This window comes from Ranitomeya imitator, chromosome 2 (genome assembly GCF_032444005.1).
Source record: "Ranitomeya imitator isolate aRanImi1 chromosome 2, aRanImi1.pri, whole genome shotgun sequence".
Lineage (NCBI taxonomy): Eukaryota > Metazoa > Chordata > Amphibia > Anura > Dendrobatidae > Ranitomeya > Ranitomeya imitator.
The window spans coordinates 74,111,247-75,264,679 of NC_091283.1; the positions used below are offsets into that span (position 1 = coordinate 74,111,247).

At 43.6% G+C, this 1,153,433-nt stretch overlaps 2 protein-coding genes across 3 annotated transcripts; both read right to left on the reverse strand.

The window, feature by feature from the left end:
• Positions 1-31,810: 31,810 nt before the first annotated feature.
• GPC3 (glypican 3) lies at positions 31,811-845,188 on the reverse strand. Of its 2 annotated transcripts, none has more exons than XM_069746956.1 (8): positions 844,803-845,175; positions 739,589-739,750; positions 565,376-566,067; positions 447,227-447,357; positions 442,896-443,021; positions 415,763-415,883; positions 325,895-326,051; positions 31,811-34,077 (listed from the first exon to the last, which is right to left on the reverse strand). In XM_069746956.1, exons 1-8 carry the CDS (start codon positions 844,948-844,950, stop codon positions 33,896-33,898), a joined length of 1,719 nt encoding a protein of 572 aa, XP_069603057.1. In that variant the 5' UTR covers positions 844,951-845,175; the 3' UTR covers positions 31,811-33,895. The 2 variants fall into 2 exon arrangements, with proteins under 2 accessions (XP_069603057.1, XP_069603056.1); XM_069746955.1 differs by lacking the exon at positions 31,811-34,077 and adding an exon at positions 61,441-63,460 and having other exon boundaries at positions 844,803-845,188.
• On the reverse strand, positions 708,687-709,953 carry LOC138661940 (uncharacterized). Its single transcript, XM_069746958.1, has one exon. The coding sequence runs from the start codon at positions 709,929-709,931 to the stop codon at positions 708,750-708,752; it is 1,182 nt and encodes a 393-aa protein (XP_069603059.1). The 5' UTR covers positions 709,932-709,953; the 3' UTR covers positions 708,687-708,749.
• Positions 845,189-1,153,433: the final 308,245 nt, after the last annotated feature.

Sequence of the window (1,153,433 nt, forward strand, 5' to 3'; positions counted from 1 at the left end):
TCCCTCTTACCAAACTCTCCCTGCTCCAATCTGTCCTGAATGCTGCTGCCAGGATCATATTCCTCACCAACCGTTACACCGATGCCTCTACCTTGTGCCAGTCATTACACTGGCTACCCATCCACTCAAGAATCCAGTACAAAACTACTACCCTCATCCACAAAGCTCTCCATGGCTCAGCACCACCCTACATCTCCTCTTTGGTCTCAGTCTACCACCTTACCCGTGCCCTCCTCTCCGCTAATGACCTCAGCTTAGCATCCTTAATAATCAGAACCTCCCACTCCCGTCTCCAAGACGTAACACGTGCTGCGCCGATTCTTTGGAATGCACTACCCAGGTTAATACGATTAATCCCCAATCCCCACAGTTTTAAGCGTGCCCTAAAAACTCATTTGTTCAGATTGGCCTACCGCCTCAATGCATTAACCTAACTATCCTTGTGTGGCCCAATAAAAAAAAAAGCAACAAAAAAAACTTAAACCATAATCAGGTTCCTCGCATCATGTTCTCATTCACTTTATACACTTAATAGCCCTCTGTGTCTGTACTGCAACATACTTAGGCAGTGAACTGGTTCATGCAGCTTTACATGAACACCCGAGCTTTACACTATGGCTGGTCCGAATAACTAAAGCAATTGTTACCATCCACCTCTCGTGTCTTCTCTTTTACTCATAGTTTGTAAGCTTGCGAGCAGGGCCCTTATTCCTCTTGGCATGTATTTTGAACTGTGATTTCTGTTATGCTGTAATGTCTATTGTCTGTACAAGTCCCCTCTATAATTTGTAAAGCGCTGCGGAATATGTTGGTGCTATATAAATAAAATTATTATTATTATATTATTAAGTCTTAAGGTATGTGATATATTCACCTTTTTGCCATATCTTTGCGTTTGTTTTGGATTATGCTTTTTTATGCAGTCTCCCATGACAGCATCACAAGAGAGGTGATCCACCCTTCAGGGACAGGAAACCTACAGATACAAAAGGGCGGCACCTCTCCCATGCATCAGTTGGTGTCCTGTCCCTGACGGGGACCTGGTTCCTACAGATACCTGATTTGTCAGATCCCAGGCCCAGCAGGCCGGTTCTGGTAGCGGGGATCCCCTGCCTCGGCCGGTTTGGGGTCCCTGGAAGCGCCATGGTGGGTCCAGGGAAGATTCCACGGCAGTGTGCTGGCGGGTGGAATGGAGACCCAAGGATTACTGTCTCTGGAGGGCCAGCGCCAGAAGGTAAGTATTCCCCTTGGATCTGGGTGACTCCCGGCGTGCTGCTGGAGTTCTGGGTTTCTGGGTCCGGCAGTGTTTGGGGGCGGGCTGGGGCTCAGCCGGTGACGCGTCCTGGGCGTTCTTCTGACGCGTGGCGTCCTCACTGAGGTTGCCATGCAGGGCATCAGGGGGTGGGGCCTGGGGAGTGTCCCGGGTGCTGGCCGGCTCTGGATGATGGTGCCGCAGTCACGCGCGATGGGTACAGGAACTGTAGTCGGGGTCGGGGGCACCGGGGTCTTTGTTCCGGCATCCGCTGGGGGCATGCAGTTCCTGGGGAGGGAGGTTCCCAGGCCATGATCTGCTGACCCGGATTTCATGGGGGAAGGAGTGTATTTAAGGTGGCATGCACATGCATGTAGTGCTTCTGTGGCAATGGAGAGTGGTGAGCAGCAGCAGCAGATGATGCAGCAGGAGGGTCCTGCGCAGCAACATACTACACAGAAGCCTCGTACTGCCTGGCGAAAGACCCATGTTGAGATGGGTGATGGCCAGGCAGGTGGACGATCCAGCTGCAGGAGCTCCTCCAGAGTGGATGAGTCAGCATCGTCGGCTGAGAGATGCCCCCTTCGTGATCCGGTACCTACCCACTGCTACACTGGTGAGGGATCTTCGTGAATGTTCACTCGGTGATGCAGTCTTCCCCTTATTTTCCTATCCTGCTAGAGGAAGAAATGTACTGGTAAGTCAAGAAACAGGGAATGTGCCCTCTGCAAATGCCCCCTGCCGAACTCTTGTCCAAAGCAATTATGTCAGCCCTGTGTTCAGCAGATGGTGAGGCTTCTCCAGGGAGGGGAGTATCAGCCGGCATGGTAGGATACAAGGCCTCATGGTTGACCCCTCCACAGGTAGTGGAGCGAACGCCCAACTTCACTGCAAGCCTGAAGGAGATCATTAGAACTGAAATGAGGGAATTCATGAAGTCCCTATCTCAGGCACAAAGTTCCAAAAAGGAGAATGGAAGTTGAACAAGCTTTTCAGATTCAGACTCCTCTATTAACTGCGTGAGGAATGAGGATTCCTTGGTCTCCTCCCCTTCATCTTCTTCGGTGGAAGATACTGGCCAGTTCTGCTTTCCGTTAGACCGCGTGGACAGATTAGTGAAAGTGGTCAGAGGAACTATGGGGGTGACAGAATCTAGACCGGAACGTTCAGTGCAGGATGTCATGTTTGGGGGATTGGATCAGAGAAAACGCAGATCTTTTCCACTAAATGAGAAAATTCAGGACTTGGTTCGCCAAGAATGGAAGAGGCTGGAAAAAAAGTACCCTATGCCTCCGGCATTTAAGCATAGGTACCCTTTTGAGGACACCACTGTAAATAATTGAGATAAAGCCCTGAAACTTGATGCAGCAGTGGTCAAGGCATCAAAAAGTCCTCTTTGCCCTTTGAGGACCTAGGGACTTTGAAGTACCCTCTGGATAGGAAGGCTGATACTTTCCTTAAAGGGGCATGGGAGATGTCGGCTGGATCCCTAAGGCCGGCAGTAGCATCCACTTTTACAGCCAGGTCAATGATGATCTGGCTGGATCAACTAGAGACTCGGTTGAAAGAAGGAGCCCCTCATGATGCTATTCTGAACGCCTTATCGGTGATTCATTGTGGTGCAGCTTTTCTGTCTGCTGCCTTAGCAGATTCAGTCAGGATGGTGGCCACTAGGGCAGCAGGACTTTCTAATGCTGCTCGGAGGGCATTATGGTTAAAATGCTGGCCAGGGGACATTCAGGCCAGGTCCAGACTTTGTTCCATCCCATGTGAGGATGAGTACCTTTTTGGTCCAGTCCTGGACGAGCTTTTAGAGAAAGCGGGGGATAAGAAGTTTCCTAGCCTGTCAACCCCTTCCTACCGGCATCCCTTCTGCAGGAGAAGGTTCAGTCGTAGGAGACCTTCCAGAGACCGAGCAAAGTGGGATGAGAGGAAGAAAAGATGTACAGGATTTATGTTTGGAGGCTCATCGCGAGATCCTAAGAAGCCTTCCCAATGACCTGTTCCAGTCCGGGTAGATTATCCACCTTCTACCCTGCCTGGTCACGAATCACCAGTAGTGACTGGGATCAGAGTCTGAAATTATCGGGGCTCAGATTAGAGTATTTGTCCATTCCACAAGACAAATTCAAGGTAACCCCCCTCTGGTGCTCTCCCTTGGAGCAGGCTACCCTAGAGGCGGAGGTCTGTGAACTGTGTCAGAAGGAGGTCCTGATTCAGGTTCTGGAATCAGAGAAAGGTAGAGGATTCTACTCCCCCTATTTTTTATTCAGAAACCAGATGGTTCTTTCAAGACTATTGTTAATCTTAAAGCCCTGAATAAATTCCTGAATATATGCCCCTTCAAGATGGAATCAGTTGGCATGGCAATAAAGCTGATTTTTTAAAACTGTTATATGGCGGTATTCAATCTGAAAGATGCATACTACCCCCTTGGGTATTTACTAAAGTAGTCGCCGAAGTCATGGCCCACTTGTGCGACATTCTCATCATTCCCTACCTGGATGATTTCCTCATTGTAGGCAGGTCAGCGGACCATTGTCTGGTTCAGGTAGATAGGACAATGTCTACTCTGGAACGTTTGGGGTGGTTGTTGAATATTAAAAAGTCCCGGCTACAACCCTTAAGGGTTCAACAGTTTTTGGGCCTCATTTTGGATTCTGAAAGACAGGAGTGTTGTCTACCGTCTGACAAGTTGGTTCACCTTCATCAGCAGGTTTTGAGGGCATCCAACAATCCTACCATGTCCCTTAGGCAGGTTATGCACCTATTGGGTTCTTTAACTTCATGCATCCCGGCAGTCCAGTGGGTAGAATGTCATACAAGGACCCTTCAAAGAGATGTCTTAAATAATGATAAAGCCCTCGGGGGTTTCCTGCAAGGTCGACTGACTTTGTCCTGGGCTTCTGTAAAATCCCTTAGATGGTGGCTAGACCAGAGTAATCTGTCCAGAGGGCTTCCCTGGGAGAATTATATAACCCAAGTAGTCACCACGGATGTGAGCCCTTCTGATTGGTGAGCACATATGAGTGAGATCATGGTTCAGGGCCTATGGGATCACCAGGATTTAGAAAGGTTTTCTAATTTGAAGGGGCTACAGTAACAGCAGTAGAGCTGGCAGTTAAAAGACTGCTTATATATCTGCAGTGTCATCACGTACGGGTCCTATCGGACAATCAGGTGTCAGTGGCCTATGTCAACCACCAAGGTGGGACGCGATCCAGACCCCTTATGGAAGTAACAGAGCGCCTGTTTCAGTTGGCAGAAAAGCATTTTCTAACCTCGACTGCACTACACATCAAAGGAAAGGACAATTCCAGGGCAGACTTTTTGAGATGCAACCTACTAAAGCAGGGAGAATGTTCGCTGAAAAGTGCCATCTTCGACCAGATTGTGCGGATGTAGAGTCGCCCAGACGTGGACCTCTTCGCCACCAGGAAGAACAGGAAAGTGAAGCAATTCAGTTCCCTGAATCCAAGAGAGCGTCCCCTAGCAGTGGATGCCTTCCTGATAAAATGGGACTTCAACCTGGCCTATGTCTTTCCCCCTTGTCCCTGTTGCCTCGGGTGGTGAGGAAGGTCAGGGAAGACAGGGCAAGAATTATACTGATCTCTCCTTTTTGGCCCAGAAGGTCTTGGTTCTCATGGCTGAGGACCATGTCAGTGTGCGACCCTTGGGTGTTACCGGAACATCCGGATCTCCTTTCCCAGGGCCTAGTCTGCCATCCACAAGCAACGGGACTCCACCTGACAGCGTAGAGTTTGAAAGGGCATTACTGAGAGATAAAGTATTTTCCCCCAATTTATTAGCCACCCTTCTAAAAAGTAGGAAGGTAATTACAACCAGGATCTATGCTATAACCTGGAGGAAGTTCCTAGCTTCCACAGAGTTTAGAGCCAGGGAAGGGGTGTCGGTAGGACAAGTTATTTCAGGGGGGTCTAGATATGGGTCTTTCCACCAGTACCCATAAGGTACAAGTATCATCCCTGGGAGCCTTATTTTGTTGTGACAGCGCTAATAACTACTAGGTCTCCAGGTTTATTAAAGCAACAGGCAGGTCCAGACCCATACATAGAGTGAAGTTTATGCCCTGGGATTTGAACTTAGTACTATCGGCCATGACAGAACCCCCCTTTGAACACATTTCTTCGGCCTCAGCGAAAGTCCTTTCCCTCAAGGTAGCCTTTTTAGTCACCTTAACATCAGCACGGAGGATGAGTGATATACAGGCTCTGTCTAGACTCCCTCCGTATACACAGTTCTTGGATGATAGGGTAGTGCTTCGGCCGGAATCAGCTTACTTACCCAAGGTGGCCTCTAAGTTTCACAGGTCACAAGAAATAGTTCTCTCTTCTTTCCTTCCCAATCCTACTAATCAGAAAGAAAGGAAGCTCCACACTTTAGATGTAAGGAGATGCTTACTAGAGTACCTGTCAGTCTCTGATTCTTAGAGGAAGGACAATGCCTTGTTTGTTTCCTTTCAAGGCACAAGGAAAGGTCTTAGAGTATCAAAAAGCACTTTAGCCAGGTGGATTAAGGAGGCTATTTCTCTAGAGTATACATCGAGTGGCAGGCTGGCGCCGGGAAAGTTGAGGGCACATTCCTACTCGATCCATGGCAGCCTCATGGACAGAGAGGATGAAAGTCTCCACCGATCAGATATGTAAGGCTGCTACTTGGTCTTCTCCTTCCACCTTTTATAATCATTATAGATTGGATATGGGTGCTTCCACAGATCTCAACTTCGGCATAAGGGAGCTGCAGGCTGTAGTCCCTCCCTAAGGCAGTTATTACCTCTGTAATTCTCTCATGGTGCTGTCATGGGAGCCCAAATAAAGTCATAGTTACTTAACGGTAACGGTATTTTTCGGAGCCCATGACAGCACCCTTAGATACCCTCACTTCACGTGTGGGTGTGCACATCTTCCTCTTAATAGTTTCACGTGTGTGGATTGATTAGCCATTAGAATGATGTACAGATTTTTTTGCCACTAACCATGGTGGTTCTCTCGAGCTGTGTAATCCAACTGATGCGCGAGAGAGGTGTCGCCTTTTTGTATCTGTAGGTTTCCTGTCCCTGAAGGGCGGATCCCCTCTCTCGTGTTGCTGTCATGGGCTCCCAAAAATACTGTTACCAGTAAGTAACTATGACTTTTCTTGTTTTCCCATTTATTAGAATAGATAAAAATCGCTGAATGAATTGACTTTCTGGAGATATGAAACTACATTAAATCTGCAAGGAAAAAATAAGCAACATGTGTATGAGATTTCAGAAAAATGCTGCGTTTTTGACTGGACAAACGTTGCAAAAACGCTACTTATGAGCAAAACCTTATTCTTCATCCAGATTTTGAATCCTCTCAGAGACGATGTCCTGCAGAATTAGAAAAACATAGCTGCTTTTTTTCCAAACCCTTTTCTAATTTTGAACAACCTCTCTAATTTGAAAAATTATATATTTTGTATTTTTCTAAATTAATATTATTCAAATTTTAATATGTTAAAATATGAATCTATTCTCTCTAATTTCTAAATAATTTACTGCACATATTCTGTAAGTTAAAATAAATCTTTTTTTGTATATATTTCCTGTTTTGCTACTTGTCTTTATCCCATGAAGAATACTCTTTAAACATTAAAATGTTTAGATTTTATTCTTCTGTCTTAGAATTACAAGACACAGTTGCACGGTCAAGGTCTTTACTTCTATTTTCATGGAGTATTTTTTTCCATTACATTATTTGCTTTTAGCAGAGTTTATTTATTTCTACATTTCACTCTTCAATGAACTGAAGTTCAAGGGAAATATTTTTGAAGATTAACCAAACCTCTTCTCCTTAGTCGTGTTTTGTTTCTTCGCTTAAGAAATCGCATGTAACAAAATCTGGATCTTTTGTTCTGCTGAAAAGACTAAGGCTTTATGGTATGGATTATTTTTCGATGAAGACCTATGTACTTTGGTACTATTTATTTAAAGCGGAAAACACTAGGATATTAAGCTTCTGAAATCCCAAGCAGGTCAGTTCCAATAAATACTCAAAATCCATCAGTTTTGGAGGACATATTATGTTTGGTCTATAGTCACTAACATGCTACGAACGTAACTAGATTGGATGAAGGCGAACATATACAGTTGCATGGAAAGCTTGGTTGTCAACTTTCCATTGATTTGGTCAATCAAAGACCTAGGTGAGAAGTAGAGAAGCTTTGTGATTTTTCTACGGGGCCTTTTTTTCTTGTTTCTGTACTGTCCTGAAATTCTCGTTAACAATGTGAGCATTGCCCTCTGTTACCATAGGATAAATAGTCTTCTCTAGCTAGAATAATTATTTGAAAGAAATGTTCAATTTGCTCTTTGACCAAAACAAGCTGTACTTGAAGACTACCCTAGACTCCTCATATTGTTGATAGTGTATTGTATTCATTTAACTTTATTTCTCCTGTTAGCATGTGGGTTGCAGTCACACGGGTGGCACCGACATGGGTTCAGTCACCACTCTATGTATAGAGAGTGGCAAATGTAACCACACCCGGGGTCAGCTGTCAGTCACGTGGGCGCCGGTGCCGTGCCTGTAACTGTACCCCAAATGCTACTGGGAGGTATAAAGTTAATTTAGTCCCAGCAGCGGAGGCCTAAATGTGAGCATTGGGCAGGTTCAGAATGCTAATAACCCGCAGACTTACCCCATATCTGCAGGTTAATATTGTTTTTTCACTTGACAGGTTCCCTTTAAAAGTATGGTTCACACATTTTTAAGGTCAAGCCTCCTGTGGAATTGTGTAGCACTTTTGGAATCTTTTCTGAAGTTGTATCCATTGAAAATAATACTTTTAATTACATTTTTATTTTTGCTAGCAATTAATTAACAAGTAGTTAAATCATGGTAGTCAAACACATCAGATAAGTTTTAGTCGAATGCTACTGTATATCTCCTAACCTTTCCATGTAGAAAAGAAAAAGAAAGACAAGGGCAATAAATAATGAGTTTTAAAAGTGAAATGGGGGAGAGGAGTGAGGAGGTTGCCTAACTGAATGGGTTGTGTATGTCAGAACTTCAATAAATGCCGGTAGATTTTTCAGCTGAAGAGAAAAGAGGATCTTCTTCTGCATGTAGATTGAGAAGTATGAGATAGACATTTTGTTAGAGCCCACTGCTGTGAAAAGGAGTAGTTCCAAGTGTGGTAACACTTCAAGTAGCTTTTATTAACATATTTGAGGTTCGTACTGAACCTTTTCCCAAAAGTGAGCTACGTATTCACTTTTGAGAAAGGGCTCGGTGTTGACTTGAAATGTGTTAATAAAAGCTACTTCAAGTATTCCCACATGTGGAACTACTCCTTTTTCACAGCAGTGCGGTCTACCAGAACGTCTATCTCCTACTACTCCTCCTCAATCTATCCACATATGTATAGTGAGGCCGAGTGTGCTTATTATTTTACAGAGCAAAATGAGACAAGTTAGAACTAGACACTTTGGACAGTAGGTCATCTCCCAGAAGAGAGGACAGTCGACAAGCCTACTTGCACATTGCTTGAATAATACTTAAGCCTCCTCCAAATTACTTCAGATCTCTAATTTTCATTCAGCAGTCTATGTAGGCTCATTTATACTGATGAGCGAGTATACTCGTTACTCGAGATTTCCTGAGCATACTCGGGAAATCTCGAGTAACGAGTATACTTGCTCATCACTACTCATTTATACTTCTACTGTTAAGTTGACCTTCAGTAGTTGTTGACCAACTTTTATTCCACCCATGCTCACGAATGCTTGGTTTGGCTAAACATGAAGGTGTTTTACATATGGAGAGAAGAGAAGGCTGTTGCTAGACACCTCTGGCCGCGACTGATGTTTCTTATGAACAAAAGGATTGGGCATTAAAAACACCAACTTGCCAATATCACCTATCAAGGAACAGTCATGATGCCCTCATGCGCATTAGTTGGTCAGCTGGTTCTGCCCAAAGTACTGATTTGGTTGACTTTACTTTAATGTCTATGAGGATCTTGACTTTCAAGACTTGTGAATGCACTTCCTTAATAGTACAGGAAAGTATACCTAAAAATGTGCTTTAACCAACCGGTTCATAGCTTTCTCATTTTGTTGTGCACCAATACACAAAAGGCTTATAGTATCAAAAATATACCGTATATTAATATGGTTATCGCTAAGTTTCAGAGCAATGAATATATTTCAATTCAGCTTGCTTTTTTCCATTATCATGATCAAGTGAAGACCTTGGTCAGTTGTCCATAGAGAACTAATGTTTTGTAAAAACAGTTAATAAAAATATGACAGTCCATGTACAGCTTACTGACCCTTTCTGAATCTAGAATATATATATTTGTGTTAACATAAATGTAGTGGATCTATCATATTGGATTTAGACTTTCCTCTTTTTTCTCCTACAGTTTTAGTTAAAAGCTAGGAATTTTGGCTAGTAAGTTAACTATAAAGGAATGATACTTTAAAAACAGAAAAAAAGGGTGTGTGCCAATAATGTAAAGGAGGAACAACAAGAGACTGGAAAACGTGGGATAGGCAGTGAAAGAAAGAATTCCTTTATGTCAGCACTGTGAATAGGAAAATATGTGTGATATCTGCTGTTATAAATCATTCTTAACATTTAATAATATACAGATATAAACTAATATTATCATCCACGCACGCCTATTATAATAATGGCACCTGGAAAGGAATAACCCTTCCCCAGTACTGACTTTTATTAGCATTCAGCAGTTGGATTTTGGAAGCATTTTTAAGAATTTTTTGTATATGAGGTCACCTTGTGCACCTCCAACTTGTCTGTTTTTTATATTTTTCATTCTTTTTTTTATTGCCACTTTTAGAATAAAACAAGTGTTACGTTTTCTCTTTTCCACTGCAAGGTAATCTATTTTTTGGCTATTTATTAATAAGATAGTTATTTGCATGGTAACTAGAGATAAGTGACTCTTTTCAAAGTCAGATTTGTCAGTTTTGCAGAATTTCTTCTAAAAATTGAATTCATAGAAAATTGCAAATATCGCAAAGCCTCCAATCGCCATGAAAAGATGCGTGTAAAGCCCCCGTCACACACAGCGAGATCGCTAGCGAGATCGCTGCTGAGTCACAAGTTTTGTGACGCAACAGCGATCTCAGTAGCGATCTCGCTATGTGTGACACGTAGCAGTGACCAGGCCCCTGCTGTGAGATCGCTGGTCGTGTCGGAATGGCCTGGACCATTTTTTAATCGTTGAGGTCCCGCTGGGTAGCACACATCGCTGTGTTTGACACCTTACCAACGACCTCGCTGACAGGACGTCCCATTGAATCATCATGAAATAGCATCATTCTACAGGTCGCTACAGGTCGCTACAGTTCGCCGCATCGCTGCTGCGTCGTTGGGGAGATCGCACTGTGTGACATCTCACCAGCGACCACATAGCGACGCTTGAGCGATCCCTGACAGGTCGTATCGTTGTCGGAATCGCTCAAGCGTCGCTATGTGTGACGGGGCCTTAAGACTCTGAGGTCTCCTAGGACTGTATTCAACCCCTTTCAAGCTCTTTAATGCAAACAGTCTTAGGAATTTCAAAGTGACTGTTAGTAACCAACAGCCTGTTTAAAGGACACCTGTCAGTGGGATCAGCCTTCCTAGGCCTTGTCCTCTCTTCTGGGAGATGAACTACTGTCCAAAGTATCTAGTTCTAACGTGTCTCCTTTACTCTGTAAAATAATGGGCATGCAGATCATATGAAACTAATCAGTAGTAAACAATAGCTAATTAATAACACAGCATAGTGGCAGACCATTCTTCTTTATTACAAAATGGTCCAAAAATGATCCATCTTAGTCATTTATGATGAATGATGGGCCATAAATTCCATTACACACTCCCCTTATTACCACAAAAACTCTTGCTAAAGCCTAAGAAGGCCAATTGTGACCAATGTTTGGTAGTACTACTGTCCAAACTGCTGGCATTAGTGGTGGTGGCATCTCTACTGCTGCTAGTAGCTCAAGTATTCATAGCCATGGAATGTTTTTGTTTTCTTTCACACTAACCATTACCACTTTATCTTTTACCATACAATTTTTTATAACACTTTAATAAACTTTTGACATTCTTTTCAATCCCAATTATTCAACTTTTGCAAAAAAGAATGCAACATAGGTGTGGCTTGTATTGTTGTCAAATTGGACTAGTAAAACAGATGTGCAAAAACAGACATGCTCAGATAAATGTCTATAATTTGTTTTCAATTTTTGTTTATAAGAAAATTCACCCTCATTCCTCTTTCAAAAAAAATAAATTCTTGATATGAAATGCTAGATAGGTGTGAAAAGCCAGCACCGGCAATATGGTATTGTTGTTGTTAGGAATTGTGGCTCTGTGTGCCCACCTGGGAATGGTTCGGGTCTGGTGCTACGCTGCTTGTCCTGACCGTGGAGGTGAAGCTACAACTGTTCCAATCTCTTGTAGCGTTGCATTCTGGAGTAGTTGGATGTGCGTGGATGTGGGATGCTGTATCGCCCATGGATTTCTCTGCCCGCAGAACATGGGACTCTGTGTTCCCCAGTTGCCAGGCAACGCAGGATGCTGCTGTGTCTGGTACTAGGCAGTGGTGGAATTGGGTCCATTCAGCTGTGCAAGTTAGCAGGGAGTGGTTATCTGGGGGAGATTGGGAGGTAGTCAATACCTGATCAGTTCCTTCATCATCAGGTGGGCTATTTACCCCTTCTCCCTGCTCAGATCTTTGCTGTTTATTGCAGTTCTTATGTGCTTTGGAGGTGAGTGGTGCTGGCAATATTAGTAGCTATCTTTTCAGGGTTTTCCTTAGGATTTTTTTCCTTGTCTCTTTGTGTAACACTCCCTGAGGCTCTTGCAGAGGTGCCCACCTGGTTCTTGACTAGGCATCGGCAGCATCAACAGACACCAGCTGCCAGGTGACAATGAGCCTGGGAAGGACTTTGCCAAAGTTCCCTTTCCATCTTTTGTATCTGGGTGAAGAATATTCCCGGCCCTCAAGGACCTGTCTTGCTAAGCAGCTTGCGCCAAGTGTATCTGTGGCTGTGTCTTTGCTGGTTTTTGTGCCAGTCTTGTTGGGTCTCTCTGCATAGCGCATAACAGTTGTACTGTTTTGGCTTCTACTTATGTAAAGTTTGACTAGTAAAATGGATGGGCATGAAATAATTGTTTGCAACTTGCACTCTTTGTGAAGTAGATAGTCACAGGTAGATAGCTGGATTTTGTGGCATTTTCTTTTGTACAAGACGATTTGCCAAAGCTCACTAAAGTCACTTGTGACTAGCAATCATATCATCTTTGGCTGACACTAATTTCTGATTTATTTTTTTGTTGAAAGGGAAAAAAGTATTGTGCTGCATTGCTGCTGGTTTCTAGTGCTTTAAAGGGGACCTGACAGTAGAATCAACCCACTTAAGCTCTTTATATGTGCACTCAAGTCATAGAAATTAGAAAAAAAAAATATTCCAACTAAGCTAGGACCTAACTTCTTCACTTTTGAGTGACTAAAGTTCAATGATAATGAACCACAGAATGGCACTGAGAATGGTTGACACATTTCTACCCACTCAGCTTTTTGACAATTATTTTTGAAATGGAGAACAATCTTTACTAGGCAGCTTTCATTTCCACTGCATTATTTACATCCTACTTACGTTATATGAAAATGAATATGAAAATCAGATCTAGGAGAAAAGGCTTTTATGTATTACATGTCTCGGAAAGCAACAAAAGTCTGTTTTATCCTAGTGACTTTCTGCAAACATTACAGCCCCAATTGCCAAATTTCCATTGTTACCACATTAACTGATATAATCAAAACTGTAAAATTGCTTAAATAGCCATACTATTTCTTATCACTTTAAGTAGATCCTACATAGAAGGGTCTAATAACTACCGCACATGCCTCATCGAACAAGATTAATGCAGTGAGAAAACATGAGCAAATAAGATCCAGCTGCTCAGCACTGTAAAATGACGAAAAGACACAAATATAATTACTTTATCAAGATTTGGGCAAGAGTTATATTTTTTGACATTTTTGTCAAAATGTACGCTTCGTTCTATGTAATGCAAAACCAGATATGTGTATGGTAGTAATGTAAGCACACAGAGTAACAAATAGATAGATTTATAGATAGATAGATACAGGTGCTTCTCACAAAATTCGAATATCATCAAAAAGTTAATTTATTTCGGTTCTGTTATTACAAACAGAGTGATCTATTTGAAGTGTTTATTTCTGTTAATGCTGATGATTATGGCCACTGACTGACAGCCAGATAAGCACAGAGCCGGCTTTGGTGACTGATGCCATGCTGGCCGCACTTCTATGACTGAAAGTCAGTCAGAGACTTAGGCTATATTCACACTTAGCGGTTTTTACCGCGGAACCGCCGCGATTTTGATGCTGCGGGTCCGCAGCAGTTTCCATAGCGTTTACAGTAACATGTAAACCCTATGGAAACCGCAAACCGCTGTGCACATGCTGCGGGAAAAACCGCGCGGGAACGCAGCGGTTTACAACCCGCAGCATGTCACTTCTTTGTGCAGAATCGCTGCGATTCTGCACCCATAGGAATACATTGAACCGCTTACTTCCCGCATGGGGCTGTGCCCACGTTGCGGGAAGTAAGCGGATAATGTGCGGGTGGTACCCGGGGTGGAGGAGAGGAGACTCTCCTCCAGGCCCTGGGAACCATATTTGGGGTTAAAAAATAAAAAATCTGGTTATACTCACCCTCTGATGTCCGGAGCTCCTGGGCGCTGCACGCGGCCGTCCGGTCAGAGTTGCTGTGCGACCAGGACCTGCGGTGACGTCGCGGTCACATGACCGTGACGTCACGAAGGGTCCTTCTCCCACAGCATCTTAGGAACCGGACCGCCGGGTGCAGCGCCCAGGAGATCCGGACATCAGAGGGTGAGTATAACCAATTTTTATTATTTTTAACATTACTATTGATGCTGCATATTGCTGCATATGCAGCATCAATAGTATAGGCGGAAACCCGCAGCGGAAAACGCGGAACAAACCGCGATAAATCTGCAGGGAGAACCGCAGTTGTTTTGCCCTGCAGATTTATCAAATCCGCTGCGGGAGAACCCGCAGGGACCCGACGCAAGGTGTGAACATAGCCTTAGAGGAAGGATAAAGTTAATTTCCTCCCAGTATCTGGGCTTTCAGTGTTGTAGCCATACAGCTTTAGAACACTTTTAACCTGCAGACTAACCACATATCAGGTTAATAGAATTTTGGGACATAACAGGTTCCTTTTAAGGGCCTTAAACATTGAGTAATGATCACTTACGTGTTTGTTCTTGCAAAATATTTATTTGTGATTATTGCCAAGCGTAAGAAGGCTCAGTGACCAAACAACAAATGATAATTTGTTTGTTTTTTGTTGATTGGTTGATTGCATCACTTGATCGTTGGTACAAAATCCCCTTGATAAATAATATTAAGCTGTACCTCCACTTTCAAAAGAAAAATTATTCCATTATACTTGGTAGTATAATCATTTTTCTAAACCACTTCCCTACATATTTTTATTTAAAATCCACAGCACAAACCGACCAAAGTCTGCTGCTGGCCGCAGTACACTAGGCATCATCCTGTTCCTGATGCAGGCTACTATATTCAGTGTGGAAGCGTGTGTCGTAGGTCTTAGAAACTAGGGCAGCACCGTGGCTCAGTGGTTAGCACTGCAGCCTTGCAGCTCTAGGGTCCGGGGTCCAAGGACAACATCTGCAAGGAGTTTGTACTCCCCGTGTTTGCGTGGGTTTCTTCCAGGTTCTCTGGTTTCCTCTCCCACTCCAAAGATATACTGATAGGGAATTTAGATTGTGAGCCCGATTGGGGACAGTGATGATACATGAAGAGTGCTGCAGAATATGATAGCGCTATATAAGCAAAGCATAATAATAAATATTCCAGCACTCACTCCTGCATAGAAGACAGTAGGTAAGAATGCAGAACAGGACACTTCCTTAGCTTAGCCGGCAGCACAGAATTCGGGAGGTCCGCGCTGCATGATAACAGCAAAAACCTCTAATAGAGTGCTTTAGAAAAATGATTATATTGCAAAGACCTACATCATTGTTTTTCTTTTCATGAATCAACTTGTTGTAACTTCAATCTGGGCTCGAAATAGAACAGGATGGATCTGAATATTCTGTAAAAAACAGCTTTTGTTGCCCATAGCAAGCAATCACAGCACAGCTTTCATTTCGTATTCTGGTCTTGAACAATGACAGCTGTGTTGTGATTGGTTCCTTTGGACAGGAAAGACATTTTGTTTCAGATAGTTTCATAAATCTTCCCCGAAACGTTTGTGCAATAGGCAAAAAGATACTAAAAAAGTCAGGAATGAAGATGTAATTCTTTTCGCATTCTTCTCTTGATGGGATATTAAAGATGATTTACACGTTTTCACAAGGGACCATTCCATTGTCATAATTATTAATCAGTGTCATGTCAGACAAATAATTCCTCCTCCTCTTGAAACAGCAGCAGGATTTATTGCACAGGTCCAATGAAGTCCAACCTGTGTGGTGAATTGGAAAGAATGCTTAACTTTAACTATGCATCATTTAATTTGTAAATGGAGCTTATAAAAATGCAGCATGTCACGCACTCCCTTTATATGTATTCACAAAGGAGGCCCCAAGTGAGCTCTACAAGAAGATGCTTCCAAATTTCCGTGGCGGGAAGTCAGTGAACCCTTTTTTATTCTAAAATTACAAATTTGGATTGAATACAGCATTCTCGGGAAAATCAATGTTGAAGATGTCTTTTATAGAGTTTATAGAGAGATAATGGTCTAAATATGGGGGAAAGCATGGATGTGTTTTCGGTTGTAAAAGTGGAGTAAGCTGCACCTAGACATCTCTGGCAGTAGAGTATCTCCTAGAAGAACAAAAGGATAGGTCGTTGAAGTCAACAAGGTTCATCCTCTATTGTAGCATCATCTGTCAAGAGAGATTCAGGAGGCCTCTGTACAGATTAAATGGTTGGCCTTACCTTCCAAAATCAGGTAGATATGGGAGTTGAAAAGTAAGCATCCAGACTTGTGTCCTACTGTCTGGAAGAACTATAAGTCTCTCTGCCATTTAGTCACATACAATATGATAATACATGGGTGAATTTTTAAATGATCTTGTATTCAGCCACAGATTTTGATAGAGATCTGTCACTTAATTAATTTCATAGATTTTATTAATAAGAGGAGGAATATCCCTGATATTGTTTGGCGTAAGGTCCACACTTCTAAGATAACTGTCAGCTGACAATTATCTCTCCTGACACCAGCAGATGCATGGCCAAGCCTGAATGTGTTTTCAATTGAGAAAGTGGAGTAAGCTGCTGTCAGACATCACTGGCAGTGAAGTATCGCCTCGGAGAACAAAAGGATGGACCATTGGAAGTCAACAAAGTTTATCCTTCATTTTTCCAACATCATCCATCAAGGGAGATTCAGGAGGCCTCTTATACAGATTAGATGGTTGACCTTTCCTTCCAAAATCACATAGAGTAGACCATCGAGAGTATATGGAATAAAAAGATCTCTTTATTACCATATGAGCTGGATGGTTTGAGTTATATAGTTTGTTTCAAGCAGGAGAAAAGATTAGATTTCAAAGTATGAACATGCCTGTAATAAAGAAACATAAATTGTGACAAAACACCAGTCAGCCTACCTACTGTACACCTACCCACAGTCTACATGGTGGGGAAACAGAAATATAAAGAAATACTTTTTTTATTTAGTAGCTGTAGGGCAAGCCTTTTCTGTTTTTGTTTAAAGTCTTGACTGGTTCATTGCTGTCATTAAATACAGATTTGATTCCTAAGGACGGATCGCCCTGTGCCCAAAGAAATATACCCGGTTAGCACAGATTACATGCCATTTTCTTTGTCCAGACATTTACTGTGTGCTACTGATCATTATTCTATCTTCCATTAGACAGAAATATTGGTAACATTATTTTTCTTAAGTGTTTTTGAGGTCTGATAGATGAGAAATATTCAAGTCATACTTAAAGATAAGAGACTCATTGCCTTGTGACACATTGTCATGCTCTAGTCCCAAACAACTTGGATCTGATATTCTGTAACCTCTGTTCTAAACTCATGGAGACATGAAAAAGAGAAGTAGCAAAATCAAAAATACCTAAAAATGTATAGTGACTACATAGAGAGGGGTCGAGTAAGTACAACCAAAATGGGGCCCATCTGCTGTAGCTGGTTCATTCTATCACATGTAACCACTTTGTGTTGCCATTCCTCCAACCATTTCCAATGGTGACATAATTCTTTTAGCTATTTCCACCTCACTTGTTTGCTAAAGTTACTGTGATTTTAAATGACATAGCTTATGTACAAGTTCATATAATTTAGAGTAGAAGTTGGTAAGGACAATCCTGGATTTGACCCCCTCCTCTCTCTCGAGCCATACAATTTATATAGTAAATACACCATAGTATAGTAAGTACACCATTGATGGGTCCCATATTTTTAACCAAGTCAATATAGAACTCAACCATTTCAATGAATAAAACGTATATTTGAAAAATCAGAATTAACAAAAATAAAATAGCCTACCTCACATAAACTCAAATAATAGGTGTGTTTCTCATTAAAAAGACCCATCTGGGTTAGATAACACTTAGATCATGCTGCCCATGGACGGCATTCACTGATTTTAATAGATGCGCTATAATGTTTTGTTTCCAACTACATGTTTTTGAATGGTTTGCTATTCGAGATAAGCGAATCAGGGAAAATTCATATTAACTAGTGATGAGCGAGTATACTTGTTGCTCGGGTTTTCCCGAGCACGCTCAGGTGACCGCCGAGTATTTATGACTGCTCGGAGAATTAGTTTTCATTGCAGCAGCTGAATGATTTGCAGCTACTAGCCAGGCTGAGTACATGTGGGGGTTGCCTGGTTTCTAGGGAATAACCACATGTAATCAAGCAGGCTAATAGCTGTAAATCATTCAGCTGCCGCTATGAAAACGAAATCTCCGAGCAGTCATAAATACTCAGAGGTCACCCGACCGTGCTCCGGGGAAAACCCGAGCAATGAGTACACTCGCTCATCACTAATATTTACCTGTTTGCTTTGATTTTCCTGGAAAATTTAATTTGCAGAGAATTTATTATCTAAAGGGTAATAGGTTGTATTCCATATTCAGACCCCTGGGGTACATTGTTCCCATCGTCTAATCCACATAATTTCTTTTAATTTCAAAAGTTTAATTCTATCCTCACCTCCCTTTGGGTGTGGTACACTGTCTATAATCTGAAATCTAAGTTGACTGGCACCATGTTTGTGCTCACAAAATTGCTTAGGGATAGAAAGCTGAATTTTCTTAGTTCTAATCTTGGACTTCTGTTGGCCAATACATTGTCTCACTGTCTATGTGGTCTCTCCAACATATTTAGCTGAGACTTCTGGCTCTAATGAGGCCTGGGGTGGATCTGCACAAGAGTGTAAACGTTCAAGACTAGTGATGAGCGAGTATACTCGCTACTCGGGTTTCTCCGAGCATGATCGGGTGGTCTCCGATCATTTCGGTGTGCGCGGAGATTTAATTTTCGTCGCCGCAGCTGCATGATTTGGAACTGCTAGACAGCTTGAATACATGTGGGGGTTGCCTGTTTGTTAGGGAATTCCCACATGTGTTCAGCCTGTCTAGCAGTCGCAAATCATGCAGCTGCGGTGACGAAAACTAAATGTCCGAGCACATCCAAATACTCGGACACCACCGAGAATGCTCGGGGAAACCCGAGTAGCAAGTATACTCGCTCTTTACTAGTCAAGACATCATGATGTCAAAACTTCAGTGACCTTACACGTACAAGCGCAGTACCATCCCGTGTTTTATCAGAGCCAGAAGTGCCAACTCAATGTGACAAGCCCTCTGGTACATGTATGGCAGCGCTCACGACACGGATCAGAAGATGTTACAAGGACCAGATGAGTGACAGTGAGGAGCGGAGGTAACGGAGAGGCAAGTGTTAAGGTAAGTATAACAATTTTATTTGAGTTTTCAACATTTTAATGTCCCTTTACGATTCAGAAAAATGTAGCTGAAGTAGTGCTGAAGCAAATTTTAAAAATTCGCATTTTGACGCCAAAAAATTTGAGTAGAAATCAATTACACTCAAATTTGTTGGCTAATCTCTATTTACTATTTTTGAACATATTTGTAACTTTAATGTTTCTGCATGTGTGAGTAGTAAAGCCTATATGCCAGTAGGATAGATTGGCCCGTCAGTGATAAAGTTGCATTCTTGACCATGTACAGTATTAAACCTTCCATACTTGAGCTGCTTCATTAATCAAACTTAAATAGTTCTGAGAAATGTCAGTGATGCTATGATAGTTCCTGCGGTCCTGTTTTTACAGTTTTCCACACACAATCATTTGTCATTTTACACAAATACTCTGAAAAGAAAAGCCCATCACGGTCAGTCCTTATATTTTACAATTAAAATAACATTGCAAATTCCTTGGCTAAGAGCTGCAACTCCTGAATATCAGAAAATATCATAGAAACGGCTTATAACCAACTATAACTTGCGAAGTCTTCATTGTAACATTAGAGACAGAGACATTTGATTAGTCACCAACTAAATTATCTGGAAATGCAGATGGCAAGGCAGCTGTTGTGAGTCCCCTAAAAGTCAATTTTCACATACAATTGCTTAACTGACATTTGTAAATGTCAAATATTGGAAAATTCAAAAAGTTAATTTATTATTATTATTATTATTATTATACATTTTTATAGCGTCATTTATTCCATGGCGCTTTACATGTGAATACGGGGCAAATATAGACAAATACATTAAACATGAGCAGATAACAAGGCACACGAGTACATAAGGAGGGAGGACCCTGCCCGCGAGGGCTCACAGTCTGCAGGGGGTGGGTAAGGATACACTAGGAGAGGGAAGAGCTGGCTATGGTAATATAGATGCCTTAAAGGGTACCTATCACATGAAATAAGGTTAGTAACATGCAGACATCAGTTTACTCTGCAGATTAAAAGCATTCTGACATTGTACAGCACCTGCTCTGAGAGGCCCACTGCCAGGAGGAAATTAATTTTATTCCCCCCGTGGCCGCATTCGGCTTACAGTCATGGGGGTGGCGCCAGTGCATGTTCAGTTATTGCTCTGTGTGTAGTGAGTGGTGGCTGTAACCGCACCTCCAGAATTGACTGAAAGCTCGCTCATCATTAGGGCAGGCTCTCAGTCAGTGTTCTGTGTGTAGAGAGTGGTGGCTGTAACCGCGCCTCCAGAATTGACTGAAAGCTCGCTCATCATTAGGGCAGGCTCTCAGTCATTGCTCTGTGTGTAGTGAGTGGTGGCTGTAACAGTGCCTCCAGAATTGACTGAAAGCTCGCTCATCATTAGGGCAGGCTCTCAGTCAGTGCTCTGTACGAGGTTACAGCCACCGCTCATTATACACAGAGCAGTGATTGAAACCATGTTGGTGCAATCCCAATGACTGAAAGAGAGAGCCTGCCGGGGAATAAACTTAATTTCCTCCCAGCAGTGGGGCTCTCAGTACATGCACCAAGCAGCATCAGAACATTATTAACTTGCAGATTAACCCTATTTCTGCAGGTTAATAGCATTATTTGACACGCCAGGTTTACCAATCCTGTCTACTTGGATAAGACCCTTTTTTCGCTTTATGTTCCTTTGTAGAGTCATGGAACACAAAATGACATAGCAACAAAGAAACCTAGTCAGGTGTATAAAGTCTAGATGCTTTGAAAAGGGAGGTACAAGGGGACCGCTCTGGAGTATTATATGTAAATGATCCATGAAGAGACATAAATAAAAGGTAGGTGGGAATCGGTAACACATTTCACATTGGGACCTGGGAGCTTCAAGGTATGCCACTCATGGTGGACATTTTTAGGATGTCATCACGGACAGTGTTTTGACCACTTCTGGCCAAGTCTGGCTCTTCACAACCTCGTAATAGCAGTGGAATAGTAACAAAGATCATTTTGTTTATCAGACTTTAATAAATTAATATAGTAATACTACACCAATTTCATCTCAATCCAGAGCTACAAATGATGTGAACAAATTACAGAACTATATTGCTATTTATCACATAAATCAAATGAGAGAGAATTGTGTATAGCAGCTTTTGGGGAAATCAGTTTGTGTGATTCTATCACAATTCTATTTGGCAGCCAGTTAAGTCAAGTACCTTTCTGATAAATATGTTCTGTGCGTTGTATTACATATGTGTGATGATAACAGAGTGGAGGTGGATTTCTTCATTGTCAGGCAGGTCTATGCTTGTTGTATGTATAAATGCAAAAATAAACAAAATGAATCCACCAGAGGAACTGATTCATTACATTTCCGCATAAGAATGGCATTTGTATACATTCCACAGAGAACTGGATTACAGACCTGACCTTTAACTTGGTGTGAAAGCCATACTTTGGGCTTTCCAGTAAGCACTTTACGACCCTTAAGTGACCCAATGTTTATGCTTCAAACAGAGGCAGGCTTCCATCCACTTCAGTTCTTCTAACTAAAATATTGTCATATGTTTTATTTTAGTGTGAGCATCTGGGCCCTGTTTTGCAGATTTACATTAAAAGTGTCATTGTTTTTGTTTGTTGGTTCCCAGCACTTAATGGTGTTATTTAATTAGATGTACAACATCTGGAGGTGACACAATATTGTGTGAACTTCTGGTAGATAAGAGGAGCTTGGACTTTGCAGCTTTTCTTGATGGTTTGTCCTGTTTACAAAAGGACTTACATGAGTGCATGAGTCATTTTTGGATAGATTTTTTTACAAGGAATTTTTGACATGTTTTACAAAACACTTTTTTAGGGTATGTGCACATGTATTCTGGGTCCACTGCGAATTTTTATGCAGCGGATTTCAGCAGATTTGATAAATCAGCAGTGGAAAACCGCTGCGGATTTATCGCGGATCTACCGCGGTTTTTCTGCGGTTTTACATTGCGGATTTCTATTGGAGCAGTTGTAAAACCGCTGCGGAATCCGCAGAAAGAAGTGACATGCTGCGGAATGTAAACCGCTGCGTTTCCGCGCGTTTTTTTTCCACAGCGTTTTTGGTTTCCCATAAGTTTACATTGTACTGTAAACTCATGGGAAACTGCTGTGGACTCGCAGCTGTGGACACGCTGCGGATCCTCAGCAAAATCCGCATCGTGTGCACAGAGCCTTATACTTCTCAGTAAAATTAATTTCAAATTGAATAGGGATCTAAATGTTCAGGGTACTGTAGTGGGAACGATATTCGTGCCTGAATTCGATATAATGAAAAATTATTTATTATGCATGTTTTCTATTTCCTACATAGTTAATAGGTATATATGTATATGTGTGCATATATATATATATATATATATATATATATGTGTGTGTGTGTGTGTATGTATGCATATGTATGAATGAATGTGTGCGTATATATATGTATATATATATATATATACTCGATTGTGGCCCGATTCTAACGCATCGGGTATTCTAGAATATGCATGTCCCCGTAGTATATGGACAATGATGATTCCAGAATTCGCGGCAGACTGTGCCCGTCACTGATTGGTCAAGGCAACCTTTATGACATCATCGTCGCCATAGCAACCATTATGACATCTACGTCGATACTGTGCCCGTCGCTGATTGGTCGAGGCGAATTCGCGGCAGACTGTGCCCGTCGCTGATTGGTCAAGGCAACATTTATGAAATCATCATCACCATGCTGTGCCAATCAGAGACGCAGGATTTTCAGGACAGACAGACAGAAAAACCCTTAGACAATTATATATAGTAGATATATATATATATATATATATATATATATATATATATATATATATATATATATATATATTACTTTTTACCTTGTGGGATATTTATTATCTTACAGCTCTCCCTGAACAACCTATACTGACCTTTCTCTCCCCATACATTTCGGTAAGGGCCACTACAGGTTCAGGAGAAACCAGCTGCATGTCAGAGGGAACAGATATCGAAGGCCCCAGCAGGAAGCAGAGAGCTATGGGGAGCCGTCATAAAACTAGATACCTGACTGTGAAAATGCAATCACTGTGATTTAAAATTCTGGAATTCTTTAGCCAGATCCTGTATCATCTGGCCAGATTTGCCACCTGATCACAAAGCATGTAAACTGGGTCCATACAGGCGCAAAAGAAAAAATGTAAGGGCCAGTTGGAATGTGATGCTGAGTCACTTCTAACGGGCATGAGGTGGTGAATTCAGGGAATCCAAGGTCAAATGGTAGGAGGGTACATTATAGACAAAAGGATCATAAAAAGAGATAGCCAAAGCTAAATTCAAGGTCCAGAAACAAAGATCAGAATATCAAGCACAGAGCAAATACACCACTGGGCTAAAATCTACAATTGGCAAAGTCTGATACTAGCCAGCCAGCTAAATAGAACGGGTGACATCTGAAAGTCCCTGCAGGCCCAGCCAGATTGGGCAGCTGGGCTGTCACTCACAAGACTGACAGCTCAGCACACCCTTATACTATAGAGCAGCTGACCTTGGTAGACATAGGCATACAGGACCAATATAAGGATGTAACTATAGTGGGTATAGGTGTTGCAGCCTAAGGCCGGGATCACACACAGCGAGACACGGCCGAGTCTCGCAGGTTAAAAACAAGCTCTGGCACCAGCACTCCGGAGCAGAGCGTGCGGCCGCACAGCAATACATGGAGCTGCACCCTCCGCTCCGGAGTGCCGGTGCCAGAGCTTGTTTTTAACCAGCGAGACTCGGCCGTATCTCTCTGTAGTGTGACTCCCGCCTTACCCACACTCTGAAGTTTTGGGGGGGGCTAAATGGTCCTTTTGGCTCATAGGAAAAGATCACTATTATGAAAAACCCATGATAGTTTGGGCTCACAAGCTCCAAGTTATGCCACTGACCATGACTTCAGCAATAGAACATAAAAATAAATGAGGTTAAAATGTTTTCCATGGGGTATGGTATAATAATGAGATGATATGCTCTATAGGTAGAGGAGTAATGGGATCTGAGTAAGGAGACTGCACCTCAATAGCGTTAAAAACTTGACCCTTTTTTGTTTTTTGAAGACCAATTTCTCATATTGTATGACAGAATTTTCTTGAGCTTTTCAACAGCCTAAGGTGACCTTGTGATTTATTATTCTTATTCCCATGGATTTCATTGCAGAAAGCGGGTCACTGGAAAAAAAAAGGTCTAACATTTTGGAACTCATCCTTATTAGATAGTAAAATAGGTATGTTAATGAGGTACAGTGGATAGACCATGACAGGTTTCTCTGTTCATGTCAATATCTCTGAAACTCATTTCATTTCCAAGTTTTAAGCTGCACAATGAAATCTTGGATATGATGTTGATAGTATTTTCCATGTTATGCAGTCAAACTAGAGTGATATAATATGATATGCTTTGCAAGGCTGAGATGATGTTTTGTTGGAAACTATAGAGGTGAAATTCCTCAAAATCAGAAAGTTTTGAATTGGTTCTTCAGAAATAAAAAATGATGTCTTATTTATTAGGAGTAAAGAAAAATTTGGCCAGAATTAGATTAATTAAATCTTTTGAATATCTGAGAACAATGTACACCTACTAAAATTAATATAACCAATAACCCAGCCTAGATTGCTGGCACTTCCAATTAATGAAATCCTGCAAAGCAACGGAAGCACTTGCCAAAATTCAGAAAAACTTACAACATATTTTATTAGACATATATATTACAATACACTTAAAATGAAGGGGATACAGACACAAAAGAGCTGCACGCAAAGAGTATTGCGCTCTAAACAAAAAAATCCTTTAAAGTAAAATTATATATCACAAAATCCAAAATTTGTACTCAGGGTATTTCTAGGGAAATATATTAGCTATTAGCCATTTATCAAAATGATCAAACACATAGAAGACCTTAGACTAATTTTTAAGCCAACCTGTTAATAATCATATTGTTCATATAGTAGCACTGAAACTGCTCTATTTAGCTGATTGGTGCATAGTGCCAAAGTGCATGAAATAAGTTAAATATCCCATTTAAAAGAAATTAATGCTGCCAAGTGCAAATATATTCTTGTATTTTTTTATTTTATTTTTCTTTTCTTTTTTTTTCTTTTTTTCATTTATTTAATTTTTTTTACTTTTTATTTTTATTGTTATTTTATTTATTTTTAAAAACATTTTATTTTTTCATTTTTTCATTTTTTATTTTTTTAAATTATTTAATTTTTAATTTTTATTTTTGTATTATTTTTATTCATTTATTTTTTATTTAAATGGAGCTAAATGGAGCAGTTTCTGTGCTACTATTTGAACAATATGATTATTAACAGGTTGGCTTAAAAATTAGTCCAGGGTCTTCTATGGGTTTGATCATTTTGATAAATGGCTATTAGCTAATATATTTCCCTAGGAATACCCTGAGTACAAATTATTCATTTTGTGACATATAATTTTACTTGTATATGAATTTTTTTTATTATAATGCAATACTCTGTGCGTGCAGCTATTTTTATCTGTATACCCTTCATTTTAAGTATAATGTAATACGTATATATGTCTAATAAAATATACTGACGTTTTTCTGAATTTTGGAATATGTATACCTATTAAAATTACTTAATTCTTTTCTTGGAGCTGGATTTGGAAGATAAGTTGCATTTGTAGGAAGCCTGAGGATACTACATTTATTTGAAATCATTTCAAATTATTTCTAAGGACAAAGGATTATGGATGAGTGAATAAATTCGAATGACCCTGGACCAGTGGTGATGTCAGTATTCTGTGGCTGCTGAGTGGAAACCCTGCGAACCTCCGACTACCTCCAGAATTAGCTGGCCTTGTGCAACATCATCATTGTGACGTGACATGGATGTCAGCATGTAGGAGGAGATTCGCAGTGCTCCCAAGGAATACTGATGTGACCACTGAACCAGAGTCCTGCTAATCAATTAGTTCATCTTTACAAAGAATAGCCCAACCTTATAGAAGACGGCCCATATGGACTACTTCAACATTTTATGCATCTGTCATAGGGATGCCATGACAGAGAGGGGTCAGAAGATCATGGTGTCTGGCTACATATGCACCTGCACTGGTTGTATCTGCTTTGCCTTCCAATTATCTGTGCAAGGGTTTAACAGTTCTGTTTGTCTCCTGGAGCTTTGCATCCTGAGTTTTCTCAGCTGTTCTGATTTCACCACTCCCCTCTGGTGTAAAGACTCACCTCTTTGCTTCAGTAGTTGCCATAGACAACTTGCTATAACCTGGTTTGGTGCTGGAGGTGTGAGCTGTGTGAAAATAAGTCATCTTGGAGTTGTCTCTAGAGATATCTGTTTGTAAGTTAGTTTAAGTGCCTTCCTAAGACTTATCTCCTATTTGGTTAGCCTCACCTTGTCCTTCCCTTTTCTGTAGTCTGGCAACGCATTCAGTGACTGCTGTTTTTTTTATCCTTGTCTGTTTCCCTTTGTGTCTTTATGTTAGAGCAGGACAAGTGTTCCTGCTTCCATACACTAGTCAGGGTCGTTTTTGGGGTAAGAAAGGGATAAGAACGTGATCACCGCATGGAGTGGAAGAAGCCATCAAGGGAAGCTAGGTAGCTTAGGATTGCGCAGAACAAGTGTCAGGGATGCCTCCCTTTAATCTTTCCCTCATGGCAGAGTTCCCCTTCCTCCCGTTTTGCCGTGCACTGTCTTGCTTCTGGCAAAAGTGACAGCATCAGCAAAATCTTATGGAATATGCCCACAAAGATGCCCAATGGTAAGTCAATGGGCAATAAAGATGTGTGAACCCCAAACAGAGATGAGCGAATTTGCTCGGGTTCCCTCTTATTTGGCAAGCTGCAGAGGGAACCCAGCTTCCTGGATCGCGCTGGCCGATCAGCTGATCAAGGCCACAGTTGCATGTGTCGCGGCTGTGTGACAGGCATGACACATGCATGGAGAGCCTGTTTGTTGGGCTCTCCATGCATGTGGCATGCCTGTCACACAGCCGCGACACATGCAGCTGGGCGCCGATCAACTGATTGGCCGGAACAATCCAGAAAGCCGGGTTCCCTCTGCAGCTTATTCGGCAAGGGCTGTAGCTTGCCCCTTAGTGGGGCTCAAAATTTGATTAACCTCTCTTAGGGTATGTGCACACGTTGCGGATTTGGCCCTGCGGATCCGCAGCAGTTTTCCATGCGGTATACAGTACCATGTAAACCTATGGAAAACCAAATCCGCAGTGCACATGCAGCGGAAAATTCCGAGCGGAAACGCTGCGGTTTATTCCGCAGCATGTCAATTCTTTGTGCAGATTCCGCAGCGTTTTACACCTCTTCCTTAATAGGAATCCGCTAGTGTCAAAACGCAGGCGAAATCCGCACAAAAACTGCACAAAATCCACAGGGAATCCGCAGGTAAAACGCAGGGCGTTTTGACAATGTTTTAACACATCACAACCTTTTTTTAAAAAAAAAATGTATAATTTTGTGATTTTCTTAGTGACTACTTGGATTTTTTAAAACTTATTGGTGCCCAATTCCTCATTGCATTTTTGACATTGTTTTTGCTGTGAATACTGAATACCTCTTGATTAGTGACTTTTTGATTTGCATCAAATTCACCAAACCATTTGACTCTTTTTTCAAGTTGTCTTTGGTGAATTATTTAGTTGCATAACTTTTACATCAGTATGGCTTTACCAGATGTTTTAGATTGGTTCATAAAATGACTTTTTTGCAAATTTGGCACAACGCTACTCCAGTCCCCTCTGAAGTGATTTTATGCACGTCAGTTAAAAAGACATATTTTTTTTAAAACATTTTGGAAAACTTGAAATTTTTTTTGTGAAAAAGATGCAAAAACAGTTGAAGGCAGAAAAACAGAAAATATTGAGCTTTGGGCAAAAATCATCAATCTCATGTGCTATTTTGGCGCAAAAAAAAGTTAAAAAGTAAAAAGAAGAAAAGTGTCTTAAAAAATAATGCAAATATTGAATGGGGTCCATATTTTCTGCCCTTTTAGCAGGAGTTTTTTGCAAGGCTTCTCATCATTAGAGGGGGGCTAAAATAACGATTAATAACTGCTAATGATACAGGACACACCATTTATACTAGGTACTGTCACAGCTGACCCTGCACCCCTCCCTTTGAAAATGACTTTTGCACAGGCTCATTAGATGCTTCAATATAAAAGATAGAATCGGGATCTGACCATTGTGGCTCTGTACATGTGTTGTTTCCTGAAACACGAAGTATAAAGTATGAGTCTAAAAGAGCCCCTTTTATCAGGTTGCAAATTTCAGGATTTCTATAAAGATGACATCATTTTCTGATGACAGCTTCTTCCCTTTAAACACATTTACCATGTAGGTTCAATTTCATAGGAAGCTAATTAAAATATGAATGTTTTTGAAGTGTGGTAGGAAATCGGAGATCTCAAAAGAAACCTACGCAAATAAGGGGAGAACATGCAGATGTTGCTCTTGGTTACATTTGAACGCCATTCCACGGAGCTGCAAAGTAACAGTACTTGTCTTTGAGCAACACTGCTGCCTGTAAGAAATTATGACATGCCATTAATATATTAAGGATTGTAAATACAATAATTACTATTATTATTAACCCCTTTCTGACCTCGGACGGGATAGTACGTCCGAGGTCAGAAGCCCCGCTTTGATGTGGGCTCCGGCGGTGAGCCCACATCAAAGCCGGGACATGTCAGCTGTTTTGAAGAGCTGACATGTGCCCGTAATAGGCGCGGGCAGAATCTCGATCTGCCCGTACCTATTAACTAGTTAATGTCGCTGTCAAATGCAGACAGCGGCATTTAACTACCGCATCCGGCCGGGCGGCCGGAAATGACGGCATCGCCGACCCCGTCACATGATCGGAGGTCGGCGATGCTTGTGCCTTGTAACCATAGAGGTCCTTGAGACCTCTATGGTTACAAATCGCCGGTAGCTGTGAGCGCCACCCTGTGGTCGGCGCTCACAGCACACCTGATTTTCTGCTACATAGCAGCGAACAGCAGATCGCTGCTATGTAGCAGAGCAGATTGTGCTGTGCCTGCTTCTAGCTATTGAAGCATGGCAAAAGTGAAGAAAAAAAGTGAAAAAAATAAAAAAAATATAAAAGTTTAAATCACCCCCCTTTTGTCCCAATCAAAATAAATCAATAAAAAAAAAATCAAATCTACACATATTTGGTATCTCCGCATTCAGAATCGCCCAATCTATCAATTAAAAAAAAGCATTAACCTGATCACTAAACGGCGTAGTGAGAAAAAAATTCAAAATGCCAGAATTACGTTTTTTTGGTTGCCGCGACATTGCATTAAAATGCAATAACGGGTGATCAAAAGAACGTATCTGCACCAAAATGCTACCATTAAAAACGTCATCTCGGCACGCAAAAAAATAAGCCCTCAACCGACCCCAGATCATGAAAAATGGAGACGCTAAGAGTATCGGAAAATGGCAAAAAAATTTTTTTGCAAAGTTTGGATTTTTTTTTCACCACTTAGTTAAAAAATAACCTAGTCATGTTAGGTGTCTATGAACTCGTACTGACCTGGAGAATCATAATGGCAGGTCAGTTTTAGCATTTAGTGAACCTAGCAAAAAAGCCAAACAAAAAACAAGTGTGGGACTGCACTTTTTTTGCAATTTCACAGCACTTGGAATTTTTTTCCCATTTTCTAGTATATGACATACTAAAAGCAATGATGTCATTGAAAAGTACAACTCGTCCCGCAAAAAATAAGCCTCCACGTGGCCAAATTGACAGAAAAATAAAAAAGTTATAGCTCTGGGAAGGAGGGGAGTGAAAAACGAACACGGAAAAACAAAAAATCCCAAGGTCATGAAGGGGTTAATAATAATTGATATCAATAGTAGTAGTAATAGTAGTAAATTCATCAGCGCAGTGCTACCTTAAGACACTCATTTTTTACCTTTCCTAGTGAATCCATCTCCATGTGGTTGTATGATAACATGGTCCTGGACCGATGAGCTTGAAAAAATGTCACTACTGCCAAAATCTAATTAAAATTCTTATGTAGTATTTTCCAGTAATGCAACAGTAACACGGTTCTGCCATGAATGCAGGGTGGCATGGCCCCACATTGAGAAGGAATTTTCACTTCCCCAGTGAGCCATAAACATTAGATTCAGAGCTGACCTCATTGCAATGCAGTGTCATAAGATTGCTGGAAGTAACAGAAATACAGATATTTTCTCATATGGCACAGTTTAGAGAAATGATTGTTTGTAGAGAGGATACCCTGTGGGGGATATTTGGAACATAGATGATAATAGCAGCAGGGATCCTCTCTTCTGTTATCTTCCAAAGAACAAATATACAAACTTTAATTGAGATGTTACTAAATGAGCAATAGCAGGGTTGTATCCAGTAATTGAGGAGCCCACAGTAATTCTTGAAGTAGTGTCTCACCCTCCACAACATGTGAGAGTAGGAAGAACTAGGATCAATAATGCTTGAAGTACCTGGTGCCAGAGATCTGCACTGGGTGGTAGTGGCGGTCCTTTCCTCCTCTCCGCCAATGCCCCTTGGTGCAACAAGCACGCTCATAGGCTATGAGGGCTAATTATAAATGTATTACATATATAGTTCCTAGTCTAAAGGTACCCTCACACATAATGATATCGTTAACGATATCGTTGCAACGTCACGCTTTTTGTGACGTAGCAACGATCCCGCTAACGATCTTGTTATGTGTGACAGCGACCAACAATCAGGCCCCTGCTGGGAGATCGTTGGTCGTTGGGGAATGATCAGGACCTTTTTTTGGTCGCTGATCACCCGCTGTCATCGCTGGATCGGCGTGTGTGACGCCGATCCAGCAACGTGTTCACTTGTAACCAGGGTAAACATCGGGTTACTAAGCGCAGGGCCGCGCTTAGTAACCCAATATTTACCATGGTTACCATTGTAAAAGTAAAAAAAAAACACTTCATACACACATTCTGAGGTCTGTCACATCCCCCGCCGTCAGCTTCCCTGCACTGACTGTGTCAGCGCCGGCCGTAAAGCAGAGCACAGCGGTGACGTCATCGCTGTGCTCTGCTTTATGGCCGGCGCTGACACAGAAAGTGCAAGGAAGCTGACGGCGGGGACGTGACAGACATCGGAATGTGAGTATGTAGTGTTTTTTTTAACTTTTACAATGGTAACCAGGGTAAATATCGGGTTACTAAGCGCGGCCCTGCACTTAGTAACCCGATGTTTACCCTGGTTACTCGGGTGCTGCAGGGGAGTTCGGCATCGTTGAAGACAGTTTCCCCTGATCGTTGGTCGCTGGAGAGAGCTGTCTGTGTGACAGCTCTCCAGCGACCACACAACGACTTACCAACGATCACGGCCAGGTCGTATCGCTGGTCGTGATCGTTGGTAAGTCGCTTAGTGTAACGGTACCTTAAGTATAGGTCACATACAAAGCATCATAGATAAGCTACCAAAGAAAGCATGACTGCGACCATGCAATAATGCAAAAAATGACAAACTTTATTGAAAAATAGATAAAAACATGTTAAAATGCAATACAAAGAAACCATTCAATGTAGAGACAAAAAGAAGAGAAAGGGCAAGACAGCTGGAAGCCCCAAAGGACAGTACAACACAGATGGTTACATAGAGAGATGTATGAATGGAATTAAACACAAAAAAAGAAATAGAAAGAAATATAGAAAGAAAAATCTGGAAAAAAAATAGATCAATGAATGACACCAGTGTAAGATGTAATATCTCATAGTGCGAAGTGCAATAAGTAAGCAAAAAAACTGTAATAATAACATGAAAAAGCATCAATCTGCTGATAGGTAACGGGCATATACTGATAGCTGATGTCATTCAGCACAGAAAGATGCTCCAAAAAGTCATACATTTACTTTTTTGTATCGTAAACAAATGCCTGGTAGCAACCAAAGTAAGGGGGATCCAGATGCCCAGCCAGCCCCATGCCTGTTTCACACTGTGTGCTTCATCAGGGGTGGAATCGAATTATAAATATTTAGCAAGATGACTTTTCTGTAACACCTACCTTCTCGTTGTTTATTGTGTCTGCTGCTCCTTCCATTAGCTTGTTCACACTGTTTCAACAGGTTATGGCAAGAGGCAAGGGCATACAGAGGCAGACTGTGTAATTATAATGTGGGACTCCTGGAGAGAGGGTGCCTACACTAATCTGGTGACATTTTATTTTGATGGGTGGTGACTTAACCAGAGGATCAGGGAAGGAGAAAGGCTAGTTTAGTAGTTCTTCTAGTCTTAAAGAAGCATTCCGGAGAAATGTTTTATTCCATAAACCTGTATTGATATGTATGTGATATAGTTGTAAGTGAGATAATATACTCCCCAATCACCATCTTCTCTAGTTTTAAGCACCGCTCCGGTCATCTTCTTACTCATGTGATGGCTATTTAGACTTTCCAGAACACACTTGGGTCTATGTGCTAGCCGGATGTCGTTTTTAGAGTGTAAGCCTATGGAGTGTCAGAACGAGGCTACACATAAACCCTAGAGGGGTTAACATTCACGTTGTCGATATGGAATGTCTTCAAACCTCCTGACACGGTTTACATTAATTAGACAGTGTATGGGCTTATGCAGAAGACAGTATTTTTGGTCATAGTGTGATCCCATAACATTGGTTTGAGTGCAATCCAGTGTTTTTATGGGCCGTGCACAAGTCAGATTTTTTTCCTTGGACAGACCGGTCTGGGGAAAAAAAATGCAGCATGCCCAAGTTTGATCTGATATTTGGATCGCATTCAACCATTGATTTCAAGGAGTCTGTGGAAAACATTGGACTGCATTTTGATGACATCTGAGTAAAGTCCGATTTCCATGGACTGCTAATGAAGGCAACTATCTGCTAGTTCTACCTGACGCCGGCTCAGAGCGGTCACCAACCGTTCCTACTGGCGAATCAACTGCTCCACGTCATCAGAACAGCCATTCCTCTTCTGGGCTGCTCTGTCGATGGAGAATGACTATCGACTTCATGTTGATTGACAGCTCGCTCTCTGCAGTTAGGCAGCAGAGAGCCGGCTGTCTATCAGCATGACATCAGCAGTCACACCCCGTCAACAGATCAGAGAACAGAAGCCGCTGCTCTGTCTATGCGACATCAATGAAAGCCGCTCAATCACCAGAAGGAGCAGGCAGAGATCGGCATCGGGAACAACAGGCAGGTAGTTACCAACTACCTGCCTGTTAGTTCTTAGACCGGTAGTAAAAAATGATATTGTCTGCCTTTCAAAAAAGCCTTTAATGGAGTTATCCAGGACTATAAGTATTTGTATTCCCTTTCGGTCTATGGACATTCCATAAACTTATATATTAAGGAGCAATATGTTCATAGACCGACTCTAAAACACACCACCAAACAATTGTAAATAAAATCTGTGAACAAAGAAAATGTTCTTTATTAATACATTAATAATATTATTATATAAAATTATTTTCTCCAAGATGACTTTACAATGGTCTGGGAAATGTTATAAATTGTAAAATTCAGCTAGGATCGTTATGTGGCTACCAGAACAGTAAAGGGTTAAGACTGGAGGATCAGTTCACTGAGACAAGCCCTAACAAGGTAATTGTGAGGGGAAGAAGTGGTTTGGCCGACACAGTCTTTATGCTGTCGCTTCCAGGCTGGAGGTGGGTTATTTCTCTGCCATTCTGATCCTGCTGGTTTCTCATCTGTTTATTAAATGGAACGTCGCCGATATCCAAATCATAGTCCAAATCTAAAAACAAGAAAACAATAATTAATTATACTGCAAGCCTAATGAATGCCCCTGAAGGTTTACAAAACTTATTTTTGGTTAAATTTAACCATTCATTAAGGATTAAAAAAATATTCAATTGGCAAAAGTGAAATAAAAAACCAAGAGTGTAAATACTGAGGACTAAATTTTCCAGTGGGATATGAATTTTTGATCATTTACATCGTGGTCCCCTATCAATAATAGCAGACTATGGAAGCTCGAGTAAGCAGGACTGAAAATGCATATCTCATTTATGATCTCCCTGCCTGATGTCCTCTACCTCTCATTCCCTTAGGACTGCCAACTGTCCAAAAATTCCAGGACACACCATAAAAATAGGGCACTTTTTTACCCTGTCCATAAAAAATTTGAGGTGTCCATTATTTTTTGGGTGCTGAAGAAACTTATACAGATAATTTTTACTGTAATTATCATAATTTTACAGTTCACAGTGAATGCAGCTGATGTACTCATATCAGAAGAAAGGGCTATAGACATGGATCCTTTATAATCATGTTATTATGGCTTTCCAATGTGTTCGTAAAAACTATTATTTGTCTGTGATTTTTTGGTAATCTGTGCAGAAAAAAAAAGAGGTCAACATGGCAACTCTGTGCTGCGTCAGCCACTGAGATCAGCAATCCAGTCTTTCTGCATCCATGATGGCAGCACCATTGGCTTGGGCAGAGCAGTGGTAAGCCTCAACCATGCCTTCCTAGCCTTTCCTGTGCCACTGTGGCCGCCAGCCTTCCTGGCTGCAAGAAGACCGGCATGTTGGCATCAGTGGATGACTTAGTAACAAATGTATGCTCAATTTTCAATGCCAGGGTAAAGAGTTTAATAGTTTGAAACCTTCAATATGTAAAGGGGTTTTCCAAACCAGATCACCCCTTTTGGCAGATCTATAGACACATAAATGTGGAAATATTTCAGGAAAGTAATGAAAGCATACACGCTACCAAAATGAGGACTGCAATGATGTTTTCAACAAAGTTAAATAGGATTCAAATCAACTCTTAAAGGGGTTGTCCAGGAATACAATAGTGTTACCTTATCCTTAGAAGAGTTCAATCATTTCAGATGCATGGTTTTCCAATAGGAGCAACGTCCACCAATTAGATATTAGCAATTCCCATGGTTTGCAGCAATCCACAGTGTATCAGTCCAGAACAGTACAGTTCCATACTCTATGCAGTGACCATCCTCAGATTCTGCAGATCAGCTTCTATTGAAGTGAATGAGAACTTGGCTACGGTACACGAGAATGATCACTGCACAATATTTGGAGCTGTTGCATTCTGGCACTAACTGCGTAAAGGTATCGGCAATTGGATCTTCTAACAGCTAATTAGTGTTGCTGGTTGGCAGTCATTGCTCTTTACAGGAGGCATTATTCCAATCTTGTACAACAAAATTTGCTTTTAGATGCCCTGGACAGGGACGGACATATCATTGGTGTAAGCTGTGCAGATGCACAAGAGCCCAGTAGTTAAGGAGGCCATTTCCACCTCTAAAGCAGGTGGCATTATGAATTATGGTGAACTATTTGGCTGCTAAGGGCCCATATACTATTCTTGCACAGGGGCCCTTTTCTGTCTGTGTGCGCCAGTGATGCTGTAGCTGGGCAATAGAAAAGTTTGAGGAAGCTCTGCTTTACAGGACATTTTGAGAGACTTGTGCAGATACTAAAGGTACCGTCACACATAGCGACGCTGCAGCGATACCGACAACGATCCGGATCGCTGCAGCGTCGCTGTTTGGTCGCTGGAGAGCTGTCACACAGACAGCTCTCCAGCGACCAACGATCCCGAGGTCCCCGGTAACCAGGGTAAACATCGGGTAACTAAGCGCAGGGCCGCGCTTAGTAACCCGATGTTTACCCTGGTTACCATCCTAAAAAGTAAAAAAACAAACGCTACATACTTACCTTCTGCTGTCTGTCCTCGGCGCTCTGCTTCTCTGGTCTGGCTGTGAGCGCCGGGCAGCCAGAAAGCAGAGCGGTGACGTCACCGCTCTGCTTTCCGGCTGACCGACGCTCACAGCCAGTGCAGGAGGAGTGCAGAGCACAGCGCTGGAGGACAGACAGCTGTAGGTAAGTATGTAGTGTTTGTTTTTTTACTTTTAGGATGGTAACCAGGGTAAACATCGGGTTACTAAGCGCGGCCCTGCACTTAGTTACCCGATGTTTACCCTGGTTACCAGCAAAGACATCGCTGAATCGGTGTCACACACGCCGATTCAGCGATGTCTACGGGGAGTCCAGCGACGAAATAAAATTCTGGACTTTCTTCCCCGACCAGCGATCTCCCAGCAGGGGCCTGATCGCTGCTGCCTGTCACACTGGACGATATCGCTAGCGAGGACGCTGCAACGTCACGGATCGCTAGCGATATCGTCTAGTGTGTCAGTACCTTAAGGGGTTTGCCAATTCCTCTAGGGTCCTGGAGGTCTCTTGTATTTCTGGAAGCTGTTTCAATGGAGTTTTGCATTGACACTCAAGTGATTAAACATTTATTAATAAGCCATCAATTCTAAATTTCTTGTAAAATGGTTCATCAACTGAGTTCATCAGACCCAAAGATTTGATCAGAGAAGCTCCTGGGCAAAAATTTCCACCATCACTTTCCATGAGATAGACCTCGGGCAGTTTAATTTGAGCACTACAACATGAGGTTAAAAAAGGAATTGTTGAATTTGCAAGATCTGTTATTTTTGTATTCTTAATGTGGCATACAGTGAGTCTCTGCACTGTCACTACTCAATACAACCCAATCATATCACTTATCTCCCAGTTCAAGAGCTTGCATGCAAAGTTTAGATAACCATGATAAATGACTCATTGATTGTATAAATAATTGCATTAATTTAATCTCTCCAGGCAGAGGAATGCCTGGTTAGAAGAAACTTGATAAATTCCATTTAGTGACATAAAAGAGATGATTTTGCAAGATTTACTTTAGTCTAGAAACTTGTGGAGGTCAATTAAGTCAGACTAATCTAGTTAGAATAGAAACTTCTAAATTCCAGAGACTATCCTGTGACCCTAAAAGGATCTAGTTCAGACAAGTCCTGTATCACTAGTTGTGCAGATCAGTCTAACTAGAAGGTCATCTACTATATTCCAATAAACAATAAGGGGGCATGGGGAATTCAGGGGTCTGACCAGAGCTCTGCTACTCTAACTTTGAGAATTAAAAAAAAAAAAAAAACGCTGAACTCTCCGTTGCATAATAAAATGTGATACTATACAATAACTCCATAGTCTTTGGGGTTGTCAACGATTGTGGACATTTTTGCTTACTTATCAGTATGTATTTTGAGATGCAAATTATTTATGTAATTATTATTATTATTTATATAGCACCATTAATTCCATGGTGCTGTGCATGAGAAAGGAGTTACATAAAAATACAAATATAGCGTACAGTTAACAAACTAGCAATGACAGACTGGTACAGAGGGAAGAGGACCCTGCCCTTGCAGGCTTACATTCTACGGGATGGGTGTTACTAAAAAAATTTCACCATTTGCCTTGCACAGTCTTCATGTTGCACAATCTATTGCTTGTTGCAAAATGATTTATCTGAGAATCTACCAGTGAACTTATTCCGATGATCCAATAAGGAGTTTTTAACTCTTTTTCATCTGTCTTTACTTTAGACTAGATGGTGGCCCGATTCTAACGCATCGGGTATTCTAGAATATGCATGTCCACGTAGTATATTGCCCAGCCACGTAGTATATTGCCCAGCCACGTAGTATATTGCACAGCGACGGAGTATACAGCACAGAGCCATGTAGTATGCAGACTTAAAATAAAAAATAAACATATACTCACCCTCCGTTGAAGTCCTGGCAGCTACCGGTCCCAAGGTTGGTATGGGCGCAGGACCTGTGATGACGTCGTGGTCACATGACCATGATGTCATGGCAGGTCCTTGTCGTATACCATCCTTGCCACCGGAACCTGCCGCTTGCATGAAGCGGTCACCGGAGCGTCGCGAGGAGCGGGAAAGGCACCGGAAGGTGAGTATATGATGATTTTTTTTATTTTTTTTAATTATTTTTTACATTAGATCTTTTTACTATTGAGCACTGCCATTAACCCTGCGTGAGCGCTGACTGGAGGGGAGTATGGAGCGGGCACTGACTGCGGGGGAGGAAGGAGCGGCCATGTTGCCGCCAGACTGCCTGTCGCTGATTGGTCGTGGCAATGGTCATGGGCGTTTTGCCACGACCAATCAGCAACTTGGATTCCATGACAGACAGAGGCCGCGACCAATGAATATCCATGATAGACACACAGAAGGACAGACAGAAGGACAGACAGAAAGACGGAAGTGACCCTTAGACAATTATATAGTAGATGCTCTAAACTGATTTATGATGACAGATCACATCAAAGATAAATGTGGGGAGAAACAAGACTTCTAGAGTGTTATCAGAGCCAGAAGTCCCAGCCTAGCATGAGAGGTCCAGTGATTTCAGCTCAAGCAGTGGGGATGAGAAGATGAAGTGTAGACTGGACAGGTGATGGTGAAGAGCGGATGAAGTGAAGAGGTTTATAGTAAGCCTCTCATGAGGTTTATTTTTTTCTTTTTTGCACCTTATATATTTATTTTGCTCTTGGGTCTGAAGAGACCTCAGAGCATAGTAAGGAACATTAACTTCTCTGCCAATCGAATTTCCTAGAAAAGCCGTGCCAACAGGCAAATTTTAATTTTGCCTGACCCCTGCTCATTTCTACTTGGGGATAAGAACACTTCCTCTGGCAAGTAGATGAACTTCTTTCATGAAGTCGTTTTTATCACGAAAGCCATTTCAATGTATCTAAATAAAAAACAATGAACCTATATCAAAGACCATAGTTTGTCTACACTTTTGAGCATCTCCTTACTGGAAGTCATTATTGTTTCCTATTCTCAATCTTATTAGAACAATGAGGACTTAATTCAGAATTTGCATATTTCATCCACATCGAAAAGTAATTATAAATCGCTCGCATTTAGAACATGGAGGAATCTATATATTTTATTTCCCCTGTAGACTGCAGGAAAATTGCTTCTAGGGTGCCCCAAGGAAAACAGCTGATTGATGGGCACACAGCAGCAATTGGCTCTATAGAAAGCTTTTTGGAGGTAAACCCTGTTAACAAAAGATTATTTCCAAGGTATATAAGTTTTTAAATTTTTTTTACTGCATTTTACCAATGTATTAATATTAACAACTTGCAAATGACTTGGTAAACACCCTCATGAGTATGTGATTATGATTTCTGTTTATCTAGCCTGTATTAACTCATTTTATTTCCAAACTCTACATCTATTCTACTGCCAGTGCCGGCGGTGCATCCATCTTAGTATTGATACAGGTTTACATTAGCTGAAGGGGAGTTTTATCTGAAAGGGTTTTTCAATTATATTTTTAAAGTTTCAGACCAGTTAAAAATACACAATGTTCATCCTCACCGATTTCTCGCAGTACTTACAGTACCCAATTCCAGGTTTGCTAATTGCCTGGATGGGCAGAACCCAGAAGTGCACACCTGATGAGCCTCGGTAAGCACTGACACAGGACCGACAAGGTGAGTCTAGTTTTCTTTTATTATTTTTATCTGGTCTGAGCTCTGAAAATAATTTTGATGGGGTCAAGCGTAAGGCCCCTTTAATCTAAAACAATTGGTAGAATATTATTGTAATCCAAATAAATTTACAAAATATTAAGTTGACATAATTTGTGGGAACATTTGGGGTGTCAAGACTGTGGTTATCCAATTGTCTCCTACACAAAATATGAGGCTTGCTTGACCTCTATCTGGCTTTAATCTAAAGGTACTTTCACACTGAGCAACTTTACAACGAGAACGACAACGATCCGTGACGTTGCAGCGTCCTGGATAGCGATCTCGTTGTGTTTGACACGCAGCAGCGATCTGGATCCCGCTGTGCCATCGCTGGTCGGAGCTAGAAGTCCAGAACTTTATTTGGTCGTCAGGTCGGCGTGTATCGTCATGTTTGACAGCAAAAGCAACGATGCCAGCAATGTTTTTACATGGAGCTAACAACCAGCGAGAACGATAAGTGAGTCGCCGTTACGTCACTGGATCGCTCCTGCATCGTTCTGGTGTTGCTGTGCTTGACGTCTCTACAGCGACCTAAATAGAGAAAAATTACCGCACACAATACTGGTATGATGCAAAAAAGGTATATGCCAGGTTTTATTTAAACAAAGAACTTCAAAGTTGCCACAGATTTTTGTAGACAGAGATATATACAGACAGAGGCCCAACGTTTCGACCCTCCTGGGTCTTATTCATGGGGTTATACTGGGGAGACAAGGAGACAACATAAGTGGCTGTTTGTCATATAACATAATAACAATAAAAGAAAAAAAACCACACTGGATAAATAACTAATAAGTATTACCTAGAAAGAAGAAAGAAAACAAACCAACAAACATGCAATGGAACAATATATACAGTGGTACATCAAATTTTAAAAGCCGCCAATAATAATGGAGGGCTGGCGGTAAGGAGCAGCGTCCGCTACTATGATTACATAAGGTAAGCAATGGCAAGGAGAACATAAGTATTTTACCTCTGATCCTATGGTACAAATAGATAAGTGTGGCAATAGTAGAAGGTAGGCGACCAATTCCTCTAAAGCATAACCTGTCGTCATGATAAAACATAAAATGTATAGGTAACTGGACAGTATATAGTGAGGAGTAATACTACACTCGTATATGGGAGAAGGGTGTCCGGAGATCCCAAACAAGTAACTTCTAATCCAGGGGATAAATATGAATAAGGTGGTATCTATAAATCTAATGGTAGAGTCCCCATACTAATGAACGGAGGGAGACAAGAGAAGGTCCCAGAGCGGCATCGTAATTGCTAAACAAGAGGGCCATGGTTGTAGGGGAAAGAACCCCCTAATATATTAAGTACGGTGGGGATGAAAAAGTGCTTGTAGGATACCTTGTAGTGGGGCCAGTATAAGGCCTATGTGTCCTGGGTGGAGGAAGGCTGGTAAAAGGAGCCGTCACATTAAAGGATGGCCTGTAATGTAAAGGAACCCATGGGTCAGTGTGCGGTAATGTCAGGGAGGGAGATGCGGTGATAAGCGCCGTAATACCTGTAAGTCCTGTGTGATCAGCGGCGCTCCCGCGCCCTGCTGCAGCGATGAACAGGAGAGGAAGTGAGGGTAGACAGCGGTGTCTCCCTGAAATACCGCCGGACCGGTTTTCTTTTTTCTTTCTAGGTAATACTTATTAGTTATTTATCCAGTGTGGTTTTTTTTCTTTTATTGTTATTATGTTATATGACAAACAGCCACTTATGTTGTCTCCTTGTCTCCCCAGTATAACCCCATGAATAAGACCCAGGAGGGTCGAAACGTTGGGTCTCTGTCTGTATATATCTCTGTCTACAAAAATCTGTGGCAACTTTGAAGTTCTTTGTTTAAATAAAACCTGGCATATACCTTTTTTGCATCATACCAGTATTGTGTGAGGTAATTTTTCTCTATTTGGATTGACTGGACCACACAGTCCGTTTTACCAGCACCTACTTGTCCCTGACCTGAGTGCACACCATTATCCCTACATCTACAGCGACCTAAACAGCGACGCTCCAGCGATCGGCTCGTTGTCTATATCGCTGCAGCATCTCTGAGTGTGACGGTACCTTAAGGCAGAATTATGGATAGATCTGTGTCGCTCAGCTGTAAACAGTGAGATCACTATACCTTCACATGGGATGGTTGTGTTGGAGACATGGCTTCTCAAGAACATTACACAATTGCATTAGCACCAGCTTTGGACTCTTGCTGATAAGATTATGTCCCATGTTACACAGTAACACCTTTTCTAAAAGCAAGGAAAACAAAGATATCCTGTTTAAATGTCCTTGTGATTTCTCAATTAAAGGAACACTGGGGCTCGAATATTCTGCTGTGAACAAAGCAACAGGAACCAAAGTTTCTTCACACCTCATTAAGGGCCTTTATTGTATTAATTAGTTTTGTAGTCATTATGCATTTGCACATTTTAAGTAGTAAATGCAACCCACCCTCCACTCCTATTTTGTTTTTTTGTTTTTAACAAAGTCACAGATCAATGCAACAAGCTACCAACTTTTCCACATATGTTAACGCATGAATCAGCAGAAAGCATATAGCAATACAAGGACTGTAATGGGGGTCCGCAGTTTGTGGGCCCTCATGAACTTCCATGAGAAGCTATATTTTCCAACTGCTTGTGAAATCTCATTAAGACTACCAATGTGATTTTTCCTGTGCATAAAAACGTATTGATTTTCAACACTTTTTTGGATTAGATCTTCATCAGTGTTTTGTCAGTGTGTCCACTTTTACCATCAGCATTTCATCTGTGGTTTTCTCATGTGCCAAAAAAAAAATAGTATAACATCTACTACCTATTATATTGTTAAAAATGGACGGCACACAAATTGCACATGGATGACAATGAGTGCTGATATCGATTTTTCACGGACCACTAGACATGTATGGGTAATTGTGACCTGTCACTCAGCTCAAAGACCATCATGTCGCCACAATTTTTTTATATGCAAGGTCTACAAAAACATTCAGATGTGTGAACATCCTCATAGGCTTTAATGGGTACATTTAATATACGTGAAAAACAATTGTAGAACACATACGTGAAAAACGGACGTCTGAATGAGGGCTACATGGTAGCATTGGTACTATGAGGCTGCATGTAAAAGTCAGACGCATGCAAAGATACAATAGAATAGAATATTATGGCATATTTGGGATGAAAGTTGTCCAGATTGCATAAATAGGTGTGTGGTGATCCCATAATTCTATAATCATAAGTGTAAAAACATGGGATCAACTTGTGGAAACAAGAATCCTTTTAACTTGTCAGTAGTCCAATTGTGATATACATTTGGCTGATCTGTACCTGTATGGAGGTGAAATATTGGCTGTCAGGCACAGCCAGACTCCACCTACAGACATCAGTTACAGGGAAAGACAATGTAAATAATGTAAAAATAAAAATAAAAAAAAGGGCCATAATCAAAATGTTACAAAGGTCTGTTATGTGGCCCAATATAAATAAAAGGTGTTACTGGAATAACAAGACGCACAAAATAGGGTCTTATCTGGTAACAAGGGGGTATGGACAGAAAAATGGTATGCTCACCTGATAGGGTTGTGACATTCACAACATCTATGGAAAGCATGTCAAGGCTGCTGTAGGATCAACAAAAATAAAAATAAGTAAAAAAAAAAAATCAGAAAACGTACATAAAAACTGTCTTTTTAATACAACATTCTGCTGATAAAATATTCAAAAATTTACAAAATTAAATCTTCATGAATCGAGTATAAATGTTTTCCAGGGAATAAAAAAATGCCAATATTTGAATAATTAAAAAAAGGTTATAACTATGAAACCCACATGTACCAAAATAAGCCCAGTAGTATCAAAATATTAATAAAGGAAAATATCCTGGTTCTGAAAAGGTTAATATTTTTTCTTTTTCACAATAGGTATATTTGTCCTATGGAAAGACTATGAAGAATCACTATATGCTGACAACAGTACGTTTATGTTCCTTAGATATAATCAGTCCCAGATTATGGAAATTTGTTCCATTGGTCATAGTAACAGATTGAGGATTTATTTTAAATTCTTCTCAGTTCTTGTCAACCGCTACGATCTCTTACAAGAAAATATATGCGCGGAAGCTAGATTTACAGCAATGGGAATGATATTCCATAAAAATAAAAAGTTTCCATCATTATAGATATAGTCTTGTGCGGATTACATAAGTTTTTAGTGTGCTCCCACAGCATAAACACACTAAAAATGTATGTGCGTTTTTTACACATCTAATGCAAATCTATAGGGAAGATCCAGACATAAAACTCAGCGTACCCGCAAGAGAAATTGACAGGTTGCGGATTTCAAACATGCACCACAGGTCAGTTTACGCTGCATATAAAACAAGTCTAGTGGGTATGAGATTTCTACAAATCCCATCCTCTTTGCTAGAATGTAAGACGCTGTGTATTTGACGCAGCAAAATTATGCAGTGTCAAAAATTCATCAAAAACTCATCATTGAATCTTAACTATACATGAGCTTATTTGGCAAGCTATAGAGCTTACCGAATAAGTGGCCGCGGGAACCCAGGTACATGGAGCGCGCCGGCTGATCAGCTGTTCACCACAGCTGCATGTGTCCCGGCTGTGTGACAGTCACAACACATGATGGAGAGCCTGTGTGTTGGGGTCTCCATGCATGTGCTGTTACTGTCACACAGCCGCGACGCATTCAGCTGCAGTGCCGGACAGCTGATCAGCAGGAGCTATCCAGGTTTCCTCTGCAGCTTATTTGATAAGTGCTATAGCTTGCCGAATAAGCAGGAACCCGATCAAATTTGCTCATCTCTAATCTTAGCCTAAAGCTGACCATAGATATAACATCAAACATGGCCAATAGATGGAAATCCAACTTCACCAATTCTACCACAAATATACATTATCAGATTCAGCAGGCTGCAGAATAACAAAAAAATAAATAAAACAAAAAAAAACTTTTTATGCATAATTGGTTGAACAATGTACCAAATAGTGGAAAACTAAGGAAATAATTGTAAAAAGACATTTGGGGTTGTCCAGGTTTGGAAAAAGTGTCTACTGTCTACCGACTAGTGACATTAAACGTCCGCTGATTGGTAAATATTAACGATCGATTAATATTTAATTGGCTGTTTATATTTACACAGGAAAACCACAGTAAACTAAACAATCTGTAACAGATCATTCAGCGCTTGTAGGCTGCCATAGTTCTCAAAAGCGCGAGTCCTGTTTACACAGGACAATGTGTCGTTGAGAATTGTGATAGTCTGCGCAAACTAAAAGATCATTTTGCCGATTCTTCATGCATAGTCAGACGGCCATATAAATCGGAATGAGATCAGACCGCAATGTATGGACTGGCCGGCGGCTCCCCCCACCAGATCGTGATAGATTCATGCATTTCTGTGCAGCTGTCAAGCTTTGTTCGGGAGAGCCGCCGGCGAGTCTGTGCACTGTGCCCCGATCTCAATCAAATTTATATGGCCATCTGACTGCGCCCTTCAGAACGCTCGTTCACGATAAACTTATTATGTAAATTTGCCTTTAGATACAGTGACATTCCTCTCTGTACGCTATGGCTGATGTTACAGCTCCACTTGAATAAGAGGATAAGCTGCAATTCTAGACAGGAGAGCTGCTCTTTTTAATCTTGGGCAACTCTGCAAATCTCAATAATGGTTGGATGGAGGACAAATTGGCCAGAACAGACCATGAATCACCTCGGGGTAGTAATGCTGCATTTGGTTTTGTTATCCCAGTGGTGATAACAGAGCAGAGAAGGATAAACACATCCCCTGTAGTGCTCTGCACAGTTCTACCAGGAGCTTCCAGAGAAGGCTGGTTTCAGCTTTACTGTACAATTGCACTCAACACCCTGGTGTGTACTCTCTGCCTTAGGGTACCGTCACACAGTGGCATTTTGATCGCTACGACGGCACGATTTGTGACGTTCGAGCGATATATCCGTGACGTTCCAGCGATCTCGCTGTGTCTGACACGCTCCTGCGATCAGGGACCCCGCTGAGAATCGTACGTCGTAGCAGATCGTTTGAAACTTTCTTTCGTCGTCTAGTGTCCTGCTGTGGCGGCATGATCGCATGGTGTAACAAAGGTGTGCACGATATTGTATACGATGTGCGCATAGTAACCAACGGCTTCTACATCGCACATACGTCATGAAATTATCGCTCCAGCGTTGTACATTGCAAAGTGTGACTGCAGTCTACGACGCTGGAGCGATATTATTACGACGCTGGAGCGTCACGGATCGTGCTGTCGTAGCGATCAAAATGTCACTGTGTGACGGTACCCTTATGGCTGTTAAAGACATGTTATCACCTTATCACAAGCTATGCTAATTACATCAGGAATGGTTAGTGTTTCTTCAAAGCCTGGGATTATGCATATCAGCACAAACAGCCATTCACTCCTAAACACTATTTCCCTCTAATGTAAAAATACCACAAGTAAATGTAAAGGTACCGTCACACTAAGCGACGCTGCAGCGATACCGACAACGATCCGGATCGCTGCAGCGTCGCTGTTTGGTCGCTGGAGAGCTGTCACACAGACCGCTCTCCAGCGACCAACGATGCCGGTAACCAGGGTAAACATCGGGTTACTAAGCGCAGGGCCGCGCTTAGTAACCCGATGTTTACCCTGGTTACCATCGTTAAAGTAAAAAAACAACCACTACATACTTACCTACCGCTGTCTGTCCTCGGCGCTCTGCTTCTCTGCTCTGGCTGTGAGCACAGCGGCCGGAAAGCAGAGCGGTGACGTCACCGCTCTGCTTTCCGGCTGCCCGGCGCTCACAGCCAGAGCAGAGAAGCAGAGCGCCGAGGACAGACAGCGGTAGGTAAGTATGAAGCGTTTGTTTTTTTAACTTTTAGGATGGCATCCAGGGTAAACATCGGGTTACTAAGCGCGGCCCTGCTCTTAGTAACCCGATATTTACCCTGGTTACCAGCGAAGACATCGCTGAATCGGCGTCACACACGCCGATTCAGCGATGTCAGCAGGAGAGCCAGCGACGAAATAAAGTGCTGGCCTTTCTTCCCCGACCAGCGATATCACAGCAGGGGCCTGATCGCTGCTGCCTGTCACACTGGACGATATTGCTAGCCAGGACGCTGCAACGTCACGGATCGCTAGCGATATCGTCTAGTGTGACGGTACCTTTAGTCTTTGGGTTGTTTCCGTCGGCTAAGTTGTTAAAATTTTAATGAGCTTTTACTTAAAGGTACCTTCACACATAACGATTTCGTTAACGATATCGTTGCAACGTCACGCTTTTTGTAACGTAGCAACGATCCCACTAACGATCTCGTTATGTGTGACAATGACAAACTGTGTCAGCGCCGGCCGTAAAGCAGAGCACAGCGATGACGTCACCGCTGTGCTCTGCTTTACGGCCGGCGCTGACACAGTCAGTGCGGGAAGCTGACGGCGGGGGACGTGACAGACATCGGAATGTGAGTATGTACTGTTTTTTTGTTTTTTTTTTACTTTTACAATGGTAACCAGGATAAATATCGGGTTAATAAGCGCGACCCTGCACTTAGTAACCCGATGTTTACCCTGGTTACCCGGGGACTTCGGCATCGTTGAAGACAGTTTCAAAGATGCCAAAGTCTTTCCCCTGATTGTTCGTCGCTTGAGAGAGCTGTCTGTGTGACAGCTCCCCAGCGACCACACAACGACTTGCCAACAATCACGGCCAGGTCGTATCGCTGGTCATGATCGTTGGTAAGTCGTTTATTGTAACGGTACTTTAAGAGACTTTCATGAAAATTATGGGAAAAAAATGTAACATGGAGCAAAAATTTGCATCCTTTTGCCAGATATTGCACAGTGAGAAATTGCTTGCTTTTGTTTGATCAAATTGCTACATGGTCTATTGGCACTAGTATTACAAATGTATTTACAGTATATCTTTGGGATGACCATTTATAACAATTGTTTTTGAAAAAGTTGGGTGGCAACCACCATGGCTTTTCGTCTTTGCTTCCAACTACTGATACCAAGACTGGTCATGCAAGAAGCATAGCTGGAAATTATTATTATTATTTATTGTTATAGCGCCATTTATTCCATGGTGCTTTACATGTGAGGAGGGGTATACATAATAAAAACAAGTACAATAATCTTAAACAATACAAGTCATAACTGGTACAGGAGGAGATAGGACCCTGCCCGCGAAGGCTCACAATCTACAAGGGATGGGTGAGAATACAGTAGGCGAGGGTAGAGCTGGTCATGCAGCGGTTTGGTCGATCGGTGGTTACTGCAGGTAGTAGGCTTGTCGGAAGAGGTGGGTCTTCAGGCTCTTTTTGAAGGTTTCGATGGTAGGTGAGAGTCTGATATGTTGTGGTAGAGAGTTCCAGAGTAGGGGTGATGCGCGAGAGAAATCTTGTATGCGATTGTGGGAAGAGGAGATAAGAGGGGAATAGAGAAGGAGATCTTGTGAGGATCGGAGGTTGCGTGCAGGAAAGTACCGGGAGACGAGGTCACAGATGTATGGAGGAGACAGGTTGTGGATGGCTTTGTATGTCATGGTTAGGGTTTTGTACTGGAGTCTCTGGGCAATGGGGAGCCAGTGAAGGGATTGACAGAGGGGAGAAGCTGGGGAATAGCGGGGGGACAGGTGGATTAGTCGGGCAGCAGAGTTTAGAATAGATTGGAGGGGTGCAAGAGTGTTCGAGGGGAGGCCACAGAGCAGGAGGTTGCAGTAGTCAAGGCGAGAGATGATGAGGGCATGGCCTAGGGTTTTTGCAGATTCTTGGCTGAGGAATGAACGGATTCGTGAAATATTTTTGAGTTGAAGTTGGCAGGAAGTGGAAAGGGCTTGGATATGTGGTTTGAAGCAGAGATCATCGTCAAGGATTACCCCGAGGCAGCGAGCTTGTGGGACTGGGGAGAGTGGGCAGCCATTTACTGTAATGGATAGGTTCGTTGGGGGGGTCACGTGAGATGGGGGAAAGATGATGAATTCTGTTTTGTCCATATTAAGTTTCAGAAATCTAGCGGAGAAGAAGGATGAAATAGTGGACAGACATTGAGGGATTCTGGTTAGTAGGGAAGTGATATCTGGTCCAGAGATGTAGATCTGTGTGTCATCAGCATAGAGATGAGCTGTCCCAGGCCAAAGGTGTAAATGGAAAGAGCAGGGGCCCTAGGACTGAACCTTGTGGGACTCTGACAGATAGGGGGCGAGGTGAGTGGGAGACGCTGAATGTCCGGTCTGTTAGGTATGATGAGATCCAGGATAGGGCCAAGTCTGTGATGCCAAGGGATGAGAGGGTCTGTAATGATAGGGAATGGTCCACTGTGTCAAAGGCAGCCGACAGGTCCAGGAGGAGGAGGACAGAGTAGTGTCGCTTGCTCTTGGCGGTTAAGAGGTCATTAGTGACCTTAGTTAGGGCAGTTTCAGTGGAGTGGTGTGACCGGAAGCCAGATTGTAAGCGGTCAAAGAGGGAGCAAGAAGAGAGATGGGAGGACAGTTCAAGGTAGACGTGTTGTTCCAGTAGCTTGGAGGCATAGGGGAGAAGTGATATAGGGCGATAGCTAGATACAGAGGATGGGTCAAGAGAGGGCTTTTTGAGGATAGGTGTGATGGAGGCATGTTTAAAGCTTGAGGGGAAAACACCAGTTGTTAGTGATAGGTTGAAGAGATGGGTTAGGGTTTGGGATGAAGACTGTGGTGAGGTTTGGGATGAAGTGGGATGGGATTGGTTCAAGTGCACAGGTGGTGAGATGTGATCTTCAGAGTAGAGTGGAGAGTCGATCTTCTGTAATGGTGGAGAAGTTGGTTTTGGAGGTGGTGAGCTGGGAAGTCGGGAGGAAGGGCTCTGGGGGTTGTTGACCAAAACTGTCTCTGATGTTATCAATCTTCTGCTTGGAAAATGAGGCAAAGTCTTCAGCTGAGATGAGTGGGGAGGGAGGAGGTGCTGGGGGACGGAGGAGAGAATTGAAGGTGTTGAATAACTGTTTAGGGTTCTCAGACAGGGAGGATATGAGAGATGAGAAGTAGGTTTGTTTAGCTGTGGCGAGTGTGGTCTTGAAAGTAGTGAGGAACTGTTTGAATGCGATGAAGTGCTCGTTGGAGTGGGATCTTTTCCATCTGCGCTCAGCAGCCCTGGAAGTTCGCCTCAGTTCTTTGGTCAGGCTGGTGTGCCCGGGCTGTCTGTTGATTTTGCGAGCTTTGGTATGTGTAAGTGAGGCAGCAGATTCCAAAGCTGCAGCTATTGTGGTGTTATATAGAGCGGCAGCGTCATCCGCATTGTGTAAGGAACTTATATCTGTGAGAGGGAGGAGGGATTCAGAGAATGAGTGTAGGTCAAGGTGTTTAAGATTTCGGCAAGGGTGTGAAAGTTTGTGGGGTGGGGATTGTAGACATGGAGTGGAGAGGGAAGAGAATGTGAGAAGGTTGTGGCCAGAGAGAGGAAGAGGCAAGTTAGAGAGGTTAGATAGGGAGCAGAGGCGGGTGAAGATGAGGTCCAGTGTGTGACCATCTTTGTGAGTGGCTGTAGAAGACCATTGAGTGAGGCCGAAGGAGGAAGTGGGAGATAGAAGTTTAGTGGCAGCTGAGAGGGAAGTGTCAATAGGGATGTTGAAGTCACCCATGATGATAGTAGGGATGTCTGCGGAAAGGAAATGAAGTAGCCAGGTGGTAAAGTGGTCAAAGAAGGTGGTGGCTGGCCCTGGGGGGCAGTATATGACAGCCGGTTGGAGGGGGAGTAGATGCGCACAGAGTGCACCTCAAAGGAAGGGAGGGTAACAGAGGTTGGCAGTGGGAAATGTATATGTTCTCAGTCTTGGGATCAGAGGGTGCAACAAAAAGTCGCTTTGTATTGGCCACAGTACACAGATACAAAGCCCAGCCTTAAACATGAGATAATTCATCGTTCGTACCAATTTTCATTTGCACAACAGAACCATACACTTGTCCAACTATATTTTCCAAATATCTTTTAGCTTAAGCCATATGTTTCCAATGAATAGCGAACAAAAACGTTCAATAATCAGTGGGTTGGATCGAATGAAAAAAAGTTTTCATAACTAACAGTACATACACATTATGCCTTGCACAATAGTCATATAAAAATATTTGACATGCCCGATCAGTCTTTTGGACAACTACAATTCTTCATTCTCCAAAAGTCGATGACTTACCACCTAAAAGCTATACAACGAAAGATTGATTTGCTCGAAATCATATTTAGTACAATCCAACATAAAGGTAAGTGAAGCATTCACCAGTTTGGAGAATATAAAACAGTCTTTATTCACATCGGTGCCTTAGACAGAAAAGCGGACATGAGGACTTACAGAGGTATGCAGGGGAGGAAAGAAACGGACGATGGCTGTTTCGCGATTGCGCGCTTCACCTGAACCCGTAGAAGCAAGCAATTGTTGTACTTTCCTTTCCTCCCCCGCATAACTCTGTAAATCCTAATTTCTGTCTAAGGCACCGATGTGAATAAAGACTGTTGGATATGCTCCAAGCTGGTGAGTGCTGCACTTATCTTTCCTTCACGTTGGATTGGATTTCATTTCCTTTTTTTCGTGCTAAGCACCAACCAATACTAGCAGGATTTTGCCGCTAGGTTCAGCTTCTGTGGATCTAAAGTCTGAGCTAAGTAGTGATTTGTGACCTTAGTTGCCATTTGTTTTTCACCTTATTATTATTATTTATTATTATAGCACCATTTATTCCATGGCGCTTTACATGTGAGGAGGGGGTATACATAATAAAAATAAGTACAATAATCTTGAACAATACAGATCACAACTGGTACAGGAGGAGAGAGGACCCTGCCTGCGAGGGCTCACAATCTACAAGGGATGGGTGAGGATACAGTAGGTGAGGATAGAGCTGGTAGTGCAGTGGTTTGGTCGATCGGTGGTTACTACAGGTTGTAGACTTGTCGGAAGAGGTGGGTCTTTAGGTTCCTTTTGAAGGTTTCGATGGTAGGTGAGAGTCTGATATGTTATGGTAGAGAGTTCCAGAGTAGGGGTGAAGTGCGAGAGAATTCTTGTATGCGATTGTGGGAAGAGGAGATAAGAGTGGAGTAGAGAAGGAGATCTTGTGAGGATCGAAGGTTGCGTGCAGGAAAGTACCAGGAGACGAGGTCACAGATGTATGGAGGAGACAGGTTGTGGATGGCTTTGTATGTCATGGTTAGGGTTTTGTACTGGAGTCTCTGGGTAATGGGGAGCCAGTGAAGGGATTGACAGAGGGGAGAGTTGGGGAATAGCGGGGGGACAGGTGGATTAGTCGGGCAGCTGAGTTTAAAATAGATTGGAGGGGTGCGAGAGTGTTAGAGGGGAGGCCACAGAGCAGGAGGTTACAGTAGTCAAGGCGAGAGATGATGAGGACATGGACTGGGGTTTTTATAGATTCTTGGTTTAGGAATGTATGGATCCGTGAAATATTTTTGAGTTGAAGGCGGCAGAAAGTGGAAAGGGCTTGGATATGTGGTTTGAAAAAGAGATCAGTGTCAAGGATTACCCGAGACAGCGAGCCTGTGGGATTGGGGAGAGTGGGCAGCCGTTTACTGTAATGGATAGGTTCGTTGGGGGGTCGCGTGAGATGGGGGAAAGACGATGAATTCTGTTTGTCCATGTTAAGTTTTAGAAATCTAGCGGAGAAGAAGGATGAAATAGCGGATAGACACTGATGGATTCTGGTTAATAGGGTGGTGATATCGGGTCCAGAGATGTAGATCTGTGTGTTTATATATACACTGCTCAAAAAACTAAAGGGAACACTTAAACAACAGAATATAACTCCAGGAAAATCAAACTTCTGTGAAATCAAACTGTCCACTTAGGAAGCAACACTGCTTGACAATCAAATTCACATGCTATTGTGCAAATGGATTAGACAACAGATGGAAATTATTGGCAATTATCAAGACACACTCAATAAAGGAGTGGTTCTGCAGGTGGGGACTATAGACCACATCTCAGTACCAATACTTTCTGGCTGATGTTTTGATCACTTTTGAATGTTGGCTGTGCTATCATACTTGTGGTAGCATGAGACAGACTCTACAACCCACACAAGTGACTCAGGTAGTGCAGCTCATCCAGGATGGCCCATCAATGCGAGCTGTGGCAAGGTTTGCTGTGTCTGTCAGCGTAGTGTCCAGAGGCTGGAGGTGCTATCAGGAGACAGGCCAGTACACCAGGAGACTTGGAGGGGGCAGTAAGAGGGCAACAACCCAGCAGCAGGACCGCTACCTCAGCCTTTGTGCAAGGAGGAACAGGAGGAGCACTGTGAGCCCGCAAAATGACCTCCAGCGAGCCACAAATGTGCATGTGTCTGCACAAACAGTTAGAAACCGACTCCATGGGGATGGTCTGAGTGCCCGACGTCCACAGATGGGGGTTGTGCTCATAGCCCAACACCGTGCAGGATGCTTGGCATTTGCCACAGAACACCATGGTTTGCAAATTCGCCACTGGTGCCCTGTGCACTTCACAGATGAAAGCAGGTTCAAACTGAGCACATGTGTCAGACCTGAGAGAGTCTGGAGATGCCGTGGAGAGTGATCTCCAGCCTGCAACATCCTTCAGCATGACCAGTTTGGCAGTGGGTGAGTAATGGTGTGGGGTGGCATTTCTTTGGAGGGCCACACAGCCCTCCATGTGCTTGCCAGAGGTAGCCTGACTGCCATTAGGTACCGAGATGAGATCCTCAGACCCCTTGTGAGACCATATGCTGTGTGGTTGGCCCTGGTTCCTCCTAATGCAGAACAATGCCAGACCTCATGTGGCTGGAGTGTGTCAGCAGTTCCTGCAAGATGAAGGCATTGAAGCTATGGACTGGTCCGCCCGTTCCCCTGACCAAAGTCCGATTGAACACATCTGGGACATCATGTCTCGCACCATCCACCAACGTCACATTGCACCACAGACTGTCCAGGAGTTGGCGGATGCTTTAGTCCAGGTCTGGGAGGAGATTCCTCAGGAGACCATCCGCCGCCTCATCAGGAGCATGCCCAGGCATTGTATGGAGGTCATACAGGCACATGGAGGCCACACACACACACACACTACTGAGCATCATTTCCTTGTCTTGAGACATTTCCACTGAAGTTGGATCAGCCTGTAACTTCATTTTCCACTTTGATTTTGAGCATCATTTCAACTCCATAACTCCGTGGGATATTAGTTGTGATTTACATTGATAATTTTTATTGTTCTCAACACATTTCACTATGTAATGAATAAAGATTTACAACTGGAATATTTAATTCAGTGATATCTAATATGTGCGATTTTAGTGTTCCCTTTATTTTTTTTAGCAGTATATTTAGTACAACTTTGCTCTAACATGTATGAGGACCTTAAGGGGGTTGTCCACTACTAGGACAACTCCTTCTCATACCCCATGCTTGATCCCAATAAAATGAAAAACTTTATACTCCCTTCCAATGCCGATGCCCTTCCCGCTGTGTCGGCACTCACTCTCTCTGGGTCTCTCGTGCAGTGTTGTGATATGTGACCCCGGCGCCCAATCAGCCTTGTTGTCACTGTCTACGCCTTTGTACAAATTCAACATGAAGAGGAAGTCAGAGCTGCAGATGCTAGTATCCAACAAATGTGTTAGACCGCACCCAATACTGACACCGTCTCCATGGCACTCGTCCACACCAGGGGGTCCATCCCAGCAAAAGAGTCCACAATCGAAATATAGAAAGGACAGTGCCACACCAGGAAGTGACAAACAGTAACTTTCTTTATTCTGCCTCCTGCGGCGACGTTTCGGTCCGTGGACCTTTTTCGTGCTTGAAAAAGGTCCACGGACCGAAACGTCGCCGCATGAGGCAGAATAAAGAAAGTTACTGTTTGTCACTTCCTGGTGTGGCGCTGTCCTTTCTATATTTCGATTGTGGACTCTAGAGCTGCAGATGCTGTCTGACTTCCTTTTCGAAGTCATTTCGTACAAAGGCTGGGAAAAGGATGCCAGTGCTGGGGTCACGTGTTACAACACTGCACGAGAGACCCAGGGAGAGCGAGTGCTGACACCATGTGAACTGCGCCAGCACTGAAAGTGAGTATAGGCTGTATTATTTTATTGAGGCCAAGCATGGGGGATGAGAAGGACTTGTCCAAGTAGTGGACAACTTTAAGGCAAAAAATCTGAAGGAAAACCTAGATGTACCTTTGCAGGACTCTGTAAAAGGTACAGGGCTGTGAAGCCAATGGGTAATGTTGATTGCCACCAATCTTTTCTAGAAAAGGATAATACTAAAGGAATATTGAATTAATTTTTAACATCTTGACAAAAGAAGACTGTTCTGCCCATTCTAGCGAAGGTCAGGGCTTTGTATCTAGCTTTAAAAAGGTTTAATACCATAGTTTGGTTTTGCTGTGTTATAGCACCACCCAGTGGTGGTTAAATTTATTACCTGTGTTTTTCAGTAATTATTAGAGTGTTGCATTCTGGGATTCACCAAGGTATCATGGGAAGGGGAAACTCCATTTTCTCTCTGTGTATTTCCCTGGACACACGTGTTAATCTGCTGTGTTGAACTACCTCACTTACTTGCCATTCCGGTTAAAATTATCCGGTAAGACCATTATCCCTGTTCTTGCTATGTAATGTTGTACAGAGTGTGATTAACTGTATAGCAGCCAGTACACATGAAATGTGATTTCAGTTACCTGCTGTATGTAGTTATTATAGAAGTTGCATCATCCTGTATGCTTTCCCTGTTAGTTGCAGTCATGTTATTATTTGCCCAATACTTACTCAAATCATTTGTATTCTTATAGTTTTACCACGCTCATGTTTACCAATAAACAAGTTAGACTACAGAGAACAGTCTGCTTATTTGGGAGACAGAAGTGGTTTATGCCGTATGTCGGATCACACACCGTATCAACGTGTATGAAGACAGAACAGTAAAACGGATACTTGACGCCAGCTTGGCCAGTAAAACGGATTCTAGATACCAGCGGAGGCCAGTAAAACGCAGGCTAGATACCAGCAAGCAGTAAAACAGAAGCTAAATACCAGCAGAGGCTAGCAAAACCAGGCTAGACGCCAGCAATAACAAGACCACTTACACAGCCGCTTGTACCACACCACACAGCCTGCAGATACCGCAGCGGCCGCCATATTGCCCGCCAAGCGCTACACGTCTCAGTCTACGCTGAAGTCATTCCTACCCGCTCTGAGACGTCCTACAGCCTGCAAACGGACACACAATGTCTGCAAGTCGAGCATCCTCACTCAGGACGAGGTCCCATACAAGCTGCTCTAGCAAGTCTTCCTCGAAAAGGTCTGTCACCCTCGCCCGAGCAGAAGCCGAGGCGGCGAAGGTAAGATCCTCCTTCGCTGCACAAGAGATGCAGTTAAAGTTAAGACAAGCAGAGCAAGAAGCAGAAAGAGCCCGCCTGCAAGCAGATAGAGAAGCAGAAAGAGCCTGCCAAGAAGCAGAAAGAGCCCGCCTGCAAGCCGATAGAGACGCAGATACAGCACGCCTGCGAGCGACCTTAGAAAGGCTTTCCTCTAAAAAAGAAGCAGCAGCCGCAATAGCCAAAGCTGAGTTCTTAGAAGCCGTGGAGTTTCCCGAATCTGAGCGTGACAGCGACGTACGTGGACCAAACTGTCGGGATCACACTCAGTCGGAGCAGCCTTTGGAAGTGGTGGATCACCAGAAATAATACACAAGACACGTCTTGTATAGTGTATCACTGGGAAGTCTCTGAAGCACGCCTGCCTTCAAAGTGCTATCCCTTCTTTATATAGTGGTTTCAGTAGGTTTAGTGGTTATACAAGTTTTGCATGTTTAACCCCTTAGCGACCGCCGATACGCCTTTTAACGGCGGCCGCTAAGGGTACTTAAACCACAGCGCCGTTACTTAACGGCGCTGTGGAAAAAGTCCATAGCGCCCCCCAGAGGCCGATTTTCTCCGGGGTCTCGGCTGCCGAGGGTAGCCGAGACCCCAGAGAACATGACTCGGGGGGTTTTTAACCCACCCCGCATTTGCGATCGCCGGTAATTAACCGTTTACCGGCGATCGCAAAAAAAAAAATAAATAAATAAAAAGCGATCTCTTTTTAATTTCTCTGTCCTCCGATGTGATCGCACATCGGAGGACAGAGAAAAGGGGTCCCAGGTGGCCCCCCAATACTCACCTAGCTCCCCCGATGCTCCTCGTGTCTCCCGGTGGGCGCCGCCATCTTCAAAATGGCGGGCGCATGCGCAGTGCGCCCGCCGGCCGGCACCGGGAGAATCTTTGGGGTCTCGGCTGCCGGGGGTAGCCGAGACCCCAAAGAGCACGATCGGGGTCGGTATTACCGACCCCTGTTTTGCGATCGCCGGTAATTAACTGTTTACCGGCGACCGCAAAAAAAAAAAAAAAGTAAAGTGTAATTCTCTGTCCTCTGATGTGATCGCACATCAGAGGACAGAGAAATAGGGGGATTCGGGGACCCTAGCATACTCACCTAGGTCCCTGGATCCTCTTGCTGCTCCTCCTGGCCGCCGGCAGCAGAACATGGCGGACGCATGCCCAGTGCGCCCGCCATCTGTCTCCATCTGCCGGCCGGCAGGAGAACAGCAGTTGGGGCTAAAATTAGGGGTAGGGTTAGGGGTAGGGTTAGGGGTAGGGTTAGGGGTAGGGGTAGGGTTAGGGGTAGGGTTAGGGGTAGGGTTAGGTTAGGGTTAGGGTTAGGTTAGGGTTAGGGGTAGGGTTAGGGGTAGGGTTAGGGGTAGGGTTAGGTTAGGGGTAGGGTTAGGGGTAGGGTTAGGGGTAGGGGTAGGGTTAGGGGTAGGGTTAGGGGTAGGGTTAGGTTAGGGGTAGGGTTAGGGGTAGGGTTAGGGTTAGGTTAGGGGTAGGGTTAGGGGTAGGGTTAGGTTAGGGGTAGGGTTAGGTTAGGGGTAGGGTTAGGGGTAGGGTTAGGTTAGGGGTAGGGGTAGGGTTAGGTTAGGGGTAGGGTTAGGGGTAGGGTTAGGTTAGGGGTAGGGTTAGGTTAGGGGTAGGGCTAGGGTTGGGGCTAAATTTAGGGTTAGGGTTGGGGCTAAATTTAGGGTTAGGGTTGGGGCTAAACTTAGGGTTAGGCTTCTTTCACACTTACGTCGGTACGGGGCCGTCGCAATGCGTCGGCCCGACATACCGACGCACGTTGTGAAAATTGTGCACAACGTGGGCAGCAGCTGTAGTTTTTCAACACATCCGCTGCCCAATCTATGTCCTGGGGAGGAGGGGGCGGAGTTACGGCCACGCATGCGCGGTCAGAAATGGCGGATGCGACGTACAAAAAAACGTTTCATTGAACGTTTTTTGTGCCGACGCTCCGCCAAAACACAACTGATCCAGTGCACGACGGACGCGACGTGTGGCCATCCGTCACGATCCGTCGGCAATACAAGTCTATGGGCAAAAAACGCATCCTGCGGGCACATTTGCAGGATCCGTTTCTTGTCCAAAACGACGGATTGCGACGGAATGCCAAACGACGCAAGTGTGAAAGTAGCCCTAGGGCTAGGGTTAGGGTTGGGGCTAAAGTTAGGGCTAGGGTTGGGGCTAAAGTTAGGGTTAGAGCTGGGATTAGGGTTAGGGTTTGGATTAGGGTTCGTATTAGGGTTAGGGTTGGCATTAGGGTTACGCTTGGGATTAGGGTTAGGTTTGGGATTAGGGTTAAGGTTAGGGTTGTGATTAGGGGTGTATTGGGATTAGGGTTAGGTTTGAGGTTAGGGTTGAGATTAGGATTAGGGGTGTGTTGGATTTAGGGTTTTGATTAGGGTTATGGTTAGGGTTGACTTGGGGTAAGGGTTGTGATTATGGTTAGGGTTAGTGATTAGGATTATGGATGAGGTTGGGATTAGGGTTAGGGGTGTGTTGGGGTTAGGGTTGGAGCTAGAATTGGGGGGTTTCCACTGTTTAGGTACATCAGGGGGTCTCCAAACACGACAGCCAATTTTGCGCTCAAAAAGTCAAATGGTGCTCCCTCCCTTCTGAGCTCTGCCGTGCGCCCAAACAGTGGGTTACCCCCACATATGGGGCATCAGCGTACTCGGGATATATTGGACAACAACTTCTGGGGTCCAATTTTTCTTGTTACCCTTGTGAAAATAAAAACTTGGGGGCTACAAAATCTTTTTTGTGAAAAAAAAATATCTTTTATTTTCACGACTCTGCATTCTAAATTTCTGTGAAGCACTTGGGCATTCAAAGTTCTCACCACACATCTAGATAAGTTCCTTGGGGGGTCTAGTTTCCAAAATGGGGTCACTTGTGGGGGGTTACTACAGTTTAGGTACATCAGGGGCTCTGCAATCGCAACATAATGCCCACAGACCATTCTATCAAAGTCTGCATTCCAAAAAGGCGCTCCTTCCCTTCCGAGCTCTGCCGTGCGCCCAAACAGTGGTTTACCGCCACATATGGCTCATCAGCGTACTCGGGATAAATTGGACAACAACTATTGCAGTCCAATTTCTCCTGTTACCCTTGTGAAAATAAAAACTTGGGGGCTACAATATCTTTTTTGTGGAAAAAAAAAATTTTTTATTTTCACGACTCTGCATTCTAAACTTCTGTGAAGCACTTGGGCATTCAAAGTTCTCACCACACATCTAGATAAGTTCCTTGGGGGGTCTAGTTTCCAAAATGGGGTCACTTGTGGAGGGTTTCTACTGGTTAGGTACATCAGGGGCTCTGCAAATGCAACATAATACCCGCAGACCATTCTATCAAAGTCTGCATTCCAAAACGGCGCTCCTTCCTTCCGAACTCTGCCGTGCGCCCAAAGCGTGGTTTACCCCCACATATGGGGTACCAGCATACTCAGGACAAATTGGACAACAACTTTTGGGGTCCAGTTTCTCTTGTTACCCTTGTGAAAATAAAAATTTGGTGGCTAAAAAATCTTTTTTGTGGAAAAAAAAATATTTTTTATTTTCACGGCTCTGCATTATAAACTTCTGTGAAGCACTTGGGCATTCAAGGTTCTCACCACACATCTAGATAAGTTCCATGGGGGGTCTAGTTTCCAAAATGGGGTCACTTGTGGGGGATTTCTACTGTTTAGGCACATCAGGGGCTCTCCAAACGCGACATGGCGTCCGATCTCAATTCCAGCCAATTCTACATTGAAAAAGTAAAACGGCACTCTTTCTCTTCCAAGCTCTGCGGTGCGCCCAAACAGTGGTTTACCCCCACATATTGGGTATCGACGTACTCAGGAGAAATTGCACAACAACTTTTGTGGTCTAATTTCTCCTGTTACCCTTGTGAAAATAAAAATTTGTGGGCAAAAAGATCATTTTTGTAGAAAAAATGCAATTTTTTTTTTTCACGGCTCTACGTTATAAACTTCTGTGAAGCACATGGGGGTTCAAAGTGCTCGCCACACATCTAGATAAGTTCCTTAAGGGGTCTAGTTTCCAAAATGGTGTCACTTGTGGGGGGTTTCCACTGTTTAGGCACATCAGGGGCTCTCAAAACGCGACATGGCGTCCAATCTCAATTCCAGCCAATTCTACATTGAAAAAGTAAAACGGCACTCCTTCTCTTCCAAGCTCTGCAGTGCGCCCTAACAGTTGTTTACCCCCACATATTGGGTATCAGCATACTCAGGAGAAATTGCACAACAACTTTTGTGGTCTAATTTCTCCTGTTACCCTTGTGAAAATAAGAATTTGTGGGCAAAAAGATCATTTTTGTGTAAACAAAAGCGATTTTTTATTTTCACGGCTCTACGTTATAAACTTCTGTGAAGCACTTGGGGGTTCAAAGTGCTCACCACACATCTAGATAAGTTCCTTAAGGGGTCTAGTTTCCAAAATGGTGTCACTTGTGGGGAGTTTCCACTGTTTAGGCACATCAGGGGCTCTCTAAACGTGACATGGCGTCCGATCTCAATTCCAGCCAATTCTGCATTGAAAAAGTCAAACAGCGCTCCTTCACTTCTAAGTTCTGCGGTGCGCCCTAACAGTGGTTTACCCCCACATATGGGGTATTGGCGTATTCAGGAGAAATTGCATAACAAAATTTATGGTTACATTTCTGTTTTTACACTTGTGAAAATAAAAAAAATGGTTCTGAATTAAGATGTTTGCAAAAAAAAGTTAAATGTTCATTTTTTCCTTCCACATTGTTTCAGTTCCTGTGAAGCACGTAAAGGGTTAATAAACTTCTTGAATGTGGTTTTGAGAACCTTGATGGGTGTAGTTTTTAGAATGGTGTCACACTTCATTATTTTCTATCATATAGACCCCTCAAAATGACTTCAAATGTGATGTGGTCCCTAAAAAAAAATGGTGTTGTAAAAATGAGAAATTGCTGGTCAACTTTTAACCCTTATAACTCCCTAACAAAAAAAAATTTTGTTTCCAAAATTGTGCTGATGTAAAGTAGACATGTGGGAAATGTTATTTATTAACTATTTTTTATGACATATCTCTCTGATTTAAGGGCATAAAAATACAAAGTTTGAAAACTGCAAAATTTTAAAAATTTTCGCCATATTTCCGTTTTTTTCATAAATAATCGCAAGTAATATCGAAGAAATGTTACCACTAACATGAAGTACAATATGTCACGAAAAAACAATCTCAGAATCAGCGGGATCCGTTGAAGCGTTCCAGAGTTATAACCTCATAAAGTGACAGTGGTCAGAATTGCAAAAATTGGCCTGGTCATTAAGTACCAAATTGGCTCTGTCACTAAGGGGTTAAACAAAGAGACAAAACAGGAAAGAAAGAAAAGAAAAGAAAACAGTTTCGTGGGCGGCAGTTTCACAACAAACAGTACAAAGGCAATTCCACAGACAAGAAAAACAGGATTTCATACTATAGCTAAAATGTCCTTGAATGGACAGGTCAATATTTATCACAAATTCTTTTTTTTTATTTTTGTTCATTGAGGTAATCATTTTTGTTCTGCTCTTCACAATCCCCCCTTTGACATATTCCATTCAAAACCTTGTCGATCATTTTAGTCATTCTTTTTGTGATATTACAAAAAAAAAACTTTATATTCTCGCATCCATTACACAAAATTTATTTGTGCATACCGAGATACCCTTGAGTACAACCTTGAATAATACATATATAATTACAATAACCATAACTGTATGTATTAGGCTTTGCATAATCCCGGTAACCCACCCACCGATCCCTCTGAACCAATTGGCCGTGTTAAGAAAAGGAAAGGTATCTGACCACCAGCTATCCTTATTTTGGTCATTGTCTTTGTCATACTGATCCCTGAGTCGTTGTACGTCTTTTAATTTAAATCTCATACTCATAGTACTATTCGGGTCTATATAATGACAGCAGGTGGGTCCGATGATTTGACACATACCCCCTTGTGAGGCAGTTAGGTAATCCAATACCAGGGTATGTTGGTTAGTGACTATTATAAGCTGATTCTGTACAGCTATACTAGTATTTAATATGTCCAATATATCCCAAATCTGATCATCTAGATAATCCGTGGCTCTAACTAATTTATCCCACATTTGTGTTAACATAGGATAAATAAAAATGGTACTAGCAATTTTGTTGGGAATTCCCATTTGTACTATATGCGGCCTCCCCGAGGGATGTGGTGAGTTATCTGCAGCTCTTTTATACAGTGTGTGCTTGGGCACGGCTTGCATATTCACTTGTTTATTTGAAATTATGAAAGTAGCCGGGGTTAGGCGTCCTAATGTACAAGTACCCTTTATACCTACGGGAAGCCATTTATATGCTCCTTCTCCGCATATCCAAAATGTACCCTCAGGCAGATCCCACAAAGCTGAGTGCTGCAATACCAATCTGTGAGCCAAATCCACAAAACTAGATACATTCTGAAGCATACACCAAGAGGGTTTTTGTCCCAAGGGGCTACAGTACCCGGCTGCGGGATTCCCACATACATGCATTCCGTTGACATACTCATTGGATTCATTACAAACCAGGTTCCCCGGCTTACTTGTACAACTGTTTGCATCACCTTGGGGGAACAACTCAGAATGTTCCCATTTTCTATTATGTATGTATCTTTCCAATACTGTAGGTTTGAAAGCATCAGAGGAATGGGTGGTTGTACTGAAACTGAGCTGTAGATTTTCAGTGGGGACCTGTCCTAAATCAGTTAATCCAGTCTTATTCCTAGGTACCCATTTTCCTCCCTTGAATGCTAAATATTGTAAGTTGTCTATTTTTCCTGTAAGATTGCCCTGCCACCAAGGAAATTCTACCCATCCCACAATTGGTATGGCGATTGTAGTATTCCATAGTCTAGTATTGCCAGGTTGGTTGTTGGCCAGGTTGTCTGAACAATTAGGCCAAGCGAATATTTCTTCAGCTGACACGGGAACTGCTAGAAAAGGTATACTTGTGGCTGATACTGGTGAATGGGTACAGATCCAACAATCTGCCAGGGGTTACGTATTATTTAACAAGTCATGCACTAATTTTCTATGATGTTGTACGAATCTATTGTTCAAAGGGGCTAGAGAATTCAGTCTTTCCCATGCCTCCGTTGAGGTTAACATTATTAACATCAATATCATGAGTCTTATACTGCTTTTTTGCAATGGCTTGCATGTATCCATGATGCCTTTCCTTCAAGCTTGACTGCTGTTGGAGTTGTTAACAGGACTTGGAAAGGTCCGTCAAATCTCGGTTCCAGAGTCTTTCTGGTGTGTCTTTTCACGTAGACTTGATCACCAGGTTCCAACTTGTGGCCTCCTTCGAGATTTTCTGGATCTGGAAGGGAAGCAAAAACTTGCGAATGCACTTTAGTTAAACGTTTTTGTAATTCTTGTACATAAGCAGTTAAAGTCTCAGTATTCAACATCAGTTGTTGTGGAAAATAACAACCCAAATTTGCTGCTCTACCAAAAAGAATCTCATGTGGTGACAGCTTAGCCTTCCCCCTTGGGGTGTTTCGGATGGAATACAGGGCAAGTGGTAGACACTCGGTCCAAGGCTTTCCTGTTTCTGCCATGGCCTTCTGGATTTTTAATTTTATTGTCCCATTTAATCTTTCCACTTTACCTGAACTCTGTGGATGATATGGAGTGTGAAACTGGTTTTCTACTCCCAACATTTTCATAACATTCTGGAATATTTCCCCAGTAAAATGGGTACCCCTATCTGACTCGATCACCTCAGGCATGCCGTAACGGGGTATCAGTTCATGTGCTATTTTAATGGCAGTAGTTTTTGCTGAGGCTTTACGAACTGGATAAGCCTCTGGCCACCCTGAGAACATGTCCACACACACAAGCACATATTCGTATCCATTGTACCTAGGAAGTTGGATGTAGTCGATCTGGAGTCTTTGAAAGGGATACAGTGGTCTTACATGATGCTTGGTTGGGGTTTAATGGCCTGACCTGGATTGTGTGCCAGGCATATAGCGCATGCAGCACACATGTTCCGAGCAAAATTACCAAAGCCTGGAGCCAACCACCTTTCTTTTACCTTGAGCGTCATACCATTTGCCGACACATGCGTGGGTAGGTGGAGGTCACTTGCCACTGCGGGGTACCAGGCTCTGGGTAAACACAACAAAGTTCCTTTTTTCCATAATCCTTGCTGATCTTCTGCCCCTTTTTTCTGCCACTGCCCTCGTTCTTCGTCGTCTACCTGTTTCTGAGCTTCCTTCAATCTTTCCTCATCATCTTCAGAGCTATCTAGTGTGTGGGCATGATGTAAGGGTTTACGTGCTGCCTGTTTTGCTGCCTTATCGGCTTTATCGTTACCCCTGGCTTCCTCGGTGTCGAGTCTCACATGTGCAGCTACCTTTATCACCGCTATTTCTTTAGTTTCTTGTGCTGCCTCCAGAATCTGTCTAATGAGGGAGGCATGTTTAACAGGTTGGCCTGAAGCAGTCATATAACCTCTGGCTCTCCATATTACGCCAAAATCGAAAATAATGCCATGTGCATATCTAGAATCAGTGTATATGTTTGCTGTCTGATCTTTGGCTATTTTTAGAGCTTCAACTAATGCCGTAAGTTCTGCTTCTTGTGCAGACTGATTAGCAGGGAGAGGTTCTGCTTTCAGCACTTCATGCTGAGTTACTACCGCATAACCTGTATGAAATTGTCCATTCATATCTGCATATCTACTGCCATCTATGAAAAGTTCAAATGTAGCATTACAGAGTGGCTTGTCACGTACATTACATAAGCCCTGAGTCTCTTGTTCCATTAATTGTACACAATCATGCATTGACTTTGATGGGTCAAAGGAGTTGGAGAGTGCAGTTTCAAAGGAGTTGGAGAGTGCAGTTTCCTCAGGTATGGTACCCCCCTCAGACTCTAAAGGGAGCAAAGACGCGAGATTAGGAGTCTGAATCCTGGCAAAGGAAATGTTGGGCGGCAGTAGTAGGGAAAATTGGAGACGGAGGTGTCTGGCCATTGAAATATGTTTAGGTTGGACCTGGTTAAGAATGCCATGTACATCATGAGTGGTCTGAACTAGAAGTGGGTGATCAAGAACAATCTCAGAAGCTTTATCTAATAACAGTGAAATTGCGGCTACTACTCTTACACAAGAAGGTGCGGCTCTAGCTACAGGGTCCAGATGAGCTGATATGTATGCCACAGGTCTCTGTTTGTTTCCATGTTTTTGTGTGAGCACCCCTGTAGCATGTGAGTATATCTCAGCTGCCATCAATTGAAAAGGTTTAGTGTAGTCTGGGAGTCCAAAAGCCGGAGCTGATACCAGTGCTGTTTTCAAAGAGGAAAATGACTGTTTAGCCTCTTCACTGAGTGAATATGGTGTGTTGGCAATACAGTCATATAAAGGCTGCATGAGTTGACTTGCATGTATGATCCACTGTCTACAGTGTGAAACAATACCTAGGAAAGCACGCAGCTGTTTGTGATTCCTGGGTTCAAGCATGTTACGTATGGCTTCCGTACGTTGAGGTGTGAGGTGTCTGATGCCCTGTGATATGCAGTGACCTAAAAACACGACTGTTTGTTGACAAGCCTGGAGTTTCTGTCTATTTACTTTACAGCCTTCTTGCGCTAGGAAAATTAAGAAATTAACAGTTGAGGTAACTGCTGTCTGCTCATCAGGGCAACAAATAAGTAAGTCATCTACATACTGTAGAATGACTACTCCTGGTTCTGGGATGAAATTTTTTAGCACGGTCTGCATTGCTTCAGAGTACAAAGTTGGTGAGTGTACCATACCTTGTGGCAATCTTGGCCATGCTAATTGTTTACCCTTGAATGTAAAGGCAAACAAATGCCAACAGTTCTTATGTAGTGGCACAGAAAAAAATGCGTTTGATAAGTCAATTACCGTAAAATATGCAGCAGTGCTGGGAATTTGAGACAGTAAGGTATGAGGATCCGGTACCACAGGGGTGACCGGTGCCAAAACCTTATTGATTTCCCGTAAGTCGTGCACCATGCGATATTTCACCATAGTTTCTTTGGAGGACACTTTCTTTTTAACAGGATATAAGGGTGTATTGGCGGGTGACCTGATTTCTACCAAAACACCTTGTAACACATAATCCTGAATTTGTTGAGAAATCGCCTGTTCTTGCTGGGCGCTGATGGGGTATTGCCTAAGCTGAGGTAATATGGTTCCCGGGGCAGTTTCTAACAGTATAGGAGCTACTGATAAAAATCCTACATCAGTGTCTCCTTTTGCCCATAGGCTGTCAGGAACCCGAGACAAGTCAATTTTTGCTTGTTGAGTGTAAATTTCGGGAAAATCCTCCATTGCCTGTATTCTAACATATGGTTCCAGAGTTTCTGCATCTTCAGGGATGGTCAGCATAACTGTGCCATCTTCTCTAAAATGGATGTTTACATGCATTTTACTTAAGACATCATTACCCAACAAGCAGGTAGGTGCACCTTTAGCAAATAAAAATTTGGATACAAAAGTTTTAGGGCCAAAGCTCACATTTAAAGGTTTTGTAAAGGGCAACGCCTGAATTTTACCATCATACCCTTCTGCAGATGTAACCTTTGAGGATATATTGTCAGGATATGGTAAAAAGTCCTGATTTAAAATGGAGGATGTTGCTCCCGTATCTATCAGAAAAGGTACATTTTTACCCTCAACTTCAACTTGTATTATTGGTCTTCTAGAAGGAAGAGAGACCTGCATAACTTTCAGTCATTCTGAGCTGTCTGTTTGATCAGGCACTGGGTTATTTATCCTATTTTTGGGTACAAAGGTTCCTGAATCTATATCTGCTTTTCTCTTCCTACATTCCCTTTGGAAATGTCCTGGCTTCTTACAGTAATGACAAGTAAACTTTTGATTAGCAGAGCCAGTATTAGCCTGTGCAATTCTTACTGGCTTAGAATTTTCTCTTAAGTCCATTTCTATCCCTACAGCTTTCTGTCTAGCCAGGTGTGGGTCTTCCAAGGTTCTCCAATCAGGGGTTGCGGCCTTAAGCTTTTCCTTCACTTTTGGAGACAATCCATCTATAAAGGTTTTTGTAACCAACCTCATCATTCCTGGAGCGGTTAGATCCATGCCTTCATCTCTGAAATTATTTTCTACACTTAGATAATATTCGTCTACTGATTGTCCAGATTTCTGAGCCACCACTCCCGTTGTTCCTCTCGGCCTCTGTCTCTCCCTCATGAAAACCATTAAGTGATCTACAAATTGTGTACCTGATTCTATCGTTTGTAAGGCACCATCTCCTGCTTGGGGCCTATGTACCTGTAGATTTGCTAATAGCTCCTGGAAGAGTCCAGGAGTCATTTTCATTCTACATAATTCTTCTCCATCTGCCCAAACTCCAGCGTGAGTCTGCATAATTTGCTGTGTATATTGTGCAAATCTAACTGGACACTGGGTGGGATCTGATGCGTTATGCAAGAGAGACATGCCTTCAGCGGGGGACCAAGGGAAATATTGTCGAGTTTGGTGATATCTAGTTCCCATTACTCCGTCAGCACCAGGTTCCCTAAAGGGTCTTGGTACTACCCTAACAGGGGCAAGTACAGCGCCATGTCTAGGTGTACCACAGGCTAGGCAATCATTTCTCCAGTCTGGATTTTGTTGTCCACAGTGCGGACATACCCATCCTCCTGGTCCGGCTAAACTTTGAGGTGGTGTTTGGAGAAAAGATGGGGCATGTGGGTTAAGGTATGGGGGTGGGGTATTTTTAGATTCCACGTTTTGTTTTTCTCCACAGCCTGTGGGTCTAATACACCACTTTTTACTCTGTTGATTATATGTCCATCCCTCATTTTCTGCTACCCTAGAGACATCAATCAATGCTTGGATCTGATCTATCCATTTCTTGTCTCTGATTATGCCTTTTTTCCTTTCCTGAATTCCTTCCCATAGTTTTCTACTAAAAGCTTCTGCCCTAGTAACTCCAAACTTACTAAAAATCTTTTTCAGCCCCTTAGTGGCATCTTCACCACTTCTCTCCTTTATGATAGTATAGATATCTAATTCTTCTGGTTCCGACTTTGTTTGCTTATTCCCCATTTTCTTATCCTGAGCTTTCTTGCCCTAGGTGGCGTTTGGGTATGAGAATACCTCGTTACCTTCTTCCTAAGGAGCTAGGATGTCTTTTTCTTGCCCTAGGTGGCGTTTGGGTATGAGAATACCTCGTTACCTTCTTCCTAAGGAGCTAGGATGTTTAAACTGTGTTGATGTAAGAAAATCCTGATTCCTACACCTATAGCAAACAACACAAATGCAACCAGACAGAAAAAGAAAAAGAACATACAACGTATCTTGTCCCAGGCTAATTTATCTGTCCTGGGCTTATACTATCACATACAACGTATTCTTGTCCCAGGCTAATTTATCTGTCCTGGGCTCATACTATCATACACTTATCCGTCACCAGGTTTTTGTCAAAGACAGGATCAGATATTGAACATAGGCGCGGAGGTCTCCCCGAAAGGACGCAACCACGTTGCCCAGTGGGACAGTCACTTCTTCTGTTTCAACCCCCTGGGCGGCTTATAGGGCTATTCCCAACTTCCACACACCTTCTATTCACATTCACTCTCATTCAATGCCGTACTCCGTGAGGTGATCAATTCCTAAATAGTTCAAGAACCCGAGCTATAGGTATCCTCCTCTACTAGAACTACCCGCTAAAGAACACGACACAGAAAATCTTACGGACAGTGCAGGGCAGATATAAGAGATCTAACAGTGTCTCTTACCTGGCCAGGTTTTTGTTCATCTGCCATCCATTATCCCAGATTCTCTTTTCGTTCGTATTCTGCCGGTGTTCTTGAAGGAATACACAGACTTCGGGTCCCTGTTCAGGCGCCAGGAAATGTCGGGATCACACTCAGTCGGAGCAGCCTTTGGAAGTGGTGAATCACCAGAAATAATACACAAGACACGTCTTGTATAGTGTATCACTGGGAAGTCTCTGAAGCACGCCTGCCTTCAAAGTGCTATCCCTTCTTTATATAGTGGTTTCAGTAGGTTTAGTGGTTATACAAGTTTTGCATGTTTAAACAAAGAGACAAAACAGGAAAGAAAGAAAAGAAAAGAAAACAGTTTCGTGGGCGGCAGTTTCACAACAAACAGTACAAAGGCAATTCCACAGACAAGAAAAACAGGATTTCATACTATAGCTAAAATGTCCTTGAATGGACAGGTCAATATTTATCACAAATTCTTTTTTTTTATTTTTGTTCATTGAGGTAATCATTTTTGTTCTGCTCTTCACAAAACCTTGATCGTCCGGACCCTGCTCAACGCGTTTCAGAATATGTCCACCAACATCCCGGAATAGAAGACAACTCTGATCCATTACACCAACCAGCCTCTACAGATTACCAGAGATCCTTCCTCCAAACACCATACTGGAAGCAGGAAGGTATACTGCGAAACGACGTCGACCACCACTACCGTCTTACAGAACAGAAGGTATGGCCTCCTCCCAGACTGACAGGGACACCCTTCGCTTCAGAACGGTTTTATACAGACTTTCCTAAGCAAGAAGCTCCTACCAGGTATGAGGATGCACCACACACACTGCATGACAACAGCACACCAGCTCATGTTGACACTGACTCAGCCACTATGAACTTTGCAAGGTTCTTTACCCGCCGGGAGCTGGTGACCAAGGGACTTGTAAAGTTCACCGATCGAGCTGAAAGCTACAGAGCTTGGCGAGCCTCCTTCCAGAACGCCATCAGAGACTTGCATCTTTCCAGTAGTGAAGAGTTAGATCTACTGGTTAAGTGACTTGGGAGTGAGTCAGCTGAACACGCCAAAAGAATCAGGAACATTAACATAAAGTACCCACACACAGGACTTCGCATGGTGTGGGAGAGACTCGAAGAATGTTATGGGTCAATAGAAGCTATAGAAAACGCTTTGTATAAAAGAATTGATGATTTCCCCAAGATAGCAAATAAGGGTTATCACAAGCTCAGAGAACTGAGCGACTTGTTAATGGAGGTGCATGCTGCTCAGGCAGAAGGTGACCTACCAGGGTTGGCATTCCTGGACACTGCCAGAGGTGTCAACCCAATCGTCCAAAAGCTCCCTTACAACTTACAAGAAAAGTGGGTCAGTCACGGGTCCCGTTACAAACAGGCTCATAAGGTGCCATTTCCTCCTTTCAGGGTGTTTGTAGACTTTGTTGCTCAGCAGGCTAAAGTTAGAAATGACCCCAGTTTCGATTTCACTATGTCATGTACCACTGCCTCCGGTGTAAAACCCAGTAAAACACCAGTGGCAGTACACAAAACTAATGTTACCTCCACAGGTTTTCCTTACAGGGCAAGTAAAGGTACCGTCACACTAGACGATATCGCTAGCGATCCGTGACGTTGCAGCATCCTGGCTAGCGATATCGTCCAGTGTGACAGGCAGCAGCGATCAGGCCCCTGCTGTGATGTCGCTGGTCGGGGAAGAAAGTCCAGAACTTTGTTTCGTCGCTGGATCTCCCGCTGACATCGCTGAATCGGCGTGTGTGACGCCGATTCAGCGATGTCTTCCCTGGTAACCAGGGTAAACATCGGGTTACTAAGCGCAGGGCCGCGCTTAGTAACCCGATGTTTACCCTGGTTACCATCGTTAAAGTAAAAAAAACAACCACTACATACTTACCTACCGCTGTCTGTCCCCGGCGCTGTGCTTCTCTGCTCTGGCTGTGAGCACAGCGGCCGGAAAGCAGAGCGGTGACGTCACCGCTCTGCTTTCCGGCTGCCCGGCGCTCACAGCCAGAGCAGAGAAGCACAGCGCCGGGGACAGACAGCGGGAGGTACGTATGTAGTGGTTGTTTTTTTTACTTTAAGAGCTTCCTAAAGGAAAACAAGATATGCTTCAGACGCTGCGCGACTAACTCACACTTCGCCAAGAACTTTGAAGCCAGTGTGAAATGCGCAGAATGCAGTAGTGTGGAGCACAACACGGCTTTACACCCTGGACCACCCTCAGGGGTATCGTCACGAGTAGAAGAGTCTGCCGAAAAACAGACGGACACTGACATTGACACCCCAGTGGTCACTTCTCAGTGTACAGAGATCTGCAAGGAATTTGTAGCAGGGAGATCCTGCTCGAAGATCTGTCTTGTCAGAGTATTCCCAGCGAGCCAACGTGATAAGGCAATCAAGGTATATGCAATAATGGACGATCAGAGCAACAGGTCTCTAGCTAAGCCCTTTTTCTTCAACACCTTCAACATTGCTGGTCCCGGCTCTCCGTACTCCTTGAAGACATGTGCAGGTACTGTCGAGACGGCGGGGAGAAAAGCGACCGGATTCAAAGTAGAGTCTATGGACGGCCAAACCTGCTTATCCTTACCATCAATACTAGAGTGCAATCAAATTCCGGACAACAGGTCTGAGATACCTACACCGGAGGTAGCAGCTCATCACACCCACTTGAGACGTATAGCTCACCTGATACCGGAGCTTGACCAAGGAGCCCCTATCGTCTTACTCCTCGGAAGAGACATTCTACGGGTCCACAAGGCTAGAGGACAGATCAACGGCCCACAAAATGCCCCATATGCTCAGAGACTTGACCCAGGATGGGTCATTGTGGGAGACTTCTGTTTGGGTGGAGCACACAGGCCGACATCAGTCAACAGCATGCTCACCAATACCCTCGAGAATGGACGCCCGTCTCTCTTCCAGCCATGCGAGAGCAGTTTCCTGATTAAAGAATTGCCACACAACACCCCTCCATCTTGTCCGTTAGCTGATCCCTCCTGTGAAGACCATGCATGCGACGGTGAGCAAGATCATATAGGGTGCACAGTTTTCCACAGGACAAGAGAAGACAACCAGGTAGCAACGTCCATAGAGGACAGACTGTTCTTGGACATCTTGGAGCGAGAGATAGTAAGAGATGAATCAAAGAGTTGGGTCACACCTTTACCATTCAAACCACAGAGGCAACGCTTACCCAACAACAGAGAACTTGTGTACAGTCGATTTGTCTCCCTTACACGCAAACTGCAGAAGTCACCAGAGACAAAAGAACACTTCTTTACCTTCATGGAGAGAATATTCCAGAGTGGCCACGCGGAAATTGCACCTGTACTTCAAGATTCCGAGGAATGTTGGTACTTACCTATTTTCGGCGTGTATCATCCGAAGAAACCTGGTCAGATAAGAGTGGTATTTGACTTAAGTGCCAGATACGAAGGTGTTTCTTTAAACGACGTCTTTCTATCTTGTCCAGACCTCAACAACAGACTTCTGGGAGTACTCCTTCGTTTCCGCAAAGATGCAGTAGCATTTACGGCCGACATACAACAGATGTTTCACTGCTTCCTTGTTAAAGAAGAACACAGAAACTACTTGAGGTTTTTCTGGTACCGCGATAATGACCCCTACAAGGACATCGTGGAATATCGTATGAAGGTACACATCTTCGGGAACAGCCCTTCCCCTGCTGTCGCTATATATGGGCTTAGACATTCAGCCAGAGAGGGTGAAGCAAAGTATGGATCGAATGTAAGATCTTTTGTGGAAAAGGATTTCTACGTAGATGACTGCCTGAAATCCACACCCACAGATGAGTCGGCAGTCAGTCTCCTGAAAAGGGCACAAGAAATGCTCGCTTCATCCAATTTGAGGTTGCACAAAATTGCTTCCAACAGCCAAAAACTAATGGCAGCCTTTCCCTCTCAAGATTACTCAACCGATTTAAAAGACTTGGATTTAAGCACGGACTCCCTTCCTATGCTGCGGAGCCTGGGTTTACTTTGGGATTTGAAAAAGGATGCATTCACCTTCCAGATCAGCGAAGAAGAGAAACCTTTCACGCGTAGAGGCGTCCTGTCCGTTGTGAACAGCTTGTACGATCCTCTGGGATTTGTAACTCCTGTAACTATCCAAGGTAAAATGATGTTGAGAGACTTCACCCAAGAGACGTCCGATTGGGATGATCCGCTTCCCAGTGAGAAAAGAGACTTGTGGGTAAGATGGAAGAACTCTTTAGAAGCCCTGTCAAGTCTCTACGTTGCACGACCATATGCTTCTGTGCCATCAACAGAAATCAAGATGCAAAGGCTTTGCATCTTCTGCGATGCCTCAACCAAAGCAATTGCAGCAGTGGCGTATTTGAAAACTACTGACATCAATGAACAATGCCACGTGAGGCTTGTTATGAGCCGGACAAAATTGGCCCCACTCCGTGAACACACAGTACCCAGACTGGAACTCTGTGCAGCTGTGTTAGCAGTAGAGATAGCTGAGCTTATCTCGACAGAAATGGACCTGGAGGTCAAAGAAATCGAGTTCTACACCAACAGAAAGGTAGTGTTGGGGTACATTTGCAATGAAACTCGTCGTTTCTATGACTTTGTTAGCAATCGGGTGCTAAGGATCAGGAGATCCACCGGCCCTAAACAGTGGCACTATGTGTCCACACACCACAATCCTGCGGACCACGCAACCAGATCCGTTGAAGCTAGACCATTGACTTCACTTTCTAGTGACTCTGAGGATCCGACCATTCTCACCCCTGCCATGTTACTTACTCAGAAAGCCAGCGTTCTCAGCGCTCCACCTGGAGAATTTAGCAACAAAGACCTCTACAGACGACAATGGAGACAAGTCCAAAGTCTCTCCAATACCTTCTGGGACAGATGGAGGAAGCAGTACCTCTCCACCTTACAACCCAGGAAGAAGTGGCAGACCGACAAACCAAACATCAAAACCGGCGATGTCGTTCTCATGAAAGACAGCCAGTCTCACCGTAATGAGTGGCCACTAGGCCTCATCACTAAAATATTCCCAAGCAAAGATGGGAAAGTGCGTAAGGTTGAGGTCAAAGTAGGCAAGTCCGGGGAGAATAAACTATTCCTCAGACCAGTTGCGGAACTTGTCTTATTGCTTTCGCCAAAAGAACCTATAGGTGGCATCGGTTGATGCCAAGCGGGGAGTGTTCTGCCCATTCTAGCGAAGGTCAGGGCTTCGTATCTAGCTTTAAAAAGGTTTAATACCATAGTTTGGTTTTGCTGTGTTATAGCACCACCCAGTGGTGGTTAAATTTATTACCTGTGTTTTTCAGTAATTATTAGAGTGTTGCATTCTGGGATTCACCAAGGTATCATGGGAAGGGGAAACTCCATTTTCTCTCTGTGTATTTCCCTGGAAACACGTGTTAATCTGCTGTGTTGAACTACCTCACTTACTTGCCATTCCGGTTAAGATTATCCGGTAAGACCATTATCCCTGTTCTTGCTATGTAATGTTGTACAGAGTGTGATTAACTGTATAGCAGCCAGTACACAGGAAATGTGATTTCAGTTACCTGCTGTATGTAGTTATTATAGAAGTTGCATCATCCTGTATGCTTTCCCTGTTAGTTGCAGTCATGTTATTATTTGCCCAATACTTACTCAAATCATTTGTATTCTTATAGTTTTACCGCGCTCATGTTTACCAATAAACAAGTTAGACTACAGAGAACAGTCTGCTTATTTGGGAGACAGAAGTGGTTTATGCCGTATGTCGGATCACACATCGTATCAACGTGTATGAAGACAGAACAAAGACAACATAAATTATGGATATATGATGAGTTCTGCACTGAAACACAAGATTATAATGTCACTTGAACACGTAATGGTAGTCGTGAGCCTGAGAATTGTCCTCACAATGTATTTTCTGTATGTAGACCATGCAAGGGATATTGAAGTGACGAAACAAAGAAATGTGCTGTACAGATGTGATGAGATAATGGAGCATGAGTCAATTTCTTGCAGTTTTTTTTTTACATTGTATTGTTCATGAAGTCAGCATTCACTGCATGGTATGAACGCAATTGTAAAAAGACCTAAAGATTATATACAAAATGACGAAAAAGTGTTCTGCAGTATTTTTACAAGGTCCATTGTTTACTTCCGGGCCTTCTAAATTATATATGCTGTATTTATTTTTTTTAAATTCTAATCTATTGTAAATTCTGCTACCTACTGTAAATCAGAAAAAAAACAAAGAAGCTTCTAAGAAATTCCATAATGGTACACAATGGTTAAAGGGGTAGTACAAAGTCTACCTTAATTTTCATCCTAAATCCCAATCTATTTAATCTGAAAAGCTAAACTCTTTTGTAATATCCTTGAATTACACATTCCCTAACTACTTTTCCTTTATGATAGAAGCATAGATTCATAGAATTTTAAGAGTTTGAAGGGAACTCCACGGTCATCGTGTCCAAACCCCTGCTCAATGCAGGATTCACTAAACCATCTCAGATAGATATCTGTCCAGCCTGTTTGAAGACTTCCATTGAAGGAGAACTCACCTCCTCTCGTGGCAGCCTGTTCCACTCATTGATCATCCTCACTGTCAAAAAGTTTTTTTAATATCTAATCTGCATCTTCTCACCTTCAGTTTTATTCCACTGATTCTCATGTTTCCATGTGCAATTGAGAATAATGATGTTCCCTCTACACTGTGACAGCCCTTCAGATATTTGTACACAGCTATTCAGTCTTCTCTTAGGCTTCCCTTTTGCAAGCTAAACAGTCCCAGATCCTTTAACTGTTCCTAGTTGGACATAGTTTGCTGTCCGCTAACCATTCTAGTAGCTCTTAGAAAAAGTGGAGCAAGTTTAGCTATGTCTTTTTTTAAAAATGTGATGCCCAGAACTGAACACAGTATTCCAGATGAGGTCTGACCAAGGAGGCGTAGAGGGGAATAATTACTTTACATGATCTAGACTCTATACTTCTCCCAGAATTGTGTTTGCCTTTTTTGCTGCTGCGTCACCCTGTTGACTCATGTGCAATCTGTGTTCTATTAGTATACTGTAAGACTCATGCTGGTGTGGTAGATGGAGGCAGGTATATCTCGCCCAGGTGTTTGTCCTATGTGAATTAGGCCACTCAGTATCTTCAGGGTGCTAATGGGTTAATGATTGCAGGAATAAAAGATGACCAGCTGGGTGTTTCCAGTGTCTGACTGGGGCACACAGATTGCCTGCCTGTGTGAGACAAACGTGAGTGAAGAGCTCTGCTCAAGATCTGTGTGATGTTAGCTGGGTGGGAGAAGCCCCCCCAGTTGTTGAGATAGCAACGTATTTGTTTAGTTAGTGCCGGACAGGCTAGGATTTATTTTTATGTTTTGTTTTTTGTGTTGCTTTCACGTTAATAAATCTGACCTGAGGTCAGCCTGCTCAGAAACCTGCTGTACGCCTCAGATTCAATGCACAAACCACGTGTCCTTTGACCCCAGCAAAGGCGATCCCAGAGTGTTTTGTCACATTGTGGTGGAGAACGCGGGCATACCGTGGCACATGCGACAGCATGGAAGACGTGGTGAAAGCCTTAGTACAGTCCACTGCCGTACAGCAGCATGCCACTGCCGCACAGCACGAAGCTAATCGCTTGATGGCCGCACAGCTGAAGGAGTTACTGGACATGACGGTTGCAGACCGCCAACTTCTCCAACAGGTGGCGCAGCGCCTGGTGAGCATGCCTGACGCTGACCCGGAAGCAGAGTCCAGAAGGATCCATGTGAGTCTATACTGGCAAAAGCTGACTGCAGAAGATGACGTCGAGGCATACCTGACAACGTTTGAGCGGACGGCGTTGAGAGAGAAGTGGCCGAAGGCACGATGGGCCGACTTGATTGCCCCGTTTCTCTCCGGCGAGGCCCAAAAAGCTTACCATGATTTGGACCCGGAGGTCGCTCAGGACTTTGAGAAACTGAAAGCTGAGATCCTGGCCCGGCTGGGTGTGACGACGGCTGTCCGGGCACAGAGGGTACATCAGTGGACATACCAGCAAGATAAACCGGCGCGGTCTCAGATGTTCGACCTGATCTACTTAACAAAGAAATGGCTGCAACCCGAGGTACTGACAATATCCGAAATAATCCAGCGGGTTGTCCTGGACAAGTACCTGAGAGTACTACCCCCAGCGCTGAAAAGGTGGGTAAGCCAAGGAAATCCCACGACAGCGGATCAACTTGTGGAGTTGGTCGAGCGTTATTCCGTGGCAGAAGGACTTCCCGACGACACCGCCAACCCCCGGTCTGTGCCTCCTCCTCGTGGAACCGGTAAGACTGTTCCAGGGACCACGGGTGAAGGAAAATCGCTTAAAACTGTGGGGGAGGAGTCCGGGACTGCTCGCACTCCGAGACCAAGAGTATTGGACGGCGGTCTCAGTAGGGGACCTGTTAGGTGTTTCCGCTGCCATGAGAAGGGTCATGTTTCTGCGAACTGTCCTGTTACCGCTGAACCCATGCAGTGCGATGTTATAGACTCTAGAAAACGCATGTCTTTGGTTACACAGCTAGTGAGTGTGAATGCGGGTCAAAATGATACAGTGAAACACCTGTGTGAATTATCTGTTGATGGGAAAAATGTTGTGGCATTACTAGACTCTGGAAGTGTGGTGACTCTGGTGAAAGCTAGTCTGGTGGCACTTCCGTCTGGTCCGTCTGACAAGTTTTCTGTGACGTGTGTGCATGGTGACACCCGCTCGTACTTAACAGCGGTCATATGGATTTCTACTCCCTATGGGTCAGTGCAGCACAAAGTGGGACTCGTTCCCGCATTGTTACAGGATGTAATCCTGGGAAGGGATTTTCCCTATTTCTGGCAGTTGTGGGAGAATCAGTTGCTCCTTCACGGTAGCTGTACCCGTGAATCTTCTCCCATGCCATCTGGAGGTCCCGAGTCCCTAGAGGAGACCCCACAGGAAGATGTTGCTGGGGAGGTTAGTGAATCTAACCTTCAGTACCCCTTCTCCGTCATGGCGGGGGAAACAGAGGAAACTGAGGAACCTCAGCGAGAGGCGGAGGCAGACAGCCATCCGGCACCCTGCCTGCCAGATTTGGGAGTCCAGGTAGATGACTTCCACAGCGAGCAAATGAAAGATCCTACCCTGACTCCGGCTAGGAAAAATGTAAAAATGATAGATGGGGTACCCGTAGAACCTGACACTAGGCTAGCGTACCCGTATATGGTTCTTGAAAATGATTTGCTCTACCAGGTAGAAAAAAAAGGGGAAGACACAGTGCAACGGTTAGTGGTACCCAAACCTTATCGGCGGAAGGTACTGGATTTGGCCCACGGACATATAATGGGGGGACATCTGGGGGTACAGAAAACCACAGAAAGGATATTGCATTGTTTTGTGTGGCCTGGAATACATTGTGATGTGCGTAACTATTGTGAGTCCTGTCCAGAGTGCCAAATCGCGGCCCCTAAATCTCAGTTCCGTAGCCCTTTGGTACCCCTTCCTATCATCGGGGTCCCTTTTGAGAGAATTGGGATGGATTTTGTTGGGCCCCTTCCCCGATCCGCACGTGGGCACCAACATATCCTCGTCATCGTGGACTATGCCACTCGTTACCCGGAAGCCGTCCCTTTGCGTAACACAGCTACCAAGACGATCGCCAAGGAATTGGTACAAGTGTTTAGTAGGGTGGGAATTCCAAAACAGATACTCACCGACCAGGGGACTCCCTTTATGTCGAGGGTAATGAAGGAGCTCTGCAGGCTCTTACAAATAGACCCGTTGCGTACGTCTGTCTATCACCCTCAAACAGATGGCCTGGTTGAGCGCTTCAACAAAACCTTAAAACAGATGCTCCGGAAGGCGATAGACAAAGATGGGAAGAACTGGGATTACTTGTTACCCTATTTGCTGTTTGCCATTAGGGAAGTTCCCCAGTCTTCCACAGGGTTTTCGCCTTTCGAACTGTTGTATGCCCGTCGTCCCCGGGGACTGCTGGACGTCGCAAAAGAAACCTGGGAAGGTCAAGTCACTCCCTTTAAAACGGTGATCGACCATGTAACACAAATGCAGGATCGTATTGCCGCTGTCATGCCCATTGTTAGGGACCATATGTTACAGGCCCAGGGAGCCCAGAGGCAAAGTTATGATAGAGGCGCTAAGGTCCGTACATTTGCACCCGGCGATAGGGTGTTGGTCCTAATCCCTACGGTGGATAGTAAATTCCTGGCGAAATGGCAGGGCCCATTTGAGGTCCGAGAAAGAGTTGGTGAAGTGAACTATAAAGTGTACCAGCCGGGTAAGAGAAAACCGGAACAGATTTATCATGTGAATCTGATAAAATCCTGGAAAGACCGCTCTGCCCTAACGGCGGATCTGCCCCGTCCGGTTTGTTCACCTACTGTACCAGAGGTGCAGGTTGCTGAGACTCTCTCAGAACGACAAAAATCTGAGGTTAAGCAATTTTTGTTACAGAACCGACAGTTTTTCTCCGAAAAACCTGGCCGGACTAAGTTGGTGAAACATGAGATTGTCACAGAGCCTGGCGTCACTGTTCATGTGAAGCCCTACCGGATTCCGGAAGCCCACCGTGAAGCCGTCTCCCGGGAAGTGATGGCAATGTTGGACTTAGGAGTCATTGAGGAGTCACACAGCGCCTGGTCCAGTCCAATTGTGTTGATACCTAAACCGGATGGCTCCATCCGGTTTTGTAATGACTTTAGGAAACTGAATGCAGTTTCTAAATTTGATGCGTACCCTATGCCCCGGGTCGATGAGTTGATCGACTGGCTTGGTAAAGCCCGATACATTACGACCCTGGATTTAACAAAGGGGTACTGGCAGATTCCTCTGGCCGAGGCGGCCAGAGAGAAGACGGCATTTGCTACACCGGAAGGTCTGTTCCAGTATGTCTATATGCCGTTTGGACTTCACGGAGCTCCCGCAACGTTCCAGAGATTGATGGATCGAGTCTTGAGGCCTCACAGACAGTACGCTTCTGCCTACCTGGATGACATCGTAATTTACAGCATGGACTGGGAAACTCATCTCCAGAAGGTACAAGCGGTGATTGATGACCTGCGAGATGCAGGTTTAACGGCAAACCCCAAGAAATGCCACATCGGGCTTGAAGAAGCCCGATACTTGGGCTACGTGATTGGCCGAGGAGTGGTTAAACCCCAGATCGACAAAATACAGGCAATTCAGGGCTGGCCACAACCAGTGAACAAGAAACAAGTGCAGGCTTTCCTGGGGATTGCCGGCTATTATCGCCGGTTCATACCCAATTTTGCAGCCATGGCTACTCCCTTGACGGATCTTACCAAGGGGAAGGGTTCCGTCATGGTAAAATGGACCTCAGCTGCTGAAGAGGCCTTCCACAGCCTGAAACGGGCTTTGTGCTCTCAGCCCGTACTAGTGACTCCTGATTTCAGCAGCGAGTTTGTGGTACAAACTGATGCCTCTGATACTGGTGTCGGAGCTGTACTTTCCCAGGTGAGGGACGGAGTCGAACACCCGGTCCTCTATCTCAGTCGGAAACTGAATGTACATGAGCAGAGGTATGCGGTGGTTGAAAAAGAGTGCCTAGCCATTAAATGGGCTCTCGACTCCCTCAAGTATTACCTGGCTGGTAGGAAGTTTAGGCTGGTCACAGACCATGCCCCTCTCAAGTGGATGCACCTCCACAAGGACCGTAATAGTCGGGTAACCCGGTGGTTCCTTGCCCTGCAGGCTTACTCTTTTACGGTGGAGCACCGACCTGGGGTGCAGATGGGGAACGCCGATGCCCTATCCCGAGTGCACTGTTTCAAAAGTGTTCTTGCTCGACCGGAGTGGTCTGAGCAAGGGGGGGGATATGTAAGACTCATGCTGGTGTGGTAGATGGAGGCAGGTATATCTCGCCCAGGTGTTTGTCCTATGTGAATTAGGCCACTCAGTATCTTCAGGGTGCTAATGGGTTAATGATTGCAGGAATAAAAGATGACCAGCTGGGTGTTTCCAGTGTCTGACTGGGGCACACAGATTGCCTGCCTGTGTGAGACAAACGTGAGTGAAGAGCTCTGCTCAAGATCTGTGTGATGTTAGCTGGGTGGGAGAAGCCCCCCCAGTTGTTGAGATAGCAACGTATTTGTTTAGTTAGTGCCGGACAGGCTAGGATTTATTTTTATGTTTTGTTTTTTGTGTTGCTTTCACGTTAATAAATCTGACCTGAGGTCAGCCTGCTCAGAAACCTGCTGTACGCCTCAGATTCAATGCACAAACCACGTGTCCTTTGACCCCAGCAAAGGCGATCCCAGAGTGTTTTGTCACAATACCTAAGTCTTTTTCACACGTGCTCTTGCTTATTTTTCTTCCTCCCATTCTGTAAATATTATTTTTGTTTTTTCCCCCAGATATAGAATTTTGCATTTCTCCATGTTAAATAATTTTCTATTAATCACTGCCAATTTTCAAGCATATCTAGATCCTTATGAATCCTTTCACTGTCTTCACTATTGTTAGCTGTCCCTCCTAGCTTTGCATCATCTGCAAATTTCATTAGTTTACCTTCAGTTCTCTTATGTAGATCATTTATAAAAATGTTGAATAACACTGGGGCCAAAACAGGGTCTTGAAACACTCTTCCAATTGGATGTGCAACCATTCATTACCACTCTTCGAGTACGATCACTGAGCCAGTTATGAATTCACCTAACTGTAGCCTTGTCAATCCCATACTTGGCCATTTTTTCAATAAGGATAGTATGAGATACTTTATCTACCGCATTTTGCTGATCCACCTAGTCAGTGATTCCATCATAGAAGGAAATTAGATTAGTCTGGCAGGACTTAATTGCTACAAGCCCATGCTGGCTCTGGTTAATTACTGTGTTGTTATCCAAGGACTTGCATACATGCTGTTAAATAATTTGTTCAAAGATCTTTCGTGCTATACAAGTAAGGCTCACTGGCCTGTAATTTCCTGGCTCCATCTTCTTTCTTTTTTTGAAGACAGGGACATTTGCCCTTCTCCAATCTTCTGGGACCTCTCCTGTTCTCTAGGATTTTTCAAATATTCTGGCTAGTGGTTCTGAAATATCCTCTGCTATCTCTTTCAGTATCCTAGAATGTAATTCATCTGGATCATGAAATTTAAATTAATTATTATTAGCTAAGTGTTCCCTCACCATCTCTTTGTTTATAGATAGTATGGATTCTTTTATTCCTTCGATAGCACAGTGAAGATCAGTTGATGCTACATTTGCTTTTTCAGAGAGCACAGATGCAAAATAGGAATTAAAGCGTCATTAGGGGGCAGAGACTGAGGTCACAGCCACAACCTCTGCCCCGTCTGAAATGAAGAGTCAATGATTCTTGTTTCAGAGGCTTTGCTAGTCCCTGCTGTGTTCCTGTGTGATGTGCACAATGACAGTACACATTCTGTACCATTCTGTTCAGATTGGCAGTAACGATTTAGTGACCAATGACATGAGTTGCAAAGGGGCCAATAGTCTATGCCTGCTGAGTATTTTGACAACATTGTACTGTACTTTCTGTATTTTTTTGTTTTCAGCAAACTGCAGCTGGGGGACAGGGATTTTCTTAAAAACCTTTAAAGTGAACCTAACATCAGGTTTTACCAATAAGAAGTATTGCCACCATCTTTACCATCTGTTTTAACTTGTGGTCAATCATCAAGAGACGGGTGGACAAACAAAAACCAACAAATTCTGGCAAAATGCAAGCATTGATTATGCAAGAATGGACTGCTATCAGTCAGGATTTGGTCCAGAAGTTGATTGAGAGCATGCCAGGGAGAATTGCAGAGGTCTTGAAGAAGAAGGGTCAACACTGCAAATATTGACTTGCTGCATTAACTCATTCTAACTGTCAATATAACCTGTTGGTACTCATAATATGATTGCAATTATATTTCTGTATGTGATATAAACATCAGACAAACACTAATAAAAACCAGAGGGCAGCAGAATCATGTGAAAAAATAATTTTGGTGTCATTCTCAAAACTTTTGGCCATGACTGTACATCATCCACACAGTGCCCCTAATCTCGCTCATTCACAGGTGCACTTTGCTCTGTCCTGCTGAGGGCAGAGCAAAGTGCTGTAATAAGCAGCATTAGCTTTACTTCTGGGTCATCGGGGCTCTTTGGCCTCAACCAGCGCATGTGAAATACAGTACTTTGCTCTGACCTGCTGACGCCAGAGAAAAGTGCACATGTGCAGTAGCGTAATTGGGGACACTGTGTGGATGACGCAGGACCCGTCATCCAAGTGAAGAATAAAAGGAGTACGGCATTTGTGACCAGACAGGACGTGTTAGATCAAGACCAACAGGCGGTAAAGGTGGTGGCAATACTCTGTATTGGGAAAACCGGATGACTGGTTCCCTTTAAAGTCAGATGTATCTAGTGATTTTGGCGGAACTGGCCGACCATCTATTGTGTATGTGGGCCTCCCAACTATTTCTTGACATATTATATCAGGGTAAAAAGGGATCAGGCATGTTGAAAAATATATTTCTTTACAGTAAGAGAAGTTGCTGCCAGACCCCCTTCTCCGTAGTGAAAACACATAGCACGTGATCAGCCAAGCATTCAGCTGGCACCTCTCTGAGATGTATAGCGCAATGTCTATGGGCAGCAAATGGTGAACAGAATGTGATTAGATTTAGGGTTTCATAAAATATTGTGGCCGGTAGTGGACTAATAGCCACACGATTGAGAAACAAGATCAGGAAGCAATGGGTGGACTGTTGGCCACATGCAGCCAGTTGCTGTGTGGTCACATCCTAACAAAGGAACTACATGATTTGTATAAATTACTGATAAAATATTGATAAACAACAGCACATTCCGGTGTTGATCCATGAGATCATTTAATAGTACAAAAAATATTGTGTAATGTTTTGGATACATATTAATACACTCAGAGATTATCTGCTAACATCTGGATAAACTTCCCCAGAAAGCATCCACCCATTCAGGAATTTATCAGACTGATCACCACTATAAGTTAATGGCCTTCTGCTGATAAAGACTTTTTATAGATGTGGACACTGTCAAACTGGAATTAAGTTATAAAATGTTTTTTGGGAGGCTTAGTCATTGCCAGGGGAATTTAGTGAACAAAGTTTTGAGATATTAGTTAATGATCAACACAGCTAATCAAAAGTCGTAGAAAGAAGGATAAATTGAGGTGTCACTGCTATATATTGACAGCTTGGATACAATTCTGAAAAATAAAGGATTTGTTCCATTGAAAGAAAAAAGAAAACTGTTTCACAAAATGTTATATGTTTTGACTGTGAAAAACAATTGATCAAAACTGATCATTTAATACATGTGGCTTGCTGGACCATTATGTGCTAACAAACAGTTATGAAGATCAGGTCTCAAGATTTGGACTTTTGTCGGTAAACCAACAAGGGAAAGCAGATCTGGATGCATATACTGGCCTAGGGGTTGGAGAGACACACATGATAAGCTGGAGGCAGGATGATATTGCAAGTAGGAAGGCTTCCTGAAGCTGGATGCGATGGTGTGGTGGCAGTGCCTGATGTGAGAATACCAAAAGGGGTTAAGGTGGGAATCACTGGATGTAAGTTTACTGTCTCGGTGTAACTATAGGGAAAATTCAGCTGTCATGCTGGTATTGAGGACTCTGGGTGTCACTACTGTGGGGAGGAAGGAGACGGATGTCACTGCTCGGGGAGTTCCGGATGTGGCATGCAACCCTCTCTGAGTTGAATGTGGCTCTCAAGGTAAGAAAGGTTGGGGACCGCTGATCTCATTACTAATGGTGGCCATACATATTTTATAAAAGAAGTTGGCTGGTTGAACAACCATTGAATAAATGACCATCTGGTGAACAATCATTACCAGATGTCTATGACCAGATGCAATAATGTAGAATTCAGCACACCATTATTAGGCGTAGATGATGTTTTTTCATTATTGCAATCCAAAAACAGAACAAATGTGAAGTTGTTGTCCACAATGAACTCCATCAGAACAAACAGATTGCAGAGTTAGACAGGGATAGAAAGGAAGTGAAAGAAAAGTGATAAAGGAGGAGCAAACCACCATTAAGGATTGGCACTGTTTTTAGATTGCAAGAATAGCAGGCATCACCTACTTCTAATATTGGAGATCTTTATTACTGATTTATATACAGAGTGGAGTCCTATTTGGGCACCAGTGAATGAGGAATGCAGAATATCTGAATCCATGACCAGATACAGTCATACACATTTTAGTCCTTATTGGATGTTACAGTTGTTCAACCTGGCAATACATGTTCAATGACCGCAGGCAACGACCCAACAAGCTTTCTGAGAATGTTCTTACAATGGGACATCACTCGTGGATGAAAGAGCTTTCATCTGACTTTCGGACAAAAAAAAAATAAAAATATATACAGTGGGGCAAAAAAGTATTTAGTCAGTCAGCAATAGTGCAAGTTCCACCACTTAAAAAGATGAGAGGCGTCTGTAATTTACATCAAAAGTAGACCTCAACTATGGGAGACAAACTGAGAAAAAAAAATCCAGAAAATCACATTGTCTGTTTTTTTAACATTTTATTTGCATATTATGGTGGAAAATAAGTATTTGGTCAGAAACAAACAATCAAGATTTCTGGCTCTCACAGACCTGTAACTTCTTCTTTAAGAGTCTCCTCTTTCCTCCACTCATTACCTGTAGTAATGGCACCTGTTTAAACTTGTTATCAGTATAAAAAGACACCTGTGCACACCCTCAAACAGTCTGACTCCAAACTCCACTATGGTGAAGACCAAAGAGCTGTCAAAGGACACCAGAAACAAAATTGTAGCCCTGTACCAGGCTGGGAAGACTGAATCTGCAATAGCCAACCAGCTTGGAGTGAAGAAATCAACAGTGGGAGCAATAATTAGAAAATGGAAGACATACAAGACCACTGATAATCTCACTCGATCTGGGACTCCACGCAAAATCCCACCCCGTGGGGTCAGAATGATCACAAGAACGGTGAGCAAAAATCCCAGAACCAAGCGGGGGGACCTAGTGAATGAACTACAGAGAGCTGGGACCAATGTAACAAGGCCTACCATAAGTAACACACTACGCCACCATGGACTCAGATCCTGCAGTGCCAGACGTGTCCCACTGCTTAAGCCAGTACATGTCCGGGCCCGTCTGAAGTTTGCTAGAGAGCATTTGGATGATCCAGAGGAGTTTTGGGAGAATGTCCTATGGTCTGATGAAACCAAACTGGAACTGTTTGGTAGAAACGCAACTTGTCGTGTTTGGAGGAAAAAGAATACTGAGTTGCATCCATCAAACACCATACCTACTGTAAAGCATGGTGGTGGAAACATCATGCTTTGGGGCTGTTTCTCTGCAAAGGGGCCAGGACGACTGATCCAGGTACATGAAAGAATGAATGGGGCCATGTATCGTGAGATTTTGAGTGCAAACCTCCTTCCATCAGCAAGGGCATTGAAGATGAAACGTGGCTGGGTCTTTCAACATGACAATGATCCAAAGCACACCGCCAGGGCAACGAAGGAGTGGCTTCGTAAGAAGCATTTCAAGGTCCTGGAGTGGCCTAGCCAGTCTCCAGATCTCAACCCTATAGAAAACCTTTGGAGGGGGTTGAAAGTCCATGTTGCCAAGCGAAAAGCCAAAAACATCACTGCTCTAGAGGAGATCTGCATGGAGGAATGGGCCAACATACCAACAACAGTGTGTGGCAACCTTGTGAAGACTTACAGAAAACGTTTGACCTCTGTCATTGCCAACAAAGGATATATTACAAAGTATTGAGATGAAATTTTGTTTCTGACCAAATACTTATTTTCCACCATAATATGCAAATAAAATGTTAAAAAAACAGACAATGTGATTTTCTGGATTTTTTTTCCTCAGTTTGTCTCCCATAGTTGAGGTCTACCTATGATGTAAATTACAGACGCCTCTCATCTTTTTAAGTGGTGGAACTTGCACTATTGCTGACTGACTAAATACTTTTTTGCCCCACTGTATGTAGAATGGTGGCCCTATTCTAACGCATTGGGTATTCTAGAATGCACAGCCACGTAGTATGTAACACAGCCCATGTAGTATATAGCACAGCCACGTAGTATATAACACAGCCTACGTAGTATATAGCATAGCCACGTAGTATATTGCACAGCCACGTAGTATATAACACAGCCCACGTAGTATATAACACAGCCCCCATAGTATATAGCATAGCCACGTAGTATATTGCACAGCCACGTAGTATATAACACACCCCATGCAGTATATAACACAGCCCACATAGTATGTAGCACAGGCACGTAGTATATAGCACAGCCCACGCAGTATATAACACAGGCACGTAGTATATTGCACAGGCACATAGTATATAGCACAGCCCATGTACTATATAACACAGCCCACACAGTATATAACACAGGCCACATAGTATATAGCAATGTGGGCACCATATCCCTGTGGCGTGGCAACGTTTTGGATAAAACAAATCCTCTCTCAAGATAGATAGATATATATGTATGTCTATATAACCCCTAACAAAGATTTTGGAATCACCGGCCTTGGAGGATGTTCATTCAGTTGTTTAATTTTGTAGAAAAAAGCAGATCACAGGCATGGCACAAAACTAAAGTAATTTCAAATGGCAACTTTCTGGCTTTAAGAAACACTAAAAGAAATCATGAACAAAAAATGTGGTAGTCAGTAATGGTTACTTTTTTTAACCAAGCATAGGGGAAAAATGATGGAGTCACTCAATTCTGAGGAAAAAAGTATGGAATCATAAAAAAACAAACAAAAAAAAACCACTCCAACACATCACTAGTATTTTGTTGCACCACCTCTGGTTTTTATAACAGCTTGCAGTCTCTGAGGCATGGACTTAATGAGTGTCAAACAGTGCTCTTCATCAATCTGGCTCCAACTTTCTCTGATTGCTGTTGCCAGATCAGTTTTGCAGGTTGGAGCCTTGTCATGGACCATTTTCTTCAACTTCCACCAAAGATTTTCAATTGGATTGAGATCTGGACTATTTGCAGGCCATGACATTGTCCTTGTGTCTTTTTTCAAGGAATGTTTTCACAGTTTTTGCTCTATGGCAGGATGCATTATCATCTTGAAAAATGATTTCATCATCCCCAAACATCCTTTCAATTGATGGGATAAGAAAAGTGTCCAAAATAGCAACATAAACTTGTGCATTTATTGAAGATGCAATGACAGCCATCTCCCCAGTGCCTTTTACCTGACATGTGTGGCGCCCCAGGGTCCTGGTCGCCACCGTAATGTCACTTTCCTCACGGGGAGAGTGATGTTATGTTTGTAGGCAAGGAAGGATAACTGTCGCCTGGTACCACAAGCATGCAACACATTGATACACCAGGCCACCAGGGTGAGCTTTTGATCCTATTTACTAGGTGACTTCCTATGTATGTAAATATATATATATATATATATATATATATATATATATATAACTGGTAGTCTGCAGGGAAAGTCAGAAAGTTCCAGACAGCAGTCTGAGGAGGATAGAGGGTTCACGAAGCTGTGCATGCCCTAAGAGCTGCAGCTCCCAGAAAGAGACACATAAGAAGCCGAATACTTTGCAGTGAGCATGCAGGAAAGCAAAACACATGAGAGGATACCAGAAGGGGACCAGCCCCGAGCAGGCTGCCTCCTTCTGAGGTGCAGAGAGCCGGTAGCCGGAACACTGAGGTAGTAAGGACCTCTATGCCTTACTTCAGAAACCGGCAGGACAGCTAATTGCACATTACCTGTTCGCATCTACACCCATGAGGCACGGTGACACCCCACAGAGCCGGGTTATCTAAGAGACCCTATAAACAGGCTCAAGTCACTAGTCATACGGGTTTTGTCCTATCCTATACGGGGGATAGAGAGAGGAAGAGAAACAACATCTGTGTGGACCTTACGAGAAGCTTAGCAGTAAAGGACTACACCACTACAGCACAAGGGAAGGCTATTGATTTCCACCTGAACAAGGGGACTCTGGATTTGCCTCCAAACCGGCCGGACCCTACCTGCCCTGTGATCTGGTGCCCTGGACTGTGGCTGCTGAAACCAACAGTAAACAAGGTAAAGAGACTGCAATCCTGTGTTCTCGTTCTTCACTGCATCTCTCACCATTCTACTATCTACATACTGGGAAGCCCTGGGGATATACTTCACCTGTGGGAAGGTATACCATCTAGTTGCCATAACATCACCCCAGCGGACCCCTTAAAGCAGCGTCGGTCACCCTGACCGAATACCACAGGTGGTGTCACGAACATAAACTTTATTCCCTTTAAAGATGTTTCCCCTTCCACATGGGTGCCCTGGGCCATGGACCGGGTCGCAGCCACCGTGACATCCCCCTGTGAACACCGGTCCCGAGTACCCCAGGGCCCTGGCGGGGCGACTCACATGCAGCCCCATATCATCAATGACTGTGGAAATTTGCATGTTCTCTTCAGGAAGACATCTTTATAGATCTCATTGGAACGGCACCAAACAAAAGTTCCAGCATCATCACCTTGCCCAATGCAGATTCGCGATTCATCACTGAATATGACTTTCATCCAGTCATCCACAGTCCAAGATTGATTTTCCTTAGCACATTGTAACCTTGTTTTTTCTGTTTAGGTGTTAATGATGGCTTTTTTTTTAGCTTTTCTGTATGTAAATCCCATTTCCTTTAGGCAGCTTCTTACAGTTCGGTTACAGACGTTGATTCCAGTTTCCACCCAATCGTTCCTCATTTGTTTTGTTGTGCATTTCCTGTTTTGGAGACATAATGCTTCAAGCTTCCAGTCTTAACGCTTTGATGTCTTCCTTGGTCTACCAGTATGTTTGCCTTTAACAACCTTCCCATGTTTTTTGTATTTGGTCCAGATTTTAGACACAGCTGACTGTGAACAACCAACATCTTTTGCAACATTGCGTGATGATTTAGCCTCTTCTAAGAGTTTGATAATCCTCCCCTTTGTTTCAATTGACATCTCTCGTGTTGGAGCCATGATTCATGTCAATCTACTTGGTGCAACAGCTCTCCACGGTGTGATCACTCCATTTTAGATGCAGACTAACGAGCAGATCTAATTTGATGCAGGTGTTATTTTTGAGTATGAAAATTTACAGGGTGACTCCATAATTTTTTCCTCAGAATTGAGTAATTCCATAATTTTTTCCCTATGCTTGGTTAAAAAAGTAACCATACTGAGTACCACATGTTTTGTTCTTGATTTCTATTAGTGTTTCTGAAAGCCAGAAAGTTGCCATTTGAAATGACTTTAGTTTTGTGCCATGTCTGTGATCTGCTTTTTTTCTACAAAATTAAACAACTGAATGAACATCCCCCCAAGGCCGGTGATTCCATAATTTTTGCCAGGGGTTTTATATATCGCCAACTTAATTTCAGATGATCTGCTAAATTATGGGTCATTCTTAAGTTTTACCGGATGAGCGTTAACTTTTTTTCATGACTCAACTTCATCAATTAAAGTCTAATGCCTGTGAGCACCGTAACAGCCAAACTATTTATGCACCTCTGGATACCTTATTAGTGTTATACATTATCTACAGGAAATTTCCTTAAACGGGAGTCTGTCACCCCAAAACTTCAAATAGTACAGCCATAAAGGGAACCTGGACTTTACAGAAATCATGCCCATATCTTAAATGTTACTGTTTTTGCTGTCTAAAAAAACAAACAAAACATTTTATTTAATATATCAATTATGGTCCCTCGGTGCACTGTTGGCATGACCATGGGCTCCATGCACCATTCTGCCCCCTCAATTACCATGATGCGTACTTGATTAACATTGCTTACTTGCCCAGAGTAAACGCTGCCTTAACTTGAATCGTGTGTGCGGGATGTCTATACTGGCAGTTTAATTGGACTTTTCGGGGGCGTCAAACTCCTTTTAACCCCTTCCCGACCTTTGACGCCACGTAGGCGTCATGAAAGTCGGTGCCAATCCGACCCATCACGCCTATGCGGCGTCATGGAAAGATCGCGTCCCTGCAGACCGGGTGAAAGGGTTAACTCCCATTTCACCCGATCTGCAGGGACAGGGGGAGTGGTAGTTTAGCCCAGGGGGGGTGGCTTCACCCCCTCGTGGCTACGATCGCTCTGATTGGCTGTTGAAAGTGAAACTGCCAATCAGAGCGATTTGTAATATTTCACCCATTATAACGGGTGAAATATTACAATCCAGCCATGGCCGATGCTGAAATATCATCGGCCATGGCTGGAAATACTAGTTTTTTTTTTTCCACTAATGTTAGAATAGGGTTAGGGTTAGGGGTAGGGTTAGGGTTAGGGGTAGGGTTAGGGTTAGGGGTAGGGCTAGGGTTAGGGGTAGGGTTAGGGGTAGGGTTAGGGCTAGGGGTAGGGGTAGGGGTAGGGTTAGGGTTAGGGCTAGGGTTAGGGTTAGGGTTAGGAATGTGCACACGTATTCTGGTCCTCTGCGGATTTTTCCGCTGCGGATTTGATAAATCCGCAGTGCTAAACCGCTGCGGATTTATGGCGGATTTACCGCGTTTTTTTCTGCGCATTTCACTGCGGTTTTACAATTGCGATTTTCTATTGGAACAGTTGTAAAACCGCTGCGGAATCCGCACAAAGAAGTGACATGCTGCGGAATGTAAACCACTGCGTTTCCGTGCAGTTTTTCCGCAGCATGTGTACAGCGATTTTTGTTTCCCATAGGTTTACATTGAACTGTACACTCATGGGAAACTGCTGCGGATCCGCAGCGTTTTCCGCAGCGTGTGCACATACCTTTAGAATTAGGCTATGTGCACACGGTGCGGATTTGGCTGCGGATTCGCAGCAGTGTTCCATCAGGTTTACAGTACCATGTAAACATATGAAAAACCAAATCCGCTGTGCCCATGGTGCGGAAAATACCGCGCGGGAACGCTGCGTTGTATTTTCCGCAGCATGTCAATTCTTTGTGCGGATTCCGCAGCGTTTTACACCTGTTCCTCAATAGGAATCCGCAGGTGAAATCCGCATAAAAAACACTGGAAATCCGCGGAAAATCCGCAGGTAAAACACAGTGCCTTTTACCCGCAGATTTTTCAAAAATGGTGCGGAAATATCTCACACGAATCCGCAACGTGGGCACATAGCCTTAGGGTTAGGGTTGGAATTAGGGTTGTGGTTAGGGTTAGGGGTGTGTTGGGGTTAGTGTTGTGGTTAGGGGTGTGTTGGGGTTAGGGTTGTGATTAGGATTATGGCTACAGTTGGGATTAGGGTTAGGGGTGTGTTGGGGTTAGTGTTGGAGTTAGAATTGAGGGGTTACCACTGTTTAGGCACATCAGGGGTCTCCAAACGCAACATGGCGCCACCATTGATTCCAGCCAATCTCGTATTCAAAAAGTCAAATGGTGCTCCCTCACTTCCGAGCCCTGACGTGTGCCCAAACAGTGGTTTACCCCCACATATGGGGTACCAGCATACTCAGGACAAACTGCGCAACAATTACTGGGGTCCAATTTCTCCTGTTACCCTTGTGAATCTAAAAAAATGCTTGCTAAAACATAATTTTTGAGGAAAGAAAAATGATTTTTTATTTTCACGGCTCTGCGTTGTAAACGTCTGTGAAGCACTTGGGGGTTCAAAGTGCTCACCACATATCTAGATAAGTTCCTTGGGGGGTCTAGTTTCTAAAATGGGGTCACTTGTGGGGGGTTTCTACTGTTTAGGCACACCAGGGGCTCTGCAAACGCAACGTGACACCCGCAGACCATTCCATCAAAGTCTGCATTTCAAAAGTCACTACTTCCCTTCTGAGCCCCGACGTGTGCCCAAACAGTGGTTTACCCCCACATATGGGGTATCAGCGTACTCAGGAGAAACTGGACAACAACTTTTGGGGTCCAATTTCTCCTGTAACCCTTGGGAAAATAAAAAATTCTGGGCTAAATAATTATTTTTGAGGAAAGAAAACGTATTTATTATTTTCACGGCTCTGCATTATAAACTTCTATGAAGCACTTGGGGGTTCAAAGTGCTCACCACACATCTAGATAAGTTCCTTTGGGGGTCTAGTTTCCAAAATGGGGTCACTTGTGGGGGGTTTCTACTGTTAAGCCACATCAGGGGCTCTGCAAACGCAACGTGACGCCCACAGAGCATTCCATCAAAGTCTGCATTTCAAAACGTCACTACTTCACTTCCGAGCCCCGGCATGTGCCCAAACAGTGATTTACCCCCACATATGGGGTATCAGCGTACTCAGGAGAAACTGGACAACAACTTTTGGGGTCAAATTTCTCCTGTTACCCTTGGGAAAATAAAAAATTGCAGGCTAAAAGATCATTTTTGAGAAAATAATTTTTTTTTTTATTTTCATGGCTCTGCGTTATAAACTTCTGTGAAGCACTTGGGGGTTCAAAGTCCTCACCACACATCTAGATTAGTTCCTTTGGGGGTCTAGTTTCTAAAATGGTGTCATTTCTGGGGGATCTCCAACGTTTAGGCACACAGGGGCTCTCCAAACGTGACATGGTGTCCGCTAATGATTGGAGCTAATTTTCCATTTAAAAAGCCAAATGGCGTGCCATCCCTTCCGAGCCCTGCCGTGCGCCCAAACAGTGGTTTACCCCCACATATGGGGTATCAGCGTACTCAGGACAAACTGGACAACAATATTTGGGGTCCAATTTCTCCTATTATCCTTGGCAAAATAGGAAATTCCAGGCTAAAAAATCATTTTTGAGGAAAGAAAAATTATTTTTTATTTTCATGGCTCTGCGTTATAAACTTCTGTGAAGCACCTGGGGGTTTAAAGTGCTCAATATGCATCTAGATAAGTTCCTTGGGGGGTCTAGTTTCCAAAATGGGGTCACTTGTGCGGGAGCTCCAATGTTTAGGCACACAGGGGCTCTCCAAACGCGACATGGTGTCCGCTAACAATTGGAGCTAATTTTCCATTCAAAAAGTCAAATGGCGCGCCTTCTCTTCCGAGCCCTGCCGAGTGCCCAAACAGTGGTTTACCCCCACATATGAGGTATCGGCGTACTCGGGAGAAATTGCCCAACAAATTTTATGATCCATTTTATCCTACTGCCCATGTGAAAATGAAAAAATTGAGGCGAAAAGAATTTTTTTGTGAAAAAAAATTACTTTTTCATTTTTACAGATCAATTTGTGAAGCACCTGAGGGTTTAAAGTGCTCACTAGGCATCTAAATTAGTTCCTTGGGGGGTCTAGTTTCCAAAATGGGGTCACTTGTGGGGGAGCGCCAATGTTTAGGCACACAGGAGCTATCCAAACGCGACATGGTGTCCGCTAACGATGGAAATAATTTTTCATTCAAAAAGTCAAATGGCGCTCCTTCCCTTCCGAGCCTTACCATGTGCCCAAACAGTGGTTTACCTCCACATGTGAGGTATTGGTGTACTCAGGAGAAATTGCCCAACACATTTTAGGATCCATTTTATCCTGTTGCCCATGTGAAAATGAAAAAATTGAGGCTAAAAGAATTTTTTTGTGAAAAAAAAGTACTTTTTCATTTTTACGGATCAATTTGTGAAGCACCTGGGGGTTCAAAGTGTTCACTATGCATCTAGATAAGTTCCTTGGGGCGTCTAGTTTCCAAAATGGGGTCACTTGTGGGGGAGCTCCAATTTTTAGGCACACGGGGGCTCTCCAAACGTGACATGGTGTCCGCTAAAGAGTGGAGCCAATTTTTGATTCAAAAAGTCAAATGGCGCTCCTTCCCTTCCAAGCCCTGCCGTGCGCCAAAACAGTGGTTTACCCCCACATATGAGGTATCAGCGTACTCAGGACAAATTGGACAACAACTTTCGTGGTTCAGTTTCTCCTTTTACCATTGGGAAAATAAAAAAATTGTTGCTAAAAGATAATTTTTGTGACTAAAAAGTTAAATGTTCATTTTTTCCTTCCATGTTGCTTCTGCTGCTGTGAAGCACCTGAAGGGTTAATAAACTTCTTGAATGTGGTTTTGAGTACCTTGAGGGGTGCAGTTTTTAGAATGGTGTCACTTTTGGGTATTTTCAGCCATATAGACCCCTCAAACTGACTTCAAATGTGAGGTGGTCCCTAAAAAAAATGGTTTTGTAAATTTCGTTGTAAAAATGACAAATCGCTGGTTGAATTTTAACCCTTATAACTTCCTAACAAAAAAAAATTTTGTTTCCAAAATTGTGCTGATGTAAAGTAAACATGTGGGAAATGTTATTTATTAACTATTTTGTGTCACATAACTCTCTGGTTTAACAGAATAAAAATTCAAAATGTGAAAATTGCGAAATTTTCAAAATTTTCGCCAAATTTCCGTGTTTATCACAAATAAATGCAGAATTTATTGACCTAAATTTACCACTAACATGAAGCCCAATATGTCACGAAAAAACAATCTCAGAACCGCTAGGATCCGTTGAAGCGTTCCTGAGTTATTACCTCATAAAGGGACACTGGTCAGAATTGCAAAAAACGGCAAGGTCTTTAAGGTCAAAATAGGCTGGGTCTTGAAGGGGTTAATCTAACAGCTGACAGTCAGAATCTTTAAAAATCTAAAACAATCAAGAATATAAAGAATATCAATATTAAGCAAACAAAATAAATCATGAAATTTTGCAGAATTTGTATCTCCCATTACTGGGAAAGTGAAACAACATTTTAGCAGTGGGTGGATGTTAACACCACCATGATGTTAGTGTTTTTCTAGACGGGTCTTTAGCCTTTCAAGAAAGTTTTAGACATGTTCTGTTCAATGAGGTATCATCAGATGATTTAGATGAGTCATTTGCTAGGAGTATGGGGAACATAACCTTAATTAAGTATTTGACTTGTCTTGGCTGCCTTGCGAATTACTCAATAAAGATATTAGAAATATGCAGTCAATTACCTACTGCTTCTGCTAGACAAAAGTAATAAGAGAATATTTATCTTTAGTTTATGTAAGTCTAAACTTGTTATAGGCGGAGACCCCACCTAAACCATATGAGTATGCAGCTCTCATGTAAGTGAGGCATCAAAGCAAACATTTCCCATAATTTTCCTCAGTGTTTTGAGTCACATCGTGATGGAAAGATAAAAACAGATGATTCTTCTGAGCTTGTTTGCACCGGCCTCCGAGTTGTGTGGGTGATTTATTGAGGATAAAACAGGAATCATTAATCATATGTTTATTATTAGGTCACCAGCACTTACATTTACCCTTTTTATTATCATAATTCTTAATGTCTATGGCCTTTTATGGGATTTAAGACAGCAATGTTACAGACTATTATCATGAGGCATATGGAAAAAACACAAAACAATTTTGTAAGAAGTAGTGATGAGCGAGTGTACTCATTGCTCGGGTTTTCCCGAGCACGCTCGGGTGACCTCCGAGTATTTATGACCGCTCGAAGATTTAGTTTTCATCCTGGCAGCTGAATGATTTACAGCGATTAGCCAGGCTGAGTACATGTGGGGGTTGCCTGGTTGCTAGGGAATCCCCACATGTAATCAAGCTGGCAACTAGCTGTAAATCACTCAGTTGCCGTGATGAAAACTAAATCTCCGAGCAGTCATAAATACTCAGAGGCCACCCGAGCGTGCTCTGAAAAACCCGAGCAACAAGTACACTCGCTCATCACTACTAAGAAGTCAAAAACAGGTGAAAACTTTTATAACATTGCACTCTGAATGACTGACAATGCTCAGGAAGAGCGGCGTCTGCTCCACAATACTTGATATGTTTTCTTTTTTTTCCCATTCTATTTTTCTTTTTTTAATTATCTTTTGAGAAGGTAAATTTACAGCATTTTTTTTTTAAATGGAGACCTCACCATACCATATTAAGTCCATATACAATACAATTAGTATAATGCTGGAGTCAAATTAGCGTATAGCATCTGAAGCAGCAAGAGAAAATATTCGCAGATGTGAGATGCCCCATAGAATAACACTGGTACCAGTGCTATGTGATGTTTTATAGCATAGCAATCGGCCATATAATACACTCATGTGAGCTAGTCCTAAGGGTATGTTCTCACATAGCATTCTTGCAGAGTATTTTCTGCAACCAAAACCAGAGTGGTGGCAGGAAAAATCCTGCATAAAATATGCACGTTGTTGACAATTTATGTGCTTTTTTGTGGCGCTTTAACTTGAATTTTTTCCATTAATTTGAATAGGTGAAAAATGCTGCAAAAATTTGACATGCTATGGAACGGCAACTGATAAAAAGTAACGAAAAAAAATCAAACGTGTGCATAAGATTTTTTTAAATCTCGTACATTTTGCTGGCACTGTAAAATTTAGTATTTTTGCTGCAGAAAAAAAACCTAGCTTCTCCGCTCAGCCAAGCCGTTCACTGGCTTACTATTGTCCAGAGGCTCCAGTTCAAAACCCTAACTGACATACAAAGCCATCCACAACCTGTCTCCTCCATACATCTGTGACATGGTCTCCCAGTACTAAGGCTAGGTTGAGATTGCGTTAGTGCAATCCGTTTAGCGCCTAGCGCTAACGCAATGTGTTGTAAAGGGGTCGCGTTAAACGTCCCCGCTCTCGCAGATCTCCGATCTAAAAGAGAGCGGGGAACGGACCGCGGCCGCGCCTCGGACCCTGCAAGCAGCGTCCGCGGTGCGCCACAAAACACCGGCACATCACTAGCGCGTGCCGAAAATGGCCGCGCTAGTGATGCGCGTCCCCATTGCTGTTAATGGGCGCGCTAACAGACGCGTTGCACGGCGTTAATTTCGTCATGCAACGCTGTCCGTTAGCGCTGTCCCATTAACGCAATGGGAACTTAGCCTTACCCACACACAACCTTTGATCCTCACAAGATGTCCTTCTCTATTCTCCTCTTATCTCTTCTTCCCACAACTGCATACAAGACTTCTCCCATGCTTCTCTCCCATACTCTGGACCTCTCTACCCCAACACATCAGACTCTCGCCTACCATCGAAACCTTCAAAAAGAACCTGAGGACCCACCTCTTCCAACAAGTCTACAAAACGCAGTGATCCTTAGTCTGCTGAACCGCTGCACAACCAGCTCTACCCTCTCCTAGTGTATCCTTACCCACCCCCTGTAGACTGTGAGCCCTCGCAGGCAGGGTCCGCTCTCCTTCTGTACCTGTTAGTGATGAGCGAGTGTACTTATTACGCCGGTTTTCCAGAGCATGCTCGGGTGGTCTCCGAGTATTTATGACTGCTCGGAGATTTAGTTTTCATCCTGGCAACTGAATGATTTACAGCTATTAGCCAGCCTGAGTACATGTGGGGGTTGCCTGGTTGCTAGGGAATGCCCACATGTAATCAAGCTGGCTACTAGCTGTAAATCATTCAGCTGCCGCGATGAAAACTATATCTTCGAGCAGTCATAAATACTCGGAGGTCACCCGAGTGTGCTCAGGAAAACATGAAAACCCGAGCAACGAGTACACTCGCTCATCACTAGTACCTGTTAGTGCCTTGTTTTGCTCATGTTCATTGTGCTTCTCTATACTTGACCCTTTCACACGTAAAGTGCCAATAAATAAATGTCGCTATAAAAATGTATAATAATAGAACAGTATAAAAAATATATACAGTGGGGCAAAAAAGTATTTAGTCAGTCAGCAATAGTGCAAGTTCCACCACTTAAAAAGATGAGAGGCGTCTGTAATTTACATCATAGGTAGACCTCAACTATGGGAGACAAACTGAGAAAAAAAAATCCAGAAAATCACATTGTCTGTTTTTTTAACATTTTATTTGCACATTATGGTGGAAAATAAGTATTTGGTCAGAAACAAACAATCAAGATTTCTGGCTCTCACAGACCTGTAACTTCTTCTTTAAGAGTCTCCTCTTTCCTTCACTCATTACCTGTAGTAATGGCACCTGTTTAAACTTGTTATCAGTATAAAAAGACACCTGTGCACACCCTCAAACAGTCTGACTCCAAACTCCACTATGGTGAAGACCAAAGAGCTGTCAAAGGACACCAGAAACAAAATTGTAGCCCTGCACCAGGCTGGGAAGACTGAATCTGCAATAGCCAACCAGCTTGGAGTGAAGAAATCAACAGTGGGAGCAATAATTAGAAAATGGAAGACATACAAGACCACTGATAATCTCCATCGATCTGGGACTCCACGCAAAATCCCACCCCGTGGGGTCAGAATGATCACAAGAACGGTGAGCAAAAATCCCAGAACCACGCGGGGGGACCTAGTGAATGAACTGCAGAGAGCTGGGACCAATGTAACAAGGCCTACCATAAGTAACACACTACGCCACCATGGACTCAGATCCTGCAGTGCCAGACGTGTCCCACTGCTTAAGCCAGTACATGTCTGGGCCCGTCTGAAGTTTGCTAGAGAGCATTTGGATTATCCAGAGGAGTTTTGGGAGAATGTCCTATGGTCTGATGAAACCAAACTGGAACTGTTTGGTAGAAACGCAACTTGTCGTGTTTGGAGGAAAAAGAATACTGAGTTGCATCCATCAAACACCATACCTACTGTAAAGCATGGTGGTGGAAACATCATGCTTTGGGGCTGTTTCTCTGCAAAGGGGCCAGGACGACTGATCCAGGTACATGAAAGAATGAATGGGGCCATGTATCGTGAGATTTTGAGTGCAAACCTCCTTCCATCAGCAAGGGCATTGAAGATGAAACGTGGCTGGGTCTTTCAACATGACAATGATCCAAAGCACACCGCCAGGGCAACGAAGGAGTGGCTTCGTAAGAAGCATTTCAAGGTCCTGGAGTGGCCTAGCCAGTCTCCAGATCTCAACCCTATAGAAAACCTTTGGAGGGAGTTGAAAGTCCATGTTGCCAAGCGAAAAGCCAAAAACATCACTGCTCTGGAGGAGATCTGCATGGAGGAATGGGCCAACATACCAACAACAGTGTGTGGCAACCTTGTGAAGACTTACAGAAAACGTTTGACCTCTGTCATTGCCAACAAAGGATATATTACAAAGTATTGAGATGAAATTTTGTTTCTGACCAAATACTTATTTTCCACCATAATATGCAAATAAAATGTTAAAAAAACAGACAATGTGATTTTCTGGATTTTTTTTCTCAGTTTGTCTCCCATAGTTGAGGTCTACCTATGATGTAAATTACAGACGCCTCTCATCTTTTTAAGTGGTGGAACTTGCACTATTGCTGACTGACTAAATACTTTTTTGCCCCACTGTATCTACTATATAATTGTTTAACCCCTTCATGACCCAGCCTATTTTGACCTTAATGACCTGGCCGTTTTTTGCAATTCTGACCAGTGTCCCTTTATGAGGTAATAACTCAGGAACACTTCAACGGATCCTTGAGAGCAGCACGGTGGCTCAGTGGTTAGCACTGCAGCCTTGCAGCGCTGGAGTCCTGGGTTTAAACCCCGCCAAGGACAACATCTGCAAAGAGTTTGTATGTTCTCTCCGTGTTTGCGTGGGTTTCCTCCGGGCACTCCGGTTTCCTCCCACATTCCAAAGACATACTGATAGGGAATTTAGATTGTGAGCCCCATCGGGGACAGTGATGATAATGTGTGCAAAATGTAAAGCGCTGCGGAATATGTTAGCGCTATATAAAAATAAAGATTATTATTATTATTATTATCCTAGCGGTTCTGAGATTGTTTTTTCGTGACATATTGGGCTTCATGTTAGTGGTAAATTTAGGTCAATAAATTCTGCATTTATTTGTGATAAAAATGGAAATTTCGCGAAAATTTTGAAAATTTCGCAATTTTTACATTTTGAATTTTTATTCTGTTAAACCAGAGAGTTATGTGACACAAAATAGTTAATAAATAACATTTCCCACACGTCTACTTTACATCAGCACAATTTTGGAAACAAAATTTTTTTTTGCTAGGAAGTTATAAGGGTTAAAATTTGACCAGCGAATTCTCATTTTTACAACGAAATTTACAAAACCATTTTTTTTAGGGAGCAAAAAAGGGGGGAGAAGCCAGCGCAGCCTAAGGTTAAGACGCAATACATAAAGTGCAAATGCACATATTAATTTCTAACTGTATTTTCAAAATGAGACATTTAGCAAACAATTGATCAATTCTTTGAGCCACCCCGCCTATTCACGGCAATCTCATATTGGGGCAGTCCTACACTACGTTTTTTATATTCGCTGTGCCATAAAGGCCTCCTAAATGAACTAAAAGCAAGACCACATTAAAAGCATGCTGTACCTGGAGCATTACTGAGTCACCCCCATGGCGCCAGAGTAGGTAAGCGAGGATAAAGGTTGACCAGGTCCAGACAGACATTTCGGATCCAACCTCCACACTGCCCATCCAGAACCACAGATGAAGAGTGATACAGGCTGAGGCACAGGTGCATAATTAAACAAAGCCTGAGGCAGGGCAGGGCTGCTGTGTGTGTGTACAGCAGCCTATCAATCACTGAGACACAGAAAGAATGGCGCACATAACCAGGCGCGGCGCACAGCAACAGTGGTGGTCAGCCACTTACCAATAACAGAGCAAAAAAGGGGGGAGAAGCCAGCGCAGCCTAAGGTTAAGACGCAATACATAAAGTGCAAATGCACATATTAACTTCTAACTGTATTTTCAAAATGAGACATTTAGCAAACAATTGATCAATTCTTTGAGCAACCCCGCCTCTTCACGGCAATCTCATATTGGGGCAGTCCTACACTACGTTTTTTATATTCGCTGTGCCATAAAGGCCTCCTAAATGAACTAAAAGCAAGACCACATTAAAAGCATGCTGTACCTGGAGCATTACTGAGTCACCCCCATGGCGCCAGAGTAGGCAAGCGAGGATAAAGGTTGACCAGGTCCAGACAGACATTTTGACATTTTGAAAAATCCGCGGGTAAAAGGCACTGCATTTTACCTGCAGATTTACCGTGGATTTCCAGTGTTTTTTTTGCGGATTTCACCTGCGGATTCCTGTTGAGGAACAGGTGTAAAACTCTGTTGAATCCGCACAAAGAATTGACATGCTGCGGAAAATACAACGCAGCATTTCAGCGCGGTATTTTCCGCACCATGGGCACAGCAGATTTGGTTTTCCATATGTTTACATGGTACTGTAAACCTGATGGATCACTGCTGCGAATCCGCAGCGGCCAATCCGCTGCTGATCCGCAGCCAAATCCGCACCATGTGCACATAGCCTAATTCTAAAGGTATGTGCACACGCTGCGGAAAACGCTGTGGATCCGCAGCAGTTTCCCATGAGTTTACATTTCAATGTAAACCTATGGGAAACAAAAATCGCTGTACACATGCTGCAGAAAAACTGCACGGAAATGCAGCGGTTTACATTCCGCAGCATGTCACTTCTTTCTGCGGATTCCGCAGCGGTTTTACAACTGTTCCAATAGAAAATCGCAGTTGTAAAACCGCAGTGAAATGCGCAGAAAAAACGCGGTAAATCCGCAATAAATCCACAGCGGTTTAGCACTGCGGATTTATCAAATCCGCTGCGGAAAAATCCGCAGAGGACCAGAATACGTGTGCACATACCGAAACCCTAACCCTAACCCTAGTTCTAACCCCAATCTTAGTGGAAAAAAAAAATTCTTTATTTTATTATTGTCCCTACCTATGGGGGTGACAAAGGAGGGGGTCATTTACATTTTTTTTTTATTTTGATCACTGTGATAGGTTTTATCACAGTGATCAAAATGCACATTGGAACTAATCTGCCTGCCGGTAGATTCGGCGGGCGCACTGCGTATGCGCCCGCCATTTTGGAAGATGGCGGCGCCCATTTAGAAGACGGACGGACCCCGGGAGGCTCGGTAAGTATGATGGGGTGTGGGGGGGAGTGTTATGGACCTGGTGGTTAGGAGCACCCGGAACGACCTGATGGTTAAACTCACACAGGACAAGCTCTGGGAAGTGGGAGCTCTGCTGACCGCAACCCCTAATTCTATCACACAACTAGAAATAGCCGTGGAGCGTACCTAACACTGCCTAGACGCCTCTTCACAGCCTAAGAGCTAACTAGCCCTAGAGATAGAAAATAAAGCCTACCTTGCCTCAGAGAAATTCCCCAAAGGAAAAGGCAGCCCCCCACATATATTGACTGTGAGTTAAGATGAAAGTCACAAACACAGAAATGAAACAGGTTTCAGCAAAGGGAGGCCAGACTTACTAAACAGACCGAGGATAGGAAAGGTATCTTTGCGGTCAGCACAAAAAACTACAAAAAGACCACACAGAGTGTGCAAAAAGACCTCCGCACCGACTCACGGTGCGGAGGTGCCACTCTGCATCCAAGAGCTTCCTGCTAGCAAGGCAAAATCATGATAGCAAGCTGGACAAGGAAACAAAGAACAAATAATTAACTAGCAGGGACTTAGCTTCTGCTGGAGTAGACAGGTCACCAGAAAGATCCAAGAGCGAACTGAACCAGTACAAGAACATTGACAGCTGGCATGGAGTAACGATCTGAGTGGAGTTAAATAGAGCAGCCAGCCAAAGAATAAACTACGTCACCTGTGGAAGGAACCTCAGAAGCAGCAGCTCCACTCACAGCCACCAGAGGGAGTCCATGGACAGAACTCGCCGAAGTACCATTCATGACCACAGGATGGAGTTCGATAACAGAATTCACAACAGTACCCCCCCTTGAGGAGGGGTCACCGAACCCTCACCAGAGCCCCCAGGCCGATCAGGACGAGCCAAATGAAAGGCACGAACTAGATCGGCAGCATGAACATCAGAGGCAAAAACCCAGGAATTATCCTCCTGACCATAACCCTTCCACTTGACCAGGTACTGGAGTTTCCGTCTCGAAATACGAGAATCCAAAGTCTTCTCCACCACATACTCCAACTCCCCCTTGACCAACACCGGGGTAGGAGGATCAACGGAGGGAACCATAGGTGCCACGTATCTCCGCAATAACGACCTATGGAACACATTATGGATGGCAAAATAAGCTGGAAGGGCCAAACGAAAAGACACAGGATTGAGAACTTCAGAAATTTTATACGGACCAATGAAACGAGGCTTAAACTTAGGAGAGGAAACCTTCATAGGAACATAACGAGACGACAACCAAACCAAATCCCCAACACGAAGTCGGGGACCAACACAGCGCCGGCAGTTAGCGAAACGTTGAGCCTTCTCCTGGGACAATGTCAAGTTGTCCACCACATAAGTCCAAATCTGCTGCAACCTGTCCACCACCGTATCCACACCAGGACAGTCCGAAGGCTCAACCTGCCCTGAAGAGAAACAAGGATGGAAACCAGAATTACAGAAAAAAGGCGAAACCAAAGTAGCCGAGCTGGCCCGATTATTAAGGGCGAACTCAGCCATAGGCAAGAAGGACACCCAATCATCCTGATCAGCAGAAACAAAGCATCTCAGATATGTTTCCAAAGTCTGATTAGTTTGTTCGGTTTGGCCATTTGTCTGAGGATGGAAAGCCGAAGAAAAAGACAAATCAATGCCCATCTTAGCACAAAAGGACCGCCAAAACCTCGAAACAAACTGGGAACCTCTGTCCGAGACGATGTTATCCGGAATGCCATGCAAACGAACCACATGCTGGAAAAACAATGGCACCAAATCAGAGGAGGAAGGCAATTTAGACAAGGGTACCAAATGGACCATCTTAGGGAAGCGATCACAAACCACCCAAATGACCGACATCCTTTGAGAGACAGGGAGATCTGAAATAAAATCCATGGAAATATGCGCCCAGGGCCTCTTCGGGACCGGCAAGGGCAAAAGCAACCCACTGGCACGAGAACAGCAGGGCTTAGCCTGAGCACAAGTCCCACAGGACTGCACAAAAGAACGCACATCCCGTGACAACGAAGGCCACCAAAAGGATCTAGCCACCAAATCTCTGGTACCAAAGATTCCAGGATGACCAGCCAACACCGAACAATGAACCTCAGAGATAACTCTACTAGTCCATCTAGCAGGGACAAACAGTTTCTCCGCTGGACAACGGTCAGGTCTATCAGCCTGAAACTTCTGCAGCACCCGCCGCAAATCAGGGGAGATGGCAGACAAAATTACCCCTCTTTGAGAATATCTGCCGGCTCAGGAACACCTGGAGAGTCAGGCACAAAACTCCTTGACAGGGCATCAGCCTTCACATTCTTAGAGCCCGGAAGGTACGAAACCACAAAATCAAAACGGGAGAAAAACAGCGACCATCGAGCCTGTCTAGAATTCAACCGTTTGGCATACTCGAGATAAGTCAAATTCTTGTGATCCGTCAAGACCACCACGCGATGCTTGGCTCCTTCAAGTCAATGTCGCCACTCCTCGAATGCCCACTTCATGGCCAACAACTCTCGATTGCCAACATCATAATTGCGCTCAGCAGGCGAGAATTTTCTAGAAAAGAAGGCACATGGTTTCATCACCGAGCCATCAGAACTTCTTTGCGACAAAACAGCCCCTGGGCCAATCTCAGAAGCATCAACCTCGACCTGAAACGGGAGCGAAACATCTGGCTGGCACAACACAGGGGCAGAAAAAAAACGACGCTTCAACTCCTGAAAAGCCTCTACAGCCGCAGAGGACCAATTGACCACATCAGCACCTTTCTTGGTCAAATCAGTCAACGGTTTAGCAACACTAGAAAAATTAGCGATGAAGCGACGGTAAAAATTAGCAAAGCCCAGGAACTTCTGCAGGCTCTTCACAGATGTCGGCTGAGTCCAATCATAAATGGCCTGAACTTTAACAGGGTCCATCTCGATAGTAGAAGGGGGAAAAATGAAACCCAAAAATGAAACCTTCTGAACTCCAAAGAGACACTTTGACCCCTTCACAAACAAGGAATTCGCACGAAGGACCTGAAACACCATTCTGACCTGCTTCACATGAGACTCCCAATCATCCGAAAAGACCAAAATATCATCCAAATATACAATCATGAATCTATCCAGGTACTTTCGGAAGATGTCATGCATAAAGGACTGAAACACAGATGGAGCATTAGAAAGCCCGAATGGCATAACCAGGTACTCAAAATGGCCCTCGGGCGTATTAAATGCTGTTTTCCATTCATCGCCCTGTTTAATTCGCACAAGATTATACGCCCCTCGAAGATCTATCTTGGTGAACCAACTAGCCCCCTTAATCCGAGCAAACAAATCAGACAGCAGCGGCAAAGGGTACTGAAATTTGACTGTGATCTTATTAAGAAGGCGGTAATCAATACAAGGTCTCAAAGAACCATCCTTCTTGGCCACAAAAAAGAACCCTGCTCCCAACGGTGATGACGACGGGCAAATATGACCTTTCTCCAAGGATTCCTTTATATGTGGTGCCAATATTCAAAAACGGCTCTAAAAGTGAATCTGGAAATTATAGGCCAGTAAGTCTAACCTCTATTGTTGGTAAAATATTTGAAGGGTTTCTGAGGGATGCTATTCTGGATTATCTCAATGAGAATAACTGTTTAACTCCATATCAGCATGGGTTTATGAGAAATCGCTCCTGTCAAACCAATCTAATCAGTTTTTATGAAGAGGTAAGCCATAGGCTGGACCACGGTGAGTCATTGGACGTGGTATATCTCGATTTTTCCAAAGCGTTTGATACCGTGCCGCACAAGAGGTTGGTAGACAAAATGAGAATGCTTGGTCTGGGGGAAAATGTGTGTAAATGGGTTAGTAACTGGCTTAGTGATAGAAAGCAGAGGGTGGTTATAAATGGTATAGTCTCTAACTGGGTCGCTGTGACCAGTGGGGTACCGCAGGGGTCAGTATTGGGACCTGTTCTCTTCAACATATTCATTAATGATCTGGTAGAAGGTTTACACAGTAAAATATTGATATTTGCAGATGATACAAAACTATTTAAACAGTTAATACAAGAGAAGATAGTATTCTGCTACAGATGGATCTGGATAAGTTGGAAACTTGGGCTGAAAGGTGGCAGATGAGGTTTAACAATGATAAATGTAAGGTTATACACATGGGAAGAAGGAATCAATATCACCATTACACACTGAACGGGAAACCACTGGGTAAATCTGACAGGGAGAAGGACTTGGGGATCCTAGTTAATGATAAACTTACCTGGAGCAGCCAGTGCCTGGCAGCAGCTGCCAAGGCAAACAGGATCATGGGGTGCATTAAAAGAGGTCTGGATACACATGATGAGAGCATTATACTGCCTCTGTACAAATCCCTAGTTAGACTGCACATGGAGTACTGTGTCCAGTTTTGGGCACCGGTGCTCAGGAAGGATATAATGGAACTAGAGAGAGTACAAAGGAGGGCAACAAAATTAATAAAGGGGATGGGAGAACTACAATACCCAGATAGATTAGCGAAATTAGGATGATTTAGTCTAGAAAAAAGACGACTGAGGGGCGATCTAATAACCATGTACAAGTATAAGTATATAAGGGGACAATACAAATATCTCGCTGAGGATCTGTTTATACCAAGGAAGGTGACAGGCACAAGGGGGAATTCTTTGCATCTGGAGGAGAGAAGGTTTTTCCACCAACATAGAAGAGATATCTTTACTGTTAGGGCAGTGAGAATCTGGAATTGCTTGCCTGAGGAGGTGGTGATGGCGAACTCAGTCGAGGGGTTCAAGAGAGGCCTGGATGTCTTCCTGGAGCAGAACAATATTGTATCATACAATTATTAGGTTCTGTAGAAGGACGTAGATCTGGGGATTTATTATGATGGAATATAGGCTGAACTGGATGGACAAATGTCTTTTTTCGGCCTTACTACTAACTAACTAACTCCGCATAGCGGCATGCTCTGGCACAGATAAATTAAACAGTCGGCCCTTAGGAAACTTACTACCAGGAATCAAATCAATAGCACAATTGCAATCCCTATGAGGAGGTAGGGCACCGGATTTGGGCTCATCAAATACATCCCGGTAATCTGACAAAAACTCAGGGACTTCAGAAGGAGTGGAAGGCGAAACTGACAACAATGGAACATCACCATGTACCCCCTGACAACCCCAGCCGGACACAGACATAGATTTCCAATCCAATACTGGATTATGGACCTGTAGCCATGGCAACCCCAAAACGACCACATCATGCAGATTATGCAACACCAAAAAGCGAATATCCTCCTGATGTGCAGGAGCCATGCACATGGTCAATTGAGTCCAGTACTGAGGCTTATTCTTGGCCAAAGGCGTAGCATCAATTCCTCTCAATGGAATAGGATACTGCAAGGGCTCCAAGAAAAAACCACAGCGCCTGGCAAACTCCAAGTCCATCAAATTCAGGGCAGCGCCTGAATCCACAAATGCCATAACAGAATAGGACGACAAAGAGCAAATCAGAGTAACGGACAAAAGAAATTTAGACTGTACCGTACCAATGGTGGCAGACCTAGCGAACCGCTTAGTGCGCTTAGGACAATCGGAGATAGCATGAGTGGAATCACCACAGTAAAAACACAGCCCATTCCGACGTCTGTGTTCTTGCCATTCAGCTCTGGTCAAAGTCCTATCACATTGCATAGGCTCGGGCCTATGCTCAGAGAATACCGCCAAATGGTGCACAGTTTTGTGCTCACGCAAGCGCCGATCGATCTGAATGGCCAACGACATAGACTCATTCAGACCAGCAGGCGTGGGAAATCCCACCATGACATCCTTAAGGGCTTCAGAAAGACCCTTTCTGAAAATTGCCGCCAGGGCACTCTCATTCCACTGAGTAAGCACAGACCACTTTCTAAACTTCTGACAATACACCTCCGCTTCATTGTGACCCAGACACAAAGCCAGCAAGATTTTCTCTGCCTGATCCACTGAATTTGGTTCATCATAAAGCAATCCAAGCGCCAGAAAAAACGCATCTACATCACGCAATGCAGGATCTCCAGGCGCAAGGGAAAATGCCCAGTCTTGAGGGTCACCACGCAACAAAGAAATAATGATTTTTACTTGTTGAACGGGGTCACCAGAGGAGCGGGGTTTCAAAGCTAGAAACAGTTTACAATTATTTTTGAAATTCAGGAACTTAGATCTATCCCCAGAAAACAAATCAGGAATTGGAATTCTAGGCTCTAACATCGGATTCTGAACCACAAAATCTTGAATGCTTTGTACCCTTGCAGTGAGATGATCCACACAAGAGGACAGACCTTGAATGTCCATATCTACACCTGTGTCCTGAACCACCCAGAGGTTAAGGGGAAAAGAAAGACAAAACACACTGCAGAGAAAAAAAAAATGGTCTCAGAACTTCTCTTATCCCTCTATTGAGATGCATTAATACTTCGGGCCAGCTGTACTGTTATGGACCTGGTGGTTAGGAGCACTCGGAACGACCTGATGGTTAAACTCACACAGGACAAGATCTGGGAAGTGGGAGCTCTGCTGACCGCAACCCCTAATCCTATCACACAACTAGAAATAGCCGTGGAGCGTACCTAACACTGCCTAGACGCCTCTTCACAGCCTAAGAGCTAACTAGCCCTAGAGATAGAAAATAAAGCCTACCTTGCCTCAGAGAAATTCCCCAAAGGAAAAGGCAGCCCCCCACATATATTGACTGTGAGTTAAGATGAAAGTCACAAACACAGAAATGAAACAGGTTTCAGCAAAGGGAGGCCAGACTTACTAAACAGACCGAGGATAGGAAAGGTATCTTTGCGGTCAGCACAAAAAACTACAAAAAGACCACGCAGAGTGTGCAAAAAGACCTCCGCACCGACTCACGGTGCGGAGGTGCCACTCTGCATCTCAGAGCTTCCAGCTAGCAAGGCAAAATCATGATAGCAAGCTGGATAAGGAAACAAAGAACAAATAATTAACTAGCAGGGACTTAGCTACTGCTGGAGTAGACAGGTCACCAGAAAGATCCAAGAGCGAACTGAACCAGTACAAGAACATTGACAGCTGGCATGGAGTAACGATCTGAGTGGAGATAAATAGAGCAGCCAGCCAAAGAATAAACTACGTCACCTGTGGAAGGAATCTCAGAAGCAGCAGCTCCACTCACAGCCACCAGAGGGAGTCCATGGACAGAACTCGCCGAAGTACCATTCATGACCACAGGAGGGAGTTCGATAACAGAATTCACAACAGGGGAGCATGGGGGGTGGATCGGAGCACGGGGGGTGGATCGGAGCACGGGGGTGGATCGGAGCATGGGGAGGTGGATCGGAGTGCAGGGGGGTTGGATTGGAGCATGGGGTGGGATTGGAGCACAGGGGGGAGCGGACAAGAGCACGGGGGAGCAGACAGGAGGACGGAGGGGAGCGGAGCAGTGTACAGGACTGATCGAAGGACTGGGGGGGATCGGTGGTGGTGGGGGGGCAGACCAGTGTTTCCAGCCATGGCTTATGATATTGCAGCATCGGCCATGGCTGGATTGTAATATTTCACCAGTTTTAATAGGTGAAATATTACAAATCGCTCTGATTGGCTTTTGAAAGTGAAACTGCCAATCAGAGCGATCGTAGCCGCGGGGGGGTGAAACCCTAACCCTAACCCTAGTTCTAACCCCAACCTTAGTGGAAAAAAAAATTTCTTTATTTTATTATTGTCCCTACCTATGGGGGTGACAAAGGGGGGGGGTCATTTACTATTTTTTTTTATTTTGATCACTGTGATAGGTTTTATCACAGTGATCAAAATGCACATTGGAACGAATCTGCCTGCTGGTAAATTCGGCGGGCGCACTGCGTATGCGCCCACCATTTTGGAAGATGGCGGCGCCCATGGAGAAGACGGACGGACCCGGGGAGGCTCGGTAAGTATGATGGGGTGGGGGGAGCATGAGGGGGTGGATCGGAACACAGGGGGGTGGATCGGAGCACGGGGGGTGGATCAGAGCACGGGGGGTGGATCGGAGCACGGTGGGTGGATTGGAGCACGGGGAGGTGGATCGGAGTGCAGGGGGGTTGGATTGGAGCATGTGGTGGGATTGGAGCACAAGGGGGAGCGGACAAGAGCACGGGGGGAGCGGACAGGAGGATGGAGGGGAGTGGAGCAGTGTACAGGACTGATCGGAGGACTGGGGGGATCGGTGGTGGTGGGGGGGCAGACCAGTGTTTCCAGCCATGGCTGATGATATTGCAGCATCGGCCATGGCTGGATTGTAATATTTCACCAGTTTTAATAGGTGAAATATTACAAATCGCTCTGATTGGCAGTTTCACTTTCAACAGCCAATCAGAGCGATCGTAGCCACGGGGGGGGGGGGTGAAGCCACCCCCCTTGGGCTATACTACCACTCCCTCTGTCCCTGCAGATTGGGTGAAATTGGAGTTAACCCTTTCACCCGATCTGCAGGGACGCGATCATTCTGTGACACAGCATATGCATCACAGGTTGGATTGGCACAGAGTTTCATGATGCATACGCTGTGTCACAGGTCGGGAAGGGGTTAAGGGTCACTTCCGTCTGTCCTTCTGTCTGTCACAGATATTCATTGGTCGCAGCCTCTGTCTGTCATGGAATCCAAGTCGCTGATTGGTCGTGGCAAAACACCCACGACCATTGCCACGACCAATCAGCAACGGGCGCAGTCCGGTGGCCACATGGCCGCTCCTTCCTCCCCGCAGTCAGTGTCCGATCCATACTCCCTACAGTCACTGCTCACACAGGGTTAATGCCAGCGGTAACGGACCGCGTTATGCCGCGGGTAACTCACTCTGTTACCGCCGCTACTAACCCTGTGTGACCAAGTTTTTACTATTGATGCTGCCTATGCAGCGTCAATAGTAAAAGGATCTAATGTTAAAAATAATTAAAAAAATAAAAAATCATTATATACTCACCTTCTGCCGCCTTTCCCGCTCCTCACAACACTCCGGTAACCGCTCTATGCAAGCGTCAGGTTCCGCGCTGACGATCTGGCCAATTACTTCAAGGAAAAAATGACCACATTCGACAGGAAATCATCTCCCAGTCTCTTCATACCATGCACTGTCCTCCCTCCCCCACTGCATCCAGTTCACTCTCTGGCTTTGAACCAGTTACCGAAGAAGTAATCAGGCTCCTTGCATCTTCTCGCCCAATCACTTGCACCAGTGACCCCATTCCGTCACATCTCCTCCAATCCCTTTCCCTGGCTGTCACCTCTAACCTAACAAAAATATTCAACCTTTCTCTCACTTCCAGTATTTTTCCATCCTCATTTAAGCATGCCATCATACATCCATTACTTAAAAAACCATCCCTCGATCAAAACTGGGCCGCTAATTATAGACCTGTCTCTAATCTTCTCTTCATCTCTAAACTCCTCGAACGCCTGGTTCACTCCCGTCTTACCCACTATCTCTCAGATAACTCTCTTCTCGACCATCTTCAAACTGGTTTCCGCTCTTTACACTGTACTGAAACTGCCCTCACTAAAGTCTCTAATGACCTACTTACATCTAAATCTAATGGTCACTACTAGGGTTGAGCGACCTTTACTTTTATAGGATCGGGTCGGGTTTCACGAAACCCGACTTTTTCAAAAGTCGGGTCGAGTGAAATCGGCCGATCCTATAAAAAAGTCGGGGTCGGGGTCGGCCGAAACTCGAAACCCAATGCAGTGCATTGGGTTTCCAATGGTTCCCAGGGTCTGAAGGAGCGGAAACTCTCCTTCAGGCCTTGGGATCCATATTTAAGTGTAAAATAAAGAATTAAAATAAAAATATCGCCATACTTACCCTCTGACGCGCCCTGGTACTAACCGGGAACCTTCCTTCCTTAGAATCAGCCTTCCAGGACCTTGCGGTGACGTCGCGGTGACGTCGCGGCTTGTGATTGGTCGCGCGGCCGCCCATGTGACCGCTCGCGCGACCAATCACAAGCCGCGACGTCACCGCGACGTCACCGAAGGTCCTGGAAAGGCTGATTCTTAGGAAGGAAGGCTGCCGGAAAGAAGCAGGGCGCGTCCAAGGGTGAGTATGCATTGGGTTTCCAATGGTTCCCAGGGTCTGAAGGAGCGGAAACTCCTATATTAGGTATATTATACCTAATATACTCACCCTCGGACGCGCCCTGCTTCTTTCCGGCAGCCTTCCTTCCTAAGAATCAGCCCTTCCAGGACCTTCGGTGACGTCGCGGCTTGTGATTGGTCGCGCGAGCGGTCACATGGGCGGCCGCGCGACCAATCACAAGCCGCGACGTCACCGCGACGTCACCGCAAGGTCCTGGAAGGCTGATTCTAAGGAAGGAAGGTTCCCGGTTAGTACCAGGGCGCGTCAGAGGGTAAGTATGGCGATATTTTTTATTTTAATTCTTTATTTTACACTTAAGTCTGAATTCCAATACCAATTCCCGATATCTTAAACATATCGGGAATCGGTATCGGAATTCCGATTCCAGATTCAGAAGATCGCTGACTTCATGGCCGACCCCACACAGGAGTCGGGTCAGGTTTCATGAAACCCGACTTTGCCAAAAGTCGGCGACTTCTGAAAATTGCCGACCCGTTTCGCTCAACCCTAGTCACTACTCCATGCTAATTCTCTTGGATCTCTCCGCAGCATTCGACACTGTGGATCATCAGCTCCTCCTCACTATGCTCCGCTCCATCGGCCTCAAGGACACCGTTCTCTCCTGGTTCTCCTCCTATCTGACCGATCATTGACTGTATCTTTTGCTGGTTCCTCCTCCTCTCACCTTCCCCTTACTGTTGGGGTTCCTCAAGGATCAGTCCTAGGCCCCCTCCTCTTCTCTTTGTATACTGTCCCTATTGGACAAACAATCAGTAGATTTGGTTTCCAGTACCATCTCTATGCTGACAACACCCAATTATATACTTCTTCTCCTGTGTTTCACGCCAACCTTTTTAGTAAACACCAGTGATTGTCTTACCGCTGTCTCTAACATCATGTCCTCCCTCTATCTGAAACTGAACCTGTCAAAAACTGAACTCCTCGTGTTTTCTCCCTCTATTAACCTACCTTGGCCTGACATTGCCATCTCCGTTTGCGGTTCCACCATTACTCCAAAGCAACAGGTCCGCTGCCTTGGGGTCATACTTGATTCCGAGCTTTCATTCACCCCCCACATCCGATCACTGGCTCGCTCTTCTTATCTGCATCTCAAAAACATTTCTAGAATTCGCCCTTTTCTTACTTTTAACTCTGCAAAAACTCTTAATGTTTCACTTATTCATTCTCGTTTGTACTATTAAAACTCTCTACTAATCGGCCTCCCTCTTACCAAACTCTGCCCGCTCCAATCTGTCCTGAATGCTGCAGCCAGGATCATATTCCTCACCAACCGTTACACCGATGCCTCTACCTTGTGCCAGTCATTACACTGGTTACCCATCCACTCAAGAATCCAGTACAAAACTACTACCCTCATCCACAAAGCACTCCATAGCTCAGCACCACCCTACATCTCCTCTCTGGTCTCAGTCTACCACCCTTGACGCTTCTGAGATTGGGACAGGGGCCGTTTTGTCTCAGAGGGATCCTGTTGGTTCCTTAATGAAACCGTGTGCCTTCTTTTCCCGTAAGTTTTCGCCTGCTGAACGCAATTATGATGTCGGCAATCGGGAGTTGTTGGCTATGAAGTGGGCGTTTGAGGAGTGGCGACATTGGCTTGAGGGAGCTAAGCACCATATTGTGGTCTTGACCGATCATAAGAATTTGATTTACCTCAAGTCTGCCAAACGGCTGAATCCTAGACAGGCTCGATGGTCCTTGTTTTTTTCCCATCTTGATTTCGTGGTCTCGTACCTTCCAGGTTCTAAGAACATTAAGGCAGATGCCCTCTCTAGGAGTTTTTCGCCTGATTCTCCTAAGGTCTTAGAACCGGTCGGTATTCTGAAAGAAGGGGTGGTCCTTTCTGCCATTTCCCCTGATTTACGACGGGTTCTTCAGGAATTTCAGGCTGACAAACCTGACCGCTGTCCTGTGGGGAAACTGTTTGTTCCTGACAGATGGACTAGTAGAGTGATTTCTGAGGTTCACTGTTCCATGTTGGCTGGTCATATTGGCATTTTTGGTACCAGAGACTTGGTTGGTAGGTCCTTTTGGTGGCCTTCTTTGTCGCGTGATGTGCGTTCTTTTGTGCAGTCCTGTGGGACTTGTGTGCAGGCCAAGCCTTGTTGTTCCCGTGCTAGCGGGTTGCTTTTGCCATTGCCGGTCCCTGAGAGGCCCTGGACGCATATTTCTATGGATTTTATTTCCGAGGATGTCGGTTATCTGGGTTGTTTGTGACTGATTCTCTCAGATGGTTCATTTGGTGCCTTTGCCTAAATTGCCTTCCTCTTCAGATTTGGTTCCGTTGTTTTTTCAGCATGTGGTCCGTTTGCATGGTATTCCGGAGAATATCGTGTCCGACAGAGGTTCCCAGTTTGTTTCTAGATTTTGGTGGGCCTTTTGTGCTAGGCTGGGCATTGATTTGTCTTTTTCTTCTGCGTTTCATCCTCAGACAAATGGTCAGACCAAGCGAACTAATCAGACTTTGGAGACTTATTTGAGATGCTTTGTGTCTGCTGATCAGGATGATTGGGTGGCTTTCTTGCCATTGGCCGAGTTTGCCCTTAATAATTGGGCTAGTTCGGCTACTTTGGTTTCGCCTTTCTTTTGTAATTTTGGTTTTCATCCTCGTTTTTCTTCTGGGCAGGTTGAGCCTTCTGACTGTCCTGGTGTGGATTCTGTGGTTGACAGGTTGCAGCAGATTTGGGCTCATGTGGTGGACAATTTGGTATTGTCTCAGGAGGAGGCTCAACGTTTTGCTAACGGTGTGTTGGTTCCCGGCTTCGGGTTGGGGATCTGGTCTGGTTGTCTTCCCATCATGTTCCTATGAAGGTTTCTTCTAAGTTTAAGCCTCGGTTTATTGGTCCTTATAGGTTTTCTGAGAATATTAATCCGGTGTCTTTTCGACTGGCGCTTCCGGCCTCTTTTGCTATCCATAATGTCTTCCATAGATCTTTATTGCGGAAATATGTGGAGCCCGTTGTTCCCTCTGTTGATCCTCCGGCCCCTGTGTTGGTTGATGGGGAGTTGGAATATGTTGTGGAGAAGATTTTGGATTCCCGTTTTTCGAGGCTGAAGCTTCAATACCTTGTCAAATGGAAGGGTTATGGCCAGGAGGATAATTCTTGGGTTTTTGCCTCTGATGTCCATGCCGCTGATTTGGTTTGTGCCTTTCATCTGGCTCATCCTGATCGGCCTGGGGGCTCTGGTGAGGGTTCGGTGACCCCTCCTCAAGGGGGGGGTACTGTTGTGAATTCTGCTTTTGGGCTCCCTCCGGTGGTTGTAGGTGGTAATGCAGTTGTCTCTGGGCTGCAGTCCTGGACAGGTGTATCTGCTGATTGCAATTCTGACTGAGGTATTCAGGTTTGCAGGACTTATTAGTCCTTGTCAGTTGTCAATGTTTCTTGGGAAGTGTTGGATCTCTGTCTGGCTTCTCCTGCTTAGCTGCCAATTCAGCAAAGATAAGTGTCTGTTTCTTTTTCTATGGCACACAAGCTGTGTGCTTGTTTTTTGATTGTATATCTGCTCTGAGTTTAGTAGTCTCTGGAGTTGCAGATATACGTTCCACGTCTTTAGTTAGATGGAGGAATTTTTTGTATAATCTGCTGTGGATATTTTTGGAAGGGTTTTTATACTGACCGCACAGAACTCTGTCCTATCCTTTCCTATTTTAGCTAGATTGGCCTCTTGTGCTAAATCCTGTTTTCTGACTGTGTGTGTCTTTCCTCTCCTACTCACAGCCAATATTTGTGGGGGGCTGCCTATCCTATCCAAGGTCACCGGATCATAACACTCCTGCTAATGTTCTTTTCCCTTTCATTCCCTCTTGGACCAGCATTCCTCCCATTTGGCACAGGTGATTTTAATTAGCAGGAGACTGCACAGTAAGGGGTCTAGCCCATTTTTCATGCTCTTTTTTTTTCCTTGGTGTAATACCTAGACTATGCTGCATTATGAGAAAAAAAATCATAACCCATGCTGCATTTTAGAAAAAAAAATCACACCTAGACCATACTGTGGTTTGAAAAAAAAACACTACCTAGACAATGCTGTGTTTTGGAAAAAATGTCATATTTAGACCATGCTGCATTTGGGAAAAAAAATCCATACCTAAACCATGCAGCATTTTGGAGAAACATCCATACCTGGATCATGCTGCGATTTGGAAAAAAAATTATACCTAGATCATGCTGTGCTTTGTAAAAAAAAATCCTACTTAGACAAGGCTGCGTTTTGGGAAAAAAACATACCTAGACCTTGGAAAAATTGCAATTGTTTAAAAAAAATTACAAAGTACCTTTATCTTCAATAGGTGGCAGTAACGAGATAGCCTTTTTTCTCCTGGGAGAGAGCTCATTTTCTTACATTATCACTGTAATGTTGTTTTGACCTCTTACCTTACCACCTATTCAGCTGATGATATTTGTTGAATGACAGATACCTTCTAATACACCTGTAACAAATTTCTTCACAATGCTTAATCTCTCCAGGAGCAAAGGGTTTCATGTACAAATTTCTTACACTGTAGCTATAACTAATGACAATTTTCCAACCTTTAACACAAACCATGTCTGAACTGCTCTCTCTGCAATATGTGCTGCCCACTAAACATTTCTTAAAGTGAATTCAAACTGAGAACCTTTTGGCCCTGGGAAACTGTTAATAATTGCTCCAAAAATCTGTTCCTTGTTAAAATAAGCCCGTGTCTGGGGGGTAGACCAAGCAATACACGTTAATTATGCAGTTCTATTTGCTTCCCTGCCATTTTAATCCTTTGCATAGCAGATAACAGATTTTATGGATTACATCTGATCTGACTAATACTACGTAAGCAGAGAGTTTTAGGAGCCATAGGAGTCACTATCATCATATGTCCACAAGAAGTAATGGCCATAAGATTCAGTTAAAAAATGAAATATCACTTTATTGAAAGTTCCATTAAATGGTCTTGGTCAAAAACGCATCAACAGATATGTGTTGCCAATTTTCCTTTCCGACTAATTAATGGACCCTTCATTAAAATGATATTTCCATTTTTTAACTGGATCTTCTGGCCATTTCTTCTTGTGGACATTGTTTGCCTGGATAAGCCGAAGAGTCAGCAAAGAGGCTATTAGTCAAAGGATCTTTCGGCCGAAAGCCATCTGTGCATGGCTGACCTAACCCTAAATTTTGTTACACAAAATGAGTGCGCTCAGGCCCTAATATTGGGTGATAAAACTCTGATTGCAGCCTGCAATCCAATTTTATCACCACTGCTCTTTTCACCATTCCTATCAACACATCACCATACTGCTCACCATAAAAATCAAATCTATTAGGTCATAAAAAATGATTGTGCCAACTTTTTGCTGAAATTACCAAATATGACTCTTTTAGATGTCAATGTGTCCGGTAGCTGTGATGATAGTTTTTACACCACGTACTGGAGACACTTACACACGTAGACCCATTGAATAAATGGGTCTGTGCACATGTCAGTGTGTTTCCACAGACCTTTTGTCCATGTGCAAAATACATTGACATGTCTGGGATGTCATCCGTGACACGTACCGGCTCCTGAGAAGCAGCAGCACAGTAAGCGCTGTTTCTGGTGCCGGGTGCTGAAGACTGCTGTCATCATTCTCCCCTGCTCTGTCGATCAGAGCGAGCTGGGCAGACGGATGAGAGTTATATTCAAGTAATAACAGTGAGAGCAGGCGGCGGCTGCTGGAACCATGGGAGAATTCATCAGTCACCGCCTGCGCTATAAATAAATAAAAAAAAACAGCATGAGTTCCCCTGTATTTTTGATAACCAGCCAGGCAAAAGGGACAACTGTGGGCTGCAACTCTCTGCTGTCAGCTTCAGCAATGCTGGTTATCAAGAATAGAAGGGTTCCCACTTTGTTTTTTTAATTAAATAATTTAAAAAAAACGGCATTGGGTCCCCCCCATTTTTTACATCCAACCTTGCTAAAGCTGACAACTGGGGGCTGGAATTCTCAGGCTGCTAAGGGGCCGTGGATATTGACCCCCCCAGCATAAAAATAGCAGCCCGCAGACGCCCAGAAAAGGCACATCTATTAAATGCGCCATTTCTGGCACTTTGCCCAGCTCTTCCTACTCGCCCTGTAGCGGCAGCAAGTGGGGTAATATTTGTGGGGTTGATGTCACCTTTGTATTGTCTAGTGAGTGACAGTAAGCCTAAGGGTAACTAATGGAAAGGCATCTATAAAACACCTATCCATTACTAATCTTATAGTTATATGGTAAATAAAGACACAGCAAGTATAAAGTCCTTTACTTGAAGTAAAACAAAACACACTTTTCCATTTTTCTTTTAAAAATAACAAATACAGTTCTATTCACCTAACACCCATTCCATTAAATCCCTCGTCTCCTATAATAAAACAAAAATAAAAAAGCAACAATATCCCTCATATGCCCGTTGTTTTGTCTCATGCTGTAATCCATGTTTGGGGGATAAATAGCTTTCAACCTGGACGGAGCCAAGATGCAACTGTCCAGGCTGACAACCACTGATGAATAAGAATCAGTGACTGGCGGTGACATCATCGAGGTTACTGCTGGTCACTGAGGCTGTGTTCCCAGCTGGGATGAACTACAGTGACCTCAGCACAGTGGGAAAAAGTCACTGAGTTCACCGCAGTTTAGCTCAATGAGTTCACTGCAGATCACCGTGATGATGGTGATCTGCGACGACCACACTGAGCTGAACTGTGGTGAACTTGGTAACTTTTTTGCACAGTGCTGAGGTCACTGCAGCTCAGTGACTGGCGGTAACCTCAATGAAGTCACTGCCAGTCACTGATGCTGCACTCACAGCAGCTCATTCATCAGTGGTTCTCAGCCTGGACAGTCGCATCTTGGCTCAAATCAGCCACCGCTGGCTCTCACTGTTATTAGCGGCAGCAAGTGTAGGCTGATGGGATTAATAGTCCCATCAGCCACTGCCTGCTTTCACTGTTATCACTTGAATATAAAGGTACCGTCACACTTAGCGACGCTGCAGCGATACCGACAACGATCCGGATCGCTGCAGCGTCGCTGTTTGGTCGCTGGAGAGCTGTCACACAGACAGCTCTCCAGCGACCAACGATCCCGAGGTCCCCGGTAACCAGGGTAAACATCGGGTAACTAAGCGCAGGGCCGCGCTTAGTAACCCGATGTTTACCCTGGTTACCAGCATAAAAAAACAAACAGTACATACTTACATTCAGCTGTCTGTCCCTTGCCGTCTGGTTCCTGCACTGACTGCTGGCCGCAAAGTGAAAGTGAAAGCACAGCACAGCGGTGAGTCACACAGCGGTGACTCACCGCTGTGGCTGTGCTCTGCTTTCACTTTATGGCCAGCAGTCAAGGCAGGAACCAGACGGCAAGGGACAGACAGCTGAATGTAAGTATGTACTGTTTGTTTTTTTACGCTGGTAACCAGGGTAAACAGCGGGTTACTAAGCGCGGCCCTGCGCTTAGTTACCCGATGTTTACCCTGGTTACCAGTGAAGACATCGCTGAATCGGTGTCACACACGCCGATTCAGCGATGTCTGCGGGGAGTCCAGCGACGAAATAAAGTTCTGGACTTTCTTCCCCGACCAGCGATCTCCCAGCAGGGGCCTGATCGCTGCTGCCTGTCACACTGGACGATATCGCTAGCGAGGACGCTGCAACGTCACGGATCGCTAGCGATATCGTCTAGTGTGACAGTACCTTAACTCTCATCAATCTCCCCTTCTTGCGCTGATCGTCGTCAGAAGAGGGGAGAATGATGCAAGCGGTCTTTAGCTCCCAGCAGTGGGGAACAGTGCTAGCTATACCGCTGCTTCCCTAGTGCCGGTGTGTGGCAGTAATGTGGCATACGGTTTCCACATGTGTGCCACAAGTATTACACACACAGACACGGATATCTCAAACACCGATTTTTCCGATACCGCAAATATAAGGACATGTGAAACGGGCCTTAGAGTGAATGTCCACATGGTTTAGGCCATGCTGTCTCACCTTTATGGCAAATATCTATGATCAGATGTCTTAGATTTGATGAAATATCGAACAACTGGTAAATGTACTAATAGACTAAAGTTCTTTAGTCTACTAGAACTGCTAATCAACCAAACACATGGCCAGAATCTCTACAGTTCCTAGGATTGTTTTTTTTCTTATACAGCAAGGGTGAATGGTGCTGAGTAGGGATGAGCGGACCCATGGATGTTCGGGTTCATCGGATTAGACCAAACTTTTGTCCAAAGTTAATTTCGGGTACCAGAACTCTACCCGAAGTTGAATCCAAATCCCACAGTGTCTCTCACTCTCTCTCTCTCACAAAGTTCATGGTCGTTGTTGTAGTGCTGAGCCCAAACAAATTGATGGTCCATGATCGCCTTCTAATGCCAACCTGCCCTGCCAACATTTCCAACACGCCCTTTACCTTCTTACTAGTTATACCCATAAAATATGCCCGGTGTCGTCCAAACACCTGTTCTCAACAAATGGGTTCAGGGCTCAAGATTTAAGAGTTAGGATACATCAATATGGTTGTAGTGGAAATGATCCACTTCTTCAGGGATGTAGATTTGGGTATTCTACAAAAAAAAGTGCACATTTATGCACCTAAACACACACATCTTTGTATATGGCTCTTTTCTCACCTCATTGTATGGGACAGTCCAGCAATATATTGAACTTTATAAAAAGCCATACTAACTTCAAGATTTGGAATTACCAATTTTTATTCGCATGCTGAAGTTCTGCAAATATGAATGGGGCCTTTAAATTTATATTTACTTATTTTACTCATTTATATAGCACCAATATGTTTCACTGCAATTTACAGACACTGTTATCACTGTCCCCATTGTGGTTCACAATATACATTCCCCATCAGTATGTATTTGGAGTGTGGGAGGAAACCCACTCAAACATGGGGAGATCATACAAACTCCTTGCAGATGTTGTCTTTGGTGGGATTTGAACCCACCGTGCTGCCCAATGTTCACTTTTCACGATATACAAATGTTACACGTAAACTCATCTTGCTGAAAGTACAGCTAGGACAAGTTTTCAAGAATGTATTAACTTTCAGGAATATCAGTGCACGAACAACCAATTTTTCTATTAGGTCTTATAGAAAATGGAATGATTTTTCCCATATCTGTATTGGCAGGACTTTATCTCACGTATGTACTAGCAGAATAAGCTATGTAGACAGGGTGGAAAAAACTATGAAGATAATAGATAAAAATCTTTAAATGATCAGCAAAACATATACTAAGAACAAAAAACAATCAGTCTTAAAATAGTTTCAACCACTGTCAGTTTCCTGGTTCCTCTTTTAGAAGCTTATAAAAGTCAGTTATCGTGACTATCTGTTCTGTATAGCCTCAACAGCAGAAGACCACATAGCGAGTTTTTTCTTTAATGTATGTGGGTTTGAATTACAAGCAGCTGAGAAAGCATAAAAACAGCTTTTTAACATTGATTTATTTTGGAGATACACTGACTTTGCATGCGTGTGTATTTTGTGCCACCCATGTGAAAGCTGCCCACCAGAATGCCAATAATAGCCTACAAGAGTAGTCAGCTCAGTAGCACTAATTTGTACACTGGTACTTGCGGAGCTCCAGGGGCAAGAAAGGTCAACAGCTGTAGTCGCTGTAGGGTTTTTTTCCCTCTGTATTCAGTCTGTTGTCTATTTTTAGACATTCTCCTCTCTTGTATGACCATTGGGGCCAAGAGACAAAATAAAGAGGGTTTCACTAACTAGTAACCTGAAGCAAAGTATAAAAGGTCTCAAGCTGAAAATATCCCCCCTCACCTCAAACTCCGCACAGCTGACCATTGACCAGCTGACCCGAGTTCCAGACTGCCCTACAGCATGCTCTTCACCACGCCGCGGGTCCCTCAAGTGAGTGTGGTCTTTGTATTTCGGGAAACAGTATTGATTGTACCTGTCAACCCCTGTCCTCTTGGCAATGTTGATGAATGGCTTATTGCTCGACATTGATTTTCAGCTCATTACAATTCTGAGACTCGATGCTAAATTTCCCAATTCTGATACCAGCTGTAAGCAGTAACATCTGACGGTGCAGACATTTCTTAATCCCTTCATTTGCAACACCCTTATAACATTCTGCTTTAGACACAAAGGAATTATGCAAGCAAGGAGTCATTTTAGCCAAAGGTGAATTCTTCCATGGCTGGCATCTAACTTCCAGCTGGCACAAATCAGATGAAGAGTTTGTAGGCTTTATTAAAGCTGGCATGTACATTCCAGTGGAAAGCATTTTTACCCTGTTGTACCATGAAAGGACAATGTAACCCTGGGAATGCAAGAGGGAAAAAATTCCACGCCATCTAAAGGGGTGGGAAAAAAAAACATCAAAGAGTTCTCATCATAGGATGGGGCTATTCAGAAAGAAGGAAAGAGGCCAAAAAGATCAATGTGATAACGCTTGGGAATGTCATTCCACAGCCAGACATTTGGACTTTCAAGATGCCAAGCTTGTATCACCAGATGATCCAACGCGCAACCAAATTTAGTAACAGTCAAAGTGCAGCTAACCCTATCAGATCTGAGTCTTGATATCAAACAGAATGTCTGAAGTGAACTTAAGGGAGTATTCCCATCTCCTGTCCCAGTGTGTAGTAGGTGTAATAATAAAAAATATTAGCAAATACTCCCAACTTAAATGTAGCATGGTTCTTCTGGTTTGCTATGTCGATTACCCCGTGTGCAGGGCATTGCAGTAGCTTAGGCATCCATGGTTACGACAACTCACATAGGAACAGTTGGATGGTTGTTAGTGGTTGTAACCACGGATATCTAAGCTACTACAATGCCCTGCACATGTGGTAAGGGACCTAGCGAATCAGAATTACTATATTACATTTCTAATTGGAGGTATTTGCTAATATTAATACACCTACTATACATTGGGATAGGATCTTGGAGATGGGAATACCCCTTTAAGCTTGCCGCAAAATAGCCTAAATAGACTTTTTCACTTTGACTAAATTCCAAAGTTGTTCAATTAAATGTACAAAAATTAAAATGTAAAATACGTCACATAATGTAGCCCATTATAGCTGCACAGAAGTAAATAAGGAGCCTAATTTAAGAAAGGTTGATGGGGATATTAAGGGCTATTGAAACTGTCAAGGAGGATGCATCAAGCCGGTAAATTTATATGTCATTATCTGCCAGCAAGACCCCAGAAACCATCAACAGAAACTGAATCCCAGGCAATCCATTCAGCCGACAGCTTCAGCACAGTGCCGTATTATCTATTCACACAATTTATAGTTATTTTCACCGTAAATCTGCATGGTTAGGATGTCAGTTCAGCTTCTATTGGGTTTTATGTTCCCTGGAGATATTTAAGTAACATCTTCCTTTTAATGTAAAAAAGGAAACTCAAAGAAACAATTTTCATTACTTTGAGAATATTGAAAAGGAAAAGGAATTGTTGAGTGTTTAAGGCAACACTAAATATGTTGATTTTATCGGTACCGTTAAAAGCATCTAAAAAGCGTGAATATATTAACCCGCGGGAGCATTATTTAGGAGGAGGCAATGAAGATTCCTCTGTAATGCACAGCTGTAAAAATACCAGTTTTCTTCTACCCTATTAGTTATAACTAACAATTGTTGATGAGCTCAGCACCCATGTTACTCCTAGACACAGAATAGTCATTTCTACTGAAATTATTTGTACCTTTACTTTTCTTTTTCATACTAATTTCCATATCTATACATTCAGTGATTTTGGCTAATATTGCAGTTCAATTCGATTTGCCTAGTTATTATTATTAAGCCCCGTTCACATCCCATTTTTCCCCATAGTCAGCATGTAAACTGCCAGCACAATGCTAATCATATCCAAAGAACGTCCATCCGGCCATTATTTTGTATACCAGTATATTGCAAAAAATGAAGTATGCAATATAATAATAATCTTTATATAGCGCTAACATATTCCACAGCGCAGTTTTGCACACATTATCATCACCGTCCCCAATGGGGCTCACAATCTACATTCCCTATCAGTATGTCTTTGGAATGTGGGAGGAAATCGGAGTGCCCGGAGGAAACCCACGCAAATACGGGGAGAACATACAAACTCCTTGCAGATGTTGTCCAAGGTGGGATTAGAACCCAGGGCTCCAGCACTGCAAGGCTGCTGTGCTAACCACTGAGCCACCGTGCTGCCAATATAGAATAGATGGCTCTATTCTATACCTAGGAATGGATACTGTAAAAACTGTATCTGTGGAACGAGCATTATAATAGTCTATGGTGAAGGGATGCCATGGGATGATATCCATCGCCTGTATCTGTTTATCGGATATGTTATGAGCTGTTCTGTAGCGATTCATGAAGTTTCTTGTTAAATAGATGCCAAAATAACCTATAGATGACAAATGTGTGTGATCGATGGCATAAAGTAGGATCTGGCATTCAAAGATTATTTCATCCATTCGATGTCTACACCAAGAACCAATATCACATTAATTTGCATCTGACAAAAGACACCATCTGCATAGGGTTTTTGTATATTTCTATAGGGATTTCAATTTCCCCCCACAAACCCCTAACTAAGGAGACCAGTCCCATTAGTAATGCTCGAAGGTACAAATGTGCATGCTCCTTTTTGCTTGTGCCACCTAACAGAGGTATCTACCCTTTTATGTAAACATCAGGCCCTTTAACAAACCATGCATGTTTTCTTTTCCGATAGAGCAATGCAAATAAGTCCCCATACAAAGCTAAAATTTTTAAGGAGAGCAAGGACCTCCCAAGCCTGCGTCAAGGATATCTCATTCAGCAGACCAAGCTTGCTCTGCACCGATGAGGAGCAAACTCCCTTAAACAGCTGTGGACTTTCAAGATGCAGAACCCTTAGTGGATGTCCATTCTTGTGGTCTCGGGTATGTGTTGCAAATTGGTTTGGCTCATTTTCTCCCATTTGGGGGAGAGGCAGACCCAGACTTGGAATCTGAGTTGGGAGCAAGATGGGCTCTCCCTAATCTTCTGTAAAAGTAAGCCAGCCACCTATCCCTGATACTTGCAGTACTCTTCTGGTCCCAAAGAATTTGGAAAGGTTTGCTGGAGGCAATTTTCCTTTGGGAGTGAGCTTCCAATAAAACGCCTCCTTGTGCACCTTCTGTGTGGCATACTGCACTTTTTTTTGGACCTGGGAGCAGAAAGTCACATTCGTAAAAAATATTTGCCTGTAGATTGCAGTCTAATATCGTTAGCCTTGTTATAAGGCTTGTTATAAGGTTGGACATTGACTTACACTGTAGCTACCACAACTAAGTGGCATTAGCGGGAGCTTACTTTCCTCCCATACTCCTAAAACATGTGGAAAGTTTAAATTACTTGCCATTAAATTGTCCCTAGTTCATGCATCTGAGATATGGAAATCAGATTGTCAGCCTCTTTTTTGCATATTCCATCAGATGCTATGCAGTGGCAAATAGACTACAAGAAGTATATGCCCCGTACTAGAGACTTTGCAGTAGGCATGAGGCAGCAGCTTAACACTGGAGCCTTGCAGCGCTGGGGTCCTGGGTTCCAATCCCACCAGGGACAACATCTACAAGGAGTTTGTATTTTCTCCCCATGTTTGTGTGGATTTCATCCAGGGTCTCCGGTTTTCTCCAGCACTCCAAAGACATACTAGTGGGGAATCTAGGTTGTGAGTTCCAAATGAGGACAGTGCTGATAACGTCTGTATAGTGCTGAGGAATTAATGGCGCTATATAAGCAAATAAAATAAATAAGGTTGAAAATTTACCAAAATGTTGGTTAAAATCATATTTTTACCAATTTGTATAATCAGTGATGTTTTGCAATTTTATGGAGGAGTTTTTTAATAGATGCAAAACGTAGAGGAAAAATAAGCAGGCCAGGAACAGTGGGAGTTTGTTCCTTCTGCAAGATGAATATCTCGACTATCATACACAACTGAAATATGATCGTGTTAGACCCGGATCAATTTTTAAAATGAGCATAACATTCCATATATATATTTATAGAAATGTGAGCACCCAGCAACAAAGACATGATTCTTAACATGAGACATGCTAATGATACGTAATGAGGTTGAAGGGTGTAGGAGGACACAGCTGATGGATGTCTCTGTTCATTCTCTCTGCCCCTAGACAGCCCTTCTTGGACATTCGAAGAAGGATGTTGGAGTTACAAGAAGTGGAAAAGAATCTTAAGCAGACACATGAGCTCTCTCTGGACAGACTTGCGAAACGTACAGTTTGGAGCCTAACAATGCAGCTCAAGCAGCAAGATAAAGCATTACTTTCATACACACAGGACATGCATCATGACAGAAGTGATGTATGTAGTATCAAAGGATTATGCTTCCTGGCCACAGGACAGGTATTTGAGTTTTAAGGTTCGCAATGTCCAAAAGAAACAAAGAAACGCTGGCTCTGATTCCCAAAATATCTTCCTGAGGTTTGGTTACAGCAGATGGCTTTATTTATATTTGTGGTTTCTAATAAACTATTTAGGTTTCTATTAGATTATGCAGCTTTTATTCAACAGCTCGCTTTCACAACACGGATATAGCTGTGATCAGCAATAAAGAAAACACTAATAGGGACTAAATAAAAAAACGTTTTCAACTGTGATCAACAGCAGATCCCAGTTGATGTTTTTATGCAAAAAAACAAAATATTATTTATTTATTATGCTTTGCTTATATAATGCCATTAAATCTACAGTGCTTTTCAGACATTATGACAGTCCCCATTGGGGCTCACAATCTAGATTCCCTATCAATATGTCTTTGTAGTGTGTGAGGAAACTGGAGGAAAACCCACGCAAACACTGGGAGTACATACAAACTCCTTGCAGATGTTGTCCTTTGCGGGATTTGAACCCAGGACTCCAGAGTTGCAAAGCAACAGTGCTAACCACTGTGCCACCGCACTGCCCAAAATATTACTCAGTTATACTACCCCGATACATTCTGAAGATTCATATTTAAAGAGATTTTCTTATCTCATAAAAGATGGTGTATTGCAGGGATATGCCATTATCTAATGATCATTTGGGCTCCAACCTTTAGGACCCTTACATCTTGAGAATGTAGGGAGAGCACCATTGTATCCCCTTCTAAATTTTCCTTGCACTCCAGTCCAGTTCCCTTCATAGCCAATGATAAGAAGATGTTGTGAAGGGCAAAAAAGCAACAACGGTAATGCAATTCTCAAAAAAAAAGCTGAATGTCATTCATTGCTGGGGATCATAAATCATAAAGTAATTAAATATCCTAGTGATACGTTGACATTGTCTGAGAAGGATTTAGGCAATTTGGTGGTGAGAGCCATTAAGTGGCTGAGAGCCCTGGGCTTATATATAATGAAAATTAATTGTCCCAACTAATGAATAAACCTTAGTAAAAGCAGGGTCTTATTTTAGAATGGCCAAAAAGGGCAATAGCTTGGGGGGTTTCCACCACCCTCTGATTTAATCTAGATGCTTCCAGTAATAAAATATATGTCAACATTGAATATATAAAATGTAAACTGCATCACTGCCATACAGAATAATGCTTCCAAAATGGAGGTACCAAATGCACAAATTTGTGAGAGCCCACAAGCCAAGACAAGGTGACTATTCCTGTTGCAAAAACACTGAAAGAATTGACATGCTGAATCTCAGCAAAAGCAAAGCTCAAAATATGTGCAGACATAAAGCCCAGTGTATGAATGAGATTTTAGAAATCTCATCTATTATGCTGGCTCTGTAAAACACTGCGTATGCAGCAAAAATGCAAAATGCCACATTTAATCAAACCTTAGCGCCCCATCAAAGGCTTATCCCATCACCTCACTAATCTAACTCTTCTCCATTTTCCATTCCTAAATTTCCTCAAAATCTGGCCTATGTTCCCTCACCTTCCATGCACTCAGAAGCCTTTTGTGTCTCCCCTATCTTCCCTATAGATTGTAAGCTCTTGCAAGCTGATCCCTCTTGTTTAAATTGTTAAATTATGTGTCACTCAATAGGTCCTATTGTCATCAGAAGGATCTGCCTGAAGATTTCCAATAGTTATAACTCTGCTAATGGGGAGGGGTCCTCAGCCAATTATTTCTTCTACCTAGGGGAATCCACCAAGTATGACTCATATCTCATGATGAATTTTTCAATTTTTTTTTACTAGGGTTATAAAGGTAGGAACCTCAAAACAGTAGACCAGAATAAATCCTAAATGTATTATTGTAAATACTAGTTGGCCCGTGCAAAATGTTCACACATTGGTTGTCGGGGGCGCAGGCAATTTCAGGAAAATCAAACTGGTCAAATGTTAATGTATTTAATGAGATGATGAACACAGGTATTTATATATGTAGATTGGTAATACAATAAATTGGTTTGATAAGTAGAGGCTAAAAAAATGTCTGTGTGGTTATTGTTTTTTTTTCTGCAGGTTTTTGAAAATGAATGCTTAAACTGTATTTATTGATCAAATCATGAATATGTGGTTTGTTTGTGTCTTTTCTTGCTGAAGGGGGCAAGTTTACCTTTCAAATGGCATATTATTTGTGTGTGGGGGCGAAGTAATCACTGAAAAAGCAGTGCACGTTTACAAATGTGTTTGCATATGTGACTCACCTGCAGTGAAGAGTGCAATCCTCCAATGTGCCTGAAATCGGCTGGGCAAGGAGTTCGGTAAGTTTGAAAGCCCCCAAGGCAAATGTTAGGATTTGTTTGTGATGTCTGTAAGCAGTTTTGTGGTAGTGTGCTTTGGGGTAGTGTGGTGCCACCTGCAGGTCATTTTTCCTTACTGCAGGTTTATGAAAATTAATATTTAAACTGTATTTTGTGATCACATCGTGGATGTGTGATTAGTTTGGCTATTTTCTTGCTGAAGGGGGCAAGTTTACCTTTCAAATGGTGTATCATTTGTGTGTGTGTGTGTTCAGTATGAACAGAGATACAAAGTAATCACCGAAAAAGTGTGTTTAGAAATAATATAGAAGGATTAACATATTGAAAGAAAGACATAATACAGTAATAAAATAAAAAATGAAGAATTTTTAGATTTTTCCAAATGAATTAATACATTACTTCAAAGGTTCTATTTCACTGAAAAAAAAAAAAAAGTTTATACAATGACAACTTCAAATGATGACCCTATGTACAGACCAAGACGGTTGTGATGATGAGAAGGAGTAATGACCTTCAGAGCAAGGAAGAATCACACTGAGATCACGCACCAGCCTGGGGAGGATGTGAGGATTGACTCATCTCCATCTGCTTTTGCAGGAGGAGGTAAGAGGTTATATATCCCTACATGTCAATTTTTAACAGAGAGAGTGGTCGGATTTGATTTGCTCTTTCCATTGCTCCTTTGAGGTTACATGATATGTCAGTAGAATCTGCCCTCAGTGGTCATTTGAGAAGTTGAAATTTTCACCAATTTCAGATATAAAATGACAGCACAAACCCTTGTCTAAAACTGCAGATAGCTAAAGCATTATCAGAAAATGACCTATCCCTTAAATCTCTCTTTTGTGTTACATGTATTAAAATAAAAAAATTTTCACTTTTCTTTACAACGATTTGTATTGGAAAAAATATATATAGTGATTTTACAATTTTCACACTGACCACTGGGGCTATGTTAGACTCCCACTTCATGTCCTTTCTGGAAGAGTTTTCAGCAGGCTCCTTATCATCAGAGGCAAGATCATTGCTACATACACAGCTGATAATACAGGATCCATAAATCACAATAGATGATGCCACGGTTGACTCTGCTCCCCCTCCCATCACATGGACTTTTACAGAGTGATACTACATGCTTCCATATAAAAGATAGGGTATTACAGCTATGTACATATGTTGTTTCCTGAAACAAAAGGAGCTATGAATTGAAAAAAGTATTTCTATGAGATTTCTATGTTTTTTTATACAGATTGTGATATGTAAAAAAAAATTACCCAAAATTTTTAAAATATACATTTAACACAAAAAAAACTGATTTTAAATCAACTGATAATTTTCTGATGCTAGCTTTCCTTTAAGTCTCAAATACACAAACTTCTCTGGTGGAAACATAGCTCAGCAGAACATTTTTATTTTTGGTAAGATGTAAAGTCAGGTTTTCTTGCAAAAAAAAAGTTTAAAAAAAAAAATTTTTTTTGAATCCCAATATAAAGTTTTAAGATTTTTTTTAGGAAATCTGCATGTATCAAATATGTGATCTAAAACATTAGAGCTTCCCAAAACATTATTGATATTGGATTGGTATACTTGGAGCAATATCCCATGATGTGGGTTTTCAATATATGCCTGATCCTCACTAGTGAAGTTGTTGGTCAAGATATGTAAGAAAGCTTTAAGAGACATGTACCTTCTCTACCATCCTAAAACCTCATATGAAGTCAGCAATAGAGTTTGCAGTGACATGGATAACTGTCCTATAGGCCAAGTAATGGCTGCAATCACAGCTGGCCATACAAATAATATACATAATTTTGCCGATTATGTTGGTCGGAGAGTAGCTAGCTGTACAGTGGTGGACCCGGCACATCATGCATCACACAAACAGTTCACACGGTCCTATAGCCACAGTGTAATACTTAGTTTTGCCTGTAGTGGTTTAAAAGTTCTGTAAACCATAGGGCTATACCATCGGTGCACGTAAAGCTGGCCATACACTTTACATGGCTGTCAACTGAGGAATCGTTTGTCCAACAGACATCTCAGCTGACTCTTTCATACACAGGAGTGCTCGTTCAGACGAGTGCCCTTGTGTTCTTTGTGAGAAATCTGCTGACTGATACGTCAGACGACAACTTATCTCCGGGAGCACAATGTGATCAGCAGCCCATAATCAGACATGAGCGATCGACATCTCTCTCTACCATCAATTGGCCAGCATCCTGTCAATATAAGTGGGTTTGGCTGACATTAGTGTAAAGTGTAAGGGGGACTCTAAGGGTATGTGCACACGTCCGGATTTCTTGCAGAAATTTCCTGAAGAAAACCGGAAATTTTCAGCAAGAAATCCGCATTTTTTTTGCGTTTTTTTTTTCAGTTTTTTTCGCTTTTTTTTAGCATTCTGCAAGCGTAATTAGCTTGCAGAATGCTAAAGTTTTCCAAGCGATCTGTAGCATCACTTGGAAAACTGACTGACAGGTTGGTCACAGTTGTCAAACATAGTGTTTGACAAGTGTGACCAACTTTTTACTATAGATGCTGCCTATGCAGCATCAATAGTAAAAGATAGAATGTTTAAAAATAATAAAAAAATAAAAAAAATGGTTATACTTACCTGCAGACAGCCGATCTCGTCGGCGGCGTCCGTTCCTATAGATGGTTTGTGTGTGAAGGACCTTCGATGACGTCGCGGCTTGTGATTGGTCGCGTGAGCGGTCACATGAGCAGTCACGCGACCAATCACAAGACCGCGACGTCATCGCAGGTCCTTCACGCAGGCCATCTAAAGGAACGGAACCGGCAGCATGCACCGGAGAGGCGGGAACACTCCTGGGGGCATCAGAGGGTGAGTATATCACTATTTTTTATTTTAATTCTTTTTTTTTACTAATTATATGGTGCCCAGTCCGTGGAGCAGAGTCTCCTCTCCTCCACCCTGGGTACCAACCGCACATAATCTGCTTACTTCCCTCATGGTGTGCATAGGCCCATGCGGAAAGTAAGCAGATCAATGCACTCCTAGGTTTGCGGAATCCCCGCAATGCCGCATATTTAATGAACATGTTTCTTTTTTTCCGCGATGCGATTTTTTCGCCGAAAAAAAATGCAACATTTGCACAAAAAATGCGGAATACCCTGCAAATAATAGGAGGCATATGTTAGCGTTTTTTTCACGTTTTTATAGCGAAAAAACATGAAAAAAACACGAAAAATCCTGAACGTGTGCACATGGCCTAAGTCTTGTGCTGTCGCCTATCTGCAGCAGTGTCTGTTAACAGGCTTTTACAATCTCTATGGTATAAAGTTGGTCATACACATTAGATGGCCAAATGCTCAACTCACTCATCACTTGGCCAGTAGCCAACAGCCATCTCAGTTTTCTCTTCAATACAAAGGAGCACTCACTCGGCTAAGTGCTCCTGTGTTCAACTAGGGAAAAGCCAACAGACATGTCGGCCAGTGGCTTATCTCTGGGAGAACAAAGCAATCAGTAGTCCAAAATCGGACTTGCCTGATCCTCGACAATCAGTTGGCCGACAGTTCCAAACACATTAGACCTTTAGCCGAACTTGTCGATGTGGCGAGTTTGGCCAACGTTGGTTTAGCGTGCATAGGGGGGTCTTAAGGCACGTGATGCAGTCTTGCCCCTTATATCTGTTTTTTTTATTGTGCTTGGCATTAAAAAAACAAACTTGTCTATTGTCGGATAATGTCACAAGTATATACATATTTAACTGTTTAAATGATAAGTGTCATGAGAATGTGAATGAAAATCATTGCAGCAATACTGAACCATGGTAAGAAGAAATGTGTTACCCTGTGTAACTGTTTAGTATATAATCGGCACCATTCACTCTGCACTACAGTATCTGAAGTAGACAAAGGATGGGTGGAGGGGAGGCCGCAGGAAGGGATCCTGGGCAAGGTCACATAACCACAGGGAGTCATCAGTCAAACAGTCAGCTGCTGTGGATTTAGCTCTGTCCTTGTTCCTTGTGTCTTTAAGCAAAAGCCAATACTGTAGTTAATAGAAGCAGTGGCAGGACGCTCCGCTCTCATCATTGTCTCAGACATTCCACAATTAATAAAGAGGCGAATGAAGAATTCGGGGATTTAGTGGACCTCATTAAAAAGATTCTTAGGAAAAGATTTTGATGCAGAATGAAGTTACTTGGTTTCACTTCACTGCCTGTACCTTTAAATTAGCTCCTGGGGGGTAAAAAAAATCCGAAAATATTCTTCGGACCTTTATATGTCACATGGATTAATGCTGGATTATTTTCCATAAATTCTATACAAACCGTGTGAAATGGCTAACTTGCCTGGCACCATAGGAGCATTTAACACCTTTTCCAGACACTTGAAAGCTATTCGTACAAACGTAAAAAGTTTATGTTTAAAAAAATTCGGCTCCTGTCCACGTGCTTTACTTTTTGGTGTTAAAATGGGACAGCTGATCACAAGTTGGGCCATTGCCTACACCAGTAATCAGCCATAATCAGTGGGGAACCCTGGCAGAAATCATTTAATTGCAACTCCACTACAGGATAAATATCAGAGTGTGATCCGCTTCTCTTGGATGTGGAGAAGATGGAGAACAAAATGTCTTTATCTTCTTCATTCTGTCAGTAGGCATACACCAGATTGTACTCAGATGTCATTCAAGTGCAGTCCGATGTTTCCAACACAGTCATTGACTTGCATGGCCGAGTGCGATTTGAATATTGGATCAATCTCAGGCACGCAGCGATTTTTTTTCCGAGAATCGGCTCTGTCCGAGGAAAAAATTGGACATAGACCATCATTGGTCCGAGTATCATCTGATGACAGAAAATACGGCCATGTGCAAGAGCCTTAAGAGACAGTCATCTCTCATTAATAGATGAGTGTTCAACAAGGGATGTCCCTGTGTTAAAGAGGTTATCTCATCAGAAAAACTGTGTATTGGGTGTATAGTCATCCATGTAGAAGAATGATGGCTGGAGCCCATAGTTCGGAAAAGACGGGGGCTCCCTGTTCCAGCTCACAGAGGAGGCACTGAACAAGGATATGGATATTGATGGTCTTTGAAAGCCAATCCCTTTAAGTATGAAAATGGTTTTCCCTCTAAGGCGTAATGCACAGGACTCAGTCTTGGTCTCTACTATGGAACCATAGGACCTTACCATGCTATTTTATAATGTTCCGTTGGTTGTCTTATGTATGGTATTCCTTCAGGGGAGGATCCTAACATTTTTTCTTTCTGCCATATCAATATGGAGTCAGATAGAAAATACTTCTGCATGCATCCATATGAAATCAGCATAGGCAATAAAACTGGGTGCATTTACTTCCCTGCATATAATCACTGTTGTTTGAGTACATTGATGTACTGTGATGTGCCATTTTGAAAAATAGGCCACAGCTAGAGGTACTCATGCAACCTGTGCAGCCGATTCAGCAGTACAGGGGCCTATGTGGCTATTTTTTTTTACTATTTATTTATTTATTTTTTTACATATCACAATTTGTATTAAAAATAAAACATAGAAATCTTTAAATTTTTAAACTGTCCACTGGAAAATTTTTAGACTTTAACTTCCTATTACTTAAGGAAACAACACATGTACATAGTCACAAAGGTCAGACCAGCAACCATATCTTTTATATAGGACACTGTGAAGGTAGGGTGAGAGCAGGGTGAGATGTGACATCACCTGCTGTGATTGATGGATCGTGTGTTATCAGCTGCCTCTGATGATAAGGAGCCTGAAGAAAACTCTACATTAAAGGACAGGAAGTATGGGCCTAAAAAACACCAGTGGTCAATGTGAAAATGTCTCTTTTTTTAAATGAAGATTGTTATATGACAAAAATAAATTGCCATTTTTTTGGTTTTAATACATGTAACACTAAATCCTGATTTAAGCAATAAATCATTTTCAGAATATAGCTTTCACTTAACTCCATAGCAATCACAGTATATGTGTATTTTATGACACAGGACAATTCTCGCTCATTCCTCCTGTTAATATTCTCCTTTGACATCACAGGGACAGGAGCCCTCCCATCCCCATTATTCCAACCGTGCTAACTCGATGATTTTATTTTTTTTTCCTCAAATTTAGGACTGAAGAGTCAAGACATAAACTGCGCCTTTTTAAAGAATAATGTGTATACATGTGTAATGTTTATATATGTGTGTATATGTGAATATGTATGTGTATTTATGTCATGTATGTGTATGTCCATGCATACACATTAATGTGGCATGACGGCGGGGCATTCCACGTGTTGCACAGGGACTATTGACTGTCAGTGTCTGAATTATCCCATATACGGTACCTTTTTTTTATAAGGCCCCATTTTTTACAGTTAAATGCACGCCATCAGCTCTAAGACATTAACTGTAAACTGACTACACATTTTAAGCAGTGAGAAAAACACCCATAAACTGAACATATGCACCATTATTAAATATCGAATCACCTGCACCCCTAGAAGAAAATATAGGATTGAGTATTTAAGAAAGTAATTGGCGAATCCATTCCTGTTACTATGACCACATGGGGATAATGTAAAGTTACAAAAGACAGTCAGCATTCAGAGCGAGGGTAAACTTCAGCGCCAGACACACACGGGAGGCCCCTCGGTGAGAGGATTAGTGGGTGAGTGAGGCACACAGGTCTCGAACACATTCCTCTTAATAAATGGCTTCAGCTGGCTTATACTACAGGCAAATGGATCACAAAAAACTACTCCGCTTTTTTTTCCTACAAAGCCGCTCAGCTTAAAAGGTGAACATAGTTAAAAAGCTCCTATAAAAGGAGGAATTGAAAGATTTTTATTGCATTAGTTATAAAACATTATTCTACGAAGAGTAATGGCACCGAGGCAGAACGCAGGAGCCGCGAGAACAGTGTGCACTTGTGTACGGGAGGAAATCCTTCACAATACAAACATTACTCAATAGATTCTCCCATAAGTGGGAACTGAAATCTGTTCACAATCTTCAGCAGAGTCTACTACATAAAAGGCCAGCACTGGGACTATAGAGAGTAAAAATACTAGAGCTGGAAATACACAAGATAACTGGTGGATCAACATTCGTTTGGCAGACCGCTATCTCTCCCGAAGCTCCCAAACGATGTGTTTTCCACTGTGAGAGAAGAAAGCTGCCATCAGACACCTCCGTCTTATCTCCACTAAGAGCAAACGGATCGGTTAGTGAAATTTTAATACTTCGATCCTTCTCACCCCTAACATCACCTGTCTGGGAAGATTTGGCTAGGAAGCCCCCAAGCACATCAGATGGTGATCACCAGGTTCAGCAAATTTTCATCTGATGTGAAAGTGGCCTTAAATGATTCTTGTAGATTTCAAAGATGGCCATGCACATTAGATGGCTGTTGGACAAAAGATTGTTCGGTCGACAGCCATCTCTGCTGACTCGTTTGATTGAGCACTCCTGTGTTCTCTATGAGAGAGCCGTCAACTAACACGTCGTTCGGCGGCTTATCTCTGGGAGAACAATATGATCATCAGTCTGAAATCGGACATACCTGAATGACATCTCTTCTGACAATCAATTGGCCAGCAACCCCATACACATTAGACCATTGGCTGAACTCGTGGATATCGGTCATCAAGAAGTATCTGATTGGATCGGCCGATATCCCAAAAATATCGGATATCGCCGATACCGATACTCGATACCAATGCAAGTCAATGGGACACAAATATCGGAATGTAAATAAGCCCTTTCTGTCCTTCTACATCCTGTTCCGGAGGGGGGAAGAGTGTGGGCGGTGCGTGGGCAGACACTGTGCGTGTCTGTGTGTGCGGGCAGGGTCTGTGCGGGCCTGCAGGGGATCTGTACAGCATCTCGGGGGTCTGTGCGGGCTGCCAGGGCTCTGTGCATGCCTGCCGGGGCTCTTTGTGGGCTTGCCGGGGCTCTGTGTGGGCTTCCTGGGGCTCTGTGTGGGCTTGCCGGGGCTCTGTGTGGGCTTGCCGGGGCTCTGTGCGGCTTGCCGGGGCTCTGTGCGGGCTTGCCGGGGCTCTGTGTGGGCTTGCTGGGGCTCTGTGTGGGCTTGTGGGGCTCTGTGCGGCCTGCCAGGCTCTGTGCAGGCTTGCTGGGGCTCTGTGTGGCCTGCTGGGACTTTGTGCAGGCTTGCCGGGGTTCTGTGTGGGCTGCCGGGCTCTGTGCGGGCTTGCCGTGGCTCTGTGTGGCCTGCCGGGGCTCTGTGCGGCCTGCCGGGGCTCTGTGCGGGCTGCCGGGGGTCTGTACAGGCATTGTCCAATGGGACTACAAGTCCCATCGGACGATGCCTGCAACAGTGACAGTGATTGACACATTAGCCAATGATGGGACAGTAGTAATCCCATCATCCGGCTAATGTGTTGAATGTTAAAAAAAAAAAGACATACATACAACATACATACTACATACAATACATTCATACATTACATACAATACATACATACAGTACATATAACATAGAGTACATACTCACCATTACTTGTCATTTTGATCCCTGAAGCCAGTGTCACCTGTAAAAAATATTAAAATAACAAACAACCAATATACTCCCTGTCCGCAGAAATCCACGAGTGTCCCACGACGATCTCCCGTGGAGAACAGCAGCATCAGCTGATGCGACCGCTCTGCAGGGGCTCCAGGAACACAATGACGGGAGGAAGGTATCCTTCCGCACTGTATTCCTCCACCGCTGTAAAAAAATAGTCCCTAGTCTCACTTTTGGCATTGCTGTGTGAGAAATTTTCCCACACAGCAATTGCCATAAAGTTAGACTTTGTCCTAAGGTAACCTCTCAGTGATGCACTGCAGGAGCCATTGTCTCCTGTCAGTTTGTCACTGAAGGTCCTATAGAGCAGTGACATCACCCGGTGTCACTGTTCTATAGGGGAGATCGTCGTGGGACACTCATTATTGATTGGACTACGGCGGACAGGTAGTATACGGTTTATTATTTTACGTTTTTTGCAGGCGCTGAAGTATGGTTAAATGAAGAATATTAAAATACTTTTTTCCTAATGTGTGCGTGTTTTATTAACCCTTTATTACTGTTGGATTAATAATGGATAGGCGTCTTATTGACGCCTCTCCGTTATTAACCCGGCTTAATGTCACCTTACAATAGCAAAGTGACATTAACCCCTTATTACCTCATATCCCACCGCTACACGGGAGTGGGAAGAGAGGGGCTAAGTGCCGGAATTGGCGCATCTTACAGATGCACCATTTCTGGGGCGGCTGCGGACTGGTATTTGTAGCCGGGGGGGGGGGGGGGGAATGTCCATGGCCCCTCTCTAGGCTATGAATATCAAACCGCAGCTGTCTGCGTAGCCTTTCTGGCTATAAAATATAGGGGGACCCCACACGCCATTTTTTGGGGGTCCCCCTATTTTAATAGCCAGTAAAGGCTACGCCGACAGCTGCGGGCTGATATTCATAGCAGGCTACAAATATTGGCCCCCGGCCGTCAGCTTTCCCCCTCTGGCGCAGAAAATTGCGCGGGAGCCCACGCTGTTTTTTTCAGTTTTTTTTTTAAATTCAACGCTCATTAAGGAATCTTTCACACTTGCGTCGGTACGGGTCCGTCGCTATGCGTCGGGCCGACTTACCGACGCACGTTGTGAAATTTGTGCATGACGTGGGCAGCGGATGCAGTTTTTCAATGCATTTGCTGCCCAATCTGAAGTCCGGGGAGGAAGGGGCGGAGTTTCGGCCACGCATGCGCGGTAGAAAATAGCGGACGCGGCGGACAAAAAAAATTCAATTGAACATTTTTTCGTGCTGAAGGTCCGCCAAAACACGACGGATCCATTGCACGACGGACGTGATGTGTGGCCATCCGTCGCTAATACAAGTCTATGGGTAAAAAACGCATCCTGCGAGCACATTTGCAGGATCCGTTTTTTTCCCAAAATGCCGGATTGCGACAGATTGCTAAAAACGCAAGTGTAAAAGAAGCCTTAGAAACATCAGCCTTTCTATTATATATCTATGGATATATCTATCTATAGATATATTTATAGATAGATATATCTATAGATAGATAGATGTATCTATCCATATATCTGGCTGCTTTCACACATCAGGTTTTTGTCATCAGGCACAATCCGGTGAGTTTTGAAAAAAACGGATCTGGCGGAAAAAATGGATCCTGCGGAAAAGAAACGGATCCGGTGGAAAAAACAGATCCTGCAAAAAAAAGGGATCCGGCGGAAAAAATCGGATCCGGTGGAAAAAACGGATCAGAGCCATGGCAGGCCGCACAGAGCCCCGGCAGGAACGCACAGAGCCCCGGCAGGCCGCACAGAACCCCGGCAGGCCGCACAGAGCTCCGGCAGGCACGCACAGAGCCCTGGCAGGCACGCACAGAGCCCTGGCAGGCCGCACAGAGCCCCGGCAGGCATGAACAGAGCCCCGGCAGGCCGCACAGAGCCTCCACGGTCACGCAGACCCCACCTGCACACACACACATGCAGTCTCCGCCCACGCACCGCCCACTCTCCATTATAGTGCATCATTGCACTATGGAAACTTCCGATTCCGGTATCGCAAAAATATCGGAACTCAGTATTAGAATTCCGATACAGCGAATATCGGCCGATACCCGATATTTACAGTATCGGAATGCTCAACACTATTAATAAGTGATTAACACAATATTGCACCTTATTTCAAATTGCAATATCACATTAAAGCAAAATATACAGTTGAAACCAGAAGTTTACATACACTATATAAAAATACACATCTGCATGTTTTTTCTCAATATCTCTCATGAAATCAGAATAAACCTTTCCCGTTTTAGATCAATTAGGGTTACCATAATTATTAATATTTGCCAAATGCCAGAATAATGAGAGATAGAGAATGTTTTAAAGTATTTTTATTACTTACTGCAAAGTCAAATGTTTACATACATTTTATTAGTATTTGGTAACATTGCCCTTAAACTGAATGACTTGGGTCAGACGATTGGGATCTCCTTCCACAAGCTTCTAACAATAGTTGGTCAGAATTTGGGCTCATTCCTCCTTACAAAACTGTTGTAACTTATCCAGGGTTGTAGGTCATCTTGCTCGGACATGTCTCAAAAATTTTCAGTTGGTGGTCAGGCTGTCGCCTTCATTCCCAGACAATCTTACACAGTCTCCCAAAGGCAAGTCAACTGCATTGAGGATGTGGTCCTTCACCGTAATGCTTGGGTGCTGGTATGGTTTTGTTGGAGCAGATTGGTACTATAACTTTGGTCTTTCTAGTATTCATAAAGAGACTGAAGTTGCCACAAGCTTTTGAAAAACAGTCCATTTCATGCTGCATCTGCTGCTCTGTACTGGTGTGGAGTGCGCAGTCATCAGCAAACAAGAAGTAACGGATAACAGTCTCATGCACCTTTGTAAACGCCTTCAGGTGTCTGGGGCTGAATAGCCTGCAGCCAGTCCTGTACCTGATATTTTTTTCCATCTTTGCTTTTTTCCATCTTTGCAGTTGCTAACATCTCTCAACATGGCAGAAAATAAACATATTGAACAGGGTCTAGACAAGTGCATAGTAGGGTTGAGCGACTTTTACTTTTTTAAGATCGAGTCGGGTTTCGCAAAACCCGACTTTCTCAAAAGTCGAGTCGAGTGAAATTGGCCAATTATCGCGAAAAGTCGGGGATCGACCGAAACACGAAACCCAATGCAAGTCAATAGTAAAAATCTCTCTCTCTCTCTCCCCTCCCCTCCGTCCCTGCACCGAAAAGCTGGTGTTGCACATTGCAAATCGCTACAGCACACAAGCGATAAGATGGCGATAGGCATGCACGCCCCTAAGACCTATGTCATCACTCTGCCCACGCTCCTTCACTGGCTGTAAAAATGGCGCTAAACGCGTCATACGAAACGCAACTTTGGCGCGAAGATCGCCGACCGCATGGCCGATCCCACACTAGGATCGGGTCGGGTTTCATGAAACCCGACTTTGCCGAAAGTCGGCGACTTTTGAATTTGTCCGATCCGTTTCGCTCAAGCCTAGTGCATAGTCTTGTTTTAACTGGGAAGGCTTCCAATTCGTCTCCATCATTCAGGACCTTCACCATCATACCTTCAGACCATTGTGATGACCTCGCCCGTGCAGCCAAACTTTGCCACGATTTTCCACAGGCCGTCTCTGCTGACTGTGTCGAAAGCCTTGGTCAAATTGACAAATGTCAAAGGTCGCTGCGTTGCTCCTGGCACTTTTCCTGAAGTTGATGTGCCGTGATGACCATATCTGCGGTCACACATTCAGCATGGAAGGCCCACTGGCTTTTGGGTAGTCGACCTTGCCCAAGGTGCTGGATGAGGCGGTTAAGCAAAAGGTGAGCCAGAATCTTCCCAGCAGTGGACAGAAGAAGGAAGATGCCTCGATGGTTGTCAAAAGATTGGTAATTTTTTGGCCTTTTCTCTTGTAGATGTGGATTATGCTGGCATCTTTCAGCTGTTGTGGAACTTGTTCCTTTTTTCACATGGACTGAATAGTTTGGTCATCATTTGCATAAGGACAGGGCCGCCTGCTTTGTATACCTCAGTAGATAGCAGAGTACAAATCATACTCTGTAGATTAATGATAAGTCGCTATGATTTGGATTCCATATGGCTTGGGTTTGCTACTGTATGGAAAAACAGGGCTTCTGCAGATAAAAGCAGGAAATGGCTGCTTTTTTATTATATTAATTAATGGTCATGATGTGTTAACCTACGTGTAACATATCATTACATTAAAGACACTAATTGACAGCATCCAGTGGCTGGAAAATAAAGTTATTATGGAACTTTTGCTTTTTTTTTTTAGACAACAGAAGGGAAAAAAAGCAGTGGAAGAGGTGCAGCATCGTCCTCTAGTGGTGAAGGGACAGTATAACACCTACATTTGTCACAATCGCATGCACTTATTATGTATGCGCAGTTACTATAAATTTTAAAGGAAGCTTCTTTACATTGTGTAGAAGTGGGAGAAATGTTAATGCAATAATACATTAATTTTCCCTTTCGTGTTGAAATGAATGAAATGTTTCCAGCCTTTCCATCCATCTTTTTGGAGTCTGAAAGTACTTCATAGTGACAAAAATAACAAGAACGAGAACAAATGGTGGAATTAAGTTAATGTTTCTTTTCTTTTGCTGAAAGTGATCGATAATGCAGTTAAGCAATAGAGAAAACACTGTAGATTATGATGACTGATTCAACAAAGCATATATTCTTCTCTTAGGCAAACTCGAACTTTGGCTCAGACGCATCCTGTTTCTGCCATGTGAAATGACATGGACACTGATTAGTTTAAATGAACTCTGAGTTTGACACTGAAGTCAGTCCCACCCAACCATCAGCTCTAGCTTAGCAGCTCAGTTTCCAGCAATGCTACGCAGATGCACGGGACAGAACACATGTGCCACAAAGCTAGGATGATCATGAAATACGGAGACAGAGTATTTCTTTAGCAGTGTTTTTAACTTATAAAAAAAAAATCTAATTTTTTTTTTAAAGATTACAGCAGTATAATTTTTACAAGCATTTTTAAGGACTGTTTTTCTAAAGATATTTGTAACATTTTTTTCTAGAATTATTCAAATCCTATAGAGAAGCCTATGTAAAAAAAACAAGTAAAAAGAGTTTAGCAAAGAAAAATCCAACAACTTTACTACATACTGCCAATACATTGGTCCAAAAAAGAAAACCGTATACAGTGAGTTCCAGAGTACCCCCTAGTGGTGGCAGAATTTCATTATTTTACTCTTTGTCTTTACATAGAGCTCTAACGCGTTACTAAATGTGTACTAGTTCACTAATAACTATTGATGAGCGAATATACTCGTTACTCGAGATTTCACGAGCACGCTCGGGTGTCCTCCGAGTATTTTTTAGTGCTCGGAGATTTAGTTTTCATCGCCGCAGCTGAATGATTTACATCTGTTAGTTAGGCTAAGTGCATGTGGGGGTTGCCTGATTGCTAGGGAATCCCCACATGTTCAAGCTGGCTAAGAGATGTAAATCATTCAGCTGCAGCAAAGGAAACTAAATCTTCGAGCACTAAAAAATACTCGGAGGACACCCGAGCGTGCTCGGGAAATCTCGAGTAACGAGTATATTCTCTCATAACTCATCACACTATACAGAAAATGTATTTCTATTTAGCATAAATAGGGAGACTGTCATGATTCCACTACTCAGTATGTCTGGGATGCAGTTACTGACTGTTTAGACATCCAATCTGGTACAGTGGTGTGCTGAAGCTGTCAGTACTTTGATTGACAGACAAGTGTCTAGTTTGGTGCAGAGGCATGCTGGGCTGTGGGCAGTTTTGATTGACAGCTTGGCTGTCCAATCTGAGACCAGGAGGTGCTACCTGAATACACACTTTTGACCTCGGATTCCTTGACTATCCTGACTTAAGGATTGCCCATGTGAGTGACTCAGCATCACATTACATCAAATTCCACTAAGATCTTTCCAAAACTCTTAAGGATACTCCGTTTCTTGATAACATCCCTTGTTCTCTGGCGGAGTTCATGACCCAGGCCATACGAATGGATCACCGAATCCGTGAGAGACATGGTGAACAGTAGGGTGCCTGTTATACTTCCCCGGAACAGGTCCATTTACCGGAGGTAGAGCCATTGGAGGTTAGAGTTGCCATTCTTCATGTTGTGGAGTAAAAACATAGATAAGATCTTGGACTCTGTATTGTGGTCTCTCTGGACATATTCTCAAGAATTGCCCAACTCGTCCTCAGGCAAGCTAAATATCTGGAGAACATCTGAGTCTGGGTGATGGCTGAGGAGGTCATCCAGACTTCCAGGCACCTTTTTCTTCCTCTGATAAATTACTAACAAATACAGTGTAATCCTTCAAGAACCAGGAGTTATCAATATTGACATTCAATGACTATGGGGTCTGCTGCTAAATTTATTGATTCAGGACTAGTTTTGAAGTTGGGATTAAGGGCAGTTTGGAAAGACCCATTCAAATTTTCACCATTGACAAGACATCATTAACACGGAATTTGGTCAAGAGAGTAATGGTAGATTTCATGCTCCAAGTGGGAGCACTCCACTCTGAATCCATCTCCAGTTTTGTTTAAGATAAGTTACCTGCTGGGTTGGTACTGGGGCTTCCATGGTTGAAGATTTCACAATCATGTTATTGATTGGTGTCTGAAAAAGATAGTTACATGGAGCCCCAATTGTTACAAGAAATGTCTAAAATCTGTACAAATATGCTCCGTTAGTTTGAAGGGTCTGCAGGGGTACCTGAAGGACTTCGGAGATGTGTTCTCGGAAGGAGGCGCAGATACTACCATTTGTGCTATTAATCTGGCCCTTAATGTCAAATTACCTAAAGCTTGCCTTTACAATTTGTCTGGGCCTGAACGGACCGCTTTGAAAGATTGTTATCAAAAGTTACAGACGGGTCATATCTGTTCTTTCTTTCCTTTCTGTTCAGGAAATGACATTCTTGGGGTTTATCTTGTCAGCAGAAGGGTTTAAGATGGACCTTGGGAAGGTGCAGACCATAATTGATTGGGTTCAACCTTATGATCTTAAAGCTTTGCAACGTTTTCTGGGATTCACCCACCATTATAGGAAATTTATCAAGGCTTTTTTTCAGATTGCTAAATTTCTTACTGGCCTTGCACAGAAGGGGGCAAATCTCAAGGTTTGGCCACCGGAGTTTCAGGGCTTTCGAAAACTTAAGAGTATTTCATGTCTGCTTTCATTCTAATCCAAACTGATCTCCAAGAACCATTCATTGTGGAGGTGTATGCTTTGGACGTCAGAGTAGTGACAGTTTTATTGCAGGGGCCCAAAACTCTGACTGACCTGCATCCATATGGTTTTTTTCTAAATAATTCTCATCTGCGGAAAGAAATTATGATGCTGGGAATCGTGAGTTACTTGCTGTTAAACTGGCATTTGAGGAACAGAGCAGTTACTGTGGTCACTGATCACAAGAATCTATCTTACATTCAATAAGCTAAACGACTAACTGCTAGACAGGCCTGATGGTCCTTATTTTTCTCTAGGTTTAATTTTTCTATTACATTCAGGCCAGGGTCTAAGAACTTGTGTAAGCTTACACATTATCTCAATTCAGTTTCTCCTCCAGAATCTCCATCCTTTATTATTGCTCAGGGTATTGTGATTTCTATGGTAGAGTTGGAAGAGGAGATCCATAAAGTCCAGTCATTGGCTCATTCTGGTACTCCAGAGTCCAAATTATTTGTGCTTGTATACATAAGATTACAGCTGTTACAGGAGTTTCATTATTCCGTCTTGAGTGGTCATCCTGCTACATGGAAAACCATTGCTAGACTTTTTAATGGCCTTCTTTGCATAATGATATTAAAGATTTTGTATCCGCTTGTGAAGTCTGCCACATGCCACGTTTGCCAATTCCAGAAAGACCATGGACTGATTTGTCTATGGATTTCATCACGGATTTGCCTCTGGTGGGAAAACTACTATCTGGGTGGTAGTTGACCGATTCAGCAAACAAGCTCATTTTGTTCCTTTGTCAGGATTACCTAATGCAGAGACATTCTCCAGGTTGTTTATTTCTCATATTGTTAGGTTACATGTGATACCTCTTAACATTGTGTCTGATAGGGGAGTACAATTTGTCTGTAAATTCTAGACAGCTTTTTGTTGTAAACTCGGAACTGACTTGTCATTTTCATCTGCTTACCACACTGAAACCAATGGTCAGACAGAAAGGGCAAATCAATCTTTGAAACAAATTTTAAGGTGCTTTGTCGCAGCTCAGCAAGAAGACTGTTTTATGTTTTCCTTCTCGCCAAGTTTGCCATTAACAGTCGAATAAATCAGTCTAATGGAACCTCACTGTTTTCTGTAATTATAGTTTTTCATCCCCATTTCTTGGGGTGGAGGTCGCCATACAGAGACTTGGGGATGTCTGGAAGGAGTTTCAAAACAATATTGGGACCACTCTGATTCATAAAAATGGAAGGTCAATAGAAGATGTTCAGTACGTCCAGTAATTAAGATTGGGGAAAAGATTTGGTAGTCATCTAGGAATATTAAACTTGAAGCGTCGGCGGAGCAGTTGGGTCCAAAGTTTATTGGTCCATATGAGATCCTGAAGGTGGCATTCAGATTAAAGCTTCCTCCAAGCCTTCACATCCCTAACGTGTTACATAAATCCCTACTAAAGAAATTTGTCCCTTTGGCAGTGTCTCCCTTATCCCTGCCTCCTTTGATTTCTGTCAATGGTGGCTTGGAGTATGAAATTCAGAGGGTTGCATATTCTTGTAGGGTCCGAAATTCCCTCCTATACCTCATCCACTGAAGGGGATATGGACCAGAGGAGAGATCCTGGGTCCCAGCTTGAGATGTGAAGGCCAAGTGGTTAGCGAGGGCATGCCATCTAAAATTTCCTGGGAAATCTGGGGGTCTGCAGGTCATGATTGTCATGATTCCACCCATCAGTGTGTCTGGAATGCATTAATTGATGGCTCAGCTGTCCAATCTGGTACAGAGGCGTGCTGAAGCTGTCAGTACTTTGGCAGCTCAGTGTCCAGTCTGGTGCAGGGGAGTGCTGGGTTGTTGGTGTTTTGACAGCTCGGTCATCCAATCTGAGACTGGGAGGTTCTGACTGTCTCAAGGTGTTCATTGTGCCAGGTGATTGCCCTGCTACTTAACATGGCTGTCATTCCAAGATCTCTGCCATATGTAGCTTCAGCTACGTGTGATTGGCTTTCTCTGTGCCTAGTGTTTTGCTTGATGATCTTTTGTTGACTGACCTTGGACATCAATCTGACAATCCATCTGTTTAACCCCTTTGCTCTGATCCACTATATTCCTGCTATTTTGACCTCAGACTGTTACCTGACTAAGCCTTTGTCTATTCTCTGTTTATGATGTACCCTCCTGGCTTTTGACCTCAGACTCCTTGACTATCCCGACTCACAGCTTGTTTATGTCAGTGACTGACTCAGCTTCACAGAGACTATATAGATCATTGGAGAAGATGGTTCTTCTGAGTAAAGGATATCTGTAAGCAGAAATGTAAATTCAAGCTCTTCGGTGCTAATACAGTGTTTTCATTAGAAGCAAATTCCCCAAATCAATAGACACTCTAAACTATCGGTAGCTTTTCTGTTGAAGTCCGGTGCTCTGAGCCGTCAAGGGCTCATCCAGATCCTTCCTGAACACTGCAAGCTCAGGTCATTTTTCATAGCTTTGACTGTTGTCCTGCAGGATGATAAAAGCCCTGATCAAGGATGACTAGATTGCTCTAGAATTTGAAGTGATTTTCCCAAACCATTATCCAATTTTCAGGGAATAGAATCCATGGTACTCACCAAATATCCATTCAGTTTCCTTTATTTATTGAGACCAAGTACATGAAAGTATAGCATTCTAAAGTGATCTATGGCCATTTCCAGTGAAAATACTCTTTCTTAAAGCTCTTAGTGTGAAAATGTATTTTCAATTTTCATGTCTCAATATTTTAAACTTTTGTGAAGCATCTGTGGGTAAAATATGGTCATCATGCCCATAGATGAATTTTAGACATTTAGTTTCCTAAACATAGTCACTTGTTGGTGGTTCCTTCTGTTTTGGCACTTCCAAGACTCTGCATATGTAACTTGGAATAAAATTTTAGACAAATTTGCCCTCCAAAAGTCGAATAGAACACCTTCCCTTCCAGTTCATGCTGTGTGCTTTAAAAATAGTCATGATTACGGGAGCTTAGTCTCCAGAAACGCGTTGAGATTCTTACCCATATGGTTCGTGCTGAAGTCTGTATCCTCTATGTTTAAAGTTTGTGAATAAAGAAAACTCTTTTTTACGGATTCGGTGAAGCTGGACATTCTCTTCTTTTTTGTGCTTTAAAAATACACTGCTCAAAAAAATAAAGGGAACACTAAAATCCTCACATCCTAGATATCACTGAATGAAATATTCCAGTTGTAAATCTTTATTCATTACATAGTGGAATGTGTTGAGAACAACAAAACCTAAAAATGATCAAAGTAAATCACAACTAATATCCCACGGAGGTCTGGAGTTGGATTGATGCTCAAAATCAAAGTGGAAAATGAACTTACAGGCTGATCCAACTTCAGTGGAAATGCCTCAAGACAAGGAAATGATGCTCAGTAGTGTGTATGGCCTCCACGTGCCTGTATGATCTCCCTACATCGCCTGGGCATGCTCCTGATGAGGCGGTGGATGGTCTCCTGAGGGATCTCCTCCCAGACCTGTACTAAAGCATCCGCCAACTCCTGGACAGTCTGTGGTGCAACGTGACGGTGGTGGAAGGTGTGAGACATGATGTCAGATGTTCAATCAGATTCAGGTCTGGGGAACGGGCGGGCCAGTCCATAGCTTCAATGACTTCATCTTGCAGGAACTGCTGACACACTCCAGCCACATGTGGTGTGGCATTGTCTTGCATTAGGAGGAACCCAGGGCCAATCGCACCAGCATATGGTCTCACAAGGGGTCTGAGGATCTCATCTCGGTACCTAATGGCAGTCAGGCTACCTCTGGCGAGCACATGGAGGGCTGTGCGGCCCTCTAAAGAAATGCCACCTCACACCATTACTGACCCACTGCAAACCGGTCATGCTGAAGGATGTTGCAGGCAGCAGATTGCTCTCCATAGCATCTCCAGACTTTGTCACATCTGTCGCATGTGCTCAGTGTGAACCTGCTTTCATCTGGGAAGAGCACAGGGCTCCAGTGGTGAATTTGCCAATTCTGTTGTTCTGTGGCAAATGCCAAGCATCCTGCATGGTGTTGGGCTGTGAGCACAACCCCCATCTGTGGACGTCGGGCACTCAGACCACCCTCATGGAGTCGGTTTGTAACCGTTTGTGCAGACTCATGCACATTTGTGGCCTACTGGAGGTCATTTTGCAGGGCTCTGGCAGTGCTCCTCCTGTTCCTCCTTGCACAAAGGCTGAGGTAGTGGTCCTGCTGCTGGGTTGTTGCCTTCCTATGGCCCCCACCACATCTCCTGGTGTACTGGCCTGTCTCCTGGTAGCACCTCCAGCCTCTGGACACTATGCTGACAGACACAGCAAACCTTCTTGCCACAGCTCGCATTGATGTGCCATCCTTGATGAGCTGCACTACCTGAGCCACTTGTGTGGGTTGTAAAATATATCTCATGCTACCACAAGTGTGAAAGCACAACCAACATTCAAAAGTGACCAAAACATCAGCCAGAAAGCATTGGTACTGAGATGTGGTCTGTGGTCCCCACCTGCAGAACCACTCCTTTATTGAGTGTGTCTTGATAATTGCCTATAATTTCCATCTGTTGTCTAATCCATTTGCACAACAATATGTGAAATTGATTGTCAAACAGTGTTGCTTTCTAAGTGGACATATTTGTTCAGAGCGGCCTATCACGTTCCCTAATAAAAGTCATTTTAGGTTTGTGTGTGTATGTGTGTAGACTATTCACTACTTCCATCTATCCCCCATCCCCTGCAGATGCCTGGACCATCATTGTAAAGACATAATTGTAAATACACACCTGTACTTTGTATCTCCCCCACCTCATTGTAGATCGAACGCTCTCACGAGCAGGGTCGTCTTATTTTGCTTTAGTTATTTTAATGTTAACGTTGGTACTTATGACTTGCGTTTGAAACTGTTAAACTGTAAAGCGCTGCAGAATATGTTGGCACTATATAAATGAAGATTATTATTATTAAGTGGACAGTTTGATTTCACAGAAGTTTGATTTACTTGGAGTTAAATTCTGTTGTTTAAGTGTTCCCTTTATTTTTTTGAACAGTGTAGATTCTAATGACATTTGGGATATTTCAACATTCAGGAAAACTCTCCTTCTCCTGTAGAGTGGAAGTACCTTGTGATCAGCAGGGTCCTCTCTGTCCTGTAGAGTGTAAGCTCTTATGGTCGGCAGGGTCCTCTCTCCTGTAGAGTGTAGGCTCTTATAGTCAGCAGGGTCCTTTCTCCTGTAGAGTGCAAGCTCTTATGGTCAGCAGGGTCCTCTTTCTCCTGTAGAGTGTAAGCTCTTATGGTCAGCAGGGTCCTCTCTCTCCTATAGAGTGTAGGCTCTCATGGTCAGCAGGGTCTTCTCTCTCCTGTAGAGTGTAAGCTCTCATGGTCAGCAGGGTCCTTTCTCTCTTCCGTAGAGTGTAAGCTCTTATAGTCAGCAGGCTCCTCTCCTCTAGAGTGTAGGCTCCATGGTCAGCAGGGTCCTCTCTCTTCCGCAGAGTGTAAGCTCTTATGGTCAGCAGGGTTCTCTCTCCTGTAGAGTGTAAGCTCTTATGGTCAGCAGGGTCATCTCTCTCCTGTAGAGTGTAAGCTCTTATGGTCAGCAGGGTCCTCGCTCCTGTAGAGTATAAGCTCTTATGGTCAGCAGGGTCCTCTCTCTCCTGTAGAGTGCAAGCTCTTGTGGTCCACAGGGTTCTTTTTCTCCTGTAGAGTGTAAGAAGCTCTTATGGTCAACAGGCCCTCTCTCCCTCTCCTGTAAAGTGTAAGCTCTTATGATCACCAGAGTCTTTTTTTCTCCTGTAGAGTGTAAGCTCTTATGGTCAAACAGGGTCCCCTCTCTCCTCTACCACACATGAATTTTCTGAGTAATTACAAGCAAGCTTTCCAGTATTGAGATTCAAGCAAATGTATTCCCCACAAATCAAATTTTGGGGGTATACCTCATCTACGTTGGCGAATTCAAATCTCAAATGATCCGCTACTCTAATGATGCTCCATTAAATAAAGAACATTTTAAAACAAACCATTGCCCAAAAAAACATTGCTTACTGGCATTAACAACATATACTCTGAGCTACTAAAGAAAAGGTTTGTTAAGTCCCTACAGAATGGGTGAAGCAGAAAATATGTAACCAGAAAATGCAATAATTAGTTGGGTGCGCAACAACATACTGTAAACTTTCCTGGGTGTCTTTTTGCGTCCAGCCCAATTACAATATGGGAACGTTCCTCTAATGCCTTTATGAGGTCACTGCTAGTCATGATCACATTACAAATAGGAATCCCACTGCTCGCAGACCATGGAAAATAAACAAATTAACATTTTTAAATCCATTCCAAATGTCCTTTTCAACTGAAATCCCCATCAGTCTTTTCTTTCCACACTCTCCCTTTTTTCTAGTCTGGAAAATAATCTCCTCAATTTTCTCCCCGAGCATCTGTCTCCCAAATATTTAACACTGTCCGTCTAATGAGTCAAAGTGAGTTTTGGAGTCACAGGCTGTTTGCAGCTGTGTTATATAAGTTGTATCTGATCAGCGCTACAAAGTTACATAGGTTGATAAAAAGACATAACTCCATGAAGATCAACATTTCTTGACCGGATCCCCAGATTATTTAGGACCCACAGTGTCATTTGTTGCATCCAGACCTTTTTTAAATGCTGATATCGTCTCTGCCATTATTACCTCTAGGGCATGACACAGTGAAGCTGCTCTAACTGTAAAGAATCCTTTTCTAATCAGCTGCTGGGATCGCCTTTCCTCCACATGTAATGAATGTCTCCTAATCATTAGGAAGCAATAAATCATGTGTCAGTTCTTTGCATTGACCATACATGTAGATGTGATGGCCTAAGCTAAACAAGCCCAATTTATAGAAAAAAACATCCACTACATGAAAATCTTATACTCGCATTTAGTTGAAAAAGTGTAATTTCAAGTCTTCGTACTACTACGTGTTCTTGGTAAAATTAAGATAAAAAATTATTGAGTATTATTATTTTTTGAAAACACACAAAAAATGGTATTATTGGGGCTGTCTCATAAATTTAGGATGGCAAAAAAATCTGCTGCTCACTATAAGTTCAGCTCTAGGAACCTTGGGGAAGAAGCGTCTGACCACACATTTTCTCTACAGCAACACCTGCTGGTGGGACATAGTATCACACGTCCATAGTATCAACGCATTGACCATATCTACTATATAATTGTCTAAGGGTCACTTCCGTCTTTCTTTCTGTCTGTAACGGAAATCCCAAGTCACTGATTGGTCGCGGCAAAACAGCCACGACCAATCAGCGACGGGCACAGTCCGGCGGCAAAATGGCTGCTCCTTACTCCCCGCAGTCAGTGCCCGCAGTCCATACTCCCCCCCAGTCAGCGCTCACACAGGGTTAATGGCAGCATTAATGGACCGCGTTATGCCATGGTGTAACGTACTCCGTTAACGCTGCTATTAACCCTGTGTGACCAACTTTTTACTATTGATGCTGACTATGCAGCATCAATAGTAAAAAGATCTAATGTTAAAAATAATAAAAAAAATAAAAAATAGTTATATACTCACCGTCCGTCGGCCCCTCGGATCCAGAAAAGACCTTTCCCGCTCCTCACGACGCCCCAGTGACCGCTACATGCATTGCGATCTCGCGAGATGATGACGTAGCAGTCTTGCGAGACCGCTACGTCATCATCTCGCGAGTCCGCAATGCACTCTTGGGACCGGAGCGCACGAGGAGCATCGGTAAACGCTTCACCTGGATCCGGGGGCCAACGGGAGGTGAGTATATAACTATTTTTTATTTTCATTCTTTTTTTTTTAACAGGGATATGATGTCCACATTGCTATATACTACGTGGGTTGTGCAATATACTACGTCGGCTGTGCAATATACTACATGGGCTGTGCTATATACTACGTGGGCTGTGCAATATACTATGTGGGGAGTGCAATATACTATGTGGTGTGTGATTTATATACTACGTGGGCTGTGCAATATACTACATGGGCTGTGCAATATACTACGTGGGTTGTGCAATATACGTGGGCTGAGCAATATACTACGTGGGCTGTGTTATATACTACGTGGGCTGTGCAATATAGTACGTGGGCTGTGCAATATACTACGTGGGCTGTGCAATATACTACATGGGCTGTGCAATATACTACGTGGGCTGTGCAATATACTACATGGCTGTGCAATATACTACGTGGCTGTGCAATATACTACGTGGCTGTGCTATATACTACGTGGGCTGTGCTATATACTACGTGGGCTGTGCTATATACTAAGTGGGTTGTGTTATATACTACATGGGCTGTTATATACTACGTGGCCTGTGTTATACACTATGTGGGCTGTGTTATACACTACGTGGACTGTGTTATACACTACGTGGGCTGTTATATACTGCGTGCGTGGGCTGTTATATACTACGTGAGCTGTGTTACATGCTACGTCGGATGGTATAAACTACGCGGCTGTGTTATATGCTACATGGGCTGTTATACACTCTGTGGGCTGTGCTATATACTACGTGGCTGTGCTATATACTCCTTGGGCTGTGTTATATACTACACGGCTTTGCTATATACTCCGTGGGCTGTGCTATATACTCCGTGGGCTGTGCTATATACTACGTGGCTGTGCTATATACTACGTGGCTATGCAATATACTACGTGGCTGTGCAATGTACTACGTGGCTGTGCTATTTACTACGTGGGCTGTTATATACTACGTGGCTGTGCTATATACTACGTGACTGAATATAAAAATCTCTGCACACGTTCAAAAGGAAGTTATGCTTTCAAGTGAAGGTTTATTTATAGTGAATTCAAGGTAAAGCGACTGGTATGTGTTGACGTTTCTGCTAATACATAGCCTTGGTCACAACGTCGCCAAAATGTAGAGTCTGTCTCAGTTCAAGGTAATACAGGTGCAGTCCTGGTGAAGGTTACGTCCTAGCCTGTTGGTTACGTAGGAGCCTATACGTTCCGGGCTGAGTAGTGTCTCTCTGGAAAAGGTAAAAACCCAGGTCCTGTGCCAGAGGCCTGAGGGTGAGTTTAGCAGCAAAAAATATTTCTATGTGGTAGGTCAAGAGTAGGCGTGTTTAATTAACGCTCCATAGGGTAGGGTGCCCATGTGTGCAGTACTAGGTCCATGAGTTGTGTGGTGGTGTGAAGCTGACACGGCTGCGTCAGGGCATGATCTGGTACTGGTGCTCCTAGGGGTTAGACCGGTGTGGCTGTCCCCCTATGTAGAATATGTCCAGCGCTGTGCGGAACTGGGCGGTACAACTGACACAACCGTGTCTTAGTTGGTGACTCTCCCACAACGCCGGTTACAGCTGAGACACGGGAGTGTCAGCACCGGTCTCTTCCTTGGAGCCCCAGCGCTTACACCAGCACCAACTAAGACACGGTTGTGTCAGTTGTACCGCCCAGTTCCGCACAGCGCTGGACATATTCTACATAGGGGGACAGCCACACCGGTCTAACCCCTAGGAGCACCAGTACCAGCTCATGCCCTGACGCAGCCGTGTCAGCTTCACACCACCACACAACTCATGGACCTAGTACTGCACACATGGGCACCCTACCCTATGGAGCGTTAATTAAACACGCCTACTCTTGACCTACCACATAGAAATATTTTTTGCTGCTAAACTCACCCTCAGGCCTCTGGCACAGGACCTGGGTTTTTACCTTTTCCAGAGAGACACTACTCAGCCCGGAACGTATAGGCTCCTACGTAACCAACAGGCTAGGACGTAACCTTCACCAGGACTGCACCTGTATTACCTTGAACTGAGACAGACTCTACATTTTGGCGACGTTGTGACCAAGGCTATGTATTAGCCGAAACGTCAACACATACCAGTCGCTTTACCTTGAATTCACTATAAATAAACCTTCACTTGAAAGCATAACTTCCTTTTGAACGTGTGCAGTGATCTTTATATTCAGTGACTTCGGAACTTCCAGTTCCTTTCACTAGCACCGTCACCTCTACCTCAGTCGAGTGCTAGCCATCACAGCCTGAACTGACTATATACTATGTGGCCGGCCGCAAACAATCAGTGACAGGCGCAGTCCGGCCGTGAATTGCCGCGGGATTTGAACCACACTTCGCTAATTGGTCGCGCCCAGCCGAATCCTGTGTATTCAATGTATTATTCTAAAATCTTCATAAATAAACTACATACATATTCTAGAATACCCGATGCGTTAGAATCGGGCTACCATCTAGTCTAAGGTCCATGTCCGTCTGTTTGTAACGGAAAACCTGCATCGCTGATTGTTCGCGCCTGGCCGGCCGCGTCCAATCAGAGACAGGCTTTACTATTGATGCTGCCTATACAGCATCAATAAAAAGATATAATGTTAAAAATAATAATAAAAAAAATCGTGCTATTCTCACCTTCTGGCGGCCCCCAAAGCCTTCCCCTTCCTCGCGATGCTCTCCGCAGCTCTGTTCCCAGTAATGCTTTGTGAAATGACCCCAGATGACGTAAGATCATGCGAGACCGCTACGTCATCACGGGTTATTGCCGCAAAGCATCACTGGGAACGGACCTGGCGAGAGCATCGTTAACTCCTGGGCTGGATCCGGGGGCCACCGGAAGGTGAGTATATGACTATTTTTTATTTTCATTATTTTTTTAACAGAGATATGGTGGCCACACTGCTATATACTACTTGGGCTGTGCTATATACTACGTGGGCTGTATTATATACTACGTGGCTGTGCTAAATACTACATGGCTGCTATATACTATGTGGCTGTGCTATACACTACATGGGCTGTGCCTGTGCTATATACTACTTGGCTGTGCTATATACTATGTGGCTATGCTATATACTACGTGCATTGTGCTATATACTATGTAGATTGTGCTATATACTACGTGGACTGTACTATATACTATGTGGGCTGTGTTATATACTATGTGGACTGTACTATATACTACGTGGACTGTGCTATATACTACGTGGCTGTGTTATATACTACATGGACTGTACTATATACTACGTGGATTGGGCTATATACTACGTGGACTGTACTATATACTACGTGGGCTGTGTTATATGCTACATGGGCTGTGTTAGTACTACATGGCTGTGCTATATGCTACGTGGCTATGCTATATACTACGTGGGCTGTTATATGCTACGTGGCTGTGCTATATGCTACATGGCTGTGCTATATACTACGTGGGCTGTTATATGCTATGTGGGCTGTGTTATATACTACGTGGCTGTGCTATATGCTATGTGGCTTTGCTATATACTACGTGGCTGTGCTATATACTACGTGGCTGTGCTATACACTATGTGGCTGTGTTATATACTACGCGGCTGTGTTATATGCTATGTGGCTGTGCTATATACTACGTGGCTGTGCTATATACTATGTGGCTGTACTATATACTATGTGGCTGTGTTATATACCATGTGGCTGTGCTATATACTATGTGGGCTGTTATATGCTATGTCGCTGTTCTATATGCTATGTCGTTGTGTTATATGCTACGTGGCTGTGCTATATACTATGTGGCTGTGTTATATACTATGTGGCTGTGCTATATGCTATGTGTGCTGTGTTATATGCTATGTGGCTGTGCTATATACTACGTGGCTGTGCTATATACTACATGGGCTGTTATATGCTACGTGGCTGTGCTATATGCTATGTAGCTGTGTTATATACTAAGTGGCTGTGCTATATGCTACGTGGGCTGTGTTATATGCTATGTGGCTGTGCTATATGCTACATGGCCTGTTATATAACACCAATAATATACCCTATGGTGGTTAGCCGCACATCATATACCTATAGAAAAAGGCACCACACATTGATAATATGAAAAACCACTTTATTAGTATCAAAGAAAAACCATAAATGGTCATAAAAGAGCCTAAATAGGCAGCAGGTGAGAGACGACAAACACAGAAAAAAAGGTAGACACCTGGCAAAAGGTCACAGAGATGTATACATAAATATACTGGTAAATCCAGAAAGCTCACATTGCATACAAATTACATGAAACATTTCAAGAAATGGTTAAATATAGCGTGGCAGTCTAACAAAAAGACCTAATGAAGTATTATATAAGGATTCAGTATGTGGTCTCAGTATAAGGGGCTAATATGCCATGTAAATCCACATATAAACAAAGTGTCCAAAAGACTATAGTTAGCTATACAGACATTCATCTAGCATATTATATAGCACACCAACACATATTTACCAGACAATGGAGGAGTAGCAGGAGTCCACCACACCCGACGCGCGTTTCGCAATGAAATGCTTCGTCCAGGGGTGATTTCATTGCGAAACGCGCGTCGGGTGTGGTGGACTCCTGGCTACTCCTCCATTGTCTGGTAAATATGTGTTGGTGTGCTATATAATATGCTAGATGAATGTCTGTATAGCTAACTATAGTCTTTTGGACACTTTGTTTATATGTGGATTTACATGGCATATTAGCCCCTTATACTGAGACCACATACTGAATCCTTATATAATACTTCATTAGGTCTTTTTGTTAGACTGCCACGCTATATTTAACCATTTCTTGAAATGTTTCATGTAATTTGTATGCAATGTGAGCTTTCTGGATTTACCAGTATATTTATGTATACATAATAATAATAATAATAATAATAATAATTTTTATTTATATAGCGCCAACATATTCCGCAGCGCTTTACAAATTATAGAGGGGACTTGCACAGACAATAGACATTACAGCATAACAGAAATACAGTTCAAAACAGATACCAGGAGGAATGAGGGCCCTGCTCGCAAGCTTACAAACTATGAGGAAAAGGGGAGACACGAGAGGTGGATGGTAACAAATGCTATAGTTATTCGGACCAGCCATAGTGTAAGGCTCGGGTGTTCCTGTAAAGCTGCATGAACCAGTTAACTGCCTAAGTATGTAACAGTACAGACACAGAGGGCTATTAACTGCATAAAGTGAATGAGAACATTCTTTTTTTTTTTTTTTTTAAATAGGCCACACAGGGATCGTTACGTTAATGCATTGAGGCGGTAGGCCAGTCTGAACAAATGAGTTTTTATGGCACGCTTAAAACTGTGGGGATTGGGGATTAATCGTATTAACCTAGGTAGTGCATTCCAAAGAATCGGCGCAGCACGTGTAAAGTCTTGGAGACGGGAGTGGGAGGTTCTGATTATTGAGGATGCTAATCTGAGGTCATTAGCGGAGCGGAGGGCACGGGTAGGGTGGTAGACTGAGACCAGAGAGGAGATGTAGGGTGGTGCTGAGCCATGGAGTGCTTTGTGGATGAGGGTAGTAGTTTTGTACTGGATAGTCCAGACGAGAATGAATAAGTGAAACAGTAAGAGTTTTTGCAGAGTCGAAAGTAAGAAAAGGGCGAATTCTAGAAATGTTTTTGAGATGCAGATAAGAAGAGCGAGCCAGTGATTGGATGTGGGGAGTGAATGAAAGGTCAGAATCACGGATGACCCCAAGGCAGCGGGCATGTTGCTTTGGAGTAATGGTGGAACCGCACACGGAGATGGCAATGTCAGGCAAAGGTAGGTTAGTAGAGGGAGAGAACACGAAGAGTTCAGTTACATCTCTGTGACCTTTTGCCAGGTGTCTACCTTTTTTTCTGTGTTTGTCGTCTCTCACCTGCTGCCTATTTAGGCTCTTTTATGACCATTTATGGTTTTTCTTTGATACTAATAAAGTGGTTTTTCATATTATCAATGTGTGGTGCCTTTTTCTATAGGTATATATATGGCCTGTTATATGCTACGTTTACTGAACAAGTTCTGTCATACATATTCTAGAATACCCGATGCGTTAGAATCGGGCCACCATCTAGTAATACATAAATAGCCAGACAAATAAGAGCGAGAGCAGTTCTTTGTTAGTAGCTCTCTGTTTTGGCTAATTGAGGGATTATTCAGTAACAATGTACCATAAACAAAACCTTAAAGGAATCCTGTCACCTGAATTTGGCGGGACAGGTTTGCGGTTATATGGGCGGGGTTTTCGGGTGTTTGATTCACCCTTTCCTTACCCGCTGGCTGCATGCTGGCTGCAATATTGGATTGAAGTTCATTCTCTGTCCTCCGTAGTACACGCCTGCGCAAGGCAAGATTGCCTTGCGCAGGTGTGTACTACTGAGGACACAGCACAGTGTCATATAGAGATATACAGGTTCCGCCTTCGAGGAGCAGGGGTGCCATCTGTCACTGACCTTTAGGGTGCCAACCTCTGTGGTCAGGTAGATACAACAAAATAGGATAACAATTTTTGGGTGGAATAGTATCGCCTTCAGTTATCAGGATACTTAGCTAGCCCTTATGAGATTTACAGTTGTGTGAAAAGGTGTTTGCCCCCTTCCTTATTTCTTCCTGATTCTTTTGCATGTTTGTCACAGATAAATGTTTCAGATCACCAAACATATTTAAATATTAGACAAAGATAACACAAGTAATCACAAAACGCAATTTTTAATTGAAGGTCTTTATTGTTAAGGGAAAAATAAATCCAAAGGAGCCCTGTGTGAAAAAGTGATTTACCCTCTCCCCATAAAGCAAATTAATTGTGGTTTATCACATCTTTGGGGAGCGGAGTTCAAATTCCCTAACCACACCCAGACCTGATTACTGCCACACCTGTTCTCAATCAAGAAAGCAATTAAATGTGACCTGCCTGACAAAGTGAAGTAGACCAAAAGAACCTCAAAAGCTAGACATCATCTTGCGATCCAAAGAAATTCTGGAACAAATGAGAAACAAAATAATTGAGATTTATCAGTCGGAGAAAAGGTTATAAAGCCATTTCTAAAGGTTTGGGACTCCAGTAAACCACAGCGAGAGTCATTATCTACAAATGGTGAAAACATGGAACACTGGTGAACCTTCCCAGGAGTTGACAGCCGACCAAAATTACCACAATAGCGCAACGACGACTCATCAAAGAGGTCACAAAAGACCCAACAACAACATCCAAATACAGTGCCTTGCGAAAGTATTCGGCTCCCTGGAACTTTTCAACCTTTTCCCACATATCATGCTTCAAACATAAAGATACCAAATGTAAATTTTTTGTGAAGAATCAACAACAAGTGGAACACAATTGTGAAGTTGAACAAAATTTATTGGTTATTTAAAATTTTTGTGGAAATTCAAAAACTGAAAGTGGGGCATGCAATATTATTCGGCCCCTGTTAGGGCTAGCGGAACGCACCAAATAATAAGAAAGATAGAATAAGGTGTGTTTGCAGCCCGGGGTCCACCGTGCAGAGATGGAACCTGCTGCCAAGTAATGACAGACTATATGGCAGTACAATGTGAATACACACACGGGTTAACTTCACCCTGTGTGAAGGAAGCGAACCCTGTTAAGTCACAGGGCCGCGGTACCGCACACCAGAGCGCAAGCAAGGAGTCACCGAGCTCAGTCCCAAGACTTGGGATCCGAGTCCGTCTAGACTTCTTGCGCTCAACACTGCTAATGGGGTATCAGCGTTACCAAAATAATAATTAAAGCTGCACGAGAGTGCGTGCGGTGCCGCACTGGCGGACGCCACTAACCACCCAAGCTTGGGTCAGGAAAGCGCTGTGAAAGCGCACGGCGCTGCACTGGCGGTCACAGCAATTAGACGCTGTATGGTGTGTTACGTGCGGAGGGTGAAATGGAACCATGAGAAGAACAGGGACCATCTAGCCTGATGAGAATTTAGCCGCTGGGCTGTCTGTAAATACACCAAGTTCTTGTGGTCTGTGAACAACTGGAAGGGAAAGCGAGCTCCCTCCAGAAGATGTCTCCACTCTGAGAAAGCCAACATCATAGCTAGCAACTCCCTGTCCCCAATGGAATAATTCCTCTCTGCTGGTGAAAAGATCTTAGAGAAGAAGAAGCAAGGATGCTTCCGACCTTGAGCATCCTTTTGGAAGAGGACCTCTCCAGCACCAATGGATGAGGCATCCACCTCCATAATAAATGGCCTATCTATATCGGGTGATGCAGGATGGGAGCGCTAGCGAAGTGTGACTTAATCAAGAGAAAGGCCTTGGAGACCTCCTCCGACCACAACTTGGGATTTGCCCCCTTCTTGGTGAGGGCAACCAAGGGAGCTACCAAAGTTGAGAAGTGGGGAATGAACAGGCGATAGTAATTAATGAACCCCATAAAGAGCTGCACCGCTTTAAGAGAATGGGGTTCCTGCCAGTCCATCACAGCCTGTAGCTTGGCAGGATCCATAGCCAATCCCTGGGCAGAGATGATATAGCCAAGGAAAGGCAAGGACTCCTGCTCAAACACACACTTCTCCAACTTGGCATAGAGGGAGTTAGCCCGTAGGAGGTCGAAGACCTTGCAAACATCTCTCTGGTGGGAGTCTATATCTGGAGAGTAGATGAGAATATCATCCAGATAAACTACTACCGAGATGGAAAGCATATCCCGGAAGATGTCGTTTACAAAGTCTTGGAAAATGGCTGGGGCATTACAGAGCCCAAAGGGCATCACCAAATATTCATAGTGTCCATCCCTGGTGTTAAAAGCTATCTTCCATTCGTCCCCCTCACGGATGCGAATCAGGTTGTAAGCACCCCGCAGATCTAATTTAGTAAATACCCTTGCTCCCCTTAGCCTATCAAAAAGCTCAGATATCAGGGGTAAAGGATACTTATTCTTAACGGTGATGGCATTAAGACCCCTATAATCTATGCATGGACGTAGTTCCCCATTCTTCTTCTGCACGAAAAAGAACCCTGCCCCAGCAGGTGACACTGACTTCCTGATGAACATTCTTGCCAGATTCTCTTGAATGTACTGAGACATTCCCTTCGTCTCCGAGAGAGATAACGGATAGACTCGACCCCGGGGAGGCTCAGCACCAGGCTAGAGATCAATAGGACAGTCATAGGGGCGATGGGGTGGAAGGGTCTCCGCCGCCTTTTTGGAGAACACTTCCGCATAGGACCAATATTGCTTGGGGAGAGAGGATAGATCTGTGGGTACCTCTGTAGTAGCAACCTGAATGCACTCCCTCTGACACCTACCCTCACAAGATTCACCCCATACCAGAATTCTGCCTGAGGACCACTCGATACGAGGAGAGTGGTACCGTAGCCAAGGTATCCCCAACAGGACCTCATCAATTCCCTCAGGAATGACGAGCAGAGATATAATCTCCTGATGGGATGGCGACATTGACAGAGTAAAAGGGATGGTCTGGTATGTTATCAGTGAGGGCAGTGTCGACCCATTCACCACTCGTACCATTACTGGTTGAGCTAGCATAGCCAGGGGTATTGCGTGACGTTGGGCGAAAGCAGAGGACATAAAATTGCCCTCCGCCCCAGAATCCACGCAGAGCTCTACCGAGTGAGTGAATGAGCATATTGTTATTGTCCCCTTAAAGGACAATTTGGAGGCAAACGTCACCATGTCTAGTGTACCTCCACCTACTACCACTAGACACTGACGCTTCCTCGACCGCTGGGGACATCTGGTGGCAAGATGTCCTGACTGCTGGCAAACATGACAAACCTGGAGTGCACGAGCGGTGCGGGACTTAGATCCCGCACGTGACACTTCCATGGCCTCATGTGACTCAGGGGCCTGGACTGGAGATTCCAAAGGTTTGGCGAAGGTGGGAGCCAGCCAAAACCTTTGCTTATACTGGGCTCGCTCTAACCTCTGCTCGTGAAAACGGAGTTCAATACGAGTGGACACTGCTATTAACTCCTCCAATGTGGCGGGAATCTCCCTAGTGGCCAGGGCGTACTTCACGTGGTCAGCCAGCCCCCTCCAAAATATCAGAATTAGGGCTTTATCCGACCACTCCAGCTCAGAGGCTAGGGTGCGGAAGTGGACGGCAAAATGGCTGATCAAGGACGAGCCCTGAGTCAATGCCAACAGTTGGGTGACACAAGGTCCTAAAAAGACCTGTTTCAGAGTGCTCAGGAACAACGAAGCACTCTGCACCACATGATCGCCACACTCCCACAGCGGCATAGCCCACTCTAATGCCCTGTCTGACAGGAGAGACACAATAAACCCCACCTTGGCCCGCTCTGTAGGGAAACGAGAGGCCAGAAGCTCGAGATGTATAGAGCACTGACTCACGAAACCCCTACAAGACTTACTATCACCAGAAAATTTTTCTGGCAGCGGGAGGCGAGATAGAGTCGGTACAGGGGTGGCAGTGGACAAGGTGGCTGCAGCCACGCTAGCAGCCTGAACAGCAACTGCGGTTACATCCACAGCTGAGGTTGTGCGCTCGAGAGCCGCCAACCTACCCTCCAGCTGCTGGATGTACCGCAAGGATTGCTGTTTGTCCGTCATTACTAGCTAGACCCTGGCACTAGTGTAAAGTTAGGGCTACTGGAACGCACCAAATAATAAGAAAGATAGAATAAGGTGCGTTCGCAGCCCGGGGTCCACCGTGCAGAGATGGAACCTGCTGCCAAGTAATGACGGACTATATGGCGGTACAATGTGAATACACACACGGGTTAACTTCACCCTGTGTGAAGGAAGCGAACCCTGTTAAGTCGAGGGGCCGTGGTACCGCACACCAGAGCGCAAGCAAGGAGTCACCGAGCTCAGTCCCAAGACTTGGGATCCGAGTCCTTCTAGACTTCTTGCGCTCAACACTGCTAATGGGGTGTCAGTGTAACCAAAATAATAATTAAAGCTGCACGAGAGTGCATGTGGTGCCGCACTGGCGGACGCCACTAACCACCCAAGCTTGGGTCAGAAAAGCGCTGTGAAAGCGCACGGCGCCGCACTGGCGGTCACAGCAATTAGACGCTGTATGGTGTGTTACGTGCTGATGGCTTAGTCGGGCGCTAGATAGCAATCATCCACCTTCCGTGAGCAGTCATCCAATAGGGAGGGGATTTTAAAGAACGACTTTCACTCACAACACACACACGTTTACAAATGTACACTAGCGCATGGCCGTGCGGTCATGCGAACCTTATATAGCTGCAGCATGTACATGACCTTCCCAGAAGGACCAATGGGAGGCTGCCAGAGAAGTTGAGCACCTTCAGGACCTTCCTGGAGGACCAATGGGATCTGCTGCAGTATCTGAGCATGTGACCCTCGATCTCCAACAGGAGATCTTGTCCTAGGCATGCTCCGAAGGGGAAAAGCAGGACTTAGTCCCGAAAGCATCTGCTCGCCGCTGCCCAGCACTGGCTTCAATGGCAGAATCTGGAAAAGCAGCAGTAACCCTATGCACAGAGTGAGACTGAGCAAGACACTGGGACCGACATCTCCGCTGCGCAGACTCCACTGCGGCTGGAGAAGAATGGGAGACCGCAGCAGAGATGGTTCGAGATTCCCCCTGTGCAGAGGCGGGAACTCGACACCTAACAGCCCCTTTACTTTCAGTGCAGCAAACTCACTTCAGAAGTTCATTTTGGATCTCTGAATGATCCAATGTTGTCCTAAATGCCTAATGATGAATCAAGTCTCCGTATAATTGCACCTGCTCTGTGATAGTCTCAGGGCTCTGTTTGAAGCACAGAGAGCATCATGAAGACCAAGGAACACAACAGGCAGGTCCATTATACTGTTGTGGAGAAGTTTAAAGCCGGATTTGGATGTAAAATGATTTCCAAAACTTTGCACATCCCAAGGAGCACTGTGCAAGTGATCATATTGAAATGGAAGGAGTATCAAACCTCTACCAATCTACCAAGACCCGGCCATCCCATTAAACTTTCATCTCAAACAAGGAGAAGACCGATCAGAGATGCAGCCAAGAGGCCCATGATCACTCTGGAATAACTGCAGAGATCTACAGCTGAGGTGGGACAGTCTGTCCATAGGATAACAATCAGTCGCACATTGCACAAATCTGGCCTTTATGGAAGAGTGGCAAGAAAGACATTTCTCAAAGATATCCATAAAAAGTGTCATTTAAAGTTTGCAACAAGCCACATGGGAGACACACAAAACATGTGGAAGAAGGTGCTCTGGTCAGTTGATACCAAAACTGAACTTTTTGGCAACAATGCCAAAAGATATGTTTGGTATAAAGGCAACACAGCTCATCACCCTGAACACACCATCCCCACTGTCAAACATGGTGGTGGCAGCAACATGGTTTGGGCCTGCTTTTCTTCAGCAGGAATGGTTCACAAATAAACGTATCCAGGTGTTAGAATAGCTAAGTCAAAAGTCCAGAACTCAATCCAATCGAGAATCTGTGGAAAGAGCTGAAAACTGCTGTTCACAAACTATCTCCATCAAACCTCACTGAGCTCGAGCTGTTTGCCAAGGAAGAATGGGCAAGAATTTCAGTCTCTCGATGTACAAAACTGATAGAGACATACCCCAAGTGACTTGCAGCTGTAATCACAGCAAAAGGTGGCGCAACAAAGTTATAAGTTAAAGGGGCCGAATAATATTGCACGTCCCACTTTTCAGTTTTTGAATTTCCACAAAAATTTAAAATAACCAATAAATTTTGTTCAACTTCACAATTGTGTTCCACTTGTTGTTGATTCTTTACCAAAAATTTACATTTGGTGTCTTTATGTTTGAAGCATGATATGTGGGAAAAGGTTGAAAAGTTCCAGGGAGCTGAATACTTTCGCAAGGCACTGTATCTGCAGGCTTTTGTTGGCTCAGTTATGGTCAGAATTCATGACTCCACCATAAGAAAGAGACTGGGCAAAAATGGCCTGTATGGCAGAGTACCAAGATCAAAACCACTGCTGAGCAATAAGAACATAAAGGCTTGTCTCAGTTTTGCCAGAAAACATATTGATGATCCCCATTTATCCCTTTCTGGAAGGTGTATGTCCCATTACATCTGGCTTAAGAGTAACACATAATTTTTTTTAAAAAAGGGACCTCATACCAACAGAAAAAATATGGTGGTGGTAATGTGATGGTCTAGGGCTGTTTTGCTGCTTCAGGAACTGGAAGACTTGCTGTGGTAAATAGAACCATGAATTCTGCTGTCTATCAAAAAATCGTGAAGGAGAATCTCCGGCCATCTGTTCATGACCTCAAGCTGAAGCGCACTTGGGTTATGAAGCAGGACAATTATTCAAAACACACCAGCAAGTCCACCTCCTTACGTTAAACAAAAATTACGACTTTGGAGTGGCCTAGTTAAAGTTCTGACCTTAATATGATTGAGATGCTGTGACATGACCTTAAAAAGACGATTCACGCTTGGAAATGAGACTGAAATACAACAATTCTGCAAAGATGAGTGGCCAAAATTCCTCCACAGCATTGTAAAAGACGCATTGAAAGTTATGACAAACACTTGACTGAAGTTGTTGCTGCTAAGGGTTCAGGGGCAATTACTTTTTCATACAGGGCCCTATAGGTTTGGATTTCTTCTTCCCTTAATAATAAAGAACTACGTTTAAAAACTGCATTTTGTATTTACTTGTATTATCTTTGTCTAATATTTAAATTTGTTTAGTGATCGGAAACATTTAAGTGTGACAAGCATGCAAAGAATAGGAACTCAGGAAGGGAGCAAACACTTTCACATAACTGTAAGTTTTTTTGCTTTCCATCTTTTAATGCATATCTATTAAATTTGATGTTTTAAGGTATTTTATGATATATAACTTTTGATGGCCTTAGGATTTATATATACGCTAAATGGTTGGGCTCCTCAGTAATGTATAATTGGGCATGTGAAAAGAGACATTAAGACAACCCCTTTAAAGGGGTTGTCCAAACTTAGACTACAAGTCTACAGTCACTCTATGTGACATCAGACTTATGAATCCTCACATCGCGAGCACTGCTCACTGTGAAGGTTCTCAGCTGCCGGCACCAGTATGAAATATGCATACTCCCTGCCACATGCCAACTAAGGGCTCATTTCCACTTGCGAGAAAAATGGACGAGTGCAATCCGATAAAAAATCGGATTGCACTCGGACCAATGTTATTCAATGGGTGACAACTCATCTGCGATTTTTTTCTCAGCTGAAATCGGACTGAGAAAAAAATCTCGGACGAGACTCGCCAATGTACACTTATATGAAAAAGTTTGGGCACCCCTATTAATCTTAAGCTTAATGTTTTAGAATAATTGTTTATTTTTTGCAACAGCTATTTCAGTTTCATATATCTAATAACTGTTGGACACAGTAATGTTTCTGCCTTGAAATGAGGTTTATTGTACTAACAGAAAATGTGCAATCTGCATTCCAACAAAATTTGACAGGTGCATAAGTATGGGCACCCTTATCATTTTCTTGTTTTAAATACTCCTGCCTACTTTTTACTGACTTACTAAAGCACTTTTTTTGGTTTTCTAACCTCTAAAGTGGCCACTTGCAAGTTGTTCTCCTGTTTGAATCTCCTGTGAAGAGTGGCATCATGGGCTCCTCAAAACAACTGTCTAATGATCTGAAAATAAAGATTATTCAACATAGTTGTTCAGGGGAAGGATACAAAAAGCTGTCTCAGAGATTTAACCTGTCACTGATTTTTCCGCACCATCTGCACGGCTATTATTTTATCCCATTGATTTACATTGTACTGTACATCACAGTGTGGACCTGCAGCGTTTCTGCGCAGAAAAATCCGCTGCGGATCCGCAGCAAATCTGCATCGTGTGCACACAGCCTAGTACGGCAACCTGAATGCCAGAGCCAGCTCTTGAGCACTTTTGATGTTGGTCAAGGTCGCTCGTAATGCAACTAAGGTGGGATAGATGCTCCAAAAAAGTATTTTGAACCTGCAAGGAACTTGTGGTCTGTTTAGTGCTTGCTAAATGCCGTAAAAGAAATATACTCTTAAGAGGTGTTGATTAGATTCCGTTTAAACAAAAAAAGTTCCTTTTTTTCGGCTAAGATTAAGCAAACCTGCTAATTTAACCCTTTGTGTCACCGACTTATGTGAAAGATGAAAAGCTCATTGAAATTGTAATTGTGGGAAGACCTCATCTGGTAGATTTTCAAAGTCATTTATCGGTCTGAATTACTAAAATTAGCAAGGCTAATTTACTGTCCCTATTGAAAATTGGGCAGATTTGGAATTTCTTAATGGTCTCGGAAAGCGGACCTTTGTACCCAATCCAGCGCGTTCTCTCTTTTCTCCTTTCTGAGTCCTGCTCCATTTTTTTTTCTTTCTTTTCTTTGGTGAAAGCAGTGTTTTGTAGCCAACACAAACTCTGTGCAGAAAAATAATGTAAGAAATGAGGAATGAAGGGAGATTAGCTGTTCACCACGCCTGTTATTTTAAAGCAGAAATAACTTTGCCTTCTGCAGACTCATAGACAAAGAAAGTTTGAAATGCAAAGCATGTCCAAGTCCCTCTCTTGGTTCAGCATGAAAGGCTCTTAAAATATGCCAGAATGCTGGTAATGGACTTATTAAAAGGATAAGGGGGGAACTTAAAACAGAATTCCTAGATGTTTGGATGAGACACAGCAAAGACTCCTATTCTATGTACATTTCTCTCATGTTTTCTTTTTTACTTTTTACAAAAAAAGGCATAAAAGGCAATTGGTACAATACAATACAAGTCTTTGTGCTTTACAAAAGAAGAACTTACAAAGCCGTCCCAGTACCTTGCGATGGCTGAAAATAGAGCAATTTAAGGAGCAAACGATTTCTAATATTGTTAAATGTGCATGAAACATGAAAATTAGTATTGCGAGAATAACAAAGCAAAACAGTTACAGTCTTCATTCTGCTGCCGACCGGGCAGATGGTATTATAGATTAATGGAGGATAAGGTCACGGAGTTCCTACTACATAATTCAAAAGCCATCTTCGTATGCATGGCTAAAAGGCAAATCTATGGTTCCCTAATCTTTGTCTGGTCTCATGTATGAAGAATAAGGCTGGGGTCACACTAGACCGTAATACGGCCGAGTGCAATGCGATAAAAAATCGCATTGCACTCAGACCAATGTTAACATATGGGGCAGCTCCCACCAGCCGACTTTTTGTCAGCCGTTTTCCTCGGTCCGAGACAATCGCAGCATGCTGCAATTGTCTCGGACCGAGGAAAACTCTCGGCTCACTCGCACCCATATAAACCTATAGGTGCGAGTGAGACAGCGCACACCACTCGGATATCATCCGAGTGATGTGCGCTATAAGCGGACCCCAACAATGGAGGAGATGGAGAAATTAATTTCTCCGCCTCCTCCGCAGCTGTGCTCCGATCCTCCCAGTGCGAGAGAATCGGAGCACAGACGCATGACACTCGGCTCCCGCTCTTCTGCAAGCAGGAGCCAAGTGTCATTAGCATATCGCATCCGATGTTCTCACATCGGATGCAATACTCCAGTGTGACCCCGGCCTAAGGCAGATTTCAGGTGGTATGAGTCTCGGGGTTCCTCCTGAAAGCAGCTATGACATGTCTCCTTGGATGGCAAAAAGGAAATTATCATGATGTGTGGGCTGCATTCACGGAAGGATGAGATACAGAGAGTATAAGCAAGGTTTTTTATTCACAACAATGCGTTTCCACACCTTTCTCAAAGGGTAAAATCAAGTGACAAAGCACCGAAATGCAGTAGTGTGAATAAAAACCTTGCTTATACTCACCGGATCTCATCCTTCTGAAAGCTCAGCCTACACATTGTGATAATCTCCGCTTTGCCAAACTGTTATGTGGATGATATTCTCCTCCAGTACATCAGGTTTTTACAAGTGCTGTGTACAACCCTTACAAGTGAGAGCCACTATCACCCTCACCCCCATTTTGCTCCTTACGGTAATGTCCTATCTGTGTGCCTTTGTCTCATCCAAATCTTCTTAAGTAATGGATATTTTACTGCCATAGATGTGGCATAATGATGATATCACTCATCCCTTAGTACCTAATATAATGCACTAGCCTGTTTGTTATATCACATGCACTCTCCATACATAGTGGTTGTACATTTTACTCTCTGTCACCTAAATATGCACATTATTATTATTATTATTAACGGCCTTCAACTCGATCATGAGCCATGGCGACGTGATGGATGAACCCTCTGTAGGAAGATAGATCTTGTGCAAGCTTAGATGGGTCCACCAGGGTCTTCTCTGCCGTTATCTTGATTGTATCAAGCCATCGAGTTACTGGTCTTACTCTTTGCCTTGTTCCTTCTATTCTTTCGAAAAATGATGTCCTTCTCCAGTGATTGCTCTCTTCTTAAGATGTCTCTAAAGTAGGCAAGTCATAGCTCGGTCATCCGTGCTTTGAGTGAGCCTCCCTCTTTTCTGAGCCCCACAGTGTGCCTAAGCCACATTTAGCGTCCACATATTTGGCATTTCTGTAGCAATCAGAGCCCACTTAACTTAGGGGTTCATGTATCCAGAAGCACAAGCTGGACATAATGTAAGAGCACTACAATATACTGGGCACAACAATGTACTGGGCACTGCAATGTATGGGTACTACAATGTACTGGGCACTACAATGGCAGATTTGCAATTTTTACTCAGCAACATCCACTGTTGCTTGTTTCGGGAACACACCAATGGAGTCAAATCATCACTACACCTCTAGATAAATTCCTAAAGGGTTATGATTTTCAAAATGGGGTTACTTGAGGGGGGATTCTGCTCTTCTAGCACGTAGGGTCTCTGTATATGGGGTCCAAAAACTATTCTAGGAAAATCTGTGCTCCCGCAGTCAAATAGCGCTCCGTCCTTCCCGAGTCTCATCATGTGGCTAGGTAGTACTTGTACAGCCACACATGGGGTGTTTCTACATTTAGCCGAAACTGTGTAACAAATTTTGCTGCCATTTTTACCCAATTCCACCTGTGAAAATGTAAAATCTGGGGCTAAAACAACATTTTTCAGTTAAAAATTTAATTAATTTTTCTTCACTGCCCAATGGTATAAAATGTTGTTACATACGTGGTGTCAATATGATCACTGTACCCTTAGATTAATTCATTGAGAGGTATAGTTTGTAAAATGGGGTTACTTATGGGGGGTTCTGTGGTCCTGGCACTTCAGGGGCTCTTCCAGTGGGTCATGGCACACACAAACCATGACCGCAAAATTTGCACTATAATATGGTGTTCCTTCCCTTCTGATCTTTACACTATGCTCACTCTCCATTACATGTAGGGTATTGGTACACTCAGGAGAAATTGCATAACAAGCTATGATGTGGAGTTTTATCCTATTAACCTGCATAAAAATTAAAAATTTGGGGCTAAAAGAACATTTTAGTGGTAAAAATGTAATTATTCTTTCTTCACCGCCCAATGATGTAAAATTCTGTGTCACATGTGGTGTCAATATGATCACTACACCCCAGATGAATTAATTTGGGAGGGTGTAGTTTGTCAAATGGGTTCATTTATCAGGGTTCATGCTATTCTGGCACCTCAGGGGCTCTGCTAGTGTTTCATAGTATCCCCAAACCATTCCAGCAACATCTGAACTCCAATATGGCGCTTCTTTCTTTCTGTGCTTTGCACTGTGCCTTAAAAGTACATATGGGGTATTGGCATACTCTGGAGAAATTCTGTAAAAAATTGTACCTATGAATTTCTCCTATTATCCCTTGTGAAAATGAAAAACATGGGGCTAGTGCAACATTTAATTGGAAAAATGATAATTTTCCATTGACTCGGCCCAATTTTATACCACTTTCTGAGTCACCTGAGGCTATCTACACCCCTACATGAATTCCTTAAGAGGTGTAGTTTCCAAAATGTGGTCACTTGTGGGGGTTTCTACTGTCTTGGCATGTCAGGGGCTCTTCAAATGTGACATGTCATCAGCAATCTATTACATCCAAAATTTTCCTGCAGAATTCGATTGGCGTTCCTTCTCTTCTGAGCCCTGCCATGCACTCAAACAGCAATTTTCACCATATATGGGGTACTGGTGTACTCAGGAGAAATTGCACAAGAAATTGTATTGTTCATTTTCTTCTGTTACCCTTGTGAAAATCAAAAATTTGAGGCTAAAACAACATTTTTGCAGGAAAAATGTATTTATCATTTTCACAGCTCAATGTTTTAAAATAAAGTGAAACCCTTGTTTAAGGTACTCACCACAACTCTAGATCAGGGGTCCCCAACTCCAGTCCTCAAGGCCCACCAGCAGGTCATGTTTTCAGGATTTCCTTTGCATTGCACAGGTGATGCAATTATTACCTGGGCAAGACTAAGGAAATCCTGAAAACATGACATGTTGGTGGGCCTTGAGGACTGGAGTTGGGGACCCCTGCTCTAGATAGACTACTTGAGAGGTGAAGTTTCCGAAATGGAGTCACTTGTAGGGGGGTTTCTGAGTCCCGCCATGCACTCAAACAGTAGTTTTCCACCACATAGGGGTATCAGTGTAGTCAGGAGAAAATTTTGGGGAAAACCAACATTTTTGTGGTAAAAACGTGTTTTTTCACTTTCACTGCTTAATGTTGTAAAATTCTATGAAGCACCTGTTGGTTAAAGTGCTCAACACAGCGAAAAGAAACTCCTTAAGGGGTAAAGATTTCAAAATGGGGCCACTTGGTGGGGGTTTCCACTGTTTAGGCACATCAGGAGCTCTCCAAATGCAACATGGAGCCCACTCTCGATTCCAGCCAACTTTGCATTCAAAAAGTCAAATAGTGCTCCTTCCATTCAGAGCCCTGCAATGCACCCAAGCAGAAATTTTCCACCACTTATGAGGTAACAAACTGTACAGTCTTTTCTCCGGTTATAATTGTGAAAATCCCAAATTTGGGGCCATAACATTTTTATGGCAAAAAGTAACATTTTCATTTTTTTCTTCCCATTGCTTTAATTTCTGTGAAGCTCCTCAAAAATTAGTAAATGTATTGAATGTGGGTTTTGATCATTTTGAGGGGTGCAGTCTCTAAAATTGTGTTACTTTTGGGTATTTTCTGTCATATAGGCCCCTCAAAGTCACTTCAAATGTGATGTAGTCCCTAAAAAAATTGGTGTTGTAAAGTGAGAAATTGCTTCTTAACAAGCTAAAATTATGCTTCAAATACGACGCTGATATATTAAAGGCTATTTATTAACTATTTTTTGTGATATAGCCAAATAGGTTTAACCCCTTCACCCCCTTCAGTTTTGCGTTTTAGTTTTTCGCTCCCCTCCTTCCCAGAGCCTTAACGTTTTTATTTTTCCGTCAATATGGCCATGTGAGGGCTTGGTTTTTGTAGGACGAATTGTACTTTTGAAGGACACCATTGTTTTTTGACATGACATGTACTAGAAAATGCAGTGCAGTGAAACTGCAAAAAAAGTGCAATCCCACACTTGTTTTTTTGTTTGGCTTTTTTGTTAGGTTCACTAAATACTAAAACTGACCTGCCGTTATGATTCTCCAGGTCATTACGAGTTCATAGACACCAAACATGTCTAGCGTCTTTTTTATCTAAGTGGTGGAAAAACATTCCAAAAAAAAGAAAAGAATATTGTGCAATTTTCCGAGAGCTGTAGCGTCTCAATTTTTTGAGATCTCAGGTTGGGCAAGGGCTTATTTTTTGCGCACCTAGCTGACATTTTTAATGATACAATTTTGGTGCAGATACATTCTTTTATTTGCCCGTTATTGTATTTTAATGCAATGTCACGCCAACAAAAAAAAAGTAATTCTGGCGTTTTTAATTTTTTTCTAGCTACACCATTTAGCAATCAAGTTAATTCTTTTTTTTGTTGACAGATCGGGCAATTCTGAACACGGCGATACCAAATATATGTATGTTTGATTTTTTTCTATTGTTTTATTTTGAATGGGGTGAAAGGGGGGTGATTTAAACTTTTATATTTTTTTCAACATTTTTTTTTACTTTTGCCATGCTTCAAAAGCCTCCATGGGAGGCTAGAAGCTGGCATAGCCTGATCGGATCTGCTACATAGGAGCGATGCTCAGATTGCTCCTATGTGGAAGATTTACTACATTGCTATGAGTGCCGACCAGGAACTTGCGTTTAGGAACTGCCTCTGAACCTTTGGGTGCAATAGAGATATAAGAGCGCCCTATAGCGTCACCGGAACCGGAAATGGACGCCAGCGCTCCCGATGACGCGTTGCGCCAGGAGACTGATCACCGCCGGTGTGCGGCTGGGTAAACAGCTGCAGGCGCAGACCCTCTGGAGAGGGGTGCGCCGAAGATGGGAGCACACAGCTCGACCCGCGCTGAGGGACCTCCCTCGGTGTCAGCGCACTCTGCGCAGTCCTCTAGAGAGGGATGAAGCTTCCCAGGAGCCCAGCTCAACCGGCTATCCTAGAATCTTCGGCACGGTAAGCCGCACCAAAACTCCTCTGCATCTGTCCCTGATAGGGACAGGAAAAACACTGAAGGGTGGAGGCGGGGAGGGGCTATTTAACCTCTTCTGTGTTCCTGTCCCTATCAAGGATAAGAACGACAACCTCCTGGTGGTGCTGTCAGGAGGGACGTCCTGGAAATCTGATATAAAATAATAGGTCACTTTCCGATGACACATTCCTTTTAAAGTTTCCTTGGATCCTGCTCAGTCATTGAATCAACTCTCCCTAAATGTGTAAATATATTTTTTCCACTGTAAATATTTCGCTATTACAACCTTTAACTAGATTTTGCCTACTTTTTAAATGTTCTTTAGCTATATACAGTGTATATATACAGTATATATATATATATGTATATATATATATATATATATATATAAAATTCACAGGTCAACTCTTAATATTTACTGGTATACACACGTATTTGCCTTAATGGTGACATTTGTTAAATATAAATATATAGCTCATAAAAATAACTACTGCACATAGTGATAATAACTAATAAATAGCAATTAGTTTAAATAGTACTTCTTTTTGAAGTGTTGGAATCGACACAGTCTCATAATTCCTTCCAGAACTCTGGAGGGGTGAACATGATGTCACCTGGGCTGGGCGAATACACACGGAGCAGAGCTGCGCCTGCACTTAACAAAATATACTCAGGAAAGTGAGGAACTTTTATCATGCATAGTAAAAATAAACTAAGCCGATCTAGGTTTATAACCATGGTTAATAGAGCGCCATGTTATATTTCAAGCATTGATGCCATCTTAAATACAGCACAGAAGCCTGGGAGACTGGGCGATTCATTGATTTGCAGGTACAGGTGGCTGGCACTGAATCTCCTGGTGAAAATCTCTTTTGTTAGCAATGCTGCGTATATAATGTACACATTGTGATATAATCGTTATGTAGAAAAATGTTGTCAAATTCCTCCTTGCACCTGTGTCCTATTAAATAAGAATGAAAATGCCAAAATGATATTCCCACAATTCACTCAGCTTACATCCTCCATTTAGGTCACATAAAAAAGGTAGTTTGTGAATATAAAATATTACTACCTTACTTAAATTTGTCAACAACACCTAGTACTGTGCAAAAGTTTTAGGCAGGTGTAGAAACAATGCTGCAAAGAACGCTTTCAAAAATAGAAGTGTTAAAAGTTCATCTTATCAATTAACAAAATTAAAAGTGAATGAAAGAAATAGATATTTAAATCACATTGATATTTGGTGTGACTGCCATTTGCCTTCAAAACAGCATCAATTTCTCTTTATACACTTGTACACAGATTTTTAAGGAACTCTGTAGGGAGGATTTTCCAAACATTTTAGAGAACTAACCACAGATCTTCTGTGGAGGTCGCTTGCGCAAATCTTTTTGATTCTTCATGTCATCCCAGACAGACTCAATGATGTTGAGATAAGGCTCTGTGGAGCAATATCATCAGTTCCAGGACTCCTTGTTTTAACACTGAAGATGACATTGGTTGTATGTTTGGGGTTGTTGTTCTGCTGCAGAAATAACTTGTACCAATCGGACGCTTTCCTGATGGTACTGCACGATGGATAAGTATCGGCTTTTATTTCTCAGCATTGAGAACACCATTAAGGCTACGTTCACATTTGCGTTGTGCGGTGCTGCGTCGGCGTACAACGCACAACGCAAACAAAAACGCATGCAAAACGCATTGTTTTGTGACGCATGCGTCCTTTTTTGGCATGATTTTGGACGCAAAAAAATGCAACTTGCTGCGTCCTCTGCGCCCTGACGCTTGCGCCAAAAAAGATGCATGCGTCACAAAACGCAAGACAACGCATGTCCATACACCCCCATGTTAAATATAGGGGCGATTGACGCATGCGTCACCGTGGCTGCGCCCGACGCAGCCCCGCAAAATGCTAATGTGAACGTAGCCTTATTGTGACCAAATCTCCAACTCCATTTGCCGAAATTTAGCCCTAAACTTGCCAGAACCCTCCACCTTGCTTCACTGTTGCCTGCAGACACTCATTATTGTAATGCTCTCCAGCCTTTCAGCAAACAAACTGCCTTCTGGTACAGACAAATATTTCACGTTTTGACTATCAGTTTAGAGCACCTCCTGACATTTTCTACACCCCAGATGCTACGTTTTTGTGCATAGTTGAGTCCCTTGTTTCTATGTTGAAGCTACTGCTGTTTGGCTGCAATTCTTCCATGAAGATCACTTATTGACAGACTTATCTGAGAAATAAAAGGGAGTAGCTGGATCCCACTGGTTGTTGCCAGTTATAATTTTATGGCACTGATGGACATCTTTCGATTTTAAAGGGAAGCAAATATGATGTGTCTGTCATCTGCTATAGTATGGTTTCTTTGGCTGACCACTGCGTCTACGGTCTGTAGCATTGCACATTTCTTAGTGTTTCTTCAAAAGAGCTTGAACAGCACATTTTGAAACTCTAGTTGGCTTGTAAAGTTTTGCCTCTGAGAGACCTTGCTGATACAGTATGACTACTAGTGTTGAGTGAACATGCTCGGATAAGGTGTTATCCGAGCACGCTCTTGTGCTAACAGAGTATCTTCGGTGTGCTGAAATACTATGTTCGAGTTGCCGTGCAGGAATTGACTAAGAAACAGGCACATGGAAACAAATAAAGGTTTATTAGAGCTTTTCCCTAAATATGGCACAATTTGGAGGTCTTTAATGTGAACTGTCACACTTGTTTAGCATTGTCAGGAAATGGGCGCAGAAGCTTAGTGCACACCATCAGCAGTGTATCCCAGATGGAACATACAGCCATCTGTTTAAGCCTTTAGATGCTGTCATCTATACTGACAGTCACATTTAAAGAATATTGACAGAGAACCCACACAATGTGATCATTGGCTGCTGATTTGGTGCTGTGGAAGCCTGAGGTCGGGCTTACAGTGATGCTTCACAGTTTGTGAACCCTTTAGAATTTTCATATTTCTGCATAAATGTGACTTACAACTACCTTCAATTTTCACAAAAGCAAGAAAAGTAGATAAAGAGAACCAAATCAAACAAATAAGACTGTCACTTTTAATTGATGAATATGAGCCAATATCATAAAAACATTAGACTGTCACTTTTCATTGATGGATATGAGCCAATATCATAAAAACATTAGACTGTCACTTTTAATTGATGGATATGAGCCAATATCATAAAAATATTAGACTGTCACTTTTCATTGATGGATATGAGCCAATATCATAAAAACATTAGACTGTCACTTTTAATTGATGGATATGAGCCAATATCATAAGTCTGCGAGTGGCAAACGTATGTGCACCTTTGCTTGCAGAAACTATTGTGACTTCTTCCCCTGGTTTTCAGCAATAATTACATCTAAACATTTCTGGAAATAGTTAGTTAGTCCTGCACAATGACTTGATGAATGTTATCCTATTCCTCCATACAAAACAGCTTCAATTATAAAATTAAGGTCAAGACTTTAACATTATTCTTCTTTAACCCCTTCATGACCCAGCCTATTTTGACCTTAAAGACCTTGCCGTTTTTTGCAATTCTGACCAGTGTCCCTTCATGAGGTAATAACTCAGGAACGCTTCAATGGATCCTAGCGGTTCTGAGATTGTTTTTTCGTGACATATTGGGCTTCATGTTAGTGGTAAATTTAGGTCAATAAATTCTGTGTTTATTTGTGATAAAAACGGAAATTTGGCGAAAATTTTGAAAATTTCGCAATTTTCACATTTTGAATTTTTATTCTGTTAAACCAGAGAGTTATGTGACACAAAATAGTTAATAAATAACATTTCCCACACGTCTACTTTACATCAGCACAATTTTGGAAACAAAATTTTTTTTTGCTAGGAAGTTATAAGGGTTAAAATTTGACCAGCGATTTCTCATTTTTACAACGAAATTTACAAAACCATTTTTTTTAGGGACCACCTCACATTTGAAGTCAGTTTGAGGGGTCTATATGGCTGAAAATACCCAAAAGTGACACCATTCTAAAAACTGCACCCCTCAAGGTGCACAAAACCACATTCAAGAAGTTTATTAACCCTTCAGGTGCTTCACAGCAGCAGAAGCAACATGGAAGGAAAAAATGAACATTTAACTTTTTAGTCACAAAAATGATTTTTCAGCAACAATTTTTTTATTTTCCCAATGGTAAAAGGAGAAACTGAACCACGTACGTTGTTGTCCAATTTGTCCTGAGTACGCTGATACCTCATATGTGGGGGTAAACCACTGTTTGGGCGCACGGCAGGGCTTGGAAGGGAAGGAGCGCCATTTGACTTTTTGAATGAAAAATTGGCTGCACTCTTTAGCGGACACCATGTCACATTTGGAGAGCCCCCGTGTGCCTAAAAATTGGAGCTCCCCCACAAGTGACCCCATTTTGGAAACTAGACGCCCCAAGGAACTTATCTAGATGCATAGTGAGCCCTTTAAACCCCCAGGTGCTTCACAAATTGATCCGTAAAAATGAAAAAGTACTTTTTTTTCACAAAAAATTTCTTTTAGCTTCAATTTTTTCATTTTCACATGGACAACAGGATAAAATGGATCCTAAAATTTGTTTGGCAATTTCTCCTGAGTACACCGATACTTCACATGTGGGGGTAAACCACTGTTTGGGCACATGGTAAGGCTCGGAAGGGAAGGAGCGCCATTTGACTTTTTGAATGAAAAATTATCTCCATCGTTAGCGGACACCATGTCGCGTTTGGAGAGACCCTGTGTGCTTAAACATTGGAGCTCCCCCACAAGTGACCCCATTTTGGAAACTGGACACCCCAAAGGAACTTATCTAGATGCCTAGTGAGCACTTTAAACCCTCAGGTGCTTCACAAATTGATCCGTAAAAATGAAAAAGTACTTTTTTTTCACAAAAAATTTATTTTCGCCTCAATTTTTTCATTTTCACATGGGCAATAGGATAAAATGGATCCTAAAATTTGTTGAGCAATTTCTCCCGAGTACGCCGATACCTCATATGTGGGGGTAAACCACTGTTTGGGCACACGGCAGGGCTCGGAAGGGAAGGTGCGCCTTTTAACTTTTTGAATGGAAAATTAGCTCCAATTGTTAGCGGACACCATGTCGCATTTGGAGAGCCCCTGTGTGCCTATGCAATGGAGCTCCCCCACAAGTGACCCCATTTTGGAAACTAGACCCCCCAAGGAACTTATCTAGATGCATACTGAGCACTTTAAACCCCCAGGTGCTTCACAGAAGTTTATAATGCAGAGCCATGAAAATAAAAAATAATTTTTCTTTTCTCAAAAATGATTTTTTAGCCTGGAATTTCCTATTTTGCCAATGGTAATAGGAGAAATTGGACCACAAAAGTTGTTGTCCAGTTTGTCCTGAGTATGCAGATACCCCATATGTGGGGGTAAACCACTGTTTGGGCGCACGGCAGGGCTCAGAAGGGAAGGCACGCCATTTGGCTTTTTAAATGGAAAATTATCTCCAATCATTAGCGGACACCATGTCGCGTTTGGAGAGCCCCTGTGTGCCTAAACATTGGAGATCCCCCACAAATTACCCCATTTTGGAAACTAGACCCCCAAAGGAACTAATCTAGATGTGTAGTGAGCACTTTGAACCCTCAAGTGCTTCACAGAAGTTTATAACGCAGAGCCATGAAAATAAAAAAAAAAAATTATTTTCTCAAAAATGAATTTTAGCCCGCAATTTTTTATTTTCCCAAGGGTAACAGGAGAAATTTGACCCCAAAAGTTGTTGTCCAGTTTCTCTTGAGTACGCTGATACCCCATATGTGGGGGTAAACCACTGTTTAGGCACATGCTGGGGCTCGGAAGTGAAGTAGTGACGTTTTGAAATGCAGACTTTGATGGAATGCTCTGTGGGCGTCACGTTGCGTTTGCAGAGCCCCTGATGTGGCTAAACAGTAGAAACTCCCCACAAGTGACCCCATTTTGGAAACTAGACCCCGAAAGGAACTTATCTAGATGTGAGATGAGCACTTTGAACCCCCAAGTGCTTCACAGAAGTTCATAACACAGAGCAGTGAAAATAATAAATACGTTTTCTTTCCTCAAAAATAATTTTTTAGCCCAGAATTTTTTATTTTCCCAAGGGTTACAGGAGAAATTGGACCACAAAAGTTGTTGTCCAGTTTCTCCTGAGTACGCCGATACCCCATGTGTGGGGGTAAACCACTGTTTGGGCACACGTGGGGGCTCAGAAGGGAAGTAGTGACTTTTGAAATGCAGACTTTGATGGAATGGTCTGCGGGCGTCACATTGCGTTTGCAGAGCCCCTGGTGTGCCTAAACAGTAGAAACCCCCCACAAGTGACCCCATTTTGGAAACTAGACCCCCAAAGGAACTTATCTAGATGTGTGGTGAGCACTTTCAACCCCCAAGTGCTTTACAGAAGTTTATAACGCAGAGCCGTGAAAATAATAAATACGTTTTCTTTCCTCAAAAATAATTTTTTAGCCCAGAATTTTTTATTTTCCCAAGGGTTACAGGAGAAATTGGACCACAAAAGTTGTTGTCCAGTTTCTCCTGAGTACGCTGATGCCCCATGTGTGGGGGTAAACCACTGTTTGGGCACACGTGGGGGCTCAGAAGGGAAGTAGTGACTTTTGAAATGCAGACTTTGATGGAATGGTCTGCGGGCGTCACGTTGCGTTTGCAGAGCCCCTGGTGTGCCTAAACAGTAGAAACCCCCCACAAGTGACCCCATTTTGGAAACTAGACCCCCCAAGGAACTTATCTAGATATGTGGTGAGCACTTTGAACCCCCAAGTGCTTCACAGACGTTTACAACGCAGAGCCGTGAAAATAAAAAATCATTTTTCTTTCCTCAAAAATGATGTTTTAGCAAGCAATTTTTTATTTTCTCAAGGGTAACAGGTGAAATTGGACCCCAGTAATTGTTGCGCAGTTTGTCCTGAGTATGCTGGTACCCCATATGTGGGGGTAAACCACTGTTTGGGCACACGTCGGGGTTCGGAAGTGAGGGAGCAGCATTTGAATTTTTGAATACAAGATTGGCTGGAATCAATGGTGGCGCCATGTTGCGTTTGGAGACCCCCTGAAGTGCCTAAACAGTGGAAACCCCTCAATTCTACCTCCAACACACCCCTAACCCTTATCCCAACTGTAGCCGTAACCCTAATCACAACCCTAACCCCAACACACCCCTAACCACAACCCTAACCCCAACACACCCCTAACCCTAACCACAACCCTAATTCCAACCCAACTCTAAGGCTATGTGCCAACGTTGCGGATTCGTATGAGATTTTTCAGCATCATTTTTGAAAAATCCGCGGGTAAAAGGCACTGCGTTTTACCTGTGGATTTACCGTGGATTTCCAGTGTTTTTTGTGCGGATTTCACCTGTGGATTCCTATTGAGGAACAGGTGTAAAACGCTGCGGAATCCGCACAAAGAATTGGCATGCTGCGGAAAATACAACGCAGCGTTCCCGCGCGGTATTTTCTGCACCATGGGCACAGCGGATTTGGTTTTCCATATGTTTACATGGTACTGTAAACCTGATGGAACACTGCTGCGGATCCGCAGCGGCCAATCCGCACCGTGTGCACATAGCCTAATTCTAAAGGTATGTGCACACGCTGCGGAAAACGCTGCGGATCCGCAGCAGTTTCCCATGAGTTTACAGTTCAATGTGAACCTATGGGAAACAAAAATCGCTGTACACATGCTGCGGAAAAACTGCACGGAAACGCAGCGGTTTACATTCCGCAGCATGTCACTTCTTTGTGCGGATTCCGCAGCGGTTTTACAACTGCTCCAATAGAAAATCGCAGTTGTAAAACCGCAGTGAAATGCGCAGAAAAACCGCGGTAAATCCACGATAAATCGGCAGCGGTTTAGCACTGTGGATTTTTCAAATCCGCTGCGGAAAAATCCGCATAGGACCAGAATACGTGTGCACATACCGAAACCCTAACCCTAGCCCTAACCCTACCCCTAACCCTACCCCTAACCCTAACCCTACCCCTAACCCTACCCCTAACCCTAACCCTACCCCTAACCCTACCCCTAACCCTAACCCTAGTTCTTACCCCAACCTTAGTGAAAAAAAAAAATTCTTTATTTTTTTTATTGTCCCTATCTATGGGGGTGACAAAGGGGGGGGTCATTTACTATTTTTTTATTTTGATCACTGAGATAGGTTATATCTCAGTGATCAAAATTCACTCTGGAACGAATCTGCCGGCCGGCAGATTCGGCGGGCGCACTGCACATGCGCCCGCCATTTTGGAAGATGGCGGCGCCCAGGAAAGAAGACGGACGGACCTCGGGCGGCCAGGTAAGTATAAGGGGGGGGAGATCAGGGCACGGGGGGGGCGTCGGAGCACGGGGGGGTGGATCGGATCATGGGGGGGGTGGATCGGAACACGGGAGGGAGGATTGGAGCACGGGGAAGGATTGGAGCACGGGGTGAGGGATCGCTGTGCGGGGGGGGTGGATCGGAGCACGGGGGGGTCGCTGTGTGCGGGGGGGGGGAATCGGAGTGCGGGGGGGTTTGATTGGAGCGCGGGGGGTGTGATTGGTGCACGGGGAAGCGGACAGGAGGACGGGGGAGCGGAGCACAGGACGGAGGGGAGCGGACCACAGATCGGGGGGCTGGGGGGGCGATCGGAGGAGTGGGGTGGGGGCACATTAGTATTTCCAGCCATGGCCGATGATATTGCAGCATCGGCCATGGCTGGATTGTAATATTTCACCAGTTTTTTAGGTGAAATATTACAAATCGCTCTGATTGGCAGTTTCACTTTCAACAGCCAATCAGAGCGATCGTAGCCACGAGGGGGTGAAGCCACCCCCCCTGGGCTAAACTACCACTCCCCCTGTCCCTGCAGATCGGGTGAAATGGGAGTTAACCCTTTCACCCGGCCTGCAGGGACGCGATCTTTCCATGACGCATATGCTGCGTCATGGGTCGGAATGGCACCGACTTTCATGACGCAGCGTATGCGTCAAAGGTCGGGAAGGGGTTAACCATACTTTTGTAGAATGACTTGTGTGTCTTGGTTTATTTTCTTGCTGCATGATCCATGTTTTCTAATGCAGTGTTTCTCTGTCTCCAAACATAAAGCTTCTCATTTAAAACAAAAAACTCTATTTTGGTCTCATTCGTCCACAAAACATTGTTCCTATAACCTCTTCTGTCCAGGTGAATTTTAACGAATTGCAGATGGGCAGCAATGTCCTTTTTGAAGAACAATGGCTTTCTCTTGCAATTTTGTAAAGCACATCATTGTTGTTCAGTGTTCTCCTGATGGCAGGCTCATGAACATTAGGCAATGTGAGGGAGACCTTTACTTGCTTAGATTTTACTTTGGCTTCTTAGAAACCTTGCAGACTATTATACAACTTGCACTTGAAGTAATCTTTATTGGTCGACGTCGCCAGGTGAGGTTAATAAGTGTGTTGCATTTCCTCCATTTGCACAAAATCTGTCTAACGAGGGATTGATGGAGTCAATTTTGTTATATTTCTCAGCCTGATGAGAATGAACAACTCATCTTCCGAGGTCTTCAGAAATCTCCTTTATTTATGTCATGATACATTTTCGCAAACATGTGATGTGAAGGAGACTTTGATAGACCCATGTTCTTTAAATAAAACCGCTCGCTCACTAAAACCTGATTGTCATTCCATTGACTGAAAACACTGGACTCTAATTTCACCTTCAAATTATTTACTAATCCTAAAGATTTAAATAATTTTGCCATTTTGTGATATTTTACTCAAAATTACAAAGCCTAAAATTTTAAGGCTCTGATTAATCAAGAAGGCATGTGCAGAGATTTTCAGTTGGACTGAGATAAGGACTAATTTGTGGCTAGTTCAAAAAGTCAATTTTTTCCGTTCTTACCCATTGTTGGGTACTTGGATGTGTGTTTTGGGTTAATCCTGATGTAAGACCCTTTACTTTTGAATTAAACCTAGCACATTTTGGCAGCACATTTCACTAGAATGCTTTGATAATCTTTTGATCTTACTTTTTTCGTTCCAGGTCTCCCAGAGGCAGAATATCATCCCCTCAACATTATGGATACTCCACCTTGCTTCATTGTAGGTGTTGGTATTTATCTCTGTAGAGCTCTAGTTTAGTTTCATATGTCCATAGAACATGTTCCCAGAAGGATTGTGGTTTGTCTATGTAACGTTTGGCAAAATTCAGTCACTTTTTACGCTTTTTTTTTAAGACGTGGAATTATTATTAGCCTTTATGGCATATGGCTGAAACCATTACTCCAAATTTCTCCAGTTCAGGCGGCGGATCTTTGGATATTCTTCGTCTTTTTTTTTACATCTTGCTTTAGTAGAGTTCTTTTATTAGTTTTCCCCTATCCACCACATCCAGGAAGGTTCTTGACTGTTACATAAGTAGCAAACTATTTGATAAGTTTCTAAACTATTGAAACCAAGATGCCAAGGTCATTGTAGATGGTCTTATACCCTTTAAACTGCTTGTGCTCGGTGATAATAGCATTTCTCGCCTATTTAGACAGCCTTATGAGGGACAGGGAATAAAACTGGCATATTAAGCATAAAAAACACCATTCATAAACTAATCATGTAAGTATTAAAAAGGCATAGCCATATTGTCAAATTGTGAATTAATTGTAGGTTAATCTTACTGTGTCCTTTTAAACTGAAGAAAATTGCCATAAAATGCTAAAACTTTTAAAACATGAATGTCATAAAAAATATTGAAAAAAATAAAATAAAAGGCGAAAAATAGCTGCAGTGAGAACGAGTTGAAACAATATTTAGATATTTTTGCATTGTATCTGATACCTGCGTACAGCACTGTAAATCTCTAGAGCCTCCACATGCAAAAGTACAGTCGCAGAATAAAGTCAGCACACATGATGTATACTTATGAATAGCGATGGAACTTATGATATGGATTAGGATATGTTTTGCATTTATCTGCCTTTAAATTAACTTTGAATTAATTATAACATCCCCTGCAAGTTTCCCTCTCACTTTATCGGTACCACAGTAAGCATACATCGGGTTTCATAAGCCAGGACGCATAGAGCATTTCTGAAATAACAACCTTTAAATGGTTTCTTTTTAATTTTGTGGTGGTTTGGTTTACTTTGCTATCCATTTCCTTTCATAAGGTCCCTGGAGCTATTAGCCCAGCACAAGTCTGCATAGCACTCTCTGCCTCAATAGGCACCTTGTTTAAAGCGACTAACACCTTTTTGTTTCCATCCAAAACGTACTGACACATAAGCCACTTCTGTGTGCCGTGCACATACTCAATAGATATAAACACAAGCATATTTTCATGATATTAAAAAATACAAGACGAAAAGAAGAAAAAAAAAGAACCTAACACAAACCAGGCAACCGATTTTTACCCGTTAACTCCCGGAAAAGACGGAGACACGCTTAGCAAAATAGTGAAGCCAATTCAAGGCTGCCCTAGAAATATGACGTAGCTCGGCCATTTACAGAGCTTGGCTAAATATTTGGCTTCAATATGATGGGAAGCAGGTGCAAAAACAAAGTCATTTGCCTATAGTAGCTCTTTTGATATTCAACATTTTATATACATTTACATATACTCGTTAGTCACCATAGAAATAAATAGTATTACACCTGGTTTCTTTTCACCTGGTGGAAGTATTTGAAATGTCTATTTTTCCTCCATAAAAAATATATGTCACCATTCAAACTTCGTAGGGAAAAAGCCAACTCTACAAAGTGATACACGTTCATGACACTTTCGTCTAGCCATAAGTCTGATTTAGGTAAACGTGTTGGGATCCCAGTACTATTCTTGACCTGTACAGCTCAGACTTGACAACGTTACTCTTTTATGCAGTATTATTGAAGTAAAGTACTTGGAGATTTATTTTGGATGGCTCAAGTTTCGCAACAATATGTAGTCTAGTCATTATTAAAACAGTACAAGATCAGGAGTTCTCTCAACTCCAAAATTCCAAAAGTTGTCCAACCTCTAGTATATTCTAAGGCACTTTATGGATGCAAAATAGCACTTCTCCAGAAGGTAAGAAATGGTCTCATGTGCCATCTTTACCATCTTTAGATATCTACCGTGGAAGCCAATGTCTGACGGTACATATTTCAGGTTATCAGCCAAACCAGAGATACCCATTTTGGAGTTTTTGTGCCTTGTCATGAAGAGTAGGGTTTTTTTTTTAGCTGTGTTGGATCTCATGTAGCCTGCCTTTTGGAATACTGATTCTTCTTGGGGAGATCAGCAGTGTCTAAGAAAATTGGACCTAAATAAAGAAAATTGGGTGAATAGCTCATTTGGAAGGAAAAACATTTTGGATTTTGATTTTGGCTGCAAAAACTCTAAACTAAAAAGTGGAAAAAGAAAAGTATTGGTAGCTTTTGTATTGGTTAAGTTAATTCTTTTCAATAATATAAGCTGGGGGCCACCAGGGGCGATAATACGGACACTAAAATGTGTCTGTATTATAGTGTTTTGGGTAAGGCCTTATCGACAATTAATTAAGGGACAGGTGATGATGATGACTGTATACCAAACATAGTTTTTTTTATTCAAGTAGTGACAAAAATTGAGATATTAGCAGGAATTTGTTTTTGACTTGGTCACCATTTGCCGAGATTTGTAATGTTCTCATTTTTTGGGATCTGGGGCTGTGTGTGTGTGTGGGGAGGGGGGGGGGGGGGGCTTATTTTTGTGCCCTGAGCTGACATTTTTACCAATACCATTTTGGGGTAGATAACATGTTTTGGTTGCCTCTTATTGCATTTTATTCCAATGTTATAGCAGCCAAAATAACTTAATTCTGGCATTTTGATTTTTTTTTCTCATTATGCTGTTTACATATCAGGTTAATTTATTTTAGATTTTGATAGATCAGAAATTTCTGAACACAGATACCAAATATGTGTGGTGTTTGAAAAAAAAAATTTATGTTCAATGGGGCAAAAGGGGTGATCTTTATTATCCATCAAGGGGCAGGTATGATCTTTGTCTCTGTATAAGCTAAAAGTAAACTACTATACAATATATTCAGGCAAGTAAAACTCAGTATGAGGGTCAGGATGGAGACCCCATTTAAATTTAAAAGGGGTTTCTGGTCAAGTAAATTTAATACCTATCCATTGGCTAGGAAATACACTAAAGATTGGTGGGAGTCTGATCACTGAGACTGGCAAAATTTGGCAGTACGTGGCACTTTTATCATCGTTAGAATAGAGTGGGAATGTGCATGGCTGACCGTCACTCTATTCATTCTCTATACGACTGCTGGCAACCCCATAGAGAGTGAATGGAGTGATGGTTGGGCATCTACTTTACCCTAATGAGGCTAAGAGTTACCCGTTCTGCCGATTAATGTGGGTCCCAGCAATCACGCCCCCACCAATCTGTGAGTGATCACCTATCTTGTGGATGGGTGATAATAACTTATCTTCATTGGACAACCCCTTCAATGATAGCGATATCGATAAAAATGACAGTTTTTGACTCTCATTAGCCAGATGCTGTGCTCGCCTCATCTACAATGCACAAGAGCAAGTTCAGGACAGCTCCATTTAATGAAATATCTCAGAGAAACCGCAACCATTGTCAATAGCTATTGCCAAGGTCTACAGTAACTCTATAGAAAAGGAACATCCAATTATATTTTATTAAGTGCCCAATGTGAACTTTGGAAAGTTTGTTTATTTCAGGCTCGCTCTTCACAGATGATTATAAAAGTTTGAATGAAGAAAGTTTTGAAAGCTCAGTGAAGCTCAGTTGAGATACATCAAAGACAGACTTATTTAGTCTGGTACTTTTATTACTAAAATATTGTCAGACGTGTGAGTCTCCACTAGACAGGTTCTTACAGATGGAAGATCTGATTTGAGATCTAGTGTACACCAGAACATGCTAGAATATTCTACCACACAACTCGTTCTGGCTGAAGGTAAGGTAGGGTCAGTACATTCAATTTTAATTATGTTCCATAGTCTTCAGCCAATTTTGCAGATATATGTGGCCTTTTTGAAGACTGTATCATTTCCAGACAGAGTGGACTTTTTTATTCACATTATTACAACCTTTTCTAGTTTGAAAGCTACTTTCAAATATTGGAAATATGATATTAAATACAGTTAGGGCCAGAAATATTTGGACAGTGACACAAGTTTTGTTATTTTAGCTGTTTATAAAAACATGTTCAGAAATACAATTATATATATAATATGGGCTGAAAGTGCACACTCCCAGCTGCAATATGATAGTTTCCACATCCAAATCGGAGAAAGGGTTTAGGAATCATAGCTCTGTAATGCATAGCGTCCTCTTTTTCAAGGGACCAAAAGTAATTGGACAATGGACTCTAAGGGCTTCAATTAACTCTGAAGGCGTCTCCCTCGTTAACCTGTAATCAATGAAGTAGTTAAAAGGTCAGGGGTGGATTCCAGGTGTGTGGTTTTGCATTTGGAAGCTGTTGCTGTGAGCAGACAACATGCGGTCAAAGGAACTCTCAATTGAGGTGAAGCAGAACATCCTGAGGCTGAAAAAAAAGAAAAAATCCATCAGAGAGATAGCAGACATGCTTGGAGTAGCAAAATCAACAGTTGGGTACATTCTGAGAAAAAAGGAATTGACTGGTGAGCTTGGGAACTCAAAAAGGCCTGGGCGTCCACGGATGACAACAGTGGTGGATGATCGCCGCATACTTAATTTGGTGAAGAAGAACCCGTTCACAACATCAACTGAAGTCCAGAACACTCTCAGTGAAGTAGGTGTATCTGTCTCTAAGTCAACAGTAAAGAGAAGACTCCATGACAGTAAATACAAAGGGTTCACATCTAGATGTAAACCATTCATCAATACCAAAAATAGACAGGCCAGAGTTAAATTTGCAGAAAAACACCTCAAGAAGCCAGCTCAGTTCTGGAAAAATATTCTATGGACAGATGAGACAAAGATCAACCTGTACCAGAATGATGGGAAGAAAAAAGTTTGGAGAAGAAAGGGAACGGCACATGATCCAAGGCACACCACATCCTCTGTAAAACATGGTGGAGGCAACGTGATGGCATGGGCATGCATGGCTTTCAATGGCACTGGGTCACTTGTGTTTATTGATGACATAAGAGCAGACAAGAGTAGCCGGATGAATTCTGAAGTGTACCGGGATATACTTTCAGCCCAGATTCAGCCAAATGCTGCAAAGTTGATTGGACGGCGCTTCATAGTACAGATGGACAATGACCCCAAGCATACAGCCAAAGCTACCCAGGAGTTCATGAGTGCCAAAAAGTGGAACATTCTGCAATGGCCAAGTCAATCTCCAGATCTAAACCCAATTGAGCATGCATTTCACTTGCTCAAATCCAGACTTAAGACGGAAAGACCCACAAACAAGCAAGACCTGAAGGCTGCGGCTGTAAAGGCCTGGCAAAGCATTAAGAAGGAGGAAACCCAGCGTTTGGTGATGTCCATGGGTTCCAGACTTAAGGCAGTGATTGCCTCCAAAGGATTTGCAACAAAATATTGAAAATAAAAATGTTATGTTTATTTGTCCAATTACTTTTGACCTCCTAAAATGTGGAGTGTTTGTAAAGAAATGTGTACAATTCCTACATTTTCTATCAGATATTTTTGTTCAACCCTTCAAATTAAACGTTACAATCTGCACTTGAATTCTGTTGTAGAGGTTTCATTTCAAATCCAATGTGGTGGCATGCAGAGCCCAACTCGCGAAAATTGTGTCACTGTCCAAATATTTCTGGCCCTAACTGTATGTTCATGTCATATAACTCTAACCCTGATGTTTACTGCCAGATATATACAATCAACATTGAAATTGAGGTATCAAGAAGGAAAAGTTGTGGAATTATGCAAACTTTTAATTTGAAAATAACACTTGTTTTTGTCTAAGGGGGAAATTACTAAATTACATTAAAATGGCCTCTACTTTGTTACACTTGATACCTGAGGTGCTGAGATAAGAAAAAGCTGCTATCACAACTGTCCACCCTGTCAATCTGATCTAATACTGGAGATACCAGTGGTGCTGAGATAAGAAAAAGCTGCTAACACTGCTGTCCACCATGTCTATCTGATCTAATACTTGAGAAACCAGGGGTATGGAGAGGTCGCTCACACTGCTGTCTACCTTGTCTATCTGAACTAAGTCCACGTTCACATGTTCAGTATTTGGTCAGTATTTTACATCAGTATTTGTAAGCGAAGATTGGAACAATCAGAGGAAAAGTAAAAGAGAAACACGTCACTACTGTTAGGGTTGGCGGATCGGACTAAATATAACCCCTTACTGACATCTGACGTACTATCCCGTCGAGATGGGGTGGGCCCCTATGACCACCGACGGGATAGTACGTCATACGCGATCGGCCGCGCTCACGGGGGAAGCGTGGCCGATCTCGGCCGGGTGTCAGCTACCTATCGCAGCTGACATCCGGCACTATGTGCCAGGAGCGGTCACAGACCGCTCCCGGCACATTAGCCCCCAGCACACCGCGATCAAACATGATCGGGATGTGCTGGCGGTATAGGGAAGCCTCGCGCAGGGAGGGGGCTCCCTGCGTGCTTCCCTGAGCCCCCCGCAGCAACGTGATGTGATCGCGTTGCTGCGAGGGTCTCCGTACCGCCCTCCCTGCTCCAGGCCCGGAACCAAGATGGCCGCGGCATCCGGGTCCTGCAGGGAGGGAGGTGGCTTCACAGAGTCTGCTCAGAGCAGGCACTGTGAAGCCTGCAGTGCTGTAAGTCAGATCGGTGATCTGACAGAGTGCTGTGCAAACTGTCAGATCACCGATCTATGATGTCCCCCCCTGGGACCAAGTAAAAAAGTTAAAAAAAATTTTTCCAAATGTGTAAAAAAAAAAAAAAAAAATCCTAAATAATGAAAAAATATATATATATATATATTTATTCCCATAAATACATTTCTTTATCTAAATAAAAAAACAAAACAATAAAAGTACACATATTTAGTACTGCCGCGTCCGTAACGACCCGACCTATAAAACTGGCCCACTAGTTAACCCCTTCAGTAAACACCGTAAGAAAAAAAAAAAACGAGGCAAAAAGCAACGCTTTATTATCATACCGCCGAACAAAAAGTGGAATAACATGCGATCAAAAAGACAGATATAATTAACCATGGTACCGCTGAAAACGTCATCTTGTCCCGCAAAAAACGAGCCACCATACAGCATCATCAGCAAAAAAATAAAAAAGTTATAGTCCTGAGAATAAATCGATGCAAAAATTATTATTTTTTCTATAAAATAGTTTTTATCGTATAAAAACGCCAAAACATAAAAAAATGATAAAATGAGGTATCGCTGTAATCGTACTGACCCGAAGAATAAAACTGCTTTATCCATTTTACCAAACGTGGAACGGTATAAACGCCTCCCCCAAAAGAAATTCATGAATATCTGGTTTTTGGTCATTCTGCCTCACAAAAATTGGAATAAAAAGTGATCAAAAAAGTCACGTGCCTAAAAATGTTACCAATAAAAACGACAACTCGTCCCACAAAAAACAAGACCTCACATGACTCTGTGGACCAAAATATGGAAAAATTATAGCTCTCAAAATGTGGTAACGCAAAAAATATTTTTTGCAATAAAAAGCGTCTTTCAGTGTGTGACGGCTGCCAATCATAAAAATCCGCTAAAAAACCCGCTATAAAAGTAAATCAAAGCCCCCGTCATCACCCCCTTAGTTAGGGAAAAATTTAAAAAATGTATTTATTTCCATTTTCCCATTAGGGTTAGGGTTAGGGGGAGGGTTAGGGTTAGGGCTAGGGTTAGGGCTAGGGTTAGGGCTAGGGTTAGGGCTAGGGTTAGGGCTAGGGTTAAGGCTAGGGTTAGTGTTAGGGCTAGGGTTAAGGCTACAATTAGGGTTGGGGTTAAAGTTACAGTTAGGGTTTAGATTACATTTACGGTTGGGAATAGGGTTGGGATTAGGGTTAGGGGTGTGTCAGGGTTAGAGGTGTGGTTAGGGTTACTGTTGGGATTAGGGTTAGGGGTGTGTTTGGATTAGGGTTTCAGTTATAATTTGGGGGGTTTCCACTGTTTAGGCACATCAGGGGCTCCCCAAACGCGACATGGCATCCGATCTCAATTCCAGCCAATTCTGCATTGAAAAAGTAAAACAGTGCTCCTTCCCTTCCAAGCTCTCCCGTGTGCCCAAACAGGGGTTTACCCCAACATATGGGGTATCAGCGTACTCAGGACAAATTGGACAACAACTTTTAGGGTCCAATTTCTCCTGTTACCCTTGGGAAAATACAAAACTGGGGGCTAAAAAATAATGTTTGTGGGAAAAAAAAAAGATTTTTTATTTTCACGGCTCTGCGTTATAAACTGTAGTGAAACACTTGGGGGCTCTAAGTTCTCACAACACATCTAGATAAGTTCCTTGGGGGGTCTAGTTTCCAATATGAGGTCACTTGTGGGGGGTTTCTACTGTTTAGGTACATTAGGGGCTCTGCAAACGCAATGTGACGCCTGCAGACCATTCCATCTAAGTCTGCATTCCAAATGGCGCTCCTTCCCTTCCGAGCCCTCCCATGCGCCCAAACAGTGGTTCCCCCCCACATATGGGGTATCAGCGCACTCAGGACAAATTGGACAACAAATTTTGGGGTACAATTTCTCCTGTTACCCTCAGAAAAATACAAAACTGGGGACTAAAAAATAATTTTTGTGGGAAAAAATTTTTGTTTTATTTTTACGGCTCTGCATTATAAACTTCTGTGAAGCCCTTGGTGGGTCAAAGCGCTCACCACACATCTAGATAAGTTCCTTAGGGGGTCTACTTTCCAAAATGGTGTCACGTGTGGGGGGTTTCTACTGTTTAGGTACATTAGGGGCTCTGCAAATGCAATGTGATGCCTGCAGACCATTCCATCTAAGTCTGCATTCCAAATGGCGCTCCTTCCCTTCCGAGCCCTCCCATGCACCCAAACAGTGGTTCCCCCCCACATATAGGGTATCAGCGCACTCAGGACAAATTGGAGAACAAATTTTGGGGTCCAATTTCTCCTGTTACCCTCGGGAAAATACAAAACTGGGGGCTAAAAAATAATTTTTGTTGGAAAAAATTTTTGTTTTATTTTTACGGCTCTGCATTGCAAACTTCTGTGAAGCCCTTGGTGGGTCAAAGCGCTCACCAAACATCTAGATAAGTTCCTTAGGGGGTCTACTTTCCAAAATGGTGTCACTTCTGGGGGGTTTCTACTGTTTAGGCACATCAGTGGCTCTCCAAACGCAACATGGCGTCCCATCTCAATTCCTGTCAATTTTGCATTGAAAAGTCAAACGGCGCTCCTTCCCTTCCGGGCTCTCCAAACGCAACATTCCAGTCAATTTTGCATTGAAAAGTCAAATGGCGCTCCTTCGCTTCCGAGCTCTGTCATGCGCCCAAACAGTGGTTTACCCCCACATATGGGGTATCCGTGTACTCAGGACAAATTGTACAACAACTTTTGGGGTCCATTTTCTCCTGTTACCCTTGGTAAAATAAAACAAATTGGAGCTGAAGTAAATTTTTTGTGAAAAAAAGTTAAATGTTCATTTTTATTTAAACATTCCAAAAATTCCTGTGAAACACCTGAAGGGTTGATAAACTTCTTGAATGTGGTTTTGAGCACCTGGAGGGGTGCAGTTTTTAGAATGATGTAACACTTGGGTATTTTCTATCATATAGACCCCTCAAAATGACTTCAAATGAGATGTGGTCCCTAAAAAAAAATGGTGTTGTAAAAATGAGAAATTGCTGGTCAACTTTTAACCCTTATAACTCCCTGACAAAAAAAAAATTTTGGTTCCAAAATTGTGCTGATGTAAAGTAGACATGTGGGAAATGTTACTTATTAAGTATTTTGTGTGACATATCTCTGTGATTTAATTGTATAAAAATTCAAAGTTGGAAAATTGCGAAATTTTCAAAATTTTCGCCAAATTTCCATTTTTTTACAAATAAACGCAGGTAATATCAAAGAAATTTTACCACTATCATGATGTACAGTATGTCACGAGAAAACAGTGTCAGAATCACTGGGATCCGTTGAAGCGTTCCAGAGTTATAACCTCAAAAAGGGACAGTGGTCAGAATTGTAAAAATTGGCCCAGTCATTAACGTGCAAACCACCCTTGGGGGTGAAGGGGTTAAATAAAGACAGGGATAGTTAACTCGCACCGAGTTAAATGTCAGTGAGTCTATAGCACACGAGACTGTGTCAATCACACAAAGCAACAGAAAAGATGCTCTGCAGTAGAGCTATGCCACTCGCACACAGTAACAGAGCAGGTATAGTGCTAAACACGAACCATGTTAACTTCACAGGAGAACACTACCCTCACTGGGGCAAGGGAACAGGTAGTGGACACAAACACAGCGTGTGCACGCACAAGAACCCCTCTCCGGAGGTGCCAGAATTCTAAAGGCTATACGCCTGCCCTGAGCACATGCAGACAAGTCCACACTGTTAGGGGTAGCGGAACGCATCGAGTAAATATAGATGTTTTATTGAAATTGATGCGTTCGCAGCCCGGGATCCACCGTGCAGGAGAACCTGCTGCTAGCAAATGGCGGAACTATATGGCGGTATGAACTAACTCTGTTATTTCACAGAGTAGCTGTGAAAGCAAAGCACTGCACCCTGTTAAACTTCACAGAGGCACAGGCTAACTATCCAACTGAGAACAGTCAGTGGTCATGCATGCACACAAAACTCCTCGCCGGAGGTGCCAGCATTCTAGGGGCTTATTTCAGCCAGTTCCCTGAATACATACACACACAATCTCCTCGCCGGAGGTGCCAGCATACTAGGGGCTTATATTAGCCGGGTCCCTGAACACAAACTTACATGACCACACTGGCGCAAAGTACATAACATAGAAAGATACTAGAGCATGGCCGTGCGGCCATGCGAGCCTTAAATAGTTGCGGCACATACAGGACCTTCCTAGAAGGACAAATGAGAGGCTGCCACAGAGCCTGAGCACCTACAGGACCTTCCTGAAGGACCAATGGCTTTAGCTGCAGTATCTGAACATGTGACCCTCGATCTCCACTGAGAGATCTTACTCCGGGCATGCTAAGAACGAGAAAAGCAGGACTTAGTCCCAGAAGTGTCTGCTCGCCGCTGCCCAGCACTGACTTCAATGGCAGAAGCAGGAAAAGCAGCAGTAACTCTTTGTACAGAGTCAGACTGAGCGAGACGCTGGGACTGACGTCTCCGCTGAGCAGGCTCCACTGGGGCAGGAGAAGAATGGGAGACAACAGCGGAAATGGCCCGAGATTCCTCCTGTGCAGAGGTGGGAACTCGACCCCTAACATGGCCCCCCCTCCTTGGGCCTCCCTACGTTCGAAGGCAGCAATGAGCTGCGGAGCTCGAATGTACTCAGCAGGCTCCCAGGACCTATCCTCAGGACCGTAACCCTTCCAGTCCACCAAATAAATTTTTTTGCCATGTACCACCTTGCACCCAAAATAGCGTTCACCTCTTAATTGTCCGTAGACGAACCCGATGTCCCGGCAGATGACTCAGAAAACGGGCTTAAGGAGGGACACATGAAAGGTGTCGGTGATACCTAGGCGTGGAGGAAGGGCTAGACGGTAGACCACAGGATTAACCTGTTCGAGGACCTTGAAGGGACCCAAGTAGCGAGGTGCAAACTTAGTGGACTCAACATGCAGCCTGATGTTACAGGCGGAGAGCCACACTAAGTCGCCAGGAGCAAAGGTCGGGGCAGGGCGCCGCTGTGCATCGGCGGAGGACCTCATTCTCTTCTTGGATGCCCGGATGGCATCCTGAGTGTAGTCCCAAATGTCCCGTGCCTCCACTGCCCAGTCTGCCACCCAGGAGTCAGCAGAGGACACGGGCATAGGCACAGGAACCCGCGGATGCTGGCCGTAATTAAGGAGGAAAGGAGTCTGACCGGTGGAGTCGGCTACAGCATTGTTAAGGGCAAACTCTGGCCACGCTAACAAGGATGCCCAGTCATCCTGCCTGGCAGAAACAAATTGTCGTAAATACTTGACCAGAGTCTGATTGACCCTCTCAACCAACCCATTTGTCTCGGGATGATAAGCCGAGGAGAGATTCAACTCAATACTGAGTAGATGACATAGCTCTCTCCAGAATCGAGACGCAAACTGGGGACCCCGGTCACTGACAATCTTACCGTGTAAGCGAAAGTTATGCTTGATGAACAACGCTGCCAGAACCCATGCAGAAAGTAATTGTGGAAGAGGCACCATATGAACCATTTTGGAAAAATGGTCGGTGATCACCCAGATTATGGTGCAGCTATGAGACTTGGGAAAGCCCACCACAAAGTCCATCCCGACCATCTCCCAGGGCCTGTCCGCCACTGGCAGAGGGTAAAGCAACCCAGCTGGCCGTTGCCGAGGAGACTTGTTCTTGGTGCAAAAGACACACGCCCGAACATAGTCTGCGACATCATGTGCCATATGTGGCCACCAATATGTCCTCGCCAGTAACTTAGATGTCCTTTTGGAACCAAAATGTCCACCCACCCTGGACAAGTGAGCCTAAGAGAGAACTTCCGGTCGCAAACTGGATGGTACAAAAGTCTTGCCCGGAGGCACAGACTCTAGCGAAACCGGGGCCACAGTTCTCAGGTTCTCAGTGGGGACAATAAGCCGAGGCTCCACTTCCTCCTCAACAGATGATACAACGGAGCGTCGGCACAAATGTTCTTCTCCCCAGAAAGAAAATGGAGGGTAAAATGAAAGCGGGAGAAGAACAAGGACCATCTGGCCTGGCGAGAATTTAACCGCTGGGCTGTCTGCAGGTATACCAAATTTTTGTGATCTGTGAAGACTTGGAAGGGAAAACGAGCTCCCTCCAAGAGATGTCTCCACTCCGAGAAAGCGAACTTCATAGCTAGCAACTCCCTGTCCCCAATGGAATAATTCCTCTCTGCTGGTGTGAAGGTCTTAGAGAAGAAGAAGCAAGGATGCTTCCGACCTTGAGCATCCTTTTGGAAAAGGACTGCTCCAGCACCAACAGATGAGGCATCCACCTTCATTATAAATGGCTTATCTACATCGGGGCAATGTAGGATGGGAGCGCTAGTGAAATAAGACTTAATGGAGTTAAAGGCCTTGGAGACATCCTCAGACCACAATTTGGGATTTGCTCCCTTCTTGGTGAGGGCAACCAAGGGAGCTACCAAAGTTGAGAAGTGTGGAATGAACTGACGATTGTAGTTAATGAACCCCATAAAGCGCTGCACCGCTTTAAGAGAATGGGGTTCCTGCCAGTCCATCACAGCCTGTAGTTTGGCAGGATCCATAGCCAATCCCTGGGCGGAGATAATATAGCCCAGGAAAGGTAAGGACTCCTGCTCGAACACACACTTCTCCAACTTGGCATAGAGGGAGCTTGCCCGTAGGAGGTCGAAGACTTTGCAAACATCTCTCCGGTGGGAGTCAATATCTGGAGAGTAGATGAGAATATCATCCAGATAGACTACGACCGAGGTGGAGAGCATATCCCGGAAGATGTCGTTCACAAAGTCTTGGAAAACGGCTGGGGCATTACAGAGCCCGAAGGGCATCACCAGATATTCATAGTGCCCATCCCTAGTGTTAAAAGCCATCTTCCATTCGTCCCCCTCACAGATGCGAATCAGGTTGTAAGCACCCTGCAGATCTAGTTTAGTAAATACCCTTGCTCCCCGAAGCCTATCAAAAAGCTCAGATATCAGGGGTAAAGGATACTTATTCTTAATGGTGATGGCGTTAAGACCCCTATAATCTATGCATAGACGTAGTTCCCCATTCTTCTTCTGCACGAAAAAGAACCCTGCCCCAGCAGGTGACACTGACTTCCTGATGAACCCTCCTGCCAGATTCTCTTGAATGTACTGAGACATTGCCTCCGTCTCCGGGAGAGATAACGAATAGACTCGACCCCGGGGAGGCTCAGCACCAGGCAAGAGGTCAATAGGACAGTCATAGGGGCGATGGGGCGGAAGGGTCTCCGCCGCCTTTTTGGAGAACACGTCCGCATAGGACCAATATTGCTTGGGGAGAGAGGATAGATCTGTGGGTACCTCTGTAGTAGCAACCTGAACGCACTCTCTCTGACACCTACCCCCATTCACCCCATCCCAGAATTCTATCTGAGGACCAATCAATATGGAGAGAGTGGTACCGTAGCCAAGGTATCCCCAACAAGACCTCATCAATTCCCTCAGGAATGACGAGCAGAGATATAATCTCCTGATGGGATGGCGACATGGACAGAGTAAAAGGCATGGTCTGGTGTGTTATCTGTGAGGGCAGTGTCAACCCATTCACCACTCGTACCGTTACTGGTTGAGCTAGCATAACCAGGGGTATTGCGTGACGTTGGGCGAAGGCAGAAGACATAAAATTGACCTCCGCGCCAGAATCCACGCAGAGCTCTACCGAGTGGGAGGATGAGCCAATAGTAATTGTCCCCTTAAAGGACAATTTGGAGGCAAACGTCGCTGTGTCTAGTGTACCATCACCTACTACCACTAGACGCAGACATTTCCTCGACCGCTGGGGACATCTGGAGGCAAGATGTCCAGACTGCTGGCAAACATGACAGACCTTGAGTGCACAAGGGGTCCTGTACTTAGATCCCGCTTGTGACACTTCCATGGCCTCATGTGACTCAGGGACCAGGACCGGAGATTCCAGAGGTTTGGTGAAGGTGGGAGCCAGCCGACACTTCTGCCTACACTAGGCTCGCTCTAACCTCCGCTCGTTAAAACAGAGGTCAATACGAGTGGAGACAGCTATTAACTCCTCCAGTGTAGCAGGAATCTCCCTAGTGGCCAGAGCATCTTTCACGTGATCAGCCAGCCCCCTCCAAAATATGGGGATAAGGGCTTTATCCGACCACTCCAGCTCAGATGCTAAGGTATGGAAGTGGACGGCAAAATGGCTGACCAATGACAAACCCTGAGTTAATGCCAGCAGTTGAAGCGCCGTGTCATGGGTGACTCGAGGTCCTAAGAAGACCTGTTTCAGAGTGCTCAGGAACAGCGGAGCACTCTGCACCACATGATCGCCACGCTCCCACAGCGGCGTAGCCCATTCCAACGGCCTGTCCGACAAGAGAGACACAATAAATCCCACCTTTGCCCGCTCTGTGGGAAAACGTCCAGCCAGGAGCTCGAGGTAAATAGAGCACTAACTCACGAATCCCTTACAAGATTTACTATCTCCAGAAAATTTTTCTGGCAGCGGGAGGCGAGATAATGTCGGAACAGGGGTGGCAGAGGACAGGGTTGTGCAGCCACGCTAGGAGCCTGTATAGCAACTGCGGTAACATCCACAGCTGAGGTTGTGCTCTCGAGAGCTGCCAACCTACCCTCCAGCTGCTGGATATACCGCAAGGATTGCTGAATGTCCGCCATTTACTAGCCAGACCCTGGCACTAGTATTCTGTTAGGGCTAGCGGAATGCACCGAGTAAATATAGATATTTTATTGAAATTGATGCGTTCACAGCCCGGGGTCCACCGTGCAGGAGAACCTGCTGCTAGCAAACGGCGGAACTATATGGCGGTATGAACTAACTCTGTTATTTCACAGAGTAGCCGTGAAAGCAAAGCACGGCGTCCTGTTAGACTTCACAGAGGCACAGGCTAACTACCCAACTGAGAACAGTCAGTGGTCATGCATGCACACAATCTCCTCGCAGGAGGTGCCAGCATTCTAGAGGCTTATTTCAGCCGGGTCCCTGAACACAAACTTACATGACCACACTGGAGCAAAGTACATTACATAGAAAGATACTAGCGCATGGCCGTGCGGCCATGCAAGCCTTAAATAGTTGCAGCACATACAGGACCTTCCTAGAAGGACCAATAAGAGGCTGCCACAGAGCCTGAACACCTAAAGGACCTTCCTGAAGGGCCAATGGCTTTAGCTGCAGTATCTGAACATGTGACCCTCGATCTCCACTGAGAGATCTTACTCTGGGCATGCTCAGAACGAGAAAAGCAGGACTTAGTCCCAGAAGCATCGGCTCGCCGCTGCCCAGCACTGACTTTAATGGCAGAAGCAGGAAAAGCAGCAGTAACTCTTTGTACAGAGTCAGACTGAGCGAGACGCTGGGACTGACGTCTCCGCTGAGCAGGCTCCACTGCGGCAGGGGAAGAATGGGAGACCACAGCGGAGATGGCCTGAGATTCCCCCTGTGCAGAGGTGGGAACTCGACCCCTAACACACACTACTGTTAAGTTCCAAAAACTCATAAAACAAATGATCTTAGCGCGCCGACGCACACTCCAGGAAACCATTTTTTATACATTCCTGTTCAAGTCCAATCAGACAGGACCTTGCTTGTGGACCAATCCATAGCTGCCACGCCACCCGGGCAGCTGATGACCGACCACCAATGGGAGGTAGCCATCTCATGAGCATTCTCAGTAGTGTAATTTCTGGACTTAGCCTCCGGAATTCCTGCTCGCCGCTGTCTATTGCTAGTTACTATAGCTTTGGCTGGAGAGCCAGCAGTAACCAAGCGAACAGCATGAGTCTGGGAAAGACGCTGAGACCAATGTTTTTGCTGAGCAGTTCCCACTGCGGCCAAAGCAGAATGGGAGACCACAGAGGCAGACAAGGCTTGGGATCTACCCGGTGCAGTTGGAGAATTCCAGCGCCTAACAACTACTTCTGTACTTTTCACCCACTCCTGATTTTGACTTACAAATACTTATGTAAAATATTGACCAAATACTGAATGTGTGAACATGACCTAATACTGGAGACAGGGTTGCTGCAGTAAGAGGAGGCCGCGCACACTGCTTTCCCCCTGTCTTTCTCATATAATACTGGAGATACCAGCAGTGCTGAGGTAAAAGAGACTGATCACAATGCAGTCCATCCTGTGTCTGATCTAATACTGGAGATGATAGGAGTACTGAGTAAGAAGAGGCTGCTCACTCTTCTGTCCACCCTGCATATGATTTAATACCGGAGATACCATGGGTACCGAGGTAAGAATTCATACTGCTGTATTTCTGAAAGCTCAGCAGGTACTCTGAAATGTAAAAAGTTTGACAGTAAGTGCTGTAGGTTATCTCCAGGTCACAGCAGGGGAGCTTATGATTGTACATGCTCACAGGAACCAATCCAAAATTGAAATTTTTATTTAAAAAATGGAAATTTCTGTGTAATTTATGAAAGAAAGAGGAACTGACAAAAATTAGATGGAATAGGTGTGGCACCCCTGAGGGTCCAGTCACCACAGATGTACTGCACCTCCTCCAGAGGTGTGGTACCCCACTCTTGGGTAAGGAGGGGGCACTACCCGGTACCCCCGCATATTAGCATCCAACACCACACCACTCCAGGCAAGGGGATCTGGGCGGACCCTATTTAGGGAGGGCCCCATCTCAGGCTGGAGGGGGAAACTAGGTAGAGGGTGTGGGTGAGGAAAGAGATAAGGGTAGGAGACCTGAGGTAGAGTGACAGTTGGGAGTGAAGTGTTGTCATGGAAATGGGAGGAGGAGTCAGGGAGTCAGTTAGTTAGTCTGAAGAGTGAGAGGAGAATGGAGGGAGTTGGAGAGGAGCTCCAGAGAGAAAGGGTCCTAGGGGCCCGGGAAGTGAAGAATACACTCATGGCGCCCGAATCCATGCCGAGCATAGTCGGGTGGAGGGACCAGGTCACAGTGGGGACCGGCCCCAGACTAATGATGAGACTGTAGGACTCAGCAAGCGAACCGGAGGCTGTAGCATCTATATGCGCGACAGCCAAATCTACACACAATCGCTAAAAAGGCAGTCAGATAAAGTCAAGGGGACCAGGAGGTCATCACCGGACAGGACCTGAGGCTGCTGGCTTGGGACACTGTGTGTAAGGTGTAGGGCAGGAGGGTGTGAGCCAGCGCAAAGAGAGATGACCTGGAAAGGTACACAAGAAGGGGGTCCCGGAAAAGTGTACCCAAACTACCCGAGAGCCGTGACCAACGACCTGGAGGTCACAGCACCCGGCTGGTGATTGTAACCTAAATACTGTGAGTAAAGTGTGAAGACTGCACCCTGCTGTGTCCTCAGAATTATTTACTGTATCACCTGCCCAGTACTATAATAGTTATTATCATCAAATTTACCCAATAACTGCCCTGGGGCCCTGCTCTACCCGTGGAGAGCTATACCATCTTTGCTGCCTCACCACTGACCCCAGTGGACCTGAACCGCAGCATTGGCCATCCCTTGCCGAACACCACAGGTGTCGTCACAAATCAATCCCATATAATTTTCCCCCTTGCATTGTTATTGCACGTGCAGGGCCACAGAGTTGGGTCATGGCCCCGTAACTTCCCCAAAAAAACTGTCCGACCCGGTTCCGAGTACCCCATGCCCTGGTGGGTGTCAAAGAGGGACTTAGCTACACCTTGCATTAGACATAAATGAGGGACTCATACACATTCTGTTCAAATTATCATGTAATGATAGCATTGTCTGATGGGAATTCTTGCAACATATTTTCTACAATGGCCATTTGGTATAGCACCATTTTAATAGACCTCTCCACCTCAGGAAGGACAGAAGCAAGGTTCTACTTGTAGCATGGGTCTATCAGGGTGAACAACCAGTACTCTTCTTTTGGCCAACATGAATATAACAAGAAAGTCATGGGAAAGGCAGCGGTACATAAAGTGCCATGTATCCCATGCTCCCTACAGCCAATACTTTGTGTCTCCACATGATGACGACGCTCCATCTCCTCCTCCTCTTTGTCTTCCTCCTTATTCCCCACCTAAGCCCATCCATGTAGGAGACAGGACAAAGATTGTGTGGGTACTAGACTCTCTTGCGCTAGCAACCAGCTCCTGCTCCACTTCCTTAGCGTTCACCTCCTCATTGTAACCCAATCCGCGCTGAGAAAACTAGATGAGATTGAGTTGTATCTCCCTGTCTCATGTCTTCCTCTATCTCGACCTGGTCTGCATGCAAAGCTTCATTTTTAATTTAGAGCAGTGAGACTGTTTAAGTAGACACAGAAGAGGGATCGATGCCCTGATTATGGCTTCATCGCTGTTCACCATGTTTGTGGAGGCCTCAAAAGTCTTGGAGAACCACACAAATGTCAGACATCCATGTCCACTCTTTGACCTTTTGCGATACAGGAAAAGGTTCCCTTTAAGGACACTTATAAAGCATACATTTTAGGGACATGCTCAAATAGCTGAATTTCAATAGCTTGAAAAACTCTTGCCATTTAAAAAATGTTTATAAAATTCTCAAATATTTATAAAATCAGAAACATATGGTTTGACACATTTGTAGTAAAAAAAGGGAAACTTTTTCCACTAAACAAAGGTATTAAGTGAAAAGGTAAATTGAGCCCATCTGCTATTGAGTCATAATTCACAGGCAAAAGGGATAGTTGTGTGGTAATCTGCTGTCAGAAGACTGTTGACAATAGCGGAGAATTCTTAGAGTCAGCATGTTTATATTACTTAAATGGAATCAACTATGAATGATCTCATCAGCTTCCACCATATTAAATTTTGGAAAGTGTTATAATAAATGTGTACAGAAGTACAACTCAAATCCTTCCTTGTGATTTCTGGCAGCTCAAGGTAATAGATTATATGTACTGTATGTGTTCACACAGAATAGATAAACGTTTCGAGATCTGAAGTAAACACCTGATGGCAATGAGGTTATATTCTGCTGCCAGGTGGTCTCTGAGTTCATCTATAAAAACTTTACAGAAAATTTTGCAAAATGTCTTTTCTGTTTATTACCCATTGAGAACACTTGTCCTACAACTTAACTGTTATTGTAGGGACATACATTAGTGCCTGAAAGTTTCTGAATTCTTTAAAATACTCCATATTTCTGTATAGGTTTGACCTAAAACTACATCAGATGTTCACACGAGTCCGAAAAGTAGATAAAGAAAAACAAAACAAACAATTAAGTAAAAAAAAAATTAGAATTTGCCTTTTTGGATGGGTTAGCTGGGTTTTATGATCCAATATCACATGTCTTTGAGTGGCAAAATTATGTGAACCTTTGAGATTAACAGATAATTTCAAGGACAATTTAGAGTCTTGCGTTTTCAATCAACAGGATTATATTGACATTCAAGTGCGAGTGTTTGAACGGTCTTATTTAAAGAACAGGAGTCTATCAAAGTCTGATCTTCACAACATGTTTGAGAAAGGTATATTATGGCATGAAGGTAGCAGTTTTAGAATTTTAGAAGAAAAGGTGCTGGGAAAAAAAGTGCTTACAGGCTGGAAAAGGAAACAAAACCATCTATAAAGAGTTTGGCCTCCACCAATCCCTAGTCAGACAGATTATATACCAATGGAGGAAAGTTAAGAACATTATTACCCTTCACAGAAGTGGTTATTAACAAAGATAAATCCAAGAACAAGTCTGTGAGGTCACAAAGAAACTCAAGGTAATGTCTAAACAACTAAAGGCCTCTCTCAGACTAGCCAATGTTAATGTTCATGAGTCCACCATCAGGAGGACATTAAACAGCAATGGCATACATAGTAGAATTGCAAAAAGAAAGCTACTGATCTCACAAAAAACAATACTGCCCATCTGCAGTTTACTAAAGATCAACTAGACAAGCCAGAAGACTATAGGAACAATGTTTTGTGGATGGATGCTACCAAAATACAGTTTTATAAATACGATGAGAAGTGTTATGCTTACAGAAAGAAAAACAGTGCATTACAGCATAAAAACTTCAAACCATCTGTTAAACCCTATGGTGGTTTGAGCATCATGGTTTGTGCTTGCTTTGCTGCATCTGGGTCAAGACATCTTTTCATCATTAATGAAATCTGAATTATACCAGCAAATTCTAAAGGAAAATGTAATTACATCAGTGCATGAGCTGAATCTCAAGAGAACATGAGTTCTACAGCAAGACAATGACTAAAAGCACCCAAGTTTTTCTACACAAGAATGGTTAAAGAAGAAAAATATTAGAGAGAAACTGTCATCAGGACGTTATACCTCAAACTAATGTCAAGTATGAAAAGTTGCTTTAATTCTGATTACATCCTTACCTTTCTTGTTGAAATCTATTTTGACGTTTTCGAGAAATCCATAGTTGCAATTGTATGCTAATGAGTTGTAAGTGCAGTGGGCAGGGCCTGACTTACAGCTTTCCTGCTTCTCACCAAATTCCCCGCCTACTGCCTCTCTCCTGTCTTTTTCTGAGCAGTGATGTGCGCATTAGCTTATTTTTAATTTTTTTACATCTTGCATTTATTATGCTCTGGGGTCTTTCTAGCATAATAAGGGACATGCAATTTGTAGCAAATTTATTTGCAAAGAATAGAAGTTTGGTGTGAAAATTCAATGAAGGCGAAGAACTTGAATCCCTAATGATCTGTTCATAACTAGTAAATATCCTTTTCTGTATTCTGTAATATTTAAAATAAGGAAATATTGAAACAAGGAAAACTAAAGGGCCCCATATATCATACCTGCTGATTTTGCCAGGACCTGCTTTCTATCTAATTTGTACAGAGACCTCCCCATGAAGGGTTTCCATCAGAACTTCCTGAACAACCATAAAATAGGGCATTGTTTTACCCTGTCCGTAAAATTTTTTTTCCTGTTCTGAGATAATCTTAGAAATGTGCTCTTGATTGGTACTGTGTAATGGCTGTGTATTACCATGCAGAGCAGCTCTAGCTCATGGTCTCAACATTCCTCATCTCCCAAGCAAAAGAGAATACAAACAGAGCAGGATGAGATCAGAGCTGATTCCTTCTGTGAGGTAAAATATGTTTATCAACAGGCAGGGAAATGTTTTATCTTACAGAAAGCAGCATGCTGTCCCATGCTGTCTTGTCTGTATACTCTATTTTGTGTCCTATCCTACCCAGGAGCTGTGGTATGATCAGACCATGTCCCTGTATGGTCAGACACAGCCATTACACAGTACACAGCAGGGGCACATTTATAAGATTATCTCTGCACCGGAACAGTCATCTTTCTGTTCAGTGCATTAGGAACCTACAGCTACATGATGTTCTGTTAAAGAAAGCAATGCTAGTTGGGACAAATGGAAGAAGAATGTGCATGCAGGACCTGATTACATTGGGTTTGCTTGTAGCCTATAATTATATAGTATAATATATAATACACCATATATTATATATATATATATATATATATATATATATATATATACATATATATCTGCTTAGAAGCTGTAGACACAAAATAGTAGGATATTAGTAATCCAACCCATTTTCAAAGTTGCTTTATCTTCAATTTTAGATGCACTGGAATATTAATAAAAAATTACTGTAGTTCAAATTGTGTATGTAGCCTTTTAAATTCCAAGAATTGAAATATGTCCAACTTGCCATCATGCAATTGCATTTTCTACCAATTGTGCTGCACATTCTGCTTTCAGCTTAGGAATTCAGTACCGCTCCTAGGTCTCATGGATCAGACGTGCAAGCACAGGCCAGGGTCACACCTGCTGATGTCAGCTGGATTTAGAAGACTTGTTGTAATGTGTTTCTGTCAGCTCATCTGAGCATTATTATGACTACCTGGCTTGTGACCTGACCACCCCTTTACTTGTTGTCTCAGTCTTATCTTTCTCATGATCCATCTTGATTTCTGACTTCACTTTAATAAATTAACAATAATGTCATGAAAGCCTAGATAATAATGGTCATAAATAATGTAATACCATATAATAGTTTCATGGAAAATTCATAGTCATTAAATCTGCTTCCCAGGAGAGTCACATTATTACGTTATGAACACAAATGAATAAATATACGGTAATTGGTTACAATATGATTTATTAACTTCTCTCTGTGTTCCAGCTTTACATATTTTTATTCATGTGACAATTATTTGGCAGTACAAGTGAAGGTTCCTTTTGTGAGATACAAAATTTTTCCAAATTTCACAGAGAAATCATTAAAGCACCACAACATTTTTTTTTACTTTACTGCTGAAGTGGTGCTTCAAGTTTAAGTCCCCTTACCCCTGTGTTACGTATACTCACCTTCCAGCGTCTTCATTTGTTTCAAGGAGCGAGATAGAGGTCGCAATTCTATAAAAGTCTATGAGAACTTCATTTTGGCTCTCACGGACTTGCACTCGAGAGCTTGTGACTAGAGGTGAGCGGTGTTCGAGTCGAACTGTTCGCCAATTTCAAATTCGAGCTGTTTTGGGCGGTGTTCGAGTCGTTCGACGAACTCGAACTTTTTGCTTAAAATTCGGCTTTTCGAGTTTCTGTTCAATAACTGTTCATTCACCAAAAGCCTAACTTGATTTTCACATTAAAACTGTTTATCATTAATAGACTGTTTCAGTGTATAGTGGGCGGGGGATAGATCTGGGCTGAAATAACGCCGATCTCCATTTTTTTTTCCCGCATTTACAGTGGGGCGGTGCGGTCTCTCAGCCTATCAGCAGTGCACACACACACACACAGCAATGTGCATGTGATGCACACAAGCAAGGGCATATGTCATTGGCTGTGTATGTCACAGGTCCTTGCCCTATAAGAACCAGCCATTTGCCCCGTCGCCACCATTTCCTCACTGCTGCAGCTTAGTGTTAGACGGCACCGCTGCTGCTGTGGGCGCTATACAGTCTAAGAGTGTTTTTTGGAGCGAACTGTCAGAGAAACAGGTTTAGGGACTCAGGAGGAGTCGGGACTAGTTGTAATATCAGCCCTTTTCAGGGTAGGTTACAGCAGTTCATAGCACTGTTTGCCAGGCAGGTCTGTGCCAGTGCTGTGCAAGTTTTTGTCACAGCATTTGGTGTAATCTACCTCAGCCAATCGTTTTGGGTTAGTAGCATTGTCTGGTAGTGATCTGAGTAGCCCGCCTGTGAAGCTAGCTACACCACCTGTGTATCTAAATTTTTACTGCATCTAACCCAGTAAATAGTTTTGGGCCTAGGAGCAGTGTCTGCACGTCAGTGGAGTAGCCCGCCTGTGAAACTAACTACACCGCCTGTGTATCTCAATTTTTACTGCATCTAACCCAGTAAATAGTTTAGGGCCTAGGAGCAGTGTCTGCACGCCAGTGTATCTAAATTTTTACTGCATCTAACCCAGTAAATAGTTTTAGGCCTAGGAGCAGTGTCTGCACGCCTGTGTATCTTAATTTTTACTGCATCTAACCCAGTAAATAGTTTTGGGCCTAGCAGCAGTGTCTGCACGCCTGTGTATCTAAATTTTTACTGCATTTAACCCAGTAAATAGTTTTGGGCTTAGGAGCAGTGTCTGCACACCTGTGTATCTAAATTTTTACTGCATCTAACCCAGTAAATAGTTTTGGGCCTAAGAGCAGTGTCTGCACGTCAGCGGAGAAGCCTGCCTGTGAAGCTAACTACACCGCCTGTGTATCTAAATTTTTACTGCATTTAACCCAGTAAATAGTTTTGGGCTTAGGAGCAGTGTCTGCACACCTGTGTATCTAAATTTTTACTGCATCTAACCCAGTAAATAGTTTTGGGCCTAAGAGCAGTGTCTGCACGTCAGCGGAGAAGCCTGCCTGTGAAGCTAACTACACCGCCTGTGTATCTAAATTTTTACTGCATCTAACCCAGTAAATAGATTTGGGCCTAGGAGCAGTGTCTGCACGACAGCGGAGTAGCCCATCTGTGAAGCTGACTACACCGCCTGTGTATCTAAATTTTTACTGCATCTAACCCAGTAAATAGTTTTGGGCCTAGGAGCAGTGTCTGCACGTCAGCGGAGAAGCCCGCCTGTGAAGCTAACTACACCGCCTGTGTATCTAAATTTTTACTGCATCTAACCCAGTAAATAGTTTTTGGGCCTAGGAGCAGCGTCTGCACGCCTGTGTATCTAAATTTTTACTGTATCTAACCCAGTAAATAGTTTTGGGCCTAGGAGCAGTGTCTGCACCCCTGTGTATCTAAATTATTACTGCATGTAACCCAGTAAATAGTTTTGGGCCTAGGAGCAGTGTCTGCACGACAGCGGAGTAGCCCATCTGTAAAGCTAACTACACCGCCTGTGTATCTAAATTTTTACTGCATCTAACCCAGTAAATAGTTTTGGGCCTAGGAGCAGTGTCTGCATGCCTGTGTATCTAAATTTTTACTGCATCTAACCCAGTAAATAGTTTTGGGCCTAGGAGCATTGTCTGCACGCCCGTGTATCTAAATTTTTACTGCATCTAACCCAGTAAACAGTTTTGGGTCTAGGAGCAGTGTCTGCACATCAGCGGGGTAGCCCGTCTGTGAAGCTAACTACACCGCCTGTGTATCTAAATTTTTACTGCATCTAATCCAGTAAATCCTTTTGGGCCTAGTACCACAGTTTGGCTACTCAGTTCTGCTCAGTTTTCATCCATCGGTTGTTGTGCCAACAACTACAGATACAGAGTCGCCAATTAGTTAAGCACCAAAACGAGTGGCAAAAGGCCTGCTGCTGGTGGAAAGGGGAATAGGCGTGTTGGAAAGGGAAAAAAAGGTTGTGTCTGTGGGTTAGGTGGTAAAGCAACAGTAACATCTGCAGAAGAAAGACCATCTTCCAGCCAAAGTAAGATGTCTACTTCTTTTCGTGGACAATCTGATATGATCCCTTTCTTACGACCATCGCTACGAGCATCGCCAAACATTCCAGATGAGGCACAAAGACAGCAGGTGCTTGAAAGGATATCAAGTGCTCGTTCAAGTGGGCTCTCCTCCATGTCAACTTCAACATCACAACTACTCCAGTCCTCAGAGTTGTCACCCCAATCGCACTTGCTTCCTCACAGCTCCCAAGTCTCCAGCCTCCCGTCTGAGCATGGGGTAACACAGATGGTTGAGTCTGCAGAGCTGTTTACTATAGCCTGGGAATCACAGGTCTGCTCCAGAGCTTCTGTGAATCCAGACGAGGAAATGATCTGCAATGATGCCCAGAATCTTTGTGAGTCGGATGCAGGCCCAGATGAAGAAGGTTCTGAGCAAAATGTAGACCCTCGTTCCCAAACTGTAACTCCTGTTGGTGGAGACAATGATGAAGATGATTATGAGACTGAGATACCTGATTGGAACGAAAACTTGACTTTTCGGTCAGGGCAGGAAGAGGTTGGCTCTGAGGACGACGGGTGTGAGAACACAAAGGATGATGATGGCGAGGTTGGAGACCCCACTTACTCTCAACCCACAGTCCGCCAGTCCATGAGGTCAGCAGAGGAGGTGGAGGAGGATGCTAGTGACGAGTCTGACAACGAGGTTACGTTGTGCCTTCCTGGACAGAGATGGAGTACTGGAAGCACGTCAACAACTGCATCCTCAACCCCAACTGTGCCTCTGAGAAGTCGTGGTGGCTCTTCAGGTCACACGGGCTCTAAGCCTTGCATAGCTTGGGCATTTTTTGACATCACAATGGATGACCCAACTCATGTTGTCTGTAAGATTTGTCAACAAAATCTCAGTAGAGGCCAAAAAATGACTAGCTTGAGTACTTCATGCATGAACCGTCACATGGATATGAGGCATAAGTTGCAGTGGAAAGCTCACTGTGCTACAATGCGGCCTAGTGGGCCAGGTCAACCACCGTCTGCCCCATCAAGTGCATCCGCATCCTCTTCATCCTCTGTGACTGTGGTGACAGCAGTCGCACATGGTTTTGGATGCAGACCTTCCACCTCTTTACCTGCAACAGCCAGTGTGATTGGCAGGTCGTCAGGACATTTGCAAGTGGAAACACCTGCTGGTGTTGAGCGCTCTCCGACATCGACACCACATTTTGATCAAGGCAACACAACATCTCTGCCTGCACCTTCATCACAGACCAGCAGTTTGCCGGGGACACCCTGCTTAACTCTAAGCACGGCAGCCAGCCCTCAGTCCCTCAGATGTGGACAAGTAAAAGACCATTTCCTCCTAGCCATGTTACCTTTCCACCTGGTGGACACACAGGATTTTTGAGACCTTATGTCCGTCTCAGTGCCCCAGTACCAGATGCCCAGTCGCCACTACTTCTCAAATAAAGCTGTGCCTGCTCTACACCAGCATGTCGCACACAACATCACTGCTTCCTTGAGAAACTCTGTGTGTGACAGGGTGCATTTTACCACAGACACTTGGACGAGTAGACATGGACAGGGGTGTTACATGTCGGTGACTGGGCACTGGGTAACTATGACGACATCAGGAGCAGGGGCTGCTGTCCAAGACTTGCCGTCCCCACGAGTAGCTCGTCGATCCTCTGTATCTAGAAGTTCCTCCACTGCTTCTGCCTCCTCAACCTTCTCTCGGTTCTCCACCTGCACCCAAAGCCTGTCTGGTAATGCCACCCGCATTCTAACTGCGCAGAAGGTATCCTGCACACCTCTTTACTATGCTGTCACCAGGGCTCAATGGCATCAGGCAGTGTTTACATTGAAATGTCTGGGAAATGTGAGTCACACAGCTGAGAAGTTGTGGTCAGCTCTGGAAACCGAGTTCCATCAATGGTTGTCTCCACTCAACCTGCAGCCAGGGAAGGCCATGTGTGACAATGCTGCAAACCTGGGTGTGGCCCTTCGCCGGGGCAATGCCTTGTATGGCTCACGTTTTGAACCTGGTTGTCCAGCAATTTTTATCTCACTATCCCGGACTAGATGGGCTTCTGCAGAGGGCACGGTCGCTGTGTGCTCACTTCCGCCATTCGCATCCCGCAGCTCAACGACTTACATCTCTACAGAAGTCGTTGGGCCTGCCAGTTCACCGGCTGAAATGCAATGTGCGCACATGGTGGAAATCAACTCTGCACATGTTTCAGCGACTGTGGCAGCACCAACGAGCCCTGTTGCAATACGTTATGACGTATAGCCTGGGCCAACAAGATCCAGAGGTGGGGCAAATCATGCTGCAGGAGTGGTCTCAGATCAGGGACCTATGCACCCTTCTGCACAGTTTTGAAATAGCAATGAAGATGTTTAGTGCTGCCATTATCAGCATGACTATTTCAGTGATTTACATGCTGGAGCACACCTTAAACAGTATTCGGAGTCAGGTGGTGGAACAAGAGGAGGAGGAGGAAGAGGAGGAGTCGTATGCGGAAGGGATAATATCTCCAATGTCCAGACGGTTGGCAGCACCAAGGCGGCTGGCATTGGAGGCTGGGGGAGAAGGATTACTGATGGCGCATGGTAGCAGCAAAAACTGTTGAGGAATGTGCAGGAGGCGAGGAAGAAGTGGAGGATGAACTGGCACTGAGCATGGAAGACTCATCAGATGAGGTAGACCTTGATCAAATTTCTGTCGTGCGAGGTTGGGGGGAGAGGGCAGAGGAAGGAAGCATGATTCTCACCTCGCCACCACCAAGACAACTTGCTGCACTACCTGTAACATGACCCTCGGATTGTCAGAATCCGAAGTAATGCCGACTACTTGGTTGCCACAATCTTAGATCCCTGGTATAAAAGCAAATTTGGCGAAATAATTCCTGCCATAGAAAGGGATTCACGCATGCAGGAGAATCAGCAGAGACTGTTACAGAATCTAACATCTGTTTTTCCACAAAACACCAGTGGTGCACGTAGTGAATCTCTGAGTTCTAACTTGCCAACCATGGGACTATCGAGTCATCACTCAAACCGTAACAGTAACATAGTATCTGGTGGTAACAGCAATTTTTTCCAATCGTTTCAAGATTTTTTTAGACCATCCTTTGCAAGGCCACAGGAGACAAGAAGTCTGACGCACAGCCAACACCTAGAGAGGATGGTACAAGAGTATCTCCAAGTTAACATCGATGCCATGACTGTGGAACTGGACCCTTTCTCATTTTGGGCTTCCAATCTTGAAGAATGGCCTGAGCTCGCCACTCACGCCTTGGAGATCTTGTCGTGCCCCGCAGCCAGCGTTCTCTCTGAACATGTGTTCAGCGCTGCTGGTGGTGTGCTGACAGATAAGCGCATGCGGCTGTCCAGTGACAATGTAGACAGACTAACGTTCATCAAGATGAACAAATCCTGGATCCGCAAGGACTTTTCTACCCCTGTGTCATCCTGGGGAGACTAAAAGCTTGATGATTTTTGAAAATCACCTCACCAACCATTATAAAAAAACTCTGGCGAAATTGATGCCACTTAAGTGGTGTCTGTGGCCGAATTTTTTGAAAAAATAGAGACTATTGAGTCCCCTTGCTGTGTTTTACATGACGTTGCCATCGTCAATTCCAGGTGGGTGGGGTCATCTGCAGAGTTGTTTACTCATACTATGGCCTAGGATTTAGAGGTCTACTCCAAAGCTTCAGTGTCTGCTAGTCAGCAAAGTAGCTCACCCAGCGCCTGTTTACCTAAGTACTATTTTTTAATTGCATCTAGCCCAGGAAATCCTTTTGGGCCTAGTAGCAATTTCTGCTACTCAGCAGAGTACCCCACCCATGAAGCAAGCCACACCGCCTGTTTACCTAAGTACTATTTTTTTATGGTATCTAGCCCAGGAAATCCTTTGGGGCCTAGTAGAATTTTGTGCTATTCAGCAGCGTACCCCACCCATGAAGCAAGCTACACCACCTGTTTACCTAAGTACTATTTTTTAACTGCATCTAGCCCAGGAAATCCTTTTGGGCCTACTAGAATTTTGTGCTACTCAGCAGCGTACCCCACCCATGAAGCAAGCTACACTGCCTGGTTACCTTAGTACTATTTTTTAACGGCATCTAGCCCAGGAAATCCTTTTGGGTCTAGAAGAATTTTGTGCTACTCAGCAGTGTACCCCACCCATGAAGCAAGCTACACCACCTGTTTACCTAAGTACTATTTTTTAACTGGGGGTATATGGGGTATCTAGATAGAGGTAGCACCTCTGGTGGAGTGCTTGCCGTGTCCTCTTTGGACAGCTCTTCCATCTTTGGTCCTCATCTGATGCTCAACTCTCACCTCCAAGTAGCTGCTAGCATGCGGCAGCGGGTACACCCCGGGACACCGCCTCGGCAGGCGGGCCAAACCAGGTGAGGGTAGCTGTTGGGTTCTTTGAGACCTACAGTGATTTTCAAGGGTTTGCCTACCCTTGCATGTGAAGACTGGATATGGCAGACTGTGCGGAATAAACCAAGGTTCAACGGACAGACAAGCGATTTCCAGTACAGTGTTGTGGAGCGCTGAGAGGGCGCAGCGAGGCACATATAGGACACTGCTGGCCATCCACTGCACCCTGACCTATCTCCAGTTGTCTCACTTAGCTCTTGCCACTGGGGCTCGATAGGTACGGGCGAGAGACTGAGGTTGACGACTGCGCAACTCCTCCTCACTTTGATCCAAGTCAAGCACAAGTCATGACTTCAACCACTGCATAACAAAAAGTCCTGTGGCGATGGGAGAGTGGCAAAGCAGCAGGTGTGGAGTCACTGGAAGCTGTAGTCACGAACCTGCACACAGGCAGCCCAGGCCATATGGCCGCTCTCTACTGGACCGAAGCAGCAGTGGAGTTCGGCAGCCTCCTGGGTGTCTGAGCAGTCCTGTTTAGGATCACTCTGCTCACCTCAATCGAGGAAGTGGCTAGAAAAGGTGCCTCAAACATAGTCTGCTTCATTTCACCTGGCCAGCCTACCGCAGCTGGCGGGTTTCCCATACAGCGGTCGACACACAATAAAGAAAAAGAAAATGATGGTACTCAACCTTGGCACATGGAATGTGAGAACTCTGCTGGATAATACCAAGGCAGACAGACCAGAGTGAAGAACGGCATTGGTTGCTCGGGAGCTAGCTCGTTACAAGGTTGATATAGCAGCTCTCAGCGAAACACGCCTGGCAGACAAGGGTCAATTGACAGAGCATGGTGGTGGATATACATTCTTCTGGAGTGGTCGAGGCAGCACTGAAAAACGAGAAGCAGGCGTGGGATTTGCTATCAAAACTCATCTTGCTCGTAAACTTACCTGGCTTCCGGAGGGCATCAACGACCGTCTGATGACATTTCAGCTCCCACTTACAAACAAGAAACGCGCGACTCTGATCAGTGCCAATGCTCCCACGATGACTAATCCGGATGACATTAAAGATAAGTTCTATGATGAACTTGACACACTTATTTCAGCAATCCCACAGGCAGACAAGCTCATTATACTTGGAGACTTTAATGCCAGAGTGGGAACAGACCATCAAAACTGGGAAGGGGTCATTGGGAGACACGGCACTGGCAAGTGTAACAGTAATGGCCTGCTGCTCCTCAAGATGTGTGCCACACATGACCTTGTCATCACCAACACTTTATTCCGCTTACCCACCCGCAAGAAGACATCATGGATGCACCCACGCTCGAGGCATTGGCATCTCATTGATTACATCATTGCCAGGAAAAGGGATGAGATGGACTTTAGAGTGACGAAGGCCATGTTTGGTGCAGACTGCTGGACTGACCATCGCCTCATTGTATCTAAGTGCAGGCTCTGCATCCTGCCTGCGAGGAGACCCCAAGGGCAGAAAACGACAAAGAGGCTGAATATCTATAAGCTGCAAAATAAAAGAATTGCAAGGGAATTTGCCAATGACCTTGATGGCAGACTGTTAAATATACTACAGGCAGAGGAGATTGGCGTTGAAGAACAGTGGACAATTCTGAGAGATGCTGTTTATAATACTGCTCTGGAGCATCTTGGATCAGCAACCAGAAATAATCAAGACTGGTTCGATGAAAACGACAAGGAAATAAAGACACTCCTAGAAGAGAAACATCAGCGGTATAAGGTGTACCAAAATGACCCCACATCGTTAGCTAAGAAAGGTGCCTTTGCCAACATAAAAAGAAAGGTACAAATCAAGCTACGCGAGATGCAGGATATCTGGTTTAGCAAGAAGGCCGACGAAATTCAGGGCTATGCAGATACCCATGACCAGAAACGCTTCTACGATGCGCTCAAAGCTGTATATGGACCCAAACCTCAAGCTCTTCATCTCTGCTTAACGCAGATGGAACTAAGCTGCTGACAGAAAGGAAACAAATTCTGGAACGGTGGGCTGAGCATTTTAATAATATTCTTAATCGCCCTGCCAATATCAATGATGAGGCTATTGCTCGCCTGCCCCAGGTAGAAATCAACAAGGAGCTTGATGTTCTTCCAAGTGGAGATGAAGTCAGGAAAGCAGTAAAACAACTTTCTTGTGGAAAAGCACCCGGAAATGATGCTATACCTGCTGAGTAGGGTTGAGTGACCTTGACCTTTTTAGAGTTGAGCCGTGTTTCGCGAAACCCGACTATCTTAGAAGTCGAGTCGAGTGGAATCGGCCGATTATCGCGAAAAGTCGGGTATCGACCGAAACACGAAACCCAATGCAAGTCAATGGGGGAGCATAGTCGGCAGTGAGTGGAGGCCAGGAAAACACCTACACTGCCCATTTTAATGGCAAAAACATCAATTCTTGTTACAGAAGCTTGTCAATCGTAATTTACCTTATAATAATTGGAAGGCATTTGAAATTGGGGGTCATTTGGCTAAAGTTGTGGGGGGTAGGGCTGGTTCAAGTAATTAGTGGGCCCAGGAAATCTGGAACACGTCACGGCAGTGGAGCAGGGAGAGATAAGTATTTCAACTTTGCAAGTGCTGTGATCCTGAGCAAGCAGGGGGGGCCCACTCGTTGGCATTGGCACTGGCACAGGGCCCCTCAAAGTACAGCGGTGTGTTTGCACGGCGGGGGCGCCTCCCACCGGCAGCAACACTTTTGCGTACTATGAGAGGCCCTGTGCCAGTGACGTCGCCAACTAGTATTCCTCCCCTCACCTGATGAAGGAACCTGCACTTTCATCTGCACCTTCCTCTTTGTCCCCGTGTAAGGTGGTATGGTATGCGGGAAGAGGAACCTGACTTTCAGCAGGGTCACAATCTTGTTGTGTAGCGTGCACGGGGAATGTTGCGTTATGGGTCAATGTACCAGCAGACTCATCTATCACTGGCTGGGCAATGGGCAGGATGAGGAGGAAACACAGATATAGGCCCAAAGAATAAAGTTGGCTAAATGCAGTTCAAAATTGGTATCACAGGACTAACCAGGGGGCATTGCAGTGGAGGACAACTGGAATGAGAGGCTGACACAGAGAGTAGGCCCAAATCAGTAAGTAGTCGAAATGCAGTTCAAAATTGGCAACCGTAGTAAACAGGCGGCACAGCTTTGTTCAGTGGAGGAGAACAGCAAGGAGTGGCAGACACCGATAGTAGGCCCCAACCCAACTAGTAGGCCAAATGCAGTCTAACATTAACAACTACTTAATGAGAGCCTGAAAATGGAATTTCAGGACAGGAAACCAGGAGAACAGCAAGGAGCGGCAGACACTGTTAGTAGGCCCCAAACCAACTAGTACGCCAAATGCAGTTGTTCCATTTAACCACTATTTAACAAGAGCCTGAAGATAGAAGCTCAGGAAAGGCAACCTGGAGAACACCTTGGAGTGGAAGACACCGTCTCCACACCCCATACCCAATTTGTAGGCCTAATGCAGTGTAGTTTCCAACAACTACTAAACGAGAGTCGGAAGACCGAAGCAATGGCGAGGAAACCTGGGGAACACCTTGGAGTGGAACACACCGTCTCTACACCCCATACCCAATTTGTAGGCCTAATGCAGTGTAGTTTTCACCAACTACTAAACGAGAGTAGGAAGATCGAAGCAATGTGGACGAAACCTGGGGAACACCTTGGAGTGTAACACACCGTCTCTCTACACCCCATACCAAATTTGTAGGCCTAATGCAGTGTACTTTGCAACAACTACTAAACGAGAGTAGGAAGATCGAAGCAATGTGGATGAAACCTGGGGCACACCTTGGGGCGGCAGACACCGTTAGTAGGCCCTACCAAAGTTGTAGCCCCAATGCAGTTTTAAAATTCCTAGAGGCTTAAAACAAGACTATTGACGCTCAGCTTTTTTCAAAGGAACACAGCTGTATTGAGTGGTGCACACAGACACAGGTAGTAGGCCTTGAACCAAAAATGTGGCTCACTGCAGCTTAAAAAAGGTTACAGGGGTACACAGGCAGCATTGCTCTGGGCAGTGGAGGACAATTTCAATAGTGGACCGCAGACAGACTTTGTACGCCTACTATTAAAAAAAGGATGCTCTATGCAATTAAAAATAGGTTCCAGGGGTACACGGGCAGCAGTGGTCTGGTCAGTGGAGGAGTAGTAGAAAGAACGGGCCGCAGACAGGCTTCGAAGGCCTATCATAAAAAGATATTGGGCTGTAGGCACTTTAACATTGGTTCCAGGGGTACACGGGCAGCAGTGGTCTGGTCAGTGTAGGAGTAGTAGAAAGAACGGGCCGCAGACAGGCTTCGAAGGCCTAACATAAAAAAATATTGGGCTGTAGGCACTTTTAAATAGGTTCCAGGGGTACACAGGCAGCAGTGGTCTGGTCAGTGTAGGAGTAGTAGAAAGAACGGGCCGCAGACAGGCTTCGAAGGCCTAACATAAAAAAATATTGGGCTGTAGGCACTTTAACATTGGTTCCAGGGGTACGCGGGCAGCAGTAGACTGGTCAGTGTAGTAGTAGTAGAAAGAACGGGCCGCAGACAGGCTTCGAAGGCCTAACATAAAAAAATATTGGGCTGTAGGCACTTTAACATTGGTTCCAGGGGTACACGGGCAGCAGTAGACTGGTCAGTGTAGTAGTAGTAGAAAGAACGGGCCGCAGACAGGCTTCGAAGGCCTAACATAAAAAAATATTGGGCTGTAGGCACTTTTAAATAGGTTCCAGGGGTACACAGGCAGCAGTGGTCTGGTCAGTGTAGGAGTAGTAGAAAGAACGGGCCGCAGACAGGCTTCGAAGGCCTAACATAAAAAAATATTGGGCTGTAGGCACTTTAACATTGGTTCCAGGTGTACACGGGCAGCAGTAGACTGGTCAGTGTAGTAGTAGTAGAAAGAACGGGCCGCAGACAGGCTTCGAAGGCCTAACATAAAAAAATATTGGGCTGTAGGCACTGTTAAATAGGTTCCAGGGGTACACAGGCAGCAGTAGTCTGGTCAGTGTAAAAGTAGTAGAAAGAACGGGCCGCAGACAGGCTTTGAAGGCCTAACATAAAAAAATATTGGGCTGTAGGCACTTTAACATTGGTTCCAGGGGTACACGGGCAGCAGTAGACTGGTCAGTATAGTAGTAGCAGAAAGAACGGGCCGCAGACAGGCTTCGAAGGCCTAACATAATAAAATTGGACAGGCTGTAGGCACTTTATAATTGGTTCCAGAGGTACACGGGCAGCAGTAGACAGGTCAGTGGAGGTCTAGTGGAAGGAGGGACCGCAGACAGGCTTCGAAGGCCTAACATAATAAATTGGGCTGGCTGTAGTCAATTTAAAATTGGTTCCAGGGGTACACGGGCAGCAGTGGTCTGGTCAGTGGAGGCCTAGTGGAAGGAGGGACCGCAGACAGGCTTCGAAGGCCTAACATAATAAAATTGGACAGGCTGTAGGCACTTTTAAATAAGTTCCAGGGGAACACAGGCAGCAGTGGTCTGGTCAGTGTAGGAATAGTAGAAAGAACGGGCCGCAGACAGGCTTTGAAGGCCTAACATAAAAAAATATTGGGCTGTAGGCACTTTAACATTGGTTCCAGTGGTACACAGGCAGCAGTGGTCTGGTCAGTGTAGAAGTAGTAGAAAGAACGGGCCGCAGACAGGCTTCGAAGACCTAACATAATAAGATATTGGGCTGTAGGCACTTTAACATTGGTTCCAGGGGTACACAGGCAACAGTGGTCTGGTCAGTGTAGGAGTAGTAGAAAGAACGGGCCGCAGACAGGCTTCGAAGGCCTAACATAAAAAAATATTGTGCTGTAGGCACTTTAACATTGGTTCCAGGGGTACACGGGTAGCAGTAGACTGGTCAGTGTAGTAGTAGTAGAAAGAACGGGCCGCAGACAGGCTTCGAAGGCCTAACATAATAAAATTGGACAGGCTGTAGGCACTTTATAATTGGTTCCAGGGGTACACGGGCAGCAGTAGACAGGTCAGTGGAGGCCTAGTGGAAGGAGGGACCGCAGACAGGCTTCGAAGGCCTAACATAATAAATTGGGCTGGCTGTAGTCAATTTAAAATTGGTTCCAGGGGTACACGGGCAGCAGTGGTCTGGTCAGTGGAGGCCTAGTGGAAGGAGGGACCGCAGACAGGCTTCGAAGGCCTAACATAATAAAATTGGACAGGCTGTAGGCACTTTATAATTGGTTCCAGGGGAACACAGGCAGCAGTGGTCTGGTCAGTGTAGGAGTAGTAGAAAGAACGGGCCGCAGACAGGCTTCGAAGGCCTAACATAATAAAATTGGACAGGCTGTAGGCACTTTACAATTGGTTCCAGGGGTACACGGGCAGCAGTAGACAGGTCAGTGGAGGCCTAGTGGAAGGAGGGACCGCAGACAGGCTTCGAAGGCCTAACATAATAAATTGGGCTGGCTGTAGGCAATTTAAAATTGGTTCCAGGGGTACACGGGCAGCAGTGGTCTGGTCAGTGGAAGCCTAGTGGAAGGAGGGACCGCAGACAGGCTTCGAAGGCCTAACATATTAAAATTGGACAGGCTGTAGGCACTTTATAATTGGTTCCAGGGGTACACGGGCAGCAGTGGTCTGGTCAGTGGAGGCCTAGTGGAAGGAGGGACCGCAGACAGGCTTCGAAGGCCTAACATAATAAAATTGGACAGGCTGTAGGCACTTTATAATTGGTTCCAGGGGTATACGGGCAGCAGTACACAGGTCAGTGGAGGCCTAATAGAAGGAGGGACCGCAGACAGGCTTCGAAGGCCTAACATAATAAAATTGGACAGGCTGTAGGCACTTTATAATTGGTTCCAGGGGAACACAGGCAGCAGTGGTCTGGTCAGTGTAGGAGTAGTAGAAAGAACGGGCCGCAGACAGGCTTTGAAGGCCTAACATAAAAAATTATTGGGCTGTAGGCACTTTAACATTGGTTCCAGTGGTACACAGGCAGCAGTGGTCTGGTCAGTGTAGAAGTAGTAGAAAGAACGGGCCGCAGACAGGCTTCGAAGGCCTAACATAAAAAAATATTGGGCTGTAGGCACTTTAACATTGGTTCCAGGGGTACACAGGCAGCAGTGGTCTGGTCAGTGTAGTAGTAGAAAGAACGGGCCGCAGACAGGCTTCGAAGGCCTAACATAATAAAATTGGACAGGCTGTAGGCACTTTATAATTGGTTCCAGGGGTACACGGGCAGCAGTAGACAGGTCAGTGGAGACCTAGTGAAAGGAGGGACCGCAGACAGGCTTCGAAGGCCTAACATAATAAATTGGGCTGGCTGTAGTCAATTTAAAATTGGTTCCAGGGGTACACGGGCAGCAGTGGTCTGGTCAGTGGAGGCCTAGTGGAAGGAGGGAACGCAGACAGGCTTCGAAGGCCTAACATAATAAAATTGGACAAGCTGTAGGCACTTTATAATTGGTTCCAGAGGTACACGGGCAGCAGTAGACAGGTCAGTGGAGGTCTAGTGGAAGGAGGGACCGCAGACAGGCTTCGAAGGCCTAACATAAAAAAATATTGGGCTGTAGGCACTTTAACATTGGTTCAAGGGGTACACGGGCAGCAGTAGACTGGTCAGTATAGTAGTAGTAGAAAGAACGGGCCGCAGACAGGCTTCGAAGGCCTAACATAATAAAATTGGACAGGCTGTAGGCACTTTATAATTGGTTCCAGAGGTACACGGGCAGCAGTAGACAGGTCAGTGGAGGTCTAGTGGAAGGAGGGACCGCAGACAGGCTTCGAAGGCCTAACATAATAAATTGGGCTGGCTGTAGTCAATTTAAAATTGGTTCCAGGGGTACACGGGCAGCAGTGGTCTGGTCAGTGGAGGCCTAGTGGAAGGAGGGACCGCAGACAGGCTTCGAAGGCCTAACATAATAAAATTGGACAGGCTGTAGGCACTTTTAAATAAGTTCCAGGGGAACACAGGCAGCAGTGGTCTGGTCAGTGTAGGAATAGTAGAAAGAACGGGCCGCAGACAGGCTTTGAAGGCCTAACATAAAAAAATATTGGGCTGTAGGCACTTTAACATTGGTTCCAGTGGTACACAGGCAGCAGTGGTCTGGTCAGTGTAGAAGTAGTAGAAAGAACGGGCCGCAGACAGGCTTCGAAGACCTAACATAAAAAGATATTGGGCTGTAGGCACTTTAACATTGGTTCCAGGGGTACACAGGCAACAGTGGTCTGGTCAGTGTAGGAGTAGTAGAAAGAACGGGCCGCAGACAGGCTTCGAAGGCCTAACATAAAAAAATATTGTGCTGTAGGCACTTTAACATTGGTTCCAGGGGTACACGGGTAGCAGTAGACTGGTCAGTGTAGTAGTAGTAGAAAGAACGTGCCGCAGACAGGCTTCGAAGGCCTAACATAATAAAATTGGACAGGCTGTAGGCACTTTATAATTGGTTCCAGGGGAACACAGGCAGCAGTGGTCTGGTCAGTGTAGGAGTAGTAGAAAGAACGGGCCGCAGACAGGCTTCGAAGGCCTAACATAATAAAATTGGACAGGCTGTAGGCACTTTACAATTGGTTCCAGGGGTACACGGGCAGCAGTAGACAGGTCAGTGGAGGCCTAGTGGAAGGAGGGACCGCAGACAGGCTTCGAAGGCCTAACATAATAAATTGGGCTGGCTGTAGGCAATTTAAAATTGGTTCCAGGGGTACACGGGCAGCAGTGGTCTGGTCAGTGGAAGCCTAGTGGAAGGAGGGACCGCAGACAGGCTTCGAAGGCCTAACATATTAAAATTGGACAGGCTGTAGGCACTTTATAATTGGTTCCAGGGGTACACGGGCAGCAGGGGTCTGGTCAGTGGAGGCCTAGTGGAAGGAGGGACCGCAGACAGGCTTCGAAGGCCTAACATAATAAAATTGGACAGGCTGTAGGCACTTTATAATTGGTTCCAGGGGTACACGGGCAGCAGTACACAGGTCAGTGGAGGCCTAGTGGAAGGAGGGACCGCAGACAGGCTTCGAAGACCTAACATAATAAAATTGGACAGGCTGTAGGCACTTTATAATTGGTTCCAGGGGAACACAGGCAGCAGTGGTCTGGTCAGTGTAGGAGTAGTAGAAAGAACGGGCCGCAGACAGGCTTTGAAGGCCTAACATAAAAAAATATTGGGCTGTAGGCACTTTAACATTGGTTCCAGTGGTACACAGGCAGCAGTGGTCTGGTCAGTGTAGAAGTAGTAGAAAGAACGGGCCGCAGACAGGCTTCGAAGGCCTAACATAAAAAAATATTGGGCTGTAGGCACTTTAACATTGGTTCCAGGGGTACACAGGCAGCAGTGGTCTGGTCAGTGTAGGAGTAGTAGAAAGAACGGGCCGCAGACAGGCTTCGAAGGCCTAACATAATAAAATTGGACAGGCTGTAGGCACTTTATAATTGGTTCCAGGGGTACACGGGCAGCAGTAGACAGGTCAGTGGAGACCTAGTGGAAGGAGGGACCGCAGACAGGCTTCGAAGGCCTAACATAATAAATTGGGCTGGCTGTAGTCAATTTAAAATTGGTTCCAGGGGTACACGGGCAGCAGTGGTCTGGTCAGTGGAGGCCTAGTGGAAGGAGGGACCGCAGACAGGCTTCGAAGGCCTAACATAATAAAATTGGACAAGCTGTAGGCACTTTATAATTGGTTCCAGGGGAACACAGGCAGCAGTGGTCTGGTCAGTGTAGGAGTAGTAGAAAGAACGGGCCGCAGACAGGCTTCGAAGGCCTAACATAATAAAATTGGATAGGCTGTAGGCACTTTATAATTGGTTCCAGGGGTACACGGGTAGCAGTAGACAGGTCAGTGGAGGCCTAGTGGAAGGAAGGACCACAGACAGGCTTCGAAGGCCTAACATAATAAATTGGGCTGGCTGTAGGCAATTTAAAATTTGTTCCAGGGGTACACGGGCAGCAGTGGTCTGGTCAGTGGAGGCCTAGTGGAAGGAGGGACCACAGACAGGCTTCAAAGGCCTAACATAATAAAATTGGACAGGCTGTAGGCACTTTATAATTGGTTCCAGGGGTACACGGGCAGCAGTAGACAGGTCAGTGGAGGCCTAGTGGAAGAAGGGACCGCAGACAGGCTTCGAAGGCCTAACATAATAAATTGGGCTGGCTGTAGGCAATTTAAAATTGGTTCCAGGGGTACACGGGCAGCAGTGGTCTGGTCAGCGGAGGCCGATTGTAATGAGTGTCTGCCAGTTAGTAGTCCAAAACAATAAATAAATGTGAATGTCTCGCATTAAAACAAAACGAAAACACTAAAGGGTGCAATCATTAGGTACAGGGGTGGGATCCTCTGCGTAGTTTCAGACCTACTAATTTAGCGCAAAGTATTTACTGTGGTAAATAGAGGACACTGCCCCTGACTATGTTAAGTACCATCATACATGTAAACACAATGGTATTGTCAGTGGCAGGAATGGAAGGATGTCAGCGCATAGACTAAACATTGGTGGAAGTGTGAGAGATAACTGTGGAAGTGGTAGAGCAATGTTTGACCTGGGGGTGGGTGAACTCTCTTGTGGCCGGCGGTACAGGCCCAGGGCCCCTCATGTTACAACAGTGTGTCTGACGTTGGGTGCGCACCACCACCGCCACAGACACTTTATTGTACTATGAGGGACCCAGCGGCAGTGCTGTCGACCAAAAGCGGGCACACCCACCTCTTCAGACAAACAGCACTCTCATGGGTGCTTGCGCCAAGTCGCGATACCACGGCCCCGTGTGGGGAGTTTGGCCATTTAGGGAGGTGTAAACATGTCGTATGCTGGACAATCAGCTGCAGCAAATTAAGACATTAGAAAAGTAATTCACAGTAATCCACAGGCAAGAGCTTTTCATAGGAAAGCTAGGTGTCAGCCGGGCAAGGTGGGGCAAAAGAATTCGAAATCCAGTTGTGGTTCATTTTAATGAATGTTAGATCACCAACATTTTGGGTAGCCAGACGAGTCCTTTTTTCGGTTAATATTGAACCTGCAGCACTGAATACTCTTTCTGATAGGACACTAGCTGCCGGGCAAGCAAGCTCCTGAAATGCATATTCTGCCAATTCTGGCCAGGTGTCTAATTTTGATGCCCAGTAATCAAATGGGAATGACGGTTGAGGGAGAACATCGATAAGGGATGAAAAATAGTTTGTAACCATACTGGACAAATGTTGTCTCCTGTCACTTTCAATTGATGCAGCAGTACCTGTCCTGTCTGCGGTCACAGCAAAATCACTCCACAACCTGGTCAGAAAACCCCTCTGTCCAACGCCACTTCTGATGTGTGCACCCCTAACACTCCTGGTCTGCTGCCCCCTGGAGCTCGTGTGAGAACGATCACGGGCGCTGTGTGCTGGGAATGCCTGAAGCAAACGGTCAACAAGAGTTGATTGTTTGGTTGCTAATATTAGTTCCAAGTTCTCATGTGGCATAATATTTTGCAATTTGCCTTTATAGCGAGGATCAAGGAGGCAGGCCAACCAGTAATCGTCATCGTTCATCATTTTAGTAATGCGTGTGTCCCTTTTGACGATACATAAGGCATAATCCGCCATGTGGGCCAAAGTTCCAGTTGTCAAATCTGCGGTTGTGATTGGTTGAGGGGCAGTTTCAGGCAAATCTACGTCACTTGTGTCCCTCAAAAAACCAGAACAAGGCCTTGCCACGCAACCAATTTCCAGTGCCCCCGGGAAAGCTTCCTCATTAAAAATATACTCATCCCCATCATCCTCCTCGTCCTCCACCTCCTCTTCGCCCACTAACTCGTCCTGTACACTGCCCTGACCAGACAATGGCTGACTGTCATCAAGGCTTTCCTCTTCCTCTGGTGCAGACGCCTGATCCTTTATGTGCGTCAAACTTTGCATCAGCAGACACATTAGGGGGATGCTCATGCTTATTATGGCGTTGTCTGCACTAACCAGCCGTGTGCATTCCTCAAAACACTGAAGGACTTGACACATGTCTTGTATCTTCGACCACTGCACACCTGACAACTCCATGTCTGCCATCCTACTGCCTGCCCGTGTATGTGTATCCTCCCACAAAAACATAACAGCCCGCCTCTGTTCGCACAGTCTCTGAAGCATGTGCAGTGTTGAGTTCCACCTTGTTGCAACGTCTATGATTAGGCGATGCTGGGGAAGGTTCAAAGACCGCTGATAGGTCTGCATACGGCTGGAGTGTACAGGCGAACGGCGGATATGTGAGCAAAGTCCACGCACTTTGAGGAGCAGGTCGGAGAACCCAGGATAAGTTTTCAATAAGCACTGCACCACCAGGTTTAAGGTGTGAGCCAGGCAAGGAATGTGTTTCAGTTGGGAAAGGGAGATGGCAGCCATGAAATTCCTTCCGTTATCACTCACTACCTTGCCTGCCTCAAGATCTACTGTGCCCAGCCACGACTGCGTTTCTTGCTGCAAGAACTCGGACAGAACTTCCGCGGTGTGTCTGTTGTCGCCCAAACACTTCATAGCCAATACAGCATGCTGACGCTTGCCAGTAGATGGCCCATAATGGGACAACTGGTGTGCAACAGTGTCAGCTGCCGATGGAGTGGTTGGGCGACTGCGGTCTGTGGAAGAGCTCTCACTTCTGCAGGAGGACGAGGAGGAGGGGGTGCGAACGCCTACAGCCAACTGTTTCCTAGACCGTGGGCTAGGCACAACTGTCCCGAAATTGATGTCCCCTGTGGACCCTGCATCCACCACATTCACCCAGTGTGCCGTGATGGACACGTAACGTCCCTGGCCATGCCTACTGGTCCATGCATCTGTAGTCAGGTGCACCTTTGTACTCACAGATTGCCTGAGTGCATGGACGATGCGCTGTTTAACATGCAGGTGCAGGGCTGGGACGGCTTTTCTGGAAAAAAGTGTCGACTGGGTAGCTCGTAGCGTGGTTCAGCGTACTCCATCAGGGCTTTGAAAGCTTTGCTTTCAACTAACCGGTAGGGCATCATCTCTAACGAGATTAGTCTAGCTATGTGGGCGTTAAAACCCTGTGTACGCGGATGCGAGGATAAGTACTTCCTTTTTCTAACCAGAGTCTCATGTAGGGTGAGCTGGACTGGAGAGCTGGAGATCGTGGAACTAGCGGGTGTGCCGGTGGACATGGCAGACTGAGAGACGGTTGGAGACGGTATTGTTTCCGCCGGTGCCCTAGATGCAGTATTTCCTCATACACAACTGGTGATTCCCTGACCCTGAGTGCTTTGGGCTGGCAAAGAAACCTGCACAGATACTGCCGGTGGTGCGGAAAATGGTGGCCTTACAGTGATGGAAGGGATGTTGCGTTGCTGACTAGCTTCATTGGCCGAGGGTGCTACAACCTTAAGGGACGTTTGGTAGTTAGTCCAGGCTTGTAAATGCATGGTGGTTAAATGTCTATGCATGCAACTTGTATTGAGACTTTTCAGATTCTGACCTCTGCTTAAGCTAGTTGAACATTTTTGACAGATGACTTTGCGCTGATCAATTGGATGTTGTTTAAAAAAAGCCAGACTGCACTCTTCCTAGCATTGGATCCCTTTTCAGGAATTGCAGACTGAGCTTTAACCGGATGGCCACGCTGTCCTCCAACAGGTTTTGGCTTTGCCACGCGTTTTGGGCCAGATACGGGCACGGCAGATGGAACCTGTTGCGATGTTGATGCCTGCTGCGGCCCCTCCTCCACCTCCGCTTCAGAACTACTGCCGCCTGCACCCTGTTCCCCCAATGGCTGCCAATCGAGGTCAACAACTGGGTCATCTATAACCTCCTCTTCTAGCTCGTGTGCAACTTCGTCTGTGTCACCGTGTCGGTCGGTGGTATAGCGTTCGTGACGGGGCAACATAGTCTCATCAGGGTCTGATTGTGGATCAGTACCCTGAGAGGGCAATGTTGTGGTCTGAGTCAAAGGACCAGCATAGTAGTCTGGCTGTGGCTGTGCATCAGTGCACTCCATGTCAGAATCTACTTGTAATGGGCATGGCCTGTTAACTGTTTCACTTTCTAAGCCAGGGACGGTATGTGTAAAGAGCTCCATGGAGTAACCCGTTGTGTCGCCTGCTGCATCCTTCTCTCTTGTTGTTGTTTTTGCTGAAGAGGACAAGGAAGCGACTTGTCCCTGACCGTGAACATCCACAAACGACGCGCTGCTTTTACATTTACCAGTTTCAGAAGAGGAGGCAAAAGAGCTAGAGGCTGAGTCAGCAAGCTAAGCCAAAACTTGCTGTTGCTGCTCCGGCTTTAAAAGCGGTTTTCCTACTCCCAGAAAAGAGAGCGTTCGAGGCCTTGTGTAGCCAGACGACGAACCTGGCTCCACAGCTCCATACTTAGGTGGAATATTTTTTTTCCCACGACCACCTGATGCTCCACTACCACTACCATCATTACCAGCTGACAATGAACGCCCACGGCCACGACCTCTTGCACCAGACTTCCTCATTGTTTTAAAAACTTAACCAAAGTAACTTTATTTGTTGCTGTCAAACAACTTACACGGTGAGCTATAACTTCAGTATGATTTCGATATCCCTTTACAGGTTGGTGAGACCGCAAGGAAAATCAGGCACAATGTTACACACTCTGTTTTCTGTGGCACCAAATCACAGAGATGCCACACACGCAGGACTGTCACTCAAGCACAAATGTCAATATTAATCTCCCATTTTTATTTTTTTTTCAGGGAGACTTTAGAAACAAAATAAAATAAAATGATTTTTTCAGGAAGAATTTAGAAACCAGATAAAATAAAATGATTTTTTCAGGGAGAATTTAGAAACCAAATAAAAGAAAAATAGGCTTTCTATGGTCCACTGAGTGAGAGATGGCACACACAGGAGTCAGGAGTGTCACACAAGCCCAGAGGCCAATATTTATCTCCCACTGATTGATTTATTGATTCTTTCAGGTAGAATTTAGAACCCAAATCAACCAAAAAAATAAATAGGCTTTCTATGGCCCACTATCTGAGAGAGAGAGAGATGGCACACCCAGGAGTCAAGACTGGCACACAAGCAGAAAGGGCAATATTAATCTCCCACTGATTTTCTTTTTTTTTTTTTTCAGGGAGACTTTAGAAACAAAATAAAATAAAATGATTTTTTCAGGAAGAATTTAGAAACCAAATAAAATAAAATGATTTTTTCAGGGAGAATTTAGAAACCAAATAAACAAAAATAGGCTTTCTATGGCCCACTGAGTGAGAGATGGCACACACAGGAGTCAGGAGTGGCACACAAGCCCAGAGGCCAATATTTATCTCCCACTGATTGATTTATTGATTTTTTCAGGTAGAATTGAGAACCCAAATCAACCAAAAAAAAATAGGCTTTCTATGGCCCACTGAGTGAGAGATGGCACACACAGGAGTCAGGAGTGGCACACAAGCCCAGAGGCCAATATTTATCTCCTACTGATTGATTTAGTGATTTTTTCAGGTAGACTTTATAGAATTTAGAACCCAAATCAACCAAAAAAATAAATAGGCTTTCTATGGCCCACTGAGTGAGAGATGGCACACACAGGAGTCAGGAGTGGCACACAAGCCCAGAGGCCAATATTTATCTCCCACTGATTGATTTAGTGATTTTTTCAGGTAAAATTTAGAACCCAAATCAACCAAAAAAATAAATAGGCTTTCTATGGCCCACTATCTGAGAGAGATGGCACACCCAGGAGTCAAGACTGGCACACAAGCAGAAAGGGCAATATTAATCTCCCACTGATTTTTTTATTTTTTTTTTTCAGGCAGACTTTAGAAACAAAATAAAATAAAATGATTTTTTCAGGAAGAATTTAGAAACCAGATAAAATAAAATGATTTTTTCAGAGAGAATTTAGAAACCAAATAAAAAAAAAATAGACTTTCTATGGCCCACTGAGTGAGAGATGGCACACACAGGACTCAGGAGTGGCACACAAGCCCAGAGGCCAATATTTATCTCCCACTGATTGATTTATTGATTTTTTCAGGTAGAATTTAGAACCCAAATCAACCAAAAAAATAAATAGGCTTTCTATGGCCCACTGAGTGAGAGATGGCACACACAGGAGTCAGGAATGGCACACAAGCAGAAAGGGCAATATTAATCTCCCACTGATTTTCTTTTTTTTTTTTTTTCAGGGAGACTTTAGAAACAAAATAAAATAAAATGATTTTTTCAGGAAGAATTTAGAAACCAAATAAAATAAAATGATTTTTTCAGGGAGAATTTAGAAACCAAATAAAAAAAAAAATAGGCTTTCTATGGCCCACTGAGTGAGAGATGGCGCACACAGGAGTCAGGAGTGGCACACAAGCCCAGAGGCCAATATTTATCTCCCACTGATTGATTTATTGATTTTTTCAGGTAGAATTTAGAACCCAAATCAACCAAAAAAATAAATAGGCTTTCTATGGCCCACTGAGTGAGAGATGGCACACACAGGAGTCAGGAGTGGCACACAAGCCCAGAGGCCAATATTTATCTCCCACTGATTGATTTATTGATTTTTTCAGGTAGAATTGAGAACCCAAATCAACCAAAAAAATAAATAGGCTTTCTATGGCCCACTGAGTGAGAGATGGCAGACACAGGGATGGCACTCTAGCAGAAATGCCAATCTTAATCTCCCACAAAAAAAAAAAAAAAAACAGGGACTGTCCTACAATTACTATCTCCCTGCAGTAATCTCAGCCAGGTATGGCAGGCAGCAATAAGGAGTGGGCTGATGCACAAATTAAATAAAAAGTGTGGACAAACAAAAAAGATAGCTGTGCAGAAAGGAAGGAACAAGAGGATTTGTGCTTTGAAAAAAGCAGTTGGTTTGCACAGCGGCATACACACAGCAATGCAGCTATCAGGAAGCCTTCTAGGGCAGCCCAATGAGCTGCAGCGCTGAGAAAAAAAAATGTAGCTTCCACTATCCCTGCACACCGAAGGTGGTGTTGGACAGTGGAAATCGCTACAGCACAAGCGGTTTGGGGGTTAATGGACCCTGCCTAACGCTATCCCTGCTTCTGACGAAGCGGCAGCAACCTCTCCCTAAGCTCAGATCAGCAGCAGTAACATGGCGGTCGGCGGGAACGCCCCTTTATAGCCCCTGTGATGCCGCAGACAGCAAGCCAATCACTGCAATGCCCTTCTCTAAGATGGTGGGGACCAGGACCTATGTCATCACGCTGCCCACACTCTGCGTTCACCTTCATTGGCTGAGAAATGGCGCTTTTCGCGTCATTGAAACGCGACTTTGGCGCGAAAGTCGCGTACCGCATGGCCGACCCCGCACAGGGGTCGGGTCGGGTTTCATGAAACCCGACTTTGCCAAAAGTCGGCGACTTTTGAAAATGAACGACCCGTTTCGCTCAACCCTACTGCTGAGGTATATAAATCTGGCGGCCCTGTTCTGATGCAAACGGTGACCAAACTATTCCAATGTATGTGGACAAAGGAACAGGTTCCACAACAGATGAAAGATGCCAGCATAATCCACATATACAAGAGGAAAGGTAATCGCCAATCTTGTGACAACCATCGAGGCATCTCCCTACTGTCCACTGCAGGCAAGATATTGGCTCGTGTCATGCTCAACCGCCTTTTACATCACCTTGAGCAAGGACTATTACCCGAAAGCCAGTGTGGTTTCCGTGATAAACGTGGAACAGTAGATATGGTCTTTTCAGCACGTCAACTTCAGGAAAAGTGCCAGGAACAACACCGTGACCTTTATGTAACTTTTGTTGATTTGACCAAGGCTTTTGACACAGTCAGTAGAGATGGCCTGTGGAAGATCATGGCAAAATTTGGATGCCCGAGCAAGTTCATCTCAGTCATCCGGCAGTTCCATGATGGCATGATGGTGAAGTTTCTGAACGATGGAGACGTATCTGAGGCTTTGCCAGTAACAAATGGCATAAAACAAGGCTGTGTGCTGGCTCCAACCCTGTTCAGTATGCTGTTCTCTGCAATGTTAAGTGATGCCTTTAACAACTGTGAAGATGGAGTCCAGGTTAGGTAAAGGACTGATGGCAAGCTATTCAACCCAAAACGCCTGAAGGCGGTTATGAAAGTTCATGAGACTGTTATCCGTGAATTACTATTTGCTGATGACTGTGCACTTAACGCTAGCACGGAACAGCAGATGCAGCATGAAATGGACTGTCTTTCGCAAGCCTGCGACAGTTTTGGTCTCGAGATCAACATTAGAAAAACCGAAGTTATGTATCAACCGGCTCCAGGAAAACTGTACAAGGAGCCACGTATCACGGTGAAGGAGCAAAACCTCAAAGCAGTCGATAACTTCACCTACTTAGGCAGCACACTTTCCCGTGAAGTAACCATAGACGCTGAGGTTAACAACAGAATCGCCAAAGCCAGTGCCGCCTTCGGGAGACTGCGTAAGAACGTCTGGGAACGAAGGGGACTCAGCCTTACCACCAAGCTGAAGGTCTACTGCGCGGTGGTCCTCACCACACTTCTCTATGCTAGCGAGACCTGGACAGTGTACAGCCGGCATGCTAAACAGCTTAATCATTTCCACATGAGTTGCCTCTGCAGACTCCTCCACATCAGGTGGCAAGACAATGTCCCAGACACGGCAATTCTGGAACAAACTGGGCTCTGCAGCGTTTATACTCTCCTGCTGAAAGTCCAAGCCAGGTGGGCTGGACATGTGGTCCGAATGCCGGACAGCCGACTACCGAAACAACTGCTGTACGGAGAACTGTGCCAAGGAAAGCGAGCAGTTGGGGGGCAGAAGAAGCGCTATAAAGACTGCCTTAAGGTGTCTCTCAAAAACCTGGAAGTCAACACCAATGAATGGGAAGAGCTTGCCCTGGATCGTCCAGGTTGGCGGGGCAGGATCACCTCAGGAGCACGTGCAGCTGAAGATAGGAAAATCTGTGACGCAAAAAGAAAGCGTGCTGGCACAAGCAGAATCTGGTGTACTGACCACTAGAGTTGAGCGACCTTGACCTTTTTAGAGTCGAGCCGGGTTTCGCGAAACCCGACTATCTCAAAAGTCGGGTCGAGTGAAATCGGCCGATTATGACGTAAAGTCGGGATCGACCGAAACACGAAACCCAATGCAAGTCAATGGGGCAGCATAGTCGGCAGTGAGTGGGGGCCAGGAAAACACCTAGAGTGCCCATTTTAATGTCAAAACCATCCATTCTTCTTAATTAAGCTTGTCAAGCGTAATTTACCTTATAATAATTGGAAGGCATTTGAAATTGGGGGTCATTTGGCTAAAGTTGTGGTGGGTAGGGCTGGTTCAAGTAATTAGTGGGCCCAGGAAATCTGGACCACATCACGGCAGTGGAGCAGGGAGAGGTAAGTATTTCAACTTTGCAAGTGCTGTGAACCTGAGCAAGCAGGGGGGGCCCACTCGTTGGCATTGGCACTGGCACAGGGCCCCTCAAAGTACAGCGGTGTGTTTGCACGGCGGGGGCGCCTCCCACCGGCAGCAACACTTTTGCGTACCATGAGAGGCCCTGTGCCAGTGACGTCACCAACTAGTATTCCTCCCCCCACCTGATGAAGGAACCTGCACTTTCATCTGCACCTTCCTGTTTGTCCCCGTGTAAGGTGGTATGGTATGCGGGAAGGGGGACCTGACTTTCAGCAGGGTCACAATCTTGCAGTGTAGCGTGCACGGGAAATGTTGCGTTATGGGTCAATGTACCAGCAGACTCATCTATCACTGGCTGGGCAATGGGCAGGATGAGGAGGAAACACAGATATAGGCCCAAAGAATAAAGTGGGCTAAATGCAGTTCAAAATTGGTAACACAGGACTAATCAGGGGGCATTGCAGTGGAGGACAACTGGAATGAGAGGCTGACACAGAGAGTAGGCCCAAATCAGTAAGTAGTCGAAATGCAGTTCAAAATTGGCAACAGTAGTAAACAGGCGGCACAGCTTTGTTCAGTGGAGGAGAACAGCAAGGAGTGGCAGACACCGATAGTAGGCCCCAACCCAACTAGTAGGCCAAATGCAGTCTAACATTAACAACTACTTAACGAGCGCCTGAAAACGGAATTTCAGGACAGGAAACCAGGAGAACAGCAAGGAGCGGCAGACACCGATAGTAGGCCCCAAACCAACTAGTACGCCAAATGCAGTTGTTCCGTTTAACCACAATTTAATGAGAGCCTGAAGATAGAAGTTCAGGAAAGGCAACCTGGAGAACACCTTGGAGTGGAACACACCATCTCTCTACACCCCATACCCAATTTGTAGGTCTAATGCAGCGTAGTTTCCAACAATTACTAAACGAGAGCATGATGATCGAAGCATTGGCGAGGAAACCTGGGGAACACCTTGGAGTGGAACACACCATCTCTCTACACCCCATACCCAATTTGTAGGCCTAATGCAGCGTAGTTTCCAACAACTACTAAACGAGAGCATGATTAACATAGTTAGTAAGTAAGGCCGAAAAAAGACATTTGTCCATCCAGTTCAGCCTATATTCCATCATAATAAATACCCAGATCTACGTCCTTCTACAGAACCTAATAATTGTATGATACAATATTGTTCTGCTCCAGGAAGACATCCAGGCCTCTCTTGAACCCCTCGACTGAGTTCGCCATCACCACCTCCTCAGGCAAGCAATTCCAGATTCTCACTGCCCTAACAGTAAAGAATCCTCTTCTATGTTGGTGGAAAAACCTTCTCTCCTCCAGACGCAAAGAATGCCCCCTTGTGCCCGTCACCTTCCTTGGTATAAACAGATCCTCAGCGAGATATTTGTATTGTCCCCTTATATACTTATACATGGTTATTAGATCGCCCCTCAGTCGTCTTTTTTCTAGACTAAATAATCCTAATTTCGCTAATCTATCTGGGTATTGTAGTTCTCCCATCCCCTTTATTAATTTTGTTGCCCTCCTTTGTACTCTCTCTAGTTCCATTATATCCTTCCTGAGCACCGGTGCCCAAAACTGGACACAGTACTCCATGTGCGGTCTAACTAGGGATTTGTACAGAGGCAGTATAATGCTCTCATCATGTGTATCCAGACCTCTTTTAATGCACCCCATGATCCTGTTTGCCTTGGCAGCTGCTGCCTGGCACTGGCTGCTCCAGGTAAGTTTATCATTAACTAGGATCCCCAAGTCCTTCTCCCTGTCAGATTTACCCAGTGGTTTCCCATTCAGTGTGTAATGGTGATATTGATTCCTTCTTCCCATGTGTATAACCTTACATTTATCATTGTTAAACCTCATCTGCCACCTTTCAGCCCAAGTTTCCAACTTATCCAGATCCATCTGTAGCAGAATACTATCTTCTCTTGTATTAACTGCTTTACATAGTTTTGTATCATCTGCAAATATCGATATTTTACTGTGTAAACCTTCTACCAGATCATTAATGAATATGTTGAAGAGAACAGGTCCCAATACTGACCCCTGCGGTACCCCACTGGTCACAGCGACCCAGTTAGAGACTATACCATTTATAACCACCCTCTGCTTTCTATCACTAAGCCAGTTACTAACCCATTTACACACATTTTCCCCCAGACCAAGCATTCTCATTTTGTGTAGCAACCTCTTGTGCGGCACGGTATCAAACGCTTTGGAAAAATCGAGATATACCACGTCCAATGACTCACCGTGGTCCAGTCTATAGCTTACCTCTTCATAAAAACTGATTAGATTGGTTTGACAGGAGCGATTTTTCATAAACCCATGCTGATATGGAGTTAAACAGTTATTCTCATTGAGATAATCCAGAATAACATCCCTCAGAAACCCTTCAAATATTTTACCAACAATAGAGGTTAGACTTACTGGCCTATAATTTCCAGGTTCACTTTTAGAGCCCTTTTTGAATATTGGCACCACATTTGCTATGCGCCAGTCCTGCGGAACAGACCCTGTCGCTATAGAGTCACTAAAAATAAGAAATAATGGTTTATCTATTACATTACTTAGTTCTCTTAGTACTCGTGGGTGTATGCCATCCGGACCCGGAGATTTATCTATTTTAATCTTATTTAGCCGGTTTCGCACCTCTTCTTGGGTTAGATTGGTGACCCTTAATATAGGGTTTTCATTGTTTCTTGGGATTTCACCTAGCATTTCATTTTCCACCGTGAATACCGTGGAGAAGAAGGTGTTTAATATGCTAGCTTTTTCCTCGTCATCTACAACCATTCTTTCCTCACTATTTTTTAAGGGGCCTACATTTTCAGTTTTTATTCTTTTACTATTGATATAGTTGAAGAACAGTTTGGGATTAGTTTTACTCTCCTTAGCAATGTGCTTCTCTGTTTCCTTTTTGGCAGCTTTAATTAGTTTTTTAGATAAAGTATTTTTCTCCCTATAGTTTTTTAGAGCTTCAATGGTGCCATCCTGCTTTAGTAGTGCAAATGCTTTCTTTTTACTGTTAATTGCCTGTCTTACTTCTTTGTTTAGCCACATTGGGTTTTTCCTATTTCTAGTCCTTTTATTCCCACAAGGTATAAACCGCTTACACTGCCTATTTAGGATGTTCTTAAACATTTCCCATTTATTATCTGTATTCTCATTTCTGAGGATATTGTCCCAGTCTACCAGATTAAGGGCATCTCTAAGCTGTTCAAACTTTGCCTTCCTAAAGTTCAATGTTTTTGTGACTCCCTGACAAGTCCCCCTAGTGAAAGACAGGTGAAACTGCACAATATTGTGGTCGCTATTTCCTAAATGCCCAACCACCTGCAGATTTGTTATTCTGTCAGGTCTATTAGATAGTATTAGGTCTAAAAGTGCTGCTCCTCTGGTTGGATTCTGCACCAATTGTGAAAGATAATTTTTCTTGGTTATTAGCAGAAACCTGTTGCCTTTATGGGTTTCACAGGTTTCTGTTTCCCAGTTAATATCCGGGTAGTTAAAGTCCCCCATAACCAGGACCTCATTATGGGTTGCAGCTTCATCTATCTGCTTTAGAAGTAGACTTTCCATGCTTTCTGTTATATTTGGGGGTTTGTAACAGACCCCAATGAGAATTTTGTTACCATTTTTCCCTCCATGAATTTCAACCCATATGGACTCGACATCCTCATTCCCTTCGCTAATATCCTCCCTTAAAGTGGACTTTAGACAAGACTTTACATAGAGACAAACCCCTCCTCCTCTCCGATTTTTACGATCCTTTCTAAACAGACTGTAACCCTGTAAGTTAACTGCCCAGTCATAGCTTTCATCTAACCATGTCTCGGTTATTCCCACTATGTCAAAGTTACCTGTAGATATTTCTGCTTCTAGTTCTTCCATCTTGTTTGTCAGGCTTCTGGCGTTTGCGAGCATGCAGTTTAGAGGATTTTGTTTTGTTCCAATCTCCTCACTGTGGATTGTTTTAGAAATGTTCTTACCTCCCTTCTGAGTATGTTTTCCTGGGTCGTCTTTGTTCGAGTCTAATGTTTTTCTTCCCATCCCCTCTTCTTCTAGTTTAACGCCCTCCTGATGAGTGTAGCGAGTCTTCTGGCGAATGTGTGTTTCCCAGGTTTGTTGAGGTGTAGTCCGTCTCTGGCGAGGAGTCCATCATACCAGTAATTCACACCGTGGTCCAGGAATCCAAATCCTTGTTGTCTGCACCATCGTCTTAGCCAGTTGTTTGCATCAAGGATCCTGTTCCATCTCCTGGTGCCATGCCCGTCTACTGGAAGGATAGAAGAAAAAACTACCTGTGCATCCAGTTCCTTTACTTTCTTCCCCAACTCTTCAAAGTCCTTGCAGATTGTCGGTAGGTCCTTCCTTGCCGTGTCATTGGTGCCAACATGTATCAGAAGAAATGGGTGGACGTCCTTGGAGCTGAAGAGCTTTGGTATCCTATCGGTCACATCCTTGATCATCGCACCTGGAAGGCAGCATACTTCTCTTGCAGTTATGTCCGGTCTGCAGATGGCTGCTTCGGTGCCTCTCAGTAGTGAGTCTCCCACCACCACCACTCTTCGTTGCTTCTTGGCTGTACTTTTTGCTGTCACTTGTTGCTGTGTGCCCTTTTCTTTTTTGCTTGCTGGTATTGCTTCATTCTTAGGTGTGCCATCTTCATCCTCTACAAAGATTTGATATCGGTTCTTCAGTTGTGTGGTTGGTGATTTCTCCATGGTCTTCTTGCTTCTTTTGGTCACATGCTTCCACTCATCTGCTTTTGGAGGTTCTCTGACACTTTTTGCACCTTCTGTGACCAGTAGAGATGCTTCTGTTCTGTCTAGAAAGTCTTCATTCTCTTTGATGAGTTTCAAAGTTGCTATTCTTTCTTCCAGACCCCGCACCTTTTCTTCTAAAAGGGCCACTAGTCTACACTTCTGACAGGTGAAATTGGATTCTTCTTCTGGTCAATCTGTGAACATGTAGCACATGCTGCAGCTCACCATGTAGGTTGTCACATCTGCCATGTTGCTCCTAGATCCTGCTGACTTGCTGTGAGTTTTCCTTCTTGTGTAATCTACTCAGCCAAGCTCTCTTGCAATAATGTCCTACAGGCAAAAATTCCGGCGCGCGGTTTGGTGATTCTTTCCAAGCAGCTGGTCCCGGCTGACAATGTTTGTTGTCACTCAGCACAGTCCTGCTGGCAGCTCCTCTAATGTTGCTGTCGGCCTCTTGCCGTCTCCAGCACCAATTTTCTTCACGTTTTCTCACTAATTTTTGATGGACGTCCAGTTCTCGGTAAGGTCATTGTTGTGATACATATCAGCCCTTTCTTGATGACGTCTTCACAGCCTCCATGGTAGATCTGATGCCCGGGAAATGTATTTGTACCTTTTCCTGACGGACTTTTCACACTCAGATCCTTTGCTGTGTTTGTGACGGGGTGTACGGCAGAGCAAGAAGGGACAACAGGCCAAGAGATGATTCCACAGATTTATTATCAAGAACGCTGGAACAACACATGCAGGTAGAGCTACAGAGTCCACAATTAGTCCAACGGAACATATTCGGGGGCACCTCCCGATAATCCTTGTGCCAGGTAACAAAGCAATAGTCCACAATTAGTCCAAGGGATCCCAAAACAATCTCACGAACGACGTGATATGTCCTCAGCTCAAGTCTCGCCCCGTTCGCTTCCGCAGTCACAGATGGACATGGGGTCTTGCCTCAGCTAAGAATCCCCACTCCTTCTCCTTCAAGGATCAACTCACATCTCACATGATGATCGAAGCATTGGCGAGGAAACCTGGGGAACACCTTGGAGTGGAACACACCATCTCTCTACAGTGGAACACACCATCTCTCTACACCCCATACCCAATTTGTAGGCCTAATGCAGCGTAGTTTCCAACAACTACTAAACGAGAGCCGGAAGATCGAAGCTCAGGAAAGGCAACCTGGAGAACACCTTGGAGTGGAACACACCATCTCTCTACACCCCATACCCAATTTGTAGGCCCAATGCAGCGTAGTTTCCAACAACTACTAAACGAGAGCCGGAAGATCGAAGCAATGGAGAGGAAACCTGGGGAACACCTTGGAGTGTAACACACCATCTCTCTACACCCCATACCCAATTTGTAGGCCTAATGCAGCGTAGTTTCCAACAACTACTAAACGAGAGCCGGAAGATCGAAGCAATGGAGAGGAAACCTGGGGAACACCTTGGAGTGTAACACACCATCTCTCTACACCCCATACCCAATTTGTAGGTCTAATGCAGCGTAGTTTCCAACAACTACTAAACGAGAGCATGATGATCTAAGCATTGGCGAGGAAACCTGGGGAACACCTTGGAGTGGAACACACCATCTCTCTACACCCCATACCCAATTTGTAGGCCTAATGCAGCATAGTTTCCAACAACTACTAAACGAGAGCATGATGATCGAAGCATTGGCGAGGAAACCTGGGGAACACCTTGGAGTGGAACACACCATCTCTCTACAGTGGAACACACCATCTCTCTACACCCCATACCCAATTTGTAGGCCTAATGCAGAGTAGTTTCCAACAACTACTAAACGAGAGCCGGAAGATCGAAGCTCAGGAAAGGCAACCTGGAGAACACCTTGGAGTGGAACACACCATCTCTCTACACCCCATACCCAATTTGTAGGCCCAATGCAGCGTAGTTTCCAACAACTACTAAACGAGAGCCGGAAGATCGAAGCAATGGAGAGGAAACCTGGGGAACACCTTGGAGTGTAACACACCATCTCTCTACACCCCATACCCAATTTGTAGGCCTAATGCAGCGTAGTTTCCAACAACTACTAAACGAGAGCCGGAAGATCGAAGCAATGGAGAGGAAACCTGGGGAACACCTTGGAGTGTAACACACCATCTCTCTACACCCCATACCCAATTTGTAGGCCTAATGCAGCGTAGTTTCCAACAACTACTAAACGAGAGCCGGAAGATCGAAGCAATGGAGAGGAAACCTGGGGAACACCTTGGAGTGTAACACACCATCTCTCTACACCCCATACCCAATTTGTAGGCCTAATGCAGCGTAGTTTCCAACAACTACTAAACGAGAGCATGAAGATTGAAGCAATGGAGAGGAAACCTGGGGAACACCTTGGAGTGGAACACACCATCTCTCTACACCCCATACCCAATTTGTAGGCCTAATGCAGCGTAGTTTCCAACAACTACTAAACGAGAGCATGATGATCGATGCATTGGCGAGGAAACCTGGGGAACACCTTGGAGTGGAACACACCATCTCTCTACAGTGGAACACACCATCTCTCTACACCCCATACCCAATTTGTAGGCCTAATGCAGCGTAGTTTCCAACAACTACTAAACGAGAGCCGGAAGATCGAAGCTCAGGAAAGGCAACCTGGGGAACACCTTGGAGTGGAACACACCATCTCTCTACACCCCATACCCAATTTGTAGGCCTAATGCAGCGTAGTTTCCAACAACTACTAAACGAGAGCCGGAAGATCGAAGCAATGGAGAGGAAACCTGGGGAACACCTTGGAGTGTAACACACCATCTCTCTACACCGCATACCCAATTTGTAGGCCTAATGCAGCGTAGTTTCCAACAACTACTAAACGAGAGCATGAAGATCGAAGCAATGGAGAGGAAACCTGGGGAACACCTTGGAGTGGAACACACCATCTCTCTACACCCCATACCCAATTTGTAGGCCTAATGCAGCGTAGTTTCCAACAACTACTAAACGAGAGCATGATGATCGAAGCATTGGCGAGGAAACCTGGGGAACACCTTGGAGTGGAACACACCATCTCTCTACAGTGGAACACACCATCTCTCTACACCCCATACCCAATTTGTAGGCCTAATGCAGCGTAGTTTCCAACAACTACTAAACGAGAGCCGGAAGATCGAAGCTCAGGAAAGGCAACCTGGGGAACACCTTGGAGTGGAACACACCATCTCTCTACACCCCATACCCAATTTGTAGGCCTAATGCAGCGTAGTTTCCAACAACTACTAAATGAGAGCCGGAAGATCGAAGCAATGGAGAGGAAACCTGGGGAACACCTTGGAGTGTAACACACCATCTCTCTACACCCCATACCCAATTTGTAGGCCTAATCCAGCGTAGTTTCCAACAACTACTAAACGAGAGCCGGAAGATCGAAGCAATGGAGAGGAAACCTGGGGAACACATTGGAGTGTAACACACCATCTCTCTACACCCCATACCCAATTTGTAGGCCTAATGCAGCGTAGTTTCCAACAACTACTAAACGAGAGCCGGAAGATCGAAGCAATGGAGAGGAAACCTGGGGAACACCTTGGAGTGTAACACACCATCTCTCTACACCCCATACCCAATTTGTAGGCCTAATGCAGCATAGTTTCCAACAACTACTAAACGAGAGCATGATGATCGAAGCATTGGCGAGGAAACCTGGGGAACACCTCGGAGTGGAACACACCATCTCTCTACAGTGGAACACACCATCTCTCTACACCCCATACCCAATTTGTAGGCCTAATGCAGCGTAGTTTCCAACAACTACTAAACGAGAGCCGGAAGATCGAAGCTCAGGAAAGGCAACCTGGAGAACACCTTGGAGTGGAACACACCATCTCTCTACACCCCATACCCAATTTGTAGGCCGAATGCAGCGTAGTTTCCAACAACTACTAAACGAGAGCCGGAAGATCGAAGCAATGGAGAGGAAACCTGGGGAACACCTTGGAGTGTAACACACCATCTCTCTACACCCCATACCCAATTTGTAGGCCTAATGCAGCGTAGTTTCCAACAACTACTAAACGAGAGCCGGAAGATCGAAGCAATGGAGAGGAAACCTGGGGAACACCTTGGAGTGTAACACACCATCTCTCTACACCCCATACCCAATTTGTAGGCCTAATGCAGCGTAGTTTCCAACAACTACTAAACGAGAGCCGGAAGATCGAAGCAATGGAGAGGAAACCTGGGGAACACCTTGGAGTGTAACACACCATCTCTCTACACCCCATACCCAATTTGTAGGCCTAATGCAGCGTAGTTTCCAACAACTACTAAACGAGAGCATGAAGATTGAAGCAATGGAGAGGAAACCTGGGGAACACCTTGGAGTGGAACACACCATCTCTCTACACCCCATACCCAATTTGTAGGCCTAATGCAGCGTAGTTTCCAACAACTACTAAACGAGAGCATGATGATCGAAGCATTGGCGAGGAAACCTGGGGAACACCTTGGAGTGGAACACACCATCTCTCTACAGTGGAACAAACCATCTCTCTACACCCCATACCCAATTTGTAGGCCTAATGCAGCGTAGTTTCCAACAACTACTAAACGAGAGCCGGAAGATCGAAGCTCAGGAAAGGCAACCTGGGGAACACCTTGGAGTGGAACACACCATCTCTCTACACCCCATACCCAATTTGTAGGCCTAATGCAGCGTAGTTTCCAACAACTACTAAACGAGAGCCGGAAGATCGAAGCAATGGAGAGGAAACCTGGGGAACACCTTGGAGTGTAACACACCATCTCTCTACACCCCATACCCAATTTGTAGGCCTAATGCAGCGTAGTTTCCAACAACTACTAAACGAGAGCCGGAAGATCGAAGCAATGGAGAGGAAACCTGGGGAACACCTTGGAGTGTAACACACCATCTCTCTACACCCCATACCCAATTTGTAGGCCTAATGCAGCGTAGTTTCCAACAACTGCTAAACGAGAGCCGGAAGATCGAAGCAATGGAGAGGAAACCTGGGGAACACCTTGGAGTGTAACACACCATCTCTCTACACCCCATACCCAATTTGTAGGCCTAATGCAGCGTAGTTTCCAACAACTACTAAACGAGAGCCGGAAGATCGAAGCAATGGAGAGGAAACCTGGGGAACACCTTGGAGTGTAACACACCATCTCTCTACACCCCATACCCAATTTGTAGGCCTAATGCAGCGTAGTTTCCAACAACTACTAAACGAGAGCATGAAGATCGAAGCAATGGAGAGGAAACCTGGGGAACACCTTGGAGTGGAACACACCATCTCTCTACACCCCATACCCAATTTGTAGGCCTAATGCAGCGTAGTTTCCAACAACTACTAAACGAGAGCATGATGATCGAAGCATTGGCGAGGAAACCTGGGGAACACCTTGGAGTGGAACACACCATCTCTCTACAGTGGAACACACTATCTCTCTACACCCCATACCCAATTTGTAGGCCTAATGCAGCGTAGTTTCCAACAACTACTAAACGAGAGCCAGAAGATCGAAGCTCAGGAAAGGCAACCTGGGGAACACCTTGGAGTGGAACACACCATCTCTCTACACCCCATACCCAATTTGTAGGCCCAATGCAGCGTAGTTTCCAACAACTACTAAACGAGAGCCGGAAGATCAAAGCTCAGGAAAGGCAACCTGGGGAACACCTTGGAGTGTAACAAACCCTCTCTCTACACCACAGAAGGGCTGATTCTTAGGAAGGAAGGCTGTCGGAAAGAAGCAGGGCGCGTCCGAGGGTGATTATATTCTTATTAGGTATATACTCACCCTCGGACGCGCCCTGCTTCTTTATTTGTAATGAATGTTTATTTGCAATGTGGTTTTGACTTACTCTATTTTTTTGGTAAATAATGATTTTATTATTTTCATTGTTTTGCATCTTCTTGGCAATAATATAAAGAAGACGCGACAGGACAACACTCGGTGGATGCCATATCTGTGTTTAAAATTGAAAAAACCTTTCAGTTAACTACTTGCAGGAGAAAGTTATTGTAGCTGGTGGCCATTTTTAGTACTGTACCAGATTTTTGTTGTATGTGTTTGTTTTTAATGTTAAAATGTCTGCATTTGATATCTCTCCAGTATTTTCTTTTTTATAAGCAAAATACTTATTTTTATATTTTCTGATGTTGGTTCCAGGGGTACACGGGCAGCAGTGGTGTGGTCAGTGGAGGCCTAGTGGAAGGAGTGACCGCAGACAGGCATCGAAGGCCTAAAATAATAACACATGGCTGTAGGCAATTTTAAATTGGTTCCAGGGGTACACGGGCAGCAGTGGTGTGGTCAGTGGAGGCCTAGTGGAAGGAGTGACCGCAGACAGGCATCGAAGGCCTAAAATAATAACACATGGCTGTAGGCAATTTTAAATTGGTTCCAGGGGTACACGGGCAGCAGTGGTGTGGTCAGTGGAGGCCTAGTGGAAGGAGTCACCGCAGACAGGCATCGAAGGCCTAAAATAATAACACATGGCTGTAGGCAATTTTAAATTGGTTCCAGGGGTACACTGGCAGCAGTGGTGTGGTCAGTGGAGGCCTAGTGGAAGGAGTCACCGCAGACAGGCATCGAAGGCCTAAAATAATAACACATGGCTGTAGGCAATTTTAAATTGGTTCCAGGGGTACACGGGCAGCAGTGGTGTGGTCAGTGGAGGCCTAGTGGAAGGAGTGACCGCAGACAGGCATCGAAGGCCTAAAATAATAACACATGGCTGTAGGCAATTTTAAATTGGTTCCAGGGGTACACGGGCAGCAGTGGTGTGGTCAGTGGAGGCCTAGTGGAAGGAGTGACCGCAGACAGGCATCGAAGGTCTAAAATAATAACACATGGCTGTAGGCAATTTTAAATTGGTTCCAGGGGTACACGGGCAGCAGTGGTGTGGTCAGTGGAGGCCTAGTGGAAGGAGTCACCGCAGACAGGCATCGAAGGCCTAAAATAATAACACATGGCTGTAGGCAATTTTAAATTGGTTACAGGGGTACACGGGCAGCAGTGGTGTGGTCAGTGGAGGCCTAGTGGAAGGAGTGACCACAGACAGGCATCGAAGGCCTAACATAACAAAAATGTCAATACAATGGTATTGTCAGTGGCAGGCATTGAAGGATGTCAGCGCATAGACTAAACATTGGTGGAGCTGTGAGATAATTTTGCAAGTGGTAGAGCACTGTTTGAGCTGGGGTGGGGGGAAACTGTCTTGTGGCCGGCGGTACAGGCCCAGGGCCCCTCATATTACAACGGTGTGTCTGACGTTGGGTGCGCACCACCACCGCCAGAGACACTTTATTGTACTAGGAGGGACCCAGTGGCAGTGCCGTCGACCAAAAGCGGGCTCACCCACCTCTTCAGACAAACTGCACTCTCACGGGTGCTGTCGCCAAGTGTCGATACCACGGCCCCGTGTGGGGAGTTTGGCCATTTAGTGAGGTGTAAACATGTCGTATGCTGGACAATCAGGTGCAGAAAATTACGAGATTGGAAAAGGCATTCAGAATAGTCCACAGGCAAGACCTTTTCATAGGAAAGCTAGGTGTCAGCCGGGCAAGGTGGGGCAAAAGATTTCGAAATCCAGTTGTGGTTCATTTTAATGAAGGTTAGATCATCTACATTTTGGGTAGCCAGACGAGTCCTTTTTTCTGTTAGTATTGAACCTGCAGCACTGAATACTCTTTCTGATAGGACACTAGCTGCCGGGCAAGCAAGCTCCTGCAATGCATATTCTGCCAATTCTGGCCAGGTGTCTAATTTTGATGCCCAGTAATCAAATGGGAATGACGGTTGAGGGAGAACATCGATAAGGGATGAAAAATAGTTTGTAACCATACTGGACAAATGATGCTGCAGTACCTGTCCTGTCTGCGGTCATAGCAAAATCACTCCACAACCTGGTCAGAAAACCCCTCTGGCCAACGCCACTTCTGATTTCTGCCCCTCTAACTCCTCTGGTCTGCTGGCCCCTGCAGCTCGTGTGAGAACGATCACGGGCGCTGTGTGCAGGGAATGCCAGAAGCAAACGGTCAACAAGAGTTGATTGTTTGGTTGCTAATATTAGTTCCAAGTTCTCATGTGGCATTATATTTTGCAATTTGCCTTTATAGCGAGGATCAAGGAGGCAGGCCAACCAGTAATCGTCATCATTCATCATTTTAGTTATGCGTGTGTCCCTTTTGAGGATACGTAAGGCATAATCCGCCATGTGGGCCAAAGTTCCAGTTCTCAAATCTGCGGTTGTGCTTGGTTGAGGGGCAGTTTCAGGCAAATCCACGTCACTTGTGTCCCTCAAAAAACCAGAACCCGGCCTTGCCGCGCCACCAATTTCCAGTGGCCCCGGAAAAGCTTCCTCATTAAAAATATAATCATCCCCATCATCCTCCTCGTCCTCCTCCTCCTCTTCGCCCGCTACCTCGTCCTGTACACTGCCCTGGCCAGACAATGGCTGACTGTCATCAAGGCTTTCCTCTTCCTCAGCTGCAGACGCCTGATCCTTTATGTGCGTCAAACTTTGCATCAGCAGACGCATTAGGGGGATGCTCATGCTTATTATGGCGTTGTCTGCACTAACCAGCCGTGTGCATTCCTCAAAACACTGAAGGACTTGACACATGTCTTGAATCTTCGACCACTGCACACCTGACAACTCCATGTCTGCCATCCTACTGCCTGCCCGTGTATGTGTATCCTCCCACAAAAACATAACAGCCCGCCTCTGTTCACACAGTCTCTGAAGCATGTGCAGTGTTGAGTTCCACCTTGTTGCAACGTCTATGATTAGGCGATGCTGGGGAAGGTTCAAAGAACGCTGATAGGTCTGCATACGGCTGGAGTGTACGGGCGAACGGCGGATATGTGAGCAAAGTCCACGCACTTTGAGGAGCAGGTCGGATAACCCCGGATAACTTTTCAGGAAGCACTGCACCACCAGGTTTAAGGTGTGAGCCAGGCAAGGAATGTGTTTCAGTTGGGAAAGGGAGATGGCAGCCATGAAATTCCTTCCGTTATCACTCACTACCTTGCCTGCCTCAAGATCTACAGTGCCCAGCCACGACTGCGTTTCTTTCTGCAAGAACTCGGACAGAACTTCCGCGGTGTGTCTGTTGTCGCCCAAATACTTCATAGCCAATACAGCCTGCTGACGTTTGCCAGTAGCTGCCCCATAATGGGAGACCTGGTGTGCAACAGTGGCAGCTGCGGATGGAGTGGTTGTGCGACTGCGGTCTGTGGACGAGCTCTCGCTTCTGCAGGAGGACGAAGAGGAGGAGGAGGGGGTGCGAACGGCTACAGCCAATTGTTTCCTAGACCGTGGGCTAGGCAGAACTGTCCCAAACTTGCTGTCCCCTGTGGACCCTGCATCCACCACATTTACCCAGTGTGCCGTGATGGACACGTAACGTCCCTGGCCATGCCTACTGGTCCATGCATCTGTTGTCAGGTGCACCTTTGTGCTCACAGATTGCCTGAGTGCATGGACGATGCGCTCTTTAACATGCTGGTGGAGGGCTGGGATGGCTTTTCTGGAAAAAAAGTGTCGACTGGGTAGCTCGTAGCGAGGTACAGCGTAGTCCATCAGGGCTTTGAAAGCTTCGCTTTCAACTAACCGGTAGGGCATCATCTCTAACGAGATTAGTCTAGCTATGTGTGCGTTCAAACCCTGTGTACGCGGATGCGAGGCTAAGTACTTCCTTTTTCTAACCAGAGTCTCATGTAGGGTGAGCTGGACTGGAGAGCTGGAGATCGTGGAACTAGCGGGGGTGCCGGTGGACATGGCAGACTGAGAGACGGTGGGAGATGGTATTGTTGCCACCGGTGCCCTAGATGCAGTGTTTCCTACTACGAAACTGGTGATTCCCTGACCCTGACTGCTTTGGCCTGGCAAAGAAACCTGCACAGATACTGCAGGTGGTGCGGAAAATGGTGGCCCTACACTGCCGGAAGGGATGTTGCGTTGCTGACTAGCTTCATTGGCCGAGGGTGCTACAACCTTAAGGGACGTTTGGTAGTTAGTCCAGGCTTGCAAATGCATGGTGGTTAAATGTCTATGCATGCAACTTGTATTGAGACTTTTCAGATTCTGTCCTCTGCTTAAGGTAGTTGAACATTTTTGACAGATGACTTTGCGCTGATCAATTGGATGTTGTTTAAAAAAATGCCAGACTGCACTCTTTCTAGCATCGGATACCTTTTCAGGCATTGCAGACTGAGCTTTAACCGGATGGCCACGCTGTCCTCCAACAGGTTTTGGCTTTGCCACGCGTTTTGGGCAAGATACGGGCCCGGCAGATGGAACCTGTTGCGATGTTGATGCCTGCTGCGGCCCCTCCTCCTCCGCTTCAGAACTGCTGCCGCCTGCACCCTGTTCCCCCAATGGCTGCCAATCGGGGTCAAGAACTGGGTCATCTATTACCTCTTCTTGTAGCTCGTGTGCAACTTCGTCTGTGTCACCGTGTCGGTCGGTGGTATAGCGTTCGTGATGGGGCAACATAGTCTCATCAGGGTCTGATTCTTGATCAGCACCCTGCGAGGGCAATGTTGTGGTCTGAGTCAAAGGACCAGCATAGTAGTCTGGCTGTGGCTGTGCATCAGTGCACTCCATGTCAGATTCAACTTGTAATGGGCATGGACTGTTAACTGCTTCACTTTCTAAGCCAGGGACGGTATGTGTAAAGAGCTCCATGGAGTAACCCGTTGTGTCGCCTGCTGCATTCTTCTCTGTTGTTGTTTTTGCTGAAGAGGACAAGGAAGCGACTTGTCCCTGACCGTGAACATCCACTAACGACGCGCTGCTTTGACATTTACCAGTTTCATGAGAGGAGGCAAAAGAGCTAGAGGCTGAGTCAGCAAGATAAGCCAAAACTTGCTCTTGCTGCTCCGGCTTTAAAAGCGGTTTTCCTACTCCCAGAAAAGGGAGCGAGGCCTTGTGTAGCCAGACGACGAACCTGGCTCCACAGCTCCAGACTTAGGTGCAATATTTTTTTTCCCACGACCAGCTGATGCTCCACCACTACCACTACCCTCATTACCAGCTGACAATGAACGCCCCCGGCCACGACCTCTTCCACCATACTTCCTCATTGTTTTAAAAATGTAAACAAACTAACGGTATTTGTTGCTGTCACACAAATTACACGGTGAGCTATAACTTCAGTATGATTTAGCTACCCCTTTACAGGTGAGTGAGACCACAACGAAAATCAGGCACAATGTTACACACTCTGTTGTTGGTGGCAACAAATGAGAGAGATGCCACACACGCAGAACTGTCACTGAAGCACAAATGTAAATATTAATCTCCCACTGATTTGATTTTTTTTTTTTTTTTAAGGGAGACTTTAGGAAAAAAAAAAAATAGAATAAAATGATTTTTTCAGGAAGAATTTAGAAACCAAATAAAATAAAATGATTTTTTCAGGGAGAATTTAGAAAACAAATAAAACAAAAAAAGGCTTTCTATGGCCCACTGAGTGAGAGATGACGCACACAGGAGTCAGGAGTGGCACACAAGCCCAGAGGCCAATATTTATCTCCCACTGATTGATGTAGTGATTTTTTCAGGTAGATTTTGGAACCCAAATCAAGCTAAAAAAAATAATAAGCTTTCTATGGCCCACAATTGGAGAGAGAGAGAGAGAGAGATGGCACACCCAGGAGTCAAGACTGGCACACAAGCAGAAAAGGCAATATTAATCTCCCACTGATTTTTTTTTTTTTTTTTTTTTCAGGGAGACTTTAGGAAAAAAAAAAATAGAATAAAATGATTTTTTCAGGAAGAATTTAGAAACCAAATAAAATAAAATGATTTTTTCAGGGAGAATTTAGAAAACAAATAAAACAAAAAAAGGCTTTCTATGGCCCACTGAGTGAGAGATGACGCACACAGGAGTCAGGAGTGGCACACAAGCCCAGAGGCCAATATTTATCTCCCACTGATTGATGTAGTGATTTTTTCAGGTAGATTTTGGAACCCAAATCAAGCTAAAAAAATAATAGGCTTTCTATGGCCCACAATTGTAGAGAGAGAGAGAGATGGCACACCCAGGAGTCAAGACTGGCACACAAGCAGAAAGGGCAATATTAATCTCCCACTGATTTGTATTTTTTTTTGTTTTTTTTCAGGGAGACTTTAGGAAAAAAAAAATAGAATAAAATGATTTTTTCAGGAAGAATTTAGAAACCAAAGAAAATAAAATGATTTTTTTCAGGGAGAATTTAGAAAACAAATAAAACAAAAGAAGGCTTTCTATGGCCCACTGAGTGAGAGATGACGCACACAGGAGTCAGGAGTGGCACACAAGCCCAGAGGCCAATATTTATCTCCCACTTTTTTTTTTTTGTTCCAGGGAAAATTTATAAACCCAATAAAAAAAATAATAAATAGGCTTTCTATGGCCCACTATCTGAGAGACAGAGAGAGATGGCACGCTTAGGACTGGCACACAAGCCCAAAGGCCAATATTAATCTCCCTTTTTTTTTAAGGGAGAATTTATAAAACCAAAAAAAATAAATAAATAGGCTTTCTATGGCCCACTATTTGTGAGAGAGATGGCACGCTCAGGACTGGCACACAAGCCCAGAGGCCAATATTAATCTCCCACTTTTTTTTTTTTTTCCAGGGAAAATTTATAAACCCAATAAAAAAAAATAAAAATAAATAGGCTTTCTATGGCCCACTATCTGAGAGAGAGAGATAGCACGCTTAGGACTGGCACACAAGCCCAAAGGCCAATATTAATCTCCCACTGATTGATTTATTCAGGTAGAATTTAGAACCCAAATAAAGCAAAAAAAAAAAAAAAATGGGCTTTCTATGGCCCACTGAGTGAGTGATGATGCACACAGGAGTCAGGAGTGGCACACAAGCCCTGAGGCCAATATTTTTCTCCCACTGATTGATGTAGTGATTTTTTCAGGTAGATTTTAGAACCAAAATCAAGCAAAAAAAAAAATGGGCTTTCTATGGCCCACTGAGTGAGTGATGATGCACACAGGAGTCAGGAGTGGCACACAAGCCCTGAAGCCAATATTTTTCTCCCACTGATTGATGTAGTGATTTTTTCAGGTAGATTTTATAACCCAAATCAAGCAAAAAAATAAATAGGCTTTCTATGGCCCACTGAGTGAGAGATGACACAGACAGGGATGGCACTCTAGCAGAAATGTCAATCTTAATCTCCCACAAAAAAAAAAAAAAAAAAACAGGGAGTGTCCTTCAATTACTATCTCCCTGCAGTAATCTCAGCCAGGTATGGCAGGCAGCAATAAGGAGTGGACTGATGCACAAATTAAATAAAAAGTGTGTACAAACCAAAAAGATAGCTGTGCAGAAAGGAAGGAACAAGAGGATTTGTGCTTTGAAAAAAGCAGTTGGTTTGCACAGCGGCGTACACACAGCAATGCAGCTATCAGGGAGCCTTCTAGGGCAGCCCAATGAGCTACAGCGCTGAGGGGGAAAAAAAAAAAAATGTAGCTTCCACTGTCCCTGCACACCGAAGGTGGTGTTGGGCAGTGGAAATCGCTACAGCACAAGCGGTTTGGTGGTTAATGGACCCTGCCTAACGCTATCCCTGCTTCTGACGAAGCGGCAGCAACCTCTCCCTAAGCTCAGATCAGCAGCAGTAACATGGCGGTCGGCGGGAACTCCCCTTTATAGCCCCTGTGACGCCGCAGACAGCAAGCCAATCACTGCAATGCCCTTCTCTAAGATGGTGGGGACCAGGACCTATGTCATCACGCTGCCCACACTCTGCGTTTACCTTCATTGGCTAAGAAATGGCGCTTTTCACGTCATTGAAACGCGACTTTGCTTTATTTGGGTTCTAAATTCTACCTGAAAAAATCAATAAATCAATCAGTGGGAGATTAATATTGGCCTTTGGGCTTGTGTGCCAGTCCTAAGCGTGCCATCTCTCTCTCTCAGATAGTGGGCCATAGAAAGCCTATTTATTTTTTTAATTTTTTTATTGGGTTTATAAATTTTCCCTGGAAAAAAAAAAAAAAAGTGGGAGATTAATATTGGCCTCTGGGCTTGTGTGCCAGTCCTGCGCGTGCCATCTCTCTCACAAATAGTGGGCCATAGAAAGCCTATTTATTTATTTTTTTTTGGTTTTATAAATTCTCCCTTAAAAAAAAAAGGGGGATTAATATTGGCCTTTGGGCTTGTGTGCCAGTCCTAAGCGTGCCATCTCTCTCTGTCTCTCAGATATAGAATTCTCCCTGAAAAAATCATTTTATTTTCTTTGGTTTCTAAATTCTTCCTGAAAAAATCATTTTATTCTATTTTTTTTTTCCTAAAGTCTCCCTGAAAAAAAAAACAAAAAACAACAAATCAGTGGGAGATTAATATTGCCCTTTCTGCTTGTGTGCCAGTCTTGACTCCTGGGTGTGCCATCTCTCTCTCTCTCCAATTGTGGGCCATAGAAAGCCTATTATTTTTTTAGCTTGATTTGGGTTCCAAAATCTACCTGAAAAAATCACTACATCAATCAGTGGGAGATAAATATTGGCCTCTGGGCTTGTGTGCCACTCCTGACTCCTGTGTGCGTCATCTCTCACTCAGTGGGCCATAGAAAGCCTTTTTTTGTTTTATTTGTTTTCTAAATTCTCCCTGAAAAAATCATTTTATTTTATTTGGTTTCTAAATTCTTCCTGAAAAAATCATTTTATTCTATTTTTTTTTTCCTAAAGTCTCCCTGAAAAAACAAAAAAAAAAAACAAATCAGTGGGAGATTAATATTGCCCTTTCTGCTTGTGTGCCAGTCTTGACTCCTGGGTGTGCCATCTCTCTCTCTCTCTCCAATTGTGGGCCATAGAAAGCCTATCATTTTTTTAGCTTGATTTGGGTTCCAAAATCTACCTGAAAAAATCACTACATCAATCAGTGGGAGATAAATATTGGCCTCTGGGCTTGTGTGCCACTCCTGACTCCTGTGTGCGTCATCTCTCACTCAGTGGGCCAAAGAAAGCCTTTTTTTGTTTTATTTGTTTTCTAAATTCTCCCTGAAAAAATCATTTTATTTTCTTTGGTTTCTAAATTCTTCCTGAAAAAATCATTTTATTCTATTTTTTTTTTCCTAAAGTCTCCCTGAAAAAAAAAAAAAAAAAAAAAAACTCAGTGGGAGATTAATATTGCCCTTTCTGCTTGTGTGCCAGTCTTGACTCCTGGGTGTGCCATCTCTCTCTCTCTCTCCAATTGTGGGCCATAGAAAGCCTATTATTGTTTTAGCTTGATTTGGGTTCCAAAATCTACCTGAAAAAATCACTACATCAATCATTGGGAGAACAATATTGGCCTCTGGGCTTGTGTGCCACTCCGGACTCCTGTGTGCGTCATCTCTCACTCAGTGGGCCATAGAAAGCCTTTTTTTGTTTTATTTGTTTTCTAAATTCTCCCTGAAAAAATCATTTTATTTTATTTGGTTTCTAAATTCTTCCTGAAAAAATCATTTTATTCTATTTTTTTTTTTTCCTAAAGTTTCCCTGAAAAAAAAACAAAAACAAATCAGTGGGAGATTAATATTGCCCTTTCTGCTTGTGTGCCAGTCTTGACTCCTGGGTGTGCCATCTCTCTCTCTCTCTCCAATTGTGGGCCATAGAAAGCCTATTATTTTTTTTAGCTTGATTTGGGTTCCAAAATCTACCTGAAAAAATCACTACATCAATCAGTGGGAGATAAATATTGGCCTCTGGGCTTGTGTGCCACTCCTGACTCCTGTGTGCGTCATCTCTCACTCAGTGGGCCATAGAAAGCCTTTTTTTTTTGGTTTCTAAATTCTTCCTGAAAAAATCATTTTATTCTATTATTTTTTTTTCCTAAAGTCTCCCTTAAAAAAAAAAAAAATCAAATCAGTGGGAGATTAATATTTACATTTGTGCTTCAGTGACAGTCCTGCGTGTGTGGCATCTCTCTCATTTGTTGCCACCAACAACAGAGTGTGTAACATTGTGCCTGATTTTCGTTGTGGTCTCACTCACCTGTAAAGGGGTAGCTAAATAATACTGAAGTTATAGCTCACCGTGTAATTTGTGTGACAGCAACAAATACCGTTAGTTTGTTTACGTTTTTAAATCAATGAGGAAGTATGGTGGAAGAGGTCGTGGCCGGGGGCGTTCATTGTCAGCTGGTAATGAGGGTAGTGGTAGTGGTGGAGCATCAGCTGGTCGTGGGAAAAAAAATATTGCACCTAAGTCTGGAGCTGTGGAGCCAGGTTCGTCGTCTGGCTACACAAGGCCTCGAACGCTCCCTTTTCTGGGAGTAGGAAAACCGCTTTTAAAGCCGGAGCAGCAAGAGCAAGTTTTGGCTTATCTTGCTGACTCAGCCTCTAGCTCTTTTGCCTCCTCTCGTGAAACTGGTAAATGTCAAAGCAGCGCGTCGTTAGTGGATGTTCACGTTCAGGGACAAGTCGCTTCCTTGTCCTCTTCAGCAAAAACAACAACAGAGAAGAATGCAGCAGGCGACACAACGGGTTACTCCATGGAGCTCTTTACACATACCGTCCCTGGCTTAGAAAGTGAAGCAGTTAACAGTCCATGCCCATTACAAGTTGAATCTGACATGGAGTGCACTGATGCACAGCCACAGCCAGACTACTATGCTGGTCCTTTGACTCAGACCACAACATTGCCCTCGCAGGGTGCTGATCAAGAATCAGACCCTGATGAGACTATGTTGCCCCATCACGAACGCTATACCACCGACCGACACGGTGACACAGACGAAGTTGCACACGAGCTACAAGAAGAGGTAATAGATGACCCAGTTCTTGACCCCGATTGGCAGCCATTGGGGGAACAGGGTGCAGGCGGCAGCAGTTCTGAAGCGGAGGAGGAGGGGCCGCAGCAGGCATCAACATCGCAACAGGTTCCATCTGCCGGGCCCGTATCTTGCCCAAAACGCGTGGCAAAGCCAAAACCTGTTGGAGGACAGCGTGGCCATCCGGTTAAAGCTCAGTCTGCAATGCCTGAAAAGGTATCCGATGCTAGAAAGAGTGCAGTCTGGCATTTTTTTAAACAACATCCAATTGATCAGCGCAAAGTCATCTGTCAAAAATGTTCAACTACCTTAAGCAGAGGACAGAATCTGAAAAGTCTCAATACAAGTTGCATGCATAGACATTTAACCACCATGCATTTGCAAGCCTGGACTAACTACCAAACGTCCCTTAAGGTTGTAGCACCCTCGGCCAATGAAGCTAGTCAGCAACGCAACATCCCTTCCGGCAGTGTAGGGCCACCATTTTCCGCACCACCTGCAGTATCTGTGCAGGTTTCTTTGCCAGGCCAAAGCAGTCAGGGTCAGGGAATCACCAGTTTCGTAGTAGGAAACACTGCATCTAGGGCACCGGTGGCAACAATACCATCTCCCACCGTCTCTCAGTCTGCCATGTCCACCGGCACCACCGCTAGTTCCACGATCTCCAGCTCTCCAGTCCAGCTCACCCTACATGAGACTATGGTTAGAAAAAGGAAGTACTTAGCCTCGCATCCGCGTACACAGGGTTTCAACGCACACATAGGTAGACTAATCTCGTTAGAGATGATGCCCTACCGGTTAGTTGAAAGCGAAGCTTTCAAAGCCCTGATGGACTACGCTGTACCACGCTACGAGCTACCCAGTCGACACTTTTTTTCCAGAAAAGCCATCCCAGCCCTCCACCAGCATGTTAAAGAGCGCATCGTCCATGCACTCAGGCAATCTGTGAGCACAAAGGTGCACCTGACAACAGATGCATGGACCAGTAGGCATGGCCAGGGACGTTACGTGTCCATCACGGCACACTGGGTAAATGTGGTGGATGCAGGGTCCACAGGGGACAGCAAGTTTGGGACAGTTCTGCCTAGCCCACGGTCTAGGAAACAATTGGCTGTAGCCGTTCGCACCCCCTCCTCCTCCTCTTCGTCCTCCTGCAGAAGCGAGAGCTCGTCCACAGACCGCAGTCGCACAACCACTCCATCCGCAGCTGCCACTGTTGCACACCAGGTCTCCCATTATGGGGCAGCTACTGGCAAATGTCAGCAGGCTGTATTGGCTATGAAGTGTTTGGGCGACAACAGACACACCGCGGAAGTTCTGTCCGAGTTCTTGCAGAAAGAAACGCAGTCGTGGCTGGGCACTGTAGATCTTGAGGCAGGCAAGGTAGTGAGTGATAACGGAAGGAATTTCATGGCTGCCATCTCCCTTTCCCAACTGAAACACATTCCTTGCCTGGCTCACACCTTAAACCTGGTGGTGCAGTGCTTCCTGAAAAGTTATCCGGGGTTATCCGACCTGCTCCTCAAAGTGCGTGGACTTTGCTCACATATCCGCCGTTCGCCCGTACACTCCAGCCGTATGCAGACCTATCAGCGTTCTTTGAACCTTCCCCAGCATCGCCTAATCATAGACGTTGCAACAAGGTGGAACTCAACACTGCACATGCTTCAGAGACTGTGTGAACAGAGGCGGGCTGTTATGTTTTTGTGGGAGGATACACATACACGGGCAGGCAGTAGGATGGCAGACATGGAGTTGTCAGGTGTGCAGTGGTCGAAGATTCAAGACATGTGTCAAGTCCTTCAGTGTTTTGAGGAATGCACACGGCTGGTTAGTGCAGACAACGCCATAATAAGCATGAGCATCCCCCTAATGCGTCTGCTGATGCAAAGTTTGACGCACATAAAGGATCAGGCGTCTGCAGCTGAGGAAGAGGAAAGCCTTGATGACAGTCAGCCATTGTCTGGCCAGGGCAGTGTACAGGACGAGGTAGCGGGCGAAGAGGAGGAGGAGGACGAGGAGGATGATGGGGATGATTATATTTTTAATGAGGAAGCTTTTCCGGGGCCACTGGAAATTGGTGGCGCGGCAAGGCCGGGTTCTGGTTTTTTGAGGGACACAAGTGACGTGGATTTGCCTGAAACTGCCCCTCAACCAAGCACAACCGCAGATTTGAGAACTGGAACTTTGGCCCACATGGCGGATTATGCCTTACGTATCCTCAAAAGGGACACACGCATAACTAAAATGATGAATGATGACGAATACTGGTTGGCCTGCCTCCTTGATCCTCGCTATAAAGGCAAATTGCAAAATATAATGCCACATGAGAACTTGGAACTAATATTAGCAACCAAACAATCAACTCTTGTTGACCGTTTGCTTCTGGCATTCCCTGCACACAGCGCCCGTGATCGTTCTCACACGAGCTGCAGGGGCCAGCAGACCAGAGGAGTTAGAGGGGCAGAAATCAGAAGTGGCGTTGGCCAGAGGGGTTTTCTGACCAGGTTGTGGAGTGATTTTGCTATGACCGCAGACAGGACAGGTACTGCAGCATCAATTCAAAGTGACAGGAGACAACATTTGTCCAGTATGGTTACAAACTATTTTTCATCCCTTATCGATGTTCTCCCTCAACCGTCATTCCCATTTGATTACTGGGCATCAAAATTAGACACCTGGCCAGAATTGGCAGAATATGCATTGCAGGAGCTTGCTTGCCCGGCAGCTAGTGTCCTATCAGAAAGAGTATTCAGTGCTGCAGGTTCAATACTAACAGATAAAAGGACTCGTCTGGCTACCCAAAATGTAGATGATCTAACCTTCATTAAAATGAACCACAACTGGATTTCGAAATCTTTTGCCCCACCTTGCCCGGCTGACACCTAGCTTTCCTATGAAAAGGTCTTGCCTGTGGACTATTCTGAATGCCTTTTCCAATCTCGTAATTTTCTGCACCTGATTGTCCAGCATACGACATGTTTACACCTCACTAAATGGCCAAACTCCCCACACGGGGCCGTGGTATCGACACTTGGCGACAGCACCCGTGAGAGTGCAGTTTGTCTGAAGAGGTGGGTGAGCCCGCTTTTGGTCGACGGCACTGCCACTGGGTCCCTCCTAGTACAATAAAGTGTCTCTGGCGGTGGTGGTGCGCACCCAACGTCAGACACACCGTTGTAATATGAGGGGCCCTGGGCCTGTACCGCCGGCCACAAGACAGTTTCCCCCCACCCCAGCTCAAACAGTGCTCTACCACTTGCAAAATTATCTCACAGCTCCACCAATGTTTAGTCTATGCGCTGACATCCTTCAATGCCTGCCACTGACAATACCATTGTATTGACATTTTTGTTATGTTAGGCCTTCGATGACTGTCTGTGGTCACTCCTTCCACTAGGCCTCCACTGACCACACCACTGCTGCCCGTGTACCCCTGTAACCAATTTAAAATTGCCTACAGCCATGTGTTATTATTTTAGGCCTTCGATGCCTGTCTGCGGTGACTCCTTCCACTAGGCCTCCACTGACCACACCACTGCTGCCCGTGTACCCCTGTAACCAATTTAAAATTGCCTACAGCCATGTGTTATTATTTTAGGCCTTCGATGCCTGTCTGCGGTCACTCCTTCCACTAGGCCTCCACTGACCACACCACTGCTGCCCGTGTACCCCTGGAACCAATTTAAAATTGCCTACAGCCATGTGTTATTATTTTAGGCCTTCAATGCCTGTCTGCGGTCACTCCTTCCACTAGGCCTCCACTGACCACACCACTGCTGCCCGTGTACCCCTGTAACCAATTTAAAATTGCCTACAGCCATGTGTTATTATTTTAGGCCTTCGATGCCTGTCTGCGGTGACTCCTTCCAGTAGGCCTCCACTGACCACACCACTGCTGCCCGTGTACCCCTGGAACCAATTTTAAATTGCCTACAGCCATGTGTTATTATTTTAGGCCTTCGATGCCTGTCTGCGGTGACTCCTTCCACTAGGCCTCCACTGACCACACCACTGCTGCCCGTGTACCCCTGTAACCAATTTAAAATTGCCTACAGCCATGTGTTATTATTTTAGGCCTTCGATGCCTGTCTGCGGTCACTCCTTCCACTAGGCCTCCACTGACCACACCTCTGCTGCCCGTGTACCCCTGGAACCAATTTAAAATTGCCTACAGCCATGTGTTATTATTTTATGCCTTCGATGCCTGTCTGCGGTGACTCCTTCCAGTAGGCCTCCACTGACCACACCACTGCTGCCCGTGTACCCCTGGAACCAATTTAAAATTGCCTACAGCCATGTGTTATTATTTTAGGCCTTCGATGCCTGTCTGTGGTCACTCCTTCCACTAGGCCTCCACTGACCACACCACTGCTGCCCGTGTACCCCTGGAACCAATTTAAAATTGCCTACAGCCTGCCCAATTTTTTTATTTTAGGCCTTCGATGCCTGTCTGCGGTCCGTTCTTTCTACTACTACTACACTGACCAGGCCACTGCTGCCCGTGTACCCCTGGAACCAATTTAAAATTGCCTACAGCCATGTGTTATTATTTTAGGCCTTCGATGCCTGTCTGCGGTCACTCCTTCCACTAGGCCTCCACTGACCACACCACTGCTGCCCGTGTACCCCTGGAACCAATTTAAAATTGCCTACAGCCATGTGTTATTATTTTAGGCCTTCGATGCCTGTCTGCGGTCACTCCTTCCACTAGGCCTCCACTGACCACACCACTGCTGCCCGTGTACCCCTGGAACCAATTTAAAATTGCCTACAGCCATGTGTTATTATTTTAGGCCTTCGATGCCTGTCTGCGGTGACTCCTTCCACTAGGCCTCCACTGACCACACCACTGCTGCCCGTGTACCCCTGGAACCAATTTAAAATTGCCTACAGCCATGTGTTATTATTTTAGGCCTTCGATGCCTGTCTGCGGTCACTCCTTCCACTAGGCCTCCACTGACCACACCACTGCTGCCCGTGTACCCCTGGAACCAATTTAAAATTGCCTACAGCCATGTGTTATTATTTTAGGCCTTTGATGCCTGTCTGCGGTCACTCCTTCCACTAGGCCTCCACTGACCACACCACTGCTGCCCGTGTACCCCTGGAACCAATTTAAAATTGCCTACAGCCATGTGTTATTATTTTAGGCCTTCGATGCCTGTCTGCGGTCACTCCTTCCACTAGGCCTCCACTGACCACACCACTGCTGCCCGTGTACCCCTGGAACCAATTTAAAATTGCCTACAGCCATGTGTTATTATTTTAGGCCTTCGATGCCTGTCTGCGGTCACTCCTTCCACTAGGCCTCCACTGACCACACCACTGCTGCCCGTGTACCCCTGGAACCAACATCAGAAAATATAAAAATAAGTATTTTGCTTATAAAAAAGAAAATACTGGAGAGATATCAAATGCAGACATTTTAACATTAAAAACAAACACATACAACAAAAATCTGGTACAGTACTAAAAATGGCCACCAGCTACAATAACTTTCTCCTGCAAGTAGTTAACTGAAAGGTTTTTTCAATTTTAAACACAGATATGGCATCCACCGAGTGTTGTCCTGTCGCGTCTTCTTTATATTATTGCCAAAAAGATGCAAAACAATGAAAATAATAAAATCATTATTTACTAAAAAAATAGAGTAAGTCAAAACCACATTGCAAATAAACATTCATTACAAATAAAGAAGCAGGGCGCGTCCGAGGGTGAGTATATACCTAATAAGAATATAATCACCCTCGGACGCGCCCTGCTTCTTTCCGACAGCCTTCCTTCCTAAGAATCAGCCCTTCCGTGGTGTAGAGAGAGGGTTTGTTACACTCCAAGGTGTTCCCCAGGTTGCCTTTCCTGAGCTTCGATCTTCCGGCTCTCGTTTAGTAGTTGTTGGAAACTACGCTGCATTGGGCCTACAAATTGGGTATGGGGTGTAGAGAGATGGTGTGTTCCACTCCAAGGTGTTCCCCAGGTTGCCTTTCCTGAGCTTCGATCTTCCGGCTCTCGTTTAGTAGGTTTTGGAAACTACGCTGCATTAGGCCTACAAATTGGGTATGGGGTGTAGAGAGATGGTGTGTTCCACTGTAGAGAGATGGTGTGTTCCACTCCAAGGTGTTCCCCAGGTTTCCTCGCCAATGCTTCGATCATCATGCTCTCATTTAGTAGTTGTTGGAAACTACGCTGCATTAGGCCTACAAATTGGGTATGGGGTGTAGAGAGATGGTGTGTTCCACTCCAAGGTGTTCCCCAGGTTTCCTCTCCATTGCTTCGATCTTCATGCTCTCGTTTAGTAGTTTTTGGAAACTACGCTGCATTAGGCCTACAAATTGGGTATGGGGTGTAGAGAGATGGTGTGTTACACTCCAAGGTGTTCCCCAGGTTTCCTCTCCATTGCTTCGATCTTCCGGCTCTCGTTTAGTAGTTGTTGGAAACTACGCTGCATTAGGCCTACAAATTGGGTATGGGGTGTAGAGAGATGGTGTGTTACACTCCAAGGTGTTCCCCAGGTTTCCTCTCCATTGCTTCGATCTTCCGGCTCTCGTTTAGTAGTTGTTGGAAACTACGCTGCATTAGGCCTACAAATTGGGTATGGGGTGTAGAGAGATGGTGTGTTACACTCCAAGGTGTTCCCCAGGTTTCCTCTCCATTGCTTCGATCTTCCGGCTCTCGTTTAGTAGTTGTTGGAAACTACGCTGCATTGGGCCTACAAATTGGGTATGGGGTGTAGAGAGATGGTGTGTTCCACTCCAAGGTGTTCTCCAGGTTGCCTTTCCTGAGCTTCGATCTTCCGGCTCTCGTTTAGTAGTTGTTGGAAACTACGCTGCATTAGGCCTACAAATTGGGTATGGGGTGTAGAGAGATGGTGTGTTCCACTGTAGAGAGATGGTGTGTTCCACTCCAAGGTGTTCCCCAGGTTTCCTCGCCAATGCTTCGATCATCATGCTCTCGTTTAGTAGTTGTTGGAAACTACGCTGCATTAGGCCTACAAATTGGGTATGGGGTGTAGAGAGATGGTGTGTTCCACTCCAAGGTGTTCCCCAGGTTTCCTCGCCAATGCTTCGATCATCATGCTCTCGTTTAGTAGTTGTTGGAAACTACGCTGCATTAGACCTACAAATTGGGTATGGGGTGTAGAGAGATGGTGTGTTCCACTCCAAGGTGTTCTCCAGGTTGCCTTTCCTGAACTTCTATCTTCAGGCTCTCATTAAATTGTGGTTAAACGGAACAACTGCATTTGGCGTACTAGTTGGTTTGGGGCCTACTATCGGTGTCTGCCGCTCCTTGCTGTTCTCCTGGTTTCCTGTCCTGAAATTCCGTTTTCAGGCGCTCGTTAAGTAGTTGTTAATGTTAGACTGCATTTGGCCTACTAGTTGGGTTGGGGCCTACTATCGGTGTCTGCCACTCCTTGCTGTTCTCCTCCACTGAACAAAGCTGTGCCGCCTGTTTACTACTGTTGCCAATTTTGAACTGCATTTCGACTACTTACTGATTTGGGCCTACTCTCTGTGTCAGCCTCTCATTCCAGTTGTCCTCCACTGCAATGCCCCCTGATTAGTCCTGTGTTACCAATTTTGAACTGCATTTAGCCCACTTTATTCTTTGGGCCTATATCTGTGTTTCCTCCTCATCCTGCCCATTGCCCAGCCAGTGATAGATGAGTCTGCTGGTACATTGACCCATAACGCAACATTTCCCGTGCACGCTACACTGCAAGATTGTGACCCTGCTGAAAGTCAGGTCCCCCTTCCCGCATACCATACCACCTTACACGGGGACAAACAGGAAGGTGCAGATGAAAGTGCAGGTTCCTTCATCAGGTGGGGGGAGGAATACTAGTTGGCGACGTCACTGGCACAGGGCCTCTCATGGTACGCAAAAGTGTTGCTGCCGGTGGGAGGCGCCCCCGCCGTGCAAACACACCGCTGTACTTTGAGGGGCCCTGTGCCAGTGCCAATGCCAACAAGTGGGCCCCCCCTGCTTGCTCAGGTTCACAGCACTTGCAAAGTTGAAATACTTACCTCTCCCTGCTCCACTGCCGTGACGTGGTCCAGATTTCCTGGGCCCACTAATTACTTGAACCAGCCCTACCCACCACAACTTTAGCCAAATGACCCCCAATTTCAAATGCCTTCCAATTATTATAAGGTAAATTACGCTTGACAAGCTTCATTAAGAAGAATGGATGGTTTTGACATTAAAATGGGCACTCTAGGTGTTTTCCTGGCCCCCACTCACTGCCGACTATGCTGCCCCATTGACTTGCATTGGGTTTCGTGTTTCGGTCGATCCCGACTTTACGTCATAATCGGCCGATTTCACTCGACCCGACTTTTGAGATAGTTGGGTTTCGCGAAACCCGGCTCGACTCTAAAAAGGTCAAGGTCGCTCAACTCTACTCATCAGCCACCTCCGGACCCATAACTATTAATTCTCTTCTAACCCTGAAGTCATGGTCATCTTCGAAAACGAAGGACGAACATCATTTTTTAACTGCATCTAGCCCAGGAAATCCTTTTGGGCCTAGTAGCAATTTCTGCTACTCTGCAGCGTACCCCACCCATGAAGCAAGCTACACCGCCTGTTTACCTAAGTACTATTTTTTAACGGCATATAGGCCAGGAAATCCTTTTGGGCCTAGTAGCAATTTCTGCTACTCAGCAGAGTACCCCACCCATGAAGCAAGCTACACCGCCTGTTGATCTAATTACTAATTTTTAACTGCATCTAGCCCAGGAAATCATTTTGTACCTAGTAGCATTTTGTGCTACTCAGCAGAGTACCCCACCCATGAAGCAAGCTACACCGCCTGTTTACCTAAGTACTATTTTTTAACTGCATTTGGCCCAGGAAATCTTTTTGGGCCTAGTAGCAATTTCTGCTACTCAGCAGAGTACCCCACCCATGAAGCAAGCTACACCACCGTTCTACCTTTCTCAATCTAACCCCTCGGCTCTGGGGTGTCCACTCTCCCTCCAGCTCTCTCCTTCTCACAGGTGGACTACCACGTGTATTCACACTGTGGTGAATCTTTTGGGCCCAGGCATAAGAAGTCGTTGAGGTAATGGATAATATGTGCCGCCTTACAAACGTCCATGACGACACATTCGAGGAAGCAACTAAACGCCTCAAATAGTGAGCAGGATATGGAGCACCCCATGAGCAAACAGCGATCTAAGTAGTATGCTCCTTGGGAGGACACTATTCGGAGGCACAGGTAGTAACCGGAACGCCTCCTCAATGTCTGTTTTGGCCATTAGGGTGCCCCTTCCCAACTTCTTGACCCGCCTGATTGCCTCGTCAAAGGAGGTACAGTACATAGTACTGTACTTGGTTCCGCGTCGATGTTGTCGTTTACTGACCTGCCCCTTGGATATGACAAATGGTGGATTAGTCTGAATGTATTGGGTTCCTTTTTTGGCACAACTCTCAACGGGGGTACCACTACGTCTTCTAAGGAAAGTGTTCTGAATGGACCCTCCGCCATTCCACATAGATATTGATTTTTTTATTTTTTTTATCACGATGTCTGGGTGTTGGTAGGGTGATTTTAGATTTTTACTCCAGCCTTTGTTGATTTTTAGAAAGGCATGACATGCCTATATCTGTGTCTTCTCCTCCTTTTACTCCTTCACCTCTTTTCTTTTCGCATGACTATATGTAGTTGTGACTTTTCCATGTTTGGTGTGTCTTCTGAGCAGTTTGTCAGCTTTTGGACACATTTTAAGGTGTTTTCTATGTGTTTTCTATGTGTTTGTATGTGTTTGTGTTTGCCTGCCATTGGTTTCAATGGGGTTCGACGGTGTTTGTCGAACACGTCCCAGTTCGAAGAACCGAAACGAATTCGAACACTAGGGAGGTGGCTCAACACTACTTGTGACGTAGCTTGTGACTTCCGGCCAGTCAGAAGCTGCAGTCGTAAGATGGTGCCGCAGGACCAGAGCGGCATGAAAAAAAGGTGAGTATAAGAGTAGAGGCAGGAACCTTAGGTTTAAGGCATCAACCCAACACTGAAAAAAAATATTGGAGTGGTGCTTTAACATGAGCAAAAACAGATGGGTGGTACTGGGCTACTTTAAAATAGAAGAAAATGGACAAAAAACCATTGCCTAAAATAAAATGTAATATTTTTAAATCTACCACGATTAGGTTTAAAATTGTGTTCTGGTTAATTTCGTACAAGGGTTGAAAATGTGAACCTTAAAAGACAAGCTTGTGATCTTTCAGCCCTACCTGGACTTATGTTTAGTGTACTTGTTTATGTTTTATTGTCAGTTAATTTTTGCATTGCACTTGTGCATGTGTGTGTCTGGGGAAAATGTCATATCAACACTGTAGCAGTCTGTGTGAGATTGAGCAGAGACTGTGATTAAGTTATTTTGGGGTTGGTTTCCAACTTCCTGGGGTCACTTGCAAAGGGCATGAGGATCGGGTAGGAGCTATGCTATTTGATATGGTTGGCAACTTGTGAAGGGACACATCTTAAGTGGAGTGTCGCTCCAGGTTACAGAGGGGAGGGGATACTGCTTCTGTGACTAACTCAAACAGAGGGAGCTGTTACATCCCAAAAAGAGTGAAAGCAGATACTATTATAGAGCATTCAGCATAGCAAGACAAGAGAATGGAAGAGAAGAGGCCTGTCAGGGAGTCTCAATGGCAGAGAGACAGAGGAAAGAGGTGGGCAAGAAGAAATCACCAGTGGGAGGTGATAAGCTGGCAAGAAAAAAGCAAGATGAGTCGAGTTGTGACCTAGGAGGAACAGTACTTTGAGTGAAGAATAAGCCATTGATGGTAGGAGGGCCTGAAGTGCAAGTGTTTGTGCAAAAACTTGTGGAAGGAGACAGATCCCTATTGCCATCAGAGAAGAGAGACTGCAGTGAGAGGTCTTGATTAGAGATGATTATAACCTTTGAAATTCAAATTCACCTGAGGAAGCCCAAGTAAAAGAAGTGTCGACAAAGACAATATAAGTTGTGAGAGGAAAGAAACTTGGGGATAATAATTGAGGAAATAGGGTTGTCACAACAAGTAAAAGTGCTTGTTTTGTAACATGGCCCAGCCATCTTTTTTACAAGTCAGGTGCCAGCTCGTATTTGATTTTGCCACTGCAAAGTGCATAAGAATGCATGTATTTCGTTTTGATGACTAATGTAGATGGTTAAAGGGGGTAATATGAAAGCATTAAGATATGTATTAAGCTTAACTAAAAAGGGCATGTTTCTTATACTGTGAATGCTGAGAATTAATCTGATTTTATGGGTTAGTGCATCCCAGAAAACTGATGCAGCACGGGAAAAGTGGCTAAAAAAAGTGTAGGAGGTTTGCATAATGGAGGATGTTAATCTAATATGGTATACAGAGTGTAAAACATGTGTAGGGTGGGAGACAGAGATGAGGGAGTAGATATAGGGTGGTGCAGCACTATGGAGAGCTTTATTGCTGAAAGTAATAAGCTCAAATTCCATTTTATATGGATGGGCAACCAGTGCAGTGACTGGCCAAGGTGTAGTAGTAAGGTAGAAAAAAGAGACAGGCTGCTGAATTCATAAGATTGGAGAGGGTAAAATTTAGTGAGGGTGGGACAAATTAGCAATAGGTTACATTAACCAGGACAAGAATGAAGCAGCAGACTGCAGTAACCCAAGCACAATTCTTCCTTTTTTTCATAGCTATACCCAAGATATCCACATATGCTGTATAAATATAGGGGCCCCAGAGGAAGCTGAAATTCGAGTCGAATGATACATCTGAACTTTGAGCTTTGAAAGATGGTATGATACATCCGTTTTTGTTTTACATTGCGAGTATAATACAATAATATGAAAAAAACAGGCCATGTGAAATCTTGGGGTATTGCAAGGTCTTCTTATGGATCTATATAAGTCTCTAGGATGAAGCTCTGGAGCTATGAGAAAACTAGGAGGTATTTTAATAACGAGTCAACTATAGTCTGGGATTTTTCTGTGGACGAGAGATAAGTGGCCACAAGTTACTGGAAGATGAACTGTAGATCATTATATAACATCTGTGAGCAGAAGCTTCGGGAACATGAAAATATATAGCGTTCATCTGAGGTTCATGTTAGTTAATATCTTCTTGGATTATAATGAAGTTTGATTAACTTTACATTTTCTCAGTTCAATAAAATTTAATCGGTGTTTATTAGTAAATTTCAAAACCTTTTTAGGAAATCATTAGTTGGAGAAGTCAAAAGATTTCGACTGCCTAGGGGTCCTCCAGAAGGTTTAATCCAGCACTGATTGCATCTATCCAAAGCACTTGATTTAAAAATGCTCTGATTTCAGAAACTCCAACATACGCCAAAAGGAAGTCCAGAGAGACAAAAGCCAAAATACAAGAGAACTGGGCAATACACCGTAGGCCTTTTCCAAAAAAAGCTAGCATCTTATTGAATAGAATCAGCGCAAGTAAAGCAAAGTGTTCTATTTCGTTGATGTTACATGGGACTGAACACATCTGTCATTCCCAGGAAGCTCAGGAAGTAGTTAAAAATGCTACTACGCCCTTTGCAGTAAAAATAAAACATATTCAGACTCATGGTCCTCTTTATGACGTCACTGTATGGAGGATGTATGGGTTGCTTTCTCACATATATTGGTGGCTGGCTCCATACATGCACTTTAATTAGCAACAGAAGCCCTAGAATATGGATCGGGTTATAACAAATGATCCCTCTCTTTGAATGTTAAGTCTCCATGCATGAGCATTTGATTATTGTTTTCCATCAGTTTGCCCGCTCCATAGGGCAAGTTATCTGTTTACATAAATTGGTCATTGAAATAAACTGGATCCGACAGGAATAAGGCTCGTTCAGAAGAAATCTGGTTTTAATGTTCTTCATTTTTGAAAAATGAAGCAATGAAAGGGGGAAGGGGCCGTTCATTCAGCAAAGCTATGCAACTGGCACATTTTATAACAAAGGAAAAAATAGGAAAACAACATGATAAGGCACATTTCCAAATACATTATATAAAGCAGTATTCTACTAGTACAAATAAACACAAAGGCACTGTTTATTATCCGGTGTCCACAGCAATCATGTGATTATACCATCATCTGTTCTTTGGCGGTATCATTTACAGAACTAGGCAATATGAGAAAAAGTGGCAGACGAATAGATCAGATAACATGAAAACATATTCTATAAAACTGATAATATGTCATGTATGCCGGAAAGCTTTCCACATGCATGCTAAACTGTTCATAGTTTTCCAATATTCAAAGGAAGGCCAAAAAGGGTGCTCTTTAGACCTCCATTTAGCCACTATATGTTAGAATAATGTAAAAAAAAGAAAGAAATGGGATACAATCGTAAAACACTATCCATTGAAAAAAGTACAGGTCCTTCTCAAAAAATTAGCATATAGTGTTAAATTTCATTATTTACCATAATGTAATGATTACAATTAAACTTTCATATATTATAGATTCATTATCCACCAACTGAAATTTGTCAGGTCTTTTATTGTTTTAATACTGATGATTTTGGCATACAACTCCTGATAACCCAAAAAACCTGTCTCAATAAATTAGCATATTTCACCCATCCAATCAAATAAAAGTGTTTTTTAATAACAAACAAAAAAAACAACAAATAATAATGTTCAGTTATGCACTCAATACTTGGTCGGGAATCCTTTGGCAGAAATGACTGCTTCAATGCGGCGTGGCATGGAGGCAATCAGCCTGTGACACTGCTGAGATGTTATGGAGGCCCAGGATGCTTCAATAGCGGCCTTAAGCTCATCCAGAGTGTTGGGTCTTGCGTCTCTCAACTTTCTCTTCACAATATCCCACAGATTCTCTATGGGGTTCAGGTCAGGAGAGTTGGCAGGCCAATTGAGCACAGTAATACCATGGTCAGTAAACCATTTACCAGTGGTTTTGGCACTGTGAGCAGGTGCCAGGTCGTGCTGAAAAATGAAATCTTCATCTCCATAAAGCATTTCAGCCGATGGAAGCATGAAGTGCTCCAAAATCTCCTGATAGCTAGCTGCATTGACCCTGCCCTTGATGAAACACAGTGGACCAACTCCAGCAGCTGACATGGCACCCCACACCATCACTGACTGTGGGTACTTGACACTGGACTTCAGGCATTTTGGCATTTCCTTCTCCCCAGTCTTCCTCCAGACTCTGGCACCTTGATTTCCGAATGACATGCAAAATTTGCTTTCATCAGAAAAAAGTACTTGGGACCACTTAGCAACAGTCCAGTGCTGCTTCTCTGTAGCTCAAAAGTGGCTTTACCTGGGGAATGCGGCACCTGTAGCCCATTTCCTGCACACGCCTGTGCACGGTGGCTCTGGATGTTTCCACACCAGACTCAGTCCACTGCTTCCTCAGGTTCCCCAAGGTCTGGAATCGGTCCTTCTCCACAATCTTCCTTAGGGTCCGGTCTCCTCTTCTCGTTGTACAGCGTTTTCTGCCACATTGTTTCCTTCCAACAGACTTACCATTGAGGTGCCTTGATACAGCACTCTGGGAACAGCCAATTTGTTGAGAAATTTCTTTCTGGGTCTTACCCTCTTGCTTGAGGGTGTCAATGATGGCCTTCTTGACATCTGTCAGGTCGCTAGTCTTACCCATGATGGGGGTTTTGAGTAATGAACCAGGCAGGGAGTTTATAAAAGCCTCAGGTATCTTTTGCATGTGTTTAGAGTTAATTAGTTGATTCAGAAGATTAGGGTAATAGGTCGTTTAGAGAACCTTTTCTTGATATGCTAATTTATTGAGACAGGTTTTTTGGGTTATCAGGAGTTGTATGCCAAAATCATCAGTATTAAAACAACAAAAGACCTGACAAATTTCAGTTGGTGGATAATGAATCTATAATATATGAAAGTTTAATTGTAATCATTACATTATGGTAAATAATGAAATTTAACACTATATGCTAATTTTTTGAGAAGGACCTGTATATATATTTTTAGAATTGGCTCCTCTGGGCAGGCCTGGATTTAGGGGGGGCCCAAGGGGCCCGGGCCCTGGGCCACCCACCAGGCGGGGGCCTCCCACCAATATAGGGATAAATATCTCAAAACATGTACAATACACATCTCTTTGCTGTGAACCGTTTCTAATGTTAAGGAACATTTAACAAAAGAGAAACTATTGAAAGTGGAAGGACCTGGCTACGGTCCTACATCTCAGTGTTTGGCGCAGAGCGGCAGAGTCATGGCACCTGACCTACGTCAGCATCCACTGACCTGGCTAGCCTAGCCAGACTTCCTTAGTACCCTCCCTGTACCTAATGCTTAGATTATGGCATGCGGCAGCCTTCTCCGATCCCAACAGAAGCTTCTGGGCGCTACCTATTCAGCAACATGCAAAACTGATCTAAACACTGCTGTGGCATCACTGACGAGCTTAAAAAAAACTATGTCGCATCAAAGCGTGACTCCTTCAAAATTTATGAGAAGCAAAGCAAAGAGCTGCCTGATTCATTTGAGTATGTTCAGACGATAACTCGACACATAACTCGTGCCGAAACGTGTGTCTCAGTCCATTAGATTATGGCCATAAGGAAGAAGTACAACTCAGCCCTTCTAAAAAATAAAGAACAGAAACTTTCCATCCTATCATTGATCAGTTTATCGCTTCTCTTGACCAACGACTTCAAGCATATAAAGATATATCAAGCAAATTTAGGTTTTTTAGCCATCTGAAAGAACTGTCTTCACACGAGCTAAAGGCTTATTCAGATGACTTGGACATCACATTTATCGAAGAACTGTGTCAGTTTGCAACATTTGCCAATTTATTCACAGACGAGGAGCCAAAACATATCAGCACTGAACTTTTCATGTACAAGCTTATCATGGAAAAAGGTGTGCAGGACACTTTCCCAAATATTGAGATAGCTGAGCTCTAAGGATATATCTAATTTTGATGGTAACAAACTGCAGTGGTGAGCGTTCCTTCTCAAAACTCAAATTAGTTGAAAACCGATTAAGGACATCCATGAAGCAGGAACTACCGTATTTCCCGGCGTATAAGACGACTTTTTGACCCCTAAAAATTGTCCCAAAAGTCGGGGGTCGTCTTAAACGCCAGGTACGGCGTGTGCAGGGAGCGATCCTGCATTTCGGCATGTGGTTCCCAGGGTCTGGAGGAGAGGAGACTCTCCTTCAGGCCCTGGGATCCATATTCATGTAAAAAATAAAGAATAAAAATAAAAAACATGGATATATTCACCCTCGGACGGGCCCTGGATCACAGCGCTGCTAGCGTCTCCCTCTGTTCCTTAAAATGCGGTGAGTGAAGGACCTTCAGTGACGTCACGGTCACATGAGCGGTCAGGGAACCACACGCCGTATAAGATGACTGGGCGGATAAGATGACCCCCGTCTTATACGGCGGGCATATCCCAAATTCCATATTTTATATGGAAAAGTTGGGGGTCGTCTTAAACGCCCAGTCGTCTTATACGCCAGAAAATACGGGTACTTGAAAATTTGGCTATCATGAGCATCGAGTCAGAAATACTGCGTGAATTGGACTTTAGTGACATCATTAGTGCTCTTGCAGCACGAAAATCAAGGAAAGTGCCTGGATTGTAAAAAATGAATGATTTTACCAGAATTACTCTGCGTAAATGATTTCTGTAAATAAACTTGCGTTTGTTTCATTTTGTGTTTTTGCATTACATATTGCAACACCTTGAAAAATGGGCCTCCCTCCAAAATGGGCCCCAGGCCACCCACCTCTTAAATCCGGCCCTGCCTATGGGCTATTGGTGCCTCCGTATGAAATTAAACTAGATTGTGTCAATTGCCCCCAAAAAATGGGCTCACATTCCTTTTATAAATCCATGCACTTTCTTGATTCTGCCAATCCTTTCCATTTTGCGCTGCATTGTTCCTTTGCTGAGATATTTATATTTGTTTCTTGTGGAGTGCAGTATGCAAAATTTCTGATTGCAGTACAACTGGATGTTTCTTCAGGGTCTTCTCTGGAGGCGTGCCCTTTCACCCCTTTCTCGCAGACGCTGCCAATCACAGCTCATACTTCAAAATCAGCTGGTGAGCTGTGATTGACAGCATCTGGGAGGGCTGGTGGAAAGCAAACGCCTCCAGAGAAGAAGCACCCAGTTGAACTGCAAGCAAAGCTACAAAGGAAACAAATGTGTAAATCTGTAATAGAGTGACGCAGTGGAAAGTAGAGCAGCAGAATCAGAGGAGCTCAGGGATTTTTCCAAAGTATTCAACTCAATTTTTTTTAGCCAATGACAAGTCCTCTATAAGACATCCAATTAACAAGTATTTATCAGTGTATGTTAGGGGTCGAGTTCCCGCCTCTGCACAGGGGGAATCTCAAACCATCTCCGCTGTGGTCTCCCATTCTTCTCCAACCGCAGTGGAGCCTGCTCAGCAGAGACGTCGGTCCCAGCGTCTGGCTCAGCCTGATACTGTGCGGATGGTTACTGTTGCCTTTCCAGGCTCAGCCATTGTAGCCAGTACTGGTCAGTGGCAAGCAGACGTCTCTGGTGCTAAGTCCTGCTTTTCCCCTTCTGAGCATGCCCAAGGTAAGACTTCTCATTGGAGGTCAGGGGTCACATGCTCAGGTACTGCAGCAGCTACCATTGGTCCTCTAGGAAGGTCCTGAAGTTGCTCAGGTACTGTAGCAACTCCCATTGGTCCTCTAGGAAGGTCCTGAAGTTGCTGCAGCTATAAAAGGTTCGCATGGCCGCAGTATCAACTAAAGTTATGTGCTCTGCGCCAGTGTGGTCTTATACATGTGGATTCAGGGTTCGGCTGTAATAAGCCCTTAGAATACCGGCACCTCTGGTGAGGAGTTGTGTGTAAGCTTTGCTGACTGCATGACCACTGTTGACTCTATTTGCTAGCTGTTCCCCTGTGAGGTTAACAGGGCACAGCGTTCTCTTTTCTCAAGCATCTCTGTGAAGCAACAGAGTTCGCTTATACCGCAATATAGTACCGCCATCTACTAGCAGCAGGTTTCTCTCCTGCACGGTGGACCCCGGGTTGCGAACGCACCTACTATTCAATATATATTTACTCGGTGTGTTCCGCCAACCCTAACAGTGTATACATTGGGGTAGATAATAATCTTTATTTTTTTTTATATAGCGCTAACATATTCCGAAAGCGCTTTACCGTTTTGCAAACATTATCATCGCTGTCCCCAATGGGGCTCACAATCTAAATTCCCTATCAGTATGTCTTTGGAATGTGGGAGGAAACCAGAGAACCCAGAGGAAACCCACGCAAACACAGGGAGAACATAAAAACTCCTTGCAGATGTTGTCCTTGATGGGATTTGAAGCCTGGACTCCAGGGCTGCAGTGCTATCCACTGAGCCACCGTGCTGCCCGGATCGGCTCACTCAGCTGTACACGGATGTAGACACGGAAACACTATCTCTTTAAGATCTCCACTGGTTTATTATATGTGATGCATAAACTAAGGTGAAGTCAAAATAAACATGGCCCTTTTGGGCAAAAACAGAAAAACAAAAAGTGGTAACACAAAGAACAGTCCTTGTGGTACTAGGGATCTGCCCGCTCAGGGTTAGCAAAACACATGGTTCAAGTTAGCCCAATCATGAACACTTCTCTGGAGTTAGCCTCTCCAGACACACTAAACACTGAATGCCTCAGTGAGCTGACTATTTAAACCCCAGACCACACCCTCGGGTGGAGATAAGGTAAACAACCTCCCACCCGCTCTATGGTTTTCCACAAAAACCCAGCCCTTAAAATGACAGATTAACCCCTCTCAACACAGTGTGCTGGAGCCAACTTTTGGATTTCAAATCACTGAAGCTAATGGCCTCAGTGAAACGTATCTCCCTTCCACCACTTTGCCATGACTTTGTCACAGCATTAACATAGAACATAAATGTGATGTATGGAGAGTCATAAATGTGTTACAATTATGTGAAGATAGTTTATATACAGTATTATTTATCAATGAATATTCATACAGTAACATAACCGTGCTTCTAGTCATTATTTACTACTTGTGTGACACACGGAATAATGAACACATGCTAATGTCCCCACTTTCTGATGTACTGACGTCACACATCACATGCCTCCGTCTTCACAACACACTTTTTTTCTTTCCTCCCTTTGTCGGGATGGTGTTTCTCATGTTGGGTAGCAGAAAAATGCAGAGGTAGTAAGCAAACAAATATAGCAGAGCATGTCAGTAATTTCTACCTTACACCCTGTATAGAAAATTGAGGTAATATGTATTAGAGGAGGAGAGAAATCATGGGCACTGTAGTTCTTTACATATAAAGATAATCTAGTTCACAAAAGCCTTAGCTAAATTAAACAATAATGTTGCATAGAGTTGGATAATATAAGAAAATGAAATAAATAATCTACTGCTGAGCTGTGGCAGAGGTGTATCTAGGGGAGGCAGCCATGGCATGTGCCCCAGGCACAGCCGGCAGGTTGCACAGTCAGGCCCTAATGCGGTGGTCTCAAGTGTTTCCCCCAGCAATTGCATTTTGCGCCCCCACCCTGGACTGGGTTGGCCATTCTCTGATCGGTACGCTGGCTCCCAGTGAATAATTGTACTCGCGTCTTTCAGAAGCATGAAGAACATTGGTGGTAAGAGCTCCACACTAGTAGAGCTGAAGACACCCAAGTATGACCATATTTTTCTGACTATAAGATGCACCGGACCATAAGACGCACCCAAAATTTTCAGAAGAAAAATAGGGAAAAAAATTAATGTGTCAAATGAGGGTCGGTCTTATAGTCCAAATTATTCAGCTTACCCAGGGGGTAGGGTGTTATAGGGAGCGCTGGTGGAGCGCTGGTGGAGCGGGTTCACAGGAGATGTTTGGTGGTCTGGCTTATCCCAGGCTGGTGCAGGAGGTTTGGTGGTACGGGGGCTACGCCATTTTGTGAAAACCCCCACACATCCATCCCAGGCTGATGCGCAGCAGTTTCGCAGATGATCAGTGGTGCAGGGCTCTGCCGGCATTTGTGGAAATCCCAGAGACCCCCACATCCATCCCAAGTTGGTGCATGCACTTTTGTAGATACTCGGTAGTGCGGAGGGCTACGCCAACATTTTGTGAAGAGCCGGAGCCCCTGCACTTGTTTCATTGCTGTAATGAGTTGGTCTCCATGAAAATGGCCGCCTGAGGCGGCGCATGTGCAGAATGAGATCTTGTCTCCCAAGATCTCATTCTGTGCATGCGCCGCCTCTGGCAGCCATTTTCATGGAGACCAACTTATTACAGCGATGGAACAAGTGCGGGAACTACGGTCTTTCACTAATGCCGGCAGAGGCCCTGCACCACTGATCATCTATGAAACTGCAGCGCATCAGCCTGGAATGTGTCTCCTGGTAAGTGCATCCGGCCTACAAGACGCACCCCATTTCCCCCAAAAAAATTTGGGGGAAAAAAGTGCATCTTATAGTCCAAAAAATACGGTAAACGTAACAGGGGAGGGAGATTTAGTGGAACAGGGCTGGGGGAGATTTATTGTGCATGGGGGTATTTACTGTGGTGGGGGAGATTTAGTGGAGCAGGGCTGGGGGAGGTTTACTTGTGTGGTGGTATTTACTCTGTGAGGGAGATTTACTGTGGTTGGGGTATTTACTGTTTGGGGGAGATTTAGTGTAACAGGACTGAGGGAGATTTACTATGATGGGGGAGATTTAGTGTTAGGGGCTTGGGGAGATTTACTGTGTGTGGGGGTATTTACTGTGTGTGGGGGTATTTACTGTGGGAGATTTAGTGTAATGTGGCACCCCTAGGGGTATTTGCCACAAAAATAGTTACTGACAGTAAGTACAAATACTAAAATAGCAAGACTGCACTACCACCTCCGGCCAGAAGGGGGAGCTCCAGACACTCCCCTTGATCCATTCTGATCTGAGAGAAAAAATGGCAGTTGGGCCAAGGAGCTGATAGTGAGAGGTCATACAGTTGAATCTCTAACAGCCCTGTGACTGTTACCAGGCCTAAATCACCGGCCTGAGGAGAAGAGGGATAGAGAAAAAGGACATTGTGAGAACCGGGTAGCATTAATCACTACCCAGAACAGGCGCAAAGACGGATACCGGATCCGTGGCTGTATTCATTATATATAATACAGCAACCGGAAAAACGTGAGGTGATATCAGCTTCACTAGGGTCGGATGCAGCAACAGACACAGAGTTCAGCGGTACTCCCAGAGGGGGTAAACCGATAAAAGGACTCGGGTTGCCCGTCGAACCAGGACCCGGAGGGGACAGATTGGGCCGGCAGCCAGTTCACATACAGCAGCAGGGCCACACAGAAATTGCGCACAATAAGAGGCGAAGACCCCGGCAGGGTCAAAGTAACTCAGAGTTCCCATACAGACTCCGGTGACAGGACTGGTTGTAAATCCTTTTATGTTAAAGTAAACTGGTTAAACGTTTCAGTGCCTCAGTCTTTCATTTGGACAATAGCCATCTATCCAGGATCAGGATCGTCACCGCTGGGAGAACCTGCTGCTGATCAAGTAAGTGCCTGTCCCCTCATGATACCCCTTACACTGTGCATTGCCTGAGGCCACAGCACCGGGTCAAGCCACCCGTGACATCCCCCTCAAGAGACAGACTCCATTGGTCCGGTGCTGGGTATCCCGGTCTCCTGGGCGTCACAATTGGCGTCACGAACAGGATCTAGCCAGCCCGTATACCGGGTATTGTGTGCCGTGATTGGAGCCCAAAACTGTGAAAACTGGGATGAAAAATCTTGAAAATTGACTTTATTAAAAAAAAATCCATTCCCCATTGAAAACTATTGAAAGTGACTTTTCCCCATTGGTTATAATGGAGTAAAGATGGCCGCCATCCCCTGAGGTAATCACTTCATAACCGTTAGGCACGAGACTGTTAATTGAGCTACGCCATCACCTGAGCCCCAGTCTAACTGAAAAACTTCAGAATCCGCCATTACAGAGCGCGGTGGGTGGGAGCAGCAGGGGGCATGTCATTGTGGGCGGCACCAAGCTGAGCGCTCTGACATCAGAGCAAGGGGAAAATCGATCCTGCTGCACAGCGGAACGAATCTACACTATCCCGACGGAAGCGGAGGACCGGAAGGGTCCGGATTAACTAAGGGGGCACAGTATGTCGCAGCACGGAGACGCCGCAGCACTCGGCAACGCTAATGCAGCTGAAAGACAGAGTGTCAATAGAGAGTCCGGCAGCACAGCGGTGCAAGGAGTGGCGCCCATCATGCCGGTGCTGATGCCATATACCCCGGGTGGCCCATGGCTTCCAATGTATGAAGGTGAGCCTAATACCCTTGACGATTTCAGAGAAAAGATGCTGGCCCATTTTGACATGTTCCCTGTGGGTGAAGTTCAGCGTGTTAGTCTCCTGATGATGCAGTTAAGTGGCCATGCTAAGCGAGAAGTCACAGCATGGGCAGCTGAATTAAAAGCTGGATTAAAAGCTACATTTGAAACCACGGCCAGCAGCAAAGCTAAAATACGATTCTTTAGTTGCAAACAAAAAGCTAATGAGGGCGTGAGAGACTTTGCCTTAAACCTGCAGGAAGCCCTTAAATCACTTACACTGGCTGAACCCATTTTTAACACCGGAGCGGATAAACTGCTAAGAGATCAATTTATTGAGGGACTCTACACCCCTTCTCACCGGGGGCATGTGAGCATGCTTGTTTTTAAGAACCCTGAATTGACATTTGCCCAATTAAAGGAGAGCGCTATACGTCTCCAGCTGGCAGAGGCACCTCGGGATCAGGATCCTGCGCAACCCATGGCAGAGGCACCTCAACAACAGGGAGTGCCAGTGACATCAGCTATGTCCGGGGCCATTGCTAAGCCCCTGGGGCCCAGTACTAATGAGGCTCTTCAACAAAAGCTTGACTCTTTAGCTGATGTTGTTGCTTCAATGGCTAAAACCATGCAGGAGATGAGAGGACACAAGATGGAGTTGGCAAACTGTAGAGAGGATGTTCCATGGATGAGACCCCGGAGATACCCGACATGGAGAGGACGACCCCGCGACCGCTACCAACCGGATGGACAGCCCATTTGCCGCTGTTGCCAGCAGCCGGGCCACTTTGCACGAGATTGTGATTTAAACGGGAATCCCCTGGGAATGCGGGCCGCTTCGCAGGAATGAACTTTCAAGGCCCAACACCCTGGCACGACAGGTACATCGGAGGACGACCCATTATCCCTATCGTGCTGGACGGAATTCCCCTCAACGCTTTGCTGGACACAGGTTCCCAGATTTAATCTATACCGTATATCCTTTATAAGAGGTACTGGGCTGATGCAGATATTGATAAAGGGCCCTCTGATGTTGAACTAGATATATGGGCCAGTAATGGTAAGTTGGTACCGAAACTAGGATTCAGGGAGATGACCATAAAGATTGGTAAAGTAGAACTGAAGAAACAGGGTATAATTGTTGTTGATGTTGACCGGCGGAACTGTGAACCAACTGTATTGATAGGAATGAATGTGTTAGAGAACTGCTTTTCCGAAGTCATTTCTGTCTTACAGCAAATTGCTGAAACTGCCCAATCCTGCCACCAGAGAGTTCTCCGGAGGGAAATAAAAGTATTGATGTTAAGGCAACAGGTAGAAGTTGCAGGTGGAGAAATCGGCAGTGTGAGGGTAAGTGATCCAACGTCTATTGTAATCCCACCAAAAACAGAAATGCTGGTATGGTGTAGAGCAGCCATTGGTACTAAGGGACGAGATTATCAAGCCTTAATAGAACCAGTGTACACCGACAGCAGGCCCACTATACTCACAGCACGAGGGATAGTCGAGGTACACCGGGGACGAGTGCCGGTACGACTTTTGAACTGTGGAGAGGAAGAGGTCACTTTGCCAAGGTATGCTACAATGGCAAAGCTATATACTGTTGACAACAATGCCATCACAACCATTGAGCCCTTAGAACCAACCTGTCAGGTGGAAGGCAATGGCTCAGATGGATAAATGGAGGATTGGTGCCAACAGCTACACGTGGGCATAAATTCAACACCTACCCATCAAAAACAAGGGGTGTATAGGCTAGTGACGGAATATGAACAAGTCTTCAGTAAACACCCATTGGACTTTGGACGGATAGAAGGGGTAGAACACACAATCCCCACAGGTGACCATCCCCCAATAAAAGAAAGATATAGACCCATACCGCCCACTCACTATCAATGTGCAAAAGATATGCTGAGGGAAATGAAACAGGCCGGGGTAATAAGAGACAGCTGTAGCCCCTGGGCGGCCCCTCTAGTGATTGTCAAAAAAAAGGACGGAACCATGAGAATGTGCGTAGACTACCGGAAGATTAATAACATCACCCATAAAGACGCCTACCCCTTGCCTAGGATAGAAGAGTCCTTAACTGCTTTGAAATCTGCTAATTATTTTTCCACCTTAGACTTAACAAGCGGGTATTGGCAAGTCCCTGTGGCTGAGAGAGATAAGGAAAAGACGGCATTCACCACACCAATGGGTCTATGTGAATTTAATCGCATGCCGTTCGGACTCTGCAACGCATCCGGTACCTTCCAGCGGCTGATGGAATGCTGCCTCGGACACAAGAACTTCGAGACCGTCCTCCTGTACCTAGATGATGTGATCGTCTACTCAAAGACTTACGAACAACACTTAATAGACCTGGCAGAAGTGTTCGAAGCCTTATCCAGGTATGGCATGAAAGTCAAGCCATCCAAATGTCACCTTCTCAAGCCAAAGGTACAGTACCTGGGACACATCGTGAGTTCGGAGGGAGTAGCACCAGATCCCGAGAAAATAAGCGCCATAAGGGATTGGCCAAGACCTACCAGCGCAAAAGAAGTGAGACAATTCCTGGGATTGGTGGGTTACTATCGCAGATTTATAAAAGGATTTACCAAGTTGGCAGCACCCTTGCAAGACACCTTGGTAGGGCAGACGAAGAAACCTTCAAACCGAAACCCTCCTTTTCAGTGGAACGACGAAAGGGAAGACTCCTTTGAACAACTAAAGAAGGCACTAACCGGAGAAGAGGTTCTGGCATACCCAGATTACCATAAACCTTTCATCCTCTACACCGATGCCAGTAATGTGGGACTAGGAGCGGTGCTGTCACAAAAGCAAGAAGGTCGGGAGAAAGTCATCGCCTTTGCAAGTAGAAAGCTCCGGCCTACTGAAAGAAATTCAGAAAATTACAGCTCCTTCAAATTGGAACTACTGGCAGTAGTTTGGGCTGTGACGGAGCGTTTCAAACACTATCTGGCCGCTGCAGAATTTATTGTCTATACTGACAACAATCCGTTGACCCACCTGGACACAGCCAAATTAGGTGCGTTAGAACAGCGATGGATAGCCCGGTTATCTAATTACAACTTCATAATCAAGTATCGAGCAGGTCGCAAGAATGGAAATGCCGATGCCCTATCCCGGATGCCACACTTGAGAGATGTAGAAGAGGAAACGGGGCAGCTTAAAGAAATTGAAATACCAGCCTTCCATCGTCCCAAGGCAAAACATCATCAGTCAAGTACCTATCAGAAACAACAAGAGGTGAATTTTAATCCGTTAGCACACCATAGATGGGCTGACACCCAAGACAGCAATCCGGCTGTGAAGTTGGTGAAGGAACTGTTGACTGAGCAAAGTGCATATCCCTATGAGGATGCCCCAGAAGAGACGCATCAACTCTGGAAAGAGAGAGGCAAAATGTTCCTGTATCAAGGGAAGCTCTGTAGAAGATACACCAATCCGAAAACACATGAATTGGTTTGGCAGATTATTGTGCCTAAACAAGATGTGAAGATGGTCCTCGAAGCTTACCATAATGGTGCTGGTCACTTCGGTTGGAAAAAGTTAGAAGTACTTCTAAGAGAAAGATTTTATTGGGTCGGGATGAGAAAATCAATCGAACAGTGGTGCAGAAATTGTGGCCCGTGTAACCTCAGAAGAAACGATCAAAAGAACCAAAGAGCACCACTGCAGCCCATAATCACCAAACAACCACTTGAACTTGTAGCCATGGACCACGTGAAGTTGACACCAAGCCGGTCCGGCTATGTCTATGCCTTGACCATCGTGGACCATTATTCACGTTTCTTGGTAGTAGTACCCGTAAAAGATCTGACAGCAAAAACAGCAGCCAAAGCGTTCCAAACGTACTTTTGTAGACCCCATGGATATCCGGAACAGGTTCTCACCGACCAAGGTACAGCCTTTGAATCAGAGATCTTCAGAGAATTCTGTAATATGTATGGTTGCAAAAAGATCCGGACGACGGCCTATCATCCACAAACAAACGGCTTATGCGAGAAGATGAACCATATTGTAATAGACCTACTAAAGACTTTACCTGAGACAGAAAGGAATCAATGGCCAGAGAAATTGCCTGACTTGGTGGATCTGTATAATCATGTCCCGGTGAGCTCCACCAACTGCACCCCAGCTTACCTTATGCGTGCAAGACCCGGCCAATTACCAATCGATCTAGAAATGGGAATTCTGAAACCAGACGCAGAAGTTCAAGACTCCAATTGGGATATCATACGGCAAAAGCAGTATCGCCAAGTGCAAGAGAGTGTGGAAAGAAGCCTTCAGCAAACTAGAGAAAGACAAGAGCGAACTTTCAACCAGAATGCTCTAGCGACCCCATTAAGACCGGGTGACCAAGTGCTCAAGAGAAATCGTCGAACCAATAAACTGGACAATCAGTGGGAAGCCGTACCCTACACAGTTTTACCAACAAGAGTGGATAATCCTAAAATGTGTCTCATTAGCAAAAACGGAGGCTTAACATCTGTACTAGTGTCAAGAGACAATCTTAAATTATGTCCGGAAGCATTGAAAGAGCCAGACGTTGTCCAGCCAGAACCAGAAGTTATTCAACCCATACAGGTTCAACCAGTAAAGGAAAAAGAAGAGGAAGTGTATCACACCTGTATAGGAGACTTTCCCAAAACCCTACTAACATACCATGGTGCAGTAGTGGTTCCCATGGTGGCCTTTTACCCAACACCGAACCCAATACCAGAAGTCCCAAGACAGGAAGAGGCTGACCCCGTACTACAGGAGGTTCCAGGCCAGGAAGAACAGATTCCTGGTCAGAGTAATCCCATTCACGGTGGACTTGCCAACTCCATAGTCGTGGAATTATCTTTAGCAGAGCGGGCAGATACTACATCCGCAGTAGACAGTAGTACACCACATGAAGAGACACCGCTATTACGTAGATCACAGCGTAGTACCCAGGGTCAATTACCGGCCAGGTATGCAGATTACCAACTATAAAGCTCATAATGTGAATTGTATATATGTTATGCCGTATATAGTTAAACAGAAAATGTAGTATAGTCATTGCTATCAGTCTGCAACGTTTAAGCCCAGTGCCTACAGAGACTTGTCTGTATGAACTTATTGCATATTCTTGAACTTTTTATCAGCCCGGAGGCACTAAATCAAAGCTCCGGAAAGACTGCTTTTTGAACTTTGCTTTTTGCTCTTTTTGAACTTTCTTTAGACTTTATATTGATAACTCCGTTGGAAAAATGGAACTAAATTCCTGGACACTAAGTACAGTGCCGTTCCTAATACCTTCAAGGATAGAACTGTATTAATGGACGCTATTTGAAGTGACTTTTTACAGAACTCTATTTTTGTTTCCTTGAGTGGTTTTTGTAACTTTTCATTTTTAAGACTCTGTACATATTAATTGTTATTTCAAAATGTTATTGTCCCACAGTCCCGGAGTACTGTTCTTAACTAAGGGGGAATGTGGCACCCCTAGGGGTATTTGCCACAAAAATAGTTACTGACAGTAAGTACAAATACTAAAATAGCAAGACTGCACTACCACCTCCGGCCAGAAGGGGGAGCTCCAGACACTCCCCTTGATCCATTCTGGTCTGAGAGAAAAAATGGCAGTTGGGCCAAGGAGCTGATAGTGAGAGGTCATACAGTTGAATCTCTAACAGCCCTGTGACTGTTACCAGGCCTAAATCACCGGCCTGAGGAGAAGAGGGATAGAGAAAAAGGACATTGTGAGAACCGGGTAGCATTAATCACTACCCAGAACAGGCGCAAAGACGGATACCGGATCCGTGGCTGTATTCATTATATATAATACAGCAACCGGAAAAACGTGAGGTGATATCAGCTTCACTAGGGTCGGATGCAGCAACAGATACAGAGTTCAGCGGTACTCCCAGAGGGGGTAAACCGATAAAAGGACTCGGGTTGCCCGTCGAACCAGGACCCGGAGGGGACAGATTGGGCCGGCAGCCAGTTCACATACAGCAGCAGGGCCACACAGAAATTGCGCACAATAAGAGGCGAAGACCCCGGCAGGGTCAAAGTAACTCAGAGTTCCCATACAGACTCCGGTGACAGGACTGGTTGTAAATCCTTTTATGTTAAAGTAAACTGGTTAAACGTTTCAGTGCCTCAGTCTTTCATTTGGACAATAGCCATCTATCCAGGATCAGGATCGTCACCGCTGGGAGAACCTGCTGCTGATCAAGTAAGTGCCTGTCCCCTCATGATACCCCTTACACTGTGCATTGCCTGAGGCCACAGCACCGGGTCAAGCCACCCGTGACATCCCCCTCAAGAGACAGACTCCATTGGTCCGGTGCTGGGTATCCCGGTCTCCTGGGCGTCACAGTAACAAGGTTGGGGAATTTACTGTGTGTGTGGGGGAGATTTACTGTGGTGGGGGAGTCATCATATGTCCACTTCACTCATGTTATTTTCAATCTTACAGTCCTGTGACAACGAGCTCCTCTTCCTGATTCTCTTAGTTTTTCACTGAACACTGAGAGAATTTCGAAGAGCAGCTCGTTGGCACGTTACTAAGTGTGCAAATCGCATATGTATGTTGGGGGGGGAAATTGTGCCAAACTGAATACTTGCCCCTGGTGCCAGAAAACCTTGATACAACTCTGAGCTGTGACATCATCTTGTGAGCGTTCAGACACAGAAGGTATTAGTCTGCATTTTAAGGTGCTTGTTTAAGAGATCATCATCTAAAAGTATCCCAATTCCCCCAGTGCTTCATAAAAGTCACTTCATTTTGGGCATTAAAGGGGTTCTCCAGTACTTAGATATTGATGACCTAGCTGTAGGTGGGAGTCCGACCAAGGAACGCAAGTGAGTCAGCTGCAACGACAGAACTCTTACACTGCGTAGTGGCTGGTCTTGGATCCTGCAACTAAGCTCCCACTGAAGTGATGTGATATAACACTTAATTTCTCCTAGGCTGGAACGAAAGGAAAACTAAACACTACTAGCACATTTACCCACAGATTACAGCTGATTGTGGGTAAAGGTTCCTATCGAGTGGATATTTTATGAGTAGCTTATTGTTAAGGGACCCTTCTAACAAGTGTGGATTTACCAAAGCCAAGAGCACCTTTAAATGTGTCCTAATAGGCAATGTAGACATAATTAGTGGCAGCAATAATTATATTTTATTTGGTTCCGATAATTGAACCTTTAATTCCTATTCTGTCTGTTCTTCACACTATTTGAATGATTTATCTTTTCATGTATATCATGTGCCACTTCAATTTTTTATTATTATTTGGCATATTGGACATCAGCAGATATCCTGCTAAATGTATTCCTGGGATACACCATATAGAGAACATGCTTAAAAATAGTAACATAGAGAGTTGGGTTGAAGGTACACTTAAGGATTGACTTACTATTGCGATAAAATCATAGTTTTTCTAATGAATGAAAAAAACAATACAGATCCATTTGGCATAGAGTGGAAAAATTCCTACTAGTAATGAGCCAGATTGTTGGATCAGCAGCCTACACGTATACCAATAACCCGGCATAATGTGCTACTAATGTGCTATTCAGGGAACATGTGAACTGTAAATTTACTCATTAGCAAATCCTGATGTAACAGATTAAAAACTTAACATTATGGACAGAAAAGTTTTGAATTGGATTTGATAATTTCCATTAACATATATCTAAAAAAAAAAAAATCAACCCTCAGTCTTCTTCACTTAAGAGTACATATAAAGTATTCAAAAAAGCACTCCTCCCATCAAAATGTTAATGCTCCTAATATATTGTAGTCATCATATTACATAGCAGCGTATACTTACAATTGCTCATTTTGCCTTTCTACCTAGCTAATTCTTATCTTTTCCATTAGGTCTATGTCATCATGTGATCAAAAACAGACTATTTGAATCCTTCTAAGATACCATATATACTCGAGTATAAGCCGAGATTTTCAGCCCAAAAAAATGGGCTGAAAGTGCCCCTCTCGGCTTATACTCGAGTCATGGAAGGCGGTGGGGGTCAGCGGGTGAGGGGGAGCGACACCTGTCAAATACTGACCTGCTCCCAGCGCTCCTGATGCGGTCCCCGCATGTCCCACGGTCTTCGGGCGCGGCAGCTTCTTCCCCTGTTCAGCGGTCACTGGTACTGCTCATTAAAGTTATGAATATGGACGCCACTCCCATAGGGGTGGAGCCGCATATTCATTACTGTATTGAGCGGTGCCACGTGACAGCTCACTACAGGAAGCTGCCGCACCTGGAGACCGTGGGACATGCGGGGACCGCGTAAGGAACGCTGGGAGCAGATGAGTATGTCATATTCACCTTTCCGCATTCCACCGCCGCCTCGTCTTCCACGTCCTCTGCAGTAACTGTTCAGGTCAGAGGGCACGATGGTGTATTAGTGTGCACGCCGACCTCTGCCTGAACAGTCAGTGCGGAGAGACGGGACGCTGAGGAGCAGCAGGCAGTGACGAGAGGTGAGTATGTCATTTTTTTTTTAGTGCAGCAGCAGCATTACATGTGGCACAATGCTATATGGAGCGTCTATGGGGCCATAAAGAACTGCATGGAGCATTAAATGGGGCATCTATGGGGCCATAACTGCATGGAGCATTATATGGGGCATCTATGGGGCAATAACTGCATGGAGCATTATATGGGGCATTATATGGGGCATCTATGGGGCCATAAAGAACTACATGGAGCGTTATATGGAGCATCTATGGGGACATAACTGCATGGAGCATTATATGGAGGATCTATGGGGACATAACTGCATGGAGCATTATATGGAGCATTACATGGGGCCATAAATTACTGCATGGAGCATTATATGGGGCATCTAAGGGGCCATAAAGAACTGCATGGAGCATTATATGGAGCATCTATGGGGCCATAAAGAACTGCATGGAACATTACTGTATATGGGGCATTTATGGGGCCATAAAGAACTGCATGGAGCATTATATGGGGCATCTTATGGTGCCATAAAGAACTGCATTGAGGATTATATGGGGCATATTTGTATATGGAGCATCTTATGGGGCCATAATGAACAGTATGGAGCATTATATGGGGCTCCTGATTCACTATGGATATTCAAAAACACTTAACCTACTGATGTCTCAATTAATTTTACTTTTATTGGTATCTATTTTTATTTTTGAAATTTACCGGTAGCTGCTGCATTTTCCACCCTAGGCTTATACTCGAGTCATTAAGTTTTCCCAGTTTTTTTGTTGCAAAATAAGGGGGGTCGGCTTATACGCGAGTATATACGGTATGTAGAAACAGGAAGCCAATTTTCCCTGTATGAGTCATAAGTCACTGCAAAAGTCCCTGGCAGGGGGAGGAGAGAGCAGCTGGGTCAGGAGTTAAAGAGGGGAAAGATTCATGCAGGGACAAGAGACTTTTTGTTTCTACATAGAGCAGAGAAAAGAGAAGAATTAGAAGGGTAGAAAGGGCAAAATGAGTAATTGTAAGTACACAGTGCTATATAATATGATGACTGCAATATATATTAAGAGGATAAAAACTTTGATGAGAGTGTTTCTTTAAATTATAACTTAGAAGAACTTATGGCACTCACCAAGATGCATAAAAAACTGCCTTTATTTTCAAAACAAGTACATATCACAGGAGACAGTTCCATGGTGTGGGATGGGATAACTGTAAAACAGTGACTGTACATGACTAGGGAAAGGGACCCTGAACCATCCCTAGGACTGGGGCTTTAACTATCCCTGCTCCCAAAGGTACCTCTAAAGGTGAGGAAGTTTGGGCCACCAGCCTTACTTTTCTGTTATTCCCTGAGATGTCGCCACCCCCTCCTCCAGGAGGCCCAGGACAGAAATGCTAGTCTATTAACACATAAGACAAATAGAGATAACAGAAAGCAACAAACATACAAAACAAAAACACCAAAGGTAGAGAGTTATATAGGGATGGATAGGACTGTACCAACCAAATGGGAATAGGACAATGAGGAAAGCATACACCCAAACACAGCATGCAACAATCTCCAGAAGCAACAATGATCTCCAATTCAGCACACGGTCTCCAAGGAGCTAGGAAGAAAATCTTTTACTGGCAATGAAGAGAAAGTCTTTCCAGATCTTATAAGGAGAGGAAATTACCAGGTGTCAGGAACAGCTGCGAGATGGATCTGCAAATTTTTAACCAGCATAGAAAGGATCGTTAACCTCTTCATCAGCAAAGGAAACTAAATCCATTAAATATGAAACACAAGTTAATCGGCTAAATAGAAGATCTGTGATTCACAATATGTAGTGACTTTCTAACCCCAGATCTCCCAGGAGGACGAGACCCGCTTGTGACAGTAACAGCTGTTTCGCATTCACTTACACTTCATCTGAGGGTTGATTAATCTGAAATATATATTCACCTTGTCCCTAACTTAAAGCCGCAATAATCAGACAATTTTATATTATTATTATTATTATTTATTATTATAGCGCCATTTATTCCATGGCGCTTTACATGTGAGGAGGGGTATACATAATAAAACAAGTACAATAATCTTGAAAAATACAAGTCACAACTGGTACAGGAGGAGAGAGGACCCTGCCCGCGAGGGCTCACAATCTACAAGGGATGGGTGAGGATACAGTAGGTGAGGGTAGAGCTGGCCGTGCAGCGGTTTGGTCAATCGGTGGTTATCGGTGGTGATATTCAATGCAATCTTTTGTAACAAATATTTCAGAGTATCAGCCTACCCTCGTCCATATACATTAGACTAAAGCTGGCCAAACATGCCAATATTGACAGGTTCAAACTACTGTCTAGGGGGCCCCCAGACAGATGATTGTCGGGAGAGTTAGGGTACCGTCACACAGTGGCATTTTGATCGCTACGACGGCACGATTCGTGACGTTCCAGCGATATATCCGTGACGTTCCAGCGATCTCGCTGTGTCTGACACGCTCCTGCGATCAGGGACCCCGCTGAGAATCGTACGTCGTAGCAGATCGTTTGAAACTTTCTTTCGTCGTCTAGTGTCCCGCTGTGGCGGCATGATCGCATGGTGTAACAAAGGTGTGCACAATATTGTATACGATGTGCGCATAGTAACCAATGGCTTCTACATCGCACATACGTCATGAAATTATCGCTCCAGCGTCGTACATTGCAAAGTATGATAGCAGTCTACGATGCTGGAGCGATATTGTTACGATGCTGGAGCGTCACGGATCGTGCCGTCGTAGCGATCAAAATGCCACTGTGTGACGGTACCCTAAGGATCCACCGTGTCTGATATCAGACTGACAATCCCTTTTTCTCTAAGAGATAAGCTGCAGCCAGAGATGTCCAGCTGTGGCTCTATTACAGAAAACACAGGAGAGCTTGGCAGAGAGAGATCCTTGTATGGGAGAGAAGGCCAAGATGACTGCCGGCCGAACCAGAGAGCTGTCTAAGGTGTATAATAGTCAAGCCATTCTGATCTGGTAAGTCTACCGACATAAACACAAGTCTACATAATACACATCCGCCTGGTACTTAGCTGACAGACGACCCATATACCTGCATGAATGGCAGTAACAGTTGCCCATTTTTAATAAGGGCTTACGATCTATTTACTTAGGAAGCCTATGAGGCTGTAAAACTGGTTAAGGCAGTCGGCTATAAATCACGTTCTGTGACAGACACCATTACTGCTCCTAGAATACACAGCTAGTGTTCGTAGTCTCTGACATAACCGGTCCATTGAATCGCTTGTTAATAGACGTCTATGAGTATGGGTCTCAGCTGGCAGATCGTCCCGGTAATCTCACCAGTTTTATTTCATGTAGTGTGATCAGAGGAATTAGCTTTCGGTTATTCAGACAAGAGTCATTTGTAATGGAGACCTCTTCTCAGTGTTGCGAATTTTGCCATTTGTGCCAAGTCTGTATTATAATTGTGATGACTAAGCATTATGGAGGAAAAATCCAAAATTCCACAATCAGAAGATTGCATTTTTACATTGTTTAAATGTGCCTTTAAAGAGAACCTGTCAGGTGAGATAAGGCTATTAACATACAGATATGGGATTAATCTGCAGGTTAATAGCGTTATAAATGGATATGGGATTAATCTGCAGGTTAATAGTGTTATGAAGGTGCCTGGCTGCAGTACTGAAAGTGCAGCATCTGGAAGAAAATTAACATTATTTCCCCCAGGAGCCGCCGGCTTTCAGTCATACAGGCGTTCCTGGAGCAATTACTGACTGCACTGAGAGCAGAAACTGTAAAGACACACCCCAGTACTATATACGGAAGCAAATGTCATAGGTATACAAACAGCGAAACTTTATTAAATTAAGTTTTTTTAATAAAGTTTTGCTGTTTGAATACCTATGACATTTGCTTCCGTATATATTCTTTTGGTTTTTTCATGTATTTTTGTGAAGAGTCATTTAAATAGGCCAGGTCTAAATTATACACCCCAGTACTAACTGACAACCAGTTCTACAGTGCATCAGTTAGTACCAGGGCGTGTTTACAGCTGCCGATCTCAATGCTGTGACTGATGATTGTAATTGCCCCGGGTGCGCCTGTATGATTGAAAGCCAGTGGCATCGGTGAGAATTAAAGTTAATTTTCTCCTTTGGCTACCAGTGTTCTGTACTGTAAATGGCTACCAGTGTTCTGTTCTGTGAATGTTTTCCCATATGTGCAAAATGGTAATTTGTGAAATTTCATAAAAGCACTTGCAGTTCACACGATGAGTATTCGGCGCATTTCTTTACCCTGATGAGCAAAAAGTTAACAATGTCTCACCATCCTAAAAAGTAATCATATGCTAAACAGTTGCAAGTCAAATTTATGCATGAGATAGCTAAGGTGATTTATTATAAAATGATGGTAATCTCATGTTCGAAACAGTTGTGGATGGTGAGATATGGAGCCTGAAAGTCGAAAGTTCAAAACATTGCTACCTTTTTGCTTATCATTTTATCAGTGTATGTGGCAGATTTTCTAAATTAAGTTATTTGTGAGGTTTCATGGTGTGTTTGAATACTTTTTTTTACATGCATTTTTTATGCATTATTTATGTATTTTCTGCTACGGTTTTTGTCTCCTTTTGGTATGTCATGTTTCAAGTAAAACTACTTTGGGATATTTAGTTTTGATAAAACCTTAATAATACAGTCATGTACAGATTACATGTGTTTTGTAGCATTCCCACATATCTGTTCTTTTATTTGCAGATTATCTACATCTCAATAAAATTTATTGGGAAAATCTGCCAAAAAAACACATTTAGCGCAAGAAAAATTTACATGATTTCAAACAGGTCAGTCTGCACAATGTAAAAAAAAAGCATGGTGGGGGTGAGAGTAATATGAATCCCACTCACATGTCCGCTGCGGTCTCCTATTCTCCTCCAGCCGCAGTGGAACCTGCTCAGCAGAGACATCTGTCCCCGTGTCTGGCTCAAGCTGATACTGTGCAAATGGTTACTGCTTCCTTTCCAGGCTCTGCCTTTGTAGCCAGCACTGATCAGCAGCAAGCAGGCCTTTCTGGGACTAAGTCCTGTTTTTCCCATACTGAGCATGCCCACGGGGTGACCTCCCATTGGAGGTCGGGGGTCACATGCTCAGGTCCTGTTGCGGCTCCTATTGGACCATCAGGAAAGTCTTGGAGCACTACTGCTATAAAAGGTTCACATGGCCGCTCGGCCATGTGCTAGTGTAAACTTATTTACTTGTGTGTGTAGATGAATGCTTGTCGATGGATGAAAGCTCCGAATCATTCCCATCCCTAGTGTTGTTGCCTGCTCGCGAATGGTGGAAGCTACCTAGTGCCAGACAGTGCTACTCTGCACATCCAGTACACAAATCAGCGTCTCTCAGTAGCGACCGCCAACGCGGCGCCGTGCGCTTAATGTGCTTTTCGGGCCCTGGTTAAGGTGGTTAGTGGCATCCGCCAGAGCGGCGTTGTACGCAATCTTGTGCGATAAATTATTATTATTAGTTTAGTTCTACCCCTGACACCACAGTAACGGTGTCTAGAGGAACTCTTTCCCGTGTCTTGGGACAGAGTTCTGTGACCCTTTACTTGCGCTCTCTGTGCAGTATCGCGTCCTGTGACACAACAGGGTTCATTTCCTTCATACTGGGTGAAGCTAACCTGTGTGTGTATTCACATTATACCGCCATCTTGTCTGCCATTACCGAGCAGCAGGTGTCCTTTCTGCACGGTGGACCCCGGACTGCGTAAGCACCTCATATCCTCTCTAAATATTATTTGGTGCGTTCCGCCAGTCCTAACATTACACTAGCACCAGGGTCTGGCTAGTAATGGCGGACGAACAACGACTGCAGCGGTACATCCAGCAGCTGGAGGGCAGGTGGTGGCTCTCAAGCGCACAAACTCAGCTGTGGATGTTACTGCAGTAGCTGTTCAGGCTGCTAGTGTGGCTGCAGCCACTTTGTCCACTGCCACCCCTGTTCCGACCTTATCCTGCCTCCTGCTGCCAGATAAATTCTCTGGTGATAGCAAGTCTTGTAGGGATTCATGAACCAGTGTGCGATTCACCTTGAGCTCCTTGCTGCATGTTTCCCCTCAGGGCGGGCTAAAGTGGGATTCATTATTTCTCTCTTGTCAGACAGGGCATTGGAGTGGGCTACGCCGCTGTGGGAGCATGACGATCATGTGGTGCAGAGTGCTCCGTGGTTTCTGAGCACTCTGAAACAGGTCTTTTTAGGACCCCAAGTCATCCATGATACGATGCTCTAACTGTTGACATTGACACAGGGTTCATCCATGGTCAGTCATTTTTCCGTCCACTTCTGGAATTTAGCATCTGAGCTGGAGTGGCCGGATAAAGCCCTCATCCCTGTATTTTGGAGGGGGCTGGCTGACCATGTGAAGGACGCCTTGGCCACTAGGGAGATTCCTGCCACACTGGAGGAGCTAATAACTATACCTACCCGCATCGACCTTCGTTTTAACAAGCGAAGGTTGGAGCGAGCCCAGTATAGGCAGAGGTTTCGGCTGGCTCCCACATTCGCCAAACCCCTGGGATCTCCGGTCCAGGCGTCCAGGCCATATGAGGCCGTGGAGGTGTCATGAGCAGGGTCTAAGTCCCGGACCGCTCATGCACTCAAGGTCTGTCCCGCCTGCCAGCAGTCAGGACATTATGCCAGGAATTGTCCCCAGCGGTCGGGAAAACGTCAGCGTCTAGTGGTAGTAGAAGGAGGTACATTAGACACAGAAACGTTTTCCTCCAAATTGTCCTTCAAGGGGACAATTACCTTAGGCCCATCCACTCATATGGTAGAGCTTTGCGTGGATTCCGGGGCGGAGGGCAACTTCATGTCTTCTGCCTTCACCTGATGGCATGTAATACCTCTGGTGATGCTCGCCAAACCAGTAACCGTACGAGTGGAGAATGGGTCGACACTGCCCTCACAGGTAACACACCAGACCATCCCAGTTACTCTTTCTATGTCGCCATCCCATCAGGAGATTATCTCTTTACTCGTCATTCCTGAGGGAATTGATGAGATCCTGTTAGGGATACCTTGGCTACGGTACCACTCCCCTCATATAGAGTGGTCCACAGGCAAAATTTTGGGATGGAGTGAATCTTGTGAGGGTAGATGTCAGAGGGAGTGCATTCAGATTGCTACTACTGAGGTACCCGCAGATCTTTCCTCTCTCCCCAAGCTCTATTGGCCCTATGCGAGCGTGTTCTCCAAGAGGGCTGCGCAGACCCTTCCGCCTCACCGCTTCTGTCCTATTGACCTCTTGCCTGGTGCTGAGCCTCCCCGGGGTCGAGTCTATCCGTTATCTCTCCCAGAGACTGAGGTAATGTCTCAGTACATATAGGAGAATCTGGCAAGAGGATTCATTAGGAAGTCAGTGTCACCTGCAGGGGCTGGGTTCTTCTTTGTGCAGAAGAAGAACAGAGAACTACGTCCATGCATAGACTACCATAGACTACAGGGGTTTTAATGCCATCACCGTTAAGAATAAGTACCCACTGCCCCTGATATCTGAGCTCTTCTGGGAGCAAGGGTATTTACTAAACTAGATCTGCGGGGTGCTTACAACCTGATTTGCATCCGTGAGGGGGACGAAAGGAAGACGGCTTTTAACACCAAGGATGGGCACTATAAATACCTGGTGATGCCCTTCGGGCTCTGTAATGTCCCAGCTGTTCTCCAAGACTTTGAAGACGATACTTCCGGGATATGCTCTCCACCTCGGTTGTAGTCTATCTGGATGATATTCTCATCTACTCTCCAGATATAGACTCCCACCGGAAAGATGTTTGCAAAGTCTTCAACCTCCTACGGGCAAACTCTCTCTATGCCAAGTTGGAGAATTGTGTGTTTGAGCAGGAGTCTTTGCCTTTCCTGGGCTATATCATCTCGGCCCAAGGATTGGCTATGGATCCCGCCAAGTTACAGGCTGTAATGGACTGGCAGGAACCTCATTCTCTCAAAGCGGTGCAGCGCTTTATGGGGTTCATCAACTATTATCGTCAATTCATTCCCCACTTCTCAACTTTGGTAGCTCCCCTGGTTGCCCTCACCAAGAAGGGAGCCAATCCCAAATTGTGGTCAGAGGAGGTCTCCAAGGCCTTCGCTAGTGCTCCCATTTTACATCGCCCCGATGATGATAAACCATTTATCATGCAGGTGGATGCCTCTTCTAGAAGGATGCTCAAGGTCAGAAGCATCCTTGCTTCTTCTTCTCCAAGACCTTCACACCGGCAGAGAGGAATTATTCCATTGGGGATAGGGAGTTGCTAGCCATGAAGTTGACCTTTTCGGAGTGGAGACACCTCCTGGAGGGGGCTCACTTTCCCTTCTAAGTTTTCACCGACAACAAAAATTTGGTGTATTTGAAAACCACCCAGTGACTAAACTCTCGCCAGGCCAGATGGTCCCTTTTTTTCTCCCAGTCCACTTTACCCTCCATTTTCTCTCCGGGGAGAAGAACACTCGTGCCGATGCTCTCTCCTGCTCCTTAGTGTCATCAGAGGAGGAGGAGCATCAGCTTATTGTCCCTTCAGAGAGCCTGAGAACTGTGGCTCCGGTTTCGCTAGAGTCTGTGCTCCCAGGCAAGACTTTCATTCCATCTAATTTGCGACCGGAGGTTCTTTCTTGTGCTCACTCATCCAGGGTGGGTGGACATTTTGGGACCAAGAGGACATCTGAGCTTCTGGCGAGGATGTACTGGTGGCCGCATATGGCCCGTGACATCGGGGACTATATTCAGGTGTGTGTCTCCTGCGCCAAGAATGGGTCTCCTCGGCAATGGCCTGCTGGGCTACTTTACCCCCTGCCAGTGGAAGATAGGCCCTGGGAGATGGTCGGGATGGTCTTCCTGGTGGGCTTACATGTTTTCCATCTACATAATTTGTAAAGCGCTGCGGAATATGTTGGCACTATATGAATAAAAATTATTATTATTATTACATGGCATGCCTGACAAAATTGTCAGTGACCGGGGTCCCCAGTTTGCATCTCGGTCCTGGAGAGAGCTCTGTTGTTTACTCAGCATTGAGCTGAATCTCTCTTCTGCGTACCATCCCGAGATGAATGGGTTGGTAGAGAGGGCCAACCAGACTCTGGTCACATACCTGTGACATTTTGTCTCCACCAGGCAGGATGACTGGGCATCTTTGCTATCATGGGCAGAATTTGCTTTGAACAACGCCGTAGCCGACTCCACCGGGCAGACCCCATTCCTCCTTAATTACGGCCAGCATCTGCGTGTCCCTGTGCCCATGCCCGTGTCATCCACCGATTATAGGGTGGCAGACTGGGTGGTGAAGGCACGCGACATTTGGGACCACACACAGGATGCCATACGGGCCTCCAAGGAGAGAATGAGGGTTTCTGCCGATGCACATCGGCGCCCCGCTCCGACCTTTGCTCCTGGCGACTTAGTGTTGCTCTCGGCCCGTAACATCAGGCTGGGAGTTGAGTCCACTAAGTTTGCGCCTCGCTACATAGGCCCTTTCAAGGTTCTGGAACAGGTTAACCCTGTGGTCTACCGTTTGGCTCTTCCTCCATGCCTAGGTATCACCAACACTTTTCATGTATCCCTCTTAAAGCCCGTCTATATGTCCCGGTTTTCCGAGCCATCTGCCGGGACATCGAGTTCGTCCACGGATGAGTAAAAGGTGAACTCTATCTTGTGGTGCAATGTGGTACATGGCAAAAAATATTATCTGGTGGACTGGAAGGGTCACGGCCCAGAGGACAGAACCTGGGAACCTGTGGAGCTCAATGCAGCCTTTGAACGTAGTGAGGCCCAAGGAGGATGGGGCCCTGGGGTGGTGGTGTTAGGTGTTGAGTTTCCGCCGCTGAACAGGGGGAATCTCAAACCATGTCCGCTGCAGTCTCCCATTGTCCTCCAGCCACAGTGGAACCTGCTCAGCGGAGACGTCGGTCCCAGCATCTGGCTTAAGCTGATACTATGCGAATGGTTACTGCTGCCTTTCCAGGCTCTGCCTTTGTAGCCAGCACTGATCAGCAGCAAGCAGGCCTTTCTGGGACTAAGTCCTGCTTTTCCCATACTGAGCATGCCCACGGGATAACCTCCCATTGGAGGTTGGGGGTCACATGCTCAGGTCCTGTTGCGGCTCCTATTGGAGCATCTACAACACAAAAGAAAAAAGACTAGACTAATAATGGCATGCACACCCATGAATGGTATGAAAAAATCAAAAACATTTTTATTACACCTCAAGAAAAGACAGACACAGAATAAAACCATTTAAAAGGCCTAAATATAGGACCAGTGACCATCACCCATACATAGGTCATACATAGTGTAACATAACCAAGGCATAAATCACAAATATAATTTGAAATGAGAAATACAGTTGGTTACACAGATGTAAATACAAAATATCTCTTGCTCATGGGCCTAATAGGTCAAATATCATGACAATATGCTAGAACAAACGCAAAAATGCAAATACAAAAGAGAAATTAAATAATAATATACAGTGCACTGCGGTTATGCATGGGCATTATAGTGGCCCCATATGATAAACACAGCTGTATGATAGATTGTAGTGTGATCTAAGCATGCTCAATGCTGAAAAAATCCTAAGCCCCAATATCAATATTGCAGTATAAATCCAAGATGTAAACACAGACCCCAAGAAGACCTGTGACGACTTGGTCCAATAAGGAACAAGGGTAAGCTGCCAATTGTAATGAGAAATGCACAAACCCACAAAGTTGAGCGATGTAACCCAAGGTAAAAGATGCAGCGCCAACTGCTGGGAAGGCACCCATAGGAGACAAGAGAGAAGGTAAGGTGTGTTGTACCAGGTTTGCTCTACAGACTAGGTTTTGCACCCTGCATCACTATTGACCCCTTCTCTATACATATCCTATTGGACCATCAGGAAGGTCCTGGAGCGTTACTGCTATAAAAAGTTCGCTAGTGTAAACTTAGGCTACTTTCACACTGGCGTTTTTTTTAATACGTCGCAATGCGTCGTTTAGGGGATAAAACGCATCCTGCAAAGTTGTTTGCAGGATGCGTTTTTGCCCCATAGAGTTACATTACCGACGCATTGCGACGTATTGACACACGTCGCAACAGTCTTGTGACGGTTGCGCCATGTTGTGGCGGACCGCCGGGAGCAAAAAACGTTAAATGTAACGTTTTTTGCAGCCGACGGAACGCTTATTCAGACCGCGCATGCGCGGCCGGAACTCCGCCCCCACCTCTCCGCACCTTACAATGGGGCAGCGGATGCGCCGGAGAAATGCATCTGCTGCACCCGTTGTGCGGCACAACAAACGCTAGCGTCGGAATCTCGGCCCGACGCAATGCGACGGGGAGATTCCGACGCTAGTGTGAAAGTAGCCTTATTTACTTGTGTATAGATGAATGCCTGTCGATGGATGAAAGATCCGAATTATTCCCATCCCTAGTGTTGTTGCCTGCTCGCGAATGGTGGAAGCTATCTAGCACCAGACAGTGCTACTGTGCACATCAGCGTCTCTCAGCAGCGACCGCCAGCACAGCGCCGTGTGCTTAATGTGCTTTCCGGGCCCTCGTTAGGGTGGTTAGTGGCATCCGCCAGAGCGGCGTTGTACGCACTTTTGCTCTTGTGCGATAAATTATTATTATTAGTTTACTTCTACCGCTGACATCACAGTAACGGTGTCAAGCATAAGAGGTCTAGAGAAACTCTTTCCCAGGGTCTTGGGACAGAGTTCTGTGACCCTTTACTTGCTCTCTCTGTGCGGTATCGCGGCCCTGTGACGCAACAGGGATCGCTTCCTTCATACCGGGTGAAGCTAACCCATGTGTGTATTCAATTATACCGCCATCTAGTCCGCCATTACTGAGCAGCAGGAGTCCTTTCTGCACGGTGGACCCCAGACTGCGAACGCACCTCATATCCTCTCTAAATATTGTTTGGTGCGTTCCGCCAGTCCTAACAAAGTGTACCTGTTCTTTCCCACTAAACCATAGTAACAACATGGTCTTGCTGCCTTATTCCTTACAAGTCAAACTGCTTTTGGTGCACTTACCAGTCTCATATGTACAGGAACTTTCCTAATACTCGGGATCTAAAATTTACCATCCACATTTTTTATGTACTAAGCAGTACCTCTTCATGAGCATTCTGCTATTATATTATGTATTGGAATTTCCTATCCACTTCCCAGCATGTAGCTGTAGTGTTTGTACCATTCCTCTGCCCCACTTTACTAGCCATTTATATTGTGTGATGCTCTTTATAGTGTTTGTACCGGTCCTCAGTCCCACTGTCATGGGTTTACCGCAACAGAAAGGAGCCAGAAAACCGCAACGTCTGATTTCTCCTATTCCTGCACTGTTTAGAAGCACTTCACTTTCATATTAAACAGTGCAGTTTTCTTCAGCAGTGCAGGGGTTAATATGCTCAGTTGAGGTCTTCTGGAAGCTTTCCTGCATTAAGGCTCTCAGCTGTTCACTGTTAGCCACTCCCATCTCCTATATAATCTGGGCCCTGGCTAGAACTCATTGCCAGAGCCAGCTTATGCTGCATGGATTGAGATGGTGGTTTGTGGTTGTTGTTTGAGAAGGCGTTTGGTGGATTTATCTGAGACCATTGCAAGGTTTTGGGTGTGTGCTAATCCCCATTTTATGTTACCCCTGTTCGTGTTACCTTGTTAGTCTGGTTGGTGTATTACGGTACACTACTACTCCCCTCTTCCCTGGGTGGGGGAGGCGTAAAGACTGAGGGCGGATTCAGGAGCTAAGGTACGTGGCTCTAGTGTCTTCACCATCAGACGTAATCTGAGGAACTTTGCGAGCTAGGGAGCCCCTATCATTAGGGACAAAGGAGCCTCTTGTCCCGGGATACCCAACAACAGAGTGTTGCTACCCACTTTACTAGATGACGCTCTTTGCAGTGTTTGTACCTTTCCTCGGCCCCACTTAGTAGATAGTTATATTACATGATGCCTTTTTTGTGTTTGTACCTTTTGCCTTTCAAGAATACCCTTCTGTATTACTTTTGTCTAGGATTGTCAGGTTCAACCAGAACTGTAAAGATCTACATAATTTCCAATTCTACTTTATCAGTGCAAAACAATTCATGAAATTTCCCAGAGAACGTGAATAATTAAATCCCTGCAACTATGTCTTATCGGTTCTTGTTAACCTCAACTACTACATATTAATGTGTGCACAGGGACTAAATGATAACCTGTCAGCTGCCGATGCATTAAATATACGGTATATCAATCCCCTAAATTACTAAATTGTAGTCCAATCAGGATAATCTTTGGGTTTCTAAATGTTTTTGGTCTCTGACTGTTTTCTTAAAATAAACCAAAATCCCAGATCTCTATATTTAGAGCACAAGTTATATATAATGTTAGTTTTTTCTGGATATGTTGTAATTCAAGACTGGAGGAACACACAGTGGGGGACATTCTACATGGCCGCTGCCGCCTCAATAGTTAGTGGTTAGGGAGAGATTGTAGGGTTGACTATTCTGTATAAGAAGACATTATGTTGCCATATTCTTGCCTTATAGAACAATTTGGACATTTACAATGTGTTTCATTACTACATTAGTATAAATAATGAATTATCCACTGAAATATGAACATAATACAGTGGGTTTAAATTACCTAGCTACCAATCTAGTAGTGGATGCCTCGGGACTCAGTAATTCAAAGGGATTGCTGCAATTTCCTTACTTAAAGAAAAATTGTATAGCGTGACTTGATTATATAACCATTTTCTTACGAAAATTAGTATTTGGACAATTTCCGAGCATTTCTTTGGTCTAAAAATAATTTTTGCAATTGGGATTCATTCCAGTTGTTTCATTATTTGTCTTATATAGCCTCTATCATCCATCGTCTATTGCTGGCTACATGTGTTAACTGAGTATTCATCAGTAGGCTCATACTGATGGGGGGGGGGTATAATTCTTCTCTTCCTTCTTCAAGCCCTTCTTAGCTGTGTTATCATAAAATTCAACTTGTCTTTCACTCTGTCATAAATCAGCTGAGAAGAACCCAGAAGAAGAAAGATAAGATTTATGAGCTCTTTGGTAAGAACAAGCTCACTGACAAATTCTCAGTTAAAGAGAATGTCTCGTTAGAAAATGATCTGTTGGTTAAAGCAAATTTATTGTATTTTTTTAGAATTTGGATGATGGCTCTGACCCTATTGATTTGTATTGAAGTATTTACTGCTTGTGCTCCAATCTGGGCAAAGGTCACTGTGAAGGGAGGGGGAGGAGGTAAGCTGTGACATAATCTGTTATGAAAGGTGGATCCTTTGTTTCATACCTTTTTAGGTTTGCATACTATATTTAGGATAGGATGAGGATATAGATGTATATATGAAAATAGTTATTTGGTTATTTATTGTATATTATTGATTTATTTTAGTTAACAGAATAGGGTGAGAAAGTAGTAAAGAATGGAAACAAGTCAATTCGATTTATATCTGAGATTAAGAAGAATTTCTTATTACTAAATAGGGCATAAAGCAGAAAAACTAAACTAAGTAGTATACGAAATGTTTGCTAGAACCCAGACAGTACACTTCTTGACTAAGGAATCACGCCTAGTCACATTGTTATTGAAAGCGGTAATCGAGAACATATGTCACCATTCAAAGGGAAACCGTAAGAAGGTTTATTAATGGTTTCGAGTCCTGCAGCATCAATGTTTACTCATTGTGCAACACAAAAGTAGAGGTTAATATTGCGCTATAAACTTTAATAAGGCATAAAATGCTTCTACATGACAAATGTCGTAAAGGATTCAATTACAGAGACACTTGGGAACCAAATCGTTGTAAGGAATGTAAATGTTCTGCCAAAGTGGCCTACAAATTCCTTCATTTAAAAAACAGACTAATTCACACAGCGCAGTTTTTGCACATTTTTTTTAAACCCAATTTTGAAATGGATCCAAAGAGCGTCTATTCAATACTATTAAAATGGATTAAGATCTCCGCTGTTTATCGTCACCGCTGCTATAGACTAAAATCCTGCTGGAGTAAGTGAGGGAAATTTATCATGAGGCATAGACCTCTGCATACATTTGTCGCATCTTTTCCTGTCCGTGAACCAGAAAAGCAACTCGATGCCAGCTAAGGGTTGGCATAGATTTCAGCTATAATTTAGACCAACCTCTGGTGTAAATGATAGTAAATTTGTCAGGCTGTGACACGCCACAACCATTCCTACTAATGCTCAGCGAATGTTTAAAACAGTGGCGAAAGTGGCATAAAGAACCAAAAAAGTGGCAAGTTTGGCCATAAAACAGGTGTGTCAAAATGTGCAACTTTTTAAACCAAGTATTATAAATTACGGTCTATAATAAATCTCCTTCCCACCCCTCTTATCTCCATCCCTAGCTAAACTAATAGCAGGTGTAAAAGGATTGCCCAACGGGAACATTTTTGGTTCTTACTTAAATGTATTTATTTGGGTTTTAAAATCATTTTTTAAAATATATTTTATTAAAGGAGTTGTCCAGGCTCAAGTCTGCAGTCACTCTATGTGACTGTAGATTAGAGGGGGGGCTGTATGGGGCGCAGCTAAAAGGAGGCCCCCACATGACTGCGTTGCCATGGGAGCAGTGCAGTAGGTTTTCTTTTAAAAAATAAAGGTGTTATTGAGTAAAGGAGCCCGGGGATTGGAAGAGTAGGATTTGGGGTGGGGATTTATGCAAAAAGGGAGGTGGGGGCTTGGGAAAGTGCGGGAAAAGGGGAGATCAGTTACCTTAGACGGGCGAAGTGAGTGGACCTACTGCCACATCCCTCTCACCATGTCTTCTGTGGACAGCCTGGTAGCTCAGCTTCGTCGGGAGGCCAGTTCCAGGAGGGCCGGATGGCTGGAGGAGCAGCTCACAGGGCTGCTCGGAGGCAGTGGGAGCCAGGACAGCGGGAGCCGGGGCAGCAGAACCAGGCGGTCTAGGCCGCCAGACAGGCTGTCCCCCGACACTACACCGCGCGGCAGGCGCAGGCCGCGGAGCCCCTACAGGGACACTGCGGGGGCTGGGGGACGCGGCCGATCCACCTTGCCCGCCCCCTCCCCCGGCAGGAATCCACCTGGCGGCCCTGCCGGCGCGAGGCGGCGCGGTGCTGGGCGAGCGGTGCAGACGCGGCAGGACGCCGGCGCTGCACAGGATGTCAGGGCCGCACTTCCGGTGCGGCCTAGCAGAGGGCGCGGCGGCGCCACAGCACCGATAGCAGCAGCTTCTACCCGCCGGGGAGAACCTCCCGCGGTGGCGGCAACACGAGCAGGGGGACGGGGAAGGAGCCCAGCGGCGGCAGCAGCATCCACCAGGCAGGAGCCGGGGAGTATCGCGGCGGGCGCAATTGCGGCGGGGGCACCCGGATCCCATCCCCCCAGTGCACCTGGCTCTGCGACAGGACGGCAGAGCAGACTATCGGGCAGGACAGCGGCGGCATCACGGCAAGGAGCGGGTCGCGGTCGGGCCGCAGGAGCGGCGTCCAGAGGAGACAGTCCAGCGGCTGGAGGCAGAGGAATCACGGAGCCGGACAGATCCAGATCCAGCAGGAGGTCGAGGGACCGGTCGCCTTCGCCAGTCTCGGTCCCCCCTGGTGACGTGGAGGCCAGGGGCGCGGGCCTGGGGCAGATGAGCGGCAGCGATGATTCCGGGAACGAACATCGCGACGAAATGGACCAGCAGGATTCAGGAAGCACGGCTGGTGGGGACACAGCACCTGCGCAGCCACGTGAGTACTTGTCCATTCTTTCCCCAGTGCCGGGTGTTTCGGGTGTGGTGGAGCGGGGTGGGGGCTGTAATGAGGTCCCGGGGGTCAGAGAACTTCTAGCGGGTATGTCGCAGATTTTGCGTAGATTGGATGGGGGCGGGGGTAGCTCAGTTGCTAACAGTGTGGGATCGTCGCCCGCTGGTGCCTGGGTGTCAGTTGCCGGGGGCGTAGCAGGGGGTTCGAACGAGATTGCGAGCTCGGGTAGCGGGACACCTGTTTCTGTGGCGGGGGTGTCGGTGTCGGTACAAACGGAAACGGGAAAAGGTGATACCGCTAAGTTAGACGACAGGGCAAAAGGCGAGGTATATGTGTGTTTTGAGGGTCCGCTGGGGGCCCATTTGAAGAAAGAAGTCAAGGAAAAGATTTGGAAAGATGAATACGTAGAGATTTTCTCTCTCCTTCCTTTAGAAAAATTTAACTTGGATAAAGGAAAGAAAGACGACAGCAAAAAGGAAGAGGAAGAAAAGAGGCGTTGGCGCCTTATTCCTCAGACGTTCGTTAACTGGCAGCAGGCCTTTGCCATTCTAGCGAGTGTTATAGGGGAGAAATTCCCCGAGAATTGCTCGGGCCTGTTTTGTTATTTGGATGCTATTGGTGAAGCGCATCGTACCTACGGGGGCCAGGCTTGGCTGAGATACGATGAACAGTTCAGGCAGCGAAAAGCAGTGAGGCCGGAGATAAGGTGGGACCAAAAAGACATCGGGTTGTGGCTGAAGGTGATGGCTCCGGTGCGTTATGGGCAGTCCTTTCAGGGGGGGGGGGGGTAGCAGTCAGCAGTCAGGACAAAGTGGAGGACACGGATCTCAGGGTTCAAAGGAAAAATCTGGGACATGCTGGCAGTTTAATGAGGGCCAGTGCAAGTATGGCACCACTTGTAAATTTAAACACGTGTGCTCCCATTGCAACGGGGCCTCTCACGGAGCCGCTAAGTGTTTCAAGAAATCACGTGGTAAGCCATCAGTGGGTGGCGGTCAAGGGGGTGACTCCGGTGAGGGTTCAAAAGATGGCCCCCTATCTAAGTAGATACCCGGATGTTAAAAAGGCGGAGGTTATTAGGGACGGTTTTCTTGAGGGGTTTAAGATCCCTCACCCGATGCATGTTGTTCCTTTTTCTACAAAAAATTTGAGATCAGCTGGCTTGCATGCGGAGGTGGTTTCGGCTAAATTGGCAAAAGAGGTTGAGCTGGGAAGAATGGCGGGGCCTTTTAGTTCGTTGCCCATGGCGGGTGTAATTGTTTCCCCGCTTGGGGTGGTGCCCAAGAAGGAGCCGAACAAGTTCCGGCTAATTCAGCATCTTTCATATCCCAAAGGATCCTCGGTTAATGACGGGATTGCGGAGGAGTTGTGCTCCGTTGTTTACACATCGTTTGATGCGGCTGTTCGGTGGGTGCGAATGTACGGGCCTGGAGCATTGCTGGCAAAAACGGACATCGAGTCGGCATTTAGGCTCTTGCCGGTGCACCCGCAGAGCATTCCTTTGTTAGGTTGTTGGTGGGAGGGTGGTTTTTACTTGGATAGGTGTTTGCCTATGGGATGTTCTATTTCCTGTGCATTGTTTGAGACTTTCAGTACCTTTTTAGAGTGGGTAGTGAGAGATGTATCGGCCGTTCCTTCTGTCATTCACTATTTGGATGATTTTTTGTTTGTTGGTCCACCGGATTCAGCAGTGTGCTGTCATTTACTTGGGACCATGGAATGGGTGGCCGGACAGTTTGGTGTTCCTTTGGCACAGGGAAAAACGGAGGGCCCCTGCACGGTCTTGAGTTTCTTAGGGATTCTCATTGATTCTGAGAAAATGGAGTGTAGGTTGCCTGATGATAAGTTGGAGTTGCTTAAGCGAGAGGTGAGTCGGATTGGAAAATTGCGGAAGACTTCATTGAAGGAGTTGCAGTCGCTGCTGGGCCGCCTGAATTTTGCTTGTCGTATTATGCCAATGGGCAGGATATTTTGCCGCAGATTGTCCAGGGCGACGGCTGGAGTTCGGTCGGCTCATCATTTTATTCGTTTGGGTAGAGAGCATAAGGAGGACCTTCTTGTTTGGCAACGTTTTTTGGAAGGCTATAATGGCAGGTCGCTTATTCAGCAGGAGGATCTGAATGCTTTTGATTGCGAGATCTACACAGACGCAGCAGGTGGAGTTGGTTATGGGGCCTACTGTGGAGGAAAATGGAGCGTCGGGGTGTGGCCAGAGGATTGGCGAAAGAAGGGGCTCACCAAGAATTTGGCATTGTTGGAGTTGTTCCCGATTGTGGTGTCAGTGTTTGTTTGGGGTGACAGCTTTCGTGATCGGCGAGTACGTTTCCATTGCGATAACTCGAGCGTGGTGGCCGTGATTAACAGCTTATCTTCTTCTTCCCCTCCAGTAATTAGGTTGGTCAGGGAGTTGGTACTGAGATGCTTGGAGTTGAATGCATGGATTACGGCGGTGCACGTGCCAGGAGTTCAGAACAATATAGCTGATGCTTTGTCTCGTTTGCAGTGGGACCGATTCCGGGATTTGGCTCCAGATTCGGAGGCGGCAGGAGCAACATGTCCTTTGCATCTGTGGCAGGTGGTTACGGAAGGGGAGGCCGATTGATCCAAGCCTCGGTGTCAAACAGGACATGGTCAGATTATGCGGCGTCATGGGCCATGTGGGAAAGTTGGTTGTTTCAATGCGGCTCGGCTGAGTCAGATAGCGACAGGGCAATGGCGTTATTGGCACTGGTAGGTAAGGTCGTGGAGTGGGGTTGGTCCGTGTCTAGGTTAAACAAGTTTATAGCAGGTTTGGCTTTTGGTTTTCAGTTGCAAGGATTGAGGGACGTCACAAAGGACTTTGTTATACGGCAGGCGTTGAAAGGTTTTCGTAAGGGTAATTCGACTTTTGATAAGCGCAGGCCCATTTCTTTTGGGTTGTTGCAGCGGTTAGGGGAGGCCTTGGGCGTAATTTGTTCATCTCAGTTTGAGGTGGTACTGTTTCAATTGGCCTTTTCTCTAGCGTTTTTTGGTGCTTTGCGTCTGGGTGAATTGGTTTCCCCGAGCAAGGACAGGTCAGGTGGTCTTTTGGCGGAAGATGTGGTTTTTTGGGAAGGGGGAGTTGCCTTTTGGATAAGGCGTTCAAAGACGGATCAGCTAGGTAGGGGAAAGAAAGTAGTGCTAGGAAGGGTGGCGGGTAGCGGGATGTGTCCGCAACGCTGCTTAGAGGCATATTGGAATTTGTCATCAGTCAGGTCAGGCCCTCTGTTGCAACACCAAGAGGGGGATTTCTTGTCACGTTTCCAGTTTGTAGCCATTTTGAAGAAGGGCTTGGGTTTGCTGGGTGTTAACCCGGAAAATTTCGGCTCGCATTCTTTTAGGATTGGGGCCGCATCTGAGGCCGATGGTTTGGGCCTTGGGCCGGAGGTGATCAAGAAAATAGGCAGATGGAGTTCTAATCGTTACCTGTCTTATGTGCGGCATTAAATCAACAATGCGGGGTGAAGAGGGACGTCTTTGCGGATTGTTAATTATGGTTGTGTTTTTCAGGTCGAACCCCTCTTTTGGCGTGGATTGTCGGACACTCTTTCGTTTATTGGGGCGCCCTCCGGGCCGATGCGCGCGCAATTGGTAGGCAACTGGGTTTCGGCCGAGAGGCAGTGATCATCCGTTGGATGGGGACTCGTGGTATGTCGTGGCGTAGTTTTTTGCCGGAATTCTCCCGCGCCGCCCGTCTGGATCGCCCTCCGGATATTTTAGTGGTTCACTTGGGGGGTAATGATTTGGGGGCAAAACCCGTGAGGGAACTCATTCGGGATATCCGTTATGACTTGTTGAGGCTGTGGGTATCTTTTCCCGGTATGCTGACTGTGTGGTCAGACATTGTGCCGCGGAAGACGTGGCGGGAGGCCCGTTCCCATAAAGGGATTAACAGAGCCAGGGTAAAATTGAACAGGATGGTGGCGAGTTTTGTGTCCCGGAATGGGGGTATTGCCGTGAGGCATTTCGAGCTGGAGGCCGGGGTCGGTAATTTTTGGAGGGATGATGGAGTGCATCTTAACGAGATCGGGATGGATTTATGGGCGCTCGGTCTACAGGAAGGAGTTGAAAGAGCTTTGGCGGTGGTGGGGCACTCACGAGCCTGAGGTGGTCAGGGCTGTTCGTGTGTGGCGGGGGGTGGGGTTCTTGGAGTTGGTGATGATGCTGATAGGGTTGATCTGGCTTTTGGTACGGGCTCTGGATGGGGTGTTTACCTCGGGAGCTTTGTGGTTGGTTTGCCCGAAATGGGTTACATGGTGCCCTCGAGCTGGTGGTTACGGCTGAGGGTAAATACGTGTTTTTTGTAAAAATTTTGGGTAGGCTCTCTGCCTATTATGAGCCAGATTTTTTAGCTCCAAGAGCCCCCCCCTCGAGGTTTTATATATTTACTGTTTACATGTTGTTATTTATGTATTTGTTTGTTAATAAAATGGCCGCTGTGGCCAAATTATCCAAAAAGAAATTAACGTGGTGGTGTGTTTTCCTGGGTAATAGATGGAGGGGTTAAGAGGGGCAAGGTAGTTGGGGGTGGGGGATGCTTTACGGAAAGGATCCTTTATTGGCCATACGCGGTCAAGAGGGGGGGCTGTATGGGGCGCAGCTAAAAGGAGGCCCCCACATGACTGCGTTGCCATGGGAGCAGTGCAGTAGGTTTTCTTTTAAAAAATAAAGGTGTTATTGAGTAAAGGAGCCCGGGGATTGGAAGAGTAGGATTTGGGGTGGGGATTTATGCAAAAAGGGAGGTGGGGGCTTGGAAAAGTGCGGGAAAAGGGGAGATCAGTTACCTTAGACGGGCGAAGTGAGTCCCTCCCACCCTCCCTGTTTTAGCGGTTCTATGAGGCAACGTAGCTTTAGGCAAGATCGGCGAGTTCGTCAATTCTTAAGGTAAAGAAAAAAAAAAAAAAAAAAAAAAAAAAAGGGTCTTTTGAATTATATTTCTTTTCTGTTGATTTATTGAAGGCAAGCATTCTGTATTATTGTCACAGTGGCGTTGGCGGGGGGTGGGGTTCTTGGAGTTGGTGATGATGCTGATAGGGTTGATCTGGCTTTTGGTACGGGCTCTGGACGGGGTGTTTACCTCGGGAGCTTTGTGGTTGGTTTGCCCGAAATGGGTTACATGGTGCCCTCGAGCTGGTGGTTACGGCTGAGGGTAAATACGTGTTTTTTGTAAAAATTTTGGGTAGGCTCTCTGCCTATTATGAGCCAGATTTTTTAGCTCCAAGAGCCCCCCCCTCGAGGTTTTATATATTTACTGTTTACATGTTGTTATTTATGTATTTGTTTGTTAATAAAATGGCCGCTGTGGCCAAATTATCCAAAAAGAAATTAACGTGGTGGTGTGTTTTCCTGGGTAATAGATGGAGGGGTTAAGAGGGGCAAGGTAGTTGGGGGTGGGGGATGCTTTACGGAAAGGATCCTTTATTGGCCATACGCGGTCATGTGAATCTTCACAGCGAACACAGTGCATGCCGTCAGGACTAGGCGCGGGCAGTCATGTGATCATAAGTATGTGATTTCCATACTTCCGGCCACATTCAGACTGGTGCACAGTCTTAGTTCACTTGTATTCAGAGAGGAGACAGTCTAGTTTGCACGTGACCACATGTAAGCAAATTGCATACTTGTAGTCACTCGCCAGCTCATTCCTGGCATCAGCACCAGAGAATCCTGACAGTGCGCACACAGTGACTGCAGACATGAGCCCTAAGTCTAGACAACCACTTTGAATAGCAACATACAGAAAAAAAAATATTTGGATAAGCATCTCTATACAGAGGAATCGAGTGCGCAGACAGGCACCTTGGAACAGCAGAGCCATGTATGCAGACTGGCACCTTGGAACAGCAGAGCCATGTATGCAGACAGGCACCTTGGAACAGCAGAGCCATGTATGCAGACAGGCACCTTGGAACAGCAGAGCCATATATGCAGACTGGCACCTTGGAACAGCAGAGCCATGTATGCAGACTGGCACCTTGGAACAGCAGAGCCATGTATGCAGACAGGCACCTTGGAACAGCAGAGCCATGTATGCGGACAGGCACCTTGGAACAGCAGAGCCATGTATGCAGACAGGCACCTTGGAACAGCAGAGCCATGTATGCGGACAGGCACCTTGGAACAGCAGAGCCATGTATGCGGACAGGCACCTTGGAACAGCAGAGCCATGTATGCGGACAGGCACCTTGGAACAGCAGAGCCATGTATGCGGACAGGCACCATGGAACAGCAGAGCCATGTATGCAGACAGGCACCTTGGAACAGCAGAGCCATGTATGCGGACAGGCACCTTGGAACAGCAGAGCCATGTATGCAGACAGGCACCTTGGAACAGCAGAGCCATGTATGCAGACAGGCACCTTGGAACAGCAGAGCCATGTATGCGGACAGGCACCTTGGAACAGCAGAGCCATGTATGCGGACAGGCACCATGGAACAGTAGAGCCATGTATGCGGAGAGGCACCTTGGAACAGCAGAGCCATGTATGCGGACAGGCACCTTGGAACAGCAGAGCCATGTATGCGGACAGGCACCTTGGAACAGCAGAGCCATGTATGCAGACAGGCACCTTGGAACAGCAGAGCCATGTATGCGGACAGGCACCTTGGAACAGCAGAGCCATGTATGCGGACAGGCACCTTGGAACAGCAGAGCCATGTATGCGGACAGGCACCTTGGAACAGCAGAGCCATGTATGCGGACAGGCACCTTGGAACAGCAGAGCCATGTATGCGGAGAGGCACCTTGGAACAGCAGAGCCATGTATGCGGACAGGCACCTTGGAACAGCAGAGCCATGTATGCGGACAGGCACCTTGGAACAGCAGAGCCATGTATGCGGACAGGCACCTTGGAACAGCAGAGCCATGTATGCGGACAGGCACCTTGGAACAGCAGAGCCATGTATGCGGACAGGCACCTTGGAACAGCAGAGCCATGTATGCGGACAGCCACCTTGGAACAGCAGAGCCATGTATGCAGACAGGCACCTTGGAACAGCAGAGCCATGTATGCGGACAGGCACCTTGGAACAGCAGAGCCATGTATGCGGACAGGCACCTTGGAACAGCAGAGCCATGTATGCGGACAGGCATCTTGGAACAGCAGAGCCATGTATGCGGAGAGGCACCTTGGAACAGCAGAGCCATGTATGCGGACAGGCACCTTGGAACAGCAGAGCCATGTATGCAGACTGGCACCTTGGAACAGCAGAGCCATGTATGCAGACAGGCACCTTGGAACAGCAGAGCCATGTATGCGGACAGGCACCTTGGAACAGCAGGGCCATGTATGCAGACAGGCACCTTGGACAGCAGAGCCATGTATGCGGACAGGCACCTTGGACAGCAGAGCCATGTATGCGGACAGGCACCTTGGAACAGCAGAGCCATGTATGCAGACAGCCACCTTGGAACAGCAGAGCCATGTATGCGGACAGGCACCTTGGAACAGCAGGGCCATGTATGCAGACAGGCACCTTGGAACAGCAGGGCCATGTATGCAGACAGGCACCTTGGACAGCAGAGCCATGTATGCGGACAGGCACCTTGGAACAGCAGAGCCATGTATGCAGACAGGCACCTTGGAACAGCAGAAACATGTATGCGGACAGGCACCTTGGAACAGCAGAGCCATGTATGCATACAGGCACCTTGGAACAGCAGAGCCATGTATGCAGACAGGCACCTTGGAACAGCAGAGCCATGTATGCAGACAGGCACCTTGGAACAGCAGAGCCATGTATGCAGACAGGCACCTTGGAACAGCAGAGTCTTGTATGCAGACAGGCACCTGGGAACAGCAGAGCCATGTATGCAGACAGGCACCTTGGAACAGCAGAGTCTTGTATGCAGACAGGCACCTTGGAACAGCAGAGCCATGTATGCAGACAGGCACCTTGGAACAGCAGAGTCTTGTATGCAGACAGGCACCTGGGAACAGCAGAGCCATGTATGCAGACAGGCACCTTGGAACAGCAGAGTCTTGTATGCAGACAGGCACCTGGGAACAGCAGAGCCATGTATGCAGACAGGCACCTTGGAACAGCAGAGTCTTGTATGCAGACAGGCACCTTGGAACAGCAGAGCCATGTATGCGGACAGGCACCGTGGAACAGCAGAGCCATGTATGCAGACAGGCACCTTGGAACAGCAGAAACATGTATGCGGACAGGCACCTTGGAACAGCAGAGCCATGTATGCATACAGGCACCTTGGAACAGCAGAGCCATGTATGCAGACAGGCACCTTGGAACAGCAGAGCCATGTATGCAGACAGGCACCTTGGAACAGCAGAGCCATGTATGCGGACAGGCACCTTGGAACAGCAGAGCCATGTATGCAGACAGGCACCTTGGAACAGCAGAGCCATGTATGCATACAGGCACCTTGGAACAGCAGAGCCATGTATGCAGACAGGCACCTTGGAACAGCAGAGCCATGTATGCAGACAGGCACCTTGGAACAGCAGAGCCATGTATGCAGACAGGCACCTTGGAACAGCAGAGTCTTGTATGCAGACAGGCACCTTGGAACAGCAGAGCCACGTATGCACCTTGGAACAGTAGAGCCATGTATGCAGACAGGCACCTTGGAACAGTAGAGCCATGTATGCAGACAGGCACCTTGGAACAGCAGAAACATGTATGCAGACAGGCACCTTGGAACAGTAGAGCCATGTATGCATACAGGCACCTTGGAACAGCAGAGCCATGTATGCAGACAGGCACCTTGGAACAGCAGAGCCATGTATGCAGACAGGCACCTTGGAACAGCAGAGCCATGTATGCAGACAGGCACCTTGGAACAGCAGAGTCTTGTATGCAGACAGGCACCTTGGAACAGCAGAGCCACGTATGCACCTTGGAACAGTAGAGCCATGTATGCAGACAGGCACATTGGAACAGCAGAGCCATGTATGCAGACAGGCACCTTGGAACTGCAAAGCCATGTATGCAGACAGGCACCTTGGAACAGCAGAGCCATGTATGCAGACAGGCACCTTGGAACAGCAGAGCCACGTATGCAGACAGGCACCTTGGAACAGCAAAGCCATGTATGCAGACAGGCACCTTGGAACAGCAGAGCCATGTATGCAGACAGGCACCTTGGAACAGCAGAGCCATGTATGCAGACAGGCACCTTGGAACAGTAGAGCCATGTATGCAGACAGGCACCTTGGAACAGCAGAAACATGTATGCAGACAGGCACCTTGGAACAGCAGAGCCATGTATGCATACAGGCACCTTGGAACAGCAGAGCCATGTATGCAGACAGGCACCTTGGAACAGCAGAGCCATGTATGCAGACAGGCACCTTGGAACAGCAGAGCCATGTATGCAGACAGGCACCTTGGAACAGCAGAGCCATGTATGCAGACAGGCACATTGGAACAGCAGAGCCATGTATGCAGACAGGCACCTTGGAACTGCAAAGCCATGTATGCAGACAGACACCTTGGAACAGCAGAGCCATGTATGCAGACAGGCACCTTGGAACAGCAGAGCCACGTATGCAGACAGGCACCTTGGAACAGCAAAGCCATGTATGCAGACAGGCACCTTGGAACAGCAGAGCCATGTATGCAGACAGGCACCTTGGAACAGCAGGGCCATGTATGCGGACAGGCACCTTGGAACAGCAGAGCCATGTATGCAGACAGGCACCTTGGAACAGCAGGGCCATGTATGCAGACAGGCACCTTGGAACAGCAGAGCCATGTATGCACCTTGGAACAGTAGAGCCATGTATGTAGACAGGCACCTTGGAACAGCAGAAACATGTATGCAGACAGGCACCTTGGAACAGCAGAGCCATGTATGCAGACAGGCACATTGGAACAGCAGAGCCATGTATGCAGACAGGCACATTGGAACAGCAGAGCCATGTATGCAGACAGGCACCTTGGAACAGCAGAGCCATGTATGCAGACAGGCACATTGGAACAGCAGAGCCATGTATGCAGACAGGCACCTTGGAACAGCAGAACCATGTATGCACCTTGGAACAGCAGAGCCATGTATGCAGACAGGCACCTTGGAACAACAGAACCATGTATGCGGACAGGCACCTTGGAACAACAGAGCCACGTATGCAGATAGGCACTCTGAGCAGAAAGCAGAATTGTGGACAGGCATATTGTTACAGCAGAGCACAGTGTGCGGACAGGCTTCTTGATACAGCAGAGCAGAGCGTGCACACAAGCACCTTGGGACAGTAGAGCCATACATACTTTGGTTATAATTGAGCTGAAGAGCTCAGACACATTCTCAGTTAACTCAATCTGTAGCTAGCAATAGAGGCTATAAGGCAAACTGTGCAACATTTTTAATAAACCCCATTAAAATATGACTTTTAGCTGATCTCACAAAGCTGGAGGCCCCAATGTCTGTCTATTACTGGAGAGACATAAGATAGTCCATAAGGAAAAAGTAAGCTCATGGTCTCTGATTATTGTGGGACACTGGGTTTGGATTTAATTGGTTTAGGACAACAGTCCCAAATCCTGAGAAAACCCCTTTAATTTTGCTAAGCTCTTCAGGATAATCCCCTTTTCCTCACAATGTTTGACTATAGAGAATAGGACACATCAGATGATTGTCCTGTCGTACTGAAACTAACAGGACTGACCAACATTAATCGACATTTTGTGTGGTCAGGTAAATCGCTAAAAGCATGGCCAAACCAAACCCACAATTTAGGCACAATGTCCATGAGCTTGTCTATATAGTGCATATTATTAGTCCAATCTTCATAAAAGTATGCAAACATTCTGATGACATAGGGCCTGATTAATCATTTGCAATTTATTGGTCCCTTTTTTTGCCTTGTGATATTTGTTGATATTTTTGCGTCAAATTCGCGCACACGGTTCAGGAGTTTGGTGCAAAATCAATAGTGCACTTTATTTTTGCTTTTATCCGCATTTGCAACTTTTTAGCACAAACAGTTGCATGTTCTGCTAAAAGTCGCAAAATGTGCGCCAAAATTTTCAATGATGATTGGATTACATTTTTACAAAAATTGTGACTTTTCGAAATTTAGCCATTGATGAATAAAGCAAAAACAGCAGTACACACTATACCTCGCCCACTATTAAAATATTTGTGAAAAAATTGACAAACACATGTAAAATAGAATTTAAAGGAAGGACAAAATATAAGCAGAATAAATTACAAATGTTAAAAAAACAGGATATAAACTCCAAAAACTGGACAAAAAAGAGCAAATGCAACAATGAATCAGTTTTCTTGAAGTATAATTTGCAGAAGAATTGCAGTAGCTCATGATTATGCGGTTGTATGCGGTAAGTTGTGGATAAATGTGTAAAGACTGTACGAACATATGTGAACATCTGGAAAATGATAGCAGGAGACTGAAGCAATGATCTCTCCAGATGGAGCAATTTCTCTTTATTTGTTCCTTCTCTTCCAGTTCTAGAAGCATCTGCTTCAATGTCCAGAAATATTCTTAAAAGATAAAAGTAAGACTAGGTGAAAACAAGAAATGTTTCTAAGTATTCCTCACAGCAATTACTGCATTCTTTGCAGGACTCTCAAAGTTCAGCCAGCCAGTCGCTCACTATTAGTACAAGATTATTCAGCCTTAAAAAGGGAGGCCCAGGTATGTGTATACCAAATCACTCAGCGGGCCATATTGTTATCTCCCCTGTACACAAGACCGTCTTTGTGAGCCTCTTTGCTGAATACAATGAGACTAGGTTACTGCAGCCGCTTATCTTGTCAATCCATTAGCACACACCACCTGGTCTGACATGGTTCAAAATGTTCGCATAGTGTTCAACGTAAAAATGTCCCCTTTTTTCCCAGACTTTACCTCCCAAAAAGAAGGTTGTGGAAGTAAAATATTTACTTTCATTGAGCGAATAGGAAAAGTAAAGTGTTGAGAAGTGTGAGATCTTATCAGACTGGGAAAAACAAGAGTTCCGGAGGGAATCATAGAATGTTAGAGTTGCATGGGACATCTAGGTAAGAAGGATTTTGAACATTTTTTGAATAATTGAAGATCACTATAAACCAGGATCTTAAGACATTGTCAACATGATATCACTCCATTACTTATGGTGAAGAGAATATCTGTAATCTTAGAAGAGTTAATGGGAATCGATTTGCAGAACTTGGTCCACCGACCAGATCGGGCAATTTGTGGTTGCTGTACGGGAGCCATGCAAACAGCCTTTTACATAGCGATATCACAGGATGTTCTTTTTGATTTGTTGGCCTGGCATGACATCGCATGTGCATCATGCCACAACTATGGCTGGCTAATCAAAAGAAGACATGCGGATACCATCACGTAAGACGAGGTCCTCAGGGTTCCAATTCAAAAGACACTGATTACTGAAGTGGCTGATGTACTGGATTGCGAAAATCCAACTCTACCTGGAGGACAACACACCGAGTATTCTGCAAATGTGCATGATGCTAGGAACAAGGGGAGACATCTTGATGAAAAATGAAAACAGCTGACAATATTGGCAGGAAAATAGTGCAATTTATGTGGGATAAGTCTTTAAATTAGTGTCAACTTTAAAATGAACATTTGCTTATCATTCTGATCTATGGGGAGTGAGAAGCTCTGTGGGTTTCCTCTGAAGTTTTCCTGGTCTTACAATAGCCATACACAGACTAAGGTTGGCTGGATCCATCAATTGGATTAAGTGTGTATTGGGTGTCCTGCTGACGTTCGTTTAAAAATAATGTATCTTGCATTTTGACTTCGAGAGACCGCTACGTCATCAATCATCTCGCGAGACCGCAATGCATGGACCGGTCACCGAAGCGTTGCGAGGAGCAGGAAAGGTCTGGGCTGGATTCGGGGGGGCGACGGAGGGTGAGTATAATGATTTTTTATTTTTTTAATTATTTTTAACATTAGATCTTTTTACATGCTGCATAGGCAGCATCAATAGTAAAAAGTTGGTCACACAGGGTCAATAGCAGCGTTAACGGAGTGTGCTACACCGCGGCATAATGCGGTCCGTTAATGCTGCCATTAACACTGTGTGAGCGCTGACTGGTGGGGAGTATGGAGTGGGCACTGACTGCAGGGGAGTAGGGAGCGGCCATTTCGCCGACCGACTGTGCCCGTCGCTGATTGGTCGTAGCCGTTTTGCCATGACCAATCAGCGACTTGGGATTTCCATGACAGACAGACAGAAAGACGGAAGTGACCCTTAGGGTACCATCACACAGTGGCACTTTGATCGCTAGGACGGCACGATCCGTGACGTTCCAGCGATATCGTTACGATCTCGCTGTGTCTGACACGCTACTGCGATCAGGGACCCCGCTGAGAATCGTACGTCGTAGCAGATCGTCTGAAACTTTATTTTGTCGCTGGATCTCCCGCTGACATCGCTGAATCGGCGTGTGTGACGCCGATTCAGCGATGTCTTCACTGGTAACCAGGGTAAACATCGGGTTACTAAGCGCAGGGCCGCCCTTAGTAACCCGATGTTTACCCTGGTTACCAGCGTAAACATGAAAAAAACAAACATTACATACTTACCTTCCGTGTGTGTCCTTCGGCACTGTGCTTCTCTGCACTGGCTGTGAGCGCCGGCCAGCCGGAAAGCAGAGCGGTGACGTCACCGCTCTGCTTTACAGCTGACCGGCGCTGACAGTGCAGAGGAAAGCACAGCGCCGGAGGACAGACACGGAATGTAAGTATGTAATGTTTGTTTTTTTTACGTTGACGCTGGTAACCAGGGTAAACATCGGGTTACTAAGCTCGGCCCTGCGCTTAGTAACCCGATGTTTACCCTGGTTACCAGGGGACTTCGGGATCGTTGGTCGCTGGAGAGCGGTCTGTGTGACAGCTCTCCAGCGACCAAACAGCGACGCTGCAGTGATCGACATCGTTGTCGTATCGCTGCAGCGTCGTTTCAGTGTGACGGTACCCTTAGACAATTATATAGTAGATAATCTCTGGAGGCAGAATCTCATGAAGATTAGTGTCCAGCCTATAATCTGGAACAGTTCATTTACATATAAGAAAAACATGGATTTCTCTGGAATAAGACATTGAAGTGTGTTAGACGGTCCTGAAAAATATGAATTTCTATTCTGACCAGGAGGGGACATGAAGGCCACATGTGTAGTGGAAGATATAGAAAGTAAAGGCCAGAGCTAGTGGGCTTGAGAATTACTCAGACACTTGTGTAATATTAATATCATGGAAATGCCGTGTGTTATGTATAAGAAGAAGGCTTCTGTATGACACAGAAGATTTGTGCCGACAGTGTATTGCCTGCTATCGATTGCTGCAGTTCTATTTAAGGAATTCCAGTAAAGATGTTTCTATCTTACATCGGACTCTGATCTCCCTAATTTGTCTTATATTTTCAAGATCCCCATGCCATTAAACCACTTGTGGACTACATAAGGGGAAACGGCAAACCCCCAGATCGTTTATAGACACTCAGGAGTACCATAACTGGGTGCTTTGACAAAGCAAAGCAAACCTCACCACCAATGGTCCCTTACAAGCTTAAAGATTGAAAGACAGTATTAAGAGGCTACCCCAAGAATTAGATATGAATACGTAAGGCCTCAAATAGAAAAAAGAAATAGTTTTGAAAATGAAGAACCCCTTCATATTTTTGTACAGTCTACTGCGCCTACTTTATGAGAAGGTGAAATCTAGAACATCACAAACTTAAAACCCCTAAGATCTACATTTATCTGAGAAGGGAGACGATTGATGTAGAGAGACATGTTAGAAAGAAAGCAGGTACAAAATGAATTATTACAACAATTGCTCATTGTTGGCCACTATAGAACAGAATTTGATTCCATGGCCCTTGGTGTAGAAAATCATCAAAGCCCTTTAAGAAGCAAAAGGGTAGGATAATAAATAATGTAGCACCCTGCCCATCCGTAAAATAAAAGTGATTCCAGAAAGAACACAGCTTTCTCTGTTATTAGAGGCTGTGGTTCAGTAGTTACTAAGCAAAGAAAATTCAAGAAAGGAGAAATTCTCTGAAGTCAGCACAAACTGAAACCTCCGTGTTGGGTGGGTAACAGATCTCAGAGACGCACCTATTACATCAGGGCACAGCTACGTCTGATATTTTATGTACTTTTCTATCTGCCTTAGCACAGCAGCTCTTTAGAGCATGATATCAGGTTCAAGCCAAAAAAAATCGGTCCACACTTTGAAATGTATTCAGAATAACATGTCTATTGTTGATTCTCCAGAAAAGTGTATTGGGATTTTTTTTACTGCTATGGAAAAGGTTTCAGATCTATAAGAATACAACATTTGCCAATCCCGAGAAGGGCAAAGTTCTTTTGGCAAAAACAAGAAATTGATTTTGACTTAACATTTACAAAAAGTTGCATAGTCACTTAAGACGTCTTTTCTTTTCAATAGGGACATTATAGCCTGAGTCTTGGCTTTTACCATGACTCCCAGAAATTCTGTGGAGTTGTAGGATCCCACAACCTTCCACGGCACCATGCTCACTGTGAAAGAGCGAGCTCTCGCGTGTTATTGCTAAATCTCATGCTCTGACCAATTAAGAGTATTTCGAGTTTGGACCTTAATTACATGTAGTTTAAAACACCAGAACTACCGATGGAGTCATTTTGACTCCACGCAATTTTTATTTTTCTTCTGTGACTACATTTTTCTGAATTCCGGCTTGAGACTCAGTGACTTTTACTCATTTAGGATGCGAAAAAAGATTTAATTACCAAAGGTAGTCATTTTGACTTCCTACTATATCTTGCTAGTCTTTATCGCTAAATGTTATTATTTCTTTTAGCTTTCATTTTCTTGTATGTTTAGAATACGTGTTGGCTTAGACTTAGAATAATTAGCATTTTTGCAAATATACAGTATTTGACATACAGAGGACATATAAAGGACATCCGTCAGTGAACCAGTGAACTCTCGAGTGGACTACATAATTTCTGCCTGCAGTTTTGCGAATTGCTAATATGGCTAGAAGAACTGCGCTAAAGCCTGATGATATTCTTGCGATTTTACATTCTATACATTCTATATACATTCTATAAATTAAAGTTAGAACAATACCAGGAGCAAGAAACTCTAAAAATAAACAAAAACAAGCCAGGAGTCAAAATGACTCCATTCGGTAGTTCTAGGGGGGTGACCAGTCCGGTAGTCCTAGTGTTAAAAAATGGCAAAGTTGTTTTTCTTATTTTTTCATTACAATATTTATTTTAAAAAAAGTGTAATGTTAGAATTTTCACACTAGCCACAGGCTTTTTTTAGATTCATATTTCCTGTCCTTTAAAGAAGAGTTTTCAGCAGGCTCCTTATCAGCAGAGGCAGGATTACAGTGACAGGTAACACCTCTGTACACAGCTCATAACACAGGATTAGTGATGAGAGAACATGCTCGGATAACGTATTCGAGTATCTTGGGCGTGCTCGGATAATATGCTCGCGTCCCTGCATCTGCATGCTTTGCGGCTGTTCGACAGCCGCAAAACATGCAGGGATTGTCTAACAAACAGGCAATCCCAGCATGAGTTGGGGGGTCTAACGGCCGTAAAAAATGCAGCCGCAGGGACTCGAACGCATTATCCGAGCACACCCAAGATACTCTGATAACAGTAGAGCATGCTCGGATAACATATTAACCGAGCATGTTCGCTCATTACTACACAGGATCCAACAATCACAATAGGTGATGTCACAGCTGACCCTGCTCCTCTTTCCTTCACAATGCGCTTTGCATGGGTACATTAGATGCTTCAATATACAAGATCTGGTCAGGGTCTGAACACTGTGACTATGTACATATTTTATTATTATTATTATTATTATTATTATTATTTATATAGCACCATTAATCCCAAGGTGCTGTACATGAGAAAGGGGTTACGTACAGAGTTATAGATATCGTTAACAGTAAACAAATTTACAATGACAGAGTGGTACAGAGGGGAGAGGACCCTGTCCTTGTGGACTTACATTCTATGTACATGTGTTGTTTCCTGAAACAACAGGAAGTTAGAGTCTAAAAATGCCCAAGTGGCCAGTGTGAAATTTGCAAGATTTTTATTTAAAAAAAAATACATTGTGATATGTAAAAATAAAGCATTGTAAAAAAAAAAAAAGTTACACAAAAACCTGAATTAAACAATAGGTTATTTTCTGATGATAGCTTTGTTTTAAGCCTTAGCAGTTGTCAGAGTGCGATTTAGCCAGGAGACAGTTAAAATGTTCAAGATAGCATAACACAAAGTCTGAGACAATAGCCTCTCAGATTGTTTTCTTAATAGAAATAACAAATGAGCAGAGTCACACAGCGTGTCATAATTCATTATACAGTACATTCTAACCAAATCATGAATGTGCTCATTAACCCAATATACATAATTACACCTGCATGACAGAGTACATGTCGGGTCATGGAAGCTTATATCATCTATTGCATAAGGTACAATCTACTTGTCTACGCCAATTGTGGTGCTTTTTTTTAACTTTCTTAACCGGAGGTGATTATACTAGTTAGTCAGACAGGTGTCTACCATGAATGTCTACAACAGATACAGTGGCATGTAAAAGTTATTGTGAACAGTTAAGAAAGTTGAAGAAGAAATGATCTCTAAAAGGTTCTAAAGTTAAAGAGGACACGTTTCCTTTGCATTTTAGGCTAATATATATATATATATATATATATATATATATATATATATATTTTAACTTTAACATTTCAAAAATCACAAAAAGGAAAATGCGCTGATGCAAAAGTTTCGGCACCCTGCATGGTTAGTACCTAGTAGCACCCCCTTTTGCAAGTATCACAGCTTGTAAACACTTTTTGTAGCCAGCCAAGAGTCTTTCAATTCTTGTTTGAGAGATTTTCATCCACTCTTCCTTGGACAATTCTTAAAGTCCTATTTTGAGGTCTAGCCACAGATTTTCAATGATGTTCAGATTAGAGGACTGTGAGGGCCATTGTAAAACCTTCAGCTTGTGCCTTTTGAGGTCGTCTATTGTGGATTTTGACTTGAGTTTAGGATCATTATCCATTTGTAGAAGCCATCCTCTTTTCATCTTAACCCTTTTAACAGAGAGTGAAATGATCTTTGTGCCATTGGCTGTAACTCAACCACAAAGCATGACTGATCCACCTTAATGCTTAATAGATGTTCTTTTCCAGAAATTCTGGCCAAAGAGGTCTTCCATACCTTATCTTGACCGCCACTGTTCCTGTTAACTGCTATTTCTCAATTCCATTTCAAACTGAGGAAAGGGCAACTTGAAAATGCTTTGCAATCTTTTTATAGCCTTCTCCTGCTTTGTGGGCCTCCGCCATTTTCATTGTCAGAGTGCTAGGCAGATGCTTAGAAGAACCCATGGCTGCTGTTTTTTGGCACACGGTTAGAGGAGGCAGAGTTTTCATAAAGCTGGGAAATTTGCATCATCTGGCCTTTCCTAACGATGATAGTGAACAAGCCATAACCCTAACTGGCTAATTAAGGTCTGAAACCTTGGTCAAAGTTAGTGGAGTACAGAAATCTCCACGGGTGCCCAAACTTTTGCATAGACTTACTTTCCTTTTTCCAATTTTAAAATGAAATGAATGTTGCCTAAAATACAAAGGAAATGTGTGCTATTTAACTTCAGGCCTTTTAGAGATTATTTCATCCAATTTTGACCAGGAGAGCCCTAACTTTTATATGCCACTGTAAGGGCACGGTCATCATGCCAAGATATTCAAGGCCATTATATATACAAACTAAGCTTTTCCAAGCTGGTGGTATCCTTAATAATCATGGAGATCATTCAAAATGCTAGACGTAGATGAAGTGAAGTATGTTCACATTTGCCTTGCCTAAGTTGAGTAAAACTGAAGATTTTTTTCATTAAAGTTATAGTATTAAACTTACTTTCATGGTATGGGTTAAAAAATGTTCTATGAAACTCCGTATTGTCAAAATTATGGAAATGGTTCTTGTATTCAGTTAGATATTGATTAAAGGGAGCCTGTCACCCACCCAGGGCCTATTAAAGTAAAAGAGCCACCTTCAGCAGCACTAAGGCTGCATTCTGTGAAGGTGGCTCTTATGTTTATTATCCCTAGGAATGCTGAAATAATCACTTTTATAAATTTCCCGCCATACCTCTATTGAGTCAGGGAGGTATGTTTCCTCCCCGTGACTCAACCACCTCACAGCCGTCCATCATGCCCCTCTCTCCTCTGGGCGCAGCCTCCTCTCTTTGCAGTGATGTCACCGGCGCCTTCGTGTAGCGGAGGCCCCAGATCCCGCGCCCACAGTGTGTTATGATGTATTCACACTGCGGGGCTCAGAATCTGGTGCCTACACAGTGGAGTGGGTCACCATGCTCCTTTGAAGATAATGCAGATGTCTTGTGAGCATTATCTTCAATGGAGCATGGTGATCAGCTCCACTGTGTAGGCGCCAGATTCTGAGCCCCGCAGTGTGAATACATCATAACCAGGTACGGACTGGGGCTGAAATTCATCCCTGGCATTTGAAATCACACAGGCCCATGCTGTCCCCGTCCTCAAGTACTAGATGGGATATATTATTAATATTACCCTGGATAGAGGAAAGCAAGATTTACTACTACAAGACCAATATTTCTAATGATACCCATAGCATGCTGGGGTAAGTGACGGAGTCAGCGACTTTGTGCTCCGTCACAACGCTTAACAGTATGGGTAACTTGAGAACACCAAATCTGTTAACAAGGTTACAGACAAGGCAGCCCACGACCAGACAGGCCTTTCTGGCATTTGCCAGAATTGCCAGATGGCCAGTCCGCCCCCTGATCATAACACACTGCGGGACAGGATCTGGGGCCTCTGCTACATGAAGAAAATGCCGGTGACATCACAACAAAGAGAGGAGGCTGCGCCCTGAGGAGAGAGGGGGATGATGGATGGCTGTGAGGCGGTTGAGTCAGGGGGAGAAAACATACCCCATATAAACATACTCAATAGAGGTATGGCGGGAAATTTATAAAAGTCATTATTTCAGCATTCCTAGGGATAATAAACATAAGAGCCAAGAAGGTGGCTCTTTTACTTTAATAGGCCTTGGGGGGGAGTGACAGGTTCCCTTTAAATATAAAAATATAAGGATGAATGACCTCGGGGAGATGTTTTGATCTCCCCGAGGTCACTCATCCTTATATTTATAGTCTTTTTACTAGGCACTGCTCCTAATAGCCAGTTTCCTACTCCACACTGATGAGGGGCAAATACCCCAAAACAGCTGTCTGTGGATGGATACCATGTTTTGGCATAGGTGGTTTTCCCTTTTGGGATGCTGCCCTTCCCATGGTTGTTCCTTCCCGGTGAAAGACCTGGCTATTTATTGCTTGCGTTGAGAAACACGTGATGGTGTCTCTGCGGCTTTTCTACATGCATTTGCATATTTCCCATAAGGGATGGGGGCAGTGTTCTGGATCACTGCGTTGAGAAACACGTGATGGTGTCTCCACGGTGTTGGATGTTTTGATCTCCCCGAGGTCATTCATCCTTATATTTATAGTCTTTTTACTAGGCACTGCTCCTAATAGCCAGTTTCCTACTCCACACTGATGAGGGGCAAATACCCCGAAACAGCTGTCTGTGGATAGATACCATGTTTTGGCATAGGTGGTGTTCCTTTTTGGATGCTGCCCTTCCCGTGGTTGTTCCTTCCCGGTGAAAGACCTGGCTATTTATTGCTTGCGTTGAGAAACACGTGATGGTGTCTCCGCGGCTTTTCTACATAGGTTCCCTTTAAAGTCTTACCTTTCAAAGGGGTGTACTCATAACTGTCGAGCACTGTATATATATTTATATATATATATATATACTGCTCTGGTAAAAATTAAGAGACCACTGCAAAATGTTCAGTTTGTCTGATTTTTCTCTTTATAGGTATATTTTTGAGCAAAATGTAAATTGTTATTTTATTCTATAAACTACTAACAACATGTCTCCGAATTTCCAAGCAATAAATTTTGTATTTTTCTTCTGACAAAGAGAAATGGTCAAAATAAAAACAAGTGCTTTCAGACCTCAAATAATGCAAAGAAAACAAGTTCATAATCATTTAGAAACAACAATACTAATGTTTTAACTCAGGAAGAGTTCAATCAGAAATCAATATTTGGTGGAATAACCATGATTTTTAATCACAGCTTTCATGCATCTTGGCATGCTTTCCACCAGTCTTTCACACTACTCCTGGCACAAAAATGTAAGCGGTTCTTCTTTGTTTGATGGCTTGTGACTATCCATCATCCTCTTGATTACATTCCAGAGGTTTTCAGTGGGGTTCAGGTCTGGAGATTGGGCTGCCCAAGACAGGGTTTTGATGTGGTGATCTCTTAATTTTTGCCAGAGCTGTATATATATTCAATTATGAAAACACACTATATATAGGCAAATTATTTCTTTCTTTCTGTTAGATTATACATTTTAGATACACAGTCATGCATTACAGATGTTGGAAATAATGAAAACTTTGTAATAAAAATATCCCTTTATGCTTTGTTATTTCACTAGGGTAACATAATAATGAATTTCTTAGCATTGACTGCTTACAAGCATATGTTTATAGTCGCTTACAAACTTTTAGACTTGAAACTTTACAAGTTTGCTTAAATCATGACTTTAATTGGCCCCTTGTCATTACGAGACAGACACCAAAGTTACTCTCAAAATACTGGAAGATAAATCAAAGTTTTTAAGAAAATGACTAAAAGACAGACACATATGGTAAGCCTGGTGTTTAAGAAAGGAACAAGAAAAAGGTTATGTGGGGTCAAAAAAAAAAAATTTGTTTGCAACAGTTTTACTTGGTAATGTAACTCTTTATGTCAGCAGCTGGACTCGGACCACAGGGTGGTGGCCAAATTCTCATGACATCCAGGGCGAAGTGCCAAACCCAAGATCCTCACTTTCAAAGTCACTTTTACCATAAGTATGAAAATGATATAAAGTTAAAATAAAGTCCAGTAATTAAGAAATTAGTGTTTATGTAACGATGGGGCAAACGGCACTTGATGCACATAAACAACAATAACAATAATTACACAACGGAAATTTCCTATCGTAAACAGCAATTCTTGGCACTTCAGTTAACTGTAACAACATAATAAGTCTAAGGTGAAATTCACCAGCAGACCAAACGTAGAGAACCAAAGTATGAGTCAAGTGCCACATTTATTAATAAATATTTAAAATAATAAAAGCCAATAACAATAACTCCACAAATATTACACAATAGATTGTATACTAAAGATCATTGAGGAATTTAACATTTCATTGCATTTCTGCAATTGACACATGATGCCACGGTGTTGTTGGGTGTTGAATGGTGATGAAAGGTCATGGGGGTGATTCATCAAAGTGCTTACGGTAGAAAACTGGGGTATAACAATTTGAAAAGCCGCAACATTTTTGAATAATGTATGGTTGCGGAAAAAGAACTGCGATTTTTGGCATTTTCACACCAGTTTAAAGCAACTATGCCAAGCTAGGCGGAGCTGGGAAGATGCTGGGGCAGTACATGGCATGACAGGGCTGACACGAGGGGTAGGCACCCAACACCTAGGGCGCTACCGCCTGCCTTCCCTGGGAGGCACACTTTGGGTGAAAAAAGTAACATTGATCAATTCCTGCGGCCACACGGCACCTTCCTCCATCTGAAGGCATTCAGCACAGTGACAGTCGGGGTACACGCTCAGTTAGCAGTGTCCCTCACTGACATTACTGACCCCTCTCTCTGTCTGCGCAATGGCCATCGTTCCCTCCCCACGCTCAAATGTATTTGTATCTGTATTGATTTGAAGAGGGGGCAGAAGAGCAGTGCCCAGCCATGGCCATTATGCAGTTGACAGAGTTGCACTGTGAATCTCTGTAAAGGGTCAATTCAAGCCGCTGACAACACCGAAAACAGCTGATTGGCAGGGGTGCTAGGTGACACACCTTCACCGATCAGTCATTGATGACCTATCCTAAAGATGGGCCATCTATATTAAAGTAGTAGACAACCTCTAAGTCCTAGATGATCCATATTTAGGTCATGTAGGGAGCAGTCAGCAATTTAACAAGGAGACCAAAACTTTTCTTCTAGTCATATGACCGCAGAAAACATCTTACCTGGTATAAAGCGCAGCTGATTTCTTATTCTTAATCCACTCTTTCCTGAGCCATCCTCACACTCATCTTCATCATCACAGTCACCACTCTGCGAATCTTCCTCATCTGCAATTTTTCCCATGTTTTTCCTTCGCTGCGTTGACATTCCCTTTAAAAGCTAAAGACAAATAACACATAAGTAAATTCATCCATCACAACAATACAAAGCATAGTAATCAAAAAGCGCTTCATATCAAAGCCAATTTCAACATGAACCGCATGTTCAAGAAAATCCCGATAAATGATTAGTGACCAATGTTGTGATTTATGGCTTTATAAGAATGAAAGAACCAAGCTTACTCTATAGCACAAAGGACGCCACACTACACCCATCTCTCCCTCTTGCAGATTTGTATGAAGTAATGAACGCAGTACATAGGACTGCAATGTTGTACCAAGCCAATATTTTCTGCCTCAATGTCCAAGTACAGAATCCTGAAAGGACTCGCCCAAGGTCAGGAAGCAGCTGTCTCCAGGATTAGATCTGGACTCTTCAGGACAAGTGCCATAACTTTGAAATGTAAGTGGCTTCAGTCATCAAACCACCGTTCAAAAGGGAACATACATCGTAATCTGACAGTGGCCAACTCTCTAGTGGTCTAAAGCAAGAACAGCATAAACAAGAGATAGAGTGGTTGGAAATAGCTACAGCACTTTGCAGGACTCTTGAACATCAAGGGCTGGACTTAATTCAGTCCAAAAGTCGAGATGGAGGAGGTGCCAGTGGTTTACATGACAGATTCCACTTTTGGCTGTTACAAACCGTGACCATGAAGATCAAACAAGGGTTATATGAAAGGACGGTCACAGCGTTAGCATCTAAAGAATGACTTCACATTTGTAGCTGGCGCATCCCTGTCTTTTAGTTTCCGTCTTTGAATAAGAGATGCTCATACGAGATGTGATTAAATCAAATATTATCTACGCAGGTATTCTTGTTTATGTAATATAGTCTTGTGGTCATCTGACGGGCAGGGTATCTCCGCTGACAAACATGCACACTTTAGAAAAGTCACAGTAGAGAAAAATTCTGTACATGCAATTAGGGTTACCAGCTTGAGTTTTTATTCAGTTTTTTGGATAGCTTATCAAAAAAATCACGGACAGACATTTTTTACAAACACATTGGAAAACTATAACCTGTCTAGAGCCCATAGTTCAAATATGCAGACATCAGCTGCGTTCACTATAAACTGTATAATCATGATAATTAGAGTCAAGATAATCAATATAAGTTTTTCAGGTTCAAAAAATTACAGACGCCTCAATTTTTACTTTATCATGGACAGGGCAAAAAAAAGTGTGGTGTGTCCTGGAAATTCTGTACGTTTCTCCACTCTGCCTACTATAATAATAATAATAATAATAATCTTTATTTATATAGCACCAACATATTCCGCAGTGCTTTACAGTTTAAAGTCGCAGTAGAGGAATAGATTATGCATGTGTAGTCAAGGTTGACAACCTGACTTTTTATTTTTTCTGGAAAGCTTATCAAAAAATAATTTAGTGATTCATGTATACAGCCCATAATTTTGATATGAAGACATGCATGCTGCATTCACTGTAAACCGTAAAATAATGATAATTCCAGTCAAAATAATCTGTATAAGTTTCTTCAGCTTAAAAAAAAATTACAGACAACTCTATTTTTATTTTTACAAACAGGGAAAAAGTGCACAATTTTTACAGACTGTCCGGGAATTTCGCTGGACTCATAAAATGTACATCTTAATATAAGGATTACACAGACATTCTGACAGATATTTAAAGAAAGTACAACAGCCTCCTCAATTCTAAAACTGGCCATGTGTATGCACAGCTATTTTTCCTGAATTCCAGAAATATCAGAACACAAATCCCACAAACTTTGAGCTCAGCTGAGCTTTCATGTGTTTTCAATGGGGAGAGACTTCGGCTGCCAGATTAATTGGCGGTGGCTTATCTCCAGGAGAGCAAAAGGAACACATTAGATGTCAATCCCATCCTGCCAAAATTGGCGGTTTCAATCTACTTTTATCTAAAGTGTGAAGCTTTAAGAAATCTATTTAACATTGCATGCAGTTGGTTCTTGAAATCTGATGGCAGATCTAGTTTATTGATTTCAGCCCAGATGAGACCAGATGATTTCCACACGACCGGCTGAACTCTAGCAGATGATGGGGAAAAGAAGGGTGAGACATTTTAGATTTTAACATTTCTGATTATTCTGCTCCTAATGAAAACTTGTGCTAGAGGACTCATCAGGGGAGAAGGATGCTCTATGCCACAGAGATCAACGGTGGACAACACGGACCAAATGGCACAGCAGGCGGGACTTGGAACAGCAAGGACTAGGAATAGAGACAATTAACAATGAATTTTGAATATGGAGGTTAGCCAAAAAGCATCATAGCCCCGATTTGACCATGAAGAAACCATTTCTCACAGGCATGTCAAATCATGTACTATGCAAACATTTTAAGCCATTATCTCTTAAAATGATTTTATAAAACTCCGGGATTATATGCATCCCAGGGAGTGGTACTCCTAAAAACAGCAACAGCGAGAGAAGTCATGTTGTCATTTTTAGGGGTTCCCTCATAATACAAAGGTTTGGAATTACTTCTAAGAAATTTAGTACAAATACTGACCAATCAATTGTTTGTTATTCACTAAAGCTAAAATAAGTCCTGCTTGGTGAGTGTCCATGTATCATCAGCATTTTTTGTGCTGCACAAACTAAAATTTACGCTAACTGTAAAGTCAGTGGAAAGAGTAAAAAAATGTATGCATGGACAGTAAATCAAAAAAACACAAAATTTCACATTTGATAAATATACAGCCAGTTGTCACTGGTTTACCGCAACAGAGAGGGGCCAGAAGACTTCAGCGTCTGATTTCATGTACTCTTGCACTGATTACAAGCATGTCTCCTTCTTATTAAAAGGTGCAGGTTTCTGTTAGCAGTGCAGGGGTTAAACTATTCAGCTGTATTTAACACTCCCCTCTGTTATATATACTCTCCTCTGGAAATTTGGATTGCCAGTGTTAAATGTTGTATTGCCTGGTGTGGAGTGGGGGAGTCAGTTGTTGGTAGAGGCATTTGGAGTATTTTTCTGTGACTTCTGCTTGGACTTTTTGGCTGTTTGCAAATCCTCTTCATCTGCTTTTTGGCTTACGGTATATTCTTTTTCTCTCCAGTGATATCCTCTGTTGTCTGTGAGTGAATATTTGTATGTCTGGTGTTATGACCTGGTGGTCAGGACAATAATGGACCTGGTGGTTAAGAGCACACTGAATGACCTGATAGTTACTGATAATAAAGGACGAGCTCTGGGACGTGGGAACTCTGCTGACCGCAATCCCTAATCCTATCAAACACACTAGAAATAGCCGTGGATTGCGCCTAACGCTCCCTATGCAACTCGGCACAGCCTAAGGAACTAGCTAGCCCTGAAGATAGAAAAATAAAGCCTACCTTGCCTCAGAGAAAATTCCCAAAGGAAAAGGCAGCCCCCCACATATAATGACTGTGAGTAAAGATGAAAATACAAACACAGAGATGAAATAGATTTAGCAAAGTGAGGCCCGACTTACTGAACAGACCGAGGATAGGAAAGGTTACTTTGCGGTCAGCACAAAAACCTACAAAAAGACCACGCAGAGGGCGCAAAAAAGACCCTCTGCGTCCCAGAGCTTCCAGCAAGCAAGACAACAATAAAAATAGCAAGCTGGACAGAAAAATAGCAAACCAAAGAAATACAAGCTGGAACTTAGCTTCTGCTGGGAAGACAGGTCACAAGAACGATCCAGGAGTGAACTAGACCAATACTGGAACATTGACAGGTGGCATGGAGCAAAGATCTAAGTGGAGTTAAATAGAGCAGCCAGCTAACGAATTAACCTCATCACCTGTGGAAGGAAACTCAGAAACACCCACCAGAGGAAGTCCATGGACAGAACCAGCCGAAGTACCATTCATGACCACAGGAGGGAGCCCGACAACAGAATTCACAACAGTGTGGTAGTTTTCCTTTTTTCCCTGTACATCCTTCCTTGTTTGTCTGGTTTTTGCAAATTCATACACTATTACTCCCCACTTTCGTGGGTGGGGGAGGAGGACAGATATAAGGCTGATTCAAGAGATCAGCAAGGTACGTGGCCCCGGTGTCTTCACCATCAGAAGTAATCCAGGGAGACAGGATAGCTAGGGCACCCCTAGCGTTAGGGACAGGTAAGGAGCCCCTGGCCCAGGGGAATCTGACAACAATGTCATGATACCAGTATTAAAAAGTGGAGCTTTACATTAATAAAAAAAATCTTCACCTTTATTATTTCTTTACACAGAATTTTTTGGCAGCATTGCTTCTGTCTTGTAAAAAAAGCCATGGTTTTACAAGCATTTTTATAGCTTTATTATATACACATGTATCCATTTTTACCCAAAGGCATCAAGCATTTAGTGTAAATATATTTCATGTATTTTCCAGTGGGTTTTCTATAGGGAGAAAAAATGGCATTCAAAAATGAACTTCCTATCTAAAGAGTTAAGTATTTTGGGGAAAAAAATTAGAAACGCAAACAATGCACCAGAAATGTGATATAAAAAAAACTAAAAATACAAATTATAATGCATTTCATATTTTTCTATTGACAGCCAATATTTGGCAACAGCAAAAAAAGTCTGCAAAGCCAGCTTTAAAGAGGACCTGCCACTAGGTCAAATTTTATTCCCACTGATCCCCTGAGTAATCCACTTTTTATTATTTTATTATTTAAATCCACTGAATAGTTCCAGAGATATGGGAATTTTTATTTAATGTAAATTTTTTTGTTTTTACTAAGAAGGTGTGGCTTAAAGATCCTCTGGGGCGTGTCTTTAGACTGCACTAGATAATAACCTTGTGGATGACACTCAACTGGTAAAGACCATAAGCATTAGCACAAAATAAAAAAGCCCATATCTCTGGACAAGTATGGGGGATTTAAAAAACAAAACCGGAATAATTAGGTGAGCAGCAGGAATAAAGTAAGAGCAAAAACTGACCACTTTTGACCTGGTCACAGATCCTCTTTAAGGTGCATTATTTAGCTATTGAGATGATCCTTCTAGTTTGGTCTACGTACAATCTCATAGCTGTGCCAGTGCAATGAAGTACTTGTTTTTCATTCACAACCAGATTCATCCCCACAGCACGTGTTCTTTAATGTCCCCTTCTTTATTATTGCAAGACAGTCTTTCAAGCTCAGTCCAAATATGCATGGAATTAATTGAAAGAAAATATTTCTAAGAATTGTTTTAGTAACAAAGTAGAGAAAGTATCCAACAGGGGAAAAACACAATTCCTAAATTGTCATTAAATGAAATAGTTCTGAGAAATTCCTCACTGAGGAACAGGAAGCTTCCCAGCGTTCACATTCACTTATTTGCATGAATCAGTAGAAATTTGCACTCTATGTTTATTTGCTGTGAAAACTAAACAAACAACCTATTTTAATGTCTTTGGCATCTGTAGTGTCTTTAGGGTGGTTTCACCTCATAGCGTTCTTGCTGTGGGGGTTTTCTGACATTTTCGTTATAATTTATTTTTTGACAAAAACACTATGAACCGACAATAGCTAAAAGTCAATAGTGAAATATAATTTGCAAATAGAACAATGTTGTTGTTTTTTTGTGGTGCTGTTTGTATTTTTTTAAACTGCAGATGTATTTTTTGGGATGGGTAGTTAGTGAGATTTTTCATCAAACCGTAGCATGCTTTGTATGGAGTTTTTCCCATGTGCTTTTTTATGGGAAAGAAAAAAAAACACCCAAAATTTTACTTATGTCTGTATTAAAAAAAAAATACAGTGAAATCGTAGAAAAAAATGAATGGCATTTTTTTTTTACAAGTAAAAATCATTGCAAAAAAATGATTGTGATTTAGGGATGAGAGAACATGCTCGGTGATACTAGGATATCACTTGAGTATCTGCGTGCTCGTATGAGATTGTTACTCAGTGAGCATTAGCCAATGCTCAATTTCAAACTCGAATTTCCACCTCGCATCTTTGGCAGCTATTACACAGCCGATAAGCATGCAGGGATTGCATGCACAGCACTGTAATGCCGTAGCCATCTTAGTAGTGCCATTGCGCAGCTCTGTGACAGTTGTTATTGGAGGGAGACAGTTCTTGTCTAGGCCTGTGTATGCACAGTTTAAGGAATCCTGTTGTGTTGATACTGATGCTGAAGCTGATCCATCATACTTAGGGCTAATCTTGGGCTTTGCTGTTTGTATCAGATACAATCTGCATTTAGCCTAGGGATGGAGACAGAGTGGCAGGAGCAGGGAGAATGGCTAAATACAGTATCTAGGCAGGGATTAGGGCTTTGCAGTCCGTTGCTAAATATATAGCTGCAACAGTTGACCACATTTTTATTTTTTGGGTGAAAAAATGTATTATATTGTAATCCATAGAGTATTAGGTGCTTTGTGGAACATTTCTGGGTTATATAACACTACATAAAAGCCTTGAAACATTTTTATGTATTCACTTACTCATCCATACAGTATTACATGCTCTGGGGCACATTGTTGTGGCATTTAACACTCGAAAAAAAAGCGTTAAAACATTTTTCTGGATTCAGTTAGTCATTTACACAGTGTAACATGCTTAGTGGTGACAAGAATGGCAGAATCATGCGAGATTCCTGAGGGTGTGACCATAGGAATGTCTGAGGCAGGGGAAGCTGGCACAACAGCAAAGGTGGCAGGAGCTTATGGCCCGGAATCGTCCACTTTCCCAGAGCCACCAAGGCCTGAACCCAGGCTGCAACCTTCACCGCTCGGGTTCTTGCGGATTGCGGATGGGAGAGCCAAGATCCAGGAACTAGTGAGTGGACTGTGGGGCCTTGGCTGGTCGAAAGAGAGAAGCAGGCGAGCCAGAACCAGGGCTGGAGAAATGCTAGCAGGACCGCTAGCTGCAAGGTACGACAGTTGGCATCCCTGGGAGAGGTCATTACGTACGACCGACAGCAGAGATGGGAGTCCATAGAAGAGTTTGGGACCGGTCATCATATCTTTTTCAACCAGCTGGCAGTAGGGATGGAATACTTGCCTCCAAGGCTGCAAGAGCTGTCGGCTGGAACCAGGGTCACATTCATAATTGGCTTAATGATCGGACTCAAAGAGTGTTTGTAAATGGCTACACATCCAGTTGGAAGAATGTCTCAAGTGGGGTACCACAGGGGTCTATCCTGGGCCCTATATTGTTCAACATCTTTATCAATGATTTAGATGAAGGAATTGAGGGTAAACTGATTAAATTTGCTGATGACACAAAGCTAGGAGGGATAGCTAATATTAGAGAAGAGAAAGATAGGATTCAAAAAGATATAAATAAACTGGAGCAGTGGGGAGCAACTAACAGAATGGTTTTTAACAGGGAAAAATGCAAAGTATTACATCTGGGCAATAAAAATATAAAAAGCATATACAGAATGGGAGGAATAGGGCTAAGCAACACTACATGTGAAAAGGACTTGGGTATACTAATAGATCACAGACTTGAACATGAGTCAACAGTGTGATGTAGCAGCAAAAAAAAGGCAAATACAATTCTGGGATGTATTAACAGAATCATACAGTTTAGATCACGTGAAGTCATTATTCCCCTCTACTCCTCTTTGGTCAAACCTCTTCTGGAATACTGTGTCTAGTTTTGTGACATCAACAAATTGGAGCAAGTTCAGAGAAGAGCGACCAGGATGGTGACCGGTCTGCGAACCATGTCCTATGAGGAACGGTTACAGGATTTGGGAATGTTTAGCTTGCAAAAAAGAAGATTGAGAGGAGACCTAATAGCTGTCTACAAATATCTCAAGGGCTGTCACATTGTAGAGTGATCATCTTTATTCTCATTTGCACAAGGAAAGACTAGAAGCAATGGGATGAAACTGAATGGGAGGAGACACAGATTAGATATTAGAAAAAACTTTTTGACAGTTAGGGTGATCAATGAGTGGAACAGGCTGCCACGAGAGGTGGTGAGTTCTCCTTCATGGAAATCTTTAAACAGAGGCTGGATGGACATCTGTCTGGGATGATTTAGTGAATCCTGCTTTGAGCAGGGGGTTGGACCAGATGACCCAGGAGGTCCCTTCCAACTCTACCTTTCTATGTTTCTATGATTCCTCAAAATGGAGGGGCAACATTGTTGGTATGCGGTGGGTGTGATCCGAGAAGGAAAAGAGAAGGATGAACCCTACTTGAGGAATGAACGGGCCTGAGAGAGCCTCTTTAAGGTAGCTCGAGATGGGACTACTATAATCCCCAAGAGATCGTTTTATCCTTGTGTCCCCCTTCTCCTATGCGGGAGCAGGTGATAGTGCACCTGACGCAGGTGTCTGTTGCCTATTTCTATATACCAGGGGCTCCGGCACTATCCGAAACCGGGTTATTTACAGCCCAGGACCTGCAAATCAGGCTCTAGGAAGCAGGTGGATGCAGTACCCTCAGCCTCTCAAGGAAGGAAAGGAAGCCAACACCTGAAGAGGATTACTGCATCATCCTCCTTATTTTTTTCCTGCAAAGCATTTTTGAGTGTAGGAGTACAGCAATTACACTTTAAAACTATTTGAATAAGGCCTATCAGTTTTTGACTTTCAGTGGTCTCTGCCCTGTTGAGGAGGAATATAGAGATAAAGATGGCGTGCACTCGGTCAGGGATACGAGGTGCTGGTGTAATGGATCAAATGATCCTGAATACTAGTAAATATATACACCGCACACTCTAATGATAATGGCGTGATTGCTTAAACATTTATTGTCAAGTAAACTTATATTGGGGAGCGAAACAGCAACATAGAACTTGGAAGCGATATGTACAGACGTTTCGGCTCTACCAGAGCCTTACTCATTGTATCGCTGAAACAAATAAAAATAAAAAACGTATATCACAAAACAAAATAATAATAATATGTTGACAATATATATTGAAACATATCCGTGATCCTAGAAGTAAAAAAACACTGCATCGTAAATGAACAAATATGTACAAAATATACAATATAGGCTAGCAAGTACTGGTGTCCTAATAAGTACATCTATTTAGAAAGGGTATGTTACCTTTTCCACAGTAAAGAATGAGATGAGACGACTAGGGTAGAAATCCCACAGTGCCCAGATAAGACTGCAAAGAATAGCAACATAATTAATATAAAGGTTAAACTCTCTGTGTCATAGAGAAAGAGTAGGAAGATCGGATGGTACCTATGGCTGTGCTGCTGTTCATGTAATGTATGCAGGTGGTGGCACAGCAGATGTGTGGTAGTCTATGGAGGGATGGAAACACATAGTAAGATATACATGTAGGGACATAGAGGTATGGGGGTTTAGTATGGCGCTAGTAGTGTCCCGGCTTGTGTGCTGGCATGAGTTACCTGAAACGCTGGTAGGGGTAAGCGGCGCTCCCGCGCCTTGCTCTGTCAGCGGCGTGCCTGCAGATCCCATCTCCCTGTGTTATATGCGGCCAGGAGTGCCGAAAACCGGAAGTCCCAGACCGGAAGTGACGTGGCGCTGTGTGTCTGGATAACAGAGGGCAGATGTAAGGGAGCCTGTGTATACCCTGTAGTCAGGGTAACGAAAGTGAAACAGCAACGCTGAGATAGCGCTATGGTGTGGCCCCAGTGTGTATGCATGAGTAACCGGACCTCTATGCATAGGTCACACAGCGCAAATCTGGGACGCAAGTGTGTACTAGGAACAGCAAAGGGAGGGGCAAGCATAAGGATGGCACTACAATGAGGCTCTGAAATAAGGCTATGACATGTTCCTATATATATGCTGTGTAATAAACTAACTAAGGACTACATATGAACAGAACAGGATAGCAGCTATATATATGGGCAAACCCATGTAAGGGAGTGACACTAGATACATATCCTAGAGTAGATATAGTGGGAGTATTGATCCATATATATGGAGATGGCACTAATTATGCCTAGGACATAAAAGGTGTATATGATAAAAAAAAAAAAAAAATCAGGGATTATGAGGAGACAGAGACCAGAGGGTAGGAGGGGGAAGGTGAAGAAGGTTATTTTGGGAACTCACCCATCATGACAGTAGTTTAGCGGGTCTGTGAAGACAATAGGGTAAAGGTTATACGTAGTTTATAAGAGCCAATCTATTTCTCTATTAAGCCCTTTTGGGGCTAATGTATCCAGCTTATGTATCCAATATGTCTCTCTCATTTTAAGGAGTCTTACATGGTTACCACCCTTACGGGGGCGTAAGATTTAGAGAAAACTAAATCTTATCTCTTAGATACAGGACATTTTTTAGAAATCATACAACGTCAGGGTACAGTACCCTCAGAGAGTATCCTAGTGACCTTAAACGTCAATAGCCTCTACACCTCAATCACACACGATAAGGGGATTGAAGCTACTAGGTTTCTACTAGAATCATCAGATATGTCCATTGATTCTATACAATTTTGCCTAGACCTATTAGACATAGTATTACGTGAAAACTATTTCCTATACAAGGATACATTCTATGTCCAGAAATGCGGTACTGCAATGGGCGCGAACGTAGCGCCAGCTTATGCAAACGCTTACATGAATTTCTTTGAGATCAATCATGTATTCCCTAATGATCTCTTCTCACGGTTTGCCGTGGGATATCATTGCTACATCGATGATATCTTTTTTATCTGGACGGGTACACCCAACTCTATGCTCGACTTTTTTTCACAGCTCAATTCTATCTATCCGGAGTTACAGTTCACATTACACCATAGTACGGAAAAAGTCCCATTTCTGGATACATTGGTGATAAAGGACACCGAAGGCAACCTCTCCACAGACCTATATTGCAAACCCACCGACAGTAATAGCCTTTTGCACTATTCAAGTTGCCATCCTAGGACCACCAGAGATAGCCTGCCATGCTCACAATTCAACAGGGTGTCACGCATCGTCTCTAATCCCGAAATTCGCAAGGAAAGACTAGATACTGTGGCCCAAAAATTTGAACGGAGACACTAACCACCTAGATTGCTTGACAATGAAATGACTCGGGCCCTAGCTCCTCCATCTCCTCCACCTCCTATGTACCCCAGAGAACGCATTCCCTTTGTGCATACTTTTCTTCCTTCAATGCCGAAGGTGCACTCCATCATAAAGAAACACTATTATCTAAGGCATACCCTAACATTGACTCATTTAAAGCGCCAACCTTAATTTGTACTAAACGGCCCTCCAATATCCGGGACAAGTTGATAAGAGCGGACATGGGGAGTTCCAGACCTACTTCTACACAAAAGGTACTGGCAACCCGTCGTCAGGGGACATTCCCCTGTCTAAATTGTGCGGCGTGCTCCAACGTCATCAAGTCAGATAACATAACCCACCCCAGGACAGGCAAATCTTTTCCGATCAAAGGCTTCTACACATGCAACTCAAACTTTGTGGTATACCTGGTGAAATGTCCTTGTGGTCTCCTCTATGTGGGGGAGACCACCCAACATGTAAGAGATCGCATCGCGAGCCATAAATCTACTATCCGTTGCAAAAAGAATTGGCTCCCTCTACCAGAACATTTCTCTAACTCCGGTCACTCTGTAGCACAACTTCGCTTTCAGGTAATAGAGCACGTCCCCCGCCCCCGTAGGGGTGGTAACCATGTAAGACTCCTTAAAATGAGAGAGACATATTGGATACATAAGCTGGATACATTAGCCCCAAAAGGGCTTAATAGAGAAATAGATTGGCTCTTATAAACTACGTATAACCTTTACCCTATTGTCTTCACAGACCCGCTAAACTACTGTCATGATGGGTGAGTTCCCAAAATAACCTTCTTCACCTTCCCCCTCCTACCCTCTGGTCTCTGTCTCCTCATAATCCCTGATTCCTCTATTTTTATTTTTATTTTTATCATATACACCTTTTATGTCCTAGGCATAATTAGTGCCATCTCCATATATATGGATCAATACTCCCACTATATCTACTCTAGGATATGTATCTAGTGTCACTCCCTTACATGGGTTTGCCCATATATATAGCTGCTATCCTGTTCTGTTCATATGTAGTCCTTAGTTAGTTTATTACACAGCATATATATAGGAACATGTCATAGCCTTATTTCAGAGCCTCATTGTAGTGCCATCCTTATGCTTGCCCCTCCCTTTGCTGTTCCTAGTACACACTTGCGTCCCAGATTTGCGCTGTGTGACCTATGCATAGAGGTCCGGTTACTCATGCATACACACTGGGGCCACACCATAGCGCTATCTCAGCGTTGCTGTTTCACTTTCGTTACCCTGACTACAGGGTATACACAGGCTCCCTTACATCTGCCCTCTGTTATCCAGACACACAGCGCCACGTCACTTCCGGTCTGGGACTTCCGGTTTTCGGCACTCCTGGCCGCATATAACACAGGGAGATGGGATCTGCAGGCACGCCGCTGACAGAGCAAGGCGGGGGAGCGCCGCTTACCCCTACCAGCGTTTCAGGTAACTCATGCCAGCACACAAGCCGGGACACTACTAGCGCCATACTAAACCCCCATACCTCTATGTCCCTACATGTATATCTTACTATGTGTTTCCATCCCTTCATAGACTACCACACATCTGCTGTGCCACCACCTGCATACATTACATGAACAGCAGCACAGCCATAGGTACCATCCGATCTTCCTACTCTTTCTCTATGACACAGAGAGTTTAACCTTTATATTAATTATGTTGCTATTCTTTGCAGTCTTATCTGGGCACTGTGGGATTTCTACCCTAGTCGTCTCATCTCATTCTTTACTGTGGAAAAGGTAACATACCCTTTCTAAATAGATGTACTTATTAGGACACCAGTACTTGCTAGCCTATATTGTATATTTTGTACATATTTGTTCATTTACGAAGCAGTGTTTTTTTACTTCTAGGATCACGGATATGTTTCAATATATATTGTCAACATATTATTATTATTTTGTTTTGTGATATACGTTTTTTATTTTTATTTGTTTCAGCGATACAATGAGTAAGGCTCTGGTAGAGCCGAAACGTCTGTATATATCGCTTCCAAGTTCTATGTTGCTGTTTCGCTCCCCAATATAAGTTTACTTGACAATAAATGTTTAAGCAATCAACACGTTATCATTAGAGTGTGTGGTGTATATATTTACTACTACTGTTGAGGAGGAAAGCACTGCAGTGCACAGGTGCTGGGGTTCTTTGACCTTTTCCGGCACCTGCATACTGCAGTACTCTGCTCTGCCCTCAACATGGCAGGTAAGTACGCCTGCGCAGGAGCGCCATGCTGGGGAGCCTGTGTGGAAGATTCAGGGTTGTGTCATCCACAAGAAGCAAGACTGCGATCATAAGAAGATGGGACCGGACCAAGACTAGCGACACCCATTGGACTGGACCGCCCCACATGTGAGTATAATAAAAAGTTATTTTTCAGCTCTTCCAGGTTAGGTTGGGGCTTATATACAGCATTATAGAATGCTGTATATCAGCCCTGAAAGGTGATAGCTGTATGTTATATCGGCCAAAACTGCTGACAGGTTCACTTTAAGACTTTGAAGACCTTTCCTGAGAATAGGTCATCAATGTTAAGCGGTGGGGGTGAGACACCAGGCGCCCCCCCGACTATCTGTCAGCGGCGGCCGGGACTCAGTTGACGAGTTGCACAGCCCTGTCGACAGAATAGTGGCCACAGCGGGATTCTGCACATCCACCTCCTAAATATTTTAATAGGGGCCGGATGTGCAGTACTTGGCCATGGGCGCTATACGATTGGCAGAGCTGTGCTGTGCAGCTCGGTAACTGAGCACTTCCAGTTGCTGCCGACACTGGGAACAGCTGATCAGTGGGGGTCTGGGTGTCACACTCCCACAGATCAAACATTGATGTCCTATCTTTAGGATAGGTTTTCAATGTTAAAGTAGAGGACAACGCCTTTAAATATAAACTCTAGTGGTTGCCATTAATCCAGACAGCAGTGTATTTGTACTTTGCTGTTATACTGTATTTGTGGCTTACCGGCTGAAATCTCAGCCCGACTTAGGACTTACTGATCTGGACAATGATCCCTAAAATGATGAGCATTCGGATGCTACCTCACATCTTCTAATCCAATATCGCAGCATAACTCGGCCGATCTGCCATTGAATTGCTTACTCTCATTGAAATATCGTGCCATAAAAGAACACTGTGAACCATTGTCCAAAGGAGCTAAAATGTTATATTTGGACCATATTTTCTACATTTGAAACCGTAGACCCTACTCCTTACCCCATTCTGGCAGGTTTCCTTCCAGAAATAGCTCACTCCTCTACAACATATATTTATTCTGTTCATTCCTTATATGATATAGCAGATATATTTCCTAAAATGTCCTGACATCCATTGTGAAAACATTAGAAAAGGAAATGGTCAGAGATTGCTAAACCTGGGATTTATTACATTTCAGGAGGCTTGTTAGGTTGTGTCTGCTATATTTGCCTCCACCTGTCAGCAGAATGCAGAAATCATTAACCCTGATTTACCTGATCCTACCTGCCTCAACCTGGAGAGATGTTATCTATCATAGTGTAATGTGAAAGCATACCTTCACTATTTTAGTATTTCTAATATATAACAGAGCATGAACTGCCCTGCACAGAGGCAGACATGCAATTGGGGCCCACATCCACCTCCAAAGTCACAAGAAGCTTCCGCACAGACACATTGGACTGAAAAAAGTCCATATACTGTTCTTGCAGAGGGGTCTTCTGACTGTGTCTGCCCCTGGCACTGCAGATCAGTGTAGGTCCACAGACCTTCACCGATTGTTTAAATAACTTGTCAGACAAGTGCCGCATCCTGAACAGTAGACATCTAAGAAGTGTTTCGAGAGATGAGTAAGAGTCTCTGGACATGGAGTCCCACCAATCTGCAGGGTGACACATGTCCTGCCATATTTAGCAAATAATAAAATAGTATTGGTAGTCTTGAAATAATAAAAGAAGTTATAAAACGGACAACAGGAAATACAACCACCCCCCAAAAAACATCAGTACTCATCTGTTAAAGGGGTTAGATGTCAGCATATAATAGTGATGAGACCTATCCTAAGGCTAGAGTCACAAACTATTTTCTCTCATCCGAGAAAATCGGTCCGATTATGCTAATCATGCTCGGATCAGATGAGAGGAAGAAAGAAAACAAAATTTGACATCTCCATTCTGTCCATTAAAATCAGACCGTGCTCGGATGTCATCTGAGTGTGGTCCAATTTTTTATACTGACTTATTGACTTGCATGGCCGAGTGCAATCCAAACATTGGATGCAAATTGTGCATGCTGTCAGAGGAAAAAAAATTGGACAGAGAACATTTTTTCAAGTGCGATCCGCAAAATACGGTCACCTGCACAAGCTCTGAGGATAAGTCATAAATAACAAATCAGTGAGGGGTCAAAAACCAGCAAACAACCAGCTATAAAATGGTGGTAAGTAGATGTAAGCATTGCAGGGAGCTGAACAGCACAGTGTAGCGACCGCTGCAGGGAGCCGAAGATCAGTTCTTATTCTCTTAGATAAGAGCTGATCTACAATGTTCCAGTCACGATCCATTGATGCGTGGCAGCTCTGGTTCCACTATGATTTAAATGTAGCTTTATTCTTTTCAGGCCAGCAGGGGTTTCAGTTTCCCTTGCTGACTGTGTACTGCAATTGCAGAGTGGCTAGGTCAGATGATGTGGGTGGTGACCACTCCCACCATTCTTTAAATAGTCACCTGATGGATCAACTGACTGTCGATGATAGTGCAATCTATGTTGACCAAGCCTGGAGTTCGTGGTCAGGGTGCCTTTCTTCTGCTGTGCGGTGCTTTGCAGCAGAGAAGGCTATTAAGATAAGTTTGGTGCTTTCTCCTTGTCTGTCTCGTGTATGTCACTGTCCCCTGTGTTGTACCATTTGCAGTGGTGAGGCTAGCACCCTTGCCGGCCAGTGCACTAGCCAGGGCAGTGCTAGGTGACAGTGAGGGACAAGGTTCTTAACGGAGGTGGGGGAAGGACCCACTTAAGGCATTAGGAGAGTGCAAGGACAGGTTCAGGTTTGGCAGGAGGTGACATCCCTCATTCCCTATCGGTAGTGCCTTCCTCTCCCCATTTCCATCCCTGTGTGTGAGTCAAGCCGTCCGCTGACCGACCCCCTGTTGGGTCATTACATTTCATGACAGTTCCTTTGACAAACCCACCAGATAATCATTACACGGAGAGTTGGTTTCCATTATCTATTTTTCATATCAATATTAAAATGATCATAGATTATAAATTGACTGAATCACTAAATAATCAAACTGACCTGATATTAATGGTCCGCCATATATATATTTTCTATTCTAGTTACAGATTCTGGTTACAGATTACCATAATTTATGATTTTAGGTCCCAAAATTAATGCACACCGGAGAATTCAAGGAGACAGTCGTGTAATTAGTCAGACATTAACACTGAACATTTATATAATTACAACATTATCCTGAAAATAAAACAGAATATTCTTCTTCTAAATCATTTTAAATATAATCTGTTTACGTCAATATTAGATTGTAGACCTGTAATAATAGGAAGGAGAATATAAATGGGATTAAGCGGGGTCTTTTGCGCTCTGGAAAATGGAGACAGAAAACTCATTAGGTCATGTAAGTGGAAACTTGTGAAACGGCATCATTGGAAGACTGAAAGGACATAACCAATTACACGACTCATCTGCTTAAGAACAGTATATTTTATTTTGGGCTCCATACTAATTTCCTATTAGTTTTTTTAACCTAATTTCAATAATTTAGTATATTTAAAAATCCCGATTATGATGAACTTAAAAAGTCACTATAATTTCAGTGAATGTTGCATAAATGACAAGAAGATGCAATGCTAGGTATTTGTCCAAAACATGTATTATTCATATATATAGCGCCAACGTGTGCCACATCACTTACACAGACATTATCATCACTGTCCCCATTGGGGCTCATAATCTAATTTCCCTATCAGTATGTCTTGGAATGTGGGAGGAAACCTGAGAACCCAGCGGAAACACAATATGTTACGGATACTAGATTAGGAGGATCCTCAAAGGCCAAGGTCCAGTTGGGCACATAGGCCACAGGTTTTGGTGCAGCAGAAGCATGCAGGAAGCAGGTAGCAAAGATACAGGAGACCGCAGACAGGTAGCAGAGGTGCTGGAAGCTACAGGCAGACGAAGACCTCCTGGAAGCCACAAGTAGAGATGTAGCAAAGGTGCTGGAAGACTGGGAACAGGTAGCAGAGGTCTATGAAGACCAGGCATAGGTAGCAGAGGTCCTGGAAGACTGCAGACATTTAGCAGAGGTCCTGGAAGACGGGTAATAGGTAGCAGTAGTCCTGCAATAGTGGGAACAAGGAATAGACAGCGCAACAGTGCAACTAGAATGTCTTAATACCAAGACACGGGTGTGTGCCTTGGTAGGCCTTATATAGGCCCAGACAGATTATCACGCCGGGCCATCTGTAAAGCCTGCCATGGAGCACAACGGAGGTCAGCAGACCAGGGTGAGAAGAGAAAGCCCAGATCTGGGACAAATGTGTAACACACAAACCCCTTGCAGTTGTCGTTTCTATGATTTTTTGAGAAACATGTGTTAAAAAAATGGAGACATGTCTGTTTTTTATTTGAGTCATTAGTCAAAATTAGCCATACAAGTCATTGGGTCTGTGAAAAATCACTGACAGCACACACTGCCATCAGTGTAAAGACCATGGGCTTTGTGATAATATTTTTTCCGTATGAGAAAATCGCTGATGAAACACTGAGGGTGAAAATTGAAACACTGACCAAACACTGATGAAAATTGAATAAAAAACTCTGATGAAAGTACAAGAAAAATCACCGACGTCTGAATGAGGTCTTATTCTAAATGACACTTATAAGACTAGACATTTAAAAACAACTTAAGGGAAAATGTCAGCATATTTTTTTCTACTTAATCTGAGGGCAGTATGGGGTGGGGGCTGAGATACTGATTTCAGCGATGTGTCACTTATTTTTGTGCTGTAGTTTCAATACAATCAGTGTTTTATTAGCATGAGATTATCACTACAGGACTAGATGTCCTGTGCATACTGGTCCGACTCTGCCCCTAGCACTGATTTGCAGCTCACTGTCACTACACAATGTACACAGAAAGCTGTGGTGTGGGTGGGGTTAGCTTTATTAGCTCTGCTACATGCTACATCTAAGAACTCCGATTGTGTCACAACTGCTGCACTCAGTAAACTAAATGATGCATCATTGGAATCGGAGTCTCTCTCTCTACATATGGAGCAGTATATGGGGCCAATTACATATGGACCATCTTATGGGGCCAGTTGCATATGGAGCAACATATGGGGCCAATCATATATGGAGCATCTTATGGGGCCAATTACATATGGAGCAGTATATGGGGCCCATTATATATGGAGCAGTATATGGGGCCCATTATATATGGAGCATCTTATGGGGCCAATTACATATGGAGCAGTATATGGGGCCAATTACATATGGAGCAGTATATGGGGCCAATTATATATGGAGCATCTTATGGGGCCAATTACATATGGAGCATTTCATGGGGCCAATTACATATGGAGCATCTTATGGGGCCAATTACATATGGAGCAGTATATGGGGCCCATTATATATGGAGCATCTTATGGGGCCAATTACATATGGAGCAGTATATGGGGCCAATTACATATGGAGCATCTCATGGGGCCAATTACATATGGAGCAGTATATGGGGTTCATTATATATGGAGCATCGTATGGTGCCAATTATACAGAATATGGAGAATCTTATGGGGCCAATTACATATGGAGCACCTTATGGGGCCAATTACATATGGAGCATCTCATGTGGTCAATTACATATGGAGCAGTATATGGGGCCCATTGTATATGGAGCATCGTATGGTGCCAATTATACAGAATATGGAGAATCTTATGGGGCCAATTACATATGGAGCACCTTATGGGGCCAATTACATATGGAGCATCTCATGTGGCCAATTACATATGGAGCAGTATATGGGGCCCATTATATCTGGAGCATCTTATGGTGCCAATTATACAGAATATGGAGCATTACATGGGGCCCATCATATACTGGAGCATTATATGGTGCCCATCATATACTGTATGGAGCATTTTTTCGGGGCAATGGAGCATTATATGGGGCCTATTCTTTATGGAGAAATAAATGGGGCCCATCATATACTGTATGGAGCTTTATATGGGGCTCATAATTCTGAATGGAGCATTATATGGGGTCCTCTATACTGTATGGAGCAATATATGGGACTCATTATTCCGTATGGAACACTATGTGGTGCCCATAATACTGTATGGAGCAATATATGAGGCTCATTATTCTGTATGGAGCACTATGTGGTGTCCATAATACTGTATGGAGGACTATACTGTCTAGTTTCTGAGCTATTGATATCATTCATATAATGTAAGAAGTATGCAAATTGCCTCTTCTGAGAAAAAGAGGACTTAAACTCTATAGCGCCACCTGTTGGAAGTAGCGATCCTACAAGTCACAAACAACCCTTTAACGAGTCGTGCAATATGACTTAGGATAAAAGCCAAATCAGTATCTCAATTTGCAGACACGGTGTTCCGGGCTGTTGGCTCTCGTCAGTGCGAAGCATGAGAACTGATTTGGTTAGGTGAGAGGCTCTGGACTGGGGTCTAAGGGGTAACGTTTCTCCTTATGGAGAGTGACATACCGGCTGGCTTGTCAAGTAATGTAAGAAGTGAAATCTTTGGCATTGTTCTACACCTACTGTATATTTCTCTGTGCATTATGAATTGTGGTATGTGTTAAAGGGGCCCACTGAGATTCTTTCGCACAGGGCCAACTAAAACCTGGAGTCGGCCCTGGTCCTACCTATGTTAAAATGTATCCCAAGCAGTCAGTCACATTGCTGCCTTAGGGGTGAATGTGCAGTACCCGGCCAAAGCCACTACTCTGTGCTGTGCAGCTCTGTAACTGAGGAATTCCGGCTGCCGGCGACACAGAGAACATCTGATCGTGGAGATGCCGGGTGTCGCACCCCCACCGATCAGACATTAATAACGTATCCTGAGAATAGGTCATCAATGTTAAAGTAGAGGACAATCTCTATAAATAATTTTATTGTGAGCCTTCAATCTGGAAAAAGAACACCTCATCTTGAGTATAATTTACCCCAATGACAATGTCCCCATAGAATCCCATAACCTATAAATGCTGCTTGCTTACACCCCATGTGTATGTGAAGCAGATGAGGTGGTAGAGGTATCTACCCTATGCTTTGCTAACACGAGATGAATACAACCAGGCGACACATTTCTTCGATATTAATTACTTTCCCAAGAGCCATTTCTCAGAATTATTATAGGTCTACAGTAGACGAATCTTCAAAGCAAAACTGTGTATTGTAATCTTTTATATTATCACACTTGTGTTTTGATTTATTAAGCCTTTTTATTATCCCTGGTAAAAGTAATTATACGTAGAACCTGAAGAGAGAGAATGCTGAAATATAAATCTTGAGAAGCTTTGGGCATTTGCTTCTTGGACACTCGGCGTGAGCGTCTGCTGTAGGAGAACCGGATGAGAAAGGAGCCATTGGATTCTCCCACATGGTGAGCAATTTTTGTTTTTACAGGTTATTTATAATAAATGAGACGGAATTTGAAAAATATAAATAAACACTCCACACCGCGGACTAATAACTTCACAGCAGTGCCGTAATCCAATCATTCTTTAAATATAAGGTTATTCATTTTTCATAGCCATTGGTATGTCCTGTTTACCAAAAAACACACAACCTTGTGAAATTGGCGGTAGGAGAGTCGCTCTTTATATACAGATGCACTTAAAATATCTACGGTAATTATAAGGGCAGTAAGAGCACAAGTTTCTTTACTAACTTCCCTTGTGAATCTGATCTGTACTCCGTATTTCAATAGAAGATAACCTGCAAAATTTAGCAACCAGGGCCATGCTATAGATTTATTTAATGATTACTCACTTTAGATGTTACTGGCCCCAAAGGGCAAATGTAGGATTTTTAAAGAGGTGTTCCCAGTATGTGAATTCACACAACAGAGATTTTGACAACTCTAAATTATATCATACACTTACACATTGGAAGTTTTCTGGTTTGGGCAGGTGCAGATGACAGTGTATGCTCTCATGTGAGAGAATCTGGTCAATTATGCAAATGACATTCTGATCAAACTCTCATCAGAGTTTGCTCAGAGTGCGAGAATAGTGTGATCTGGTTCTCCCAGATGAGAAGATGGAGAAATAAAATGTCTTTATCTTCTCCATTGTGTCAGTGCGTGGAAATCAGACTGCCGATAGCTGCTACTGCGCAGGCGAGATATGTGTCACTGCTCATATTAGCATCAATGATGTAAAACCAGAATAGTTTGCCTCCAGCACGCATTGTATTGAGAGGGTTAAGTTATGTTATGGGCTGGTTTTAGTGGACCTTCATAGAGCGGGTGGGAGAGGTCCACCCTATCTCCATCTTCAAAGTCCTGACAGAACCTGTGTGATGTCAGGGTCATGTGATCATCACACGGGGTGTTAAAAACCTGGCCATGAGAGTCAGAGGGGGTGGTGTGTTGGGAGAGGTGAAACTTCCACGTAGCTCCCGGAGGAGCTAAGGACGCTGTGCGTGTTACCTGCAGTGAAGCCTGCAGGGCAAAGACTCTGCTAATAGTTACCTTTTGTTTTGTTTTACCGTTATGCCAGAAAGGCTCTGTTTTTTTCTGAACCCTGCTTACGTTTATGCTGACCATAATAAACTAGCAGGTGAACTACTATCAGTTCCTGTGTCTATTGGTGAACAGCTGAGTGAGTCAACCCTCACTATATAGATAGGTAGATCGATAGATAAAATATTTATTATGTAAACTAGGGGCAGGTCAGTGAGGGATCAGTGACCTGTCAGCAGTCTTCATTATGAATAGTTAATCTGAGCACCAAATAGAGACCCCACCCCACAGGCCGCCCCGCAGCACGAGCATATTATTAACTCAAAACTGAAAATAAAGACTACACAACCACAAGATGGATTTCATCACCAAGGTATTATTTAAATCAGTATAGCGGCGCAAACTTGACAGTGTCTGTAGTTTACTCAGCACAATTCTGCTGACAGGTTCCCTTTAAGGTAGAGTTGAAGAATGGGTAAAGATAAAAATCATAAATGAAGATTTTAGCTACCCCGAAATACAGTGTCTGCAAATTGAGATTCTGGTTTGGCTTTTATCCTACGTCATGTGACATGGCTCATTAAAGGGTCGACATTAACTGTTAGGATTGCTACTTCCAATAGGTGGCACAGAATTCTAGTCCTCTTCCTCTCTGAAGAGACAATTTGCATATTTCCCAGAGGAGCATTGCGGCTTTGTCTCCTCACCTCGACATGCCTAAAATGTCACTCTCCACAAAGAGAAACGATACTTCTTGGATCCCGGTCAGACACCTCTCACTCAGCCAAACCAGATGTCCACCTTGCATTGAAGAGGGGCAGTACTCCGAAACACAGTGTCTGCAAACTGAGATTCTGGTTTGGCTTTTATCCTAAGTCATGTGACAAGGCTCATTAAAGGGTCGACATTGACTGTTAGGATTGCTACTTCCAATAGGTGGCACAGAGTTCTAGTCCTCTTCCTCTCTGACGAGACAATTTGCATATTTCCCAGAGGAGCATTGCGGCTTTAAGTCTCCTCACCTCGACATGCCTAACATGTCACTCTCCACCAAGAGAAACGATACTTCTTGGATGTGCCAGTCTTTTTTCTGTCACTTCTTGGGTCCCGGTCAGACACCTCTCACTCAGCCAAACCAGATCTCCACCTTGCATTGAAGAGGGGCAGTACTCCGAAACACAGTGTCGGCAAACTGAGATTCTGGTTTGGCTTTTATCCTAAGTCATGTGACAAGGCTCATTAAAGGGTCGACATTGACTGTTAGGATTGCTACTTCCAATAGGTGGCACAGAGTTCTAGTCCTCTTCCTCTCTGAAGAGACAATTTGCATATTTCCCAGAGGAGCATTGTGGCTTTAAGTCTCCTCACCTCGACATGCTTATCATGTCATTCTCCGCAAGGAGAAGCAATACTTCTTGGATCCCGGTCAGACACCTCTCACTCAGCCAAACCAGATCTCCACTTTGCACTGACGTGGGGCAGTACCCCAAAATATAGTGTCTGCAAATTGAGATTCTGGTTTGGCTTTTATCCTATGTCATATGACAAGGCTCGTTAAAGGGTTGACATTGACTGTTAGGATTGCTACTTCCAATAGGTGGCACTAGAGTTCTAGTCCTCTTCCTCTCTGAATAGACAATTAGTCTTAATTTCTAAAATCCATGGAGGTCTATAGTCCTTATGCAATTAACCATTTATTGTGATTTTAATATTACATAATATTATTGGATTATTTGATATAATGCATTGGTCAGTGATAGTTTTGGGCAGGAAACTATAGCTACAATTTAATTTTTTTTAAATAAATAGGTCCAAAATTCTTTTTGCTTCTTTCACTATTTGAGAGTCTGAGACTAGGTTATCCCACGAATTGCAAAAAAAAATCTCTGGAGTAGAGATGGTGGTAATCAAATCTTAGAACCGGTTTCAGCAGATCTGAGAGTGTGTTTCTGCCGGAAGAGTGTTCTGCCAATCACCCCCCGATGCACAGTACCCCATGGCTCTCTGTTTGACTATCCAGCCTGTCACCTCTTCAAAAGTGCATTAAGCCACAATGATTACATTGATGCATGTCTGCTAATCAAAAAAGGAGCAAGGGAAGATGTCAGGTGAGAAACGGCAAGAAGGGTACCCGTCTGATGGCCACAAATTACTTTCTCCTCTTTCTCATCCCTGCTACTTCACATGCATCATTTTCTCTGTCATTACCACATGGTATCGGCCTCCTCACTGTTAGATCACTATGCAGCATGAGCAAAAAAGCCATTGAGCTGGAAAATTGTGTCCATTTCTGGGCACCAAATTGAAAAAGAAAGACATTGAAAAACTAGAGCAGATTCAGAGAAGAGCTACCAGGATGGTGAGCGGACTGCAAACTATGTCCTACGAGGAACAGTTAAAGGATCTGGGGATGTTTAGCTTGCAAAAAAGAAGGCTAAGAGGAGACCTAATAGATGTCAAATATCTGAAGGGATTTGTGAGGGACGAGTGAGACTCTATTTTGGATTTATGAATTCAGGCCCCAAAGATTTTGGGCTGCTCTTTTATCCAGAAACCCGATCTCCCACGTCCATGAGTCTGGCTAGTACTTATGCGCTACCTGTGTTTGGTTTCTGACCCAATATAAGATTGTTAATGCTTGACCATGCTTATATCTAACGAGGAACTGGTGGCAGCATATCGTTCTGGTGTTATTGGGGGATCCTGGCAGTGATGGATCGGAGGTTTATATATATTCCCGGCCTGGGGCTGGTAATATATATACTGCCCTCACTGCAGAGTGCCCCGATAACCAGTACGTGACAGGGCAGCCTCTCCGGCGACTACTTATCCTAGGTGCAGTTCCCTGACTGACCTGATGCCTGATGAAGGCGGTATTCAGCTGACGAAACGCGTTGTGTGTTCAGCATTTTAATAAAGGTTTAATAAAGGTTTGTACATTTTATAACCTTCTGTCCTTATCTATATGCACAGCGCTCTGCCTGACTGCACATTCTTTCCTTCATTTACCTACACTCCTTTGTGAGTTGCAGATGGAGCAGCACAGGAAATACCATTTGGAGATCTGCAGGACCTTTGGTCATGTGGTCTAGTCACATGTCAGCTTGGATTCCACGCCCCATAGCTTGACGGCTGGCTTTCCACTCACCCCAGGCTTCTCCCGAGGTTGTGCAGGGGTGCGCAACCCGGACAGGTGTGGATCTCCATTGCATTGTACATTCCTCTTGACCATCAGGTGTAATCCTCAGAGTGCCCCTTGCTCTGTTTTTTTATGACCTAAGGGTAAAGGAGGCACCAGAGAGCTGCGACTGTGTAAGCTCCATCATAGATTGGTGACGGCGGAGTGATATCCCCCTGGTCCTCTCGTGTATGTGTTTTTATTACAGGATGTCACAGTGTAGAGTGATCATCCTTATTCTCATTTGCACATGGAAACATGAGAAGCAATTAAATAAAAGTAAAAGGGAGAAGGATTAGATATTAGAAAAAAATTTTGGACAGTGAGAATGATCAGTGAGTGGAACAGGCTGCCACGAGAGGTGGTGAGTTATCCTTCAATGGAAGTCTTCAAACTGAGGCTGGATATCTTTCTGAGATGGTTCAGTGAATCGTGCTTTGAGCAGGGGGTTGGACACGATGACCCACGAGGTCCCTTCTAACTCCAACATTCTATGATTCTCTGTGCGTCCACCATTGAAAGTGGACCAAGATTCCAGCCATAAGAGAAATAACATGAAAATGCAATGTACTTACAAAACCACACACTATTTTCAATCGATATGTATTACAAATTAACTTATTTGTAACTCTAATGAGTCCTGAAGAATACTTTTCACGTGACCGCTCTTTTAACTGGATTATTTTTCCTGAGGAAACAAAAAAAATGCCCTCCTCCCTTATTATACCCATGCCCCCAAATAGTGATCAGCAAGAACATTTAAACAAAACAGAAGAATTTTATTAATGGAACTGTCCGTAAATTCCTGGCATTCCTGGATATTCCAGAATAAGGTTATTTTTTCCGGTGTACGGGATAAGGATGGCAAACCCATTGGTGATATGATGTCCCCTCTGCTCTCTATGTATTTCCAGTATCCCTGGAGGCTAAGCGGTGCCACCTAAATAATCAATCACTGGTAAAATAGAGGCATTCATGTGATAGTCACACCATTCTCATTCTGCTAAATAATATCTCACAGAAAACAAATGGCCACCAGATACCAACGAGACATGACATAATTCACCGATTCTCCACAGATTAGACAACTACATGGGATTTTATATGATTTCGAAAGAACCACAATCTCCTGTCTTAAATGAGAAGAGGAGCTTCCAATGTAACCGAAAATGAAGCTTCAGCTCCCGTATTATTTGTGGCATTGCCGATGAGGGTGACGCAAGCGCCATTATTTATGAAGCAGATGTATGTGAACTCCTAACAACATTGATTTAAGTATGTGGTCTATTCCCACCAGGAAAACTTGCAAACATACTACAACCAATAACATCATCAACACTTATGGTCACATCTGAAAAATGCAAGCACATGAAGAAATATACCAGATATACAAGGAGTAACTCGAAACTGAAAAATGACACCACAAGCAAAGTGGCCAGGCTGCCAATTCTATATCACATAAATCCTTTCACAAATGTTAGTAACGCAGAATGTAAGAGCGGCACCATCCAAGAGGCCAGATCCCATGACAATAAGAAAATTGTCAGCTTGGAAATTTTTTAAACTGATACTGACAAAATGTCAATGGCTAAGTGCCTGGTATGAGCACAAATGGTCGTCTGAAGCCATGAGGGAGTAAACCTAAGGATATATCCTTTACTGTCAGCAATTACTGGATGCAGCCAAAGGAGTAATTGGAAAAATTTATAAAGGATATCCAACAACAAAATCCACCATACTTGCTGGGAATTTATATCATATTGCTTCATTTTTATTTTATGGAAATACTATAATTACTGCTGAAAATGTACCTACCAACCAATGACCTAAGCCATGGATAGACCAGGTCCTATGTGTTTTATTTACCGGTATTTATTTTTTAACTTTACTCGCACCATAAATTTTTTCAGAAGTTTCAGGGATTCAAGCTTCAGGAGGCTAATTTGCATATTCCAGGTGCCTTCTGGGAGAAGCGAAGTCTCCCTAAGCTAGAAGATCGTTGGGTACAGCCGGGACCAGCTGCTTCGAAAGCATCACCAAACCAGGGATTCAAGCTTCAGGAGGCTAATTTGCATATTCCAGGTACCTTCTGGGAGAAGCGAAGTCTCCCTAAGCTAGAAGATCGTTGGGTACAGCCGGGACCAGCTGCTTCGAAAGCATCACCAAACCAGGGATTCAAGCTTCAGGAGGCTAATTTGCATATTCCAGGTGCCTTCTGGGAGAAGCGAAGTCTCCCTAAGCTAGAAGATCGTTGGGTACAGCCGGGACCAGCTGCTTCGAAAGCATCACCAAACCAGGGATTCAAGCTTCAGGAGGCTAATTTGCATATTCCAGGTGCCTTCTGGGAGAAGCGAAGTCTCCCTAAGCTAGAAGATCGTTGGGTACAGCCGGGACCAGCTGCTTCGAAAGCATCACCAAACCAGGGATTCAAGCTTCAGGAGGCTAATTTGCATATTCCAGGTACCTTCTGGGAGAAGCGAAGTCTCCCTAAGCTAGAAGATCGTTGGGTACAGCCGGGACCAGCTGCTTCGAAAGCATCACCAAACCAGGGATTCAAGCTTCAGGAGGCTAATTTGCATATTCCAGGTGCCTTCTGGGAGAAGCGAAGTCTCCCTAAGCTAGAAGATCGTTGGGTACAGCCGGGACCAGCTGCTTCGAAAGCATCACCAAACCAGGGATTCAAGCTTCAGGAGGCTAATTTGCATATTCCAGGTACCTTCTGGGAGAAGCGAAGTCTCCCTAAGCTAGAAGATCGTTGGGTACAGCCGGGACCAGCTGCTTCGAAAGCATCACCAAACCAGGGATTCAAGCTTCAGGAGGCTAATTTGCATATTCCAGGTGCCTTCTGGGAGAAGCGAAGTCTCCCTAAGCTAGAAGATCGTTGGGTACAGCCGGGACCAGCTGCTTCGAAAGCATCACCAAACCAGGGATTCAAGCTTCAGGAGGCTAATTTGCATATTCCAGGTGCCTTCTGGGAGAAGCGAAGTCTCCCTAAGCTAGAAGATCGTTGGGTACAGCCGGGACCAGCTGCTTCGAAAGCATCACCAAACCAGGGATTCAAGCTTCAGGAGGCTAATTTGCATATTCCAGGTGCCTTCTGGGAGAAGCGAAGTCTCCCTAAGCTAGAAGATCGTTGGGTACAGCCGGGACCAGCTGCTTCGAAAGCATCACCAAACCAGGGATTCAAGCTTCAGGAGGCTAATTTGCATATTCCAGGTGCCTTCTGGGAGAAGCGAAGTCTCCCTAAGCTAGAAGATCGTTGGGTACAGCCGGGACCAGCTGCTTCGAAAGCATCAACAAACCGAATTTTTGCCTGTAGGACATTATTGCAAGAGAGCTTGGCTGAGTAGATTACACAAGAAGGAAAACACACAGCAAGTCAGCAGGATCTAGGAGCAACATGGCAGATGTGACAACCTACATGGTGAGCTGCAGCATGTGCTATATGTTCATAGATCGACCAGAAGAAGAATCCAATTTCACCTGTCAGAAGTGTAGACTAGTGGCCCTTTTAGAAGAAAAGGTGCGGGGTCTGGAAGAAAGAATAGCAACTTTGAAACTCATCAAAGAGAATGAAGACTTTCTAGACAGAACAGAAGCATCTCTACTGGTCACAGAAGGTGCAAAAAGTGTCAGAGAACCTCAAAAAGCAGATGAGTAGAAGCATGTGACCAAAAGAAGCAAGAAGACCATGGAGAAATCACCAACCACACAACTGAAGAACCGATATCAAATCTTTGTAGAGGATGAAGATGGCACACCTAAGAATGAAGCAATACCAGCAAGCAAAAAAGAAAAGGGCACACAGCAACAAGTGACAGCAAAAAGTACAGCCAAGAAGCAACGAAGAGTGGTGGTGGTGGGAGACTCACTACTGAGAGGCACCGAAGCAGCCATCTGCAGACCGGACATAACTGCAAGAGAAGTATGCTGCCTTCCAGGTGCGATGATCAAGGATGTGACCGATAGGATACCAAAGCTCTTCAGCTCCAAGGACGTCCACCCATTTCTTCTGATACATGTTGGCACCAATGACACGGCAAGGAAGGACCTACCGACAATCTGCAAGGACTTTGAAGAGTTGGGGAAGAAAGTAAAGGAACTGGATGCACAGGTAGTTTTTTCTTCTATCCTTCCAGTAGACGGGCATGGCACCAGGAGATGGAACAGGATCCTTGATGCAAACAACTGGCTAAGACGATGGTGCAGACAACAAGGATTTGGATTCCTGGACCACGGTGTGAATTACTGGTATGATGGACTCCTCGCCAGAGACGGACTACACCTCAACAAACCTGGGAAACACACATTCGCCAGAAGACTCGCTACACTCATCAGGAGGGCGTTAAACTAGAAGAAGAGGGGACGGGAAGAAAAACATTAGACTCGAATAAGGACGACCCAGGAAAACATACTCAGAAGGGAGGTAAGAACATTTCTAAAACAATCCACAGTGAGGAGATTGGAACAAAACAAAATCCTCTAAACTGCATGCTCGCAAACGCCAGAAGCCTGACAAACAAGATGGAAGAACTAGAAGCAGAAATATCTACAGGTAACTTTGACATAGTGGGAATAACCGAGACATGGTTAGATGAAAGCTATGACTGGGCAGTTAACTTACAGGGTTACAGTCTGTTTAGAAAGGATCGTAAAAATCGGAGAGGAGGAGGGGTTTGTCTCTATGTAAAGTCTTGTCTAAAGTCCACTTTAAGGGAGGATATTAGCGAAGGGAATGAGGATGTCGAGTCCATATGGGTCGAAATTCATGGAGGGAAAAATGGTAACAAAATTCTCATTGGGGTCTGTTACAAACCCCCAAATATAACAGAAACCATGGAAAGTCTACTTCTAAAGCAGATAGATGAAGCTGCAACCCATAATGAGGTCCTGGTTATGGGGGACTTTAACTACCCGGATATTAACTGGGAAACAGAAACCTGTGAAACCCATAAAGGCAACAGGTTTCTGCTAATAACCAAGAAAAATTATCTTTCACAATTGGTGCAGAATCCAACCAGAGGAGCAGCACTTTTAGACCTAATACTATCTAATAGACCTGACAGAATAACAAATCTGCAGGTGGTTGGGCATTTAGGAAATAGCGACCACAATATTGTGCAGTTTCACCTGTCTTTCACTAGGGGGACTTGTCAGGGAGTCACAAAAACATTGAACTTTAGGAAGGCAAAGTTTGAACAGCTTAGAGATGCCCTTAATCTGGTAGACTGGGACAATATCCTCAGAAATGAGAATACAGATAATAAATGGGAAATGTTTAAGAACATCCTAAATAGGCAGTGTAAGCGGTTTATACCTTGTGGGAATAAAAGGACTAGAAATAGGAAAAACCCAATGTGGCTAAACAAAGAAGTAAGACAGGCAATTAACAGTAAAAAGAAAGCATTTGCACTACTAAAGCAGGATGGCACCATTGAAGCTCTAAAAAACTATAGGGAGAAAAATACTTTATCTAAAAAACTAATTAAAGCTGCCAAAAAGGAAACAGAGAAGCACATTGCTAAGGAGAGTAAAACTAATCCCAAACTGTTCTTCAACTATATCAATAGTAAAAGAATAAAAACTGAAAATGTAGGCCCCTTAAAAAATAGTGAGGAAAGAATGGTTGTAGATGACGAGGAAAAAGCTAACATATTAAACACCTTCTTCTCCACGGTATTCACGGTGGAAAATGAAATGCTAGGTGAAATCCCAAGAAACAATGAAAACCCTATATTAAGGGTCACCAATCTAACCCAAGAAGAGGTGCGAAACCGGCTAAATAAGATTAAAATAGATAAATCTCCGGGTCCGGATGGCATACACCCACGAGTACTAAGAGAACTAAGTAATGTAATAGATAAACCATTATTTCTTATTTTTAGTGACTCTATAGCAACAGGGTCTGTTCCGCAGGACTGGCGCATAGCAAATGTGGTGCCAATATTCAAAAAGGGCTCTAAAAGTGAACCTGGAAATTATAGGCCAGTAAGTCTAACCTCTATTGTTGGTAAAATATTTGAAGGGTTTCTGAGGGATGTTATTCTGGATTATCTCAATGAGAATAACTGTTTAACTCCATATCTGCATGGGTTTATGAGAAATCGCTCCTGTCAAACCAATCTAATCAGTTTTTATGAAGAGGTAAGCTATAGGCTGGACCACGGTGAGTCATTGGACGTGGTATATCTCGATTTTTCCAAAGCGTTTGATACCGTGCCGCACAAGAGGTTGGTACACAAAATGAGAATGCTTGGTCTGGGGGAAAATGTGTGTAAATGGGTTAGTAACTGGCTTAGTGATAGAAAGCAGAGGGTGGTTATAAATGGTATAGTCTCTAATTGGGTCGCTGTGACCAGTGGGGTACCGCAGGGGTCAGTATTGGGACCTGTTCTCTTCAACATATTCATTAATGATCTGGTAGAAGGTTTACACAGTAAAATATCGATATTTGCAGATGATACAAAACTATGTAAAGCAGTTAATACAAGAGAAGATAGTATTCTGCTACAGATGGATCTGGATAAGTTGGAAACTTGGGCTGAAAGGTGGCAGATGAGGTTTAACAATGATAAATGTAAGGTTATACACATGGGAAGAGGGAATCAATATCACCATTACACACTGAACGGGAAACCACTGGGTAAATCTGACAGGGAGAAGGACTTGGGGATCCTAGTTAATGATAAACTTACCTGGAGCAGCCAGTGCCAGGCAGCAGCTGCCAAGGCAAACAGGATCATGGGGTGCATTAAAAGAGGTCTGGATACACATGATGAGAGCATTATACTGCCTCTGTACAAATCCCTAGTTAGACCGCACATGGAGTACTGTGTCCAGTTTTGGGCACCGGTGCTCAGGAAGGATATAATGGAACTAGAGAGAGTACAAAGGAGGGCAACAAAATTAATAAAGGGGATGGGAGAACTACAATACCCAGATAGATTAGCGAAATTAGGATTATTTAGTCTAGAAAAAAGACGACTGAGGGGCGATCTAATAACCATGTATAAGTATATAAGGGGACAATACAAATATCTCGCTGAGGATCTGTTTATACCAAGGAAGGTGACGGGCACAAGGGGGCATTCTTTGCGTCTGGAGGAGAGAAGGTTTTTCCACCAACATAGAAGAGGATTCTTTACTGTTAGGGCGGTGAGAATCTGGAATTGCTTGCCTGAGGAGGTGGTGATGGCGAACTCAGTCGAGGGGTTCAAGAGAGGCCTGGATGTCTTCCTGGAGCAGAACAATATTGTATCATACAATTATTAGGTTCTGTAGAAGGACGTAGATCTGGGTATTTATTATGATGGAATATAGGCTGAACTGGATGGACAAATGTCTTTTTTCGGCCTTACTAACTATGTTACTATGTTACTATGTTACATACTGTACATCGAGTTGAATCACATTGTTGCACATTTTATTTTTATGTTTGCATGTTATTTTAATGACCCTTAATCATTTTAATTTATTTTTATTTATTTTTTTACACATTTTGTATTATATTTCATACATTTAACACCAGTAACTAAAATGAAAGAGATGCTTGCAGTAATGTCAAAAAATGAAAAATATTTTATTTAAACCTTCAATGTGCTCAAGAACAGGCATAAAATCAATTACAAGACAAAAAGTAGGAGGATGCTTTTTGTGAATAAAACAATCTCCACATCACAATAGAAATGGAGAAATAGATGTTGTACCAAATAAATGAGTACAAATGAATGAATAAATAAGCCTGGGTTACTAAGAGCAAAATTGCACATACAATATGCAGAAATGATAACAGATGCTCCAAACGTAAAGGTAATATAAATAAAGTATTAAATATAATAAAATGCCTATATATAGCAAAAAATACTAATGAAAAAACCTAGTTGAAGAAAAAACAGAATAAAGAATTTAAATGTCAAAAATATAAATACCCAAAAGAGAATCATATCCTGAACACATGTGTGAAGCAGCCCACTAGAAGAGGAGAACGTCAGACGCCGCGCGTTACGCCACAATAATGTGACTTCCTCGGGGGTAAAGTGCTAGTGCAGAAGGAAATGCTGGTATACATAGGCATTCAAGTCTGAGACACAATCTACTATATAATTGTCTAAGGGTCACTTCCGTCTTTCTGTCCTTCTGTCTTTCTGTCACGGATATTCATTGGTCGCGGCCTCTGTCTGTCAAGGAAATCCAAGTCGCTGATTGGTTGCGGCAAAACTGCCACGACCAATCAGCGACAGGCACAGTCCGGAAGAAAATGGCCGCACCTTACTCCCCTCCAGCCACCGCTAACACAGGGTTAATGCCGGCGGTAACGGACCAGGTTATGCCGCGGGTAATGCACTCCATTACCGCCGCTATTAACCCTGTTTGTTCCCAACTTTTTACTATTGATGCTGCCTATGCAGCATCAATAGTAAAAAAATGTAATGTTAAAAATAATAAAAAACAAAAAACCTGCTATACTCACCCTCCGTAGTCCACCGAGCTGCTCGCGCCTGCCGCCATCTTCCGTTCCCAGCGATGCCTTGCGAAATTACCCAGAAGACTTAGCGGTCTTGCAAGACCGCTAAGTAACATAGTAACATAGTAACATAGTTAGTAAGGCCGAAAAAAGACATTTGTCCATCCAGTTCAGCCTATATTCCATAAGTCTTCTGGGTAATTTCACAATGCATCCTGGGAACGGAAGATGGCGGCAGCCGCGCGCCCATCGCCACAGGGGGTGAGTATGTAACTATTTTTTATTTTAATTCTTTTTTTTAACAGGGATATGGTGCCCACACTGCTAAATACTGCGTGGGCTACATGGCTGCTATATACTACGTGGGCACTAGTATATACTACATGGCTGATATATACTATGTGGACAGTACTATATACTACATGGCTGCTATAAACTACATGGGCAGTACTATATACTACATGGCTGCTATGTACTATGTGGGCAGTACTATATACTACATGGCTGCTATATACTATGTGGACAGTACTATATACTACATGGCTGCTATATACTATGTGGACAGTACTGTATACTACATGACTGCTATATATTTCGTGGGCAGAACTATATACTACATGGCTGCTATATACTATGTGGGCAGTACTATATACTACATGGCTGCTATATACTATGTGGACAGTACTATATACTACATGGCTGCTATATACTATGTGGACAGTACTATATACTACATGGCTGCTATATACTATGTGGGCAGTACTATATACTACATGGCTGCTATATACTACGTGGGTAGTACTATATACTACATGGCTGCTATATACTACGTGGGCAGTACTATATACTACATGGCTGCTATATACTATGTGGGCAGTACTATATACTACATGGCTGCTATATACTACAAGGGCAGTGTTATATACTACATGGCTGCTGTATACTACGTGGCCTGTGTTAGATACTGCGTGGGCTGCGTTATATACAATGCATCGGATATTCTACAATATGTATGTATGTATGTATGTATATAGCAGCCACATACTATGTAGCACAGGCCACGTACTATTTGTATGCTATACACTACATGGCTCCTATATACTACGTGGCCTGTGCTATATACTATGTGGCTGCTATATACATACATACATATTCTAGAATACCCGATGCGTTAGAATCGGGCCACCATCTAGTTACTTCCAATAAATGGCATGAGGACAGGAGTAGAGGAAGTCCCTGGAAATTATAGTGGCTCAGAGGAGTGCACATCAATTTGGATCGCACCACCGGAGATGATGTATAGGGACACGCAATATCACTTCCTAAACAAGTCCATGTGGCGTACATGTCATGCTGGATAGCAACGCATTTAGTATCCGAAGTTACGGTTTCTGCCCCTACAATTTAACAGCTGACTTCACCCTCAATATTAACATCCTTTAGCGTTTCATTTAGACAACATTGTATATTGTCTCTGCCCATGTCGACGCTATACTTTGATACATCATTTCCAGCATCTAGTGGGTAGCGTACCTGGTAGTTCACACGTGTATTCAGGATCTGATACTGTTTTGGGCATTTACCATATATTTTTTATGTTTATGTTCTTAATCCTGTTATTTAGGTTTTTTTCATTAGTATTTTAGTGTTCTCTTGGCAGTAAAAAAAAGCTGCTTACAAGAAGCAGATTTTGCTGCATTTTTATTTTTTGCTGCATTTTTGGTGCAGACTACATGTGTCATTTATCTTATAATTTGTTTAATTCACCAAAAAAGCAGCAAAACCTCAGCAAAAATGCACGGCTGGTTTTTGGAAGCATTTTTAGATGTAATTATTACCTTTTATGGTGAAAACAGGGAGCAGCAAAAACGTTGGAAGAAATGACAGGCTGCAGTTTTCCCAGTCAGTCAGGAAGAAAAAATTAGTGTGCACGAGATTTCTGCAATTTCCTAGCTTTTGCCGGTACTGTAAAAAGCAGCTTTTAATTTTCATTAAAAAAGCATAAAAAACACTGCCAGAATGGAACGTGCTAACATACCCTTCTGGGCCAGTCTGACGCCTTTCTTGTTAACTTCCAGACAGGAGAAGCGCAGATAGAAAGGAAATAAATTGTATATGCAGAATTGAGTAAAAAAGTTTTTTCAATCCAGCAAATTGAATTGAAATCAAAAAAATGTTATTCTGACTTTATTAACCCCTTTACCCCCAAGGGTGGTTTGCACGTTATGGACCGGGCCAATTTTTACAATTCTGACCACTGTCCCTTTATGAGGTTATAACTCTGGAACGCTTCAACGGATCCCGGTGATTCTGACATTGTTTTCTCATGACATATTGTACTTCATGATACCAATATCAATTTCTTTGATATTACTTGCGAATATTTGTGAAAAAAACGGAAATATGGCGAAAATTTAGAAAATTTTGCAATTTTCCAACTTTGAATTTTTATGCAATTAAATCACAGAGATATGTCACACAAAATACTTAATAAGTAACATTTCCCACATGTCTACTTTACATCAGCACAATTTTGGAACCAAAATTTTTTTTTGTTAGGGAGTTATAAGGGTTAAAAGTTGACCAGCAATTTCTCATTTTTACAACACCATTTTATTTTAGGGGCTACATCTCATTTGAAGTTATTTTGAGGGGTCTATATGATAGAAAATGCCCAAGTGTGACACCATTCTAAAAACTGCACCCCTCAAGGTTCTCAAAACCACATTCAAGAAGTTTATTAACCCTTCAGGTGTTTCACAGGAATTTTTGGAATGTTTAAATAAAAATTACCATTTTACTTTTTTTCACAAAAAATTTAATTCAGCTCCAATTTGTTTTATTTTGCCAAGAGTTACAGGAGAAAATGGACCCCAAACCTTGTTGCACAATTTGTCCTGAGTACGCTGATACCACATAAGTGGAGGTAAACCACTGTTTAGGCGCATGACAGAGCTTGGAAGCGAAGGAGCGCCATTTGACTTTTTAATGCAAAATTGACTGGAATTGAGATGGGACGCCATGTTGCGTTTGGAGAGCCACTGATGTGCCTAAACATTGAAACCCCCCACAAGTGACACCATTTTGGAAAGTAGACCCCCTAAGGAACTTATCTAGAGGTGTGGTGAGCACTTTGACCCACCAAGTGCTTCACAGAAGTGTATAATGCAGAACCGTAAAAATAAAAAATATTTTTTGTAAAAAAAAATGATCTTTTTGCCCCCAATTTTTTATTTTCCCAATAGTAAGAGAAGAATTTGGAACCAAAAAGTTGTTGCACAATTTGTCCTGAGTACTCTGATACCCCATATGTGGGGGTAAACCACTGTTTGGGCGCATGGGAGACCTCGGAAGGGAAGGAGTGCCGTTTGACCTTTCAATGCAAAATTGACAGGAATTGAGATGGGACGCCATGTTGCGTTTGAAGAGCCACTGATGTGCCTAAACATTGAAACCCCCCACAAGTGACACCATTTTGGAAAGTAGACCCCCTAAGGAACTTATCTAGAGGTATGGTGAGCACTTTGACCCACCAAGTGCTTTACAGAAGTTTATAATGCAGAACCGTAAAAATAAAAAATCATTTTTGTGAAAAAAAAAATGATCTTTTCGCCCCCAATTTTTTATTTTCCCAATGGTAAGAGAAGAAATTGGAACCAAAAAGTTGTTGTACAATTTGTCCTCAGTACGCTGATACCCCATATGTGGGGGTAAACCACTGTTTGGGCGCTTGGGAGAGCTCGGAAGGGAAGGAGCACCGTTTGACTTTTCAATGCAAAATTCACAGGAATTGAGATGAGACGCCATGTTGCGTTTGGAGAGCCACTGATGTGCCTAAACATTGAAACCCCCCACAAGTGACACCATTTTGGAAAGTAGACCCCCTAAGGAACTTATCTAGATGTGTTGTGAGCACTTTGACCCACCAAGAGCTTCACAGAAGTTTATAATGCAGAGCCGTAAAAATAAAACAAATTTTTTTTCCCACAAATATTATTTTTTAGCCCCCAGTTTTGTATTTTCCCGAGGGGAACAGGAGAAATTGGACCCCAAAATTTGTTGTGCAATTTGTCCTGAGTGCGCTGATACCCCATATGTGGGGGGGAACCACCGTTTGGGCGCATGGGAAGGCTCGGAAGGGAAGGAGCGCCATTGGAAATACAGACTTAGATGGAATGGTCTGCAGGCGTCACATTGCGTTTGCAGGGCCCCTAATGTACCTAAACAATAGAAACCCCCCACAAGTGACCCCATATTGGAAACTAGACCCCCAAAGGAACTTATCTAGATGTGTTGTGAGAACTTGGAGCCCCCAAGTGTTTCACTACAGTTTCTAACGCAGAGCCATGAAAATAAAAAGAAAAATTCCCCCCAAAATTATTTTTTAGCCCCCAGTTTTGTATTTTCTCAAGGGTAACAGGAGAAATTGGACCCCAAAATTTGTTGTCCAATTTGTCCTGAGTGCGCTGATGCCCCATATGTGGAGGGGAACCACCGTTTGGGCGCATGGGAGGGCTCGGAAGGGAAGGAGCGCCATTTGGAATGCAGACTTAGATGGAATGGTCTGCAGGCGTCACATTGCGTTTGCAGAGCCCCTGATGTACCTAAACAGTAGAAACCCCCAACAAGTGACCCCATATTGGAAACTAGACCCCCCCATGAACTTATCTAGATGTGTTGTGAGAACTTTGAGCCCACACGTATTTCACTACAGTTTATAACGCAGAGCCGTGAAAATTAAAAAAAAATCTTTTTTTTCCCACAAAACCTATCTTTTAGCCCCCAGTTTTGTATTTTCCCAAGGGTAACAGGAGAACTTGGACCCTAAAAGTTGTTGTCCTATTTGTCCTGAGTACGCTGATACCCCATATATTGGGGTAAACTCCTGTTTGGGCACACGGGAGAGCTCGGAAGGGAAGGAGCACTGTTTTACTTTTTCAACGCAGAATTGGCTGGAATTGAGATCGGACGCCATGTTGCGTTTGGAGAGCCCCTGATGTGTCTAAACAGTGGAAACCCCCCAATTATAACTGAAACCCTAATCTAAACACACCCCTAACTCTAATTCCAACGGTAACCCTAACCACACCTCTAACCCTGACACACCCCTAACCCTAATCCCAACCCTATTCCCAACCGCAAATGTAATCCAAACCCTAACCCTAACTGTAGCCTTAACCCTAACTGTAGCCTTAACCCTAACTGTAGCCTTAACCCTAACTGTAGCCTTAACCCTAGCCCTAACCATAACCCTAGCCCTAACCCTAGCCCTAACCCTAGCCCTAGCCCTAACCCTAACCCTAGCCCTAACCCTACCCCTAACCCTAGCCCTAACCCTAACCCTAGGCCTAACCCTAACCCTAGCCCTAACCCTAACCCTAACCCTAACCCTAGCCCTAACCTCAGCCCTAACCCTAGCCCTAACCCTAGCTCTAACCCTAACCCTAGCCCTAGCCCTAACCCTAACCCTAGCCCTAGCCCTAGCCCTAACCCTAATGGGAAAATGGAAATAAATACATTTTTTAAATTTTTTTTTACTTTTCCCCAACTAAGGGGGTAATGAAGGGGGGTTTGATTTACTTTTATAGCAGGTTTTTTAGCGGATTTTTATGATTGGCAGCCGTCACTCACTGAAAGACGCTTTCTATTGCAAAAAATATTTTTTGCGTTACCACATTTTGAGAGCTATAATTTTTCCATATTTGAGTCCACAGAGTCATGTGAGGTCTTGTTTTTTGCAGGACGAGTTGACGTTTTTATTGGTAACACTTTCGGGCACATGACATTTTTTGATCGCCTTTTATTCCGATTTTTGTGAGGCAGAATTACCAAAAACCAGCTATTCATGAATTTCTTTTGGGGGAGGCGTTTATACCATTCCGCGTTTGGTAAAATTGATAAAGCCGCTTTATTCTTCGGGTCAGTACGATTACAGCGACACCTCATTTATATCATTTTTTTATGTTTTGGCACTTTTATACGATAAAAACTATTTTATAGAAAAAATAATTATTTTTGCATCGCTTTATTCTGAGGACTATAACTTTTTTATTTTTTCGCTGATGATGCTGTATGGCAGCTCATTTTTTGCGGGACAAGATGACGCTTTCAGCGGTACCCTGGTTATTTATATCTGTCTTTTTGATCGCGTGTTATTCCACTTTTTGTTCGGCGGTATGATAATAAAGCGTTGTTTTTTGCCTCGTTTTTTTTTTTTTTTTCTTACGGTGTTTACTGAAGGGGTTAAATAGTGGGCCAGTTTTATAGGTCGGGTCGTTACGGATGCGGCGATACTAAATATGTGTACTTTTATTGTTTTTTTTTTTTAAATTTAGATAAAGAAATGTATTTATGGGAATAATATTTTTTTTTTTTTTCATTATTTAGGATTTTTTTTTTTTTTTTTTACACACTTGTAAAAAATTTTTTTTTTACTTTTTTACTTTGTCCCAGGGGGGGACAATACAGATCGGTGATCTGCCAGTTTGCACAGCACTCTGACAGATCACCGATCTGTCTGAGAGCAGTGCAGCGTTACCAAGTGCCTGCTCTGAGCAGGCACTTGGTAAGCTACCTCCCTCCCTGCAGGACCCGGATCCGCGGCCATATTGGATCCGGGACTTGATGCAGGGAGGGAGGTGGGAGACCCCCGGAGCAACGCGATCACATCGCGTTGCTGCGGGGGGCTCAGGGAAGCCCGCAGGGAGCCCCCTCCCTGCGCGATGCTTCCCTGCACCGCCGGCACATCGCGATCATGTTTGATCGCGGTGTGCCGGGGGTTAATGTGTCGGGGGCGGTCCGTGACCGCTCCTGGCACATAGTGCCGGATGTCAGCTGCGATAAGCAGCTGACACCCGGCCGCGATCGGCCGCGCTCCCCCCGTGAGCGCGGCCGATCGGCTATGACGTACTATTCCGTCCTTGGGAAGTAAAGCCCACCCCACATGGACGGAATAGTACGTCTAATGGCAGAAAGGGGTTAAAATAGCAGCATGGGTTTAAAAAAAATAGGTGACGCATTTCGAGTCTGGGTGCCTGAATTGTAGATAAAATTAAAAAATGTCAAAACTACTAATATAAAAACCCATCAAGTCTATTAATTAGGTGACGTCATATATTGACAGCAACTGAAACGCAAAGAATTAACCCTATAATGGGGTAAAATAAGCACTTATAGTGTGATTACGTTTTCAATGTATTAAATATAATTTTGTGGGTTAACTCCAGGGTTAACACTTTGGTTTTCAGGTGCTGTTAATATTTGAAATCATCTAATTAGGGAGCTTTATGTATTTTTATACCAGTATTTTTGTCATTTTTTAACCTTACGAGTCAGCCAGACTCGAAACGCATCAGTACTTTTATATGCCGCTATTTTAATGACCATAATTCGCAATGAATAATTTGCATTTAATTCGTTTTCCTAGATTGATAAACCTTTATCATCACTTTGAATATAGCTGCTTGATACCTCACATGTTTTATCTCTGCATAGTGGAGTGGATCACCCAGGAACCAGATTGAAGAACATACATGATGGGGTGAGCTCTATCCACAAACTTTCTTATATTACTACATGATTCTTTTTCTAGCTAGATGGATATTTGACCACAGACCAATGTTTTACTGCTATAGCTAATGATTGGCTGCAGTGGTCCCATGGCTGTACCGCTCTAAGAGTAAGGAAAAAGAATGTTAAAGGGACTCTGTCACCTGAATTTGGAGGGAACAATCTTCAGCCATAGGGGCGGGGTTTTCGGGTGTTTGATTCACCCTTTCCTTACCCGCTGGCTGCATGCTGGCCACAATATTGGATTGAAGTTCATTCTTTGTCCTCCGTAGTACATGCCTGTACAAGACAATCTCGCCTTGCGCAGGCGTGTACTATGGAGGACAGAGAATGAACTTCAATCCAATATTGCGGCCAGCATGCAGCCAGCGGGTAAGGAAAGGGTGAATCAAACACCCGAAAACCCCGCCTCCATGGCTGAAAATTGTTCCCTCCAAATTCAGGTGACAGAGTCCCTTTAAGACTTCCCATTGACTCCCAAAACTACTTATTTCACACTTCTCATGGCCATAAATTTAATTCTGACTTTTATTTGGAGAAATTTTTTTTTACTATTACTGAAGAAATTTTCATTTCTGTAGCTCACTGGCTGCAAATCAGTGTCCTGACAAATGTAACATTATATTAAGTGAATATGCTCAAAATGAGCATATAGAATAGGGTGACCTGACATATTGTAGAAGGTGCCACTCTCTGAGCATTGCTTATTGAATTATCTCCTCGCTTTGATTCCTCCCTGTGAAGTATGTGCTCATCTGACTGCATATTAACCATTACAAAGCAGAAGATTCAGATTAAAATATGTGAACCCGCCAGGACACGAGCCCTTCAATATGGATGAAATCTGAGTCATAACCTGCAGAAATCGTTTCAGCTTCCATTTCCAATTTTCTCCTTAAACTTTTTTTTTTTATTATTTCTCTTTGCCTCTATCATTACTTTTTTTTTAACAGGTATTGGTCTCTTAGAGGGACAAATAAAACCGCTGTGGAGATTAACTACAAAGTACTAGTATGAGAATGAATTACTGGGATCCCTCCATATGCTTTAGGGCTAATGAAACTCAAATCTAAATGCAATTGCCAAAACATAAGATGAGGTTAGACTGAGAACATTCAAGCACTTTATTACTTTACCCAGAAAAAAAAAAGTCATTTTATGAGACCGAAATAGGATGGTTAAATATTTAGCACTTAGCGTTCTTCTTGCTCAGTAACAGAAATGTTATTACATGGATAATGCTACAGAGCCATAATATATTAACTATTCTGCTTTTACAAATATTCTACATGTGAATAAAAAAATGGTCATTTAGAATTAGATTGTTTTCTGCACAATATCGCACATTATAACATTTAGTATATGTGTTGATAAAATCCAAGAACAAGCCGAAAAGTTACATAAAATCCATTGTAAATGCAGAGGATTGCACAGGCTGAAACTACACCCAAACCTCATGGATGGTGTGCCTCTTAGATGACCATGCTACAAAACAAGACACTGAAATGAAAAACAAGGTGATTTGTCATGAAAACATCACATGCTCACAAGCGTGCCTTGGATGAGACCGTAAAGGGAGGACTCTCGTTTCCACTCACCTATCAAAATAGGCCAACAATGAGCTATGTGCATCCCACGGGTGGTGCAGTCATCCACACGACACTATTTGCTGCCACCACTCACCGTTTTACCAGGAAACTAAGACACCTACACTGGGCAACACACTGGTACACATGCACACCCAAGTTTCCCAAGCTCCTGAATGGATCACTACTTACAGTTAAGCTACAATGTAAACACAACCAAGCAATTTTCTCTCCTCGAGATCATGGTTACGGTAGAGCCGCAAATGGCAAACTTATCACATTTTTGTTTTAATACACAAAAAGTACAATTCTTAGAAAAGTTACACAAAATGGAATAATAAAATGACATACATACGTCAAAACAGTAGAAAATAAAAGGAATAAAATACAGATACATCTTACGAATTGGATCAGTGAGAGCCTCAGGTGGAGGAGAACACCATGGAAAATAGAGACAGATCTGCGACACTAGTGGCTACTCTTGGGGTCCAACCTGGATATTCATTAGATGATAGCAGACCCCTCACTCCTACCTCAGCAGCTGAGGCTGAGGTAAAAGGGGGCGGCTGATTAGATTTCATTCTAATCCAGTTTTAGCTCTCATATCTGCTGCGAGTCACATTTTTCCCCCAAGGATCTACTAAAATAAATATGGCCGTCAACTTACACAACACCCTTCAAGGATTCTATACACACCATGCATGAATATGATATATCCATAATTCAGAAGGATATTGTTCTTCTCCAATTTAACCCACAAATGTGATTAGGCTCTCGGCTATGGATATGGATATATCTATGGTTTGTATTAAACTAGAATTATAATACAAAAGACCTTAAAATATTGTTTTACCTTGTCCTGATTATGAAGTACAGACAGAACGGCTGCACAGGGAGAAAGCATTGATGCCCATGTTTAACAGCCAGAGGCGTATTTAGTGGGGACAGGGGGGCGCCGTCAAGCCGCCTAATGCAGTGGTCCGAAGTGTCTCCCCCGGTGGCTGCATTTTGATACCCCCCGGACTGGACCATTCTCTGAGCCGGCTGTCAACCGGCTCAATATCATGTCATATCTTTTATTTTGGGAGGTCTTTAAATAAGTAGGGTAATCCACAATTATACTTTTCTATACAGAAAAATAAGTTTACAGTCATGCACCAACCCAGCAGTAGCCAAAAGGACACGTTTTTGGTCTCCGTCAGGTGAATGGAGCCCCTGATGCTCTGTGTGACCAGATTTACCTTGACATTATTTCCAATTCAACAGAAAAAAATAGCAATTAGAAAAACAGAAGGATGTTTCATTCACAAACACATTGCCTCAGAATACATATCTACACCAGTGATAATTCAGGAAGACACCACCAGCAAAATGTGCAATTCACCACCTGATATTTCCCCTATTACTTCCTTTCATTCTGACTGCGCAGCATGTACATCCTGGTTAGGTCTCCCATGTGTCTGAGTTTTCTACAATAATTATTCTTGTTGATACATTCTAATGTGGAAAACAAAGCATCCACCTAAGATATATTTATTAAAATGATTGGTAATGAGGGTATCCAAAAAACATCTTCCCATGTGCACTGTCACCTCTATGATTGATGATAATGTGGGTGTACTGTTTTGCGTTTGACTGCTCCATATATCCCAGTGATTACAATCTGTTGAACCATTTTTAGGAAAGTGCATGGAAGGCAGCAGGTTCATGAGTGGGCTGCCCATTTTTTCAGAGCATTTTGTATTTAGCACTATGGCTACTATAATATTTATTAGGGACAAGTTACATAATTACATTTATATTATTATGTTGTTATAATTGACATGTTTTGGGATGGTTCAGTAATCTTCCACGCATGCAATCTCCCACTATAGACACATGCAAGGAGGTAAGAGCCCAAGATCTACATACTTAGTAAGTACTTCTCCATGAAGCTCAAGACAAGGAGTTCTTATCTGAGAAGATGAGTACTTATTATAATTTATTACCTGTCATTGCTTGATTTCCAAAAGGTTCGGTGGCAACCAAGACTGCGCTAACATATACTATTATTATTTACAAACCGGCAATCCCCACATGTGCTCAGGATGTCTAAGGCTAGGTTCACATTGCGTTAGTGCAGTCCGTTCAACGCATACGATGCGTCCGACATTGCAGTCTATGGCGCCGTTAACGGACTACGTTACACCGCGTTATGCCGCGGTGTAACGTAGTCCGTTAAACGTAGAGCCATAACGCAATGTGAACCAAGCCTAACAGCCACAAATCAGGGACTCGAACATAATACACAAGCATGCCCAGATGAACAGATAACAACCGATAAGACGTTATCCTAGCACATACGCCCATCACTACTCCTAACATAAACCTGAGTCTGATCACTGCACTCCCTATCGTTCCTAGATGGGTCCTTCCCCACCATGCGCGATCACTTGCCTAAGCCCTTGCTGGCCCTGAACTTGCCCTGTCTAGTGCGCAGTCCAGCAAGATACTAGTCCCAATACTATGAAAGTACAGCACAAGGGAGGTAAGACAAACAGTGGTAAAAGACACAACAAATAGCACTCCTCAGCTTCTCCAACAGGAAACTTCACTGCTGTAACAGAATGAACACCACAGCTTATCCAGAGACAGGCTCCTTCAAAAAGGTCAGTATAGATGAGCTATAACCAGCCAGGAATGAAGCTTGCAGTGAGTTTATCTAGTGTAAGGGAGTGGTCACAAGGTGTCACAGCTGAGAAACAAAGCTCCAAGTTCACAGCTGGAAGAGAAAGGGTCCTTAACCCTTTTGGCACCGAATGAAAGTAAATCCACTCCAATTCAAAGTAAATGACAAACGGATCCTAAAGAGGACCTCTAATCTATCAAACGTTGTGACCTTCTGATCCCATATCCTTCAGGACTCACATCAGGACATGACGCACCTGGGCAACATGGCAGTAAAGCTATTCAAAATTAATATATTCTAGAACGTGGTTTTTTTTTCCCCAAATAAACTTTATTGGGTTTTAACAATTAATGGGGCAGGAAGGAAGTAGGCATAAGGGGAATGAAGGGGGAGGGAAGGGGAAGGGGGAGGAAGGCTGGGAAGGAGGGAGGAAGAGAAGGGGAAAAAGAGGGAAGAGAAGACACTTGAAGTGTGCGTCAACAGGTAATCACAAATGCCAAATAGTAATACAACGTTTAAATGGTGAATAATCAAAATGCATGCAGTTACATACGAAAGGTAGACAGACAAGCCAGTCTAACATAACTAACATTTTTAATCAAATTCCAGTTTTAGCGCTGCAATGTGCTGCCTTATTTATTTGATTATATATGAGTTGGCGACTCTAGGTCCAGCAGCTGTTCACACTTCGTCTATGTTTGGATGTGACGGTCAGTCTTTTGAAATTTATTCTTTAGCCTTCTGACTGAGCACTCCGCCTCCTAGTCACAGGTGTTTTAATTACAGCAGGTCCATTACCCCTCCATAGAGAGAGAATTTTAGTCTAAGAAGAGGTTTCACAGGTACCCATTCAGATGGAGACATTTATTCTCAGCGAGGAAAGGCAAGTTTAGGACCTAGTATAAGAGAGATGCCGTAAAGTGGCTACCAGGTACACATAAAATTGGCCATTTTTATGCGCTAAACGCTCTCATTTTTCATATTTCTAGTGCAGTAATGCAGTTCAATTTTCGTGTTTCATGTTTGCATGTTTTAGCGCTGCAGTGTGCTGCCTTATTTACTTGACTATATATGAGTTGGCGACTCTAGGTTCAGCACCTGTTCACACTTAGTCTATGTTTGGATGTGACGGTCAGTCTTTTGAAATACAACTCGATCTGGGGTGTCCTGCTCCTCTTTCTTATTTTCCCATACAGCCTACACATTAGTGAAGGACCTCGCAGTTCCATGTGTCATCCGGCAAGTCACAAAAAACAGGCAGGTAACATATTGTATCACCATCTGGATTATCAAACCACTAGTAGGTTTTCCTACTATTGGAAAACACTTGGCTGTTTTTACTTTGCATTGAAGTTCTGCCCAATTGAAGTGAATAGGTCGAAGCTGCTATACTCCATGTAAACTGTAGACTATGGGCAACCCATATAATCACATTTACACATAATATTTTCTTTCCTGAGACCACAAAGTCACACACACACGTCAAATATCTGCCATCTAATGACTATTTGTAGCCTTTTTTGTCATTGAAGCTTCTCATAATGTTCACTCCAATTGCATTTTTGCCTATGAATCGATATCGATTGTTTCACACATGCTATTTGCCATGGATTTTTTATGGAATATTTTTTGACAGCCAAAAAATGCTGCAGCCAGATGTTGACTGAGAGTCAAAAAGAAAATATGAAACACGTTACTATGGGGGATTGTTTTGATGGCATTTTCTCATACTTTTGGCCCTATTTTTCATAGCTTGTTCAAGATGTGGCTTTTGTGCGAAAAAAAAAAACTGCAAAAGAAGTAAGCCTGTATTTACAGTAGGTTGTTGTGAGAACTTTGACTTTCCACTTACCCTTGTAAATATCTGGCAATTTGCTGAAATAAATGAAACATTACTCCCCACATAGAAGAAAATACGAGCTTTCTCAGGTTCGTAGATGCATTGCTCTTAAGCACAATTGAACAAACGCTGGAGCAGATTGTTGGATTCGATCCAAGTCTTTTCTTCTAACCCAAGTGTGTCCAAGTACAGAAGCAGGGAATGACAAGGATAAAAAAAGGCCTTTTCAAAGTACTGTTTATCATTTGAATTACACACGATGAAATCCAATATCTTTCATGGAACATGCCTCAGCTGCACAAAACAATGACAATGGAAGTCAATTATGACTAAAGTATGGAACCAGCATAATATGAAATGAAAAGCAACATAAACATAGAGCTAGCTGTTCCCACTCACACAAGACACCGCAGCATTACCATTAAAATGTAAAACTGATAAATGAAGGATCTAGGCAACTTCTTAGAGAAATGTCGAGAGGCCAAGGCTTCACAATGGAATGTGCGAACATCTATCAAACTGCCTGTGGATCCACATATGTTGTTACAGGAAAGAAATATATCTTGGTACCGTGTTAGCCAGTGGATAGAAAAATATTTAGAATTGAGAGTCCTCAGTGGTTGATACCTTTAAATGGCTAATTTCAGTTAGCCATTAAAAGGTATCAACCACTGAGGACTCTCAATTCTACATATGTTGTTAAAACTTCTTAGTGACCTCAAAAGGACGACTGATGATAATCTAGATAAAGATGCAGATCGGAGAAGAAAATCTATTATAGCCATAAATTAAGGGGTATTCACATCATAGATATTTATGGCATCCAGAATGTGGGTCCTCTGACCCCTGTCCTGTCAATCATTGCTATGAAAGTTTTAAAACTAACTGAGCAAGTACGTCATATCTTCCCACATACATTGCCACCTCTATTTCTATTCCCCATCTGGATACTGTGGCAAATGATCAGCTAATCAGACAGGTTCTAGATAAAAAGAAACATGAAGTCAGGTAGCGAACTAAAACCAGGAAAAAGATGGAAATGAGAAGGTGGTGTTCCAGATAAATTGCTCGCCTTGTGGTGTTGTGCCAAAGCCAAGTACAACAGTGGTGAAAGAACCATGGACACCAGTTAGGGCTTCTTCTCTAAAATGGATGAATGAACCAGCACCCCCATTGAGCATATGAAGGTGATCACAGGGTAAAGTTGAAATGTGGATGCTGCTAGGGAAGAGCATCTAGAGCTAAAGGCAAAGTCCAAAATCCAAATTTTATTGTGTCCGTAAAAACATACTCTAAGTTTTCATACTGGACCTGTGCCCTCATCAGGCATAATTAATACATTATCATTATAATAATGCCTGATGAGGGCACTGATTAATTGACACATTATTATTATTATTTATTATTATTATAGCACCATTTATTCTATGGCGCTTTACATGTGAGGAGGGGTATACATAATAAAAAACAAGTACAATAATCTTAATCAATACAAGTCAAGACTGGTACATGAGAAGAGAGGACCCTGCCCGCAAGGGCTCACAATCTATAAGGGATGGGTGAGGATACAGTAGGTGAGGATAGAGCTGGTCGTGCAGCGGTTTGGTCGATCGGTGGTTACAGCAGGTTGTAGGCTTGTCGGAAGAGGTAGGTCTTCAGGTTTTTTTGAAGGTTTCGATGGTAGGTGAGAGTCTGATATGTTGTGGTAGAGGGTTCTCCAGAGTAGGGGTGATGCGTGGGAGAAATGTTGTATGCGATTGTGGGAAGAGGAGATAAGAGGGGAGTAGAGAAGGCGATCTTGTGAGGATCGGAGGTTGCGTGCAGGAATCCTTTACCTTGTGATCTACTCTACCTCGCTATGCAGTACAGGGGTTGGAGGTCTTTTGGGAGCTTATATCTAAAGCCTCTCATACATAATAAACTAATGTTGTCTACACTGTTATGTCGAACAATGTGTTGTCTGATGGGTGCTTGGGTTCGGCGTATTGCAGTTCTGATAGAAAGATTGATGAGTGGGACTGGGGAAAACCCATTTGTCATGGTACACATTGGTACCAATGATAAAATTAGATGTAGGTGAAAGGTTCTTAAAATAATTACAGGGAACTAGAAGAGAGGCTGGCCTCTCTAGAAGGTGGTGTTTTCAGAAATACTGCCAGTGCCACAAGAAAGACAGCGGGAACTTGGGAAGATAAATAAGTGGCATAGAGATTGGTGCAGGAAGGAAGGGTTGGGGTTCATGGAGAACTGGGCTGACTTCTGTCAACTACAGGCTCTATGGTAGGGACGGCTGCAACTCAATGGGGAGGTGCAGTTGTGCTGGGGAAAAAATGGTAAGAAGGATGGAGGAGCTTTTAAACTACAATCTGGGGGGGGGAGGGTAGATGTGCTAAAAAGGGGAAAGATAAAGTAGACACAGAAAGTGAAACAGTAGGGGTCTATCAGGATTTAGGGAGAATCTGGGATATGAAATGAAACACGCAGGTGAGTAGGAGTAATAAATGAGTTAATATTATAAAATGTCTGCTGGCAAATGCAAGAAGTCTTGCAAACAAATTAATGAGTTGGAGACTCTAATGGCAGCCAGAGATTATGAGGTAGTGGGCTTTAAAGAAACCTGGCTGGATTAAAGCCATGACTGGGTGACAAACATAGAGGGTTTCACCATATTCAGAAAGGACAGGAAAGACAAAAAGGTGAAAGAGGAGTGTACTGTATTTTCATTAAATCCAACTTAAGACATGTGCTCAATGACAACATTGGGGAGCGCTGGGACAATGTAGAGTCAGTATGAGCAAATGTACATGGGGATGGCAATAATGGAAAGCTCCTAGATGGAGTTTGCTGTAAGGCTGCTAATATAGCTGAACAGGTAGAGGAGGAAATGCTGCAACAAACTAAAAAGGCAGCAAATGATATTAGGATCCTTATTGTGGGGGATTTTAACTATTGTAAGGTGGCTGTCTGACACCTAGTGGTTGGGATATAAACTTGAAGTAATGCTTTAGTACATATAGGGAAATGCTCCAGCACACTAAGTGCTGAGAGGGGTTAATTGGCCATGACAGAAGTTGAGAACTGTTTTGTCTCTCAGGGGGCCCATGTGTGGAGGTTGCAGATCTCTTGGATTGAATGCCTTTGGTAAAAAAAACTAATAAGCTGAACTTTAAGCCAGGTGGGCTAACCAGAACTATTGTATGGACTTGTTACTTTTTGTTTTACCTTGTGCCAAAGACTGTATTTACATTTTCTGGTGACTTGTTTTTTGAGGACTGCAATAAACCAGCAGGACTTTAAATATAAACGGTTCCTGTGTGTACCTCTTTAAGAAGCCAATTGAGTTGACCGACCATACTATCCAAACATTCAATGGGACATAGAATTATTATTATTATTATTATTATTATTAATTGTTATAGCGCCATTTATTCCGTGGTGCTTTACATGTGGGGAGGAGTATACATAATAAAAACAAGTACAATAATCTTAAACAATACAAGTCATAACTGGTACAGGAGGAGTGAGGACCCTGCCTGCGAAGGCTCACAATCTGCAAGGGATGGGTGAGAATACAGCAGGTGAGGATAGAGCTGGTTATGCAGCGGTTTGGTCCATAGGTGGTTACTGCAGGTTGTAGGCTTGTCGGAAGAGGTGGGTCTTCAAGTTATTTTTGAAGGTTTCGATGGTAGGCGAGAGTCTGATGTATTGTGGTAGAGGGTTCCAGAGTAGGGGTGATACGCGAGAGAAATCTTGTATACGATTGTGGGAAGAGGAGATAAGAGGGGAGTAAAGAAGGAGATCTTGTGAGGATCGGAGGTTGCGTGTAGGTAAGTACCGGGAGACGAGGTCACAGATGTATGGAGGAGACAGGTTGTGGATGGCTTTGTACGTCATGGTTAGAGTTTTGTACTGGAGTCTCTGGCAATGGGGAGCCAGTGAAGGGATTGACAGAAGGGAGAGGCCGGGGAATAGCGGGGGGACAGGTGGATTAGTCGGGCAGCAGAGTTTAGAATAGATTGGAGGGGTGCGAGAGTGTTAGAGTGGAGGCCACAGAGCAGGAGGTTGCAGTAGTCAAGGCGAGAGATGATGAGGGCATGGACTAGGGTTTTTGCAGATTCTTGGTTGAGGAGTCTTCTGCTTGTGCTAAAAGCTGCAAGTTCTATTCCGAAGTTCAAAACAATTACCTCTCAGTTGGTAGATGAACCAACCAGGGGAGATTATCTACTGGATCTGGTCCTGTCAAACAGATACAATTTGAGATCTACAGGTCAGGGAGCATTTGCGATGCAGCAACCATAATATGATTAGTTTCAATGTAACATTCAATAAGACATTTTAAAGGGGAAATTCAAAAACCTGAAACTGTAGGAAAGTCGATTTCAACAAATTAAGGAAGAGCCTAATCATGTAGACTGGGACTAAGTCATGGCAACTGGGGATACTGAACATAAATGGGGCATTTGTAAGGATATACTACTAAAATCATGTAGACAATGTGTACCATCTGGCAATAAAATGTCCAGGAATAAAAATAAATCCATTATGGATAAATAAGACACTACACAGTTTAATAAGACAAAAACAAAGAACATTCAAAATCTGACAAACAATAGACTAAAGCATCATTCGGTCAATAGATTTCTTGTAAATCAATAAATAAATATGTCTCCTTTCCTTTCAAAAGCAATCGTGTGTCTCTCCACAGGTTGTACATGGCATTGCAGCTTAGTCACATTCACCAAAGTGGAGTTGAGCATAAATACCAGTCACAATCAATGTTCAACCTACACTTAAAGGGATTTTCCCACAAACAAAGTTAATTTTAATCAATAGATCTTTGAATAATAATACTTTCCACAATTGGATGTGTTTAAAAATAATGTTCCTGTGCGGAGATAATCTTATAAATGTGCCCCTGCTGTGTACTGTGTAATGGCTGTGTCTGACTATGCAGGAACATGGTCTGATCATACCACAGCTCCTGGGCAGGGGAGGAAGCAAAGAAAACAGAGAATCAGCTGTGGTCCCCTGCTGTAATGTCTGTGTACTTTCTTTTGCTTCCTCTTTTGTTGTGGTACGATCAGACCATCTTCCTCAACGGTCAGACACAGCCATTACACAGTACACAGCAGGGGCACATTTATAAGATTATCTCGGCACAGGAACACTATTTTTTAACATATCCAATTATGAAACTAATTTTTATTTCAAGATCTATTCATTGAAATGTACTTTGTCGGTGAGAAAACCCCTTTAAAAGGGTTGTTTCACTACTTTTATATTAAAGGTTTATCCCTGTGATAGGTCACCGATATTAGATGTTAAAATAAAGGGAAATTCAAGCGTGTTCCTAATATATAGTGATGCGCCTGTATCTGCTTATCATGTAAATGTGATCCGTTGGAGGTAATATAATAGTTACATAGTTACATATTTTTAACAATGAGAAATAAATTAGCTTGAAGCAAATTGCAGTTGCTCCAAACAATTCTTGGATCTCTATGTTGTAGTAATTGCCTGTGGATTTGGATTCCTGGGAATAAACACAATTATTGTGTTGAACTAAACAGATTGTGTGAAGGCCCATCACAATGCTGTAAGTACGACATCAACCACCGGCCGGTGAGCGATCTTATCCATTGCTGCTTATGGCTATTACTCCGATACCCTACTATACATATGCAACTGGTTACTTACCATTCATCACTTAATAAAAAAAAAAGGTTTTATTACAGTATATCATATAAAGTGTTTGCTATGTGCTCCTTTGATATGTGTCCAGGACAGAGCAAAATAATTACCTAATGGAACCGTAAACCTAAAATGTGTTCCAAATTGCCAGGAGATTGCTTTTGGGGAGAGAACTGTTTTCCAGGCATGATGACTTTACCTTGAGGAACTTGCTCAGATTACCTTGGATTAGAAAAAAAATGCAAGGAATTGCCATTGCTATTTTGGAATGTTTTTATTAAATATTTTCCAGAGTGCATGCAACATTAACCACATGGTATTTTCAGGTTAATAAATACCTCTTAAATAATAACAACATGCCCCTTTAAATACTCAGCCTGCACCATTTTATCTATGTCACAGTCAGAGTATTCCTAAGATTCATAGTAAAAGTTGTATTTGATTAAAAATATATAAGAAAAAAACATTGTCAGAAACAGCGCCACATGCAATTCATATGATATTGATCTCAGCCTTATTTATGGGAAAGGAGCTAAACTGCAATGAACATTTCTCATTAAAAAAAAACTGATCCTAGAAGAAAGCAGCCATGTTTTTCTTATCTAATACTACTTTTTTTTAGTATTATGTATGTGACATGTCGGTTGTGGTAGCTAAGCCCACTCAACACATGGATGACAGATTTGTTATACAGCATCAGCCTCTAACAGCAGCGAACAGAGCTAACTCCGATCTCTGCTGTTTTACAGCTTAAATACAGCTGTCAGTGACATTTAGGTGCTGCGATATATATGTGTATATGTATGTATGTATGTATGTATATATATATATATATATACACACACACATATATTTATATATACACATATATATATATATATATATATATATATATATATATAGGTATCATCAATGTAATGACCTGAAAAATCAGATTGCCAGGTGATTTTTAAGTATTTTATGTGATAAAATGAATACTTTAATTAATAACTACAAATAGTTCCACAAAAAAATCCCTCATATGGCTATATCACCATAAAATAAATAGTTACGGTTCTTGGAAAAAGGGGAGGGGAAAAAAAGCACAAAAATGAAAAATCGCGCAGGAAGGAAAGGGTTAAAGCCTATCTACATTAAGTAATTATCAATAAATAATGCAGTTTCATCAGACAAAAGAAGTAATTATACCCAGCAACCAGAAGGCAGGACAGTAAACTTTGCTATGTACAAAACTATTACATTTAATGCATGCACATAAATAATTTTCATATTTTCTTTATGAAATGATTTGCTTTTTTCTTTTTTACACAGAAACTACAGTAATTATTCAGCGTTGATAAAAAAATAACTTTTTAGAAAAAAGACTTTAATTAATAAAATGTAAATTGCGCCCATCGCGTAGTGGGCTGGTTCGTGAAAACTGTTACAGACAAGTATTTTAGTCGTGCTGGGTACAGAATGCAAGAATTGCAAATGATAATATGTTGATTGACATTTGATAACTTTTTATGTGTTGGTAAAAAAATCTAAGCATTGATCTGACTGTTGGACACTGGTAACTTCCCATTATATTGTCAATATTATTTATTAATGAGACATCTTAGTTTAGATGAAAAGCATCAATACAAAAAAAAAATAATCTCAGGGCACTTTGTGTCAGAGTTTTGAAATTAAACTTTTTCAACCCAAAGCCTCCCAGTGTTTAAAAATGATTAGCAAAGAATTATTCACCCTCCCTGGCTTCAGTGTTGGCTCTTCAATGCTGATTCCAATCTTTGTTGACAGGCTGCAGCCATGAGGTCATTACTAGGCTAGTGTGAACGATACCACTGCAGCTAATCTCTGAGCTTAGCATCCTTGTGCCAACTTTCTTGGTATCACCGCTAAGAAGAGTGATTGGCTGCAGCGGTCATATGCGCTGTAGTTGTTACATCACCACTGTAGCCTGTCAATAAAGACTGTGCTGGAGTGCTGGAGCAGGAGAAGATGAGAAAAGCTTTGGTTATTTTTTTTTTATCAGTTTGAGCTTATAGGACAAATAAAGGGATTTCCTGAAAATTAAATTAAGTTTAGCTGAGACGTAGGGAAAATTTTCTGATATACCGTATATACTCGAGTATAAGCCGAGATTTTCAGCCCATTTTTTGGGGCTGAAAGTCCCCCTCTCGGCTTATACTCGAGTCATATACCCGGGTGTCGGCAGGGGAGGGGGAGCGGGGGCTGTGTAATCATACTTACCTGCTCCCAGCGCGGTCCCTGCAGTCCCTGGCTTCTCCGGCGCTGCAGATTCTTCCTGCACTGAGCGGTCACATGGCACCGCTCATTACAGAAATGAATAGGCAGCTCCACCCCCATAGGGGAGGAGCCGCATATTCATTGCTGTAAATGATCGGTGCCATGTGACCGCTCAATTACAGGAAGAAGCTGCAGCGCCGGAGAAGCCAGGGACTGCAGGGACCGCGCCGCAGCAGGTAAGGGGAGCGCAGCGCTATAATTACCTGCTCCTCGCTCCGGCTCCGTCTGCAGCGTCCTCTAGCAATGACGCTCAGGTTAGAGGGCGCTGTGACGTAGTCAGTGCGCGCCCTCTGCTGAGCGTCAGTGCTGGAGACGGAGCCGCACGAGGAGCAGGTAATTATTGAAAGCGCCGGCGTCCTGAGAAGAGAGGTGAGTATGTGATTTTTTTTTTTTTTTATGGCAGCACCAGCAGCATTCTAAGGAGCACCTATGGGGCCATAAAGGTGCAGAGCATATATGGGGCACAGCATTATAAGGAGCACCTATGGGGCCATAAAGGTGCAGAGCATATAAGGGGCACAGCATTATAAGGAGCATCTATGGGGCCATAAAGGTGCAGAGCATATAAGGGGCACAGCATTATAAGGAGCATCTATGGGGCCATAAAGGTGCAGAGCATATAAGGGGCACAGCATTATAAGGAGCACCTATGGGGCCATAAAGGTGCAGAGCATATAAGGGGCACAGCATTCTAAGGAGCATCTATGGGGCCATAAAGGTGCAGAGCATATATGGGGCACAGCATTATAAGGAGCACCTATGGGGCCATAAATGTGCAGAGCATATATGGGGCACAGCATTATAAGGAGCATCTATGGGGCCATAAAGGTGCAGAGCATATATGGGGCACAGCATTATAAGGAGCACCTATGGGGCCATAAAGGTGCAGAGCATATATGGGGCACAGCATTATAAGGAGCACCTATGGGGCCATAAAGGTGCAGAGCATATATGGGGCACAGCATTATAAGGAGCACCTATGGGGCCATAAAGGTGCAGAGCATATATGGGGCACAGCATTATAAGGAGCACCTATGGGGCCATAATCAAAGGTGCAGAGAATATATGGCACAGCATTATAAGGAGCATCTATGGGGCCATAATGAACGGTATAGAGCATTCCATATGGCACAGCATTATAAGGAGCATCTATGGGGCCATAATCAACGGTGCAGAGCATTCTATATAGCACAGTTGTATATGGAGCATCTATGGGGCAATAATGAACGGTATGGAGCATCTATTTTTATTTTTGAAATTCACCGGTAAATGCTGCATTTTCTACCCTAGGCTTATACTCGAGTCAATAAGTTTTCCCAGTTTTTTGTGGCAAAATTAGGGGGGTCGGCTTATACTCGGGTTGGCTTATACTCGAGTACATACGGTATATGTTTCATTTACTCAACAAAGTCCAAATTTCTATGAAGTGTTGCTATATGGCAGCGTATTTTATTCTCAACCGCATGGGAAGGTGCAGCAGACAGCAAAAAAAGTCTTTGAATGGAGCGGCATTACAACCACCACTCTGAGCGAATGAGAGCTCTGTTCCGGTGAAAAATGGAGGTCCCAACAGTAGGACCACCACTGATGTAGCAGTTATTTCCTGCCTTGTGATTAGGTAAAAGCATGATACACCCAATGTTTCTGGTCTTTCTATGGTTAGGAGCCCAGTGGGTAGTGCTCAGGGATTGACACTGTGTATACAGAGATAGTAGTCAATCCCCTCCCATTGGACTCCTAAGCAAATTAAAAAAGATGGGTTTTAAATTAATAAAATACAAATTATTTTGAATTCTTTACTACAAAACTTAACCTCCTCACATCCCCTTTTCTACACAATTCTGCTCACAGCTAGGACCGAAAGCTCAACCTAACAGGTTCCTTTTAATGAACATAAAGCAATAATGAATTAATTTGCAGAACTTGCCTGGAAATGGTCACAAATCATTATTCTAATCAAACAATAGGCACAGTTAGCAGCAGTTAGCCATCTTTGTGATTGTTTTACTTTTTTTTCGCTACCTGGAAACTATGTAATACAGTAAGTTAAAAAGGCAGGCTGGTTGTAATATTGGTATACATGAATTTTGGGTGATTATGTTCATAGGTATAGTTTTACAAAGACGTACTCAAAATTAATGAACCTCTTGACATTAATAAACCATCTTGGCCATTTAACAAAAAAAGGATTCCGGTATAATTTTTTATTCTATATTAGCGAAGTTCTCGCAGTGAATACGCAACTGTTAATGTGTTGAACACATGTGAATTGTTACAGGCAATGAGTTAGCCCAAACTAATTAAATCAATTGTGGTTGGCATAGTTAGAACTTCTTACAAAATATGGCTTGTAAAAATAATCGGGTTTTGAGCACCGTTCTCCTGTTTGCACGGAATAGAGGCAGTTTTAATTCCAGAAGATTTGCCTGAGTACAATGCGGTGACATAATGCTACCAGTTAATATTCAGGATAGCGGGTTTTATCTATGCTGCTTTTCAAAGCGGAGCCTCAACAATGAATATGTGCTGATTAATAGGCAATAAAATACCCAGAGCTTTGAGACTAGAAAATCATTTCCAGTAGCTTATGAAAAAATGCTGGAATGTAAGCTGTTTTTTCACCTGCTTTCAAAGGAAATTCTTGGCTATTAACCACAAAATCCTCCCTTAAGTCGGTCTACATAACAGGTTAGAATACAGTGCCAGATTTTAATTCTACAAATCCAGACATTAAGTCAACAGTGCCCCCTAGCCCCCAACTGCTGGCACTCCACGGTGGGTAGAAATCCAGAATGTGTATCATTTATTTTATGGAACTTCAATCAATTCTTTCAGAATTTGGACAAGAAAAATCAGACAAGAAATACAGAAAACTGTGATATGAGTAAGGGGCACATACACAGTCATATTATGGCTCTATACAAAAGCATTTAAAACTATGAGCAATTAAATTTGTAAGGAAACCATTAAACAGGACTTTTCATCAAATTTTTTAAGTTGATGTGGGTACATAAAATAATTTTTTTTGTTTTAATTTTGCCTATCTGTTGCAGAGATATTAGTATTCAAAGTTTTTGAAAGCTAATGAGATAATATTTGTTAAGTTCAATGTGTGTTATCAGAGAGTTTTCACTGAGGGCGTTTACTTGTTCACCCTGTATGACGTTGACCAATCATAAACAGGCAGCAGCACTCAGGGGGAAAAAAGAACATGCCCCCTGTGAATTTTGACTCACTGTAGGCAGGAGAAGTGGTGTAGGTTTTGGAATCCTGATGGTCAGAGTTGAAAATGGGCTGCTAATTCAGAGGGTCCACAGGCCAATGACACTACAAAAACACTAACTACAGGACAACAGCAGGAACTTAAAACCACAAAAGGGAAACCTTTAATATGTAGGGGGCCCTAAGGGAGGCATTGGGGGTAGCAGCAGAATGGGGAATTTGTGTACAGACCCAAGTCGCAAACGGAAAAAAATCATCATGGCAGGACTGAGAGGAAAAAGGAAAGAGGGAGACTACAGTGAAAACATCACTTGTGAGTCAGTGGCTTTCACTGTATCGTAGTGACTGCTGATGTGACCGAGCGTTGGCGATTACATGATCAGAGCTTTGCTGATTAGTTCCACATAGGCTGGCAAAGTGTGCTTAGTGCAGTCGGAGGCAGTGACAGAAGTTCTGATCAAACAGCTTTTCCTGTTCGTGATTTATAATAACAAACGCAAAACCTTTACAGAAATTAATCCCTACTCAGCTGAGCATTAGCTAGACCGCATCCTGGCTGTACAGGTTGTCTAATACCAACTCCATGAAATAAAGATAATGATGAGAAGTGTTACCTGACACCAATTGTGAATGTCTCTCAATGAAGGCCAGAAGACCTCAGCATTAGGGTTTATTTAGACGACTATTTTTTGAGTGCGTGCTTTTGCCGGATGGTACTCCTACCTACAATAGAGGATGGGGCTGTTCACATGTCACATCCTGGAGACATGTCTGATTTTGGAACGAGAGTCAGATCAAAGCTGCAATGCAAGTCTATGGATCCGTGAAAAACATTTTTTTTTTACAGACTACTAGATAGTAGTGATGAGCGAACATGCTCAGATAAGGTGTTATCCGAGCATTCTCGGGTGGTATCCAAGTGTCTTGGGCGTGCTCGAATAATATGTTCGAGTGCCTGCAACTGGATGTCTTGCGGCTGTTAGACAGCTGCAACACATTCAGGGATTGCCTGTTTATTAGGAAGAGTATACGGTAATGTGAGCACAAGTATGCGATTTGTATAATTCTGGCCACATTCCAACTAGACATTTCCGGCATCGCTTAATTTATTTTCATCGAGTGAGGCCACACGTCTTGTCGGCATATGATCGCATGTATGCAAATCACTGGCACCAGAGAAAACTGACAGCGTACAGTGCGCAATGTGAGAATTCAGGAGTCTGCAGTCATATGGAATAACTACCATACTGAAAAATGTCCTTATTAAATTGCTATGGCACTTCAAAACAATATGTAATCCAAAGCGGACTTAAATCAACTTGGCCACAAGAAGAGAACCATATAATAAAAATGTAAATAAATCTTTATTTACTTTTTATATATAAAAACAGCAAGACAAAGCAATATAAAAAAAACAAAGTGTTCAGGAGAACGATAGGATCACACCACCATTATTAAATTGCTACGGCACTTCAAAACACGCCACCGGAAGAAGCTCTGGGCGAAACGCGCGTCGGGGCGCACAAGGGAGAACTGATTGGTTCACACACTACACTATTCGGCCTGCTTGGGGATTCACTGCCTAAGGTATTGTTAGTTCTTTGAATATAGTAATCACATACTGTATGCTGAGCCATGATGGCCGGGTCTTTCTGTTGTGGATAGGGGAAATTTGGTATGGATTACCATTACCTCTACGTATCTGCAGCAGAGGATAACAGTAATTTTTTATTTTTTGATGCATAATATTAGACTACCTGAAAAGGTTGTAGACATATCACTAATACTGTTAATATAGTTGCGATATATAATGGTGGTGTGATCCTATCGTTCTCCTGGACGCTTTGTTTTTTTTTATATTGCTTTGTCTTGCTGTTTTTATATATAAAAAGTAAATAAAGATTTCTATACATTTTATTATATGTTCTCTTCTTGCGGCTAAGTTGATTTATGTCTGCTTTGGATTACATATGGAATGACTGTAGACTCATCACAAACTTTGACAACCCTGTAATGATCCCGACATAAATAAAAATATAAAAATTAGTCAGTATCACAAAAAAAATTTACATCCAGGAACCTGAAATGTAACGTTGTCTCTGATTGAAGTCATTCTCTTTCCTTTCATCTTCATCTTGTCCTGACTCCATGATGCCTTTTCTCATTCACAGCTCATCTCTGTAGAGTTCCATCTTCTCTAGTCTTGTGAAGCACAAACCCACACAATACCCCTAAAAATAGTAGTGTCATTATAATGCTCCTGAATAAAAATATCCAACCTATGTTGAGCCACTGAATAAATAATTTCCCCTCACTATATTCCCTGCACAAATATGGCCCCCAAACTATCCCTCTTGTGGTACATGCTTTCCACACTGCCCCCTCCTTTCCATACTGGGTCTCCTCCTCACACTGTCGTCTTAAAATGCGTCACCCCTATAGGGCCAAATCTCTATACTATGCCCCCTCACACTCTCCCTCCTTGGCATACTGTGCCCCCCTGGCTGTGGCTTTACACTGTCCCCCAATGCTACTCCCTACACTACTCAGTCTCTATTCTGTGCCCACTCACACTTTTCTCCTCATGCTGTCTCCTCAAATGAATTCCCTCAATAGTCTCCTCACACATGTCTCCCTCCCTCCTCATACGTTCTCTTCTCACATACCCCTCCCCCATTCACCATACTGTACTGCATCCATCCCCCACTCACTACCCATACTGTGTCCGCATACATTCCCTCTTAGCTCTCCATACTGAGTTCATACATATCCTCCCTATTCTGTGTCTGCACCAATCCTCCGACTCACCATACTGTGTCTGCACCCACCCACACTCACCATACTGTGTCTGCACCCATCTCCTCCACTCACCAAACTGTGTCTGCACCCATCTCCCCCACACAACACACTCTGTCTGCACTCATCCCCCCATACAGTTTACTCAAACATGCCCCCATCTTCCCCCTTGCTCCTCATACCGTGTCTTCAAATTTCTCCCGATCCCCATACTGTGACGGCACCTGTCCCTTCCTTGCTCCCCAAACTTGTGTCCTCAAATTTCCCACACCCCATAATAGTAAATCTCTCCTACCCCTTTCTCGCCACACTAGATCTTAGCCATCCCTCTCTCCACACTAAATATCTCCCCAGCACCACACTAAATCTCCCCCACAAACAGTAAATCTCCCCCACTCATTAAATCTCTCCCCCACACACAGTAAATCTCCCTCACACACAGTAAATCACCCCCACATGCAGTATATCTCCCCCACATGCAGTAAATCTATCCACACAAAGTAAATCTCACCACACCAAATGTCCCTGCTACACTGAATCTTCGGTGTCTTCAGCTCCACTAAAGCAGTTACCACCGATGTTCTTAGCACCTTTGTGCGCTGGTGCGTGACATCAGCAGTGTGATCACGTGACCTGATCACGCTGCTGACTTTGCTCTGACCCGGCAGTCAGAGCTTCAAATCAGAGCTAAGAGACCCAAGTACAATTGATCACTGGGAGCTGGCGCACTGCACCTTCTCTAAGCAAGCTGTCAGCCTGACAGCCAGCTCAGAGAATAGCTGACTCCCAGTCCAGGGGGCAGCAAAATGCAGCCACTAAGGGAGACATCTCAGACCACCGCAGATTTTGGGGCCATTTTCTCCTGTTACCTTTGTGAAAATGAAAAATATGGGGCTAAACAACATTTCTGGCGGAAAAAAAACATCATTTTTAGTTTTATCGGTGCAATGTTTTAAAATTCCACAAAGCACCTGTGAATTCAAGATGCTCACCACAACTCAACAAAATTCCATAAGGACGTAATTTCCAAAATGGAGTCACAGTTTATGTACATCGGGGGCTCTGCAAATGCGACATGGTGTCCCACCATCTTGGTGCGCCCAAACAGCAGTTTTCCCCCACCAATGGGGTATCAGCATACTCAGTACAAATTGATCAACAAATTGAGTGGACTATTTTCTCCTGTTACCCTCGTAAAAATGAAAAATTTGAGGCTGAGGCAACACGTTTGCGGGAAAAATGTATTTTCTAATTTTGACAGCTCAATATTATAAAATCTGTGAAGCACTTGGGGGTTCAATGTTCTCCACACACATCCAGATATATTCCTTGAGGTGTCTAGTTTCCAAAATTAGGTCACATGTGGGGGGTTTCCACTGTTAGACACATCAGGGGCTCTCTAAGCGTTACATGGGGCTCGCTCTTAATTCCAACCAATTTTGCATTCAAAAAGTAAAACAGTGCTCCTTCCCTTTTGAGCTCTGCCATGTGCCAGTAGTTTTCCTCCACATATAGGGCATCGGCATACTCAGGAGAAATTGCACAACAAATTTTGAGGTTAATTTTCTCCTGTAACCCTTGTGAAAATAAAAAAGTTGGAGCTACAGTAACATTTTTGTGAAAAAAAAGTTAAATGTTAACTTTTCCCTTCAACATTCCTTTAATTCCTGAAGGGTTAATAAACTTCTTGAATGTGGTTTTGAGCACTTTGAGGGATGAAATTTTTAGAATGGTGTCACTTTTGGGTATTCTCAGTTAACCCCTTTTATCCCCAAGGGTGGTTTGCCTGTTAATGACCGGGCCAATTTTTACAATTCTGACCACTGTCCCTTTATGAGGTTATAACTCTGAAACGCTTGCATGGATCCTGGTGATTCTGACAATGTTTTCTCGTGACATACCGTACTTCATGTGAGTGGTAAAATTTCCTCGACATTACTTGCGCTTATTTGTGAAAACAATGGAAATTTAGCGAAAATGTTGAAAATTTCTCAATTTTCCAACTTTGAATTTTCATACCCTTAAATCACAGAGATATGTCACAAAAAATACTTAATAAGTAACATTTTCCACATGTCTACTTTACACAAGCACAATTTTGGAACCAAATTTTTTTTTTGTTAGGAAGTTATAAGGGTTAAAAGTTGACCAGCAATTTCTCATTTTTACAACACCATTTTTTTTTAGGGACCACATCACATTTGAAGTTACTTTGAGGGGTGTATATGATAGAAAATACCCAAAAGTAACAACAATCTAAAAACTGCACTGCTCAAGGTGCTGAAAACCACATTCAAGAAGTTTATTAACCCTTCAGGTTCTTCACAGGAATTTTTGGAATGTCTTAAAAAAATGAACATTTAACTTTTTTCACAAAAAATTGACTTCAGATCAAATTTGTTTTATTTTACCAAGGATAACAGGAGAAATTGGACCCCAAAAGTTGTTGTACAATTTTTCCTGGGTACGCAGATACCCCATATGTGGGGGAGCCACTGTTTGGGCTCATGGCAGAGCTCGGAAGGGTAGAAGCGCCATTTGACTTTTCAATGCAAAATTGGCTGGAATTGAGATAGGACGCCCATGTCGCATTTGGAGAGCCCCTGATGTGCCTAAACAGTGGAAACCCCCCAATTCTAGCTCCAACCCTAACACACCCCTAACCCTTATCCCAACCCTAACCATAACCCTAATCACACCCCTAACTCGAACACGCCCCTAACCCTAATCCCAACCATAACCTTTACCACACCTCTAACCACAACACACTCCTAACCCTAATCCCAACTGTAAATGTAATCCAAACCCTAACTTAGCCCCAACCCTAACCCTAACTTTAGCCCCAACCCTAACCTTCACCCCAACCCTATCTTTAGCCCCAACCCTAACCTTAACTTTAGCCCTAACCCTAACTGTAGCCCCAACCCTAACTTTAGCCCTACCCCTAATGGGAAAATAGAAATAAAAACATTTTTATTATATTATTTTCCCTAACTAAGGGGGTGACGAAGAGGGGTTTGGTTTACTATTTATAGTGGGTTTATATAGCGGGTTTTTGCTTGACAGCTGTCACACACTAAAAGACGCTTTTTATTGCAAAAATTGTTTTTGCATCACCACATTTTGAGAGCTATAATTTTTCCATATTTCGGTCCACAAAGTCATGTGAGGTCTTGTTTTTTGCGGGACGAGTTGACGTTTTTACTGCTATAATTTTAGGGCACATGACATTTTTTGATCGCTTTTTATTACGATTTTTGGGAGGCAGAATGAACAAAAACCAGCAATTCATGAATTTCTTTTGGGAGAGGCGTTTATACTGTTCCACGTGTGTTAAAATTAATAAAGCTGTTTTATTCTTCGGGTCAGTACGATTACAGGGATACCTCATTTATATCATTTTTTTAAATGTTTTGGCCCTTTTATACAATAAAAACTATTTTATATAAAAAATAATTATTATTGCATCGCTTTATTCTGAGGGCTATAACTTTTTTATTTTTTTGCTGATGACACTACATCATGGCTCGTTTTTTGCGAGACAAGATGACATTTTCAGCGGTACCATGTTTATTTATATCTGTCTTTTTAATCGCGTGTTATTCCACTTTTTGTTCGGTAGTATGATGATAATTGCTTTTTGCCTGTTTTTTTTTTTTTTTTTTTACGGTGTTCACTGAAGGGATTAACTAGTGGGACAGTTTTATAGGTCGGCTCGTTACGGACGCGGTGATACTAAATATGTGTACTTTTACTGTGTTTTTTTATTTATATAAAGAAACGTATTTTTTTACAAAAATATATATTTTTTTTATTTAGGAATTTAAAAAAATATATTTTTACACATGTTAATTTTATTTTTTACACTTTTTTACATTGTCCCAGGGTGGGACATCACTATATAGTGTCAGATCACTGATCTGACACTTTGCAGAGCACTGTATCAGATCAGCAATCTGACAGGCAGTGCAGGAGGCTTGCCGGCGCCTGCTCTCAGCAGGCACTGACAAGCCACCTCCCTGCAAGACCCAGAAGAACCCCGCGGCCATCTTGGATCCGGGGGCCTGCAGGGAGGAGACTCTCAGAACAACGCAATCATGTCATGTTGTTCTGAGGGTCTCAGGGAAGCACACAGGGAGCCCCCTGCCTGCGCGATGCTTCCTTATGCCGCCGGAACGCTGCAATCATGATTGATTGCACTGTTCCGGGGGATAATGTGCCAGGAGCGGTCCATCACCACTCCTGGCACATAGTGCTGGAAGTCAGCTGTGATAATCAACTGACCCCATGAGCGCGGCTGATCGCGTATGACGTACTATCCTGTCCATGGGAATTAAGTCCCAGGTCACATGGACGGGATAGTACGGCCAATGGCAGAAAGGGGTTAAATAGGCCTCTCAAAGTTACTTCAAATGGGATGAAGTCCATAAAAAACTGCAGATATAAAGTAGCCATATGGAAAATGTCATTTATTAACTATTTTGTGTGGCATAACTAACTGATTTAAGATCATAAAAATTTAAAGTTTGAAAATTGCAAAATTTTCACATTTTGTAAAAATGTTTATATTTTCCTAAATAAAGGCAAATAATATCGATCAAAATTTACCACCAAAATGAAGTACAACATGCCACGAAAAAACAAATCTTAGAATAATTGGGATATGTTAAAGCGTTCAAAAGTTATTACTACATAAAGGGACACTGGTCAGATTTGGAAAATGAGGCTCGGTCATTAACAAACAAAATGGCTCGGTCCTTAAGGGGTTAAGGACTACTTTTTTGAAAAAGTGGAAAACCCCTTTAAGGATGCGTTGTGCAGTAGCGGACAATAGCTTTATTGAGTTAGACAAACCTTGTAGACAATGGTTGGGTTCCTGAATGTGATGGGAGGGGCGTTTCATCATTGACTCTTGCTGTAGCTACTTCTGTCTTTCTGATTTTTATAGATAACACCAGTTTTTATTTGCTTCATTCAATGGAGAACAAAAGGCAGATGGTGAATGTGAAGGACAAGTGTTATTTCCATTAACACTGCTTATTTACAATGTCCTATCTGTTTGTTATTGATTTCTGTTGCTTGTGATGAGGCTGTCAGATCAAGGCTCAGCTTTTCTAAGGAAATATTAAATGATTATACTCTCCTCGGAGGACAAAGGTGAACATCACAGTTCAAAATGACACAGGAAAGGAATACAATGAGAACCATTCTATAATGGAAATAGGAGCAGCAGACTTGTCCATGGCAACCAACTAAATCTTCAGCTTCTAACCATGATCTTCAAAACGATTGGTGATTTTCAAGACAATATTCTGTTACATTTTCACAGCTATAGCAACAAGATTTGTGATGAGTTTATTAGAACCTCAGCCTAAATCCGTTCAGTTTCAGTTTCCTGTTCAGACTTTCTAGCTCATCTCTTGTCCATCATCCAGTTTTCATGATTTTCGGTTCCATCTCTTGCTCCTGGTTCATCTTGTACTTTGTCAGTTCAGTGCTTCCGACATTCCTGTTTTCTCTCCATGCGCCATTCTTTGCCTACGCTTCTGTCTACTTTATTGTCTACATCTATGTACAATCAAAAGATTTTTTAAGGACCTCAACGTGTGAGATATACAGCAAAGTCCAAGCCACCATGAAGGTTAAAGACCATATACGGTACCTTAGATACCTATTGTTCGGCTGACAGCTATCCTTCAACGTGTGAGATATACAGCAAAGTCCAAGACACCATGAAGGTTAAAGACAATATGCGGTACCTTAGATACCTATTGTTCGGCTGACAGCTATCCTTCAACGTGTGAGATATACAACAAAGTCCAAGCCACCATGAAGGTTAAAGACCATATACAGTACCTTAGATACCTATTGTTCGGCTGACAGCTATCCTTCCCAGATTCGCTATACACATGGGTGCTCATGTGTTTTCTACGAGGACAGTGGAGTACGCCACTTCCAGACACCTCTGGTAATGACTTATCTAGATGAAAAACAAAAGGATTGGGTGTCTGTATACCTAACACACATTAGACTTTACTATGTATAGGAGCATTTAGACTACAAGGATAACCGGGTGGATGAGATATATTTTGAGAAATTTTCAGAAATGGAAATAGTTAGGATAAAGTGTTTAATTTTGTACAAAGTTCCTTTCTCTACAACAAATGACAGTTGAGGAGTGCCAGTAAATAAAATAGTGGGGCTCAATACATTCCTGTGGTTCTATAGAACATGACCATCAGGTGACTATTTTATTGATGGGTCCACATTAAGGATACAATTAAGAAAAATACTGTGCTCCTAGCCTGCTGAATAAAATAAAAATAAAGTATACCGTACTTATTTCCAGGACCATCACCGCTCCTCAACTCAGAGTTGTGTCCACGGGAAATCTTGTGGCATTGTTTACATAAGACAGGGGCAGTCATAGACAGAAGAGGGCCCCCTGCAAGAATAATATATGGGCACTTTGCAGCCCGATAGCTCATCATAATGCACAATTCCACCTTTTTTGGAGTCTGTAATGGGCCTGCCCAAGTTGCACCAATGGTATGCCCATCCCTGATGTCAGGCTATTGGACATGTACAATGACATGAGATTGCTAGAGGACATAGCTGAGGAGCACATTATTCAGAACATTGGGGACATGCAATAGGGGTGGTCCAGGTGTGTACAACCCCATTTAATGTAAGAAAAATTGTGGATGTCAAGCTAGTTGAGTGTTTTTAGGGAAACACTCCCTGCGCTACTGTATGGAAAATAGTAAAGATGAGAAGATCGATTTGTGTGACTTGGGTCCAGAGACCAGGTCAGTGGTCCAGGTGGCTAAACAGGAGGCTTGTAAATCTCTTACCTTCTGGTATTCCCTGGCTCAACTTTTGATTAACCAGGACTGATGCAACATAATCAGTGCATTACATCGCACAGATGGCATTGTGCCTGCCCTGACACATCAAATGAGACACCGGGAACACTGGAATGTAAGAGATTTGCAGGTCTCTTGTCTAGCCATCAGGACCACTAACCTGGATGTTGGACCAGAGTCAAGCGAGTAGATCTCCTCATCTCTAGAAAATAAGTCTCCTCCAGAAGGAAAAAAAACAACAGTTTCTTGTACTACTGGTATAATATCCTAGAGATATGTCAGCAAAACAAAAGATACTCATTGGTACCAAGTGAAAGCTTTCTTCCTTCTAGATTAGAAGTCTTTTGTACAAATCACAACTTCCAACAGGACATACGATTGGTACAACCTGTGCAACGGCACAGGGACCCATGAAATAATGGGTTCCATTTCCACCTCCAAAACAGGTGGAATTGTAGGGGGATGGACATGTTGCCCACACCCCTGAGAAGCCTTCATGTAATATTGTACAGTGTATTCTGTAGTGTTTACTGTGTGATACGTAATGTTACGTAATGTTAAGTATAATGACCCCAAGACGGCAACAACGTTGTTACAATCTGGCCAGCAACAGACAGTGAGAAGGGTAACATGGAATTAACCCCTTTCTGACCTCGGACGGGATAGTACGTCTGAGGTCAGAAGCCCCGCTTTGATGTGGGCTCCGGCGGTGAGCCCGCATCAAACCCGGGACATGTCAGCTGTTTTGAACAGCTGACATGTGCCCGTAATAGGAGCGGGCAGAATCGCGATCTGCCCGCACCTATTAACTAGTTAAATACTGCTGTCAAACGCAGACAGCTGCATTTAACTACCACATCCGGCCGGGCGGCCGGAAGTGACGGCATCGCCGACCCCGTCAAATGATCGGAGGTCGGCGATGCTTCAGTATTGTAACCATAGAGGTCCTTGAGACCTCTATGGTTACTGATCCCCGGCAACTGTGAGCGCCACCCTGTGGTCGGCGCTCACAGCACCCCTGATTTTCTGCTACATAGCCCTGTGGCAGGAGAGGAACTACCAAAGAAAATAGAGCTTGTAAGAGACGAGATAGCAGAGAAGAGAAGCTAGTAGCCGTCCTGAATCCGGACAGAGAGAGTGAGAGAAAGAATAGAGGGGCCTGGGGTAGGAAGCCTTGCAGGACTGTATGGAGTATTCGTCAGAAAGGTAATGGAAAGGACAAGTAAAGGGGAGCAAAAGGGAGAGAATATGTATACCATTGTAGTTACTAAGCGTCTACAGTAAAGAAAGTCAAGTGTCGCCATATTCCCCTCCTATGGAGAAATCACAGGACACATAGATACAGGATGGAGTCTTTGACTCTTGTGGACTGGAAACTAAGAGGAGCTGTGAGGGACCATAGCGTAACACCTCGACACGTGCAGTCACCACAGAGGAAAAGGGGCCATAGTGCTACACCTCAACCCATGCAGTCCCCTCAGAGGAAAACAGAAGCTCCCAAGATACTGTACAGAGCTGTGCAAAGAGGAAGCAAGCGAGAAAGATAGAGTGTTTTCAGGGAAGAAGGAGATGTCTCTTGTGGTTAAAGAAACATCCTTGAAGATAAATGCCTCCTATCTGCTGTATACAGTCATGGGCAAAAGTATTAACACCCCTGCAATTCGGTCAGATAATACTCAGTTTCTTCCTGAAAATGATTGCAATCACAAATTCTTTGGTATTATTATCTTCATTTAATTTGTCTTAAATGAAAAAACACAAAAAGAATTGTCCTAAAGCCAAATTGGATATAATTCCACACCAAACATAAAAAAGGGGATGGACAAAAGTATTGGCACCGTTCGAAAAATCACGTGATGCTTCCCTAATTTGTGTAATTAACAGCACCTGTAACTTACCTGTGGCACCTAACAGGTGTTGGCAATAACTAAATCACACTTGCAGCCAGTTGACATGGATTAAAGTTGACTCCACCTCTGTCCTGTGTCCTTGTGTGTACCACATTGAGCATGGAGAAAAGAAAGAAGACCAAAGAGCTGTCTGAGGACTTGAGAAACCAAATTGTGAGGAAGCATGAGCAATCTCAAGGCTACAAGTCCATCTCCAAAGACCTGAATGTTCCTGTGTCTACCGTGCGCAGTGTCATCAAGAAGTTTAAAGCCCATGGCACTGTGGCTAACCTCCCTAGAAGTGGACAAAAAAGAAAAATTGACAAGAGATTTCAACGCAGGATTGTGCGGATGTTGGATAAAGAACCTCGACTAACATCCAAACAATTTCAAGCTGCCCTGCAGTCCGAGGGTACAACAGTGTCAACCCGTACTATCCGTCGGCATCTGAATGAAAAGGGACTGTATGGTAGGAGACCCAGGAAGACCCCACTTTTTACCCTGAGACATAAAAAAGCCAGGCTGGAGTTTGCCAAAACTTACCTGAAAAAGCCTAAAACGTTTTGGAAGAATGTTCTCTGGTCAGATGAGACAAAAGTAGAGCTTTTTGAGCAAAGGCATCAACATAGAGTTTACAGGAGAAAAAAAGAGGCATTCAAAGAAAAGAACACGGTCCCTACAGTCAAACATGGCGAAGGTTCCCTGATGTTTTGGGGTTGCTTTGCTGCCTCTGGCACTGGACTGCTTGACCGTGTGCATGGCATTATGAAGTCTGAAGACTACCAAGAAATTTTGCAGCATAATGTAGGGCCCAGTGTGAGAAATCTGGGTCTCCCTCAGAGGTCATGGGTCTTCCAGCAGGACAATGACCCAAAACACACTTCAAAAAGCACTAAAAAATGGTTTGAGAGAAAGCACTGGAGACTTCTAAGGTGGCCAGCAATGCGTCCAGACCTGAATCCCATAAAACACCTGTGGAGAGATCTAAAAATGGCATTTTGGAGAAGGCACCCTTCAAATATCAGGGACCTGGAGCAGTTTGCCATAGAAGGATGGTCTAAAATTCCAGCAGAGCATTGTAAGAAACTCATTGATGGTTACCGGAAGCAGTTGGTCGCAGTTATTTTGGCTAAAGGTTGTGCAACCAAGTATTAGGCTGAGGGTGCCAATACTTTTGTCTGGCCCATTTTTGGAGTTTTGTGTGAAATGATCAATGTTTTGCTTTTTGCTTTATTCTCTTTTGTGTTTTTTCATTTAAGAAAATTAAGTGAAGATACCAAAGAATTTGTGATTGCAATCATTTTCAGGAAGAAACTGAGTATTATCTGACAGAATTGCAGGGGTGTTAATACTTTTGGCCATGACTGTATAGCTCATACCAAGTTATTCTTCAGTAAAAAAAGTTTAATTTTAAATGGCGGTCTCCTTTGATGAACTGGTTAACATCTAGTCCTGGCAAACCGGCGTCATCGGTTACATGCGGCTTGCATGGGTGTACCGCCCCTACGACACAAGTCCACACACCCAGCCAGGACCCCCAATTTCATGTAGAAGACGAGTATCTCACCCACCGTTACCATCCTGCGCTACGTTACAGAATTGTGCATTAGGATGAGATTTTAGACTGGAAAGGGCCCATATATTGTTCTTGCACAGGGGATCTTTTCAGTCTGTGGCTGCCAGTGCTTTCCATACAGACCCGTCCTGTAATTGCTCATCGCAGGAAGTGTGTGAAAACAGCATGTTAATGACAACCAATGGCTGACCTCTAATTCTTAAGAGAACAATGCAAGTTGAGCTCTAAATACCAGATCTAGACTCAGCCCAGCTCCGCAGCTTTCGGAGCAGATGACATTGGCCAGATACCTGCTAATACACATTATTTACGAAAATACCATTTAACGTACCATGCCACAAAAGGAAGTAATCGTAACTGCAGGGATCACTCCAGCAGCATGTGGTTTTAATAGTTTAATTGCTCCGAATATTTATTACTGTTTCACAGGAAGGAAATGTTTGTAGTTTTACTTTCAAAGTAATTATTTTTCTGCGAGCTCAGATATGCATGAGCCGGCCCTCAGACATAGCGTTCTGCACTCATTAGATTACATTGGCACTACTTAAAGCAAATCATCTCATTTTCTAAACGGACTTTAAAATAAATACTGATTTAATAATACGTCTCATAAAAGTCATCATGCTGTCTGTATTTGCATATGTTTAACAGGGAAGCGACGGCACAAAACAAAGCTCTTAGCACATTGCATGGTGGCTCAGTGGCTAGCACTGTTGGTTTGTAGCGCTGGGGTCCTGGGTTCAAATCCCACCAAGAACAACATCTGCAAGGAGTTTGTACGTATGTAGTGCAAGTAATGTATACTTTAAGGGTAGCTAATCAGAGCACCACATGAAGACCCCACAAGCCACCCTGAAGCACGAGCATATCATTAACTCAAAACTGAAAATAAAGATTAAACAATAACCAAAAGACGGATTTAATCACCCAGGTACCATATTAATGACTATAATGGCGCAGACCAGACACTGTCTGTAGGCTACTGTGCACAATCCTGCTGACAGGTTCCCTTTAAACAGAACCTGTCATATGAAAACACCGGATTACATACCGGTAATGCTCTTTTATAGAGCCACGACAGCACCCACTGAGAGAGGGGATCCGCCCCTAGGAACAGGAAACCCTACGGAGAGATAAAAGGGGCGGTCCCCCTCGCTCCCACAGTTTGGGTTACAGAGATTGCAAGGAACCGCCCACCAGTTTTAGTAGACAATTCTATATCATCATTTACTATAACTCAACTACGTATAACTACAAGAATCCACCACCCTTAATAGTGCTCATATGTACACTAATATATATAAATGGGAGGGAAGTGAAGGGGTGCTGTCGTGGCTCTATAAAAGAGCATTACCGGTACGTAATCCGGTGTTTTCTCTTCGCCACGACAGCACCCACTGACAGACTTTCAGAGATAGTTATTTTTGGGGGGGATTATCGTATTAAGAACAGATCTACCGAAACACAAGTCAGTGGAGGCAGATAGATCTAATCTATAGTGACTATAGAAGGGGAAGACCAGGTTGCGGCCTTACATATGAGTTCTATAGGAACCTCTGCTCGTTCAGCCCAGGATGATGCTATCGCCCGGGTGGAATGTGCCTTCACAATCTCAGGTGGATTCTCCCCCTTAGATGAATAGGCCAGGTATATCGCCTCCCGAATCCATCGGGATAGTGTGCCTTTTGTGACACCCGATCCTTTCCTTTGACCCTGGAAGGAAACAAAGAGAGCCCTGCTCTTCCTCCAGGAGCTAGTCCTATCCAGATAAGCTATTATAGCCCTTCTCACATCTAAAGTATGGTACTTCTCTTCCTCCTGGTTTGTAGGATTATTATAGAAAGAAGGAAGAACGATCGCTTGAGATCTATGAAATTTTGTACACATTTTAGGAAGGTAGGAAGGGTCTGTTTTCAGGACAATTCTATCTGGAAGAATTGACATAAAGGGAGGATCTACTGATAGCGCCTGTATGTCACCTACCCTTCTTGCCGATACTAGCGCGACAAGAAGAACAGTTTTAAGGGAAATATATTTAACGTGAGCTGAGTCTAGAGGCTCAAATGGGTGACCTGTTAAGGCTTCCAGGACCAAATTAATATCCCAAGGAGGCATCTGGGGAATCTGAACTGGTTCTGATCTCTGGCAAGCTGAAATAAATCTGGCTATCCATCTATTACCCGCAACATTGTGACTATTCAAGGCCCCTAGAGCAGAAACTTGTACCTTCAGAGTACTAACTGAAAGGCCTAGATCACGTCCTTTTTGAAGAAACTCTAGAATAGTGGAGACGGGAATTTCACTAGATAACGCCGATGAATAGAGATCTAGAAATTTCTTCCACACTCTCACATATATGGCAGTAGTGGATTTCTTTCTACTTGTCAATAAGGTATTAATTACATTATCGGAGAAGCCTCTTAGTCTTAACAGCTGCCTGTCAAATTCCAGGCTCTCAATCTTAGTCCCTTCACATGAGGGTGGTTGAAGGGCCCCTGGAAAAGAAGATCCTGATCCTCCGGGAGGATCCACGGATCCGAGATGGACATGGCTCTGAGCAGGGGAAACCATGGTCTTTTTGGCCAAAATGGGGCAATCAGGATTATATTTGTCCGGTCCTCTCTTATCTTCCTGATTACTGTTGGTAGAAGAATCAGAGGAGGAAAAGCGTAAGCTTTCTAAAAGGTCCAAGGAGACTGAAGGGCATCGAGAATGTCGGGATTGTCGGCCCGGAACATTGAAGCAAACCTTCTTAATTGCCTGTTGTGTCTTGTGGCGAAAAGATCTATCTCGGGTGTACCCCATTTCATAGTTATCATTTTGAAAATGTGATGATTTAGGAGCTATAGACAGTCCAAAAGGCATAGATGTATATTGAAAGTGCCGGATATACCCATTCAATACAATCGCTACACGGAGATATTGTTGATGCTCTATATAAATAGGTAGATGGTAATACGCATCTTTAAGGTCGAGAACCGTCATAAAACAATCGGGAAACAGGAGTTTAATGGTGGACCGGATAGACTCCATTTTAAAGGTTTGATTTTCTAAGTAGATGTTTAATCTTTTGAGGTTTATAATGGTTCTGAATGTTCCATCTGGTTTTGGAATCAAAAATAACGGGGAATAGAATCCCTTTCCCTCCTGAAGGAATGGAACCTCTACCAAGACTCCCTTGGATAGAAGACTCATTACCTCCTGCTCCAATGCCTGTTGTTGTAGTTGAGACTTTAATGAAGTCAATAGAAATGAGTCTGGAGGGACTCGGGAAAATTTTAATTTTAACCCAGAGTTGATAGGGTCATTTGCCCAAATATTAGCTGTTATCGCCCGCCACTGATTTGAGAAGGAGGACAATCTGCCTCCTACAGGTAGATCTGTCCTAACGGGGTTTTTCTTCAAACTTGAAAGGGCGCTTCCCAAAGAATGCGCCTCTTTGTTTTGTGTCTCTTGTGGCCCAACGATCCTGGTTCTTAAACTCCTTCCTTTTATTAAACGCGGGCTTTCGGAACGCTCTCCTATAAAATGGAAGGTAATTATTATTACTACTAGGGAAGCCCTTCTTTCTTTCTCCCGCTTTAGTTAGGATCTCGTCCAGTTTGGTACCAAACAGGTACTCACCCTGACATGGGAGGCCGCATAATTTGGATTTGGTTTGGGGATCACCTTTCCAGCCCTTAAGCCACAGGGCCCTACGTGCTGCATTTGTTAATCCTGCCGACTTGGCTGCCAGGTGTATAGAATCGGCAGACGAGTCCGCCAGAAAGGCTGTGGCCCCTCTAATTAGGGGTATAGAGGACAATAATTTCTCTCTCGAGAGAGAGAGACCTCCTTTCAGCCCTTCTTCCTAGTCACTCAGCCAAACAAGCATGGACCTCGCGGTGCATGTGGCTGAAATCGCCGGTTTAAAAGCCCCTGCAGAAGTTTCTCATGCTCTTTTAAGAAGCGAATCGGCTTTACGATCTAGAGGATCTTGCAACGAGCCTGAATCCTCCACAGGCAGTAAGGATCTTTTTGATGTAGACGCCACAGCTGCGTCTACTTTCGGGGCTTTTGACCATGTTGAGAATTCTTCGTCATTAAAGGGGTAGCGTCTTTTTGAGGACGGTGGTAAACCCCTCTGCCCCTGGCTTTCCCACACTTTTTTAATTAAATTCTTTACTGCCGTTATTACCGGAAAAGAGGGCCTCTTCTTTTCGGATAGGCCAAACATAATGTCTTGCTGCGTTCTAGGGACTTTAGAATCTTCTATGCCCATAGCATTACAAACTGATCTCACCAGATTGTCAATGCTGTCTGTGGGGAAGCACGTATCCTGATCTTCATCTGAGGATACATCTTGCTGTGATTTATCTGAATTTGCGTCCTCTGGCTCAGAGGACTGATTGGATACAGAGGAAATGTATCCTCTTTTTTCCTTAATACCTGGCTCTCTGTCAACATTTTGTAGGGCTCGTAATTCTTCCCTAATCATGACTCTTATGTCCTCTGATTTAACTGAGGCTTCCTCCCGTAACGTAGTATTTATACATGAATCACATAGCCTCTTAGTGTAACTATCCGGAAGGGGCTGGATACATAACGCACACTGCTTGTGTTTCGCTTTTTCCTTTCTTTTTGCCTATATAAAGGGAGAGGGACAATAATCAGGCTAGTGGGGTAGATGCACACTCACCCAGAAGCTGTTCGAGCAGGTACCGGCTGAGGAGGAGACACAGATGCACGTGGTTTCTTTCTGGACGATCCGCTCTGCCTAGAGCGGTTGCTGCTGCTGGCATGGCTGCGAGGGGTGACAGCGGTAACCTCCAGAGAAGGTACCGCAGGCTCTCTCGAAGAATCCATCTTGGACGCCGGGATGCAGCACCGGCGTCCTTTTCACATGGGGGCCGCCATGTTCTTCCTTTTGAACCCGGAAGTGCTAACCACTTCCGGGTCGCGGCCATGCTGTATGTGCCGGCGCTGTTTACCGGCTTCAGCGCCGGCACCGTCTCGCTCCTCCAGCACCCCGCAAGCTTACCAGTACTTCCGGGGGCACTTTACTGGGCTCCACGCCGTACAGGCGCCCGCCGAGGACGGCGCGACGCTCTCCCTGTGCTTGCCCTGCAGACCGCCAGTGATATTTTGCCGCGAACCAGCCACTGCCCGTCCCGGTCTCGCGACGTCTGCCAGCAGAGGGGGGAGACTGAACCAGTACTCCCGACGCTGCATCCAGTCCTGGAGCCCTTGCCGTTCTCACAGGTAAACTGCGCAAGCGGCATCCAGGCTGGGCATCCTCTTCGCTCCGTGGATCTTCCCGTAGGAACAGGAAACCAAACTGTGGGAGCGAGGGGGACCGCCCTTTTTATCTCTCCGTAGGGTTTCCTGTTCCTAGGGGCGGATCCCCTCTCTCAGTGGGTGCTGTCGTGGCAAAGAGAAAAAAGTTATTACCCTCCAGATATGGGGTTAATCTGCAGATTAATAGCTTCCTGAACCTTCTCAGCACCGGCATTTAGACCCCCGCTGCAGGGAGGAAATTAACTTTATTCCTCCCGGCAGTGTTCACGTTTCAGCCATAAGGGTGGCACCGGTGTGAGTTCAGTCACTGCTCTCTGTACAGAGCGCGTCGGCTGTAACTGTGTCCCCTGCACTGACTGACAGCAGGATCAGCGAGCGCGTGCTATCGGTGCCAATTCACTGACTGCTGAAGGATCAGATAGGGGGCTAGTGACATTTTGCATTATCGTGTGGGTTTTGCAACAAATCACATTTGTGGACTAATTTAGAATATAAAAAAAATCAAAATGGTATTCAAGGATGGACATTTACTTTACCACATTCATAAAGATCAGGGACCACTGCTGCACGTACTGAGCTCCCCTTTACTAACGAAGGAGTTTGTTATGTATATAAATTACACTAATTGACTAAAGGGACACCCTGAACCATTACAGGGACACCTGCTGCAGTTACAGGTTTCCTTTGCTTTAATTCTCATCTACTGGCTTAGACTATTTTCATTATACAACTCAATGGATGCAAAGAAACCATGCGCCATACTACAAGGGTCAATGCAGCATAACAACAAATGCATGTCCTGATACATTATTATATTCTACGTGTGCTATGTTTTCGGAGCGGCGTAGCAGCAATCACTCTCCCAAGCCGAGTCTGCTGCGTGCAACAATGTGGTCAGCTGCCAAAGCACATTCCTGACCTTCACTGATTAAAATGGACCTGTCACAGATAATTAACATATTTGCGTCCTTCAGCCACCTCTGAAATAGTCTCTTCTCTGACATGTTACAGGAACAAGAAGGAGATGGATTCACTGTATTCTACAGTAATCATTGATAACAGGAATGAGTGATTTGTCGGACCTGGCCCATGGATGATACCTGGTACAGAACAGATGACGCGTTTCCTCAAAAAGAATGAAATAATATAGATTTCTAACTCCCTGAAAGAGAAATGAAACCAGAGTCTTCATGCTAAGAGATCTTGATCTCTGGTTTAAATTAACTTGTTTGTGTTGGCCTATTTCACAATCTGTCTACAAATGAAGGACAGGTAGTAATTCAAGGGTCAAACAACTCCAGGGAGAACATAGACAGCTTTGTCAGTCTTTGGGTACTGTCTCACAGTGGCACTTTGGTCGCTACGACGGCACGAACTGTGACGTTGCAGCGTCGCTTGATTATCGCTCCAGCGATAATTTCATGACGTATTTGCGATGTACAAGTCGTACGGGACAGTCGTATGGGCATGTCACACAGGAGGTGCTCTCACAATTCAGAGCACATTTGCATAATCTATGCGTGACGTTGTTAACGAGGGGCGTGTTGTGCTGCTAGCTAACTATACCTGTAGTGTGCTGATTGGTCATTGGTTACTGTGCACACATTGGTTGGGAAAATTGTCACCTGAGCGCTATTGTTCCTGACGCCACCTCAGCTTTCAATTACCTTCTTCACTTTGTACTTGGACACTTGGTGGACCTGGACGTCTGATTTAGTATTTCCCAGACTATTCCACGATTTGCACCGCTGCTTCGAGGTATGTAAAAGCACTTGGGCGTGGTGGATGGAACGATGTATGGTCGCATGAGCGCTTCGTGACGCCGCTGTAGCGAAGCGGATGGTACGCTGTTTGGGGTTCTGATGGGCTGGGGCGTGGTGGATGGGATTTGCACCCATGTATGTATGTATGTGGTGGTACGCTGTTTTGGGTTATGATGGCCTAGGGCGTGGCAGATGGAACAATGTATGGTCGGCATGAGCGCTTTGTGCGGCTGCTGTAGTGAAGCGGGTGGTACGCTGTTTAGGGTTATGGTGGCCTAGGGCGTGGCAGATGGAACAATGTATGGTCGGCATGAGCGCTTTGTGCGGCTGCTGTAGTGAAGCGGGTGGTACACTGTTTTGGGTTATGATTAGTTCCTGAAATTTAGACTACTTAATGAGTTATTCCTACCTATACAACTTAATATTTATCGATAGGATAGGTTAGTATTTAGTGATCAGTGGTGTCCAACCTTAAGGACCCCTACTGAAACCAAGACTGGTGCTCTGAAATGACCCTTCTGAATGAAACTGTGACACTGGGCATGTGGACGACAGCTCCGTGCATTCTCTATAGGAGTGACAGAAATGGCAAAGTATAGCGTTCTGCTTTATCCTGCAATCCTATAAGGAATAGATAGAGCATCGGTCACTTTTCCAGCCATATCTCCATTCAGAAGGGGCGTTTCAAAGCTCCGTTTCCTGCCGATGGACCCCACTGTTTAGAAAATGCTTCCTATCCTATGGCTTGGTGATAGCTTCTAAACATGAGAATAACCCTTAAGTCATGATTTGGATGCAACTGTAGAGAGGGATGCTTCTCACACTCACTCGTCCACTCACTTATAGTAATAGGCCGACGATGAGCCCTGGTTAACACACTAGTACACACCCAGCTTTCCTAAGCACCAGACAGGTACACTGCTTGCAGGCTGGCATACCCAGAATAACACAACAGGGCTATGCTTTCCCTCTTCAAGGTCGTGTGTACGTTTAGAGCAGCAACAAACAAACTTATTGCATTTTAGATATAATATACAAAAAAGCACACAGAGTTTACAAAGTTATAAAAAGATGAAATAACAAAAAGACATATACACAAAGGAAAAACAGTACAAAACACATACTGATAGGGAATTTAGATTGTGAGCCCCAACGGTGACAGTGATAATGTATGTAAAGCGCTGCGGAATAAGATAGCTCTATATAAGCAAAGCATAATAAATAATAATAAAAATGGGTGCAAGACGTAGTCTATCTTATGTCATATTTTCCCACAGGAACATCCTAATTATTATTCCTAATGGAATAATATGACAGCCTTATTTCCAAGCATACTGTCATCCTTGACACACCAAACCTGACTATAATATATCCAAAATTCGGGTTGATAAAACATTTCTGTGTTTTCCCAACGCTGAAGACCCTGGCTCTTGGATCCACAAAAGTGATCATGTCTCTCGGTCACAAATATATTTACAAGAATTGTGTTGATATCAGATTATTATAAATGTGGCATGGAAATCTTGCTTTTCTATTGCACCATGTGATGTCCCTGGTATGGACTGGAGATGTCCAGTCTACCTAAATGCAATTATCTTCCCCTGCAGATATTACAACCTCTTTACTAGCGGGGAAACACTCAGAGAGCATTTGGTCTCTATGTAGACTGGCTGATTCCTAGCTAAATCAATTACATACTCACAGAGGAGATGCTGCCAGATGTACAGTGATATCAGATTGGTATCTATCTTATCCATAACACAGCAAAAAAGGTCTCCAACACCAAGTGACAGGAGATTAAATTACTGCCGCACTGAAAACTGACCATAAAATCAAGATCGGTGTTGGCGGACAGGGCCGCCATCAGGGCATGACAGCCGTGACTGGCGTATGGGGCCCGGTGAGCAGAGGGGGCCCGCATCGGGCCCCGTCTCATCTGGTCACCGGGCCCCCCCTGCAGGCGCTGCGGCAGCGGCACACTATTGACGTGCGGGCCCGCGCCCGCACGTCAATAGTTAACAGCCGCCAGCCAGTCTGAGGCTGGCGGCTGAATAGGGCCGCAGTGCGCACTCGCCGCCGCCGGCGTCTGACGTCATTGTCAGTCGCCGGGCCCGGCGGCGAGTGCGTCTGTGTGGAGCCTGGAGAGGGAGCTTCACCCGGCGCTGGAGCTTGGCCAGGTAAGAAGTTGTGTTTTTTTTTTTTCTTTGAGAGCTGCTGCGATCCAGGGGGGCCCGGGGGGCAGGATGATGGACACACAGGGGCAGAAATGCTGGACACACAGGGGCAGAAATGCTGGACACAGTGGGGCAGAATGGTGGACACAGTGGGGCAGAATGGTGGACACACAGGGGCAGAATGGTGGACACACAGGGGCAGAATGGTGGACACAGTGGGGCAGAATGCTGGACACAGTGGGGCAGAAATGCTGGACACAGTGGGGCAGAAATGCTGGACACAGTGGGACAGAATGGTGGACACACAGGGGCAGAATGGTGGACACAGTGGGGCAGAATGCTGGACACAGTGACACAGGGGCAGAAATGCCGGACACAGTGGGGCAGAATGGTGGACACAGTGGGGCAGAATGCTGGACACAGTGGGGCAGAAATGTGGACACACAGGGGCAGAAATGCTGGACACAGTGGGGCAGAAATGCTGGACACAGTGGGGCAGAAATGCTGGACACAGTGGGGCAGAAATGCTGGACACAGTGGGGCAGAAATGCTGGACACAGTGGGGCAGAAATGCTGGACACAGGGGCAGAAATGCTGGACACAGTGGGACAGAATGGCGTCTGTGTGGAGCCTGGAGAGGGAGCTTCACCCGGCGCTGGAGCTTGGCCAGGTAAGAAGTTGTGTTTTTTTTTTTCTTTGAGAGCTGCTGCGATCCAGGGGGGCCCGGGGGCAGGATGATGGACACACAGGGGCAGAAATGCTGGACACACAGCCACAGGGGCGGAATGGTGGACACACAGGGGCAGAAATGCTGGACACAGTGGGGCAGAATGGTGGACACAGTGGGGCAGAATGGTGGACACACAGGGGCAGAATGGTGGACACACAGGGGCAGAATGGTGGACACAGTGGGGCAGAATACTGGACACACAGGGGCAGAAATGCTGGACACAGTGGGGCAGAAATGCTGGACACAGTGGGGCAGAATGGTGGACACACAGGGGCAGAATGGTGGACACACAGGGGCAGAATGGTGGACACAGTGGGGCAGAATGCTGGACACACAGGGGCAGAAATGCCGGACACAGTGGGGCAGAATGGTGGACACAGTGGGGCAGAAATGCTGGACACAGTGGGGCAGAAATGCTGGACACAGTGGGGCAGAAATGCTGGACACAGTGGGACAGAATGGTGGACACACAGGGGCAGAATGGTGGACACAGTGGGGCAGAATGCTGGACACAGTGACACAGGGGCAGAAATGCCGGACACAGTGGGGCAGAATGGTGGACACAGTGGGGCAGAATGCTGGACACAGTGGGGCAGAAATGTGGACACACAGGGGCAGAAATGCTGGACACAGTGGGGCAGAAATGCTGGACACAGTGGGGCAGAAATGCTGGACACAGTGGGGCAGAAATGCTGGACACAGTGGGGCAGAAATGCTGGACACAGTGGGGCAGAAATGCTGGACACAGGGGCAGAAATGCTGGACACAGTGGGACAGAATGGTGGACACACACAGGGGCAGAAATGCTGGACACACAGTGGGGCAGAATGCTGGACACAGTGGGGCAGAATGCTGGACACACAGGGGCAGAAATGCTGGACACAGTGGGGCAGAAATGCTGGACACAGTGGGGCAAAAATGCTGGACACAGGGGCAGAAATGCTGGACACAGTGGGACAGAATGGTGGACACACACAGGGGCAGAAATGCTGGACACACAGTGGGGCAGAATGCTGGACACAGTGGGGCAGAATGCTGGACACACAGGGGCAGAAATGCTGGACACAGGGGCAGAAATGCTGGACACAGGGGCAGAAATGCTGGACACAGTGGGGCAGAATGCTGGACACACAGTGGGGCAGAATGGTGGACACACAGTGGGGCAGAATGCTGGACACACAGTGGGGCAGAATGCTGGACACACAGTGGGGCAGAATGCTGGACACACAGTGGGGCAGAATGCTGGAGACAGGGGCAGAAATGCTGGACACAGGGGCAGAAATGCTGGACACACAGTGGGGCAGAATGGTGGACACACAGTGGGGCAGAATGCTGGACACACAGTGGGGCAGAATGCTGGACACACAGTGGGGCAGAATGCTGGACACACAGTGGGGCAGAATGCTGGAGACAGGGGCAGAAATGCTGGACACAGTGACAGGGGCAGAATGCTGGACATTGGGGCAGAATGCTGGACACACAGGGGCAGAATGGTGGACACAGTGGGGCAGAATGCTGGACACACAGGGGCAGAAATGCCGGACACAGTGGGGCAGAATGGTGGACACAGTGGGGCAGAAATGCTGGACACAGTGGGGCAGAAATGCTGGACACAGTGGGGCAGAAATGCTGGACACAGTGGGACAGAATGGTGGACACACAGGGGCAGAATGGTGGACACAGTGGGGCAGAATGCTGGACACAGTGACACAGGGGCAGAAATGCCGGACACAGTGGGGCAGAATGGTGGACACAGTGGGGCAGAATGCTGGACACAGTGGGGCAGAAATGTGGACACACAGGGGCAGAAATGCTGGACACAGTGGGGCAGAAATGCTGGACACAGTGGGGCAGAAATGCTGGACACAGTGGGGCAGAAATGCTGGACACAGTGGGGCAGAAATGCTGGACACAGGGGCAGAAATGCTGGACACAGTGGGACAGAATGGTGGACACACACAGGGGCAGAAATGCTGGACACACAGTGGGGCAGAATGCTGGACACAGTGGGGCAGAATGCTGGACACACAGGGGCAGAAATGCTGGACACAGTGGGGCAGAAATGCTGGACACAGTGGGGCAAAAATGCTGGACACAGGGGCAGAAATGCTGGACACAGTGGGACAGAATGGTGGACACACACAGGGGCAGAAATGCTGGACACACAGTGGGGCAGAATGCTGGACACAGTGGGGCAGAATGCTGGACACACAGGGGCAGAAATGCTGGACACAGGGGCAGAAATGCTGGACACAGGGGCAGAAATGCTGGACACAGTGGGGCAGAATGCTGGACACACAGTGGGGCAGAATGCTGGAGACGGGCAGAAATGCTGGACACACAGTGGGGCAGAATGCTGGACACAGTGGGGCAGAATGCTGGACACACAGGGGCAGAAATGCTGGACACAGTGGGGCAGAAATGCTGGACACAGTGGGGCAAAAATGCTGGACACAGGGGCAGAAATGCTGGACACAGTGGGACAGAATGGTGGACACACACAGGGGCAGAAATGCTGGACACACAGTGGGGCAGAATGCTGGACACAGTGGGGCAGAATGCTGGACACACAGGGGCAGAAATGCTGGACACAGGGGCAGAAATGCTGGACACAGGGGCAGAAATGCCGGACACAGTGGGGCAGAATGCTGGACACACAGGGGCAGAATGCTGGACACACAGTGGGGCAGAATGCTGGACACACAGTGGGGCAGAATGCTGGACACACAGGGGCAGAATGGTGGACACAGTGGGGCAGAATGGTGGACACACAGGGGCAGAATGCTGGACACACAGGGGCAGAATGGTGGACACAGTGGGGCAGAATGCTGGACACACAGGGGCAGAAATGCCGGACACAGTGGGGCAGAATGGTGGACACAGTGGGGCAGAAATGCTGGACACAGTGGGGCAGAAATGCTGGACACAGTGGGGCAGAAATGCTGGACACAGTGGGACAGAATGGTGGACACACAGGGGCAGAATGGTGGACACAGTGGGGCAGAATGCTGGACACAGTGACACAGGGGCAGAAATGCCGGACACAGTGGGGCAGAATGGTGGACACAGTGGGGCAGAATGCTGGACACAGTGGGGCAGAAATGTGGACACACAGGGGCAGAAATGCTGGACACAGTGGGGCAGAAATGCTGGACACAGTGGGGCAGAAATGCTGGACACAGTGGGGCAGAAATGCTGGACACAGTGGGGCAGAAATGCTGGACACAGTGGGGCAGAAATGCTGGACACAGGGGCAGAAATGCTGGACACAGTGGGACAGAATGGTGGACACACACAGGGGCAGAAATGCTGGACACACAGTGGGGCAGAATGCTGGACACAGTGGGGCAGAATGCTGGACACACAGGGGCAGAAATGCTGGACACAGTGGGGCAGAAATGCTGGACACAGTGGGGCAAAAATGCTGGACACAGGGGCAGAAATGCTGGACACAGTGGGACAGAATGGTGGACACACACAGGGGCAGAAATGCTGGACACACAGTGGGGCAGAATGCTGGACACAGTGGGGCAGAATGCTGGACACACAGGGGCAGAAATGCTGGACACAGGGGCAGAAATGCTGGACACAGGGGCAGAAATGCTGGACACAGTGGGGCAGAATGCTGGACACACAGTGGGGCAGAATGCTGGAGACGGGCAGAAATGCTGGACACACAGTGGGGCAGAATGCTGGACACAGTGGGGCAGAATGCTGGACACACAGGGGCAGAAATGCTGGACACAGTGGGGCAGAAATGCTGGACACAGTGGGGCAAAAATGCTGGACACAGGGGCAGAAATGCTGGACACAGTGGGACAGAATGGTGGACACACACAGGGGCAGAAATGCTGGACACACAGTGGGGCAGAATGCTGGACACAGTGGGGCAGAATGCTGGACACACAGGGGCAGAAATGCTGGACACAGGGGCAGAAATGCTGGACACAGGGGCAGAAATGCCGGACACAGTGGGGCAGAATGCTGGACACACAGTGGGGCAGAATGCTGGACACACAGTGGGGCAGAATGCTGGACACACAGTGGGGCAGAATGCTGGACACACAGTGGGGCAGAATGCTGGACACACAGTGGGGCAGAATGCTGGAGACAGGGGCAGAAATGCTGGACACAGTGACAGGGGCAGAATGCTGGACATTGGGGCAGAATGCTGGACACAGTGGGGCAGAAATGCTGGACACAGTGACAGGGGCAGAATGCTGGACACAGTGACAGGTGCAGAATGCTGGACACAGGGGCAGACTGTGAGACCCAGGGGCAGAATGCGAGACACGGGGCAGAATGGAGATACGGGGCATGATTGGAGACACGGGGCAGGATGAAAGACATGGGGGCATGACTGGAGACAGATGGGGCAGGATTGGAGACAGATGGGGCAGAATGGAGACACAGGGGGCATGATTGGAGACAAGTGTCAGGATTGCAGACATGGGGGCATGGTTGGAGACATAGGGGGCAGAATGGAGACATGGGGCATGATTGGAGACACTGGGGGCAGAATTGGAGACAGATCGTGCAGGATCATGGGGCAGGATGGATATGATGGAGACAGATGGGGCAGGATGGAGAGATCACATGGGGCGATCATATGGGGCAGGATAAGGAGATCATATGGGGCAGAATGGATACTCATGAGGGCAGGATGGGAGAATATCTGGCTGACACCAGGAATGAGACACACGGGGCCAGGCTGGGTGATATTATTAATACCATAGGGGCTAATTTAAGGATATTATTACTGCAGTGATGTATTTATTTTATTTTTTGAGTATACTGTTTTAAATGGGGGGCGGTCCTGTTACTGTATAGAGTGATACTATGTCGCCTTCTTCATGTGGTGTAATGTAGAAGTTGTGAAAAATTAAGTAATGTGTTCTGCAAGCGGAGCTCGAGATAACTGTGTTATTTCCTGCAGAGAGAAGTCCTGGCTGGATGAAATGATGGCGGTCTGTGCTGGATGAAAGATGAAGGACTTCACCTAGAGACGTCACTGGTGAGTCAGTGTGTTACCTATACACTGACACTATACACTGTATACAGAGCTCCTGTGTATAATTTCACTAGTGATCACTATATTATCTGTACACAGACACTGCATACTAAGTACAGATCTCCTGTGTATAATGGCACTTATGGTGATAGTATGGTGCTTTTTTAAAAATTACTGATCAGAATTGTAGTATTCAGTCACTATGTGGTGGTAATATGTGGTCTGGACATGGTGTTGTGGTATTTGTTCCTTGTATGTGATATTATTCGATCACTGTGGTGGTAATATGTCATCTGGTCATGGTGTTGTGGTATTTGTTCCTTCTATGTGATATTATTGGGCATTTTAAAAATTGAAAAATAAATAAAAATATACCTAAATTGTATTGCATATTTTAACAAATATTTAATAGGTTACAGCAGAGTAGGGCCCGGCCAAAAGTGTCTACCGTGTTATGGTGGCGGCTTAAAAAATCTTTTGGCCAAAACAAAAGCTGCCTGCTATATGTGTGATCTGGTGATGGGAACTGTTAATGTGTGATTGGTGAGAAGTGGAGTTTTTCCAAGAGAGAGCGGTGGGACTGTGGACAGTTCGAGGGGTGGAGCCTGGAGGCGGGGCTGGGGTGGAGCCTGGGCGGAGTCTCAAGGGGGCCCCGAAAATTTTGCCAGTATGGGGCCCCGAAATTTCTAGTGGCAGCCCTGTTGGCGGATGGCTATTTCTCCCAACCTCCTTACACATTTATCCACACTCAACTCATTTGAGCATGCATGTGTTCTGAATTGGGAGAAGATAGTAAACTGCTGCATCTCTGGCATAGGATTGTCTTGCCTGAAAATACAATAATTAGCATGTTGAAAGGAAACAATCTATCAGGGAAAAGTCAAGAAGACCCAACAATCCACACCAGAAGGAGAACTCTTCAGATTCGACCAACATTAGTCCACTGAATATGGCCACTTTTAGTTGAAGATCACCTTATATGCCTGACAGTTGCCAGAAGAACAATTCTGACAAATAACTATATTTAGTCTTCTTCTTGGAAGATCAGCAACTTTTATTTCCATTATCTGTCAGCCTTTGGTTTTTGGAACAAGAAGGGAGTAGCTGTCTGAAAATACAATTATCATTAGTGATGAGCGAGTGTACTCGTTGCTCGTGTTTTCCCGAGCACGCTCGGTGGTCTCCGAGTGTTTGTTAGTGTTCGGAGATTTAGTTTTCATCGCTGCAGCTGAATGATTTACATCTAATAGCCAGCTTGATTACATGTGGGGGTTGCCTGGTTGCTAGGGAATCCCCACATGTACTCAAGCAGGCTAGTAGCTGTAAATCATTCAGCTGAGGCGATGAAAACTAAGTCTCCGAACTCTAACAAATAATCGGAGACCACCAGAGCGTGCTCGGGAAAACCCGAGCAACGAGTACACTCGCTCATCACTAATTATCATCCATATTAAATGTAATGGGTTTGCGAAAAACCTTTTTCCCTACCAGCTCTGCTTGGGAGCCAATTATAATGGGAAAATAAAAATACTCATCCCCATTCCCCTCATTATTATGATATTTTGGTAATTGTATCTATGTAGGTAAAATTTGAGATAGAAGTGATGCGTCAGACAACATAACAAACAAATGACTCCACTGACTTTGATATAAACGGGATAATATGATCTATATACAGACTCTGAGGCCTATATCATGGATTTAAATGGATCACTGAGGAGCAAAACAGAAAACTAATTACAAAATATGCACATTTAGAAGTATGTAAAACTACGGGGACCATGTTGGGAACTAGGCTTGCACCTTACCGACCATTAATTAGATCCCTTTTGAGTTATAGTAACTTAATAAGGTTCAAGCAGCAGTTGTTGGTTAGTTAATGTATGGCAGCACACAGGTGAGATTTGGCTCTACAGACCCTACTAATTTTTACCTTAAGGATTTCAATGTAATGGTTTCTGTCAGCGCAAATTGACTGTTTAAACTAAGCAGAGGCACTTGTGCACCTTTGGCATGGCCGAGTTACAGTAATTGCTCCCATCATGGTAGAGAGAGCAGACAGATTGAAAACAAATAGTTGGAAACCTATCTACCTGCTCCGTCTCTACCAGGATTGACAGCTGTGGATCTACAGAAGCCAGAGAAGGGCAGAGATAGATGAAAAAAAAAGTAGATGGGAAGATGCACTGATCTTTTCTCCACTGCCCACATCTGCTTATGTCATCCGTACCTCAAAAACATCTACAGAATTCACCCTTTATTAGCACTGAAATAGCAAAAACTCTTACTGTTCATTCTGTTCTGGACTAATGCAATGCTCTAATAGATTGGTCACCTTCTTAGTAAACTCTCCCATCTCCAATTTATCCTGAATTTGGCAGCCAGAGTCATATTCCTGTCCAGCTGCTACACAGATGCCTCTATGCTGTGCCAGTCATTGCACTGGTTACCCATCCATTACAGAATACAACAAACCTATCACTCTCACCCACAAAGCTTTCTACATCCTACCCGTGCTCTCCGTTCTGCTAATGATTTAAGACTAACATCCTCTATAATTTGAACATCACACTCCCATACCCAAGACTTTTGTTGCGCTTTGCAAATTCTCTGGTATGCTCTACCCCTGACAGTCCTGGTAATTCCCAGTATCCACAGTTTTATTGAGGCATATCACATCACCTCACTAATTGAACTTACCGTAGCTTTAATTTATCATCTATTCCCACACAATCCATGCACTCAGCAGCACTTTGTACCTGTACTTGCACAGAATGTCTGATGACTGATTCATGCAGCTATACTTAAAATACCCTCAGTTATTATAAAGATGGCTGGACTTTTTATCTTTTGTGTCTCCCCTGTTTCCTTATAGAGTGTAAGCTCTTGGGAGCAGATGCCTCATTTCTCTTAAGTTGTAGTGGTATGTCTGATATTGTTTGCTCATGTCCCTCTGAACTGTAAAGTGCTGCGGAATATGTGGGCGCTCTAGAAATAAAATGATTATTAACTGCTGGACCTCAGTAAGGGTGAACCAAAGCGCCAGTGCTTGGTTTGAACAGTCATTTAATGCTGATAGATTCCCTTAAAAACAAATAATGATGAGATGCGTGGCTTGATTGTGACATCAGTGAGGGATGAGGCAGATAGGGATCAATGTCGCTAGTGACTAGAACATAACTGCGTGAGAAAAAAAAGTATTAAATATGTGTGTAAATCTTATGAAATATGAATTAATGCCAATGGGAGTGTGACAGCCTGTTTGATAAATTCATATGAGAAAAAGGTCTGTGTAGTAAATATACTGTCTCTTTACCACCCACAAAATGCTCAAATTTCACCCTCCAAAATGTCATCATCAGTAGTTTCTTTGAATTCACCTGCCTGTAGTTCATGTGTCGTGGTTCTGTACCTTGACATTACATTCATAGTATTTGCTCAGTGATATAAGTTGTGTCTTTCACCTACCTGATTGACATGATTCAATTTATCAATGATCTGGTTAATTATGGGTTCAGCGCTCCTCGCCTTTCCTTCTTGGTTGCTTGTTTGTACCTTAAAGCCGTTTTTCACTGTATGAGGCTGGAACCTGTAATTCAGAATAGCGACGGATTACAAAGGTGTGAAGAAGACAGATCTGTGCTGCCGAGCAAGAAACTAAGTATAACATACAGTATGTAGTGATGGCAGGCCTACCTGTGTAATGACAGGCCCCAAAAACGAAGACACTGAGCCGTGGAGGTGCAGCTAGCGCTATATCCATTTTAAACTTCATCTTTAATGAGAACATTTACATCATTTATTTTTATTTCAAAACTTAAAAAAAATACTTAACTTACATTCCTCTGCAGTTTCTTAGTTTTTTTTTATGTATTCTGACATCTCAAAATTGCAAAGTTGATAATCTCATTTGTTTTTATCTTAGGTTCTGTCTGTGTGAATGTGCACCTACACATTGCACTTAGGCTACGTTCACATTAGCGTTTTGCGTGTTTGCGTCGAGCGACGCAGCGGCGACGCATGCGTCATGCGCCCCTATATTTAACATGGGGGACGCATGTACATGCGTTGTGCTGCGTTGTGCGACGCATGCGTTTTTTTGCCGCAAGCATCGGGCGCAGAAAACGCAACAAGTAGATTTTTCTTGCGTCCAAATCTCGGCCAAAAACGACGCATGCGTCGCAAAACGCAGCGTTTTTGCGTGCGTTTTTGGTGCGTTTTTATTTGCATTGTGCGTTGCGTTGTCGACGCAGCGGCGCACAACGCAAATGTGAACGTAGCCTTATACCAATATGTTCCCGGCTCATTTTTTTTTTTGGTTTTGCTTTAGTTTTTTGTACTTTGTACATACAAGGTTATGATCCTCCCTTTTTGGGATATACATTTTTTCTATATAACTTTCCACAGGCATGTGCAAAACAGTCAGGTCTGAGTCCTGCTCTACCTCCATCTTTAGGGACGGATTTTAGTGTTTTTTTTAATCAAAATTTTGTTAACTAAGTACTCTATGTTGTATTCATGCACTAATGCTATTTACTGAAGGGTACTTGCTCATTTTGTTTTCCTTAGGTTTTGTCTGTTTAGTGGCCAGTGTGAACATGCGCCTACACGTTGCGTGCACAACAACTTAGATTCCTGTTCATCTCTTTAGATTTTAGGTTTAATACTAGAGATAGTACTGTCCCACCTGGGTACACCTTGTCACAGTGGGATGGATTTTACCTGTTTGTTAGGCAATCCCTGCATGCGTTGCGGCTGTCGAACAGCCGCTAGACATGCATCCGCGGGGACTCAAACATATTTTTTGGGCACGCCGTAGACACAGTTACGTGTGCTTGGATAACACCTTACCTGAACACGTTTGCACATCACTAATTAATATCCATGACGGTGCCTAAGATTTATTAGTAAAGTCCACTAGATTTCTCTACTCATTTACATTTTTTTCTTTTTTTTTTATCTGCAGTTTGTGCAGACTAAGCAGTGCTTGTGCCCTAGGATATTGGTAGGCTGTGCCAAGTGAGCTCCATAACTTATTATCCACACGTCTCTACTTCACTCGCACAGGCGTGCTGAGCTACTCTTTTATGTTTAACAAGCGACATCTCTCAGATGCCGCAAGTTCTTTCTTAGAAGGTTATTAACACACCCTGCAACATGAATGTGCAGCATAAAAGCGCTCTACTCGCCGCACAGGGCAACGTTCTCACACTGCCATCTAGTGGCTACTGAACAGTATTAATAAAAAGGCAATGCACTATCTGTTTTTTCATTTTTACGCTAGTATTTCTGATTGACACTTTACTAGACATGTCACCTGCAGCTTACAGACTATAACACCATAAGCCCAGAATTTCCCAGAGCGGTCTGCAGATTTTAACTGACTTATCATTTTCAACACATCATTTTGACCCTTAGACAGTCACCTTTATAAAAGATTCCTGTCCACAGACAAAAAATTAATCAGTCAGACTCTGACCTCTACAACAAGGGCAAGACAAAAGAGCTTTCTAAGGATGTGAGGGACAAGATCATAGACCTGCACAAAGCTGGAATGGGCTAATAAACCATAAATAAGACGCTGGGTGAGAAGGAGACAACTGTTGGTGCAATAGTAAGAAAATGGAAGAAATACAAAATGACTGTCAATTGACATTGATCTGGGGCACCATGCAAAATGTCACCTGGTGGGGTATCCTTGATCATGAGGAAGATGAGAGATCAGCCTAAAACTACATGGGGGGAACTTGTTAATGATCTCAAGGCAGCTGAGACCACAGTCACCAAGAAAACCATTGGTAACACATTACACCGTGAAGGTTTAAAATCCTGCAGTGCCCGCAAGATCCCCCTGCTCAAGAAGGCACATGTGCAGTACTGTCTGAAGTTTGCCAATGAACACCTGGATGATTCTGTGAGTGATTGGGAGAAGATGCTGTGGTCAGATGAGACAAAAATTGAGGTCTTTGGCATTAACTCAACTCGCAGTGTTTGGAGGAAGAGAAATGCTGCCTATAACCCAAATAACACCATCCCCACTGTCAAGCATGGAGGTGGAAACATTATGTTTTGGGGATGTTTCTCTGCTAAAGGGCACAGGACTACTTCATGGCATCAATGGGAGAATGGATGGAGCCATGTACTGTAAAATCCTGAGTGACAACCTCCTTCCCTCCGCCAGGACATTAAAAATGGGTTTTGGCTGTGTCTTCCAGCAAGACAATTACCCAAAACATACAGCCGAGGCAACAAAGGAGTGGCTCAAAAAGAAGCACATTAAGGTCATGGAGTGGCCTAGCCAGTCTCCAGACCTTAATCCCATAGAAAACTTATGGAGGGAGCTGAAGCTCCGAGTTGCCAAGCGACAGCCTCAAAAGCTTAATGATTTTGAGATGATCTGCAAAATTCCTCCTGACATGTGCACAAACCTCATCATCAACTACAAAAAACCTCTGACTGCTGTGCTTGCCAACAAGGGTTTTACCACCGAGTATTAAGTCTTGTTTGCCAGATGGATCAAATACTTATTTCTCACTGCAAAATGCAAATAGATTTATATAAATTTATACAATGTGATTTTCTGGATTATATTTTTGACATTCCATCTCTCAATGTTAAAATTAATCTACCTTTAAAATTATAGACTGTACATGTCTTTGTCAGTGGGCAAACTTAAGGGCTCAAATACTTATTTCCCCCACTGTATATATCTTCAAACATGTTTCTGGTGTAAGTAAATATTTATACTACTATTGAAGTGATCAGCAGCCCTAGCACGAAACGGTTGAGCACAAGCTGGAAGTAGAGCTGCCCGGATTGACGATGGGGTGGACATATTGGGGGAGATTTGGAAACACAAGTGGATTAGTAAACTATGTATATTTACACCAGGAACCGATTTTCAGATAACCCCTTTATTTTTTTCTATCCACTCTTATGTATGTCACTATGTTGCATGTTTCGTCATTATCCTATTATCCATTAACTAATATTACACAGACATTTCACATTCACCAGGAAATTAAAGTTTAATAGCAGCCTACCACTGGCTTTCCTAACATGACTTCAATAAGAAAGTATGGAGATATTTGAAAGGACGGCAATTCTAACCTTGCCGTGACATATCCCCCCCTCCCCCATAAAGAAAACTGTATATTATTGTTATTTGTACAGATGCAAGCAGTATTATTGTAAGATTAGCAGAAGATTTGGCAATCTCCCAGGCATAGCTCAGAAATTAAAAACTGACGTTTTCCCATAGACTCGTAGAGGTTTAACTTAATTTTTGGTGAACTGCCAAAACAGGGCACAAGCCAAAATTAGTAGCAACATAAAAACAAACTACAAAACAAAAACATATAACTTCATTAAAAAAATATATGAAATGTCGATTCATGTATCACAGAAACCGGGAAGCAGAGAAAAAATATAAAGAAAATACATTTCTCCGTTTTGCATGGTCCTTGTAGGGTTAGACATCAGTGATGGCATCTAGATCTAACGGGGGAAATTAGATTCTTCCAAGGCGATACTCCAGGGTCACTGACACTTCAGCCAGCTTCAGATGACACCATGACTCCTTTTTGGAGGAGTTTCATTGCTATGCCAAAACCTGGCCAACCAAAGCAAGTGCCAGGGAGTGGGTCAGCCTCACCACTCATGTTGAATGCTCTATGCACATGCCTGTAAAAAGTCAAAGCGGTGGAGCTTCCCGCCTGAAGAGTCATGCTGGCCAAGCCTCCTTTAGATCAGATTGACGTCCTACAGGCCAGGTATGCTATCACCGTTAGCTTCACTGTGCATGTACCGGAGGTGGCTTGTGATAATGTGCCTGGCCTGCGGGATTAATTAGAGCAGAAAGCGGTCCGTTGGCTTCGCAATCAGGAGAGATTGTCCACCCCCATAACTCACTATTGGGGCTTCAATATGGCAATCAAAGTTTTTTCTCTATAAGTGATGTGAAATCTGCCAAAATATAGAAGATTATTGCTGTGTCCATCCCAGATGAGTCAATAGCCGTTTGGGAACTCTGCGCTCCATGACACATTCCAGTTAAGGCTGTTAAGCATTCTGGAATTGAGTTTTCATAAAATATAATTGAATTATATCCCTAAATGTCAGGGGGTATAGCCCTATTTACTAAAATATATAGGTTTCTTTCAAGACCCATGAATGTTATGGAAAAGACCTCCATGTGCCGTGATATGAAATCAGAGGCTATAGTATAATATGCCAGTAATGTGTGGTCACGGTGGTGTCCTCATATAGAGGTTGCATAGTGGACTTTGTTCAGTAACAGGATGGTGCTAATATGATCATGATATGGCGGTATTATTTGTTTTTTGCATGTGGTATTATTGTTATATTGATCTTGGTATAGCGGACTTGGCTCAGTAACAATATGGTGGTTATACTCAGACACTGCGGTGGTATTATATGGTCATGGTGTGACGGTATTATTTGTTTCTTGTATGTGGTATTAATGGTACATTAGTCTTGGTACAGTGGATTTTGTCAAGTAACAGGATGGTGGTTATATTCATATGTGGTCATGATGTGGCGGTATTATTTGTACCTTTCATGTGGTGTTATTGGTATATCGGTCTTGATATAGCAGACTTGGTTCAGTAACAATATGGAGATAATTTTTCATATTTGGTAATTGTATGGCTGTATTATTTGGAAGTATCACTCAGAAGATTATCTTATCTCTGCTTTTTCTTTGAGGTTGAAATATTAATTTTGTTTCTTGCTTTTTTTTTTTTTTTAGGAGGGACAAACATGTAGGTCTTTATAGGCCTTGGCAACGCCATTGTGCCCATGCATCTGAGCAACATGCGGTGGGGGGCCCAGATCCAAATTTTGTCTCGAGGCCCATTGGAATCTAGTTATGTCACTCAGTGTTAGCTAGCCATATAGATTTCTTATATAGAAGCTCGCAAAAAGCTCTAACAGCCAATGATAAGGCCTAAAGTGATAGAACATTATTGGGAAAATTAATGTAAGAATTTACATATATATACACACACACACACACACACAGGGTCAACTTTGCAAGAATATTGTTCATGAAGGGGTATTCCCATATCCAAGTTCCAATCCCAATATGTAGTAGGTGTAATAATAATAATAATATTAGCAAATACCTCCAATTAGAATTAGTTTTTCTGATTTGTTATGTCTCTTTCCTCATGTGCAGGCATTGCAGGATCTTAGGTATCCATGGTTACGACCACTGATATAGTTACAGTTAGCCAGTTGCTAGTGGTCGTAGCCACGTATACCCAAGGTCCTGCAATGCCTGCACATGAGGAAAGAGACATAGCAAATCAGAAAAACTATACTACATTTCTAATTGGAGGTATTTGCTAATATTATTATTACTACTACACCTATCACATATTGGGATAGGATTTTGGAGATGGGAATACGCCTTTAAGTATGTTGAACATGATATACTATATAAACGCCATGTAAGGTGGCGCCACAGGTTTATGAAAAGCTATACTGCATTTCTGCTAGTTTACAAGCTATTGTACAATTAATAATGCATATACCGTATTTCCCATTTTCTACGCTTCTGATATTTCAGAGTTCATTCTCAGGATAGATCTGCTCGGGTGATGTCTGCTTTTCATAATATACATCTTCAGTGCAGCTTCTTACAATACTCTGGGACATGTTTCTGGACGTTTCACACTGTTCATCCAAATTGTGAAAAATTCTGCACCTTAAAGAACAATTTCAGGAGATGTGTGCATGTTTTTCTGATTAGGGCTTAAATCACCAAGGATAGGAGAGCTTGTCACTACATATCATGCATGTATAATGAGATCCTACATAAACGCCCGTGACCGTGTCGTGCACATGTGCGCTTCTCTTTCATGTGCAGAGGACCATCAAATATCTACCACGTGTTAGGTAGAACCTCTTTCTTTCACCTACATATGCTAAGATTACTAGTTGGATCTGAAGTTATGTGCAGCATATGGTGGACTTCTAAGTTAGCCTCTGACTCAATATGATATCATAGATCTCTGCAGAGCTAGAAGAAAGCATACTTCTTGGCTACGGTCACACCAGCATCTTTCTCTCATTCGAGAGAATTGGGCCGATTATGCTAATCACACTCTGATCACATTTCTTGAATGTGGAGAAGATGGTAAAAAAAAAACTGACTCCATTGTGTCAGTCCGTGGAAACCGGACTGCACTCCGATGTCATCCGAGTGCAATCCGAGGAAAAAAATCGGGCATGTTCATAGCTCCATAGACTAACATTGTTCTGAGTGTGATCCGATGATTTGTCTGATAGTACTTGATAATATCATAGTCTGCACACGCCTTTACACATAGAATTCTCTTTTGTAGCCTGGAGAAAATCTATCCCCATGTACTCAATGAAAGTCATAAAATGGTAAGGTAGTAACTACAGAGGATACAACACAGCACAGTGGCTCAGTGGCTACTGCTGTTTCTAGTGGTGCTGCGGCCCTGCATTAAAGTCCCACCTTGGACAACATCTGCAAGGAGTTAGTATGTTCTCCCCGTGTTTGCGTGGGTTTCCTCCGGGTTCTCCGGTTTCCTCCCACACTCTAAAGACACACTGATAGGGAATCTAGATTGTGAGCCCCATCGGAGACAGCGATCGTAATGTCTACGAAGAGTTGTTTAACTAATGGCGCTATATAATAAAATAAAAAAATGTAGACCATATGGATTGAATAGGAGCTTGGGTAACTGGTATTTTAACCCCTTCACCCCCGGAGCTTTTTCCGCTTTTTCATTTTCGTTTTTTGCTCCCCTCCTTCCCAGAGCCATAACTTTTTTGTTTTTCCGTCAATATGGCCATGTGAGGGCTTATTTTTTGCGGGACAAGATGTACTTTTGAACGATACCATTGATTTTACCATGCCATGTAACAGAAAACGGGAAAAAAATTCCAAGTGTGATGAAATTGCAAAAAAAGTGCAATCTCACACTTGTTTTTTGCTTGGCTTTTTTGCTAGGTTCACTAAATGCTAAAACTAACCTGCCATTATGATTCTCCAGGTCATTACGAGTTCATAGACACCAAACATGTCTAGGTTATTTTTTATCTAAGTGGTGAAAAAAAATTCTAAATTTTGCTAAAAAAAAAAAAAAAAAATGCGCGATTTTCCGATACCCGTAGCGTCTCTAATTTTTGTGATCTGGGGTCAGGTGAGGGCTTATTTTTTGCGTGACGAGCTGGCGTTTTTAATGATACCATTTTGGTGCAGATGCGTTCTTTTGATCGCCCGTTATTGCATTTTAATGCAATGTCGCGGCGACCAAAAAAATGTAATTTTGGCGTTTTGATTTTTTTTCTCGCTACGTCATTTAGCGGTCAGGTTAATCCTTTGTTTTTATTGATAGATCGGGCGATTCTGAACGCGGCGATACCAAATATGTGTATGTTTGATTTTTTTTAATTGTTTTATTTTGACTGGGGCGAAAGGGGGGTGATTTGAACTTTTATATATATTTTATTTTTTTTATATTTTTAATCACTTTTTTTTTTTTTATTTTGGCATGCTTCAATAGCCTCCATGGGAGGCTAGAAGCATGCATAACTCGATCGCCTCTGCTACATAGAGGTGAAGTACAGATCACCTCTATGTAGCAGAAATGCAGGGTTGCTTTGAACGCCGACCACAGGGTGGCGCTCAAAGCAATCGGCCATCAACAACCATAGAGGTCTCAAGGAGACCTCTGGTTGTTATGGAGATGCACTGCTGACCCCCGATCATGTGACGGGGGTCAGCAGTGCGAGCAATTCCGGCCGCGCGGCCGGGAGCGCTAGTTAAATGCCGCTGTCAGCGCTTGACGGCGGCATTTAACTAGTTAATGGGCGCGGGCGGATCGCGATTCCGCTCGCGCTCATTGCGCGCACATGTCAGCTGTACAAAACAGCTGACATGTCGCGGCTTTGAGGTGGGCTCACCGCCGGAGCCCACCTCAAAGCAGGGGATCTGCCAGCTGACGTACTATTCCGTCAGCTGGCAAAAAGGGGTTAATATAGTGGCAAGTAAATTCAACCATGGAGGATATAGAGAAGAGAGGGTCCCATATGAAGACAAAATGCTACTCCCACCTACTGCTAGTAAATGACACTAAGCCGTCCTCGTAACAGAACTGTTTGAAGTTTGATCTTTTCACCCATCTAGTATAGTATAGAAGTTGGCACTTGGCATGGTGTTAATTTCCTTTCTTTAGCTAATGTAGATGTCTATTTTGAGAAAAAGGCCATGCAAGTTCAATTACCAATGCAAAAGAAGAATAGGGCAATATACGGTAGTTTGAGGATCTTCCATTAATGGGCCCCTGAACAAGAGACTTTTGCCCCTCTACAGCATGTCTACCCTTGGATAAATTCATGAACAATGGGACATGTGTAGGGATGGGCGAACCCGAACAGTAAAGTTCAGTGTTCATACCGAACACCTACTGTTCGGGCACAGACACCGAACACTGTTCGGCTGCCCGAACACCGGGTGTTTGTCGCTCTGTCATGTGCATGACAACGCAGCAAACACCGCTTCTGATCGGCGGTGAAATCATCCCCGCCACACAGAGAACCGTGGTTCCCACGCTGTCAAAAGACAGCGCGAGTGCTCAGCTGTGATCGAAGGTATAAAGTTCACCTCTGGTCACTGGTGTCAGCTGATGGGACTACTGCTCCCATCATCCGACGCCTGCTGCTGCTAATAACAGCGAGAGCATAAGCGGCTGATGGGTATTCATCAACCGGCTTCTGCGCTGTAAATAAATAATTTTAAAAAAAAAGGCATGGGTTTCCCTGTATTTTTGATAACCAGCCAGACAAAACCCAGTGCTGGGGGCTGCAACCCTCAGCTGTCAGCTTCAGCGAATCTGGTTATCAAGAATAGAGGGGTCCCCATGCCATATTTTTAAATAATTTAAACAAATAATTTAAGAAACAGCAAGGAGTCCCCTTCATTTTTAACAACCAGCCTTCCTAAAGGAGACAGCTGGGGTCTGGTATTCTCAGGCTGGTACTTTTAGCACTTGAAATAGATCACTCTGTTTGTAATGACTTTATATAATATATGAGTTTCACTTTTTGTATTGAAGAACTGAAATATATTAAGTTTTTGATGATATTCTAATTTTGTGAGAAGCACCAGTATTTTTAAATAAAAAAGTAAAAGTGTGTTTTGCTTTATTTCAAATAAAATACTTTATTCTGGCTGTGTCTTTATTTACAATACAACTATAGGATTAGTGATGGATAGGTGTCTTATAGACGCCTCTCCATTAATAATCTGTGGGCTTGATGTCACCGTACAATACAAAGATGACATCAACCCCACTTGCCACTGGAACAGAGCAAGTGGGCAGAGCCGGGCAAAGAGCCAGAATTGTAGCATCTGATAGAGGAGCCTTTTCTGGGTGCCTGCGGGCTACTATTTGTAGGCTGGGGGAGCCAATATCCATGGTCCCTTACCAGCCTGAGAATAGCAGCCCCCAGTTGTCTGCTTTAGCAAGGCTGGTTGTCAAAAAATGAGGGGACCCCACGCTGTTTTTTTTTAAATTATTTATTTAAATAATTTAAAAATACGGCATATGGACCCCTCTATTCTTGATAACCAGCCTTGCCGAAGCAAACAGCTGAGGGTTGCAGCCCCCAGCTATGAGTTTTGCCTGGCAGATTATTAAAAATACAGGGGAACCCATGACATTTTTTTATCATTTATTTACAGCGCAGGAGTCGGCTAATGAATATCAGGCTTCTGGTCACACCACTCCACTGAAACTGCCCTAATTAAGGTCGCCAATGACCTATTAACCGCCAAGAGCAAGCGACACTACTCTATCCTCCTCCTCCTGGACCTGTCCTCTGCCTTTGACACAGTGGACCATTCCCTATTACTACAGATCCTCTCATCCCTTGCCATCACAGACTTGGCCCTATCCTGGATCTCGTCATACCTAACAGACTGGACATTCAGCGTCTCCCACTCACACACCACCGCCTCACCTCGCCCCCTATCTTCCGGAGTCCCACAAGGTTCAGTTCTAGGGCCACGGCTCTTCTCCATTTACACTTTTCGCCTGGGACAGCTCATAGAATCTCACGGTTTTCAGTATCATCTTTATGCTGATGACACACAGATCTACATCTCTGGACCAGATATCACCTCCCTACTAACAAGAATCCTTCACTGTCTGTCCGCTATTTCATCCTTCTTCTCTGCTAGATTTCTAAAACTTAACATGGACAAAACAGAATTCATTGTCTTTCCCCCATTTCACGCAACCCCCCCAACGAACCTATCCATTACAGTAAATGGCTGCCCACTCTCCCCAGTCCCACAAGCTCGCTGTCTCGGGGTAATCCTTGACACTGATCGCTCCTTCAAACCACATATCCAAGCCTTTCCACTTCCTGTCACCTTCAACTCAAAAATATTTCACGGATCTGTACATTCCTAAGCCAAGAATCTGCAAAAACCCTAGTCCATGCCCTCATCGTCTCCCGCCTCGACTACTGTAACCTCCTGCTCTGTGGCCTCCCCTTGAACACTCTCGCACCCCTCCAATCTAATCTAAACTCAGCTGCCCGACTAATCCACCTGTCCCCCCGCTATTCCCTGGCCTCTCCCCTCTGTCAATCCCTTCACTGGCTCCCCATTGCCCAGAGACTCCAGTACAAAAACCTAACCATGACGTACAAAGCCATCCACAACCTGTCTCCTCCATACATCTGTGACCTCGTCTCCCGGTACATTCCTGCACGCAACCTCCGATCCTCACAAGATCTCCTTCTCTACTCCCCTCTTATCTCTTCTTCCCACAATCGCATACAAGATTTCTCTTGTACATCACCCCTATTCTGGAACTTTCTACCACAACATATCAGACTCTCACCTACCATTGAAACCTTCAAAAAGAACTTAAAGACCCACCTCTTCTGACAAGCCTACAACCTGCAGTAACCCTTGTTGCACCAAACCGCTGTACGACCCTCACCTACTGTATCCTCACCCATCCCTTGTAGACCGTGAGCCCTCGCAGGCAGGGTCCTCTCTCCTCCTGTACCAGTTGTGACTTGTATTGTTCAAGATTATTGTACCTGTTTTTATTATGTATACCCCTCCTCACATGTAAAGCGCCATGGAATAGATGGTGCTGTAATAATAAATAATGATAATAATAATATTCCCATCAGCCGCTCCTGCTCTCACTGTTATTAGCGGCAGCAGGCGTCGAATGATGGGAGCAGTAGTCCCATCAGCTGGCACCAGTGACCGGAGGTAAACTTTATACCTCCGATCACAGCTGAGCACTCACGCTGTCTTTTGATAGCATGATTTCCCCACTGATCAGAAACGGTGTTGGCCACGTTGTCATTCACATTTTACATTTTTTAGATTTTTTTGCACTTGCACTTTGATTTGTTTTGTGTATTTGTGGGATTATTCCTACACTCGTATTGTATAGCAGCATTTGATTAGACTTTTTTGTACATCCCATTATTGCCGTTTCATCTCATATCTTGCAAGGCCCTGGATAAGGGAAGATCCATATAAAAAATGTTGACCCTCACCCCCTGTGTTGTCAATTCTCCAGAAATTCCTGGTCAGTCCGTAAAAATGGGGCACTTTTTTGTCCTGTGTGCAAAAATACTTTGTGATTTTTTTTTTTTTGAGGCTGAAGAAAATTATATGGATTACTTTCACCGTAATTTCCAACATTTTACAGTTTATAGTAAATGCAGCAGATGTCTTCATATCAGAATGATTGGCTGCAGACACTTATGATCAGAATGTTATTATGGTTTTCCAAGATGTTTGTAAAAAATATTGTCTGTCTCTGATGTTTTGATAACATGCCTAGAAAAGATAAAAAGTCAAGTTGGACACCCTGCTCATCCGTTATGTTTGGAAAGTGTGGATACAGGAAGACACTATTACTTATTTGCACTGACGTTGTATATTATTAAGAAGTGTTTTTAATCATTGTCCTCGTATTTGAAATTTTTGCTGTATTTTTTATGCACTTAGGTGTTTTGTGATTTGTCTTTTTAGTTGCTGGTGTCCAGGCATAAAGCATTTTTCCTTTTTTTGTCCCTTAAAATTCAGGAATGTTTACAAGCTCGGCTTAGGAAGTTAACACCCAATGCAACAACTGCCAAAAATGTTAAGTAAAGTATACACAGCCGCTATGCATATTCTGATCTCCACATTCCCTCTTGTGCTTTACATCTAGGCCAAGTGCCTGTCGAGGGGAGATGCCGAGCATGTCTAGAGGGCTGCAGAGGACATGGACTTTAATCATTGAAAGGCCATAGCAGGATCCTGGAATTCTTTCCCATGTATGGGAATTTTCAGTCTAGCTCCCGTGTCCCCTCCTTTGGCAGAGAACACAGTAGTATATATGAGAAAGAAGTTTCCTAAAGTAGGAAACATGCATTATATCTAATGGGACTGATGGGGAAATATGGTTCTTAAAGTCATAAAGGAGGCTGCTTTATAATATCTGGCTCATTTGCAGCAGAGGAGGCTAAGCCTTAAAATGTCATTTCAGTCCACATTGTTAAAGAGATCGAAGCCGCTATTTTTGCAGAGTTGCCGATTAGAAAGCAACTGCAGGACCTAAGACATGTAGGACCGTATTGAAGTGGCTCATATACTAAATGCCTCACCGGCCTCCGGACTACTTATAAATGTCATGTTTCATAATGGAGAGAGCACGCTCGCTGTCATTGCTGCTTTCATGTGCGAGTCCTTCAGCGACGCTCTCCACTGTGGGAGACTGAGTCATAGATCACGATCGCCCATTGGCTCCATATTTCATTGGCCTGATTTATCTATGGTAGCATACTGCTGCCATGTGCCATGTTTTCATCATGGACTTCAGATGTAAGCACACATTATGAATGCCCTTGACAGGCATCAACCAAAGTCTTTTTGCTACCGCCGCCATGTTTTGACTCAAGATAAGTGTGTGAGAGAACAAGTCCTAGTCTTCGGCCACGTTCACACATTCAGTATTTGGTCAGTGTTTCATATCAGTATTTGTAAGCCAAAACTAGGAGTGGGTGATAAATGCAGAAGTGGTGCATATGTTTCTATTATACTTTTCCTCTAATTGTTCCACTCCTGGCTTTGGTTTACAAATACTGATGTAAAATACTGACCAAATACTCAATGTGTGAAAAAAGAGAGAAAATAGCCTATTGACGTCTAAATGCTATGCAATGAACGAAAGAACCAAAAAAAGAGACCGAGATGATGTCCAGTATTCTATTAAATTATGAAATTTATTGAAAATATATAGCAACATAGGGTAGAGGGGGAACAAAATACCAACAAGGGGGCACTGTACCAGGTGACGACAGAGTTAATCGCACAAATTAATATAGCCAAATGGTTGCTCATGTATATCACAATACCACAGTTAAAGTACAATTACTGCAATGATAATGTAACCAGTGTGTTAATATGTGGGGTTAAATAGATCAATAAAGTGCTGGTGCAGACATTCTAGTGGCCAAAGTAGCTACCTGTGATAAGTTTAGATGACGTCCCCTGGATGCGCCCTGCTCCGACGCGCATTTCGGCGTCTGCCTTTGTCTGGGGGGTCTTTTTTTTGGTTCTTCCGTTCATTTCATAATTGTATTTGCCGAGTTGTCCTTTATATTGGTATACATAGTGGTGATGGTTTAGAATTTCCTTTTTATGGTTTTGACTATATACTGTATTTTTTGTCATATAAATGTATACCCTGCCTTGAGATTTTGTGTCCTTATATCTAGATGCTGTAGAACCAGAACGGAGGAGAAGCAAGACTTGAGGGGATTTGAGGCTTGATTTGCAGAATCCTTCCGGGTCTGAAAAATTCACTTTTCCAAGTAAGAACCATGAGAGAATCAAATATTTGGGAATAGTTCCCGATAGATTACTAGTTTTAATCATGATGAACGGCTTGATATCGAAAAGTTATGGCCAGTCCAAGATAGCGAAAACCTCATCCATCCGCAGACCTCTATCCTAAGACCTACATCTGCAGACATCTATCCTAAGAATGGTAAGCCATGATGTTCATACAGGTATTTGCATAATTATTTGCCATAGCCTATGTCCTTACCTTTACTGAGGTCGGCTTACACAAGGTGAGGATTTAATACTAGAGATAGGATTGGACCGTTCTGATTAGGTACACCTTGTCGTGGTGGGATGGCTTTCACGTTTTGTTTTGTTTTTTAAATCAAAATAGTGTTAACTAAGTACCCTATGCTTTTTATATATACTATTACTAATTACTTATCTACTTACTACAGAGAATATGCTGGTTTAGTTTTTTTCTTTGGTTTCGTCTGTGAAATGGCCACAGTGGTAACCTTCTCCTACACATTGCACATTTCTTTTGTTTTTTTCTGTAGTTTATTATACTTTGTACAGACTGAGGCATGGACCCCCCTTTTTGAGCTAGGCATTTCACCCATCACAGGGGAAATAACACCGACTCTGGCAGTAGTATAGCTCTGGGAGGGCCCCCTCAGAGTGCAGGGCCTGGGGCGACCGCTACGCTACTGATCCATATAGCTTCCCTGGGCATGTGGCTGAACCGTTGTGTCTTGGTTCTGGTCTGCCCCATGTGTATTGAGATCAGTTGACATAAGGTGAGGTTTTAATACTAGAGATGTAACATATCGAATGGGTACACCTTATAGTGATGGCATAGATTTTACGTTTTTTTATCAAAGTAGTGTCAACTAAGTACGCTATGTCATTTCCATGTACTATTACTATTTATTTATTCACCTACTACATGGTATATGCTCATATTCTTTTTTTCTTGGGTTTTGCATATTTTTTTCCATAGTCTAAATTACACAGCGTGGACAAATTAGCGAAGTAAAACCGTATCATATAATATAAAATGAAAATATCATACGGTTAGACAAGAACATACTCTGAAAGGACACCTTGGAAAATGTTGTTACCAAAGTGCTGAAAACCTGCTGGAGCTTTGCAAAAACCAAAGGGAATGACAAGGTATTCGTAGTGTCCATCATCACGAGTACTTAATGCAATTTTCGAATCATCACAAGTTTTACGCCAGGTGAGGTTATCGGATTCACGGAGTTTCAACTTGGAAAAAATATGAGATCGCTTTAATGGAATGAAGAGTTCAGAGACAACAGGCAATGGACAGAGAACTTTCATAATAAACTTATGCAAACCATAATGGTCTGTGTAAAATTTGCCACAAACTTTGGGATAAAGTTCCTCCCTAAACAGTCCTCAACTTAGGCAGACATTGGATAATTTGGTTCTGGTCCGTCAACCAAATGATCATTAGAGCATCCAATCTTAACCAAGCAAGTCCCAAAAGTACTGAGACATCAAAGAGAAGTAAAAGTAAAAAAATAAATATCTTTAAAATGAAACACTCTAACCTGGAGAACCACCAGCTCAGAGTGACAGCAAACGAGATATTGAGGTATAGCAAAGATATTTGCAGAAAAGAGTTTAAATGGAATATTCAGCTTTCTGGCCATAAAGTAGTCAATTAATGTTTTTGCAGCTCTGGAGTCCATGAACACTTCCTATTGAGTTGCAACCAGTTCCATTAACAGCCCAGGGAAGGCCTCAGCCTCCAACAGCAGAGGTGTGGAGATACCACTGAACCTTTGAATCCATAGCTTGAGTATTCTCTTATGGCGCATCTGTGAGGTGGATTCGCTAAGCCATAATCTGGATATGCAGCATGGACAGGAGGTATCAGTACAGTAAGAAACAGAAGAGTTGGATATGCTGGACAGCACATGGACAAGATGTCATGGGGAGCAGCATGGAGAAGCAGAGCTATATGTGCTGGACGACACATAGAACAATGTGGAAATAATAAAACTGAAGATTTTAGTCCGCAGCTGGAACAGTGGAGTGGATATGCTGGCCAACACACCTGGGGTTTAAAGCTGCAGAGCTCAGCAGTACGGCAGAGTTGGGCGAGTCATGAGACATACTTGAGGGTTGATGTAGGAAAGGCCAGCGGTATGGCTGGCTGAGTATGTAAGAAGACACACAAGAAGGAGAAGTAGCAGAGCTCAGTGGTATTGCAGAGAAGATTTCTTAGGAAGCATACTTGAGGGAGCAGATCCAAGATTATGTAATGGAATCCTTTAGAATGATAATAGCAAGCACACCTAACTACTTGAACACTCAGGCAGTGCGCCGCAAGGCCAGGGTTTAAAATTCCTAGAGTGGTGGTATTAGAGTGTAGAGGTGCACATGCAGCGCCCCAGAGACCTGGTCATTGCAGTATGACGCTCTGCCACTAAGGGGAGTGATGGTACGTCTGATGGCACTAAAAGAGTTCTCCTGACCAGGTATCACCAGCACACATTACACTTCACACTCCGGCCACTAGGGGGAGAAAAAGGCTTTATTTATTGGGCCACTCCTCACACTGGTAAAACTAGGGGTTGGGGAGGAAGTTAGTCAGAAGTAGTGTTGAGCATTCCGATACCGCAAGTATCGGGTATCGGCCGATACTTGCGGTATCGGAATTCCGATACCGAGATCCGATATTTTTGTGATATCGGGTATCGGTATCGGAAGTGTAAAATAAAGAATTAAAATAAAAAATATTGTTATATTCACCTCTCCGGCGGCCCCTGGACATCAGCGGGAGGATCCGGCGTCCGGCACGGCTTCTTTCTTCAAAATGCGCGCCTTCAGGACCTGTGGAATGACGTCCCGGCTTCTGATTGGTCGCGTGCCGCCCATGTGACCGCCACGCGACCAATCAGAAGCCGCGACGTCATTCCTCAGCTAAAGTCCTAGAATGAGCGCCTTCTAGGACCTGAGGAATGACGTCGCGGCTTCTGATTGGTCGCGTGGCGGTCACATGGGCGGCACGCGACCAATCAGAAGCCGGGACGTCATTCCACAGGTCCTGAAGGCGCGCATTTTGAAGAAAGAAGCCGTGCCGGACGCCGGATCCTCCCGCTGATGTCCAGGGGCCGCCGGAGAGGTGAATATAACAATATTTTTTATTTTAATTCTTTATTTTACACTTTAATATGGATCCCAGGGCCTGAAGGAGAGTTTCCTCTCCTTCAGACCCTGGGATCCATGAGGATACATTCCGATACTTGATGTCCCATTGACTTGTATTGGTATCGGATATCGGTATCGGCGATATCCGATATTTTTCGGGTATCGGCCGATACTATCCGATACCGATACTTTCAAGTATCGGACGGTATCGCTCAACACTAGTCAGAAGCTGACTGGGTTCAGGCAATATCCCGTGGCAGGGGGTGTTGTAGGGAGAAGGCACAGGGGGGTCCCTGTCAGGCATGGGAACCTGGCAGGTGCCTAGCGAACAGAACAGAACGTAACAGAACCGCGCCTGCACACCCCGCAGCGGTATCCAGGAGAGAGACGCGAAGGGAAGGATATTGTGGAACAGTGTAAACGAGATCAAGCACAAAGGAGAACCAGTAGGAATCGTGCCGTGAGACCGAGGCAACATCCTACTGAGGCGCGTAGCCGGTGGCCGGAACACCGCGGGAGTAACTGACTCTAGGCCTTACTTCGAACTCCGCAGGGCAGTTGATCATAGGTTGGCTGTCTACCTTACATCACCTACGAAGACATAGGGGGCAACGCGTGGAGAGGGGCGTCTCTAGGGTCCCGGAAGAGCTCCGAGCCTTCCCGTCATACGGGTGCGTCCTAGCCATAACATACCTGGGGAACGAGAAACTAGTAACATCTGGAACTAAAGAGAAAGAGAGCTGTAGAGAACGAACGAGAACAGCAGTTGTGAGGACTATTCCGAATGCTCAGCAGGGTAGGACTACAACACACAGGCGCTAGTGGTAGGCAACGATTTCCATCTGCAAAGGAAACTCTGGATGTGCCCATCAGACCGGCTGTTCTCAGACAGCCCTGTTAACTGTGCTCTGGATTGAGGATCCTGAAGTCTTCAGTAAAGAGATAAAGAGACTGCAACCTTGTGTCCTCGTTATTGACTGCACCTCACACCATTACCATCTACCTTACTGGGAAGCCCTGGGGACATACTTCACCTGTGGGAAGGTATACCATCCAGCTGCCATTCCATCACACCAGCGGACCCCACAGCAGCGTCGGTCACCCTGACCGAACACCACAGGTGGCGTCACGAATCCCTGACAAACTGTACCACCTTAATTGGACGCCCCTTAGCAGGGTCGCGGACCGGGTCTAGCCACCGTGACAGCCTCAGAACCGAACCAGAGAGGCCCGGTACCGAGAACCCGTGGCCCTGTGTCTGGGGGCGCTCCACACACCTCCTTACTACAGTAGCATAAGGAGCAGCTCACCAGAAGAGTAGGATGGAGACCCCGAGGCTGGTTCCAGGGCAGGTAAGTAACACACATACAGATATGGCTCTGATTTTGGAAAAAAAAGTATATATTTCTATTTCTGTAAAACCCATTTAAGTGCTCAATATTCACTTACTAAACAAATGTGTTATTGCACTGCATGAGGTACTTTTGGATGCAAATATACATAGCAGTAGGACTGCGTGATCACTCCTTTTGTCCCAGCACGCTCCATCTCCTTGGCTATGGAAATCCTGGAAACTTGCAGACTCATAAATTTGGCTTACAGAAAACCAACTCCTCACATGAGTTACAAAGTAGTGCTGGCAATCACAATGCCTTAGTTCCAGCCACTTTATTAACCCTGACAGGTGGAACCACCCCCGAAGAGTCCACCCCATCATGGGACAGGTCACATTTTCTTGACAAGCTCTTGCCATGAGTCTGAATCCCAACTACGCATCCGTCTGTCTTGACCACCTGTCACATGCCATGGCGTCATTGTCAGTAAGAAACCTTTCTCAGAGTAACTTTACTTTTTGATAAAAATGAGCCAAGAAGATACAGTGGGGCAAAAAAGTATTTAGTCAGTCAGCAATAGTGCAAGTTCCACCACTTAAAAAGATGAGAGGCGTCTGTAATTTACATCATAGGTAGACCTCAACTATGGGAGACAAACTGAGAAAAAAAAAATCCAGAAAATCACATTGTCTGTTTTTTTATCATTTTTTTTGCATATTATGCTGGAAAATAAGTATTTGGTCAGAAACAAACAATCAAGATTTCTGGCTCTCACAGACCTGTAACTTCTTCTTTAAGAGTCTCCTCTTTCCTCCACTCATTACCTGTAGTAATGGCACCTGTATAACCTTGTTATCAGTATAAAAAGACACCTGTGCACACCCTCAAACAGTCTGACTCCAAACTCCACTATGGTGAAGACCAAAGAGCTGTCAAAGGACACCAGAAACAAAATTGTAGCCATGCACCAGGCTGGGAAGACTGAATCTGCAATAGCCAACCAGCTTGTAGTGAAGAAATCAACAGTGGGAGCAATAATTAGAAAATGGAAGACATACAAGACCACTGATAATCTCCCTCGATCTGGGGCTCCACGCAAAATCCCACCCCGTAGGGTCAGAATGATCACAAGAACGGTGAGCAAAAATCCCAGAACCACGCGGGGGGACCTAGTGAATGAACTGCAGAGAGCTGGGACCAATGTAACAAGGCCTACCATAAGTAACACACTACGCCACCATGGACTCAGATCCTGCAGTGCCAGACGTGTCCCACTGCTTAAGCCAGTACATGTCCGGGCCCGTCTGAAGTTTGCTAGAGAGCATTTGGATCATCCAGAGGAGTTTTGGGAGAATGTCCTATGGTCTGATGAAACCAAACTGGAACTGTTTGGTAGAAACACAACTTGTCGTGTTTGGAGGAAAAAGAATACTGAGTTGCATCCATCAAACACCATACCTACTGTAAAGCATGGTGGTGGAAACATCATGCTTTGGGGCTGTTTCTCCGCAAAGGGACCAGGACGACTGATCCGGATACATGAAAGAATGAATGGGGCCATGTATCGTGAGATTTTGAGTGCAAACCTCCTTCCATCAGCAAGGGCATTGAAGATGAAACGTGGCTGGGTCTTTCAACATGACAATGATCCAAAGCACACCGCCAGGGCAACGAAGGAGTGGCTTCGTAAGAAGCATTTCAAGGTCCTGGAGTGGCCTAGCCAGTCTCCAGATCTCAACCCTATAGAAAACCTTTGGAGGGAGTTGAAAGTCCGTGTTGCCAAGCGAAAAGCCAAAAACATTACTGCTCTAGAGGAGATCTGCATGGAGGAATGGGCCAACATACCAACAACAGTGTGTGGCAACCTTGTGAAGACTTACAGAAAACGTTTGACCTCTGTCATTGCCAACAAAGGATATATTACAAAGTATTGAGATGAAATTTTGTTTCTGACCAAATACTTATTTTCCACCATAATATGCAAATAAAATGATAAAAAAACAGACAATGTGATTTTCTGGATTTTTTTTTCTCAGTTTGTCTCCCATAGTTGAGGTCTACCTATGATGTAAATTACAGACGCCTCTCATCTTTTTAAGTGGTGGAACTTGCACTATTGCTGACTGACTAAATACTTTTTTGCCCCACTGTATGTAGGTTATAGCAGAAGTGTTATCTCATTATCACTAAATGATACACTAAATCCTGAAACAGAACCCCAATTTTATGTTCACTGTGATGAGGACAGCCAAGCTTACCAAAATTTTTACTTAGCCTAAATATATATATGATATGAAAACCACTTAAAGAGATCTTGTCGGCTCTTCTGAAATGTCTTTTTTGGTATTTACCGTACTTGTATTTTCCATTAAATAACCATTCTGCAGCATCTTTTCTTAAAACTCTGGCATGTGCCATTCTCCTCTCATTTCCAACAGAATTTTCGAATAAATTGACAGCAGGGTGTTTCCAGGTGAGGGCGTGTCCCTACACAGCCCAATATTGTCCAATCAGAGTTGGCAGTTCCAGATTCCGTAGGGACACACCCCTTAAACTGAATGGTAATGCCCAATTGTCAATTTATTCATAAATATTCAGGAAGAGTAAAACTGGAACAGCATTACAAGGAGCTATGCTAAAGAATTATTATTTTATGGGGGATTTCCTTAGCAGACATGTTAGGAGAGGTAACAGTTCAAATGAAAATCTCATAAAATGCAAAAGTATAGTGTCATCTTATCTGCCCAAATGTAATTCTGCGCTTATGTTCTGTTTTTAGCACTTTTTTTTTTTCAGGCAGGATCCGCCTGTAAAAGACAATGTATGAACCTACCCTTACAGCAAAAAATATTTTTAGCCAAAAATAAATGCAACTAAATTTAAAAAAAATAGCTCTAGAGGTGTTAAAGGGCAATTAATGCTGCCCAAAACATGAAGAATGGCTGCACGATTCCTGCCAGGTCTATTTTTCTCTGACACAGTCTATGGCCGGGACCATAGACAGATCTTGCCCAGCCCTCTTGGCACCACTCTAGTTGATTGACAGGTCTCTCTCATAGCAAAGGACCTCACCTAGGGATGTGCTTGGAGAAGAAGGTTTGGGCAGCGTGAATCAGCTGACAGGTTCCCTTTAACAACAATAAATATACCTTTAATAGGTTGTAAAATGATAAGTTCATTGGAAAATATTTTTTTACTTTGCTATCGTAAGTCAGAAATCTTAGTCACCACAAATGCAAAAAATTAGAAGACATATCTTGCAGAAAAAGGTATAAAGTGACAGCTTTGCTGAAGGCAAGAACTCTTTGTTTTGTTTTTTTATGTCGGCGTCCCTTTAAACCAGCCGTGGTGATGTAATTGGGGCGATAATTGGAGGATTTCTAGGTAAGCAACTAACCTCTAAAAATGCAGCACCCACTTTATAATTCTGCTGAATTGCTACAAAAGAGAAGTCTCCGGTTGATTTAAAGACGAGTTCTGGTGTCTCAACACGGACGCTATTAAAGTCTAGGAAAATGAAGTGAAAAATCAAACTTTAAATGCACATTAAATTCGATGAAAAATATCCCCAAACTGATCCTCCTGTCGGACAAATAGAGGTCGCCCTGTACCCCAGGCCTGGTAATTCCTATTAATGGATGCATATTCTTGATGTGTGAGTAACTCTTAGGAATAATCTGCGGACTCCTTGTCGTCCCTGGAGAGTTTTAGGTCGTCTTTGTAAGTACAGGTTAATTAATACCTAAGGTTACTTACCGAGGAGACAATGATATGCACTTCAGCTGATTCTTCCCTAATAGTGCTGGGAATTTATAGGACTCCAATATGAAGAATGAAACAGATCTTAAGAAATAAATGATTTCACTCTGGTCTCTGGATAATAATGTAACAGTCATTAAAAAAAAGGTCACTGAGATCTGCATATCTGTATAGTGCCAGATGAGATTAACATACAGTCAAACATCTCACCATTGACAAGGTCACATGTGAGCCTGCAAGAATGTGGCTAGCAAGTCTGGCTAGTGTCACGTTACTAGGAGCATATTGTCATTAGTCTCAGGGCAGGTGTACACCAGCGCATAGTCTCTCATCCGAGAGAATTGGGTTGATTTTGCAAATCATACTCTGATCAGATTGTGATCATCATAGCGTGCTCCGATTCTCTCGGGTGAGGAAAAGATGGAGAAAATAATCATCTTCTCCATTCTAAGAGTGAGCGGAAATCGGACTGCACTCAGCTGTCATCCGAGTGCAGTCCTATGATTTGCATGCACTCATTAACTTGAAGGTCCTGGTGTGATCCGAATATTGCGTCAAACTCGGGGCATGCAGAAATTCTTTTTTTGAACCGTCTTTGTCAGAGGAAAGAATTTGACATGTACACAGCCACATAGGATAACATTGGTCCGAGTGCGATCCGATGATTTGTCGGACCGCACTTGGACTAAAAATACGGTCGTCTGCATGAGCCCTTAAAGTGGAATTAGAGCACGGTAATCAAACAAAAAAGATCATTCAATAAAGTTTTCGGCAATGGACTTGGGAAGAGAAAACTGGTGATGTCTGCTGGATGTCACTACACTGACCACTATAGAAACAACCCAAACTTCAAACTTCTACATCACAAGTGTCCACTTTTAAGAGGCAACTTGCATATTTCCCAGAGGAGCATTGCAGCTTAAAAGTCTCCTCACCTTGGCATGTGAGGCTTGACATGTCACTCACTACAAGGAGAAACGTTACCCCTTGGATCCCAGTCAGACTCCTCTCAACCAGCCAAATCAGATCTCATACTTTGCGCCGATGAGGGGCAGTACTACGAAACACAGTGTCTGCAAATTGAGATTTTGTTTTTGGTTTCTACCTTAATGTTACAAGACTCATTAGAGAGTCGATATTGACTTTTAGGATTGCTACTTCTAATAGGTGGAAGTAGAGTTCTAGTCCTCCTTCTCTGTGAAGAGACAATTTGCATTTTTCCCAGAGGAGCATTGCGGCTTAAAAGTCTCCTCATCTTGGCATGTCAGGCTTGACATGTCATGTCACTCTCCGCGAGGAGAAAAGTTACTCCTTGTATCCCACGTTTACAGAGGCACTAGCTATTTTCTATATTCCACGGTCCCGTACAAAGATTGTTCCATAATCTAAATGACCAATCACACATAAACACCAATTTTATAAGTGGCCAAGGAACCTGTCTAAATGATTTTGGGGGAGAACCTGATACACAAATACAGGTCAGAATATAAAAAAATCTATGCCAATTTTTGCATTGTTCAGGCTTTAACCGAGGATCCCATTGCACCCTGTAAAAAAAAAAATGAAGGCGTTTGTGGGTTTTTGGAAGCTGAAGAAACTAAGATTTTTTCTGACTGTAATCATCATCATTTTACAGTTAACAGAGAATGCAACTGATGTCTTCATATCAGATTTATAGACAAGAGATTAAATATGTATCAATTATAATCAGAATTATACTGTGGTTTTCCAATGTGTCCGTAAAAAAAAACATTGTCCGTCCGTAATTTTTTTTAAAAACTGTCCAGAAAAAACAAAGAGTTAAGTTGGCAACCCTGCAAAGCAGATGTGCTAATCACTAATCTACCGTATCAATGACGGGATCTTCAGACAAGTTTGAAATGTTTATCAACAGATGTTCCTTTTCGATGTTTCAAAAAAGACCTTCTATGGCTTTGTGCACACAACGCAAAATTTCAGGTGTTCTAAAGAATTAACTATGTAAAAATGACTTGCTGTTCATATGTACAGGCTTTTGATCGTCTTTTAATCACTGTACATTTCTAAAAGCGGCATATGGATGAAAGAAGTGACAAGTGCATTCTTCAGACGATTTCTGTTACAAAGATGCTCTGTACTTTACAATACAAGTCAATGGGAAAGTTCAAAAGAAGTCCTCTGTCTGCCCATAGTAAAGAATTCGGAGACCAATCATGTGTGGGGGCTTTTCATCCATGGAGGGGGCTTACTCACAATTTTTCCTAACAACAATGCCATGAATAAAGAATGGGATCAAAGTATCCTCCAAGAGCAACTTCTCCAAAACATCCAGGAACAATTTGGTGATTAACAATGCTTTTTCCAGCATGATGCAGACCATGCTGGAAAAGCCATCAAGTTCATCAAGCCGCTTAGATAACTAAGGGGCTTGATGAATCAAAACATTGACATCCTGGGTCCCTCACCAGAAAACTCCCCAGATCTTAATCCTAATGAAAAATTATAGTCAATTCTAAAAAAAAACATTGTGTGGACAAACACAGAAATTGTGATAATCTCCAAGCACTGATGACGCTAGAATGGGTCATCAGCTAGGATTTGACACAGAAGCAGAAATCTATTCTGAAAGGTTTGCTGCAATAGAGAGGGGCCAGAAGACCACAGAGTCTGATTTCACGTACTCCTGCATTAATTAGAAGCACTGCACCATCATATTAAACAGTGCAGGTTTCTGCTAGCAGTACAGGGGTTAATTTGTTCAATTGAGAGCTCCTGGAGTTTTCCTGCTCTGATGGTCTCAGCTGTTCAGTGTTGGCCACTCCCCTCTTCTATATATACTCGCCTCTGGCAATCAGGAGTTGCCAGTGTTAGATTCATACTGCCTGGTTCTGAAGTTGGAGATGTTGTTTGTTTGGAGTGTTGTTCAGAAGACTGTTGCTTGGTGATTTGTCTGTGTGCACATCCTCATCCTCTCCTATCTAGTGTTTCCTTCCTTTACTTCCCGGTGTCCCACTTTATAGTTTGTGAGTGCATATTTGTACGATTGGTATTTTCATTTGTCTCTGTACATTTTACCTTGTTAGGATATGTGCACACATCAGGATTTCTTGCAGAAAATTTCCTGACAAAAACCGGACATTTCTGCATTTTTGACGCATTTTTGACGTATTTTTTGTGCGTTTTTCCCAAATGCATAGAATTGCGGGAAAAACACAGAAAAACCGCAAAAAGAATGAACATGCTCATTTTTTTTACCGCGATGCGTTTTTTTTTGCGGAAAAAAACGCATCCATGTGCACAAAACATGCAGAATGCATTCTAAATGATAGAATGCATAATCTTTGCGTTTTTAATGAGTTTTTATAGAGTTTTTAGCGCAAAAAACCTGAAAGTGTGCAAATAGCCTTAGTCGGGTTTGTGTATCCATATACATTACAACTTCCCACTTCATTGGTGGGGGAGGGGACAGACCAGGGCTAATTTAGAAGCACAGCAAGGCACATGGCCCCGGTGTCTTCACCATCAGAAGTAATCTGGCTTTAGGGATAGGGAAAGAGCCTCTTACCCTGGGATATCCTGCAACAGTGCCGTGACATCCATCTGTTAGGGCGAAGGGCAGAAGTCTTGACAAATAAGGTTCAACACTGTAAATATTGAGTCTTTGTATAAATTAGATTTTTTTTTTCAATAAAAGTTTAAAAACTCATGGAATACTCATAATTATAGTTCTTTAGTAACGACAGAAATATCTGAGCAAAATATCTAAAAACAAAGGAGCAGCAAAGTTTGTGAAAACCAAAATTTGTGTCAGTCTCAAAACTTTTGACTATGACTGTACTATAAAATGACATCAATCAAAACATCAACTCTCGATGTGAAAAAAAACAAGCCCTCGCAAAGCTCCGGCATTGGAGGAATAGTAATGATTTGTCTCTCAGAATTGAAAACAAATTATGATAATGTCTGTAAAGCTCCGTGGATTATGATTTTGTTTTATAAATAAGCAAAATAAATAAACGTACAATTCACACTCAATAAATTCAGGTATAAATTTTCATTGATAAAAAAAAAAAATGTGGATCTTAGAATGTTACAATAAAAAAGAAAAAACTTTGACCCTAAGTGGTTAATGTTTTCCATGAGATAATTATAGGTAAGGAAATAAATATTCAAGTTACTATAGAGGAACCACAGACTGTAATTTCACTGTTTTTCAAACAGACTCTTTTGTTGAAACTGCAGTTCTACATTCCTACGTGCGCAGTAATTGCCAATTAGATATGCTACCCCTCGATTGCCCATCATTAGAGGCCGTGCACCTACATGCTGATAGATCAGTACACATTACACAATATTAGCGGTAAAATAGAGGTTTGCTGAGACCAAGCTGCAACATTTATTTCAGAATATTAAAACAAAGAGAAGAAAACTTGCAGACAGGGTAATGTGCACACCTAGCAAGGAAAATAACTACCTCTCCACCAGCTCCTGTCCATTCCAGCAGGATGTGTCATTTTCAGCCACGGTGGTATGACGACAGACAAGGGCAGGCAGGCTGCCATAGAAGTGACTGTAGGCTTTCAGCTTCATTATAAACTCCCTGGAAGAGCAACAAACACAGTTAGCAATGTCGGGTTAGCAGATGCTCAGTGAGGCCATGCAAATAACACTGGTGTGATCTGTCTTTGGGGTGTTTTTATGATTTATTAATTTGGAATAAATGCATGCAAGTCACTGTATGCTAATCATAGTCTGAGAGTGACATGGACCCTTGGGCATTTAAGGAACACAAAATATTGAAAATGTTCAAATAATAATATAATAATAATATGAATTAAAAAAAAAATCCCAGCATTTTCTCTTTTACTTTTCTTTGATTTTTTTTGTTTCATACTATAATTAAAACTGATCTTCTCTGCCTGTCTCTGGAGCTCAATCATGATTCCCTTCCTCCTTATCACTACCTTGTGTGTGGCTGTAAGACAACTGGCTGCAGCAGAGTCAACCGGCTGAGTCGTGTGTGCAACCGGACAAAGCATCAAGCTAAAGGGGTATATGCTCTGCAGGTCAGCAGCCGATGATAAACTGATCATCAGGAGACGTTAAACAGTACAGTATATAACAACAGAAGGCAGGGGATTAAATGGCCAGCTGCAAATTCTGGCAGAATTACTTGGCAGTAAGCTTGGGCATTAGGCCAAATTCTGTAGTGAATATAGATAAAGTAATAGCATTAACTATAGATGTATCATTAACTATAGATGTATCATTATTGTCTATGTCAACAAATATGAGTGAAAACCATTGGAGTGTTCACGGGTTTAATTATTGAAAAGGAAACCATCAGTACGAAGTGTATTTTGCATTTTGCGCCATTCCGCTAGACAAATGCATTTAGAGGAGCACAGGGGACACAAGCTAAGGCTGAGTTACACAAGATACTGTACCCTGAGATTGCTGTACACATCCGAGGACAGCAGTTCTACTGACATTTCACGGGCGTGAAGTGTCTTTTTTAAAGCCGGAATAACCACCCAGTTTTCCTAGGTGAAGACTGGGCGGGAAAGGAGAAATAAAAAATGACAACCCAAACATGTGTATAGACCAAGTCTGATGGTCGTGTACACACTATGTCTGATGGTCGTGTACAGACTACATCTGATGGTCATGTACAGACTATGTCTGATGGTCGTGTACATACTACGTCTGATGGTCGTGTACAGACTACGTCTATGGTCGTGTACAGACTATGTCTGATGGTCGTGTACAAACTACGTCTGATGGTCGTGTACAGACTATGTCTGTTGGATGTGTACAGACTACGTCTGACGGTCGTGTACAAACTACGTCTGATGGTCGTGTATAGACTACGCCTGATGGATGTGTACAGACTACGTCTGATGGTCGTGTACAGACTACGTCTGATGGTCGTGTACAGACTATGTCTGATGGATGTGTACAGACTACGTCTGATGGTCGTGTACAAACTACGTCTGATGGTCGTGTACAGACTACGCCTGATGGATGTGTACAGACTACGTCTGATGGTCGTGTACAAACTACGTCTGATGGTCGTGTACAAACTACGTCTGATGGTCGTGTACAGACTACATCTGATGGTCGTGTACAGACTACATCTGATGGTCGTGTACAGACTACGTCTGATGGTCGTGTACAGACTACGTCTGATGGTCGTGTACAGACTACATCTGATGGTCGTATACAGACTACGTCTGATGGTCGTGTACAAACTACGTCTGATGGTCGTGTACAGACTACATCTGATGGTCGTGTACAAACTACGTCTGATGGTCGTGTACAGACTACGTCTGATGGTCGTGTACAGACTACGTCTGATGGTCGTGTACAGACTACATCTGATGGTCGTATACAGACTACGTCTGATGGTCGTGTACAAACTACGTCTGATGGTCGTGTACAGACTACATCTGATGGTCGTGTACAAACTACGTCTGATGGTCGTGTACAAACTACGTCTGATGGTCGTGTACAGACTACATCTGATGGTCGTGTACAGACTAAGTCTGATGGTCGTGTACAGACTATGTCTGATGGTCGTGTACAGACTACGCCTGATGGATGTGTACAGACTACGTCTGATGGTCGTGTACAAACTACGTCTGATGGTCGTGTACAGACTACATCTGATGGTCGTGTACAGACTACGTCTGATGGTCGTGTACAGACTACGTCTGATGGTCGTGTACAGACTATGTCTGATGGTCGTGTACAGACTACGCCTGATGGATGTGTACAGACTACGTCTGATGGTCGTGTACAAACTACGTCTGATGGTCGTGTACAGACTACATCTGATGGTCGTGTACAAACTACGTCTGATGGTCGTGTACAAACTACGTCTGATGGTCGTGTACAGACTACATCTGATGGTCGTGTACAGACTAAGTCTGATGGTCGTGTACAGACTATGTCTGATGGTCGTGTACAGACTACGCCTGATGGATGTGTACAGACTACGTCTGATGGTCGTGTACAAACTACGTCTGATGGTCGTGTACAGACTACATCTGATGGTCGTGTACAGACTACGTCTGATGGTCGTGTACAGACTACGTCTGATGGTCGTGTACAGACTATGTCTGATGGTCGTGTACAGACTACGCCTGATGGATGTGTACAGACTACGTCTGATGGTCGTGTACAAACTACGTCTGATGGTCGTGTACAGACTACATCTTATGGTCGTGTACAAACTACGTCTGATGGTCGTGTACAAACTACGTCTGATGGTCGTGTACAGACTACATCTGATGGTCGTGTACAGACTAAGTCTGATGGTCGTGTACAGACTATGTCTGATGGTCGTGTACAGACTATGTCTGATGGTCGTGTACAAACTACGTCTGATGGTCGTGTACAGACTATGTCTGTTGGATGTGTACAGACTACGTCTGACGGTCGTGTACAAACTACGTCTGATGGTCGTGTATAGACTACGCCTGATGGATGTGTACAGACTACGTCTGATGGTCGTGTACAGACTATGTCTGATGGATGTGTACAGACTACGTCTGATGGTCGTGTACAAACTACGTCTGATGGTCGTGTACAGACTACGCCTGATGGATGTGTACAGACTACGTCTGATGGTCGTGTACAAACTACGTCTGATGGTCGTGTACAAACTACGTCTGATGGTCGTGTACAGACTACATCTGATGGTCGTGTACAAACTACGTCTGATGGTCGTGTACAAACTACGTCTGATGGTCGTGTACAGACTACATCTGATGGTCGTGTACAAACTACGTCTGATGGTCGTGTACAAACTACGTCTGATGGTCGTGTACAGACTACATCTGATGGTCGTGTACAGACTACGTCTGATGGTCGTGTACAGACTACGCCTGATGGATGTGTACAGACTACATCTGATGGTCGTGTACAGACTACGTCTGATGGTCGTGTACAGACTACATCTGATGGTCGTGTACAGACTACGTCTGATGGTCGTGTACAGACTACGTCTGATGGTCGTGTACAGACTACGTCTGATGGTCGTGTACAAACTACGTCTGATGGTCGTGTACAGACTACATCTGATGGTCGTGTACAGACTACGTCTGATGGTCGTGTACAGACTACATCTGATGGTCGTGTACAGACTACGTCTGATGGTTGTGTACAGACTACGCCTGATGGTCGTGTACAGACTACGTCTGATGGTCGTGTACAGACTACGTCTGATGGTTGTGTACAGACTACGCCTGATGGTCGTGTACAGACTATGTCTGATGGTTGTGTACAGACTACGCCTGATTGTCGTGTACAGACTACGTCTGATGGTCGTGTACAGACTACATCTGATGGTTGTGTACAGACTACGCCTGATGGTCCTGGGTGGGCCAGGTTAGTGAGCTCACTGCAAGCACTGAGCGCTCAGCACTGATTACCATGAATGCATAAACATCATTTTTACAGGTATAACGGGATGCCAGGACGCACAAAAAGGATCGCTAGGATCTTAACTAGGACATTATATGATGGCAGCAGTTTAATAACGGGAAACCTGATGACAGCTTCTCTTTAATCCTTTCACTGACATCATGACTTTTTTTTCCTTTAATTTTGGAACATAAAATCTCCACAATATGTAGGGCATCTGTTCATATCTTAGAAAGTGACAAACAATATGTTCTCTGTACTTTGCCAAATGCCCTCGACCTTAGCTTTGGGGAATGGTCTGATTAAAGTGTGCCCCCCTCCGCCTAACATATGTACACTTGGCGTGACAAGGAGTAATATGGATAGACTTTAACTCACCTCCTTTTTCCAGACAGGGTTTCTTCATTGTCCATATTAACCTTGAACAACTTCTTATTGATATATGTATCTCCTCCATTACGTACTGACCTTGACACTCTTTGCTTTGAAGTGCCACATAATTTATTGACCTGAAAAAAATATATACCTTATATATATATGGCTATAAATGATCAATATGTTTGACATTTTCTGTGTTATACATACAGATATAACATTTAGAGTTATGGTATCTAGCAGGGAGTTTATTTTCTTATAGAAGTCCCATATATCTCACATGTAAAGCGCCATGGAATAAATGGCGCTATAACAATAAATAATAATAATAATAATAACACAGTCAAAATTTCCTGGGTTTAAGGTTCATTCAGACAAGCATGTTATATTGTCCGTATGAGCCACTGATGACACAAAGAGGGCACACGTACCCATTATAGCCAATGTACCAGTGCCCATGGCCGATCTTCTACAATGAACAACATTCTGGGTAAATTACCCACAGAGACAGTCATGTCTGCAATTTGTGGACATGACTGGCCCCGAGTTTTAGTTTAGTTGCTCGATCCTGGCCTAAAAGGAATGACATTATCTGAAAATTATAGATTAATTCATAACATCTTTTTATTCTTCTTGTTTGGGAGTTTTTTTTATTTACTATCCATACACAAAACCATAAAATATTTCAGTTTCACATTGGCCACATTACCTGTTTTCTGTAAGCTATTTGCCAGCTTTGCTGTATAGACTAGGACAGAAAGAACAGAGTCATCTCATTACTCGAATTGATTTGCACAACTCGGTCAAATGGCCACAACACTAATCTGTTGCTGCTTCATGGAGCCGTAAGAACCGCCTCCTACCTGACGGCATCTGCGGCTCTTCTTTTAGTTAGCCGGTTTAGTGTGACATCGTTGCAGCGTGAAGCACATGTGATGTCACACCAGGCAGGCTGATCGAAAGAAGAGCCGAAGATGGCGTCAAGTAAGAGTCGGCTCTCATGACTCCCATCGTTAGGTTAGGCCACAGATTTCTAGTGTGGCCCAAAAACTGGGTCATGCAAATGGATTGACACTGAAGGCTGCATCCTCCTCATAGATCTGATCAGTCTGATAAGTGTGAACACAGCCTAAGCTTATAATTTAAAGGGCGTCAGTCAACTTAAACTGACATTCTAAACTAAGGAGATGAATTTATAGGGGATATAGCCTCTATAAAAATCTCTTCTTTAGGACCATGCTCATCATGGCCTTTGCACCTTTTTTTCCTGGAGTAGAAATGATTCTAAGAGCTCGTGCAGACGACCATTTCCTTTGGTCTGAGTATGATCGTTAGAACATCAGATCGCCCTTGGATTATTCAGTGAGTCAGTGCATAAGTCCGATTTTTTTTGTTTGGAAAAAATTTGCAGAATGCAAGATTTGCAGTCGATATTTGGTTTGCACTGTCTGTGGATCCGTGGAAAACATTAGACTGCACTCGGATGAAATCCAAGTGCGGTCTGACTTTTCATGGACTGACAAAATGAAGAGTAAGGAGAAACTTTTTTTTTTAATTCTCTACATCTGATCTGATCTGTGATCGGAGTCTGATCAGAGTGTGATGAGCATAATCGGACCGTTTTTCTCAGATGGAGCACACACGGTCGCCTGCACCTGCCCTAATAGTGACTTTGACGTCACACACAACTATAACTATTTGTGAAAAAATTTGTGGCGTACAAAAACATCACTGATAGATTTGGTTGAAAATTTAGCAACTTTTTAGAAAGTCACAATTGACGAATCGGCCTCAAAGATCTAGAAAAAAATCATACCTAAAATTATGAAAATAAAAAAACAAAGACGTGAACACATGAAATAGACTTTAAAAAGGTGCAAAATTACAGGAGAAATTTAGCACAACTAAAAAAACAATATAAAAAACTAGACGAGAACAGGCGCAAGTGCTCTATATGAATCAATGCCTAAAGGGGCAATTTCTAAAGGGGCTATATCCCCCTACAAGGCCATATACTTACTTCTTAGGCCGGCGTCACACTTGCGAGTTTTACGGACGTAAGAGCGCAGAAACTACGTCCGTAAAACTCGCAAAAAATACGGCACAATTATTCTCTATGCCCCTGCTCCTATCTGCCGTATTAAACTGATCCGTATTATACGGCTTTCTACGGCCGTAGAAAATCGCAGCATGCTGCGTTTGTCACCGTATTGTACAAATAAAACGTCAATGAAAGTCAATGGAAACCCCAAAATTACGGATTACACACGGACCAGCAGTGTGACTTGCGAGGAATACGCAGCGCTGTTAGAGAGAAAAGCCGGTAATTCAATTACCGGCTTTTGCTTTCTCCTTCCTAAACCCGACATGATATGAGACCTGGTTTACATACAGTAAACCATCTCATATCCCCTTTTTTTTGCTTATTCCACACTACTAATGTTGGTAGTGTGTATATGCAAAATTTGGCTGTTCTAGCTAGTAAAATAAGGGGTTAAATGGTGGAAAAAATTGGTGTGGGCTTCCGCACAATTTTCTCCGCCAGAGTAGTAAAGCCAGTGACTGAGGGCAAATATTAATAGCCTGGAGAGGGTCCATGGTTATTGCCCCCCCCTGGCTAAAAACATCTGCCCCCAGCCACCCCAGAAAAGGCACATCTGGAAGATGCGCCTATTCTGGCACTTGGCCACTCTCTTCCCATTCCCGTGTCCTTGCTCGAGTTCATATGAGGACAACCAGCAGAGGGCGCCCTCTAATGATCTCGAGCCAGGGAGCTTTCTAGGAAAGTTCCCATGATCTAGGAACAGCCAGCAGAGGGCACCTCACCGCAAATGAAGCTAAATATAGCTCATTGATCTATATTTAGCTTCATTCGCCGGGGTATTGCAGACATGAGCAGCCTGCATTAGCGGAGCTCGTGTCTGCAAAATATTTTAACCCCTTCAGATGGATCTACATCGTTGGACCTTACAGATCCTCGGAAGGTATGTATATTGTTGGTTTATTATTTTTTTTTAATTTTCAGATCGAGGGTCTTCAGTGAGTGGATAGAGAGTAGAATAAATTAATACAACAGCCTTTGTGATTTTTTCAATAAATTATTTTTTAATAATGTGTGTGTGTGTTTTTTAACCCTTTACTAGTATTGGATTAATAATGGATAGGTGTCATAATTGACGCCTCTCCATTATTAATTAGGCTTAATGTCACCTTACAATAGCAAGGTGACATTAACCCTTCATTACCCCATATCCCACCGCTACACGGGAATGGGAAGAGAGTGGCCAAGTGCCAGAATAGGCGCATCTTCCAGATGTGCCTTTTCTGGGGTGGCTGGGGGCAGGTGTTTTTAGCCAGGGGGGGCCAATAACCGTGGACCCTCTCCAGGCTATTAATATCTGCCCCCAGTCACTGGCTTTACTACTCTGGCGGAGAAAATTGTGCGGGAGCCCATGCCAATTTTTTCCGCCATTTAACCCCTTATTTTACTGGCTAGAACGGCCAAATTTTGCATAGACACACTACTAACATTAGTAGTGTGGAATAAGCAAAAAAAAGGGGATATGAGATGGTTTACTGTATGTAAACCATGTCACATATCATGTTGGGTTTTAGGAAGGAGAAAGCAAAAGCCGGTAATTGAATTACCGGCTTTCTGCTATCTCGCTCTGTATGAAGTAATAATATATATACATATATGTGTCTCCCTGACATATATATATATATATAGAGAGAGAGAGACAGTATATATGTTTTGTTTTTTTTAACACATGGATCCCTTGTATAGCCGTATGTCGGTTTTGCAAACCTGCGATAAAAACACGCATTACGGCTGCCATACGGATTACATACGGAGGATGCCATGCGCAAAAAACGCTGACACACCCTGCCTACGGAGGAGCTACGGACCACTATTTTCGGGACTTTTCAGCGTATTACGGCCGTAATATACGGACCGTATTTTCATACGCTGTGTGTGACGCCGGCCTAATGGTGAGTTTAGGTTGACAAACTCCATTCACCATAGTAATGACCAAGTGATGCACACACACGTTGTTTATTTGTAGAAAATGCAAAAAGAGAAACAAAAAACCCGAACCCAATCAAGTCTATGGATGCACAAAATATCGGATTTCCCGTAGAGTCATCATATAGAATCTGATTTTTATTAACACATTGCAATTTTTTTTTAATATAAGAAACTGTATTTGTTCTTGTAAATTTTTAATAACTGCTGTTGTATAAAAACGTATGGCAGACGGATGACAAATGAGAGAAAAATCGTCAGCGTTTTCTGGTTAAAACTTGGATGATTTTTTTTTCTAAGCTTTGATATTGTGATCAAAAACATATTATAAGAAATGCTAACAATATTTTGCACTAGAAAATAAAATAATACAAGCACTAAATATTACATTTCGTTTTCCTAACCAAATAACTAATAGAATTCCATATTTACTGGTAGAAAAATAAATAAAATGTAAATAAATAAATGGTAGGGAGTAATCAGACCTTGCTCCAGTAGGGGGAGCTGTGACCCAACTGTTGGAGATTTTAGGATGCTCTTTTAACTCTTAATCTGCTCTAAGCCACATCGGGGACCTGCTGCTTATTCTAGCGAGGGATCTTTCCTAATTTTTTTTTTTTATTATCTGCAGGGACTTATTTGGTAACAGGTCGAGATCATTGTGATATGACAAACTGCTGAGACTGTAACCTAATGGAACTCCACTATTCATCTTGCGTTGGTTCTTCAGGGAGTTTCAGATGAATCTATCTTTCTTTCAGATCTTACATCCATGAATATAAATGCACTGGTTACATACAGAGGAACAGCATGAACTGCTATTAGCCAGGTACTGTTGGTGGCACAAACTCTGTCATTACTACATTACATTATTCACTGCAGGCTGCACTTCAGTCCGATTCCAATACATAATCATGTCGTTCATGATTCTTAAGGAAGAAGGACGGAAGGGAGACACTTTGTAGTAGGTATAACCATTTAAACTTTCTGGAAATTAAAAATTGACGAGGCAGAATAGAGGACACTGTGCTAAAGTCAGATATTAATGGAGAGGCACAGCTGCTATGTAATAGGCCAAACAAAGGCACCGCAAGAATCATTGTACTGAGACACCGGGGAGGCGATGCACCCATCGCGGTCCCTGCAAACTAAACAATATTGGACTACAATAGACTTATTGAAATGTAATATCCGCCTTTTGGCTTTACAATGAATTGTCAATCATCTTGTTCGGAAAGAAAATTATATTAAAAGTTTTAACAATCTGCTGCTTTCCTACCGATTTTGCCTGATGTATATCAATCCCAACTGACAATGAAAGAGTCCGACCACCCCTCCCTAACTCCTGTTCAACCGAATAATAACGAAGGCTAATATTTTGTATCCATTGTTGCAATAATGCATTTTCTGCTAAAAAAAAAAAGACAGTATTAGCATAGCATAAAAACTATCGTACCATTTGCAGGAGAAGAATAAATAGAGCCAGCCTGCACCTGAATGCGGAAAGAAGACCCCAACGCGCGTTTCGCACACTTGCTTCTTTCTGTATTCAGGTACAGGCTGGCTCTATTTACCTTCAATTTTTCATCTTCTCATGTTGCAAATCTGCCTTATGTATTTCTGCTTTGGCTGCATATAGTGCTGCATAATCTCTGCATGTACATCTTACACTAATACCCCAGTAGACAACATTGGCTGTGTATTCCCCAATCCAGGGGTTAATTGATGAGGGCTAGCCATGTAGGTCAGTTTTGGGTTACTATATCTATTGTTTGTTACACTTTAGCACTATGCACTTTAAATTGATGAGATTATTGGTAGGATATTTTGAGTCTGTGGCCATTTCTCTAGGTTATATTCTGCATTGCACTTTTTTATGATTTAATTACTTGTCTGATACATTGAGCCTGTATATATATATTTTAGCTTCATGATTCAGGCCACCTTGATTTCTTTTTGATAGAATTATTTGATTCTCTGTATAATTTGTATTTCATTACCCTGTGGCCTCTGTCAGTGCTATTGGTGTTTCCTGTTTCTCTGATCTCTAGGTTGTTCTCCATCACTTTTTCTGTTGCATCTACCGTACTACCAAATTTTTATTGTTTTTTTTTAATATTTATAATGAAAGTTTATATTACGTATAATTAGCTCTAGTGTCCATTTGTTTTCGGTTTATCTATATTATATATGGCAGAACGTGGATAATGTTTTTGCCCCGTTTTTTGGATTATTATATATATACTGATATCAGGCCTCACTTTCACGCCAGTTTTTCATGCTCACTGTTCTTCTCATGGGCAGCACGCATACCTATGATAGATTTTTTCCTCGAACCAAGTGGTCCGTGCAAAGTCATGGAGACAAATCTGACATTGATCCATGGACAAACTTTTTTCTAATCACTGAAAAAAGCTGATGAAACTCTGACCAAACTTTACCGAAACTCTGATGAAAATTATTAATTATTATTCTTGTATGTCAAAAAACTGATGCCTGAATGAAGCCTAACACTTAGCTCCTGCACACGGCCATATTATCGATCAGAGTGCGATCCAACAAAATATCGGATCGCACTTAGACCAATGTTATGCCACGAGGCTGTGCACGTGTCTTGATTCTTTTTCCTTGGACAGACCCAGTCGGTCAGGCTCTGCATGTCCAGGCTTGATTCAATATTAGGATCGCATTCGGCCATACAAGTCAGTGAGGGCGTAGAAAACATCAGACTGCACTTGGATGACATCTGAGTGCAGTTCGATTTCCACAAACTGACACAATGGAGAAGATGGAGACATTTTTTCTCCATCTCCTCATCCTAGAGATTCAGATCACACTATGCTGACATTTAGAGTGTAATTGACCTGATTTTCTCAGATGAGAAAATAAATAGTTGTCTGTATCTGTCCTATGGTAAACTCACAACCAAAGCAGAAAAAATAAACAGTAGTCAGCAAGGTGGCTCAGTGGTTAGCACTGTTGCTTTCCACGCTGGGGTCCTGAGTTCAAATCCCACCAAGGACAACATCTGTAAGGAGTTTGTATGTTCTCCTCATGTTTTCGTGGATTTCCTCTCACATTCTTAAGACAGACTGATAGGGAATGTAGATAGTGATGATAATTTCTGTAAATCGCCGAGGAATATGTTAGCACTATATAAGAAAAGCATAATAAACAGTAACTTGGTTCAGCAGTGCAACAAAACATTTAACAAATGGTAACTACACCTTCCTCCACTAGAGGGAGCCCAGCACACAACTTACTCCTCTTCCAGAACTTCATAAAGTCATCAGTTTCACGAGTCATCAATATTTCTATATGTCACTATGATGTGGCCAAGGCTGAAGCTGCACAGTGAAGTTAATGCTCTCGTAAAAAGGCTGAAAATTACCGTTCTTACGACAGCAGATGGTTTCATTTGCAAATTTCATACATTTTAATGATGCTAATTTTCATAAATTGTTATACTACTATATACTATAATACTTCTATTATGATACAGTAAACATTATATTATTATAGGTAAACACAGAAGTGCCATTAAAAACTGGCCAGCAGGCCAGAGATATGTAACCATAATCTTCCTTAAGGTGAATCAGATCTGTTGTTCCGTAGCACTGAGAACGTGCTGTACATCATTAAAGGGGCGGCCCCAGAAATAACATATATCACTATATACAGCAGAGGCTATAAATGTATGATCAATAGTGGTCTGACCACTGGGGACTACACGGATCCCAATAACGGAGGTCAGAAATTCCCATGTGAATGGAGGCATAGAGAGCTTGTGCTCGTGCAGCTGCATTCACTGTCTATAGGAATGGTGGTCGCACATATAAACCCACATCATGAAGATCAGCGGGGGTCTCCATGGCCGGATTTTTGCATCAATCCTATTTATCATCTCTTCTGTGAATAGGCAATAAATGATCTTTATCGGACCACCCATTAAAAGAGACATTCCAGCCACAAACACATCACCTAGCCAGCTTTTAGGTGATAATTATAAGATAGGTGGGGGTGTTGGCCGTATAACTCTGCCCACACCACTGATTGGCTGCTTTCTGTGTACACTGTGCATAGGCAGAAAGCTGCCAATCAGTGGTGATTATACAGAACTCATGAATATGGATGACTATATGGCTGCAAGTTAACTAGTCTTCTATCGATAATCTCCTGCTGATAAAACTTTTAAGCAGCTCCGTAATTGACACATCGCTGGAATCAGGATCTCTGTCTCTACATTATGCTGCTCTCAGATTGGGTGGCAAAAACCTGGCGATAGATTCCCTTTCAGTTAATAGCCAGGAGCAAAGCTTGGACTTATCACTAACGAGCGGGCAGCGCTGGGGTCCGATAGCATTTTCCGCTAATTGCACACGAAGCATAAACTCAAGATAAGCCTATAAGTATCTCAGCCCAATATACTGTATGCACATACATGCTGCTGATTGACAGTAGTGAGAAAGCAAAACTTACGCACCGAGACTCTGTTGTTATTTTGTTTTAACCCTTAATAATCTCTTGAATGCTTAATAACGCTGCTGGATATCAGATAATATACACTGATGCATTGAGTCCTACTAAAGCGGACTACAATGTATCCAGCACAACTAGTATATACAAAGGAGACCATGATAAACAATGCTGGTCGCCTCCTTTCTGTACCTTTAAGGTTGTCCTTTAGTTTCTTCCTAATCCTCCAGCAGATTGGGCTGATTTCACGGATTCGGAAGCTGTCGTGTATCATATGACATTTCATATTCAGCGGAGAAAGACAGCTGATAAAGAAAACCTGACGTCTGCTGTGATTGATCAGAGATAAGACTATATGAGATCCTGTCTGTCTTTTTGATGACAGAAGGATCGTGTAAGAATAGTGTCATAGTCAAGGACAAATCCAGCAGTATAAACCCATGCAACTGCTCGGGAGCGGCGGATTATAGCAAGGCTGGATGAAGAAAGCGCACTTCAAAAGCATCTTCCTTTTACTATGTATTTAGTCACAGAACCAACCAAGACCGGGTTTATATTTTGTGTCTTCATAGTCAACACAAGGAATAGATGCAAAACAAGTACAAACATATACGGTACCTCCTACTAATAACACTGGCCATAAAGGGAGGCTATCAACAGAAAATCACCCATTGATAAAATCAGGTTTTTGTGTTACATGTATTTTTAAAATATTTTGGCAATGTTTTTTATTTCATATTATTTATGATCTTTATTAAAAAAACAAAATAAGTAATACTGACATTTTTTACTCTAGCCACTGGGGCCTTTATAGGATTATACTAACTTCCTGTTCTTACAGAGTTTTCTGCAGAATGTCAGTGAGAGAGTGCACTGCCAACGTGCACTGTAAGGAGCAGGAAAAGCAGAGACTAGTCACTCGTCCAAGAAAAATGTCACTTTTGGGAGCGGGACTGGTCTCTGGTCTCACTGCTCACTGAATTCTTTCCTTACAATGCACACTGACAGTGCAATCTTTTGTCGGCTTGTCATGTTTCATGAAAGCTGATGAGGGAGGGCACTGTCAATGTGCAGCGAAAAAGGATATTGCACGGTGACAAAGGAGCTCGTACTGAGCATATGTCAGAATTGACAACTAACGCATCCTCAGCAGAGCAAGGACTAGCCCAGTCCCTGAAATAGTGACGACGCTTTGTCTCAGGGAAGAGACAGAGGCTTTATCAGCTAAAGCAGCCTCTGCCTCCTGATAATGCCTGGTTTGAGTATTCCAGCATGCACTGGGGATTCTCAAATGAAGGATCATAAAAGAGGAAGTACGTAAAAAAAATAAAGCAGTTAGAGAGAGCAGGCTAGGAAGAATCAGGACTTTTTATTTTAAGTATATTAGAAAAGTAGTTAGATTATTACAATAAATAGACAGTCATTTAGGATGCAAATAAGTTTGGGACCATAATTTAAAGTCATAAAAATGTTAAAGATTAGTGTGAAAATTGCAAATATTTTTTCATTTTTTTTATATAGGTTGTAATATGTAAAAAGAAATGTAAAAAGTATTTTAAAAAAGTATAAAAGAAGTATTAAAAAATAAAAAAAGTATAAAGTATATAAAAAAGTAGTATAAAAATACATTTAACAAAAAAAATGGTTTAAACAATATTTTCATTTTCTGAAGACACATTACCTTTAAAGAGGACATGTAACTTGTCATAAATTTGGGCAATTTTGCCTCTTATTTCAAAACAAAAACTTCTCCTAAAAGTGGCAATGCCTAAAATCACACTATTTTAGTATTTTCTCATCTCTGTCACTGTCCAAAATATTCAACTAAAATATACACCACCCCTTAGAACTAGTGACAGGTCTGCCTAGTCAGGTGTTTTTTTTCCTTTATGGCGGTCAACCATTTGGAGTGTGGGCAGATCGCCTTCTCCGGTGTTTGCAGGAGCAGAATACTGTGTATACAATTGGACACTATCTTTCCTATCAGGTGTATACATTGCTGATGCATGGAGAGTCATGCATCATACATATCATATACAAATACAGCACAACCTGTTGACCGAGAAAAGGCACCCTGGGCACCCAATTTTCATAGGTACCAAGTTAATGTATAGTGACTTATTGATCGCTGGGGTCTGACTGCTGGGACCCCCACCAATCCAGAGAATGGAGAGTAGGAGAGGTCGACCATACATGCCCTCGCTTCATTCATTCTCTATGGGACTTCTAGAGATAACAGAATAGCGGGCTCGGCTATCTGTGCCACACCCATAGAGGATGAATGGAGCATACTCCCTTCTGAGGGGCTCTGTAAGGCTCCGTTTTCGAGATCGTTGAGGACTAAGAACTTTGATCCCCAGTAAACAAGTTATTTGCTATTCTATCAATAAGGGCTCTCTTATTAACTTGGTATAAACTCTTTAAAACTTCTATGTTCTCCTCTAATTGTCATCATGGAGCAGATCTGAGGACATGTAACCTGTTCTGACAGTAATTAAATCACTCATTAAGTAGCGAGCGCTTAATTAATACTATACATTTACCAGGAAGGGACTTGTCTGACAAAGCAATTACCGGACTTCGAGAAAAATTCCAAACGTGTTTTGTTATATGTGATGTAATACAACTAATAATGGGGATGATATAGAGAATTACATTCTTTCTATCAACCGGGTATTCAAGGGTGTTCTGAGGTCTGTTGGCAAAGTGGTATAATTGCTCCCACATGCCCCAGTATATATGGGCAGAGTTATAGTTTGTAATAGCAGATGAACAAAGGAGATAGAAGGATGAGAAGATACGTGTCCTCATTCCATCATCGTGCTGATACTGAATACATTAGAGAGAACTGTCATACTATTGAAAGAGACCCTTTATTAGCAGAGGTGGACATTCAAAAGCGATAGCAAGTTTCAAGCAAAGTCAAAATGTAAGAGATATTCTGGTCGGAGGAGGGTTAATATACAGGTCCTTCTCAAAAAATTAGCATATAGTGTTAAATTTCATTATTTACCATAATGTAATGATTACAATTAAACTTTCATATATTATAGATTCATTATCCACCAACTGAAATTTGTCAGGTCTTTTATTGTTTTAATACTGATGATTTTGGCATACAACTCCTGATAACCCAAAAAACCTGTCTCAATAAATTAGCATATCAAGAAAAGGTTCTCTAAACGACCTATTACCCTAATCTTCTGAATCAACTAATTAACTCTAAACACATGCAAAAGATACCTGAGGCTTTTATAAACTCCCTGCCTGGTTCATTACTCAAAACCCCCATCATGGGTAAGACTAGCGACCTGACAGATGTCAAGAAGGCCATCATTGACACCCTCAAGCAAGAGGGTAAGACCCAGAAAGAAATTTCTCAACAAATAGGCTGTTCCCAGAGTGCTGTATCAAGGCACCTCAATGGTAAGTCTGTTGGAAGGAAACAATGTGGCAGAAAACGCTGTACAACGAGAAGAGGAGACCGGACCCTGAGGAAGATTGTGGAGAAGGACCGATTCCAGACCTTGGGGAACCTGAGGAAGCAGTGGACTGAGTCTGGTGTGGAAACATCCAGAGCCACCGTGCACAGGCGTGTGCAGGAAATGGGCTACAGGTGCCGCATTCCCCAGGTAAAGCCACTTTTGAACCATAAACAGCGGCAGAGGCGCCTGACCTGGGCTACAGAGAAGCAGCACTGGACTGTTGCTAAGTGGTCCCAAGTACTTTTTTCTGATGAAAGCAAATTTTGCATGTCATTCGGAAATCAAGGTGCCAGAGTCTGGAGGAAGACTGGGGAGAAGGAAATGCCAAAATGCCTGAAGTCCAGTGTCAAGTACCCACAGTCAGTGATGGTGTGGGGTGCCATGTCAGCTGCTGGTGTTGGTCCACTGTGTTTCATCAAGGGCAGGGTCAATGCAGCTAGCTATCAGGAGATTTTGGAGCACTTCATGCTTCCATCGGCTGAAATGCTTTATGGAGATGAAGATTTCATTTTTCAGCACGACCTGGCACCTGCTCACAGTGCCAAAACCACTGGTAAATGGTTTACTGACCATGGTATTACTGTGCTCAATTGGCCTGCCAACTCTCCTGACCTGAACCCCATAGAGAATCTGTGGGATATTGTGAAGAGAAAGTTGAGAGACGCAAGACCCAACACTCTGGATGAGCTTAAGGCCGCTATTGAAGCATCCTGGGCCTCCATAACATCTCAGCAGTGTCACAGGCTGATTGCCTCCATGCCACGCCGCATTGAAGCAGTCATTTCTGCCAAAGGATTCCCGACCAAGTATTGAGTGCATAACTGAACATTATTATTTGTTGGTTTTTTTGTTTGTTATTAAAAAACACTTTTATTTGATTGGATGGGTGAAATATGCTAATTTATTGAGACAGGTTTTTTGGGTTATCAGGAGTTGTATGCCAAAATCATCAGTATTAAAACAATAAAAGACCTGACAAATTTCAGTTGGTGGATAATGAATCTATAATATATGAAAGTTTAATTGTAATCATTACATTATGGTAAATAATGAAATTTAACACTATATGCTAATTTTTTGAGAAGGACCTGTATAAAAAGCAGAATACCAAAACAATCCCGAGAAGTACAGATGAGCAGATCCTTTGAAATTCAAATTTGCTGAATTTTCTCCCAAAATTTGATTTGCAGTGAATAATTACTCAGAAAATATAAATATACATGGGGAGAGGAGAGAGAGGACCCTGTTGACCATAAGAGCTTACACTCTACAGGAGAGAGAAGACCCTGCTGACCATGAGAGCTTACACTCTACAGGAGAGAGATAATCTCACTGACCATAAGAGCTTACACTCTACAGGAGAGAGAGGACCCTGCTGACCATAAGAGCTTACACTCTACAGGAGAGAGAGAAGACCCTGCTGACCATGAGAGCTTACACTCTACAGGAGAGAGAGGACCCTGCTGACCATAAGAGCTTACACTCTACAGGAGAGAGAGAGGACCCTGCTGACCATAAAAGCTTACACTCTACAGGAGAGAGAAGACCCTGCTGACCATAAGAGCTTACACTCTACAGGAGAGAGAGGACCCTGCTGACCATAAGAGCTTACACTCTACAGGAGAGAGAGAGGACTCTGCTGACCATAAAAGCTTACACTCTACAGGAGAGAGAAGACCCTGCTGACCATAAGAGCTTACACTCTACAGGAGAGAGAGGACCCTGCTGACCATAAGAGCTTACACTCTACAGGAGAGAGAAGACCCTGCTGACCATAAGAGCTTACAATCTACAGGAGAGACAGAGAGAACCCTGCTGACCATAAGAGCTTATACTCTACAGGAGAGAGAAGACCCTGCTGACCATAAGAGCTTACACTCTACAGGAGAGAAAGGACCCAGCTGACCATGAGAGCTTACACTCTACAGGAGAAAGAGGAACCTGCTGACCATAAGAGCTTACACTCTACAGCAGAGCGAGGACCCTGCTGACCATAAGAGCTTACACTCTACAGAAGAGAGAGAGGACCCTGCTGACCATAAGAGCTTACACTCTACAGAAGAGAGAGAGGACCCTGCTGACCATAAGAGCTTACACTCTACAGGAGAGAGAGGACCCTGCTGACCATAAGAGCTTACACTCTACATGAGAGAGAAGACCCTGCTGACCATAAGAGCTACACTCTACAGCAGAGAGAGGACCCTGCTGACCATAAGAGCTTACACTCTACAAGTGAGAGAGGACCCTGCTGATCATAAGAGCTTACCCTCTAAAGCAGAGAGAGGACCCTAATGACCATAAGAGCTTACACTCTACAGCAGAGAGAGGACCCTGCTGACCATAAGAGCTACACTCTACAGGAGAGAAAGGACCCAGCTGACCATAAGAGCTTACACTCTACAGCAGAGAGAGGACCCTGCTGAACATAAGAGCTTACACTCTACAGCAGAGCGAGGACCCCGCTAACCATAAGAGCTTATACTCTACAGGAGAGAGAGAGAACCCTGCTGACCATAAGAGCTTACACTCTACAGGAGAGAGAGAGGACCCTGCTGACCATAAGAGCTTACACTCTACAGGAGAGAGAGAGAGGACCCTGCTGACCATAAGAGCTTACACTCTACAGGGGAGAGAGGACCCCGCTAACCATAAGAGCTTATACTCTACAGGAGAGACAGAGAGGACCCTGCTGACTATAAGAGCTTACACTCTACAGGAGAGAGAGAGGACCCTGCTGACCATAAGAGCTTACACTCTACAGGAGAGAGAGAGAGGACCCTGCTGACCATAAGAGCTTACACTCTACAGGGGAGAGAGGACCCTGCTGACCATAAGAGCTTACAATCTACAGGAGAGACAGAGAGAACCCTGCTGACCATAAGAGCTTACACTCTACAGCAGAGCGAGGACCCCGCTAACCATAAGAGCTTACACTCTACAGGAGAGAGAGAGGACCCTGCTGATCATAAGAGCTTACACTCTACAGCAGAGAGAGAGGACCCTGCTGACCATAAGAGCTTACACTCTACAGGGGAGAGAGGACCCGGCTGACCATAAGAGCTTACAATCTACAGGAGAGACAGAGAGAACCCTGCTGACCATAAGAGCTTACACTCTACAGCAGAGCGAGGACCCCGCTAACCATAAGAGCTTACACTCTACAGGAGAGAGAGAGGACCCTGCTGATCATAAGAGCTTACACTCTACAGGAGAGAGAGGACCCCGCTGACCATAAGAGCTTACACTCTACAGGAGAGAGAGGACCCCGCTGACCATAAGAGCTTACACTGTACAGGAGAGACAGAGAGGACCCTGCTGACTATAAGAGCTTACACTCTACAGGAGAGAGAGAGGACCCTGCTGACCATAAGAGCTTACACTGTACAGGAGAGACAGAGAGGACCCTGCTGACTATAAGAGCTTACACTCTACAGGAGAGAGAGAGGACCCTGCTGACCATAAGAGCTTACAATCTACAGGGGAGAGAGGACCCTGCTGACCATAAGAGCTTACAATCTACAGGAGAGACAGAGAGAACCCTGCTGACCATAAGAGCTTACACTCTACAGCAGAGCGAGGACCCCGCTAACCATAAGAGCTTACACTCTACAGGAGAGAGAGAGGACCCTGCTGATCATAAGAGCTTACACTCTACAGGAGAGAGAGGACCCCGCTGACCATAAGAGCTTACACTGTACAGGAGAGACAGAGAGGACCCTGCTGACTATAAGAGCTTACACTCTACAGCAGAGAGAGGACCCTGCTGATCATAAGAGCTTACACTCTACAGGAGAGAGAGGACCCTGCTGATCATAAGAGCTTACACTCTACAGGAGAGAGAGGACCCCGCTGATCATAAGAGCTTACACTCTACAGGAGAGAGAGGACCCTGCTGACCATAAGAGCTTACACTGTACAGGAGAGACAGAGAGGACCCTGCTGATCATAAGAGCTTACACTCTACAGCAGAGAGAGGACCCTGCTGACCATGAGAGCTTACACTCTACAGGAGAGGGAGGACCCCACTAACCATAAGATCTTACACTTTACAGGCGAGAAAGAGGACATTGCCACCATTAGAGCTTGGATTCTACAGAAAAAATAGACTAAATCTGTGATTCTGGAGATAGATAACGACTCTTCCATATAAAGAGTGCTCTGCTGGTAACTTCTGATGTGTGATGGCGCAGGCACTAACCACCACTGTACAAGCGGTATGATAATCTGCTTGATGTTATAGCTGCAGGGCGTTATGAAGAAGCCTTTGCGGAAACACAAGAAGACATTAGGTCGCACTCTATTTCTTCAATAGTGTGAGTAATGGTGCCGGGTAATTTTTTTTTATCCTGAGATTCGTGAATCGAATCTCAAACTCTTTGAATGTGCGTGAAACTGTGAACATCAGAGAATTCAAATCGAATTCAATCCTCTGTCTACTGATCCGCTCATCTTTACCTACAAGGAATCATAAATGTGGGCAAAGAACGTGTTGCGAATGCTTAGTTGTTTGCATGTTGTCAGTTTGCTTCCTTTTGGTGGAGCGCTTTTCATACATAAGACGAATTAACGAATTAAATAGTTCATGTGATTGTGGTCTTCTTCATATTGGTACGTCTAAGCGATCACTGGTAAAGAGATGTAGCGGGCATGTATGACCGGAGCAGGATGTCCACAGCTGATACAACTTATGCAGACAGTTCACAATGGGGTTTCCAGAGCGATGTTATTTTGGGTGATGGGAGTTGAACCCCCACGAGAAAGGGGCAAAAGACATAACACATTGTTAAAAAAAGAGTCGGCACTGATCTTAAAGTTGGAAGCACTTGGACCATTAAAGCTTAATGGCAGGAATGACCTGAGTCCGTTTCTAATAAAATAATGATTGAGTGCTAAAACAACTTGTAATGCTTAAAGGGGTTGTCCACCTTTCCCGACATTTTTTTTTCTTAAATGCATTTAATTAGGGCTAAAAATAATTTTTGCATTTGGATTTCATTTTAAAAAAATGGTGCACGATTTGGCTTCCCTGTGCTGCATTATCTATTGCTGGCTGCTGAATGCGTTAATTGACAATCCGTCGGCCCGCTATGATGGTCTGATGGTGTGTTTGTAGCTTTTTTGTGTTGATTTATGACCACCAACTTAATCAAAGTTGAATTTGCAGGGATTCGTAAAAGCAAAATGTTGCGACATTTTTAACAAAACCAACATGCAGAAATTATTTTTGGCCCCAAGGAAGAGCATTTCAGGAAAAAATTATGTCCTCAAGATGGACACACCTTTACTGCAGTAAAATAGTTGTAGAATAATTAATGTTTTATTGTGGTTATTTGATTCTTGTATATAAGGGTAATTGGTGACACATTAGACATGGAAGAAGCGCCAAAACGAACTCTGCCTATTTTTTTCTATATTCTCGTTTCAATGTGGAATAATAAAACAATATTTGTGCTGGTGAGTGCTGTTATCTTTGTAGATTGATGCCTAATTAGTGCTCAGTGATATTATGATCAGACATAATATTCTGCTGCAATTAATATATTAATTAGCTAATGTATGGTAATTAACTTGTTTTTACATGAATGTTTAGTTTTTAATTCACATCTTTATGTAGCAACTTTGCTTAAGATGCTCTATTTGAAAAGGATCTGTTAACAGATTTCACAATATGAACTACTTACATTTTTAAATAAATCTCTTACACCAGGTGAGTTTGGTGTACTTACTTTGAAAATCCATGTCAGATTGGCTGCATAATCCTAATATTAGGATGAGCAGTTTATGACTCCGGCTATAGAGTGAAAGCTCATAATTCCAAGTGTATTGAGTACTGATTCACCCAGCTGCACTGACAGCTGCAGCTTACACTGAGCAGTGTGAGATCTCAGCAGCATCAGTGCGGAGAGAACCGAGGAACTGTCAATCAGACTAGGTTACATAGTTACATATTTACATAGTTATTAAGGTTGAAGGAAGACTATAAGTCCATCTAGTTCAACCCATAGCCTAACCTAACATGCCCTAACATGTTGATCCAGAGGAAGGCTAAAAAAACCCATGTGGCAAAGAGTAAGCTCCACATTGGGGAAAAAAATTCCTTCCCGACTCCACATACGGCAATCAGACTAGTTCCCTGGATCAACGCCCTATCGAGGAATCTAGTATATATACCCTGTAACATTATACTTTTCCAGAAAGGTATCCAGTCCCCTCTTAAATTTAAGTAACGAATCACTCATTACAACATCATACGGCAGAGAGTTCCATAGTCTCACTGCTGTTACAGTAAAGAATCCGCATCTGTTATTATGCTTAAACCTTTTTTCCTCCAAACGCAGAGGATGCCCCCTTGTCCCTGTTTCTGGTCTATGATTAAAAAGATCATCAGAAAGGTCTTTGTACTGTCCCCTCATATATTTATACATTAAAATAAGATCACCCCTTAGTCTTCGTTTTTCCAAACTAAATAGCCCCAAGTGTAATAACCTATCTTGGTATTGCAGATCCCCCAGTCCTCTAATAACCTTGGTCGCTCTTCTCTGCACCCGCTCTAGTTCAGCTATGTCTTTCTTATACACCGGAGACCAGAACTGTGCACAGTATTCTAAGTGTGGTCGAACTAGTGACTTGTATAGAGGTAAAATTATGTTCTCCTCATGTGCATCTATGCCTCTTTTAATGCATCCCATTATTTTATTTGCCTTTGTAGCAGCTGCCTGACACTGGCCACGGAATATGATTTTGTCATCCACCCATACACCCAGGTCTTTTTCATTGATGGTTTTGCCCAGAGTTTTAGAATTAAGCACATAATTATACATCTTATTACTTCTACCCAAGTGCATGACCTTACATTTATCCCCATTAAAGCTCATTTGCCATTTATCAGCCCAAGCTTCTAGTTTACATAAATCATCCTGTAATATAAAATTGTCCCCCTCTGTATTGATTACCCTGCAGAGTTTATAGTCATCTGCAAATATTGAAATTCTACTCTGAATGCCCCTTACAAGGTCATTAATAAATATGTTAAAAGGAAGAGGGCCCAATAACCAGGGATTCAAGCTCCAGGAGGCTAATTTGCATATTCCAGGTGCCTTCTGGGAGAAGCGAAGTCTCCCTAAGCTAGAAGATCGTTGGGTACAGCCGGGACCAGCTGCTTCGAAAGCATCACCAAACCAGGGATTCAAGCTTCAGGAGGCTAATTTGCATATTCCAGGTGCCTTCTGGGAGAAGCGAAGTCTCCCTAAGCTAGAAGATCGTTGGGTACAGCCGGGACCAGCTGCTTCGAAAGCATCACCAAACCGCGCGCCGTAATTTTTGCCTGTAGGACATTATTGCAAGAGAGCTTGGCTGAGTAGATTACACAAGAAGGAAAACACACAGCAAGTCAGCAGGATCTAGGAGCAACATGGCAGATGTGACAACCTACATGGTGAGCTGCAGCATGTGCTACATGTTCACAGATCGACCAGAAGAAGAATCCAATTTCACCTGTCAGAAGTGTAGACTAGTGGCCCTTTTAGAAGAAAAGGTGCGGGGTCTGGAAGAAAGAATAGCAACTTTGAAACTCATCAAAGAGAATGAAGACTTTCTAGACAGAACAGAAGCATCTCTACTGGTCACAGAAGGTGCAAAAAGTGTCAGAGAACCTCCAAAAGCAGATGAGTGGAAGCATGTGACCAAAAGAAGCAAGAAGACCATGGAGAAATCACCAACCACACAACTGAAGAACCGATATCAAATCTTTGTAGAGGATGAAGATGGCACACCTAAGAATGAAGCAATACCAGCAAGCAAAAAAGAAAAGGGCACACAGCAACAAGTGACAGCAAAAAGTACAGCCAAGAAGCAACGAAGAGTGGTGGTGGTGGGAGACTCACTACTGAGAGGCACCGAAGCAGCCATCTGCAGACCGGAAATAACTGCAAGAGAAGTATGCTGCCTTCCAGGTGCGATGATCAAGGATGTGACCGATAGGATACCAAAGCTCTTCAGCTCCAAGGACGTCCACCCATTTCTTCTGATACATGTTGGCACCAATGACACGGCAAGGAAGGACCTACCGACAATCTGCAAGGACTTTGAAGAGTTGGGGAAGAAAGTAAAGGAACTGGATGCACAGGTAGTTTTTTCTTCTATCCTTCCAGTAGACGGGCATGGCACCAGGAGATGGAACAGGATCCTTGATGCAAACAACTGGCTAAGACGATGGTGCAGACAACAAGGATTTGGATTCCTGGACCACGGTGTGAATTACTGGTATGATGGACTCCTCGCCAGAGACGGACTACACCTCAACAAACCTGGGAAACACACATTCGCCAGAAGACTCGCTACACTCATCAGGAGGGCGTTAAACTAGAAGAAGAGGGGACGGGAAGAAAAACATTAGACTCGAACAAAGACGACCCAGGAAAACATACTCAGAAGGGAGGTAAGAACATTTCTAAAACAATCCACAGTGAGGAGATTGGAACAAAACAAAATCCTCTAAACTGCATGCTCGCAAACGCCAGAAGCCTGACAAACAAGATGGAAGAACTAGAAGCAGAAATATCTACAGGTAACTTTGACATAGTGGGAATAACCAAGACATGGTTAGATGAAAGCTATGACTGGGCAGTTAACTTACAGGGTTACAGTCTGTTTAGAAAGGATCGTAAAAATCGGAGAGGAGGAGGGGTTTGTCTCTATGTAAAGTCTTGTCTAAAGTCCACTTTAAGGGAGGATATTAGCGAAGGGAATGAGGATGTCGAGTCCATATGGGTTGAAATTCATGGAGGGAAAAATGGTAACAAAATTCTCATTGGGGTCTGTTACAAACCCCCAAATATAACAGAAAGCATTGAAAGTCTACTTCTAAAGCAGATAGATGAAGCTGCAACCCATAATGAGGTCCTGGTTATGGGGGACTTTAACTACCCGGATATTAACTGGGAAACAGAAACCTGTGAAACCCATAAAGGCAACAGGTTTCTGCTAATAACCAAGAAAAATTATCTTTCACAATTGGTGCAGAATCCAACCAGAGGAGCAGCACTTTTAGACCTAATACTATCTAATAGACCTGACAGAATAACAAATCTGCAGGTGGTTGGGCATTTAGGAAATAGCGACCACAATATTGTGCAGTTTCACCTGTCTTTCACTAGGGGGACTTGTCAGGGAGTCACAAAAACATTGAACTTTAGGAAGGCAAAGTTTGACCAGCTTAGAGATGCCCTTAATCTGGTAGACTGGGACAATATCCTCAGAAATGAGAATACAGATAATAAATGGGAAATGTTTAAGAACATCCTAAATAGGCAGTGTAAGCGGTTTATACCTTGTGGGAATAAAAGGACTAGAAATAGGAAAAACCCAATGTGGCTAAACAAAGAAGTAAGACAGGCAATTAACAGTAAAAAGAAAGCATTTGCACTACTAAAGCAGGATGGCACCATTGAAGCTCTAAAAAACTATAGGGAGAAAAATACTTTATCTAAAAAACTAATTAAAGCTGCCAAAAAGGAAACAGAGAAGCACATTGCTAAGGAGAGTAAAACTAATCCCAAACTGTTCTTCAACTATATCAATAGTAAAAGAATAAAAACTGAAAATGTAGGCCCCTTAAAAAATAGTGAGGAAAGAATGGTTGTAGATGACGAGGAAAAAGCTAACATATTAAACACCTTCTTCTCCACGGTATTCACGGTGGAAAATGAAATGCTAGGTGAAATCCCAAGAAACAATGAAAACCCTATATTAAGGGTCACCAATCTAACCCAAGAAGAGGTGCGAAACCGGCTAAATAAGATTAAAATAGATAAATCTCCGGGTCCGGATGGCATACACCCACGAGTACTAAGAGAACTAAGTAATGTAATAGATAAACCATTATTTCTTATTTTTAGTGACTCTATAGCGACAGGGTCTGTTCCGCAGGACTGGCGCATAGCAAATGTGGTGCCAATATTCAAAAAGGGCTCTAAAAGTGAACCTGGAAATTATAGGCCAGTAAGTCTAACCTCTATTGTTGGTAAAATATTTGAAGGGTTTCTGAGGGATGTTATTCTGGATTATCTCAATGAGAATAACTGTTTAACTCCATATCAGCATGGGTTTATGAGAAATCGCTCCTGTCAAACCAATCTAATCAGTTTTTATGAAGAGGTAAGCTATAGACTGGACCACGGTGAGTCATTGGACGTGGTATATCTCGATTTTTCCAAAGCGTTTGATACCGTGCCGCACAAGAGGTTGGTACACAAAATGAGAATGCTTGGTCTGGGGGAAAATGTGTGTAAATGGGTTAGTAACTGGCTTAGTGATAGAAAGCAGAGGGTGGTTATAAATGGTATAGTCTCTAACTGGGTCGCTGTGACCAGTGGGGTACCGCAGGGGTCAGTATTGGGACCTGTTCTCTTCAACATATTCATTAATGATCTGGTAGAAGGTTTACACAGTAAAATATCGATATTTGCAGATGATACAAAACTATGTAAAGCAGTTAATACAAGAGAAGATAGTATTCTGCTATAGATGGATCTGGATAAGTTGGAAACTTGGGCTGAAAGGTGGCAGATGAGGTTTAACAATGATAAATGTAAGGTTATACACATGGGAAGAGGGAATCAATATCACCATTACACACTGAACGGGAAACCACTGGGTAAATCTGACAGGGAGAAGGACTTGGGGATCCTAGTTAATGATAAACTTACCTGGAGCAGCCAGTGCCAGGCAGCAGCTGCCAAGGCAAACAGGATCATGGGGTGCATTAAAAGAGGTCTGGATACACATGATGAGAGCATTATACTGCCTCTGTACAAATCCCTAGTTAGACCGCACATGGAGTACTGTGTCCAGTTTTGGGCACCGGTGCTCAGGAAGGATATAATGGAACTAGAGAGAGTACAAAGGAGGGCAACAAAATTAATAAAGGGGATGGGAGAACTACAATACCCAGATAGATTAGCGAAATTAGGATTATTTAGTCTAGAAAAAAGACGACTGAGGGGCGATCTAATAACCATGTATAAGTATATAAGGGGACAATACAAATATCTCGCTGAGGATCTGTTTATACCAAGGAAGGTGACGGGCACAAAGGGGCATTCTTTGCGTCTGGAGGAGAGAAGGTTTTTCCACCAACATAGAAGAGGATTCTTTACTGTTAGGGCAGTGAGAATCTGGAATTGCTTGCCTGAGGAGGTGGTGATGGCGAACTCAGTCGAGGGGTTCAAGAGAGGCCTGGATGTCTTCCTGGAGCAGAACAATATTGTATCATACAATTATTAGGTTCTGTAGAAGGACGTAGATCTGGGTATTTATTATGATGGAATATAGGCTGAACTGGATGGACAAATGTCTTTTTTCGGCCTTACTATGTTACTATGTAATACTGACCCCTGTGGTACCCCACTGCTAACCGCTACCCAGTCCGAGTGTGCTCCATTAATAACCACCCTTTGTTTCCTATCCCTGAGCCAGCTCTCAACCCACTTACACATATTTTCCCCTAACCCCATTATTCTCATTTTATGTATCAACCTTTTGTGTGGCACCGCATCAAAAGCTTTTGAAAAGTCCATATACACTACATCTACTGGGTTCCCTTGGTCCAATCCGGAACTTACCTCTTCAAAGAAACTGATCAAATTAGTCTGACATGAACGGTCCCTAGTAAACCCGTGCTGATACTGGGTCATGAGGTTATTCCTCTTCAGATACTCCAGTATAGCGTCCCTTAGACTGCCCTCCAGGATTTTACCCACAGTAGAGGTTAAGCTTACTGGCCTATAATTTCCGAGTTCAGTTTTTGTCCCCTTTTTGAATATTGGCACCACATTTGCTATACGCCAGTCCTGTGGTACAGACCCTGTTATTATGGAGTCTTTAAAGATTAAAAATAATGGTCTATCAATGACTGTACTTAGTTCCTGCAGTACTCGGGTGTGTATCCCATCCGGGCCCGGAGATTTGTCAATTTTAGTGATTTTTAGACGCCGCCGCACTTCCTGCTGGGTTAAGCAGGTGACATTTAATTGGGAATTTTTATCACTAGACATTTTGTCTGCCATGGGATTTTCTTGTGTAAATACTGATGAAAAAAAGTCATTTAGCATATTGGCTTTTTCCTCATCCTCATCCACCATTTCACCCAGACTATTTTTAAGGGGGCCAACACTATCATTTTTTAGTTTCTTACTATTTATGTAGTTAAAGAATATTTTGGGATTATTTATACTCTCTGGCAATGAGTCTCTCTGTCTCAATCTTTGCTGCCTTGATTTGCTTTTTACAGAATGTATTTAATTTTTTGTATTTATTTAATGCCTCATCACTACCCACTTCCTTTAATTCTCTAAATGCTTTCTTTTTGTCACTTATTGTGTCATGATCCCAATAGCAGGGGATCACAAAAGGACAAGCACAAAAAAGAAAACAAGCTCTAGGGTGATGGAAACTGAGCTGACCGCGATCCTGAACCTCAACACACAACTAGCTGTAGCCGGGGAACGTGCCTACGATGATTCCTAGACGTCTCGCACCAGCCGAAGAACTAACTTTCCCTATTAGAAGAAACACAGACCTCTCTTGCCTCCAGAGAAACACCCCACAGAAATAGCAGCCCCCCACATGTAATGACGGTGAAATGAGAGGAAAGCACATACGTAGTTATGAAAACAGATTCAGCAAAATGAGGCCCGCTAAAGCTAGATAGCAGAGGATACAAAAGTGAACTGCGCGGTCAGCGAAAAACCCTACAAAAAACCATCCTGAAATTACTTGAACTCATGTTCCAACTCATGGAACATGAGGAGTAATATCAGCCCACTAGAGCAACCAGCAAAAAGGAATCACATATCTGCAAGCTGGACTAGGACAAAAATTAAGCAAAACGTGGAACAGGAAAATCAAAAACTTAGCTTGTCCTGAAGAATACAGAAGCAGGAAGCAGAGGTAACAAGACACACTGATTACATTGATAGCCGGAGAGGAAATGACAAGAAAGCCAGGTTAAATAGGAAACTCCCATATCCTGATAGAACAGGTGGACACCAGAGACCGCAGAGAACACAAGTCACCCAGTACCATCTGTAACCACCAGAGGGAGCCCAAAAACAGAATCCACAACAGTACCCCCCCTTGAGGAGGGGTCACCGAACCCTCACGAGAACCACCAGGGCGACCAGGATGAGCCCTATGAAATGCACGGACCAAATCAGCAGCATGAACATCAGAGGCAACCACCCAAGAATTATCCTCCTGACCATAACCCTTCCACTTGACCAAATACTGGAGTCTCCGTCTGGAAACACGAGAATCCAAGATCTTCTCCACAACATACTCCAATTCTCCCTCCACCAGCACTGGAGCAGGAGGCTCAAGCGAAGGAACAACAGGTACCTCATACTTCCGCAACAACGACCGATGGAACACATTATGAATAGCAAACGATGCCGGGAGATCCAAACGAAACGACACAGGGTTAAGAATTTCCAAGATCCTATAGGGACCGATGAACCGAGGCTTGAACTTAGGAGAAGAGACCTTCATAGGAACAAAACGAGAAGACAACCACACCAAGTCCCCAACACGAAGTCGAGGACCCACGCGGCGACGGCGATTAGCAAACTGCTGAGCCCTCTCCTGGGACAACTTCAAATTGTCCACCACATGACTCCAAATCTGATGCAACCTATCCACCACCATGTCCACTCCAGGACAATCAGAAGGCTCCACCTGACCAGAGGAAAAACGAGGATGAAACCCCGAATTACAAAAGAAAGGAGAAACCAAGGTAGCAGAACTAGCCCGATTATTAAGGGCAAATTCGGCAAGCGGCAAAAAGGTAACCCAGTCATCTTGATCAGCAGAAACAAAACACCTTAAATAAGTTTCCAAGGTCTGATTAGTTCGTTCTGTCTGGCCATTCGTCTGAGGATGGAATGCAGACGAAAAGGACAAATCAATGCCCATCTTAGCACAGAACGTCCGCCAAAATCTAGACACAAACTGGGATCCCCTGTCAGAAACGATGTTCTCCGGAATCCCATGCAAACGAACCACGTTCTGAAAAAACAGAGGGACCAACTCAGAGGAGGAAGGTAACTTAGGCAAGGGTACCAGATGAACCATCTTAGAAAAGCGGTCACACACAACCCAGATGACGGACATTTTTTGAGAGACAGGGAGATCCGAAATAAAGTCCATGGAAATGTGCGTCCAAGGCCTCTTCGGGATAGGCAAAGGTGACAACAATCCACTGGCCCGAGAACAGCAAGGCTTAGCCCGAGCGCAAACTTCACAAGACTGCACAAAAGAACGCACATCCCTCGACAAGGAAGGCCACCAAAAAGACCTGGCCACCAAGTCTCTAGTACCAAATATTCCAGGATGACCTGCCAACGCAGAAGAATGGACCTCGGAGATGACTCTACTGGTCCAATTATCCGGAACAAACAGTCTTTCAGGCGGACAACGATCAGGTTTATCCGCCTGAAACTCCTGCAAAGCACGTCGCAAGTCTGGGGAGACAGCCGACAAAATCACCCCATCCCTAAGGATACCAGTGGGCTCAGAATTTCCAGGGGAGTCAGGCACAAAACTCCTAGAAAGAGCATCCGCCTTCACATTCTTTGAACCTGGCAGGTATGAAACCACAAAATCGAAACGGGAGAAAAACAGTGACCAACGAGCCTGTCTAGGATTCAGACGCTTGGCAGACTCAAGGTAAATCAGATTTTTGTGATCAGTCAAGACCACCACACGATGTCTAGCACCCTCAAGCCAATGACGCCACTCCTCAAATGCCCACTTCATGGCCAAAAGCTCCCGATTACCAACATCATAATTCCGCTCAGTGGGCGAAAACTTTCTAGAAAAGAACGCACATGGCTTCATCACTGAGCAATCGGAGCTTCTCTGTGACAAAACCGCCCCCGCTCCAATCTCGGAAGCATCAACCTCAACCTGAAAAGGAAGCGAAACATCTGGCTGACGCAACACAGGAGCAGAAGAAAACCGGCGCTTAAGTTCCTGAAAGGCCTCCACAGCCGCAGGAGACCAATCAGCAACATCAGCACCCTTCTTAGTCAAATCCGTCAAAGGCTTAACAACACTAGAAAAATTAGTTATGAAACGACGATAAAAATTAGCAAAGCCCAAGAACTTCTGTAGACTCTTAAGAGATGTAGGCTGCGTCCAGTCACAAATAGCCTGAACCTTGACGGGATCCATCTCAATAGTAGAAGGGGAAAAAATATACCCCAAAAAAGAAATCTTCTGGACTCCAAAGAGACACTTTGAACCTTTTACAAACAAAGAATTGGCCCGCAGGACCTGAAACACCTTCCTGACCTGCTGAACATGGGACTCCCAGTCATCCGAAAAAACCAAAACATCATCCAAATACACAATCATAAATTTATCCAGATATTCACGGAAAATATCGTGCATAAAGGACTGGAAGACAGAAGGAGCATTAGAAAGTCCAAAAGGCATCACCAAATACTCAAAATGGCCCTCAGGCGTATTAAATGCGGTTTTCCACTCATCACCCTGCTTTATCCGCACAAGATTATACGCACCCCGAAGATCAATCTTAGTGAACCATTTAGCCCCCTTAATGCGAGCGAACAAATCAGTCAACAATGGCAAAGGATACTGATATTTAACTGTAATCTTATTCAAAAGACGGTAATCTATACAAGGCCTCAAGGAACCATCTTTTTTGGCCACAAAAAAAAAACCTGCTCCCAAAGGGGACGAAGATGGACGGATATGTCCCTTTTCCAAGGACTCCTTAACATAATCCCGCATAGCAGTATGCTCTGGCACTGACAGATTGAACAAACGACCTTTAGGAAATTTACTGCCAGGAATCAAATCTATAGCACAATCGCAATCCCTGTGAGGAGGAAGCGAATTGAGCTTAGGCTCCTCAAAAACATCCCGATAATCAGACAAAAATACCGGAACCTCAGAAGGAGTAGATGAAGCGATAGAAATCGGAGGTGCATCATCATGAACCCCCTGACATCCCCAGCTTAACACAGACATCGTTTTCCAGTCCAAGACTGGGTTATGAGTTTGTAACCATGGCAGACCAAGCACTAAGACATCATGTAAATTATACAGTACCAGGAAGCGAATCACCTCCTGATGAACGGGAGTCATACGCATGGTCACTTGTGTCCAGTACTGAGGTTTATTCATAGCCAAAGGTGTAGAGTCAATTCCTTTCAAAGGAATAGGGACTTCCAGAGGCTAAAGACTAAACCCACAGCGGTTGGCAAATGACCAATCCATAAGACTCAGGGCAGCGCCTGAATCCACTTAGGCATCGACGGAAATGGCTGATAATGAACAAATCAGAGTCACAGACAGAATGAACTTAGACTGTAAAGTACTAATGGCAACAGACTTATCAACCTTTTTTGTGCGTTTAGAGCATGCTGATATAACATGAGCTGAATCACCACAATAAAAACACAACCCATTTTTCCGCCTATAGTTTTGCCGTTCACTTCTGGACTGAATTCTATCACATTGCATTGTGTCAGGTGCCTGTTCAGAAGACACTGCCAAATGGTGCACAGGTTTGCGCTCCCGTAAACGCCGATCAATCTGAATAGCCATAGTCATAGACTCATTCAGACCTGTAGGCGCAGGGAACCCCACCATAACATCTTTAATGGCCTCAGAAAGGCCATCTCTGAATCTTGCAGCCAGGGCGCACTCATTCCACTGAGTAAGCACCGACCATTTCCGAAATTTCTGACAATATATTTCTGCTTCATCTTGCCCCTGAGAGAGAGCCAATAAAGCTTTTTCAGCCTGAATCTCTAGGTTAGGTTCCTCATAGAGCAAACCCAATGCCAGAAAAAACGCATCCACATTGAGCAACGCAGGATCCCCTGGTGCCAATGCAAATGCCCAATTCTGAGGGTCACCCCGCAGGAAAGATATAACAATCCTAACTTGCTGAGCAGGGTCTCCAGAAGAGCGAGATTTCAAAGAAAGAAACAACTTGCAATTGTTCCTAAAATTCAGAAAACTAGATCTATCTCCAGAAAAAAACTCTGGGATAGGAATTCTAGGTTCAGACATAGGAGCATGTACAACAAAATCTTGTATATTTTGAACCTTAGCAGCAAGATTATTCAGGCTGGAAGCCAAACTCTGGACGTCCATGATAAACAGCTGAGGTCAGAGCCATTCAAGGATTAAGAGGAGGTAAGACGCAGCCAGGCTGCAATTAAGGCTATGCAGCAAACTCTGAGGGGGGGGAAAAAAAAAAAAAAACTTCCTCAGACTACTTTTCCTCCTACTTCAGCCAATACGATTACCACTTTTTGGCCGGCTATACTGTCATGATCCCAATGGCAGGGGATCACAAAAGGACAAGCACAAAAAACAAAACAAGCTCTAGGGTGATGGAAACTGAGCTGACCGCAATCCTGAACCTCAACACACAACTAGCTGTAGCCGGGGAACGTGCCTACGATGAATCCTAGACGTCTCGCACCAGCCGAAGAACTAACTTTCCCTATTAGAAGAAACACAGACCTCTCTTGCCTCCAGAGAAACACCCCACAGAAATAGCAGCCCCCCACATGTAATGACGGTGAAATGAGAGGAAAGCACATACGTAGTTATGAAAACAGATTCAGCAAAATGAGGCCCGCTAAAGCTAGATAGCAGAGGATACAAAAGTGAACTGCGCGGTCAGCGAAAAACCCTACAAAAAACCATCCTGAAATTACTTGAACTCATGTTCCAACTCATGGAACATGAGGAGTAATATCAGCCCACTAGAGCAACCAGCAAAAAGGAATCACATATCTGCAAGCTGGACTAAGACAAAAATTAAGCAAAACGTGGAACAGGAAAATCAAAAACTTAGCTTGTCCTGAAGAATACAGAAGCGGGAAGCAGAGGTAACAAGACACACTGATTACATTGATAGCCGGCGAGGAAATGACAAGAAAGCCAGGTTAAATAGGAAACTCCCATATCCTGATAAAACAGGTGGACACCAGAGACCGCAGAGAACACAAGTCACCCAGTACCATCTGTAACCACCAGAGGGAGCCCAAAAACAGAATCCACAACATTATTGCCCCCTTACAGCTCTATTTAGCCATATTGGTTTTCTCCTATTTCTAGTATGTTTATTCCCATATGGTATATACTGTGCACAGGTCCTATCCAGGATGCTAGTAAATGTCTCCCATTTTCTTTGTGTATTTTTATGTCTCAGGATATCGTCCCAGTTAATTGCTCCAAGATCATCTCATCCGAAATTTGCCCTCCTGAAGTTTAGTGTCCTTGTAACCCCTCTACTACACATCTTATTAAAGGATACATGAAAACTTATTATGTTGTGATCACTATTCCCCAAGTGACCCCCAATCCTTATATTTGCTATGAGGTCTGGCCTGTTGGTTAATATTAGGTCTAGCAGTGCCCCCCTTCTTGTTGGGTCCTGAACCAGTTGTGAAAGGTAATTGTCTCTCATAGTTGTCAAAAACCGATTACCTTTGCTGGAACTGCAGGTTTCTGTTCCCCAATCTATTTCAGGGTAGTTGAAGTCCCCCATAATAATGACTTCTCCTTGAGTCGCAGCTTCATCTATTTGCTTTACGAGGATATTCTCCATTGCTTCCATTATTTTTGGAGAATTATAACAAACCCCTATCAGTAATTTATTATTTTTCCCCCTCCCCTTATCTCCACCCACAGGGATTCTACATTTTCATTAAATTCACCTATATTATCACGCCGGATGGGTTTTAAGGATGATTTTACATATAGACACACCCCTCCCCCCCTGCTTATCTGTACAGTCATTTCTGAACAGACTATAGCCCTGCAAGTTAACAGCCCAGTCATGGCTCTCATCCAGCCACGTTTCAGATATCCCCACCATGTCATAATTATGCTCCAACAACATTAGTTCTAATTCGTCCATTTTGTTGGCGAGGCTTCTGGCATCAGTATACATGCACTTGATGTTCCTCTCTGTACCTCTATTTCTTAAATTATTAACTGTTCTAACCCCACCCCCCATGGCACCGCCACCCCCAGCTTCCTTATTTGTGCCCAGGTCTCTGTCTGCACTATCTTCCCCTCCTATAAAATGAATACCCTCCCCCCAATCCCTAGTTTAAACACTCCTCCAACCTTCTAGCCATTTTCTCCCCCAGCACAACTGCACATTCCCCATTGAGGTGCAGCCCGTCTCTAGCGTAGAGCCTGTAGCCAACTGAGAAGTCGGCCCAGTTCTGCAGGAACCCAAACCCCTCTTTACTACACCAATTCTTGAGCCACTTATTAACCTCCCTAATCTCCCGTTGCCTCTCTGGCGTGGCACGTGGTACAGGCAGTATTTCGGAAAATACCACGTTGGAGGTTTTTGCTTTCAGCTTGCGGCCTAAGTCCCTGAAATCATCTTTAAGGACCTTCCACCTACCTCTAACTTTGTCATTAGTGCCAATGTTCACCATGACCGCGGGGTCCTCACCAGTCCCTCCCAATAATCTGTCCACCCGATCAGCGATGTGTCGGACTCGAGCGCCAGGTAGGCAGCACACCGTTCGACGATCCCTGTCTTTGTGACAGATTGCCCTATCTGTTCCCCTAATAATTGAGTCGCCCACTACCAGCACCTGTCTGGCCTGCCCTGCTCTCCTATTTCCCTCCTTACTGGAGCAGTCACTCCTCCGGCTTTCAGAGGACATGCCTGGCTGCAGCAGTGCTACCCCTGTACTGTCACCCCTCTCATCTACCAACTTAGCAAACTTATTGGGGTGTTCCAGATCAGGACTAGCCTCCTGGCACTCTTCCCTCTACCCCGCTTTCTAACTGTCACCCAGCTTGCTACTTCACCGTCCTGCAGCTCCATCCTACCATCCCCCCCCTCATCTATCCCATTGAGCGTCTGCTCCGTGAGCAGAAGACTCCTCTCCATATTGTCTATGCATCTCAGTGTTGCCAGCTGCACATTTAGATTCAGAATCTGGTTTTCCAAATGCACAACGTGCTCACATCTCGCACAGCAGTATGCACCCTCGATCGGCTGCTCAAGGACTGCATACATGTGGCAAGATGTGCACTGGATGGCATTAACAAGAGTGGAGCACATTTCCTAATGGGGATTGCACCAGACAGAAAAGTTAAATAATAAAAAAAAAAAAAAATAAATACAAAGTATTAATACAAAACAGACAGCAGTTCAGTAATTCCTTCCTTGGAAACTCCCTGACTCCAAAGTCACTGAATCACAAGTCACACTTACCGCCGTTCACACTTACACTCAGCTCACACTCAGCTCGCTCACACTCGCTATGCTGAAGATTTATAGATTTTTTTTTTCTCTAGTTCCCTTAACAGCAATCCACCTTGCTGTCCAAATGCACTTCCAAAAAGCTAAGGTTGGCTAAGGTTGGCTAAGACAGAGATTAAACTTTCAAAAAGTTGTCTTGACATCAATTTTCAAGGTGAAAACACCAGCCTCATCAGGTCCAAGAGATCTTCTGAATAATGTATGTAGTTTGTGAACTAATAAAAAAAATACATTTTAAAGCTAAACTTTTTTTCTATGCAAGACAAGTTGTAGTTTTGATTGATATAATTTATTTTACCATGTACGAGCCTGCTCGTAATGTAATAAAAAAAAGGGGGAAATCATTTCAAGTGGGGCGTATTGGTGAAAAAATGCTATTCCGTGACTTTTGGGGGTTTTGGTTTTATACCATTCACTTGTGCACTAAAATGACAGCATTCTGGATTCTCCAGGTCAGGATACCTCCAAAAATACCAAACTTATAATAATGGCTAAACTAAATTCAGAACTTTGTAAAAACAATATATATTTCTCTTGTTTCTGACACTCGTAACTTTACTTGTCAGCTGACGGACCTGTATGAGGGATTGCTTTTTTATGTGCTGAGCTGTAGTACTTATTGATATAATTTTGGGTTACTTACAATGTCTTGATCGCTTTCTTTTTCATAAATAAATAATAATTCTAAACATTTTTACTTTTTGATAGGTGGCACTTTTATGGACAAAATGATAATAAGCATGCTGAGTTTGTTTTGTTTTTTCTTTTTTATATTCTATAATTTTTGAACGGGGAAATTGAGTGCGTTTTAAACTTTTATTTTTATTTTATAGTTTCAATTTTTTTTTTTTAATTTTTACTTTTTTTCTATTGTCCCATTCTGGACCTGAACCAGCAATCAGTCGACCGCTTATACTATATACTGCAATGCTTATTAGGAGACCATCATTTACACCAAATGCTGCAATAGTGTATTCCAGTATATAGTGTAAATGATAGTCTTCGCAGCACCAGAATGGCAACCACAGGAGACTTCAGTAGTCCACTGGCTGCCAAAGTAACTCATCGGCTCACACCACAAGCAACTGAGCTCAGCTATTAGCTGCAGCGGTCATGAAGACACAGCTGCAGCCAAAATACAGAATCCATAGCAGAGGTAGAGAGTCAGTGCTGAACCATGAAAGGGTGAGTACTATTCGTGCCTATTGTTTTATATCTCTGCAATCATTTGGCCCAACACTTTTGTGACAGTGGAAAACCCCTTTAAAGACTTCCCAACTTCATTATAAAGAATGAACGCTAGAAATAAATAGATTGCAATTCCCACCGAAGGCTACCTATAATTTTCTACTTTTAAGATTTCTTTGCAGCCTAGATTTTCCTGCAACAAAAGAGAGTAAAGTCTTTGAAAAATTCCTCTCCAAACATCTAGAAGAGCTGGACCTGATGCAAAGTCCCCAATTTAGTTATTTTAGCATAAATATTCATAAAGGTTTAGTTTTAGGACATCATGGGAATTATATGGGCGTACTAAACAACCATCAAGAGTAGAGAATAGCAAACTCAGGGCTCGAACCGGAAAGTTAGTGTCCGATGCTAAATGTCGAACACAGACTTCTCCCGGGAATACGTTACAATGTTCGGAATTCAGGCAGAGAAAGAGATTTTCCAGCTCAAAAGTTTGGGTACCCCTTGTTTTCAATGGGGTTTGGGTTCTGGTTCAAGTTTGGGTACAGTTCTAGTACCCGAACCAAACTTTGGAATAAAGTTCAGGTCGTGTACCAGAACCCAAACTTCTACAGGTCCGCTCATCCCTAATCAGGAGTCGTTAATAATTACGACTACTCCTGACTTTAAATAGAGCAGCACCACACATGTGCGACTGCGGCTCCATTTAATTGGGACCCAAGTTTCTATGATTGGTGGGGATGAGACTGACAGCAGTCAGACCTCTACTTCCTGTCCTATGATAGTTTGTGATTCTGTGGATACAGTTATAAAAAAATATTCCAATTATTATTTTGGGAATTTTAATGTGGGAATTCCTATATTTGTCATACTTCTAATGATCCCAGTTCATCAGCTCAAAAATTCAATTATATTGAGATTTATTTTTTATGTTCCAACAAAAAAAAGAAAAAGGGTAAATTTGGAAATCGCCAACTTGGGACAAGAGTGGGGTTATCTAGATGAATTCAATACTTTTGCAGGTATCCTAAAATGTTAATGTATGGTAATGAAGAATATATTCTTAATGTTTTGTTCTTTTAATTTCCCTGGGGCTTTTATAACAGATCTAAATCTGCCATGCTGCTCTGCTGATTACATAGCTTTAAACATACTGCTCCGTGTACTCTCAAGTGAATACTAATTAAGAGAACTAAATAAACATTTGGCTCCACTATTCTTATTGATTGCCTATTTAAACTCATTATCCGCATCCTTAACTCATATGTATTCTTTACTGCATAATTTATAGAATGACCCAAGACTATAACAGAGCATTACTTTGTATGTAACTATATCGGTTGAAAGAGAAAAGTCCACAAAGTGGAGTTTGAGCAGAATGGAGTATGTACACTTGTAGACATTAATAGCAGGTGCGACCACTTGACCTACTTGTTTGCTCAATTACCAAATGCATAAAGCGAGTATAACAGGGTCGTGTGTTCTCCCTTGAAGCAAACAGTTCTCAGTGCAAGCAATTAAAATTTGGTTGTTTTATTTCCTTCCTTCAGAAATGTTATTCAGTTACGTAAATAATGCCTATTTTTAAAGTTCAAAGCAAAAAAAAAGCTCATTGAGAAGACAGGGGATAACCTAGAGGTTTGGGCTGAAACTTCCACAATCCATATCTAGGACAAGAGTGCCCAATAATTGTATGTCCGAACCTGTTTAAGAAGATATGGCAAGTACAACCGTCTGTTGTTTCACTTTTGTAGAGGAACATTATATATAAAGAACAGGGGTGAGGCCAACTACAGCTAGGCATCATCTTTGTGGAAAAAAAACACAAAAATTGAGCTTAGATGAGTTGGTACACATGCTGAAGTTAAACGCATGTTTACACTGGCCACAAAACATTAAAACCTACAAGAGAAAAAAGTAAGCAAAAACCCTGATGTAACTAAGTAAAAAAAAGCAAAAGTGCATTTAAATAACACAGAGTTTTTAGTAATACTGTCTTTTGATAAAAAAAATACCACAAAAGCCATCCCACCACGTCAAGGTAACTCTGATCGGGACAGTCCTACACTGTCTATTACTAAAAACTCTGTGTTATTTAAATGCACTTTTGCTTTTTTACTTAGTTACATAAGGGTTTTTGCTTACTTTTTGCTGTTGTAGGTTTTAATCATCTTTATGGAATAAGAGTAAGACCAACTAGAGCTAAGCATAATCTTTATGGAATAAGAGTAAGGCCAACTAGAGCTAGTTATCCTCTTTAGGGAATAGGACTAAAGCTAACTAGAGCTAGGTATCATCTTTATGGAATAAGAGTAAGACCAACCAGAGCTAGGCATCATTATGGAATAAGAGTAAGACCAACTAAAGCTATGCATCATCTTTATGGAATAAAAGTAAAACCAACTAGAGCTAGGCATCATTTTTATGGAATAAGACCAAGGCCAGCTAGAGCTAGGTATCATCTTTATGGAATAAGATTAAGACCAACTAGAGCTATGAATCATCTTTATGGAATAAGAGTAAAGCCATCTAGAGCTAAGCATCATGTTTATGGAATAAGAGTAAGGCCAACTAGAGCTAGGTATCATCTTTATGGAATAAAAGTAAGACCAACTAGAATTAGGCATCATCTTTATGGAATAAGAGTAAAGCCAACTAGAGCTAGGTATCATCTTTATGGAATAAGAGTAAGACCAACTAGAGCTATGCATCATCTTTATGGAATAAGAGTAAGACCAACTAGAGCTAGGCATCATTATGGAATAAGAGTAAAACCAACTATAGCTAGGCATCATCTTTATGGAATAGGAGTAAAGCCAGCTAGAGCTAGGTATCATCTTTATAGAATAAGAGTAAGGCCAACTAGAGCTAGGTATCATGATTAGGGAACAGAACTAAAGCCAACTAGAGCTATGAATCATCTTAATGGAATAAGAGTAAAACCAACTAGAGCTAAGCATCATGTTTATGAAATAAGAGTAAGGCCAACTAGAGCTAGGTATCATCTTTATGGAATAAGAGTAAGACCAACAAGAGCTAGGCATCATCTTTATGGAATAAGAGTAAGACCAACTAGAACTAAACATCATCTTTTTGGAATAAGACTAAGGCCAACTAGAGCTAGGTATCATCTTTAGAGAATAGGACTAAAGCCAACTGGAGCTAGGTATCATCTTTATGGAATAAGAGTAAGACCAACTAGAGCTAGGCATCTTTATGGAATAAGAGTAAAACCAACTAGAGAAAGGCATAATATTTATGGAATACGAGCAAGGCCAACAAGAACAAGGTATCATCTTTAGGGAATAAGACTAAAACCAACTAGAGCTAGCCATCAAGTTTCAGTAATAGTAGTAGGGCTAACTAGGACTAAGTATCATCTTTAGGGAATAGGACTAAAGCCAACTAGAGCTAGGCATCATCTTTATGGAATAAAAGTAAAACCAACTAGAGCTAGGCATCATTTTTATGGAATAAGACTAAGGCCAGCTAGAGCTAGGTATCATCTTTATGGAATAAGAGTAAAATCAACTAGAGCTAAGCATCATGTTTATGGAATAAGAGTAAGGCCAACTAGAGCTAGGTATCATCTTTATGGAATAAGAGTAAGACCAACTAGACCTAGGCATCATCTTTATGGAATAAGAGTAAAACCAACTAGAGCTAGGCATCATATTTATGGAATAAGAGTAAGGCCAGCTAGAGCTAGGTATCATCTTTATGGAATAAGAATAAGGCCAACTAAAGCTAAACATCACTAAATAATAATACTATTAACCACCGCGCTAAAAGAGGCTAGAATATCGCTATACTTACTTATAATATAGCTGTTTCTGTGTTGTGTGGGGATCCTTATGCATAGAAGGGTACACCCAGTTATAGTAGTTTACTGAAAGGTAAATATACAAGAGAACGATATATTATTTTATTTCATTTGGACCATGCAAATTTATCTATCAGGGGTGTAGATAGAATGCACTTACTCCTTTTGAGAAGCTGTACAGTCTACACCTGAGGTGTTCCTATATGGGTTTGAATGTTTCTCTTTTCACAATGTGGTAAGTTAATACTGAAAGGTAAATTGTACAGAAAAAACGATATGTTATTTGGAGCGTCCAAATGAATAATCAAGGGTATTACCAAGGGTATTAATTGGATCCACTTACTCTTTTTATTAAAATGTATAGGTTGCACCTGAAGTGTTCCTATGTGGGATTTCTTTTTTCCTTTACTTTCTTTCCACTGTGTGGCAAACTGATACTGATAAACAAATGAAAAAAGGTAGAGCTATGCTGCAAGCGGCACTCTGAATCATTCAGTGCTGCGATAGTTACAGTGGTGTTAATGACCATAAACGGGCACTCACCATATCCTGCTAGGAAGGATTCCTGCGATGAAGGTGACAAGGTAATCCGCTGGATGCGGTGCCGATTGTACCGCTAACTCTACTAGGTGAGTTATAGTGCGGTTCAGTGCCAGAGGCTGAGGCTGAGGTACCTGGACGGTATCGTCCCAGTGAGTGGAAGGGGGGCACCAGCACCTCGCGTGCTCCGGCCGGAAGCAGACGCTGAGGACGCGGCGCCGAAAAGGGGGCAGAGCTAGTGTGACATCACAACAAGCAGGGACGGGTGCACGAGAGAGACAAGCTGCCAACGCGTTTCGATGGGTGGCTCCCCTCTTCGTCAGGGCTATGTCTCCGTTGTGAATACCAGTCCTTAAATAGCCTCTAGGCACTTCACTGATTAGTCACACACAGGAACCACTGAATTGTTAATTAGCTATCTGTGAATGGGGCTGAGAGTGCCAAGTTGTAATTGTTTTGATTGTTTTCTAGCTGTTCCTGTGTGTGACTAATCAGTGAAGTGCCTAGAGGCTATTTAAGGACTGGTATTCACAACAGAGACATAGTCCTGACGAAGAGGGGAGCCACCCCTTGAAACGCGTTGGCAGCTTGTCTCTCTCGTGCACCCGTCCCTGCTTGTTGTGACGTCACACTAGCTCCGCCCCCTTTTCGGCGCCGCGTCCTCAGCGTCTGCTTCCGGCCGGAGCACGCGAGGTGCTGGTGCCCCCCTTCCACTCACTGGGATGTTACCGTCCAGGTACCTCAGCCTCAGCCTCTGGCACTGAACCGCACTATAACTCACCTAGTAGAGTTAGCGGTACAATCGGCACCGTATCCAGCGGATTACCTTGTCACCTTCATCGCAGGAATCCTTCCTAGCAGGATATGGTGAGTGCCCGTTTATGGTCATTAACACCACTGTAACTATCGCAGCACTGAATGATTCAGAGTGCCGCTTGCAGCATAGCTCTACCTTTTTTCATTTGTTTATCAGTATCAGTTTGCCACACAGTGGAAAGAAAGTAAAGGAAAAAAGAAATCCCACATAGGAACACTTCAGGTGCAACCTATACATTTTAATAAAAAGAGTAAGTGGATCCAATTAATACCCTTGGTAATACCCTTGATTATTCATTTGGACGCTTTAAATAACATATCGTTTTTTCTGTACAATTTACCTTTCAGTATTAACTTACCACATTGTGAAAAAAGAAACATTCAAACCCATATAGGAACACCTCAGGTGTAGACTGTACAGCCTCTCAAAAGGAGTAAGTGCATTCTATCTACACCCCTGATAAATAAATTTGCATGGTCCAAATGAAATAAAATATTATATCGTTCTCTTGTATATTTACCTTTCAGTAAACTACTATAACTGGGTGTACCCTTCTATGCATAAGGATCCCCACACAACACAGAAACAGCTATATTATAAGCAAGTATAGCGATATTCTAGCCTCTTTTAGCGCGGTGGTTAATAGTATTATTATTTAGTGGATTTATTTTTTCAACAGAGTTTTGCACAGAACCTGTTTTAACCACCTGCAGCTTTTGTGGCCCTTCCATCTTATCCTTCCAGGTGATTAAGCGCCAGTGTATATACATTCTATACTTTAAAGCTAAACATCATCTTTATGGAATAAGACTAAGGCCAACTAGAGCTAGGTATCATCTTTAGGGAATAAGAGTAAGACCAACTAGAGCTAGGCATCATTATGGAATGAGAGTAAAACCAACAAAAGCAAGGTATCATCTTTAGGGGATAGGACTAAAGCCAACTAGAGCTACGCATCATGTTTCAGTAATAGTAGTAGGGCCAACTAGGACTAGGCATCATCTTTAGGGAATAGGAGTAAGGCCAACTAGAGCGAGGCATCCTGATATGAAGAGTGATAAATAGACACTGGACACTAAGGGGGCCTAAAAGCACCCTATGGCTCCTGTGTAAAGACTTTTACTATTAAAGATCTATGATAGTTGGGGCCATGTTGGAGATTCTGCATTGGGGCCCACAAACTTCAAGTTACAGCACTGAGCACAACTATACTATTATTATTTTTTTATTATTATTAATTATTTATATAGCACCATTGATTCCATGGTGCTGTACATGAGAAGGGGTTACATACAAGTTACAAATATCACATACAGTAAACAAACTAATAATGACGGACTGATACAGAGGGGCGAGGACCCTGCCCTTGTGGGCTTACATTCTACAGGATTATGGGGAAGGAGACAGTAGGTTGAGGGTTGCAGGAGCTCCGGTGTTGGTGAGGCGGTAGCTCCGGTGTTGGTGAGGCGGGAGCTCCAGTGTTGGTGAGGCGGTAGCTCCAGTGTTGGTGAGGCGGAAGCTCCAGTAGTGGTGAGGCGGTAGCTCCGGTGTTGGTGAGGCAGTAGCTCCGATGTTGGTGAGGCGGTAGCTCCGGTGTTGGTGAGGTGGTAGCTCCGGTGTTGGTGAGGCAGTAGCTTCGATAGTGATGAGGCAATCACATATCAATACAATCACATATCAATATCATGATTATGAGGAGACCAACCCAGCAGTGGAAGTTGGTGCTTTATGGCCATGTTCACACTTGCAATGTGGTACTGCTTGGAGAATCCTTTTTTTTTCTTACTGATATAGTATTCACTATTGAAGTTTATTGAGATAATGTTTTCACTCTCAAAGACCCTTGGCGTTCACTGAAGTGTGTTAAAAGCAATCTTGACCCAGTTACCTTGCTGGAATGAGTGTTACAAAATAAGATTACAGAGTGTAGACTAATGTATTGATACTGTGCAAAGAACAACTTGAGAGAAGATATTACATCAAGATTATTTCAGTTTGGTGATATAATTTCCAATATTTCAGCTTGTATTGCTTATATGCTATATCTCTACAAGTACAGTTACAAAAAAAAAAACAATTTAACCCCTATAATTACGGTACCTTGATTTCTGCATTAATTAGTAACACAATTATGGTAGTCACAATTTTAGGCAAATAATGTACATAAACTAGTAATGCACAGTTACATCATTCATTTCTTCTATGAAACACATTAAGAAAACATTGACATGGCTGGGAGTAAATGTAGCTCTCTTAAGAGTGGGGTTCACAGTTGCTTCGTCGATTAGCGATGAGCGAATCTGCTGAGATTCAATTCACCAGCGAATTTGGTCAGAAAATTCAATTTGCATTAGTTGTGAATTACATTTTTCCTTATTATAATATAAAGATTCTCCAGATCATAGAGAAAAATACATGTAGGTAAAAAAAAATAAAAGATGATACTCATTTTTCTTAACCCTCACCTGTCCAAATAGTGTAGCCTTGCTCTGCTCCGATCTCCAGTCAACTTCTTCCAGCATATTTTGGCATCTTTAGCCCCTCTACACTTACTCAAAATGTCATGATACCTCCTTCTGGAGATCATGACATGCGTTGCCCTGTCGTGACATTATGAGAGGACTAGTAGCCATGCACCTTGTGAATCATGACGTGAGTCACTACGATGTTATGATGTCTTATGTGGTCTACTCAGGTGAGGTGAGATCATGATGTTTTGAGGCCTAGGTAGCACAGAGTGGCTGTAGATCCCAGGATACAGTTGGGCAAGTGTTCTTTCTTCACTCCTTCCCAACCCTATAAAATCCATCAAAATAGTGGCCAGCTTCCATTTTGCTGGGTTTTCTAAAGTGCTTAAAATTCGGATCCTCCTGACTCCAGAAATTTTGTCAAATTCTAAATTAATTTGAATAATTTAGAATCAATTCACAAATTTCTTTTCTATATATAAAAGTACACAAAGCCTGGGTACTGACAAATATTATTTTTTTGAGAAGATTAGTTAGTGCGAATCATGCCTCAAAGGAAACAAGTTTTCAGAAAATCTTAGATGTGTTATAGAGATGCATGAAGCTTGAAAAGATGACAAATATTGCTAAATATTGGGGTGCACATCAATACATAGATGAACAATTAACAATAATAATAATAATAATAATATTTATTTATATAGCACCATTGATTCCATGATGCTGTTCATGAGAAGGGGTTACATACAAATTACAGATATCACTTACAGTAAGCAAACTAACAATTACAGACTGATACAGAGGGGTGAGGACCCTGCCCTTGCGGGCTTACATTCTACAGGATGGTGGGGAAGGAGACAATAGGTTGAGGGTTGCAGCAGCTCCGGTGTTGGTGAGGAGGCAGCGGCGTCAGTGCAGGCTGTAAGCATTCCTGAAGAGGTGGGTTTTCAGGTTCCGTCTGAAGGATCCGAATGTGGTTGATAGTTGGACGTGTTGGGGCAAAGAATTCCAGAGGATGGGGGATATCGGAGAAGTGATGGAGGCAGATGGGTGAGAAGCGAATAAGTGTGGCGAGAGAAGGAGGTCTTGGGAGGACCGGAGATTACGTGAGGGAAGATATCGGGAGATTAGTCCAGAGATATATGGAGGAGAAAGGTTATGAATGGCTTTGTAGAGCAGTATTTGTAATTTGAACTGCATACAGGAATGGGAGACCGTGAAGAGATTTGCAGAGGGTGGAGGCGGAGGAGTAGCGAGGAGAGAGATGAATTATTTGGGCAGCAGAGTTAAGGATGGACTGGAGAGGTACAAGGGTGTTAGCAGGGAGGCCACAGAAAAGGATGTTGCAGTAGTCAAGGCAGGAGATGATGAGGGCACGCACAAGCGTTTAGTGGATTGAAGGTTGAGGAAAGGACAGATTCTGGAGATATTTTTGAGCTGGAGGCAAACAGGAGGTGGAAAGAGCTTGGATGCGCAGTTTGAAGGACAGGGCAGAGTCAAGGGTTACTCTGAGGCGGCGGACTTCCGGTATGGGGGAAAGCGTGATGTCATTAATTGCAATAGATAGGTCAAGTATTGAAGATCTATGAGATGGAAGAAAGTTGATGAGTTCAGATTTATCCACACTGAGTTTGAGGAAGCGAGAGGAGAAGAAGGAGGATATGGCTGATAGACACTCTGGGATTCTGGACAGCAGAGAGGTGACGTCTGGGCCAGAGAGGTAGATCTGAGTGTTATCAGCATCAAGGTGGTACTGGAATTCATGAGACATTATGAGTTATCCCAGGCCAAGTGTATAGATTAAGAGTAAGGGTCCTAGAACAGAGGTTTGGGGGACTCCAACAGAGAGAGGGTGGGATGAGGAGGTAGTGTGGGAGTGGGAGAAGCTGAATGTGCGGTTGAAAAGGTATGAGGAGATCCAGGATAGGGTGAGGTCTTTGATGCCAAAGGAGGAGGCGATCTGTAGTAGGAGGCAGTGGTCAACTGTGTCGAAAGCAGAGGACAGGTCTAGGAGGAGGAGTATAGAGTATTGTTCATTAGCTTTGGCTGTAAGTAGGTCGCTAGTAATTTTGGTCAGGGCTGTCTCTGTTGAGTGATAGGGCGGAAACCAGATGGTAGACTGTCAAAGAGCAAGCTAGATGAGAGGTGGGAGGAAAGTTCAGCGTGGATGTGCTGCTCCAGGAGTTTGGAAGCAAAGCGATATTGGGTGATAGCTGGACATAGCAGTTAGATCGAGGGTTGGCTTTTTAAGGATAGGCGTGATTGTGGCATGTTTGAAAGCAGAAGGGAAGGTATCAGAAGTTAGTGATAGGTTGAAGAGGTGGGTTAGGGATGGGATAAAAGTGGCAGTGAGGTTGGGGAGGAGGTGAGATTGGATGGGGTCAAGCACACAGGTGGTGAGGTGCAATTTGGAGATTTGACAATTAAGCTTCCCTTCAGTGATGTTGGATTGGGAGGTTATGGGGTTTGGGCATTGGTCTGGTATACATTCAATACCTACTGAAGACTTTACAAAATGCAAAATTGTCTCTTCATGTGTCCGGTATTAGTAAAATAATAAACAGGAATTATGTTCAAGGAAGGACACCCCACCAAGGACGTTCCTGCTGTCTATAAAACCAGTGGGGGCCATCTCAGCTTTGGCAGAGACACCCTAGATATTTCACAATGCTTCTGCGAAAAAATATTATAAACATACGAGACAAAAGTGAATCTTTTTAGTAGAAATGAAAAATACTGTGAAAGAAAAATAACAGTGAACAAAACATTGATGCCTTATTCCAACTGTAGGGGTAGGTGCACACAATCAGGAATTGGCAGCGTTTTGGATGCAGCACATGTCCGCTGTGTCAGGTGATTCCGCATGTGTTCATTGAACCATTTGGATTCACCATGTCCAATACACTGTACACTCACGTCTCCGCAAGATAAATAGGCATGCTGTGGTCGGGAGAGACGTGCCGCATGTCCATCTCTGCAGGTGATCTACGGGAGTCTGTGGACGCATAGTGGACATGGGATTTCAAGAAATCCTATCCACTGTGCTGTAACATCTGGCTGCTGCAGGTTGGATGCTGCATACATACGCAGTGTCCAACCAACAGCATTTATTGATCGTGTGCACATACCCTATAGCAAGGTCAAGAGAGATTGAGACTGCTTTACTGCCTTGTATTCAATAAGGGAACAATGAATTTAAAGGTTACTGACAAGGAAAATGTAAGAGCAGCAGTCCATGACTTCAAACTGAAGAGATGAAGAAATGTTGGGTGATACAACAAGACAATGACCCAAAGCACACTAAAGATTGGTTGAAAAAGAAGATTTTAAAAAATAATGGTCAATTAATATTCCTGACCATAGCTAGATCAAGACGCTGTGGGCATGACCTAGTAGTGACCTAGATAACGATCAGATTACATTTATTAATATACAGCTCTGGCAATAATTAAGAGACCACCACATCAAAACCCTGTCATGGGCAGCCCAATCTCTTGACCTGAACCCCATTGAAAACCTCTGGAATGTAATCAAGAGGATGATGGATAGTCACAAGCCATCAAACAAAGAAGAACTGCTTAACTTTTTGCGCCAGAAGCAGTGTGAAAGACTGGTGGAAAGCATGCCAAGACGCATGAAAGCTGTGATTAAAAATCATGGTTATTCCACAAAATATTGATTTCTGAACTCTTCCTGAGTTAAAACATTAGCATTGTTGTTTCTAAATGATTATGAACTTGTTTTCTTTGCATTATTTGAAGTGTGAAAGCACTGGGTTTTTTTTGCAATTTTGACCATTTCTCCTTTTCAGAAAAAAATACAAAATATATTGCTTGGAAGTTCGAAAACATGTTGTCAGAGGTTTATAGAATAAAAGAAAAATGTACATTTTACTCAAAAATATACATATAAAGAGAAAAATCAGACAAACTGAACATTTTGCAGTGGTCTCTTAATTTTTGCCAGAGCTGTAATTAATACCGAAAATAGATAATATTTTTTAGATACTTTTTCTCGCAATCCGTAGGAAATAAATGCATTGTTTTTTGGGGATCTGACTGCTGGGACCTCCAACAGTTATGGGAATGAGGGTGCCAAAGTCCCTGTGTAGATGGAGCAGTATTTCACATGCAGGACCACTACTTCATTAACTGTAATAGTACTGACAGAGAAAGCCAATCTCTCTACCAACTCCATCATTCCCATACAGACAGATCTTGGATGGAGCAATGGTCACACATGTGCACTACAGCAACATTCATACAGTATAGGGGACTTTGAGACTCACATTTTGGTAATAGGAAAAGTGAAGGTTTAGTTGTGAAACCCCAGTAGTCATACATGTATCACCCATCATATGCATAGTTGATACATTTTGTTCATATGAGAAACTTTTTAAGGTCGACTGTCCTAATTAACAGTCGGAATATCCACTTAACCGTAAGTATTAGAAAGTGTTCCACATCATTTGTTAAGATTAAATCTTAATGCTACGTAAAAACTTCATTAATGATGCAGTTAAGCACCATGATTGGGAAAGTAGGATGATAAGTGAGGATGGGGCAAAATGCTACAGAAAAGAATATTAACTTCTCCACCAATGCCTTTATTAAGACTGTTTAAAAATGACTACTCATTAAGCTGCATCCGGAATCTCTCCTAATGCATTTTCATAATTAGTTCTCCTCTTCTCCATTAGAAACTTAATAGCAAATGTAAATAATTACACAAAGTAGATCAAGTGTGGATTACGGCAGCATTAGGTATTCATACTTCTACTGGTCACATCTCTCATTATCACAGACTGTATTTATCAATGTGAATAAGGTATCTTAATTCTCCACGATAATGACGGCATTAGGGAAGCCAGAGGATTAATTTCTCTGTATCGGTTCTTCTCTAATACGGTTGAGGGTCATCTTTCTGTAATATCAGTAATAACATTTGTTTCCTACCATGGATTTTAATTACAAACTTGGCAAACTAGGATTAAGATTCACACCTGGTGCAAGGATCAATTGCTTGGAGCTTGTGAAGAACCTGTGAGGATGGTCAGGATGGCGCTCCATTCCTCTGACAGCTCCTTGGTGGTTATATGTATGAAAGTGAATTTTATACGTATTCTACAGTATTGTATTTTAATTGTCCTGAAATATAGTTAATTGTTATCTTCCAGTGGGCTGCAGTACTAACCAAGGGTCACAAGATGTTACCGTCTTCCTCTTTGCTCTTGTACAGAACTGGGTGAAAGGTTACATCAGCCCAGCAACAGTCAGCAGAGACAGTGTCAGAGATAACTGTAAGGCCGGCCCATATTGGGGAGGAGAATTTTGAATATATGAGAAGTTAGAGATTTCGTAGGAAGTTCAGTCAGTTAAGTAAAGAATAGAATCTAGTTCAGACAAGGAAAGAAGGAACCCCTCTGGTCAAGATGATCTTCCCTGGTGTGTGTGTGTAAGAGGAGAACAGAGACGCAGACAGAGTCGGAAAACAACTGAGAAGAAAAGCGCGAGTTGTGGAAGCAAAGTACTCCCAGCAGGCGAGTTGGTGAGAGTAATAATAATAATAATCTTTATTTTTATATAGGGCTAACATATTCCGCAGCGCTTTACAGTTTGCACACATTATCGTCACTGTCCCCGATGGGGCTCACAATCTAAATTCCCTATCAGTATATCTTTGGAATGTCTCCCACATTCCAAAGATATACTGATAGGGAATTTAGATTGTGAGCCCCATCGGGGACAGTGACGATAATGTGTGCAAACTGTAAAGCGCTGCGGAATATGTTAGCCTTACATAAAAATAAAGATTATGGATTATACCCACGCAAACACCGGGAGAATATACAAACTCCTTGCAGATGTTGTCCTTGGTGGGATTTGAACCCAGGACTCCAGCGCTGCAAGACAGCAGTGCAAACCACTGAGCCATCGTTTGATCAGCAACTTTGTGAGAGTCCCTAAGGGTATCTGGGAATGAGAAGTTTAAGCCAATTCTTGAGAGCTGTGGGTCTGAGAAGAGACAAGCCAGCGAGGCTGGAAGCGCATACAGTAAAAGAGCTAGCCACAGATGCTTCAATTACATGGTTCCTGAAAACTTAAGTGGGCAGAAGATAGAGAAAACAGGAAGAAACAGCTAGAGAGTGTCATTACTGATTAGGAAGCTTGACAGTCCCTAAACTCTGCTAGAGAAAAGTTTCGCCAACTGTGCCGCTGAAAAGGTTTGTTGAAGACATGCCACTGTACTGTAACCCAAAGGAAGACATGTGCATCTCCTGTTGTGCTTTGTTGAAAAATGAAACTGACAGTAAAGTTGAAATTGTTTTTGTGGACTGTTGTGGTTTCCCATTTGTGGGGTCGCAGGGAATCACAGGCATACTAAGTGTGGCGGGCCAGATAAGTCAGTTAGTGTCCATGGTAACAACAGCAACACACACAAACTGGAAAAAAACATAATTTTTTTGTAACACGTATGGAAATAGAGACCCTTGCCCATGGCTACAGCTTCAGGCACCTTTACAGATCACATTCATGGACGTTTAAATTTGCGTTTACCTTTAGCACAAACAATCGCAATCCAATGGGAAAAGGGCAGATATTAACAATACATCCAAAGTAGCAATGTCAAAAATTCAAAAATCCAAATTTAAAGTTAAAGGGAACCTGTCACCCCCCCAGGCGTTTTTAACTAAAAGAGCCATCTTGTGCAGCACTAATGCTGCATTCTGTGAAGGTGGCTCTTCTTTTTGTGCTCCCAACGCTGCAATATTACTTTTTATAATTTGCGCGCCATACTTATAGTGTGTCTGGGGGGCACATCTTTTCCCCCGGAGACAACCGCCTCCCAGCCATCGCTCAGCCCCCCCCCACCCCCCGTGTGCCGGGTTCCACCTCCTCTGCCTTCAGTAACATACTCGGAGCCTTATTGAAGGCAGAGGAGGCGGCGCCTGACGCACGGAGGGGCTGAGCGATGGCTGGGAGGCGGTTGTGTTCAGGGGAAAAGACATGCCCCCCAGACACACCAAAAGTATGGCGGGCAAATTATAAAAAGTAATATTGCAGTGTTGGAAGGGACCACAAAAAGATGAGCCACCTTCACAGAATGCAGCATTAGTGCTGCACAAGGGGGCTTTTTTAGTTAAAAATGCCAGGCTGGGTGACAGGTTCCCTTTAAGAGTATCACTTTAATAAAATAATGACTCCATGTTCAGATCCACAGCAATCAAGAGTTCAATTCACCTGCAAAAGTTTTATTATATATATATATATATATATATATATATATATATATATATATATACAGTTGGGTCCATATATATTTGGACAGAGACAACATTTTTCTAATTTTGGTTATAGACATTACCACAATGAATTTTAACCCCTTCCCGACCCATGACGCCACGTAGGCGTCATGAAAGTCGGTGCCATTCCGACCCATGACGCCTATGCGGCGTCATGGAAAGATCGCGTCCCTGCAGATCGGGTGAAAGGGTTAACTCCCATTTCACCCGATCTGCAGGGACAGGGGGAGTGGTAGTTTAGCCCAGGGGGGGTGGCTTCACCCCCTCGTGGCTACGATCGCTCTGATTGGCTGTTGAAAGTGAAACTGCCAATCAGAGCGATTTGTAATATTTCACCCATTATAACGGGTGAAATATTACAATCCAGCCATGGCCGATGCTGAAATATCATCGGCCATGGCTGGAAATACTAGTGTGCCCCCACCCCACCCCTCCGATCGCCCCCCCACCCCCCCGATCTGGCCGGTACACTGCTCCGGCTCCCCTCCGTCCAGTGCTCCGCTCCCCCCCGTGCTCGTGCCCGCTCCCCCCGTGCTCCAATCACCCCCCCGTGCTCCAATCACCCCCCCTGCACTCCGATCCACCCCCCCGGTGCTCCGTTCCACCCCCCCGTGCTCCGTTCCAGCCCCCCCGTGCTCCGTTCCACGCCCCCCGCGCTCCGTTCCACCCCTCCCGCGCTCCGATTCCCCCCCCCGTGCTCCGATCCCCCCCCCCGTGGTCCCCCCCCACCCTATCATACTTACCGATCCAGCCGTGGTCCCGTCCGTCTTCTCCCGGGCGCCGCCATCTTCCAAAATGGCGGGCGCATGCGCAGTGCGCCCGCCGAATCTGCCGGCCGGCAGATTCGTTCCAAAGTGCATTTTGATCACTGAGATATAATCTATCTCAGTGATCAAAATAAAAAAAATAATAAATGACCCCCCCCCCCCCCTTTGTCACCCCCATAGGTAGGGACAATAAAAAAATAAAGAAATTTTTTTTTTCCACTGTTAGAATAGGGTTAGGGGTAGGGTTAGGGGTAGGGTTAGGGGTAGGGTTAGGGTTAGGGGTAGGGTTAGGGGTAGGGGTAGGGTTAGGGGTAGGGGTAGGGTTAGGGGTAGGGTTAGGGGTAGGGTTAGGGGTAGGGTTAGGGCTAGGGTTAGGGCTAGGGTTAGGGTTAGGAATGTGCACACGTATTCTGGTCCTCTGCGGATTTTTCCGCTGCGGATTTGATAAATCCGCAGTGCTAAACCGCTGCGGATTTATGGCGGATTTACCGCGTTTTTTTCTGCGCATTTCACTGCGGTTTTACAATTGCGATTTTCTATTGGAGCAGTTGTAAAACCGCTGCGGAATCCGCACAAAGAAGTGACATGCTGCGGAATGTAAACCGCTGCGTTTCCGTGCAGTTTTTCCGCAGCATGTGTACAGCGATTTTTGTTTCCCATAGGTTTACATTGAACTGTAAACTCATGGGAAACTGCTGCGGATCCGCAGCGTTTTCCGCAGCGTGTGCACATACCTTTAGAATTAGGCTATGTGCACACGGTGCGGATTTGGCTGCGGATTCGCAGCAGTGTTCCATCAGGTTTACAGTACCATGTAAACATATGAAAAACCAAATCCGCTGTGCCCATGGTGCGGAAAATACCGCGCGGGAACGCTGCGTTGTATTTTCCGCAGCATGTCAATTCTTTGTGCGGATTCCGCAGCGTTTTACACCTGTTCCTCAATAGGAATCCGCAGGTGAAATCCGCACAAAAAACACTGGAAATCCACGGTAAATCCACAGGTAAAACGCAGTGCCTTTTACCCGCAGATTTTTCAAAAATGGTGCGGAAATATCTCACACGAATCCGCAACGTGGGCACATAGCCTTAGGGTTAGGGTTGGAATTAGGGTTGTGGTTAGGGTTCGGGGTGTGTTGGGGTTAGTGTTGTGGTTAGGGGTGTGTTGGGGTTAGGGTTGTGATTAGGATTATGGCTACAGTTGGGATTAGGGTTAGGGGTGTGTTGGGGTTAGTGTTGGAGGTAGAATTGAGGGGTTACCACTGTTTAGGCACATCAGGGGTCTCCAAACGCAACATGGCGCCACCATTGATTCCAGCCAATCTCGTATTCAAAAAGTCAAATGGTGCTCCCTCACTTCCGAGCCCTGACGTGTGCCCAAACAGTGGTTTACCCCCACATATGGGGTACCAGCATACTCAGGACAAACTGCGCAACAATTACTGGGGTCCAATTTCTCCTGTTACCCTTGTGAATCTAAAAAAATGCTTGCTAAAACATAATTTTTGAGGAAAGAAAAATGATTTTTTATTTTCACGGCTCTGCGTTGTAAACGTCTGTGAAGCACTTGGGGGTTCAAAGTGCTCACCACATATCTAGATAAGTTCCTTGGGGGGTCTAGTTTCTAAAATGGGGTCACTTGTGGGGGGTTTCTACTGTTTAGGCACACCAGGGGCTCTGCAAACGCAACGTGACACCCGCAGACCATTCCATCAAAGTCTGCATTTCAAAAGTCACTACTTCCCTTCTGAGCCCCGACGTGTGCCCAAACAGTGGTTTACCCCCACATATGGGGTATCAGCGTACTCAGGAGAAACTGGACAACAACTTTTGGGGTCCAATTTCTCCTGTAACCCTTGGGAAAATAAAAAATTCTGGGCTAAATAATTATTTTTGAGGAAAGAAAACGTATTTATTATTTTCACGGCTCTGCATTATAAACTTCTATGAAGCACTTGGGGGTTCAAAGTGCTCACCACACATCTAGATAAGTTCCTTTCAGGGTCTAGTTTCCAAAATGGGGTCACTTGTGGGGGGTTTCTACTGTTTAGGCACATCAGGGGCTCTGCAAACGCAACGTGACGCCCGCAGAGCATTCCATCAAAGTCTGCATTTCAAAACGTCACTACTTCAATTCCAAGCCCCGGCATGTGCCCAAACAGTAGTTTACCCCCACATATGGGGTATCACCGTACTCAGGAGAAACTGGACAACAAATATTGGGGTCAAATTTCTCCTGTTACCCTTGGGAAAATTAAAAAATTCTGGGCTAAATAATTATTTTTGAGGAAAGAAAACGTATTTATTATTTTCACGGCTCTGCATTATAAACTTCTATGAAGCACTTGGGGGTTCAAAGTGCTCACCACACATCTAGATAAGTTCCTTTGGGGGTCTAGTTTCCAAAATGGGGTCACTTGTGGGGGGTTTCTACTGTTAAGCCACATCAGGGGCTCTGCAAACGCAACATGACGCCCACAGAGCATTCCATCAAAGTCTGCATTTCAAAACGTCACTACTTCACTTCCGAGCCCCGGCATGTGCCCAAACAGTGATTTACCCCCACATATGGGGTATCAGCGTACTCAGGAGAAACTGGACAACAACTTTTGGGGTCAAATTTCTCCTGTTACCCTTGGGAAAATAAAAAATTGCAGGCTAAAAGATCATTTTTGAGAAAATAATTTTTTTTTTTATTTTCATGGCTCTGCGTTATAAACTTCTGTGAAGCACTTGGGGGTTCAAAGTCCTCACCACACATCTAGATTAGTTCCTTTGGGGGTCTAGTTTCTAAAATGGTGTCATTTCTGGGGGATCTCCAATGTTTAGGCAAACAGGGGCTCTCCAAACGTGACATGGTGTCCGCTAATGATTGGAGCTAATTTTCCATTTAAAAAGCCAAATGGCGTGCCATCCCTTCCGAGCCCTGCCGTGCGCCCAAACAGTGGTTTACCCCCACATATGGGGTATCAGCGTACTCAGGACAAACTGGACAACAATATTTGGGGTCCAATTTCTCCTATTATCCTTGGCAAAATAGGAAATTCCAGGCTAAAAAATCATTTTTGAGGAAAGAAAAATTATTTTTTATTTTCATGGCTCTGCGTTATAAACTTCTGTGAAGCACCTGGGGGTTTAAAGTGCTCAATATGCATCTAGATAAGTTCCTTGGGGGGTCTAGTTTCCAAAATGGGGTCACTTGTGGGGGAGCTCCAATGTTTAGGCACACAGGGGCTCTCCAAACGCGACATGGTGGCCGCTAACAATTGGAGCTAATTTTCCATTCAAAAAGTCAAATGGCACGCCTTCTCTTCCGAGCCCTGCCGAGTGCCCAAACAGTGGTTTACCCCCACATATGAGGTATCGGCGTACTCGGGAGAAATTGCCCAACAAATTTTATGATCCATTTTATCCTACTGCCCATGTGAAAATGAGAAAATTGAGGCGAAAAGAATTTTTTTGTGAAAAAAAATTACTTTTTCATTTTTACAGATCAATTTGTGAAGCACCTGAGGGTTTAAAGTGCTCACTAGACATCTAAATTAGTTCCTTGGGGGGTCTAGTTTCCAAAATGGGGTCACTTGTGGGGGAGCGCCAATGTTTAGGCACACAGGAGCTATCCAAACGCGACATGGTGTCCGCTAACGATGGAAATAATTTTTCATTCAAAAAGTCAAATGGCGCTCCTTCCCTTCCGAGCCTTACCATGTGCCCAAACAGTGGTTTACCTCCACATGTGAGGTATTGGTGTACTCAGGAGAAATTGCCCAACACATTTTAGGATCCATTTTATCCTGTTGCCCATGTGAAAATGAAAAAATTGAGGCTAAAAGAATTTTTTTGTGAAAAAAAAGTACTTTTTCATTTTTACGGATCAATTTGTGAAGCACCTGGGGGTTCAAAGTGCTCACTATGCATCTAGATAAGTTCCTTGGGGCGTCTAGTTTCCAAAATGGGGTCACTTGTGGGGGAGCTCCAATTTTTAGGCACACGGGGGCTCTCCAAACGTGACATGGTGTCCGCTAAAGAGTGGAGCCAATTTTTGATTCAAAAAGTCAAATGGCGCTCCTTCCCTTCCAAGCCCTGCCGTGCACCAAAACAGTGGTTTACCCCCACATATGAGGTATCAGCGTACTCAGGACAAATTGGACAACAACGTTCGTGGTTCAGTTTCTCCTTTTACCATTGGGAAAATAAAAAAATTGTTGCTAAAAGATAATTTTTGTGACTAAAAAGTTAAATGTTCATTTTTTCCTTCCATGTTGCTTCTGCTGCTGTGAAGCACCTGAAGGGTTAATAAACTTCTTGAATGTGGTTTTGAGTACCTTGAGGGGTGCAGTTTTTAGAATGGTGTCACTTTTGGGTATTTTCAGCCATATAGACCCCTCAAACTGACTTCAAATGTGAGGTGGTCCCTAAAAAAAATGGTTTTGTAAATTTCGTTGTAAAAATGACAAATCGCTGGTCGAATTTTAACCCTTATAACTTCCTAACAAAAAAAAATTTTGTTTCCAAAATTGTGCTGATGTAAAGTAAACATGTGGGAAATGTTATTTATTAACTATTTTGTGTCACATATCTCTCTGGTTTAACAGAATAAAAATTCAAAATGTGAAAATTGCGAAATTTTCAAAATTTTCGCCAAATTTCCGTGTTTATCACAAATAAATGCAGAATTTATTGACCTAAATTTACCACTAACATGAAGCCCAATATGTCACGAAAAAACAATCTCAGAACCGCTAGGATCCGTTGAAGCGTTCCTGAGTTATTACCTCATAAAGGGACACTGGTCAGAATTGCAAAAAACGGCAAGGTCTTTAAGGTCAAAATAGGCTGGGTCTTGAAGGGGTTAAACAAAACAATTCAGATGCAGTTGAGGTTCAGACTTTCAGCTTTCATTTGAGGGTATCCACATTAAAATTGGATGAAGGGTTTAGGAGTTTCAGCTCCTTAACATGTGCCACACTGTTTTTAAAGGGACCAAAAGTAATTGGACAGATTCAATAATTTTATATAAAATGTTCATTTTTAGTACTTGGTTGAAAACCCTTTGTTGGAAATGACTGCCTGAAGTCTTGAACTCATGGACATCACCAGACGCTGTGTTTCCTCCTTTTTGATGCTGGGCCAGGCCTTCACTGTAGTGGTTTTCAGTTGCTGTTTGTTTGTGGGCCTTTCTGTCTGAAGTTTAGTCTTTAACAAGTGAAATGCATGCTCAATTGGGATGAGATCAGGTGACTGACTTGGCCATTCAAGAATATTCCACTTCTTTGCTCTAATAAACTCCTGGGTTGCTTTGGCTTTATGTTTTGGGTCATTGTCCATCTGTAGTATGAAACAACGTCCGATCACTTTGGCTGCATTTGGCTGGATCTGAGGACACAGTATGGCTCTGAATACCTCAGAATTCATTCAGCTGCTTCTGTCCTGTGTCACATCATCAATAAACACTAGTGACCCAGTACCACTGGCAGCCATGCATGCCCAAGCCATCACACTGCCTCCGCCGTGTTTTACAGATGATGTGGTATGCTTTGGATCATGAGCTGTACCACGCCTTCACCATACTTTTCTCTTTCCATCATTCTGGTAGATGTTGATCTTGGTTTTATCTGTCCAAAGAATATTCTTCCAGAACTGTGCTGGCTTTTTTAGATGTTTTTTAGCAAAGTCCAGTCTAGCCTTTTTATTCTTGATGCTTATGAGTGGCTTGCACCGTGCAGTGAACCCTCTGTATTTACTTTCACGCAGTCTTCTCTTTATGGTAGATTTGGATATTGATACGCCGACCTCCTGGAGAGTGTTGTTCACTTGGTTGGCTGTTGTGAAGGGGTTTCTCTTCACCATGGAGATGTGATCATCCACCACTGTTGTCTCCCGTGGGCGCCCAGGTCTTTTTGCAGTGATGAGTTCACCAGTGCTTTCTTTCTTTCTCAGGATGTACTAAACTGTAGATTTTGCCACTCCTAATATTGTAGCAATTTCTTGGATGGGTTTTTTCTGTTTTCACAGCTTAAGGATGGCTTGTTTCACCTGCATGGAGAGCTCCTTTGACCGCATGTTTACTTAACAGCAAAACCTTCCAAATGCAAGCACCGCACCTCAAATCAACTCCAGGCCTTTTATCTGCTTAATTGAGAATGACATAATGAAGGGATTGCCCACAACTGTCCATGAAATAGCCTTGGAGTGTGTCCTTCCCTTTAAAGGGAAGGTGCCGCAATTCTGTTTTTGTATTAAAAATAATTGTTTTTATAAACAATTATTTTTAATACAAAATTATTTTTTTTAACTTTAATATATTTTTTATTATTAATTATTTTTGCAGCCACTGGGCGCCGCCATTTTGCTTTGCAGCAGTGTAAGAGTGCCAGCACGACACTTACACTGTGCAAAATACGGCAGCCCTGGACATAGGAGGCTGCAGTCGGGAGCCGACCCCATAGCTATCATTGTGCTGTGATGTGGCCACGCCCCCTGGGCTGTCTCCACATCACAGCAGAGGCAGGAGATCGGCGCCATCTTGCTTCAGCCTACAGTGGAGTGTACCTGTGAGCTCCACTGTGACTGAGAGCCGTGCTGTTGGAGGGGCAGCTACATCTGTCTCCCCTCACACTGTCAGCGGCCGTTCCCTGTCCTCTGCTGCCTGGTGTGTGGCTGTAATCTCTAGAGAGGGTGAAGGAGTGCTGCCGTCTGATGTCCTCTATCAGGAGCTGCAGAGAGGTAACAGAGGGGGATGGGGGAGGCTCTGTGCTGCACGACCTCTCACTGCAGCTACTCACAGGACATCAGACCGTGCATCTCTCACTATACTGTGCTGAGCCATGTATCTAATCCTCTCTTGTGTAATACTGACTGCTGGCCCCTGTATCTAATCCTCTCATGTGTGATACTATGCTGAGCCATCCATCTAATCCTCTCCTGTGTGATACTGTCTGCTGAGCCATGCATCTAATCCTATACTGTGTGATATTATGCTGAGCCGTGTATCTAATCTTCTCCTGTGATACTGTCTGCTGAGCCGTGTATCTAATCCTCTCCTGTGTGATATTATGCTGAGCCGTGTATCTAATCCTCTCCTGTGTGATACTGTCTGCTGAGCCGTGTATCTAATCCTCTCCTGTGTGATATTATGCTGAGCCGTGTATCTAATCCTCTCCTGTGTGATACTGTCTGCTGAGCCGTGTATCTAATCCTCTCCCGTGTGATATTGTGCTGAGCCGTGTATCTAATCCTCTCCTGTGTGATACTATCTGCTGAGCCGTGTATCTAATCCTCTCCTGTGTGATACTGTCTGCTGAGCCGTGTATCTAATCCTATACTGTGTGATATTATGCTGAGCCGTGTATCTAATCCTCTCCTATGTGATACTGTCTGCTGAGCCGTGTATCTAATCCTCTCCTGTGTGATACTGTCTGCTGAGCCGTGTATCTAATCCTATACTGTGTGATATTATGCTGAGCCGTGTATCTAATCCTCTCTTGTGTGATACTGTCTGGTGAACCGTGTATCTAATCCTCTCCTATGCACTCCTCTCCCCCCTGCATATATTTCCCCATTGCACACACAACTCAATGCGTGCGATAACAGGATCTGCGGGCGTCATGCTGTATTATGGCGTTACGTGAGATCTATATGACGGTATTATGTGATCTGTATGGTGGTATTATGCTTGATCAGTATTGTGAGAATTATATGGTGGTATTGTGTGTGATCTATATGGCGGTATTGTGAAAACACTGGCAGTATTATGTGTGATCTATATGGCGGTATGTAAACACTGGTGGTATTATGTGTGATCTATATGGCGGTATGTGAGAACACTGGTGGTATTGTGTGATCTATATGGTGGTATTATGTGAGAACACTATGGCAGTATTATGTGTGATCTATATGGCGGTATTATGTGAGAACACTGGCAGTATTATGTGTGATCTATATGGCGGTATGTGAGAACACTGGTGGTATTATGTGTGATCTATATGGCGTTATGTGAGAACACTGGTGGTATTATGTGTGATCTATATGGCGGTATTATGTGAGAACACTATGGCAGTATTATCTTCAGAAAGCGGACCCATTCTATGGTGGTTCTGGCTGAGCACCTGCACGCGGGTCTGGGGTAATAGAGGGGGCAGCATGACCTCCAGTTAGGTGTAGTCAGGGGAAGGCTGGTGAGGTAGCTGAAGAGAGGGGTCTCATATTTATCGTTACTATATGGCTACATTTCCTTCCCAGCGTCACCCCGACTGCGCCTGTCACCTCGCTTTCACATATTGCCAGGACAGGATGGAGAAGACAGGATCTGAGGAGGGGAATGGGGTCTGTATGCAAAGTCTGGATCAGACCAGGCCATCAATCCGCAGAAATGTTTCCTGGATTTCTGTGGAGCAGACGGTCCATCCATGTGTATAAAAGACAGCGCTCTATGTACAATCCCTGGCTGCTCCGCACACCAAACAGGGGGCCCCTATAGACCAGCACACTGCTCTCCTGAAATACTCTGTGCTGCTGTCACCCTGCTCCCTCCACCACATATCTCCCAGAATCCTTGCTGCCTGCCATCCTCGGTGACCATCTACTTGTCAGTATAAGGCTGCTTTCACACTAGCGTTGGTACGGGTCCGTTGCAGTGTGTCGGGCCGATGTACCGACGTATGCTGTGAAAGAAATGTCCGACGTGGGCAGCAGAAGCAGTGTTACGACGCTTTCGCTGCCCCATTGTAAGGTCTGGGGAGGGTGGGGCGGAGTTTCGGCCGTGCATGTGCGGTCGAAAATGGCGGACTCGACGCACAAACAAACGTTACATGTAACTTTTTTGGTGGCGGCGGTCCACCAAAACATGACGCAACCGTCGCACGAAAGTTGCGACGTGTGGCAATACGTCGATAATGTTAGTCTATGGGGAAAAAACGCATCCTGCAGACAACTTTGCAGGATGCATTTTTTCTTCTGAATGACGCATTGCAACGTACAGCCAACAACGCTAGTGCGAAAGTAGCCTAAGGCTGCCGTCCACACTCAGTATTTGGTCAGTATTTTACATCAGTATTTGTAAGCCAAAACCAGGAGTGGGTGATAAATACAGAAGTGGTGCATAAGTTTCTATTATACTTTTCCTCTAATAGTTCCACTCCTGGTTTTGGCTTACAAATACTGAGGTAAAATACTGACCAAATACTGATAGTGTGACGGCAGCCATACTCTGCAGTCACCAACAAAATGGCTGCTCATTTGGTTTCTGAATATCATCCTCTCTAATCCCTTAGCAAACACCCAGAAGGGGAGGAGAGGAGACATCACACAGGTCAGCAGACTCCGCCCATAATTACTGCAGTGCTGTAATGTGAGCTATTTGTACACTAGGTTTTTCTGAAATTTCAGCAGCTGCTCCCCCTAGTGTTTAAAAGTGGAAATTCCAAAACTTTTCAAATTATTTTTCATATTTTACTAAATTATAAACAAATGATAATATTTTTTAAGAAAATATAATCATTAATTCTTTACATTTTTACAATTTCTGAAAAAAATTTTTTTTTGATGGCACCTTCCCTTTAAGTAATCCTGGATTGTGAGTAGCTCCTGTACACTACAGCTCACTCTCTAACTGCCCCTCTACATTATTCCCTGCATTTGTCAGCTGTAATTCTCCTTTTCTAGTCACCTCCATTTTAGATGCAATGCTTTTCTCATTCGCCGTGTTCTGTTGCCATCTAATAGTGAAAGTGTACAATGACTCATAATTATTGTTTTGTAAGGAAGGATCTGAGATGTGAATTCGGTGTCCTATTGGCCAGCTCCTAGTCACCTGGTCAATAGGAGTAGCTGTTTTCCAGGCAAGTCTAGAATGTTCTTTAGTCTGAGGGATGCCTTTGAGGAGAGCAGAACGCACGTGGAGGCTGTTTTCACTACAAGATCTCCTGCAGGCCTAGGAGCCTGGGTTTTCTATCTAACCTGTACAGACATCATTCTAAAGTATTTCTGACTGGATTTACCACAGTTTTTACATTCACCTATAAGCACTTCTGCACGTGCCATGACACACTGTGGAGTTAACCCCGAGTATAGGTCTGTAACCTCTAATTGCTGCATCTACCTCCTTCTGTAAACTACCAAAAGGCACTGTCCAGTGCTCAAAGTAATGTAATGTAATTCCGGCTCCTGCTGAAGTAAAAGCAACTGTTATCCCCGAAACCGGTGTGTCATAATTCCTTTGGCTGCAGACACGGTGTGCGGGTGAATAGCAGGGAAAGTTTGGCCTGGTCATTACAGATGTATCTGCCATTGGGAACAGACTGTCGGTGGTTTATGTGTTCCTTTGACGTTAATGAACTATTCCGGGAGTTATAGTGCTATGGTCTATGTGTAGGCCTGTAATGTGCAACATGGCCTACGGTGTGGTTTATGATGCCTAAATAAACCAAATAGACTGTTTTTGTGAGAAACCATGCCTTAGTGCTTTAATCCCGTTGCCAAGCAAGTGTCCCCCAACCCACTCAGATAGCGCTATCTCACAACTGGTGTAACTAGAGTTCGATGAGCCCTGGTGAAAAATTTGTACCTGGGCCCCCACCTACATATTCATCAGATGTATGGGCCCGTGTAGCATTCCAGATCCTTTGAAGACATACAGTGGGGCAAAAAAGTATTTAGTCAGTCAGCAATAGTGCAAGTTCCACCACTTAAAAAGATGAGAGGCGTCTGTAATTTACATCATAGGTAGACCTCAACTATGGGAGACAAACTGAGAAAAAAAAATCCAGAAAATCACATTGTCTGTTTTTTTAACATTTTATTTGCATATTATGGTGGAAAATAAGTATTTGGTCAGAAACAAACAATCAAGATTTCTGGCTCTCACAGACCTGTAACTTCTTCTTTTAGAGTCTCCTCTTTCCTCCACTCATTACCTGTAGTAATGGCACCTGTTTAAACTAGTTATCAGTATGAAAAGACACCTGTGCACACCCTCAAACAGTCTGACTCCAAACTCCACTATGGTGAAGACCAAAGAGCTGTCAAAGGACACCAGAAACAAAATTGTAGCCCTGCACCAGGCTGGGAAGACTGAATCTGCAATAGCCAACCAGCTTGGAGTGAAGAAATCAACAGTGGGAGCAATAATTAGAAAATGGAAGACTTACAAGACCACTGATAATCTCCCTCGATCTGGGGCTCCACGCAAAATCCCACCCCGTGGGGTCAGAATGATCACAAGAACGGTGAGCAAAAATCCCAGAACCACGCGGGGGGACCTAGTGAATGAACTGCAGAGAGCTGGGACCAATGTAACAAGGCCTACCATAAGTAACACACTACGCCACCATGGACTCAGATCCCGCAGTGCCAGACGTGTCCCACTGCTTAAGCCAGTACATGTCCGGGCCCGTCCGAAGTTTGCTAGAGAGCATTTGGATGATCCAGAGGAGTTTTGGGAGAATGTCCTATGGTCTGATGAAACCAAACTGGAACTGTTTGGTAGAAACACAACTTGTCGTGTTTGGAGGAAAAAGAATACTGAGTTGCATCCATCAAACACCATACCTACTGTAAAGCATGGTGGTGGAAACATCATGCTTTGGGGCTGTTTCTCTGCAAAGGGGCCAGGACGACTGATCCGGGTACATGAAAGAATGAATGGGGCCATGTATCGTGAGATTTTGAGTGCAAACCTCCTTCCATCAGCAAGGGCATTGAAGGTGAAACGTGGCTGGGTCTTTCAACATGACAATGATCCAAAGCACACCGCCAGGGCAACGAAGGAGTGGCTTCGTAAGAAGCATTTCAAGGTCCTGGAGTGGCCTAGCCAGTCTCCAGATCTCAACCCTATAGAAAACCTTTGGAGGGAGTTGAAAGTCCGTGTTGCCAAGCGAAAAGCCAAAAACATCACAGCTCTAGAGGAGATCTGCATGGAGGAATGGGCCAACATACCAACAACAGTGTGTGGCAACCTTGTGAAGACTTATAGAAAACGTTTGACCTCTGTCATTGCCAACAAAGGATATATTACAAAGTATTGAGATGAAATTTTGTTTCTGACCAAATACTTATTTTGCAAATAAAATGTTAAAAAAACAGACAATGTGATTTTCTGGATTTTTTTTTCTCAGTTTGTCTCCCATAGTTGAGGTCTACCTATGATGTAAATTACAGACGCCTCTCATCTTTTTAAGTGGTGGAACTTGCACTATTGCTGACTGACTAAATACTTTTTTGCCCCACTGTACATGTTTGCCCTCTCATGTACCAATATCCCCCATCCTGTAATAATTTCCCTGATCCTGGCCCCTTGCTGTAATTATGTCCCTGTTCTGCGGCTCTTCAACAAATTAAAAATAAATAAATAAAGCGATTCCACTCACCTCTCCCAGCTCCCACCCAGTGTTGCGTCCTCTTCTGCAGCTTACTTCAGTAAGCGCATAACGTCATTGCCATGCGCCACCAGAGACTTGCATGCCGATGTCAGCTGCCAGCCACTGCCTCTGACTGTCTGACAGCGTATATTCAGTGCAGGGACCCGATGGGTCTGTGCGCCGCAGTACATTTCAGCTAAATGCGTGTCCTCTGGTGCACATCCAGCTGTAATAGCTGCTGGCATAGGCGGACCCCCCTCCTACAAGCGCCCAGTCATGGTCGCACTCTCTGCGACCATGATCGTTACATTCCTACCGCTGTACGCCTGAATCTTGTTCTTTTCTTTTGTTCCTGTGCTTCCCTTTTCCTTAGCTATACCCCCCTCTCTTGCCTATATGTAAATTTAGTACTGTTATCCAAGGGAGCAGGATTAAGAACTCCTCTCCATAGGTGTCATTTTAGGACCACACCCCATTGGCTAATAATACTAGATTTACAAACATGGTGCAAATGGAAGAGAGCACCAAACCTGAGGAGTAGAGAAGAGCAGGAACAAAAGAAAAATAACGACATCAGATTCAGGATAATGGCTGACTTTAGACCAGGTAAAAACATTACATATTTATGGCAAGTGACAGCTCCTATTTAAGTAGATTCTCTTTTACCATATAAAATGAAATATTAATGTAGCCAAGCTGTATTTCTCATTGAACTCTTCTCCTATGCACCTTACCCGCTGCACTGTGAATACCAAATGATAAGACATTACTGCATCATAGACCAATAATCAGCCCGGCTCGCTACGTCTGTGCGCGTCCTCCGTATGTGCGCTAACACTTGTAACAGAATATAAGAATAGGATTCAGAAAATGAGAATTATCAGCGCACAGCCTCACTCTATTTCATGTTCTCCTGAAGGAAGTTAGTTAAAATAGTCATTGAAAACAGCCAGGTCCCCAGCCCAACGTGTCACCACCAAAACTATAAACTACAGCATCCAGCTGACACTTCCGCTATTAAATATGTTTCTTTAAAACCCCAGTTTACAAGTATTGTATTCTCCCTTTAAATATTGCTTTTTTGTTTTATTCTGTTCTTGTTATTAAGCAAAAAAACTTTCAATAACAATAAGAATGACAAATATTGCATTCTTAGTATAGGAAAAAGCCTTTCATTGGGGACCTTCATACATTAGCTGGAGCAGAGATATAAAGAAGGTTCCTTCCTCTCTAGGACCTGTCCTACACCACATTTTGATTTCCATAGGCGATGTGAAATGCTTCAATTCGCTTTTTGATGGCACTGCAGAGGAATGATATACTTGTTTCACTAGACTGCTTGGGTTCCCATCAGTGGGACTCCTTGTAATGTCCGTGGGGTAGGCCTTTCTTGAGAAAAGAATTTTGTTGCATGTTGCTGAAGTGGTGGCCTAAAATGCTTGTTCGTCAGTTTTTGGGATCATACAAGTCCATGCTTTGCCACCTCTCCATTTTTAGGGGTGCAGGACCATGTTCTTCAGATCAGGATCCTCATCTATTAGACAGGCTTAGAACAGCTGACTCCCCTAGCGGGCCTCTATGCATAAGTTGGACCCCCACTCTCCTATACTACTACTACTTGGCAGAATTAATTTCATCCACTATGTACATTCATTCATTTAACTACCCAGTTTATTATTATATAAATTTATGAATAAAGGAAAAGTAATATTTGCATATACGGAGTTGATGTTACTGACGGGCCACCGGCATTCCTAACCAACACTTTTGGGCATGTCGCAGATAGGAATAGCCCTTTAATAAAGTATACCAATTTAGTCGAATTTTGACTCTTTCTCTAAGGCAATATGTAAAGTAAAACAAAAGAATGAAATACAACACATTACAAAACCCAGCCGCCTGATAGAAGTCTTTCTTTTAAGAAAAAAAAAAGGAGAGGATTTTTCTATAGTGACGTCTCAGATTTTAGAATTAATTAACAATCCGGCGCTACACAAGCGCAGAACAATGGCCGTAAAATGTGATGAAAACCTGTTGTGTCTACCAATGTACGAGGCTCAGAAAATTCTATGAGGAATTGTGTTCACTCAAGGACAGGTAGAGGTAATATTTCCTCATTTAGTGGCATCCTCCCATTTATCACGGCACAGACAGGATAAGGAGGTCAACAGCAGACATGAGGAGAGAGTGGAAAGGGTATTTCATTATGAAGGAAAACAACAAACAGTACATTTATGTGGTAGAGAGGCCGCTAAACAGCTGGGGATCCGCTATAGAACAATAAATCTCAGGCAGAGCTCGTACCTATACGTGGCCATGGAAAATGTGCACTAATAAGAACTGATGTCATTTACATAGCTTTAGAGTGCATGTCAACCATACAGAGGAACATTAATGTATCTGCAGGAACAAATAAAGCTCCAACCGAAACATTGAAATCTCAAGTAGCCATTTACTTTCTAAACTGCAGGGTGTTATAAATTATACAGTGGATATAAAAGGCGTACACATCCCCATTACAATGCCAGGTTTTTATCATGTAAAAAAATCCACCTAAAAAGAATCATTTCAGAATTGTTTGCACCTTTAATGCCACCTACAAGTGCTTCTCATTAAATTAGAATATCATCAAAAAGTTAATTTATTTCAGTTCTTCAATATAAAATGTGAAACTCCTATATTATATAGAGTCATTACAAACAGAGTGATGTACTTCACTGTTAATGTTGATGATTATTGCTTACAGCCAATGAAAACCCAAAAGTCATTATCTCAGTAAAGGCTTCCTAATCATTTAAAAATGTCCCTTAGGCCTCTTTCACACTTTAGTTGTTTGGCGTCAGTCTAAAACCGCCATTTTCCTCAAATAACGGATCCGTCTTTTTTTTTGACAGATCCGTTATTTTCCCATAGACTTGCATTAGCGACGGATTGTGACGGATGGTCGTCCGTTCCATCCGCCATGCGACGGATCCGTCGAAATTTGGCGGACGTCATCTAGACATAGACGGACATTATAACGTTTTTTGTCAACGCCAAAATGGCGGATCGCAACGGATCCGTCGCGTCCGCCATTCCATAGAATGGCCACCTATGGGCGACGGATCTGTCGCGACCGTCATTTCGGCGGATCAGTCGCCTCAATCCGCTTTTTCAATTGCGCATGCTCAAAAAGTAGATTCTTTTCCCAGACAACCCCCAAGTAAAGGATCCGTCAAAAAAACGGATCCGTTAGAACCGTTTTCTCAACAATTGTGACGGATCCGTCGATCCGTCACTATGTCGGAGCAGACTGACGCCAAACAACTGAAGTGTGAAAGAAGCCTTAGTCTGTTTCAGTAGGCTCCACAATCATGGGGAAGACTTCTGACTTGACAGATGTTCAGAAGGCAGTCATTGACACACTCCACAAGGAGGCTAAGCCACAAAAGGTCATTGTGAAGAAGCTGGCTGTTCACAGAGTGCTGTATCCAAGCTTATTAATGGAAAGGTGAGTGGAAGAATAAGTGTGGTAGAAAAAGGTGCAGAAGCAAAAGGGATAACCGCAGCCTTGAAAAGGATTATTAAAAAAAGGCCATTCAAAAATTTTGAGGAGATTCACAAGGAGTGGACTGCTACTGGAATCATTGCTTCAAGAGCCACCACACACAGATGTATCCTGGACATGAGCTACTGTCAAGCCACTCATGACCAATAGACAACACCAGAAGCATCTTACCTGGGCCAAGGAGAAAAAGAACTGGACTGTTTCTCAGTGGTCCAAGGTGTTGTTTTCAGATGAAAGTAAATTTTGCATTTCATTTGAAAATCAAGGTCCCAGAGTCTGGAGGAAGAGTGGAGAGGCCACAATCCAAGCTGCTGGAGGTCTAGTGTGACGTTTCCACAATCAGTGATGGTTTGGGGAGCAATGACTTCAAAGAAAAAAGACAGCGCCACAATGGATGGTGAAAAAATAAAAAAACTTACATTTATTCTGCCTTCTGTAGCGACGTTTCGGTCTACAGACCTTTATCAAGCATCGTGCTTGATAAAGGTCTGTTGACCGAAACGTCGCTACAGAAGGCAGGATAAATGTAAGTTTTTTATTTTTTCACCATCCATTGTGGCGCTGTCTTTTTTCTTTGAAGTCTTGGTACATTGTCCAGGATAGGCTCCCTGGTACTGGACGTGTGCCCCTGTGTCTGCTGAGACCTTTATTTACAAAGAAAAAAAGGGTGCGGTTTTGACTTTTTTCTGTCTTGACTCTGATGGTTTGGGGAGCCATGTCATTTGTTGGTGTAGCTCCATTGTGTTTTATCAAGACCAAAGTCAGCGCAGCCGTCTACCAGGAAATGTAGAGCACTTCATGCTTCCCTCTGCCGACAAGCTTTTTGGAGATGGAAATTTCATTCTCCAGCAGGACTTGGCATTTGTCCACACTGCCAAAAGTACCAATACCTGGTTTAAAAACAACAGTATCACTGTGCTTGATTGGCCAGCAAACTCATCTGACCTTAACCCCATAGAGCAGGGGTGGGCAATTAATTTTCCCAAGGGGCCACATCAGAAACTGCCACTGCTGTGGAGGGCCGAACCAATCGACTGAACTTAAAGGGGTGGTCCAAAACCAAAGGTGAATTTCATATTAAATGTTTATCTATTCAGTGTAATAATCTAATCTTGTTTTCTAATATACTTCAATGAAAAATTCCCGGATGTACCCTTTACATTCTGACTTCCTGTCTTTTTTCTTTTTTTTTAATGTCCCACGACATTTTGTTTGAGATTCACCAGTGCATTCTGGGATACTCAAATTAGCCGTCATCAGGGGGCAGAAGCTGCCCTCACTGCCGCAAGCTCTGCACCCTCTCTGAATTTAGACGCCATCAGTGATGTCTGTTTTGGAGGCTCGGCTAGTCCTCACCTGATAATGCTTCAGTTGTAAATTCTAATGCATACTCGGTATGAGTCTTCTGTGCTATATTCCTTTGAATGCACAGTGTCTGTGCGCTCCCTTGCTGGCTCCAAGGAGAAGAGATAACCCGGCAGGGGCCAGTCCAGTCCCTGAAACAGATGACGCTATTTTCATGATGGGGAAAGCAGCTGTGGCAGTGACCGCAGCCTCTGACCCCTAATAATGTCCCATGTGAGTATCCCAAAGTGCACTGGGATTCTAAAAAAAATGTCATTGGAAGTAAAAAAAAAAAAAAAAAAACACAAGCAGACAGGAAGTTACATTAGAGAGGGAAAGGTAGAAGTTTGTTAACTGAAATATATTAGAAAAGTGATTAGATTATTGAATTAACTTTAGTATGAAAGGCATCTTTGGTTTTAGATCACCCTTTAATTCTGCTTAATATTAATGTTATGACTTTTTAAAAAGCAGTTGCTTATGTGATGAAATTTACATGAGCATATAAAAAAATCAGGATTTTCGTCCAGAAAAAGACGATTTTCCATCTGTATTGTCATCTGTATGGCATCCATTTTTATAGAGCAGAAGTGAATAAAATTTAAAAGAAAAAATACAGTGTCCTGTGTTAGTAACGGAAATGTATTCGTAAAAATCCGATGCTATATGGATGATTCATATGGGATCCAATTTTTTTATTTTTGCACACCCATAGACTTCAACAGGGGGAACGGTCTGGAGAGGATGTGATAAGCCACAGATCACAGGGGGAGCACTATGGGGGACTTAACCCTTACCTCTCCTGCACAGGACATACAACAGTACAAGCTGGGCAAGGATTAACCCTCACATACAGAGGTGAGGAGGCATACATGGTGGGGGCACATAGAATATGTATGTAGTGCGGTTGAGGGGGCACTTCACTGCTGGACCCCATATTCAGTGGGAATACTCAGCCCAAGTGTTTTATCCCCCTTCAGCTGCCAGGATGATCCAGGGAGATGCAGTGGCTAGTAATAAGCTGCTCTCCCTGAACCTAAACTACAGCCCCACAACTTTCATTCCACAGTGTGAAAGGAGGCAATGCAGGTGCTGTGACCTCCTCAGCACAGCGGACACAGGATGCTGCCTCCCAGGTGGTATCTGGGCTCCTCTTAGAAGCTACCTGCCCATTATCTGCAGCAGATGGGTGTTGTAGCCCATGCTTCCCTCCTCCCGTCCAATTCCATTTACACTCATGTTACATAGTAATCAGAACACAGCTCCCATCATTTACATGGATTCTGATTAACCACATATAAAGGTTAGCTGTTCTAGCAGAATTTTCCTGACATTTTCTTAGTAGCATTTTACAGAAAAACCATGGTTCGTAAGCAAGTTACAACACAGCAAAGGGATCTCATTGTTAAAAGTTATCAGTAAGGAGAAAGGTACCAAAAATGTCCAAGGCATTAGATATACCATATAGCACTGCGAAGACTGTCATCAATAAGTGGCTTAAAATTAGAACAACAGTCACATTAATTGAAATTGGACGTTCCTCAAAATTTGATGAAAAGAGAAGAACATTTGTCAGGGAGGCTACTAAGAGTCCTATAGCAACTAGGAGCTGCAGGAACTTCTGTGGCAAGTACTGGTTGTGTACTGTATCTGACAACAATTTCCAGTATTCTTCATGCCTGCCCTGTTGGCTAGGGTGGCAAGACTGAGACCTTTTCATACAAACAAAAAAATCTAAGCCTGTCTGTGTTTTCCAAAACCTACATCACATCATCTACCAAAAATGTGGAAAATGTGTAGTCTGAAAAGAACAAGATTGAACTTTTTGGTGATAATTCTAAAAGGTATGATTGGCATAAAAGAAACACTGCAGATTGCCAAAACACCATACTGACAGTGTAGCATGGTGGAGGCAACACTATGCTTTGGGGCTGTTTTTCAGCAGCTGGAATTTGGGTTTTAGTCAGCTGGAGTGAAGTTCCAAATATCAGTCAATTTTGGAAGAAAACCTTCAAACCTCTGCTATAAAACTGAAGAGGAATTTCTCTTTTCAGCACTATAACCCGAAGCACACCCCCAAATCAATGAAAAAATGCCTTTGCCAGAAGAACATAACTGAATCCAATCGAAAATCTATGGGTTGGTCTAAAGAGGTCGCTGTACCCAGGAGATGCCCTTGCAATCTGACAAATTTGGAGCATTACTGGGAGGAAGGATGGGCAAAGATTGCCAATTCTAGATGTGGCATGCTGATAAGACTCCTACCCAAAAATTTTGAATGCTGTCATGAATTCAAGGGTACTTCAACAAAGCATTAGTTTAAGGAGGTGCATATTTATTCAATTACCTTATTTTAGTTCTTTATTTTTATTTTTTTACTACATTTGGCAATCAAAAACATATCAAGCTGATCAGCAGAAAGACTACATACCAATTGCTAATTACAGGGATGAAGGGGTGTTGATTTGGGCTTGTTCACCATAACATTGTTGATATTAATATTAGTTTCTTTAATAACAAATATTTAGGTTAAATAAGCATATATAAAGAGAAAATAATAATAATCACAGCTGATAGTCTATTCAAGGATATCAATGCACCACTGATCCTTGTGGATCAAGAATTTAATACAGTAAAAAAAAATGTAAAGATGAAAAATGTAAATATATTTAACAAGTATATATTTAAAAACAGTCTACTTTATTACTTATTTTTGCTGTATTGGTTGATCTCTGCATTATAGTTATGTGTAAATTGTAGTAAAGTTATATTTTTATGTACTCGAGTGTTTAATGCTGACAGATTCTGCAAATAAATTGATCCTGATGGACATGAAGACTAATGCAAATTGATGTTTTTGCTGCGTCAGTTTAATTCCCATAGAAATAATAGAATCTGTCAACTAACAGTAAATGCATTAGTGGCTTGTACTTTATATAGATTTACTTTGGCCAAAGTTCTATTTTTTCAGAGGATAAGTGTCACATACCTGTTTTTATTAATTTGTACTTCAACTAAAGTTAGGACTTGTAATGTTTGGGGCATATTGTTAAGATATACATAACAAAAAGCAACAGGAATGCTTACTGTAGAAAGTGTGATGGAAACTCTACACCAGTGTTTCCCAAACTCCAGTCTTCACAGCCCCCAACAGATCATGTTTTCAAGATTTCCTTAGTTATACATAATTATATTTTTTATTTTTTATTATTCTTTTTTACAATTGCATTATACTAACTCTATTCTAAACCCTATCCCTTACCATAGCCTGAAATCTAACCCTAACCACAGCCCCAACCATAAGCCAAACCCTAGCCCTAATCCTTGTTAGGGTTAAAAAACAAATTGTAGAAACATTGAAGCAGCGCTTATTAATGAATGAAGACAGTATAGACACATATGCGCTCCACATGATGAAATACTGTCTTCTTTCATTAGCTACTCATCTTCTATAATTATGCAGAGCACTGCTTCCCGGATTTGTTTGTAATCAGCTGCTGCACTCTGCATAGGCAGCAGTCCGAAAGCTCACTTCATTATACTGAGCTGTATTTCATTTGCTGCCTATGCAGAGTCCAAAAGATTACAAACTAATCTCATCTAGTGCTCTGTACATAAACATCACCAATTGGACACTCACTCAATCTCTCCAAGTAGAAGTGGAGCAACTGATTGTGCAAAAGCGGGGGCGGTTTTGCTGTGTTTTGTTCTGCAGCAAAACCTGAGTGCTTGGAAGGAAAGAAGCTGCGGCAAAAACGCGGGTTTTGCTGCGTTTCTCGCTGTGCTTTTTTCATGTGTTTTTTTCATTCAATTCAATGGGTAAAAAACGCTGAAAAATGCTGAAAGAACTGACATGCTCTATGTCCAAAAAACCAAGCAAAGCGCAAAATACTGATGACAAAAAAAAAAATCAAGATGTGTGCATGAGATTTCTGAAATCTCATAGACATATCTGGAACTGTCAAATGCAGCTGAAAATTTGCATTAAAAATGCAGCAAAAACGCCTTAGCCTTATAGGAAAGTTACATTAAGACATTATTTTGCAGTCACGGCTGTCCTATCCATGGTTTGTTGGAAGGTTGATAAAAATTCAATGAAAACAATGATTTGGTCTAGTAGCAAAACGTGCTAGGCTTATACTATGCTCCGATCACGTCTTTCTGAGTGTCTAGAAGTTAACATGCAGTTTGCATTATCTCTCGTCTGGAGAAGGAAATTCCATTTTCTGAAACTTTTTATTGCTACTAAAGCAATTAAAAGCAGCAGTGCATCTTAAATGTGTTTCTATTTTTTCTCACATCATTGAGTAACACTGTCAACTTTCAACATCTCCAAGGTTTTTAATTAAAACAGTAATTAATATGGACTAAACAAACAAACAATCTTCCAGCGATTGGAAATTATTATTTTTTATTCTGTAGGTTAGGAAAGGATCTGCTCAGCTTTAGTTCACATATCTTTTAAAAGCTTTGTAAAATGTCCAAGAATTGTCACAGGTACGCATTGTATAGATAGACTATGATACACTACACAAATATATTACAGAGAACGCAAAGTAAAAACATTACAGCAGCTGTAAAAAAATACATAAATCAAATAGAAAATTATCAGTGGTCAATCTGATGCTAATTTGGAAAGAGGTTCTTGGTTTTTTAATCAGCATTTATCTGCTTCTCAGCTCTCTCTGCCCCTCTTTCAGCAGTAAGTCCCAGCACCTTGATTACTGAAGCACTCCTCCTCCCATCAGAGTTTATATTCTCTTAATGTATTGCGGTCATCATATTATATAGCATTGTGTACTTACATTTGCTCTTTTTGCCCTCCTACCCAGGGTTGGTGTACTGCCGTGCATGGTTGCTCCTCTCTTCCCTGGGAGAGGGAAGGGAACAGACGGAGGGCTATTTCAAAAGATAAAGCAAGGGTGGCGGCCCCAGCATCTTCACCTTCAGAAGTATCCTAGGGAATAGGGCAAGCTAGGGCACCCCCTAGTGTTAGGGACAGGGAAGGAGCCCCTGATCCCGGGTCACCCGACAGCTGAGTCGTGACACATAGAGCTTAGAAGGATTCAGCTAGTCAGTAACTAAGAGGAGAATTAGCTGGGTAGAAAGGCAAAATGAGCAATTGCAAGTACACAATGCTGTATAATATGACGACTGCGATATATTAAGAGGATAAAAACATCAACGGGAGGAGGAGGCGTGCTTCTTGAACAATTCAATTACATCTAAAAATTAGCTGCTTGTAATGAACCATGCTTCTTCAAAAAGCCATCTCTCATAATAAATAGGTTTTTGCCAAACTATGCAATAAGCAAAAAAATATTTAAGGAGAAAGAAAGCGGATAAAGTTTCCATCCGTCTATAAAAAAAGGATCTTACTGTACAATAAAAGATTTTTTTTATCGTCTCGGATGAATGTTTACTTTAACACTAATTTTTTAATTCTGACTTTGCCATTTCTAACACAGTTACAAATTTCTAAGGACATTACCTACTTAAAGAGAATCGGTCACCCGGTTTTTGTTTGCCCATCTAAGAACAGCGTAATGTAGGGGCAGAGTCCTCGATTCCAGCGATGTGTCACTTACTGGGATCCTTGCTGCAGATTTGATGAAATCACTGTTCTACTGTATGTGCTACAAATCTACCAGTTCTCTCCATGCCAAGTTCTGTGTATCACCACTGACTTAACCCCTTTTGCGAAATACAACCTGTATTTACACCCAGATGACTTTACTCCCCACTGCTTTGTCATTCAGTGGAGGTCTCCTACAGTGATCATACAACCATTACATATGCAATGCAGCTTATCGCAGTTTATTTGATCGAACACTAATATCAGACACACATCAAGGTGGAGTGTTTTTTTTTTTTGTTTGTTTTTTTAGAAAAAAAACAAGATTTCGGCATTATACATTGACAAGGAAAAGGGTAACAATATTTTGAACTTTTGACCTTTAGGTTCCATATCTCACCATCCACTGCTGTTTCGAATGTACCACTACTATCCACCTCTGTTTCGAATACTACCATCATTTTATAGACAATCATCTTGGCTATCTCATGCATAAATTTGACTTGCAACTATTTAGCATATGATTAGTTATGCAGATTCTTATCATGTCACTGCATTGTTACTGTTTTGCTCCAGGTGGAAAAGTCTTTTTCTTTCTGTATACTACAAATGACAACCTGTTCTCACATTCCCCAATAGCGCAGTGTATTATTAGGTTGATTCCCAAGTGAAAGGTCGCTGGCTTGAATCAGGGAGCAGCCATGAAGAAGATTTCCCAAGAAATGAGAAACCACATCATCCGGCTCATAGATACAGGTTTGTTGGGCAAGAAAATTGCCAAACTGCATCATGTGAGCGCCATGACAGTTGGACGAATATGAAATGAAGTCCGTCCATCCAATCAAAAGCCAAATGGTGGACATCCAGCCAAAATAATGAAGTCAATAAGTTGGCGCATCACAAGGTCTATCAGTTCTGGGGCGACAAACCACGGCAATGGAGGTGGCTCGTATGCTTGCAATAGTGAGATTATAGATGTCCATGCAAGCCCCGTTCGTCTCACATTACAAACATCTGCAACGGTGGCCCAAAAAAAGATAAGGAAGCCTTAACTTCTGTATCGCTAGAAGAACTGTAGGGGAACAAAAGGGTGCAAGACAATAGGGTGATACCCTTTTGGGTGCAAAGAAAGTAAAAGGAATATCCTCACCACATCAGGTTGTGTGAAAGCAGAACTAATATGAACACTTGAAGATATTTGTGGCTGTCTGGTGGCTGGGGGATGATCTCCACCAGGATAGTTGACCAATTGGGACAATAACACGACTGCTGTAATGAAGTAGAACATTTTTATTTCCACAATGCATTTCAATACTAGCCTAACGTCTTTGTCAAGTGAAAAAAACAATTGCATCTTGGTCCTAAGGATTCTTCATTACAGAAGGGCAGCCTGATATTGTGATATGGCCTAAATCGGTAGACTTCAATATTGTCATAAGAAGCGTCTGCTCGAGTTTGCAACAAAGGACGAAAAGCGGGCGGTAGAAGATTGGAAACGGGTGATTTGGAGCGATGAGACAAAAGTCAGTAGACTAAGCTTTGATGGGTGCAAATGGGTCTTGAGGAAAATGGGAAAAAGAGGCCTGATGATATGGGGTTGTTCCACAGCCAAATACATTGAATACTAGACCAGGAACGATGGTGGTCTCAATGCTGAGCTATATGTGAGCATGCTACAAGATATTTATCCATTAACATTGAGCAATTGATCAGTTAAAACAGATGAAAATGGATGGGAAATTATGGAAACTAGATATCTTCCAATCTTCATGCATTTTTGATGGCTCTACGTAGACTTGATTGGCTGAGTCTGATCTACAAAATCAGTTGAGCATAGGCCAGGCACTGAGTTTAAAGGAACTGAGATCTGGACAAAAGCCAGATGTGTGAATGATCCCACTAAATATCAGCCTGTCTAATAACACTACATGTCTAGGGTGGGAATGTCTCTCCATATGTATGGAGTCTCATAGGCCATGCAATGCTCCACTGGAAATGTAAATATGCAATTGGCCTCTTCACTCTAGCACCAACTATGGTTGGCAGCAGTCAATATCAACCCTTTAACAAGTCTTGCGAAATGACTTGGCACTAGAGATCCTGCCCTCTTTCTCTGTGAAAGTTATTTGCATATTTACATTTCCAGAGAAGCATTGGATGGACTATAAGTCTCTTTAAACCAACTTAGTGCTCTCTACCAGAATAAACATTCCACCTTACACACCCCGTCTGAAGCTTCTCATACAGCCATGTTACACATTCTATTTTACACTGATGAGGGGCTCACACTCTGAAACATGTGTCTACAAATGCGTCTGGTTTTACTTCTTATCCTAAGTCATGTGCAACGCTTGTTAAAAGGTGAATATTGATCTTTAGGATTACTACCCCAATAGGTTCTAGTCCTTTCTTCTGCACAATAACACATTGTAGTATAGTCATAATAACATCGCGTGAATTTTCTTCATTTAGTAGATTTATAAAAGTGGACTTCTTGAATACAAAGTGTTAAAAAGTAAAATTGTAGAGGGAAACATAGTTATATGAAAGTAGATGGCATTCATTCTCTCTGTCTATTGTAATAATGGAAATGGATATCTGCATTGCAAGTTATTTGGGGATATTTAGGATGTGATAATGTAGGAAATGAGTATTAGCTGTGCCGGTCCAGATACAACCTATTTCAGGGAAATTGATTAAATGAACTCTTGTGGCCAGGTTTATGCAAATCCTGGGACTTAATTTCCATTTTCAACGCACTGCAAAGTTCCTCCATGAAGGTCTTAGCTAGGGATAAATTTCCAAGTCCCTCTTCCCTTGGATGCAATTTGGAGAGCAATCTGCCTTCTTGTTAATGGGAATGTTACTCTTATTTTAAGCCTGTGCTACTCCTGAGGATTTGTGTCGCTGCTGGTAAACTCCTTTGACAGGAGACATGCACTACAGATGACCTCAGATGCTGTGGAAATGACACAGGAAGATAACAAGGCTGAACAAGGGGAACATTTCGCTTGCTAGTCACAGAGTGTGGACCAGGAGGTATTGATTTCTTTCTGGGGCGATCTCATTTCTAGTTTTGCAGTGATTATCCTATTTAAAATATGGTGTGTATATTGTGTAGTAGTTGCAGGACATGTCTGTAGGTCACACCAGCATGCAAAATGAAATAAAAAGAAATAAAAGTTCTGCTCTGAAAAATATATATCATCAAGGGCCGACTTAACTTGCTTATAACTGGAATATATTTGGCCTCACTTAGACTACTTTCACACTTGCTTTTTTTTGCAATCCGACGCAATCCGTCGTTTTGGGAAAAAAACGGATCTTGCAAATGTGCCCGCAGGATCCATTTTTTTCCCATAGACTTGTATTAGCGACGGATCGCGACAGATGGCTACACGTCGCGTTCGTCGTGCAACGGATCCGTCGTGTTTTGGCGGACCGTCAGCACGAAAAAACGTTCAAGTGAACTTTTTTTGTCCGTCGCGTCTGCCATTTTCTACCTCCGCCCCTTCCTCCCTGGACTTTAGACTGGGCAGCACCCAGTGCATAAATTTCACACCATGCGTCGGTACATCGGCCCGACGCATAGCGACAGCCCCGTACCGATGCTAGTGTGAAAGTAGCCTTAGATGTACATTTTTTTTTCCATCAAAACTGTTTTGGTTAGTATCAGTTTTTAAAAGAAATCCATCAGTAGGATTTTGCTGTGTAATCCGAGAGCAGGATGTTATAGGGGGAGAGTGCCTGATTACGTTTCACTTACTGGGCTGTGTGTTTCAATACAATCAGTGTTTTATCAGCAGGAGATTATCACTGCAGGACCAGCATTCTTGTGCCTCCTAGTCAACTGCTCTGTGTAAACCCGCCGCCCACCACTGATTGGCTGCTTTCCGCTTATGCATAGTGTACACAGGAATCTGCCAATCAGTGGTGTGGGAGGGATATACTGAGCTCAGCAGTCACAGAACTGCTAGATCTGCAGAAAAGAAAACCAGGAATGTATCAAACTGACAGTAAGCAGCCCAGCAAGTGACTCATCACTGCTATTGGGGTCTCAGCCCCTACAATATGCTGCTCTCAGATTACTTAGTAAAAACCTGGAGACAGAGTACATTTAATCCCCATAAGGACCAAGCCAATTAAGCCAATTTGTGTGTTAGTGACCGAGCCTCATTTTTTAAATCTGACCACTGTCACTTTATGAGGACATAACTCTGGAGTGCTTCAAAGGATCCCGGTGATTCTGAGATTGTGTTTTCGTAAAATATTGTACTTCATGATAGTGGTAAAATGTGTTCAATGTAACTTGCGTTTATTTGTGAAAATAGTGGAAATTTGGCAAAAAATTTGAGAATTTCACAATTTTCAAACTTGTAATCCTTAAATCTAGCAGACTATGCTAGTAGTGTAAAATGCAGCTTAAAATCTGCATTAAAAAATGCTGCAAAACGCATATACAGTAAGCTACACTGCCGCCATAACATGACTAGCTACAACATACATTAACTCTGCAGATAAAAAACTGCCATCCACCGTGTCCCTATGGCATCAACTATGTTCCAAAGCTACAACATAGAAAACCACATTTTTTCTCATTACCATCATCCATACAGTCACATTATGGATCCCTGTACAGGTGACAGATTTATTTGACGAAAGACAAAAACAAATTTGCAATAACATGCAGGTTTCGCCCACGATATTATGCAGGATTAATTCAGAATTCCTCCTATGGATTACAAGGGTGATGTCTACGATGAATAACGTAATTGATTTGACATTAGGCATGTATGAAAATCCACATTGTATGTAGCTGTACATTCCATTTCCATCTTTTATTTGCCAAATATTGACTGTTTTTGCAATTCGTTTAGGCATGGATTCCACACAATGGTGGCCACTGGTTGCCGATTTTCTGAAACGTAAAAGGACATCAAAATGTTAAAAGAAAATGACTATTCTCACCCATATGGCACCTCCACATCACCTGCCCTGTACTAGCCACATCTTCAGATGACCTCAACTTGCACAAAAATACCCGGGTGTCACCCACTGGGCCAGGACTTCCAGCTTTGATGAGGGTGAGGGAGGGTGCACATTGCGCATGCATGCACAGAACGCTCTTTAATGTCACAGGGCATTAAAAGAGACATTACATTTGCAGAGAATAACTTCTCCACTGATCAAATTTCCTGGGAAAACCGGGTGAGCAAGTGAATTCACAGGATGGTACTGTAAAAACTGCTTATTAACCACGATGAATACATTTTTCTCAAGAATCCCTAACACATAGCTCCCAACCATCCCGGATTCAGTGGGATTGTCCAGCTACGTCAGGGCTTTTGTCCCGGCTTCTATTATTCACCTATGTCTGATGTCTTCATCTCTCCATAGCTCCTCCTCAGGTGGCGGGTCTGCATCTCTCTGCTCAGTGCATAGATTAAATTATAATATTCACCCATTTCCTGTGTCTCCCCGGGGCTTGAACTCACATATCTATGTTTGTACCTCTATCTATAAGCCACAGCCCACAATGATGTAGCTAGGAGAATTTGGTAATTTTGACCTGTATTGCAGGCAGTGAACGCAGAAGATTGTACTATTAAACATAGAGATAGATTGTACATAACAAACAAACTTCCTTTCCTGCACAATTACTTTCTGAACAACTCTCTGAATCTGTTGGCCCTCACTGAAACCTGGATTCAGGATTCTGACACTGTCTTCCCTACTGCTATTTCCCATGGTGGCTTACAATTCTCCCATTCCTCGAGACACACAAACAGACCTGGTGGTGGAGTCGACAAAGCCCTGTCACAACAATGCACTTTCCAGGTCATCCGCCCAAATCCATCACTCTCATTTTCTTCTTTTGAGGTCCACACCATCAGGCTCTTCCAGCCCCTCTCCCTCAGAATAGCGGTCATATACCGGCCCTCAGGCTCACCCACCCACTTCCTTGACCACTTCTCAGCCTGGCTGCCGCACTTCTTGTCCTCAAGACTACCAACCCTTATCTTATGAGACTTCAACATCCCCATTAACAGCCCCACTTCCACATCTGCATCCCAGCTTCTATCACTAACCACGTCTCTAGGCCTCTCACAGCTTTCAACCTCTGAAACACATAAAGACGGTAACACCCTTGACCTGGTCTTTGTCCGGCTCTGTTCAATCTCCTACCTAGATAACTCATCACTTCCCCCACTCTGACCACAACATTCTCTCCTTCACGCTCACAAATCCTCGCCCACTCCAGCACACTCCTACCTACCACACATTCAGAAATCTACAAGCCATTAACCCTCAGACACTTTCAGACTCCCTACACTCATCACTGTCCCCAATCTCCTCTTTTTCCTGTCCTGATCTGGCTGTAGACCACTACAATGACACTCTTAGAAGCACCCTTGACCAAGTAGCGCCCATCATCCTCAGAACCTCCAAACACCAAGTAAAACAGCCCTGGCTCACATCGCAAACTCAACTTCTCCAGCGATGCTTTAGGAGTGCTGAACGCTTAAGGAGGAAAACTCACACACCAGAAGACTTCATCCACTTCAAATTTATGTGAAGAACTTATAACTCTGCCCTCACCGAACAGACCTACTTCACCACCCTGATCTCCTCACTAGCCAACTACCCCAAGAAACTTTTTGACACCTTTCACTCCCTCCTCAGGCCAATAGCACAAGCCCCTATCACAGACATTTGTGCTGATGACCTGGCCTTCCACTTTATAGAGAAAATAGATAACATCTGTCAAGAAATTTGCTCCCAACCACCAAGTGCTATGACTCCCATTCCTCACTGCATTTCCCCTGGCTCACTTTCCATATTTGATCCCATCACAGAAGAAGAAGTTTCCAGACTAATCCTCTCTTCTTCTCTCTTCTGCATGCACAACCGACCCCATTCCCTCACATCTCTTCCAGTCTCTCTCTCCTGTCGTCACAACTCATCTAACTACATTCTTTTATCTTTCCCTCTCCTCAGGCATTTTCCCATCCTCCTTCAAACACTCTATTGTTACTCCATTACTAAAGAAACCCGCTCTCGACCCATCCTGCACAAATAACTACAGACCAGTCTCCAATCTCCCCTTCATCTCTAAACTCTTGGAGCGCCTAGTCTACTCCCACCTTACCCGTTACCTCTCCACTCACTCCCTCCTAGACCCTTCACAGTCTGGCTTCCGCCCCCTACATTCAACAGAAAGTGCACTCATCAAAGCGACAAATGACCTTCTGACAGCAAAATGTAACGGTGACCACTCTCTGCTCATTCTTCTCGACCTTTCTGCAGCTTTTGACACTGTTGACCACCATCTCCTACTCTCTAGGCTCCAGTCACTTGGCATTAAGGACACTGCTCTCTCCTGGTTCTCTTCCTATCTCTCTGACCGATCCTTCAGTGTTTTGTTCGCTGGCTCTACGTCATCTCCTCTTCCTCTCGCTGTTGGGGTACCTCAGGGCTCAGTTCTTGGCCCCCTTCTCTTCTCTCTCTACACGGCCCCAATTGGACAGACCATCAGCAGACTTGGCTTTCAGTACCATCTTTATGCTGATGACACACAACTATACACGTCATCCCCTGGCCTTACCACTGCTGTACTACAGAACGCCACTGACTGTCTGTCTGCAGTCTCCAACATCATGTCCACTCTCTATCTGAAACTCAACCTCTCCAAAACTGAACTTGTTCTGCTCCCACCGTCTACTAACCTTCATAAATCTGACATTTCCCTCTCCGTGGGTGGCAGCATAATAACACCCCGACAGCAGGTGCGCTATTTGAGTGTTATGTTTGACACCAATCTCTCTTTCAAATCCCATATACAATCTCTTGCCCGCTCTTGTCCCTTACCCCTTAATTACATCTCTAGAATCCGCCCTCTTCTCACCATGGAAACAACAAAAACCCTCACTGTCGCATTGATCCATCCCCGCCTGGACTACTGCAACGCTCTATTAATTGGCCACCCTGTTATTCAACTTTCCCCTCTCCAGTCCACACTTAATGCAGTAGCCAGGGTCATCCGTCTGGCTAATCGGTACTCTGACATGTCCACTCTTCGCCAGTCCTTACATTGGCTGCCGATTCATTATAGGATCCAATTAAAAGTACTTGTTCTCACCCACAAAGCTTTTCACAGTGCAGCACCCCCCTACATCTCCTCCTTCATTTCTATCGGCCTAACCGATCGCTGCGCTTTGCAAATGACTTTTGACTAACCTCGGTACTAATCCGCACCTCCCATTCTCGACTCCAAGACTTCTCTCGTGCTGCGCCAATCCTCTGGAAAGCTCTACCCCAAGAAATTAGGACTATCCACAATTTGCATAGTTTTAAGCGCTCCCTCAAAATGCATTTGTTCAGAGCTGCCTTTCACGTTCACTAATCTAAGTCATTTTATGTGCAAGTGTGCGTGTGTAGCCCATTCACCAACTCCATCTATCCTGTTATGATAACTGTTATGAAAAGCAATTCAGTACCACAATGGACATAGCGGTCAGAACACATACAGAGATCTGACAAACACCCAAAATAAAGAACGAGCTCTGAGACGTGGGAACTCTGCAGACCGCAATCCCTAATCCTATCAAACCACACTAAAGGTAGCCGTGGAGCGCTCCTGACCAGAACCTAGGCGCCTCGTCACAGCCTGAGAAACTAGCTAGCCCTGAAGATAGAAAAATAAGCCTACCTTGCCTCAGAGAAATTCCCCAAAGGAAAAGGCAGCCCCCCACATATAATGACTGTGAGTAAGATGAAAACACAAACATAGAGATGAAACAGATTTAGCAAAGTGAGGCCCACTAGCTGAATAGAACGAGGATAGGGAAGATAACTTTGCGGTCAGCACAAAAACCTATAAATAACCACGCAGAGGGGACAAAAAGACCCTCCGCACCGACTAACGGTACGGAGGTGGTCCCCCTGCGTCTCAGAGCTTCCAGCAGGCGAGAAAAACCAATAAAGCAAGCTGGACTGAAATATAGCAACAAAATAACCTAAGCAAAACTTAGCTATGCAGAGCAGCAGGCCACAGGAACGATCCAGGGAAAAACAAGTCCAACACTGGAACATTGACAGGAAGCCTAGATCAAAGCATTAGGTGGAGTTAAGTAGAGAAGCACCTAACGAGCTCACAAGATCACCTGAGGGAGGAAACTCAGAAGCCGCAGTACCACTTTCTTCCACAAACGGAAGCTCCCAGAGAGAATCAGCCGAAGTACCACTTGTGACCACAGGAGGGAGCTCTGCCACAGAATTCACAATAGTACCCCCCCCTTGAGGAGGGGTCACCGAACCCTCACCAGAGCCCCCAGGCCGACCAGGATGAGCCACATGAAAGGCACGAACAAGATCGGGAGCATGGACATCAGAGGCAAAAACCCAGGAATTATCTTCCTGAGCATAACCCTTCCATTTAACCAGATACTGGAGTTTCCGTCTTGAAACACGAGAATCCAAAATCTTCTCCACAATATACTCCAACTCCCCCTCCACCAAAACCGGGGCAGGAGGGTCAACAGATGGAACCATAGGTGCCACGTATCTCCGCAACAATGACCTATGGAATACGTTATGTATGGAAAAAGAATCTGGAAGGGTCAGACGAAGAGACACAGGATTAAGAACCTCAGAAATCCTATACGGACCAATGAAACGAGGTTTAAACTTAGAAGAGGAAACCTTCATAGGAATATGACGAGAAGATAACCAAACCAGATCCCCAACACGAAGTCGGGGACCCGCACAGCGTCTGCGATTAGCAAAACGTTGAGCCCTCTCCTGGGACAAGGTCAAATTGTCCACTACATGAGTCCAAATCTGCTGCAACCTGTCCACCACAGTATCCACACCAGGACAGTCCGAAGACTCAACCTGTCCTGAAGAGAAACGAGGATGGAACCCAGAGTTGCAGAAAAATGGCGAAACCAAGGTAGCCGAGCTGGCCCGGTTATTAAGGGCGAACTCAGCCAAAGGCAAAAAGGACACCCAGTCATCCTGATCGGCAGAAACAAAGCATCTCAGATATGTTTCCAAGGTCTGATTGGTTCGTTCGGTCTGGCCATTAGTCTGAGGATGGAAAGCCGAGGAAAAAGACAAGTCAATGCCCATCCTACCACAAAAGGCTTGCCAAAACCTCGAAAGAAACTGGGAACCTCTGTCAGAAACTATATTCTCTGGAATGCCATGTAAACAAACCACATGCTGGAAGAACAATGGCACCAAATCAGAGGAGGAAGGCAATTTAGACAAGGGTACCAGATGGACCATCTTAGAAAAGCGATCACAGACCACCCAAATGACTGACATCTTTTGAGAAACGGGAAGATCTGAAATAAAATCCATAGAGATATGTGTCCAAGGCCTCTTCGGGACCGGCAAGGGCAAAAGCAACCCTCTGGCACGAGAACAGCAGGGCTTAGCCCGAGCACAAATCCCACAGGACTGCACAAAAGTACGCACATCCCGCGACAGAGATGGCCACCAAAAGGATCTAGCCACTAACTCTCTGGTACCAAAGATTCCAGGATGACCAGCCAACACCGAACAATGAACCTCAGAGATAACTTTATTCGTCCACCTATCAGGGACAAACAGTCTCTCCGCTGGACAACGATCAGGTTTATTAGCCTGAAATTTTTGCAACACCCGCCGCAAATCAGGGGAGATGGCAGACACAATTACTCCTTCCTTGAGGATACCCGCCGGCTCAGACAAACCCGGAGAGTCGGGCACAAAACTCCTAGACAGAGCATCCGCCTTCACATTTTTAGAGCCCGGAAGGTACGAAATCACAAAGTCAAAACGGGCAAAAAACAGCGACCAACGAGCCTGTCTAGGATTCAACCGCTTGGCAGACTCGAGATAAGTCAAGTTCTTATGATCAGTCAATACCACCACGCGATGCTTAGCTCCCTCAAGCCAATGACGCCACTCCTCGAATGCCCACTTCATGGCCAGCAACTCTCGGTTGCCCACATCATAATTTCGCTCAGCAGGCGAAAACTTCCTAGAAAAGAAAGCGCATGGTTTCATCACTGAGCAATCAGAACCTCTCTGCGACAAAACAGCCCCTGCTCCAATCTCAGAAGCATCAACCTCGACCTGGAACGGAAGAGAAACATCTGGTTGACACAACACAGGGGCAGAAGAAAAACGACGCTTCAACTCTTGAAAAGCTTCCACAGCAGCAGAAGACCAATTGACCACATCAGCACCCTTCTTGGTCAAATCGGTCAATGGTTTAGCAATACTAGAAAAATTGCAGATGAAGCGACGATAAAAATTAGCAAAGCCCAGGAACTTTTGCAGACTTTTCAGAGAAGTCGGCTGAGTCCAATCATGGATGGCTTGGACCTTAACAGGATCCATCTCGATAGTAGAAGGGGAAAAGATGAACCCCAAAAATGAAACCTTCTGCACACCAAAGAGACACTTTGATCCCTTCACAAACAAAGAATTAGCACGCAGGACCTGAAAAACCGTTCTGACCTGCTTCACATGAGACTCCCAATCATCCGAGAAGAACAAAATGTCATCCAAGTACACAATCAGGAATTTATCCAGGTACTCTCGGAAGATGTCATGGATAAAGGACTGAAACACTGATGGAGCATTGGCAAGTCCGAACGGCATCACTAGATACTCAAAATGACCCTCGGGCGTATTAAATGCAGTTTTCCATTCATCGCCTTGCATAATTCGCACCAGATTATACGCACCACGAAGATCTATCTTTGTGAACCAACTAGCCCCCTTAATCCGAGCAAACAGATCAGATAACAATGGCAAGGGGTACTGAAATTTAACCGTGATCTTATTAAGAAGGCGGTAATCTATACAAGGTCTCAGCGAACCATCCTTCTTGGCTACAAAAAAGAACCCTGCTCCTAATGGCGACGATGACGGGCGAATATGCCCCTTCTCCAGGGATTCCTTCACATAACTGCGCATAGCGGTGTGCTCAGGTACGGATAAATTAAACAATCGACCTCTTGGGAATTTACTACCAGGAATCAAATTGATAGCACAATCACAATCCCTATGCGGAGGTAGGGTATCGGACTTGGGCTCATCAAATACATCCCGGTAATCAGACAAGAACTCTGGGACCTCAGTAGGGGTGGATGACGAAATTGACAGAAATGGAACAACACCATGTACCCCCTGACAACCCCAGCTGGACACCGACATGGATTTCCAATCTAATACTGGATTATGGACTTGTAGCCATGGCAACCCCAACACGACCACATCATGCAGATTATGCAACACCAGAAAGCGAATATCCTCCTGATGTGCAGGAGCCATGCACATGGTCAGCTGGGTCCAGTACTGAGGCTTATTCTTGGCCAAAGGTGTAGCATCAATTCCTCTCAATGGAATAGGACACTGCAAGGGCTCCAAGAAAAACCCACAACGCTTAGCATACTCTAAGTCCATCAAATTCAGGGCAGCGCCTGAATCCACAAATGCCATGACAGAATACGATGACAAAGAGCAGATCAAGGTAACGGACAGAAGAAATTTTGACTGTACCGTACCAATGGTGGCAGACCTAGCGAACCGCTTAGAGCGCTTAGGACAATCAGAGATGGCATGAGTGGAATCACCACAGTAGAAACACAGACCATTCAGACGTCTGTGTTCATGCCGTTCAACTCTGGACAAAGTCCTATCGCACTGCATAGGCTTAGGTTTAATCTCAGGTAATACCACCAAATGGTGCACAGATTTACGCTCACGCAAGCGTCGACCGATCTGAATAGCCAAAGACATAGACTCATTCAGACCAGCAGGCATAGGAAATCCCACCATGACATCCTTAAGGGCTTCAGAGAGACCCTTTCTGAAAATTGCTGCCAGCGCGCATTCATTCCATTGAGTGAGCACAGACCACTTCCTAAATTTCTGACAATATATCTCTACCTCATCCTGACCCTGACACAAAGCCAGCAAATTTTTCTCTGCCTGATCCACTGAATTAGGCTCATCGTACAGCAATCCGAGCGCCAGGAAAAACGCATCAATATTACTTAATGCAGGATCTCCTGGCGCAAGGGAAAATGCCCAGTCTTGAGAGTCGCCACGCAAAAAAGAAATAATAATTCTCACTTGTTGAGCTGGGTCACCAGAGGAGTGAGGTTTCAAGGCCAAAAACAGTTTGCAATTATTTTTGAAATTCACAAACTTGACTCTATCACCATAAAACAAATCAGGAATAGGAATTCTTGGTTCAAAAATAGGCTTTTGAACCACCAAATCTTGAATCTTTTGTACATTTATAATGAGATTATCCATTGAAGAGCACAGACCCTGAATCTCCATGTCCACACCTGTGTCCTGAACCACCCAAATGTCTAGGGGAAAAAAAAGGCAAAACACAGTGCAAAGGAAAAAAAATGGTCTCAGAACTTCTTTTTTCCCTCTATTGAGAATCATTAGTACTTTTGGCTTCCTGTACTGTTATGATAACTGTTATGAAAAGCAATTCAGTACCACAATGGACATAGCGGTCAGAACACATACAGAGATCTGACAAACACCCAAAATAAAGAACGAGCTCTGAGATGTGGGAACTCTGCAGACCGCAATCCCTAATCCTATCAAACCACACTAAAGGTAGCCGTGGAGCGCTCCTGACCAGAACCTAGGCGCCTCGTCACAGCCTGAGAAACTAGCTAGCCCTGAAGATAGAAAAATAAGCCTACCTTGCCTCAGAGAAATTCCCCAAAGGAAAAGGCAGCCCCCCACATACAATGACTGTGAGTAAGATGAAAACACAAACATAGAGATGAAACAGATTTAGCAAAGTGAGGCCCACTAGCTGAATAGAACGAGGATAGGGAAGATAACTTTGCGGTCAGCACAAAAACCTATAAATAACCACGCAGAGGGGACAAAAAGACCCTCCGCACCGACTAACGGTACGGAGGTGGTCCCCCTGCGTCTCAGAGCTTCCAGCAGGCGAGAAAAACCAATAAAGCAAGCTGGACTGAAATATAGCAACAAAATAACCTAAGCAAAACTTAGCTATGCAGAGCAGCAGGCCACAGGAATGATCCAGGGAAAAACAAGTCCAACACTGGAACATTGACAGGAAGCCTAGATCAAAGCATTAGGTGGAGTTAAGTAGAGAAGCACCTAACGAGCTCACAAGATCACCTGAGGGAGGAAACTCAGAAGCCGCAGTACCACTTTCTTCCACAAACGGAAGCTCCCAGAGAGAATCAGCCGAAGTACCACTTGTGACCACAGGAGGGAGCTCTGCCACAGAATTCACAACACTATCCCTCAAGATGGCTGGACCATCATTGTAAATACACACCTGTACGTTGTATCTCCACCACCTCATTGTAGATTGTAAGCTCTCACGAGTAGCGTTGTCTTATTTTGCTTTAATGATTGTATTGTTGACGTTGTTACTTATGACTTGTGTTTTGAAACTATTAAACTGTAAAGTACTGCGGAATATGTTAATAAAGATTATTATTATTATTATTATTATTATTATACTCCCTGTATACTAGAGGTGAAGAAAAAGTTAGATTTTTTTTTGTTCCTATTAACCCCTTACCGGCATCGGACGTACTATACCGTCCGATGCTGGCTCCCCTGCTTTGATGCAGGGCTCCGCGGTGAGCCCGCACCAAAGCCGGGACATGTCAGCTGTTTTGAACAGCTGACATGTGCCCGTAATAGGCGCGGGCAGAATCGCGATCTGCCCGCACCTATTAACTAGTTAAATGCCGCTGTCAAACGCAGACAGCGGTATTTAACTACCGCTTCCGGCCGGGCGGCCGGAAATGACGTCATCGCCGACCCCCGTCACATGATCGGGGGTCGGCGATGCTTGTGAATGGTAACCATAGAGGTCCTTGAGACCTCTATGGTTACTGATTGCCCGTCGCTGTGAGCGCTACCCTGTGGTCGGCGCTCACAGCACACGTGCAATTCTGCTACATAGCAGCAATCAGCAGATCGCTGCTATGTAGCAGAGCCGATCGTGCTATGCCTGCTTCTAGCCTCTCATGGAGGCTATTGAAGCATGGCAAAAGTTAAAAAAAAAAAAGTTTAAAAAAATGTGAAAAAAATTAAAAAAACATAAAAGTTTAAATCACCCCCCTTTCGCCCCAATCAAAATAAATCAATAAAAAAAATATCAAATCTACGCATATTTGGTATCGCCACGCTCAGAATCGCCCGATCTATCAATTAAAAAAAAGTATTAACCTGATCGCTAAACAGCGTAGCGGGAAAAAAATTCGAAACGCCAGAATTACGTTTTTTTGGTCGCCACGACATTGCATTAAAATGCAATAACGGGCGATCAAAAGAACGTATCTGCACCGAAATGCTATCATTAAAAACGTCATCGCGGCACGCAAAAAATAAGCCCTCAACCGACCCCAGATGATGAAAAATGGAGACGCTACGAGTATCGGAAAATGGCGCAATTTTTTTTTTTTTTTTTTTTTTTAGCAAAGTTTGGAATTTTTTTTCACCACTTAGATAAAAAATAACATAGTCATGTTTGGTGTCTATGAACTCGTAATGACCTGGAGAATCATATTGGCAGGTCATTTTTAGAATTTAGTGAACCTAGCAAAAAAGCCAAACAAAAAACCAATCTGGGATTGCACTTTTTTTGCAATTTCACCGCACTTGGATGTCGTTCAAAAGTACAACTCGTCCCGCAAAAAATAAGCCCTCGCATAGCCAAATTGACGGAAAAATAAAAAAGTTATGGCTCTGGGAAGGAGGGGAGTGAAAAACGAACACGGAAAAACGAAAAATCCCCCGGTCATGAAGGGGTTAAACTACTAAAAATAATAAAAAGCAATTAAAAAAATGCCACTTTTCTTTTTTTGTGAGTCTCCACTGTATATGAATCCACAACCTTCAAAATTACAGGCAGGAGCTAAAGATACTAAGCCAGAAGCTCTGGTGATGTAACAGGGAGAATTTTGTACACTTGATCTGTATTGCAGGCTCTGACTCCACAGGCAGATTGTACTGATATGTTGCACACAGAAGTATTTCTATGTATTTGTATTCTAGAGGGAGAATAAAAGATTTTTTCAGCCTATAAAATTACTTAAAAAAATAATTAAAAACACTTGATAATGAAAAAAATACTAACATTTTTAATGCTTTTTTAACCCCTTCGCGACACGCGCCGTACTAGTACTGCGCTGCCGGCACTGCATTAGTGCCAGCAGCAGTACTAGTACGGCGCACCGATCACCGCGGTCTCGCGCTGAGCGCCGCGGTGATCGGGTGCGGGTGTCAGCTGTATACGACAGCTGACACCCCGCAGCAATGCCCACGATCGGCGCTATCGCCGATCGCGGGCATTTAACCCCTCTGATGCCGCTGTCAGTAGTGACAGCGGCATAGAGGGGGATCGCGCAGGGACGGGGGCTCCCTGCGCTCTCCCACCGGAGCAACGCAATGAGATCGCGTTGCTCCGGTGACCCGGAAGGAGTCCCCGGATCCAAGATGGCCGCCGGACTCCTTCCGGGTCATGAAGTGACCTGGCTAGCCGGCGCCTGCTGAGAGCAGGCGCTGGAAAGCCAGCTAAGCTGCCTGTCAGATCGTTGATCTGACAGTGTGCTATGCACAGTGTCAGATCAACGATCTGATCTAATACAGAGATGTCCCACCCTGGGACAATGTTAGAAAGTAAAAAAAAAATAATAGAATGTGTAAAAAAAAATAAAAAAAAATCCCCAAATAAAAAAAAAAAACATTTCCCAATAAATCCATTTATTTATGTAAAAAAAAAAAAAAACAATAAATGTACACATATTTGGTATCGCCGCGTCCGTAACGACCCGCTCTATAAAACTATCCCACTAGTTAACCCCTTCAGTGAACACCGCAAAAAAAAAAAAAAAAAAACAAGGCAAAAAACAACGCTTTATTATCATACAGGCGAACAAAAAGTGGAATAACACGCGATCAAAACGACGGATATAAATAACCATGGTACCGCTGAAAACATCATCTTGTCCCGCAAAAAAAAAGCCACCATACAGCATCATCAGCAGAAAAATAAAAAAGTTATAGCTCTCAGAATAATGCGATGCAAAAACAATTATTTTTTTATATAAAATAGTTTTTATTGTGTAAAAGCGCCAAAACATAAAAAAAATTACATAAATGAGGTATCGCTGTAATCGTACTGACCCGAAGAATAAAACTGCTTTATCCATTTTACCACACGTGGAACGGTACAAACGCCTCCCCCAAAAGAAATTCATGAATAGCTGGTTTTTGTTCATTCCGCCTCCCAAAAATCGGAATAAAAAGCGATCAAAAAATGTCATCTGCCCGAAAATGTTACCAATAAAAATGTCAACTCGTCCCGCAAAAAACAAGACCTCATATGACTCTGTGGGCCAAAATATGGATAAATTATAGCTCTCAAAATGTGGTGATGCAAAAACTATTTTTTGCAATAAAAAGCGTCTTTTAGTGTGTGACAGCTGCCAATCATAAAAATCCGCCAAAAAACGCTATAAAAGTAAATCAAACCCCCCTTCATCACCCCCTTAGTTAGGGAAAAATAATAAAATGTAAAAAAATGTATTTATTTCCATTTTCCCATTAGTGCTAGGGTTAGGGCTAGGGTTAGGGCTAGGGCTAGAATTAGGGCTAGGGTTAGGGCTAGGGTTAGGGCTAGGGCTAGGGTTAGGGCTAGGGTTAGGGCTAGGGTTAGGGCTAGGGTTAGGGTTAGGGTTGGGGTTAGGGTTTCAGTTATAATTGGGGGTTTCCACTGTTTAGGCACATCAGGGGCTCTCCAAACGCGACATGGCGTCCGATCTCAATTCCAGCCAATTCTGCTTTGAAAAAGTAAAACAGGGCTCCTTCCCTTCCGAGTTCTCCTGTGTGCCCAAACAGTGGTTCCCCCAACATATGGGGTATCAGCGTTCTCAGGACAAGTTGGACAACAACATTTGGGGTCCAATTTGTCCTGTTACCCTTGGGAAAATAAAAACATAGGGGATAAAATATCATTTTCGTGGAAAAAAAAATATTTTTTATTTTCACGGCTCTGCGTTATAAACTGTAGTGAAACACTTGTTGGTTCAAAGCTCTCACAACACATCTAGATAAGTTTCTTTGGGGGTCTAATTTCCAATATGGGGTCACTTGTGGGGGGTTTCTACTGTTTAGGTACATCAGGGGCTCTGCAAATGCAACATGATGCCTGCAGACCAATCCATCTAGGTCTGCATTTCAAATGGCGCTCCTTCCCTTTCGAGCTCTGCCGTGCACCCAAACAGTGGTTCCCCCCAACATATGGGGTATCAGCGTTCTCAGGACAAGTTGGACAACAACTTTTGGGGTCCAATTTGTCCTGTTACCCTTGGGAAAATAAAAACATAGGGGATAAAATATCATTTTCGTGGAAAAAAAAAATTTTTTATTTTCACGGCTCTGCGTTATAAACTGTAGTGAAACACTTGTTGGTTCAAAGCTCTCACAACACATCTAGATAAGTTCCTTGGGGGGTCTAGTTTCCAATATGGGGTCACTTGTGGGGGGTTTCTACTGTTTAGGTACATCAGGGGCTCTGCAAATGCAACATGACGCCTGCAGACCAATCCATCTAAGTCTGCATTTCAAATGGCACTCCTTCCCTTCCGAGCTCTGCCGTGCACCCAAACAGTGGTTCCCCCCAACATATGGGGTATCAGCGTTCTCAGGACAAGTTGGACAACAACTTTTGGGGTCCAATTTGTCCTGTTACCCTTGGGAAAATAAAAACATAGGGGATAAAATATCATTTTCGTGGAAAAAAAAATATTTTTTATTTTCACGGCTCTGCATTATAAACTGTAGTGAAACACTTGTTGGTTCAAAGCTCTCACAACACATCTAGATAAGTTCCTTGGGGGGTCTAGTTTCCAATATGGGGTCACTAGTGGTGGGTTTCTACTGTTTAGGTACATCAGGGGCTCTGCAAATGCAACATGACACCTGCAGTCCATTCCATCTAAGTCTGCATTTCAAACGGTGCTCCTTCCCTTCCGAGCTCTGCCATGCACTCAAACGGTGGTTCCCCCCCCACATGTGGGGTATCAGCGTACTCAGGACAAATTGGACAATAACATTTGTGGTCCAATTTCTCCTGTTACCCTTGGGAAAAAAAAAATTGCGGGCTAAAACATCATTTTGTGGAAAGAAAAAATGAATTTTTAATTTTCACAATGCTACATTCTAAACTTTAGTGAAACAATTGGGGGTTAAAAGTGCTCACCACACATCTAGAGAAGTTCCTTAGGGGGTCTTCTTTCCAAAATGGGGTCACTTGTGGGGGTTTCCACTGTTAAGGCACGTCAGGGGCTCTCCAAATGCGACATGGCGTCCGATCTCAATTCCAGCCAATTTTGCATTGAAAAGTCAAATGGCACTCCTTCCCTTCCGAGCTCTGCCATGCGCTCAAACAGTGGTTTATCCCCATATATGAAGTATCGACGTACTCAGGACAAATTGCACAACAACTTTTGGGGTCCAATTTATCCTTTTACCCTTGGGAAAATAAAAAATTTGGGGCAAAAAGATCATTTTTTGTGAAAATTAATAAAAAAATTTTTTTTACGGCTCTACATTATAAACTTTTGTGAAGCACTTGGAGGTTCAAAGTGCTCACCACACATCTAGATTAGTTCCTTATGGGGTCTACTTTCCAAAATGGTGTCACCTGTGGGGGTTTCCACTGTTTAGGCACATCAGGGGCTCTCCAATCGTGACATGGGCTCCGATCTCAATTCCAGCAAATCTTGCATTGAAAAGTCAAATAGCGCTCCTTCCCTTCCGAGCTCTGCCATGTGCCCAAACAGTGGTTTACCCCCACATATGGGGTATCGGCGTACTCAGGACAAATTGTACAACAACTTTTGTGGTCCAATTTCTCCTGTTACCCTTGGTAAAATGAAACAAATTGGACCTGAAGTAAAAATTTTGTGAAAAAAAAGTTAAATGTTCAATTTTTTTAAACATTCAAAAAATTCCTGTGAAGCACCTGAAGGGTTAATAAACTTTTTGAATGTGGTTTTGAGTACCTTGAGGGGTGCAGTTTTTAGAATGGTGTCACTTTTGGGCATTTTCTGTCATATAGACCCCTCAAAGTCACTTCAAGTGTGAGGTGGTCCGTAAAAAAATGGTTTTGCAAATTTTGTTGCAAAAATGAGAAATCGCTGGTCAACTTTTAACCCTTATAACGTCCTAACAAAAAAAAATTATGTTTCCAAAATTGTGCTGATGTAAAGCAGACATGTGGGAAATGTTGTTTATTAACTATATTATGTGATATAACTCTCTAATTTAAGGGCATAAAAACTAAGAGTTTGAAAATTGCTAAATTTTCATAATTTCCGACAAATTTTTGTTTTTTTCACAAATAAATGCAAGTCATATCGAAGAAGTTTTACCACTATCATGAAGTACAATATGTCACGAGAAAACAGTGTCAGAATCACCAGGATCCGTTGAAGCGTTTCAGAGTTATAACCTCATAAAGTGACAATGGTCAGAATTGTAAAAATTGGCCCTGTCACTTAGGTGAAAACAGGCTTTGGGGTGAAGGGGTTAAACATAATAGACATCACAAATCAGCAAATAACAGACATATTTGGAGTCCCTGAAATTGTAATGACCAGTACAACACAGTAATCAGATTATTTACTGAGATTAGTAAATGTGGGAAAAAAAATGACGTGATTGATATTTTTTCTCTATTAAACCCATAAAAAAATAAAAATGCGAAGGCCGTGTTCACACATAGCTTGAATGCTGCATTCTTTCTACTGCTTTTCTTCTGCAAGTATCCTCACCACAAAACGCAATAACAATCTTCTATGATTATTGCACATTTGCTGTGTTTCTTTTATGTGTTTTCCCCCTTACTTAATGCGATCTTGGTACAGATATGAAGCAGAGTTTTTAACACTTTTTTTTAATAGTACAGAAAAGCTTTGATTCTGCATTTAAAAATGCAACTTTTTTTTCCAGAAGAAGCCTATAGAGAAAAAATGCACTCATCCCACTGAATACAGCATCATAACTAGATGCACCGCGGGCAGAATTTTCAAGGCATCACATGCACTTTGGAAATTTAGACCTTGTTCACATGTTGCTTAAATCCTGCACATTTTCTGCTGCTTTTTTGGGGGGGCAGAAATTCTGCTGTTTAACTGTCCAAGTAAAGTGGATGTGATTTCATGAAAACTGCGCCCAATGAGACTGATCAACTGTACGGGTTTGGTGTTTTTTTTTAATCTATGGTCTTCTATATGGAGCCTAAAAAATACACAATTAATAATCTGCAGTTAGATTTTTAAGTGCAGAATCAAACATTTCTATACTATAAAAAAGACAATAAAACCGCAACTTCACATCTGCACCAAAAATGCATCAAATAAAAGAGAAAAGGCATAAAAAAATGCAAGAAAGACCAGTGAATCCATTCTCTCATCTCATAGTCCCAACTGTCCTGGATAGAGAAGACAGTCCCAGATTTCGGTCTACGCCCTGTAGTCTCGAGCATCTTCTGTCTGTCCCTCACTACCAGCGCCCCTCTGACATAGGGGTAGAAAGAAAAGGTAAATGGGTGTAGATTGGGCTGTGGCCAAATTTTGCCATGGCGTGTAGCACACTGTAGAATTTGTCCCTCTTTCTGTTCTTCAACAGTTGTGTCTAACCTGTAAATCCAGATCCGAAAACATGAGTTGATTTCTTGAAGCAATGTCCTTGCGTCACTGAAGCAACGGCAAGTTCAAGTAAAGGCCTAAATATCGTTCATGGCTTTATGTAAATTCCCTCTGAGTGTTCCAGAAACCACTTAGTACCTCAAGGTCTTAGGGTCAAAGTACATGAGTAAGACAAATTTATTAGAATGAATCTTAAATTTTAGCTCTATTAAATCGCTGTGAGATGGAATCTCGAGAGAAGGACAAAAATGGAGAATGCACCTAAGGAAGTGATTAAAGTAAGATTTTATACAAACGAACTCATGTAAATATTTATAGGCAGTTATAACCACCAATAATGCAGAGAGACATGATTTAGACGCCACTATACATCCTCCAAACCAAATGGATTAGGCTATACAAGCCATCCAAGAAACAAATAAATAGCTGCAATTTATAGCTTATGTAAATCTGATGTCTTAGTAGAGCTACCGTATCCCTGGCCAGCGTCTCGGAGGAGTGCGGCAGACATAATACCCTTATCACTCTTAGCATTGTTTAATAAATACTCCATCTGCACTAAGCGTCTCTATTCATTTCCTGACATGAGGCTTAAAAGCATTACAACATCTGTTTAAAACATCACAATATATCTCCGAGTGTAATTGTTGGAAAGCTCATAGAATAGAGCCACAAATCTTCTGGCAAGATTTCTTACGATGATATGACACCATCGCAATGGTAATGACTGGCATATATTTATATAAAGAAGACCGGCACCATAAAACTAAGAGGCCATCACATCATTATTCAAAGGGGCTCTTCTGAAATGATTAATCTGACTTCTAGTTGGAATGGGTTAGCAACATTATGGTAGCAATCGTTCTACTCACTGAAACGTTTAGGCCCCGATTCATCAACGTGTTTGCTACAGATTTCTGTGACTTTGGAAAGTTGCAACATTTTTGTGCAACTCGAAGTTGCTCAAAAATGTTGTGTTTTAACACTAATCCTAGCAAAGTCCGCCAAAGTGGGAAGAGCTTGAGAGGGGAACAGGGCATGGCAAAGCCAGCCTAACTAATTCTTCAAAAATTAAGCAATTAAAGTCACGGCTCGTAGCACTGGGAGTAGCAGCTGTAAGCATCAACTCATGTAACCTTAGTTCACTGCTGAGCTTCATACAAGAATCCAGCCTTTTTGTTCACAATAATCACTGTTTTTTTTTCCAAAAACCTTTTCCACTGAATAATTTGATCAAATTGCAATTTTTGTCCAAAATTGTTTTATTGTTTCATATACGTCTTACATTGGGGGCCTAACACCTTGTATTGTTCTTGCTTGCAAAGCGGAAGCAAAGCTGAACTTTGGGAATCTGAAAAATGCTGCAGCAAAAACGCATCAGAAACTTGTCTTTTGGCTGCAGCTTTTTTACTATCAAGAAATCAAGCTTTTGCGGCAGCATGCAACATGTGAACATGCAGGTTCTTTTCACAAAATTAGAATATCAAAAAGTAAATTTATTTCAGTTCTTCAAAACAAAAAGTTAAACTCATATATTATACAGAGTCATTACAGACAGAGTGATCTATTTCAAGTGTTTATTTCTGTTAATGTTGATGATTATGGCTTACAGCCAATGAAAACCCAAAAGTCATTATCTCAGTAAATTAGAATACTTTATAACACCAGCTTGAAAAAATATTTTAAAATCAGAAATGTTGGCCTACTGAAATGTATGTTCAGTAAATGCACTCAATACTTGACTGGGGCTCCTTTTGCATCAATTACTGCATTAATGTGGCGTGGCATGGAGGCGATCAGCCTGTGGCACTGCTGAGGTTTTATGGAAGCCCAGGTTGCTTTGATAGCGGCCTTCAGCTTGTCTGCATTGTTGGGTCTGGTGTCTCATCTTACTCTTGACAATATCTCATGGATTCTCTATGGGGCTAAGGTTAGGCGAGTTTGCTGGCCAATCAAGCACAGTGACACTGTTATTTTTAAACCAGGTATTGGTACTTTAGGCAGTGTGGACAGGTGCCAAGAATGATATTTCCATCTCCAAAAACTTGTCGGCAGAGGGAAGCATGAAATGCTCTAAAATTTCCTGGTAGATGGCTGCGCTGACTTTGGTCTTGATAAAACACAATGGACCTACACCAGCAGATGACATGGCTCCCCGAACCGTCACTTCACACAAGACCTCAAGCAGCTTGGATTGTGGCTTTCCACTCTTCCTCCAGACTCTGGGACTTTGATTTCCAAATGAAATGCAAAATGTACTTTCATCTGAAAACAACATCTTGGACCACTGAGCAGCAGTCCAGTTCTTTTTCTCCTTGGCCCAGGTAAGACGCTTCTGGTGTTGTTTATTGGTCATGAGTGGCTTGACACAAGGAATACGACACTTGTAGCCCATGTCCTGGATACGTCTGTGTGTGGTGGCTCTTGAAGCAATGACTAGCAGCAGTCCACTCCTTGTGAATCTCCCCCAAATTTTTGAATGGCCTTTTCTCAACAATCCTTTCAAGGCTGCGGTTATCCCGATTGCTTGTGCACCTTTTTCTACCACACTTTTTCCTTCCACTCAACTTTCCATTAATATGCTTGGATACAGCACTCTGAACAGCCAGCTTCTTTAGCAAAGACCTTTTGTGGCTTACCCTGCCTGTGGAGTGAGTCAATGACTGCCTTCTGGACATCTGTCAAGTCAGAAGTCTTCCCCATGATTGTGGAGCCTACTGAATCAAACTAAGGGACCTTTTTAAAAGCTTAGGAATCCTTTGCTTGTGGTTTTTGTTAATTATTCTAATTTACTGAGATAATGACTTTTGGGTTTTCATTGGCTGTAAGCCATAATCATCAACACTGACAGAAATAAACACTTGAAATAGATCACTCTGCTTGTAATGACTATATAATATAGGAGTTTCACTTTTTGTATTGAAGAACTGAAATAAATTAACTTTTTGATGATATTCTAATTTTGTGAGAAGCACTTGTAGCTGTAGCATTAGATTCTCTTTGCCATTTTGAAGGTGTTCCTCAAACAGATTGGAGGTGGAGCTCAACATGTTAAAATGTTGTGATTTGGCTTATTTGTTGGCCAGCTAGGAGACTCACCATGCAAGGAACACATAAATCTGAAATCATTTTACAGCTGACAGTACATACCAAAAATCAAGTTCTCTTTCTGATTGTAATCATAAAATAGCCCTGATCCCATAACAGCTTAAGCTTGTGTGGAGCAGCATAAAACGCATTAAAAGATAATACAACATCAGTGCAGTAAATCACAACCATCTTTACGTTTTTCCCCTACGCACTGACAATGTGACACTTTGTTTAATCATCTGACTGATAAAAACTCTGTCCTGACTTTGATAAATCAAAGCTGCTTAAATTGTGTTCTTCCAATGAAGATTTGAAGAAAAAAAAAAACGCAGAACGTAATGAATGTACGCTGCTACCGCATAAAGGGAAAAAGGCTCCGGCACTGTAACTCTGTAAGTAACGACTTTGCTTCAAATACTTTTAAAACATCAATTGGGGGGTGGGGTGGGGGATTTATCGATCAGATGTTAGAGCCGCAAGACAATATTTCATCCCTTGGCGGTGCAGTACATATGATTATTGAAGGCAGTGTTTAGTGTACAGTACAGGATCTAACCAGACAGATTGCCTCATTAGAGATAATGCTCTGCCTGAATCTCTTTATTCCATGATGATGCCTGATTAAAAGATACCAGCAACCATTGTACAATAAAACCAACCTGTACACACAAAAAGGTTCAAAACGCTTCAATCCAGGACCAAAAAACAAGGATTTCCAGTTTATTAGATTGTATTCTTAATGGAGTGGCAGATGGCACATATGCACAGACTTTGACACTGCGGATGCTTTATTCTTTTTTTTTTTTTTTTAACAGTTTTTTCGTGCCAATGTGTCAAAGAACTTTCGGAACAAGTATTAGAATGACTCATAATGGAGCGAAAACAAAATACAAGAACAGGAATCAAGTAATATGACAAGCTGCAAGGCGAGAGGAGAAAAAAAAGGAAACATTTTATTTTCATAATGACACATCTCCACATTTATAATAGATCTGTCATCATGGTTCCCAATATATAATACAGTATATTATTAAATGGATCACTTGGATCTACTGAGGTTGGTGTACTTACTATGAAACTTCACGTCAGAATGGCTGTTTAATCTTTTATAAAGGGAATCTGTCAACTAATTTTTGATATGTACTCTGATGGCAGCATATTTCAGTGATGTGTCACTTATTAGGCTGTGTGCTGCTGTTTCATTACAATGAAAGTTTCATCACCAGGAGTGTTGTGAATTCTGTTGTCAAGCTCCCTCCTGTGGTCATGAATGGTACTTCGGCTGTTTCTGTCCATGGGTTTCCTCTGGTGGGTGTGAGTGGGGCTGCGGCTTCTGAGGTTCCTTCCACAGGTGACGAGGTTAATTCATTAGCTGGCTGCTCTATTTAACTCCACTTAGATCTTTGCTCCATGCCACCTGTCAATGTTCCAGTATTTGTCTAGTTCACTCCTGGATCGTTCTTGTGACCTGTCTTCCCAGCAGAAGCTAAGTTCCTGCTTGTTTTTCTTTAGTTTGCTATTTTTCTGTCTAGCTTGCTATTTTGATTGTTGTCTTGCTTGCTGGAAGCTCTGGGACGCAGAGGGAGCGCCTCCGCACCGTGAGTCGGTGCGGAGGGTCTTTTTGCGCCCTCTGCGTGGTCTTTTTGTAGGTTTTTGTGCTGACCGCAAAGCTACCTTTCCTATCCTCTGTCTGTTCAGTAAGTCGGGCCTCACTTTGCTAAATCTATTTCATCTCTGTGTTTGTAATTTTCATCTTTACTCACAGTCATTATATGTGGGGGGCTGCCTTTTCCTTTGGGGAATTTCTCTGAGGCAAGGTAGGCTTTATTTTTCTATCTTTAGGACTAGCTAGTTCCTTAGGCTGTGTCAAGTTGCATAGGGAGCGTTAGGAGCAATCCACGGCTATTTCTAGTGTGTGTGATAGGATTAGGGATTGCGGTCAGCAGAGTTTCCACGTCTCAGAGCTCGTCCTATATTATCAGTAACTATCAGGTCATTCCGTGTGCTCTTAACCACCAGGTCCATTATTGTCCTGACCACCAGGTCATAACAGTACAGGTGGCCCAAAGTACTAATGCATCTCAATAGAGGGATAAGAGAAGTTCTGAGACCATTTTTTTTCTTTGCAGTGTGTTTTGTCTCTCTTTTCCCCTTTACCTCTGGGTGGTTCAGGATACAGGTGTAGATATGGACATTCAAGGTCTGTCCTCTTGTATGGATAATCTCACTGCAAGGGTATAAAACATTCAAGATTTTGTGGTTCAGAATCCTATGTTAGAGCCTAGGATTCCAATTCCTGATTTGTTTTTTGGGGATAGATCTAAGTTTCTGAATTTCAAAAATAATTGTAAATTGTTTCTTGCTTTGAAACCTTGCTCCTCAGGTGACACTGTTCAACAAGTGAAAATCATTATTTCTTTGTTATGTGGCGACCCTCAAGACTGGGCATTTTCCCTTGCGCCAGGAGATCCGGCATTGCGTGATGTTGATGCGTTTTTTCTGGCGCTCGGATTGCTTTATGATGAACCTAATTCAGTGGATCAGGCAGAGAAAATCTTGCTGGCTCTGTGTCAGGGTCAGGATGAGGTAGAGATATATTGTCAGAAGTTTAGGAAGTGGTCTGTACTCACTCAGTGGAATGAATGTGCCCTGGCAGCAATTTTCAGAAAGGGTCTCTCTGAAGCCCCTAAGGATGTCATGGTGGGATGTCCCATGCCTGCTGGTCTGAATGAGTCTATGTCTTTGGCCATTCAGATCGATCGACGCTTACGTGAGCGGAAAGCTGTGCACCATTTGGCGGTATTATCTGAGCATAGACCAGAGCCTATGCAATGTGATAGGACTTTGACCAGAGCTGAACGGCAAGAACACAGATGTCGGAATGGGCTGTGTTTTTACTGTGGTGATTCCACTCATGCTATCTCTGATTGTCCTAAGCGCACTAAGCGTTTCGCTAGGTCTGCCACCATTGGTACGGTACAGTTGAAATTTCTTTTGTCCATTACTCTGATCTGCTCTTTGTCATCCTATTCTGTTATGGCATTTGTGGATTCAGGCGCTGCCCTGAATTTGATGGACTTGGAGTTTGCTAGGCGCTGTGGTTTTTTCTTGGAGCCCTTGCAGTATCCTATTCCATTGAGAGGAATTGATGCTACGCCTTTGGCCAGGAATAAGCCTCAGTACTGGACCCAATTGATCATGTGCATGGCTCCTGCACATCAGGAGGATATTCGCTTTTTGGTGTTGCATAATCTGCATGATGTGGTCGTTTTGGGGTTGCCATGGCTACAGGTCCATAATCCAGTATTGGATTGGAAATCTATGTCTGTGTCCAGCTGGGGTTGTCAGGGAGTACATGGTGATGTTCCATTTTTGTCTATTTCGTCATCCACCCCTTCTGAAGTCCCGGAGTTTTTGTCGGATTACCGGGATGTATTTGATGAGCCCAAATCCAGTGCCCTACCTCCTCATAGGGATTGTGATTGTGCTATCAATTTGATTCCTGGTAGTAAGTTTCCTAAGGGCCGACTGTTCAATTTATCTGTGCCAGAGCACGCCGCTATGCGGAGTTATGTAAAGGAATCCTTGGAGAAGGGTCATGTTCGCCCGTCGTCGTCACCATTGGGAGCAGGGTTCTTTTTTGTGGCCAAGAAGGATGGTTCTTTGAGACCTTGTATTGATTACCGCCTTCTTAATAAGATCACAGTCAAATTTCAGTACCCTTTGCCGCTGCTGTCTGATTTATTTGCTCGGATTAAGGGGGCTAGTTGGTTCACCAAGATAGATCTTCGTGGTGCGTATAATCTTGTGCATATTAAACAGGGCGATGAATGGAAAACAGCATTTAATACGCCCGAGGGCCATTTTTAGTACCTGGTTATGCCATTCGGGCTTTCCAATGCTCCATCAGTATTTCAGTCCTTTATGCATGACATCTTCCGAGAGTACCTGGATAAATTCAAGATTGTATATTTGGATGATATTTTGGTCTTCTCGGATGATTGGGAGGCTCACGTGAAGCAGGTCAGAATGGTGTTCCAGGTCCTGCGTGCGAATTCTTTGTTTGTGATGGGGTCAAAGTGTCTCTTTGGAGTTCAGAAGGTTTCATTTTTGGGTTTCATTTTTTCCCCTTCTACTATCGAGATGGACCCTGTTAAAGTCCAGGCCATTTATGATTGGATTCAGCCGACATCTCTGAAGAGTCTGCAAAAGTTCCTGGGCTTTGCTAATTTTTATCGTCGCTTCATCAGTAATTTTTCTAGTGTTGCTAAACCTTTGACTAATTTGACCAAGAAGGGTGCTGATGTGGTCAATTGGTCTTCAGCGGCTGTGGAAGCTTTTCAGGAGTTGAAGCGTCGTTTTTCTTCTGCCCCTGTGTTGTGCCAGCCAGATGTTTCGCTTCCGTTTCAGGTCGAGGTTGATGCTTCTGAGATTGGAGCAGGGGCTGTTTTGTCGCAAAGAAGTTCTGATGGCTCGGTGATGAAACCATGTGCCTTCTTTTCTAGAAAGTTTTCGCCTGCTGAGCGCAATTATGATGTTGGCAATCGCGAGTTGTTGGCCATGAAGTGGGCATTCGAGGAGTGGCGTCATTGGCTTGAAGGAGCCAAACATCGCGTGGTGGTCTTGACGGATCACAAGAATTTGACTTATCTCGAGTCTGCCAAACGGTTGAATCCTAGACAGGCTCGTTGGTCGCTATTTTTCTCCCGTTTTGATTTTGTGGTTTCGTACCTTCCAGGCTCTAAGAATGTGAAGGCTGATGCCCTGTCAAGGAGTTTTGTGCCCGACTCTCCGGTGTTCCTGAGCCGGCGGGTATTCTCAAAGAGGGGGTAATTTTGTCTGCCATCTCCCCTGATTTGCGGCGGGTGCTGCAAAAATTTCAGGCTGATAGACCTGACCGTTGCCCAGCAGAGAAACTGTTTGTCCCTGATAAATGGACTAGTAGAGTTATCTCGGAGGTTCATTGTTCGGTGTTGGCTGGTCATCCGGGAATCTTTGGTACCAGAGATTTGGTGGTTAGATCCTTTTGGTGGCCGTCTTTGTCGCGGGATGTGCGTTCTTTTGTGCAGTCCTGTGGGACTTGTGCTCGGGCTAAGCCCTGCTGTTCTCGTGCCAGTGGGTTGCTTTTGCCCTTGCCGGTCCCGAAGAGGCCCTGGACGCATATCTCTATGGATTTTATTTCGGATCTCCCTGTCTCTCAAAAGATGTCGGTCATTTGGGTGGTTTGTGATCGCTTCTCTAAGATGGTCCATTTGGTACCTTTGTCTAAATTGCCTTCCTCCTCTGATTTGGTGCCATTGTTTTTCCAGCATGTGGTTCGTTTACATGGCATTCCGGAGAACATCGTTTCGGACAGAGGTTCCCAGTTTGTTTCGAGGTTTTGGCGAACCTTTTGTGCTAGGATGGGCATTGATATGTCTTTTTCCTCGGCTTTCCATCCTCAGACAAATGGCCACACCGAACGAACTAATCAGACTTTGGAAACATATCTGAGATGCTTTGTTTCTGCTGATCAGGATGATTGGGTGTCCTTTTTGCCTTTGGCTGAGTTCGCCCTTAATAATCGGGCCAGCTCGGCTACTTTGGTTTCGCCGTTTTTCTGCAATTCTGGTTTCCATCCACGTTTCTCTTCAGGGCAGGTTGAGTCTTCGGACTGTCCTGGTGTAGATACTGTGGTGGATAGGTTGCAGCAGATTTGGACTCATGTGGTGGACAATTTGACATTGTCCCAGGAGAAGGCTCAACGTTTCGCTAACCGCCGGCGCTTTGTGGGTCCCCGACTTCGTGTTGGGGATTTGGTTTGGTTGTCGTCTCGTTATGTTCCTATGAAGGTTTCCTCTCCTAAGTTTAAGCCTCGTTTCATTGATCCGTATAAGATTTCTGAGGTTCTCAATCCTGTGTCGTTTCGTTTGACCCTTCCAGCTTCTTTTGCCATCCATAATGTATTCCATAGGTCATTGTTGCGGAGATACGTGGCGCCTGTGGTTCCATCCGTTGATCCTCTTGCCCCGGTGTTGGTTGAGGGGGAGTTGGAGTATGTGGTGGAGAAGATTTTGGATTCTCGTATTTCGAGACGGAAACTCCAGTACCTGGTCAAATGGAAGGGTTATGGTCAGGAAGATAATTCCTGGGTCTTTGCCTCCGATGTTCATGCTGCCGATCTGGTTCGTGCCTTTCATTTGGCTCGTCCTGGTCGGCCTGGGGGCTCTGGTGAGGGTTCGGTGACCCCTCCTCAAGGGGGGGTACTGTTGTGAATTCTGTTGTCAAGCTCCCTCCTGTGGTCATGAATGGTACTTCGGCTGGTTCTGTCCATGGGCTTCCTCTGGTGGGTGTGAGTGGGGCTGCGGCTTCTGAGGTTCCTTCCACAGGTGACGAGGTTAATTCATTAGCTGGCTGCTCTATTTAACTCCACCTAGATCATTGCTCCATGCCACCTGTCAATGTTCCAGTATTGGTCTAGTTCACTCCTGGATCGTTCTTGTGACCTGTCTTCCCAGCAGAAGCTAAGTTCCTGCTTGTTTTTCTTTAGTTTGCTATTTTTCTGTCCAGCTTGCTATTTTGATTGTTGTCTTGCTTGCTGGAAGCTCTGGGACGCAGAGGGAGCGCCTCCGCACCGTGAGTCGGTGCGGAGGGTCTTTTTGCGCCCTCTGCGTGGTCTTTTTGTAGGTTTTTGTGCTGACCGCAAAGCTACCTTTCCTATCCTCTGTCTGTTCAGTAAGTCGGGCCTCACTTTGCGAAATCTATTTCATCTATGTGTTTGTAATTTTCATCTTTACTCACAGTCATTATATGTGGGGGGCTGCCTTTTCCTTTGGGGAATTTCTCTGAGGCAAGGTAGGCTTTATTTTTCTATCTTTAGGGCTAGCTAGTTCCTTAGGCTGTGTCGAGTTGCATAGGGAGCGTTAGGAGCAATCCACGGCTATTTCTAGTGTGTGTGTTAGGATTAGGGATTGCGGTCAACAGAGTTTCCACGTCTCAGAGCTCGTCTTATATTATCAGTAACTATCAGGTCATTCCGTGTGCTCTTAACCACCAGGTCCATTATTGTCCTGACCACCAGGTCATAACACAGGAGATAATCACTGCCTGGACTACAGCTCATGTGAGCCCTGGTCTGACCACACCCCCTACTCTGATAAGCTTCTCACTTACCTGTGGTGTGGGCAGGCTTAGCTTTCAGAGCTCTGCTTCATACATTTAAGAACTTTGATTGTGTACCAGCTGCTGCACCCAGTAATCTAAGTGATACATCGTTGGAATCAGGGTCTCTTTTTCTACACTATGCTTCTCTAAGATTAGGTTTATCAGTAAATTTCGTCCTTCAAATAATATATTAGATGAGACTTCTTAATCTAATCTTGAAACCTTTTTTTTTTTTTTTTTTTTACCAAGGATGCGTATCATCCAGGTAACAACAAGAAGAATATAAATTGTTTCTTTATAAAAATATAATTTTTATTAGACAGAAATCTTTTAAAAAACGAAGAAGCGGAGCGAAACGCGCATTGTGGCAGAGGGACTCCATCGTGTGCAGCGGCAGCTCATTTTTTGGCAGATATTCAAAAACTTTTCTTGAAAGCATGATGGCGGTGTAGGTGTTCAAGAGTTAGGAAAGGCACTGTATGCACCTTAAATGATCAGCACCTTCACAAAGAATTCACCAGACTTCACAACTTCTTATGCCTGCCAGTTACTTGTAGTATACTCTATCCAGGTTAGGGGGAGGAGTCATAATGCAATGCAATCAAACTAATTGCAGCATAAAATGTTTAAATATCACCCTATGTATCCCGATTATTCTGTAGCACATCTATCCATTATTTTGAGCTGTCCCTGAATTTCTGGCACATCTTTGGTCATTGTTCCCTCATTAATTCCATCACCTTTCTTTGGGTATTTTTTAAATGTGTTTTTTTAAAAGATTGCTGTCTAATAAAAATTTTATTTTTATAAATAAACAATTTAGATGCTTCTTGGTATTACCTGGATGATACACATCCTTGGTAAAAAAAAAATTGTTTTCAATGCTCTAAGATGAGGTAGCAAAAACCTGGTGACCGATTCCATTTAAACGAAATTTTTTTAGCAGGTTATTGTTATGGAATCTGAGAGCAGCATAGTGTAGGGGCAGAGAGTCTTATTCCAGCAATGTCTCACTTGGCTGCTTGATATCATTTTGATAGAATCCCTGTTTTTTGTACTGTAGATGTAGCAGTGGTCGGAATTGTGAGCTGTGTGTACTCCTGCCCACACCAATGATTGGCAGCTTCCTATGTACACTGTACATTGTTACCAAGCTGCCAATCAGTGATGGGGGTTACACAGATTAGCATCACTGCTGCCATTTATAACTACAGGACACCTAGTCCTGTAGTTATAATCTCCTGCTGACAAAACTATGACTGTATTGAAACTACAGCAACCTGCTGAGCAAGTGACGCATCCCTGGACTCGGGGTCTCTTCCCCTATATTATGCTGCTCTCAGATTTAATAGCAAAAACTGCTGGCAGATTGCCTTTAAAAGCTCCCCTCTTAATAATAAAGTGAGTATTTTAGGAGTCCTGGTAGAGGTTGAGAGAGCTCATGAGTCCGGGGTATTCAGAAGCTAAACACCAAATCCTCCCACCTAGCCTGAAAGACAGCTGCAGCTTGCACTGAGAAGTGTGAGATTTTCAACAGTAGCAGGGAGGAGGGACAGTGAGGAGCTACCAATCAGGCTGGGTGGACAGGTGAGTGAGTTCAGCTCAATATTAATATTGGACTTAAGAGATTTCTCACTTTAAGCTGGATTAATTAACAGGTCAAATTGTATCAGGATTACATAGCCATTTTGACATAACTTTGAAAATAAGTGAACCAGCCTCACCAGGTCTAAAATATTTATTTATCAATGCACGCAGTTTGTGCTATGAAATCTAATGACAGACCTGCAATGTCCCTTGTTACTTGGTTCGCAGGCTACTATTTAAAAAATAGACAAGTAAAATAGGCTGTCCAGTAAATATCTAGGTATTTGAAGAAAGGTAATTAGGACAAGTTCATTAACGCTATCTGACATTATACAAATATCATACATCCAAACAAATAAAGATGAGTAATTAGTATAGCTGGATGTTAAGTGGTTGGGTAGCTGTGTAAAGTGTGATATCACAAGTAGCAGAGTAGTTGCCTTGTGCAAGAAAAATTACAAGAGCCAGGAACCTACTATATAAGTGATTGAGGTGATGTATGAGAATATTTAGTAAGTTATTCTTGGTTGGAGACTGGATCTAGAATCTCCATGTAAAAACTCCGTTTCAAGCGGCACTGAATTAAAAGATAAATACCTACTAACAGCTAAATCTTATGGTCACTACTCCATGCTAATTCTCTTGGATCTCTCTGCAGCATTCGATACTGTGGATCATCAGCTCCTCCTCACTATGCTCTGCTCCATCGGCCTCAAGGACACCGTTCTCTCCTGGTTCTCCTCCTATCTCTCTGACCGATCCTTCACTGTATGTTTTGCTGGTTCCTCCTCCTCTCACCTTCCCCTTACTGTTGGGGTTCCTCAAGGATCAGTCCTAGGCCCCCTCATCTTCTCATTGTATACTGCCCCTATTGGACAAACAATCAGTAGATTTGGTTTCCAGTACCATCTCTATGCTGACGACACCCAATTATACACTTCTTCTCCTGATCTCACGCCTGCCTTATTAGAAAACACCAGTGATTGTCTTACCGCTGTCTCTAACATCATGTCCTCCCTCTATCTGAAACTAAACCTGTCAAAAACTGAACTCCTCGTGTTCTCTCCCTCTACTAACCTACCTTTGCCTGACATTGCCATCTCCGTGTGCGGTTCCACCATTACTCCAAAGCAACATGCCCGCTGCCTTGGGGTCATCCTTGATTATGACCTTTCATTCACCCCCCACATCCGATCACTGGCTCGCTCTTCTTACCTGCATCTCAAAAACATTTCTAGAATTCGCCCTTTTCTTACTTTCGACTCTGCAAAAACTCTTACTGTTTCACTTATGCATTCTCGTCTGGACTATTGTAACTCTCTACTAATCGGCCTCCCTCTTACCAAACTTTCCCCACTCCAATCTGTCCTGAATGCTGCAGCCAGGATCATATTCCTCACCAACTGTTACACCGATGCCTCTACCTTGTGCCAGTCATTACACTGGCTACCCATCCACTCCAGAATCCAGTACAAAACTACTACCCTCATCCACAAAGCACTCCATGGCTCAGCACCACCCTACATCTCCTCTCTGGTCTCAGTCTACCACCCTACCCGTGCCCTCCGCTCCGCTAATGACCTCAGGTTAGCATCCTCAATAATCAGAACCTCCCACTCCCGTCTCCAAGACTTTACACGTGCTGCGCCGATTCTTTGGAATGCACTACCTAGGTTAATACGATTAATCCCCAATCCCCACAGTTTTAAGCGTACCCTAAACACTCATTTGTTCAGACTGGCCTACCGCCTCAATGCATTAACCTAACGATCCCTGTGTGGCCTATTTAAAAAAAAAAAAAAAATCAGGTTCCTCGCATCATGTTCTCATTCACTTTATGCAGTTATTAGCCCTCTGTGTCTGTACTGCTACATACTTAGGCAGTTAACTGGTTCATGCAGCTTTACATGAACACCCGAGCCTTACACTATGGCTGGTCCGAATAACTAAAGCAATTGTTATCATCCACCTCTCGTGTCTTCCCTTTTCCTCATAGTCTGTAAGCTTGCGAGCAGGGCCCTCATTCCTCCTGGTATCTGTTTTGAACTGTATTTCTGTTATGCTGTAATGTCTATTGTCTGTACAAGTCCCCTCTATAATTTGTAAAGCGCTGCGGAATATGTTGGCGCTATATAAATAAAAATTATTAGTATTATTATTATTATTATTATTATGATCTGTAGGTGAACCCAGGATTGCTAAAATGACATTTTATTTTTTCTGGACAGCTTACGCAAAAAAAATCACGGATAGACAATATTTTTTTACGGACTGTAGTAGATTTGCTCACTTGGCTGCGCACAAAGACAGACATTGAAACGCTGTCTCTTTCAATCTGCCACTGTTATATTAAATGTACTGTACAAAACAGTGCAGAGTTAGCAAAATAAACACAGTCTTTCTGACCAAATGGGGAAACAAAAACGTAACAAATGGCACAGTCCATGTTGCTGCAGGGATCCGCCCGCTCAGGACACAATCATAAAAATGTTCAGCTTTCCTTATCATGAAACACAGCTCTGGGGCTCTCATCTCCAGGCACACCCAATTCTGAATGAGCCAGAAGGCCGTGTATTACCTTCTGGAATAAATCTCGAGGTGAAGATATGGTGAACAGTCTCCCACCCACTCTTAGGCTGCGTGCCCACATTGCGTGTTTAATACGTTTCAGCAGCGTTTTTGCCGCAGCGGAAACACTTAAAAAACACATTCCCCTGCAATCCTATGGGATTCCGCAGTTGCTGTGCCCATGCTGCAGATTATCCCGCTGCGGAATCGCATAGCGGTAAAATCCGCAGCATGTTCATTATTTCCGCCACCATAGGATTGCATTGAAACGCTCGCTTTAGGCATATGGCTATGCCCACCATGCGTAAAGTGAGCGCTTCTTGTGCGGATGGTACTAAGGGTGGGGAGGAGAGGAGACTCTCTTCAGGCCCTGGGTACCATATTCCTGTAAAAAAAAGAATTAAAATAAAAAATAGGGATATACTTACCTCCCGCCTCTCAGCGGTGCACGCAGCGGCTTCCGTTCCCAGTGATGCATTGCGCAAATCACTTGAGATGACATCACGGTCATGCGACCGTGACATTACAAAGGTCCTTCGCGCAAAGCATTCCTGGGAACAGAACGTACTGGGAGTGCCGCTGAGGAGATCGGGGGCCGTCGGAAGGTGAGAATGACCTTTTTAATTTTTTTTTTATTTTTAACATTCTATGGCTACGTTCACATTGGCGTTCCGCCAATGTGCGTCGCTGTTGCGCCGGCGACGCAGCAGCGACGCGCCCCTATGTTTAACATAGGGGACGCGTGCGTTTTTTGGGTGGCGCTTTTTGACATTTGCGTCGTTTACGACGCTAGCGTCGGACGCAAGAAAATTCAACAAGTTGCATTTTCTGTGCGTCCGATTCTCGTCAAAAAACGACGCACGCGTCGCAAAACGCGCGCGTTTTTGCGTGCGTTTGTGCGCATTTTTGCGTGCGTAGCGCGTTGCGTCGCCGACGCAGGGCGGCGCAACGCTAGTGTGAACGTAGCCTATCTTTTACTATTGATGCTGCCTATGCAGCATCAATAGTAAAAAGTTGGTCACACTTGTCAAGCACTATGCTTGACAAGTGTGACCAACCTGTCAATCACTTTTCCAAGCCATGCTTCAAATCGCCTGGAAAAGTGCAAGCATTCGGCAAGCTAAAATCGCTTGCAAAACGTTTGTGTGAATGCGAATTCTGCATGCGTTTTTCCAGCGGCAGGGAGTTGCGGAAATGCTGCGGACATTTCCGCAGCATTTCTGCAACGTGGGCACATAGCCTTAAGCTGTTCACTAAAACCTAGCCCTTAATATGGCCAATTAACCCCTCTCAGCACTTAGCATGCTGGAACATTTTCATAGATTCATATCGCTGAAGCTAAAAACCTCAGTGACACACATCTCCCCCTCCAGTGTTTTGACAGTGACTTTATCACATATCCCCTCCTTTGCCCAAAGCCAGGGATTTTTGCACCTGCTGTCGCCAAACAGGGAAGTCTAGCATAGGGCATCTATGTTACCTGCGTAGCTTCCCAAGACTGTACTCCACGTGAAAGCTGAATTCCTGGAGCCCTAGAAACCACCTAGTCACCTGGGCATTCTTCCCCTTCCTTTCCCGCATCCATCTTAGGGGCGCGTGATCTTACATTAGCCTGAACTTCCAGCCTAACAGGCAGTACATCAGGGTAACAATTGCCCATTTGGTGACCAAGCATTTCTTTTTCTACAAAGCCATAGTTTTTCTCACAGGAGGAGAGTTTCCTACTTAGATACAGGATTGGATGTTGTTCTCCGTTTACTTCCTGGGGACAACACTGCTCCCAATCTGACCTCTGAGGCATCCTTCTAGACCAATAATTCCTTTCTGAAGTCTGATGCGATCAAGAATCTCCGCTTCAGAAGACCATTTGGCCATCTATGTCTTCATGCCCTTAAGAAGGTCTGTCATGGGTGTGGCTATCATGGTAAAATTCAGGCTAAATCTCTGATAGATAGATAGATAGATAGATAGATAGATAGATAGATAGATAGATAGATAGATAGATAAGAGTCCAAAAAGTCAGAGGCAGCACACCATTGCAAATAAGTTTCAAAGAGTGGTCAGGATTTAATAGCCCATCATGGTGACGTTTCAGCTCATGGAGAGGCTCTCCATGAGCTGAAACGTCGCCATGATGGGCTATTAAAACCTGAACACTTTTTGAAACTTATTTGCAATGGTGTGCTGCCTCTGACTTTTTGGACTCTTATTATAAGGTTTGGTACATGCCTGACGGGCTTTGAACTCTCAATTTGTTTTTCTGTGCTGCTCTCATTTTTTGCAAATAGATAGATAGATAGATAGATAGATAGATAGATAGAGCAAGTTACGCATCTATAATATCATTTTTGTTACTGTTTAATTAGAGGAAACCAGCAGAAAATGTCTGCCATTCGGTGTAGTTTGGCTCATTGGTATTCATTCTTTCCCTCTATAAACTGAACATAGGGCAAGGGGTGGCAGCTGGGCAGATCCAACTTAGCTAAGGGCACTGCCATTCAATGAACCTGATGCCAAGGCGGCACACTGTGATCCTGCTATTCTGACAGCATATGATTGTGTGCAGTTATGTCGGAGTGACCTGCAATGCCCGGCTCTGCTGGCGTTATCTCATGTGAGTGATGAAGGTGACAGATGTGCAAAACGGCATTAATGATGAAATATTATATGAAAATGAGAAAACACTTGTGGAACTAGGGGAAAATAAATATTAGAATAGTAACTCAGACATAGAGTCACGTGATGGATAGATCTTCAGCAGAGAAGACGTGTTGTGAGCTAAGTAGAGAGAGGAAAGAAGGACTGCAAGCAACCATGAAATAGGCAATGAATGGGTTGTGGAGAAAAAAAAACAAATGGAGAACAAGGAAATAAGAAGCAAAACCCCAAGAATTAAGGGATTACAGATCACAACAAAGAGATAAATGGCTGAAAGAAATTAAAGGGTAACCTGCCAGGTGGAAACAAAAGCTATCTACGGGCACACTTGGGGTTAATCTGCAAGTGACTAGGGTTCAGCTGTCTGTCTGGTTGGGTGGATGGACATCTCTCTTACTTATTAGCTGGATTCCTATAATGCTTATTTTAAAGGGAACCTGTCCACAGTTTTTCCCAAAAAAATGCCACCACCTTTTTCTGCAGTTGTTCATTTCACAAATGATTACCGTACATTGCCTTCTGACACCTCAAAAATACCATTTGATTTGATTCCGTGCTGTATTTAAATGAGGCTGGTCTGGTCCGATGGGTGTCCTCCTTCACATAGCTGAACGAAGTCTCAGTACCAGCGCCAGCCCTGCAGGAGCACTTTGCCCTACTGCGGGCTTGTGAATTGAAGCCCTTTTGCTCTGCCTGCAGTATGGCAGAGCAAAGTGCGCCGGCGATGATACTGTGCAGGCACAAGACCTCGTTCAGGTATGTGGATGACACAGGACACTTTATCCACATCAATCAGAGCTGGAGGACGGCTTTTACTAGCAGAGAGGAGGAACAGGTGCTGCAAGGAGGACGCCCTTTAAGACTGGACCAGCCTCATTTAAATACAGCATGGGACCAATTCAAATGGTAATTTTTGAGGTGTCAGGAGTCATGTAATAATTTGTGAAATGCATAACACCAGCAGAAAAAGGTGGTGGAATTTGATGGGTTACTAAAAAACTGGTGACAGGTTCCCTTTAAGGGCTCAATAACACTTGGAGCCTTGTTATTCAATAAGGCAGGGCAGACGGCTAATTTTGACAAGTGAGAAAAAAAGTCCGACTTTTATGGAAGAGAATGGGACGTTTTTTATACACTCATGTGACTCCTGCCTAATGTCACGACTGTTCAGTCATTCTAACATGGATTTTAGTAGTAAGTACACCAATTTCATCAGGTCAAAAATAAATGTGTTAAAGAATGCAGATTGTATGTTGTCATTTAGATCAAGTAGATAGACACATCCTTTATAACGATGTCAACCCTTCAAAAAAAAAAACCCTTACGCTTCTAGCAGTAGCACACCACTCAACGAGGCGCAGTTTTGACTTTCCACATGTAATTTTTCCTTCCCCTATACATCATGTAGGGGTTATCGGTGGGGGAGTATAAGTACTAGCAAGATAAATGGCCAGATAAGGAGTGTGATTGCTGCAGGCTTGGTTCACTGGTAAATACAATTCACCATGGAACGAAAATTAAAACAATATTCTCGAAAGTGCAGAGGTCATGTTCCTTGTACTCACCATTCTCTCATCCCTCGGCCATTTTTACCTGGTTTTAAGCAGCAATATTCTGTAATATTACACCAACCAATAAAAAAATAAATTAAATTTAAAAAAAAACTACAACTGTTGCATCTCTTGGGTAAAGCATTAGTTCAGTGCATCCTTCCTATTAATTCTTTTATATAATGACTAGCTATTGAACCCGTTCTACGCCCGGGTGGCGAGCATTTATATTGGTATATTGTCTCCATCCTGGTATGTGCTGCTCCATCCTGCGTCCCCATCCTGTCATGCGCTGCTCCATCCTGCGTCCCCATCCTGTCATGTGCTGCTCCATCCTGCGTCCCCATCCTGTCATGTGCTGCTCCATCCTGCGTCCTCATCCTGTCATGTGCTGCTCCATCCTGCGTTCCCCTTCCTGTCATGCGCTGCTCCCATCCTGCGTCCCCATCCTGTCATGCGCTGCTCCCATCCTGCGTCCCCATCCTGTGATGCGCTGCTCCCATCCTGTGATGCGCTGCTCCCATCCTGCGTCCCCATCCTGTCATGTGCTGCTCCATCCTGCGTCCCCATCCTGTCATGCGCTGCTCCATCATGCGTCCCCATCCTGTCATGCGCTGCTCCATCCTGCGTCCCCATCCTTATGTGCTGCTGCATCCTGCGTCCCCATCCTTATGTGCTGCTGCATCCTGCGTCCCCATCCTTATGTGCTGCTCCCATCCTGCGTCCCCATCCTTATGTGCTGCTGCATCCTGCGTCCCCATCCTTATGTGCTGCTCCATCCTGCGTCCCCATCCTTATGTGCTGCTCCCATCCTGCGTCCCCATCCTTATGTGCTGCTGCATCCTGCGTCCCCATCCTTATGTGCTGCTGCATCCTGCGTCCCCATCCTTATGTTCATGCTGCATCCTGCATCCCCATCCTTATGTTCATGCTGCATCCTGCGTCCCCATCCTTATGTTCATGCTGCATCCTGCGTCCCCATCCTTATGTGCTGCTCCATCCTGCGTCCCCATCCTTATGTGCTGCTCCATCCTGCGTCCCCATCCTTATGTGCTGCTGCATCCTGCGTCCCCATCCTTATGTGCTGCTCCCATCCTGCGTCCCCATTCTTATGTTCATGCTCCATCCTGCGTCCCCATCCTTATGTGCTGCTGCATCCTGCGTCCCCATCCTTATGTTCATGCTGCATCCTGTGTCCCCATCCTTATGTTCATGCCGCATCCTGCGTCCCCATCCTTATGTGCTGCTCCATCCTGCGTCCCCATCCTTATGTGCTGCTCCATCCTGCGTCCCCATCCTTATGTGCTGCTCCCATCCTGAGTCCCCATCCTTATGTGCTGCTCCATCCTGCGTCCCCATCCTTATGTGCTGCTCCCATCCTGAGTCCCCATCCTTATGTGCTGCTCCATCCTGCGTCCCCATCCTGTTATGTGCTGCTCCATCCTGCGTCCCCATCCTTATGTGCTGCTCCCATCCTGCGTCCCCATCCTTATGTGCTGCTCCATCCTGCGTCCCCATCCTGTTATGTGCTGCTCCATCCTGCATCCCCATCCTTATGTGCTGCTCCATCCTGCGTCCCCATCCTTATGTGCTGCTCCATCTTGCGTCCCCATCCTTATGTGCTGCTCCATCCTGCGTCGCCATCCTTATGTGCTGCTCCATCCTGCGTCCCCATCCTTATGTGCTGCTCCATCCTGCGTCCCCATCCTTATGTGCTGCTCCATCCTGCATCCCCATCCTTATGTGCTGCTCCATCCTGCGTCCCCATCCTTATGTGCTGCTCCATCCTGCGTCCCCATACTGTTATGTGCTGCTCCATCCTGCGTCCCCATCCTTATGTGCTGCTCCATCCTGCGTCCCCATCCTTATGTGCTGCTCCATCCTGCGTCCCCATACTGTTATGTGCTGCTCCATCCTGCGTCCCCATTCTTATGTGCTGCTGCATCCTGCGTCCCCATCCTTATGTGCTGCTCCATCCTGCGTCCCCATCCTTATGTGCTGCTCCATCCTGCGTCCCCATCCTTATGTGCTGCTCCATCCTGCGTCCCCATACTGTTATGTGCTGCTCCATCCTGCGTCCCCATCCTTATGTGCTGCTCCATGCTGCGTCCCTATCCTTATGTGCTGCTCCATCCTGCGTCCCCATCCTTATGTGCTGCTCCATCCTGCGTCCCCATACTGTTATGTGCTGCTCCATCCTGCGTCCCCATCCTTATGTGCTGCTCCATGCTGCGTCCCTATCCTTATGTGCTGCTCCATCCTGCGTCCCCATCCTTATGTGCTGCTCCATCCTGCGTCCCCATACTGTTATGTGCTGCTCCATCCTGCGTCCCCATCCTTATGTGCTGCTGCATCCTGCGTCCCCATCCTTATGTGCTGCTCCATCCTGCGTCCCCATCCTTATGTGCTTCTCCATCCTGCGTCCCCATACTGCCTTTGACCCGCTAGGCGCGGAGTGCTGGGGGGCCTGAGCAGGCGGGGACACCGGCGCGCTGTGGGGGTCAGGTGGCGGTATCGCCGCCAGCTCAGGCCCCCCCAGCACTTACTATACTCACCTGTCCGGCGTTCCATCGCTGAGCGCCGCCATCTTTCCGGTCTCCTGGCTGTGACTGTTCAGTCAGAGGGCGGCGCCGGCGCGCATTAAGCGCGTCATCGCGCCCTCTGAACTGAAGGTCACAGGCCGAAGATGGCGCCGCTCAGCGATGGAACGGGGACAGGTGAATATAGGCCGATACTCACCCTCCTGGCGGTCCCTGCTTCTGCGGTGGAGATCGCGGTGTGCGTTCAGTGTGAACGCACACCGCGATCTCCCGGGAGCGTCGCTCTGTGAGGCCCAGACTGCGCCGGCGCTTGCGCTTGCGCAGTCTATAGAGGCTTCGGACAGAGTGATGCTCCCAGCGTTATATTATAGATACATACCTCCCAACTTTCAAAGAAAGCAAGAGCGGCTCCTAATACCCATAACTACTATTCCAAATGACCCCCAATAACCATTTCTTTCTCCTCATCCGAGCCACAGTAGAAAATGATGGACGACCCCTTCAAGGCTGTGTTCACACTACTACAGTAATGTAGTAGTCCTATTCCTATTCCATTATATGAACAGAGCAATGGAAATCAGCTGGGGACAGACTCATTAGACGCACGCCAGCACAGCCCGACTGTCTCCGCTGACTATAATGAGCGCTGCCATCTTTCTGTCGAGGTGTCCATCACACTTCAAACCTTCATTCTTCTTCTTCTAAGTCCACGCTGAGTCAGTCTTCTCTGCCGCAGGGCAAGGCAAGTCACAACTATGAGCATGAGAACATGTCCTGGTGGAAGGGCAGAGAGGAGCCTCTTAAAAAGAGATGTCTTCACAGTTAACTCTTTAAAGGCATTTTCCACTTTCTGCACAACATTAGCATACCAATGTTTAAAATCTAATATCAGCGTTTGCTCACTGGGCGCATCAGTGATGCCGCTGCAGACAGCACAAGCTGATGAGGATTGGCTGCAGTGGTCATGTGCACTGGAGTCGTGACGTCACCGCTGCAGCCTGTAACAATCAACCGGAACAGCACTGGAAAGTGAGTAATGCCGATTTTATTATTTTTTTATGTTTTCACTAATGTGACTGTTCAAATTCTTTATGTTGGAGACATTTTATTATTGTTCCGAGATCTGTTTTGTAAGATGTAGTAATTACAGAGTAATTTCTAGAATTTTTTTGTTTGCTTTTGATATCTTTCAGTATTTTTTTTTTTTACTGTTCACATCTCAAACTAAGTTGCCATTGAATGAACGCTACAGTTCCCTATGCTCATGTGTATATATTCAGAGAAAAATATTTAAAATATATATTTTTTTTACAATATTTTTTATTTTCTTTATGCATATATTTGTGTCTGTATCAATATATTACAAAAAAAATTAAATAGGCTGATTCAAAAGTTTTGGCGCCCTGCATGGTTAGTACCTAGTAGCATCCCATTTTTAAAGTATCACAGCTTGTAAACGCTTTTTCTACACTTCAAACTGAGAAAAATTCAACTTGAAAATACTTTGCTATCTTCTTATAGCCTTCTCCTGTTTTGTGGACCTCCACTATTTTCATTTTCAGAGTTCTAGGCAGCTGCTTAGAAGAACCCATGGCTGCTGATTTTTGGCACAAGGTTAAGCTGGAATTTTATAACGCTGGGAAATTTGCATCACCAGGCCTTTCCTAACCATGATAGTTAACAAGCCATAACCCTAAGAGGTTAATTAGGGTCTGAAGCCTTGGTCTAATGTATCCAAGCACACAAATCTCAAAGGTTGCCCAAACTTTTCCATCAGCCCATTTTCCTTTTTGTGATTTTAAAAATGTAAAGAATGACTATATATTTTTTGTGCCTAGAATAAAAAGGAAATGTGTCATCTTTAACTTTAGGCCTTTTAGAGATCATTTCATCTTCAACTTGCTTTGCCACTGTGTATTTACAGTTGCTGCTAATGATGGCTCAACCAGTTATTAGGTTTAGGAGGCAATCCCTTTTTCACACAGGGCCCTGTAGGTTTGGATTTCTTTTCTCCTTTATAATAAAGACCTTAATTTAAAAACTGCATTTTGTGATTACTTGTGTTATGTTATCTTAGTCTGATATTTAATTTTGTTTGGTGATCTGAAACATTTAAGTGTGACAAACATGCAAAAGAATAGGAAATCAGGAAGAGGGCAAACACTTTTTCACACAACTGTTTATACACACAAACACACACAGTTCTGTATTTATGAAAGCTCCACCGATAGCCAGATATTGCTACTGTTCCCGGGTTCCAACAGCTCTGCTACTTAAAAACAGTCATGATTTTGCTGGGATAATCAGGGAACAGTTATGTAAACTGCATCTGGCTATTCTGATGTTTTCTTAGATCTTTTGAGGGCAAATATGAACTGCCTTTTTGCTCCCATCAAAGAGAGCTTACTCCCCCATGAAATATTTTGGTAGTTGTGACATTAAAATGGGTGCCTGCCCTTCCTGCCTCTGCTTCTATCCCCAATCAACGCTGCGCTCTCTTTGTGGTCAACAGTTCTGGTTTTGTGTCCCTTGGGACTTATAGTTCCATTACTACTGGGAGAGATAGAACTGATGTGTGGTTTAGGTGGGGCTGCAAGCGATTTAAGATCCTGAGATCCCGCTGTTCACTGCCAGTTAAAATCTGACTAGGTTTTGTGTAACTTGAGCCTTGCAATTCTCCTAGTGGACAGTCCTGACTTTTTACCTTTGCTTGCTTTTTGACTATTCTCATTCTTTGCGACTATGTCCCTGCATTGACCTCCTGATTCTGAACCAGCTACCATACTATTCTTTTGCCTCTGGTTTGGTCCACAGGATAGCAGCCCTTTCATAGAAGTAATACAGTGAACCCCGCTTTAAGTCCAGATTCCTGTACAGGGGTTAAAGGGTGAAGACCGATTTTGTTCTGGAATTTGCCAAGTGAAGTGGCTTGCGCTAAGTTTGTCTAAGGTAGCCTTTTTGAGCTTGCGGCCTCTGACAATCCTAACAGTAGTGGTCTTTAAATTTCTTTGTATAATTTTGTTAAAATGCTACATAGAAAGTTAATGGGAGAAAATAACAGTCTGAACCATTGTGACATTTTCAACTTTCTGCCAAAAAATGGGTAAGCGCAGCCGAGGCTCCTTCATAACAAAAAACTTTCATTTTGACTATGATTTTAAGTTCATTTTTCAATTTTCACATTACACTTGTAAAAGCTGTTGAACTATGAAAGTGACTTACCGCTGTGGAAAGTCTTCCTCCATTCCTTTCAACATGTACTACAGCTTCTTGGATGAGTGAAAACAGATTTAGTAGAACGCGTTCTAAGTCATAAATCCCATGCATTTCTTTGGCAAGTATCTCAATTGATGTAATGTATTCATTCCAGTAAGAGTCTATTTCCCCAACGCTAGACAAGCAACCTCGCATAACGGTTCCACAAAATCCGGCACATGGACGTGCCAGTAAATGTCCTTGACAGTGGGAGCAGTACCACATTTTCAGAAGGGCTCTACCACAGTCCTTATTGTACTTTAAATAGTCCGTAGTATTAATCACTTCTATTCCGAGGTTTAGCGCCTGAAGGAAAACTCGAGAAGCTTGCAAGGACTTAGATACTTGTGTCATGATTGTTTTTGGATACTGACTAAATGCATTGACATCTCGTCTAGCCAGTCGAAGACATTCTACACTTTCCACTGACTCTTTAAATCCAGGGTTCAGGTAATTGCCATACACTACCGGGAACAAGCCATCGAAAAACTCATTCACCATATCATTCACATTAATGTCTGACCCTAAGACATAGAGTGAAATGTCTGTGAATAATTCACCGACCAGTTTGAAGGTCTTCGAAGAGATATTTTGGTAATGAGTCTTAAACATTGTGTTTGTATAATTCCTTGCGTGCCGTATTACCATTTCAAACGCTTCTGCAAGAAAAGAGAAAAGACAGAGTGAACAAAATGCAATTTGAATCCACTTTCGTACATTCATTCATCATCGAATAGTTTCTTTTCAAGCTTCAAAACTCACAAGACAAGGATGGATTTTATATGGCCACTCATTTTTCTGCAGATCTATCAAAAGTGCTAATGTATAAGGCTTCAATATCTTTTTGGAACAATTTTTCTTTTGTGTCTACAGCGCACTTTTATGTACATGTTGTATTCTCAATATATACCAGCATCATGAAAAGCTTTTCTTTAAAACAATGGGCACTTCACGTGGATCCAGACTTGTAGATGGAATTTGCCCTGGCAAATTAAAGCTCTTCAACACATAACATCTATAATTGCCATGCACTAGATTTGATAAAGAATTAGACCTGCGTCTTAATGACTAAGGTTGTGTATTATGATGCTAAGAAATAGTGCTACAAGAACCAGATACTGTTCCATCAAAAACACAATCTTAATTTTAATTATTGTTAAAAGTTTCGTAAAGAAACAAGTCCAAGGCTGAAGCATTATATTTAGTACTTAACATGAAATAAAACAAGTGGAATCTGTAAAATTAGGTATTTGCATTGCCACTGGTATTTTCATATCATTTTTAGACTTGCATAAAATATGAATTCCGCCAATATATGATTGCTTGCTTGTTGGCTGATCACTAGGCATGTCGCAACGGGCAATGATTGGGAATGAGTGTTCAATGAACGTTTGTTTGGATGATCATCTGTCCTTTTAATATCGTTTAAAATTAATCTGTTGGTAGGATCAACCTTCCTATGCCATCTATATGAGCATGCAGGTCATAGGAAGCTGCTTAATAAATTGATGTTTGCAAGCCAATGTCTTATTCCAAAGAAATCCACATTATCTAATGCGTAAATGAGCTGTTAAGATCTATGTGCCTCCACACGTCCAATTATATACCAGTTTTGGAACTTTCAAACAAAACTTGAAAACACATCTCTTGAAGAAAGCTTACAGCCTGCAATATTTCTGGTTCCACCACCAAAGCTGCTACAACCCCCCAACCTACTGTCTCCTTTCCAATTACCGGTAGAATGTAAGCCTGCAGGGGCAGGGTCCTCTCCCCCTCTGTACCAGTCTGTCATTGTTAGTTTGTTCAAAGTAATTTATATTTGTATTTTGTATGCAACTCCTTCTCATGTGCAGTAAAATGGAATCAATGGTGTTCTAAAACTAAATAATAATATTGTAGTATAGTAGAACTGAATTTTGCCTCATTACAAACACATTTGCAGTAGATGTCCTATTATAGGGTGGTTACTCTGCTTCAGAGCTGTGTATGATTACAACTAACACATTACAGTAGAATTAACACAGTTCAGTACAGTTGTCTTATTACACACATATCTGCAGTTGTCCTCTCACAGTGCTATGAGCTCCACTGTACTGTCCTTCCCCCCACACTGGATGCATGTGTTATGGAACCTAAATCATCATGAGAGAACAACTGCTGCTAAATAAGTGTTTGTAATCAGGCAAGGTTCAACTTTGCTGTTAGTTATAATCAGGCACAGCTCTGTAGCAGAGCTGACAGCAATACATGAGGACAAATACTGCTGCAGATGTGTTTGTAATGAGACAAAGTCCAGATCTGCTGTACTATGTTAGTTGCAATCACACACAGCTCTGTAGTGAGATCAGGAAAGCAGACTGTCAGTCATTATATATCACACTGGTAATGCCCCCTTACATTTATAATAAGCCCTCGAGGCAGATTTTCGGGACGATCTATGTCCAGCCCATAGACCTCAACAACTCATTTACATATTAAGAAAAATGTAGATTGCTCTGGAATAGGACTTTGGATTGCAGATATCAAGGTTCCTATGACCTGCATGCCTATATAGATGGCTTATTAGGATTTACAGAGAAGAGAAGCAGAGAAATAGCAAGATGAAAGATGGATTATTTGTGCAGCCAAGTTAAAGACGGACTGGAGAGGTGAGAGTGTTAGCAGGGAGGCCACAGAGGAGGATATTGCAGGAGAATATTACTTTAGTCTCAGTAAAGGAGTCTTGGGTCCTTAGAAGGACAAGGTTTTTTTTTCATTTAGCAACCTAAAAAGGATGGTCCAGATTAACGTACTGAGGAGAGCAGGTTTGTATGTAGCCCTACAAAACTACTATGCCCTATATGTCTGTGAGAAGATTTGTCATCACTCAGACCACAGCGTAACCCATGGTAAGATGCTGCTGGGCCACACGCCAGGCAGATGACTTCATAACCTGATATCATCTCCAAATGACTCCAAATGTAAGAAGCGCTGCTGGGATATGGGAAAAAAAATGAGAGATCTGTATGCTGACAAGTCCTCTTGAGGACGTATTCATCATAACAGTTGTGTAGGGCTACATACAAACTTGTCCTTTTTAGGACACATTGAAAAAAACTATCTTTCTAAGGACCTGACACCAACTGAGGTTGAAATTTACTGCAACTCCACAATGTCAGCAAACATAAAGGAGTAATATACACAGGGACACCTTACACTGCACCCCACTCTTGTACTACCCTTACTTTATATCAGCCTGGCTTATAAAAACCTCTGAACCAGAAGACCATAGAAAAGTGAGTTTGAAAGGTAAAATAGGAACCAACAAAAAGATGCTCAGACTATTCACAGACCATTGTTTAAAATACTTCTGGTCTATTAACAAATATGTACGTCAGAACAGCACATCACGTATTCACCTTACCATTGTACTGATATGTTTGGAGAACATACATATTTTGGATTTAAAGAAAATTAATAAATCCTCTACACTCGGCGAATTGTATGCTATAATCCAAAGATTAACTGGGAGGATTATCACTGTCCCTAGGTATATTTGCTCATTTTGTTCTGTGATGCCTTCATGGAAACATTCTTTTTTTTTTTTATGTCCAGAGGCTGAAAACCTCTGCAAATTATGTCCTAGTGGCAGAGATGAATACGGTTTTACAGTAAAATGTAGTTATGCTAAATTATAGTAAAATTGTGGAATAATCACTCAACATCAATACTTACCTAGTATAACCACAGATAAAGTAGATTTTGCTGGTATAACCATAGACAAACTAGTCTGAGCTGGTATAACCATAGATGAACAAGTCTTAAGGTACATTCCCACGGTCAGGAATGCCTGCGGGTTTGACGTTGCGTATTTATGCAGCGTCAAAGCCACAGCGGACAGATGTTACAGCATAGTGGATGGGATTTCTCGATATTCCATGTCCACTATGCTTGCCTGCGAGCCTGTGGATCGCCCACGGAAACTGACATGTTTTCAGGACTGCAGCATGTTAATTCCTCTTGCGGAGATGCTAGTCTCCACAATATAAATGTAATTAATTGAATGTATTGGATGCAGTAAATCTGCATGGTTCAGTGAACACACACGGATTTACCTGCATTCAATAGAAGGCAGCACTTTGGATGCAGTGAAAATACGCTGCTAGTTTCGGATCGTGGGAATGTAGCCTTAGATGGTATAACCATACACGAACTAGGCTGAGCCGTTATAACCACAGATGAACTAGACTTTGCTAGTACTGTATAACTAGAGATGAAAGAGACTGAACTGGCAAAATCATAGATGAACTAGTCTGAGATGGTACAACATAAATGAACTAGACTGAGCTGGTATAACTATAGATCAGGGGCGGGGAACATCCGGTGACTTTTCATGTGGCCGCGGGCAGGTCCCCAGACTGCACAATGCTCGGGCGGCAGCCATATCCTGCTGGCTGCCAGCCCTTTAGCCCCCAAGTCATGGCACGCAACGTTCATTACAGAACACTGCCTGCCTGCACTTGAATGATGACGTTATCTGGGTGGGCAAGGTTAGCGCCGTGGTGGTCGGGGTTAGCGCCCAATGCTCTCCTGTCCTGGAAGAGGAGCTGCTGCGCTGTCAGAGACTCCAGAGTGATCTCTGTGCTGGCAGCTCTTTGCCTTCCCAGGGATCTCTGTGCCGGAAGCTCTGTGCTGGTCTGCTGGTGATCTGTTCCCCTTGTGATCTCTGTTCCCCAGCTATGTGCCGCCATGTGATCTCTGTGCCCCCCAACTATATGTCCCCCTGTGATCTCTGTGCCTTCCAGATATGTGCCCCACTGTGATCTCTGTGCCCCCTCTGTGATCTCTGTGGTCCCAGCTATGTGCCCCATAGCTATATGCCCACCTGTGATCTCTGTGCCCCCCAGCTATGTTTCCCATGTGATCTCTATGCCCCCTGTGATCTGTGCCCCCAGCTATGTGTCCCTGTAATCTGTGCCCCCCAACTACATGCCCTTGTGATCTCTGTGCCTCCCAGGTATGTGCCCCCTGTGATCTCTGTGCCCCCCCTGTGATCTCTGTGGACCCAGCTATGTGCCCCCCTGTGATCTCTGTTCCCATAGCTATATGTCCCCCTGTGATCTCTGTGCCTCCAGCTATGTGCCCTCCTATCATCTCTCTGCCCCCCAGCCATACGCCCCCTGTGATTTCTGTGCCCTCCAGCTATATGCCCCCTGTGATCTAGGTGCCCTCCAGCTTTGAATCTCTCTGTGATCTCTGTGCCCCCAAGCTATGTTTCCCCATGTGATCTCTATGCCCCATGTGATCTGTGCCCCCAGCTATGTGCCTCATGCGATCTCTGTGCCCCCTAGCTATATGCCCCTGTGATCTCTGCCCCCCAGCTATGTGCTCTCTGTGATCTGTGCCCCTCAGCTATTTGCACCCCTGTGATCTCTGTGGCTCCCAGCTTTATGTCCCCTTGTGATCTATGTGCCCCCCCCTGTGATCCCTGCTATGTACCCCCTGTAATATTTGTGCTCCCATGTGATCTCTGTGGCCCATGTGATCTCTGTCCCCTCCAGCTAAGTGCCCCTCCGTGATCTCTGTGCCCCCCAGCTATGAGGCCCCTGTGATCTTTGTGTCCCCCTTGTGATCTTCGTGCCACTGCCTGTGATCTTCAAGCAACCCCCCCAGTGATCTCTGTGCCTCTCCGGTGATGCTTGTCCCCCCAGTGCTGTATAATCCCCCCTCCCCCCAGAGCTGTATGTGCCCCCAAGTGACGTGTATATTTCCCAGTGCTGCATTTACCCCAAAAGTACTGTATATTCCCCAGTGATGTATATCCCCCCAACTGTGCTGTATATAGCCCATAGTGATGTATGTGACCCCACCAGTGATGTATATTACCCCCAGGGACATATAGACCCCCAGGGCTGTCTGTGCTTCCTAGTGATGTATATAGCCCCTCAGTGATGGCTGTTCCCCCAGTCTCCCTGGTGATAAATATGTCCCAGCATCTCCTGTGATGTCTATGCCCCTCCTGTAAATTATATGACCCCAGAGTCTCCTGTGATGCATATACAGCAGTCTCAATGTTTCCTATGTTATGTATGTACAGCAGTCCTAGTGTCTCCTATGTGATGTATACACAGCAGTCCCAGCTTTTCCAATGTGATGTATATACAGCAGTCCCAGCATCTCTTGTGTGATGTATATACAACAGTCCCTGTGTCTCCTATGTGATGTATATACAGCAGTCTCAATGTTTCCTATGTTATGTATGTACAGCAGTTCCAGCATCTCCAATGTGAGTATATACAGTTGTCTGAGCGTCCTCTATGTGATATAGATACAGCAGTCTCAGAGTCTCCTATGTGATGTATATACAGCACCCCCAGTGACTCATATGTGATGTATAGACAACAGTCACAGTGTCTCCAATGTGGTGTACATACAGCAGTCTGATCGTCTCCTATGTGGTGTATATACAGCTGTCTCAGCATCTCCTATGTGATATATATACAGTAGTCCCAGCATCTCCTATGTGATGTATATGATTTACAAAACTTATTATAACAAAAAGATGGCTGCTCTCCTGGCCGACATAAACCTAGAAAAGCATGATCAGTATCACCTAACATCACAGCTGCACCAAAGAGAAGCAGCTCCAGCCGTCACATTCAGGGTGAGTTACCGTAATTAATTGTTTGACTAAATATATTGGGGTCATTTTCAAGGTGATCATATTTGTGTGGCCCCCAAATGATGCTAGAAATTTTCAAATGTCCCCTGGCCGGAAAAAGGTTCCCCACCCCTGCTACAGATGTATCTGGCTGAACTTGCAAAACCATAAATGAACTAGGCTGAGCTTTTATAACCATAGATAAACTAGACTTTGCAAGTATAATTATAGAATAACTAGACTGAGTTGGTATAGCCATAGCTTAGCTAGTCTGAGATGATATAACCAAAGATGAACTATTCTGAGCTGGTATAACCAAAGATTAACTAATCTGAGCTGGTAAAGCCATATATGACCAAATCTGAGATGGTATAAACATAGATGAACAAATCTGAGCTGGTAAACCTATTAATGAAGTAGGCTGAGCTGGTATAAGTATAGATGTGCTTGGCTGAACTGGAATAACCATAAATGATAAGCTAACGTTTTCTAGTATAACTATAGATGAACTAGTCTGAGCTGATCTAATCATAGTTTCACTATTCTGAGCTGTTATAACCATAAATTACCTAATCTATGATGGTATCACCATAGATGAACTAAACTGAACTAGTATAACTACAGATTAACTAGGCTGGGCTGGTATAACCAAACATGAACTAGACTTTGCTAGTATAACCATAGATGAACTAGTCTGAGCTGCAGTAACCAGAGATGAATTAGGCTGAGCTAGTATAACAACAGGGGAATAAGGCTGGTATAGTAAAACCATAGATGAATGTGGCTGAGCTGTTATAATAACCATACATGGTTAGGCTAGGCTGATAATAATAATAATCTTTATTTTTATATAGCGCTAGCTAACATATTCCGCAGCGCTTTACAGTTTGCACACATTATCATCGCTGTCTCCGATGGAGCTCACAATCTACATTCTCCATCAGTATGTCTTTGGAATGTGGGAGGAAACCGGAGTACCCGGAGGAAACCCATGCAAATAGTGGGAGATCACATTTATAACCATAGATGAACGTGGTGGAGCTGTTATAAAGAAGAACGCGGCTGAGCTGGTATAACCATAGATGCAATTGGCTTTAGCAGATATAGCACTAAACATAAAGCTACTTTGTAAATTATCAGTTTAAAATATGTATATGGTGACACTCTGCTATCTCTGACAATCACAAAACAATGAGGATATGCCCTTTTTTTTTTTTTTTCATAACATGGGTCGGATGAAAATCATGAAAACTTGTAAGCACCTAACAGAATTATTGTAATACATAACTATGTAGAATTTATCCTTTAATCTACGACCTTTGTTCCTAACCACTATCCTGAGTCGTGTCTTTTTTTATGGAAGGATATAAAAATTGCTTAGAGCCCTGTCTGTAGGCTGCATATTTTATATGAAGAACCATAGTAGCACATTGATTATATTAATCATTTAGCACAGTCATTTTTTGCACAGTAAATAAAGGAACCCTAATGACACAGCATGAAAGCCTGAACAACCCATAAATGAACTAATAGTGCTCTTACCCTTTGATTCTTCTGTGTGTCCTGTCTCCATGTTGTCTGCATTCTTCACTTAATTGCACACAAATTAAAGCAGCTAGTTAAAGCATAGCTAAGTCCTGACAAAGCAAAGGCTTCCATAAAATGAGTACGCTCCTTTCCGAAACTTTGTCATTTACCTCCACAAATTTGTAATGAAAAAAAAAGTAGTTGCAGACTTTTAAAAAGAAAGGTTTAAGATGCGACTCTGTTGTGATTTATTTAATTTATTATTACTATTATTTATTATTATTATTATTATAGCGCCATTATTCCATAGTGACTTAGCCTATCATACACTCAGAATTAATTTCAGTTACACTATATCAGGGAAAATTCATGCTGCTCAATTTGGCAAAATTGAATGACTTAGTGCCCATAAAATAATAATAGTCCATAGACTCCCAAACCTGTGTGCCCACAATGTGTTACCTCTACCTTTAAATACTTCAAAAGATTGCAATATTCTTCCTCTGAACTGCCACCCGCCGTCCTCACACCTAGTTAAATCACTAAATGTCTAAACTATCACTTTCAGACAAAATAATGACCCTAAATAAGTAGGTAATGGCTTAATCTGTGTAATTCTGTTTGTTCCCGCTGGTTTTATTAAAGCCAACCTGTCATCAGGTTTTTCCAATAAAAAGTAGAGCCACCACATTTAAGGCCTCTTTTACAGCATTCTAGTAAGTTGTATGTGTGTCTCCAATCCTCTCTACATAGTACAAAAAATCCCATTTATTATACCTAGAGACGGCGGAATTCAGCTCGATTGGCGTCTCTGGTCTTGATGTGGCGCCTCCTTTCTTCCCACGATCACCATCCTTCTTCCCTACTCCACCCTGCCGAGGACACAGCTAAGTACTGTAGTGCACAAGCACCATCTTTACTTCAAGGACATCGGTGCTATTCCTTATTTCCCGGCGCATGCATATTAGATGCTCGTGTTGGCGCGCAGAAGAAAACTGCAAGTTCTTGTGCCAGCTATAGAGCAGGACGGCGCATGATGTGGGAGCAGAGGAAAGGAAAAATAATCATTTCTTTTTAAAATGTACTAGAGCAGAACAGAAGGGGCCCAGGATGGGGGGCACTGTAATAAGAAGGAACCCAGGATGGGGGGCATTGTACCAGGAAGGAACCCAGGATGGGGGGCATTGTATCAGGAAGGGACGCATGATGGGGGACAATTATATAGCATGGGGAGCAGGAAGGGCTCAGAACATGGGGATATTAGTACTGGAAGGAGCCAGGATGAAGACACTATTACATTAAGGGGCAAGAACAGGAGACATTATTACATGGAGGTTGACATGCATATCTTTATAGGATCTAGATCCAGAACCAGATCTCCACTTTGCACTGATGAGGGGCAGTACCCCGAAACACAGTGTCTGCAAATTGAGATTCTGGTTTGGCTATTATCCTAAGTCATGTGACAAGGCTCGTTAAAGAGTCGACATTGACTGTTAGGATTGCTACTTCCAATAGGTGGCACTAGAGTTCTAGTCCTCTTCCTCTCTGAAGAGACAATTTGTTTATAGGATCTAGAATGCTACAAGGGCCCATACTTATAACCAACATGCAGGTGGAGGGCCAGGTCCAATTTTTACACCAGGGCCCATAGGACTCTAGTTACGACACTGGTTAGAGTGCGCATCCTCAATAATTTTCCCCCTATTCTATAAACACAGATTTGCACTATTCAACCGGATTCTATTATATAGAGGACATTAGTTTATTTTATTGTGCATTCTGCTCTATTCTCCATGTCCAAAAACAAACAACAGAATAAACCCCAGACTGTGATCGGAACAGTTTAATGGTGGAGGTAGTGATTTGTTTAAGGATTTTAATGCTCCGCTAAAGAGCCTAAAATAAATTTGATAGCATCATGTCATATACAAGCATCTGGAGAGATATTGGAGTGGGAAGATCTATAGGGACAACATTGCAACATCTGCTCTGCTTATCCAAGGCACAGCAACAATATTTCTGCATTTCGGCTGGGATTTTCTAAAAACGAATTTGACTTTTAACAATCTCCTTGTTAATAATTAGAACAGTGTCTTTGTATTATTGTATGTGCCCCCCTAATTCAGCGCAGGAACCTTGCTTTTATTTCACTCAGTGCCTTTCCATCTTATTCCTGAAAAGCAGAAGCTTTCTAGCTGTGTTCTATACAATTGGTTATAATTGGGATTTTTTTTTGTAAAATGCAACATTTATAATAAGAAATAAGAAATTGTGAATGAGTAATCAGCAGTGGTATCTTCACAGACAAAGATAGCGGAGGACACATATGGTTATAGAAAGACGAATGCTTGCCAGAACACGAACAATCGAGGTAATTACGGTTCAAATCTTGAAATGTATGAAATAGATTCATCAAATATTTTAGTAGAGCAGATAAAATGACTAAAGACACAAATCTATATGATTTATGGTAAGTCGGCCCTCACAGTCCCCTGTTTTGAACCTCATTGAAAATCTGTGGCTAGATCTCAAAATAGAAGTGCATGCAAGACGACCCAGGAATCTCACAGAACTGGAAGAATTTTCCAAGGAAGAATGGATAAAAATTCCTCAAACAAGAATTTAAAGACTCTTGACCGGCTACAAAAAGCGTTTACAAGCTGTGATACTTGAAAAGCGAGGTGCTACTAGGTACTAACCACGCAGGGTGCTAAAAACTTTAGCATCGGCCCATTTTCCTTTTTGTAATTTTTAAAATGTAAAACATGAAAATATTAATATATTTTTGCCTAAAATACAAAGGAAATGTGTCATCTGTAACTTTAGGCTTTTAGAGTTCATTTTGCTTTCAACTTGCTTAGCTGTTCACAATAACAGTACATTTGAACAGGGGTGCCAAAACTTTTACATGTCACAGTACTTTATACTTGTATCTTCAGTGGCGAGAAATATTTAGTAATGTGTGAAGTATGGGCATCTTTAGTCAGCTTTGCATGAAAAACAATCTATGAGCTGGCTGGCATAGGAAGTAACACACCGGCTGGCTGCATGCATAGTGAGGGGTGATAAATAATCCATTATTGTTTAGCCCATTTAACAATAACCAAGTGTCTCATGAACTGAACAATATAACATTTCTGCACATATTTGCTGACTTAATGAGCAGGAGGTTCTATTTGCTCCATAGTGAATTCTTTTAATCACCATAAAAGTAAACCAAAGCTATAAAAACAAGTCCCAAAACATAATATTACAAAACTATCTGGACTATATTAGTACCTCTGTAAAGCATACAAATAAGAAGAAATTATCATGTCTGGCATTAGTTTAACATAATTTTTTATCCTGGGCCCTGGATCTTCTGAGAACTCAACACCACCCAGAATGCCAAAACTTTTGCATAGATTGGACACTTTATACAATCTACTTTTCCACGAAAGTAAATACCTCCTATAACTATTTTCTTCAGGTTTTTCTATAATTAAATTAAACATTCATCCTTAACCCCTTAGTGACGGAGCCAAATTTTTGAAATCCGACCAGTGTCACTTTATGTGGTAATAACTCTGCAACGCTTCAACATATCCCAGTTATTTTGAGATTTTTTCGTGACACATTATACTTTATGATAATGGTAAATTTAGGTCAATATGTTTTGTGTTTATTTATAAAAAATATCAAAAATTTGAGAAAAATGTTAAAAAAATTAGCAATTTTCAAAATTTGAATGATTATCCCTTTAATCCACATAGTCATACCACAGCAAACCATTAATAAATAACATTTCCCACATGTCGGCTTTACATCCGCACCATTTGCAAAATGTTATTTTATTTTGTTAGCATTTTAAGAGGATTAAAAATGTAGCAGCAATTTTTCATTTTTTCAAGGAAATTTACAAAATGTATTTAAGGACTTATCCATGTTTGAAGTGACTTTAGGGGTCTCATATATTGGAAACCCCCAAACGTGATACCATTTTAAAAACAGCATCCCCTGACGTCTTGAAAACTGCATTCAGGTACTTTATTAAGTCTTCAAGTGCTTTACAGGAAATAATGCAAAGTGGTATGACAGAAATGAAAATGTGTATTTTTACCACCTAAATGTCTCTAACTTCTGAACAGATTACTACAGCCGTCAGACTCTAAGGCTAGGGTCACATTGCGTTAGGGCAGTCCGATTAGCGCATAGCGCTACGGACTGCGCTAACGCAATGTCCCAAAAGGGATCGCGTTAGCCGATCCCGCTAGCGCAGATCCCAGATCCATCACTCAAATGACGGCACATCGCTAGCGCACGCCCAATGTGGGCGTGCGCTAGCGATGCGTTCGCCATTACAGGCTATGGCGGCGTTAACGGACTACGTTACACCGTGTTATGCTGCGGTGTAACGTAGTCTGTTAAACGTGGTCACATAACATGATGTGACCCTAGCCTAAGGCAGCTATTTGGTTGTGAATTACCATGGCAAACATCAGGACCACAAAATGATGATCTGAGGCCACCAATTTGGATAAAGAGGAAGGCCCCACACTCTGTTAACCATTTATAATGATGTAGTCACTATTGACAGCAGCATCTAAGGGGTTAAACAGATATGGATGGTGCAAACACTGATCATGGCTGATACAGCAAGTTGTCAGCTATAGTGTACAACCGACAGCTGCTGGATTGTCACCTGTATGGGGAGGCTAGTCTCTTATATCTCAGGTCAGTTGAAAGACGTATTGGCACAACATTCCTTTATCTAAAAAGACAAAACTCAGTAAAAAAACAAAAAGATGAGCATATACCCTACAGCAAGTAAATTAGTAAATGATAATAGTCCATGTAAATAACATAGGGTACTTAGTTAACGCTAATTTAACCAAAAAGTATAAAAGCTTTTACCATTTACTGATACAGGGTATATTCACATTTTTGTTTTTTCTTTGGTTTTGTCTACAAAATGGCCACAGTGTGAACATGCTCTTATACTTTGCTCCTGTACCAATTTATAGTCCAGCTCCCTTTTGTTTGTTTTGCCGCAACCTTTTGCATTTTGTCAAAACACAAGGCACAAGGTAAGGTTTGGCACAAGGTAAGGTTTTGATACTAGAGATAGGTTAGGACTGTCCCGATGGGTACACCTTGTCGTGGTGGGATGGCGTTTATGCTTTTTTGATCAAGATACTGTTAACTGCATACCCTATGTTATTTACATGTACTATTACCATTTACTGATTTACTAGCTGTAGGGTATATGCTCATTTTTTTGGGGCGGGTGTTGTCTATGAAATGACAACAGTGTGAATGAGCTCTTACACTTTGCACGTATTCCATCTTATAGTCCAGCTCAGTTTTTAATTTTTGCCTATATCTAAAAAGGTAAAAAAGACAACAACGTTGTGCTTACTACATTCTTAACCTTTTCCACCAACGGATATTTTTCCTTTTTGTCATCCCTTTCTTTCAAAACCAATATTTGTTATTGTTCTATCGAAGGACATATGATGGCCTGTTTTTGTGGAACAAGTTGTAATTTTGAATTACAAGTTAAGGAATTAGTAGGTCCTCTACTGCAGTAATAACACCATTGCAGAGGCGGAGGAGAGACAGGAAGACAGGGGCCTCCCCCCCACTTAGATACCATGGTCACATCTTAGAGTTTCAACTGCAGCATATGTCACATGTAGGGAAATAGTTAAGGTGGTTCTTTACACATGTTGTGACTATCTGTCGGACTTGGTCCAGCAGCCACATCTGTAATCGGTGGCCACCAGATGGGAGCTCAGTGGTTCATCTACAGCTCTTCTCTTGATTAGCCAGCCTGATGGACCGGGTCCTGCCAATCAATTCATAGCATCTCTTGTTGATAATAATAATACATTTTTGATGCCTTCAACCAACAGTAGTAGAGTGATCTTGAGAACTTAGACCTTTTAGAATGGACTGCACACCATGAGAACCAGATACATTTTATGAATGTTTCATAACTTTGCATTGCAAATATTTCCATGGATTCCATACTTATATTTATCTGTGATACTGTCTCATTCAGAACGTTGACATCCTTCATATGAAGTCAAATCCAACTGTTGCCTAGTCAATATGTAAGTTCCATGATAAGGAGTTGGGAAAACCTACAAGGCTAAGTCTAGCTTTCCCACAGATGATAAATGGATTGGTGGTTTGCATGCTTAACAGCCACTTCAATCAAATGCTTGCGTCCCGTTTTTGGATCTGTGAGAGTCCCAGCAATCTGACCCCCAAAGATCAAATAATTTCAATTACTGTAATTATCAATATTAAAACAGTGGAAACATTTTTTAACAAGTTAAAAATAAAATATTTAAATTGTTCAATGTTGCAACCAATTTTATTGTTCCAATGCATCTAAAATACCTTTATATCTAAAATTTCAATACAATCTCCTCCCACTCGGCTCCTCAGTGACCCTCCTCCCTGCTGCTGCCAAAATGTCACATTTTTAAAAGAAAAGCTACTATAATCAGAATATGACCTATAGTTTAAATCAAGTTTTTGCGTTACACGTATATTTAAAAAAAAGTTGGCTTTTTTTTTTTTTTTTTTTTAAATCCGCTATACGGTTCCATGGGTGTTTTTTTTTTTTACTTAAAGGGTTTGTCAAATCTTGGAGATCAAGTTTATAGCCACTCTATCTGTGCACTGTTGGGATTCTCTGGTAGTGACACAAGGAGTGAGATGGCACTATACGGCAAGTATGCGATCTGCTCACATGTGGTCACATGCCAACTAGACATGCTTGGCCTTTCTCAATGCAAGTGTAATGAGTGATGCTGGACTCGTCTAGTTTGAATATGGCCAGAAGTATGCAAATCGCATACTTGCAGTTACATGATCGCCCGCACCCTGCGCCAGCATGCAGACTTGCGCCCCAAGCCTGGATAACCCCTTTAACGCTACGGTAATTTTTTTCTTACTTTAAATACTGTACAGCAATGTGAAAATGAGAACAAGGAAACTCTTTTTTCATCATGGACTTGTGAGACTTAAAGGTGATATTTTCCTTTAAATCTCATACCACATCTACAGTATAATTAAAATGGTCCAGAGTCTGGTTCCAGTTTTTGCTCATTATAATATCATGTCTGCTGAAGCATTAGCAATGCACAAGACACTGATCTGCTCAGCGCATCTATGATTTGTTTTTGATCGATTAGTGCCTTCCGCTGGCAACAAGGAGAATTTGTAGGAAAATGTATTTGTACAATATTAAATCAATATCAATTTTTTTCTTAAGGACACAAAAAGCTACGAAGAGGACAGCAGAAGTCAACCGAAGACGGCTCAAATTTGTTTCCAATATCTTGCAATTATAGGGCTTTATAGAGAAGGAAACAAACGTCAGACATTCAGGGAAATACGGTTTATATAGATTGCTGTAGAAATAACAGATGATGCGCCTAAAACAACACTAGAAACAATTAGTAGAAACAAATAGGAAAAATATTTTCAAGTTTCCTATGTTGGATTTCTGAGTTAATAAAGCAGAGAAAGTGGCTACAAACAGTGTATGCTGCTGCAGAGGGATCAGCACACGGATGTACGATATGGACAGGCCATTGAATTCAATAGAAATTGCATAATGCTTCATTTCCATCGTGGTGTCACTGCGGGAATATTAAAGTAGCTATGTTACCAAATTTCACAATATAAATACATTATTCATTAGAGTTTTTTTTACATTTTTTGGGAACCTAATGAGGCTGGTTTGCTTACTTTAAAAATCAATTTCAGAAATAGCTGTATAATCATTTTTGAAAATTTAAAAATGTCCTTTCAATTTTTTTTGTTGAACTGTGACTTCAGAGCAGAAAAAAAAGTTCTGTTTTGTTTTTTATTTCACCTCTGTGTTGTGGTGATATTAACAAAGTATTTGGCACATAACGAGTTAACTTTTCTTAAATCCAAATTGGTGTTATCAGATAGTTTTCACTGGAGGTGTGTACGTCTTCTCCCTGTATGACTTTCCCAATCATAAGGAGGCAGCTCTACAGCACCAATTACATCGAGTGTCCAGTTCATTATGACAAATTTTGTGAAAGCTCGACTTTAAACCGAAATTCTGCCCACCCAGCCTGATTGACAGCTCACCATTGTCCCTTCTTTCTGCTGCTCCTATCTCATACTCAGTACAAGCTGCAGCTATCAGGCAGACCAGGGGAGTGGCAAAGACTGAATACACTTGGACTCATGAGCTCTCTCATATTTTAGCTAATACCAATTTTAATATCTGGATAGTACAGTCATTCTGACATTGATTTTCTGCTATTTTTCATCGGGGTTGTTCTCTTTTTCATTTTTTTTATCCATTTGTCCATTTTTGACATCTGCGTGTCATCCATTTTTCTTGTAAAAAAAATAGAATGAAGCTTCACAAGAGCCTTTTAGCAACCAGTCTGTTAGGTATCGAGTTCCTGCTGCTGCACAGGGGGAATCTCGAACCATGTCCGCTGCGGTCTCCCATTCTCCTCCAGCCACAGTGGAGCCTGCTCAGCAGAGACGTCGGTCCCAGCGTCTGGCTCAGGCTAATACTGGATGACTGGTTACTACTGCCCTTCCAGGCTCTGTCATTGTAGCCAGCAATGTTCAGCAGCGAGCAGGTCTCGCTTTTCCCATACTGAGCATGCCCACGGGACGACCTCCCATTGGAGTTCGGGGGTCACATGCGTAGGTCCTGAAGCGGTTCCTGTTGGACCACTAAGAAGGTCCTTGAGTGCTAAAACTATAAAAGGTTCGCATGGCCGCACGGCCATGTGCTAGTATCAAACCAATGTTAAAGAGCTGAGCGCCAGTGTGGTCATACTTGTATGTTGTCAGGGTTTGGCTGAAATAAGCCCCTAGAATACCGGCACCTCCGGTGAGGAGTTGTTTGTCTGCTATTCTAACTGCATGACCATTTGCTCTGTTTGGTAGCTGTGTTCCTCTGTGAGGTTAACAGGCCACAGCATCTTGTTATTCTAGCGAATCAGTGAAGTAACAGAGTTCGCTAATACCACCATATAGTACCGCCTATTACTAGCAGCAGGTGTCTCTCCTGCACGGTGGACCCCGGGTTGTGAACGCACCAACTGTCTCATATATATATTTGGTGCGTTCCGCCAACCCTAACACAGTCAATGAAACATTCTCTTGAACAAGCAAAATTGTCTACAAAATGGACCAGAGTTGGAAATGTCATGTTTTCTTATGAGGACAACAGGTCAGCAAAAAAATAAATAAACTGACATGTTAAATAGCCCGATAGAATATGATATGCTGGTGCATTGTCAGTGAAACATACACATGTGAATAAGACCTAACAAAAATATTTTAACCCAAAAAGAAAAGCTCTTGAAGTCTGGATTCTCACGTCCGACATTCATGGTCTGAGTCAGGAACATGATTTCTGATCTGGCTGAGTCTCAAGACCCGATCTCAGCAACCTCATATGAGTTTTTGGAGCTCGGGTCGGGAGACCACTCACGGCCGGTTTGGACATCACAGTCTGTACTTGCCTTGTAAATAATGGACATATGAAACTAATCTTGGGGAATTAAAAAATAAAATGCATAACATTCAAAAATAATTCTGATTTTTTAAAAATATTTATTATCTGATTATGCTTGATTTAGAACCGTTGGAAATCTATGGGTGAATAAAAGTTACCACTCTTTAATGATTATAGGTGCTCGTTCTTATTCTTCACCTTTGTCAAACTTTATGAATAATTTCACACCAAATACTACAAATATACAAATGGTCAACGGGTATCCTACTGCAAGAAATACATGAATAATTTCACTCCAAAGACAATATAAAACAATATATAGAAAAATAAGGCTAAAAAAGCCACAGCCAGCTCACTGACAGACCGAAGGAGCACGGAGATATCGTCCCGACCAAGACGTGCAGCAATGGAAGATGAGGAAAAGGTGTATACTCCAGCTTCTAAAATCTTGAAAGTCTTTATTGGTGCATATAAATATAGCGTGATTAAAATTCTTGCTCAAAGGTGGATGCAGTCATGAGGATAGATAATGCGTCTCAATCTATGCGATCTTAATCATGTCTAGACATATGCACCAATAAAGAATTTCAAGATTTTAGAAGCTGGAGTATACACCTTTTCCTCATCTTCCAATATAAAACAATGGTTGTGGGCAATCCTACTGCATAAAAGCGATTAAAAATAAAGCTTTTATTATATAAAATATCAGTTTTGTTAAAGTCCATTTCACCACACAATTCATTATGCTGAAATAATCGTACTGTGAAGAATTATGAATGCAGCTCTGGAGTATAAATACAGGTCGACTCAGTATCATTATTGAATAAAGTAATGTATTTATAATACAAAACAATGTATTTGCAATTATGAAACTTTTTTTGTAGACTGATTTCAATAAACAGTATGGGTACGTTCCCATGTTCAGGATTTGCTACGGATTTCACGCTGCGTATTTATGCCTCCTGTCTTCATTATCATACCATGACAGATTGACTTTAAGTTTTAACTTAAAGGAGTATTCCTGTCTAATACATGTATCCACATTATATGCCATAAATGTAATAATACAAGTCACACCCCTCTGGCCCAAATCTATTGTGAGAATGGGGCTATGCTGCACACTGCTGTCAGAGGAGTGGTGGTCGCGCATGCGCACCTCTCTCCATTCATTTCTATGGCAGCTCCGATACAGGATGTGTCTTCTGAGTTTCCTTTTCTGACGCTGTCAGAGGAGTGGTAGTCACGCATGCGCACATCTCTCCATTCATTTTAATGACATCTCCGATACAGGATGTGTCTTCCGAGTTTCCTTTTCTGACGCTGTCAGAGGAGTGGTAGTCGCGCATGCGCACATCTCTCCATTCATTTTAATGACATCTCCGATACAGGATGTGTCTTCTGAGTTTCCTTTTCTGACGCTGTCAGAGGAGTGGTAGTCGCGCATGCGCACATCTCTCCATTCATTTCTATGACATCTCCGATACAGGATGTGTCTTCCGAGTTTCGTCTTCTGACGAGGTTCGCCCAGCGAGCAACATGTGACCCTCTGTGGCCAAATACTAGTTTCGGCAGTCATGTTTGTATGTCCAGAACAGAATACATAGAGAATAGCTCTGTTTTTACTGTTCAGAGGTTCCACCCCCCAAAAAAAAAAAGAAATTTTCACAAATAACCTACTAAACCCATACCATTTAATATAATAAAACAATAACCAATTAATAATTATACATTATTTACATAGATGCCATTTTATCAGAATTTTTCTCTAACAATATAGAAAAATAATTTGCCATCGGCCCCTTTTATTTATTCAATGTTTCTTTTTGTAGTAACAAAAGCAAATTGTCATTCAGACAAGGTCAGTGTGTTTATCCAGCATGTGACAATGGTTGAGCTTGTATACAGGTCGGACTCTGCTTGTTGTGCCGTGTAAAGCTTGATAGATGACCACCATACCTGGCTTTGCATTAGTAAGACACCACTGGGTCATCGCATCTGTAATTAATGGCTTATCTGCACTGAACCATTGTATACCAATTGCTTAGCGAAACCCATTTTCTACAGTTATCTGAATTTATTCCAAAGACATAAGCAACAATATATGTGATGTTCTGTTGTGTGCAGTCTTTCTAGGATAAACATGATCAGGGAATTTTTTGGGCATACTTTTTTTTTTTTTTTTTTTTAAATGTGCAACTTTAAATGTACAGCTAAATGGAAAGTTAGTACTTTTCGTACTTTCGAAATTAAGATCCAAAATATGTGTATATTGAATAATAACTATACAGGGTGGGGCCAGTTATATGGATACACCTAAATAAAATGGGAAGGGTTGGTGATATCAACTTCCTGTTTGTGGCACATTAGTGTATGGGAGGGGGAAAACGTTTCAAGATGGGCGGTGACCATGGGAAGAGGATCATGTGACACAAACTTATTGAGAATTTCACAAGAAAAACAATGGTGTGCTTGGTTTTAACGTATCTTTCTTCTTTCATGAGTTATTTACAAGTTTATGACCACTTATAAAATGTGTTCAAAGTGCTGCCCATTGTGTTGGATTGTCAATGCAACCCTCTTCTCCCACTCCTGACACACTGATAGCAACACCGCAGAAGAAATGCTAGCACAGGCTTCCAGTATCCGTTGTTTCAGATGCTGCACATCTCGTATTTTCAAAGCATAGACAATTGCATTCAGATGACCCCAAAAGTCTAAGGGGGTCAGATCGGGAGACCTTGGTGGCCGTGTCTTCTATCCTGACCCCTGGGGTTAGCAGCTGCAGTATCGGGGACTGCCTAGGAATGGTACCTGGCAGCTACTTGCAGCTCAAGCCTAACCTCGCCATTAGGAGCCCTCATATACACCAGGTAGCCGCTTAGGTATGCCCCCTCTTAGGCACAGTGGGTCCACGATAACGTGTGTGTGACATACAGGAGAAGCTTTGTAAATTCATTATTTATCCAGTGGGATGCAGTGACCCATGTTACAGCCAGGGGGCGCTGTATGTGCTCCTCAGGATACGCATGGAGGCGTATCTGTATCGGTGATGATGAAACAGTGTCCGGCATGATTGTAAATGGCCGGTATATGTCGCAGAGGGAGTCTGCGCTGTAAGCTTGTAGTATTGTTTTTCTGGGACCTGTAGTGCAGCTTCACGGCAGTCCCCCTGGTGTATTTGTGAGTATGCTACATTTTTGTCCCAGTGTGTGTGACTTTTAGTGCCATAATCCTACTTTTATTGTCAAATGTCTCAAAAAAGTTCAAGGCATGAAGAAAGCCCATCTGTTATACTTTGTCCCAAATTCATGAATCATGTACGCAAGTTTGGTGAATTTGGCACCAAAACCGGCAACTAATACCACAAAAGAAAAAAAAGAAAAAGAAAAGTTCCTTTAAAAAAAAAATTGTAAATGATGGATCAGGGAATAAGTATGTATGTGCACACGTTCAGGTTTTTTCACGTTTTTTTCACTCTAAAAACGCTATAAAAACTCATTAAAAACGCATCCATTATGCATTCTATCATTTAGAATGCATTCTGCATGTTTTGTGCACATGGATGCATTTTTTTCCGCGAAAAAAAGGCATCGCGGTAAAAAAATGAGCATGTTCATTGTTTTTGCGGATTTTCGGCGTTTTTCCCGCAATTCTATGCATTTGGGAAAAAACACACAAAAAATGCACCAAAAATGCATCAAAAATGCGTGAAAAACGCTGTAAAATCGCGGTAAAAATGCATGCGGATTTCTGGCAGAAATGACCGGTTTTTGTCAGGAAAATTTCTGCAAGACATCCTGACGTGTTCACATACCCTCAGTAGGGAGCAAAAATGATTACTTAATTGGACGACCCTGTAAACTGCTAATCACAGTCTGAACAGGGATTTCAATTAATAAAACACAAGTTGTACTGAATATTTTTCCAGAAACCTTTACGTCAATCTGCTCAACTTCCACTGCTCTAGATCATGCTGCCAATAAATTGCACAGCACTTCCAAGCTGACAGATTTCCTTTAAATGGAGAATATATATTTTTAATTTTTAAGTTAACTTTCAGAAGACTCTGCTGGGTGGGTTCTGTGAATATTACAATATTATTATTTTTTGTATTATTATTTACTATTTTTTTATTATTATTTAGTAATACATTTTAGAAACCATATGTCGGTAGGGTTTAATGAATCAGGAAAAGCAAAAAGAAACCCTGGTATATTTTTTGTAAAAATAAAATGAAAATTTTATTTAATGGACTAATAAAATTAGTGGACAAACAACAATCACCGTGCAAGTATAATGCTCACTATGTTCACTCTACGCTTATCACCTTATGCTCAATGTCTGCCTAACAGCGGAGGTTGGCACCCTAAAGAAAAAAATGAGAAATGGCGCCCCCGCTACTCATCAGCTGTCCCTTTAAACTCCTGGATGACCCAATATTTGTGCTCATACAGTCAGTCATTTATACAGACATAGGGCAAGAGAGCACAATAGTTCGAGGACTAACAATAAAGACACACAATTGGTAAATGTGCATACAAGGGGTGAGCAAAATCACACTAATAAAGTGACATGTGCATCATTAAAACACGTATGTATATCTAACCATACTGTTCCCTGATGACTCAATACCTGCCTAAGAGCGGAGGTTGGCACCCTTATTGTCAGCGGATATGGCTGCCCCACTCCACGGCGGCTGACCCTGGGAATTCCTTTTTGATAAACAACAATGTCAACCACAGAACTATCTAGCAGAAAAATATAATATAGGCAGGTAAACACACTTAAGTCAGATTATACACAATTGCATGAAAGAAGCACATAGAGAGAAATCTCATAATGATACCAATATAGACAAGAGGTATTGAGAATTGAATCAACCTCTATATTAGGCTGGTTTCACATTTGCGTTTTTGACGCTGCGTTTTTGCGCAAAAAAACGCATGCGTTTTTTCCTATACTTAACATTAAAAACGCATGCTTTTTTTGCATGCGTTTTACCGCGTTTTGCTGCGCATGTGTTTTGCAGCCGCATGCGTCTTTTGTATGCATGCGTTGTGTTGCAGAAATGCAACATGTAGTAATTTTTAGCGGCGTTTTTTTTGCCACAAAAAAACACATGCGTTTTTTTGTGACAAAAAAACTTATTGCTGTCTATGTAAACGCATGCGTTTTTAAGCACATGCGTTTAAAACGCATGCGTTTTTATTAAAAAAACAAGAAAACACACTGATAAGCCACTCCACACCATAAAATTAATAAAGGGATCCTACCCCTAACCCTACCCCTAACCCTAGGGATCCTAACCCTAACCCTAAAGGGATCCTAACCCTAACCCTAAAGGGATCCTAACCCTAACCCTAAGGGATCCAAACCCTAACCCTAGGGATCCTAACCCTAACCCTAAGGGTTAGGGTTAGGATCCCTAGGGTTAGGGTTTGGATCCCTTAGGGTTAGGGTTAGGGGTAGGGTTAGGATTAGAGTTAGGATCCCTTAGGGTTAGGGTTAGGGGTAGGGATAGGGTTAGGGGTAGGGTCCCTAGGGATCCTAACCCTAACCATTTTTGTTTATAGTGGGTTTTCTTGTTGATTTTGATGATTGGCAGCTGTCACACACTTCTCATCATGCGTTTAAAAAAACGCAAACGCATGAAAAAACGCATGTAAACGCATCAAAACGCCGCGTTTGTATTAAAACATGCAAAAACGCATGCGTCAAAAAAACGCAGCGTTTAAACGCGTTTACATGCGTTTTTTCACCAAATGCGTTTGCATTTAAAACGCTGCGTTTTTAAACGCAAATGTGAAACCAGCCTTAGGGAGTCTCTTTTTGATAAACAGCATAACTTCATCAGACCAACCTTCATAGAAACAAATGATGTCCATGACCACCGTACATCAAAAGGATAAACATATATGTATCTAGAGAAATCTCAACATGATAACAGCGTAGATCTGGGATACCTATGGTTTGGATGTCATATTAGCCTCAACGCGTTTCTCCATTTTTGGATCATCAGGAGGCTGGATGTTTTTTTTTTTAATCAATAAATTTTTATTGAAGTTTGTAAATATAATATAGAGAGAAAAAACTGTGATACATTCACTTGTTACATTATACAACAAAGAAAGAAGTAAATATACTCCATTAACGTTCTAACAAACAGACAAAAAAAATGTAGTGGGGTACGGGGGGAGGGGAGAGGGGTTGGGGAAGATCCGAGAAGAAATCATATTTCGTCCATTCCCCGTTGGGTAGTTCATAGTAACATAGTAACATAGTAACATAGTTAGTAAGGCCGAAAAAAGACATTTGTCCATCCAGTTCAGCCTATATTCCATCATAATAAATACCCAGATCTACGTCCTTCTACAGAACCTAATAATTGTATGATACAATATTGTTCTGCTCCAGGAAGACATCCAGGCCTCTCTTGAACCCCTCGACTGAGTTCGCCATCACCACCTCCTCAGGCAAGCAATTCCAGATTCTCACTGCCCTAACAGTAAAGAATCCTCTTCTATGTTGGTGGAAAAACCTTCTCTCCTCCAGACGCAAGAATCAGAATTCTGAATTCTCTGAGAATCAGAGTTCGTCATCCGAGATACGGGTATGGCGAATGTGGTATGGTTTGCATATTCTGCCCATGGAAGCCAAATAAGTTCAAATTTACGCACTTTGTCTGTGAGTATAGTCGATAGTTTTTCGTTTATCATGTACCAAGAAAGACGTGATTTAACTCCAGATAGATCTAAGTTTGTTTTTTTCCATGCCGATGCTATACTTTGCTTAGCCGCCAAAAATATAAATGTAATGAGGGCTCGGGAGTATTTAGGAATATTGGGGATACGCTTATTTAATAAGGCTTCCCAAGGGTTTTTCTTGAGGTTAACATTTGTTATAGAGAGGATCAGGTGAAATATCCTGATCCAAAACCTTGGGGGCTGGATGTTTTGATGCTGCATGATGATTAAATTTGTTCCCTTTTATACAAGGCCCCTCTTCCAATCGAAAGACTTCCCTCATCCATTAGAGGTCTTTGTTATTTAATCCCATACTGGCGCCAGTTAATAGCTAACCATGAATCTCATTGAATTGGCGTTTTTCCCCTGGAATTTTCAATTTTAGCGCCAGACAGTGTGGCCGTGTGTCGACTTCTGGTTAATTGACCTACATACCACTCCGGAAACGATCAAACCAGAAGTGCGTCACTCATTTTGGTCATATGCGCTCCACATGGAGCGCATCATTTGCGCTTCCATGGCCATGATAGACACTATTGCGCATGTACAGAGGATTTCCTTCACCATTCATTTTTCCCAGGAATCGCGCACCGGAAGTCATCAGCTGCAGACCTGTGTGCTCCAAGGTGGAACGCAAGCCGTATTTACGACAGGGCGGAGGATATATATCAATGTGTGGCCAACCAAGAAGTAATGGTACGACCACATCTAATTTGCCAGTCGCAATCATATATGTGGATGGATGGGTACTACTCATAAGAGGGGCACAGAAATGCAAGATGTAAAAAGACAAACGGCCACTATAGGTCCGTATGAAGATGCTAAGGAACAAATGTTTAGAAAATAACATTATAATCACAATTATAAATTATTAATTGATCCTCACAATAATATGTGAACCCCATGAATTATGGGGTATTGTTATGTTTGCTATTGACAGGTGTTATGAAGGCAATCCAGAAACACAGTGTGCTTAGCGATCAGAGCGCACACAGTGATCTGACAAATACCCAAAAATACAAGAACGAGCTCTGAGACGTGGAAACTCTGTAGACTGCACACCTGATCCTATCCTAAACACAACTAAAAGCGGCTGTGGATTGCGCCTAACAACTACCTAGGCAACTCGGCACAGCCTAAGAAACTAGCTAGCCTGAAGATAGAAAAATAGGCCTGACTTGCCCCAGAGAAATTCCCCAAAGGAAAAGGCAGCTCCCCACATATAATGACTGTGAGCAAGATGAAAAGACAAAACGTAGGGATGAAATAGATTCAGCAAAGTAGGGCCCGATATTCTAGGACAGAGCGAGGACAGTAAAGCGAACTTTGCAGTCTACAAAAAACCCTAAAGCAAAACCACGCAAAGGGGGCAAAAAAAAAACCACCGTGCCGAACTAACGGCACGGCGGTACACCCTTTGCGTCTCAGAGCTTCCAGCAAAACAAAAGACAAGCTGGACAGAAAAAAAGCAACAAAAAAGCAAAAGGCACTTAGCTATACAGAGCAGCAGGTCACAGGAACAATCAGGAGAAGCTCAAATCAACACTGAAACATTGACAAGGAGCAAGGATAGCAGCATCAGGCGGAGTTAAGTAATGAAGCAGTTAACGAGCTCACCAGAACACCTGAGGGAGGAAGCTCAGAAGCTGCAGTACCACTTGTGACCACAGGAGTGAATTCAGCCACAGAATTCACAACAGTACCCCCCCCTTGAGGAGGGGTCACCGAACCCTCACCAGAGCCCCCAGGCCGACCAGGATGAGCCGCATGAAAGGCACGAACAAGATCGGAAGCATGAACATCAGAGGCAAAAACCCAGGAATTATCTTCCTGAGCATAACCCTTCCATTTAACCAGATACTGGAGTTTCCGTCTAGAAACACGAGAATCCAAAATCTTCTCCACAATATACTCCAATTCCCCCTCCACCAAAACCGGGGCAGGAGGCTCAACAGATGGAACCATAGGTGCCACGTATCTCCGCAACAACGACCTATGGAATACATTATGTATGGAAAAGGAGTCTGGGAGGGTCAAACGAAAAGACACAGGATTGAGAACCTCAGAAATCCTATACGGACCAATAAAACGAGGTTTAAATTTAGGAGAGGAAACCTTCATAGGAATATGACGAGAAGATAACCAAACCAGATCCCCAACACGAAGTCGGGGACCCACACGGCGTCTGCGATTAGCGAAAAGTTGAGCTTTCTCCTGGGACAAGATCAAATTGTCCACTACCTGAGTCCAGATCTGCTGCAACCTATCCACCACAGAATCCACACCAGGACAGTCCGAAGACTCAACCTGTCCTGAAGAGAAACGAGGATGGAACCCAGAATTGCAAAAAAATGGAGAAACCAAGGTAGCCGAGCTGGCCCGATTATTAAGGGCGAACTCAGCCAACGGCAAAAAGGACACCCAATCATCCTGGTCTGCAGAAACAAAACATCTCAGATATGTTTCCAAGGTCTGATTGGTTCGTTCGGTCTGGCCATTAGTCTGAGGATGGAAAGCCGAGGAAAAGGATAGGTCAATGCCCATCCTACCACAAAAGGCTCGCCAAAACCTTGAAACAAACTGGGAACCTCTGTCAGAAACAATATTCTCAGGAATGCCATGCAACCGAACCACATGCTGAAAGAACAAAGGTACCAAATCAGAGGAGGAAGGCAATTTAGCCAAGGGCACCAGATGGACCATTTTAGAAAAGCGATCACAGACCACCCAAATGACTGACATCTTTTGAGAAACGGGAAGGTCAGAAATGAAATCCATCGAAATATGTGTCCAAGGCCTCTTTGGGACCGGCAAGGGCAAAAGCAACCCACTGGCACGAGAACAGCAGGGCTTAGCCCTAGCACAAATCCCACAGGACTGCACAAAAGTACGTACATCCCGTGACAGAGATGGCCACCAGAAGGATCTAGCCACTAACTCTCTGGTACCAAAGATTCCAGGATGACCAGCCAACACCGAACAATGAAGTTCAGAGATAAGTTTATTAGTCCACCTATCAGGGACGAACAGTTTCTCTGCTGGACAACGATCAGGTTTATTCGCCTGAAATTTTTGCAGCACCCGCCACAAATCAGGGGAGATGGCAGACACAATGACTCCTTCCTTGAGGATACCCGCTGGCTCAGATAAACCCGGAGAGTCGGGCACAAAACTCCTAGACAGAGCATCCGCCTTCACATTTTTAGAGCCCGGAAGGTACGAAATCACAAAGTCGAAGCGGGCAAAAAATAACGACCAACGGGCCTGTCTAGGATTCAAGCGCTTGGCAGACTCGAGATAAGTCAAGTTCTTATGATCAGTCAATACCACCACGCGATGCTTAGCTCCTTCAAGCCAATGACGCCACTCCTCGAATGCCCACTTCATGGCCAGCAACTCTCGATTGCCCACATCATAATTACGCTCAGCGGGTGAAAACTTCCTGGAAAAGAAAGCACATGGTTTCATCACTGAGCAATCAGAACCTCTCTGTGACAAAACCGCCCCTGCTCCAATCTCAGAAGCATCAACCTCGACCTGGAACGGAAGAGAAACATCTGGCTGACACAACACAGGGGCAGAACAAAAACGACGCTTCAACTCCTGAAAAGCTTCCACAGCAGCAGAAGACCAATTAACCAAATCAGCACCCTTCTTGGTCAAATCGGTCAATGGTTTGGCAATGCTAGAAAAATTACAGATGAAGCGACGATAAAAAATAGCAAAGCCCAGGAACTTTTGCAGACTTTTCAGAGATGTCGGCTGAATCCAATCCTGGATGGCTTGGACCTTAACTGGATCCATCTCGATAGTAGAAGGGGTAAAGATGAACCCTAAAAATGAAACTTTCTGCACACCGAAGAGACACTTTGATCCCTTCACAAACAAAGAGTTAGCACGCAGGACCTGAAAAACCATTCTGACCTGCTTCACATGAGACTCCCAATCATCTGAGAAGATCAAAATGTCATCCAAGTAAACAATCAGGAATTTATCCAGATACTCACGGAAGATGTCATGCATAAAAGACTGAAACACAGATGGAGCATTGGCAAGTCCGAACGGCATCACTAGATACTCAAAATGACCCTCGGGCGTATTGAATGCAGTTTTCCATTCATCTCCTTGCCTGATTCTCACCAGATTATACGCACCACGAAGATCTATCTTAGTGAACCAACTAGCCCCCTTAATCCGAGCAAACAAGTCAGATAACAATGGCAAGGGATACTGAAATTTAACAGTGATCTTATTAAGAAGGCGGTAATCAATACACGGTCTCAGCGAACCATCCTTCTTGGCTACAAAGAAGAACCCTGCTCCCAGTGGTGATGACGATGGGCGAATATGTCCCTTCTCCAGGGATTCCTTCACATAACTGCGCATAGCGGCGTGTTCGGGCACGGATAAATTAAATAATCGACCTTTAGGGAATTTACTACCAGGAATCAAATTGATAGCACAATCACAATCCCTATGCGGAGGTAGAGCATCGGACTTGGGCTCTTCAAATACATCCTGATAATCAGACAAGAACTCTGGGACCTCAGAAGGGGTGGATGACGAAATCGACAAAAATGGAACATCACCATGTACCCCCTGACAACCCCAGCTGGATACCGACATGGAATTCCAATCCAATACTGGATTATGGGTTTGTAGCCATGGCAACCCCAACACGACCACATCATGCAGATTATGCAACACCAGAAAGCGAATAACTTCCTGATGTGCAGGAGCCATGCACATGGTCAGCTGGGCCCAGTATTGAGGTTCATTCTTGGCTAAAGGTGTAGCATCAATTCCTCTCAATGGAATAGGACACCGCAAAGGCTCCAAGAAAAACCCACAACGTTTAGCATAATCCAAATCCATCAGATTCAGGGCAGCGCCCGAATCCACAAACGCCATGACAGAAAACGACGACAAAGAGCATATCAAGGTAATGGACAGAAGGAATTTGGACTGTACAGTACCAATGACGGCAGACCTAGCGGACCGCTTAGTGCGCTTAGGACAATCAGAAATAGCATGAGTGGAATCACCACAGTAGAAACACAGACCATTCAGACGTCTGTATTCCTGCCGTTCAACTCTAGTCATAGTCCTATCGCACTGCATAGGCTCAGGTTTAACCTCAGGCAGTACCGCCAAATGGTGCACAGATTTACGCTCGCTCAAGCGTCGACCGATCTGAATGGCCAAAGACAAAGACTCATTCAAACCAGCAGGCACAGGAAATCCCACCATGACATCCTTAAGAGCCTCAGAGAGACCCTTTCTGAACAAAGCTGTCAGCGCAGATTCATTCCACTGAGTGAGTACTGACCATTTCCTAAATTTCTGACAATATACTTCTATATCATCCTGACCCTGGCACAAAGCCAGCAAATTTTTCTCAGCCTGATCCACTGAATTAGGCTCATCGTACAGCAATCCGAGCGCCAGGAAAAACGCATCGACACTACTCAATGCAGGGTCTCCTGGCGCAAGAGAAAATGCCCAGTCTTGAGGGTCGCCGCGCAAAAAAGAAATAATAATCAAAACCTGTTGAATAGGATTACCAGAAGAATGAGGTTTCAAGGCCAGAAATAGCTTACAATTATTTTTGAAACTTAGAAACTTAGTTCTATCTCCAAAAAACAAATCAGGAATAGGAATTCTTGGTTCTAACATAGATTTCTGGTCAATAGTATCTTGAATTTTTTGTACATTTATAACGAGATTATCCATTGAAGAGCACAGACCCTGAATATCCATGTCCACACCTGTGTCCAGAATCACCCAAATGTCTAGGGGAAAAAAAAAAGTGAACACAGAGCAGAAAAAAAAAAAAAAAATGATGTCAGAACTTTTTCTTTCCCTCTATTGAGAATCATTAATTGGCTCCTTGTACTGTTATGTTTGCTAATGACAGGTGTTATGAAGGCAATCCAGAAACACAGTGTGCTTAGCGATCAGAGCGCACACAGTGATCTGACAAATACCCAAAAATACAAGAACGAGCTCTGAGACGTGGAAACTCTGTAGACTGCACACCTGATCCTATCTGTTGTGAATTCTGTGGCTGAGTTCACTTCTGTGGTCACAAGTGGTATTGCAGTCTCTGGGCTTCCTCCCTCAGGTGTTTTGGTGAGCTCGTTGGCTGCCTTGCTATTTAGCTCCACCTGAGTCTGTCTTCCTTGCTCCTTGTCAATGTTCCAGTGTTGGATCTGAGCTACTGCATCTTTCCTTGGGCCTGCTGCTCTGCTAGATAAGTGCTTCTAGTTTGTTTTCTGTTTTTTCTGTCCAGCTTGCTATTAACTTTGGCTGGAAGCTCTGAGAAGCAAAGGGGTGCACCGCCGTGCTGTTAGTTCGGCACGGTGGGTCTTTTTGCCCCTTTGCGTGGTTTTCGTTTTAGGGTTTTTTGTAGACTGCATAGTTCTCTTTGCTATCCTCGCTCTGTCTAGAATATCGGGCCTCACTTTGCTGAATCTATTTCATTCCTACGTTTGTCTTTTCATCTTGCTAACAGTCATTATATGTGGGGGGCTGCCTATTCCTTTGGGGTATTTCTCTGAGGTAAGTCAGGCTTGTATTTCTATCTTCAGGCTAGTCAGCTCCTCAGGCAGTGCCGAGTTGCATAGGTAGTGATAGGCGCAATCCACTGCTGCTTATAGTTGTGTGAGGATAGATCAGGTACTGCAGTCTACAGAGATTCCACGTCTCAGAGCTCGTCCTATTGTTTTTGGTTATTGCCAGATCTCTGTATGTGCGCTGATTACTGCACGCTGTGTTGCCTGATTGCCAGCCATAACAGTACAAGGAGCCACACCAATGATTCCCAATAGAGGGAAAAAAGAAATCCTGACATCATTTTTTTTTCTTAGCTCTGTCTTCAGTCTTTTTTTTCCCCTAGACATTAGAGTGCTTCAGGACACAGCTGTGGACATGGATATTCAGGCTCTGTGCTCCTCAATGGATAATCTCGTTGTAAATGTACAAAAGATTCAAGATACTATTGATCAGAAATCGATGCTAGAACCAAGAATTCCGATTCCTGATTTGTTTTTTGGTGACAGAACTAAGTTCCTGAGCTTCAGAAATAATTGTAAGCTATTTTTGGCCTTGAAACCTCATTCTTCTGGTAATCCTATTCAACAGGTTTTGATTATTATTTCTTTTTTGCGCGGCGACCCACAGGACTGGGCGTTTTCTCTTGCACCAGGAGATTCTGCATTGAGTAATGTTGATGCATTTTTCCAGGCGCTGGGATTGCTTTACGATGAGCCTAATTCAGTGGATCAGGCTGAGAAAAATCTGCTGGCTTTATGCCAGGGTCAGGATGATGTAGAAGTATATTGTCAGAAATTTAGGAAGTGGTCAGTACTCACTCTGTGGAATGAATCTGCACTAGCGGCTTTGTTCAGAAAGGGTCTCTCTGAAGCTCTTAAGGATGTAATGGTGGGATTTCCTATGCCTGCTGGTTTGAATGAGTCTATGTCCTTGGCCATTCAGATCGGTCGTCGCTTGCGCGAGCGTAAATCTGTGCACCATCTGGCGGTATTGTCTGAGAGTAAACCTGAGCCTATGCAGTGCGTCAGGACTATGACTAAAGTAGAACGGCAAGAACACAGACGTCTGAACAGACTGTGTTTCTATTGTGGTGATTCTACTCATGCTATTTCTAATTGTCCTAAACGCACTAGGCGGTTCGATAGCTCTGCCGTTATTGGTACTGTACAGTCCAAATTCCTTTTGTCCATTACCTTAATGTGCTCTTTGTCATCGTATTCTGTCATGGCGTTTGTGGATTCAGGCGCTGCCCTGAATCTGATGGATTTGGATTATGCTAAACGTTGTGGATTTTTCTTGGAGCCTTTGCGGTGTCCTATTCCGTTGAGAGGAATTGATGCTACACCTTTGGCCAAGAATAAGCCTCAGTACTGGGCCCAGCTGACCATGTGCATTGCTCCTGCACATCAGGAAGTTATTCGCTTTCTGGTACTGCATAATTTGCATGATGTGGTCGTGTTGGGGTTGCCATGGCTACAAACCCATAATCCAGTATTGGATTGGAACTCTATGTCGGTAACCAGCTGGGGTTGTCAGGGAGTACATGGTGATGTTCCATTTTTGTCTATTTCGTCATCCATTCCTTCTGACATCCCAAAGTTCTTGTCGGACTTTCAGGATGTATTTGAAGAGTCCAAGTCTGATGCCCTACCTCCGCATAGGAATTGTGATTGTGCTATCGATTTGATTCCTGGTAGTAAATTCCCTAAGGGTCGTTTATTTAATTTGTCCGTACCTGAACACACCGCTATGCGCAGTTATGTGAAGGAGTCCCTGGAGAAGGGACATATTCACCCATCGTCGTCACCATTGGGAGCAGGGTTCTTTTTTGTAGCCAAGAAGGATGGTTCGCTAAGACCGTGTATTGATTACCGCCTTCTTAATAAGATCACTGTTAAGTTTCAGTATCCCTTGCCATTGATTTCTGACTTGTTTGCTCGGATTAAGGGGGCTAGTTGGTTTACTAAGATTGATCTTCGTGGTGCGTATAATCTGGTGAGAATCAGGCAGGGAGATGAATGGAAAACGGCATTTAATACGCCCGAGGGTCATTTTGAGTATCTGGTGATGCCGTTCGGACTTGCCAATGCTCCATCTGTTTTTCAGTCTTTTATGCATGACATTTTCCGTGAGTATCTGGATAAATTCTTGATTGTTTACTTGGATGACATTTTGATCTTCTCAGATGATTGGGAGTCTCATGTGAAGCAAGTCAGAATGGTTTTCCAGGTACTGCGTGCTAATTCCTTGTTCGTGAAGGGATCAAAGTGTCTCTTCGGTGTGCAGAAAGTTTCATTTTTGGGGTTCATCTTTTCCCCTTCTACTATCGAGATGGATCCGGTTAAGGTTCAGGCCATCCAGGATTGGACTCAGCCGACATCTCTAAAAAGTCTGCAGAAATTCCTGGGTTTTGCTAATTTTTATCGTCGCTTCATCTGTAATTTTTCTAGCATTGCCAGACCATTGACCGATTTGACCAAGAAGGGTGCTGATTTGGTTAATTGGTCTTCTGCTGCCGTGGAAGCTTTTCAGGAGTTGAAGCGTCGTTTTTGCTGTGCCCCTGTGTTGTGTCAACCTGATGTTTCTCTTCCGTTCCAGGTCGAGGTTGATGCTTCTGAGATTGGTGCAGGGGCGGTTTTGTCACAGAGAGGTTCTGGTTGCTCAGTGTTCAAACCATGTGCTTTCTTTTCCAGGAAATTTTCTGCTGCTGAGCGTAATTATGATGTGGGCAACCGAGAGTTGCTGGCCATGAAGTGGGCATTCGAGGAGTGGCGTCATTGGCTTGAGGGTGCTAAGCATCGCGTGGTGGTTTTGACTGATCATAAGAACCTTACTTATCTTGAGTCTGCCAAGCGCTTGAATCCTAGACAGGCCCGTTGGTCGTTATTTTTTGCTCGTTTTGATTTTGTGATTTCATACCTTCCGGGCTCTAAAAATGTGAAGGCGGATGCTCTGTCTAGGAGTTTTGTGCCCGACTCTCCGGGGTTATCTGAGCCGGCGAGTATCCTCAAGGAAGGAGTCATTGTGTCTGCCATCTCCCCTGATTTGCGGAGAGTGTTGCAGAAATTTCAGGCTAATAAACCTGATCGTTGTCCGGCCGAGAAACTGTTCGTCCCTGATAGGTGGACTAGTAAAGTTATCTCTGAACTTCATTGTTCGGTGCTGGCCGGTCATCCAGGAATCTTTGGTACCAGGGAGTTGGTTGCTAGATCCTTCTGGTGGCCATCTCTGTCACGGGATGTGCGTGCTTTTGTGCAGTCCTGTGGAATTTGTGCTAGGGCTAAGCCCTGCTGTTCACGTGCCAGTGGGTTGCTTTTGCCCTTGCCGGTCCCGAAGAGGCCTTGGACGCATATTTCGATGGATTTCATTTCTGACCTTCCCGTTTCTCAAAAAATGTCGGTCATTTGGGTGGTCTGTGATCGCTTTTCTAAAATGGTCCATCTGGTGCCCTTGGTTAAATTGCCTTCCTCCTCTGATTTGGTGCCTTTGTTCTTCCAGCATGTGGTTCGTTTACATGGCATTCCTGAGAATATTGTTTCTGACAGAGGTTCCCAGTTTGTCTCGAGGTTCTGGCGAGCCTTTTGTGGTAGGATGGGCATTGACCTATCTTTCTCCTCGGCCTTCCATCCTCAGACTAATGGCCAGACCGAACGAACCAATCAGACCTTGGAAACATATCTGAGATGTTTTGTTTCCGCTGACCAGGATGATTGGGTGTCATTTTTGCCGTTGGCTGAGTTCGCCCTTAATAATCGGGCCAGCTCGGCTACCTTGGTCTCTCCATTTTTCTGCAATTCTGGGTTCCATCCTCGTTTCTCTTCAGGACAGGTTGAGTCTTCGGACTGTCCTGGTGTGGATTCTGTGGTGGACAGGTTGCAGCAGATCTGGACTCAGGTAGTGGACAATTTGACCTTGTCCCAGGAGAAGGCTCAGCTTTTCGCTAATCGCAGACGCCGTGTGGGACCCCGACTTCGTGTTGGGGATCTGGTTTGGTTATCTTCTCGTCATATTCCTATGAAGGTTTCCTCTCCTAAATTTAAACCTCGTTTTATTGGTCCGTATAGGATTTCTGAGATTCTCAATCCGGTGTCTTTTCGTCTGATCCTCCCAGACTCCTTTTCCATACATAATGTATTCCATAGGTCGTTGTTGAGGAGATACGTGGCACCTATGGTTCCATCTGTGGAGCCTCCTGCCCCTGTTTTGGTGGAGGGGGAATTGGAGTATATTGTGGAGAAGATTTTGGATTCTCGTGTCTCTAGACGGAAACTCCAGTATCTGGTCAAATGGAAGGATTATGCTCAGGATGATAATTCCTGGGTTTTTGCCTCTGATGTCCATGCCCCAGATCTTGTTCGTGCCTTTCATGTGGCTCATCCTGGTCGGCCTGGGGGTTCTGGTGAGGGTTCGGTGACCCCTCCTCAAGGGGGGGGTACTGTTGTGAATTCTGTGGCTGAGTTCACTTCTGTGGTCACAAGTGGTATTGCAGTCTCTGGGCTTCCTCCCTCAGGTGTTTTGGTGAGCTCGTTGGCTGCCTTGCTATTTAGCTCCACCTGAGTCTGTCTTCCTTGCTCCTTGTCAATGTTCCAGTGTTGGATCTGAGCTACTGCATCTTTCCTTGGGCCTGCTGCTCTGCTAGATAAGTGCTTCTAGTTTGTTTTCTGTTTTTTCTGTCCAGCTTGCTATTAACTTTGGCTGGAAGCTCTGAGAAGCAAAGGGGTGCACCGCCGTGCTGTTAGTTCGGCACGGTGGGTCTTTTTGCCCCTTTGCGTGGTTTTCGTTTTAGGGTTTTTTGTAGACTGCATAGTTCTCTTTGCTATCCTCGCTCTGTCTAGAATATTGGGCCTCACTTTGCTGAATCTATTTCATTCCTACGTTTGTCTTTTCATCTTGCTAACAGTCATTATATGTGGGGGGCTGCCTATTCCTTTGGGGTATTTCTCTGAGGTAAGTCAGGCTTGTATTTCTATCTTCAGGCTAGTCAGCTCCTCAGGCAGTGCCGAGTTGCATAGGTAGTGATAGGCGCAATCCACTGCTGCTTATAGTTGTGTGAGGATAGATCAGGTACTGCAGTCTACAGAGATTCCACGTCTCAGAGCTCGTCCTATTGTTTTTGGTTATTGCCAGATCTCTGTATGTGCGCTGATTACTGCACGCTGTGTTGCCTGATTGCCAGCCATAACACCTATCCTAAACACAACTAAAAGCGGCTGTGGATTGCGCCTAACAACTACCTAGGCAACTCGGCACAGCCTAAGAAACTAGCTAGCCTGAAGATAAAAAAATAGGCCTGACTTGCCCCAGAGAAATTCCCCAAAGGAAAAGGCAGCCCCCCACATATAATGACTGTGAGCAAGATGAAAAGACAAAACGTAGGGATGAAATAGATTCAGCAAAGTGGGGCCCGATATTCTAGGACAGAGCGAGGACAGTAAAGCGAACTTTGCAGTCTACAAAAAACCCTAAAGCAAAACCACGCAAAGGGGGCAAAAAAAAACCCACCGTGCCGAACTAACGGCACGGCGGTACACCCTTTGCGTCTCAGAGCTTCCAGCAAAACAAAAGACAAGCTGGACAGAAAAAAAGCAACAAAAAAGCAAAAGGCACTTAGCTATACAGAGCAGCAGGTCACAGGAACAATCAGGAGAAGCTCAGATCAACACTGAAACATTGACAAGGAGCAAGGATAGCAGCATCAGGCGGAGTTAAGTAATGAAGCAGTTAACGAGCTCACCAGAACACCTGAGGGAGGAAGCTCAGAAGCTGCAGTACCACTTGTGACCACAGGAGTGAATTCAGCCACAGAATTCACAACAGGGTATATACTAGTCATGGCGTTAGATACTTGACCCTATGCGAGCTGTTTTGATGAGCTACCCACCAATTACAATTTTTCACAAGAAACAGGCATATAATAGACTTTCATTCAGTCCCATAGGGGCCAATGAGTCCAATCTATGAATCCATTCACATTCTTTCTGGAGCAGTAGTTTATCAAAATTGCCCCCTCTAGGATTTGGAGTGACCACTTCTACAACACTAAAAGAGACCTGCTCTGTATTGCCTTGATGTATTTCATTCAGATGTCTAGCCAAAGGGGAGTCTCGTTTGTGCCTAATTTCCCCAATGTGCTAACCCACTCTGCTCCTAAATTCTCTTGTGGTTTTACCCACATAGTCTCTAGGACAGTTGCAAGTTGACATATAGATCAAACCCGTGGTTTTGCAATTGGAAAAATCTCTATGATTGTAGTTCATCCAATGGGAAAAAATACTAACAAATTAACAGGGTTTCATCCATTTGCAGTTAACACGACTGCCACACTTAAAAAACCCACAGGTTTTGCGGTCCTACCAAGTGCCCTCTGGACTGGCTTTCCTAAAGAAACTGTATACCAGATTATCTTTAATTGAACACCCCTTTCGGAACGTAACTTGAGGTCGTGGTCCTACAATTTCAACCAAATCAGGATCGGCCGTGAGGTTATCCCAGTACTTATTTAGCATCCCCAACACTCTCTTATTTTGGCAATCAAGGTGCCAATAATCCGGGTGAGGTCCAAATCTGTTGTGGGGCACTTGGTTTGGGTTTGCAATAAGGCACTTCTGTCAGATGATAGAATGCTGACTCAATGACATATCTGGGATTACCTTTTTCCATGAATCTCCTTCTCATATCTGTGGACTGATGTAGGAAGTCAGCCATGTCAGAGCAGTTCCTTCTTAACCTCAAAAACTTTCCCTTGGGGATATCACGCTTCAAGGCCTGTGGATGGTGGCTATCCCATCTGAGTAAACTATTGATACTTGTGGGTTTTCAGTAGATTCGTGTATTTATGATCCATCTCTTTTCCTATAGATCTGCACATCCAAGGAAAGGCAGGGTAATTTTGTCTAATTCAAAGGAAAATTTCAAACTGATAGTGTTCTCATGCAGACCCTCGACAAAATTAGAGAAACTGGCCTCCGCGCCCTACCAGATAACAAAGATGTCATCGATAAAACTGTACCAGACCCCTATATGTGCATGCCACCACCTTGGTTCATCTGTGAAAACAACATTTCCTCCCACCAGCCCAGGAACAAGTTGGCATAAGATAGGGCACAGGAACTGCCCATCACGTGCCCCTGAGCTGGTGGACGTACTTCCTGTCAGAGATAAAAAAAATTATGGGTGAGCGTAAATTGGAGAAGGTCCAGTACAAATTGATTATAGGCCTTGCATTGGATCGCTCTTGATTTTAAAAAGTGTTTAACCCCGATAAGACCAAAGTTATGTGGTATGTTACTATACAGTGCCTCAACATCAATTGAGGCCAAGAAGGAACCCTCATCAACATGAATCCCCTACAGTTTGAGAAGGAGATCAGAGGTGTCTCTGATGTAGGAGGGAAGAGTGAGCACAAAGGGGGCGAAGAATCTCATCGATGTACACTCCACAATTTTGAATTAGTGACTCTGAACCTGAGACTATGGGATATCCCTTGATGGGACTTAGTCCCTTGTGGACCTTAGGCAGTGTATAGAAAGGGGCCACTAATGGTTTGGATGGTAGAAAAAATTAATTTTTAGAGATTAGACCCTGAGCCTTTGCCAACTCCAAAATACAGCTTAATTCATTTCTATATATTAAAGTGGGGTCGGACCTCAAAACCTCATATGTGACAGAGTCTCTAAGAATGGTGCAACACATGCTTAAATAATCAGCTTCTTCCATTACTACTAGATTCCTCCCTTTGTCAGAGGATTTTATAATCAAGCGATTAACTTTTCATTAACATAGATAGAGCCTGTTGCTCCCCCTGTGATAGATTTGACTCCCCACTTCTAGATGGAATTTTTCGGAGGTCCCTTTCAACCGGTTTAAGAAAGATGTCAATGCTTGTAATGTCCCTTTGAGGTGGCATCCTCGTACTCTTATTTCTAAGACCGATGAAGGGGCCCACACCAATCTCTGTGTCATTTTCTTCCATTAGTTAGTCTGTTAGGCAGACACCGAGAATAGGGTGGTAAGTGAAGCGTAAACATACTGAGCATTATACTTGCACGGTGATTGTTGTTGGTCCATTAATTTTATTAGTACATTAAATAAAAGTTACATTTTATTTTTACAAAAAATATACCAGGGTTTCTTTTTGCTCTTATTTACAAATCCATCAATTTATCGACTTTACAAGGTTTCTCACAAATTATCATAAAATATAAGAGTATAAAATCTGGCATAGATAAAATCAGGGAAGTAAAAAGAAAAAAAAAATAATAATAATCTGACGCCAGAGAGACGATCTGTCTAAGCAAACAACCTCCATTAGTGTGCAAAACTGCATCCATGCACAATGGCTATCATTTTAAAGTACAGTGAAGAGGTAGAAAAATTTGGAAAAAAAATACACTTCTGGAAAGAAGGATTCTCAAATAACTGGAGATTTCCTACTGCGTTTGCCTCTGAGGAATATAAAACTACACGAGAAAGCAGATGTAATACGATGCTCACACTGGGCTCTGTAATCTAATTGTTCCCGGAGCACATTATCTTGACATTTAGAAATATTGTTTTTGAACACTATTATCACACATTCAAAGTTCCTGCCTATTTGAGATGTATAAATCTGCAGGGCTTCAAGGGAAACAATGACTCATAATTACTTTTTTTTTCCTCTTTGCTTGCTAAACTTCTAGGTCTTGTTTTATTTTTCTCTTGGTTAATGGTAAAATTAATTCTTTCCTATGCAGCTGCAAAGATTTATCTGCGAGGCATCATGTTGAGTATCTATAGATGATATACAAGTGAATACTAATGAGAAGCTGTCTTTACATCTACTTGAATTTAAGTGAATTGTTTCGTGCCAGAATATTGATTGACAACATTGATGTACATGGCTCTATAGTCTGGTTTTCTATTGTTTTTTAGCATTTTTTTTTGTCTCCCTGGAGTTAAGAGGATGACTTTGAGTGAGTTGACATGAACCGCTGCTGGTTTGTGTTTTGTAAAATAGCGTTGTACATTTTGTTCCAGTTTACTAGGGTGTAGCATAGCGTGCTGTATTCGTGTCTCGTTCATCGTTCTGCTATGTAGTCATTTAGTCTTGTTTGCGAGAAGCAAAAATGGTTTTGAAAGAGAAAATAAAAACCAGATCAAAGACAAAGTGGATACAGTCAGCTGCGCGTAGTATGACTCATGTAAACCGATCCAGTCCTGCTCTACTGAAACATTGCTTACTTTGCGTTAGGAACAAAAAAAAAATCAAGGTTAAAAAATAAAACTTCCAGATATAATAACCCATTACACTGTTTGTTCGTTTTGTATGCCTATGTAAAATATCATCTTTGGAAATTAGATTTCATTTTGGACACCATTTTATAGGGTTTTTTCTATATAAACAAATTTACATAGAAAGTTAAGCAATAATGATGTGCGAACGTGCTCAGATAAGGTGTGCTAACCAAGTGACTTTGGCATGGTCGAAAAATGTGTTTGCGTCCCCGCACCTGCATGTCGCGCAGCTGTTCAACAGGGATTGCCTAACAAACATCCAGTCACTGCATGTGTTGCGGCTGTTGAACAGCAGTGAGACATGCAGCCGCGGGGACTCAAACATATTTTTCAAGCACACCGAAGACACTCTGTTAGCGCATGAGCATGATCAGATAACTTCTGAGCATGTTCGCTCATCATTATCAAGTAACTTTAAAAATGCATTGCATTCTGAACTGCTCTTGCGTTACAACTTGGAAAATATTTAAAAGATTATTTCCATTCCTGCCTTTCATGGCTGAGATGAGAATAATGGAGTCTAGGCCCGGCCACCGGATTCTGGTTTAACAAAACAGCTGAGAGCATATACGATAGGCTGCTTGTGTAACTCCCATAGAAATGACAGTTACAGAAACAGCTGTGCGCTACACTGTTGGTGTCATTCCCGAGTTGCGGAAACAGCGTAGCTTGCTGTTCTATGCTGTCTCCATTACTCACATTCATTCCTATGAGACTTACAAACCAGCTGTTTTTACAATACAATTTTTCAACCCTTTTAACTCTCCAAGTATCCCTTACTGGTTCAATGACTTACTATAGATTCCTTTGGTGATTTACATTCATGAAAGCAAAGTCATTCAATTAGTGTAAAGGAGAACTGTTCGTGGAAGCCATTAAGCAATTAATAGGGATTCCACGGGCAGATTTTGTACAAGCCACTCTCCGGAGCAGGTCCCAGAGGTACAGGCATCTGGACTTGTGACAGATGCACTGCTCCCCTCCTCTGGCCAGTTCTGCCTCTTATCTGATTACATCAAGCCTTAATATCGTTTAAAGTCAGCTTATGTGATGGGACGAGACGTCATCTGAATATTCAGGTAGTGGGCGTTCCGGCTTCTACTTCACGCTTTTATTTATCAATTTCCAACTATGCTACATCTGGTCTCAATTTAAATAATTCCATCGATGAGCTTGGCTGAAACCGGACTTTTGCTGTTGCAGGTCTGCTACATCTAGTCTCCTTTGCAACTATTCTGTTCCAGCTCTGCTACATCTTGTCTTCACTACAACAACTCTGAGGTTACAATTCTGCAACATCTGGTCTGCATCACAACAACTCTGCTGTTCCAGGTCTGCTACACCTCATATCCACTACAAGTTTGCTGTTCCAGCTCTTCTACAGCTAGTCTCCACTATAATAATTGTGCTGTTCCAGCTCTTCTACAGCTAGTCTCCACTATAATAATTGTGCTGTTCCAGTTCTACTACATCTGGTCTGCACTACAACTATTTAATTGTTAAAGCTCTGTTAAATCTGATCTCAACTATGCTGTTCCAGCTTTGCTATATATGATCTTCACTGCAAAAACTTTGCTGTTCCAGCTTTGCTACTTCTGATTTCCAATAAAACAATTTCACTATTCCATGCTGCTCAAGATTACCTCATCCGGATCAGAGGTTTCGAGAAGCCATTTTTCCAGGTGAGAAGTAACAAGAATATAAAGTTGGCAGCAAACTGAATTGAGTATTCGGTTGACAGTGTTCTGAAGTTTAAGGCCAGTTTAAGGCACTAGAAAATGTATGCCTACAGGCTCCTCAGATATACAGTGCCTACAAGTAGTATTCAACCCCCTGCAGATTTAGCAGGTTTAATAAGATGCAAATAAGTTAGAGCCTTCAAACTTCAAACAAGAGCAGGATTTATTAACAGATGCATAAATCTTACAAACCAAAAAGTTTTGTTGCTCAGTTAAATTTTTATAAATTTTAAACATAAAAGTGTGGGTCAATTATTATTCAACCCCTAGGTTTAATATTTTGTGGAATAACCTTTGTTTGCAATTACAGCTAATAATCGTCTTTTATAAGACCTGATCAGGCCGGCACAGGTCTCTGGAGTTATCTTGGCCCACTCCTCCATGCAAATCTTCTCCAAGTTATCTAGGTTCTTTGGGTGTCTCATGTGGACTTTAATCTTGAGCTCCTTCCACAAGTTTTCAATTGGGTTAAGGTCAGGAGACTGACTAGGCCACTGCAACACCTTGATTTTTTGCCTCTTGAACCAGGCCTTGGTTTTCTTGGCTGTGTGCTTTGGGTCGTTGTCTTGTTGGAAGATGAAATGACGACCCATCTTAAGATCCTTGGAGGAGCGGAGGTTCTTGGCCAAAATCTCCAGGTAGGCCGTGCTATCCATCTTCCCATGGATGCGGACCAGATGGCCAGGCCCCTTGGCTGAGAAACAGCCCCACAGCATGATGCTGCCACCACCATGCTAGACTGTAGGGATGGTATTCTTGCGGTCGTATGCAGTGCCATCCAGTCTCCAAACGTCACGCGTGTGGTTGGCACCAAAGATCTCGATCTTGGTCTCATCAGACCAGAGAACCTTGAACCAGTCAGTCTCAGAGTCCTCCAAGTGATCATGAGCAAACTGTAGACGAGCCTTGACATGACGCTTTGAAAGTAAAGGTACCTTACAGGCTCATCTGGAACGGAGACCATTGCGGTGGAGTACGTTACTTATGGTATTGACTGAAACCAATGTCCCCACTGCCATGAGATCTTCCCAGAGCTCCTTCCTTGTTGTCCTTGGGTTAGCCTTGACTCTTCGGACAAGCCTGGCCTCGGCACGGGAGGAAACTTTCAAAGGCTGTCCAGGCCGTGGAAGGCTAACAGTAGTTCCATAAGCCTTCCACTTTCGGATGATGCTACCAACAGTGGAGACAGGTAGGCCCAACTCCTTGGAAAGGGTTTTGTACCCCTTGCCAGCCTTGTGACCCTCCACGATCTTGTCTCTGATGGCCTTGGAATGCTCCTTTGTCTTTCCCATGTTGACCATGTATGAGTGCTGTTCACAAGTTTGGGGAGGGTCTTAAATAGTCAAAAAAGGCTGGAAAAAGAGATATTTAATCCAAACATGTGAAGCTCATTGTTCTTTGTGCTGAACTACTTCTTAATACTTTAGGGGAACCAAACAGAATTCTGGTGGGTTGAGGGGTTGAATAATAAATGACCCTCTGAAAAGACTTTTCACAATTTAAAAAAAAAAATAAACAAAGAAATAACATTCTTTTTTGCTGCAGTGCATTTCACACTTCCAGGCTGATCTACAGTCCAAATGTCACAATGCCAAGTTAATTCCAAATGTGTAAACCTGCTAAATCTGCAGGGGGTTGAATACTACTTGTAGGCACTGTAAATCCTGTAGTAGCTGCCAACAAGAGTTAAACAGGACAGATATCATGCGGTCATATCGAGGAGTATGTTCTGCTTCAGTGCATGATACAGACATCCCAAACTGGTGACTAATAATTATTAGACCATGAAGAATTGTGCTAACTATTGACGAGGCAGGAGGCTTTCTTCTATCATTTGTTAGCACTATGCATAAAGGTACCTTCACACATAACGATATTGTTAACGATATCGTTGCTTTTTGTGACGTAGCAACGATATCGTTAATAAAATCGTTATGTGTGACAGCGACCAACGATCAGGCCCCTGCTGCAGTACAGGAGGAGAGCAGAGCACAGCGCTGGAGGACAGACAGCGGTAGGTAAGTATGTAGTGTTTGTTTTTTTTAACTTTTAGGATGGTAACCAGGGTAAACATCGGGTTACTAAGCGCGGCCCTGCGCTTAGTTACCCGATGTTTACCCTGGTTACCGGCATCGTTGGTCGCTGGAGAGCAGTCTGTGTGATAGCTCTCCAGCGACCAAACAGCGACGCTGCAGCGATCCGGATCGTTGTCGGTATCGCTGCAGCGTCGCTTAATGTGAAGGGGCCTTAACACTTACAAGCTTTAATTTAATCCAACAGTATCTTTCGGCAGGTCAATGCTTCACAGAACGGAAGGCAGAAGAATGAGTTGAAAAGAAACACAGTAACTTGATAAGACAGTAAACATAGGAAGCAAAAATTCAAAGAGGGCAAGAAAATCAATTGATGTGGTAGATTAATGACAAGAGGACACAAGACCAACAATGAAGTATTCTGCCTACAACAATGTCAATAGCAGAGACTCGATACAATTATACAAACAAGGTTCTACATCAAGACCTGGATCAGGGACAGCCTCCAGATGACTGGTACTACAAAGAGAGGAGCAGGACGAGCAACGAAACACAACTCACGGTAAAATGTAATATTGATATTGAAGTCTAGTTGGTTGTCTGTACTGTAAGTGACGGGCAGCCGCCTCAAGATTTGTGGCAGGTAAAATACAGGCAATTTACATTTTAGCAGTTAGAAAACTCAGCATTTTACATTATTAGCATTTCTGAAAATCTTGCAGTGGGATTACGGTATCAGAGCATAAAGGTTGTGCTTTGTATAAGTAGAAGTCATAAAAAGAATTTTGAAAACCTATAATCAGGATCTCATGATCATTTTTCTACATGCGGATTGGACATTAGTAAAGGCTTACCTAAGACGTTGATTTACCGTAAGAAATTGCCAGTTGCATCAATAAAGTTTTTATTTTTAAGATATTCTTTTTCATTGTTGTGTTTTTTTGTTTAACCAGTTCAAGACCGGGCCATTTACCCCCGTTCCTGATCAAGCACATTTTCAGTTTTTTCATACATTCACCTTAACCCATTTCTGACCTCGGACGTACTATCCCGTCCGAGGTCAGATCCCCCACTTTGATGCGGGCTCCGGCGGTGAGCCCGCATCAAAGCCAGGAAATGTCAGCTGTTTTGAACAGCTGACATGTGCCCATAATAGGCGCGGTGTAGAATCGCGATCTGCCCGCACCTATTAACTAGTTAAATGCCGCTGTCAAACGCAGACAGCAGCATTTAACTACCGCTTCCGGCCGTGCGGCCGGAAATGATCGCATCGCCGACCCCCGTCACATGATCGGAGGTCGGCAATGCTTCTGAATAGTAACCATAGAGGTCCTTGAGACCTCTATGGTTACTGATCGCCGGTAGCTGTGAGCGCCACCCTGTGGTCGGCGCTCACAGCACACCTGCATTTCTGATACATAGCAGCGAACAGAAGATCGCTGCTATGTAGCAGAGGCGATCGCGTTGTGCCTGCTTCTAGCCTCCCATGGAGGCTATTGAAGCATGGCAAAAGTAAAAAAAAAAGTAAAAAAAATGTGAAAAAAATAAAAAAATATAAAAGTTTAAATCACCCCCCTTTCGCCCCATTCAAAATAAATCAATAAAAAAAAAATCGAACCTACACATATTTGGTATCACCGCGTTCAGAATCGCCCGATCTATCAACAAAAAAAAACATTAACCTGATCGCTAAACGGCGTAGCGAGAAAAAAATTAAAAACGCCAGAATTACGTTTTTTTGGTCGCCGCGACATTGAATTAAAATGCAATAACGGGCGATCAAAAGAGCGTATCTGCACCAAAATGCTATCATTAAAAACGCCAGCTCGGCACGCAAAAATTAAGCCCTCACCTGACCCCAGATCACGAAAAATGGAGACGCTACGAGTATCAGAAAATGGCACAATTTTTTTTTTTGCAAAGTTTGGAATTTTTTTTCACCACTTAGATAAAAAATAACCTAGTCATGTTAGGTGTCTATGAACTCATACTGATCTGGAGAATCATTATGTCAGGTCAGTTTTAGCATTTAGTGAACCTAGCAAAAAAGCCAAACAAAAAACCAGTGTGGGATTGCACTTTTTTTGCAATTTCACCGCACTTTTTTTCCCGTTTTCTAGTACACAACATGGTAAAACCAATGATGTCGTTCAAAAGTACAACTCGTCCCGCAAAAAATAAGCCCTCACATGGCCATATTGACAGAAAAATAAAAAAGTTATGGCTCTGGGAAGGAGGGGAGCGAAAAACGAATACGGAAAAACAGAAAATCCCAAAGTCATGAAGGGGTTAAAGAGCTGTTAAAAAAGTTTGTTATTCGGATATTCAAGTAGTTTTTGTAATTTTTTCTGTGATACGAGGGGCTTCATTTTTTTTGCTGATGTTGAGCAATATCGGTGGAAAAATAAAGGAAATAAGTGTCTGCTTTTTCTATTGTTCTTTCATTATCGCCACAAAGAATTACTAATATACATTTAAAATGACTTACTCATTCTGTAAGAACTATTTTTATATGGATGCTGTGGTTTGGACACTGCACAAGTACAGAGCATCCAACCAGCAGCATTTACTGAAAGTGTGCACATACCCCTAGGGTCTTCTATGACCCAGTAGCTTCTGCTCTCCCATATACATAGCTGTTACATTACAGCTGTGTATGGAGGAGGAAACGCCGTCAGTGCTTTATTCCTGTGTACACAGCACATCTTTACCACTGTGTAACAGAGAAGGCACAGAGGGTCATTGTTATGGACCTGGTGGTTAGGAGAACCCGAAACGACCTGATGGTTAAACTAACAACGGACAAGCTCTGGGAAGTGGGAGCTCTGCTGACCGCAACCCCTAATCCTATCACACAACTAGAAATAGCCGTGGAGCGTACCTAACACTGCCTAGACGCCTCTTCACAGCCTAAGAGCTAACTAGCCCTAGAGATAGAAAATAAAGCCTACCTTGCCTCAGAGAAATTCCCCAAAGAAAAAGGCAGCCCCCCACATATATTGACTGTGAGATAAGATGAAAGTCACAAACACAGAAATGAAACAGGTTTCAGCAAAGGGAGGCCAGACTTACTAAACAGACAGAGGATAGGAAAGGTAACTTTGCGGTCAGCACAAAAAACTACAAAAAGACCACGCAGAGTGTGAAAAAAGATTTCCGCACCGACTCACGGTGCGGAGGTGCCACTCTGCATCCCAGAGCTTCCAGATAGCAAGGCAAAATCATGATAGCAAGCTGGACAAGAAAACAATGAACCAATAATTAACTAGCAGGGACTTAGCTTCTGCTGGAGTAGACAGGTAACCAGAAAGATCCAAGAGCGAACTGAACCAGTACAAGAACATTGATAGCTGGCATGGAGTAACGATCTGAGTGGAGTTAAATAGAGCAGCCAGCCAAAGGATAAACTAAGTCACCTGTGGAAGGAACCTCAGAAGCAGCAGCTCCACTCACAGCCGCCAGAGAGAGTCCATGGACAGAACTCACTGAAGTACCATTCATGACCACAGGAGGGAGTTCGATAACAGAATTCACAACAGGTAATAAACCATCTCTGCCTTCTGTATGGAGATCATCCTTTCCAAAGCTCAACGATCCTATGAAGCTGTGCCCATATGCATTGACATTTTAGAAAGACACGGCAGAGTAGGAGGGGACGACATGGATGTTTAAAGGTGTATTCCCATCTTCAAGATTCTATCCCAATATGTAGTAGCTGTACTAATAATATTAGTAAATGCCTCCAATTAGAAATGTAATGTAGTTTTTCTGATTCGCCATGTCTCCTTCCTTATGTGCAGGCATTGCAGGACCTTAGGTATCCATGGTTACCACCACTAACAACTAGCTGTCACTATGTCAGTGGTCAAAACCATGGATGCCTAAGGTCCTGCAATGCCTGCACATAGGGAAAGAGACATAACGAATCAGAAATACTATACTACATTTCTAAATGGAGGTATTTTCTAATATTATTATTAGTATTGAAAGATAGGAGACAAGAAAAGCGCAAATAGGGTCTTATCCCCAGGATTGTTCTTAATCAATTGTGAGAGAACTGCTCACCTGGTAGTACACAGTACAAGCGTGTAGTTGTCAGCTGCTGCAGATCCACAGGTCGGCGTTGTGACCTCTCAGAACCGTTATAATAAATGAAATGTGGATTACATGTGGATCTTTGTGTGGAAACTTCCTGAAGAAGAAGCCTTTGAGCTTCGAAACGCGTTGAATAAACCACCCGAACACCCTAACAGTATATCTGGATCTATTATTTGTCGCAGCAGCGCAGGTGTAATCCACATTTCATTTATTATAACGGTTCTAATATTATTATTATCACACCTACAACATACTGGGATAGGATCTTGGAGATGGGAATACTCCTTTAAAGTCAATGAGTGATCCTGAAACAGTTAATTATCCATTAGCCCTCACAATAGCTTGGCAGTCGCTATTTTGTTGATATCCCTCTTAGGCATTCATTTAGCAGGATTACAATAAAATGTGACATCTCCATCATAAAGATGGAGATTGTTCACTTATGATTCACCATATCTGTGAATTATCCATTCTATACTTCTCACATAGAGATGTAAATGCCACTGTTCCCTATAAAGCTATGTGCAAACAATATTTTCTGAGCAGACTGCTTCTGAAAAATTTACAATATTTAGAGAGATTTTTTATTAGTTTTTCATTTTGTGGAGCTTTTTTGTTTTGCTTCCTAAAGAGTTTTTTTTCTGCCTTCTGTTTGGACAGTGCCTAATTTGGAGAAGTTTCCTTCAAGATCTGCTTCATATGAGTGACATGCACTTTCTTTTTCCTATCAGGCATTTTTCAAAACCTCTTCTGTAAAAAATTTTTTTTTTAAATCATCAAATGAATGGCCAATTGGATAACCATTGAATAGGGAGAGTTTTCCAGGAGCTTTTGAAGCAGTTTTGAAGGAGGATTTTGGAATAGGATCTGCTTCAAAATGCCTCAATTTGTATTGGGTTGATCACTTTTCAGAACATTTCTTTTTTACTTAAATGTATGTATTTTGGGCAAAAAAAATCTTTTCACTATTGGGTTTCACTAAAAAAATTTCCGCCAAGCATGTCCTATAGTTTCTGTTGCAGAATGAGTTACGTGAGAATCTCAGTTAGTCCGCTATGGCTGTCTGACGGGTAGTTTTTAACTCTTTGACATGTCTCTTTCTGAGCTCCTTTCAGCGTATTTATGACACAGACCACATCAAAGTTGAATATGTAGGGAACCAAAGAGCCTGTTAAAGCCGAACGGTGCACAATTTTTGAAAAAACTCAAATACAAAAATAATTTTAAACCCCAAGTGCATACAATTAAGTAAAAAGAAAAAAATATGTCCTCAAAGGTGAACAACCCCTTTTAGGTATATCCAAGTTACATGTTATCACTTACTGAGAAGGGAATACATCTTTATCAGAAGAGTGATAAATAGAAATGGACAGGTGCACATGCTGCAGGATTAAAACAGAAGTATATATATGAATGACAAAAAATAATAAAGAAAAAAAATGTTTCCCCTGAAAAGAATGTTCATGATTAGGATCCATCTGCCCAATTATATTAATATGAATACTACCGGAAAAAAAAAAAAAAGACCTTGAGAGCGTATTTATAGATATGGTAAGCTCGTAGGCGGCCTTCGTCTGCAGAGAACAAAGCCCTTTCATGTAATGTAGATTATCTTTTCCTTGTCAGACTTTAAAGTAATTTGATTTAAGTATGAAAGTAATGTAGCAATAATGCCGAGCATTTCTACGTGTATACATGTCTTGGGATCTAAAACATATATTACAACACAATCACAGTATACACAATGATTTCATAGGAAAATTGCATTGTCGGTAATGACAAATGTCCCCTTGGCCTACAGAGGAATAAGACAAGATAGTTGTTCTTTCAAGGCCATGAATTCATGTAACACAAATACTGTATTTTTTCAGCTTTGTTTTTAACATGTACCGTAGCATTTTTAATGCAGATTTTTCTGCATCAAAAATCCAAACTGCAGCCATAAAATTGCAGTGGAAATTTCATGCGCTTGATACTTTTTTTTTCTATATTTTATATATTAATACTGAAAAACTAACAGGCTGCTTTTCTTAAAAGAAACAAAAAAAAACTAATCAATGCACTCTAGGTCAAAAGACGCAAGGGAAAAAAAACAACAACATCCCATTAATGAGGTTTTATAAATCACATTCATTTTGTTGTTACTGTAAAACAGGTGGAAAAAAATGCAGTGAACAAACCCTTGGGCCTCGTTCACACATTCAGTATTTGGTCAGTATTTTCATCTCATTATTTGTAAGCCAAAACCAGAAGTGGGTGATAAATGCAGAAGTGGTGACGTAGTTCTATTATACTTCTCGTCTGATTGTTCCTCTCCTGATTTTGGCTGCAAATACTGATGTAAAATTCTGACCAAATACTGAACGTCTGAACGTGGCCTTAAATTGAGTTCATGAAAACTTACGTCTAAAGTGCATTTAAAGATGTTGTGAAACTGTTTGATTGTTTGTGTTTTTCGAGTGCATTTTTCACTATAGATTTCTCCAGGGAGTTTGAAATTAGTAAAGCCGCAATGAGGTTTTTAAGTGAAAAATTGCGGTGTTTCTGTGGTAAAATAATAATTAAAAAATAAAAATGCTGTGTCAAGTCCACATCAAAAAATGCAGCAACAAGGGAAAAAGCATAAAAAAGCCACAAAACCGCAATAAATCGAGCAGATGACTACTATGCACCATGGAATAATTCTGTCATGTGATGCACTGTTCCAGTCACCAGACAGCTGTAGCCAATCACAGGTGGCAGTGGTACGGTGACAGAGGAGTGGTTATGTACAGTAATCGATGTAATCACATCTGGCATTGGTGCAGCCTGTGTTGGATCCATGGGGTGACAGCAGGAGAGTATAACATATTTTTTTATTATTTTCACAATTTACTGAACTCAAAAGGCTAAGGCTATGTGCACACGTTCAGGAATTCATGCAGAAAATTCCTGAGAATTCTGGACATTTTCTGCATGAAATCCGCAAGAAAACCGCATGCGTCTTTGCCGCGATTTTGACGCGTTTTTGCCGCGGTTTTGACGCGTTTTTGACGCGTTTTTTTCCGGACACTCCCCAATGCATTTTGGAGTGGGAAATCCGCAAAAAAACCACAAAAAGATAGAGCATGTCCGGATTTTGTGCGGTATGCGTTTTTTATGCGGAAAAAAACACATCATGTGCACAAAACATGCGGAATTCATTCTAAATGATGGGATGCTTATTGTATGCGGTTTTTTTTGCGGTTTTATAGCGTTTTTATCGGGAAAAACCGCAACGTGTGAACACAGCCTAAAGGTGTTTTCCAGTACTTCACCCCCACTCACACACTCCCAAAAAAGCTAATTATTGGCCACAGAGGTCACATGTCCTTACAAATGTAGTCAAATGTATAAAATAAAAATAAGAAAAAAATGCTAATTTTGAGTAGTATCACGGTTATGCTCATCTGTTTATTCAGAAAGGAATATGTTTTAAAGCAGGTCACTGGCTAACTATAAAAGAGGTCCTGATGAAGAGGTCTGGAGTGACCTTGAAATGCATAGACTTACAAACCTGTTAAATAAAAGTTTACTTTTAAGGATATTCCGTCTCAGCAGTGCATTAGTGATACCTTCCTCGTTTTTCCTTTCACCAAGTGTCGTCCTCCTGACCGGTATCTGCAGCAGCTGATGTATGCTACTTGTGCTGCCATCTCTCCTTTACCTGACACTCGTGTGTTTTGAGACAAGACCCTATTGCGCTTTGTTTCATCCTAGCTTTTTTCCACTGGCTAACAATAGTAGAATGTCCATGGCCACAACTGTCATTTTCCTAGATCTGGTGATTTAATAACTGCAGTGTTATGAGTAGTGCTGGTTGTAAATGTAGACTAGTTGCCTTTTTTACCAGATAGGTTCTATCTTAGGCCAGTCTCACACGTCCAGATAATTCCGGTACCGGAAAAATTGGCACCGGAATTATCCGTGTCCGTGTGCTCCTGTGGTACATCAGTGTGGCACACGTGTGCCGACTGGGTACCACACGAAGCGTGCAGGAGACAGCGCTAGAGATAAGCGCTGTCCCCTGCATCTGCGGCCATTCATATCTTCTCTCCAGCAGCGTTCTCCTGTATGAGCGGTCACGTGGTGCCGCTTATTACAGTAATGAATATGCGGCTCCACCCCTATGGGAGGTGGAGCCGCATATTCATGACTGTAATCGGCAGCCCCACGTGACCGCTCATACAGGAGAAGGTGCGGCGAGGACAGGACAACAGGGATCTTTATTTTAAACACGAGGACAAAAAAAAGGATTTTTCATATCTTCTTTCCAGCGAACGCTGCTGGAGAGAAGATATGAATGGCCACTTCAGCACCACGTGGGGGGGACAGCGCTTACAGTAGCGCTGTCTCCTGCACGGCACACGGACTGCACACGGACAGCGTCCGTGTGCGGTACGTGTTTTACACGGACCCATTGACTTTAATGGGTCCATGTAATCCGTGCGCTCCCACGAACACTGACATGTCTCCGTGTTTTGCACACGGACACACGGTCCGTGAAAACATGCTGACATGTGCAGTGACACATTGCTTTTAATGTGTCTACGTGAGTCAGTGTCTCTGGTACGTGAGGAAACTGTCACCTCACGTACCGGAGCCACTGACGTGTGAAACCGGCCTTAAGTAAACCTGTCAGTAGGATCAATCCTCCTAAGCAATCTATATGTTTATGTAGGTCATAGGAAGATGAATAAAACGATCCTTGATATCTGCGATCTGATGTCTTATGTAGAGAAATTCACATTTTTCTTATATGCAAATGAGCTGTTAAGATCTATGGGCCGGACATAGTTCTCCCTGAGAATCTGCCTCTAGGGCTTATTATAAATGAAAACGAACATTACCAGTGTGAGACATGTACTGTAGCTAAGGAAAGCAGACTGTCAGCCATTACATGTCTCACACTGGTTACGCCCCCTTTCATTTATAATAAGCTCTGCAGGTAGATTCTCAGGGAAATCTATGTCCGGCTCATATATTTTAACAGCTCATTTATACAGTATATTAAGAAAACTGTTGATTAATACGTAATAAGACATCAGATCACAGATATCAACGTATCATTATTTTCCATTTTTTTAACCTGCATGCCCATGACATTCCCTAATATACAAGTGCTTCTCACGAAATTAGAATATCAAAAAGTTAATTTATTTCAGTTCTTCAATACAAAAAGTGAAACTCATATATTATATAGAGTCATTACAAAGAGCGATGTATTTCAAGTGTTTATTTCTGTTAATGTTGATGATTATGGCTTACAGCCAATGAAAACCCAAAAGTAATTATCTCAGTAAATTAGAATACTTTATAACACCAGCTTGAAAAAGGATTTTAAAATCCAAAATGTTGGCCTACAGTAATGTATGTTCAGTAAATGCACGCAATACTTGGTCGGGGCTCCTTTTGCATCAATTACTGCATCAATGCGGTGTGGCATGGAGATGATCAGCCTGTGGCACTGCTGAGATGTTATAGAAGCCCAGGTTGCTTTGATAGCAGCCTTCAGCTTGTCTGCACTCTTGGGTCTGGTGTCTCTCATTTTCCTCTTGACAATTCCCAATACATTTTGTATGGGGTTAAGGTCAGGCGCGTTTGCTGGCCAATAAAGCACCATGACACTGTGTTTTTATACCTGTTATTGGGACTTTTGGCAGTGTGGACAGGTGCCAAATCCTGCTGGAGAATCCCATGTTTTGATACGTCTGTGTGTGGTGGGTCTTGAAGCAATGACTCCAGCAGCAGTACTCTCCTTGTGATGGTAATCTATATATACTAAATGCATGCAGATGCATGCAGTTGGAGGAACGCGGCTCGGACACCGCACACACAGAAGGTAATATTCATGGGTGACCTGCCCTCTTCATATTACGTGTAGCACCAATGTATCCATTCATATTGCTTTATCAGGATCTGTTATGGTAGCACACTCTCTTAGCATATAGCAGAGTCCCATTACACTGTGGTTGTTTGCCTGGGTATTTCTGCATGCATTCAGTATATATATTACCATTACAAATCCTTTCCAAGCATTTGAGGCATTATATAAAAGCCAGAATAGGCAAGTTGCACTGACTACACTTTAGAGATATCATTTGGATTGGTAATTGGCATTAAACACTATACGTAGTGTGTTTAGTGGTGTCCCTAGCCAGCAGCATCCCTCACATTATAGGGATTTGTTTTATTTTTAATATTTTTTTTTGTATGACTATTCAATAAAATTGTTATTTTAGTTTTATTCTATCCTCTTGTGCATTTCTGGTCACTTCTCTCAGAGCAGAGTATTTAGTGACACAGATGGGGATTACTTGCTAAGCTATTAGTGTGAAGGAACAAATTATGAAAGATTCTCCATTTTGTGCTTTGACTCCATTTTGTTGTTGGTTAAAGCTAAATTCTGTTATTTACTTAGGTAGAAGGTTACAACTGCTATGAAATAACTCTGTCCTGTTTCTCACGAAGATAACATTTTGTTATTCAGCTAGTCTATGGTTCATAATTGGTATAAAGACCTTGAGTATTCTAACTCGAGTGAGCCAGATAAGAGACTCGTGGGGGTATCGCTATACAAGACTGAGGCATCTGTTAATACATTTTTTTATGCCAAAAAGACATGACCATATCTGTTGTTTCCATTTTTCCTGTATCCTCATGGGTTAAGTTTTTCCTGTATCCTTATAGGTTAAGAACTGTGAACGTGTTCTTATGCTGATTGGTTGAAGTATAATTTCTATGACTATGAAAAGTCAGACAATAAACGGGGGCCCAGAGATCTGCTCGATCCCCCACACAGAGGCATGAGTCTCCGTCTGGTCATTTTCAGTTGCCGGCAACGCCCTTTAGATTAATTTGGAAATCACTGAGTCAACCGTGAAGGATCAATTTAGATCCTCCCTCAACAGCTTGGCGCCCAAAACGTGGGGCCCCAACCAGGAACGCCTCTGCCCCCCGGAGGACAACAAGACAAAGGACCCTCGGAGCGGACACGGGCACTGGAAAATTGGGACTGATCATCCCCCACAACAACCACGGTAAGTTGGCAGTTATACTGTCCAGACTGACCGTTTGGTGTGGATTTCCTGTGTTTGTTGCTGCAAAGAGGATCTGAGGTTTGTCCCCGATGGTGGGTGATTTTTGGGTGGAATCATATAGAGGTGTAGTTCCGTTGGGAGCCCAGTGCTCAAACCGTACCTCATAAGGGACGGACACCCCAGATTGACCAGTGATGTAATTCTCTTTATAGTCAAAATATCCTGAATTCCTGATCACTGTTAGAATCAGGCACGGTGAGGTGATCGAAGATTGGGTAGGATACATAACTCAGGAATATATAGAAGTATACAGTATATATATCCAGAGGTATTCGGAGGGAAGTCTAAGACGCCCTCCTCCTTTCACTGAGTACCGCGTTTTTGGGTTGTCCCAGCGGGGGACAGAGAGACCCAGTGGAACAAACCGTAAAGGCCTCTCGGTATTGTGCACAACTAGGTAAGGATATTTAGCTCTAAAGGAGAATCATGTTTCCATGGAAGTAAGAGAAGACTTTGAATTTGTGTGTTGAATCTGATACTGCTAGCCCAAAGATGAGGAAAATATTCTCAATCATTGGTTTTTCTAAGGTGTTCTGGCATATGAATTATGTGATGAAGGTTTTGTAGAAATTAATTAAGTCTGAGAACTGCTGTATTCTGTTTCTGTGTAGATTTCCCGATGGGAGGGGTCAAACAACTGCGCTGTGTCTTTCTGCTTTCTGTGCGGAGGAATGCTGTAAATTCTTATCTCTGTGTTTCTGGTATGGAGGGGGTCGAGTCGCTGCGTCCTCTCGGAATTTTCTATCCTTGTGTAGTATGCGCTATAGTACAATGTTGTATTGAATTAGAAAGAATTATTGTAAGTTTAAAGTGAAATGTGTTTTGTTTTAGGAGATTGTTTGGTTATCAGTGTAATTGTAAAATTGGTAAAAGATTCACCTGTTTCAAGTTGAATTGTTGATATATAGCAAATTAAGGATTAACAGAGAAAGTGAATTCGGATTTGTTTTTGTTAGTTGAAAAAAAAGGAAAATTGTCTATTGCTATGACAAAAAGTGGATGTTTGTGGTGCAAGAAGGAACTGAGAAAGTGATTGAGGGTAATGTGTTAGAAAGACAAACAATTAAAAATAATAATCTGAAACAGGGGGGCTCCCTGCTAGATGATAAGGTCCCTCCCCAGGAAATCAAGCCTCTTCTCCCGACTGTAAGCTCTGTGCCCCTTAACCCCAAAGCTCCAATATATCCTGGGTTGCCAAAACTTAGTGCACCCCCACCCTATGATCCTGTCGGGTGGATTTGTGATGTATGCGGAGTTACTAATTCTCAGTGAAGACAGGTCTGTTACAATTGTGGAGCGAGGAGACCCGGGTTCGTAGCCCCCACCTTTCCCTTGCTAAACGCTGACGGCACTTATTATCGGCCACCGCCAGCACCAGCTCCTGTTATGCCTAGTATTGCGAGTGGTTATGAGTATCCGCCCCCACCTACCATAGTCACTCGGTCAGAGACAGGATATACAGAGGAGATAGAAGATTTCCAGGAAATGTATTCTAATGTTATTCCTGGACCCCACAGCCATGATGTGCTCTTTAGGATAGGGTCAGGGGATCTCACAAGACAACATGTTGGGGCCATAGTAAATGCCGCAAACAATCAACTCCACCATGCTGGAGGACTGGCTGCAATGATTTCACAGAAAGGCGGACCCATGATACAGGAAGAATCTAATTCGTATATACAAACTTATGGCCAGGTAGAAACAGGACAGGTCGCAGCAACCAGAGCAGGACAGCTGCCGTGCCAATATGTGATACATGCAGTGGGACCACGATATAATCCTACCAATATCCCAAGATCCCAACAATTACTTACCGAGGCTGTCCAGAATGCAATCCTGTATGCCTCCTCTGTTCCCCCCGGTACGATGCCTCAACGTACAATGGCCATACCATTAATCTCTGCCGGTATCTTTCAATATCCCAGGAAGGATGCCGCTATGGTCATAGTATCAGCAATAGAGCGCTGTATACAGGAAAACCCCATAAAATTGGAGGAGGTCCGATTTGTTCTCGATAGCCACCTAACGGCCCATCAGGCAATACAATTTGTAACTGTAACAGAGCCTCCTGCCCCGCTTCTGCAGCAGATGCCTCTTGTGCCCGTACTAACGCCACCTCCTCCCGCCCCTGAGTCAGTAATATCAGAGTTTGAAGAAGATGATGTGAAACCTACTCCTGACAGGCCAAAGTATACCCCCTTTTCTCCATCCCAGATAAACACCCTTTGTAACCAGTTACCAGACCCAGAAACCTCCCCCATGGCCTTCTATAGACAAATCGCAGCGAATCGAGAGATTTATTCCACTCCCCGGAGAGATCTGTTACACTTACTCCAAATGAAGGCTGGAGAGGGGTATTTTCCAATTATTGAGGGTGGCATGATGTATAATGTGAACGGGGGAACCTATGAGAGTGATGTTGATTTCTGTAATGCTTTAAAGGTTTGGGCACAAGATAGACTAGTGGACCACGCTACCTCCCTCACAGATGTCACATAGGACAAGGGGGAGACTGCCGAGAAGTTCTATGGGCGTCTTATGGTAGTACTTAAAGATTTGGGGTTTTCACTGTATAATAAAGCCCATTCACACCTTTTTGCAGTAGCTTTGATGTCCGGCCTTAAATCTGAATTGAAAGAGGCAATAATGTCAATGAGACCCGATACTGAGACTTCCATTCTGGACAATGCATTAAAAAAAAAAAAAAAAAAGTAGTACAAAGTTTTCAGAAGAACTTAACCCGCTCTGCATCAACAGCAAAATCAAGGGTTAAAACTGTAGCTGAAGTAGCTGCAGGGATTTCTGCTCCAATCTCAGCCCCCCCCACAGCTGCAAGGACGCAGCTGGTTCCTTATCAGTGGCCCAAGCAGAAGACTTCAGCTCCAGCCCCCCTCCTTTACACAAATCCAGTCTCATACTCCAATATTCATTTTAACCCTGTGTCTGGAAATCTCCCTCGCCATGTTAATTCTCAGACCAAGACAAGACAGATGGACTTGAACACATCGCGGTCAGACAAACCCAGACTGGAGAAATACTTGTATAATCTGTGCTGCAACCCAACCTAAGTGAATTACACTGAATCCTGTCCAGACAAGATCACATGTAGTGATATAAGAAGCTGACACAGGATTGTGGTTAGTGGGTAGTGGGGACATTAACTTTTGGGAGTAAGCTGACAGTAATCCTTTTGGGAAGGAGCTGTAGACCAGCATGTCATGTCACCCCCAACCGGTCATCTAGTCACCCCCACCACCAGAGAACCAACCACATCAGGTAGTGTAAGACAGATACAGGAGTATTATCCCTGGAAGCCCTCTGACTAGCTAGCTACGCTAAAATAATTGGCTGACCCTCAGAACAAACCTTTCCCATTATACAGACAAAGACAATATGATGGACGTATAAGTGCACCTGAGCAGACCTAGAGAGTTGGTGAGCCAAGATGATGGTCAGATGGTCCTTATGTTATATAACCTGTATCTTACACGCCCTTTCCCGATCAGTTTGAAAAAAAAAAAAATAGGGGGGATAGTGTCTTTAACCCTGGCAGTTAGAATATCCTTATGTCACGCTGCTTCAGTATGTGGGTAATCTTTTGTTGTGTGCACAAACAGAGCAGGAAGCCATTGTTGCCACTGTTAGTTTTCGCAAGTATCTGGCAGATCTGAACTGTCGGGTTTCGGCCTCGAAACTTCGATTCTGCCTTGGTCAAGTGATATTTTTGGGTCACTGTCTCCTTCAGGGTGCCAGACACCTCACAGAAGAAAAAAAAAAAAAAAATAGCCGTCAGCTCCCTTCCTTTCCTAAAAGATGAGACTGAACTCCAGTGTTTTCTTGGACTATGTACTCATTGTGTCAGTGGATACCGGACGCATCCCGCATAATGCAGCCTCTCTACAAGGCCCTGGAAGACGGTTCAAGGTATGATGAGTTTGGCAGATTCCACAACGGATACACTGTTACTACGGAAGACACCGTAGTGCACGCAGCTGCACTCCCTCCCTCACTGTCAGCACAAGAAACAGAACTTCAGGATCTGTCTACTACATGTACTTTGGCCAAAGACAGACGGGCTGATATATACACGGACTCACAGTATGCATTTGGTATTGCTCATGATTTCGGAGCCCTATGAGCCAATCGAGGGTTTGTTACTACTGCCGGGACTGAGTGAAGAATGCTGAAGCTGTTAAAACCCTCATGGACTCAATCAAATTACCTACTCAGGTGGCCATTATCAAAGTTAAGGAGTACGGTCCTAGGAACAGTCCACAGACTTTGGTAACGCCTTTGCGGATATGCAAGCAAAAGCCGCTGCTCTTCTGCCCGTTGAACAGACCATACCAGCTATGGTGACCACACTCTCTCAGCGTAAACAGTTACAAGAAACACTGACTCTACAGGAACCTGATGATCTATGCCAGACTGAGGTTTTCTGCCGGACCCCGCGAGACCGCTTAATGACGATGCAGAGAATGTCTCCAAAGGAAGAAATGAAGCAGTGGAAGACTGATGGAGCACGTATGGACAATGATCTCTGGAAAAAGGACCAACTTGTGTGTCTCCCTAAGCGGATGTACCCTGCTATTGCCATGTGGGCACATGGGCCTACACATCGAGGTATCTGTCAGACCTGCAATCCCAGTCAACTTCAACGTGTACCCCCGAAGCACCTTGCTAAGCCCGACTATCCTTTCCAAAAGCTCCAGGTGGATCTCATCACGTTGTCTAAGTCTGGAAGGTATGAATATTGTCTGGTGGTTGTCGACATGTTCTCCAGTTGGCCAGAAGCATTCCCCGTTACCAACGTGACTGCAAAGACCACAGCAAAGAAACTGGTGATGGAAGTTATATGCAGATATGGTGTTCCAGAAGTTGATTAAAGTGACCAAGGCCCGGCCTTTTCTTCTCATGTGTATCAGGAGGTTCTGACAATGCTTGGATCCACTGTAGCCCTCCATACTCCGTACCATCCACAATCCAGAGGGAAAGTTAAGAGGCTGAACGGCACACTGAAGGAACAATTGACCAAAATGATGCAGGAGACTACGGCTCCATGGCCAGGGCTCTTACACATTCGTACTACCCCTATTGCAAAACATGGCCTGTCCCCATATGAGATATTGTTTGGTGCTAGGCCCTCAGTTACAAATTTCCAGTCTCAGTAGTTATCAGAAGAAACTGTCCGTGCTGTTCAATATGTTATTCAGCTTAGTAAAAACGTTGCTAACACCCATGTTTTAGTTTCTTCTTTCCTTCCAGATTCAGCAGAAACCGACACTTGTCACAATTTGAAGCCTGGTGGTTTTATGGTCGTGAAAAGCTATGTCAGAAAACACGGACTAGAACCCTTGTATGACGGTCCCTACCAAGTCCTCCTCATTACTCCTATGTCAGTAAAGCTGGAAGGAAGGCCTTCGTGGATCCACGTATCGCAGTGCAAGCTGGTCAAACAGACTAGTGGCAAATAAGGGGACATGATGTTTTGGTTTTTCGTATTTCCATTTAATAATATTGATAACCGAATGGGACAGCCTAAATTCCACAACATCCTTGAATAATAAGTTTGTACAATATCATGAAAGATTAATAGTACAGATGGGTATAGCCAATAAAATTGTCAGTTCTATTTTCATTTACCCTATGATTACACAAATGTGGGATAAATTGCTTAGGGCCACAGATTATCCAGATGATCAAATTTGGGATATATTGGATATACTTTATACTACTGTTGCTGTCCAAAACTAACTTATCATAGTCACCAATCAACACACTGTAGTACTGGATTACTTAACAGCATCACAGGGTGGTATGTGTCAGATTATTGGACCCGCATGCTGTCATTATATAGAACCCAATAGTACAATAAAGTTAAAGTTAGAGGACATTCAAAGATTTAGAGATCAATATGATAAAGACAAAGACCGTAATAAGGACAGTTGGTGGACAGATATATTCTCCTTTCTTAATCCAGCCAATTGGTTTGAGGGACTTGGGGGCTGGATAGCTGGAATCTTGTAAAGTTTGTTTCACATCGCTGCCTTTATCCTTGTCATGTATGTAATACTAAAACTTGTTCTTTGGTGTATTTCTGTATGTATTAGGAAATTCTGCACTAAGACAACTAATGATGAAACCAAAAGCGTTGCCACTCCTGCTCTTCTCTACACCGATTTCACAAAGTTACCTGATGAAGATGTTGAAGCCAAGCGCATGGCTATCTTCAAAAGATCCCCACCACCGTTATCAACAATTATTATTCATAAATTCTAGTATACAGGGGGGATGGGTACGCCGCAACAGCCATGGCTGGTAACATGGCACCAGTCATGTGAAGACCAGTACCCCTCGAGCTTATAGCTTGGGATAGTACCTCTGATGCTGGACATTAATTAACAAAATTTATCTAGGGGGGAATGTGAAGGAACAAATTATGAAAGATTCTCCATTTTGTGCTTTGACTCCATTTTGTTGTTGGTTAAAGATAAATTCTGTTATTTACTTAGGTAGAAGGTTACAACTGCTATGAAATAACTCTGTCCTGTTTCTCACGAAGATAACATTTTGTTATTCAGCTAGTCTATGGTTCATAATTGGTATAAAGACCTTGAGTATTCTAACTCGAGTGAGCCAGATAAGAGACTCGTGGGGGTATCGCTATACAAGACTGAGGCATCTGTTAATACATTTTTTTATGCCAAAAAGACATGGCCATATCTGTTGTTTCCATTTTTCCTGTATCCTCATGGGTTAAGTTTTTCCTGTATTCTTATAGGTTAAGAACTGTGAACGTGTTCTTATGCTGATTGGTTGAAGTATAATTTCTATGACTATGAAAAGTCAGACAATAAACGGGGGCCCAGAGATCTGCTCGATCCCCCACACAGAGGCATGAGTCTCCGTCTGGTCATTTTCAGTTGCCGGCAATGCCCTTTAGATTAATTTGGAAATCACTGAGTCAACCGTGAAGGATCAATTTAGATCCTCCCTCAACATTAGCACAAGATACATATGGATCTCATGAATTTTTTATTTAATTAAATTGTTAAAGGGACTCTGTCACCTGAATTTGGCGGGACTGGTTTTGGGTCATATGGGCTGAGTTTTTGGGTGTTTGATTCACCCTTTCCTTACCCGCTGGCTGCAATATTGGATTGAAGTTCATTCTCTGTCCTCCGTAGTACACGCCTGCTCAAAGCAATCTTGCCTTGTGCAGGCGTGTACTATGGAGGACAGAGAATGAACTTCAATCCAATATTGCGGCCAGCATGCAGCCAGCGGGTAAGGAAAGGGTGAATGAAACACCCAAAAACTCCGCCCATATGACCCAAAACCAGTCCCGCCAAATTCAGGTGACAGGTTCCCTTTAAAATGGTAACTTTGAATGGTATGGCAGTCAGGCTTGTGCACTGTTGCCCCATTAAATCTCTTTTGGATTACTGGAGATAAAGCATTTGGCTATCCAGCAGTTCCATAGACAGTGAATGTCACAGCATTGTAGATACTCGACCAGGGGTGTAACGATCGTGGTTGCAGAGGGTGTGAACCATAGTGGTTTTTTTCATGCCGATAAATAGGCATGACAAAAGCTGTATTTGAACAAACCCTAACAGTTTCCATAAGAAAAAGCAAGCGCTGCCTCACACAGCAGTATCTAGGTAAGTTACATCTACTTATCATTAGTGATGATGAGTGAATATACTCGTTACTCGAGATTTCCCGAGCATGCTCGGGTGTCCTCCGAGTATTTTTTAGTGCTTGGAGATTTATTTTTCATCACCGCAGCTGAATGATTTACATCTGTTAGCCAGCTTGATTACATGTGGGGATTCCCTAGCAACCATGCAACCCCCACATGTACTTTTGCTGGCTAACAGATGTAAATCATTCAGATGCGGCGATGAAAACTAAATCGCCGAGCACTAAAAAATACTTGGAGGACACCCGAGCGTGCTCGAGAACTCTCGAGTAACGAGTATATTCGCTCATCACTACTTATTATCCAATGTATCCGAGGGGTGTTATAGTTATCTATCCCAGCATGTTCTGTCAGTGTTCGAGAGCTCAGCTTTTCTGTACATGTTGACATATTTGGACATCCAACAGACTCAGTAGAAGTTCAGTCTGATGAAATTACTGAAAGTGACAGGATGGCAAGTGCAGTACAGTGCGGCTCTAGGAAGAAAGTGAAGGATTTGGAGCTTAGTTCAGAGGTTACAAATTTCCCTCTTACCAAGTAAAGTTTTTAGCTAAGCACTACTGGGGAAGGGAATCAACTGAAGATGAACCCCTGCTCAGTTCGACCTGTCAAAACATCTTCAGAGAAAATGTGCCATAAAGTGGAAGCCATTATTTTGGAATATCATCAAGCACAAAATCAGTGTTATAGATCATGAATGGCAAGGTTTCCAGCATCATTCATGACATTTTGATTATGTCAAAGGTCAGTTTCTGGTCAGTGCCACAAATGTTGACGCCTGAGCAAAAAAAATGTCGCCAGCAATTTAATCAAGAAACTTACACATGCTTAGAAAAAATGAAGGGGCCTTCTATTCTCAAATTATTACAGGGGATGAAACATAGGTCCACCATCGTGATCCTGAGTCAGAGTCCATGCAACTGAAACACCAGTGGTCACCATCTTCAAAAGAAAATTCCAGCAGTCTGCTGGAAAGATCACAGCAACACATTTGGGATAAAAAGGCGTTTTAGTATTAGAATTCATGTCACAAAAGACAACAGTTACTGGAGATACATATCTATGCTTCAACAATGAAGGCATCAAGTGAGGCAAAGAAAAATGCCATGAGAAGTTGTTGGCAGTTTTGTTGATGCTTCACGACAATGCGTCGACTCAAGAGTCTCGCAGTTCACAAGCTGCTATCAGGGAATGCGGTTTCATGGAGATTAACCATCCCTCCTACAGTCTCCACCCGGCTCCAAGTGATTACATTCTATTTCAGAACCTGAAGACATTTCTATGTGGGTAATAATTTCCTGATGATAGTGCAGTCAAAGAGTCAAACGTGCATAAATGGACAGTAAAATATTTGGACGTGAGAGTCCTCAGTGGTTGACAAATTGCAAACTTTCGAGACTACGCGGGTCCCTTCATCAGGCAAAGACTAATTAGTGACTAATTAGTCTTTGCCTGATGAAGGGACCTGAGTAGTCTCGAAAGCTTGCAATTTGTTACCATCTTTTCAGTTAGCCATTAAAAGGTATCAACCACTGAGGACTCTCACGTCCTAATATTTTTCCATCTACTGGCTAACACGGCACAAAGAGGCAGTAACTGGGTTCTTGCAGCAGCTGGAAGCCTCTATTCTGAAGGCATCTAATCGCAGGAGGCCAAGTGAAATAAGTGTGTTGAAGTCAAGGTGATTACATTGAAAAGCAGAAAGTTCAATTTTCTCAGATGATTTTTTTTTATATTCATGTAGATAAATTTTTGAACACCTCTCGTAGAGCCAAAAATATTTACACCTGCAAGATCTGCAGCTGTGTGAATGCAACTTTTCTGCTATTTTTTTCTTCAACTACAATTTATGTACAGTTACAAACAAATAGCAATTTATAATGAAAGAATAAAAAAGCAAAAAGTTATGGAAACCCTCCATCGCGGGAACAATGAAATCCAAAGCACAATGATTAAAGACATATGCCTGCTGTTAGCAGATTTGCATTAAAAAAACAAATTACTTTGCACAATGCCTGCTATTTATTCTCCAAGACAATGTGAAGTCTCTTACTGTAGATGTAGTTTTTGTAACTACAATACTGTATGATGTACCAATTAATTATTCCATTAAAGTATATGCTTGTTTTTAACAAAGAGACGTTCTATTATTCTCAGTGATGATTGAAGTTACTCCTTTTTGAGTCGGGTTACAGTGAATAGCTATAGAAATAACTTCTGCTTGTGGCATTGATTATTTCAATTCCTCATTATTGGGAATACTTTTTCTGCAATCCTGAAAAAATACATATGCTACCTGTTAAAATGAGTGGCGCTATTCTAAACAAATAATCTGATAATACAACTGGTAACTTAGTGGTAACAATGTGTCAGTTTAAATAAAATTCTATTTTGCATCATAGTTTTATCATAATATGCTGATAATGTTTAATGTTATCCTACAGAGACCTCGATACTGCTGTGGCTGCCATATGTTTGTATGGGTGTTTTATTAAAAAATAGCACCATGATTTGATGGAAGCTATGTAAAGTGACCGCGGGAGGTAGCCATGACCGAGCCACTGTTCCAAATCGCTGCGGCACTTTACAAGAAAATTGTGTGCCAGCTCATATGTGGAGTGGATCACACTCACTTGTAGGCCATAGGCCTCCGCTTTCTCCAGGCCTCTATGTCCCGTAAGAACAGCACGTATCTCAGGGGACACGCAGTTTGTTTCAACAAGCAAAGTTTTATTGGAAAGTTCAAGTTCATCAGATTGTAACAAGAATTATTGGACACAACACTTCTTACTCCTTGTTTCCTTAGTACATCATGCCCTCAGCATCGCTATCTGTTCCTCCTGGACTATCCCTACATTCACTGGCTTTCTCAGCCTGTGAGATTTCTCATCAAGTCCCGCAGTCCACCCAGGATCAGTTACCTTCCCTTCTCACGGTTCTACATCCTTCGTCCCCTGTAAGCCAGAGGATAAGGCATTCTCTATAGTACCCATACCGAGCCCTGAGCTACGGACGCTGCAGGAACGTCCACAAGGGATACAGTAAGGCCTCCCACTGCCATGAATGATAGATACTTGCTGATAATAGCACTGCACCAGAACTGGAACTTGGTTACTCTACTTTCGTATCTGACTAGATATGAGGAAGTAGTTCCTTTTAACTAGCACTATCACCCACCCACTGTGGGCTTATGCCAAACATTAACTGTATCTTATCCTATGTCTTAGCTAACTACAGTTACTATCCTATAACAGTATGTACTAAGGCTATTACCCTTATCTTATGTTCTATATCCTAATCTACATCTCTACCTTATGCTGTACACTACCTTATAGCAGTCATATACAATAAAACTACACTACCTAGTTCACATTTCACATAACACATTATATGCATAAAACGCATTGCATTATGCACATGATGAGATTGGGGTCTCCAGGGGTAGGGCTACAATAGTACAGTCCACCACTCTTACAGTTGCATGAGTATCTTTTTTCCTAAGTAGTACAGTAATTGAATGCTGAAAATAAGTAAAGTATTAGCTATAAGTGTGCACTAATATTCTTCCCAGGAATTGGTTTTAAAGTAAGTAAAAATAACATGTGAAAAGTCAGATGTACTAATATACAGAACGCCACATGGAAGTCAGATACTACCTCTGCTACTTGCAACCACTTGGTACGTGACCCAGCTTTCCACACTGACTTTCCCTACCTCATGTGCTTTTCAACTAACCCCTGCTATACCCCCAATGTTATTTCTGACCTCCTTGTTTACTTGATCATCCTGCATCTGGCTCACTCTTAATTATCAGACCAAGATGAGCACAGAACACTCCCCTCAGCTCCACATCGGAATGCATTTTCTAGCAAATATATTGCAAACAATACATCTGCAAGACATCAGTCTGCCCAGTGCATCACATAAGTGCATCTTAGAAGTGTGAGCAATGAATTAATCCAGAATGTAACCAGAAGAGAACTGAAGGTACCTGGATACATAGTCACTGTTAACAATGTTTCTGCTTGTTTTCACTCTCACCCCTATAATCTTTCACTTTCTACTAACCCCCTACACCTAGTAAGGAACTGGTCATCTCTCTCTCCATCCTCCCTATCCATCTCACCTTCTCCTCAGATCTGTTCGTCATTATACAATCCTCCGTCTCCAAACACAGACAGCCCCCTCATGCCCTCTCCTTCCACTCGCTATCACTTTCTCTGCTCCTCCTCACTGCAGGTGATATTTCTCCAAATCCTGGTCCTCACCACATCACCACAGTCATTTCTACCTCCCATCTACAATCTATCACACATTTCGGTAACCTTTCTAAACTTATACTCATTCGCCCAGCCCCCGCTTCCCCAGTCCCACTAACAGGAGCTCTATGGAACGCTTGCTCTGTCTGCAACAAACTTTCCTACATACATGATCTTTTTATTACTAACAAACTTTCCTTTCTCACCATCACTGAAACCTGGCACACCCCCTCTGACACAACCTCTCCAGCTGCACTTTCATTTGGTGGATACCACATTTTCCACACCTCCTGGCCCAGCACCAAGGAATTGTTTTTCTCCTGTCAGATAACTGTTCTTTCACTCAAATCCTGCTGCCACCCTGTTAACCTCCCTTCCTTTGAGATGCACTGTTTGCATGTACTCCCCCACCAACCTCCAACTAGCTGCCATTTACCTCCCCCCAGGGCCAGCCACCAACTTCTTTGACCACTTCACCACCTGAGTACTTACTTTATTTCTTCTCCACTGACATCTCCACTATCATCATGGGTGACGTCAACATCCCCATTTACACTTCCCTCTCAGCTGTCACTAAACTTCTTTCTCTCACTTCCTCCTTCGGCCTCACTCAATGGTCTTCTGCAGCCCTTACAAAGATGGCCACACACTGGACCTCATCTTCATCTGCTTCTGCTCCCTATCTAACAGTCCCTCACTACTTTCAAGGCCACACTCGCTGCAGCAAAAAAAAAACTACTTCTCATTTCTCATATCCTCCGTCTCACAACCTTAAACAGCTATTCAACACTTTCAATTCTTTCCCCTGTCCCCCCAGCACCACCTCCCTCTCCTCTCATCTCAGCTGAAGACTTTTCCTCATTCTTCAAGAAGAATGATAATATCAGAGAAAGCTTTGGCCTACAACCCCCACAATCCCTCTTCTTAACTACTCAGCTCTCCTCCTCCAAAACCAACTTATCCACTATTACAGAAGATCAACTTTCAGCTCTACTCTCAAGGTCACATCTCACCACCTGTGCACTAGACCCGATCCCATCCCACTTCATCCCAAACCTCACCACAGTCTTCATCCCAACCTTAATCCATCTCTTTAACTTATCACTAACAACTGGTGTTTCCTCATCATGCTTCAAACATGTGTCAATCACACTATCCTTAAAAAGCCCTCTCTTTACTCATCCTCTGTACAGTATCTAGTTATCGCCCCATAACACTTCTCCCCTATGCCTCAAAACTACTGGAACAACATGGTGGCCCAGTGGATAGTACAGTAGCCTTGCAGCTCTGGAGTCCTGGGTTCAAATCCCACCAAGGACAACATCTGCAAGGAGTTTGTGGGTTTCCTCCGGGTTCTCCAGTTTCCTCCCACATTCCAAAGACATACTGATAAGGAATTTAGATTGTGAGCCCCATCGGGGACAGCGATGATAATGTGTGCAAACTGTAAAGCGCTGCGGAATATGTTAGCACTACATAAAAATAAAGATTATTATTATTATTACGTCCAATTTGAACTGTCCTCTCACCTCTCTTCCTGCTCCTTCTTCGAACGCTTACCATCTGGCTTTCGACCGCATCACTCCACTGAAACTGCTCTAACTAAAGTCACGAATGACCTACTAACTGCCAAAGCCAAGTGACACTACTCTGTTCTCCTCCTCCTGGACCTGTCCTCTGCCTCTGACACAGTGGACCACTCCCTATAACAGGCCCTCTCATCTCTTGACATTCCAGACTTGGCCCTATCTTGAATTTCGTCACACCTAACAGACCAGACATTCAGTGTCTCCCACTCACATACCACTTCCTCACCTCGCTCCCTATCTGTCAGAGTCTCACATGGTTCTGTCCTAGGGCCCTTGCTCTTCTCCATTTACACCTTCGGCCTGGGACAGCTCACAGAATCTCAAAGCTTGCAGTATCACCTCTATCCTGATAGCAAGTAATGGTAAACTTACATAGCAAATAGAGAAATGGTTGCACTCAATTGTACTAAAGCAAATGAATGGGTGATACATGAAATGTGAATAGCATAATGGCTTGTGAAATCTATGAAAAAACACATGAGATGCTTAGCACAAAATTTGGAGAAAAAATGTGAGCCCATCCACCAAGGTCAAGGTAAATTTCATGAATCGGATGGGTCCCTGACCTGACTGCCTTGTGTGAACACTTACCTCTGGCTAATGTCATGGTAAAGCCTGTAAAGCCTGTATTTATAGGAAGGTCAGAACCAAGTGTGTTTAGATGTAATTAAAATCACAACATGGTGAAGGGTGGGGTGTTCAAGTCAGAAAAAATAGTACATAGCAAGTAACGGTACACTGACTGAACAGAGAACTAGTCTGAACTGGTGCGTAACCAAAAACAACTTACATAGCAAATAGAGAAATGGTTGACCTCTATGCTGATAACACACAGATCTACCTCTCTGGACCAGATATCACCTCCCTACTAACCAAAATCCCACAATGTCTGTCTGCTATTTCATCCTTCTTCTCTGCCAGATTTCTAAAACTTAATATGGACAAAACAGAATTCATCATCCTTCCCCCATCTCACTCGACTCCCCCATCAGACCTATCCAACAAAGTAAATGCTGCTCACTCTCGCCAGTCCCACAAGCCCACTGCCTTTGGAGCCTTGACTACTGCAACCTCCTACTTTGTGACTCCCCTTCTAACACTCTTGCACCCCTCTAATGTATTCTAAACTTTGCTGCCCGACTAATCCACTTATCCTCCCCGCTATTCCCCAGCCTCTCCCCTCTGTAAATCCCTTCACTGGCTCCCCATTACCCAGAGACTTCAGTTCAAAACCCTAACCATGACATACAAAGCCATCCACAACCTGTCTCCTCCATACTTACCTGCACGCAACCTATGATCCTCACAAGTTTCCTTCTCTACTCCCCTCTCATCTCCTCTTCCGACAATCACATACAAGATTTCTCCCATGCATCCCCCCTACTCTGGATCTCTCTACCCCAACATATCAGACTCTCTCCTACCGTGGAAACCTTCAAAAGAAACTTGAAGACCTACCTCTTCTGACAAGCCTACAACCTGCAGTAACCACCAAACTGCTAAACAACCAGCTCTACCCTCACCTACCGTATCTTCACCCTTCCCTTGGAGAGTGTGAGCCCTCGCTGGCAAAGTCCTCTCTCCTCCTGTACCATTCGTGACTTTTATTGTTTAAGATTATTGTTTTTTATTATGTATACCCCTTTTCACATGTAAAGCACCATGGAGTAAATGGCGCAATAATAAATAATAATAATAATAATAATAATAACAACAGAAGAATAGGGCATTCATACAATATCTGTACAAAGCTCTATATGGATGCATAAGGTCAAAAATAAGGTAGCATAAGATAAGAAGTGCAAGGACAGAGAGCATGAAATCCCCATGGGAGCGACAATATCAGCCATTAGTGGTTAATACCAAGCCTTTATTAAAGGGAATAGCCCAACAATGTTGATCACCTCTGCACAATGTATGAATGTGGCAGTATAACCACTGGCATCCTCATGGACAATGAGAACAAATGTCCTTTGCCCCTCATGTAATTACAGCAGCATGTAAAGTTTAGGCACCCCTGATCAAAATTACTTTTATTGTGAACAGTTAAGCAAGTTGAAGATAAATTGAATATATATATATATACATTGTATATATATATATATATATATATATATATATATATATATATATACTGTATATATATATATATATATGTATATATATATATATACACTGTATATATATATACTAGATTGTGGCCCGATTCTAACGCATCGGGTATTCTAGAATATGCATGTCCCCGTAGTATATGGACAATGATGATTCCAGAATTCGCGGCAGACTATGCCTTTATGACATCATCGTCGCCATGGCAACCATTATGACATCATCGTCGCTGTGCCCGTTGCTGATTGGTCGAGGCCTGGCGGCCTCGACCAATCAGACGCGTGATGTCTACGTCCTTTATGATATCATCGTCGCTGTGCCCGTTGCTGATTGGTCGAGGCCTGGCGGCCTCGACCAATCAGAGACGCGGGATTTCTACGTCGATGCTGTGCCGGTCTCTGATTGGTCGAGGCCTGACCAATCAGAGAGCCGGGATTTCCAGGACAGACAGACAGACAGACAGACGGAAAAACCCTTAGACAATTATATATATAGATATATATATATATATATAGTACAGACCAAAAGTTTGGACACCTTCTCATTTAAAGATTTTTCTGTATTTTCATGACTATGAAAATTGTAAATTCACACTGAAAGCATCAAAACTATGAATTAACACATGTGGAATTATATACTTAACAAAAAAGTGTGAAACAACTGAAAATATGTTTTATATTATAGGTTCTTCAAAGTAGCCACCTTTTGCTTTGATGACTGCTTTGCACACTCTTGGCATTCTCTTGATGAGCTTCAAGAGGTAGTCACCGGGAATAGTCTTTCAACAATCTTGAAGGAGTTCCCAGAGATGCTTAGCACTTGTTGGCCCTTTTGCCTTCACTCTGCGGTCCAGCTCACCCCAAACCATCTCGGTTGGGTTCACGTCTGATGACTGTGGAGGCCAGGTCATCTGGCGTAGCACCCCATCACTCTATTTCTTCGTCAAATAGCTCTTACACAGCCTGAAGGTGTGTTTGGGGTCATTGTCCTGTTGAAAAATAAATGATGGTCCAACCAAACACAAACCGGATGGAATAGCATCCGGTTTGTGTTTTCACCCCCTACATCCGATCACTGGCTCGCTCTTCTTACCTGCATCTCAAAAACATTTCTAGAATTCGCCCTTTTCTTACTTTCGACTCTGCAAAAACTCTTAATGTTTCACTTATTCATTCTCGTCTGGACTATTGTAACTCTCTACTAATCGGCCTCCCTCTTACAAAACTCTCCCCGCTCCAATCTGTCCTGAATGCTGCAGCCAGGATCATATTCCTCACCAACCGTTACACCGATGCCTCTACCCTGTGCCAGTCATTACACTGGCTACCCATCCACTCCAGAATCCAGTACAAAACTACTACCCTCATCCACAAAGCACTCCATGGCTCAGCACCACCCTACATCTCCTCCCTGGTATCAGTCTACCACCCTACCCGTGCCCTCCGCTCCGCTAATGACCTCAGGTTAGCATCCTCAATAATCAGAACCTCCCACTCCCGTCTCCAAGACTTTACACGTGCTGCGCTGATTCTTTGGAATGCACTACCTAGGTTAATACGATTAATCCCCAATCCCCACAGTTTTAAGCGTGCCCTAAAAACTCATTTGTTCAGACTGGCCTACCGCCTCAATGCATTAACCTAACGATCCCTGTGTGGCCTATTTATAATAAAAAAAAAAAAAAAAAAAAAAAAAAAGGTTCCTCGCATCATGTTCTCATACACTTTATGCAGTATTAGCCCTCTGTGTCTGTACTGCTACATACTTAGGCAGGTAACTGGTTCATGCAGCTTTACATGAACACCTGAGCCTTACACTATAGCTGGTCCGAATAACTAATGCAATTGTTACCATCCACCTCTCGTGTCTCCCCTTTTCCCCATAGTTTGTAAGCTTGTGAGCAGGGCCCTCATTCCTCCTGGTATCTGTTTTGAACTGTGATTTCTGTTATGCTGTAATGTCTATTGTCTGTACAAGTCCCCTCTATAATTTGTAAAGCGCTGCGGAATATGTTGGCGCTATATAAATAAAAATTATTATTATTATTATAGCATGCCCCTGCAAGATGCTGTAGTAACCATGCTGGTTCAGTATGCCTTCAAGTTTGAATAACTCCCCAACAGTGTCACCAGCAAAGCACCCCCACACCATCACACCTCCTCCTCCATGCTTCACGGTGGGAACCAGGCATGTAGAGAACATCTGTTCACCTTTTCTTCATCGCACAAAGACACGGTGGTTGGAACCAAAGATCGCAAATTTGGACTCATTAGACCAAAGCACAGATTTCCACTGGTCTAATGTCCATTCCTTGTGTTCTTTAGCCCAAACAAGTCTCTTCTGCCTGTTGCCTGTCCTTAGCAGTGGTTTCCTAGCAGCTATTTTAACATGAAGGCCTGCTGCACAAAGTCTCCTCTTAATAGTTGTTGTAGAGATGTGTCTGCTGCTAGAACTCTGTGTGGCACTGACCTCATCTCTAATCTGAGCTGCTGTTAACCTGCGATTTCTGAGGCTGGTGACTCGGATAAACTTATCCTCAGAAGCAGAGGTGACTCTTGGTCTTCCTTTCCTGGGGCGGTCCTCATGTGAGCCAGTTTCTTTGTAGGGCTTGATTGTTTTTGTAACTGTACTTGGGGACACTTTCAAAGTTTTCCCAATTTTTTGGACTGACTGTCCTTCATTTCTTAAAGTAATGATGGCCACTCGTTTTTCTTTACGTAGAATTTGTATTTTGGCAAGAAAAAAGCAGCTAACAGTCTATTCTGTAGCACTATCAGCTGTGTATCCACCAGGCTTCTGCTCAACACAACTGATGGTCAAAAATTACAAAAAGAGAAATGGGTCAATGCAAACGTTTGGGCATCCTTGGAGATTTGTGTGTTCAAATAACTTTGACCAAGGCTTCAGATCCAAATTAGCCTTTTAGGGTTATGGTTTGTTCACTATCATCATTAGGTAAGGCCATGGTTGCAGTCAAGAGCTTCCTCTTGACTGCAAACGGCCTTCAGAAAGATTTAGCAGACTCTGGAATTGTGGTACATTGTTCTATTTTTCAGAGACACCTGCACAAATATGGCCTTCATGGAAGAGTCATCAGAACAAAATCTCTCCTGCATCCTCATCATAATATTCTGTGTCAGCAGTATGTAAAAGAACATTTAAATAAGCTTTATGCATTTTGGAAACAAGTCCTGTTAAAATTGACACAGAATTTCAGGAAAAGAACATTGCGCCAATCAATAAGAATGGGAGTGGATCAATCATCTTTTGGGGGTTTTATTGCAGCCAATGGCACTGGAACATTTCACAGGTAGAGGGAGAATGGATTCAATAAAATATTGACCGCCCTGAAGCACAAACAGTGTGTCTCTATGATGAGGAACATGTTTGTGGATCAGGGCAGCCTGTGGGCAGGTCTCTCCTTGGTTTCTCTGGCTTAGAGCAGGAAGAGAAGACTCTGCCCACAGACTCGCCTGGGCATATCATTAACAGAAAACTTCTAACACTGATTAAACAAGAACCACAAGACCAATTTCTTCATCCCAGGTATAATTTTAAACAGTTTAACACTGCCAACCTGACATTGTCTGTCATTTACAAAATCCTGCTGACAGATTTGCTTTAACTTTAGCCCTTTGATAATTTGATCTTCAACTTGCTTAACTGTTCACAATAACAATAATTTTGACCAGGGGTGCCCTAAATTTTACATGCCACTGTGGCGTGGTAGTGTGCATAATTAACCTAGCTCTATTTACTGGATTGGTGGAAACTAGACATGTGATCTTTGAGCAGTCCATTGGACAGGTCAGTAATATGTGACTACTGGACTTGAGACCTACAAATCTGCTTACTTCCTGGCATTCCCAGCTTTTCTACTGATTAGCCATGTTGGTGCGATGTCATCATTGCGGCATGACGCACGCACAATGTGGCGTCAGTCTGGATACTTAAAAGAGGAAATGTGAATGACAGGACGCAGGATGGCATCCTATCCACAGTAATGACGTGGTTGATGGACCAGAGTCATGTTAATCGATTCTTTTTTTCATAGGAAAAATGTAGTAAATGTTGCACTGCATATTTCTTTTTGGTTTGATCCCTCCGACTTTCTGACTAATTCCAGTTCCAATTCTGACTAATTGTAGTGAGACGTGAACTGCAGAGGAAAAGATAAAGATTAGGTAAACTGCAATATCGTTTTTAGGCCCCTCTGGCCAAGCGCCTCAAGTAGTTGCTTTGATTTACCTCAACTCTCCATAAGCCCCCCAACAAAGCGGAGGAGCGCTCTTCTCCCACAGCGAGCACACTTTGATCCTAGTACAGGATCATCACTTCCTGCAATATATTACTGGTATGCTAATGCCACAAAACCCAGCATGCATGATTAATGCATTACAAATAGGAATGTACACCAATTTAAGCAAAGCTCATGCAACATCTCCTGCTTCCTGAAAGATAATTTTTCTAAAAGTGACGACTTGAGCAACTTGAGATTTCTCAAGGGGGAGAAGAGTGGCTACAGAATCCTCGATGAGAATTCAATAAGATTTATCATCTGTGTACCTTCCTCTCTGCTTCACAATAACTGAAGGACATTTTAATAAATAAAATAACCTCGTAGGCTGCAAAAGGAGTTAGTTTGGTTCTAAGTTAGCTAATAAAAAAAGACATACAACTAATATATTAAAGAATACAAAAACAAAAGAAAATAAGAAAAAATATAATAAATAAGAACAAATGGAGTTTAAGCAATGTAAATTGTCCTGATACATAATATTTGACCTGAATATAATCTCTGTCTATAAATTAAATCAATGGTATATATTAACTCAGTGTTTTGGAGAAATAATCCTACGTGCCTCTAACACCTATTGTAATAATGTCAGTAAATGGAATCATATATGCAAAGATTTCTGGGAACGTGTCATTAACAGAGGTTAGCGATCCACTGCACAACACATAAAATTGCTTTTTAAAGGAATGTGTAATAGGGAAAAGTATTATGAACTGCAACACTGCCATATCCATTGTAGACTTGTATGAGGAGGACACCAGTCCACTATTCCTCACATGAATTTTATGAAAGCGTATATATGCTTGGCGGTGCCTCTGAGAAGTGCAGATATGTGATATAGCTCACATGGACCGATGGAGTTTTACTGACTGTTGCTCCAAGGGGGAAAAAATTCCGTAATATGTTGTCATATGTGGCACCATACTGGACGCACATGAAGCCTACAGCTTCATAGTTCAGAGCCTTTGGGACCAAGATTGCCTAAATACAGCCTCTTGCACATTGCTCCAGGGGCGTACAAGGAACCAAGAGTTATGGAGGCCCACTTCCAGTTCTGAGGCAGCAAGCGTTTTTTCTCAGACTCATGGAGGTGCATTATGATTCGCTATTGGACTGCAAAGAGCCCATTTATTGTGATTGCACAGTGACCCTCTACTGTCGGTGTCTTTGCATGAAGTCATAAAGTGGTTACTTTAATATTAATGGCTGATCCTTAGGATAGGCCATCAATACCAGAACAGCAAGGGTGCGACACCTGATATACCCGCCGATCAGCTGTCCCAGGAGCCAGGCAGATGTGATCAGTTGTGGAGCTGTTCTGGTCACATTCAGCAATCACTGGCACAAGGAACTGCTGATCGGCGGGAGTGTCAGGTGTTGCACCCCCACCAATCTGGTACTGATGTCCTACCCTAATACCATGATACTAAAATACTTTCATCCCCATGTCATTAAAGGGATGCAAGTATAACAATTCCCTCCATTATAGTATTCTTTAGTAGTATTCAGTATGAATCTCTAATATAACAAGATGGTATTTAAAGGGAGTTTGTCAACCCTAAAACTACATTAAACTAAGAACACGGTCATATAGAGGACCTAGCCCCTATAAAAAGCATGGCTTCCATGCAGTAATCGCCACCTTGTATGTTAATTGACAGTGCTTGATTGCCCAGAGCGAGTGGTGCATGAGCAGATACCTTCAGAGTGCGATCACACGCTCAGAATGCAGGTGCCGATGGTGCGTGCACACAGAGCTCTGTGCTCTTTGGCGCGGCCGCTCACTACTCCTCCGGTTGTGTCAATGAAGTGAGCTGCAGTGCAGCTTCATTTTTGCATTTGAGGTGGGAGACTCCCTTTCAAGTGGTAAATGGACAAGAATGATCAGTAACTATTCTTTAAAAGGAAAACGTGCACGATATAGAGTAGAAGTTGAGCAGAATGATATATAGGTTTGTAGGAAAAAATTCATACATCCCTGGTGATTGTATGCTTAGGAGTCCAGTGCTGCTAAATGATCGACAGCTATCGTTGTATGCACAGCATTACAGGGAGGACTGTCAATCACTTAGCAGAACCGCCTACTTGGATTATACCTACAAACACTAAGGGTACCGTCACACTAAGCGACGCTGCAGCGATACCGACAACGATGTCGATCGCTGCAGCGTCGCTGTTTCGTCGCTGGAGAGCTGTCACACAGACAGCTCTCCAGCGACCAATGATCCCGAGGTCCCCGGTAACCAGGGTAAACATCAAGTTACTAAGCGCAGGGCCGCGCTTAGTAACCCGCTGTTTACCCTGGTTACCATTGTAAATGTAAAAAAAACAAACACTACATACTTACCTTCAGTTGTCTGTCCTCCGGCGCTCTGCTTTCCTCTGCACTGTCAGCGCCGGTCAGCCGGAAAGCAAAGCGGTGACGTCACCGCTGTGCTTTCCGGCTGGCCGGCGCTGACACAGGATGCAGGAGGAGTGCAGAGAAGCAGAGCGCCGGGGACAGACAGCGGAAGGTAAGTATGTAGTGTTTGTTTTTTTTTCACATTTACAATGGTAACCAGGGTAAACATCGGGTTACTAAGCGCGGCCCTGCGCTTAGTAACCCGATGTTTACCCTGGTTACCAGTGAAGACATCGCTGGATCGGCGATACACACGCCGATCCAGCGATGTCAGCGGGAAGTCCAGCAACAAAATAAAGTTCTGGACTTTCCTCAGCGACCAACGATCTCCCAGCAGGGGCCTGATCGTTGGTCGCTGTCACACATAACGATTCCCTTAACGATATCGTTGCTACGTCACAAAAAGCAACGTTATTGTTAACGATATCGTTATGTGTGACGGTACCTTAAGGGTTTCACTGAATAAAATGCACGTTTTACTGAAACTTTACCCACAAAAATCTCTATAAACCTGATCAGCTCCTCCTGCTCTGTAAAATCCTGCGTGCAGATCAGATAACATTTTCAATTCGACAGGTTCTCTTTAACTTTTCCATATACACCAAAAGGTATCAACAACACAGTCTAACTGCAAACACAACACAGAGCAAAAAGCTGAAGACTGGCACTATATAGCGGATAAAAACATCTCAATGTAGACAATTACTATTTCTTTTAAGATTTTCATGGCTTTCTAGTGTATAAATATCCAAGAAGTATCGTTTCTCCTTGCGGAGAATGACATGCTAAGCATGCCGAGATGAGGAGACTTAAAGCCGCAATGTTCCTCTGGGAAATATGCTAATTATGCAAATTGTCCATTCAGAGAAGAAGAGAACTAGAACTCTAGTGCCACCGATTGGACGGTAGCAATCTTACAAGTCAATGTCGACCCTTTAACGAGCCTTGTCACATGACTTAGGATAATAGCCAAACCAGAAGCTCGTTAAAGGGTCAACATTGACTTATAGGGTTGCTACCTTCCAATAGGTGGCACTAGAGTTCTAGTTCTCTTCCTCTCTAAAGAGACAATTTGCATAATTAGTGTATAAATAAAAAAAAAAGTCTTATGAAAGCTTTCAACACAGGGTTAAAAATTGGGACTGCAATTTAGACTGTCACCTTATTAGCTGAAGTGCAAACAGCTCTGCTAATTACTCCCTGGGACTGAGGACTTGTAAAGACTTTCTGAGTAAGTAGATCTTAGCATCCAACAGAAGCGACTGCACTATTTTATGTTTCGTGGTAATGCCTATATTTCTTCTGTTTGGAAAATAATAATAATTCTGTAGTTCATGGAAAAGGAAGAAAAATGATGCAGAAAGATGCTTGATGAACCGTTGAAAAAAGTGAAAATTGAGTTTGTTTGGATGAGTGCATCGCCACTGGCCCATTAATCCAGACAGGAGGACGGATCGGAGAATTCCGCATTCCGCAAACTGTATTTTATCCACAAGTTGCTTGGAAATATCCATTACATTGTTTAGTGCTCAAATTCAATTTCCTCCCCATGCAAGGTGACCTTGAAAGTAAAATATTGCTAAAATATGTGGATTTTTTATTAGTCCATAAACATTCATATAACTAAATTGAAGCTGAATTCCAGGTACTGTATGGCTAATAAACACGGCAGGACATCACCTCCTCAGTGCAGAGCCCCAGGACATTTGGAATGACGATGAATGTAAGTGAGAGAAAGATACCTTATGCCATGGAGATGACTTAGCTTATTCTGGTTCTGATGTCCTCATATAGAAATGGACCATAGAACAAACCTAATCTAGAAACAAGAATCTTACATTCTTCATATTGCACCATGTCATTGAGTGTCCATATTATTCAAATATTTCTAACAGAAAAAGGAACATTCTGCTCCCCCAACCCTCGCTCCTGTATACCCCCATGTGCACTCACGTGATAGTACAAAAACGACCACTTGTGATTAAGATGACAGACGATCTTTGGATTGAGCGATAATATCATCTTGGGTGGAACAATTGGTCAATGTGGTAATCTGATATGTTATCCCTTTTAATGTCACTTTGCTGGAAGCTGGAGGAATTTTGGCAACTGGAATTTTTGCAAAGTTTGAGATTTTTCAATTTAAGTATCAGAAAATCCCTTCCAAGACTCATTGAAGTCAGTGATTTTTCTTGTATGCTAAAAACGGTCCAAGTTTCAATGGAGTGTTATTAGAGTTTGGTCAGTGTGTCAGATTTTACTATCAGAGTTTGGTCGGGGTTTCATCATTTTTTTTTTCAGATGAAAAAATAAATAATGAAGGTTTCCCAATGAGTGATGAGCAAGCGTGATCGATAAGGCGTTATCCGAGGATGTTCATGTTCTGAGTGTCTTCGGTGTGTTGATAGAATATGTTCGGAGTTCCCACAGCCGCATGTCTTGCAGCTGTTAGAAAGTCGCAATTCATTCATATATTGTATGTTTCTTAGGCCATTCATTCACGCGTTGCAGATGTCAAACAGCTGTGGGGACTCAAATATATTTTTCGAGCATGCAAGACACTCCGTTACCACAGGAACATGCTCGGATTAACACCTTATCCCAGCACGTTCACTCATCACTATTCTCAACCTTCTCCTATCAAACAATCCATGAAAAACTGACAGATGTCATCCAAGTGCTGTCCAATTTTTTATCAGACTCCTAGACTTGCATTGGCGTTTTTGATCCGAAACTCGGATCAAGCTCAAACATGTGCCTGTGATTTTGTCACAATTACAAAAATACACAGACACGTGACCAACTCCATAGACTATAATAGATCAATTCATAAAACCAAAAATTTCATTTTGTACGAGAAAAACTAATGTCTGAATCAGCCCTTACGTATAATTACATAATTGTCTTTATGATAGACAATGCAGCAAATTTCTATATGTAGTTGTAAAAGTAACCATAAATGTTTCAGCTAAGTCATCCCCTGTCTCCGTTATGGGTTGGGCATAAACAGAGAATGGGGTAACTTAGCTGTCAAAATACCCACAGTGTGAACGTACACCTATGCATGGCAATAACACCAACATGGCTCATTTTTTGGCTTTATTTCAGTTTTTCTGTACTTTGAACAGATAGGGAAATGGTTCCCTCTTTTGGGATGTCCATTTTGTTTATATAGCTTTCCATGGACAGGTGTGTGAATGGTTGGGACCCGGTCCTGCTCTGCCCTGATCTAGTTGGACGTCTGCTGACACAGTGAGGTGAACTGCAAGAGTTTGGTACCATCCTGATTGGATACACCTTGGCGAGGTGGCATGCCTTTTATGCTTTTTTGATCAAAATTGTGTTAATGAAGTACCCTTTTATTTACATGTAGTATTAGAATCATAGAATGTTAGAGTTGGAAGGGACCTCCAGGGTCATCGTGTCCAACCCCCTGCTCAATGCAGGATTCACTAAACCATCTCAGACAGATGTCTACCCAGCCTCTGCTGGAAGACTTCCATTGAAGGAGAACTCACCACCTCTCGTGGCAGCCTGTTCCACTCACTGATCACCCTCACTGTCAAAAAGTTTTTTCTAATATCTAATCTGTACCTGTTCCTCTCTTTCAGTTTCAGTGACTATTACTTGTCGCTTATTAATTATAGGGGTATTTGCTCATTCTGTTTTCATCTTGGGTTCTGTCTATTGAAACAAGCCAGACAGACCCTTTCGTACACTACACTGCTAACACAGGAAGCCACTATAGGACCAATGCAGATATCTAAGTCTGGTCATATTTGTAAATACATTTATACCAGTAAGTTGTATGCATCTCTATCAGGCTAGGTTCACATTGCGTTAGTGGGTGTCCGCTAACGGAATCTGTTACATGGCGCAATTGTCGCAATTAGCGCTATGTAACGGATCCGTTAGCGCACCCATTAACTGCAATGTGCTAACGGATCGCTAACGCATTTTTGACATGTGTCAGCAATGTCCTGTTATTTTCGGACGGACCTCGAACGCTGCTTGCAGTGTTCAGGGTCCGTTCTTCACTAGCGCAGATCGGGCATCTTCGCTAGCGGGATCGCCAAACGCAATCCCTTTTTGGACATTGCGTTAGCGCATTCCGTTAGCATATGCGCTAAATGGATTGCACTAACGCAATGTGAACCTAGCCCTAAAAACACACTAAAGATCTCTTTTTAGGCGAGTTACCCTTTTAAATTAATAGCGGCTGGCAGGTTTTAGATAATGGGCATATTTCTTAGTTTATACTCTGTGGAAATTACCTGTACGATTGTGCTATATGTTTCATTCATATGACAGCTCAGGAAAACGTGTCCTGGCAGGGGGCAATATGGACATAGTTAACAAAATGCACATGTCAAGTCATAATGAATCTTTTATCGCTGTAGTAAAAATGTTACTCTGCTTCAATGCATTGCCAGCATTCACCATCACGTACATTGTGTGCAGGTATAGTATTATTATATAATAACAGCACTACTTTGTCCTAATAAGCACATGTGCGACTAGTCCGAGTTGGCCCGGAGATGAGCCTATGCCTGTATGAGAGTCTGTAGACATTGATCAGGTTACATAAAATGTGATACATATGTACATTATTAATAAATCTGACCAATATATTTACATCTGATCACAACTTGGAGACAAGAAGCCACAACAAGACTAGAATTGGGGGAGGGGGCTATCTACACTGATACCCAATTTATTTCTGTACTGTCACTCTAATGAACACCAAGTGTGCCCTTTACTTCATCTACCTAACTTTGGACATCCTTCATCCAATTGGCAGCGCTCAGAATATCTTGCAAGTTTTTTTCTGATTCTCAAAGGTGTGTCTTATAGGCACAGCTGACTGGAATGGGGACTTCTCGGCAAAAATCAGTTTTCCTATACATGGGGACAATAGGTAAAAGTTGGCCAAATATGTGGTTGTCAGGACTGGTGCACAATCTAAAATGTAAGGAGTCTTCTAAAGCATGCCCTGACAGATGTTGTGGTGGAAGTTAGAACTGGACATGTAGGATTTCAGCATGCCCATTACTTTGTTGTCACAGAAGATAACCTACAGCCAGAAGTGTTGAGAAAAAGAAAAAAGGAGGAATCCTAGCTCACCTGCAGCGGTTCTTAGGATGGAGCACGGATATGTGTTCTGACCAGACGTATGACAAGCAGAGGGAAAAAGAGGTTATTCTAGCTGAAGCTAAAAAAAAGTTCATTTATTCATATAAAAAATAAAATTAAAAAAAATGTCAATATCATCTCTCCTGTACTATGTCCTGCATTTTAATGGATCTTGTCGCCATATGATATTGATATTTTCTGTAAAAAAAAGTTAATGTATTCATATAAAAAAACATTTTTACAGAAAATATCAATATCATATGAATACATTAACTTTTTTTAACCAGAGCTGTAATATTCACTTTTTCCCTCTGATGGCAGAAGTGTCTGGAAGTAGCTTGCTCCCTTCTCACCATTGAAATAAACATGCACACTTGGTCAAGATAAGGTGCTTTATACTGTATATACAGTTAAGTCCATATATATTTGGACAGAGACATTTTCCTAATTTTGGTTATAGACATTACCACAATGAATTTTAAACAAAACAATTCAGATGCAGTTGAAGTTCAGACTTTCAGCTTTCATTTAAGGGTATCCACATTAAAATTAGATGAAGGATTTAGGAGTTTCAGCTCCTTAACATGTGCCACCCTGTTTTTAAAGGGACCAAAAGTAATTGGACAGATTAAATAATTTTCAATAAAATGTTCATTTCTAGTACTTGGTTGAAAACCCTTTGTTGGCAATGACTGCCTGAAATCTTCAACTCATGGACATCACCAGATGCTGTGTTTCCTCCTTTTTGATGCTCTGCCGGGCCTTCACTGCAGTGGTTTTAGTTGCTGTTTGTTTGTGGGCCTTTCTTTCTGAAGTTTATTCTTTAACAATTGGGCTGAGATCAGGTGACTGACTTGGCCATTCAAGAATATTCCACTTCTTTGCTTTAATAGACTCCTGAGTTGCTTTGGCTTTATGTTTTGGGTCATTGTCCATCTATAGTATGAAACGACGACCAATCAGTTTGGCTGCATTTGGCTGGATCTGAGCACACGGTATGGCGGCTCTGAATACCTCAGAATTCATTCGGCTGCTTCTGTCCTGTGTCACATCATCAATAAATAGTGACCCAGTGCCACTGGCAGCCATGCATGCCCAAGCCATCACACTGCCTGCGCCGTGTTTTACAGATGATGTGGTATGCTTTGGATCATGAGCTGCACCACGACTTCGCCATACTTTTCTCTTTCCATCATTCTGGTAGAGGTTGATCTTGGTTTCATCTGTCCAAAGAATGTTCTTCCAGAACTGTGCTGGCTTTTTTAGATGTTTTTTAGCAAAGTCCAGTCTAGCCTTTTAATTCTTGATGCTTATGAGTGGCTTGCACCGTGCAGTGAACCCTCTGTATTTACTTCCATGCAGTCTTCTCTTTATGGTAGATTTGGATATTGATACACCGACCTCCTGGAGAGTGTTGTTCACTTGGTTGGCTGTTGTGAAGGGGTTTCTCTTCACCATGGAGATTATTCTGCGATCATCCACCACTGTTGTCTTCCGTGGGCGCCCAGGTCTTTTTGCATTGATGAGTTCACCAGTGCTTTCTTTCTCAGGATGTACCAAACTGTAGATTTTGCCACTCCTAATATTGTAGCAATTTCTCGGACTGGTTTTTTCTGTTTTCGCAGCTTAAGGATGGCTTGTTTCACCTGCATGAAGAGCTCCTTTAACCGCATGTTTACTTCACAGCAAAACCTTCCAAGTGCAAGCACCACACCTCAAATCAACTCCAGGCCTTTTATCTGCTTGAGAATGACATAACGAAGGCATTGCCCACACCTGTCCATGAAATAGCCTTGGAGCCAATAGTCCAATTACTTTTGGTCCCTTTAAAAACAGGGTGGCACATGTTAAGGAGCTGAAACTCCTAAACCCTTCATCCAATTTTAATGTGGATACCCTCAAATGAAAACTGAAAGTCTGAACTTCAACTGCATCTGAATTATTTTGTTTAAAATTCATTGTGGTAATGTCTATAACCAAATTAGAAAAATTATGTCTCTGTCCAAATATATAAGGACTTAACTGTAACAGCTATCTCCCCCAGATCCACCTAATATCAAAGGAATGCATCCTCTGGGAAAGCGGATAATTTTAATCTAATGAATTTGGGAGTCTCAAATAATAGTATATAATTTTTAAACATTCAGCCAGTCAGTTATTAATCACATGATGTCATAGACCTAATGGAAAAGAGAAGAATTAACTAGGTAGATAGGCAAAATGAGCAATTGTAAGTACACAGTGCTGTATAATATGATGACTGCAATATATTAAGAGAATAAAAACTTTGATGGGATGAGATGGAGGAGTGCTTCTTTAACCCCTTTCTGCCATCTAACGGAATAGTACATCAGCTGGCAGTATGCCCCGCTTTGAGGTGTGCTCTAGCGGTGAGCCCACCTCAAAGCCGCGACATGTCAGCTGTTTTCAACAGCTGATATGTGCCCGCAATGGGCATGTGAGAAATCACGATCCACCTGCGCCCATTATCTAGTTAAATGCCGCTCTCAAGCTCTGACAGCGGCCGCGTGGCCGGACGTACACGCACCACTGACCCCGTCACATGATCGGAGGTAATCGGTGCGTTGGCATCACAACCAGAGGTGTCCTCGAGACCTCTATGGTTGTTGATGGCAGATTGCTATGAGCGCCCACAGCATGCCTGTAATTCTGCTGCATAGAGGTGATCTGTGCATCACCAATATGTAGCAGAGGCGATCGATTAGTGGATGCTTCTAGCCTCCCATGGAGGCTATTGAAGCATGCCAAAATTAAAAAAAGTGTTTAAAAAAATATATAAAAGTTCAAATCACCCCCTTTCGCCCCAATCAAAATATAAAAAATAAAACCTACACATATTTGGTATCACCGTGTTCAGAATCACCAATCTATCAATAAAAAAAGGATCAACCTGATCGCTAAAAGGCGTAGCGAGAAAAAAATCAAAACGCCAAAATTAAGGTTTTTTGGTCGCCGCAACATTGCAATAAAATGTAATAACGGGCGATCAAAAGAATGTATCTGCACAAAAGTGATATCATAAAACATCAGCTCGGCATGCAAAAATAAGCCCTCACCCGACCAGAGATCAGGAAAAATGGAGACGCTACAGGTATTGGAAAATTGCGCAATTATTTTTTTTAAGCAAACTTTGGAATTTCTTTTCACCACTTAGACAAAAAAGAACCTAGACATGTTTGGTGTCTATGAACTCATAATAATATAATAATCTTTATTTTTTTTTTTATAGCGCTAACATATTCCGCAGCGCTTTACAGTTTTGCACACATTATCATCGCTGTCCCTGATGGGGCTCACAATCTAAATTCCCTATCAGTATGTCTTTGGAATGTGGGAGGAAACCGGAGAACCCGGAGGAAACCCACGCAAACACGGAGAGAACATACAAACTCTTTGCAGATGTTGTCCTGAGTGGGATTAGAACCCAGGACTCCAGTGCTGCAAGGCTGCTGTGCTATCCACTGAGCCACCGTGCTGCCTATGACCTGTAGAATCATAATGGCAGGTCAGTTTTAGCATTTAGTGAATCTAGCAAAAAAAGAAACAAAAAAACAAGTGTGGGATTGCACTTTTTTTGCAATTTCATCACACTTGGAATTTTTTTCCCGTTTTCTGTTACACGACATGGTAAAACCAATGGTGTCGTTATGGCTCGGGAGAGAAAAACAAAAAATTAAGGCGTTTAAGGGGTTAAAAATTATTGCTAAACAAAAAAAAAATCAAGCAATAAAAATGTATGCAAATTGATCTCATTTTCATTAGTAAATAATAATAAAAACAAAACATTAAATTGGGAGAATTACCAATACCATCTGAGGGGGTTTGCTATTTACATTATTTAGCATTTGGCCAGTTATTTACATTTGTTAGCTAGTGATGAGCTAATATACTCGTTACTCGAAATTTTCCGAGCATTTCCAGAGTATTTTTTAGTGCTCAGAGATTTCGTTTTCCTCACCTCAGCTGAATGATTTACATCTCTTAGCCAGCTTGATTACGTGTGGGGATTCCCTAGCAACTAGGCAACTCCCACATGTACTTATACACAAGGTAACAAGTTACCTTCAGTCTTCTCGATTTGTACGTTTTGTCCCATGCAACCCTATGGTGGTTCCTTTTGTGCAATTCTCCCAATTTTTATATATATATATATTTTTATTATTATTCAACAATAAAGATGAGAAAAGTTTATATAAACTTTTGTTTGTCAGAATTGTTTTTTGCTTTAGCATAATAGTCCTAACCCGAACATGGCAGCCATTGGTTATCTCTCATATAAGTGCTTGGTTATCTTAAAAATTATCATACCTAAAGAACAAAATTTGCCTGTTTAGATGGGGCCGATTCTTCCCAACGCTCGTTCCCCTATTCTTGGCTTGTCTAAATGAGACATTATATAAAAAGGATTAGGAATGTACACGCTATATTTTTGCAAGAAGCTTTTATAGATTCTCTGCCTACAATGACAATCAACTTATTATATTATCAACACTTTGTAAGATTTATTTCTATTACATTTCTGAGCAGTAATAGACTTCCATTAATGGTATTATAATGGTGAGTTACGCTGGCAGGAAAGTTAATATTTTTTACAATAATTTAAAGCTTTAAAATGTTCAGTTCATAAAAACTGTGTCACCAGAAAAGGGAAAAAAAATCGAAGCATAAACTTTGGACACATCTACTCGTTGCCTGAAACAAGGAAGGCTCCAGGGAAGCCATTTTCTCTAAAGGGAACATATTACCACTTCTAGGTTTTCAGAAAATGGGGACACGTCTCTCTGTGGATCAGTAAGCTTTGTTTAAATTCATTTCCTTAATTCTGCTTGTCCTATTTTGCCAAGAATATATCCAGCTTTACTGGTGAATTTTATATCTTGACGATCCGAACTGATGCATCTGTTAGAGGCAGACCCTTGGTGCCCTTCGTGTCAATTGTCCAGCCATTATGAGGAAGGTTCACCAGAGCTCTATTGACGTTGAATTCATTACTAAGCAGCAATCATATCTTTAGGCAGCTTTCCTTTTTCTTAGTCAACAAGAACAGCTTTATTTGCTTTCCAATACTCCCGTCAGCTCCTATATAATGCTGTCTAAATCGAGAAATTAACTTTACGAGCTAATGCTTAGAACTGTCGTAAAACAGTTTTCTAAGAGATAAAATTGCTTTGTTGTTTAGCTTAGCAAAGTAAAAGGCGAAATATATAATCTTCATTTATAATGCATTAGAGTCAACCCAATGACTTAAACGGGATGTTCAGGTTAAAAAAAAATACAATTTGGTTACAAAGGTCCTAAAAAGATAAATTGATCACAAGGAATCTCACTGCAATGACCCTCAGTGTTCAGCTGTTAATCTGCAAGAAAATCTGTTAGTATATGTTTAATTTCCTTGCAGCACCCCCACAAGGTAAATTAAGTATTACACAGTTCATATTTCAAAATATGATTCTACGTTAACACATGGATGTGGAGTGTCCTCCAGAGTGAGATTCTTTCTTTGCAGTTACCATTCAATTCCTCTAATTCATGGTGGTCCCGGCTGAGTACTTAAGATTTTTTCTAAATCAGATAAAACAAAGTTTTACTATAGTTTGTAGATAATGGTTTCAAAGAAATATCCATGCAGGCCCAGGTCAGTAACTACTGGAGAGGGCAGAAGTGGTTTGCTAAGCAATATACCCATCTAGCCTTGGTGGGTTTTGCTAGATAGGCTAGAGGTGTTGTAGGGTTTTCTATGAGGAAGGCACACGTGGTGTCAAAACATGTCGTCCACAAGGGATTGAATGTATGCAATATTGTTACTGAAGAAATCTGGAACTTTTTAATGGATAAATAAAAGATATATTTTACTCTACCATTGGACTGATCGCTGGAGAAACAAAAAAATTTTCTTTACATGTGCGGATTTCTCCCAATCCATTTTCCGTGCGAACTGTAACCACAGGTTGGATGTATTCCTGTTTTTTAAAAGCGGTGAGCTGGCTTTGCCAAAAACTTTTACATATATATATATACAGTGGGGCAAAAAAGTATTTAGTCAGTCAGCAATAGTGCAAGTTCCACCACTTAAAAAGCTGAGAGGCGTCTGTAATTTACATCATAGGTAGACCTCAACTATGGGAGACAAACTGAGAAAAAAAATCCAGAAAATCACATTGTCTGTTTTTTTTAACATTTTATTTGCATATTATGGTGGAAAATAAGTATTTGGTCAGAAACAAAATTTCATCTCAATACTTTGTAATATATCCTTTGTTGGCAATGACAGAGGTCAAATGTTTTCTGTAAGTCTTCACAAGGTTGCCACACACTGTTGTTGGTACAGTGGGGCAAAAAAGTATTTATGTTAAAAAAACAGACAATGTGATTTTCTGGATTTTTTTTTCTCAGTTTGTCTCCCATAGTTGAGGTCTACCTATGATGTAAATTACAGACACCTCTCATCTTTTTAAGTGGTGGAACTTGCACTATTGCTGACTGACTAAATACTTTTTTGCCCCACTGTATGTTGGCCCATTCCTCCATGCAGATCTCCTCTAGAGCAGTGATGTTTTTGGCTTTTCGCTTGGCAACACGGACTTTCAACTCCCTCCAAAGGTTTTCTATAGGGTTGAGATCTGGAGACTGGCTAGGCCACTCCAGGACCTTGAAATGCTTCTTACGAAGCCACTCCTTCGTTGCCCTGGCGGTGTGCTTTGGATCATTGTCATGTTGAAAGACCCAGCCACATTTCATCTTCAATGCCCTTGCTGATGGAAGGAGGTTTGCACTAAAAATCTCACGATACATGGCCCCATTCATTCTTTCATGTACCCGGATCAGTCGTCCTGGCCCCTTTGCAGAGAAACAGCCCCAAAGCATGATGTTTCCACCACCATGCTTTACAGTAGGTATGGTGTTTGATGGATGCAACTCAGTATTCTTTTTCCTCCAAACACGACAAGTTGTGTTTCTACCAAACAGTTCCAGTTTGGTTTCATCAGACCATACGACATTCTCCCAAAACTCCTCTGGATCATCCAAATGCTCTCTAGCAAACTTCAGACGGGTCCGGACATGTACTGGCTTAAGCAGTGGGACACGTCTGGCACTGCAGGATCTGAGTCCATGGTGGCGTAGTGTGTTACTTATGGTAGGCCTTTTTACATTGGTCCCAGCTCTCTGCAGTTCATTCACTAGGTCCCCCCGCGTGGCTCTGGGATTTTTGCTCACCGTTCTTGTGATCATTCTGACCCCACAAAAAATATTTTTTGCAATAAAAAGCGTCTTTCAGTGTGTGACGGCTGCCAATCATAAAAATCCGCTAAAAAACCCGCTATAAAAGTAAATCAAACCCCCCTTCATCACCCCCTTAGTTAGGGGAAAATAAAAAAATGTATTTCCATTTTCCCATTAGGGCTAGGGTTAGGGCTAGGGTTAGGGCTAGGGTTAGGGCTAGGGCTAGGGTTAGGGCTAAGGCTAGGGTTAGGGCTAGGGTTAGGGCTAGGGTTAGGGCTAGGGCTAGGGTTAAGGCTAGGGCTAGGGTTAGGGCTAGGGTTAGGGCTAGGGTTAAGGCTACAGGTAGGGTTGGGGCTAAAGTTAGGGTTAGGGTTGGGGCTAAAGTTAGGGTTAATGTTTGGATTACATTTACGGTTGGGAATAGGGTTGGGATTAGGGGTGTGTCTGGGTTAGAGGTGTGGTTAGGGTTACCGTTGGGATTAGGGTTAGGGGTGTGTTTGCATTAAGGTTTCAGTTATAATTGGGGGGTTTCCACTGTTTAGGCACATCAGGGGCTCTCCAAACGCGACATGGCGTCCGATCTCAACTCCAGCCAATTCTGCGTTGAAAAAGTAAAACAGTGCTCCTTCCCATCCGAGCTCTCCCGTGTGCCCAAACAGGGGTTTCCCCCAACATATCGGGTATCAGCGTACTCAGGACAAATTGGACAACAAATTTTGGGGTCAAATTTCTCCTGTTACCCTTGGGAAAATACAAAACTGGGGGCTAAAAAATAATTTTTGTGGGAAAAAAAAAGTATATTTTATTTTCACGGCTCTGCGTTATAAACTGTAGTGAAATACTTGGGGGTTCAAAGCTCTCACAACACATCTAGATGAGTTCCTTAGAGGGTCTACTTTCCAACATGGGGTCACTTGTGGGGGTTTCTACTGTTTAGGTACATTAGGGGCTCTGCAAACGCAATGTGACGCCTGCAGACCAATCCATCTAAGTCTGCATTCCAAATGGCGCTCCTTCCCTTCCGAGCCCTCCCATGCGCCCAAACGGTGGTTCCCCCCCCCACATATCAGGTATCAGCGTACTCAGGACAAATTGGACAACAACTTTTGGCATCCAATTTCTCCTGTTACCCTTGGGAAAATACAAAACTGGGGGCTAAAAAATAATTTTTGTGGGAAAAAAATTTTGTTTTATTTTTATGGCTCTGCATTATAAACTTCTGTGAAGCCCTTGGTAGGTCAAAGTGCTCACCACACATCCAGATAAGTTCCTTAGGGGATCTACTTTCCAAAATGGTGTCACTTATGGGGGGTTTCAATGTTTAGGCACATCAGTGGCTCTCCAAATGCAACATAGCGTCCCATCTCAATTCCTGTCAATTTTGCATTGATAAGTCAAACAGCGCTCCTTCCCTTCTGAGCTCTACCATGTGACCAAACAGTGGCTTATCCCCACATATGGGGTATCAGCGTACTCAGGACAAATTGTACATCAACTTTTGGGGTCCAATTTCTTCTCTTACCCTAGGGAAAATAAAAAATTGGGGGCAAAAATATAATTTTTGTGAAAAAATATGATTTTTTATTTTTACGGTTCTGCATTATAAACTTCTGTGAAGCATTTGGTGGGTCAAAGTGCTCACCACACCTCTAGATAATGTCCTTAGGGGGTCTACCTTCCAAAATGGTGTCACTTGTGGGGGGTTTCAATGTTTAGGCACATCAGTGGCTCTCCAAACGCAACATGGCGTCCCATCTCAATTCCTGTCAATTTTGCATTGAAAAGTCAAATTGCACTCCTTCGCTTCCGAGCTCTGTCATGCACCCAAACAGTGGTTTACCCCCACATATGGGGTATCGGCATACTCAGGACAAATTGTACATCAACTTTTGGGGTCCATTTTCTCCTGTTACCCTTGGTAAAATAAAAAAAATTGGAGCTGAAGTAAATTTTTTGTGAAAAAAAGTTAAATGTTCATTTTTATTTAAACATTCCAAAAATTCCTGTGAAACACCTGAAGGGTTAATAAACTTCTTGAATGTGGTTTTGAGTACCTTGAGGGGTGCAGTTTTTAGAATGGTGTCACACTTGGGTATTTTCTATCATATAGACCCCTCAAAATGACTTCAAATGAGATGTGGTCCCTAAACAAAAATGGTGTTGTAAAAATGAGAAATTGCTGGTCAACTTTTAACCCTTATAACTCCCTAACAAAAAAAATGTTAGTTCCAAAATTGTGCTGATGTAAAGTAGACATGTGGGATATGTTACTTATTAAGTATTTTGTGTGACATATCTCTGTGATTTAATTGCATAAAAATTCAAAGTTGGAAAATTGCAAAATTTTCTAAATTTTCGCCAAATTTCCGTTTTTTTCACAAATAAATGCAGGTAATATCAAAGAAATTTTACCACTATCATGAAGTACAATATGTCACGAGAAAACATTGTCAGAATTACCAGGATCTGTTGAAGCGTTCCAGAGTTATAACCTCATAAAGGGACAGTGGTCAGAATTGTAAAAATTGGCCTGGTCATTGACGTGCAAACCACCCTTGGGGGTAAAGGGGTTAAAGATTTTTCTGCATTTCCATGACTTTGAAAATTGTACATTCACACTGAAGGCATCAAAACTATGAATTAACACACGTGGAATTATATACGTAACAAAAAAGTGTGAAACAACTGAAATTATGTCTTCTATTCTAAGTTCTTCAAAGTAGCCACCTTTTGCTTTGATGACTGCTTTGCACAAATATTATATATTTACTGGTTTGGGGAACCTATCTTGTGCACCAACACAGCTGTGCCACGATATAATTCACTTATAATCCGGAGTGTTTTACAAAGTTTCACTTCTTTGCAAAATTCTTCGAGTTTTGTGAGATTCCTGAGTCATCTTGCGAGCAATGAAATTTTTAGGTCTGGCCACAGATTTTCAATGATGCTCAGATCAGAAGATTGTGAGGCCCTTTAGAGGTAGTCTATTCTGAATTTTGATGTGTATTTAGGATCATTATCCATTTGTAGAAGCCATCCTCTTTTGAACTTCAATCTTGGCAACCTGGAAGAGGAGGAGCAGCAGCAGAGGACATGGCTGATTGGCTGAGCAAGCTGGAGAAAGAGAGGAGACAGTACTAGAGAAAATAAGGGTTGTCAGCCATGGGAGAGACAGCAGTGATCCAGAAGGAGAGTAGAGCGTGAGGACTGATAGTTCTGCAGCTCCATGTGAAAGGACAGAGAGCCTTCTGATAGTTCTGCAGCTCCATGTGAAAGGACAGAGAGCCTTGGAGCTGCACCACAAATACAGACCAGCCAGGTTGCATGGGATTGCCAACCTCCTCCTGGCTTCCCATCAAGAAGAATAACTTTGCCTTGCATCCCTAAGCAACTGAATCCTGAAGCTCCAGGTTGGAACTCCAGAACTGCCACATCAAGGAGTGAGTAGCTTGCTGGGGCTTGCAATTCCACTGGGGACAATTATATGAAAGTCATCCATAAGGGAGCATTGCTGGGACCTGTGGTTCAACACACTTGGAGTTATAACCGAACCAGCCACGCAAGGGATCTTGTTCCTATGACATTACATGCACCAACAGACTCTGCCAGCGCGCCATCACCGGGGGAAACTGGGCCCCAACACTGAACAGTGGTGTTTCCATTGCTGTAGCCATTTATAGTTTAATCAGTATGAGTTACAAGTGTGCTTGTTGCAATTTAAAGGGGAAGCATTATTCCTTACATTCAGGTTAGCTACAAAGCTCTATATTGCATTTGTACTTGTAGATTGTGTAATATTATTTGTTTTATTGTTACCTGCTATCCTCCTTACCATACTCATTATGCATCCACTTTATAAATAAACCAGTTAATTGTTCCAACCTCATCTCGTGTGAGTGAACGCCTAGTGTAGGCAGGTGATTCCCAAGTCGACCCCTGGCCAAAGAGGAAGACACTCCTGCATTCCACTACAGCTCCCAGTATGATTCGGGTGGAGCCACTGCGCCATATTGAGCTGAGAACTACCAAACACTCTTCCCAAGGAGGTGGCTTAAAGGGTTCTTACACCTAAAATAAGACTGAAATGTATCATCTTTAACTTTAGGAGTTTTAGAGATCATAATAATAATAATAATAATTTTTATTTCTATAGCGCCAACATATTCCGCAGCACTTTACAAATTATAGACGGGAATTGTACAGACAATAGACATTACAGCATAACAGAAATATAGTTCAATACAGATACCAGGAGGAGTGAGGGCCCTGCTCGCAAGCTTACAAACTATGAGGAAAAGGGGAGACACGAGAGGTGGATGATAACAATTGCTTTAGTTATTCGGACCAGCCATAGTGTAAGGCTCAGGTGTTCATGTAAAGCTGCATGAACCAGTTATCTGCCTAAGTATGTAGCAGTACAGACACAGAGGGCTAATACTGCATAAAGTGTATGAGAACATGATGCGAGGAACCTTTTTTTTTTTTTTTTATAAATAGGCCACACAGGGATCGTTAGGTTAATGCATTGAGGCGGTAGGCCAGTCTGAAGAAATGAGTTTTTAGGGTACGCTTAAAACTGTGGGGATTGGGGATTAATCGTATTAACCTAGGTAGTGAATTCCAAAGAATCGGCGCAGCACGTGTAAAGTCTTGGAGACGGGAGTGGGAGGTTCTGATTATTGAGGATGCTAACCTGAGGTCATTAGCGGAGCGGAGGGCACGGGTAGGGTGGTAGACTGATACCAGGGAGGAGATGTAGGGTGGTGCTGAGCCATGGAGTGCTTTGTGGATAAGGGTAGTAGTTTTGTACTGGATTCTGGAGTGGATGGGTAGCCAGTCTAATGACTGGCACAGGGTAGAGGCATCGGTGTAACGGTTGGTGAGGAATGTGATCCTGGCTGCAGCATTCAGGACAGATTGGAGCGGGGAGAGTTTTGCAAGAGGGATGCCGATTAGTAGAGAGTTACAATAGTCCAGACGAGAATGAATAAGTGAAACAGTAAGAGTTTTTGCAGAGTCGAAAGTAAGAAAAGGGCGAATTCTAGAAATGTTTTTGAGATGCAGGTAAGAAGAGCGAGCCAATGATCGGATGTAGGGGGTGAATGAAAGGTCAGAATCAAGGATGACCCCAAGGCAGCGGGCATGTTGCTTTGGAGTAATGGTGGAACCGCACACGGAGATGGCAATGTCAGGCAAAGGTAGGTTAGTAGAGGGAGAGAACACGAGGAGTTCAGTTTTTGACAGGTTTAGTTTCAGATAGAGGGAGGACATGATGTTAGAGACAGCGGTAAGACAATCACTGGTGTTTTCTAAAAAGGTCGGTGTGATATCAGGAGAAGAAGTGTATAATTGGGTGTCATCAGCATAGAGATGGTACTGGAAACCAAATCTACTGATTGTTTGTAATAGGGGCAGTATACAACGAGAAGAGGAGGGGGCCTAGGACTGATCCTTGAGGAACCCCAACAGTAAGGGGAAGGTGAGAGGAGGAGGAACCAGCAAAACATACAGAGAAGGATCGGTCAGAGAGATAGGAGGAGAACCAGGAGAGAACGGTGTCCTTGAGGCCGATGGAGCGGAGCATAGTGAGGAGGAGCTGATGATCCACAGTATCGAATGCTGCAGAGAGATCCAAGAGAATTCGCATGGAGTAGTGACCATTAGATTTAGCTGTTAGTAGGTCACCCCTATGGAAGGTGGAGCCACATTTTCATCACTGTAATGTGCGGCACCAAAAAAAAAAAAAAGATTTTTCATTCCTTAGCTCCAGCGAACACTGCTGGAGAGAAGAAATGAATGGGGCTTCAGCACCACAAGCTGTGGGGACAGCGCTTACATTAGCGCTGTCTCCTGCACGGCACACAGACTGCACACGGACAGCATCCGTGTGCGGTACGTGTTTTACACGGACCCATTGACTTTAATGGGTCCATGTGATCCGTGCATTCCCACAAACACTGACATGCCTCCGTGTTTTTCAAACGGACACACGGTCCATGAAAACACGCTGACATGTGCAGAGACACATTGATTTTAATGTGTCTACGTGAGTGTCTCCGGTACGTGAGGAAACTGTCACCTCACGTACCGGATCCACTGACGTGTGAAACCGGCCTAATGAATAGGAGAAACCGGTTTATTTAATTTTTTCTTGTTTGGGGCCTGGAAGAAAAAAAGATCTACAATGATGAAAAAAAATGGACACATGAACAAAGAGTGGATGAAAATCGGATAAGCACACTGATGCAAGCAAAAAAAAATAGTAGCTGAATGAAGCAAAATATGTAGACATTGGCCACAAATTTCTAGCTACAATGGTTTTCTTTCTCACATTTTCCATTCTATTAAAATACAGGAGTGATCTAAAGAGAAATTCCACTACAACAAGCAATTTAACAAATATACTTCATCAAGGAAGCATCTGTGCACCAAAACCCGATAAGACTCCACACTCCTCGCTTAAATGATCCATCCAGAGCTTCAGGGACCATTACTTTCTAGGTAATTTATGCAACTGAAACCTATTTTTCCGTTGCTTCTTATGTAAATATTTTTGTCTTTTTCTGCATGGTTTTGTTTTTCTTTACTTTTAGTTTGACACTTTTCCAAAGAAGTGATTGCACTTTAATTTTGACTGCTGGCAAAAAGAGCCATACAACTAATCCATATGCAAAATACATTGAAAACACAAATGTGCAGAAAATAATAAATATTGTGAGAGAATACACTAAAAACATTATTTGCATTCTTAAAGACTTCTTATAAACATAAAGGTAATCTTTTAGGTGCTCTTTCATGTCTGATTGTGAACTGCTACAATACATACCACTTGAAATCCGCATGCTTTGATCAGAGAGGCATCAGCTTTTCTCGGACGTGGAAAGAAAAACAAGAGGTTCTCCACCTTCTCCATTCTGTCAGTCCATGAAAATTAGACCGCACTTGGATGTCACTGCCGACACTTGAATCAAAGTCAGACATGCCTCCATTTTTTTTTTCCAAGGAAATCCACTGATGGCTCTTGGGTTATTCTGGTCAAAATTGAAATTGAGTACATGTGTTCTATCAGACCGCACTTGTCAGAGCTCATGTCTCATTGCTAGGGACAAATGTTGCAGAGAATTGCACGATGGTAATGTTTGGGGATCTTTTAGCTTTGGCCGAATGAGCAGCCTACAACTTATTATAGAATCACAGAATGTTAGGGTTGGAAGGGACCTCTAGCGTCATCATGTCCAACCCCCTGCTCAGGATTCACTAAACCATCTCAGACAGATGTTTGTCCAGCCTCTACTTGAAGACTTCCATCCTAAAACCCACATACACATGCTTTCTGGACTCAGCCTAAATGGTAACCCTTTCTTCAAGACCTCATATTTTGCCACACTCCAGTGGCACCATCGGAGCTTCCATCTGAAGGCCAACAAGGGCAAATTCAAGCGGATCCACCGATATGGCCATTGACTTTAGTTAAGCAGGTGGAGTCGCTTTGTGCTCTCTCTGACCTCCTCTTCAGCAGTATGTTCTTTTTCGAAGTGGACACAAAAGCGCAGTAGATCTCAAATATGTGAACACTGCCAAAATGGAAGTCAAAGCACAAAGGGTCTCTGTCTGCTTCATTAAAGTCAAAAGCCTTATCCGCTATGCCCGAGTCTTGTTTTGCAGGGCTACAAATGCACACCTTGACAGAGCCACTAACGTGGCAAAAAACAAGATGTGAACATAGCCTTTAGTCTAGTGCAGTACTGCAGAGTACAGTAGATAGCCATGGTGCAGTACAGTATATAGCCACATTTTCAATGAGAAATCTTAAGTGGCACATTATGAATAAAGTTTGGCTCTTCTGGACAGTTAGGGCACCCTAGACACTATTCCAGTGGTAACCATATTATTAAATAATTCATATTTTGACGTTTTCTTGTATGTTTTGATCGATATCACTACATCCTTTGGTTGCTGTATGAGCTATAATGTGGTTTACCGCATAATAAGCATATATTCCACAAGAGCCAAGATATAGAAGCTACTGAAAAAAAAAAAGATTGTAATAGTAATGCGGTAGATAATGATACAAGGAGCATGAAATGTAATCCAAGCTCCATGAACACTTGACCGTAGCCTTCCCTGAAGGCAGATCAGTGTCCAGGGAAGTTTACCGCCAGTGTACTGGTAATCTCAGAAGTCAGTGCACCTATTAACTACTTAGCGGGGCTCCAAGTGTAATACTATACAAGAGAGAGCACAGTCTGAGCCTGATAGCATCTTCTCCCTTTGCCTTCAACATTTCATTGGTGTTTCAAGTCTTGCAGCGTGCTTAATCTACCTGGAAAGGCAAACAGCCTTGTAGATTTTATCATGGGGCTCTTGCAGGATCTAAAAGGCAGCTGTGTGTTACAGGGGACCCGCAGTTTGATTGGGATGAAGGAAACGTTATCGACTTTGTGGACTGAAAAGCATTTACGGCAATATGTCACTCTTTTACTTTCTTGTACTTAATAACAAGGAAATGGGAATATGGGCTATAAAGCGTAAGTGCTGGATCGTAACACTACCACAGAGAATTGGGGGCTAGGAAAAAAAAATAATACAATGCTGAGATAACAGGGACCACAACAGCATCAAACTACAAAGAAAAAACATCCCAAATGGTATAAAATCTCATGGTGATTAACCAATTATTGGCTTTGGTTAAGAGCGGCTTTGCACAATGTTAATTTAGAAAAATCACACATGCAGCTTTTCATGAAAGTGGACCCACTAAGAGTGAGAATTAAATCTCCTTTATATACTTTATTTAGATTCCCAGCTGCTTCTGAATACAATTTTGGCTTTAAAAATTAAAAAAAAAAATTGAAATCACCCCAAGGGCAGGTGCAGATGGCCAAAGATTAAAACTCAGCATACCCGCAAGAGAGATTGACATGTTGCGGATTTGAAACCTGCACCGCAGGCATAAAAAGCGCAGTGGACATGAGATTTTAATAAATCCCATCCACTTTGCAGGAACTGTAAGATGCTGCGTTATTGACACAGCAAAAATACACAGCATCGAATACTGACCAAGAACTCATTGTGGCCACACAGCGTAAAGAGGATTGTGTGTACTTGAAAAGGCCAAAAATATATACAGTATATAGGTTGTGTTGGTGTGCTGCCAAAAGCGTTCCGATCAGAGCCAAAAAACGGTTTGTGATTTTGATCCTAAATAAAAGGTAATTATTTTCTACCAGTGTTTTTTTAGCTTTTTTTCTGTGGCCAGATGTTACTTTCGATTCCTACAGTGCTACATGACCAAATGTGAGGAATTGCTGAAGGAGCCGCTATCTGGCACACAGTGGAGGTTTATCTGGAGAAGGGCGGCTATGATGTCCCTGCTGTGAGATAGCGCTCATTGCATGTGTTGGGGGACACTCGCTTAGCAATGGGATTCAGTCACACAGGCATGTTTTTCTCACAAAAAAGCATCTACGTCCCGGACAATGCCTTGGTCACTAGGCCACCTGGCAGTCCAGATCCTCAGACGGGCTGTAGCTCCCCCAATGCAGTGCCATCACATACTCTGCATACATGCCTTTCCAGGTGCTCTTCAGGAAGTCCTACTCCCAGGATCTCCCAACACAGGCCTATCAGTGCGCTATTCAGGGATCCGATCCTACTCCCAAGATCTCCCAACACACAAGTCTCTCAGTGCGCTATTCAGGGATCCGATCCTTCTCCCACGATCTCCCAACACACAAGACTTCAGGTCCACGGCCTCTCAGTTTGCTGTTCAGGGATCTGGTCCACATACAGGACCTCCCAACACACAAGCTGTCCAGGACCTACGCACTCTCCATCACAGAGACCATTCAGGTCCATACACTCTCTACTACAGAGACCATGTGACCACACCATGGTCACATTATGTACCTGTAACCGCTTCCATAGGTGGGAGGTGTGTGTGGTTAGCCAGACCAGCCCAGCTCTCTGATTAACCCTGCAAGCCTCCCTTTACAAACTATACAAATACTAGTGAGACTACAGGTCCCAGAACAACAAACTTACTTCAGACTTACAGCGCAAACTCCCTCTGCGACACATATCAGCCATTTACAATCATGCCGGACACTGTTTCATTATCACCATTACAGATACGCCTCCATGAGTATCCCGAAGAGCACACACAGCGCCCCCTAGCTGCAGCATGGGTCACTGCATCACACTGCATACCCATAGAGGGAGGATCAATAGACACTACTTATGAACTGGTATCATACCTCTGTTCATCTTCTAAGTCTTAATCAGGCTATCTTTGTGAAATTACTCATGTATCCTTTACTTGTAAAGGAGGATCCTGTATATCTATGAATTTTACTGCTCAGTTACATGACAGAGTTAATATTTTCATGCAATATGGTCATGATAGACACTTTCTGAGTCAGACAGACACCAGTTACACAGTGGATGAAAAAAATCTACACACCCATTGAAATGCCAAGTTTTTGTTATATAGAAAAGTAATGCCAAGAAGATTGATTTTAGAAGTTTTTCCACCTTTACTGGCCTCCTCTTACAGCAAAGGGTGGTGGCTGCAGGCAATCAGCATGAGTGATCTGCAGCAGACATTCCATACAAGTAGAACAAGCTTTTTTAATGTGTTTCCCACAGACATCGTGAACACCAAAAACACATGTAAAGATCTAAAATACAGTATTTCACCAAAATATTTACAAAACACATTATAAAAAAATAAACCAAAAAAATATGGTAATTAAGCAAACAAAAGTTTAAAAAGAAAGGTTGGTGAAGGCAGTCTTGTCATGTTTATGGATCCCTGAGTAAAACCTCATTCAGACGACTAATTTTCTCGTACAAGTGCTATCTGTGGTTTTCATGGATAGCAGTCGTACATGTGACAGTCTATGGGGCCATTTACACGTCTGTGATTTTTGGTGGTTCAATGTCCAATTTTGATTTGAGGGTCGAATGAAAAATTGGCAATGCAGGTCAATGGATCTGACAAAAATTTGATCGCTCTTGGATGACATCTGTGTGTGGTCCACGGATGACCTTCGTGCCACACTCTGGTCAAACTATGATCAAAATCTGATAAGAATAATCAGTTCATAATTCTTGTACATGGAAAAATCTGGTGTGTGAATGAGGCCTTAAACTGATGCTCTGAGGCCTTGATCACCAGCAGAAAATGGACATCTAGAAATTTCCAGCTTTTCATTGGCAGCCATTGTAGAAGACCGAACATGTTCTTACTACTTAACTGAATTTACCAGAACTACAGGTCAGACTTGTTTCTTTATTATGCCACATTTTTCTGCAATTAATTAAGACACTAAAAGGAACATCACTTGGATTAAAGTGCCAAGCCTTAAAAAAAAAAAAAAAAGAAGCAAAGAGAACACCAACGACACTGAACCAAGATTTGTTATACGCCTGAAATGGTATCTCAAGTGTTTTGCTTATTATTTTTCACCTTTATAGCAAATAAATGTATAATTTAAACATCTTGCCATAGTGCAGGTGATCTTTTTGGTTCCTACAGTTTATATACAATATTTAGTCAAAGTTTTGGCCTGGCTTGTCACTATGGTAAATTGGCAGGTGTCACACCGGCAAATCGCACGGGCGGTAAGCGCTGCACTACTCACTGTGGTTATCGCCCTACTCTCCCCATTCGTATGCTGTCTCACTGAGCTGCCTCTTGCAACATTTCCAACACCGCAGCATCCTCCTGCTACTTGTAAGTCTCTACCTGGCTATAGGGAGGAGCCGCCACTTCCTGCAGGCATTTCCCAAGCAGCAGGGGATTTATTAGGCATCTCGTCCCATCACTTCTCCTCTGATCTAAGGTTCCTGTAAGTTGCACTCTTGTATTGTCTCTCCTGTTTTCTGACCTGTCAAGCCTACCCGTTTATCCTGTCCTCTCCGATCCTGACCTCGGCTACGTACATTGAACCTGTGCTGCCTGCCCTAACCCTGGATTGTCGGATCACATTCTTGCATCTGTCATGGAATGGTACCTGGTGACTACCTGAGACAAAGCCTATCTTCACCATCAGAAGCTTTAGTGAATACCCAGTAGTCACTTAGTTAGGCCCCTCCAGGGTAAGCCTGGCATGTGACGCAGTGTGTCCACACCCACTAGCGTTACAGCAGGATAATTAATTTTTCAGCAAAAGCCAAGTTATTTTTTTTTAACTTCCTCTATGAATCATCTTGCACTTTCAAAAATGTCAAAAGTGTCAGAACAGATAAGTGGAAATAAAACCGGTGTTCTGCGTTCCTATTAAAACTGCATGACCTCTTCAACTGTCTCACTTAGCCAAAGAATAGCTGTATAAACCAGAAAATCAGAGCACACGGCTGTTCCTAGACACATAATAAGTGCATATCTGCGCTTTATGAAGTGATAGTACGCAGTCTACTTCACCGATGATAAATGTCTGTGTATGTTGATGATGGGATACCAGTAATTACGTTTTATTTCACCTTTTTTTAGTATCTGCAGGCTTAATAGGACGACCATGTTATCATGAACACAGAATGAAAAATGTTTATAGGGGCAGTATACAGCTCCTGAACAGTTCAAGATTCCGGAACAACAGGTTAATGGCATTATACTAAACTTTACTGTTATACAAAAACTCTAAGAACATCCACTTTGTATTTTATACAGTATTGCCTACAGGAATGTGCAAACATTGAGTATTAATTCTTGACTGGACTACTGCAACTCTCTACTGATCGGTCTCCATTTTACCAAACTTTCCGCTCTCTAATCCATCCTGAATTCAGTAGCCTGGGCCATATTTCTGTCCAGCCATTGCACTGACGCCTCCACCTTGTGCCAGTCATTGCACTGGTTACCCATCGACTACAGAATACAATAAAAATGTATCTTTCTCACCCACAAAGTTTCCCACAGTTTGCACTACCCTACACATCACGGTCTACCACCCACCCAATTCTGCCACTGATCTAAGACTAACATCCCTCATAATCTGAACCTCCCACTAGGAAGGAGGTAGATTTTCATTTCCAGCTTCCACATCCAGGTGCTTGCACATAAACAATTCATAAAAGTGTATCATACCAAAAAATGACACTTATTGATATGAATGTATCAGAGAAAGTCTGCACTCAAAGTGTAAATTGAAAGCACTAGATACAAGACTGCGAGTGGATAATGACTTCATGAAGCAACATTCTCATAAATATTGGTGTTAATCTAACAATATTGTGGTCTGTCGCACCAAGTGCTAGACAGGAAGCATGAACACTTTTCAAATAACTAGACGTGACCGAGCAACACATGCAATATAGCATCCGAAAGAAAGTATGATAAAGCTGACATTTTTAATAACCCAGTCTCTATATCGTTCTTCTTCCCTTTTCCCGATTACTGTGACACTTGACTTGTCCAATTAAATGAACAATGTGAATCTGCTGCCAGCAGGTGTTATAATAACTATGAATTATCAGCAGGAAAAAAAGGCAAAAAACTGCCATATATACCAAGAAAAATTTCTAATAAACGCAAAGGCCAGCAAGTGACCCGCGCTCGATACTGAGGAAATATTGGATTTACAGATATATGGGAGAGGCATAATGCTGAACAAAGGCAAAACAAAACTACATAAATAAATATACAAGCATGTCGTGATAATGTCTAAAATACAATTCCAATAGAATGTAAGAGAATAGAATGTTTCACTTAATAGGGAAATAAAACTGAAAATAATATCAATATATAATCAACATTATTATTTTTATTATTATTATTATTATTATTATATTACGGTATATCCTGATTATGTATTTGCTTTTTTATATTTATCCATTTGTAGCCACTATTTTTTAATAATTATTATTGTACTTTTTTGTACTATTTAGAAATGTGCCCTAATTTTACATTTAAGAAGCAAAGGATTAATTTTTTTTTAAAAAGTAGAAGAATGGATCACATTTCCTTTAAATATCATGAAATTGGCACAATATTTAAAAAAATAAGAAACTTTCACTACTTTGACCACCATCAGTCATAAATACTGCACACTGGTCTCCTGTACCACTGCACATGCAGAGTGATGCCACAAACAACCTATAAAGACAATACTGAAAACACAAAAATCTATCATGTAACAAGATGTAATTTTATTATTAATAAATACATCTGGACAATCAATGATAAAATGCAACACAAGACAAAAGACTTATTAGAATATTAGAAACATAGGAGGTGGAGGGATACAGCATATACATGATGTAATATATACAAGCAGGGGTGGATTAAGGGTAGCCAGGGCCCCGGGCTGTTCACACACTGTGGGCCCCCCCGGTCATGTGACGGGGGTCATGTGACGGGGGTCATGTGAAGGGGGTCATGTGACGGGGGGTCATGATATACCCGAACCAGATTATTCCAGAAAAAGGGCCGGGCCCTACTCTACTGTAACCTAGGAAATATTTGTTAAAATCTGCAATACAATTTAGGTATATCTTGACCAATAATATCACATACAAGGGACAAATACCACCGCACCATTTCCAGACCACATATTACCATACCTCCCAACTTTTGAAGTTGGGAAAGAGGGACAAAGTTTGCGGCGCGCGTTGGGCGCCGCAGCAAATTTTAGGCCACACCTCTGACCACACCCATTCACTAGTCACACCCATATCCATGTCTCAACCACACCCATTTAGCACTGCTGATCACACTGTTCATAAAGAATAATTATAAAAAAAAAATATGGCCACACAGTGCTCGATACTGTATAATGGCCACACAGTGCTCCATACTGTATAATGACCCCACATGACCACATGATGCTCAATACTGTATAATGGCCACACATGATGTTCAATACTGTATAATGACCCCACATGATGCTCAATACTGTATAATGGCCACACATGATGCTCCATACTGTATAATGGCCACACATGATGCTCCATACTGTATAATGGCCCCACATGATGCTCAATACTGTATAATGACCCCACGTGATACTCAATCCTGTATAATGGCCCCACATGATGCTCAATACTGTATAATGACCCCACATGATGCTCAATACTGTATAATGACCCCACGTGATGCTCAATACTGTATAATGGCCACACATGATGCTCAATACTGTATAATGACCCCACATGATGCTCAATACTGTATAATGGCCCCACATGATGCTCAATACTGTATAATGACCCCACATGATGCTCAATACTGTATAATGGCCACACATGATGCTCCATACTGTATAATGGCAACACATGATGCTCCATACTGTATAATGGCCCCACATGATGCTCAATACTGTATAATGACCCCACGTGATGCTCAATACTGTATAATGGCCCCACATGATGCTCAATACTGTATAATGACCCCACATGATGCTCAATACTGTATAATAGCCGCACATGATGCTCCATACTGTATAATGACTGCACATGATGCTCCATACTGTATAATGACAGCACATGATGCTCCATACTGTATAATGACAGCACATGATGCTCCATACTGTATAATGGCCACACATGATGCTCCATACTGTATAATGACCGCACATGATGCTCTATACTGTATAATGGCCACACATGATGCTCCATACTGTATAATGACCGCACATGATGCTCCATACTGTATAATGACCGCACATGATGCTCCATACTGTATAATGACCCCACGTGATGCTCAATACTGTATAATGGCCCCACATGATGCTCAATACTGTATAATGACCCCACATGATGCTCAATACTGTATAATGGCCCCACATGATGCTCAATACTGTATAATGACCCCACATGATGCTCAATACTGTATAATGGCCCCACATGATGCTCAATACTGTATAATGACCCCACATGATGCTCAATACTGTATAATGGCCACACATGATGCTCCATACTGTATAGTGACTGCACATGATGCTCCATACTGTATAATGACCGCACATGATGCTCAATACTGTATAATGGCCACACATGATGCTCCATACTGTATAATGGCCACACATGATGCTCCATACTGTATAATGACCGCACATGATGCTCTATACTGTATAATGACCACACATGATGCTCCATATTGTATAATGACCGCACATGATGCTCCATAATGGCCACACATGATGCTCCATACTGTATAATGGCCGCATATGATGCTCCATACTGTATAATAGCCGCACATGATGCTCCATACTGTATAATGACTGCACATGATGCTCCATACTGTATGACAGCACATGATGCTCCATACTGTATAATGACTGCACATGATGCTCCATACTGTATAATGACCCCACGTGATGCTCAATACTGTATAATGGCCACACATGATGCTCAATACTGTATAATGACCCCACATGATGCTCAATACTGTATAATGGCCCCACATGATGCTCAATACTGTATAATGACCCCACATGATGCTCAATACTGTATAATGGCCACACATGATGCTCCATACTGTATAATGGCAACACATGATGCTCCATACTGTATAATGGCCCCACATGATGCTCAATACTGTATAATGACCCCACGTGATGCTCAATACTGTATAATGGCCCCACATGATGCTCAATACTGTATAATGACCCCACATGATGCTCAATACTGTATAATAGCCGCACATGATGCTCCATACTGTATAATGACTGCACATGATGCTCCATACTGTATAATGACAGCACATGATGCTCCATACTGTATAATGACAGCACATGATGCTCCATACTGTATAATGGCCACACATGATGCTCCATACTGTATAATGACCGCACATGATGCTCTATACTGTATAATGGCCACACATGATGCTCCATACTGTATAATGACCGCACATGATGCTCCATACTGTATAATGACCGCACATGATGCTCCATACTGTATAATGACCCCACGTGATGCTCAATACTGTATAATGGCCCCACATGATGCTCAATACTGTATAATGACCCCACATGATGCTCAATACTGTATAATGGCCCCACATGATGCTCAATACTGTATAATGACCCCACATGATGCTCAATACTGTATAATGGCCCCACATGATGCTCAATACTGTATAATGACCCCACATGATGCTCAATACTGTATAATGGCCACACATGATGCTCCATACTGTATAGTGACTGCACATGATGCTCCATACTGTATAATGACCGCACATGATGCTCAATACTGTATAATGGCCACACATGATGCTCCATACTGTATAATGGCCACACATGATGCTCCATACTGTATAATGACCGCACATGATGCTCTATACTGTATAATGACCACACATGATGCTCCATATTGTATAATGACCGCACATGATGCTCCATAATGGCCACACATGATGCTCCATACTGTATAATGGCCGCATATGATGCTCCATACTGTATAATAGCCGCACATGATGCTCCATACTGTATAATGACTGCACATGATGCTCCATACTGTATGACAGCACATGATGCTCCATACTGTATAATGACTGCACATGATGCTCCATACTGTATAATGACAGCACATGATGCTCCATACTGTATAATGACAGCTCATGATGCTCCATACTGTATAATGGCCACACATGATGCTCCATACTGTATAATGACCGCACATGATGCTCTATACTGTATAATGGCCACACATGATGCTCCATACTGTATAATGACCGCACATGATGCTCCATACTGTATAATGACCGCACATGATGCTCCATACTGTATAATGACCCCACATGATGCTCAATACTGTATAATGACCGCACATGATGCTCCATACTGTATAATGACCGCACATGATGCTCCATACTGTATAATGACCGCACATGATGCTCCATACTGTATAATGGCCACACATGATTCTCCATACTGTATAATGACCGCACATGATGCTCAATAATACTGTATAATGACCGCACATGATGCTCCATACTGTATAATGGCCACACATGATGCTCTATACAGTATATTGGCCGCACATGATAATGGCCACACATAGCTACTCCTACACACGCGGCTGCGCTCCGTAAACTTTGCATACACGGCTCTGCTCCGTACACACGGCTCCACTCCATACATCTCATACACACACGGCTCCGCTCCGTTCACATTCAGGTCCGCTCCATACACCTCATACACGGCTCCGCTCCATATACCTCATACACACACGGCTCCGCTCCATACATCTCGTACACACGGCACTACTCCGTACACCTCATACACACACCGCTCCGCTCCATACACATTGCACACACTGCTCCGCATACCTTGCACACACACAGATCCGCTGCGTACACCTCATACACATACGGCTCCTCTCCATACATCTCGTACACACACGGCACTACTCCGTACACCTCATACACACGTGGCTGTGCTCCGTACACCTCATACACACGCGGCTGTGCTCCGTACACCTCGTACACACGCGGCAGTGCTCCGTACACCTCGTACACACGGCTCCGCTCCGTACACCTCGTACACACGCGGCTGTGCTCCGTACACCTTGTACACATGGCTCCGTACACCTCTTACACACGACTCCGCTCCGTACACCTTGTACACATGCGGCTGTGCTCCGTACACCTCTTACACACGACTCCGCTCCGTACACACACGGCTGTGCTCCGTACACCTTGTACACATGGCTCCGTACACCTCTTACACACGACTCCGCTCCGTACACCTCGTACACATGCGGCTGTGCTCCGTACACCTCGTACACACGACTCCACTCCGTACACCTTTCACATGCTGCTCCGCTCCGTACACCTCGTACACACGCGGCTGTGCTCCGTACACCTCGTACACACGCGGCTGTGCTCCGTACACCTCGTACACACAACTCCACTCCGTACACCTTTCACATGCTGCTCCGCTCCGTACACCTCGTACACACGCGGCTGTGCTCAGTACACCTCGTACACAGGCGGCAGTGCTCCGTACACCTCGTACACACGGCTCCGCTCCGTACACCTCATACACACGCGGCTGTGCTCCGTACACCTCGTACACACGCGGCAGTGCTCCGTACACCTCGTACACACAGCTCCGCTCCGTACACCTCGTACACACGCGGCTGTGCTCCGTACACCTCGTACACATGGCTCCGTACACCTCTTACACACAACTCCGCTCCGTACACCTTGTACACATGCGGCTGTGCTCCGTACACCTTGTACACACGACTCCGCTCCGTACACCTCGTACACACGCGGCTGCGCTCCGTACACGTCTAACACACGCGGCTGTGCTCCGTACACCTTGTACACGCGACTCCGCTCCGTACACCTCATACACACGCTGCTCTGCTCCGTACACCTCGTACACACGGCTCCGTACACATCGTACACACACGACTCCGCTCCATACACCTTTCACACGCTGCTCTGATCCATACACCTCGAACACACACGGCCCTGCTACATCCACCCTGTAAACACCTCCTGACCTCACACATACGCTGCCTTACCCTCCTCCGGCGCCATGGCAACCAGCAAAGTCCTGTACACAGAGGTCCACCTCCCGATCATGTGACCCCTGACTCCTCCCATCCTGTGACCTCATCACAGGTCCTGTGCACAGAGCAGCCATTATGTGGTGTGCTGCTGTGCAGGCCTGGTGCAGGGACTCGGAGCTCTCAGCTGACCGGCTGATACACGCACCTCCCAACCAATGCGGGCCCCCTCTCTGTGCCCACGGGGCCCGGGGGCACACAAATGCCGGCGGGCATTCAGACAATTAGTGGAGGGTCAATCTGTGCGGTAGCCCAGGGCCCCCCAAGACCACTGGGCCCTGGGCTACCGCCCATATTGACCCTCTGATAATCCGCCCCAAGGTAATGGACATGGAAGTAAAATAATGAACAAAGTGCATGCGAATACTAAATTGACACTCAAATGAGTAATGCCACAAGTAATAGTGTGTGTACATATATATATATATACATATGTATATATATACCGTATATATACACACATACAGTACATACATACACACACATATAGGTGCTTCCCACAAAATTAGAATATCATCAAAAAGTTAATTTATTTCAGTTCTTCAATACAAAAAGTGAAACTCATATTATATGAGTGATGTGTTTCAAGTGTTTATTTCTGTTATTGTTGATGATTATGGTTTACAGCCAATGAAAACCCAAAAGTCATTATCTCAGTAAATTAGAATAATTAACAATAAACACCTGCAAAGGCTTTCTAAGGGTTTAAAAAGGTCCCTTAGTCTGTTTCAGTAGGCTCCACAATCATGGGGAAGCCTGCTGACTTGACAGATGTCCAGAAGGCAGTCATTGACACACTCCACAAGGAGAGTAAGCCACAAAAGGTCATTGGTAAAGAAGCAGGCTGTTCACAGACTGCTGTATCCAAGCATATTAGTGGAAAGTTGAGTGGAAGAAAAAAGTGTGGTAGAAAAAGATGCACAAGCAACCGAGATAATCGCAGCCTTGAAATGATTGTTAAGAAAGGGCCATTCAAAAATTTGGGGGAGATTGACAAGGAGTGGACTGCGGTTGGAGCCATTGCTTCAAGAGCCACCACACACAAACGAAGCCTGGACATGGGCTAGAAGTGTCGCATTCCTTGTGTCAAGCCACTCATGACCAATAGACAACGCCAGAAGTGTCTTACCTGGGCCAAGGAGAAAAAGAACTGGACTGCTGCTCAGTGGTCCAAAGCGTTGTTTTCAGATAAAAGTAAATTTTGCATTTCATTTGGAAATCAAGGTCCTAGAGTCTGGAGGAAGAGTGGAGAGGCCACAATCCAAGCTGCTGGAGGTCTAGTGTGAAGTTTCCACAATTAGTGATGGTTTGGGAAGCCATATCATCTGCTGGTGTAGGTCCACTGTGTTTTATCAAAAGTCACCGCAGCAGTCTACCAGGAAATGTTAAAGCACTTCATGCTTTCCTCTGCCGACAAGCTTTTTGGAGATGGAAATTTCATTCTCCAGCAGGACGTGGCACCTGTCCACACTGCCAAAAGTAACAATACCTGGTTTAAAAACAACAGTATCACTGTGCTTGATTGGCCAGCAAACTCGCCTGACCTTAACCCCATAGAGAATCTATGGTGTATTGTCAAGAGGAAGATGAGAGACACCAGACCCAACAATGCAGACGAGCTGAAAGCTACTGTAATAATAATAATAATAATAATAATCTTTATTTTTAAATAGCACAAACATATTCCGCAGCGCTTTACAGTTTTGTACACATTATTATTGCTGTCCCCCAATGGGGTTCACAATCTAAATTCCCTATGAGTATGTCTTTGGAGTGTGGGAGGAAACCGGAGTACCCGGAGGAAACCCACGCAAACACAAGGAGAACATACAAACTCCTTGCAAATGTTGTCCTTGGTGGGATTTGAACCCAGGACCCCAGTGCTGCAAGGCTGCAGTGCTAACCACTGAGCCACCATGCTGTCCAATCAAAGCAACCTCAAAGTAACCTCGGCTTCCATAACACCTCAGCAGAGCCACAGGCTGATCGCCTCCATGGCACGCCACATTGATGAAGTAATTGATGCAAAAGGTTCCCCCGACCAAGTATTGAGTGCATTTACTGAACATACATTTCAGTAGGCTAACATTTCAGATTTTAAAATCATTTTTCAAGCTGGTGTTATAAAGTATTCTAATTTACTGAGTGTGAGGCTGTGACCGGTGTCATATGTGAGGGTTGCTGTGTGTTCCCCCAAGATGCGCACAGAGACGTATTGAGGCAATGGGAGTGCATTGCACTCACAGGAGTAGCTGTGATTGCAATACAGAATAAAAGTGAGTATAGGTGTTGGACAAGGTATTTGAGAAAACCTGCTGGGATTTTATTTTTGAAATGGACTATAGGGTAGTAGTGGGGCAGGCAGTTTTCTCCATGGGCTGGGTTTTCCATGTGGCGAAGGCCACAGGTTGCTTGTAAAATCAGAGGGTTGGGTGTGTCAGTAGCAGGGTCAGAGTCAATTAGGTTTTGCAAGTGGGTAGAGCAGAAGGCTCTGCAAAGCTCCACCTGTGTGAGGTAACATAGATAAGCAGAGCCAAAAGGCCAAACGAAGCTAAAAGGCCTGGCACCCACAGCGAACACGGTGGTGCAGTTGCCCACGGCAACTAGTCTCAGAGATGGACTGGCGTATTTATCGGCTGCAATCTGGAGCATATGGTTCCCGGCTGCAATCTGGAGGACATCATGTACTGCATATTGCTGTGAGTTGAAAATTAAAGAGACTTTTCTTTTGGAACTTTCCTGGGTAACTGCCTCATCACTGCATGGGTGCTACCTCTGCTCTACATGAGATAATGACTTTTGGGTTCTCATTGGCTGCAAGCCATAATCATCAACATTAACAGAAATAAAAACTTGTAATAGATCACTCTGTCTGTAATGGCTCTATATAATATATGAGTTTCACTTTTTGTATTGAAGAACTGAAATAAATTAACTTTTTGATGATATTCTAGTCTTGTGAGAAGCACCTGTATATAGTATGAAGACATATGAAGTACAATGTGCACAGTATTGAGTGTCGTGAGGTGCAAGTGATGCCATTCAAAAGTAAAGTATATATGTTATCAACTCTTAAAAAATGACAATGTGGAAGTATGAAAAAAATATATGCATGAAAGTAATCATAATGAACAGTGACCAGAGGTTTCCATGTCCAAAAGCTTCCTATGCAGCCTCCACCTCACCCTCCAGCGTACGTTTCGCAAATGCTTCCTCAGGGAGTGGTGAGGTGGAGGATGCGGGCTGTTTTTTTAAGAATGGGGATGGTGGCTCAGGTGATGGGCATTAATACCAATGCCATCCACTATGATTATATGGTAAGGTTTTGTGGTTATGTGTGCAGATAGTGATACCACCGCTGCATTTGGCCACAGTGGTTATCCAATATTCCGTCACTAAGAAAGATCAATATTTTTGATGGAAACATGATAAAGAAACAGCAGGTTTGCTCAGTTAAGTAAATTGCATAGATTCATAGCTGTTCTCCACAGATTTTTAGATTCTGGAAAACCCCTTTAAGTATATGACTTTTTCGCACAGTTTCATGAAGTCGTGACCCTTTTCTGATAAGAAGCTACGAATAGGAAAAAACAATGATCGAACAATGCTGATTATGCATGTCATCTACCCAACGTGAAGTTCGTCAACTCAATTAAGATGTCAATAATCTGCTTTCACATTCTCCGCAGCCAGCCAGGTCCCTACAAGTCTGTTAGACAACGAGACATCTTTTTAACACTAATGCAAATTCTGTTAAGCAATTTATGGTCTCCAAAGCCTTACTCACTCAGTCAGCATAAATATATTAACAGCATCCAGCATCGTATAAATCATTGGCTTGGAAATTCTCCTGGATGTCTATTTAACCAGTTCTACTGGGAGAAAATAACTTATCATGCACTGTTCTGTTACCTATCAGGGGTCTATTTAGTCTTTAGCCTTTTTTTGTTTCTAATGTTGTTAACAATATCAAACTTTGCATTGAAATAACATGCAATTATTCACCACTATGGCCATCAATACCCCAGGGACTAATAATATTCCCTGTATGAAAGCCATAAAAAATGACAGTGTTCCTAGAAATACATCTACTTTGTCCACACAAAAATATATATTGGTGTTGCTCACCTAGGGGGTTTACGTGATGGCCCCTAGTTAAAAATTCTACTGATTTTGCCTCGTGGCTGGGGGAGCCCCCAGGTAAAGAAATCCCCAGGTAAAATTCAGCAAAGGAATAAAAAACACTTTAAAACAGGCTGCGTGACAGCAAGAAGGTCTCTTGCTGCGAGAATTGCAGATGAAGGCTCTTTTATTAGACAGCACGTTTCGACTCCGTCCTGGCATATTTTCCAATTCGTAAACAAACAACAGATCTATCGTTCTTCTTTGACTTGAAAAAGATGCCAGTACAGAGTTGAAACACGTTGTCTAATAAAAGAACTTCCCGCAGCACCTTATTCTAGCGGTACAGCTTATTTAAAGTGATTTTTATTCCTTTACTGAATGGTAAATGGTTAACACAGTGGATGTGATCCAAGGTAAAGATGAGTTGCAGTTGTATAATCTGCATGTTGTCCATCACTGTCACATTATCATATATTGACCGCCTGCCTATATAAAATGCTCTGTAGAAAGAATATACAGTGGACACATTATCGTAAATTAACTGTATCCAGCCAATGGATGAAAATAATACTCAGACGTAGAACTGTAGGATATCTCTAGTAGTCACTTCTAATAATCACAAGCCAACACAAAATTCTCTAAACAACTATAGGCGTGATCATCAACTGTTCTGCTGCATTCATATCTCTGAAGACAACAATCGCGCTATGTGTACAGTGTCACACGGTTTTATATGTAACGTGAATATTGATGTGCCTCTTTGTATTGTGCAATGGTAATGTACAATGTGAGTAGTGCATAGTACAAGGTAAGCACAGGATTAGACTTGGCATAGTATAAGGACTGTTCATATAGTTAAGTGGCGTAGAAACGGTATAAGACATAAGATAGGGATAATAGGTTTAGTCTATAGGATAGGATATAGTTAATGTATAGAACTAGCATAGTGGATGGATACCAGTGTTAGTAAAAAGTGGGCACTTCCAGGTAGTGACTTCGATAGGGAAGTACAGTGACAAGATCAAGATCAAGTACAGTGGGCTGCTAGGGCCAACATGTACCAATCGTTTGAGGCAGTGGGAAGCTATACTGGAATCCAAAGCGGAGACTCCCGTCACGTCTGGAATACAAGATCTGGCATAAGGACTGCTGGGCACATAGTGTCCACTGATGTACAGTGGAAAATGGACAGGGACCCGTACAGATGGAAGATAGTGGATCCCGGGTGCACTGAGTTGGACAGGAATCTCCTGAGGCTGACATAGTCAGTGGGCTTGGGGAAAGACCACCATGAACCAATGTTAGGGCTGAAGATGCGATGTACTAAAGAACTAAGAAAGATGAAATGTTGTGCCCTATCCTACAGTCATGGCCAAAAATATTGACACCCCTGCAATTTTGTCAGATAATACTCAGTTTCTTCCTGAAAATGATTGCAAACACAGATTATTTGGTATTATTATCTTCATTTAATTTGTGTTAAATGAAAAATACACGAAAAGAATTGTTCTAAAGCCAAATTGGATATAATTCCACACCAAACATAAAAAAGGGGGTGGACAAAAGTGTTGGCACTGTTCGAAAAATCATGTGATGCTTCTCTAATTTGTGTAATTAAGGCTACGTTCACATTAGCGTTTTGCGTGTTTGCGTCGGGCGCAGCCGCGGCGACGCATGTGTCATGCGCCCCTATATTTAACATGGGGGGCGCATGGACATGAGTTGTGCTGCGTTGTGCGACACATGCGGGTTTTTTTGCCGCAAGCGTCGGGCGCAGAAAACGCAACAAGTTGCATTTTTTTTGTCCAAATTTCGGCAAAAAAGGACGCATGCGTCGCAAAACGCTGCGTTTTTGCGTGCGTTTTGTTGCGTTTTTGCGTGCGTTGTGCGTTGCATCGCCGACGCAGCACACAACAACGCAAATGTGAACGTAGCCTAACAGCAGCTGTAACTTACCTGTGGCACCTTACAGGTTTTGGCAATAGCTAAATCACACTTGCAGCCAGTTGACATGGATTAAAGTTGACTCAACCTCGGTCCTGTGTCCTTGTGTGTACCACATTGAGCATGGAGAAAAGAAAGAAGACCAAAGAACTGTCTGAGGACTTGAGAAACCAAATTGTGAGGAAGCATGAGCAATCTCAAGGCTACAAGTCCATCTCCAAAGACCTGAATGTTCCTGTGTCTACCGAGCGCAGTGTCATCAAGAAGTTTGTAGCCCATGGCACTGTTGCTAACCTCCCTAGATGTGGACAAAAAAGAAAAATTGACAAGAGATTTCAACGCAAGATTGTGCGGATGTTGGATAAAGAACCTCGACTAACATCCAAACAAGTTCAAGCTGCTCTGCAGTCCGAGGGTACAACAGTGTCAACCCGTACTATCCGTCGGCGTCTGAATGAAAAGGGACTGTATGGTAGGAGACCCAGGAAGACCACACTTCTTACCCCGAGACATAAAAAAGGCAGGCTGGAGTTTGCCAAAACTTACCTGATAAAGCCTAAAACGTTTTGGAAGAAGGTTCTCTGGTCAGATGAGACAAAAGTAGAGCTTTTTGGGCAAAGGCATCAACATAGAGTTTACAGGAGAAAAAAAGAGGCATTCAAAGAAAAGAACACGGTCCCTACAGTCAAACATGGCGGAGGTCCCCTGATGTTTTGGGGTTGCTTTGCTGCCTCTGGCACTGGACTGCTTGACCGTGTGCATGGCATTATGAAGTCTGAAGACTACCAACAAATTTTGCAGCATAATGTAGGGCCCAGTGTGAGAAAGCTGGGTCTCCCTCAGAGGTCATGGGTCTTCTAGCAGGACAATGACCCAAAACACACTTCAAAAAGCACTAGAAAATGGTTTGAGAGAAAGCACTGGAGACTTCTAAGGTGGCCAGCAATGAGTCCAGACCTGAATCTCATAGAACAACTATGGAGAGATGTAAAAATGGCAGTTTGGAGAAGGCACCCTTCAAATATCAGGGACCAGGAGCAGTTTGCCAAAGAAGAATTGTCTAAAATTCCAGCAGAGCATTGTAAGAAACTCATTGATGGTTACCGGAAGCGGTTGGTCGCAGTTATTTTGGCTAAAGGTTGTGCAACCAAGTATTAGGCTGAAGGTGCCAATACTTTTGTCTGGCCCATTTTTGGAGTTTTGTGTGAAATGATCAATGTTTTGCTTTTTGCTTCATTCTCTTTTGTGGTTTTTCATTTAAGACAAATTAAATGAAGATAATAATACCAAAGAATTTGTGTTTGCGATCATTTTCAGGAAGAAAATGAGTATTATCTGACAAAATTGCAGGGGTGTCAATACTTTTGGCCATGACTGTACATGTTACAACCTCGTGAACTTGAACCAACCAGTAAATTTTGTTTGTTGCTAAGAACTTGGCGTCCCCTGAAATTTGTGCGGCGGCTCCTGAGGATGGAGATCTGGAGACAGTGCAGGCCTACAAGTAAGTGTGATTCACCCCACATCTGACATCACACTGGGACACTATTTTCTGTAAAGTGAAAGAGCTTAATGGGACAGCAGCTGGGTAATAACTACTGCTCTTGGCAACTTTACACAACATAGAAAATGATGGGCAACCTAAGGGCAATTGCAAACAACCAAGAAGGCACAGAGGGGGCTTAAAAAAAAACACAACATGAAGAGCAAACTCACCAAAAACTTTTCAGATGAAAAATGCACTCGCAGGGTGCAGCAGGCCCCTGATAATAAATGCTAAAGCAGCACAGGTGCAAGCTACTGATGAGAGCAACCACCCACTCGCCCAAACATTAGAGGGGTTGGCTGCCTAGTAGCAAAAATGCACACAGGTAAGGCTTGCATAAGACACTATTCACACAGATAAATGTGATGCACAGTGTCTGGATAACCTATTGATCACACCCATAGTATTAGCAGGCGGGCCGTCCAGCACTATATATATACATGCAACACACAAGGAACAACATAAAGGGGAAGCCAACCCCTCTAATGTTTGGGCGAGTGGGTGGTTGCTCTCATCAGTAGCTTGCACCTGTGCTGCTTTAGCATTTATTATCAGGGGCCTGCTGCACCCTGCAAGTGCATATGTCATCTGACAAGTTTCTGGTGAGTTTGCTTTTCATGTTGTGTTTTTTTGAATTTTTCTATGACAGAGGGGGCTTCCCACACAAGATCCCCTTATTAGCTGGAGCAGAGAGCCAATACACAAAGAAGCATGACCATGTTATATCTTCATTTAAAGGATGGGTTGTTCTCATAGGACTATTCTACTAGGCAAAGGCAAAGTTAGGCTTTCTATCACAAAGATTTTAGTCAATGCCCTAGTCTTCAATTTGAAAACCAAAGTTGAAAAACCTAAGCAAGCAACTCTGAACCCCCCCTTCACTTGTATCTCAAGGCAAGATGACCCCCTGGCTAATCTAATAAATTATGATTTCCTTCATATAGTCAGTGTAAGGGCTAAAGGTGGGACTGAATCAAATTAGAAGAATGCCTTAAAAGGGGTTATCCGAGACTATTTCATTTTCCTCTCATAGGGCTAAGAACTGACAAGCAGGTAGTTGCTAACTACTTGCCTGTTCTGCCTAGCGTCGACTCAGAGCGATTACAGGCAACTTCTGTAGATTACAGAAGATTACAGGCTCTTCTTCCGGGCTGCTCTGTCGATGGGGAATACTGCCGATGTCATGCTGATTGATAGCCTGCTTTCCCAGTTAGGCAATGGGGAGACTGTTGACTATCGCATGACATTGACAGTCACACCCTGTAAACAGAGGAGAGCGTGAGAGAAGCTGCTCTGCTAACATAAAATCACCAGAAGCCGCAAAATCGTCAGCAGGTGCTCCATGTTACCAATCTGAGCCAGCAGCAATTAGCTCCAGGCATAACGAGGTATGCTGCCATGTGGCTGCCTTATCAGATATGCGAGTACCGGGAGAAAATGGAGATATATTCACCCTGTAGCTGCTCTTTTCAAGTCATGAGAGCGAAAATGGGGCCGTTATAGTCACTGCTCATTATACAATGGGCGCGGCTGTAATCATTCGCAGGCACTTTGACAGTCTGTTCTGCACATACATGATACAGAGCAGGCTGTCAATTAATGCCTTGAAGAGTAATTACAGCCGAGGTCACAGTATAGTGAACGGTGAATAAACCTTCATTTTCTCCCTGTAGCCACAGCTGAAGTATACCGACCACACAAGATTTAAATGCTCTTACTTAGAGATTAACCCTGCACTCCCTGAGAGAAGTTATGTCGCTTATCCATGTTATGTAAATAAAAGCTTATAACCCGACGTTAAATTCATCCATTGGTTGTATATATTATTCTTTTGAAAGCTGAAACCCTCCCAACTGTGGTTTAGGTTAAGAAAATAAATTGGCATCAATGCAGAAATATTGATCAGTAAATGGACACAGAATGGTCAGATTTTGGCAAGACAAAAGTTTTGTCGCCCACAGAAAGTAATGTGATATTCAAACAAATAATTAACTTAAAATACAAATATATGTTGCATAACATTGGTGAATGAAGTTTTGGTGCTATTAGAGTCATATTTTATATTTTGTGTGACTTCCATGAACTGAAGGACTGCATGCATGCGGTTCAACAATGATTCATACAATTTATTAATGAAGTCATCAGGAATAGCAAAGAATGCAGTCTTACATGCCTCCCAGAGTTCATCTAGATTCTTTGGTTTTGTCTTCCAAGCTTCTTCTTTCATCCTACCCCAAACATGCTCAATGATGCTCATGTCTGGTGACTGGGCTGGCCAGTCCTTGAGCACCTTGATCTTTTTTGCCTGGAGAAACTTTGTTGTAGAGATGGATGCATGAGATGGAGCACCATCCTGCTGCAGAATTTGACCCCTTTTATTATTTGGAATATAAGAGGTAGTTAATACTCCTTGATATTTTAGGCTATTGATATTGCCTTCCACCTTGCAAATGTTTCGTACACCCCTATACTGAATGTAACCCTAGACGATGATCTTTCCACCCCCAAATGTAATTGTTTTCTGGGTGTATTTTGGATCCATATGGGCTCCAGTAGGTCTCCTGCAGTATTTGCGGTGGCTGTGGTGTAATTCTACTGAAGATTCATCACAGAAATCCACCTTCTGCCACTTTTCCAGCGTCCATCTGTTTAGCAGGCTGTGGGACATTGCAAATGCCACATTTTTTTTATTTGCCTTTTGTTTAGTGCTGGCTTCTGGGCACTGATTCGACCATGGAGGCCATTTCAAGACAGAATCCTACAAACTGTTCTAGTTGACACAGGGACTTGAGGTGACCAGGCCTGTTGGAGCTCTGCTGCAGTGGAAGAGGGATTTGCTTTGGATTTTCTAACCAACAAACTTTCTTCCTGAGCAGTTCTTTTGCGGGGTCTGCCGGACCTGAGCTTGTCAAACACATCTCCTGTCTCTTCAAATCTTTTTTTAATTCTTTGTACTTGACACTGAGACACATTAATGGTGCCAGCCACCTCTGCAGTGGATCTGGTCTTTAACCTCTTGATAATCCAGGCTTTGGTGGCAGGGTGGATTTTTGGCATGTTGTCAGAGCTCAAGTTGCAGTTCAAGTGAAGGTCTGGGGTGCTGGGCTTCTTTTTATATACACACACTAATTAACCGATCATTTACTGAGCACAGGTGAGGATGTAACCTAGGATTGGGTGCATTATATGACCAGGCGACAAAACTTTTGTCTTGCCAAAATCTGACCATTCTGTGTCCATTAACTGATCAATATTTCTGCATTGATGCCAATTTATTTTCTTAACCTAAACCACATTTGCGAGGGTTTCAGCTTTCAAAAGAATTATTTCTACAACTAATGGATGAATTTAGCGTCAGGTAATAAGCTTTTATTTACATAACATGGATAAACGACATAACTTCTGTCAGGCAGTGTATACCTACAGGTAATTAGCAGTTCTGGACATAACAGATTCTCTTTAAGGATCAATTTTCATTTTTCCATTGAAATGTTTCTATGGCACCCCAGGACTCCGGTTACCACAGTGGCAATGCCTCCCTCACAGAGAGTGATGTCATGCCTGGAAGCAAGAAGGGATCCCCTTAGCAGGTAACACTGGCATACAACACCTTTCCTGACTCCAGACCAGATGGGAGAGCTCTAAACCCGGTTTCAGGGTAGCTTCCATTAAAGTTCTGGCCTGGAGGCGGGGTTAGTCAGAAAGTCAGAGCTAGTCATAGGAAGAGGAAACAAGTGAGGAGAACCTGAGGATAGGAGCTGCGACTGAGCTCACTCCAGGACTGAGCGCAACAGACCAGACAACAGAGTCCGTGGTAGTTTGGGACCTGCAGGCCCAGCAACTAAAACCAGAGGAAAGGAGATAACAGGTCTCCTGGCCACATCTGACGCCCGAAGGCACAGCAGAAAACTAGAGCCTGGAGTCACCACGAGGGAGTGACACCAGGAATAGGCTCAAGCAGCCTGCCATGCGGGTAGTGTTCCATTTTATGGACAGAGAGTAAGTGGGACTTGAATAGAGCATAAAGCATCAGGAATCCAGAGAACAGCGTAGCAAGGAGGCTTCCAATTCCAACTCCAATAGGTAAAGAAAACCACAGCCCTTGTGTCCTCTACTCCTTTTACTGCACCCCCAGTCCTGCACCCTAACGTCCACAAAGCCCCTTTACAAAACTGTACCGATAGTCCTGGGGCCCCGCTCCACCTGTGGGAAATATAACCATCCCAGCTGCATCACCATCGGCCCCAGCGGTCCCTTTAAGCAGCATCGGCCATCTGTAGCCGAACACCACAGGTGGTGTCACGAACAATCCCCTAAAAACATTCCTTCACCCCTGTAATTGCACGCCCAGGGCCATGGACCGGGTCACTGCTGCCGTGACCACCCCTTTAAGAACCGTGCGACCCGGTTCCGAGTACCCCACGGCCCTAGCGGGTGTTGCATTTCCTTTTCTATAACCTTCATATTTTTCGACATAGCCCTATGAGAGCATATTTTGTGCTGGCCATGTTGTAGTTTTGAATAATACCATTCACTTTACCATATAGCATTCAATTCTTCCATTTGGGGAATTTTATTGTCACGGTGTTCGTTGAACGGTATAAATTTCGTGACATGATTCTCCAGGTCAATACATTGGTTGGTATAACTCTGCACATTTTGAGCTTAAATGTCTCTCACTCAATGATGGACAACACTTCCTTATGACTTTGTATACAAAGAAACTATAATTCACTGTGTTGATGTATCCACTGGACCCCTAAGCCCTCATAAATGCCAAGTTATACCTTAATGTATGCAAATGCCAAGTTATACCTTATTGTATGCTAATAAACTATATACCCATCTACCCAACTTCATTTGCAGATTCCTCAAGGTTCAGGATGAGTAAGATACAAAAACTCATGATTAACATATTAAAAAAAAGCAATAATAGGAGTTACAATCATTGTCCACCCCCTTCTTTTACCCAACCCATCACATTTTATTTATCTCAGTACGACAATCTCTTTAGCAGTGTGTCTTCTCCCATCTTCAATAACCTCTTGCTTGTTCCAAAAGCTTGTTTTGCATTTTGTCATAGCTGACAGCGGGAACAAGAAACGGCAGCCTTATAGGCATCCTGGGTGCCATAAGGACAAGCAGATGCTATGAGCACCTGCAGTGAAACTGGAGATAAGTTGGGGCAGACTTCATTTAAAAAGGAGGACAGAACGATAATCAGAAGTCTTCATTGTGTGTCCCCGAAATACAGAAATCGCGTTAATTCAGACACACCAGGAAGATGATTTCAACCATGAAGCCCTCTGTGTTAATCATTTCCTATGACAAAATTGTAATGGACGATATATTAATTAAGAACTACAGTTATATGAAAAAGTTTGGGCACTCCTATTAATCTTAAGCTTAATGTTTTATAAAAATTGTTTTTTTTGCAACAGCTATTTCAGTTTCATATATCTAATAACTGTTGGACACAGTAATGTTTCTGCCTTGAAATGAGGTTTATAGTACTAACAGAAAATGTGCAATCTGCATTCAAACAAAATTTGACAGGTGCATAAGTATGGGCACCCCACCAGAAAAGTGACATTAATATTTAGTAGATCCTTCTTTTGCAAAAATAACAGCCTATAGTCGCTTCCTGTAGCTTTTAATGAGTTCCTGGATCCTGGATGAAGGTATTTTTGACCATTTCTCTTTACAAAAGAATTGGAATTCAGTTAAGTTTGATGGTCGCCGAGCATGGACAGCCCTCTTCAAATGATCCCACAGATGTTCAATGATATTCAGGTCTGGGGACTGGGATGGCCATTCCAGAACAGTGTAATTGTTCCTCTGCATGAATGCCTGAGTAGATTTGGAGCGGTGTTTTGGATCATTGCTTGCTGAAAGATCCATCCCCTGCGTAACTTCAACTTTGTCACTGATTCATGAACATTATTGTCAAGAATCTGCTGATACTGAGAGGAATCCATGCGTCCCTCAACTTTAACAAGATTCCCGGTGCCGGCATTGGCCACACAGTCCCAAAGCATGATGGAACCTGTTATGATCCGGTGACCTTGGAGCCGCATGGAACTTTCTCTGGAGTTGGTGTAAACTGTACTGACCGCAAATCCTGAACTTAACACCGCAACTAGAAGTAGCCGTGGGGAGTGCTGTTATGATCTGGTGGCCTAGGAGCAGCATGTGACGTACTCTGGAAAAGGTAGTACCTGTACTGACCGCAGACCCTGAACTTAGCACCGCAACTAGAAGTAGCCGTCGGATGTACCTAACACTCCCTAGACACCTCGACACAGCCTAAGGACTAACTTCCCCTAAAGATAGAAACGGGAAAACTATCTTGCCTCGGAGAAAATCCCCAAAGGATAGACAGCCCCCCCACAAATATTGACTGTGAGAGGAGAGGGAAATGACATACGCAGACTGAAATCAGGATTTAGCAAAGGAGGCCATACTAGCTAAAAAGAAAGAATAGGACAGAGTACTATGCGGTCAGTATTAAAACACTAGAAAATATCCACCACAGAAAATACAAATCTCCACATCTGACTAAAGACATGGAGGGTATATCTGCATCTCCAGAGATACAGCTTGACTGCAAAAAATCCTTACACAGACAAAGCTGGACAAGACAAAACATGAAAATGCACAGAACTATAAGGCCCACAGCATGTGAACAGCAAAAACAAAGCCAGAACTTATCTTTGTTGAAAAGAACAGCAAAACAGGAGAGACCAGTCAGGGATGTGAATCCTCCAAAAACAATGGACAACTGGCACTGACTAAAGGATCAAGAAGACTAAATAGCCCGGTCCAAATTGCAATAAGTGGACACACCTGATAAATGCTGCGATCCAAAGATAGCAGCACTACCACTCAACCACCGGAGGGAGCCCAAGAGCAGAATTCACAACAGTACCCCCCCTTGAGGAGGGGTCACCGAACCCTCACCAGAGCCCCCAGGCCGATTAGGACGAGCCAAATGAAAGGCACGAACCAAATCATCAGCATGAACATCGGAGGCAACAACCCAAGAATTATCCTCCTGGCCATAACCCTTCCATTTGACAAGATACTGAAGCTTCCGCCTCGAAAAATGAGAATCCAAAATCTTCTCAACCACATACTCCAACTTCCCATGAATCAACTCCGGGGCCGGAGGATCAACAGAGGGAACAACGGGCACCACATACTTCCGCAACAAAGATCTATGGAAAACATTATGGATGGAAAAAGAGGCTGGAAGGGTCAAACGAAAAGACACTGGATTGATAATCTCAGAAATCCTATAAGGACCAATAAACCGAGGCTTGAACTTAGGGGAAGAAACCTTCATGGGAACATGACGGGAAGACAACCAGACCAAATCCCCAACCCGAAGCCGGGAACCAACACACCGACGACGGTTAGCAAAACGCTGAGCCTCCTCCTGAGACAACACCAAATTGTCCACCACATGAGCCCAAATTTGCTGCAGCCTGTCAACCACGGAATCCACACCAGGACAATCAGAAGGCTCAACCTGCCCTGAAGAAAAACGAGGATGAAAACCAAAATTACAAAAAAAAGGCGAAACCAAGGTAGCAGAGCTAGCCCGATTATTAAGGGCAAACTCGGCCAATGGCAAGAAAGCCACCCAATCATCCTGATCAGCAGACACAAAGCATCTCAAATAAGTTTCCAAAGTCTGATTAGTTCGCTCGGTTTGGCCATTTCTCTGAGGATGAAATGCGGAAGAAAAAGACAAATCAATGCCCAGCCTAGCACAAAAGGCCCGCCAAAACCTAGAAACAAACTGGGAACCTCTATCGGACACAATATTCTCCGGAATGCCATGCAAACGAACCACATGCTGAAAAAACAACGGAACCAAATCAGAAGAGAAAGGCAATTTAGGCAAAGGCACCAAATGAACCATCTTAGAAAACCGATCACAAACCACCCAGATAACCGACATCCTCTGGGAAACCGGAAGATCTGAAATAAAATCCATAGAAATATGCGTCCAAGGCCTCTCAGGGACCGGCAAAGGCAGAAGCAACCCACTAGCACGGGAACAACAAGGCTTGGCCCGCGCACAAGTCCCACAGGACTGCACAAAAGAACGCACATCCCGTGACAAAGCCACCAAAAGGATCTACCAACTAAGTCTCTGGTACCAAAAATCCCAAGATGATCAGCCAACACAGAACAGTGAACCTCAGAAATCACTTTACTAGTCCATCTATCAGGAACAAACAGTTTCCCCACTGGACAGCGGTCAGGTTTATCAGCCTGAAATTCCTGAAGAACCCGTCGTAAATCAGGGGAGATGGCAGAAAGAATCACCCCTTTCTTCAGAATGCCGACCGGCTCAAGGACCCCAGGAGAATCAGGCAAAAAACTCCTAGAGAGGGCATCAGCCTTAACATTCTTAGAACCCGGAAGATACGAGACCACAAAATCAAAACGGGAGAAAAACAGGGACCATCGAGCCTTTCTAGGGTTCAGTCGTTTGGCAGACTCGAGGTAAATCAGATTTTTATGATCGGTCAGGACCACAATACGGTGCTTGGCCCCCTCAAGCCAATGTCGCCACTCCTCAAATGCCCACTTCATAGCCAACAACTCCCGATTGCCGACATCATAATTGCGTTCCGCAGGCGAAAACTTCCGAGAAAAGAAGGCATACGGTTTCATCAAGGAACCATCAGAATTCCTCTGAGACAAAACGGCCCCTGCCCCAATCTTAGACGCATCAACCTCAACCTGAAATGGAAGAGAAACATCTGGCTGACGCAACACAGGGGCAGAAGTAAATCGGCGTTTAAGCTCCTGAAAGGCAGAAACAGCCGCGGAGGACCAATTCATCACATCAGCGCCTTTCTTCATTAAATCGGTCAGAGGTTTAACCACACTGGAGAAGTTGGCAATGAAAAGACGATAAAAATTAGCAAAGCCCAAGAATTTCTGAAGGCTCTTCACAGATGTGGGCTGAATCCAATCATGAATGGCCTGAACCTTAACCGGATCCATTTCTATAGATGAGGGAGAAAAAATGAAGCCCAAAAAAGAAACCTTCTGCACTCCAAAGAGGCACTTAGACCCCTTCACAAATAAAGCATTATCACGGAGGATCTGAAATACCATCCTGACCTGTTTCACATGAGACTCCCAATCATCGGAAAAAATCAAAATATCATCCAAATATACAATCATGAATTTGTCAAGATAACTCCGAACGATATCATGCATGAAGGACTGGAACACAGATGAGGCATTAGAGAGTCCGAATGGCATCACAAGGTATTCAAAATGGCCTTCAGGCGTATTAAATGCAGTTTTCCATTCGTCACCCTGCTTAATACGAACAAGATTATATGCCCCTCGAAGGTCAATCTTAGTAAACCAACTAGCCCCCTTAATCCTAGGAAACAAATCAGTAAGCAAAGGCAAAGGGTATTGAAATTTGACCGTGATCTTATTCAAGAGGCGATAATCAATACAGGGTCTCAAGGAGCCATCCTTCTTGGCAACAAAAAAAAAAAAAACCTGCTTCCAATGGTGAAGAAGATGGCCGAATATGCCCCTTCTCCAAAGACTCCTTAATATAGCTCCGCATGGTGGCATGTTCTGGCACAGACAGGTCGAAAAGTCGGCCCTTAGGGAATTTACAACCTGGAATCAAGTCAATAGCACAATCACAGTCCCTATGCGGTGGAAGGGAACTGGATTTGGGCTCATCGAATACATCCTGGAAATCTGACAAAAACTCAGGAATTTCAGAAGAGGGGGAAGAGGAAATTGACATCAAAGGAACGTGACCATGACCCCCCCCTGATAACCCCAACTAGTCACTGACATAGATTTCCAATCTAACACCGGATTATGTACCTGTAACCATGGAAAACCTAGCACAATAGCATCATGCAAATTATGCAACACCAGAAAACGACAATCTTCCTGATGGGCTGGCGCCATGCACATTGTCAGCTGTGTCCAAAACTGAGGTTTATTTTTAACCAACGGTGTAGCATCAATGCCCCTTAAAGGAATAGGGTTCTGCAAAGGCTGCAAGGGGAAACCACAACGTCTGGCAAATTCTAAGTCCATTAAGTTCAGAGCGGCGCCTGAATCCACAAATGCCATGACAGAAAATGACGATAATGAGCAGATCAAGGTCACAGATAACAGAAATTTAGGTTGTATAGTACTGATGGTAACAGAACTAGCGATTCTCTTTGTACGCTTAGGGCAATCAGAAATAACATGAGCAGAATCGCCGCAGTAAAAACACAACCTATTCTGACGCCAGAATCTTTGTCGTTCAGCACTAGACAAAATCCTATCATACTGCATAGGCTCAGGGCTCCGCTCGGAGGACAACGCCACAGAGTTCACAACTCTGCGCTCGCGCAAGCGCCGATCAATCTGAATGGCCAGAGACATAGACTCACTCAGACCAGCAGGCATGGGGAACCCCACCATAACATCTTTAACGGATTCAGAAAGACCCTTTCTGAAAATTGCCGCCAAGGCATCCTCATTCCATTTAGTCAATACAGACCATTTTCTAAATTTCTGGCAATACGATTCTGCCACTTCTTGACCCTGACACAGGGCCAACAAGGTCTTCTCTGCATGATCCACTGAATTAGGTTCATCATACAATAACCCTAGCGCCTGGAAAAAGGTGTCTACATTAAGCAAAGCAGGATTCCCAGATTCCAGGGAAAATGCCCAATCCTTAGGATCACCACGCAGCAGGGAAATAACAATTTTAACCTGCTGAATGGGATCACCAGAAGAACGGGGTTTCAGAGCAAAAAACAGTTTACAGTTATTTTTAAAGCTCAAAAATTTGGACCTGTCCCCAAAAAACAAATCAGGAGTTGGAATTCTAGGCTCTAAAACCAGAGTCTGAACGATATAATCGGAAATACCCTGTACTCTAGCAGCAAGTTGGTCCACACGAGAAACCAATTCCTGAACCTACATGCCAGCGCCTAACTCCAGAGCCACCCAGAGGAAAAGAGGGAAGGAAAGACACAACAGACTACAGAAAAAAAAATGGCTCAGCACTTTCCTTCCCTTCTTCTGAGATGCGTTTAACTCATTGTTGGCCAGTTGTACTGTTATGATCTGGTGGCCTAGGAGCAGCATGTGACGTACTCTGGAGAAGGTGGTACCTGTACTGACCGCAGACCCTGAACTTAGCACCGCAACTAGAAGTAGCCGTGGGATGTACCTAACACTCCCTAGACACCTCGACACAGCCTAAGGACTAACTTCCCCTAAAGATAGAAACGGGAAAACTATCTTGCCTCAGAGAAAATCCCCAAAGGATAGACAGCCCCCCACAAATATTGACTGTGAGAGGAGAGGGAAATGACATATGCAGACTGAAATCAGGATTTGGCAAAGGAGGCTTTTCTAGCTAAAAAGAAAGAATAGGACAGAGTACTATGCGGTCAGTATTAAAACATTAGAAAATATCCACCACAGAAAATACAAATCTCCGCATCTGACTAAAGACATGGAGGGTATATCTGCATCTCCAGAGATACAGCTTGGCTGCAAAAAATCCTTGCACAGACAAAGCTGGACAAGACAAAACATGAAAATGCACAGAACTATAAGGCCCACAGCATGTGGACAGCAAAAACAAAGCCAGAACTTATCTTTGTTGAAAAGAACATCAAAACAGGAGAGACCAGTCAGGGATGTGAATCCTCCAAAAACAATGGACAACTGGCACTGACTAAAGGATCAAGAAGACTAAATAGCCCAGTCCAAATTGCAATAAGTGGACACACCTGATAAATGCTGCGATCCAAAGACAGCAGCACTACCACTCATAACCACTGGAGGGAGCCCAAGAGCAGAATTCACAACAGTGTGCCTAACAAATCCTAGACACCTCCACACAGCCGGAGGACTAAATACCCCTATAGATGGAAATAGGAATTCTACCTTGCCTCAGAGCAGAACCCCAAAGGATAGGCAGCCCCCCACAAATATTGACTGTGAGTAGTAGAGGAAAAGACACACGCAGGCAGGAAACAGGATTTAGCAAAAGAGGCCACTCTAGCTAAAATAGGAAAGGATAGGACAGAATACTAAGCGGTCAGTATTAAAATCCTTCCAAAAATATCCACAGCAGAAAATACAAAAAATTCCACCATCTAACTAAAGATGTGGAGCGTATATCTGCAACTCCAGAGAATCCAACAAGACTGAGAAAACACTGACACAGTCTAAGCTGGACAAGAGAAAACAAATGAATAGCACAGAATTATTAAGCACACAGCATGTGTGCCACAGAAACAAAAACCAGACACTTATCTTTGCTGAATTGGCAGCAAGGCAGGAGGAACCAGACAAAGATCCAAAACCTCCCAGAGCCTTGGACAACTGGCAAGGACTAAAGAATCCTGCACACCTAAATACCCCAGTCATAACTGCAATCAGCAGAAACACCTGACCAGGACTGCAACGCAGGGACAACTGCATTACCACCTACAACCACTGGAGGGACCCCAAAAGCAGAATTCACAACAGGAACCTCCACCAAATTTTACTGTGGGTAGCAAGTGTTTTTCTTGGAATGCTGTGTTTTTTGGCCGCCATGCATCACGCCTTTTTGTATGACCAAACAACTGAATCTTGGTTTCATCAGTCCACAGGACCTTCTTCCAAAAAGAAATTGGCTTCTCCAAATGTGCTTTTGCATACCTCAGCCGACTCTGTTTGTGGCGTGCTTGCAGAAACGGCTTCTTTCGCATCACTCTCCCATATAGCTTCTCCTTGTGCAAAGTGTGTTGTATAGTTGACCGATGCACAGTGACGCCATCTTCAGCAAGTTGATGCTGCAGCTCTCTGGAGGTGGCCTGAGGATTGTCCTTGACTGATCTCACCATTCTTCTTCTCTGCCTTTCTGATGTTTTTCTTGGCCTGCCACTTCTGGCCTTAACAAGAACTGTACCTGTGTTCTTCCATTTCCTTACTATGTTCCTCACAGTGGAAATTGACAGGTTAAATCTCTGAGACAGCTTTTTGTATCCTTCCCCTGAACAACTATGTTGAATAATCTTTGTTTTTAGATCATTAGTCAGTTGTTTTGAGGAGCCCATGATGCCACTCTTCAGAGGAGATTTAAACAGGAGAACAACTTGCAAGTGGCCACTTTAAGTAGCTTTTCTCATGATTGCATACACCTGGCTATGAAGTTCAAAGCTCAATGAGGTTAGAAAACCAAAAAAAGTGCTTTAGTAAGTCAGTAAAAAGTAGGTTGGAGTATTTAAAACAAGAAAATGATAAGGGTGCCCATACTTATGCAACTGTCAAATTTTGTTTGAATGCAGAGTGCACATTTTCTGTTAGTACAATAAACCTCATTTCAAGGCAGAAACATTACTGTGTCCAACAGTTATTAGATATATGAAACTGAAATAGCTGTTGCAAAAAAACATTTTTTATAAAACATTAAGCTTAAGATTAATAGGGGTGCCCAAACTTTTTTATATAACTGTATAATCTGAAACTTGGAACTAAACAATACAAATCTGTAAAAAAACATACAGTAGTAAAGATTTCCATTTCTAAGTATCAGTGATTTTTTTTTCTCACTCTTATAATCATTGCCATCCATAGTAACATAAATTGAGCCGGTATATAAAATGTAGTAACTGTTCACATTAGTTCCTGTCCCAGGAGGCTTCAATCTAACTTCCCTCTAACATAACTGTAACAATTATACCATAGTGACATTTTCATATGAGATCAGTTGACTCATTTGATTTTCTCACAATCAGATGGGTTTACATTTGTCAACACGCAGTCGTAAACTATCGGCAATCAGCTACATGTAAGCCGCTCGGCAGTCACTTATTAGCCTAAGAGTGGAGTAACTGGAAGCTTGTGGGCCCAATGCAAAATCTCCAACAGGGTCCCCAGTTCTCATGGGTCTTTAATAGCCTGGGTCTTACCATAGGGGAACTTTTGGGATCCTCTAGGTCCCAGGGATCGGGAGAGACTGTAACTCTTTTACTCACTGTAGTTATTCCCCTGCTGTTCAGGCATTCATACAATCATTCTGTGACTGTCATTGTTCTCGGTAGCACGTTTACACATGACAGGCTACTGAGAACAAGAACGATGATTTTTAAGGACGCTTAAAAATCATTTTAATTGACGAACAAGCATTTTGCTCAGCTGTCTGTGATTGGCAGCCAGTTTACACTGGTCGATAATCAGGAAGAAACTGGCCAGTGTAAATGCACATATACTAATACTGGAAGGGAAGAGTGATCATTATTGAGCCACAATGTGACCCATATTCTTCATTGGCTTGTGCTTAGTACACTAGCAATCAAATCATCCAATGGCCACAGGCTTTGCCACAAAAATATGCCCAAAAGTTTCAGAACATGACAACATTTGGAAGTGACTGTAAAGGATGGATTCTCATATAAAGTGCTAGATTTGTATGTATGGAAAGTATATTGTCAGCATTTTTCTCTGGTTGTGTAAGGATTAATCACAGTTTACTGTATTGTTGGAGATTTGCGATATAATATACGATCTGGCCAGTACAGGGCAGTGGAGAGAGGCCGGTGTTGGAGCACGAAGGATTTTGGTGGTTGGGGGGCAGTTGGAGTCACTCGAAGGAGAGTCCGGTGCAAGTGAAGCTGCGCAGAAAGTCTGCAGCTCTATTGTTGGTGACTCTGGGACACGTCGTTCAGCATGACATGAGCCAACTCGGTGAGGACAACCAAGTACACAGCATCTTGGGTTAGGCCGCATAACACCTTAGCTCTTTCATCCGGTTTGCCTTTAGTTGGACCGTCATTTATTTTTCAACAAGACAATGACCCCAAACACACCTCCGGGCTGTGTAAGGGCTATTTGACCAAGAAGGAGAGTGATGGGGTGCTACGCCAGATGACCTGGCCTCCACAGTCACCAGACCTGAACCCAATCGAGATGGTTTGGGGTGAGCTGGACCGCAGAGTGAAGGCAAAAGGGCCAACAAGTGCCAAGCATCTCTGGGAACTCCTTCAAGATTGTTGGAAGACCATTCCCAGTGACTGCCTCTTGAAGCTCATTAAGAGAATGCCAAGAGTGTGCAAAGCAGTCATCAAAGCAAAAGGTGGCTACTTTGAAGAACCTAGAATATAAGACATAATTTCAGTTGTTTCACACTTTTTTGTTAAGTATATAATTTCACATGTGTTAATTCATAGTTCTGATGCCTTCAGTGTGAATGTACAATTTTCATAGTCATGAAAATACAGAAAAATCTTTAAATGAGAAGGTGTGTCCAAACTTTTGGTCTGTTGTTGTGAATTCTGTGGCAGAGCTCCCTCCTGTGGTCACAAGTGGTACTTCGGCTGATTCTCTCTGGGAGCTTCCGTTTGTGGAGGAAAGTGGTACTGCGGCTTCTGAGTTTCCTCCCTCAGGTGATCTGGTGAGGTCGTTAGGTGCTTCTCTACTTAACTCCACCTAATGCTTTGATCCATGCTTCCTGTCAATGTTCCAGTGTTGGACTTGTTTTTCCCTGGATCATTCCTGTGGCCTGCTGCTCTGCATAGCTAAGTTCTTCTTTGCTATTTGTTTGCTATTTTTTCTGTCCAGCTTGTCTAATTGTTTTGCTGGAAGCTCTGGGACGCAAAGGGTGTACCTCCGTGCCGTTAGTTCGGTACGGAGGGTCTTTTTGCCCCCTTTGCGTGGTTTTCTTTAGGGTTTTGTGTAGACCGCAAAGTTATCTTTCCTATCCTCGCTCTGTTAAGAAAGTCGGGCCTCACTTTGCTGAATCTATTTCATCCCTACGTTTGTCTTTTCATCTTAACTCACAGTCATTATATGTGGGGGGCTGCCTTTTCCTTTGGGGTATTTCTCTGAGGCAAGGTAGGCTTATTTTCTATCTTCAGGCTAGTTAGTTTCTCAGGCTGTGCCAAGTTGCAAAGGTAGAGTTAGGCGCAATCCACGGCTGCCTCTAGTGTTGTTTGGAGAGGATTAGGGATTGCGGTCTGCAGAGTTCCCACGTCTCAGAGCTCGTTCTATTATTTTGGGTTATTGTCAGGTCACTGTATGTGCTCTGACCGCTATGTCCATTGTGATACTGAATTGCCTATCTCAACAGTACAGGAAGCCAAAAGTGCTAATGATTCTCAATAGAGGGAAAAAAGAAGTTCTGAGACCATTTTTTTTTTCTTTGCACTGTGTTTTGCCTTTTTTTTCCCCTAGACATTTGGGTGGTTCAGGACACAGGTGTAGCAATGGACATTAAAGGTTTGTCTTCATGTGTGGATCAGCTCACGGCAAGAGTTCAAAATATTCAAGATTTTGTGGTTCAGAATTCTTTGTTAGAACCGAGAATTCCTATTCCAGATTTGTTTTTTGGAGATAGAACTAAATTTCTGAGTTTCAAAAATAATTGTAAACTATTTTTGGCTTTGAAACCTCGCTCCTCTGGTGACCCAGTTCAACAGGTTAGGATCGTCATTTCTTTTTTGCGTGGCGACCCTCAGGACTGGGCATTTTCTCTTGCGTCAGGAGATCCTGCATTAAGTAATATCGATGCGTTTTTCCTGGCGCTTGGATTGCTGTACGATGAGCCTAATTCAGTGGATCAGGCAGAAAAAAATTTGCTGGCTCTTTGTCAGGCTCAGGATGAGATAGAGGTATATTGTCAGAAATTTAGAAAGTGGTCCGTGCTCACTCAATGGAATGAATCTGCGCTGGCAGCTATATTCAGAAAGGGTCTCTCTGAAGCCCTTAAGGATGTCATGGTGGGATTTCCTATGCCTGTTGGTTTGAATGAGTCTATGTCTTTGGCCATTCAGATCGGTCGACGCTTGCGCGAGCGTAAATCTGTGCACCATTTGGCGGTATTACCTGAGATTAAACCTAAGTCTATGCAGTGCGATAGGACTATGACCAGAGTTGAATGGCAAGAACACAGACGTCTGAATGGGCTGTGTTTCTACTGTGGTGATTCCACTCATGCTATCTCTGATTGTCCTAAGCGCACTAAGCGGTTCGCTAGGTCTGCCACCATTGGTACAGTACAGTCAAAATTTCTTCTGTCCGTTACCTTGATCTGCTCTTTGTCATCGTATTCTGTCATGGCGTTTGTGGATTCAGGCGCTGCCCTGAATTTGATGGACTTGGAATATGCTAAGCGTTGTGGGTTTTTCTTGGAGCCCTTGCAGTGTCCTATTCGATTGAGAGGAATTGATGCTACGCCTTTGGCCAAGAATAAGCCTCAATACTGGACCCAGCTGACCATGTGCATGGCTCCTGCACATCAGGAGGTTATTCGCTTTCTGGTGCTGCATAATCTGCATGATGTGGTCGTGTTGGGGTTGCCATGGCTACAAGCCCATAATCCAGTATTGGATTGGAAATCCATGTCGGTGTCCAGCTGGGGTTGTCAGGGGGTACATGGTGATGTTCCGTTTCTGTCAATTTCGTCATCCACCCCTTCTGAGGTTCCAGAGTTCTTGTCTGATTACCGGGATGTATTTGATGAGCCTAAGTCCGATGCCCTACCTCCGCATAGGGATTGTGATTGTGCTATCAATTTGATTCCTGGTAGTAAATTCCCAAAAGGTCGACTGTTTAATTTATCCGTGCCTGAGCACACCGCTATGCGCAGTTATGTGAAGGAATCCCTGGAGAAGGGGCATATTCGCCCGTCATCGTCGCCATTAGGAGCAGGGTTCTTTTTGTAGCCAAGAAGGATGGTTCGCTGAGACCTTGTATAGATTACCGCCTTCTTAATAAGATCACTGTTAAATTTCAGTACCCCTTGCCATTGTTATCTGATTTGTTTGCTCGGATTAAGGGGGCTAGTTGGTTCACCAAGATAGATCATCGTGGTGCGTATAATCTGGTGCGAATCAGGCAAGGCGATGAATGGAAAACTGCATTTAATACGCCCGAGGGTCATTTTGAGTATCTAGTGATGCCATTCGGACTTGCCAATGCTCCATCAGTGTTTCAGTCCTTTATGCATGACATCTTCCGAGAGTACCTGGATAAATTCCTGATTGTGTACTTGGATGACATTTTGATCTTCTCGGATGATTGGGAGTCTCATGTGAAGCAGGTCAGAACGGTTTTTCAGGTCCTGCGTGCTAATTCTTTGTTTGTGAAGGGATCAAAGTGTCTCTTTGGTGTGCAGAAGGTTTCATTTTTGGGGTTCATCTTTTCCCCTTCTACTATCGAGATGGATCCTGTTAAGGTCCAAGCCATCCATGATTGGACTCAGCCGACATCTCTGAAGAGTCTGCAGAAGTTCCTGGGCTTTGCTAATTTTTATCGTCGCTTCATCTGCAATTTTTCTAGTATTGCCAAACCATTGACCGATTTGACCAAGAAGGGTGCTGATTTGGTCAATTGGTCTTCTGCTGCTGTGGAAGCTTTTCAAGAGTTGAAGCGTCGTTTTTCTTCTGCCCCTGCGTTGTGTCAACCAGATGTTTCTCTTCCGTTCCAGGTCGAGGTTGATGCTTCTGAGATTGGAGCAGGGGCTGTTTTGTCGCAGAGAGGTTCTGATTGCTCAGTGATGAAACCATGCGCTTTTTTTTCCAGGAAGTTTTCGCCTGCTGAGCGAAATTATGATGTGGGCAACCGAGAGTTGCTGGCTATGAAGTGGGCATTCGAGGAGTGTCGTCATTGGCTTGAAGGAGCTAAGCATCGCGTGGTGGTATTGACTGATCATAAGAACTTGACTTATCTCGAGTCTGCTAAGCGTTTGAATCCTAGACAGGCTCGTTGGTCGCTGTTTTTTGCCCGTTTTGACTTTGTGATTTCGTACCTTCCGGGCTCTAAAAATGTGAAGGCGGATGCTCTGTCTAGGAGTTTTGTGCCCGACTCTCCGGGTTTATCTGAGCCGGCGGGTATCCTCAAGGAAGGAGTAATTGTGTCTGCCATCTCCCCTGATTTGCGGCGGGTGCTGCAAAAATTTCAGGCTAATAAACCTGATCGTTGTCCAGCGGAGAAACTGTTTGTCCCTGATAGGTGGACGAATAAAGTTATCTCTGAGGTTCATTGTTCGGTGTTGGCTGGTCATCCTGGAATCTTTGGTACCAGAGAGTTAGTGGCCAGATCCTTTTGGTGGCCATCTCTGTCGCGGGATGTGCGTACTTTTGTGCAGTCCTGTGGGATTTGTGCTCGGGCTAAGCCCTGCTGTTCTCGTGCCAGTGGGTTGCTTTTGCCCTTGCCAGTCCCGAAGAGGCCTTGGACACATATCTCTATGGATTTTATTTTAGATCTTCCCGTTTCTCAAAAGATGTCAGTCATTTGGGTGGTCTGTGATCGTTTTTCTAAGATGGTCCATCTGGTACCCTTGTCTAAATTGCCTTCCTCCTCTGATTTGGTGCCATTGTTCTTCCAGCATGTGGTTCGTTTGCATGGCATTCCAGAGAATATCGTTTCTGACAGAGGTTCCCAGTTTGTTTCGAGGTTTTGGCGAGCCTTTTGTGGTAGGATGGGCATTGACTTGTCTTTTTCCTCGGCTTTCCATCCTCAGACTAATGGCCAGACCGAACGAACCAATCAGACCTTGGAAACCTATCTGAGATGCTTTGTTTCTGCCGATCAGGATAACTGGGTGTCCTTTTTGCCTTTGGCTGAGTTCGCCCTTAATAATCGGGCCAGCTCGGCTACCTTGGTTTCGCCATTTTTCTGCAATTCTGGGTTCCATCCTCGTTTCTCTTCAGGACAGGTTGAGTCTTCGGACTGTCCTGGTGTGGATACTGTGGTGGACAGGTTGCAGCAGATTTGGACTCATGTAGTGGACAATTTGACCTTGTCCCAGGAGAAGGCTCAACGTTTCGCTAATCGCAGACGCCGTGTGGGTCCTCGACTTCGTGTTGGGGATCTGGTTTGGTTATCTTCTCGTCATATTCCTATGAAGGTTTCCTCTCCTAAGTTTAAACCTCGTTTCATTGGTCCGTATAGGATTTCTGAGGTTCTGAATCCTGTGTCTTTTCGTCTGACCCTCCCAGATTCTTTTTCCATACATAACGTATTCCATAGGTCATTGTTGCGGAGATACGTGGCACTTATGGTTCCATCTGTTGACCCTCCTGCCCCGGTTTTGGTGGAGGGGCAATTGGAGTATATTGTGGAGAAGATTTTGGATTCTCGTGTTTTAAGACGGAAACTCCAGTATCTGGTTAAATGGAAGGGTTATGCTCAGGAAGATAATTCCTGGGTTTTTGCCTCTGATGTCCATGCTCCCGATCTTGTTTGTGCCTTTCATGTGGCTCATCCTGGTCGGCCTGAGGGCTCTGGTGAGGGTTCGGTGACCCCTCCTCAAGGGGGGGGTACTGTTGTGAATTCTGTGGCAGAGCTCCCTCCTGTGGTCACAAGTGGTACTTCGGCTGATTCTCTCTGGGAGCTTCCGTTTGTGGAGGAAAGTGGTACTGCGGCTTCTGAGTTTCCTCCCTCAGGTGATCTGGTGAGGTCGTTAGGTGCTTCTCTACTTAACTCCACCTAATGCTTTGATCCATGCTTCCTGTCAATGTTCCAGTGTTGGACTTGTTTTTCCCTGGATCATTCCTGTGGCCTGCTGCTCTGCATAGCTAAGTTCTTCTTTGCTATTTGTTTGCTATTTTTTCTGTCCAGCTTGTCTAATTGTTTTGCTGGAAGCTCTGGGACGCAAAGGGTGTACCTCCGTGCCGTTAGTTCAGTACGGAGGGTCTTTTTGCCCCCTTTGCGTGGTTTTCTTTAGGGTTTTGTGTAGACCACAAAGTTATCTTTCCTATCCTCGCTCTGTTAAGAAAGTCGGGCCTCACTTTGCTGAATCTATTTCATCCCTACGTTTGTCTTTTCATCTTAACTCACAGTCATTATATGTGGGGGGCTGCCTTTTCCTTTGGGGTATTTCTCTGAGGCAAGGTAGGCTTATTTTCTATCTTCAGGCTAGTTAGTTTCTCAGGCTGTGCCGAGTTGCATAGGTAGAGTTAGGCGCAATCCACGGCTGCCTCTAGTGTTGTTTGGAGAGGATTAGGGATTGCGGTCTGCAGAGTTCCCACGTCTCAGAGCTCGTTCTATTATTTTGGGTTATTGTCAGGTCACTGTATGTGCTCTGACCGCTATGTCCATTGTGATACTGAATTGCCTATCTCAACAGTCTGTACTGTATATAAATAGCCTAATAGAGGTCCAGTTAGTTAGGAGAAAAAAAAATGTATTACTAAAGTACGGGCACAACACTGTCATTTTATTGATTTATGCAAAGAAAGGATTAATTGCATTTTTTTTGTTTCCATATACCGTATATACTCGAGTATAAGCCGACCCGAGTATAAGCCGACCCCCCTTTTTGCCACAAAAAACTGGGAAAACTTATTGACTCGAGTATAAGCCTAGGGTAGGAAATGCAGCAGCTACTGGTAAATTTCAAAAATAAAAATAGATGCTCCATACCGTTCATTATTGCCCCATAGATGCTCCATATACAACTGTGCTATATAGAATGCTCTGCACCGTTCATTATGGCCCCATAGATGCTCCATAGAAAGCTGTGCCATATATATATATTGCTCTGCACCTTTGATTATGGCCCCATAGATGCTCCTTATAAAGCTGTGCCATATATATATTGCTCTGCACTGTTCATTATGGCCCCATAGATTCTCCTTATAAAGCTGTGCCGTATATATTGCTCTGACCCATTGATTATGGCCCCATAGAGTCTCCTTATAAAGCTGTGCCATATATATATTGCTCTGCACCGTTGATTATGGCCCCATAGATGCTCCTTATAAAGCTGTGCCATATATATATATATATTGCTCTGACCCGTTGATTATGGCCCCATAGAGTCTCCTTATAAAGCTGTGCCATATATATATTGCTCTGCACCGTTGATTATGGCCCCATAGAGTCTCCTTATAAAGCTGTGCCATATATATATTGCTCTGCACCGTTGATTATGGCCCCATAGATTCTCCTTATAAAGCTGTGCCATATATATTGCTCTGCACCTTTGATTATGGCCCCATAGATGCTTCTTATCACGCTGTGCGGTGCCATATAGATTGCTCTGCACCGTTGATTATGGCCCCATACATGCTCCATATAGAATGCTGCTGGTGCTGCAATAAAAAAAAAAAAATCACATACTCACCTCTCTTCGCTCAGGATGGCAGCGCTTTCAATAATTACCTGCTCCTCGTGCGGCTCCGTCTCCAGCACTGACGCTCAGCAGAGGGCGCGCACTGACTGCGTCACCGTGCCCTCTAACCTGAGCGTCACTGCTAGAGGACGCTGCAGAACGGAGCCGCACCGGAGCGAGGAGCAGGTAAATATAGCGCAGCGCTGCGCTCCCCGTATACTTACCTGCAGTCCCTGGCTTCCCCGGCGCTGCAGCTTCTTCCTGTATTGAGCGGTCACAGTTACCGATCATTTACAGCAATGAATATGCGGCTCCTCCCCTATGGAGGCGGAGCCGCCTATTCATTTCTGTAATGAGCGGTGCCATGTGACCACTCAGTACAGGAAGAAGCTGCAGCGCCGGGGAAGCCAGGGACTGCAGGGACCGCGCCGCAGCAGGTAAGTATGATTACACAGCCCCCGCTCTCCCTCACCTGCCGACCCCCGGGTATATGACTCAAGTATAAGCTGAGAGGGGGACTTTCAGCCCAAAAAAATGGGCTGAAAATCTCGGTTTATACTCGAGTATATACGGTAACTTAATTCTGTATAAGTGTACCTGTGTATACTCTTAGTCGGTGTTACTGATAGTAACTGCTGTCATTGCATGTCTTACTTATACACTGTTTACCTTCCATCCTTTCTTTTGTTTTATAAACTGGTTAGTAAATATTCTTATTATATTATCCAATCTTTGTGCCGGTCTGATGATTGTTGCTGTACACTTGTCCTGTGGCCATCCCTTGTCCACGTTTCAGTGGGCCTAAATTATCCTTTTCCAACATGGATAACTGCAATTGATGTGGTAGGCTTTAGGCCATGGCTTTGGCTCCAACACATACCCCCTTGACATATGTGCAATTTGCTGTTGTATGATGGCATGATGTATATGAACGCGATAGGAATTGCGTAAACTGTTCATGTGCGTTCAACAGTGGAAGCCAAGTAATGATTCACAGCGAGGTTCCTTCAATAACAACTGGGAAGAATGATTCCTCTAATCCGGGCTGTCTAACCTCCTAAATGCTGTGACCAACTGCAATCACAACATCAGATGAGTGTGAAAAAGACATGGGGGCTCATCTGTCAGCCCCAGGGCCGAACTGGCCATCGGGCAGTTCTGGCAAATGCCAGAAGGGCCGGTGGCAGTAATGGGCCGCTCGAGTGTGTGTGTCGGCACACTCCCCCCGCTGTTGGCACACTCCCCCCACTGTCGGCACACTCCCGGCCCCGCATTCAACTATACCGGCGTCATAGATGCCAGTACAGTTGAATGCAGTGATGGAGGAGCGAGAGCGTCTGCTGTCGCTCTCTCTCCCATCATTCCACGCTCTGCCTGCCGCTGACACTGCGGGTGCGTGATGACGTCATATCATCGCGCACCTGCTGTGTGACCGGACGGGCAGACTGCAGCTGCTGAGGCCGGAGGCTGGAGCAGCGCGGGGCAAGAGGAAAGGTGAGTAGAGTGTTTTTTTATTATTATTATATATCAATGAGTGATAGCTGGATTGTGGGGCTATTGGGGGGGGGACTGCATTACATTCTATGGTGCTGGGCTGCATTATATTGTATGGTGGCTGCGCTGCATTACATCCTATGGGAACTGGCTGCATTACATTCTATGGGGGCTGTACTGCATTACATCCTATGGGAACTGGCTGCATTACATTCTATGGGGGCTGTACTGCATTACATCCTATGGGAACTGGCTGCATTACATTCTATGGTGGCTGTGCTGTATTACATTCTATGGGGCTGTGCTGTATTACATTCTATGGTGGCTGTGCTGCATTACATCCTATGGGAACTGACTGCATTACATTCTATGGGGCTGTGCTGCATTAAATCCTATGGGAACTTGCTGCATTACATTCTATGTGGGCTGTGCTGCATTACATTCTATGGGGCTGGCTGCATTATATTGTATGGTGGCTGTGCTGCATTACATCCTATGGGAACTGGCTGCATTACATTCTATGGGGGCTGTGTTGCATTACATTCTATGGGGGCTGTGCTGCATTACATTCTATGGGGGCTGTGCTGCATTACAATCTATGGGGGCTGTGCTGCATTACATTCTATGGGGCCTGTGCTGTATTATATTCTAGGGGGGCTGTGCTGCATTACGTGCTATGGGGGCTGGCTGCATTACATTCTATGGGGCAGGGCTGCATTACATTCTATGGGGCTGGGCTGCATTACATTCTAAGGGGCTGTGCTGCATTACATTCTATGGGGCTGGCAGCATTACATTCTATGGGGGCTGGCTACATTACATTCTATGGGGACTGGCTGCATTACATTCTATGGGGGCTGTGCTGCATTACATTCTATGAGGCCTGTGCTGTATTACATTTTATGGGGCTGGGATGCATTACATTCTATGGGGCTGTGCTGTATTACATTCTGTGGGGGCTGGCTGCATTACATTCTATGGGACTGGGCTGCATTACATTCTATGGGGCTGGGCTGCATTACATCCTATGGGGCTGTGCTGCATTACATTCTATGGGGTCTGTGCTGCATTACATTTTATGGGGGCTGTGCTGTATTACATTCTATGGGGGCTGTGCTGCATTACATTCTATGGGGCTGGCTGCATTACATTCTATGGGGACTGAGCTGTAATGCTGGATACAGCTGTGATTATATATTATATAGTCGTGTTACACTCCCTTCACTTCTTGTGGGCCTGTGTGACTTCAAATGCCAGGGCTGAATTTTAGTCCCAGTCCGGCTCTGGTCAGCCCATTGGTGTTAGGCAACATTTAATATTTAAGTCTAAGAAAAAAAAATGTAAAAACTGGTCTAGACTGAGACTGAGCCTCTGTCACTGTTACTGGTGTCTGTTACTGTCTGCAGCCCTGACATCATGTCGATAGTGCTTCAGCCTATATTTGCACTCTGCTCTCTGTAAGTTGACTGCATGAGTTGCTCAGAGCCACTGAGCTCACCGATTGACTACTGTGCCCACGATACGATATCAGCCCTGCACACTATAACAGACACCAGAAGGAGCCATGGAGGCTCAGAGCTCGACCCCAGGGAGGTTGGATAAAGCACAGCTGGAGGACAAGGGTTTTCCAAAACTGAGAAAAACCCTTTAAGGGTATGTGCACACGTCAGGATTTTTTCCTGACAAAATCCTGAGAATTCTGCCCGAAATCCGCGTGCTTTTCTCGCGCGGATTTCTCGCGGAATTTGCGTGTTTTTTGCGCAGGTTTTTTGCGGATTTTTAGCGTTTTTTTTTTTTTTTTTTCCTGAATGACCTTTTTGATAGGAAATCCGCAAAAAATCCGGAAAAAGATAGAGCATGTCCGGATTTTTTGCGGTATGCGTTTTTTTTGCGGAAAAAAACGCTAACATCTGCACAAAAAATGCGGAATGCATTCTAAAACATAGGATGCATAATGTTAGCGTTTTTTGACCGGATTTATAGCGTTTTTATAGCGAAATTCTGCAAAAAAAACGCTAAAAATCCTGACGTGTGCACATACCCTAATTAGGCAGTTCTCAGCTGCTTCCCTGTAGGTCTGTAAATCCCAATATTTGTAAATCCTATTCTTGTTGTACAGAGATGTGACCAGTACAGCCAATCGCCGAGGCTTTATTTACCACTGCATGGGATCTACATATCAAGGCCTCCTGATGATCCGCTGGGGTGAAACGCGTAGAGGTGTATGAAATATCAACACTGATAAGTATCGGTCTCACCCTCTGTTTACCATGCATATATCTAAAAGTTACGCATTATCAATACAGCGTCTCCGGTTGCCCTGGAAGACTGGAGTGTTGGTGGTTTAATGTATGGATATGTATTTATGTTTGGATAGGTATTTATATTTGTATGTCTGTGAGTATGTATGTGTATATGTAGGTATCTGTGTAGATTTCAATGTTGGTGTATATGGATGTATCTGTATACATAGGAATACAGGTATGCATATACGGGCCCTTACTGCAGAAAGAATGAGAAACAAAGCTTTTGCAAAGTAAAACACACAGTTTATTAGACAAATCAGTACAATAATTAAAACAGTGTATAAATGTCAGTAGTAGCCCACTATAAGTTCTGATGCTGCCAAGTAACAGCACCAGGACCGTTAAAATATTGGCAGTAGTTGTCTCGGCAGGTCTTCGCATCGTGGGTGTTTCTGCCAGGTACCAATGGTTGAAGGCCTGCAATTGCGAGATCATTTGCGCGCCATTCACCGAGCTGCACTTCCCCATTTACTAGGCCCACAGAGTCCATGAAGCCAGGTGGACTGTACGCCAAAGCATCGCGACGGCGAAGGAAGTTGTGAAGCACACAACAAGCCAAAACAACAAAGTCTATCGATTCAAGCTTCATGTTAATAGGCGTGTGGAAAACTCTGAAGCGATTAGCCATGATACCGAATGCATTTTCTACAACCCGACGTGCCCTTGACAAGCGGTAATTGAAAATTCTTCTTTCCTCTGTTAGACTTTTTTGGGGGAACGGTTTGATAAGATTAGGATGAAGCGGGAAGGCCTCATCACCGACAAAAACAAAATTAAGGTTGCCTCTAGTCTCAGAGTTGGGAGGCAAGTGAAGTTCACAGTTGTTCAAACGCTCTCCAAAGAGTGTGTGCTCTAAATCACCACCATCGGAAACCCTTCCGTTCATGCCAACATCTACATTTATAAATTCGTAATTCGCGTTAACAAGGGCCATCAGGATGATGCTGAAATACCCCTTATAATTAAAGAAGTAGGATCCGCTGTTCGGTGGTTGAGTGATCCGGACATGTTTCCCGTCCAAAGCCCCACCACAGTTAGGGAACTGCCAAAGCTGCTCAAAATCGGAGGCAATCTTTTTCCATTCCTCCTCCGTGTTGGGAAACTGCATGTAGCTACGTAGACTGTGGAAAATCGCATCACATGTCTCTGGAATTAGAACGCTGAGCAGGGTCCTTGAAATGGCTGAAGAAAAATGCAAGTCTTGTAGCGAGCGCCCGGTGGCCAGGAATCGCAGCGTGACTGCCAATCTTTCATCTGCCGGGATGGCAGCACGCATCGCTGTATCCTTCCGTTGAATCAGTGGAGTAATTCTTTCCAGTAAATGTTTGAAGGATTCCTCAGACATCCGCAGATAGTTGCGGAAATCATGAGGATTCTTATCCTGAAGCTCTCTTACAAGTTGCATGTGGGACAAATCAGACCTCTTCTGCAGCCATTCTCTGGTCCACATGCGACGCTTTCGTTTGGAACGCCTCTCTAGCATCCGGGCCTCATCTTGCCGCCGAGCTTCCTCAACCAGCAATGCAGCAAACACAACAGCACACTGCGCATTGTTCATGATGCTGCAAACTGAAACACATAAAAGAAAAAGATGAGAAAGTTAATAAATTTAAAAAAAAAAAATTATAAAAAAATAAATGCACTCCATTCCGTTACCATGCATGACAGAAAACATGCTGTACGGGTGTGCAAGCACAAGACCCCCTAAAATAGCAGCCCGTGTAAAAGTATATGTACACAGATAGCAGCCAAGCCCTCACTCCCTCCCTCCACAGCAATGATAGCAGTAAATTATTTGTAGGTGCCCTATAAAAAATTTAGGGGAAAATGAAAACGCACTTGCGACCCCAAAAATACCTACCGTGCACAATGTATAGTTGTCAGAAGAATCCTTGAAGAACAGATTATCGAAATGGAAGAGGAGTCGCAGGCCGGAGAACTCTACAACGATCTGCAATCCACCACGCGCTCAGGAACAAAGGACGGAAGTAATGTGTCGCCTCTTGGCCGCAAACCAATCAGAACGCAGTAGCGACCACCAATCGGAACTGAATGGGCGCGGAAAAGGCAACGCAAATGCACGCCTATATGTCGGTGTCTGAGTCGTCAATGAGGTCGTTGGTAAGGTGTAAAACACAGCGATGTGTGTTACCCAGCGGGACCTCAACGATCAAAAAATGGTCCATGCCATTCCGACACGACCAGCGATCTCACAGCAGGGGCCTGATCGCTTCTACGTGTCACACATAGCGAGATCGCTACTGAGATCGCTGTTGCGTCACAAAACTTGTGACTCAGCAGCGATCTCGCTAGCGATCTCGCTATGTGAGACGGGGGCTTTATCCCAGAGTGCACGGTTGTGTGTTTTATGTGTTTATCTGGTTGTATTTGTGGCATGGTTTTAATTGGTATATTAATTAAAAGCTATATTTTATCTGTGTTATCTTTAGTACATAAAGGGTTCCTATTGGTATAATATACACTGCATGGGATCGGTAGTTAAGTATAGATATATATATTTTTAATGACCTAACTGCTCCATGTCTCAAACCGAAATCTAATTGGGTATAACCCTTTTAAGTCTTCACCATGAGCCTTCCACCTTATCCATAGTTCCTCTGTCACTACCTCTACTGACTGCCCATCACACAAAAACTCAATATCAAAACCATCTTTGTATCCTACAAAGTTCTATGAAATGTGCCCCTTCCTACATTTCTACTCTTATTCACAGATACCACCCCAAACGCATCTTACAATAAAATATTTCTAAGGGTCAATTATCGATTTTGATGTGAGGCAATGCACGGAACAGATTCTCTTCCATAATTGGTCCGCGTGTCCATTTTCATCATCGGTGTTTCATTAGTTCTTCTTGAATGGAAAAAAGAAAATTTCCAAGCTGCTCCAACCCATTAATCAGTAAAAACACGGTCAGAAGTTGGATAACCCACAGATGGCATGCATGTGCTTACTGATTTTTTTTCCCCATTCTCTCCCATTCTCCTCCAGCCGCAGTAGAGCCTGCTCAGCAGAGACGTCGATCCCAGCATCTGGCTAAAGCAGATACTGTTCGTTTGGTTACAGCTGCCTTTCCAGGTTCAGCCTTTGTAACCAGCATTGATCAGCGGCGATCAGCATTGATCTCCGATTGGATCACTAGGAAGGTCCTGGAAGGCTACAGCTATAAAAGGTTCGTATGGCCGCTGTGTGTGGATGTATGCCTGTCGATGGATGAAAGCTCTGAATCATTCCCATCCCTTGAGTTGTTGACTGCTCGCGAATGGTGGAAGCTACCTAGCGCCAGACAGTGCTATCCCGCACAGTGCGGCACCGTGCGCAATCAGTGCGCTTTCCTATCCCTAGTTAAGGTGATTAGTGGCGTCTGCCAGAGTGGCGCTGTACACACTCTGTGCGGTAAATCTTTAAGTAGTCCTGACAACCGGTCAGTGTAGGGTGGGAAATCCCGCTTGATCTCAGCATCTGACTCAGAGCGTCCTCAGGCGCGGGCTCAAAAGCCACCGAGGGTCAGAGCGAGATCAATCACCAGGATAGTGGGGGTGAATTTCAGGGATCCCACTAGCGTCCATCTGCTGCACCCTGTGACTGCTAACAGGGCACAGCGTTTCCTTAGTTTCCCTGCATCTCTGTGAAGCAACAGAGTTCACATCAATTCAAACCGGGTGACAGAACACGTGTTTATTCTGGCGTAGTACCGCCATATAGTGCCGCCATTACCTAGCAGCAGGTTCCATTTCTGCACGGTGGACCCCGAGCTGCGAACGCACCTTATTACTTTCTTTATACTTATTCGGTGCATTCCGCCAGCCCTATCACATGTCTTCTCTATTTTGTTTTTCTGAACACTCGTTTCGCAAAAATACCAAGAAAATATTATGAGCAGCAAAGATTATAAGAGGTATGTGAACAACAAAAAAAGATTCCGCTATGTATAACATAAAGCATCTTATGATCTTTGCAAGTTCCAGCGATGCAACTGTTCACATCTCATCCGGTCATGTGTATCTTCCAGACGCCTAGGACCCAGGCGCTGCCATCATCCAGAAGCACATCCTGCTGAATGCGCGCCACACATGGCAGCCAGTAAACATGGTACTATATTTATCCCTTTTTTAACGCACATTTACTCCTGATGAAGCTGGATAATACAGTGAAGCGTGCGTTGAGGATTCCTTCACTGGATGCTGATAGTACGTATGTTGCCATGTCATTAGGTAATAGTTTCCCATACTGGATGGCATTCTTCCATTAGTTTCTAACATCTATACTGTATCTTTACTTGAGACCTTTATTGCATTTTCCTAATCAGGCAAAAAAAAGAGCAAAAACCCTGCTGTAACTAAGTAAATAAAAAGCAAAAAAGTGCATTTAAATAACACAGTTTTTAGTAATACTGCTTTTGATCAAAAATAGCCAACGTGAACATGCGTTTATGTGCTGCATGTGTACCAACTCAAGTGAAGCTCAATTTTTTTGTTCTTTTTCTGTGTATTATTGCATTCTGTGCAAGCAGGGTGTGGCCTCCGTGTTTCTGAGCTAAAGATTGTATACAAGGCTTTCCCAGACTGGTGTTTCACTGGTTGAACCCAGTCCATTTGTCTGTCCTTATTTCCACTGAGGTCAACATTGACACATGGTAAGGTTTTAATATTAGACAGTGTAGGACCTGTCAGAGTTACCTTGTCGTGGTGGGATGGCTTTCATGCTATTTTTGATCAAAAACAGTATTACTAAAAACTCTGTGTTATTTAAATACACTTTTTTTGCTTTTTATTTACTTAGTTACAGCAGGGTCTCTGCTCATTTTTTTTTCTCTTGTAGATTTTATATGGTTTATGGCCAATGTGAACATGCGCTTATGAGCTGCATGTGTACCAACTTAAGTGAAGCTCAATTTTTGTGTTATTTCCCTAATCAGGACCTAATACTTTAGTGGATTAATTACCATTTCTTTATTTTATTATGGTCTAACCTATGGCTATTTAAGGACTGTTGAATTGTTATATATAATGATTCTCTACCTACACAACTGTTATGTCATCTAAAGGATATCATTAAGATACATAAATTGTTATATCTGACTTCGCCCCTTCTTTGTAAAGGAATATGGGCTACCAAACAATATTACCCAAATAATCCATCCCCTTTCACCTATTATTTTTCACATATTATGATTTATGATTATTTATATATTTTTGTTTAATAAAGTACAGAAAACTATTTTTCTCATTCAAGATATATCTCCTTGTCTTCTTTCTTGGTTTTATATAATGGGTGCGGCAAATAAGGAGAGAACACGTACGTAAAAAACGGCGATTCAGTGAGGGCTTCTGCAACAAGGCTTTCCTTCATGTCACATCATACCAAAACACATTACCACTGAATAAACAGTAATTTATCACGTAATAGGTTTTTCCTTTTCAACCAAATCTAATGCAGTTGTTAGTTTCTGCAGTGCCAACATTATTAATCCTCGCTCAGCCTGGGGACTTGTATTTTGGTCCTTATCTTAATCATTACTAGAACTGAACATTGTATAGTAACAATCAGAATATTCGGAAGAAGACGCTATTGTGTGGTCACTGTATAGAAGTCATTGCGGTAGATATAGGGAACGTGTTTCAGTTTGGACTATGCTCTGTGGTCACTTTTGCAGCTGTCCCACTGTCACTTTAGATTCAAGTCCTTTTCTAAACAGTTGCTCATTCGAAACCATCTGCAGCTGGGTGATTAATGCACGGGCTAATTAACAAAACTAGTAAGACCACAGCGATGTCCGGAACTTCCCCCTGCAGAGTAATATTCTGCTGTCCTCTGCAGATCTGCCATTATTTAAGATATATGAAAGTGTGGCATTTTATGTTTCTGTATGAATGAATACAATATCAGCTGGACGCAGAGGTGCCAGCCATGTTACCTGGGTTGTCCTGCCCCCGTAGCAAGTAGTTCTTGAATTACAAATGTAAAAGACTGAAAGTTTAACTCTTTCCCACACCCATAAATATAAAACAGAAGCTGGAATGCACTGTGCCATTTAACACTACATTTATAGTCTAGCTGGGCCTGCGTCATCCACAGACAATTCCAATGCCGTTCATTAGATGTTGCAGTCTCCAGCACCTAAAGTGTTCTCTCTGCTATCAGCACCCTTGGAGTTCAATCATGGGGTTCCAAAGGGTTGCAAAAGCCACCAGGGCATATGCCAATTGTACCGTGCCTGTGTAATAACGCCAGGCATAATAGATGCCAAGGAGCAGAATCAAATGTTCAAGTTCCTCAGTGGGATGTAAAGGGATCTGTCACTATGTTTACCCTACAGACTGCCCTTATGGCTTCATAGATGAAACAATGAAAGTTTTTAATTCTGTACTTTCTGCAAATGGGTAAACCAGCATAAGGGCAAACCCACAAAAACATGTGACTTCTCTAGCCAGTCATGTACACAAACTGCAGATGTGACTGGGTCTGTTGGCAGATCCGTGGGTGGGTGCAGGAGATGTCTGCTAAATAAAGTAGCATTGCTTCATACACAAAACGGATGAGACTAGTGTATGCTGAAAAGTGCACTAAAACATTGATTAACATTGGTCAATGTGCGGAGTATATATTTGGCCCATTCGAAGGTTCGCAGGACTCTTGTGCTGTACGCACACACTACCAATGAGGCTGTTGGACCAGTGTCCTATGAAACTTTTTTATTATATCCAATTTCAATTTACCCATACACAACAAGCAGAATGGAAAGGGAATCATTGTTGCCACCTAATCTGAGAGCATGATGTAGACACAGAGACCCTAACTGAGCGGCTTGCTGTAGTTTTTCTCTATCTCTCGCTCCATATCAAGATTTAGTCTATAGCCTAGATCCAGCATCCAGTTAAAGCATGGTGAAGCGAGAGTTGCACTTGCAGTTCTCACTTTAGTCTCCACTGATGAGAGGTGGACAAGCAGGGACATTCAGCACCAAAAAGAAGATCTGTGAAGACTGCGATCTTCCTTCCGTCTCTGTAAAGCTATTAATAATTGAGAAAAATGCTTGCACTGCCGGCGGGGGAGATGCCTAAAGTAGGCTACCAAACCTTAGAACTTCGTATATAACTTGGCACATGTAAGGAGGTGAATCACAAGAAGAGTCTGGGGGCAGTTACCTTCTCGGCTCCGTGCCTGGAACCATTGAGCTGTGATACATGTTCCCCAGCGGGCAGACTTAGAGGCCGGGACAGGAAGGGAGCTGGGCAGAGAGCGGGAAAGGAGTGCGCACAAGGGTCAGAGCAGCAGTCAGAGCAGTGTGAGTAGCGGTCAGAGCAGGACGCAGCTGCACTCCGGGAAAGAGGGAGAGCTCCAGGTCAGAGGATAAATACAGGGAGATCGCCCAAAAAGACTGCATCTTGTGAGTACATGAAAGCAGACTCTGCTGTGACTGGAGAGGGGCGCCTTGACACCCGTGCAGAGACAGTGGTCCGTATAGAGACTGTGACCCCTGGTATCCACGGTACCAGTGCAGAGCCCTTGATTCCTGTTGAGAGACTTATTAATAGACTGACCATCGTTTTCCTGGGATAGGCTGTGCTGTAAAAGTTAAATACTCAGAGCCGGTGTATATCACATTAACTCTCGAAACCCCAGTCAACGGGTTCCTACAGACTACTCAGCCAACAGACAACAGAGGGACGACAAGTGCCGCTGTATCTCGGTGCCTACGTTGGAGAAGACGACCCTTCAAGCAAGTCCTCATCAGACTGATATGTGTTTTTTTCCCAAGAAATTCCGTTTTCTACTGTTACACTGTTTGACTCCCATATTTTTGCACTGTTATATTGTTAGTTATATTCCACTTCTTCCTCCCTGCAAGGAGACCCTGATTCCTGTTAATAAACCGCTCAACTGTTGGTCTGTCTGTTCCGTGGTGAAACACTCAGTACCTGCATCCTATTACACACACTCAAGTGGATGAGTTGAGAAGAATTAAATTTGATATGAAATACATACAGTAGTCACAAAAAACGTTTTGGTCTTCCCTTTGCATAACTTATACTGATAGGGCAGCACGGTGGCTGCCCTATTGCAGCGCTGGAGTCCGGGGTTCTAATCCCACCTTGGACAACATCTGCAAGGAGTTTGTATGTTCTCCCCGTATTTGTGTGGGCTTCCTCCGGGTTCTCCGGTTTCCTCAAACATTCCAAAGACATACTGATAGGGAATTTAGATTGTGAGCCCCATCGGGGACAGTGACGATAATGTGTGCAAAACTGTAAAGCGCTGCGGAATATGTTAGCGCTATATAAAAATAAAGATTATTATTAGTTCACTGGCTATTATGGATCCATGTGCTCACCATGTGTATAGTCCATGGCGCACACGGACAGCACATGGAACGATTATACGTTTGTCTAAATTAATCCTTAACGGGAACCTGTCAGCAGGATTGTGCACAGTAACCTACAGACAGTGTCAGGTCGGCGCTGATATACTGATTACGATGATACCTGGTGATGAAATCCGTCTTGTAGTTGTTGTTTAATCTTTATTTTCAGTTAATGATATGCTCAGCGTCGGACTGGGGTGTCTGGGGCCCACCAGAGGAATAGACTCTAGGGGCCCACCCTACAGCTATATGCAAATATCTGGCATTATAGTGGAGCATCGACTGTAAAACACCGGCGGCTGCTGCATATCTACCGTGTGCCCCAATAACTGGGATGTATAATTCCGGTAGTTTACATTAATGGGGTTCTTGGTTAAAACAAGTTATTACTGATCCATGGGCTCCACAGGATAGGTGATCGCTTAGATCCAACCATTAGAAACTGCACCGATCGGAAGAATGGGGAAGTTTTATCACTGACAGGACACTTTTATCACTATTTTAAAATGCAGCGGCAGGTGGGATTTCTGACCGCAGCTCCATTCATTCTCTTTGGGGCTTCCAGAAAAAAACAAGTGCAGACACAGAGTGAATGAATGGATCAGTGATCTAGTCGGACATGCCACTCCAGTCTAATGGGGATAAAAAGTTCCACATTTTGCTGAATGGGTCCAAGCATTCAGACCCCCCACAAATCAATACGTTATCACTTATCCTGTGGAGAGGTGATTACTTTTTTTTCCACAGGAAACCCCCTGTAAGTGTATCTCCACCGCTGTGTACAAAGCTTTAAAACTCTAATGGAAATAAAGAATCTTCTCCTAATTAATATCAGAGAGAACAAATGACCACCATACACAACACAATCCACTATACCAAGACCAATAATATCACATACAGGAAGAAATACCACCACACCATGACCAGACCACATAGTGACCGAATAATACTACATACAAGGGACAAATACCGCCACACCATGAACAGATCACATATTACCACCACTTGGTGACCAAATAGCACATAAAAGGGACAAATACCACAACACCATTTCCAGACCACATATTACCACCACATAGTGACTGAATACAATACTGATCAGTAATAAAAAAAAAAAAAAAACACAATACTATCACCATAAGTGCCAGTATTCACAGGAGATCTGTACTTAGTATGCAGTGTCTGTGTACAGGTAATACAGAGATCACTGGTGGTATTATACACAGGAGCTCTGTATATAATGTATAGGTAATACAGTGATCACTGGTGACATTGTACACAGGACCTCTGTATATAGTATACAGTGTATAGTGTCAGTGTATAGGTAACACTGACTCACCAGTGACGTCTCTAGGTGAAGTCCTTCATCTTTCATCCAGCACAGACCGCCATCATTTCTTCCAGCCAGGACTCGTTTCTGCAGGAAATAACACAGTTATCTCGAGCTCCGCTTGCAGAACACATTACTTAATTTTTCACAACTTCTACATTACACCATATGGAGAAAAAAAGGCGATATAGTGTCACTCTGCACAGTAACAGGACCGCCCCCTCCCCCCCATTTAAAACAGTATACTAAAAAAAATAAATAAATGCATCACTGTAGTAATAATATCCCTTAATTAGCCCCTATGGTAATAATATACCCCATCCTGGCCCCATATATCTCATTCCTGGCTCCAGCCATATGTTCTCGCATCCTGCCCTCATGAGTATCCATTCTACCCCATATGATCTCCCCATCCTGCCCCATCTGTCTCAATCGTATCCATCCTGCCCCATGATCCAATCCTGCCCCATGTCTTTAATTCTGCCCCGTGTCTCCAATCATGCCCCGTATCTACATTCTGCTAATGCCTCCAGTCCTGCCCCCAGTGTCGCCAGCATATTACCCCCAGTGTGTCCAGCAATCTGCCCCAGTATGTCCAGTATTGCCCCCAAACAGTGTGTCCAGCAATCTTCCCCAGTATGTCAAGCATATTGCCCCAGTGTGCCCAGCATTGCCCCCAGACTGTGTGTCCAGCAATCTGCCCCAGTGTGTCCAGCAATCTGCCCCAGTGTGTCCAGCATTGCCCTAGTGTGTCCAGCAATCTGCCCCAGTGTCTCCAGCATATTACCCCCAGTGTGTCCAGCAATCTGCCCCAGTATGTCCAGCATTGCCCCAGTGTGTCCAGCAATCTGCCCCAGTGTCTCCAGCATATTACCCCCAGTGTGTCCAGCAATCTGCCCCATTGTGTCCAGCATTGCCCCAGTGTGTCCAGCAATCTGCCCCAGTGTGTCCAGCATTGCCCCAGTGTGTCCAGCAATCTGCCCCAGTGTGTCCAGCATTGCCCCAGTGTGTCCAGCATTGCCCCAGTGTGTCCAGCATTGCCCCAGTGTGTCTAGCATTGCCCCAGTGTGTTCAGCAATCTGCTCCAGTGTGTCCAGCACTGCCCCCAGTGTGTCCAGCAATCTGCCCCCAGTGTGTCCAGCATTGCCCCAGTGTGTCCAGCATTGCCCCAGTGTGTCCAGCAATCTGCCCCAGTGTGTCCAGCATTGCCCCAGTGTGTCCAGCATTGCCCCAGTGTGTCCAGCATATTACCCCCAGTGTGTCCAGCATATTACCCCCAGTGTGTCCAGCATTGCCCCAGTGTGTCCAGCATTGCCCCAGTGTGTCCAGCATTGCCCCAGTGTGTCCAGCAATCTGCCCCAGTGTCCAGCATTGCCCCAGTGTGTCCAGCATTGCCCCAGTGTGTCCAGCATATTACCCCCAGTGTGTCCAGCATTGCCCCAGTGCCTCCAGCATTGCCCCAGTGCGTCCAGCATTGCCCCAGTGTGTCCAGCATTGCCCCAGTGTGTCCAGCAATCTGCCCCAGTGTGTCCAGCATTGCCCCAGTGTGTCCAGCATTGCCCCAGTGTGTCCAGCATTGCCCCAGTGTGTCCAGCATTGCCCCAGTGTGTTCCGCAATCTGCCCCAGTGTGTCCAGCACTGCCCCCAGTGTGTCCAGCAATCTGCCCCCAGTGTGTCCAGCAATCTGCCCCCAGTGTGTCCAGCATTGCCCCAGTGTGTCCAGCAATCTGCCCCAGTATGTCCAGTACTGCCCCCAGTGTGTCCAGCAATCTGCCCCAGTGTGTCCAGCATTGCCCCAGTGTGTCCAGCATTGCCCCAGTGTGTCCAGCATTGCCCCAGTGTGTCCAGCATTGCCCCAGTGTGTCCAGCATTGCCCCAGTGTGTCCAGCATTGCCCCAGTGTGTCCAGCACTGCCCCCAGTGTGTCCAGCAATCTGCCCCAGTGTGTTCAGCATTGCCCCAGTGTGTCCAGCATTGCCCCAGTGTGTCCAGCAATCTGCCCCAGTGTGTTCAGCATTGCCCCAGTGTGTCCAGCATTGCCCCAGTGTGTCCAGCAATCTGCCCCAGTGTGTTCAGCATTGCCCCCAGTGTGTCCAGCACTGCCCCCAGTGTGTCCAGCACTGCCCCCAGTGTGTCCAGCAATCTGCCCCCAGTGTGTCCAGCATTGCCCCCAGTGTGTCCAGCACTACCCCCAGTGTGTCCAGCAATCTGCCCCATTGGGGCAGTAAGGTCCTTACTGACTGGCTGCAATCATCAACAAAAATGTGACGTCCCTCAGCTCCTCAGCCTCCGATCATAGTAGTGCAGACAGTGCGCGCCTGTGTGCCTGTGCTGCTTGGGCAGGAGGACAGACGACCAATAACAGCACAGCTCATTGAGGTGTGCTATGACCTGTGTGACTGTGAGGTCACACAAAGAAAACTAATGCTGATTGGCTGCTCCTGCCTGCATCTGTCAGACAATCAGCATTAGAACACCCTTAGTCCAGACTCCAGAGTTTTAATGAAGTAGAGGTGGAGTCGAGGGCGGGCAAAGTAACAAGAAACAGGTCAGTGATGACCCGTGCTGCAGACTCAGTGCAGTACGTGCTCCCTGTCTTCTCCTCTCTGACTCACACAGTCAGCTGTTTTCTCCGACTATGCTATGTGCTGGCTGAAGTCAGTGAGGTCGGCACTCGCACCACGCTGCTTACGGGCCGCTCTTATCAAGAGCACAGACTCAGCGTCGCCGTCGGCAGCAGTGCGAGATGATCATCATGTGAAGGAGCGAGCAGCTGCCGCACGGCTGCTTGCACAGCAGCACTTCACATTCTTCCGTACAGCCTGTGCGCCGGGGCCGGGCCACTGGCTATAGAATAAATAAACTGTGCACCGCATGCAGGGCAGGGACAAATGAAGGAGGCTGGGGGCGGGGGCGGGGCCCACCGGAGGATTCTCCGGTGTCCTGGTGCCCCAGTCCAAGCCTGGATATGCTCGTGCTTCGGGGCGGCCTGTGGGGCGTCTTCATGTGGTGCTCTGATTAGATATTCATAATGCAGACTGACAGGTCACTGATCCCTCACTGACCTGCCCCTAGTTTACATAATGAATATATGTAAATACTGAAAAAAAAACCTTCTGCAGGCAGGTGCCGGCCGTGGCATCTGCACTGCAGCATAATCGCATGTGTGCTGTCCTGATAATAACTGTGCTTGATATTATTCAGACAGTACAAAAAAAAAGCCATTTTAAAATGGCCGTGCCTGCGCAGTAGCAGCTATTGGTGTATGTAGGTGATCTGGCAGCTGCTAATGCACAGGCGACAGAGAAGGCACTGGAGAAGAAAAAAAAATTCCTCTTCCAAGATGGCGCTGGCAGGTGCCTGTGCAATAGCAGCTCTCGGAGATACATACATTGATAGCTGCTACTGCGCAGGCGTGGCAGGCGCCATTTGAAATCTTTTTTTTGAAGACCAGGTCACTGAAGATCTGTCACCAGGTCAAAAGTGGGCAGTCTTTGTTCTTAGTTTATTCCCGTTGCTCTCCTTAGTTTTCTATTGCTTGTGGGTTTTGTCTTTTTTTTTTTTTAAAGATAAATTTCTTTAACCCCTTCATGACCGGGGGATTGTTCGTTTTTCCGTGTTCGTTTTTCGCTCCCCTCCTTCCCAGAGCCATAACTTTTTTATTTTTCCGTCAATTTGGCCATGTGAGGGCTTATTTTTTGCGGGACGAGTTGTACTTTTGAACGACATCATTGGTTTTAGCATGTCGTGTACTAGAAAACGGGAAAAAAATTCCAAGTGCGGTGAAATTGCAAAAAAAGTGCAATCCCACATTGGTTTTTTGTTTGGCTTTTTTGCTAGGTTCACTAAATGCTAAAAATGACCTGCTATTATGATTCTCCAGGTCAGTACGAGTTCATAGACACCAAATATGACTAGGTTATTTTTTATCTAAGTGGTGAAAAAAAATTCCAAACTTTGCTAAAAAAAAAAAAAAAAAAATTGCGCCATTTTCCGATACTCGTAGCATCTCCATTTTTCATGATCTGGGGTCGGTTGAGGGCTTATTTTTTGCGTGCCGAGCTGGCGTTTTTAATGATAGCATTTTGGTGCAGATACGTTCTTTTGATCACCCGTTATTGCATTTTAATGCAATGTCGCGGCGACCAAAAAAACGTAATTCTGGCGTTTCGAATTTTTTTCCCGCTACGCTGTTTAGCGATCAGGTTAATACTTTTTTTTAATTGATAGATCGGGCGATTCTGAGCGCGGCGATACCAAATATGCGTAGATTTGATTTTTTTTTATTGATTTATTTTGATTGGGGCGAAAGGGGGGTGATTTAAACTTTTATGTTTTTTTAATTTTTTTCACATTTTTTTAAACTTTTTTTCTTAACTTTTGCCATGCTTCAATAGCCTCCATGGGAGGCTAGAAGCAGGCACAACGCGATCGGCTCTGCTACATAGCAGCGATCTGCTGATCGCTGCTATGTAGCAGAAATGGAGGTGTGCTGTGAGCGCCGACCACAGGGTGGCGCTCACAGCCACCGCTCATCAGTAACCATAGAGGTCTCTGGGACCTCTATGGCTACAATATACAAGCATCGCCGACCCCCGATCATGTGACGGGGGTCGGCGATGACGTCATTTCCGGCCGCCCGGCCGGAAGCGGTAGTTAAATGCCGCTGTCTACGTTTGACAGCGGCATTTAACTAGTTAATAGGTGCGGGCAGATCGCGATTCTGCCCGCACCTATTGCGGGCACATGTCAGCTGTTCAAAACAGCTGACATGTCCCGGCTTTGGTGCGGGCTCACCGCGGAGCCCTGCATCAAAGCAGGGGAGCCGGCATCGGACGGTATAGTACGTCCGATGCCGGTAAGGGGTTAAACAATTGCTGTGTGTAAAACCACCCTAATGGAAAATGTCATAGAATGGTCTCGCTTCAATAGGAGCTGTAACCAGCTCAAAATTGGCCAGTTTATGCTCAGATTTTATTCTTTCTGCTCTCCCCTGTAGCCTTTAAAAAAAAATCCACCATACGGTTCCAGAGATTTTATTAAGTGTTAATTTTTATGATCTTTTTCGAAGGGGCATGGCTTAGAGTAATAATGCAGAGAAGTTTAAAAACAACCCCCCTCCAAAAATCCTGTGAGCCATGCCTTGTAGTAAAGATCATAAAGATAAGCGCACAAAATGAAACCGTATGGCAGAAAGAATAAAATAAAAGGCATAAACTGGCCATTTTTGAGATAGTGACATCTCCTATTTAGAGGTCATTCTGTGACATTTTCCTTTAGGGCAGTTTTACACTTGGAAGTATTTTTTTTAGCAATTTCTATGCTGTTTTTAATGCAGCTTTTAAGCCAATGATAGATCGAAATCTTAGAGTCATTCCAATAAACGAAATGAAATGGACAACTCCTTTAATGCAACTCACTGCAGTGGAAAGTGACATTCACTCTTCGCTCCCCTATATATACCCTATATATACCAGACCCAATAATGCAGACAAGCTGAAGGCTGCTATCAAAGCAACCTGGGCTTCCATAACATCTCAGCGGTGCCACAGGCTGATCACCTCCATGCCACGCCACATTGATGCAGTAATTGATGCAAAAGGAGCCCCGGTCAGATATTGAGTGCATTTACTGAACATACATTTCAGTAGGCCAACATTTCGGATTTTAAAATCCTTTTTCAAGCTAGTGTTATAAAGTATTCTAATTTACTGAGATAATGATTTTGGGTTTCCATTGGCTGTAAGCCATAATCATCAACATTAACAGAAATAAACACTTGAAATAGATCACTATGTTTGTAATGACTCTATATAATATGAGTTTCACTTTGTGTATTGAAGAACTAAAATAAATTAAATTTTTGATGATATTCTAATTTGTGAGCAGCACCTGTATGTAATCTTTGTAAAGGCTAAAAGGTCATCTAAACTGAGTTCTCATGCAACAAAAAATAGCAAAAAAAAAAAAATTACAGCCATTGTATTCAGATCAGTATTATAATATGTTTAATAATGGCCTAGAGACTTTAAAGGGATTTTTTTTTTTAAAAGTGTTATTACTGCTTTATATATAGAAAAGCAATTTTGTTAGCATAATGTCACTTTATGCCCCTAGAATTCCGATTCTCTAGATGAAGGGTCTGAGGATAATTGGTATACATAGCTGTGCTTCTCCAATGATATTTTCTCCAATCTATTGACATTTAATGCTTGGTCAAGCACTGAGATAATAGCAGGAATTCAATGCAAAATAAAGCTTGTCCAATTGAGAGTCAGCTCTGGGCATTGTAAGGCATTTGTATAATATAATAATATACCTCTTATAGTAGGGAAATGTGGGCCACATAAAGGTAGCACTTTCATCCAGAGTCTATAATACACTACGAGATAAGTTGGCATTCTTTACACTGGAAACTAATGCTAATAAAAAGAGCTGCATGAGTCTGGTAATAGTAAAGGTTACGTTATCATAAAATGTGGTGGTGACGTAAACGTAAATTACTGTGGCGAATATTAAAAAGGGGAAGCGAGACAAAGTAGTCAGTATGGCACTTCTCTGCCCATTATGTGGCCCTTGCTTAGATCACTCATACAAGCAATTTTTAAAAAGTGTTGGTAGTTTAGGGGCATTCATTTAGGGGAGTAATAACTTTAAATTCCCTTTTTCTATTTTAGAAAAATAGAGGTATTTTAAAGGCTTAAGCATCTTTGCATGGCATCTTTTATGTGCTCATTTGCTACATGATGAAAAATAAAGGAACATTTTAATAGCCTTGTTAAAAATATCTGACCATCTTATGCCTATGGTAGCATTTCTGAGACTTTTTACATACAGATGGATGTCCTGCTAATTCTGACATACAAATGCCAGCACACTTTAATTGTCTATTTCTACTCTCGTGGCTCTCCTCCTTCTATATTTTAGTGTTTTCAAGTTGTTCTTGAGCAGCACACAGCTATGTCATCTCCTTACTTCAAGGGTGCATGGTTGGGGGATGCTCCTTCTTGAGTTACAGTTGTGATCCAAGAGCTTTGTCCTGCTACAACACATTAAAATCTGTCAGTGTTTGTTGTTAGTCTGCACACTTATCACTATATTTGCATATATAGCGATAACAGGATATTTGTACAAGCATAGGGCTCAGGAAAGTAAGAGCAGTGATTAGAAAAAAATGCTCTGAAAGTGGCTGATGTTGCATACCGCAGATGGTAAGTACGGGTTAATGATAATACAGGACTGATAAGAGGGCTGTCAGGAGCTGAGAGAGGTGACTGTTATGATCTGGTGGCCTTGGAGCAGCATGAGACGTACTCTGGAGAAAGTGGTCCCTGTACTGACCGCAAACCCTGAACCTAGCAGCGCAACTAAAAGCAGCCGTGGGGGTTACCTAACACTCCCTAGACCCCTCGGCACAGCCTAAGATCTAACTACCCCTAAAGACAGAAACAGGAAACCTATCTTGCCTCAGAGAAAATCCCCAAAGGATAGATAGCGCCCCACAAATATTGACTGTGAGAGGAGAGGGAAATAACATACGCAGATACGAAATCAGATTTTAGCATAGGAGGCCATACTAGCTAAAAAGAAAGGATAGAACAGAGTACTATGCGGTCAGTATAAAAACACTAGAAAATATCCACCGCAGAAAATACGGATCACCACATCTGACTAAAGACATGGGGGGTGTATCTGCATCTCCAGAGAAATAGCTAGGCTGCAAAAAATCCTTCACAGACCAAGCTGGACAAGACAAAAACATGAAAGTGCACAGAACTATAAGGTCCACTGCAGGTGGACAGCAAAAACAAAGCCAGGACTTATCTTTGTAGAAAAACACAGCAAACTGGAAAGACCAGCAGGGAAGTGAATCCTTCAAGAACAATGGACAACTGGCACTGACTAAAGGATCCTGCAAAGCTATATACCCCAGTCAGTCCTGCAATTAGTAGATACACATGTCCACTCCTGCAATCCAGGCACAACTGCATTACCCTCTACAACCACCGGAGGGAGCCCAAAAGCTGAATTCACAACAGGCGACCTCTGTATAAAAACATGGACATGTAGGGGAAATATTAAAACACTAATGTTGTTCAGGCACCTTCCAAAAGGTAAAGGTGCCTTAAATACTAAGAGCTATTGGCTGAGGACATATCAAGTGCATGATCACTGTCTCTGAAAGAGACAGGGAGTGCGAACGCCCTAATTATGCAGCCAGGACACCTGCACCGCGTGCGCAGGCTCTGGGATACAGGAGAAGAAGCAAGACCCGAAACAGAAGACGCTGCAGTGAATATGTTGGCAACACAGCCTGAAGTAGCGTGCCGGTATACCAGTGTTACAGTTCTAATGCTGGCTAAACACTAAGCACAAGCTGTCAGTCAGTGCCGGGTTATGGTTACAGCAACCGGTCACTGTGTACTGAACAGACACTGAAGCTGCTGCCGCAATTCTATGACTAAAAGCTAGAGGCTGTCAGGAGGAATAAAGTTCCTTTTCTCACGGATGCTGAGCTTTCATTGTGGCGGCAGCACAGCTTTAGAATACTATTAAACTTAAGATTAACCACATATTGGCAGGTTAATCGCGTTTTTTGATACGACAGGTTCCCCTTTAACTCCTCTCCTGGAATGCAACTACTTTGCACACACAACCAGATCCTGGTAGCCGAGCTTCTTGGAAACCAGCTGTATACTATGTAAGATAAAAGCTCTCACAGAAGGAGAATGGGAAAAGATAGAAAAGCAAGACAATTACAAGATTTATTTTCAAGCTAACAATTAATTTAATAACCTGGGAATACTTCCTTTAAGCCATTGTTGCGAATGTCAGCTTGTATCAATACTTCTTTTGCGTCCAAAAATTTCTGTAAGCGCAGTTACATTATTCTAGGGTGATATTCACCTTATATAGGCACAATTTTATGGTGCAGATGCCCTGTAAATGAGTTGTTCAGTTCAAATCATCATAAATAGGATTAATATTTTCTTGTATTTTGTGATCCTAGACACTAAACACATAAGTATATCTCAACCGCAGCTTCCTCACATTTTTACGTGTAGCTATAGAAATATTTTTATAAACTGCATAGAGTGAAAATTAACTGAAAAATAAGTAAAAACAACAATAAAGGAAATGAGGATATAAAACACAATTACTTGCATACTAAAGAGATGTTTGTTACACCTGACTCTGGCCCTGCACCCGGTTCTGGCGCTGCCCCCAGTTCCAGTCCCTCACCCGCTCCTGCTCCCGAGCCTGTCCCTGTACCTCTGCGAGGTTCCTGTCTGGATCTTCGCTCTCTGTCTGTTTCTCTGTGTCCTGCTGCTGCTTCTCTCTCCCCTACTTCCTGGCACACTGCCAGCAGGTCTCCAGGGAGAGTGCTTAGGACATGCACACTTACCTCCAGTCTCTTAAAGGGACAGTGTGCATTTTTTGAAAATTCCAATTAACCAATGGCAATGCACTGATTACTATTTCTGGCCCCTCCCTCATAGGGAAGGTGCTGGAGCAAGAACTATCTACTCTTGCTATTTCTGGTTCTGTTCCTGTTCTGTCTGCGCTGTTATAGCATTCCGTTTTGCACTCTACTTATACTGTTTGTTTCCGCAGAATATCAGTGACCAGTGGTTCGGCTATCCTAAGACGATACCTGTACCTTTATACTTCAGGGTCATCCCATTCTGCCACTCACCATCCGAACCCCTGGACAACGCTAAAGGTGCTGGAGCCAGATTCCTCCCATCTACCTGGAATCTGACTTCCCTCGCCAGAGCCAGCTTCATATCTCATACCCGATGTCCGCCGGTCAGCTCCATCATATCTGTTATATCCGTTTATCCGTTTGTCCCCCTGGGACAGCTGCCACGTGTCCGGGGTCTAACTGGAGGTAGCACATGAGTCCCCCAGGTATTCCATTCTGGTCCTGTTCGAGAGATCTTACTACGGATACCTGGGGCTCACTAGTTACGCCCCCTTGAAAGCCCCCCCACACCGAGGTCCCGAGGTTCCACAAAAAAAAAAAAGACAAATGTGAACTTCATCACCCGCGCCTAGTCCGCTTCCATTTGTTACAATGTTATTTCTTATGATGCTACGGAGATCAGGATGCAAGGGTTACATGAAAGCCAGTAGGGCTGTTCATTCATGGGTGACTGTTCAGACGACTGTTAAATGATCGATTTGTCAAAAATTGATGTTAAAATGATCAAAAATTCCTTTTTTATTAAACATCTTACCTACTTCAAGTTCTATAAACATTTAATGACTCTTTACAGTAGCCATAGCCTGCACATTTGCTCTTTTTCCTGATTTTACTACAATGTTTCCAGTCATTTAACTTGATAATTCACATTTCTAAGGGAAAAAAAATACATCAAAAGCCTCATTTTATTTATAAAGTCAGTAAAAAAAAAAAAAAACACACCACGCAGCCAGATTATAATTTATGGACATTTAAATTTGGAAGCTGTGATCTTTTTTGGCTATGAAAAAAGAGCCTGAGGGTGAAAAGCTTTAAGTTCCTAATAAAGTTTGTTAAGCGAACATTGTAGCAGATATGCCTGACTGAAATTCTGCAAATGCCAGCCTATTTCCCTTGGACCTTGCTGAGGAAAAGCATTTGCCAATAGGAAATTTAATTTACTGGAAAATAACATCTGGCTGGATTCTGCTCACATCAAATTAGAGGGCAGAGTGAATGTACATGTATAGGAGGGAAACATACAGGAACATACACAGAATGTGAAATACGGGTGTACTTTTTTGTTTTGTGCAGTTTGAAAATATATCAGTGTAAATTGTATCAGGATATTTGTTTCAATATTTCCATTTCCATGAACTGCTACACTGAACTAAAAGTAAAGGTCCACCGTCAAGCTAGTGTGGAGGACATATTGGAAAATTGTGCAAATTACAATCCTCTGATAGACTGGATACCTCCTTGTATTAGTAGGCAGCACTACGTCAGGAAGAAGCCGGCCTGCAGTGAATACCGTATATTACTGCATTTTTGACTGTTGCCCTGAAAATCTCTTTATTGTATGAAGTTGGTGGAAACAAACTGGTAAAATGTCCTAAAGTTCTCACATTTTCACTTTCTCTCTGTAGAGGCAATTTGCATGTGTAATTTATGTAACTATTGTTTTTGGCAATGAAAATATAGTAAAAAGCAATTTTTGACTTTTTTTATTATATTTTTTACTGTTCATGTTTCACACCATATAAACTGTTGAATTCTCTAGGGTATTACGCTTGTGTAAATATCTAATATGTGTTGTTTTTTTATATTCCAGCAGAAACCCAGTGAATACATGATTGCCAGATCCTACTGAGACTGTGGCGAGACGGATGGAAAGGGAAACACTGTAACTAGGGAAAGATAAGAGGGGTAACCCCTTAAATTTGCAATGCGCAACCTAACCTTTACTTGAGCACCATATTTTTTTGATTCTAGTGAGAATCCCTACTCGTAAACCACAAACATCTTTACAATCACCAGCGAGGACTCTAGCACCTTCTTGGCATCAGATAACCTTTGACAGTGTTGTGCTTATACAGATGCACAACACCTTAATGTGAGCATCCATAATCTTCTGGTTCCTCAGCTTTAGGTGTCAAGCATAAAGTTTTAAAGTTTTACGATTCAAGAATCCACATATTGGTGGTGTCGCATGTTCTTTCTAGAAGGGGCATCGGCAACATTTTTATAAAGGAGAAGGCAATTCCAGACAGCCCACTAACATCAATAGAAACAATGAAATGATTAATGTCCCCTCCGGATGGTGCTACAAAGGAACCACACACCTGATGCAAGGTTCTCTCACAGATTGTAACTGATCTACAGGAGTTCCACCAACAAGACCCTATTTTCAGCTTATCTACATGGGAGCCTTTAATCAAAAATAGATTATCCAAAGTGGACAACTCCTTTAAACAGGAAAATAGATGTGGAGCAGTCCGGTTTATAATAAATAGAAATCCATTCTAGTACACTGGTATATAGGCTGTTATTCATCCCAACGTGAACATTTCTTAAACCTCCACAACCTTTGCCCACCATGTCCAGATAGATAAAATAAACCAGTGGCTTATGATCTGCCCCGTTGGGTCCTGGCTCAGTCTTCCACCATTCATTAGTTCAGCCTTAACTTGGCAATGGCGGAAGTAACATGTGCTCCATCTGGTCATGTAGCCTAATGAAAATAAACCTGTTTTCCAGGATGACTTTGGTATCGGTGACAGCAGGTGTCGCTCAGGCATCAGATGGGAGAGATGTATTCATATGGTTCTCAAGGGCAGATGAAAGAGCCCACTGGGGTATATTAATTAATAAAGTGCTAATGAGTTATAGCCTGTATCAACAATGATGACTTTGCTATTATTGCCTTGCTTAAGTGGACTGATAATAAATTACTTATTATTCATTGCTTCGGAAAATGAAGATGAAGATGATGAGGCTGAATACATTTTGAATATTTATGGCTTCACGGTAAGGTCTCTATATCCTTAGGTAGAAATAAAAAATAAAATAAAAACCACAGATTTCCATACAAAAATGGATCCAAAGCCTCCAAGGCTCTTACATATAGAAAATGACAAAAAATGGGGCCAAATCAGATTACGAATAAAAAGTGTTAATTAGCCCATGCAATCTTCCTCGAGCTCCAGCTCTGCCACTTTGAGCTGAAACAATGCATGCGCTAAATAAAATCCATTTTTTCATCTTCTGATTTTGCAGTATAGCCCCAATTTTTCTGAGTTTTCTATACACTCAAATATCTATATCCTATTACATAATATCTTAGACTTTTTTATGTTTTCCATAAGGATCACTTTCTTTTGGGACAATTTTTTTTAGAACAATATAAGTGAAGGACTCTTTTCACGACAAATCGCGAGTGCTGTGAAATCTGCCATTTTTCTTGTTATATTCCTTGGTAATTAATATCGTAGCAACGCAATCTTGGGTTAGAATCCAAGTTCTTAATGCAATCTGCTTTCCTCCCATACATACCGTACATACAAAAAGATACTTAAAGCACACTTGCCGACAGACCTGAATTTGCTGGAGTGTTCCAAATTTCCCCCCAAAAATTAAAACAATCTTGGCAAATTAGAAAATGATTTTGTCTTAAAATGGATTGAATTTACATCAACCCAGACAAAAAGTGAGTGTTCCTGCCCAGTTCGGGTTGGGATTAAAAGTCTCTAATTTACCAATCGAGATATTGGTATGTATGTAAAAAAAGAAAAGGTAACTGCTGTGTGTTCAGTGTGAGAAACATGATTAGGTGACTTACATTCTTATAATTTATACTCCTTAACATTGGAATTGCAACACCAAGAAGAAGAGGATGACAACTCTAGCACCACCTATTAGAAGAGATTCTAAAATTCAATATGACTTAGGATAAAAGCCAAACCAGGATCTCAATTTGCAAACACATTGTTTCGGGGTATTGCCTCTCATCAGTGCAAAGTATGAGATCTGATTTGGCTAGGTGAGAGGCTCTGGACTGGGGTCTTAGGTGTAACGTTTCACCTTTGTGACGTTTGGGGCTGAATGTGTTTGGGGACACTCGCTTGGCAATGGGATAAATGCACACGGGCACGGTTTATAACACAAAACAATCTATTTGGTTTATTCAGGTATCATAAACCATAGAAATGTAAACCAAAGGCAAACAGTCTTGACATAAGGCATCACATCATTAGTTTGCGGCAACTAAACATGCTGGTCCTGCTGGTCCTGCTCTGACCAGTTGCTGTGGGTGACCGCACAGTTCATGGAACATCATAAGCACCAACAGTCTATTTAGGTACCTTAGGGGAGCTCCTGCTCCACCTGCTGACTCCTTGTCAGTCCACTCTTCCTGGGAAAGCTGCTTTACAGGGATCACCAACTTGTCAGACAGACATACACTAGTCGGTTCAAAACCCACTGAAGGATGGTAGCTTCCCCAACACAGAAGCTGTCACAGACCATCCAGGACCACGGTCTCTCCAGGTGCTTCCAGGAAGTCTCCACTGACAGGAACTTCCAACACAGACCGTCCAGGTCCATGGTCTCCCTATGCGCTATTCAGGATGTCCGTCTCCACCTGGGACCATCCAACACACAGGCATGTGGCCTGTCCGGATGCTATTTAGGACGTTCGTCCAACACCCAGGCCACCAGGTCCAAAGCTCCACCACGTGCTATTCAGGGAGATAGCACTACCAACACATAGGCTTTTCCAGGACCTACAGAAAATCACATTATGAAGCTCTAACCACCCCCACAGGTGGGAGGTGTGTGTGTGTGGCTAGTTCGACCAGCCCAGCTCTCAGAACTAGCCCTGCTAGCCTCCCTCTTTAACAATTAACATTAACACCACAATTTACTTGTAGGCTGCAGGTCCCACAACATCCTTACTTCAGGCTGACAGTGCAGAGTGTCTTCCTCTGTGACACACATACTGGCCATTCACAATACTGCCGGATTTTAACTCATTACCACCATTATGTCTGTGATTGCCATGCATTCCTATGGCCTCAATACACCTACATGCTTATTCTGGGGAGACCATGCAGCACCTACCTGCAACAGGGGTCACTGCATCACACCTTGTAGAGAGAAACAAGCTGGGTCACTGTATCACACCTTGTAGAGAGTAACAAGCTAAGCCTGGCATGTCAGAATGAGGAGACTTATAAGCCATATATGCTCCTCTGGGAAATTAAATATGCAAACTGTCTCCTCAGAGAAGACATGAACTCTAGCGCCACCTATTGGAAACAGCGATCTTAAAAGTCATTATCGACTCTGAAAACAAGAAGAAGCATTACCCCTAAGGCTTCTTTCACACTTCCGTCGGGAGGCGTCCGTCAGAATGCATTGATGCAACGTATCGACGGATGTCTTAAAAATAGTGAAAAACTGATGCAACGCATCCAGTTTACGGACAGATGCGTCGAATTAGGTGCTGCCTGAATTTGAATGTATAAAATTCGAGAGAGAGAGAAAGACTACAAAATCCTTCCAGGCATGCTCAGAATACTAAAACGGGATACGTCGCTGGATTCCTGCTTCTGACGGTCAGCGACGGATCCTGCGTCCATAGACATCCATTATAGCCAACGACGGGCAACGCAGGACCCGCCGCTGAGCGATTTTCCGACGTGCAGAAAAAACGTTCCTCTGAACATTTTCTCCGCCCGGCAGACAGCAATTTTCTGATGGATCCAGTGCACGACGGATGAAACGGATGGCCATCCGTCACAATACGTCGCTAATACAAGTCTATGGGAAAATACAGGATCCTGCAGAAAAATTTGCACGATCCTGTTTTTTCACAAATTGATGGATTTTGACGGGAGTTAAAAGACGGAAGTGTGAAAGAGGCCTTACACTCCCTGACAGAAGTTATGTCGCTTATCCATGTTACAGTATGTAAATAAAAGCTTATAACCTGACGTTAAATTCATCCATTGGTTGTATAAATTTTTCTTTTGAAAGCTGAAACACTCTGAAATGTGGTTTAGGTTAAGAAAATAAATTGGCACCAATGCAGAAATATTGATCAGTTAACGGACACAGAATGGTCAGATTTTGACAAACGTTTTGTCGCCTGGTCATATAATGCACCCAATCCTAGTTTACATCCTCACTTGTGCTCAGTAAATGATCGGTTAATTAGTGTGTGTGTATAAAAAGAAACCCAGCACCCCAGACCTTCACTTGAACTGCAACTTGAGCTCAGACAACATACCAAAAATCCACCCTGTGACCAAAGCCTGGATTATCAAGAGGCTGAAGACCAGATCCACTGCAGAGGTGGCTGGCACCTTTAATGTGTCTCAGTGTCAAGTACAAAGAATTAAAAAAAGATTTGAAGAGACTGGAGATGTGTTTGACAAGCCCAGGTCTGGCAGACCCCGCAAGACAACTGCTCAGGGGGACCGTTTGTTGGTTAGAAAATCCAAAGCAAGCCCCTCTTCCATTGCAGCAGAGCTCCAACAAGCCTGGTTACCTCAACTCCCTGTATCAACTAGAACAGTTTGAAGGATTCTGTCTCGAAATAGCCTTCATGGTCGAATCAGTGCCCAGAAGCCAGCACTAAACAAAAAACAAATAAAAAACCGTGTGGCATTTGCAAAGTCCCACATCCTGCTAAACAGATGGACGCTGGAAAAGTGGTAGAAGGTGGATTTCTCTGATGAATCTTCAGTAGAATTACACCACAGCAGCCGCAAATACTGCAGGAGACCTACTGGAGCCCATATGGATCCAAAATACACCCAGAAAACAGTTAAATTTGGTGGTGGAAAGATCATGATCTGGGTTTACATTCAGTATATAAGGGGTGTGCAAAACACTTGCACGGTGGAAGCCAATATCAGTAGCCTAAAATATCAAGAAGTATTAGCTACCTCTTATATTCCAAATCATAAAAGGGGTCAAATTCTGCAGCAGGGTGGTGCTCCATCTCATACATTCATCTCTACAACAAAGTTCCTCCAGGCAAAAAAGATTAAGGTGCTCAAGGACTGGCCAGCCCAGTCACCAGACATGAACATCATTGAGCATGTTTAGGGTAGGATGAAAGAGGAAGCTTGGAAGACAAAACCAAAGAATCTAGATGAACTCTGGGAGGCATGTAAGACTGCATTCTTTGCTATTCCTGATGACTTCATTAATAAATTGTATGAATTATTGTTGAACCGCATGCATGCAGTCCTTCAGTTCATGGAAGTCACACAAAATATAAAATATGACTCTAATAGCACCAAAACTTCATTCACTTCATTCACCAATGTTCTGCAACATATATTTGTATTTTAAGTTAATTATTTGTTTGAATATCACATTACTTTCTGTGGGCGACAAAACTTTTGTCTTGCCAAAATCTGACCATTCTGTGTCCATTTACTGATCAATATTTCTGCATTGATGCCAATTTATTTTCTTAAGCTAAACCACATTTCGGAGGGTTTCAGTTTTCAAAAGAATAATTTATACAACCAATGGATGAATTTAATGTCAGGTTATAAGCTTTTATTTACATAACATGGATAAGCGACATAACTTCTGTCAGGGAGTGTAGATCCCAACACCAAGAAGGAAAAGTCACAGAATTCTAAAAATCCCCAGATTGATATACGTTAATTATAGGCAAATGATGAAAAAAGTGAAACAAAATTTTCCAAACACATCGATTTATTCAGTATTGAGTATGAGTGTCATTTGCTCTTACCAGCCTTGGCTGCTATCAAAACGGTTATTGATGGTTGTCTAAGGAATGTTCTGTAACAATGAATGCATTTGAGCAAATCATCAAGATCCACTGCTGGCAGCTTCCTTTACAACTGCTAACCAATGACATCACAGATGTGCTCAACAGGAGACAAGACCGGAGATTCTGCAGGTCATGGTAGTACAAATAGGCCACATGGACTGCTCACAGTTACACAAGCAACATGCAGCCTGGAGTTATCACATTAAAAAAATCATTCCTGAACACATCCTCCCAAAAGATGAAAAGCATAGAGCCCATAAAATCTTAGCTATTGTAATTTTAGCTCCTGGGGTATGAATTTTTTTTAGGACATCCACTGTGTCGCACAATGTCTAAGGGCACATTCACATTACAGTATGTCTTCAATAAGGATTTAGTGCATAATCACACAGATTTTGTACGTGGATTTTTTTTAGGGTAGAAAAAAAAACACATAAAAAGAACACATGTAAAAAAAAATTGAATTTTTGGCACGGCTTTGGAAGAGCATGTGTTTTTTCATACTGTTTTGGTACTGCTTTTGATGTGTTTCTAATTAAAATATGAAAATGTGAGGTGTAACAGTGTCATTTGTACTACAAAAATTATAGACACAAGAAATGTAAAAAAAAAGATGATAAGAAAAACATGTGAAAAAGTGCATTTTTGACATGAAAAACACCCCAAGGAATTGGCATGATACTTTTTGTATAACCCATTAATAAAAACTGTGAACATACCCAAAGGATATTTGAAGCAGGTTTAAACGTAGCGACTGTGAATGTGCTCTATATATGCCTGTATACAATAGGAGGACTATCAGGGCAGATAAATATAGTTATGATATCATTTACAACACTGATTTGGTTCAGAGCATCAGAACAACAGCAATTATGCAGCCTAAGCCACTTCTCATGACAACGCAGTTTATATTGAAGACATCGCATTACAATAAACAATAAAGCTCAGATTGTGTACAGTAATTTTAGCTGTTTGCCAGAAGACATAAATAATATATTTATGCAATTAAAAACTTAATTAATAAAATTATTCACATTTCTCCAGACATTATGGCATAGTGATATGTAAACAGTGACGGGGAGAGCGGCCGATAAGCCTTCGGCAGGAGGCTGCCGACACCGGCGTGCACAACCTATTCTCACCTTTCACTGCTAATAGATCTATGCAGAGTGATGAAACCCTGCAATTGCCATTATAAGGAAATACACAGATGCGGAGCCATATTTCCAGCGCTCCGACAGAATTATAGCTCCGCATTGTTGTTTAGATCTATACTACAATAGCTTTTGTGTCTCAGCAAAGTACATAAAAATTGACATGTAGAAAGCGATGTGTCAGCACAGGGTTCAGTTTTGTCCTGACTTTCTCAAACTTTACTCCAAGCAGAATTGTCACAAAGTGTATTTCCCCAAAATCCATTATAAATCTGCCCCAGCTTCATCCACTAAAGTGAGTCTGTCACCAAGAATAACAGCCCTGAACTGTACCAATGCTGGGAGAGCTGGAGAGACACAGACTCCTAGGGTGCAATTCTTACAGCTGAACTCCTTTTCACTTCCCCGCAGTAAAGCCTCACCGCCCGTCCATTCTTTATAGCATTTTAGGGGAATTTTACTGTTACAAAGAGGAAATATGGTACAATCTGGCAGTATTAAAGGGAATCTGTCAGCAGATTTTTGCTATTCCAACTGAGAGCAGCATCATGTAGAGACACACACCTTGATTCCAGCGATGTGTCACTTACTGGGCTATTTCCTGTCATTTTGCTAAAGTTCCTGTTTTATCTGCTGCAGATCTATCAGTTCTCTGAAAGCTGAGCACTGTATAACCCCGCCCACACCACTGATTGGCTGCTTTCTATATACACTGTGCCAAGGCAGAAAGCTGCCAATGAGGGCCGGGGGCGTGGTTGGACAACCAGGCAGCAGGTTTACCAGTCCTCTAGTGATAATCTCCTGCTGATAAAACAGTGATTTTATCAAAACTACAGCAGCCAGTTCAGTAAGTGACACATTGTTGGAATCAGGGTCTTTGTCTCTACATTGTGCTCATCTTAGATTAGGTGGCAAAATTCTTTTGACAGATTCCCTTTAAGACCGACTGTAAGATTGTAAGATCTTCAGACTCGATGTGAGAGCTCTGTCCCCCGAAAGTGAGTTTCTCTAGCATCTATATACTGTCGGCATCTATATATACATATTAAAGCAGGTCACTTTCCATCACAGAACCCTCACAGCAAATCCTTCTCTCGAGTTTAAGGCCTCATTCATACGTAAGGAGGGTGTTTGAGTACAAGAAAAAAAAAATAGCATTTTTAATCCCTCTGTGGTCAGTGTGTGCGTTTTTATCATCAATGAGGCATCTGTTTTTCTCATATGCAAAACATAAAAAAGATGAAGTTTTCAAAGTTTCTCCTACTCATTACATCTTTGTTGAAAAACATGAAAAATAGTCAGTACTAGGATCCTCGTGCTGACCATTCTTTTCTTCAAGGACCCCCGCCTTGAATCAGATCAAAATCAGACATGTCTCTGATTTATGTGAACAGCTCCTAAAAAATAATGTCTACGCTTTCTATCCATTAAAAACATAGATATAACATGTATGGCGGATGGACATCAAACTAAGTACAAAGGGATAGGGAGAGGTGCCCATGAATATTTTCTCTATACTTCTGACTGGCCAAAAGGGCTCACTAAGAGGCTAACTAAAGCCAAGATTTTAATTTTTCTCCACCATTGGTATTTCAGGAGGCAATTGCATTCATTTGTTTACTGTTATTAGGCTTTGAGACACCATCATTTAAATGAATAGAGAATTTTGTTCTCAATGAGACATCAAAAGAATGTTTACTTTTTCATGATCTAAAAAGGCAAATATTATACAGAGGCAGGGAAGCAGAAAAAGCCCAATATTATACAGGAGATGGGGAACAGAAAAAAAAAAACCAATATTATACAGGAGCTGGGAGCAGAAAAAAGGCAAATTTTATACAAAAACTGGGGAGCAGAAAGAAGCTCAATACTACACAGGAGCTGGGGAGTAGAAAAAAAGCCCAATACTATACAGGAGATGGGGAGCAGAAAAAAGCCCAATATTATACAGGTTCTGGGGAGCAGAAAAAGCCCAATATTATACAGGAGACGGGGAACAGAAAAAAGCCCAACATTATACAGGAGCTGGGGAGCAGAAAAAAAAGCCCAATATTATACAGTAGCTGGGGAACAGAAAAAAAAAACAATGTTATACAGGAGCTGGGGGATCAGAAAAAAAAACAATACTATACAGAAGCTGGGGAGCAGAAAAGTACAATAGGGTCTTACCTGGTAAAAACTATAAAAATTAATAGAGGTTGTGTTAACCAGATAAAGTTGTGTAAACACAACAATAAAGAAGCATGAATATCCAGCTGCTGCAGATCCACTTTTCGTCTGACCGGTATTATGGAATTAGGAGAAATTTGTGGTTTAATCCTGAGGAAAAAGCGTGTGTACTTCGAAACATGTTAATTAAAACCTCATTAAATACAGTTCCTATTTCTGGACCTTATTATCTACTCATTTGCAGTGTAGAAAATCAAAAAAAGCCCAAGACACATAGCTGCATTTATACAGTATGCATAGAAAAATACAGGCACAGTCTATAGCAACCGATGACACAGTGACCTCACATGACATCTCATTGGGCGTTTGACGTTAACGCTAGTTCAACCAATCAAAGCAGAATGGGCAGCTATGATTCTTTACATAAGGAGTCTAATGGCACCGGGTCTCCTGAGGAATGGATGACATTGTTACACCAAGTACGCTCTGCACAAATAAGCCTAGCACCGGCCGCTTACTGGCTGCAGGGCTCAGGTAGCATAACAATGTCATGCAAGCCCTGGGAGACACGGCGCCAACATTGTGGCTATGGCATCGGTGAAGAAGTTGAGTATCTGATACTTAAATTTTGCAAGGGAAAGTACTTCCAGGTACTGGACAACGACTTCATGGGAAATATTCATAGCTATGCACAAAAAAACACAACCAGAAAAGTCAAATGACATATTGAGTTCTGCTACATTTCCTTTTTGGATAATAACCTTCATATTATGGATGAACTTGGAGGATACAGGTCACAAGAAACCTTAATAGCACTTACCTTGAAATATAGCTGCATTCTGAATAATCAGGAACTTTAATTTGGCACTGGCAGCCTGAATGAGCTGCTCCATGTTTACACGGGAGGCAACTTGATATCTTTCCTCCATTTTCTTAGAACAACATGAAGAGGTTTTCGTGATACAGACTTGTAGATCTGATCCTGAAAGAGTAGAAGGCAAATATTTACCAGGGAAAGGAGATCTAATAAAAACCCTAAAATAAATAGCAGCACAACATAGCAAATAATTCCGTGATTTACAGCTTCCTACAATACTAACATTTTACAATGTTGTTTTTTAATGTACAAATATTTGCTTTTTTATTACCACAAAGGCCCTACAATGAGCAGTTTTCTTTGATTATGTTACAGTGGTTTTCCAACTTTACCTTTTTTACTTTAACCCGTTAGTGACAGAGCCAATTTTGTACTTAATGACTTAAAGTATCGTCACATTAAGCGATGCTGCAGCGATATAGACAACGAGCCGATCGCTGCAGCGTCGCTGTTTAGGTCGCTAGGGGACGTCAAACACCAGCAACAGCTGAACGATGCAGGAGCGATCCAGTGACGTACTTATCGTTCTCGCTGGTTGTTCGCTCCATGAAAAACATTGCTGGCATCGTTGCTTTTGCTGTCAAACATCACGAATCACGCCGACCTGACGACCAAATAAAGTTCTGGACTTCTAGCTCCGACCAGCGATGTCACAGCAGGATCCTGATCGCTGCTGCGTGTCAAACACAACGAGATCGCTATCCAGGATGCTGCAACGTCACGGATCGTTGTCGTTCTCGTTGGAAAGTTGTTCAGTGTGAAGGTACCTTAAGCCAATTTTTAGAATTCTGACCACTGCCCTTAAATCAGAGTCATATCGCATAAAATAGTTAAAGGGAACCTGTCACCCCATTTTTTCGATATGAGATAAAAATATGGTTCAATAGAGCCTGAGCTCTCCTTTACATCAGTACCTTTCATATCCCCCGACTCCCCACCTTTGCTGAGAAAATACCTTAGTAATCTCTCCGTTTTCGTATGTCAATCACCCCGGTCCGCTCCGATGCTCAGGCCCTATTGAACCATATTTTTTATCTCATATTGAAAAAACAGGGTGACAGGTTCCCTTTAATATGTAACTTTTCCCACATGTCTACTTTACATCAGCACAATTTTGGAAACAATTTTTTTTTGTTAGGATGTTATAAGTGTTAAAAGTTGACCAGCAATTTTTCCAACAAAATGTACAAAACCATTCAGTTTAGGGGCCACCTCACATTTGAAGTGAGTTTGGGGGGCCAATACAACAGAATATACCCAAAAGTGGCACCATTATAAAAACTGCACTCCTCAAGATGCACAAAACCACATTCAAGAAGTTAATTAACCCTTCATGTGCTTCACAAGAACTAAAGCAATGTGAAAGGAAAAAATGCACGCCGAAACCCCGTTTGTGGGAGAAAGCCACTGGGCGCATGGCAGGGCTCAGAAAGGAGAGCGCGCAGTTTGACTTTTTGAAAGCAAAATTGGCTAGAGTCAATGGCGGATGCCATACCGCGTTTGGAGACCCCCTGATGTACCTAAACAGTGGAAACCCCCAACCCTAACCCCAACCCTAACCACAACACATCCCTAATCTTAATTCCCAACCCTAACCCTAGCCCCAACCCAAGCCCTAGCCCCAACTCTAGCCCTAGCTCTAACCCTAGCCCCAACCCTAACCATAACCATAACCCTAACTCCAACGCCACAACCCCCAAAAATCCCTAACCCCAACACAACTCTAACCCCAACCCAACTTTAACACCAACCCTAGTCCCAACCCTAACCCTAGTCCCAACCCTAACCTTAGCTCTAACCCTAGCCCCAACCCTAACCCTAGCTCTAATGCCAACCCTTATGGAAAAAAATACATTTTTTTATTTTATTATTTTTACCTAACTAAGGGGGTGATTTGATTTACTATTTTATTATTTTGATCACCGTGATAGGGTCTATCACAGTGATCAAAAGGAACCAATAGGACAAATCTCCAATTGTTTTTGGGTGCTGGCCGACAGATCTCGGCGGGCGCACTGTGCATGCGCCCATATTCTTCCCGGAAGAAGACGCTGATGGCCGGGGACAGAGCCGGAGGGGGGGGGTCGAGGGACCCCACTTCTTCCTCCTCTGATGTGCTACTGTAGTTATATCAGAGGAGAAAGAAAGGAATGGGAAATCCGACAATTTATTTTAATTTTTTTTCGGACGCAATTATTCGGTGAATAACGGTGATCGCAAAACTGGGGACGGTAGAACCCACCTTGAATCATGTTAGCCAGGGTTTCAGCTACCCCTGGTAGCCGAGACCCCGGTGATTTCCCTATGCTGGGGGGGCGCTATAACCTTATTTCTCAGCGCCGTTAAAAAACAGCGCTGAGGATTAAGTACCCTTAACTCTCGTCGTTAAAAGGCATATCAGCAGCTGTTAAAGGCTTAATCTGTGTAAAAATATAAAGTCTGCATTACTTACCCCCTACTGTTATTCCCATCTTTGTCAAGAGAGCTGATGATGTCACAACAACATCACATGACCACTGCAGCTAATGACTGGGCTCAGCGTTCTTGTCAAGACTGCAATGGTGTGAATTTTAAGCCCATTGATTGGCTGCAGTGGCTCATGCTGAGACACTAATTCTGCAGCTGTTTAACCCCTTAATGACCGTCAATACGTCTTTTAACTGACCTGAGATATAAGAGAATAGCCTCCCCATACAGATGACAATCCAGCTTCTGTCGGTTGTACACTGTAGCTGAAAACTTGCTGTACCAGCCACGATCAGTATTTGCACCATCTAAATCTGTTTAACCCCTTAGATGCTGCTGTCAATAGTGACTACATCATTATAAATGGTTAACAGAGTGTGGGGGCTTCTTCTTTGTCACAATTGGTGCCCTCATATCATGATTTTGTTGTCCTGATGTTTGCGGTGGCAATTCATGACCAAATAGTGGCCTTAGAGTCTGACGGCTATAGTAATCTGTTTAGAAGTTAGCAACATTTAGGTGGTAAAAATACACATTTTCATTTCTGTCATACCACTTTGCATTAATTCCTGTAAAGCACCTGAAGGGTTAATAAACTACCTGACAGCTGTTTTCAATATGTTTAGGGGTGCTGTTTTTAAAATGGTATCACGTTTGTGGGTTTCCTAATATATGGGACCCCTAAAGTCACTTCAAACATGGATAAGTCCCTAAAAAAATAAATTTTGTAAATTTCTTTGAAAAAATGAAAAATTGCTGCTACATTTTTAAACCTCCTAAAATGCTAACAAAATAAAATAACATTTTACAAATGGTGCTGATGTAAAGCAGACATGTGGGAAATGTTATTTATTAATGGTTTGCTGTTGTATGACTATCTGGATTAAAGGGATAATCATTCAAATTTAGAAAATTGCTAATTTTTTCACATTTTTCTCAAATTTTTTATATTTTTTATAAATAAACACAAAAAATGTTGAAGAAAATTTACCATTATCATAAAGTATAATGTGTCACGAAAAAACAATCTCAAAATCACTGGGATTTGTTGAAGCGTTGCAGAGTTATTACCACATAAAGTGACACTGGCCAGATTTCAAAAATTTGGCTCGGTCACTAAGGGGTTAAACCAAGACTGGGTGAGTCACTGTTGGAGCGGTAGGGGTACGTAATATTGACTTTCTTACTTTTACACAGATCAAGCTTATACAGTAAAGAAAACAAAAATAAAACTATAAATCCCTTTAAAGTCTGGACAAGGAAAGCATACATCCAGTATATTCCCATAGGTTATGCAACTGGGTTATTAGCTTTAATTTAATGGCAGGCTGCATGCTCATTTTAAAGGGAACCTGTCACCCCGTTTTTTCAGATTGAGATATAAATACTGTTAAATAGGGCCTGCGCTGTGCGTTACTATAGTGTATGTAGTGTACCCTGATTCCCCACCTATGCTGCAAAATACATTACCAAAGTCGCCGTTTTCGCCTGTCAATCAGGCTGGTCAGGTCGGGTGGGCGTGTTCACAGCGCTGTTTCTTCCTCAGCTTTACGTTGGTGGCGTAGTGGTGTGCGCATGTTGAAGTGACTAATCCACTGTGGGCACGTGAACAAGCAGCGCGCGATCTGCGCTATCACCCCCTGTCATCGGTGGGGGCAGCCATCTTCCTGGGGCTTCAGGAAAATGGCCGCGGGATGCCGCGCGTGCGCACAAGAGATCGCGGCGGCCATTTTCCCAAAGCCGAGATGCAAACCCGGCTTTGGGAAAATGGCCGCCGCGATCTCTTGTGCGCACGCGCGGCATCCTGCGGCCATTTTCCTGAAGCCCCGTGCAGCAGAGCACTCCATCTGCGCACGCGCGGCCCCAGGAAGATGGCCGCCCCCACCGATGACAGGGGGTGATAGCGCAGATCGCGCGCTGCTTGTTCACGTGCCCACAGTGGATTAGTCACTTCAACATGCGCACACCACTACGCCACCAACGTAAAGCTGAGGAAGAAACAGCGCTGTGAACACGCCCACCCGACCTGACCAGCCTGATTGACAGGCGAAAACGGCGACTTTGGTAATGTATTTTGCAGCATAGGTGGGGAATCAGGGTACACTACATACACTATAGTAACGCACAGCGCAGGCCCTATTTAACAGTATTTATATCTCAATCTGAAAAAAACGGGGTGACAGGTTCCCTTTAATATAGTAGTACTTTAATTTCTCCCTGCTCAGATAGATAGATAGATAGATTTGATAGATAGGCTTGAGAAAGGCTCATGTAGCTGAAACGTCACCCAGACATGTGGGTTGATTAAAATCCTGCACATTTTTCCACTGAAACAAAGGAATGCTGCCTCTTTTGTGGAATTCTATGACGTTTGGATAATCATTGGATGGATTGTCTAGGAGCCTTGCACCCGAAGATAAGTATTTATACTGTGCTGTTCCTTTTTTTGTTTTTAGATAGATTTGAATATTTCAGCCAAAAATGTTAGTTAACGAGGTCTTGTGATTATAGCAGCATCAGCACTGATTCAAGCAATATCTAATGGGCAAAAGTTTTTTTATTACCATTGAACACATGTGGGTCAAGGGACAAGAATTAGTGATGAGCGAATATACTCGTTACTCGAGATTTCTCGAGCATGCTTGGGTGTCCTCCGAGTAATTTTTAGTGTTCGGAGATTTCGTTTTTCTTGCCGCAGCTGAATGATTTACTTCTGTTAGCCAGCATAAGTACATGTGGGGATTCCCTAGCAATCAGGCAACCCCCACATGTACTTATGCTGGCTAACAGATGTAAATCATTCAACTGCGGCAAGAAAAACGAAATCTCCGAGCACTAAATAAATACTCGGAGGACCCACGAGCATGCTTGAGAAATCTCGAGTAACGAGTATATTTGTCATCACTAACAAGAATGTATGATCCAAAAAAGACAGCAGCACATTTTATTTTTTCCCATCTGAGACAGTACACAAAATACACATGGAGGTGTCAGTGAAGACCTTGGGTTTAAGAACATGGCTAAAGTTTGGCCACTCAGATGATTTATTGGTCAAAGAATTTGCAGTTTATTCAGGTATTTGTGTTCCAGGATTTATAATATCACTGATGTACAGTGGCATTTATAAGTTTGGACACCCCTGGTCAAAATTACTGTTATTGTGAACAGTTAGGCAAGTTGAAGATGAAATTATTTCTAAAAGGGCTAAAGTTTAAGATGACACATTTCCTTTGTATTTTACCCAAAAATATATATTGTAATTTTTTATATTTTCAAAGTTACAAACAGGAAAATGGGCCAATGCAAATTTTTGGGCACCTTTGAAGATTTGCGAGCTCAGATAACATTGACCAAGGTTTCACACTTTAAATGAGCCTGTTAGGGTTATGGCTTGTTCACTGTCATTGTTAGGAAAGGCTAGGTGATGCAAATTTCCCAGCTTTATAAAAACCCAGCCTCCTCTAACCTTGTGGCAAAAAACAGCAGCTGTCTAGCACTCTGAAAATAAAAATATTGAAAATCGGCAAAGCAGGAGAAGGCTATAAGAAGATAGCGAAACATTTTCACTTTGCCCTTTCCTCAGTTCGAAATGTAATTACGAAATGGCAGTTAACAGAAATAGTGGAGGTCAAGATAAGGTCTGGAAGACCAAGCAAAATTTCAGTGAGAGCTGCTCATAGGACTGCTGAGGAGAGGCAAATCTGAACCCCTGCTTGACTGTAAATGATCTTCAGAAAGATTTAGCAAACTCTGGAATTGTGGTACACTATTCTACTTTTCAGAGATACCTGCACAAATATGTCCTTTATGGAAGAGTCATCAGAATAAAACCTCTCCTGCATCCTCACCATAAAATTCAGCATCAGAAATATGCAAAAGAACATCTAAGCAAGCCTGATGTATTTTTGAAACAAGTCCCGTGAGCTGATGAGGCTAAAATAGAACTCGTTGACCACAATGATCAAAAATATGTGTGAAGAAAAAAAGGGCACAGCAATTTAGGAAAAGAACATCTCGCCATCCATTAAGCATGGGAGTGGATCAATCATGCTTTGGGATTGTGTTGCAGCCAATGGCTCAGTGAACATTTCAAGTGTAGAAGGAAGAATGGATTCAGCGAAATTTCAACAAATTTTTTATGCAAATATAACCCCATCTTGAAAAAAGCTGAAGTTGTAAAGAAGATGGCTTCTACAAATGGATAATGATCCTAAACAAAAGTCAAAATCCACAACAAACTACCTCAAAAGGCGCAAGCTGAAGGTCTTAAAATGGCACTCGCCATCCCCTGATCAGAACATCATTGAAAATCTGTGGCTAAACCTCAAAATAGCAGTGCATGCAAGATGACACAGGAATCTCACAGAACTGGAAGAATTTACCAAGGAAGAATGGATGAAAATCCCTCAAACAAGAATTGAAAGACTCTTGGCCACTACAAAAAGCGTTTACAAGCTTCAAAAGGGGGAGCTAACCATATAGTGTTCCCAAACTTTTGCATTTGTCTATTTTACTTTTTGTATTTTTTAAAATGTACAAGATGAAAATATCCTTTTTTTGGCGTAAAATACAAAGGAAATGTATCATCTTTACCTTTAGGCATTCTAGAGATAATTTCCTCTTCAAATTGCTTAACCATTCACAATAACAGTAATTTTGACCAAGGGTGCCCAAAACATTTACATGCCACTGTATGTAATAATTTCGACAGATGGTTGTATAATACAGATGCACTCTTCTATTGTGGATATGGGTACCAAATACATCTTTCTCTACAACAAAACAATCAATTATGGAAAAAAGAACACACAAAAAAAGGGAACAATCAAGGGTGAAATCTTAACAATGCTTACTAAAATTGTATTTCTTAGAAATATTGAATCTTTAATGTCTCATTAGAAACTAAAACACTGTGTACAGCCAGGCTTTTTATTATTAAGAAAAATATTTCTGGAATCACATTTAACTCCTTCAAGGCTAGAGCTAGATGACTCAGATAAGCTGTCAAGCTACATTTGCGGTTTATATGTATATTAAGCACTTAACACGTAGCTTTTAATTCTTTAGTAACAAAGAGTCATGGTGTTACAATGCAAAACTACTGATCACACAGAAGACAATGTGAGGTCACTAAAAAGAGTTGCATCATAAGGATAGGAACCTTCAGAGTTTCATGATATATCTAATGCCTTGGAAATTGCTTTGTCTCCTGACTGAGAACTTTCAAGAATAAGATGCCTTTGCCGTGTTGTAAGTTATGTTGTAATACATAAAGCGCAAGCATAGTGTGAGATAGCGCTTACCGCATGTGTTGGGGGACACTCGATTGGTCGCGATATTCAGGCACACGAGCACGGTTTTTCACACAAAACAGTCTATTTGGTTTATTAAAGACTCATAAATCATATCATGAACAGTCCATTACACACTCTGTCAGGACATCACATTAAGTTTCACATCATTAAGTCTGCGGCAATTAAACATGCTGGTTCTCTCCTGACCAGTTGCCGTGGGTTACCACTCAGTTCATAGTACATCATAAGCACCAACAGTCTATTGATGTACCTTACGGGAGCTCCTGCTCCACCTGCTGACTCCTGGTCAGTCCTCTCTCCTGGGGAAACTGCCTTGCAGGGATCACTAACTTGCCTGACAAACATACACATGTCTGTTCCAGACCCACCGAAGGATGGTAGCTTCCCCACACAGCACAGAAGCCATCACAGACCGTCCAGGACCATGGTGGCTCCAAGTGCTTCCAGGAAGTCTCCACTCACAGGAGCTTCCAACACAGACCGTCTAGGTCCACGGTCACTCTGTGCTCTTCAGGGATCCAGTCCTACTCCCAGGACCTCCCAACAGAGGCCTTCCACAGTGCGCTATTCAGGACACCCGTCCCCACCTGAGACCATCCAACACACAGGCATGTGGCCTGTCCGGGTGTTATTCAGGGTGTTCATCCAACACCCCAGGCCACTAGGTCCAAAGCCCCACCATGTGCTATTCAGGGAGATAGCACTCCCAACACATAGGCTCTTTCAGGACCTTCAGCACAGACCATTCAGATCCATACTCAGAGACAGGTGACCCACACCCTGGTCACATTATATACTTGCAACCACTCCCATAGATGGGTGGTGTGTGTGTGGCAAGTTCGACCCGCCCAGCTCTCATAACTAGTCCTTCCAGCCTCTCTTCACAATTATACAAACAACACAATTACTTGTGGGACTACAGGTCCCAGAACATCCTTACTTCAGGCTGACAGTGCAGAGTATCTTAATCTGTGACACACATACCGGCCATTTACAATAATGCCGGACTTTGACTCATCATCACAGTTATGCCTACGATTGCCATGTGTTCTTATGGCCTCAATATGCCTCCATGCGTATTCCAGGAAGACTATGCAGCGCCCCCTACCTGTAACAGGGGTCACTGCATCACAATAGTTAATCACAAATCATTAGAGTTGAAAAAACATTCTAGAGATTATTTATATTGTTGCATTGAAGACACCAAAAACAAAGGCTAGCTGGCCTAATATATGTACTGTATAATGCAGGTTGATGGTCTGTCTATCAATTGTGTAGAAAAACTTGTATATTAACCCCTTCATGACCTTGGGATTTTTCGTTTTTCCGTATTTGTTTTTCACTCCTCTCCTTCCCAGAGCCATAACTTTTTTATTTTTCCATCAATTTGGCCATGTGAGGGCTTATTTTTTGCGGGACGAGTTGTACTTTTGAACAACATCATTGGTTTTAGCATGTCGTGTACTAGAAGATGGGAAAAAAATTCCAAGTGCGGTGAAATTGCAAAAAAAGTGCAATCCCACACTTGTTTTTTGTTTGGCTTTTTTGCTAGGTTCACTAAATGCTAAAACTGACCTGCCATTTGGCTTTTTTGCTAGGTTCACTAAATGCTAAAACTGACCTGCCATTATGATTCTACAGGCCAGTACGAGTTCATAGACACCTAACATGTCTAGGTTATTTTTTACCTAAGTGGTGAAAAAAAATTCCAAACTTTGCTAAAAAAAAAAAAAAAAAATTGCACCATTTTCCGATACCCGTAGCGTCTCCATTTTTCATGATCTGGGGTCGGTTGAGGGCTTATTTTTTGTGTGCCAAGATGACGTTTTTAATGATAGCATTTTGGTGCTGATACGTTCTTTTGATCGCCCGTTATTGCATTTTAATGCAATGTCGCGGCGACCAAAAAAACGTAATTCTGGCGTTTCGAATTTTTTCTCGCTACGCTGTTTAGCGATCAGGTTAATGTTTTTTTTAGTTGATAGATCGGGCGATTCTGAGCACGGCGATACCAAATATGCATAGATTTGATATTTTTTTTATTGATTTATTTTGATTGGGGCGAAAAGGGGGGTGATTTAAACTTTTATATTTTTTTATTTTTTTTCACATTTTTTTTTACTTTTTTTTTTTACTTTTACCATGCTTCAATAGCCTCCATGGGAGGCTAGAAGCAGGCACAGCACGATCGCCTCAGCTACATAGCAGCGATCTGCTGTTCGCTGCTATGTAGCTGAAAATCAGGTGTGCTGTGAGCGCCGACCACAGGGTGGTGCTCACAGCTGCCGGCGATCAGTAACCATAGAGGTCTCAAGGACCTCTATGGTTACAATTCTGAAGCATCGCCGACCCCCGATCATGTGACGGGGGTCGGAGATGACGTCATTCCCGGCCGCCCGGCCGGAAGCGGTAGTTATATGCAGCTGTCTGCGTTTGACAGCGGCATTTAACTAGTTAATAGGCGCGGGCAGATTGCAATTCTGCTCGCGCCTATTACGGGCACATGTCAGCTGTTCAAAACAGCTGACATGTCCTGGCTTTGATGCGGGCTCACCGCCGGAGCCCGCATCAAAGCAGGGGATGTGACCTCGGACGTACTATCCTGTCCGAGGTCAGAAAGGGGTTAAAAAACTAACAAAAGTACCGGTAACTTACATTATGCTGAAGACTAGTGAGGAATATGATCGTGATGTATGTATGTTTCACCCTTGCTTCACTAGGGAGGTCTCAAAATATGGTGATGCAAAAACTTGATTTTGAAATAAAAAGCATCTTTTAGTGTGTGACAGCAGTCAAACGGCAAAAAAAATATATAAATCTGGTATCGCTGTAATCCCACTGACCAGAAGAATAAAGTTGTCTAATCACTTAGAAATGGCATAAAAAATAAATAAAATCAATTGTTCACCTGCTGTTGATTTTTTCATTCTTCCTCCCAAATATCACAGTAAGGCTCGATTCACATTTATCTTGAGCTCTGCACTGAGCGCTTACACCAGGGTTTTCCGTGTAAATCTCTGAAATATGAGATTCAGACAGAAACTACAGCAGAAGATTCCCAACAATGAGGCAGATGGGGACACAGGATGCCATAAAAGCATGGTCACCCATAGTTTTGTGCACTTATGAAAAGGACAACACTGAACAGAGGCTAGAATGGAGTACAGAGTAACTCTGCTGCCTCATTATAGTGAATAGATCCCTCAAGGTTTTCATCGGAATCACCTGGAGATTTAGATAGGAACCTCGATGTAAGTGCTCAGTGTAAAGTGATGGATAAATGTGATCCCAAACATTATGTAACATGTTCCCAATAAAAGATTCAAATCAATACACAAAAAAAGCTAGTCCTTACTGAGGGCCGTCATTTCTTCACAGAAATATAAGGGGCTTCCACGTCACTGGTGGCACAAAGGCTTTGGAAAAGCAAAAGCAAAATGGCTCGTTGCCCTCTCCCCTCCCCCCCCCCAAAAAAAATTCAGCAAATTCTGCACTCCCAAATCCTAAAGCCCCTCTCCCTTCTGAACCCCACAGTGTGCCTAAAATGCATTTAGCGTCAACATGTTTGGTCTTTCTATAGCAATGAGAACCCACCTAATTTAAGAGTTTGTGTCTCCAAAAGCATGAGCTGGGCACTACAACATACTGGACATTGCAACGTACAGGAAACTATGATGGCAGTTTGGAATTTTCACTCACACACCTGTAGATACATTTCCAAAGGGGTATAATTTCTGAAATGGATTCACCTGAGGGGAACTCTGCTCTTCTAAGCACTTATTATTATTATTATTTATTGTTATAGCGCCATTTATTCCATGGCGCTATACATGTGAGGAGGGGTAAACATAATAAAAACAAGTACAATAATCTTAAACAATACAAGTCATAACTGGTACAGGAAGAGAGAGGACCCTGCCCGCGAAGGCTCACACTTGGGGGTTATATATATGGAGTCCACAAAATATTCTAGGAAAATTTGCGCTCCAGGAGGCAAATAGCTCTCTGTATCTCACGAGTTTCCCTGTAGCGCTAAGCAGTACTGTACAGCCACATATGGAGTATTTCTATGTTCAGACAAAAATGTGGGACAAATTTTTGTGCTATTTTTCCCATTTCCCAGTGTAAAAATGTAAAATATGGGACTAAAACTAAATTTTGGTGGTAAAAATTTAATTATTTTTTCTTAACTATCCAAAGGTATAAAATTTTGTGACACACCTATGGTGTCAACATGATCACTGCACCCCTAGATGTATTCATTGAGGTGTAGTTTGTAAAATGGAGTTACTTATGGGGGATTTTGCTGCTTTGGCACCTCAGGGGCTCTTCAAGTGGGTCATGGCACCCGCAAACTATAAGGCTATGTGCACATGTAGGAAATGTGGTGCAGAATTTTCTGCACTAAATCTGCATCTCCTGGCAGAATCCGCAGGTGCGTTTTTGTGCATTTTCTATGCGTTTTTTGTGCAGATTTTACCACTGTAGATTTCTATAATGGAGGGGTGCAGAAACGCTGCAGAACTGCACAAAAGTAGTGACATGCACTTCTTTGAAATCTGCAGCGTTTCTCTGCACCATGTGCACAGCTTTTTTTTTCACATTGAGTTACATTGTACTGTAAATCAGAGTGCAGTTCTGCAGCGTTTCTGCTGCAGAAAAATCTGTTGCAGTTCTGCACTAAATCTGCATCGTGTGCACATACCCTAACAGTAAAATCTGCACTATAATGTGATGCTCCTTCCCTTCTGAGCTTCCCACTGTGCCTGAAAGGTATTTCCTGATCATATGTAGCGTATTGGTGCACTCAGGAGAAATTTTACAATAAACTGAGGTTCATTTTTTCCTACTAATTCTTTGGAAAATTAAAACCTTGGGGCTAAAACAACATTTTAGTGGTAAAAATGTACCGTATATACTCGAGTATAAGCCGGCCCGAGTATAAGCCGACCCCCCTAATTTTGCCACAAAAAACTGGGAAAACTTATTGACTCGAGTATAAGCCTAGGGTGGAAAATGCAGTAGCTACCGGTGAATTTCAAAAATAAAAATAGATGCTGAAAATCTCGGCTTATACTCGAGTATATACGGTAATTATTAATTCACCACTCAGTGGTATAAAATTCTATGAAGCACATGTGGTGTCAACATGCTCACTGCATCAGGAGGTGAATTTATTGGTGGGGTGTAATTTGTAAACTGAGGTCATTTATTGGAGGCACCCCTACGCCATTCCAGTAAAAACTGAACTCCAACATGGTGCTTCTTCCCTTCTGTACTTTGCACTGTGCCTTAAAAGTAGTTTTCGACTACATATAGGGTATCTGTGTGCTCAGGAGAAATTGAACAAATTTTAAGGTCCATTTTCTCATTGTGAAGATGAAAAAAAATGGGACTAAAACAACTTTCTTGTGTGAAAAAATATATTTTCTCATTTTCACAGTTCAACGTTGTAAAATTCTGTGAAGCACCTGTGGGTTCAAGGTGATACCACACATCAAGATACACTCCTTGAAAAGTCTAAAAATTGGAGGAGTCACTTGTGGGGGTTTCCACTGTGCTCTCGATTTCAGCCAATTTTGCTTCCAAAATGTCAAACGGTGCTCCCTCCCTTTTGGGCCCATCCATGCGCCCAAACAGTAGATTTCCCCCACATATGGGGCATTGGCGTACTCAGCAGAAATTGCTCAACAAATTTTGGGTTAGATTTTCTCCTGTACTCTTGTGAAAATAAAAAAATGGGACTAAAAACATTTTTGTGAGAAAATCTTTTTTTTTTCCAATGGCTCAACATTATAAACTTAGACTGCGAAGCACCTGGGAGTTCAAAGTCTGCACTACACATCTAGACAAGTTCCTTGAGGGGGGTGAAATTTACAAAATGTGGTCACTTGTGAGGGTTTCCACTGTTTAGAGGCTCTTCAAATGCAACATGGAGTCTGCCAATCAGCCAATTATGTGCTCCAAAAGTCAAATGGCACTTCTTCCCTTCCGTGCCTTGCCATGTGATCAAACAGTAGATTTAGATTTCCCCACATATGGGGTATCAGAATCCTTAGGAGAAAATGAATCCCAAAATTTGTTGTGCAATTTCTGTTACCCCGTGAAAATAAAAACTTTGGGCAAAAGCAAACTTTGTGTGACAAATAGTAAAAGTTCATTTTTTACTTCCACATTGTAGTAATTCTTGTGAAGCACCTGAAGGGTTAATAAACTTTTTGAATGTGGTTTTGAGGACTTTGAGGGGTGCAGTTTTTACAATGGTGTCACTCAAAGTCACTTTAAATATGATGTGGTCCCAAAAAAAAATGGTTTTGTAAATTTTGTTCTACAAATGGGATATTGCTGATCAAATTTTAACCCTACTAACTTCCTAACAAAAAAAAATGTTTAAAAATTATGCAGATGTAAAGTAGACATGTGGTAAAGTTATTTAATAACGATTTTGTGTGACAAAACTTTCTGATTTAAGGGAATAAAAATAAAAACTTTAAAATTTGCAAAATGTTCAACATTTTCGCCAAATTTCTGATATTTTTACAAATAAATGCAAGTCGTATCAAACAAGTTTTACCACTATCATGAAGTACAATACGTCATGAGAAAACAGTCTCCGAATCAGTGGAATTTGTTGAAGTGTTCTAGAGTTATTACCCCATAGAGTGACACTGGTCAGAATAGTAAAATTTGGCTTGGTCATTAAGGTGGAAACAGCCTCGGTGGATAAAGGGGTCAACAGGGCTGTGTAGACTTTTTAAATCCACTGTATGCTCCCTGTGTGAGATGACTGAGACTAAAGCTAAAAAAAAAAAATAAGAACAACATTAAAAATTGGCTTCATCACATTAATTTGTTTAGAAATATATGTTGGTTGAACAAATATTATGAACTTTGGATTACTGCACAAAAAGTAAGCCATCGTTGCCTTTAACGTCACATCACTAAGTGATGACCACATTCATAGACCACGTCTATTATTGTTATAATTTTCAGCAATTAAGAGTTCTTTCCATGGCATAAGTTTTCTTTGCCTAATTATTACATTTCTTCCCATCACTAATTGCTCTGCTACGACGCGTCATTTAACACCCCCAACTTTCCGGATCTGTATATAAATAAATAACACAGTAGGTCGCAGTTTGCCTGTAGGTTCGAGATTGCAAACACAGTATGATCTCAAAAGGAATTAGATAAGCATCATAAAAATGTTCCTGAAGTATTCCATCGCCATAGAAACATCACAAGTTCAAATAATCATATAGATTGTTTAAAGGTGCAGATCCACACAGAATACATAAACCGCCCAGACAGACAAAATTACTGGCTAATTGGCTTTCCTTAATAATTTAACATAATATTTTTCTTATTTTTTTTTCTTAATTAAATTGCTAATCTTCTCCAGGGATGGCAAGTTCTAAAATGAGTTAATGAAACACTTTGGGCAAAACAGAGTTTCCTGTGATAAGTGCTGCACACTTTCTGCTCCCCTACATATCACATAATCAGAGCTCTTCTTGGCCCTTCTGCAGGTATATGCGCTGCACCTCTTTTTTTTAGAATTATACCCTTCTGCCCTGTCCTGAAGTCAAAATAATTGGGCATGGAAACAAGTCTATGTAAAAGGAACTCAAGTGAGAATGGCACAATAACAGTTTCTCCAGCAGTCCATGACTATGCTCTGCATCTACTAAAAATTATGACCATGTTCCCATATGTGATAAGGTCTTGATTATGATCTTGAAAATCAATCGCGGAGCCGTCATCGCCTGCCAAGGAGCAGATCAGTTTACACCGCGCTCCAAATTATTATGCAAATTAGATTTAAGTATCATATTTAATTTGTTGATTTTCAAATAAACTCATGGATGGTATTGTGTGTCAGGGATTTCGGAATTACCAAAATCAATCTCACTAACACCTGTGATAATTAGTTTCCAGGTGTCCAATTAACCCCTTAATGTCCGGATGTATTTTCATCTTTTGCTCACCTTCTTCCCAGAACCATAACTTTTTTTTATTTTTCGGTTAAAATGGCCATGTGAGGCATTGTTTTTTGCGGGACAAGTTGTATTTTCAACGGCACCATTGGCTTTATCATATCGTGTACTGGGAAAAAATTCCAAGTGCGGTGAAATTGCAAAAAAAGTGCAATTTCACACTTTTTTTAAACCATGTTCACTGTATGCTAAAACTGACTTGCCATTATGATTCTCCAGGTCATTACGAGTTCATAGACACCAAACATGTCTAGGTTCTTTTTTATTTAAGTGGTGAAAAAAAAATTCCAAACTTTGGTAAAAAATAAAAAAGGCGCCATTTTCTGAGACCTGTAACGTCTCCATTTTTCGCGATTTGGGGCTGTGTAAGGGCTTATTTTTTGCGTGAAGAGCTGACATTTTTATTGATACCATTTTGGTGTAGATATGTTCTTTTGATCGCCTGTTATTGCATTTTATTGCAATGTAGCGGCGACCAATAAAACGTACTTCTGGCATTTCCAATTTTTTTCTTGTTACGCCATTTACAGATTGTGTTAATTCTTTTTTTATATTGATAGATAGGGCGATTCTGAACACGGCAATACCAAATATGTGTATGTTTGTTTTTTTATTGTTTATTTTGAATGGGGTGAAAGGGGGGTGATTTGAACTTTTATTATTTTTTTAATAATTTTTAAAAACATTTTTTTTTTACTTTTTGCATGCTTTAATACTTTTTATGGGAGACTAGAAGCTGCAGTTGTCTGGTTGCCTGTGATACACACAGGCGATGATTAGATCGCCTGCGTGTAGTAGAAATGCTCACTTGCTATGAGCGCCGACCATCGGGCAGCGCTCATAGCAATCCTGCTATGACAACCACAGAGGTCTGCTGGAGACCCCTGATTGTCATGCCAATCCATCGGTGACCCGCAATCATGTGACAGGGTTACTGATGGGTGGGATTCCAGGTACGCTTCCGGTAAGCGCAAGTTAAATGTTGCTGTCAGAGATTGACAGTGGCATTTAACAGGTTAACAGCCACGGGTGGATCGCGATTCCACGCATGGCTGTTAAAGGCACATGTCAGCTGATCAAAACAGCTGACATGTGCCAGGAAAGATGTGGGCTCAGTACCGGAGCCCACATCAAAGGGAGGGATTCTGATGTGGGCGTACCATTACGCCCAATATCGGAAAGGGGTTAAAGGAAGACTACTTAAGAAGGACGTTCCACATTATTAAGGAGCCACAGGTTTCAAGCAATATAGGAAAGAAAAAGGATCTCTCTACTACCAAAAAGCATTATTAGTGCAATACCTTGGACAAGGTATGAAAACATTAGATATTTCACAAAAACGTAAGGGTAATCATCATACTAAGTTTCTGAAGGACCACTTTCTTCAAATTGTGCAAAAAAAAAAAAAGAACCGTGCCATCTGTAGCAAAATCATCTTCATGCTGACAATGCCCATCTCATACTGCAAAGAAAACCTCTGAGTCATTGGCCTCTACAGGCAGGAAAGAAGAGAAACTCATGGTGTTGCCATCATCCTCCCTTGATCTCAACCCTATTGACAATCATTAGAGTATCCTGAAGAAAAAGCTCTATGAGGGTGGGTGGCAGATCACATCAAAACATCAGCTCTGGGAGGCTATTCTGACGTCCTGTAAAGAAATTCAAGCAGAAACTGTCCAAATACCCACAAGTTCAATAGATGCAACAATTGTGAAGGTGACCTCAAAGAAGGGGTCCTATATTACCATGTAAGGCTTCTTTCACACTAGCGTCGGAATCTCCCCGTCGCAATGCGTCGGGGAGAGATTCCGACGCTAGCGTTTGCTGCATTGAACAATGGGTGCAGCGGATGCATTTTTCCGGCGCATCCGCTGCCCCATTGTAAGGTGCGGGGAGGTGGGGTCGGAGTTCCGGCCGCGCATGCGCGGTCGGAAAAAGCGATCCGTCAGGAGAAAAAACGTTACATGTAGCGTTTTTGTTTCTCCCGACGGTCCGCAAAAGCACGACGCATCCGTCGCTCGATGGATGCGACGTGTGGCAATCCGTCGCAAATGCGTCGTCAATGCAAGTCTATGGGGAAAAAACGCATCCTGCAAGCAGGATGCGTTTTTTCTGCAAAACGACGCATTGTGACGGATTGCAGAAAACGCTAGTGTGAAAGTAGCCTAACTTTGCCTGTTACCATGTTTTTTATTGAAAAAGCTTTTGTTTTCAGTAAATGTGACCTCTTCATCCGCAAATTCAGCAAATGACCATCTTCATTTCTTTGCAGCCTATAAAATCTTTGGAAAATCTGTTGTGCATAATAATTTGTAACAGCGCATTTTGAATCGTTTTAGTGTTGAGAACAATACTGTTATCATTGGGAGGTTTGTCCAATAAAATATGATTTATATGATTTTCGAACGGTTAAAGATTTGAGCATTATACTGACCTATATGCAGGAGGAAAACTGGAGAAAAACTGCAATTGCTTAATAATTTGGAAGGCACTGTATAATCATGTGTATGTTCATATATGCATGTATTGATGTGTCCTTCCATACCATACCATTCCTCTCAGGTTAAAGGGAATCTGTGAACTCCGAAATCCATATTAAAGTAAGCACAGGTTCTTGTAGTGGACCCTGTGATACAAATAACCATACCTTTAGTTCAAAAATATAATGGATAGTTTTGTAGAACTTGTATTTTACATTCATCTTCAAAAGAAAGGCTCAGAGCAATGTGGGCAGGACCTTCTGCCCATAATTTTGCCAGCTAGCTCCACCCACTACCAATATGCCTTCCCCCGTTGCATTGATTGACATTGCTGGCTGGTGAACCTTCATTTGTATATAAAAAGAAATAATAGTTTCTACAAAATACATGGCTCTTCTTGGAGCAATGTCTCCTAATAGGACCTATGCTATCTTTGATACAGGTAATATATTAAAGAGGAATTATACTTTTCAAGTAATTTTTGAGAATAAACTGTCCTGTGTATACTGTTATGATACGGTGGTTTAGGAGCAACATGGAGCAAGCTCTGAAGGAAGTGGTAACTGTACTAACCGCAGTCCCTAAGCTCAACACAACACTAGAAGTAGCCATGGGATGCTCCTAACTCTCCCTAGGCACCTTGTCACCGCCTAAGAGCTAACTACCCCTAAAGATAGAAGCAGGAAAACTATCTTGCCTCAGAGAAAATCCCCAAAGGATAGATTAGCCCCCCACAAATAATGATTGTGAGTGGAGAGGGAAAAGACATACACAGAATGAAACCAGGATGAGCACAGGAGGCCAGTCTAGCTTGATAGATAGGACAGGATGGAATACTGTGCGGTCAGTATAAAACACTACAAAAATCCACGCAGAGTTTACTAAAAATCTCCACACCTGACTAAAGGTGTGGAGGGTAAATCTGCTTCCCAGAGCTTCCAGCAAGACAGAATTAATTCATACTGATAACGCTGGACAAACATAGAAAGCACAGAACGGATAAGTGCACAATCAGTGAACAGAAAAAAGCAAGCAAGACTTAGCTTTGCTGAACTGGTCAGGATAACAGGGAAATCCAAAGAGATGTGAATCCAACCAGGAACCATTTACAAGTGGCACTGGCTGAAGAAAGAGCCAGGCATAAATAGCCGAGCAGAAAAGACGATCAGTGAAAGCAGCTGCTGACAGCTAACTCCAAGGAGCAGCCATACCACTTGAAACCACAGGACGGAGCCCAAGAGCAGAACTCACAAAAGTGCCACTTACAACCACCGGAGGGAGCCCAAGAACGGAATTCACAACAGTACCCCCCCTTGAGGAGGGGTCACCGAACCCTCACCAGAGCCCCCAGGCCGATCAGGATGAGCCAAGTGAAAAGCACGAACCAAATCGGTGGCATGGACATCGGAGGCAACCACCCAAGAATTATCCTCCTGGCCATAAGCCTTCCACTTGACAAGATACTGAAGCCTCCGCCTCTAAAAACGAGAATCCAAAATCTTCTCAACCTCATATTCCAACTCTCCCTCAACCAACACCGGGGCAGGAGGGTCAACCGAGGGAACAACGGGCACCACATATCTCCGCAACAAAGATCTATGGAAAACATGAATGGCAAAAGAGGCTGGAAGAGCCAAACGAAAAGACACCGGATTAATAATTTCAGAAATTTTATAAGGACCAATAAACCGAGGCTTAAACTTAGGGGAAGAAACCTTCATAGGAACATGACGAGTAGACAACCAAACCAAATCCCCCACACGAAGCCGGGGACCAACAAACCGACGGCGGTTAGCAAAACGTTGAGCCCTTTCCTGAGACAACGTCAAATTGTCCACCACATGAGTCCAAATCTGCTGCAGCCTGTCCACCACAGAATCAACACCAGGACAATCAGAAGGCTCAACCTACCCAGAAGAAAAACGAGGATGAAAACCAAAATTACAAAAGAACGGTGAAACCAAAGTAGCTGAACTAGCCCGATTATTAAGGGCAAACTCGGCCAACGGCAAGAAAGACACCCAATCATCCTGATCAGCAGACACAAAGCATCTCAAATAGGTCTCCAAGGTCTGATTAGTTTGCTCAGTTTGGCCATTAGTCTGAGGATGAAACGCCGAAGAAAAAGACAAATCAATGCCCATCCTAGCACAAAAGGCCCGCCAAAATCTAGACACAAACTGAGAACCTCTGTCAGACACAATATTCTCCGGAATGCCATGCAAACAAACCACATGCTGAAAAAACAATGGAACCAGATCTGAGGAGGAAGGCAACTTAGGCAAAGGTACCAGATGGACCATTTAAGAGAACCGGTCACAAACAACCCAGATAACAGACATCTTCTGGGAAACAAAAAGATCCGAAATAAAATCCATGGAAATATGCGTCCAGGGCCTCTCAGGGACCGGCAAAGGCAAAAGCAACCCACTAGCGCGGGAACAGCAAGGCTTGGCCCGGGCGCAAGTCCCACAGGACTGCACAAAAGCACGCACATCGCGCGACAAGGAAGGCCACCAAAAGGACCTAGCAACCAAATCTCTGGTACCAAAAATCCCAGGATGACCAGCCAACACTGAACAATGAACCTCAGAAATTACCTTACTTGTCCATCTATCAGGAACAAACAGCTTCCCCACTGGACAGCGGTAAGGCCTATCAGCCTGAAATTCCTGAAGCACCCTCCGCAAATCAGGGGAGATAGCAGAAAGAATCACCCCCTCCTTAAGAATGCCAACCGGCTCAAGGACTCCAGGAGAATCAGGCGAAAAACTCCTAGAGAGGGCATCAGCCTTAACATTCTTAGATCCCGGAAGATACGAGACCACAAAATCAAAACGGGAGAAAAACAGGGACCATCGAGCCTGTCTAGGATTCAGCCGCTTGGCCGACTCGAGGTAAATCAGATTCTTATGATCGGTCAGGACCACAACGCGGTGCTTAGCTCCCTCAAGCCAATGTCGCCACTCCTCAAACGCCCACTTCATAGCCAACAACTCCCGATTACTGACATCATAATTGCGTTCCGCAGGCGAAAACTTTCTGGAAAAAAAAGCACACGGTTTCATCAAAGAAACATCAGACTCCCTCTGAGACAAAACGGCCCCTGCCCCAATCTCAGAAGCGTCAACCTCAACCTGAAAAGGAAGAGAAACATCCGGCTGACGCAACACAGGGGCAGAAGTAAATCGGCGTTTAAGCTCTTGAAAGGCCTCAACAGCCTCAGAGGACCAATTCGTCACATCAGCGCCTTTCTTCGTCAAATGAGTAAGGGGCTTAACCACACTGGAAAAGTTGGCAATGAAACGGCGATAGAAATTAGCAAAGCCCAAAAATTTTTGAAGGCCCTTCACAGATGTGGGTTGGATCCAGTCATGAATAGCTTGGACCTTAACAGGATCCATTTCTATAGACGAGGGAGAAAAAATAAAACCCAAAAATGAGACCTTCTGAACTCCGAATAGACACTTAGACCCCTTCACAAACAAAGCATTATCACGAAGGATCTGGAATACCATCCTGACCTGCTTCACATGAGACTCCCAATCATCGGAAAAAATCAAAATATCATCCAAATATACGACCATGAATTTATCAAGATAATTGCGGAAAATATCATGCATGAAAGACTGGAACACAGATGGAGCATTAGAGAGCCCAAATGGCATCACAAGGTATTCAAAATGGCCTTCGGGCGTATTAAATGCAATTTTCCATTCGTCACCCTGTTTAATACGAACAAGATTATATGCCCCTCGGAGGTCAATCTTAGTAAACCAACTAGCCCCCTTAATCTGAGCAAACAAATCAGTAAGCAAAGGCAAGGGGTATTGGAATTTGACCGTGATCTTATTAAGAAGACGATAATCAATACAGGGTCTCAAGGAGCCATCCTTCTTAGCAACGAAAAAGAAACCCGCTCCCAATGGTAACGAAGAGGGCCGAATATGCCCCTTCTCCAAAGACTCCTTAACATAACTCCGCATGGCGGCATGCTCTGGCACAGACAGATTGAAAAGTCGGCCCTTAGGGAACTTGCAACCAGGAATCAAGTTAATAGCACAATCACAGTCCCTGTGCGGTGGAAGGGAACTGGACTTGGGCTCATCAAATACATCCTGGAAATCCGACAAAAACTCAGGGACCTCAGAAGAGGGGGAAGAGGAAATTGACATCAAAGGAACGTCACTATGTACTCCTTGACAACCCCAACTAGTCACCGACATAGTTTTCCAATCCAGCACCGGATTATGTTCCTGTAACGATGGAAAACCCAGTACAACAACATCATGCAGGTTATGCAACACCAGAAAACGGCAATCTTCCTGATGTGCTGGAGCCATGTACATTGTTATGCAAGGCAATTTCAGTAACACAATGTACATAGCGATCAGAGCACATACAGTGATCTGACAATAACCCAAAATAATAGAACGAGCTCTGAGACGTGGAAACTCTGTAGACCGCAATTCCTGATCCTCTCCAAACACAACTAGAGGCAGCTGTGGATTGCGCCTAAGGCTCCCTATGCAACTCGGCACAGCCTGAGAAACTAACTAGCCTGAAGATAGAAAAATAAGCCTACCTTGCCTCAGAGAAATACCCCAAAGGAAAAGGCAGCCCCCCACATATAATGACTGTGAGTAAGATGAAAAGACAAACGTAGGGATGAAATAGATTCAGCAAAGTGAGGCCCGATATTCTAGACAGAACGAGGATAGAAAAGATAACTTTGCGGTCTACACAAAACCCTAAAGAAAACCACGCAAAGGGGGCAAAAAGACCCTCCGTACCGAACTAACGGCACGGAGGTACACCCTTTGCGTCCCAGAGCTTCCAGTGTTGTGAATTCTGTGGCTGAATTCACTCCTGTGGTCACAAGTGGTACTGCAGCTTCTGAGCTTCCTCCCTCAGGTGTTCTGGTGAGCTCGTTAACTGCTTCATTACTTAACTCCGCCTGATGCTGCTATCCTTGCTCCTTGTCAATGTTTCAGTGTTGGATCTGAGCTTCTCCTGATTGTTCCTGTGACCTGCTGCTCTGTATAGCTAAGTGCTTTTTGCTTTTTTGTTGCTTTTTTTCTGTCCAGCTTGTCTTTTGTTTTGCTGGAAGCTCTGAGACGCAAAGGGTGTACCGCCGTGCCGCTAGTTCGGCACGGTGGGTTTTTTTTGCCCCCTTTGCGTGGTTTTGCTTTAGGGTTTTTTGTAGACTGCAAAGTTCGCTTTACTGTCCTCGCTCTGTCCTAGAATATCGGGCCCCACTTTGCTGAATCTATTTCATCCCTACGTTTTGTCTTTTCATCTTACTCACAGTCATTATATGTGGGGGGCTGCCTTTTCCTTTGGGGAATTTCTCTGGGGCAAGTCAGGCCTATTTTTCTATCTTCAGGCTAGCTAGTTTCTTAGGCTGTGCCGAGTTGCCTAGGTAGTTGTTAGGCGCAATCCACAGCCGCTTTTAGTTGTGTTTAGGATAGGATCAGGTGTGCAGTCTACAGAGTTTCCACGTCTCAGAGCTCGTTCTTGTATTTTTGGGTATTTGTCAGATCACTGTGTGCGCTCTGATCGCTAAGCACACTGTTTCTGGATTGCCTTCATAACACCTGTCATTAGCAAACATAACAGTACAAGGAGCCAAACTAATGATTCTCAATAGAGGGAAAGAAAAAGTTCGGACATCATTTTTTTTTTTTCTGCTCTGTGTTCACTTTTTTTTTCCCCCCTAGACATTTGGGTGATTCTGGACACAGGTGTGGACATGGATATTCAGGGTCTGTGCTCTTCAATGGATAATCTCGTTATAAATGTACAAAAAATTCAAGATACTATTGATCAGAAATCTATGTTAGAACCAAGAATTCCTATTCCTGATTTGTTTTTTGGAGATAGAACTAAGTTTCTAAGTTTCAAAAATAATTGTAAGCTATTTCTGGCCTTGAAACCTCATTCTTCTGGTAATCCTATTCAACAGGTTTTGATTATTATTTCTTTTTTGCGCGGCGACCCTCAAGACTGGGCATTTTCTCTTGCGCCAGGAGACCCTGCATTGAGTAGTGTCGATGCGTTTTTCCTGGCGCTCGGATTGCTGTACGATGAGCCTAATTCAGTGGATCAGGCTGAGAAAAATTTGCTGGCTTTGTGCCAGGGTCAGGATGATATAGAAGTATATTGTCAGAAATTTAGGAAATGGTCAGTACTCACTCAGTGGAATGAATCTGCGCTGGCAGCTTTGTTCAGAAAGGGTCTCTCTGAGGCTCTTAAGGATGTCATGGTGGGATTTCCTATGCCTGCTGGTTTGAATGAGTCTTTGTCTTTGGCCATTCAGATCGGTCGACGCTTGCGCGAGCGTAAATCTGTGCACCATTTGGCGGTACTGCCTGAGGTTAAACCTGAGCCTATGCAGTGCGATAGGACTATGACTAGAGTTGAACGGCAGGAATACAGACGTCTGAATGGTCTGTGTTTCTACTGTGGTGATTCCACTCATGCTATTTCTGATTGTCCTAAGCGCACTAAGCGGTCCGCTAGGTCTGCCGTCATTGGTACTGTACAGTCCAAATTCCTTCTGTCCATTACCTTGATATGCTCTTTGTCGTCGTTTTCTGTCATGGCGTTTGTGGATTCGGGCGCTGCCCTGAATCTGATGGATTTGGATTATGCTAAACGTTGTGGGTTTTTCTTGGAGCCTTTGCGGTGTCCTATTCCATTGAGAGGAATTGATGCTACACCTTTGGCCAAGAATAAACCTCAATACTGGGCCCAGCTGACCATGTGCATGGCTCCTGCACATCAGGAAGTTATTCGCTTTCTGGTGTTGCATAATCTGCATGATGTGGTCGTGTTGGGGTTGCCATGGCTACAAACCCATAATCCAGTATTGGATTGGAATTCCATGTCGGTGTCCAGCTGGGGTTGTCAGGGAGTACATGGTGATGTTCCATTTTTGTCGATTTCGTCATCCACCCCTTCTGAGGTCCCAGAGTTCTTGTCTGATTATCAGGATGTATTTGAAGAGCCCAAGTCCGATGCTCTACCTCCGCATAGGGATTGTGATTGTGCTATCAATTTGATTCCTGGTAGTAAATTCCCTAAAGGTCGATTATTTAATTTATCCGTGCCCGAACACGCCGCTATGCGCAGTTATGTGAAGGAATCCCTGGAGAAGGGACATATTCGCCCATCGTCATCACCACTGGGAGCAGGGTTCTTCTTTGTAGCCAAGAAGGATGGTTCGCTGAGACCATGTATTGATTACCGCCTTCTTAATAAGATCACTGTTAAATTTCAGTATCCCTTGCCATTGTTATCTGACTTGTTTGCTCGGATTAAGGGGGCTAGGTGGTTCACTAAGATAGATCTTCGTGGTGCGTATAATCTGGTGAGAATCAGGCAAGGAGATGAATGGAAAACTGCATTCAATACGCCCGAGGGTCATTTTGAGTATCTAGTGATGCCGTTCGGACTTGCCAATGCTCCATCTGTGTTTCAGTCTTTTATGCATGACATCTTCCGTGAGTATCTGGATAAATTCCTGATTGTTTACTTGGATGACATTTTGATCTTCTCAGATGATTGGGAGTCTCATGTGAAGCAGGTCAGAATGGTTTTTCAGGTCCTGCGTGCTAACTCTTTGTTTGTGAAGGGATCAAAGTGTCTCTTCGGTGTGCAGAAAGTTTCATTTTTGGGGTTCATCTTTACCCCTTCTACTATCGAGATGGATCCAGTTAAGGTCCAAGCCATCCAGGATTGGATTCAGCCGACATCTCTGAAAAGTCTGCAAAAGTTCCTGGGCTTTGCTAATTTTTATCGTCGCTTCATCTGTAATTTTTCTAGCATTGCCAAACCATTGACCGATTTGACCAAGAAGGGTGCTGATTTGGTTAATTGGTCTTCTGCTGCTGTGGAAGCTTTTCAGGAGTTGAAGCGTCGTTTTTGTTCTGCCCCTGTGTTGTGTCAGCCAGATGTTTCTCTTCCGTTCCAGGTCGAGGTTGATGCTTCTGAGATTGGAGCAGGGGCGGTTTTGTCACAGAGAGGTTCTGATTGCTCAGTGATGAAACCATGTGCTTTCTTTTCCAGGAAGTTTTCGCCCGCTGAGCGTAATTATGATGTGGGCAATCAAGAGTTGCTGGCCATGAAGTGGGCATTCGAGGAGTGGCGTCATTGGCTTGAAGGAGCTAAGCATCGCGTGGTGGTATTGACTGATCATAAGAACTTGACTTATCTCGAGTCTGCCAAGCGCTTGAATCCTAGACAGGCCCGTTGGTCGTTATTTTTTGCCCGCTTCGACTTTGTGATTTCGTACCTTCCGGGCTCTAAAAATGTGAAGGCGGATGCTCTGTCTAGGAGTTTTGTGCCCGACTCTCCGGGTTTATCTGAGCCGGCGGGTATCCTCAAGGAAGGAGTCATTGTGTCTGCCATCTCCCCTGATTTGCGGCGGGTGCTGCAAAAATTTCAGGCGAATAATCCTGATCGTTGTCCAGCAGAGAAACTGTTCGTCCCTGATAGGTGGACTAATAAACTTCTCTGAACTTCATTGTTCGGTGTTGGCTTAGTGGCTAGATCCTTCTGGTGGCCATCTCTGTCACGGGATGTACGTACTTTTGTGCAGTCCTGTGGGATTTGTGCTAGGGCTAAGCCCTGCTGTTCTCGTGCCAGTGGGTTGCTTTTGCCCTTGCCGGTCCCAAAGAGGCCTTGGACACATATTTCGATGGATTTCATTTCTGACCTTCCCGTTTCTCAAAAGATGTCAGTCATTTGGGTGGTCTGTGATCGCTTTTCTAAAATGGTCCATCTGGTGCCCTTGGCTAAATTGCCTTCCTCCTCTGATTTGGTACCTTTGTTCTTTCAGCATGTGGTTCGGTTGCATGGCATTCCTGAGAATATTGTTTCTGACAGAGGTTCCCAGTTTGTTTCAAGGTTTTGGCGAGCCTTTTGTGGTAGAATGGGCATTGACCTATCCTTTTCCTCGGCTTTCCATCCTCAGACTAATGGCCAGACCGAACGAACCAATCAGACCTTGGAAACATATCTGAGATGTTTTGTTTCTGCAGACCAGGATGATTGGGTGTCCTTTTTGCCGTTGGCTGAGTTCGCCCTTAATAATCGGGCCAGCTCGGCTACCTTGGTTTCTCCATTTTTTTGCAATTCTGGGTTCCATCCTCGTTTCTCTTCAGGACAGGTTGAGTCTTCGGACTGTCCTGGTGTGGATTCTGTGGTGGATAGGTTGCAGCAGATCTGGACTCAGGTAGTGGACAATTTGATCTTGTCCCAGGAGAAAGCTCAACTTTTCGCTAATCGCAGACGCCGTGTGGGTCCCCGACTTCGTGTTGGGGATCTGGTTTGGTTATCTTCTCGTCATATTCCTATGAAGGTTTCCTCTCCTAAATTTAAACCTCGTTTTATTGGTCCGTATAGGATTTCTGAGGTTCTCAATCCTGTGTCTTTTCGTTTGACCCTCCCAGACTCCTTTTCCATACATAATGTATTCCATAGGTCGTTGTTGCGGAGGTACGTGGCACCTATGGTTCCATCTGTTGAGCCTCCTGCCCCGGTTTTGGTGGAGGGGGAATTGGAGTATATTGTGGAGAAGATTTTGGATTCTCGTGTTTCTAGACGGAAACTCCAGTATCTGGTTAAATGGAAGGGTTATGCTCAGGAAGATAATTCCTGGGTTTTTGCCTCTGATGTTCATGCTTCCGATCTTGTTCGTGCCTTTCATGCGGCTCATCCTGGTCGGCCTGGGGGCTCTGGTGAGGGTTCGGTGACCCCTCCTCAAGGGGGGGGGTACTGTTGTGAATTCTGTGGCTGAATTCACTCCTGTGGTCACAAGTGGTACTGCAGCTTCTGAGCTTCCTCCCTCAGGTGTTCTGGTGAGCTCGTTAACTGCTTCATTACTTAACTCCGCCTGATGCTGCTATCCTTGCTCCTTGTCAATGTTTCAGTGTTGGATCTGAGCTTCTCCTGATTGTTCCTGTGACCTGCTGCTCTGTATAGCTAAGTGCTTTTTGCTTTTTTGTTGCTTTTTTTCTGTCCAGCTTGTCTTTTGTTTTGCTGGAAGCTCTGAGACGCAAAGGGTGTACCGCCGTGCCGTTAGTTCGGCACGGTGGTTTTTTTTTGCCCCCTTTGCGTGGTTTTGCTTTAGGGTTTTTTGTAGACTGCAAAGTTCGCTTTACTGTCCTCGCTCTGTCCTAGAATATCGGGCCCCACTTTGCTGAATCTATTTCATCCCTACGTTTTGTCTTTTCATCTTACTCACAGTCATTATATGTGGGGGGCTGCCTTTTCCTTTGGGGAATTTCTCTGGGGCAAGTCAGGCCTATTTTTCTATCTTCAGGCTAGCTAGTTTCTTAGGCTGTGCCGAGTTGCCTAGGTAGTTGTTAGGCGCAATCCACAGCCGCTTTTAGTTGTGTTTAGGATAGGATCAGGTGTGCAGTCTACAGAGTTTCCACGTCTCAGAGCTCGTTCTTGTATTTTTGGGTATTTGTCAGATCACTGTGTGCGCTCTGATCGCTAAGCACACTGTGTTTCTGGATTGCCTTCATAACAACTGTCATTAGCAAACATAACATTCCAGCAAAACAAATAGACAAGCTGGACAGAAAAAATAGCAACAAATAGCAAAGAAGCACTTAGCTATGCAGAGCAGCAGGCCACAGGAATGATCCAGAGAAACACAAGTCCAACACTGGAACATTGACAGGAAGCATGGATCAAAGCATCAGGTGGAGTTAAGTAGAGAAGCAGCTAACGACCTCACCAGATCACCTGAGGGAGGAAACTCAGAAGCTGCAGTACCACTTTCCTCCACAAACGGAAGCTCCCAGAGAGAATCAGCCGAAGTACCACTTGTGACCACAGGAGTGAACTCTGCCACAGAATTCACAACAGTACAGTGTCATCTGTGTCCAGTACTGAGGTTTATCCTTGGCCAAGGGTGTAGCATCAATACCCCTCAAAGGAATAGGGCTCTGCAAAGGCTGCAAGGAAAAATCACAGCGCCTGGCGAATTCTAAGTCCATTAAGTTCAGGGCAGCGCCTGAATCCACAAATGCCATGACAGAAAAGGACGACAATGAGCAAATCAGGGTCATAGATAAGAGAAATTTAGGCTGTATAGTACTAATCAAAGTCATTTTATGTTTGTGTGTGTGTGTAGCCCATTCACTATCCCCATCTATTCCCCAACCCCTGAAGATGGCTGGACCATGATTGTAAATACATCATTGTAAATACACACCTGTACTTTGCATCTCCCCCACTTCATTGTAGATTGTAAGCTCTCACGAGCAGGGTCGTCTTATTTTGCTTCAATTATTGTATTGTTAACGTTGTTACTTATGACTTTTGTGTTTGAAACTGTTAAACTGTAAAGCGCTGCGGAATATGTTGGCGCTATATAAATAAAGATTATTATTATTATTATTAATGGTAACAGACCTAGCAACTCTCTTAGTACGCTTAGGGCAATCAGAGATAACATGAGCAGAATCACCACAGTAAAAACACAGCATATTCTGACGTCTGAATTCCTGCTGTTCTGTTCTAGTCAAAATCCTATCACATTGCATAGGTTCAGGACTCAGCTCAGAGGACACTGCCATATGGTGCACAGCTTTGCGCGCGCGCAGACGCCGATCAATCTGAATGGCTAGAGACATAGATTCGCTCAAACCGGCAGGCGTAGGAAAGCCCACCATAACATCTTTAAGGGCTTCAGAAAGACCTTTTCTGAAAATAGCAGCCAGAGCCTCCTCATTCCATTTAGTGAGCACAGACCATTTTCTAAATTTCTGGCAGTATAACTCTGCCGCTTCCTGACCTTGACACAAGGCCAACAGGGTTTTCTCTGCATGATCCACAGAATTAGGTTCGTCATACAATAATCCGAGCGCTTGAAAAAATGCATCTACATTCAATAATGCCGGATCCCCTGTTTCAAGAGAAAAAGCCCAGTCTTGAGGGTCACCACGCAGCAAGGATATGATGATTTTTACTTGCTGAATGGGATCACCAGAAGAACGGGGTTTCAAAGCAAAAAACAATTTGCAGTTATTTTTAAAGTTCAAAAACTTGGATCTGTCCCCAAAAAACAAATCAGGAGTAGGAATTCTAGGCTCTAAAGCTGGAGTCTGGACAACATAGTCCTGGATACTCTGTACTCTTGCAGCAAGTTGATCCACACGAGAAAACAAACCCTGAACATCCATGCCAAAGCATATATCCTGAGCCACCCAGATATCAAGAGGGAAAAAAAGACAAACCAGAGCACAGAAAAAAAAATGGTTCAGAACTTTCTTTTCCTTCTTTTGAGATGCATTTAATTCATTTTTGGCCACTTGTACTGTTATGATACGGTGGTTTAGGAGCAACATGGAGCGAGCTCTGAAGGAATTGGTAACTGTACTGACCGCAGTCCCTAAGCTCAACACAACACTAGAAGTAGCCGTGGGATGCTCCTAACTCTCCCTAGGCACCTCGTCATCGCCTAAGAGCTAACTACCCCTAAAGATAGAAGCAGGAAAACTATCCTGCCTCAGAGAAAATCCCCAAAGGATAGATTAGCCCCCCACAAATAATGACTGTGAGTGGAGAGGGAAAAGACATACACAGAATGAAACCAGGATGAGCACAGGAGGCCAGTCTAGATTGATAGATACGACAGGATGGAATACTGTGCGGTCAGTATAAAACACTACAAAACTCCACGCAGAGTTTACTAAAAATCTCCACACCTGACTAAAGGTGTGGAGGGTAAATCTGCTTCCCAGAGCTTCCAGCAAGACAGAATTAATTCATACTGATAACGCTGGACAAACATAGAAAGCACAGAACGGATAAGTCCACAATCAGTGAACAGAAAAAAGCAAGCAAGACTTAGCTTTGCTGAACTGGTCAGGATAACAGGGAAATCCAAAGAGATGTGGATCCAACCAGGAACAATTTACAAGTGGCACTGGCTGAAGAGCCAGGCATAAATAGCCGAGCAGAAAAGACGATCAGTGAGAGCAGCTGCTGACAGCTAACTCCAAGGAGCAGCCATACCACTTGAAACCACAGGACGGAGCCCAAGAGCAGAACTCACAAAAGTGCCACTTACAACCACCATAGGGAGCCCAAGAAAGGAATTCACAACAGTATACACAAGGTTAGCACTTTTTTGTCAATGTCCCGCTTTTTTACCACTTTTCCTCTTTGCAGAATCAATCTGTAGTTTGCATTTGACTCTGAGCTAGTGGGGTTAAAGAAGCACTTCCATCAAAGTTTTTATCTTCTTAATATACTGCAATCATCATATTATATATCACTGTGTACTTACAATTGCTCATTTTACTCTTCTACCCAGTTCATTCTTCTCTTTTCCATTCAGTCTATGACATCACATGATTAAAAACAGACTAGCTGAATCCCTCTAAGCTCTAAGGTGAAACAGGAGGACGCTTTTCAATGCATGAGTCAGCATCAGAACTACAATTCTATGTCACTGCAAAGTCACCACTAGGCGTAGCTTTGATAGAATCCCTGCTTTCTCTGCTGTACTATATCTCTTTATAGTATATTCTTGTAAGAGCACGTTTCAGATGACAATAGTAATGAAGCCTACAGTAATTTTAGCTCAGATCAGTGGAACCGAGAAGGGTCCAAGTATCATGACTATAATGTAAACCTTAATATGTGATCATCTGAAATCAGAGTATATCTTATCATCTGAATTTGTATAATCCGTAGGTAATCATTGTAAACAATATTATTCACAAATTGAAATCAGTTCGGAACCGATCATCAAACATAAATTTGGCACGATTAGGGTAGCAATATGGAACGAATATGGCAAATTCACATGTGGCGACCGATTCCGAGCATATTCGCTCATCTCTATTCATAAAACCCTTGATCATTACCATAACCAGCAATTCCAGTAACGACACTGAATAGTGGAGCATTAGTGACACAGATACTGAATATATCCTCTAAAGTTGCTCCAAAGGAGATCAGTTCATCAAACGTTCTGCTTGGTCTGTGATGCTGGGAAAATTCACATCATTTCCAAAGTCATTTTAGCTTTTATGAGTAAACTTCCATTTTCCCTTGTGTCTTATGCCTTTATTCTTCCAAGGGGATGAGAAGAGATGACTATGTAAAACCTCTTGCATTAACAGTATGTTACAATGTAATTAGATAAAATGGAGCAATTTGTGCGACTTCCTTTAAAATAATAGAGGGCATGCATTAGTATTCCAATAATGGCTTCCCACAACTGCTAGCGATGACTCCTTTGCCTAAAGCGAAATGTCCTTATAGTTTGCACCTATTCACTAGAGCTTTTTGTGAAATTAGATTGAAAAGCCGCAGCTACAATGACAGGTGGATGAAACGCTGCAGAACATTTTCACTTTTATTGCAAATATGAGAAAACTCATCATCAAAAGCCCCCCCGAGTATGTGAATGGGTAAAAGTACAGAAATTACAACGTTAACAGATAATGACACTATGCATTCAAGTGCTGCCACAAAGCTATAAGGCAGCCGTTCACACATGACACAGGAGGATTTCCTTATAATTCCGGCAACGTCTACAAGACCTGTATTGGCAGATTTCCTTTGGCTGTAGTGGCTGATCTTGTGTTCATATATGCATACATGAGAGCGCTCATAGGAGTGATGTACATTACAGGATATAGCAAAAGGCGCAAAGAACATGCTTCACTAAAGCACAGAAATATAGGCCAAAATAGTCCAGTGGCCTATGTGGATGACATCCCCAACATCATCCACCTCTACATGGGAATGTTATGCTAAAGCTTCTGATCTAAAGGAAGGCGCAGGCGCATTTCACATCTCAGCTATGTGCTTGCACCAGGCTTTAGGTGAACAGTGATAACACAAGGTTTACAGAAGGAGCAGACACAGACAGAAGAGGCCCGTGTGCAAGAACAAGATATGGGCCCTTTGCAATCCAATTGCTCAACATACGGTAATCTACAAATCCACCTGCTTTGGAGGCTGTTGGGACAATATGCTGTATATAGAAAACATTGGGGTAATTATTCTGTATATAGGGAGCTGTGTAAGCATAATTTTTATAGGGGACATGTAGAGGCCATCATACTGTATATAGGGAGATGTGAGGCCATAATACTGTATATAGGGAGATGTGAGGCCATAATACTGTATATAGGGAGACGTGGGGCCATCATATAATATATAGGGGACTTGTGGGGCCATGATACTGAATATAGGAAGTTGTGGGCTATCATACTGTGTGAATGGAGCATTGGGGCCATCATACTAAATATAGGGGAGCTATGAGGCCACCATACTGCATGTAGGGAGCTATGGGGCCCTCATACTAGAATATATATATATATATATATATATATATATATATATATATTGTGCCTTGCGAAAGTATTCGGCCCCCTGGAACTTTTCAACTTTTTCCCACATATTATGCTTCAAGCATAAAGATATCAAATGTAAATTTTTGGTGAAGAATCAACAACAAGTGGAATACAATTGTGAAGTTGAATGAAATTTATTGGTTATTTTAAATTTTTGTGGAAGAGAGAGGTGAAGGACATTGTTGTTTTTTATTTTTGTTTTATTACAGGAGACAAGAGATTCAGTGGAATTAGGATTTAGGCGAGTATAACTGTGTTTGTTATTTTTAAATAAAAATGTTAAAGTGTGTTTTGTTTTATTTCTAATAAAGGACTTTATACTTGCTGTGTCTTTATTTACCATATAACTACAGGATTAGTAATGGATAGGTGTCTTGTAAATGTCTCTCCATTACTAAGCCGTGGGCTTGATGTCGCCAGACAATGCAAATGTGACATCAACCTCACAAATGTGAACACCACTTGCCACCACTACAGGGCAGTTGGGAAGAGCCAGGCAAAGCGCCAGAGTTGGCACATCTAAGGGTATGTGCACACGTATTCTTGGGGTCTGCGGATATTTCCTCAGCGGATTTGTGAAAACCGCAGATAAAAGGCACTGCATTTTACCTGCTGATCTCCTGCGGAATTACCGCGGATTTACCGCGATTTTTGTGCGGATTCCACTGCAGTTTTACACCTGCGGTTTTCTATTATGGAGCAGGTGTAAAACCGCTGCGGATTCCGCACAAAGAATTGACATGCTGCGGAATGTAAATGGCTGCGTTTCCGCGTGTTTTTTTCAGCAGCATGTGCACTGCGGATTGCGTTTCCCATAGGTTTACATTGTACTGTAAACGCATGGGAAACTGCTGCGGACCTGCAGCTGCGGAACAGCTGCGGATCCGCAGCAAAATCCGCAGCGTGTGAACATAGCTTAATAGATGCGCCTATTCTGGGTGGCTGCGGGCTGCTATTTTTAGGCTGGGAGGAGCCAATATCCATTGCCCCTTAACAACCTGAGAATACCAGACCCCAGCTGTCTGCTTTAGCAAGGCTGCTTGTCAAATACGAAGAGGGGAAGTCCACACTGTTTTTTTAATTATTTAAATAATTAAGAAATACAGTATGGGGACCCCTCAATTCTTGATAACTAGCCTTTTTGAAGCTGGCACCTGAGGGTTGCAGCTCCTAGCTGTGAGCTTAGCCTGGCTTGTTATGAAAAATACAGGAGAACCTACTCCATTTTTATTATTATTTATTGACAGCACAGGCTGATAAATACTCCCACCAGCTGCTCCCGCGCTTACTGTTATTAGCAGCATCAAGTGTCGTCTCATGGGAGCAGTAGTCCCATCAGCCGACACCAAACGGAGGTAAACTTTATACCTCCGATCATAGCTGCGGGCTCATGCTGTGATTCAACAGGGTGGGAACCGCGGCTGTCTGACCTCTGCACCATGTGAAAAAGTCTCACTGCAGAGGCGAGTTCACTGGGAGAATTTCACTGCGGTGAATTTGAACTGCGGTGTTCTTGCCTTTGCACTGCTAGACTTTTTCTCACGGTGCTGAGGTCACTGCAGTTCATTGGCCTGGCTAGGAATGCAACCTCAGTGACCGGTAGTAATCTCGATGATGTCACCGCCGGTCAGTGATGCTGTGCTAGTAGCAGCTCATTCACCAGTAGTTGAAAATTTTTTATCCCCAGACATGGATTATGCCATGGGACAGAACGATGGACAGGTGACGGATATTGTTGCTTTCTATTTTATTACAGAAAACGAGGGCTTTGTTGGAATTAGACGTTAGGTGAGTATAACTGCGTTACTCCCGTCAGCCGTCACTTGCTCTCATTATTATTAGCGGCAGCAGGCATCGGCTTATAGAAGCACTAGTCTCAGCTGACACCAGTGACCAGAGGTAAACTTTGTACCTCCGATCACAGCTGAGCACTCAAGATGTCTTTTGATAGTATGGGAACCGTGTCTGTCTGACCAGCGGTGATGATTTTACTGCTGATGAGAAGCGGTCTTTGCCGCGCTGTCATGCACATGACAGCGTGGCAAACACTGGATGTTCGTTCCCCCCATTGAAGTGATTGAGGTCCGTGTTTGGGTTTAAGAACAGTACCCAAACTTTTTGTAACTGTTTGGCCAAACCCGACGTACCCGAACATCCAGGTGTCCTCCCATCTCTAATAGGGAGCTGTGGGGATATCATACTGTGCATTTATAGCTAGATATGGGAGATGTCATCTACATCATTCACAGGGATAGGAACTGCATTATCAGACTGGTGGAAGGCACTGAGGTTAATTCAGGCCTGCCCTGCAGACTACTTGGCAATGATTTGCTTATAGTGCAAATTTTTATATGTTACACAAGGTTATGGATGTCTCTTTAAACCTTTATCTTTCATGCAATTTTTTGTTTTTCTGCTTTCAATTTAAGTAACCTTCTTCCAAGAACCATAACTTTTATTTTATGACAAAACTGTCACTTGGACAACACTTGTTTGTTTTTTTTGTAGCACGAAATGTAGTTTGGAATGACACCATTCATTTTACCATATACTGTACTGAAAAATGTGGAAAAAATGTAAATGAGGTGAAATGGTGAAAAAAAACATAAGTCACTAATTATTTTTCTGGTTTCAGTGTTCACTGTGTGGTTAAAAATAACCTGGAAAAATGATTCTTCAGGTCAGCACAATAATGGTGGTACCAACCTTATACAGTTTATATATACTGTGCACACATGGATTTTTCCTCTCTGAACCCTGTTCACACAGGTTATATACAGATGATCAGGTTTTTAAATACATCAGATAGGGATTGCATACATTAGTTAGGACTGCTCTGATAAGGGTATACCGTGAAGATTGGTAGAGAAGCTTAGTATACATTTTTTGCAAAAAACGTATCAACCAAATACCCTGTTTTTTACATCTTTTACTAGCACTTGCGGATTACTGCAACATTTTTTCAAACTGAGTGTTTTTGGTTTTACTATTCTCTTTTGTGTCTTCAAGTTTCTTGGTGGTGTGTGAACATGATCATACAGACTTGTTCACTGTGCAAGTAGCCCATGTGTTCCTGTTTCCATAATTGTTCTCTTGTGTCTACAAGACTGGGGAGTTCCACCACTCCTCTTGGGCTATCTGCACAAAAGCTGTTCTACCCTGTATGCACACATGGATTTTTCCTCTCTGAACCCTGTTCACACAGGTTATATACAGATGATCAGGTTTTTAAATACATCAGATAGGGATTGCATACATTAGTTAGGACTGCTCTGATAAGGGTATACCGTGAAGATTGGTAGAGCAGCTTAGTATACATTTTTTGCAAAAAACGTATCAACCAAATACCCTGTTTTTTACATCTTTTACTAGCACTTGCGGATTACTGCAACATTTTTTCAAACTGAGTGTTTTTGGTTTTACTATTCTCTTTTGTGTCTTCAGGTTTCTTGGTGGTGTGTGAACATGATCATACAGACTTGTTCACTGTGCAAGTAGCCCATGTGTTCCTGTTTCTATATATACTGTGGGTGAAATGTTGGTAACAACCCATCCAATCCACACAGGCAAGAAATCAAACCATTGATGTCCATAAATTAGGTTATATATAATATTGAGAAATGACACAGGGAAAAAACTATTGAACACATGAACATAGAGAGGTGCATACCATGATGCTCCCATCTCTAAAACTTCACTGTTGGTATGGTGTTTTTGGAGTGACAGGTAGTGCATTTTGGCCTCCAAACATAGTGTGTATTATGGCATCCAAAGAGTTAAATTGTGGTCTATATTTTCCCGGTATTTCACAGGCTTATCTAAATGTTTTTAAGAAAACTGTACATGCGCTTGATCATGCTGTTTCTTAAAAAATGGAGTCTTGCGTGGTGAGCGTGCATACAGGCCATGGAGGTTTAGTGCATTACCTATTGGTGTTCTTTGAAACAATTGTACCTGCTCATTCTAGATCTTTCCGTAGATCTCCACAGGTGGTCCTTGGCTTTTGGACCACTCTTCTGATAATTCTTTTACCTCCTCTGTCTGAAATCTTGTGGGGAGCACCTGGTCTTGGCCGGTTTATGATGATATCTTATGATGTTCTTTCCACTTCTGGTTTATGCCCCCCAACAATGCTCACTGGAACCTTCAGTGGTTTAAAAATTCTTCTGTAACCAATGCCATCAGTATGTTTTACAGCAATAAGGTTGTGAAGGACTTGAGACAGCTCACTGGTTTTACCCATCATGATATATTTCTTGTGTGGCACCTTGGTAATGAAACACCTTTTTACAGGCCATCAGTTGAACCAGCTGATATTATTTTTTACTAAGTGGCAGGATTGCTTTCTAATTACTGATAATGTCTGCTGGTGTCATGACTTTCCATGGCTTTTTGCACCTCTTTCTTCATGCTTTTAATACTTTTTTTTCCGACGTTGTTTCTTATTATTACACGTAACTTAATTTATGGAGATCTATGGTTTCATTTCCTTGCCTGCATGAATTGGATGGGTTTTTTAGACATATGGCGAGAATTTCATGCCGATAGCACCTTTATAACTATGTTTAATTAAAAAATTGGTGACGTGTTCAATACTTATTTCACCTGCTGTATATATGTGTATATATATATATATTATTTAGTTGAGCCAAGGCAGAGTGATTTGCAGGACCCCCAATATTCAGCACCAGGGGTGCAGCCTTGCCTGTCCTTTTAGCTCTGCCGGTCTAATAAAAGAAAAATCAATTGCACAGGTTTTGTTCTTACAACTATCTGACCTCCTGTAATTGATTCTAAACCCTTCTGTCTAATTAACTTGTTCGTCCTGATTCCAATCTGCGGAAAATAAGACTGATAAGAGGTCGGATATTACAAAAAGACTGATTTAAATCACACTGCAAAATCCTTGAGTTACTTCAAGAAACAGCAGAGATTAATGTTTTCCAATGGCCTTCACAGTCTCCAGACATTATGATTCTTAAAAATTCTGTGACTAAATCTAGAGCGTACAGTGCATTCAGGATGGCTACAGAATATTTCTGATCTTAAGGCACCTGGGAAGAAAAACATAAAATAAAATAAAATATAGAGAAAAAAAAAGTGTTCACTGACAATGATGCACTTGTCCATAAACTATATTGCAGAGTTCTTTTCTATCTTCTGTTTTATTCTTTCCTTCCTTTTTTTTTTCTTTAACTAATTGGGCTATGTTCCTACGATGAGAATTTGGGAAGATTTTGATATTGCAGATTTTCTGTGCCATTTAGGCGCCTACTATATAAATTAGTTTACTTGCAGAGGGGGGGGGGGGTTCATTGCCTTTTTGAGTGTGATATTTAGATACATTGTATTTTGGCACTGTTTTCTTGTCTCTTTTTGCTGTGTCATACATGCTTTGCTTTTTTTATACTTCCTAGTATTTGTCTTTGACAAAACTTAATTGATTCAGTTATGTGCAGATTGTAACGGAAGCGAACTAAAAACTCCTGTGCATTTGTAAGTCTATGGGGAAAATCTGCACATAAAACTCTGCATACCAGCAAGAGAAATTGTGAATTTGAAACGAGCACTGCAGGTCATGTTACGTTGTATTAAAAAAAAAAAAAGCACAGTGGGCCTGAGATTTTTTTAAATCCCATCCACTCTGCTGGATCTGAAAAACACTGCTTTTTTTTTTTATACTGCAAAATGCACGTAATCAAAAATTCACCAAAAGCTCATCAGGGCACGTAGCTTTAGGACTATGTTCACACGTTGTGTTTTTGATGCTTTTTTTTCCGCAGGCAAAACCTGGTCTCTCGGCAGTAAGAAACTTGCTGCAAAAAAGCAGGTTTTGCTTAGTTTTTGTTGCTTTTATTTTGCAGGGTTTTTTTGCGGTACATTTGTTTCTTGTACATGTTGATAAAAAAAAAGTTTAGTGCAAAAAAAAAAAATCTGATTCTACTTCATCAGGTTATGGCCCCCAAAAAAGCAAAAACTGAAACTTTTGCAGTGTTTTTTTCAGCGATGTTTGCACCACCCATTGAAAGTGCTTTCAATGCATGAAAAACGCTGAAAAAACTCTGAAAGAAGTGATATGCTCCATTCTGTAAAACCCAAGGTTTTGCAGAAAATACTGAGGTAAAAAAAAAAAACAATTTGCGTGTATGAGATATCTGAAATCTCAGATATGCTGGTACTGTAAAGCGCAGGTAAAAATTTGCATTAAAAACACATTAAAAAACGCAGAAAAAAATGCAATATGTTAACATACTCACACACCACCAAGAAACTTGAAGACACAAAAGAGCATAGTAAAACCAAAAACACTCAGTTTCAAAAAAGAACAGTAATCCGCAAGTGCTAGTAAAAAGATGTAAAAAAACAGGGTATTTGATTTTTGCAAAAAATGTATACTAAGCTGCTCCACCAAACGTCATGGTATACCCCTCTCTGAACCCTGTTCACACAGGTAATATACAAATGATCAGGTTTTTAAATCAGATAGGGATTGCATATATCAGTTAGGACTGCTCTGAGATGGGTATTCCTTGACGATTGGTGGAGCAGCTTAGAATACATTTTTTGCAAAAAACGTATCAACCAAATACCCTGTTTTTTCATGTGTACTAATGATTTAAAAGGTAAAATTAAAATAATAGTTTCTTTAAATGAGGCTGTCTGGATGCGAGAATATGAAAAATCATCAGCGATTCATCCGGAAAACTGGGACGATTTTAAACTAATTTTTATCTGTGTTCCGTCCAAGTGTCCGTTTTTTACGTCCATGTGCGATCCCCTTTCATACATTTACACTAAACAATTCACAGGATGAAATACAGTTTCCAGGGTTTATAATAGAAATGTATCCATAAAAATCATGCGACACACGAATGTTCCATGTGTGACCAAGTTTTTACTATTGATGCTGCGTATGCAGCATCAATAGTAAAACGATCTAATGTTACTAATAATAAAAAAAAATGTTATTCTCACCCTCCAACGTCGCGTCCTGTCCGCCGGCAGGTTCCGGTTCTAAGGATGCTATGGGAGAAGGACCTGCCATGATGTCACGGTCATGTGACCGCGACATCATCACAGGTCCTGCGCTCATAGTCATAGCAACCCTGGCACCGGAAGCTGCCGGGTGCACCGTACACGTGAGCCAGGACTAAGGTGAGTATATGTTTATTTTTTATTTTCTGTCACTGGCCAATATACTACATTACTGGGCAATATTACGGGAAGAAAAACATTAGACTCGAACAAAGACGACCCAGGAAAACATACTCAGAAGGGAGGTAAGAACATTTCTAAAACAATCCACAGTGAGGAGATTAGAACAAAACAAAATCCTCTAAACTGCATGCTCGCAAACGCCAGAAGCCTGACAAACAAGATGGAAGAACTAGAAGCAGAAATATCTACAGGTAACTTTGACATAGTGGGAATAACCGAGACATGGTTAGATGAAAGCTATGACTGGGCAGTTAACTTACAGGGTTACAGTCTGTTTAGAAAGGATCGTAAAAATCGGAGAGGAGGAGGGGTTTGTCTCTATGTAAAGTCTTGTCTAAAGTCCACTTTAAGGGAGGATATTAGCGAAGGGAATGAGGATGTCGAGTCCATATGGGTTGAAATTCATGGAGGGAAAAATGGTAACAAAATTCTCATTGGGGTCTGTTACAAACCCCCAAATATAACAGAAAGCATGGAAAGTCTACTTCTAAAGCAGATAGATGAAGCTGCAACCCATAATGAGGTCCTGGTTATGGGGGACTTTAACTACCCGGATATTAACTGGGAAACAGAAACCTGTGAAACCCATAAAGGCAACAGGTTTCTGCTAATAACCAAGAAAAATTATCTTTCACAATTGGTGCAGAATCCAACCAGAGGAGCAGCACTTTTAGACCTAATACTATCTAATAGACCTGACAGAATAACAAATCTGCAGGTGGTTGGGCATTTAGGAAGTAGCGACCACAATATTGTGCAGTTTCACCTGTCTTTCACTAGGGGGACTTGTCAGGGAGTCACAAAAACATTGAACTTTAGGAAGGCAAAGTTTGAACAGCTTAGAGATGCCCTTAATCTGGTAGACTGGGACAATATCCTCAGAAATGAGAATACAGATAATAAATGGGAAATGTTTAAGAACATCCTAAATAGGCAGTGTAAGCGGTTTATACCTTGTGGGAATAAAAGGACTAGAAATAGGAAAAACCCAATGTGGCTAAACAAAGAAGTAAGACAGGCAATTAACAGTAAAAAGAAAGCATTTGCACTATTAAAGCAGGATGGCACCATTGAAGCTCTAAAAAACTATAGGGAGAAAAATACTTTATCTAAAAAACTAATTAAAACTGCCAAAAAGGAAACAGAGAAGCACATTGCTAAGGAGAGTAAAACTAATCCCAAACTGTTCTTCAACTATATCAATAGTAAAAGAATAAAAACTGAAAATGTAGGCCCCTTAAAAAATAGTGAGGAAAGAATGGTTGTAGATGACGAGGAAAAAGCTAACATATTAAACACCTTCTTCTCCACGGTATTCACGGTGGAAAATGAAATGCTAGGTGAAATCCCAAGAAACAATGAAAACCCTATATTAAGGGTCACCAATCTAACTCAAGAAGAGGTGCGAAACCGGCTAAATAAGATTAAAATAGATAAATCTCCGGGTCCGGATGGCATACACCCACGAGTACTAAGAGAACTAAGTAATGTAATAGATAAACCATTATTTCTTATTTTTAGGGACTCTATAGAGACAGGGTCTGTTCCGCAGGACTGGCGCATAGCAAATGTGGTGCCAATATTCAAAAAGGGCTCTAAAAGTGAACCTGGAAATTATAGGCCAGTAAGTCTAACCTCTATTGTTGGTAAAATATTTGAAGGGTTTCTGAGGGATGTTATTCTGGATTATCTCAATGAGAATAACTGTTTAACTCCATATCAGCATGGGTTTATGAGAAATCGCTCCTGTCAAACCAATCTAATCAGTTTTTATGAAGAGGTAAGCTATAGACTGGACCACGGTGAGTCATTGGACGTGGTATATCTCGATTTTTCCAAAGCGTTTGATACCGTGCCGCACAAGAGGTTGGTACACAAAATGAGAATGCTTGGTCTGGGGGAAAATGTGTGTAAATGGGTTAGTAACTGGCTTAGTGATAGAAAGCAGAGGGTGGTTATAAATGGTATAGTCTCTAACTGGGTCGCTGTGACCAGTGGGGTACCGCAGGGGTCAGTATTGGGACCTGTTCTCTTCAACATATTCATTAATGATCTGGTAGAAGGTTTACACAGTAAAATATCGATATTTGCAGATGATACAAAACTATGTAAAGCAGTTAATACAAGAGAAGATAGTATTCTGCTACAGATGGATCTGGATAAGTTGGAAACTTGGGCTGAAAGGTGGCAGATGAGGTTTAACAATGATAAATGTAAGGTTATACACATGGGAAGAGGGAATCAATATCACCATTACACACTGAACGGGAAACCACTGGGTAAATCTGACAGGGAGAAGGACTTGGGGATCCTAGTTAATGATAAACTTACCTGGAGCAGCCAGTGCCAGGCAGCAGCTGCCAAGGCAAACAGGATCATGGGGTGCATTAAAAGAGGTCTGGATACACATGATGAGAGCATTATACTGCCTCTGTACAAATCCCTAGTTAGACCGCACATGGAGTACTGTGTCCAGTTTTGGGCACCGGTGCTCAGGAAGGATATAATGGAACTAGAGAGAGTACAAAGGAGGGCAACAAAATTAATAAAGGGGATGGGAGAACTACAATACCCAGATAGATTAGCGAAATTAGGATTATTTAGTCTAGAAAAAAGACGACTGAGGGGCGATCTAATAACCATGTATAAGTATATAAGGGGACATTACAAATATCTCGCTGAGGATCTGTTTATACCAAGGAAGGTGACGGGCACAAGGGGGCATTCTTTGCGTCTGGAGGAGAGAAGGTTTTTCCACCAACATAGAAGAGGATTCTTTACTGTTAGGGCAGTGAGAATCTGGAATTGCTTGCCTGAGGAGGTGGTGATGGCGAACTCAGTCGAGGGGTTCAAGAGAGGCCTGGATGTCTTCCTGGAGCAGAACAATATTGTATCATACAATTATTAGGTTCTGTAGAAGGACGTAGATCTGGGTATTTATTATGATGGAATATAGGCTGAACTGGATGGACAAATGTCTTTTTTCGGCCTTACTAACTATGTTACTATGTTACTATGTTAATATACTACATGGCTGACCAATATACTACATACTACGTGGCTGTGCAATATACTACGTGGCTGGGCAATATACTATGTGGCTGGGCAATATACTACGTCGATGGGCAATATACTACGTGGGCTGTGCAATGTACTACGTGGACATGCATATTCTAGAATACCCGATGCATTAGAATTGGGCCACCATCTAGTATATATATATATATATTTTTTTTTTCTATGTGTGGCCTTTAATTTTATCTATTCTAACCTGTCAGTGTGATTTTACTGTACACCGCACTGAATTAGCGGCTTTTCAATAGGACACCGACACCGGTGCGTATTTATCGCAAGTCACACGCATGATCCGTGCGTAATCCGTATTTTTCTCGCCCCCATAGACTTTCTTTGGCGGATTTTTTGCGCAACAAGCTGACAAAGGCAGCATGATGCGATTTTCCCAGCCCGTAAAATACGGTCGAGAAATATACGCCAGATAGGAGCTGCCCCATAGAGAAACATTGGTCATTGTGCATTGCGTTTTTATTGCGCCTCTCATACGTCCGTATTCCTCTCTAGTGTGACCCCGACCTTAGAACTTAATGTGTGACTTGTTATGGCTGGCAATCAGGCAACACAGCGTGCAGTAATCAGCGCACATACAGAGATCTGGCAAAAACCCAAAACAATAGGACGAGCTCTGAGACGTGGAATCTCTGTAGACTGCAGTACCTGAACTGTCCTCACACAACTGGAAGCAGCAGTGGATTGCGCCTATCACTACCTATGCAACTCGGCACTGCCTGAGGAGCTGACTAGCCTGAAGATAGAAATACAAGCCTGACTTACCTCAGAGAAATACCCCAAAGGAATAGGCAGCCCCCACATATAATGACTGTTAGCAAGATGAAAAGACAAACGTAGGAATGAAATAGATTCAGCAAAGTGAGGCCCGATATTCTAGACAGAGCGAGGATAGCAAAGAGAACTATGCAGTCTACAAAAAACCCTAAAACGAAAACCACGCAAAGGGGCAAAAAAGACCCACCGTGCCGAACTAACAGCACGGCGGTGCACCCCTTTGCTTCTCAGAGCTTCCAGCAAAAGATAATAACAAGCTGGACAGAAAAAACAGAAAACAAACTAGAAGCACTTATCTAGCAGAGCAGCAGGCCCAAGGAAAGATGCAGAAGCTCAGATCCAACACTGGAACATTGACAAGGAGCAAGGAAGACAGACTCAGGTGGAGCTAAATAGCAAGGCAGCCAACGAGCTCACCAAAACACCTGAGGGAGGACGCCCAGAGACTGCAATACCACTTGTGACCACAGAATTCACAACAGTACCCCCCCCTTGAGGAGGGGTCACCGAACCCTCACCAGAACCCCCAGGCCGACCAGGATGAGCCACATGAAAGGCACGAACAAGATCTGGGGCATGGACATCAGAGGCAAAAACCCAGGAATTATCTTCCTGAGCATAACCCTTCCATTTGACCAGATACTGGAGTTTCCGTCTAGAGACACGAGAATCCAAAATCTTCTCCACAATATACTCCAATTCCCCCTCCACCAAAACAGGGGCAGGAGGCTCCACAGATGGAACCATAGGTGCCACGTATCTCCTCAACAACGACCTATGGAATACATTATGTATGGAAAAGGAGTCTGGGAGGGTCAGACGAAAAGACACCGGATTGAGAATCTCAGAAATCCTATACGGACCAATAAAACGAGGTTTAAATTTAGGAGAGGAAACCTTCATAGGTATATGACGAGAAGATAACCAAACCAGATCCCCAACACGAAGTCGGGGTCCCACACGGCGTCTGCGATTAGCGAAAAGCTGAGCCTTCTCCTGGGACAAGGTCAAATTGTCCACTACCTGAGTCCAGATCTGCTGCAACCTGTCCACCACATAATCCACACCAGGACAGTCCGAAGACTCAACCTGTCCTGAAGAGAAACGAGGATGGAACCCAGAATTGCAGAAAAATGGAGAGACCAAGGTAGCCGAGCTGGCCCGATTATTAAGGGCGAACTCAGCCAACGGCAAAAATGACACCCAATCATCCTGGTCAGCGGAAACAAAACATCTCAGATATGTTTCCAAGGTCTGATTGGTTCGTTCGGTCTGGCCATTAGTCTGAGGATGGAAGGCCGAGGAAAAAGATAGGTCAATGCCCATCCTACCACAAAAGGCTCGCCAGAACCTTGAGACAAACTGGGAACCTCTGTCAGAAACAATATTCTCAGGAATGCCATGTAAACGAACCACATGCTGGAAGAACAAAGGCACCAAATCAGAGGAGGAAGGCAATTTAACCAAGGGCACCAGATGGACCATTTTAGAAAAGCGATCACAGACCACCCAAATGACAGACATCTTTTGAGAAACGGGAAGGTCAGAAATGAAATCCATCGAAATATGTGTCCAAGGCCTCTTCGGGACCGGCAAGGGCAAAAGCAACCCACTGGCACGTGAACAGCAGGGCTTAGCCCTAGCACAAATTCCACAGGACTGCACAAAAGCACGCACATCCCGCGACAGAGACGGCCACCAAAAGGATCTAGCAACCAACTCCCTGGTACCAAAGATTCCTGGATGACCGGCCAGCACCGAACAATGAAGTTCAGAGATAACTTTACTAGTCCACCTATCAGGGACGAACAGTTTCTCGGCCGGACAACGATCAGGTTTATTAGCCTGAAATTTCTGCAACACTCTCCGCAAATCAGGGGAGATGGCAGACACAATGACTCCTTCCTTGAGGATACTCGCCGGCTCAGATAACCCCGGAGAGTCGGGCACAAAACTCCTAGACAGAGCATCCGCCTTCACATTTTTAGAGCCCGGAAGGTATGAAATCACAAAATCAAAACGAGCAAAAAATAACGACCAACGGGCCTGTCTAGGATTCAAGCGCTTGGCAGACTCAAGATAAGTAAGGTTCTTATGATCAGTCAAAACCACCACGCGATGCTTAGCACCCTCAAGCCAATGACGCCACTCCTCGAATGCCCACTTCATGGCCAGCAACTCTCGGTTGCCCACATCATAATTACGCTCAGCAGCAGAAAATTTCCTGGAAAAGAAAGCACATGGTTTGAACACTGAGCAACCAGAACCTCTCTGTGACAAAACCGCCCCTGCACCAATCTCAGAAGCATCAACCTCGACCTGGAACGGAAGAGAAACATCAGGTTGACACAACACAGGGGCACAGCAAAAACGACGCTTCAACTCCTGAAAAGCTTCCACGGCAGCAGAAGACCAATTAACCAAATCAGCACCCTTCTTGGTCAAATCGGTCAATGGTCTGGCAATGCTAGAAAAATTACAGATGAAGCGACGATAAAAATTAGCAAAGCCCAGGAATTTCTGCAAACTTTTTAGAGATGTCGGCTGAGTCCAATCCTGGATGGCCTGAACCTTAACCGGATCCATCTCGATAGTAGAAGGGGAAAAGATGAACCCCAAAAATGAAACTTTCTGCACACCGAAGAGACACTTTGATCCCTTCACAAACAAGGAATTAGCACGCAGTACCTGGAAAACCATTCTGACTTGCTTTACATGAGACTCCCAATCATCTGAGAAGATCAAAATGTCATCCAAGTAAACAATCAAGAATTTATCCAGATACTCACGAAAAATGTCATGCATAAAGACTGAAAAACAGATGGAGCATTGGCAAGTCCGAACGGCATCACCAGATACTCAAAATGACCCTCGGGCGTATTAAATGCCGTTTTCCATTCATCTCCCTGCCTGATTCTCACCAGATTATACGCACCACGAAGATCAATCTTAGTAAACCAACTAGCCCCCTTAATCCGAGCAAACAAGTCAGAAATCAATGGCAAGGGATACTGAAACTTAACAGTGATCTTATTAAGAAGGCGGTAATCAATACACGGTCTTAGCGAACCATCCTTCTTGGCTACAAAAAAGAACCCTGCTCCCAATGGTGATGACGATGGGCGAATATGTCCCTTCTCCAGGGACTCCTTCACATAACTGCGCATAGCGGTGTGTTCAGGTACGGACAAATTAAATAAACGACCCTTAGGGAATTTACTACCAGGAATCAAATCGATAGCACAATCACAATTCCTATGCGGAGGAAGGGCATCAGACTTGGACTCTTCAAATACATCCTGAAAGTCCGACAAGAACTCTGGGATGTCAGAAGGAATGGATGACGAAATAGACAAAAATGGAACATCACCATGTACTCCCTGACAACCCCAGCTGGTTACCGACATAGAGTTCCAATCCAATACTGGATTATGGGTTTGTAGCCATGGCAACCCCAACACGACCACATCATGCAAATTATGCAGTACCAAAAAGCGAATAACTTCCTGATGTGCAGGAGCCATGCACATGGTCAGCTGGGCCCAGTACTGAGGCTTATTCTTGGCCAGAGGTGTAGCATCAATTCCTCTCAACGGAATAGGACACCGCAAAGGCTCCAAGAAAAATCCACAACGTTTAGCATAATCCAAATCCATCAGATTCAGGGCAGCGCCTGAATCCACAAACGCCATGACAGAATATGATGACAAAGAGCACATTAAGGTAATGGACAAAAGGAATTTGGACTGTACAGTACCAATAACGGCAGAGCTATCGAACCGCCTAGTGCGTTTAGGACAATTAGAAATAGCATGAGTAGAATCACCACAATAGAAACACAGTCTGTTCAGACGTCTGTGTTCGTGCCGTTCTACTTTAGTCATAGTCCTGTTGCACTGCATAGGCTCAGGCTTACTCTCAGACAATACCGCCAGATGGTGCACAGATTTACGCTCGCGCAAGCGACGACCGATCTGAATGGCCAAGGACATAGACTCATTCAAACCAGCAGGCATAGGAAATCCCACCATTACATCCTTAAGAGCTTCAGAGAGACCCTTTCTGAACAAAGCCGCTAGTGCAGATTCATTCCACAGAGTGAGTACTGACCATTTTCTAAATTTCTGACAATATAGTTCTACATCATCCTGACCCTGGCATAAAGCCAGCAGATTTTTCTCAGCTTGATCCACTGAATTAGGCTCATCGTAAAGCAATCCCAGCGCCTGGAAAAATGCATCAATATTACTCAATGCAGAATCTCCTGGTGCAAGAGAAAACGCCCAGTCCTGTGGGTCGCCGCGCAAAAAAGAAATAATAATCAAAACCTGTTGAATAGGATTACCAGAAGAATGAGGTTTCAAGGCCAAAAATAGCTTACAATTATTTCTGAAGCTCAGGAACTTAGTTCTGTCACCAAAAAACAAATCAGGAATCGGAATTCTTGGTTCTAGCATCGATTTCTGATCAATAGTATCTTGAATCTTTTGTACATTTACAACGAGATTATCCATTGAGGAGCACAGAGCCTGAATATCCATGTCCACAGCTGTGTCCTGAAGCACTCTAATGTCTAGGGGAAAAAAAAGACTGAAGACAGAGCTAAGAAAAAAAAATGATGTCAGGATTTCTTTTTTCCCTCTATTGGAAATCATTGAATGGGCTCCTTGTACTGTTATGGCTGGCAATCAGGCAACACAGCGTGCAGTAATCAGCGCACATACAGAGATCTGGCAAAAACCCAAAACAATAGGACGAGCTCTGAGACGTGGAATCTCTGTAGACTGCAGTACCTGAACTGTCCTCACACAACTGGAAGCAGCAGTGGATTGCGCCTATCACTACCTATGCAACTCGGCACTGCCTGAGGAGCTGACTAGCCTGAAGATAGAAATACAAGCCTGACTTACCTCAGAGAAATACCCCAAAGGAATAGGCAGCCCCCACATATAATGACTGTTAGCAAGATGAAAAGACAAACGTAGGAATGAAATAGATTCAGCAAAGTGAGGCCCGATATTCTAGACAGAGCGAGGATAGCAAAGAGAACTATGCAGTCTACAAAAAACCCTAAAACGAAAACCACGCAAAGGGGCAAAAAAGACCCACCGTGCCGAACTAACAGCACGGCGGTGCACCCCTTTGCTTCTCAGAGCTTCCAGCAAAAGATAATAACAAGCTGGACAGAAAAAACAGAAAACAAACTAGAAGCACTTATCTAGCAGAGCAGCAGGCCCAAGGAAAGATGCAGAAGCTCAGATCCAACACTGGAACATTGACAAGGAGCAAGGAAGACAGACTCAGGTGGAGCTAAATAGCAAGGCAGCCAACGAGCTCACCAAAACACCTGAGGGAGGACGCCCAGAGACTGCAATACCACTTGTGACCACAGAATTCACAACAGTGACTCATCTGAAAGTAGTGCAAGCTGCAATGTTTTTTTTTTCTCACGGACATTCAGACCAAGGAAAATAGTGAATAACACAGGTCAGAGTGCTGTCCGTGGGCCACGCGATCAAAAATCAGACCACACGTGCGATTTCCACGCTCGTCTGCAGGAGCCCTCATGCTTATGTTCTTATATCAATTTCCTGCTCTCAGCACATTCTTAGAAAAGAATTGTCTTTAGTGCTTATTCATAGGTCAGTTTTTCGCATACAAGTGCTAGCCATGTTTTTCACAGATAGCACTCACACCAATTATAGTCAATTGGATGTTCACATGTCTGGGATTTTTTGGAGACTGATTTTTCATTCATCATTTTTCAAAGCGGATTTGAGGGACTTCGGCACAAACCCGGGGACATTATTCAGATTGCGAGGGCGGCGACAACCAAGACTGAATGAAATGAAGCACACCCCTTTGACTAAATGAGCAGGTACGATATCACTATATAAACTAATAATACAGAAAAAAAGGGTGCAGCAGTATTTACTTGCCCAGGTCTCTGAACTAGTGCACTATCAGGATGCAGCAACACAGGTGCAAAATAATGATGAGAACCACTCCCAACCTGCAAATTAATGGAGTGATTGCGTAGTATTAGGCTGGCGTCAGTCACACACAGCGTAAAACAATACGGTCCGTATATTACGGCCATAATACGCTGAAAAGTCCCCAAAATAGTGGTCCGTAGCTCCTCCGTAGGCAGGGTGTGTCAGCGTTTTTTGAGCATGGCATCCTCCGTATGTAATCCGTATGGCATCTGTACTGCGTGTTTTTCTCGCAGGCTTGCAAAACCAACATACCGCTATAGAAGGGATCCATGTGTCACAAATGTCACCTTACAATAGCAAGGTGGCATTAACCCTTCATTACCCCATATCCCACCGCTACACGGGAATGGGAAGAGAGTGGCCAAGTGCCAGAATAGGCGCATCTTCCAGATGTGCCTTTTCTGGGGTGGCTGGGGGCAGGTGTTATTAGCCAGGGGGGGGGCCAATAACCGTGGACCGTCTCCAGGCTATTAATATCTGCCCTCAGTCACTGATTTTACTACTCTGGCGGAGAAAATTGCGCGGGAGCCCACGCCAATTTTTTCCGCCATTTAACCCTTTAATTTAGTAGATAGAACGGCCAAATTTTGCACATACACACTACTAACATTAGTAGTGTGGAATATGCAAAAAAAGGGGGATATGACATGGTTTACTGTATGTAAACCATGTCTCAAATCATGTCGGGTTTAGGAAGGAGAGAGCAAAAGCCGGTAATTGAATTACTGGCTTTAAAGCTATCTCGCGCTGGAAGAAATATTAATATATATATATATATATATATATATATGTGTTTCACTGATATATATATATATACCTATTCTATGTGTACACATTTATTCTACCTATTCTACTGTAAGCTGTCAGTGTGATTTTACTGTACACCGCACTGAATTGCCGGCTTTTCTCTCTAACACCGCTGCGTATTTATCGCAAGTCACACTGCTGGTCCGTGTGTGATCCGTATTTTTCAGGCTTCCATAGACTTTCATTGGCGTATTTCTTGCGCAGTACGGTGACAAACACAGCATGCTACGATTTTCTACGGCCGTAGAAAGCCGTATAATACGGATCAGTAAAATACGGCAGATAGGAGCAGGGGCATAGAGAATAATTGTGCCGTTTGTTTTGCGAGTTTTACGGACGTATTTTCTGCGCTCATACGTCCGTAAAACTCGCAAGTGTGACGGCGGCCTTAGGCTGGGATCACACATGCGGCCGACGCTCCGCTCCTGAGTGACGGCGGCAATGCCGGGTATTACCATGCGAGACGTATTTCTTGCATGTGTGATCCTGGCCTTAGGCTACGTGCACACATTGCGGAATCCGCAGGTAAACAGCACTGCGGATTACCTGCGGAATTACCATGTTTTTTTTTGCGGATTTCACCTGCGGATTCCTATTATGGAGCAGGTGTAAACCGCTGCGGAATCCGCACAAAGAATTGACCTAATGCGGAATAAACTCAGCGTTTCCGCGCGTTTTTTTCCGCAGCATGTGCACTGCGGATTTTGTTTTCAATAGGTTTACATGGTACTGTAAACTCAGGGAAAACAGCTGCAAATCCGCAGGGTCAAAACCGCTGCGGATCCGCAGCAAAATCCGCAACATGCACATACCCTTAAATTACCAAAAAACAGCTTGTATAGGGCGCTGGTCACACACAGGTAATGCACAGTGTCTGGCTTACAGCCTATTAGTGACGCCCATACTATTAGATTAGGCAGGCTGCCCAGCACTATCTAACTGCACCCCATGAGAACAGCCACCCTAGAAAAATGTGGGCCTTTTAGCGAATTTTTAGTCCTCTTTTTGTGGCTTTGCTTTAAGTTTAGTGTGAGTTTATGTGCACACGATGCGGATTTTGCTGCGGATCCGCAGCGTTTCCACAGCTGCGGGTCCGCAGCAGTTTCCCATGATTTTACAGTGCAATGTAAACCTATGGGAAACAAAAAACGCTGTGCACATGCTGCAGAAAAAAAACACGTGGAAATGCAGCGGATTACATTCCGCAGCATGTCACTTCTTTCTGCGGATTCCGCAGTGGTTTTACAACTGCTCCAATAGAAATCCGGAGTTGTAAAACCGCAGTGAAATCTGCAGAAAAACCGCGGTAAATCCACGATAAATCCGCAGCGGTTTTGCACTGCGGATTTATCAAATCCGCAGTGGACCAGAATACGTGTGCACATAGCCTGAAGACTCGCAAGTGTGAAGACCCTTGATGCAGGTTATGAGCTTGCATATCTTGGCCAAAATATTGACCAATACCTCATATATTATGAATATACCGTATATACTCGAGTATAAGCTGAGATTTTCAGCCCCAAAAAATGGGCTTAAAGTGCCCCTCTCGGCTTATACTCGAGTCACGGAAGGTGGGGGGGTCGGCGGGTGAGGGAGAGCGACGACTATCAAATACTCATCTGCTCCCGGCGCTCCTGACGCGGTCCCCGCATGTCCCACGGTCTTCGGGCGCTGCATCTTCTTCCCCTGTTCAGCGGTCACTGGTACCGCTCATTAAAGTTATGAATATGGACTCCACTCCCATAGGGGTGGAGCCGCATATTCATTACTATAATGAGCGGACCATGTGACCGCTCACTACAGGAAGAAGCTGCTGCTCCCGGAGACGTGGGACATGCGGGGACCACGTCAGGAGCGCCGGGAGCAGGTGAGTATGTCATATTCACCTTTCCGCGTTCCACCGCCGCCTCGTCTGCACTGACTGTTCAGGTCAGAGGGCGCGATGACGTATTAATGTGCGCGCCACCCTCTGCCTGAACAGTCAGTGTGGAGAGACGGGACGCTGAGGAGCAGCGACGAGAGGGGAGTATGTCATTTTTTTACATGTGGCTACATAGAGCTTCTATGAGGCCATAAAGAACTGCATGGAGCATTATATGGGGCATCTATGGGGCCATAAAGAACTGCATGTAGCATTATATGGGGCATCTATGGAGCCATAAAGAACTGCATGGAGCATCTATGGGGCCATAACTGCATGGAGCATTATATGGAGCATTATATGGATCATTATATGGGGCCATAAAAAACTGCATGGAGCATTATATGGGGCCATAAAGAACTGCATGGAGCATTACATGGAGCATCTATGGGGCCATAAAGAACTGAATAGAGCATTATATGGGGCATCTTATGGGACCATAAAGAACTGCATGGAGCATTATATGGGGCATCTATGGGGCGATAAAGAACTGAATGGAGCATTATATGGAGCATCTTATGGGGCCATAATGAACTGTATGGAGCATTATATGGGGCCTATTTTGTATGGAGCATCTTATGGGGGCATAATGAACTGTATGGAGCATTATATGGGGCCTATTTTGTATGGAGCATCTTATGGGGCCATAATGAACAATAAGGAGCATTATATGGGGCTCCTGATTCAATATGGATTCAATATGGATTTTCAAAAACACGTAACCTACTAATATCTCAATTAATTTTACTTTTATTGGTATGTATTTTTATTTTTGACATTTACTGGTAGCTGCTGCATTTTCCACCCTAGGCTTATACTCGAGTCAATAAGTTTTCCCAGTTTTTTGTTGCAAAATTAGGGGGATCGGCTTATACTCGGGTCAGCTTATACTCGAGTATATACGGTACATCTTTTTTGTACATTTTTTTCAGGGAGTAGCCTGGCCGAGGATTTTTGGCCTTGTAAATTGGGGTGCCTGTTCTCATGTGCTGCACTTAGTGCTGGGCAGCCTGCCTGATCTAATAGCATGGGCGTCACTAATGGGCTGTAAACCAGACATTGTACGTTACCTGCATGTGAACAGAGCCCTATATGAGCCACTTTTGTGTAATCATATACTGAGCAGTCACCCCCTCCATGAGTTGGTAGGTTGGATGTCTCATCAATATTTTGCACCTGTGTTGCTGCCATCTTTACTACATGGGTTTGCCGCATCCTGAGGCTACGTGCACACGCTGCAGATTTTGCAGCGGATCCCCAGCGGATTTGACGCTGCGGATCTGCAGCAGTTTTCTATGAGGTGTACAGGACCATGTAAACCTATGGAAAACAAAATCCACAGTGCACATGCTGCAAAAAAAAACGCGCGGAAACGCAGCGGTGTTTTTTCCACAGCATGTCAATTCTTTGTGCGGATGCCGCAGCTGTTGTACACCTGTGGATTTCTATTGTGGAGCAGGTGTACAACCGCAGGTGGAATCCGCAAAAAAAAATGCGAAAAAAATGTGGCAAATCTGCAGTAATTTACCAAAAACAGTGCGGAAAAATCCACATACCATTCCGCAGCGTGTGCACATAGCCTAAGAGTGTGTTACCTGGGCAGGTAAGCACTGCTACCCCTTTATTTGCTGTTAAAATTTGTGAGTTTTTGGAGGATTTTTATTCCTCTTTTTATGGCTTTGCTTTTAACTATATAAATTGCTGTTTACACATGATTAGACTGCCATTTGTAATTAAAAAACATGTTAGTGATGAACATTTCATCACTAACCACGCACTGGGGACAGTTTACATGCTTCAAAGAACATGGCCTTTAAAGGGAATCTGTCACCTGAATTTGGCGGGCTATGTAAATGCCCTGTTTTCGGTCCGATAGGCGGTGTTTCTTCTTTTTTCTTCCACCCCATCCTTCCCCGCTGTCCGCAATATTTTCCGCAATTGGAGTAGGTGTCCTCCACAGATGGCGCGTGCGCAATGCAATCTTGTCTCGCGCACGCACAGTATGCTTTGCCCATCTGCGGGCAAAGCCGAAAAGCATTACTGCGCATGCGCCGGAGCACTATCTTCCGGAACACAGTGCGCCGGCGCATGCGCAGTAATGCTTTTCGGCTTTGCTTGCAGATGGGCAAAGCTTACTGTGCATGCGCGAGACAAGATTTCATTGCGCACGCGCGAACTATGGAGGACACCCACTCCAATGCCGGAAAATATTGCGGACAGCAGGGAAGGATGGGGTGGAGAAAAGAAGACGAGACACCACCCTATCGAAGCAGACACAGGGCATTTACATAGCCCTCCAAATTCAGGTGACAGAGTCCCTTTTTTTCCACTTAACAAAAACACTAAAAATCACTTGATAAAATCTGCTCATTTTTTTTCATACAATAAAAACATGTCTGAATGAGGCCATAGGGGTATTGCTATCTCTAAGATCCTATCTCAATATGTACTAGGTGTAATATTAGCCAATACCTCCTAATTAGAAATGTAGTATAGTTCTTCTGATTTGCTATGTCTCTTCCCTCATGTGCAGGAACTTCGGTATCCACATATTGGGATAGGACATGGGAATACCCAAGCTGAAGTAAGCCTAGAACGTTGACTGTTTTGCACCCTCTTATATCCTTAGGCCGGCGTCACACTGGCGTATTGCATCCGATGCAAGATCATCGGATGCGATATGCTAATGACACTCGGCTCCAGCTCGCAGCAGAGCAGTAGCCGAGTGTCATGCGTCTGTGCTCCGATTCTCTCGCACAGGGAGGATCAGAGCACAGCTGCGGAGGAGGTGGAGAAATTAATTTCTCCATCTCCTCCATTGCTGGGGTTCGCTTATAGCGCACATCACTCGCATGATATATGGGTGCGAGTGAGCCGAGAGTTTTCCTCGGTCCGAGACAATCGCAGCATGCTGCGGTTGTCTCGGACCGAGGAAAACGGCCGACAAAAAGTCGGCTGGTGGGAGCTGCCCCATAGCTTTTTTATCGCATTGCACTCGGCCGTTTAAAACGCCAGTGTGACGCCGGCCTCAAGCTACATTCCCACAATGAGATTTTGCTATCTTTTTTTGATATTGTGTATTTTCACTGTGTTGAAAACGCAGCGTCTTAGGCTGGAGTCACACTAGCGAGTTTTACGGACGTATGAGCGCAGAAAATACGTCCGTAAAACTCGCAAAACAAACGGCACAATTATTCTCTATGCCCCTGCTCCTATCTGCCGTATTTTACTGATCAGTATTATACGGCTTTCTACGGCCGTAGAAAATCGCAGCATGCTGCGTTTGTCACCGTATTGCGCAAAAAAAACGCCAATGAAAGTCTATGGAAGCCCCAAAAATACGGATTACACACGGACTAGCAGTGTGACTTGCGAGAAATACGCAGCGCTGTTAGAGAGAAAAGCCGGCAATTCAGTGCGGTGTACAGTAAAATCACACTGACAGCTTACAGTAGAATAGGTAGAATAAATGTGTACACATAGAATAGGTATATATATATATATATATATATATGTCAGTAGACACATATATGTAAATATATTATTACTTCATACAGCGCTAGATAGCTTTAAAGCCGGTAATTCAATTACCGGCTTTTGCTATCTCCTTCCTAAACCCGACATGATATGAGACCTGGTTTACATACAGTAAACTATGTCATATCACCTTTTTTTTTGCATATTCCACACTACTAATGTTATTAGTGTGTATATGCAAAATTTGGCCGTTCTAGCTATTAAATTAAAGGGTTAAATGGCGGAAAAAATTGGCGTGGGCTCCCGCGTAATTTTCTCCGCCAGAGTAGTAAAGCCAGTGACTGAGGGCAGATATTAATAGCCTGGAGAGGGTCCACGGTTATTGCCCCCCACCCTTGGCTAAAAACACCTGCCCCCAGCCACCCCAGAAAAGGCACATCTGGAAGATGCGCCTATTCTGGCACTTGGCCACTCTCTTGCCATTCCCGTGTAGCGGTGGGATATGGGGTAATGAAGGGTTAATGCCACCTTGCTATTGTAAGGTGACATTAAGCCAGATTAATAATGGAGAGGCGTACATTATGACATCTATCCATTATTAATCCAATACTAGTAAAGGGTTAAAAAAAACACAACCACATTATTAAAAATTATTTTAATGAAATAAAAACAAAGGTTGTTGTAATATTTTATTCTACGCTCAATCCAATCACTCCAGCCTTAGGGTATGTATCCACGTTCAGGATTGCATCAGGATTTGGTCAGTATTTTACATCAGTATTTCTCAGCCAAAACCAGGAGTGGGTGATAAATGCAGAAGTTGTGCATATGTTTCTATTATACTTTTCCTCTAATTGTTCCACTCCTGGTTTTGGCTTACAAATACTGATGAAAAATCCTGACCAAATCCTGATGCAATCCTGAACGTGGACACATACCCTTACAGTTCCAACAAAGCGTGGTGCATGTTTCAAATCCGCAACATGTCCATTTCTCTTGTGGGTACACAGAGTTTTCTGTGCAAATTTTCCCCCATAGACTTGCACTAGATGCGGAAAAAACCACAGGTAAAAACGCTCTTGCGTTTTTAATGCATTTCCGCATCGGGATAGAATAAAAAACAAAAGTAATCCGCACCTAAGTATATGAATAAAGTTTTGTCAATGCCAAATACCAGGAAGCATCAAAAATAAAGCAGCTTTATTTAAAGCATAACACTACAAAAAGAGGCAAAAAAGTGATAAAAACGCACACAAACTCAATGAAAAAACGCAAATAACCTAATTTCAAGAATAGGTGCAGAAATTCTGCAACATTCAAAGCTCATTGTGGGAACGTGGCCTAAATCTTCGTTTTTGTAGCTTTAAAGCAAGTTGCAGACTAACATTTGGGTGTATAATACAGAATACATCCTTTATTAGCTTTTCCTGTTTTTACTTGCAATTAATGATCTTGAGATGTTCAATTTTTAGCACAGCAGCAAAAAACATCTATTTGCACTAGATAAGATAAAGAAAGGGGCAGAAATGTCCTGATAATGTTTTCAAAAAGGACACTCACCACTGCCTATAACATCTTCATTCATTGATCCTCTTAAAAGCAGCAATTAGATGCCGGCAGCAACAAGCAAACATCTGACAAAAAATAACTGGCCCATAAAACATTAAAGGAAGAAGCACAAGAAAACAACTGCACAATGCATGCATAGATTTGTCTGCCCAGGGACAAAATAATCGTTGAGGTAGAAATGACCAAAATCCAAGGCTTAGCCTCACCTTATTTATTAAGAAACATGCGCTTCCTAATGAATCGGGCGACTCGCAATCTAACACGCGCATAATCAAAATCAGTGTGAAAAACACCGGTCTTTATGATTTGGGGTTAAAATGTATCTCAATGTTCATACAATGAAACTTTGTCAACTTTTTAATACACCTTGTGCATTAGTTCTCCATTTTGATGTCATTAAATGAAGATATTAAATCCAGAGAGCTCTTTATAAAAACCTTCTGCACGTATTATTTGGTATAGATTTTACATGAGGATTTTCCACATGTAAAATCTGCAACATTTAACAGTATTAACAAAAGTGGGTGAGTTTTAACTAATTTTATCCACATGCTGATATTAGTGGGGAATCTACATTGAAACTGGCTTTTGTTGTTGCTTAAAGGGAACCTGTCACCCCGAAAATCGCGGGTGAGGTAAGCCCACCGGCATCAGGGGCTTATCTACAGCATTCTGTAATGCTGTAGATAAGCCCCCGATGTTACCTGAAAGAGGAGAAAAAGACGTTAGATTATATTCACCCAGGGGTCCCGCTGCTGGTGCGGTCGGATGGGTGTCTCTGGTCCGCTGCGGCGCCTCCCATCTTCATTCCAAGACGTCCTCTTCTGATCTTCAGCCACGGCTCCGGCGCATGCGTACTTTGTCTGCCCTGTTGAGGGCAGAGCAAAGTACTGCAGTGCGCAGGCGCCGGGCCTCTCTGACCTTTCCGGCGCCTGCGCACTGCAGTACTTTGTTCTGCCCTCAACAGGGCAAAGTACGCCTGCGCCGGAGCCGTGGCTGAAGATCAGAAGAGGACGTCTTGTAATGAAGATGGGAGGTGCCGCAGCGGACCAGAGACGCCCATCCGACCGGACCAGCAGCAGGACCGCCCCTGGGTGAGTCTAACGTCTTTTTCTCCTCTTTCAGGTAACGGCGGGGGCTTATCTACAGCATTACAGAATGCTGTAGATAAGCCCCTGATGCCGGTGGCAATACTTGAAACGTTTTGTGATATGTCACTTTTGTGAGGAACTAAGGGTCTTGGAACCATGAGAATGTGACAGGGATCGGTGTTCCTCTCTATTCACACAAAAACATGGTCTTGCTGCCTTCATTCCAAGAAATGTTTATACCACTTTTGGTGCATATACCAGATTAATATGTCCAGAAACTTTTTAATTGTCATGCTCTGTAATTTGCTTCATTAGCATTCTGCCAGCACTATAGCTTCTGGAACTTCCTTTCCCTCACTAGTGACCAGCATTTTGGAATAATTTTATGAGGATAAAACAGCATAATCATTAACTGCAGTGATTTATTACATCATCTATTACCAGTAAGTTAGATCAAGGTGTCTGAAGGTATAGAAACCATTCAGGACAAATAAATCCAAGAGGGAGGTGGATTCAAGCAACACATCCAGACCTTGAGCCAGACAGACTGATTAAAAGATGAAAATACCAATTCCTATTCCTGTTCCTTACTCAGTGATAAAGCAATAGGTATCACAGCAGTCAAAATTCTAAGCATGCCCCACAAGCTTGGGACCAAACTTCATCTCGGGAAATTAGTTAATTCAGTCTGTAATTAGCAGCGAGAGCAGCTCATTAAATTTAGTTCAATAATTCATGCTGAAAAGTAATCTTACAATGACTGAAAAGTGAACGTTTGAAGACTAATTCAACATACAACGAAAAGTAAACCTTTTATAAGGAATATAAAGTAAAATCCAAATACTTTACACCCAAAACTTTGGATATGGATTCTACATTACCGGAGCAGAATTAATTTGGATTTGTATTATTTATTTTATACAGTGTTACATTGTAAATCAATTCTGCCACATAATAAACTTGTGAAAACTCCAGACCAGCACTTCTTCATAGCATCCAGAAGTGTTTTTTTTCCTTCATTTTCTAAATTGCACTCTTTGTCTGTTCTAGTTACAGAGGCTGCATTCCCAGCTGGACCCATGAACTGTGGTGACCTCAATGAGGCAGCTCTGCACTGCACCTTGAGACTTTTTATGGTGCAAGCAGTGATCTCATTGAGGTCACCACAGTTCACCGTGAGGTGAGGCCCGCTCTCGCTGCAGCGAGTCATTCTTCCCTGCTCTTCAGCGTGAGAAGTCACCTCCGGCCACTGCTCATGCTGATGAACAAATGTCGCACAGAAGGATTACGGCGTGGGACACTCTGGATTCTTTCAACTTCGGACAGGTGAGGGATATTTTATTCTTAATTTTACACTTGCAAATAATTCTCAACATTGTCCCCTGCTTGTGCTGATTGCCAGCAGAGCAGGGGACAATGATGTGAGCTGTCTTCAGCACCCGGCATCTAAGAACAGCGTGAACTGTGCTGGCTTTTCTCAGGCGCCGGTAAGTGTGAGGCCGGCGTCACACTCAGCGTATGGAAATACGGTCCGCATTTTACGGCCGTAATACACCGAAAAATTCCAGAAATGGTGATCCGTATGTAATCCGTTGGCAAGGTGTGGTCGCGTATTTTGCCCATGTAATGTTGCGTATGTAATCCGTATGACATCCGTAATGCGTATTTTTCACGCAACCTGACAAAATGGACATTTAACGGTTTTTGAGGCTGAAATTAATTTAAATCAGCATCAGCAACCCTATTTAAGGCCTCTACAACATGTGGCACACTCCCATATGGCCATTTTGTGGTTGTGCATCTGTTGGTGTGTTGTGGTAACGTTTGCACCATGTCTGACCTACTGCACTTCACCCCAACTCAGCGGGTTTTGTTTAACTGGGTCTTGTCGCATCGGTTTGGGCAGCCATATCCTGTGATTGTGGATCCACGAAGGTGGAGCAGAAGAATGTGGGTGCATCCTCTTGACTAAACGCCTCACTAAAGGCCATTTTCAGAGGCTCTATACAGCTCTGCGGGAACATCCTGATAAGTTCTACCTATACTGTCGAATGACAATCCAAACATTTGATATCTTGTTGGAGACAGTACGTCCAGGACTCACGTATCAGGACGCCAGGATGCGAAAAAGCATATCCGCAGAGGAGCATCTTCTCCTTACCTTACGGTATGTATTCAACATCCTCACATACTGTATGTCGAGGATGTTTTTGTTTTTTTCTGGGTTGTTTGCTAGCAGCTCTTTTAAAATATCAGTGTAACTTAGGAGCAAACCACAAGAAAAATATATTTTTGTAATGTTTTACTTATGTCCCTTAGGTAAATATGGATAAATTTAATTTATATTCCAGTGTTTTGTAGTAAACAACATACATGCGATTTCTTATGTTTTCTCTAAACTATTGTTACCTAACTAATATGTTTTTTTGTGTCCTTTCAGCTTCCTGTCAACTGGCTTGTCTTATGCGGGACTACACCTGGAGTTTCTGATTGGTCGCTCCACCATTTCTGGCATTGTATGCTCAACATGTATTGAAATATGGGCAAAACTACATGAACTTGTCATGCCTGAGCCAAAAATGGCAGATTGGCTCAAAATAGCCCATGGGTTCAATGACACCTGTGACTTCCCACACTGCATTGGAGCCCTGGATGGGAAACATATCAGGGTGCGTAAGCCACCGAACTCTGGCTCCCAATTCTACAATTATAAGCAGTTTTTCTCTGTAGTTCTGTTAGCTGTAGTTGACAGTAACTACAGGTTTATAATTGTAGACATTGGGGCCTATGGGCGAAAAGGAAACTCAAGGGTCTTCAATTCGTCCATTATGGGTTGGCGGCTACGTGAAAACCAGTTAGACCTCCCACCACCACAACTCCCAGGCTCCAATGCTGAAGCAGTGCCATATGTTCTTGTGGGAGATGAGGCCTTACAATTGACAAGGAATGTCATGAGGCCTTATCCCAGGCGCAACCTGGATCACCGGCGGCGTGTTTTTAATTTGAGGCTTTCCAGGACGCGTAGACTGTTGGAGTGTGCCTTTGGGATTCTGTGTGCCAAATGGCGTCTCCTCCAGTCTGCCATTCAGTTGAGTGAGGCTACTATTAATGAAGTGATTAAGGCTTGTGTTGTTTTGCACAATTTTACTAGACTTCATGATTGCCCGTCAGCTGTTATTGGTGAAGAAATGTTGCCCAAGGTGAGTAGCCCTACACCACATGGCCCTCCTCCGCGCCGTCCCCTTTCTGGAATCAAAGTGAGAGATATTTTCACAAATTATTTTGTTTCTCCTCAGGGTGCTACTCCCTGGCAAGATTATGCTGATTCTCAGTTGTGATTTTATTATTTTCAAAATTTAATATCAACATAAAATATTTTTGTGTACAGAAACAGTACTCTGTGTGTTGTATTTCCTTAATTACCAGATGATTATGAACAGAGCATATGTGTGTGATGTAATAATGATTGGTCCACAAACATCAATTAGCTTTTGACAACATTTTTTACTTAGAGCAACAGCCTTTTGTTGTAAACTTTTAACCATATTTTTTCATATGGTTATCTTTTTTTTTTGGTTTTGTATTTAAAAAAAAAAAAAAAAACACAACAAAGTGCAAATACAGCACAAAATAACCAAACACATGGTTTTGCGTAACAAACAAAAATAAACAAACTTTGGCTTACAGATTCCTGTAAGTTGGTGGTGGTGATGGCGGCAGCTCAGGGTCCTGTTCAAGGGGCCTTTGTTGGGCCAATTGTCCTTCACCCTGAGTGGATGCAGTGGGTTGCTGAGCCAAATACAGGCCTTGTTCATATTGGCCAGTTGGGTATTGGCCATAAGGTATTTGTCTCTGGCCCTCATGCTGACGGACATATTGGCTGGACTCATACCCACCCCCAAAATGGCCATGTTGTCCAAACGCACTTTGGGACCAGCCTACATCACTGGGTCTGGAAAAGTGGCCATATTGGGAAGGTGGGTTGTAGGCTGCCATTTGGTACGGTGCTGGCCTTTGTTGATTTTGGGTTGGAAGGGGTTGAGGTGTAGGCATACGTGGAGGAGGTGCTTCAAATCCTGATTGACCATGCACCTGTTGAGTTATTTGAAGGCGCAAGAGGTTGTTTTGTGAAAGCTGCCTTCTCTCAAGAAATTCAAACACCTCATAGGGGTTATTTGGAGGGGTGCTTAAATCAATCAGGATTTAAATACACCCTCTCACACGTAGCCTCACCTCACAGGGAAGGAGACGAAGGTACCGGGCAAGGCTGCGAGCAAAGGCCTCCTCTCCATCATCTGTGACTGCCCTGGCCAAAGAGTTGAGGACCCCAACGTCAACATCCCTCCTAGTGGCTTGCAGCTCTCTCCTTCTGCGGCCTCTGCGTAAAGCCCCAGATGCCTGTGGGGAGGACACCAGTGGGCCTGTAGGGCTGCTGCTGTGACCATGCTCTTCCTGGCTTACAGGATCAGGTGGTGCTGCTGATGTTGATGGTGCTGTATCTTGTAAACTTGGTGCAGTCTGTTGAGATGCAGAAGCCGATGTTCCAGGAAGGATGGAGGATGTTGAAGACAAAGATGGGACCGCCACCTCTTCGTCAACAGCAACTGGATCTATCACAACCTCCGAGTCCGACCTGTTCTCCCTCTCAGTGAGGTTGGATTGAGTTCTGTAATGAAAAAAAGAAAAATAATACAACAAATAAATATTTTGGCAATTTTCTAACATAAGTTTATTATACATGTGTGACCTCGGCTCTCGGTAATTACCTACACAGAACCTCAGATCCTCACAAGATCTCCTTCTGTACTCCCCTCTTATCTCCTATTCCCACAATCGTATACAAGGTTTATCTGGTGTATCACCCCTACTGTGGAAACCACTACCACAACACATCAGACAAGCTCTTGGCCGGAGCACGTGCATTAGCAGCGCTGCTGCCGAAAGCAGTTTTAACCCTGTGGACGCCGGGGGACATGACAGACATCAGAATGTGAGTATGTACTGTTTTTTTTTTTTACTTTTACAATGGTAACCAGGGTAAATATCGGGTTACTAAGCGCGGCCCTGGATATTTATCCTGGTTACAAGTGAACACATCGCTGGATCGGCGTCACACACGCCGATCCAGCGATGACAGCGGGTGATCAGCGACCAAAAAAAGGTCCTGATAATTCCCCAGCGACCAACGATCTCCCAGCAGGGGCCTGATCGCTGGTCGCTGTCACACATAACGAGATAGTTAGCGGGATCGTTGATACGTCATAAAAAGCGTGACGCTGCAACGATATCCTTAACGATATCGTTATGTGTGAAGGTACCTTTAGATCCATACTGGCATCCAAAAAGGAAAGGCGATCGTAATATATGTACTTCCTTTTTTTGGTTGGTGCTGCTGACCCACTTCTTGCCCGCTGCTGCCTTTCCTGGTACTGGTCCCTGATGCTGCGCCATCGTCTCATAACATCATCCACTGCAATGACATGGTAACAAATATTGTTTAATCTCATTCTGCACATTGCTCTAAACAGTTGGCATTGATAGATCATATTTTAACAATGATAATAAAATGCCTTCTTAAATGATTGGCATAAAGTTACAATTGCTTAAAAAAAAAACACAAGGACAGGGTCAACACCCCTCTGCACCAGTTTTGCGTAAACCAAAATAGTACCCAACGCAACATCTATATTAGCTATGTACGTAAACCTTTTCTCATGTTAATCATCTTTGTTTTTTCAGAAAAATGCAAAAAAATACCATACTAAGGCTAAAATATTCTTCCTGCAATCATGTAGGTAAAGCATTTTTCAAGGTTAATTAATGTCGACACATGAGTGTACTTACAAAGTTGTGTCTGCTCCACATGTGGCCGTTGGACATAATATGGGAATAGGCCCCCACAGATGGTCCTCCAAGCTGCCTCTTTCCGGGCCCGGTTGGCATAGTTTGGATCACGCTGGTCCCAGATCTCAGGCCTTTCTTGGACCAGGATGAGGAGCATATCTACGTTGATTATGCTGGCCATGCTGATTGCAACTCCGTGGAGGCGAGCACCAGACTTCCGGGATGTCTGTGTGGCTTTTTCAGCTAATTAGCATGTCTGAGCTTCCTAATTGAGGGCTTGGCACAATTCCTGGCATCTGGAGATGTCTGGAGATGTCTGGCGTATTTCTTGCAAGTCACACTGCTGGTCCGTGTGTAATCCGTATTTCATTGGCAATTTTTTTGCGCAATACGCTGACAAACGCAGCATGCTGCGATTTTCTACGGCCGTACAAGACCATATAATACGGATCCGTAAAATACGGCAGATAGGAGCTGGGCCATAGAGAATCATTGTACCGTATGCAATCCGTATTTTCTGCGCCTCTCATTCGTCCGTAAAACTCGCTATTGTGATGCTGATGCTAGTCTGATACTGATGCTGCACACAGTTGATACACATATGCCACAAGTATGAAACACATGTATACAGATATCTCTGGCACTGTTTTTCCCAAGACCAGAACTGTCAGGATGTGTGAAAGAGCCCTTATGGAGAATTTCCACTCTAAAAACACCTGAAAAAACTCAGTGACAACACACCCTGTTAAAGCTGTGTGCACACGTTGCTGATTTTTCGCATTTTTTTCGCGTTTTTTCTGCTATAACAACGCTATAAAACTGCAAAAAACAGCTTACATTATGCATCCCATCAATGAATTCCGCAATTTTTGTGCACATGATACGTTTTTCCGCGAAAAAAAAACATTGCGGTAAAAAACGCAGCATGTTCATTAATTTTGCTGATTTTGCATTGGGAAATGTCCGGAAAAATCCACCAAAAACGCGCAAAAAACACATGCAGATTTCTTGCAGATTTCTTCCAGATTTCCTGAACGTGTGCACATAGCCTAACACTGAGTTGTTTGAGTTTTCATGAGCAGAAACTGAGGAAGACTCTCCAAATCCTTCACAAAACTTGGAATTTCTGCTCAGTTTCCATTCCAAAAAAGGGTATGAGCACATGGCGCCATTTAAATGCTGATGCAGCCACAGTTTTCCCAGGTGAAACCGCTTCAGGAGAATGATGGTGGTTATTTCCTGACGTGTTTTTAGAGCTCCCGATAGGACCGTGGGGTACTCGATACCGTGCCGGTTCTGCTCTTAAAGGGGTGGTCACAGTGGCAGTGACCCGGTCCGTGGCCCTGGGAGTCCAGTAAAAAGAGGATTAATGGAAATGGGAATAAAGTCTAATTTAGTATGTTCGTGGCGCCACCTGTGGTATTCGGCCAGGGGTGGCCAATGCAGCTTAAAGGGGTCCTCTGGGGCTGATGGTTTGGCAGCTTAGATGGTATAGCTCCCCACAGGTAGAGCTTGGTCCCCCAGGGCTCCGGGTATAGTTGGTAAGAATGATAGATGGTGAAATGCAGGACAGGGGGTGCAGGAATTAATTGCAGGACACAGGGATAGCAGTTTCCTTTACCTTTTACTGGTAGAATTCAGGTACAGTCCAGGTAACAGGTGATGGGGGGTCCGGGCAGCCTGGAAACAGCTTGGGATTCACTTGGCTACGTGGGTTTGGAGGCCTTCCCTCTGCGCTGTATATCTGACCCTTGCTGCCTGAAGCTCTGCACGAATCCTCTGTGTCTATATTCTCAACCTGTATGGCTGACAGCTTGAACCTTTCATGGACACGGTCCTTTCTCCTGCAGCCCCAGGCTCTTCACTTGCTGTGGTACCTGGAGGTGCTGGATGGAACAGGAGACTTGCAAACTTCTGCCCTCCGGGTTCAGTGGCTGGGTCTGCAATTTCCACACCACCACGGACCTCGCTGTCTGATCTTTTGACGCTTTCCTCTGGGGTGTGCCCACTCGCAGCTCCAGACCCCAGACTTCTGTCCTTTACTTCCCTCTCCTCTCACTGTCCCTCACACAGACTCACTAACAGACTGCCTAACCACTCCCCCAGACCAGAATTTATAGGGAAGTTCCCCTGAAACTAGGTTTAGAGCTCCCCCTTCTGGTCTGGAGTCAGGACGGTGTTGCATGTCAATATAACCTGACTAAGGAATCCCTCCTTGTTTCCAGACATGACATCACCTCCCCCGTGAAGGAAGGCAATACCATTGTGGCATCCGGACTCTATGGGCGCCAGATCTTCACTATCATTTTTGCAGCAGCCCCACCACTGACTTTTTTTTTACTCTTCTTTACTGCCCAAAGAATGAATATGTCACTTGTTTTAATGGCTTCACTTTCTTATCTCCTGGACATTTTTAAAAATCCAGAAGCTGAAGAACAATGCTCAAATGTCTGAACATATTACAAGCAGGTCGTTTTACAATAGAAATAGTCTTTCCAGCATTTTTTCAAGTGTTGTTCGGAGCAGGCCAGCTTCAAAATAACTCCTTAGAAAAACTCCATGTGCATATAGCCTTAGGATAAGCACACAACATCTTTCCAGTGGCAGGACTGCTAAGTACAGTATTTCTAGGCCTTGCCAGGTCAAGGAAACACCAGCAGTCTTTTTCCGGAAGTGGCTTTGCTAGCGGGTTTCTCATTGTTTCTTATTTTGCAGGAGCTCCAACCCCAGCAATTTTTCTCAATATAAAAAGTGGACAACCTCCAAACTAAGCCACCTGAACAATGACCATGTTACGTCTTTTAACCGTTTCTCGGTTTTTAAACCCTGAAGAAGCTAGAAGTAGTGACTAGTGATAAGCGATAAGGTGTTATCCGAGCATGCTTGTGCGCTGAGTGTCTTCGGTGTGCTCGAAAAATGTTTGAGTCCCCGTGGTTGCATGTCTCATGGCTGTTCAACATCCGCAACACATGCAGGGATTGACTAACAAACAGCCAATCATTGCATGTATTGAGGCTGTCGAATACCAGCGGCAACTCGAACATATTTTTCTAGCACGCCAAAGACCCTCGGTTAGCACACGAGCATTCCCTGATATCGTCTTATTTGAGCGCGTTCACTCATCACTATTAACCCCTTAGTGACCGCCGATACGCCTTTTAACGGCGGCCGCTAAGGGTACTTAAACCACAGCGCCATTAATTAACGGCGCTGTGGAAAAAGTGTATAGCGCCCCCCAGAGTCGGATTTTCTTTGGGGTCTCGGCTGCCAGGGGTAGCCGAGACCCCAGAGAACATGATTCGGGGGGGTTTTAACCCACCCCACATTTGCGATCGCCGGTAATTAACCGTTTACCGGCGATCGCAAAAAAAAAAAAAAGCGATCTTTTTAATTTCTCTGTCCTCCGATGTGATCGCACATCGGAGGACAGAGAAAGGGGGTCCCAGATAGCCCCCCGATACTCACCTAGCTCCCCCGGTGCTCCTCGTGTCTCCCAGTGGGCGCCGCCATCTTCAGAATGGCGGGCGCATGCGCAGTGCGCCCGCCGGCCGGCCCCGCGAGAATCTTTGGGGTCTCGGCTGCCGGGGGTAGCCGAGACCCCAAAGAGCATGATCGGGGTCGGTTTTACCGACCCCCTGTTTTGCGAACACCGGTAATTAACTGTTTACCGGCGACCGCAAAAAAAAAAAAAAAAAAAAAGTAAAGTGTAATTCTCTGTCCTCTGATGTGATCGCACATCAGAGGACAGAGAAATAGGGGGATTCGGGGACCCTATCATACTCACCTATGTCCCTGGATCCTCCTGCTGCTCCTCCTGGCCGCCGGCAAAAGAAAATGGCGGGCGCATGCGCAGTGCGCCCGCCATCTGTCTCCATCTGCTGGCCGGCAGGAGAACAGCAGTTGGGGCTAAAATTAGGGTTAGGGGTAGGGGTAGGGTTAGGGGTAGGGTTAGGGCTAGGGTTGGGGCTAAATTTAGGGTTAGGGTTGGGGCTAAATTTAGGGTTAGGGGTGGGGCTAAATTTAGGGTTAGGCTTCTTTCACACTTACGCCGGTACGGGGCCGTCGCAATGCGACGGCCCGACATACCGACGCACGTTGTGAAAATTGTGCACAACGTGGGCAGCGGATGTAGTTTTTCAACGCATCCGCTGCCCAATCTATGTCCTGGGGAGGAGGGGGCGGAGTTACGGCCACGCATGTGCGGTCAGAAATGGCGGATGCGACGTACGAAAAAACGTTTCATTGAACTTTTTTTGTGCCGACGGTCCGCCAAAACACAACTGATCCAGTGCACTGATCCGTCACGATCCGTCGGCAATACAAGTCTATGGGCAAAAAACGCATCCTGCGGGCACATTTGCAGGATCCGTTTCTTGTCCAAAACGACGGATTGCGACGGATGCCAAACGACGCAAGTGTGAAAGTAGCCTTAGGGTTAGGGTTGGGGCTAAAGTTAGGGCTAGGGTTGGGGCTAAAGTCAGGGTTAGAGTTGGGATTAGGGTTAGGGTTTGGATTAGGGTTGGTATTAGGGTTAGGGTTGGCATTAGGGTTACGCTTGGGATTAGGGTTAGGTTTGGGATTAGGGTTAAGGTTAGGGTTGTGATTAGGGGTGTATTGGGATTAGGGTTAGGTTTGAGGTTAGGGTTGAGATTAGGATTAGGGGTGTGTTAGATTTAGGGTTTTGATTAGGGTTATGGTTAGGGTTGACATTAGGGTTGTTTTGGGGTAAGGGTTGTGATTATGGTTAGGGTTAGTGATTAGGATTATGGATCAGGTTGGGATTAGGGTTAGGGGTGTGTTGGGGTTAGGGTTGGAGCTAGAATTGGGGGGTTTCCACTGTTTAGGTACATCGGGGTCTCCAAACACGACAGCCAATTTTGCGCTCAAAAAGTCAAATGGTGCTCCCTCCTTTCTGAGCTCTGCCGTGCGCCCAAACAGTGGGTTACCCCCACATATGGGGCATCAGCGTACTCAGGATAAATTGGACAACAACTTCTGGGGTCCAATTTCTCTTGTTACCCTTGTGAAAATAAAAACTTGGGGGCTACAAAATCTTTTTTTGTGGAAAAATATATATTTATTTTATGACTCTGCATTATAAACTTCTGTGAAGCACTTGGGCATTCAAAGTTCTCACCACACATCTATATAAGTTCCTTGGGGGGTCTAGTTTCCAAAATGGGGTCACTTGTGGGGGGTTACTACTGTTTAGGTACATCAGGGGCTCTGCAAACGCAACATAATACCCGCAGACCATTCTATCAAAGTCTGCATTCCAAAACGGCGCTCCTTCCCTTCCGAGCTCTGCCGTGCGCCCAAACAGTGGTTTACCCCCACATATGGGGTACCAGCATACTCAGAACAAATTGGACAACAACTTTTGGGGTCCAATTTCTCTTGTTACCCTTGTGAAAATAAAAACTTGGGGGCTACAAAATCTTTTTTTGTGGAAAAATATATATTTATTTTATGACTCTGCATTATAAACTTCTGTGAAGCACTTGGGCATTCAAAGTTCTCACAACACATCTATATAAGTTCCTTGGGGGGTCTAGTTTCCAAAATGGGGTCACTTGTGGGGGGTTACTACTGTTTAGGTACATCAGGGGCTCTGCAAACGCAACATAATACCCGCAGACCATTCTATCTAAGTCTGCATTCCAAAACGGCGCTCCTTCCCTTCCGAGCTCTGCCGTGCGCCCAAACAGTGGTTTACCCCCACATATGGGGTACCAGCATACTCAGGACAAATTGGACAACAACTTTTGGGGTCCAATTTCTCTTGTTACCCTTGTGAAAATAAAAACTTGGGGGCTAAAAAAAATTTTTTGTGGAAAAAAAAAATATTTTCTATTTTCACGACTCTGCATTATAAACTTCTGTGAAGCACTTGGGCATTCAAAGTTCTCACCACACATCTAGATAAGTTCCATGGGGGGTCTAGTTTCCAAAATGGGGTCACTTGTGGGGGATTTCTACTGTTTAGGCACATCAGGGGCTCTGCAAACGCGACATGGCGTCCGATCTCAATTCCAGCCAATTCTACATTGAAAAAGTAAAACGGCACTCCTTCTCTTCCAAGCTCTGCGGTGCGCCCTAACAGTGGTTTACCCTCACATATGGGGTATCAGCGTACTCAGGAGAAATTGCACAACAACTTTTGTGGTCTAATTTCTCCTGTTACCCTTGTGAAAATAAAAATTTGTGGGCAAAAAGATCATTTTTGTGTAAACAAAAGCGATTTTTTATTTTCACGGCTCTGCGTTATAAACTTCTGTGAAGCTCTTGGGGGTTCAAAGTGCTCACCACACATCTAGATAAGTTCCTTAAAGGGAACCTGTCACCTGAATTTGGCGGGACTGGTTTTGGGTCATATGGGCGGAGTTTTCGGGTGTTTGATTCACCCTTTCCTTACCCGCTGGCTGCATGCTGGCTGCAATATTGGATTGAAGTTCATTCTCTGTCCTCCATAGTACACACCTGCACAAGGCAAGATTGCTTTGCGCAGGCATGTACTATGGAGGACAGAGAATGAACTTCAATCCAATATTGCAGCCAGCATGCAGCCAGCGGGTAAGGAAAGGGTGAATAAAACACCTGAAAACTCCGCCCATATGACCCAAAACCAGTCCCGCCAAATTCAGGTGACAGAGTCCCTTTAAGGGGTCTAGTTTCCAAAATGGTGTCACTTGTGGGGAGTTTCCACTGTTTAGGCACATCAGGGGCTCTCTAAACGTGACATGGCGTCCGATCTCAATTCCAGCCAATTCTGCATTGAAAAAGTCAAACGGCGCTCCTTCACTTCCAAGTTCTGCGATGCGCCCAAAAAGTGGTTTACCCCCACATATTGGGTATTGGCGTATTTTGGAGAAATTGCATAACAAAATTTATGGTTACATTTCGGATTTTACACTTGTGAAAATAAAAAAAATGGTTCTGAATTAAGATGTTTGCAAAAAAAAAGTTAAATGTTCATTTTTTCCTTCCACATTGTTTCAGTTCCTGTGAAGCACGTAAAGGGTTAATAAACTTCTTGAATGTGGTTTTGAGAACCTTGAGGGGTGTAGTTTTTAGAATGGTGTCACACTTCATTATTTTCTATCATATAGACCCCTCAAAATGACTTCAAATGTGATGTAGTCCCTAAAAAAAAATGGTGTTGTAAAAATGAGAAATTGCTGGTCAAGTTTTAACCCTTATAACTCCCTAACAAAAAAAAATTTTGTTTCCAAAATTGTGCTGATGTAAAGTAGACATGTGGGAAATGTTATTTATTAACTATTTTTCGTGATACATCTCTCTGATTTAAGGGCATAAAAATACAAAGTTTAAAAATTGCAAACTTTTACAAATTTTCGCCATATTTCCGTTTTTTTCATAAATAATCGCAAGTAATATCGAAGAAATGTTACCACTAACATGTAGTACAATATGTCACGAAAAAACAATCTCAGAATCAGCGGGATCCGTTGAAGCGTTCCAGAGTTGTAACCTCATAAAGTGACAGTGGTCAGAATTGCAAAAATTGGCCTGGTCATTAAGTACCAAATTGGCTCTGTCACTAAGGGGTTAATAAGACTGAAAATGTGCACAGCAATGTCATATTTACATTGCTGTGCATTATGTTCTATTTTTGCAGCGCCTTTTTCAAGTTTATTCTATGCAGAAAACACACAAAAAAGACGCTGTGTGCACATACTCAGAGGTTTTGTCATGAAGATCTCTAATAGGTATGACTTTTCTTTCACCTTGAAATAACTTTTAGGCCATGTTCACACAGTGCGTTTTTTACTGCGGAACCGCAGCGGTATTGCCGCTGTGGTTCCGCAGCAGTTTTCCATGCAGGGTACATAACAATGTAACCCTATGGAAAACAGTCACTGCTGTGCACATGGTCCGTAATTTCGTTTAAAAAGCCGCGCAGAATAGCTGCGGCAAAAAAGGAGCATGTCACTTCTTTTTCCTGAACCGCAGCGGTTCTGCACCCATAGACCTCCATTGTGAGGTCAAAATCGCAGTAAAACCCGCAGATCAAAAATATATCTGCGGGTTTTACTGCGATTTGATGTGCAGAACCGCTGCAGCAGGAAGTGCGGGGGAGCGGGCGGAAGTGCGTGGGCGGAGTGTGGCTGCCCCCCTGTGCTCCGATCCCGCCCCCCCGTGCTCCGATGCCCTCACCCCCCTGCTCCGATGCCCCCCCCCAGTGCTCCGATGCCCCCCCGTGCCCTAATCTCCCCCCCCCTATACTTACCCGGCGTCCCGGTGTCCGTCCGGCCGTCTTCTCCCTGGGCGCCGCCATCTTGCAAAATGGCGGGCGCATGCGCAGTGCGCCCGCCGAATCTGCCGGCCGGCAGATTCGCTCCAAAGTGCATTTTGATCACTGAGATATAACCTATCTCAGTGATCAAAATAAAAAAATAGTAAATGACACCCCCCCCACTTTGTCACCCCCATTGGTAGGGACAATAAAAAAATTAAGAATTTTTTTTTTTTTTTTCACTAAGGTTAGAATATGGGTAGGGGTAGGGTTAGGGGTAGGGTTAGGGTTAGGGTTAGGGGTAGGGTTAGGGTTAGGGGTAGGGTTAGGGTTAGGGGTAGGGTTAGGGGTAGGGTTAGGGTTAGGGGTAGGGTTAGGGGTAGGGTTAGGGTTAGGGGTAGGGTTAGGGGTAGGGTTAGGGTTAGGGGTAGGGTTAGGGGTAGGGTTAGGGTTAGGGGTAGGGTTAGGGTTAGGGTTAGGGGTAGGGTTAGGGGTAGGGTTAGGGTTAGGGGTAGGGTTAGGGGTAGGGTTAGGGTTAGGGTTAGGGGTAGGGTTAGGGTATTTTCAGCCATTTTAGCCCTAAAAAGCTTCCTAGGAAACACACAGTCTCTGCATAGAAAACTGCATAGGATAAAAAAACGCATCAAAAAATGCATCAAAAAACGCATCAAAAAAGGACAAAAAAAGGACCAAAAAAAGGACCTGCGTTTTCTGCCAAGAGCTGCAGTTTTTTTTAAAAAACTGTCCTGAAAAAAAAAGGATGGAAATCCTGAACGTGTGAACATACCCTTACTTGCATAGCGAAAATATGAGTAAGTCATGGAAGTTCAGCAATATCTATAACACAAGGAGACTGATCAGTAATCACAAAATGCAAGGTCAGACAGAGGCTGAAGCCGTTCTTCTGTAATCCACACATTTACTAGATACCCACTTAAATCCATCAAAAGAATGCAGAAAAAATATTTATATATATTTCTCCAAATACATTTTGTATAAAATAATAACTGTCTACAGGTAAGACTTTACTTGTGCTTGTGCCGAACTATTTGTAGACTACTTGCAGCCTTATACAGGAGCGCTCAGTGTCAATACATCACACTACAAAGCTGCAATATAATTGCATGTGATTGTTAAGTATCCTCATTATCTCATCATCCTCCCCAGCAGGACTAATGTGATCTGTCTCAGACAGGAATCTCAGATTTCTAAATTCCATTCCACACATGCAAACAAAAGAAATCTTCAGCAGACATCTTAAGAGGTAAAAAAAATGCTTCATTAGGGGAATTTAAGAACACAAAAAATGAACATAATAGCTGACCACCAAACGATTCCATAGAAAATACGTTTTTTCGCAAATATTTATGAAAATACTTACATTATTCTTTTTTGTTGAAATACATTTTTAGATAGTTTTGGCTGTAAAGTATGCCAGAGAACATGCACTGAAATATTAACAGAAATTGTGTAAGAAGCTTTAAGAGCATCATAAAATATGATTCATCTTCATTAATAGATTATGTTTAGTACAATATGACAAGCATGCCCTATGACAATCTAGAGTGAAGGAAAGGATACAGACTATGAACAAACATAAGCCAGACAGCTTCAGGACAGCAAGCCAGAGCTATGCGACTCAGAAGGGCATTTGTCAAAGTCCTTTTTTATCTATGGCATTTGTTAACTTAATCTTTATAATATATTATTTTCTGTCTGTGAGAGGCTCAAAAAGGCCACCTGAAATATACTTGGCGATAGCCACCGCGTTTAGCATATCCCTTTAATCTACCTTTAATACCTATACAGGCATCTGGACTTACAATGCAGCTCCCTTTAGTTGTGTCTTCGGAGTAGCTAGCTGGAGTGAGCTTGAAGCAATGATTTTCAACTAGCTGGATCAATTACAGGAGATACAGAAAGCAAAACCAAAGTCAGAAGAATAGCCGGGGTTCTATACGACAAGGTCAGTCAATTAGAAAAGTTAGTTAAGCTGGGGTCAAAATCAGGAGGGATAACAGAGGAAAACAGTCAAGGCACAAGTTGGATCAAGATCAGAATATACGCTATAGAAGACAGCATCAAATACCAGAGCAATAACTGGAACTATCTAGCAGTATCCTGAGTATTTAAAGGGAACCTGTCACCCCGAAAATCCGGGGTGAGGTAATCCCACCGACATCAGGGGCTTATCTACAGCATTCTGTAATGCTGTAGATAAGCCCCCGATGTAACCTGAAAAGGGAGAAAAAGACGTTATATTATACTCACCCAGGGGCGGTCCCGCTGCTGGTCAGGTCGGATGGGCATCTCCGGTCCGCTGCGGCGCCTCCCATCTTCTTTCCACGACGTCCTCTTCTGATCTTCAGCCACGGCTCCGGCGCAGGCGTACTTTGCTCTGCCCTGTTGAGGGCAGACAAAGTACTGCAGTGCGCAGGCTCCGGGCCTCTGACCTTTCCGTGGCTGAAGATCAGAAGAGGACGTCATGGAAAGAAGATGGGAGGCGCCGCAGCGGACCGGAGACGCCCATCCGACCTGACCAGCGGCTGGGTGAGTATAATCTAACGTCTTTTTCTCCCTTTTCAGGTTACATCGGGGGCTTATCTACAGCATTACAGAATGCTGTAGATAAGCCCCTGATGCCGGTGGGATTACCTCACCCTGGATTTTCGGGGTGACAGGTTCCCTTTAAATAGAGTGTGGTGCTGCCCCATTGACCACAGCTTATTACACCTGCACACACATATCCTTAATCGGCTGGGAAGGTACATGGATATTGTTCCCTTCCCAGCATAATAAAACCAGACAACAAATGTGTCTACTTTTTCTTGGCTGGTTATTACAAATAGGGGGAACCCCATATCATTTTGTTTTTCATTTTTTTATTCTACACTAGAACAGATATACTTGGCATGCCTTTGATTGCTCCACAACCTAAAAGCTTGTTTAGTGGATGAACTACAGCCTTTCAAAGACTTTTATTAATCATTCGAACAGTAACATGGACTTCTGGGAAAACCTTTACAGTTCTGGTTCGCTCATCTCTAGTTGGTACCAAAGATGCAAGTCAGTTTCTGGGTGTTATTTTTTGACAATTTGACTATGGGGTTAGTAATAGGGGCATCTTATAAATGCCTCTCCATTACTAACCCCTGGGCTTGATGTCACCTGACAAAACAAAGGTGACATCAACCCAATACGATCACCCCACTTGCCACCGCACCAGGGCAAGTGGGAAGAAATAGGCTAAGTGCTAGATTTGGCACCTCTTATGGATGCAAAACTTCTGGAGCGGCTGAGAGCTGATGTTTTTAGTCTGGGACGGGCTAAGATCCATAACCCCTTCCTAGTCTATGAATATATCAGCCCGCAGCTGTCTGCCTAGCCTTTGCTGGTTATTAATTATACGGAGACCCTATGTCATTTTTTTCGGGGTCCCCAATTTTAATAACCAGAACAGGCTTAGTATACAGTTGTGAGCTGATATTAATAGCCTTGAAAGCTCCTTTGGGTATTACTCCCTTCACAGGCTACAAACATCTGCCCGCTTTTTCTCTGCTGGTTAATAATATTTCGAGGGACCCCATACCATTTTTTTCAGAAAATAATTTATTTATTAAAATACATGTACAGTAAGCTTCACACACAAATATCTCATAAAATAAGATAACAGGAGGACAAAAAGAGCAAACTGATTATATCTAAAAGATATCATATCATTTTATTATATCATAGAAAAGGTAAAATGTCACAACAATATATAGAACACCAAAAAAAACTCACTATATATCTCACTCACAAATGTATATTTTTATATGTTTCTGCATCTATTGTGACCATCACTGGTAAAGTGCTGGAGGGAAGATATGTTTCACTGCGCTTAATGGAGTCAGTGATATAAAACCCAGAGATTTTCCTCCAGCACAATAAGTTTGGTGAGGGGTTAAAAGATCAATTGTATAATGGTCTGAGTTTTATGTGGACATCCATAGAACGGGTGGGAGGATGTCCACCTTATCTCCACCCCAGGGTATGGTCTGTGGCTTAAGTAGCTGGCCTTTAAAGACACCAGTGTTCAGTGTCTGGAGAGCAACACTCCAGATATGTGTTTGTGCCTTTGTTAAAGCACCTGAACCGTGGACCTTGCTAACCCTTAGTGGGCTGATCCCTGCTAGAAGGACTGTATTGTTTTGTTTTTCCCAGAGGGCTGTGTTTACTTTTTTCCAGGTTAGTTTATGCTGCACTTTGTAAACCAAGGACCTTTTTAAAGAGACAGTTTTCCATTTCTTCCTCTGTGTCCAGCCGAGTGAGCCGATCTACCACAGTATCTATATATAAGCATATATTCTTTGAAAACGATGTGTAAATTGCAGAAAATTTCTCTATGTGAAAGCTCATGTTAAAATCGCATTGCAATCGGATCGATTTTGCATGCAAATCGGATATCATTAGGATGCTACATAATAAAAATTGCATTCTACTTGCAAGAAAACTGCATGACACTTGTCCCACTTTTCTGGACCATATTAGACTTTTTTTTTTTTTTTTCACGTAATGGGTATGAACCCTCAGGAATACTACTTCCAATAGGCGGCACTAGAGGTCCAATCATCTTCCTCTCTGAAGAGGCTACTTGCATCTTTTTTTACTACAATAGTGAAATAATACATAAACATTAAATGCCGAACGTTTATCAGTATATATATATATATATATATATATATATATATATATATATATATATATATATATGTATATATATATATATATATAAACTACTGACCCAGCAGTGTTGGTGAAATAGCAGCAAAATCAACTGAGATTCCTACAAAGAAAAAAAAGATGACCGTATGAGAATACCATTGTACGGTAAATAATGTAAACGTGCATTTGAGAAATGTAAGATTCAATTGTCTGTATTGATAGCAGATATAAGCAAAATACTAATCATGTTATGTGATATCGGAAAAATGAGTTAGCTGGAGGCGAGATGCACATTGGAGTAGTGAAAGATTCCAGACCCTGGTTCTACTGAATAGAGTGTTCCCCACGCTTTGCAGCGATACGCATGGGTAACGCTCTCCTTTTTTCTGTATCTGGATTCTATAACACAGTTGCTACACCCGGTTATTTATATTTAGAGCTGCGATGCCCATCTGCTTCTTATTTTCTCAGAATCATTACGGTCTCTCATTTTCATAGCTTGGTTTGCTCAATGTTGAATTTATGTATTTTTTTATACAGTACATTAGAGAATTATGTAAGTACATGGGGGCGTTGTTTAAAAACTGTGCATTTATATTGAAAGTTTAAAATGTTTATGAATATCTTTTTTTAACTCAAGTAAATTTTTATTAAGAATATCAACACAATTTACATATCATATTCTTATTTTCAATACAAACTTTCCCCCCTAACCAAACCCCATCATTCCCAACTTTCCCCGCCTAAGAAGACAGCCCACCTCTTCCAATATCACCACTATCAATAATACTGAATGAAGATCATCCCATGTAGGACCGCAGACCTCTTATTTTGTCCTTACCAAATCAGGCCCTAGACTCTCCCATCCCACATATCTACCTCATCCCATTTCTAGCCACGAAACCACAGTTTATCAAACATTTCTATTTTCCCTCTTTTCTTATACAGTAGATCCTTTTTCCAATGTCAGACCCTGCTTCACATATTGGAGAAATTCTCTTCTTGTAGGCGGTTCAACCTTAATCTAATTTTGTGCTATTACCTTTCGGGCCATATACAACAATCTGGCAATTTCTATCTTCAGGGTGTTATCCACTCCAATCTCATCCACATATCCCAGCAAACACACCAACGGATCCCTTGGCACCTTACATCTATACGCTCCTTCCATACGACTCAAAACCACCAACCAAAAAGCAGCCAGTCTCGGACACGTCCACATCATATGAAATATGCCAGCATTTGCAGACTTACACCTTGGACACTTAGAGTCAGCACGCAGACCTGCTTTATATAATACTTCCTGAGATTTGTAGACCCTGTGCACTATATAGAGCTGTGACAGCCTATACGGTTCACTCAGTGACAGTCGTGGAACCCACTCCAGCACCGACTCCCAAGTTTCATTCTCCAATGGGCCCAGATCCCTCTCCCACTTAGCTCTCGCATTTATCGGAAATCCCAAAAGGTATGTATGCAGTAAATCTTTATAAAGAGTGGAGATAACCCCCCTAGTAGTCCCTTCACCGCACAAATATTCCAACACTTTATCCCTTCGGATTCTAATACATCCATCCCTATTCTGAGCTCCAAATGCGTGTCTCATCCGCAAATACTGGTATTCCCCCGAAGACCCAAGATCAAAATCCCCCTGCAGTTGGGAAAAGGATTTCAGCTCCCGCTGCTCAAGTATTTGATACACATATTGAATTCCCTTGGCCTGCCACTCTGACAATACCCCTAGTGCCACAAACTCAGGTAGGTTATTATTATGCCATAGCGGGGAGAACCTGGTTAGACCCGTGATGCCATGATTATGTTTCAATCTACCCCAAAGCTTACCTATCAAAAATATAGTTGGATACAATTTCCCCAATGCCCCCAGGCATCCTCTAGACACTGTACTATTGGCCTTCTTTTCGTCACCTTTTCCATCAATTGCTGTACCGCACTGGACGACCCCTCATGCGCCCAGCCCTTTAAATGCTGACACTGGGCTGCATTTAAAGCCAAACCCCCATCTTCCTTGGGTTGCTGAAGCGTCTCCAGTCTGATACGTGGATAATGTATCCCCCATACCATTTTCCTGAACATGGAATTAATCTGTCTAAATTTTTCACGCGGTATCCACACTGGCGCGTTATGGAGAACATATAGTATTTTTGGTATCAAAGTCATTTTAATAAGATTAACCCTGCCCACCGCCGACAAATGCAACTTAATCCAAGCATCTACTTTTGCCTTAAGATTGCCTAAAGCCGGAGTCAGATTTCTATGTACGTAGTCTGTAACAGGCATAGAGACCCAAATCCCCAAGTATTTAAATTGACTTACCACCTTAAGTCGCCTATCCTCAGGAAGCTCACTCTTATCCTCCCCCACGTCATCTACTCTAAACAGAATCGACTTACTCCAGTTTATCGTCAGTCCCGACAAAGAGCCAAATCTTTCAATAAGCCCAATGGCACCCCCCAAGGAAGCGGCCGGGTCAGCCAGAAACAGTAGAATATCATCCGCGTATAGCGCTACCTTCTCTTCAATTATCCCAAATTTAAACCCAGACACCTCATCAGACTGTCGAATCTTGGCAGCCAACGGTTCCACAGCCAGGGCAAACAAAAGAGGAGAGAGCGGACACCCCTGCCTCGTCCCCCTAGCTAAATGTATAGTATGTTTATGAATATCTTAAAAATTTGGAATACTATCTTGTCCAATTCCTTTCCTTTTTCACATCATATGAATTTCTTTTTTTTTAAGATGTCGATGACCAAAGTGATACTCGTTTAGATGATGAAGCCATCAACTGTCGATGTAGTGTATCAAAAGAAATGTGTATTTCGTAATGGTAGATATTGTTAGGAACCACATTTTTTTGTCCAAAGTTTGAGATCATTTGATAAAACTTCCAGTTCCTTTACTTTTTTAATATTATTGTTGAAACTACACATTTCATTTTATACAGGTAAGTCCATGTCTAGTGGATTTGGTCATTCTTCTTTACACTAACCAGATAACATAACAGTCAGATTTATAGTTTGATCATTGCATTCCTTAGAATCGAGAGTGCTGAATAAGAGGAAAGGATTACTGAACTGGTGAAAGATGGTCTGAATTTGGACCAGGTGTACAAATAGTCTGTCCGAGTATGGGAACCAAGAAGAAGAGAGGAAAATGTAAGGAATGAAAGCGCAAGGGAAGAAGCAGAAGGACGGACCAGAGGAATAAGACTTGAGATGTGTGAAATACAACAAATGGTGGGGGGGGGGGGGAAGAGGCGAGGAACTAATAAGAAAGTAAAAGGACAAGCAGCAAGAAGCTAAGCAAATACAGTGGGAAAAGCAGCTCAGGTGAAACCTGCAACAAGCATCGGTGCATCCAATGGTAAAAAAAAATGGAAAACTTAACTATAGCCATTCTCAGCATCTTCCAACCACCAACCATAGTTGATTTCACCTTGCTGAGACACAGGTGCTCTTCTATCACGTTAGGGCTTGTTCACATTTCACATGTTGGCCTAATGTTCGGCATATATGGCAGGAAAAAGGCTGTGAGAAACAGCCTAACGTATCCTCTACTTGGTGAAAGCAAAGACAGTATCCTTTTAGTCCCCTCCATGCCAGTATATGCTGGCTCACCTATTACTGTGTATAAAAGCATAGTCCATGATGCCTTTCTGTGCAATGGCATTGCTAAAAAATAAAAATAAAAAAAAAGGCGTTTCCAAGCATTATGCTTTTTTTTTTTTTTAAGAATGGGAGTCTAGGGGCTATGTTTGCCACTGACCCTTTTGCTGTCTCCATCTGTCAGAAGGCCCTCACCTAATGTCAACAGGACTTAAAGGGACACTGTCACCTGAATTTGGAGGGAACAATCTTCAGCCATGGAGGCGGGGTTTTTGGGTGTTTGATTCACCCTTTCCTTACCCGCTGGCTGCCTGCTGGCTGCAATATTGGATTGAAGTTCATTCTCTGTCCTCCATAGTACACGCCTGCGCAAGGCAAGATTGCCTTGTGCAGGCATGTACTACGGAGCACAGAGAATGAACTTCAATCCAATATTGCAGCCAGCATGCAGCCAGCGGGTAAGGAAAGGGTGAATCAAAAACACAAAAACCCCGCCTCCATGGCTGAAGATTGTTCCCTCCAAATTCAGGTGACAGTGTCCCTTTAAAACCAAGCATTGTGCTTCCAGATAAGTCCCACTCCAGCCAGGTGTTGGTGTTCAGCTGGACCTGACAGCAGATCCAGTTAAGGAAATGTGATAACTATTTGATCAGTGGGGGTGTGACTGCTGGAAACTGCACCAATTGACAGAACAGGACACTTTTTCATCCCTATTCGGAAAGATCAGCCATGTTCATCCCTGTTCCGCTGTTCCATTGATCCCCTTATGGAGCTGACGAGTGTTGCGCTCAGCTTTCTCCGGCAGCCCCATAGAGAATGACTGGAGCAGCAATCTTGCATCTGAGCCACTGCGTTATTTTTTAATGGAAATAAAATCTGCTGATCGGTGCAAGTTTCGGGACATCCACTGACCAGCAAGCTATCGCCTATGCTGTGGATAGGTGATAACTAGTGATGAGCGAGTGTATTCGTTGCTCGTGTTTTCCCGAGCGCGCTCAGGTGGTCTCCGAGTATTTGTAACTGCTCTGAGATTTAGTTTTTGTTGCCTCAGCTGCATGATTTACGGCTGCTAGCCAGCCTGAGTACATGTGGGGGATGTCTGGTTGCTAGGGCATCCCCACATGTATTCAAACTGTCTATCAGCTGTAAATCATGCAGCTGAGGCAACAAAAACGAAATCTCCGAGCAGTTACAAATATTCGGAGACCACCCGAGCGTGCTCGAGAAAACCAGAGCAACGAGTACACTCACTCATCACTAGTGATAACTTGTTATAATCCCTTTTATTTGGGCCTTTTCTAAAATAGTTTAGTGGTACCCATAATTTAGGACAATAAAACATTTTCCATTCACAATGCTCCTGCGACGATAACAAAAAGGTAGTAATAAAATATGGACGACATGACTCTTTTGCTACTAAGCCATCCTCAGCACCAAAGCCTCAACAACTGCCCCTGGTAACTCCCCCACAATCTTTCCATATCTGCAAATCCATTATTCTAGAACAGGTTAATGAAAGGGAATATAGCCCATCATTTCTCCCATGTCCATTGTGAAGGATGGATAACCTTTTAATACCAGGGTGTCGAAATAAAAAGACTGGTTGAAGTTGAAGCTGTCGGAGAAAGCTTGCAGCCAGCCGCATCAATTAAACATGTAGATATGCGCTAGTAACACTTCTCCTGGTATTTGGCATGTAAGAGTATAAAAAGCTCTGAACTTCTGACCCACAGATTGACTGTAATCTTTCTCATGAAAAAAGCATTAGCCTTCCCACATAGACCGAGCGCGGCAGGTCAGGGACTGTACATGGAAGAAGAGCACAGTCAGGTATTGACACAAAAAGTAAAATCCCAAAGTGGAACCAGATGATTTTCAAAAAATAATGCCATCCAATGGCTCTATATATCCGGGCGGAGCCCAAGTACTTGTCTGGCTTCTACCGGTTGATGTTGACTAAGGGTCTGGTGGAGGTTGATTGAAGTTGTAGTTCCCACAGTACCTACTCCTCCCGACTGGAGACCAGGATGACTCCTCTAGATTGACTCATTAAATAAGATAACATGACCTTGTGTGTTTTCACTTTGCATGCTAATCCACCTTTAGCTGATGAAAAGAGAAGATGGATGCCCCTGCAGCGATCTATAAAATATGCAGCTCATCTGATTGCAGAAATGAACAGCTACGTTGCCTGGAAGTAGAAACTTACCTTCATGCCGGACAGTTTACAAAGATGTTTTTAGAGGGTGAATTAATACTAAGGAGACAGAAAAAGTTTAAATGGTGATGTCTCTCCACAAAGATTCCCTGTTCATATGCTCTTATAGGGGATCTGGAGGTCATGGAGTGGGGTGGTACATATGCACATTCTAGGGGCCTGTGCGCACATTGCAGATTTGTCTGGTTTTGTCGTGTTCTTTACGAGTAGATTTGTCAAAAAAACCTAAAGGGTTTCATGATGTCGGCAAAGTGAATGAGAATCCTGAAGTCTCATGCACACGTTGCTTATTTTTTACTTGCAGATTTAAAGCTGCAGCATGTCGACTCTTTAGCTACACGTTGTTTCTTTTCTGCAGGCAAAACTTGCTCTCTTGGCAGTAGAGAAGCTGCTTACAAAAAGCAAGTTTGCTGTGTTTTTGCACTTACTCATTGATTTGTTTGGTGAAAAAACGCTACAAAAAAAACTCTGAAAGAAGTGACATGCTGCAGTTTTCAAAAACTCAGCACTCTTCCAATTCTGTCAGGGAAAAAAAATAGAAATGTGGCGTGTGCATGAGATTTCTGAAATCCCATAGCTTTTGCTGGTAATGTAAAAAGCAGCTTTTAATTTGCATAAAAAATTCAGCAAAAAATGCAATGTGTGAACAAAGTGGCGTGAGCAGACTTAAAACATAGAGCCTGCAAGTGCAGTATACACCTTGCCTGATGTAATCAGTCACCGAGACCTTGGCATAGAGCTGTGTTACTATATAATTAAAAATCCCTCCATTTTAAAGAAAAGATAGGACATACATACATACATATATATATATATATATATATATATATTATGCATTTATTTCAATTATCGCCTTTTTCCTGTACAAAAATAATGAAAATTTTAAAATATCTGTTATCGTCACAACTTCAAAAATTTGATAGATGAAAGTCTAACATTCTATTTATCCAGTATGGTAAAAGTTGTAAGGCAGAAAAAAAATAAAAATGCTAGAATTGTTGTTTTTTGGGGGGTTTGCCGCACCTTCAGCAGCAGAAGAGTTGTACCACAAAAATAGCTGCTTCTCTAATTATAAAACACATAGTGGATGAGATGTGAAGGATGACCTCTTGACCCCATTTCTGTCCGTAGGAAACTTGGGCGGAATGCGTAATCGAGGCACGATGGGTATCAGTAGGTTTTCGCCACATTCACGTTGCTACCCGTTGGACGGTATAGAATCACATGTATTCCTTCATTCTTGATAAGGCCACGTTCACACGTTCAGTATTTTACCTCAGTATTTGTAAGCCAAAACCAGGAGAGGAACAATCAGGGAAAGGTATAATAGAAACACGTCACCACTTCTGTACTTATCACCCACTGCTGGTTTTGGCTTACAAATACTGATGTAAAATACTGAATCTGGCCTAAATGTGTTACCCGTTACCTAAAATCTGTATCCGCTACAGGTTACTCAGAATCGGTAGGACCAAGTGTATCTCATTAAATCAGCAGATGATAATGGTCTATGTGGCCTGAATAGTCCGTCTTCCTTGCCGGAAGCCTTGCTGGGAAATCTGTGAAACACATGGGTAAAAACCTCTGGGGAGCACATTTAGGAAACAACAGAAACCCAGAAGTGACACGAGTCTATGTTCAGGATTAATGATACCGCCAGTTTGGAGACTATATTAACCAGGCACAAGCCTGTTCCTTGATCTAAGAAGACAGTGAGGATGTGACGGGTGACTCCAGAGGATCACGTTCAAGAGACCTTCGCTTCCTATGTACCTTATTGTCGCAATAACAAAATCATAATCCCATCTCCAGATCAAAAATGATCCTTCCATTGGCTGAACGAGCGGCAATGGCCGAAGGCAAGACTCTGTTATGCAGACTAAAATAGTTCATTTCTCTTGGCCGACTGGAACTTGTAGATCTGTTGTTTGAGAGTTATATCCTCTAAGGCCGGCGTCACACTCAGCGTATGAAAATACGGTCCATTATTTACGGCCGTAATACGCAGAAAAGTCCCCAAAATAGTGATCCGTATGTCATCCGTAGGCAGGGTGTGTCAGCGTATTTTGCGCATGGCATCCTCCGTATGTAATCCGTATGGCATCCGTACTGCGAGATTTTCTCGCAGGCTTGCAATACGGACATACAATGGATCCATAGGCTCAAATAATCGTAAAAACATATGTACTGTCCATATATATATATATATATATATATATATATATATATATATATATATGTCAGTGAGACACATATATATATATATATATATATTAATATATCATACAGCGCTAGATAGCTTAAAAGCCGGTAATTCAATTGCCGGCTTTTCCTATCTCCTTCTCAAACCCGACATAATATGAGACATGGTTTACATACAGTAAACCATCTCATATCCCTTTTTTTTTGCATATTCCACACTACTAATCTTAGTAGTGTGTATGTGCAAAATTTGGGCGCTCTAGCTATTAAATTAAAGGGTTAAATCGCGGAAAAAATTAGCGTGGGCTCCCGCGCAATTTTCTCTGCCAGAGTGGTAAAGCCAGTGACTGAGGGCAGATATTAATAGCCTGGAAAGGGTCCATGGTTATTGCCCCCCCCCCGGCTACAAATATCTGCCCCCAGCCACCCCAGAAAAGGCACATCTGGAAGATGCACCTATTCTGGCACTTGGCCACTCTCTTCCCATTCCCGTGTAGCGGTGGGATATGGGGTAATGAAGGGTTAATGTCACCTTGCTATTGTAAGCATCCATTATTAATCCAATAGAATGAAATGGTTAAAAAAACACACACACATTATTACAAAGTATTTTAATGAAATAAATACACAGGTTGTTATAATATTTTATTATACTGGTAATCCACCTGAAGACCCTTGTCACCTGAAACAAATGTAAACAAAACAAACAACAATATTCCATACCCTCCGATTATCAGTCTCGTCCCATGCTGTAAATCCATCTGAAAGGGTTAACTAATTTTACAAGCAGAAGCCTGCTAATGCAGCCACCCCTGCCTGTAAAAACCCAAGGAATGAATGGAATGTAGGTGAATGACCTGTAGTTACCTCATGTTGCGGTGATGCGCCCTCTGCTGGATGTCCTCATATGAACTCGAGCCTGGGAACTTTTCAGAATATTTTCCCAGGCTGGAGTTCATATGAGGACATCCAGCAGAGGGCGCATCACGACAACGTGAGGTAACTAGTCATTCACCTACATTCCATTCATTTGCCGGGTTTTTACAGGCAGGGGTGGCTGCATTAGCAGGCTTCTGCTTGTAAAATTAGTTAATCCTTTCAGATGGATTTACAGCGTGGGACGAGACTGATCGTCGGAAGGTTTGGAATATTGTTGTTTGTTTTGTTTACATTTGTTTCAGGTGACAAGGGTCTTCAGGTGGATTACCAGTATAATAAAATATTACAACAACCTGTGTATTTATTTCATTAAAATACTTTGTAATAATGTGTGTGTGTGTTTTTTTTTTACCATTTCATTCTATTGGATTAATAATGGATAGGTGTCCAAATTGACGCCTCTCCATTATTAATCTGGCTTAATGTCACCTTACAATAGCAAGGTGACATTAACCCTTCATTACCCCATATCCCACCGCTACACGGGAATGGGAAGAGAGTGGCCAAGTGCCAGAATAGGCGCATCTTCCAGATGTGCCTTTTCTGGGGTGGCTGGGGGCAGATGTTTTTAGCCAGGGGGGGCCAATAACCATGGACCCTCTCCAGGCTATTAATATCTGCCCTCAGTCACTGGCTTTACCACTCTGGCAGAGAAAATTGCGTGGGAGCCCACGCCAATTTTTTCCGCGATTTAACCCTTTAATTTAATAGCTAGAGCGCCCAAATTTTGCACATACACACTCCTAACATTAGTAGTATTGAATATGCAAAAAAGAAAGGGATATGATATGGTTTACTGTATGTAAACCATGTCTCATATCATGTCGGGTTTGAGAAGGAGATAGGAAAAGCCGGCAATTGAATTACTGGCTTTTCTCCTATCTAGCGCTGTATGAAATATTAATATATATACATATATGTGTCTCACTGACATATATATATATATGTGTATATATATATATATATATATATATATATATATATATATATGCTATTGAACCTGTTCTACGCCCGGGTGGTGAGCATTTATATTGGTATATGGTCTCCATCCTGGTATGTGCTGCTCCATCCTGCGCCCCATCCTGTCATGTGTTGCTCCATCCTGCGCCCCATCCTGTCATGTGTTGCTCCATCCTGCGTCCCCATCCTGTCATGTGCTGCTCCACCCTGCACCCCCATCCTGTCATGTGCTGTTCCATCCTGCGTCCCCATCCTGTCATGTGCTCCCATCCTGCGCCCCGTCTTGTCATGTACTGCTCCCATCCTGTCATGTGGTGCTCCCATCGTGCGCAACCATTCTGTCATGTTCTGCTCCCATCCTGTGCGCTCATTCTGTTGTAATGTGCTGCACCCATTCTGCCTGTTCCTGTTTCCATTCTGCCATATGTTACTCCCATCTTTCTCTCTCCGGCTGTGCTGCCTGAGTGCGGCTGTGCTGCCTGAGTGCGGCTGTGCTGCCTGAGTGCGGCTGTGCTGTCTGAGTGCAGCTATACTGAGTGCGGCTGTACTGCGTGAGTGTGGCTGTACTGCGTGAGTGTGGCTGTACTGTGAGTGTGGCTGTACTGCGAGTGTGGCTGAGTGTGGCTGTACTGTGTGAGTCTGGCTGAGTGTGGCTGTACTGTGTGAGTGCGGGCGAGTGTGGCTGAACTGCGTGAGTGTGGCTGTACTTACTGCCTGAGTGCGGCGCTGGCTATAATGGATACAGCACCCCTGCAGCCAGCACAGCGAGGGCTGACTCCGCCCACTCGCATCACTGGTCACATGCTGGTGACATCATCGAAGGTCCTGGAGCTCCGCTGGGCTCTACATCTACCCTGACCGGAGCTGCAGAGCACGGAGCCCCCATGGCCGCTATATTATGGGGGATACACGGGTGTGTGGAGCCCCCATGGCCGGTATATTGGGGGGGATAAGTAAGTTCGGCTGCGTCACTCTTGTCCAGACTGCGCAGGCGCGGTGCGTCGCGCTTGCGCAGTCTATAAAGGCTTCGGACAGAGTGACGCTCCCACCGTTATATTATAGATATATATATATCCCTATACTATGTGTAGACATTTATCTTAGCTATTCTATTCTAAGCTGTCAGTATGATTTTACTGTACACCGCACTGAATTGCCGGCTTTTCTATAGAACACCGCTGTGTATTTCTCGCAAGTCACACTGCTGGTCCGTGTGTAATCCGTAATTTTCTCGCCCCCATAGACTTTCATTGGCGATTTTTTTTGCGCAATACGGTGACAAACGCGGTATGCTGCTATTTTCTACGGCCGTAGAACACCGTATAATACGGATCAGTAAAATACGGCAGATAGGAGCAGGGGCATAGAGAATAATGGTACCGTATGCAATCCGTATTTTCTGCACCTCTTATACGTCCGTAAAACTCGCCGGCCTTAGACTTTCTGTCTGTGTCCGCTAGTGAACTTACTGCATATTTGGTGGGATGCTAACCACTGAGCCACCTGATCGGACGACACCACCAGGAGTCCAGAAGATGCTCCCATGGAGTGTAGTTCTGACAAAAATAGCACCTACAACAAAAGGACCATAAAAATGGGCAGTTGAAAATGCCATTTGGACATACAGTCATGGCCAAATGTATTGACACCCCTGCAATTCTGTCAAATAATACTCATTTTCTTCCTGAAAATGATTGCCATCACAAATTCTTTGGTATTATTATCTTCATTTAATTTGTCTTAAATGAAAAAGCACAAAAGAGAATGAAGCAAAAAGCAAAACATTGATCATTTCACACAAAACTCCAAAAATGGTCCAGACAAAAGTATTGGCACCCTCAGCCTAATACTTGGTTGCACAAACTTTAGCCAAAATAACTGCGACCAACCACTTCCGGTAACCATCAATGAGTTTCTTACAATGCTCTGCTGGAATTTTAGACCATTCTTCTTTGGCAAACTGATCCAGGTCCCTGATATTTGAAGGGTGCCTTCTCCAAACTGCCATTTTTAGATCTCTCCACAGGTGATCTATGGGATTCAGGTCTGGACTCATTGCTGGCCACCTTAGAAGTCTCCAGTGCTTTCTCTCAAACCATTTTCTAGTGCTTTTTGAAGTGTGTTTTGGGTCATTGTCCTGCTGGAAGACCCATGACCTCTGAGGGAGACCCAGCTCTCTCAGGCCGGCTTCACACGCTGAAATGTCCCGAAAATAGTGGTCCGTAGCTCCTCCGTAGGCAGGGTGTGTCAACGTTTTTTGCGCATGGCATCCTCCGTATGTAATCCCAGCTCCCAGGCTTTCTAGGAAAGTTCCCACGATCTATGAACATCCAGCAGAGGGCGCCTCACCGCAAATGAAGCTAAATATAGCTCAGTGATCTATATTTAGACTCATTCCCCGGGGTTTTGCAGCGAGGAGTAGCATTGCATTAGCAAAGCTCCTTGCTGCAAAATGTTTTAACCCCTTCAGAAGGATTTACATCGTTGGACGTTACAGATCTGCGGAGAGTAAGTATATTGTTGGTTTATTATGTTTTTTCTTTCACAGAACGAGGGTCTTCAGTGACTGGATTGGGCGTAGAATAAAATACTCCAACAACCATTGTTTTTATTTCATTAAAATAATTTTAAATAATGTGTTTGTGCTTTATTTAACCCTTTACTACAATTGGATTAATAATGGATAGGTGTCATAATTGACGCCTCTCCATTATTAATTAGGCTTAATGTCACCTTACAATAGCAAGGTGGCATTAACCCTTCATTACCCCATATCCCACCGCTACACGGGAATGGGAAGAGAGTGGCCAAGTGCCAGAATAGGCGCATCTTCCAGATGTGCCTTTTCTGGGGTGGCTGGGGGCAGATATTTTTAGCCAGGGGGGGCCAATAACCATGGACCCTCTCCAGGCTATTAATATCTGCCCTCAGTCACTGGCTTTACTACTCTGGCGGAGAAAATTGCGCGGGAGCCCACGCCAATTTTTTCCGCCATTTAACCCTTTATTTTAAGAGCTAGAACGGCCAAATTTTGCAGATACACACTACTGACATTAGTAGTGTGGAATCTGCAAAAAAAATGGAGAGAAGACATGGTTTACTGTTATGGCTGGCAATCAGGCAACACAGCGTGCAGTAATCAGCGCACATACAGAGATCTGGCAATAACCCAAAACAATAGGACGAGCTCTGAGACGTGGAATCTCTGTAGACTGCAGTACCTGATCTATCCTCACACAACTGGAAGCAGCAGTGGATTGCGCCTATCAACTACCTATGCAACTCGGCACTGCCTGAGGAGCTGACTAGCCTGAAGATAGAAATACAAGCCTGACTTACCTCAGAGAAATACCCCAAAGGAATAGGCAGCCCCCCACATATAATGACTGTTAGCAAGATGAAAAGACAAACGTAGGAATGAAATAGATTCAGCAAAGTGAGGCCCGATATTCTAGACAGAGCGAGGATAGCAAAGAGAACTATGCAGTCTACAAAAAACCCTAAAACGAAAACCACGCAAAGGGGCAAAAAAGACCCACCGTGCCGAACTAACAGCACGGCGGTGCACCCCTTTGCTTCTCAGAGCTTCCAGCAAAAGATAATAACAAGCTGGACAGAAAAAACAGAAAACAAACTAGAAGCACTTATCTAGCAGAGCAGCAGGCCCAAGGAAAGATGCAGTAGCTCAGATCCAACACTGGAACATTGACAAGGAGCAAGGAAGACAGACTCAGGTGGAGCTAAATAGCAAGGCAGCCAACGAGCTCACCAAAACACCTGAGGGAGGAAGCCCAGAGACTGCAATACCACTTGTGACCACAGAAGTGAACTCAGCCACAGAATTCACAACAGTACCCCCCCCTTGAGGAGGGGTCACCGAACCCTCACCAGAACCCCCAGGCCGACCAGGATGAGCCACATGAAAGGCACGAACAAGATCTGGGGCATGGACATCAGAGGCAAAAACCCAGGAATTATCTTCCTGAGCATAACCCTTCCATTTGACCAGATACTGGAGTTTCCGTCTAGAGACACGAGAATCCAAAATCTTCTCCACAATATACTCCAATTCCCCCTCCACCAAAACAGGGGCAGGAGGCTCCACAGATGGAACCATAGGTGCCACGTATCTCCTCAACAACGACCTATGGAATACATTATGTATGGAAAAGGAGTCTGGGAGGGTCAGACGAAAAGACACCGGATTGAGAATCTCAGAAATCCTATACGGACCAATAAAACGAGGTTTAAATTTAGGAGAGGAAACCTTCATAGGTATATGACGAGAAGATAACCAAACCAGATCCCCAACACGAAGTCGGGGTCCCACACGGCGTCTGCGATTAGCGAAAAGCTGAGCCTTCTCCTGGGACAAGGTCAAATTGTCCACTACCTGAGTCCAGATCTGCTGCAACCTGTCCACCACATAATCCACACCAGGACAGTCCGAAGACTCAACCTGTCCTGAAGAGAAACGAGGATGGAACCCAGAATTGCAGAAAAATGGAGAGACCAAGGTAGCCGAGCTGGCCCGATTATTAAGGGCGAACTCAGCCAACGGCAAAAATGACACCCAATCATCCTGGTCAGCGGAAACAAAACATCTCAGATATGTTTCCAAGGTCTGATTGGTTCGTTCGGTCTGGCCATTAGTCTGAGGATGGAAGGCCGAGGAAAAAGATAGGTCAATGCCCATCCTACCACAAAAGGCTCGCCAGAACCTCGAGACAAACTGGGAACCTCTGTCAGAAACAATATTCTCAGGAATGCCATGTAAACGAACCACATGCTGGAAGAACAAAGGCACCAAATCAGAGGAGGAAGGCAATTTAACCAAGGGCACCAGATGGACCATTTTAGAAAAGCGATCACAGACCACCCAAATGACAGACATCTTTTGAGAAACGGGAAGGTCAGAAATGAAATCCATCGAAATATGTGTCCAAGGCCTCTTCGGGACCGGCAAGGGCAAAAGCAACCCACTGGCACGTGAACAGCAGGGCTTAGCCCTAGCACAAATTCCACAGGACTGCACAAAAGCACGCACATCCCGTGACAGAGATGGCCACCAGAAGGATCTAGCAACCAACTCCCTGGTACCAAAGATTCCTGGATGACCGGCCAGCACCGAACAATGAAGTTCAGAGATAACTTTACTAGTCCACCTATCAGGGACGAACAGTTTCTCGGCCGGACAACGATCAGGTTTATTAGCCTGAAATTTCTGCAACACTCTCCGCAAATCAGGGGAGATGGCAGACACAATGACTCCTTCCTTGAGGATACTCGCCGGCTCAGATAACCCCGGAGAGTCGGGCACAAAACTCCTAGACAGAGCATCCGCCTTCACATTTTTAGAGCCCGGAAGGTATGAAATCACAAAATCAAAACGAGCAAAAAATAACGACCAACGGGCCTGTCTAGGATTCAAGCGCTTGGCAGACTCAAGATAAGTAAGGTTCTTATGATCAGTCAAAACCACCACGCGATGCTTAGCACCCTCAAGCCAATGACGCCACTCCTCGAATGCCCACTTCATGGCCAGCAACTCTCGGTTGCCCACATCATAATTACGCTCAGCAGCAGAAAATTTCCTGGAAAAGAAAGCACATGGTTTGAACACTGAGCAACCAGAACCTCTCTGTGACAAAACCGCCCCTGCACCAATCTCAGAAGCATCAACCTCGACCTGGAACGGAAGAGAAACATCAGGTTGACACAACACAGGGGCACAGCAAAAACAACGCTTCAACTCCTGAAAAGCTTCCACGGCAGCAGAAGACCAATTAACCAAATCAGCACCCTTCTTGGTCAAATCGGTCAATGGTCTGGCAATGCTAGAAAAATTACAGATGAAGCGACGATAAAAATTAGCAAAGCCCAGGAATTTCTGCAAACTTTTTAGAGATGTCGGCTGAGTCCAATCCTGGATGGCCTGAACCTTAACCGGATCCATCTCGATAGTAGAAGGGGAAAAGATGAACCCCAAAAATGAAACTTTCTGCACACCGAAGAGACACTTTGATCCCTTCACGAACAAGGAATTAGCACGCAGTACCTGGAAAACCATTCTGACTTGCTTCACATGAGACTCCCAATCATCCGAGAAGATCAAAATGTCATCCAAGTAAACAATCAAGAATTTATCCAGATACTCACGGAAAATGTCATGCATAAAAGACTGAAAAACAGATGGAGCATTGGCAAGTCCGAACGGCATCACCAGATACTCAAAATGACCCTCGGGCGTATTAAATGCCGTTTTCCATTCATCTCCCTGCCTGATTCTCACCAGATTATACGCACCACGAAGATCAATCTTAGTAAACCAACTAGCCCCCTTAATCCGAGCAAACAAGTCAGAAATCAATGGCAAGGGATACTGAAACTTAACAGTGATCTTATTAAGAAGGCGGTAATCAATACACGGTCTTAGCGAACCATCCTTCTTGGCTACAAAAAAGAACCCTGCTCCCAATGGTGACGACGATGGGCGAATATGTCCCTTCTCCAGGGACTCCTTCACATAACTGCGCATAGCGGTGTGTTCAGGTACGGACAAATTAAATAAACGACCCTTAGGGAATTTACTACCAGGAATCAAATCGATAGCACAATCACAATTCCTATGCGGAGGAAGGGCATCAGACTTGGACTCTTCAAATACATCCTGAAAGTCCGACAAGAACTCTGGGATGTCAGAAGGAATGGATGACGAAATAGACAAAAATGGAACATCACCATGTATTCCCTGACAACCCCAGCTGGTTACCGACATAGAGTTCCAATCCAATACTGGATTATGGGTTTGTAGCCATGGCAACCCCAACACGACCACATCATGCAAATTATGCAGTACCAAAAAGCGAATAACTTCCTGATGTGCAGGAGCCATGCACATGGTCAGCTGGGCCCAGTACTGAGGCTTATTCTTGGCCAGAGGTGTAGCATCAATTCCTCTCAACGGAATAGGACACCGCAAAGGCTCCAAGAAAAATCCACAACGTTTAGCATAATCCAAATCCATCAGATTCAGGGCAGCGCCTGAATCCACAAACGCCATGACAGAATATGATGACAAAGAGCACATTAAGGTAATGGACAAAAGGAATTTGGACTGTACAGTACCAATAACGGCAGAGCTATCGAACCGCCTAGTGCGTTTAGGACAATTAGAAATAGCATGAGTAGAATCACCACAATAGAAACACAGTCTGTTCAGACGTCTGTGTTCGTGCCGTTCTACTTTAGTCATAGTCCTGTCGCACTGCATAGGCTCAGGTTTACTCTCAGACAATACCGCCAGATGGTGCACAGATTTACGCTCGCGCAAGCGACGACCGATCTGAATGGCCAAGGACATAGACTCATTCAAACCAGCAGGCATAGGAAATCCCACCATTACATCCTTAAGAGCTTCAGAGAGACCCTTTCTGAACAAAGCCGCTAGTGCAGATTCATTCCACAGAGTAAGTACTGACCATTTTCTAAATTTCTGACAATATACTTCAACATCATCCTGACCCTGGCATAAAGCCAGCAAATTTTTCTCAGCTTGATCCACTGAATTAGGCTCATCGTAAAGCAATCCCAGCGCCTGGAAAAATGCATCAACATTACTCAATGCAGAATCTCCTGGTGCAAGAGAAAACGCCCAGTCCTGTGGGTCGCCGCGCAAAAAAGAAATAATAATCAAAACCTGTTGAATAGGATTACCAGAAGAATGAGGTTTCAAGGCCAAAAATAGCTTACAATTATTTCTGAAGCTCAGGAACTTAGTTCTGTCACCAAAAAACAAATCAGGAATCGGAATTCTTGGTTCTAGCATCGATTTCTGATCAATAGTATCTTGAATCTTTTGTACATTTACAACGAGATTATCCATTGAGGAGCACAGAGCCTGAATATCCATGTCCACAGCTGTGTCCTGAAGCACTCTAATGTCTAGGGGAAAAAAAAGACTGAAGACAGAGCTAAGAAAAAAAAATGATGTCAGGATTTCTTTTTTCCCTCTATTGGAAATCATTGACTGGCTCCTTGTACTGTTATGGCTGGCAATCAGGCAACACAGCGTGCAGTAATCAGCACACATACAGAGATCTGGCAATAACCCAAAACAATAGGACGAGCTCTGAGACGTGGAATCTCTGTAGACTGCAGTACCTGATCTATCCTCACACAACTGGAAGCAGCAGTGGATTGCGCCTATCAACTACCTATGCAACTCGGCACTGCCTGAGGAGCTGACTAGCCTGAAGATAGAAATACAAGCCTGACTTACCTCAGAGAAATACCCCAAAGGAATAGGCAGCCCCCCACATATAATGACTGTTAGCAAGATGAAAAGACAAACGTAGGAATGAAATAGATTCAGCAAAGTGAGGCCCGATATTCTAGACAGAGCGAGGATAGCAAAGAGAACTATGCAGTCTACAAAAAACCCTAAAACGAAAACCACGCAAAGGGGCAAAAAAGACCCACCGTGCCGAACTAACAGCACGGCGGTGCACCCCTTTGCTTCTCAGAGCTTCCAGCAAAAGATAATAACAAGCTGGACAGAAAAAACAGAAAACAAACTAGAAGCACTTATCTAGCAGAGCAGCAGGCCCAAGGAAAGATGCAGTAGCTCAGATCCAACACTGGAACATTGACAAGGAGCAAGGAAGACAGACTCAGGTGGAGCTAAATAGCAAGGCAGCCAACGAGCTCACCAAAACACCTGAGGGAGGAAGCCCAGAGACTGCAATACCACTTGTGACCACAGAAGTGAACTCAGCCACAGAATTCACAACAGTTTACTGCATGTAAACCATGTCTCAAATCATGTCGGGTTTTAGGAAGGAGAAAGAAAAAGCCGGTAATTGAATTACCGGCTTTCAAGCTGTATAGCGCTGGAATAAATATTAATATATATACATATATGTGTCTCACTGACATATATATATATATATATATACCTATTCTATGTGTACACATTTATTCTACCTATTAAACTGTAAGCTGTCAGTGTGATTTTACTGTACACCGCACTGAATTGCCGGCTTTTCTCTCTAACAGCGCTGCGTATTTCTCGCAAGTCACACTGCTTGTCCGTGTGTAATCCGTATTTTTCACGCTTCCATAGACTTTCATTGGCGTATTTCTTGCGCAGTACGGTGACAAACGCAGCATGCTGCGATTTTGTACGGCCGTAGAAAGCCGTATAATACTGATCAGTAAAATACGGCAGATAGGAGCAGAGGCATAGAGAATAATTGTGCCGTATTTTTGGCGAGTTTTACGGACGTAGTTTCTGCGCTCTTACGTCCGTAAAACTCGCAAGTGTGAAGCCGGCCTCACACTGGGCCCTGCATTATGCTGAAACATTTGTTGGTAGTCTTCAGACTTCATAATGCCATGCACACGGTCAAGCAGTCCAGTGCCAGAGGCAGCAAAGCAACCCCTAAACATCAGGGAACCTCCGCCATGTTTGACTGTAGGGACCGTGTTCTTTTCTTTGAATGCCTCTTTTTTTCTCCTGTAAACTCTATGTTGATGCCTTTGCCCAAAAAGCTCTACTTTTGTCTCATCTGACCAGAGAACATTCTTCCAAAACGTTTTAGGCTTTTTCAGGTAAGTTTTGGCAAACTCCAGCCTGGATTTTTTATGTCTCGGAGTAAGAAGTGGGGTCTTCCTGGGTCTCCTACCATACAGTCCCTTTTCATTCAGATGCCAACGGATAGGACACTGTTGTACCCTCGGACTGCAGGGCAGCTTGATCTTGTTTGGATATTAGTTGAGGTTCTTTATCCAACATCCGCACAATCTTGCATTGAAATCTCTTGTCAATTTTTCTTTTCCGTCCACATCTAAGGAGGTTAGCCACAGTGCCATGGGCTTTAAACTTCTTGATGACACTGCGCACAGTAGACACAGGAACATTCAGGTCTTTGGAGATGGACTTGTAGCCTTGAGATTGCTCATGCTTCCTCACAATTTGGTTTCTCAAGTCCTCAGACAGTTCTTTGGTCTTCTTTCTTTTCTCCATGCTCAATGTGGTACACACAAGGACACAGGACAGAGGTTGAGTCAACTTTAATCCATGTCAACTGGCTGCAAGTGTGATTTAGTTATTGCCAACCCCTGTTAGGTGCCACAGGTAAGTTACAGGTGTTGTTAATTACACAAATTAGAGAAGCATCACATGATTTTTCTAAGGGTGCCAATACTTTTGTCCATCCCCTTTTTTATGTTTGGTGTGAAATTATATCCAATTTGGCTTTAGGACAATTCTTTTTGTGTTTTTTTGATTTAAGACAAATTAAATGAAGATAATAATACCAAATAATTTGTGTTTGCAATCATTTTCAGGAAAAAAATGAGTACTATCTGACAGAATTGCAGGGGTGTGAATACTTTTGGTCATGACTGTATGCTTGCTCTTTATAAGTGTAGGAACTGCTCTTATATATTGTCACCTTTTTGTGTAAAATATGAACTCATTGATTTGAAACGTTTTGCCTGATTTTTTAATAAGATGTAATAAAATGAATTTTTGTTTTGCTTTCAAAGTTAAATCAGAAATTAAGTTAGGAAAGTAAAAATAAAATGAGGTAACCAATAGTGCCACCAACTTAAAGGGACACTGTCACCTGAATTTGGAGGGAACAATCTTCAGCCATGGAGGCGGAGTTTTCGGGTTTTTGATTCACCCTTTCCTTACCCGCTGGCTGCATGCTGGCTGCAATATTGGATTGAAGTTCATTCTCTGTCCTCCATAGTACACGCCTGCGCAAGACAAGATTGCCTTGTGTAGACATGTACTACGGAGGACAGAGAATGAACTTCAATCCAATATTGCAGCCAGCGGGTAAGGAAAGGGTGAATCAAAAACCCCAAAACCCCGCCTCCATGGCTGAAGATTGTTCCCTCCAAATTCAGGTGACAGTGTCCCTTTAAAGGAGTTGTCCACTACTAAGAAAACCCCCAGAGGATCTTTGGAGCCTGGTGACAAATTGTAATTAAGGACACAGGCAAATTTGTTTTATCCTAAACTAACCTAATAAATCTATCTGTGCGTTTTTGAGGAAGGCAATGGTTTAGTGCCGAAACATGTGACTTGTTCTACTGTGATTAAAACTGACAAAGCTTAAAAGCCAGTTTCCTTAAATGAGCAGAGCCATGGGATGCCCTCTTTTTTTAATGTTTTTTTTAACTATTTAATGTCTAACAGACAGTTATTACGAATGATGGAAATTTGGGGCAGATTTACCATACATTGGCCTTGAAACAGCATTGCACTTGGTAGCAGCATACCTAATTACACCTCTGATGGTTTTTTGCCATTATTAATTTCACAAGGATGTTTATACTTTGAAGAGCCTTGTATTTTTCTTCTTTCAGTAAATCAAGAATTAAAAACAATTATCACAAAATGTTGTAATTTCTCTACTCATTAAGACCATTTTATGCACAGTATCTGCCAGGATTACCATCATGGTTTCATTGTTAAATACAAGAATGGAGAAAAGAAGATTTTGACTCTCCAAGTTAGAACAGAGGACAATAGGGAGAGAAGATGGACTGCGGCTTCTGCCATCCGGGCTCCTCCACAACACTGCACAGGTCAATTCACAGAAGCTGCAAATCTCTGATGTTTTAGAAACCAAGAACTGGGCACGGTCACCGGGCATTGTATATTCACTAGTCGCTATCATTAGTGCACTGTATGGCAATATTATTATTGTTTAGGGATTATATATCTGTCATTTTGGCATTGCAGTGACATTATCAAAGCACTGCATGGTACAGTTATTTGGGTGCCTTATGGTAGTTTCCTATTATTTTATAACAGCTTTATATAATTTAGCACAATTGAGCTAAATCAGAATGAGGTCCCATTGGCTTATATTGTAAAAGATGAGAGGTAGTTTACACTATTAAAATGAGTCCCACTGTCCATTCTTATTGTTACTTTTACACTTTCATTACTATATTAAAAAGTTGATTACCTTAAAGAGGATGCCGTCACATGATCGCCCGCTTCTAACACCGGCACTGGTGAATCCCGATAGCGTGCACTGTGAGGATTAACAAGTCTACCAAACCTGGACAATCCCTTTAAGGCTTTCTTCACACATCTGTGTTTCCAGTATGTGTGGTATCCGTTTTTTTCATGGATACCACATGGACCCATTATAACATACAGTGCTATGCACATGTCCATGTTATTGTATAGACCGTGTGTCCGTACAAAACACACGGAGATGTTCATCTTTTTCCAGAAGTACATATGACAAGGGCCAATATAAATCCACGGGTCCGTGAAAAACACGTACAGCACACGGATGCCCAGCCGTGTGCTGTCCGTATTTAACATGGCAAAGTATCAGAGAAGATTGTAATTTATTTCCTTCATTATCCATACCGAAAAAAACACTGATGGCACCCTGACTGTAAAAATGGACACAAGGATGGCACACTGATTGTTTCTTATGACCGTGTGAAGGAGGCCTAAAGAAGCACTCCCAAAAAACTTTTATTCCCTAAACTCTTCTGAGACCATGTTCACACAGTCAGTATCTGGTCAGTATTTTACATCAGTATTTGTAAGCCAAAACCAGGAGTGGGTGATAAATACAGAAGTGGTGACGTGTTTCTACTATACTGCTGAAATATTTTATTTATAGCTTTGCATTGCCGTAAAGTTCCTGCTATTCACAGGCGCCCTGGACTGATGACAATGCTCATCATCATCTTTGGATCGCGCTGCAGTAAGCGAGACCCAGCGGCTCTGATGAACGTTGTCGTCAGTCCAGGGCGCCTGTGAACAGCAGGAACTTTACTGCTATTCACAGTCGCAGGAGCCAGATTCGGGGAACATAGTCTACATGGACGCTTCATGGGAAGATTTTTGGTAATAAATTGCTGAACGAAGGAGTGTTTCTTGTTTTTATTTCCCTCGTTTTGTATTTTTCAGGTTTCCATTTCTGAACTACTTCGAATTTGGTGGATTACGGCAGACCTGCATGGGATTTTGTTTATTTTTTTCAATAAATTGATGAACAACCAGTAAAGTTGTTTTTTTCTGTGTCATTTTATTTTTGATTACTAGGTTAATAATTGGTGGCGTCTGATAGACACCTCTCCATTACTAGCACCAGGGCTTGATTGCAGGTGTGATTTTTGACAAATCACAACTGTCATCAACTACAGCTACCATTACATCAATTGCCGCCGTGCCAGGGCAATCGTGAAGAGCTGGGCAAAGTGCCAGAATTGAGGCTGGACAGACATCTGTCTGGGATGACTTAGTGAATCCTGCTTTGAGCAGGGGGTTGGACCAGATGACCCAGGAGGTCCCTTCCAACTCTACCATTCTATGATTCTATGATGCATCTAATTTGTACCACTTCTGGGGCAGCTGCGGGCTGGTATTTTTAACCCTGCTGTTCTGTTCGGTCTGGGGAGACCTATTTTGAACTTTGGTATTTTTTGGGGTGTTCAAGATGCGGTTCTGAAACTTGTGGTTGATTGACTTAAATGAGGATGGGTCGGTCGGCCACGGGTTTCAGAGCCGCATCTTGAATATTTTAAAGAATATTGAAGTTCAAAGTCGGTCATATTTGACCAACAGAACAGCAGGGTTAAGCTGGGAAGGGCCCAATAACTAGGGACCATCCCAGCCTTATAATATTAGCCCACAGCTGTCTGCTTTACCTTTACTGGATATCACAAATAGGGAGACCCCACATCATTTTGTTTATTTATTTATTATTTAATAGGTTAAATAAAGTGAAAAATCCTTTAGTGCCACATGAAAGGCACTAAATGGTGAAAGTTTATTATATGTAGTATATGTAAACCGCTGCACGACCAGCTCTGACCTCACCTACTGCATCCCCACCCATCCCTTGTAGACTGTGAGCCCTCGCGGGCAGGCTCCTATCTCCTCCAGTACCAGTCGTGACTTGTATTGATTAACATTATTGTACTTGTTTTTTATTATGTATACCCCTCCTCACGTGTAAAGCGCCATGGAATAAATGGCGCTATAATAATAATAATAATAATAATGTGGGGAGCTTGTGACATTATATATCTATAGGACATCAAGCTATTTTATCTATCTACAGTATCTATCTATATCTGTATATAAGATTGTATTATTAGTGTGTAAACTAGCTTTAAGTTACATAGAGAATAATAGTATGAAAAAGATGCTGTTATAAAACACATTGCATGCAGATTGCATACACATGACATAGATGTTAGGTGAGAAAAAGTGCATTGTACTCGCATTACACTAGTGCTACTTTTCTGGATCACATGGGAGGAATAGGGTCCTGTATGTGGCAGTGTGAGGTCCTAAGAGACTGGCATCGTTGGGGGCACTGTGGCATTGCAGTGGAGGAACCGAGGTAATGTATTAGCGTCATGTGAGGGCTCTTTATTAGGGAATATAATTAGGCACAGTGTTTTTGGGTTGCTACCTGGCATTGAAGTGAGGTGTTATCCAGAACTCAGTGGATTGCTGCGATACTATATCTCTACCTGTGAGGGCACTTTATTTAGCAATCTAATAGGGCAATTTATGCCAAGTAAATCATAAATATGTTGACCAGCTCACTTCATAAAAAAAAGCAAAAAATAAAAACAGAAAATCTCATCTCATTTATATATCTTATACATTTGCAATGGAAAATATTCAGGACAACATGGTACAGAGAACCTCTGTGCTCCACCACAATGCCAGATGGAATGCCAATACACTACTAGTGAATGCCAGATAGTGCTCCACTACCCCACAATAATGTCAGATAGTGCCACATAGTACCCAACTGCAATACCAGGGAGTGTTCAACTACCTCACGACAACGCCAGGAAGTGCTCTCCTTCCTCTCTACAATACCCTATAGTGCCCTAGTACAATGTCGGATAGTGCCCAACCACAATACCGATGCCCTAACAGGCTGCCACCTCCCGTGTGCGCTCCAGATAGCAGAAGTGCGGGAAAGCAGGCAGGATTTTATAGAATTGTTTCTCTTCAGTGCGGAAGTGAGGGGTGAGACTAGACCAGTGGTCCCCAACTCCAGGCCTCGAGGGCCGCCAGCAGTGCAGGTTTTCAGGATTTCCTTAGTATTGCACAGGGGTTGGAATCATCACCTGTGCAGATGATCACATTACCACCGATGCAATACTAAAGAAATCCTGAAAACCTGCACTGTTGGCGGCCCTCGAGGCCTGGAGTTGGGGACCCCTGGACTAGACGGTCCTTGCTGCTCCCTACCTGCCCACATTTCTGTGCTCCATGTACAAATCTCTTGCTCCAGGTCTGTACGTGGGTACGAGGTAATGTTACATGAGGGCATTTCTCCGAGAGACCAATATTCCCAGTGGTTCTTTTTCCTTGTGATCATATTTGACACGTTTTCATATGGGCTTTATTTTCTTTGAGTTTTTTACATAAAATCATAATAAACATGGATCCTGATTTTTTTCTTAATTACTGGAGAGAAAAAGCTTGTTTAAGGGTCATGTTGAACATGAGGTCTGCAGGCGGCACGGTATAGAGCAGAGAGGAACAGATCAATATAGAGGTTTGTGGGAAACGATTGACTAGCACTTGTAAGTTATTCATTTCTCACCCTCTAATTTCTATCTTTAGGGCAGCATGGAGTGCCCTCCCACACTCCAAAAACATACTTGTAGGGAATGTAGATTGTGAGCGCCAATGGGGACAGCGATGATAATGTCTGTAAAGCGATGTGGTATAAGATAGCGCTATATAAGCAAAACATAATAAATAAATCTTTAGGAGTCCAGTCCAGTGGGCGATTTTATTTAGTGACTAACAGGCAGGTGGACTCTTAAAAAAGCAGAGACACACATAAATAACAAGTTATACTCAAACATTTCCCACAAAACTTATACATTAATCTGCTCAGATTTTCCTCCTCTGTACCATATTTCCTGCAGATGAAACACCACACTTAATATGATTGGTTCCTTTCATAGAATGCACCCGGTCCAAAAACACCATCAAAAAAACAAATATGTACAACATTAGTTGTCCAATTCAAAACTGCAGCACAAAGTCTGGTTTAATACTATGTATTTCTTGCTTGTAAAAATAATAACAATAAAAATTTATTATTATTTTATTATATTAGCATCATAATTCAAAGAATATGGCAGATCACATGATGACGACAAACATAAGCACCAGAAACTGCGCTTGAAAATAAACATTGCAACCTGCAAAAAGTAAGCTGTGTTCCAATGTTCTGTGTAAGTATCTTCACAATCAAAGAAGCCAAAAATCCATAACCTGTTTCCTATACACTGTATACAAGCCTACACATCACATCAGATCCCATATTACTACCAAATAGATTTTTTTTACATCGGTACATAAAGTTTTGTTTGCTCTGTATGGCTTCTTTACCCCTATACTGTTGTAAAACAAATCGACAAATATAGGCAATTAAACTAAATATGATCAATAAGGTTTGCAGCATTTGTTGCTTAGATCACAGATTTTGCTTTTTTTTTCCTTTAAAGAGGAAGCAAATAAAAGATTTTGAAACCGAAAAAATAAAACATTAAAAAATAGATTTAAAAAATATGCAGATATAAATTAGCACTATTTCCATGTCATCGCCTGTAGTTTATTCTCTATGTAAAGTTGTGCAAACATTTTCTGAATATAGAAACATAACTTTTTCAGTGGTGGTACCACAAGTGTCAGCATGCCCTACCAACTTCAGGTGGTGTCATCACTGTTAGACACAGATTTGATGTGCCTAGAGGGCACTGATGAGGGCACAGGTGCAGCTTACCTGACACAGGGGACTCTGGCACCCATCTCACCCCCGGCTGCAGAGTGAGGAAGCTGGCACGGACTTCCTTGCAGTTGAGATGCCCCCTAGCAGCTACCACAGCCGCCAGCACCATGGGCAGAGCCATGCACATCCCCCGGGCTGCCATGTGTTCTCTCAGTTTCCTCAGCTCCCACTAGGACCCTGCTTACAGGTCAGTGCATGCCAGGGCACCTAGCAGGTATCACGGGGGCGAGGGCTAGCCCAGTCTCCAGGAGGCAGGAGATGCTTATTTGCAAGAATTTGGGACTAGACTGTATCAGGTCCTATACAGTGAAGAGGAGGAGGAGAGGAGGGCAGCACTTCAGCTCCTGCCCTAGGTGAAATGAGCTCTGGCTGTCTGAGGCTCCTCTTTTGGGTTTCGGCGCAGCTTGTGTACTGTACAAGCGCCACCTGCTGGTAATTGTGGGGTACAGCAGGACCTATCAACTCAAAATTAAGTAGCTCTACATAAAATCTCTCTCTGTCATCTATCTAGTATCTATGCAAAAAAAATAATGCATCAGCACCATAATTGCACACAGTGGGTGCCAAACTTCTAAACGAATGCCCATTGTACAGTTATAGTGTACAGAATATAAAAAGAGAGGCACAACTCCAATGAGGATGCAAAAAAAAGAGTGTTCTTTATTCAGCTCATGTTATATTTCGGTTCACAGAACACTTTTCAAGCAAACATAGGTGTGACAGGAAGGTCTATATAGACATAAAAAGTGATCATAGAATTGAATTCTCGTAAACATGTTTATAAATATCAGAACAATATCAACCGAACATAAAACATTTTATAAAAAATATATTAGTATATCATGGCAAATAGACAAAGCCTGAAAAAAGTTTTTCTGGACACTCCCATATACAGCTCTGGTTAAAATTAAGAGACCACTGCACAGTTTTAGGCTGCCGTCACACTATCAGTATTTGGTCAGTATTTTACATCAGTATTTGTAAGCCAAAACCAGGAGTGGGTGATATATACAGAAGTGGTGCATATGTTTCTATTATTCTTTTCCTCTATTTGTTCCACTCCTGGTTTTGGCTTACAAATACTGATGTAAAATACTGACCAAATACCGCTAGTGTGACGGCAGCCTTATAAGAATCAGCTTCTCTACATGTCTGACAGCCATTCCATTCCAGTGTCAGTTGAATTCCATCCACAGTACACCTCATTCTACTTAAGGTGCTTCTGATTAGGTGATCACTAGTGTTGAGCGATACCGTCCGATACTTGAAAGTATCGGTATCGGATAGTATCGGCCGATACCCGAAAAATATCGGATATCGCCGATACCGATATCCGATACCAATACAAGTCAATGGGACATCAAGTATTAGAAGGTATTCTCATGGTTCCCAGGGTCTGAAGGAGAGGAAACTCTCCTTCAGGCCCTGGGATCCATAGAGATGTGTAAAATAAAGAATTAAAATAAAAAATATTGATATGCTCACCTCTCCGGCGGCCCCTGGACATCACGCTGCTAACCGGGAGGCTTCTTTGTTTAAAATGCGCGCCTTTAGGACCTGCGAATGACGTCCCGGCTTCTGATTGGTCGCGTGCCGCCCATGTGACCGGGACGCGACCAATCAGAAGCCGTGACGTCATTCGCAGGTCCTCAATTCCTAGAATTAGGAGTTTTTGTGAATGAGAATGACGTCACGGCTTCTGATTGGTCGCGTGCCGGTCACATGGGCGGCACGTGACCAATCAGAAGCCGGGACGTCATTCGCAGGTCCTAAAGGCGCGCATTTTAAACAAAGAAGCCTCCCGGTTAGCAGCGTGATGTCCAGGGGCCGCCGGAGAGGTGAGCATATCAATATTTTTTATTTTAATTCTTTATTTTACACATCCCTATTGATCCGATACCGATACCCGATATCACAAAAGTATCGGATCTCGGTATCGGAATTCCGATACCGCAAGTATCGGCTGATACCCGATACTTGCGGTATCGGAATGCTCAACACTAGTGATCACCTGAACCAAATCTTATTCAACGAAGGAAAGTATAAAAAACGCCGCTGTGGTGTTCACAATCCTCCTGCAATAGGACAAGCTGGATAGCGAAAACAAGTGTTAGTAGTATCCCAAAAGTCATAGGAATGAGAAAATAACTTTTAACCATGCCAAAGGAGTTGAAAAGGGATACAGGGAGCGTCATGTTGCTTCCAATTTTAAAATTTCAAAGATGGCAGTCCATTACAACAAGGTCAAGCAGCAGACATTGGGGACAATAAAGCTACAGACTGCCAGAGAGTGAAAACGACTCCCTACTGACCGGGATGACCGTCATCTTATTCAAATGTTAATCAGCAACCCCAGAATGACATCAAGTAATCTACAAAAGGAATGGCAAATGGCAGCTGTGCTGAACTGCATGGATAGAAACGTTCGCAACAGGCTCCTAGAGGCAGGGCTCAAGTCATGTAAAGCTAGAAAGAAGCCTTTCATCAATGAGAAGCAAAGGAGAGCCAGGCTGAGGTTTGCCAAAGACCACATGAGGATTGGACCATAGAGGACTGGAGTAAGGATATCTTCTCTGATGAGTCTAATTTTCAGCTTTGCCCAACACCTGGTCATCTAATGGTTAGACGGAGACCTGGAGAGGCGTACAAGCCACAGTGTCTTGCACCCACTGTGAAATTTGGTGGAGGATCGGTGATGATCTGGGGATGTTTCAGCAAGGCTGGAATTGGGCAAGTTGTTCTTTGCGAAGGACATATGAATAAAGCCGAATACAAGGTTATCCTGGAAAAACAGCTGATTCCTTCTGCTCAGGCAATGTTCCCCAACTCTGAGGACTGTTTTTTCCAGCAGGACAATGTGCCATGCCACACAGCTAGGTCAAACAAGGTGTGGATGAAAGGCCGCCACGTCAAATCCCTGTCATGGGCAGCCCAATTTCCAGACCTGAACCCCATTGAAAACCTCTGGAATGTAATCAAGAGGAAGATGGATATTCACAAGCCATCAAATAAGAAGAACTGCTTACATTTTTGTACCAGGAGTGGCATAAGGTCACCCAAAAGCAGTGTGAAAGACTGGTGGAAAGCATGCCAAGACGCATGAAAGCTGTGATTAATAATCATGGTTATTCCACAAAATATTCATTTCTGAATTCTTCCTGAGTTAAAACATTAGTATTGTGACTAAATGATTATGAACTTGTTTTCTTTGCATTATTTGAGGTCTGCAAGCAGTGCATTTTTTGTTATTTTGACCATTTCTCATTTTCTGAAAATAAATACAAAATGTATTGCTTGGAAATTCGAAGACATGTTGTCAGTAGTTTATAGAATAAAAGAACAATTTACATTTTACTCAAAAATATACCTATAAAGAGAAAAATCAGACAAACTGAACATTTTGCAGTGGTCTCTTAATTTTTGCCAGAGCTGTATGTACATCCTAAATCTATAATCTAAAATTGTGCATCACTGTGGCTGCGTATAGCTCTGATCCATACGTATTACAATAGTAAGATGGCTTTTTGGACACGTTTTCCTTCTACTTGGCCCTTTGATCAAACTTTTATATTTCAATGCCTTACAGACACTGCGGCTTATAGATATCTTTTTTGACGATAGGGATCATGGATATTGCACTAGCCACTTGATATTAGTGGAACAACGGACACTATAGTCATCACTTACTGCTTTGGTCCCTTACATATAAGTAATATTATTTGAATTTGCATCTGATGTTACCTTGGTATATAATAGTCCTCGTTGCCTGTACCCGGTATATACATATTTTTTGATCTATTGCTATTTACACCAGTAACTTCGCTGTTGACTTTTTTAATTGTCCTTGCCAGTAGAAATATTTATTCCAATCAACATATTTGATATATTTATTTACTTTTGTTGCTCGCAGAATGTATATTTATAAATGTATAGACATTAAGCAAGTGAATACATAGTACAAGCATAAACCACATAACAGAAAAAGGTTCTGCGAACTGAAACGTTCCCACCTGCTCCACCTGTGCTGTGTCTCTTTTTATATTTTGTATCTATCTATACAAAAAACCTCACCAGCAACTCCCAAGTGTGAATAGGTACAAGCTGTAGTGACTAAAATATGTATAGAAAACACAGCAACCCTATGTGAATGCCAATTCACATAGTGTCGATGGAAATAACTTCCAACCACATTGTCCCTCAGCAAGATTTACTTACAAAAAAAGTGAAGGTTCTTAGCGCATAAATTGGCCATTTCATGTGTGCCCATCAACCATGGCAAGGTGACACTTCTCTGATGGGTCATATCATAACTCTTCCCTATCCTACTGTACTTCCCACTTTCAGGCTAAAATGCCTATGTTACACCCGGTCCGTTTCCTGTACCTCCAAGGGGTCTCCGTCGGGACTCCTGCTCTGTGCCGGCTCCACGCTGTCTGGATGCAGCCTCTGCCCCTCCTTCCTCTCCTGCTTCCTGGCGTGCGGCCAGCAGGTTCCCAGGCAGGGTTCTTAGGTCGCACGCGAGCTCACTCCCGGTCTCTTAAAGAGACAGTGTGCATTTTCCAAAAGTTGTGGAATAGCGTGTAGTTCCAATAGCATGTGGTTGGCTACTATTTCTAGCCACTCCACCATAGGGAGGGCGCCAGAGCAACAAGTATCCACTGTTGCTAACTTCCGGTTCCTGTTTACATGCGCTTCTGTTTCTGAAGTATCTGCCAAGTACTCCGCTTACACTGTCTGTCTCCACAGATCCTCTGCTACCGGTTACCCGGTTATTCTGGACTGCATCCGCACTATCTACGCTGGACCCATCTAGTCCCGCCAGTCTGCCTGCCACTTTTCCAGACTATGCCAGTACTCCCGGTACCAGCTTCTACTCGAACACCCGGTATCCTCCAGTCAGCTCTGCAGCATCCGTTAACCCTGCTGGCCCATCTGTTCCGCTGGGACAGCCGCCACGAGTACGGGGTCTAACTGAAGGTAGCACTTGTGTCCTCCAGGCATTCCATTCTGTTCCTGTTCAAGGGGACTTACTACAGGTGTCTGGGGCTCACGCAGTAACGCCCCCTTTGGAGCCCCCGGACCGTGGTCTAGTGGTTCCACATTTAACCTCAATAACTACGAATGTGAACTTCTACATCTGTGCCTCCGTTTCCGTTCGCTACAGCCTACAATGATGGACAAACATTTTTATGATTATCTATCTACAGTTGAAACCAGAAGTTTACGTATACTATATAAAAAGACACATATGGATGTTTTTTTCTCAATATCTGAAATTAAATCAGAATTAACCTTTCCCATTTTAAGTCATTTAGGGTTATCATAATTATTAATATTTGCCAAATGCCAGAATAATGAGAGAGAGAATGTTTTAAGGCATTTTTATTACTTACTACAAAGTCAAAAGTTTACATACACTAAGATTACTCTGTCTTTACAAAATTCTGGACTGCCCATATGATGATGTCATGTGTGGAAGCTTCTGATAGGGAATATCTTAGTTAATTAGAAATAGATTTGTGGTTGTATTGTAATGCACACCTGAAACACACTGCTTCTTTGTGTAGCATCATGTGAAAGAAATCAGCCAATATATCAGGAAGAGAATTGTGGACTTGCACAAGTCTGGCTCATCCTTGGGTACAATTTCAGCTTCTCAAGGCTTGAGAAAGGTTCATGTGAGCCGAAACGTCGCCACACCATGTGGGCCAAATAAAGTCCACTTTAACTTTTAGTAACTATTGGGGTGCTGCTTCCCATTTTTACTTCTATTTATCTATCGTTTTATCTTTCTATCATATCTAATCATAGTCTCTTTACAAAGAGAAAACTGTAGCTCTGAATGGAAGTGTATAAATGATGCTCTGAAATCATGTAGATATACCTGCTTTATATGAGGGCTGAGTATCACTACACATCTGTTGGAACATGCTGTACACTGAAATAAAAATGCCCCAAGCAAGTAAAACACTCATATAAAAAATAGAAATATTGTAATGAAGGGTCTGGGTTACAGAAGAGTAAATAAGATGAAACTGAAGTTCATTATGTCATAAATATGGAGCAGCAAAGAAAAAGTAGTGCACGCTACTGATGATTAGCAGCAAGCAAATGTTTCCCTGGTGTATCTAGAGCATCACTACGTACAAATTCACATTAACACCTTCACCCCCCGAGCCTGTTTTCATCTTAATGACCAGACCAAATTTTACAATTCTGACCATTGTCACTTTATGTGGTAATAACAGTGCAACGCTTCAACGGATCCAACTGATTCTAAAACTGTTTTTTGTTACATATTGTACTTCATGATAGTGGTCAATTTTGTTCATTATGACTTGTGTTTATTTGTGAAAATATCAGAAATTTTGAGAAAATTTTGAAAATTTAGCAATTTTCTAAATTTTAACCCCTTCCCGACCTGTGACACAGCGTATGCGTCATGAAAGTCGGTGCCAATCCGACCTGTGACGCATATGCTGTGTCACAGAAAGATCGCGTCCCTGCAGATCGGGTGAAAGGGTTAACTCCCATTTCACCCGATCTGCAGGGACAGGGGGAGTGGTAGTTTAGCCCAGGGGGGGTGGCTTCACCCCCTCGTGGCTACGATCGCTCTGATTGGCTGTTGAAAGTGAAACTGCCAATCAGAGCGATTTGTAATATTTCACCTAAAAAAATGGTGAAATATTACAATCCAGCCATGGCCGATGCTGCAATATCATCGGCCATGGCTGGAAATACTAATGTGCCCCCACCCCACCCCTCCGATCGCCCCCCCAGCCCCCCGATCTGTGGCCCGCTCCCCTCCGTCCTGTGCTCTGCTTCCCCGTCCTCCTGTCCGCTCCCCCGTGCTCCAATCACACCCCCCCGTGCTCCAATCAAACCCCCCCGCACTCCGATCCCCCCCCCGTGCTCCGAACCACCCCCCCTGCACACCGATCCCCCCCCCCTGCACACCGATCCACCCGCCCGCACACCGATCACTCTCCCCCATGCTCCGATCCCTCCCCCCCCGTGCTCCGACGCCCCCCCGTGCCCTGATCTCCCCCCCCTGTGCCCTGATCTCCCCCCCTTATACTTACCGATCCTGGCGGGGTCCGTCAGTCTTCTTCCCCGAGCGCCGCCATGTTCCAAAATGGCGGGCGCATGCGCAGTGCGCCCGCCGAATCTGCCGGCCGGCAGATTCGTTCCAATGTGAATTTTGATCACTGTGATATAATCTATCACAGTGGTCAAAATAAAAAAACAGTAAATGACCCCCCCCATTTGTCCCCCATAGATAGGGACAATAATAAAATAAAGAATTTTTTTTTTTTTTCACTAAGGTTGGAGTTAGAACTAGGGTTAGGGTTAGGGTTAGGGGTAGGGTTAGGGGTAGGGGTAGGGGTAGGGTTAGGGTTAGGGGTAGGGTTAGGGTTAGGGGTAGGGTTAGGGGTAGGGGTAGGGGTAGGGGTAGGGGTAGGGTTAGGGTTAGGGTTTCGGTATGTGCACACGTATTCTGGTCCTCTGCGGATTTTTCCGCTGTGGATTTGATAAATCCGCAGTGCTAAACCGCTGCGGATTTATGGCAGATTTACCGCGGTTTTTCTGCGCATTTCACTGCGGTTTTACAACTGCGATTTTCTATTGGAGCAGTTGTAAAACCGCTGTGGAATCCGCAGAAAGAAGTGACATGCTGCGGAATGTAAACCGCTGCGTTTCCGTGCAGTTTTTCCGCAGCATGTGTACAGCGATTTTTGTTTCCCATAGGTTTACATTGAAATGTAAACTCATGGGAAACTGCTGCGGATCCGCAGCGTTTTCCAAAGCGTGTGCACATACCTTTAGAATTAGGCTATGTGCACACGGTGCGGATTTGGCTGCGGATCCGCAGCGGATTGGCCGCTGCGGATCCGCAGCAGTGTTCCATCAGGTTTACAGTACCATGTAAACCTATGGAAAACCAAATCCGCTGTGCCCATGGTGCGGAAAATACCGCACGGAAACGCTGCGTTGTATTTTCCGCAGCATGTCAATTCTTTGTGCGGATTCCGCAGCGTTTTACACCTATTCCTCAATAGGAATCCGCAGGTGAAATCCGCAGTAAATCCGCAGGTAAAACGCAGTGCCTTTTACCCGCGGATTTTTCAAAAATGGTGCGGAAAAATCTCACACGAATCCGCAACGTGGGTACATAGCCTTAGGGTTAGGGTTGGGTTGGAATTAGGGTTGTGGTTAGGGTTAGGGGTGTGTTGGGGTTAGGGTTGTGGTTAGGGGTGTGTTGCGGTTAGGGTTGTGGTTAGGGTTACGGCTACAGTTGGGATAAGGGTTAGGGGTGTGTTGGCGTAAGAATTGAGGGGTTTCCACTGTTTAGGCACATCAGGGGGTCTCCAAACGCAACATGGCGCCACCATGGATTCCAGCCAATCTTTTATTCAAAAAGTCAAATGGTGCTCCTTCCCTTCCGAGCCCCGACGTGTGCCCAAACAGTGGTTTACCCCCACATATGGGGTATCAGTGTACTCAGGACAAACTGGGCAACAATTACTGGGGTCCAATTTCTCCTGTTACCCTTGAGAAAATAAAAAATTGCTTGCTAAAACATCATTTTTGAGGAAAGTAAAATGATTTTTTATTTTCACGGCTCTGCGTTGTAAACGTCTGTGAAGCACTTGGGGGTTCAAAGTGCTCACCACATATCTAGATAAGTTCCTTGGGGGGTCTAGTTTCCAAAATGGGGTCACTTGTGGGGGGTTTCTACTGTTTAGGCACACCAGGGGCTCTGCAAACGCAACGTGACGCCCGCAGACCATTCCATCAAAGTCTGCATTTCAAAACGTCACTACTTGACTTCCGAGCCCCGACATGTGCCCAAACAGTGGTTTACCCCCACATATGGGGTATCAGCGTACTCAGGACAAACTGGGCAACAATTACTGGGGTCCAATTTCTCCTGTTACCCTTGAGAAAATAAAAAATTGCTTGCTAAAACATCATTTTTGAGGAAAGAAAAATGATTTTTTATTTTCACGGCTCTGCGTTGTAAACGTCTGTGAAGCACTTGGGGGTTCAAAGTGCTCACCACATATCTAGATAAGTTCCTTGGGGGGTCTAGTTTCCAAAATGGGGTCACTTGTGGGGGGTTTCTACTGTTTAGGCACACCAGGGGCTCTGCAAACGCAACGTGACGCCCGCAGACCATTCCATCAAAGTCTGCATTTCAAAAGTCACTACTTCCCTTCTGAGCCCCGACGTGTGCCCAAACAGTGGTTTACCCCCACATATGGGGTATCAGCGTACTCAGGAGAAACTGGACAACAACTTTTGGGGTCCAATTTCTCCTGTAACCCTTGGGAAAATAAAAAATTCTGGGCTAAAAAATTATTTTTGAGGAAAGAAAACGTATTTATTATTTTCACTGCTCTGTGTTATAAACTTCTGTGAAGCACTTGGGGGTTCAAAGTGCTCACCTCACATCTAGATAAGTTCCTTTCGGGGTCTAGTTTCTAAAATGGGGTCACTTGTGGGGGGTTTCTACTGTTTAGCCACATCAGGGGCTCTGCAAACGCAACGTGACGCCCACAGAGCATTCCATCAAAGTCTGCATTTCAAAATGTCACTACTTGACTTCCGAGCCCCGACATGTGCCCAAACTGTGGTTTACCCCCACATATGGGGTATCAGCGTACTCAGGAGAAACTGTACAACAACTTTTGGGGTCAAATTTCTCCTGTTACCCTTGGGAAAATAATAAATTGCAGGCTAAAAGATCATTTTAGAGAAAATAAAATTTTTATTTTATTTTCATGGCTCTGCGTTATAAACTTCTGTGAAGCACTTGGAAGTTCAAAGTCCTCACCACACATCTAGATTAGTTCCTTTGGGGGTCTAGTTTCCAAAATGGGGTCATATGTGGGGGATCTCCAATGTTTAGGCACACAGGGGCTCTCCAAACGTGACATGGTGTCCGCTAATGATTGGAGCTAATTTTCCATTTAAAAAGCCAATTGGCGTGCCTTCCCTTCCGAGCCCTGCCGTGCGCCCAAACAGTGGTTTACCCCCACATATGGGGTATCAGCGTACTCAGGACAAACTGGACAACAACATTTGCGGTCCAATTTCTCCTATTACCCTTGGCAAAATAGGAAATTCCAGGCTAAAAATCATTTTTGAGGAAAGAAAAATTATTTTTTATTTTCATGGCTCTGCATTATAAACTTCTGTGAAGCACCTGGGGGTTTAAAGTGCTCAATATGCATCTAGATAAGTTCCTTGGGGGGTCTAGTTTCCAAAATGGGGTCACTTGTGGGGGAGCTCCAATGCATAGGCACACAGGGGCTCTCTAAATGCGACATGGTGTCCGCTAACAATTGGAGCTAATTTTCCATTCAAAAAGTCAAATGGCGCGCCTTCCCTTCCGAGCCCTGCCGTGTGCCCAAACAGTGGTTTACCCCCACATATGAGGTATCGGCGTACTCGGGAGAAATTGCCCAACAAATTTTAGGATTCATTTTATCCTATTGCCCATGTGAAAATGAAAAACTGAGGCGAAAAGAATTTTTTTGTGAAAAAAAAAAGTACTTTTTCATTTTTACAGATCAATTTGTGAAGCACCTGAGGGTTTAAAGTGCTCAATATGCATCTAGATAAGTTCCTTGGGGGGTCTAGTTTCCAAAATGGGGTCATTTGTGGGGGAGCTCCAATGTTTAGGCACACGGGGGCTCTCCAAACACGACATGGTGTCCGCTAAAGAGTGGAGCCAATTTTTCATTCAAAAAGTCAAATGGCGCTCCTTCCCTTCCAAGCCCTGCCGTGCGCCCAAACAGTGGTTTACCCCCACATATGAGGTATCAGCGTACTCAGGACAAATTGGACAACAACTTTCGTGGTTCAGTTTCTCCTTGTACCATTGGGAAAATAAAAAAAATGTTGCTAAAAGATAATTTTTGTGACTAAAAAGTTAAATGTTCATTTTTTCCTTCCATGTTGCTTCTGCTGCTGTGAAGCACCTGAAGGGTTAAAAAACTTCTTGAATGTGGTTTTGAGCACCTTGAGGGGTGCATTTTTTAGAATGGTGTCACTTTTGGGTATTTTCATCCATATAGACCCCTCAAACTGACTTCAAATGTGAGGTGGTCCCTAAAAAAAATGGTTTTGTAAATTTCGTTGTAAAAATGAGAAATCGCTGGTCAAATTTTAACTCTTATAACTTCCTAGCAAAAAAAAATGTTGTTTCCAAAATTGTGCTGGTGTAAAGTAGACATGTGGGAAATGTTATTTATTAACTATTTTGTGTCACATAACTCTCTGGTTTAACAGAATAAAAATTCAAAATGTGAAAATTGCGAAATTTTCAAAATTTTCGCCAAATTTCCGTTTTTATCACAAATAAACGCAGAATTTATTGACCTAAATTTACCACTAACATGAAGCCCAATATGTCACGAAAAAACAATCTCAGAACCGCTAGGATCCGTTGAAGCGTTCCTGAGTTATTACCTCATAAAGGGACACTGGTCAGAATTGCAAAAAACGGCCAGGTCATTAAGGTCAAAATAGGCTGGGTCATGAAGGGGTTAATTCTTATGCCCTTAAACCAGAGAGTTATATCACACAATACAAGTTAATAAATAACATTTACCACATGTCTAATTTTATATCTGCATCATTTTAAAACTTTTTTTATTATTAAGTTAGAAGGGTTAAAGGTTGGTCAGCCATTTCAAATTTTTCTAACAAAATTTACAAAACCATTTTTTAGGGATACATCACATTTGAAGTGACTATATGACAGAAAGTACCCAACAGTGACACCATTCTAAAAACTGCACCCACCGAAGTCCTCAAAACCACATCCAAGAAGTTTATTAACCCTACACTTCAGGTGCTTCACGTGAGTTAATACAATTTGGAAGGAAAAAATGAACATTTTACTTTTTTTTTTTTTTACAAAAATTTTACTTTAGCCCCAAATTCTTTATTTTTAGAATGGTAACAAAAGAAAATGGACTACAAAATTTATTGTGCAATTTCTCATGATTATGCTGATACTGCATACGTGGGGGAATACTACTGTTTGGGCACATGGCAAGGATTGATAGGGAAGGAGCATAATTTGACTCTTTGAACTCAAAAATGGCTGGAATCGAGAGCTGACACCATATCTTGTCTGGAGAGCCCCTGATGTGCCTAAACAGTGGAAACCCCATACAAATAACCCCATTTTAGAAACTAGACCCCTCAAAGAATGCATATAAATTTGTGGTGAGCATCTTGACCCACAGGTGATTCACAGAAGTTTATAACGTATAGCCGTGAAAATAAAAAATAACGTTTCCCTCCAAAATGTTCATTTAGCCCCAACATTTTTATTTTCACAAGGTTAACAGAAAATGGACCTAATTTTTTTGTGCAATTTCTCCTGAGTACGTCGATACCCCATATGTGGGGGGAAACTACTGTTTGGGAACATGGTAGGGCTTGGAAAGGAAGGAGCACCATTTGACCTTTTGAATAGGGTTGAGCGAAACGGGTCGAACATTTTCAAAAGTCGCCGACTTTTGGCTAAGTCGGGGTTTCATGAAACCCGATCCGACCCCTGTGCGGGGTCGGCCATGCGGTACGCGACTTTCGCGCCAAAGTCGCGTTTCAATGACGCGAAAAGCGCCATTTCTCAGCCAATGAAGGTAAACGCAGAGTGTGGGCAGCGTGATGACATAGGTCCTGGTCCCCACCATCTTTGAGAAGGGCATTGCAGTGATTGGCTTGCTGTCTGCGACGTCACAGGGGCTATAAAGAGGCGTTCCCGCCGACCGCCATCTTACTGCTGCTGATCTGAGCTTAGGGAGAGGTTGCTGCCGCTTTGTCAGAAGCAGGGATAGCGTTAGGCAGGGTCCATTAACCACAAAACCGCTTGTGCTGCAGCGATTTGCACTGTCCAACACCACCCTCGGTGTGCAGGGACAGTGGAAGTTTTTTGTTTTTTTTTCCCCCTCAGCGCTGTAGCTCATTGGGCTGCCCTAGAAGGCTCCCTGATAGCTGCATTGCTGTGTGTACGCTGCTGTGCAAACCAACTGCTTTTTTCAAAGCACAAATCCTCTTGTTCCTTCCTTTCTGCACAGCTATCTTTTTTGTTTGTCCACACTTTTTATTTGATTTGTGCATCAGTCCACTCCTTATTGCTGCCTGCCATACCTGGCTGAGATTACTGCAGGCAGGGAGATAGTAATTGTAGGACATTCCCTGTTTTTTTTTTTTTTTGGTGGGAGATTAAGATTGGCAATTTGGCATTTCTGCTAGAGTGCCATCCCTGTGTGTGCCATCTCTCTCACATAGTGGGCCATAGAAAGCCTTTTCATTTTTCTGTATTTTTTTTTGTGGGGTGTATAAATTCTCCCTGATAAAAATACAGTGGGAGATTAATATTAGCCTTTGGGCTTGTGTGCCAGTCCTGAGTGTGCCATCTCTCTCACAAATAGTGGGCCATAGAAAGCCTATTTAATTTTTTTTTGGGTTTTATAAATTTTCCCTGAAAAAAGGGAGATTAATATTGGCCTCTGGGCTTGTGTGCCAGTTGTGAGCGTGCCATCTGTGCCAGCCCTGAGCGTGCCATCTCTCTCACAAATAGTGGGCCATAGAAAGCCTATTTAATTTTTTTTTTTTGGTTATATAAATTCTCCCTGAAAAAAAGGGAGATTAATATTGGCCTCTGGGGTTGTGTGCCAGTTGTGAGCGTGCCATCTGTGCCAGTCCTGAGCGTGCCATCTCTCTCACAAATAGTGGGCCATAGAAAGCCTATTTAATTTTTTTTTTGGTTTTATAAATTTTCCCTGAAAAAAGGGAGATTAATATTGGCCTCTGGGCTTGTGTGCCAGTTGTGAGCGTGCCATCTGTGCCAGTTGTGAGCGTGCCATCTCTCTCACAAATAGTGGGCCATAGAAAGCCTATTTAATTTTTTTTTTGGTTTTATAAATTTTCCCTGAAAAAAGGGAGATTAATATTGGCCTCTGGGCTTGTGTGCCAGTTGTGAGCGTGCCATCTGTGCCAGTCCTGAGCGTGCCATCTCTCTCACAAATAGTGGGCCATAGAAAGCCTATTTAATTTTTTTTTTGGTTTTATAAATTTTCCCTGAAAAAAGGGAGATTAATATTGGCCTCTGGGCTTGTGTGCCAGTTGTGAGCGTGCCATCTGTGCCAGTTGTGAGCGTGCCATCTCTCTCACAAATAGTGGGCCATAGAAAGCCTATTTAATTTTTTTTTTGGTTTTATAAATTTTCCCTGAAAAAAGGGAGATTAATATTGGCCTCTGGGGTTGTGTGCCAGTTGTGAGCGTGCCATCTGTGCCAGTCCTGAGCGTGCCATCTCTCTCACAAATAGTGGGCCATAGAAAGCCTATTTAATTTTTTTTTTGGTTTTATAAATTTTCCCTGAAAAAAGGGAGATTAATATTGGCCTCTGGGCTTGTGTGCCAGTTGTGAGCGTGCCATCTGTGCCAGTTGTGAGCGTGCCATCTCTCTCACAAATAGTGGGCCATAGAAAGCCTATTTAATTTTTTTTTTGGTTTTATAAATTTTCCCTGAAAAAAGGGAGATTAATATTGGCCTCTGGGCTTGTGTGCCAGTTGTGAGCGTGCCATCTGTGCCAGTCCTGAGCGTGCCATCTCTCTCACAAATAGTGGGCCATAGAAAGCCTATTTAATTTTTTTTTTGGTTTTATAAATTCTCCCTGAAAAAAAGGGAGATTAATATTGGCCTCTGGGCTTGTGTGCCAGTTGTGAGCGTGCCATCTGTGCCAGTCCTGAGCGTGCCATCTCTCTCACAAATAGTGGGCCATAGAAAGCCTATTTAAATATTTTTTTGGTTTTATAAATTCTCCCAGAAAAAAGGGAGATTAATATTGGCCTCTGGGCTTCTGTGCCAGTCCTGAGCGTGCCATCTGTGCCAGTCCTGAGCGTGCCATCTCTCTCACAAATAGTGGGCCATAGAAAGCCTATTTAAATATTTTTTTGGTTTTATAAATTCTCCCAGAAAAAAAGGGAGATTAATATTGGCCTCTGGGCTTGTGTGCCAGTTGTGAGCGTGCCATCTGTGCCAGTCCTGAGCGTGCCATCTCTCTCACAAATAGTGGGCCATAGAAAGCCTATTTAATTTTTTTTTTGGTTTTATAAATTCTCCCTGAAAAAAAGGGAGATTAATATTGGCCTCTGGGCTTGTGTGCCAGTTGTGAGCGTGCCATCTGTGCCAGTCCTGAGCGTGCCATCTCTCTCACAAATAGTGGGCCATAGAAAGCCTATTTAAATATTTTTTTGGTTTTATAAATTCTCCCAGAAAAAAAGGGAGATTAATATTGGCCTCTGGGCTTCTGTGCCAGTCCTGAGCGTGCCATCTGTGCCAGTCCTGAGCGTCCCATCTCTCTCACAAATAGTGGGCCATAGAAAGCCTATTTTTTTTTTTTTTGGGGTTTTAGAAATTCTCCCTGAAAAAAAAAGGGAGATTAATATTGCCCTTTGGGCTTGTGTGCCAGTACTAAGCGTGCCATCTCTCTCTCTCTCTCTCTCAGTCAGTGGGCCATAGAACGCCTATTTTTGGTTTTATTTGTTTTCTAAATTCTCCCTGAAAAAATCATTATATTTTATTTGGTTTCTAAATTCTTCCTGATAAAATCATATTTTTTTTATTATTTTTTTTTTCTAAAGTCTCCCTGAAAAAAACAAAACAAACAAAAAAAACAGTGGGGGATTAATATTGGCCTTTCTGCTTGTGTGCCAGTCTTGACTCCTGTGTGCGTCATCTCTCACTCAGTGGGCCATAGAACGCCTATTTTTTGTTTTATTAGTTTTATAAATTCTCCCTGAAAAAATCATTTTATTTTATTTGGTTTCTAAATTCTTCCTGATAAAATCATATTTTTTTTATTATTTTTTTTTCTAAAGTCTCCCTGAAAAAAAAAAAAAAAAAACAGTGGGAGATTAATATTGGCCTTTCTGCTTGTGTGCCAGTCTTGACTCCTGTGTGCGTCATCTCTCAGTCAGTGGGCCATAGAACGCCTATTTTTGGTTTTATTTGTTTTATAAATTCTTCCTGAAAAAATCATTTTATTTTATTTGGTTTCTAAATTCTTCCTGATAAAATCATATTTTTTTTATTATTTTTTTTTCTAAAGTCTCCCTGAAAAAAAAAAAAAAAACAACCAAAAAAAACAGTGGGAGATTAATATTGGCCTTTCTGCTTGTGTGCCAGTCTTGACTCCTGGGTGTGCCATCTCTCTCTCTCTCTCTCTCTCTCTCTCTCTCCAATTGTGGTCCATAGAAAGCCTATATTTTTTTTCCTTGATTTGGGTTCCAAAATCTACCAGAGAAAATAACTACATCAATCATTGGTAGAAAAATATTGGCCTCTGGGCTTGTGTGCCACTCCTGACTCCTGTGTGCGTCATCTCTCAGTCAGTGGGCCATAGAACGCCTATTTTTGTTTTTATTTGTTTTATAAATTCTCCCTGAAAAAATCATTTTATTTTATTTGGTTTCTAAATTCTTCCTGATAAAATCATATTTTTTTTATTATTTTTTTTTCTAAAGTCTCCCTGAAAAAAAAAAAAAAAAAAAAAACAAACCCCCCCAAAAAATGGGAGATTAATATTGGCCTTTCTGCTTGTGTGCCAGTCTTGACTCCTGGGTGTGCCATCTCTCTCTCTCTCTCTCTCTCTCTCTCTCTCTCTCTCCAATTGTGGTCCATAGAAAGCCTATATTTTTTTTCCTTGATTTGGGTTCCAAAATCTACCAGAGAAAATAACTCCATCAATCATTGGTAGAAAAATATTGGCCTCTGGGCTTGTGTGCCACTCCTGATTCCTGTGTGCGTCATCTCTCACTCAGTGGCCCATAGAAAGCATATAGTTTGTTACATTTGTTTTCTAAATTCTCCCTGCAAAAATCTATTTTTTTTTTTTTTTTGGTGTTTCTAAAGTGTTCCTGAAAAAAATAAAAATAAAAAAAAAATAATAGTGTGACATTAATATTAACATTTGTGCTTCAGTGACAGTCCTGCGTGTGGGGCATCTCTCTAATTTGCAGCCACCAAAAACAGAGTGTGTAACATTGGGCCTGATTTTCGCTGTGGTCTCACCAACCTGTAAAGGGGTAGCTAAATCATACTGAAGTTATAGCTCACCGTGTAAGTTGTGTGACTGCAACAAATAACGTTAGTTTGGTTACGTTTTTAAAACAATGAGGAAGTCTAGTGGAAGAGGTCGTGGCCGGGGGCGTTCATTGTCAGCTGGTAATGAGGGTAGTGGTAGTGGTGGAGCATCAGGTGGTCGTGGGGAAAAAAATATTGCACCTAAGTCTGGAGCTGTGGAGCCAGGTTCGTCGTCCGGCTACACAAGGCCTCGAACGCTCCCTTTTCTGGGATTAGGAAAACCGCTTTTAAAGCCGGAGCAGCAAGAGCAAGTTTTGGCTTATCTTGCTGACTCAGCCTCTAGCTCTTTTGCCTCCTCTCGTGAAACTGGTAAAAGTAAAAGCAGCGCGTCGTTAGTGGATGTTCACGGTCAGGGACAAGTCACTTCCTTGTCCTCTTCAGCAAAAACAACAACAGAGAAGAATGCAGCAGGCGACACAACGGGTTACTCCATGGAGCTCTTTACACATACCGTCCCTGGCTTAGAAAGTGAAGCAGTTAACAGTCCATGCCCATTACAAGTTGAATCTGACATGGAGTGCACTGACGCACAGCCACAGCCAGACTACTATGCTGGTCCTTTGACTCAGACCACAACATTGCCCTCGCAGGGTGCTGATCAAGAATCAGACCCTGATGAGACTATGTTGCCCCATCACGAACGCTATACCACCAAACGACACGGTGACACAGACGAAGTTGCGCAGGAGGTACAAGAAGAGTTATTAGATGACCCAGTTCTTGACCCCGATTGGCAGCCATTGGGGGAACAGGGTGCAGGCGGCAGCAGTTCTGAAGCAGAGGAGGAGGAGGGGCCGCAGCAGGCATCAACATCGCCACAGGTTCCATCTGCCGGGCCCGTATCTTGCCCAAAACGCGTGGCAAAGCCAAAACCTGGTGGAGGACAGCGTGGCCATCCGGTTAAAGCTCAGTCTGCAATGCCTGAAAAGGTATCCGATGCTAGAAAGAGTGCAGTCTGGCATTTTTTTAAACAACATCCAATTGATCAGCGCAAAGTCATCTGTCAAAAATGTTCTACTTCCTTAAGCAGAGGTCAGAATCTGAAAAGTCTCAATACTAGTTGCATGCATAGACATTTAACCACCATGCATTTGAAAGCTTGGACTAACTACCAAACGTCCCTTAAGGTTGTTGCACCCTCGGCCAATGAAGCTAGTCATCAACGCAACATCCCTTCCGGCAGTGTAGGACCACCATTTAGCGCACCACCTGCTGTATCTGTGCAGGTATCTTTGCCAGGCCAAAGCAGTCAGGGTCAGGGAATCACCAGTTTCGTAGTAGGAAACACTGCATCTAGGGCACCGGCGGCAACAATACCATCTCCCACCGTCTCTCAGTCTGCCATGTCCACCGGCACCCCCGCTAGTTCCACGATCTCCAGCTCTCCAGTCCAGCTCACCCTACATGAGACTATGGTTAGAAAAAGGAAATACTTAGCCTCGCATCCGCGTACACAGGGTTTGAACGCCCACATAGCTAGACTAATCTCGTTAGAGATGATGCCCTACCGGTTAGTTGAAAGCGAAGCTTTCAAAGACCTGATGGACTACGCTGTACCACGCTACGAGCTACCCAGTCGACACTTTTTTTCCAGAAAAGCCATCCCAGCCCTCCACCAGCATGTTAAAGAGCGCATCGTCCATGCACTCAGGCAATCTGTGAGCACAAAGGTGCACCTGACAACAGATGCATGGACCAGTAGGCATGGCCAGGGACGTTACGTGTCCATCACGGCACACTGGGTAAATGTGGTGGATTCAGGGTCCACAGGGGACAGCAAGTTTGGGACAGTTCTGCCTAGCCCACGGTCTAGTAAACAGTTGTCTGTAGCCGTTCGCACCCCCTCCTCCTCCTCCTCCTCCTCGTCCTCCTGCAGAAGCAAGAGCTCGTCCACAGACCGCAGTCGCACAAACACTCCATCCGCACCTGCCACTGTTGCACACCAGGTCTCCCATTATGGGGCAGCTACTGGCAAACGTCAGCAGGCTGTATTGACTATGAAGTGTTTGGGCGACAATAGACACACCGCGGAAGTTCTGTCCGAGTTCTTGCAGCAAGAAACGCAGTCGTGGCTGGGCACTGTAGATCTTGAGGCAGGCAAGGTAGTGAGTGATAACGGAAGGAATTTCATGGCTGCCATCTCCCTTTCCCAACTGAAACACATTCCTTGCCTGGCTCACACCTTAAACCTGGTGGTGCAGTGCTTCCTGAAAAGTTATCCGGGGTTATCCGACCTGCTCCTCAAAGTGCGTGGACTTTGCGCACATATCAGCCGTTCGCCTGTACACTCCAGCCGTATGCAGACCTATCAGCGTTCTTTGAACCTTCCCCAGCATCGCCTAATCATAGACGTTGCAACAAGGTGGAACTCAACACTGCACATGCTTCAGAGACTGTGCGAACAGAGGCGGGCTGTTATGTTTTTGTGGGAGGATACACATACACGGGCAGGCAGTAGGATGGCAGACATGGAGTTGTCAGGTGTGCAGTGGTCGAAGATTCAAGACATGTGTCAAGTCCTTCAGTGTTTTGAGGAATGCACACGGCTGGTTAGTGCAGACAACGCCATAATAAGCATGAGCATCCCCCTAATGCGTCTGCTGATGCAAAGTTTGACGCACATAAAGGATCAGGCGTCTGCACCAGAGGAAGAGGAAAGCCTTGATGACAGTCAGCGATTGTCTGGTCAGGGCAGTGTACATGACGAGGTACCGGGCGAAGAGGAGGTGGAGGATGAGGAGGATGATGGGGATGAGTATATTTTTAATGAGGAAGCTTTCCCGGGGGCACGGGAAATTGGTGGCGTGGCAAGGCCGGGTTCTGGTTTTTTGAGGGACACAAGTGACGTAGATTTGCCTGCAACTGCCCCTCAACCAAGCACAACCGCAGATTTGACAACGGGAACTTTGGCCCACATGGCGGATTATGCCTTGCGTATCCTCAAAAGGGACACACGCATTACAAAAATGATGAACGATGACGATTACTGGTTGGCCTGCCTCCTTGATCCTCGCTATAAAGGCAAATTGCAAAATATTATGCCACATGAGAACTTGGAACTAATATTAGCAACAAAACAATCAACTCTTGTTGACCGTTTGCTTCTGGCATTCCCTGCACACAGCGCCCGTGATCGTTCTCACACGAGCTCCAGGGGCCAGCAGACCAGAGGTGTTAGAGGGGCAGAAATCAGAAGTGGCGTTGGCCAGAGGGGTTTTCTGACCAGGTTGTGGAGTGATTTTTCTATGACCGCAGACAGGACAGGTACTGCAGCATCAATTCAAAGTGACAGGAGACAACATTTGTCCAGTATGGTTACAAACTATTTTTCATCCCTTATCGACGTTCTCCCTCAACCGTCATTCCCATTTGATTACTGGGCATCCAAATTAGACACCTGGCCAGAATTGGCAGAATATGCATTGCAGGAGCTTGCTTGCCCGGCAGCTAGTGTCCTATCAGAAAGAGTATTCAGTGCTGCAGGTTCAATACTAACAGAAAAAAGGACTCGTCTGGCTACCCAAAATGTAGATGATCTAACCTTCATTAAAATGAACCACAACTGGATTTCAAAATCTTTTGCCCCACCCTGCCCGGCTGACACCTAGCTTTCCTATGAAAAGGTCTTGCCTGTGGACTATTCTGAATGACTTTTCCAATCTCGTAATTTTCTTCACCTGATTGTCCAGCATACGACATGTTTCCACCTCACGAAATGGCCAAACTCCCCACACGGGGCCGTGCTATCGCCACTTTGCGCTTGGACCCTTGAGAGTGCTGTTTGTCTGAAGAGGTGGGTGTGGCCGCTTTTGGTCGACGGCACTGCCACTGGGTCCCTCATAGTACAATAAAGTGTCTCTGGCGGTGGTGGTGCGCACCCAACGTCAGACACACCGTTGTAATATGAGGGGCCCTGTGCCTGTACCGCCGGCCACAAGACAGTTCCCCCCCCCAGCTCAAACAGTGCTCTACCACTAGCAAAATTATCTCTCACAGCTTCACCAATGTGTAGTCTAGGCGCTGACATCCTTCAATGCCTGGCACTGACAATACCATTGTTTTGACATTTTTGTTATGTTAGGCCTTCGAAGCCTGTCTGCGGTCCCTTCTTTCTACAACTACTACACTGACCAGGCCACTGCTGGCCGTGTTACCCTGGAACCAATTTAAAAGTGCCTACAGTCAGCCCAATTTTGTTATGTTAGGCCTTGGAAGCCTGTCTGCGGTCACTCCTTCCACTAGACTTCCACTGACCATACACTGCTGCCCATGTACCCCTGGAACCAATTTAAAGTGCCTACAGCCAGCCCAATTTTGTTATGTTAGGCCTTCGAAGCCTGTCTGCGGTCACTCCTTCCACTAGACTTCCACTGACCAGACCACTGCTGCCCGTGTACCCCTGGAACCAATTTAAAAGTGCCTACAGCCAGCCCAAGTTTGTTATGTTAGGCCTTGGAAGCCTGTCTGCGGTCACTCCTTCCACTAGACTTCCACTGACCAGACCACTGCTGCCCGTGTACCCCTGGAACCAATTTAAAAGTGCCTACAGCCAGCCCAAGTTTGTTATGTTAGGCCTTCGAAGCCTGTCTGCGGTCACTCCTTCCACTAGACTTCCACAGACCAGACCACTGCTGCCCGTGTACCCCTGGAACCAATTTAAAAGTGCCTACAGCCAGCCCAAGTTTGTTATGTTAGGCCTTGGAAGCCTGTCTGCGGTCACTCCTTCCACTAGACTTCCACTGACCAGACCACTGCTGCCCGTGTACCCCTGGAACCAATTTAAAAGTGCCTACAGCCAGCCCAAGTTTGTTATGTTAGGCCTTCGAAGCCTGTCTGCGGTCACTCCTTCCACTAGACTTCCACAGACCAGACCACTGCTGCCCGTGTACCCCTGGAACCAATTTAAAAGTGCCTACAGCCAGCCCAAGTTTGTTATGTTAGGCCTTGGAAGCCTGTCTGCGGTCACTCCTTCCACTAGACTTCCACTGACCAGACCACTGCTGCCCGTGTACCCCTGGAACCAATTTAAAAGTGCCTACAGCCAGCCCAAGTTTGTTATGTTAGGCCTTCGAAGCCTGTCTGCGGTCACTCCTTCCACTAGACTTCCACAGACCAGACCACTGCTGCCCGTGTACCCCTGGAACCAATTTAAAAGTGCCTACAGCCAGCCCAAGTTTGTTATGTTAGGCCTTCGAAGCCTGTCTGCGGTCACTCCTTCCACTAGACTTCCACAGACAAGACCACTGCTGCCCGTGTACCCCTGGAACCAATTTAAAAGTGCCTACAGCCAGCCCAAGTTTGTTATGTTAGGCCTTGGAAGCCTGTCTGCGGTCACTCCTTCCACTAGACTTCCACTGACCAGACCACTGCTGCCCGTGTACCCCTGGAACCAATTTAAAAGTGCCTACAGCCAGCCCAAGTTTGTTATGTTAGGCCTTCGAAGCCTGTCTGCGGTCACTCCTTCCACTAGACTTCCACAGACAAGACCACTGCTGCCCGTGTACCCCTGGAACCAATTTAAAAGTGCCTACAGCCAGCCCAAGTTTGTTATGTTAGGCCTTCGAAGCCTGTCTGCGTCCCGTTCTTTCAACTACAACTACACTGACCAGGCCACTGATGGCCGTGTTCCCCTGGAACCAATTTTAACTTGCCTACAGCCAGCCCTATGTTATTATGTTAGGCCTTCGAAGCCTGTCTGCGTCCCGTTCTTTCAACTACAACTACACTGACCAGGCCACTGATGGCCGTGTTCCCCTGGAACCAATTTTAACTTGCCTACAGCCAGCCCAATGTTAGGCCTTTGATGCCTGTCTGCCGTCACTCCTTCCACTAGGCCTCCACTGACCTGTCTATTGCTGCCCGTGTACCCCTTGAACCAACCTAATAAAATATTTAAAAAATTAATTTGATTATAAAAAATAAGATCGTGTTGAGATCTCAAATGCAGACATTTTAACAATCAAAACAAACACACAACAAATATCTGGAACTGTACTACAAAGGTCCAACAGCTACAATTTCTTTCTCCTGCAAGAAGTTAACTGAAAGTTTTTTGGAGTTGTTAACACAGATATGGCATCCACCGAGTGTTGTCCTGTCGCGTCTCCTTTAAATTATTTCCAATAAGATGTTAAACTATTAATTTAATAAAATCAATAATTAAAAAAATAATTGAGTAAGTCAAAAGCACATTGCAAATAAACATTAATTACAAATCAAGAAGCATGGCGCGTCCGAGGGTGAGTAGATACCGAATAAGAATATAATCACCCTCGGACGCGCAATGCTTATTTACAACAGCCTTCCTTCCTAAGAATCAGCCCTTCCGTGGTGTAGAGAGAGGTTGTGTTACACTCCAAGGTGTTCCCCAGGTTGCCTTTCCTGAGCTTCGATCTTCCGGCTCTCGTTTAGTAGCTGTTGGAAACTACGCTGCATTAGGCCTACTAATTGTGTATGGGTGAAACAGTGGCGCATCTGCGGTCCCTCCTTCCACTAGGCCTCCACTGACCTGTCTACTGCGGCCCGTGTACCCCTTGAACCAACCTAATAAAATATTTAAAAAATTAATTTGATTATAAAAAATAAGATCGTGTTGAGATCTCAAATGCAGACATTTTAACAATCAAAACAAACACACAACAAATATCTGGAACTGTACTACAAAGGTCCAACAGCTACAATTTCTTTCTCCTGCAAGAAGTTAACTGAAAGTTTTTTGGAGTTGTTAACACAGATATGGCATCCACCGAGTGTTGTCCTGTCGCGTCTCCTTTAAATTATTTCCAATAAGATGTTAAACTATTAATTTAATAAAATCAATAATTAAAAAAATAATTGAGTAAGTCAAAAGCACATTGCAAATAAACATTAATTACAAATCAAGAAGCATGGCGCGTCCGAGGGTGAGTAGATACCGAATAAGAATATAATCACCCTCGGACGCGCAATGCTTATTTACAACAGCCTTCCTTCCTAAGAATCAGCCCTTCCGTGGTGTAGAGAGAGGTTGTGTTACACTCCAAGGTGTTCCCCAGGTTGCCTTTCCTGAGCTTCGATCTTCCGGCTCTCGTTTAGTAGCTGTTGGAAACTACGCTGCATTAGGCCTACTAATTGTGTATGGGTGAAACAGTGGCGCATCTGCGGTCCCTCCTTCCACTAGGCCTCCACTGACCTGTCTACTGCGGCCCGTGTACCCCTTGAACCAACCTAATAAAATATTTAAAAAATTAATTTGATTATAAAAAATAAGATCGTGTTGAGATCTCAAATGCAGACATTTTAACAATCAAAACAAACACACAACAAATATCTGGAACTGTACTACAAAGGTCCAACAGCTACAATTTCTTTCTCCTGCAAGAAGTTAACTGAAAGTTTTTTGGAGTTGTTAACACAGATATGGCATCCACCGAGTGTTGTCCTGTCGCGTCTCCTTTAAATTATTTCCAATAAGATGTTAAACTATTAATTTAATAAAATCAATAATTAAAAAAATAATTGAGTAAGTCAAAAGCACATTGCAAATAAACATTAATTACAAATCAAGAAGCATGGCGCGTCCGAGGGTGAGTAGATACCGAATAAGAATATAATCACCCTCGGACGCGCAATGCTTATTTACAACAGCCTTCCTTCCTAAGAATCAGCCCTTTCGTGGTGTAGAGAGAGGTTGTGTTACACTCCAAGGTGTTCCCCGGGTTGCCTTTCATGAGCTTCGATCTTCCGGCTCTCGTTTAGTAGTTGGTGGAAACTACGCTGCATTAGGCCTACAAATTTGGTATGGGGTGTAGAGACATGTTGTGTTACACTCCAAGGTTTTCACCAGGTTGCCTTTCCTGAGCTTCTATCTTCAGGCTCTCATTAAATTGTGGTTAAATGGAACAACTGCATTTGGCGTACTAGTTGGTTTGGGGCCTACTATCGGTGTCTGCCGCTCCTTGCTGTTCTCCTGGTTTCCTGTCCTGAAATTCCATTTTCAGCCTCTCGTTAAGTAGTTGTTAATGTTAAACTGCATTTGGCCTACTAGTTGGGTTGGGGCCTACTATCGGTGTCTGCCACTCCTTGCTGTTCTCCTCCACTGAACAAAGCTGTGCCGCCTGTTTACTACGGTTGCCAATTTTGAACTGCATTTCGACTACTTACTGATTTGGCCCTACTCTCTGTGTCAGCCTCTCATTCCAGTTGTCCTCCACTGCAATGCCCCCTGGTTATTCCTGTGTTACCAATTTTGAACTGCATTTAGCCCACTTTCTTCTTTGGGCCTATATCTGTGTTTCCACTTCATCGTGCCCATTGCCCAGCCAGTGATAGATGAGTCTGCTGGTACATTGACCCATAACGCAACATTCCCCGTGCACGCTACACAACAACATTGTGACCCTGCTGAAAGTCAGGTTGCTCTTCCCGCATACCATACCACCTTACACGGGGACAAAGAGGAAGGTGCAGATGAAAGTGCAGGTTCCTTCATCAGGTGGGGGGAGGAATACTAGTTGGCGACGTCACTGGCACAGGGCCTCTCATAGTACGCAAAAGTGTTGCTGCCGGTGGGAGGTGCCCCCGCCGTGCAAACACACCGCTGTACTTTGAGGGGCCCTGTGCCAGTGCCAATGCCAACGAGTGGGCCCCCCCTGCTTGCTCAGGTTCACAGCACTTGCAAAGTTGAAATACTTACCTCTCCCTGCTCCACTGCCGTGACGTGGTCCAGATTTCCTGGGCCCACTAATTACTTGAACCAGCCCTACCCCCCACAACTTTAGCCAAATGACCCCCAATTTCAAATGCCTTCCAATTATTATAAGGTAAATTACGCTTGACAAGCTTCATTAAGAAGAATGGATGGTTTTGACATTAAAATGGGCACTCTAGGTGTTTTCCTGGCCCCCACTCACTGCCGACTATGCTGCCCCATTGACTTGCATTGGGTTTCGTGTTTCGGTCGATCCCGACTTTACGTCATAATCGGCCGATTTCACTCGACCCGACTTTGGACATAGTCGGGTTTCGCAAAACCCGGCTCGACTCTAAAAAGGTCAAGGTCGCTCAACTCTACTTTTGAACACAAAATTGTCCTGAATCCAGAGTGGACGTCATGTCACGTTTGGAGAACCCCTGATGTGCCTAAATAGTGGAAACCTCCAACTAGTAACCCCCTTTTGGAAACTAAACCGCTCAAGAAATCTATCTAGATGTATGGTGAGTACCCTGAACCCTCAGGTGCTCCACAGAAATTTATAATGTTGAGCTCAGAAAATGAAAAATCAAATTTTTCCCACAAAATTTTGTTTTAGCCCCAAAGTTTGTTTTTCTTACAAGGGAAACAGGAAAAATGCACCATAAAATGTGTTGTGCAATTTCTCTAGAAAAGAAGAAGCACCATATCGGAGTTCAGATTTCGTAGAATGGTTTGAGGGTGCCATTCCACATTGGCAGAGCAGGCTGAAAAATCCAGCTCACAGATGAAATAAAAAAAGTGCATTTTATTATCAAAGGTACATGAAGCAAAGATTAAAATTAATCAACTGATAGTTCATCACACAAAAAACAAGACCCTGTACAGGTGCATTGATAGAAAAATTAAAATTACTGCCTTCTGAATGAGTCAGTAACTTATTTATGGACTATACATGCAAAGATTAGCAGAAATGTGTGCCTTACAAGTTTTAGACTAAGCAACTTATGGGCTGCATTAATTCGAGCAGGAGAAGCTAAACTGATTAAAAGATTCAGCAAAACATGTATTTTATTCATTGAAATCTCTGCTCTATACAGTGAGAGCCTCATCTGTAAGTGTCCATACAAAGCTAGCTGTCATTCACTGGTTAGGACCACCTGCCTGACTCTTATCCCCCAAAGTGCACATAGTTAAAGGAAACCTGTTGGGCAAAAATGCTATTTATCTGTAGAAATAAAGTTAATTTCCAGGGAAAATGTCTGGTCGCCTTACTAGAAGATACCGGGAGGAAATAACCTTATAGACTATCAGTGATAATGCATGCTCACATTGCCACTCACTATACTGTGAGCAGTGGCTGTAATCACTCCCCAGAACCTTAATTGACAGCTTGTTCTGCAGTGTGCGTACAAAGTGGGCTGTCAATCAAAGTGCCCGGGTGTGCTTACAGTATAGTTCATATGACTGAAAACAAGCGGATCCTGGGAGAAAATACATTCAGTAGCCTCACTTTTAGTAAAGTGACCAGGCAGCATTTTACTTGCAGATTAACCCTACAGCTTACTAAGCCACCATTCTGCTGCCATTCTGGCATTTTATTGCATTTTTATAATGTTCCTGAAGTCTTTGTGGAATTTATCTGAGACCCCCGCTGCCAGGAGGAAATGAACTTTATTTCCCCGGCAGTGTTTAGCTTTCAGTCATTGGGGTGGTGCTGTGTATAGAGAGCGACAGCTGTAACCGTGGCCCCGGGCACTGACTGACATCCAGTCTAATGCTGAGTCTGCTGTCAGTCAGTGCTGGGGCGCCAGGCAGCGGGGCTCTCAGTACTGGCACCGCACGGTGTCAGATCGCTGAAAATCTGCAGGTAATAGCGTTATTTTACATGACAGATTCCTTTAAATATATCTATTCATTTTTATTTATTTTTTTCACCTTTAAACATATTGTTCAAAGATGACAACTTACAGTATCACCCATCAACCAGTGGCGTAGGAAGGGAGGTGCGGGGGGCGGGCCGCCCCGGGCGGCACAATGCGGGGGGCGGGTCACCGGGCCGCAGCCGGCACTGCAGGAGGAGGAAAAAAAAAAGACGTGGGCCCTTTAAATCTTCGGGCGGCGTGATTGGAGACACGGGGCAGAATGAAAGACATGGGGCAGGATTGGATCATGGGGCAGGATGGATACGATTGAGACTGATGGGGCAGGATGGGGAGATCATATGGTGTAGAATGGATACTCATGAGGGCAGGATGGGAGAACATATGGCTGGAGCCAGGAATGAGATGAACGGGGCCAGGGTGGGGAATAGTATTACCATAGGGGCTAATTAAGGGATATTATTACTGCAGTGATGTATTTATTTTATTTTTTGAGTATACTGTTTTAAATGAGGGGGCAGACCTGTTACTGTGTAGAGTGACACTATATCACCTTTTTTTCTTCATGTGGTGTAATGTAGAAGTTGTTAAAAATTAAGTAATGTGTTCTGCAAGCGGAGCTCGAGATAACTGTGTTATTTCCTGCAGAAACGAGTCCTGGCTGGAAGAAATGATGGCGGTCTGTGCTGCATGAAGATGAAGGACTTCATCTAGAGACGTCACTGGTGAGTCAGTGTTACCTATACACTGACACTATACACTATATACTATATACAGAGGTCCTGTGTATAATGTCACCAGTGATCACTGTATTACCTATGCATTATATACAGAGCTCCTGTGTATAATACCACCAGTGATCTTTGTATTACCTCTACACAGACACTGCATACTAAGTACAGATCTCCTGTGAATACTGGCACTTATGGTGATAGTATTGTGTTTTTTTTTTTATTACTGATCAGTATTGTAGTATTCAGTCACTATGTGGTGGTAATATGTGGTCTGGAAATGGTGTTGTGGTATTTGTCCCTTGTATGTGCTATTTGGTCACCAAGTGGTGGTAATATGTGATCTGGTCATGGTGTGGCGGTATTTGTCCCTTGTATATAGTATTATTCGGTCACTATGTGGTCTGGTCATGGTGTGGTGGTGTTTCTTCCTGTATATGATACTATTGGTCTTGGTATAGTGGATTGTGTTGTGTATGGCGGTCATTTGTTCTCTCTGATATTAATTAATTAAAAGTCACAGGTTTGGCATGTGGGGGTGACACCATTAGGCCCAGTTTAAGTTCTACAAAACAGGAAAACTATTTTTGGTATCCTTTGTGTGTATTGAGCGGGGGGGAGGGGGGCGCCAAACTCGGGAACAGCCCCGGGCGGCAAAAGCTCTAGCTACGCCTCTGCCAGCAACATAATAGATAAGTACCTGAATCGTGGGGTCCTATCCCTGGAGCACCCCGCCAATCCAAGTCTGTGTGTGAGACAGATAAAAAGTAGTTGTGCAACGCTCTCTGTCAGTCCCATGGACTATGAAATGATCAGTAGTGCGCGTGCTTCACTGTCACTACATTTAATCAGTACACTTAGGACCCTGGTTGTGGTTAACGATGGGGGTCCTCACTGTCAGCCTACACCTGTTCTGTGGATGGGTGATAAACTGCAATCTTGTCACTATCTCTTTACCTTTGTAGCATAAAATGTTGAGTGACTTTGTAACTTATTGATCCGGAGTTGAAGTTTGTAATATCCAGACCTGCATTCAAAATTCTGCTAATTGATATTAGAAATAGTTGACGTCCTCCTTAAAGCCCACCTTTATAATTACACTGTAATTATACAGTGCTTGGGATGTCAAGATGACATATATACAAGCGTATCACCAGGGCCAGACTGGGACTAAAATTCAGCCCTGGCATTTGAAGTCACACAGGCCCACTTGTCACATGGTGACTGTATAATATCTTTGTACACTTGTAGGTTACAAGAAGTGAAGGGAGTGTAACACGACTATATAACATATAATCACAGCTGTATCCAGCATTACAGCTCAGTCCCCATAGAATGTAATGCAGCCAGCCCCATAGAATGTAATGCAGCACAGCCCCATAGAATGTAATACAGCACAGCCCCCATAGAATGTAATGCAGCACAGACCCCATAAAATGTAATGCAGCACAGCCCCATAGAATGTAATGCAGCCCAGCCCCATAGAATGTAATGCAGCACAGCCCCATAGAATGTAATGCAGCCAGCCCCCACAGAATGTAATGCAGCACAGCCCCATAGAATGTAATGCAGCCCAGCCCAATAGAATGTAATACAGCACAGCCCCCAAAGAATGTAATACAGCACAGCCCCCATAGAATGTAATGTAGCACAGCCCCCATAGAATGTAATGCAGCACAGCCCCATAGAATGTAATGCAGCCCAGCCCCATAGAATGTAATGCAGCCCAGCCCCATAGAATGTAATGCAGCCAGTCCCCATAGAATGTAATGCAGCCAGTCCCCATAGAATGTAATGCAGCGCAGCCCCATAGAATGTAATGCAGCCCAGCCCCATAGAATGTAATGCAGCCAGCCCCCATAGAATGTAATGCAGCACAGGCCCCATAGAATGTAATGCAGCACAGCCCCCCATAGAATGCAATGCAGCACAGCCCCATAGAATGTAATGCAGCACAGCCCCATAGAATGTAATGTAGCCATGTAGCCAGTCCCCATAGAATGTAATGCAGCCAGTCCCCATAGAATGTAATGCAGCCAGCCCCCATAGAATGTAATACAGCACAGCCCCCATAGAATGTAATGCAGCACAGCCCCCATAGAATGTAATGTAGCCAGTCCCCATAGAATGTAAGACAGCCCCCCATAGAATGTAATGCAGCACAGCCCCCATAGAATGTAATGCAGCACAGCCCCCATAGAATGTAATACAGCACAGCCCCCATAGAATGTAATGCAGCACAGCCCCCATAGAATGTAATGCAGCCAGTCCCCATAGAATGTAATGCAGCACAGCCACCATACAATATAATGCAGCGCTGCCCAGCCCCATAGAATGTAATGCAGCCATGCCATGTAATAATAAAAAAAAAAAACACTGACTCTACTCACCTTTCCTCTTGCCCCGCGCTGCTCCTGGCTCCGGTCTCAGCAGCTGCAGTCTGCCAGCCCGGTCACACAGCAGGTGCGCGATTATATGACGTCATCGCGCACCCGCAGTGTAAGGCCGGCTTCACACTTGCGAGTTTTACGGACGTAAGAGCGCAGAAACTACGTCCGTAAAACTCGCAAAAAATACGACACAATTACTCTCTATGCCCCTGCTCCTATCTGCCGTATTAAACTGATCAGTATTATACGGCTTTCTACGGCCGTAGAAAATCGCAGCATGCTGCGTTTGTCACCGTATTGCGCAAATAAAACGCCAATGAAAGTCTATGGAAGCCCCAAAAATACGGATTACACACGGACCAGCAGTGTGACTTGCGAGGAATACGCAGCGGTGTTAGAGAGAAAAGCCGGCAATTCAGTGCGGTGTACAGGTCCTTCTCAAAAAATTAGCATATAGTGTTAAATTTTATTATTTATCATAATGTAATGATTACAATTAAACTTTCATATATTATAGATTCATTATCCACCAACTGAAATTTGTCAGGTCTTTTATTGTTTTAATACTGATGATTTTGGCATACAACTCCTGATAACCCAAAAAACCTGTCTCAATAAATTAGCATATCAAGAAAAGGTTCTCTAAACGACCTATTACCCTAATCTTCTGAATCAACTAATTAACTCTAAACACATGCAAAAGATACCTGAGGCTTTTATAAACTCCCTGCCTGGTTCATTACTCAAAACCCCCATCATGGGTAAGACTAGTGACCTGACAGATGTCAAGAAGGCCATCATTGACACCCTCAAGCAAGAGGGTAAGACCCAGAAAGAAATTTCTCAACAAATAGGCTGTTCCCAGAGTGCTGTATCAAGGCACCTCAATGGTAAGTCTGTTGGAAGGAAACAATGTGGCAGAAAACGCTGTACAACGAGAAGAGGAGACCGGACCCTGAGGAAGATTGTGGAGAAGGACCGATTCCAGACCTTGGGGAACCTGAGGAAGCAGTGGACTGAGTCTGGTGTGGAAACATCCAGAGCCACCGTGCACAGGCGTGTGCAGGAAATGGGCTACAGGTGCCGCATTCCCCAGGTAAAGCCACTTTTGAGCTACAGAGAAGCAGCACTGGACTGTTGCTAAGTGGTCCCAAGTACTTTTTTCTGATGAAAGCAAATTTTGCATGTCATTCGGAAATCAAGGTGCCAGAGTCTGGAGGAAGACTGGGGAGAAGGAAATGCCAAAATGCCTGAAGTCCAGTGTCAAGTACCCACAGTCAGTGATGGTGTGGGGTGCCATGTCAGCTGCTGGTGTTGGTCCACTGTGTTTCATCAAGGGCAGGGTCAATGCAGCTAGCTATCAGGAGATTTTGGAGCACTTCATGCTTCCATCGGCTGAAATGCTTTATGGAGATGAAGATTTCATTTTTCAGCACGACCTGGCACCTGCTCACAGTGCCAAAACCACTGGTAAATGGTTTACTGACCATGGTATTACTGTGCTCAATTGGCCTGCCAACTCTCCTGACCTGAACCCCATAGAGAATCTGTGGGATATTGTGAAGAGAAAGTTGAGAGACGCAAGACCCAACACTCTGGATGAGCTTAAGGCCGCTATTGAAGCATCCTGGGCCTCCATAACATCTCAGCAATGTCACAGGCTGATTGCCTCCATGCCACGCCGCATTGAAGCAGTCATTTCTGCCAAAGGATTCCCGACCAAGTATTGAGTGCATAACTGAACATTATTATTTGATGGTTTTTTTGTTTGTTATTAAAAAACACTTTTATTTGATTGGATGGGTGAAATATGCTAATTTATTGAGACAGGTTTTTTGGGTTATCAGGAGTTGTATGCCAAAATCATCAGTATTAAAACAATGAAAGACCTGACAAATTTCAGTTGGTGGATAATGAATCTATAATATATGAAAGTTTAATTGTAATCATTACATTATGGTAAATAATGAAATTTAACACTATATGCTAATTTTTTGAGAAGGACCTGTACATTAAAATCACACTGACAGCTGACATTAGAATAGGTAGAATAAATATGTACACATAGAATAGGTATATATATATATATATATGTAAGTGAGACACATATATGTATATATATTCTTACTTCATACAGCCGCGATATAGCAAAAAGCCGGTAATTCAATTACCGGCTTTTTCTTTCTCCTTCCTAAAACCCGACATGATTTGAGACATGGTTTACATACAGTAAACCATGTCTTCCCTCCATTTTTTTTGCAGATTCCACACTACTAATGTCAGTAGTGTGTATCTGCAAAATTTGGCCGTTCTAGCTCTTAAAATAAAGGGTTAAATGGCGGAAAAAATTGGCGTGGGCTCCCGCGCAATTTTCTCCGCCAGAGTAGTAAAGCCAGTGACTGAGGGCAGATATTAATAGCCTGGAGAGGGTCCATGGTTATTGACCCCCCCCCTGGCTACAAATATCTGCCCCCAGCCACTACAAATATCTGCTCCCAGGCTTTCTAGGAAAGTTCCCACGATCTATGAACAGCCAGCAGAGGGTGCCTCACCGCAAATGAAGCTAAATATAGCTCATTGATCTATATTTAGACTCATTCCCCGGGGTTTTGCAGCGAGGAGTAGCATTGCATTAGCAAAGCTCCTTGCTGCAAAATGTTTTAACCCCTTCAGAAGGATTTACATCGTTGGACGTTACAGATCTGCGGAGGGTAAGTATATTGTTGGTTTATTATGTTTTTTCTTTCACAGAACGAGGGTCTTCAGTGACTGGATTGGGCGTAGAATAAAATACTCCAACAACCATTGTTTTTATTTCATTAAAATAATTTTAAATAATGTGTTTGTGTTTTATTTAACCCTTTACTACAATTGGATTAATAATGGATAGATGTCATAATTGACGCCTCTCCATTATTAATTAGGCTTAATGTCACCTTACAATAGCAAGGTGGCATTAACCCTTCATTACCCCATATCCCACCGCTACACGGGAATGGGAAGAGAGTGGCCAAGTGCCAGAATAGGCGCATCTTCCAGATGTGCCTTTTTATGGGGTGGCTGGGGGCAGATATTTGTAGCCGGGGGGGGCCAATAACCATGGACCCTCTCCAGGCTATTAATATCTGCCCTCAGTCACTGGCTTTACTACTCTGGCGGAGAAAATTGCGCGGGAGCCCACGCCAATGTTTTCCGCCATTTAACCCTTTATTTTAAGAGCTAGAACGGCCAAATTTTGCAGATACACTCTACTGACATTAGTAGTGTGAAATCTGCAAAAAAAAATGGAGAGAAGACATGGTTTACTGTATGTAAACCATGTCTCAAATCATGTCGGGTTTTAGGAAGGAGAAAGAAAAAGCCGGTAATTGAATTACCGGCTTTCAAGCTGTATAGCGCTGGAAAAAATATTAATATATATACATATATGTGTCTAATGACATATATATATATAGAGAGAGAGAGAGAGACAGTATATATATATATTTTTTTCTTTTTGGGACACCAGGAGCCTTCTGGGAAAAGCAAGGAGTCTCCCTTAGCTAGAAGATCGTTGGGTACAGCCGGGACCAGCTGCTTGGAAAGCATCACCAAACCAGGGATTCAAGCTAGAGGAGGCTAATTTGCATATTCCAGGAGCCTTCTGGGAAAAGCAAGGAGTCTCCCTAAGCTAGAAGATCGTTGGGTACAGCCGGGACCAGCTGCTTGGAAAGCATCACCAAACCAGGGATTCAAGCTAGAGGAGGCTAATTTGCATATTCCAGGAGCCTTCTGGGAAAAGCAAGGAGTCTCCCTAAGCTAGAAGATCGTTGGGTACAGCCGGGACCAGCTGCTTGGAAAGCATCACCAAACCGCGCGCCGTAAGGCGCGCAAATTTTTGCCTGTAGGACATTATTGCAAGAGAGCTTGGCTGAGTAGATTACACAAGAAGGAAAACACACAGCAAGTCAGCAGGATCTAGGAGCAACATGGCAGATGTGACAACCTACATGGTGAGCTGCAGCATATGCTACATGTTCACAGATCGACCAGAAGAAGAATCAAATTTCACCTGTCAGAAGTGTAGACTAGTGGCCCTTTTAGAAGAAAAGGTGCGGGGTCTGGAAGAAAGAATAGCAACTTTGAAACTCATCAAAGAGAATGAAGACTTTCTAGACAGAACAGAAGCATCTCTACTGGTCACAGAAGGTGAAAAAAGTTTCAGAGAACCTCCAAAAGCAGATGAGTGGAAGCATGTGACCAAAAGAAGCAAGAAGACCATGGAGAAATCACCAACCACACAACTGAAGAACCGATATCAAATCTTTGTAGAGGATGAAGATGGCACACCTAAGGATGAAGCAATACCAGCAAGCAAAAAAGAAAAGGGCACACAGCAACAAGTGACAGCAAAAAGTACAGCCAAGAAGCAACGAAGAGTGGTGGTGGTGGGAGACTCACTACTGAGAGGCACAGAAGCAGCCATCTGCAGACCGGACATAACCGCAAGAGAAGTATGCTGCCTTCCAGGTGCGATGATCAAGGATGTGACCGATAGGATACCAAAGCTCTTCAGCTCCAAGGACGTCCACCCATTTCTTCTGATACATGTTGGCACCAATGACACGGCAAGGAAGGACCTACCGACAATCTGCAAGGACTTTGAAGAGTTGGGGAAGAAAGTAAAGGAACTGGATGCACAGGTAGTTTTTTCTTCTATCCTTCCAGTAGACGGGCATGGCACCAGGAGATGGAACAGGATCCTTGATGCAAACAACTGGCTAAGACGATGGTGCAGACGAAAGGATTCGGATTCCTGGACCACGGTGTGAATTACTTGTACGATGGACTCCTCGCCAGAGACGGACTACACCTCAACAAACCTGGGAAACACACATTCGCCAGAAGACTCGCTACACTCATCAGGAGGGCGTTAAACTAGAAGAAGAGGGGACGGGAAGAAAAACATTAGACTTGAACAAAGAAGACCCAGGAAAACATACTCAGAAGGGAGGTAAGAACATTTCTAAAACAATCCACAGCGAGGAGATTGGAACAAAACAAAATCCTCTAAACTGCATGCTCGCAAACGCCAGAAGCCTGACAAACAAGATGGAAGAACTAGAAGCAGAAATATCTACAGGTAACTTTGACATAGTGGGAATAACCGAGACATGGTTAGATGAAAGCTATGACTGGGCAGTTAACTTACAGGGTTACAGTCTGTTTAGAAAGGATCGTAAAAATCGGAGAGGAGGAGGGGTTTGTCTCTATGTAAAGTCTTGTCTAAAGTCCACTTTAAGGGAGGATATTAGCGAAGGAAATGAGGATGTCGAGTCCATATGGGTCGAAATTCATGGAGGGAAAAATGGTAACAAAATTCTCATTGGGGTCTGTTACAAACCCCCAAATATAACAGAAACCATGGAAAGTCTACTTCTAAAGCAGATAGATGAAGCTGCAACCCATAATGAGGTCCTGGTTATGGGGGACTTTAACTACCCGGATATTAACTGGGAAACAGAAACCTGTGAAACCCATAAAGGCAACAGGTTTCTGCTAATAACCAAGAAAAATTATCTTTCACAATTGGTGCAGAATCCAACCAGAGGAGGAGCACTTTTAGACCTAATACTATCTAATAGACCTGACAGAATAACAAATCTGCAGGTGGTTGGGCATCTAGGAAATAGCGACCACAATATTGTACAGTTTCACCTGTCTTTCACTAGGGGGACTTGTCAGGGAGTCACAAAAACACTGAACTTTAGGAAGGCAAAGTTTGACCAGCTTAGAGATGCCCTTAATCTGGTAGACTGGGACAATATCCTCAGAAATAAGAATACAGATAATAAATGGGAAATGTTTAAGAACATCCTAAATAGGCAGTGTAAGCGGTTTATACCTTGTGGGAATAAAAGGACTAGAAATAGGAAAAACCCAATGTGGCTAAACAAAGAAGTAAGACAGGCAATTAACAGTAAAAAGAAAGCATTTGCACTACTAAAGCAGGATGGCACCGCTGAAGCTCTAAAAAACTATAGGGAGAAAAATACTTTATCTAAAAAACTAATTAAAGCTGCCAAAAAGGAAACAGAGAAGCACATTGCTAAGGAGAGTAAAACTAATCCCAAACTGTTCTTCAACTATATCAATAGTAAAAGAATAAAAACTGAAAATGTAGGCCCCTTAAAAAATAGTGAGGAAAGAATGGTTGTAGATGACGAGGAAAAAGCTAACATATTAAACACCTTCTTCTCCACGGTATTCACGGTGGAAAATGAAATGCTAGGTGAAATCCCAAGAAACAATGAAACCCCTATATTAAGGGTCACCAATCTAACCCAAGAAGAGGTGCGAAACCGGCTAAATAAGATTAAAATAGATAAATCTCCGGGTCCGGATGGCATACACCCACGAGTACTAAGAGAACTAAGTAATGTAATAGATAAACCATTATTTCTTATTTTTAGGGACTCTATAGCGACAGGGTCTGTTCCGCAGGACTGGCGCATAGCAAATGTGGTGCCAATATTCAAAAAGGGCTCCAAAAGTGAACCTGGAAATTATAGGCCAGTAAGTCTAACCTCTATTGTTGGTAAAATATTTGAAGGGTTTCTGAGGGATGTTATTCTGGATTATCTCAATGAGAATAACTGTTTAACTCCATATCAGCATGGGTTTATGAGAAATCGCTCCTGTCAAACCAATCTAATCAGTTTTTATGAAGAGGTAAGCTATAGGCTGGACCACGGTGAGTCATTGGACGTGGTATATCTCGATTTTTCCAAAGCGTTTGATACCGTGCCGCACAAGAGGTTGGTACACAAAATGAGAATGCTTGGTCTGGGGGAAAACGTGTGTAAATGGGTTAGTAACTGGCTAAGTGATAGAAAGCAGAGGGTGGTTATAAATGGTATAGTCTCTAACTGGGTCGCTGTGACCAGTGGGGTACCGCAGGGGTCAGTATTGGGACCTGTTCTCTTCAACATATTCATTAATGATCTGGTAGAAGGTTTACACAGTAAAATATCGATATTTGCAGATGATACAAAACTATGTAAAGCAGTTAATACAAGAGAAGATAGTATTCTGCTACAGATGGATCTGGATAAGTTGGAAACTTGGGCTGAAAGGTGGCAGATGAGGTTTAACAATGATAAATGTAAGGTTATACACATGGGAAGAAGGAATCAATATCACCATTACACACTGAATGGGAAACCACTGGGTAAATCTGACAGGGAGAAGGACTTGGGGATCCTAGTTAATGATAGATAAACTTACCTGGAGCAGCCAGTGCCAGGCAGCAGCTGCCAAGGCAAACAGGATCATGGGGTGCATTAAAAGAGGTCTGGATACACATGATGAGAGCATTATACTGCCTCTGTACAAATCCCTAGTTAGACCGCACATGGAGTACTGTGTCCAGTTTTGGGCACCGGTGCTCAGGAAGGATATAATGGAACTAGAGAGAGTACAAAGGAGGGCAACAAAATTAATAAAGGGGATGGGAGAACTACAATACCCAGATAGATTAGCGAAATTAGGATTATTTAGTCTAGAAAAAAGACGACTGAGGGGCGATCTAATAACCATGTAAAAGTATATAAGGGGACAATACAAATATCTCGCTGAGGATCTGTTTATACCAAGGAAGGTGACGGGCACAAGGGGGCATTCTTTGCGTCTGGAGGAGAGAAGGTTTTTCCACCAACATAGAAGAGGATTCTTTACTGTTAGGGCAGTGAGAATCTGGAATTGCTTGCCTGAGGAGGTGGTGATGGCGAACTCAGTCGAGGGGTTCAAGAGAGGCCTGGATGTCTTCCTGGAGCAGAACAATATTGTATCATACAATTATTAGGTTCTGTAGAAGGACGTAGATCTGGGGATTTATTATGATGGAATATAGGCTGAACTGGATGGACAAATGTCTTTTTTCGGCTTTACTAACTATGTTACTATGTTACTATGTTACTATGGATCATTTCTATAGCGGTATGTTGGTTTTGCAAGCCTGCGAGAAAACCACGCAGTACGGATGCCATACGGATTACATACGGAGGATGCCATGCGCAAAAAACGCTGACACACCCTGCCTACGGAGGAGCTACGGACCACTATTTTCGGGACATTTCAGCATATTACGACCCTATTTTCATACGCTGAGTGTGAAGCCGGCCTAAGCGGCAGACAGAGCGGGGAATAATGGGAGAGGGAGCGACAGCAGACACCGGTATAGTTGAAGGCGGGGTCGGGAGTGTGCCGACAGCGGGGGGAGTGTGCCGTCAGCGGCACACTCGAGCGGCCCACTACTGCCATCAGCCCTTCTGCGTATCACATATGAAGTGAATAGCGTGCATATAATATACTGTATGACCAGGCGGAGTCCTCCGACACACACATATTCTATAATGTCTATTAGGGCATATGACAAAATGCCTCTGTTCATACTACATCTCTGGTGTGAAAACTACACCAATAACAAAAAATCAAAGCCAGGAAGGAGTGTATGGACATTCTAACCTTGAAGCCTCCAGAACTGTGAATGCAGCTCTGCATTATAATATGCAATATAACTCCAGATTAGTACTGCAATGGATGTAGAATAATTCTATATCTAACGTGATGTTCAGAGGTGGACATATTTTTTTCAAGCACAATACACAATTATCTTATGTCCACAAAACTTGCTCCTACCGCTGTATATTAGTATTTTATAGAAGATTGCATTCTGCTTACCTGGCAGAAAATAAATCCCCTATAGTATATTGTCATGTGATTGTTCCATTTGGAATCAATTGACCTCACTGTATCCCTGTGTGTACTTTCCTTACACAGAACAACAGAATGAGTTAAACCATTCATTTTACAACCCCTTAACATAGTCCACATACCACCTTCGGGGGTATGGAGCAGTCATTTTTATTATTCATGCCTGCGGAGCAGAAGGGCCACAATGTGCCAAGAGAGGTGACTTTTGCTTCAAGGCATGTCATATACCGCACAGCCGAGGTGCTTACTAATAAGAGGAATCCTCCTGGAGGAAAGAAATTGGAATTTTAGGATTGATGGATAGGTCAGAGATGAAAACAAAAAGAAAAACATGGTGGAATGGTGTGGAATTTTTGGTTGTTTTTTTGCCCTCTCTTCTGAAAGGAAACTTGTCAGCATATTTTTACATATGGAAGTAGTGCTATGGCTGTGCAGGTGCTTGCTTCCCAATAAAAATGACAAATTATTTTTTCAGACATCTCATGTGCCAGTCATGGGACAACTGGTGCAGAAATCATATGGAAATCATGCTGGAAGTGCATCAGAGTGCGTCAATGCACTGGAATTGCTTCTTCTAAAGTGCATTGACAGCCCCCCCAGTGCATCTCCAGCCTGATTTCCATATGACTTTTACCTGAGATTTCTCCAGACTGGCATATTGGACTTCTACAAAATATGTATAATTTTTTAATGGGGAATAAGCAGACAAATCATGAGTTCCTTACATGAAAACCTGCTGACAGGTTCCGTTTCATTATTGTATTTATTTGTTTAATGGCCTTCAGCTTGATCTCGAGTCATGGCAACTTGATGAATGAACACTCTGAGGGAAGATTCATCTTGTGCAATCCTAGATGGGTCCATCAGGGTCTTCTCCGCCAACATCGTGATTGTATCAAGCCATTGGGTTGCTGGTCTTCTTCTTCACCTTGTTCCTTCTATTCTTCCGACAATGATGTCTTCCCAAGTCATCGTTCTCTTCGTATGTTGTGTCCAAAGTAGGCAAGTTGCCTTATTTGATTCTTACTTCAAGTGACATGTCTGTCTTGAGTTGTTGCAAGATTGATTTATTTATTCTTCTTGCCATCCATGGTATTGATAACATCCTACTCCAGTATCACATTTCAAAAGCTTTGATTCTTCTTCTGTCTTTAAAAATTAGAAAATCCAAACGGCGCTACGGGCAAAGAAAGGTGTGCACATACAGTATAAAAGAGGTGGAACCGGTGCTCAGATCAGGTCAATAGATAACCACATAAATAATAACTACTCAATAAGTGAGTGTACCAAGTGTCACTCGCGTATAGTAAAAAGTAATTATATATTATAATACATAGCAAGGTGATGGTGTGTCAAAGGAAACTCCAATTTAAGTCAAGTATCCAAAAATAGTAAAGTGCAATGCTCAAGGGAATAACATTTGTTACAGGGAAGTTTGAGACCTATACTGTTAAATGATCCCAGAGCACTGAATGAGAATAAAGGTGAATCAAATAAGCGCTGTCTGTTGCTGAGAATGAATGAGTAGGATTCAATACATCACGCACGTAGTAACAGTAATCTGCAGGAGAAGTCTTCTACCTGCTGCTGTGTCACTGCATGGGAGATGCGTGAGGTTCGCTGTCTCTAGTCCTTGGGAGCGATGAGAAGTGCCATGGTGCACTGATCCTGTTGTTGGATATTGAGGGACTGCAATGCATCCAACTGGTCCGCTTGGTGGGTATTCTCTGTCCAGAGTATATGAGACTATCAAGATGCAGCAGCGCAGCCCATGCCGGAGGTATGCGCTGAAGAATCACTGCCGGTTGATCCAAGCAGTAATACACCGCTAGCAGGTCGTGATGAGAGACATCACTCAAGTCAGAATCAAAGTCTAGCTGATTAAAGGAGCAATATCCAACGCATTTCAAAAGCTGTGGCTTTCTTCATCCTCTTCTGTCTTGTTTATTTATGGTCCAGGTTTTGCATCCATATGTTACCACAGAAAAGACTATGTACGAGCTGTGTCTTCGTCACCAGTTAAATGTTCCTCAATGTGAAGACCTTGTCCAGTGACTTCACTGTTGATTTTCCCATAGCTATTCTCCTATTGACTTTTGGTGTCTTAGCTGCATCTTGAGTGATCATTGATCCAAGTAGGTTCAGGTCCTTTCCAACTTCCAGTTTGTCACCGTCAGGGGCGGATTATAATAGGGTCAATATGGGCGGTAGCCCAGGGCCCAGTGGTAAGGGGGGCCCTGGGCTACCGCTCAGATTGCCCGCCGCCATCAGGGCATTACTGCCCTGACTGGCGTATTGGCCCGGTGGGCAGAGGGGGCCCGCATCAGGCCCCATCTCGTCTGCTCACCGGGCCCCTACCGGCGCTGCGGCAGTTTCACCTAAGTCTTCTGGGTAAGTTTGCAATGCATCTCTGGGAACGGAAGATGGCGGCCGGCGCGAGCGCATCGTCCGAGGACTGAATGTGAGAATAGCAGGTTTTTTGTTTTTTTTATTATTTTTAATATTACATCTTTTTACTATTGATGCTGCATAGGCAGCATCAATAGTAAAAACTTGGTCACACAGGGTTAATAGCAGCGGTTACGGAGTGTGTTACCCACGGCATAACGCGGTCCGTTACCGCTGGCATTAACCCTGTGTGAGCGCTGACTGGAGGGGAGTATGGAGCGGGCGCTGACTGCAGGGCGTATGGAGCGGGGAGTATGGAGCGGGCAGCGGGGACACTGACTGCGGGGAGTATGGAGCGGGCGCAGGGGACACTGACTGCGGGGAGTAGGGAGCGGGCGCTGGGGACACTGACTGCGGGGAGTATGGAGCGGGCGTCGGGGACACTGACTGCGGGGAGGAAGGAGCGGCCATTTTCTTCCGGTCTATGCCCGTCGCTGATTGGTCGTGGCTGTTTTGCCGCAACCAATCAGCGACTTGGATTTCCAGGACAGACAGAGGCCGTGACCAATGAATATCGGTGACAGACAGACAGAAAGACAGACAGACAGACGGAAGTAACCCTTAGACAATTATATAGCAGATTCCATCTACACTTGTTACATCAACATGTGCTCCCTGCAATGGTAGAAACTACAACTTGAAAAAAAATAGGACCCTAAAAATGGCCCTTTCCTTAACAGGTTAAAAAAATGAAGACAATTAAAAGCGTGTATGAATTTAGAAGAGGTCTGGATGTCTTTCATATATTATAGAGTATCTATTAAATTTCATGAGATAGTAAATCAATGAAAGAATTTAATTTATCCAGAAGAACATATTTAGAGCTGGAAAAAAAAAGATTCCCTTTAAAGGTTATTCATATGTGGAAAAGTCAACTTTTTTTTTTTCATAAAATCGCTGAAAAACACAGTGATGTGCTGCAATTTCACAAAAGCTATGACCTGACTATAACATGTTAATAAAACTGGCTATAAGGGCAATTGATAATCACTTTGCATTGAGCAACAACGCAGAAAAAAAGATTTAATTAGAAGGATGCGCTAACCATATAACTATATCCCAGTGTTTTCTATTAGCTATAGTGTGCCTGGAGATTTATGCTTTTATTATACATATCCAATACATCATTTTGCGGACGTAATCAGGGTTTGTAAGAATCGGCTAAGTACGTGCACCCAATTATTCCTCTCAGTGAAATCTTAGTTAATAAATATGGATTTTAAGGTGTTTCTAATGGAAGATCTGTCATATATATTTGATGACTGCCTCCAAACAGAACAGAAGCAAATCAATAAAACATGTTTCACTTATCATTAACATCTGTCAAGGATTCTAGAGAGGAACATGAGGTTAAAAGGAGCGTTGGCGGCTGGGGATTGTGTTTCCACCAGGACCGTCACATATGCAGCAGAGGTTACCTAGATAGTAAAGGACATTATGCGGATACCATGTCTTTCTAGTATGTAGATCTGTATACTATACAGTATTATTCACTAATGATCCATTGATAAATAACAAGATTTGTTACATAAAAGTAAAAAAAAACATTTTGGTGTGAAGTAGAGTAGGTATGAACTGATTCGCAAGACCCAGTCCAGCAGCCAGGTCAGTAATGTGGTTGCTTGATGGCAGCCATGTGAACCACCTTCTACCTGATGATATCCAAGGTTGTACATCTCATTAGCCGGCTTGGCACGATGTCAATATTGCGGCGTAATTCACAAATGACATCATACCTGGTCTGCTAATGAAATGAAGAACGGCATATGATGTCAGGTAGGAGGCGGTAGTCAGGACTCCGGCAAAGTGTTTACAGATCACTGACGTGCCCGATAAACTGGGTCTTGAGAATCAATTTGCACCAATTCTAGTTTGAGTCTGGCTGCACAATTGCAACAAGATATGTTTTACGGGGAAACACTACTGTGAAGTTTGAAAAGGAAATCAAGGGCTATAGCGAGACCTTACTAGTCTGATGTGGTCACCAGCTGGCTTCTCACTGCCCTCCTCCAAGTGATTGACAGGTCTCTCCTTATGAGTGCGCATGGGAGAGACCTGTCGATCAAGTGACTAACTGTGTTTTCTCTGAAACATTTGAGCATTTCTATGTAAAACTAGATGGCAGCCCGATTCTAAAGAATCGGGAGTCTAGAATCCATAATCTTACGTGCGACATCATAAGCTTTGGACTCTGTGTCATTAGTATACTTAACAGTGTCCATGCGCTTGCATCTATCCTCTGTACTCTTGTTAGCACGCTGTTTGCGCTTACGTGCGGCATCGGCGTCTTTTTGCTCTGCATTATTAGTATACTTTCTATCAGACCTAATCTTACGTGCGCCATCAGCAGCTTTGGGCTCTGTGTCATTAGTATCCTTACTATTAGAGCTCATGTTGGCTAAGCTAAACAGCCTTAAGCGTGGTGGTGGCAAACAACAGGTTAATAAGAGGCAGTGTCAGGTAGTAGGAAAATAGCCAGTTAATAATAGGCAATAGTTCTTTGCAGGAATGCAGATATTAATAAATAGGCAGTTTACATTGCAGAGAAATTGCTGGGCAATAATGGACAATGTCCTTATGTGGCAAATAATAGAGCAATATACCCAATGTGGCAAAGAAGAGGTTAATAAACGGCAGTCTCTCAGTATAACAGTCAGTGAATAATAGGCAGTATATGGAGAAAACACCAAACAAAAGTTCAAAATTGGTGTGAAAATGTCACTGAACCACTTCACAACTAAATATATATAGTTTTGGTAAATGGTATTATCATTTTTTTGACGAAATTCGGCAGGAGCTTGAAGAGCAACGTCACTGGGCCCGCCTCCACGCAGTAGAAACTTGCTGTGAGGTAAAAATTCAAAAATCACACCAAAATGGCGGGCGGAGTGTGTCACAGTACGGCACGTTTCTGATTGGTCGCTCGCAGCAGGCGGCAACCAATCAGACACTGGACACTGTTGACATCACTTATCTCCGGACATTAGCTCCGGACATTAGCTCCGGACATTAGCTCCGGACAGGAAGTTGGCACAAATTGCAGGAAGTAGTATTCTAGGCAATTATATATTCGATATACCAGGCTGCAAACATACAGCCAAGCTGTGATTAATGCTGCCTATGGTTTGGGCAGCATGAAGCTAATGACAGGTTTCCTTTAACTTAGTTGTTCTCATCCTTTTGTAAAGAGGAGACTGAATACAACAGCGAAGGCACCCGGTAATTTACTTACTGAATTAACAATATGAAATAGAAATAGAGAAATTACAAAAAGACAATATTTACAGAGTATTTGACAAGACATTATTTAAATTAACAGAAGTATATGGATTAATATACAACAAGAAACTCCAGAATCAGCTCTGAGTCCACAGTCCAACCTAGTTCTAGAGGGGGGGAGGCCCAGTATTTGTAGGGAACAGGCTCTAGAAATTTCTGCAGCTTTCTAGGCCTTGACGAGGGCTGCTGCTCTGTCTCTCTGGCAGTACGTTTTTCTTACAAAGTCTATCAGTGCACTTCGGACAGCTCTAGTGTCAACCTTACCCTCTCTGGTCCGCAGCCCTCACCCTGCCCATGCCCAGTATCGTAAGTCCATTCTGGAAGTGACTGCCCGTCTCGCACGTCTCTTTCAATCACTGACCCAGCTTGGAATATCTGGCTGAGTATTCTGGTCCTCTACTGTTGGCGTTGTCTAGGTCAGAAACCTTGACTGGCATCATTTGGGTTTTTGGGGCTTGACCATTGATGAGTGTAGTCTGGACCTTGACCGGCGTTCCTCTGGGCCTAGCTGGTACCTGATGCTGCGGCCTACTATCTCGGCAGCTGGAGCTGCAGTGAGAGAGTCTGCCACCACTCTTGGTGCCAAATCTCCTCCCGTTTTGGCGCTCACCTTTTATATCGAAGGCTGGTTTCGTCATTGTCATCTGATCCGGGACACTGCCTAATTCTGTCCCCTCTGCAACTCTTCTCCTTGGGAACAGTTCCTTAGGGTTTTGCAACACTTTGTCTCCCATGCTCCGTTCTCCTACACCAGAGACCAGAGAAATAGACTCAGGAGCATTTAGGTGGGGGCTCTCATTAAGGAGACTAGCTAAGCAATAATTGTCATCAGCAATACAACATGGGAAAAAGAAGTATGAAAATCAGTTCTTTCCAGGGGAAAAAAACTATCTTGCAAGTGACATTTATTAAAGGTAGACCCTAAGGGCTCGATCACATGAGCGTATACATCAGAAGAGCGCTATCCAATGTTTAATCAGATAGCACTCGGACCAATTTTATACTATGGGGAAGAGCTGATCAACTTTTTTTTTTTTTCTTATGACGATTCAGCATGAGAAAATAAATTGCAACATACTGCAAGTTGCTCGGCAAATCAAACTGCACTCATCCATTCAAGTCTGTGGGTGCATGTAAATCATAGGACTGCACTTGCATGCGATCCAAGTGCAGTCTGATTTCCGCTGACTCACAGAATGGAGAACATAGAGAAATGTTGTTCTCCATCTTATCCTCACATGTGCTATGCCTCTCTCATCCAAGAGAATCAGATCACACTAAGCTAACACTCGGGTGAAGCTCTGATCAGAGTGTCATTAACATAATCAATCCGATTCTCTCTCATGAGAGAATTAAGGTACTGTCACACTAAGCGACACTGCAGCGATACCGACAACGATGTCGATCGCTGCAGCGTCGCTGTTTGGTCGCTGGAGAGCTGTCACACAGACAGCTCTCCAGCGACCAACGATCCTGAACTCCCCGGGTAACCAGGGTAAACATCGGGTTACTAAGCGCAGGGCCGCGCTTAGTAACCCGATGTTTACCTTGGTTACCGTTGTAAATGTAAAAAAAAACCACTGCATACTTACATTCCCGGTGTCTGGTCAGGTCCCTCGCCTTCAGCTTCCAGCACTGACTGAGCGCCGGCCGTAAAGTACAGCGGTGACGTCACCGCTGTGCTTTGCTTTACGGCTGGCCGGCGCTCACCAGTCAGTGCGGGAAGCTGAAGGCGAGGGACATGACCAGACACCGGGAATGTAAGTATGTAGTGTTTGTTTTTTTATATTTACAACGGTAACCAGGGTAAACATCGGGTTACTAAGCGCGGCCCTGCGCTTAGTAACCCGATGTTTACACTGGTTACCAGTGACGACATCGCTGAATCGGCGTCACACACGCCGATTCAGCAATGTCAGCGGGAGATCCAGCGACAAAATAAAGTGCTGGACTTTCCCCAGCGACCAACGATCTCCCAGCAGGGGCCTGATCGTTGGTCGCTGTCACGCATAACGATTTCGTTAACGATATCGTTGCTACGTCACAAAAAGCAACGATATTGTTAACGATATCATTCAGTGTGACGGTACCTTTAGTGTTTGTGTGACCCCGGCCTAATAAGGCAATGTCCAGCGCTTCCTGGAGTTTGCAGTGAGACCCAGCTATGGATACCTGCTTGAGAGTGGTTGCTTTCATCAGTGTAAAACCCATGATTGACAGATAAGTCAGAGATGGGGGCAAAAATAGAAACAGGATGGAGTGGTGTATTTTTTGGCTTGTGTTGTGAATTCTGTGGCCAAGCTCCCTCCTGTGGTCGTGAGTGGTACTGCGGCTGGTTCTGTCTATAAGCTTCCTTTGGTGGATGAGAGTGGTACTGCGGCTTCTGAGTTTCCTTCCTCAGGTGATGAGGTTAAGTCGTTAGGTGCTGCTCTATTTAACTCCACCTGGTGCTTTGATCCTGGCCTCCAATGTTCTAGTATTGGTTTTGCTTCCTCCTGGATCGTTCCTGTGGCCTGTCTATCCTGCATAAGCTAAGTTCTGCTTGTGTTATTTTTGTTTGCTATTTTTTCTGTCCAGCTTGCTATATTGGTTTTTCTTGCTTGCTGGAAGCTCTGAGACGCAGAGGGAGCACCTCCGTACCGTTAGTCGGTGCGGAGGGTCTTTTTGCCCCTCTGCGTGGTTGTTTGTAGGTTTTTGTGTTGACCGCAAAGCTATCTTTCCTATCCTCGGTCTACTCAGTAAGTCGAGCCTCACTTTGCTAAATCTATTTCATCTCTGTGTTTGTATTTCATCTTTACTCACAGTCATTATATGTGGGGGGCTGCCTTTTCCTTTGGGGAATTTCTCTGAGGCAAGGTAGGCTTATTTTTCTATCTTCAGGGCTAGTTAGTTTCTAGGCTGTGCCGAGTTGCATAGGGAGCGTTAGACGCAATCCACGGCTACCTCTAGTGTGGTGTGATAGGATTAGGGATTGCGGTCAGCAGAGTTTCCACGTCTCAGAGCTCATCCTCTGTTTTTGGTAAATGTCAGGTCACTTTGTGTGCTCTGAACTTCAAGGTCCACTGTGGTTCTGAATTACCTGTTCATAACAGGCTTGGCTTGGTTAGTGACATGCCCTTGACACAGCTTTGTGGGGTGGCTGTGCTGCATCAAGGCTTTCTCACTCGCTTAGCAAAAAAGCTAATTTATATACTAACAGAATGCAGCAATCAACATAGCCTAAGGGTCCTTTTACAATGTGTTTAGGTACCCGTTCAGTGGCCCGGTCGGTGTTTATGTCTAAAGCCCCCTCAAAATGGGATTGGGACGGGGCCAGACTATAATGGTGCCGACAGAGCGAATGTGCACTTTGATGTGCATCATTTTCAGGCATGAATGCCTACTTGAAGTGGACACTCCGACATAGTAGACTCCAGTAGGCGTATACACCCATAAATGATGTAAATCAGAGCGCACGTTCGCTCTGTTGCCACCATTGTAGTCTATGGGGGCCATAGACTATAATGCATAATGTAGACTATAACTTTAAAGTAGGTGCATATGTCCGAATCCCATTTTGTGGGGCTTCAGATGTAAGCCCTGATGGGGCCACTGAACAGGTGCCTAAACGCAATGTGAAAGCACCCTAAGTGGTTAAGGAATCATAAGAATACTCCGTGAAAAAGTGAAAAAGTTTAAAGGGTTTTTGCCACAACATGTATCAATCACCACTCAATTGAGCATGTCAAAAGAAATGTATTCGCAATTTACATCCATTAAAAAATGTGTGCTGTTTTGTATATAGATTTTCCTCTTTAGTGCCTTTGCTGTTACTCCTGTGGCTATATTGTTGGTCCACACTCAGCAGTGGACACACATGCTCAGGAGCTTTCTGCTCTCTCCCTCCCCTTCCATGCTGTGTAGTGATCTGACAGTGGGAGACCGAGAGTAAGGAGAGGAGGAACGCTGCAGGAGAAGAAACAAGCAAGGACAAGAAATATGAGACAGATAGGACATCAGTGTTCTGTGCAAGGCTCTGTATCTTCTCTTCAGGTCAGGAGAGGAAAACACTACAATGTACATCTTGTTAACACAATGTATATCTGGTCACACATTGAAACACTGCTTAAGAATGTGCAGGATTTGTTTCTGAGCAGATAGACATGTAACACGTGTGATTATCTTGTACAGTTGCACATGTTACCTTTTTTTTTATTAAATATTTAGAATAAAATATATTGCCTTATAGCCAAAAATGTATATATTCAATCATATAAAAAATAAATAAATACAGAATTCTTAATGAGAAATGAAGGAAACCCCAGGCAATGTAGTTCCACAAGTGCTTCACTGAAATGATGGCCTATTATTGAGTGCAGCCCACTCAGTGGTGAACATTAAGTGTTGGATTTGTGTATGATAGGTATTTAAAATAATACATAAGACCTTCACCTAACCTATCAACATAGATGCGCCTCTGGAGATTGACAAGGTTAATTAAACGCCTGTGAACTTCAATGCTGCTCCAAGGCTCAATCTATATTCTAATGCTCAAGCATCTTATTTTGCATATATGACATTTTCTGTATAGAAATTGTATGCAAGCATTTTTTTATGCTTTTAAAAATACAAAAAAAAAACCACAATTGTTTAAAATATTTTGCCTTAAGCTGACAATAAACAGAATGGTGCACATTTAGTATTATTGCTGGACCCTTGAGGTCTTCACCAGTTTGTAGTTACAGATACACTGTATTCTGACTTTAAAGCCATTCCCTCTGTATCAGAACATATAAGGGTGAAGGGTGAAAATTTAGATTTTTAGCATGAATTAAACTTTTTATTTTTTAGTATAATAACATTTAAAAAAAATGTAAATGCATAAGTGAATCGCAATGGCCTATCTTTAGCAATTGCAGAGGTTATAATGCCCCTTGGCTGGAGATTCCAGGTAGTTCAAGATTCCCTCTACTTAATAGGAGGAGATTTGTACAATAAACGATGATTACGGATTTTGCAACCTCAAGTAAATCAGTGTCATGAGTATGAGAAAGATTGTAGACAACCTTAATAACAGCTGTTAAAGACACTGTGTTAAGGTGTCCTATACCTGTTACATTGACACAAAAAAGAAAAATAATTTACCTAATAATAAGCACACCTGTGATATAAAATACATCAATTTTATTAGGTACAAACCACCATGATTAAATCAAAACAATTAAAAAACAAATATCCCCATAATGCACTGAAGCCTGTGTAAGAAAGACTGCTAGGATATAAAGGAGCAGTATAATAACTGAATGATCCTAGACAATGGTATCCCTCAAAAAATAACAATTAGAGAACAGTAAAGCCATATACAGCTCTGGCAAAAATTAAGAGACCACTGCAAAATTTTCAGTTTGTCTGATTTTTCTCATTATATGTATATTTTTGAGTAAAATGTAAATTGTTCATTTATTCTATAAACTACTGACAACATGTCTCCGAAGTTCCAAGTAATAAATTTTGTTTTTCTTTTCTGAAAATGAGAAATGGTCAAAATAACAACAAAAAAATGCATTGCTTGCAAACCTCAAATAATGCAAAAAAAACAAAACAAGTACATAATAATTTCGAAACAACACTACTAATGTTTTAACTCAGGAAGAGTTCAGAAATCAATATTTTGTGGAATAACCATGATTTTTAATCACAGCTTTCATGCGTCTAGGCATGCTTTCCACCAGTCTTTCACACTGCTTTTGGGTGACCTTATGACACTCTTTGTAAGCAGTTCTTATTTGTTTGATGACTTGTGACTATCCATCTTCCTCTTGATTACATTTCAGAGGTTTTCAATGGGGTTCAGGTCTGGAGATTGGGCTGGCCATGACAGGGATTTGATGTGGCGGTCCTTCATCCACACCTTGATTGACCTAGCTGGGTGGCATGGCGCATTGTCCTGCTGGAAAAAAAACAGTCCTCAGAGTTGGGGAACATTGCCTGAGCAGAAGGAATCAACTGTTTTTCCAGAATAACCTTGTATGTGGCTTGATTCATACGTCCTTGACAAAAAACAACTCGCCCAATTCCAGCCTTGCTGAAGCATCCCCAGATCATCATTGATCCTCCACCAAATTTCACAGTGGGTGCAAGACACTGTGGCTTGTACGCCTCTCCAGGTCTCCGTCTAACCATTAGATGACCAGGTGTTGGGCAAAGCTGAAAATTAAACTCATCAGAGAAGATTACCTTACTCCAGTCCTCTATGGACCATTCCTTATGGTTTTTGGCAAATTTCAGCCTGGCTCTCCTTTGCTTCTCCTCATGAAAGGCTTTTTTCTAGTTTTACATGACTTGAGTCCTGCCTCTAGGAGCCTGTTACGAACTGTTCTTGCAGTGCACTTCACCCTAGCTGCCATTTGCTATTTCTTTTGTAGGTCACTCATCCTGTGGTTGCTGAGTGACAATCGAATAAGATGACGGCCATTCCGGTCAGTGGGGAGTCGTTTTCACCCTCTGCCGGTCTGTAACTTTGTTGTCTCCAGTGACTGCTGCTTGACCTTGTTGTAATGGGCTGCTGTTTTAGAAATTTTAAGGATGGAGGCAACATGACACTCATTGTGTCACTCTGCTAGTAAAGCCAGAATTGAGCCCTTCTTTTCCTCACTCAAGACTTTTCTTTTCAACTCCTTTGGCATGGTTAAAAATTATTTTTTCATTCCTATTACTTTTGGGATATTACTAGCACTTGTTTTGCTATCCAGCTTTTCCTATTGCAAGAGGAGTGTGAACACCACAGCAGTGTTTTTTATAGTTTCCTTCATTAAATAAGATTTGATTCAGGTGATCATCTAATCAGAAGCACATTAAGTAGAATGAGGTGTATTTTGGTTGAAATTCAACTGACAATGGAATTAAATGGCTGTCATGCATGTAGAGAAGCTGATTTTTATATAACTGTGCAGTGGTCTCTTAATTTTAGTCAGAGCTGTATATGCACAAATAGCCAAAGTATGCAAAAAATATCCACAGTAATAATTAACCAAGACAGGCAGATAGGCCATGATCTAATTGTGCTATAAAAAGCTATTTAAAGCAAGGCTCATAATAATGTCAATAAATGTCCCACCTATGAAGTGCAAAGGAAAGACAATAGGGTATGACATTAATGTGTGGAGTCCATAAATGTGGAATCCAGTGTACCAGGCAATGCATTATGAACTCATGCGTACCATGTGTATCACTGCCGTGTAGCAGCTTCATTGGGGGCAGTGTAAACTGTCTCAGGCCTATTTCCCATGTCCATGTCTCTGATGCGTGTGGTGACAGTTTTCACACGTACCGGAGACACTTACACAGAAAGACACATTCAAGTTAATGGGTCTGTACACAAGTCAGTGTGTTTCCATGTACCGTGTGTCCGTGGGCAAAATACGCTGACATGACCATTTTTTAACAGCAGCACGGGTCGCAAAACTTCCCATACACACACACATGGATGATACACAGGGATGTCATCCATGTGACATGTACCGGCGCCTGAGAAGCAGCAGTACAGTAAGCACTGTTCCAAGGCGCCGGGTGCTGAAGATGGCTCTCATCATTCTCCCCTGCTCTGCCGGTGATCAACACAAGCAGAGGAGAATGATGAGAGGTATATTCAACTGATAACAATGAGAGCAGGCGCCGGCAGATGGGAGTATTCATCAGACGCCGCATGCGCTATAAATAAATAAATAAATAAATAAAAAATCTGCTGTGGGTTCCTCTGTATTTTTTATATCCAGCCAGGCAAAACTGACAGCTAGGTGCTGCAACCCTCAGCTCTCAGACTTAGCAAGGCTGGTTATCAAGAATAGAAAGATTCCCTAGCTGTTTTTCTTATAATTTAAAAAAATGGCATGGGGTCAACCAGCCTTGCTAAAGCTGACAGCTGGGAGCTGGTATTTCCAGGCTGGTAAGGGGACATGAATATTGACCCCCCAGCCTAAAAATAGCAGCCCGCAGCTGCTCAGAAAAGGCACATCTATTTGATGCACCAGTTCTAGTGCTTTGCCCGGCTCTTCCCACATTCCCTGTAGTGGTGATAAGTGGGGTTCATATTTGTGGGGTTGATGTCACCTTTGTATTGTCTGGTGACATCAAGCCCAAGGCTTAGTAATGGAGAGGCATCTATAAGACACCTATCCATTACTAATCCTATGGTTGTATAGTAAATAAACACACAGCCAGAATAAAGTATTTTATTTTAAATCAAAACAAACAACACTTTTCCTTTTTTATTTAAAAATAACAAACCGTTATACTCACCTAACACCCATTCCATTGAATCCCCCGTCTCCTGTAATAAAACAAAAATGAAAAACAACAATATCCCTCATCTGTCCGACATTATGTCCCATGCCGTAATCAATGTCTGAGGGGATAAATAGTTTTCAACCTGAACTGTGCCAAGATGCGACCGTCCAAGTTGAGAACCACTGGTGAATGAGCTGCTGCAAGCGCAGTATCAGTGACCAGTGGTGACCTCATCGAGGTTACCACCGGTCACTGAGACTGCGCTCCCAGCTGAGCTGAACTGCGGTGACCGTAGCACCATGGGAAAAAGTTACTGAGTTCACCGCAGTTTAGCACAATGAGTTAATTACAGATCACGGCGAGAAATTCTCACTACACTGCAGCTTCTCAGGGGCCGGTAGGTGTCACACTGAGGACATCCCTGAGTGTCATTTGTGTGCATGTGTGCGGGACGTTTTGCAGCCTGTGCTGCTGTTAACCCCTTCCCGACCTTTGACGCATACGCTGCGTCATGAAAGTCGGTGCCATTCCGACCCATGACGCAGCGTATGCGTCATGGTTTGATCGCGTTCCTGCGGGTCGGGTGACCGGGGTCAATGAAATGTCACCCGACCCGCAGGTACGTGAGGACCTCTAATTGACCCTAGGGGGGGTGGCTTTGCCCCCCCCGTGGCCACGATCGCTCCTGTGCCCTCTGTTTCACCCCCCTCCAGCTCTGATTGGAGAAAGCGTCCATGTGACGCTTTCACTCCAATCAGCGGTGGAGGGGCGGAGTGAAACATGTCTGACATCACTCTCCAGCTTCATCCCTTCCGTGGAAGCTGGAGAGTGAGGTCCCTGCGTGCCGCACCCGCCGCCACCACTGCCAGATCGCCGCCGCCCGCTGCCAGATCGCCGCCACCCGCTGCCAGATCGCCGCCGCCGCTGCCTGATCGCCCCCTGCTGCCTGATCGCCGCTGCTGCCGCCTTCCGGTACTCCCCCCTCTGCCTCCCTCTCCCCCCACCATCCGATCCCCCCCCCTGCCATCCGTTAACCCCTGCACTCCCTCCCACGCCCCAGAAATCAGCCCCCTGCCCAGTGATCACCCAGGCTCCTACATCTCCCCTGCCCCCTCCTTCCCCCCCTCCCGCTCCTGACAGCCACCTTCTGACCCCCCCCGTGATCACCCACCCCAGTGATCACTCTGATCACCCCCTGCCCCCCTGATCACCCCCCCCTGCTGCTGCTGGCTCCTGCATTACCTTAGGCCCCTTCGCTTGACTGCTCCCCCGTGCCCCACTGATTGCCGCCTGTCCGCCTTCCCATCCACTGATCGCCACCTGTCCGCCTTCTGGTACTCCCCCCTCTGCCTCCCGCTCCCCCAACCGTCCGATCCCCCCCTGCCATCCGTTAACCCCTCCACTCCCTCCCACACCCCAGAAATCAGCCCCCTGCCCAGTGATCAGCCTTCCTTGCTGCAGGCTCCTACATCTCCCCTGCCCCCACCTTCCCCCCGCTCCTGACATCCACCTTCTGCCCCCCCCGTGATCACCCGCCCCAGAGATCACTCTGATCACCCCCTGCCCCCCTGATCACCCCCCCCACTGCTGCTGCCGCCTCCTGCATCTCCTCAGGCCCCTTCGCCTGACAGCTCTCCCGTGCCCGGCTGATCGTCGCCTGTCCTCCTTCCGGTCTGCTGATCGCCGCCTGTCCGCCTTCCGGTACTCCCCCTCTCTGCCTCCCGCTCCCCCCGCCGTCCGATCCCCCCTCCCGACCGCCACTCCCTCCCACGCCCCAGAAATCACCCCCCTGCCCAGTGATCACCCTTCCCTGCTGCAGGCTCCTACATCTCCCCTGCCCCCACATTTCCTCCGCACCTGACAGCCACCTCCTGCCCCCCCCGGTGATCACCCGCCCCAGTGATCACCCTGATCACCCATCCCCCCTACCCCCCGCGCTGCTGCTGCCGGCTCCTGCGTCTCCTCAGGCCCCTTCGCCTGACAGCTCCCCCGTGCCCCACTTATCGCTCCCGCGTGATCGCTCCCGCGCCCTGCTGATCGCTTCCGCACCCTGCTGATCGCTCCCGCGTGATCGCTCCCGCGCCCTGCTGATCGCTCCCGCGTGATCGCTCCCGCGCCCTGCTGATCGCTCCCGCGTGATCGCTCCCGCGCCCTGCTGATCGCTCCCGCGTGATCGCTCCCGCGCCCTGCTGATCGCTCCCGCGTGATCGCTCCCGCGCCCTGCTGATCACTCCCGCGTGATCGCTCCCGCGCCCTGCTGATCGCTCCCACGTGATCGCTCCCGTGCCCTGCTGATCGCTCCCCTTACTGCTGCTGCCGGCTCCTGCATCTCCTCAGCCCCCCACGCCTGAAAGCCCCCTCCTGCAGTAAAGTTTCACTAAACACTCACACATACACACACGCACACTAATAAAGCTTAGTTTTTTTACACGCACGCACACACAATGTCCCGCTCGTCCCAGTCACAAAGGCTGTACTCGGCAGAGGAGGCATATTCTTTTATTGCCTCCGAAGCTGATAGTGAGGGAGAGGACCCTACCTTTCTCTATTCCTCCCACTCTTCCTCCTCCAGTGACACGGACTCGCCACCACCACGAAGTCGCAGGACGAGAAATCGTCCGCAGCCCAGGGAAGAAAAGCCGGAGCCCAGGGAAGAAGAGTCGGAGGCCGGGGGAGAAGACCCACAACCAAGTGTGAGTAACCCCCAACCTAGTGCTAGTCACGCCCAACCTAGCACTAGTACCCCCACCTGGACCCCCGGCCCTGAAAATTTTGCTCCACGGATTCCTGATTTCATTCCCCAATCAGGAATCCAATTTGAGACTGCCAACCTCAGGGAAATAGACTTTTTCAAAGTCTATTTCTCGGAGTCAATCGTCAGTCTCATGGTGGAGCAAACAAACTTATATGCCCTGCAATTTTTTGCCCAAAACCCAGTTTCATCATTTTCTGCTTGGAGTCCCGTTGACTCTGCAGAAATGTTGAAATATTGGGGACTGGTCCTTCACATGGGAATTGTGAAGAAACCAGAACTTCGCCAATACTGGAGTACTGATATTTTATATCAAACTCCAATATATGGCATGGTTATGATTCGCAAGCGTTTTGAGGCGATTCATAAATTTCTCCACTTTAGGGACAACACGGGCATCCTTCCCCGCGATGACCCGAATTTTGATAGACTGTTCAAAATTCGGCCGGTCATCGAACACTTCAGCAACAAGTTTGCTGAAGTGTACATTCCCCAAAGGGAAATTTGTGTGGATGAATCCCTCATCCACTTCAAAGGGAGGCTTCAGTTCCGTCAGTACCTGCCCAGCAAGAGGGCGAGGTACGGGATTAAGCTCTATAAGATCTGCGAGAGTACCTCAGGGTACACTCTCAGCTTTAGAGTTTATCAAGGAAAGGACACCAAGATCCAGCCCCCAGAATGTCCACCTGCTCTGGGGGTGAGTGGGAAAATAGTGTGGGATTTGGTCCACCCACTGCTTGATAAAGGTTACCATCTGTACGTTGATAACTTTTACACAAGCATCCCACTCTTTCAATCCCTCTCTGCCAGAGCTACCGTTGCTTGCGGTACCGTGCGCAGAAACCAGAGGGGTCTACCTTTGTCACTAATTGAGCAGGTTCTCCCAAAGGGTGAGAGCCGGGCCCAATGTAGTGGCAACATGCTTGTGGTCAAGTTCAAAGACAAAAGGGACGTCTTTTTCTTGACAACAATCCATGGTCCCGGCACCACGGCCACCACCGTTCGAGGTACCACAGCACAGGTCCACAAACCGGACTGTGCGCTGGGGTACAACAAACACATGGGGGGAGTTGATCTTTCTGATCAAGTCCTCCAGCCCTATAGTGCCATGTGGAAGACAAAGGTGTGGTATAAAAAACTGGCTGTGCACATCGTACAAATGGCATTGTATAACGCATACGTGCTATCACGATGTGCAGGTCAGACCAACAACACCTTCCTTCAGTTCCAGGAGGCGGTGATAAAGGCCCTGATGTTTGGAGACGAGGAAGGAGCGAGCCCCAGCACTGCTGGAACTCAAGGTTCCCGTATGGTACAAGGGCAACATTTTCCCGGTGAGGGGCAAAAAAGAAAAAGGTGCCGGGTATGTTATAAAAGGGGGATAAGAAGGGAAACTCGTTTCCAATGTGAAACGTGTCCCGACAAACCTGGACTATGTTTGGATGAATGCTTCAGAATTCATCACGCGTCCGTGGACTAGCCACATCTTGATATTCGACTACAGCACTCACCCACACCAGGCTGATATACACAATACACCACACACACCAACCTGACGTACACTACACCACACACCAACCTGACATACACTACACCACACACACCAACCTGACCCTACGTCAGGTTGGTATGTGTGGTGTAGTGTATGTCAGGTTGGTGTGTGGTGTGGTGTACGTCAGGTTGGTGTGTGGAGTGGTGTGGTGTACGTCAGGTTGGTGTGTGTGGTGTAATATACACCACACACACACCAACCGGACGTACACTACACCACATGTACACTACCCACCAACCTGATGTGCACTACTCCACACTCGCCAACCTGACCCTACGTCAGGTTGGTGTGTGTGTTGTAATGTATGTCAGGTTGGTGTGTGGTGTGGTGTACGTCAGGTTGGTGTGTGTGTGGTGTAATATACACCACACACACACCAACCAGACATACACTACACCACATGTACACTACCCACCAACCTGATGTACACTACTCCACACTCGCCAACCTGACCCTACGTCAAGTTGGTGTATGTGTGTGTTGTAGTGTATGTCCGGTTGGTGTGTGGTGTGGTGTACGTCAGGTTGGTGTGTGTGTGGTGTATACTACACCACACACACACCAACCTGACGTACACTACACCACATCCTGATGTACACGACGTACACTACACACCAACCTGATGTACACTACTCCACACTCGCCAACCTAACCCTACGTCGGGTTGGTGTGTGTGTTGTAATGTATGTCAGGTTAGTGCGTGGTGTAGTGTACGTCAGGTTGGTGTGTGTGGTGTAGTATCCAACACACACACACACCAACCTGACGTACACTACACACCAACCTGATGTACACTACTCCACACTCGCCAACCTGACCCTACGTCAGGTTGGTGTGTGTGTTGTAGTGTATGTAAGGCTGGTGTGTGGTGTGGTGTACATCAGGTTGGTGTGTGTGGTGCAGTATACACCACACACACCAACTTGACGTACACTACAACACACACACACCAACCTGATGTACATTATGTATGTCAATAAGTCAAATGTTGCCCATGTGAAAATGAAAAAAATTGAGGCTAAAAGAAAATTTTTGTGAAAAAAAAGTACTTTTTCATTTTTACGGATCAATTTGTGAAGCACCTGGGGGTACAAAATGCTCACTATGCATCTAGATAAGTTCCTTGGGGGGTCTAGTTTCCAAAATGGGGTCACTTGTGGGGGTGCTCCAATGTTTAGGCACGCAGAGGCTCTCCAAACGCGACATGGTGTCCACTAAAGATTGGAGCTAATTTTTCATTCAAAAAGTCAAATGGTGCTCCTTCCCTTCTGAGCTCTGCCGTGCGCCCAAACAGTGGTTTACCCCCACATATGAAGTATCAGTGTACTCAGGAGAAATTGCTCAACACATTTTAGTATCCACTTTATCCTGTTGCCCATGTGAAAATGAAAAGAATTGAGGCTAAAAGAAAATTTTTGTGAAAAAAAGTACTTTTTCATTTTTACGGATCAATTTGTGAAGCACCTGGGGGTACAAAATGCTCACTATGCATCTAGATAAGTTCCTTGGGGTGTCTAGTTTCCAAAATGGGGTCACTTGTGGGGGTGCTCCAATGTTTAGGCACACAGAGGCTCTCCAGACGCGACATGGTGTCCACTAAAGATTGGAGCTAATTTTGTCATTCAAAAAGTCAAATGGCGCTCCTTCCCTTCCGAGCCCTGCCATGCGCCCAAACAGTGGTTCCCCCCCATATATGGGGTATCAGCGTACTCAGGACAAATTGGACAACAAGTTTTGTGGTCCAGTTTCTCCTTTTACCCTTGGGAAAATAAAAAAAATGTTGCTAAAATATCATTTTTGTGACTAAAAAGTGAAATGTTCATTTTTTCCTTCTATGTTGCTTCTGCTGCTGTGAAACACCTGAAGGGTTAATAAACTTCTTGAATGTGGTTTTGAGCACCTTGAGGGGAGCAGTTTTTAGAATGGTGTCATTTTTGGGTATATTCAGCCATATAGACCCCTCAAACTGACTTCAAATGTGAGGTGGTCCCTAAAAAAAATGGTTTTGTAAAGTTTGTTGTAAAAATGAGAAATCGCTGATCAACTTTTAACCCTTATAACTTCCTAGAAAAATTTTTTTTTTTTCCAAAATTGTGCTGATGTAAAGTAGACATGTGGGAAATGTTATTTATTAACTATTTTGTGTCACATATCTCTCTGGTTTATCAGAATAAAAATTCAAAATTTGAAAATTGCGAAATTTTCAACATTTTCGCCAAATTTCCAATTTTTTCACACATAAACGCAAAAATTATCGACCTAAATTTACCACTAACATGAAGCCCAATATGTCACGAGAAAACAATCTCAGAATCGCTAGGATCCGTTGAAGCGTTCCCGAGTTATTACCTCATAAAGGGACACTGGTCAGAATTGCAAAAAATGGCAAGGTCTTTAAGGTCAAAATAGGCTGGGTCATGAAGGGGTTAAAAAATGGACATATCAGCGTATTTTGCTCACAGACACACGGTCAGGGAAAAACACTGACCCATTCAACTTGAATGTGTCTACGTGTGTACTTGTGAAAATTGTCACCACATGTACTGGAGACAGGGACTTGTGAAAGAGGCCTTATGCACTTTAAAGATGGGGCAGTTATTGGCATTATTATATGACTTACTTGAAATAGCCTTTTATAGCACCTTTAGATCAGGGACTATATGCCTGTCTTGATTAATTATTACTGTTGATATTTTGCATACTTTGGCTATTTGTGCATATTCTTGTCTTTACTGATTTCTAATTTTTATTTTTTGAGGCATACTATTGTCTAGGATCTTTCATTTGCTATACTGCTCCTTTATATCCTAGTGGTATTTCTTACAGGCTTCAGTGTATTGTGGGGGTATATTTGGTTTTTAGTTGCTTTTAATTAAACTTTTTTTTGTACTTAATAAAATTTATATATTTTATATTGCAGGTGTGCTTATCATTAGATCTTTTTATTTTTATTTTTTTGTATTAACCTTTGATTACTGATTTAGCACCCGTTTTTGTTACAGTACCTGTGCGTCTCATTTCTTGCTTTTATACCTGTTAGATAGCTTGCCAGTTCTGCTGAAATCATTGGAATTCAGTCAAAAGTATTCTATTGCATATGGGACCCTTCACTAAGGCTAGGGTCACATTGCGTTAGGGCAGTCCGTTTAGCGCATAGCGCTACGGACTGCACTAACGCAATGTCCCATAAGGGATCGCGTTTGCCAATCCCGCTAGCGCAGATGCCCGATCTGCGCTAGCGAGGAACGGACCGCGAACGCTGCAAGCAGCGTTTGCGGTCCGTCACTCAAATGACGGCACATTGCTAGCGCATGCCCAATGTGGGCGTGCGCTAGCGATGCGTTCGCCATTACAAACAATGGCGGCGTTAACGGACTACGTTACACCGCGTTATGCCGTGGTGTAACGTAGTCCGTTAAACGGGTTCACATAACGTAATGTGAACCTAGCCTTAAATGGGAGCATCCTTTGTTGGACATTTCTAATTGATTAGATCCGAGCCTAGACCCCAAGGTGGCCATACATTTATAGTGCCTTGAAAAGGTATTTACGGTATTCCTCGTGAACTTTTCCACATTTTTTCACGTTACACCCACAAACATAAAAGTATTTTATTGGGATTTTATGTGATGTTCTAACATAAATCAGCAAGTAATTGTGAAGTGTAGGACACAACATATGGCTTTCTAACGATTTTAAAAATCTAAATCTTAAAATTGTGACGTACATTTGTATTCAGCCCCCTGTATTATGATAACTTAAATAAAATAAAATTGTGTCCTCCAGAAGTTACATAATTAGTAAATTGAGTCCACTTGTGTGTAATTTATTCTCAGTATAGCTACAGGTGTCCGGGTGAAGGCCTCAGAAGTTTGTTGGAGAACATTAGTTATCATCCTGCATACTGAAAACCAAGGAGGACACCAGACAGGTGAGGGATAAAGTTGGGGAGAGGAGTAAAGCATGGATTATAAAAACCAAAATAGCCCAAACTCTGAACATCTCACAAAGCACTGTTTAATCCATCATCCAAAAATGGAAGGAATAAAGTACAACCTACCAAGACATGGCCATGGGCATCCACCTAAACTGACATCCCAAGTAAAGAGGGCACTAATTAGAGAAGCAGCCAAGAGGTCACAATATTCAGGTTTGTATTTATTTAAATAATTTGAAACCAATGTATCTTTTCCTTTACACTTCACAAATACTTTCTACTTTTTGTTGGTATATCACATAAAATCCCAATAAAATACAATTAAGCTTGTGTGCGAAACATGAAAAAATGTGGAAAAGTTCACGAGGTATGAATACTTTTTCAAGGTAGTGTATGCCATAGGAAAGAAGTAGATAAGCCACTGACAGGCGACTGTCCTATTTGAACAAATGAGTTGCTGCATTCGAGAGCAGTCAAAAGGAACGAATGGTAGGTACAAATCAAGAAAATTGTAAAATGTGTTTAGCTAGTCACAGAACTGTACTTCATTACCTTGTTTGGCCAACCTTTATTTCTTGCATCTCTCCCATACATATGTGCAGTCAACTCAATGGGGAGAATGAAATAAGAAAAAAGTTTAGAAATGTTGAAAGCAAACGTGCATTGGACACTTCATTTTTGCATAAAACCAAACATTTCTGATCTTTCTTTCCATCTGTTATTGGGGGAAAGTGGGGACACCCCCATACACAGAGGCTTCATCCACTTTAATAATTCCCAAAATTGTAACTGATTATATCCAATTGTCTTTGCACCATAGACACAATGATTTTATCATTATTAATGCTCAATATGGCCTGCAGAGGACGATGTACCTAATGTACAACCTGTGCAGCTGAACGTATACCCACTAGGTACGGCCCGCTGACACCTCTGCTAACTACATTCCCTGGAGTGCAAGTTAGGGGCTGTACTCATTAATTACATTTATGAGCTATTGAACAGCAAGGGGCACATACATTTCCCTTGCAGGACCCTCTGCAGTTTGTGTCCTCTCCTGGATCCCCAGGTAATGTGAGAACATTGTGCTGATTGCTCCTAGGACAGGAACATCTCGCGCTCACATCACCATGAGTGACGGTGGCGGCTCTGTGTAGGCTTAGCTCACCCTCACATACTTGTTTCATTACTGAGCCTCTTCTTTCATGTCCCTTAGAACCATGTGTTTGGCTTATTTTATGTCTTTGTGGCTTCTTATTTACAGAGCTCCCTGATTTTTCTGGATATCAGTCTAGGCAATCTGGTATCTGCTTCTATAATTCACATTGAACGCTGAGGACCAGAAAAGCCATTTACACTAGCAAATAATGATTGCGAGCCGTATCACATTTCTGCAGAGTCTGGGGGGGAGTTATCACAAGTAATTTTTGTTCCAAAGTTATCACAAATGCATGCTTGCCAATAATATAACATTTTCCAGGGAGACTTTACTGCAGAGTTGGTAGATCATATCATTTCAGTTATAGTACTGGTAGGTACTTGGAGAACTACAAGTTATATCACATCCTGTGTATGGATCGCCCCCATGGGGCTGTGGGGTACTCGGTACCGGGTCCTGCGGTTCACAGGGGATGTCACGATGGCTTACCCGGTCCGTGGCCCTGGAACGTCCGTGTAAAAGGGAAAGGTCTTTAAAGGGATAGTTTGTGTTCGTGACCCCAGGGTGACCGACGCTGCTTTAAGGGGTCTGATGGGGTGATGTTATGGCAGCTAGTAGGTATACCTTCCCACAGGTGAAGTATGTCCCCAGGGCTTTACGGTGTGTAGATGGTGAATGATGAATGGCACAGGGAAGAACGAGGACACAAGGTTGCAGTCTCTTTACCTTTACTGAAGACTCCAGCATCCGCAGTCCAGGGCACCAGATCACAGGGCAGGTAGAGTCCGGCCGGTTTGGAGGCAAGTCCAGAGTCCCCTTGTCCAGGTGGAAATCAATAGCCTTCCCTTGCGCTGCAGTGTTGTAGTTCCTTACTGCCTAAGGCTTCACATTAGGTCCTCACAGATGTAATGTCTTTCTCTCTGTCCCCCATATAGGATAGGACAAACCCATATGACTGGTGGCTGAGGCTGTTTACAGGGACTCTAGCATGCCCCGGACTCCAAAGGTTGCCACCATGCCTCCTGGGTGTAGGGTGGACAGGTAACTTGCAGAAAGAGGCAGCCTGTGTAGGGCTGGTCCCCTTCTGGTATCCTCTCCTTTGCTACGACTTCCTTCACGCTCGCTGCAATACAGTTCTGCCTTCTGAATGTCTCTTCCTAGGAGCTGCAGCTCTGAGGGCATGCACAGCTCCGTGTTCTTTCTCCTTCGTTCACTGACAGGATCCCACCCCTGTCAGGGACCAACTAACTGAGATGAGCTCAGCCAGAAACTGACTAACTTTCCCTACAGGCGACCAGTTTTACCTTTGTGGGGAGTGACCTAATAAATAGGAGCAGAAGCTCCCCCTGGTGGCCTGGAGTGTGAAATGTGTTGCACGTTTGTGATACCTGGATGCAGTTATCCTTCTTTGCCTCCAAACGTAGCATCACTCTCCTCGAGAGGAAAGCAATACCACTGCGACGACCAGGATCCTGGAGCGCCGCATATACAGATTTAAATCTAGCAGATGTTTATCATTTAAATAACAAATATTAGTGAAATCGAGATGTGCAGTCACGCTATATGTCAATGAGCTTTTAGCAGTCAAGGAGGTGGAGACATTGGGAAAGAACTCACGTTGGCCCTGTCTAATACTTCCCAAATCTGTCTTGATAAACTTTCCTGAGGACACTCTTTACAGATAGATGTAGGATGACGTAACCAGTCAGGAGGGATGCCAACCGAACCAAACGGGGCTAGATAAGAAGAAAATTGACCTTCCTCCTGAGCGTTTCTACCACCGGCAATTGCTCTGGCTGACTGCCCACGTACATGCAATAACTATTGACCAACCATCAGCTATCTCACTTGGTTCCATCCACTGGAATTGAAAAAGTAATGAAGAGAAATTATTGCCTTCTTATTATCCAGGCAAGAAAAGGTCTCTGGTGATGAACCTGGTGGTGTACTGATTTGCATCATTCCTTGATGATCAAGTTGGGCGGGTCGTTTAGCCATTCTTGATTGCATTCATCATGGTCTAATTATTTAATAACCTCCCTGCAGTTTAAGTACTTCAATAGTATCCTCCCTGGTGGTTCAGTAGTTTAATAAAAAAAAATCACTATTTTCATTGCTGTTTCGGTTCATATCAACACTAAATAAATGATTAAAAGGAGCATTCCCAAAATCACAAATTATACGTTATCAATTGGATAGCCGATAACTTGCTGACTGCTGAGTTCTCCAGCGATCCCAAAAACGTGGTTTTAGAGCGGAGGCGCGCATGATTAGCCTCTGCTTCATTCATTGCTGGAAATATCAGAGCATTGTACTCTGTTTTATCCACTACTCCCATACATAATGAAAGGAACGAACATTGAGCATATGAACCTCCGCTCCATTCAAGACAGGTCTCTACAGAGCATTGTTCTCAGTTTTCTAGGCCTCGATTCTTCGGATAGATGGATGCTTCAGCAGTGATGAAATTTTAATAAAACTCCTTTCTGTCACCCTGTTTTAATATGAGTATGTTTTCTAGATGAAATTACCTATTTTGTTATTCCTAATTAGAATTTGTGTAACAGTCTATGCATGATAAGACCGTCAACCAGGAATCCCTGTGAAGGGGTTGTCTTTATAGACCCATATTAGTTCAAAAGGTAAAAAAAAATATAGAAAAAAATATCCATACTCAATTACCAAATTGACGTCGCTCTTCCAATCAACTGTCGTTATCCCCAAACGTAGTTCTTGCTTCCATTCCTAGATTGGATGATATTACCAGGCTGCAGCTAATCAGTGGCTACTTGTTGACTGTAGCAGTCATGTGGCAGCCCCTGCCAGATGAACAAGAAGCCAAGAGTCCAGTGGGGAACGCCCCTCCAGGAGATTAGTATGGGTTTAGTATGGCACATTAAGAAAGTGTGTAAAAGAAGTGGACAACCCCTGAGGACCAATACTAGGCGACAAAAACCATTGAAATCCAATGTCATCAATGATTCCCTGCAACGCTGACATTTCATGGAAAATTAGAATTTTCGAGTTGTTTTTTTCAGTCCCAATAGCAGGACCATTCCGAGATTAACTTGTAGCCTATGGACCTGCAATCGTAGATAGTTTTATCTAATTCTGACAACCCCTTTAACCCCTTCATGACCTTGGGATTTTTCGTTTTTCCGTGTTCGTTTTTCAGTCCCCTCCTTCCCAGAGCCATAACTTTTTTATTTTTCCGTCAATTTGGCCATGTGAGGGCTTATTTTTTGCGGGACGAGTTGTACTTTTGAATGACATTGTTGGTTTTAGCATGTCGTGTACTAGAAAACGGGAAAAAAATTCCAAGTGAGGTGAAATTGCAAAAAAAGTGCAATCCCACACTTGTTTTTTGTTTGGCTTTTTTGCTAGGTTCACGAAATGCTAAAACTGACCTGCCATTATGATTCTCCAGGTCAGTACGAGTTCATAGACACCTAACATGACTAGGTTATTTTTTATCTAAGTGGTGAAAAAAAATTCCAAACTTTGCTAAAAAAATAAATAAAAATTGCGCCATTTTCCGATACTCGTAGCATCTCCATTTTTCGTGATCTGGGGTCGGTTGAGGGCTTATTTTTTGCGTGCCGAGATGACGTTTTTAATGATAGCATTTTGGTGCAGATACGTTCTTTTGATCGCCCGTTATTGCATTTTAATGCAATGTCGCGGCGACCTAAAAAACGTAATTCTGGCGTTTCGAATTTTTTTCTCACTACCCCGTTTAGCGATCAGGTTAATACTTTTTTTTAATTGATAAATCGGGCGATTCTGAGCGCGGCGATACCAAATATGTGTAGATTTGATTTTTTTTTTAATTGATTTATTTTGATTGGGGCGAAAGGGGGGTGATTTAAATTTTATATTTTTTTTATTTTTTCACATTTTTTTTTACTTTTTTTTTTACTTTTGCCATGCTTCAATAGCTTCCATGGGAGGCTAGAAGCAGGCACAGCACGATCGGCTCTGCTACATAGCAGCGATCTGCTGATCGCTGCTATGTAGCAGAAATGGAGGTGTGCTGTGAGCGCCGACCACAGGGTGGCGCTCACAGCCACCGGTGATCAGTAACCATAGAGGTCTCTAGGACCTCTATGGTTACAATTCTGAAGCATTGCCGACCCCCGATCATGTGACGGGGGTCGGCGATGACGTCATTTCCGGCCGCCCGGCCGGAAGCAGTAGTTAAATGCCGCTGTCTGCGTTTGACAGCGGCATTTAACTAGTTAATAGGTGCGGGCAGATCGCAATTCTGCCCGCGCCTATTACGGGCACATGTCAGCTGTTCAAAACAGCTGACATGTCCCGGCTTTGATGCGGGCTCACCGCGGAGCCCTGCATCAAAGCAGGGGATCTGACCTCGGACGTACTATCCCGTCCGAGGTCAGAAAGGGGTTAAACTACCGAAAGTAACTTTTCTAAGACAATATTAAGTAAATAAACCATTCCTTTCTGTAAAATGATGATCTGAGTCTAACAGCAAGGACAAAGCTGCAGGTGTGAAATGTTAGGAGCCAGCATTACAGGTCCTTCTCAAAAAATTAGCATATAGTGTTAAATTTCATTATTTACCATAATGTAATGATTACAATTAAACTTTCATATATTATAGATTCATTATCCACCAACTGAAATTTGTCAGGTCTTTTATTGTTTTAATATTGATGATTTTGGCATACAACTCCTGATAACCCAAAAAACCTGTCTCAATAAATTAGCATATCAAGAAAAGGTTCTCTAAACGACCTATTACCCTAATCTTCTGAATCAACTAATTAACTCTAAACACATGCAAAAGATACCTGAGGCTTTTATAAACTCCCTGCCTGGTTCATTACTCAAAACCCCCATCATGGGTAAGACTAGCGACCTGACAGATGTCAAGAAGGCCATCATTGACACCCTCAAGCAAGAGGGTAAGACCCAGAAAGAAATTTCTCAACAAATAGGCTGTTCCCAGAGTGCTGTATCAAGGCACCTCAATGGTAAGTCTGTTGGAAGGAAACAATGTGGCAGAAAACGCTGTACAACGAGAAGAGGAGACCGGACCCTGAGGAAGATTGTGGAGAAGGACCGATTCCAGACCTTGGGGAACCTGAGGAAGCAGTGGACTGAGTCTGGTGTGGAAACATCCAGAGCCACCGTGCACAGGCGTGTGCAGGAAATGGGCTACAGGTGCCGCATTCCCCAGGTAAAGCCACTTTTGAACCATAAACAGCGGCAGAGGCGCCTGACTTGCGCTACAAAGAAGCAGCACTGGACTGTTGCTAAGTGGTCCCAAGTACTTTTTTCTGATGAAAGCAAATTTTGCATGTCATTCGGAAATCAAGGTGCCAGAGTCTGGAGGAAGACTGGGGAGAAGGAAATGCCAAAATGCCTGAAGTCCAGTGTCAAGTACCCACAGTCAGTGATGGTGTGGGGTGCCATGTCAGCTGCTGGTGTTGGTCCACTGTGTTTCATCAAGGGCAGGGTCAATGCAGCTAGCTATCAGGAGATTTTGGAGCACTTCATGCTTCCATCGGCTGAAATGCTTTATGGAGATGAAGATTTCATTTTTCAGCACGACCTGGCACCTGCTCACAGTGCCAAAACCACTGGTAAATGGTTTACTGACCATGGTATTACTGTGCTCAATTGGCCTGCCAACTCTCCTGACCTGAACCCCATAGAGAATCTGTGGGATATTGTGAAGAGAAAGTTGAGAGACGCAAGACCCAACACTCTGGATGAGCTTAAGGCCGCTATTGAAGCATCCTGGGCCTCCATAACATCTCAGCAGTGTCACAGGCTGATTGCCTCCATGCCACGCCGCATTGAAGCAGTCATTTCTGCCAAAGGATTCCCGACCAAGTATTGAGTGCATAACTGAACATTATTATTTGTTGGTTTTTTTGTTTGTTATTAAAAAACACTTTTATTTGATTGGATGGGTGAAATATGATAATTTATTGAGACAGGTTTTTTGGGTTATCAGGAGTTGTATGCCAAAATCATCAGTATTAAAACAATAAAAGACCTGACAAATTTCAGTTGGTGGATAATGAATCTATAATATATGAAAGTTTAATTGTAATCATTACATTATGGTAAATAATGAAATTTAACACTATATGCTAATTTTTTGAGAAGGACCTGTATACAGATGTACATTTGTAGGCTATATAGAGATTCATGACTCGGCACTGCTCGTATATCACTTGTGCGCAATGTCTTATGTCTGCCTGAAAGTTCTCACTTGATTATTCTTACAAAGAAGCAAAGCGTGATGGATACATCCATTATATGGCATCTCTTGTTCACACACACACTTATTTTTAATATATAACATGCCATTAAATGTAAGAAAAATACTGTGCTCTCTTAAACGCCTTGTCAAGGTAACTTACGATAGGAGAGTTTGTTACATAAAATAATGCTGTCCTCCATAAAAAGATTGCCATTTAGATGTATTGTAGGAAGTGGTAGAAAATTGTACTTTTGCATTAGGGATAAGTGATTCACTGAAGGTTTAGTGTGGTGTCAGGATGATCAAAGAGTTTTAGTGTGCTAATAATTCATCATTTCCTACCATTAGTTGGAGCTCTGTGGGCATCACTACCTGACAAAGGAGCGCAGTGGATCTGGCCCTTTTAGATGGCAATTTCTTTATTGGAGCAAAAGGAAGGGTTATTTCCGTCTCTGTCTTTCATGGCTGAGACCGGAATAACTCTTTCTAGGTGACTGTCACCAGAGTCAGAGTTACAAAATCAGGTGAGCGCTCCTTGCTTAACTCCAATAGAAATAAATGGGAGTTTGAGAAAAAGCATGAAAAAGTGAGCTACATTTTGGGTGTAATGCGTTAGTTGTATTAACAGTGAAGCTGTTTCCAGAATCACCGTTAACTTCTATGGGAGCTATGCAAACAATGTAGCATGGCTGCTTATGTAACCCTGACTCTGGTAGTTGGTATCTAGAAATAGTTATTTCCATTTCAGCCATTAAAGGCAGAGATTGAAATAATTATTTAACTAATTTACAGTGCATTTTCTCCTTAAAGGATCTACCCTCCTAGGCAGTCTATATTAGCATATAGGTCATAAAAATGTGAATAAACTGATACCTTGATATATGTGATCCGATGTCTTATTCCTGAGAAAATCCAGGTTTTTCTTAAAGGGAACCTGTCACTAGGTTTGCCCGATACGAGTTATGGCCACCACATTTCAGGGATTATATACAGCATTCTATAATGCTGCATATCTGTCCCCATCCCAACCTGAAAGAGAAGAAAAATACCTTTTATTACACTCGCATGCGAGGTGGTTTGGTCCAAGTGGTGTCACTCTTCTTGGTCCAGCACCTCCCATCTTCTTATGATCGACGTCCTCCTTCTTGTTTCATGTGGATGACTGTTATGACCTGGTGGTCAGGACAATAATGGACCTGGTGGTTAAGAGCACACGGAATGACCTGATAGTTACTGATAATATAGGACGAGCTCTGAGACGTGGGAACTCTGCTGACCGCAATCCCTAAACCTATCACACACACTAGAAATAGCCGTGGAGCGCTCCTGACGCTCCCTAGGCGCCTCGTCACAGCCTAAGGAACTAGCTAGCCCTAAAGATAGAAAAATAAAGCCTACCTTGCCTCAGAGAAATTCCCAAAAGGAAAAGGCAGCCCCCCACATATAATGACTGTGAGTAAAGATGAAAATTACAAACACAGAGATGAAATAGATTTAGCAAAGTGAGGCCCGACTTACTGAACAGACAGAGGATAGGAAAGGTAGCTTTGCGGTCAGCACAAAAAACTACAAAAAGACCACACAGAGGACGCAAAAAGACCCTCCGCACCGACTCACGTTGCGGAGGCGCTCCCTCAGCGTCCCAGAGCTTCCAGCAAGCAAGACAACAATCAAAATAGCAAGCTGGACAGAAAAATAGCAAACCAGAGAAAAACAAGCAGGAACTTAGCTTCTGCTGGGAAGACAGGTCACAAGAACGATCCAGGAGTGAACTAGACCAATACTGGAACATTGACAGGTGGCATGGAGCAATGATCTAGGTGGAGTAATAGAGCAGCCAGCTAACGAATTAACCTCGTCACCTGTGGAAGGAACCTCAGAAGCCGCAGCCCCACTCACCACCACCAGAGGAAGCCCATGGACAGAACCAGCCGAAGTACCATTCATGACCACAGGAGGGAGCTTGACAACAGAATTCACAACAGTACCCCCCCCTTGAGGAGGGGTCACCGAACCCTCACCAGAGCCCCCAGGCCGACCAGGACGAGCCAAATGAAAGGCACGAACCAGATCGGCAGCATGAACATTGGAGGCAAAGACCTAGGAATTATCTTCCTGACCATAACCCTTCCATTTGACCAGGTACTGGAGATTCCGTCTCGAAATACGAGAATCCAAAATCTTCTCCACCACATATTCCAACTCCCCCTCAACCAACACCGGGGCAGGAGGATCAACGGATGGAACCACAGGCGCCACGTATCTCCGCAACAATGACCTATGGAATACATTATGGATGGCAAAAGAAGCTGGAAGGGTCAAACGAAACGACACAGGATTGAGAACCTCAGAAATCTTATACGGACCAATGAAATGAGGCTTAAACTTAGGAGAGGAAACCTTCATAGGAACATAACGAGACGACAACCAAACCAAATCCCCAACACGAAGTCGGGGACCCACACAGCGCCGGCGGTTAGCGAAACATTGAGCCTTCTCCTGGGACAATGTCAAATTGTCCACCACATGAGTCCAAATCTGCTGCAACCTATCCACCACAGTATCTACACCAGGACAGTCCGAAGACTCCACCTGCCCTGAAGAGAAACGAGGATGGAAACCAGAATTGCAGAAAAATGGCGAAACCAAAGTAACCGAGCTGGCCCGATTATTAAGGGCGAACTCAGCCAAAGGCAAAAAGGACACCCAATCATCCTGATCAGCAGAAACAAAGCATCTCAGATATGTTTCCAAAGTCTGATTAGTTCGTTCGGTTTGGCCATTTGTCTGAGGATGGAAAGCCGAGGAAAAAGACAAATCAATGCCCATCCTAGCACAAAAGGCTCGCCAAAACCTCGAAACAAACTGGGAACCTCTGTCCGAAACGATGTTCTCCGGAATGCCATGTAAACGAACCACATGCTGGAAAAACAATTTCAATGAGTCGGTGCGGAGGGTCTTTTTGCGCCCTCTGCGTGGTCTTTTTGTAGTTTTTTGTGCTGACCGCAAAGCTACCTTTCCTATCCTCTGTCTGTTCAGTAAGTCGGGCCTCACTTTGCTAAATCTATTTCATCTCTGTGTTTGTAATTTTCATCTTTACTCACAGTCATTATATGTGGGGGGCTGCCTTTTCCTTTGGGGAATTTCTCTGAGGCAAGGTAGGCTTTATTTTTCTATCTTTAGGGCTAGCTAGTTCCTTAGGCTGTGACGAGGCGCCTAGGGAGTGTCAGGAGCGCTCCACGGCTATTTCTAGTGTGTGTGATAGGTTTAGGGATTGCGGTCAGCAGAGTTCCCACGTCTCAGAGCTCGTCCTATATTATCAGTAACTATCAGGTCATTCAGTGTGCTCTTATCCACCAGGTCCATTATTGTCCTGACCACCAGGTCATAACAGTACAGGTGGCCCAAAGTACTAATGCCTCTCAATAGAGGGATAAGAGTTCTGAGACCACTTTTTTTTCTTTGCAGTGTGTTTTGTCTCTCTTTTCCCCTTTACCTCTGGGTGGTTCAGGATACAGGTGTAGATATGGACATTCAAGGTCTGTCCTCTTGTATGGATAATCTCACTGCAAGGGTACAAAACATTCAAGATTTTGTGGTTCAGAATCCTATGTTAGAGCCTAGGATTCCTATTCCTGATTTGTTTTTTGGGGATAGATCTAAGTTTCTGAATTTCAAAAATAATTGTAAATTGTTTCTTGCTTTGAAACCTCGCTCCTCAGGTGACCCTGTTCAACAAGTGAAAATCATTATTTCTTTGTTGCGTGGTGACCCTCAAGACTGGGCATTTTCCCTTGCGCCAGGAGATCCGGCATTGCGTGATGTTGATGCGTTTTTTCTGGCGCTCGGTTTGCTTTATGATGAACCTAATTCAGTGGATCAGGCAGAGAAAATCTTGCTGGCTCTGTGTCAGGGTCAGGAGGAGGTAGAGATTTGGTGGCTAGATCCTTTTGGTGGCCGTCTCTGTCGCGGGATGTGCGTGTTTTTGTGCAGTCCTGTGGGATTTGTGCTCGGGCTAAGCCCTGCTGTTCTCGTGCCAGTGGGTTGCTTTTGCCCTTGCCGGTCCCGAAGAGGCCTTGGACACATATCTCTATGGATTTTATTTCTGATCTTCCCGTTTCTCAAAAGATGTCAGTCATTTGGGTGGTCTGTGATCGCTTTTCTAAGATGGTCCATCTGGTACCCTTGTCTAAATTGCCTTCCTCCTCTGATTTGGTGCCATTGTTCTTCCAGCATGTGGTTCGTTTACATGGCATTCCAGAGAATATCGTTTCTGACAGAGGTTCCCAGTTTGTTTCAAGGTTTTGGCGAGCCTTTTGTGGTAGAATGGGCATTGACTTGTCTTTTTCCTCGGCTTTCCATTCTCAGACTAATAGCCAGACCGAACGAACCAATCAGACCTTGGAAACATATCTGAGATGCTTTGTTTCTGCCGATCAGGATGACTGGGTGTCCTTTTTGCCTTTGGCTGAGTTCGCCCTTAATAATCGGGCCAGCTCGGCTACCTTGGTTTCGCCATTTTTCTGCAATTCTGGGTTCCATCCTCGTTTCTCTTCAGGACAGGTTGAGTCTTCGGACTGTCCTGGTGTGGATACTGTGGTGGACAGGTTGCAGCAGATTTGGACTCATGTAGTGGACAATTTGACCTTGTCCCAGGAGAAGGCTCAACGTTTTGCTAATCGCAGACGCCGTGTGGGTCCCCGACTTCGTGTTGGGGATCTGGTTTGGTTATCTTCTCGTCATATTCCTATGAAGGTTTCCTCTCCTAAGTTTAAACCTCGTTTCATTGGTCCGTATAGGATTTCTGAGGTTCTTAATCCTGTGTCTTTTCGTCTGACCCTTCCAGATTCTTTTTCCATACATAACATATTCCATAGGTCATTGTTGCGGAGATACGTGGCACCTATGGTTCCATCTGTTGATCCTCCTGCCCCGGTTTTGGTGGAGGGGAAATTGGAGTATATTGTGGAGAAGATTTTGGATTCTCGTGTTTCTAGACGGAAACTCCAGTATCTGGTTAAATGGAAGGGTTATGCTCAGGAAGATAATTCCTGGGTTTTTGCCTCTGATGTCCATGCTCCCGATCTTGTTCGTGCCTTTCATGTGGCTCATCCTGGTCGGCCTGGGGGCTTTGGTGAGGGTTCGGTGACCCCTCCTCAAGGGGTGGGTACTGTTGTGAATTCTGTGGCAGAGCTCCCTCCTGTGGTCACAAGTGGTACTTCGGCTGATTCTCTCTGTGAGCTTCTGTTGGTGGAGGGAAGTGGTACTGCAGCTTCTGAGTTTCCTCCCTCAGGTGATCTGGTGAGGTCGTTAGGTGCTTCTCTACTTAACTCCACCTAATGCTTTGATCCTGGCTTCCTGTCAATGTTCCAGTGTTGGACTTGCTTTTCCCTGGATCATTCCTGTGGCCTGCTGCTCTGCATAGCTAAGTTCTTCTTTGCTATTTGTTTGCTATTTTTTCTGTCCAGCTTGTCTAATTTGTTGCTGGAAGCTCTGGGACGCAAAGGGTGTACCTCCGTGCCGTTAGTTCGGTACGGAGGGTCTTTTTGCCCCCTTTGCATGGTTTTCTTTAGGGTTTTGTGTAGACCGCAAAGTTACCTTTTCTATCCTCGATCTGTTAAGAAAGTCGGGCCTCACTTTGCTGAATCTATTTCATCTCTACATTTGTCTTTTCATCTTAACTCACAGTCATTATATGTGGGGGGCTGCCTTTTCCTTTGGGGTATTTCTCTGAGGCAAGGTAGGCTTATTTTCTATCTTCAGGCTAGTTAGTTTCTCAGGCTGTGCCGAGTTGCATAGGCAGAGTTAGGCGCAATCCACGGCTGCCTCTAGTGTTGTTTGGAGAGGATTAGGGATTGCGGTCTGCAGAGTTCCCACGTCTCAGAGCTCGTTCTATGATTTTGGGTTATTGTCAGATCACTGTATGTGCTCTGACCGCTATGTCCATTGTAGTACTGAATTGCCTTTCACAACAGAGCAGCCAGCTAACGAATTAACCTCGTCACCTGTGGAAGGAACCTCAGAAGCCGCAGCCCCATTCACCACCACCAGAGGAAGCCCATGGACAGAACCAGCCGAAGTACCATTCATGACCACAGGAGGGAGCTTGACAACAGAATTCACAACAGATGACGCATCCCTATATCATCCACACAGTTTGCTTGGCATCGCGCTGGAGATGAGTGCAGGATTCTACAGGGAACCTGAAGTAGAGGAGAGGGGAAATCAGGTCGGACAGGCGGGGATCATACATGGAGAGGGCGGCGCGGTACAGAAGGGGCGAGCAGAGAATAGTCAGAACGTAAGCAAGGAGTCATACACGAAGATAGCAGCGCAGTACAAGAGGGACAGTCAGAACTCTAAATGGGGACAGAACCAGATCAGAACCAGACAAGCATAAAGTAGCACAAGCACAATGCACAGGCACAAAGCACAGGCACAAAGCACAGACACAAAGCACAGACACAGGCACAACAGGGTCACACACACTCAGCCAAGGGTCAGAGTATAAGCGATGAGGAATGAGCAAACAATGAGGCTATAAGAAGCCTCCCAGAATCCATAGTGAGGCCATCCAGATTAACCTCTGAACTGCCTAATCCCACAAACTATGCAGTGAAGCATGGTGGTGGCTCAGCGATGCCGACAGGAAAGCATGGGAATTTGCTCTATGAAAATTAAGGTGAAGCATGGTGGTAGCTCGGTAAAGCCTACAGTGAAGCATGGTGGTGGCTCGGTGATGTCTACAGTGAAGCTTGTTGATGCCTACAGTGAAGCATAATAATGGGTTGGTGATGCTCTGTGGCCACTTTGTTTCCTCTGAAATATTTGGGAGCAAGATGGATTCAATCAAATATCAAGAGATCAAAGAAGAAAACATCATACCTTCTGTAGGAAATCTCAAGTTTGGGCATCGTTGGAGCTTCCAGAAGGACAATGATCCTAAGAATATTTCATAATCCACCAAGGTTTGCTTCATGAGAGGTCCTGGAAGATTTTGGATTGGCATCCACAGTGGTTTGATGTGCACCCTATAGAAAGTCTTTGACTGATTTGATGAAAGAAATTCTAGCAAGTAAGCCCAAAATATTAGTGAAATGGAAGTCACTGTCAATGAGAAATTTGTTTTGATGCCTCAGAAACGCTGCCAGAAGCTGGTATCTGGCTATACATCACGTTTGCAGCAGGTCATAACAGCCAAAGGGGCGCTGCTAAGTACTAAAGACGCTTGAGGTTGGGGTTGGGGTTGAATAATTCTGAGACTGCAGTCGACATTAAAAGTCTCATTCTGGGTTGAATTTGCAGAAACAACTTGTATATCAGTTGTTTTCAGCTATTTAAATTGTTCGTGTTTTACTCATTTATCGCAAACAGCAGAAAGTTTGTACATTTGAATTAAAAAATAACTTGCAATGGGGGTTGAATGATTTTGATTGCTGTATTATATAAAAATTTACATTTGGGGCACCATTTACCTGCAAATTGTTTCTGTTCTTCCCTTGTCTGAAGAAAGGAGTCAATGAGGGATAAGGGTATATTTCTCTTGCAGTCGCAATATGCCTTCTGGCAATTAAGTGAGGTGGCCTGGGGCATGTGGACCTCTATGGTGGTTGTTTTTGTAGTAATAACTCCTTGAATAAATTTTGAATGGCTATGGGAGAGATTAGGAGAAAGTTAAAAGGTTGAGTAATGTCTGCTTGGAAGAAAGGAACTTCTGTCATTGCAAATTTTAGGTGGCTTAGGGTGACCCAAGGTGCACGAGACCTTTGCAGTATGTATTTTATCCAATGGAAGGCAACGTTTTTTCTGCATCAGAAATAAGCAATTTGATATATGAAGGAGAATGTGGAATCCCACTTCCTCCTTTTCATACACTCTCCAGAATATGTTCTTTGAGATGTAGCAGTGAACCCGAACAATGATATCATAAAGACAAGCACCTTCCAGTGGGGAATTTTCCTGGACTCCATGAACAATGTCAATGTCCTTACATTGTCTTTAGTGGATGCCCATCAAGGTTCCTTTTCAAATTGCAAATGCCTTTTTTCCCCACTTTCCCCTTCTCTCTAATCAGGTTCAATACTCTTCTCCTCTTTATATCTGTCGTATTTGTTCTAAGATTGCAAAAGAAAGTCTGTTTTTTTTAAAGAAACATTAAAACTTTTATCTGTAGGTTGTGTTGTTAACCTCAACCCAATTTACTTGAATGGTGACTGATCTTCAGTATGTACAATGCAGGATGTAATTAGGAACATGAAATGACATGTAAAAACATCTTGGAATGGTAATAAGCAGACATGTAATTGCTAACTTATAGGTTGATCCACAACTTTAGGTACAAGATGGATGGGGGGAAGGAAAAGGAGGGGGAGGATGAGAGGAGGGAAAGTGAGAAAGGCAGGTAGAATAAAAGAGTTTAAGTTTATCCAAGTCAAGATTGGAGAAGAACATACGGTGTGGCTAGCCTTTAGGCGCTAGACTAGGGCTTTTGGAGTCGGGCCTATGTGGAGTTTTGCGGTTGTTTGCACTTAATTCCTCCTGAACAAAAAGATGGAAGCCTACATAAACATTTAGAGCTTATGAAAGTGTTTCAAATATGGATTCCAAATTCTGAGAAACTTACCGTGTGTGATCTTGTCAGCTGGTTAAGTCCTCCAACCTGCACATCTGGTTGTCCCTAACAATCCAGTGGTAGATGACCTTTCAAAAAGCAATACAACAGAAATAAGGAATTTTGCTGCATGAAGATGAGAGCATCTAGTGAGAGCGGTGACAGGTGGGTGAGGGTCCAGCCAGGGCAATCTTATCACTGGACAGTTTGCTGGAATAATTCTGTTTTATTTCTACAATAACAACAGAAGGGTTTGATTCTGTGACACCGCCACCAGATGTGACACAGGTTGCCTGTTTGTGTCTAGCATGTCCAACACAGTTTATTGTCACAGATACACTTTTGATTAAGCAATTCTGAAGTCTTGTAACATTTTGTAAATCATTGATAATGGTTTTTCCTGTAGTTTGAAACATTATGAGAAACTATATCGATTACCGTAGTCAGTATAAAAACTTTCACTTCTGTAGTAAAGCAACGGGTAAAAATAAATGAGTCCATTTTTCTAACTGCAAAAAAATCCCTTTAATGAGGACCTTTCAACGGATCATAAGTGACCAGTGTGAACTCTTATTCCCACAACTTCCAAGAGTATTCTTTGGTTTCCTTTGTTTAAAGGGACGGTCCAAAATAAAAATTTAAATGAATCCTAAATCTCTATCTACCTAATGTCATAATCTAATATTTCTAAAATTCCCTATTGTTCCCTCACTTCTCTATCTAACTACTTTATTTCTATTTTTTTACTACTTTCTGCTAAATTATGCTTAATCTGAGAGCCTCCAGTGCATGCTGGGATAGTCAAATAAGTCATCTTCAGGGGGCAGGACTATGAATTGTCATAAGTGATGTTCATTTCGTGGGCCGGGCTAGTCCCTGCTCTCCTGAGCACGCATTGGTTGTCAATTCCAATGTATGTTAGATTATGACATCAAATAGAGATTTAGAAATCAAATACATTTTTGGTTCGACCGACCCTTTTAAATCCTCCATATGGTACCAGAAATATGGACCTTTTTATATAGCACTCATTTTTATGATCTTTACAAGGGGGCGTTGCTCACAGTGTATTGATGCATAGCAGCCTGAAAAAAAAAACCCAAAGATCTTGTGACCCATACCGACTGGGTAAAAGCCATAAATATTAGCACTAAATAAAAAGGTCCCATATCTCTGGAACTGTTTGTGGGATATAAAAGAAAGAACAAAACAGAATGCTTTAAAGGAAGCCGGTCATGTTGAAAATAGTATGTGATCTGCAGGCTGGATGTTATAGAGCAGGAGGAGCTGATTAGATTGATGTGGGGAACATTTCAGCAAAAATTGTATTTTATTCATTGAAATACTTGGTGTTTGCACGAGTCCAGTGGGAGGTCCTAGGCAGTGATTGACAGACTTCCCTGTAGGGCTGTAAATGCAGAGATAACTGTCAATCACCAGTAGGACTGCCCTCTGGACTCCTATGCCTGTAAACAGCAAGGATTTCAATGATGAAAATGTAAGTTATACTGAATCTTTGCCATCAAACCAATATATAATTCTGCTCATCTTTTCCATCTCTCTGCACAAATGGGACTGCATGCGCAATGTGACAAGTTCCCTTTAGGACCATACAGAAATCAGGTCTATTTTCCTCCATTTTTGTCTCATCCCTCTCCTTATTAATCCCCGTGCTTTTACAGCTAACATTCCCGCTTCACCCACTAATACCTCCTTCCGTTTCGTACACAACCACCTTGGCAGTCTTCGGCATGGCAGCATTTTTTCACGCGGTGATAAATACTTGTGTCACTTTGTCATAATAAATTGGCTTTTGTGTGAGGAGTCGACTTCTCACCAACAGGTTATATATTGTGATCAGTATGTCATCATCATCTGAAGCCATCTGGCATCTTATTGGGAAGGAGCTTAATTTTAACCCTTGTGAAAGCATAAATTCCTGCCAAGTTGTGTTGGTAGTGCAGTGATCTATCTTCTTGTGTCATCTGTACCCATGTCTGGAAGAAATGCAATTCTGATAGATGAGCATCTATATAATGTGATATGTGAAAAACCCAGCCAACGAACAGATTTGGGTGGATAGTGACAAAATGTATTACTGTCCCTGCGGGACCAGATTGAGTCCGAAAGGCAACAGATTTTGGCTCGGGTTAACACTCTGGTTGCCAGCGAGTCCATAATACATTTCATTTTTCAGTTTTCCTTCCTTTCGAGCTGTGACAGAGTTAAGATCAGGTAAGACGCTGCAATTACTCATCTAGAAAATGCAGCCTGTAGCCACTAAAACACTGAATGTCATTTCAAGGTGGAATAAGCTATTCCACTTTTCTAAGATTTCCCTCAGTGACATGCACGGGATGATCCTGAGGGTTGTCTACAACACAGATAACAATTTCACATGAATGTCACCTTTCGCAGATGCCTGTTCCCAAAAGAATACATGGTCATTATGTTCCCCATACCTTCAAGGCCTGCTCATTCCTCGGCTTTTCTCTCAAAATGCACAAGAAGTAGATTGAAAAAAATCAACCAATCTGTTTAATAAATAAGCTACAGAAAATAACTTCTTTTCATCTTACACAAATCTTGCATGTGCGTAATACTGTTTGACAAACTCATCACTTTGTATATATGGTTGTACCATAGAACTATGGCTAATCAGATTTTTATGGATATTGGAAAAAAATGATATATATAATATAGGTGCACATAAACACACAGTACAGAGCAAAAGTTATAGGCATGTGTGGAAAACATTGCTGAGAGTAAGAATGCTTAGAAAAAAATAATTTTTAACAATTAGAAAAATGTAAAGTGAATGAACAAAGGAAAAATATACAACAAATCAGTATTTGATGTGACCAGACTTTGCCTTCAAAACAGCATCAAATCATGAGAAGGGAATTATTATGTGACCAAGCAAAAGTCACAGATAAATTCACCAAACTCCTCATATAACCAACACCTATCCTCTCAGCCATGCAGCAAAAGCTAGCTCTGACGATGCGAGTCAGTTAGGACCCATATTATATAGGAGATAGGAGTGGTTAACCATGCTCCGCTGAAAGCCCTAGCTCCCAGAGCTCCCAACATGACCAATTAACCCCTGTACTGCCTAAAGAAATTTACACTATTTAAAAAGAAGGTGAAGGACTTCTTTTCAGCGCAGGAGAAGGAGCAATCAGACGCTGCGGTCTTTGGGTCTTCTCTGTTGCGGTAACCCAGTGACATTGATTCAGTCTTAACATTGCATGCCTCTGTGTGCCACATTAAGCATGGAGAACAGAAAGAGGAAAATAAAACTGTCTGAGGACTTGAGAACCAAAATTGTTGAAAAACATCAACAATCTGAAGGTTACAAGTCCATCTCCAGAGATCTTGATGTTCCTTTGTCCCCGGTGCGGAACATAATCAAGAAGTTTAGCTAATCTCCCTGGATTTGGACGGCAGAGAAAAATTGATAAAATTCAAGCTGTCCTGTAGGCTCAGGGTGCATCAGTGTCAGCGTGAGCTATGTGTCGACATTTGAATGATATGAAACGCTATGTCAAGAAACCCAGGAGGCAAGATCCTTTTGGGAAAAGCATCTCATGGACAGATGACACCAAACAGAGCTGTTTGGCATAGCACATCATTCCCATGTTTATCAAAAATGGAATGAGGCCAACAAAGAAAAGAACACAGTACCTACAATCAAATATAGAGGAGGTTCTAAGATGTTTGGGGTTGTTTTGCTGCCTCTGGCAGTGGGTGCCATGACTGTCTGCAAGGCATCATGAAATCTGAAGATTGCCAAAGGATTTTGGGTCATAATGTAGTGCTCAGTGTCAGAAAGCTGGGTTTGTGTCATGGGTCTTGCAGCAGGACAATGACCCCAAACATTCTTCAAGAAGCAACCAGAAATGGATAGAAACAAAGCACTGGAGAGTTGTGAAGTGGCAACAATGGGTCCAGATATAAATCCCATTGAACACCTGTGGAGAGATCTTAAAATTGCTGTTGGGAGAAGGCGCCTATGAAATACCTGGAGCAGTTTGCAAAAGAAGAGTGGTCCAAAATTCTAGTTGAGATTTGGAACAAACTTGTTGATGGTTATAGGAAGCGATTAATTGCAGTTATTTATTTCAACGGGTGTGCAACCAAATATTAAGTTGAGGGTGCCAACAACTTTGTTGATTTAGTGTGAAATTATGTCCACTTTGCCTTTTTTTCTCAGTTTCTCAGTCTCAGGAAATAAACATGTGTATAACAATATGTGTAATTCCAATAATTTTCTGGGAGAAATACTTCATTTTCCGGAACAATTTCAAGGGTGCCAACACTTTCGGCCATGATTGTATGTGCAATGTATAATAAATAAATAATATACACTACAGTTCCAAAGTTTAGGGTCATCCGACAATTTTGTGTTTTCTATGAAAACTCATACTTTTATTAATCAAATGAGTTGCTAAATGAATTGAAAATCTAGTCCAGACATTGACAAGGTTAAAAAAAAAAGATTTTTATTTGAAATAATAATTTTCTCCTTCAAACTTTGCTTTCGTCAAAGAATGCTCCCTTTGCAGCAATTACAGCATTGCAGACATTTGGCATTCCAGCAGTTAATTTGCTGAGGTAATCTGGAGAAATTTCACCCCATACTTCCAGAAGCCTGTCCCACAAGTTGGTTTGGCTTGATGGACACTTTTTGCATACCACACGGTCAAGCTGCTCCCACAACAGCTCAATGGTGTTGAGATCTGGTGATTGCGCTGGCCACTCCATTACAGATAGAATACCAGCTGCCTGCTTCTTCCCTCAATGGTTCTTGCATAATTTGGAGGTGTGCTTTGTGTCATTGTCCTGTTGTAGGATGAAATTGGCTCCAATCAAGCGCTGTCCACAGGGTATGGCATGGCGTAGTACAAATCTCCCACTTTACCAGCACCAAAGCAACCCCAGACCATCACATTACCTCCACCATGCTTGACAGATGGCGTCAGGCACTCTTCCAGCATCTTTTCAGTTGTTCTGCGTCTCACAAATGTTCTTCTGTGTGATCCAAACACCTCAAACTTGCATTCGTCTGTCCATAACACTTTTTTCCAATCTTCCTCTGTCCAATGTCTGTGTTCTTCTGCCCATATTAATTTTTTCCTTTTACTAGCCAGTCTCAGATATGGCTTTTTCTTTGCCACTCTGCCCTGAAAGCCAGCATCTCAGCGTCACCTCTTCACTGTAGACGTTAACACTGGCGTTTTGTGTGTACTATTAAGGCTTCTTTTACACATACCATTGTTTTGTGGCCCGTTTTTGCAGCCCCAATAGATTTCTATGAGGCCACAAAAACAGGCCACAATAATTCCACGGCGCGCCGTATGGCTGTATTTACAACCATGAAAAAGATCGATCCTGCTCAATCTTTTTCGAGGCTTACGGACACGGCCCCCATTGTAAATCAATGGGGCAGCAAAAACAACGGAAAGTTGTTTTTGCGGTGCACTGTGGTTTCCGGTTTTGTGGATCGCCGTTTTTTTCCAATACTTTTGTATAGTATTTGGGACCCGAAAAACAGCAATCTGCAAGTTTTTTGCGGTTCGTTATTGCGGCAGACCGTGAAAATTGCAGTAATATGGCCCACAAAAAAGGCCCGCAATAACGGACCGCAAAAAATCCTGGTAAGTGTAAAAGTAGCCTTAATGAAGCTGCCAGTTGAGGACCTGTCAGGCGTCGATTTCTCAAACTACAGACTCTAATGTACTTGTCTTGTTGCTCAGTTGTGCAGCGGGCCTCACACTTCTCTTTCTACTCTGGTTAGAGCCTGTTTGTGCTCTCCTCTGTAGGGAGTAGTACACACCGTTGTAGGAAATCTTCAGTTTCTTGACAATTTCTCGCATGGAATAGCCTTCATTTCTAAGAACAAGAATAGACTGTCGAGTTTCACATGAAAGTTCTTTTTTTCTGGCCATTTTGAGAGTTTAATGGAACCAACAAATGTAATGCTCCAGATTCTCAACAAGCTCAAAGGAAGGTCAGGTTTATAGAATCTCTAATCAGCCAAACTGTTTTCAGCTGTGCTAAAAAACTTGCACAAGGATTTTCAAGGGTGTTCTATCCATCCAACAGCCTTCTTACACAGTTAGCAAACACAAACTAAGAACACTGGAGTGATGGTTGTTGGAAATGGGCCCCTGTACACCTATGAAGATAGTGCATTACAAACCAGATGTTTGCAGCTACAATAGTCATTTACCACATTAACAATGTATAGAGTGTATTTCTGAATCATTTAATGTTAGCTTAATTGGAAAAAACTGTGCTTTTTTTTTTCAAAGATAAGGAAATTTCTAAGTGACCCTAAACTTTGGATTGGTAGTGTATAATTAAATAGGAGATATAAGAGCAATTCAAATCTACGAGCAGGCTTGGACTGGCCCACCGGGGAACCGGAGGATCCTCCGGTGCGCCCTGGCACTGACACCTGCTGGCAGGGCCTCCCCCCGCTCCAGGGCCCCCACCACCACTGCCGCCCGCCTGCCCGCCTGCCCGCCTGCCTTGAATACTCACCCTGCCTGCTCCAGCGATGGTCTCGGCGTCTGCACTGCAGCTCGTCCTGAACGAGCGGTCACGTGACACCGCTCATTAAGATCATGAATATGCACATATTCATGATCTTAATGAACGGTGTCACATGACCGCTCAAGCAGGAAGAAGGCGCCGCCGCCTGGAGTCGGGACAGAGCGCGAGGGATGTCGGCACGGCCGTGCAGTGGGACAGGTGAGTATGAGGGACGGGGGGACGGGGGGGAGGAAGGAGGACATAAGCCGGCGCGCCGAGCAGGAGCGGGTGCGGAGAGAAAAGCCTGCATACAGGGGGGAATATGAGCCATGCAGGGGGGAATATGAGCCATGCAGGGGGGAATATGAGCCATGCAGGGGGGAATATGAGCCATGCAGGGGGGAATATGAGCCATGCAGGGGGAAATATGAGCCATGCATACAGGGGGGAATATGAGCCATGCAGGGGGGAATATAAGCCATGCAGGGGGGAATATGAGCCATACAGGGGGGGACATAAGCCATGCATACAGGGGCGGACTATGAGCCATGCATACAGGGGGGAATATAAGCCATGCATACAGGGGCGGACTATGAGCCTTGCATACAGGGGGGAATATAAGCCATGCATACAGGGGGGGGGATATGAGCCATACATACAGGGGGGGGATATGAGCCATGCATAGGGGGTGGGGAATATAAGCCATGCATACAGGGGCGGAATATGAGCCATTCATACAGGGGGGGGATATGAGCCATGCATAGGGGGTGGGGAATATGAGCCATGCATACATGGGGAGATATGAGTCATGCATACAGGAGGGGGTAATATGAGCTATGTATATGGGATAGGAGGGAGATGAGCCATGCATACAGGAGGGGGGTCATTATACAGTATTGAGCATCATGTGTGGCCGTTGTACAGTATGGAGCATCATGTGTGGCCAATGGACATTATACAGTATGGAGCATCATGTGTGGCCGTTATACAGTATGGAGCATCATTTGTGGTCACTATACAGTATTGAGCATTATGTGGGATCATTATACAGTATGGAGAACTGTGTGGCCGTTGTACAGTATGGAGCACTATGTGTTGGTGGTCATTATACAGTATGGAGCACTGTCTGGCCATTATACAGTATGGAGCAATGTGTGGCCATTATACACTATGGAGCATCATGTGTGGCCATTATACAGTATGCAGCATCATGTGTGGCCGTTATACAGTATGGAGCATCATGTGTGGCCATTATACAGTATGGAGCACTGTGTGGCCATATTTTTGATGGCTTATAATTATTTTATATAAAACAGTGTGATCAGCAGTGCTAAATGGCTGCAGTTGGGACGTGGATATGGGTGTGACTAGTTGTGAAATGGGTCTGGTCAGAGGCGTGGACTAAAATTTGCCGCGGCGCACTACGCGCGCCGCAAACTTTCTACCTCCTTCCCTTCTTCAAAAGTTGGGAGGTATGGTACCACATTTGCCAGATCACGGCAAGTGCCGCAAATCCCATAGGGAATGAATGAGGCCGAACGCAGTGTTGCGGTAAGTGATCTGTTACGCGGCAGATGCAGAAAAACTGCCCAATATGCTGCAAAATGCGACTTTTACATCAGCGATTCTTGCCAAAGTCACTGCCAATAGTGTCATACTCACCAAAAGGGGAGGCAGCACTAAAAGTGCCTAGGGCAGCAGAAACTCTAAATACGGCCCTGGGGGGCTACATTATATTCTGTGAGGGGGCTACCCCAACCCTTGCTACATTATTAAGACGTGAACTACCTTATATTATACCCTGATATTAGCGCTTTTTACCGCACAATTGGTGGTCTTGTATCTATTTCTATGTAGCTACATAGTGGGCCCCAAGAATGATTTTCTCTGGTGGGCCCAAGGTGCTCCAGTCCGACGCTGTCTACGAGAGCGAAGATACAGCCTCCCTGACTGTCCTGAAATATTACAGGAAACCGATCAATTGAATGGAACAATACAGTAATTTCCACCAAGACAATTCCACTCTGAAGGTGAAATGCAGATTAAAGTAGATTTGTATTAAGTGCTTAGACTTCCATTACAGTGAAACAAACAGTCATAGCAGAAAAAAAAAACCTCTAAAATGCACTTTGTAAAATTGATGAATGACCCTCCGGAGAAGAATTATGTGGGATTAAGGTATTTTAGCAATATGAAACAAGTGTCTGAATATACAAGAGAGAAAGAGATCTGCACGGTTTCGACATCTCTCTAACATAAGCAATACCAATGCAAAAATTAAAATAGTGAAAACGGTTCGAGGGAAGGGCAGAACTGGAACGTATTTGTCCTTCACCGAGTATGCAGCTTACATTAGGCTTTACTAAAAAAAAAAATGTGGTGACTGAGTCCAGTGAACAAAAGGATGCTGAAAAAGGAGAAGAAACCATTGAAGCTTGTGTAGTTTTAGAGTATGTGCACACGTCAGGATTTTTAGCGTTTTTTTTTGCGGAATTTCGCTATAAAAACGCTATAAATCCGGTAAAAAAACGCTAACATTATGGATCCTATCTTTTAGAATGCATTCCGCATTTTTTGTGCATATGTTAGCGTTTTTTTCCGCAAAAAAAACACATTCCGCAAAAAATACGGACATGCTCATTCTTTTTGCGGATTTTTTGCGGATTTCCTATCAAAAAGGACATTCCGGAAAAAAAAAACGCAAAAATTCAGCAAAAAATCAGTGCAAAATCCGTGCAAAAAACTCGCAATTTCCGCAAGAAATCCGCGCAAAAAAAACGCGGATTTCTGGCAGAAATCTCAGGATTTTGTCAGGAAAAAATCCTGACGTGTGCACATACCCTGAAAAGCTATTTCCAAATCGATAATGAATACATAGACAAAGAGGAATCTACCTTGAATTCCAGCAAAACATTATATCCCTGCAGTGACTACGGAAAAGTTATTAGATGATAGATTTCACACATACGGTACATTACTTTCCGGAAGATCTCTGTCTCCTCTAAATGTAATAGAGGAATGTAAAAAAAAATACTAAAAGCTTTATTTCCTATTCTGTTATTGGCATGCACTGTGCCTAATGATTCATTCAAGTGCAATGTTAAGCCTAATTTACAGAGATTTCAGACCAAAAGTCTGAAATGTTACACGTCATGCACGATTTATTGATATTTTAAAAAATAATTTTTGAAGAATGGGTAAAAATCACTTAATCCTAATAATACAGATACCTTCCATCATAGCTCCAGGACAGGATGGTTAGATACTTGTTGTCATCACCCTCCTGTTTTTCATAATTTATAGGCTAGAAGGGTGGCGTAATCCTTAGACTGGATTCTTTCTTTTTTTATTTTTGGAGAATAGTGCTATTATTGAGGAGACATGGGGACACTATGCTAGGTCAGACTAACCTGAGCTGATCCTGACTATCTAGTATGTACTTCACTGATTAATGCCCTTCTTCATTAGTTAGTTCTCTCTATGGCATGCTCGTACCATCACATTTGCAATGAATACACTTTGGTTGAATGGCAGCTGCTACCTGCGTCCTTCCACTTATGTACGAATTAGACCACTATGGTCCTCTAATTTAGCTATTGCATGTGACCGTCTTGTTGTTGGGAGCAGTACAGAACATAAAAGTGTGATCGGGGTTGGCCTCAGTATCCAGCAAGTCAACATGCCAGGGCTCACATCCAGCACATGTATGCACTGCACATATGGAGAGGGTATTATGCTGCTGGCACCCTGCAATTGGCGGTAGCTCCAATTGCAGCTGTTTAACCCTCTACATGCTACTGTCAACTGAATCATCAAATCAGTACTTATTGAGTAGTAAAAGGGCAAGAAAGGACTTTACAATGCCCACCGCCACCCTTTCCAAATGGCTTGTGGTGTGTTGATGCCACTGTCAAGTGGTATTTAGCAACTGGATAAAAAATAACCTTTATTCAGGTATATTAAAAGCCAATTATTGGCAAAATATGTAAACAAAAAGAAAAATATGAGAACCCTGGTGTGATTTGTGCCCTATTACCTACACAGAATGGGGAAACAAGAACAAGACAAACAACAATTAGAGACTAAACAACACTGATAGTCCTGAAAATACTTCCAACCTAAATGCTTCTACTGTATGGACATAGGCCAACTGGATGTATGTAAATAACACTCAAAGAGTCTGGGTATATAGAATTGAGTTTCACACTTTTTAGACCAAGTCAAACCTTGCAGTTGTATCAAACGGTATCTTAACAACCAGGCCTGTCTAATTTTGGCCTTTCAAACTTGCCTTTATACAATTTATAAATAAAGCAAAAAATAGGCTATCTGTCTCATCAACAATTTCTAAGACACCACATACTATTGCTCTACTTATATGACCAATAGGAAAAATATAAATGCCATATATAAGTATAAATTTAAAGCTCTGTCAGTACAAAAAAGCAGCACTTCCTTAGCGCTTCAACATGCCATTGAAAAATGAATATCCATCCACATATTTATGGGATTTAGTTTTCTCATTTACACAATATGAGTGTCCCCTATGGATTTATTCATGGCAATTTGTGCTCAGAGGCTAACATCAGTGGAATAATACATTCGGAAGCGGATATGCATGAGACAATATGTATTAAATAAACCCATGCGTTTGGGTAGATCTCACCATACACTGGTCATCCCCAGCCATTCCTCTGTCCCAGTCCATTTTGTACTGGACCTCTATGTTGAAACTTTGTGCTGTGGAAAGCGTCTCCCGATGCGTTTCTTCCTCATGGATTCATCAGGGGAGAATGCTAATCCTGTCCGCCGCTCTTGCGGGTCTCACCCCTCTGTGATATTTGTAGATTTTGCTCGGTGCCACGTTGAATAGGCTCCATCCCTTGGCATGTGACACGTACCATGAGCTTAACCTGTGTTTCCGGTACTAGGGAGCCGTTCTCCCGACCAATGAAGCGCTGGGATTCCCTGCCGTGGAGCGCAAGCGCACCACTGTGCAAGGGCCGAGCGTAGCGCGGGATATATGAACTAACTCCTATCGGTAATTGTGAAACAATGGGGCGTAGATGCATATGTTAATGCTATATCGTCCCCCAAAGTGCCCCCTTTTGTTACAAAACCCCAAAAATGATTTCTCTTTTTTCCCCCTATAACTCATCAAGCAAAAAACAAGCCCATTTTCAAAGGGAAGAAATGCCTACCGTCACTCTGTTACCCAATGACCCTTCATAAACCTAGAGTCAGTCCCGGATGTGATGTGGTTCACACAATATAACATGTCCAGGTATACCGTGACTCATTATACCTTGTAATTTAAAGAATGACAAATATCTGTTCTGTATGTGACACATTGACAACAATGGGTGGTTTTTTGTGTGCTTTTCTTTGAAGGAAAGAATAGAATGAGGACATCCATCCTAAGTGCTGGATGCCAGTGTTTTTTTTTTATTATTGGGAGACTAATGCTACATATTTGCACTTCCAACGTCTGAATTTTTATTCCACATTCATATTATTTGTTCTTTCTAACAGACTACAGACTATCCAACAATATGTCAGGAAACGAGGACCAGAGCTTCATTTGCATCCATAATAATGCACTTAGTGGCCTTTAGTATCAAATGTTTGACAAATGTGAAGTGGCCAATCGAACCCAACATCATTCCACGTCCGTCATAAGGTTATCCATCACCAGATAAGATGCGTTTTTCCTGGAAATGTATTTGTTACTTCATTGAGCAAAGGTTAGCCCATTGTCATACAATCATGACAGCTAATCGCAATTGTTCTGCTTCTAGTCACATCTTCTACATAATAAGCAGTTTACTCGAATAAGAGAAGTCGGCGGAAGCGATGCAAAATGCCATCATTGTTTAAAATCTATGATGTGGGTCTCATTTTGCATTCGGCCTTTTTCAATGGTGATACTTCATATCTCGGAATAGGACAATTGTCATCCATGATAAATCGATGCAATAAATGCACAAAGGGAGAGCCAGTTATGGACTTAGTTACTAATATTATCTCAGCAAATGGAGTCGTTTGGAAAGAAGTCCTAGCTTCTATAGATGAGCCTGAGCAATTTTTTTTTTCAGTGGAAATGAATTCTCCTTGAATTTTGCAAACATTCATATTCTCCAAAATTAATCAGAATGGCAGAGAGTTGTAGGGGAGGACCAGGCAAATAGTTAAAGGGAATCTGCCATGTGATTTTTAATAGGATCCTAATAGTGTTCAGAAATATGGGCTTTCTCACTGACCATTAGACTTTATACTAGACTTAGGGTACCGTCACACAGTGGCATTTTGAACGCTACGACGGCACGATTTGTGACGTTCCAGCGATATATCCGTGACGTTCCAGCGATCTCGCTGTGTCTGACACGCTCCTGTGATCAGGGACCCCGCTGAGAATCGTACGTCGTAGCAGATCGTTTGAAACTTTCTTTCGTCGTCTAGTTTCCCGCTGTGGCGGCATGATCGCATGGTGTAACAAAGGTGTGAACGATATTGTATGCGATGTGCGCATAGTAACCAACGGCTTCTACATCGCACATACGTCATGAAATTATCGCTCCAGCGTCGTACATTGCAAAGTGTGACAGCAGTCTACGACGCTGGAGCGATATTGTTACGATGCTGGAGCGTCACGGATCGTGCCGTAGTAGCGATCAAAATGCCACTGTGTGACGGTACCCTTATTACATTTCTTGCTCTGTATAGATGCTTTTTCAGCCATCTCCTTATCATCACAGGCAGGATTACCATGACAGATAACACCTCTATGTATTATAGATAACACAGGATACACTATTCACAATAGGCTCACCATACACACAGCTCAACTTCTCCACCTCCATTCACAATGACCTTTGTCAGATTATGCCATACTCAGATAATGCTTCTATATAAGAAAATACGGTTTGCTGCTGTACTATACATAAAAAAAAACCTGATTTAAACAATAGTTCATTTTCTGATGAAACATTGAAGCTTCAGGTTTCTTATCCTTTAGGCTATATTCACATGTTCAGTTTTCTTCCATTTGAAACAAATCTACCACAATCTGTTGACAAAAAAGTTGGGCAGACACAACTTTTTTGTCCAGCTGAAAAAGCTGATTTCTACTGTTCTACTTTGAAGGGTGGCAAAATGCAGGTGCCTGCGGGACTCCTCAGACCAGGGGGCCTGATGGCATCCCATTGCCGGCCGCACTGGGGAAAGTCCCCCAGCTGCTTCCCCCCTTGATTCGCCCAGCTGGAACAAAAGATCCATACCTTAAAGAGTTGAGAATTTAGCAGATTTTACTCTCAGTAGATAATAGACACACAGGTAGTGATTCTTCACAACCGGCCATGTTTGCGCTAGTCTTGATGAGGAGATGTGATGTAGTCAGAGGTGCAGAATTCATTAATAGGCGCACTCCTCTTAATGAATCATGATCGTTTGGCAAGTAAAACTTACTCTAGTTGGGGACTGGGTAATATTTTTGGCGTAAGGAGCACCACAGTGCCTCATGAATTAGATGAACTTTGGAGTCATGACCTTGTCCCTCCCAATCCTTGCTCATTTTGGTGGAGTCGGGCAACACTAGTGTGAAAACACCAAAAGCTACACAATGTTTGTGCAACTTCGCTTTACACAAGCATACTGCAACTTTTCAAAGCAATTTGCAATGGAATTCAGGAATAATCACTTTAAAGAATCAGAGACGAAATGTCCAGCAGTTAGGTAACGTTCACACTAGCGTTACGCTAATTTGCGTCGGGCGACGCAGCGGCGACGCATGCGTCATGTGCCCCTATATTTAACATGGGGGACGCATGCATTTTTTTTTGTTGCGTTGTGCGACGCATGCGTCTTTTTTGCCGCAAGCGTTGGACCAAGAAAACGCAACAAGTTGCATTTTTCTTGCGTCCGAATTTCGGCAAAAAACGACGCATGCGTCGCAAAACGCAGCGTTTTTGCATGCGTTTTGCCGTGTTTTTGCGTGCGTTGTGCGTTGCGTCGCCGTTGTGTCCATTAATTACTTGACACAAATGAATGCACTGTGTGGAGTAAGCTCAAATGCTGCCCGTGTTATTCAGTGGCATATAAAAAGTTTGGGCACCCCATGTCAAAATTACTGTTATTGTGAACAGTTAAGCAAATTTAAGATGAAATGATTTCTAAAAGGCCTAAAGTTAAACATGGCACATTTCCTTTGTATTTTAGGCAAAATTATATATATATTTTTTTTTCATCTTTTACATTTTAAGAATTACAAAAAGGAAAATAGGCAGATGCAAAAGTTTGAGCACCTATGGAGATTTGTGTACTTAGATAACTTTGACCAAGGTTTCAGAACTTAATTAGACTGTTAAGGTACCGTCACATTAAGCGACGCTGCAGCGATATAGGCAACGATTCTGATCGCTGCAGCGTCGCTGTTTAGTCGTTGTGTAGTCGCTGGAGAGCTGTCACACAGACAGCTCTCCAGCGACCAACGATGCCGAAGTCCCCGGGTAACCAAGGTAAACATCGGGTTACTAAGCGCAGGGCCGCTCTGCTTTACGGCCGGGTGGTGCTGACACAGTGCAGGGAAGCTGACGCTGGGGGACGCGACAGACACCGGAATGTAAGTATGTAGTGGTTTGGTTTTTTTTACATTTACAATGGTAACCAGGGTAAATATCGGGTTACTAAGCGCGGCCCTGCGCTTAGTAACCCGATGTTTACCCTGGTTACAAGTGAACACATCGCTGGATCGGCATCACACACGCCGATTCAGCGATGTCAGCGGGTGATCCAGCGACGAAATAAAGTTCTGGCCTTCTAGCTCCGACCAGCGATATCACAGCAGGATCCTGATCGCTGCTGCGTGTCAAACACAACGATATCGCTATCCAGGACGCTGCAACGTCACGGATCGCTATCGTTATCGTTCTAAAGTTGCTCAGTGTGAAGGTACCTTTCCCAGCTTTATAAAAATCCAGCCTCCTCTAACCTTGCGCCAAAAAACAGCAGGCATGGGTTCTCCTAAGCAGCTTCCTAACGCTCTGAAAATTAAAATGGTGGAGGCCCACAAAGCAGGAGAAGACTATAAGAAAATAAAGCGTTTCCAAGTAGCCGTTTCCTCAGTTTGAAATGTCATTAAGAAATGTCAGTTAATAGGAACAGTGGAGGTCAAGATAAGGTCTGGAAAACCAAGCAAAATTTCAGTGAGAGCTGCTCATAGGAGTGCTAGAGAGGCAAATCACTAATTATTTCAGCAAATTTTACATTCAAAAAGTCAAATGGCACTCCTTCTCTTCCAAGCCATGCAGTAGTTTTCCCCCACGTATAGAGTATCAGCTTACTCAAGTGAAATTGCACAACAATTTCTCCTGTTACCCTCGTGAAAATGCAAAATTTGGGACCAAAAAATATTTCTGTGGGGAAAAAGTAATTTTTTTTATTTTCACAGCTGAATGTTATGTCTGTGAAGCACCTGGGGGTTCAGGGTGCTCTCCGCACATCTATTCAAGTTCCCTGAGGTGTCACTTGTGGGTTTTTTTCACTGCTTAAGCACATCAGGGGCTCTCAAAATGCAATGTGGCCTCTATATAGTGTAATGCACTCCCTATCGGCCTCTATGTAGCATAATGCACTCCCCATAGGGCTGCATACAGTAGCATGCACTCCCCATAGGCCTACATACAGTATGATACACTCCTCATAGTCCTCTATATAGTATAATGCACTCCATATAGGCCTCTGTATAGTATAATGCACTCTCCATAGGCCTCTATATAGTATAATACACTCACCATAGGCCTCTATATAGTTTCATGCACTCACCATAGTCATCCATATATTAAAATGCATCCCCATAAAAAATACAAAGCTCATCTCTCCTCGTTCCCCTGCTGCTCTGAGAGCCCACTCATCTCAGCACAGAAGGCACCATGTACTGATGTCATCTCGCTCGCTGTGTGCATCTGTGTCATTGACGTCAGACGCAGATAAGGAATTATGGGAGAGGGAGTGTGTATTGGCATCCAGCTGAACTTGCAATGACAGGTGGGGGCCGGACCCCCTCTCCTGCTCAGGGACCCCATAGCTGCCGCGTGGCAGTGCAGGAAGATCGAGTGTCCCTGCTCTGCTGCAGAGTGTAGCTGTATCGGTGTGCTGCACACACCAATACACCATGTTCCAAATTATTGTGCAAATTACATTTTTCTCGGATTTTCCTAAATGGTCGGTGCAAATGACAGTCAGTCTAATAAAAGTCATCACCCGTTAGAGTATACATCTAATTTTATTGACGAAACCTCCCAATGATAACAGTATAATCTCAAAAATGAATAAAAACTCGAAATGCAATGTTCCAAATTATTAGGCACAGTAGAATTTCTTAACATTTGATATGTTTTAAAGAACTGAAAAAGCTCATTTGTGGAATTTGAAGCATTAGGAGGTCACATTCACTGAACAAAAAAGCTATTTAACTCGAAAACATCCTAACAGGACAAGTTACATGTTAACACAGGACCCATTCTTTGATATCACCTTCACAATTCTTGCATCCATTGAACTTGTGAGTTTTTGGAGAGTTCCTGCTTGTATTTCTTTTCATAAAGTCAGAATCGACTCCTGGTGTACCACAGTGTGGGCCCATCAATGTGCAAGGCCCGGGGCAGCCGTCCCCTCTACCTCCCCTCGGTAGCTATACTACTGCTACATACTATACTTTGAATATGGATTATAAAAGTTTTAATACACTTTTTCATTCATCACTGTTTTTTTTGGTCCCTGTGTTAAAGCTTATGTCATCAGAAAAATATTTATTTTTAATTCAGTTTTTTTGTGTTAAATATTTTTTTTTCCTTTATTTTGGCATATTTTCATATTGTGATCTCTATAGAAAATACAAAATGAGTAATCTTGCAACTTTTACACTGCCCACTATTTTACACTCGAACTTCCTGTCCTTTCAGGAACAATTTTCATCAGGCTCCTTATCATCAGAGTCAGGATTACAATGACAAGTAATACATAACATAGTAACATAGTAACATAGTTAGTAAGGCCGAAAAAAGACATTTGTCCATCCAGTTCAGCCTATATTCCATCATAATAAATACCCAGATCTACGTCCTTCTACAGAACCTAATAATTGTATGATACAATATTGTTCTGCTCCAGGAAGACATCCAGGCCTCTCTTGAACCCCTCGACTGAGTTCGCCATCACCACCTCCTCAGGCAAGCAATTCCAGATTCTCACTGCCCTAACAGTAAAGAATCCTCTTCTATGTTGGTGGAAAAACCTTCTCTCCTCCAGACGCAAAGAATGCCCCCTTGTGCCCGTCACCTTCCTTGGTATAAACAGATCCTCAGTGAGATATTTGTATTGTCCCCTTATATACTTATACATGGTTATTAGATCGCCCCTCAGTCGTCTTTTTTCTAGACTAAATAATCCTAATTTCGCTAATCTATCTGGGTATTGTAGTTCTCCCATCCCCTTTATTAATTTTGTTGCCCTCCTTTGTACTCTCTCTAGTTCCATTATATCCTTCCTGAGCACCGGTGCCCAAAACTGGACACAGTACTCCATGTGCGGTCTAACTAGGGATTTGTACAGAGGCAGTATAATGCTCTCATCATGTGTATCCAGACCTCTTTTAATGCACCCCATGATCCTGTTTGCCTTGGCAGCTGCTGCCTGGCACTGGCTGCTCCAGGTAAGTTTATCATTAACTAGGATCCCCAAGTCCTTCTCCCTGTCAGATTTACCCAGTGGTTTCCCGTTCAGTGTGTAATGGTGATATTGATTCCCTCTTCCCATGTGTATAACCTTACATTTATCATTGTTAAACCTCATCTGCCACCTTTCAGCCCAAGTTTCCAACTTATCCAGATCCATCTGTAGCAGAATACTATCTTCTCTTGTATTAACTGCTTTACATAGTTTTGTATCATCTGCAAATATCGATATTTTACTGTGTAAACCTTCTACCAGATCATTAATGAATATGTTGAAGAGAACAGGTCCCAATACTGACCCCTGCGGTACCCCACTGGTCACAGCGACCCAGTTAGAGACTATACCATTTATAACCACCCTCTGCTTTCTATCACTAAGCCAGTTACTAACCCATTTACACACATTTTCCCCCAGACCAAGCATTCTCATTTTGTGTACCAACCTCTTGTGCGGCACGGTATCAAACGCTTTGGAAAAATCGAGATATACCACGTCCAATGACTCACCGTGGTCCAGCCTATAGCTTACCTCTTCATAAAAACTGATTAGATTGGTTTGACAGGAGCGATTTCTCATAAACCCATGCTGATATGGAGTTAAACAGTTATTCTCATTGAGATAATCCAGAATAACATCCCTCAGAAACCCTTCAAATATTTTACCAACAATAGAGGTTAGACTTACTGGCCTATAATTTCCAGGTTCACTTTTAGAGCCCTTTTTGAATATTGGCACCACATTTGCTATGCGCCAGTCCTGCGGAACAGACCCTGTCGCTATAGAGTCCCTAAAAATAAGAAATAATGGTTTATCTATTACATTACTTAGTTCTCTTAGTACTCGTGGGTGTATGCCATCCGGACCCGGAGATTTCTCTATTTTAATCTTATTTAGCCGGTTTCGCACCTCTTCTTGGGTTAGATTGGTGACCCTTAATATAGGGTTTTCATTGTTTCTTGGGATTTCACCTAGCATTTCATTTTCCACCGTGAATACCGTGGAGAAGAAGGTGTTTAATATGTTAGCTTTTTCCTCGTCATCTACAACCATTCTTTCCTCACTATTTTTTAAGGGGCCTACATTTTCAGTTTTTATTCTTTTACTATTGATATAGTTGAAGAACAGTTTGGGATTAGTTTTACTCTCCTTAGCAATGTGCTTCTCTGTTTCCTTTTTGGCAGCTTTAATTAGTTTTTTAGATAAAGTATTTTTCTCCCTATAGTTTTTTAGAGCTTCAATGGTGCCATCCTGCTTTAGTAGTGCAAATGCTTTCTTTTTACTGTTAATTGCCTGTCTTACTTCTTTGTTTAGCCACATTGGGTTTTTCCTATTTCTAGTCCTTTTATTCCCACAAGGTATAAACCGCTTACACTGCCTATTTAGGATGTTCTTAAACATTTCCCATTTATTATCTGTATTCTTATTTCTGAGGATATTGTCCCAGTCTACCAGATTAAGGGCATCTCTAAGCTGTTCAAACTTTGCCTTCCTAAAGTTCAATGTTTTTGTGACTCCCTGACAAGTCCCCTTAGTGAAAGACAGGTGAAACTGCACAATATTGTGGTCGCTATACAGCAGCTATACACAGCTGACAACACATGATCCACCAATCACAATATGCAACGTCACAGTTGACCCTGCTCCCTCTCCCTTCACAATGATCTCTGCACATGATCATTAAATACTTAAATAAATAATATAGGGCTAAGTCTATTAATTGATATTAATGTACAGGGTGGGCCATGTATATGGATACACCTAAATAAAATAGGAATGGTTGGTGATATCAACTTCCTGTTTGTGGCACATTAGTATATGGGACTAGGAAAACTTTCCAAGATGGGTGGTGACCATGGCAGCCATTTTGAAGTTGGCCATTTTGGATCCAACTTTATTTTTTCCAATGGGAAGAGGGTCCTGTGACACATAATACATATTGAGAATTTCGCAAGAAAAACAATAGTGTGCTTGGTTTTAACGTAACTTTCTTCTTTCATTAGTTATTTACAAGATTCTCTTTGTTACAGCCATTGATATGTCAGAGAGATTAACACGTGAGCAGCAGATAGAAATTGTGATGTCTGGTGAACGCAGTACCCGGGTCATTGCAGCAGATTTCAATGCAAGACACCCTACGCAAGAAAATTGTCACTATTCCTATGTTAATTAGGTGTATCCATATAAATGGCCTACCCAAAAAAGTTTGCCTCATCACTGAACATAATGTTCTGTGTAAACTGAGGGTCCTGTTCTAATTTTTGATTTGCCCATTCTGCAAATTCAGCGCGCTCCTCCCTCCCATATACTAATGTGCCACAAACAGGAAATTGATATCACCAACCATTCCCATTTTATTTAGGTGTATCCATGGCCCACCCTGTACATTTGTATTTCCTGAAAGAATGGCATATTAGAGTCTAAAATATTCCCAACCATTCACCAACCATTCCCATTTTATTTAGGTGTATCCATGGCCCACCCTGTACATTTGTATTTCCTGAAAGAATGGCATATTAGAGTCTAAAATATTCCCAGTGGTCAATATGAAAATTTCAAGATGATTTTTTGTTTAATACAGATCATGATATGAAAAAAAACCATTATTTTCAGAGGACACATGTAATTTATTCTCAGTATAAATACAGCTGTTTTGTGAAAGCCTCAGAGATTTGTTTGAGAACAATCGAGATAAAGTCAGATCATAAAAACCAAGGACCACACCAGACAGATCAGGGATAAAGTTTTGGAGTAAAGGTTGAAACTGTCTTCAACGATGCCGAAGTCCCCGGGTAACCAGGGTAAACATCGGGTTACTAAGCGCAGGGCCGCGCTTAGTAACCCGATATTTACCCTGGTTACCATTGTAAAAGGAAAAAAAAAACACTACATACTCACATTCCGATGTCTGTCACGTCCCCCGCCATCAGCTTCCCGCACTGACTGTGTCAGCGCCAGCCGTAAAGCAGAGCACAGTGGTGACGTCACCGCTGTGCTCTGCTTTACGGCCGGCACTGACAGTCAGTGCAGGGAAGCTGACGGCGGGGGACGTGACAGACATCAGAATGTGAGTATGCACTTTTTTTTTTTAACTTTTACAATGGTAACCAGGGTAAATATCGGGTTACTAAGCGTGGCCCTGCGCTTAGTAACCCGATATTTACCCTGGTTACAAGTGAACATATCGCTGGATCGGCGTCACACACGCCGATCCAGAGATGACAGCGGGTGATAAGCGACCAAAAAAAGGTCCTGATCATTCCCCAGCGACCAACGATCTCCCAACAGGGGCCTGATCGTTGGTCGCTGTCACACATAACGAGATCGTTAGCGGGATCGTTGCTACGTCACAAAAAGCGTGACGTTGCAACGATATCGTTAACGAAATCGTTATATGTGAAGGTACCTTAAAGTAAATCAGGGTTAGGTTATAGAATAATTGCCCGAGTTCTAAACATCTCACAGACTACTGTTCAATGTATCTTCCAAAGATAGAAAGAGTATGTCACAACTGTAAACCTACCAAGATTTTGCCGTCCACCTAAACTGACATCCCAAGGAGAGCACTAATTAGAAAAGCAGTCAGGAGTTCCATGGTCACTGTGGAGGAGAATGGGTCCACAGACAATATAGTTGTCTAGTTGAATATTAGCTATTAGTTGCATACTCCACAAATATGGAAAGAAAGAGAGGCAAGAAAAAAGGCATTTTTGAAAGCAAGCCATACCGTTTACATTTTGCAAAAAGCCATGTCGCACCTAGCATGTGGAAGAAGGTGCTCTGGTCAGATGAGACCTAAGTTGAACTTTTTCAGCTAAATGCAAAATGCTATGTGTGGCAGAAAACGAATACTGCACATCACTCTGAAAACACCATTCCCACAGTCAAACATGGGGGTGGCAGCATCATGCTACAGGGAGGATTTTCTTTAGTTGCAACAGGAAAGCTGGTCAGAGTTGATGGATAGATGGAAGGAGCTAAATGCAGGGCAACTCAAAATACTTTTAACAGTAATTGTAGTGAAATGTGGTCCTACAAACTATTGACTCATGAGATGAATGCAAATGCACATCACAATTTTCAGATTTATATTTTTTAAATAATTAGAAATCCACATGTCATTTCTTTTACACTTCACAAATACTTGCTACTTTTGTATTGATATATCACATAAAATCCCAATAAAATAAATTAAAATTTGTGGATGTAATGCTCAAAAAAATAAACGGAACACTTAAACAACAGAATATAACTCCAAGTAAATCAAACTTCTGTGAAATCAAACTGTCCACTTAGGAAGCAACACTGTTTGACAATCAATTTCACATGCTGTTGTGCAAATGGAATAGACAACAGATGGAAATTATTGGCAATTATCAAGACACACATAATAAAGGAGTGGTTCTGCAGGTGGGGACCACAAACCACTTCTCAGTACCAATGCTTTCTGGCTGATGTTTTGGTCACTTTTGAATGTTGTTTGTGCTTTCACACTTGTAGTAGCATGAGACGGACTCTACAACCCACACAAGTGGCTCAGGTAGTGCAGCTCATCCAGGATGGCACATCAATGCAAGCTGTGGCAAGAAGATTTGCTGTGTCTGTCAGCATAGTGCCCAGAGGCTGGAGGCACTACCAGGAGACAAGGTTGTACACCAGGAGACATGGAGGGGGCCATAGGAGGGCAACAACCCAGCAGCAGGACTGCTACCTCAGCCTTTGTGCAATGAGGAACAGGAGGAGCACTGCCAGAGCCCTGCAAAATGACCTCCAGCAGGCCTCAAATGGGCATGTGTCTGTACAAATGGTTAGAAACTGACTCCATGAGGATGGTCTGAGTGCCTGACATCCACAGATGGGGGTTGTGCTCACAGCCCAACACCGTGCAGGACAATGGGCATTTGCCAGAGGACTCCAGATTGACAAATTCGCCACTGGCACCCTGTGCTCTTCACAGATGAAAGCAGGTTCACACTGAGCACATGTGACAGATGTGACAGAGTCTGGAGACGCCGTGGAGAGCGATATGCTGCCTGCAATATCCTTCAGCATGACCGGTTTGGCAGTGGGTCAGTAATGGTGTGGGGTGGCATTTCTTTGGAGGGCCACACAGCCCTCCATGTGCTCACCAGAGGTAGCTTGGCTGTCATTAAGTACCGAGATGAGATCCTCAGAGTTCCTCCTAATGCAGGACAATGCCAGACTTTATGTGGCTGGAGTGTGTCAACAGTTCTTGCAAGATGAAGGCATTGAAGCTATGGACTGGCCCGCCCGTTCCCTAGACCAGAATCCGATTGAACACATCTGGGACATCATGTCTCGCACCATCTACCAATGTCACGTTGCACCACAGACTGTCCAGGAGTTGGCGGATGCTTTAGTCCCGATCTGAGAGGAGATCCCTCAGGAGACCATCCGCCACCTCATCAGGAGCATGCCCAGGTGTTGTAGGGAGGTCATACAGGCACATGGAGGCTACACACACTACTGAGCATCATTTCCTTGTCTTGAGGCATTTCCACTGAAGTTGGATCAGCCTGTAACTTCATTTTCCACTTTGATTTTGAGCATGATTCCAACTCCAGACCTCCGTGGGATATTAGTTGTGATTTACGTTGATCATTTTTAGGTTTTATTGTTCTCAACACATTCCAGTATGTAGAATAGTCTCCATCTGAATACATTGTTGTATTGCACTTGATTATGTGCTTTTATGCAAACAATGCTTTTGTATGTTAAAATTATATTTTTGCATAAGGTGAATAGTTAGAAGTGGATTTATAAACCCTTTAAGAATGAGGTAGTTCTTTTGTGTTTGCTGTTTTGCTTTTTTCTTACTTTTTCCAAGGGCTATAACTTTTTTTTTATTTTCCACAGACATAGCCATATAAGGGCTTGTTTTCTTGTGGGGCGAGTTGAACTTTGAATGATGTCAAACAGTTTACCATACAATTTACTGAAAAATTAGAAGAAAATTCAAACTGGGATGAAATGGTGAAAAAAAAATGCAATCCCACATTGTTTTTTAGGTTTCATCTCTATAGCATTTATTGTATGGGAAAAATAACCTGACAATATGATACTTTGAGTCAGTATGCATACTTAGTGGCTTGAAAAAAAAATCAGACCTTGAAAAAAAAATCATTTTCTGAGACCTGTAACTACTTTATTTTTCATGCAATGGCACTGATTTTTGTGAGGCAGGCTGGAGTTAAAGGGGTTGTTCAATTCAAATCCCCCCAGCGCATGAACTGTTTGCTGCGAGGATTCACCAATACAGTTACAGCTCGCCGAGACAGTTACACTCTGCGGCAGAGCAGGGAGACTCGATCTCCCTGCGCTGCCACACGGCCGCTATAAGGCCCCTGAGCGAGATGACATTGGTACATGGTGCCTTTTCTGCTGAGATGAGCAGGCGCTCAGAGTAGTGGGAGAAAGAGGAGAGATGAGCTTTCTATTTTTTTATGAGGAGTGCATTGTGATATATGGATGGGTAGTGCATAATACTATATAGAGGCCTATGGTGAGCGTATTATACTATATAGAGGCTTATAAGGAGTGTATTATACTATATGGAGGCCTATGGGGAGTGCATTATATTATATGGTGGACTATGGGATGCATTATACTACAAGGAGGCCTATGGGGTGTGCATTACACTGTATGGTGGCCTATGGGGAGTGCATGATACTATAAGGAGACCTATGAGGAGACAATTTTACTTTATGGAGGCTTATGAAGAGTGCATTATATTGTATGGAGGACTTGTATGAAGGACTATGGGATGCGTTATACTATATGGAGGCCTATGGGAAGTGTATTATATTATATAGAGACATATGAGGAGTGCAGTGTACTATATGGAAGACTATGGGGTGCATTATATTATATGGAGTGCTATTTTAGGGGCCATAATACAGTGAAGGGTACATCATACAGTGTGGTGCTTACAGTGAGAGGGCCATCATACAGTGTTGAAGCTAAAGTGGTGTTTTTGCATACTGTAGGGGCCATTATTCAGTGTTGGAGCCATCAAACATTTTGGGGGCTACTAAGGGGTCAGTATACTGTGTGGGGGCAATATATTGCATATAGGAGAGCATCATACTGTGTGGAGGGGAGCTGTACAAGAGGGACACTAAGTACATTAATAAATGTTAAGTGGGCACTTATTATTATAGGGGCACTCTGGTTACTGTGACAGTCAAAGGGGCACACAGGGCACTATTGTGTTCTAGGGGTACAAAAGTGGACAATGTTTTCTAGGGTGCTTGCACAGGGCATTAATATATTGTAGAGGTTTGTTTTACCATCTTTAGGATACAGAGTACCACACAGCAGGTGCAGTAATAGGGACACATACGGCAGCGGTTCAGTATTGGGGTACTAGCAGGATAAGGAGTTTGTGCAGGTTGGGATAGATGGAGACGGGCATGAAATGTAAGATGTCAAATGTGTCTTTATTGTAATTTCTGCAGAAGAGTCCTGGCTGGAGAAGTTATCTTGTTGGTCTGGGCCAGATGGAAAAAACGGGAAAAGTGAACGATTCCATCAGAAAGAACATCATTTCTAATTCAGTAGATGTACTGTAATCTCCTGTATGTTCTGCAGGACTGGTATCTATCACTATATGGTCACTATGTGGCGGTAATATCAGTGTTGGTCTTTGTACAGAGATTAATTTTAGTAACAGAGCGGTCATCTGCTGAGGTTCTCCTACATCCACTATTACGGTGCACCACCATAGTTGTAATCAGGGTTACCTGGTTAGGGGCCCACTCAGAAGTTTCACCCCCTGGACCAAAACCCGAGCTACGCCTTTGGTATGTAGTATATACTAGAACACACCAAGATTTGCTTCTCCCACTACTTTTGGATATTGGATTTGCTAGGATAAAATGCAGAGGGAAAATGTATGTCTATGTATATAGAAAGTTCTGATTAATAACAAGATAAATCTTTTCTTTATGATTCCATGGCTTTTCATTTGCTTACCGCAGGAGTAGTGGGAATATGAGACCGTATTAAATTTACAAATTGGATTTTGATATGAGATTGGTCTGTGAATTATTTTTCCTATTTTCCTCACTCGAGGTCTAGATTTGCATAAAATAAAACATTTTGACAAACATTACTTTGATTGTATTGGGCCATATGACCACATAACCTCATAGATAGAAGTGAAACTTATCACATGAGATCAAATATCCAGCCTTGGTGCTTTATTTGAGGAGGTGGTTTAGAATTGTGTTTTCTTTTCATTCCCTCCTTCATCAAAATCTTATTGCTAAGCAGAAGAAAGTGAAGTCTTGCAAGAAAAGAATCACACTGGTTCTACAGTTTTAAGAAAAACTAAGCAAATCATCTTTGAATTAATGATTTTAAGTATCAGGACATAATTTAAAAAACATCTGGTCCTTAGAATGTCTAAAAAATTAAGTAAATACAATCTAAAATGAAAAACACGTGAAAAAATTTCCCGAGTTATTATACAGTGGGTACAGAAAGTATTCAGACCCCTTTACATTTTTCACTCGTTTCATTGCAGCCATTTGGTAAATTCAAAAAAGTTCATTAGATCATTTTTTCCTCATTAATGTACACTCTGCACCCCATCTTGACTGAAGAAAACAGAAATGTAGAAATGTTTGCATATTTATTAAAAAAGAAAAACTGAAATATCACATGGTCGTATGCATTCAGATCCTTTGCTTAGTATTGAGTAGAAGCACCTTTTGAGCTAGTACAGACATGATGCTTCTTGGGAATGATGCAACAAGTTTTTCACACCTAGATTTGGGGATCTTCTGCCATTCTTCCTTGCAGATCTTCTCCAGTTCCGTCAGGTTGAATGGTGAACGTTGGTGGACAGCAATTTTCAGGTCTCTCCAGAGATGCGCAATTGGGTTTAGGTCAGGGCTCTGGCTGGGCCAGTCAAGAATGGTCACAGAGTTATTCTGAAACCACTCCTTTGCTATTTTAGCTGTGTGCCATCCGTATTAAAATCATCTTCATGCTTACAATGCACCATCTCATGTAGCAAAGAGAACCTCATTGGCTGCTATGGGCATAAAAAGAGAAAAATTCATGGTGTGGCCACCATCTTTCCATGACCTCAACTCTATATAGATCCGTATGGATGGGTACAGTTCGCAACAAAACAGCAGCTTTGGGAGACTATTCTGACATTCTGCACAGAAATTCAAGCAGGAACTATCCAAAAACTGACAAGTTCAATGGATGCAAAAATTGTGAACTTGACATCAAGCTCTTATGTTAATGTGTAACTTGACCTGTTAAAGTGTAATCACTGTTTTGTCATTTCATAAATCAATCGTGCAAGGAATACTGCTGGAGAGATCAGCGCAAATAAGGTCTTATCCAATGCAAAGTGAATTGATATAATCAAATTCTGCTCACCAGATGGAGCTAATGATAAAGCATATAAAGTTATCCGCTGCGGCAGATCCACAGGTCAGCAAGTGACCATGCTGTAGATGAATGAAGGGGTTAATGTGGATACGGTCCGTGCTGCTGAATATTCGTATGTTCAAACCTATTTTGCTTAAAGAATGGTGGTTTATTCAACGCGTCTCAAAGTCTAAGTGACCTCTTCATCAGGAAATACCACATGAATACCTATACCTAACATGAAAAACATGTTTGTTATGGGCTGTTTACCAACAGCTATGCCTTAATATTTCCTATTTATTTTATAGGAAAAGAGTATGATCACCCAAGGGACCAAACATACATACATACACACATACCCATCATAGTTAGTTTCATGCCCATTCTAAATATTTAGCTTGGGTAACCCATTTGCTAGATGGTAACTTTTGCTTTGGACCTTGCGAGTATGTTATAGCTTCCATGATTTGTAAATAGGAATGGTTGGATTTGGTGCCATGTTACCACCTTCAGCGTCAAAGCTCTGTACATATCATAATCTCAAATCACAGATAAAAACGAATGTATGACATCTCAGATTCAGATACTCACAAGGTCCTTACATCTAGCATATGAGAATGAATTTTAAAGAAAGAGGGGCGATACACCTCACTATTCTAGCAGCCTGTGTATTAGAGAGCATGGGTAATGGTCCCTGTATCAGATGTACAATCGCTCTAAACCATGGAGAAGTGGTGATGGATCCAAAAAGTTGCTAAAATTTCAGCACCTGGTGTAAAAATATAATTGCTTTATTCAATCATGGATAAAAACACTTGTAGCTATGTGCTGTGGTAATGAGCAAATTCTATGCGTTTTGGGTGAGTCCACACTTAAAGAGGTAGTCACCTTTCAGTTAATGTTCCTCCATGAGCAGTTTAGTATAAAAAAAATTAAAAAAAAAACACAAAATACTCACAGTCCCCGGGCCCACCAGTGAGTTTCCACTGCCGGTCCTGGTGTCTATCATCAGCTGTGGTGCTGATGTTACATCAGTAGAGCAGTAGCCAATCAGTGAGCTCAGCGGCTTTGCCAGTGTGGATGGAATGCCTCGCTAAGAGCCAATAAATTCACTGATTGGCTGTCATACTCTTCGTAATGTCAGCGCCATAGCCAATGCCAGACACGGGAGCAGTGGCGGAGACTCGCCAGTGGACCTGGGGATATTTAGTACAGAATGTTTTTTCTTATACCAAACCACACTTTTTTGGAGGCTTCATCCAAACAGAGTATACAATTGAAATACAGGGTGAAAATAGAAACATCAGAAAAAAAGTATGATTGGAAATCAAAATTATAGATGCCACTAGCAACTCTTGAGCCCCACTGGTACATGAAGTCAGTGCTAATGACTAGTGTTGAGCCACCTCCCTAGTGTTCGGGTTCGGTTCGGTTCGTCAAACAGGGAGGTGTTCGCCGAACTGTTTGTCGAACGTTCGACGAACACCGTCGAACCCCATTGAAACCAATGGCAGGCAAACATAAACATATACAAACACGTTGAAAACACATAGAAAACACCTTAAAAGGTGTCCAAAAGCTGACAAACTGCTCAGAAGACACAACAAACATGAAAATGTCACAACCACATATAGTCATGCGAAAAGAAAAGAGGTGGAGGAGTAAAAGGAGGAGGAGACACAGATATAGGCATGTCATACCCTTCTAAAATCAAGAAAGGCTGGAGTAAAAATCTAAACTCACTCTACCAACACCCAGACGTCTTGACAAAAAAAAATATATCTATCTTTAGGTAGAATGGCGGCAGGTCCATTCAGAACACTTTCCTTAGAAAACGTAGTGGTACCCTCATTGGGAGTTGTGCCAAAAAATGAACCCAATACATTCAGACTAATCCACCATTTGTCATAGTCAAGGGGCAGGTCCGTAAACGACAACATCAACGCGGAACCAAGTACAGTACTATGTACTGTACCTCCTTTGACGAGGCAATCAGGCGGGTCAAGAAGTTGGTAAGGGGCACCCTAATGGCCAAAACAGACATTGAGGGGGCGTTCCGGTTACTACCTGTGCCTCCAAATACTGTCCTCCCATTGGGCTGCTTCTGCGAAGGAGCATACTACATAGATCGCTGTTTGCCCATGGGGTGCTCCATATCCTGCTCACTATTTAAGGCGTTTAGTTGCTTCCTCGAATATGGCATCATGGACGTTTGTAAGGCGGCACATATTATCCATTACCTCGACGACTTCTTATGCCTGGGCCCAAAAGATTCGTCACAGTGTGAAAACATGTGTTAGTCCACCTGTGAGAAGGAGAGAGCTGGAGGGAGAGTGGACACCCCAGAGCCAAGGGGTTAGATTGAGAAAGAAAGAAGGCGGTGTAGCTTGCTTCATGGATGGGGTACTCTGCTGAGTAGCAGAAATTGCTACTAGGCCCAAAAGGATTTCCTGGGCCAGATGCAGTTAACAAATAGTAGTTAGGTAAACAGGCGGTGTAGCTTGCTTCATGGGTGGGGTACGCTGCTGAGTAGCACTAAATTCTACTAGGCCCAAAAGGATTTCCTGGGCTAGATGCAGTTAAAAATTAGTAATTAGATCAACAGGCGGTGTAGCTTGCTTCATGAGTGGGGTACGCTGCTGTGTATCACTAAATTCTACTGGGCCCTAAAGGATTTCCTGGGTGAGATGCCGTTACAAAATAGTAGTTAGGTAAACAGGCGGTGTAGCTTGCTTCATGGGTGGGGTATGCTGCTGAGTGTCACTAAATTCTACTAGGCCCAAAAGGATTTCCTGGGCTAGATGCCGTTACAAAATAGTAGTTAGGTAAACAGGCGATGTAGCTTACTTCATGTGTGGAGTACTCTGCTGAGTAGCACAAAATTCTATTAGGTACAAAACGATTTCCTGGGCTAGATGCAGTTAAAAATTAGTAATTAGATCAACAGGCGGTGTAGCTTGCTTCATGGGTGGGGTACCCTGCTGAGTATCACTAAATTCTACTAGGCCCAAAAGGATTTCCTGGGCTAGATGCCGTTACAAAATAGTAGTTAGGTAAACAGGCGGTGTAGCTTGCTTCATGGGTGAGGTACGCTGCTGAGTGTAACAACACTGCCGGCATCACTGCATGGCCTTCCATTCCCCACCTGCCTTTTACATCAACTCACTCACCCAGTGCCATGCTGTGAGATCTGTCTGCTGCCGGCTCCATGCCATGTGCTTCATGGCGGCTTGCCCTATGTACACTTCCTGGCTGTGTGCATAGGGGGCGGCGCCAGCCACTCCGGATTCTTATTGAGACTGTGTGCACCTCCCTTGGGTGTTCCTGGCCAATAGCCTTGAGGCCTCTGATACTTAAGGCATCCTCACCCATTGGAGGATGCCTGAGCAAACTATTCCCCTCAGTTAGCATTTGCTACTGAGCTGCCAGGTCGTGTCTGCTTCCTGTCTCAGAGGGCTGCAATACTGCAGGCCTTCATCTGTGTTCTGTTTGTGTATCCGTGTCCATTCCTGTCTGAACTCTGGTCTATGTCCGTTCCTGCTCCTCCTTTGTCATTTCCCACTCTGCTGTGTGTACCTCCGCCTTATCTTTCTGCTCTGTTCATCACTGTCTGTGGTTCTGCTTCTCTCTGCTCAGTTCTACCACAACCTGTGGTTCTGTGTCTCTCAGCTTTTCTCTCAGCTCTGCTCTCTGTAACTTTGCTCTGCACTCTGACCTTGCTTTACACTCTGTGGCTTTGCTCTCAGCTCTGCACTCTTGACTTTGCTCTGCACTCTGTGGCTTTGCTCTGCGGCTCTGGTCTGCTCTCGCTCTGCGGCTCCGCTCCTTGCGGTTCTACCTGACTCCGCTCTTGGCTCCGCCTCCAGCGACTCCGCTCTTGGCTCCGCCTCCAGCTTGTCTGCTCTAGTCTTTGCTCTTGGCTCCACCTCCAGCGTCTCTGGTCTTGGCTCCACCTCCAGCGACTCCGCTCTTGGCTCCGCCTCCAGCGTTAGCGCTCTCGGCTCCGCCTCCAGCATTTCCGCTCTTGGCTCCGCCTCCAGGCTCTCGCTCTTGGCTCCGCCTCCAGCATCTCTGCTCTTGGCTCCGCCTCCTGTGTCTCCGCTCTTGGCTCCACCTCCTGCGTCTCTGCTCTTGGCTCCGCCTCTAGCATCTCCGCTCTTGGCTCCGCCCCCTGTGGCTCCATCCTTGGCTCTGCCTTCTCCTTCTCTGCTCATAGCTCTGTCTTCTCCTTCTCTTCTCTTAGCTCCACCTCCTACTCTTACTCCGCCTCCTGTAATTCAGCTTTGCTTCCACTCTTGCTCTATCTTCACTCTGCAACTTCCATACTGGTCTCTACCTGTTATTTTATATCCTCCAGTCTGAACAGATTCTTACCTGTTTCCATACATCCATCTGAATACCAGTTCCTACCAGAGTATCAGTCCTGTCTGCCAGTACCAGCCGTGACCGCCTGTCAGCCTGAGTGCCAGCCGCGCCCGTCTGCCTGTATCTCCGTCAAGCCAGTCCGCTCGTCAGGGTTTCTGCCATACCCGTCTGTCAGCCAGTGTCACAGCCGTGCCTGCCTGCCCATGTCTTGTCCCTGGTGGGATCAGCATCCACAGTCCGACTCCACCCTGGAGTGGTACCTGGTAGCTTCCTATTGCACAAGTCTGACCTCACCATCAGAGGCTCCAGCGAACACCTAGGAAGCTACTTAGTTACGTCCCTTCCAGGGAAGTTCGGTCTGTGGTCCAATGGCGCCACACGCCCAGGCGCCCGCGCCAACCAGTCTCGGCGTGAGCATTACACTGAGTATCACTAAATTCTACAAGGCCCAAACGGATTTCCTGGGCTAGATGCCGTTAAAAAATAGTAATTAGATCAACAAGCGGTGTAGCTTGCTTCATGGGTGGGGTACACTGCTGAGTATCACTAAATTCTACTAGGCCCAAACGGATTTCCTGGGCTAGATGCCGTTACAAAATAGTAGTTAGGTAAACAGGCGGTGTAGCTTGCTTCATGGGTGAAGTACGCTGCTGAGTTGCACCAAATTCTATTAGGCCCAAAAGGATTTCCTGGGCTACATGCCGTTAAAAATAGTACTTAGGTAAACAGGCGGTGGGTGGCTGGGCTACTCTGCTGACTAGCAGGCACTGAAGCTTTGGAGCAGACCTCTGAATCCCAGGCCAAAGTATGAAGAAACAACTCTGCAGACGACCCCACCCACCTGGAATTGACGATGGCAACGTCATGTAAAACTCAGCAAGGGGACTAAATAAAAGAGTCTCCATTTTTTCCAAAAATTCGGCCACAGACACCACTTAAGTGGCATCAATTTCGCCAGAGTTTTTTAAAATGGTTGGTGAGGTGATTTTCAAAAATCATCAAGCTTTTAGTCTCCCCAAGATGACACAGGGGTAGAAAAGTCCTTGCGGACCCAGGATTTGTTCATCTTGATGAATGTTAGTCTGTCTACATTGTCACTGGACAGCCGCGTGCGCTTATTTGTCAGCACACCACCAGCAGCACTGAACACACGTTCAGAGAGAACGCTGGCTGCAGGGCACGACAAGATCTCCAAGGCGTGAGTGGCGAGCTCAGGCCATTTTTCAAGATTGGAAGCTCAAAATGAGCAAGGGTCCAGTTCCACAGTCATGGCATCGATGTTAACTTGGAGATACTCTTGTACCATCCTCTCTAGGCATTGGCTGTGTCAGACTTCTTGTCTCCTGTGGCCATGCAAAGGATGGTCTAAAAAAATCTTGAAACGATTGGAAAAAATTGCTGTTACCACCAGATACGATGTTACTGTTACGGATTGAGTGATGACTCAATAGTCCCACGGTTGGCAAGTTAGAACTCAGAGATTGACTACGTGCACCACTGGTGTTTTGTGGAAAAACAGATGTTAGATTCTGTAACAGTCTCTGCTGATACTCCTGCATGCGTGAATCCCTTTCTATGGCAGCAATTATTGCGCCAAATTTGCTTTTGTACCAGGGAACTAAGAGTGTGGCAACCCAGTAGTCAGCATTATTTTGGATTCTGACAATCCGAGGGTCATGTTGCAGGTAGTGCAGCAAGAAGGCACTCATGTGTCTTGCGCATCCAGGAGGACCAAGTCCTTGTTGTCTTGGTGGTGGTGAGGTGAGAATCATGCTTCCTTCGTCTGCCCTCTCCCCCCAACCTCGCACAACAGAAATTTGATCAAGGTCTCCCTCATCTGATGATTCTTCCATGCCCAGCGCCAGTTCGTCCTCCACTGCTTTCTCGCCTCCTGCACCTTCCTCAACAGTTTGGTTGCTTACCGCAGGAGTAGTGGGAATATGAGACCGTATTAAATTTACAAATTGGATTTTGATATGAGATTGGTCTGTGAATTATTTTTCCTATTTTCCTCACTCGAGGTCTAGATTTGCATAAAATAAAACATTTTGACAAACATTACTTTGATTGTATTGGGCCATATGACCACATAACCTCATAGATAGAAGTGAAACTTATCACATGAGGTCAAATATCCAGCCTTGGTGCTTTATTTGAGGAGGTGGTTTAGAATTGTGTTTTCTTTTCATTCCCTCCTTCATCAAAATCTTATTGCTAAGCAGAAGAAAGTGAAGTCTTGCAAGAAAAGAATCACACTGGTTCTACAGTTTTAAGAAAAACTAAGCAAATCATCTTTGAATTAATGATTTTAAGTATCAGGACATAATTTAAAAAACATCTGGTCCTTAGAATGTCTAAAAAATTAAGTAAATACAATCTAAAATGAAAAACACGTGAAAAAATTTCCCGAGTTATTATACAGTGGGTACAGAAAGTATTCAGACCCCTTTACATTTTTCACTCGTTTCATTGCAGCCATTTGGTAAATTCAAAAAAGTTCATTAGATCATTTTTTCCTCATTAATGTACACTCTGCACCCCATCTTGACGGAAGAAAACAGAAATGTAGAAATGTTTGCATATTTATTAAAAAAGAAAAACTGAAATATCACATGGTCGTATGCATTCAGATCCTTTGCTTAGTATTGAGTAGAAGCACCTTTTGAGCTAGTACAGACATGATGCTTCTTGGGAATGATGCAACAAGTTTTTCACACCTAGATTTGGGGATCTTCTGCCATTCTTCCTTGCAGATCTTCTCCAGTTCCGTCAGGTTGAATGGTGAACGTTGGTGGACAGCAATTTTCAGGTCTCTCCAGAGATGCGCAATTGGGTTTAGGTCAGGGCTCTGGCTGGGCCAGTCAAGAATGGTCACAGAGTTATTCTGAAACCACTCCTTTGCTATTTTAGCTGTGTGCCATCCGTATTAAAATCATCTTCATGCTTACAATGCACCATCTCATGTAGCAAAGAGAACCTCATTGGCTGCTATGGGCATAAAAAGAGAAAAATTCATGGTGTGGCCACCATCTTTCCATGACCTCAACTCTATATAGATCCGTATGGATGGGTACAGTTCGCAACAAAACAGCAGCTTTGGGAGACTATTCTGACATTCTGCACAGAAATTCAAGCAGGAACTATCCAAAAACTGACAAGTTCAATGGATGCAAAAATTGTGAACTTGACATCAAGCTCTTATGTTAATGTGTAACTTGACCTGTTAAAGTGTAATCACTGTTTTGTCATTTCATAAATCAATCGTGCAAGGAATACTGCTGGAGAGATCAGCGCAAATAAGGTCTTATCCAATGCAAAGTGAATTGATATAATCAAATTCTGCTCACCAGATGGAGCTAATGATAAAGCATATAAAGTTATCCGCTGCGGCAGATCCACAGGTCAGCAAGTGACCATGCTGTAGATGAATGAAGGGGTTAATGTGGATACGGTCCGTGCTGCTGAATATTCGTATGTTCAAACCTATTTTGCTTAAAGAATGGTGGTTTATTCAACGCGTCTCAAAGTCTAAGTGACCTCTTCATCAGGAAATACCACATGAATACCTATACCTAACATGAAAAACATGTTTGTTATGGGCTGTTTACCAACAGCTATGCCTTAATATTTCCTATTTATTTTATAGGAAAAGAGTATGATCACCCAAGGGACCAAACATACATACATACACACATACCCATCATAGTTAGTTTCATGCCCATTCTAAATATTTAGCTTGGGTAACCCATTTGCTAGATGGTAACTTTTGCTTTGGACCTTGCGAGTATGTTATAGCTTCCATGATTTGTAAATAGGAATGGTTGGATTTGGTGCCATGTTACCACCTTCAGCGTCAAAGCTCTGTACATATCATAATCTCAAATCACAGATAAAAACGAATGTATGACATCTCAGATTCAGATACTCACAAGGTCCTTACATCTAGCATATGAGAATGAATTTTAAAGAAAGAGGGGCGATACACCTCACTATTCTAGCAGCCTGTGTATTAGAGAGCATGGGTAATGGTCCCTGTATCAGATGTACAATCGCTCTAAACCATGGAGAAGTGGTGATGGATCCAAAAAGTTGCTAAAATTTCAGCACCTGGTGTAAAAATATAATTGCTTTATTCAATCATGGATAAAAACACTTGTAGCTATGTGCTGTGGTAATGAGCAAATTCTATGCGTTTTGGGTGAGTCCACACTTAAAGAGGTAGTCACCTTTCAGTTAATGTTCCTCCATGAGCAGTTTAGTATAAAAAAAATAAAAAAAAAAACACAAAATACTCACAGTCCCCGGGCCCACCAGTGAGTTTCCACTGCCGGTCCTGGTGTCTATCATCAGCTGTGGTGCTGATGTTACATCAGTAGAGCAGTAGCCAATCAGTGAGCTCAGCGGCTTTGCCAGTGTGGATGGAATGCCTCGCTAAGAGCCAATAAATTCACTGATTGGCTGTCATACTCTTCGTAATGTCAGCGCCATAGCCAATGCCAGACACGGGAGCAGTGGCGGAGACTCGCCAGTGGACCTGGGGATATTTAGTACAGAATGTTTTTTCTTATACCAAACCACACTTTTTTGGAGGCTTCATCCAAACAGAGTATACAATTGAAATACAGGGTGAAAATAGAAACATCAGAAAAAAAGTATGATTGGAAATCAAAATTATAGATGCCACTAGCAACTCTTGAGCCCCACTGGTACATGAAGTCAGTGCTAATGACTAGTGTTGAGCCACCTCCCTAGTGTTCGGGTTCGGTTCGGTTCGTCAAACAGGGAGGTGTTCGCCGAACTGTTTGTCGAACGTTCGACGAACACCGTCGAACCCCATTGAAACCAATGGCAGGCAAACATAAACATATACAAACACGTTGAAAACACATAGAAAACACCTTAAAAGGTGTCCAAAAGCTGACAAACTGCTCAGAAGACACAACAAACATGAAAATGTCACAACCACATATAGTCATGCGAAAAGAAAAGAGGTGGAGGAGTAAAAGGAGGAGGAGACACAGATATAGGCATGTCATACCCTTCTAAAATCAAGAAAGGCTGGAGTAAAAATCTAAACTCACTCTACCAACACCCAGACGTCTTGACAAAAAAAAAAATATCTATCTTTAGGTAGAATGGCGGCAGGTCCATTCAGAACACTTTCCTTAGAAGACGTAGTGGTACCCTCATTGGGAGTTGTGCCAAAAAATGAACCCAATACATTCAGACTAATCCACCATTTGTCATAGTCAAGGGGCAGGTCCGTAAACGACAACATCAACGCGGAACCAAGTACAGTACTATGTACTGTACCTCCTTTGACGAGGCAATCAGGCAGGTCAAGAAGTTGGTAAGGGGCACCCTAATGGCCAAAACAGACATTGAGGGGGCGTTCCGGTTACTACCTGTGCCTCCAAATACTGTCCTCCCATTGGGCTGCTTCTGCGAAGGAGCATACTACATAGATCGCTGTTTGCCCATGGGGTGCTCCATATCCTGCTCACTATTTAAGGCGTTTAGTTGCTTCCTCGAATATGGCATCATGGACGTTTGTAAGGCGGCACATATTATCCATTACCTCGACGACTTCTTATGCCTGGGCCCAAAAGATTCGTCACAGTGTGAAAACATGTGTTAGTCCACCTGTGAGAAGGAGAGAGCTGGAGGGAGAGTGGACACCCCAGAGCCAAGGGGTTAGATTGAGAAAGAAAGAAGGCGGTGTAGCTTGCTTCATGGATGGGGTACTCTGCTGAGTAGCAGAAATTGCTACTAGGCCCAAAAGGATTTCCTGGGCCAGATGCCGTTAACAAATAGTAGTTAGGTAAACAGGCGGTGTAGCTTGCTTCATGAGTGGGGTACGCTGCTGTGTATCACTAAATTCTACTGGGCCCTAAAGGATTTCCTGGGCGAGATGCCGTTACAAAATAGTAGTTAGGTAAACAGGCGGTGTAGCTTGCTTCATGGGTGGGGTATGCTGCTGAGTGTCACTAAATTCTACTAGGCCCAAAAGGATTTCCTGGGCTAGATGCCGTTACAAAATAGTAGTTAGGTAAACAGGCGATGTAGCTTACTTCATGTGTGGAGTACTCTGCTGAGTAGCACAAAATGCTATTAGGTACAAAACGATTTCCTGGGCTAGATGCAGTTAAAAATTAGTAATTAGATCAACAGGCGGTGTAGCTTGCTTCATGGGTGGGGTACCCTGCTGAGTATCACTAAATTCTACTAGGCCCAAAAGGATTTCCTGGGCTAGATGCCGTTACAAAATAGTAGTTAGGTAAACAGGCGGTGTAGCTTGCTTCATGGGTGAGGTACGCTGCTGAGTGTAACAACACTGCCGGCATCACTGCATGGCCTTCCATTCCCCACCTGCCTTTTACATCAACTCACTCACCCAGTGCCATGCTGTGAGATCTGTCTGCTGCCGGCTCCATGCCATGTGCTTCATGGCGGCTTGCCCTATGTACACTTCCTGGCTGTGTGCATAGGGGGCGGCGCCAGCCACTCCGGATTCTTATTGAGACTGTGTGCACCTCCCTTGGGTGTTCCTGGCCAATAGCCTTGAGGCCTCTGATACTTAAGGCATCCTCACCCATTGGAGGATGCCTGAGCAAACTATTCCCCTCAGTTAGCATTTGCTACTGAGCTGCCAGGTCGTGTCTGCTTCCTGTCTCAGAGGGCTGCAATACTGCAGGCCTTCATCTGTGTTCTGTTTGTGTATCCGTGTCCATTCCTGTCTGAACTCTGGTCTATGTCCGTTCCTGCTCCTCCTTTGTCATTTCCCACTCTGCTGTGTGTACCTCCGCCTTATCTTTCTGCTCTGTTCATCACTGTCTGTGGTTCTGCTTCTCTCTGCTCAGTTCTACCACAACCTGTGGTTCTGTGTCTCTCAGCTTTTCTCTCAGCTCTGCTCTCTGTAACTTTGCTCTGCACTCTGACCTTGCTTTACACTCTGTGGCTTTGCTCTCAGCTCTGCACTCTTGACTTTGCTCTGCACTCTGTGGCTTTGCTCTGCGGCTCTGGTCTGCTCTCGCTCTGCGGCTCCGCTCCTTGCGGTTCTACCTGACTCCGCTCTTGGCTCCGCCTCCAGCGACTCCGCTCTTGGCTCCGCCTCCAGCTTGTCTGCTCTAGTCTTTGCTCTTGGCTCCACCTCCAGCGTCTCCGGTCTTGGCTCCACCTCCAGCGACTCCGCTCTTGGCTCCGCCTCCAGCGTTAGCGCTCTCGGCTCCGCCTCCAGCATTTCCGCTCTTGGCTCCGCCTCCAGGCTCTCGCTCTTGGCTCCGCCTCCAGCATCTCTGCTCTTGGCTCCGCCTCCTGTGTCTCCGCTCTTGGCTCCACCTCCTGCGTCTCTGCTCTTGGCTCCGCCTCTAGCATCTCCGCTCTTGGCTCCGCCCCCTGTGGCTCCATCCTTGGCTCTGCCTTCTCCTTCTCTGCTCATAGCTCTGTCTTCTCCTTCTCTTCTCTTAGCTCCACCTCCTACTCTTACTCCGCCTCCTGTAATTCAGCTTTGCTTCCACTCTTGCTCTATCTTCACTCTGCAACTTCCATACTGGTCTCTACCTGTTATTTTATATCCTCCAGTCTGAACAGATTCTTACCTGTTTCCATACATCCATCTGAATACCAGTTCCTACCAGAGTATCAGTCCTGTCTGCCAGTACCAGCCGTGACCGCCTGTCAGCCTGAGTGCCAGCCGCGCCCGTCTGCCTGTATCTCCGTCAAGCCAGTCCGCTCGTCAGGGTTTCTGCCATACCCGTCTGTCAGCCAGTGTCACAGCCGTGCCTGCCTGCCCATGTCTTGTCCCTGGTGGGATCAGCATCCACAGTCCGACTCCACCCTGGAGTGGTACCTGGTAGCTTCCTATTGCACAAGTCTGACCTCACCATCAGAGGCTCCAGCGAACACCTAGGAAGCTACTTAGTTACGTCCCTTCCAGGGAAGTTCGGTCTGTGGTCCAATGGCGCCACACGCCCAGGCGCCCGCGCCAACCAGTCTCGGCGTGAGCATTACACTGAGTATCACTAAATTCTACAAGGCCCAAACGGATTTCCTGGGCTAGATGCCGTTAAAAAATAGTAATTAGATCAACAAGCGGTGTAGCTTGCTTCATGGGTGGGGTACACTGCTGAGTATCACTAAATTCTACTAGGCCCAAACGGATTTCCTGGGCTAGATGCCGTTACAAAATAGTAGTTAGGTAAACAGGCGGTGTAGCTTGCTTCATGGGTGAAGTACGCTGCTGAGTTGCACCAAGTTCTATTAGGCCCAAAAGGATTTCCTGGGCTACATGCCGTTAAAAATAGTACTTAGGTAAACAGGCGGTGGGTGGCTGGGCTACTCTGCTGACTAGCAGGCACTGAAGCTTTGGAGCAGACCTCTGAATCCCAGGCCAAAGTATGAAGAAACAACTCTGCAGACGACCCCACCCACCTGGAATTGACGATGGCAACGTCATGTAAAACTCAGCAAGGGGACTAAATAAAAGAGTCTCCATTTTTTCCAAAAATTCGGCCACAGACACCACTTAAGTGGCATCAATTTCGCCAGAGTTTTTTAAAATGGTTGGTGAGGTGATTTTCAAAAATCATCAAGCTTTTAGTCTCCCCAAGATGACACAGGGGTAGAAAAGTCCTTGCGGACCCAGGATTTGTTCATCTTGATGAATGTTAGTCTGTCTACATTGTCACTGGACAGCCGCGTGCGCTTATTTGTCAGCACACCACCAGCAGCACTGAACACACGTTCAGAGAGAACGCTGGCTGCAGGGCACGACAAGATCTCCAAGGCGTGAGTGGCGAGCTCAGGCCATTTTTCAAGATTGGAAGCTCAAAATGAGCAAGGGTCCAGTTCCACAGTCATGGCATCGATGTTAACTTGGAGATACTCTTGTACCATCCTCTCTAGGCATTGGCTGTGTCAGACTTCTTGTCTCCTGTGGCCATGCAAAGGATGGTCTAAAAAAATCTTGAAACGATTGGAAAAAATTGCTGTTACCACCAGATACGATGTTACTGTTACGGATTGAGTGATGACTCAATAGTCCCACGGTTGGCAAGTTAGAACTCAGAGATTGACTACGTGCACCACTGGTGTTTTGTGGAAAAACAGATGTTAGATTCTGTAACAGTCTCTGCTGATACTCCTGCATGCGTGAATCCCTTTCTATGGCAGCAATTATTGCGCCAAATTTGCTTTTGTACCAGGGAACTAAGAGTGTGGCAACCCAGTAGTCAGCATTATTTTGGATTCTGACAATCCGAGGGTCATGTTGCAGGTAGTGCAGCAAGAAGGCACTCATGTGTCTTGCGCATCCAGGAGGACCAAGTCCTTGTTGTCTTGGTGGTGGTGAGGTGAGAATCATGCTTCCTTCGTCTGCCCTCTCCCCCCAACCTCGCACAACAGAAATTTGATCAAGGTCTCCCTCATCTGATGATTCTTCCATGCCCAGCGCCAGTTCGTCCTCCACTGCTTTCTCGCCTCCTGCACCTTCCTCAACAGTTTGGTTGCTACCATGCGCCCTCGGTAACCCCTCCCCCCAGCCTCCAATGCCAGCCGCCTTGGTGCTGCCACCCTTCTTGACCTTGGAGATATGATCCCTTCCACATACGACTCCTCTTGTTCCTCCTCCTCCTCCTCTTGTTCCACCACCTAACTCCGAACACTGTGTAAGGTGTGCTCCAGCATGTAAATCACCGGAATGGTCATGCTGATAATGGCATCATCAGCACTAAACATCTTCGTTGCTATTTCAAAACTGTGCAGAAGGGTGCATAGGTCCCTGATTTGAGACCACTCCTGCAGTGTGATTTGCCCCACCTCTTGATCTCGTTGGCCCAGGCTATACGTCATAACGTATTGCACAAGGGCTTGTCGGTGCTGCCACAGTCGCTGCAACATGTGCAGAGTTGAATTCCACCGTGTGGGCATATCGCATTTCAGTCGGTGAACTGGCAGGCCCAACGACTTCTGTAGAGATGCAAGTCGTCGAGCTGTGGGATGCGAACGGCGGAAGTGAGCACACAACGACCGTGCCCTCTGCAGAAGCCCATCTAGTCCATGATAGTGGGATAACAATTGCTGGACAACCAGGTTCAAAACGTGAGCCATAAAAGGCACGTGTGTGACATTGCCCCGGCGAAGGGCCGCACCCAGGTTTGAGTGGAGACAACCATTGATGAAACTCGGTCTCCAGAGCTGACCACAACTCCTCCGCTGTGTGACTCACATTTCCCAGACATTTCAATGTAAACACTGCCTGATGCCATTGAGCACTGGAGACAGCATAGTGAGGAGGTGTGCAGGATTACTTCTGCACAGTTACAACAGGGGGGGGGGGATTACCAGACAGGCTATGGGTGCAGGTGGAGGACCAAGAGGAGGTTGAGGAGGCAGAAGCAGTGGAGGAACTTCTAGATACAGAGGATCGACGAGCAACTCGTGGCAATGGCAAGACTTGGACAGCAGCCCCTTTTCCTAATGTCACCGTGGTCACCCAGTGCCCAGTCACCAACATGTAACGCCCCTGTCCATGTCTACTCGTTCAAGTGTCTGTGGTGAAATGCACCCTGTCACATACAGAGTTTCTCAAGGAAGCGGTGATGTTGTGTGCGACATGCTGGTGTAGCGCAGGCACAGCTTTCTTTGAGAAGTAGTGGCGACTGGGCATCTGGTACTGGGGCACTGCGACAGACATAAGGTCTCGAAAATCCTCTGTGTCCACCAGGCGGAAAGGCAGCATTTCTGTAGCCAACAGCTTGCTGATGGAGAAATTCAACCTCTTAGCTTTGTCATGGCTAGGAGGAAATGGTCTGTAACTTGTCCACATCTGAGGGACTGAGGGCTGGCTGCCCTGCTTAGACGGAGTTGAGTAGGGTGTCCCCGGCAAACTGCTGGTCTGTGAGGAAGGTGCAGGCGGAGATGTTATGTTGCCGTGATAAAAATGTGATGTCCATGTCGGAGAGTGCTCAACACCAGCAGGTGTTTCCACTAGCAAATGTCCTGATGACCTGCCAATCACACTGGCTGTTGCGGGTAAAGAGGTGGAAGGTCTGTACCCAAAACCATGTGCGACTGCTGTCCCCACAGTCACAGAGGATGAAGAGGACGCAGATGCACTTGATGGGGCAGACGGTGGTTGACCCGGCCCACTAGGCCACATTGTAGCACAGTGAGCTTCCCACTGCAACTTATGCCTCATATCTATGTGACGGTTCATGCATGAAGTACTCAAGCTAGTGATTTTTTGGCCTCTACTGAGATTTTGTTGACAAATCTTACAGACAACATGAGTTGGGTCATCCTTTGCGATGTAAAAAAACGCCCAGGCTATGCAAGGCTTAGAGCCCGTGCGACCTGAAGAGCCACCACGACTTCTGGTCTGAGGCACAGTTGGGGTTGAGGATGCAGTTGTTGACATGCTTCCAGTACTCCGTGTTTGTCCAGGAAGGCGCACCGTTACCTCATCGTCAGACTCATCACTAGCTTCCTCCTCCACATCCTCTGCTGACCTCATGGACTGGCGGACTGGGGGTTGACAGTAAATGGGGTCTAGAACCTTGTCATCATCATCCTGTTTGTTCTCACACCCGTTGTCCTCAGAGCCAACCTCTTCCTGCCCCGACCGAAAAGTCAAGTTTTCATTCCAATCAGGTATCTCAGTCTCATCATCTTCCTCATTGTCTCCACCAACAGGAGTTACAGTTTGGGAAGGAGGGTCTACATTATGCTCAGAACCTTCTTCATCTGGGCCTGGATCCGCCTCACAAAGTTTCTGGGCATCAGTGCAGATCATTTCCTTGTCTGGATTCACAGAAGCTCTGGAGTAGACCTCTGATTCCCAGGCTATAGTTTTAGTAAACAGCTCTACAGACTCAACCATGTGTGTTACCCCATGCTCAGACGGGCAGCTGGAGACTTGGGAGCTGTAAGGAAGCAAGTGCGATTGGGGTGACAACTATGAGGACTGGAGTAGTTGTGTTGTTGAAGTTGACATGGAGGAGAGCCCACTTGAACGAGCACTTGATATCCTTTCAAGCACCTGCTGTTTTTGTGCCTCATCTGGAATTTTTGGCGATGCTTGTAGCGATGGTCGTAAGAAAGGGATCATATCAGATTGTCTAAGAAAAGAAGTAGACATCTTACTTTGGCTGGAAGATGGTCTTTCTTCTGCAGATGTTAATGTTGCTTTACCACCTACCCCATGGACACAACCTTTTTTTCCCTTTCCAACACGCCTATTCCCCTTTCCACCAGCAGCAGGCCTTTTGCCACTCATTTTAGTGCTTAACTAATTGGCAACTCTGTATCTGTAGTTGTTGGCACAACAACCGATGGATGAAAACCGAGCAGAACTGAGTGGCCAAACTGTGCTCCTAGTCCCTAAACTATTAACTAGGTTAGATGCAGTAAAAATTGAAATACACAGGCGGTGTAGCTAGCTTCATAGGTGGGCTACTCAGATGACTATCAGACAATGCTACTAGCCCAAAAGGATTGGCTGAGCTAGATTACACCAAATGCTGTGACAAACACTTGCACAGCACTGGCACAGACCTGCCTGGCAAACAGTGCTATGAACTGCTGTAACCTACCCTAACACGAAGCTGCAGCAGTGAGGAAATGGTGGCGACGGGGCAAATGGCTGGTTCTTATAGGGCAAGGACATGTGACATACACAGCCAGTGACACATGCCCATGCTTGTGTGCATCACATACACATTGCTGTGTGTGTGCACTGCTGATAGGCTGAGAGACTGCACCGCCCCACTGTAAGTGCGGGAAAGAAAAAAAAATGGAGATCAGCGTTATTTCAGCACAGATCTATCCCCCCCCCCCCCACTATACACTGAAATAGTCTATTAACAATGATAAACAGTTTTAATGCGCAAATCAAGCGAGGCTTTTGCTGAACGAACAGTTATCGAACAGAAACTCAAACAGCCCAATTTTAAGCAGATTGTTCGGGTTCGTCGAACGACTCGAACATCGCCCAAAACAGCTCGAATTTGAGATTGGCGAACAGTTCGACTCGAACTGCTCATCTCTACTAATGACAGCTTCACTACAAGCCTGGAGCCATTACTTGTAAATACATTTTGAAAATGTATTTGTTAAACTACTGATTACTTGTCTAACGTTTCACGTGCACCTGGCATTACACGTATCAGTTATCATCTTTACAGGAAAGTAGGTCTGTTCTCATATATGAAGTTTCCTAAGACATCTGTTCTCTTGTGAGATGAGGAGGTAAAAGCAAATCAATTAACCCAGATAGCTTTCCAATATGCTTGAGTAAACCAAGTGTAAAGACAAGGCTGGTGGAATTGATTCTAGATATAAAGGATTGTAGACTACTTGCGCTTTTCCCTTGGCACATGTCTATTTGTCCACGTGTCAATCTCTCCCAGGATTGCCCTTCATAACATTTGTTTTACTCCATCTAATGCCAGGGAAGCACAGTTTGTACAGCAGAGTTGTTTTCCATCTAAAGAGTCACTGGGCAAGCTCTCTTCCGTAGAGTGTAAGCTCTCATGTTCATCAGGGTACTCTCTCTCTCCTGTAGAGTGTAAGCTCTTATTGTCAGAAGGGTCCTTTCTCTTCTGTAGAGTGTAGCTCTTATGGTCAGCAGGGTCCTCTCTCCTGTAGAGTGTAAGTTCTTATGGTCAAAGGGGTCCTCTATCTGCTGTAGAGGATAAGCTCTTATGGTCAGCAGGGTCCTCTCTCCTGTACAGTGTAAGCTCTTATGGTCAGAGGGGTCCTCCCTCTCCTGTAGAGTGTAAGCTCTTATGGTCAGCTGGGTCCTTTCTCTTCTGTAGAGTGTAGCTCTTATGGTCAGCAGGGTCCTCTCTCCTGTAGAGTGTAAGTTCTTATGGTCAAAGGGGTCCTCTATCTGCTGTAGAGGATAAGCTCTTATGGTCAGCAGGGTCCTCTCTCCTGTACAGTGTAAGCTCTTATGGTCAGAGGGATCCTCTATCTGTTGTAGAGGATAAGCTCTTATGGTCAGTAGGGTCCTCTCTCTCCTGTAGAGGATAAACTCATACAGTCAGTAGGGTTTGCGTTCTCTTGCTCTCCTGTAGAATGTAAGATGTTATGGTCAGCAGGATCCTTTCTCTCTCTGCTGTAGAGTGTAAGTTCTTATGATCAGCAGGGTCCTCTTTGCTGTAATGTGTAAGTTCTTATGCTCAGTTGGGGTCCTCTCTGTCCTGTAGAGTGTAAGCTCTTATGATCAGTTGGGTCTTCTCTCTCTCTATCCTGTAACGAGTATGCACTAATGGTCAGCAGGGTCCTCTCTCTCTTCTGTAGAGTGTAAGCTCCAGTGATCAGCAGGGTCCTCTTTCTGGCCTGTAGAGTGTAAGCTCCTATGGTTAGCAGGTTCCTCTTTCTGGCCTGTGGAGTGTAAGGTCATATGGTTAGCAGGGTCCTCTCTCCCCAACTTGTATTTTCTTAGCAATTACAAGTTTTGCAGTATTGAGATTGGCTCAAATGTATCATTATTCAAATTTTTGGGAGAATACATCAAAGCCAGTGAATTCAAATTTGAAATGAACCACTCATCTGTAGCATTCATCTTTCCACTACAATCATTATAGAGATCCAATATGGACATTATAGGGGACCTCACTCCTTGACTTTTACTGATGGGACTCTTGATTTGTATGACTGAATACCAGATTTGAGCAAACAGATTTGCAGGACCTCTGTAAACCTCCTACTACCTGCCAGCATCTCCAGCGCCTCTTCTGAATAGTAGCCATGTCATTTTTCACAGCAACATAGTGGAGTCACGAGTACTAGTAATCAAAAGAGCAGAAAGTTATTGAATACTTTCTTTTTCCTGAAAACTAGATTTGTAGATACTTATTGTATATTAAAGTATTAACAAATTATGTATATTTAAAAATCTCTTAGCAAGGCGAGATTCAGATATCTGTTGTTGGGACCAATTTGCGGATGCGATTGTCTGCATGTGTGGCTGTGTTGGCTCAAGGTAATAAGTTATATGCTGTACATACGGGTTTATACATTAAGTTCCATTGGGAGGCTGGTGCTGAAATTACAAACCACTAGTGACACTTGTTGGATGAAAAGAGGCAGTACAACTATGGCGACATTTCTAGCCATGCAATAGGCAACGTTTCTCCTTATGGAGAGTGACATACCAGCTCTGGCTTGTCAAGATAAGGACGCTTATTCGCCGTGCAATGCTCCTCTGGGAAATATAATATGCAAATTGCCTCTTCTGAGAAAAAGAGGACTTAAACTCTTTAGCGCCACCTGTTGGAAGTAGCGATCCTACAAGTCACAATCAACAAGCCAGAGCTGGTATGTCACTCTCCATAAGGAGAAACAATACCCCTTAGACCCCAGTCCAGAGCCTCTCATCTAGCCAAATTAGTTCTCATGCTTCGCACTGACGAGAGCCAGCAGCCCGAAACACCGTGTCTGCGAATTAAGATACTGATTTGGCTTTTATCCTAAGTCATGTTGCACGACTCGTTAAAGGGTTGATTGTGACTTGTAGGATCGCTACTTCCAACAGGTGGCGCTATAGAGTTTCAGTCTTTTTCTCTGAAGAGGCAATTTGCATATAACCATGCAATAGTCAGTCATTATTTATTCCCAACATATTCTGAAAAGTTTCGTTATTGGGATATATAACCTGCCAGTGACAAGTAGAATAAAGATTATAGCTATCTTCCTGTAAAGCCTCAAGTGACAAGAGGGGAAAATACAGGAACCTTTATCATGTTATCATCCTTAATACTAGTCACAGAGGTAGGTTGTTCTGTTTGCCAGGAAGTTGCAGCATACAAACCCAGAAATGTTAGTGAACTGTAATCTGTTGGCCATGAGGAATGGACTAAGATTCCTCCAGAACACTGCCAAATGCTGGTATTTGAGTATAATTTAACATGTGCCGGCATGGGGCGCGTAATTCCAGACTTCCATAGGCGCATCCATGACGTGATCCCAGAGCGCTGATGGAATGTCATGACATCTGGGGGTTTGTTGATGACCCCCGTGCCTGTCATTTAGAACCTCCTGTGAAAATCAGCCTGTGGCCGGCTTTAATAGGAGAGCGTGTTTTTCTCTATACATACAGTGCTTTGCGAAAGTATTTGGCTCCCTGGAACATTTCAACCTTTTCCCACATATCCTGCTTCAAACATAAAGTAATGTAAATTTTTGGTGAAGAATCAACAACAAGTGGAACACAATTGTGAAGTTGAACGAAATGTATTGGTTATTTTAAATTTTTGTGGAGATTCAAAAACTGAAAAGTGGGGCATGCAATATTATTCAGCCCATTTACTTTCAGTGCTGCAAACTCACTCCAGAAGTTCACTGTGGATCTCTGAATGATCCAATGTTGTTCTAAATGCCGAATGATGATAAATATAATCCACCTGTGTGTAATCAAGTCTCCGTATAAATGCAACTACTCTGTGATAGTCTCAGGGTTCTGTTTGGAGCACAGAGAGCATCATGAAGACCAAGGAACACAACAGGCAGGTCCGTAATACTGTTGTGGAGAAGTTTAAAGCCGGATTTGGATACGAAATTATTTCCAAAACTTTAAACATCCCAAGGAGCACTGTGCAAGCGATCATATTGAAATGGAAGGAGTATCATATCACTGCAAATCTACCAAGACCCGGCTGTCCCTCTAAACTTTCATCTCAAACAAGGAGAAGACTGATCAGAGATGCAGCCAAGAGGTGAGTCAAGGCGGTCCGTGGCCCTGGGCGCCCATGTAAAAGTGATAATTGAATAAAGTTTATGTTTGTGACGCCACCTGTGGTATTCGGTCAGTGGGGACCGACGCTGCTTTAACCCCTTAGTGTCAGAGCCAATTTGGTACTTAATGACCGAGCCAATTTTTACAATTCTGACCACTGTCACTTTATGAGGTTATAACTCTGGAATGCTTCAACGGATCCCACTGATTCTGAGACTGTTTTTTCATGACATATTGTACATCATGTTAGTGGTAACATTTCTTCGATATTACTTGCGATTATTTATGAAAAAAACGGAAATATGGCGAAAATTTTTACAATTTTGCAATTTTCAAACTTTGTATTTTTATGCCCTTAAATCAGAGAGATATGTCACAAAAAATAGTTAATAAATAACATTTCTCACATGTCTACTTTACATCAGCACAATTTTGGAAACAATTTTTTTTGTTAGGGAGTTATAAGGGTTAAAAGTTGACCAGCAATTTCTCATTTTTACAACACCATTTTTTTTTAGGGACCACATCACATTTGAAGTCATTTTGAGGGGTCTATATGATAGAAAATAAAAGTGTGACACCATTCTAAAAACTGCACCCCTCAATGTTCTCAAAACCACATTCAAGAAGTTTATTAACCCTTTACGTGCTTCACAGGAACTTGAACAATGTGGAAGGAAAAAATGAACATTTAACTTTTTTTTGCAAACATTGTAATTCAGAACCATTTTTTTTATTTTCACATGTGTAAAAACAGAAATGTAACCATAAATTTTGTTATGCAATTTCTCCTGAAAACGCCAATACCCCATATGTGGGGGTAAACCACTTTTTGGGCGCACCGCAGAACTTGGAAGTGAAGGAACGCCGTTTGACTTTTTCAACGCAGAATTGTCTGGAATTGAGATCGGACACCATGTCACGTTTAGAGAGCCCCTGATGTGCCTGAGCAGTGGAAACCCCCCATAAGTGACACCATTTTGGAAACTAGACCCCTTAAGGAACTTATCAAGATGTGTGGTGAGCACTTTGAACCCCCATGTGCTTCACAGAAGTTTATAACGTAGAGTCGTGAAAATAAAAAATCACATTTTTTCTACAAAAATGATCTTTTTGCCCCCAAATTTTTATTTTCACAAGGGTAGCAGGAGAAATTAGACCACAAAAGTTGTTGTGCAATTTCTCCTGAGTACGTCGATACCCAATATGTGGGGGTAAACCACTGTTTGGGCGCACCGCAGAGCTTGGAAGAGGAGTGCCGTTTTACTTTGTCAATGTAGAATTGGCTGGAATTGAGATCGGACACCATGTCGCGTTTGGAGAGCCCCTGATGTGCCTAAAAAGTGGAAACCCCCCACAAGTGACCCCATTTTGGAAACTAGACCCCTTAAGGAACTTATTTAGATGTGTGGTGAGCACTTTAAACCCCCAGGTGCTTCACAGAAGTTTATAATGTAGAGCCGTGAAAATAAAAAATCAAATTTTTTCTACAAAAATGATCTTTTTGCCCCCAAATTTTTATTTTCACAAAAGTTGTTGTGCAATTTCTCCTGAGTACGTCAATACCACATATGTGGGGGTAAACCACTGTTTGGGCGCACCGCAGAGCTTGGAAGAGAAGGAGTGCCGTTTTACTTTTTCAATGTAGAATTGGCTGGAATTGAGATCGGACGCCATGTCGCGTTTGCAGAGCCCCTGATGTGCCTAATCAGTAGAAACCCTCCACAAGTGACCCCATTTTGGAAACTAGACCCCCCATGGAACTTATCTAGATGAGTGGTGAGAACTTTGAATGCCCAAGTGCTTCACAGAAGTTTATAATGCAGAGTCGTGAAAATAAAAAATATTTTTTTTCCACAAAAAAGATTTTTAGCCCCCAAGTTTTTATTTTCACAAGGGTAACAGGAGAAATTGGACCACTAACATTGTTGTCCAATTTATCCCAAGTATGCTGATGCCCCATATGCAGGGGTAAACCACTGTTTGGGCGCACGGCAGAGCTCGGAAGGGAAGGAGCGCCGTTTTGGAATGCAGACTTAGATAGAATGGTCTGTGGGCGTTATGTTGCGTTTGCAGAGCCCTGGTGTACCTAAACAGTAGTAACCCCCCACAAGTGACCACATTTTGGAAACTAGACCCCCCCAAGGAACTTATATAGATGTGTGGTGAGAGCTTTGAATGCCCAAGTGCTTCACAGAAGTTTATAATGCAGAGTCCTGAAAATAAAAAATATTTTTTTTCCACAAAAAAGATTTTGTAGCTCCCAAGTTTTTATTTTCACAAGGGTAACAGGAGAAATTGGACCCCAAAAGTTGTTGTCCAATTTTTCCCGAGTACGCTGATGCCCCATATGTGGGGGTAACCCACTGTTTGGGCGCACGGCAGAGCTCAGAAGGGAGGGAGCACCATTTGACTTTTTGAGAGCAAAATTGGCTGTCGTGTTTGGAGACCCCCTGATGTACCTAAACAGTTGAAACCCCCTAATTCTAACTCCAACCCTAACCCCAACACACCCCTAACCCTAATCCCAACCCGATCCATAATCCTAATCACAACCCTAACGATAATCACAACCCTTACCCCAAAACAACCCTAATGTCAACCCTAACCATAACCCTAATCAAAACCCTAAATCCAACACACCCCTAATCCTAATCTCAACCCTAACCTCAAACCTAACCCTAATCTCAATACACCCCTAATCCCAACCCTAACCTTAACCCTAATCCCAAACCTAACCCTAATCCCAACCCTAACCCTAATACCAACCCTAATCCAAACCCTAACCCTAATCCCAACTCTAACCCTAACTTTAGCCGCAACCCTAGCCCTAAGTTTAGCCCCAACCCTAACCCTAGTCCTAACTTTAACTCCAACCCTAACCCTAGCCCTAACTTTAGCCCCAACCCTAACCCTAGCCCTAGGGCTACTTTCACACTTGCGTCGTTTGGCATCCGTCACAATCCGTCGTTTTGGACAAAAACCGGATCCTGCAAATGTGCCCGCACGATGCGTTTTTTGCCCATAGACTTGTATTGCCGATGGATCGCGACGGATGGCCACACGTCACGTCCGTCGTGCACTGGATCAGTTGTGTTTTGGCGGACCATCGGCACAAAAAAGTTCAATGTAACTTTTTTTGTACGTCGCGTCCACCATTTCCGACCGCGCATGCGTGGCCGTAACGCCGCCCCCTCCTCCCCAGGACATAGATTGGGCAGCGGATGCGTTGAAAAACTACATCCGCTGCCCACGTTGTGCACAATTTTCACAACGTGCGTCGGTATGTCGGGCCGACGCATTGCGACGGCCCCGTACCGACGTAAGTGTGAAACAAGCCTAACCCTATATTTAGCCCCAACCCTAACCCTAAATTTAGCCCCAACCCTAACCCTAAATTTAGCCCCAAACCTAACCCTAAATTTAGCCCCAACCCTAACCCTAACCCTAGCCCTAGCCCTAACCCTAATTTTAGCCCCAACTGCTCTTCTCCTGCTGGCCAGCAGATGGCGACAGATGGTGGGCGCACTGCGCATGCGCCTGCCATTTTCTTTCCAGATGAAGACGCCGGTGGGCAGGAGAAGGACACAGGAGGACCCAGGGACACCTGTGAGTATAATAGGGTCCCTGAATCCCCCTATTTCTCTGTCCTTGTTGTGAATTCTGTGGCAGAGCTCCCTCCTGTGGTCACAAGTGGTACTTCGGCTGATTCTCTCTGTAAGCTTCCGTTGGTGGAGGGAAGTGGTACTGCAGCTTCTGAGTTTCCTCCCTCAGGTGATGTGGTGAGGTCGTTAGGTGCTGCTCTACTTAACTCCACCTAGTGCTTTGATCCTGGCTTCCTGTCAATGTTCCAGTATTGGACTTGTTTTCCTCCTGGATCGTTCCTGTGGCCTGCTGCTCTGCATAGCTAAGTTTTCCTTTGCTATTTTGTTTGCTTTTCTTCTGTCCAGCTTATCTATTTGTTTGCTGGAAGCTCTGGGACGCAGAGGGTGTACCTCCGTGCCGTTAGTTCGGTACGGAGGGTCTTTTTGCCCCCTTTGCGTGGTTTTTAGGGTTTTGTGTTGACCGCAAAGTTACCTTTCCTATCCTCGCTCTGTTCAGAAAGTCGGGCCTCACTTTGCTAAATCTATTTCATCTCTACGTTTGTCTTTTCATCTTACTCACAGTCATTATATGTGGGGGGCTGCCTTTTCCTTTGGGGTATTTCTCTGAGGCAAGGTAGGCTTATTTTCTATCTTCAGGCTAGCTAGTTTCTCAGGCTGTGCCGAGTTGCGTAGGTAGTCTTGAAAGATAGGAGACAAAAAAAGCGCAAATAGGGTCTTATCCCCAGGATTGTTCTTAATCAATTGTGAGAGAACTGCTCACCTGGTGGTACACAGTACAAGCGTGTAGTTGTCAGCTGCTGCAGATCCACAGGTCGGCGTTGCGACCTCTCAGAACCGTTATAATAAATGAAATGTGGATTACATCCGCGCTGCTGCGACAAATAATAGATCCAGATATACTGTTAGGGTGTTCGGGTGGTTTATTCAACGCGTTTCGAAGCTCAAAGGCTTCTTCTTCAGGAAGTTTCCACACAAAGATATCTTTGTGTGGAAACTTCCTGAAGAAGAAGCCTTTGAGCTTCGAAACGCGTTGAATAAACCACCCGAACACCCTAACAGTATATCTGGATCTATTATTTGTCGCAGCAGCGCGGATGTAATCCACATTTCATTTATTATAACGGAGTTGCGTAGGTAGCGTTAGGCGCAATCCACGGCTGCCTCTAGTGTTGTTGGATAGGATTAGGGATTGCGGTCAACAGAGTTCCCACGTCTCAGAGCTCGTTCTATGTTTTTGGATTATTGTCAGATCACTGTATGTGCTCTGACCTCTATGTTCACTGTGGTACTGAATTGCCTAATCATAACAGTCCTCTAATGTGCGATCACATCAGAGGACAGAGAATTACACATCGTTTTTTTTTTTGTGCTCGCCGGTAAACAGTTAATTACCGGCGATTGCAAAACAGGGGTCGGTAAAACCAACCCCGATCATGTTCTTTGGGGGTCTCAGCTACCCCCGGCAGCCGAGACCCCAAAGATCCTCCCGGTGCCAGCCGGCGGGCGCACTGCGCATGCGCCCGCCATTTTTTTGCCGGAAAAAGATGGCGGCGCCAATCGGGAGCCACGAGGAGCACCGGGGGAGACAGGTGAGTATCAGGGGCTATCTGGGACCCCTTTTCTCTGTCCTCTGATGTGTGATCACATCGGAGGACAGAGAAATTAAAAGGGAAATCACGTTTTGGTTTTTTTTGCGATCGCCGGTAAACGGTTAATTACCGGCGATCGCAAAAGCGGGGTCGGTAAAAACCGACCCGAATCATGTTCTCTGGGGTCTCGGCTACCCCCCGGCAGCCGAGACCCCGGAGAAAATCGGACTCTGGGGGGCGCTATTTACTTTTTCCACAGCGCCATTAATTAACGGCGCTGTGGTTTAAGTACCCTTTACTGCCGCCGTTAAAAAGCGTATCGTCAGCCGTTAAGGGGTTAAGGGGTCCTCTGGGGTGATGTTATGGCAGCTAGATGGTATAACTTCCCACAGGTGAAGTATATCCCCAGGGCTCCCGGTGTGTAGATGGAAGATGGTGAATGGCGCAGTAAAGAAACAGGACACAGGTTTGCAGTCTCTTTACCTGGTTTACTGAAGATTTTAGGCAGCCACAGTCCAGGGTACCAGATCACAGGGAAGGCAGGGTCCGGCCAGCTTGGAAGCGAATACAGAGTCCCCTTTACCAGGTGGAGTTAAAAGCCTTCCTCTAGCGTGGTGGTGTTGTAGTCCCTTACTGCCTATGGCTTCAGATAAGGTCCTCACAGTTCTCTCTGTCGCCCATATAGGATAGGACAATAACTGTATGACAGGTAACTCAAGTCTTTTTACAGTGACTCTGTCACGCCCCGGGCTCTATGTGTTACTGTATCTTCAGGTGTGTGTGGCGGACAGGTAACTTGCAGTTCAGCTATTCTGCCGGTCTCTGATTTAAGTCTTAGAGTCCCTTACAACCTCGGTGTACTGGCTACCGGTTATCTGCGCTTGGCCAGGGAGACAGTCTGCTCGCTGCTGTCCTCCCCCTGGTTTCATCGCCGGTGCCTCGCTCTCCTTCACTCTCACTGAACGATGTCCGTTCCTTCTGTATGTCCCTTTCTCCAGGGGCTGTAGAACTTCAGACTACATGGCCCCTTCAGACCTTCTGACACTCTATGTCGGTCTGCTCCCTTCTGTCTCTCTGACCATCTCCCTCTCTTTCAATCCAAACCACAATATATATCGGGGAGTCACCTTGGAATAGGATCAAAAGCTCCCCCTTTTGGCCTGGAGTGTGAACATGCTGTGTGCATGTGATTACCTGATAAAAGATATCCTTCATCGCTTCCAAACGTAACATCAGTCTCCCCGTGAGGAAAGCAATGTTACTGTGATGACAAGGACCCTGGGGTGCCACAGAGGCCCATGATCACTCTGGATGAACAGCTGAGGTGGGACAGTCTGTCCCTAGGACAAGTCGTACACTGCACAAATCTGGCCTTTATGGATGAGTGGCAAGAAAGCCATTTCTCAAAGATATCCATAAAAAGTGTAATTTAAAGTTTGCAACAAGCCACCTGGGAGACACACCAAACATGTGAAAGAAGGTGCTCTGGTCAGATGAAACCAAAATCAAACTTTTTGGCAACAATGCCAAACAATATGATTGGCGTAAAGGCAACACAGCTCATCACCCTGAACACACCATCCCCACTGTCAAACATTGTGGTGGCAGTATCATCGTTTGGGCCTGCTTTTCTTCAGCAGGGACAGGGAAGATGGTTAAAATTGATGGGAAGATGGATGGAGCCAAATACAGGACCATTCTTGAAGAAAACCTGTTGGAGTCTGCAAAAGACCTGAGACTGGGATGGAGATTTGTCTTCCAACAAGACAATGATCCTAAACATAAAGCAAAATCTACAATGGAATGGTTCACAAATAAACATATCCAGGTGTTAGAATGGCCAAGTCAAAGTCCAGACTTCAATCCAATTGAGAATCTGTGGAAAGAGCTGAAAACTGCTGTTCACAAACGATCTCCATCAAACCTCACTGAGCTCGAGCTGTTTGCCAAGGAAGAATGGACAAGAATTTCAATCTCTCGATGTACAAAACTGATAGAGACATACCCCAAGCGTCTTGCAGCTGTAATCGCAGCAAAAGGTGGCACAACAAAGTATTAAGTTAAAGGGGCCGAATAATATTGCCGCCCCACTTTTCAGTTTTTGATTTTCCACAAAAATTTAAAATAACCAATAAATCTAATTCAACTTCACAATTGTGTTCCACTTGATGTTTATTCTTCACCAAAAATGTACATTTGGTATCTTTATGTTTGAAGCATGATATGTGGGAAAAGGTTGAAAAGTTCCAGGGAGCCTGTCACGGATCCCTTCTCCGTGGTGTCACTTATTCGTCACGTGCCTGCTCTCACACGTGACTTGGGGTTGTGCTTGCAAGGGTTATCTATCTCCCCTCTCTCAGTCCAGCATTCAACCTCTGTCCTATGCTGTAATGGGAGCATAAATCACACACCGACCCAGGCCACACACCCGCTCATACACGCTGCCACCACTCATCGAATACACGGGCGATGAGTCCCGGAACTAACAATACTAATAAAAATATGTCTATCACTCATAAGGCATACACACTTTAGGCTATGGATTCTTTAAGAACATTCAAGGTTCAACTTGTTAAAGTTTTATACTTTAATAACAAAAGGGTCAGTGCTTACAATAAGAAAAAGGTATAAAAAATGATAATAAAAAGACATACAACTTATGCGAAACAGTGTCAAAATAAACAGGAGAAACATACAGAAATTATCTAACTGGTAGTTGCTTTCTGCTCCCTGAGGGTAGGAAGAATGTAGATTGTATCACACCAGCTTCTTAGGCTGCCCCCATCATGTGAACACAATTCTCTGTCTGCAGTCTAAATTTATAACTTTGGTAAGAGGTGAGGTTTCTAGACCGGCCCCCCAAGTTAATATCATAATTGTGGTCTGTTTGATTGGGCACGGCCGCTCTACTAATGAATATATATTATTTTCCTCTGGAGACACTTGCGAGATGGTTCCCAGGAATAGCTAACCTCAGGCCACAATTAGCATCTCCCCTCCAAGCACTACGTGGTGTCATGTGTTCCTTTCTTCTTGGCCTTAGCTAGACCTCCTGGTGAGATATGGAGACACAATTTCTACTAGTCCCAAGGAAGTACCTATTAACACCTAGGTGTGACTTGCCTTCAGGACAGATGTTACATTATCACTAGTCACACATATAACCCTAGACATATGTCACTACACACATATAGATAAATATACACATATTTCACCACACATTATCACTAGTCACATATATAACCCTAGACATGTCACTACACACATATAGATATATATATATATACACATATTTCACCACACCTCCCTCCTTATGAACGTGCATGGGGGTTGACTTACAGGTCAGCTCCCGAGCACGTATCTGGTTCTGCCCTGTCTTGGCGAGAAAGGCCATCAGCATTGCCATGATCAACTCCCTTCTTGTGCTGAATTGTGAAATCATATTGCTGAAGTATCAAACTCCATCTAAGCAATTTCCCATTGTCCCCAACTACTCTGTTGAGCCAACTCAATGGGTTATGTTCTGTGATCAGGGTGAAGTTGCTCCCATAAAGGTATGGTTGCAGCTTCTGCAGAGCCCACACAATTGCCAAACATTCTTTTTCAATGGTGGAATAAGCCACTTCTCTGGTCAGGAGTTTCCTGCTGAGGTACAGAATTGGGTGCTCCTCTCCTTTTGGTTCACCTGGCTGAGAACTGCACCTAGCCCATAGGTGCTGGCATCTGTCTGTACTACAAACCGGCGAGTGAAATCTGGGGCCAGCAGGACGGGTGAACTAACCAATGCCGACTTTAGGGCAGAAAATGATTCCGCACACTGAGGACTCCAGGAGACAATTTTAGGAAGTCTCCTCCTGGTCAGATCAGTTAATGGTTTGGCCAGAGCACTGTAGTTTGGTACAAACCTCCTATAGTAGCCAGCCGTACCCAGGAAGGACAGTACCTGTTTCTTGGTTCGTGGGGTGGCCCAGGCTGTAATGGCTTCTACCTTCCCTGGCTCAGGTTTTAGCAGTCCTCCCCCCACCCGGTGTCCTAGGTATTGTACTTCTCGCATGGCTACCTGATACTTCCCTGGCTTAACAGTAAGACCTGCAATTTTAAGCTTTTGCAACACCCGAGACAGATGTATGTGGTGTTCCTCCCAAGAATCACTAAAGATGGCTATATCGTCAAGATAAGCGACGGCAAAACCATCACATCCTTCCAATAAGTGATTGACCAACCTCTGGAAGGTTGCAGGGGCATTCTTCATACCAAAGGGCATCACCAGAAACTCAAACAGCCCGAATGGCATTATAAAGGCAGACCTCTCCTGAGCTTCTCTGGTCAGGGGTATCTGCCAGTATCCCCAACTCAGGTCCATGATGGTAAGGTACGATGCTTTAGCTAGCTGATCTAACAGCTCATCTATCCTCGAAATGGGGTAGACCTCACATGTAGTCAGTACATTTAATTTCCTGTAGTCTACACAGAACCAGGTAGTATGGTCCTTTTTTGGGACAAGAACCACAGGCGAGGCCCAGGCACTCTGGGATTTTTGTATCACCTTGAGTTTCAGCATCTCCTCTACCTGTTCCCTGATGTGTGCCTTCACCTCTGCTGACACACAGTATGCAGACTGCTGTACTTGGGGATTAGTACCAGTGTCCACATGGTGAACTGCTAAGTGTGTCCTCCCAGGCTCCCCTGTGAAGACTTCGGTGGACTCGCTGAGCGCCCCCATCAGCTCAGACCTCTGACTGTGGGATAGGTCAGGGTAAAACTTTGCTGACTCCAGGGACTCCAGGCTGCAGAACGCCAGACTGAGAGTGGGGAGATAGATTAACCATTGCAGGCACAACTCCAAGTCACGCGTGAGAGCAGGCACATGACAAATAAGTGACACCACGGAGAAGGGATCCGTGACAGAGCCGAATACTTTTGCAAGGCACTGTAGAAGTGCTCATACCCTGCTGTGCATAGCACAAACAATTGAATTTGGATCGGTGTGATGTCAGCGATACCAGATTTATATCGGGTTTTTAGGTTTGGCTACTGTCACACACTAAGGGATGCTGTTTATTGAGAAAATGAACTGATATTAACCCCCACTGGCCTGAAAGGAAAAAAGCTACATTTAAAACATAGTGGAACCAAAGCTGCCATGCATCCAAAAACGAATCGTTTTAGTATCCCCCTTTCAATGAGGGGCCTCTGGACTCTTAACGCAGGACCTCAAAAGAAACGACGTACAGTGAGGACACCTCGATCCTCAAAGATTCACCTCTGCAGTCACCTGATCCTCAGGTTTACGGCAAACACAGCCCAATGGACATGGCAATAACATATGCTCCGGAGGCGCAACAAATCTAGGAAGCCTAGCTGACAGACCCTGACAAAAAATGGCTCCATCAGCTCGAGCCTGGGACAATGAATGAAAAATCCAACGTGGGGTCCCCCCTATATTTTTAAGCCAACCCGGCAAAACTCACAGGTGCGGGCTGCTATTCTCAGGCTGGTAAGCCTAAAAACAGCAGCCCACAACTGCACAGAAAGGCGCATCTATTAGATGCGCCAATTCTGGAGCTTTGCCCGATTCTTCCCACTTGGCCTGTAGCGGTGGCAAGTGGGGTAATGAGGGGTTAATGTCACCTTCCTATTCTATGGTGACATTAGGCTGGCTTAGTAGATATAGAAAAACTGACTGAACAGCAATCTAGTCTGAACTGGTGCATAACCAAAAAAGTCATATAGCAAATAGATCAATGGCTGCACTCAAAATTTACTGTGCTAGAGCAAGGAAATGTGCAATACATGAAATGGGAATAGCATAATGGCTTGTGAAATATATGAAAAAACACATGAGATTCTTAGCACAAGATTTGGCCAAAAGTTGTGAGCCCATCCACCAATCGTCAAGGTAATCTCAGGACGGATGGGTACCTGAGCTGACTGCCTAGTGTGAACACTTACCTATGGCTAATAACGTGGTAAAGCCTGCTTATATAGGAAGCTCAGAACCAACTGTGTTAGGGCTCATTTCCACTTGTGTGAGAAAAAAACGGTCCGATTTACGGACCGAAAAAACTGATGTAACGTCTGCGAGTGCCATGCGAGTGTCATGCGAGTGTCATGCGATTTTTTTATCGCAACATCCGTATGACATCCGTATTGCTGTCCGATTTTTACGCACGGGTCTCCTTTGAAAAGCCGGTAATTCAATTACCGGCTTTTGCTTTCTCCTTCCTAAACCCGACATGATATGAGACCTGGTTTACATACAGTAAACCATCTATTTTTTTAACCCTTTACTAGTATTGGATTAATAATGGATAGGTGTCATAATTGACGCCTCTCCATTATTAATCTGGCTTAATGTCACCTTACAATAGCAAGGTGGCATTACCCTTCATTACCCCATATCCCACCGCTACACGGGAATGGGAAGAGAGTGGCCAAGTGCCAGAATAGGCGCATCTTCGAGATGTGCCTTTTCTGGGGTGGCTGGGGGCAGGTGTTTTTAGCCGGGGGGGCAATAACCGTGCACCCTCTCCAGGCTATTAATATCTGCCCTCAGTCACTGGCTTTACTACTCTGGCGGAGAAAATTGCGCGGGAGCGCACGCCAATTTTTTCCGCCATTTTTAACCCTTAAATATAATAGCTAGAACGGCCAAATTTTGCATATGCACACTACTAACATTAGTAGTGTGGAATATGCAAAAAAAAATGGTGATATGAGATGGTTTACTGTATGTAAACCAGGTCTCATATCATGTCGGGTTTGTGAAGGAGAAAGCAAAAGCCGGTAATTGAATTACCAGCTTTAAAGCTATCTCACGCTGCATTAAATATAAATATATATATATAGGTGTTTCCCTGACATATATATATGTATATATACCTATTCTATGTGTATATATCTACTCTAATCTAACCTGTCAGTGTGATTTTACTGTACTCTGCGCTGAATTGCCGGCTTTTCTAAGGACACGGGTGCGTAAAAATCGGACAGCACTCGCATGGTGCGAGTGCTGTGCGTTTTTTTTCTCGCACCCATTGACTTGCATTGGTGTTATGAAAGGCAATTCAGTTTCACAATGCACATGGAGGTCAGAGCACATACAGTGATCTGACAATAACCCAAAATAATAGAACGAGCTCTGAGACGTGGGAACTCTGCAGACCGCAATCCCTGATCCTCTCCAAACACAACTAGAGGCAGCCGTGGATTGCGCCTAAAGCTCCCTATGCAACTTGGCACAGCCTGAGAAACTAACTAGCCTGAAGATAGAAAAAATAAGCCTACCTTGCCTCAGAGAAATACCCCAAAGGAAAAGGCAGCCCCCCACATATAATGACTGTGAGTAAGATGAAAAGACAAACGTAGGGATGAAATAGATTCAGCAAAGTGAGGCCCGATATTCTAGACAGAACGAGGATAGGAAAGATAACTTTGCGGTCTACACAAAACCCTAAAGAAAACCACGCAAAGGGGCAAAAAGACCCTCCGTACCGAACTAACGGCACGGAGGTACACCCTTTGCGTCCCAGAGCTTCCAGCAAAACAAATAGACAAGCTGGACAGAAAAAATAGCAACAAATAGCAAAGAAGCACTTAGCTATGCAGAGCAGCAGGCCACGCATGAATCAAAGCATTAGGTGGGGTTAAGTAGAGAAGCACCTAACGACCTCACCAGATCACCTGAGGAAGGAAACTCAGAAGCAGCAGTACCAGTTTCCTCCACAAACGGAAGCTCCCAGAGAGAATCAGCCGAAGTACCACTTGTGACCACAGGAGGGAGCTCTGCCACAGAATTCACAACACATTGGCGAGTCTCGTCCGAGAATCGCAGCAATACGCAGCATGCTGCGATTTTTATTCTCAGCCGACACAGATTTTTCTCAGTCCGATTTCGGCTGAGAAAAAAATCGCAAATGGAATGTCACCTATTGATTAACATTGGTCCGAGTGCAATCCGATTTTTTATCGGATTGCACTCGTCCGTTTTCCTCGCAAGTGGAAAGGGGCCCTTAGGATGTAATTAAAATCACAGCATGGTGAAGGGCGGAGTGTTCAAGTCAGAAAAAAAGTACATAGTAGATATAGAAAAACTGACTGAACAGCAATCTAGTCTGAACTGGTGCATAACCAAAAAAGTCATATAGCAAATAGATCAATGGCTGCACTCAAAATTTACTGTGCTAGAGCAAGGAAATGTGCAATACATGAAATGGGAATAGCATAATGGCTTGTGAAATATATGAAAAAACACATGAGATTCTTAGGACAAGATTTGGCCAAAAGTTGTGAGCCCATCCACCAATCGTCAGACTAGATTGCTGTTCAGTCAGTTTTTCTATATCTACTATGTACTTTTTTTCTGACTTGAACGCTCCGCCCTTCACCATGCTGTGATTTTAATTACCGTACATCCTAACACAGTTGGTTCTGAGCTTCCTGCATAAGTAGGCTTTACCACGTTATTAGCCATAGGTAAGTGTTCACACTAGGCAGTCAGCTCAGGTACCCATCCGTTCTGAGATTACCTTGACGATTGGTGGATGGGCTCACAACTTTTGGCCAAATCTTGTGCTAAGAATCTCATGTGTTTTTTCATATATTTCACAAGCCATTATGCTATTCCCATTTCATGTATTGCACATTTCCTTGCTCTAGCACAGTAAATTTTGAGTGCAGCCATTGATCTATTTGCTATTAGGCTGACTTAGTAATGTAGAGGCATCAATAAGACACCTATCCATTACTAATCCTATAGTTGTTAAAGGGTTAATAAAACACACCACACAGTAAGAAAAAAGTATTTTAATGAAATAAAAAAATAAACAGTTTTGATATCTTTATTAGTCTGACATTCCAAGTGAAGCCCTCGATCTCCTGTAAAAAGTGTCAAAATAAAAAAAACAACAATATACCCAGACCTGTCCGGTGTACAGTGAGTCCCATGAGGTAATCCATATCTAGGGGAATGTAGTTTACAATCGGGAGTGGTGCTAATGCAACTGCTCCCAGCTGTAAACTACTGGGGAATGAATGAGACGCTGCGGGTGTAGATTCAGTAACTAGCGGTGACGTCACTGAGTCTGTGCTCTCTGCTTCTCTTTCATTCCCCAGTAGTTTACAGTTTGATTTCATTAAAAGACTTTTTTCTTATTGTGTGGTGTTTTATTAACACTTTAACAACTATAGGATTAGTAATGGAGAGGTGTCTTATTGACGCCTCTCCATTACTAAGCCAGCTTAACCCCTTCATGACCCAGCCTATTTTGACCTTAATGACCTGGCCAGTGTCCCTTTATGAGGTAATAACTCAGAAACGCTTCAACGGATCCTAGCGGTTCTGAGCGCTCCCCCACAAGTGACCCCATTTTGGAAACTAGATTCCACCCAAGGAACTTATCTAGATGCATAGTGAGCACTTTGAACCCCCAGGTGCTTCACAAATTGATCCGTAAAAGTGAAAAAGTACTTTTTTCACAAAAAAATTCTTTTAGCCTCAATTTTTTCATTTTTACATGGGCAACAGGATAAAATGGATCCTAAAATTTGTTGGCCAATTTCTCCTGAGTACAGTGATACTTCACATGTGGGGGTAAACCACTGTTTGGGCGCACAGCAGGGCTCGGAAGAGAAGGAGCGTCATTTGACTTTTTGAATAAAAAATTATCTCCAATCGTTAGCGGACACCATGTTGCGTTTGGAGAGCCCCTGTGTGCCTAAACATTGGAGCTCCCCCACAAGTGACCCCATTTTGGAAACTAGACCTCCCAAAGAACTAATCCAGGTGTGCGATGAGCACTTTGAACCCCCAAGTGCTTCACAGAAGTTTATAACGCATAGCCGTGAAAATAAAAAATCATTTTTCTTTCCTCAAAAATTATTTTTTAGCCCGCAATTTTTTATTTTCACAAGGGTAACAGGAGAAATTGGACCCCAAAAGTTTTTGTCCAGTTTGTCCTGAGTACACTGATACCCCATATGTGGGGGTAAACCACTGTTTGGGCACATGTCAGGGCTCGGAAGGGAAGTAGTGACGTTTTGGAATGCAGACTTTGATGGAAGGATCTGCGGGCGTCATGTTACGTTTGCAGAGCCCCTGATGTGCCTAAACAGTAGAAACCCACCACAAGTGACCCCATTTTGGAAACTAGACCCCCCAAGGAACTTATCTAGATGTGTGGTGAGTACTTTGAACCCCCAAGTGCTTCACAGAAATTTATAACGCAGAGCCGTGAAAAAAAAAATCATTTTTTTCCCACAAAAATAAGTTTTTAGCCCCCATTTTTGATTTTCTCAAGGGTAACAGAAGAAATTAGACCCCCAAAGTTGTTGTGCAATTTTTCCTGAATACGCTTGTGCCCCATATGTTTGGGTAAACCACTGTTTTGGCACACGTTGGGGCTCGGAAAGGAGGGAGCACCATTTGACTTTTTGAACGCAAGATTGGCTGGAATTAATGGTGGCGCCATGTCGCGTTTGGAGACCCCTGATGTGCCTAAACAGTGGAAACCCCTCAATTCTAACTCCAACACACCCCTACCCTAATCCCAACTCTAGTCATAACTATCAAGGCAAACTATCAGGAGAAACCGCCAGGTGGCACTCCCCATCGGTTTATGCTGCCCTGACAGTGAGAACCCAGGGTCTCAGACAGCCTGTGACAGCTGTACTCACAGCGCCCGATAGCTGGGCAAGAAAACACCATTACAGCAGAGCTGGAGTGAGCAGAACGCCAGGTGGTGAGTGTGCTGAAAGGACCTGTGGTCACGTGACAACAGGGGGTGGGGCTTAGCGTCCTGTAGCTGGAGTATGCAGGATACTACAAGAACAAAGGGTACAGGAGAAAGGAAAGGGAGTCTCTGGACACCAGGGAAAGGATGAGACAACAGAGGGAGACGAAATCAAAGACAAGCCGAGGTCAGTAACCGGGAGAGGTAGCGCAGTACATAAGGAGCAAGGAAATAGTCAGGGACGTGGCAGAAAAAAACCAGAGAAGCAGATACCCAGTACAGAATCAAAAGGCAAAATCACACCAGGGAACAGAACCGCGTCAGAATCATACAAGCAAACTAGAATACAGGAACAAGGCACAAGCAAACACACTCAGACAATAGCAAAAGTATAACTGACAAGAGATTGGAGCTTCCCAGGGCTATAAGAAGCTCTCCCAGAACCAAAGAGAGGCCAATAATAAGCTCCAGGTGTGCAGGTCAGAGCTTGCACTGATCAAAACATTAACCCTTGGCGTGCAGGTCAAACCTTGCATTGGGATCATGACAATAACCCTAATCACAACCCTAACCCCAACACACCCCTAACCCTAATCCAACCCTTACCACAGCCCTAATCCCAACACACACCTAACCCTAATCCCAACCCTAACCATAACCCTAACCACAAGCCTAACCCTAACCCCAACACACCCCTAACCCTAATCTTAACCCTAATTCCAACCCTAACCCTATTTCCAACCCTAAGGCTATGTGCCCACGTAGCGGATTCGTGTGAGGATTCTTCCACACAGTTTTTGAAAAGTCTGCAAGTAAAACGCACTGTGTTTTACTTGTGGATTTATTGCGGATTTCACCTGCGGATTCCTATTGAGGAACAGGTGTAAAACGCTGCGGAATCCGCACAAAGAATTGACATGCTGCGGAAAATACAACGCAGCGTTTCCGCACAGTATTTTTTACACCATGGGCACAGCGGATTTGGTTTTCCATAGATTTTTATGCTATTGTAAATGTGATGGAAATCTTCTACGAATATGCAGCGGCCAATTCGCTGCGGATCCGCAGCCAAATCCGCACTGTGTGCACATAGCCTAACTCTAACCCTAATTGCAACCCTAATTCTAACCCTAACCCTAATTGCAACCCTAACCCTAATTTCAACCCTAATTCTAATCCGAACCCTAATTCTACCCCGAACCCTACCCCTAATTGCAACCCTACCCCTAATTGCAACCCTAACCCTAATTCTAACCCTAATTGCAACCCTAACCCTAATTGCAACTCTTACCCTAACCCTAATTGCAACCCTAATTCTAGCCCTAACCCTAATTGCAACCCTAACCCTAGTTCTAACCCTAACCCTAGTTCTAACCCTAATTCTAACCCTAACCCTAGTGGAAAAATAAAAATAAATATACACATCAGACTCTCGCCTACCATCGAAACCTTCAAAAAGAACCTGAAGACCCAACTCTTCAGACAAGCCTACAACCTGCAGTTACCACCGATCGACCAAACCGCTGCATGACCATCTCTACCCTCACCTACTGTATTCTCACCCATCCCTTGTAGATTGTGAGCCTTCGCGGGCAGGGTCCTCATTCCTCCTGTACCAGTTATGACTTGTATTGTTTAAGATTATTGTACTTGTTTTCATTATGTATACCCCTCCTCACATGTAAAGCGCCATGGAACAAATGGCGCTATAACAATAAATAATAATAATAAATAATAATAATTTTCTTTATTTTATTATTGTCCCTACCTATGGAGGTGATAAAGGGGTGTTATTTATTATTTTTTTAATTTTGATCACTGTGATAGGTTCTATCACAGCGATCAAAATGTACCTTGAATGAATCTGCCAGCCGGCAGATTCGGCGGGCGCACTGCGCATGCACCCACCACTTTGGAAGATGGTGGCACCCATGGAGAAGACGGACGGACACCGGGAGGGACATCGGAGCTCAATAAGTATGCAGGGGTGAGATTGGACCACGGGGGGCTGAGATCGGACTGTGGGGGGAGCGGACAGGAGGACGGAGGGGAGCGGAGGATAGCAGAAGACAGGACGGAGGACGGGGAGGTGGATTGGTGGCGGGGGCAGATCATCATCTCCAGCCATGGCCGATGATATTGCAGCATCGGCCATGGCTGGATTGTAATATTTCACCAATTTTCATTGGTAAAATATTACGATTGCTCTGGTTGAAAGTGAACGTGAAACGTCACTTTCAACAGCCAATCAGAGTGTTCGTAGCCACGGGGGGCGAAGCCATCCCCCCTGGGCTCAAGTACCACTCCCCCTGCATATGCTGCGTCACAGGTCGGATTGGCACAGGTTTTCATGATGCATATGTTGCATCAAAGGTTGGGAAGGGGTTAATGTCATCTTACAATAGGAAGGTGACATTAACCCCTCATTACCCCACTTGCCACCACTACAGGGCAAGTGGGAAGGAAAGGGCAAAGCTCCAGAATTGGTGCATCTAATAGATGCGCCTTTCCTGGGCAGCTGCGGGCTACTGTTTTGAGGCTGGGGGGGGGCATTTCCATGGCCCCTTACCAGCCTGAGAATAGCAGCCCGTACCTGTGAGTTTTGCCTGTTTTTTTTTTTAAATATAGCGGGGATCCCACATCATTTTTTTCTCTTTCATTCACTCTCCGCTGTTCGCCGGCTGAGCAGGGGAGAAGGGATGGCAGCCACGTTCAGCAACACACGCAGGGGAAAAACAGCGCTTACTGTAGCACTGCTTCCCCAGCAGCCATCCGTGTGGTACTGATGCGGGACACGGTTGCCACACGTGTGCCGCACATAGTACACACGGATATCTCCGGTACCGTGTTTACCGGTAACGGAAACATCAGGACGTGTAAAACAGGCCTTAAGAAGAGTTTACAAAAAATTTAGTGTTTTGGAATGTGACTGTAAAAAAACAGTAAAATTATTTGTCAGAAGGCAAAAATTGTCTAGGATGCGAACAGGTGAGCCACTTTAACCCCTTAAGCCCCGAGGGTGGTTTGCACTTTAATGACCAAGCCAATTTTAACAATTCTGACCACTGTCCCTTTATGAGGTTAAAACTCTGGAACGCTTTAACGGATCCCAGTGATTCTGACAATGTTTTCTCGAGACATATTGTACCTCATTATAATGGTAAAATTTATTTGATATTACCTGCATTTATTTGTGAGAAAAATGGAAATTTGGCGAACATTTTGAAAATTTCGCAATTTTCCAAATTTGAATTTTTATGCCCTTAAAGGGACACTGGTTATCAGATACAAAAACCGTGTGCACTACTGGAGAAGAATGGTGCTAGGTTAGGTTCCCACACCTTCATAGACTATAAAGAAAAAGAACCCAGCACTCAACTGATGCTTTAGTGCAATTTTAATCGTAGTAGTACCCAATAAACGTTTCGGTCCTTGAATGGACCTTCGTCAGTAACTACATGTGAAAACCAAAAACAAGTGTAAACAAAAATTACAGAAAATAAAGTTGCATACAAAATAAAGTATATACAAGGTATTTTGGAAAAGGACAATAGCATCGATACAAAACTCTGTATAGATTGACCAGAGTTTTGTATCGATGCTATTGTCCTTTTCCAAAATACCTTGTATATACTTTATTTTGTATGCAACTTTATTTTCTGTAATTTTTGTTTACACTTGTTTTTGGTTTTCACATGTAGTTACTGACGAAGGTCCATTCAAGGACCGAAACGTTTATTGGGTACTACTACGATTAAAATTGCACTAAAGCATCAGTTGAGTGCTGGGTTCTTTTTCTTTATAGTCTTAAAGGGACACTGTCACCTGTATTTGGAGGGAACAATCTTCAGCCATGGAGGCGGGGTTTTGGGGTTTTTGATTCACCCTTTCCTTACCCGCTGGCTGCATGCTGGCTGCAATATTGGATTGAAGTTCATTCTCTGTCCTCCATAGTACACGCCTGCGCAAGGCAAGATTGCCTTGTGCAGGCATGTACTACGGAGGACAGAGAATGAACTTCAATCCAATATTGCAGCCAGCGGGTAAGGAAAGGGTGAATCAAAAACCCCAAAACCCGCCTCCATGGCTGAAGATTGTCCCCTCCAAATCCAGGTGACAGTGTCCCTTTAAATCACAGAGATATGTCACACAAAATACTTAATAAGTAACATTTCCCACATGTCTACTTTACATCAGCACAATTTTGGAAACAAAAATTTTTTTGTTAGGGAGTTAAAAGGGTTAAGATTTGACCAGCAATTTCTCATTTTTATAACACCATTTTGTTTTTAGGGACCACATCACATTTGAAGTCATTTTGAGGGGTCTATATGATAGAAAATAACCAAGTGTGACACCATTCTAAAAACTGCACCCCTCGAGGTGCTCAAAACCACATTCAAGAAGTTTATTAACCCTTCTGGTGCTTCACAGGAATTTTTGGAATTTTTAAAATAAAATGAACATTTAATTTTTTTTCACAAAAAATTTACTTCAGCTCCAATTTGTTTTATTTTACCAAGGGTAACAGGAGAAAATGGACCCCAAAAGTTGTACAATTTGTCCTGAGTACCCCGATACCCCATATGTGGGGGTAAACCACTGTTTGAGCGCATGGCAGAGCTCGGAAGGGAAGGAGCGCCATTTGACTTTTCAATGCAAAATTGGCTGGAATTGAGACGGGACGCCATGTTGCGTTGGGGAGCCCCTGATGTTCCTAAACATTGAAACCCCCCACAAGTGAAACCATTTTGGAAAGTAGACCCCCTAAGGAACTTATCTAGATGTGTGGTGAGCACTTTGATGGATTGGTCTGCAGGAGTCACGTTGCATTTGCAGAGCCCCTGATGTACCTAAACAGTCGAAACCCCCCACAAGTGACCCCATATTGGAACCTAGACTCCCCAAGGAAATTATCTAGATGTGTTGTGAGAACTTTGAACCCCCAAGTATTTCACTACAGTTTATAACGCAGAGCCGTGAAAATAAAAAATCATTTTTTTCCTACCAAAATGGTTTTTTAGCCCCCCAAATTTTTATTTTCCCAAGGGTAACAAGAGAAATTAGACCCCAGAAGTGGTTTTTCAATTTATCGTGAGTACGCTGATACCCTATATGTTGGGGTAAACCCCTGTTTGGGCGCACGGGAGAGCTCGGAAGGGAAGGAGCACTGTTTTACTTTTTCAACGCAGAGTTGGCTGGAATTGAGAGCCCTGATGTGCCTAAACAGTGGAAACTCCCAATTGTAACTGGAACCCTAACCCAACCACACCCCTAACCCTAATCCCAACCACACCCCTAACCCCAACTCCAACACACCCCTAACACTAATCACAACCATAACCGTGACCACACCCCTAACCTTGACACACCCCTAACCCTGACACACCCCTAACCCTAATCCCAACCGTAAATGTAATCCAAACCCTAATCCTAGCCCCAACCCTAACCCTAGCCCGAACCCTAGCCCTAACCCTAGCCCTAACCCTAGCCCTAACCCTAATGGGAAAATAGGAAATAAATACATTTTTTTATTTTTTTTATTTTTCCCTAACTAATGGGGTGATGAAGGTGGGTTTGATTTACTTTTATATCGGGTTTTTTAGCGGATTTTTATGACTGGCAGCCATCACACACTAAAAGACGCTTTTAATTGCAAAAAATATTTTTTTGCGTTACCACATTTTGAGAGCTATAATTTTTCCATATTTTGAGTCATAGGAGGTCTTGTTTTTTGCGGGACGAGTTGACGTCTTTATTGGTAACATTTTCGGGCACGTGACATTTTTTTATCACTTTTTATTCCGATTTTTGTGAGGCAGTATGACCAAAAAACAGCTATTCATGAATTTCTCTTGGGGGAGGGAGCGTTTATACCGTTCTGCGTTTGGTAAAATTGATAAAGCAGTTATATTCTTCGGGTCAGTACGATTACAGCGATACCTCATTAATATAATTTTTTTATGTTTTGGCGCTTTTATACAATAAAAACTATTTTATAGAAAAAAGAATTATTTTTTCATCATTTTATTCTGAGGACTATAACTTTTTAATTTTTTCGCTGATGATGCTGTTTGGCGGCTCGATTTTTGCGGGACAAGATGATGTTTTCAGCGGTACCATGGTTATTTATATCCGTCTTTTTGATCGCGTGCTATTCCACTTTTTGTTCGGCGGTATGACAATAAAGCGTTGTTTTTTGCCTCGTTTTTTTTTTTTACGGTGTTCACTGAAGGGGTTAACTAGTGGGACAGTTTTATAGGTGGGGTCGTTACGGACACGGCGATACTAAATATGTGTACTTTTATTGTTTGTTTTTTTTATTTAGATAAAGAAATGTATTTATGGGAACAATATACAGTTAGGGCCAGAAATATTTGGACAGTGACACAAGTTTTGTTATTTTAGCTCTTTACAAAAACATGTTCAGAAATACAATTATTTATATAATATGGGCTGAAAGTGCACACTCCCAGCTGCAATATGATAGTTTCCACATCCAAATCGGAGAAAGGGTTTAGGAATCATAGCTCTGTAATGCATAGCGTCCTCTTTTTCAAGGGACCAAAAGTAATTGGACAATGGACTCTAAGGGCTGCAATTAACTCTGAAGGCGTCTCCCTCGTTAACCTGTAATCAATGAAGTAGTTAAAAGGTCAGGGGTGGATTCCAGGTGTGTGGTTTTGCATTTGGAAGCTGTTGCTGTGAGCAGACAACATGCGGTCAAAGGAACTCTCAATTGAGGTGAAGCAGAACATCCTGAGGCTGAAAAAAAAGAAAAAATCCATCAGAGAGATAGCAGACATGCTTGGAGTAGCAAAATCAACAGTTGGGTACATTCTGAGAAAAAAAGGAATTGACTGGTGAGCTTGGGAACTCAAAAAGGCCTGGGCGTCCACGGATGACAACAGTGGTGGATGATCGCCGCATACTTAATTTGGTGAAGAAGAACCCGTTCACAACATCAACTGAAGTCCAGAACACTCTCAGTGAAGTAGGTGTATCTGTCTCTAAGTCAACAGTAAAGAGAAGACTCCATGACAGTAAATACAAAGGGTTCACATCTAGATGCAAACCATTCATCAATACCAAAAATAGACAGGCCAGAGTTAAATTTGCAGAAAAACACCTCAAGAAGCCAGCTCAGTTCTGGAAAAGTATTCTATGGACAGATGAGACAAAGATCAACCTGTACCAGAATGATGGGAAGAAAAAAGTTTGGAGAAGAAAGGGAACGGCACATGATCCAAGGCACACCACATCCTCTGTAAAACATGGTGGAGGCAACGTGATGGCATGGGCATGCATGGCTTTCAATGGCACTGGGTCACTTGCGTTTATTGATGACATAAGAGCAGACAAGAGTTGCCGGATGAATTCTGAAGTGTACCGGGATATACTTTCAGCCCAGATTCAGCCAAATGCTGCAAAGTTGATTGGACGGTGCTTCATAGTACAGATGGACAATGACCCCAAGCATACAGCCAAAGCTACCCAGGAGTTGATGAGTGCCAAAAAGTGGCACATTCTGCAATGGCCAAGTCAATCTCCAGATCTAAACCCAATTGAGCATGCATTTCACTTGCTCAAATCCAGACTTAAGACGGAAAGACCCACAAACAAGCAAGACCTGAAGGCTGCGGCTGTAAAGGCCTGGCAAAGCATTAAAAAGGAGGAAACCCAGCGTTTGGTGATGTCCATGGATTCCAGACTTAAGGCAGTGATTGCCTCCAAAGGATTTGCAACAAAATATTGAAAATAAAAATATTTTGTTTGGGTTATGTTTATTTGTCCAATTACTTTTGACCTCCTAAAATGTGGAGTGTTTGTAAAGAAATGTGTACAATTCCTACATTTTCTATCAGATATTTTTGTTCAACCCTTCAAATTAACCCCTTCCCGACCCATGACGCCACGTAGGCGTCATGAAAGTCGGTGCCAATCCGACCCATGACGCCTATGTGGCGTCATGGAAAGATCGCGTCCCTGCAGATCCGGTGAAAGGGTTAACTCCCATTTCACCCGATCTGCAGGGACAGGGGGAGTGGTAGTTTAGCCCAGGGGGGGTGGCTTCACCCCCTCGTGGCTACGATCGCTCTGATTGGCTGTTGAAAGTGAAACTGCCAATCAGAGCGATTTGTAATATTTCACCTATTGTAACGGGTGAAATATTACAATCCAGCCATGGCCGATGCTGCAATATCATCGGCCATGGCTGGAAATACTAATGTGCCCCCACCCCACCCCACCGATCGCCCCCCCAGCCCCCCGATCTGGCCGGTACACTGCTCCGGCTCCCCTCCATCCAGTGCTCCGCTCCCTCCCGTGCTCTTGTCCGCTCCCCCTGTGCTCCAATCACCCCCCCCGTGCTCCAATCACCCCCCCTGCATTCCGATCCACCCCCCTCCCGTGCTCCGTTCCACCCCCCCGTGCTCCGTTCCAGCCCCCCCGTGCTCCGTTCCACGCCCCCCGTGCTCCGTTCCACGCCTGCCGCGCTCCGATTCCCCCCCCCGTGCTCCGATCCCTCCCCCGTGGTCCCCCCCCACCCCATCATACTTACCGATCCTGCCGGGGTCCCGTCCGTCTTCTCCCTGGGCGCCGCCATCTTCCAAAATGGCGGGCGCATGCGCAGTGCGCCCACCGAATCTGCCGGCCGGCAGATTCGTTCCAAAGTGCATTTTGATCACTGAGATAGATTATATCTCAGTGATCAAAATAAAAAAAATAATAAATGACCCCCCCCTTTGTCACCCCCATAGGTAGGGACAATAAAAAAATAAAGAAATTTTTTTTTTCCACTAATGTTAGAATAGGGTTAGGGGTAGGGTTAGGGTTAGGGTTAGGGGTAGGGTTAGGGTTAGGGGTAGGGTTAGGGTTAGGGGGTAAGGTTAGGGCTAGGGATAGGGTTAGGGGTAGGGCTAGGGGTAGGGCTAGGGTTAGGGGTACGGTTAGGGGTAGGGCTAGGGTTAGGGGTAGGGTTAGGGGTAGGGTTAGGGTTAGGGCTAGGGTTAGGGTTTCGGTATGTGCACACGTATTCTGGTCCTCTGCAGATTTTTCCGCTGCGGATTTCATAAATCCGCAGTGCTAAACCGCTGCGGATTTATGGCGGATTTACCGCGTTTTTTTCTGCGCATTTCACTGCGGTTTTACAATTGCGATTTTCTATTTGAGCAGTTGTAAAACCGCTGCGGAATCCGCACAAAGAAGTGACATGCTGCGGAATGTAAACCGCTGCGTTTCCGTGCAGTTTTTCTGCAGCATGTGTACAGCGATTTTTGTTTCCCATAGGTTTACATTGAACTGTAAACTCATGGGAAACTGCTGCGGATCTGCAGCGTTTTCCGCAGTGTGCATATACCTTTAGAATTAGGCTATGTGCACACGGTGCGGATTTGGCTGCGGATTGGCCGCTGCGGATTCGCAGCAGTATTCCATCAGGTTTACAGTACCATGTAAACATATGAAAAACCAAATCCGCTGTGCCCATGGTGCAGAAAATACCGCGCGGAAACGCTGCGTTGTATTTTCCGCAGCATGTCAATTCTTTGTGCGGATTCCGCGGCGTTTTACACCTGTTCCTCAATAGGAATCCGCAGGTGAAATCCGCACAAAAAACACTGGAAATCCGCGGAAAATCCGCAGGTAAAACGCAGTGCCTTTTACCCGCGGATTTTTCAAAAATGGTGCGGATATATCTCACACAAATCCACAACGTGGGCACATAGCCTTAGGGTTAGGGTTGGAATTAGGGTTGTGGTTAGGGTTGTGATTAGGGTTATGGCTACAGTTGGGATTAGGGTTAGGGGTGTGTTGGGGTTAGTGTTGGAGGTAGAATTGAGGGGTTACCACTGTTTAGGCACATCAGGGGTCTCCAAACGCAACATGGCGCCACCATTGATTCCAGCCAATCTCGTATTCAAAAAGTCAAATGGTGCTCCCTCACTTCCGAGCCCTGACGTGTGCCCAAACAGTGGTTTACCCCCACATATGGGGTATCAGTGTACTCAGGATAAACTGCGCAACAATTACTTGGGTCCAATTTCTCCTGTTACCCTTGTGAATCTAAAAAAATGCTTGCTAAAACATCATTTTTGAGGAAAGAAAAATGATTTTTTATTTTCACGGCTCTGCGTTGTAAACGTCTGTGAAGCACTTGGGGGTTCAAAGTGCTCACCACATATCTAGATAAGTTCCTTGGGGGGTCGAGTTTCTAAAATGTGGTCACTTGTGGGGGGTTTCTACTGTTTAGGCACACCAGGGGCTCTGCAAACGCAATGTGACGCCCGCAGACCATTCCATCAAAGTCTGCATTTCAAAAGTCACTACTTCCCTTCTGAGCCCCGACGTGTGCCCAAACAGTGGTTTACCCCCACACATGGGGTATCAGCGTACTCAGGAGAAACTGGACAACAAATATTGGGGTCCAATTTCTCCTGTTACCCTTGGGAAAATAAAAAATTCTGGGATAAATAATTATTTTTGAGGAAAGAAAACGTATTTATTATTTTCACGGCTCTGCATTATAAACTTCTATGAAGCACTTTGGGGTTCAAAGTGCTCACCACACATCTAGATAAGTTCCTTTCGGGGTCTAGTTTCCAAAATGGGGTCACTTGTGGGGGGTTTCTACTGTTAAGCCACATCAGGGGCTCTGCAAACGCAACGTGACGCCCACAGAGCATTCCATCAAAGTCTGCATTTCAAAACGTCACTACTTCACTTCCGAGCCTCGGCATGTGCCCAAACAGTGGTTTACCCCCACATATGGGGTATCAGCGTACTCAGGAGAAACTGGACAACAACTTATGGGGTCCAATTTCTCCTGTAACCCTTGGGAAAATAAAAAATTCTGGGCTAAATAATTATTTTTGAGGAAAGAAAACGTATTTATTATTTTCACGGCTCTGCATTATAAACTTCTATGAAGCACTTGGAGGTTCAAAGTGCTCACCACACATCTAGATAAGTTCCTTTGGGGGTCTAGTTTCCAAAATGGGGTCACTTGTGGGGGGTTTCTACTGTTAAGCCACATCAGGGGCTCTGCAAACGCAATGTGACGCCCACAGAGCATTCCATCAAAGTCTGCATTTCAAAACGAAACTACTTCACTTCCGAGCCCCGGCATGTGCCCAAACAGTGATTTACCCCCACATATGGGGTATCAGCGTACTCAGGAGAAACTGGACAACAACTTTTGGGGTCAAATTTCTCCTGTTACCATTGGGAAAATAAAAAATTGCAGGCTAAAAGATCATTTTTGAGAAAATAATTTTTTTATTTTTTTTCATGGCTCTGCGTTATAAACTTCTGTGAAGCACTTGGGGGTTCAAAGTCCTCACCACACATCTAGATTAGTTCCTTTGGGGGTCTAGTTTCCAAAATTGGGTCATTTCTGGGGGATCTCCAATGTTTAGGCACACAGGGGCTCTCCAAACGTGACATGGTGTCCGCTAATGATTGGAGCTAATTTTCCATTTAAAAAGCCAAATGGCGTGCCATCCCTTCCGAGCCCTGCCGTGCGCCCAAACAGTGGTTTACCCCCACATATGGGGTATCAGCGTACTCAGGACAAACTGGACAACAATATTTGGGGTCCAATTTCTCCTATTATCCTTGGCAAAATAGGAAATTCCAGGCTAAAAATCATTTTTGAGGAAAGAAAAAATATTTTTTATTTTCATGGCTCTGCGTTATAAACTTCTGTGAAGCACCTGGGGGTTTAAAGTGCTCAATATGCATCTAGATAAGTTCCTTGGGGGGTCTAGTTTCCAAAATGGGGTCACTTGTGGGGGAGCTCCAATGTTTAGGCACACAGGGGCTCTCCAAACGCGACATGGTGTCCGCTAACAATTGGAGCTAATTTTCCATTCAAAAAGTCAAATGGCGCGCCTTCCCTTCCGAGCCCTGCCGAGTGCGCAAACAGTGGTTTACCCCCACATATGAGGTATCGGCGTACTCGGGAGAAATTGCCCAACAAATTTTATGATCCATTTTATCCTACTGCCCATGTGAAAATGAAAAAATTGTGGCGAAAAGAATTTTTTTGTGAAAAAAAAGTACTTTTTCATTTTTACAGATCAATTTGTGAAGCACCTGAGGGTTTAAAGTGCTCACTAGGCATCTAAATAAGTTCCTTGGGGGGTCTAGTTTCCAAAATGGGGTCACTTGTGGGGGAGCGCCAATGTTTAGGCACACAGGAGCTCTCCAAACGCGACATGGTGTCCGCTAACAATGGAGCTAATTTTTCATTCAAAAAGTCAAATGGCGCTCCTTCCCTTCCGAGCCTTAGCATGTGCCCAAACAGTGGTTTACCCCCACATGTGAGGTATCAGTGTACTCAGGAGAAATTGCCCAACAAATTTTAGGATCCATTTTATCCTGTTGCCCATGTGAAAATGAAAAAATTGAGGCTAAAAGAATTTTTTTGTGAAAAGGAAAGTACTTTTTCATCTTTACGGATCAATTTGTGAAGCACCTGGGGGTTCAAAGTGCTCACTATGCATCTAGATTAGTTCCTTGGGGCGTCTAGTTTCCAAAATGGGGTCACTTGTGGGGGAGCTCCAATTTTCAGGCACACGGGGGCTCTCCAAACGTGACATGGTGTCCGCTAAAGAGTGCAGCCAATTTTTCATTCAAAAAGTCAAATGGCGCTCCTTCCCTTCCAAGCCCTGCGGTGCGCCCAAACAGTGGTTTACCCCCACATATAGGGTATCAGCATACTCAGGACAAATTGGACAACAACTTTCGTGGTTCAGTTTCTCCTTTTACCATTGGGAAAATAAAAAAAGTGTTGCTAAAAGATAATTTTTGTGACTAAAAAGTTAAATGTTCATTTTTTCCTTCCATGTTGCTTCTGCTGCTGTGAAGCACCTGAAGGGTTAATAAACTTCTTGAATGTGGTTTTGAGTACCTTGAGGGGTGCAGTTTTTAGAATGGTGTCACTTTTGGGTATTTTCAGCCATATAGACCCCTCAAACTGACTTTAAATGTGAGGTGGTCCCTAAAAAAAATGGTTTTGTAAATTTCGTTGTAAAAATGAGAAATTGCTGGTCAAATTTTAACCCTTATAACTTCCTAGCAAAAAAAAATTTTGTTTCCAAAATTGTGCTGATGTAAAGTAAACATGTGGGAAATGTTATTTATTAACTATTTTGTGTCACATAACTCTCTGGTTTAACAGAATAAAAATTCAAAATGTGAAAATTGCGAAATTTTCAAAATTTTCGCCAAATTTCCATTTTTATCACAAATAAACGCAGAATTTATTGACCTAAATTTACCACTAACATGAAGCCCAATATGTCACGAAAAAACAATCTCAGAACCGCTAGGATCCGTTGAAGCGTTCCTGAGTTATTACCTCATAAAGGGACACTGGTCAGAATTGCAAAAAACGGCAAGGTCTTTAAGGTCAAAATAGGCTGGGTCATGAAGGGGTTAAACGTTACAATCTGCACTTGAATTCTGTTGTAGAGGTTTCATTTCAAATCCAATGTGGTGGCATGCAGAGCCCAACTCGCGAAAATTGTGTCACTGTCCAAATATTTCTGGCCCTAACTGTATATATATTTTTCTTTATTTAGGAATTTTATTTTTTTTACACAACTAAATATTTTTTTTTTTACTTTATAACGTCGCCCCGGGGGGGGTGGGTGGGGGCATCATGTTATAAGGTCAGATCGCTGACCTGACACTTTGCACAGCACTGTGTCAGATTAGCGATCTGACGTGCACTTCTGCAAGCTTACCAGCGCTTGTTCTGAGCAGGCGCTTGGTAAGCCACCTCCCTGCAGGACCCGGATGCAGCCCCCCAGCCATTTTGGATCCGGAGCCTGCAGGGAGGAGACGCTCGGTACAAGGTGAGCACATCGCCTTGTACCGAGGGTCTCAGGGAAGCCCGCAGGGAGCCCCCTTCCTGCGCGATGCTTCCCTATGTCCCCGGAATGCTGCGATCATGTGTGCCAGTGTGCCGGGGGTTACTGTGCCGGGGCGGTCCGTGACCGCTCTTGGCACATAGTGCCGGATGTCAGCTGCGATCGCTATGATATCCCGTTCCTGGGAATTAAGTTCCAGGTCACCTTGACGGGATAGTACATCAAATGGGATTAAGGGGTTAATGAATTTGGTGCATCTTTTAACCGCCATTTGCGCCATCTTGTTTTTTGCATAAGCTATGATACATTTGTCAAGCGCTCCTTGCACTATCCAAACTCCGCCAATTTTTCAAAAAGTGGGCTGAATTGACCAAGACAAATGAAAAAGTCGCAAATGTACGAGCAGTTTTTATATCAGAATTCTGTCAGAAAATGCCTAATGAATCATCCCGCAATTTTTCTCCCAAACTCCATTTGATGAGTCTTTTGTTTTCAGGCTTTCTTATTGCACGCCGTGTTTTTATCCTCATTCTTTGACTGCTATATTGAAGTAAAGAAGACGCTGTGTGCAACTTTTGTAAGCGCCGCAGCGTTTCTTCTTCTGGATTTCATCTTTGATGTCTTATGGCTCTTTCCGCAGACGACTTCATACAGCTGCTCCTAATAGGAGTTCAGCAGGTTCATCTGGGATTTGTTGCCTTATCAGTACAAGGCAGCCCTAATCCTATTTTTTACTTCCTTCAAAAGTTTTGATGTACAGGACTTTATGGTTTGCTTTTATTTGTTCTTACTTTTGACAGAAAGTTCACAAATAATTATATTTATTTTATGAATAGTACAATATACAGGACTTCATCTCTGCCATATTTCCTAGAGGAGCCATATCTGCCTTATTAACCATTTTAAAACACATAAAAAATTAAATTTACATTTTTGACAAGTATGCCCTCTTGTGGTCAAAATAATTCACACAAGAATGAACGGAAGTTACAACCTTTACTACAAAAAGATGCCCGCTACAATCCATTTTTCCAGACCCCCCACTAGTGTGTTTTAGGCAGCCCCCAAATCTAAGAAGCATCATTGTCAAGAGCTCCCTGTCCTCTCCAACAGCTTTGCAGTACCTTTCCTTGCAACCAGAAAAAATGTAAAACCTGTCCATTTATAATGACCTCGGACAAGATAAAGATCCCCAATTCACATCAGGACTACAAGATACCAGGTACTTTCAGCTGTGACATTTCTAATGTGGTGTACCTAATTATTTGTACTAAATGTCCAACTGGGGGTCTGCATGTGGGGGAGACAGGGCAAAAGCTTAGAACAAGGATGAATTCTCACCGCCACACAGTAAGAGAAAAAAGAATGGATCTACCTGTGGCAATACATTTTTGTCTCCCAAATCATAACATTATTTACATGAAATTACTTGTTTTAAAAGAAAAATATTTAGAATTGATAGTCCTCAGTGGTTGATAATGGCTAACTGAAAAGATGCTAACAAATTGCAAGCTTTTGAGACTACACAGGTCTCTTCATCAGGCAAAGACTGTTCGATGTTCAATGATGCTTCGGTAGGGTGTTGCCTCCATTTGACAGGTCTCCTTTGCAATGTCCAGAAGCCCCTCAGGGTGCCATCCATATAGCAGTTCGAAAAATGAGAACCCCGTACAGGCCTGTGGTACTTCCCTAATGGAGATCCTTAGGTCTTGGCCTTCGTTACCCACAACCTTTTTAAGCATAAGTTTCAAGGTCCTTTTGAACCTCTCCACCATGCCATCTGTCTGTGGATGATACACTAACGTACAGAGATGGGTAATCTGGAGATCCTTACACAATTCCCTCATCATTTCCCTCACAATTCCCTCATCATCACCACGAAAGGAGTCCGTTGGTCCATCAGCATCTCCTTTTGCAGGCCTGTCTGGGAAAAATATGGACAAGTTCTTGAGCTAAACTGCTGGCACTCGAGAGCCACCGAAAGATCTTCTCTACACCAAAGTGGGCACCCCTCTCATGAGTTTCTTTAGCTAGCTGCACTATCAGCGCTTCTGGAGCCACTGCTTGCCAGGTGACATCAAACTCTTGAGGGAGTTGAATCCTTCAGCACAGCAGGCCACTTTTCAAGAAGATCCTTTTCCACTGGCCCAAGATCTGCAGGGTACTATAGGGTGAATCAGCCCTAGCTTCTGGATCAGGCCCCAGAGGGACCCAGTTCCTCAGTCTCACCAGCTCCGGATCAGATTGTTGCAGGTGCATCTACACCAAGAATCTGGGTGGGTCTGGGCTCTTCTCTAGACTCCTGAGTGGTTACTACAGCCGTGGCAGGCAAACTGCCTAAAATCCAGGATCTCGTCACCCTCAAGTTCTTCATCTATGTCTGTCTACGGTCCGGCTTGGGTGTCTTGGGACAAGGCGTCTGCATGCATATTCTGGGACTTAGACTGATAGGAGATCTTGTACTGGTATTTAGACATCCTTGCGACCCACTGCTGTTCTAGCACTCCCAGCCTTGCATTTTCTAGGTGGGCCAGGGGCTTGTTATCTGTGTATTTCTGACCCCTACAAATACTCTGCAAATTTTTCAGTCATGGCCCATACCAGCGCCAGCAAATCCAGTTTGAACAAACTGTAATTGTCAGGATTCTTCTTTGTGTCTCAGTGACCTATTGGCACACACGATCACCCGCTCTCTTCCTTCTTGCACCTGAGCCAATACTGGTCCCAGTCCATATAGGCTTCCATTGGTGTACAGCACGAAGGGCTATGAGAAGTCAGCGTAGGCCAAGATTGGGGCATCCGTCAATGCCATCTCAATGCCTGAAATGCTTTCTCTTGCCGTGGGCCCCATTGAATGGGTTGACATTTGACACCCCCCGTCGTGCCCTGCAACAACTCGTTGAGTAGTACCGCAATCTTGGTCGAAGTCACTTATGAACCTGTGGTACTATCCAGCTGGCCCTAGGAACGCTCTCAGTTTTCTCAGGTCAGTGGGCGTGGGTCACTTCAGTACTGCAGCTACCTTCTCTGCGGTGGGTTTAACTCCTGTACTAGACTCTGTGTGTCCCAGGTATTCAATTTCCCGCTTGAATAGGTGACACTTCCGGGGCTTAATTTTTAATCTGGGTCTTTGAACCGTTCCAGCACTTGCTCCAGCTGGTGAAGATGGTCTTCAAACATGGCAGAATAGATGATTATGTCATCCAAATAGATCAAAGTGGCTTCAAAGTTCAGGTCCCCAAAGCATCTTTCCATCAACTGATGAAAGGTTCCTGGTGCATTCGTCAGTCCAAAAGGCATCTGCTTGAACTCTAACAGGCCCATAGGGAGGACAAAGGCTGTTTTTGGGCGGTCCTTCTCAGCCACCGATACTTGCCTTGCCAGTAGCCACCGCCCACCGGCTAAATCAAGTGAGAAATAATATTTGGCTTTTCCTAATGCAGATAGGGACTCCTCAATTCTGGGCAAGGGATAAAAGTCCCATACGGTACATGCATTCAGCCTCCATTAGTCCACGCAGAACCTTAGGGTGCCGTGCTTTCTCCAAACTAACATGATGGAGGCCGCCCAAGGACTCTGGCTCTCACGGATCATGCCATTGCACAGCATGTGAGCCAACAGTTCTTTCACCTCTTGATATATCTGAGGTGGGATCGGCAGATACCTCTCTCGAATGGGTGCAGTAGTTTCTGTAGCAATCTTGTGCTGAATAGCCTGGATGCACCCAAAGTCATCTTCATGCTGTGCAAACACCCCTCGAAATCGCTGTAATAACGGTTCAATCTGCTGAACTTGCCTCAAGAAAAACTCTGTGAGGTTGGCTGCCATCTGTTCCAAGGGGTGACATCCAGCAAGTGGTTCACTTCGGTTTTTACTGACTATCGAGCGACACCGATAAGGTCCATGGGTCTCCTCCCACAGGTGTCAGTCATACAGCATCAGCTCTGGCGAGATCTTCCAGGAATTATGCAAACTCGGGCCACTTCTTGCCAGGGCATCAACTGTAGACTTGCTCCACTTAAGTTTATAAGTATGGAAAATGACTCTGGAAATATGCCTCAGGCATTGTGGTCACCTGAGACCCCGAGTCCATCAAGCAGCGAATGCGTTGCCCATTGAATTCAGCCCTGGTAATGGGGCTCTCAGAGACAATATCCTCAGAATTCTCTCTTCCGCCCTCTGAGGCTCAAAACCCCACGGTATGCGCCACGACCGTGGGGTGCATTAGTTTAATGGGCGCCCCTGTCTCCTCATTTCTCAATTCGCACAGTTGCTTGAAATATGCCCCCTTCCACCACAGGTCCAACACTCTCGCTACGCTAATGGGCTACATACCCGGCGTGATGGGGTCCGGAAGGAGCGACTTTCCCGCTCTGAACTCCTCTGACGTGTGGATGGGGGGTTGGCATCAGGGGTTCCCTTGATGCTGCATAGCTCACCTCGAATGTCCCGAATCTCTTGACATATCTCCCACACCTAGTTGGGCTCAGTATGTGTTGACTCGGGTGACCACTTTGTGACTCCAACCCATGGCGGTGAGAACAGGGGTCTCTTTTTAAAAGACTCTAGGTTCAGCCCTGACTTCAGGAAAGCCCAGACTGGGATTTAGGTGTAGCCGTTCCTTTAAGATCTGCTTCAGAGATGGATCCTTCAGTCCATCATCGAGTTGGTCCCACAGCACTTCGTCCAAGGGAACCAGTCCTCGGTGCGCATCTTGGGTCTTCTTGGTTATATGGACCATCACATCCTGCAATGCATTAACACACTGAGCTATGGTCTCTGGAATAACTGAATGCGGAGACGCCCTAGGTCTGTGGTGTCACCATACATATCTTCCAGGATTTTATCACCTTTTCCACAGTGTCACGATCCCTAGGTGGGCGGTACATAACCGTCTGTCGGGCCTACTTGTCAAGGGTCATGAGGGCTAACTTGGCCGGGACGGTTCTGGGTCTAGGGATGTGTAGCATGCTTGTAAGCCTCTCTACCAAGCCCCACAGTGACACGCTGCTCCCTGTGAACTTGGAAAGGTTGCTAAGCATATCCCCCAAGGGTATATTTCCCTTGCTGGGCTCGGTCACAGACTGGTCCACCATCTCTGTGTCTGAATGTTGCATCCTGCCGACTACGTCAAATGTAAAGCAGGCGTATGGATGCAACGCACAGAGATCACGTGGAGGAAACAGTCAGGGGTTGTTATATTGGTATTTTTATACAACAATAACTTCTAAACAATTAGGGCTTACAGATATGCAATTTAACAATATAGGGGATCACAACAGGTTACGAACAAGCTAGAAAATCTCTCAGTACTTAAGGTTAGTGCTGCAACCAGCCTTGGGAGTCACCATGTGAGTTCTTACTTGTAGCTCTAGCCCTAGCGAGGGTCACCGGGTTTTCCTGCTAGTCCATAAATCTCTTCCTCACATAGTCTATTATTAAAGCCCGTTGAGCCTCCCACGCACCAATCGCCCCCCTCCCAACCTGTAATCCTAGTCCCAGCCGACCCCGGTACCATAGATGCCATAGATGATAGCTGGAAGTGACGGCTCTGCTTACTCGCACTGTTCCTCCTCTCTCGCAGATGTGCCTCTCCTGTCCCAGTCGCCGCACGGCTCTTCTTGGCTTGACCGTCAGCTGAAGTCTCTCAGGCTCAGGGCAGAGAGGGCTGGGACTCGGCTCTTTACAAGCGTAATCGGATCTTGGAGGCTTGTCCAGTGCAGGGCGCAGATTAGACCAGCCCTAGCCGTACTCAGGGATATCTTACGGGGGGGGGATCCGGACCTTACCAGGTGGTGATCGACACCTGGGTAGCACAGACTCCCCGCTGAGGCTTGTAACAGTGGTCTCAGCGGTGTCTCTGAAGCACGTCTACCCTACTCTCTTCCCTAGTGCTAAATCTCCTCGTGGTTTGTTGTGCAGGGCTTTTATACAGAGGGTCACCTGATGTGGTCCAGCACACAAGGTCCTTCTCCCTGTCAATCTTCCAGCACACTTTGGTTCCGCTTGATTTCGGCTGGCCAGCAGATAGCAGTCTCTCCTCATTAATGGCACATCCTGCACTAATTTTACAGAGGGCTCACGGTTGTTTGTTACATTTACATACAAGCGTTTTCAAACTATGTAACTATTGAAGAACTATATATTTAGACCACTCCTGGGAAAAGTGCGACCCGTGACGGAGACAGTCAAAGAACTGAAAATATAGAGCCTATGTGAGGACTCATACTGTATATAGTGAAGTTGTGAGGGAGGCTCATATTGTGTATAAGGAGGCTATGTTTGGGTTCATATTGTATTTCGGGGGCTGTGTGGGGGTTCACTGTATACAGGGGGGCTGTGTGAGGGCTCACTGTATATAGGGAGGCAGTGCAGTGGTTCATACTGTATATATGAGCAGGGCCAGCATCAGCACCCGGCGTACCCGGGCAAGTGCCGGGGCCCTGACGAGACAGGGGGGCCCATTTACGGTGCGCAGCTGCAGCCGGAATACTCACCCTCTGGGAGTCGACACCGTCCGTCACCATGGATACGACGCAGCCAGAGTCACTTCCGGGCCGGGCCTGCTGCTGGGACTGAATTTCACACAGCTGTGCCTGCAATACTCACTAGTCACCGCCGGCGCCGCCATCACCATGGATGCGAGTCACTTCCGGGCCGGCGGTCACTCTCCGTCCTGTCACTTCCAGTCCTAAGAGCTCAGAGAAGAGATCCGGCTGCTGTCATCCACGTGTCCACCGTCCAGGACAGGTCCAGGCATCCAGCGGCAGTGCAGGCACAGCGGCAAGCAGAAAGATGTGTGGAGCAGGAGGCAGAAGCAGCAGTCAGTTCCACGGATGGTGCACCCGGTCCCAGACTGTGTCCACACAATGGAAGCAATGGCAAGTGAGTGAATGAGTGAGTCTTCCTCCAAGTTCCTGGACCTGGTCCCAACACATTGTGGGGGTGGGGGGGGGGTCGTAATTGCAGCCTGCTGTGAGCCAGGCCTGGTTGACTAGTCCTAGCCTAGACTGTCTGTATATACTAAATGGCTGGCAGTCTGTGCTACATACTGCGTGGGCTGTGCTATATACTGTGTGGGCTGTGTGTGATATATACTGTGTGGGCTGTGTGTGTTATATACGGCATGGGCTGTGTTATATACGGCGTGGGCTGTGTTATATACAGCGTGGGCTGTGTTATATACGGCATGGGCTGTGTTATATACTGTGTGGGCTGTTATATGCTTCGTGGGCTGTGTTATTTACTACATGGCTGTTCTATATACTATGTGAGCTGTGTTATATCATATGTGGCTGTGCTATATACTATATGGGCTGTTATATGATACATTGGCTGTGCTATATACTACATGGCTGTTCTATATACTATGTGGGCCGTGTTATATACTACGTGGCTGTGTTATATGCTACGTGGGCTGTTGTATACTACATGGCTGTTATATGCTACGTGGCTTTGCTATATACTACGTGGGCTGTGTTATATACTACATGGCTGTGTTTATATGCGATCATGAATTGTGGTACGTGTTAAAGGGGGGCCCACTGAGACTCTTTCGCCCGGGGCCCTCAAAAACCTGGAGCCGGCCCTGTATATGAGGCTGACTTGGGGCTCATACTGTATATAGGAGGGCTGTGTGGGGGCTCATACTGTATATAGGGGGCTGTCTGGGACTCATGCTGTGTATAGCGGGAATGTGTGGGGGCTCATATGGTATAAGATGGGTGTCAGCATACTTAATTCTGCTCAATAGTAAGTGTATTAATGTAAAATAATCATTACATTAATGTTAATATGAATATTGACCTGAGCAGAATTAATTTCAGCCTATTGGTTCAGACTTTCACAACAGTCAAAGTCTCTCATTTGACCCCATAGGGAAATTTATTGCCCACCCCTGCTCTAGGCCATTGGAAGACTTTAGTATAGGGGACACAAAAGCAGAAAAAGCGCTTTCCCAAATAAATTTAGTTTTTTATATGTGTACTATCTATTACTTTTTGAAGATAGATCATGGACCCATGAAAAAAAAAACAGATCATACAAGAATGTCAACTGTGTGCCTGTAATAGAGAAAAGTTAAGATCCATACAGATATCTCCAGAGAAGGGGACATATCACCCTCACATTGAACATATGGGGAAGTGAGAAAAACTAATAATAACGGGAAGAGGGAAAGAGAGCTAACACCTCCATATCCATCTAAATGGCTGCCCCCTGCAGTGACCAGGTAATTGCAACAGGGAGATCTGGTCTGGGAACCAATACCAAAATGGGGATTCATTTACACAGATGCAAAAGCTTCCGTGGATCAAAGGATCTCTTGCAGCCCAGCCGATACCAGTGGTTAGTGATTTATTTTTGGGAGATATATATTTTGTCATCTTGCGAAGGAACGAACAGATTGTATTCACTCACACCACTGTAAGGCCATTCTAACCACTCCAATATAATAACTTTCTGATAGATGGTGCTATCCAGGCCATGTTTAATCTATATAGACAGATAAAATCGCAATAAAATAAAATGACGACAATATCTTCCTCTTGGAACCTCCAGGGGCGAAGATATCCTATAAGTTCGGTGATCTTATAAAATTCTGAAAGACCTAGCACATCCCACAATCATCCCCTACATGAGCTCATCAAGGTGAAGTATGTGGGAAAAGCATTGAGCTAATAAAAATGAAAGTTTGGGTCTCTATCTTTGTTCATTCTGGAAGGCATAGTTTGCTGTAATGGTTATCCATTTTCCCAAATGGAGTGTTTCCCTCTGCTAAGCTTTGAGCCATTTCCGTGGCATAAGGTTTAGCAATATTATTTCATTATTCCTTTTTATGTTATATAATTGTATATATCGTATCGTTTAGTTCCCATTTTGCATTTTTTTTTCTAAACACTGCCTACCTTTCTGCATTAAATATATAAAATTAAATAGCTCTATTCCTCTTCATCTATAAACGGCAACCCCAGAAGCCATATGCTACCTGTAACGGGTGTCTGATTGGCCTGTAAAGTGATTGGTAGTGGCAGCTAGTAGAGGTTCCTTTTTTGTGTTATTGTGGAGTTGGAAGTGACAATACCGGGGTATATATATTTTATGTGTTGGAATCAGGGGTGTATATACCATACGCTCAATGTGAGTTCCCCAATAACTGGCCTAGTAGAGGAAGCAGCCGCGGCCTCGTCCATCACTCAGACAATTGCGTAAGAGTCCTGAGGATTGGAGGCAACCAAGTTGGGTTCCCTTGACAAACTAGTGGTGGGATCTGTGCTACTCCCGCTGCTGTTATCCCTGACAGTTGGATGCGAGTCTCGCATCCCTGGAAAACACTATTTACCTGCTGATATAGCATTAATCTACAGGTAAATACCATCACAATGCTGCTTGCCAATTTACTGATAGTGTGGCTCTTAGGAGAAAATAAGTTTATTTCCTCCTGGGAGCCGTCAGCTTTCAGTCAAGGAGCCGTGAACAGAGAGATTACAGTCACCCTTTCAGCTAGAAGCATGCCATGGTACTTTAAGGCTATGTTTCCACGTTCAGGAAACCTTCAGGATTTGCAGCGGATTGGATGTTGTGTACAGCCGCAGCGTCTAGACGTTACAGCATAGTGGAGGGGATTTTATGAAATCCCATCTCCACTATGCGTGCAGGGCCGCGTCTGGCGGCCCTGTGTAACCAGACATGCGGCGCATCTTTCCAGACCGCAGCACGTCTATCTTGCGGAGACACTCCGTCTCCGCAAGATAAATAACACAGCCTATGAATACGATGCGGTGATTCCGCATGTTTTCAATGAACACATCCGGAACCACCGCGCGTACAACAGGAAGCGGCGCTTTGGGCGGAGCGGGGTATCCGCTGCGTCCAAAGCACAGAGCTTCTGGACCGTTGATACATACCCTCACAGCCAGGTTTGCACAGATATGCTGTAGAGGAAGCTGTCAAATTACTGAGGCGTGCTTATGCAGTCATGGCCAAAAGTGTTGGCATCCTTGAAATTATTCTTGAAAGTGAAGTATTTCTCCCACAAAATTATTACAATTACACGTTTTGTTATACACATTTATTTCCTTTGTGTGTATTGGGACAAAACAAAAAAAAAAAAGAGAAGAAAAAAAAGGCAAATTGGACATAACTTTACACAAAACCTCCAAAATGGGCCAGAAAATTTTTTGGCAACCTCAACTTCATATTTGGTTGCCCACTCGGTGATACTCAGATATCAATCGAGTGTCTGGGTGCTCGGATATGTTCGGCACTCGGCGAGCATTAAGCGGTGCTCAGATTTGAACCTCAAATCCCTGTTTCGCATGTTTGCCACCTGTTACACAGCCAATAAGCATGCAGGGGTTGCCTGCCAGTCACTGTAATGGCGTAGCCATCTTGGTAGTGGCATTACTCTGAATGGCTGGCCGCATTATATCATCAAAGTTTATAAAAGGACAGGCACCACCACTCTCGGTACACTGACAATTGCACCGCTCAGGGACAGTTCTGATTGGAGGAGGAGAGTGCTTGTGCAGGCATGTGTATGCACAGTTTAACGAATAAGAGTCCTGTTGTGTTGAGACTGGTGCTGAAGCTGTACTATAATATTAACAGTCCTTCTAAGGGCTCATCTTGTTCTTTTTATGTTTCTACAAATACATTCAGCTTTTAGCCTAGGGACAGCTGCAGGAGCAGGGAAAGTGGCAGAATACAGTGTCTAGGCAGGAGTTAAGGCGTTTCAGTCCGTTGCTAAATATATAACTGCTGCACGTGACCACATTCTTTTTTGGAGTGTTGAAAAAAAATTAATATATTGTCATCCATAGAGCTTTACGAGCTTTGTGTTAATTTTTGGTGGTATATAACACTCATATAAAACCTTGAAAATTCGTTCTGAATTCAATTAGTCATCCATAGAATATTAAGTGCTTTCTGTAAAATTTCGATTGTATACAACACTCCAAAAAAGCGCTGAATTTTTTTTCTGGATTCAATTAGTCATCCATAAAATAATATGTGCTTTGTGGTACATTTCGGTGGTATATAATATCTCAAAAAAGCATTCAAAATGTTTTCTGGATTGAATTTGTCATCCATAGAGTACTATGTGCTTTCTGTTAAATTTTGGGGGTATATAACATTCCTGAAATGCGTTGAAAAACTATTCTGGATTCAATTAGTTATCCATAAAGTATTACTTGCTTTCTGCTAAAGGAAACCTGTGATGTCATTTTTAGCAACTAAACTAAAAATGTGTTGCTAGTGATGCAATGTGCATCACTAACACATTGTTTTCAATTTTCCAAAAATCACTCTGTATAGTTATATCAGTGGTCCCCAACTCCAGGCCTCGAGGGCCGCCAATAGTGCAGGTTTTCAGGATTTCCTTAGTATTGCACAGGGGTTGGAATCATCACCTGTGCAGATGATCACATTACCACCGATGCAATACCAAAGAAATCCTGAAAACCTGCACTGTTGGTGGCCCTCGAGGCCTGGAGTTGGGGACCCCTGAGTCATATAGTACCTTCTCTATCAGTCACGGGCTCGTCATATTGTCGACGCCCACAAACTCTGATGACCGGGGGTGCACGGACATCACAGGAATCTGCTCTAAAATCCCAATGTTGCACAGTGTCGAACGGCCTCTAACGCTTGTGCAGTGTCAAGCGGCTCTCTGCGTATGCACAGTGATGAGCTTGGTCAAAGAGCCTGTGAGTCGCAGTGACCCCGGCGCATGCGCACAGTCAGCAAAGCTGGGTTTACACATACAGATTCAGTGCGCAAGTGCGGGGAGCCACTCATCACTACGCATTAACAGAGAGCCGCTCATCACTGTGAAATCACAGGATTTTAGAGCAGATTCCCATGACATGGGCACACTCCAGTATATCAATCAGCGTGCGTGGATGTCGACAATATGACGAGCCCGTGACTGAAAGAACATGAAACGCCACCCCTATGACTGAAAGACAAGATACTTTATAACTATACAAAGTGATTTTTGTAGATGATTACAGCGCCGTTTTGATTGAAAAAATGATGCACAATGAATCATTAATAACACACTGGGGACGGTTTAGTTGCTAAAAATGACGTGACATGACGTTAAATTTGGGTGGTATGTAACATTCCAAAAAAGCGTTGAATTTTTTTTCTGGATTGAATTTGTCATCTATAGAGTATTACATAGTTTGTTTTACATTTCGGTGGTATATAACACTCCAAATAAGTGTTGATTTTTTTTCTGGATTCAAATAGTCATCCATAAAGTATTATGTGCTTTGTGGTAAAGCGTTCAAAAAAATTTCTGAATTCAATAAGTCATCCATACACTTTAACATGCTTTGTGTAAAATTACGGTGGTTTAAATTTAATAATAAATAATATTCCATACAGAATAATGGGCCTCATACATTGCTCCATACAGAATAGGCCCCATATATTGCTCCGTGCAGAATGGACCCTATATAATACTACATACAGAATGGGCCCCTAGATTGGTCCATACAGAATGATCCCTTTATAATGCTCCATACAGAATGGGCCCAATATAATGCTCTATACAGAATGAACCCCATATCATGCTTCATACAGAATGGGCCCATATAGTGCTCCATGCAGAATGGACCCCATATAATGCTCCATACAGAATGGGCCTATATAGTGCTCCATACAGAATAGACCCCATATAATGCTCCATACAGAATGTGCACCATATAATGCTCCATACAAAATAGGCACCATATAATGCTACATACAGAATGGGCCCCATATAATGTTCCATACAGAATGGACCCCATATAATTCTCCATACAGAATGGGCACCATTTAATGCCCCATACAGAATGGGCACCATATAATGCTCCATACAGAATGGGCTTAATATAATGCTCCATACAGAATGGACTCCATATAATGCTCCATACAGCCTTGATCCCATATAATGCTCCATACAGAATGGACCCCATATAAAGCTCCATACAGCATTGACTCTATATAATGCTCCATACAAAATGGTCCCCATATAATGCTCCATACAGGATGAGCCCCATAAAATGCTCCATACAGAATGGGCCTCATATTATGCTACATACAGAATGGGCCCCATATAATGCTCCATACATAATGAACCCCATGTCATGCTCCATACAGAATGAGCCCATATAGTGCTCCATGCAGAATGGACCCCATATAATGCTCCACACAGAATGGGCACCATATAATGCTCCATACAGAATGGGCACCATATAATGCTCCATACAGAATGAGCACCATTTAATGCCCCATACAGAATGGGCACCATACAATGCTCCATACAGAATGGGCTTAATATAATGCTCCATACAGAATGGACTCCATATAATGCTACATACAGCCTTGACCCCATATAATGCTCCATACAGAATGGACCCCATATAATGCTCCATACAGCATTGACCCTATATGAGTATAATGCTCCATACAGCATTGACCCTATATAATGCTCAATACAGAATGGTCCCCATATAATGCTCCATACAGGATGAGCCCCATAAAATGCTCCATACAGAATGGGCCTCATATAATATTCCATACAGAATGGGTCTCATATAATGCTCCATATAGGATGAGCCCCATATAATGCTCCATACAGAATGGGCCTCATATAATGCTACATACAGGATGAGCCACATTTAATGCTCCATGCATTTAAAAAAAATCTACCTCTCCTCTTTGGCTGCAGATCCAGTCTCCTCAACGACTTTATTAAGCGATTTATTAACAAGGTAACAACAAAAAGGAAAACGGTGTCAGAGGGAAAGAACCTCTGGATCACAACACTGTACCACGTAGTGGAGCACCGGGCTAGGTGTACCCCTATACAGGGATTCCTGTTGTGGATTCTGTTTTTGGGCTCCCTCTGGTGGTTACAGATGGTACTGGGTGACTTGTGTTCTCTGTGGTCTCTGGTGTCCACCTGTTCTATCAGGATATGGGAGTTTCCTATTTAACCTGGCTTTCTTGTCATTTCCTCGCCGGCGATCAATGTAATCAGTGTGTCTTGTTACCTCTGCTTTCCGCTTCAGTAATCTTCAGGACAAGCTAAGTTTTTGATTTTCCTGTTCCACGTTTTGCTTTATTTTTCTTTTAGTCCAGCTTGCAGTTATGTGATTCCTTGTTGCTGGTTGCTCTAGTGGGCTGATATTACTCCTCATGTTCCATGAGTTGGCACATGAGTTCAGGTAATTTCAGGATGGTTTTTTTGTAGGGTTTTTCGCTGACCGCGCAGTTCACTTTTGTATCCTCTGCTATCTAGTTTTAGCGGGCCTCATTTTGCTGAATCTGTTTTCATTACTACGTATGTGCTTTCCTCTCATTTCACCGTCATTACATGTGGGGGGCTGCTATTTCTGTGGGGTGTTTCTCTGGAGGCAAGAGAGGTCTTTGTTTCTTCTAATAGGGGAAGCTAGTCCTTCGGCTGGCGCAAGACGTCTAGAATCATCGTAGGCACGTTCCCCGGCTACTGCTAGTGTTGTGAATTAGGTTCAGGATCGCGGTCAGCTCAGTTTCCATCACCCTAGAGCTTGTTCTGTTTTTTGTGTGCTTGTCCTTTTGTGATCCCCTGCCATTGGGATCATGACAGTATCGCCGGCCCGAAAAGTGGTAATCATATTGGCTGAAGTAGGAGGAAAAGTAGTCTGAGGAAGTTTTTTTTTTTTTTTTTTTTCCTTCCCTCAGAGTTTGCTGCGTCTTACCTCCTCTTAATCCTTGAATGGCTCTGACCTCAGCTGTTTATCATGGACGTCCAGAGTTTGGCTTCCAGCCTGAATAATCTTGCTGCTAAGGTTCAAAATATACAAGATTTTGTTGTACATGCTCCTATGTCTGAACCTAGAATTCCTATCCCAGAGTTTTTTTCTGGAGATAGATCTAGTTTTCTGAATTTTAGGAACAATTGCAAGTTGTTTTTTTCTTTGAAATCTCGCTCCTCTGGAGACCCTGCTCAGCAAGTCAAGATTGTAATATCTTTCCTGCGGGGTGACCCTCAGAATTGGGCATTTGCATTGGCACCAGGGGATCCTGCGTTGCTCAATGTGGATGCGTTTTTTCTGGCATTGGGTTTGCTCTATGAGGAACCTAACCTAGAGATTCAGGCTGAAAAAGCTTTATTGGCTCTCTCTCAGGGGCAAGATGAAGCAGAATTATATTGTCAGAAATTTCGGAAATGGTCGGTGCTTACTCAGTGGAATGAGTGCGCCCTGGCTGCAAGATTCAGAGATGGCCTTTCTGAGGCCATTAAAGATGTTATGGTGGGGTTCCCTGCGCCTACAGGTCTGAATGAGTCTATGACTATGGCTATTCAGATTGATCGGCGTTTACGGGAGCGCAAACCTGTGCACCATTTGGCGGTGTCTTCTGAACAGGCACCTGAGACAATGCAATGTGATAGAATTCAGTCCAGAAGTGAACGGCAAAACTATAGGCGGAAAAATGGGTTGTGTTTTTATTGTGGTGATTCAGCTCATGTTATATCAGCATGCACAAAAAAGGTTGATAAGTCTGTTGCCATTAGTACTTTACAGTCTAAGTTCATTCTGTCTGTGACTCTGATTTGTTCATTATCTGCCATTTCCGTCGATGCCTATGTGGATTCAGGCGCTGCCCTGAGTCTTATGGATTGGTCATTTGCCAACCGTTGTGGGTTTAGTCTGGAGCCTCTGGAAGTCCCTATTCCTTTGAAAGGAATTGACTCTACACCTTTGGCTATGAATAAACCTCAGTACTGGACACACGTGACCATGCGTATGACTCCCGTTCATCAGGAGGTGATTCGCTTCCTGGTACTGTATAATTTACATGATATCTTAGTGCTTGGTCTGCCATGGTTACAAACTCATAACCCAGTCTTGGACTGGAAAACGATGTCTGTGTTAAGCTGGGGATGTCAGGGGGTTCATGATGATGCACCTCCGATTTCTATCGCTTCATCTACTCCTTCTGAGGTTCCTGTATTTTTGTCTGATTATCGGGATGTTTTTGAGGAGCCTAAGCTCAATTCGCTTCCTCCTCACAGGGATTGCGATTGTGCTATAGATTTGATTCCTGGCAGTAAATTTCCTAAAGGTCGTTTGTTCAATCTGTCAGTGCCAGAGCATACTGCTATGCGGGATTATGTTAAGGAGTCCTTGGAAAAGGGACATATCCGTCCATCTTCGTCTCCTTTGGGAGCAGGTTTTTTTTTCGTGGCCAAAAAAGATGGTTCCTTGAGGCCTTGTATAGATTACCGTCTTTTGAATAAGATTACGGTCAAATATCAGTATCCTTTGCCATTGTTGACTGATTTGTTCGCTCGCATTAAGGGGGCTAAATGGTTCACTAAGATTGATCTTCGGGGTGCGTATAATCTTGTGCGGATTAAGCAGGGTGATGAGTGGAAAACCGCATTTAATACGCCTGAGGGCCATTTTGAGTATTTGGTGATGCCTTTTGGACTTTCTAATGCTCCTTCTGTTTTCCAGTCCTTTATGCACGATATTTTCCGTGAATATCTGGATAAATTTATGATTGTGTATTTGGATGATGTTTTGGTTTTTTCTGATGACTGGGAGTCCCATGTTCAGCAGGTCAGGAAGGTGTTTCAGGTCCTGCGGGCCAATTCTTTGTTTGTAAAAGGTTCAAAGTGTCTCTTTGGAGTCCAGAAGATTTCTTTTTTGGGGTATATTTTTTCCCCTTCTACTATTGAGATGGATCTCGTCAAGGTTCAAGCTATTTGTGACTGGACGCAGCCTACATCTCTTAAGAGTCTACAGAAGTTCTTGGGCTTTGCTAATTTTTATCGTCGTTTCATAACTAATTTTTCTAGTGTTGTTAAGCCTTTGACGGATCTGACTAAGAAGGGTGCTGATGTTGCTGATTGGTCTCCTGCGGCTGTGGAGGCCTTTCAGGAACTTAAGCGCCGGTTTTCTTCTGCTCCTGTGTTGCGTCAGCCAGATGTTTCGCTTCCTTTTCAGGTTGAGGTTGATGCTTCTGAGATTGGAGCGGGGGCGGTTTTGTCACAGAGAAGCTCCGATTGCTCGGTGATGAAGCCATATGCGTTCTTTTCTAGAAAGTTTTCGCCCACTGAGCGGAATTATGATGTTGGTAATCGGGAGCTTTTGGCCATGAAGTGGGCATTTGAGGAGTGGCGTCATTGGCTTGAGGGTGCTAGACATCGTGTGGTGGTCTTGACTGATCACAAAAATCTGATTTACCTTGAGTCTGCCAAGCGTCTGAATCCTAGACAGGCTCGTTGGTCACTGTTTTTCTCCCGTTTCGATTTTGTGGTTTCATACCTGCCAGGTTCAAAGAATGTGAAGGCGGATGCTCTTTCTAGGAGTTTTGTGCCTGATTCCCCTGGAAATTCTGAGCCCACTGGTATCCTTAGGGATGGGGTGATTTTGTCGGCTGTCTTCCCAGACTTGCGACGTGCTTTGCAGGAGTTTCAGGCGGATAAACCTGATCGTTGTCCGCCTGAAAGACTGTTTGTTCCGGATAATTGGACCAGTAGAGTCATCTCCGAGGTCCATTCTTCTGCGTTGGCAGGTCATCCTGGAATATTTGGTACTAGAGACTTGGTGGCCAAGTCTTTTTGGTGGCCTTCCTTGTCGAGGGATGTGCGTTCTTTTGTGCAGTCTTGTGAAGTTTGCACTCGGGCTAAGCCTTGCTGTTCTCGGGCCAGTGGATTGTTGTCACCTTTGCCTATCCCGAAGAGGCCTTGGACGCACATTTCCATGGACTTTATTTCGGATCTCCCTGTCTCTCAAAAAATGTCCGTCATCTGGGTTGTGTGTGACCGCTTTTCTAAGATGGTTCATCTGGTACCCTTGCCTAAGTTACCTTCCTCCTCTGAGTTGGTCCCTCTGTTTTTTCAGAACGTGGTGCGTTTGCATGGGATTCCGGAGAACATTGTTTCTGACAGGGGATCTCAGTTTGTGTCTAGATTTTGGCGGACGTTCTGTGCTAAGATGGGCATTGATTTGTCCTTTTCGTCTGCATTCCATCCTCAGATGAATGGCCAGACGGAACGAACTAATCAGACCTTGGAAACTTATTTAAGGTGTTTTTTTTCTGCTGATCAAAATGACTGGGTTACCTTTTTGCCGCTTGCCGAATTTGCCCTTAATAATCGGGCTAGTTCTGCTACCTTGGTTTCTCCTTTCTTTTGTAATTCGGGGTTTCATCCTCGTTTTTCCTCTGGTCAGGTGGAGCCTTCTGATTGTCCTGGAGTGGACATAGTGGTGGATAGGTTGCATCAGATTTGGAGTCATGTGGTGGACAATTTGAAGTTGTCCCAGGAGAGGGCTCAGCAGTTTGCTAATCGCCGTCGCCGCGTGGGTCCTCGACTTCGTGTTGGGGACTTGGTGTGGTTGTCTTCTCGTTTTGTTCCTATGAAGGTCTCTTCTCCTAAGTTCAAGCCTCGGTTCATCGGTCCCTATAGGATCTTGGAAATTCTTAACCCTGTGTCGTTTCGTTTGGATCTCCCGGCATCGTTTGCTATTCATAATGTGTTCCATCGGTCGTTGTTGCGGAAGTATGAGGTACCTGTTGTTCCTTCGCTTGAGCCTCCTGCTCCGGTGCTGGTGGAGGGAGAATTGGAGTATGTTGTGGAGAAGATCTTGGATTCTCGTGTTTCCAGACGGAAACTTCAGTATTTGGTCAAGTGGAAGGGTTATGGTCAGGAGGATAATTCTTGGGTGGTTGCCTCTGATGTTCATGCTGCTGATTTGGTCCGTGCATTTCATAGGGCTCATCCTGGTCGCCCTGGTGGTTCTCGTGAGGGTTCGGTGACCCCTCCTCAAGGGGGGGGTACTGTTGTGGATTCTGTTTTTGGGCTCCCTCTGGTGGTTACAGATGGTACTGGGTGACTTGTGTTCTCTGTGGTCTCTGGTGTCCACCTGTTCTATCAGGATATGGGAGTTTCCTATTTAACCTGGCTTTCTTGTCATTTCCTCGCCGGCGATCAATGTAATCAGTGTGTCTTGTTACCTCTGCTTTCCGCTTCAGTAATCTTCAGGACAAGCTAAGTTTTTGATTTTCCTGTTCCACGTTTTGCTTTATTTTTCTTTTAGTCCAGCTTGCAGTTATGTGATTCCTTGTTGCTGGTTGCTCTAGTGGGCTGATATTACTCCTCATGTTCCATGAGTTGACACATGAGTTCAGGTAATTTCAGGATGGTTTTTTTGTAGGGTTTTTCGCTGACCGCGCAGTTCACTTTTGTATCCTCTGCTATCTAGTTTTAGCGGGCCTCATTTTGCTGAATCTGTTTTCATTACTACGTATGTGCTTTCCTCTCATTTCACCGTCATTACATGTGGGGGGCTGCTATTTCTGTGGGGTGTTTCTCTGGAGGCAAGAGAGGTCTTTGTTTCTTCTAATAGGGGAAGCTAGTCCTTCGGCTGGCGCGAGACGTCTAGAATCATCGTAGGCACGTTCCCCGGCTACTGCTAGTGTTGTGAATTAGGTTCAGGATCGCGGTCAGCTCAGTTTCCATCACCCTAGAGCTTGTTCTGTTTTTTGTGTGCTTGTCCTTTTGTGATCCCCTGCCATTGGGGCCATTGGGATCATGACAGATTCCCCCGTCACAACACCAGATGGCCTGAATGCCACGAAACCAGGACCAGAGGACGACCCGTACTGACAAACTAGCAACACAGTAGAATACTTGGGCCTGCTGGTGGAGAGATTCCCAGAAGCTCCTTGAAGTCCAGAAAGGTTGATCCCACTGGTAGCTTGGTCAGGAGGGTTCCGTGAGGAGAGGCAAGACAACTTGGAGTGGGAACCGGAGAGACCAGAGGAGTCCAGGATGGGAATCGCCAGAAGAGGACTCTGTGAAAATAGAGGTATAATTAAGGTGTAGAGCACAGCAGAGTGTGGCCTGAAGCTGGGGCAACTATCCAGAGAATGAACACGTTGCCCAGGCACCTCCCTTAAGGGGAGGGTGCTTTTTATGCATAGAGCATCATGACACCGACAGCCCTAATAGCGAACAGGTGCCCTGCTGTTTTAACTATGTGCAGGAAGCGGGGCGCGGCTCCTAAGAGCATTTCCAGGAGACCTGCCAAGAGGATGCAGGTTCTTAGCAGAGAAAGGAGCCGCTGAACGTCTGGAGCCACGGACAGGGTGAGTAAAGCTGTGTAATAAGCGCCGGTCTCCCTGCGCAGCGGAGACCGGACCTGCAGCTGAGGGCATGACACCAAGGATTGCTGGCCCTACTACTATCAGGGTATCTTCCACCCATTACACCACTTCCTGCACACCTTCCTGCTGCTCCACATCCTCCATCTCCGATGTTTCTGAGAGCATGTCGGCCACATCAGCCAGAAGCTCTGCAGCACTGAGTCAGCGAAATGGCAACAGGCTCTGCTGAAGCTAATTTGTCTAGGAGACAAACCGCAAACCACACACAGCGACAGAGTTATTGAAAGGAATAACAGACCAGACAGATCTGTGACTCTTGCTGCTAAATCTACAACCAGGCATGGTCATGTCTGGTAATGTCCATAACCAGGTGGTGGCTGTGAAGCTTTACAAGTTCACACACGTACCATGCTTGGCTCACATGCTTAACTTGCTAGTTCAGCATTTTCTGAAAACCTACCCAGATTTGCCAGAGCTTGTGGTCACTGTACGCCTTGTCAGTGCCCAGTCCTGCAAGTCAGCAACAGCTGTCGCCATTCTGGCAATGCTGCAGCAGTGCATGCAAGTGTAAGCTCAACAACTGGTGTGCGATGTGACCACGCGCTGGAACTTCAAACTGCACATGCTAGCAAGGCTTTGTGAGCAGCAGAGGTCAGTTGTGGAGTACCACATCCAACACGCCAGTTGGTATTCTAATCACTCTCCGCACATAACAACTGAAGACTGGGCATGGATGTCTAACATTTGTGCAGTTCTCCAAGACTTTGAGGACTCAGCAAAGATGATGAGCAGGACTGACGCCATCATCAGCACAATGATACTGCTTCTGTGCCTACTTAAACGGTCGCTGCTGACAAACATGAAGCCTTGCATATGGACCAGGAGGAAATGACATGAGACAGGTAGATACTACCCAGTGCAGCTTCATCTCATCTGCTCAGCGCAGATTGAGCAACAATGTGAAGGTGGAGGAACAGCAGCTGCTGATAGCGCAAAAGAGGCTAGTACCCACACAAGCTTCGTCCAGTCTCTCCTACATGGATGAGCTGAGGGGGGGAATGAGGCGTAAGAGATGGAGGGGGTGGAGAGTAGTTATCATGGTGGAGACAGGGAAGTGTTGCCTGTAGGGACCTTGGCACATATGGTTGACTTTATGTACGGCTGCTTTTCTCGTGACCCTTGCGTTACATTCATCTTGGCCAAAAGGGGTACTGGTTGTTCACCTTGTTAGACCCACGCTACAAGGAGAACCACAAGAGAGAACCACACCTGAAACACCAGTGCTGTGCAAAGTGTCAGATCAGCGATCTGCCTTTATACAGTAATGTCTCACCCTGGGACATTGTAAAAAAGTAAAAAATATATACAGTACAGACCAAAAGTTTGGACACACCTTCTCATTTAAAGATTTTTCTGTATTTTCATGACTATGAAAATTGTACATTCTCACTGAAGGCATCAAAACTATAAATTAACACATGTGGAATTATATACTTAACACAAAAGTGTGAAACAACTGAAAATATGTCATATTCTAGGTTCTTCAAAGTAGCCACCTTTTGCTTTGATGACTGCTTTGCACACTCTTGGCATTCCATGATGAGCTTCAAGAGGTAGTCACGAGGAATGGTCTTCCAACAATCTTGAAGGAGTACCCAGAGATGCTTAGCACTTGTTGGCCCTTTTGCCTTCACTCTGCGGTCCAGCTCACCCCAAACCATCTCGATTGGGTTCAGGTCTGGTGACTGTGGAGGCCAGGTCATCTGGCGTAGCACCCCATCACTCTCCTTCTTGGTCAAATAGCCCTTACACAGCCTGGAGGTGTGTTTGGGGTCATTGTCCTGTTGAAAAATAAATGATGGTCCAACTAAACGCAAACCGGATGGAATAGCATGCCGCTTGCAAGATGCTGTGGTAGCCATGCTGGTTCAGTATGCCTTCAATTTTGAATAAATCTCCAACAGTGTCACCAGCAAAGCACCCCCACACCATCACATCTCCTCCTCCATGCTTCACGGTGAGAACCAGGCATGTAGAGTCCATCCATTCACCTTTTCTGCGTCGCACAAAGACACGGTGTTTGAAATAAAAAATCTCAAATTTGGACTCATCAGACAGATTTCCACTGGTCTAATGTCCATTCCTTGTGTTCTTTAGCCCAAAGAAGTCTCTTCTGCTTGTTGCTGTAACAACTCTGCTGGCATCACGGCATGGCCTCTCATCTCTCACACTATCTTACCCACTGCTCCAGGCCATGATGTGGTTTATGTTACGTGCCAGCTCCATATTCTGTTCCTCTGCTCTCTGCATGCTTCCTGGCTGTGTGCATAGGGGGCGGCACCTGAACACTCTGGTTCTTATAGGAATCTGGTGCACCTGTCTAATCTGTTCCTGACCAATTACCAAGAGGCCTCCAGTATTTAGTTCAGCTCCACCCAGTGGACTGGGCCTGTGCAATGTGTTAGCTCAGTTTGTGCTTAGCTTCTGAGCTTGCCAGGCCTTGTCTGTGTTACTCCCTCTCTAGAGGCTTTTCTCCTAGCCTTGCCTTGATCTTGTTTTCCGCCCTCTAGGAGGCAGAATATCCTGGTCCCTGTGTCTTTGTTCTTGTTTCTTGTCTTGTTCCATTTCCTTGTCTGAACATAGTCTTATCTCGGTCTCCTTGTCTGTGGCTTCTTTCCCTGTTGTCTTTCCTTGTGTTCTCAGTCTGCTTATGCTCTGCACTCTTGCGGCTCTGCCTGCTCTGTACCTTTGTGGCTTTACCTTTGCTCCGCACTCCTGCGGTTCTGCTCCGTTCTACTCTGCTTAGCTTCTGCTGCTGCAGTAATCTCTTGCTGCAGTTCCTCTCCACATTCCTTGTGGCTCCGCTTTGCTTAGCTTCTGCAGTAATTCCTTGTGGCTCCGCTTTGCTTAGCTTCTGGAGAAATCTCTTGCTGCAGAACCTCTCCGCATTCCTTGTGGTTCTGCTCTGCTTAGCTTTTGTTGCTATGCTAGCTCTTGCTGCTGTTCCGCTCCTATCTGCAGCCTTGCTCTTCTCTTCCTGTGTGAACAAGTCCCAACCTGTTCCTTCACTCTCCATTCCTCCCTGCTTGCTTCCATACCTGCACCTCCTGTGTGTTCCTTCATGACCACACCAACCAGCCCTGTGTTCTATGCCGTGCCTGCCAGCCCTGTGTTCTCTGACGTGCCTGCCAGCCCTGTGTTCTCTGCTGTGTCTCTGCCAGCCCTGTGTTCTATGCTGTGTCTCCGCCAGCCCTGTGTTCTCTGCTGTGTCTCTGCCAGCCCTGTGTCTCAGCCGTGCCAGCCTACTCGTCTGAGTTTCAGCCATGCTCTTCTTCCAGTCCTTCCTGATGCCTGCACCTGTCCTAGTGTTCCTGTTCTCCAAGTGGGATCAGCAGCCACAGCCAGACACCACCCTGGAGTAGCACCTGGCAGCTGCCTGCTGCACAAGCAGAGGCTCCAGTGAAAACCCAGGCAGCTGTCATAGTCACGCCCCTTCCAGGGTAGCCTGGTTTGTGGCACAGTGGGGCCACAAACCCCCCGAGCTCATGCCCACCAGTCAGGGAGTGAGCATGACAGGTGCCTGTCCTTAGCAGTGGTTTCCTAGCGCCTATTTTACCATGAAGGCCTGCTGCACAAAGTCTCCTCTTAACAGATGTTGTAGAGATGTGTCTGCTGCTAGTACTCTGTCTGGCATTGACCCTGTCTCTTATCTGAGCTGCTGTTAATCTGCGATTTCTGAGGCTGGTGACTCGGATAAACTTATCCTCAGAAGCAGAGGTGACTTTAGGTCTTCCTTTCCTGGGGCGGTCCTCATGTGAGCCAGTTTCTTTGTAGCGCATGATGGTTTTTGCCACTGCACTTGGGGACATTTTCAAAGTTTTCCCAATTTTTTGGACTGACTGACTTTCATTTATTAACCCCTTTCTGCCAATGTACTATTCCATCCATATGGGGTGGGCCTTACTTCCCAAGGACGGAATAGTACATCCAGCGCGATCGGCCACGCTCACGGGGGAAAGCGCGGCCGAGTGTCAGCTGTGTTATGATCTGGTGGTTTAGGAACAACATGAGACAAGCTCTGAAGGAGGTGGTATCTGTACTGACCGCAGACCCTGAACTTAGCAGCGCAACTAGAAATAGCCGTGGGGGGTACCTGACGCTCCCTAGACCCCTCGGCACAGCCTAAGATCTAACTTCCCCTAAAGATGGAAACAGGAAACCTATCTTGCCTCAGAGAAAATCCCCAAAGGAAAGATAGCCCCCCACAAATATTGACGGTGAGAGGAGGGGAAAATAACATACGCAGAGATGAAATCAGATTTTAGCATAGGAGGCCAGTCTAGCTTGATAGATAGGACAGGAAAGGATACTGTGCGGTCAGTATAAAAGCTACAAAACAATCCACACAGAGTTTACAAAATCTCCACACCTGACTAAAGGTGAGGAGGGTAAATCTGCTTCCCAGAGCTTCCAGCTAACAGAAAAAAATCCATAATGACAAGCTGGACAAAAATAGAATGCACAGAACAATAAGTCCACAACATGTGGACTGAAATGAGCAAAGCCAGAACTTATCTTTGCAGAACTGGAGAGCCAGGTTAAATAGCAGAGCCAGGAGAGACGATTAGTGAAAGCAGCTGCTAAAGCTAAACCCAAGGAGCGGCAGTTCCACTCAAAACCACCAGAGGGAGCCCAAGGGCAGAATTCACAAAAGTGCCATTTACAACCACCGGAGGGAGCCCAAGAATGGAATTCACAACAGTACCCCCCCCCCTTGAGGAGGGGTCACCGAACCCTCACCAGAGCCCCCAGGCCGATCAGGACGAGCCAAGTGAAAAGCACGAACCAAATCGGTAGCATGGACATCGGAGGCAACAACCCAAGAATTATCCTCCTGGCCATAACCCTTCCACTTGACAAGATACTGGAGCCTCCGCCTCAAAAAACGAGAATCCAAAATCTTCTCAACCTCATATTCCAACTCTCCCTCAACCAACACCGGGGCAGGAGGGTCAACCGAGGGAACAACGGGCACCACATATCTCCGCAACAAAGATCTATGGAAAACATTATGAATGGCAAAAGAGGCTGGAAGAGCCAAACGAAAAGACACCGGATTAATAATTTCAGAAATTTTATAAGGACCAAAAAACCGAGGCTTAAACTTAGGAGAAGAAACCTTCATAGGAACATGACGAGAAGACAACCAAACCAAATCCCCCACACGAAGCCGGGGACCAACACACCGACGGCGGTTAGCAAAACGTTGAGCCCTTTCCTGAGACAACGTCAAATTGTCCACCACATGAGTCCAAATCTGCTGCAGCCTGTCCACCACAGAATCAACACCAGGACAATCAGAAGGCTCAACCTGCCCAGAAGAAAAACGAGGATGAAAACCAAAATTACAGAAGAAAGGTGAAACCAAAGTAGCCGAACTAGCCGGATTATTACTCGGCCAATGGCAAGAAAGACACCCAATCATCCTGATCAGCAGACACAAAGCATCTCAAATAGGTCTCCAAGGTCTGATTAGTTCGCTCAGTTTGGCCATTAGTCTGAGGATGAAACGCCGAAGAAAAAGACAAATCAATGCCCATCCTAGCACAAAAGGCCCGCCAAAATCTAGAGACAAACTGAGAACCTCTGTCAGACACAATATTCTCCGGAATGCCATGCAAACGAACCACATGCTGAAAAAACAATGGAACCAGATCTGAGGAGGAAGGCAACTTAGGCAAAGGTACCAAATGGACCATTTTAGAGAACCGGTCACAAACAACCCAGATAACAGACATCTTCTGGGAAACAGGAAGATCCGAAATAAAATCCATGGAAATATGCGTCCAGAGCCTCTCAGGGACCGGCAAAGGCAAAAGCAACCCACTAGCGCGGGAACAGCAAGGCTTGGCCCGGGCGCAAGTCCCACAGGACTGCACAAAAGCACGCACATCGCGAGACAAGGAAGGCCACCAAAAGGACCTAGCAACCAAATCTCTGGTACCAAAAATCCCAGGATGACCAGCCAACACTGAACAATGAACCTCAGAAATTACCTTACTTGTCCATCTATCAGGAACAAACAGCTTCCCCACAGGACAGCGGTCAGGCCTATCAGCCTGAAATTCCTGAAGCACCCGGCGCAAATCAGGGGAGATAGCAGAAAGAATCACCCCCTCCTTAAGAATGCCAACCGGCTCAAGGACTCCAGGAGAATCAGGCGAAAAACTCCTAGAGAGGGCATCAGCCTTAACATTCTTAGATCCCGGAAGATACGAGACCACAAAATCAAAACAGGAGAAAAACAGGGACCATCGAGCCTGTCTAGGATTCAGCCGCTTGGCCGACTCGAGGTAAATCAGATTCTTATGATCGGTCAGGACCACAACACGGTGTTTAGCTCCCTCAAGCCAATGTCGCCACTCCTCAAACGCCCACTTCATAGCCAACAACTCCCGATTGTCGACATCATAATTGCGTTCCGCAGGCGAAAACTTTCTGGAAAAAAAAGCACACGGTTTCATCAAAGAACCATCAGACTCCCTTTGAGACAAGACGGCCCCTGCCCCAATCTCAGAAGCGTCGACCTCAACCTGAAAAGGAAGAGAAACATCTGGTTGACGCAACACAGGGGCAGAAGTAAATCGGCGTTTAAGCTCTTGAAAGGCCTCAACAGCCTCAGAGGACCAATTCGTCACATCAGCGCCCTTTTCGTCAAATCAGTAAGGGGCTTAACCACACTGGAAAAGTTGGCAATGAAACGGCGATAGAAATTAGCAAAGCCCAAAAATTTTTGAAGACCCTTCACAGATGTGGGTTGGATCCAGTCATGAATTGCTTGGACCTTAACAGGATCCATTTCTATAGACGAGGGAGAAAAAACAAAACCCAAAAAAGAGACCTTCTGAACTCCGAATAGGCACTTAGACCCCTTCACAAATAAAGCATTATCACGAAGGATCTGGAACACCATCCTGACCTGCTTCACATGAGACTCCCAATCATTGGAAAAAATCAAAATATCATCCAAATATACGACCATGAATTTATCAAGATAATTGCGGAAAATATCATGCATGAAAGACTGGAACACAGATGGAGCATTAGAGAGCCGAAATGGCATCACAAGGTATTCAAAATGGCCTTCGGGCGTATTAAATGCAGTTTTCCATTCATCACCCTGTTTAATACGAACAAGATTATATGCCCCTCGGAGGTCAATCTTAGTAAACCAACTAGCCCCCTTAATCTGAGCAAACAAATCAGTAAGCAAAGGCAAGGGGTATTGGAATTTGACCGTGATCTTATTAAGAAGACGATAATCAATACAGGGTCTCAAGGAGCCATCCTTCTTAGCAACAAAAAAGAATCCCGCTCCCAATGGTGACGAAGAGGGCCGAATATGCCCTTTCTCCAAAGATTCCTTAACATAGCTCCCATTGGCGGCATGCTCTGGCACAGACAGATTGAAAAGTCGGCCCTTAGGGAACTTACAACCAGGAATCAAGTTGATAGCACAATCACAGTCCCTATGAGGAGGAAGGGAACTGGACTTGGGCTCATCAAATACATCCTGGAAATCCGACAAAAACTCAGGGACCTCAGAAGAGGGGGAAGAGGAAATTGACATCAAAGGAACGTCACTATGTACCCCTTGACAACCCCAACTAGTCACAGACATAGTTTTCCAATCCAGCACCGGATTATGTTCCTGTAACCATGGAAATCCCAGCACAACAACATCATGCAGGTTATGCAACACCAGAAAACGGCAATCTTCCTGATGTGCAGGAGCCATGTACATAGTCATCTGTGTCCAGTACTGAGGTTTATCCTTAGCCAAGGGTGTAGCATCAATGCCCCTCAAAGGAATAGGGCTCTGCAAAGGCTGCAAGGAAAAACCACAGCGCCTGGTGAATTCTAAGTCCATTAAGTTCAGGGCAGCGCCTGAATCCACAAATGCCATGACAGAAAAGGACGACAATGAGCAAATCAGGGTCACAGATAAGAGAAATTTAGGCTGTATCGTACTAATGGTAACAGACCTAGCGACTCTTTTAGTACGCTTAGGGCAATCAGAGATAATTTGAGCAGAATCACCACAGTAAAAACACAGCCTATTCTGACGTCTGAATTCCTGCCGTTCTATTCTAGCCAAAATCCTATCACATTGCATAGGTTCAGGACTATGCTCAGAGGACACTGCCATATGGTGCACAGCTTTGCGCTCGCGCAGACGCCGATCAATCTGAATGGCTAGAGACATAGATTCGTTCAAACCGGCAGGCGTAGGAAAGCCCACCATAACATCTTTAAGGGTTTCAGAAAGACCTTTTCTGAAAATAGCAGCCAGAGCCTCTTCATTCCATTTAGTGAGCACAGACCATTTTCTAAATTTCTGGCAGTATAACTCTGCTGCTTCCTGACCTTGACACAGGGCCAACAGTGTTTTCTCAGCATGCTCTACAGAGTTAGGTTCGTCATACAATAATCCGAGCGCTTGAAAAAATGCGTCTACATTCAATAATGCCGGATTCCCTGTTTCAAGAGAAAAAGCCCAGTCTTGCGGATCACCACACAGCAAGGATATGATGATTTTCACCTGCTGAATGGGATCACCTGAAGAACGGGGTTTCAAAGCAAAAAACAATTTGCAGTTATTTTTAAAGTTCAAAAACTTGGATCTGTCCCCAAAGAACAAATCTGGAGTAGGAATTCTGGGCTCTAAAGCCGGAGTCTGGACAACATAGTCCTGGATACTCTGTACTCTTGCAGCCAGTTGATCCACATGAGAAAACAAACCCTGAACATCCATGCCAGAGCATATATCCTGCACCACCCAGATATCAAGAGGAAAAGAGGCAAACCAAAGCACAGAAAAAAAATGGTTCAGAACTTTCTTTTCCTTCTTTTGAGATACATTTAATTCATTTTTGGCCACTTGTACTGTTATGATCTGGTGGTTTAGGAACAACATGAGACAAGCTCTGAAGGAGGTGGTATCTGTACTGACCGCAGACCCTGAACTTAGCAGCGCAACTAGAAATAGCCGTGGGGGGTACCTGACACTCCCTAGACCCCTCGGCACAGCCTAAGATCTAACTTCCCCTAAAGATGGAAACACGAAACCTATCTTGCCTCAGAGAAAATCCGCAAAGGAAAGATAGCCCCCCACAAATATTGACGGTGAGAGGAGGGGAAAATAACATACGCAGAGATGAAATCAGATTTTAGCATAGGAGGCCAGTCTAGCTTGATAGATAGGACAGGAAAGGATACTGTGCGGTCAGTATAAAAGCTACAAAACAATCCACACAGAGTTTACAAAATCTCCACACCTGACTAAAGGTGTGGAGGGTAAATCTGCTTCCCAGAGCTTCCAGCTAACAGAAAAAAATCCATAATGACAAGCTGGACAAAAATAGAATGCACAGAACAATAAGTCCACAACATGTGGACTGAAATGAGCAAAGCCAGAACTTATCTTTGCAGAACTGGTCAGGAAACCAGGAGAATCCAAGCAGAGATGTGAATCCAGCCAGAGAACATTGACAAGTGGCATAGGCTGAAGACTAGAGCCAGGTTAAATAGCAGAGCAGGGAAAGACGATTAGTGAAAGCAGCTGCTAAAGCTAAACCCAAGGAGCGGCAGTTCCACTCAAAACCACCAGAGGGAGCCCAAGGGCAGAATTCACAAAAGTGCCATTTACAACCACCGGAGGGAGCCCAAGAACGGAATTCACAACACAGCTGCCTATCGCAGCTGACATCCGGCACTATGTGCCAGGAGCGGTCACAGACCGCCCCCGGCACATTAACCCCTGCCACACCGCAATCAAACATGATCGTGGTGTGTCGGCGGTATAGGGAAGCATCGCGCAGGGAGGGGGCTCCCTGCGGGCTTCCCTGAGACCCCCGCAGCAACGCGATGTGATCGCGTTGCTGCGGGGGTCTCTTACCTCTCCTCCCTGCAGCATGCCCAGATCCAAAATGGCTGTGGCATCCGGGTCCTGCAGGGAGGGAGGTGGCTTACCAAGGGCCTGCTCAGAGCAGGCGCTTGGTAAGCCTGCAGTGCTGTAAGTCAGATCGCTGATCTGACAGAGTGCTCTGAAAACTGTCAGATCAGTGATCTGTGATGTCCCTCCCTGGGACAAAGTAAAAAAAAAATTTCCACATGTGTAAAAAAAAAAAAATCCTAAATAAAGAAAAAAATATATATATATTATTCCCATAAATACATTTCTTTATCTAAACAAACAAACAAACAAAAAAAACAATAAAAGTACACATATTTAGTATCGCCACGTCCGTAACGACTCAACCTATAAAGCTGTCCCACTAGTTAACCCCTTCAGTAAACACCGTAAGGAAAAAAAAAACGAGGCAAAAAACAACGCTTTATTATCATACCGCCGAACAAAAAGTGGAATAACACGCAATCAAAAAGACGGATATAAATAACCATGGTACCGCTGAAAACGTCATCTTGTCCCGCAAAAAACGAGCTGCCATACAGCATCATCAGCAAAAAAATAAAATAAACAAAAAGAAAAACAGCTGACCGCACCACCGCTGCAGCTGACTGCCTCCGCTCCAGGCTAATTAGCCCCAGCTGGCCCCCAGATCTCGGGTGCTTGAGCCAAGAGAACAAATATCTTAGATGCACGGAAAAGAAAACGGCAGCACTCACCGATCTTCTTGACAGGTACCTTTATTAGTTAAAAGTCTTCACGGCTCGGGGGTGAATGAACAGAAGAATGTGAAGGCAGAACGACGAACCCGTTGAAGCGCCAGACCGGCGCGAAACGGCCGTCGTTCTGCCTTCACATTCTTCTGTTCATTCACCCCCGAGCCGTGAAGACTTTTAACTAATAAAGGTACCTGTCAAGAAGATCGGTGAGTGCTGCCGTTTTCTTTTCCGCGGAAAAAAATAAAATAGTTATAGTCCTCAGAATAAAGCAATGGAAAAATTATTATTTTTTCTATAAAATAGTTTTTATCGTATAAAAGCACCAAAACATTAAAAAAAATGATATAAATGAGGTATCGCTGTAATCGTACTGACCTAAAGAATAAAACTGCTTTATCAATTTTACCAAACGCAGAACGGTATAAACGCCTCCCCCAAAAGAAATTCATGAATAGCTGGTTTTTGGTCATTCTGCCTCACAAAAATTGGAATAAAAAGCGATCAAAAAATGTCACATGCCTGAAAATGTTACCAATACAAACATCAACTCGTCCTGCAAAAAACAAGACCTCACATGGCTCTGTGGACTCAAATATGGAAAAATTATAGCTCTCAAAATGTGGTAACGCAAAAAATATTTTTTTCCAATAAAAAGCGTCTTTCAGTGTGTGATGGCTGCCAATCATAAAAATCCGCTAACAAACCCGCTATAAAACTAAATTAAACCCCCCTTCATCACCCCGTTAGTTAGGGAAAAATTTAAAAAAAAATTTATTTCCATTTTCCCATTAGGTTTAGGGCTAGGGTTAGGGTTTGGATTACATTTACGGTTGGGAATAGGGTTGGGATTAGGGTTAGGGGCAGTGGCGTAGGAAGGGGGGTGCGGGGGGGGCGGTCCGCCCCGGGCGGCACAATGCGGGGGGCAGCCGCGGCCGGCGCTGCAGGAGAAGAAGGAAAAAAAAAAAAAAAAAAAAAAAGACGCCCCTTTAAATCTTCGGGCGGCGCCGTCCGCCGCCACGACCAGGGCCAGCTCCCCCCACCCCCGGGCCCCGCCCCCCGCTCTAATACTCACCTCTCCTGGTTCCTGCGGCTTCAGCGTCCTCTGACTCTGCGACGTCTCAGGGCAGAGGGCGCGATGACGTCACTACTGTGCGCGCCGCTCAGCCTCTCTGTCCTGAGCGTCGCAGAGCCGGAGAGACGCTGACTGCACCGGACCTGCGCTAGGAACGGGAGAGGTGAGGATTTTACTTTTTTTTTTTTTTCTTTATGTCTGACTGTCTGGGGGCAATGCTGGACACACTGGGGCAATACTGGAGACCATGGGGCAGATTGCTGGACACACTGGGGCAATACTGGAGACCATGGGGCAGATTGCTGGACACACTGGGGCAATACTGGAGACCATGGGGCAGAATGCTGGACACACTGGGGCAATACTGGAGACCATGGGGCAGAATGCTGGACACACTGGGGCAATACTGGAGACCATGGGGCAGAATGCTGGACACACTGGGGCAATACAGGAGACCATGGGGCAGATTGCTGGACACACTGGGGCAATACAGGAGACCATGGGGCAGATTGCTGGACACACTGGGGCAATACTGGAGACCATGGGGCAGATTGCTGGACACACTGGAGCAATACTGGAGACTCTTTGGCAGATTTCTGGACACATTGAGGCAATGCTGGAGACCCTGGGGCAGACTTCTGGACACACTGGGGCAATGCTGGACACTGGGGCAGATTGCTGGACACACTGGGGCAATGCTGGACACTGGGGGTAATATGCTGGACACACTGGGGAAAGGCTGGACACTGGGGCAGATTGCTGGACACACTGGGGGCAGTGCTGGACACACTGGGGCAGATTGCTGGACACACTGGGGGTAATATGCTGGACACAGTGGGGCAGATTGCTGGACAACATGGGGGTAATATGCTGGACACACTGGGGGCAGGACTTGAGGTATGGGCAGAATGTAGATACGGGGCATGATTGGAGATACGGGGCAGGATTGGATCATGGGGCAGGACGGATACGATGGAGGCTGGTGGGGCAGGATGGGGAGATCATATGGGGTAGAATGGATACTCATGAGGGCAGGATGCGAGAACATATGGCTGGAGCCAGGAATGAGATAAACTGGGCCAGGGTGGGGAATAGTGTTACCATAGGGGATAATTAAGGGATATTATTACTGCAGTGATGTATTTATTTTATTTTTTGAGTATACTGTTTTAAATGGGGGGGGCGGTCCTGTTACTGTGCAGAGTGACACTATATCGCCTTTTTATCTTCATGTGGTGTAATGTAGAAGTTGTGAAAAATTAAATAATGTGTTCTGCAAGCGGAGCTCGAGATAACTGTGTTATTTCCTGCAGAAACGAGTCCTGGCTGGAAGGAATGATGGCGGTCTGTGCTGGATGAAAGATGAAGGACTTCACCTAGAGACGTCACTAGTGAGTCAGTGTTACCTATACACTGACACTATACACTGTATACTATATAGAGGTCCTGTGTATAATGTCACCAGTGATCTCTGTATTACCTCTACACAGACACTGCATACTAAGTACAGATCTCCTGTGAATACTGGCACTTATGGTGATAGTATTGTGGGTTTTTTTTTTATTACTGATCAGTATTGTAGTATTCAGTCACTATGTGGTGGTAATATGTGGTCTGGAAATGGTGTTGTGGTATTTGTCCCTTGTATGTAGTAATATTCGGTCACTATGTGGCCTGGTCATGGTGTGGTGGTATTAAGTCACAGGTTTGGCATGTGGGGGTGACACCATTAGGCCCAGTTTACGTTCTACAAAACAGGAAAACCATTTTTGGTAACCTTTGTGTGTATTGAGTGGGGGGTGGGGGGGGGCGCCAAACTCGGGAACAGCCCCGGGCGGCAAAAGCTCTAGCTACGCCTCTGGTTAGGGGTGTGTCTGGTTTAGAGGTGTGGTTACGGTTACCGTTGGGATTAGGCTTAAGGGTGTGTTTGGATTAGGGTTTCAGTTATAATTGGGGGGGTTTCCACTGTTTAGGCACATTAGGGGCTCTCCAAACGGGACATGGCGTTTGATCTCAATTTCAGCCAATTCTGCGTTGAAAAAGTAAAACAGTGCTCCTTCCCTTCCGAGCTCTCCCGTGTGCCCAAACAGGAGTTTACCCCAACATATGGGGTATCAGCGTACTCAGGACAAATTGGACAACTTTTGGGGTCCAATTTCTCCTGTTACCCTTGGGAAAATACAAAATTGGGGGCTAAAAAATAATTTTTGTGGGGAATAAATTTTTGTTTTATTCAAAATTGTGCTGATTTAAAGTAGACATGTGGGAAATGTTACTTATTAAGTATTTTTGTGTGACATATCTCTGTGATTTAATTGCATAAAAATTCAAAGTTGGAAAATTGCAAAATTTTCGCCAAATTTCGTTTTTTTTTTCACAAATAAACGCAGGTAATATCAAAGAAATTTTACCACTATCATGAAGTTCAATATGTCACGAGAAAACAATGTCAGAATCACTGGGATCCGTTGAAGCGTTCCAGAGTTATAACCTCATAAAGGGACAGTGGTCAGAATTGTAAAAATTGGCCTGGTCATTAACGTGCAAACCACCCTTGGGGGTAAAGGGGTTAAAGTAATGATGGCCACTCATTTTTCATTACTTAGCTGCTTTTTTTCTTGCCATAATACAAATTCTAACAGACTATTCAGTAGGACTATCAGCTGTGTTTCCACCAGATTTCTGCACAACACAACTGATGGTCCCAACACCATTTATAAGGCAAGAAATCCCACTTATTAAACCTAACAGGGCACACCTGTGAAGTGAAAACCTTTCCCGGGGCCTACCTCTTGAAGCTCATCAAGAAAATGCCAAGAGTGTGCAAAGCAGTCATCAAAGCAAAGGTGGCTACTTTGAAGAACCTAGAATATAAGACATAACAAAAAAGAGTGAAACAAGTGAAATTAAGTATATAATTCCACGTGTTAATTCGTAGTTTTGATGCCTTCAGTGTGAATGTACAGTTTTCATAGTCATGAAAATACAGAAAAATCTTTAAATGAGAAGGTGTGTCCAAACTTTTGGCCTGTACTGTATATATATATATATATATATATATATATATATATATATATATATATATATATATATATATATTATACTGTGTAAAAATATATTTTTTAAAATTCCTAAATAAAGAAAAAAAAATATTGTTCCAATAAATACATTTCTCTATGTAAATGTATAGAAAACAATAAAAGTACACATATTTAGTATCGCCGCGTCCATAACGACACGACCTATAAAACTGTCCCACTAGTTAACCCCTTCAGTGAACATCGGGGGGAAAAAAGCAAAAAACAACGCTTTATCATCATAGCGCCGAACAAAAAGTAGAAAAACACGCGATGAAAAAGACGGATATAAATAACTATGGAACCTCTGAAAACGTCATCTTGTCCCGCAAAAACCGAGCCTTCATACAGCATCATCGAAAAAATAAAAAATAAAAAAGTTATAGCTCTCAGAATAAAGCAATGCAAAAACAATTATTTTTTATAAAAAAGTTTTTATTATATAAAAGCGTAAAAAACATTAAAAAAAATATAAATGAGGCATCGCTATAATTGTAGTGACCCAAAGAATATGACTGCCTTATTAATTGTATCACACGCGGAACGGTATAAACGCCCACCCAAAAGAAATTCATGAATTGCTGGTTTTTGTTCATTCTGCCTCACAAAAATTGTAATAAAAAGCGATCAAAAAATGTCATGTGCCCGAAAATTGTACCAATAAAAACGTCAACTCGTCCTGCAAAAAACAAGATCTCACATGACTCTGTGGACCAAAATATGGAAAAAATTATAGCTCTCAAAATGTGGTAATGCAAAAACTATTTTTTGCAATAAAAAGCATCTTTTAGCGCAGGGGTGGGCAATTAATTTTGCCATGGGGCCGCATGAGAAAGTGGGATGGTTTTAGAGGGCCGAACTAATATAATTACCGTATTTTTTGGACTATAAGACGCACCGGACCATAAGGCGCACCCCAAATTTGGGGTGAAAATTACAGAAAAAAAGATTTTTTATAAGATGGGGGTCCGCCTTATTGTCCGAATTTACAGTATCTTACGGTAAGATTCTTACCTGAGGGCTGGCGGTGGCAGAGCAGGGTCACAGGAGGCATGGTGTCGGCAGAGGTGGGGTGATGCGGTGTGGCGTGCACCTGAGCAGGGTCCCTTCCTGCTTAGGCGGGCGACGCCACGGCCTGGTGCCCATGGGGGGGTTGCAGCAGTGGTGGTGCGGCGGCGGCAGAGGTGCGGTATGGCGTGCGCAGGGTCCCTTCCACCGGTGAGGTGACGCAGCGGCCAGGAATGCGATGTGCACACCAGAGCCGGGTTGAATATCGGTGGCGGCGGCCATCTTCCCGAGGCCGTGCATGCGCAGATGGAGTGCTCTGCTTCACGGGGCTTCAAGAAAATGGCCGCGGGAGGCCGTGCGTGCGCAGATGGAGATCACAGCGCCCATTTTCCTGAAGCCGAGATCTAAATCTGCAATCTCGGCTTCAGGAAAATGACCGCCGCGATCTCCATCTGCGCACGCGCGGTCTCCCGCGGCCATTTTCCTGAAGCCCCGTGAAGCAGAGCACTCCATCTGCGCACGCGCAGCCTCGGGAAGATGGCCGCCGCCACCGATAAATAGGTAATCAACCCGGCTCTGCTCCTCCTCAGAAAGCGGCTGGCCGAGTGGTGCCGAGGGCGGCTGTCAGAAGTGACAGCTAGCTGGCGGGCCGCTTAAAATCATCAGGCGGGCCGGAGGCGGCTTGCTTGCCGCATCTTGCCCAGGCCTGTTTTAGCGTGTGACAGCTACCAAACATAAAAACCCAATATGAAAACCTGCTATAAATAGTAAACCAAACCCCCCTTTATCACCCCCTTAGTTAGGGAAAAATAATAAAATAAAAAAATGTATTTATTTCCATTTTCCGGTTAGGGCTAAAGTTAGGGTTATGGTTGGGGCTAAAGTTAGGGTTAGGATTAGTGGTAGGGTTGGGATTACGTTTAGGCTATGTGCACACGTTCAGGAATTCATGCAGAAAATTCCTGTGGAAATCCGGACATTTCTGCCAGATTTCTGCATGAAATCCGCATGCGTCTTTTTGCGCGGTTTTGACGCGGTTTTTGCACGTTTTTTCCCGGACATTTCCCAATGCATTAGACAGTGGGAAATCCACGAAAAAAAATGCAAAATTATTGAACAGGTTCATTATTTTTCCGCAATGCGTTTTTCATGCGGAAAAACGCACATCATGTGCACAGAAATTGTGGATTCCATTATAAATGATGGGATGCTTAATGTATGCAGATTATTTGCGGTTTTATAGTGTTTTTATAGCGCAAAAACGCTAAAAAAACGCAAATAATCTGCAACGTGTGCACATAGCCTTACGGTTGGGATTAGGGTTGTGGTTAGGGTTATGGTTGGGATTAGGGTTAGGGGTTTGTTGGGTTTAGGGTTGTGATTAGGGTTAGGGGTGTGTTTGGGTTAGGGGTGTGCTGGGGTTAGTATTGGAGTTAGAATTGGAGGGTTTCTACTGTTTAGGCACATCAAGGGCTCTCCAAATGTGATATAGCGTCTGTAACGGGGTCTACCAAGCTGGGGTACCTCTTTCAGTACCACCCCGTTTTTCAGGAGGTTCACTTTGCTTTTGCGGGATTCTGAATGAAGGACGCTGGCTGGAATGCCTTGGTTACGTGAGAGCATATAAAAGCTGACTGCTACCCCACGTATTTCCAGTCTAAAAGAACTCACTTTATTTACAGCACACAGAATATATAACACAGATACACAGGGCAGGCCAATAGAAAAAGCAGGTCAGACATACATTACAATAGCCGCAGGGGGCCGGAGCCTGCTGATATTTACTGGGGGAATTACAAAGGTGGGGGAGGACAGAAGGGGGATATCTTGTCCTCTCTGCCCAGGGGTGCAGCCTGTGGACTGATGCATTTCACATGAAACCTATTATACATAATATATACTGCATAACATATTCTTGGTGCTGGGGGATCTGTAATACGGCTCCCCTTTTCAGCGACACGATCGGCATACACAGTCTGATCCTTAACGGATCGGTTTGGGGATGACCGAAGTTTATGGGGTTGGTACAAGTTCCGTTTGACGACTTAGTCCATCGGCATTACCGTTTTGTTTGCCGGGTCTGTAGTGGATGGTGAAGTCCAGAGGTTGTAGCGCTAAACTCCACCGCAGTAATCTGGCGTTGTCTCTGGAGACCCGATTAACCCAGACTAGGGGATTATGGTCCGTTAGGAGGGAAAACTGTCGTCCATACAAATATGGTTGTAACTTTTTGAGTGCCCATACTATTGCCAGGCACTCCTTCTCGATGGCCGCATAGCTCACTTCACGGGGCAGTAGTTTCCGACTCACGTAAGCTACCGGGTGCTCTTGGCCGTCCGGCCCGACTTGGCTTAGTACTGCCCCCAATCCAAGCATAGAAGCGTCTGTGTGAACAAGAAAACGTTTAGTTGGATCGGGTGCGGCCAATACAGGGGTATTGGTGAGGGCGTCCTTTAGCTGGCGGAAGGCTTCCTCACACTCTGGGGTCCAGGTTACCTGGCAGGGTTGGTTCTTACGGGTCAGATCAGTGAAGGGCTTGGCCACGCTGCTGTAATTGGGAACAAATTTCCTGTAATACCCCACTGTCCCTTGAAATGCCATGACCTGGATTTCAGTGCGTGGGGTGGGCCATTTGGCTATGGCCTCAATCTTGGTTCTGGTCTGTTTCCCACTTCCCACTCAATGCCCTAAATACTATACCTCTGCTTTGCCCACGTGACACTTGTTTGGGTTCAGGGTGATTCCGGCCTTGTGGATCCTGTCTAATACTGTCTCTAGGTGACTTAGATGCTCTTCCCATGTCGCGCTGTAGATGGCGATGTCATCCAGGTAGGCACACGCATAGTCCTGGAGACCATCCAGAAGCCCGTCAGCCAGCCTCTGGAAGGTCGCCGGGGCAGTCTTCATCCCGAATGGCATAACTCGAAACTGGAATAAGCCAAACGGGGTGACAAATGCCGACTTGGGAATAGCATCAGGACTAAGGGGAATCTGCCAGTAGCCTTTGCATAGATCGATGGTGGTCAAATACTTTGCCCCTGCCAGCCGGTCTAACAAGTCATCCACACGCGGCATGGGATACGCATCCGTCACTGTTTTCTCATTGAGCTTACGATAGTCTACACAAAACCGTGCACTCCCATCCTTCTTGGGCACTAACACTACGGGGGATGCCCAGGGACTATCTGACTCTTTAATGACCCCTAATTGCAACATCTCTTGTATCTCTTGTCGCATCCCTTCTCGTACAGACTCAGGGACATGGAAGGGGGGTTGTCGCAGGGGGGTCTGATCCTGGGTCTCAACCTTGTGTTGTGCCAGGTGAGTGTACCCGGGTTTCCCAAAAAAAAATCCTCTGTCACTGCCTCAACAACTCCACCGCCTGCTGTCTCTCCTGGGGACCTAAGTCTTCACCCCAGTGTACCTGGTCCCATGTTTTAGACTGAGTCCTCTCCCCTAAGACATCAGGCAAGGGAAGTCCGGCTAAATCCTCTGCTTCAGGTGCACAGATGGCCACTACCTCTTCAGGGCGCTCCTGATAGGGCTTCAGCATATTCATGTGGAACATGCGGATAACCCTGGGGTCGTCACAATCGGCGACATTATAGGTGGTGTTGGCTATTTTCCCCACTACCTGGAAGGGCCCCTGCCATGCAGCTTGGAACTTGTTCTGCCTAGTGGGCTCTAACACCAGGACCTTCTGCCCTATTTCCAAGGTGCGCTCTCTGGCCCTCCGATCGTACCATACGCTCTGGCGCCGCTGGGCCACCTGCATGTTCCCACGTACAGTCTGGGTCAGCTCCTGTAGGCGGTCCCGGAATTCCAAGCACATAGGGTACAATAGGTACCCCTTATATGATGCCCTCCCCTTCCCAGTGTTCTAGCACTACGTCTAGGGGTCCCCTTACCCGTCTCCCGTATACCAGTTCAAATGGGGAGAACCCGGTGGATTCTTGGGGCACCTCTCGATAGGCAAACAGGAGGTGAGGCAAGAATTTCTCCCAGTCCCTGAAGGTCCTGGTTAAAGTCCCAATGAGTTGTTTTAACGTCCCGTTAAAGCGTTCACACAACCCATTGGTTTGCGGGTGGTACGGGGCGCTTCTAATGGACTTTATGCCGCACAGCTTCCACAGCATCATCACCGCAAGGGAGGCAACTGATATTTCGATATTAAAAACTATTCCAAGACATTTTCGGGTGTGTCACGGGTCTGATCCCAGCAGTTTGAAGGTGAGGGGGATCGATATGATCCATGCGGGTGTCAGGGGTGGCAATCTTAACCAACTCCTGGAGCAATGTGAGTGCAGGTGGATTGTCACCCTTGACACTGTGGCCCCCAAAGGGCTAAATGAAAGATTGAGCTTTGCCCCGTTTCTATAATTGTTCTGAATATAGATACAATTCCCTGTTCCATTGTTGCTTTGTCTTCCTGGATACGATACGAGGACGGGTTGTTGTCTTGCGACAATACCCGAGGAAACTTTTATACTTTGTTCTTTGGCCGTGCAGTCCTCTGCCCCCATTTTGAGTTCACCTCCATATCTGATTTTATATTTTTAATCATTGTTTGTTTTTTGTCTTTTCATTTGTTGCAGTTCTTAGGACTAATGGCATATCCGTGGCGCATTCTTCTTGAGACCATAATTTCTGGCTGTCTTGATCCACATATACGATGCACTTCCAGTTAATAATGGAGGGACTAATTGGACTCTCCCGCATCACCAACATTCTGCTCTGCTATTATGAAGCACTATGTATACTTCGTCTGTTGTATATATTATAGTATATGGTATATATGGTGCTCATTGTCACTTATATGTATGCATTTCACATTTTTTGCACTTTAGATATAAATTGTAGTTGTTGGCATTTGTCACTTTGACACCTATAATGCGGTTATGTATTCTTATCCTCATTTTAAATGCACTATATGCACTTTCCCCAGTTGGGAGGATGATATGGGGATATCTCCTATATCATGTCAGCCTACATGGTCTTCAACAAAATGGCCGATGGCTGTGCGCATGCGCACCTGGGACTGAGGGCTTCTGGCTCCATGACGGCTGTCAGCTGCGGCGGTGCCTGCATCTTACCTGATGTCACCGGCGGGGTTCCGCCCCATGCAGGCTTTGCTATGACGGCCGGAGTGGGGGGCGGTGCCTGGTTTCAGATGCGCGTGCGCCGAGATGCCACGTGAACTTCCGGTACGCGCTCTATTTAATCACACTATGAGCAGTCAATGATTAACCCTCTTTGATAAAGCAATCTGCGAAACGCGCGTCAGGGGGCTGCCAGTGGAGCGGGAGGAGTCCTCTTGCCTCTGATATGGGTGAGTTATGATAGTCTGTGACCTGACTGTGGTTTACTGTGGGGGCATATTTGTGCACACTGATTTGCCTTATTTATCGTTACTATGGGGTTTTACCCCTCCACATACTCCCAGTCTGTTTGATACATGATATCTATATATGCCCATTTCTGTGGGACGATTGGACTTTTCTGCCCCACTGGCATACCTATGGGCTCTCCATTTGGATTTTCTCCTGTGTTATATGTGCTATGATAGCAGTTGATATATTTTAATTGTATTGTCATCTCTTGTTAATAAAGTTTATATATTGTTGAACATGTGCTTTGGGATTTTTCTACTCCGTTTTTCTGTGTTATATATTCTCTGGAGTTTCCCTACCTACCACTGTGGTGTGGTTTATGATAGTGGGGGAGTGGTATTTGTATGCTCCCAGCCATTTATACGTGATAAGTCTGGTGGTGTTTGTATGAATCCTGGCAGTGGGCAGTCGATGTATGGCTCCCCCTGCTACACGGACTGCCACTGTCCGGTCCGTCTTCTCTTGGTCCCGGACGAGATGAGGCTTCACAAGGGTCAAAGTTGCTCCGGAATCTTTTAGTCCCTGCATGCGTTTCCCATTAATCCACACGACCTGTCGATGCTGTTGTCGATTATCTGCCCGGGCTGCCTGCACGGGGTCTACTTCATGCAGCACTTCCTCCATTTCTTCCACCCATTGGTTAGTTGTAGCCCCCAATGCCGGGTCAGTTTCGCCTTGGTAGCAGTCTACAGCGGCCCGGTGAAAGGTAGCTGTTCCCGCCTTTGGCCACTGGGTATGCTGAGTCCGGTTGGGACATTGTCTTTGCAGGTGGCCCAGCTGACGGCAGGTGTGGCATCGCGCCCGAGGGGAACTGTGGTAGGCCGGGGTTCTAGCTGGTCCCCCTACAATCTTCGGTGGTTTGGGGCCCTCCAGGTCCATGGGCGGACCCCTAGGGACCATCTTTGATCCTGACAACTGAGGCCTCCTGATGTTCATCGGCCAGACGAGCGGCTTCCTCAAGAGTCATTGGCCGCCTGTCCTGAAGCCATTCCTGTGTCTCGGGGTTTAGTCCATTAAAGAATCGTTCTAACAAGAAGAGCTGGAGGACGTCCTCCTTAGTGATTGCTTGGCTCCCTTGTACCCACTGTAGCAGTGACCGCCGTAATTTACAGGCCCATTCAGCGTGGGTATCGGTTAATCATCTGCGGAACTTTTGGCGGTATGCCTCTGGTGTCAGCGCATACCGGGCCAAGATCACTTCTTTGATCCGCTCATAGTCCATACAGTCCTCATCAGGTACCTTGCGATAGGCGTCCGCTGCCCGGCCTGTCAGCTTGCTGGCCAGAATCTGAACCCGTTCCTCCGACTTCACTTGATGAAGGGCACACTGCCGCTCAAAGTCCTGCAGAAAGCCATCAATGTCTTCCTCTGCCTCCCCCAACTGTCGGATGGCATTATACTGGATCTTTTTGTGGCTTACTGTTGAAGGTACCTGGGCAGAAGCCAGAGCTCCCCCTGCTCGCTTACTCTCCTCTCTCCGCTCTGCCATCTCCATCTTGGCCAGCTCCACTTTGGTCCGCTCTGCCATCTCCATCTTGGCTAGCTCTATCCTGGTCCGCTCGGCCATCTTTTCCTTCAGATCAGTATGCACATCAGCCATCACCTCTCGTATGATCTCTACTGCAGGGTTTGGGTCATAGAACGCCAGTCTGTTCTTTACCTCCCTCTGGAATTCATTCTCCTCCACGTTCACATTGGGGGGCGCTGCACTGTCGTGTTCCATGATGGTTGCTATCAAATCCGCTTTTGTTTTGTTGCTGGCGATTAACCCTCGGGCTTCCACCAGATCTTTTAATGTAGTCCTCTTTAACTTCTGGTAGTTGTCTTCCATTCATTCCTTTCCTCCTGTAGAAGGGATATCAGATCCCGCTGTCTGCCACCAGTGTAACGGGGTCTACCAAGCTGGGGTACCTCTTTCAGTACCACCCCGTGTTTCAGGAGGTCCGCTCTGCTTTTGCGGGATTCTGAATGAAGAACGCTGGCTGGAATTCCTTGGTTACGTGAGAGCATATAAAAGCTGACTGCTACCCCACGTATTTCCAGTCTAAAAGAACTCACTTTATTTACAGCACACAGAATATATAACACAGATACACATTGCAGGCCAATAGAAAAAGCAGGTCAGACATACATTACAATAGCCACAGGGGGCCGGAGCCTGCTGATATTTACTGGGGGAATTACAAAGGTGGGGGAGGACAGAAGGGGGATATCTTGTCCTCTCTGCCCAGGGGCGCAGCCTGTGGACTGATGCATTTCACATGGAACCTATTATACATAATATATACTGCATAACATATTCTTGGTGCTGGGGGTTCTGTAACAGCGTCCGATCTCAATTACAGCCAATTCTGCATTGAAAAAGTCAAACAGCGCTCCTTCCCTTCCGAGCTGTCGCGTGCCCAAACAGGGGTTTATCCCCACATATGGGGTATCAGTGTACTCAGGACAAATTGGACAATAACTTTGGGGTCCAATTTCTCCTGTTACCCTTGTGAAAATAAAGATTTGGGGGCTAAAAAAAAAATCATTTTTGTGGGAAAAAAATTATTATTTATTTTTACGGATCTGGTTTATAAACTTTAGTGAAACACTTGGGGGGTTCAAAGTTTTCACAACACATCTAGATAAGTTCCTTGTGGGGTTTAGTTTCCAAAATGATGTCACTTGTGGGGGGTTTCTATTGTTTAGGCACATCAGTGGCTCTGCAGACGCAACATGACCCCGCAGACCATTCCATCAAAGTCTGCATTTCAAAACGTCACTACTTCCCTTCTGAGCCCCGACGCATGGCCGGTTTTAGGCAAAGTGAGGCCTTAGGCAAAGTTTAAAATGGGGCCCCAAATGCTAACATACTGCACATCACACAGAAGCATTTTGGTTGTATTTACATGTGCTGAGTTCAGGCCGCTAAATGAGTGTGATCGACAATATTGAAATCGTTCAATGTTTGTTTCCCGGCCTCTTTCCACCGTCTGAGAAAGAATGATGGACACAGAACAATCACTAATAGATCACCAACCGATAACCATACAGTATCATGTTATCAGCAACACATCTACAGTTTACACCGGGCGATGTGCTGCTGAGAACAATGATTTTGGTTCCAGCATAAACAATCCAATCACTCGATGAATATGCAGCATTTTGATTGTTTAGTATAATACACCCCATAGTCCTCCATATATTATAATGTACACCACAGTCCTCCATATTGTAAAATGCACACCCCATAGTCCTCCATGTAATATAATATGCCCCATAGTCCTCCATATATTAAAATACACTGCTCAGTCCTCCACATTGTATAATACACTCCTCTATAGTGCTCCATATAGTATAATGCCCTGCCATAGTCATCCATGTAGTACAATTCACTTCCTATAGTATAGTGCACCCCATAGTTCTTCATATAATATAATGGATTCCCCATAGTCCTCGATACAGTATAATGCAGCCACCCCATAGAATATAATGCAACCACCCCACAGAGTATAATGCAACCCCCCATAGAAAAAAATGCAGCCCCCTCAAATAGTATAATGTAGCCCCTCATAGAGTATGATACAATCACCCTCATAGAATATAAATATAATACAGCCCCCCATATAATGTAATGTAGCCCATATAATGTAATGTAGCCCCGAATAGAATATAATACAGCCCACCTCCCCATAGAATATAATGTAGCCCCATCAAAGAGTATGATGCAATCCTCCCTCATAAAATCTAATACAGCCCACCATCGAATATAATGTAGTTCCCCCATAAAATATAATACAGCCCATCTTCCCATAGTATATAATGTAGCCCCCCATAGAATATAACTAGCTGTTTCCAGCCAGCTAACGCTCGGTACGCTCATTGCTATCTAATTAACGCTGCTGGTGATTAAATTAAAGTAAATAATGACAACATTCAATAGCGCTTACGCAGGTGGTAAAATTAACTTAAAATGAAGTTAATAACTATAATTATCATAAAAAAATCTGAATAATACTAATAATACATTTTATTCACAGTGTAAAATCAAAAACAAACTGGATTCAGTAAGATGTGCGTTTTTTATTCATTCCAGCATCTAAACAAATTTCATAACGAAACATAAATTAAGTTAAAATTTCTCTGTAAACACAATCACATGTGTAAGGACGGAGCCTCGTGTGGTTATGTGTGGGGACGGAGCCTCGTGTGGTAATGTGTGGGGACGGAGCCTCGTGTGGTAATGTGTGAGGACAGAGCCTCGTTTGGTAATGTGTGAGGACAGAGCCTCGTGTGGTAATGTGTGGGGACAGAGCCTCGTGTGGTAATGTGTGGGGGCAGGATTATGTGTAGTAATGTGGTGGGGGGCGGGATTATGTGTGGTGATGTGGTGGGGGGTGGGATTATCTGTGGTAATGGGGTGGCGGGCGGGATTATGTGTGGTAATGTGGTGGGCAGTCGGGATTATGTGTGGTAATGTGGTGCGGATTGTGTGTGGTAATGGGGTGGGGGCAGAGCTACTGTGCAGGGGGTGGGATTAGCAAGTAATCACGATGCCTCTTATACAGTATATATAGATGCAGCCCCCATAGTATAAAACATAGCCTCCCTCATAAAATATAATGTACCCCCATAGTATAACACAGCCACATAGTATATAACACAGTATAATGTACCCCCCATAGTATATAATACAGCCTCCCCCACAGAATATAATATACCCCCCAATAGTATATAACACAGCCCCCCATAGAAAATTATGTACCCCCATAGTATATAACACAGCCTCCCCCATAGAATAGAATATACCCCAATAGTATATAACACAGCCTCCCCCATAGAATAGAATATACCCCAATAGTATATAACACAGCCTCCCCCATAGAATATAATATACCCCCATAGTATATAGCACAGCCCCTCCCCCTGGAGAATGGCCCCACAGTCTAGTTAAAAAAAAAATTAAAAAAAAATAAAACACTCCTCACCTCTTCTCGTTCACATGCTGCTCCCTGCTCCTGTACTGCCTGGCACACAGTGAGTGCGCGCCATCGCACACCCGCAGTGTCAGAGCGGGGAATGATGGGAGAGGGAGCGGCGGCGGGGGAGTCGGCGCTGGTGGCAGGCGGGCCCCCCTGCCTCACAGGGGCCCCATAGCGGCTGCGTGATGTGCCGCTAGCTGGGGGCCCTAGGTAGCTGCCTGGTCTGCCTGCCCCTAACGCCGGCCCTGCCATGACGTGTGCCCAAACAATAGTTTTCTCCCACATATGGGGTGTCAACGTACTCAGGACAAATTGCACAACAACGTTTGGGGTACAATTTCTCCTGTTACTCTTGGGAAAATACTAAATTGGGGCTAAAAAAATAATTTTTTTTGGAAAACACAGATTTAAGGGAAACACTTGGGGGTTCGAAGTTCTCACAACACATCTAGATAAGTTCTTTGGGGGACTAGTTTCCAACATGGGGTCACTTGTGGGGGGGTTTCTACTGTTTAGGTACATCAGGGGCTCTGCAAATGCAACGTGACGCCTGCAGACCATTCCATCAAAGTCTGCATTCCAAAACGGCACTTCTTCCCTTCCGAGCTCTGCCATGCACCCAAACTGTGGTTCCCCTTCACATATGGGGTATCAGCGTGCTCAGGACAAACTGCACAACAACTTTTGGGGTCCAATTTTTCTGGATACTCTTGGGAAAATAAAAAATTGGGGGCAAAATTATCTTTTTGTGAAAAAATGTGATTTATTTTTACAGCTCTACATTATATACTTCTGTGAAGCACTTTGGGGTTCAAAGTGCTCACCACACATCTAGATAAGTTCCTTAGGGGGTCTACTTTCCAAAATGGTGTCACTTGTGGGGTGTTTCCACTGTTTAGGCACATCAGGAGCTCTCCAAATGCGACATGGCATCCAATCTCAATTCCAACTAATTTTGCATTGAAGAGTCAAACAACGCTCTTTCTCTTCCAAGCTCTGCCATGTGCCCAAATAGTGGTTTACCCCCACATATGGGGTATCAGCGTACTCAGGACAAATTGCCCAACAACTTTTGGTGTCCAATTTCTCCAGATACCCTTGGAAATATAAAACAAATTGGATTAGAAGTAAAATTTTTTGTGAAAAAAGTCAAATATTCATTTTTTTAAACATTCCAAAAATTCCTGTGAAGCACCTGAAGGTTAATACTTCTTGAATGTGGTTTTGAGCACCTTGAGGGGTGCAGTTTTTAGAATGGTGTCACTTTTGGGTATTTTCTATCATATAGACCCCTCAAAGTGACTTCAGATGTGATGTGGTCCCTAAAAAAAAAAAATGGTGTTCAAATGAGAAATCTCTGGTCAACTTTCAACCCTTATAACTTAAAAAAATTTTGTTGTCAAAATTATGCTGATGTAAAGTAGACATGTGGGAAATGTTACTTATTAAAGGGAGTCTGTCACCCCAAAATTCGGCTATAAGCTAAGGCCACCGGCATCAGGGGCTTATCTACAGGATTCTGTAATGCTGTAGATAAGCCCCCGATGTAACCTGCAAGTTAAGAAAAACAGGTTATATTATACTCACCCAGAGGCAGTCCAGGTTCGGGTCCGATGGGTGTCGCAGTGGGGGTCTTCAGGGGCGCCAGGCGCCACCCCCTGTGCTGTTTTCGCATGAAATCCGGCGCCTGCACTGTGTGAGCTCTGGCCGTCTGACGTCACAGCCAGGCTTTCAGACTGCGCCTGTGCGGCCGCCCTGCCTGTGAGTCCCAGCCCCACAGGGTGTTATGCATTATGCACAGTGCGTGGCTGGGATTCCCAAGGTGGGTGGCCGCACAGGCGCAGTCTGCAAGCCTGGCTGTGACGTCAGATGGCCAGAGCTCACTGCGCCTGCACCAAACAGTACTACACAGCGCAGGTGCCGGATTTCATGCGAAAACAGCGCAGAGGGGTCGGCGCCCCTGAAGGTCTGAGTGACGGCAGTGTGGCGTTTCAAGCAGGGGGGTGAGGACCTGCCTCCCTGTCTAAAGACAGGTATTTTGGAGAAGTTATAAAACGCTTTATTTTGGGAATAATTGCACCAAAAACTAAAAGAGCCACCTTGTTAAAATGCAGCATTACTGCTGCACAAGGTGACTCTTTTAGTTTATAACGGCTGGTGGGGGCGACAGTGGCCCTTTTTTGCCTGTAGGACATTATTGCAAGAGAGCTTGGCTGAGTAGATTACACAAGAAGGAAAACACACAGCAAGTCAGCAGGATCTAGGAGCAACATGGCAGAAGTGACAACCTACATGGTGAGCTGCAGCATGTGCTACATGTTCACAGATCGACCAGAAGAAGAATTAAATTTCACCTGTCAGAAGTGTAGACTAGTGGCCCTTTTAGAAGAAAAGGTGCGGGGTCTGGAAGAAAGAATAGCAACCTTGAAACTCAAAGAGAATGAAGACTTTCTAGACAGAACAGAAGCATCTCTACTGGTCACAGAAGGTGAAAAAAGTGTCAGAGAACCTCCAAAAGCAGATGAGTGGAAGCATGTAACCAAAAGAAGCAAGAAGACCATGGAGAAATCACCAACCACACAACTGAAGAACCGATATCAAATCTTTGTAGAGGATGAAGATGGCACACCTAAGGATGAAGCAATACCAGCAAGCAAAAAAGAAAAGGGCACACAGCAACAAGTGACAGCAAAAAGTACAGCCAAGAAGCAACGAAGAGTGGTGGTGGTGGGAGACTCACTACTGAGAGGCACAGAAGCAGCCATCTGCAGACCGGACATAACTGCAAGAGAAGTATGCTGCCTTCCAGGTGCAATGATCAAGGATGTGACCGATAGGATACCAAAGCTCTTCAACTCCAAGGACGTCCACCCATTTCTTCTGATACATGTTGGCACCAATGACACGGCAAGGAAGGACCTACCGACAATCTGCAAAGACTTTGAAGAGTTGGGGAAGAAAGTAAAGGAACTGGATGCACAGGTAGTTTTTTCTTCTATCCTTCCAGTAGACGGGCATGGCACCAGGAGATGGAACAGGATCCTTGATGCAAACAACTGGCTAAGACGATGGTGCAGACAACAAGGATTCGGATTCCTGGACCACGGTGTGAATTACTTGTACGATGGACTCCTCGCCAGAGACGGACTACACCTCAACAAACCTGGGAAACACACATTCGCCAGAAGACTCGCTACACTCATCAGGAGGGCGTTAAACTAGAAGAAGAGGGGACGGGAAGAAAAACATTAGATTTGAACAAAGAAGATCCAGGAAAACATACTCAGAAGGGAGGTAAGAACATTTCTAAAACAATCCACAGCGAGGAGATTGGAACAAAACAAAATCCTCTAAACTGCATGCTTGCAAACGCCAGAAGCCTGACAAACAAGATGGAAGAACTAGAAGCAGAAATATCTACAGGTAACTTTGACATAGTGGGAATAACCGAGACATGGTTAGATGAAAGCTATGACTGGGCAGTTAACTTACAGGGTTACAGTCTGTTTAGAAAGGATCGTAAAAATCGGAGAGGAGGAGGGGTTTGTCTCTATGTAAAGTCTTGTCTAAAGTCCACTTTAAGGGAGGATATTAGCGAAGGAAATGAGGATGTCGAGTCCATATGGGTCGAAATTCATGGAGGGAAAAATGGTAACAAAATTCTCATTGGGGTCTGTTACAAACCCCCAAATATAACAGAAACCATGGAAAGTCTACTTCTAAAGCAGATAGATGAAGCTGCAACCCATAATGAGGTCCTGGTTATGGGGGACTTTAACTACCCGGATATTAACTGGGAAACAGAAACCTGTGAAACCCATAAAGGCAACAGGTTTCTGCTAATAACCAAGAAAAATTATCTTTCACAATTGGTGCAGAATCCAACCAGAGGAGCAGCACTTTTAGACCTAATACTATCTAATAGACCTGACAGAATAACAAATCTGCAGGTGGTCGGGCATCTAGGAAATAGCGACCACAATATTGTACAGTTTCACCTGTCTTTCACTAGGGGGACTTGTCAGGGAGTCACAAAAACACTGAACTTTAGGAAGGCAAAGTTTGACCAGCTTAGAGATGCCCTTAATCTGGTAGACTGGGACAATATCCTCAGAAATAAGAATACAGATAATAAATGGGAAATGTTTAAGAACATCCTAAATAGGCAGTGTAAGCGGTTTATACCTTGTGGGAATAAAAGGACTAGAAATAGGAAAAACCCAATGTGGCTAAACAAAGAAGTAAGACAGGCAATTAACAGTAAAAAGAAAGCATTTGCACTACTAAAGCAGGATGGCACCATTGAAGCTCTAAAAAACTATAGGGAGAAAAATACTTTATCTAAAAAACTAATTAAAGCTGCCAAAAAGGAAACAGAGAAGCACATTGCTAAGGAGAGTAAAACTAATCCCAAACTGTTCTTCAACTATATCAATAGTAAAAGAATAAAAACTGAAAATGTAGGCCCCTTAAAAAATAGTGAGGAAAGAATGGTTGTAGATGACGAGGAAAAAGCTAACATATTAAACACCTTCTTCTCCACGGTATTCACGGTGGAAAATGAAATGCTAGGTGAAATCCCAAGAAACAATGAAACCCCTATATTAAGGGTCACCAATCTAACCCAAGAAGAGGTGCGAAACCGGCTAAATAAGATTAAAATAGAGAAATCTCCGGGTCCGGATGGCATACACCCACGAGTACTAAGAGAACTAAGTAATGTAATAGATAAACCATTATTTCTTATTTTTAGTGACTATAGCGACAGGGTCTGTTCCGCAGGACTGGCGCATAGCAAATGTGGTGCCAATATTCAAAAAGGGCTCTAAAAGTGAACCTGGAAATTATAGGCCAGTAAGTCTAACCTCTATTGTTGGTAAAATATTTGAAGGGTTTCTGAGGGATGTTATTCTGGATTATCTCAATGAGAATAACTGTTTAACTCCATATCAGCATGGGTTTATGAGAAATCGCTCCTGTCAAACCAATCTAATCAGTTTTTATGAAGAGGTAAGCTATAGGCTGGACCACGGTGAGTCATTGGACGTGGTATATCTCGATTTTTCCAAAGCGTTTGATACCGTGCCGCACAAGAGGTTGGTACACAAAATGAGAATGCTTGGTCTGGGGGAAATTGTGTGTAAATGGGTTAGTAACTGGCTTAGTGATAGAAAGCAGAGGGTGGTTATAAATGGTATAGTCTCTAACTGGGTCGCTGTGACCAGTGGGGTACCGCAGGGGTCAGTATTGGGACCTGTTCTCTTCAACATATTCATTAATGATCTGGTAGAAGGTTTACACAGTAAAATATCGATATTTGCAGATGATACAAAACTATGTAAAGCAGTTAATACAAGAGAAGATAGTATTCTGCTACAGATGGATCTGGATAAGTTGGAAACTTGGGCTGAAAGGTGGCAGATGAGGTTTAACAATGATAAATGTAAGGTTATACACATGGGAAGAAGGAATCAATGTCACCATTACACACTGAACGGGAAACCACTGGGTAAATCTGACAGGGAGAAGGACTTGGGGATCCTAGTTAATGATAAACTTACCTGGAGCAGCCAGTGCCAGGCAGCAGCTGCCAAGGCAAACAGGATCATGGGGTGCATTAAAAGAGGTCTGGATACACATGATGAGAGCATTATACTGCCTCTGTACAAATCCCTAGTTAGACCGCACATGGAGTACTGTGTCCAGTTTTGGGCACCGGTGCTCAGGAAGGATATAATGGAACTAGAGAGAGTACAAAGGAGGGCAACAAAATTAATAAAGGGGATGGGAGAACTACAATACCCAGATAGATTAGCGAAATTAGGATTATTTAGTCTAGAAAAAAGACGACTGAGGGGCGATCTAATAACCATGTATAAGTATATAAGGGGACAATACAAATATCTCGCTGAGGATCTGTTTATACCAAGGAAGGTGACGGGCACAAGGGGGCATTCTTTGCGTCTGGAGGAGAGAAGGTTTTTCCACCAACATAGAAGAGGATTCTTTACTGTTAGGGCAGTGAGAATCTGGAATTGCTTGCCTGAGGAGGTGGTGATGGCGAACTCAGTCGAGGGGTTCAAGAGAGGCCTGGATGTCTTCCTGGAGCAGAACAATATTGTATCATACAATTAGGTTCTGTAGAAGGACGTAGATCTGGGGATTTATTATGATGGAATATAGGCTGAACTGGATGGACAAATGTCTTTTTTCGGCCTTACTAACTATGTTACTATGTTACTATGTAACAAAAACGTGTGAAACTGAAATTACGTCTTATATTCTAGGTTCTTCAAAGTAGCCACCTTTTGCTTTGATGACTGCTTTACACACGCTCGGCATTCTCTTGAAACCTCGGTGTAAGCATTCAACGCAGGATGAGTGTGAGCTGAACCTTACTCGATCTTTAGGAGGCAGAATGGGAAATTAAAAAAAAAAAAAAAAATTATAATAATCGTGTGAAGAATTGGATTTTATTTATTTTTTTTACACCAATTCTCGTGCGGTGTAAGTGATTAGGCAACTTTGGGATGGTGTGATTAAAGGGAACCTGCTCCCCCAAAATCGAAGGTGAGCTAAGCCCAGCAGCATCAGGGGCTCATCTACAGCATTCTGTAATGCTGTAGATAAGCCCCCCGATGTATCCAGAAAGATGAGAAAAAGAGCGGGACCGCCCCTGGGTGAGTATAATCTAACCTCTTTTTTCTCATCTTCCAGGATACATCGGGGGCTTACCTACAGCATTACAGAATGCTGTAGATAAGCCCCTGATGCTGGTGGGCTTAGCTCACCTTCGATATTGGGGGTGACAGGTTCCCTTTAAAGAGATACCAGGTTTATATCGGGTTTTTATGTTTGGCTGCTGTAACACTAAAATACGCTTTTTATCACAAAAAAAAATAACCACATCACCATATTTTGAGAGCTATAATTTTTCAATATTTTGGCCCACAGAGTCATGTGAGGTCTTGTTTTTTTGCGGGACGAGTTAATGTTTTTATTGGTACCGTTTTCAGGCACATGACTTTTGATCACTTTCTATTCTGATTTTTGTAAGGCAGAAAGAATTAAAAAAACAAACAGTAATTCACGATTTTTCGGGGGGTGGACAATTTAAAGGTCGGGTCATTGCAGACATTTAAAAAAAAATCAAACAATATTATTTATTATTTTTATTATTATTTGAAAAAAAGAATTTAATTAACTTTTTTTTTTTTTTTTTTTTTTTTTTTTTTACACTTTGTTCGACTACGGGACAATCTTTTTTTTTTGCAAGCTGATCGCTTGTACAGCATGGAGATGAAGCAGCATCCCCATGCTGCAGAACACGTCAGCTCTGCCCTGACAAGCTTGCTCATCATGCACTGGGCATGATCAGCAAATTCGCAAGCTCTGGTGACCTGGATGTCGACATCAGGTCACCGTGGTAATGATCGGAACCCCGCGCTACACAGCCCTCGGACGGAATGCTGTGTTCGATCGCAGCATTTTCGGGGTTAAAGTGGTGATCTCTCACACACACGCTCAGAAATAATAATCCGTCCCTGGTCAAATAGGGCCAGGGCAAAGGGAAGGATTATTATGTCTGATGTTAGAATGGGGTTAACCCATTATCTACCAATGTCCTTTTTTAGGGACGCCTAATCTTTAGCTTCTAGCAACTAAGATTTTATAATTAGGTCCAATTTTGTGTATTGTGTGTGTAAAATGAATGTTTTCAAAATAGGAAATCATGTCATTGTCATTTTTAATTGAATATTGGGACACCCTTTTCTGAATAATCCATACTTGTAAAAATTTAAATTTGGAAAGTAATGGGTTAAGGCAATCTCACATACTGTATCTGGTTGCATGTGAAGGAAGCCAAATGGTCTCACAATTTAGTTTCAAAGTCTTGTGGACATTGGTCATCATGGTACATGTAACCAGCCAGCGAGCTCACCCTTAAATCAAATCTTTAAAATTAATGATTTCTTTATAAACTGAAGGAGAAAAAAAAAAAAACTCCAGACAAACCTCAGCACTTCATAGAGTTGGGGGTTACGTGAGGAGAGCGCTGAATTACTGTTTATCCTACAAAGATCCTTTGTGCTCCGCTGCCTCACTTCTGCCCAGTGGCAGCACTAGGTTAAGATAGTTGTACGAGATCCACCATCACTTCAGGAAAAAAAAAAAAAAAAAGTATACATAAATTTATGTGCCTCCCTCCAAACGTGGTGACCTCAGCAATTACACCTACATCCAGATACATCAAGTGGCTTAATGCCTTTTGTGGTCTTTTACCATCAATCATGTGATTTCAAATTACAGGGGAGAAAGTCATGTGTTCAATACAACATTTGTAACCATCAATTGTATGTTTTTGCTTGATTGACTGTAGAGCATAAGGACAGTCACTGGAATTTTGAAACGGTAAACTGGTAACCAGTAAGCAGTTAAACACTCTTCCTACAAACAAAAAATAAAAAAAATAAATAAAATATGCAGACAAGCTCTAGCTTTAAGAAGTTATATTATACCCACCAGTTTGCATTGGCTGTAGACTTTGAACTAATCAATATGAATTCACACTAATAATAATAATAATCTTTATTTATATAGCGCCAACATATTCCACAGCGCTTTACAGTTTAAGGCTATGTGCACACGTTCAGAATTTTTCGAGTTTTTTTGCCCGTTTTCCGCGGAAAAACCGCTTAAACAAACAACTTACATTAAGCATCCCATCATTTTAATGCATTCCGCAATTTGTGCACAGTAAAAAAGACGCAACATGTTCATTAATTTTGCAGATTTTTCACATTATTTGCCGCTATATTATTGCATTGGGAAGCTCTGGAAAAAAAAAAAAAAAAAAATGAAAAATCCGCAAAAAAAACACCAACGCGATAAAAACGCAAGCGGATTTCCTGCAGAAAAAGTCCAGTTTTGTTCAGGGAAATTCTGCAGACATTCCTGAACGTGAGCACATAGCCCAACAGTTTCAAACGCAAGTCGTAAGTAACAACGTTAATAATACAATAATTAAAGGGAACCTGTCACCCCCCCTCAGCCGTTTGTAACTAAAAGAGCCACCTTATGCAGCACTAATGCTGCATTCTGACAAGGTGGCTCTTTTAGTTATGATGCCTGCACACGCTGAAATAAATGTTTATAAAATGTGCCCCCTCATACTGTAAAACCGTCCGGGAGGCGGGACTTTCCTTCCTTATCAGACGCAGCACAGCCGTCACTTCGGGCCTCTGCGCGCCGGGCGCCTCCTTTTCTAGCAGCACTATCGTCCCCAGCGCCTGCGCTGTAAGTATGAAGCGCAGCGCAACTGCGCATGCCCGAAAAAAAACTTAATGCGCACGCTCCGGGGACGATAATGCTGCAAGAGGAGGCGGCGCGCACAGGCCCGGAGTGACGGCTGTGCTGCGTCTGATAAGGAAGGAAAGTTCCCTTTAAAGCACAATAAGGTGACCCTACTCGTGAGAGCTTACAATCTGGAATGAAGTGGGGGAGATACAAAGTACAGGAGCTTATTTACAATGATGTATTTACAATGATGGTCCAGGCATCTTCAGGGGGTATGAAAAACAGCTGCAGATCCGCAGCAAAATTCGCAACGTGTGCACATAGCCTAAAGGGGTGCTGCACTGTGAAGAGCTTTGTGGGTGAGAACAAGTACTTTGAATTGGATCCTCTAATGAATGGGCAGCCAGTGTAACAAATGGCGAAGAGCGGCTGCATCTGAATACCGATTCGCCAAGTAGATGAACCTGGGTGCTGCATTAAGGATGGGCTGGAGAGGGGAAAGTCGAGTGAGGGGGAGGCCAATTAATAGAGCATTGCAGTAGTCCAGGTGAGAGTGGATCAGGGCGACCATGAGGGGTTTTGTTTTTTTCCATGGTGAGAAAAGGACAGCTCTCCAGCGACCAACGATCCCAAGGTCCCCTGGTAACCAGGGTAAACATCGGGTTACTAAGCGCAGGGCCGCGCTTAGTAACCCGATGTTTACCCTGGTTACCGTTGTAAATGTAAAAAAAAACAAACAGTACATACTTACATTTCCGGTGTCTGGTCAGGTCCCTCGCCTTCAGCTTCCCGCACTGACTGAGTGCCGGCCGTAAAGTACAGCGGTGACGTCACCGCTGTGCTGTACTTTACGGCTGGCCGGCGCTCACCAGTCAGTGCGGGAAGCTGAAGGCGAGGGACATGACCAGACACCGGGAATGTAAGTATGTAGTGTTTGTTTTTTTTACATTTACAACGGTAACCAGGATAAACATTGGGTTACTAAGCGCGGCCCTGTTACCAGTGACTACATCGCTGAATCGGCATCACACACACCGATTCAGCGATGTCAGCGGGAGATCCAGCGACAAAATAAAGTGCTGGACTTTCCCCAGCGACCAACGATCTCCCAGCAGGGGCCTGATCGTTGGTCGCTGTCACACATAACGATTTAGTTAATGATATCGTTGCTACGTCACAAAAAGCAACTATATCGTTAACGATATCGTTATGTGTGACGGTACCCTTACTGACGGATATTATCTATTTTCTATACAAAGTGGGAGGCCAGGTTATCAGCACAAATGTCTACGATAGGGGATTGTGCTTTTGGCCGGAGGAGGGAGTGAAAGGTGTCAAACGTTTCTTGGGGTTGCTGGATAGTGAGATCAGGGTGGTGAAGTAGGTCTGTTTGGTGAGATGAAGGGCAGAATTATAGGTTTTTAACATAAATTTGAATTGGATGAAGTCTTCTGGTGTGCGAGTTTTCCTCCATAAGCGTTCAGCACTCCCAGTATCCTTTGCAGTAGGCGGAGCTATGCAAATCATGTATGTATCGCCTGCTCACCGAGCCCCACTCCATACAGCCAACCAATTCTAGCCCTGTGCTGATGAGGGCCTAAAGCCCGAAACACGTGTCCACAGGTAGGAATTGGTTGGCTGTGTAAATTTAGAAACTAATCCGCAGCATTGCACGCTTGGCGGTTCCAAGCGCTGTGGATTAGACAGGGGTGGAAAGATGATTTGCATAGCTCCGCCTACTGCAAAGGATTCAGGGTAAACCTGCTATTCTTTGTATTATGCTGCTTGCAAGTACTTTCCGTTTCAGGAAAGCATCCACTATGTATTTCCTTTAAGTAGAGGGCTTTTCGGTCTCTTTCGTCCCGCTACATTTAGCCCAACTTGGGTCTCTCCCTAAGGTGGCTAGCATGTATGTATCAGCACTCCCAGAGCATTGCTGTAGAAGCCGAATTTGCGATATGAGCCAGGGCTGTTTTACTCTGTGCTTGAGGTGGTCTGGGTGAGGGGCGCTACTTGGTTCAGGGTGCTTCTGAGTGTGTCATTGTAGTGGTGTACAGCCAGATCAGGACAGGCAAAAAAAAAAAGAGATTGGGGACAGTGATGAGTGTAAGGAGAGTTTGACTATGTGCACACGATGCAGATTTTGCTGCGGATCCGCAGCTGCGGATCCGCAGCTGCGGATCCGCAGCAGTTTTCCATGAGTTTACAGTACAATGTAAGCCTATGGGAAACCAAAAACGCTGTGCCCATGCTGCAAAAAAAAAAAAAAAAAAAAATGTGCGGAAATGCAGCAGATTATTTTCCGCAGCATGTCAATTCTTTGTGCTGAATCCGTAGCGGTTTTACACCTGCTCCAATAGAAAACTGCAGATGTAAAACCGCAGCGGAATCCGCAGTAAAAACCGCAGTGGTTTTCCAATGCGGACATATCAAATACGCTGCGGAAAAATCCACAGAGGATCTTTCTACGTGTGCACATAGCCTCAAATACTCTAACCTCTTTTTCTCATCTTTCAGGATACATCGGGGGAATTGGGGGCTTAGCTCACCTTGGATTTTGGGGTTAACAGGTTCACTTTAACCTTCGTCCGGCTGACTAGGTACAATTGTAACTATTCAGTTTTTTAAAATTGCAATAACTTTTTTTTTTCAAAAAGCCTTAGAGGGCTGAAATTTCGTGACATCTCTGCAGTTTTGGTCCAGAATATATTGGCCAAATATCACAGTGGAGGTATATATGAAGGTACAATTGTACCTCTGCAGCCTGTTAACGTAAAATTATGCAGCCTGACGAAGAGTAAAGAGAACTAGTAGGCACAATTTTGTCACGTAAACTAAGGAGAAGCTTGCAATGGCAAAAAAAAATAAAATAATATGATTTAATTGGTGGAAAAAAATCTACTTTTTTTTAAATTTGATGTTTACCAATTAGATTTCAGTGCACACGGTCTGGACTGTGCATTGGGTGTCCTTGTCTTATTCCCCGAGCCATTCTCCGGTCTTGGAAAGACAGGTCACAGGCAAAAAAGGAGCTGGGGAAATCAGACAGAGAAGACCAACTGTAATTAGCAGAAATGATTCAAATGCAGATTTCAGGACAAAGCAGATTTCTTCAAAGGTATCAATGTAATTAGTATTACATCAATGGTTGTACTTTACAAAATTAGTTCTCTTTTAGACACAGTTCTCTAGTGTATCTATATCTAATATATAATTGCCTAGAATACTACTTCCTGCAATTTGTGCCAACTTCCTGTCCGGAGCTAATGTCCGGAGCTAATGTCCGGAGCTAATGTCCGGAGATAAGTGACGTCAGTGTCCAGTGTCTGATTGGTTGCCGCCTGCTGCGAGCGACCAATCAGAAACGTGCCGTACTGTGACACACTCCGCCCACCATTTTGGTGTGATTTTTGAATTTTTACCTCACAGCAAGTACTGCGTGGAGGCGGGCCCAGTGACGTTGCTCTTCAAGCTCCTGCCGAATTTCGTCAAAAAAATGATAATACCATTTACCAAAACTATATATATTTAGTTGTGAAGTGGTTCAGTGACATTTTCACACCAATTTTGAACTTTTGTTTGGTGTTTTCTCCATATACTGCCTATTATTTTTGTTCTTTCTTACTATTATTTATTAATTGTATTATTCTTACATTTGAATAAATAAAGTATATATGGATTCTAGACTCCCGATTCTTTAGAATCGGGCTGCCATCTAGTGTATATATATATATATATATATATATATATATATATATATATATATATATATATATATATAATTGTCTAAGGGTTTTTCCGTCTGTGTCTGTCCTGGAAATCCCACGTCTGATTGGTCAAGGCCGCCATGCCTCGACCAATCAGCAGCGGGCACAGTCTGCCGCAAAATCTGGAATCATCATTGTCCATATACTACAGGGACATGCATATTTTAGAATACCCGATGCGTTAGAATTGGGCCACAATCTAGTATATATATATATATATATATATATATATATATATATATAATTGTCTAAGGGTCACTTCCGTCTGTCTGTCACGGATATTCATTGGTCGCGGCCTCTGTCTGTCATGGAAATCCAAGCTGATATTGCCACGACCACAGTGACATAGTAACATAGTTAGTAAGGCCGAAAAAAGACATTTGTCCATCCAGTTCAGCCTATATTCCATCATAATAAATCCCCAGATCTACGTCCTTCTACAGAACCTAATAATTGTATGATACAATATTGTTCTGCTCCAGGAAGACATTCAGGCCTCTCTTGAACCCCTTGACTGAGTTCGCCATCACCACCTCCTCAGGCAAGCAATTCCAGATTCTCACTGCCCTAACAGTAAAGAATCCTCTTCTATGTTGGTGGAAAAACCTTCTCTCCTCCAGACGCAAAGAATGCCCCCTTGTGCCCGTCACCTTCCTTGGTATAAACAGATCCTCAGCGAGATATTTGTATTGTCCCCTTGTATACTTATACATGGTTATTAGATCACCCCTCAGTCGTCTTTTTTCTAGACTAAATAATCCTAATTTCGCTAATCTGGGTATTGTAGTTCTCCCATCCCCTTTATTAATTTTGTTGCCCTCCTTTGTACTCTCTCTAGTTCCATTATATCCTTCCTGAGCACCGGTGCCCAAAACTGGACACAGTACTCCATGTGCGGTCTAACTAGGGATTTGTACAGAGGCAGTATAATGCTCTCATCATGTGTATCCAGACCTCTTTTAATGCACCCCATGATCCTGTTTGCCTTGGCAGCTGCTGCCTGGCACTGGCTGCTCCAGGTAAGTTTATCATTAACTAGGATCCCCAAGTCCTTCTCCCTGTCAGATTTACCCAGTGGTTTCCCATTCAGTGTGTAATGGCGACATTGATTCCTTCTTCCCATGTGTATAACCTTACATTTATCATTGTTAAACCTCATCTGCCACCTTTCAGCCCAAGTTTCCAACTTATCCAGATCCATCTGTAGCAGAATACTATCTTCTCTTGTATTAACTGCTTTACATAGTTTTGTATCATCTGCAAATATCGATATTTTACTGTGTAAACCTTCTACCAGATCATTAATGAATATGTTGAAGAGAACAGGTCCCAATACTGACCCCTGCGGTACCCCACTGGTCACAGCGACCCAGTTAGAGACTATACCATTTATAACCACCCTCTGCTTTCTATCACTAAGCCAGTTACTAACCCATTTACACACAATTTCCCCCAGACCAAGCATTCTCATTTTGTGTACCAACCTCTTGTGCGGCACGGTATCAAACGCTTTGGAAAAATCGAGATATACCACGTCCAATGACTCACCGTGGTCCAGCCTATAGCTTACCTCTTCATAAAAACTGATTAGATTGGTTTGACAGGAGCGATTTCTCATAAACCCATGCTGATATGGAGTTAAACAGTTATTCTCATTGAGATAATCCAGAATAACATCCCTCAGAAACCCTTCAAATATTTTACCAACAATAGAGGTTAGACTTACTGGCCTATAAATTTCCAGGTTCACTTTTAGAGCCCTTTTGAATATTGGCACCACATTTGCTATGCGCCAATCCTGCGGAACAGACCCTGTCGCTATAGAGTCCCTAAAAATAAGAAATAATGGTTTATCTATTACATTACTTAGTTCTCTTAGTACTCGTGGGTGTATGCCATCCGGACCCGGAGATTTATCTATTTTAATCTTATTTAGCCGGTTTCGCACCTCTTCTTGGGTTAGATTGGTGACCCTTAATATAGGGGTTTCATTGTTTCTTGGGATTTCACCTAGCATTTCATTTTCCACCGTGAATACCGTGGAGAAGAAGGTGTTTAATATGTTAGCTTTTTCCTCGTCATCTACAACCATTCTTTCCTCACTATTTTTTAAGGGGCCTACATTTTCAGTTTTTATTCTTTTACTATTGATATAGTTGAAGAACAGTTTGGGATTAGTTTTACTCTCCTTAGCAATGTGCTTCTCTGTTTCCTTTTTGGCAGCTTTAATTAGTTTTTTAGATAAAGTATTTTTCTCCCTATAGTTTTTTAGAGCTTCAATGGTGCCATCCTGCTTTAGTAGTGCAAATGCTTTCTTTTTACTGTTAATTGCCTGTCTTACTTCTTTGTTTAGCCACATTGGGTTTTTCCTATTTCTAGTCCTTTTATTCCCACAAGGTATAAACCGCTTACACTGCCTATTTAGGATGTTCTTAAACATTTCCCATTTATTATCTGTATTCTTATTTCTGAGGATATTGTCCCAGTCTACCAGATTAAGGGCATCTCTAAGCTGGTCAAACTTTGCCTTCCTAAAGTTCAGTGTTTTTGTGACTCCCTGACAAGTCCCCCTAGTGAAAGACAGGTGAAACTGTACAATATTGTGGTCGCTATTTCCTAGATGCCCAACCACCTGCAGATTTGTTATTCTGTCAGGTCTATTAGATAGTATTAGGTCTAAAAGTGCTGCTCCTCTGGTTGGATTCTGCACCAATTGTGAAAGATAATTTTTCTTGGTTATTAGCAGAAACCTGTTGCCTTTATGGGTTTCACAGGTTTCTGTTTCCCAGTTAATATCCGGGTAGTTAAAGTCCCCCATAACCAGGACCTCATTATGGGTTGCAGCTTCATCTATCTGCTTTAGAAGTAGACTTTCCATGCTTTCTGTTATATTTGGGGGTTTGTAACAGACCCCAATGAGAATTTTGTTACCATTTTTCCCTCCATGAATTTCGACCCATATGGACTCGACATCCTCATTTCCTTCGCCAATATCCTCCCTTAAAGTGGACTTTAGACAAGACTTTACATAGAGACAAACCCCTCCTCCTCTCCGATTTTTACGATCCTTTCTAAACAGACTGTAACCCTGTAAGTTAACTGCCCAGTCATAGCTTTCATCTAACCATGTCTCGGTTATTCCCACTATGTCAAAGTTACCTGTAGATATTTCTGCTTCTAGTTCTTCCATCTTGTTTGTCAGGCTTCTGGCGTTTGCGAGCATGCAGTTTAGAGGATTTTGTTTTGTTCCAATCTCCTCACTGTGGATTGTTTTAGAAATGTTCTTACCTCCCTTCTGAGTATGTTTTCCTGGGTCTTCTTTGTTCAAGTCTAATGTTTTTCTTCCCGTCCCCTCTTCTTCTAGTTTAACGCCCTCCTGATGAGTGTAGCGAGTCTTCTGGCGAATGTGTGTTTCCCAGGTTTGTTGAGGTGTAGTCCGTCTCTGGCGAGGAGTCCATCATACCAGTAATTCACACCGTGGTCCAGGAATCCAAATCCTTGTTGTCTGCACCATCGTCTTAGCCAGTTGTTTGCATCAAGGATCCTGTTCCATCTCCTGGTGCCATGCCCGTCTACTGGAAGGATAGAAGAAAAAACTACCTGTGCATCCAGTTCCTTTACTTTCTTTCCCAACTCTTCAAAGTCCTTGCAGATTGTCGGTAGGTCCTTCCTTGCCGTGTCATTGGTGCCAACATGTATCAGAAGAAATGGGTGGACGTCCTTGGAGCTGAAGAGCTTTGGTATCCTATCGGTCACATCCTTGATCATCGCACCTGGAAGGCAGCATACTTCTCTTGCAGTTATGTCCGGTCTGCAGATGGCTGCTTCAGTGCCTCTCAGTAGTGAGTCTCCCACCACCACCACTCTTCGTTGCTTCTTGGCTGTACTTTTTGCTGTCACTTGTTGCTGTGTGCCCTTTTCTTTTTTGCTTGCTGGTATTGCTTCATTCTTAGGTGTGCCATCTTCATCCTCTACAAAGATTTGATATCGGTTCTTCATGGTATGGCTGAAACCGTCATCTTGTCCCGCAAAAAACGAGCCACCATATAGCATCAGTGAAAAAAAAAAAAAAAATTATAGTCCTCAGAATAAAGCGATGGAAAAATTATTTTTTTTCTATAAAATAATTTTTATCGTATAAAAGCGCCAAAAAAAAAAAAAAAAGTTATAAATGAGGTATCGCTGTAATTGTACTGACCCGAAGAATAAAACTGCTTTATCCATTTTACCAAACGCGGAACGGTATAAACGCCTCCCACAAAAGAAATTCATGAATAGCTGGTTTTTGGTCATTCTGCCTCACAAAAATCGGAATTAAAAACAATCAAAAAACGTCATGTGCCCGAAAATACCAATAAAAACGTCAACTCGTCCCGCAAAAAACAAGACCTCACATGACTCTGTGGACTCAAATATGGAAAAATTATAGCTCTCAAAATGTGGAGACGCAAAAATAAAAGTAAATCAAACCCCCCTAGTTAGGGAAAAATACTAAAATTTATTTATTTCCATTTTCCCACGAGGGTTAGGATTACATTTATTGTTGGGATTAGGGGTGTGTCAGGGTTAGGGGTGTGGTTAGGGGTGTGTTGGAGTTAGGGGTGTGGTTAGGGTTTCAGTTATAATTGGGGGGTTTCCACTGTTTAGGCACATCAGGGGATCTCCAAATGCGACATGGCATCCGATCTCAATTCCAGCCAATTCTGCGTTGAAAAAGTAAACCAGCGCTCCTTCCCTTCCGAGCTCTCCAGTGCACCCAACCAGGGGTTTACACCAACATATGGGGTATCAGCGTACTAAGGACAAATTGGACAACTTTTGGGGTCCAATTTCTCTTGTTACCCTTGGGAAAATAAAATTGGGGGGCAAAAAAAAACAAAAAAAAAAAAAAAAAAAACACATTTTTGTGGGAGATTTTTTCTTTTCACGGCTCTGCTTTATAAACTGTAGTGAAACACTTGGGGGTTCAAAGTTCTCAACACATCTAGATAAGTTCCTTGGGGGGGGGTCTAGTTTCCAATAAGGGGACACTTGGGGGGGGGGGGGGGGGGGGAGGGGGTTCTACTGTTTAGGTATATCAGGGGCTCTGCAAATGCAACATGACGCCTGCAGACCAATCCATCTAAGTCTACATTCCAAGTGGCGCCCTTTCCCTTCCGAGCTCTGCCATGTGCCCCCAAACGGTGGTTCCCCCCCTCATATATGGTATCAGCGTACTCAGGACAAATTGGACAACTTTTGGGGTCCAATTTCTCCTGTTACCTTTGGGAAAATACAAAACTGGGGTCTAAAAAAAAAATATATATATATTTTTTTTTTTTTCACGGCTCTGCGTCAAACTGTAGTGAAACACTTGGGGGTTCAAAGCTCTCACAACACATCTAGACAAGTTCCTTAGGGGGTCTAGTTTCCAAAATGGTGTCACTTGTAGGGGAGTTTCAATGTTTAGGCACATCAGTGGCTCTCCAAACGTGACATGGCGTCCCATCTCAATTCCAGTCAATTTTGCATTGAAAAGTCAAATTGCGCTCCTTCCCTTCCGAGCTCTGCCATGCGCGCCCCCCCCAATAACTTTTGGGGTCCATTTCCTCCAGTTACCCTTGGTAAAATAAAACTAATTGGAGCATAAGTAAATTTTGTGAAAAAAAGTTAAATGTTCATTATTTTTTTAAACATTCTAAAAATTCCCGTGAAAGACCTGAAGGGTTAATAAACTTCTTGAATGTGGTTTTGAGCACCTTGAGGGGTGCATCACATGGCAGCATTGCGCCCTCCCTGCTTCTGATGTCATCACAGGTCCTTCAGACACCACACTGAATCTGCATGCTTCCCCTTATGACCTGTGCTGTGGAGAGGCAACAAGAGGGAGGGCTCTGTACGGTCATGGGTTGCTTCAGCTTTTTACCTCACCACAGTGGCTGGCTGCCACAATTAAAAGGTTAGTCTTTACAACACACAATAAAGCACTCTGCCACTCCTGTGAAGAGCTATAACTCCCAGTATGCCATATGATCTGCAGGACATGCTGGGAGTTATAGTTCTCCCATGGGTTCTTAAAGCAGCACTCCAGTGTTATTTTTCAGTGCTGGAGTGGTGCTTTAAATTAAGCCCTGTGCCCCCAATTCTTATACTCACCCTCCAGCGTCTTCATACAGTACTTTACAGACACCACACTGGTCCCGCAGCACCATCTTCTACCCATAGCTTCAAGCATAATAACATATATATATATATATATATATATTAGTATGTTATATGCTACTAAATATTTTACTGCATTTTTTTTTTGCTTCAAATATTTTGTTTCCCTATTTTCCACCTCTAAAACCTGGGTGTGTCTAAGGCTATGTTCACACTTTGCAGATTCCACTGCAGATTTTTCTGCAGTGGAATTCCAAAACCCGCAGTGAAAACCCGTCGCGGTTTTTACTGCGGATTTATCGGTTTTTACTGCGGTTTCTTCTGCGGATTTTCATCTGCAGTTTTCTATTGGAGCAGGTGAAAATCCGCAGAAAAGTGACATGCTGCGGAATGTAATCTGCAGCGTTTCCGCGCGGTTTTTTCCACAGCATGTGCACTGCGTTTTTTGTTTCCCATAGGTTTACATTGTTCTGTAAACTCATGGGAAACTGCTGCAGATTCGCAGCAAAATCCGCAAAGTGTGAATATAGCCTTACAGTCCAAAAAAAAAAAAAAAAATACGGTAGCTCTGATTTAAGGGTATAAAAATTCAAAGTTTGAAAATTGCGAAATTTTTGGCAAATTTCTTTTTTTCTCACAAATAAACACAGGTAGCATCAAAGAAATTTTACCAATATCATGAAGCCCAATATGTAATGAGAAAACATTGTCAGAATCACTGGGATCTGTGGAAGCGTTTCAGAGTTATAACATCATAAAGGGACAGTGGTCAGAGTTGTAACAATTGGCCTGGTCATTAATGTGCAAACCACCCTTGGGAGTAAAGGGGTTAAAAACTTGCAACAGCAATTTGCATTTGAGGCACGGATTGAGCCCTTTGAGAGCAGTTAAGCAACAGGTGAGATTAGGCTATGTGCAAGCGTTGCGGCATTTGCTGCAGTTCCGCTGCGTTTTTTTGGAGGCGTGGAATAGCATCAGTGTAGTACACAACCAAAGTTAATCAAAGGGAAATCCAGAATTGGTGTGCACATGCTGCAGAAAAATCCGTGTGGATTTGCAGAGTTTTATTTTCCGCAGCATGTCAATTTTTTTGGCGGATCTGCAGTGTTTCTGCACCCATTGACTTCCATTAAGTCAGTCAAATCCGATGTAAAGATTTGCCGTTTTGCTACGGAGTTGCATGTGAAAAACGCTGCAGAAAGGAAAGAAGAGTGTGGGTGAAGACGTGCATGTCTGTGTGCATGCATCGTTTGATGGGACTACTAGTGCCAGCTGGCTTTGTCTGCTGTCACATAGAACAGTGACAGCATTAGCCGATGATGGGACAGTAGTAGTCACATCACCCGGCTACTGTGTTGCATAGTAAAAACAAACACATACAGTACATACTCAAACAGCTAATCCCCGTCACCCTCAATCGCCTGCAAAGAAAATGAACCAACAGTATACTCCCTGTTGTGATGTAATCCATTTAATGTGTCCCACGATAATCTCCCGTGTAGAGCTGTCATGTCGGTAGATGTGATGCTCTACAGGAGCTCTGGTGTAGAGCGAGAGGAGGTATCCTTCTGCATTTTATCACTCCACCGCCGAGAGATGTCACCAGAGTTCATCCTGTCACTTGTAGAACCGCTGCGTGAGAAAATTCTCATGCAGCGGTAGTGCCGTAGAGAGAGCACACGAACTCCAATGATTGATACACTGGGAGTATTCTCAGGTGAGCGTGTCCTTGGAGGCCCCTGTAGAGCAGTCACATCTCCTGATGTGACATACACAGGACAATCGTTATTAAATGGATTACATCAGAACACAAATATTCTAGTTACGCAAATTGTATCAAGAGAACAAACTCTAGTGCCACCTATTGGAAGGTAGCAATCCTACAAGTCTGTCAACCCTTTAATGAGCCTTGTCACATGACTTAGGATAATAGCCAAACCAGAATCTCAATTTGCAGACACTTTTTCATATTTCCCAGAGAGGAATTGCAGCTTTAAGTCTCCTCATCTTGGCATGTCAATCTCCACAAGGAGAAACGATACTTCTTGGATATCAGAACAGGGAGTACGTGTTATATTTTTTTTTTTTTGCAGATTGAGGGCATTGCAGGAATTTGGAGACTAAATATGGGAAACTGGTGTTTTATTTTATTTAAACAATTATTCTGGCCATGTCTTTAACATGTAACAACTATAGGATTAATAATGGATAGGCATCTTGACACCTCTCCATTACTAAGCTGTGGGCTTAATGTCACCTTACAATACAAAGGTAACATCAACTCCATTTACCACCACTACAGGGCAAGTGGGAATAGAGAGGCTAAGTGCCAGAATTGACACATCTTAGAGATGCACCACTTCTGGGGTGGCTTAGAGCTGATGTGCAATATCCATGGCCCTTTCCTAGGCTATGAATATCAGCTGTCTGTATAGCCTTTTCTGGTTATTATAGGGGGACCCCACATCATTTTTTGGAGTGCACCCCTATTTTAATAGCTATTAAAATCTAATTATATAGTTGTGAGCTGATATAAGGCTGGGAAGCTCCATGGGTATTACCCCCCCTTCCCAGGCTATAAAGATCTGCCCCCAGTCACTGGCTTTCTCTCTCTGGTTTGGAAAATTGCATGCGAGCCCATGACATTTTTGTTACATGATTAAACAGATGGTGTTTAAGGTCGGGTCACATGTACAGGAAACCCACACCTTAATACCTGGCACTGCTGCCAGCACTCAGGACCGGAGTGTGCAGCTGCATGTATTTCTATGCAGCTGAACCCTCTGGTTCGAGAGCTGGTGGCAGTGCAGAGTATTGAGGTGTGAGACTCGTGCAACTTTCTAACAAGTGTGACCCTGACCTAAGTGTTTAACACTTTATATACCTTTTTATGTTTATTTATCCATTCTCCCCACCCAGTCTATCCAATATAGATAGATTTGTGTAAACATTCAATGGAGTGTGTAAAAGAAGGTGTTGGACTAGGAAATTACATCAATTCTTTAATAAATCTTTAGCTTACAAATCCGTGTGGATTTTCAACTGCGTTTTCTGCCAAGAGACAGAATCCACACAGTTTGCAAACTTGTGCATATACCCTTAAAATCCCCCTCACTTGGAGTTGCAAGATGACATGTAGTTGTCAAGAGATTAGATTACAGAATCTGCATACTTTGGAAAGGCCCATTGTAACCACAGCATGTTTTCCCAATGAATGTCATTATAAGCAATGTGGAGATTTATTTATTATGAGGCTATGTGCACACATTGCGGATTCCATTGTGGAATTTTCTGCAGCGCATTTTCACTGCATATTTACTGTGGTTTTTAATATGGATTCTGCTGCGGTTTTTCATGTGCAGTTTTCTATTGGAGCAGATGGAAAACTGCTGTGGATTCCACACAAAGTTGACATGCTGCAGAAAATAAACCGCTGTGTTTCTGCAGCATATGCACAGCGTTTTTTATTTTCCATAGGTTAACATGGTACTGTATACCACATGGAAAACTGCTGCGGATACGCAGCATCAGAAACGCTGCAGATCCGCAGTAAAAACCACAACGTATGCACATAGCCTCAGAGTTTGCATCCACCCCTTTGCTTGCAGTTTTTTTTTCTCCTGTCTTTAACTTTGAGGGTATGTGCAGACGTTGTGGATTTTGCAGCAGATCTGTAGCAGATTGGCCGCCGCGGTTTTACAGCAGTCTTCCCGGAGTTTACAGTACCATGTAAGCCTATGGAAAACATTCTGCAGAAAAAAAACCGCACTGAAATGTAGTGTTTAATCTGCAGCATGTCAATTCTTTGTGCCGATCCTGCAGCGGTTTACACCTGCTCCATAATAGGAATCTGCAGGTGTAAAACAGTTGAAATTTGCACAAAATAATGTGGTAAATCTGCAGTAATTCCGCAGTGTGGTTTACCTGTGGATTTAACAAGATCAGTCTGGAAAAAATCTGCACTACTTTCTGCAACGTGTGCATGTGGTTTAAGTTTGGGTATCATTACAGCTACAAGCTGCAAGTTTCCCCAAGCAAAAGATTAAATGCAAAACCAGCAGCATGTGTGAACAAACCCTCAGGCTAAGTTCACACTGCGTTAGTGCAGTCCGTTCAACACATCTTTTAAACGAACTGCACTAACGCCAGTGCCGACATTTGCACAGCACTAGCGCAGATGTATCATCTGTTAGCTCCATCTGCGCTGGCAGTGACGGACCTGGAAATGCTGCAGCCCGTGTCTTGGGTCCGTCACATCGATAGCACACGCCCATTGTGGGTGTGGGCTAGCGATGCATCCACCATTGAAAGTAATGGCGGCGTTAACGGACTACATTACACCGCGTTATAATGTAGTCCGTTAAACGGGTCACACCAACACAGTGTGAACCCAGCCTTAGACTGCAACACTTAAAGCAATATTTGTAGTGAGCAAAAATATCCAGGATGATGGGCCTAGCAAGTGCTAGAGGCAACCAGGTGTAGAAGTGGACACTGCCCCAGAATACTGGGCAGTGGAGTACAGTTTGCTCAATTCTCACTTACCAAGTCAAAGCACTTGTGAGCCTGGTTTTTTGCTCATTTTAATTTATATTCGTTTATATTTGTCCCCTTTTCACATGTAAAGCACCATGGAATAAATGGTGCTATAAAAATAATATAAAATATAAAAATAATGACCCAATACAAGCAAGGCATGACTAGATGTCAAAATGTTTTTTTATTATTATCTGCATAATATTAGTTGCATACACATCATTTAAAATGAATTTAGTTAGGATGAGTAACTGCTATGGAGCAAGGAACGCATATGCAGTGGATAACATTTAATGTCTGGTAGCCAGATACAGATTATGCCAAATATAAAAGCATAGTAAACACAGTAGAGTTCAGATACAACTTACTTAACACTACCAGTATTTATTTTATTATGAATTGCTTATAAAGCACTTCACAGACATTGTTCTGTCCCAAATGGGGCTCACAATCTAAGTGCCCCATCAGGAACACTTCAGCAGTTTTCTTCATAGGAAGCCAGTCCAGCTGCTCATTGCTTTAAGGGGTATTCTCAAAATTCTCTTGAGCAGCTCAGAGCCATGCTGTCACATTACAGCAAGTAAGAGCGCTCTAGCTCCCCAGAAATAAGGGACAGTTCTGTAGTATTAGAGAACTTAAGTTCAGCACAAGTACTGCTGAGCCTAGGACTGCTCTAAATACGAAAAAAAAAAGTGGGGTCTGGCTTTGCAAAATTTATAGCAGCAGCTTGTCAGGAGTTGGGAGGGAGGCGAGCAGCCAAGTAGTGAACAGAGATCAGTGGGCTGTACAGCGGTGGCTGGGATGTTAGGAGTTCATCCCTCTCCTGGAATGTAACTACTGCTCACAATGGCCCAAGGTCTGAGCAAGCACTTTAATTCCTGTGGAGCAGTGCTGCTGTACACCATGAAAGAAATGCTCTTTGCATGAAAATGCAAGTGAACTGTCATCTTGTTCATTTTAATGCTGTAAAGCAACTAAAATCTTTAAGAGCAGTGTATTTTTTTTTTCTTCATACTGCTCTTACCTACATCATATAGATAACCAGTTCCCCCCAGCAAGAGTCAATAGTGATAGGACAGAGGTCTGGGAAAGCCTGGAAGCCTCCACATGACTGCCATCTTTTTTGGAGCAATATTAACATGTTAAAAATCCTATAAACAGCATCACAAGCTTAATTTGCAGATCTCAATACTGAAAGTATGGAAAAATAGCAAAATGTTAGTTCAAAATAGACTGAAAGCAAAATAAAAATCACAGAATAGTTATGCGGTTTACAGATGGATACCGTGCAATTTTTCTCCTACCAAACTAAATAAAATTGCATCGTGATCCACCCGACAACAGCAAAACAATTACAAAATATGACAACACAACCCAGTGGATAGTCCTTTTTCTTCCACAGGCCGGGACAAGTGCAATACTTTTAGAACACATACAAGTAATGCAACCAATCCCCACCCATGGAGGAGCCAGAGGATTACAACCAGCACTTCCAGTAGGGAATCTCAGCTGCACATTACCACCACTGTCAGTTTTGCATGGATTTGCACAGCAATTGAAATCAGCTGGTGCAAACCTGCCAAACTAACAGTAATAGTAATAATCGTGTGACATGGTCATTCCATAGCGCATATCTCCGGCAGTACTGTAAGTGCCCATACTACAGTAGGAACTATACAAAAGCTACCTGCACTATGAGCACTTTGGCACAGCCTGGACTGATCGTCGGGAGAGAAATGGTCAGTGACATAATTCCATATACATAGATATGCAGACACCTTGTGCCAAAAGGAGCATTTAGAGCAGTAGATTCTAAGCTATGCCACTAACTGCACTAGATGCACCTTAACACAAAGCAGCATGACCACCGAAACACAGGTGTCCGGCTGCAATTGATTCAATTGCCACGGCAATGCTGGAAGTGCTTAGAGTGCAGTAGGTACTAATTGCTACCTGCACTATAAGCACTTTTGCATAGCCTAGACTGATCACAGCTGCCGAGTGAAGCAATCACATTACCTAGGGGAGAAAGAATATATAAAAATTAAACAAGGCAAATAAAAAGTTAAACCTTGCTGACATAATTAACTAAATCATTTCTACAGGCAATGGAGTATACCTAGCAGGCTAGAGGCCCGATCCAATTGTGCAGAGTAATCACCACATTGGAAGTTTAGTAGAGGCCCTTATACACATTGCAGGTCTAGCAGTGCCTTAGTTACAAGCAGTAGGGTGATCTATAAACTAATGCAGAGTACTTTAAAACTTTGTTTATACACAAGTCTACAAACCTTGATTAAGGAAAAAAAAATTGATTAAAACTGCTACTGGACAGTAGCACTAGCTATGGCTTGGGATCTGGACACTAAAGCGATTCCTTCTCAAATAAAAGGAGTTAATCAGATGCAGCTTCCTACAATTGGCATAAGCTGATGCAGTGGCAAGCAGTGGAGTGCTATGCTCCCAGGACACAATGGCCACTGACCCCACTCCATTGTGATGCATTAGAAGTACTCAGCCCCAGGACTCTCACTTGCATCCAGACTCCTATCCCTCCACAGCCATCTCCCCCAGCCAGTTACCTGAAGCCTCAGCGAGCTCCCACTCCGGACTACTCCACACCACGCGTCCCTGTCCCTCGTGTTCAGATTAAAGAGGAGGGGGAGGAGGGAGAACAGCGGAGCATGATGGGAAATGAAGTCCCGGCAATTCAAATGCCACAAAAAAAAAAAAACCCGCGCCAAATCTTAACCCCTACAGAGCTGGACCGCAATGCATGCCATCCCTGACAAGCGAGGACCACCAACGTTATCCTAAGGGTGGGGGGGCTGCCGCACCATACACTGGAGCGCAGCGTTTAAATGGCCGGCGCACGTGCTCCGCGCCTACGTGATCCATAGCGGCGATGTAAACAGGTGTAGGGTCACGTGGCCAGGACGCTGGAGACCGATTGCCACGAGCATGTGATCATCCACAGCCGGTAATGGCTGCTTACCGAGAACAGTGGCAGACATATGAGGGGGGGGGGTGAACTATCACCCAAAAAGGAAAGACTACAAGTCCCATGGTGCAGCCCGCTAGGAAGACACAGGCGCCATGGGGGACAAACATCTCCCAAGGCCTGAAGATTAGAGAAAAAAAAAGTGGTCGCCCCCTCCCTGTTCTCTACACAACGCCATGTGCTCGGGATACAGTGTGTGAGCGCTCACCCCACCCACACAATGCACAGGCAACATGGAGCGTGCAGCTAGAAAGTAAGGGAAACAAGTCCAGGCCACAGACAAAGACATGCACCCCTCCTCCCCGGACAATCTCAGCTGCGCACTGCCGCGCCACCATCACGGCTTGTGTGTGCCCGCAGCCCCGGGCGCCATGTGAGGCAGCTGCAGAGTACAAAACACGGCGACAGAGCGCCACACTCCTTCCTCCAACACGCCCCATCCCTTTAATGGCAGCACAGCCATGGAGGTTCACTCCTACAGGTGGTGGGGGCCGCCACCTATAAACAGCGCGATAGCGCACTGCCTTGTTGTCTAAAGTACGTAGTAAAAGAAAGAGGGGGAACTGCTGCTGTACACAGCCGGCCATGCGCTCACCTCACCCAGGCAGGAGCCCACCACACTCCCAAATACACCGCACCACCCCAAAAATACAACCCAACGTTACCTCATGTCCTGAGAGTGGGGTAAAAGGGGGCTTTACAAAAGTGGCGCGAAGAGCTGAGCGTCACATGACCCGAGCCCAGGGCGGCTCCTTCACTTTCCCAACCAGCCGTGGGGGGGGGGGGGGGAGTATATCCGCTCACATAATTAGCATAATTAATGATGTCCTGCAGCTGCCCGATAAGCGCCCACCAAAAAATAAAAAAAAAAACACTATTGGAGCCCCTCAGACAATAGTCTAGGTGTGTGTGGTGAACACCTGAATAGATAACCTCAGTGATTTCTATTCACAGTCTGTCACAGGCTGTAATGGCTCCTGAGGGGGTCATTAACATGGCGTCCTGCTGTGTGGTGTTTTTTTTTTTTTACATGTGATAAAAAAATACATATATCAAATAAATAATATTAAATATAGTAGTTATATAAACTATTTTTATATATTTTATATTTTTTACCAGGCTGAAACTAACAGAAATGCAGTTTGTGACTAAACATTTCTACATATTATTCTCTTCTTCGTTATTATTATTATTTTTTTATATAGTGTCAGAATTGCAGTCCAGACGTGAATAATATATAGAAATGTCTATTTACGAAGTGCATGTCAAATTGCTATCTAAAATGGCGCGTAGTCCTTACCTTTAGGTATTTCTTCCCTGTCATGTTTTTTTACAAAATGGAGGTCACGTAAAAAATAAAAATGGATGACGTAAATTTGGTCAGGGCAAAATTAAACATATAAAAAAGTGTGTGAATGTTTAGCGTAGAACAAAATGGTGTTCACGCGAAACCAACATGTATGAAGTAAATTTGGTCTGGGTCAAATGACACTTATAAAAAATGTGTAAATGTATGGCGTAGAACAAAATGGAGGTGACGTAAAACCAAAATGTATGAAGTAAATTTAGCCCGGGCCAAATTACACATATAAATAATGTGTGAATGTATGGCGCAGAGAAGTCCCTTATAACAGTGCATAAATCCATATCGTACAGCTTTGTGATATGCATTATACGGCCATTTTTCCTACAATGCACTCCTTTTGTTTCACGTGTCTCCATCTTGTAAATGTGCCCCTTTAGTACTTCTCAGCTGGCGAAAATGGTCGCAGTTAAAGATTCCCATCCCCAGGTCATCTGTCGTAAATTATTTCAAATATGATATGGAAAAGTTAACACTAATAATTCGAGAAAAAAAATACGCTGTATGTACTTACACTCACTAAAGCCACCAGTTCACACGGGCACAATCAGTATTTGCGCTATGTTCCCTCGTAGCGTAAATGTTGTGTTTTTCCTGCAGCGTTTAATAGTACTAGTAAGGCTACTTTCACACTTCCGTCGGCCCGACGTACCGATGGACGCTGGGCTAAATTTAGCACAACGTGGGCAGCAGATGCGTTGTAAAACTGCATTGTGATGAGCGGGGAGGAGGGGGCGGAGTTTCCATCGCGCATGCGCATTTGACAATGGCAGACACGTCGCACAAAAAAAGTTACATTGAACTTTTTTTGTGCCGACGGTCCGCCAAAACATGACGCATCCGTCGCACGACGGATGCGACGTGTGGCCATTTGACGCAATGCGTCGCTAATGCAAGTCTATGGAGAAAAAAACGCATCCTTCGGGCAACTTTGCAGGATGCGTTTTTTCTCCAAAACGACACATTGTGACGTAGCCCAAACGACAGAAGTATGAAAGTAGCCAAAGTAGATGTGATTTCATGAAAATTCGCTCCCCCTGTGTGTTTAAAGATGCTGATGAACTGTGTATTTTTTATGCATTTTTTTTCCTCTATGCTATGTTCCCACGATGAGTTTTTGATGTTGCAGCTTTTCTGCAACATTTCTGCATCTATTAGGCTATGTGCCCACGTTGCGAATTCGGGGGCGGATTTTTCCGCACCGTTTTTGAAAAATCTGCAGGTAAAACGCACTGCGGATTACCTGCGGATTTACTGAAAATTTCCTGCGTTTTTTGTGCGGATTCCTATTGAGAAGCAGGTGTAAAACACTGCGGAATCCGCACAAAGAATTGACATGCTGCATAAAATACAACGCAGCGTTTCCGCCCAGTATTTTCCACACCATGGGCACTGCGGATTTGGTTTTCCATTGGTTTACATGGAACTGTAATGCACAGCCAAATTCGCAACGTGTGCACATACCCTAAGGTTTCTTGCCTTTTCCATTGCGTTTTTTTGTGCATTTTTATCTTGTTTTTAACGTATTTTTTGTCTCTTTTTGGTATGTCATGCTTTAAATAAGGCTGCTTTATTTTTGATACTTCCCGGTATTTGGCTTTGAAAATTTTTTAAATGATATAGTCATGTGCAGATAACACACATTTTTAGGCTATGTGCACACGTTGCGGATTAGGCTTAGGAATTTCTGGTGCGGATTCTGCCTCTCCTGGCAGAAAACGCACCTGCGGATTTGTCGCGTTTTTTGTGCAGTTCCGCAGCGTTTTTTGTGCGTTTTTGCTGCGGTTTTCTTGCGGATTTGCTGCGTTTTTTACCCCTGCGGTTTTCTATAATGGAATGGGTACAAAAACGCTGCAGATTCACAAAAAAGAAGTGCCATGATACTTCTTTTAAACTGCAGCGTTTCCGCAGCGGATTTTCCGCAAAGTGTGCACAGCATTTTTTTTTTCTCATTGATTTACATTGTACTGTAAATCAATTGCGGATCTGCAGCGTTTCTGCACCTCAAAAAATGCTGCGGATCCGCAGAGAATCTGCAACGTGTGCACATACCCTTAGTGTGCTTCTACATCTGTAACACAGAAAAAATGCATATGAATTTTTTTCACCTGCAGATTTTCTGCATCTCATGCAAGTCTATGGGGTAAATCTGCACAGAAAATTAATCGTGACCATAAGAGAATTTTACATGTACAGTGGGCAGGAGATTTCTATACATCACCTCCTGCTGGAACTTTTAGATGCAGCATTTTTTGTGCAGCAAAAATATGAGGCGTCAAAAACTCATCAAAAGATGGAGATTTTGAAGCAGAAACTCTTCAAAAACCTCAAGGAAACCTCTCCAAAATGCCATTGTCTAATCAAAAGCCTGTACAAAACTATTCAGAAAAAAAATATTACAAAACTCTTCAAGGATATGTGCACACAATATTTTCAGATGGATTCTGCCTAGAATTATCCTGAAAAAGCGCTGTAAAAACACAGTTAAAAATATACATAATGCGCAGCAATGTAAAAGCGACATTGCTGTGCACATGTTCAGTCTTGTGTTACCTCGGAAACAGTGAAGTAGTTAACAGAAGTTACATTCATTCTGAGGGCGGCTTAGTTTGGAAACTGCCCGCTCTGAAGGCTAAGTTCACACTAGGCATTTTTGCAACTTTTTTTTATGCAAACTTTCAGCTGTGTTTTACAGTACCAGCAAAGTCTATGATATTTCAGAAATCTCATGCATACTGCTTGTTTTTTTTTCATCAAGATTTTGTGCTTTGCATGTTTTTTTGTACAATGGAGCATCTCACTTCTTTCAGTGCTTTTTTTTAGCATTTTCACAATTTGAAATTAATGGGTGGTAGAAAAGCGCAGGTATCAGGTTTTGCTGCGTTTTTTTTGTACCAAAGCCTGATTCTATAGAATAGGACTTTTTTTTCCAACACTAAACTTTATCAGCATGCTCAAGAGACAAATCTAGGATGCCAAAACCGCAGCAAAGACCGCACAAAAACGGCAGAAAAAAAACAAGGAAAACAAGCTTTTTTTCTGCAGATTCTTCCCTGAAAATAGATCAAATGCTGAAAAAAAGCCTAGTGTGAACTTACCCTTATAGTTTAAAGTTCAGGGCAAAAAGCTAGCAAAAAGCGACAAAAGAAATACCAGCAAAGTCGAAGCCGCTTCAGGAAAAAGGATTTTCTTTGCCTAGGAAAATCACTGGTAACAACTTAAAGACATAGTGTGCACATAACCCAAGGCAACGTCAGGAAATGCTTCAGAAAAATGAAAGAAAACTCCTCTAATCCTCCCTCAAAAAGGAGTTTCTTGAAGCAGTTACAACATACATTGTGGACAAAAACAATGTATATCCTGATAGAATCTGCTCCAATCCAGGCACTGTCAAATCAAAAGGCTGTCAAAAAAAAACTTTCTTTAGAAAAAAGTTGAAAAGCTCTGCAGGAAACTCTTCAGTAAAATAAAAACTCCCCAATTAAGAAGCATTTCCTGGAGCAGTTCCCACTTGTAGTGAACTTGTTAAAAACTTAAAAAAAAAAACCCTCTTCCTAAGAGTATTTTCACATTAAGTTTTCTAGCGTGAATTTTTCAGGCAGCAAAATTCACATTATAAAAATGCTTCGAAAGGGTTTTTAGTGTGTGGATTTTTTTAGACAATTTATGTATTTATAGCATTATTTTCTAATTTAAGTGATTCAATAGTCAAGTTAGGAGCATTTTTTTCAAGCAGAAGCATCTCAAATATTGGCATGTCGCTTCTTTTTCCGTGTGTAAATGAACAGGAAAGTTATTTACAGAGCTATTGAAGCGTTTTTTTCATGTGGATTTTGAAACAGAATCTGTTAAAATATCCATGTTAAAAAGCTCAGTATGTACATACCCCAATACTACACTGAAAATTGCTTAAGGCATGTATCACACAATAACAAATATCTTTCTAAGCACCCAAAATATGTTGCTTTTTGTGCATATAGCACCACTAATGCTAATTAAAACTTCTGATAACAACCAATCACATTGCTGCTTTCATTTTATAAGCCGATACAATGTGATTGGTTGAAAGTTTATGCATTAACTCTTTATAACTGACCATAGATATATTAATACATATTAATCTGATGATCGTCTGCAGCTCCAGCCAAAATAGATGAAACATGCTGACAATATGATTCCTGACATGGTCATACACAGAAAAAAACTGCAGATGCTGCAAAAATAAGATGGGGTTGTTGATGATCTGCAGAAATATTTAATAACTAGGGTCATCTTTTAAAATGTTTTACCGCCAAATTTTTTTTTTTTTTTTTTACAAATTGGAGGTTATTTAAGGTCATATTAAGGATTTTTATTGTATTTTTTTCCCTTTAATCAAACCAAAATCTATAATTAAATAATGTCGCAAAAACATTTTGTACGTAAAAAAAAATAATTTATATGCAAATATGTGGTGTATAGGAATGTTGACATATTTATGAAAACGCACGTGAAAAATAAATTCTAGTTAGCATTTTATTTATATTCCTACATGTATTTATATTGATTGAGAGAGTATTATAGTATAATTAATATTCTGTTAAAAAAAAAATATGTAATTGCATTGTAAAAGAAATAAATGAAAATAAGCAAAAATACACACAATAAATTTATTTTTCCTTGTTAAAATAATAAAACATACAAAACATAAAATTGTATGCACATAAGTTGTGCATGTCTTTGCAACAGCAGAGTATGCACATTTTTTATTTAGATTTTCAAAGTCTAGATAGCCTAAAATTTAGGAGAAATCTCAGTACTATGGTTGCCAGGAGTCGAAATCAACTTGTCAACACATGACAGTAATAATATAGAATTTTAATCCAGCTATACAGGCTCGTGTTCAGGTTGCAAGTTTCAACACTTCGTTAGATAACAGTTAATATTTTATGAATAAATAATCATCTAATTACAAGATCACATGATGTGCTCAAACATTGTAATGATTGGCGGAGATTGCATAACTTGCATCTAGTTTTTTTTGTGTGTGTGTTATGTGAGAGTGGTGTGCAAGAAAATTACTATTTTTTTTCCTAGTGTTGGGTTGGGGGAGGGGTACAGGGGAAATCTGAAGAACAAAGCATTTCCTCAAGAGTAAAACGTGCTCTGAATGAATTATTAACAGCCTGGAATGGGCCACGTGATCTTCTCATACTTTAAAGAGGTGGTCATGCTGAGGCTAAAAGCTGATGACCCTTAAACTCCTGTTGTGTTTAGTATATCCCTTTCCCCCATCCCCCTTTATATCACCAGCACCAAGTTGCACAAAACACATGCAAAAGATGGAGGGAACTAATTCAAAAGAAGAAAGAAATTACTTTCTAACTTAAAACTGAACATATGCTGTAAGGGAGCTAAAACTATATATGTATAGATTGTTCACCCCATATCATTTTATTTATACCCCTTTCTAGATGTTGCAGGATGTCAGCTTTTTTTCAAGATCTGACTTGACTTTTAATATTAATTAGTTGTGTAGATATTTATTAGCAATAAGAGATTGGAATAAATCTAAGGATACATTCTATCAGTGAGTTAAGAAAAAATAATGTTTGATGCAAACTTTATGTATGTTGTTAACAATCTCTGATCATACCACCCACGTTGCAATTTTTCTTCTTTTTTTTTTTAAATTCAAAATGACACAAATATTTTTCATTCTTACCTGACTTTACTGATATTTCTTTAGACTAGTGTATAGGAATTCTCATATGCAATAGACAGAAAATGTGACATAATTAAGAGAAGTAGTACAATTAAATTGTTGGATACCCTTTCATGATTAAATTGTGTGATTAAAATTCCATTTTTTATTTCTCATTATTGATCTAGATCTATCTCTCTTTCGAATCATTGGAAATGCTTGTAATGACTTGTTGGTTCCTGTTTTTTTTTATTAGTACTATATAAATAAAGGGATTTTTTATATTTATAGTATATTGTCAATATTATTTAGCAATATATTTTGCTCATCACACAATCAAATAAAATTGTGACAGTATGTTCAAACATGACCAATCTGTTCACATCTGATTTGTGAATGGATGGGCATCATATACACAGATTTCATAAATTTCTGCAACAAATCTGTCACATGTGAACATTCTGTAACGAACAGATTGTAGTTGCTTAAATGCATACACTATAAAAGTTATATCTTTGTGTAATAGCTACTAATTCTAAGAATTACATGCAGGAAAGTAATCTCACCAAATTCAGATGCACCTTGTCCAAGTAAAGATCACCACACGGAGCTGCCCTGGTGCAGGGCATATCACAAAATGCAGAGAAGAAGAAGGTTAGGTAAAGTATAAAATTAAAACTTCACTTTTATTAATCCGAAAATTAAAATGAACATACAGGCAACCAGTGGTAACCATGATCAAGGCTCTTTAGCTGAAACGCGTCAATTCATCTTTGGATACTCTGTAGTTGCTGGTATGTTACTTTTCATTTTTGAATTAATAAACCTGAAGTTTTAATTTTATACTTTACCTGTCATCGCTGGAGAAAATCCTTCTTCCCTAATTCTAAGAATCACATTTTGAATTTATGCATTGATTCTTTGTTGTTTGTCCGTGTGTTTAGTCATTCTCAGTCAGCATTAATTTATTTTGACTGGCATACTGGTTATCAAAGTATTCATTAAATCTCTCAAATTACTATCCGCTAAATTTGTGCAATTTTGAATATTTAAACCATTTATGTTTATAGAAATATTCTTCTTTACTAAAGGGATTATTTAAATTTTTACATAAAAAAACATTTGCAAATGACAAAAAAAAACAATACCAATTTTATCATTCCCCCCACAGATCCAACACTGATTCTCCTGCCTGTGGCGAATTAGTGATGTCCGCAGTCAGGTGCCATACTAGTAATATCATGCTAGTGCCGATGGGAACAGGAGAACAAGTGACCAGTGTGCAGCTGAGTGGGTTTAATAAACCCATTAAATCTTATCATTTGTAAACAAGTGCATTAACATCAATTCAGAGTTAATCTGGAACCACCCTATTGGTAGTTTTTTATGAGCTCCGCTAAAAGGGATGGCGTCTCATTAAAGAAGGAAAATTTTACATTTAGAAAACATTTTCTGGCTTCCATCTAATGGGATCAAATCCATGTTTTGGCATATAATAAACTTAGCACAGACAGATAATTGAATACAGCTTTAGACATGTTTTGCAAAAACACCAAAACCGAAAAAAGACCTTCACAAAAAGACCAGATAATAAAAGAAAAACATAATCTTTATTGAAAACACATATAAAAGTATACAACTACTGGGGCAGTGGCCACTGGTGCAAGAACAGAAACACAGTGGGACCCACCTATGGACCAACCTCACAAAGAACAGTATAGTAATCGTAACAGTATAGTAATAATAACAGTAGGCTAGTCATGAACAGTGCATATGTACGTTTCAATAATGTACAGGTACATAATAAAGGCTAATTAACAAAGTGTTAATAAATATACATAGAGATAAACACCTAAGAAATAGCGTCATAAAATGCAAGCCATAAAGATGGAACAGCCTAACAATGCAGATATACAGTACTGTAAAAATAACGGTATAGTTACCAGGAGGAGGAACCTGGGGACCCACCACACCCGACGCGCGTTTCGCAATGAAATGCTTCGTCCAGGGGTGGTTGGGTACTGGCTAGAATGCAGTTTAAATAGTGGTCATGACCAATCAGATACAAGGAACGAGACAGACAAAGTAACATCACCTGTGGTAGAGTCCTAGAAGAGCCGGAAATAATCCGGGCGGTGGTGCAAAAGTGAAAGTAAAAACGAACCGGAAGTGACATAAATTACCCATACACACTGCGGCTGGACAACCATTGCCATAGCAACCAAGGACAAAAATGCGGTTGGAGAGAAAAACAGAAATAGCACATATACACATAATTACAAGGACAATAAGAGTGATGAATAACTCGGTACCGATATAATATAGAAAGCCAAAGAGCAAAAGACAAGCGCGTGCGCAGCGATACCATGGAAACCAAGACGTAATGAGATACCATGATCAAAACATCAACAGCGCATGCGTGTAAACATGGATAATATGCTTAGTGCAAACCCAGTTATTGGGAGTGTACCCCAACCACAACAACAATAGAGCACATGTAAATATAATTGAAGAACGATAAAAATGATAAAGATCTCAGTACCGATGTGAAACAGAAAGCCGGAGAACAAAAGACGGGCGCATGCGCAGCGGTGTCATGGAAGCCAAGACGTAATGAAATACGATGCTAAAGATATCAACAGCGCATGCGCGTAAACGTAAGTAATATGCTTAGGGCAAATTTGAAGACAAGCGCAAGCGTAATGGTCCCATGGAAACCCAGACGCCGTGAGACACAGTAGTACACTGAAGTGGTAAGCGACGCGTGCACACAGAATGGATAATATACTTAGTACAAACCCGGTGATTAAAAGAATATAGCGACAATAACATGATTGATGCATGCATAATAAGGCTAAAAAGCCGCAGATGTGACAAGAGCTCCAAAGTAAAAAAATGTGAATCGGCATAGACAGAAAGAATGCCAATATTAAAAGTGTGAACACCAATAAAACACCAGACAGGTGTCAAAATGCATGCATCAATTATGTTATTGTCGCTATATTCTTTTAATCACCGGGTTTGTACTAAGTATATTATCCATTCTGTGCGCACGTGTCGCTTACCACTTCAGTGTACTACTGTGTCTCACGGCGTCTGGGTTTCCATGGGACCATTACGCTTGCGCTTGTCTTCAAATTTGCCCTAAGCATATTACTTATGTTTACGCGCATGCGCTGTTGATATCTTTAGCATCGTATTTCATTACGTCTTGGCTTCCACGACACCGCTGCGCATGCGCCCGTCTTTTGTTCTCCGGCTTTCTGTTTCACATCGGTACTGAGATCTTTATCATTTTTATCGTTCTTCAATTATGTTTACATGTGCTCTATTGTTGTTGTGGTTGGGGTACACTCCCAATAACTGGGTTTGCACTAAGCATATTATCCATGTTTACGCGCATGCGCTGTTGATGTTTTGATCATGGTATCTCATTACGTCTTGGTTTCCATGGTATCGCTGCGCACGCGCTTGTCTTTTGCTCTTTGGCTTTCTATTTTATATCGGTACCGAGTTATTCATCACTCTTATTGTCCTTGTAATTATGTGTATATGTGCTATTTCTGTTTTTCTCTCCAACCGCATTTTTGTCCTTGGTTGCTATGGCAATGGTTGTCCAGCCGCAGTGTGTATGGGTAATTTATGTCACTCCCGGTTCGTTTTTACTTTCACTTTTGCACCACCGCCCGGATTATTTCCGGCTCTTCTAGGACTCTACCACAGGTGATGTTACTTTGTCTGTCTCGTTCCTTGTATCTGATTGGTCATGACCACTATTTAAACTGCATTCTGGCCAGTACCCAACCACCCCTGGACGAAGCATTTCATTGCGAAACGCGCGTCGGGTGTGGCGGGTCCCCAGGTTCCTCCTCCTGGTAACTATACCGTTATTTTTACAGTACTGTATATCTGCATTGTTAGGCTGTTCCATCTTTATGGCTTGCATTTTATGACGCTATTTCTTAGGTGTTTATCTCTATGTATATTTATTAACACTTTGTCAATTAGCCTTTATTATGTACCTGTACATTATTGAAACGTACATATGCACTGTTCATGACTAGCCTACTGTTATTATTACTATACTGTTCTTTGTGAGGTTGGTCCATAGGTGGGTCCCACTTTGTTTCTGTTCTTGCACCAGTGGCCACTGCCCCAGTAGTTGTATACTTTTATATGTGTTTTCAATAAAGATTATGTTTTTCTTTTATTATCTGGTCTTTTTGTGAAGGTCTTTTTTCGGTTTTGGTGATATATTTACCTTCATGACCCTGTTTAGGGATATCATTAGGTGTGTATAGTGCAAAAACAGTAGCATAAGTGGGCTTACTGTGTTTGGTAGAAATATAAGTCCTGATACAAATAGGTGTCAAATCCCTCTGATGACCAACAGCAAACTTCAAGAAAACATCCATCTAAATATTCGCACTGAAACAACAGTATACATAGCAGGATTGCAGGGAGAAAGCAGCGGTCTGCGGCTTATTATTATTATTTATTTATATAGCACCATTGATTCCATGGTGCTGTACATGAGAAGGGGTTACATAGAAATTACAGATATCACTTACAGTAAAACTAACAATTACAGACTGAAACAGAGGGGTGATGACCCTGCCCTTGCGGACTTGCATTCTACAGGATGGTGGGGAAGGAGACAATAGGTTGAGGGTTGTAGGAGCTCCGGTGTTGGTGAGGCAGCAGCTCCGCTGGTGGTGAGGAGGCAGCGGGTTCAGTGCAGGCTGTAGACTTTCCTGAAGAGGTGGGTTTTCAGGTTCCGTCTGAAGGATCCGAATGTGGTTGATAGTCGGATGTGTTGGGGCAAAGAATTCCAGAGGATGGGGGATATTCTGGAGAAGTCTTGGAGGCGGTTGGGTGAAAAGCGGACAAGTGTGGAGGAGAGAAGAAGGTCTTGGGAGGACCGGATATTACGTGAGGGAAGATATCGAGAGATTAGTTCAGAGCTATATGGAGGACACAGGTTATGGATGGCTTTGTAGGTCCGTATTAGTAATTTGAACTGGATACGCTGAGGGAATGGGAGCCAGTGAAGAGATTTGCAGAGGGGGGAAGCAGAGGAGTAGCGAGGAGAGAGATGAATTAGTCGAGCAGCAGAGTTAAGAATGGACTGGAGAGGTGCAAGGGTGTTAGCAGGAAGGCCACAGAAAATGATGTCAAGGCGGGAGATGATGAGGGCATGCACAAGCATTTTAGTAGATTGACAGTTGAGGAAAGGACGTATTCTGGAGATATTTTTCAGCTGGAGGCGACAGGAGGTGGAAAGAGATTGGATGTGCGGTTTGAAGGACAGGGCAGAGTCAAAGGTTACTCCGAGGCAGCGGACTTCCGGTACGGGGGAAAGCATGATGTCGTTAATTGTGATAGATTTGGTCAGGTGTGGAAGATCTATGAGATGTAGGAAAGATGATGAGTTCAGATTTGCCCACATTGAGTTTGAGGAAGCGAGAGGTGAAGAAGGAAGATATGGCTGATAGACACTCTGAGATTCTGGACAGCAGAGAGGTGACGTCTGGGCCAGAAAGGTGTCATCAGTATAAAGGTGGTACTGGAATCCATGGTACTTTATGAGTTGTCCCAGGCCAAGTGTATAGATTGAGAAGAGTAGGGGTCCTAGAACAGAGCCTTGGGGACTCCCAACAGAGAGAGGGTGGGATGAGGAGGTAGTGTGGGAGTGTGAGACGCTGAATGTGCATTTGGAAAGGTATGAGAAGATCCAGGATAGGGCGAGGTCTTTGATGCCGAAGGAGGAGAGGATCTGTAGTAGGAGACAATGGTAAACTGTGTCAATAGCAGAGGAAAGGTCTAGAAGGAGGAGTACAGAATATTGTCCGTTAGCTTTGGCTGTAAGTAGGTGATTAGTGATTAGGTCAGGGCTGTCTCAGTTGAGTGATGGGGCGGAAACCAAATTGTAGATTGTCAAATAACAAGTTAGATGAGAGGTGGGAGGAAAGTTCAGCGTGGACGTGATGCTCCAGGATTTTGGAAGTGAATGGAAGCAGCGATATTGGGCGATAGCTGGACATAGCTGTTGGGTAGAGGGTTGGCTTTTTAAGGATAGACGTGATTGTGGCATGTTTGAAAGCAGAAGGGCTTATTAGACAGACTGTGATTTGCGCGGCCGTGTCTGCTGCCGGCCGCATCACAGTACAGCAGACATGGCCGCACGCAGTTTGCAGTGCGCAGCCATCCGGCAGCCGGCCCTCTACACCTGCTGTGGAGTGACATTTGCCTCCCTGCCACCCCCAGCCCAGCATACCCCTGCGCTTCACCCTATAACGTTCTTGTCTGGATAACGCCCTATTGCGCTTGTTTGTTCCCCCAGCATCTCAACCTAATATTTTTTACTAATTTGTTTTATTTGATTCTCCTTATTTACTTTTATAACTATTATTTATTGTGTAGTTGAAAGTTAAGCAAGTAATACATGATTAGACACTTTGTCATGCTCACGCCATGACTGGTGGGTGTGAGCTCGGGGGTTTGTGGCCCCACTGCACCACAAACCAGACTACCCTGGAAGGGGCATGACTATGACAGCTGCCTTGGTCTTCACTGGAGCCTCTGATGGTGAGGTCAGGCTTGTGCAGCAAGCAGCTGCCAGGTGCTACTCCAGGGTGGTGTCTGGCTGTGTCTGCTGATCCTACTTGGGAAACAGGAACACCAGGATTGGTGCGGGCATCAGGCAGGACTAGCAGATGAGCACGGAAGAAACTCAGATGAGTAGGCTGGCACGGCTGAGACACAGAGCTGGCAGAGACAGGACTGGCAGGTACAGCAGAGACACAGGGCTGGCAGGCATGGCAGAGACACAGGGCTGGCAGGCACGGCAGAGACACAGGGCTGGCAGGCACGGCAGAGACGCAGGGCTGATAGGCACGGCAGAGACAGGGCTGGCAGGCACGGCAGAGACACAGGGCTAGCAGGCACGGCAGAGACACTGGGCTGGCAGGCATGGCAGAGACACAGGGCTAGCAGGCACAGCAGAGACACAGGGCTGGCAGGATGTATGAAGGAACAGGTAGGGATCGGTTCACACAGATGATGGTAGAGCAGCAACAGAAGCTAAGCAGAGTGGAACCGCAAGGAATGCGGAGAGGAGCTGCAGCAAGAGGTCTCTGCAGCAGCAGAGCAGAGTAGAACGGAGCAGAACTGCATAAGTGCGGAGCGGAACTGCATAAGTGCGGAGCAGTGGCAAAGCTGGAAGAGAGCGGAGCCCAGGTAAAATCACAAGGGTTCAGAGCAGGCAGAGCCGCAAGAGTGCGGAGCATAAGCAGACTGAGAACACAAGGAAAGACACAGCAGGGAAGGAAGCCACAGACAAGGAGACAGAGATTGGACCAAGGGTACCGTTACACTATACGATTTACCAACGATCACGACCAGCGATACGACCTGGCCGTGATCGTTGGTAAGTCGTTGTGTGGTCGCTGGAGAGCTGTCACACAGACAGCTCTCCAGCGACCAACGATGCCGGTAACCAGGGTAAACATCGGGTTACTAAGCGCAGGGCCGCGCTTAGTAACCCGATGTTTACCCTGGTTACCATCCTAAAAGTAAAAAAAACAAACGCTTCATACTTACCTTCGGCTGTCTGTCCCCGGCACTCTGCTTCTCTGCTCTGGCTGTGAGCACAGCGGCCGGAAAGCAGAGCGGTGACGTCACCACTCTGCTTTCCGGCCGATGTGCTCACAGTGAGTGCAGGAAAGCAGAGCGCCGGGGACAGACAGCCGAAGGTAAGTATGAAGCGTTTGTTTTTTTTACTTTTAGGATGGTAACCAGGATAAACATCGGGTTACTAAGCGCGGCCCTGCGCTTAGTAACCCGATGTTTACCCTGGTTACAAGCGAACGCATCGCTGGATCGGTGTCACACACACCGATCCAGCGATGACAGCGGGAGATCCAGCGACGACAGAAAGTTCCAATCGATCTGCTACAACGTACGATTCTCAGCAGGGTCCCTGATCGCTGCTGCGTGTCAGACACAGCGATATCGTATGGATATCGCTGGAACGTCACGAATCGTACCGTCGTAGCGATCAAAATGGCACTGTGTGACAGTACCCTAAGTTCAGACAAGGTAGTGGAACAAGACAAGGTACAAGAACAAAGACAAAGTCAACAAGAAAGTAAAGCCCGCTCACCACCTTCCAAGTGCACGGGAACTCCGTCCCGATGAGACGATATGTAGCAGAGAAAAAAAAGGTCTTTGTTCCAGCTCCTTAGATAAAATCTTCAAAATTTATTTCATTAATTAAAAATGACAAAAGGCATGCTCCAAGACAGCACCATGTGCACACAGAAACAGCAGGTGACGCGTTGCGTTCGAAACGCATCACCTGCTGTTTCTGTGTGCACATGGTGGGGTCTTGGAGCATGCCTTTTGTCATTTTTAATTGATTAAATAAATTTTGAAGATTTTATCTAAGGAGCTGGAACAAAGACCTTTTTTTCACAAGAACAAAGACACAGAGACCAGGATATTCTGCCTCCTGGAGGGCAGACCAACAAGAACAAGGCAAAGCTAAAGGTACCGTCACACTAGACGATATCGCTAGCGATCCGTGACGTTGCAGCGTCCTGGCTAGAGATATCGTCCAGTGTGACAGGCAGCAGCGATCAGGCCCCTGCTGTGATGTCGCTGGTCGGGGAAGAAAGGCCAGAACTTTATTTCGTCGCTGGCTCTCCTGCTGACATCGCTGAATCGGCGTGTGTGACACCGATTCAGCGATGTCTTCGCTGGTAACCAGGGTAAACATCGGGTTACTAAGCGCAGGGCCGCGCTTAGTAACCCGATGTTTACCCTGGTTACCATCGTTAAAGTAAAAAAACAACCACTACATACTTACCTACCGCTGTCTGTCCTCGGCGCTCTACTTCTCTGCTCTGGCTGTGAGCGCCGGGCAGCCGGAAAGCAGAGCGGTGACGTCACCGCTCTGCTTTCCGGCCATTGTGCTCACAGCCAGAGCAGAGAAGTAGAGCGCCGAGGACAGACAGCGGTAGGTAAGTATGTAGTGGTTGTTTTTTTACTTTAACGATGGTAACCAGGGTAAACATCGGGTTACTAAGCGCGGCCCTGCGCTTAGTAACTCGATGTTTACCCTGGTTACCGGCATCGTTGGTCGCTGGAGAGCTGTCTGTGTGACAGCTCTCCAGCGACCAAACAGCGACGCTGCAGCGATCCGGATCGTTGTCGGTATCGCTGCAGCGTCGCTAAGTGTGACGGTACCTTAAGAGTAGAGCCTCCAGAGATGGAGGAACACAGAGCAAGGCCTGGCAGCCCAGAAGCTAAACACAAACTGAGCTAACACATTGCACAGGCCCAGTCCACTGGGTGGAGCTGCACTAAATACTGGAGGCCTCTTGGTAATTGGTCAGGAACAGATTAGACAGGTGCACCTTATTCCTATAAGAACCAAAGAGTTCAGGCACCGCCCCCTTATGCACACAGCCAGGAAGCATGCAGAGAACAGAGGCACAGAATATGGAGCTGGCAAGAAACAGAAACCACATCATGACCTGGAGTAGCGGGTAAGATAGTGTGAGAAATGAGAGGCCATGCCGTGATGCCAGCAGAGTTGTTACAGTACCCCCCCCCCCCCTTTACGGCCCCTCTTCTTCAAGCCCGCCAGAATAACTTGTAGAAGAAGGATAGGAGCACACATAGTCAGAACCATCACAACATTCCTCTGGTAGAATGAGGTAGATGAGACATTAGAGATCTCAGGTTACCCAGTCTCTTTGAGTCCAGCAAGATCAGCTTCCCACACTGAAGATACAAGGGCCAGGACTTCTTTCACCTGGTTGACTGAAAGCAGGGACTTGGAAGCTTCTGAGTTGACCTCAACATAATCCGATTCTTTGGAAACTGAAGACACCTTCACTGGATCCAACTTAAGCCCATCATCACAAGAAAATTGAACCTCCTCCTTTAGACTGGTGGAAAGCAGAGATGAGAACACTTCTGTCTTGGGATCTTCACCAAATAGCCAGATAGAAGCTGGAGGCATACATACAGGAGACATCTTCATCCTGGAACCCTGAAAAAACTGGATCTCCTCTTCCGGATTAGAGGATGAGAAAGTCTCTGTCTTAGTGTCAAGTAGCCACTTGGAAGCAGAAGGCATACATTCAGGAAGCCCCATCAGCCTGTTATTCTGACAAATCTGGACCATCTCTTCCTCCGGATTGGTGAAGAACAGAGATACAAGAGCTTCTGCTTCAATTTCTTCATCCACCTGCCACATGAAGTCTGAAGGCATCTTTTCAGGAAGCATCTTCTGCCCATAGTTCAGAGAAAAAATTTTAAGCAACAGGGATGTTCCTGGGAACTGGTCACAGGTATTGTCACTGGAAGTGTGCGGAGAGGGTGCCACTGCTTCCTTTACTTCAGTAAGGTCAGCACATTGTGACTCAATAGCCAGCTGATTAGGTGGAGAGAATGTCAACACTGTAGATTGACCTTGCAGTTCAGGAACAAGAAAACTCTGGAGACTTGACAGTTCCAAACGCAGAACCACGCTGGGTCTTCGGACCGGAACGGGCAGCAGAGTATCCGGCTCAGAACGACCGACGGGCGGGCTGGTCAAAAAGTGGAAAATAAATTTCTTCGAATATAATGCTCAAATTTGGAGCTGTAGATGTCCCTTCGACACTGGACTGTTCATAAGTAGGGCTCGGCAATCACCAAACACCTTCACAGGATTCTGTAGCAGTGGAACAGGAACCACACTTAGACTCCGTCTGGTTAGCAGCATGAACATATCTGCAGGACTGAAGCTCCCACAAGACTTCGGAACAGGCACAGACTTTAGCAGAAGGGAGTTATTCTCACCGAGGGCAGTCTCTGCTACTGGCCCGAGGTTTTGGAGCTTTAGATCCCCTGGACAGATGCCATCCAGGTGTTCCTCACAACAGCAGCAACATTGTATGCCCTTCTTATGGCTGATTTCAGGCTGCTGCTTTGCCAGCCCACTCTCAACCTTTTTAGGCTTCACTCGGGTAGCTGCTTTAACAGGTAGCGGAACTGGAGGGTCACAGACGGTCGTGGCTTTACGTGGAGGTTTCTTCACGGGTTTTGCCCATCTGGAGCGCCTCTCGGATCTAGGTGGGGAAGACTTTAAAGGAGCAGCAGGACGTGGTATGTCAAAGACTCTACGGAAGGCCACCAGGAAGGCCCCAAGACTCATGACGATAGGATCCCCTGCTTCCCAGAGGGGCCAAATCCATAATAAAGCATCTCCTGCTAAGTAGGACATAATGTACCCCACCTTAAACCGGTCAGAGGGGAAACAAGCTGCATTCTGCAGGATGTAGCGCAACACTGTTCCAGGAAGCTTTGGCATTCTTCTGGATTCCCATAGAACCTAGGCGGGTCTGCTGGGTCGTGCTCCTCCTCATAGGCCTGAAGTTACTTGAAGAGAGCATTAGAGACTATAATTGGGTCAGAAGTCTCTTCAATCTGAACCACCCTTGGTGGAACAAATTTTTCAGGTTGCTCATACGGGCAGAGAGAAGGTTCATCATGCTCTGCGAGTGGTAAGACATGGGATACAGCGGAGGCCATGGCCTGTGCAAACTGTCATGCTCACCCCTGACTGGTGGGCATGAGCTCGGGGGATTGTGGCCCCACTGTGCCACAAACCAGACTACCCTGGAAGGGGCGTGACTATGACAGCTGCCTTGGTCTTCACTGGAGCCTCTGATGGTGAGGTCAGGCTTGTGCGGCAGGCAGCTGCCAGGTGCTACTCCAGGGTGGTGTCTGGCTGTGGCTGCTGATCCTACTTGGGAAACAGGAACACCAGGATTGGTGCGGGCATCAGGCAGGACTAGCAGATGAGCACGGATGAAACTCAGATGAGTAGGCTGGCACGAGTGAGACACAGAGCTGGCAGAGACAGGACTGGCAAGAACGACAGACACAGGACTGGCAGGTACAGTAGAGACACAGGGCTGGCAGACACGGCAGAGACACAGGGATGGAAGGCACAGCAGAGACAGGGCTGGCAGGCACGACAGAGACACAGGGCTGGCAGGAACGGCAGAGACACAGGGCTGGCAGGAACGGCAGAGACACAGGGCTGGCAGGCACGGCAGAGACACAGGGCTGGCAGGAACAGCAGAGACACAGGGCTGGCAGGAACTGCAGAGACACAGGGCTGGCAGGAACGGCAGAGACACAGGGCTGGCAGGAACGACAGAGACAGGGCTCAATATTTGGTATTGCCACGTCCGTAACGACCCGACCTATAAAACTTTCCCACTAGTTAACCCCTTTAGTGAACACCATAAAAAAAAACAATGCTTTATCATCATACCACCGAACAAAAGGTGGAATAACACACAATCAAAAAGACAGATATAAATAAACATGGTACCGCTGAAAACGTCATCTTGTCCTGCAAAAAAACAAGCCATGACACAGCATCAGCAGCAAAAAAATAAAAAAGTTATAGCTCTCAGAATAAAGTGACTTAAAAATTATAATTTTTTCTATAAAATAGTTTTTATTGTATAAAAGCGCCAAATAATAAAAAATGATATAAATGAGGTATCTCTGTAATTGTACTGACCAGAGGAATAAAACTGCTTTATCAATTTTACCAAAAGCAGAACTGTATAAACGCCCCCCCCCCCCCAAAAAAAAAATAAGAAATTCATGAATTGCTGGTTTTTGTTCATTCTGCCTCACAAAAATCTGAATAAAAAGCGATCATTGTAGAGAGGTCATGCAGGCATGTGGAGGCCACACACACTACTGATCATCATTTCCTTGTCTTTTCCACTGAAGTTGAATCAGCCTGTAACTTTGTTTTTCACTTTGATTTTGAGCATCATTCCAACTCCAGACCGCCGTGGGATATTAGTTGTGATTTACGTTGATAATTTTTAGGTTTCATTGTTCTCAACATATTCCACTATATAATGAATAAAGATTTACAGCTGGAATATTTCATTCAGTGATATCTAGGATGTGGGATTTTAGTGTTCCCTTTATTTTTTTGAGCAGTGTATATATACATATATTTGTAAGACAAGGTGTATTTCTCATAACTGTATCTTCCTTTAAATAGATGTCACACAGAATTGTAAATGTTGTATCCTCTATCATGCTCAGTTAATAGATAACTTCATACAGTATGCAAAATTCATTTTAAGTATTTCCAGTTCAGTGATTGAATAGAATGCCTATACCAAAGATACCTAACCTCACCCAGAGGAATACTATTATCACGCTAGACATCACTTGAGTAAAAATAAAATTTTTCTATGATTTACTAAATTATCAGACTGTATTCAGTTATTTAATTATATGTATGAAGTTATTTACCTTTTATATACTTATTCCCAAAACAAAATTCTAAAATTGTTATAGGCCATGTTCACACGTTCCTGATTTCCCTGCTGTTTTTTCTGCACTAAAAACCGCAGCTCTTGGCAGAAAACGCAGGTCCTTTTTTTGGTGCTTTTTTGGTGCGTTTTTTGATGCGTTTTTTAGTGCGTTTTTTTATGCAGTTTTCTATGCGGAGTCTGTGTTTTATAGGAAGTTTTTTAGGGTTAAAATGGCTGAAAATACCCTAACCCTACCCCTAACCCTAACCCTACCCCTAACCCTACCCCTAACCCTACCCCTAACCCTAACCCTAACCCTATTCTAACCTTAGTGGGGGAAAAAAAAAAAAATTCTTTATTTTTTTATTGTCCCTACCTATGGGGGTGACAAAGGGGGGGGTGTCATTTACTATTTTTTTTATTTTGATCACTGAGATAGGTTATATCTCAGTGATCAAAATGCACTTTGGAACGAATCTGCCGGCCGGCAAGATGGCGGCGCCCAGGGAGAAGACGGACGGACACCGGGAGGCCGGGTAAGTATAAGGGGGGGAGATGAGGGCACGGGGGGGGGGCGTCGGAGCACGGGGGGTGGCATCGGAGCACGGGGGTGGCATCGGAGCATGGGGTGGTGGGATTGGGGCACAAGGGGGCGGTTCTGCACCACAAACCGCAGAAAACCCGCAGATATTTTTTTCATCTGCGGGTTTTACTGCGGGTTTGACCTCACAATGGAGGTCTATGGGTGCAGAACCGCTGCAGTTCCGCAAAAAGAAGTGACATGGTACTTCTTTTTTACCGCGGCTATTCAGCACGGCTTTTTTCGCGATTTTCCGCAATGTGGGCACAGCAGTTCCTGTTTTCCATAGGGTACATTGTAATGTACCCTGCATGGAAAACAGCTGCGGACCCGCAGCGGGAAAATCGCGGCGGTTCCGCATTAAAAAAAGGATGATGTGAACATGGCCATATTCCTTTGTGCCATAATGAATGTATAAACCCTAAACATTTACTACAAAGCATAGAAGAAGAATGTACACAGTGAACCAAAAATCTAGAATTCAAAAACGTTTATTAATCAGATAAAAAAAAATAAATACAAGAAATTTTGTTAAATGTTTAGACCAAAGATAAAAGCACTAGTGAGTCAGCAAGACAGCACAACAAGGGAAAGTACACAGAAAGCGCACTTCAATAAACAGTGGATAAAATCAAAATAGGAATAGGTATGGATTGGTCAAGAAAGTGACAAAAATGTGAAAACCAAAACTACTATCATGAGCTATTTATATAAAAAAGTATAACAGTTAAATATTTATTAATGTTTTAACAGCTTGTTTCAAAATTAATTATTACATTGCTCCAGAAGATTATGGAAAAATATTTTTTCAATTTAAATCAAATTTTTAAAGTGCTCCTAAGATTATTGTTACACACAGATGGCATCTCCTGGTGTTCCTTCCATTTCCAATTAAAAGAACACCCAGACAATGTTGACAGTATGGCCGACCTGTGCAATAACAGGAATCAATGAGTTACCTGTGCATTGAAAGATTATGTCACAGCTATGGAGCATGTGTGATCACAAGTTGTAGATAAATTAGATGGGTGTTCTAAAAATAAATGACAAGAACACAAGCATATACAACTAATTTCTTAACATAGGAACATTTACGGTAATTATGATTCCAACTGTAAAGTTATGATTTGTATTATCACATAAATATAATATTGAATGGCAGGTCAACCCCTTTAAAGTTATACCTGTAGTCTCATATAAGTTTTCAGAGAAAGAATTTTCAGAGATGTGTGTGACCATTAGGAATAACACAATTACTGCCCCTTATATAACTTGTATCCTTCACTTTTCACAAGTTTTCCCATATTCAGAGTCTATTTCTGAATTTCAGATCATAGAATGTTAGAGTTGGAAGGGACCTCCAGGGTCATCGTGTCCAACCTCTATACTACTCCTCTATACTCCTCCTTGACCTGTCCTCTGCCTTCAACACAGTTGACCACTGTCTCCTACTACAGATCCTCTTTTCAATTGGTGTCAAAGACCTTGCCCTATCATGGATCTCCTCATACCTTACCAACCACACATTTAGCGTTTCCTACTCCCACACTACCTCCTCATCTCACCCTCTCTCTGTTGGTGTCCCTCAAGGCTCTGTCCTAGGACCCCTTCTCTTCTCAATCTATACCCTTGGCCTGGGACAACTCATAAAGTCCTTTAGCTTCCAGCACCATCTATATGCTGATGACACTCAGATCTACCTCTCTGGCCCACATGTCACCTCTCTGCTGTCCAGAATCCCGGAGTGTCTATCAGCCATATCCTCCTTCTTCTCCTCTCGCTTCCTCAAGCTCAATGTGGACAAATCTGAACTAATTATCTTTCCTCCATCTCCATATCTTCCCTCCCTGATCTATCTACCACAATAAATTACATCACACATTCCCCAGTCTCGGAAATCTGCTGCCTTGGAGTAATCCTTGACTCTGCCCTGTTCTTCAAACCGCACATCCAAGCTCTCGCCACCTCCTGTCGCCTCCAGCTCAAAAATATTTCCAGAATCCGTCCTTTCCTCAACCCTCACTCTACCAAAATGCTTGTGCATGCCCTAATCATCTCCCGCCTGACTACTACAACATACTCCTCTGTGGCCTATCTTCTAACACTCTCGCACCTCTGCAGTCCATCCTTAACTCTGCTGCCTGACTACCGTATTTTTCGCTTTGTAAGACGCACTTTTTTCCCCCAAATTTGAGGGGGAAATGGGGGTGCGTCTTACAATGCGGATAAACCGCTTACCGCTACCGTTGCATGCTGCGGGGGGCCTCTGCCGACATTTCGTGAAAGGCCAGAGTCCCCTGCAGTTCTGTGGTTTCCTCCTGTGTGATGGCACCGGGAAAATGGCTGCCGGAGGAGACCCCCGCAGCACAGGACACCTGCACACCCCATCATCCCAGCCTGCGGCCTGCATCAACGCTCCACTCCTGCCTCCTCCAGCAGCGACCCTGGAACCCCGCTTCACCGCAGCCACCCCCCCAGTAAGCAATAAGAGGCATGGATTATAAGAAGCACCACCATTTTATTTAAAAAACTTTTTTCCTATTTTTCGCCTCAAAATTTCTGAACTAATCTCCCATTATCCTCCCTCACGTAAACCCTTCTCTTGTACAGCACCATGGAATCAATGGTGTTATATAAATAATAATAATAACAATAACACCCTGCTCAATGCAAGATTCATTAAGCTATCATAGAATGATAGAGTTGGAAGGGACCTCCTGGGTCATTTGGTCCATGCAGGACTCACTAAATCATCCCAGACAGATGTCTGTCCAGCCTCTGTTTAAAGACTTCCATTGAAGGAGAACTTGCCACGTCTCATGTCAGCCTGTTATACTCGTTGATCACCCTGACTGTCAAAAAGTTGTTTCTAATATCTAATCAGTGTCTCCTTCCATTCAGTTTCATCCTATTGCTTCTAGTCGTTCCTTGTGCAAATGAGAATGAAGCTGATCACTCTACAGTTCAACAGCCCTTTAGATATTTGTAGACAGCTTTTGATTTTGTTGTTAGCCTTCTTTTTTGCTATGCTACCGTTCCTCATAGGACATAGTTTGCGCTCACCACCCTGGTAGCTCTTCTCTGAACTTGCTCCAGTTTTTCTATGTCTGTTTTTAAAGTGTGGTGCCCAAAAATGTACACCATATTCAAGATGAGGTCTAACCAAGGAGGACTAGAGGTGCATAATTACTACATGTGATCAAGACTGTATGCTTCTTTTAATACATCCCAGAACTGTGTTTGCATTTTTTTGCTGCTGCATCACACTGTTGCCTCATGTGCAGTCTGTGATCTATTAGTATACCCAACACTTTTTCACATGTGCTGTTGCTTAGTTTTATTCCTCCCATTCTATTCATGTCATTTTTGTTTTTCTTGCCCACATGTAGAACTTTGCATTTCTCCCTGTTCAATACCATTCTCTTAGTCTCTGCCCATTGTTCAAGCTTATCTAGATCCTTCTGAATCCTTTCTCTGTCTTCTCTAGTATTAGCTGTCACTCCTAGCTTAATAATAATAATAATAATCTTTATTTTTATATAGCGCTAACATATTCCGCAGCGCCCCGATGGGGCTCACAATCTAGAATCCCTATCTTTGGAATGTGGGAGGAAACCGGAGTGCCCGGAGGAAACCCACGCAAACACGGAGAGAACATACAAACTCTTTGCAGATGTTGTCCTGGGTGGGATTAGAACCCAGGACCCCAGCGCTGCAAGGCTGCTGTGCTAACCACTGCGCCACCGTGCTGCCCAGCTTTGTATCATCTGCAAATTTGATTAGTTTGCCTTCTGTTTCCTTATTTAGATCATTTATAAAAATGTTGAACGACAATGGGTCCAGGACAGAGCCTTGTGGTACCCCACTTGAAACACTTTTCCAATTGGAAGTGCAACCATTTATTACCACTCTTTGAATACAATCACTGAGACAGTTATGAATCCATCAGTCAGCTTTGTCAATCCCATGCTTAGTCATTTTTCAATAAGGATAGTATGAGATACTTTTTCAAATGATTTGCTGAAGTCGAGATATACTATATCTACCGCATATCCCTGATCCACCCAGTCAGTGATTTCATCATAGTAGGAAATTAGATTAGTCTGGCATGACTTGTTTGCTACAAACCCATGCTGGCTCTGGTTAATTATTGTATTGTTATCCAAGTACTTACATACATGTTGTTTAATAATTTGTTCAAATATATCTCTTGGTATAGAAGTAAGGATTACTGGTCTGTATTTTCCGGGCTCTGTCTTTTTTCCTTTTTTTGAAGATAGGGACAAAATTTGCCCTTCTCCACTATTCTGGGACTTCACTTTTCCAGGCTTTTTCAAAGATTCTCGCTAGTGGTTCCACCATTACCTCTGCTAACTCTTTCCATACCCTGGAATGTAATGATGTAATTCATCTGGACCAGGAGATTTAAATTTAAATAAAGGGGAAAACAAATCCAAACCTACAGGGCCCTGCGTGAAAAAGTAAACTTAATAACTGGTTGGAGCAACCTTAGCATCAACCACTGCAATCAAGTATTTGTGATAACTGGATATGAGTCTTTTACAACACTCTGAAGAAAATTTGTCCCACACATCTTTGCAGAATTGTGTTAATTCAGCCACATTTGAGGGTTTTCAAGCATGAACTGCCTTTTAAGGACATCTCAAAGCATCTCAATTTGATTAATGTCAGAATTTTGGCTATGCCACTCCATGCTCTAAATTTTCTTTTTCTTAAGCCATTCAGAGGTGGACTTGCTGGTGTATTTTGGATCATTGTCCTGTTGCATAACCCAAGTGCTCTTCAGCTTGTGGTCACGAACAGATGGCTGGACATTCTTCTTTAGGATTTTTTGGTAGACAGCAGAATTCATGGTTCCATTTACCACACCAAGTCTTCCAGGTCCTGAAGCAACAAAACAGCCCCAGACCATCACACTACCACCACATTTTACTGTTGGTACGATGTTCTTTTTCTGAAATGCTGTGTTACTTCTTCTCCAGATTTAATGGGACATACACCTTCCAAAGAGTTCAAATTTGTCTTGTCAGCCCACAGAGTATTCTCCAATAACTCTTGGGGGTCATCAAGATGTTTTCTGGCAAAACTGAGACAAGCTCAGCAGTGGTTTTCATCTTGTAACTCTGCCATGCAGGCCATTTTTGCCCAGTCTCTTTCTTATGGTGGAGTCATGAACACTGAGCTTAACTTGGCAAGTAAGGCCTGCAGTCCTTTAGATGTTGTTGTGGAGTCTTTTGTGACCTCTTGGATGAGTCACTGCTGCGCTCTTGGGGTAATTTTAGTCGGTCGGCCACTCCTGGGAAGGTTCACCACTGTTCCATGTTTTTGCCATTTGTGGATAATGGCTCTCACTGTGGTTCGCTGGAGTCCCAAAGCTCGAGATATGGCTTTAGAACATTTTCCAAACTGATAGATCTCAATTACTTTATTTCTCCTTTGTTCCAGAATTTCGTTGGATCACGTCATGATGTCTAGCATTTAAGGAATTTTTGGTCTACTTCACTTTCACAGGCATGTCCTTTTTCAGTGATTTCTTGATTGAGAACAAGTGTGGCAATAATCAGGCCTGGATTTGACTAGGGAATTTGAACTCAGCTTCCCAAAGATGTGATAAACCACAGTTAATTTATGTTTTAAAGGGGGGCAATCACTATTTCACACAGGGCCCTGTAGGTTTGGATTTCTTTTTACTTTAATAATAAAGACTTTCATTGAAAAACTGCATTTTGTGTTTACTTGTATTATCTTTGTCTAATATTTAAATTTGTTTGGTGATCTGAAACATTTAAAGTGTGACAAACATGCAAAAAAATAGGAAATCAGGAAGGGGGCAAACACTTTTTCACACAACTGTAACACAAGTACTACTGTAGAATGTCCTCCATGTTCTCTCCTGCTCCTTTTACGACGCATGACAGATGATCTGATCAGCTGACTTGTGCCCCTCAGAGCCGCAATTGTGAGTGGATTCTTGTTAATCACAAAAAAATGACCTTCATCTTTTTACACATTGCAAAAGATTGCATCAACCAATGAATTCTGATATGACCTCAGGAACAACCAAGCAGGCTTCTCTATAATAATAATAATAATAATAATAATTTTATTTATATAGCGCCAACATATTCCGCAGCACTTTACAAATTATAGAGGGGACTGGTACAGACAATAGACATTACAGCATAACAGAAATCACAGTTTAAAATAGATACCAAGAGGAATGAGGGCCCTGCTCGCAAACTTACAAACTATGAGGAAAAGGGGAGACACAAGAGGTGGATGGTAACAATTGCTTTTGTTAGTCAGACCAGCCATAGTGTAAGGCTCTGATGATCATGTAAAGCTGCATGAACCAGTTAACTACCTAAGTATGTAGCAGTACAGACACAGAGGGCTATTAACTGCATAAAGTGTATGAGAACATGTTGTGAGGAACCTGATTATGTTTTTTTTTTTTTTTGAATGGGCCACACAGGGATAATTAGGTTAATGCGTTGAGGTGGTAGGCCAATCTGAACAAATGAGTTTTTAGGGCACGCTTAAAACTGTGGGGATTGGCGATTAATCGTATTAACCAAGGTAGTGCATTCCAAAGAATCGGCGCAGCATGTGTAAAGTCTTGGAGACGGGAGTGGGAGGTTCTTATTATTGAGGATGCTAACCTGAGGTCATTAGCGGAGCAGAGGGCACAGGTAGGGTGGTAGACTGAGACCAGAGGGGAGATGTAGGGTGGTGCTGAGCTGTGGAGTGCTTTGTGGATGAGGGTAGTAGTTTTGTACTGGATTCTTGAGTGGATGGGTAACCAGTGTAATGACTGGCATAAGGTAGAGGCATCGGTGTAACGGTTGGTGAGGAATATGATCCTGGCTGCAGCATTCAGGACAGATTGCAGCGGGGAGAGTTTTGTAAGAGGGAGGCCGATTAGTAGAGAGTTGCAATAGTCCAGACGAGAATGAATAAGTGAAACAGTAAGAGTTTTTGCAGAGTCAAAAGTAAGAAAAGGGCGAATTCTAGAAATGTTTTTGAGATGCAGATAAGAAGAGCGAGCCAGTGATCGGATGTGGGGGGTGAATGAAAGCTCGGAATCAAGTATGACCCCAAGGCAGCGGGCATGTTGCTTGGGAGTAATGGTGGACCCGCACATGGAGATGGCAATGTCAGGCAAAGGTATGTTAATAGAGGGAGAAAACACGAGGAGTTCAGTTTTTGACAGGTTCAGTTTCAGATAGAGGGAGGACATGATGTTAGAGACAGCGGTAAGACAATCACTGGTGTTTACTAAGAAGGTCGGCGTGATACCAGAAGAAGAGGTGTATAATTGGGTGTCCTCAGCATAGAGATGTACTGGAAACCAAATCTACTGATTGTTTGTCCAATAGGGGCAGTATACAAAGAGAAAAGGAGTGGGCCAAGGACTGATCCTTGAGGAACCCCAACAGTAAGGGGAAGGTGAGAGGAGGAGGAACCAGCAAAAGATACAGTGAAGGATCGGTCAGAGAGATAGGAGGAGAACCAGGAGAAAACAGTGTCCTTGAAGCTGATGGAGTGGGGCATAGTGAGGAGGAGCTGATGATCCACAATGTCGAATGCTGCGGAGAGATCCAAGAGAATTAGCATGGAGTAGTGACCATTAGATTTAGCTGTTAGTAGGTCATTAGAGACTTTAGTGAGGGCAGTTTCAGTAGAGTGTAAAGAGCGGAAACCAGATTGAAGAGGGTCGAGAAGAGAGTTATCTGAGAGATAGAGGGTAAGATGGGAGTGGACCAGGTGTTCGAGGAGTTTAGAGATGAAGGGAAGATTAGAGACAGGTCTATAATTAGTGGCACAGTTTTGATCAAGGGATGTTTCTTAAAGTAATGGATGTATGATGGCATGCTTACATGAGGATGGAAAAATACCGGAAGTGAGAGAAAGGTTGAATATTTTTGTTAAGTGAGAGGTGACAGCTGGGGAAAGGGATTGGAGGAGATGTGGCGGAATGGGGTCACTGGTGCAAGTGGTTGGGCGAGAAGATGCAAGGAGCCTGATTACTTCTTCTTCTGTAACTGGTTCAAAGTCAGAGAGTAAACTAGATGCAGTGGGGGAGGGAGGACAGTGAATGGCATGAAGAGATTGGGAGATGATTTCCTGTCGAATGTGGTCAATTTTTTCTTTGAAGTAATTGGCCAGATCGTCAGCGCGGAGATCCATGGTTGGGGCCTGTACTCTTGGGTTGAGTATGGACTGGAAAGTGTCAAAGAGACGTTTAGGGTTATTGGACAGCAAGGTGACGAGGGTGGTGAAATAGGTTTGTTTGGAGAGATGAAGGGCAGAGTTGTATGTTTTTAGCATGAACTTATAATGGATGAAATCTTCGGGTAGATTAGATTTTCTCCACAGACGTTCGGCGCACCTGGAGTACCACTGCAGGAAACGTGTTTGCAGCGTGTGCCACGGTTGTTGCCGTCTGTGCTGAGTTGTTTTATTTATAGGAGGTGCAGCTTGATCCAGGGCACTTTGCAGGGTTTCATTGTAATGCTTCAGAGCAGAATCAGGACATGAGATGGAGGAGATTGGGGCCAATGAGGACTGCAAGATCTTCATAAGTTTCTGGGTGTTAATGGCCTGTGTGTTTCTATAAGTGTGGAAAGTGGGTGTGACCTGAGCAGGATGGCAGTTCTTGATAGAGAATGAAAGAAGGTTGTGGTCAGAGAGTGGGAGAGGGGAGTTTGTGAAATCATCCACTGAGCAAAGCCAGGAGAAGACCAAGTCGAGGGAGTTTCCATCTTCATGCGTTGGAGAGTTAGTATGCTGCGAGAGGCCGAAGGAGGAGGTTAGAGATAAAAGGTGAGAAGCAGATGGGGAGAGGGGAGAAGCAATGGGGATGTTGAAATCACCCATGATGAGGGTGGGGGTGTCACAGGAGAAAAAGTGTGGAAGCCAGGTGGCAAAGTGATCCAGGAACTGATGAGAGGGGCCGGGAGGACAATACACCACCGCCACTCGCATGGAGAAGGGGATGTAGAGTCTGACAGCATGGACCTCAAAGGAAGGGAGGACAAGTGAGGGTACTTGGGGGATAACTTGGAAGGTACATTTGGGTGAAAGGAGCAGACCAACGCCTCCACCTGCTCTGTTGTCCGATCTTGGGGTATGAGAAAAGTGTAGTCCACCATATGAAAGTGTAGTCCACCATATGAAAGAGCAGCAGCGGTGGTGTCTGACAGGAGATTAAGAGAATTAGAAAGGAAGAAGTCATGGACGAAGGAGAGTTTATTACACACAGAGCGAGAATTCCAAAGGGCACAATTGAAAAAGACAGAAGGCATGCATGGAATATTAATAAGGTTAGAGGGGTTTCTGAGTGTAGCAGTTGGGAGGTTTGACTGGCTATAACATGGGGGGCCGGGGTTGGGAGAGATGTCTCCAGCGACTTGGAGAAGGAGGATAGAAAGAGTGAGCAGATGGTTAAGTGATTTGTGTTGGATGGTGGGACTGAATGGATCAGCGCTGTTAAGCAATGTGAACAGAGCATGAGTGCTATACATAGGAGAGGAGAGGACAGAGGGGCCGATATGGATGGAGTGCAAAGAGTTTATGCAAGGGCGGTGAATGTGAGTGAATGCAGCAGCCAGGATTTAGATTATACAAATACATATGGTGAGTATTTGTTCTGTGCCAAATGAACAAGGAATAGATTTAGATTGTCTTACCTGTCTCCTGCCCTGTGTAACTGCCATGTTATAACTGCGAGTACTTAGAAAAAAGTACTTTGAATAAATGTACACAAATAATAGTGCACAAATGCACCCCTGCACGAATGCTTCCCCAAAGTATGTCTACATTTATAGAATGCTAACTCTTAGATCTCACTTTTTTTTTTTTTTTGGTTTCCCTCTCGTTAGCAATCAATCTAACTCAGTTGAGCTTGCAGGACACAATAAATGTAGTGAACTGATAAACAAATGTCCAGGTCTACATGGATCATAAACCGCTTTGAAACAGTTATGTGATCTCTCTGCATGAGGACAAGCAGAAGTGAGTTAAATATCTATAAACAAAAACAATTATAATGCCTTGCAACTATTACATGTTACAGCCAATCAGGAGGGACAGAATAATAGACAAATAATCTTAGGCACTTGTCGTCCAGGCACTAAATCTGCCAAATGCAGGCGATGGATGCCATGTTTTCTTCATAATTTTAGCCGTGGATAGGTGGAGGTTCTATCAAATTGTAAAATGTGTGTTTGTATGTATGTTATTTAGTGAAATTAGATTTTAAGCCTTTTCCTGTAAGGGATGTGTATGAATAGACACTTTCTGCAGGATTTACGTGACATACAAATATTGGCAAGTATATACAGTAAATAAGTAAATTCCCACATAATTCACACCAATACTTGCAGGACTCATTTGCTAATCATGCCCATTACTTTCTATCCCATTCAAGTAAGAAACAAACTTAGTAACTAAATAACTAGAACATAAAAAAACACATACACAATTTTCCTTTCTTCCTAGCATAAGTGCATAAAGGAACATTTTACCCTTTTATGAAAGGACTTTTCGTCCTCAGTAAAATCCTTAGTTCCCAGTTACTCATTGACCCAATCAACAGGTCACGACCTGAACCTGGGGATCTTGAGTTAGTGAGTGTTAGTTTCCCCCGTCAAGAAGTTGATTGTCAAAGGTGGATGCTGTATTATTACAAAAAAAACTGGTGTGTAACATGGTGGTTTACCTTTTTTTCAAGTATGTTTTCCCCTTTAAATTTAGATTTAAGTGAGAATTTATAATGGTGTTAAGTGGAAAACTTTCTTTACATTTTAATTTGTTCATATACTTTTTATGTTTCCAAAGGTCATTTAAAGTACATATTATATATCCAAATAAATAGGTGATTCTTCAGATTTTGTTTTAGTCTATGCCTGATGAAGAGACCTGAGTAGTCTCGAAAGCTTGCAATTTGTTACCATCTTTTCAGTTAGCCATTAAAAGGTATCAACCACTGAGGACTCTCAATTCTAAATATATTATAGATCCAACATTCACTATTAGAAATCAGTATCTTTAAACTTTGTTTGTATCTGTAAGCTGTGGCTACCTGGTAAATGCAATATTCAGACAAGTCAGATGACCAAAAATATCTCTGACACTTGCTGTTGCTCTACTCTTTTATATCTGTGATTTTGCTGTAAGAAAATGGCCAAGTTGCAAATAATATGCACGTAAGTCGTATTCGCATGTGACTTGGATTGAAGGCTATGGCAAATAAGTCACATGGACATGTATTCAGCGATTAACAATTGCATCGCAGTACATGAACTGACCATTTGCTTTCCTGACCCGAGCGTGACAGCAGCATAGGAATATGTGCTGTCATGCTCAGGTCAGGAGAGCCGCCGGCCAGTCCAAGCATTGCGGTCCAATCGTCGTCCGTGTTACACGGCCGTCTGACTGTGCCCCCACTGGAGATAGCAGTGGGACACCATAGGAAATCTTTGGGAGCGATAACGCAATGCAACACTGTGATTTGAATATTGTGTGACTCCATCTCCATCTTTAATCTTATCATTTATTATATTAGTTATAATTATTTATTAATCCTATATGGCTCATGGACTCCTACCCGGATTTGACACATTTATGGACAGAAATTTCCGGATCCGCGGCTGAAGAATATTTGGGACCATTTGTATACTTTCTGGCTGGTCTATTGGGCTATATGTTTGATGGGCATCTGCCCTCTACCGAGGGAAACCATCTGGACTCGTACTTTGTATAGGTTGAAATATATCCTCTATAAGCTATCTGGGTGCCTTCATTATCCTCCACATATTTATCATGTTTGTGTTCTTGGCTGGATCGGGCTCTATTGCCCTTCTGGGCTTATTGTACCACCCTTGTCTGGCTCATGGGGCTCCTTTGGTATACAGTTCTATGGGCTCTCGGACCATTATCATGTTTTCTGCTTTGCTACTCCCTTTGGATCACCACGAGATTGTCATCTTTTCAGCACACTGGGCTCAGTGGTTTGGAGATCTCTTATGGTCACATTTAGGCCTTATATCGCATTATGTGCAATCATGGATGGGAATAACCTACAATAAACTTGCACAGAGACCTCATCATACAAAAAATGGATATGTTTTATTAAACCACATAACAAGAAAAATATTAAAACACAGTTGTGATGGCAAATAATACTACATAAAAACATCCCAGACCAGAGGCAAGCATGTTACCTCCCAAATAACCAGCCGCCAGGAAAATATAAGTGGCTCATGAAAGGGAAATCTCATATGCCTAAACGGCACAATCACTGTGTATCTAAACGGCACAATTACCGTATGACCATATGACCCCAAACTATATTCCACTCTGGCAGCATAAGAACCAAGTATTCAAATAGCACTAGTACTATACCTCCGGTCTGATGGTGCCACCCCTACGCGCGTTTCGGCCCGTGTGCCTTCTTCCGGGGGATGGATGGATAGGGTATATAAAAATTTTTTTAGGTTATGCTCATGCTTGTTATATGTGACATTATGATATTTAATAAATAAAAAACTGTTTGGTCTTGCATTTTGATTATTTATCTGTCATCTATTGCATGCTATATGTGCCTCTTGACGTTTCCTGTACTGAGTGCTGTGTGTGGGTATCTGCCCCCGGGGGTTGAATGTGGTATGTGAGGCTGCATATTTGCTTGGGACTAGGATTCCCCCTTTTTTACTATCTTTTTAGCCCCCTTTTTTCATGTGGCCAGTATGAAATAACGTCTTCTCCACGGCTGGTTTTTTAGCCACAAGGTTATTCATATTCCGCATGGGTTGAGCTCCTGCCTGCTAGATCACTAATTCTGATAGGCCCTTATGGTTTTGTTTCTAAAATATGGTTTTTGGTTCCTATCTATGCGGCTCCGCACGCGCAACTCACACTGGGTATTTGTAGCTGATCGGCGTTCCCTTTGGGGTGTACTGCGCCTGCGCATCCCCGGCTGACAATCATTTCATGCCTGGGGGGCGTACTTGTCCTGGCTTTATGTATTTTTTGCTGCGGACATATCTATCTGGATGCCGCACCTTACGCCAGAGCCCCACCTATTGATATGCGCTTATAGCCCCTGCGCACTATGTCTCCCCCTATTGGGGGACATGGCTCCCCGTTTTCATTCTTGTTGGGGGCGCGCCTTGGTCCTGGCTCCATTACTATTGTGGGCAGACCTATTCGGTTGCCGCACTTCTGGTCGCGCTGGAGCCCTGTCTGTCATTACGGGCCGGTTGCGCCTGCGCACTCACTCCCCCTGCTGGGGATATGTTGGCCCCATATTTCCCCTGTCTGTCATTGCGGGCCAGTTGCGCCTGCGCACTTCCTCCCCCTGCTGGGGATATGTCGACCCCATGTTTCTCCTCTCTCTTGGGGGCGTGTCCCTGTCAGCGCCGCACTTCCTGTTTTCGTCAGGATTGAGCTCACCGGAGTCACATCAGGTGAGCCATATGGTTCCTATTTATACGGGTCGCTTTTGACAAATGGCACCTTCCCCTGACGAAGCCCTTTTGTACAGGGCGATACGCGTTGGGCTGTGCGTCTCTTGGTCCACACTGACCTGCACCTGGGGACGGTGGTGCCTCCGCCTCCTCTTACTCTATGTGGGTAATGGTATAATCCTTGCTGCTCTATTATGGGCCTGTGTTGTAGTTGGGCTATATACCCCGCTGTGTTTTCTCTGGCTTTCGGTATAGTATGCTACCTTATTCAGTATATCTGGGTGGTCTGACCCTGTGATTGCATTACTAGGGGGTGCTCCCTGTTGTGAATTCTGTTTTCGGGCTCCCTCCTGTGGTCATGAATGGTACTTCGGCTGGTTCTGTCCATGGACTTTCTCTGATGCCTGTGGGTGTTTCTGAGTTTCCTTCCACAGGTGACGAGGCTAATTCGTTAGTGGGCTGCTCTATTTAACTCCACTTGGATCCTTGTCCGATGCCAGCTGTCAATGTTGTAGCATTGGTCTAGTTCGCTCCTGGATCTGCCTGGTTACCTGTTTTCTCCAGCAGAAGCTAAGTTTCGCTTTGCTTTTTTCTTGTTTGCTATTTTTTCTGTCCAGCATGCTTATGTGAATTTTGCCTTGCTTGCTGGAAGCTCTGGGACGCAGAGGGGCGCCTCCGCTCCGTTAGTCGGTGCGGAAGGTATTTTTCCCTGCACTCTGTGTGGCTTTTTGTAGGGTTTTGTGCTGACTGCAAAGTGACCTTTCCTATCTTCTGTCTGTTTAGTAAGTCGGGCCTCTCTTTGCTAAATCTATTTCATCTCTGTGTTTGTGATTTCATCTTACTCACAGTCAATATATGTGGGGGGCTGCCTTTTCCTTTGGGGAATTTTCTCTGAGGCAAGATAGGCTTATTTTTCCTATCTCTAGGGCTAGCTAGTTCTGAGGCTGTGACGAGGAGCCTAGGTCATGATAGGAGCGCTCCACGGCTATTTCTAGTGTACGTGATAGGATTAGGGATTGCGGTCAGCAGAGGTTCCACTTCCCAGAGCTTGTCCTGCATTAATGTGCTATCAGGTCTTTTCTGGTGCTCTAACTACCAGGTCCACTATTTGTTCTAACCACCAGATCATAACAGTACAGCTGGCCCAAAAGTATTGATGCATCTCAATAGAGGGATAAGTGAAGCTCTGAGACCATTTTTTTTTCTTTGCAGCGTGTTCTGTCTCACTTTTCCCCTTTACCTCTGGGTGGTTCAGAACACAGGTGTAGACATGGACATTCAAGGTCTGTCCTCTTTGATGGATAATCTCACTATAAGTGTACAAAAAATTCAAGATTCTGTGGTTCAGAATCCGATGTTAGAGCCTAGGATTCCAATTCCTGATTTATTTCTTGGTGATAGATCTAAGTTCTTGAATTTCAAAAATAATTGTAAATTGTTTCTAGCTTTGAAACCTCGCTCCTCAGGTGATCCTGCTCAACAAGTAAGGATCATTATTTCTTTGTTACGTGGTGACCCTCAAGACTGGGCATTTTCCCTTGCGCCAGGAGATCCGGCATTGCGTGATGTTGATGCGTTTTTCCTGGCGCTCGGATTGCTTTATGACGAACCTAATTCAGTGGATCAGGCAGAGAAAATCTTGCTGGCTCTGTGTCAGGGTCAGGATGAAGCCGAGATATATTGTCAGAAGTTTAGAAAGTGGTCTGTGCTCACTCAGTGGAATGAATGTGCCCTGGCAGCAATCTTCAGAAAGGGTCTCTCTGAACCCTTAAAGATGTCATGGTGGGATTTCCCATGCCTGCTGGTCTGAATGAGTCTATGTCCTTGGCCATTCAGATCGATCGGCGCTTGCGTGAGCGTAAAACTGTGCACCATTTGGCGGTACTATCTGAGCATGGGCCTGAGCCTATGCAGTGTGATAGGACTTTGACCAGAGCTGAACGGCAGGAACACAGACGTCGGAATGGGCTGTGTTTTTACTGTGGTGATTCTACTCATGCTATCTCCGATTGTCCTAAGCGCACTAAGCGGTTCGCTAGGTCTGCCACCATTGGTACGGTACAGTCAAAATTTCTATTGTCCGTTACTCTGATTTGTTCTTTGTCTTCCTACTCTGTTATGGCATTTGTGGATTCAGGCGCTGCCCTGAATTTGATGGACTTGGAGTATGCTAGGCGCTGTGGTTTTTTCTTGGAGCCCTTGCAGCATCCTATTCCATTGAGAGGAATTGATGCTACGCCTTTGGCCAAGAATAAGCGTCAGTACTGGACCCAATTGACCATGTGCATGGCTCCTGCACATCAGGAGGATATCCGTTTTTTGGTGTTACATAATCTGCATGATGTGGTCATTTTAGGGTTACCATGGCTACAGGTCCATAATCCAGTATTGGACTGGAAATCTATGTCTGTGTCCAGCTGGGGTTGCCAGGGGGTACATGGTGATGTTCCATTTTTGTCAATTTCGTCTTCTACTCCTTCTGAAGTTCCGGAGTTTTTGTCGGATTATCAGGATGTATTTGATGAGCCCAAAGCCAGTGCCCTACCTCCTCATAGGGATTGCGATTGTGCAATTAATTTGATTCCTGGTAGTAAGTTTCCTAAGGGCCGATTGTTCAATTTATCTGTGCCCGAACACGCCGCTATGCGGAGTTATATAAAGGAATCCTTGGAGAAAGGCCATATTCGCCCATCGTCATCACCGTTGGGAGCAGGGTTCTTTTTTGTGGCCAAGAAGGATGGTTCTTTGAGACCTTGTATTGATTACCGCCTTCTTAATAAAATTACTGTCAAATTTCAGTATCCTTTGCCAATGCTGTCCGACTTGTTTGCTCGTATTAAAGGGGCTAGTTGGTTTACCAAGATAGACCTTCGAGGGGCGTATAATCTTGTGCGTATTAAACGGAGCGATGAATGGAAAACAGCATTTAATACGCCCGAGGGCCATTTTGAGTACCTGGTGATGCCATTCGGGCTTTCCAATGCTCCATCAGTATGTCAGTCCTTTATGCATGACATCTTCCGAGAGTACCTGGATAAATTCCTGATTGTGTATTTGGATGATATTTTGGTCTTTTCGGATGATTGGGAGTCTCATGTGAAGCAGGTCAGAATGGTGTTCCAGGTCCTTCGTGCTAATTCCTTGTTTGTGAAGGGGTCAAAGTGTCTCTTTGGAGTTCAGAAGGTTTCATTTTTGGGGTTCATTTTTTCCCCTTCTACTGTCGAGATGGATCCTGTTAAAGTCCAGGCCATTCATGATTGGACTCAGCCGACATCTGTGAAGAGCCTGCAAAAGTTCCTGGGCTTTGCTAATTTTTATCGTCGCTTCATCGCTAATTTTTCTAGTGTTGCTAAACCGTTGACTGATTTGACCAAAAAGGGTGCTGATGTGGTCAATTGGTCTTCTGCGGCCGTGGATGCTTTTCAGGAATTGAAGCATCGTTTTTCTTCTGCCCCTGTGTTGTGCCAGCCAGATGTATCGCTCCCGTTTCAGGTTGAGGTTGATGCCTCTGAGATTGGAGCAGGGGCTGTTTTGTCGCAAAGAAGTTCTGATGGCTCGGGAATGAAGCCATGTGCTTTCTTTTCTAGAAAGTTTTCGCCTGCTGAGCGCAATTATGATGTTGGTAATCGAGAATTGTTGGCCATGAAGTGGGCATTTGAGGAGTGGCGTCATTGGCTTGAAGGAGCCAAGCATCGCGTGGTGGTCTTGACAGATAACAAAAATTTGACTTATCTTGAGTCTGCCAAACGGTTGAATCCGAGACAGGCTCGATGGGCGTTATTTTTCTCCCGTTTTGATTTTGTGGTTTCGTACCTTCCGGGCTCTAAGAATGTGAAGGCTGATGCCCTGTCAAGGAGTTTTGTGCCTGACTCTCCGGGTGTTTCTGAGCCGGCAGGTATTCTCAAAGAGGGGATAATTTTGTCTGCCATCTCCCCTGATTTGCGGCAGGTGCTGCAAAAATTTCAGGCTGATAGACCTGACCGTTGCCCAGCAGAGAAACTGTTTGTCCCTGATAAATGGACTAGCAGAGTAATCTCTGAGCTTCATTGTTTGGTGTTGGCTGGGCATCCTGGAATCTTTGGTACCAGAGATTTGGTGGCTAGATCCTTTTGGTGGCCTTCTTTGTCACGGGATGTGCGTTCTTTTGTGCAGTCCTGTGGGACTTGTGCACGGGCTAAGCCCTGCTGTTCTCGTGCTAGTGGGTTGCTTTTGTGTTATGATTTGGTAATTCAGTACCACAATGGACATAGAAGTCAGAGCACATACAGTGACCTGACTATAACCCAAAAAACATAGAACGAGCTCTGAGACGTGGAAACTCTGCTGACCGCAATCCCTAATCCTCTCCAACCACACTAGAGGCAGCCGTGGATTGCGCCTAATGCTCCCTATGCAACTCGGCACAGCCTGAGAAACTAGCTAGCCTGAAGATAGAAAATAAGCCTACCTTGCCTCAGAGAAATACCCCAAAGGAAAAGGCAGCCCCCACATATAATGAATGTGAGTTAAGATGAAAAGACAAACGTAGAGATGAAATAGATTTAGCAAAGTGAGGCCCGACTTTCTGAACAGCGAGGATAGGAAAAGTAACTTTGCGGTCAACACAAAACCCTACAAACAACCACGCAAAGGGGGCAAAAAGACCCTCCGTACCGAACTAACGGCACGGAGGTACACCCTCTGCGTCCCAGAGCTACCAGCAAGGAAGAAAAAAACAAATAAGCAAGCTGGACAGAAAAAAACAGCAAACAAAATAACAAAAGCGGAACTTAGCTATGCAGAGCAGCAGGCCACAGGAACGATCCAGGAGGAAACAGGTCCAATACTAGAACATTGACTGGAGGCCAGGATCAAAGCACTAGGTGGAGTTAAATAGAGCAGCACCTAACGACTTCACCACATCACCTGAGGAAGAAAACTCAGAAGCCGCAGTACCACTCTCCTCCACCAACGGAAGCTCATAGAGAGAATCAGCCGAAGTACCACTTGTGACCACAGGAGGGAGCTCTGCCACAGAATTCACAACAGTACCCCCCCCTCCCCTTGAGGAGGGGTCACCGAACCCTCACCAGAGCCCCCAGGACGACCAGGATGAGCCATATGAAAGGCACGAACAAGATCGGGAGCATGGACATCAGAGGCAAAGACCCAGGAATTATCTTCCTGAGCATAACCCTTCCACTTAACCAGATACTGGAGTTTCCGTCTAGAAACACGAGAATCCAAAATCTTCTCCACAATATACTCCAACTCCCCCTCCACCAAAACCGGGGCAGGAGGATCAACAGATGGAACCATAGGTGCCACAAATCTCCGCAACAATGACCTATGGAATACGTTATGAATGGAAAAAGAATCTGGAAGGGTCAGACGAAAAGACACAGGATTAAGAACCTCAGAAATCCTATACGGACCAATGAAACGAGGTTTAAACTTAGGAGAGGAAACCTTCATAGGAATATGACGAGAAGACAACCAAACCAAATCCCCAACACGAAGTCGGGGACCCACACAGTGTCTGCGATTAGCGAAACGTTGAGCCTTCTCCTGGGACAAGGTAAAATTGTCCACTACATGAGTCCAAATCTGCTGCAACCTGTCCACCACAGTATCCACACCAGGACAGTCCGAAGACTCAACCTGCCCTGAAGAGAAACGAGGATGGAACCCAGAGTTGCAGAAAAACGGCGAAACCAAGGTAGCCGAGCTGGCCCGATAATTAAGGGCGAACTCAGCCAAAGGCAAAAAGGACACCCAGTCATCCTGATCAGCAGAAACAAAGCATCTCAGATATGTTTCCAAGGTCTGATTGGTTCGTTCGGTCTGGCCATTAGTCTGAGGATGGAAAGCCGAGGAAAAAAACAAGTCAATGCCCATCCTAGCACAAAAGGCTCGCCAAAACCTCGAAACAAACTGGGAACCTCTGTCAGAAACGATATTCTCTGGAATGCCATGTAAACGAACCACATGCTGGAAGAACAATGGCACCAAATCAGAGGAGGAAGGTAATTTAGACAAGGGTACCAAATGGACCATCTTAGAGAAGCGATCACAAACCACCCAAATGACTGACATTTTTTGAGAGATGGGAAGATCTGAAATAAAATCCATAGAGATATGTGTCCAAGGCCTCATCGGGACCGGCAAGGGCAAAAGCAAGCCACTGGCACGAGAACAGCAGGGCTTAGCCCGAGCACAAATCCCACAGGACTGCACAAAAGAACGCACATCCCGCGACAGAGATGGCCACCAAAAGGATCTAGCCACTAACTCTCTGGTACCAAAGATTCCAGGATGACCAGCCAACACCGAACAATGAAGTTCAGAGATAACTCTATTCGTCCACCTATCAGGGACAAACAGTCTCTCCGCTGGGCAATGATCAGGTTTATTAGCCTGAAATTTTTGCAGCACCCGCCGCAAATCAGGGGAGATGGCAGACACAATTACTCCTTCCTTGAGGATACCCGCCGGCTCAGATAAACCCGGAGAGTCGAGCACAAAACTCCTAGACAGAGAATCCGCCTTCACATTTTTAGAGCCCGGAAGGTACGAAATCACAAAGTCAAAACGGGCGAAAAACAGCGACCAACGAGCCTGTCTAGGATTCAACCGCTTGGCAGACTCGAGATAAGTCAAGTTCTTATGATCAGTCAAGACCACCACGCGATGCTTAGCTCCTTCAAGCCAATGACGCCACTCCTCGAATGCCCACTTCATGGCCAGCAACTCTCGATTGCCAACATCATAATTTCGCTCAGCAGGCGAAAACTTCCTGGAAAACAAGGCGCATGGTTTCATCACCGAGCAATCAGAACTTCTCTGCGACAAAACAGCCCCTGCTCCAATCTCAGAAGCATCAACCTCGACCTGGAATGGAAGCGAAACATCTGGTTGACACAACACAGGGGCAGAAGAAAAACGACGCTTCAACTCTTGAAAAGCTTCCACAGCAGCAGAAGACCAATTGACCACATCAGCACCCTTCTTGGTCAAATCGGTCAATGGTTTAGCAATACTAGAAAAATTGCAGATGAAGCGACGATAAAAATTAGCAAAGCCCAGGAACTTTTGCAGACTTTTCAGAGATGTCGGCTGAGTCCAATCATGGATGGCTTGGACCTTAACAGGGTCCATCTCGATAGTAGAAGGGTAAAAAATGAACCCCAAAAATGAAACCTTCTGAACACCAAAGAGACACTTTGATCCCTTCACAAACAAAGAATTAGCACGCAGGACCTGAAACACCGTTCTGACCTGCTTCACATGAGACTCCCAATCATCCGAGAAGATCAAAATATCATCCAAGTATACAATCAGGAATTTATCCAGGTACTCTCGGAAGATGTCATGCATAAAGGACTGAAACACTGATGGAGCATTGGCAAGTCCGAATGGCATTACGAGATACTCAAAATGGCCCTCGGGCGTATTAAATGCAGTTTTCCATTCATCGCCTTGCTTAATACGCACAAGATTATACGCACCACGAAGATCAATCTTGGTGAACCAACTAGCCCCCTTAATCCGAGCAAACAAATCAGATAACAATGGCAAGGGGTACTGAAATTTAACCGTGATCTTATTTAGAAGGCGGTAATCTATACAAGGTCTCAGCGAACCATCCTTCTTGGCCACAAAAAAGAACCCTGCTCCTAATGGCGACGATGACGGGCGAATATGCCCCTTCTCCAAGGACTCCTTCACGTAACTCCGCATAGCGGCGTGCTCAGGCACAGATAAATTAAACAGTCGACCTTTTGGGAATTTACTACCAGGAATCAATTCGATAGCACAATCACAATCCCTATGCGGAGGTAGGGTATCGGACTTGGGCTCATCAAATACATCCCGGTAATCAGACAAGAGCTCTGGAACCTCAGAAGGGGTGGATGACGAAATAGACAGAAATGGGACATCACCATGTACCCCCTGACAACCCCAGCTGGACACAGACATGGATTTCCAATCTAATACTGGATTATGGACTTGTAGCCATGGCAACCCCAACACGACCACATCATGCAGATTATGCAACACCAGAAAGCGAATAACCTCCTGATGTGCAGGAGCCATGCACATGGTCAGCTGGGTCCAGTACTGAGGCTTATTCTTGGCCAAAGGCGTAGCATCAATTCCTCTCAATGGAATAGGACACTGCAAGGGCTCCAAGAAAAACCCACAACGCCTAGCATACTCCAAGTCCATCAAATTCAGGGCAGCGCCTGAATCCACAAATGCCATGACAGAATAAGATGACAAAGAGCAAATCAAGGTAACGGACAAAAGAAATTTAGACTGTACCGTACCAATGGTGGCAGACCTAGCGAACCGCTTAGTGCGCTTAGGACAATCAGAGATAGCATGAGTGGAATCACCACAGTAGAAACACAGCCCATTCTGACGTCTGTGTTCTTGCCGTTCAACTCTGGTCAAAGTCCTATCGCACTGCATAGGCTCAGGTTTATGCTCAGATAATACCGCCAAATGGTGCACAGATTTACGCTCACGCAAGCGTCGACCGATCTGAATGGCCAAAGACAGACTCATTCAGACCAGCAGGCATAGGAAATCCCACCATGACATCCTTAAGGGCTTCAGAGAGACCCTTTCTGAAAATAGCTGCGCACCTTCATTCCATTGAGTGAGTACGGACCACTTTCTAAATTTCTGACAATATACCTCTATCTCATCCTGAGCCTGACACAGAGCCAGCAAATTTTTCTCTGCCTGATCCACTGAATTAGGTTCATCGTACAGCAATCCGAGCGCCAGGAAAAGCGCATCGATATTACTTAATGCAGGATCTCCTGGCGCAAGAGAAAATGCCCAGTCCTGAGGGTCACCACGTAAAAAAGAAATAATGATCCTAACTTGTTGAACTGGGTCACCAGAGGAGCGAGGTTTCAAAGCCAGAAATAGTTTACAATTATTTTTGAAACTCAGAAATTTAGTTCTATCTCCAAAAAACAAATCAGGAATAGGGATTCTTGGCTCTAACATAGAATTCTGAACTGTTGTGAATTCTGAGGCAGAGTTCACTCCTGTGGTCACAAGTGGTACTTCGGCTGATTCTCTCTGGGAGCTTCCGTTTGTGGAGGAAAGTGGTACTGCAGCTTCTGAGTTTCCTCCCTCAGGTGATCTGGTGAGGTCGTTAGCTGCTTCTCTACTTAACTCCACCTGATGCTTTGATCCATGCTTCCTGTCAATGTTCCAGTGTTGGACTTGTGTTTCTCTGGATCATTCCTGTGGCCTGCTGCTCTGCATAGCTAAGTGCTTCTTTGCTATTTGTTGCTATTTTTTCTGTCCAGCTTGTCTATTTGTTTTGCTGGAAGCTCTGGGACGCAAAGGGTGTACCTCCGTGCCGTTAGTTCGGTACGGAGGGTCTTTTTGCCCCCTTTGCGTGGTTTTCTTTAGGGTTTTGTGTAGACCGCAAAGTTATCTTTCCTATCCTCGTTCTGTCTAGAATATCGGGCCTCACTTTGCTGAATCTATTTCATCCCTACGTTTGTCTTTTCATCTTACTCACAGTCATTATATGTGGGGGGCTGCCTTGTCCTTTGGGGTATTTCTCTGAGGCAAGGTAGGCTTATTTTTCTATCTTCAGGCTAGTTAGTTTCTCAGGCTGTGCCGAGTTGCATAGGGAGCCTTAGGCGCAATCCACAGCTGCCTCTAGTTGTGTTTGGAGAGGATCAGGAATTGCGGTCTACAGAGTTTCCACGTCTCAGAGCTCGTTCTATTATTTTGGGTTATTGTCAGATCACTGTATGTGCTCTGATCGCTATGTACATTGTGTTACTGAATTGCCTAGCATAACAGTACAGGAAGCCAAAAGTACTAATGTTTCTCAATAGAGGGAAAAAAGAAGTTCTGAGACCATTTTTTTTCCTTTGCACTGTGATTTGTCTTTTTTTTTTTCCCCTAGACATTTGGGTGGTTCAGGACACAGGTGTTACAATGGACATTAAAGGTCTGTCTTCATGTGTAGATCAGCTCACGGCAAGAGTTCAAGATATTCAAAATTTTGTGGTTCAGAATTCTTTGTTAGAACCGAGAATTCCTATTCCAGATTTGTTTTTTGGAGATAGAACTAAATTTCTGAGTTTCAAGAATAATTGTAAACTGTTTCTGGCTTTGAAACCTCGTTCCTCAGGTGACCCAGCGCAACAGGTTAGGATCGTCATTTCTTTTTTGCGTGGCGACCCTCAGGACTGGGCATTTTCTCTTGCGTCAGGAGATCCTGCATTGAGTGATATCAATGCGTTTTTCCTGGCGCTTGGATTGCTGTACGATGAGCCTAATTCAGTAGATCAGGCAGAAAAAAATTTGCTGGCTCTTTTTCAGGCTCAGGATGAGATAGAGCTATATTGCCAGAAATTTAGAAAATGGTCCGTGCTCACTCAATGGAATGAATCTGCCATTTTCAGAAAGGGTCTCTCTGAAGCCATTAAGGATGTCATGGTGGGATTTCCTATGCCCGCTGGTTTGAATGAGTCTATGTCTTTGGCCATTCAGGTCGGTCGACGCTTGCGTGAGCGTAAATCTGTGTACCATTTGGCGGTATTACCTGAGATTAAACCTGAGCCTATGCAGTGCGATAGGACTATGACCAGAGTTGAACGGCAAGAACACAGACGTCTGAATGGGCTGTGTTTCTACTGTGGTGATTCCGCTCATGCTATCTCTGATTGTCCTAAGCGCACTAAGCGGTTCGCTAGGTCTGCCGCCATTGGTTCTGTACAGTAAATTTCTTCTGTCCGTTACCTTGATATGCTCCTTGTCGTCGTATTCTGTCATGGCGTTTGTGGATTCAGGCGCTGCCCTGAATTTGATGGACTTGGATTATGCTAAACGTTGTGGGTTTTTATTGGAGCCCTTGCAGTGTCCTATTCCATTGAGAGGAATTGATGCTACACCTTTGGCCAAGAATAAGCCTCAGTACTGGACGCAGCTGACCATGTGCATGGCTCCTGCACATCAGGAGGATATTCGCTTTCTGGTGTTGCATAATCTGCATGATGTGGTCGTGTTGGAGTTGCCATGGCTACAAGCCCATAATCCAGTATTGGATTGGAATTCCATGTTGGTGTCCAGCTGGGGTTGTCAGGGGGTACATGGTGATGTTCCATTTCTGTCAATTTCATCATCCACCCCTTCTGAGGTTCCAGAGTTCTTGTCTGATTACCGGGATGTATTTGATGAGCCCAAGTCCGATGCCCTGCCTCCGCATAGGGATTGTGATTGTGCTATCAATTTGATTCCTGGTAGTAAATTCCCAAAAGGTCGACTGTTTAATTTATCCGTGCCTGAGCACACCGCTATGCGCAGTTATGTGAAGGAATCCCTGGAGAAGGGGCATATTCGCCCGTCGTCGTCGCCATTGGGAGCACGGTTCTTTTTTGTGGCCAAGAAGGATGGTTCGCTGAGACCGTGTATAGATTACCGCCTTCTTAATAAGATCACTGTTAAATTTCAGTACCCCTTGCCATTGTTATCTGATTTGTTTGCTCGGATTAAGGGGGCTAGTTGGTTCACTAAGATAGATCTTCGTGGTGCGTATAATCTGGTGAGAATCAGGCAAGGCGATGAATGGAAAACTGCATTTAATACCCCCGAGGGTCATTTTAAGTATCTAGTGATGCCGTTCGGACTTGCCAATGCTCCATCAGTGTTTCAATCCTTTATGCATGACATCTTCCGTGAGTACCTGGATAAATTCCTGATTGTGTACTTGGATGACATTTTGATCTTCTCGGATGATTGGGAGTCTCATGTGAAGCAGGTCAGAACGGTTTTTCAGGTCCTGCGTGCTAATTCTTTGTTTGTGAAGGGATCAAAGTGTCTCTTTGGTGTGCAGAAGGTTTCATTTTTGGGGTTCATCTTTTCCCCTTCTACTATCGAGATGGATCCGGTTAAGGTCCAAGCCATCCATGATTGGACTCAGCCGACATCTCTGAAAAGTCTGCAAAAGTTTCTGGGCTTTGCTAATTTTTATCGTCGCTTCATCTGCAATTTTTCTAGTGTTGCCAAACCATTGACCGATTTGACCAAGAAGGGTGCTGATTTGGTCAATTGGTCTTCTGCTGCTGTGGAGGCTTTTCAAGAGTTGAAGCGTCGTTTTTCTTCTGCCCCTGTGTTGTGTCAACCAGATGTTTCTCTTCCGTTCCAGGTCGAGGTTGATGCTTCTGAGATTGGAGCAGGGGCTGTTTTGTCACAGAGAGGTTCTGGTTGCTCAGTGATGAAACCATGCGCTTTCTTTTCCAGGAAGTTTTCGCCTACTGAGCGAAATTATGATGTGGGCAACCGAGAGTTGCTGGCCATGAAGTGGGCATTCGAGGAGTGGCGTCATTGGCTTGAAGGAGCTAAGCATCGCGTGGTGGTATTGACTGATCATAAGAACTTGACTTATCTCGAGTCTGCCAAGCGCTTGAATCCTAGACAAGCTCGTTGGTCGTTGTTTTTTGCCCGTTTTGACTTTGTGATTTCGTACCTTCCGGGCTCTAAAAATGTGAAGGCGGATGCTCTGTCTAGGAGTTTTGTGCCCGACTCTCCGGGTTTATCTGAGCCGGCGGGTATCCTCAAGGAAGGAGTAATTGTGTCTGCCATCTCCCCTGATTTGCGGCGGGTGCTGCAAAAATTTCAGGCTAATAAACCTGATCATTGCCCAGCGGAGAGACTGTTTGTCCCTGATAGGTGGACGAATAGAGTTATCTCTGAACTTCATTGTTCGGTGTTGGCTGGTCATCCTGGAATCTTTGGTACCAGAGAGTTAGTGGCTAGATCCTTTTGGTGGCCCTCTGTGTCGCGGGATGTGCGTACTTTTGTGCAGTCGTGTGGGATTTGTGCTCGGGCTAAGCCCTGCTGTTCTCGTGCCAGTGGGTTGCTTTTGCCCTTGCCGGTCCCGAAGAGGCCTTGGACACATATCTCTATGGATTTTATTTCTGACCTTCCCGTTTCTCAAAAGATGTCAGTCATTTGGGTGGTCTGTGATCGCTTTTCTAAGATGGTCCATCTGGTACCCTTGTCTAAATTGCCTTCGTCTTCTGATTTGGTGCCTTTGTTCTTCCAGCATGTGGTTCGTTTGCATGGCATTCCAGAGAATATTGTTTCTGACAGAGGTTCCCAGTTTGTTTCGAGGTTTTGGCGAGCCTTTTGTGGTAGGATGGGCATTGACTTGTCTTTTTCCTCAGCTTTCCATCCTCAGACTAATGGCCAGACCGAACGAACCAATCAGACCTTGGAAACATATCTGAGATGCTTTGTTTCTGCTGATCAGGATGACTGGGTGTCCTTTTTGCCTTTGGCTGAGTTCGCCCTTAATTATCGGGCCAGCTCGGCTACCTTGGTTTCGCCGTTTTTCTGCAATTCTGGGTTCCATCCTCGTTTCTCTTCAGGACAGGTTGAGTCTTCGGACTGTCCTGGTGTGGATACTGTGGTGGACAGGTTGCAGCAGATTTGGACTCAGGTAGTGGACAATTTGACCTTGTCCCAGGAGAAGGCTCAACGTTTCGCTAATCGCAGACGCCGTGTGGGTCCCCGACTTCGTGTTGGGGATCTGGTTTGGTTATCTTCTCGTCATATTCCTATGAAGGTTTCCTCTCCTAAGTTTAAACCTCATTTTATTGGTCCGTATAGGATTTCTGAGGTTCTTAATCCTGTGTCTTTTCGTCTGACCCTTCCAGATTCTTTTTCCATACATAACCTATTCCATAGGTCATTGTTGCGGAGAAAAGTGGCACCTATGGTCCCATCTGTTGAGCCTCCTGCCCCGATTTTGGTGGAGGGGGAATTGGAGTATATTGTGGAGAAGATTTTGGATTCTCGTCTTTCAAGACGGAAACTCCAGTATCTGGTTAAATGGAAGGGTTATGCTCAGGAAGATAATTCCTGGGTTTTTGCCTCTGATGTCCATGCTCCCGATCTTGTTCGTGCCTTTCATGTGGCTCATCCTGGTCGGCCTGGGGGCTCTGGTGAGGGTTCGGTGACCCCTCCTCAAGAGGGGGGGTACTGTTGTGAATTCTGTGGCAGAGTTCACTCCTGTGGTCACAAGTGGTACTTCGGCTGATTCTCTCTGGGAGCTTCCGTTTGTGGAGGAAAGTGGTGCTGCAGCTTCTGAGTTTCCTCCCTCAGGTGATCTGGTGAGGTCGTTAGCTGCTTCTCTACTTAACTCCACCTGATGCTTTGATCCATGCTTCCTGTCAATGTTCCAGTGTTGGACTTGTGTTTCTCTGGATCATTCCTGTGGCCTGCTGCTCTGCATAGCTAAGTGCTTCTTTGCTATTTGTTGCTATTTTTTCTGTCCAGCTTGTCTATTTGTTTTGCTGGAAGCTCTGGGACGCAAAGGGTGTACCTCCGTGCCGTTAGTTCGGTACGAAGGGTCTTTTTGCCCCCTTTGCGTGGTTTTCTTTAGGGTTTTGTGTAGACCGCAAAGTTATCTTTCCTATCCTCGTTCTGTCTAGAATATTGGGCCTCACTTTGCTGAATCTATTTCATCCCTACGTTTGTCTTTTCATCTTACTCACAGTCATTATATGTGGGGGGCTGCCTTGTCCTTTGGGGTATTTCTCTGAGGCAAGGTAGGCTTATTTTTCTATCTTCAGGCTAGTTAGTTTCTCAGGCTGTGCCGAGTTGCATAGGGAGCCTTAGGCGCAATCCACAGCTGCCTCTAGTTGTGTTTGGAGAGGATCAGGAATTGCGGTCTACAGAGTTTCCACGTCTCAGAGCTCGTTCTATTATTTTGGGTTATTGTCAGATCACTGTATGTGCTCTGATCGCTATGTACATTGTGTTACTGAATTGCCTAGCATAACACTGAACCACAAAGTCTTGAATATTTTGTACTCTTGCCGTGAGCTGATCCACACATGAAGACAGACCTTTAATGTCCATCGCTACACCTGTGTCCTGAACTACCCAAATGTCTAGGGAAAAAAAAAGGCAAAACACAGTGCAGAGAAAAAAAAATGGTCTCAGAACTTCTCTTTTCCCTCTATTGAGAATCATTAGTACCTTTGGGCCTCCAGTACTGTTATGATTTGGTAATTCAGTACCATAATGGACATAGAAGTCAGAGGACATACAGTGACCTGACTATAACCCAAATAACATAGAACGAGCTCTGAGACGTGGGAACTCTGCTGACCGTAATCCCTAATCCTCTCCAACCACACTAGAGGCAGCCGTGGATTGCGCCTAACGCTCCCTATGCAACTCGGCACAGCCTGAGAAACTAGCTAGCCTGAAGATAGAAAATAAGCCTACCTTGCCTCGGAGAAATACCCCAAAGGAAAAGGCAGCCCCCACATATAATGACTGTGAGTTAAGATGAAAAGACAAACGTAGAGATGAAATAGATTTAGCAAAGTGAGGCCCGACTGAACAGAGCGAGGATAGGAAAGGTAACTTTGCGGTCAACACAAAACCCTACAAACAACCACGCAAAGGGGGCAAAAAGACCCTCCGTACCGAACTAACGGCACGGAGGTACACCCTCTGCGTCCCAGAGCTACCAGCAAGCAAGAAAAAAACAAATAAGCAAGCTGGACAGAAAAAAACAGCAAACAAAATAACAAAAGCGGAACTTAGCTATGCAGAGCAGCAGGCCACAGGAACGATCCAGGAGGAAACAGGTCCAATACTAGAACATTGACTGGAGGCCAGGATCAAAGCACTAGGTGGAGTTAAATAGAGCAGCACCTAACGACTTCACCACATCACCTGAGGAAGGAAACTCAGAAGCCGCAGTACCACTCTCCTCCACCAACGGAAGCTCATAGAGAGAATCAGCCGAAGTACCACTTGTGACCACAGGAGGGAGCTCTGCCACAGAATTCACAACACTTTTGCCCTTGCCGGTCCCGAAGAGGCCCTGGACGCATATTTCTATGGATTTTATTTCGGATCTCCCCGTCTCTCAAAAGATGTCGGTCATTTGGGTGGTTTGTGATCGCTTTTCTAAGATGGTCCATTTGGTACCCTTGTCTAAATTGCCTTCCTCCTCTGATTTGGTGCCATTGTTTTTCCAGCATGTGGTTCGTTTACATGGCATTCCGGAGAACATCGTTTCGGACAGAGGTTCTCAGTTTGTTTCGAGGTTTTGGCGATCCTTTTGTGCTAGGATGGGCATTGATTTGTCTTTTTCCTCGGCTTTCTATCCTCAGACAAATGGCCAAATCGAACGAACTAATCAGACGTTGGAAACATATCTGAGATGCTTTGTTTCTGCTGATCAGGATGATTGGGTGTCCTTTTTGCCGTTGGCTGAGTTTGCCCTTAATAATCGGGCCAGCTCGGCTACTTTGGTTTTACCGTTTTTCTGCAATTCTGGTTTCCATCCTCGTTTCTCTTCAGGGCAGGTTGAGTCTTCGGACTGTCCTGGTGTAGATACTGGTGTAGATACTGTGGTGAATAGGTTGCAGCAGATTTGGACTCATGTGGTGGACAATTTGACATTGTCCCAGGAGAAGGCTCAATGTTTCGCTAACCGCCGGCGCTGTGTGGGGCCCCGACTTCGTGTTGGGCAGCACGGTGGCGCAGTGGTTAGCACTACAGAATTGCAGCGCTGGGGTCCTGGGTTCTAATCCCACCCAGGACAACATCTGCAAAGAGTTTGTATGTTCTCTCCGTGTTTGCGTGGGTTTCCTCCGGGCACTCCGGTTTCCTCCCACATTCCAAAGACATACTGATAGGAATTCTAGATTGTGAGCCCAATTGGGGACAGTGATGATAATGTGTGCAAACTGTAAAGCGCTGCGGAATATGTTAGCGCTATATAAAAATAAAGATTATTATTATTATTATTATTATAGTTTGGTTGTCTGTTATGAAAGGCAATTCAGTATCACAATGGACATGGAGGTCAGAGCACATACAGTGATCTGACAATAACCCAAAATAATAGAACGAGCTCTGAGACATGGGAACTCTGCAGACCGCAATCCCTGATCCTCTCCAAACACAACTAGAGGCAGCCGTGGATTGCGCCTAACGCTCCCTATGCAACTCGGCACAGCCTGAGAAACTAACTAGCCTGAAGATAGAAAAAATAAGCCTACCTTGCCTCAGAGAGATACCCCAAAGGAAAAGGCAGCCTCCCACATATAATGACTGTGAGTAAGATGAAAAGACAAACGTAGGGATGAAATAGATTCAGCAAAGTGAGGCCCGATATTCTAGACAGAACGAGGATAGGAAAGATAACTTTGCGGTCTACACAAAACCCTAAAGAAAACCACGCAAAGGGGCAAAAAGACCCTCCGTACCGAACTAACGGCACGGAGGTACACCCTTTGCGTCCCAGAGCTTCCAGCAAAACAAATAGACAAGCTGGACAGAAAAAATAGCAACAAATAGCAAAGAAGCACTTAGCTATGCAGAGCAGCAGGCCACAGGAATGATCCAGAGAAACACAAGTCCAACACTGGAACATTGACAGGAAGCATGAATCAAAGCATTAGGTGGGGTTAAGTAGAGAAGCACCTAACGACCTCACCAGATCACCTGAGGAAGGAAACTCAGAAGCAGCAGTACCAGTTTCCTCCACAAACGGAAGCTCCCAGAGAGAATCAGCCGAAGTACCACTTGTGACCACAGGAGGGAGCTCTGCCACAGAATTCACAACAGTACCCCCCCCTTGAGGAGGGGTCACCGAACCCTCACCAGAGCCCCCAGGCCGACCAGGATGAGCCACATGAAAGGCACGAACAAGATCGGGAGCATGGACATCAGAGGCAAAAACCCAGGAATTATCCTCCTGAGCATAACCCTTCCATTTAACCAGATACTGGAGTTTCCGTCTTGAAACACGAGAATCCAAAATCTTCTCCACAATATACTCCAATTCCCCCTCCACCAAAACCGGGGCAGGAGGGTCAACAGATGGAACCATAGGTATGAAAAAAGAATCTGGGAGGGTCAGACGAAAAGACACAGGATTAATAACCTCAGAAATCCTATAAGGACCAATGAAACGAGGTTTAAACTTCGGAGAGGAAACCTTCATAGGAATATGACGAGAAGATAACCAAACCAGATCCCCAACACGAAGTCGGGGACCCACACGGCGTCTGCGATTAGTGAAACATTGAGCCTTCTCCTGGGACAAGGTCAAATTGTCCACTACATGAGTCCAAATCTGCTGCAACCTGTCCACCACAGTATCCACACCAGGACAGTCCGAAGACTCAACCTGTCCTGAAGAGAAACGAGGATGGAACCCAGAATTGCAGAAAAATGGCGAAACCAAGGTAGCCGAGCTGGCCCGATTATTAAGGGCGAACTCAGCCAAAGGCAAAAAGGACACCCAGTCATCCTGATCGGCAGAAACAAAGCATCTCAGATAGGTTTCCAAGGTCTGATTGGTTCGTTCGGTCCGGCCATTAGTCTGAGGATGAAAAGCCGAGGAAAAAGACAAGTCAATGCCCATCCTACCACAAAAGGCTCGCCAAAACCTCGAAACAAACTGGGAACCTCTGTCAGAAACGATATTCTCTGGAATGCCATGCAAACGAACCACATGCTGGAAGAACAATGGCACCAAATCAGAGGAGGAAGGCAACTTGGACAAGGGTACCAGATGGACCATCTTAGAAAAGCGATCACAGACCACCCAAATGACTGACATCTTTTGAGAGACGGGAAGATCTGAAATAAAATCCATAGAGATATGTGTCCAAGGTCTCTTCGGGACCGGCAAGGGCAAAAGCAACCCACTGGCACGAGAACAGCAGGGCTTAGCCCGAGCACAAATCCCACAGGACTGCACAAAAGAACGCACATCCCGCGACAGAGATGGCCACCAAAAGGATCTAGCCACTAACTCTCTGGTACCAAAGATTCCAGGATGACCAGCCAACACCGAACAATGAACCTCAGAGATCACTTTATTTGTCCACCTATCCGGGACAAACAGTTTCTCCGCTGGACAACGATCAGGTTTATTAGCCTGAAATTTTTGCAGCACCCGCCGCAAATCAGGGGAGATGGCAGACACAATTACTCCTTCCTTGAGGATACCCGCCGGCTCAGATAAACCCGGAGAGTCGAGCACAAAACTCCTAGACAGAGCATCCCCCTTCACATTTTTAGAGCCCGGAAGGTACGAAATCACAAAGTCAAAACGGGCGAAAAACAGGGACCAACGAGCCTGTCTAGGATTCAAACGCTTAGCAGACTCGAGATAAGTTAGGTTCTTATGATCAGTCAATACCACCACGCGATGCTTAGCTCCTTCAAGCCAATGACGCCACTCCTCGAATGCCCACTTCATGGCCAGCAACTCTCGGTTGCCCACATCATAATTCCACTCAGCAGGCGAAAACTTCCTGGAAAAAAAAGCGCATGGTTTCATCACTGAACAATCAGAACCTCTCTGCGACAAAACAGCCCCTGCTCCAATCTCAGAAGCATCAACCTCGACCTGGAACGGAAGAGAAACAACAGGTTGACACAACACAGGGGCAGAAGAAAAACGACGCTTCAACTCTTGAAAAGCTTCCACAGCAGCAGAAGACCAATTGACCAAATCAGCACCCTTCTTGGTCAAATCGGTCAATGGTTTGGCAATACTAGAAAAATTGCAGATGAAGCGACGATAAAAATTAGCAAAGCCCAGGAACTTTTGCAGACTTTTCAGAGATGTCGGCTGAGTCCAATCATGGATGGCTTGGACCTTAACAGGATCCATTTCGATAGTAGAAGGGGAAAAGATGAACCCCAAAAATGAAACCTTCTGCACACCAAAGAGACACTTTGATCCCTTCACAAACAAAGAATTAGCACGCAGGACCTGAAAAACCGTTCTGACCTGTTTCACATGAGACTCCCAATCATCCGAGAAGATCAAAATGTCATCCAAGTACACAATCAGGAATTTATCCAGGTACTCTCGGAAGATATCATGCATAAAGGACTGAAACACTGATGGAGCATTGGCAAGTCCGAACGGCATCACTAGATACTCAAAATGACCCTCGGGCGTATTAAATGCAGTTTTCCATTCATCGCCTGCCTGATTCGCACCAGATTATACGCACCACGAAGATCAATCTTGGTGAACCAACTAGCCCCCTTAATCCGAGCAAACAAATCAGATAACAATGGCAAGGAGTACTGAAATTTAACAGTGATCTTATTAAGAAGGCGGTAATCTATACACGGTCTCAGCGAACCATCCTTCTTGGCCACAAAAAAGAACCCTGCTCCCAATGGCGACGACGACGGGCGAATATGCCCCTTCTCCAGGGATTCCTTCACATAACTGCGCATAGCGGTGTGCTCAGGCACGGATAAATTAAACAGTCGACCTTTTGGGAATTTACCACCAGGAATCAAATTGATAGCACAATCACAATCCCTATGCGGAGGTAGGGCATCGGACTTGGGCTCATCAAATACATCCCGGTAATCAGACAAGAACTCTGGAACCTCAGAAGGGGTGGATGACGAAATTGACAAAAATGGAACATCACCATGTACCCCCTGACAACCCCAGCTGGACACCGACATGGATTTCCAATCCAATACTGGATTATGGGCTTGTAGCCATGGCAACCCCAACACGACCACATCATGCAGATTATGCAACACCAGAAAGCGAATATCCTCCTGATGTGCAGGAGCCATGCACATGGTCAGCTGGGTCCAGTATTGAGGCTTATTCTTGGCCAAAGGCGTAGCATCAATACCTCTCAATGGAATAGGACACTGCAAGGGCTCCAAGAAAAACCCACAACGCTTAGCATATTCCAAGTCCATCAAATTCAGAGCAGCGCCTGAATCCACAAACGCCATGACAGAATATGATGACAAAGAGCAGATCAAGGTAACGGACAGAAGAAATTTTGACTGTACCGTACCAATGGTGGCAGACCTAGCGAACCGCTTAGTGCGCTTAGGACAATCAGAGATAGCATGAGTTGAATCCCCACAGTAGAAACACAGCCCATTCAGACGTCTGTGTTCTTGCCGTTCAACTCTGGTCAAAGTCCTATCGCACTGCATAGGCTCAGGTTTAAGCTCAGGTAATACCGCCAAATGGTGCACAGATTTACGCTCACGCAAGCGTCGACCGATCTGAATAGCCAAAGACATAGACTCATTCAAACCAGCAGGCATAGGAAATCCCACCATGACATCCTTAAGGGCTTCAGAGAGACCCTTTCTGAACATAGCTGCCAGCGCAGATTCATTCCATTGAGTGAGCACTGACCATTTTCTAAATTTCTGGCAATATACCTCTATCTCATCCTGACCCTGACAAAGAGCCAGCAAATTCTTTTCTGCCTGATCCACTGAATTAGGCTCATCGTACAGCAATCCGAGCGCCAGGAAAAACGCATTGATATTACTTAATGCAGGATCTCCTGGCGCAAGAGAAAATGCCCAGTCCTGAGGGTCGCCGCGCAAAAAAGAAATAATAATCAAAACCTATTGAACTGGATCACCAGAGGAACGAGGTTTCAAGGCCAGAAATAACTTACAATTATTTTTGAAACTCAGAAACTTAGTTCTATCTCCAAAAAACAAATCAGGAATAGGAATTCTTGGTTCTAACATAGATTTCTGATCAATAGTGTCTTGAATCTTTTGTACTCTTGCCGAGAGCTGATCCACAAATGAAGACAGACTTCTAATGTCCATCGCTACACCTGTGTACTGAACCACCCAAATGTCTAGGGGAAAAAAAAGACAAAACACAAAGCCAAGAAAAAAAAATGGTCTCAGAACTTCTTTTTTCCCTCTATTGAGAATCATTAGTACTTTGGGCTTCCTGTACTGTTATGAAAGGCAATTCAGTATCACAATGGACATGGAGGTCAGAGCACATACAGTGATCTGACAATAACCCAAAATAATAGAACGAGCTCTGAGACGTGGGAACTCTGCAGACCGCAATCCCTGATCCTCTCCAAACACAACTAGAGGCAGCCGTGGATTGCGCCTAACGCTCCCTATGCAACTCGGCACAGCCTGAGAAACTAACTAGCCTGAAGATAGAAAAAATAAGCCTACCTTGCCTCAGAGAAATACCCCAAAGGAAAAGGCAGCCCCCCACATATAATGACTGTGAGTAAGATGAAAAGACAAACGTAGGGATGAAATAGATTCAGCAAAGTGAGGCCCGATATTCTAGACAGAACGAGGATAGGAAAGATAACTTTGCGGTCTACAAAAAACCCTAAAGAAAACCACTCCGTACCGAACTAACGGCACGGAGGTACACCCTTTGCGTCCCAGAGCTTCCAGCAAAACAAATAGACAAGCTGGACAGAAAAAATAGCAACAAATAGCAAAGAAGCACTTAGCTATGCAGAGCAGCAGGCCACAGGAATGATCCAGAGAAACACAAGTCCAACACTGGAACATTGACAGGAAGCATGAATCAAAGCATTAGGTGGGGTTAAGTAGAGAAGCACCTAACGACCTCACCAGATCACCTGAGGAAGGAAACTCAGAAGCAGCAGTACCAGTTTCCTCCACAAACGGAAGCTCCCAGAGAGAATCAGCCGAAGTACCACTTGTGACCACAGGAGGGAGCTCTGCCACAGAATTCACAACAGTTGTCGTCTCGTTATGTTCCTATGAAGGTTTCCTCTCCTAAGTTTAAGCCTCGTTTCATTGGTCCGTATAAAATTTCTGAGGTTATCAATCCTGTGTCATTTCGGTTGGCCCTTCCAGATTCTTTTGCCATCCATAATGTGTTCCATAGGTCGTTGTTGCGGAGATACGTGGCGCCTGTGGTTCCATCCGTTGACCCTCCTGCTCCGGTGTTGGTTAAGGGGGAGTTGGAGTATGTGGTGAAGATTTTGGATTCTCGTATTTCGAGACGGAAACTCCAGTACTTGGTCAAGTGGAAGGGTTATGGTCAGGAGGATAATTCCTGGGTTTTTGCCTCTGATGTTCATGCGGCCAATCTGGTTCGTGCCTTTCATTTGGCTCATCCTGGTCGGCCTGGGGACTCTCGTGAGGGTTCGGTGACCCCTCCTCAAGGCAGGGGTACTGTTGTGAATTCTGTTTTCGGGCTCCCTCCTGTGGTCATGAATGGTACTTTGGCTGGTTCTGTCCATGGACTTTCTCTGATGCCTGTGGGTGTTTCTGAGTTTCCTTCCACAGGTGACGAGGCTAACTCGTTAGTGGGCTGCTCTATTTAACTCCACTTGGATCCTTGTCCGATGCCAGCTGTCAATGTTGTAGCATTGGTCTAGTTCGCTCCTGGATCTTCCTGGTTACCTGTTTTCTCCAGCAGAAGCTAAGTTTCGCTTTGCTTTTTTCTTGTTTGCTATTTTTTCTGTCCAGCATGCTTATGTGAATTTTGCCTTGCTTGCTGGAAGCTCTGGGACGCAGAGGGGCGCCTCCGCTCCGTTAGTCGGTGCGGAAGGTATTTTTCCCTGCACTCTCTGTGTGGCTTTTTGTAGGGTTTTGTGCTGACTGCAAAGTTACCTTTCTTATCTTCTGTCTGTTTAGTAAGTCGGGCCTCTCTTTGCTAAATCTATTTCATCTCTGTGTTTGTGATTTCATCTTACTCACAGTCAATATATGTGGGGGGCTGCCTTTTCCTTTGGGGAATTTTCTCTGAGGCAAGATAGGCTTATTTTTCCTATCTCTAGGGCTAGCTAGTTCTGAGGCTGTGACGAGGAGCCTAGGTCATGATAGGAGCGCTCCACGGCTATTTCTAGTGTACGTGATAGGATTAGGGATTGCGGTCAGCAGAGGTTCCACTTCCCAGAGCTTGTCCTGTATTAATGTGCTATCAGGTCTTTTCTGGTGCTCTAACTACCAGGTCCACTATTTGTTCTAACCACCAGATCATAACAGCTCCCCCTGTCTTTGTGCTTTTCCCTGATTTTCTGGGGCCATATACATCATAGGGGTTACACTTGACCCTTATTTGCGCATATGGGCCCATGAGCCAGATGGTGGGGTTTCCCGCTATATACAAGGGTGTGCAGGTTTACATAACATATTTTTGTATTTCACATTGTATATGTTCATGTGGACCAAGTTTCTCATGTATTATTGTTTTTAAGTATGTTTTATGGTTTTGAAGTTGCTGTTTGTTAATAAAATTCCTGTTGTTATATTTGGAATATTGTCATTTATTTTTCTTGTGGTGTGCATTCGTTTGAGTGGCTTCTTTTCTTTTTTGTGCAATGCAACCAACAAATACACAATGCAGCATTTTGCGACGCATGCGTTGTCATAAGACCCTACAGATCAAGACTTTTGGCGCAGGGAAAACGCTACAAGTAGCGTCCTCTGCGCCCTGTCTTGTGCGTCTATATGACGCATGCGTCGTAAAACGCAGTACAACGTATACCGACGCATGTCCATGCGCCCCCCATGTAAGGGTATGTGTCCACGTTCAGGATTGCATCAGGATTTGGTCAGGATTTTTCATCAGTTTTTGTAAGCCAAAACCAGGAGTGGGTGATAAATGCAAAAGTGGAGCATATGCTTCTATTATACTTTTCCTCTAATTGTTCCACTCCTGGTTTTGGCTTACAAATACTGATGAAAAATCCTGACCAAATCCTGATGCAATCCTGAACGTGGACACATACCCTTAAAGATAGGGGCGCCTGACGCATGCGTCGACGACGCTGCGCCCAGCAACGCAAATGTGAACGTAGCCAAACACTTGTCATTTCGACCTCACATCTGTCATTTTCCGATCACCACACTATTTTCTCTCACTCCTCTCATTTTGCACTCACACCTTTTCATTTTCACCTCACACCCCTCATTTTCACCTCACACCTCTCATTTTCCCCTCAGTATATACATGTTTGTCATCTCCCTTATATATAGTACTAGCTGAAGAGCCTGGGCATAGTAAATATCTGTGGTTAGTTATAGCACCTCACGTCTCTTATTTTCCCATCATGCCTCTCATTTTCTCCCTTATACCTCTCATTTTCTCCCTTACACCTCTCATTTTGCCCCTCACTCCTCTTACGAGGGGCGATCCAAAAGTAATGATAATCGGTTATTTCTATTGCACACAAAAATTAAAATAAACTGTTTTCTTCTCTCTTAGGTACCCACTAGTCCAGGAAAAAAAATTACTTAAATAGACCACGATTCCCGGGAGCTACATTCATTTGAATATGAACTGCCGAGGAGTGAACATCAAAATGGAAAAAAACGAGCTCAAAGCTGTCATCAAATACCTCTGCTTGAAAAAAATGACTACCAAAGACATACACTGCGACTTGGTGGAAACATTGGGGGACTCTTCTCCTCCATATTCCACAGTTGCACGCTGGGCCAAGGAATTTAAGCTGGGAAGAACATCGACGGAAAACAACCATCGTGAAGGACGCCCATCCACGTCTCTCAATGAAGAAAAAAAGTTGAAGAAGTTGTATTGGCAGATCGAAGAGAGGGTCAAGATCAATAATTTTTTTCGAAGGGAATTCTAAGTTTAGAAAAGAGATGGACTAAATGTATAGACTTGTTAGGAGACTATGTAGAAAAATAAATTTATTTTTTGACTATATTCATTGTGTTTAGTATTGATTATCATTACTTTTGGATCGCCCCTCGTATTTTCCCCCTCACTCCTCTCATTCCCCCCTAACATTAGTCATTTCGACCTCACATCTGTCATTTTCCGATCACTCCACTATTTTCCCTCACTCCTCTCATTTTGCACTCACACCTTTTCATTTTCACCTCACACCCCTCATTTTCACCTCAGTATGTACATGTTTGTCATCTCCCTTATATATAGTATACACCTGTATGTCTTCTCTTGTATATAGTATATATCTGTATGTAATCTCCCCAGTAAATAGTATATACCTGTTGTATGTCATCTCCTCATGTATATACAATATAACATGTGTCATCTCCTCCTGTATATATTATATACCTGTATGTCATCTCTTCTGTATATACTATATACCTGTATGTCATCTCCTCCTATATATAGTATATACCTGTATGTCATCTCCTGTATATAGTATATACCTGTATGTCATCTCCCCTGTATATAGTATACACCTGCTGTATGTCATCTCCTCCTCTATATACCTATGTGTCATCTCCTCCTTTATATAGTATATACCTGTATGTCATCTCCTCCTGTATACAGTATATATGTGTGTCATCTCCTCCTGTATATAGTATATACCTGTGTATCATCTGCTCCTGTATATAGTATATACCTGTATGTCATCTCCTCCTGCATATAGTATATACCTGTGTGTCATCTCCACTGGATATAGTATATACCTGTGTGTCATCACCCCTGTATATAGTATGTACCTGTATGTCATCTCCCCTGTATATAGTATATACCAGGTTGTCATCTCCTCCTGTATATAGTATATACCTGTATGTCATCTCCTCCTGTATATAGTATATAACTGTGTGTCATGTCCTCCTGTATGTAGTATATACCTGTATGTCATCTCCTCCTGTATATAGTATATACCTGTGTGTCATCTCCCCTGTATATAATATATACGTGTGTGTCATCTCCTCCTGTATATAGTATGTACCTGTGTGTCATCTCCTCCTGTATATAGTACATACCTGTTTGTCATCTCCTCCTGTATATAGTATATACATGTGTCATCTCCTCCTTTATATAGTATATACCTGTAAGTCATCTGCTCCTGTATATATATATATACCTGTGTGTCATCTGCTCCTGTATATAGTATATACCTGTGTGTCATCTCCTCCTGTATATAGTATATACCTGTGTGTCATCTCTCCTGTATATAGTATATACCTGTGTGTCATCTCCTCCTGTATATAGTATATACCTGTGTGTCATCTCCTCCTGTATTAGACCGCGTTCACACGTTATTTGGTCAGTATTTTTACCTCAGTATTTGTAAGCTCAATTGGCAGCCTGATAAATACCCAGCCAACAGGAAGCCCTCCCCCCTGGCAGTATATATTAGCTCACACATACACATAATAGACAGGTCATGTGACTGACAGCTGCCGTATTTCCTATATGGTACATTTGTTGCTCTTGTAGTTTGTCTGCTTATTAATCAGAATTTTTTTTTTTGAAGGATAATACCAGACTTGTGTGTGTTTTAGGGCGAGTTTCATATGTCAAGTTGTGTGTGTTGAGTTGCGTGTGGCGACATGCATGTAGCGACTTTTGTGAGATGAGTTTTGTGTGGCGACATGCTTGTAGCAACTTTTTGTGTGTCGAGTTGCATGTGACAGGTTAGTCTAGCAAGTTGTGTGCAGCAAGTTTTGCGCATGGCGAGTTTTGCACGTGGCGAGTTTTATGTGTGGTGCGTTTTGAGAATGTGCAAGTTTTGTGTGAGGCAATTTTTGCATGTGTTGCAACTTTTGTGCATGTGGCAATTTTACCGTGTGTGCAAGTTTTGCGTGTGGCGAGTTTTCCATGAGGTGAGCTTTGCACATGTGGCGAGTTTTGCGTGAGCCTAGTTTTGCATGTGGCGAGTTTTGCGCGTGGCGAGTTTTGAGCGGCGACTTTTGTGTTTCGACTTTTATGTGGCGAGGTTGGTGTATGTGTGGTGAAATGTGTGCTGAGGGTGGCATATGTGTTCAAGCACGTGGTAATGTGTGGCGCATTTTATGTGTGTGTTCATATCCCCATGTGTGGTGAGTATCCCATGTCGGGGCCCCACCTTAGCAGCTGTACGGTATATACTCTTTGGCGCCATCGCTCTCTTTAAGTCCCCCTTGTTCACATCTGGCAGCTGTCAATTTGCCTCCAACACTTTTCCTTTCACTTTTTCCCCATTATGTAGATAGGGGCAAAATTGTTTGGTGAATTGGAAAGCGCGGGGTTAAAATTTCACCTCACAACATAGCCTATGACGCTCTCGGGGTCCAGATGTGTGACTGTGCAAAATTTTGTGGCTGTAGCTGCGACGCCTCCAACACTTTTCCTTTCACTTTTTCCCCATTATGTAGATAGGGGCAAAATTGTTTGGTGAATTGTAACGCACAGAATTAAAATTTCGCCTCAAAACATAGCCTATGACGCTCTCGGGGTCGAGACATGTGACTGTGCAAAATTTTGTGGCTGTAGCTGCGACGGTGCAGATGCCAATCCCGGACATACATACATACACACATACACACACACATTGAGCTTTATATATTAGATACACCTGTATGTCATCTCCTGTATATAGTATATACCTGTATGTCATCTCCCCTGTATATAGTATATACCTGCTGTATGTCATCTCCTCCTGTATATTGTATATACCTATGTGTCATCTCCTCCTATATAAAGTATATACCTGTATGTCATCTCCTGTGTATAGTATATACCTGTATGTCATCTCCTGTGTATAGTATATACCTGTATGTCATCTCCCCTGTATATAGTATATACCTGCTGTATGTCATCTCCTCCTCTATATACCTATGTGTCATCTCCTCTTTTATATAGTATATACCTGTATGTCATCTCCTCCTGTATATAGTATATACGTGTGTCATCTCCTCCTGTATATAGTATATACCTGTGTGTCATCTCCTCCTGTATATAGTATATACTTGTGTGTCATCTCCCCTGTATATAGTATATATAGTACCTGTGTGTCATCTCCCCTGTATATAGTATGTACCTGTAGGTCATCTCCCCTGTATATAGTATATATCAGTGTGTCATCTCCTCCTGTATATAGTATATACATGTGTGTCATCTCCCCTGTATATAGTATATAAGTGTGTCATCTCCTGATGTATATAGTATATATCTGTATGTCATCTCCTCCTGTATATAGTATATATGTGTGTGTCATCTCCCCTGTATATAGTATATACCTGTGTGTCATCTCCCCTGTATATAGTACTGTATATACAGTACCTGTGTGTCATCTCCCCTGTATATAGTATGTACCTGTATGTCATCTCCCCTGTATATAGTATATACCTGTATGTCATCTCCTGTGTATAGTATATACCTGTATGTCATCTCCCCTGTATATAGTATATACCTGCTGTATGTCATCTCCTCCTCTATATACCTATGTGTCATCTCCTCTTTTATAGAGTATATACCTGTATGTCATCTCCTCCTGTATATAGTATATATGTGTGTCATCTCCTCCTGTATATAGTATATACCTGTGTGTCATCTCCTCCTGTATATAGTATATACCTGTGTGTCATCTCCCCTGTATATAGTATGTACCTGTAGGTCATCTCCCCTGTATATAGTATATATCAGTGTGTCATCTCCTCCTGTATATAGTATATACCTGTGTGTCATCTCCCCTGTATATAGTATATAAGTGTGTGTCATCTCCTGATGTATATAGTATATATCTGTATGTCATCTCCTCCTGTATATAGTATATACCTGTGTCATCTCCCCTGTATATAGTATATATGTGTGTGTCATCTCCCCTGTATATAGTATATATCTGTATGTCATCTCCTCCTGTATTAGACCGCGTTCACACGTTATTTGCTCAGTATTTTTACCTCAGTATTTGTAGGCTAAATTGGCAGCCTGATAAATCCCCAGCCAACAGGAAGCCCTCCCCCCTGGCAGTATATATTAGCTCACACATACACATAATAGACAGGTCATGTGACTGACAGCTGCCGTAGTTCCTTTATGGTACAGTTGTTGCTCTTGTAGTTTGTCTGCTTATTAATCAGATTTTTATTTTTGAAGGATAATACCAGAATTGTGTGTGTTTTAGGGTGAGTTTCATGTGTCAAGTTGTGTGTGTTGAGTTGCGTGTGGAGACATGCATGTAGCGACTTTTGTGAGATGAGTTTTGTGTGGCGACATGCGTGTAGCAACTTTTTGTGTCGAGTTGCATGTGACAGGTTAGTGTAGCAAGTTGTGTGCAGCAAGTTTTGCGCATGGCGAGTTTTGCACGTAGCGAGTTTTATGTGTGGTGCGTTTTGAGTATGTGCAAGTTTTGTGTGAGGCAATTGTTGCATGTGTTGCAAATTTTGTGCATTTGGCAATTTTTCCGCATGTGGCGAGTTTTCCATGAGGTGAGTTTTGCATGTGTGGCGAGTTTTGCGTGAGCCTAGTTTTGCACGTGGCGTGTTTTGCGCATGGCGAGTTTTGAGTGGCGACTTTTGTGTTTCGACTTTTATGTGGCGATGTTGGTGTATGTGTGGTGAAATGTGTGCTGAGGGTGATATATGTGTTCAAGCACGTGGTAGTGTGTGGCGCATTTTGTGTGTGTGTGTGTGTGTGTTCATATCCCCGTGTGTGGTGAGTATCCCATGTTGGGGTCCCACCTTAGCAACTGTGCGGTATATACTCTTTGGTGCCATCGCTCTCTTTAAGTCCCCGTTGTTCACATCTGGCAGCTGTCAATTTGCCTCCAACACTTTTCCTTTCACTTTTTCCCCATTATGTAGATAGGGGCAAAATTGTTTGGTGAATTGGAACGTGTGGGGTTAAAATTTCGCCTCAGAACATAGCCTATGACGCTCTCAGGGTCCAGACGTGTGACTGCAAAATTTTGTGGCTGTAGCTGCAACGGTGCAGATGCCAATCCCAGACATACACACATACACACATACATACACACATTCAGCTTTATATATTAGATAGTGCTGTCGCCACATAATGTGGGATGTTCTGAGATGTCATGCCTGTTCCAAATAACATTGTAAAATTCAACTACGTGTACAGAAGAGCCACTAATACATTAAGCATCAAAGCAGGTCTCTCTTTATAACCTCATAACATCATCTTACATAGGTTATTAGTATTCATGCATTGTAACAATATAACTGACTCATCTTATGCTCTGTCATTTTCCTACGGTCCATAGTTCACCGCAGTTCAGGCTGTGAGGAAGCGCAGCTTCAGTGACGTCACCGCTAGAGCTCCGCTCTCATCAGCTCATTCACCAGTGGTTTTCAGCTGGGACGGTCGCATCTTGGCACCGTCCTGGTTGAAAACTGTATATTCCCCAGATATAGATTACTGCATGGGACACAACGACGGACAGGTATGGGTATATTGTTGGTTTGTTATTTTTATTACAGGAGATTGAGGGCGTCGCATGGATTAGGAGTAATAATAATATGGGAAAACTGTGTTGTGTTTTATTTCATTAAAAGACTTTATTCTGGCTGTGTCTTTATTTAACATGTAACAACTATAGGATTAGTAATGGATAGGTGTTATTGACAACCCCACTTGCCACTGCTACAGGGCAAGTGGGAAGAGCCAGGCTAAGAGCTGGATTTGGTGAATCTTAGAGATGCGCCTTTTCTGGGACAGCTGAGAGCTGATGTTTTTAGCCGGGGGGGGGGGGGGGAGGGGGGCAATATCCATGGCCCCTTCCTAGGCTATTAATATCAGCCCGCAGCTGTCTGCACAGCCTTTGCTGGTTATTAATGATGGGGGACCCTACATCATTCTTTTGGTGGGTCCCCCATTTTAATAGCCAGTAAAGGCTAAGTATACAGCTGTGAGCTGATATTAATAGCCTGGGAAGCTCCATGGGTATTACCCCCTTCCCAGGCTATAAACATCTGCCCCCAGCTGTTTGCTTTTCCTCTGCTAGTTGGAAAATTGCGTGGGAGCCCACACCCTTTTTTTCAGTAAAATAATCTTTTATTAATTAAATACATGTCCAGTAATTTGCACACACACTGTATTAATTGTATTTATCACTGACATCTATATATCTAAACATTTTGTCTTTAATGTATGTAATTCATCTCTTCTATCCTGTATTTTACAGAAGGCGGCAGATGAATTACCGGCTTTTCTTCTATCTTTCTGTACAATATAAACACATATATATGTGTGTGTTGCTGAAATCTACTATATAATTGTCTACGGGTCACTTCCGTCTTTCTGTCTGTTTTTCTGTCTGTCCTTCTGTCTGTCACGGATATTCATTGGTCGTGGCCTCTGTCTGTCAAGGAAATCCAAGTCGCTGATTGGTCGCGGCAAAACAGCCATGACCAATCAGCGACGGGCACAGTCCGGAAGAAAATGGCCGCTCCTTACACCCCGCAGTCACTGCCCGGCGCCCGCATACTTCCCTCCGGCCACCGCTAACACAGGGTTAACACAGGGTTAATGCTGGCGGTAACGGACCGCGTTATGCCGCGGGTACCGCACTCCTTTACCGCCGGTATTAACCCTGTGTGTCCCCAACCTTTTACCATTGATGCTGCCTATGCGGCATCAATAGTAAAAAAAAAGTCATGGTAAAAATAATAAAAAAAACAAAAAACCTGCTATACTCACCCTCCGTTGTCCCCTGAGCCGCGCGCGGCCTCCGCCATCTTCCGTTCCCATAGATGCATTGCGAAATTATCCAGAATACTTAGCAGTCTCGCGAGACCGCTAAGTCATCTGGGTAAATTCTCAATGCATCCTGGGAACGGAAGATGGCGGCAGCCGTGCACGTATCGCCGGAGCTTCGGTGGATCCCGCCGGAGGGTGAGTATATAACTATTTTTTATTTTAATTATTTTTTTTAACAGGGATATGGTGCCCACACTGCTGTATACTACGTGGGCTGTGTTACATACCGCGTGGCTCTGTGCTGTATACTACATAGGCAGTGCAGTGTTATATACTATGTGGGCTGTGTGATATACTACGTGGGCTTTGCTATATATTACATGGCCACTGTTATATACTACGTGAGCTGTGCTATATACTACGTGGCTGGGCAATATACTACGTGGCTCTGTGCTGCATACTACGTGGCTCTGTGCTGTATACTACATAGTTGGGCAATATACTACGTGGGCTGTGCAATATACTACGTGTTTGTACTGTATACTACGTCGCTGTGCAATATACTACGTGACTGGGCAATATGCTACGTGACTGGGCAATATAGTACGTGACTGGGCAATATACTACGTGACTGGGCAATATACTACATGCCTGTGCTGTATACTACGTGGCTCTGTGCTGTATACTACGTCGCTGTGCAATATACTACGTCGCTGGCCAATCTACTACGTGACTGGGCAATATACTTAGTGTTTGTGCTGTATACTACGTCGCTGTGCAATATACTACGTGGCTGGGCAATATACTACGTGACTGGGCAATACACTACGTGGCTGGGCAATATACTACGTGACTGGGCAATATACTACGTGGCTGGGCAATATACTATGTAGCTGGGCAATATACTACGTGGCTGGGCAATATGCTACGTAGCTGGGTAATATACTACGTGCCTGGGCAATATACTACGTGGCTGGGCAATATACTACGTGGCTGGGCAATATACTACGTGACTGGGCAATATACTACGTGACTGGGCAATATACTACGTGACTGGGCAATATACTACGTGGCTGGGAAATATACTACGTGGCTGGGCAATATACTACGTGACTGGGCAATATACTACGTGGCTGGGCAATATACTACGTGGCTGGGCAATATACTATGTGACTGGGCAATATACTACGTGGCTGGGCAATATACTACATGGACATGCATATTCTAGAATACCCGATGCGTTAGAATCGAGCCACTATCTAGTGTATGTATATATATACAGTATATATATATATATATATATCTGTCAGTGTGATTTTACTGTACTCCGTACATTAATTACCGGCTTTTCAAAGGACACGGGTGAGTAAATAACTGACAACACTCGCATGGAGCGAGTGCTATGCGTTTTTTTCTCACATTCATTGACTTGCATTGCCGAGTCTTGTCCGAGACACTTTTCAAATCGTATAATGTTGAGATTTTTTTTCTCAGTCCGATTTGAGGTGAGAAAAAAATTTGCAGCTGAGATGTAACTCATTGAATAACATTGGTCAGAATGCAATCCGATTTTTTATCGGATATACATTTACATTTATATACATTTATTTTCTCTATTCTAACCTGTCAGTGTGATTTTACTGTACACCGCCGGCTTTTCTCTAGAACACCGCTGCGTATTTCTCGCAAGTCACACTACTGGTCCGTGTGTAATCCGTATTTTTCTCGCCCCCATAGACTTTCATTGGCGGATTTTTTGTGCAATACGCTGACAAACGCAGATTTTCTACGCCCGTAAAATACAGCTGAGAAATATACGGCAGATAGGAGCTGCCCCATAGAGAATCATTGGTCTGTGTGCAATGCGTTGTTTTTGCGCCTCACATACGTCCGTAAAACTCTCTAGTGTGACCCCGGCGTTAAACAGTTCTGTGAATTACCATATTTTACCACTAGAGGTCATCACAACCCTGTTTTGCATGAGTAATGTGAGACTATAAGCTGTGACCACATAGCATATTCCTCAGAAATCCCAGTCACAAACAGATTTCATCACCGTAGATAAGACCTGGCTACAAATGGTCAGACTCCCTTTAGTGTCGGTTGGACATCTTGCAGTTGCTTTTTTTTGTTATAATGGTTACCTATACTGTTTTATTGGCATCAGTGGGCGCATAACTTAGTCACATGGCCACAAAGTAATAGGTATAGCCATGTACAGTATGTGTACATCACTGGTAAGTCTGGATGATGCAGCAATGACACATATGATCTCTATATAAATACCCTGACGGCTGCACCATCATTATGGACCACCTCTGATTACATAATGGCTAACGTGACACCAAAATGGAGAGGGAGATGATACAATCACATGACTGCTGTGCATAAAGTCAGTATTGGACATTAATTGACTCACATCAGAGCATTAGTGCTCACATAGGAATCGGACATCTGCTCCCTCCATTAGCTGTAGCTTGAGTTTCACTGGAGAAATAGTAACCAGATACTGTCTATCCGCTGTGGACTAGAGATTGCAGCAGATAGGAGCAGAGACCTGTCCTGCAGGCTATACATTCACTAGCACTAAGGGTACCGTCACACTAAAACGACGCTGCAGCGATACAACAACGATGTCGATCGCTGCAGCGTCGCTGTTTGGTCGCTGGAGAGCTGTCACACAGACAGCTCTCCAGCGACCAACGATCCCGAAGTCCCCTGGTAACCAGGGTAAACATCGGGTTACTAAGCGCAGGGCCGCGCTTAGTAACCCGATGTTTACCCTGGTTACCAGCGTAAACGTAAAAAAAACCAAACACTACATACTTACATTCCTGTCGCGTCCCTCGGCGCTGTGCTTCTCTGCACTGACAGTGAGCGCCGGACAGCCGGAAAGCAGAGCGGTGACGTCACCGCTGTACTTTACGGCTGGCCGGCGCTCACCAGTCAGTGCGGGAAGCTGAAGGCGAGGGACATGACCAGACACCGGGAAGGTAAGTATGTAGTGGTTTTTTTTTTTACATTTACACTGGTAACCAGGGTAAATATCGGGTTACTAAGCGCGGCCCTGCGCTTAGTAACCCGATGTTTACCATGGTTACCAGTGAAGACATCGCTGAATCGGCGTCACACACGCCGATTCAGCGATGTCAGCGGGAGATCCAGCGACGAAATAAAGTTTCAAACGATCTGCTACGACGTACGATTCTCAGCGGGGTCCCTGATCGCAGTAGCGTGTCAGACACAGCGAGATCGTAACGATATCGCTGGAACGTCACGGATCGTGCCGTCCTAGCGATCAAAGTGCCACTGTGTGACGGTACCCTTATAGAAACTTCATGTTCCTGTGATGAGACATTCCATCTCGGGAGCAGCAGGTTGTGGACCAGCGTACATTTATTTTAGGCTGCATTCATACACTCAGTATTCGGTCAGTATTTTACATCAGTATTTCTCAGCCAAAACCAGAGTTGGGTGATAATACAGAAGTGGGGCATATGTTTCTATTATACTTTTCCTCTGATTGTTCCTCTCCTGATTTTGGCTGACAAACACTGATGTAAAATACTGACCAAATACTGAACATGTGAACGTGGCCTTACTTGCACTAGTTTTACAGAAAAAAAAGGAAAGGTTTTCCCAAACCATAGTGGCAGACAGAGTCGCGGTGCTTCAGCCTCCAGTGCCTTCTCTGATCCAATGGTGATTTCTTCCCAGTTCACTCAAACTGCAGGAGGTCCGGGAATTGGGGACAGTTTATGGCTGTATGAAAGCAGCTTCCCTACGCCCATATCTCGTAAACTGCAGTTCACGAAAGCTTTATTCAACTGACAGGTATTAGTCCGGTCATCCATAGACATGAGCACTTGGTACATCAAAGCATGCATTTAGGTGAGAAGGTCGATTCCACAGATCCCTTCCTAATTTCCCATAAAAACAAAAGAATGGGGCATATTAATTCAACATGCCCAATCCTACTTTTCCCAGGTCTCGTCTTTTAGTTGACAGTTTGGAGACCACCGAACACATAAGATTGTCGCCTTGTTTGGACAACTTTGCTCTTATATGTATGGGCACTCTAATGGCGCCAGCCAAATGTCTTCCAATATCAACCTACATAATTAAATGTGTTAACCCACAATGATAACTTATAGGCGTCCTGTAGGTCAGACCAACCTGCTGACCCCAGGGGGATGCAACACTAAACATACCCCTGGCTAATCTCTCTGCCTAATCCTGGATTCACACATCCATTTATCGTGTCACGAATACGGACCGTGATGCACGGACAGGTGACACGTCCCCTGACACAAAGTTGACAGCCTCATGTATGCCTAGACTGTCACGCATAAGGCTAGTTTCACATTTGCGTTAGTATCCACAGCGTTTAATCCGCAACCGCAAATGAAGGAAAAACCGCATGATAACGCGTACAAACGCAGCATTTTAACGCATGCGGTTTAAAAAGCGCAGCGTTTTGCATGCGTTTGCGTTTTTTGTGTGCATGGTGAAAAATTTAACAGGAGAAAAATCTAGATAACCAGACACCGCCAATGGGACTACAGTGGGCGTGTATTATGTGATTTCTATATACAGACCCTTGGACTGCTGAAATGTTAACAGTGTGCTACTGTATCCCGTGTCATGATGGATCTTCGCATGGAGAGCTTTTATTTCAACCTGGATTTAAGCATCAAGCTGTTTCTTGCCTGTGCCTTTGCTTGGGAGCAACAAAGAAATCGATAAAGACAGAAAAGGACACGGCGTAGGTGTTTTTGGAGACACCCCATTAATGAACTCCAGGAGAGCCGTGGAGCCAACCACACGCTATATGGCGAGCTTAATGCCAACCCGGACAAATTCCCGGAATATACCAAGACTCTTTCCGGGATTTGCTTGGTCGTGTCCAAGGAGCCATCCGGAGACAGGACACCCAGCTCCGTAGAGCGATTCCTGCAGAGGAACGTCTCCTGGTTACAGTAAGGTACGTAATAATTCTAAACAAATGCCAGTCATAATTATTGTTGGTCTGCCATGTATTATTTGTATTTTCCTTTATGTCTTTAGCAGAACAACACCATAAATATAATTGATTATAATTTATTTTATTACAGATTTCTGGCAACCAGAGAGAGCTTATCCCTCCACTTCCAGTACCGGCTTGGAATTTCCACCCTGTCTGGAATAGTTGCGGACACCTGCTCGGCTTTGTGGAACGATGAATTTATACCCCTACCCACCGCGAACATGTGGATGGAAATTGCAGAAAAATTCTGGAGTGTGTGTGATTTCCCCAACTGGGAGCAGTGGATGGAAAGCACATAGGCATTATCAAACCCGCCAGAACTGGATCGGAGTACTTCAACTACAAAAAATATTTTTCTGTTGTGCTCATGGCAATAGCAGATGCGGACTGTCACTTCATCACCGTGGACATTTGAGCTTTTGGCCGTGGCAACAATTCCCAGACTTTCAAGAACTCGGATATGGGCCGATGTGTGTATGGCAAAAATTGTAATTTTCCACAGCCACAACCTCTCCCCAACACTGAAGGCCCACCGATGCCATTTGTTATGGTTGGGGATGAGGCCTTTCAGATGTGAGAAAACCTACTGAAGCCATATTCCAGTCGGACTTGAACCACACTAAAAGGATCTTTAACTACAGCCTGACCAGGGCCCGAAGAACAGTAGAGTGTACCTTTGGCATTCTAGACTTAAAACGGTGCATTCTTGCAACAGCCATTAATCTAAAAATGGAGACAGTCGATGAGGTGGTCAAAGCCTGTGTGGTTCTCCACAATTACATTATGACTAAGGAGTGACCCAACATTGAACTGGATGAACCAGTTGCAAACCCATTGCCAGATTACCAGCATCACCCGCTGTGGTCAACTGTTGAAGTTGGCCACATGCGGGACCAATTTGCTGCCTTTTTTGATTCTGATATTGTACGTGTGGCATGGCAGGACAATATTGTGTAAAATGTCCTGTTGGGTTTGGGTCTGTACCAGTTATGTTTCAAATGTTACTAATATTTGTTGTTAATAAACTACGAGTTTTGTTATCTTGACCGTGTCTTCTATGTATTTCTTCTACAAACCACTTAGGTTGCTAGTGATAAGGTTGTTGACATCATTGCGTCCTGATTCTGTTCTGCAAAATCTATTGGACGCAGACTGAAGAGACGATGGCTGTTTACAAAACAGATCTATACTCATCAAGTCAGGTGTCAGAAATAATGAATTCATGATGCACAAATAACAGCCTCATGAATTCACTATTTCTGACACATGTCCAGGTGAGTATAGAAATACCTTGTATGACCTCCATCATCCCTTCACTTTGTGTGAAATAGATTACGTACACAGAAGAGAAAATGGAGGTTATTCAAGGCAGTTCTCTACTCACCAGGTCAGGTGTCATAACTAATGAGTTTTTGGACACATTATCTGTTGAGTATAGTTCTGCTTTGTATTACCGCCATTTTCTCATCAGTCTGCAACACAAAGTCACAGAAGCAGAAGGAAGAGACTATGGAGAAAATACAAGTATTATTTTTTGGGGCCACCTCATATGTGGCAAAAAAATAACGTGTGCGGCGCAGTGTTTTATTCGGCGCACGGTATGTGTTGCCGGCAGCGAAATACACAATTAACCAAACGTTATTGGGGCAAAAAACATTATTATTTATATTTACACAAAAAAAAAATTAACTGCGCCTGCTTGGGGTAGAGTGCTGGAAATGGGGGGTATGTAGCTGTGAAGCTTGACTAACTGTGGACGACGCAGGGGAGGCAGAAGGGGCAATTAAATTACTGGGGTCTGGCAGTTCGGGGATGGGGCTTGACGCATGAGAGGGCAGAGACACACTGGATGGGTGAGACAAACCATACATTACAGACACATTGGGAGGTAAGGGGGGAGGGATAGCGATAGTCCTCTGTTTCTTTTTTCCTTTCCCTTTTTGGGATTGGCGCTGCGGTACGGGGAGCCTCGTTGGGCTCATTTCTAGTGGCCTGGCCGTGGTGGCCAACCTGTCAGGGTCCGTGTGATGCAGCATGGTTGTGGTGGGGAAGGCCATGCCAGGGTCCGTGTGCCGCTGCTGCTGCATGGTTGTGGTGGTGGGGAAGGCCATGCCAGGGTCCGTGTGCCGCTGCTGCTGCATGGTTGTGGTGGTGGGGAAGGCCATGCCAGGGTCCGGCTGCTGCTGCATGGTGGTGGTGGGGAAGACCATGCCAGGGTCCAGTTGCTGTTGTTGCTGCTGCTGCATGGTGGTGTCAGTGGAGGAGGTCCAAGCAGGAGCAGCAGTTGTCATGGTGGTGGCGATGGGCTGTCCAACAGCACTCGGCATGGTGGTGGTGCTATAGTGGTGTCCGGCAGTGCTTGGAATGGAGTTGGCCGTGCAGTGGTATGCAGCAGAGCTCGGCATTGAGGTCAAGCGTGTTATGATCTGGTGATTAAGGAGCAACATGCGTCTAGCTCTGAGCAGGTGGCAACTATACTGACCGCAGTCCCTAAGCTCAACACAACACTAGAAGTAGCCGTGGAATGCTCCTAACTCTGCCTAGGCATCTCGACACAGCCTAAGAGCTAACTACCCCTAAAGATAGAAGCAGGAAAACTATCTTACCTCAGAGAAAATCCCCAAAGGATAGATTAGCCCCCCACAAATAATGACTGTGAGAGGAGAAGGAAATGACATACGTAGTATGAAACAAGATTTAGCACAGGAGGCCACTTCTAGCTAGATAGAATATAGTACAGGACAGAACGCTGTGCGGTCAGTAATAAAAACTAGAAAAAGTCCACCGCAGAGAAATGCAAAAATCTCCACACCTGACTAAAGGTGTGGAGGGCAAACTCTGCTGCCCAGAGCTTCCAGCTTAGCTGAATAGATCCATACTGAAAAGCTGGACAAATGAACAAAAACAAGAAAGTGCTGAACAACAAGTCCACAACAAGAGAACCGCAAAAGCACAAGCAAGGACTTAGCTTTGATGAACTGGTCAGAGTGTCAGGAAAGTCCTAAGAGCAATGACTCCAGGCAGGAACAATTGACAACTGACATTGAATGAGGGATAAGGCCAGACTAATATAGCTGAGCCAGAAAGACGATCAGTGAAAACAGCTGCTGAAGCTAAATCCAAGAAGCAGCCATACCACTAAAAACCACAGGAGGGAGCCAAAGAGCAGAACTCACAAAAATGCCACTAACAACCACCGGAGGGAGCCCAAGAACGGAATTCACAACACAAGCGTGACAGTGTAGGCACAGATGGATATGCTGCCACTGTCTGCTTAAAATACCGACTCTGCTGCATAGCCTGCACGTAAGCAGCATTGCAGGCCTGCATGACACAAAGCTGGAGATCAGGAGTAAGGTGTCCCGACATGCCCTGTTCAATTTGATTTAAAAAAATGATGTACTGGCCTCTGGAGGTCGGCTTTCACTTGGTCAAGGCTTTTTGTTATGGCTGGCAATCAGGCAACACAGCGTGCAGTAATCAGCGCACATACAGAGATCTGGCAATAACCAAAAACAATAGGACGAGCTCTGAGACGTGGAATCTCTGTAGACTGCAGTACCTGATCTATCCTCACACAACTATAAGCAGCAGTGGATTGCGCCTATCACTACCTATGCAACTCGGCACTGCCTGAGGAGCTGACTAGCCTGAAGATAGAAATACAAGCCTGACTTACCTCAGAGAAATACCCCAAAGGAATAGGCAGCCCCCCACATATAATGACTGTTAGCAAGATGAAAAGACAAACGTAGGAATGAAATAGATTCAGCAAAGTGAGGCCCGATATTCTAGACAGAGCGAGGATAGCAAAGAGAACTATGCAGTCTACAAAAAACCCTAAAACGAAAACCACGCAAAGGGGCAAAAAGACCCACCGTGCCGAACTAACAGCACGGCGGTGCACCCCTTTGCTTCTCAGAGCTTCCAGCAAAAGTTAATAGCAAGCTGGACAGAAAAAACAGAAAACAAACTAGAAGCACTTATCTAGCAGAGCAGCAGGCCCAAGGAAAGATGCAGTAGCTCAGATCCAACACTGGAACATTGACAAGGAGCAAGGAAGACAGACTCAGGTGGAGCTAAATAGCAAGGCAGCCAACGAGCTCACCAAAACACCTGAGGGAGGAAGCCCAGAGACTGCAATACCACTTGTGACCACAGAAGTGAATTCAGCCACAGAATTCACAACAGTACCCCCCCCTTGAGGAGGGGTCACCGCACCCTCACCAGAACCCCCAGGCCGACCAGGATGAGCCACATGAAAGGCACGAACAAGATCTGGGGCATGGACATCAGAGGCAAAAACCCAGGAATTATCTTCCTGAGCATAACCCTTCCATTTGACCAGATACTGGAGTTTCCGTCTAGAGACACGAGAATCCAAAATCTTCTCCACAATATACTCCAATTCCCCCTCCACCAAAACAGGGGCAGGAGGCTCCACAGATGGAACCATAGGTGCCACGTATCTCCTCAACAACGACCTATGGAATACATTATGTATGGAAAAGGAGTCTGGGAGGATCAGACGAAAAGACACCGGATTGAGAATCTCAGAAATCCTATACGGACCAATAAAACGAGGTTTAAATTTAGGAGAGGAAACCTTCATAGGAATATGACGAGAAGATAACCAAACCAGATCCCCAACACGAAGTCGGGGTCCCACACGGCGTCTGCGATTAGCGAAAAGCTGAGCCTTCTCCTGGGACAAGGTCAAATTGTCCACTACCTGAGTCCAGATCTGCTGCAACCTGTCCACCACAGAATCCACACCAGGACAGTCCGAAGACTCAACCTGTCCTGAAGAGAAACGAGGATGGAACCCAGAATTGCAGAAAAATGGAGAGACCAAGGTAGCCGAGCTGGCCCGATTATTAAGGGCGAACTCAGCCAACGGCAAAAATGACACCCAATCATCCTGGTCAGCGGAAACAAAACATCTCAGATATGTTTCCAAGGTCTGATTGGTTCGTTCGGTCTGGCCATTAGTCTGAGGATGGAAGGCCGAGGAGAAAGATAGGTCAATGCCCATCCTACCACAAAAGGCTCGCCAGAACCTCGAGACAAACTGGGAACCTCTGTCAGAAACAATATTCTCAGGAATGCCATGTAAACGAACCACATGCTGGAAGAACAAAGGCACCAAATCAGAGGAGGAAGGCAATTTAACCAAGGGCACCAGATGGACCATTTTAGAAAAGCGATCACAGACCACCCAAATGACCGACATTTTTTGAGAAACGGGAAGGTCAGAAATGAAATCCATCGAAATATGTGTCCAAGGCCTCTTCGGGACCGGCAAGGGCAAAAGCAACCCACTGGCACGTGAACAGCAGGGCTTAGCCCTAGCACAAATTCCACAGGACTGCACAAAAGCACGCACATCCCGCGACAGAGATGGCCACCAGAAGGATCTAGCAACCAACTCCCTGGTACCAAAGATTCCTGGATGACCGGCCAGCACCGAACAATGAAGTTCAGAGATAACTTTACTAGTCCACCTATCAGGGACGAACAGTTTCTCGGCCGGACAACGATCAGGTTTATTAGCCTGAAATTTCTGCAACACTCTCCGCAAATCAGGGGAGATGGCAGACACAATGACTCCTTCCTTGAGGATACTCGCCGGCTCAGATAACCCCGGAGAGTCGGGCACAAAACTCCTAGACAGAGCATCCGCCTTCACATTTTTAGAGCCCGGAAGGTATGAAATCACAAAATCAAAACGAGCAAAAAATAATGACCAACGGGCCTGTCTAGGATTCAAGCGCTTGGCAGACTCAAGATAAGTAAGGTTCTTATGATCAGTCAAAACCACCACGCGATGCTTGGCACCCTCAAGCCAAATGACGCCACTCCTCGAATGCCCACTTCATGGCCAGCAACTCTCGGTTGCCCAGATCATAATTACGCTCAGCAGCAGAAAATTTCCTGGAAAAGAAAGCACATGGTTTGAACACTGAGCAACCAGAACCTCTCTGTGACAAAACCGCCCCTGCACCAATCTCAGAAGCATCAACCTCGACCTGGAACGGAAGAGAAACATCAGGTTGACACAACACAGGGGCACAGCAAAAACGACGCTTCAACTCCTGAAAAGCTTCCACGGCAGCAGAAGACCAATTAACCAAATCAGCACCCTTCTTGGTCAAATCGGTCAATGGTCTGGCAATGCTAGAAAAATTACAGATGAAGCGACGATAAAAATTAGCAAAGCCCAGGAATTTCTGCAGACTTTTTAGAGATGTCGGCTGAGTCCAATCCTGGATGGCCTGAACCTTAACCGGATCCATCTCGATAGTAGAAGGGGAAAAGATGAACCCCAAAAATGAAACTTTCTGCACACCGAAGAGACTCTTTGATCCCTTCACGAACAAGGAATTAGCACGCAGTACCTGGAAAACCATTCTGACTTGCTTCACATGAGACTCCCAATCATCCGAGAAGATCAAAATGTCATCCAAGTAAACAATCAAGAATTTATCCAGATACTCACGGAAAATGTCATGCATAAAAGACTGAAAAACAGATGGAGCATTGGCAAGTCCGAACGGCATCACCAGATACTCAAAATGACCCTCGGGCGTATTAAATGCCGTTTTCCATTCATCTCCCTGCCTGATTCTCACCAGATTATACGCACCACGAAGATCAATCTTAGTAAACCAACTAGCCCCCTTAATCCGAGCAAACAAGTCAGAAATCAATGGCAAGGGATACTGAAACTTAACAGTGATCTTATTAAGAAGGCGGTAATCAATACACGGTCTTAGCGAACCATCCTTCTTGGCTACAAAAAAGAACCCTGCTCCCAATGGTGACGACGATGGGCGAATATGTCCCTTCTCCAGGGACTCCTTCACATAACTGCGCATAGCGGTGTGTTCAGGTACGGACAAATTAAATAAACGACCCTTAGGGAATTTACTACCAGGAATCAAATCGATAGCACAATCACAATTCCTATGCGGAGGTAGGGCATCAGACTTGGACTCTTCAAATACATCCTGAAAGTCCGACAAGAACTCTGGGATGTCAGAAGGAATGGATGACGAAATAGACAAAAATGGAACATCACCATGTACTCCCTGACAACCCCAGCTGGTTACCGACATAGAGTTCCAATCCAATACTGGATTATGGGTTTGTAGCCATGGCAACCCCAACACGACCACATCATGCAAATTATGCAGTACCAGAAAGCGAATAACTTCCTGATGTGCAGGAGCCATGCACATGGTCAGCTGGGCCCAGTACTGAGGCTTATTCTTGGCCAAAGGTGTAGCATCAATTCCTCTCAACGGAATAGGACACCGCAAAGGCTCCAAGAAAAATCCACAACGTTTAGCATAATCCAAATCCATCAGATTCAGGGCAGCGCCTGAATCCACAAACGCCATGACAGAATAC

What these genes read in the sequence shown, in the direction of transcription:
- GPC3 (XM_069746955.1), bottom strand. Translation starts at nt 844,950, where the DNA reads ATGGCAGCCCGGGGGATGTGCATGGCTCTGCCCATGGTGCTGGCGGCT. An exon ending in ACCCTGTCTGGAAAAAGGAG is followed by an intron (nt 443,022 to 447,226) that starts GTGAGTTAAAGT and finishes TTGCTCTTCCAG; the next exon opens with GGAGTTTATAATGAAGCTGA. An exon ending in AATTGAATCATGTCAATCAG is followed by an intron (nt 326,052 to 415,762) that starts GTAGGTGAAAGA and finishes ATTTGTCTTTAG; the next exon opens with CTTTTAAAGGGAATGTCAAC.
- LOC138661940 (XM_069746958.1), bottom strand. Translation starts at nt 709,931, where the DNA reads ATGCTAGAGAGGCGTTCCAAACGAAAGCGTCGCATGTGGACCAGAGAA.